This window comes from Lissotriton vulgaris, unplaced genomic scaffold (assembly GCF_964263255.1).
Source record: "Lissotriton vulgaris unplaced genomic scaffold, aLisVul1.2 SCAFFOLD_341, whole genome shotgun sequence".
NCBI classification, from domain to species: domain Eukaryota; kingdom Metazoa; phylum Chordata; class Amphibia; order Caudata; family Salamandridae; genus Lissotriton; species Lissotriton vulgaris.
In genome coordinates, this window is record NW_028243854.1 from 694860 (window position 1) to 1687889 (window position 993030).

The 993030-nt window shown below is 48.9% G+C and overlaps 1 protein-coding gene and 1 pseudogene across 1 annotated transcript; both read left to right on the forward strand.

Annotated features, from left to right (window-relative positions):
* Positions 1-47637: 47637 nt before the first annotated feature.
* On the forward strand, positions 47638-77316 carry LOC147668219 (uncharacterized; annotated as a pseudogene).
* A 383986-nt stretch (positions 77317-461302) lies between these two features.
* Positions 461303-974905, forward strand: LOC147668220 (neuroligin-3-like; the record flags this gene model as incomplete). Its single annotated transcript, XM_086948693.1, has 6 exons — positions 461303-461498; positions 684037-684138; positions 812596-813669; positions 815794-815853; positions 967441-967500; positions 974756-974905. Coding segments are annotated over exons 3-6 (748 nt in total), but the record flags the coding sequence as incomplete, so codon positions are not given.
* Positions 974906-993030: the final 18125 nt, after the last annotated feature.

Genomic DNA, 993030 nt, shown 5'->3' on the forward strand with positions numbered 1-993030 from the left:
AAGCCTGGCTCCGAGACACAGTGGCTCCGGAGGGTCTATCCTCTTTCTACACCCTGGAGCGAGCACATAGAGTTCCAGCGAGGCCGCCGCAACAGGGCCGTGCCCCGCGACCGGTGGTAGCACGGTTATTGCACTTTCGGGACAGAGACCTCATCCTTAATGCCGCCAGACATAATGGCCCATTCAAGGTGGAGAACAGCCAGGTGAACATCTTCCCGGACTACACCTATGAGACCCAACGCAGGCGGTTCTCATTCTTGGCAGTCAAACGCGAGCTCCGGAGCGAGGGCATCCAATACTCGCTCCTATTTCCCGCGCGGCTCCGCATAATTGTCGATGACAAAACTCAATTCTTTGATACCCCGGAGGAGGTCTGTAACTGGCTTGAACTTTATAGAGCCGGGAAGGATGGCTTTGGCTCTTCATCTCAGCTAGTGGTGGAGCCGGGACAGCGACGGCGATCCAAGAGAATTCGGAGTCGCCGTGGCCGATCGGGAGGACCCTCAACTGCGGAGACATCGACGGAGCGGAAGGGAGTGTTGGAGGTGTTATCAGCGTTGTCTGGCTCACGGGACGGCACCATCGAAGAGGAAGCGGACCCTGGTGACGAGGGGGAACCAACGGACTCGGAGGAGTCGGTGACTGATAGCGTCCACACGCCGGTGATTACACCGAAATCGGTTGAGGACCTTCTGGATGGACAGGGTTGACGGGGTGAGCTGCAATCGTTTGGGTGGGGGCCCGGAGTGGGGGTGGCGGGTACCGACGATTGATCATGATTCCCGGGGAGGTAGGGGTGGGGTGCCTTGCTCGTGCCCTGAGGGTTACCAGTACTGTTTTGGGCTAGCTTTAGTCCTGGTAGCCAGAGTATCGAGGGCCCACTGCCAACGCCCAGCCCGCACTTGGCCCTTAAGGCCTTCCTACGGTGGCGACCGCAGGATTAGTCGGGGACAGGGTTTTTTTTGAGGATATGGTTTGGATGGGAACTAGATGGTGCTATTTGGGTCCTGTTCTGGGGAGGGTGGGTAAGGGATTTGATCGAGTTGGGGTTGTTGAGTTTTGGTTGGGGAAAATGGCCGCCATCAGTGCTGGGTTGCTTGTTGTTCTTTCTTTGCTGGGACCCGGATGGGGAGACTTTGCATGAACAATATGGGACAATGGCTGATGTTGCTAATGTGAAATGTATTACTTGAAATGTGCGGGGGCTTCACACCATGTCTAGACGTCACAAAGTACACGCTTATTTAGTGCGTAGAGGGGTACAAATGGCGCTGTTGCAGGAGACCCATCTGAACAAGGCGGAAGGGGCGGCGCTGCAGCGTAGGTGGAGAGGGCAGGTCTTTTGCACGTCGTACTCTGCATATGCCAGGGGGGCGCTGATTTGGATTAGAGCTGGGGTTCCCTTCCAGGTCACGAAATCGGTGGTGGACACGGAGGGGCGCTATGTGGCCATTTCGGGCACTCTGGGGGGGAGGGACCTGAACGTTTGCTGTGTTTATGGACCAAGTTGCCTTCTTTTCCAGGTTATCGGGCTCGTTGGCCCACTTCTTCTCCGGGCCCCTCTTGCTCGGTGGAGATTTCAACTCAGTAGTGGATGTGGAGACTGATCGATCGCATCCGCGTCTCCCTGACTCTCCGGTTCGCCGTGTGGCTAAAGGTCGTGGGGACTGGCAGATGCACTGGGGTCTGACGGATATTTGGAGGGCGCAGCACCCTGCCGCAAGAGATTATTCCTACTTCTCGAGACTGCACGAGCTACACGTTAGACTAGACGGATTTCTTGGCTCGGCTGAACTGGTTTCAGCGGCGGTCCGGTCTGAGTATTTAACCAGGACCATCTCAGATCATAACCCCCTCCTGCTGGACCTTCGCTGGCTTCCTGGGGTGCCTGCGGTGCCCACCTGGAAGTTACGTCCCGAGATCCTTGAGGACAGTGTCTTCAAAACGGACCTAGGAGATAAGATCTCGGAATATTTCGCTTCCAACAGGGGCACTGCGAGCTCGAGGGCGCTAGAATGGGATGCTTTTAAGGTGGTGGTGAGGGGTTATTGCATCTCTAAAAAGGTAGGCATAAGACGGGTTATCCTTGACGACTTAGCTACTGCGGACCGGAAGCTTCGTGAGTTGGAGCTCCGCCGCCCCGGGCATCCTGAACTCCAGGAGAGCACGGTAGAGGCGAAGGAAGCGGTGGCGGCGGAGGTCGAACGGCTGCACTGTTTCGACTACAAGGCCTATACGGTTAGGTCCCTTGCAGAGGGGGATAGGTCGAGCGCACTGCTAGCATGGCTGGCTAACCCCACGCGCCAGACCTCACTGACGACGTCCATGCGCATGGCAGACGGGACCGAAGTGCACACTCAGCCTGAGATCCTGAGCTGCTACCTACGCTACTACGAACGCTTGTATCGCAGTCGCTCTGCCAGAGACCCTGATTTGCTTGATGATTACCTACGACCCCTGGAGCTCCCGATGGTGGAGCCTGACGTGGCGAAAACCCTGGGGTCAGACATTGAATTGGGGGAGATCCGCAGTGCCATTAAAAAGATGGCGAGGAATAAGACCCCGGGCCTAGACGGCCTTCCTATTGAATTTTATGCAGCTTATGTTGACCTCCTAGCACCAAGGTTATTGATAGTATACAGAGAGGCGAAGAGACTTGGTCGGCTCCCCGGCTCGATGTGCGAGGCCTTAGTGGTGCCCCTTCTCAAGCCGGGAAGGGACTCGTCCGATCCGGCGTCCTACCGTCCTTTATCAATGCTAACGGTCGACTATAAAATACTGAGCAGCATCTTGGCTTCGAGGCTGCTGGGTCACATGGGATCTCTGGTACACGAAGACCAGGCTGGATTCATCCCCAAGCGAAACACGACCATGAACATCCGTAGGTTGTTCCGCTTGTTGGGAGAACCGCTCGTGGACGCCCCGTGCCCGGTGGTCCTATCGGTGGACTTAGAGAAGGCCTTTGACAGCCTCGAATGGGACTACCTGCGCACGGTGTTACTGCGATTCGGCCTCGGCGAGGGTTTCATCAGATGGACAACGGTCCTATACGCCTCGGCATCGGCCAGGGTTCGGGCAGGCCCCTGGTTTCCTCACAATACCCGGTGGAGAGGGGCACGAGACAGGGTTGTTCGTTATCCCCGCTTCTCTTTGCGTTGGCGGTGGAGCCACTGGCTCTGCTACTCCGATCGGGAACCCATTATAATGGCCTGCGGACACCCTCGGGCCCACATTACATCTCGCTCTACGCCGATGACCTGTTGCTCTTCCTTGAGGACACGGTTACTGCCCTGCAGGGGGCTGCGGCGGCGCTCACGACGTTTGGGGAGGTCTCGGGCCTTCGAGTGAACTGGGCTAAGACCTGTCTCTTCCCGGTTCGCAGAGGCACGCCTAGCCCTGTTGTCGGTGGAGAGATTAGATGGGAACCTGACTGCTTTAAATACCTGGGGGTGTACGTTTACCATGAACCAGCTGACCTCCTGGATGGGAATATTGCTCGCAGCACCCGAGCGCTACGGGGTAATATGGATTTCTGGGCGACGCTACCGCTCTCGGTGGCGGGGCGGATTGCTTTGCTCAAAATGGTGGCGCTCCCCCGGTTGCTGTATTATTTCCGAACGCTACCGATCTGGGTCCCGCCGGCCACATTTAGACTCTTACGGTCGATGATAGTCGGATTCCTCTGGGGCTCGGGCCGCCGAAGAGTGGCCCTCAAGACCCTGATGAGACCGAAAGACGAGGGTGGGCTTGCGGTACCGGACTTCGAAAAATACTACCTAGCGGCGCAACTACAGACCCTCACCCAGGAGATAGCCAGGGAATTCCGGGGCCCGGAGGACAGGAGGGGCACGGGGATGGCCAGACATGTTCTCTCCTTCATAGCGCTGCGACAGCGGCTGGCTTTACAGGACTTATCGATGGAGGAGAAGACCATTCGCCTGTGCTGGAACCGGGTCCATGCCCGGGGCCAACTGCGAATACCGTATGCGCCCGAAATACCTTTGGGCATGCTGACGGCTCTGCCCCATGGCGGTGATTGGTCGCGGTTAGCGGACTGGGAAGACGCGGGCCTACAATTGGTAGGGGACCTCTATGAGGACGGGGCGCTTTTGCCCTTTCAGGAGCTCATTGACCGCTTCGAGGTTCCTCGCGGTGACTTTCTGTTGCACTCGGCCCTGGTCCGAGCGATCCAGGCACACTGGAAGCACGGGCAAGAGGAACCCCCTACATCTCCGGTGTGCCAATACGTCATGATGTCTGCGGGTACGGTAAAGGCGGTCACTTGCCTCTACGGCAGACTAATCAATGAGGGGCTGGCCCCCCTCACCACTTTGAGAACCCGTTGGGAGGAGGACATAGGTAAGGAGATCCCGGAGACGACCTGGTCCCAACTCATGCGACGAGCCTGGAAGGGCACGCGTCACGCCCGATTTCAACTGGTCCATTACTATATACTTCACAGGGCATATCTGACCCCGGCGAAAATCAAACAGTATTTTGCTACGGACACTGCGGACTGCCCCAGGTGCCAGGCGCCGGAGGCAGACCTCCTCCACATGTTGTGGTCCTGCCCGGGATTGTCCTTATACTGGACGGAAGTGGGGAAGACCCTGGAGGAGGTAACAGGGAGGTCATTATTGGTTGATGCGGCAGTGGGACTCCTCCACTGGTTTCCACATACCCCCAAAAACAAAATTACTAGCAAATTCATTGATTTGGGGCTTCTCCTTGCAAAACGAGAGGTGACCAGGAACTGGAAGGCACGGGTCGGTCCGACGGGAGGCCGATGGCACAGCGAACTCTTGAAATGGGCAGCGGGAGAAAGCACGCTGAGATATCAGTTAGCTAGGAGACAGCATAACGAGAAGGCACAGGAGGCAGCGCTGGAATGGGAGACATTGGTACAGGCCCTAAGGGATTATTGCGCCCCCAGCGACTCCGAAAGTGAGGAAGCAGCTCGCCCCGAGTCCTGATAGGCGATTACACCTTTTAGATCTGTTACTCTCCTCATGGGTCCTCTCACCAATCCTACTGCGGTTGTTGCCGTGCACTGATGGCGGGGTGGGGCGGGGGTTAATTCGGTTTATAGTGTTTTGGGGGAGGGGTTTTCTTTTGGTTTTGTGGGCTTGTTTAGAAAAGCAGATGACGGACGATGGATCATCCGGACCAGCTTCAACTTCCTGTTGAGCCCCCCTTGAATTATGCCGCCCAACCATTGGGCTATGGGCTGAATGGCTGTGTACATATTGTTGGGGGACGGAGGGTTACATTTCACTGACTTTGTTTGATTTATAATGCTGGTCAAGTATGTAACAATTTGCTAATTCCTGCAATAAAAATATATTTAAAAAAAACAAAAACAAAAACGAAGGGATGGATCATTCCTATAGCTTAAACTTAGTTCCATCGCTTCCTTTATATCCTCACCAACTATCATACCTGCAGCAAATTCTTTCTGAACATTAATTAATTCTTCTAGATTTGATTCAGAATCATCTTCTTCTAATTCGTCACGCAAAAGGGAGCACATCTCGTCGAACACATATCGTTGTGTCGGTTCTTTCCATTGCATAAATGTATCTAATACATCTCTAGTACTATATCTTCTACTTTTTGAAATCCATCTAAGAGCGGTGGAATCTAATATTCCCCGTTCTTCAGTACTGGGAAGCTGACTACGTCTCTGAACAGAGTCAGAGGCCGGAGTCTTAATTAAAGTTTTATAGAAGGGAGACAGAATATTGGAGACAGAATCAGTGATTCTCCGACGAACAGAAAGTGGAGTCATAATACTAGCAGAAGTAGAAAATACAGTAGCAGTTCGAACAGATAGAACAGGAACAGTAGGAGTATCAGGCAAAGTAGCTTGTGAGACAACAGGTGTAAGTGATGCAGGTATAGGTAAAGAAGCCGGCAACCCTGGAAGAGGGGGTGCCGAAGGAACATTTACATTGACCACAGGAGGTACAGGAGCTTGATTCAGGGGAGCGGGAGCAGGAATACCAGGTTGTCCAGCAACCGGCAATTGAACATTCGGTAGAGGTGGAGCCGTAGCACCCTGTGCATACGGTGGGGGTGACCTTAACAAATGAGACAACAGAGGATCATTCTCGGAGTCCTCTACCGCCTTAGCTGTACTCGATGGCAAGGCAGGGTAGCACTTGTCTATCGCTAAATTACGCTCTCTGGTAGCCACCTCTATTGCTTTTTCAGACTCATTGAGTTGCAGCTGCTTAGCAGCCTGTTCTAAAGTCAACTCTTGCTCTTTCTGTTCTTTCTTTAACCTTTTAATTTCTCTCTGTTTGGATTCTTTTCGCCAGTAACGGAAAGAATCAAACATTGCCGGCCGGGCTTTCTTCTTAAACAATTTCACTTCCAAATTATCAAGGACTTCGGGTTCAAAACTACCATGCAGTGGCCAACTAAGGACACCGTCTTTTTCGGTATAACGGATCCATACCTCATTATAAGATATAGGACCCACACCAAACTTACAATACAAATCATAAAGAGGAGTTCTGATCGGAGGAACCAGACATGAGTCCTCCAACCGGGAATCACTGTTGCAACCAAAACACGACAACATACAATTTTTCCGACTTACCATTTTATAATCCGGAACACAGAACAGACAAAAACACAAACAGAAATGTGCACTCGAACCAAGAACTTAGGCCTACCAAAAGCGAACCAATGTATCGATACCCAAACTAAACCAAAAGATTATCGTAACTAGAACAACCAGTGATAATCTTACAAAACCAAACCAAACCAAGAACTAAAAAGGATTATCCAAACAGGAGCAATCCTTACGAAGTAACCAACTAGCAATCACTTAATACTTAACTGAGGCACTGAAGACGTCACCAAGGAGAAACCCGTCTTGTCTCGCCGTACTAAGGACTGCACCTCGGGTCCAAGACAGGGCGACGGTCAAGGCAACGGACCACTGCAGCCGTCCTGAACGGGAACCCTCGTGGAAGAGAACGTCGGGCCACTTTTGCGATATACCGGGATCGATGAAGTGGGGCGCCTCCCTCTGGAATCTTCACACGAAGCTTCTCGAACTCTTCAGGCTTTTGGACCGGTACCGAATGACGTCGCCCCACATTGGGCGCCAATTGGAGTTCTGGACTTTTTGGTTCCGTCCAGAGGTGTCAGGGATAACACCCGAAGACCCCGGAGTTCTACCTGTCTCGGTGCACAAATAAACAGAAACACGGGCTTCTTGATGGTGGCGTCAAAGACCAAAGGTTTATTACTGCAGGGACACAGAAGTCACAGAAACTACACACGGGCAGAATCTAGGAGCCTGTTCGATTTGTACAAAAAGGGTTGCTCCTTATATACTAAAAATTGGGCTTCAGGCAAATTCTTTACATGTTAGTACACTCCCAAACCTTTGTGTCCTAAACAATAAATATTTGGCGTTGCACAGGAATCGTTGACAATATCTGATGTCAAAACATTACGAACGAGGGGTTCCCACTGTTCCATCATAATCCCATGTCAACTTCTCATTCAGGAGCCGGACCGCCTCATCGTAAATTCCGTTACCTCCCCCTAATAAAAGCCCAGAAGGAAAGGAGCAGGGCCAGGTGTAGAAGATAGAAAAGCAGGATAAGAGATGTTTGTGGGTCGTAAATGGGCAAGGCTACCAGCTTCGGCCGCCTAATCATGATCAGGCCAACGAACACGAGAACCAGTATAGCAGGACTGGCCTCAGGCAGAGGAGGCAGTTTCTGTCGAGTCATGCAGCCATGGCGTGTTCTGTTCTAAGGTGCACGTGTCACTAGAGAGGTGAATCGGCGGCCAAGCCTACGTGTCCTTAATCGAAATGAAGTAATCAGAGGTCATTGCGTGTCCATTGTCTATGTGAGGGCAAGAAACACAAAATGGCTGCCATAATCTAAGATGGATGCCATGGGTAGATCAGAAATGTGTTTGTAACAGAAGTACTCTTGATCGTAGCATAGCGAAAACACCAGGATATGCTAAATGGACCATTTGCGGTTCACTGATACTAAAATTATGTATTTACGACAATGTTGAAAACACGGGTTCAAATCGTCACGGAACCTCATCACTTCCTTTGCTGTCCTTAAGGTCAAAGTTGTGTGTTGTCATTCTCGATACCCCTGGCATTGTGGTGAATCGACGTCCATGTGTAAATCCGCAGCTTGGAGGCTACTTCAGAATTGACATCAATTGGGCCCACATTGGCCCACTTGAGCACACCCTGGGCCCATCCAGGTACTCCTGGTGCCAGGCCTGCTCTGGTCCAAGCTGCTTCATCACCTGTAAAACCAGTGCTTCCATCATCGGTGTCACGCTTGGGTTACCAAGCGCTAGGTGGTGTCAGATCCAGTGTAGGGAAAAGTGTGACCACCTGGGCGGAGGTGCTCTTCCTCCTCTCATCGGGGTACCCCTGGAGGGCTCCAGTGGCCCGTAACGTCCTGATGTGTCCCAGGCTGGTCTCTAGGGGTTCTCTCTCAGTCTGGGAAGTGACTGCCTCTCTTGTGCTCTGCGCCAGTGTCTCTCGCTCACACATGGGTTCTCAGCTGCAGGGGTCGCCCACCTGGGTGCGCGGCTACACCTCAGCTCTCTTTCTACCCACATCGGCAGCCTTCCCTCCTCATGGCACTGGTCACGTACCTGCAGGGCATGTGCACCCAACACCAAGCACGCCCTCCAGGGTCACTGGTCACATACCTGCAGGGCATGTGCACCCAACATTAGGCACGCCCTCCAGGGTCACTGGTCACGTACCTGCAGGGCATGTGCACCCAACACCAGTCACGCCCTCCAGGGTCACTGGTCATGTACCCGAAGGGCATGTACACCCAACACCAGGCACGCCCTCCAGGGTCACTGGTCACGTACCTGCAGGGCATGTGCCCTCAACACCAGGCATGCCCTCCAGGGTCACCGGTCACGTACATGCAGGGCATGTGCCCTCAACACCAGGCACGCCCTCCAGGGTCACTGGTCACGTACCTGCAGGGCATGTACACCCAACACCAGGCACGCCCTTCAGGGTCACTGGTCACGTACCTGCAGGGCATGTGCACCCAACACAAGGCACGCCCTCCTGGGGCACTGGTCACGTACCTGCAGGGCATGTGCACCCAACACCAGGCACGCCCTCCAGGGTCACCGGTCACGTACCTGCAGGGCATGTGCCCTCAACACCAGGCACGCCCTCCAGGGTCACTGGTCACGTACCCGCAGGGCATGTGCACCCAACACCAGGCATGCCCTCCAGGGTCACTGGTCACGTACCTGCAGGGCATGTGCCCTCAACTCCAGGCACGCCCTCCAGGGTCACCGGTCACGTACCTGCAGGGCATATGCACCCAACACCAGGCACGCCCTCCAGGGTCACTGGTCACGTACCTGCAGGGCATGTGCCCTCAACTCCAGGCACGCCCTCCAGGGTCACCGGTCACGTACCTGCAGGGCATGTGCACCCAACACCAGGCACGCCCTCCAGGGTCACTGGTCACGTACCCGCAGGGCATGTACACCCAAGACCAGGCTCGCCCTCCAGGGTCACTGGTCATGTACCTGCAGGGCATGTGCCCTTAACACCAGGCATGCCCTCCAGGGTCACCGGTCACGTACCTGCAGGGCATGTGCACCCGCCACCAAGCACGCCCTCCAGGGGCACTGGTCACATACCTGCAGGGCATGTGCACCCAACACCAAGCACGCCCTCCAGGGGCACTGTTCACGGACCTGCAGGGCATGTGCCCTCAACACCAGGCATGCCCTCCAGGGTCACTGGTCACGTACCTACAGGGCATGTGCCCTCAACACCAGGCACGCCCTCCAGGGTCACCGGTCACATACCTGCAGGGCATGTGCACCCAACATCAGGCATGCCCTCCAGGGTCACCGGTCACGTACCTGCAGGGCATGTGCCTTCAACACCAGGCATGCCCTCCAGGGTCACCGGTCACGAACCTGCAGGGCATGTGCCCTCAACACCAGGCATGCCCTCCAGGGTCACTGGTCACGTACCTACAGGGCATGTGCCCTCAACACCAGGCACGCCCTCCAGGGTCACCGGTCACATACCTGCAGGGCATGTGCACCCAACATCAGGCATGCCCTCCAGGGTCACCGGTCACGTACCTGCAGGGCATGTGCCCTCAACACCAGGCACGCCGTCCAGGGTCACTGATCACGTACCTGCAGGGCATGTGCGCCCAACACCAGGCACGCCCTCCAGGGGCACTGGTCAAGGAACTGCAGGGCATGTGCACCCAACACCAGGCACACCCTCCAGGGTCACCGGTCACGTACCCGCAGGGCATGTGCCCTCAACTCCAGGCACGCCCTCCAGGGTCACCGGTCACATACCTGCAAGGCATGTGCACCCAACACCAGGCACGCCCTCCAGGGTCACCGGTCACGTACCTGCAAGGCATGTGCACCCAACACCAGGCACGCCCTCCAGGGTCACCGGTCACGTACCTGCAAGGCATGTGCCCTCAACACCAAGCGCGCCCTCCAGGGTCACCGGTCACGTACCTGCAAGGCATGTGCCTTCAACACCAGGCACGCCCTCCAGGGTCAACGGTCACGTACCTGCAGGGGATGTGCCCTCAACACCAGGCACGCCGTCCAGGGTCACTGATCACGTACCTGCAGGGCATGTGCACCCAACACCAGGCACGCCCTCCAGGGGCACTGGTCACGGACCTGCAGGGCATGTGCACCCAACACCAGGCACACCCTCCAGGGTCACCGGTCAGTACCCGCAGTGCATGTGCCCTCAACTCCAGGCATGCCCTCCAGGGTCACCGGTCACGTACCTGCAAGGCATGTGCACCCAACACCAGGCACGCCCTGCAGGGTCACCAGTCACGTACCTGCAAGGCATGTGCACCCAACACCAGGCACGCCCTCCAGGGTCACCGGTCACGTACCTGCAAGGCATGTGCCCTCAACACCAAGCACACCCACCAGGGTCACCGGACGAGTACCTGCAAGGCATGTGCCCTCAACACCAAGCACGCCCTCCAGGGTCACCGGTCACGTACCTGCAAGGCATGTGCCCTCAACACCAAGCACGCCCTCCAGGGTCACCGGTCACGTACCTGCAAGGCATGTGCCCTCAACACCAAGCACACCCTCCAGGGTCACTGGTCACGTACCGTCAGGGCATGTGCCCTCAACACAAGGCACACCCTCCAGGATCACCGGTCACGTACCTGCAAGGCATGTGCCCTCAACACCAAGCACGCCACCTAGCATCACTCAGAATTCCAATAAAGTAAACAAGGAGTCTTGAAGCAAAAATGTCCAACGTGTAAGTGACCACTCTAAAAAGCTTTTGGAAAGCCAATAGGTCTCGGCTATGAGAACTACTGACTTTCACAATGTTTTGTAGCCCTGCTGTTCAGCAAGGCAGATGTTTTGCAGTGTGGAGACAAATAATGCGAAAAAACACTATGATGCGTCCTGGGCTAATGCACTTATTCTTTAAGTATATTAGTGCTGAATGCATTATATTGCATTCTTATTATTTTTGTCATGCTCCAGAACAGACACATTGCTATACAGCAATTCTACAAATCTACAGTACAGCAAGGTTACAAATCTACAATACAATGGCTATAAATTGTTGCCAAAGTCGGCAAAGCCCGTGATGTACCGCAGAAACAAAAGGCAATGGCAGAGCAACAGTATCAAAAGCGAGATCTATTGGCTTTGTCAATGCTTGTTAGGTCTCAGTCAACACCTATGTGATTCTGAACAAAGCAGTTAATCTTCCCATGGTGAAAAAATGCCATTCCTTGCAAAAAATCTTATCACATAATGAAAGCAATTGCTCCCGACTGCATGTCTTAGCGAAAATGCATTTGTGATGTTATCTGCTGTCACAATACACATCCATTTCATAGGAGAGAAGCGCTTGTTTGTAGTGCTTGTGACACAGTAAAACATAGCTTCAAGTGGCGACAGGGGAGAAGAAAAAGTAAAAGTAGTACCTAAATCACAGCACAATCAGGGGAAGGACCGCAAGCAGGCAGAAAGAATCAGTACTTGGTCCATGCTTCCGCTGAAAGAAGAGTAAGTGAAGCCAGAACATGCTGGCCAATTAGAAGGCAGCAAATAAGAGTGACATTGAAGCCAACGAATGTTAAGGAATGGAAGGGCTGCAAGCCTCTTGCATTCAATATTTCTCGTGAGTGAGAACGCATACAGCGCATGGGCTACTGCAGGCGAGACGAAAAAAGCAGGCCACTGTCTATAGGAAACATGTATATAGCACAGCACTGTCACCCCTAAGGGAACCTGGGCACTGTAAATACCCTAGGGTAATGCCTCTCTAGGGGTCATTATGGCGCTCTCACTAGGGATCCCTCGTGATCCTCTGTGCGTAAACATCATTCACAACGAATTCATTATAATGAATACTTTAACCACGCATACTTTCACTCCGCAAATACATTCACTTCGCATACTTTCACTTCAGTCCGCGTACGTCACACGCTGGCAGGGTGCACTCCCTTCAGGCTGAGGTGAAAGTTAGTAAAGTTGAGATTAATGTAGGAAAACCATGATTTAAAAACAAGTTTTCCAGGGCAGGCTGCATGTGAAATCAGAGTGTCCTGAGACGCGAAGGGAGATTAAAAATACACAAGTCTGTTAAGGCCGTTTTGAAAAGGTGCCTTGTTGTTCGCGCGCACGCCTCAGGGTCTTGGTTTGTTGTGCTGCGCAGCTAAGCCCCCAGAAGTCACGTTGTGGCAATCCCGTGTGTCAGGGTGTTCTGTTGTGATGCGGTGGATCTTTGGAGCCACCGTCTTTGAAGCCTGCAGGCAGTTTACTAAGGGACCAGCTCATGACCCATGTAGAGAAGCCAAAACGGGGACTTGTTATGCAGATTTTCATGCGCGCTGCAACTGCACTTAAAGACAGCAGCATACCAATGAGAAGAAACGTTACAAAATGCAGTCCGCATACGTCAGACGCATGCAGAGGGCACCCCTTACAGGCTTAGGAGAAAAATAGTAAAGTTAAGATTAATGTTAAAATGAATAATAAAGTTCAGAAAAATGGACGGAGCGAAGCTAAAAGGAGGGAGAGAGGTTGAAGAATATTACTTACCTACACAAAAGACCCATATTTAAAATTGTGAGTATTTCATCCCGTACCAGAAGGTAAGTGAATAAATTATAATAAAAGCATTTATTTGACTTTCATTTTAGTTGATAAAGGAAACGTTGTTAAATAATGCGTTGTAAATGTACTTTTTGCATGTTTACATGCATTTTTCGTTACGTTTCCATCATCATAAAAAGATGCGGAGTCATGGTATCTGCGGACATTAAATTGCGTTGTGATGGTATGGGGAGTGACTTTATGCAGAGTAACATCATCTATTCCCTCTGTGCACCTGACTGTGTCCAGGTATGCCAGAACATTATGTCTGATCCATGCTGTTCCTCTGGGTACTGGGAGCTTTGGGTGTCACTGATTCAGCACTGACACACTCTTCACAAACATATCTCACCATCCAAAGAGCGCAGCTCCAGAACGTGCACACTTCAGCAAAGGGTGCAAAGTGTCACCAGCAATCCCTAGAGATAGCGTCATACTGCCCCTGGAGAGGCATCGCCCTAGGGCAGAGGTATTCAAACTTTTGTAGGTTGAGCCCCCCCAGCTGAATTGTTTTAGATGTTGGCACCCCCAACCACCGAACACATTTCTGGAATCCGGTACACTCCCCCATTTCCTCCTCCTCAATCAATCAATCAATCAATGACACTTATAGAGCGCGCTACATACCCGTAGGGTCTCAAGGCGCTGGGGGAGGGGGGGTGCCGCTACTGCTCGAACAGCCAGGTCTTCAGCTTCTTCCTGAAGGAGAGGTGGTCTTGGGTCAGGCGCAGGTCGGTCGGGAGGGAGTTCCAGGTCTTGGCGGCCAGGTAGGAGAAGGACCTTCCTCCTGTAGTCGCTCTTCGGATGCGGGGGACGGCGGCGAGGGCGTGGTTGGCTGATCGGAGGTGGCGTTTGGGAGCGTAGAAGTTGATCCGGCTGTTGAGGTAGCTCGGGCCTTGGTCGTGTAGGGCTTTGTGTGCGTGGGTGAGGAGGCGGAAGGTGATTCTTTTGTTGACGGGGAGCCAGTGAAGGTCTCTCAGATGTCCGGAGATGTGGCTGGTTCGTGGGATGTCGAGGATGAGTCTGGCTGAGGCGTTCTGGATCCGCTGGAGTCTCTTCTGGAGCTTGGCGGTGGTACCGGCGTAGAGGGCGTTGCCGTAGTCCAGTCGGCTAGTGACGAGGGCCTGGGTGACGGTCTTCCTGGTCTCGGTGGGGATCCACCAGAAGATCTTCCGTAGCATGCGTAGGATGTTGAAGCACGCCGAGGAGACGTTGTTGACTTGCCTGGTCATGGAGAGGGAGGAGTCCAGGATGAAGCCCAGGTTGCGTGCATGGTCTGTTGGTTTGGGTGCGGTGCCCAGGGCGGGAGGCCACCAGGAGTCGTCCCAGGCGGAGGGTGAAGAGCCCAGGATGAGGACCTCCGTCTTGTCAGAGTTCAGTTTCAGGCGGCTGGTCGTCATCCAGTCGGCTACCTCTTTCATCCCTTCGTGCAGGTTGGCTCTGGCGGTGGTGGGGTCGTTGGTCAGGGAGAGGAGCAGCTGGGTGTCGTCGGCGTAGGAGATTATGCTGAGGTTGTGTTGGCGTGCGATGGCCGCGAGGGGGCTCATGTAGACGTTGAAGAGGGTGGGGCTCAGAGAGGATCCTTGAGGGACGCCGCAGATGACTTCGGAGGCCTCTGACTTGTACGGTGGTAGGCGGACTCTCTGTGTTCTTCCGTCGAGGAAGGAGATGATCCATTCCAGCGCCTTGTCCTGGATTCCGACGTTGCTGAGGTGCTGTACTAGGGTGCGGTGGCAGACAGTGTCGAATGCCGCGGAGAGGTCTAGGAGGATGAGGGCCGCTGTTTCTCCGTTGTCCATCAGGGCTCGGATGTCATCGGTGGCGGCGATGAGGGCGGTCTCGGTGCTGTGATTGGCTCGGAAGCCGGACTGTGAGGGGTCGAGGGATCCATTCGTCTCGAGGAAGGCGGCCATCTGCTTGTTGACGGTCTTCTCGATGACTTTGGCTGGAAACGGGAGGAGCGAGATGGGGCGGTAATTCTTGAGTTCGGTGGGGTCCGCTGTGGGTTTCTTGAGTAGAGCGCTGAGTTCGGCGTGCTTCCAGCTCTCAGGGAAGGTGGCGGTGTCGAAGGATGTGTTGATGATGTCTCGCAGGTGGGGTGCGATGACAGCGTCGGCCTTGTTGAAGACGTGGTGAGGGCAGGGGTCGGTCGGTGATCCGGAGTGGATGCAGTTCATCGTGCGGATGGTGTCTTCGGTGCTGATCGGGGTCCAGGCGTGGAGGGTGGTGGTGGGGGGTGGTTGTTCGGTCTTGGTGTGCGTTGGTTGGTTGTTGAAGCTGCTGTGTATGTCCGCGATCTTGTTGTGGAAGTATGAAGCGAGGGAGTTGCAGAGGTCTTGCGATGGGGTGATGTCGTTGTTTCCTGCGCTGGGGTTGGATAGCTCTTTCACGATGTTGAAGAGTTCCTTGCAGTTGTGTGCGTTGTTGTCCAGCCGGTCCTTGAATGCAGTTTTCTTGGCGGCGCAGATCAGCTGGTGGTGCTTCCGAGTGGCCTGCTTGAGGGTGGTCCTGTTGTCCGGTGTAGGTTCCCTTCTCCAGACTTTCTCGAGGGCTCGGCAGTTCTTCTTGGAGCTCTTGAGTTCGTCGGTGAACCACGGGGCTTTCTTGCTGCCGGGTCTGCTGGGCGGGGTCCTCAGCGGGGCGAGCTCGTCCGCGCAGATGCTGATCCACTTCGTGAGGTTGTCGGCGGCCTGGCTGGGGTTCGCTGAGCTGGCAGGAGGGTGCTGGCTCATGGAGGTGGCGAGCTGGTCTGCTGTGATCTTGTTCCAGCTTCTGCGGGCGGCCTGTTGCTGGTGGTGGTGGGTCGTCGTTCTCTTGAAGGTGAAGTGGACGCAGCTGTGGTCCGTCCATTGAAGCTCTGTGGCGTGGCTGAAGTCGATGTCTGTGCTGGAAGAGAAGACTGCGTCGAGCGTGTGTCCGGCGAGGTGGGTGGGGGTGGACACCAGCTGCTTGAGTCCAAGATTGGCGAGGTTGTCGAGCAGGGTGCTGGTGTTGCGGTCGTTGGTGTTCTCCAGATGGAAGTTGAGGTCCCCCAGGAGGATGTAGTCAGCGGAGGGGAGGGCATGCGGGCTGACGAAGTCGGCGATGTCCTCGCTGAATTGTGTGCGTGGTCCCGGGGGTCGGTAGATCAGGGTGCCTCTGAGGGTGGTGTTCGGGTCGGTGTGGATCTGGAAATGCAGGTGTTCGGCGCTGGTCCGGGTGTTGTCGGTGCTGGTCGTGAGACGGATGGTGTTCCTGTGGATGATGGCGATGCCTCCTCCCATCTGGTTGGCGTTGCGGTCCCTCCGGACGATCTTGTAGCCCTCTGGGATGGCGATGGCGATGTCGGGAGCTGAAGAGGCGTTCATCCAGGTCTCCGTGAGGAAGGCAACGTCAGGGGCTGTGGCGTCTAGGAGGTTCCAGAGTTCGATGGCGTGTCTGTGGACAGAGCGGGTGTTGAGCAGGATGCACTTGAGGTGGGTGCTGCTGGTGTTCGACTTGGCGGGTGCTGGTGCGAGGCAGGTCCGGATGCAGGTGAATTTGCAGGCGTGGCAGCTGAAAGGTCCGTGGGTGCGTCATGGTGTGGCTTGGTGGCATTCTGGGGGTCGGCCGGTGTTGAGTGCGATGAGGGTGGCGGCGGAGTACGTCAGGCGGGTAGGTCGGGGTCTTCGTGGGCCAGGGGTCCTGGCGCTGGTCGCGATCCGGTCGCGGATGGGCGCAGACGGGCTTACCTTTGGCGCGCCTTCGGCGCACAATCGGCGCACCCGCTGCGCGTGACCGCTGCGCGTTCGCACGGTCTCCATATAAGGCGAAGTGCGCGGGTGGGCGGAGCAGCTGGGAGGCGGGAGCGGGGAGGGTACAGAAGAGAAAAAGGGGCGGGGTAATCGGCGGTGGCGGGAAGCGGGGAGGGAGAGCGGAGGGCGGCGAGGTAGGTGGGCAAACAGGAAGGAAAACGTTAGCACAGATTTACAATTTACAAAGAAACAAGCACAAATGAAAAGTAAAACAATACAAAGAGCAGTCAAAAGCGAAGGCAGCCGGCAGGCGAGCGCGGACCACGCCGCTCGGAGGAGGGGGCGTGGTCAGCGGCAGCGACAGCGAGGCAAACAGTGAGGCAGTAAGGCAGGGCAAGGGGCACACACAGCAGCTGGTGGCCGTGCGGCGCGGGGGTGTCCTCCATGAATTCCCTCAGCACCACTCACCAACAATGCACCTCATCTCTCTATAGCACCTTTCTGACAAACATTGCATTTTTTTACAGCGCTACTCCTAGTTTACTCACATTCAGTTGTTTAATCTGCATGGTACACATTCTTTGTAGCAGGCACATTAACCCTCTGCGCTGTGTGGGTGGCAGGAGTGCCCATGTGAGTGCACAGTGAGGGATGCGACAGTGTTAGAGTACTTGCAAACACAGCATCTCCCAGAAACCAGCACCTGGGTGCGATGGCACTGGTCGCGCCGCCCAAGAGCCAGCCCTGGCTGCAGCAGCCCGGGCTGAGGCACAATGGGGTAGGAGGCTAAAGCCCTTTTAGCCCTATGGGCGTTGCGCACCTGATGATGTCCTACGGCTACACGAGACTGTGGGTGGCAGGAGTGCCCATGTGAGTGCACAGTGAGGGATGCGACAGTGTTAGAGTACTTGCAAACACAGCATCTCCCAGAAACAAGCACCCGGGTGCGGTGGCACTGGTCGCGCCGCCCAAGAGCCAGCCCTGGCTGTAGCAGCCCGGGCTGAGGCACAATGGGGTAGGGGGCTAAAGCCCTTTTAGCCCTATGGGCGTTGCACTCCTGATGGTGTCCTACGGCTCCACGAGACAGCACAGGTCGAAGGGGCACTGAGACCGAAGCGCAGACAACATCACACATGTAGGACATCACCTTCAAATGTGCAATGCATTGTGGGAATGGCATGTAAACCAATGTTTAGGGTACATTTTACAACAAGAGTCTATGGGTGTTGCTGTCCCTCTGTCCTACACGGAAGGAAGATGTGCAGTAACTGAAAGCAAGACATAAATCAACTGTGTCCGTTTACTCTCCTCCCCTTATCTCCCAGTGTTTCTCAGGTGCAGGCCTTCAATGCAGGTACTTTTACCTGCATTGCCTCCAGCCACTTGGGTGTAGCCGAGAGGACATTCATCCTTCTGGTCCAGAGTAGGTGCCCGTTGCACTTTATTGGATGACATACTTAAGTATGAAAGTCATACGGGTAGAATAAATAGAAAAGGTTACAGAAACCTGAGCCAGAAGCAGTGGAAAGGAAAGGGATCTCTGTGCAGGGCCGGACTGGCTGTTGCGGGCACCGGGCAATCCCCCGGTGCGCCGCACGGGTGGGGCCGGTTTTGGGCCCCTGGGGGCCTTTTTTGTTACAGGACCATTGTTGGACTTGGCCCTTCTGGCAGGTTCACCCCTAGACTTTTTGCTTGCAATGGTGACCTGGTGATGGTGATTTTTGGTTTGTGCGCACTTTCACTGTGTCCCAGTGTAAAGTGCGTGCTCACTCTGAGTGCGTGGAGTGAGGTTGGCCTGCCCTCCCATAGGAATGCATGGGGAATGTCTGTATCCCTGGTAGTTCCTGATGCGTGAGGCGTACATGCTCGAGTTTGGTATCTGCGAATTCGTGAGAGTGAATGCTGCGCAATGGTATGTGCGGCGTGTATGTGTCTAGTGGGAAGTGCTACTTCTAGACATGGCTTTCTATGTGCTGTGAAAGTGCTGGCGTGTGATTGGCTGGAGCTGGCTGGGATGCCAGGCTCCATGTGTCATGATGGGTCTGCCCGGTGGTGAGTGGGAGATTAGCATGCTAATGGCTGGGGAGGAGTGTACCTGTGTCCTGAATGAGGCTGGGTTTTCCCAAGACAATGCTGGCTCCGCCCCCTGTGGTGCGACTGATAACCCTAGCCCTGCCAGTGAATGAAATGGGTGGTTGAACCATCAAGAGTGCTCCAAAATCAGCTGCGACTGGTTTCACCCTCACCCTGCACCCTTTGACAAAGGAATGTGGTGTATAAAAATGGGGCTGTGTCCCCACAGAGGTTGTTCACTTCCAGGATCCTGCCTGAGGGGGATGCTGCTGTTGCTGGGCCAGAGGACCGCCACTTGGATTGTCTCCCTGCCTGGAGACCCAGTGAGCTGGCTCTGGGCCCAGCTTTGCCCCCCTGCCTTGCTGAAGGACTTTGCCTGGACTTTGCTGGCTTCCAGCGCCTGGAAGCGCTGCATCTTGACCTCTAGCGCTTGAGAGCACTCTATTCTGCCCCTAAGCGCTTAGGAGCGCTTTTTGCACAGCCAGTGCCCACCCGGCATTTGCCCATCTATTTTGCTGATTTTGAAGCCCCTGGCGAGTGCCCACCTCGCTAGGGACCTTGCCGCTTTTTGTTGGTGGCCCCCAGATCGAGTGCCCACCTCGATTTATTGTTTATTACAGCTGGTGCCCACCCGGCATTGCCCCGTGTTTTCACCGCCACCGGCCCCGCCTCCCTACCCCAGGGCCACGATGCGTTTGGCCACAGCTGCGACCCGGAAGTCAGGCAGGCCGGGGGGCGGGAAATCGAGACAACCGGAAGAGGCCGGGAGGCCACCCCGCTCTCCGGTGAGAGGAGAAGCCGGCGTCCTTCCTCCCCCCCACCGCCCCCCCCCGGGCTCCCAAAGCGAGGGAGAGCCCAGGAGAGGGAGAAGTGTGCAGAGAGCCCCGAGGAGCAAGAGCTCTCGTGAAGTCGCCCGCGGACCAGAGCAGCAGAGGCAGAGGAGCCGGTACTTGCTGGTGAGTACCGCTGGGTCCGATGCTGTGCTGGCGAGCCCCCGAAGGCTTAGGGGGCATTTGTTTAGTGCCGGAGAGGCTCTACCTTGTCGGGGCACATTGTCGGTGCCCACGCCCCCCCCTCCGGTGTTCAGAGCCTGCGAGGCTCAGGGGCATTTTCTGTTTGCGAGCCACGAGGCTCTTGGGGGCATTGCTTGATGTTTTGAGTCCTGAGAGGCTCCACGTGGCCCATTCTGTCACAAGCCTGAGAGGCTCCAGGGGCAATTACTGCTAGAGGGGGCGTCGGGGCACATTGCCGGTGCCCGCCCCCCTCCTGCTAGTCCTACCTTTGTTTCTGGGGGCATTTGTTTAGAAGCCCCGAGGCTCCAGGGCCCACATTCTGTTTAGAGCCCCAGAAAGGCTCAGGAGCATTGCGTATTGTAGAGCCCAGCGAGGCTCTTTAGGGGACAGTAGATTTGGTCAGAGCCTGCGAGGCTCCAGCGTTGACCCTCATTATCTACACCAGTTGCCCAGCACTTTGTGGGCAACTGCCACGTTTAGGCCCCCCTGACACTGGGACACAGGGCGTCCTAGCCCCAACAAGGCCAGAGGGACAGTCACAGGTGGTGACTTATGTGAGTTGGCGCAATTGTTCTTTAATACACCGCTGAATGTGTTGTTTAATGCATCATGTGTTTTCCTTCTTTGATACACCTCTGAATGTTTGTAGGCATCATGTGTTTTTCTCCCCTGCACCTCTGAATGTGTTGGTTATGCATCATGTGCCTTGTTCCTTACACCTCTGAATGTATGTCATGTATCATGTGTTATGTGCTTATACCCCTACAGGTATTGTGATACTTAGGTGGTTGTTCTTGCTAGTACAGGTGGTGCTAGCGAGGTCCTAGTTCCCTGCGTGACCTGTTCCTAAGGTGGTTAGGATTGCGTAGGTGCTACTTAACCTTTACCAGTGATTACTGGTTGTGTGCTTTATGTTCTATTTTGATGCTAAAGTGAATATTATTCTATGTTCTAAGTGCTAATTCTACCTAGTGCTAAGTTCTAAAAGTGCTGATTCCTGACAGTGGTCCAAGTGGCCCTGTCTTGTACATATCCCTTGTAAATTCTGCCCGTGCCTGTTGGCACATTGTAAAGTGTGTGTTTTTATCTAATGTGTTTTGGTGTAATACAAAGGCTATTTTTATATATAACCTTGTGTGGAGTTTCCTTTGTGGTGGGCCTGGGGTGTTGTTGCTGGGGTGCGTGCGCAAATACTTAACTCACATCGCCTCCAAGTTTAGCCTTGCTGCTCGCGCCACGTTACCTAGAGGGTGAGCAGGGGTTATCTTGGCGTGTAAATCCCTTGCCCTGACTTAGGAGTGGTGGTCTCTGACTGACCTTGGCGCAAGCCCTGGCCAGCCAGGGATCCCATTTCTAACATTGGACGCTGCGGTGAGGATAAGGATTTGTGTTTGCGTTGTACCACAGTGGCAACTGGCCACACTACAAAACTCTGCATTTTAGATAACCACATTTTGGGGATTATTGTTTTTATGAAGTTCCATATTTCTTCTCCTGAAGGTATCATTGTTTAATTGTGTCCAGTACATTTGTTTCCCCTGCCCCACGCCCAGAGTTTGGTACCTGTGTCACATGTGGTCAGGTTGAGGAATCAGGGGTGGTAGAAACTGCCTTACCAGTCCGAGGGGGGGGTTGTGTGTGAATGAATGGTGTGTGGCACTAGGGAAGTGAGTGTGAGTTCTCTGGGAGAGGGAACTTGCTGAACCTTTGTGAATTGTGCACTCCTGTGTTAAGCTCAGACCCCTAGGTTCCCTGTGTAATCTTTTCACCAGAACGTCCGCCAGAATGGAGCCTGCTTTTGATTTCTGTGATCTGTTTAGATACAGTATGGGAGAGTTGGTAAGGTTCTGTGAAGAGAGAGACATAGGGGTGGATGAGTCAGACACTCAGTCCGAACTTAGGAGCAACCTGATCCTATGGCAAAAGGGTCAGTGGGATCTTTCGCGCAGTGAGGAAAGGGCCCGGGCCTCACGCCAGGAGGGTGGTGGGTCTGTGGGGAGCCCTGAAGATTCAGATGAGGAGGGAGAAGATGCCGGTACCTGGATGCCCGTAGAGAGTGAAGACCCCATAGGTAGGGAGTCCCTTGCTGGGTCCAGCGTAGGAGGCAGCGCCTCATCCCTTTCCCTGTCCCCAGAGGAGTGGGTAGATAGGAGGGAAGAGAGGGAGCATCAGCTGGCTATGGAGAAGCTCAGGTTAGAGCATGCCAGGGAAATAGCGCAGCTGGGTGTTCAGGAGAGGATGGCGGAGGCTGAGAGGGCCTTTGCCAGAGAGAGATAAGCTCAGGAGGGTAGATTGTCCCCTGAGCGCAGTTTTAATTGTCTGGATTCCCCAGGGAGGGTTAAGTCCAGTGGTGGCAGCTATTTAAATCTCAGTGTAGGACATCCCATTCCCAGTTCCCAGAGTATGGTACCTGTTTCCCAGGAAGAGGAGTATAGGTTGAAATTCAGGGGTAGTAGGAAACTGTCTCACCAGTCTTGGGAAAAGTTTGAGGATGAATGTCATGCAGCACTGTGGGCTTGGGTAGAGGTTCACACTGACTCTGATTTTGAGAAACTGTTTGATATGATTGTCAAAGAGCACCTGCTCAGTTGTTGTTCACCAGGGTTGCGCCAACACCTGTTGGGGTGTGGATTGTCTGAGGCATGTGAGCTTGCAGATGAAGCAGATCGCTGGGAGAGGGCCAGAGGTTCTTTAGAGTCCCTAGTGAGTGAGTCCAACAGTAGTGGTATAGGTATCTTCCAGCCCAGCGTAGTGGAAGAGGCTCAGTGTAGCCCAGCTAGGTCCCAGTATAGTGAGAGGGGTGGAGGGGCTGACTACCTGGCTCAGTGGAGCAGGAGTCAGTGGGAGGCTGAGAGCCCCCAGAGGCCCGAAGCCCTATCTCAGACCCTGGGTGGTTTCTTGAGGGAACACCAGGTTAGGGACCTAGGCTGTCCTGTTAGTACACTTGAGGAGGATCTCCAAGTGTCTAGGGAACCTGGAGCATCTGTAACTAGAGTTCCAGGGGTTACAGTGTCCGGCAGTGCTACTCCAGGAGGGAGGGCACAGAAGTCCGAAGTGAGGAGTGATTGGGGGATGAGTTTCCCAGTGGATGCACCAGTGGACCAGGGACTAGCCAGTTGGGCTAGATCTTCTTGGGGGACCCGGGTGGTGCCACTTCTGTTCTGGGGGATCTTCACGCACTGTCGGGTGGACAGGGGATGGGAGATCTGTGCCAGACAGACAGTCACACGACACATGGGTCATGTGTCAGCCTCAGGGGGATGGTGTGTGAGTCCCCAGAAGTCCTGGAGTGCCAGGCAATTATTCCGCCAAAGGTTTTAGACCAGAGGTTGGGAGGCCAGGTTCAGCCTGACCTGAAGGGTGGGAAGACTGTAATCAGTGTCCTGACCGGTTCTTCTTCCAGAGGAACCTCTCCAGCTGGGAGAGGGCAGACCTGTGGAAGGGGGTGCAGAGGGTGGGAGAGCCCACCTCTGACCCCGGTGCAACCTGAGGGGTTAAACCCTGGGTTGGAGTGGCATTGTAAGGGTACCCCTCGCAGGAGGAGGAGGAACCCTAGGAGAAGAGGTAGGAGGAGGAGAGCCTTCCCTGAGACTCCTGGTCCGCCTGAGGTTGTAGACCCTAGGCTGGAGAACCAGTGGCAGTCTAGTCCTGTCTTGCAGACAGGAAGAGTGGAGAATGGCTACTATGTGCCAGGGGTTACTACCCCCTGGTCTGCGAATAGGCAAGGACCGGTGGCACCTGGGGGGCCCAGGGCCTGGTCCTGGCCGCGGACAGCTCGGGAGTACCAGTGGGGTAGCCCAGTTGGTCCAGACAGTGTTTTGAGAAGGAATCCCATGGGTTCACCGTGGCTTAGAACGGGAGGGTGTCCCTGCAGTTGCGGGCCCGCGTCCATGTTCTATCGCCCCAAGCAGGGAAGTCCATCACGGTGATGATTGTTCTCCCCTGCGTTTTGGCTGGAAGGGGGTTGTGTTGGACTTGGCCCTTCTGGCAGGTTCACCCCTAGACTTTTTGCTTGTAATGGTGACCTGGTGATGGTGATTTCTGGTTTGTGCGCACTTTCCCTGTGTCCCAGTGGAAAGTGCGTGCTCACTCTGAGTGCGTGGAGTGAGGTTGGCCTGCCCTCCCATAGGAATGCAGGGGGAATGTCTGTATCCCTGGTAGTTCCTGATGCGTGAGGCGTGCATGCTCGAGTTTGGTATATGCGAATTCGTGAGAGTGAATGCTGCGCAATGGTATGTGCGGCGTGTATGTGTCTAGTGGGGAAGTGCTACTTCTAGACATGGCTGTGTATGTGCTGTGAAAGTGCTGGCGTGTGATTGGCTGGAGCTGGCTGGGATGCCAGGCTCCATGAGTCATGATGGGTCTGCCCGGTGGTGAGTGGGAGATTAGCATGCTGATGGCTGGGGAGGAGTGTACCTGTGTCCTGAATGAGGCTGGGTTTTCCCCAGACAATGCTGGCTCCGCCCCTTGTGGTGCGACTGATAACCCTATCCCTGCCAGTGAATGAAATGGGTGGTTGAACCATCAAGAGTGCTCCAAAACCAGCTGCGACTGGTTTCTCCCTCACCCTGCACCCTTTGACAAAGGATTGTGGTGTATAAAAATGGGGCTGTGTCCCCACAGAGGTTGTTCATTTCCAGGATCCTGCCTGAGGGGGCTGCTGCTGTTGCTGAGCCAGAGGACCGCCACTTGGATTGTCTCCCTGCCCGGAGACCCAGTGAGCTGGCTATGGGCCCAGCTTTGCCCCCTGCCTTTCTGAAGGACTTTGCCTGGACTTTGCTGGCTTCCAGCACCTGGAAGCGCTGCATCTTGACCTCTAGCGCTTGAGAGCGCTCTATTCTGCCCCTAAGCGCTTGGGAGCGCTTTTTGCACAGCCGGTGCCCACCCGGCATTTGCCCATCTATTTTGCTGATTTTGAAGCCCCTGACGAGTGCCCACCTCGCTAGAGACCTTGCCGCTATTTGTTGGTGGCCCCCAGATCGAGTGCCCACCTCGATTTATTGTTTATTACAGCCGGTGCCCACCCGGCATTGCCCCGTGTTTTCACCGCCGCCGGCCCCGCCTCCCTACCCCAGGGCCGGGCTGCGATTGGCCGCAGCCGCGACCCGGAAGTCAGGCAGGCCGGGGGGCGGGCCATCGAAACAACCGGAAGCGGCCGGGAGGCCACCCCGTGCTCCGGTGAGAGGAGAAGCCGGCGTCTTTCCTTTCCCCCTCCCGAGCTCCCAAAGCGAGGGAGAGCCCAGGAGAGAGAGGGGAGAAGTGTGCAGAGAGCCCCGAGGAGCGGGAGCTCTCGTGAAGCCGCCCGCGGACCGGAGCAGAGGCGGAGGAGCCAGTACTGGCTGGTGAGTACCGCTGGGTCCGGTGCTGTGCTGGCGAGCCCCCGAAGGCTCAGGGGGCATTTGTTTAGAGCCGGAGAGGCTCTACCTTGTCGGGGCACATTGTCGGTGCCCGCGCCCCCCCACCCCTCCGGTTTTCAGAGCCTGCGAGGCTCAGGGGCATTTTCTGTTTGCGAGCCACGAGGCTCTTGGGGGCATTGCTTGTTGTTTTGAGTCCTGAGAGGCTCCACGTGGCCCATTCTGTCACGAGCCTGAGAGGCTCCAGGGGCAATTACTGCTAGAGGGGGCGTCGGGGCACGTTGCCGGTGCCCTCCCCCCTCCTGCTAGTCCTACCTTTGTTTCTGGGGGCATTTGTTTAGAAGCCCCAAGGCTCCAGGGCCCACATTCATTTTAGAGCCCCAGAAAGGCTCAGGAGCATTGTGTATTGTAGAGCCCAGCGAGGCTATTTAGGGGACAGTAGATTTGGTCAGAGCCTGCGAGGCTCCAGCATTGACCCTCATTATCTACACCAGTTACCCAGCACTTTGTGGGCAACTTCCACGTTTAGGCCCCCCTGACACTGGGACACAGGGCGTCCTAGCCCCAACAAGGCCAGAGGGCCTAGGGACAGTCACAGGTGGTGACTTATGTGAGTTGGCGCAGTTGTTCTTTAATACACCGCTGAATGTGTTGTTTAATGCATCATGTGTTTTCCTTCTTTGATACACCTCTGAATGTTTGTAGGCATCATGTGTTTTTCTCCCCTGCACCTCTGAATGTGTTGGTTATGCATCATGTGCCTTGTTCCTTACACCTCTGAATGTATGTCATGCATCATGTGTTATGTGCTTATACCCCTACAGGTATTGTGATACTTAGGTGGTTGTTCTTGCTAGTACAGGTGGTGCTAGTGAGGTCCTAGTTCCCTGCGTGACCTGTTCCTAAGGTGGTTAGGATTGCGTAGGTGCTACTTAACCTTTACCAGTAATTACTGGTTGTGTGCTTTATGTTCTATTTTGATGCTAAAGTGAATATTATTCTATTTTCTAAGTGCTAATTCTACCTAGTGCTAAGTTCTAAAAGTGCTGATTCCTGACAGTGGTCCAAGTGGCCCTGTCTTTACATATCTCTTGTAAATTCTGCCCGTGCCTGTTGGCACATTGTAAAGTGTGTGTTTTTATCTAATGTGTTTTGGTGTAATACAAAGGCTATTTTTATATATAACCTTGTGTGGAGTTTCCTTTGTGGTGGGCCTTGGGTGTTGTTGCTGGGGTACGTGCGCAAATACTTAACTCACATCGCCTCCAAGTTTAGCCTTGCTGCTCGCGCCACGTTACCTAGAGGGTGAGGAGGGGTTATCTTGGCGTGTAACTCCCTTGCCCTGACTTAGGAGTAGTGGTCTCTGACTGACCTTGGCGCAAGCCCTGGCCAGCCAGGGATCCCATTTCTAACAACCATTTTTGCAGCATAGCTGCAAAATCGGAACCTGCAACAAAATCGTCCAAAAACCGGCCCTGGCAAAGAGCTCGGTCGCACCCCCAACCTCCCCCTGAGGAGCCGGCTGAGCACTTTGCCAGGGCCGGTTTTGGTTCCCGGTACGGCCCTGTCTCTGTGATTGTCTAATTATTCCTATAGAGAAGGCAATTCATTTAAGCCTCCGTAGATTTCATCTCCCTATTTCCGTATTGTATTCAGTGATGGTGTCTTGTCACCTTTTGGCACTTTAAAGCGCTTTAAGATAATGCTAGAATACAAAAAAATGCAAACTGAGATGGAACTAAACTCAGTTCCATCTCATTCATAGCAGGCAAACCCTGCATGGCGTTCGGAAGGCAGAAGCAGAGGACATGCGTTGCAGTGTAATCAGTGGAACTCTGGGGTGTGCCCTGCTGGAATTGAAGTGGTTAAAATCGAAAGTCCAAGCTCTCTTAGTGCAGAATTCATTTTTCTAAACTGGACCCAAACACTGTGTTTTGTAGATTCTGAAGTTATTGCAGCCCTGGAATGAGGCTAGAAACAGGGGCATTGATACCACAGGAGATGCCTGTGTGATAGAGAAGCGTTCACTCCAAGAGTTGAGAGCTAACCATCCCAGGATGGGGTTAGAGCTGAAATGTTCCTTGCTTTCGGGAGACTCTGAATTGTACTGCAGCTGAAGCTTTTCAACTCTAGGAATTAACACCATTTTGGGATGATTAGCTCTTCAAAATATACAAAAGCATGAGCACATCGGGACCCACCGATTTCCCCTCCCTCCCCCCTACAGAGCTCCGTTACCGCCGACCCCCAGGCTAACTGGCTGCTGCTCCAGAGGGACACAGTGGAAATCAAAGGTAAGAGTGCAGGGTGGAGTGAACACCCCCCTGAGAGGGTGTCGCGCCCCAGCAGGGGGGGGGGGGCACAGATTGAAGAACCCTGCCCTAGGGGTATCTACAGCACAAAGGTAAATAAATAAATCTGTATTTGTAAACCGCAAACTACTCACCCTTATGGGTCTCAAGGCGCTGGGGGCCGTCGTAGAAATTAAGGGCCAGATGTAGGTAATCCCCGATTACCGATTCTTAAATACAGAATCATACCGATTCGGTATTTAAGAACTGGCAATCGGGATGTAGGTATATTTACCGAATCAATTACCGAATTGGTAAGATTCAGTAATTACCAAATCGGTATTTACCGATTCGGTAATTGCCATTGATTCCTATGGGCCCTGAGGTCCATAGGAATCAATGTCAATTACCGAATCGGTAAATACCTATTCGGTAAAATTACCGAATTTACAAGGGGGACAGGGTGTCACTTTGACACCCTATTGCACGCCTGATTCTGGCTTGTGTGCCATGTGGCACACATACATGCCCTAAGGCCCTAAGGGCATGTATGTGTGTCACACGGCACAGGTGTACATGCACAGATGTGCATGTACACAGGAATTAGTTATTTACAATGAGATAGTATTTCATGGTAAATATCAAATTCTTAAGGGCCTGTGGCACTATTTTAAGTTCCACCTACATCTGAAATTACCGATTCGGTAAATATACTGAGTCAGTATTTTACCGAATCTGTAAATTTACTGAATCGGTAAATTTACAGATTCGGTAAAATTCGGGCCCCCTACATCTCAAAAACCAATTACCGGTCAGTAACGTCCGAAATCGGCCGTTACCGACCGGTATTAGGGCTCCTACATCTGGCCCTAAGTGTGCTATTGCCCAGAGTCACATGGTGCTCAGCTGAGCTGCCGCCGGAACCGGGTATCCAACCGTAAACCCTGTGCTACGAAGGCAGCTGCCATGGCCGCTGCACCACCTCTCTCCTGATACTCCTAGGAGTAACAGTGCTGCGACTTATACAAATGCTGATTGATTGATCGATTGATTACCCTGTCGAGGTAAATAGTGCTTTGTGCCACACGAACGGGAACATTACCTGCTCCAGGCGCTCAAATGCTTTAAAAGTGTGTGTCAAATATTTGTACAAATCAAAGTGCGTACACTCTGGGTTGCAGGCCCAGAACCCCGCCTCTAAGCGCCTCCCAAGGACTTACACTCACACACCTGCTGGGAACAGTGCTCAGTGATGATTCCATACAACCAGCCCCTGTCACAGCTGGAGTCCAGGACGACACAGATAAAAAGACACAACCGAGGATCTGTGCAAAGCAGGGTACACACCAGAGGAGACATCTGCTGCAGCCCTCACTCACACTCTCACTGCTGAGGTACGTGTCTCTCCACTCCACACTGTCACTGCTGAGGTCCGTGTCTCTCTCTTCACTCACACTGTCACTGCTGAGGTACGTGTCTCTCTCTCTTCACACTGTCACTGCTGAGGTACGTGTCTCTCTCTCTTAACACTGTCACTGCTGAGGTACGTGTCTCTCTCTCTTCACACTGTCACTGCTGAGGTACGTGTCTCTCTCTTCACTCACACTGTCACTGCTGAGGTACGTGTCTCTCTCTCCACTCCACACTGTCACTGCTGAGGTACATGTCTCTCTCTCCACTCCACACTGTCACTGCTGAGGTATGTGTCTCTCTCTCTTCACTCACACTCTCACTGCTGAGGTACGTGTCTCTCCACTCCACACTGTCACTGCTGAGGTACGTGTCTCTCTCTTCACTCACACTGTCACTGCTGAGGTACGTGTCTCTCTCTTCACTCACACAGTCACTGCTGAGGTACGTGTCTCTCTCTCCACTCCACACTGTCACTGCTGAGGTAGCATCTCTCTCTCTCTCCACTCCACACTGTCACTGCTGAGGTACGTGTCTCTCTCTTCACTCCACACTGTCACTGCTGAGGTACGTGTCTCTCTCTTCACACACACTGTCACTGCTGAGGTACGTGTCTCTCTCTTCACTCACACTGTCCCTGCTGAGGTACGTGTCTCTCTCTCCACTCCACACTGTCACTGCTGAGGTAGCATCTCTCTCTCTCCACTCCACACTGTCACTGTTGAGGTACGTGTCTCTCTCTTCACTCACACTGTCACTGCTGAGGTACGTTTCTCTCCACTCCAAACTGTCACTGCTGAAGTACGTGTCTCTCTCTTCACTCACACTGTCACTGCTGAGGTACGTGTCTCTCTCTTCACTCACACTGTCACTGCTGAGGTACATGTCTCTCTCTCCACTCCACACTGTCACTGCTGAGGTAGCATCTCTCTCTCCACTCCACACTGTCACTGCTGAGGTACGTGTCTCTGTCATCACTCACACTGTCACTGCTGAGGTACGTGTCTCTCTCTCTTCACACTGTCACTGCTGAGGTACGTGTCTCTCTCTCTTCACACTGTCACTGCTGAGGTACGTGTCTCTCTCTCTCCACACAGTCACTGCTGAGCTAGCATGTCTCTCTCTTCACTCACACTGTCACTGCTGAGGTACGTATCTCTCCACTCCACACTGTCACTGCTGAGGTACGTGTCTCTCCACTCCACACTGTCACTGCTGAGGTACGTGTCTCTCCACTCCACACTGTCACTGCTGAGGTACGTGTCTCTCCACTTCACACTGTCACTGCTGAGGTACGTGTCTCTCCACTCCACACTGTCACTGCTGAGGTACGTGTCTCTCTCTTCACTCACACTGTCACTGCTGAGGTACGTGTCTCTCTCTCCACTCCACACTGTCACTGCTGAGGTACGTGTCTCTCTCTCTTCACACTGTCACTGCTGAGGTACGTGTCTCTCTCTCTCCACATTGTCACTGCTGAGGTACGTGTCTCTCTCTCCACTCCACACTGTCACTGCTGAGGTACGTGTCTCTCTCTCCACTCCACACTGTCACTGCTGAGGTACGTGTCTCTCTCTTAACTCCACACTGTCACTGCTGAGGTACGTGTCTCTCTCTTCACTCACACTGTCACTGCTGAGGCAGCATCTCTCTCTCCACTCCACACTGTCACTGCTGAGGTACGTGTCTCTCTCTTCACTCACACTGTCACTGCTGAGGTACGTGTCTCTCTCTCTTCACACTGTCACTGCTGAGGTACGTGTCTTTCTCTCTTCACACTGTCACTGCTGAGGTACGTGTCTCTCTCTCTCCACACTGTCACTGCTGAGGTACGTGTCTCCCTCTTCACTCACACTGTCACTGCTGAGGTAGCATCTCTCTCTCCACTGCACACTGTCACTGCTGAGGTACGTGTCTCTCCACTCCACACTGTCACTGCTGAGATACGTGTCTCTCCACTCCACACTGTCACTGCTGAGGTCCGTGTCTCTCTCTTCACTCACACTGTCACTGCTGAGGTACGTGTCTCTCTCTCTTCACACTGTCACTGCTGAGGTACGTGTCTCTCTCTCTCCACACTGTCACTGCTGAGGTACGTGTCTCTCTCTCCACTCCACACTGTCACTGCTGAGATACGTGTCTCTCTCTCCACTCCACACTGTCACTGCTGAGATACGTGTCTCTCTCTCTTCACACTGTCACTGCTGAGGTACGTGTCTCTCTCTCTCCACACTGTCACTGCTGAGGTACGTGTCTCTCTCTCCACTCCACACTGTCACTGCTGAGGTACGTGTCTCTCTCTTCACTCACACTGTCACTGCTGAGGTACGTGTCTCTCCACTCCACACTGTCACTGCTGAGGTCCGTGTCTCTCTCTTCACTCACACTGTCACTGCTGAGGTACGTGTCTCTCTCTCTCTTCACACTGTCACTGCTGAGGTACGTGTCTCTCTCTCTCCACACTGTCACTGCTGAGGTACGTGTCTCTCTCTCCACTCCACACTGTCACTGCTGAGGTACGTGTCTCTCTCTTCACTCACACTGTCACTGCTGAGGTACGTGTCTCTCTCTCCACTCCACACTGTCACTGCTGAGGTAGCATCTCTCTCTCCACTCCACACTGTCACTGCTGAGGTACGTGTCTCTCCACTCCACACTGTCTCTGCTGAGGTACGTGTCTCTCTCTTCACTCACACTGTCACTGCTGAGGTACGTGTCTCTCTCTTCACTCACACTGTCACTGCTGAGGTACGTGTCTCTCTCTTCACTCACACTGTCACGACTGAGGTATGTGTCTCTCTCTATACACACTGTCACTGCTGAGGTACGTGTCTCTCTCTTCACTCACACTGTCACTGCTGAGGTACGTGTCTCTCTCTCCACTCCACACTGTCACTGCTGAGGTAGCATCTCTCTCTCCACTCCACACTGTCACTGCTGAGGTACGTGTCTCTCTCTTCAATCACACTGTCACTGCTGAGGTACGTGTCTCTCTCTCTTCACACTGTAACTGCTGAGGTACGTGTCTCTCTCTCTTCACACTGTCACTGCTGAGGTACGCGTCTCTCTCTCTCCACACTGTCACTGCTGAGGTACGTGTCTCTCTCTTCACTCCACACTGTCACTGCTGAGGTACGTGTCTCTCCACTCCACACTGTCACTGCTGAGGTACGTGTCTCTCCACTCCACACTGTCACTGCTGAGGTACGTGTCTCTCCACTCCACACTGTCACTGCTGAGGTACGTGTCTCTCTCTTCACTCACACTGTCACTGCTGAGGTACGTGTCTCTCTCTCTTCACACTGTCACTGCTGAGGTACGTGTCCCTCTCTCTCCACACTGTCACTGCTGAGGTACGTGTCTCTCTCTTCACTCCACACTGTCACTGCTGAGGTACGTGTCTCTCTCTTCACTCACACTGTCACTGCTGAGGTACGTGTCTCTCTCTTCACTCACACTGTCACTGCTGAGGTACGTGTCTCTCTCTCCACTCCACACTGTCACTGCTGAGGTAGCATCTCTCTCTCCACTCCACACTGTCACTGCTGAGGTACGTGTCTCTCTCTTCACTCACACTGTCACTGCTGAGGTACGTGTCTCTCTCTCTTCACACTGTCACTGCTGAGGTACGTGTCTCTCTCTCTCCACACTGTCACTGCTGAGGTACGTGTCTCTCTCTTCACTCACACTGTCACTGCTGAGGTACGTGTCTCTCTCTTCACTCACACTGTCACTGCTGAGGTACGTGTCTCTCTCTTCACTCCACACTGTCACTGCTGAGGTAGCATCTCTCTCTCTTCACTCACACTGTCACTGCTGAGGTACGTGTCTCTCTCTTCACTCACACTGTCACTGCTGCGGTACGTGTCTCTCTCTCCACTCCACACTGTCACTGCTGAGGTAGCATCTCTCTCTCCACTCCACACTGTCACTGCTGAGGTCCGTGTCTCTCTCTTCACTCACACTGTCACTGCTGAGGTACGTGTCTCTCTCTCTTCACACTGTCACTGCTGAGGTACGTGTCTCTCCACTCCACACTGTCACTGCTGAGGTACGTGTCTCTCCACTCCACACTGTCACTGCTGAGGTACGTGTCTCTCCACTTCACACTGTCACTGCTGAGGTACGTGTCTCTCCACTCCACACTGTCACTGCTGAGGTACGTGTCTCTCTCTTCACTCACACTGTCACTGCTGAGGTACGTGTCTCTCTCTCCACTCCACACTGTCACTGCTGAGGTACGTGTCTCTCTCTCTTCACACTGTCACTGCTGAGGTACGTGTCTCTCTCTCTCCACACTGTCACTGCTGAGGTACGTGTCTCTCTCTCCACTCCACACTGTCACTGCTGAGGTACGTGTCTCTCTCTTCACTCACACTGTCACTGCTGAGGTACATGTCTCTCCACTCCACACTGTCACTGCTGAGGTCCGTGTCTCTCTCTTCACTCACACTGTCACTGCTGAGGTACGTGTCTCTCTCTCTTCACACTGTCACTGTTGAGGTACGTGTCTCTCTCTCTTCACACTGTCACTGCTGAGGTACGTGTCTCTCTCTCCACTTCACACTGTCACTGCTGAGGGACGTGTCTCTCTCTTCACTCACACTGTCACTGCTGAGGTACGTGTCTCTCTCTCCACTCCACACTGTCACTGCTGAGGCAGCATCTCTCTCTCCACTCCACACTGTCACTGCTGAGGTACGTGTCTCTCCACTCCACACTGTCTCTGCTGAGTTATGTGTCTCTCTCTTCACTCACACTGTCACTGCTGAGGTACGTGTCTCTCTCTTCACTCACACTGTCACTGCTGAGTTACGTGTCTCTCTCTCCACTCCACACTGTCACTGCTGAGGTACGTGTCTCTCTCTCTTCACACTGTCACTGCTGAGGTACCTGTCTCTCTCTCCACACTGTCACTGCTGAGGTACGTGTCTCTCTCTCCACTCCACACTGTCACTGCTGAGGTACGTGTCTCTCTCTTCACTCACACTGTCACTGCTGAGGTACGTGTCTCTCTCTCCACTCCACACTGTCACTGCTGAGATACGTGTTTCTCTCTCTTCACACTGTCACTGCTGAGGTACGTGTCTCTCTCTCTCCACACTGTCACTGCTGAGGTACGTGTCTCTCTCTCTCTCCACTCCACACTGTCACTGCTGAGGTACGTGTCTCTCTCTTCACTCACACTGTCACTGCTGAGGTACGTGTCTCTCCACTCCACACTGTCACTACTGAGGTCCGTGTCTCTCTCTTCACTCACACTGTCACTGCTGAGGTACGTGTCTCTCTCTCTTCACACTGTCACTGCTGAGGTACGTGTCTCTCTCTCTCCACACTGTCACTGCTGAGGTACGAGTCTCCCTCTCCACTCCACACTGTCACTGCTGAGGTACGTGTCTCTCTCTTCACTCACACTGTCACTGCTGAGGTACGTGTCTCTCTCTCCACTCCACACTGTCACTGCTGAGGTAGCATCTCTCTCTCCACTCCACACTGTCACTGCTGAGGTACGTGTCTCTCCACTCCACACTGTCTCTGCTGAGGTACGTGTCTCTCTCTTCACTCACACTGTCACTGCTGAGGTACGTGTCTCTCTCTTCACTCACACTGTCACTGTTGAGGTACGTGTCTCTCTCTCTTCACACTGTCACTGCTGAGGTACGTGTCTCTCTCTCCACTTCACACTGTCACTGCTGAGGGACGTGTCTCTCTCTTCACTCACACTGTCACTGCTGAGGTACGTGTCTCTCTCTCCACTCCACACTGTCACTGCTGAGGCAGCATCTCTCTCTCCACTCCACACTGTCACTGCTGAGGTACGTGTCTCTCCACTCCACACTGTCTCTGCTGAGTTATGTGTCTCTCTCTTCACTCACACTGTCACTGCTGAGGTACGTGTCTCTCTCTTCACTCACACTGTCACTGCTGAGTTACGTGTCTCTCTCTCCACTCCACACTGTCACTGCTGAGGTACGTGTCTCTCTCTCTTCACACTGTCACTGCTGAGGTACCTGTCTCTCTCTCCACACTGTCACTGCTGAGGTACGTGTCTCTCTCTCCACTCCACACTGTCACTGCTGAGGTACGTGTCTCTCTCTTCACTCACACTGTCACTGCTGAGGTACGTGTCTCTCTCTCCACTCCACACTGTCACTGCTGAGATACGTGTTTCTCTCTCTTCACACTGTCACTGCTGAGGTACGTGTCTCTCTCTCTCCACACTGTCACTGCTGAGGTACGTGTCTCTCTCTCTCTCCACTCCACACTGTCACTGCTGAGGTACGTGTCTCTCTCTTCACTCACACTGTCACTGCTGAGGTACGTGTCTCTCCACTCCACACTGTCACTACTGAGGTCCGTGTCTCTCTCTTCACTCACACTGTCACTGCTGAGGTACGTGTCTCTCTCTCTTCACACTGTCACTGCTGAGGTACGTGTCTCTCTCTCTCCACACTGTCACTGCTGAGGTACGAGTCTCCCTCTCCACTCCACACTGTCACTGCTGAGGTACGTGTCTCTCTCTTCACTCACACTGTCACTGCTGAGGTACGTGTCTCTCTCTCCACTCCACACTGTCACTGCTGAGGTAGCATCTCTCTCTCCACTCCACACTGTCACTGCTGAGGTACGTGTCTCTCCACTCCACACTGTCTCTGCTGAGGTACGTGTCTCTCTCTTCACTCACACTGTCACTGCTGAGGTACGTGTCTCTCTCTTCACTCACACTGTCACTGCTGAGGTACGTGTCTCTCTCTTCACTCACACTGTCACGACTGAGGTATGTGTCTCTCTCTATCCACACTGTCACTGCTGAGGTACATGTCTCTCTCTTCACTCACACTGTCACTGCTGAGGTACGTGTCTCTCTCTCCACTCCACACTGTCACTGCTGAGGTAGCATCTCTCTCTCCACTCCACACTGTCACTGCTGAGGTACGTGTCTCTCTCTTCAATCACACTGTCACTGCTGAGGTACGTGTCTCTCTCTCTTCACACTGTAACTGCTGAGGTACGTGTCTCTCTCTCTTCACACTGTCACTGCTGAGGTACGTGTCTCTCTCTCTCCACACTGTCACTGCTGAGGTACGTGTCTCTCTCTTCACTCCACACTGTCACTGCTGAGGTACGTGTCTCTCCACTCCACACTGTCACTGCTGAGGTACGTGTCTCTCCACTCCACACTGTCACTGCTGAGGTACGTGTCTCTCCACTCCACACTGTCACTGCTGAGGTACGTGTCTCTCTCTTCACTCACACTGTCACTGCTGAGGTACGTGTCTCTCCACTCCACACTGTCACTGCTGATGTCCGTGTCTCTCTCTTCACTCACACTGTCACTGCTGAGGTACGTGTCTCTCTCTCTTCACACTGTCACTGCTGAGGTACGTGTCCCTCTCTCTCCACACTGTCACTGCTGAGGCACGTGTCTCTCTCTTCACTCCACACTGTCACTGCTGAGGTATGTGTCTCTCTCTTCACTCACACTGTCACTGCTGAGGTACGTGTCTCTCTCTTCACTCACACTGTCACTGCTGAGGTACGTGTCTCTCTCTCCACTCCACACTGTCACTGCTGAGGTAGCATCTCTCTCTCCACTCCACACTGTCACTGCTGAGGTACGTGTCTCTCTCTTCACTCACACTGTCACTGCTGAGGTACGTGTCTCTCTCTCTTCACACTGTCACTGCTGAGGTACGTGTCTCTCTCTCTCCACACTGTCACTGCTGAGGTACGTGTCTCTCTCTTCACTCACACTGTCACTGCTGAAGTACGTGTCTCTCTCTTCACTCACACTGTCACTGCTGAGGTACGTGTCTCTCTCTTCACTCCACACTGTCACTGCTGAGGTAGCATCTCTCTCTCTTCACTCACACTGTCACTGCTGAGGTACGTGTCTCTCTCTACACTCACACTGTCACTGCTGAGGTAGCATCTCTCTCTTCACTCACACTGTCACTGCTGAGGTACGTGTCTCTCTCTTCACTCACACTGTCACTGCTGCGGTACGTGTCTCTCTCTCCACTCCACACTGTCACTGCTGAGGTAGCATCTCTCTCTCCACTCCACACTGTCACTGCTGAGGTACGTGTCTCTCTCTTCACTCACATTGTCACTGCTGAGGTACGTGTCTCTCCACTTCACACTGTCACTGCTGAGGTACGTGTCTCTCTCTCTTCACACTGTCACTCCTGAGGTACGTGTCTCTCTCTCTCCACACTGTCACTGCTGAGGTACGTGTCTCTCTCTTCACTCCACACTGTCACTGCTGAGGTAGCATGTCTCTCTCTTCACTCACACTGTCACTGCTGAGGTACGTGTCTCTCTCTCCACTCCACACTGTCACTGCTGAGGTAGCATGTCTCTCTCTTCACTCACCCTGTCACTGCTGAGGTACGTGTCTCTCGCTCTTCACTCACACTCTCACTGCTGAGGTACGTGTCTCTCTCGCCACTCCACACTGTCACTGCTGAGGTACGTGTCTCTCTCTCCGCTCCATACTGTCACTAATGAGGCGCTTTCCCACTGAACTTCTCTATCTCTACACTCCCCACTGGTGCAGCAGCATTTCTATCTCTCCACTCCACACTGTCACTAGTGGCGCAGTGTGTCTCTCCCTCTCCACTCCGCACTGTCTCTAGTGGGGCAGTGTGTCTCTCCCTCTCCACTCCACACTGTCACTAGTGGGGCAGCATGTCTCTCCCTCTCCACTCCGCACTGTCTCTAGTGGGGCAGCATGTCTCTCCCTCTCCACTCCACACTGTCTCTAGTGGGGCAGCATGTCTCTCCCTCTCCACTCCACACTGTCACTACTGGGGCAGCATGTCTCTCCCTCTCCACTCCACACTGTCTCTAGTGGGGCAGCATGTCTGTCCCTCTCCACTCCACACTGTCACTACTGGGGCAGCATGTCTCTCCCTCTCCACTCGACACTGTCTCTAGTGGGGCAGCATGTCTGTCCCTCTCCACTCCACACTGTCACTACTGGGGCAGCATGTCTCTCCCTCTCCACTCCACACTGTCACTACTGGGGCAGCATGTCTCTCCCTCTCCACTCCACACTGTCACTAGTGCGGCAGCATGTCTGTCTCTCCACTTCACACTGTCACTAGTGGGGCAGTGTGTCTCTCTCTCCACTCCACACTGTCACTAGTGGGGCAGTGTGTCTCTCTCTCCACTCCACACTGTCACTAGTGGGGCAGTGTGTCTCCCTCTCCACTCCACACTGTCTCTAGTGTGGCTGCATGTCTCTCCCTCTCCACTCCACACTGTCACTAGGGGGGCAGTGTGTCTATCTCTCCACTCCACACTGTCACTAGGGGGGCAGTGTGTCTCCCTCTCCACTCCACACTGTCTCTAGTGTGGCTGCATGTCTCTCCCTCTCCACTCCACACTGTCACTAGGGGGGCAGTGTGTCTCTCTCTCCACTCCACACTGTCTCTAGTGGGGCAGTGTGTCTCCCTCTCCACTCCACACTGTCTCTAGTGTGGCTGCATGTCTCGCCCTCTCCACTTCACACTGTCACTAGTGGGGCAGTGTGTCTGTCTTTACACTTCACACTGTCTCTAGTGGGGCAGTGTGTCTCTCTCTCCACTTCACACTGTCTCTAGTGGGGCAGTGTGTCTATCTCTCCACTTCACACTGTCTCTAGTGGGGCAGCATGTGTCTCTTCCTCTCCACTTCACACTGTCTCTAGTGGGGCACGATGTCTCTCTCTTTCCACTCCACACTGTCACTGGTGCAGCAGCATGTCTGTCTCTCCACTTCACACTGTCTCTAGTGGGGCACGATGTCTCTCTCTTTCCACTCCACACTGTCACTAGTGGGGCAGCATGTCTGCCTCTCCACTCCACATCGTCACTATTGGGGCACGATGTCTCTCTCTTTCCACTCCACACTGTCACTAGTGGGGCAGCATGTCTGCCTCTCCACTCCACACTGTCACTAGTGGGGCACGATGTCTCTCTCTGTCCACTCCACATTGTGGGGCAGCATGAATGTCTCCCAAATTCACACTGTCTCTAGTGGGGCAGTGTGCATCTCCCTCTCCACTCCACACTGTCACTAGTGGGGCAGCATGTCTATCTCTCCACTTCACACTGTCTCTAGTGGGGCAGTGTGCATCTCCCTCTCCACTCCACACTGTCACTAGTGGGGCAGCATGTCTCTCTCTCCACTCCACACTGTCACTAGTGGGGCAGCATGTGTCTCTTCCTCTCCACTTCACACTGTCTCTAGTGGGGCACGATGTCTCTCTCTTTCCACTCCACACTGTCACTGGTGCAGCAGCATGTCTGTCTCTCCACTTCACACTGTCTCTAGTGGGGCACGATGTCTCTCTCTTTCCACTCCACACTGTCACTAGTGGGGCAGCATGTCTGCCTCTCCACTCCACACTGTCACTATTGGGGCACGATGTCTCTCTCTTTCCACTCCACACTGTCACTAGTGGGGCAGCATGTCTGCCTCTCCACTCCACACTGTCACTAGTGGGGCACGATGTCTCTCTCTGTCCACTCCACATTATGGGGCAGCATGTCGGTCTCTCAAATTCACACTGTCTCTAGTGGGGCAGTGTGCATCTCCCTCTCCACTCCACACTGTCACTAGTGGGGCAGCATGTCTATCTCTCCACTTCACACTGTCTCTAGTGGGGCAGTGTGCATCTCCCTCTCCACTCCACACTGTCACTAGTGGGGCAGCATGTCTCTCTCTCCACTCCACACTGTCACTAGTGGGGCAGCATGTCTCTTTCTCCACTCCCTCTTCCAGGGAGAGATCCTGAACCTCCCCTAAGTGGAGGCGGTCTTACTTGGCTCACTCTAGCGGTGTATGAAGCTCTCAGAGTTTAACTTCGTGGCATTCCGTGGATCTACATAAAATCTCAACCAGATTCTGTGGAGCTCTGCGAGCTCGCTGAATTGGCACATAGTGCTGATTTATAGTGCCGGGAGCTTGTTCCGTGCTGCAAAATCAGTGCCAACGGCTCCACGTGGCGTGCCAGAGGGTGTTGATTCTTTGCTGCCGCTCGAGTAGATTTTCTCACCGTGAGCAGCAGCTTTCGCACCGCTAACAGTCGTAACTGCCCGTGTTGAGACCATTTCTCCAGGTGCCGTCCCAACCGCTGAAAATCAGGCTAGTGGACGCCAATTTTCACTTTCACTTACCAACTAATGTTGGAGGGCCACATGCTAGAAAAAACTCAGCCATGTGACGGTTGGCGGAGTTTTGCCTGACTCCACGTTACAATTGTAAAGCGTAGTGGGCAAAACTCAGAGGACTCCGACTGCAGAGTGGAATTTATCACCCACCCCAACTTACTACTACACCGACTCAGGGTGGACAGTGACAAATGATCAAAATCTATCTCCCATGTGGGCAGGTGCGGGAATGTCCCTGGTCCACCCAAGGGGTTTAAACCAATGACACCCATGACAATGGTGACATACTAGGAAGTGCCATCATTCAATTCTAAAGGCTTTCAATAAAAGCAAATTATGATAATATTAGAACAAAAGTCAGGAGGCAGACATATGGGGCCTCATTACGACTTTGGCAGTCTTTCTGTCAGCCTGCCACCGTTGTGCCGACAGGAGGACCGCTAAGCCCATAATGCACTTGCCTGCTGGATTACAAATGTAATTGAAGGTCGGGCGGGCGGTGCAGCAGCGGTCTCATGACGGTGGTATGTTAAGCTCATACGAGAGCCTAACATGCAGACCGTTGCCATCAGACCGCTGACTGCACGCTCCTGCATAGTGTGGCATGCGCCATATCGTATATGCCGCACTGAGCAGGAACGGGGGTGCAATTCCAGGAGGGCACAACATGTGCCCCCCTGAATGCTCCCACATGAGCGGCAGGGGGCCCCCTTAGTTGCCTCTCCACCACCCTTTTTGTGGCAGGCTCATCGCCATGAAATGGGTGGTGGACAGACAACTTAGAATATGCTCATTGGTACTGCAGCAGCACCGCCAAAAGCAAAAATAACTATTGATGGACGGAATGCTAAACAATGCAAACATTCACCCCGGTCAAAAATATCTGTGTTTAATCCGTCGTTCTTTGGCTCAACACGCTACCCCAGTTCAGACATGGCCGTATGCAAATCAGTCCTGACCCTGTGCCTCATGGGAACAGTCCAGCCCGAACTGCCAAGCCAGGTCCTCCCTGGACCGGAAACAAGCATCCTGGGACTAGAAGCGGCCCGTGGTGGGAGTGCTGCCGGGTGCTGACGTGGGACGGGGGAGGGACAAGGTGGGGGGTACTAAACTACAGATTACGGCCGATTAGAGGTAACTAAACATATACATAAATAAAACGAATTTCATTGCGCACGCTGCATTGCATTTGGCCTGAAAGCCGCACTGAGTATACTGGGAGCATGCCCACAGTGGTGGCGGTAGTCGGACCGCCACCACAAGTAAAGCAATTCTATGGACCGCCGGGTTCATAATATGGCCCCTAGGGTGCGTGGAACACCTCTAGAAATGCAGATTATACACACTAAGGGAGATGAGAGCGACCCTCCCCCAGCGGCGAGGCAGGTGGGGCGTGTCCACTGAGCAGTAAGTGCTCTCCGGATTCATCCTGAAGAAGGGTTTGATTTCAAGGAATCCACAACTATTCAAGATTGTGGATTCCTTGTGTTCGCTACAAACGCCTGATCCCATCATAGGTTCCCAAGAGCTGTGCGACAAGATTGCTCACTTCTTTCAGGCTAAAATCACCGATATCTCTCTCACTCTGGAAGCACAGAGAGACCTTATGTCTTCCCGTCCTCCCCTGTATCAACCTGTTCTAGAATCTTGGGCCAAGGACCCCTCTAAGATTCTGACCAACTTCCCGCCCCTTACTCTCAACCAACTAGACTCCCTGCTAAACAGGACTAAGTCAGGTTCTCCTATGGATCCCTGCCCTTTGAAGGTTCTGAAAGATTGCAGGGAAACCCTGTTGCCCCCGCTTCTTGAGGTAATGAACCAGGCTATGGCCCAGGGCCTTTTCCCTGCTTCCTGGAAACAAGCCATAGTCAAGCCATTGCTTAAAAAACCTATCCTGGATCCGGACACCCTTAAGAACTTCAGGCCGATCTCCTTACTGCCTGCTCCAGCCAAAATGTTGGAATCATACCTCAATCACCATCTGACTGCTTTCCTGGATGACTCTGGGTTCCTGGACCAGTCTCAACATGGCTTTCGAAAATTTCACAGTACTGAGTCGGCCCTTACAGTAGTGACAGACAATATACGATCAAAGGCCGACCAAGGCCAGACCACTTTTTTGGTCCTCTTAGACCTGACCGCCGCCTTTGATACCCTATCTCCCTCGACTTTAAATGCTCGTTTGAGGGAGATAGGGGTGGAGGGTCCTGCACTGAGCTTGCTGTCCTCTTTACTTGATCAGAGAGAACAGAGGGTCAAGCTAGGAGAGTTCCTCTCCCCTGCTAAGCCTGTGCAAGGTGGGGTTCCACAGGGGTCGGCCCTGAGTCCGACCCTCTTTAACATTTATGTGGCCCCACTTGCTAGGTTAGTAAGATCACAGGGGATGGAGGTGGTGTCATACGCCAATGACACCCAGATCATGGTGTCCCTCTCCCACTCGGTGAGTACCTCCGCGCTCAGCTTCAGGAATTGCATGCAAGCTGTCTCCGATTGGTTGATTCTAAACGCCCTGAAGCTGAACGGAGAGAAAACAGAGGTCTTGATCTTCGAAAAAGATCAAAACAGCTGGTCCAATGAATGGTGGCCTCCCTCTCTCGGAGCTTGTCCCGTACCGTCAAATTCCGCCCGGAATCTTGGAGTAATTTTTGACACCTCTCTAGACATGTCACTACAGGTCAATAGAACTGTTTCTACCTGTTGGGGAGTGATCAATTTACTTAGAAAAATCGCCCACTATCTTTCTCCTCAAGCTCGCAAACAGACCGTGGTGGCCTTAGTTACATCACGGCTGGACTTTTGTAACGCCCTTTATGCAGGCATCAATAAAGGCCTCCTCCAACGCATCCAGACTATCCAGAACGCGGCTGCCAGATTTGATCTGGGCGTCCCTAACACCGCTTCTGTCTCTCTTGCAAGGAAGAGTCTTCACTGGCTCCCGATCCAGTCTAGAGTCTCCTTTAAAATCCTATGCCTAGTTTTCAGTGCCCTATCCGGCAGCAGCTCTGAGGGCATAAGCTCCCTTCTGAGTCCCTACACCCCCAGCAGAAATCTTCGCTCTGCCAACAAGAACCTTCTCACCGTCCCTCGGACAAACAAGGTCAGATGGGGCGGAAGAGCTTTTTCATCTGTGGCCCCTAATTTATGGAATGCCCTCCCCTCTGAGATCAAATCCCAACCCACCATGGTTCTCTTTAAGAAGGCTTTAAAGACGTGGTGCTTCATCAAGGCCTACCATTAATCATGCTCTCTGACCGTATTATTTCATTTGGTTAGGCGCCTTGACGCCCTCTGGGGCTAAGTTGCGCGATATAAATCTCGTTTCATTCATTCATTCATTCATTCATTCATTCATTCATTCATTCATTCATTTCTTGGTAATTAAAAGTAAAATGAGGCTTGCATCCCTTCGCACAAACACCCGTGCGCTGATGGTTCACTTGGTTGATATTGGGTGGGCAGGCTCTTGTTTGTTGATTGTGCAGTCTCGTTTTGGTGTGTTTTCTACTTTCAATATCTCTTGCACTGTCAGATTGTGCAGGGGACGCTCCAGGAAGTGCATTGACAGACTGAGCTATCCAGCTACGTCTGCTTCGGGGAATGGATCAGCAGGCCGCACGTGTTTGTGAGCCGAGGGTGGCTGCAGCGTCACCCGGTGACGTCAGGTCTCTTTGTTAGACCTGGGCTCAGGCCCACTCCTGACTCGAGACGCCGCATCTTCATTTTTATGTCTCATTAGGACATCTGGAACAAAAGCCACACATGCCGCCTGCCTCTCAGGCTAATGGGACGAGATTCCCTGTGATCTCCGTCAGGCCCAAATAAATCTGGCCAATGACCTCGTCTGATCCCAGAGTGTTGGCGAGTCTGCTTGAAAGCCAGCAGCCCCTCAGCCACAATGCCTGCCTCCTTCTTATAAATTAAACACGGATCCGCCATGTTCTCCTCTGCTGATGTAATTACTGTGCCAAGACTCTCAGGGGCTCAGACGGAGGCTGCAAAGGGCAAGCAGCGGCGACCCTCATTGGCACCCAGGGGCTCAGGGCTCATTATTTATTTATTAATTTTAAACGCTTTGTTTGTGGAAAGTTGGCGGATATTTTATTATTATTAATAAGGGTTGTTTGTGTAAATATTAGGGTATTGTGGTAATTTGTTTAATTCTTCATCATTTTAATATATTAAATTGAGGTTCACTATATAGATTAATATATATTTCTCTGATATATTTTGGTTGTTTATTTGCTTTATTGTGTTTCTTTATATACTGTATTGAATGTAATATCAGCATACAACAATTAATAGTTATCATCATTATGGATAAAATGTACAGGCCATGCCAGATACGGTAGAGAAAGTGCCTGTGATGGCGGATCTGATAGATACTATCAATATTAACGGCAATAGCAGCTCTAATCTTAATTTGGACCACGGTAATACAAAGGATGTACCTGTTCAACGCCCACAGACTGAGATAGATCTAGGGTCAACGGTACCTGGGTCTCCAAATGAAGAATGCTTCTACTCAGTGAATGACGAGACTGGGTCCTCTTCTGGTGACAATGAATCAGAGGAGAGCGAAGTAGATAGTCCTGCCACAAGCACAGACCCAGAGTACATATCTTCAGAGGATACAGAGGCCTCAGAGGAGACCATCCAAAGGGCATCTTCCAATCAAAGAAAGAAATCTCGGAGGAGTCGCCAAAGACATAGTAAGAAAATACCTGCTAGCCCCGCACAAGATGAGATGGCCAAAAAGTTAGTATGGGACTATTCAGCAACATCTAGTCTATATCAAGAGGAAACAGGGTCTGGAGGGCAACAGAGAAGACCTCAAGGCGTACATCAACAACCTCCTACGATGGACCTACTCTACTCCACCCTGAAACAAATGCAGGGAGAGGCAAGATCAGAGAGCAAAAGAGCCAAACAAGCAAACAAAAAGATCCAAGGCTCACTAAGCAAAATGAATAAATTATATGCAGAAATGGCGGAAAGAGTGAATGAAGTAGAGGAAAGAACAGGAAAGTTGGAAGACGAGGTAACTCGCTGGCAGGAATTCAGGGAGGCCCAAGAAAGAGCCACAGAAGATATTCAATGGAAGCTCGAAGATTTCGAGAACAGACAGAGACGTAATAACATCTGCCTACTGGGCATTCCGGAGGGGGCAGAGGAGCAAGATGCCAGGTCTTTTGTAATCACACTCTTAAAAGGTGCCTTCCCGGAAATTGAGAGCTGGAACTGGGATAATGAGGTGCAGCGAGCACATAGGTTTCCCTTGACACAAAAATTAATGGTTGGTGCTGCACAGAAAGCCAAGCCAAGAGCTATCCTGGTGTTCATAGGACATTTTCTGGCCAGGCAGGAAATTATGGACAGAGCTAAACTGCAGGATCGTCGTACATATAAAGGGATAACCTTCTTTGCACGTCCAGACTCCTGCCACATCACCGTGGAGAGGAGATGGAGAATGAGACAGCTGATAGACCCATTCAAAAACATAGGCTGTGAAGCATATCTGCTATTCCCAGCAAGGCTTAAAATAATTCGGAATGGTCATACAAGGATGTTTTTTTCTGAAGTCAAGGCACAGGCTTATCTGAACAAAATGAAAGAAAAAAGGAACCAGGGAGACACCTTTGCAGTTGTTCAACAGCCACGATAAAGACATAGACTATGGATGTTAAACTCGGAGTGTACTATGTATAGATTAAAACACTAAAATAGTGGGGGAGGGGATTCCACCCTTCTATACTTGGATCTATGACTTTTCGGTAAAGGTGTGTATGTATTTGCTTAGAATACAGTTATTCTGATATAGATGGGAGAGAGATGGTAGTGACGCTCTAGGGACAAGGAAGCAGCTACACATAGGTCAGGATTGACCTATTTGCCTGTAAAGGGGGAAGGATGGGGAGGGGGTGGGGAGCAGGGGAACAGGGGAGCACAGGACAACATGTAATGCTAAGGATACAACAACACAGAAAGATCGAACAGGAAAATTGTCTTTTAAAGGATAAACATGAAGAAAATGTAAAATTGCGATGGGATAAGGGATACACATGGGAGTTGGGTGGTGCACTGCAGAAAGAAAAAATAATTCTGTCTGGATATCAAGATTTTAACAATTAATGTTTGTGGGCTAAATGACCGATTAAAAAGGCAGAGGGTGGCAATACTATTGAAAAAAACACAAGCCGATTTTATATGTCTCCAAGAGACTCACATAGAAGGGAATAAACCGTTCTTGTTAGAACAACTAGGGTTGCGACTATTGGCATATTCAAGACAAGGAGCTAAAACAAGAGGGGTCACTATTTTAACTAAACTGCACAATATCAGTACAAGGAAAAGATTGGAGGATCATTGGGGAAGATGCGTCCTAATAGAATGTTTAATGGGTGAAGAATGGATCACGTTGGGCTCAATCTATGGCTCAACGGAGGATAATCCAGAATTGTTTGATTTTCTGGACTTAGAATTAGCCACCTGGGCACCAAAAATTATTCTAGCTGGGGATTTAAATATAGATGGTGCTACAGGCTCAGGCACGGAGCCTTTGAGGCAATATCAAGGAAGAAAAAAAAGGGTCTGCAGAGCTATACTGAATATGGCTGATAACAATGCGTTGGGGGATGTACGGGGGTTACTAAGAACAGGAAAAGCTGGCTTTACCTATTATTCAGCACCACATAAAAAATGTGTCCGATTAGATTACTTTTTTACCACAAGATCAATGATAGCCAATTTAAAGGTTGAGAGACTACCACGTATTCTGTCAGATCACAACCCAATTATTTTAACAATTATGTCTGGTGGTCTTAAAAGACAGGTGAGATCATGGACATTTGAAAGGGAGCTTTTGGTAGATCAGGAATATCTTAATCATATGTACTCATGGATAAAGGATTATTGGGACATTAACAGGGGGAGTGCTTCAGTAGCGAATGAGTGGGACCCTTTCAAGGCAGGGGTACGGGGGGGAGACCCTTAGCTTTAGCATCTCGAAACAAAAAAAAGAAAAGCTCAGGACGGATCAGTTAAGTCTCGCCCTACTGGAAGCGGAGTATAAGTTAGAGCAAGCTACGCTGGATGGGAGAGACGTGGAACAACGATTTTTGGAAGTATTGCTCGCCAAAGCTGAGGCAGAGGAAGGCATAGCAGGAAAGGCGGCTAAAATATTTACTGTACATAGAGAGCAGTGCTATGAATATAGTGAGAAAGTAGGACGTACATTAGCAGCAAGAACTAGACAGAGGGCTGCTAAAGGGGTGATTAAAGAAATAAAGGACTGCAAGGGCAACTTGATCTCAGACACTGGAGGAGTTGTGGAAGTTTTCAGGGATTTTTATAGCAAATTGTACATGGAAGACCACAAAAGAGACTGTTTAGATATTCAGAGATATCTGCAGGATATACCCAGCAGAGTATTATAGGAGGAAGACAGTTTGGCCATGGATGCTTCCCTGGGGGCTGAGGAAATTATGGAGGCAATGTTGAGTCTACCCTCAGGCAAGGCAGCGGGCCCAGATTTAATACCAGGCGAATTTTATAAGGTTTTCTTTACATCCATCAAGGAGGAACTAATTAGAACGATCAGGAAGGCACAGTTAGGAGTATCCATCCCAGTCAGTTGGGGAGGGGCTGACATCGTATTAATTTTAAAGAAAGGAAAATCCCCGATAGAGCCAGGATCATACCGCCCAATAACGCTTATTAACTCAGGTTCAAAAATCTTTTCCAAAGCACTAGCTGTAAGATTATCGAAGGTAATAGAGAGTTTGGTCAACAAAAATCAACATGGGTTTATACCACAAAGGGGCACCACACAACATATTAGGAAGATGATTACATTATTCGATCTAAAAGGGGGTAACGGAGAATCCTATGGCAGCCTTGCTGTTAGACGCCAAAAAGGCATTTGATCGAGTGGCCTGGGAATTTCTTTAAGGATTGGAACCGGATGGGAGTGAAAAAAGTGGGAGACCTGTTAGGATCAACGGGGGTGCGTCAGTTTTTAGAAATACAACAGAAATTTGGTGTCACTTCGAGGAGTTTTTTCAAGTATTTACAAGTGAGAAGCTTTTTAGTTAGCAAAACAGGAGGACTGCGGGGCTTTGAGGATAATACAATACTGAAGCTTTTTGAGCAGGGGTATGGTTGCACCATTAAAAGGATTTATGCAGAACTTATAGGAAATAGAAATGACGACATAGAAATTTTTTAATTGAAATGGGAGAATAAGATAGGGATACCAAAGGGTTTCTTTGTAAAATCACTACGGCTTGGACAGGAGATATTATGTTCGGCAGCATTACAAGCCCAACACTATAAAACATTGTATAGGTTGTACTTTACGCCAGCAAGAATAGCACAGTGGGGGGGGGGGGGTACACAGGGGATCACATGTCCATGCTGTGACTGTACAGATGGGGATATGGCACATATTTTTGCAGAATGTCCTAACCTGACCCCCTTGCTAGGAGCTATCAAAACCTTTTTTTATAGATCACTAAATTGCAGGGTTAAACTGACAACAGATGTGATTCTATTAGGAGTAGGGAGCGGTATAATACAATCGCAGTATGAATATCTCCTGTTCGTAGCCATGGCAGTGCTAAGATTGTGTATATGCTCTGCATGGCGGGATAGAGCACCACCCACTATGCAGCAGTGGAGAGCAAGATTACTACATATCTTTAACTTGGAAAAAGAGATATATGCTAGAAAGGGGAAAAAGGGGAGAATACTAGGGTTACGTATATGGAAACCGATCACAGATTGGAAATGTGGAAATGAAAGAGCAGAGCTATAATTGGTTTAACCTGTGTTTTCTTTTTCTCTCTTCTTTCTCTTTCTCTTTTTCTTCTTGCTTCTTCGCATTTGCATTTTGTTAAATGTTGGGAGTGCTACGATTTTTTCGAATGTCTTTCAATCATGTTACATATTGTCATCTGGTTTCAATATTTACTGTATAGATATACAGGATGAACTGCGTATATAATAGGTATACCTCTCTTTCTGACTTTCTCTTATCTTTTCTTTTTCTATCTTTCTTTAGTCTTATATGGTTTAAGTTGTTCTGTGCGGGGGGGAGGGAGGGAATAAATGTTGTGAAAATTTTGAATAAAAATATTTTTTTTTAAAAAGGATAAAATGTACAGGATTGTATTCATAACATTTTTATTTACCCAATATATTTTTAATTTTCATAACAACTTACTGGCAGATGCATCAACGAAAATACCTCCCGGTAAAACACCGAATCGGTAAAACAGGCCGATACTGAACGCAAAACCAGAAAATGCTATGCATCAAACCAAAATCGGTAAAAAATAAAGATTTGCTAAAAAACCCCACGGTAAATTACCGAATCGCAAAACAGACAATCGGAAATACCGAACCCCAAAGCTGACCTCGGAAATACCGAATCGCTATTAACGAATCGCAATGGAATGCATGATAAGTCGCTAATACCGAAAATCCCAAAAATCGCTATTTTGCATGAGCAAAAGAAGGGGAATCACAATCAGGAGGTAAAGTAAATTGAAGGACAGAAAAAAAAAAAACCCATCAGCAGGTGCTGACAATCAGTAACCCGGTCCGGGAAGCAATTGCAGTCGTACGTGAAGGCTCGTGACGACCAAGCCCATTGTTGGCGCGTCAACCTTGTTACGGGGAGATTGTTCCCCGCGGTAACCCTGCCTGAAACCCTGCCTGAAACTTAATTACCATTCAAAAAATTGCCCGATTGGATTAGAACAATCTGTTCTATCACGGGTTACGACTGCTTTACACTCCCTGCCACCGGCCGGCACCCACTGTGTGCGCCTCGCCCATTGCGGCTATCATGGCTAGGAATGATTAGGCTTTATTCAGTCCTGATGATGATCCCTGTAACCTTGTAATGGGATTGAAACGCCGTCGACAATTACTACACCATATACTTTGTTGTGTATTTATTACTATATTTCAAGTAATGGTGTGAATGTGAATTCTGTTATTGCTATATGCACAGAATACAATAGCTTTTGCCTAAAAACCTTTCTCTACCTTCTATCCACTCTGCTAACCATGACAATTTGTAAACGTCTGGGCACAGGCTTGTGCCCACCTCCAAGAAATTGTTGAAGGTATTTCTCCGAAAAATTTTGTTATAAATTAAATATTAGACCTCTGCCCGGCTGGGCAAGTCAATTTACAATATAGTTTCCATTGTGTCTATATTTATCCGTTGACTACATTCCTCCTTGCATAGGACCACTGTTGCTTTCACTCATATGTTCCCCGAGGTCCTGTGCTGACTAGATTGGGTGCCCTTGTTGTGTTTCATATTATGACAATCAGTAACCCTTCATGAATGCCCTGGGAAACCCCACATGTCAACCAAAATGGCTGCCCTCTACGTGCTTGCTAGGAGGAGGAGGATCAACGCCCAGGCCCAGCGCAGGAGGATGATCCAGGACAGGATCTTCAGGGTGCGCATCACTTTGCTGGGGCAGACCGAGGAACAGGTGTACGACAAGTACAGACTCAACTGTGCCATGCTTATGCGCCTAATAGCAGACCTGGAATCATTACTGCAGCACGAGACCCGTAGGACCAACGCCATACCAGCCCATGTGCAGGTCCTATGCTGCCTGCACCTGCTTGCGTCTGGAAGCTTCCAGGGGGTAATAGCTGAGACTGGAGGCGTGTCGCAAAGCGCTTTATCGCGCTTCTTCCACCGGTTCCATGGCACCCATGTGTCTCCCCTGCAGGCGCTGGACACGCAGCATCCGGGTCTCCACTACTCCGTACCCTTCGGACAGATCGACTGGTCTTGCAGCTGCCTGACCCGGGGGCACAGCCCTCTGCCTGATGCGCTGTCGTGCTGCAGTTTGGCTGGTTGGAGTGACGACAGCCTTGCGTGGGACATTTTGGGGTGCTGAACTCTGATCCAACTCCATCCCGGACAGGGAGGAAACATCTGCTCTGCGGCTCTGCGGATTGGCCCGCACTGGTGGTGGTGGTGGTGGTGTCTTGGACCGCGAGGGTGGTGGTGGTGTCTTGGACCGCAGAGATGGTGGAGGTGTTGTCCGCCGTGCTGGTGAAGGGGAGGACATGGCTTCAGCTCCCTGTGAGCACTCCGCATCTGTCAACACTGGTGTCTCTGAGATGACGAGGCGGCCACTGTCGTCAGAATCGATGGGGGATGCATCTGTGTGTGAAACAGTGCATAGTTATTATCATGGTATTGTATGTGAAAATTGCTTTGGCATCTCACAATAAATTACTTTTTCTGACAGACATTTGGCCCTTTGCTGCTGTATTCATCTCTGGGTTCTGGCATGCACCCATTCATGTATTGACTACAACTCCCATGGTGCAACACAGTGGTGAGGGTATGTGTTTTGGGCACCGCTACATGTGCACTGGGTCTGGCATGGGGAAGTGGGCAGGGATTGACTACACGCTGCATTGCTACACTGCCATGCATCTTACCTCGTCCTCCTTCCGCAGCACCAGAGGTGTCCAGATGTGTGACCCCCACAACAGCTTCCGGTTCTATGGTAGACTCCACTAGGTCCTCCAGGGCTGTGTTAGGTGTCACATTGGATGTGCCCCCACCTGTGCCTGCAGCATCCTTGACCCTCTGCGCAATCTTCTCCTTGGCCCTCTTACGCAGGTCATACCTGCGTTTTTTTAAATCGTCAATGCTGCGGTGGGTGACTCCGCAGGCATTGACCTTGTCCTTGATGCGCAGCCACATCTTTATTTTTTCAGCCTCAGGCACCTTCAGCGATAACTTCCCAAACAGTCAGTCATTGTTGCTGGTCACACACTCTATTAGGATTTCCAGCTCCTTATCAGAAAACGTGCGTTTTCTCTTTCGGTGTGTGTCCTTTCCCTGCTGGGGGGGCCTCCTTCTCCATCTTGTCCTGCTTGCCTAGTCCTGGTTGCTGCTGGTTCTGTCTGGGTCCTCAGCTCCTGTGCTCTGCCTCCTCCTCTGTGCTACTCCGACCACAGAATGCAGCGTGGGCTGTCCTACTTCCTGGTTGTGATGTCATCGGCCTGCTTCCGATGCGTCGCGTATTTATCCCGTTTTCGCTATTACCGAATTCGCAAATACCGAAATCACTAATACCGATTCGGTATTTGCTAACTCGGTAATTGCTACTCTCGCTGACGTACTTTCGCTATTCAATAGCGATTTTTACCGATTAGTTTGATGCATCGCGGTTTGCATGTCCTTAATAGCGATTACTTATTTTTCGCTATTACCGACATGTATTACTGAATTTTGATGAATATGCCCGATAGACTTTATTCACAAATGCAAATTTGGTCATCAACATAGGTTGGGAATAGGTTTCTCTAAGGCAAAATATATTTTTCCACAGAGATGAAGAAAACAAAACAAAAAATGTGAATTTGCACAGAGGAATCCATTCCTCCGGTGTGGAGTTCTCTCCTATGGATAACTCCAGACAGAGGGAGTGGATTCCCAAAATCCCAACATGCCTCTATATTTGTTTTTTTTTTAGTTTGTATTAAAAAAAACTAGTGAATGGAGTGCGGACTCCTTGAGGGTTTGGGTAATTCCAAAATTGAAAGTAGAAGTAAATCTGTGGGTGCAGATTCACTTCATTTTTTGGGAATAAGCACCTTAATGTTTGGAGTCAGGAGAGTAAATCAGACCCACACCACAAAGACATGCACTTTTCCCAAATGTTTGTGGTACTAGAGTTAGAAAGTTAAATCCAGCCCCTCTCCACCCCCTCCCCCCGTATGTACACTTTCTGCAGTGTCTGTAGGACTGGAGTTAAAATAGTAAATGTCACCCCAACCCCATCAAGATACATATACTTTCCCAAATGTTTGTGGAACTGGAACTAGAATATTAAAACTGCCCCCCCCCCCCAGCCCCACATCTTCCCCTCAAATACAGGCACATTTCACAAGGACTGTGGCATTGGAATTAGAATATTAAACCTGACCCCCCGAATATATGCACTTATCCTAGAGTTTGTGGGACTAGAATTCGAAAAGACCCCCCCACCCTTAAATATATGCACTTTCGTCAATGTCTGTGGGATTGCAGTTAAAGTTAAAGTAGTAAATCTTACTCACCACCCTTACATATATGCACTTTTCCCAGTGTTTGTCGATCGGGAATTGAAATAATAACTTTGAGACCTTTTATTTATGTAATTTTCCCAATGTTAGTTGGACTAGAGTTAGAATAGTACATCTCACATCATTGTTGAACCCTCTTTTTCAAATGTTTATTGGTTTTGAGTTATAACTGTACCTGCCAAACCTCGGTTAAGTCATATATTTTTAATGTTTTCGGATTATAAATAATAAATTAGATTTTTGTAGCAGTTTGAATTTAAAAATTCTCTATCTATCCATCCATCCATCCATCCATCATCTATCTATCTATCTATCTATCTATCTATCTATCTATCTATCTATCTATCTATCTATCTATCTATCTATCTATCTATCTATCTATCTATCTATCTATCTATCTATCTATCTATCTATCTATCTATCTATCCATCCATCTACCCATCCATCTACCCATCCATCTATCTATCTATCTATCTATCTATCTATCTATCTATCTATCTATCTATCTATCTATCTATCTATCTATCTATCTATCTATCTATCTATCTATCTATCTATCTATCTATCTATCTATCTATCTATCTATCTATCTATCTATCCCTATTGACGGTTGCCAGTAGGTAGTTATAGTTACAGCTATGTTTTCAAGGGAGAAGCGTTATTTGACTTGCCTATATCTTTGGGGCCAATTGACGAAGCTTCTCAAAATGTATTTTAAAAAGTGCCCTGGTGATTCTTGTTGTGATTAAAAAGTTTTGGGGCAATCCATCAACCAGGGTTTGAGAAAAAAGGGGCTAAAAAAACATGTATTTCCAATGTTAAATCCCGTAGGAATTTTAGAAACGACTACAGCCTGAACTATTGAATGGAATTACACCAAATTTGGCAGAAAAGTAGCTGTTGGTCCAGAAAGTGACCTTTTTGTAAATTGGTGTAAATCTATTCAGAAGTTTTGGAAATATTAAGGAAAATCCACATTTTTATATATAGGAACCGGATCCTCAGAGGAGCTGACAGTCCATGTACTCAAATTTGATTGGCTGCCAACACTTCAGACCAGGAATTGTCGGCATTCATCTTGTGACTCAGCTTCAGCCAAGTCCCCCCAAAAAGTTAAATAAAGAGAAGGGGCAAATATTTAAATAAATCCGGGGGGCCCATGCAGCCCCCTCATAGCCCCGGAGATTGCTATCTCCCTGGGGCACTTTAAAATATGTGTGTGGGTGGGCCCGCTGGGACTGCCCTCACCCTGGGAACCACCAATTCCCTGGGACACTATACAAAATATAGATGCAGGTGGGCCTGCTGGGCCTGCCTGTGCCCCTGAAACCACCACCGCCCTGGGGCAAAACATAAAATCAATGCCGGGCCGTACAGACCCCTGCATCCCTGGGGACGGTGACCTCCCAGAATCAATTTATTGAATTTAAGGGGGGTGTGCAGCCCCCTGTACAGCCCCAATAACCGCCACATCCCAAGGGCTAAAATAAATTGATGTAGGGGGTCCGTCATGCATCTCCGGCCACAGGGACCCCCACCTCCCCGGGGCAAAGTTGTAAAATGGAGGGGGCCACCACCCCCCTTCTTGGAGCCATTTATGACCCCGGGGTCCACCACCCCCTAGGGCCATCTCCTACTACCTCTTGAGGTCCCCACCTCGGGAGGTAACTGTTTGCTTTTACAAAGCAAACATAACTCCGCCTGCTGCAAGCTTTGTTCTCCCTAATTGGCAGGGTATGCCCAGACGTGAGTCCCTTGCTCACTTTGCCACTAGATTCAATCGATCCTGGCTGTTGACGACTGATTAGCCAGAAAACGGTCCCAGGATGCTTGTTTCCGGTCCAGGGAAGACATGGCCTGGCAGTTCGGGCTGGATTGTTCCCATGAGGATTTGCATATTGCCATGTCTGAACTGGGATGGCGGAGTGAGCTAAAGAATAATGATGGATTAAACCCAGATCAGTTGACTGGGGGTGAGTGCTTGCAATGTTCAACACTCCGTCCATCATCCCCTTTGGTTTTGCTTTGTTCGCCCTAAGTTGGCAGGGTGTGCCCAGACGTGGGTCCCTTGCTCCCTTTGGCACTGGATTCAAGCTAGTCTGGCTGATGATGGCTAATTAGCCAGAATAAAGGTCCGGAAGGAGCAGAAAGAGGCCAAATAAAGGTCAGAAATGAGCTTGCTGAGATCTCATCTGAGGTCCAGGCCCCTTTCCCAACTACTCTGCACAGGGACCTCCTGGCCCACAACTGGTTCAATCAATCAATCAAAGCATTTGTAAAGTGCACTACTTACCAGTGAGGGTCTCAAGGCGCTGGGGGTGTGCGGGGTCCTGCTACTGATCGAAGAGCCAGGTCTTGAGGAGTCTCCTGAAGGGCAGCAGGTCTTTGGTCTGCCGCAGGTGGATGGGGAGGGTGTTCCAGGTCTTGGGAGAATGATCTGCCACCGGAGGTCGCTCTCCAGATGCGGGGGACTATGGCCAGGGCGAGGTCGGCGGAGCGGAGCTGGCGGGTGGGGGTGTAGAAGCTGAGTCAACTGTGGAGGTACGCTGGTCCGGTGTTGTGGAGTGCCTTGTGTGCGTGGGTGAGGAGCTTGAAGTTTAACCTCTGGTTGATGGGGATCCAGTGCAGGTCTCTAAGGTGGGGTGTGATGTGACTGCGGTGGGGGATGTCAAGGATCAAGCACACAGAGGCGTTCTGGATGCGTTGAAGCCGTTTCAGGAGTTTTCCCGAGGCTCCTGCATAGAGGGTGTTTCCGTAGTCCAGCCTGCTGCTGACGAGGGCCTGGGTGACCGTTCTTCTTGTTTCTATGGGGATCCACCTGGAGATCTTGCGGTGCATGTGGAGGGTGTTGAAGCAGGAGAACGAGACAGCGTTGACCTGCTTGGTCATGGAGAGGATGGAGTCTAGGATGACTCCTAGGTTGCGTGCGTGGTCAGTCGGTGTTGGAGCAGTTCCCAGTGCAGTCGGCCACCAGGAGTTGTTCCAGGCCTAAGGGGTTGTCTTGACGGGTTTTTTGGCTCTATTTCGGAGTGATGAAGACTTTAAGCTTGCTCACATCTAGGATCTGTATTCTTACCTTGTGTTGGCCCTTTTAAGCCCTTTTTCCAGACCTAGAAGAGGATAGCTGCTTTATATGATGATAGATCCCTTATTCTTGACTCTAATCCATCTATTGCCTATTGGCTTTGACATAATTATGTGTCCTTTCATTATCCTGCCTATAGTAGAGGGTGGATCCTGTGGTCCTGACTTTATATTACACATTGGTATGGTTTGTGTAGGTACTCTGACAGAGCTATGGATTATTTCATCCTTCTCAGGCCTACAAGGCCCAGAACTAGAGAGACTCCATTTTGCTTTCTATCCCTGCAGAGCTGAGATGCTTTAAGGGGAAAGGTAATGTTTATAGTTAAGCCTGTTGTCTGCTAGGGGAAAACCAGCCAGGACTGGTTCTTATCGGAAGAATGTGTTTGTCTCTTGGGCCCAGACGTAACATGCAGATGGTCACTGCGGTTGCGCGAGGGGCCCTGGAGCTGGCACAGGAATTCGGTGGGAGGCAGCCCTCTGTTGGAAATTTCCATGAGGGAAGAGCATTCTATATTAGTGAAGTGCAGAGGCGGAGTGAGTTAGTTGAGTTGGAGGAGCGGAGAGAGTTCGAGCTGGAAAGAGTTTGAGCTGGAAGCAGTTGAGTTGGATTGAAGCAGAGGAGAGGAGTGGAGTTGCAGGAGGAGAAGAGACAGAAGATGCTTGGAACAGAGAGAAGACAGACAGACAGTCAGTGAGCTGGAACTGAAGGAAGCAGTCAGAAGCAGTTACTTATCAGGAGGAGTTGTGAATAGCTGGAGTCTGAAGTAATGCCTTTTAGAAGAGACCGAAGTTATATCGTGGATTAATCTGTGGGAGCAGCTGGAGTGAATTGGACATTGGCATGGAGACAATCAGATAGATGAAGAAGCTAGTGGAGCGAACGATTATCAGAGCGGCAGAAACCATTAGACTGAAGTTGGAAGGTGGAGAGAGTTCGTGGGGGAGAGGAGTCCAGTGCAGAGTGATCAGCGCAGATGTGTGTCCAAGAGTGCAGGAGAGGATCTAAGACGAGCTAAGGCACAGACGAGACAGGAGCCCAGATGACAGCTAGAGCAAGACCCCACACTCCCTAGGTGATATGGTTCTTTACTTTTCAAATATTAACCTTGTCCTTATATTGTATGTCTAATCCTTTTCTTTCAGCGGTGTGTTATAGTTCCTGTTAGTTACAGAGACCCCGCAGATAACATTGTCCCTGTTATATGTCTAATCCCTTTTCTTTCAGCGGTGTGTTACAGTTCCTGTTAGTTACAGAGACCCCGCAGATCTGTGTCCCATTTTATTGTTATTGTAATAAAGATATCCCCGTTCTTAGTGAACCAGTGTGCATGTGTTGTTCTTATGATAGAGAGCGTTTAAATCAGGAAATAACTCTTGCATACAGTGTGTGTCTCTTGTTCTTAAAGCACAGGTAACCTTTCCTTCTAGTCAGGTGTTACAGCCAGAACAGATGCTGCCCCTGATCCGGTAAGTAGCCACTGAATAATTAGGGAGAGAGAGGAGCCCTTGGGCTGGAAGAACATTAGTATACTAAGTGATTCGGCCATCCCATAATATTATTGTAGTAGCGAACCTTTAGTGAATAGTGAGAGAAACTTCCCAACATAGAGAGAGAGAGAGAGCTGAAGGTATTCATAGGAAAGTGATCGTCGTTGTGTAGCGGCGTTAGTGAGAGCACTGATTGTGGTCAGTGTGTATACCCACAAGATTGTGGCTTGAGAGAGCACCGGGGGGATACGGTGTGTAATGAGATCGCCTCTAGGGAAAGCGGCGTTAAAGAGAGCATCAGGTGGAAGCCTGATGTGTAGGTCCGCCGGATTGTGGACCGGATTGTGAGGAAGAGAGCACTAGGGCTGCAGCCTAGTGTGTAGACACGCCGGATTGCGTGTCGAGTGAGCACTGATGGTGATCAGTGTGTAATGGTAAATAATCAGAACTGCCCCAGGGTAGATTAGTCTGGACCCATGTGGTCGCAAGACTATGAGGTATGAGTGTGGTGTAGGGCATGGACGTCCTTAGTAATCAGTGAGTATTCCTAGTAATCCCTATAGATTTAGTGGTGTTTCTGATGATATGAGCTTGTATATTGCGAGTTCCCCATCCTCAGGTAGGTACCCAGGTGCCTGGATAGATGGGTCCTGAGGAGGGAGGTGGTTACGTTTTGGCCAGGTTGGTGTTGCTCTGATGAGCTGGTTCTATCTGGTCTGAGAATCTGGTCATAACAGGGGTGGAGCCGAGGATGAGGACCTCCATCTTGTCCGAGTTCATCTTCAGTCGACTGTTCCTCATCCATTCGGCGACGGCCTTTATTCCTTTGTGAAGGTTGGTTTTGGCAGTGTGTGGGTCCTTGGTGAGGGAGAGGATCAGCTGGGTGTCGTCGGTGTAGGAGATGATGTTGAGGTTGTGCAATCGGGCAACTGGGCAAGTGGTGTCATGTAGATGTTGAACAGTGTTGGGCTGAGGGATGAGCCCTGGGGTACGTATGCCGCAGATGATCTCAGTGGCTTCGGAGCGGAAGGGGGAGAGGCGGACGCTTTGTGTACTGCCGGAGAGGAAGGAAGTGGTTCAGTCCAGGGCCTTCTCTTGGATCCCGGTGTTGTGGAGGCGTGTTCGTAGTGTGCATCGCAGACCTCGTCGAAGGCGGCTGACAGGTTCAGGAGGATGAGGGCCGCGATTTCTCTGTTGTCTAGCAGGGTCCTGATGTTGTCGGTGGCAGCGATGAGGGCAATCTCGGTGCTGTGGTTGCTGCGGCACCCGGACTGGGATGGGTCCAGGATGCTGCTCTCCTTGAGATAGCAGGTCAGTTGTTTGTTAATGGTCCTCTCGATGACATTCGCCAGGAACGGGAGCAGGGAGATGGGCCGGAAGTTCTTGAGGTCTTTGGGGTCCGCCTTCGGTTTCTTGAGTAAGGCGTTAATCTCGGCGTGCTTCCAGCTCTTCGGGAAAGTTGCTGTCTCGAAGGAGATGTTGATGGCTTTCCGAGGATGGGGTGCGATGGCGGTGCTGGCTTTGTTGAAGATGTGGTGGGAGAAGTTCGGGGAAGAAATCCCTGTGGCTGCTGATAGTCATTGGGGGCTTAATAAGTCCCCCATAGCCATATTGCCGAGATGTCGTTGGAGGCCCCAGCCTCTTTTTCAACCAGTCTGCAATGGGGCTTCCTGTCATACTACTGGTTGGGGGATGAAGTCCCCTTGGCTGCTGAGGGTCATTGGGGGCCAAGTACCCCTATTGTTGCGAGTCCCCCACAGTGGGATTGCTGAGACCCTGTCAGAGGCCCCAGCCACTTTCTCAGACACTCTGCACTGGGGCCTCCTAACACACTACTGGTTAGGGGATAAAGTCCCCTAGGCTGTTGAGGGTCATTGGTGGAGAAGAACCCCTATTATTGCCACAAGTTAGTTCCCCACAGCTGGATTGCTGAGATGTGGTCGGAGGCCCGCCATCTTTCTCAACCACTCTGCACAAGTGCCTCCTTTCACACTACTGGTTGTGGGAGGATGTCCCCTTGGCTGCTGAGGGTTGTTGGGGGCCAAGAACCCCTATTGTTGGCACAAGTAAGTCCCCCACAGTCAGATTGCTGATATGTAATCGAAGGCCCCACCCCCCTTCTCAACCACTCTGCACAAGGATATCCTGGCATACTACTGGTTATGGGATGAAGTCCCCTTGGATGCTGAGGGTCATTGGGGGCCAAGAACCCCTCTTGTTGTAACAAGTAAGTCCCTCACACCTGGATTCCTGAGACCTGGTAGGAGGCCCTGCCCCCTTTCTCAACCAGTCTGTAAAGGGCCCGGGTCTCCTGGCGCACTACAGGTTGCAGCTGCGGTTGCTAGTGGTCAATTTGTGTTCACCTAAGGCACAACAAAAATTCTGCTCCATTGCAGGATGCAAAGTTTTTCAGTAACTCAGTGTTCTCTGCAGAACGAGGAGTTGCCGGATTCTGCAAACTCACTGCCGGAGTGTAATTTTATGCCCAGGCCTAGTTACCATCCTCAAGCCCACTCAGAGACTCACACACCCACTCAGACACTCAGGGACCCACTCTGACACTCACACAACACCTCACGGGCCCACTCAGACATTCACACACCCACTCACTCACCCACTCAGAAACTCATACACCCACTAACCTACCTATACAGCTACTCACACACCTTCTCTCAAAGATTACAGGTTACAGTTAGGAAATAAAATGTAAAAAAAATCAACATTAATTGAAATAACTAAAGGGTACAGGGACATTATAGTTAGTATTTTTTTTAAACATAGAAATTCATTGAAAAAAGACAAAGGTTACAGGGACATTATAGTTAGAAAATAGAATTTTAAAACAACCGTAGAAGTTCACTGAACAAAACAAAGGTTACTGGGATATTATAGTTAGGCTCACATTTCACTCTTGCAAAAGCAGATACATTTTGCTGTTATAGTTCCCTGATCTAACTATAACTTAGCCCTCCACAATGCACTGCTAATGACCTCACATATTACATCACTCATGACATGGTCAGTGACGTCACTGATGAAATCTCAAATAACATCATTGATGACATCATCCACACAACCACTCACATACCAATTCACACCCCTATACAACCTCTCACATATCCTTTTACAGACCCACACAATCACTCACATACCCATTCACATACCCATACAAGTACTCACACAACCACTTACTCACCCATGCAACTACTCCTACAACGAGTCACTTTCCCTATACAGCCACTTGCATACCCATTCACAGCCACACAATTACTCACATACCCATTCACAGACCATACAAGTACTCACACAACCACTTATTCACTTATACAGCCGCTCACTCACACAGCCACTTACTCACCCATACAACCTCTCAACACAGTCACTCACTCACCCATACAAGCACTCAGACACACTCACTCACACACCCACACAACGATTTACATACCCATTCACACTCACCCATGCAACCATTCACAAAGAGAAACACCCTCCAATTCAGCCACTCACACACCAACTCACTTAACCAAATACCCACTTATACAGCCACTCATTCACCCATATAGCCATTTACACACTCAGTTACTCACTCATATAGCCATTTAGACACCTGCTCACTAACCAATATAGTCACTCACTCGCCCACCCACTCACCTACCCATACAGTCACTCACATAGCCACTCACTCACCCATACAGGCACTGACACACCCATTCACTCACCAATACAGCCACTCAATCACCAACGCAACTACTTACTCACCCACTTATACGTACATACAGCTCCTCACATACTCACTCACAAACCTATACATCCACTCACACACCCACTCACACACAGATACACACAGTCACATAGCCACTCACATATTTGTTAATAATACTACCTCTCGCTAGTTGTACACCTAGTATAGAAACGTACACTCACTGAATAATGTCATCAGTGATGTCATTTGATAGGTCATCATTGATGTCACTGACCATGCTATGAGTGATATAATGTGAGGTCATAAGCAGTGCATTGTGGGGGTAGAAGTTATGTTAGCTCAGCTAACTAGAACTGCTGAATTTCTCTGTTTTTTTCACAAGTGAAACATGATCCTAACTATAATGCCCCTTTAACCTTTGGTTCTTCTATCTATCTATCTATCTATCTATCTATCTATCTATCTATCTATCTATCTATCTATCTATCTATCTATCTATCTATCTATCTATCTATCTATCTGTCTATCTATCTATCCAACTATCTATCAATGTATAGTTGTGTGATGAATCCAGTCTCTTCAGTTTACAGCCTTTTTTATAGATACTTTTATTAGTCTTATGGGACTCAGATAAATATATGGATAGAGTTAACTGTTTGTGTGTTCCCACTCTTGTGAGAGTCCTATGGGTGTCAATATCCCAATATTAAGGGAGTTATTATAGGAAAGATATATTGGTAAAAGAATGTCAGTTTTGTAAATAAGTATGGTATTCGATGAATTTGCAGTTCTGTTGCGATCCCGCGAGAGTCTTGTGAGAGAAATTTGCAAGCTTCAGGGAGTGAAGCTTGGCACATAAACTCGTATGATCTCACAAGAGTCTCGCTAGACCTGCATGGAAAAGTACTGAGTCAGCCTCCCAAGAGTTGTTTTACAATCCTGCAAGAGTCTCATGCGATCATTTTGGGAGAAGTAGAAAAAATATAACCAGGCTATATTAAGGTCAACCAATAGTTAACATTGTCACTACATGGCTGATGAAATGCTATGATGTAATTGGCTGCACAACCACAGATAGCTGACATTGTGCTGGTTGGTTTGGAGGAGACAGGAGCCTCTTTGGCTTGTGCTCAGCAGAGGTGATTTTCTTTGGAAGTAAAAGAGACTGATGTCTTCATTTGCATTTAAGAAACAGCTCTACATTCTGGTAACTAATAGAATAGTTTATGTACTTTGTTTAAAAGTGTCATTAGGTATCCTCCTGTTTATAAACCTATTGTAAACCATGTTTACTGAGTGAACAACTGTTTGCAGAGGTGTAGGTCTCTCAGTATAGCTTTTTAGAAGTCAGCAGGGATTGCATGTTACATAAAAGATTGAAGTGTTCACCCTGTTTACAGTTGTAAGTAAAGAAGGTAGTATTTTTAAAATTCTAAAGCAAAGAATCTGTAGTGTGTTTATACTTTTTTCCTAAAGTGGCTGAGAAGTGCATACATAGACAGCTGTCAAGCTGCAGTGAGGCCGGGGAACTGCTTCATGAGACCCAGTCAGGGTTCTGGCCGCAGTTCAGCATCGATTCTGCTTTGCTGTTAGCCTCTGAATCCCTCAGGCAGATTGTGGATGGGGCAATAGTGCTGCACTAATAATGCTGGATCTTAGTGCAGCTTTTGATACCCTGTCTCGCGGCCTGCTGCTTGAACGGTTGTGGAACTACGGTATTGGAGCCAAGCTCTGTGGTGGTTAGAATCCTTTCTATAGAACCGCACCTTTCGGGTGTCTCAAAACCTTTTTTTGTTCTGAGGTTTTTTCATTACGACAGGAGGTGCCACAGTGCTCAGCACTGAACCCCACCTGATTCAATCTCCATATGAGCCTCCTAGCTGACATCATTGAGTGTTCTACCTTTAAGATCATGTGATACGCTGATGACACACAGCTGATTATCACCTTGTCTCAGGATAAAAGAGGCACTGCAGCCTTGTTAAGATCCTGTCTGTCAGAACTGGCGGCTTAAATTAAATGCAGGAAAAACACAGGTTCCGATTCTAGGGAAGCAACCATCGATCTGGTCATCTGCGTGGTGGGCTGTTGCATTTGGGCCACTACTGGAACCCAAAACAAAAGTCAAAAACTTCGGCATTTGGTTCGATGCAAGTCTCTCATTTGATAGTCAGGTCACCAATCTAGCCAGGAAATGTTTTGGAGTCTTGAAAATTTAGAAAAATGTTCTGACACTTCTACCAGAAGTGGCTAGAAAGTCAGCAGTTGAGACATTGGCAATGCCCATACTGGACTACTGCAATGTGCAATATTTTGGAGTCGCACACTGCAGATCGCAGAGACTACAGAGGGTGCAGAATGCAGCAGCACGTCTGCTGCTAAATCTCCTGAGGTGTCCCATCCACGGGTACAGCCCTCGTCAAATTGCACCGATTGCCACTGGACAAGAGAGTGTCCTTTAAAGCTATGTGTTAGTGTTACACAATATAACATGGAAAAGGACCTCATTATATACACTCTCTTGTCTAACCCTACACACCTGCCAGAAGGCTCAGGTCTGCATGGGTTCTTTTAGCTGCCGTCCCGAGTGAGAAAAGAGGGCACATGGGAGGATGCTCTTTTAGTTGGTTGGCCTCCAAACAGTGGAATGTCTTGCCCCTGGCACTTAGAAGGAAAGAACTAACCTTTCTTAAGAATTTGAAAACCTGGTTATTTAGACACCTCTAAATACTATGTCTAGTGTGTGCTCTATCGGTGCAGGTCCTGAGTCGGACATTTTAGCTCGGGTCACTTTCGTCAAAGTAACCAGTTGCTTTATAAATAACTTTATTACCTTATTATTATTATTATTATTATTATTATTATTATTATTATTATTATTATTATTATTATTATTATTATTATTATTATTAAGGCATAGACTTTTCCTAAGCTCTATGACACACATCCTTTACCCTTTTCAGAGGGTCCTGAGGATAGATTGTTGTTTTTACTGGTGCAGGGATTCCACACAAATACAGAACAATGTGCAGGAAATGGGACCTTGGTGTACAGGGACTGAGTCTTCCCACCACCTTACTACCCATGAACCCAGGACCGACTAGCTATAGTGTCACCCTTGCTCTCCTACTCAGACAGAGAAACAAATGATTAGACACCCCAGAACACAACACTCCCAAATCTCTCAGGAATCGCAGTTAAAAGACACACCTTTTCGCTCACTCTCTTGTACTCGTCCACAATAGGATCTGATGGAGACACGAAATAGTTTAAAATATTTATTTTAACTAACGTGCCCTAACATGCACTATACGTGCCACAACCAGCAGGAAATGCATAGTATAAATATTGTCAGCATAGCAGTCAGTCCATAAATCCTGAAAGGAGATGCCATCATAAAAAGACAATGGAGAATGGGCTATAGTGGCTAACCTCCCTTCCATTGCTAAAAAGAAGTATTATTATATAATCGAAGAGGTCTGAGCTTTGTCAGCAGCCCCCATACCTCAGCCTATGGATGGTAGACCCTGGTACGCTTTCCAAAGAACAGCTGCATCAGTATGTTTTGTCTAAGGACTAAGAACTGTCCAGAACAAAATAACAAGGGGCATTGTTGTTCGACCTTGCACATAATGTTCAGTCAAAATCCCAGGAATATGCAGAGAGCAAACACAGTGATGAGTTCTCATGTGAAAGCAGTCTTTGAAAATAAAAGAAGGATGCTTAGTAACTGTGGGTGGAGAGTATGCAGAGATTTGCCTACTCCGCTTTCCGCGGAGAACGCGGAGTAGGCAAATCTCTGCACACTCCGCGGCAGAGCTGAATTCACCAGCCCCCATCTCCAACCCCCAAAGTAAGACTTAAATAAATATAAATTATAAGTAAAATATTAAACACTTACCTTGCCTGCGGCGTCCCCGGGCTGCCATCCTCCTCTTCCTCGGCATTTCACAGTGATCTGCACATGCGGGCGTGCCCGCCCATGTGCATTCCTTGCAGAAATGCGCGGACACACACGCATGCACATTCCTACATGAAACGCAGAGGAAGAGGAGGACGGCAGCCTGAGGACGCTAAAGGCAAGGTAAGTGTTTATTATTTTACTTATAATTTATATTTATTTAATTCTTACTAGGGGGTGGAGGCGGGAGGCGGAGCCGAGGTCCACAAAGTTGGTCCCCACCTCCGTGGACCTCCGCGTAGTGCAGCTCCACCAGCTCCGCCCAGGGTAATGTATAGTAACGTGTGCAAAGCAGCAGGCAAGCTGCAAGAAGCTCATGCTAAGTTTGTGAAAAAAGTCAATGTCCCTAAGTGCCATGTGACACTACAGTGAAATACCCTGCTTACTGTTAGCAAAGTTTAGTCAAGAGAAATGTGTTACTCCGTAAAACCTTTATAGAACCAGCTTTTACCTTGTATAGAGGTTTTAATAGTTATAACGCACGTTATACAATGTAGGAGCATTCACCTGCTTTGTCACTTTGAGCTGTGCATTATATGCTTTGGATGCTCTTGATGAGTTTGTCAGACAAGCTAATTTAAACATTGCAGGTATCGATTATAAAACTCCTGGTTAATTGTGTTGTATTGATCTTGTAAATGTTTGTAAGGAGCTCAATTACAGATTTGAAATCATGCTTCAATTTATCTGTAAAAAAAAGAAAGATGCACCCAATAAGGCTGTGGAATTTTTAATGAGAAAGCAATAGCAAGTTAGTGATGCACCAGATATAAATGTGTTATTGTGGGTAAAAAATGTAGAAATGTTAGGCAATAAAGGAATGAATCACTGTTATCATTTATTGAGCAGTATGTAACTTTTAATGTTTTGGTTATTTTCTTTTTTTGTAGGAGGAAAAGAGATTGCTGAAAAGCAAAGTACAATGGGAGAAAATATATGGAGGAGAAAAATGAAACTTTTCACTTTTGAAGAAGCAGCAAACAATAACTTTCTGGAAGATCTGGAAAAAAAGCTATTGCTTGGAGTGGTATTTAGGTTTCTGTGAAGTCTGTCCTGGAAGACGTATTTGTTTCACAAGAACAAACACGTTGCTTACAGAAGGAGAAAGAAACAGCCTTCTTCAAAAAGGTTGATTTTGTAGCAATCTGACTGGATAGTAATTGAGGTGATAGTGTACGCACAGGTGGAAAAGATGTAGAAGCTTCTGAGGTGTTGGCTATTTCAGAACAGGAAGTCACCTGAGTACTAGTAATGTCTGTGGATGTGTGGCTCAATGGTTAGAGCGGCAGACCCTGATGCAGCGATCTGGCCCGGGACCAGGGTCCAATTCCCGCCTCGGCGGTTCTTGGTCTCAATTTCCTCGGACATGATAATTCTCGCCTCGGTGCCAATTCTAATCATGGAACCCACTCTGCAACTCTGGGCAATAGCTTGCTTAATCTCCACAACGGCCCCAACAGCGCTGGGATACCTGGCTTCCCCTTGGGGGTGCCCAGGAGTGGACATTTCACAGGGAAAAGCCAGGAAGGGTTCCACAGCGGTATACGGACAGCGCCGGGACACTTCCATTGGAGATAGCTGTGCACTTCCCAAATGCTGGCATTATTGTTATTAAATGAGTCTACACAGTATTGGTGGTTGTGCTGTATTGTTTCTTTATCACTCTGCTGAATTATTTATTTTAAAGTGTGCAAGTTACAAACTTGATAAGCTTGTTCAGGCTTTAACACTGTTCCTGTCTACTGATCAGACTTAGAAGAGGATATATTAAATGACTGAAGTTGGTTGTATTGTTTGTTTTAGAGCTGCTGATCTAGTCCGTTGACATAGCTGTTGTACTCTTGTAATGTGGTTACATTTATTTTACTGTAATAAAAAAACGTAAGGTTACTACTGATTTTTTTGCTTACTAGTAATTTTAGATTTTAATATTGTTATAATATTGGAATTTTCACTGAAAGTGGCAGATTCATCTCATCGGACTGCACGAGTGCTCCCGCATGCATATGTATTTATACAGTACTATGCACATCTTTTATCCCAGAGAGACTTGTTAATGGAGAAGCCAATTATTTGAATATCCTACTATGCTCACCTGTCATGCAAGAGTGAAGTCTCAATAGAGGTACCAGTTCTTGTCCACACTGCAGTAAGATGATCCCTCACACAAGAGAGAGGTTTTGGCACAGAGGCCAGTGCATCCTCACACTCTACTACACACTCCTGTCAGTTGGTGGAGATGTGGTAGTGGAAAGGGCAGTTCTTTTGCTCACGTTACAATATATGCTAGTCACTCTGGAGAAAAGTTTAAAGAGAGAAGTTTTCCTTGTGCACACTCTACTATATATATCTGTCCCCATTGGGAGAGGCCTGAGGCAGAGGCGAGTGTGTCCCCACATTAAACTATCCACAGCAGTGAACCAAAACCCATTCTCATCAGAGAGGATATTCTATTTCTATTCCCCCGCATGCTCATTCATCACCAAGAAGAGATGTATGAGCAGAGAGAGCAGTCTCGACGCACAGCCTACTATGCACATATGCACTTTTGGTAGAGGTCTGAGCTGACAGGGTAGTCTCTCTCCATTGTTTAGTTTCTGTTTGTTATTCAAGACAGACTTCTCAGGATAGAGGGTATTTCCTCCCCACACTTTACTTGTACATCTGTCACCCTGGTGAGAGCTGTGAGAAGAGAGGTAAGCACCTTTTCACACCCTAATGTGCACACACCAGATATCTGAGAGATAGGTCACAGGAGAGGAATCAGTTTCTCCCTACATTCTACTACACACAGTCATCATCTAAGACAGATGTGTCAGCAGAATGGAAACGTTGGCCCCCACAGGAATATATACTTTTAATACACAGTTTTTACACCACAATACCATCACAACGCGGTTGTCACATTGACAGCGTTGTTACCATACATTGCCATTACAAGGCAAGTTGTTACAACGACTTGCGCTAGATGGCACGCTGAACTTAGGAATAGTATGATTTACTATTCCAACTCCAGTGTGTGCAACACTAGGGAAGGTGTCTGAATAGTAAATCATACTATTTCTTAGTCTAGAGCACCATCTAGCGCAAGTCGTTGTAAAGACTTGCGTTGTAATGGCACTGCGTGGTAACAACGTGGTCGATGTAACGATGTAGCGTTGTGATGGATTAAGATGTAAAAACCATGTAGTAAAGGTTGTTTCCCTCCCCACAGTCTACTATGGATACCTGTGAGCATGGGAAGAAGTATAAGTAGAGAGGTCAGTTTTACTCCATAGCCTATTACAGGCACCTGTCATCCTGGGGAGATGTCTTAGCAGACAGGCAATTCTCTTACTCCACACTACTGCACTTCCCTGTTGCTCTAGGAAGAGATCTCAGCAGAGGCCACTCCTTGCTTTCATTGTACTACACATCCATGTCGTCCAGGAAATAGATTTTAGCGGAGAGAATAATATTTTCCTGTCATTCTGGGAATCTATGCCAGTGGATGGGCAAATCCCTTCTGACACCCTAATATACATGGTTATTGGCCTGAGTAGAGGTCATAGTAGAGAGGCCAGTACCTCTCATACTTACAGATGCAATAGAGAGGTCTCAATTGTGAAGTTAGTCCATCCCAACACTCTACTATGCATACTGCTCACCCTGGGGAAAGGTGTCAGTGGAGAGGCCACTTTCACTCCAAAATTTACTAGTGGGGACTATTAAGGATTGTACTGTAATGAAGGAGAATGTACATTCTTTAAAAAGCAATTACAATCCTGCAAGGCACTTGCAGGATTGTAGGAAAAAGTAGGACAGGATAAAGAAAATCTCTCTCAAGAGAGAGGTCTCAGCAGAGAGTCTTTCATGTTTGTACACCATACTACACACTACCTACTATGCACAAGTGTCTACCACGAGATATAGGTTAAATGTGTGAGCTCACAACACTATTGTGAGAGTCTGACAAATATGTAAATGGAGGAGAAAGGCTTTTGGGTGCTCCCGCTTTCATGAGAGTCTAGTCGTGCGGGTGTCAGTATCCCCCCCTAAAAAGGGAGTTATAACATGAAAGTTCCACATAATGTAGGAATTGAGTGGCTCTGATAAGAGCCTTTGTGTTTATAGTTTATAGTGTTTACTTACACAAAGAACTGGATTCATTCCTTGATGTCATTAAGGAAGATCCTGTTTTCTTCTGCAGCGAAGTACACTCCATCTCACCTATAGGCCCCTGACACATCAAAATGAATATTGCCATGGCTCATGCTATAGTCATGAAGGAATGCAGAACTTATTTTAATAACATACTTCCAGGACTTCTCAATCTTAGGACAACACTCTTTTGACCATTGTCATTTTTGCATTAGACATATGATTGTGCTTATGTTAATGCCACCGCAATGCACTATCATCACTTAAGGAGGCCCAAAATCACAAATCTTTCCCAATAACACAATTAGTGGCATATTCTATAGCCAAGTGGATGAAGCTGTGTCTCAAAATCCAGAGGCAAACAACCACGATGTAGTGTGGCGATATTAGCCACAAGAGGAGTACTCAGCAGAATGAGTATGATTCAGGAGGAATATGGATTTACATGTGAAGAGAAAAAAATGATAGGGAGGCACAAGTAGACATGTAATTGGTGGACCTTTGACATTTAGAAAAGTAGGTTAGGTTGTGACCAACTGTTGTTTGTATGGTGCAGAGTTACTGGTTAAACAGTATGGATTTTTCTATTGGGTGGTTTTGAGATTCTGCTATGATCCTACAAGTCCTTGCAAGAGTAATTTACAAGCCTCTACAGGTGAAGCTTGCTGTGGGGCCCCGCACGTTCCTGTGAGACTCTCGCAAGAGCCGCATAGAAATTTACCTTGTGACCTAACCGTGAGCTCTTTTATGATTCTGCAGGAGTCTCGGGCGCTCCATTGTACAGGGAGATAAAAAAGTGTGTGTTGGCGCACAGTGCAGTTGTTATTAACTTGTTTAAACAAGCATTAAGCAATGCAAATAAACTACAGGTTGTCACGGTTAATAATTAAGTTAAAATAAAAGCTTACAAAGACAATTAAAGGGGATTATGTTACATGTACTACATGTGCCATGAAAGAGATACATTTGTTGTTTGAAGAATGCAAGAGTGTGGGTATATTAGAGTCAACCAATAGTTGGCATTCCATCTAAAATTTTCAAAAAAGCTACAATGTGATTGACTGTAAAGGTTGAGGGTTCACATACTTATAGGTGTTGTATAACTTCAGACACCTGAGAGTGCCCTTGTGGTTTGAAGCTGAAGGAAGTGTAATCTCTTTGACTTGTGCCCAGCAGAGGTCACATGATTTTTGCAGGTAATTAAAAATAGAGTGTAATTAAAGTATGAAGTCTTTTTGCAAATATTTAAATAATATATTTAGATATCAGTTTCAATATGTTTTCATTGTGAAAGTACTTTTAATTTGAGTAGTTAAAATGTGACTGCCAAACCTTTCAAATCAATTAATAAGGGCGTCTAATCACCCGCTAGGGTATCGAGGCGTATAAAGACATAATAAAAAAAGAATGTTGAAAATGTTAAAATAAAATTATTGTACTTGTGGTAAATTCACCTTTGTGTTTATTGTTTGGGCTTATTTTTTTGTTACTTGTTATTAAATTGTCTTCATTTTTATCAAATTAATTGTGATTTATAATGTAAGAGTACTTGCTATTGAGCCTCGACTGATTATCTCTTTGATATGTTAAGTTCATAGGTGGCTATTGAGATGTTTTTTAAGCCTGAGTGGAGTGGCACTCCGCAGAGTTCCACAGAGTTAAAAAAAAACTCTGTGGAACTCTCCTCCGCTCCGCCCCAGTCCCACCAATTTTTTTTAAAAGGGTAAAAAAAAACACTTACCTTCTCTCTCATGTCTGCGGGCTACCCTCCTCCTCGCTGTGGTGTCTCCTCATTGCCCCCATCCTCCTCCTCATTGTCAGTCACAACAGGGGCAGCCTTAGGCATGTGCAAGCTGTGCACCTGCACAGGGCCACCAAACTCCAGGGGCCACCACGCCAATATATATCCTTAATATAATAATCCTCTTAGGATGGATACGTATTTGCGTGGTGGCCCCTGGCAGGGATTTGGCGGCCTCCGGCTCTGTTCCACTTCCAAACACCCTGACCCCCCACTCTTCACTGGCCTCCGTGCTCCGCCCCGCCCGTAACCCCTCTTCCGGGGCCTCCTACCTGCTCTCCCTGCCCAGGGCCACCATGAGCCTAGAGCCGCCCCTGGTCACAACCCCCTACTTTTTACGTCTTGCGTGGACTGTGCATGCACAGTTCATGCAAGACGAAAAACATAGGGGTTTGCGACCGGTAACGAGGAGGAGGACGGAGGCAATGAGGAGACACCACGGTGAGGAGGAGGGCGACCTGCAGACTCGAGAGAGCAGGTAAGTGTTTTTTACCCTTTTTTAGGGCCCGGTGGCACAGGGGCTGAGGGACGTACTCCGCTCCCCCATGGAGTCAGAGTTTTGACTCCACTTTGCGCTCCTAGTGGACCGCAGAGTTGATAAACCTCCGCAAACTCAGCTGGTGGAGCGGAGTAAGCCGGCTGGTGTTAGTGTTTTTGAATAGAGGTCTAAGTGTCCGTTAGGAGTACTTGATTTATATTCCAAGTATTGTACTTAGTGTATATAATTTTCGACACAGGGTTAAAGTGTGTTGACTAATATAAAATGTCTTTGAAGGGGAGAGACTTTCTCAATAAAGCATATAGTACTGAGGTTTAACTCAGTACAGAAGTGTTAGCTATGTTGTCAATAAATTAAGCTTGCGCCTCTAAAGAGTACTAATATAAAGAGTTAATGTATGAAAATGTACTGCAGAGATTGTATACCCTGTTATAATGGGAACTCTTGGCCACAGTGCTTCTGTTATACCATCTACATAGAGTCTTTACTTTGTAGTGATGTGTTACTGTAGAGGCAGTTTTTTTGCATTCCCCATTATTAACCGAGTGTACTGAAAGAAAGGTGTCTGCACAGAGTTTACTTCCCCAGAAAAGGTTTTTACATGCATCCTTTAATTTGACAGAACTGTTAGTAGAGAGGGAATGTTGTGATAGAAGTGAGCTATTCACTCTGTAAAGAATTTTATTAGGAAGGTTTACTTGTACATCAAACTTTACCATGCTCAACTGCATTCTGTTAAAATGTGATAGCACAGGGCCTAGAGTTTGTCAAAGTCCTTTTACACAGCCCTTTACGCTATTCAGAGATGTTACTACAGAACCTGATGTTTGTAAAGTCATATAAGACAGCAGGTACTAGTTCTCTACGTTCTTCTACACAGACCATTAGCTCTATGCTGAGGTGTCACCAGAGAGGCTGGTGCTATAGAGTAGGACGAGATAGGATCACTGTTTTATGAAACTTTACAATACAGAATGTAAAGGGTATTGAATTATACTAGTACAGGGCATAGTATACTTCTACACAGATTGATATTTTAGTAATGACTCTGTGAGAAGCAGAAATGCATATCATATGTATTTTATTATCTGTAGGGCTTACTGTTCATTAAAAATGCCACTGAAAGAGCAGAAGAAGAAGAATTATCAGTGTTACTACAATCAAGTCTCCAAACATGGAATACTGTAACAGAAAGGAAACTACCATAAAATAGATTGAAATCAAGTAAGAACACTGAGCCTTTGATAAAAGAATTAATATTATCATATAAACTTTCTTCTGCAGATGTAAGTAGTAATGAAGATCTGCCAACATCTAAAAAAAATCGCATTGTTTTTCGAAAAAAGATAATGCCAGAAAATGAACAGACCAACCAGTCAGATTTAAGAAGAAATTCAAAGAACTTCATCAGAGGTTCTTTCGCAGAAGGGTAGTATCAAATATTATGACAAATAAGAAGACAGTAAAAAGCAAGAAAAGCATTGCAAAAGCAGAAAGAATTTCTTGAGTGTCTATAGACAAGGCCTATATATACAAAGCTATTTATTCTCATTTTGAAGAGGAGATGTTTTAATAAACTGGACAATTCACGTAAAAAGAAATGTTGTAACAAGGTTCAAGTACATAAGACAAACATTTGCACTATTTTCCACGGAAGGTGGAAACACACTTCCGCTTGTGAGGCATTTTGTAATGAGGAAAGCTATTTACGAAAAGTATTTAGTGTTTACAAATGACAGAGATGCTTGTGTGTATGAAATGAATGAAGGAACTCCAATTTAGATAGAAAAATAAATGCCTAGAAATGTGCAAGAAGAGATAACCAATAAAGGATTACGTCAACGTCCTCGAAAAACTGTTTTTGAATGGAATGTAGAAAACTATGCAAAATAAGACAACAGTCTATTGACAAACTTAGACTCTTCTTTAACAAGTACAGCAGATGAATTATGAAACCACAAATTAAACTATTGCAATGCCTTGATCCTTGTCGACCTCGGAGACTGACAAACCTTCAAGGACATTCATTGGCTTGCTTATCACAACAGATGTGTGCCAGTACTTTCCACCACATACAAATGCTGTCTGTGCACCATACTAAAATGCATAATCTAGTAAGAAGATTGTATTTTGTGAAAAGTCCAGCTTCAAACACTAAATGATATGTTAATAAGAGGTAGTCATTCTGAAGTCAGTTCTGTTATAAAAGATATTCAGATGACACACTTTAGGACTGTAAGGCCAACTGAAGAGAATGCGATGTTTGTGGAGACAAACACTGAAATTACTAATCCAAGCACAGTTTTAGAAACTGTCATGTGGCCGATAGGTACATTGTCAACAGTACTAAGTTAGCATGAGCCCTGCAGCCATGATGCCGCTTTTGCACATGTTACTACAAAGCTTTATTTTTGCAAGACTCTGTTTATGCATTTCACATGAGAACTGTTTCCTGTGTTTGTTCTATGCTTGTTCCTAGAGTTTAGTCTGAACATTGTGAGCAAGGTTGATAAACAATGCCCCTTGTTATTCTGTTCTAGTCAGGCCCTAACACCTAGACAAAACACACTAGCGCAGCTGCTGCTGGATGCTCGTACTTTGATATTACGGGGATACATGTTTAGGTGAGTTACACTTGAAGAGGGACTTTTCCAGGTAGAAGAGCAACACACACCTACAATGTAGAAATACCATCTATGGTATGGCATTGTCTAAGGTATGGGGTCTGCTGACAAAGCCCAGAGATCTTCTATTATATATTAATGTTCCTTTTGGCCAGAGGTAGGGAGGTTAGGCACTATAGTCCTTTTCTCCACAGTGTATGTAAGATGACATCTCCCTTTATGATGTATGGCCTAGCTTCAATGCTAATGATATTCATGTTATGCATTTTTCTGCTTGTTGTGGCATGTATACTGCATGTTAGAGAACGTTAGTTGAAATAAACATTTTAAACTATGTTCCTGTCTCAGTCAGATCTTATTGTTAACAGGTATGAGAGTTTGAGTGAAAAGGTGTGTCTTGTTACCCTGATTCCTGAGAGATACAGGAGTGTTGTGTTCTGGAGTGTCTAATCACTATAGCTAGTCGGTCCTGAGCTCGTGGGTACTAAGGTGGTAGGAATGCATAGTCCCTATACACCGAAGTACGATAATCCTGCGTATAGTTCTGTGCATGAGCAGAATCCCTGCAACATGGCGCCGCAAGCGTTTTGTCTGGTACTTATGTGCAAGACCCCTGAGTAACGCTTGTGCTTGTCCACAATACCCTCTCACCAGTTGCGGAGATATCCCTGGTGTGCGGGGTTTACCTTCTATAGTTGATATTTTAAAGATTTTTCGAACTTAAATTTTAAAAGGTTTGGTTTTCTTTGTTCTTATCCTAAAAGTACACAAGTTCCCAATTTACATTTTGTGACAGTCTTGTTGTTTACCATTGTTTAACTTTTATTTTAAATTCATCACTCAAATCATTGTGTTTTCCCTTTCTTATCATGGTCATTATGACTTGTTACAAAGAGAAGTCTTGTAATGTGATTTAGGGATTTCTAGAGCATGTGGTCTGTGCTACATTTAGTAGTTTATCTTTTGTGATAAATTGGGAACTTGTGCACTTTTAGGATATTTGACTCCCCTTGTCCCGTATCGGATTAGTAAGGGGCCTCCCTTATCTGTTTTTTCTTTGTTCTTAACCAGGCATTGCGCTACCTTCTTCTTAGCTTACATTACAGTGTCTATAATGTCTATTAACATTGCTGCACCTAACCGTTACTGTGCATTTGACCCAAAATGGAGTCCCCAATGCTGGAGCTGATTTTATTTGTGTCGTAGACGCAGATGCTGCTTACTACTTCGAGGTTTTTTACGCCTGGGTTAAGTTTCCTGCGGTTGATGGAAACAATAATTTTTAGTCATGAATAGGAACGTTGGGCGGTTCTGCAAATTTACTGTCCGTATCGTTTACTTGAAGTTTTGTTGTCAGCTTGGGAGCTTACCATATGGTTTAATGACGCCCTTCATCACCCTGTTTCAGTGGTGCGTCTCGGCCCCTTATCAGTCGACGGGGCCACGTGGACCGTTTTGCCGGGATTTACACCACATCCAAATCATCGTGGTGTTTCACACGCACAGTTGTGCATATTACACACAAACTTGATTCATATACACAGAAGTGTTATTCAGTATCTGCCTTGTAATGTACCGGCTGCTCCAGCTGGTGCTGCTCAGCCACCTTTTGTGCACCCCATATTACAAGAGGGATATTTAAAATAATAAAAAATGTAAATTGAATAAAAATATTTTGCTTAAAATATTTTTAAACAAAAATAAATAACGTAGAACTAATGCAATATACATATATTCAATTCTTTGCAACAGGAAGGGGACACATGAAAGGCACCCAGGAGAGAAGGAACACAGGAGGAGGAAGTCTTGTCGCCTGCTGAGCACGCAACACCACCACCATCCCCACCACCATCACCACCATCCCCACCACCATCCCCACCACCATCACCACTACCACCATCACCAGCATCACCACTGCCACCATCACATAGAGCCAGGAGACATACAGTGGCTAGCTTCCAGCAGATGTAGGTGTCTGAGGAGGACAGCATGGGAGGCCAACATTCCACGCTGGCAGAGGATGACAACAGAGCAGGCACACAGTCCCTCACCGAGCGCGACCACACAAGTGTCAGACGCCGCAGAGCAAGGGCAGCCAGTCCAGTTGCACAGGAGGAGGATCCAAGTGTATTCGCCGGTCTTGAGGGGAACATGCTCAAGGTGCAGCGCCTGCAAGGCAAAGCAATCAGATCAGTGCAACGGCAGATGGTCCACATGAATAGACACATGCTGGAAATCAAGCAGGGCATTAACAGCATGAACAATACTGTGGCTGAGGGCATGAGGGACATGTCCGAGGCAGTGAGGCTGCTGTGCAGCAAAATGGATAAGGATCGTTGGACCAGGCGCAGGGACAGACAGAAATTGGACAACTACACTAAGGCGGTGAACCACCTCTCCACTGCCACCTCTCTGCTCTGCAGGTGCTCGGTGGCCACGCAGGAGGAGATGGCCCACTGCAACTGTGACGTGGCAAGGGGGCTGGTCACAGTGACCAGTGCACTGGAAGTGCTACAAACAAACCAAATAGCCACAACAGGTGGAGCTGATGGGGGGATAGTGAAGAGGCAACTAGCCGCAGTAGCATCACGCCCCCGATAACCGAGTCCAGGAGGTGCAGTGAATGGCACAGCGCTGCCACCGGACAGACCACCATTGAGGACAGTGTGCCCAGGGAACGCAGCAGTGTTGCGCCTGGGCGCAGGAAGTAATGCCAGCCATCAACTGGTATTGCGAAATGGGTGATGTAACCCATTTTGCCTTTGGAATGTCCATTGCATATTGGCCGGGCATGTTGAGGCCTTCATGTTGTGGCGGTGTGCTATGCTATTGCCAGAGTGAAGGTTAATAAAACACCGTCACTCAAATACAGTAACTGGCTGTGTCTCCTGACCTACTCAGAAATAGTTGCGTGTGATCTCAGCCCGTCTGTATCTCCCATCTGATGCTATTGCCACACCTGCTGAGCCGTGCTCTGGCTGTGGACAATCCTCACCCTCCTCCTCGGGGTCAGTTAGTTCCACTGCTGTTCCTTTCTGTGCGGCAAGGTTATGCAGCATGGCATATTTTACTATTATTTTACAGCTGATGATGGGGTGGTACTGACGTGCACCTCCACTTTTGTGGAGGCAGCCGAACCTGCTTTTTAAGAGTCCAAATGTGCTCTCCACAACATTGCGCGTAGATCTATGTGCCACATTGTATCTTCTCTCACTTGGGGTAGATGGGTTGAGGTATGGAGTCAGGATAAATGCCCGCACGGCATATGCGCTATCACGTGAGTGAGAAAGGAAGTGCCATTAATAACAGTCACCAGCACATTCATCCAAGGTATACATCAGGGTGTGTCACATTGATCTACCTAGCAGGTATCCTTCTCCAAATTCGCCCCCAGCCAGACGTGTGTAGATCCCACTGTTCCTGAATATGTAGGAGTCATGGGTACTCTCCGGAAATTTGGCTACAATGTCAGTGATGATGTGGTCTGCATCGCATATTACCTGCACGTTGATAGAATGTGTAGATTTGCGGTTCTGATATAGGTACTCTGTTGCTTCAGGAGGGCAGTTTGGTATGTGTGTCCCATCAATGCAACCTATTACATGTGGGAACTGTGTGTTTTGGTAAAAATCCATCTTGGTTTTAGTTCCGCCTGTGTGCTGGGGAAGCGTATGTAGTCATGCATTCTTTACATCATATTTACAACAAGGGGTGGTGAGGGACAGAGTCTCTGAATTAAGCAGAAAGCTCTCACCCAGTCAAGAGATCAGGGCTAGATCCAACACCGTTTTTTAGCTCACTGCACCATCCCAGTTTCAGAACCTGGCTGTATGCAAATTAGTCTGTTCCTGTCCCAGTGCATGATGGGAACAGGACAAACCAAACTACAAAAGCCAATTCTTACACTGGGAAGGAAACAAGCTCCCGGGGACCGGTTTCTGGCATTACAGCCGTCTTCGGCCCGGTTTGCTTGAATCCTGATGGTGCAATGAGCAAGGGTCTCACATCTGAGAATACCCTTCCACGCTTAGGGTGGACAAAAATATTTACAACAAGGGGTGGTGAGGGACAGAGTCTCTGAATTAAGCAGAAAGCTCTCACCCAGTCAAGAGATCAGGGCTAGATCCAACACCGTTTTTTAGCTCACTGCACCATCCCAGTTTCAGAACCTGGCTGTATGCAAATTAGTCTGTTCCTGTCCCAGTGCATGATGGGAACAGGACAAACCAAACTACAAAAGCCAATTCTTACACTGGGAAGGAAACAAGCTCCCGGGGACCGGTTTCTGGCATTACAGCCGTCTTCGGCCCGGTTTGCTTGAATCCTGATGGTGCAATGAGCAAGGGTCTCACATCTGAGAATACCCTTCCACGCTTAGGGTGGACAAAAATATTTACAACAAGGGGTGGTGAGGGACAGAGTCTCTGATTAAGCAGAAAGCTCTCACCCAGTCAAGAGATCAGGGCTAGATCCAACACCGTTTTTTAGCTCACTGCACCATCCCAGTTTCAGAACCTGGCTGTATGCAAATTAGTCTGTTCCTGTCCCAGTGCATGATGGGAACAGGACAAACCAAACTACAAAAGCCAATTCTTACACTGGGAAGGAAACAAGCTCCCGGGGACCGGTTTCTGGCATTACAGCCGTCTTCGGCCCGGTTTGCTTGAATCCTGATGGTGCAATGAGCAAGGGTCTCACATCTGAGAATACCCTTCCACGCTTAGGGTGGACAAAAATATTTACAACAAGGGGTGGTGAGGGACAGAGTCTCTGAATTAAGCAGAAAGCTCTCACCCAGTCAAGAGTGGTCTGTTTAACTCAGACACTCACCACCCCCTTTTCTAAATCGTTTTGGCCACTATAGGTGTGGCAGGGTATACTCAGACATGAGTCCCTTTCCCACTGCTCCATCAGGATTCAAGCAAGCCGGGCCGAAGAAGGCTGAAATGCCAGAAACCGGTCCCCGGTAGCTTGTCTCCTTTCTGGTGAAGAATTGGCTTGGTAGTTTAGTCTGCCCTGTTCCCATGATGCACTGGGCCAGGGACAGACTGATTTGCATATAGCCAGGTTCTGAGCTGGGTTGGGGCAGTGAGATAAATAACGGTGATGGATCAAGCCCTGATCTTTGGACTGAGTAAGAGTGGTCTGTTTAACTCAGACACTCTGTTCATCACCACCCCCTTTTCTAATTCTTTACATCATGGCATCCAGGAAACTGTTGACAAAAACGGGACAGGCAACTCTGTGACACACCACCTGCCACAGCTATCCCCCCCTGGTAACTACCTGATGCATCTAGGTGCAGGCTACAGAGCACCTGAACATGTGTTGGTATAGCATGAGCCCTCGGTGTCTGATGCTCCAGGAGTGGGTGCAGGTCCCGTATCAGGTCTAGGATGGTTTGGGGGTCTAGCCTGTACCTCTCATGGATTTCAGCCTCAGTCAGTTGGAACAGTGTAACGTGCAGTCTGTACATGCTCCAGATCTTCAGTCCTGCTGCTTGCATACGAAGCCGCCTTGCAATGACGTAGGGGGCCGCCATTGTGTTCACACTGTTGCATTTTGGGGCTGTTTAAATGCAGTGTACCTGATTACCACCTGCTTGGATTCAGCGGTAATTAGCGACTCCTAAATACAGAAAAATGGAAGAATCTGTATTACAGAATTTTGGTACATCAATTTGCAAGTTTTTAAGGATTTCTTATTTAGCGATTGAGTATTTGGGGTTTTGGTGTCTGCTATTCGCAAATTAAGGAATCGGTAACTGGTTTCCCTTATTTTTACCGATTCCTAATTTGCAATGGCGTTTGGTGCTACCTACATTGTACATGGCTAAATACCGGTCGCTAAATAAGATTTTCTGCGTTACCTACTGGTATTTAGCCACCTACATCTGCCCCTAATTGATTTGCCCAGAATAACAGGATGTGAGCGTTGTTGCCGAGACTTGAACCTGGTTCCCCAGCTTTGAGGTCGACCGCTCTAGCCGTAAGGCTACATCCTCTCCCTTGTCGAATGAAGTTTTATCGAATAAAGCAGAGCCTCATATGGGGTCGTGCTCCATGAGGAAATGATACTTTGTCTTACGTATGATTGGTAGACCTCCTCCTGGTCTGCCTGTCCAGTCATGCCTAAGGACCGTATACCCCGGAGGGGGGTGGCATCCACCAAGTCGGCACCGGACGAGCCATGTGCCCTGGATTCAGTGATGAACATCTCGTCTGGATCATGTGCGACAATTAATTCAATTTTAGTTAGAGATCTGGCATTGATCAGGGACCCGTTATTCTTCTCCTCTACTTCTTTAGGTGGCCACTCTCTGGAGCGCTATGGGATTTAGTGGATTGATGGGTGAGGAAGAAGGGATATCAACCTTAAACCCACAAGATGTATAAGTACAGCCCTTACTCTGATAGAGTTCACTAAACCCAAAAGGAGATCAACCTGATGACAACTTACCACAATTTTCTAAACCCAAGCTGTTCTCACGAGTACAATAAACATGGGGCGCTTTGTGAGTCGGACGCGGACGAACGCAGACGGGCTTGCCTTTGGCGTGCACGCTGTGCGTCCATGCAATCATGCCATTTAAGTAGGCGTCGCCAATCAGAAGAACAACCCCTAGCCCGCTGCCTACCCAAGATGGAGTCGGGAAAAAGGCAACCAATAAATGGGGCAGTAACTCTAACACCCTCCTCAGCAGGCGTCTCCGATTAGGAGAACAACGCCGAACACACCTGGTTGAGTTGTATGCGTTTGAGGTGAGGTGTGTCGTGTTCCTCTACTCCCTTCCACTCTCCCTCTTTCCTAGGGATTGAAATCTCTGCAACAAGTCGTAAAGATTCTTGTAGTAACTTTATAATCACAAATTTGGAAATAGGAGGTCCAGCCCCTCATCTAAGGGGGTGTTGACTCTTAAGTCTCTAACCTAGGTGGTCAATTCTTCATGGAATTGGTTTATATCATCTGTAGGTAGATCTTCGCCTGAAAGTGGGTGTAACTCTGCGCGTGTGGAGATCTCTGCATGCAGATTTACCTTTCTGAATCGGCGCTATGTGTTTATGTTTGATATTTTAGTACCAAATGTTTTTAAACTTACTATATTCTTGATTGTCAATGTTTTTTGTAGGACATATATTTGTCACTTACAGTGAAGGAAGTAAATATATATAAATATTTTGACTTCAATAATTTTGAAGTTAGACTTTTTGTGTTCTGTCCTGTGACAAACAAGCCTGAGCACCAATCACCCCAGACTGTGGATCTGTGCTACTATTATTTCTGGTGGTGTCAAATCTGGATCGTGCTGGAACTGATTGCAGGCCCAGAATAGTCTCCGTCGGTTGTATGTGCGCCACTTATGGGGCCATAAATAGGGTGCCTTTACCGCAGATGTGCAGACTGAGACATTGCCATTTATTGTCATATATATCCTAACCCCCCTCCTCACATTCAGGGAGTCTTGCTGTGAGATTTACTACTTTTTATCATATTTGGGAAAATGGTTCAGAGACTGTTTTCCAGTTACACTAGGTTTGATGCATTATATTTTGGAGAAGTGTGGCTCACTGGTTAGAGGAGGCATACCCTGAAGCAGAGGTTAGACCCGGGACCAGGGTTCAATTCCTGATGCGGCAGGGTCTTGAGCCCAATTGTCCACGGACTCGATAATTCTCGCCTGGGTGCCCCCTCTAATCATGGGTTCACACTCTGCAACTCTGGGCATTAAGCTTGCTTAATCTCCACAAAGGCCCCCCGCGGCGGGATGCCTGGGCTTCTCCTTGGGGATGCCCAGTACAGGTTATCTCACAGGGAAAGGCCAGGATGGGTTCCCAATGCAAGCGCCGAGATGCCCAAGTGTAAGTCGAGCGCTATATAAGACCTCACAAAAAAATATAAATATTTGTATCCATTTTCGAAGAACATATGTTATATTATGTTATGCGGTTTTATATAACGCATTGCTGCCCCTGCAAAGTAGCGTCCCAGCATTTCATCCCATTTTATGCCTGGTGTTTTAATGTTAACTAGGTAATGCAGCACCTCGCCTTCATATGACCTTTGTCTTGACCAGAGGTCCTTTCTCCTGTGACTCTCCTGTTAAGTGATTCCTGATTACTGCTTGTCCCGGTTAGGGTGACAAGGACTCACAATGGTGAGCCGAAGGCTCTTCAAAATGAGAATTACCAAGACTCACAATGGTGAGCCGAAGGCTCTTCAAAATGAGAATTATTACCAGGACTCACAATGGTGAGTCGAAGACTCTTCAAAATGTGAAGGACCAGGACTTACAATGGTGAACCGAAGGCTCTTCAAAATGTGAATTATTACCAGGACTCATAAGGGTGAGCCGAAGGCTCTTCAAAATGAGAATTATTACCAGGACTCACAATGGTGAGCCGAAGGCTCTTCAAAATGAGAATTATTACCAGGACTCACAATGGTGAGTCACACACTCTTCAAAATGTGAAGGACCGGGACTCACAATGGTGAGCCGAAGGCTCTTCAAAATGAGAATTATTACCAGGACTCACAATGGTGAGTCGAAGACTCTTCAAAATGTGAAGGACAGGGACTTACAATGGTGAACCGAAGGCTCTTCAAAATGTGAATTATTACCAGGACTCACAAGGGTGAGCCGAAGGCTCTTCAAAATGTGAAGGACCAGGACTTACAATGGTGAACCGAAGGCTCTTCAAAATGTGAATTATTACCAGGACTCACAAGGGTGAGCCGAAGGCTCTTCAAAATGTGAAGGACCAGGACTTACAATGGTGAACCGAAGGCTCTTCAAAATGTGAATTATTACCAGGACTCACAAGGGTGAGCCGAAGGCTCTTCAAAATGTGAAGGACCAGGACTTACAATGGTGAACCGAAGGCTCTTCAAAATGTGAATTATTACCAGGACTCACAAGGGTGAGCCGAAGGCTTTTCAAAATGAGAATTATTACCAGGACTCACAATGGTGAGTCAAAGACTCTTCAAAATGTGAAGGACCAGGACTCACAATGGTGAGCCGAATGCTCTTCAAAATGAGAATTATTACCAGGACTCACAATGGTGAGTCAAAGACTCTTCAAAATGTGAAGGACCAGGACTTACAATGGTGAACCGAAGGCTCTTCAAAATGTGAATTATTACCAGGACTCATAAGGGTGAGCCGAAGGCTCTTCAAAATGAGAATTATTACCAGGACTCACAATGGTGAGCCGAAGGCTCTTCAAAATGAGAATTATTACCAGGACTCACAATGGTGATTCACACACTCTTCAAAATGTGAAGGACCGGGACTCACAATGGTGAGCCGAAGGCTCTTCAAAATGAGAATTATTACCAGGACTCACAATGGTGAGTCGAAGACTCTTCAAAATGTGAAGGACAGGGACTTACAATGGTGAACCGAAGGCTCTTCAAAATGTGAATTATTACCAGGACTCACAAGGGTGAGCCGAAGGCTCTTCAAAATGTGAAGGACCAGGACTTACAATGGTGAACCGAAGGCTCTTCAAAATGTGAATTATTACCAGGACTCACAAGGGTGAGCAGAAGGCTTTTCAAAATGAGAATTATTACCAGGACTCACAATGGTGAGTCAAAGACTCTTCAAAATGTGAAGGACCAGGACTCACAATGGTGAGCCGAATGCTCTTCAAAATGAGAATTATTACCAGGACTCACAATGGTGAGTCAAAGACTCTTCAAAATGTGAAGGACCAGGACTTACAATGGTGAACCGAAGGCTCTTTAAAATGTGAATTATTACCAGGACTCACAATGGTGAGTCACAGACTCTTCAAAATGTGAAGGACCAGGACTCACAATGGTGAGCCGAAGGCTCTTCAAAATGACAATTATTACCAGGACTCACAATGGTGAGTCGAAGACTCTTCAAAATGTGAAGGACCAGGACTTACAATGGTGAACCGAAGGCTCTTCAAAATGTGAATTATTACCAGGACTCACAAGGGTGAGCCAAAGGCTCTTCAAAATGTGAAGGACCAGGACTCACAATGGTGAACCGAAGGCTCTTCAAAATGTGAATTATTACCAGGACTCACAAGGGTGAGCCGAAGGCTCTTCAAAATGTGATGGTTCTTCAAGATGCCGGTGACCAGGAGTCGCAGATGTGAGATGAAGGTTCTTCAAGATGCTGGTGACCAGGAGTCGCAGATGTGAGATGAAGGTTGTTCAAGATGCCGGTGACCAGGAGTCACAGATGTGAGATTAAGGTTCTTCAAGAGTCCTGTGACCAGCAATCAAAGGTCAAAGGTTCTTCTGGACTCCTGTTACCCTCCTCTGTTTGTGAATTGGAGCATCCGACTGCTGTGATATCCCAGTTAGTGTTAAGAAAGAAAATGCTCTTTCACCTCTGCCTGTTAAGTGACCTACAGACACATGAGAAGTGATCCAGAGGAACTGTCCACGCATCCTCTTTAACAATGAAATCCGGTGTCTCGGATCCAAGAAAGAAATAAAGAAGAAAAAAAGAAACGAAAAAAGAATAAAGGGAGAAAAAAATGAAAATAAAGAAGAAATAGCATGATAGACAGAAAGAAACAGAAAGAGAGAGGCAAAGACGCAGCAAGAGATATACAAAGAAAGGGAGAGATAGGCGGAAAGAAATATAAAGAACAAGGCAAAGAGGCAGCAAGGGACAATGGATATTCAAAAGAAAGGGAGAGAAAGGAGCAAAATAAAAATGAAGAATGGAAGGTAAAAATATCAACTGCCAGATTCATGAAGTGAAATTGCGCCCGCAATCGCTGCGAAAATGCAATTGCGGGCGCAATTTATGTAATCGGCATTCAACATCAAAATAGCGAATTCGCTAACACATAATAGCGAATTCGCAATAAAAATCGCAGAATCCCGGTAGGCGAGCATTAGCGAATCGGAAAATGCGACAAACCACGGATTCTGCTAAATAAATTGCGAATTCGCTATATAATCGCAATCGGCATTCATAAAAAATCGCTAATAGCGAAAAACCCAAAAATCGCTGTTTGCGCTGCGCAAATTAAGGACAACTCAAAGCAGGTGGTAACCATAAAAGCCATGAAAAAATTACATTTGAAAAACCGTTGGCCAATCAGCAACAGGTTCAGGCCTGACCAATCACACATAAGGACTTTCAGCAGCAGCATTTGGAGTGCCACAATGCCAGGAATGTACATGGTGGTGAGGCGTCGAAGGCTACAGCGAGCAGCACAGAGGAGACGCAGGATCCAGGACAGGATTTTCCTCCAGCGGGTCACCTTGCTGGGCCAAACCAGAGAGCAGATATATGCAAAATACAGGCTGAATGGGGAAATGATAATGCAGCTAATACAGGACCTTGACCCCCTGATGCAGCACCCAACAAGCCATACCAATGCGGTGCCTACACATGTGCAGGTATTGTGTAGCCTGCACCTCCTGGCCTCCGGGAGTTTCCAGGGGATAGTAGCGGCTGCTGGGGGGATATCCCAGCCCACCATGTCACGCTGCCTCCACACTTTCATTGACGCCATGCTCACTCAGCTACACCGTCACATCAAATTTCCCACGAGCCAACAGGAATTGGACTTGACCAAGCTACAATTCTACAATGTAGCCCATTTTCCCCATGTACTTGGATGCATAGACTGTACCCACGTCGCCATCTGCCCACCAGCTGCCACAGAGTATATGTTCCGCAATAGAAAGTCTTACCACTCCCTGAACATACAGATGGTCTGCAATGCTAAGTCATACATCACTGACATTGTGGCCCAGTACCCAGGGAGTACCCATGACTCCTTCATATTCCGGCACAGCGGCCTCCACTCACGACTGGTCAGGGGAGAGTTTGGGGAAGGACACCTACTTGGTAAGTGCACTTTGTCGACAATGTCACATTGCTATGAAGTAACTGTGCAGCACAGCCAATCACCATCTGCTCCTCTCATTCAGGTGACAGTGGCTACGCCCTCCGTGAATACCTCCTGACCCCTTACTTCAACCCTGCCACACCCCAGCAACGGCGTTACAATGCTGCACACATACGGACAAGGAATTGCATAGAAAGGACATTTGGCCTGCTCAAGAGCAGGTTCCGCATACTGCACAAGACAGGTGGGGCCATGTATTACAGTCCAGCAGTGTGCTGCCGCATTGTGGCTGTCTGCGCAATACTACATAACATGGCAACCAAGCGCCGGATACCTGTCGACATCTCTGGCAGTAAATCTGAAGGGGACGACCGGCCACCTCCACATGTACGTCATGCCCGCGGACAAGATCCTGCGGAAGGACACAGGCGCCACAACCACATCACTACAAACTGTTTCTAGTGCACACATACCACTATCACAACACTGCACCCATGCATGACGAATGAAATAATGACATGAGTGTGTATGAAGTTTGACCTTTCTTCTTTAATGTTACATCACAATAAATAGGCCTTCAAGTATCAAATTGTCTGATGGGGAGAGTATTGCTCCATACCTCCCCATGCTGGGGTAGGGGGTTTGCAGGGGTCGACTGCATGGCCTCCCTCATAGTTTTACAGTCCTCAGCGATGTTGACGACGAGACGCCCCAAGTCGTCTCTCCGCATCCTGAGGGACGGTGTTGGCCCTACTTCCTGATGTTGGCATGCTGCTGCGGCGAGGTGCAGGCAACGGTGGTAAGGAGGCACTGCTGTTGGTCGACGCAGCCTCACTTGCGTCGTCACCCCCCTCTGCTTCTTCCTGGCCAGTGGCCTGTCTGCCAAGCACAGCTGCAGTGAGTAGGTCGAGTGACCTGGCCACATCCTGGCAACACTGCACCCTTTGGGCCTGCATGGCAAGTGACCGTTGTGCCAGCTGAGATGTGGCGTGGCCAACAACATGATTAGACCTAGTGTAGGCCGATAGGCGGGCCAGGAGTTGGCGGTGGCGTCGACGGGTCATGTCCTGCTGGGATACAAGCAGCTGGTTGTTCTGTCTCACAGCTGCTGTCATCTGGGCAATATGTTGTCCGTTTGCCTGCATCTGTGCAAGCATTGCTGCCATGTGGCGTGCCTGCGTGCGATGCACTGCCAGCATGCGGCGTTCAATGACCAGGCCTGGGTCTGGTGTGTCTAGTGCCCTGCCGCTGCCTGCTGGGCCCTGGCGCTGCTGGCGCCTCTGTGCGATGGTCTGTGCCCTGCCAGCTGGTGTGTGCCTCGTCTGCCTCCGAGGCGCTGGTGGTGGAGCCTGTACCACTGCTGTGGCGGCACGGGGTGGTGGTTGTGTTGGTGGTGGTGGCTGCACTGCAGTGGCTGCAGGGGTGGCCCTGTCGGCACGGGGTGTTGGTGCTGTAGGTGGTGTTGGCTGCACTGCAGTGGCTGCAGGGGTGGCCCTGTCGGCACGGGGTGTTGGTGCTGTGGGTGGTGCTGGCTGCACTGCTGGTTGCTGTGATGTGCCAGGTTGTTGGGAGGACTGTCCCTCACCCTCAGTGTCCTCCTGGCTCTCAGCGATGTGTAGCGCATCGCTGTCCGTGCTGGCTTGATCACCTGCACCTGTAATGTGAAAGGGTGCATGATTAATGTGATATGTCTTGCGCAGGAAATGTTAACACATGCACGCAGCCTTGCTTTCCCTGACTGGGTTTTGGTTAGACTTAGCAATGAGTGCTCTGGCACTGTTGGGCTGACTGCGGGCTCATGATTAAACTACAAGTACCACAATGCAATTGGGCTTTTTTGGTGAGCTTGGTCTGCATATTTGGGGATGTCATGTTGCTAGTTCAGGACGTAAGGGCATTGTTAGGGGACTGGGTCGCAGTCGCATGGCACTTACCTTGACTTTGTTGTTGGCTGGGTCGAGAGGAGTCCAGCTGAAGGACCCCCACGCAGGCTGCTGGCGCTATGGTCTCCTCGATCAGGTTCTCCAATGGGGTGTTAGGTGTGGCTAATGCTTCCCCTCCACCGGTGCCCAGTTGGTCCCCAAGCCTCACAGCAATCCGTTCCTTGGAACGTCCTCTCAGGTCGTACCAGCGCTTTTTGATGTCGTCAATGGAGCGCTGGGTGACACCGACAAAATTGACCTTGGCGCGGATGCGCTGCCAGATCCTGCGCTTCTCGGGCTCTGGCACCCTCCGAGAGTCTTTCCCAAACAGCTTGCCATAGTCCTTGCACACCCCCTCAATTACATGCTCCAATTCAGCTTCAGAAAATTTCATTTTCCTCTTCCTCTCCTGCCCACTGCTCCCTGCTGCATCCTGGGACATCTTTCTAAACTTTCCTTCAGGCTGGGGTGCTGCAGGGTCTTGCTTTCGGAGCTCCTCACTTTCCTGCTGCCACTCCCTGGCTCTGTGTTCTGTTTGTGGGTGTGGTGAGCCTAATTCCTGGTTGTGATGTCATCAGTGGGCTCGAAATGCGACTTCCCGTTTTTGCGATCTCGCAGTTAGCGAGATCGCAAATTGCGATATCGCAATTTGCGATATCGCAATTTCGGCATGGGAAAATGCGGAAACTGCGATTATTTAGCGATTGCGGCTAGATCGCAATTGCCAATTGCGATCGATTGAGAATCGCTATTTTTCCTCGCATTTTATCATGAATGCCATTTTGCGACTCTCAAATAGCGATTCGCTATTTTTCGCTATTTGCTAATCGCAAAGTGGTAGCTTCATGAATCTGGCTGTATGTATCCAGCATAAACAGTCTGTGTTCCTTGTGAACGTCTGTACCAATCTGTGTTCAAACTACAGGTGACAGTATCCAAAGCCAGTAGGATAGGTCATGGGGTCAGTGTTCCTGCTGCAGAGATTTCTGTGTAAACTTTGGGCCAAAAGTGCGTCTCCAACTACGATAGCTGGGTTGCTGGAGTGCCACATTAGTCCTCGGTGCAGCGGGCAGTTCGAATGGTCCAATCACAGACATCAGTGGTAGTGAGCTGACTCAGAGGGATGAAGACCTGCTAGAGGCATGAATTTCCCACATCAGATTTCCTGTTAATAATTCCAGCAACGTATTCAATGCATTCGGCATAAAGTTCAGCGATCTCAGTACACAGCCTGTAAGCCCCCTGTAAGGCACCCTTGCACCATAGTGCAAATGTGCCTGTGTTGAGGGCAAGATTGTTTTTGTGCAGGAAGGCCCCCCTTCCTGCACAAAAACGATCTTTAAATGCAGTTTTGTAACTTCTATGTGTGCTCTCAATGCAGCAGACACAGAAGTTGCAAAACTGAATTTTTTTTAAGTGATTATTTCTGTGAGGGAGGGGGACCTTCCTGCACATAAACAATCATAGGCAATTTGCTGTTTCAATGTGTGCTGCACTAGGCAGCACACATGGAAACCGCAAAAACAGGACGAAATAAAGCATTTCTCCTCGTTTCGCCTCTTTAAGACCAGGTTTTCCCTGGTCGTAATTTTGGCGCTACATCCTATTACGCTGCCCTTGTAAGTAGGGGGCAGACTCAAAATCAATGGGTGTTGCGGTGGAACGCCCTCCGCAGCACCTACTGCCATTCCCCCCCCCCCCTCTTTAACACTAAGTACAGCATGAAAGTAGGCCTTATTTACAAGGCATCTTTAAGGCTTAACACTGCCTTGTACTATCGCCATCACAACGCCACTAAGAGTGATGGCGATAGAGGCTTGTAGATATGCCCCTCCGTGTGTAGAACACCTGCCTCAGGAGCCTGCATCGAGCTTAAACTTCGGAGACCTCGCTGCGCAGCCTGTAAGCCACAGGCTCTCACCCCTGAGAGCTTAGATTCTATTCTATATTGCACTTATACAGCACATGGCCACCTGAATGCCTCGCAGCGCTGTGAGGTGAGTCGGTGAGTAGAACGCCTGCGCCAGAAATGACGTTCAACCCCAACTTTACCGCTAGAAAGGGCAGCGATATACTCGGAAATTCCTGGGGTCTCGTTTTCTAGCCTGTAAGTCACAGGTTATCCATCCTGTGAGATGGCTCAGTGGGTTGACCACATGGTGTTTGGGTATGTGTTCCTTCCACAAGGAGGTTGCAGCTTCTATTCCCAGTAAGATAGGATAGTAGGTTGGTGCCCCTGCTGCAGAAAACTGAACGAACCCAGCATGTCAGATAGATTACTCGTCTGCAACTCCCGTAAGACTCTGGGTATGAACTCCAAGTCAGAGCGATCCGCGTGTACCCTGCAAGCCACAAGCTTCAAAGAAAGCAACAAACCTCCGTCGATTCAAGACCTGGGTGTAACCTGTGGCAACAGATTCAGAGTATCTCAGCTCAGAGGGTTAGCGCGCCTGCTGTAGATACAGGTACAGGCTTAATTGATGCCTGATGGGGAGGGTAGCGTAAGAAGCGGTGTCCTTGGGGTCACCTGGGCCTTGTTGCTCTATGGAGGGAGCGCGACCTGGGCAGGGGGTGGCAGTAGGGTGACCAACCGTCCGTAAATTTCACGGACAGTCCGTAATTTTGGCTGTCTGTCCGTTGTCCGTGAAGGATTCTTTAACGGACGCCATTTGTCCGTAATTTTAACCGGGCACAGCTTGCCCCCACCTCCCTTCTTGACTCCGATGCTGTATGAAAGCTCAGACCCCGAGCAGCACTGTAGAGGCACAGCGGGATGGCAACCCTCACACCTCCAGCCCTTGATGAGCTGATAAGAGGTACTTGAAGGTGACAGAGGGAGGGGCTGCAGGTCGAGGAGCAGGGGGCATCCATTCACATGCAAACAGCCCTGAATGCGTCTTGTATCTGCTATTAGAGGGGGGCTCACACATTCCATTTCTACCCAGGGCCCCAAACATCCGAGACTCGGCCAGATTACACCCCTGATTACACCGAGGCAGCACCTGCTTCTCTTCACCGAGCTTAATTACTGTCACTAATTTGTACGCAAACCTCGGTTCTTCAAACATGCAGTCTATAATGTAAGAAAATAAAGAAATGGCACAATCGCACCCACACTGATGAACAAAGTATGGAGGACAATCAGTTCTCTTAGAGTATCTCCTGTAAGTACTGTATATCACAGTGGGGGGTGGCATTTTGGACAGAGAGCCTGTCTTCTCCTTGTCTTGTGCAGGAGGGGGCGAGGAGCCCAAGATGATACCAGAATACTGCATGCCCACCCCTGTGCCCACCCTGGTGGATCACGTTCCCTCTCCTGTGATGACTCCTGCTCCTGTCTCCCCCTGTGATGGCTCCTGTCCCCCATGTTGTGGCTCCAGTCCACCCCCACCTGGGATGGCTCCTTTCCCCCCATGTTGTGGCTCCAGTCCACCCCCGCCTGTGATGGCTCCTGTCCGGCATGTTGTGGCTCCAGTCCACCCCCGCCTGTGATGGCTCTTGTCCCCCCCTGTGGTGGATCCTGTCTCCGCCCTGGGTGGCTTCTGTCCCAGTCCTGGAACGGCCCCTGCAGCGAGGGTGAAGTTCTTGATGGGCCTCTTCTCGAAAAGGCTCAGCTCAAAATTAATATGGAAAGGTGGGCGAGTAAGTAAGTGAAGATATGGGTGAATGGCTGGATGAATTAGTGAAAGGGTGAATGGATGAATGAAAGATTGAATAAATGGATAATGAGAGAGGATAGATGGATTGATGAGTGAGGGGAAGGATGGAGAGAAAATGTAAATAGCTGGATGTATGGGTGGAAGGGTAGCTGGATGATGGATGAGGGGAAATATGGATGAGGGGAAGGATGATTGATGAGGGGAAAGATGGATGAGGGGAAGGATGGATGGATGAGGGAAAGGATGGATGGATGAGGGGCAGGATAAATGGATGGGATGGATGGATGGGTGAGGGGAAGGATGGATGAAAGGAAAGGATGGATGAGGGGAAGGATGATGGATGGAGGGGAAGGATGGATGGATGAGGGGCAGGATAAATGGATGGGATGGATGGATGAGTGAGGGGAAGGATGGATGGATGAGGGGCAGGATAAATGGATGAGGGGAAGGATGGATGGATGAGGGGCAGGATAAATGGATGGGATGGATGGATGGGTGAGGGGAAGGATGGTGGATGAGGAGAAGGATGGATGGATGGATGGATGGATGGAGGGGAAGGATTAATGGATGAGAGGCAGCATAAATGGATGGGATGGATGGATGGGTAAGGGGAAGGATGGATGAAAGGAAGGATGGGTAAGGGGAAGGATGGATGAAAGGAAGGATGGATGAGGGGAAGGATGGATGGATGACGGGAAAGGATGGATGATGAGGGGAAGGATGGATGGATGGATGATGAGGGGAAGGATGGATGGATGGATGAGGGGAAGGATGGATGGATGATGAGGGGGTGGGTGAAAGGATGGATGATGAGGGGAAGGGTGGATGGATGGATGATGAGGGGGTGGGTGGGTGGATGGATGATGAGGGGGTGGGTGAAAGGATGGATGGATGGATGATGAGGGAATGGATGGATGATGAGGGGGTGGGTGAAAGAATGGATGGATGATGAGGGGAAAGGATGGATGATGAGGGAAAAGGATGGATGGATGATGAGGGGAAGGATGGATGGATGATGAGGGGAAGGACAGATGGATGGATGGATGATGAGGGAAAAGGATGGATGGATGGATGATGAGGGGAAGGATGGATGGATGATGAGGAAGGATGGATGGATGGATTAATGGATGATGAGGGGGTGGGTGAAAGGATGGATGATGAGGGGAAGGGTGGATGGATGGATGATGAGGGGGTGGGTGAAAGGATGGATGGATGATGAGGGAAAAGGATGGATGGATGATGAGGGAAAAGGATGGATGGATGATGAGGGGAAGGATGGATGGATGATGAGGGGATGGATGGATAATGAGGGGAAGGACAGATGGATGGATGGATGGATGGATGATGGGTGGGTAAAAGGATGGATGGATGGAGAGTGGGTGAAAGGATGGATGGATGGATAAGTGGGTGGGTGAAAGGATGGATGGATGGATGGATGGATGATGAGTGGGTGGGTGAAAGGATGGATGGATGGATGTTGAGTGGGTGAAAGGATGGATGGATGAGTAGGTGGATGGATGAGTGGGTGGGTGGATGGTGGGTGGGTGAAAGGATGGATCAGTGGATTGGATGGTGGGTGGGTGAAAGGATGGATGAGTGGGTGGGTGGGTGGATGATGGGGGGTAGGTGGATGAGTGAAATGATGGATGGATTGATGGATTGATAAGTGCAAGGGTGAATGAATGGACATGAGTGAAAGGGTGGGTGTAAGGATGGGTGAGTGAGTGAAAGGGAGGGTAGATGGACAAAAGGATGAATAGATGTGTGAAGGAGTGAAATGATAGATGGATGAGTGATAGGGGCAATAGATGGATTCATGAGTGGATGAGTAGATGGATGGATGGGTGGGCGTATGGATGGATGGAAGGAAGGCTTAGTGAATGGGTCGATAGAGAGCGAAAGGGAGGATGGATGGATGACTAAAAGAGTGGATGGGTGGAAGGATTAGTAAGTGAAAGGATGGCTGAATTGGTGAAAGGGTAAATGGCTGAATGGATGAGTGAATGGATGGATGGGATGAAGAGTGGATGGATAAGTGTACAGATGGATAGGGTGAAAGGGTGGATGGATGGATAATGGAGGATGAGTGAAAGGATGGATGAGGGGATGGATGAAGGGATGGATGAGTGAAATGATAGATGGAAGGATACATGATGGATAGGTTTGCAAATGGATGAATATGTTTGGAAATGGCTGGGCTTACTTATATACTATTGCGCGACCTCTGATGTGTCTGTAAAATGTACATATTGTCCTGAAGTTTTGTCCTGAATTTTGACCTCCTGTCCTGAATTTGTGTCCTGAATTTTGACCTTTTGTCCTGAATTTTTACACTCACGGTCCTGAATTTGCACCAATGCCAGTTGGTCACCCTAGGTGGCAGGAAACTCCTCAGCAGCTTCTGGGGGGGGGGGGGGGGGAGAGGAGAACGCTCCCCGGAGCCCCCTCCTCACTCAATTTTAATCATAAGGTGCCATCTTTTCAGACAGCCGTGAAATGGAGCTGGTGAAACGGTAGCACCTTCTCCCGGTGCTTGAGATGAAGACACGCCGTGACTTCGAGGCCCAGGGGTCTCTGACACCACCAGTCACCTGCCGCACGCGTGCCACACACGTGTGAATCAGGGGGCGGGGCATCTCTCTAGCAGAGGCGTGGGTGGAAGGAGCACCGCTTCTAGTCTCCCAGGACCTTTGTCGAAGGTATCCAGTGCTTTACCCGTAGCATTCTGGGAATCGAAGTCCTGAGGCTGAGTATGAGACGGTGAGCTGGCTCCCTGCTAGGCAGGGCCCTTTGATTTACTGAAATTATATAAACATATATGAATATGAGTAAATATATGTGACAGTGGCAGCTGCCATCGGGAGGGTATAGTTAGGACAGAGTTTCCGTAGAAGAGCAGTTTTTGGTCCACATACAACTTTGGCGTCATTTGACGAATCTGCACAAATGTTTCCCAAAAAATTCATCCACCTCAACTCTTTCCATGAAAGTGTCTCACTGATCCCTCAAGTGGGTGCCAAGGAGGATACTGTGGCCAAACAGTTGATTTCCCATGCTAAATCCCATAGAAACTTTGCCTCTGTTATAGAAAAAAACACTTTAAATGGAATTACTCCAAAATTGCAAATGTTAAAACTTTTCTCAGAAAGCAGGCCTCTTGTGATTTGGTGTACATCTATTCCGTCGTTTTTGAAAATTTTGTATTGAAAGAGGTGCTTGGGTTGGGCTTAAAGGCAGGGTCTGGGCCTCAGCAGTTTTTAAAGGAGGCTCTGTTTTGAGCCCTGGCACAAGTGGTCAGTTTTTTCCGAACTGCAGTGACAGCAGGCACATCGGCATGCACTGCTCACACTGCTCACTTCTCACTAGTGTGCGCTGCTCGCACTGCTCACTTCTCACTAGTGTGCGCTGCTCACACTGCTCACTTCAAACTAGTGTGCGCTGCTCATACTGCTCAATTCTCACAAGTGTGCGCTGCTCATACTGCCCACTTCTCACTAGTGTGCACTGCTCACACTGCTCACTTGTCACTAGTGTGCGCTGCTCACACTGCTCACTTCTCACTAGTGTGCGCTGCTCATACTGCTCAATTCTCACAAGTGTGCGCTGCTCGCACTGCTCACTTCTCACTAGTGTGTGCTGCTCACACTGCTCACTTCTCACTAGTGTGCGCTGCTCACACTGCTCACTTCTCACTAGTGTGCGCTGCTCACACTGCTCACTTCTCACTAGTGTGCGCTGCTCACACTGCTCACTTCTCACTAGTGTGCGCTGCTCATACTGCCCAATTCTCACAAGTGTGCGCTGCTCACACTGCCCACTTCTCACTAGTGTGCACTGCTCACACTGCTCACTTCTCACTAGTGTGCGCTGCTCACACTGCTCACTTCTCACAAGTGTGCGCTGCTCACACTGCTCACTTCTCACGAGTGTGCGCTGCTCGCACTGCTCACGTAGTGTGCGTGCTCACACTGCTCAATTCTCACTAGTGGAGAAGTTACGGCATGACGTCATGCCAGGTGAGCGTTGTAGGGGAAGGGAAATCCTTTAAAGAGTCATTTTCTCTCTGGATTTCCCTTCTCTTTTTGAATCTCAGGAGCAGCAACATTGTCGTGGTGTCACCAGGGCTTTAAGTGGAAGCTTTTTCAATATTATATACAAGCCATAGTAGGTGCTTATTTATCTTATGCGACTAACAACCATTGACAAAGCCAATAGTCCTAACTTGTTGTAGGTATGATGTTACTCGTTGTATCATATATCTAGAGGCAAAGACAAAAACAGCAAAATACAAGTCGGGAGGCACACTACACTAAGCACATATTTTTAGCTTATGTGTTTTTAAGCCACACCCTTAATTACATTGACCACACCCCTTTGAGAGACTCCCCCAGTTTTTTCATCCCACTTAAAGCCCTGCTTCAAGGGGTTATAACGTTAGGAATATCTGAGTGGTTAGTACAGTGGGACTCCTGCACACACAACTTCGCAGTACTATAGATATAAAACATCTAGCTCTCTGATTTGTCAAGAGAGCTTTTTCTCCCATTGGTCATTTTGGTACTGTTGGTCCAGTACTGGTCCCGCTGCATCGAATGATCACATTGGCTATTTGCAACCCTGAGAAGAATGTTGCAGCCACCCTTACAGTACTCAGGGACACCGTCCCCATATCCTGAAATTCCAAAACATAAAACATATGAAGGGGCAGGATAGGGACACTCTGACCCTTGACACTCGTGGGGGCAGGGCCTGATTGGCAATGCTGGCACCGGGCAATCCCCCGGTAGACTGGATGGGGTGGGGGCCGTTTTTTTGGCAGGGGGCCGGTTTTGTTGCTGGCGCCGATTTTTGGTCCGGCGTTAGTCAGAAAATCTGAGAAATTCACTCAGTACAGTAGTCAATCACTACTCTGCGTCCCTCCGTGTGGGGGCAAAAAAAAGCACAACTATCAATCTCTGGATTCTATAGCAGGACCGGAGGCTTCTGATTATGCTTTCTCTATTTCTTTACTGCAAACACATCAGTCAATTAGAGTAAAACTACAACAATAAAAAACATCAATACCCATGAGGCTTTGAACCACGCCTTCTTTGTCACAGCCAATCACTGCATTATCAAGTATACAAAGTAGAGAGACACTAATCTGTCTTCCTCTTTCTTTGCTGCTCCGCAGCCCAGATAAGTGCCTCTCTACTCTGTATACTTGTCATAATACTGTTATATGCATTGCTTGATTTTTATACAATATCGTTGGCTTTATGAGCTTTTGAATGTATTGATACTGTTTTTCCTGCCCGTTTTGCTTTCGGGGCTTGGTGCTGTGTTTTCATGCGCTGCACATCCTTTTATGATTCGGGAACGGACCGAGGCCCCTTTGAGCCCGCTCCGCTTCCCGTTTTGCCCCGTATCAGCGCGTGTTGCGCTGTAGTTCCCCCTGGTGCCCCCTTCGGCTGACGGTACCGCCGCTCGGCTGTGCTTGCAGTCCGCGAACAGGAGGACTTTGGCCCCCACCGCAGGGAGTGGAGAGCACGTTGGGGCCTTCGCGGGCACCCAGCGTGTGTCTCCAGGGCTCGCGTGTGTCTCTCCGCGTGCGCCGCATTCGTGCAAGTGCCGATTTTCGCCGCTCCACCCCGGGCTGAATAGGGGCTACCACGCAGCAGGCCAGTAGCCAATTTGGGCCATTTTCAACACAGGCAGGCAGCGTTTCACCACACGATCATCAGGCTTGTAATTACTATTAACCCTGCATTGCCTAGGCTCATGTGAGCCATAATTTTTGGGTGCCTCCATTTGCTGGCTGCAGATAGGAGCTTTTCCTCCCTCAATTAGTCCTAGAGTGTGACTACATTGACTGTGAGTGACTTTTAGTGACTTGGTATTGGATTTTATTGGCTCCTGTGTCCGGCACTACTCCCAACCGACGCCCTTTCCTGGGCTGATAATTGGGCTTCCTTCTGGGGATTTTTTGACTGGAATTTATTCTAATTTTGATGATGGCAGAATTTGATTGTTATCAGGAGGAGGTTGCTGCGTGCGACGAACAGGGTGACAATGAATACTACGAGGAAGAGTCCATGGAGGACATTATTGATAAAAAAATTGAAGCTAAGTTAGATAAAGCCCTGTCTTCCGCCCTGTTACCTCTAGCTACGAAATTGGAATTGCTTGTTCCTGCTACTCCCAAGACCACCCCCCCTTTCTAGTTCTGATCAGGTCCCTGCTCACCCGGTGCGTGAGTACCCTGGGTCCTCCTGGCCACATGTCCACTCCTATGCTAAACTGTATAAGTCTGAAGAAAGCGCCAAAGATGCCGCTCCTTCCCTTTTCCTCCCACAGTCCTCGCCCATTCCCATTGTGGATACCACTACTGATACTAGTACCTACACAGATTCCTCCCAGACTTCCAGACCGCGCAAATGCGCAAAGAAGCGTAAGCATGCTTCTTCCCCTTGTTAATCCCTCCCCCTTCATGTTTGACCCCTCAGACATTGTTCACCTTAGATCCTCTGACTGGGTTTCTCCCTCCACAGTGGCGGAATACTTACAGATCCACCTGAGGGAAGGTTGTGACAAGGAAGTCAGGGCTCGTCTTAAGTCAGAATGTCCCCGCCCAGACTTAGCCCACAAGGTAGCTCTCACACCCGATACCTTGATACCTTGATGACCACCTTTCTTAAGAAATATAAAAAGGACCCCAAGAAGGGGATTGATCGCGCTCTTCAGGTGTGCCAGGATAAGGTCCTCGATCTTTCGGGCCCCTTGGCAAAGATTCTTGAATTAGCCCTCCAAGCTCAGGAGACAGGTGACGTCATCCACCCGAGGTCCCGGCTGGTTGGGCACAAAGAGCTATCTGCATGTTAATGAACGCAAACTGCGCCCTGGCTTCGGAACAACGGAAATCGGTCTTGTTCAGGATCGATCCACAACTGGTGGAGTTGGCATCCTCAAAACCAGGGCCCCTGGCTGAAGGTCAATTATTTGGAGACAAATTTGTTAAAGATATCGCCAAATTTGTAAGCATGTTCGCTTCCCTTGACAAATCTCAGGCTTCCTTGAAAAGAGTGCTACATCAGGTCTCTGGTAGGGTTGGGTGTGGCAGAGGATGCTCGACCGGCTGCTACTCAAACACAAGTCCTCAGAGAGGATACGCCCCCAGACGTGGCAGAGGTTACACCCGAGAACCCAGCCAGGCTGGCTTCTACCCGTCCAGATCCCGCGGTTTCATAGGCCGCTTCAACCGGGGTGTCAGCCGAAGTTATAAGAATTTCGACAATCAATCCTCTGGTAAGTCCTGTGTGTCCATTGATTCCCCTAGGGGGCAGATTAATACATTTTGTGGTAAACTGGACGAATCTCACTTCGGATGTTTGGGTCCTTCAGACTGTACAAGGCTACCAGATAGAGCTTTTACAGTGTCCCCGTCAGGTTTTCCCTCCTCGTCCTCTCCTTTTTTCCCATCTAGAACAGAGTTTTATAGACTCAGAACTAGAAGAGCTTTTGGCCGAATAGGCTATTGCCGTGGGAGCCTTCATCCTCGAAGGATTCTGCAGCAACGTCTTTTTGGTTCAGAAGAAAGGCGGCGGACAATGCCTAGTATTGAACTTAAGTGATTTCAATCCCTATGTTGTGTATCGACACTTCAAGATGGAGGGCATCCATCTTTTAAGGGATCTGCTGTTAGAGGAGGACTGGATGGACCGGCTGGACTTGAAGGATGCTTATCTTACTGTCCCCGTTTTCCCCTCACATCAGAAATTCTTGCAATTTCCTTGGAAAGAGTGGTGGTTTCGGTATCGGACTCTTCCATTTGGCCTCTCCTCAGCCCCTTGTATTCACCAAGCTCCTCAAGCCAGTGGTCGCACGTCATTGGAGATGGGGGTGCGCCTCACTGTGTACTTAGACGACATGTTAATTCTGGCACAGGATCGGAATCTCCTCCTCACACACTTGGAGTGGATGATTTCCCTGTTACAGAACCTAGGGTTTGTCATCAACACCAAGAAATCTGTGATGATACCGAGTCAGCGAATGGAATTTCTGGGATTCCTGATAGACTCGGTTTCAGCGCAGCTCCTCCTCCCAGTGAGCAACGGCCTATTTCACCATCAAAATCCAAGAGGCCAGGAATTCACCAAATAATTGTTTCAAACAGTATTTTCATTACTCAAGTGCCCACAAGATGTAACTTTCATACCTGACCAGAAGTTCACAGATAAATTAGCCAGTTTCTTTCAAAGTATGGTGCAGTATGTGTATAACAATCTTTCAAGAGCAGCAAAGGATACAGTGGGAAACGCCTCTGCGCAGTCTAATGACAGGGTCACGCATTGCCGTTTATCACAATTTTCATCACTGGCAGAAGAGAAAGTGGCAGATTTGCTGTTAAAAATTAAGTCAGGTTCTCCCATGGACCCATGCCCGCTGCATGTATTACATCTGGCCCCTGAGGAGATAAGCTCTTTATTATCTCCTGTTTTAAATCAAGCTTTGATTTCAGGAGTTTTTGCAACACTGTGGAAAAGGCCTGCATCCGTCCCCTGTTAAAAAAAAACAAGCTGGATCGACAATACGAGGAAAACTATCACCCTATTTCTTGAATTCCTCTGCCTGCCAAAGTCCTGGAGAAGCGGTACAAAAGGGGGTGGTGATGGACGGAGCATTTGAACCAATCAAACACTCATACCCAGTCAACTTATCTGGGTTTAATCCATCACCGTTCTTTAACCCACTCTACCCCATAGTTCAGACATGGCCATATGCAAATCAGTCTGACCCTGTGCCTCATGGGAACAGTCCAGCCCGAACTGCCAAGCCATGCCTTCCCTGGACCGGAAACAAGCTCCGAGGACCGGGTTCTGGCATTTCAGCCGTCTTCAGCCCGGCTTGCTTGAATCCAGTGGCAAAGTGAGCAAGGGACTCACGTCTGAGCATACCCTGCCAACTTATGGCGAACAAAGCAGTACAAAAGGGGGTGGTGATGGACGGAGCATTTGAACCAATCAAACACTCACACCCAGTCAACAGATCTGGGTTTAATCCATCACCGTTCTTCATGGGAACAGTCCAGCCCGAACTGCTAAGCCATGCCTTTCCTGGACCGGAAACAAGCTTCCGAGGACCGGTTTCTGGCATTTCAGCCGTCTTCAGCCCGGCTTGCTTGAATCCAGTGGCAAAGTGAGCAAGGGACTCACGTCTGAGCATACCCTGCCAACCTATGGCGAACAAAGCGGTACAAAAGGGGGTGTTGATAGACGGAGCATCTGAACCAATCATACACTCACACCCAATCAACAGATCTGAGTTTAATCCATCACCGTTCTTTAGCCCACTCTGCCACCCCAGTTCAGACATGGCCATATGCAAATCAGTCTGACCCTGTGCCTCATGTGAACAGTCCAGCCCGAACTGCTAAGCCATGCCTTTCCTGGACCGGAAACAAGCTTCCGAGGACCGGTTTAGCCGTCTTCAGCCTGGCTTGCTTGAATCCAGTGGCAAAGTGAGCAAGGGATTCATGTCTGAGCATACCCTGCCCACTTATGGTGAACAAAGTGGTACAAAAGGGGGTGGTGAGGGACGGAGCATTTGAACCAATCAAACACTCATACCCAGTCAACAGATCTGGGTTTAATCCATCACCGTTCTTTAGCCCCCTCTGCCACCCCAGTTCAGACATGGCCATATGCAAATTGCTCACTTTGCCACTGGATTCAAGCAAGCCGGGCTGAAGACGACTGAAATGCCAGAAACCGGTCCTCGGAAGCTTGTTTCCGGTCCAGGGAAGGCATGGCTTAGCAGTTCGGGCTGGACTGTTCCCATGAGGCACAGGGATTTGCATATGGCCATGTCTGAACTAGGGGGTGTACTGCAAACTGCTCTATCTTACATTACAATCCGTGCATCTATCGTTTCAGGGGCTCCCCATTCACAGGCAGAACATAGTATAGACAGCGCAAATTACATACGTCAGCTCAGGGGCACTCATCAGGTGAGTTACATGCATAAGTGTCCATGAAATAGCAAAGAAATGTACGTTTGCGTCCCACCACCTACCGCATGAAGTGTTACGACAATCCCAACAGTGAGCACCTAGTGTAGGGTTATAACAACAGGTATCCCAGATGTCTATATGTCCAGCAACAGCATGCCCCCGCATGAATACCCCAGTACCTCAATTTGTTGTCCACACAGACACAGGAGCATGCAATGTTCATGAGATCAAGTCCGCCATCTGTGGGGTGACATCCAGCTGATCGTTCGAGTCCTGCTAGTTCTGCAAGCCATATACCTGTTCATCATCGCTGGTCAGGTCGCGCTGGCTGGAATTAGATGCATCCTCCATCCTCAATGAGCCGCTAATCTCTGCTATCGCCTGTAGGGCGTCCCGTTGCCCGCTGAGGATCAGCTCTGAGTGTGGGCCCATAGGCGGTGAAGGTGGGGTCCCTTTACGTACGAGTCCGCGCACTCTCCGTCGACGGCAAAATGGGCCCTTCAATTTCGGCAGTGCTGCAGCCGCAGCCCGGTCTCGAGGCCCCACATTGGTGAAAGTATCCAACCAGTCCTCCGCCTCCTCCGGAGTGTTAAAGAAGTGTGTCTTGTCGCTGGCAACCACACATAGTCGCGCAGGGAACAACAGAGAGTATTTCAGGTCACTTTGCCGAATACGTTTTTTACTGCCATGAATGAAGATCCCTGGCGCTGTACCTGGATGGTGTAGTCTGGAAAAAACGATGGACTCGATTCACAGAACTAACTTAAGACAAAATCCTAAACATACTACTTTTGGTATTCACAGAAGTTAGGATTTTGTCTTAAGTTTGTCTTCAGACAGACTTAAGACAAAATCCTAACTTAAGTCTGTCTTAATTACTGTCTTGATTAATGACAAAACCGGACGTTGACAATTTGCTGCTGCAATTATGTCTGTTAGATATTTGTAATGACTTCGCAGTATTTGAAAAAGCCAGAAGTAAATCGTGGACTTGTGATTGAGGATATGCCGCGAAGTATAGGGAGGGTCCAGGACCAGATTGAGGACCTTCGAGGAGCTGCCACTCTCCTTGACGTGGTGTCCGATAATCAGTGCACACTCCTTTTTGAAGATATGAGGTCCTGATGAGAACCCCCCCCCACCAGTTAGGGGTTTGAAACGCGTAGACCATCAGTTTACACCATAAGATTTCAATTCACTAAATTTTCCTTTGATATGGTCTAATAACTTCTGATCAAACCAAACGAGTTTCTTTGGTGTACTTCAAAATTCTTTTGTTTGTGACATTTAAATTGTAAATAGTGACTTGTATGTATGGTTGTGTGTGAGTGTGAGATCTGAGTGCTGATGTTGATCAACCACGTATGAAAGATTTTGTTATTGGTACACACATTTTTAGGCTAATGTCATTTTTATGAAAATTGTATTATGTATTATTTGCTCTTTATTTGTTTTTGTGTATCTTTGGTGAATGATAACCAACAAAAATTCTAAAAAAAATATGATAAATAAACAGTGATCTATTCAGACAAATTGTCCAAACCTGCACTCAGTTTAATTCTTTGTGTAGTCAATTTATCTTCCTCTAGTAAAAGTCACGGTACTGGCATTAATTCTGTTGTTTTGAGATGAATTGAAACATTCGGGCCATCGCTGTGTTTGTTGTATCTTGGATGCTATGCGGATCATAAACATCCATGTGAACCTCCTCACATAAAAAGTATGCTTTGGAGTAAGATGTGAATCTTGTGTGGCCAACCCATTGACTTTGCCAGTGTGTCATAGGCCCTTTTTGCTTTGTGAATTGGCTCTTCGGCTGAACAGATCTGCGTACCCCTCCTCAGCGCCTTGAGACCCTCACAGGTGAGTAGCGCGCTTACAATTCCCCGATTGACCGATTGATTGAATTGTGAAATACAGCAATAGTCACGTTCCAGTGGGATTCTTAGACCTTTAAGCCCGGTGCCACTGCACCTGATGCACCAATAGAAGCCAGGCCCCTGGGTCAACCGCCCCCTTACATTCGGTCATATTGCTGCTATTTGTTTACAGCGCTTCGACGTGGCTAAATGCGGTGAGAAGCGATGTATATCAAGTTTTGGTTTGAACTGTGGGGCACTGTCCTGGTGATGTACGTTAGCTGCTTACATTAAGTGCATCAGAAAGATGTAGGAAGCAATGAGCCAACCCATTTGTACCTGGACGTATAGAAGGCGCTGCCAAGGTCGAACATTGTCAGTAAATGTAGAATGCAAACTTTCCCCCACAGCATCCTTTTCCGAGCAGTGGGCTTGAAATGCAAGTTTCTGATGGTGTGTAGGGGAGGCAGGTGTCAGGCTGGTTCAAATGAACAGCAAAGACAGCTCTGGAAGGCGCCTGGTTTCTGCCTCAGGGAGCTGAGCTGTCTCTTCAGACTATATACAAAGAAATGTGCAGCTACACTTGTATGATCTCTGAACGCGAGGCTGGAGGGGCGTTTGCAGAACCCTTCCTGAGCGTGAGTAACTCACAGTCGAAAAAACACCCAGCTGGCCATAGCGCTGCGACTTCCATCTTGAGTCTTCATTTAGGCGCTTTCATTGAACTTAATTTGAGCCTCCCAGATCTTGGTGGTCACCTGGCTCCTTAAACCCCCACACCAGTTTCTTGCACTCGGCTCGGGTCACTCGTCTCTGCCACTCTGGGCCCCGCCCTCTTGGTGCAAATATAAACTATTCTGGAACCGTCCACTCTCCAGAAAGGACTCCTCCATCACTTTATCCTTTCATCCTTCCAGAGGCTCAAAGATGGCGCTGTTATTCCTCACTCCATAACCTCACTCCTCTAGCATTTAACTTTTTCAATTCCAGATAATTTGAGATCCACAGACTAGTGGAAAACAGAGGGGCAGATTTAGAAGCCCCTAGCGCCAGCGGAGCGTCACTTTTTTGTCGCTCTGGTGGCGCTCTATGATCCTTGCGTGGCTTTTTTATGGCCTTGTAAATACAGCCCCTTTTCACGCATCACTTTGCGTGAAAGGAGCGTATAATGGGTGTTGCTGTGGGCGTTCCTTTGCAACACCCATTGCTTTTTGACGCTGTCCTAGATTTATGAAGATGTGTACAGCTGAGGCAGCGCCACAAACGAACACCATTGCAAAGCAGATGCTAGAGTGGCGCAACGAGGAGAAAGACTTTTATTTCTCCTTGTTTTTTCATTTCCAATTAATGCTGCATTCTGCGGCACACATAGGAGAAACTTGCCTTTAATAATTGTTGACGGTATGCAATATTTTTGAAAATACGTTTTTTTTAAATGACACAGCGCAGCGCTGCTAAATTGCTTGCAGCGTCACACTGTGTCTTTTGTTTTTAAATATGCCCCAGAATATGAATGACCTAACGCCAGCGCTTGTCCTAATTATTAGTCTAGAGAAACACAAACACCTCTCACACAAGGCAAGAAATCATTGACATGAAAGTTCTAATGGTTTACTGGCTTAGCTGGAGCTGTGAGTGAACCATACACATCCCTGCCTGCCTGGTTGCAACAAATGCGTCCTTCTATCACCAGGCAGTTGTGTATCTGTTCACTGTTGTGTTGCACTGCACCTCTGTAGGCCTGCTGCAGAGCTCACTGTGTGATCGTCACGGGCGGAGCCACTGCAAGGAGGGTGGCCTGTGGACAAACATACATTCCAGATCTGGAAGCTGGTTTGCAGCACGTGCAGCCCATGATGAGACGAGCCATCAGCCATAGTCAACTCAGGGCTACATAACATTCCCCCGCCCCACATACCCAAACCCGCAAAGGAAACACAGACAAATAGAGTTTGGGTAAAAAATTGCTGCAGGATTTATTTACATACAACATATGTAAAGATGGTGGGTTAGCTTACGGGCGATCCAGGACAGGCCGCATTCTCGCCACCTGTCCGCCTGTTTGAGCCAAACAGCACAGTGGCGAACCACCCAACTGCTGTAGAATATAATTAAATACTGACACACCCATTTGCTGGGCGTGACTAGGCAAACCCCCGGCTGCACAGGCCCACAACCGCCCGAAGGACTACTGGGGTGCCGACACGGATTCCTGCACCTCCCATGAGGTTACAGGTTAGGCTCTGGCACCCCAATGTGCCCGCTGAAGTACATCATTTGCACCTCTCTTCTTCCGGATCGCCCCGTAACTCCGCCTGCAACGAAAAACAAGACACATTAAAACACCCCCCCAGCCCCTACTCATGACACTCTGGGTAAGAGGACGGGAGGGAAAAGAGTGTCCCGCAAGATCGTACGGCGTCCGGGCGGCAAAGAGGCTTAGGATAGGGGCACCACAGCATAAGTACCCCAGAAGCCCCTCCCCGCCGCCCGGACGAGATTCTCGGCAGGCCGCCTCCTCCAACCGGTGAGGCGGATGTGCCGGACAGGCAAGTGGGGGCGGGACCGCCCTCCTTGACTAGGTACCCGCCCTCTTGATGGCCACTGCGTGGCCTCGGGCAGGCGCATAGTCAACTCAGGGCTACATAACATTCCCCCGCCCCACATACCCAAACCCGCAAAGGAAACACAGACAAATAGAGTTTGGGTAAAAAATTGCTGCAGGATTTATTTACATACAACATATGTAAAGATGGTGGGTTAGCTTACGGGCGATCCAGGACAGGCCGCATTCTCGCCACCTGTCCGCCTGTTTGAGCCAAACAGCACAGTGGCGAACCACCCAACTGCTGTAGAATATAATTAAATACTGACACACCCATTTGCTGGGCGTGACTAGGCAAACCCCCGGCTGCACAGGCCCACAACCGCCCGAAGGACTACTGGGGTGCCGACACGGATTCCTGCACCTCCCATGAGGTTACAGGTTAGGCTCTGGCACCCCTATGTGCCCGCTGAAGTACATCATTTGCACCTCTCTTCTTCCGGATCGCCCCGTAACTCCGCCACAGCCTGTGCGGTGGTCACCGCTGCCGCACAGGCCCCCCACCATTGTTACCTGTTCTACCTGCAACCTCTGCTCATGAGTTCTTATTTCAAGTCCAGCAGAAAGAGGTATAAGCCAACAGGCGAGAGGAGAACACCATCTTCCTCAAAGTACCCCATGACCTTTTCCTGAATCACGTCATGGTTAAGAAAAACAGCCCACTGTGCTGCGTAACTTTGTCATGGCCGCATATATGCGCCTTCCTGCTCTCACGATAGCCTCGCTGGACTTAGCGCCCCGCCAGTGTCTTCTAGGCACTGTTTCAGACCACCAGACCTCGCATTCGCGCAACATGCTGCCAATGATACCCAGGTCTGTCTTCAAGCAGCCGGTATCCCCTGCCCCCCTTGGGTTTTAGGCTGGGAGCGGCTACCGACAAGATATTGTTTAAGTTAGCTTGGCAGGGAGCCCCCAAGGCTGACCTGCGCAGGGGCATGTATGGGAAGTACCAGCCACCACGACACCAATGTGCCTAACCACCCGGGAACAGTCCCACTGCCCCATGAGGGAAGACTATCCCAGGCAAGAGACCAGGTGATGGGAAGGGCCCCCCCTGCAGAGACTCTCCCCCGGAAAACAAGCGCTGTCACAGGAAATAATCAACTGCAAGATTACGCATAAGCGACTAATCCTCCCCAGGATACAGAGTCTATTGCAGTGCGCAAAGCATATATTGGAATGACTAGCGAATAGGTCTTACAAGAGGCAAACTGGAAGCCACGGGGACAGCCGCGAACACTTGCCCCCCCGGATCATGCCTGAATTCCTAAAAGACTTCTCGGGCCCACCCCAAACCATTATTGGCAGTCCGTACTCTGGCTGTGGAAGCCACAGCTGTTCTCTGTATAACTGAATAGAGTGTTACACTGACGGCAGCGGACTGCGGGTGAGCTGCCAGCGGGCCCCCGAGCCTCGGAAAAGAAGGCAGGAGATCCAGGAAGGGGGGGGGGAGGAGACTAAACGAATGACCCTCCCAAGCATGGCAGACCACACATGTGCCTTAATCGAGGGTACCAAGTACTATTTCTCAGTTACGAGTTGTTGCCAATCATGCAGTGCTCCCTATAAACCTGTGATTGGTACTCATTGTTGCATGCCGGGCCACATCTAAACACCCTTCTTTTGACCCTAGTTTAAGATTAAACACTCGGAAAATTCCATCCGTGTTCAGCTCAGAAGTAGCCTGAGATATCCACCCCACTAAAATCGTCTGGCCTAAAAGAACATGTGTAACAGACGCTTAGGTGGAAAGAGGAGTATTTCGCAAGAGGAGCCAAGGAGGGAGGAGTCTTAATGTAGATCCACTCAGCTTTACAGGTGACACTAAATCTCAGCCTGGGCTATCAAACAATTAAACCCCAAGACATTCAAAAATGACAATCCTCCCGCTTAACTTACTGTAGTAAAAAAGAGGACCCATACATGGCAGACGACGTCTGCGAATATGAAAGTGGCATAACCAGTCTATATCGTTTGTGACATGGCATAAGAATATTAGTCTCCAGCACAACGCCGCATGTTAGCAAAGGACTAACAGAGACCGGCCGTTGTGCCTACCCATTAGGCTGAAGACCTCTTCGTGGTGAATGGGGGCAAGGAACGTGAGTGCTTTGAAAATCATTATACATAAAAGGATACTGGATTTTCTTTGAAGAATATCTGCGTGTCAGATACATGTCAAACCATCAAAATAAAGTAGACGTGCCATGCCTAGACGTCCGGTTACTAAGTAACGGGTCCCGAAAAGCAGCACTATCACACGCTGCGTTTTCCCTTGGTTACTTTGGGCTGGACTCGCAAGGATTGGGTGCGTGTTATCTGAGAATAGGGCAATGGGAGTGTCATAGGCAGCGTTAAGAGGAAGAATATGGGCCCCCAGGAAGGAGGTGGGATGATAAAATTGCAGCCATGGTCACTTCAGCAGAGGAGGAATCAAGTGTCCTAGGAACCCCTGCACCTGCTGCAGCTACGCTCTCGATTATGCCCGTCTCAGGGAGGGAGCGTCTTCGACAATGAACAGGTGTAGGGTCTTATTCCAAATACCTGTCCAGCATCCTGCTGTAATATTCTTGGACCAGTTCTATCACATGCTATGCCGATGACAACTGCCACCCACAACGTAGAGATCACTACCTGCAATGCTGATCTATAGCTTGCTCAGGGAGTGCCAATGCTAGAATAGAGAACAGTGTCAGCACCACTTCCCGAATTTACAAGGGCCAAAAGCAGTCATTGAACCTCTATTGCTGGTACGGATGAGCAGGACAAACTAGGGTCTCATCTGCAACTCATGCTAAAACCCAAAGGAGAGTTCCAAACAAAATTGGACCGAAATTGAGACCAGTGACACCACCACATCCCGAATTTACAAGGGGCAAAAGCAGTCGTTAAACCTCTATTGCTAGTACGGATGAGCAGGACAAACTAGGGTCTCATCCGCAACTCACCTTATAACACGATACCCTTAGGACAGGATGTTGCACATTCAAAGCCAAATTCCCACTGAGCCGTGCTCCAAAACATATGAACACACCGGTTAACAATTATCTGCCTAGTGAGGCTCCCGTTAACACTAAAGTGTATTTTGATATTCACGTATGAATATGTCACATAAACCAGTGGATCCGCATTAATGCCAGAGAAGTGGCATCTATAATATTGGCACCTGTGTTAATCAGCTAAATTAATTGCCACTGAATGCAGTTTACTTGGGGAATCATTGCATGAAGTGACCCGAAATCCAGCCACAGATTTACCGAATAAATACCCTAAAATAAATTTAAAGGTAATTCAAACATCTTCAAGCAAACATTCAGGGGTGAGAACCACGTATTAGGAACAGTAGAGGTACCTGCTGTGTAGTCATAATACATTTTAAGAATCATCAGGTGTACGACAGTCCGTGAAATTGAACATGCCCGTTTGCAAAACAGCACTCGAGGGCAAGGACGATGATATCCTGCCGTGCTGAGAAATGACATTCTATGAGAAAACGTGGAAAGGACACACAAAATTCCAGCGTGTGCGGAGAAACTGAAACCGAGAGACTGTTCCCCCTGGTGGCCAACACGCCCCACTGCCCAAGTAAAAGGCCGAGCGAAACAATTGCAAACACATCCAAGACCAAATTATGCCCAGCAATTGCCAAAGTGCGGTGTTGCTGTAAACGGCACGAGAACCAAAAACCCCAGCAGGCAAAGGGGTGGCCAGGACATCCAGCGAAAACGTCTCTCCGCTCCCGTCGTTGCCCGGCCTAAAGGCATGTACAAGCACCCTTGTTCTGCGTACCATGCCCTGGAGGGCGGCTGTGTGGAACCATGTGTACACTGCCCGACAGGGGGGGGATTAGGGGTGGTGGGTGGAAGGCCACTCCACCAGACTGCCACTTGAAAAGCGTGCATGCCAAAACACATATCATAAAGCCAACATGCCTGTGCTCCACAAATAATTAGCCCCGAAGCCTGATGGCGCATCCTTACGCGGACATCTCGCACATAATTGCCTTTTAAAATGGCCGGACATGGACGCCATTACCCGCGTGCCCCGGACATGGTGAAACGTACTTCCCATGACAATGGTGGCAAGTGGACGCCATTACCCACGTGCGCCGGACAAAGTAAGAGATACCGCCCAAGGAAATGGCCGGCTGCCCAGGAGCATGGAGTCTATCTTTCCAGCAGACTGTAAAGATGTCTTTATCCTCTGATCGATATTTCACTGAGGCATACATGGAAAATAGTGTAGTCAAGATCCGCCTACAACCTGTTTAGAACCAGCGCAAGGACCACACGAAATCATCGCATTTCAGAATGCCATCCTCTACCATACCGGAAAAGAACAAAGCCGGAAATGAACAAGGCTGCCGAGGAAAATAGCGCATCACTCCCTGCATGCTTACACAACCCTTGACCCTCGGACACCTGGAGCAAAACTCCCCCTCTAGCTCCAGCCACATTTTCTCTACCGCGCCAAAGGCACAACTGAGAAAACATGGTAGTTCGCACTTTAGCACGTTTCTAATTCATCATCACAAACAATTTGCAGGTATATTTCTGAACCATGAAGACAATGATCAGCACACACCGTTGGTTCATATCCTTCTTAAACTACTTTCTTGCAAAAATGATAAAGCATTTCAAGTGTTGTCAAAACGCATTGCGATTGCGACCCCACGATTTCTAGATGCTCTAGATACCACCACAGATGTCACTATTACCTCAAGTAGTGTGACATATGCCACAGAAACATGTCCACTAAACCTTCTCCTCAGGTATCGTTACTGCTAATGTGACGCTCCGACCCCGCGGGAAAGTCTGCGCTAGAACGAAGTGAGCGTCGCCACTGTAGAAGGACCGCACTGCCGAACGCAAACTCCAGCGCTGGCCCGGCGCCGAATACACATGTGTAGTCGCCCAGGGTCTCATGAACGCACCATGTGAGGACAATGCGAAGCCTCCGACCAGCCTCCCAACATGGGGACCATGGCTGACGCCTCGGAGGCAGGGGGGGAGAGAAATGAAGGACATGGTTCGAGTGAACGAAGGGGCTGGCGCCACCACCCCCCGACACACACCAGCGGGAACGTAGCCACACCGCAGAAAACGCGAGGGCGGGCTATACACCAGCGCGCCGACAAAAGCAGATTTTCTTAACCGGGCGGTGTTCTATTACACCACGAAAATGTACAGCCAAGCCTCCCGAACGGACATAGGGGTGGGAGCTAGGTGCATGGTTGCTGGCAACGAACCCCGAGACAGATGGTGCCGCCGACTGGACCCACTCCACCAAACCCAAATGGAGCCGCCCGATGCTAGCGTTGCTGACAGGATGGGCCTGGGGCAGGGCAGGGAACAGCAAGGCGCGTAGCCATACTAAACCGTGGCGACGGAATGTTGAAAGATGCTAAGCGTTGCCTTTTGCTATCAATACTAATTGACCTAATTTTGGTGTCAATTGGGGTACATCTGCCCGCCCCCGCCCGGAAGCCAAAGCCGAAAACCAAAACTGCACTGCGACCGGAAAATGAGCCCGTCGGGCCCCTATGCTGTCACTGTGCACAATACCTCCGTCAGACATTTCTGACCCCCTAACGAAGAACTTATGTAACCCTTGCTTGGACAAAATGTCTCGGACAGATGAGAGAAAACCCCCCACGAGCGCCGCCTCACCGTCGAAAGCCTTATACATTTGCAAGGCAGTCTCAAAACATCACACTGGTAGGTAACAAGAAAGGGACGGCAGCGACTCGAAAATGAACCTTGACGGTATTAACATTAACTCCTAAACAGTGAATTCACACTAATACCCGGACGTAAGGATATCCCGATAGACAGCAACACTTAGTGGTTTCCGTCAGAAGGCATAGAGTAGCGGTGGACACTAGGACAGCAATTGCATTAGTAATCGCGCCCCCAATCAACTCGGGAAACAAAGGATATCTGTGCCCTGAGGCACCGAATGCGGCACCGTGAAACCAAAACATATCATAAAACCAAACAATCACGCATGATTATGGCAAGCCGCACAAACATCTCGGCCCTGAAACCGAGAAAGCGCAAGAAACCTAGCGTTCATGCAAGCAAAAACGCCTCTCAGCCCCGATGCCTGAGATGGGGGGCCACGACCACTGGTCAGCTCAGCAGCACTGGTATATATGGGGACAACACACTCATATCTCCGCAGGCCCCAGTCACAAGTGCCGCCCCACTCCGGGGCCCAAATTAAGCCTTCTTGATCCCGTAGTCAGAAGCGATCAAAAGGAAACACTTTGAATGAACGATCGTATTCCTTGATAATGCAAAATACACGGTACGTGCATAATGATGATGCGGGTAAAAAATGGCTCATCCCTCACATCTCCCCCCCATCAACATGAATACATCCATAACGAGTCTTGGCCTTCGCCTGAAAGCCCGCGCACCACCAAGCATGCACTAACCCTTTGCCATATTCCTCACAAAAGAAACCAAGCAGCACGAGGATACGAACCTCCGACTCCGAAGAGACTGGTGCCTAAAACCGGAGCCTTTGACCGCTCGGGCCACGCGCCCACCTGTAAATAACTGTACACATTAGAATACCACACACCGCGCCATACTTGAGGGCACTGCGCACAAGCACGAGGTCGCGAGAAAGCATCCAGCTCAGGCCCCAGGTAGGAGCAATCAGAAGCGCCAGATGCACAGAGCATGGCTAAGCGTACACACGGGAAAACACGCTTACCCTACCCTTCGGCCACAGCCCCGATGATCGTAGAGGGTCGGCATCGGACTCCCGGGAGAACCATTACCCCACGGACAGTCCCACCACGCGGGGCTCCCCGGACCCGCCCGCACCCCCAAAGAGAATGCGAGGAAAATCAGCCGACGAGGAAGGGAGACGGACGAGGCGAAGGAGGTAGGGAGAAATACACAACATTACACACCCACGCACAACCTGGGAAAGGTTCGACCCGCCAAAATGCAATATTTGTAAATCATACAATTGCCGCCACAATACCACACAAGCATGGCCACTCCAACGCCGGAGAGATCACACAAAAGACGCCCAAACCTTTAGGAAAAACGGGACTCGGTATAGCAAATACCGCGGGGCCCGACAAGAACAGGCCGGGCCCGCGCTGACCGGAGGACAAAGACCGGAAGGAAAACCGGACGTCCCCCCCCACAGCAGCCCGCTCTAGCGGGCCGCCTCGCCAGGCTCCCACCTCACACGGAGGGAGCAGGCGGCTACAGTAAAGGGGGGGGGGAGAGGGTAGGCCCAAGGCCTCGCTCACCTCAGCACGACGAGGTAGTCACAAAAGAGTGTCCCGCAAGATCGTACGGCGTCCGGGCGGCAAAGAGGCTTAGGATAGGGGCACCACAGCATAAGTACCCCAGAAGCCCCTCCCCGCCGCCCGGACGAGATTCTCGGCAGGCCGCCTCCTCCAACCGGTGAGGCGGATGTGCCGGACAGGCAAGTGGGGGCGGGACCGCCCTCCTTGACTAGGTACCCGCCCTCTTGATGGCCACTGCGTGGCCTCGGGCAGGCGCAGGAAACAGCCTTGAGCTTTGCGTTACAAGCTCCCTTCTTTGTCAGCTGAGCTCATAACATAATATGTACTTGTAAAGCATATGTTCACCCAAGGGCATCTTGGCACTGTATAACAGGTGTGTTCATTTTATCGACCTCAGAAGGATGAAAGTCGGAAAGGAGCTGCTGGGATTTGAACCTGTGACCATGAGGTGTAACACAGGCCCATGCAGTGAATACATTAGTCCACTAAGTCACCGGACCCGTGTCCTGGCGGCTACAAATGTGAAACTGATGTCCACCCTCCTCTGGGGTCTCCGCAGTCCTAGGAAACCCACCAAGATGTTGGACCTTGCAGGATGGTCAACCTTAACTGCACTGCTCAGTATTCCAGGCTCCTACCCAGGACACAATCCATCAGTCGATCATTTCTTTATTCGAATGTCAAAGACAATCATAGAAGACAGCATACAAAATACATTTTGATAAAAAGCATGCCAAATACCTAGGAATGACGGACACTAATAAACACAGTTGCATCACAACTTGAAAATCCAGGCTCCTGCAATAAAATACAACTGGATTTAAGAACACGACGCAATCTAAAACACACAGCATCGCTAGGCAGCAACTGTATGAAAACAGAGAGTAACTCTACATTGCTGAACATTGTAAACCTTAAAAGAGGTAATAAATATTGAGTTCAAAACGATTTCCAGAACTTCCAAGATATCACAAAGTGCAGTGAAGATGAGGGGACATGTTGCCACAGGGGCATCTTCTGCCTTCCTAGTTACCTAAACATGTCTGCGGGAAGCACGGCCTATAACAGATGGCGCCAGCTCTGAACCTTCGCAACAAGGCTCTTTCCAATGATTGCACTTACAAGATAAATATGGTTCTGGGCCTGGGTTCGTTCTACGGGGGATATACAGCCTGATTCATGTAGCTAAATTGCGCCCGCAATCGCTGCGAAAACGCAAATGCGGGCGCAATTTCCGTAATCGGCATTCAACAACAAAATAGCGAATTCGCTAACACATATTAGCGAATTCGCTAATATAATCGCAGAATCCCTGCCGCTGAGCATTAGCGATTCGGTAATAGCGACACACCACGGAATCTGCGAAAATAATAGCGAATTCGCAATATAAAATCGCAATCGGCATTCAAGAAAAATCGCAATTTGCGAAAAACCCAAAAATCGCTATTTGCACGGCGCAAAATAAGGACAACTCAAAGCAGGTGGTAACCATGAAAGGCATAGGAAATATTTTTTCAAAAAACCGTTGTCCTATCACCAACAGGGCCAGGCCTGACCAATCACACATAAGGACATTCAGCAGCAGCATTAGGCTTTCCACAATGCCTGGGATGTACATGGTGGTGAGGCGGCGAAGGCTACAGCGAGCAGCACGGAGGAGACGCATGAGGCAGGCAAGGATTTACCGGATGCGGGTCACCTTGCTGGGCCAAACCAGAGAACAGATTTATGCTAAATACAGGCTGAATGGGGAAATGATCACCTGGCTGATACAAGAACTCGACCCCATCATGCAGCACCCAACAAGGCGAAACAATTCTGTGCCCACACATGTGCAGGTATTGTCTAGCCTGCACCTCCTGGCCTCCGGAAGCTTCCAGGGGGTAGTAGCGGCCGCTGGGGGAATATCCCAGCCCACCATGTCACTCTGCCTCAACAGTTTTGTAGACGCCATGCTCACCCAGCTACACCGTCACATCAAATTCCCCGCCAGCCAACAGGAATTGGACATGACAAAGCTACAATTCTACAATGTAGCCCATTTTCCACATGTGCTCGGATGCATAGACTGTACCCACGTTGCCGTCTGCCCACCAGCTGGCATGGAGTATATGTTCCGCAACAGAAAGTGCTACCACTCCCTCAACATCCAGATGGTCTGCAATGCCAAGACATACATCACTGACATTGTCTCACGGTACCCAGGGAGTACCCATGACTCCTTCATCTTCCGGCACAGCGCACTCCACACACGGCTGGTCAGGGGAGAGTTTGGGGAAGGACACCTACTTGGTAAGTACACTTTGATTGAAATGTCACATTGCAAAGATGTAACAGCGCAGCACAGGCAATCACCATCTGCTCCTCCCATTCAGGTGACAGTGGCTACGCCCTCCGTGAATACCTCCTGACCCCATACCTCAACCCTGCTACACCCCAGCAACGGCGCTACAATATTGCTCACATACGGACAAGAAATTGCATAGAAAGGACATTTGGCCTGCTCAAGAGCAGGTTCCGCATACTGCACAAGACAGGTGGGGCCATGTATTACAGTCCTGCAAAGTGCTGCCGCATAGTGGCTGTCTGCGCAATACTACATAACATGGCAACCAAGCGCCGGATACCTGTTGACATCTCTGGCAGTGAATCTGAGGGGGACAACCAGCCACCTGCACATGCGCGCCATGCACAAGGGGAGACCCCAGCAGAAGGGCACAGACGTCGCAACCACATCACAGTGAACAGTTTCTAGTACAACCACTGCCATCACCCCACTAATCAACAATGCATGCAAAATGTAAAGAAGACACAACGCTAATGTGTGTAGGAAAAGAAATGTATTTGTTCAATTCACAAAAGTAAATGTAATGGTCCGTGCCAAAGGTCAAAATAAAAGTACCTGTTCAATTCACAAAAGTAAATGTAATGGTCCGTGACAAAGGTCAAAATAAAAGTACCTGTTCAATTCACAAAAGTAAATGTAATGGTCCGTGCCAAAGGTCAAAATAAAAGTACCTGTTCAATTCACAAAAGTAAATGTAATGGTCCGTGCCAAATTAGTCCCACAAACAGTATTACACCATACTGCTGTGCTTGCCAGGCTTCACCTCAGCCTGTGCCAGTGGTGATTACTGTCCTCTAGGTGTGCCTAGAGCGTGACCCTCCACAACGCCTCTGAGGGCCTTCCTCCTCCGGGGCGTCAGGCAATGGGGGGGTCCTGGTGCTGCGGGTGGGTAGTGGGGCCTGTGAGGCTGATTGCGAGCTCAGGCTGGACGCCCCCTCACTCGCATCATCACCCCCCACAACAGATGGAATGGGTGGAGGGTGAAGAGCCACGACAGCCGTGGTGAGGGTCTCCAGCACCCTCGACATGTCCACACTGCACTGTATGACAGTGTGCTGCTGTGTCAGACAGCGCCTCGCCAGTAAGGATGTGGCATTTGCCGACACATAGCTTGCCCTGCTGTAGGTGCCAAGCTGTGTCAACAGTTGGCGGTGGTGCCGGCGTTGGCCACCGTACATCCTATTCATTGCGCGGGTGTTAGCCTCCACGGCTGCAGCAATGCGGGCCATTCCATTGCCCACACCGGCCAGGTCGGCCCTCATGCCTTCAATCTGTGTAGCAACACATGCCACGTTGCGGCCAATGTTGCATAGTTGGAGGTGAATTGCCCCCTGCTGCCGTGCCTGGCGCTGGTGTATTTGCAGCATCCGTCGCTCGATGCTGAGCCGCGCCTGTCCATCACCATTGGCCCGCCTGGTAGCAGCTGCGGATCGCTGGCGTGACCTGCCACGCCTGCCCTGCTGGCCGGATTGTGAGGCTGGGGGCTGACTGGACAGTGGCGCAGCCCCGGATGTTGAGGTGCCAGCTGATGGGGATGAGGCCACCGGTGTTGCTGGTGTGCTCGTCGCTGGGGGTGTGCCTGCTGGTGTGGCTGTGGCAGTCGCTGCGGGGGCCACAGGAGTGACTGACCTGGCTGCAGCTCTGGGAGGAGCAGCGGTGGCAGGGAGCACTATGGGGGCTGCGATGGCAGCAGATGAGGGCGCTGCAGCAGTTGCAGGTGGGACGCTGCTGGTGATTGTTGATGGTGGTACAGTTGCAGCGTTAGGGGCTGGTGCCTGGGTATGTGTTGGCTCCTCCAGGACGCTGTCGTCAATCACCAGCCTGTCACTGTCACTGGTATCTCCACCTGTGGGGGTAAGTGGAGGACCATTAGTTGTATGCATCTGGCAGACGTGCAGTTGCTACATGCATGCTGGGTGACATTCCCTGAATGGCAGTGGCTTTGTGTGCATTGGGACCTGACTACATCTCCCACAATGGCTGCATTGTGGTACTACTACATTGTGGCCAGACTACATCTCCCACAATGCTTCAGGACAATCCTTGATGTGCAACAATTACATGCCTATGGGACATTGGGGGGGCCTATTTGGTCATGGACATCCATAGGGGGCAGGGTCGCAGTCGCATGCCACTTACCTTGGGTGTCTTGTGTGGGGGCGGATGAGTCCAGTGCAGTGAAACCCACAACGGCCTCCATCTCGAGGGTGTTTTCCACCTGGTCCTCCAGGGCGGTGTTCGGTGGTACCGTCGGACCTCCTCCTCCTGTGCCCGAGGACTCCCCAAGGCGCGCCGCCACCCTCTCCTTGGCACGGCCTCGGAGGTCGTACCACCTCTTTTTCAGTTCTTCAAGGGACCTGGCCGCCACTCCCACCGAGTTAACTGCAGAGGCTATCCCCTGCCAAATGCGCCTCTTCTCCATTTCCGGGACCCTCCTGGAATTTGCACCGAACAGTTGGTCGTGGTTAGCCACGACTCCCTCGATGAGGTGCTCCAGCTCCTGCTCGCTGAATTTTAGCTTTCGCTTCCTCCCAGCCGAGCTGCTGGTCCCTGGTGCAGCTTCCTCTGCCATGTTATGGGTAGTGGCTCTGTGGTTGACTCTACAAGCCAAGATGTGCAGCTGCTCTTCTCTCTGCTCCCTGTCTCTCTGCCTCACTGTGGAGAATGGTGCTGGGAACCGGCAGCTTCCTGGTTGTGATGTCATCACTGGGCTCGAAATGCGACTTCCCATTTTCCCGATCTCGCGAGTTTGCGATCTCGCAAATAGCGATATCGCTATTTGCGAGATCGCAGTCCAGCCGCGGGTAGGCCGAAATAGCGATTAATCTGCGAATAATCGCAATTTCGATCGGATCGCTATCGGATTTTGCGATCGCGTGCGAATCGCTTTTTTTTATCGCAATTCTTCATGAATTCGGATTTGCGAATTCTGAATAGCGACTCGCTATTTTTCGCTATTTCAGAATCGCAAATGCCGATTTTCATGAATATGGCGGTATGTTCCTGACTAACAAAGTGCTCAGTCCAGACGTTCGGCTGCGCCACGGCGTTCCACGGAGGGAGTATCATCTACACACATTGCCGAAGGATCGCCAGGTAAGAAAGAAGTGCCCAGAGGGGGAACCTTCTGCTTCACATATTCAAGCCCGGGAATACCCAAGCCCCGCCCACACCGAGCACAATCATTAGTGATGCTGTGATTAAAAGAAGCCCCAGGGTTGCGCCATATTGAGATCCATAACAAAAGAAGGCCCATCTTAATAAAGTCCTCAAGATAAGGCAAAGCCAACCCCTCATGACAAAGGTACAGGGGTTGATTGCAAAGGGGAAGAGACGCCGACAGAAGCCGCTCTCCTCTACTCCACAAGCACAACACTCTCCAAACCCCAAACTCCACTACCATGGCAGCCAGCAACAGCGACACATCGCTTGGGGTAGATTCAGAAAAGAGAAGAAATCGGTTTTCAACTTTAATGCTGTGAAATGATTTAAAAATATATATTTTTGTACTTACTATTATAAGTATATTTTTGTAATCAATATTTTTGACACAATATTTTTGCATCACGATATTGGGCCTTATTACGATGTCGGCAGTGGGGAATCGGGACTGACCGAACTCCGGTCGGCGATCCCGACTGCAGCATTACACATGGTGCGGTTGCATACTCCCATTTCTCTATAGGAGCTTGTGCTGTGGTCTTAAACTATCCGTAGCACAAGCTTCCATAGATAAATTGGAGAGTCTGGTCATCCCTGCACCATAAGGTGTCTGACACACGGTGGAGGGATTAACAGGGGGGCACCATAGGTGCTCCTTCAGCCCCCAACTGTAGGCCACAGAGTGAAGGGGGCCCTGATTGGGGTCCCCAAAGGCTCTTTCTGGCAGGCTTTCCATGTCGGAAAGCCTGACATGGAAAGCCTTTCGGAAACCAACATTGTATTCCCTACCGTGGAAATGCTGCCCATGGGGATTACGGTCAGGCCTCCGATTGGCCGACAGGCTCCTGGAGCCCGTCGAAATCCAGCGGAAACGACCAGACAGTTTCACTTACAACCGCCTGCATCGTAATGTGGCAGTCGAAAGTGAAACCCGCAATGAGACTCAGAAAGCCGCCGACCGGCGTTCTAAGGCTTTCCAAGTCTCATCGTAATGAGGCCCAGTGTTGTGATCGATAATATGTCACTGATCCACTTGACCATGAGGAGGGGAGATCTTTTAAGTGAAGGTTGATAAAAATATTTGTAAGCAGAGGTGCCCAAAAATCCAATCTGCAATTAAAAATATCGATGGGCACCCCATCCGACCCAGGACCTTTTGAAGAGGAGCTTTGGTTAAGGGCAATAATCATTTCCATGGACGTGGCTTCAAAGGGGGTGTTTGGGGTGTTACACCCCCCTAATAAATACATTTTGTGATAAATAGTTGTATACAGGGGCTTTCAGTCTGGTATGGGGAGGCATCTGTCGGTTTTCATCAGGAATCTTTACACACACAGACAAAAACGCACACACAGTCTCTCCCTCTCTTGGTTTGGAAAAACTTCAAAACTGTTGGTGATTTCACAAAATAATGTGCTTTCTCTCACTTAGTACCCCTACCAATCCGCATTCCTCTCCCTTTCCGCTGCCACTTAAGCCCTTCTTGTGCGCCCGGCTTGTCGTAAAATGTATTTTAACATTACATGCCAGCGTGATTATTGAGAAAACTCAAGTTCCCTTCCCCAATCTTAGTGACTAAGCTACTCCCCTGGTCACTTCCTCTACAGAAATATTTAGCCTGTCAATAATATAACTAACATGTTTCAGAAGTTCTACAATATATATTGCTAAAATGCACCACCCACTGGTCTGCGGTGATGCGACTGCTCATTAGCGAGAGTGTTGTCCATTGTGTTTTAAAATCCTTAACCGCTCTCCAAAATTCATGCAGATTCTTAAAAGAGGCTGCGGTGGCCAAACGATCCCAGTTATCCTTTCTAACTTCGGCTGCAGCCATCGGAGGGCAGTTTTAGATCAGGGCTCAAAACGTACCTGTACCGAAAATAGGGGAGCACGCTGTTATTTGCAGGGTTGGGGGGTTTCACTGGGCTACTCACTATAGCGCGGGGACACGTCATCTGGCGTAACCAGGCGCCTTATAAGCTCCCTTATTATTATTATTATTATTATTAATTTCAGACTTTTTTTAACAAGGCCTCTTTGTAGAGTGCCCGCCTGAGCAACTACAATGGGATTTCTATAAGTACCAGCCAGAGATTTCCGCAGATTCCTATTGGCATTAGAGCAGGATGTCAGACCAACGAATGGTCAGCTTAGTAGGTCTGTAGACAGACTTATGTAATGAATTGTGCATTAAGTTACATAAAAGTTTAAGCTGACCACATAAGCCTCCCCCAAAGGATTCTCAGATAGACAAGCAAAAAAAGTATCTAAATTTTATCTGATTAAGCAATTCAAAAATTTAAATGGCTTGAGCAGGTGCCAAAGGAGGTGAAGCCCATCATGTTGGGGCGCTACAAAAACACGGGTTAACCCAAGAAGTCACTGGGACCTGGGCAGACTATTGATACAGACAAAGCGGTCCCAGATAGACACATAATTAACTTAATCAAGACAACAAATATGTGCATACAAAAATGGCTTATAACAGCATTGTTTTTAATCACAACGTGTATCATATAAGATTCATTCATAAAAATAAATATGCAGTAAATCACATATAATGCCCCTAAAGGAAAAGGGAAGGGTAGTGCTGGGATAGTGAAAGTATAGATAATAAAATATGGGTCACTAAGACCAAGATACACCAGAAATAATGATAGGTTAGCACAATGAACCAATTAATTTAACAATTGATTTAGACAATCATGCCTCAAATAAAATCACAAATGATGATTCAGGGAGGAGGCTGAACATAAAAAGAAGTGTCGCCGTTTCGACCCAGAATCGGTGCAGGCGTGGTATAAACCTTGCTAGAGGGTCTTCATCAGGACAGGGGTTGCGGAAGGTGGGGCAATGGATCTGTGAATAGCAAAAATGCGGCAGAAAACAGGGGGTTCAGCTGTGGTTTTAATCAAGAGCTTCTGTAGTTGACGGCTGAATCGAAAGTGGTGGCGTTCATCGTCAGCTGCAAAAAGCAGAGATTCAGCAGGAAATATGGACGGAGAGTTGAGGTTCAACTATGGTTTTGAACAAAAGACGGGCATGGGTCGCCGCTAAATAAAGTGTTCTCCACAGCGCTGAATCTAGCAGACGCTGGAGTGTCAAGGAACGCGGGAGAAAAATATCCGCTGGTTGCTTCCGTGATTTTTAAACCGTAAATGTCGAAAGACAGGGTTGTGTGGCAGGGAAAGTCATTAATTAGACAGGATATCCTAAATAGCACTGCTCATCGCTAGGCTGGGGCAACGGTTGCCACCACAGCTTGCACCTGATCTCTAATAAAACCCATTGGTGGCGTTACATGAGTGGTCAGGGGATTATGGACCATGGACCATGGCCCATGGGGCCATACGTATGAAAGGGTTTTACCCATTCTGTGTCAATGGAAAAATGTGTTCATACATGTGGTCCATAGATCACTAAATCTAGAATGCAGTATATCCCACTTTACCAAATACTGTGGCAATCCACGGGTTAGACACGTATTGTCAATTATTGACATACATCCTCTTCCTTTGAATGTCGGAATCCTGGGCTCAGTTTCGTAGACAAACTTATCAATGTTTACGAGATCAGGAGCCTTAAGAGAGGGGCCTAATTCAGCACCTCTACAGTCAGAGAGGCCACACACATACCACTTGTCATCATAAGATTGATAAGAGCTAGCATCTGAGATTGAACATTTAGAATTGAAATCACCACAGATCATAATGCTGCATTCAAACAGTGAGGAATGGAATTTGGTAATAGGTTTATCAAAAATATTAAATAAGAATACAACATTCCTGTTAGAGGAACTGGATAATCTTTGTTATGAAAATGAATAATGAACTGTGAGAGCCACCATCTCTAATACTTGAATCTCAGAGCAATTACAATCCAGGGAATCGATTCTTGCTTTAACCCCTAGCTGGATCCATATTGATAAACCTCATATCGATAAACCTCATCTAGGATGCCCGGGTGAGGAGGGAATTGCGGGGATGGAATAGCAGGGTAACCATTACATACAAGCGGACATGTGGCCCAAGGTTCATGCATAATAACACAATCATATTGATCAATCAATACATCCAGTCTTTCTCGGCCAGTCTGTTGTGTATCCCTATAACATTCCATGACAAAAAACTCAAATCAGAAAAGTATCCTTCTGATTTGGTGGTCTTGATGTTCCTTGTGCCACTGAATACACCCTATTCTCAATTTAGGAAACTGTACTTTTAGGAGAAGTGTTGAGGATGTTAGCACCAATCCTAAGACATGAGTCACCCACAAAAGCTTGAAATCTGACCTTACCAGCAATGCACAAGCTTAGCCCCTAGTTGATCTGGGAGCCAATCACGTCCTGGCATATCCTGCAAGGCTCTAAGGGGCAGATTTACAAGGAAGTGCTGCAGCGTGGCTCCACAAGCCCTTTGGCTGCGCCACGCTGCTGCACTTCCAAAGCACAGGAATGCGACATATTTACAATAATATGTTGTTTTCCTGTGCTCTCCCCTGCGCTGGCGCGCAAACTGCTGCCATGAGCAGGCACCCTTGAACCGTGGTGCAAGGGTGCCTGCCTCATTGGGAGATTGTTTCTGTGCAGGAAGGGGCCCCTTCCTGCACAAAAACAAGCACTACAGGAATTTTCCTCTTTCAGTGCGTGCTGTAGAATGCAGCACACATGGAAAGAGGAAAAAACAAGGAGAAATTAAAACATTTCTTCTCATTGAGCCTCGCTACGCCACATACAGGGTGGCTTAGCATTCAGACGCATCTCAAATTTACGAATCCTCATAGATCTGGAAATGTGTCTTGTTCCATGGTTGTTGCGTGGGAACACCCAGAGCAACACCCATGGAACACCCCTTCCACGTAAAGTGCTGCGTGTGAAGGGGCCGTATTTACAAGGAGAGGAAAAGTCACGCAGGGTGGCTTTTCCTGTCCTTGTAAATATGGAGCAGTAACATGCGCCACCAGTGCGTCAAAAAAGTGACGTACTGGTGGCGCAGGGGGCTTGTAAATCTGCTCCTGTATTTCTTGGTAAGGGCAACCCAGCATGACCAGGTAACAATGCATCAGATTTGGCCTGTAGGTAGGGGCAAGAGCTGGACCAGAAATATAGGGAGACACAACAAGAGGTGGTTTGTCAAAATATCTTAGTGGAATATTTGAGAGTGTCCAGAGAAAGAGAAATTAGGTCAGGGGTTTGCGCCTGCTTGTGCGCCCCTGGGGCACTTTGATATGACAGAAGAGTCTGCAGAAACTTGTGTGGCCGCTTCGGTAATACAGAAGGCGCTGGGGAACATATGGCGCCAACGCTATCATCAAAGGGCGGTCCCTCATTTGCAAGGGGGCATGGCCCTGTGCATAATGAGGGAATCTCTATCCCTCTGCACCTGCACCGTATGATAGATGTGAGTGCAGAGGCAAAGAAGCTGCCAAGAGGCGCACTGACATGATGAAGGCTCTCTACAGGTCCGGTGCTGAAACGTGTTGACTTAGACATTTGAGGTTATCGCCTTCAAAAAACACTACAAATACATGTACTTTATTGCAAATACTAATCACTGTTTTTAGAACACATAAGGGGTGTTGAAGACCCACACTGGGCCTTTGACATGAGATACGGCTTTGCCATGTTCAGTGCCAACATGGCTCATGGATTCTTGCTTTCCCACCACAAAGGGGTCGATGTTTCAACTTCATGTCTACACAGACAGCATGTTCCAGTCCAGTGCCTTGGCCTTCACTGTTGATGTTTTACACTTGCTTCATCTCGCGCCTCACAGTTACAACTAGAGAGACCCTCACACTGGAAATAAAGGGCCCCTTGGATTTAATGCAGCCGCTGGACGACGCGTCCCAGGTGACACTGAAGAATGCATCCATTGCTGCCAAAGGTGTTTTCAAATTTTATCACCAAGTTTAGCATTTTCTGGGTTTACTTTTGATAGTGAGTACATCCAGATGTTGTGTTTCATATTTCATTGCAGCATACAGAGTAAAGATAAAATCTTATGTGGTAAAGAAAGACAGACCCCTCTCCCCCGACGCCATTACTGTTTTTTCATTTTGTACTTGGGATCACCTTGGGTTTATTTATATTCGGGATAGTTTTGAAATTGATATTTTTTAAGTGCCTACTTTAATGTGCTGGTTGTGGAGACTTTTTTGTGGCCAGGTCATCAGGCTCCAGTCCTGGGGCTTAAGATTTGCAAGTGTTTGTTTTCACGGTGCATTCAGTCTTTCTTTTATTTTTAATGATGACACATGCTTTGTAAGATAGTGAATGGTCTATGAATACCTACTGCCTGCCTATGTCATCATGTGTGACATCATCTATATTCCACCGTGTATGCCCTTCGTGACCTGCACATGGCAAGCCGAGCTGTCCTGTCACACCGGCTCTGGAGCTGACATGACTCACACACCTGTGTTGGCTTCCTTGCCGTCTCTTATTGACCAAGGTTATCATGACCTTGAGCCCTCCTGCTGTGCTAGCTCATTTGGAACATTATGATTAGGACGCCTGGTCTTATGGCATTTATTTTTAACATTTCGGTCTGTATTTATCCCTATTTATTTTATGTTGTGAGAATAAGTGGAGTTGTAAAATAGTATGGTTCCACCTTTTATTTAACTGATAAACACGCACTCATACTTTGGTGCCTGTCGCGTTTTAGCAAATTAAGCAGCCAAATATAACAACACACTACACCGACAGGTACTTTTCTGTATTATACACAAATATATGTTAACATATGCCTGTAGTTAAGGGAGTTGCACGCTGATCTTACGCCCCTGTGGCGTGTATCTGCCTCGCAGTTGGTCTAGACTTCATGAAGGGCAACAAGGAGTGTCACTCACAACATGCACAATGTTCTGTACTTTTCCAAAATAAATACAGACAGAAAATAGATAGTTTGATGTCGGTATTTATCTGTAGAAATCAGTAAAAACCGGAAAACTGGACGCCTTAATGATGATACTTGTGCCATATCCCACCAATGACGTCACTTGTATTCCTCTTTAGTGTGTACATTACTCTTCTTTGTGACCACATCTCCCACAGTTCCATGAGGTGTCACTTCAGGGGTTCAAACATACATACATTGCTTTTCAGCTGTCAAGTCAGTGGTGTGTTTCCTTTGTGTAGCTAGCCTAGATGTGCTCTGTGTTTCCAGTTCCTTTGGCTTTTATTGTTTCCTACTTCAGGTCTTTCTGTTTATGTTTATTGACATTTGGTGTCCTGGCCTGTTCCTACCACTGAATCCCCTTTGGTCCTTCTACTGCCTCAGATGGTCATCAGTCACTGGCCTCGCCTTTCCCTTCTGGTCCTTGTCAATGTGAGACCCTTGATTACCCTTTCCTGATCCATTCTTGGTGCAAGACTCTTGCCTGTCACCTTACTCCTCCCTGGTCCAGATTTTGTCTCCTCCCTCTGATTCTCATGTCCTCATATTCTATGATAGCACAACTTTCCTGTATTTTAGAAAAGATTCAGGAAAAAACACAGACTGAGAGCAGTTTTATATGTATACATGCATTCAATGAAAAAAACAAAGGCTAAAGTGACTTTATAGTTAGGGAAACATGATGTATTCTTTCTATACAAACTAAACTTAAACTCACTTCAGTTGCTGTTTGAAAAGTTTTGGGGTGATTCATCAATTGTGGGCTGAGAAAAAGAGGGGGTCCCAAATCATGTTTTCATCATGCAATTTCCGATAGGGTTTTTAGACATGACTACAGCCCAAACCGATGAACAGAAATACACCAAATTTGGAAGAAAGGTAGATTTTTGTGCAGAAAGAGACCCTTTTGTAATTTGGTGTAAATCCATTCAAAAATTTTAGAGTTATTAAAGAAAAAAGATTTATAGATATCTAGGGACGCATACTCTCTGCGGATCGGCCAGATCTCATGCTGAGATCTGATTGGCTGCCACCACTTCAACCAGGAAGTGTTAGCAGCATCTTGAAACTTGGGCTTGTTTGAGTCCTAAGAAAAAATGATAAACAAAACAATAAGGGGGCAGGGTAGGAATACCTTGATCCCGTAGGCCTGGTGGTGAAGTTTCACAGGGAATCATTTTTTTTTTACTTCTGTGAAATCATAGACAATCCGCAAATCTGGGTTTCAAACAAAACAAACAAAAAAGCCAAGCATGGTCTCCTGCACTTCTTTTTAAAGTAAGCCGGGTCCCCTTGGGAATTTTCTTGATAAATTTGGGGTAGGGGGTGCATGTGGCCTCCATCCCCAGGCCGCTTTTGGCCCGGGGACCGCCACCTCCCCAGGTTCCATCCATGAAAAGAAACGGTGAGGGGCCACGTGACCCCCTTTCCGGGGTGCTTTCGGTCCCAGGGACTGGGACCCCCGGGCATGGTCAATATATAAAAATGTAGGTGGGCTGCTCGGCTCCCCTCCTAGGCCAATTTTGACCATGGGACCACTACTCCCCAGGGCCTTGCACAGAAAACAGGAGGGGGCCGCGCAGCCCCCCTCCCCAGACCGTGATGAGCCTCAGTGACCCCATTCCTGGGGCCTGGCCCGGCAACTGAAAGGGAGGGGTGCTGTGAGGCCCCCAGCCTGGAGCCATTACTAGCTCTGAGTACCCCATCCCCCAGGGCCAAGCTCAGCTATGCCCTGGGCACCCACCCCCAAGACATAGCAGTGTCCCGGCCCACATTAGAGCGGGCAGGGGAACCCCTGTTTGCTCTCGCTTGGCGGGATCAAGAAAAATGCTCCTGCCAGCTGCGAGTGGACTTTTCATCTGTTTTCCTGCCCGCTCTAGAGCGGGCAGGGAAACATATGGCAACATTGCTCTTGCACACAAGGAGCAGCATTTTTCGCTGCTCCTTGTGTGAGGTACCAATGCTGGCTCCCACTGGAGGTGGGGAGCCAACAATGCAATGGGTGCCCTGGGTGGGCTTTAGGGCACCCAACCTATGTCCGCTGGGCCCTCTGAAATTGATTCTTGGCTGGGCCCCAGGGAATGGGGTCCCTGGAGCCGAAAATCATCCTAGGAAAGGGGCTGTGTGCCCCCTTTCCCATTAATCATTGGCCTGTCCCTGGGGGATGGGGTCCGTGGTGCCAGTATTGTGCCAGAGAGGGGGCATGTGTGCTCCCCTCCCCCTTAATATACTGGCCAATCTTGGGGGATTGAGTACCTGGGGCCAATATCGGCATGGGGAGTGAGGTCATGCGGCCTCCTCCCTTCTATAATTAGCTGTGCCCTTTAGGATGGGATTCTTAGGGCCAATACCGGCCCAGGGAGGGGGTCAGACAGCCCCCTCCCTCATTTTAAAATTGGCTAGGCCCTGAGGGATGGTGACCCCGGGGCCAAAATCGGCCAAGAGAGGGTGGCCAAGCAACCACTCACTGACCCACACAACCACTCACCGACCAACACAGCTACTCACACTCCCACAAACCCACTCACACATTCACTCACAGTCCCATATAGCCACTCACAAACTCACTTACCCACCCAGCTATTCACACACTCACTCACTGACCCACATAGCCACTCACACACCTGCGTACGGACCCATACAGCCACTCAAACACCCACTCACTGACCCATACAGTCTCTCACACCCCCCCTCAAAGAGCCATACAGCAACTGACACACCCATTATCAGGCCCATATAGCCATTCCCAATCCCATACCCACTCACAGACCCATACAGCCACTCACAAACCCACTCACACAGTTATTTACACAACCACTCACAGGCCTATATAGCCACTCACAAACCCACCTACACACCTACAGAGTTTTGCACACCCACTCACAGACCCATTCTTTCACTCATACACCCACTGACAGACCCATACAGCCACTCACAAACCCACTCACTCACATCTACTCACACACCCATTTACAGACCAATACAGCCCCTCACAGACCCATGCAGCCACTCACACACCGACTTGCATAGGCACTCACACACCCAGTCAAATAACCACACACCCATGCACAGACCCACACAACTTCCACATCCTCTCACATACTCACACAACAACTCATGCACCCACTCACCGACCCACACAACTACTCACACACCCATATAAGCACTCATACACCCACTCACAGAACCATACAACCACTCACAAACCCACTCACAGACCCATACAGCCACTCACACACCAGTCCCATACAGCCACTCACTCACTAACTCACAGACCAACACACCTGCTCACACACCCACTCACAGACCCTTACAGCCACTCACACAGCCATTCATACACCCACAAAACCACTCACATGTCCACTCACAGGCCCAAACAGCCACTCACACACCCACTCACAGACCCATACAGCTACTCACACACCACTCACTGACCCATATAGCCACTCATACACCCACTCTCAAAGGTTACAGGGACGTTATAGTTAGGAAACATTTATTTTAAAACCTTAGAAATTCACTAAATAAAACAAAGGTTACGGGGATGTTATAGTTAGGAAATAGCATTAAAAAAACCTTAGAGATGTTAAAGGGTCGTGTAGTTAAGTTCAGAATATGACCTCATATATTATATCACTCATGACAAGGGCAGTGACATTACTGATGACATCTCAAATGCCATCACTGATGACATCTTCCAGCAAAGCAAACTTCAATGTCTTCATAAAATACCATTTAGAGTTTTTTTAAAGCACGAAGACATGTGTGTGGGACGTACAGCACAGAGCTCACTATAACCTTATCAACTACAACATTCACTTGTCACCTAGGAGACAGTTCTCAGCAGATAATCCTGTCTCATCTGAACCCCTGCTTTAAACACTAATGACCAAAGTAATACAACTCACTGTTTAGGCTAGACTATTTCAAACCACGCCATTTGTGAACCTGGAAAGAGGTTTAGTGCTAATATCAGATTTGCACAACCCACTACAACATACATACACTAGAGAGGTCTTAATAGACAGGCCACTGTATTACAACCCACTAGTCAAATTATTCTTCGCCCTGGACAAAGGTGTAAGCATTAAGGTGAGTCTGTTGTAAGTGTCTACTACACTGTGAGCAAGCAAGATGGTTAGTGGCAGCAAAGCAACCATGGTGGACAAGAGGGAAGGGACAGGGCCATGCACTAAGGACCATAGAAGGCAGAAGGGAGGGGTAGGGGCTGGGCGCAGGGCAGTGGCAGCATGTCGGACCATGCATGGCAGGAGGGGGGGGGGCTGGTGCATGGACTCAGACAATAGAGGGTAGGGAAGCAAACTGCTTATGGTAGGCAGGATAGACAGCGACAGAACAACGCCCACATACGGCTGTAGTGACAGAGCACATTCAGGGTCTTGGATAACGGATGGCAAGGAGGGGGGGTCAGGAGCAGCAAGTTTGGGTGGGGGCAGCACAGTGTTAGGACAGGCCCTGCGTTCAACCCCCACCACACTATGCAATGCAATGGGCATCTTAATGTTAAGGTTATAGGGACGTTATAGTTGGGAAATAAAACATTTTAAAAACTTGGAAATTCACTGAAAAAAACAAAGGTTACAAGGATGTTATAGTTAGGCTCAGATTTCAATCATACAAAACCAGTGAAATTCAGCATTATAGTTACCTGAGCTAACTATAACTTACGCCCCCGCAATTCACTGCTTATGTGTCATCACAGATGACCTCATCCAGTGAGTGTTTTCTAGAGATTTGTGTGTTGAACATACATACCAAGGTACTAAAAAGTTAAATTACTATACTTTGTGTATTATTAATGAGTGATACTATTTCTAACATATATTATGTTCATGGCTGTGTGACTTTGTGTATCTGTGTGGGTGGATGTCTGAGTGGCTGTATAGGTGTGTGAATAAGCAGGTGTATGATTAACTGTATGCATGAGTGAATGGGTGTATGAGCGACTATGGATGAGTGAGTGGGTGTGTGAGGGTCTGTATTGATGAGTGAGTGGGGTATGATTGGCTGTATGGGTGAGTAAGTGGCTGTATGGGTCTGTAAGTGGATATGTGAGTGGGTGTATAGGTGTCTAAGTGACTATGGGGCATATCATCAAGAGGGGCAATAATTATTGTAAACGCACTTAGCGCTAGGATAATTATCGCCTGCTATTGTTGTATTTTATCGCTGGGATAGCACGCTATCAGCGATGCTTATCTCAAAAGCGATAAAAATACCAGCAATAGCTCCAAAATGTGCGATTATCGCTGGGAATCCAGCGATAATCGCACATCGACAGGCGATACCTTGGTGATAGGGCTGGGTGGTCTCAGCCCTATAATCCACCACCCATAGGGTAACATGGTTTAGTCTAAAGGAAAGCAGGTGTAAAGAAACCTGCGGTGAGCGCGGTTACCGCTCCTTTTAGTATCGCTGCACAGGTTAGTGTGCAGATTGATAATAGGAGTAATGTCGCATAGCGACATATTTCTGGGAATATCTGTATGTTACGCCAACTTTGCATCTCATTAGTGATGCAAAGCTGGGCGTTGTTGTGACAGGCGGTAAGTCAGCAAAACACGCGATAGCGTGCCTTTGCTGATAAGGCGATAACATTATCGTTACTTTTCACCCAAAAATGGACGCAAAAGCGGCCATAATTTTATTGCGCCGCCTTGATGATGTGCCCCTATGTGAGTGGCTGTATGAGTGACTGAGTGGCTTTTTGAGTGGGTGTTTGGTTACTTGATTGGTTGTGTGAGTGACCGTATTGGAGACTGAGTGTCTATGTGAGTGGTTTTATGGGTGTGTGAGTACACTTGTGAGTGCTTGTATAGGTGTTTGAGTGGGTATGTGAGTGGCTGTATTGGTGAGTGAGTGGGTACATGAGTGGCTGTTTGAGTTAGTGATTGTGTGAGTGTCTATATGAGTTAATGGATGTGTGAGTGGCTCCATGGATAAGTACTTGTATGGTTCTGTGAATGGGTATGTGAGTGGTTGAGTGTGAGTGGGTGTATGAGATGTTCTATGGAGTGTGAGTGGGTGTGTGAGTGGTTCTGTGGATGATGTCATCAGTGATATCATTTGAGACGTCATCAATGATGTCACTGACCATGTAATGAGTGATGTAATTTGTGAGGTTATAAGCAGTGCAATGGAGGGGGGCATGAATTATAGTTAGCTCAGGTAGCTACACCAGCTGAATTTCCATGGTTTGAAACTTTAGCCTAACTATAACGTCCCTGTAACCTTTGTTTTTTTAGTGAATTTTCTAAGGTTTTTCTTAATTCTATTTCCTAACTTTAAAGTTCCTGTAACATTTGTCTCTTTTAAAGTGAACATGTATATTTTTTTTTCATTGAACAACCCAAAAGGTTAAAGTGATGTTATAATTAGGTGAAAATGTCAGTTGAAACATACCATTTTAAGGGTACAAAATCACTGAGATTCGCCAGTTATAGTATCTCAATATACCACAACTCGCACCATAAGGTAACTATAACAACTCAACCCCCCATCATGCACAGTGTTTTCATCAATGATGTTATTTCAAATGTTGCAGTGATGTTATCAATCATGTCATAGAGCATGAGACTACAAAGATGATGGACCCTTGCTAAGCTAAGCACCTGAATATCTATCCCCCATGTAATATATAAACCCTTAAGTTCAAACAAGGGTGCTGTGTGCACACTGAATGGCACCCATCATCACTGTGCCCTTTCTTTATACTACAAACAACCGCAAAGGTGCACCACAAATTTTGTAACAAATGATATGTCTTGACGATGTTGGAATTCTTCTTCAAAATCTTTATTTTTCAAAATATTCAGTCAAACATAAACAGCCGACGCGTTTCGTCCCAACCTGGGACTTCTTCAGGGCTTTGAATTAGTCGGACGTCGCATGCTCGGGAGAGGTATAAAAGCGTGGTCTTGGTATCTCCTTGCCAGCTACAGTGTATCCTGTTAAGTTACGTTGTTCCATACGGTATTCTTTTTTTGTAAGTATGCTAGCAATCAGATGGCAATGCTGATATCAAAATAACTCTGTTCACTTTGCTGTGAAAGCCGTATTTCAATCCATGTACTGAATTAAGTGTATCAACGGTGTTGGACTGGAGGTCCTGTAAGTCCTATGGAGGAGGGTGTGGGCACTGTATCCCAGCAGGCCGTTGCAGTCAAAATCGGCCGGCGTCCAACCACATCCCTCGTCTTGACCAACACCCGCAGCGACGTCGTGTGCTGTCATAGAGCATGTCATGATTGATGTCATATGTGTAATTAGCAGTGTATGGCGAGGGCGCAAGTTAAAGACACCTTAGGGCATACGCTGCAGTTTCCAAGTGAAAAGCATTTTTTGTAGTGCTTATAACTTTGGCACCATTGATGGTTCTTCACAAAACTTTAAAAAAGAAAAGTCTCAGCTACCTCAACGTCTTCCTGGAAAGTTTCAGGGCGATCCATCTAGTGGGGGGCAAGAAAAAGGGGGTGTCCAAAATGCATTTTCCCTATTAATATTTCCATAGGAAAATTAGACACAGCTACAGCCAAAATGGCAGAATAGAATTACACCAAATGAGGCAGAAATCTAGATCTAGTTCCAGAAAGTGTGCTTTTTGTGATTTGGTTTTAATCCGTTCAGGAGGCTTTGAGAATTTTAGGTTAAAAATGTATAGCCATTACGCGCTGCAGAGGGTCCACAAAGTCGACTGAGCGGCAGCCATTTTTTGGGATACGGAAACTCAATTCTCAGTCGTAAATAAGAAAAGATAAAATAGGGTAGAAGGGTAAGATATCCTGCTTGCTTAGGCCTGGTGGGGGGTCCCAAGGGAATCCCCATTTGAGCCAAATAGTTATTTTTATTTCTCAGTGTCACAGATTCATGGATTGCAAGGAAACAAGATGCAGCCTCCCATGTTTTTCTCATGAATCCCCAAGAATAGGCCAGGGTCCGGTGGATTGTATTTTATATATTTTATTGGGGATGGAGCACCCTGTGCCTCATTTGTGCCTTTGGGACCCCATGTCCCATAGCTGGGTATATAATTTGTTGCAGGGGGCTGTGGCTCCCCTCCCTGTGCCTCATCGGGTCCTTTAGAGCCCTCGGCCCCGGGCCCGAGTATAACATTTAGGGTAGAGAGATGTGAAGCCCCCAACCCCCTTGCTTCATTGAGGCTCTGGGGACCCCATCTTCGAGGCTGAGTATAACATTTAGGGGAAGGGGCTTGTGGCCTTCTTCCCTGTGCCTCACTGTGGCCCCGGGGAGCCCATCTCCTGGGGTCACTATTTAATTGTTAGAGAGGGGGCACGAGGCACCCTTCCCCGAGCAGGAACAAAGTGACTTAGCTTGCTCCCACCAGCACCCCAATGGGTGATGGCCAGGAAGCCGGCTAGAGTCTCCTCCATGTGCCCCAACGATTGCCTAAACTGCAGATGACCCAGGTGGGCACAGGGGCAACCACTTGTTAAAAGAAAATGGCTATCTCTCTCCACGGTGCTGGGTGGAGAGCCAGCTGGGGATGTGGGGGCACTCTGGCTCCCCCCACTGTCCCAAATGTTTGGAAATATTGTGGGTGGATTGGGTGGGCACTGCAGCAGCCACTTTAAAATTGATGGATCCATTCCATACTTGGTATGGGTGCCAGTTGGGGAGCAGGCATGAGCTGGGGGGCATGGGGCACCCCCATGACCTCCAACTTTTATAAAAGGTATAAAATGCACGCATGAATGCGCTGGATGGGTACCGGGGCACCCCCCCCCCCAAATGTAAAACTGAAAAATAATAATAAATGATGGGCAGAAGCCACTCCTTTAACCCTTTCCCTGCTGCCGTCGGCCACCTCCCCAGTGCTGCTGTCGGCCATTGGCCGACGGCATTCCACCCGCGCACGAAAACGCCCGTACCTCGGCGGAATTACCGCCGCAGTTAACGGGTTAATATTCACTGCTCCAGCAAGGAGCGTCCCTTTAATGTGAGGGCTTTTTTAGTCGCACTTTTGAGATCATGGCGGTGTACCTAGAAGGGGCAGAGGAACTACCATCAATTTGCTGTTCCAGAGGGTTGCTGAGAGTGAGCAGTCGCCCCAGCAATGTATAAAAAAACAGCAAGTCTCCTGAGTCATTTAATTCATGACCCAGAAGGGCTTCCATCTTCTTTTAAAGCTCTCCCAGCCTGAGCTGCAGGCTCTTCAGCTTGGAATGCACTGCCCACTCCTGGTTGGTTTAATGGCTGCACTTTGTGGCCTGAAAAAAAAAAGCCTCAAAGACATTAGAATGGTTTTATTTACAAATGCTTTATTGAAAACATGCTATGACACTAATACTAAACATTGTAATGTGTGAGTTTATAAAATATACATTTGATTATATTTAGTTGTGAGTTTTTGGCAATATGTGTTGATCTGCTGGTCCCCTGATAAAGCCAATATCCCAATGTTTTTTATATTTTAGTATTTTAATGCTTCGTCAAAGCCAGTAGGTTTGCCTTACTTAAAATTATACAGTTTATCGCTCACAGGAGTTGGGTGGAGGACCTGGCTCCAAGCCCTGCAACCAACCCTGTGCCGCCTGTGGCTGAAGGCACACCTGCATTCTGTGACGTCTTCAGCATTCCAGATGCCAGCTCAGACGTACAGGGGGCTGGTGCGTGTCATGCTGGCAGTGAATGATGTAAAATAATGTTGCTGTGGGGTGTGGAGCTGAAGCTTGGAGGGAGGATGAGGCCCTGACAGGACCTACCTGCTGTTGCTGTAACTATAGGGCCTAATATGCAACAAGGAACTTACCTCTTGCCTGAGTGGCTTCAGACTCTTGTATGATGACCCCGCCTCTGACTTCAACATTTTGGGGGGTGAGGATGAGAAAGACGTGTGTAAATGCAATAAGACTCTGGTGGTAGTTGGGAACCATGTCTGGCAAGGTCAAAGAGTCCACTCTGGTCAGTTATAGTCTGGGGGATGTGTTTTAGTGCATGGTACAAAGCGTGAGGACAATCCTATGGAGGCGGTGTTATCAGGACAGCGTTGTGGAGGCGATGCTGAGCAAACAGTGCAGTGGAGACAGTGGAAACCACAGGAAATCTCATTTATAGTAAAAACAACAAACGATGGACAGAATGCAGAACAATGTAATAGATTGTTTGCGTAGCACTTTTCACCCTAAGTTGGCAGGGTATGCCCAGATGTGGGTCCCTTGCTCTCGTTGCCACTGGATTCAAGCTGTCCTGGCTGAAGATGGTTGTTAGCCCAAAACCGATCCCAGGATGCTTCTTTCCGGTCCAGGGAGGACCTGACCTGGCAGTTCGGTCTGGACTGTTCCCATGAGACACAGGGTCAAGACTGATTTGCATATAGCTGGGTCTAAACTGGGGTGGCGCAGTGAGCAGAAGAACAATGGATTTAACCCAGATCTTTTGACTAGGGGTGAATGTTTGCATTGTCAGCATTTCATCCATCATTTGTTTGTGTAGCACATCTACTTCATAGTAAGCATAACTCGGAATTGAGTCATGGATTGTCAGGCAGTAGTAATACATTCTCTGGGTCAGTGACATTAGCAGAAGCATTGCTGAGTGTGCAGTATGTTTTCTCAATCAAGGTGACTTGGCCCAGGCTTCTAGATCCTTTGGAGAGCCCCGTGTGCAAAGTGCTTAATTTATCATTAAAAACTAATACTAAGACCCTAGGTATTGCTCAGGAGGCCACTGGCATTGCACTGCCAACTGGATCTGTGATTGCTGCCTAATGACATTTTACATGCACCTTAATAAACATCACACTTCAACAAATATGACAGTTTGGACTGTTCCAGGCCTCTAAAGTTGTAAGATTGGGCTGGTGACGCTACAATTACTTTTTTTAAATGCAGCTGAAATAGTTATGCTGGTGTGTTCTGCTCACAAACAGACCGACAGCTCCACTGTGTGGTTGATTGTCAAAAATAAGTGCTGGTGTTATGGATTAAGTGTTGGTGTCGAGCCCCGGCAAACACCGCCACAAATTAAGCACTGTACAGTGGGTCAGATTGATGTTGCTCAACTGAGACGGCTGCACATTTCTCCATCAAGTACTACATTTGCTGGCCTCACACGTCACTCACGAGTCAGTCGCTGCTCTGTCGAGAGGCAAAAGTTCTGCCTGCATCACTAGAGTAGTGTGTGCAGCACGATAAGCAAGAGCCCTGGTCAGGGTCGGATTGGGATCACAATTCGGCCCGGGCACTGACGAAAAAAGTGGCCCACATTCAAGAGGCGTGGCCCATATTTAAGGGGCGTGGTCCACATTCAAGGGGCGTGCCCTTTCATGAAACACTATTTGCACAGACAAGGAATGAAAGTGGGAGGATAATGTTCTTGCACAGGACACAGGGCAAAGGTGCCAATGGCCTACATGCTGAGCAACTAAAAAAAATAGCAAGGCCCCTTTCTGTCACAAAATTATTCCAGCCCTCCAGCACAGGAGCACCTGAAAAGCAGCAAAGCCCCTGCTATTACTAACCTACTTAGCCCTCCCCAGACCTTCAGCTCAGGAGCACATGAACAGAGGTAAGACCCCTGCAATTAGTAAATTAATCAACCCTTCAGGGCTTGGGAAAATGTCCTGGCAGGGGAGCACAAATCACAGCTTTCTGGGTCATCCAAGGTAGCCAGGTAGCCAGGGGGAGGCTGAGGTGAAGCTGGTGCATGGGAAGTGCCTTCCCAGTGTGTTCTGGCAGTTTGAGTGTTTACCATTTACTGTAGTATTACCCTTGTACCTGTGTATGGTACCCTTTTGTAACTTGCACACGTCACTTTTCTCTGGTATCACACTGTATGCTACCTCTCACTTTTGTTTGCTTTAGATACTTGCACAAGTGCCACCATTGCCAACGTAACGTTTGTTCTTGTGCTGGAGTGCCTGCCATTAATTGCAGTATTATACCTCTACTTGTACTTTGTACGCTTTTGTAACCTGCACACATATCACTTTTTCCTCCTGTAATGTACCGATTGCTACCTCATGTATTTTGGTTGCTCACTATTGTCACTTTTGATTCAAGTAACTTAACGTTTGCTTTTGTAATTTGTCCACTTGTGATTTTTCTCCTCATGTATTATTGCTGTTCCTTGTGTGAAGCGCACTGACACCTTCGGGTAAAGTCCGCACTATATAAAATCGCATAAATAAATAAATAAAACAAAAAAATTCCAAACATCACCAGGCCCCCACAGCAAGACCCATTCTTCCTCGCCCACTATGCCCTGAATGTGAAGGGCTGTGGGCGAGGTGTTAAGACTAACACCGTTTCTGGGTTGCATGGGCCCCAGGGGGGCCGCGGTGAAAATGGCTCAACGGCCTGAGAAACACCTGGCCCCCAGGGAGGCCGATTCTTGCATCACCCCTCCCCAGCCCAGCCTCAGCTTGATTGCTTGGCAGGGTAGGGGTGAAGGAGAGGCCACAGCTGACAATCGCTGTCCGGCCGCACAGCGAGGCTGCTTTCATTTTCTCTGTCTGTCTCGTGCCCTCTGTGGGACGTTTTTTGTTCTCCCCTTTCCTAGTCCACTCTCTGTGGACTGGGACAGGGGAGAAAAAAACGGCCCACAGAGGGCACTGAGGCACCGGCCATTCGATCCATTCCCGAATGCGCCCCCCGGGGGAATGCAGGTCGGCAGACTAGTCTTCCCCCGGGGTGTTCGCGCGAGGACACGGCAGGCGGAAGTTAGGTCAGGGGGTTAGGTCAGGGGTGGGAGGGGTTAGATAGGAGGCTATTTTAGGGGGGACAGGAGAGGAACAACTTCCTTTTCCTGTCCCCGGTGCCTCAGGGAAGAGTTAGGTTTTGAAGCGTAGGCGGAGTGCTTTGTAGGTAGGCGGTGTGTGATTTAGTGTTTGGCTCGTCGTTCTGGTGCCCCAGGACGGCGGTTAGGCAAGTTTCCTTCGGCGCATTTAGGTTGGGTGTGATTTAGTACTTTTTTGATTAATTCGGCGCAGGAGCTCCGGGCGGCGCGCGAAGGGGCTGCTAAACGTCACGCATCTCGCGGACGGAACGAGCGGAGGGCATTTTCTGACGATTTCCACTTGGCTGTCCCTGACGCTGAGGCGGTGAGGGCTGCATTGCTTGTACTTGGCCGGGCTGGGAGGGCAGATCTCCTCCAGCCCGGTGTCCTGGACCAGGCTTGGGTCGGCATGACCCGCCCGACCAGGTCTGCATCGGCGGGGGTGGCTGCAGTGGTGGCTGCCTGTATGGATGAGCCTTCTGGGTCTCGGGAGGGGGGGCCCAGGAAGGGGAAGGCCAAGAAGCCACAGGAGCCCCCCAAGAAAGGGGGGAGGAGGTTGAGTCTCCCTGCCAAGGTAGGGGCAGGGGGGGAGGTGGTCGCGGAGGAGGAGGAGGAGGGGGCCGTGGGTGGTGGGCCTGTGGGCTCCGAGTTGACAGGTGAGGAGCACGTGCAGGGCCAGGCTCCACTGGCGTCGCAGGCCAGGCTGTCCAGGAGCTTGAGCCAGTTGGCGGGGTACGGGGAGAGCAGCGACGGCAGTGGGGGGGAGGACTCTGATGATTGGGAGGTGGCTGCGGGGGAGGATTTTGCCCTCATGCTGTCTGGGGAGGAGTCTGGGGGGGAAGTTAGTTTAACCGTCAGTGAGCAGCCGGCCGACCTGTCTGGGGGCCGGAAGGGGGTGGTGAAGTCCCAGGGCTCCAAGGGCAAGGGCCCCCTTAAGGTGCAGCAGCGCGGAGGGGCAGGGCAGGGGGCGGGAGGTGCTGCGGCACCCTTGCCCGGGAAGGGTGGCCTGGAGGGGACGGGGCAGTCGTCTATGTTCGACCTGTGGGCCCAGATGACCGAAGAGGAGAGGGCGTGGGACCAGCGGCGCGTCATTGAGGAGTATGAGAGGGAGTGGCAGCGCCTATGTGCCGCCAGGGAAGAGAAGGCGGGAGGGATGCCCAAGGGTGATGGGGCCCAGGCACCAGGGCGGGGCAGGGTGTCGGCCGGTGGCCGAGGTAGGGGGGCCCCTGGGGCGCAAGGGCAGTGGGTCTGGGTGGAGAGTGCAGGGACTGCCTTGACAGATCAGAGACCTGGTGGCACCGGGGCCTCCCCGAGCGCATACGGCTCGGGGGGGGGGGTCAGGCCAGCAGGGTCAGCCGGGGGGGCGCAAGACGGCCTCCAAACGCCGGGACGAAGAAGCAGGGGGGTCCGTGGCGGCCTGCCCTCCACCGAGGGAGCGGGCACCGACCATGTTGGAGTGTGAATTTACGCCTGGTGTGAAAGTGAAGGGTGCTAAGAGAGTCGTGACTGAAGTGGTGCTGCTGGATGTTCAGGATGAATGGTTGCACTATGAGGATAAGGAGGATGAGTTGGAAGAGGGTGAGTTGCGTGAGCCTGGACGTGGGTGTAAGGACAGCGACCAAGGTTGGTGCTTCTCAAGAGGCACGGGATGGCGCCAGTCGGGCCAGCAGAGGGATGTCGAGGCCGGCGGACGCACGGGGACAGGAGCGGGAGGCTCCTGCAACTTTGTCAGGTGAGGGCTCTTGGTGGGATGCCTGGTTGGATGGGGGAGTGGGGGGAGAAAGAAGCCCTGCCGGTCGGTGGGGGTGGGGGATGGGTCTGTGCGGGCAGGAGGCCAAGGTGGTGTGGAGCCTGTGAAGGCCGGTTGGGGCAAGCAGGTCGCGACGGCCAGCGCGCAGAAGGACAAGGTGGAAGACCTGGAAGGGAAGGAGGAGGGTGTGAGTGGGGTGGAGAAGCTGAGAAAGAAGTTGCCGTACATGGGGCTGGCGATGCCCCTGGGGTCACATTTGTCAGAAAAGACTAAGGCAAGGATCTGGAGGCACGAGTATGTGGATGTGTTTAAGCTCTTACACAAGGAGATTCAGGCGAAAGAAGGGTCTAAAGAGGAGGAATGGGAATTGACCAGGCGGCCGAGGGTGCCGGTTACAATGGATAATTGGACGTCTGCCTTCCTGATTTATGCGAGTATATATTGTGAGAAGCATGGGGATCGGGCTATTGCTTTATTCAAATATATGGACGTGATAAGGAAGGCGCAGCTTCATTTTGGGGGTTTTGCCTGGTTGAGCTACGACGAGGAGTTTAGGGCTAGGGTCAGCGTTAACCCTGACAAGCCGTGGGGGGATGTGGATCAGGAGCTTTGGATTCAGTGGATGTCCTCGACGCAGGCAGCGGCATCTACCCATACGGCCAGAGGTCTTCCGGTCACGTATCGGTCTTTTCAGACGCACCCAGCCCAATCTGGGGCGGGTAACCCGGGAGCTCCAAGTGGACATGGGAGCCAGCCTGTGTGGTCTGGTTCAGCAGGACAACAGTACAAGCCGGTCGCTTCGGGGGCCTGCTGGGGGTTTAACAAAGGTTTCTGCAACCGCCCCTCTTGTAAGTTTAAGCATGAGTGTTCAAAGTGTGGGGGGCGTCACCCGGTCGCGCAGTGCCTCACCTTGGCTACGCCATCAGAGCAGTGGAAATTTGCCAAGGGTAGGGGGCAGCCTGGGCCGAAGGGCCCGTACTCCGGTTAAGGTGGAGGCCATGGGTCCTTGGCTCTCCCGGTACCCTGATAAGGAGGCGGCATTGCGTTTGTATTGGGGGTTTGTGGAAGGTTTTCGGATTGGTTATCAGGGGCCCAGGGAGAGGCGTTGGGCTGAGAATTTACGGTCTGCTAAGGAGTTGCCGGGGGTGGTGGCGCGTAAGTTGGAGAAGGAGGTTTCGGAGGGCAGAATTGCAGGTCCTTTCTCGGAGTGGCCAATGTCAGATCTCATTGTATCACCTTTGGGGGTGGTGCCCAAGAAGGAGCAGGGGGAATACAGGTTGATCTATCACTTGTCTTGGCCGGAAGGTGGGTCGGTGAATGATTTCATTGCTGAGGAGGACTCGAGAGTATTGTACGCTTCGGTGGACGATGCCATTGGGTTGGTACAGTCATGCGGGAGGGGGGCGGAGTTGGCCAAGTGTGACATCAAGTCGGCCTTTCGGCTTCTTCCCATTCATCTGGCGGATATTCCTCTATTGGGTATGCAGTTTGAGGGGGCCATCTTTGTGGACATGGTGTTGCCAATGGGTTGTGCGATTTCCTGCGCGCTCTTCGAGACTTTTAGCTCCTTTTTGCAGTGGGCCTTTGTGGACCGCAGTGGGCACCGGCTGGTGTCTCACTATTTGGATGACTTTCTGTTTGTGGGATCTGGACGTTCTGGCGAATGTGGTCGGCTCTGCAGCAGTTTCAGTTGTTGGCTCAAGATTTTGGGGTGCCGTTGGCACCAGAGAAGACGGAAGGGCCCAGTTGTTGTCTGACGTTCCTCGGTATTGAATTGGATTCGGTGAACTGGCAGGCGCGTTTACCGGTGTCGAAAGTGGCTGAGATGCAAGATGCTTTGAGGGGCGCCCTCACGGTTCAGAAACTGGATTTGAGATCTGTGCAGCGTTTGCTGGGGTTGTTGAACTTTGCTTGCAGAGTGGTGAGGGCTGGGAGGACGTTTTGTAGGCGGCTCGGCATGGCCATGTCGGGCGTGGCCCTCCCACATCACAGGGTCAGGATTACGCTGGGGGTCCGGTCGGACTTACGAGTGTGGCTGGTTTTCCTCGAGGACTTCAATGGCGTGTCCTTGGATTTTGTGCGGGACAGGATGGTGTGGCAGGTTCAACTCTACTCGGACGCAGCGGGGGCGGCTGGTTTCGGAATTTTCTGGGACGGATCATTGGCTGCGTCAGGGCAGGAGCATTGTGTTCTTGGAGTTCTTTCCCTTGTTGGTGGCATTGCTGGTGTGGGGCCCGGAGTTCAAGAACAGGTCTGTGTTGTTTCATGTGGACAATATGACGGTGGTGGACTTGGTCAACAATCAGAAAGCGAGGGATCTGAGGGTGCTGCGATTGCTGCGAAGCTTCATGCTGCTGTGTCTGCGTTACAATGTGCTGTTTCGCGCGCAACATGTGCCTGGCGCAAGTAACAAAATTGCGGATGCGTTATCTCGTTCGCAGTGGCTGCGCTTCAGGGAGCTGGCTCCGGGAGCGGAGGCTTGCAAGACCAAGGTGCCGGAGGGTATCTGGGCATGGGGGGAGTGAGAGTGGTTGGTCTGGTGGAGAGGTCATTGGCGGAGTCTACTAGGCGGGCGTACAGATTGGCTTGGAGTGAGTTTGGGAAGTTTGTGGGCCTGGGGACGGAGGTGGTGTGTTTGCCAAAGGAGGAGTGCGAAAGGGGGGTGGTGCACTTTGTGTTGGATTGCATGGATAGGGGGTTGTCGCAGACAACGATTGCTGGCAAGTTGGCGGGTGTGTCTTTCTACTGCATGGTGTATCTGGGTTTTGATCCGGCTAGTTCGGATCTGCTGAGCCGAATGTTGAAGGGTTGGGGGAGGGTGCGGGCAGAGTTGGGTGGGGGGGAGTTGCCTAGAGAGGCGGTCACGTTTGACTTATTGAAAATGATTTTGCAGGAATTGGATTTTTGTTGCTACGACGGGGGGGAGGTGGCGATTTTTCGCCTATGCATGATCTGGATGTTTTTTGGAGCGTTTCGGGTGTCCGAGCTGCTGGGGGCTCGGGGGGCGCCGGGTAAGTTGTTTGCTGATGTGCGTGTGGATGGGTTCCGGTTGGGCATTTGGTTGGGGCGGTCCAAGACTGACCAGGTGGGACGGGGTAAATGGGTGTGGTTGTCGGAGAGTGGGTGTGCAGGTGTGTGTCCGGTGCGGGAGTGGCTGAGTTTTGGGCAGAAAGTGCAGCGGACGGAAGGGGAAATCTTTGTGCATGCGTCATGGAAGCGTTTGACGTCGGGTCAGTTATTGGCAGTGTTACGGATGGCTTTGAGGAGGCTCGGCAGGGATCTGGCTCGGTTTGGCACACATTCCTTTCGAATTGGGGCGGCTACGGCGGCGGCGGGTTTGGGTTGGTCGTGGGAGGAGATCAGGAGGATTGGTCGCTGGAGGTCGCGGTGCTGTGAGCGCTATGTGCGCAAGTGAGGGCGGGGGCGCAATGCTTGGACGGCGGCACTGCTTGGCGTTTTTTCTTGTTATGCCTTGGTACTAATATCCTTTTCTTCGTAGGTTGTGTTCGTGGACCGGGGGCCAAGACGGTCACTTGGGTCGTGGGGCACTCTTTTGTGCATTGGGCTTCGAAATATGCTGACAGGCAGGTGTACGGCCGTAGCCTGGGCCTGAGGAGCAGCCATCATGAAGTTCAATGGTGGGGTAAGAGCGGAATGAGATGGGGTGAACTGTTGCCGTGGCTCACAAAGAAAGTGTTGCAGCTGGGCTGCCCGGACATGATCATCGTCCACCTGGGGGAAAATGACTTGGTGAAACAATCGGGGGTGTCACTGTTGCATTTGATGCAGAGGGACTTGGAGGTGATGAAGCGCAATCTGGCTGGCGCCTGCATTGTGTGGACTGAATTTGTGCCACGGAGGATTTGGAGGGGTGCACTCAAGCCTGCGGCCGTGGAAAGGGCCCGCAGAAAACTGAACAGGGCTATGAGACTCTTTTGTGCGGATCGGGGGATTAAAGTGCTGGCTCATGTCGGGCTCCAGCTGGAACAACCTCTTCTTTTCAGGGATGTCGGCGTGCACCTTTCTCACATGGGAAATGCATTTTACCTCATGGAGCTGCGGGACTTGATTAGTTGTCTTTGGAATGAGTCAATCTGGTGTAGGCGGGACTGAGTTCGAAAGGTGCACGCTTGGTGGGGCAGGTAACCGCCCTCTGGGGGTTCCCTGGGTGGCGGGAACTGGGAGGGGTGGGGAGTCCATGACGGGCAGAATCACCCTTACAGGGAGGGGGTTACAGGCGCAGGATGGGAGAGAGTGGTAGACGGGAGTGCGATGGATAGAAATGACCGAGGAGTCGGAAAGTGGAAAGGGGAAGTGAATGAGTGAATGAGATGCAAAGAGGTTGTGGTGGGATTTGGGAAAGGCTGGTGGAGCACGTGAGTGGATGACGGTTGAAAGGCAGGATGTTGGGGGGATTGTTAAGTTGATAATGTTATGTTTTGTAAGCTGTCATGCCTGTCCTAATAAATGGCCTTTTACGCAAACTGATGCGTCGAGTGGTTATTGCGCGATGCGGCCCCCTGGGGATTGCAGGTCGGCAGACTAGTCTTCCCCCGGGGTGTTCGCGCGAGGACACGGCAGGCGGAAGTTAGGTCAGGGGGTTAGGTCAGGGGTGGGAGGGGTTAGATAGGAGGCTATTTTAGGGGGGACAGGAGAGCAACAACTTCCTCTTCCTGTCCCCGATGCCTCAGGGAAGAGTTAGGTTTTGCCACACGCCCACCCTACATTGAAAAAGGGAGTTTTTGGCGCGGTGTTGTTGTAGTTGCCACGTTGGGCAACATGCCAGTTTAGGACAGGATGGCACGGGGGGTACGTTTCCGGGAACTTGGAGGGGTGGGGAGTCCATGACGGGCAGAATCACCCTTACAGGGAGGGGGTTACAGGCGCGGGATGGGAGAGAGTGGTAGACGGGAGTGCGATGGATGGAAATGACCGAGGAGTCGGAAAGTGGAAAGGGGAAGTGAATGAGATTCAAAGAGGTTGTGGTGTGATTTGGGAATGGCTGGTGGAGCACGTGAGTGGATGACGGTTGAAAGGCAGGATGTTGGGGGGATTGTTAAGTTGATAATGTTATGTTTTGTAAGCTGTCATGCCTGTCCTAATAAATGGCCTTTTACGCAAACTGATGCGTGGAGTGGTTATTGCGCGATGCCCGCCTTGCCAATCCGCCCCTGGCCCTGGTGATCTCATGAGGCCTGACCAAGGTCAGGCAGTACTGTGTGCAGTCTCACAGATTAAAGGCGTTCAGCTCATTATACGTCATTCAGCGGGGAATGAGCAGAGAGATGGTGCGGTTCCAGCTAGCGCTATGCTCAAGGAAATAGACAGAGGTCTTGCAACAAAGCACAGTACCAGAAATGTGAACTTTCTGCTCAAGCGAGCCAGGTGGCACTGGAAAAGAGGGCGTGATGTTTGGGGCATAGCAACAATACTTGCCTGTGAAAGGGCACCACCAATGTCTTGATGCCCAGATCCGGGTACTGGAGTGGAGGCGCTCGCCTTGACATCATGACTAAGGGTAGTACGAAGGGTAGTAAGATGACATTTAATTACACTGTCTGGAAAACTTGAAGAAAGAATTCCCATGGCCTTTTGATTATTTTAGAAAGAGAAGTAGGACTATCTCCATGGAAACTTGAGGTAGAAATGAGAATGTGTTGTTCGAGGGAATACTGTGTCCTGAAGTCGTTGAAAGGCGGAGCATTGCCTGCCTGGTATTTGTCCAATCGCAATTACAAAATATAATATTTACTTAATTAATCAGGGGGTTTGTTTGACAGTCATGGAGTTCATATTATATTGTACCTTGTGTCCTATTAATTTAGATTTTTGTCTTTAGGTTGGGTGAACAGTTTGGCTGCTGATTTTTGTCATAGACGTCTGATTGGTTATGCATCCGGAAATCACAGTTAATGTTAATGGTTGCGGTGTGCTGAATGCTGTGTCCTGCCAGACAGGTTTGGAAGTTTGAATTACTCACCTCAAGAGATTTCTGCGAGTACTGTGTGAGCTTTTATTTTTGAGTCCATATGGAGTCAAGTTAGCAGTTTGGGGCAGAAGGTGTAGCATCAACATGCATGTGATTGTGCTGATATGTGCTGTGTGTGTGTGCATCTGAGAGTATAAGTCCATTGCGAGCAATACAAGTGTAGTACACTTGTTTGTGTGTGCCACTGCAAACTGGGGAAATAGCCATACACTGTTCATAGAAGTTATATGGGGCATGGCTTGCAAAACTGGGGATGAGAAGTTGTATGGGGGCATGGCATGCAAAGTTGAGGAAGATAAGTTGTATTGGGCATGGCATGCAAAGCTGGGGGAGAGAAGCATGGAGGCATGGCATGCAAAGCTAGGGGAGAGAAGTTGTATGGGGGCATGGCATGCAAAGCTGGGGGAGAGAATTTGTATCGGGCATGGCATGCAAAGCTGCAGCAGAGAAGTTTATGGGGGCATGGCATGCAAAGCTGGGGAAGAGAAGTTTATGGGGGCATGGCATGCAAAGCTGGGGAAGAGAAGTTTATGGGGGCATGGCATGCAAAGCTGCGGGAGAGAATTTGTATCGGGTGTGGCATGCAAAGCTGCAGAAGAGAAGTTTATGGGGGCATGGCATGCAAAGCTGGGGGAGAGAATTTGTATTGGGGCATGGCATGCAAAGCTGCAGAGGAGTAGTTTATGGGGGCATGGCATGCAAAGGTGGGCAAGAGAAGTTGAATGGGGGCATGGCATGCAAAGTTGGGCAAGATAAGTTGTATTGGGCATGGCATGCAAAGCTGGGGGAGAGAAGCATGGAGGCATGGCATGCAAAGCTGGGGGAGAGAAGTTGTATGGGGGCATGGCATGCAAAGCTGGGGGAGAGAATTTGTATCGGGGCATGGCATGCAAAGCTGCAGCAGAGAAGTTTATGGGGGCATGGCATGCAAAGCTGGGGAAGAGAAGTTTATGGGGGCATGGCATGCAAAGCTGGGGAAGAGAAGTTTATGGGGGCATGGCATGCAAAGCTGCGGGAGAGAATTTGTATCGGGTGTGGCATGCAAAGCTGCAGAAGAGAAGTTTATGGGGGCATGGCATGCAAAGCTGGGGGAGAGAATTTGTATCGGGGCATGGCATGCAAAGCTGCAGAGGAGTAGTTTATGGGGGCATGGCATGCAAAGCTGGGGAAGAGAAGTTTATGGGGGCATGGCATGCAAAGTTGGGCAAGAGAAGTTTATGGGGGCATGGCATGCAAAGCTAGTGGAGAGAATTTGTATTGGGGCATGGCATGCAAAGCTGCAGAAGAGAAGTTTATGGGGGCATGGCATGCAAAGCTGGGGAAGAGAAGTTTATGGGGGCATGGCATGCAAAGTTGGGCAAGAGAAGTTGTAGGGGGCATGGCATGCAAAGCTGGGGAAGAGAAGTTGTATGGGGACATGGCATGCAAAGTTGGGCAAGAGAAGTTGTACGGGGCATGGCATGCAAAGTTGGGCAAGAGAAGGTTTATGGGGGCATGGCATGCAAAGCTGGGGGAGAGAAGTATGGAGGCATTGCACGCAAAGTTGGGAAAGAGAAGTTGTATGGGGCATCTCTGCAAAGTTGGGCAAGAGAAGTTGTATGGGGGCATGGCATGCAGAGTTGAGGAAGAGAAGTTGTATGGGGGCATGGCATGCAACGTTGGGCAAGAGAAGTTGTATGGGGACATGGCATGCAAAGCTAGGGAAGAGAAGTTGTATGGATCCATGGCATTCAAAGTTGAGGAAGAGAAGTTGTATGGCGGCATGGCATGCAACGTTGGGCAAGAGAAGTTGTATGTGGATATGGCGTGCAAAGCTGGGGAAGAGAAGTTGTATCGGGCATGGCATGCAAAACTGGGGAAGAGAAGTTTATGAGGGCAAGGCATGCAAAGTTGAGGAAGAGAAGTTGTATGGGGCATGGCATGCAATGCTGGCGAAGAGAAGTCTATGGGGGCATGGCATGCAAAGCTGGGGAAAAGAAGTGTATGGGGGCATGGTATGCAAAGCTTGGGCAGAGAAGTTGGATGGGGGCATGGCATGCAAAGTTGGGCAAGAGAAGTTGTAGAGGGGCATGGAATACAAAGCTGGGGAAGAGAAGTTGTGTGGGGCATGGCATGTAAAGTTGGGAAAGAGAAGTTGTATGGGGGCATGGCATGCAAAGTTGGGCAAGAGAAGTTGTATGGGGCTTGGCATGCAAAGTTGGGAAAGAGACGTTGTATGGGGCATGTCATGCAAAGTTGGGAAAGAGAAGTTGTATGGGGGCATGGCATGCAAAGTTGGGAAAGAGAAGTTGTATGGGGGCATGGCATGCAAAGTTGAGGAAGAGAAGTTGTATGGGGGCATGGCATGCAACGTTGGGCAAGAGAAGTTGTATGGGGACATGTCATGCAAAGCTGGGGAAGAGAAGTTGTATCGGGCATGGCATGCAAAACTGGGAAAGAGAAGTTTATGGGGGCATGGTATGCAAAGCTTGGGTAGAGAAGTTGTATGGGGGCATGGCATGCAAAGTTGGGCAGGAGAAGTTGTAGAGGGGCATGGAATACAAAGCTGGGAAAGAGAAGTTGTGTGGGGCATGGCATGTAAAGTTGGGAAAGAGAAGTTGTATGGGGGCATGGCATGCAAAGTTGGGCAAGAGAAGTTGTATGGGGCTTGGCATGCAAAGTTGGGAAACAGAAGTTGTATGGGGCATGTCATGCAAAGTTGAACAAGAGAAGTTGTATGGGGCATGGCATGCAGAGTTGAGGAAGAGAAGTTGTATGGGGCATGGCATGCAACGTTGGGCAAGAGAAGTTGTATGGGGTCATGGCATGCAAAGCTAGGGTAGAGAAGTTGTATGGGGCCCTGGCATTCAAAGTTGAGGAAGAGAAGCTGTATGGGGGCATGGCATGCAATGCTGGCGAAGATAAGTTTATGGGGGCATGGCATGCAAAGCTGGGGAAGATAAGTTTATGGGGGCATGGTATGCAAAGCTTGGGGAGAGAAGTTGTATGGGGGCATGGCATGCAAAGTTGGGCAAGAGAAGTTGTAGAGGGGCATGGCATACAAAGCTGGGGAAGAGAAGTTGTGTGGGGCATGGCATGTAAGGTTGGGATAGAGAAGTTGTATGGGGGCATGGCTTGCAAAGTTGGGCAAGAGAAGTTGTATGGGGCTTGGCATGCAAAGTTGGGCAAGATAAGTTGTATGGGGCATGGCATACAAAGCTGGGGAAGAGAAGTTGTATGGGGGTATGGAATGCAACGCTGGGGAGAGAATTTGTAGGGGGGCATGCAAAGTTGGGCAAGAAAAGGTGTAGGGGGACATGGCATGCAAAGCTGGGGAAGAGAAATTGTATGGGGGCATGGCATGCAAAGTTGGGCAAGGGAAGTTGAATGGGGGCATGGCATGAAAAGTTGAGAAAGAGAAGTTGTATGGAGCATGGCATGCAAAGTTGAGGAAGAGAAGTTGTATGGGGCATGGCACGCCAAGTTGAGGAAGAGAAGTATAGGGCCATGGCATGCAAAGTTGGGCAAGAGAAGTTGTATGGGGGCATGGCATGCAAAGATGAGGAAGAGAAGTTGTATGAGGAAATGGCATGCAAAGCTGGGGAAGAGAAGTTGTATGGGGCATGGCACGCCAAGTTGAGGAAGAGAAGTATGGGGCCATGGCATGCAAAGTTGGGCAAGAGAAGTTGTATGGGGGCATGGCATGCAAAGTTGAGGAAGAGAAGTTGTATAGAGCATGGCCTGCAAAGTTGGGCAAGAGAACTTTTATGGGGCCATAGCATGCAAAGTTGGGCAAGAGAAGTTGTATGGGGGCATGGCATATAAAGCTGGGGAAGAGAAGGTGTATGGGGCATGTCTTGCAAAGTAGAGCAAGAGAAGTTGTATGGGGGCATGGCATGCAGAGTTGAGGAAGAGAAGTTGTATGGGGCATGGCATGCCACGTTGGGCAAGAGAAGTTGTATGGGGACATGGCATGCAAAGCTGGGGAAGAGAAGTTGTATGGGGCCATGGCATGCAAAGTTGAGGAAGAGTAGTTGTATGGGGGCATGGCATGCAACGTTGGGCAAGAGAAGTTATATGAGGACATGGCATGCAAAGCTGGGGAAGAGAAGTTGTATCGGGCATGGTATGCAAAGCTGAGGAAGAGAAGTTTATGGGGGCATGGCATGCAAAGTTGAGGAAGAGAAGTTGTATGGGGGCATGGCATGCAATGCTGGCGAAGAGAAGTTTATGGGGGCATGGCATGCAAAGCTGGGGAAGAGAAGTTTATGGGGGCATGGCATGCACAGCTTGGAGAGAGAAGTTGTATGGGGTATGGCATGCAAAGTTGGGCAAGAGAAATTGTAGGGGGGCATGGCATAAAAAGCTGGCAAAGAGAAGTTGTATAGGGCATGGCATGTAAAGGTGGGAAAGAAGTTGTATGGGGGCATGGCATGCAAAGTTGGGCAAGAGAAGTTGTATGGGGCTTGGCATGCAAAGTTGGGCAAGATAAGTTGTATGGGGCTTGGCATGCAAAGTTGGGCAAGATAAGTTGTATGGGGGCATGGCATACAAAGCTGGGGAAGAGAAGTTTATGGGGGCATGGCATGCAAAGCTGGGGAAGAGAAGTTATATGGAGGCATGGAATGCAAAGCTGGGGAAGAGAAGTTGTATGGGGGCATGGAATGCAAAGCTGGGGAAGAGAAGTTTATGGGGGCATGACATGCAACGCTGGGGGAGAGAATTTGTATGGGGCATGGCATGCAAACTTGGGCAAGAGAAGTTGTAGGGGGGCATGGCATGCAAAGCCGGGGAAGAGAAGTTGTATGGGGGAATGGAAGTCAAAGTTGGGCAAGAGAAGTTGTATGGGGGCATTGCATCTAAAGCTGGGCAAGAAAGTTGTATGGAGGCATGGCATGCAAAGCTGGGGAAGAGAAGTTTTATGGAGGCATGGCATGCAAAGCTGGGGAAGAGAAGTTGTATGGGGGCATGGCATGCAAGCTGGGGAAGAGAAGTTGTATGGGGAAATGGTATGCAAAGTTGGGCAAGAGAAGTTGTATGGGGGCATGGCATGCAAAGCTGGGGAAGAGAAGTTGTATGGGGGCATGGCATACAAAGCTGGGCAAGAGAAGTTGTATGGGGGCATGTTATGTTATGTTATACCGGGGTTTTATATAGCGTACGGCTACTCGAAAGAGTGTCCCGACGCTTTGCATTGCACACTAATCTCATGGGGGCATAGCATGCAAAGTTGAGGAAGAGAATATGTATGGGGGCATAGCATGCAAAGCTGGGGAAGAGAAGTTGTATGGGTGCATGGCATGCAAAGTTGGGCAAGAGAAGTTGTATGGGGCATGGCTTCTAAAGCTAGGGAAGAGAAGTTGTATGGAGGCATGGCACGCCAAGTTGAGGAAGAGAAGTTGTATGGGGCCATGGCATGCAAAGCAGGGGAAGAGAAGTTGTATGGAGGCATGGCATGCAAAGCAGGGGAAGAGAAGTTGTATGGGGGCATGGAATGCAAAGCTTGGGGAGAGAAGTTTATGAGGGCATGGCATGCAACGCTGGGGGAGAGAATTTGTAGTGGGCATGGCATGCAAAGTTGGGCAAGAAAAGTTGAATAGGGGCATGGCATGCAAAGTTGAGGAAGAGAAGTTGTATGGAGCATGGCATGCAAAGTTGAGGACGAGAAGTTGTATGGGGCATGGCACGCAAAGTTGAGGAAGAGAAGTTGTATGGAGAAATGGCATGCAAAGCTGGGGAAGAGAAGTTGCATGGAGCATGGCCTGCAAAGTTGGGCAAGAGAAGTTGTATGGGGCATGGCATGCAAAGTTGGGCATGAGAAGTTGTATGGGCGCTCGGCATCTAAAGCTGGGGAAGATAAGTTGTATGGGGCATGGCATGGAAATCTGGGAAGAGAAGTTTATGGCGGCATGGCATGAAAAGCTGGGGAAGAGAATTTTATGGGGGCATGGCATGCAAAGTTGAGGAAGAGAAGTTGTATGTGTGCATGACATGAAAAGTTGGGCAAGAGAAGTTGTATGTGGGCATGACATGAAAAGTTGGGGAAAAAATGTATATGGGGCATGGCATGCAAAGCTGGGGAAGAGAAGTTGTATGGGGCATGGCATGCAAAGTTGTGCAAGAGAAGTTGTATGTGGGCATGACATGAAAAGTTGGGCAAGAGAAGTTGCATGGGGACATGTCATGCAAAGTTGGGCAAGAGAAGTTGTATGGGGGTATGGGATGCAAAGCTGGGGAAGGGAAGTTGTATGGGGGCATGGCATGCAAGCCTGGGAAGAGAAGTTGTATGGGGGCATGGCATGCAAAGTTGGGCAAGAGAAGTTGTATGTAGGCATGGCATGCAAAGCTGGGGAAGAGAAGTTTATGGGGGCATGGCATGCAAAGCTGGGGAAGAGAAGTTTATGGGGGCATGGCTTGAAAAGCTGGGGAAGAGACGTTTATGGGTCATGGCATGCAAAGCTGGGGGAAAAAGTTATATAGGGCATGGCATGCAAAGTTGATCAAGAGAAGTTGTAGAGGGGCATTTCATGCAAATCTGGGGAAGAGAAGTTGTATGGGGGCATGGCATGCAAAGTTGGGCAAGAGAAGTTGTATGGGGGCATGACATGAAAAGTTGGGCAAGAGAAGTTGTATGGGGAAATGGTATGCAAAGTTTGGCAAGAGAAGTTGTATGGGGGCATGGCATGCAAGCTGGGTAAGAGAAGTTGTATGGGGCATGGCATGCAAAGTTGAGGAAGATAAGTTGTATGGGGGCATGACATGCAAGCTGGGGAAGAGAAGTTTAGGGGGGCATGACATGCAATGCTTGTGCATGGCATGCAATCTGGGGAAGAGATGTTGTTTGAGGGCATGGCATGCAAAGCTGGGGAAGAGAAGTTGTAGGGGGGCATGACATGCAAAGTTGAGGAAGGTAAGTTGTACGGGGGCATGACATGCAATGTTGAGGAAGGTAAGTTGTACGGGGGCATGACATGCAAGCTGGGGAAGAGAAGTTGAGGGGGGCATGACATGCAATGCTTGTGCATGGCATGCAATCTGGGGAAGAGATGTTGTTTGAGGGCATGGCATGCAAAGCTGGGGAAGAGAAGTTGTAGGGGGGCATGGCATGCAAAGCTAACTTTTGTTCAATTTATAGTAATGTATCTGATGATCCCAAAGTCTTAGATCATATATCTAATGAACTCGTTCACTGGCCATTACCAATCATAGTCTGTGGGGATTTTAATTTGAATTTACCTAGTGTATGGGCAGAGGGGTCTGGATTTATATATAAAGGCCGGAAAACAAGAGTTTTTCAGGCCCCTAAAAACGTATGTCAAACTCACGGTCTCATTGATATATGGCAAACAAAACACCCAAATGACTCCGGCTATACACATTATTCACACCCACATATCCGTCACGCAAGATTAGATTATTTTTTGGTATCTAATAGGCTAAAAGGCAAATGTAGTATTGACAAATTACCTCGGGTACTCTCCGACCATAACCCTCTTCAGCTAATTGTTGAAATCAAATCATCCATAGGAATCACAACATTATGGACATTCGAAAGGGCTCTACTAACGAATGAACAGTATTGTGACTTTATGAGACAATGGATTCCCAGATTTCTAGAAGAGAACATAGGGAGTGCATCCATCAAGACAGTCTGGGATGCACTAAAAGCAGGTATAAGAGGTGAGACTGCGTTTTTCTTTAAATGCTAATAAAAATATAAAAGAAGAGATGAAGGCCCTCCAAAACAATTTAATCAAAGCAGAAGAAAGTTTAATTAAATGTATTACTGAAGGTAGAGTATTGGAAGAAGATTTGAATAATATAACTATTGCTAAGAATCATATTATAAATATATTAGTAGCAAAGGCAATTGATAAAGCAACTTTATATAAGGAAAAGATTTATGAACTAAATGAACAAGTCGGACATCAGCTTGCGGCCAGGACTCGCGAGGAAAGCAGCGCTAACAGTATAAGTTCTATTCGGGATCCAGAGTTAGGGTTAACAACTGACTCAGAGACAATCAAAATATAATTTCAAAAATATTATCAGACGTTGTATAACGATGTCAATTTTTCACAAGACTCTAGTAATGAATATATTGATCAAAATAACTAGACTAGATTTGAGAGTGCCAAAGCTGATTCTATGGACACTATGCCTAACTGGGAAGAAATTGCTATCACATTAAACAGCTTGGTAGTTGGTAAAGCAGCAGGGCTAGATGAGATCCCGACGGAATTTTATATCCAATTCACTGCCCAAATAAAATATATATTACTAGCATTATGTATACATATATTCCAAGGAGGCAGACCACCAAGATCATGGGCCAAGACTAAAATTATAGTGTTTCCTAAAAAACATAAGGACCCAACCGAGCTGGTATCATACCGTCCGATAACTTTAATAACATGTGATTCCAAAATATACTCTAAGCTGCTCGCGCTGTGACTAGCCCCTAATATTGATAAATTAGTGTCAACTAGACAGCACAGGTTTATACCTGGAAGAGAAACTACTGACCATATACAGAGGGTCATCACATTATTTTAACAGACAGACGCTTCAGGAGACCCTATGTTATGTTATGTTATGTTATGTTATGTTATTTTTACTCATACCGCGCGCAGCTGCCCCAGCAAAGGGGCGTCCTGGCGCTTTGACAAGGCAAACACAACACAACACTAAAGAAACTCAGAAGAATAGACCACAGCAAAAGAGCTAAACAAATAAAAAGGTCTTGATGGCCCGTCTGAACTGGAAAAGCTCATCGATGAGCCGGATATGCATAGGGAGAGAGTTCCACCAACTTGCTGCCAGAACGCGAAAAGAGCGGCCACCAGCTCTACTCAATCTAAAACGCGGGACCACTGCTAAATTCTGACCCAGGGATCTAAGGGTACGCAGAGGAGCGTAAGGTGTAAGCAAATTCTCCAAGATTTGAGGAGATGTACCCTTGAGAATTTTAAACGCAAGGCAAAGGACCTTGAATTGGTGCACAGGGAGCCAATGTAGGTAGCGCAAGGATTTAGACACCGAGCAGCGCCTTGGCAGGCCTATCACCACTCGGACTGCAGCATTTTGGACTCGCTGCAACCGAGAGAGTTCTGCTTGATTGATCCCAGCCAGTAGAGAGCTGGCGTAGTCCAACTTAGACAACACTGATGCTTGAACCACCAGTTGTCTAGTGGATGCATCAAAGAATTTGAGATCGGTCTAAGTCCTCTGATAATGCCATAGCAAGAAGCCGCCACGGGTCAAGCCATACCCCCAGATTTTTTTTATCTCTGATGCTGGTGAAGGAGTCACACCTAATTCAAAAGGCCACCACTTGTCACCCCACAATTCCACCTGCTTACCAACTACCATAATCTCAGTCTTCTTGGTGTTAAACTGGAGACAGTTGGAATTCATCCAGTTAGCCACTGCCCGTAAACCATCACAGAATCTGGGAGCCTCCATGTCTGAGTCCCCACTCAGTGTGACCGCCAGCTGCGTGTCGTCTGCATATGAGACCATCGTCAGGCCCCACTGCTTGACGACCGCAGCCAGCGGTCTCACATAAAGATTGAAAAGAGTGGAACTCAACGATGACCCCTGTGGGACCCCCAGATCTAACGGATGGAATTTCGATTTACCGGGCGGGATCGCCACCTGGAATGACCTATCAGCAAGAAAAGATCGAAACCAGCATAAGGCGGAGCCCGAGACACCCACTTCCTCAAGTCGCTGAAGCAAAGTCCTGTGCGAGACCGTGTCGAACGCGGCGCTAAGATCTAGTAACAGTAGCGCCGCCGTCCGACCCGCATCAAGCACAGAACGCAGATGTTCTACCATAGAAAGAAGGGCCCTCTCCGTGCTGTGGCCCGCACGGAACCCATTCTGAGTAGGGTCAAGAATGTTAGCCCTAGATAGATGGTCTGAAAGAATGGCGTTCACATGGGCCTTAGCAACTTTCGTGGCCCAAGGAAGTAATGAGATGGGGCGATAGTTTTCAGGTTTAAGGGGGTCAAGGGTCGCCTTCTTCAAAATCGGTGTGACTACAGCCTGCTTCCATCTGACGGGAACTACCCCGGAGGAAAGAGACAGGTTAATCAAGGAAAGCACAGGAGTGCGGCAGAGCGGCTCCAGATTCTTAATTTGGGCCGGTTTCAGCGGGTCTGCCGGGGATCCTGACTTGATTTTGAGGCTAAGGGAGTCAAAGGCCTCCATAGATAAGGGAGGCAAGATGGTAAGACACTCACTGTCTCCCAAAGTGCGGCTCCTATATTCAAGTCAAGTCAAGTCAGAAATGTATATAGCGCGCTACATACCCATAGGGTCTCAAGGCGCTTGAGGAAGGAGGGCGAAAAGGCTTTCGATAGGGTCTCCTGGAAATATCTCTGGATAGCGATGGCCAAAGTAGGGATTGGGCCATTTTTTATTAGAGCAGTTCAAAATCTATATCAGGACCCTATTGCGGCTGTTAAGGTGAATGGACAAATGTCAGAATTTTTTTCGATGAAACGAGGGGCAAGACAGGGCTGTCCATGTTCGCCCCTTCTATTTGCAGTGTATATTGACATATACATCCGAAGACTAGAAAACAACCCATTGATTCAACCAAACGAATTAGAGATCAGGATACAAAGACGTTAGTATATGCTGATGACATTGCATTAGTTACCAGTGACCTAGTGAATGCAATTGGTGTGGTTGAAGAAGAAGCCGATAAGTTTGGCCAGATCTTAGGGTATATATTAAATCAAAATAAAACACAAATTATTCTTAATAGTAAGACAGAGATGTTAGATCCACGGGTTGTAGAAAAAGCAATATACCTCGGTGTGAGTATAACTGCCAAAATAGAGAATTTGGTTAATGATAATATTGCCCTTTTAATGCAACGTACCAAGAAAGATATGAATCATCTTAAATAATCTACATCTCTCTATATGGGGTAGGTCTAACATAATTAAAATGCTCTGCCTACCTATATTTTTTATATTTTTTTAGATCAATCTGTTTGGAATTTCCACCACAATTATTTAAAGACATAGACCACATGTTTTCTAGTTTCCTGTGGGGTTATAAGAAACCCCAAAGAGCATTTAGAGCAATTACACCTCCTAAAGACAGGAGTGGATTGGCATTACCTAATTTTTTTTTTTTTTTTTTTTAAGACGTTTATTAAATATTCCAGTTGTACACAGCGTCTTGCACACAACCCTGAGGCTGGCCGCTATTCATCATATGCAAGTATCACAATAGTACCACAGTATTTACGACCATCCTCGCCAAGTTGCTGATTATGAATACATCACCTGGATACATTCGGATAGGAATATTCACTGAACTAGTCCGTCTTGTTTTGTATTTTAAACAACCATAACTTGTCTCCATCAAAAGTAGGATTAAAGCATTCAAAGTCAACATCCTACAGGGTTATACATCACAAGCATTGGCAAATGGGTCCAAAGTATACTTATCATACTATGGAACATTTCCTATCACAAGCCATACCACCCGCCTTGATTAGCACTCTCCGTGTCTCCTCCCATCCAGCACAACATACCTCAGAATTCCAACCACGAACCCTCCCTAGGCGAAGTATAAGCCACACACGCTAAATCGCATTTCCCTTGACCACTGCTCAGCATACGGAGTCCCAGAGAATTCCCCTCCGAGTCCCACAACACATTGAAGGCCATGATAGAGCAAAGTCATAGTATCATCCCCTCTACAGGTTCTAGCAGTTCCTCTGGGGGGTCACATAAGTTCCCTCGATATTCGTTCCAATTTTTCCATATTCTCGACCATTTCTTAGGGCACCCTCTATGCACATACACTGCCTTTTCTGCCACCATTGCAGAATCCATATCGTTACACCACCGAGTACATGAGGGTTTAACACCAGATCCCCATCGCCTAGCAATGTTACGCTTTGCAATGGCCATACCCAGTGTCGCCCAGATTTGAAGTCCCTTGTTCATATCAGTTGGTGACCAGATATTCAGTAGACAACATTTAGGTTCATTCTGCAGCACCACCCCCGTCGCCTCCGATATCTCAAACAAAACCTCCTCCCAATATGATTGTATGTTGGGGCAATCCCATAGGGTATGAAAGAAGGTCCCCGGGGATCCACAGCCTCTGAGGCAAGTAGGTTCCAGGGTGCGCCCTAGCTTGTGTAGTAGAGTACGTGAATAATACACTCTATGTAGTATTTTTAATTGTACCAGTTTCAGTCGCGAAGGTATGGTGGTCTCTCTGGGTGATGCCAATGCATGAAACCAGTCCTCATCCGCTATGTCCCCCAGATCTACCTCCCACCGACTGTGCAGGACCACCGTGGGGTCAGGGAGATTATTGACGAGCTTTCGATACGTAAGGGAGATCGCCTTCTTATCCAGGTGGTCAGTGAAGGCATTACCTAATTTTAAATTATATTATTGGGCAGCCATTTTGAAATACTGTACGACCTTGAACGCAAACAAGGAAGATGAGATCCCATCACCACACAAACTTATCTTAGGTAAAGAATCAAGAGGCGCGTTATGGCGTTATTCTAACGATAACTATTTCAAAAAAGTAAGATTCAAGTCCTTACTAAGCATCAATAAGGCATGGAATTATATACGGAAATTAATCGGTATAGTACGTTTATCATATTATACTCCTATTTATAAGAACACTAATCTCCAAGAAATTTTCGAGATCTGTGTATGAAGAAATGGATACACAAAGGGATAACGCAACTAGGATTTTTTTATTCTAGATCAACTATAAAATCTTTTGGGGAACTACAAATGGAATATAATCTTGAACAACACAACTTTTTAAAATATCTACAGATCTGTGACTATCTTTTGAAAAAAGGTGGGGGGGGTGAAAAGATTTCAAACAGCAGAGTTAATGGAAAGCGTTATTAAAAATAAAAATGATAAAATTGGGACGATATATGAACAACTGATGTGCTGCCTCCCAGATGATCTGGATAAGCATATGAGAACATGGCAGATTAAACTTGGAGTCCCGGCTGAAGCCGTCAATCATTCTTTCACTTTATATCAATCTAGTTTAATATTCACTAAATTGCAGGCCCAATATTTTTAAAAAAATCATCTGTATTTTACACCACATAAAATAGCTAAGTGGGGGACCGGGAAGGGAACTATATGTCCTAGATGCGCTTCCACTGAAGCAGATAGTATACATATGTTTGCCTCCTGTCCTGCACTCAGAAAAGTTTAGAACAATATCTCAGATTATCTTTCAGAATTACTTAAAACAACGGTAAAAATCTCCACTGAGGAGATTATGTTAGGAAAAGCTAATCCCTCACGACTGCAAAATATGTGTGGCCTGATATTTGTGGCAATGGCGGTTTTCAGATTATGTGTGGCATCAGCTTGGCTTGATGCAAATGCTCCAGCATTTCAACAATGGAGATCGAGATTGTTGGCCACCTGTAGCTTGGAAGTGGCTATATATAAAAGAAAAGGCTTTAGCAAACGCAAAAAGGGGTTGGCAATATGGGATCCTGTATTACAGTGGTTACAAGTATAGAACACTTGGGCCTAGAAATATCTTTGTATATAAAAACTGTGTGTGTTTTTGAATTATTGTATAACTATGTCACTATTTTGTTTCTCGTGTATATATCTGCCCGAAATGTAATGGGTATACCAAAGGTATGTTGTATCTAGGTCTGGTCTGAGCATTGGGGTGGGGGGAATGTACTAGGGGTGAAAATCAGAAAATTGGACAGATGCGATGTATGGTGTTAATACAAGACAGTTTATTATGGTGATTTGCACTGTTCAATAAAAAAATATAAAAATAAACAATGAAAACAAACATTACCATTTGAAATGCCAATAGCTAAAACTTTCACTAATGCGAGATTTATTGCATTGCAAATGCTTGTTTTGTTTTGTGCCTTGGATGTTTAGAATTAGGCATGATAGGGAAACAATTTGTTGTAGGAAGTCTGTGCACTCCTTGGACTGGCTGTTGGGGTGACTGGGTGTCCTTAACACCACGTCCTGGCTGCATAAGTGTTGAAACGAGTCACTGTGAGTGCACAGACATAGGACGGTAGGGCGTGGCTGTTGCATGACTGGGCGTCCCAGACGCGAGGTCCTGGTTTTGAGGTAATAGAAATTTTCAGGTAGCCAATGTGTCCCCCACTCGCACCCTATCCCTGCACCATGTTCCTTGTATGTCGTGTAACTTCTTTCCTGTTCATGCTAGAAAGACGCAAATACATTTACGTCCAACGTTAACATGTCAGCTATCCAGTCATGCATAAAAATCCTGTTAATTAGGCTTCTAGGCCTATGGTGCCAACGTCTTTACATGATACACTTTCACATTTTCTTCATGTTTTCTGGCCTAGTCGAGCCAGATCCTTAAACGAGGCTCCAAGTACTTTTCTGCCTCTGAAAGCTGCCGTTTAGGTATGCATCCCTGACCTCTGCCTTACATCCTGCACAGACGAGCGGTGCCCGGCTCGGCCTGCTTGCCTGCCAAGACCTACAAGTTATCTGCTCAGCCTCCTCGAAAACACATTCCAGTCTAGTGAAATAGGTAAACATATTCCCGGCTGCAGAGCAAGGGGCCCTGCCTTCCTGTCTCCATGCAAGTAATTTACTGCTCCCGTTACCATGGTAGGCCCATGGCCCCCGCACTCTACTTGAAGATCCATATGCACGCACTAGCATTCAGTGATGAACGGTCTCTGCCCGAGAGACCTTTTACTCCAGACACTACATCCTCAAAACATACGATATCAGATATGCTGTATGTACAGGTCGTTCTGACACCCCAGACATTAGTCTCCTCTACTCGTGCAAAAGTCAAAGCCCCAGCTCTCCCTAGTTACACGTCATGCTCAGTTGCGCACGCATCCAGGTCATAAGTTTCTGCTGATTCTGCAAACTTTCTCTATGCATCCACCCACTGGTGACGTTTCATGTGACGATTCTCTGACATGTCAAGTACACACCCATGTGTACGCCTTTTTACACGCCTCCTGTTACGCACATGTGTTCTTATCTCTCTCTTTTCACCTGTTACGCCTACTGTATTCACTCCAAGTATACTGTTATACTATATATAATGTGTGATGTTAATAAAATGTTGAATGTCCCTTCCTGAACCTGAGTGGTGATGGAACCCGATGTCCCATGCTTCGAAGCATTTCATTAAAGCCTGTATGACTCAGATACCACGGACTCTGCCTCTCATTTGATTGAGCTATCCTTATGTCTTTTTAATTATATGGAAAAACTATACGGTAAAATATATTTTATGTATAATTTGGCGCCCGAATAGGGACTCCCTCCCTTCCCCACTCGCCGGCGATGTTACGCAGGCCTTGATCCTTCTACAGCTGTGACGGACTCCGTGCACACCTGCGGGTTTTCCTGCTATCTCCCTCGGGCCCACGGAGGAGACGGAGACTGCGGTCCGGCATCCAGACGAGGCGGTGAGGAATGCGGAGGATCCCGACCAGAGCCCCTAGTCGAGAGAGCAAGGTCCGAGGTATCCGGAGGCCCACCTGTTCAGAAGCGCAAGCGTAGTAGCAGCCAGATGTCGTAACAGTCCAGAGTCCAGTCCAGTCCAGATTCCGAGGCCTTCAGTTCTTGCTTCCTGGTGAGTACCGTTGTTGGGAACGCATCTAGACGGGTACAATAATTCGTGCCCGGTCAAGACAGGTCTGGGTACACAGACCTGGTCCAGACGTGTTCATTTAGGTGGACACGGTATGACGTGTCTCTTTATGGGACCGGTATTGTCTGTACTGTTTTAGCAGTACATCTAGTAATTCAGTGATTCAGTATTCTAGTATTGTAACTCGAGATGTCAGTATTTATGTGTATTCTATGTATCAGGTAATATCAGTCTGAAATGTTTCCATGTGGTTTTAATGTCGTGGTATGAATGACTGTTTTTGATATTCATTATTGTGTTTACTGTGTCCACGTTTAAACCAATCCGATAATGCCACTGTTCTCAAAGTTACGTCAGATAGGAACTAGGAAAGGGATACTCGAAGAAGCAGTTCCCGTCCCACCTAGGGACACTCCTGGACATTTTATGTATAATAAGCATGGCTTAGATGCCATACTGTATCTAGATTTGTGGGTGGACTATACCAAGGGTCTGGAAGAAAAGTGTAGATGGCCTGTCTCAGGGACATGGGATGCCGATTGCATCATGAGAGTAGAAGAAGCATTATGGAAAAAGAAAGCCAGACAATCCCAGAAAGATGCCATAGAATTATGGCGTAAAGAAGCCCATAGAAGAACCGAAAAAGAACTCAGAAAAGGAGAGAGAAGTAGAGAAGAATCCGAAAAAGCTAGAGAAAAGGAGTTACTAGAAGAAGGAGAGCGAGTCAGAATAGAACAACAAGACAGACAAAGAAATGCCCTTATTACAGGACTGTATCCAGTTCTTGCCGAGGGTCTGCCTATGGCAACCCCGGAAGCACCCCGTAACTTGCCACCACCATTGGTCCCGACTAAACTCCGTCATAAGCAGACCGCAACAGATATTTTCCTTTCCTCTTATTTAGATGATGTAGCTCCAGCGTACACCAATGTACGTGTACCACCTGCACCTGCTAATAATGTTCCTGCTGATAATGTTCCTCAACAGTCTGTTCAGGTTGACACGACCCTTCCCACTCTTCCTGCTACTGTTCCTCCTGCCATTGGCCCTAGTAATCCTTTTGGCCGCCTTGCGCTGCCACAAACATTGCCTGCTCCTATTACTACTTCACCTATCCCACCAGCTCCAATATTGCCACCGATGACACAGCCAGTTCATGCTTTGGCTTCCGCTACAGGAGGCGCAACAGGAGGTCTCCCCCACACCCCGCCACAAGTAAAACGAACAACGCTTAGAGATCTAGCATTACTACGTACACCCAGGGCAGCGTCATACGCAGCCCTTAAAGAATATGTCACAGATTGCAGATATGACCCAGTACCCGGTGAAGACGGGATGGTACTACACTCATTACGTTTAAGGCGAGTTGCGAATTATTTGGTTCTTCTGCCACATATGGAAACATATCTAGATAACATATATAATTTCATTAGAACAGGGGAGAGACCGGAATCCATTCAAGAGGCCATGGCACATCAAAAGGTTGAGACACAAAGAATGATTTTACAGTTTCTGATAAATTGTTTAATAAGAGAACGAGATCGGCCAGGTACAAGCATAGAAGAAATGGATGTACTGTTAAAGTGGAGTAACAATATAGCCGACGGCAAACATAACACACAAGGTTGTATAGAAGCCATGTACAGAAAAATCCGCAAAGAAATTGTAAGAATACACGAAAGGGAAAATACTAGGGAAGCTGAGAGAGACGATACCACAGAGGAGGAGGACGATTTATTAGATACAGAGGAAACGCCAGGAACCATAGCGTATGTAGGGAGAGCGAGACTTCCTAAACAGCACTCTTTTGACAGACCTTTTGACAGACCCATTCGTCTGGAAAACAAGAAACGTTTCCTTTCTCCCATACCAGAACAATGTTCTCTTGAACAGGTATTCCAAGATACTGATAAAATACTGAAAGAGAGAATAGGTTACCATGAACTTAGTACAATGCGAGATCAGGAATTAGCACGGTCAGCAGTCCAATGGGCTGGAAATGATAGTAAATATAAAGATGATTCAGTAGCGCAAACGTTTTTGACTCTTTCTCCAGACGAACAGCGATTGGCTGGTATGTACATGATCCAGCATCTCATCACGCTATATGAGAGTCAGCATTCTGATCCAGGTCCCCTATATAATATACTGGAAGAATTACTCCTAAAAAGATGGAGAGGCCTAGGTACCGATTTAATCAATCCCATACTAGAACAACGGCATAAATACAGAACTTTCCTGACTCCACATTTCGTTCCTGTTCCACCTCCAGTAAGACAACCATTTTACATAGACAGACAGAATCCCTTACGAGAAGTTCATCCCGTCCAGACCACAGGGGGTGAGCTACAGCGAGTATTCGTATACACACCCTTAAGCAAAATGGAACTATTGGAAATGAAGAAAATAGTGCCCTGTCATGATAAAGATCCAGCAGGTTTCCACCGTGAATTAAAAGACATGTTACTCATGGGAGATTATACATATTCCGATATCCTTAAAATGTTAAAAGTATTGTTGCCAGCGGGTATTTACGAAAAACTGAAAGAGAAGGAATGGGAGGTGGGAGATACAAAGATTAATTGGACTGAATTAGAAACAGAAGAAAATGGACGAGTCCCAGGTACGGGTCTTGGGGATAAAGCTAAAGCACTGCCAGGATTATTAGTCCAGGTCTTGCCGAGGTTATTGGCAATTAAAAAAGAAGACTGGGATGCTATCTCAGCCTGCAAACAGAAACCAGACGAAGACACTAGTGATTTTTATTCTAGATTTGAGAAATGTTTCATTATTAATAGTGGCCTGAAAACAAGTAGCGAATCATATCCACACCTTTTTGTAACTAAATTAGTCGAGAATTCCTTACCACAAGTTAAAAATAGAGTATTGAAAGTCGAAAGCACCTGTCAAGCAAATACCCCTTCCCAAATGTTACAAATGTTACAGTATCACCAGAACCGAATTAGAGAAGAACATGATCATGAACAGAGACGTATGAAAGATACGAAAATGAAAGTACTAGTTGCCCAGTCCGCCCCAGCAGATGGTCAGAAGAGGGGTACCACACAGACTAGTCATCCTGCAGCTCCTGTTAAAGGGAACTGCAACTATTGTAAGCAGCCAGGTCACTATATAAATGAATGTTTGGTTTTGAAACACAATATTGCTACAGGCAAAACGAAAGAGAGACCGCGTCCTCCTAGACAAGAACATGTTCCACAGCATGTTCCACAGAACGTGCAACCTCCACAGAATACACAGCAAACAGTTGCTGTACCCCAACCCCAGCCTATTGCTGCCACGCAACATGTCACACAGCAAATGTACCAGTATGCACACAGTCAGATTACCCCGATTATCAGCAGTACTCATGAAACAGCCTAGAGAGGGAGGTTGGCTTGCCTCTTATTGAGGTTCCTGTAGATCAAGATGGTCCCTATGTACATAGTCAGGTATTAGGGAAAGACAGAAAGTTTTTGATTGACACAGGGGCGAGCAGAACTACCATCAGTCATGACGAGGTTCCAGGGGCTCCCCTCTCAGGCTCACAGAATGTTTCCCTGGGTTTTTCAGGAAAGCCTATTGTTAATGAAGTGTCAAAGCCAGTTCCCCTTGCAGTTGGTCCATTGTCCCGCACCACAGACTTGTTACTTACGAAAGCATGTCCTGAAAATCTGCTTGGTATTAAAACGTTGAAAGCATTAGGAGCTGTAATATGTTGTTCTCCGGAAGGAGTGAGATTATTTTTACGTGACTTCAAAGGTCATTATGTGTTACGAGATTTTGATCCAAGATTGCAAGATGTACCAGCACATTTATGGGCACAAGGTCCGACTGATGTAGGTTGTATGCACATTACACCTTATCGTGTTACACTCAAGCAAGGAGTTGTACTGCCTAGAATCCGACAATACAAATTGCCACCCGAAGCTGTAATAGCCTTACTGAAAATTATTGACGAACTGATTGCTCAAGGAGTAGTTGTAGAAACTGACTCCAATATATGTAATTCTCCAATCATTCCAATTCTTAAACGAACGGACCCAAATGCACCACCAGTCTACCGATTGGTGATTGACCTTCGAGAACTGAATAAATGCATTATTCCACAGTACCCAGTAGTCCCAGATATTTCATCGCTATTGACTGCCATTGATTCCGAAGCAGCGTTCTTTACTGTAATTGACCTCAAGAACGCTTTCTTTAGTGTCCCCATTCATCCGGAAAGCCAGTATTTATTCGGATTCTCTTTAAATGGCCGAAGCTTCAAATTTGCACGTGCACCTCAAGGGTTCACGGAAAGTCCTAGTATTTATAGTCAAGCCCTGAAACGACAACTAGACAGTATCCACATGCCTACTGACACTGCCCTGCTTCAATATGTTGATGACTTGTTAATCACAGCACGGACCGAACGTGACTGCGAACGTGCGTCACTGACTGTCTTGTATTTCTTGGCCGAAAAGGGGCATAAAGTGTCCCCTTCGAAGCTACAATGCTGTGCCCAGCAAGTGGTATATCTTGGGCACTTGCTGTCCAAATGGGGGAGACAGCTGACACCAGACCGCATCCAGTTAATTGCACATCTGCCACAACCCAAGACACAAAAGGAGGTACGGGCCTTCATTGGCCTCACCTCGTACTGCAGACAATGGATTCCTCAGTATGCATATCTGGCTAAACCACTCATACAGTTGACAACACAGGAGGCAGCGACTTCGACTGTCCTCCCTTGGACTCAGGAACACACACAAGCTTTTGACGAATTAAAGAAAGCCTTATGTCAAGCACCTGTTTTAGCGACACCATGTTATAGCAAATCTTTTACACTTTTTGTCACAGAACGCGATGGCACAGCGTTATCTGTACTCACACAAGATCAAGCAGGACGCCACAAGCCTTGTGCTTATTTTTCTAGTACATTGGATCCAGTAGCCCAGGCTCTGCCTGCGTGCCTCAAATCAGTTGCAGCGACAGCTTTAGCAATCAGACAAAGCGATTCTATAGTGTTAGGACATCCTCTGACAGTACAAGTTCCACACTCAGTGGAAGTTCTCCTGAACCGAACCCAGACTCAACACTTGACTATAGCACGACTGACAGGCTACGAATTTACATTGTTTCAGCCACACATAGAAATCAGACGATGCAACACATTAAACCCTGCCACATTGTTACCCTCGAGCACAATTGACCCGACACCACATGACTGCGTAGAAGTCATCAATACTGTAACGAAACCCAGACAGGACTTGACAGACATTGCATTACCCGACCCAGACCTGACACTTTACGTGGATGGTTCATGTATGAGAACAAGTACAGGAGAGTTTGTGGCCGCCTATGCAGTGACCACTGAAACTGAAGTCATAGAAACACATCGTATTGACACACTGTCTGCTCAAGCGGCAGAACTCATTGCTCTGACCCAAGCCTGTATCCGAGCCAAGAACCTGAAAGTAAACATATATACAGATTCACAGTATGCATTCGGAGTTGTTCACGACTTCGGTATCCTCTGGCAAGAAAGAGGTTTTTTGACTTCTCATGGCGCCAAGATACAGCATGGTCCTCTCATTCAAGCTCTGTTAGAAGCAATACACTTACCTGCATCCATTGCCATCATGAAGTGCAAAGCACATACGAAAGTCACAGACACCATTTCCCAGGGTACCGACCTGGCAGATCGAACAGCTAAACTCACAGCTCAGACTCAAAGAGACATTCCAACGGACACAACGAAGACTGAAGTATCATCACAGACACATTGTATGACAGTAAAGGATCCCACACTAGATGTACTTGATATACAGACACATGCAACTCCAGACGAAATCAAGAAATGGACTGAACAAGGAGGGATCCAGACAGATCAGGGATGGATGACGAAGGGAAGAGCCACATGGTTCCTCCCCGACTCTATGGTTCAAGTAATTATTAACACAGCACATAGTCCAGCACACTTAGGAGAAAAAGCCATGTTAGACAGCATTCAAAACCTATGGTTCAGTAAGCATTTACGAGCAGCAGCAAAACAGAAAGTGCGTACCTGTATGATCTGTTGTCAGTTCAATCCAGGCAAAGGTGTTCCCGTGGAACAAGGTGGATTTCATCCTCCTGACCATCCTTTTGAAGTCCTCCAGATGGATTATATCCAGATGGACAGATGTAGAGGTTTTAAATATGTCCTCGTAGTTGTATGTGCCCTTTCCAGATGGACAGAAGCATATCCAGTCCCAGATTACACTGCCGCGACCACTGCCAAGCAGTTGGTTCGTGAATTTTTCCCGCGATACGGATTGCCTCATGTCGTGTACTCTGATAATGGACAGCCATTCTCGTCCGAGCTTATGAAACAGGTATCCCTCCTGTTAGGTTACCAGTGGAAGTTCCACTGTGTACGACACCCCGAAGCAGCAGGTCTTGTCGAGAGACACAATCAAACTCTGAAAACACGATTAGCCAAAATTTGTGCAGAGAAAGGTGTAGATTGGATAGTAGCCTTGCCAGTTGCCCTTTTCTATATGCGCATGGTTGCTCATTCTAGGACCGGACTATCTCCTTATGAGGTGGTTTTCGGGCGGCCTCCCAATATGTGGGGTACGCCTATGCCCCGCAAGATAACAGATGTTGATAGTACTATGTTGACATATTACCTAGCTTCCTTGATGTCTGCACTACAATCTTGTCGTTCACAGGTTGCGGCTGCCTTCCCGGACAACACCCAAGTCAAACCGCATGAAATTCTTCCGGGAGAGTACGTGTTCGTTCGTAACTTCGACAGAGCAAGTCCGCTGGAGCCGAGGTGGAAACAGCCAAAGTTGGTGTTGATGACGACGAGGACCGCTGTAAAATTAGAGGGACGCAAGGGATGGCTGCATTCCAGCCATATTAAAAAAGTTCACGGTCTGTGTCCAGAGACTAAGGACTGCCCCCTTTTGGACACTGACTCTAAACTTCCCCTGTTAGAAAAAACTCCCCAAGAGGAGTATCGTGCCAAGTTGAGGTCTAGTAAGTCAGACAGCGTTTAATTGTTTAAGTCCTCCTCGGGTGAAGCGGTTAGACAGGTTTCTGACATGTATAAGATAGACCCAAGTAGTCAGAGAGATAGGCGTATCAAGAAAAGAGAACAATATTGTAAAAATTTGCACAGTCGATGCATCATTGCATTAATTTTCATGTTTCTTCTGAGTCTTACGATCATATGTATAAGTTTAATGCTACATGTTTTTTTCCCTCTTGATTCTCATGTACATGCTTCCTCTAATGACACTGTAGAGCACACTTTCAGCGACCTGCCCCCCCACGAACTGTCCTATCGATTAGCAATGCGTAACAATACATTCATTCGCATGTTGCACCACACTCACCAGACTAGCAATGCCACCAATTGCTGGGTATGTGGCCGACTCCCACCTTATCAGAAATACAAGGAGCTCTGCCCCTCTTTCCCTACCCGTTTACACATAATGGTTCATGTGGTGCATGGTTTGCCTTAATGTCTTCTTTAGACAGTAGGTCCAAAGTTTCCCAAGGCAATTGGATTTGGGGGAACCTGAATACAGTCATGAATAAAGCATGTTTCCCAGACGCAGACGGTCTTCCCCAAAGGATAGGGACCGACCTAGAAAATGAAGTGTATGAATTAGGTAATTTTTCCCTCAATCTCATGATTTTGAACGTCCAGTCCGAGACTAATTCGAACTTGCCGTTTATAACAGTTTTGCCAGTGAAAGGCGAATTATGTGTTAGAAAGAATGGTTCAGTACACCTAGGACACAGTGATTGTAATACTGTAGTCGAATTCAGTGACAAAGGAAAGTCTACTTTTAAAGCCTCTCGCCATTCTTATTTCATTTGTGGTCACACCGCTTATGTACATCTGCCCCCTGATTGGGATGGAACGTGTTACATTGCGTTCCTATTACCACCTGTTTTTCTAGCCCCACCTGATTATCATCGGAATTCACGCCTTGTGAATGTTAGACATAGAAGGGAGATCAAGACCCCAATTGTCGATCAGACTGAGACAACGTGGGAACAATACTCAGATTTCAATAAAGGATTCTTTTTCTTTGTAGGTCCTGTCCAGAATAGTAAACTGATACGCAAATTAACTAGAACTTTGGAAGCGGTAGTGAACGAAACTACTTCTGCTTTAGGTAACCTGACCGAAGAGCAATCTGCTATGAGAATTGTTGTTCTTCAAAATCGCCTTGTCCTTGACGTCATCCTGGCCGATAGGGGCGGGGCTTGTAGAGTCATCGGATCCAGTTGTTGCGTGTTTATTCCTAATAACGCGCCGTCCGTGTATAAGGCCATAACACGGCTTCACGAAATTGCTCACCTGATACACCAGAATCCAGGCTCCTGGACTTGGTCCGGTTGGCTCTGGAGTGTGATATCTGCCTGGGGATGGAAAGTATTGTCATTCCTAGGAATAATACTGCTTATCCTATTCAGTTGTTGTCTATGTCTGCAATGTGGGCCAGCGATTTGTGGCTTGTGCGCCACAGCTTGTATTCCAGGTCCAAGTTCCCGTTCCCGAATAATAAAAGATGAACAAATGATGTTATATGAACAGATAGATGGTCTCATGAATATAGATATATCCTAATGGGTGTAGTAGGGGCCAAGGAGGGAATGAGGTAATAGAAATTTTCAGGTAGCCAATGTGTCCCCCACCCGCACCCTATCCCTGCACCATGTTCCTTGTATGTCGTGTAACTTCTTTCCTGTTCATGCTAGAAAGACGTAAATACATTTACGTCCAACGTTAACATGTCAGCTATCCAGTCATGCATAAAAATCCTGTTAATTAGGCTTCTAGGCCTATGGTGCCAACGTCTTTACATGGTACACTTTCACATTTTCTTCATGTTTTCTGGCCTAGTCGAGCCAGATCCTTAAACGAGGCTCCAAGTACTTTTCTGCCTCTGAAAGCTGCCGTTTAGGTATGCATCCCTGACCTCTGCCTTACATCCTGCACAGACGAGCGGTGCCCGGCTCGGCCTGCTTGCCTGCAAAGACCTACAAGTTATCTGCTCAGCCTCCTCGAAAACACATTCCAGTCTAGTGAAATAGGTAAACATATTCCCGGCTGCAGAGCAAGGAGCCCTGCCTTCCTGTCTCCATGCAAGTCATTTACTGCTCCTGTTACCATGGTAGACCCATGGCCCCCGCACTCTACTTGAAGATCCATATGCACGCACTAGCATTCAGTGATGAACGGTCTCTGCCCGAGAGACCTTTTACTCCAGACACTACATCCTCAAAACATACGATATCAGATATGCTGTATGTACAGGTCGTTCTGACACCCCAGACATTAGTCTCCTCTACTCGTGCAAAAGTCAAAGCCCCAGCTCTCCCTAGTTACACGTCATGCTCAGTTGCGCGCGCATCCAGGTCATAAGTTTCTGCTGATTCTGCAAACTTTCTCTATGCATCCACCCACTGGTGACGTTTCATGTGACGATTCTCTGACATGTCAAGTACACGCCCATGTGTACGCCTTTTTACACGCCTCCTATTACGCACATGTGTTCTTATCTCTCTCTTTTCACCTGTTACGCCTACTGTATTCACTCCAAGTATACTGTTATCCATACTAATATAATAAAGAGAAAGCCCAAACCTTTGGGGCGGGTAATCTCAGGAACCACAGCACCAATCACAACACCCAATACAGCATTGGAAAGGGCAGTTGCAGCAGAAGGACATAGGCTATGCAGACGCCCACCATATACATTTAAAAGGTAAAAGAACCGTGCCAGCAAAGTAGTCCCTTGTGGGCGTGTCTGCGTTGTGCTGTGGGCGTGTACTGGGGGCGTGACAAACGCTGGGGGCGTGTGGTACATTCCGCCCTTCATGCCATGTCTCATACCTTGTGCTAATCCCACCCTGCTCCCTTTAAATACCCCTGCACCCCATAATCATAACCCACCCTTTCTCCTTAAAATACCCCAACACCCTTAAACACTAACCCATCTTAACCCTATAAATATACCCTGTACCCCAAAACCCAAACCTATCCCTAAACCCTAAAAATACCCCTGTACCACAAAACCCAACCCTAGCCCTGAACCCTAAAAATACCCCTGTACCCCAAAACCCAAACCTTGCCCTGAACCCTAAAAATACCACTGTACCCCAAAACCCAAACCTACCCCTGAACCCCTAAAATACCCCTGTGCCCCAAAACCCAAACCTAGCCCTGAACCCTTAAAATACCCCTGTACCCCAAAACCCAAACCTACCCCTGAACCCTAAAAATACCCCTGTACCCCGAAACCCAAACCTAGCCCATAACCCTAAAAATACAAACCTAGCCCTGAATCCTAAAAATACCCCTGTACCCCAAAACCCAAACCTATCCCTGAACCCTTAAAATACCCCTGTACCCCAAAACCCAAACCTACCACTGAACCCTAAAAATACCCCTATACCCCAAAACCCAAACCTAGCCCTGAACCCTAAAAATACCCCTGTACCCCAAAACCCATACCTATCCCTAAACCCTAAAACTACCCCTGGACCCCATAACCCAAAACTATATCTGAACCCTTAAAATACCCAAACACCCCAAAACATATACCTCAGTACCCCAAAACATATACCCCTATACCCATACTTACCTTATCCGAACATTTTAAAAAAACATGCTTTTACCATTCATGCATTTACAACGAATTTCGTTGTAAATGTATCCGTGGTAAAAGCATATAAAATGTAATGCCATGCGTTATAATGGCATTGCGGAGTCATGGGACTTTCGTAATGAAAGTATGCGGAGTGATGGTATGCGGAAAGAAAGTTGGGGAATAATGGGTGTTTACCCTCCCCCGGTAAGTACATTGGTGGCACGGCGGCCCACATCTCCAGCAACATACTCATATTTTTTCACCACCCATTTCAAAAATGCACAGGTCTCTTTCATTGATGGCCAGCACCGACATACACTTTTAGACACACCTCCCGCCACAAGCTCTAGAATTGCGAACTTTAGAGCTGGGGAGCTACGTTTGAATCTCGGCATCAGCTCAACATCCTGTGATTCCAGGCAAATCGTTTTGTCTTCACGTGCCTACCACAAATGACTGTGTTCTTCTCTAATGTAAATTGTTCTCATGCCATGTTGTCGAGTTTGCGCTATATAATATTGCAAGGAAAAATAAAGTAGGGAAACTCGAGTTCACACACTACTGAACACGCACTCTTAAGTGCATCAGCAGTGCACTGTGAATCGGAGCGTTTCACAGGCCTGTCACAGATAAGAAATGCTATCAAAACGAAATCCTACAAAACAATATACTATTTGCCGGCAGCAATTCATACCCGGACAACGTCGGGACGGGCTGCTAGTACTATATATAATGTGTGATGTTAATAAACTGTTGAATGTCCCTTCCTGAACCTGAGTGGTGATGGAACCCGATGTCCCATGCTTTGAAGCATTTCATTAAAGCCCGTATGACTCAGATACCACGGACTCTGCCTCTCATTTGATTGAGCTATCCTTATGTCTTTTTAATTATATGGAAAAACTATACGGTAAAATATATTTACCACAGTTTCATAAATGTTGAAGGAAGTCACTGTGAGTGCACAGACATAGGACGGTAGGGCGTGGCTGTTGCATGACTGGGCGTCCCAGACGCGAGGTCCTGGTTTCATAAATGTTGAAGGAAGTCACTGTGAGTGCACAGACATAGGACGGTAGGGCGTGGCTGTTGCATGACTGGGCGTCCCAGGCGCGAGGTCCTGGTTTCATAAATGTTGAAGGAAGTCACTGTGATTGCACAGACATAGGACGGTAGGGCGTGGCTGTTGCATGACTGGGCGTCCCAGACGCGAGGTCCTGGTTTCATAAATGTTGAAGGAAGTCACTGTGAGTGCACAGACATAGGACGGTTGGGCCTCATGTCCGTGGAGTTAGCAAGACTTTCATGTCTTGGACCGTTGTGCAATCACTAGTTGTTGTCTCGTACCTTTGTTTGACATGAGGTGTGCGGAGCCACCTGCCTTGACCCTCGCTTCGTTTCTGCGACTGCTGCTTGTCGTCTTTGTTTCTGTGCGGGTCCTGAAGAGTTGAACAGATTGTTGTTGGGTGAGTGTGTAAGCTAGACATGCTGGAGTTTGAGTGATTGTGTATGACTATCCTGTACTGTATATGCAAGGAACAGCGGCTCTTTGCGTTGTTGTTAGTAAGGAAGGGAGGTGTGTAGTGCCCTTCGCTCTCTGTATTCCATACACCAGCTCAGACATGCAGGGAATACATGTTAATAATGCAAATGCCGGCATTTGTACAGCGCACAGCTACCTCCACAGAGGTGTCCCGGCACTGGGGGCCGTCGGGAAGATTAAGCGAGCTATTACCCAGAGTCACATGGTGCTGGGCTAACCTGCCACCCGGAGCCGGGGATCGAACCGTGAACCCTGTGGTCCGGAGTCAGGCACCCTGGCTGCTGCGTCACGCAAATGGGAACACACAGGATATAACTCAGACATGTTTACCCTGATTTGGGGGGAACTGCATCCTCTTGCACCAGCACAAAGCCTAGATGTTGTGCCCTGCCCTCGGTGTGAAGTCACCACGTGGTTTGTGTGATCCGTTGGTGTTTGCATATTTTAGTTTGTCCTGCAGCTGTTTGGCTGTAAATGCCATGGGGCATATGAGCAACAAAGTGGCGAAGAGAGGTGTTGGCCGCCTTGGCTTAGCGCCTCACTCTGGAAACGCTAGGCTGCACCATATTACCAAGGATATGGTGCAGCCCAGCGTTTCCCCTGCAATGTCGATAAGTTTGACATCTTAACGCCAGCACAGGCAGGGGGAAGGTTTGTTTATGTACCGGAAGGTGTTCCTTCCTGCTCATAAACAAAGCTTGAATGCCATTTTGTAACTTACATGTGTTCTGCTTCATGCAGCACACATGTAAGTTACAAATTGGCATTTTTAAAAAGAGGTTTGTTTATGTACAGGAAGGGACACCTTCCTGTACATAAACAAACCTTGACATTTTGCTTTTTCCATGTGTGCTGCACCTGTTCTTAAATTCGGTGCTGCCACCTATTATCGCCAAGTTTGATAATAGGTGGCAGCGTCGAAGTGAATGGGTGTTGTGGTGGAACGCCCACCGCAACACCCACTGCACGCCCCCTTTCACGATGAGTTCATCATGAAAGGGGCCCTATTCTCAAGGCAGCGTTAAATCAATTAACGTGGCTTTAAGCCACGTTAATTGACTTAACGATGCCTTGATAATAAGGCAAGTCAGATATCACAGCGTTATCGGCAGAAAAGTGCAGATAACGCAGCGATAAGGGGCTTGTTAATATGCCCCTATATATGTCAGATTTCGTATGCTTCTTTTTGAATACCCTATTTGCATGAAATAGAGACAATATTATGATGACTGCCATAGTCCCCATGTTCTTGTTTGCACCTTGCGTTGGGCCTGCTGTCGCCATGTTGATTCCTGCTGGCTGAGAAGCGCGCAGGGTTTCCCGCCCAACCGTAGGTTAGTAATGAAGGGAGGCGGCGACCAATCAGGACGGGCTGTGGGAGCAGGCACACAGAGGAGGGGGATGGGGGGTATGTTAATTCAGACGTTCGCGTAATTAATTATCAGCACAGGTTTTTTTTTCACTCTGTACAATGGGCGATAAGCTTGTGTTTTAATCAGCGTTGCGGAGCGCGCACAATTAACTGTTTGCTTTTTTTTACGTGCCAGGGGCTTGTGCCTGTCAGTAAAGGCCACCGCGCAAAATAAGACATGGGAGGGGGGGGGGGTAGGAGTCTGTGTACTGCTCAGCTGTGGAAGAGGCGTCTTCAGAGCTAAGAGCTAAGATTTTAGGGCCATATTTACAAAGGGGGGCGGTATGCAAATACAATTCTATCTTGTCCAAACAATTATTTTACACCTTTCATAACACTCATCTCTTATATCTGTCCCTTGTCCCCCTCCCCCACCCGTGAATATTACAAGACTTTCATCAGAGTCAGAGTCCTCGGGGGGGGTGGAGGTTCGCACATGCCACCCCGGTAAGTGTCCAGCCTCCCCAGACCTTCTCCCACTTTCTCGGACAGCCTCGCTGTATAGATACTGATCTTTCCGCGACCATCGCCAGGTCCATATCCTTGCACCACTGAGTGAGAGTGGGGCTCATCCTAGACCCCCAGCGTTGTGCAACGTTCGGCTTTGCTACCGTCATACCCAATGTGACCCAGTCCTGGGCAATTCTGATTAGGTCTGTTGGTTCCCATATGTTGAGTCGGCAGTACCTCGAGTTTGGCCCTATAGTATTTTTATACTTTTACACGCCAGTAAGGCCTGCCTGGCCAGAATAGTATGTTTGGCAACCATGTATTTGATTGCATTTTTAAAACGGTAACAGAACGTTTAAATAAGTCTAGACATATTTCAATATTGCCAATTTAATAGAATAATTGTGAACATTTCTGAGGGGGGCCTGATGGATTTTTTTTCCACTGGGGGCCATGGCAATAATTAGTTTGAATACCAATGCCCAAGAGGAAAGCCGGGGAATGAGGAGTTGGGGGTGCGTGTTGGGGATACAGGGAGCACCCACAAAGAGGCATTACCATGGGTATGTGGAAACACCCCAACATTTTTCTACCCTCATTGCACACATAGGCTAAGATCTGAAAGCTGTTGGCGTAAATGTCCAGTTAGGTGGGAAAGTGAACCTTAGACCTCAGGATTGTAGGGCCAAAGGAAGAAGGCATAAAACGGAGGAACCATAAACATAAATGCATGTGTGTCCTGAACCCCTAGGAACAAGTTATACATCTGGGGACAAACTCCAGAAGTCATGCCATGGGAAGAGCATCTCCAATGTTTATAGAGTTTCAGATATACTCCGGGGTAAGTCAAGGAAAACCCTAGAGTGTGCCTTGGAGTATGAAGTCTTACTCCTTACGATGGGAATCAGGTTCTTGACATCTGTGATCCTCGTACGAGTGTCTCCATGCTTTCTGACTCCTGGACAAAGAGCTACTTGTGCAGGGGTGGGAATTACAAGTTATGCAAGTGTTATCACACACGGTAACTTCTGGGTGTGACTTTAGACACCCAATGGCACAATAGCGGCGGGTAGGGAATGGTGGTGGGGGTGGTAGTCACTTAGAAAAAAGAGAAAAATAAAGAAAACATATCTGCTGGTCGCTGGTCGCCGCCTCTCCTCCATCCTCCCTGTATTCCTGGCTCCTGCAGCACCCAGGCTCACAGACTACCCTCAAGGGCGGCTCTAGGCTCATGGTGGCCGTGGACAGGGAACCTAGGTACGGGGCCCCGGAAGAGGGGGTCTGGGTGGGGTGGAGCCCTCCGCAGCTCAGGAGGGGGGGCGGTCAGGGTTTTAGGAAGTGGAACAGAGCCGGAGGCCGCCAAATCCCTGTCAGGGGCTGCCACGCAAATATGTATCCATCCGCAGATGATTATTATATTAAGGATATATATTGGCGTGGAGGCCCCTGGGGTTTGGTGGCCCTGTGCAGGTGCACAGCTTGCACATGCCTAAGGCCGCTCCTGCTACCCTAGCGAATCGCGATGCTGCTGTCACCAGCATGAAAGCAGTGTTGAGATTGGCCTGATTGGCCTGCTTTGACGCTCAGACAGGAAGTGGGAGCCTATGCATGTTCTCCACCCAGGCTATGCAGTACAACCCACGTGGAGAACATGCTAAGTGCCCGTGACGGTTTGGCTGGCCCAAGATATCCGGCCAAACCGTCAAGCGCACTTATGGTGCACCAACCACCCCTCCTCCCACTGACGTGAGCCCAGCCCCACCCCACCCCACCCCACCCTACCCGGCTCCATTGTAGTGTAGTTCCTATATCCCTGATAGGCTCTGCGTATTGGAATAAAATACACTATAATTGTGGCAAAGGACTGAGGTCAGTATGCCTCTATCGAGTACATTAAACTTGATTACTTGTGTGTGACAGCTAACTCAGAGATCACTAGAAACTTCTCGAATAAACAAGAAGGGATTTGTTTCTGACAAACACATACATATGACAACTTTGTTTTCCTTAGAATCGGAACAGTCTCAGAATCGTGGAAGCAATAGATAACAGTTTCACTCAATCGTGCATGCTTCGTTTCTACAGAGTTTACACAGAAATAGGTAGACCGGCGTTTCAATGAAAATGGTTTATTGAACAGTCTTATTTCTCGTGCAAGAGATATGAACTGCTACAATCGTAAAGCAGAATGTGAAGTATAATACGTACAGCTATAGTAGTAAGATAAAATAATACTGCAATAGCATGGTTTGTAGCTATGACATGTATTCATAAAAATATATACATAAATAATGCAGGCTAAAATGTGAACACTCGTCTGGTGCTTCTAGCTAGTTCTACCCCAGTGTACCTAACCTAAGTGTAGTATGAAGTAAGAAGTAGGTGCTGTTTTTCTATAGTCTAGTTTAGCTATAGTTAGGAGTGGTGTTGCCAAGATTTGCCAAAAGTCCCTCTAGGTTCTAATAAGCTCCATACCTTAGAATGAGAGAGGTTGGAATCCCCTGCCTGCGGTTCTCCAGTTCACACTGCCGCTGCCTGTCGTCCTTCAGTTCACACTGTCCCCTGCCTGTCGTCCTCCTGGTCACACTGCCCCCTGCCTGCGGTCCTTCAGTTCACACTGTCCCCTGCCTGTCGTCCTCCAGGTCACACTGCCCCCTGCCTGCTGTACTCTGGGTCACACTGCCCCCGCCTGTCGTCCCCCAGGTCACACTGCCCCCTGCCTGCAGTCCTCAAGATTACACTGTCCCATGTCTATGGTCCTTCAGTACACACTGCTCTGTGCCTGCTGTCCTCCACACCACACTGTCCCCTGCCTGCGGTCATCCAGGTCACACTGGTCTCTGCTTTCCGTCCTCCAGGTCACTCTGCCCCTGCCTGCAGTCCTCAAGATTACACTGCCCCTGCCTGTCCTCCTCCAGTTCATACTGGCCTCTGACTGCAGTTCTCTGGGTCACACTGCCCCCTGCCTGCGCTTCTCTGGGTCACACTGCCCCCTGCCTGCACTTCTCCGGGTCACACTGTTTCCTACCTGCGGTTCTCCAGTTCACACTATCCCCTGCCTGCGGTCCTCCAGGCCACACTGCCCCTGCCTGCGGTCCTCCAGTTCCACTGTCCCCTGTCTGCGGTCCTCCAGTTCCACTGTCCCCTGCCTGCGGTCCTCCAGGCCACACTGCCCCCTGCCTGTCCTCTTCCCATTCACACTACCCCTATGCCTCCGGTTCTCTGGATCACACTGCCCCCTGCCTGCCATCCTCCAGTTCACACTGTCCCATGCCTGCGGTCCTCAAGTTCACACTGTCCCCAGCCTGCCATCTTTCAGTTCACACTGTCCCCTGCCTGTCCTCCCCAGGCCACACTCTCCCTTGCCTGCGGTTTTCCAGTCCACACTGTCCCTTCCTGCCGTCCTCCTGGTCACACAGTCCCCTGCCTGTGCTCCTCCAGGCCACACTGTCCCCTTCCTGTGCTCCTCCAGGCCACACTGTCCCCTGCCTGTGCTCCTCCAGGCCACACTGTCCCCTGCCTGTGCTCCTACAGGCCACACTGTCCCCTGCCTGCCTGCCGTCCTCCTGGTCACATTGTCCCTTGCTTGTCGTCCTCCAGGCCACACTGTCCCCTTCCTGTGCTCCTCCAGGCCACACTGTCCCCTTCCTGTGCTCCTCCAGGCCACACTGTCCCCTGCCTGTGCTCCTCCAGGCCACACTGTCCCCTGCCTGTGCTCCTCCAGGCCACACTGTCCCCTGCCTGCCTGCCGTCCTCCTGGTCACATTGTCCCTTGCTTGTCGTCCTCCAGGTCACACTGTCCCCTGCCTGCCTTCCTCCTGGTCACACAGTCCCCTGCCTGTGCTCCTCCAGGCCACACTGTCCCTTTCCTGTGCTCATCCAGGCCACACTGTCCCCTGCCTGTGCTCCTCCAGGCCACACTGTCCCCTGCCTGTGCTCCTCCAGGCCACACTGTCCCCTGCCTGCCTGCCGTCCTCCTGGTCACATTGTCCCTTGCTTGTCGTCCTCCAGGTCACACTGTCCCCTGCCTGCCGTCCTCCTGGTCACACAGTCCCCTGCCTGTTGTCCTCCAGGCCACACTGTCCCCTTCCTGTGCTCCTCCAGGCCACACTGTCCCCTGCCTGTGCTCCTCCAGGCCACACTGCCCCCTGCCTTTGCTCCTCCAGGCCACACTGTCCCCTGCCTGTGCTCCTCCAGGCCACACTGTCCCCTGCCTGCCTGCCGTCCTCCTGGTCACATTGTCCCTTGCTTGTCGTCCTCCAGGTCACACTGTCCCCTGCCTGCCGTCCTCCTGGTCACACAGTCCCCTGCCTGTGCTCCTCCAGGCCACACTGTCCCCTTCCTGTGCTCATCCAGGCCACACTGTCCCCTGCCTGTGCTCCTCCAGGCCACACTGTCCCCTGCCTGTGCTCCTCCAGGCCACACTGTCCCCTGCCTGTGCTCCTCCAGGCCACACTGTCCCCTGCCTGCCTGCCGTCCTCCTGGTCACATTGTCCCTTGCTTGTCGTCCTCCATGTCACACTGTCCCCTGCCTGCCGTCCTCCTGGTCACACAGTCCCCTGCCTGTTGTCCTCCAGGCCACACTGTCCCCTGCCTGTGCTCCTCCAGGCCACACTGTCCCCTTCCTGTGCTCCTCCAGGCCACACTGTCCCCTGCCTGTGCTCCTCCAGGCCACACTGTCCCCTGCCTGTGCTCCTACAGGCCACACTGTCCCCTGCCTGCCTGCCGTCCTCCTGGTCACATTGTCCCTTGCTTGTCGTCCTCCAGGCCACACTGTCCCCTTCCTGTGCTCCTCCAGGCCACACTGTCCCCTTCCTGTGCTCATCCAGGCCACACTGTCCCCTGCCTGTGCTCCTCCAGGCCACACTGTCCCCTGCCTGTGCTCCTCCAGGCCACACTGTCCCCTGCCTGCCTGCCGTCCTCCTGGTCACATTGTCCCTTGCTTGTCGTCCTCCAGGTCACACTGTCCCCTGCCTGCCTTCCTCCTGGTCACACAGTCCCCTGCCTGTGCTCCTCCAGGCCACACTGTCCCCTTCCTGTGCTCATCCAGGCCACACTGTCCCCTGCCTGTGCTCCTCCAGGCCACACTGTCCCCTGCCTGTGCTCCTCCAGGCCACACTGTCCCCTGCCTGCCTGCCGTCCTCCTGGTCACATTGTCCCTTGCTTGTCGTCCTCCAGGTCACACTGTCCCCTGCCTGCCGTCCTCCTGGTCACACAGTCCCCTGCCTGTTGTCCTCCAGGCCACACTGTCCCCTTCCTGTGCTCCTCCAGGCCACACTGTCCCCTGCCTGTGCTCCTCCAGGCCACACTGCCCCCTGCCTTTGCTCCTCCAGGCCACACTGTCCCCTGCCTGTGCTCCTCCAGGCCACACTGTCCCCTGCCTGCCTGCCGTCCTCCTGGTCACATTGTCCCTTGCTTGTCGTCCTCCAGGTCACACTGTCCCCTGCCTGCCGTCCTCCTGGTCACACAGTCCCCTGCCTGTGCTCCTCCAGGCCACACTGTCCCCTTCCTGTGCTCATCCAGGCCACACTGTCCCCTGCCTGTGCTCCTCCAGGCCACACTGTCCCCTGCCTGTGCTACTCCAGGCCACACTGTCCCCTGCCTGCCTGCCGTCCTCCTGGTCACATTGTCCCTTGCTTGTCGTCCTCCAGTTCACACTGTCCTGTGCCTGCGGTTCTCCTGGTTCACATTGCTCTGTGCCTGCTGTTCTTCAGGTCACACTGCCCCGGCCTGAAGTTCTCAAGATTACACTGTCCTCTGTCTGCAGTTATCCAGGTCACACTGCCCCCTGCCTGCAATACTCCAGGTCACATTGTGCCCTGCCTGTCGTCTTGCAGGACACACTGTCCCCTGCCTGCGCTCCTCCACGCCACACTGGCCCCTGCCTACAGTCCACCTGGTCACACTGTCCCCTGCCTTTCGCCCTCCAGTTCACACTGGCCTCTGTCTGCGGTTCTCCCGGGTCACACTGTCCCCTGCCTGCGCTCCTCCTGGTCACACTGTCCCCTGCCTGTGGTCCTCCAGTCCACACTATCCCCTGCCTGTGGGCCTCCAGTTCACACTGTCCCCTGCCTGTCGGCTTCCAGGTCACACTGCGTGGTGCCTGCTGTGCTCCAGGTCACACAGCCCCTGCCTGCAGTCCTGAAGATTACACTGTCCCCTGCCTATGGTCCTTCAGGTCACACTGCCGCCTGCTTGCAGTTCTCGGATCACACTGCCCCCTGCCTGCAGTTCACCGGGTCACACTGCCCCCTGCTTGCAGTTCACCGGGTCACACTGCCCCCTGCTTGCAGTTCTCTGGGTCACACTGCCCCCTGCCTGCAGTTCACACTGGCCTCTGCCTGCTGCCCTCCAGGTCACACTGTCCCCTGCCTGTGGCCTTCCGGTCACCCTACTGAAAAACAAAGAGGGTCCCTGGCTGACCTGAATGGGTTTGGAGAAGGAAGCAGGGAAATAACAAGGTAAGGAACAATGAATTGCAGTCTGTCCATGATATATGAACTGTTCTACTCCAGACCAATGGATTTTAAAGTTTATTCATCCAAAATGCAAAAATATATTCAATAATTCTTTTTTTCTTTTTATATATGAGCATTCTTTATACATAGAAACAGGAAAGCAAAAACATATATTGAAATATTTTCATGTATTCAGTTGAAAAGCACCCACAACAATACTGTAATTAAACAATTACATTCAAAATATGAAATGTAACAGTGCAAATAATAAAACACACAAAACAGCGTAGGACTAGGACAATACAGAAGCAAGTGAGCAATAAACATACAGGGCAAAAAAGACATTCACAAAATAGGGTTAGTACATTGGGCATCTGTTTTTAGGTTTTGCCTAGCCAATGCGTACGAATTACGCATGTGCTAGGAAAAACCTAATGAGTATAGTATGGGGGCTGGGAATCCGCCCCCGTCTTTCATTGGCTAGCTCCATAAATGGAGGCTAGCCATTGGAAGACACGTTTGTCCGTCAATGCAGGACCAGATTCGGGGGCGTTCCTGAGAATTTTTGGCTTTTGGCGACGTCAGCCGAAAGCCTGTTCTCGGGAACGCCCCCGAATCTGGTCCGGCATTGACGGCACCCGGAAGAAGTCCAGGTGAGTGCTTGCTTTTTTTTTGCCCGTTCCCACCCCCTCTCCCGCTCTCCGTGTCTCTGGCCCCGTTCCCGCCCCCTCCAGCTGCCTCGCTCTCCGCGTCTCTCTCCCCGTTCCCGCCCCCCTCCCGCTGCCTCGCTCTCCGTGTCTCTGGCCCCGTTCCCGCCCCACTCCCGCTGCCTCGTTGGAGTATACCCGTCTTGTGGGGTTATGTGTTCAGTCAGATACCTTCTTTATTAAGGCACATTAGTCCGGCATTTTTCCTTCACCCGGTATAGAGGCAGGCAGTCAGTCAGTCCCCAAGTGGGAATGTATTGGTCCGTATGTTTCCCGTGTATATACAGAAACAGGCAGCCTATCTACGCAAGGAAATAGAAGAAGGACCAACGTGACAATGCCCCTTCAATGGATTGATGTAAGGTATTACAAAAACCTCGATTCACCTGCGTAATACTTTATAATCTTTGCAATAACCGTCTATCATGATTAAGGTACATTGTTCCTGTAGTTTGTAATGGTTTCCAATATAAGTTTATTTTTTGGGCAGTCGTAATATATTAGATTCCCCGTGTTTTTTTGTTACCTGTTGATATTTTCATTGTACTAAAGTCGCCGTTATGTGTAAAGTCGCCGGTGTCACCGTCCCCAAGTCCGATTTATGTCGTATCCAAACTTATAACATGGCCGCACCCAGTCACACGAAAACAGCGGCTTCCGCTGACCGCGACGCGCTTCCGCAATCTATCGTTTCCTGTATCTGTGACGTCGGCTATGTGGACGGATCTCCTGCACCATTTCGCTTTCTCAATAGGTCGGTAACCTGCGCTGACCAAAAACACCCGGTTGCCCCCTCCTCCCCGCCTGGCAGAGACAAGACACACCGTCAGTGGAAAGCACGGTGAGTCGGATTTAGAGAATTAGGGTCAGGGTGGTAAATTAGAGAATTGGGTCATCAAACGGCCTCAATAATCTGTCTCTTGAGAGGAAGGGAATCCGGTTCCTTATGTTTGTTGGTTGCTTTTCAGTGTAGTATTAAGTGTGTCAAAGGTCCTCATACAAATAAGGATATGTTGCTGCACACAAACTATACCACGATGTGCCTGGCATGCCTCCACGCACACATCAGGATACCACTCCATGCACATCACACACACTCCCTGTTGTCGCCCTCTGCCAGCACGCACCGACTCCTAGAACTATATGTATGTGCGTGTGGGTATACGTAGAGTGTGAAACTATCTTAAGGTCAACAGAGCACTGAACAGTGGGGTGCTCCCAAGACAACAAATCACAACAAGGAGCAGAGTGCTTGATGATGGCGATCCTCGTGGTTTTCAAAAATACCAGGACACTGGCAAAAAGCAAACAAACAGGGAAGTTGAAGAGCATTCCAATTCTATACCACATTATCCCAGAGTGGCGAGAAGCCTGTGGTATTTTAAATAAATCCACAAGACCACACTGAAAACAACAGCAGTGGATGCGTGCTGAACGGCTCGCCTTCTTGATCAAAGAATTAATTCCCACCCACTATGACAACACGTTGTATAAATTAAAAAAATAAATACCTGGATTTGTAGAGCACGGCTAATCACCCGAGAGGGTAGCCACACGCTGTTCATTTTTGGTAGGCAAGGGGAGATTAAATGATTTGCCCAGAATCACAGGTTGTTGAGCCTAAGTGGAGACTCGAACCTGGATCCCAATTCCAAAGTCAGCAGCTTTAGCTGTTACAACATATACAGTTTTGTAGAGTGCAACAGCTAGCTGAAGTTATCTTGGCGCTTATTGAAACAGACTCAAACAACAGAGCTTATGTAACATGCAAGCCTCAATTAATTTGGGTAAGCCAGGGTTTTGAGGCCCTGCAGAAATGTAATGTTTATTAGGTTTTGCCTGGCGAAAGATGCGCTGCAAATGCTGCATTACAATACAATACGCTACAGGGTTTCATTTATTCTGCCACTGCCAGAGGTCCTTTCCTTCGGAAGCCTGTGAGCCATGGCCTCACAGTGCCCTCTCTTCCTCCGGGTCGGCGTCACACCACAGGCCCCTTCCTCTGTGCCAGCAGGAGCAGGCACTTACATGTGGAGCTTGAACCTGTGCCAGCTGAGCGCTCCGGCCGCTCTGCGAGGCCGAGGAGGAAGGGGAGAGGCCGGGAATGAACAGACTCAAGGGTCAGAGAGCAGAGGCAGTTACCGGGCGTGCCTCACTTTTCAGGGCTGCTCGCTCCCATCACTACCGCACCCGGGCGCTTCTTATTGGCTGCGAGAATTGTTATTATTTAGATAAACTTACAAACCACACCAGAACGCAGTAGGCCCAGAATCAGCATACCCTTATACACCTAATCCAAATACACGATTTGAGGTAACTTCACACCGAACGTTGTTACTTTGCAAGCACACCTTTGGAGACCAAACGACACCTATCCCTGCCTCACCACACACCTTCCTGCTCCATGCATAGCGCATCCCCAAAGCTCAATGGCCGTCCATCCTCTGACACCAAGCAATGAACACACTTACATTCACCTAACATTCAAAATCAATAACATCGGAACACAAAATGTAACCTAGCAACCGACACATAACTCTTTACAGCACACCCTCACACATCCGGTCCTAGCAGACTACTCAGCAGCCGGTACACACATACCTCACTCTACTCAAGGTAGCTTCTTCGCGCGCGCACCCCAAGACATGGTGCACTCCGAGTCCCTGTGTAAACAAATAGGAGGACCCCACTCTAATTCATAAAGGACGGTGGGGAAAGTAATTTTCAGAAAAGAACAGACGTCCAGAGTCGGTGGACAGTGAGGATGGTGTCTTATTTTAGTGTTGGACAAATGGGCATCACCATTAAAGATTATGATAATTATCAATACACGAGGGGCATGATTACCATGGAAAAGGCAAAAAATTACACACTTATTGATAAGGCAAAAGGCACACACTTATATAGTTGTTTATCCCTTTCAGGAAAATTACGTATATGCTAGTTAGTAGAGTAGACACGGGAAAGTGACAGATTCTTAAAAAGTTGATTCAGTTATCTTGAACCAACTACTGTGCATCTGGTTACAACACTACGACAAGTATTAAACAGGTTTTTTCATTAAAAGCATATCACCACATGTGTTTGGTAACAGTATATACATTTTATTACACTTTACAAAATATTAAAAAACACTTTAAAAACATTTAGCAATAAACATGATCATCACAATGTCTTGAATAAAATGTCACAGAATCAAAAAGGTCGACGCGGCGTTTCGGCTTTCTCTAGTACACCTCCATCAGGACTGATTCTAGACAATTAAAATCATAAAACACAGAGTTACCAAACAGATAATAGTGTCTGTTACATTATTCATCTGTCTATTGTTGCATTTCGTCATCCCGATCTAAAGTACTCTACTACTTCTCATGAACTACACACATATCTATTGAATTACACTGCACATAGTGTGTCTCTTTTATCCAAATCACATAATCTTCTTCTTGACAGGTCTCATTAGTACATATATACTACCCTCTCTTTTGCCTTCCCCTTGGACATGTGTAAATCCATCATGGTATCCCCAAGTTTCCATCACCAAAAATTAGTACCTCCTGTAATTGAATGCGTACCTTGTTGATCCAAATGGATTTATTATCCACGTGGATGGAACTAGTTGGTTCCACGGGGAGTCCTTTTTTGAAAATTTGGACCACTGGTGGATTTGGCTTTGCTAGTGGTTATTCGCAAAGTTGCTCTGTCTCTAAATAAAGATATATAGATACCAACAAGGATTTTTTATTATATGCATGATAATTTTTATGTTTGGGCTGTATACAGTCATGGATCTCTTTAGTACATACCATAATCGTGGTTTAATTCAATTTCCACTGCTTAGAGATCGGCTTGTTCTAGAATGTGGTAGGAGACTTGATATCCTCCTTCTATGCCTGTGGGTATAAAAGCACAAATGTGCAGGCTTGTTTTTTAGTTGTTCCTACCCTATTTTCACTAAAGGACAACATACCTTGATAAGGCTCTGTTCTTGCCGTGTATTTAGCTGCCAGGAGGAGCCACTGTTTTATAAAATTGATCGTCTGGCACTGTTCTCCCTATGGAATTAATATTAATGTTGTGGGATATATCACTTAACTTTCTTATTGCTCTCTCTTAGTTTTATTATAAATTTCATTGTCATGGCACTCACCGTGGGAGCCGGAGTACTGGTTGCAAAAAAACCTCAAAACCTCTTTCAATTAGGTGAGGATGTTTGCCACACACGATAAATGTTTCGTGATTCTCCTCTTCTGTTTGATGATATCTGTAGGGGATTGCGTACCAAGAGTTATATTCCTATGTTTAGATGCACTCACTTTTGTTTGTATTTAGATCTAAATATATATTCTTTTCTTTACTATTATACTGATGTAATTAGGACATAAAACTCTTTTGCATGTAGCTCTGTTATAAGGTTTCCTTTGACTCGATTTTTAGTCAATTACTTTTCTTTACTATTATACTGATGTAATTAGGACATAAAACTCTTTTGCATGTAGCTCTGTTATAAGGTTTCCTTTGACTCGATTTTTAGTCAATTACTGTAAAGGGCCAACTAGGATCAAGCTATTTCAATAGACGTTCTGTCTCTATATTTACTCTAATCTATACCGGAGGGGTCTGCGTTGTGATTATTTCACTCACCGATATAGTTGTAGTCGGCCTCCCTGCTCCTTCCTTCCTGGCAGCCTGTCCTTGTTCTCACCGCACGGCGTTCTGTGGAAATGAACGAACAGTGACGTCTGGCAGCCTAAATAGTAAATGTCAGATGATTGGGCGCCCAATTGCCGCTGTTACAATTGGTTACGGCGTCACTGTGTTGTAGCGGTAGTCATGGCGACCGCCGAGTAAGCGAGCTCGCTCCGATTGGCTAAATTTCTTATTAGGACAAGGCCTATTCGTTTAAAGCGGAGGGACGCGTTACTATGGTAGCGCTGTCGCTCTATTTCTCTGCGATTATAGCTCATGTTACGGGCACAGAATGTAGTTTTATTGGAGATAAACTGCATAGGGGTTTTGTTCTTGGGACGCGTTACTTTTGGGCGCCCAATTGCCGCTGTTATGTTTGGCTATGATATCTCTATGTTCTAGTGGGAGCTGCGGTAATCGCCGTTTTAGCAATTTGGCTAAATTTCTTGTTAGGGTCAATCCTATTGGTTAGGAGGGGGTGAACGCGTCGCTCTGGCAACGCTACCGCTCTTTTCCCTAATGTTGAATCATATAGTATTTTGGCTAGGTAAACGCGTCACTGTAGCAACGCTACCGCTCTTTTCCCTACTGTTAAATCATATAGTATTTTGGCTAGGTGAACTCACTCTTGTTTTTGCTCATGGGACGCATGATATACCTGTAATGTGAAAAACCTGTTGCGCAGGCCACATTAATTGGTCTAGGCGAGGCCAACATACATGCATCGATGCTTATGTGTCACCGTGAGTCCTGTCAAAGAAAGTCCCTCTCTTATCCTGATGTTCTTTATTTACACGTTTTAACTCAATTTATAATTTAAAGCTTATACAGGACCACAGACTCGAGTCTTGCGCTCCCTTCTGTGGGGTGATTCACAGGACGCTTAGACGTGTTTGTTTGAATCCTGAATGAATATATCTTATTACTATTTATAGACTTTGTGCTGGCCCGTTTTATGAGATCTCTGTTTGGTTTCTATATTCTATCTATGGATACAACTCAGTTTCGGTTTCTTTAGTAAGAATCATAACATTTATTAGATAGACCTGGGCAAATTAGGAAAATATTGCTCCTAATTGATTAGGGTCTACTATGTTTGTCTATTCAGTTTGCAATCTCATTCGATTATAGTTTTATTCTTAGGAAGCACATTTAATGTTAAATGCTACCTTGGATATGATGGGGAACCTCGCTCTTGAGTGTTTATCTTTTCTAAATCCTATTCATAATTTCTGCACGAATGTTTAGGTATATCTAATAGATCATGTTGTCCCTTTTTATTCGTAATTTTTATTGGGGGTATAATGCTGTATGTTTCTTCAATTAAGAATTATTTTCTCCCAATCTTCTCTGGAGTTCAAACCACACCTTACGCTGTTAAAGGAAGACATGTAAAATTGTTCCCGCCTTTTTCTCTTATTGTCTAGGTTACCTCCTCTCTTAGTTCCTGTGATTTTCTCAAGCCCGCACCACTTAAGATCATCAATTTGGTGTCCTGCGTTTCGCCAATGTTCAGTTAGGGGTGCCCCTAGTTTGTTAGTCCTGTGATCGATGCTCATTCAAGCGTAATCTAAAGCGTAATCTAATCTCTCTGGATGTCTCGCCTATATAGGCGAGACATCCAGACATCCAGATATCTCTGGCAAGGGCATTGAATCAAGTAAATGACGTTTTTTGTCCTGCAATTCATGAAGCTTTTTATGCTCATTGATCTATCATTGACTGTTATAATGTCACCTTTGATGATGCTTGAGCAGTTACTACAACCTAAACATGGGTATGTCCCCGTTGGCATGGGGGTCTCATTAATGGTCATTAATGGTGCACTGGCTATTTGTGACCTTTTCTCTGTATGTATGTACCAGAGAATTCCTAATGGTTTTATTTCTTCTATATGAGAAGATGGGCTTCGGAATCGGAATTTGAGTTTTATCTTTTATTAGGTGCCAATTCCTATTTATAATGTTTTTCACTCTATGGCTCACTTGTGAGAAATTCGTTACAAACATAATAGATTGTTGGTTATCCTGGGTCTTTTCCTTAGGTAAAAATAGATTATCCCTATTGATATATTTGGCCCGTTTGTAGGCATGTCTGATCATTCTTTTAGGATATCCTCTCTCTAAGAATTTTTCTCTTAGGGTAGCCGCATGTTACACTTTGCCAAACACATCACACAAACTATACCACGATGTGCCTGGCATGCCTCCACGCACACATCAGGATACCACTCCATGCACATCACACACACTCCCTGTTGTCGCCCTCTGCCAGCACGCACCGACTCCTAGAACTATATGTATGTGCGTGTGGGTATACGTAGAGTGTGAAACTACTCGCAGTGTGTGGGGGGCTCTGTGTGGGTGTGTGTTGGGGGGTCTCTGTAGGTGTTTGTGGGTGTCATTTGCGAAAGATAAAGCTAGTGGCATTGCAAATGACAATGCCATTTATTTATGTAAAAAAAAAAACATAAATAAAAATAATGTCAAGAGCATTGCCAATAGCTCAAACTTTAACAAAGGCAAAACCATTGCATTGTAAATGCTTGTTTGCGGTTGCCAACGGCCCAAATGCCCCTTTGGGACCGAAAAAATGGCTGTACCTCTGGCCCTAACTTAATTATATCACTTTAACCTTATACTTTTTTCAGTGAGTTTCAGTTTTTTAAATCATATTCTAAATGGGCTCGACAGCCAACCTTTTGCAAGCAGCCAACATCAACTTTGCACGGCTGTGGCTGTGTGCAATGGAGGTTGGCTGCTGGGCCTTGACTTCAGCGGGTGGGGCGCAGCCTCCCACTTGCAGCCAACCTCTGCTCCATATGGCCTTCAGCTGTGGTCAGCAGGAGCTGGCTTTTGTCCAGGCCCTTCGCCCAACCCCCTCCATGGGGTCATCCCACACTGCGCTACGGTCTTCATCCATTCACCAGACAGTCTCTTCTCCTTTTTCATGTCCTTTTTCAGGTACTACTTCTGCGGTACCCGGCACACAAGCTTCCACCTCAACATACTGTGGAACCTTGCAAGCTTCCTTGGGGAAGGTTGCATGTTACAGTAGAACTATGGGGTGGAAGCTAGTACATCGGATCCTGTGGGAGTGATGGAGCAAAGATTCGAGAAAAAGAAACTTGCTCGGATCAATCTCTCGTCAGTGGCATAACGAAACGAAACTTGAGGGGGCCCCCCTGCAAAATACATGGAGCCCCCCCCCCCCATGGCCCGGCCCACCACCTACCACTTTGCCCCACTTTGGATGGATTGACATATGGGTGGGTGGACGGTGGTACGGATGAATGGATGGATGTGGGTGGATGGATGGATGGATGTGTGGCTGGGGATAGATGGATGGACCGATGGATGGATGAGCAGACGGAGGTACGGATTGATGGATGGATGTAGATTAATAGGTGGAGGGTTGGGTGGATAGGTGGATGACAGATGGGTATGTGGTGGCTGGGCGGACGGATAGATGGATTAATGAACAAATGTGTGTGTGGCTAGGGATGGACGGATGGATATGTGGCGGGGGGTGGATGGACGGGTGGACTGAGGTACGGATGGATGGCTATATGAAAGGATGGGTGTGTGACTGGGGATGGATGGATGGATGGATGGATGGACAGAAGGAAGGATGTATGGATGAAAGGATAAGTGTGTGACTGGGTAAGTTGCATGGGCGGACGGATGGATGGGTGGGTGGGTGGGTAGATGGATGGATGAATGGATGGATGGACAAATGGGTGTGTGGCTGGGGGGATGGGCAGACAGACAGATGGATAGATAGATGGATGAACTGATGTGTGTGTGGCTAGGGATGGACAAATGGATATGTGGCTGGGGATGGATGGATGGATGGATGGACAGAGGTACGGCTGGTTGGATGAAAGGATGGGTGTATGGCTGGAAATGGATGGATGGATGAACAGAAGGAAGGATGTATGGATGAAAGGATAGGTGTGTGACTGGGGATGGTTGCATGGGCGGACGGATGGATGGATGGATGGACGGATGGGTGTGTGGCTGGGGGGATGGGCAGACAGACAGATGGATAGATAGATGGATGAACGGATGTGTGTGTGGCTAGGGATGGACGGATGGATATGTGGCTGGGGATGGATGGATGGATGGACGGTTGGATAGTGGCACAGCTGGATGGATGAAAGGATGGGTGTATGGCTGGGAATGGATGGCTGAATGGATAGATGGACGAACGGACGGATGGATGTAAGGATGCAACAGCGGGTGATGCAGTTAAGCTCGGCGGGTGATGTTGACGGACGTTGGAAAAGGATTTATTTAATTTACTCTATTCTATCGTCTATAGATCCCCCTTCGGCGCCTAACTGCACCGGCCGCTGCTGGACGGATGGATGAATGGATGGATGGATGGAATGATGGGTTTGTGGCTGAGGATGGTGGATGATTGGTTGGGTGGATGGTTGGTTGGATGGATGGATATTTGGGTGAGTGGAATGGGTGGACCGGATTTGAAGGTTAGAATGCACATGGCGTAGTAGGCAGTGGCAGGTGACAGGACACTATGGCCAGCTGGGGTCTGATTTCAGAAGTAGGCATGCAGCTCTGGTGGCTGGGAGGCAAAGAGGTGCCAGTCGCAGACCCTCCTCTCCCCAGACTTGTAAGGGGTGCCACAGTAAGCAGACCCTTCCTTAAGCTTCTCTCTAGAGTCTTGACACCCTAAAGGGACCACAGGCATTTGCCATACTGTCCCCGACTCATCAGTGAGTGGGGGCCCCATGCCACCCAGACTCGGCCTGTGATTCTCTGCCCCTAAAGGCCTCTCCACAGCCTCTCTCCAGCGCTCTTGTGAGCCGCCAGTGTCCAGGTAAACAGCCCCTAGTGCCTGCAGTCAATGCCCCAATGTTTACAATCAGCCTCGCCCAGTCCCCGGGCACCTGGCCCTACCTCGTAAACACACTTGCTTGCCATGCCAGCACTCTAGTGATCCTTGTTAGCCCTCCCTGAGAGCCCTTTAGGAACCCTCAAACCGCCTGTTATTCGTCAAGCACGCCCCTGACCTCGAATGTACCCAGGCCTGGTTCTAGCGGGAGGGCCAGGTGGGCCAAGCCCACCCAAGGTAGCCCCATGGCCCCCCCAAAGCCGATTTGCAAGCAGAAAAACATTGTTTGTTCTTTTTCGTTATGATTTATTTGGGCCCGCGGCCTCGCTTTCTCATCCTAATTGTTTAATAAACATGATGATTATTAAGAGGCCGGGCCGGGCCTGCGCACCAGCACCTTAAGTAATGAAAGAAGATGCTGTGGCGTGCCTTGCTGGCTCTGCTCAGATTGAGGGGCCCCTGGAGCATGGGCCCCCCCCCCCCCGCACCGCGGGGGCTGCGGGGGCCTGTGTTATGCCCCTGTCACTCGTTAACAGCCACTAACATGTAGAAATCATAGATAAATGAAAACTAACATACATGCGACATTCATACACAGAGAAAAAGGCTTTTTGCTTGTCTAAATAACAAAGAATAATTCACTATGTGATTGAAATCCCGCTTGAAACCGAAATTTGCTTTGTGGATGTGCGAACCTAACCATGTGACTAACCATGTGAGAAGAAAACTCTCACACATGCGCAAAGAGTTGCGAACTGTAGGTCTCTGTTAGAAATGGGGTTACCAATTCTACAGGGGGTAGAAGGGTGCAGGGCCCAGCACACAGGCCCAAGTGGCGGTATCCCCTTGCAGCAGGTCCCCTCACATTCCTGTCCCAGCTCTGTCTCTGCACATCACATCTCTACTGCTCTCCCTATACCAGAAAGGCTGGAAGCTTCTAGAAGGTCCCTCCAAATGCTGGGATTGCTGGGTACCAGAAAACTAGATCACTAACCCACCTCAGACAGGCAAACTAGTTCTAACTGGCTCCGGGGGAGGAGTAAAGCACCCTGGGTGCCAGGCTTTCCCTCCAAATGCAGGGGTGGCTGGGTACCTAACAACTAGACTGCTAACCTCCTGCAGTCAGGTGGCACAACGCATAGCCTTGGCAGCCATTTTAAATGCAAAACACAAATTCACCATGGCGTCTCACACCACACATGGCCTATTCAGTGACCTTTACCATGGGGGAGACATCTCCAATTAGGGGGGCAAAAAGCGAAAATTTTGGGGGAAAAGGGCCAAGTCCAACACAACTCCAACCCAGCCAAAAGCCAGGGTAGACCAATCATTGCCTTGATGGGCTTCCCTGCTTGGGGCGGAAAAAGGTGGACGCGGAAAAAGGTGGACGCAGGCCTGCAACTACAAGAGCACCTGCAGTTTCTTCTCCACTCTGGAACCCGATGGTTCACTCTCCCAACCCTCCCTTCACCAACCAAACCACCCCACTGGTGTTCTCTAGTGGGATATGGCCAGGACTGGCCTCTAGGCCATCCAGAAGTCTCTGTCCATTGTTCTCTCACAGAGTGGAAGGCTCTAGCCTCAGGCCCGAAGTACCTTTTCACCACTCTCCTCCTACCAAACTGCCACTGGTCCTCCCACTTGGGGTCTGAACCCTCAGGCTGACCAGCCACCAGGGGCAAGGCTCTCCTCCCCCTACCTCTCCTTCTGGGGTTCCGCCCTCTTCTCCTATGCGGGACACCCTCAGAACACCTCTCTCTCCCCAACCTGGAATCGAAACCCTCAGGCTGAACCGGTGACAGTCCTTCCTCCTCCTACACCCCCTCCCAGAGTTCTGCACCCTCCTAACTTGAGTAGTACCCCTGAGAGTCAATTCCAGGGGGATACTGTTTACAGTTGCCCCACCCGCCAGGGCAGGCAACCCCTGTCCCTGGCCACCCAACCCGGGATCTGCGCCCTGTGGCTGAGCTGGTGACAGAGGAGAGACCTTCCTCCCTCTGCACCCCCTCCCAGAGTTCCACACCCTCCTACCTGGAGAACTACCCCTGGGAGTCAAACAGGTAGGGACCTTGATTACAGGTACCCCACCCTCCAGGTCAGGCAACCCCTGAACCTGGAACCCCAGTCCGGGATCTAAACCCTGCGACTGGTCAGACCCCCGAACCTCTGGAGCTCCGATTACAGATACTCCGGGTTCTCCTGACACGAGGGGATCTCCTTCACTGGAAGGCACATCAGGACAGCCTAGGCTCCCAACCTGGGGTTCCCTTAAAGAACTCCCCAGGCCCTGTGACTGCGGTTGGGGCACCTCGGAACACCTCCCCGTCTCACTCCTTCCTATAGATAGGATGTGAGGCCCTACAACCCTCCCACTATCCTGGGACCTAGCTGGGCTACTCCTCACCTCTCCCGCCTTGCTGGGTCGGAAGATCCCTGCACCACTCCCTTCAGGATCACTCCCCAATGTCTTCTCAGACTCTCTGGCACTTACCCAGAGGTCTGCCTCCCATGCAAGTTCCCTGGGGTCTGTGAACCTAGACTGCAACAGATGGTGCCGCAACTGGGGAATACAACTGCGTAGCAGGCGCTCCTTGATGACTACCTGGCACAACCCTTCCCCATCATCCACTGTGCGATCCACCAACCACTCCTCCAATGCAGTCCAACACTCCTCCGCAAACTCCTTCCAGGACTGGTGGAACAGCTTTCCCATGCCCCTGAACACTAACCCGTCCCCCTCTTCCTGGGAATCAGGCACCGCCTCCTGGGCTCTCGGAGTTGGACTCCCTGCACTGGAACTACTCTCGCTGCCACCACTGGATCTCACCCTCACCGGTGAATCCAGACCACAGAAACCACTCTAAGGGGACAACCTACCCACCTGAGCTAGTCTCTCAGCCATCCTCTCTTGCGCTAGGACCATTTCCGTCTCTAGCCTCTGCTCTTCCACCCTCAGCTGCGCTAACTCCTTGGCATGCCTGAGCCTCTCCAGCGCCAGCCGATGTTCCCTTTCTTCCCTTCTATCTACCCACTCTTCTGGGGACCGGGAAACGGATGGGGCAGTACTCCCGGGACTGGACCCAGTGCGAGACTCCCTATCTATGGTGTCCTCCTCAGCTACTGGCGTCTCTGCCCTATAACCTTCTTCCTCCTCATCATCAGAGTAACCACCCTCCGGGGTTATGGACTGGGAGCCCTCCCTCTGGTTTCTACCAAATCCACCCTTCAAATATGCAGAGGGGTAATCAGACAGGTCTCCCCAGGGCTCTAAGGGTTCCCCCCTCTTGAGAGCCTCGTAGAGGAACAACTTCCTTTTAAAATTGCCTACTGGGAGTATCCCTCTCTCCTTGCAGAAAATCAAAATATCCTGCTTCGTGTAATCCATGAGGTCGTCTTTATTATAAACCAACCCCATCCTGACAAGGTACACCTGGGATACACCCACAGGGCACCAAGGGGACACAATTCAAAAACACTGTTCAGGAGGAAGCAATAACAAGGAAAATCAATATTCCGCCAAACAATAATCCCCAAAAACTGTGATTACTTCTCAGTGCTCTATTTACAATGTAACCTGTGGCCGCTGTGGTACTGCGCAAACACAAGTCCTGTCCCACCGCTGCCACCAATGTTAGAAATGGGGTTACGAATTCTATAGGGGGTAGCATGGAGCAGAGCGGGCAGGCCAAACTTCAGAGGACATGTGTAAAGCATCCACGCAGTACCCACAGACGACACACCAGGCACACCACAAAAGAGACACAACACCGCTTCTGGTTGGAAAAAGAATAAGTGTTGTATTATCTCCAACCTGCAAAGGTAAAACACAACAATAGCAGTAATCACAAGGGGGCGCCAACTGGCGCCAGAGCAATGAATGCAAAGGGGGTTATTTACATAGGAAAGGGGCTGGAATAGCAGGTTAAGTCCGTGAGTCCATGGCTGAAATAAAAACGTGTTATCATTGGCAGGAAACCTTAGGAGAATACATGAGGGAAAGAAATACTAATGTTGAAACCCAAGGTCAATATCGCAGGGCAAACTCAGACCTTAATCCTTGGCCTCACCTAGACGTAAGCTGTAGGCGTAAACTAAAGCATTAGACATAAAATACACACTAGGTATGGAGGCATAGCCCCACAACAGGGCCTGCATCCACGTCTCCTGTGAAAAGAAACAGGCGGCACCTGGCCTTAACAACTGGCATAGACATGCAAATGTAATATCAGGCCTGGGCTGGCATAATCACGCCCACCCTGGGGCACATACCTTTGGCACAGAACATATCAACAGTGGGCATAACACAAGGTATAACACAGCTGGCCTGGCCTTAGCACCTCCTGCAAGAAAAGAAACAATGGGTGCATAACATTGACATCGGGCCTACAACCTCAGTAGAGGCACCTCTGGGCATCAGGCAGGAGCCTTATCCTTGGGCAGGAATCACTGTGCTCATAATAATGGCAGAGCACACATCCAAATTGGCTCAACTAATCATGAGTAGGGGCGCAATGACCTAAGAACCAAGTCTTAACCGAATAGGGGCTCAAAAGCACCTCCCGGTGACATAAAAATACTAGGCACCCAAGACCGGCATTCAACCCCCCCCCCCCTTAACAGTGTTATCACACATGAGGCAGGACCATGTGCATCTAAACTTCCATAGCCTGACTTCCCCTTTTGGCCTGGAATCAGGCAACTCACTACTGCAGGCACAACCCAGGTCCCTGAACCACCCGGGGCCCACACCTCCGAGTCTCTGTCCTGGGTCTACTGGACCAACGTTGCAGGTGCCCGCTGCCAGGCGGGGCACCAGGAGAACAATACTGTTCCTGGGGGAGGCAGTTCACCACGGAATGCTGGCACCGGGGGTTGGGCACTGACAGTATGCCCCGATACACCCCCCAAAACAGTCTGTTTAAGCCCCACACTCACCGGGCTCTTGGCAATGTCTCCACGCTTCTGCTCCTCGCCTCGGGCTTCCTGGGCAGTAGCGTGGGAGGCAGGCATTGACAATGTGCCTCGAGGCATCACCAGACAGATGCAGACACTGCTCCCCGAGCGGAGGTGGGATAGGCTCCTTCCCTATTTACAAGGCTGAGAGGCGGCAGGATCTGGCGCTGTAGCGCTTAGGAACACAAAAGCAGCCTCTTCCAGCTGCGCAGCACTAGCCACCACACAGCGCTTCTCCTCAGCCCAGCTCCTCATACAGCACTTCTAGATCACTGCGCTTAGCAGGCAGCACTTATCCAGGGCCAGGCAGCCCTTCCAGCAGTCCTGTGCTTGGTTGAAGGGGTGCTTTGCAGGCACACACAGCAGGCAGTACAGTTCAGGCACTTCAGGACTACCCAGGACTACCCAGGGCTTCAGCAGCACAGCGCTTCCAGGATTATAGAGCTTTGGCACACAGCGCCTCCTCCAGGCCCAGCACTTCCAGGCACACAGCGAAATGGGGGCAGACAGTCCCAGCAGCAAACCCCAGGGTAACACTCCTCACCTCCTGGGTGGTGGGGTCCAAGATGCTCCTTCCCTTCTCGGCGCTTCTTTGCTCGGGGAGAAATATCTTGCAAACATGCATTTTGAAAGCACAAACAAGCAAAACATTCTGCATAGTCGCGGATCGCAGAATTTTTGGCAATTTCACAAATTCCGCAAATTACACGAGTGGGAAGGAATTTACCGCCAGGCCTGATGACCACATGTAGTGATGACACCTCCCCAGTCCTGGCCCTATCATAGTTCAGAATTCACTGACATTTGCAACTTTTGAGGGTGGGACATGCAAAATTAAAGGGTATAATTCGAGTGACGAGTGAGTAGGGAAGGATATAGATGCTGAGAGAGTTGCTGAGAGGGAAGCTGAGAGAGATGATGAGAGCTGCTGCTAAGTAAAGTCGTTGACTCTACAGAGAAAAGCAGACTGGGAAGATTCAATACTGAATGACAGCCTGATTAGATCGAAGATTTGCAGAATAATATCGAGCGGGTGAGGGAGTAAGAGAGGGATGCGCTCTGGTGCGTTGGGTTTCTAGAAACATATAGTAAGGATAATCCTATACTGCACCAGTCCAAAAGTCTTTGCTGCCTGACTTTTAAATCATGTGACCACCATCAACCCTTTTGGACAGGGGTTGTATTTCCTGTTTCACATTGGTAACTATCACTCTTCCTTAAAATTGTTTATATTTGCTGCAAAGTTCAGATTATTGTGTCTTCGGTCTCCTCAGCTATCACTCTTAATGTGTTTGGGGCTGTTAAAAGAGTATGTATTTTGAATGAAATTTGATAAATGAAATTTTCTCTCCCATGAAAGTTGATAGAGTTTGCACTGTGAATCCGGACAAATGAGCGTTCATTTTGATAGAAATATTTCATATCATTTATTGAATCTTACCTGGACGCCTATGGGCAATCGCGCGCTTTACAAATGCACAAATCAAATCAAATCAAATCGAGTGTGCGATTATTTTACTGCAATGTTATAGGAAACTTTTAATACATTTTGTTAATATCACCATCAACTACTCGACTAATGGTCCATTGACCAAAGATAGAATGTTGATCTGTGAAGATTAGTTAGGTATTGATTAATTCAGATCAAAGGAAGTAAAACTTGACCCCCAGCGAAACAGGAAACCCACTGTGTATATGGGCCCGTTTTAACCGATAGTTTGATGTGTGAGAAGTTTATCCCGGCCTCTCGCTGGATATGGAGTACAACAGAATCTCATGAGAGGGCCTTAGTAGGTCCCACAGGAGTCGTGGCCCAAAATAAAAATATTAATTTTAATCACTGGAGGGTCCTTCCGGGTCCCCTCCTCCTCACAAGTGCCTGGGTGTCAGGGTGTCCCTAGCCTTATGCCTTTAAAAAAAAATTAGTTTAGGAGTCAGAGGCTGAGTTGTTAAATGGCCGTACAACATTTTTTTGAGCTGTTACGAATGGTCAATCAGATCGCGAGGTAGCACATAAGTTCAATGTACTGGGTATGGCATAGGCTCCCAGGACAATAGATTGCCTCAGCCAATGAGAGTTGAGTAGTGTTACATTTTTCAGTTCCATAGGACTTCCATCGTACATAACTGTCCAAATATCATTAACTTTGCCAAGAGAGTAACCTCTTCATGGCTACCTAAGCACCTTTTAAAAAGCAATTCTCTCAAAATTTATTGAAATACACCAAATATTGGAAAAGCACAGTGTGTGTAAAGTTCAAACTGTCTGCCAAATTATGTGTAATACAGTTTAGACTTTTTTTCTGTGTTGGAGAACAAAGTTTTGCAGGGGGAATAACATGGGAAATAGATGTTTTGGGACCACCCTTTTTTCTTGGTACCCAGTTGTTGGAAAGTGGATTATTAGTAGTGGCAGATATCCGTTTACCACTGGCAATATTACCACTGACACGATATATAGAGCTCAGAATAGGTCTTAGAAGTTTATTCCCATGGTCAACCCTGATAGCTTTGTTGCGAGAAGGCAGACTTAACTTTAAAGACAGGTATATAAAGCATTTAAAAGCACCCATTCAGTAAATAATTAAGGCACAACACACAATAAAAATCCATCACCAATTTATAAAAATTGGAAATATTTTTATCTTTTAAATGACACCAAAACGAAGATAGTTCACTTTTGGATATTTGGTTGCCTCTGACAGGGACACATTCATATTTAGCAATTGTTCTGGAGGATCTCTCCCCAGTCTTGTGCCGCCGCCGCCTCCAGCAGGCTGGGTCCAGTTAGAACTCCTTCCTGCAGTTCTTGCGGGTCCAAAGTGTCCAAAACACAATCCAAGGGTCTAGAATCCCGAAGAGGGTCCTTGAATGTGTGAGACTTCAAGTCCCACAATCCACTTGGACAACACCCTTACAAATCCAATGACAGTACTCCAGGTTGAGGATTATTATTATTATTATTATTATCAATTTGTTGAGCGCGATTGCTGCCCAGAGGCGTCCAAGCGCTGAGATTAAACAGAGATCTGACAGGGCCGAGGGTGCAGGAACTTAGAGGGATTTGGCAAATAAGGCTGTTTTCAGCTTCTTACGGAATGAGAGCAGGTCGGGTGTAGATCGAAGAGTGAGGGGGAGGGCATTCCAGAGCTTGGCGGCGTTCAGCGAGAACAGCCTGCCCCCCGACCTAGCTCTCTTCACTCTAGGAACAACTGCCAGAAAGGCACCCGTGGACCGCAGATTCCTGTTAGGGTGGTAGGGGGTGACCAGGCTGTTGTTAATTGCTGAACCGGTCTTCCAAAAGGCCCGGTGCGTAATGCACAGTGCCTTGAAGGCCACTCTCTGCCTTACTGGCAACCAGTGTAAGCTTTTCAGGCCATGTCTGGCCGACTGGGATCGTGGAATCTGGAGTATGGTACGTGCCGCGCAATTTTGTACCACCTGAAGCTTCCGAAGAGTCATCTCGGGTGCCCCTAGGTAAAGAGCATTATTTGAGTCCAGACGGGCCTGAATGAGGCCTTGTATTCTTGGATTCTTTGATTCTTGGATCTTGGATTCTTTGTGGTAATGGTCCAGGTGAGCTCTGTTAACCCGTAGCTTGCAGGGAGTCCACTCTTCGGTCCCTTTAAAGCAGGTTTGATCCACAGGGCTGTAGTTTCAAATGGTGCAAAAAGGCGCAATCTTCAGAGTTCAGGCCTTTGGAAATGCACATCAAACTCTTCAGCGTGGGCCCTTCTGGTTCTCTTAGGCTTCCAAAGCAGATCTGAGAGGCACCACCCATCTCAGTTACTTATTCAGTGTCAAGCAGGTGGGCACTCCTGTCCAATGAGGTGCAGGGCAACACCCCAGAGCATGACCACTTCCTCCAAAGTGTGGCACAGTGCTAACCCAGAAACCACTATTTTTCCAAAATTCAATCTGTCAGAATTTCAGCAGAGGGAGGAGAACTAACTAAACCAGCCCTCAGGATGGCTTCATCTGTATAGGTCCATGTCCCGGGGGTGCCGGGTTCACAGGGGTATCGACCACCGGAGGTGGGGCTGGTGGGTCAAACAGAAATACAGGGGCCTTCAATAGGGGTTTTAAGGAAGGCTTTATTGGTATATACGTCCTTTTCATGAAAGTCCAAATGTCTTTTAACTCTGGGTGACGGTTCCGTCGCAATGCCTTGTGGTCTTGGTAGTTTTTCTTTCGGGGCGCGTTTCTGCAACAGGACCCTCGCGTGGTACCATAAAAGAAAAGAAACAAGGTATTACGTCCCGTACTCGGGGAATGGGGGTAAGGGCCGGGAGTGAGGGAACACAACCAGTGAAGTGCTCAAACTAAACGGACGTGTCTAGGAGTGCTCGTGCTCGGGGAAAGGGTTCTCTTGCGGGGTTTACAATGGTGGCTGCCTCCGCCTCCCAACCCAGCCCGTGACCCGGCCCCGTACCTCTCGTAGCCACGCTCCTCCCGTGGGCGCGTGGCAGGGCGAAGCGTCCAACCGTTGGCCTCCTGGCTTGTCGTTCGCGTTCTCTTCCCGTCCTCGTTCACGTCCGTCTTCCTCCTCGATATCCGCCGCCGGGGAATCGCCGTCCGTCTTCGTGTTCGCACTTCCTGCTTTTGACGTCATCAGGGGTGGAGCCTCGTAGTCACGATCCGCTTCCTTAAAGGAGCCACATGCGTTATGCTCCTCCGGCCAATCCTTCACGATGTCCTCGGGGTCCTCATACCATGTACCGGTTTGTGGCTGTGGGGAAAATGTGCAGGGTGAAAGGGGGGTGGCGGCCCACCAGTCTTCGGGTGGTACAGGCTCTCGCATGGTGGACCCGTGACACACCTCCCCCCCTGGCTTCTCCCGTTCTGGGAGAGGGAAGACACAGGAAAGGAAGTCCGCATTAGCATTGTCCTTTCCTTTACGGTGTTGAATCGTAAAGGAATACGGTTGCAAGGAGAGAAACCACCTCAGAACCCGGGGATTATGACCGCTATTTTGATGCATCCATTTCAGGGGGGCGTGATCTGTATGTAGGATTCAATTCAATTCAATTCAATTGATTTATATAGCGCGCTACATACCCAGAGGGTCTCAAGGCGCTTGAAGAAGGGTGGGGAATTACATGTCAAAAATCCAGGTTTTAAGTTGCTTTCTGAATGCTAGGTGGTTCTGAGTGAGGCGAAGGTGAATGGAAAGTGAGTTCCAGGTTTTATCCGCCAGGTAGGAGAAGGATCTTCCTCCCATGGTGGTTTTGTTGATGCGAGGTACAGCAGCAAGGGCTTGGTTGGAAGAACGTAGCTGGCGGGAGGGGGTGTAGAAGGAGAGTCGTGTGTTGAAGCATTCGGGTCCAAGTTCGTAGAGTGCTTTGTGTGCGTGGGTTAGGAGGCGGAATGTTATCCTCTTATTGACGGGGAGCCAGTGGAGGTTTTTCAGGTGATCGGAAATGTGGTCTTTATGCGGGATGTCTAGTATGAGTCTGGCTGATGCGTTCTGAATGCGTTGGAGTTTTTTCTGAGGTTTTGCGGTGGTACCGGCGTATAGGGTGTTTCCGTAGTCCATGCGGCTTGTAACCAGTGCGTGGGTGACCGTTTTCCTAGTTTCGGTGGGGATCCAGCGAAATGTTTTTTTGAGCATGCGAAGAATATTGAAGCAAGATGATGATATGGCGTTGACTTGTCTGGTCATCGAGAGTGAGGAGTCCAGAATGACGCCCAGGTTCCGTGCGTGGTCCGTCGGGATGGGTGCTTTTCCAAGGGCCTCTGGCCACCAAGAGTCGTCCCAGGCGGAGGGGGAGGTACCTAAGATAAGGACTTCTGTTTTGTCTGAATTCAGTTTCAGACGGCTGTGCTTCATCCACTCGGCTACTTCTTTCATTCCTTCATGTAGGTTGATTTTGGCGGTGTTAGGGTCTTTGGTGAGTGAGAGGATCAGTTGAGTGTCGTCAGCGTAGGAGATGATGTTGAGGTTGTGTTGGCGTCGATGGCCGCGAGGGGGCTCATGTATACGTTGAAAAGGGTGGGGCTGAGTGAAGATCCTTGTGGTACGCCGCAAATGACTTCAGTGGCCTCTAATTTGAATGGTGGGAGGCGGACTCTCTGAGTTCTACCGGCAAGGAACGAGGTGATCCATTCCAGTGCTTTTCCTTGGATTCCGATGTTTCTGAGGCGTTGTAACAGGGTGCTATGACAGACTGTGTCGAAGGCTGCGGAGAGGTCGAGGAAGATGAGGGCGACTGTGTCTCCATTGTCCAGTAAAGTTCGAATGTCGTCTGTTGCTGCGATGAGTGCGGTCTCAGTGCTGTGTTTGGCTCAGAAGCCGGACTGTGAGGAGTCGAGGGATTTGTTGGTTTCGAGGAAGGCGGCGAGCTGGTTGTTGACAGCTTTCTCGATGACTTTGGCCGGGAATGGAAGGAGCGAGATGAGGCGGTAGTTTTTTAGTTCGGTGGGGTCGGGGGAACAGCTTCCTACTTACATATAGAATTGGATGTTCAACTCCCTCTTTGATTTGAGACAGTACTGCTCCTATCCCTTGATTGGAAGCGTCAGTGGCAAGCAAGAATGGTTTACTATGATCGGGCGATACCAGCACGGGAGCAGTAGTCATGGTGGTTTTCAGGAGTTGAAACGCCTGCAATGACTCTGCGGAGGGGTGACTAAAGTCCTGATTCCTGGTCTCTTTTCGGAGCACGTTGGTTTAGGGGGCCGCTAGTTCCGCAAAACCGGGTATGAATCGTCGATAGTATCCTACCAATCCAAGGAAAGCTCGTAGGTCTCTTCGGGAGCTGGGAAACGGGACTGCTGCTATCGCCCTCACTTTTTCACTCTGGGGAGCAATGGTTCCTTCACCTAGTACATATCCCAAGTACTGCACACTCTGGTAAGCTGCTCGCGATTTCTTCGCGTTGATATGGAGCCCGGCTCTTCGTAGGGCTGTAAGGATGGTTTGCAAATGCGTGAGATGTTCCTCCCACTCTTGACTATAGACGACAATGTCATCTAAGTAAGCCGAGCTAAAGCTGTTGTAGGGCTGTAAAACCCGGTTCATCAGACGTTGAAACGTCGCTGGAGCGCCATGCAGGCCGAACGGAAGAACCGTGAATTCGAATGCCCCGTCGTCGGTCACAAAGGCCGTCTTCTTCCTGTCTTCCTCACGAAGTGGGACCTGCCAATACCCCTTCGTGAGGTCAATGGTTGTGATGAATTTAGCATCACCAATTTTCTCGATCAAGTCATCGACCCTAGGGATAGGGTAAGTATCAAAATGTGAGACTGCATCCATACAGAACCTTTTAGTTCCGTCCGGTTTAGGAATCATAACAATCGGTGAGGATCAATGGCTCTGAGAGGGCCGGATGACGCCCAATTTGAGCATGTCCTGGACTTCCTGACGCACCGCTTCTTTCCGTGCTGCCGGGATTCTATATGGTCTCTGCTTTACAACTTCTCCTGGTATTGTTTTGATGCGATGTTCTGCTAGATCAGTTTTTCCAGGCACGTCTGAAAAAACATCAGCATAGGGTTTCAAGGTGTCTGTTAACTCCCTTTGTTCTTTGTGACTTAATGCAGGGTTCACTACCAGCTGTTCCAGTGTGGAGGTGTTCGGGGCACCGTCCTGTCCTACAAAATGGCCTTCCCGTGGAACCGTTCCCAACCACTCCTTCAATAGGTTAATATGATAGGTTTGGGTTTTGGTCGGGGATAGACGTAGTCGATAGGTGGTTTTTCCAATGGTCTTGATAACCTGATAGGGACCTTGCCACTCGTTTTTGTTCTTATTGCTGATAGAGGGCAACAACACAAGAGCCCATTTGCCTACTGCTAAGGTTCTCAGCCTCTTTCCCTTGTCGTAGGTTTTTTTGTTCCTCTCTAGTTGGTGCTCCATAGAGGAATATGCCAATTCTCTGAGTTTGCCTAGTCTGGTTCTTAGATGAGTGGTGTATTACAGCATGCTCTTCTGGTCCTGGGACACCTCGTTTTCCCACATCTCTTTGGTGATGTCTAGGAGACTCCTGGGTAGTCTCCCATACAGAAGTTCAAAGGAGGAACATCCTAAGCTGCTTTGCTTCTGTGCCCATATAACGTACAGAGCAATGGGTAAGAGTCGATCCCATGTGGGTCCCTCTGTAGTCAGCATTTTCTTCAACGTTTGTTTTAGAGTCTGGTTGTACCTCTCCACTAAGCCATCCGTTTGTGGATGATACACTGATGTTTTCAGGTGTTTGATATCTAGAGAGGCACATACCTCTTTCATGAGTTTTGAAGTAAACGGGGTCCCCTGATCCGTCAGCACTTCTTTGGGAAAGCCAACGCGTGACAATAATTCCACAAATTTTTCGGCAATGGCTGCTGTAGTAGTGTTTCTCAAGGGGAAGGCTTCTACGAATCGGGTGGCGTAGTCTACTATCACCAATGCATACATATAACCACGCCCTGTCTTTGGCAAGGGCCCGATTAGATCCATGCCGACTCGCTCGAACGGCACTCCTATAATGGGCATCCTTTGTACGGGCGCGGTCGGTGGTCGCTGGGTATTACTCCTTTGGCAGACTTCACACTGTGCACAGAACTCATGTACGTCTTTATAGATTCCTGGCCAATAGAAATTTCTCACAATGCTGTCTGTGGTCTTCTCCTTGCCTGCATGTCCAGCCATTAAGTGGGCATGCGCAAAAAAGAGCACCTGTTCCCTAAATGACCCGGGGACTAACAGTTGCAGGTCTCCCTCGGATCTGGCTTGTCTGTACAATAACTCGTTTCTAATCATGAACCGGGGGTATGTCGGTGAGGCCAGACCCTCAGATTGGTGGGCGGACTCCCATGCATGGAACAGGGTTCTATCCTCACTCTGCGCAAAGCAAAAGCTTCTGTCTATAACCTAGGGTTCTGGTGACAAATAAGTTGTTATGCTCTCCTTATTCTTTGTTCTAGACAGGTGTTCTTTAAAAAGGGACAGGAACTCGGGATTGTCAGTTCCTAGGATCATATCTTCAGGCAGGGAACCCACCACCCCCACCTGCACTGTACAGGGCTCTCTGTCCGGTAGAGTGATTGTGATATAAGCAACAGGGTAGGGTTTTACATCACCGTGAACACATCTAATGTATACGGGATTCTGGGGATGCATCTGTTCAGAAGTGACGAACCGTGTCTGTATGACTGATTGTCTGCACCCTGAGTCTAATAGAGCTTTTAGTTTGTAACCATTCATCCACATACTCACGTAGAACGTGCTGCCCATTTCCGCTGAATACATCACTGTCCGGGGAAGGTAACCAACTTCCATTGGTTCCTCCGTGTTCTTTCTTTTGGGACACATTCTGGCCATGTGGCCCCATTCGCCACACTCAAAGCACTGGGGACCTTTTGTCATAGGAGCCATCAGTCCAGGTGGTTTGAATACTCTGGGAATCTCAGGGGCTACCTTCGGTCTCTTGTCCACTTTTGCGGGAGGTACCGTTTTGGAGGACTTTTCCGGCTCCCACAGGGTAGTCTTAGGCTGTGCTCTAGCATACTGCGATGCCATTTCTATCGCTTGTTCTACAGTCATTCCTACATGTTGTCTAAGCCAACGTTGACTGGCATAAGGCAATGCCTCCATGAATTGTTCTAGGTAGATATTATTCAAAATGTCCTCTTTAGTACAAACTTCTGGGCGTAGCCACTTGTCGGCCGCCATCTTTAGCCTAAAGAATAAGGTTTTCGGATTTTCAGCCCTTGAACCCCTATTTCTTTTCGGAAGCGCACTCTGTAGGCCTCTTGATCCAGACCTAAATGATCTAGAATGACCATTTTAATGGTTGCATAGGGGGTTGTCCCTAGGGGGTTGGCTGCCAGGTTGGCTGCCTGATAGGCTGCTTGAGCGTCAGCAGTAAGAAGGGGAGCCAGAAAGAACGGTCATTTTTCTTCGGGCCAGCTTATGGCCCGAGCCGCCCTCTCAAAGTTCAAAAGAAAGGCGTCAGGGTCTTCGCCTGGCACATACTTCTGGAGTGCCATCCCTGGGGGGTGGGGGGTGTGTACCTGCCCCTCGCCAGTAGAAACTTGGGAAACTGTAGGTAGAGACTTGAGGCCTTCAACATGGGAAGTTATAGTTTTCGTGAACATTTCTCTGTCCGCCTGTGCAATGGTCAGCTGATGTTCCACAGCCCATTCAAGCTTTTCCTGCCCCTTAATGAGATGGTCGATAAGGGTCTCAATCTTGTCCTGACAGATGGATGGTGGAGGGGATCCCACTTCTGACACCAGTTGTCCCGGGGGTGCCGGGTTCACAGGGGTATCGACCACCGGAGGTGGGGCTGGTGGGTCAAACAGAAATACAGGGGCCTTCAATAGGGGTTTTAAGGAAGGCTTTATTGGTATATACGTCCTTTTCATGAAAGTCCAAATGTCTTTTAACTCTGGGTGACGGTTCCGTCGCGATGCCTTGTGGTCTTGGTAGTTTTTCTTTCGGGGCGCGTTTCTGCACCAGGACCCTCGCGTGGTACCATAAAAGAAAAGAAACAAGGTATTAAGTCCCGTACTCGGGGAATGGGGGTAAGGGCCGGGAGTGAGGGAACACAACCAGTGAAGTGCTCAAACTAAACAGACGTGTCTAGGAGTGCTCGTGCTCGGGGAAAGGGTTCTCTTGCGGGGTTTACAATGGTGGCTGCCTCCGCCTCCCAACCCAGCCCGCGGCCCGGTCCGTACCTCTCGTAGCCACGCTCCTCCCGTGGGCGCGTAGCAAGGCGAAGCGTCCAACCTTTGGCATCCTGGCTTGTCGTTCGCGTTCTCTTCCCGTCCTCGTTCACGTCCGTCTTCCTCCTCGATATCCGCCGCCGGGGAATCGCCGTCCGTCTTCGTGTTCGCACTTCCTGCTTTTGACGTCATCAGGGGTGGAGCCTCGTAGTCACGATCCGCTTCCTTAAAGGAGCCACATGCGTCATGCTCCTCCGGCCAAACCTTCACGATGTCCTCGGGGTCCTCATACCATGTACCAGTTTGTGGCTGTGGGGAAAATGTGCAGGGTGAAAGGGGGTGGCGGCCCACCAGTCTTCGGTGGTACAGGCTCTCGCATGGTGGACCCGTGACAGTCCACTACCCTAACATCTGGAAATATTTCCTTAATCCCCCCCATCTGGCTAAGGGGCAGAGGGGAGAGGTGTAAATTAAAACTGGTTTCCATAGCTTGTCTCCTCCTTCAGAGTTTGTTCATTTTTAAGTGCCCCAAACACAAAAGTTGAGTTTGGGCACAATTTGCATTTTAAAAGCAGTCCTGCAAAACAGAGCTGTTTTTAAACTGACCTCAGGCTCCAGCAGTGCGCACAATGAAGTGCAGAAAGGGCTGCTGGCCTCTAAACTGCCCTGCTCCATTATATACTAGGGACTTAAAGGTAGTTTCAATCCCCCTGCCCTATATGTACTAGGGCCTTATGGGGGAGGTCATGCCAATCACAGGGTAGGCTAACCCATAGTGTACCATAGTGTATGTAGGTGTTTTCACTGTATTCTACGTGTGTCTTCAGCATAGCCCTGGCCATGGACCTGGTTAGGCAAAGCCCAGGGTCAGTCAGAGTCAGTTACCACCAGAACCAGTCAGCAAAAAAAAGGTGGGGTGTGTCCAGGGCACAGGATGACTCTGCAACACCGCTTGATATATCAGCATGAAGGTTTTCGTGAAGGAGCCAAAGTTGTTGAAAAGTTTTAGTTACAAGCAAAGCCATAGCTCTGTCAAACCAGGCCAAAGTTACTAAAGGCACAAAAACGACCTTTCATCTGGAAAGTCAGACCTAACTATTATGAGCAAGCCATGCCTGGCCTTTGACTGTGCATAGCGTGGGGTTGGCCACTGGTCTTGGCTATAGGCCTGCGACCCCCTTGCATGCAGAGAACCCTAGAAACACCCTGCGTCCAACCTCCCTGTGTCCAACACCCCTGCAGGCATCCAACCACAGACACGCCCTTCGCCCAACCCCCCTGCTGGCAGCCAACTCCACGTTGTACAGCCTGGTGTTGGACGCAGGGCCTGGCTGCAGCAGCCAACCCCAAGCCGTGCATGGCAGAAGGAAGCATGCAGCGTGGAGTCTGCCATAGGTCCTGGCCTTCATCTAACTCACGGGTGCATCCCCCCTCCCTAACACACTAAGAGTCCCAAGGTCCCCATCCCCCCTTCTTTTAAAGGGGTGGGGGAGTAATCAGATTTCACCATCAAACGTGGGCCTGGTAAAAAGGGAGGCTTCAATACGTGTTTTCCCCATGCAGTTTTCCATAGGAAAATTAGACACAGCTACAGACAAAACACCTCAAAGGAATTACACCTTATTTGTTAGAAAGCTAGTTAGGGGGGCAGAACTCAAGGGGGCACAGCGCGGAGCATAATCCTTACCTGCCACATCTGCTTTCTGGCTGCACACGCTGTTGGTCTCCCCTGCCGCCGTCTCCTTCATCGCAGAATGGCCGCTGCAGGGCGAGACTACAGCTCCCAGGCATCTCCACCGCACCGCCCACTTCCGCCCTGCAACGCGCCCGGAGGCGCTTAAACAGCGGACACTCCCTCGGTGGAGCGGAGCCAAAACTCAAGGCGGCCCAGCGCGGAGCATGATCCTTACCTGCCGCATCTGCTTTCTGGGCTGCACAGGCTGTTGGTCTCCCCTGCCGCCGTCTCCTTCATCCCAGAACGGCCGCTGCAGGGGGAGACTACAGCTCCCAGGCATCTCCACCGCACCGCCCACTTCCGCCCTGCAACGCGCCCGGAGGCGCTTAAACTGCGGACGCTCCCTCCGCGTCGCGGACGCGCGCGGGCAGTGCCGGGCTAAGCCTGGGCAAAGGGCGGGCCCTCCTAGGCCCTCAGAGGCCAGAGGAGGCTGGGCTGGGTCACGGACTTTGGTGCATACTTCAAGGTTTTGCCGACTTAAGTGAGTCCCTTTTAAATGTTACCTGAGTAAAGTGCCTGTGATTATTAATATTCGTATCCTGATTAGCCTTGCTGAAACTATGTCTATGGGGAAGACAAACAAACCTGCACCTGCCCTCGGAACCATGGAGAACTATCTAGTTAAAAAAGTGACCCAAATTAATACTGAGCGGAGGGCTTCATTGGGCCGAGGGAATCAATGTGATGCACATGAGGAGTCGTCTTTCCCCATGGTCGACCTGGTTGTAACTGAGAACTTGGATCAAATCAATGGAGCTAAAAAAGGGTGATGGATCAAGCCCTGATCTTTGGACTGGGTAAGAGTGGTCTGCTTAATTCAGACACTCTGTTCATCAACCACCCCCTTTTCTGAATCGTTTTTGGCCACTATAGGTGTGGCAGGGTATACTCAGACATGAGTCCCTTGCTCACTGCACCATCAGGATTCAAGCAAGCCGGGCCGACGACGGCTGAAATGCCAGAAACCAGTCCCCGGAAGCTTGTTTCCTTCCCAGTATAAGAATTGGCTTGGTAGTTTGGTTTGCCCTGTTCCCATCATGCACTGGGACAGGAACAGACTAATTTGCATGTAGCCAGGTTCTGAGCTGGGATGGTGCAGTGAGCTAAAAAACGGTGATGGATCAAGACCTGATCTTTGGACTGGGTAAGAGTGGTCTGCTTAATTCAGACACTCTGTTCATCACCACCCCATTTTCTGAATCGTTTTTGGCCACTGTAGGTGTGGCAGGGTATACTCAGACATGAGTCCCTTGCTCACTGCACCATCAGGATTCAAGCAAGCCGGGCCGACGACGGCTGAAATGCCAGAAACCGGTCCCCGGAAGCTTGTTTCCTTCCCAGTATAAGAATTGGCTTGGTAGTTTGGTTTGCCCTGTTCCCATCATGCACTGGGACAGGAACAGACTAATTTGCATGTAGCCAGGTTCTGAGCTGGGATGGTGCAGTGAGCTAAAAAACGGTGATGGATCAAGCCCTGATCTTTGGACTGGGTAAGAGTGGTCTGCTTAATTCAGACACTCTGTTCATCACCACCCCCTTTTCTGAATTGTTTTTGGCCACTATAGGTGTGGCAGGGTATACTCAGACATGAGTCCCTTGCTCACTGCATCATCAGGATTCAAGCAAGCCGGGCCGACGACGGCTGAAATGCCAGAAACCGGTCCCCGGAACCTTGTTTCCTTCCCAGTATAATAATTGGCTTGGTAGTTTGGTTTGCGCTGTTCCCATCATGCACTGAGACAGGAACAGACTGATTTGCATATAGCCAGGTTCTGAGCTGGGATGGTGCAGTGAGCTAAAAAACGGTGATGGATCAAGCCCTGATCTTTGGACTGGGTAAGAGTGGTCTGCTTAATTCAGACACTCTGTTCATCACCACCCCCTTTTCTGAATGGTAAAAAGGGAAGCTTCAATACTTGTTTTCCCCATGCAGTTTTTCCATAGGAAAATTAGACACAGCTACAGACAAAACACCTTAAAGGAATTACACCCTATTTGTTAGAAAGCTAGTTAGGGGGCCAGAACTCAAGGGGGCACAGCGCGGAGCATAATCCTTACCTTCCGCATCTGCTTTCTGGGCTGCACACGCTGTTGATCTCCCCTGCCGCCGTCTCCATCACAGAACGGCCACTGTAGGGGGTGACTACAGCTCCCAGGCATCTCCACCGCACCGCCCACTTCCGCCCTGCAACGCGCCCGGAGGCGCTTAAACAGCGGACGCTCCCTCGGTGGAGCGGGGGCCAGAGCTCAAGGGGACACAGCGCGGAGCATAATCCTTACCTGCAGCATTTGCTTTCTGGGTGGTCTCCCCTGCCGCCGTCTCCTTCATCGCAGAATGGCCGCTGCAGGGGGAGACTACAGCTCCCAGGCATCTCCACTGCACCGCCCACTTCCGCCCTGCATCGCGCCCGGAGACGCTTAAACAGCGGACGCTCCCTCTGCATCGCGGACGCGCGCGGGCAGTGCTGGGCTAAGTCTGGGCAAAGGGCGGGCCCTCCTAGGCCCTCAGAGGCCAGAGGAGGCTGGGCTGGGTCACGGACTTTGGTGCATACTTCAAGGTTTTGCCGACTTAAGTGATTCCCTTTTAAATGTTACCTGAGTAAAGTGCCTGTGATTGTTAATATTCGTATCCTGATTAGCCTTGCTGAAACTATGTCTATGGGGAAGACAAACAAACCTGCACCTGCCCTCGGAACCATGGATAACTATCTAGTTAAAAAAGTGACCCAAATTAATACTGAGCGGAGGGCTTCATTGGGCCGAGGGAATCAATGTGATGTACATGAGGAGTCGTCTTTCCCCATGGTCGACCTGGTTGTATCTGAGAACTTGGATCAAATCAATGGGGGTACTACTACTATAATGGTCGAGGCACAGGTCCTTGCTGACTCTAATGATGATCGACCTGATTTAACTAATGACATAATAGAAGAGTTACTACCTTCCCCTAGGCCAGTTAGATCATGTAGAAAGCCCCAAACAAAAAGGGGGGGGGGTAAGAACAGTAAAAGAAGAGTAGAAAAAGGTCACACAGTCTCAAACACTGTCGCGGATACAACTGATCTGCAGGAAGGAAAAACCGCAGATGGTATAAATTTGGAGCAATTTACCCTCCTAATCCACATGATGGAAGCTAAGATAGAGGGAAAAATTGCAGAGCTGATGAAACCCCTGATCTCTAAATTAGATACTGTGGCCTCAGAAGTGGAGAGATTGGGTGGCATTTTGGCATCATACCTGGCCTCAGCTGCCGCTGGAAGATCAATAGCTGTGGATAAGAGACCAGATGCCGAGGGGCAAGGAGCGGGCAGAGTAACAAAAAAAAAACAACAAAAAAAAAAAGAAAGCTAGATCTTGGTCCAGAAAGCGTGCTCTTTGTGATTTTGTGTAAATCCGTTCAGTAGTTCTGGAGTAATTAATGTTAATAATTCATGTATACTTCACGCCACGGAGTATCAGTGGAGCCGACAGATCTAGAGAAAGAATCTGCTTACTCCCAACATATTAACAACAATGTGTAGGCCACCTTTTTAGGACTTGGAGACTCAGTCCCCTGTCCTAAAATTATAAAAAAAACATATAGGGGGCATGGTAAGAATACCCTGCCCCCCTGGACCTAGCGAGGTGTTCCCAGAGGGACCCTCCCCGGGGCCAAAAACATATTTTAAAAACAAATACTGCAAACCTGCAGAGGATCTTTGGATCTGAATAAAAAAAAACACCCAGTGGTGACTAGTGCCTTGGGCGGGGGAGGGGTATTTTATTTTAATGGGAAGGTGAAATGTGGCCCCATTTCATGAGCCTTTTTTAGGCCCCAGAGACCCGATACCCCTTGCCTGATTGATTGTAAAGGGGAGAGGGGCGTGCGCCCCACCATCCTTGAGCCTTTTCTATGTCCTGAGAACACCATCCCCTGGGCTGATTGAATTGTGCAGGGGTTGGGGAATGAAGCCCCTCTTACCGAGCCATGGCATGGCCTCAGGAACATGTGGGTGATGGAGAGATGCACACCTTCTTTTCTCTCAAGTATTCAACAATATTTATAAGTTCCACTTTTAAACCTTGTCGGCATGCTCGCTCTCCGCACTCCGCCCATTTGCGCTGCAAACAAGTCCAAAACACAAGGGAAACACTTTATGTCTCCGCTAGCTGCACAGCCTATTCAAATGAATTTAATAAATTAAATTCTTAATCAGTCTTTTAATTATTTCAAATTTTAGCCAGTAATTTTCATCCTTCTCTTTTTATCTTCAATCCATTAAACCCATTTTCATGATTCCTTTGCCTTTCAAAAAACACAGAAGACAAGCTGCTTCAGGGACCCCATCCCCTGGGTCCCTCTCATTGACGGTGTCTAGGGAACCCTATCCCATGGGACGCAGTTGCTTCCCTGTCTCAGACAGGATGGGCAGGGAAGAATTCTGAGCTTCCACCCAGCTGGAGTGGAAAGGCTGCCTTCAGTTGGGAGCACAGATGTTTTCCCCGTCTGCCCTCTAGTGGACAGGGGAACATAGAATTGCTCCGGCCCAATGGGATCAGAAAGAACAGCTACTCCTGCTGGGTGGGAGCCATGGTGGCTCCTGATGCACCCAGTATAGGTGCTGCCAGGGAAACCAGCATTGTCCTGACCCCTTGATATACCTCTGTAAAAAAAAAATTGTCCCAAGATTTTCACTTTTTATTTGTGTTTTTGTATCTTTAAAGAAGTAATTTAGCTCGGGAAGACATTGCTAATCAGGGCTGAATATTTCTGAACAACATTTTTAAAAATGGCAGATGTGTTGCAGTGATGATGTAATATTTCAGGAACCATTAGACCTATACACTTCATTTTGGTGTCAAACATTGGTTTTGGGGGTCAAATAGGCTTATAGACATTTCCTCAGAGTAACTCTTCTGCCATTTTCTAAAATGGCGTCTTCATAATGATGTGTTTTAGTTATCATATTTGACATTTCTTTTAATATTGTTTTTGTTTCAGTTCTTCCATCGATTTAAATTTGCAAACATGAACGAAGCAGGTGGTAGCAGAGTATTGTTACCTCATGACAGAGTGCTGCTCACTACAAGATGTGAGGACTACTTTAACAAAGAAGAATGTGTCATATACCAAACTAATCTGAAAGAAAAGCTAACATCAACTTTAGCATGCCAGAAGAGAGTTAGAGATGCTGCAGAAATACGACAAGAAACTGATAGTTGATGAGGCGCAACTATTGTATCAATGTAAGGACAAGTGTTACAAGCTGTTAGACTTGGCATCTTTTGGCGTGTTTCCCCTGAGTTTTTGCTTTCTGACCTCCCGGTTTTGACTCAGTTTCTGCACACTTTTTTCACTGCTGAACAGTGGTAAAGTGCAAGTGCTCCTGTGGTAAATTGTGTTATGGATTGGTGTTTCCATGATTGGATCTTTAATTTACTTGTTAGTCCCTAGTAAAGTGCATTGAGTGTGCCAGGGCCTGTAAATCAAATGCTACTAGTGGGCCTGCAGCACTGATTGTGCCACCCATATGAGTAGCCCGGAAAAGGTACCTCAGACCCGCCATTGGGGAGTCTGCGTGCAGTTTGTCTCTGCCACGTTGACTTGGCCAGGGCTCACAAATGCCAGTCCCTCACCTTCCCTTTTCTTACAAGTCAGCCACTCCTCAGGTAGGCCCAAGGTACCCCTGTGGACAGGGTGAAGTGTATGTGAAAGGTAGGACGTGCCCTGGTATGTGTGGCATGTCCTGATAGTGAATTGCGGCCGGTTTCGTTTTTCGCTATTGTAAGGCTACCTGTTTCTCATAGGACAGAATGGGGAGTTTGTTTATAACATGTTATAAACATAACTGGCCCGGGGAATTAGGTGGGAAAATAAAATTTAGTATGCCTGAAATCAGAATCAAAAGATGCATCTTTTAGTGAAGGTGATTTTTACATTCTGTATTTGAAAATACCACTTTTAGTAAGAAGGTATTTTCTTGCTTAGTCATCCTGTGTGTCTCTTCTGGAATGTGGGTTGCCTGTCTGGGTTTTGGATGACAGAAGTCTGGGGAGCATGAGTGGCACCAGATAGTCTAGGTCGGTCAGGAAAGGGCTGAAAAGACCTGGGCTGCAATTGGGGAAGGGGGAGAAGAATTCCTTGAACCTCATTGGGACTGGTCTGCCTCTGACTATGTCGGCTCCACCTCCTTCCAGGAAGTCACACCAGAGAAAGCAGAACTGGTTCTGGCTGGGCACAGACACTCTCTGCCTAAGAGATCAAAGGATTTGGGGATATAAATATTGGAGCCAGACCCCTGAATGTTAGAACTCTTTTGGACCAAGAACAGCGGCGTAACACAGACCCCCACAGCCCCCGCGTTGCAGGGGGCCCTGCGATCTGGGGAGGGCCCCTCAGCGGAGCCAGCAAGTGCAGTGCAGAGATACCTGTAGTGAAGAAGTGAAGCTGTGCTTTTTTATTTTCCTACTCGTTGAGAGTTCTGGATTCATTAAATTACTGCTAAGATCACAGTCAATGTCTAGGCAGGCAGGGTCCGTGCTAACGTGTGCAACAACCGGAGCCCCTGGGGCACTGCAACTTTGAAAAGGCCAGGAGGGATCAGTAGCCCTCGCTTTCACTGAGGCCCCCCTCGCGCCGGCGCCTGTACAGCTTCGCGCGCACAGACAAGCTGACGTTGAGGCACTGGTTGAATTTGTAACGGGCTCATAGAAGGTCAAAAAATAAGAAAGCGATGGGCCTGACACTCCACCGAGGCCATTCCCAAGGACACCGTCAGACCTGGCTTCGATGTAGATCTATGTCCAGTGTGAGGGGAGGCCAGTCCTGGAGGAGGGAGGGGGGCAGCTCTGCTCACCCAGGGCGGCAGCAGTCACCTTTTCCTGTCACCCATTTTGAGACTTCAAGATACAGGTATTACCTTCTCTTTCCTCCTTTCGTTTATTAGCTCCCCTGTGAAATGGATCCAAAAAAAAACTTTTGCAGGAAATGTCATTTTTTTTCTTTCTAAGTGCAGCCTCGGGGTAGAAAGAAATAAAACATTTAAAATATAAAAACTAACTAACTTACTAAAGTCAGACAGAGTGGTTGCAAGGTGGGCAGAGTGATTTATTCACACCTAATAAACACATTAGCGCCACTTTACAGTGTTTGCCAGTGAAGCGCTACTTTTGTTTTCTCCTCACTCTTTGAACAACATTGTTTTCTCTGGGTGGGAAAGTGTGATATTCCTGGAGATACTGAAAAACCTGCTTGATCAGTGAATTGGAAAACAAATTGTGTACAGCGGCTGTGTGTTCACGAAAATATGGACTTTTTAAACCATACCGCTTATGTTTTGTAAGGATATAAGCATTTGACATTGAAATAGGGCCCTTCCGGGCCCTGTAGTCATTCCTTAACTTTGCAGGCATAAGCACTCAATAATTTCTGAATAATGAGTGAAAAAAGAAAATGTAACCATTTTGTTCCTGCTTACATTTAGCATACTTTACTTAATCTTGCATTCCCTATGGGTTTGCTATTTCTAGGATGTTGTTTTTTTTAGACAGCATATTGCTCTTGTCTAGTGCGTAATTTAAATTGAGTCGCATCCAGGTGTTTATAGTGGGGCACAATTGGGTTGTAGCTGAAGGCAGAGCGAGTTTCTTTCAGTGAGGCACTTTGGTTTTCAGTAGGGGAGAGGATGTGGCATTATGGTCCGAGCTGCTGAATTTGGAACTGGAGAAGCAGGTTCAGCCTTCATGACCAGTCCACCAGACCACTCCCCCTGAGGGAGCACATTCGCATTCTAGACCTTAGCAGGCCCGCAAGATCTTAAAAGCCTTGGTGTCTTAGTACCAGCAGGTGGACCCTAGCAGTGGCAAGTGTGGGTTAACCTTGAAGGCACAATCCATACTGAAGTTCACCTCCAGTCCTGTGGGCAGGCCTCTGAAGCAGCACACCCTAGAGCAACAGTGACTGTCACTGTGGTGACAGGACCCTTTAGCAGTGCGACCACACCAGACTCTAACCAGCCGTGGTCCGTGCAGGTAACAGCTGTTGGGGCAGAGGGGCTGGGTAAAGGGGGAGTTTGAGGGACAAAGTCGAGGGATAAATAAATAAATAATTAATTTTTCCTCTGCATCATCCCTCAAAATCCCTCTTACCCGGCCCCACCGCTGTTACCTGCACGGACCGCAACTGGCGCTGACTTCAGGTGGGGGCGTCGTGTTTGTAAGTATAATATGATATCAAAAGCACTTGCTGCCTCCTTCCTGGCCTCCAACAATTTTTTAGCAACAATAAACATGTCCTGATAACTCCAGTGATTAATGTTCTTAGTAGAAAGAGATGGTCTTTTGTCTAGTGGACATTTTGACTCATGGAAAGGAAGCAAAGAGGGTTAATGTGCCTGCTGGAAAGAACATGTACCATGCAGATCACAAAGTGCACATAATATAAATAGGTGGTTACTGCTTTTGTCAGAGAGACCCTATTGTTATTTGCAGTTAATAAGTTAAAATCCTAACATAGAACAGTGAGCTATTAACCAGTCGTTGATTATCCTAATGTTGCAAAAAAGGGTTCATTTGGGTAGAAATCACCTCTGAATATTAAAGAGAACCCCCAACCATGGTATTACATTTTAAACTCTGAGTTTGTGTTTCTATAGACCAATCACTATGAAACTATGCTGCCTACTAGTATGGTTGTCATGTGACTCCTACACCTTGTAGTTAATGTTAAAAGTATTTGTAGAGCGCATGGCTGCCCCAGAAACGGGGTGTCCCAGTGCGAAGATAAGCACCAAGAGAGACAACAGCACCTAAGAAAAATTAGATTTGGGAGAAGAGCCACGTCTTCACCAACCTTCTAAAAGTGAGGTAGTTCTTTGTCTTATTTATTATTTCCTATACAGTGATTTACACACGTATAATTGATTGTCTCTGTGTTGTGTGTGATATAAAGTGCTCTGACACCCTACACTGGTATTAGTGGTGCTGTACAATTTCTGATACTTTATTATTTTTACATGTTTACACATGCTAACAGTCTCTGCAAAGATTTTTCCTTATTATTACCAGTGGAACATACAAGTGCAGCAGTGAGAAAGGGGACGAGTCAACCTTTGCAAAGGGCCCTCCACTTCATAGCAGCACAAATCACTTAGTAACTTTTGATCAGTTTGTGCCATAAGCAATTTATTAGTTAAAATCGGATTATGTAGCAGATGATGTATTACATGGCAAATATGGCAGAGCCATAATTATGTTGAAAACATTTGCAGACAAGGATATTTTGCCATTCATGTTTGAACTGCTCTTGGGGAAAACGGGAGAAGTGCTGCTGACAGAAACTCCATTGCTGGGAAGGAAATGGCTTGTGATTCCACTTTTAAGGATATTTGGGACATTCTGTGATTGGAAACATATCCCACTTTGTGAATTTTTTTACTGTCAATAACTGATATTAAACCTTAAATAAACATGTGCAGCCATTGGTTAAATTAAAAACCGTAATAAGCTGTAACCGGTTAGTGAAATGGGAAACAAATACAAAAAAGTGGGATATTTTGCTCTTTCTGCCACACCTTTGACTCCGCCCACTGACCCAATCCACAGGTTATTCCCGCCCTCTGATTCTCCGCCCACAGTTCCCCTACATTTTTTCCCCACTCCGACCACTGGGTTTAACTTATATCTGAAATCCTTACTCTACTGTCAATAACATGCTGAGTTACTTCAAGTGTCTGGCAATGCACCCTGCATTCAGACATCTCACTCCTTATTCTCGCCCTTCACTTTTATGCTCACACTGCACTCACAGCAATCATAATGCACTCACACTGATCACCATGTACTCCCACCATTCACCCGATCACTCTGTACTCACAGTGATCACTCTGCACTTACAATGCACTTGTGCTGTTCATCCTGTACCTCACCCTGCAGTCTCACGAGCACACTACTCACTCTGCACTCATGTCACACTTCACTCACCTGTCCCCCTCACTGCTCAATCTGCAATCTCACTCAAACAAGCCCATCACTAACCATGTATTCTTTCGTCCCACTCTGCACTTACATCTGCACCCAAATTCATATGGTCACCTCACTCACCCTGAAGTCACTCCTCTTATCCTACTCTGACACTGTCGCATCACTCACTGTGCACTCATATGGGCACTCACACCACCCACAAAGCGCAGAAGAATAATGTGCCTGCTACAAGGAACGTGTACTATGCAAATCACAGAACTGAGTGTGGGTAAACTATGAGTAGCCCTATAAAAACATGAACTGTTTGTCAGAAAGGTGCTATAGAGAGATTAGGTGCATTGTTGATGAGTGGTAGTGAGGGAATTAATTGAAAAGGCGGACATGGGGAAGGGGGCACCAAAAAAAACTGTTGCACCATGTGCGACCAGTGCTAGGGCCAGCCCTGGCTGGGAGTGGTAGCCTCCCTGAAGTTCGGGTCCAGTAGCTCCCCCTGGTGTCAATAGCCCAACCAACTAAGGACTTTTTTTCTCGCTTCTCTGATTTGTTATCTGAGGCTTAGGTCGGTGATGGCCTCTGGGGAAGCAAGGGGCAAAGCCAATCCGTGAATGGGCACAGGTGTATATTGTCAGTCACGTTTTTATGGAATTGCAGGTTTGGGTTTGTCTTTCAAAGTTTCACGTATAGTTGTTCTTCAGCCAGAGGAAGTTCCTGAGACAATAGAATCGTTCCTTGGCATTGTTCTGATTGCAGCCTCAGTTAAATAATCTGCTTTTGACATTATTGTTACTGTTGTTATTGGCATAGATTATATGTTAAGAGTGTTTCCCACTTCCTCATTAGAACTTTGAGAAAGACAATATAGAGGCATTTCATTTAAATGGTGGAGGTTTCAAATCAAAATATGCCAGATTTTCGGGTGGTGAGGCAAAGTGGTAGGTGGTGGGCCGGGCCGCCTGGGGGGCCTCTCTTTGTGCTTTGCAGGGGGGCCCCCTCAAGTTTTGTTACACCACTGACCAAGAAGACTGCCAAGAAGAAGCGCCGGAGAAGCTGTGAGGAGGAACAACCACTTTCCTGTGTGCTTTGCTGTGTTGGCCTGCAGTGGCTGCTTCTGTCTTGGACAGTGAAAGAACTGGACTGAACTTTCTGCAATCTACTTTGTGAGTTTCTCCAAGGGCTTGAGGGAGAGCTTGCCCCCTGTTCAAGAAGTCTCAGGAACAGCAAAGACGTCAAGCTCTTCTGCCCTCAGCACTGGGGACTATGTGTTTTGTGCTGCAACAGAAGAAGAAGCAATTCGACGACGTTGACGCCACCGCTTCCAACTCCGTGTCCTGAAGGCACCGCAGATGGCACCGCCGCAATCGGGCGCCTCGACCCTGGTCTCGCCCATGACGCCTGCTGACGCCGCCACCGAGCTGCTGCTCCCACCGCAACCTGTGGGCACCACACTCCGCACCACCTCACTTCACAACAATGCCTTGGTATCCCAGACGATGCCGCTCCATGCCGAAATCTACGCCGCTGCTAGCAAAGTGGTTCGAGGGCACCGCTTGTAAAGTTACACGACGCACCACCCTCATCCCGCACCGCAGACTTGCCCTACTGACGCTGGCGCCATCGACTCCAGTTCGTCAGCCGATGACAGCGCTTCAGCAACGACGACACCGCTGCTTGCACCGTGATCTGCCAGCCCCGCGACGAGCACCGCATTCACTTCGCACCTCGACCCTGGTCTCACCGATGATGCCATCTGATGCCACCACTGAGCCGCTGCTTGCACCGTGACCTGAGGGCATCCCACACCGCACCGCTGCACTGTGCACCACAGCACCCAACACCTGTCGACGCCAGCGCTCCTGACTTCAACAGAGAGAAGTTTGATCTGCAACACATGTGACTTCAAGGGCCCTGACGACTCCTGCACCGTTCTCCGGAACCAACGCCTGCGGACGCTGTGCTTTTGGAAGCTCAACGAGAGGTTGCCGACACCCTGCATTTCTAAAAATGCAGGGTGTCAGCATCTTCCCGACATGTTAGCTGGCTCACGACACCGGGGTCAGCCAGAACTGTTTGGATTTGTTTGCTGAAGACGTCGTGATAGCCCTGGACGGAGCTATCAACATCAAGGAACTGTTTTTCAAGCACTGTATTGTGGATTTTTATCATTTTTGGTCTTGTCTTAAGTATTTAAAGATATTGCATATTTTTCTAAACTGGTGTGGTGTCCTTTGTAGTGCTTACACTGTATTCCTGTTGGTTATGTGCAAATGCTTTACACACAGCCTCTAAGATAAGCCTGACTGCTCATGCCAAGCTACCAAGGGGGTGAGCAGGGGTTATTTTAGGAGTGTAACTCCCTTATCCTGACTAGACTGGTGGTTTCTGCCTGGCTCTGGCACATACCCTAGCCTACCAAAAATCCAATTTCTAACACGTCGTCTACAATGGAAAAAATCCTGGAAATATTTTGATAAAAAATAGCAGTAACCAGTGAATCACAACAAGAATCCGAGTCTTCTGAGAAGAGCGATGGCTACCCCTCGTCCACCTCCAACAACTGATCAGTAAGCAGAGGATCTTCAATGTGTTATCTGTGGTTTAGCCAAAACAAGGGCCAAAGGGATTGACAAAAGAAAAAAGTACAGAGTATGTGAGTCTCAAAGGGCAAATATTTTTTTTATCTGCAGCTAGTTTCTTACAAGTTTCATTTTTCAGCAGAGTAGTTGATCTAAACAGTGAGGTAAATGTATTTGCAGCGGATTTGTATGCCTACCCAAACTGCATGTGTGCATACATTCCAAAATATAAATGTACAATGAGCTTCCAGCAGCAAAGTAACCACCACCCTTCAGTTAAGTTAGCACTCTTTGAAAAAGAAAATGAACAGCCAGATTCATCATCGGCATGTTTTGCGAGTCTGTAATAGCGAATAATAACAAATCGCTATTACAGACTCGCAAAACGGGATTCATGTAGGAATCGCAATATTTATTGCGATTCCTACAGCTTCCATATTTTCGATTAGCTAATTGCTAATCGCAAATAAGGAATAACTCCCCATTCATTCCTCTGGGCCTAAAGGCCCATAGGACTGAATGGGAAGACATATCAATGTGCAAATCGCTATTAGCGATTCGCATTTTGATTTTGCGATTTCAAGGGTGCAGGGGTGTCCAATGGACACCCTGTTGTACCCCTGAAATGTAACTGTAGCCTGATGTTGCGCACACACATGTCCAAAGGACATGTGTGTGTGTAACATACCACTTAGAAAAATGCACTATAGTGCATTTTTCTAAGTTTTCGCTATTTACCACGAAGTTTCACTTCGCGGTAAATAGCGGCCAGATATAGCGAATTCGCAAATAATAAATGGATAATGAATTGCATTTAAGGAATCTCAAATAGAGATTCCTTAAATGCAATTCCTTGAAAATATGCAATTTTTCAATTAGTGATTTTTGCATTTGGGATGATGAATCCCAAATGCAAAAATTGCGCTCGCAAAGGGCCAGATTCGCAGAATCCGGCCCTTTGCGAGCCGATTTTCCTTTCATGAATCTAGCTGTATAGATTAAAGCCACTTTTAAGAGTGGCTTTAAAACTACGTGTTCATACTCAGTGAGATCAGAGAAATAATGGTCAATATTGATGAAACTGTAATGATCCATAATAATGAAATTAAGATATTTCTGGTGAGAATGTAAAATGGCAGAATTCGTTTTTGGCAGTCTAACAAAAAGAATGAGCCACTTATGGCGTTCTCCGCTGATTTGACTCCTAAAATTATTGCTGCCAGATTAAGATCAAAGGATGAAGTCAAATCAGCAGGAACCATTTTAAGAAACATCCCAAAATATTTAAATTTTGTACTTAATGAAAAGTTTTTTGATGCCCCAGAGCTATGCACATCATGGGAGTCAAAATAATGCCTCATGTTGTCTTAGCATTATTTTACATCATTGTTTAATCTCAGCTATGCAAAACTGTTACAAACTAAAGTTCTCGGGTTCAGAACAGAAGCCAACAACATTGATGAAGACTTTGAAGATATAAGATAAGAAGTGGAAGACAATCCCATAAACCAACATGCTTATGGTGCGCAAATGTACTTTTCTAAATCATGTTTTATGAATTACATCACAGTAAAAAGAAAACTCTGCTACATATGATGACTGCCCACACAATCTGTGACCAGTGCAAAAGTAGAGAGCTAATCTCTTCAATAAATAGGATTGGTGTATCAACAAGTTATGATAAAATAGTACGGAGCAGGAACTTGGTAGCAGCTCATGCTGTAAAAATTGTAAATCCGACAACACACCACTTCTAAATAACTTTACCAGGAAAGGATTTACAATTGCTACTCTTGATAATTTTGATTTTGAAGACAGCTCTTCTTTGTCTGAAACATCAGCACAGATGATACTGCCATGGTGCTTTTTCAACTATACCAATGAAGTAGCTGCTGGAAAACAAGTTGTGTCAGCCGTAGGCATAAACTAACAAAGCTGCAAACGTATAATCCTACTGCGTAGCCAACATATGCAAAATAACCACAAGCCATCAACACGTCCCGTCTACCAGAAAGTTGAAAAGTGGCTGAGGACATGGATCTTCTTCTACCTGATGCTGCGGTTCACCAACCTGATTTAACTGCATTTATGATATGGCTTATTCGTGCAGACTGAAGGATGAAGAAAAGCCAGTTCCTCCCTGAGCTGGAATGTATGATCCCACAATACTGTCCCACTGAAGACGGTTGGGGTTGTACCAGTACCACCATCTCTAGTTACAAACTATACAACAGTATACACAGCTCTAAAAACTTTCCAAAATGTGCGCGTGTGCCTATTTTGCCGATTTTCTGTGATGAAGTTTTTTTTTGTATTGTAGCTGACATTTTTATGAGCAGTCCAGTAGAATTTGATGATCTTTATCCAATGATGGGCGTTTTCCACATGACAAAAGTTGTGTTGTGTTGTGCAGGAAGTTATCTGAGTGGATGTGGCATAGACAATGTATTTATTGAGGCTGCACTCTTTGGAAGCAAAGCTGTGCAGTCAGTATTAAGCGGAACTTATTATGTTTGTTTGTTTCAAGGTATGCTCATCTTATCTAAGGCTATAGAAACACTGCGTTGAAATGCTTTCTGTTACAAGAATGACAAATTAGGTTTTGCATATTTTTTCTCAGAAGTGAACAAGGCACAGGGTGCACTTAATTCAAAAGACGTAATGAAAGCCAGGCAATGTTCAATACCCACAATTCAAAATCAGAAAAACAAGTTTGTAGAGTTTCTCAAAGAATGTGAAGAAAAATCAGAACTTTGCACAGATCTAGGGAAAAACATGGTGCATGCTGATTGGGGACGCGATTGGAAGCTCCATGTAAAGTGTGTGGAGACAATGATTACTGTGTTTCACAAATTTGATTACATAAACTACCTGTGATATTGGTCCTGGTATTTGGAAAGAGTGAAGAAGCTAGAGGTGGCAAAACCATACCTCTATAGAAAATTCATCCATAGACATTTTGTAGTGAAAGACAGAGAGAGAAGGTTCAATGTTGTGGCTCCAGATATGAAAATGGATCAGACGATTCAGATATCACAGAAAACTCCAAGAGACTTGTTGGTCAGACATGTAAAAGTGAATATGTTGCTTAATGGCAGCTAGTTTACCATGAAGTCCTTTCTATTTGCAATGTCATCAGCGAGATGGCAAATTCAAAATGAATGTGCCATCATGAAACCGTTCCTCATCATGAACTTGTGGTAAAGAGAGGGGAACATCTTCATAAGCATGTTGACAGCCTTCTTCATTTCATGCAGCAGAAAGGAAACCCCTTTGAAATGACTGAGCCTGTGCGACTACACAACTTTGTGACCAAATAATATGTGGATAAGGATATAAAGAACGTCTGCTATCTGTCCTGGAACATAGATCAAAATTATACGCAGAACTGAAGCAGGAGAGATTTGTATTGAAAGAGAAAAAGCTGTTTGACATAATCACTAAAGCTAAACTTCCACGCTTTAATTACCATAGTAAGAGTTTCGTCAAACCAGGCACTGCAAAACAGGTTACAAAAAAAAACTTTTGCAAGCACATAGAGATATGGATGTAGCAAAATAAAGGGGTGAAATTATCAAGGGTGATCTTCTTCCAACAAACGTATTATTTGGTTGAGATGCTGCAACCAAGCCAGTGAAGCCCAAACTCGTACAAGAGCAAAACAAAATGATCACCTGTTGAATTTCAACTCGAAAAGGTGTCCTCATTGAAAACTGCTGTTGTTGTGGACTACATGTCTCAATTGCGAATTGTCACGATTTCATCCATGCAAAATTTCGAAGAGTTTGTTCAGGTTGTTCTGCAGATATCAAAGTCAGTGTGCACCTTACAAGAACTGCACATTGTCTTTGACAGTAATCTTGAACTGTCTGTCAAAGAATATGAGAGAATCAGACAAATGTCTACAGGTGGAACAATTGACCTTGCCTACCTCACAAATTCAACGTCTCTACCTGTGCAACTTGATACATTCTGTTCATCAACATCGAACAAGATGAACTTGGAGATGTTACCTCCCCAAAACATTGCTGATGCTTCAGTGAACACTGAATTTCCAATTATTGCAAGTGGGATGATTGTTAATGAGGAGTTGGTGCCTGCAGAGATTTATTCAAAAGGTACGGGCCAAATTGTTCAAATTGGAAGACACTTACCTGCGTTTTGTGGCACATTTTGAATGAGCTGTTCGAAATGGTTCCAATCAAGTCATTGTGCGACTTAGATTTGTTGAAATGTTCATAAGTCAAGGATTGTCAGAGTTATGGATAAATTATAGAACAGGCAAGAAAATAAATTTAATCCAGCTTCATATTCTGTACAAGAAACTTGACCCAGAGATGCCATTGTTCTTATCCATGCAATTATTCTTATGGGGGATGGGAATCTGAGCAAAATTGGAACAAAGCGTGGAGTTTTAACTGCTGAACCGGTGAAGGATTTGCTGAGGCACAAGAAAAATGTGACTTTAAAGACGAAGAAAAATACCTTGTGCGTGTGTGGAAAACGAGTTCTGACTATCACATATTTGACGATTTTCAGTGCAGTGAGTTCAAGAGATCAGTCCCGCTAACTGACCTTCCACTGAGCTCATCTTCTGAGCATGGACACATTAAAAGAGCATTCTACTTGATCAGAAAATGTGTAAATGTTTTGGATCATGCATTTGTAGAGAAAGATCCATGTGAATTTGGTTGGGAAGATATTTATTGGGTGCTAAAACTTACAAAATTTCTAAAGTCTCTACCAACAGAAGTTACACATACATTTACTTGCAAAACCTGTGCTATAAAAAGGTGTGCCTGTGGATATGCTCTTCTCAAAAGTTCAACATTGTGCAAATGTACCACGAGCGATTGCCGAAATGAACAAATAAAGTGAACTATGAAAATCTGTCTAAACAGGAGTACTAAACATTATTTTTCATATTCAGAACATAACCATTATTTAGTGTATTTATAAAATTAATAAAAGCATTTATTATATGTTTCATTTCTATATATGTCTCTCCTTCCTCTATTATGGTCTGATCACTTTGCAGTGTTTTTCATCATTCCATTCACCAACTCCCCCTCTAGAAGGCGACTTAGGTCCCCCCCTAGGAAATATCGGTCCTGGAAGTCAGTTACCAGGTCGGACCTTTTGGGTGCTCTCGAGGAAAGAGTAGTGGCCTGCTCTGATGCGAACCAGGCGGCTATGGCGCGCCAAGTCAGCCTTCTTAATACCGCCAACCTGGTAGCTCCGGAGAAGCCATTTAGAGTGCGGCATAAACGGGTGTCTGCCCCTTGGTATTCATCTGTTTTAAAAACCACCAAAATCAAATGCAGACAGCAAGAGCAGGTCTGGAGAATGAATTATGATCCAGCCCAGAAGAAAATCCACTGTGCTGTACTAGAGGATTATAAGAAGCTAATAATTCAGGCGAAAACCTCCTATTACTCTAGGAAGATCCAAGATGCCACCCACTCTAGTAGAGAATTATTCTCCACTGTCAACACCTTACGGAGTTGTCCTCGGGGAGCTAGCTTCCAACCAGTAAAGCATTTACGGGCAAGATGGCGTCCTACTTCCAGAACAAGGTTCAATCCGTGTATAATGATCTGTCTAGAGCAGCGGATAGTTTACAGATCGAGCACAGCGGGCGCAATGGCAATGGCATCTGTAAAGCACAAAGCGACCTTTCACTGTTCTCCCCATTGGATGAGAATGTGCTGGCTGACCTCTTGTTGGCCGCCAAGTCAGGCTCCCCAATCGACCCTTGTCCACCTTTCGTACTCCACCTGGCACCGGCAGAGATAAGTGCCTTGTTGCTGCTGGTACTGAATCAGGTCTTAAGCTCTGGAGTCTTTCCATTAGCTTGGAAAAAGGAATCACTGACAGAATTTCGATTTCACAAAAATCGACCTACTATAACATCGAGTCTCAAACATCGATATCACTAATATCGACACCCTATACTTAACATGAAAAGTACAAAATTATCGATCACAAAATATCGAAGCACAAAAATATTGACTACACAAATATCGCAAACATTATTTTCGACTACCATAATATCGACACTCAATACAACATATAGCAAACTACAAAAATATCGATAACTAAAATATCGATAGCACTATTGTCGTCTATATAAATATATCGATAGCTTAAAAATTCTCTTTTTTTGATATATAACACCAATACGTCTATTCTCTTAATAATACACACATTTGAAAATACTTCACTAATTTATTTAAGTATTATTAAGTCACATTTACTTTTAATAAATTTATTTTTATCTCGCTAACGATATTTTTATATACACTCATTGTAAACATACATTTGTTTATAGATTATACTCATTATAAATATACTATAATTATTACAAAGTTGTTTAAAAACATAAATACATCATTTCTCTTCCTCTATATAAACAATATAATCAGATATATCATAATTTATTTACTTAAAAAAATTCAAACTAACCAATAGTAACTCGTCTTAACATATGTGACCAATCAGAAAGCAAACCTAATTACACATACCCTATATAAACCAGTCACAAACAAACATACAAGTTGCAGGGAATATTCTTCGTGACCACATACTGCCAATTTTGGGAGCAACATCTATATTCTTCTGTGCCAGAAATGTTGTCCTAATACTACAAGTAAGTAATAATATAGCTCTGTTAATAATTTCTAATGTTTTATTAACTATTACTTATATACCAAGATTTTTAAACTAAAATGTTGTTTCTCTATGTACTTTTCCTTAAAACAGAGTCTACAGCAAAATTTATTTCTACTTCTACTTCAAGATATTCGACACTTTGACTATAAAAAAGGTATCTACATATTTTAATTATTTACTTACAGTAATTAAACAAGTAACTTCCTAAAATCATGCTCTCTAATGTGTTTCTTGTGCTGTAACTCATAATACATATTGTGATCCCCGGTTTTTTAGGACGAAATAAGTTACAATGCTTTATTAAAAATTATCTATTCATGTTCTTAAATATGTTTCTTCTGCTTTAATTCATAATACATGTGTCATCCCAGATTCTTTTCACCAAATAAGTAACAATGTTTTATAACAAGTGTCTATGCTTCATGCAACATATAAACTCTTTAGTAATTTTCTTAAACATTCTCTCTAAACAGACCTCAAAGCAACTGCAAACAGATAATTCACATCAAAGAACAAACATTCTGCTACAAGTCTAAATCTCTTGGTAAGTACAAAAATCAAACATAAGAAGTCTTTATAAACTCTATTGAATATACTGTAACAAAAATTGTCTCTTTTTATACTTCTGTTACTATTATTTTGCAAATATTTCTTTTAAAATCCAAATAAAGTAAAGTATTTTTAGTAACGTTAGAAACTACCAAAACTGTAACGAAAATACACATTTAAACATATCCTATAACATACTTCACTTTTTTTCAACAGACCGTGGCAATAGGACTACAACATCTGACTGAAACTACACCTACTTTCAATACATACAACTTTACTGCTGGTAAGTAAAATACTAGAAATAGTACCTGCTTAATTGATAATGTTTTTTAAATTACACATCTTCATAATATTTTTATATTAACTTTTCTAGATACCAGAACTCAAGAATGACTGATGATGCAAGATTTATTACATCTCAGAAAGGCAAATTTTTGTTATGCTATATGGGCTACACTTATACCCAGGAGAAACAAAAAGACCTTAAAGTGAATTGGAAATGTACGAAATATTACTCCAATAAATGCTATGGGCGAGCTACAACCAGGGAAACAAGTGTTATTAATACTACTGAACATAATCACCCACCTATCATTTCAGAAATCGAAGTGAGATCCACTCTGGAGAATATCAAACATTTAAGTAGCACATCAGACCTACCTAGCAGCGTAATTTTGAAAGAATTACTACCTAAAGTTCCCAGAGAAGCAAGAACTCAGTTACCATCTATTGCTTCCATTAAAAGAACAATAGCAAGGACAAAAAAAGCAAATATACCCAATATACCAATTCCCCAAACTTTTGAAGAAGTCATAATTCCACCTGACCTTGTAATCACTCATAATGACGAACCATTTATTTTTTATGATAATCATAGCAAAGACAAAAGAATAATCATGTTTGCAATATATAACAACATTAAAAAATTGCAAGAAAGTGCTACTTGGATGATGGATGGAACTTTTTCTATATGCCCAAAACCTTTCTACCAATTATACACAATTCATGGGCAATATCATAATACCTGTATCCCATTCATATACTGTTTATTACCGAATAAACAAGCCACAACTTATACAGAAATTTTGCAAAAGATAAAAGAACAAACTTCTGACTACTTCCCAATTAAAATAATCATAGACTTCGAACAAGCTATGATTAATTCTATTTTGAAAACTTACCCACACACATCCATTCAAGGATGTTATTTTCATTTCAATCAATGTCTTTGGAGACATTTACAAAAATCTTCCCTTAGTGTTGAGTATGCAACAAATATAACTTTTGCATACCAAATTAAACATCTCATTGCTCTGGCATATGTACCAGTAACTGATGTGGCAGAACATTACAATCTATTAATTGAAAGTCCTTTCTACACCCAAAATGAGCAAAGACTTGCCCCACTTTTAGATTACTTTGAGGACAACTGGGTAGGGAGACTACATAGGTCAGGCCACAGACGCCAGCCAAAATTTTTAATTCCCTGGTGGAATGTATATCTTTCAACACTGAACCAAGAGGCTAAAACGAACAATGCTGTTGAAGGTTGGCACAATGCCTTCCTCTCTTCTACTGGACGTTCAACATCCACATTACACAAGCTACTCACAAGTATACAAAAAGAGCAAAGCTTTCAGGAACTACGTATGGAGCAATCTGTCATACAACTAAAACCAAAACTCTCTAGACAAACTGCTCAAATGTATCTATATCTTCAACAGCAAGTCCAACTCTATCCTACAACAAGAGGACTAGAATATCTAAAAATGATAGCCAAAACATTAAACTAGTTGTAATAAGTATACTGTTTCCATCCAAATAAAATAATATAAATGAATAAGTTACCTTGAAATACAACATCATAAATATTAATCCTTTACCAACAATATACTGTCTAAATCGGAAAGACCTAATACAACAAATCATGAAATAATTATCAATTAACTTTGCTAAAAGTATCCATCATCCAAATAAAACGACTTGAAATGCCATTGAAAATGACGACTATAATCTTAAACTGTGATAAAGATTTCAGAGAACTCAAAAAATTACGGGAGAATGTTATACATCTCCGTTCTAACAACTGAAACACACTTCCTTTCCCAAAAAAAAAATAGTAATCGGAAACGGAAATAGCAGTTTCAAATTACGAAAAAAAAAAATTCAAAACAATCCCACCGACATAACACTAACGAATATAGCATAATATATAAACATAACAATCCTATTATTTTAAGTTTTAATTAAATCATACAACAGACTCATTAACTCCAACTACTTTAAATGCTACAAAAACTCGATAACGGTAATACGTATTGAGTCCACTCCATTATATGTAAATAGTCATACTTTAATTACCAACCCCTAAATATCAAAGGACTACCTTTAATTTTTAGTTACAATACTTTAAAATGTTAAAACTAGAATCGTACCTACTCAAACGTGAAACTGCTTCCAACCGCGACTTTCCCTTTCCCAAAATAACGCAAAAAGACAAAGAGTGGTTACAAAATAAAAGAACTAAATTATGTCTGACTGTGAAAAGTACTACTATAAATATCCATTATAGTTATATATATGTTTAGAAATTATGTATAATGTACTAAAAATTGTATACTACATTGTGAGTTAAAAATAATGTTTTTCTATATATTATTAATATTTTACATACTTTTAATATTTATTACATTAACTATAAATATGTTGAAATATTTAATGTAATATGTATTAAAATTATAATTTCGCTAAATGTGTAATATTGTATTTGTTTTTGTGATTAACTTTTTTATAATATGACTAATATGTGAAAATTATTATTATTAAAACTTATTTATTAATAATAATAATTATACATAACAATATTGTATTCTTAAAACAATCATTGATGATGATGTAAATGTTCTAATCAAGATCTTAATATTATATTATACTTTTAAAATTGTTCATATGTTAATATCATCATCTGTATAACACTATATTTTATTTAAATTAATGATTTATGTTTTTCATTATACATGTTTTATGTTTTATTAATAAACAATATTTTTATTATGTATGTATAGTATCATACATTGCATAATGTTAACTAACCATATTTTCTCTACAAATGAAAAGTACTTTTCAAGAAAACTACTCTAAAATGTGATTATTCAAAGAACATTGTCCTTCTATTTCTTCATAATGATACGAAATATAGCTTGATAAAATGTATATCTGATCGTATTTTTCAAATGTTGAATAAATAAAATTATTTTAAAAAAAAATTGTCTAATATTTTTATATAACCTATTACAAAATCATGTTTATGTATTTTTGCAAATGTAATATAAATGTAATGTTCTATCTATTTGTATGTACCAAAAACAAAAAACTAACCCTGAACCTTAAAAATACCCCTTTACTCCAAAACTAAAAACTGACCCTGAACCCTAAAAATACCCCTTTACCCAAAAACTGACCCTGAACTCTAAAAATATCCTTTTACCTAAAAACTGAAAACTGACCCTGAACACAAAAAATACCCCTTTACCCAAAAACTAAAAACTGACCCTGAACCCTAAAAATACCCCTTTACCCAAAAACTAAAAACTGACCCTGAACCCTAAACATACCCCTTTACCCAAAAACTAAAAACTGACCCTGAACCCTAAACATACCCCTTTACCCAAAAACTAAAAACTGACCCTGAACCCTAAAAATACCCCTTTACCAAAAACTAAAAACTGACCCTGAACCCTCAAAATACCCCTTCACCCAAAAACTAAAAACTGACCCTGAAACCTACAAATACACCTTTACCCAAAAACTAAAAACTGACCCTGAACCCTAAAAATATCCCTTTACCCAAAAACTGAAAACTGACCCTGAACCCAAAAAATACCCCTTTACCCAAAAACTAAAAACTGACCCTGAAACCTACAAATACACCTTTACCCTTAAACTAAAAACTAACCCTGAAACCTACAAATACACCTTTACCCTTAAACTAAAAACTGACCCTGAACCCTGAAAATATCCCTTTACCCAAAAACTAAAAACTGACCCTGAACCCTAAAAATACCCTTTTACCTAAAAACTAAAAACTGACCCTGAACCCAAAAAATACCCCTTTACCTAAAAACTAAAAACTGACCCTGAACCCCAGAAATACCCCTTTACCCAAAAACAAAAAACTGACCCTGAACTCTCAAAATACCCCTTTACCCAAAAACTAAAAACTGACCCTGAACCCTCAAAATACCCCTTTACCCAAAAACTAAAAACTGACCCTGAAACCTAAAAATACCCCTTTACCCCAAACATATAACATTTACAATCTAATTATTTACTTAGCAATACTTACATTGTAATGGAATGCGTTGTAAAGGTACCTGCGTTGTTAAAAAATATGTAGTAAATACATGCATTGTAAAAGTTTTTGCATATTAAAAGTTGCGTTGTAATGGTAGTTACTTGTAAAAGTTGCGTTCTAAAGGTTGTATACCTTGCTGGACACAAAACCTATGTAATTTAATATTCGAACTCCAATAACAATATAATTAGGGTAAGTGCTGGACACAGAACATATTTAATTTACAATTCCAACTACAATCACCAATTAATTAGAGTAAGTGCTGGACACAGAACCTATTTAATGAACTATTCCAACTCGAATCACCATTTTATTACTGTAAGTGCTAAAGAGTCAACCTTAATAAATGAGTTTACCAACTGCACTCACCATTTAATGAAAGCATTAGACCATAATCCATAAATTGCTCTACAATGTCACTAATTACTAATAATTCGTAGAAAAGACGATTATTTGAAATTTAGATTTTAAATAGAATTATTTCAATCTATAATCACACTATACTTTTTTAAAACACTACGCACCCTTATCAACTATAAACTGTACATCCCGGTCCTAATATTAATATACATTTATTTATTAAAGATCTAAAATTAAATATAATAATAATACTTTCGACTACATACACTAAAAAACAAATAAATTAATAAACAATATAACATAATGTTCTATAAAATTTCGCCTTTTACAAATATTTATTACAATTTTCGAAATTTAGAATTTTTAATTAAAAATCGAAATTTATTATTCTCTAATTACAGTATACTTTTTTTAAACACTACCCACCCTTATCCCCTATAAACTCTACATCCCGCTCCTAAAATTATTATACAATTATTTCCAAAATATTTAATAATAAATATATATTTACAATACTTTTTACTACATACACGAAAGCAAAGTACCAAAAATTTAACAATACTCCATAAATTTCTATAAAATTTCGCCTTTTACAAAAATGTATTTCAAATTTCGAAATTTTGAAATTTTAATTAAAATTCGAAATTTAATATTCTCTAATAACACTATACTTTTTTAATACACTACCCACCCTTATCCCCTATAAACTCTACATCCCGCTCCTAAAATTATTTTACAATTATTTCAAATATATTTAATAAAAAATATATATTTACAATACTTTTTACTACATACACAAAAGCAAAGTACAAAAAAATTAACAATACTCGATACATTTCTATAACATTTCGCATTTTACAAATATTTGTTTCAATTTTCGAAATTTAGAAATTTTAATTGAAATTCGAAATTTATTATTCTCTAATTACACTATACTTTTTTAAAACACTATCCACCCTTATCCCCTATAAACTCTACATCCCGCTCCTACACTTATAACTAAAATTATTGAAATTATATGTATAAATTACCTTATATATAGACAACATTTTGCTATATCATTACTTAACATACTTTAAAATATCACTTTTAAATGTCGATATTTTTGCATGTCGATATTTTAAGCTTCGATATTACATATGTCAAAATTAATGTCTTCGATAATTTTGACACACACATAAATCGATATTTTGTACGACGAAATTTTGGTAGTCGATATTTCTTACCATCGACTTTTAGGACTCGATAATATGGTACATCGATATTATCAACTCGATATTTTGACTGTCAACCTGGAAAAAGGCCTGTATTCGGCCTTTGCTCAAGAAGCCCAAACTAGACCCCTCTGATGTGAAGAGCTATCACCCCATCTCCTGCTTGCCGTTGCCAGCTAAGCTAGTGGAGAAAGCCATGAATGGTGAGCTATCTTCATATCTCGAGACTTGGCACATTCTCGACAACACCCAGCATGGCTTCAGTGCGAATCATTCTACGGAAACTGCTCTACTGATGGCAGCTGAGGAAATTCGGAAGGGGATGGACGAGGGAGGCAGGGTCACACTGGTTCTGCTGGATCTTACAGCGGCCTTTGACACCGTAAACCATTAGGTACTCATCCAATGGCTGCAGGACATTGGTGTCAAAGGCCTAGCGTTAGATCTCCTCTCCTCCTTCCTGTCTGACAGGGAACAAGTCATCTTTTGGAATCAGTCGGATAAATTTTCCTTTTCAGGAGGAGTTCCTCAGGGCTTGGCGTTATCGCCCACCCTGTTCAACATCTATGTCTCCCCCCTGGCCAAGATAATAAAGAATCTGGGTTTCAAGCTGGTGTCATATGCGGATGACACTCAGCTGATCGTTTCTGTGTCCCACTCTGTGGATTCCATGGCTGCTGACTTCGCTGGCTGTATGTCTGAAGTCATGCAATGGATGAACCTGGATTTCTTAAAATTGAACACTGAAAAGACGGAAGTCCTAGAGTTCGGACAGAAAGCGTCTATCTGGAACCACAACTGGTGGCCTACTTCGGCAGGAGCCTGTCCGGTCCCAGTGGCGAAAGCAAGGAACCTAGGGCTCATTTTTTATAAAGATCTGCCATGGAAGCCACAGGTGAATCAGGTGGTTTCTGCCTGTTTCTTGATGCTCAAGGGGCTGAGAAAGATCCTGCCGTTTATTCCTTACCATCTCAGTAAAACGGTTATAATCGCCACTATCTTTTCCAGAATAGACTATGGGAACGCCCTTTATTTAGGAGCAGGTTGTGCTCAAATGGCCAAGTTGCAATCAATTCAGAATGCAGCAGCCAGAATGCTCCTTCTTCTGCCTAAATATCATTCCACCTCACAGGCCATCAGGCAGCTACACTGGCTCCCTGTTCAGAGGCGGATAGACTTCAAAGCGCTCTGTCTGGTCCACAAACCACTGGCGGGTGTGGGGGCCTCCGATCTTCAACACCTATTTACAAGGTACCTTCCAACCCGACCCTTGAGGTCTGCCTCGCAAGGGCTGGCTATGGTTTCTAAAATCAATAGACAACGTTGGGGAGGGAAGGGCTTCTCCCATCTGGGCTTGAGGCTTTGGAGCTCCTTACCGCAGCAGCTAAGACAAATTTCCAACCACAGGGGGCTCAGGAAGGAAGTTGAGACGTGGCTTTTTACTCGATAGGACAATGGCCAGCGCATATCTCAGTTACCGTGCATAGCGCAAAGACGCCTCGGCATTAGTGCGCTTTAGAAATACCATCACTCACTCACTCACTCATTAATAATAATAATAATAATAATAATAATAATAATAATAATAATAATAATAAGAGATTTGCAAAGCGCCTGGCTGCACAACTGTGTATCCCCGCGCTAATTGCCTACAAAACTCACCGAGAATAGATATGGGACGGTCAGAGAAGACGGTTATTGAGGAAAGAGGTGAGTTTTAAGTTTGGCTCTAAAAAGAGTCTCTGAGGGTTCCATCCTTAGATGAATAGGTAGAGCATTCCAATGTTTTACTCCAAGATAGCGAAAAGAGCGGCCGCCTATTTTCGCTTTATGGACACGAGGGATTTTGAATTGAGACATTACTGATGACCTAAGGTCTCTGGTTGGGCGGTGTACAGTCAGGAGATCTTTTAGATAGGTGGGACCTCTGTTGTGGGCTATCTTATGGGCATAGCAAAGGCTCTTAAATATGATTCTTTCCCTAACAGGGAGCCAGTGCAATTTGCACAGGGCCGCCTTGGCAGATGTTCTTTTGGGTAAGCCCAGTACCATGCGAGCGGCCGCATTTTGTAGGTATTGAAGCTGGTGCAAATGTTTTTTGTTCAGTCCTAATAGGAGAACATTCCCATGGTCCAAATGTGGTGTGATAAGCGCATGCACAATGGTTTTTCTAGCTTCAGTGGGAATGAGATCAATGATTTTTCTTAAAATTTTTAGCGTGCCGATGCATTTGCCTATTATTTTGTTGACTTGGGATTTTCCTGACAAGTCAGAGTCAATCATGATTCCAAGGTTTTTCACCTTTTCAACCGGGTGAGGAAAGTCGCCCAATGTTGTGGGCCACCACGCCTGCGACCATATAGAGGTTTTATTTCCTACCACCAACACCTCTGTTTTGTCTCCATTCAGCCGGAGGCAGTTATTATCCATCCATCTGGCGACGGCAGCCATGCATTCCGAAAAGTTGGAGGCGTGTTTCTCGGTATCAGGAGTGAGCTGAAACATGAGCTGGGTGTCATCGGCGTAACTGACAATGCCCACCCCAAGTTCTCTACGACCTGAGCCAGGGGCTCCATATAGATATTAAACAGGGTGGAGCTCAAACTGGAGCCCTGTGGAACCCCATGGCTCACGTCGCGAGAAGATGATTTAAAGGGTGGGCAGTGTATCTGAAAAGATCTTTTCGTAAGGAAAGATTTAATCCACGCCAAAGCATGGTCTTTCACTCCGCTGTCTGAGAGTCGGGACAGCAGCGTGGCATGAAGCACAGTATCAAAAGCTGCGCTTAAGTCTAGCATGACCAACGCTGCTGTCTCACCCTCGTCCACCATCATGCGAATGTATTCCGTGGAATACAGAACAGCTGATTCCGTGGAATAGTTGGATCTAAATCCGGATTGAGTTGGGTGGAGTATGTTTTCTGATTCCAAAAAAGCCATCAGTTGTTTGTTTACTACTTTTTCGATTATCTTGGCACATTGTGGTAAGAGGGAAATTGGCCTAAGATTTTGAAATTGGGTAACCGGGATGTTAGGTTTTTTTTTGAGAGGGATGACTTGAGCAGTTTTCCAGTCTTCCGGAACATAACATTCTTTAAAAGAGAGGGTAATCATCTGGCTTATTTGATCCATGAGAGTATGGTCCATGATGTCCTTACTTTTTTCTAGAGGACACACATCGTTGGGGGAGCCAGAATGGATACTATTGATTATGCTAGACAGGTCTTTTTTATCAGGAGTATTAAATTGGGTGAGGATGGTTTTTTGAACGGGGGGCGTTTCCTTTCCAGAAGTAGAGGAGATGGGAAAGGTAGCGTGAATTTTCTCTATTTTATTGACAAAAAAATCCGCTATTTGTTCGCATAAATCGTTAGAGTAAGTGTCCTGAGTATCTAGTCTAGAGGTGTCTGTAAGTTCCTTATAGATCCGGAAAAGTTCTTTTGTTGGATTGGTGGCTTCTTCAATTCTGCTCTGATAAAAGAGACTTTTTTCCTCTCTTATTAATTTCTGATAAGATTTTAGTTCCATTTTATAGGTTTCCTTAAATTCAGTAGAGTAGTTTTTTCTCCATTTTCTTTCAATCGTTTTGCAGCGGGCCTTCGCTGTTTTTAGTTTTTCTGAGAACCAAGGTTCAGATTTTGTTCTCCTGACTGGGGGCTTGGAAGTCCATGGCGCAATTTTATCTAGTGCCCTGTTCAGCAAAAGTTCGTAGTTGTTCCAGGTGTCTTGTAGTGATAGTCCTGTTGGGGGGAGGTTAGTATTTAGTTCGTTAATAAAACGTTCAGGGGTGTAGTTTTTCCAGTTACGTCTCTTAGTGTACAGGGGTCTGTTAACACTATTCGTAGACTTGTTAATAGGTATGTTAAAAGTAATTATGTAGTGATCAGACCAAATTATTGGGACCGGGGGGTGTATTTCAATACCTTCCCAGGTGGCGAAAACAGGGTCAAGAAGGTGACCATGTTGATGAGTGGGCAAGGTAGACAGCAGTGTAATTCCCAATGCATGGAGAGCTGTTTTGAGTAATTGGGCTTCCCTAGCATTAATATCTTCGAAATGAATTATAGCCGCCATTTTGGAAAATGGCAGAAGGGTTGCTCTGAGGAGTTATTTTCAGTCTCTATAAGACTACTTGACCTCAAAACCTATGTTTTGACACCATTATAGGGCTCCTAGGGCTAGATGTAGGTAAATCAGATTTACCGATTCATAAATACCGAATTTTACGGATTCGGTATTCATGAATCGGTAAATCTGATGTAGGTAATTATTCGGTAACAAATACCGAATCGGTAGGAATCGGTATTTACCGATTCGGTAATTACCAAATCGGTATTTGCTATTGATTCCTATGGGCCTTGAAGCCCATAGGAATCAAGGGCACATACTGATTCGGTAATTACCGAATCGGTAAAAATACCGAATTGCCAAGGGGGACAGGGTGTCACTTTGACACCCTGTTGCACCCCTGTTTCTGGCTTGTGTGCCATGTGACACACAGACATGCCCTTAGTGCATGTACACAGGAATTCGTTATTTACCATGCAATAGTATTACATGGTAAATAACGAATTCTTAGGGGCCTGTGACACTGTTTGCAGTGCCACCTACATATTGATTTACAGAATCAGTAAATTTACAGATTCGGTATTTTACCGATTCTGTAAATTTACCGAATCGGTAAATTTAACGATTCTGTACATCAAAGGCCCCCTACATTAAAAAACCCAAATACCTGTCGGTAACGGCCGAAATCGGCCGTTACCGACCGGTATTTGGTCACCTACATCTGGCCCTCCTAAAATATTACATCAACACTACAACATAGCCACCTTTTTTTTAAATGTGGTTAGAAAGATACGACCCAGATCAGCAATGTCTACCCAAGCTGAATCACTTCTCTAATGATTAAAAAATACACAAAACTTTCTGGACAATAATTGTTTTATGGAGGTGTATTAGGGGGTCGGGAGTTTAGCAGGGCTGTGGGGGGCATGTGCTTCTCCCTGCAGCTAACATTGTAAAAGGAATGTTGTGGGGTGCCCCGGGTGGGCAGCATGGCAATCTAGTGATAAGAAAAAATGAATAAATGTAGTGTTGCTGGTTCCATAGATGCCTATTTAAACTGGGGTGTCTTATTTTCAAATCATTAGCAGGCTTAGCTCCTTCTTATGTAGCATCTAGGCTAACAATCTACACTCCTTCTAGAAACCTTCGGTCCTCCTCCAAGAACCTTTTGGTTGTTCCACGCTTTGTTAGGAAGAAACATTGGGGGTTGAGCTTCTCCTTCCTGGCCCCTCGGTTCTGGAACTCCCTTCCCGATAATCTACGATCCTCCCTTTCATACTTGGAGTTCCGTAAATGTCTGAAGACCTGGTTATTCACTAGGGCCTTTGCAGTCTAATTGTTGCCTTATTCTGCTGCCGGACCAATTTAGCGCCATGAAACCTTTCTGGTATACGTTCGCTCTATAAATTCCCTCAATTTCAACTTCCTGCCCAGCCCATGGAATGGGGCTGCTTGCAGGTAGTCAGCGGGTGGATGGGACCCTCAAACTCCCCCACATCCTCCAACAGGGTAGGGTGCCCCTGGTAAGCACTGAGGCACCCCATAGATAAAAATGTAAAAGTGAAAAAAAGTCCCATTCCAACAGAAATTAAAACTGTGGGTACCCCTGGTGAGACCAGGACACCCACAATAAATAAATACATAAATCATACAGAGAAGAAGACTAACAGAGCAGCCGGAGCTCTTTATTTACTATTCACTGCTCCTGGCAAGGAGCGCCCCAGGAAGCCATTCATGGGCTCATTTACAAACATAGGGCTGCATGGTGGTGCCCCAGTCTGGGAAGGGGCACCACCAGCAGGTTTCTTAAGAGCTGTGGGTGCTGCAAGAAGTGCTTTAAACAAATAAACCTGTGTTTCTTAGGGTCTTTTGAATACGACCCAGGAGAAGGTTTGGGGTTTTTTAAGTATTCCTGAAGCTGGAGCTTTTTCTTTTCAGTTTGGGAATGCTGGAACCCCCTGCTGTTGGTCGCGGTCTGAGGAGTGTAGAAACAGAAGACGGACACACATTTAATGTTGTTCTGACTCTTAAAAACACTGAAAGTCACCAATGGAACCCACGGTATGCACAGTGTTGTCATAAATGTAATTTTGTTATTTCAAATGACATCAGTGATCTTATCAATGATGTCACTGGATGTGTCATGAGTTATGTAATATGTAAATTCATAAACAGTGCCTGGCGAAGGTGCGAGGTATGGTTACTTAAGTTAATTTGGGAGTTTCAATGCCTTTTAAAGTTTAAAATATTACGTTTCACATATCTATAACATCACTTTAACCTTTGTTTTTAAAGTAAAGTAAGATCTTATTTATAGACCAACTATAATTTTACTTTAACCTTTGGTCTTTTCCGCGAATTTCTGATATTTGTTTTAATGTAATGGAGCACTAAAAAGATATGTCTTTTTAATTAAGGCAGACCTACAGACTTTTATTAAAGACGTGAGAACACCAAAATATAAAAAGTTGGCCTATTGTCTTTAGGAAGGAGTCAGCACACCAATCTGTGTAAAGCAGACCTATTGGCATTGTCAAAAAATCATCAGAACAATTTACAGTACTATTATTTAAAAATAATCCATAAACACACCCATGACAATCCATAAAAAGGATTATCGCAAAAATATTTGAAATGAGCATTTTTATTCCAAACAACTCTAAATGTGTGTGTAGGTGTTTCTTAAATACTCTTTAGGTCACAAAATAGTCATGAAATCAACCACAAGGGATCCCTGCACTACAGTTGAAAAGCATACAGCTCCAGCTCAGGGTGCTCTAAAAATAAGGGTAAGCTCTCTTGGAGTCACGTATTTAATGACCCAGGACTCTTACAGTTAAAAAAAAAAATCTAGAGTCCTGCGGTGATCCATGCAGCCCCCTCAACCATTTTCAGAATCGTAGGTGGTGCCTCTGCCCCTTCTTGGGGCATCACAATAACTATATGTATATGGGGTGAATCGATTTCAGCACTACTTTTTGCTGACGACACCATCCTCATTTCACAGACCCCAAAGGGACTCCAAAATTTGGTGAATTCCTTCCATAGTTACTGTGTGGATAAGGGACTGGAAATCAACTCATCAAAAACTAAATACATGTTCATTAACCCTGAAAAAACCTTTAGGAAAAATTTGGGCCTAAACAACCAAAAACTAGAACATGTGGGGAGCTTCAATTATCTGGGAATTATGCTGGACAGCAAGCTATCCTGGAAGGGGCAGCTTGAAAAGAGCAGGATAGCTTTTCGCCAAAATTCAATGCCTGTTCTAAAAGTACATGGTGGTAGTCAATCTAAGGCCATCACTCCAGCACTGGAAGTATTTAAAGCAAAGGCCCAATCAGCCGGACACTATGGGGCTGAGATTTGGGGGCCATCCTGTAAAAAGAACTTTGAACGGGATGAAAACAATTTCATACGGCGACTGCTAAAAATTCCGTTTAGAACCCCCCTAGTTCCTGTGTTTATGGATGTTTGCCATTAAACGTACAGACCGTCAAGTTATTTTAAGGCCCCTACTGTATTGGATCAAGATATGGACCACCCCTGAATTGATCAACTATAGACGTGGCCTGACAGAAATCATGCAGATTGATGGGTATAAAAACATTGCCTGGCTAAATCATATTTCTCTCTGGGCAAACAGACTAGGGTTATCCCACTACTGGGATGAGCCCTTGAGTCTGAAACCCTCTTGTAAAAAGTTTCTAAAGTCTGCATTTTGGTCTTACGTCAACAGCTTATTACTACACAGCTCATCCACTGGTTCACTAACCCAGAAATGTCTAACCTTCAAAGATACTGTTTCCTTTGAACCCTTTATGGATGAGATCGGACCACCGATAGCAAAAACTTTATTCTTGCAGTTTAGATACGGGGTCCTACAGATAAAGGCAAACACATCCATATGGGGGGGAAACACGGGCACTCTTTGTACGCAGAAAGCGAAGGAGGATGACATCCATCTACTCTTCTTTTGCCCGTCATACAAGTTGCCCAGGGTTCGCTGGATTAGATCTCTATGCACGAATATGGGTGTTAGGTCATGCAAAGAAGGCAAACGTATACTGAGGTCAAATACCACACAGGTGGTGGTGTTCTGTACATCTAGGTTCTTGTATAATGTTTTCCTGATCAGAAAGAAGGCCGGGCTAAAATTATAGTGCAATAGATCTGATTTTATTGACTCTTGATCTGTGTATATTAATTGTTGTGTAATATGTTTTAATAACTGGCTTTTAGATAAACTTTTATTATATTTATGATAGTAGCTCGTATGTTTTAGGGCATATTTTACAAAGCTGATAAATTGTATATTGCTTCTGCCCCAAATTCTTGTAATCGGCCTATGGAGATAATAGCATGTAATGTGCTTTTATTGCTAAAGTTAGCTGAAATAAAGTTGAAACAAACAAACAAACTATATGTATATTTTATAAAAAGCCCTTCTAGGGTATTATGAGATGCTCCCAAGAGGAAGGAGTAAATCATTTATTGGTAGCTTCGAACTTTCACATCTCACTACAACCTTATCAATATGATCCCAAAAAAAGACAACGCTGAGAATGAGCCAGCCTGCACCGTTGTGGTTCTGGTGAAGGAGGCCACATGATGAGGTATGCCTCCTAGTATGGGTGGTTGGTGCCATCCTTTAACCCCTCCTGTGCTCATGACGAGCTAAGCTCGTCATGACCGCGCCCGTTAAATGGAACGCTCGCACGCTGGGCTGATTCCCCTGCTGTGCTGAGCGTTCCATGGGAACAGGTGTGGCTATGACGAGCTCAGCTCGTCATGAGCACCGGAGCGCCGTGACTCATGACGAGCTGAGCTTGTCATGAGCACCGGGGCGCTGTGCCCCCCGCCCCCCAGCACAGGGGGCGGGGGGGAGGCACAACACCGCAGTGAAGGGGTTAAAAAACACAAAACCTGGTAGATAATAACCAAGAAATCTATAAATTGTGTCTTAGAACACACGACGCTTAGGAGTAGGTTATAATTTCTGATATCCTTACAACATTGTCACACAACTGCAAAAAGGTCCTTCCCAGCACCTCTTTATTTCTCATACTAAAGACAGCATTCCTTTATACACATATACTGGGGCTTATTTACAAATTATTGTCATGAGGCAGCACTGAAAGTCTTCTAGTTTCGCTGTCTTGCATCAAAATAAAAGAAGGATAGGAATACGCAGTTTATACAGCGATACGGGGCATTCCTGTCTTTTCCCTTGCACTGGTGCACAATTTGGTGCCCAGCACCAAAGCAGACACCCTTGTACCATGGGTGTATGTAGGATTGGTTTTGTGCAGGAAGGGGCACCTTCCTGCACAAAAACAATCCATGGAGTTTCCTTTTTCCTCGCTGCGTGTGCGCTGCGGAATGCAGCACACATGTAAAGACGAAAACAAGAGGAGAAATGAAAACATTGCTTCTCGTTACGTTTGGCGCTGCCCCAGGATCATGTGATTTTGTAAATCTGGGGCAGCGTCAACATTTATAGATGTTTCATGAGAAAACCCGCCGTCACGCCCACGGAACGCCTCCTGGGCGTGGAGTAAAGCAAGGTCGCGCGTTGCATAACCCAAACCTATGAGGCCATGCGTAGCCACGCAGACTAGCTTTGCATCGCCTCATAGACACGATTGAGAGGCCTGCACCACAGCAGTGCGGGCCTTTGTATGATGATGAGCAGCAAGTTAGTCCGGCTTGAGAAAAGACCGGGCAGGGCAGAAGCTGTTCTTATACTTTCTGCTCAGGGTGGATTGCTCAGTAAAGATGACATTTGTCGGTGGTTGTTTTACAGAACAGGGGACCCTAGACATTGAGGATCGAAGTAAATGATAGACATATACTAAATAGTATATATGACCTCTGCCCAGCCGGACAAGATTTTTAATAATCCAATTTTTAAAGTTAATCCGTATAGAAACAGTTGTACAAAAAAAAAATCAAGAAAAGATCATTAGAGGCTAGTCGCTTCTAATGATCTTTTCTTGATTTTTTTTATTTTTTGTTTCTTCCCTTTTTCTGTGTATTATGTATACTCGCATAAAAAGGCTTTGTGATTGTAACCAATTTCCAAGACAAACATGACATATATATTTTCTTGTCCTGATGATGATGCAAGTATTTTGTAAATTGCATCGAAACGTCGTCGACTTAAATGCACCATATGTTGACTTGATTTCTTAATTTCTTAACAACAATGGGTTGCTGTAATTGTAAACCAGTCTGTATTACCAAGGAATGAGTACAGACCGCTTTTGAGCGTTTCTACATAATTGTTTGTGTCACTTGTTCTGTCCTTGTTTCCTGTGGGTCACAGGCTGTGCCCACTTTTGTACAACTGCTTCTATACGGATTAACTTTAAAAATTGGATTATTAAAAAACCTGTCCGGCTGGGCAGAGGTCATATATACTATTTAGTATATGTCTATCATTTACTTCGATCCTCAATGTCTAGGGTCCCCTGTTCTGTAAAATAGCCTACTGTCCAAGGACCCTAGCGCGATTCCTTTTGGGTTTCCCTTGTCTTGTCATAACATTTGTCGGTGGTTGGCTCGGGTACCCTACATTGGAAGAAAGTTTGATCTGTTTTCAGAACCTTTCTTATCTCCACAAAGGATGAACTCTTATTATTTGCCATGAATGACCGGCGGCAACTAATCGGAACCCAGCTCAGTGACTTGTATCAAGACACTTGCGTTCACGCTGAACATCAACCCTACCATCAGGGAATAGGTTCCCAAGAAAACTTGGTACCAACTTCATCTTCCAGACAATGTGAGAAACATCAGAACTGCTGTTCTGAGACACATCTGGATGATGCCAATGAGCTGCTTCATGGCCTCCCTGACTGAAGGGCATCCGAAATGGTGCTGCACGTCTCATCCAGGATTGGAAGTAATATAACCACATCCCTCCATCCTGATTATATCCACTGGTTGAATCACCGAAACCAGCAGCATCATTTACAAAGCCAGCATGACCAGCACCCGCTTACCTTGCTGACAAGCTTACCATCTCTGGTGGTTCTTTGCAAACTCACAGCCAGGACATCATCAGACTGGAGACTGAGAAATGTGAAAATGAGAAGACAAGGCAGCACCAGGACACCATCCGACTGGAGACTGAGAAATGTGAAAATGAGAAGACAAGGCAGCACCAGGACACCCTCAGACTGGAGACTGGGAAACGTGAAACCGAGAAGGCAAGGCAGCACCAGGACACCATCCGACTGGAGACTGAGAAATGTGAAAACGAGAAGACAAGGCAGCACCAGGACACCATCCGACTGGAGATTGAGAAATGTGAAAACGAGACGACAAGGCAGCACCAGGACACCCTCAGACTGGAGACTGAGAAACGTGAAACCGAGAAGACAAGGCAGCACTAGGACACCATCCGACTGGAGACTGAGAAATGTGAAAACGAGACAAGGCAGCACCAGGACACCCTCAGACTGGAGACTGAGAAACGTGAAACCGAGAAGACAAGGCAGCACCAGGGCACCATCCGACTAGAGACTGAGAAATGTGAAAACGAGAAGACAAGGCAGCACCAGTGTGAGAAGTTGGCCTGATATGTAGTGTTTCCAATTCTGGAACCACTGGGTATCAGTCCAAACAAACCCCAAAGATGTCAGGTTGTAAGTCAACCTTGTTAGACAAGCTATCCTAGTGGTAGCATGGACTAAGCAGCCTTAAAGGCTTAACTTAAGAGGTCGTGTTAAGCGAGCTGTTTTACCACATACAATCCTGTAATCAAATGAAAGGACACCACACAAGTATATATTGTAAAAATATATGTATTTATTTCTAAATTACTCCCCAGTACTCTATGAGGACAGGGGCACAAGCGTTAAATCAAAAGCACAGTAAAACATATAAAGTTGCACAATTATGGATGAGGGCGGGTGGCCACTCAAACCATATATTAAAAAAGTGGTATAAGGAACACTTATCGAACAATGGTTAGGCCTAGGGCCTAGAGATTCGCTGGGAGCAGTCTGGACTAGCAATGCTGAAGTCGGGAGTAGCCCACAGGAGACGGGTGCAGCACGGAAAGTGCGGCTCGCACCAATGCAAAGTCAATGGTGCGTAAAAGTTGGATAAAGTGAATTAAAAGATACTTCCGCTGAACCTAGGAACACAAAACTTTAGACACAGACCCTAGAGGTGTGTACCAGTGTTAGGACACCGGCGTTGCAAAGTTACCTCACCCACAGGCCGTGGGTGCACAGGGTCGAAGTGGCGTCGGGTTCTGTCACGCAGGTTCTTGGTGCTTGGAGCTGTTGCAGCTGCAGGCGCTGTGAAGCAGAAGTGTCCGGTGCGATCCAAGGGTGGATCGAAGTAGAAAAGTACCTGAAAGCAGAGGGGACAGAGTCTGGGTTACTCAGCAGTGACCAGGGTGGAACCAGGACGGAACCAGGCAATGTCGGGCGCAATCAGGCGGTTGTTGATAGGCTTCTCTCCGCTGTCACGTGGGCTCTGGGGCATCTGCGACGTCCAGGAGCAGGTCACGATCTGTCCCACGTAGGCTCTCGCCGTCAGCACCGTCGGCTTCAAGATTGCAGCAAACAGCACTTGACAAAAGCAATCCACGCAGAACCGGGAGATTGCTTATCACTCGAACCAGGAGGGTCAGAGTGGGTGCTCCTTTTCACAGGAGCTGGTGCAGATCTGGAGCAACCAGAAAAGCAAGTCGTATTTCAGTTTTCGTCGGCACAGGGGCCACAAGCCAGCTGGCAAGTGACCGGGCCAATGCGTCGAACACACACAGGCAGAAGGGCCCCACGCAGCACTCGTCAAGTGTGGAGGGGTGAGCTTTGGTGCAAGTGGAGCTCGGGGCTGGGGCTTCTCAAACCCCGGTGTACAGCTTCGAGGGTCACTCGTGGGCTGCACGGTCAGCGTCTCGTGGCCTTTTCAAGATGGCGTGCCCCACGCTTCCGGTCGCCTCCACGGGTCTCAGCTCTGCAGGGACTGTGGATCGGGCAGGTAGAAGGCAGGCAAGCTTGATCTCGTCGATCTCTGTCGCTCGAGTTCCGGCGGGAACTGCAACAAAGCAAGGGTCGAGGGCTGGATGGTACCTGTTTGCACAGGGTGGTCACTCCTTGACCACAAGGGAGATTCTTCAGTCTTCTCACGTCGTGTAGAAAGTCGAAGGGTCCAGAATTCGTTTCTTATGTTTCTTCAGGATGATCTGAGTTGCATTGGCACTGCTCCCACTCTTATTCGAATCTGGTGGGCTGGACATCCTGCTAGGTCCCCTCCTATGGGTGGGACCCAGGAAGGGGGTGGTTACACCCCTTTCCTTTGATCCAGGCCGCGCTGGGACAGGGGCTGGGAGGCCCCAGAACCGGTTTGGCCGGATTATGCAAGGGGCAGCCTTGTGCTCCCCAGGCAGGGTCTGGTTTCTTTGAAACCTCCCTACTACAATCCACTATCTCCTGTCTGGGGTGGTTTGACACCGCCCTGCGACAGGAAACCCTTTGTCCAGGCCACCATATGCTGAGTTTCGGTCAGCAGCAGGAGGCCAGACCCGTGTCTGTGGCAGGGGCATCCATTTTGTGGATCTGAGGCTCATTTTAAATCAACCGCGTTTCAGTAAAGTAACATGTCTTCTCCCTCTAGAAGGGTGGAATGCTACCCCCGTCGCCAGAACTGGCGAGGGGGTAGTATTCCAATTCGTATGACACCTTACACGACATGTTTTGATAAAGCCAAACCAAAGTTGCTATATAACCGCGAGGATTATAAGGCGCTTAAGAGTATATGGTATGGCATTATCCCGGATCAGCTTAGGGAGTTGTTCCCGACAGCTGCAGACAGGCTCAGCTCATGCCAGAGCTCCATCTCACATAAAACCACGCACTCTGCCTCCAGGATTGATGAGGCCTTCCATAGGAGTGGCTCACAGGTTATATATGTGTCCAGATATAGGTTTAGATATAGGTATACTATATCTAAGCAAGGGGTGATTACACCCACTTGCCCCAGCTGAGTGATCAGCCAGTTGTGTCAATTTAAGAACCAGCCAGGGGTGGCAAAAGCTATGCTTCAGCCCTTGGTAGGCCTTGGTGGCACCTATGCCCTGAGCACCTATAGTGCATGGTACAGGGGCTGACAAGGAGTCCATTTCCAATTGTGTTATGTACCTATAGCACATGTATTATAAATTTAGAGAGAGAACAGCAGGCTGGGGGTCTGATTAGCAGGCCCACAGCCTCAGTAAGTCGAAAACCAGTGAAGCAAAAAGCAAAAATTGGGGTGACCATAGGATAGCAGACCCTACTCTCCTACATAACCCCCCCCCCAAACGCAGGGACATTAAACTTAACCTTGACCAGATAAGTCTTCATGTTCTAAGTGGAAGTACCTGGAGAGACCATCTGCATTACCATGGTCAGTCCCTGGGCGGTGCTCCACTGTAAAGTCCATCCCCTGTAGGGAAATGGACCACCTGAGCAGTTTGGGATTTTCACCCTTCATCTGATTTAGCCACAAGAGGGGCTTATGGTCTGTCTGAATTAGGAAGTGAGTGCCAAACAAGTATGGCCTCAACTTCTTCAGGGCCCAAACCACAGCAAAGGCCTCCCTCTCAATAGCTGACCAACGTTTCTCCCTGGGGGTCAGCCTTCTGCTAATAAAAGCAATGGGCTGGTCTTGACCATCTTGATTAAGTTGTGAAAGCACAGCTCCCACCCCCAACTCAGAAGCATCTGTCTGTACAATGAACTGTTTGGAGTAGTCAGGACTCTTCAGGATAGGTGCAGAGCACATGGCCTTCTTCAGGTCATCAAATGCCTTTTGACAGCTAACTGTCCACTGAACCTTTTTGGGCATCTTCTTGGATGTCAAGTCATTCAATGGTGTCACAATGGACCCATAGTTCTTTACAAATTTTCTGTAATACCCAGTCAGGCCCAAGAAGGCTCTGACTTGTGTCTGGGTAGTTGGAGGAGCCCAGTCCTGTATGGTCTGGATCTTGCTCTCCAGTGGTTGAACTTGACCCCCACCTACTAGGTGGCCCAAGTACACAACCTTGCTCTGCCCTATCTGGCACTTAGTAGCCTTGATAGTCAGGCCTGCCTTTTGCAGGGCCTCCAGAACCTTCTTCAGGTAGATCAGGTGATCCTCCCAGGTGGAGCTAAAGACAGCAATATCATCTAGATATGCTGCACAAAAGTCATCCAACCCAGCAAGGACTTGATTCACCAACCTTTGGAAGGTGGCAGGTGCATTCTTCAAACCAAAGGGCATTACCACAAATTGATAATGTCCACTAGGGGTCGAAAATGCTGTTTTGGCTTTTGACTCTTCAGCTAGTCTGATTTGCCAGTAGCCAGCTGTCAAATCAAATGTGCTCAGAAACTTGGCAGAAGCCAATTTATCAATGAGCTCATCTGCTCTTGGAATGGGATGAGCATCTGTCCTAGTGACAGCATTGAGACCTCTGTAGTCCACACAAAACCTCATTTCTCTCTTCCCATCTTTGGTATGAGGTTTTGGCACAAGGACCACTGGGCTAGCCCATGGGCTCTCTGATGGCTCAATCACTCCAAGCTCCAACATCTTTTGCACCTCAGCCTTTATACAATCCCTGACATGGTCAGGTTGCCTGTAGATCTTATTCTTCACAGGCAGATTGTCACCAGTGTCCACCTCATGGGTGCACCAGCTAGTCTGACTGGGTGTGAGTGAAAACAAATGTCTGTGGGCCTGCAACACCTGTCTGCAGTCCACCTGTTGTTGCTCAGTGAGGCTGCCTGCCAAGGCTACTCCATCAACTGAACCATCATCAGGGTTCTGGGAAAGCAGGTCTGGGAGAGGGTCACTCTCTTCCTCCTGTTCCCCATCTGTGGCCATGAGGAGACTCATGTCCTCCCTGTCAACAAATGCTTTCAATCTGTTTACATGGAGCACCCTGTGGGGGCTCCTAGGGGTGCCAAAGTCAACCATGTAGGTGACTTCTCCCTTCTTTTCAATGATAGGGTAGGGTCCAGTCCATTTGTCCTGGAGAGCTGCTGGCCCCACTGGGTCCAACACCCACACCTTCTGTCCTGGCTGGAACTCAACCATGACAGCCTTTTGGTCATGCCAAGCTTTCTGTAATTCTTGGCTTGCCTCAAGGTTTTTGGATGCTCTCTCCATGTATTCAGCCATCCTGGAGCGGAGACCAAGTACATAGTCCACAATGTCTAGTTTAGGCTTTTTGAGAGGTAACTCCCATCCTTCCTTCACCAAACTCAATGGACCCCTTACAGGGTGGCCAAACAAAAGTTCAAAAGGGCTGTAGCCAACCCACTTCTGTGGGACCTCTCTGTAAGCAAAGAGCAAGCAGGGTAAAAGGATGTCCCATTTCCGCCTAAGCTTCTCTGGTAACCCTTTTATCATTCCCTTTAGGGTCTTGTTGAACCTTTCCACAAGCCCATTGCACTGTGGATGGTAGGGTGTGGTAAACTTATAGTTTACTCCACACTCTTTCCACATTGCTTTTAAGTATCCAGACATAAAGTTAGTACCTCTGTCTGAAAGAACCTCCTTTGGAAAGCCCACTCTTGAAAAAACTGCAATGAGGGCTTTTGCCACCACAGGAGCTGTGGTGGTCCTCAGGGGAATTGCCTCTGGGTACCTGGTGGCATGATCCACTACCACCAGTATAAATCTGTGCCCAGATGCTGTTTGAGGATCCATGGGACCCACAATGTCTATTCCAACTCTTTCAAAGGGTACCCCCACCACAGGTAGTGGTATCAGGGGGGCCTTTGTTGTGCCACCTGACTTACCACTGGCTTGGCAAGTGACACAGGAGCGACAAAACTCCTTGACATTTTCTGACATGTGAGGCCAGTGAAAGTGTGGAACAAGCCTGTCCCAAGTCTTATTCTGGCCTAAGTGTCCTGCAAGGGGAATATCATGGGCCAAGGTAAGAAGGAAGCCCCTAAACTTCAAAGGTATAACCAACCTCCTGGTTGTGCCAGGCTTGGGGTCTCTAGCCTCTGAATAAAGGAGTCCTTCATCCCAATACACCTTATGGGTACCTTGAGCATTCCCTGCAGCCTCAGCAGCAGCCTGCTGTCTGAGGGGTTCAAGTGAAGGGCAATCTAATTGAGCCTGCCCCAGATCTGCCCTTGAGGGTCCCCCTGTCCCCAGAAACTCAACCTGTTCAGGTTCAAGCTCATCTGAGACAGTCTCCTCTTGGACTGCAGAATCAGTTTCCTGTGAAACTTGATCCTCAACCTGGGGCAAGTGGGAAGGCACAGCCTTAACCCTCTTGCTCCTCCTCTTGGGTTGTGGTTGGTCTATTGTCTCAAGATCCACCACTGGTTCAGGAAGGCACTTCTTAGCCTGAGACCTTGTCACTGCAAGGACATGAGCTGAAATCCCTAGCATTTCTGCATGAGTCCTGTACTCCACTTCTGACCAAGCTGAGCTTTCAAGATCATTGCCTAACAGACAGTCTACTGGGAGGTCTGCACTCACAACAACTTTCTTTAGGCCATCTACCCCTCCCCAGGAGAAGTTCACAACAGCCACACTATGGGAAGTAGTGGAGTTGCTTGCATTGGTCACTAGGTAACTTTCACCTAGTACAATCTGACCAGGGTCCACAAAGTCAGGTGTCACCATAGTGACACTGGCACAAGTGTCCCTGTAGGCCTGAGCCAGTTTCTCATTGATTAGGGGAGTCTGCCTATATTTGCCCAGGTTACTGGGGCTTACTGCAGTGGTCAAAGATAAGTCCACATCATATAGGAGAACTGCCTGTGTGGGGATTCTGACTAGGCCAGATTCCACTTCAGTACCCAGGGTCAACCCTACTAAACCCTTTGGCTGTGTACCACCACTGCTAACTGTACTAGGGGGTGCAGGTGCTTTAGGAGCTGCAGTGGTGGGGACTGGATTTTTCTTGGTGCATTCACTGCCCCAGTGTGAAACTGATTTGCAGGTATTACACCAAGGTTTCTTTGGGCCATCATTCTTCTTTTTCTTGTTTCCATTTTGGGAACCCCCCTCCTTATTGCTAGTTGGGGGCCTGAAGACTTCTGGTCCTTTTCTTTATCTTTCTGATTCCCACCCTTCTGGTCTGTTTTCTTCTGGTCACCTTGGTTCTGGTTTTTCTGCTTAATCCTTGTTCTGACCCATTTGTCTGCCTTCTTTCCCAATTCTTGGGGAGAGGTCAAATCAGAGTCAACAAGGTATTGATGCAACAGCTGGTTCTGACAGTTATTAAGGATCTGTTCTCTCATCATAAGATTGTACAATCCTGTATAGTCTGAAACTTTACTTCCCTGCAGCCAACCCTCCAGAGCCTTAGTGGCACAATCTACAAAATCAGTCCAGTCCTGAGTCTGTGCTTTTTGGGTATCTCTGAACAACAACCTGTATTGCTCAGTGGTTAGGCCAAACCCTTCAATAAGAGCACTCTTCAGAACAGAGTAGTTTTTGGCATCCTCAGGTCTAACAGTGAGGAGCCTGTCCCTCCCTTTCTCAGAAAAGGAGTACCATAAAATTGCTGCCCACTGGTCCTCAGGGACCTGCTGTACCATGCAGGCCCTCTCAAGAGCAGTCATCCATTTGTGGATATCATCCCCTTCCTTGTAGGGGGGCACAATTTTTGTCAGGTTTCTATTGTCATAGGCCCTGTCATTTTCTTTAGGAACTTTGCTGCCACCAGTGGCATCTAAGCCACACAATTTTCTTTCTCTTGCTAAAGCAAGTTTAGCTTGAGCCAAGGCTACCTCTTCCCTTTCTATTTGGAGTTGGACAGCCCTCATCCTGGCCCTATGCTCTTTTCTCTGGGAGGGAGTCATCCCTCTCTGAGATTCTCTTGAGGCACTAGAAAGGTGAGAGTCCCCTGATAGAGATCTCTCCCTTCTGTTACCTGGGAGAATTTGGTTATGAGATCTGGGGAGGTGCTGGCCCTCTCCATTCCCATGTAGGTCTAGGTTGGCCTGGTTAAGCCTGGCAACCTGTACCTGGTTTCCCCTCTGATCCTGATCTTCAGGCTCTTCTACATCAGAGCCTTCCTCTTCCTCTTCCTCCTCCTCTTCTTCTTCTGGAAGATTCTCATTCTCAGGGGAGTTTATCCCTTCACCTGATTCTAAGGGAGCCTGACTCACCTTATCTAGGTCATCCTTTTCTAGGAGAGCTATTAGGGAAGGAATGGTAGGGCCTCTGCCCTTTTTTAGCCCCCTGGCTGTGCACAAGGCACTCAGGTCTTTGTGGCTAAGGTTGTCATATCTGGATGTTGTCCCTATAGGATCAACTATTACAGGAGCAGAGCCTGAGGCTCTACCTGTATCAGACATGACTGCTAGTGAGGTGTAAGTGATGCACTTACCTACACTAAGTGTTTTCCTACTGTACCTTGCTAGTGAGTTGTAGTCAGGGTGTGCTAATCCCTTTAATCTACAACTACTAAGTTCAGTAGAACTTAATATGCTAAGCTTTTGATTTATATGTACCTAGAGGTACTTGATGTGATCTTTCAATTTGATGTAAAGATTGTAATGGTAAAACAAACAGCAAGCTCAAATCCGCACCGCTGCACACCAATGTGAGAAGTTGGCCTGATATGTAGTGTTTCCAATTCTGGAACCACTGGGTATCAGTCCAAACAAACCCCAAAGATGTCAGGTTGTAAGTCAACCTTGTTAGACAAGCTATCCTAGTGGTAGCATGGACTAAGCAGCCTTAAAGGCTTAACTTAAGAGGTCGTGTTAAGCGAGCTGTTTTACCACATACAATCCTGTAATCAAATGAAAGGACACCACACAAGTATATATTGTAAAAATATATGTATTTATTTCTAAGTTACTCCCCAGTACTCTTTATGAGGACAGGGGCACAAGCGTTAAATCAAAAGCACAGTAAAACATATAAAGTTGCACAATTATGGATGAGGGCGGGTGGCCACTCAAACCATATATTAAAAAAGTGGTATAAGGAACACTTATCGAACAATGGTTAGGCCTAGGGCCTAGAGATTCGCTGGGAGCAGTCTGGACTAGCAATGCTGAAGTCGGGAGTAGCCCACAGGAGACGGGTGCAGCACGGAAAGTGCGGCTCGCACCAATGCATAGTCAATGGTGCGTAAAAGTTGGATAAAGTGAATTAAAAGATACTTCCACTGAACCTAGGAACACAAAACTTTAGACACAGACCCTAGAGGTGTGTACCAGTGTTAGGACACCGGCGTTGCAAAGTTACCTCACCCACAGGCCGTGGGTGCACAGGGTCGAAGTGGCGTCGGGTTCTGTCACGCAGGTTCTTGGTGCTTGGAGCTGTTGCAGCTGCAGGCGCTGTGAAGCAGAAGTGTCCGGTGCGATCCAAGGGTGGATCGAAGTAGAAAAGTACCTGAAAGCAGAGGGGACAGAGTCTGGGTCACTCAGCAGTGACCAGGGTGGAACCAGGACGGAACCAGGCAATGTCGGGCGCAATCAGGCGGTTGTCGATAGGCTTCTCTCCGCTGTCACGTGGGCTCTGGGGCATCTGCGACGTCCAGGAGCAGGTCACGATCTGTCCCACGTAGGCTCTCGCCGTCAGCACCGTCGGCTTCAAGATTGCAGCAAACAGCACTTGGCAAAAGCAATCCACGCAGAACCGGGAGATTGCTTATCACTCGAACCAGGAGGGTCAGAGTGGGTGCTCCTTTTCACAGGAGCTGGTGCAGATCTGGAGCAACCAGAAAAGCAAGTAGTATTTCAGTTTTCATCGGCACAGGGGCCACAAGCCAGCTGGCAAGTGACCGGGCCAACGCGTCGAGCACACACAGGCAGAAGGGCCCCACGCAGCACTCGTCGAGTGTGGAGGGGTGAGCTTTGGTGCAAGTGGAGCTCGGGGCTGGGGCTTCTCAAACCCCGGTGTACAGCTTCGAGGGTCACTCGTGGGCTGCACGGTCAGCGTCTCGTGGCCTTTTCAAGATGGCGTGCCCCACGCTTCCGGTCGCCTCCACGGGTCTCAGCTCTGCAGGGACTGTGGATCGGACAGGTAGAAGGCAGGCAAGCTTGATCTCGTCGATCTCTGTTGCTCGAGTTCCGGCGGGAACTGCAACAAAGCAAGGGTCGAGGGCTGGATGGTACCTGTTTGCACAGGGTGGTCACTCCTTGACCACAAGGGAGATTCTTCAGTCTTCTCACGTCGTGTAGAAAGTCGAAGGGTCCAGAATTCGTTTCTTATGTTTCTTCAGGATGATCTGAGTTGCATTGGCACTGCTCCCACTCTTATTCGAATCTGGTGGGCTGGACATCCTGCTAGGTCCCCTCCTATGGGTGGGACCCAGGAAGGGGGTGGTTACACCCCTTTCCTTTGATCCAGGCCGCGCTGGGACAGGGGCTGGGAGGCCCCAGAACCGGTTTGGCCGGATTATGCAAGGGGCAGCCTTGTGCTCCCCAGGCAGGGTCTGGTTTCTTTGAAACCTCCCTACTACAATCCACTATCTCCTGTCTGGGGTGGTTTGACACCGCCCTGCGACAGGAAACCCTTTGTCCAGGCCACCATATGCTGAGTTTCGGTCAGCAGCAGGAGGCCAGACCCGTGTCTGTGGCAGGGGCATCCATTTTGTGGATCTGAGGCTCATTTTAAATCAACCGCGTTTCAGTAAAGTAACATGTCTTCTCCCTCTAGAAGGGTGGAATGCTACCCCCGTCGCCAGAACTGGCGAGGGGGTAGTATTCCAATTCGTATGACACCTTACACGACATGTTTTGATAAAGCCAAACCAAAGTTGCTATATAACCGCGAGGATTATAAGGCGCTTAAGAGTATATGGTATGGCATTATCCCGGATCAGCTTAGGGAGTTGTTCCCGACAGCTGCAGACAGGCTCAGCTCATGCCAGAGCTCCATCTCACATAAAACCACGCACTCTGCCTCCAGGATTGATGAGGCCTTCCATAGGAGTGGCTCACAGGTTATATATGTGTCCAGATATAGGTTTAGATATAGGTATACTATATCTAAGCAAGGGGTGATTACACCCACTTGCCCCAGCTGAGTGATCAGCCAGTTGTGTCAATTTAAGAACCAGCCAGGGGTGGCAAAAGCTATGCTTCAGCCCTTGGTAGGCCTTGGTGGCACCTATGCCCTGTGCACCTATAGTGCATGGTAAAGGGGCTGACAAGGAGTCCATTTCCAATTGTGTTATGTACCTATAGCACATGTATTATAAATTTAGAGAGAGAACAGCAGGCTGGGGGTCTGATTAGCAGGCCCACAGCCTCAGTAAGTCGAAAACCAGTGAAGCAAAAAGCAAAAATTGGGGTGACCATAGGATAGCAGACCCTACTCTCCTACAACCAGGACACCATCCGACTGGAGACTGAGAAATGTGAAAACGAGACGACAAGGCAGTACCAGGACACCCTCAGACTGGAGACTGAGAAATATGAAAACGAGAAGACAAGGCAGCACCGGTACACCCTCAGACTGGAGACTGAGAAATGTGAAAACGAGAAGACAAGGCAGCACCAGGACACCATCCAACTGGAGACTGAGAAATGTGAAAACGAGACGACAAGGCAGCATCAGGACACCATCCAACTGGAGACTGAGAAATGTGAAAATGAAAAGACAAGGCAGCACCAGGACACCCTCAGACTGGAGACTGAGAAATGTGAAAACGAGAAGACAAGGCAGCACCAGGACACCATCCAACTGGAGACTGAGAAATGGAAAAACGAGAAAAGAAGAGAGCAGGCCACTTCCATCTGTGCACCCAGATCTGGACCAACAACCCTGCATCCATCATGTCTGTCCCAGTTCTGCTCAAATTTATGACAAGCATTGGAAATGCAATAGGTCTTGCATCTGTTTAGGTTAGAGCCTTTGGCTTTGCTAATGGTATTGAATTTTAGCCATCTGTTATTGAGTGTATGTATGTGATTAAAAAAACACAATACTAAGCTCACATTTGCGACTCAAGAACACAACCTCTATCTAAATATATTTTTTAAAATTGGCACTTTTCTATTTAAGGCTTTAGTTCCTGTTGGGAGGCAAAAACCAAGAACTATTTCCCCCTTTTGAAGCTATGCTTATTCAGACATGCTTGGATTTCTTCTCAAATAAATGTTACCAACTTTAAATGCTGGGGGCGGCCTAAATATATCTAAAAGTACCAAGATACGATCTGCTAAAGAAACCCAACACGCCTCCACACGCTAAAGCCTTAATCAGATCACTGAATGTATCCTAAATAATAAAAGTGGCAGCAGAATCAGAGGCGAATTCGTGGGGTGCAGGGATACAGTCCGACAGTCATCCTGGATTGTTGCGCTTCCAACAAGAAATTAAACCGATTTAGGCTGGTCCCGACCACCGGGACGGCCTCTCGGAAGCCTTAACAATGGAAAAGAATGGTCTAATGGGTGTTTGCCACACCTTAAAATACATAAAAAATAGTTGGCTAAGATAATGTGCTTCTTTGCTCTGTCGTATAGCTTTTCGACTGGGTTTATTTAACGCAAAATAACTGTATATGATATAGAACAGCTGTCTTTTCTGGCTAAATGCATTTACAGCTTTTTCTACATACAGATGTACAGATTTTGTATGTTTGTTTTTAGACTCGGCCTTCACAGATGTTGGCAGCGTTCCCAGCCTTGAATGCATCTAGGTATACTCCTTCAGTACATTTCATACATGGTTAAGAAAATCAACAATGCAAAAAGGAACGTTAACGAGAGACAACCGTAGGGTTGCAAGGAGACTGAGGTGGGGTATCCAAGAAGCGGTGCGAGGAAGCAGGACACGGGGCCTGCGGTACACATGCCGAAAACCTGTCACTAATCAATTCATGTAATCAGGCGGAGTTTCCAGAAAGGGCCAGAAGGAGACAAGGCGCTAACAAAAAAGCCTCATTTTCAATCAGAGGCCAGCGTTTGGCATAAATGATGATGCTAGCCAATGGGAATGATGGGCGGGGCTCCACGTCTCCTTCTGAAATCGTACCGATGACAATAAGCCTCGCAGAGCGAGGAGCGCATGTGCGCTCCAGCGCTAGGTCTGCGAGACCTAAAAAAGATAAAGACAGACCTCTTTAAATAACACTCACCTGGGATACAGTCATGTGTTCTCCTCCAGTCTAAGAAGTCAGCACCTCGCACCTGCATGCACCCCTCCCCCGTCTCTGCCTTTGATCCTGGTCAAAGGACAGGCCGAGGGCAGCAGCTGGCGCCATGCTCATTTATTCAGAATATTTTGATTGGATAGCTGGTGCCCATCAATGCGATGTTGATGTTTTTGGAGCAAGTGTGCATTATCTTTGCTGATTAACCTGATTGCTGTTCGTGCAGGGTATTGATGTATGCAAATTCTTAAGGCACATCCCGTTCCCTGCCCCAGAAATGAATGCATTTTTTGAATTATTCACAGAAAAAAACACAGATAAAGGTTAGTTATGGTTCAGCAGATGCAAACTTGAAAAACCCTTGAAATTTACCAGATATTATTTGCAAAGCACCCCATTACTCATTTATTTATTTTTATTTAATGCGATTTTATATAGCGCAAACTTTACCCAAAGGTGTCAGAGCGCTTTACATAAGAACCAGTTGCACAACATAAGGATTAAGGATTACATGCTTTACATAAAAGATACAAACAGAAAAAATTGCAAATGTACAAGATGTAAAGTCACACAAGGAAGAGATACAAACAGAAAGAAAAATTGCAAATGTACAAATAGTAAAGTCACTCAAGGAAGAGATACGAATGGATATAGTCTAAGAGTCACATAGGAATGGTAGAGAGTACAAAGGACTACTGCATATACTAGTGATTAGAGTTATCTCTAAATACAGAGGGAAGGGATACGAATGGATATACTCTAAGAGTCACATCGGAATGGTAAAGAGTAGCTGCTCCCCATGTATGCATTTGGCAGTCAACCCCCCCCCCCCCTCCCGACACTGGCAAAGTGGGGGTCTGAGCATGGCTGATGGCATGAGTTATGGTTCCTGTTTTATACTGTCGCCTGTGAATTTAAAGAGTTTTCTGGCATGGACATCAATTCACCGAAATGCCTGGGGTAGAGGAAGTGACGTCACACACCCTTTGACTTTCACTCACACACACGTTTACACATAAACACACATTCACACTCTCTCTCTCATGTAAATACCCTCACACTCTCAAGCATGCACACAGCATGCATTTAAAAGCCTTTTTTTACTCACCACAGCTGCCAGAGAAGGTCTTTTTATTATACTTACAGTGAAAAATGTAATATGATGGAGAATGTAATATGATATCTTGGAGAAGAGTGGCTCACTGGTTAGAGGAGGCAGACCTGCAAGCAGAGGTCAGCCCGGGACCAGGGTTCAATTCCCGGCTCGGCGGGGTATTGAGTCCTAAAACGTCCATGGACTCGACAATTCTCGCTCCGGAGCCTACTCGATTCATGGGTCCACACTCTGCGACTCTGGGCAATAGCTTGCTTAATCTCCACAACAGCCCCTCGCGGCGGGATGCCTGGCTTTCACCTTGTGGATACCCTGCCGGGGTTATCTCACAGGGGAATACCAGGACGGGTTCCCTAAGCAAGCGCTTAGAAACCGCTTGGTGATTTGCTCTATATAAATTCCTGTACATTTACATATGATACACTGTTAGTGTACTAAAAAAATGACAGAAAACAGAGTGAGCCCTAACCGAATAAGGAGAGGCTGACTGTGTTCCTGGCACTGATTTCCTCACCTCTGAGGCCAGGGGTTGCAAAGGCAGTAACAGGGGTCGCAAGGGGCATGCCAAGGGACACAGCTGTGACCCCTGGTGACCCTAAATGGCCTCCATGTTTTCTGGGTTTGCATTCCCTAAACCATAACTAAGCTTTAACAGTGTTTTTCCATTTACATTTTTTTTCTAATGCAATTAATTCACGTAAGATGTCCGCTTTTGGATCTTTAGGATTTTTATGAAAGTTGAGTTTTTTAGACAAAATCATGCCTTTTTCGAACAGATGCAAAATGATGGCTACATGATCCTGATTGTTTTTATTGTAGCAAGCTTGCTTGATTTTGTCCCCATTTTTCGGTTCTTTGAGTGCCCTCCATCATATCCCTGGGGCCGGGCACTTCTCAGATTCTCCCCAGTACAAAAGAAAATATGTTTCCCAAAACCACAACTAGGTGGAAAATTGTAATTTTGAAGATGGCAAAGAAATGGATGCCCTTCCTCAGCCTATCACTGTTAAAAAATTAAAATGCAATTGACAGACATCACAGTTTTAGAATTTGCAATTTTTAATGATCAAGCTACACAAAAAGATTAATCCTTTCACGCCTACACTACGTCTTTTTCAAAAGTTAATATCTCAGAATCTACTAAAAAGTTTACTCAAAACCATGAAAAATACACTTTTTGATTAAAGTTCTACTTGCATGCCGTTTGGTGTAAATCTGTTCAGCGGGTTTTGCTATTGCGGCGATCAAAGGGCCAGATTCACAGAATGAACTTAAGACTCAATCCTAAACTTACTACTATTTTGGTATTCACAGAAGTTAGGATTTTGTCTTTAATTTTTCTTAAGACAAACTTAAGACAGACTTAAGACAAACTTAAGACAAACTTAAGACAGACTTGAGACAGACTTAAGACAGACTTAAGACAAAATCCTAACTTAAGTCTGTCTTAAGTTTGTCTTAAGACAAATTTAAGACAAAATCCTAACTTCTGTGAATACCAAAAGTAGTAAATTAATTCTGTGAATGCCAAAAGTAGTAAGTGCATTCTGTGAATGCCAAAATAGTAGTAAGTTTAGGATTGAGTCTTAAGCTCATTCTGTGAATCCGGCCTAAAATTTCCTATGGGAATTTTATGAGTCGGCCAATAAGGCAGCTCGCTCTTAGGCGGGTCTGGTGGCTTAGTAAACAAATGCTTCAACTGTAGGGGCCTGTGTTTGACCTAATGGTCACAGGTTCAATTCCCAGCAGCCTTTTATCCTTCTGAGGGCAATAAAATGAGTACCATTGAGTTGGGTTACAATAAACATCTGTTATTCAGCTCCAAGATACTCTTCTGGGTGAATGTGCGCTTTACAAATATACATGTTACGTTACCAAGGAGGGTAAGGACACAGACCAGTGATAGGAAGATCCCCTCTCTACGTGAAATATGAATGAGAACGAAGTATAGGCCTCCCGGGACTTCTACACCTGTGTGTATGGGAGGAGCCTGCTGCCTCAGACGAGGTGGGATCCTTCATCACTGTGCTACACAGTGGCGGCTCCTCCAATAAGGTGGAGGAGCGGCGACCCACTGCTTTTAGAGCAGTGTATAGGGGTAAAATAAAACGATAATAATAAGGTTATTATTGTTTCTTTTTTTAATGATCTATTTTATTGGCATTTTATCACCAGAGAACATGACGGACAGCCGAAAGCATTGACAGTAATGTGCAAGTCTAGCACACAGCATGACCTAACTATGAGCTGATTTAACCCCTTCGCTGCAGGGTCTTTTCCCCCCGCTGTGTGGGGGGAGGGTGGTCGCGCGCGGCGCCGCTCTGCTTGTGACAAGCTCGGCTCGCCATGAGGCACAGTGCAGCTGCACTCATTACGAGCGGAGCTCGTCACAGCTACACCCGTTTTCGAACGTTCAGCACAGCGGGGAAATTATCCCCGCGTGCGAACGTTCCAACGGCCATGACAAGCTCAGCTCGTCATGAGTGCAGCTCAACCGTGCCTCATGACGAGCTGAGCTCGTCAAGAGCATGGAAGAGGTTAATTCCATGCCATTATACTCGGTTCATAGTCTATGTCAGTATGAAGATTCTGTGCATTTGTTGTCAAGCTAGGATTCAAACAAACTATCGGACAATAGCATTGAAGTACTGGAGCCAGTGTGCAAATAGGGGGCTCGCAAGTATGTCCTGCATGGCGGTGAACCCACCTGCGGGCTCAGCTTTTAGATAGGAGAGTCGTCTGATGCAATGCGGGTTCCCCGACTCTGGATGGCGAGGGAGTAGTGGGACTTCCTTCCCACATGAGTCGCTAACAGGTAGTCGACACATAAGGGCAGATTTACAAGCCCCTTGTGCCACTTTTGCGTCACTTTTAACATGGGAAAAGTGACACAAAAGTGGGGTAAGGGGCTTGTAAATCTGCCCCATAATGTTTATTGAGCTGGTGCAAAGGGGGCGCTCATATAGAAGTAACAACAACAGATATTAATTCAGGAACAAAAAATATGTTTTTAGTGGTGGGTTCAGAATGGGGAGATACACCCCACTTCCCCAATTATCAATCCAAGATTGAAATAAACAATTCAATATCAGTGTGCAATACATGTGTGCAATACATGTCCCGTTCCCCTGGAGCATGCCTTGACCCATTAGGGAACATCTCCTTCCCTCCACCCTGGCCTTTCATGCGGTAGAGACCCCCCACTTTCTCTCGTAAGCCTGGATGTTTGGTGCCCCTGTGGTATTTCAATGGACCACAGATCTTTTTGAGGTTACGGGGGCAGCTTCAGCAGTGGTATGTTGCGTGTTCTGCTAATTAGCACCAGTCCAGGTCCTCCTCCCATTCCCTGATTGTTAGGGACCTGCCAGCACCCCATAGTCTAGCTATATTGCACTTTGCCAGCCCAGCCACCATATTGAGCCAAGTGCGCAACTGGCAGAGCCTCTTCTGTCCCCCGACACACCCAGCAGCAGCCATGTGGCCTAGACCGGGTTGGCAGGCTAGCTACTTTCCTTTTTGTCGCTAATATATCAGCCCAGAAGGTTTGGATCAACGGACAAGTCCAAAGTGTGTGGTAGAATGTACCCACATTTCCACAGCCCCTGGGGCAGTCAGCAGAGTCGCTGCAGCCCATTTTGAACACCCTTGACCTAGAGAGGTAGGACCTCTGCAGTATCCGAAACTGCACCTGAATCGTGCTGGTATGGCAATTTCCCTGCGGCTCCGCAACGCCTCGGTCCACTCCTCGTCTTCCAGAGGGCCCACGCCGACCACCCATGCCTGTCTCAGTGAGGTTAGGCAGTCCGGCATGTTGTTTATTATCTTCCTACATGTCATCGGGTCCAGCATCAGTTCAACCTCCCTGGGGGAGTAGTCTGGGATGAGCACCCCCTCCGGTAGGTGATGTTTCAGAGCATACTGCAGCCACCAAAAACTGAAAATCTCTCTTGCAGCACCTCAAATGTCACCAGTGAGCCCGCCCTCCAAACATCACCTAGTTTGTCTATCCCGATTGTGTGCCAATGTGTGTGGGCTCGTAGCTTGTTAACTTCCCCCAAGCTGTCGCTGTCCCAGAGAGAGTTATCTGCAGTCAGTCTATTGTCCTATCCCAGGCATTTGTTGGACGCCTTCCACCCCTGCGGTACCACCTGTGTGTGGGGTAGTAACGAATCCCGCCTGGCTTTGCGATATCAGAGCGCCAGGTAGCCCCTACTTCCCATGACTAAGCGGTGCACTCTAAATGCAGGTTCAGACCATTCCCCAAATACCCAGTCATTCACCGCCACCAGTTGAGAGACCGAATAGGAAGCTTGCAGGTCGGGGATCGCCAGACCACCGCCATAAACCCCCCCGCCCACTGCAGTTTCCCCAGTGAGATTCGGGGTGCCCCTCCGTCCCATAGCAGGGATCTCAGGATGCTATTAATTGTGCCTAAGCAGGAGTCGGGTATTCTGAAAGGTGTGTTCTGAAGGATGTACAGCATACAAAGGAGAGTCATCATTTTGAAAAGGGCCGCCCGTCCCACTAGAGAGAGTGGAAGTGTACGCAGGTGATTTATGTCGGGCTAAAAGCAGTCAATCGGGGGAGCAGGTTACGTGCCAGGAATGTTTTCTCATTTCTAGTTCTGTATATCCCTAGATATGTAAACCCGTTCTTTGACGCCGGAGCTGGACACCGGCGTGGCTGTGATAGTTCATTGGAGGAAGGTGGGAAGATCAGGGACTTTATTGTTTTATTTTTAGTTGATGTAGGCTGGGTTAAGGCTCATGGTGGGAGGAGGTGTGGACTATGAACACTACGCTGCATTGCAGCATTGTGATTGGCTCAGAGGATCCTGTGTACCGGGCGCTTCCTGCAGCTTCTCTGGACTGGAGTCAGGAACAGCAGAGAAGCGCAGGGGCGATGCGGCAGGCGCAGAAAAGGTAAGTGTTTTTTTTTTTAAATATGCGTTTTCAAACCCACCCCGTCGTCACCTACCTCTACCAACCTCGCCCCGCCACTCCTATTTCCTACTAACATTCTGTCACTAGAGGACAGAATGTTCTAGCAAAAAAAACAAAGCCTTTTGGAAGCGTGAGGGGATTGGAATCCCCTCAGGCTCCCTGAAGCCTTTGTTCACAGCCAGAGCTGTGAACAAAGAAACATTGGAATGTTGGAGCTCCGGGCTTCTACCAGCCATTATAAGCCCAGAGCACTCCATTGTTTTCAATGGAGCTCCCAACATTCCAATGTTCTAACGTGGCCTAATGGTTAGGGCTGTCGACCTCGGAGCTGGGAAATCGGGTTAGAGCCTTGGTAGGGACGCTCAACATTCTGTGATTATGGGTAAATCGCGTAATCTTCTCATGCCTAACAAAAACAAGCATTTGCAATGCAATTGGTCTCGCAGTTACACAAGTTTAAGCTATTGGCATTGTAAATGACAATGCCTTTTATTTATGTTTTCAAAACAAAAACAAAAATAAAAGGTATTTTTATTTGCAATGTCAATAGCTCAAACTCGTCTAAATGCGAGACCTATTGCATTGCAAATGCTTGTCTTCTGTAATGCAACTGTTGCTCATGTAAAGTGCTCCGATACCTTTGGTTCAAATTTGCGCTATATAAACCTCCGAGATAAAAAAAAAAGGTAACGAGCCAGTGGCTGACCCATGCTGTGGTGCATTGGAGAAAAATGTAAATGACAGCTGCAGAGGTATTTGATGGGTGGGGTGGTGTTCTGTGTATGTTTAATCTAGACATAAAAAGGTGACGGGTAAAATCCTTGAAATAAACCTCAACCAACAATGACTACTTGGGATGCAGTGGTTCCACCATTTTTGCAGACCATGCCACTCTAGACAAAGACAGTCACAGGTAAATCTGTCTTGGGGTTGCTGCAACAGGAACCGTCCAGCCTGCCCTGGTAGTCCAGGTAAGACAAGCAACAGAACTCAGCTTTCGGTCTTTGCGCGCACCACGTGCCCTAGCAGCTTGACCCCTACCTCTGCCTCACAGACAGATAGTCGCCTTACAGGGTTTAAAATGTGGCGGCACATTGACTTGAGCGTTGTATGACAAGTGTGCAGCCGCATGTTCACAAACTGTCTCTCTTGTCTTGAGAGAGCACGAATAGGGAGTGTGCTTTGAATGGCATTATTATGGAAATGCAGGGACTGGGTTACCCATAAAGCAATGGGGGAATGGTTAAAGGCAATGCTTAGTTTCAGCTGGTGGTTGCGGTAGGCTGGCTCCCTCACTCGTTTTTCGGGTCTGGCATTTCATTGTCATCTTTAGATTTTGACCCTGAGCACGAGAAAGAAATGTACCAGGAGGAGAGAGAGAAATATGGGAAAAGAAACACAGGGAGAAAACGGGGGTGAAAAAGAATCTGCAAGGTTAAGATAAGCCGGCTGAAGTGTAGGGCGGTGGAAGACAAGGGTGGGAATCAAAGTGAGGCAGCCTTGGTATTGGGCAAACGTTGGGGTCCCTGCACTTCTGATTTTACAGACTAGGCTTAGCTTCACGGACGCCGCTGCCGCCCCCGCCGCGCCCTACAGAAGGCACATGAGTGTGTACATTACATGCTGGTGTGTCTGAGAAAGACTAAAACTCGGATGCCACGTTCAACTTCCAGCTCGAACCAGTCCTACAAGGCGCCGCAACGGGTTAGAAAAGAGTAGAAGAAAAACATCCTCATCACAGCTTTTTTGTGTTCATTGAAAGTGGCTCGAAACCTCCCCAAAATGCAGGGCTGGTTTTTAAAATGTATCACTGTTCTTCATACTGCCCATAAACTCCATCCAACTGCTCCCAAAAAGGGCAAGTTAAGTGCTCACCTCACAGCGCTATTGTGGCACAGGGAGGAGTGCAGATGACGGCGAAACCGGAAGTCAGGCAGACTTTGTTGGGATGTGGGCGGGGCCTGCCAAACAAACTGAAAGCAACCGCCGGAGAGGACGTCCAGAACCCTGCAGGCTCCATCCTGAAGTCCCGGCCCCATCAGAGGGACCGGGCGAAGAGGGAGGCAGACACAATGGATGGCACCAGAGGCAAGACAGGGCTCCGCAGTGGTGAAGAGAGCCCCTCGGCGTGCCAGGAGACGGCCAGGGAACCTGCAGACTGGTGAGTCTGTTATGCGCACGCTGAAGGAGAGGCCATGAGCGTGCACATCGGCTGTCTGAAAGAGACGCCGTGAGCGTACACATGGCATGTTCGGGCCCCGTGAGCTTTGCACGCGTATGGTGTGAGCAGTCGTTGTGATAACGCCAGAAGCCGAGCCGTACGTGTGCACAGCTGATGTCTCACTCGCATGCGCCTATCCTGTACTGCATCGCTAAGCAAAGCAGCGTCAATAGATCGCGCTTACGCGCACAGTGCATGCCGCTGCATCACTAGGCAAGACCTAATGAATGTGTCCATCTGTGTGTATGCTCATGTAAAGCGCTCTGATACTTTCGGGTCTAGTTTATGCTATATTAAACTCCACACAAAAAAACTCTGGTGAAAAAGTTCACCACGTTCTTGGTGAACAGATTCCGGGGGCTTATTAAAGGGAGCCGGAGTTCAAGTTGAATCTTGATGAATCAGAGATGATTAGCCTGTTGGGCGGACAATAAAAGCAAAACAAACAAAATTAAGCCCCATATTCCCAATCTACTTTTGTTGGTTTAGTTGTGAGTGGAGATCATCCCTTATCTCCTGTAATGTCCCTCTAAGCTCCTTGTTGTTGTAACCACAAATAAAATGTTGAAGTACCTGGGTTTTGCAGGACCCAAGGTTGACTGACGTATCGGGCATCAGGCGTTTCCCCGGGAGGATGGAGGGGTGGGAGGCTGGTTTTGTTACTCTGGGCCTGTTTTGCAGCAGTGCTGCAATATCGATCCACAGTAACAAAATCAGCCGGAATGTTCAGCATAATGATTAACTTCTCACTCCAGCTGCAGAGTTCCTTGTGTCTCCAGCAGTTTTCAGGCAACAATGAAAGTGTCAAGATAACTCAGTTTTTTTATCTCCCTGCTGGAGAGAGATCAGGAGTGCTATCTGTGAGAAGTTAGCCTGGCATATGATGTCCACTATTCTAGTGGGCACCTTGCACCAGTCTAATCGACACTTATTGATGGTGGTTGTAAAGTCAACCTTATAGACAAGCTATCCTAGTGGTAGCATGGACCAGCAGTTATAGGCTAAGACTTCAGAGAGCATGTGAAGCAAGCTGTTTTACCAATTATAATCCCTTGAGTACCAAATGAAAGGACACCACACAAGGTATATATCAAATATATATGTATTTATTTCTAACACAACTCCTCTGCACTCTATATGAGGTCAGAGGTAAAAGTACATCACAAGTTACTCAATTAGCATACGATAAGTTGCACAAATACAGTTATGCCCTAGGGGCCTCACAAACCATATACTAAGAAAGTGGTATAAGAACCACGTCTGAAACAGTCAGTAGGCCTAGGGCCTGGGGAATCGCTGGGGCTACACTAAACAACCAAAGGTTAGGTAATAGGAGGCCCACAGGAGACGCTTGCAGTGTCTGAACACAGTCGCGAGTTACCATTGACTTACCATGGGAAATGAAGAAGTTACAAAGTTACTGTTTAAGGGCACTTCCGGATGGACTATGACAAAACCCCTTTAGACTAGGACACATCGAGAGTCAAGACCCACAGGAGCACCGGAGTACTCGTGTTACCTCACCCAGGGAAGCCGGATGCATAGGTGCCTTTTGGTGTCGGGTTTCGTCGATGTTTTCTATCGAGATCTGCAAAGAAGTGCTGCAGGCGACCAGAGGAAAAGTGTTCGGGTAGATCCAAGGGTGGATCGAAGATCTGAAGAACCTGAAAGCAGAGGGGACAGAGTCTGGATCACTAGCCAGTGACCAGGAAGGTACCAGGAAGGAACCAGGTGATGTTGCTATGGTCTCAGGTGAAGAGGTGAAGCTTGTTTCTGCAGCCACGAGGACCAGGAGGTGTTGACCACAACCAGGAGCGGGATTCGAGCTGTCCCACAAAGGATCTAGTTAACTGCGTTGTCGGTATTCGAACTGGACCCAACAAGCCTTGGCAAACGCAATCCACATAGGAAGTGCAGATGGGCTTCGGTGCAGACCATCAAGGTCTGAGGAGCTTCTCCTTTGCAGGGAAGCTGGAGCAAGCCTGGAGAAATCAGGACACCAGTTTGGTTTTAAAGGACTGTCTTCAGGAGGCTCACTAGCCAATAGGCTAGCAACTGAGAAGACCCATCAAGCTAAAATGCAAGAGCAGGCCCCACGCGGCACTCATGGAGTGTGGAGGGCTGAGCTTTAATGCAAATGGTGCTTGGGTCTGGGGCTTCTCGTACCCCAATGCACAACTGCGAGTTACCTCAGGAGTTGATGCAGTTAGCAAAATGCAGGATGTCCAGGGTGTCCGGTCCCACGTCTCTCGTGTCCGTCACGGGTCTCAGCTTTGCTGTGGATGTGGGTCAGAGTAAGAAAAGTCTGAAAGTCTAGTTCCTGGGTCGCTAATTCTTCATGTTCTGGCGGGAGCGTCAACAAAGCAAACCAGCAAGTTACTGGTGGTGCCTGTTTGCAAAGGGTGGTCACTCCTTGACCACAGGGGAGATGTCTTCCGTCTTCTAGTCAGAATAGAATGTCGAAGGTCCAAGAGTTCTGTATCAAAGTTTCGTTCCAGGATAATCTAAAGTCCTGGGAACACAGCTCCTATACTTATGCTAAGCTAAGGGGCTGGATTACCGGCTAGGTCCCTCCTATGGGTGGACCTGGGAAGGGGTTGGTTACATCCATTTCCCTTTGTCCAGTTTCATGCCAGAGCGGGGCTGGAGTGCCCCAGCAACTGGTTTGAACCGGGCTATGCATGGAGCACCTTGTGGTCCCCAGGCAGTGTCTTAAAAAGCATCTTCTGATGCAGCCCTCCCTGTCCCAATACACATCAGCCTGTCTGGGGAGGTGCTGGCACCTCCCTGGACAGGAAACCTATTGTCCAGGCCTCCCCTGCCGGAGTTTCATCCAGCTGCAGGAGGTCAGACTTGTGTCTGTGGTAGCAGCATCCATTTTGTGATCCTTGAACTCTGTTTAACTTTAACCGGGTAAAGCAGTAACTACATGTCTTCTCCCTCGTAAATGGTGGAATGCTACCCCCGCCACCAGAACTGTAGGGGGAGGGGGGGTAGTATTCCAAAGTGTTTGACACCTTACACAACATGTTTTGATAAAGCCAAACCAAAGTTAGCATTAACAGCGAGGATTATAATGCACTTAAGAGTATATGGTATGGCTATATCATAGAACAGCTATAAGGAAATGGTTCCGAAAGCTGCAGAGGGGCTCAGCTCATGGTAGGGCACCCTCTCACATAAAACCAAGCACTCTGCCTCCAGGATTGTCGAGGCCTACCATAGGAGTGACTTATAGGTGCATATGTGTCTATATGTATAGGTAGATATAGATATACTATATCTAAGTAAGGGGTGATTACACCACCTTACACAAGCTGAGTGATCAGCCTGTGGTGTCAGTTTGGAGGGCCAGCCAGGGGTGGCATAATACATGCTGCAGCCCCTGGTAGGACACGGATGCAACTATGCCCTGGGTACCTATGGTACATTATACAGGGGCTCACAAAGGTGACCCAATACCCAATCAGGTATGTACCTAAAGTACATGGTATCAATTTAGAGAGAGAACAGCTGGGCTGTGGTCCTGATTAGCAGGTCCACAGCCACACTAAAGTCGAAAAACTAGAGTATCACAGCAAAAAGTGGGTGAGACCATAGGAAGCAGACCCTACTCTCCTACACTATCTATTGGTAGTTTTGACTCATCTAATGTAATGTAGAGGGTTACAATGCCTGCTGCAAAGAACGTGTATCATACATATCAAAGAACTGTATTTAATGTGGATAGCTCAGTGGGTTGCTGCTTTAGTCACAGAGATCCTTTAGTAGCTGTGTAGTTCATAAGTTACTATTGTGATAAATCTAGCACAATGAGCTATGAACTGCCATCGAGAAGCTGCATACAAACTGCATGCCACAAGTTTGAAAACTACGTTATTTCCCCAGTCTTTCATTAATCTAAAGTTGCTAAAATGAGTTTGTTGGGGTAGAAATACATTCTTATTAGTAAATCTAACCACTGTGTTATGTTTTGAATCCTGAGTTTGTGCCTCTCCAGACCAAGCATTCGTGAAAAATTGGTACCAGTATGAATGACATGAATCTACACCATGTACTCACTTTTGTCCTCTGTAACACTTTCTAAACACTTATTTACACACGTATGATTCATTGTCTCTTTATGTGTGCGTGATGTAAAGTGAAGACCCACGAAGCCATGGGCAGGCAAAGTATGCTGGGCGAGGGAGTAGCTTTAAGGCAAGTTTGACTACAAGCGTCCCTCCCCTCCTGTGCAGAGCTCGTGGGGCAAAGTAAGAACAATAATAAAATGAATTGAGACATCTTACCAAATAGGTAGTATTGAAGCATCCTACTGAATGGTTAACATATAAAGCACAATGCTATACCATGAATGGGCACTAAAGTATACAATAGCCAATATTCAGGAGTGGTATTTGGGATGAATCGTACTTGGTCTTGAAGAAAAGCTGAAGGGGAAAGCTTAAAACGTGTAGAGCAGGAGTAAGACATACATTATATTGTGCACCTCCAACACCCCTGTTTTAAACTATACCAGCCACAGGATTCAATAAAGTTTAGGTCCCTAGTGGCAAAGGCATTTTTTAGAATTTTTGTTCACTATCTCACTGACCCTTCCATTCCTATATTTTGGTAATATAGCCCACACCTTTCAGAAAGTGCTCCTACGTCTCCGACGGTTGCAGCACACCCCATCCCACAGTGGGACGGTCAGCACCCGATGATGAAGCATGCCACCAAGGGACCTTTTGGTGGGTGAGGGGTATTTTAAGAAAAGTACATATTTTCCGACAAGGAATATTACCATATCTGGAAGGATATCATTTTAAGCTTTCTAGTGGATTTCCTTTGATTATCTAGTTGATACAGGAGGCAAGGTCCACTACGAACCTCTCTCTCCCTCTTCTTGATTAGCGTGATGTAAAGTGCTTCAAATCCCTACACCGATATGAGTAGCACTATAAAACAAATTAAATACATGTGAGAGAGGGCGTATGGGGAGATGAGGGGCACTGCTGGGGGTGATATTGAGGGAATAACTGAAAGGCCCAAACAAGATTGTCCTATCCTAATGCACTGTAAGGTCATCATTTACTGTGCTCTAAAAGCTAATTGTTATATCTTGGGATATGTTCCTTAAATTATATGTGTTTGTGTTTACTTGTGGCATGTGCCACTCATACAGTGACCAATGTTCTGCTCCAGAACATTGGGACAAAGGAGTTGGTGCTGCCTAGCTTTCAGGCAGGCACCATGACGTCTACAATAAATAAACATTTTAATCTCCAGAACGTGTGTTTCTTGTGGCGACGAGCTAGAAGAGGTGCTGGCTACCATTTTGACGACACAGGTGTGGTACCACCTTCTTTGAGACTTCATACTTGTCTACAACTTGTACAGAAAATTGTTTGACTTATTCTTGGATTTATGGATCGTTGGAGTCTGCAATAAAGTCTGCGTGGATTCCGCACATGTATGTACTGAGTAACGCTGATTTGGAATATTTAGTTTTTTTGCCTTTCCGCCATTGGGGGTGTAGGAGTTGGGATCATTTAAACTCTTTCTCTGCAGCCGTTGGTATTTGCCATCCGGAAAGTCCAGGAGCGCGTGATGAGGAGACCTCTATGCAGTATTCTCCATCATCACACAGCAGCGTTTGTCCGGGCGCAATCTTTGGATTGGAATTTTATTTGGAAGTGCCGATCCGCACGGTTGCGCATCTGTAACCTTACACGTTGCTTCGTTCTTATGCAACAACATGATCCAGACGCCATTTTTGAATTGGGGCATTTCCTATGAAAATGTTAATATTGATAGAATCGTTACCTATGTTTATAAAGATACATCCCGTATAAGAACGAAATCGCATCACTATTATCAAATTCGCCAGTCATGAACACTCCCTCAACCCCGACTCAGAAATGCGTGGTCAGGCAGGTCCTGTGACCTAGGCCTGAGGTCACTGATTGACAGGCCACAGGTGGGGTGGCACGCAACCAGCTGATTAGTCTCACATGGGGAACATCCTTTACAACGCAACTTTTACTCCGCACTACCATTACGACTCAGCTATTACAACGCAAGTTGTTACAACGACTTGCGCTGCAGGGCGCTGTAGGATAGGGAATAGTTTAATTTTCTATCCAACACCTTCCCTACTATCCACTGGGACTGGAGTTGGAATTGAAAATTAAACTATTCCACTATCCAGCGCCCCCCAACGCAAGTCGTTGTAACGACTTGCGTTGTAAAAACTGCGTTGTAATGGCATGCGTTGTGATGTCTCACATATAGGCAGCGACACCACAAAGATCCAGGAAGATTGGCCCTAATAAAGCACACATGGCCCGAAGGGTGCATGGATTCCCAACACAATAAAATCAGATGCCACATTAAGTTAGGAACACACAGCCAATCAGAACATAGTAGACACAGTAGACACAGTGCACACAGTGATCACGCGCCCCTCATGCCTGGCATCTGGCATGGTTACCCACTGCCCCCCCTCCCCCATTGTGTCCATTCAAGGCTGAGGCCACCTGCAATTGTCAAAAGGGGCCTGCATTCTTTTACCTGAAAAGGATCACCGGAAGCATTTTATGATACCCAAAGAAATGTACAGAAGCATGCTCAGATCGATTGTACTGTGAGTCAGCCCTCAGACCCATGTCTGTAACTGTACCACCGGCCACAGCCTTTCATCAAACCTACTGTTCCTGTTTTGCCAAAGGTCTCTTGTCTTTTATTTTTTCAAGGTAAATTCATATTCAGGCAACAAAAACTCCCTTGCGCACAGCAGCAAATTTACAACTCTATATTCAATACGCCAATAAGGCGCATATTTGTACTACTTTGTGTGTAAACACAAATGCGCATGGCCGCACATCTGTGATTTATATGTGTTTTGTTTTGCTGAGGGACACAGCAATCTGTCCAACAATTCAGTGAACACTAAGACAACACGCCGATGTGCACGGCTGTGCAAATATGATCTTGAATTTCTGAAACCTCATGGTGTTCTGAGGTATTCAGGGGTTATTTCTTTAATGCTGTTATATTTATTGTGTTTTAGGATATTTAAATTTATTGTGTAGATTTCACATTTCGGTGTCATTTTGCAGTTCCATATTCCTGCTAGATTCTTGCAGTCTAAGGGTGATATTCCTATTCCATGGAGCAGGTGGGAAGAATAATGTATGACCTATATGAAGGCTATTGATGGGGACAAATGGGTTTTGAGAGGCAAGCTATATTTAGAACCTTACCTCGAATTCAGCATCAGGGAGAAATGAACATTTTGAAGAGGCTTTATTGCACATGGAACTCAGATTTAAACCTACTACTAATATAGCATTAAATAGGTTTAAATGTGACAATGGAGCACTGCGTGATGCTGAATCTTTTGTTGATGTTTCAACAACCTCCAGGGCTTTGTGTTTGAATTCTAATTTTGGAGCAATGCGTGATGAAATAATCAGGGATAAGATTATTTTGGATGGTAATAATAAAAAAACTACAATGATGGGGGATCCTAACCTGCCGGATGCTATCACTACAGCTGAGTCATTGGAGCAATCGGAATAGTGGATGAAGTCGGTACAAGACCCCAATGGCAAGAATGAAGGCCCAGGGGATGACGTATGTATGGTCAGTAATAATTCTGCCCGCAAAGGTGTACAGAGAGGAAGGAGAGGAGACAGGCCTGTTACCGGTGCAGGAGTTTTAATCATGTGGCTTTATTATCACAGTGTCCTGCAGAGTGCGACGTCGCACTTGTGCTTCTAAGGATGACAGGAAGAGAGGTTCTTATGTGGTAAAAGAGAAATCTGCCAGTGTGGGAGAAGTGTCTTGTGTAAGGTGTGAATAATTGGGGAGAAAGTAGTGAGAAGGAAAAAGGATTTTTTTTCCTGTTAATTCGCATGAAGACAAGGTTAATGGGGAGAGTAAATCTCCCAAATACAAAGTTCAGATTCTTGGAAGGGAGTTGGAACTTCTGGTCGATTCGGGGTCTCCATGGACTGTAATCATTATAGTGGTTCGAAGGTGTGGTTGCTTGACCTGACTTAACCGCTTCCATGCTCATGACGGAGCCTCTCCGTCATGAGCCTCGGTTGAGCTGTGCTCATGACGGAGCGGTTCCATCATGGCCCGCTCGGCGCGCCTGCGCGGCGCAAATTCCGCGCCTGCATTGGACGTTCCATTGAGCGGGCGGGCCCATGACGGAACGGCTCCGTCATGAGCACAGCTCAACCGCGGCTCATGACGGAGCGGCTCCGTCACGAGCATGCGAGCGCCGCTCGTCCCCCCTCACCCCTAGCGCTGCTGCAAAATTGCCGCCACAGCAAAGGGGTTAAAGGAGTCAGATGTTGTGGGCCAAACTTTTTGAGAGACATCAGTGGAAACTGGGCATTATTCTCAATCCCAGCAGCAAGGAACTAGTGTTGGTGGTTGGTGAGTGAGATGAGACTGCATGGGTTCTATCACAGTTTCCTGATGTTTTCACGAAAAGGTGGGTAAGCTAAATGGTTATACCCACCATATTAAGCTCAAGCAAAGGGCACAACTTGAGAAGCGAAGGTTGAGGAATGTGGTTATTAATGTAAGGAATGAGCTTATGAGTATTTTGGATAAGATGTTGAAGGAAGAGGTCATTGAGGAAGTGGAATCTTCTGAGTGGGTGTCTCCAATTGTTTTGGCACATAAGGCAGATACATTTTTGAGATTGTGCATTGCTCTTAGAGCCCTTAATGCCAACATTATTGTGGACTGTCACCCACCACCTGTTGTGTGTCGATTTAGATACCGTATATAGATTTCCCGATTTATGCCCTTCTATAGGTACAATTCACATTGCCCTTATTTAGGCATTGAAATCCAGCCCCTTTTTAAGCATTGCTCATGCTAACCAAATACAGGCATGGTCAACTACATCCAATCCTCTTCGTTACAACAAGTTCTTGGAAAACCAGACTCTTAAGCCTTTAGGAGTTCCACTTGCCTGGATATGGATTTCTCCAGGAACTCATTTATAATGCATGAACATCTATTCCTTAGGGGTTCATTCATGACGTTCATATGCCCAACTAATACATTTCTACTGGCATTCCTAAACACCTTCAAGTTATAAATAAGCATGGGCGAATTTTGCGAATCTGGCGTTCGCGAATTTGCGTATTTGCGAACTCGCTATCCACAAAATCTGCGAATTCTCGCGAATTTGCAGAATTTTTTTTTGTGTTCGCAAGGGTTTCTGCCAGTTCGCAAGGGTTTTGTTTTTTTTGTGTTTGCAAGGGTTTCTGCCAGTTTGCGAGGGTTTTGTACCAGTTCGCAATTGCGAACTTACTTGTCGGCTCGCAATGGTCGCGACTTTGTTGTTGCAACGTCTGGTTCATCATCACAGGTTCACAGCACCCTCTGTTTCACCACTGCCACCCTCTGATTCACCCATGCCACCCTCTGGTACATCACTGCACCCTCTGATTCATCACTGTAGATTATGGGGGGGAAAGCAAGCACATCTGCCCTGCTTCAACTGACATGAATTCATTTGGGGTTGATTAATGTGTCCCTGAATTTAAACTTCCAGTCTGGCACCTGCTTCCTTATCTGTAATTTGCTTTCTGTTGCAGTGCAATTTTTTTTCAGAGGACCTTTGTGGCCTACTTGTAGCTATTCTATGAGCCTGCTGTGAGGGTCAGAGCAGGGTCATAGAATAGTTGCAAGTAGGCAATTGAACTCTGTAGGGGCCCCTCAGGAAGCACTACAGAGAATGGTTACTAATGATGAGTGAACTTTTGCACCTGCTGAGTGCTTTCAGTTTTGCAAAACTCGTTTTTCTGCAGAACAGAAACTGTAATGCCCCAAACAAACTTACTTGTGAAAGTTGATTTCTAATCCAAAAGTGATCCAAAGAAAGTCAAAAAGGCCTCAAATCCAAAAAAGTGCAGGCAAATGTCAACCTGAGGAGTTATTCTGATAAAAATCATCATTTTCAGAAGGTTTATGCTGCTTGCTGGTGGATTTCTTGTGCAGAATTGCAAATTTTGTAATTTCGCGAGTGAGAGATTGTTGCTGCCCGCCGCATCTACATGTTCGCAATTGCGAACTCTCGCCAAACTCCGCGGATCCCGCAGCAAGATCCAAAATGGCGCAGCACTCACAAAATATCGAGAAAAACAACTCGGCAAATGCTGAATGACGGTAAGTGAACGCCGCACGCCGCAATATTGTATCACCAAGCAAAAAAATCCGCTGCGTGCGAATTTGCGAATTTTCGGTAAATTCGCGAGAGTTTGCGGATTGCGAATTTACCGAAAATCCGCAAAATCCGCGAGCGGAACGGAATTCCCGCCCATGCTTAGTTATAAATATACCTTCACTTGCACGGTGCGGTTCGGCTACCTACTTGCACGACGCGGCTTGCCAAAGCAAGTTCCGAAGGAAGTAAACTCCCCAACTGACGCGCTGACCAGACGCTGCCATCATCCCCGCCGAGAATCCAGCTCCAGTGTTTCTGACTCCCCTTGCGGGGTGTTAGAGATCTCGAGTCCCGGGAAAGAGATACCAACCTCTCTCATTCTAAAATATGGAGCTGATTAGAACTTAGAGAAACTTTTGTCAACTCTTGGCACAACTAAACTAAACTATAGCTAAACTGCACCTACTTCTTCCCTCTTACTATACTTAGGTTAGATACACTAGGGTAGGATTATTTTAGAAGCACCAGTTGAGGACTTTAGCCTGTGTTATTTATGTATGTATTTTTATATATGACGTAGCTACAGACCATGCTATTGCAGTATTATTTTATGTACTGCTAACGCTGTACGTATTATAATTCGCATTCTGTCTTATGATTCTAGCAGTTCATATCTCTTGCATGAGACAAAAGACTGTTCAATAAACCCTTTTATTGAAACTCCTGTCTCTCTATTTCTCTGCAACTCTGTAGAAACGAAGCATGCACTATTGACTGAGTGAAACTGTAATCTATTGTTTCCACGACTCTGAAGATATTGTTCTGACTCTAAGGGAAACAAAGTTGTCATGTTTATGCAGTTGTCAGAAGCTAATCCCTTCTTGTTCATTTGAGAAGTTTCGAGTGAATTCTGAGTTAGCTGGCACACACAAGTAATTAAGTTTAATGTACTCGATGGAGACATACTGACCTTAGTCCTATGTCAAATCTATAGTGTATATTATTCCAATGTGCAGAGCCTATCAGGGATATAGGAACTACACTACATGGTACCCAACGGTTTGGTAAGGCACTAATTTAAGGCTAGATACTGAAGTAACTCAGTCATGCTTTTCTCAGAGACCCTTTACTCATAATACTCCATAAGACAGCATGAGTGGGAAGGGATAATATCCGCCACAGCTGAGTAGGACGATAAATCCTATGTATTAGCTTTTTCAGTTTGTTCAACATTGAAGGATACAGTGTTCCAAAATATTGTGCACCTTATCTCTGTTCCCTTGAAACTTGCTCTGCACTTTTCATAAACAATGACCGAAAACGGCAACAACACCTAAACTGGTGGAGCTGCAGGCAACAACGCCCTACTTTTAACTTAACAGGTTTTACTGAAACCAATGAAAATGCTATAATCATTCCTCCAAATTTAAGGAAAGCCAACACACTAAAACTTATAAAACATGGCATAACACCAAGAGGTGGTAGAGCAGTTTTTGTGCTAGAGGCACATGAATATCACCAGACAGAGGTATTCTACTCATGGATCGTCTTCCCTGAATCACATCCAATAACACATTTGTTTCACTTCTACAAAGAAGATGATCCACCAGAGGAATATATTCCTTTCGAGGATATTGAAATTCACTTACATACTAGGAGCATAATCACTGGTTTAAAGGTGCCCTAAAACATTTAAATCACATTACCAGGCTCAGGCCACTAGGTAGACCAGGAGCAACATGGCTGGTTTTAGCAGGTTACACACCCCATCCTTAAATCGAAGACATGACAGACGTAGAATTACTTGCTCAACTCAGAGAGTTAATCAAAATCTACAGACAATTAGTCTAATATGTCATGCAAACTTTGACAGTCCAACCAACATTAGTTATTCCACAACAAACCTCTCACCAGGGGAATACACAAAAAATTACACCACAGACTTTACACGCAGTCATGGGTAAATTGCCCGCAAAACGTGAACAAATTCAGTTCTGGATAGCTCAGAAAATTACTTAAATCGAAGCGGTATTTCCCAATACCAGTCTCTATGACAAACATAGAATTATAACTATCTGTTTACCAATTGAGGTTCCGTGATTCTGAAACCATTTCAATAAAGGTCGTCGTGTCGTGACGATTTTGGTATCAGCGGACCGCAAATGAAGAGTGCGGTATGCACAAGTGTTTTTGTCATGTTCGATTGATGGATTCACTGCGTATTCAGGAATTTCGTTCTGAACCTCCGGGTTCCATTTTGTGTATGGCAGCCATTTTGTGGTTGCCCTCACATAGCCTGATGACTACGGCCGAGCGAGTCTTTGGGACACGTACACCTTTAGTTGACTTCTGTGTGACCTGAACGAACTGACTCCCTTGCCCGAAGCTGACCTTGTTGAGCCAGTTCCTTGTTAGGCAGCTGGTCAGATAGAGATCAAAGAGCAGGACATTGCTGAGTTTATGGTACATGCACACACCCTTATATCTTGCTACTCATCTGTTTCTGTTCCTTCTTTTATGGCCTATTTATGGTCTGGGTTGAGGTTCTTTTATTATGGGTTTGTCCGGCCTGTCCGAGCAAGAATGTTGGTTTTTGCCTTGTCATTGATGGTGGGCTGGACAACTGAAAGTGGGCTTGTCGTTATGCAATACCTTTTGAAATATCACTGTGTGATTGGACAGTTCGTAAATAATTGATGCTAGTCAGGAATGTGATTTTTGGCATAAAAGATGATGTCTCGCAATACTAAAGTTGTGCAATCTCTAGCGAACCACCCGTGTCGTGCTTCGTAGACTTCTGTTCCTGGTTGCAGCCAATAAATTTGATCTTTGACATCACCGAGAAGTATCCCGTGTCTCTGTATGCCAAGACAGGTGAACCCGGAGACTTTGGGCGTGCCCCTGGCGCCGCTGGGTTTAAATCCCGGTTCTTCAGTTGGCGCTTCCAACGTGGGGCGACTTCAGCGGTACCGGTCCAAGCCTGAAGATCGTGAGGAGCTTCGTGTGAAAATTCCGGAGGAAGGCCTACCACTTCATCGACCCCTGTATGTCGTCGTGGTCCGAAGGTTTTTGCTGCGTGGTTCCCCGCTTTCCGACAGCTATGAAGAACTGCTGCCCTGACTGTTGCCCTGTCTTGGAGCCTTTTGACGATTTGTAGAGCGAGACGATAGACGGGTCTTCTGGCGACGTCATCGATATTTCAGTTAAGTATGAGTGGAGCGTCTCCCAGTCCTTAGTTTGTTTTGGGTATCCCCTTGGGATCTTTGATTTGGGACTTGCAAGATCCAAAGCCGAGGGACTTGTGTATTCGCGAGGCTATCGTATTCGATATTTCCCTTGAAGTTTGAAGCTAGACTAGTGAGCTAAGATGCCTGGTCTTAGCAGACTTGGAAAGATATTTTGTTGTGGTTGTAATAGGGATTCCCGATTCGAGGACTCGTGTCCGGTGCCTCCGATTGGAACTCCGACTTATGAGCTCTATTTGAAACATGGCGTGGGCCCCATCACGTATAATGAAGTGTGGGTTCGCTACACTAGATAAGACGGTGTCCTAAAGTGGCCCCAATATGGTAGTTATGACACGGGGATTTTAGATAATCTAGAAGTTAAACTTTTCAAGAAGAAAGCCCGGCCGGCGATGTTTGACTCTTTACGCCTCTGGCGAAAGGAAGCCAAACAGAAAGAAATTAAATTAGCGAAAAGAAATAAAAGAGAAAGGTATCTCGATAATGCAAGCTGCTATACAGTTTAAAGATAACGAAGAAGAACAAGCGAGTGAGCAGTTGCACAGGCAACGTAAAATGGCAATTGATAAGTGTTATCCAGCTTTGTCACCTCTTCAACAAGGTGCAATGAAGGACCTTGAGAAAGATCCTTTGATGTCACATTTGTTTTCGCAACCCCCTTATGTGCAGAGTGCTACAGCACCTCCGCAACCTTTAGTTGCGGAACCTCCGGTTGCTTTGCCTCTTGTTGTCCTACAACTGCCAGCTCCTCTTCAGTTGGCTCCTATTCCTTTGGCGCAGCCTTCTCAAGGGCCGCCGACTTCGCTACCCACTCCGCTTCCAATTCCTACGACTTCGTCTCCTGTACTTGCTTCTTCTTCTGTTACTGTTCCTACGTTGGTTTCCTCTCAGTCTGCTTTGTCTCCTGTTCTCTTGTCAACTTCTCCTTCTGTTCGACAGAGAATGACTGATACTGTTTCTGGTCTCTTTTCTCCTTTCTTTGGGTCATTGAGTGTGACGCCTGTCTCAGCGCGTAAACAGTTGCGTAGCCAATTGCCTGGTCCCGATGAGCGGGGAGTATTGGATCATTTAGCGCGTAAATGGGTTACCCATTCTTTAAGATATGATTTAGAGTCTGTATGGATGTCTTCCGTCAATGGCAAGCACCGAAGCAGAGATATGTTTTTGAGAAGATGTGTACTTTCCTTCGTGAAGAATGGGAAGATGGTGATTTGGGACAGACTCCGTCTGAGTTGTTCCGTGTACAGTCCGAGTTTGAAAAGGGAACTATAGTGGGTCTCAACGTTGAGAGAGCAGTTGCGACATTGTTGTCGTTTAGGAGTGAGTCTCCTTCTCAGCCGTTGTTTGAGCCTGATCCTTCTGTTAGGCGGACAGTGCGACAATATCCGATGAGAGAGGTTCCCCCAGTTTGGAGAGCAGGTGATGTAGCTGCTAATCCACCTATTCTGCCACATTTTCAGCGTGTTTGGGTACATGTTCCATGGAAGCGAGCTGAAGTTTTGGCCCTTAAGCAGACTTTGCCTGACCCACGTAAAAATCCTGCAGGGTACTATAAGGAATTATCACAGACTGCAGATTCATGCGTTATGAATTTAGCTGATATAGACATGTTGTTTGGAAATGTAGTTCCTCAGCCTTTATGGGGATTGATTCATCATACGGATCATGCGCAAGAGTTAGGTGATACATGGAATAATATTGGTGCCGCAGATGGCCGAAAAGTTGGTGGTGCTAAACCTGAGCCTTTAGTTGCAGAACTTCCTGGTAGGATTATTAGTTATATGAAAACTTTGATGCCTGCTATGCGTGTATATTGGGACAAATTGTCTGCATATAAGCAGAAGAAAGACGAAAGTGTGTCTGATTTCTTCACTAGGTTTGAAGAGACGTTTATCGACCATAGTGGTTAGGACATGAGTACGGAAGGTGGGCAACGGTTGTTCGTTGATAAGTTTGTGCATAATTTGCTTCCCGAGTTGTGTACGAAGTTGAAGGATTCTGAGAGTTCATGGGCTGTTTCTTCGTCGGCACAGATACTGGCTACTGCACAGTACTACGAGAATAGGGATAAGGATGAGAAAGATAGAGCCGACAAGAAGACTAAAGAGTTAAAGACTAAGTTTCTTTTGCAGCAAGCGTATCCGCCTCGTAGTAATCAGCACGATTATCAGCAACCTCAACAGTTTCAGAGAAACTCGCAAAGGTTCGAGTCTTCTCAACAGCGTTTTCCTGTAGGCCCTAATCAGTGTGCGTATTGTAAAGAAGAGGGTCATTTCAAGAATAGTTGTCTGGTTCTGTTACAGCGCGCGAATGGTGTTTCTGGTGTGAGAGGTCGAGGTGTTCAGTAAGCTCCTAGAGGTAGAGGCCGTGGGGTGTTCCCCCAGAACGCGCGTTCCTTGCCTCCACAGAATTTGATGAATTGTTTTGATCAGCAGAATGGTGCGTCTGGTAGGATGACTCAGTACTATGCGGACGACTACTGTGTCGAAGGTGAGAATATGGACGGTAATGATTGCTAGATAGCATAGACAAAGAGAGGGAGTTGTTTCAGTTTCAGTAGATCAGAGTGGACCTTATGTTGAAGTGATTAAATCAGGTGTGTCAGAGCCTTTTCTGTTGGATACTGGTGCTGCGAAGAGTTCTATTATGCACTCTAAACTCCCTGGTGCACCTTTGTCTGGCTTAACGAATGTTTCAGTAGGTTTCTCTGGCGCCCCGGTTAGTAATCCGATTTCTAGCCCTTTGTCTCTTCTCTTTCTGTTGGACCTTGTGAATTCGAAGCACCCCTTATTCTGATGACAGGTTGTGGTGAGAACTTTTAGGGATTAGATTTGTTGAAAAGATTGTATGCGACGTTACATTGCTCTCCTTCAGGAGTACAGTTTACATTGGGTAAGAGAGTGATCTCTCCGATGAATTTGTCTAAAGATCGACTTCCAGTAGAATTGTCTTCTCTTCCTGATACTCTTTGGTCTACTGGTCCTAATGATGTGGGTCTCCTGGAGATTCCACCATAGGTTGTGACATTGAAAGAAAATGCTAGATTGCCACGTATTCCCCAATATCGGATTTCCAGTGATGGTGAAAGAGCACTTTTAGCGATCATCTATGATCTGATTGAGAAAGGTGTGATTGAAGAAACGAGAGGTAATGTGTGCAATAGTCCGGTTTTGCCTGTTTTGAAACGTACTGATTCTTCTCAGCCGCCTGTGTACAGGTTTGTGATCGATCTCCGCGAGGTGAATAAGATTGTAGTTCCGCAATTCCCAGTTGTGCCATATACCACTGTTTTACTGACTTTGATTCCAGCTTCTGCTATTTGGTTTTCGGTGATTGATTTAAAGAATGCTTTCTTCAGCATCCCTATTGCCGAGGAGAGTAGAGATATTTTTGGTTTCTCTTTAGGTGGCTGAAGTTTCCGGTTCAAGCGCGCTCCTCAAGGCTATTGTGAGAGTCCATCCATCTATAGTCAGGCTTTGAAAACACAGCTTGATACGATTGTATTACCTGATGGTGCTGCCCTTATCCAGTATGTCGACGATTTGTTAGTTGATGCTGATAATGAGGAGATTTGTAAAGAGGCTACTTTGTCGTTGTTGCGTCATTTGTCTGCTCTCCATCATAAGGAGTCTCTTTCGAAGTTGCAGTATTGTCGACAAGAAGTGACCTACTTAGGTCATCTCTTATCGAAGGAGGGAAGAAGATTGACCCCAGAAAGAATTCAAGCGATTGTGAAAATGAGTGTGCCAACGACACAGAGAGAAGTGCGTGTTTTTCTGGGTATTACATCGTATTGTAGACAGTGGATTCCGAATTTTTCGCTTCTTGCGAAACCTTTGCTAGCTCTTACTGTCAAGGATACCCCGAATCCTCTTCCTTGGACTGATGAATGTCAGAAGAGTTTTTCTGAATTGCGTGATGCGTTGTGTTCGGCTCCTGTGTTGGGTACTCCCGACTACAGTAAGCCTTTTATACTCTATGTCCACGAGAGAGAGGGATGTGCATTGTCAGTTTTGGCACAGCAGTTTGGCGATAAGCAACGTCCATGTGCGTATTTCTCGTCAACCTTGGATCCGGTAGCTAGAGCGTTGCCGAGTTGTTTGAGAGCTACAGCGGCAGCCGCTGTCTCAATTCGACAGTCTGCTGGTTTGGTAATGGATACTACTTTGCTTGTAATGGTTTCACATGCAGTGGATACCTTGTTGAATAGGACCAAGACACAGCACTTAACTAGTGCTCGATTGTCAGGTTATGAGTTGACACTCTTAGCGAGTCATGTGCACATAAAGAGATTTAATACGTTGAATCCAGCTACGTTGTTGCCGACTTCAGTAGAGACAGATGTTTCTGAACAGCATGATTGTTTTCTTAGGACAGCGGAGGAAACGAAAGGGAGAATAGACCTTAGGGACACTCCTCTTGCAGAGTGTGATGGTACCTTATGGGTTGATGGTTCGTGCTTCAAGCTCCTGAATGGTGATACGACTGCGGCATATGCTGTTAAGACTTTCCATACGATTGTTGAAGCTGCACGTATCCCACATAATTCAGCTCAAGCAGCAGAGTTGATTGCATTGACAAGAGCGTGTGTGTTGTCGAAAGGGAAATGAGTGACTGTGCATACCGACAGCCAGCATGCGTTTGGTGTGGCTCATAGTTTTGGTCGCTTGTGGAAGGAACGTGGGTTCCTCACGTCTCATGGAACTAAGATTCAGCATGGTCAGTTGGAGAATGAACTTCTGAGTCACTTACTTTGCCGTTGCAAGTTGCGATCGTAAAATGCAGTGCGCATAAGAAAGTTACAGATGATGTTGGTCGTGGTAATGCGTTTGCGGATGAAGTTGCGAAAGATGTGGCGAGAGATGTGATGAGTCAAATGTATGTTGCGGGTCCGGCGAGATGGGTTCCGGATAGAAGTATGTGTGAAGATACGATAGAAAGCGTGAGGTCAATTCAAGCTGAAGCTACAGAGAAAGAGTTGAGCGTATGGAGAGAGGGTACGGGTAAATTGGATTCAAATAGTTGTTGGGTTGAGTTGTCAGAGCATCAGCGATGGTTGTTACCTGATGCGTACGTGCTTCCAGTGGTTACGATGGCTCATGGAATGGCTCATATCAGTGTGAAAGGAATTTGTAAGTTGTTGGCTCCAGTATGGCAAAATTCTGGAATTCCTAAGTGTGCAGAGAATGTGGTTAAGAACTGTATGGTTTGCTTGATGTACAATCCTGGTAAGGGAACTCCAACTCCAGCTGGTCATTTTGCACCTCCGACGTATCCATTTGAGGCTTTGTAGTTAGATTTCATCCACATGGAGAGGTGCAACAACTTAAAATATGTGCTTGTGGTTGTTTGTGCCTTTTCGAGATGGGTAGAAGCATATCCCCTGAAAGATAACACTGCCTTGTCCACAGCTAAAGCCCTTGTTAAGGAATTCTTCCCTAGATTTGGATTGCCGAGAATGGTTTGGAGTGACAATGGGAGTGAATTTGTGGGTCAAGTGATGAAGAGAGTGTGTGAAGGTTTAGGAATCCGCCAAAAATTTCACGCTGCAAATCACCCCCAATCAGCTGGTTTGGTAGAATGCTATAATGGCACCCTTAAGTTAAACTGGCCAAGATTCAGGCGAGCTCTGGTCTACAATGGCCCGATGCTTTGCCATTAGCACTATTGTCAACTAGGATGACTTTATATTCACGAATGGGACTTACTCCCTATGAAGTTGTTTTTGGTCGCCTGGCAAATATTTGGGGAGTGCCGCGGCCGACCAAATTCAGTGAGATAGAGCACCCTGTATTGCTTGATTACCTTTACGAATTGACGGCTAAATTGCGTGTTTTGCATCAACAGGTTCATGATAGCATCCCACCCGCATCTGTGGACCCAGGTCACACCATCAATCCAGGTGACTGGGTGTTAACGTGGAATTTCCAGCGGACCAAGAACGATCGGCCCCGCTGGAACAGGCCCTACTTGGTGCTACTGTCCACACGATCAGCAGTGCGAGTGTGCGGTAAAAAGAACTGGATCCACTGTGTACATTGTAAGAGGGCCCTTTTGCCTCTGCCGTACGACCGGTGGGTCCAGAAAGGTATTCCAGACTCTGAAAGTGAAACCGTGTCTCGTTTTCTGCCCTTTAGCGATGCACGTTTAATTGGGACAAATTCTGAGCGTGAAAGTGACGATCTTCTGCAAGAAGCTGTGCCTCCGTCAATTCGCTTGGACACTTCTGAACCTGAACTTTTGTTTCGTGATCAGACATTGCCTGGCAAAGGCCGTTATAATTTGCGACCAAGAGTCGTGGGACAAATAAAATGAAATTCTTTCTTTTCTATTTTTGAAATTGTGTTCTCTCCTCCGAGGAACTGTTTTGATTTTTGTTTTTCGAACCGCCATCCTGGTTCAGCTGTAAGGTCGCGGCGTAAAGACTTGGGAGTGCAAGCCGAAGACACAAGGTCAACGGTTCTGGTTGGTCTCAGGGCGTTCCCTGGACTGACAGACGCATTCCTTAGCACGGAACACCCAACCACCGCGAACAGCACGGTTAGAGGATGGAGTTTTTCGAGATGGAGAGACCTGTTGAAAGAATGAGTTTTAAGAGCAGAATATGTACTGTGATGAGCAGAAAACGTTTTTTAATATTATGTCTGTTGATGCTGTTTAGTTTAATGATGTTTTTGATAGGATATGTGACTTTCTCTATTAAAGTGACGTTTACACCCACTACACAACCTATGCCTCCTCCTACTGTTTCTTTGCATTCTTTTCACCCTCTGCCCGAACATGAATCCATTAGAAGGTTGGAATTCGTCAATAATTCCTTTGTTCAGCTTCTGCACCAACACCAGCTAGTAGTGAACACGACTAATTGTTGGGTGTGTGGTCTTATGCCTCATACTACTGATAAAGGTATTCCTTACCTGGTTCTGCCTTTTAGCTACAATGGTTCTGTGTGGGCATACAGAATGATGTTCATCTATGCTCGTAAAGTTTACCCCCTACGTTCTGTGAAAGACAATCCAAAGAATAGTTCTCTAGTCAAGGTTATAGTAGATATGATTAGAGGAATCAACTCCTACGAGACTATCCCGAAAGATGAGACGCTAGCATATATTGGATGGAACGTGACTGGATATGGAGTTAGTCTGAGTGAAAACCAGCGAGCAAAAAGATTCTTTCCGATTTGGATTGTACCCCATCAGGGTCATTATTGTCTGCAAGGTAATGGCAAGAATCCGAGAGCTCAGTTAGGGAAGAGTGTCTGCACTGAGACGTATGTTTTTGCGTCCCAAACTTCCCCATTGTTTCCAGCAGCTAAGGGTACCTACTTTGTCTGTTACGATAGAGCGTACACATGGTTGCCCCCTGATTTCTCGGGCACATGTTTTGTCTCGTTCCTGTTGCCTCCTACATATACATATGCGGCAGATTACCACAAGACGAGAGTTGTTAGAGGTGTCTTCAGTAAGGAAGATACTGCAGGACAAGAATTAGGAGATTTCTTGAAGGGTTTTCTGCCGTTTTGGGGACCTATGGTTAACAGCAGGAACATACGGCAATTGACGAGAGTGGTTAAGTCCACCATAGTCGTAACTGCCCGTGCCCTTTGTAACTTGACTGCTGAGCTCCAGTCGGATTGCCTTATTACTCTTCAGAACAGAGTTCCGTTAGATGTCATACTTGCAGATAGAGGAGGGGTATGCAGATTGATTCAATCGAGCTGCTGCGTTTTCATTCCAGAGAACGCTCCGACAGTCTACCAAGCCATTTCCAAGTTGCATAAGATGTCCGAGTCTGTACATGTGGACGAAGGAGATTGGTCATTAATGGGATGGTTTTGGGGATTGTTATCCACCTGGGGATGGAAGATTCTGATGGTCATTGGGATGATCTTAGCTATCCTTTTCCTGTTCTGTCTTTGCGTGCAGTGTGCTCCTGCTATATGTGGCCTTTGTGCTACTTCGTGTGCAAGGACACCTGTCCAGAGAGAGTTGCTAAGTATCTTGATGATCTGATGAATATAGACCTGGATTCAGACTGACGTGAGTTTGGGTTTATTGCCTATGTAAGGGCAAAAGGAGGGTCTGAGGTTCCGTGATTCTGAAACCCATTCAATAAAGGTCGTCGTATCGTGACGATTTTGGTATCAGCGGACCGCAAATGAAGAGTGCGGTATGCACAAGTGTTTTCGTCATGTTCGATTGATGGATTCACTGCGTATTCAGGGATTTCGTTCTGAACCTCCGGGATCCATTTTGTGTACGGCAGCCATTTTGTGGTTGCCCTCACATAGGCCGATGACTACGGCCGAGCGAGTCTTTGGGACACGTACACCTTTAGTTGACTTCTGTGTGACCTGAACGAACTGACTCCCTTGCCCGAAGCTGACCTTGTTGAGCCAGTTCCTTGTTAGGCAGCTGGTCAGATAGAGATCAAAGAGCAGGACATTGCTGAGTTTATGGTACATGCACACACCCTTCTATCTTGCTTCTCATCTGTTTCTGTTCCTTCTTTTATGGCCTATTTATGGTCTGGGTTGAGGTTCTTTTATTATGGGTTTGTCCGGCCTGTCCGAGCAAGAATGTTGGTTTTTGCCTTGTCATTGATGGTGGGCTGGACAAATGAAAGTAGGCTTGTCGTTATGCGTACTTTTTGAAATGTCAATGTGTGATTGGACAGTTCGTAAATAATTGATGCTAGTCAGGAATGTGATTGTTGGTATAAAAGATGATGTCTCGCAATGCTAAAGTTGTGCAGTCTCTAGCGAACCACCCGTGTCATGCTTCGTAGACTTCTGTTCCTGGTTGCAGCCAATAAATTTGATCTTTGACGTCACTGAGAAGTATCCCGTGTCTCTGTATGCCAAGACAGGTGAACTCGAAGACTTAGGGCGTGCCCCTGGCGCCGCTGGGTTTAAATCCCGGTTCTTCACAATGGGGATAACACCACATCTGGACGACTGCACCACTTGGGGCACAGTCTTCGCTGCAATCTACACTAAAACACATGGTGTTCCGTCTATGGCGGTAATACTTAACATCCTGAAACAAATTCAAAACGAATACGGGGCAGAGACTGCTCTAAATTTAGGTATGAAATTGCTGAAAATTTTTAACCAGGACTCAACAATAATATTATCTAATATTAAAGGAGAAGCAGCATCAGTGGCGATCCGCCAGAAATTAAGGGAATTTGATCTAACAGCACAACCACAAGAACTAGCCAGAATAATTAAAAAATACTATGAATAACTAGACAGAGACAGTTTGGGAGGGAAACCAGTTAAACCACAACTGTCTGAAAGTCCTGAAAAGGTCTTTACTAAAAGCAATCCTTCATCTTCTAAAAAGAAGTGGGTAAATAGCAAACAACCTTCCAAAGAGAAGCGTTCTCATTCCCGAGGTAGGTATCCACCCAAGGAGCCTCTGAAAGGAGGTACAACCTCAGGAATAGGGATAATTTGAAAAACCTGACAGGTATCAAGATACTGATACATGTTCCTACCGTACCTTTCAGCTATCGTCACAGAAATCCAAAAGAAGAGGACGGTCGGACAACGAAGAAGAACGCGTGAAGTCCAAAGACGATCAACACGTTCAGAAAAGCAAACCGAAACCTCAATACACCAAAAAAAGGTAGCAGGTCTAAAAAGCAGACATGCCGAGGATTCTGAGGACACAACTCAAGAACGCAGAATGGGCTCAGACAATTTTGGACAGCACAGCAGAAGTGACAATAGCTCGTCAGAACCTGAAGGGACTTCTGGAGACAGTGGACTTGAATGAAGACATTGAAGTTGAAACTACAGATACTAGGGTTAGTTCTCCACATAGGTTATATGAAATAACGCTCTGGATGGAGGGAGACATACCAAGAAAAGTGAAAGCACTTTTTGGGAGCGACTTTCTAAGGGTTATGAAATACTTCTAGCTGAACAAGACTGGCCACCAGATTTTGTCAGAAAGTGCCCACATGGCGAATACATCATTATGCCAGCCTTCTCTAACCATATTCCAGTACATTTAAAATATACTTATGCCAGGAAATGGGCAGTTGCCCAAGCCCCAGCATTATACAAAAATCATGTAGGATGGGATGAGGATTCTCCTCACCATAAAATCCAGTAAAAAAATCAACCAACTGTACAAATGCAGTATCCAGTTAAGCAAGAAGCTAAAACACCGGTCATGGAGATCTTAGATCAACTTGAATACCAAGGGGTACTTGAAACATGCACCTCATCAATTAACAATCCTTTGTTTCCGGTTTTCAAATCGGACAATACATATTGTCTAGTTTTGGATTACAGACACCTAAACTCTTGTTGTAAAACATTTGCAGTGCAAAATGCGCACAGGACAGCATTAATGAATAACATTGTGCATAACAAAATATAAAACCACATTGGACATTTCGAATGGTTTCTTTTGTGAAAACATTGCACCTGAAAGTAGGTATTTGACCACTTTCTCAATAATGGGGACCCAGCATCACTTCTGTTGTCTCCCTCAAGGATTCAAGAATAGCCCGGGGCTTTTCTCAGCAAGGGTAACAGAGTTACTACAAACTTATGATGACGAGGCATTGTCATATGTCGATGATTTCTATCTGAAAGACGATGACCTGGATAGGCACTTGAACAGGGTGAATACCATTATACTTGGCTTTGCCTCTGAGGGTTATAAATTCAATTTAAAAAAATCAAGAATTGCCCATCTCAACGTCCTTTTTCCAGGATATGAACTATCAAGTGAAGGCAAAAGCCTGGCAGCCAACTTTTTAGAAAAGTGTGCACTGCTCCAACCACCAAAAACGCTGAAAAACTTACAGTCGATTCTAGCTTTCCTGAATGCTGGAAGAACATACATTCTAAAATACGCAGAAAGGGTTAAACCTCTCTACGATTTAATCAAACCTGATTTTAAAACAATAATTTGGACACAAAAAGACACAGAAATTTTGCGTTCACTACAAACAGACATGTTAGCAACAAAACATTTACAAACACTCGCAAATGTACGCAACTTAGTGATCCGAATCATTCCGGCCTACTTAACTTTTAACGAATGTGAAAAAGTACCAATTGCATACAAATAACATTTGTTTACACAAGCAGAAATAAAATTCACATCTGCAGAAAAAATTCTGACTGCAGTTCAAACCGCTGTAGCAAAAGAAAGAGCCCTAGCACAGGGAAAACGCATTATGGTTGTAACACCTGTACCAGCCTTAGAGGCATTTACAAAAGCGAGCATTCCGAATGCTATAGATTTACATCCGAGATGGATACAATGGGTTAATTCTCTTGCTGCAACGTATGTTGAATATGTTTTTGATCCTTACTTAAAAACACAAGCATTTCTACAATACGAACAAGAATGTCCTCTGCCTACTGAAATTCTACATCTAGACCAGTATGAATGTATAATTTATACTGACGGATCTGCACAACCCGCTACGGAGGGTAAGCAAGCTTATAGTGCAGCATGCATGATCTTTAAAGTTCGTATGCGCGATGGAGAATGTGTGTGTGTGTATGTGTAAAAGACAGAGAGAGTGTGATAAATAAAGAGAGCATCTGTGTGTGTGTGTGTGAGAGAGAGAGAGACAGAGAGAAGCACAGTGTCTGTGAGAGACAAAGAGTGTGATGGAGAAAGAGAGGAATAGTTGGTGTTTGTGAGAGAGAGAGATAGTCAGAGACAGAGAGTGGAGGGAAAGAAAGAAAAGTAAGCACAGTGTGTGTGAGAGACAAATAGTTGGATAGAGAAAGAGAGAGAATAATAATAATATGTGTGTGTGTAAAAGACAGAAAGAGGGGGATAAAGAAAGAGAGTAGCTGTGTGTGTGTGTGAGTGAGAGAGAGAGAGACAGAGACAGAGAGTGGAGAGAGAGAGTAAAGCACACTGTGTGTGAGAGACAAAGAGCTCGATAGAGAAAGAGAGAGAAAAATAATGTGTGTGTGTAAAAGACAGAGAAAGTGTGATAAAAAAAAGAGGAACTGTGTATTTGTGTGAGGGGAAGAGACAGATACATAGAATGGAGAGAGAGACAAAGTAAAGAACAGTGTCTGTGTGAGAGACAAAGAGTGTGATAGAAAAAGAGAGGCTACCAAGTTGGTAAGGCAGCAGCCCAAGACTGTTTCCTTCGGCACAACTGATGTGTCTGCAACAGGAAGTTTTCTGCAGCCTTTGAGCTATGATGTTATGTGATTCACCATCCTTCCCAAAGGCTGGTAGGGACTCAGCCATTGCGTCACTTCACCAAAAGGACAGGAGAAGCAGAAGTCAATATTGTATGTCCATTGACCCTAATGACATCACAGGAAGTGATATCATATGAGCCTTATATTTTTCTAGGAAGGGATGTCAAATGACCCTAACATCACAACAACTTATGAATTGCATTGCATGGTATTACAAAGTACCACAAACTTGTGCTATGCGCTGCTTTGCATTATTCTGTAATAAGGGGCGTTCCATGGATGGTGCATGGGGATCACTGAAACAATATCGATGACAAAAATATAGAACTCCCATAATATCGAGTAAAAAATATAGAATGCCAAAATATCGACTTCCTATCTCCAAACAGGTAAGTACAAAAATATTGAATCAAAAATATCGATGTAAAAAATATAGTTAGTCAAAATATCGAATTTATTAAAATGCTTTGAAGTAATTACAAATTAATTAAATAATAAATATAATTAACTTAAACTTACTTAAAATACTTAAATAACCTTAAATTAATAAATAATTAATGTAAGGTAAAAACAACAACATACAAATTGATTTATTAATACATATATATTGAATATAATATTAATAAAAAATATAAAATATTTTTACCGTAGGATAGCGGAAAGGGTTACATTTACTATTACCACTCCAGTGAGTGCAACAGTAGAGAAAGCGTTAGATAGCGTAGGGGTAAAAATTATGATTCACACTCCAGTGAGTGCACAGTAGGGAAATCGTTGGATAGTGGGAGGGTAAAAATTACTATTCCCACTCCAGTGAGTGCAACAGTAGGGAAAGTGTTGGATAGCGTAGGGGTAAAAATTACTATTCCCACTCCAAAGAGTGCAACAGTAGGGAAAGCGTTGGATAGCGAAGGGTAACAATTACTATTCCCACTCCAGAGAGTGAAACAGTAGGAAAAGTATTGGATAGCGGGAGGGTAAAAATCACTATTCCCACTCCAGAGAGTGCACTGGTAGGGAAAGCGTTAGATAGCGTCGAGGTCAAAATTACTATTCCCACTCCAGAGAGTGCAACAGTAGGGAAAGCGTTGGATAGTGTAGAGATCAAAATTACTATTCCCACTCCAGAGAGTGCAACAGTAGGGAAAGCGTTGGATAGCGGGAGGGTAAAAATTACTTTTCCCACTCCAGTGAGTGCAACAGTAGGGAAAGCGTTGGATAGCGTAGGGTAAAAATTACTATTCCCACTCCAGTGAGTGCAACAGTAGGGTAAGCGTTGGATAGCTTAGGGGTAAAAATTACTATTTACACTCCAGAGAGTGCAACAGTAGGGAAAGCGTTGGATAGCATAGGGGTAAAAATACTATTCCCACTCTAGAGAGTGCAACAGTAGGGAAAGCGTTGGATAGCGTAGGGGTAAAAATTACTATTCTCACTCCAGAGAGTGCAACAGTAGGGAAGGCGTTGGATAGTGGGAGGGTAAAAATGACTATTCCCACTCCAGTGAGTGCAACAGTAAGGAAAGTAAATACTTCATATAATAATTAAAAAAATATATATATTAATATCAATTACAGATTAATTAAAAATAATTACCAATTTAATATGATATAATAATTAATCAAATAATAATACAAATAAAAAATATTTATTAAAAATCATTACCTAATAATACAAATTAATTGCCAATTTATAATTAATTAATTAGCAATTGGAAAATAATTAACAATTAATTAAAATACATATCAATAAATATATTCAAAAATGTAATTAATTACAATTAAATTACTTCCCAGCCTATTCCCCTATAAACCCACAACCCGCTACAGAAAATAAATTAATAAAATTAACATAATTATCAATGATACAATTAAAAAAAATAATTACCAATTATAATTTCATTAATTACCAATAGAAAATTAATTAACAATTAATTCAAGATAAATACCAATAAATAAATTAAACATTTAATCAATTATAATTAAATTACTTCCCACCGTATTCCCCTATAAACCCACAACCTGCTACAGAAAATAAATTAATAAAATTAACAGAATTATCAATTAATCAATTAATAAAAATTAATTACCAATTATAATTTAATTAATTACCAATAAAAAATTAATTAACAATTATTCAAGATAAATACCAATAAATAAATTAAACATTTAATCAATTATAATTAAATTACTTCCCACCGTATTCCCCTATAAACCCACAACCTGCTACAGAAAATAAATTAATAAAATTAACAGAATTATCAATTAATCAATTAATAAAAATTAATTACCAATTATAATTTAATTAATTACCAATTAAAAATTAATTAACAATTAATTCAAGATCAATAACAATAAATAAATTAAAACATTTAATCAATCATAATTAAATTACTTCGCACCCTATTCCCCTATAAACCCACAACCCGCTACAGATTTAAATTACGCAAAAATTAAATACCATAAAATTCATTACTTAAAATAAATTATAAAATAAATATACACTTTTCACACATATACTAACATTAAAAACACTTTAAAAAATGTGATATTATTAAAAAATCGATATATTTAACATCTATATTTTATACTTCGATATTTTTTGACTTTCTATATTTATATAAATCGATATTAACTTACTTACTTCAAAATCAATATTTTTGCTGTCTATATTCTGTCAATTCGATATTTTGTCCATTACATTCGATATTTTTGTTGTCTATATTCTGTCCATTCGATATTCTGTCTATTCTATATTTTTTACTCGATATTAATGCAATTCTATAATTTTTACTCGATATTTTGAGTGTATACCGTGCAGGTTAGTTCCCCTTCAACCACCGGTGGGTTTTGACACAAACCTCTATCTAAAAACATTGGTTGACAGGAATGTGCACCAAAATCTCATGCCTCCTCGAGGCAGGCGTTACAAGGAGGATTTTTTTTTATTTTGTCTTGCTTTTCCAACTTTGCTTCTGTGCTGCGTTGTACAGCACACACACAAAGTGGGAAACGCCTTAAGGCATAGTTTGTTTTTCACTGAAAGAACCCCTTGCAGTACAAAACCCATGCTTAGAAAATGCTGCATTGTAGAGTTGTGATTGGCTTAGCGGAGGTGGCCTGGCTGTCTGCTTCCTGTTCCTAGAGTCGGAGGCAGGGGAGCAGGAGCAGAGACGCGGTACCCGGCCTAGAGTACGTTTACTTATTTTATAATTCCCCCCCTCGTGCGACCCCCCCATTTCTGTCCCCCTGCAATCCCTCCTACCACCCTGTGACCCCCACGCCAGCTTCACCACCCGCAAGCCATGCCAGCCGCCACTTCTCAATGCAGAGGCCTGGAACAGGTGAGGTGGTTCAGTCAAAGTGACCACAGAACCATGTATGAGGCCAAGAACAACATGAAGCAAGTAAGCAAAGCTGGAGAGAGAAAGGAAGAGCAGCATAAGAGAGGGAGCAGGCGGAGGCCCTGAAAGGAAAACAGTGGGAACCAAGAATGGAAGGGAGTGGGGGGCTGGAAGGATTATACCGAAGAGAAAGAAAAAGCAGCAGGAGGAAGATCTGCAGAGGAAGCAAAATGAAACTGAAGTGAATAAAAGATGGGATCAAGAAATAACATCTGCGGGTAGCCAAAAAAGAGCCCTACTGATGAAGATGCACATCTAAGGCAAGAAAAGGGAATTAAGGAGTAAGATATAAGCTCATGTGAAACAGGAAATCTACACTATGGAGACCAGGAAAGGAAGCTTTGTGAAGTGAAAAATATACACTGTGGAGAGGAGGTGAGGCAAGAAATATACACTGTGGCGAGGAGGTGAGGCAAGAAATATACACTGTGGTGGCAGGTGGGGCAAGAAATATACACTGTGGGAGGAGGAGAGGCAAGAAATATACACTGTGGTGGGAGGAGGTGAGGCAAGAAATATACACTGTGGGGAGGAGGTGAGGCAAGAAATATACACTGTAGGGAGGAAGTGAGGCAAGAAATATACACTGTGGGAGGAGGTGAGGCAAGAAATATACACTGTGGAGAGGAGGTGAGGCAAGAAATATACACTGTGGGTAGGAGGTGAGGCAAGAAATATACACTGTGAGGAGAAGGTGAGGCAATAAATATACACTGTGGTGGGAGTTGGGGAAAGTAATATACAATGTGGGGAGGAGGTGAGGCAAGAAATATACACTGTGGGGAGGAGGCGGGCAAGAAATATACACTGTGGAGAGGAGGTGAGGCAAGAAATATACACTGTGGGGAGGAGAGGCAAGAAATATACACTGTGGCGAGGAGGGGGGGCAAGAAATATACACTGTGGGGAGGAGGCAGGGCAAGACATATACACTGTGGGGAGGAGGCGGGCAAGAAATATACACGGTTGGGAGGAGGAGCAAGAAATATACACTGTGGGGAGGATGTGGGGCAAGAAATATACACTGTGGGGAGGAGGTGAGGCAAGAAATATACCCTGTGGGGAGGAGGTGAGGCAAGAAATATACACTGTGGGGAGGAGGCGGGGCAAGAAATATACACTGTGGGGAGGAGGCGGGCAAGAAATATACACTGTTGGGAGGAGGGGCAAGAAATATACACTGTGGGGAGGAGGCGGGTCAAGCAATATACACTTTGGGGAGGAGGCGGGGCAAGAAATATACACTGTGGGGAGGAGGTGAGGCAAGAAATATACACTGTGGGGAGGAGGCGGGTCAAGAAATATACACTGTGGGGAGGAGGCGGGGCAAGAAATATACACTGTGGAGAGGAGGTGAGGCAAGAAATATACACTGTGGGGAGGAGGTGAGGCAAGAAATATACACTGTGGGGAGGAGGCAGGGCAAGACATATACACTGTGGGGAGGAGGCGGGCAAGAAATATACACGGTTGGGAGGAGGAGCAAGAAATATACACTGTGGGGAGGATGTGGGGCAAGAAATATACACTGTGGGGAGGAGGCGGGGCACGAAATATACACTGTTGGGAGGAGGTGGGGCAAGAAATATACAATGTGGGAGGAGGTGAGGCAAGAAATATACACTGTGGGGAGGAGGCGAGGCAAAAATATAAACTGTGGGGAGGAGGCAGGGCAAGAAATATACACTCTTGGGAGAGGTGAGGCAAGAAATATACACTGTGGGAGGAGGAGAGGCAAGAAATATACACTGTGGGAGGAGGAGAGGCAAGAAATATACACTGTGGGGAGGAGGCGGGGCAAGAAATATACACTGTGGGGAGGAGGTGAGGCAAGAAATATACACTGTGGTGGGAGGTGGGGCAAGAAATATACACTGTGGGAGGAGGAGAGGCAAGAAATATACACTGTGGGGAGGATGTGAGGCAAGAAATATACACTGTGGGGAGGAGAGGCAAGAAATATACACTGTGGGGAGGAGGTGAGGCAAGAAAGATACACTGTGGTGGGAGGTGAGGCAAGAAATATACACTGTGGGTAGGAGGTGAGGCAAGAAATATACACTGTGGGGAGGAGGCGGGTCAAGAAATATACACTGTGGAGAGGAGGTGAGGCAAGAAATATACACTGTGGGGAGGAGGTGAGGCAAGAAATATACACTGTGGGGAGGAGGTGAGGCAAGAAATATACACTGTGGGGAGGAGGCGGGGCAAGAAATATACACTGTGGGGAGGAGGTGAGGCAAGAAATATACATTGTGGGGAGAAGGCGGGGCAAGAAATATACACTGTGGGGAGGAGGCGGGCAAGAAATATACACTGTTGGGAGGAGGGGCAAGAAATATACACTGTGGGGAGGAGGTGGGGCAAGAAATATACACTGTGGGAGGAGGCGAGGCAAAAATATAAACTGTGGGGAGGAGGCAGGGCAAGAAATATACACTCTTGGGAGAGGTGAGGCAAGAAATATACACTGTGGGGAGGAGGCGAGGCAAAAATATAAACTGTGGGGAGGAGGCAGGGCAAGAAATATACACTCTTGGGAGAGGTGAGGCTAGAAATATACACTGTGGGGAGGCGGTGAGGCAAGAAATATACACTGTGGTGGGAGGTGGGGCAAGAAATATACACTGTGGGAGGAGGCGGGGCAAGAAATATACAATCTTGGGAGAGGTGAGGCAAGAAATATACACTGTGGGGAGGAGGCGGGCAAGAAATATACACTGTGGGGAGGAGGCGGGTCAAGAAATATGCACTGTGGGGAGGAGGTGAGGCAAGAAATATACACTGTGGGGAGGAGGCGGGCAAGAAATATACACTGTGGGGAGGAGGCGGGTCAAGAAATATGCACTGTGGGGAGGAGGTGAGGCAAGAAATATACACTGTGGGGAGGAGGCGGGGCAAGAAATATACACTGTGGGGAGGAGGCGGGCAAGAAATATACACTGTTGGGAGGAGGGGCAAGAAATATACACTGTGGGGAGGATGTGGGGAAAGAAATATACACTGTGGGGAGGATGTGGGGCACGAAATATACACTGTGGGGAGGAGGTGGGGCAAGAAATATACACTGTGGGAGGAGGTGAGGCAAGAAATATACACTGTGGGGAGGAGGCGAGGCAAAAATATAAACTGTGGGGAGGAGGCAGGGCAAGAAATATACACTCTTGGGAGAGGTGAGGCAAGAAATATACACTGTGGGGAGGATGTGAGGCAAGAAATATACACTGTGGGGAGGAGAGGCAAGAAATATACTCTGTGGGGAGGAGGTGAGGCAAGAAAGATACACTGTGGTGGGAGGTGAGGCAAGAAATATACACTGTGGGTAGGAGGTGAGGCAAGAAATATACACTGTGGGGAGGAGGCGGGTCAAGAAATATACACTGTGGAGAGGAGGTGAGGCAAGAAATATACACTGTGGGGAGGAGGTGAGGCAAGAAATATACACTGTGGGGAGGAGGTGAGGCAAGAAATATACACTGTGGGGAGGAGGCGGGGCAAGAAATATACACTGTGGGGAGGAGGTGAGGCAAGAAATATACACTGTGGGGAGAAGGCGGGGCAAGAAATATACACTGTGGGGAGGAGGCGGGCAAGAAATATACACTGTTGGGAGGAGGGGCAAGAAATATACACTGTGGGGAGGATGTGGGGCAAGAAATATACACTGTGGGGAGGAGGTGGGGCAAGAAATATACACTGTGGGAGGAGGCGAGGCAAAAATATAAACTGTGGGGAGGAGGCAGGGCAAGAAATATACACTCTTGGGAGAGGTGAGGCAAGAAATATACACTGTGGGGAGGAGGCGAGGCAAAAATATAAACTGTGGGGAGGAGGCAGGGCAAGAAATATACACTCTTGGGAGAGGTGAGGCTAGAAATATACACTGTGGGGAGGCGGTGAGGCAAGAAATATACACTGTGGTGGGAGGTGGGGCAAGAAATATACACTGTGGGAGGAGGCGGGGCAAGAAATATACACTCTTGGGAGAGGTGAGGCAAGAAATATACACTGTGGGGAGGAGGCGGGCAAGAAATATACACTGTGGGGAGGAGGCGGGTCAAGAAATATGCACTGTGGGGAGGAGGTGAGGCAAGAAATATACACTGTGGGGAGGAGGCGGGGCAAGAAATATACACTGTGGGGAGGAGGCGGGCAAGAAATATACACTGTTGGGAGGAGGGGCAAGAAATATACACTGTGGGGAGGATGTGGGGAAAGAAATATACACTGTGGGGAGGATGTGGGGCACGAAATATACACTGTGGGGAGGAGGTGGGGCAAGAAATATACACTGTGGGAGGAGGTGAGGCAAGAAATATACACTGTGGGGAGGAGGCGAGGCAAAAATATAAACTGTGGGGAGGAGGCAGGGCAAGAAATATACACTCTTGGGAGAGGTGAGGCAAGAAATATACACTGTGGGGAGGATGTGAGGCAAGAAATATACACTGTGGGGAGGAGAGGCAAGAAATATACACTGTGGGGAGGAGGTGAGGCAAGAAAGATACACTGTGGTGGGAGGTGAGGCAAGAAATATACACTGTGGGTAGGAGGTGAGGCAAGAAATATACACTGTGGGGAGGAGGCGGGTCAAGAAATATACACTGTGGAGAGGAGGTGAGGCAAGAAATATACACTGTGGGGAGGAGGTGAGGCAAGAAATATACACTGTGGGGAGGAGGTGAGGCAAGAAATATACACTGTGGGGAGGAGGCGGGGCAAGAAATATACACTGTGGGGAGGAGGTGAGGCAAGAAATATACACTGTGGGGAGAAGGCGGGGCAAGAAATATACACTGTGGGGAGGAGGCGGGCAAGAAATATACACTGTTGGGAGGAGGGGCAAGAAATATACACTGTGGGAGGATGTGGGGCAAGAAATATACACTGTGGGGAGGAGGTGGGGCAAGAAATATACACTGTGGGAGGAGGCGAGGCAAAAATATAAACTGTGGGGAGGAGGCAGGGCAAGAAATATACACTCTTGGGAGAGGTGAGGCAAGAAATATACACTGTGGGGAGGAGGCGAGGCAAAAATATAAACTGTGGGGAGGAGGCAGGGCAAGAAATATACACTCTTGGGAGAGGTGAGGCTAGAAATATACACTGTGGGGAGGCGGTGAGGCAAGAAATATACACTGTGGTGGGAGGTGGGGCAAGAAATATACACTCTTGGGAGAGGTGAGGCAAGAAATATACACTGTGGGGAGGAGGCGGGCAAGAAATATACACTGTGGGGAGGAGGCGGGTCAAGAAATATGCACTGTGGGGAGGAGGTGAGGCAAGAAATATACACTGTGGGGAGGAGGCGGGGCAAGATATATACACTGTGGGGAGGAGGCGGGCAAGAAATATACACTGTTGGGAGGAGGGGCAAGAAATATACACTGTGGGGAGGATGTGGGGAAAGAAATATACACCGTGGGGAGGATGTGGGGCACGAAATATACACTGTGGGGAGGAGGTGGGGCAAGAAATATACACTGTGGGAGGAGGTGAGGCAAGAAATATACACTGTGGGGAGGAGGCGAGGCAAAAATATAAACTGTGGGGAGGAGGCAGGGCAAGAAATATACACTCTTGGGAGAGGTGAGGCAAGAAATATACACTGTGGGGAGGCGGTGAGGCAAGAAATATACACTGTGGTGGGAGGTGGGGCAAGAATTATACACTGGGGAGGAGGCGAGGCAAAGATATGCACTGTGGGGAGGAGGCGGGGCAAGAAATATACACTCTTGGGAGAGGTGAGGCAAGAAATATACACTGTGGGGAGGAGGCGGGGCAAGAAATATACACTCTTGGGAGAGGTGAGGCAAGAAATATACACTGTGGGGAGGCGGTGAGGCAAGAAATATAAACTGTGGGGAGGAGGCGAGGCAAAAATATAAACTGTGGGGAGGAGGCAGGGCAAGAAATATACACTCTTGGGAGAGGTGAGGCTAGAAATATACACTGTGGGGAGGCGGTGAGGCAAGAAATATACACTGTGGTGGGAGGTGGGGCAAGAAATATACACTGTGGGAGAAGGCGGGGCAAGAAATATACACTCTTGGGAGAGGTGAGGCAAGAAATATACACTGTGGGGAGGAGGTGGGCAAGAAATATACACTGTGGGGAGGAGGCGGGTCAAGAAATATGCACTGTGGGGAGGAGGTGAGGCAAGAAATATACACTGTGGGGAGGAGGCGGGGCAAGAAATATACACTGTGGGGAGGAGGCGGGCAAGAAATATACACTGTTGGGAGGAGGGGCAAGAAATATACACTGTGGGGAGGATGTGGGGAAAGAAATATACACTGTGGGGAGGATGTGGGGCACGAAATATACACTGTGGGGAGGAGGTGGGGCAAGAAATATACACTGTGGGGGGAGGTGAGGCAAGAAATATACACTGTGGGGAGGAGGCGAGGCAAAAATATAAACTGTGGGGAGGAGGCAGGGCAAGAAATATACACTCTTGGGAGAGGTGAGGCAAAAAATATACACTGTGGGGAGGCGGTGAGGCAAGAAATATACACTGTGGTGGGAGGTGGGGCAAGAAATATACACTGGGGAGGAGGCGAGGCAAAGATATGCACTGTGGGGAGGAGGCGGGGCAAGAAATATACACTCTTGGGAGAGGTGAGGCAAGAAATATACACTGTGGGGAGGAGGCGGGGCAAGAAATATACACTCTTGGGAGAGGTGAGGCAAGAAATATACACTGTGGGGAGGCGGTGAGGCAAGAAATATACACTGTGGGGAGGAGGCGAGGCAAAAATATACACTGTGGGGAGGAGGCGGGGCAAGAAATATACACTCTTGGGAGAGGTGAGGCAAGAAATATACACTGTGGGGAGGAGGCGGGCAAGAAATATACACTCTTGGGAGAGGTGAGGCAAGAAATATACCCTGTGGGGAGGCAGTGAGGCAAGAAATATACACTGTGGTGGGAGGTGGGGCAAGAAATATACACTGTGGGGAGGAGGTGAGGCAAGAAATATACACTGTGGGGAGGAGGCGGGGCAAGAAATATACAGTATGGTGGGAGGTGGGGCAAGAAATATACACTGTAGGGAGGAGGTGGGGCAAGAAATATACACTCTTGGGAGAGGTGAGGCAAGAAATATACACTTTGGGGAGGTGAGGCAAGAAATATACACTGTGGGGAGGAGGTGGGGCAAGAAATATACACTGTGTGGGTTGAGGCAAGAAATATAAACAGTGGGGGGAGGAGGGGCAAGAAATATACACTGTGGGGAGGAGGTGAGGAGGGAATTATACACTGTGGGGAGGAGGGGGAGCAAGAAATATACACTGTGGGGAGGAGGTGAGGCAAGAAATGTACACTGTGGGGAGGAGGCAGGCAAGAAATATACACTGTTGGGAGGAGGGGCAAGAAATATACACTGTGGGGAGGATGTGGTGCAAGAAATATACACTGTGGGGAGGATGTGGGGCAGGAAATATACACTGTGGGGAGGAGGCGAGGCAAAAATATACACTGTGGGGAGGAGGCGGGGCAAGAAATATACACTCTTGGGAGAGGTGAGGCAAGAAATATACACTGTGGGGAGTCGGTGAGGCAAGAAATATACACTGTGGTGGGAGGTGGGGCAAGAAATATACACTGTGGGGAGGATGTGAGGCAAGAAATACACACTGTGGGGAGGAGGGGAGGCAAGAAATATACACTGTGGTGGCAGGTGGGGCAAGAAATATACACTGTGGGGAGGAGGCGGGGCAAGAAATATACACTGTGGGGATGAGGTGAGGCAAGAAATATACACTGTGGGGAGGGGGTGAGGCGAGAAAAATACACTGTGGGAAGGAGGGTGGGCAAGAAATATAACCTGTGTGAAGGAGTTGAGGCAAGAAATCTAGACTGTGGGGAGGATGTGGGCTAGAAATATACACTCTTGGGGGAAGGGAGGCAAGAAATATACACTGTGGGGAGGAGGTGAGGCAAGAAATATAACCTGTGTGGAAGGGGTGATGCAAGAAATATACACTGTGGGGAGGAGGTGAGGCGAGTAATATACACTGTAGGGAGGAGGCGGGGCAAGAAATATACACTCTGGGAAGGAAGCGGGGCAAGAAATATACATTGTGGGAGGAGGTGAGGCAAGAAATATACACTGTGGTGGGAGGTGGGGCAAGAAATATACACTGTGGGGAGGAGTTGAGGCAAGAAATATACACTGTGGGGAGGAGGTGAGGCAAGAAATATACACTGTGGTGGGAGGTGGGGCAAGAAATATACACTGTGGGGAGGATGTGAGGCAAGAAATATACACTGTGGGGAGGAGGTGAGGCAAGAAATATACACAGTGGTGGGAGGTGGGGCAAGAAATATACACTGTAGGGAGGAGGCGGAGCAAGAAATATACACTGTGGGGAGGAGGTGAGGCAAGAAATACAGACTGTGGGTATGAGGCGGGGCAAGAAATATACACTGTCGGGAGGATGTGAGGCAAGAAATATACACTGAGGGGAGGAGGAGCAAGAAATATACACTGTGGGGAGGAGGTGAGGCAAGAAGTATACACTGTGGGGAGGAGGGGCAAGAAATATACCCTGTGGGAAGGATGAGGGGCAAGAAATATACCCTGTGGGGAGGATGCAGGGCAAGAAATATGCACTGTTGGGAGGAGGTGAGGCAAGAAATATACGCTGTGGGGAGGAGGTGAGGCAAAAAATATACACTGTGGGGAGGAGGTGAGGCAAGAAATATACACTGTGGGGAGGAGGCGGGGCAAGAAATATACACTGTTGGGAGGAGGGACAAGAAATATCCACTGTGGGGAGGATGTGGAGCACGAAATATACACTGTGGGAGGAGGTGTGGCAAGAAATATACACTGTGGGGAGGAGACGGGCAAGAAATATACACTCTTGGGAGAGGTAAGGCAAGAAATATATACTGTGGGGAGGCGTTGAGGCAAGAAATATACACTGTGGGGAGGAGGTGAGGCAAGAAATATACACTGTGGGGAGGAGGCGGGCAAGAAATATACACTGTGGTGAGAGGTGGGGCAAGAAATATACACTGTGGGGAGGATGTGAGGCAAGAAATATGCACTGTGGGGAGGAGGTGAGGCAAGAAATATACACTGTGGGGAGGAGGTAAGGTAAGTAATATACACTGTGGGGAGGAAGTGAGGCAAGAAATATGCACTGTGGGGAGGAGTTGAGGCAAGAAATCTAGACTGTGGGGAGGATGCGGGCAAGAAATATACAGTCTTGGGGGAGGTGAGGCAAGATATATACACTGTAGTGGGAGGTGAGGCAAGAAATATACACTGTGGGGAGGAGGCGAGGCAAAAATATAAACTGTGGGGAGGAGGCAGGGCAAGAAAGATACCCTGTGGTGAGGAGGTGAGGCAAGAAATATACACTGTGGTGAGGAGGTGAGGCAAGAAATATACACTATGGGGAGGAGGCGTGGCAAGAAATATACACTGTGGTGGGAGGTGGAGCAAGAAATATACACTGTGGGGATGAGTTGAGGAAAGAAATATAAACTGTGGGGAGGAGGTGAGGCAAGAAAGATACACTGTGTTGGGAGGTGGGGCAAGAAATATACACAGCGGGGAGGAGGTGAGGCAAGAAAGATACACTGTGGTGGGTGGTGGGGCAAGAAATATACACTGTGGGGAGGAGTTGAGGCAAGAAATATACACTGTGGGGAGGAGGTGAGGCAAGAAATATACACAGTGGGGAGGAGGTGAGGCAAGAAAGATACACTGTGGTGGGTGGTGGGGCAAGAAATATACACTGTGGGGAGGAGTTGAGGCAAGAAATATACACTGTGGGGAGGAGGTGAGGCAAGAAATATACACTGTGGTGGGAGGTGGTAAAAGTAATATACACTGTGGGGAGGAGGTGAGGCAAGAAATATATACTGTGGGGAGGAGGTGAGGCAAGAAATATACACTGTGGGGAGGAGGTGAGGCAAGAAATATACACTGTGGGGAGGAGGCGGGGCAAGAAATATACACTGTGGGAAGGAGTTGAGGCAAGAAATATACACTGTGGAGAGGAGGTGAGGCAAGAAATATACACTGTGGTGGGAGGTGGGGCAAGAAATATACACTGTGGGGAGGAGGCGGGGCAAGAAATATACACTGTGGTGGGAGGTGGGGCAAGAAATATACACTGTGGGGAGGAGATGAGGCAATAAATATACACTGTGGGGAGAAGGTGAGGCAAGAAATATACACTGTGGTGGGAGGCGGGGAAATAAATATACACTGTGGGGAGGAGGTGAGGCAAGAAATATAACCTGTGTGGAAGAGGTGAGACAACAAATATACATTGTGGGGAGGAGGTGAGGCAAGAAATATACACTGTGGGGAGGAGGCGGGGCAAGAAATATACACTGTGGGAAGGAGTTGAGGCAAGAAATATACACTGTGGAGAGGAGGTGAGGCAAGAAATATACACTGTGGTGGGAGGTGGGGCAAGAAATATACACTGTGGGGAGGAGGCGGGGCAAGAAATATACACTGTGGTGGGAGGTGGGGCAAGAAATATACACTGTGGGGAGGAGATGAGGCAAGAAATATACACTGTGGGGAAGAGGTGAGGCAAGAAATATACACTGTAGGGAGAAGGAGAGGCAAGAAATATAAACTGTGGTGGGAGGAGGTGGGGAAAGAAATATTCACTGTGGGGAGGAGATGAGGCAAGAAATATACACTGTAGGGAGAAGGAGAGGCAAGAAATATAAACTGTGGTGGGAGGAGGTGGGGAAAGAAATATACACTGTGGGGAGGAGGTGAGGCAAGAAATATACACTGTGGGGAGTAGGTGAGGCAAGAAATATACACTGTGGGGAGGATGGGGGGCAAGAAATATACACTCTTGGGGGAGGTGAAGCAAGAAATATACATTCTTGGGGGAGTTGAGGCAAGAAAAATACACTGTGGGAAGGAGAGGGGCAAGAAATTAACACTGTGGGGGTGAGGAAAGAAATATACACTGTGGGGAGGAGGCAGGGCAAGAAATATACACTGTGGGGAGGAGGTGGGGCAAGAAATATACACTGTGGGAAGGAGGTGGGGCAAGAAATAAACGCTGTAGGAAGGAGGCGGGGCAAGAAATATTCACTGTTGGGGGATTTGAGGCAAGAAATATACACTGTGGAGGAGATGAGGCAATAAATTAACACTGTGGGGGGTGAGGAAGGAAATATACACTGTGGGGAGGAGGCAGGGCAAGAAATATACACTGTGGGGAGGAGGCGGGGCAAGAAATATAACCTGTGGGGAGGAGTTGAGGGAAGAAATATACACTGTGGGGGGAGGTAGGGCAAGAAATATACACTGTGGGGGGGTGAGGCAGGAAATATTCACTGTGGGGAGGAGGCGGGGCAGGTAATACACTGTGGGGAGGAGGTGAGCAAGAAATATACACTGTGGGGAGGAGGTGAGGCAGGACATATACACTGTGGGAAGGAGGCGGGGCAAGAAATATACACTGTGGGAAGGAGGTGGGGCAAGAAATATACACTCTGGGAAGGAGGCGGGGCAAGAAATATTCACTGTTGGGGAGATGAGGCAAGAAATAAATACTGTGGAGAGGAGGAGGGGCAAGAAATATACACCGTGGAGAGGAGGAGGGGCAAGAAATATACTCTGTGGAGAGGAGGAGGGGCAAGAAATATACACTGTGGGGAGGAGGTGAGGCAAGAAATATACACTGTGGGGGCGAGGTGAGTCAAGAAATATACACTGTGGAGAGGGAGGAAGCACAAGAAATATACACAGTGGGGAGGAGTTGAGGCAAGAAATATACACTGTGGGGAGGAGGTGAGGCAAGAAATATACACTGTGGGGAGCATGCGGGGCAAGAAATATATACTGTGGGGGGAGGCGAGGCAAGAAATATACACTGTGGGGGAGAGGTGAGGCAAGAAATATACACTGTGGGAGGAGGCGGGCAAGAAATATACACTGTGGGGAGTAGGTGAGGCAAGAAATATAAACTCTGGGGAGAAGGTGAGGCAAGAAATATACACTTTGGAAAGGAGGTGGGGCACGAAATATACACTGTGTGGGTTGAGACAAGAAATATACACAGTGGGGGAGGAGGGGCAAGAAATATACACTGTGGAGAGGACGTGAGGCAAGAAATATACACTGTGGGGGGAGGAGGTGCAAGAAATATACAATGTGGGGGGTGGTGAGGCAAGAAATATAAACTGCGGGGAGAAGGTGGAGCAAGAAAGATTCACTGTGAGCAGAAGAAACTAAAACTGTGAAAAATATACACTAATGGAAGAAAGTGAGGCAATAAATCGTGTGAAATTATGAGAACACTACATTAAATAAGAAATGTACACAACTGGGAAAATATATATACAATATGAAGAAAAGATTAAACTAAATATACCCTGTGGGGTGGAGAGGCAGGAGATATACACTCTGGAGATGGAAAGAAAGTTATGTAAAGTAAGAAACAAACACTATATAAAACAAGATATACACTATGAGAAGAAGTTGAAGCAAGAAATTTAGACTATGGAAGCGAGACAACAAATTAAAACTTTGCGGAGATGATTCAAAAACTGCAAAACAAGAAATGTACACTATGGTGAATGATGAAAACCCATGAAAAACAAGAAATTGAGGAAGCAAGACAGAGTTGTTTGAAAGAAGCAGTGAGCACTCTGTGGCAGGATGGAATCGATGTTGAGTGATATGTAGTGGCCCCGGTTAGATGTAGATCAGAAGTTCATGCAGGGGCTCCAGCTGCAGAAAGGAGAGCTGCCCCCCTGGAGTCCACCTATTACAAGTTAGACCCTTGAAACGGGGAATAACTTATGAGCATGGAGTTAGCTGCAGAGTACCGCACAGACTTCACTCTTCCAAGGCACTTCATATTCCTTCTACCACCTCCTCTGAGCAGGAGTCAAGCCTCCGGTGGTTTCATGAAGCTTAGGGGCCCATTAGGATGTCGGGCGGATTGTCCCCGCCAGGCTGGCGGTAGCCACCGCCGGCCTGGCGGGGGCAATCCTCTCCGACATCCTCTCCAGAATTTCTCCCCCGGGGGGCCGCCGCGGACGGAAAGACCGTCCACCGCTTTTCCGCCCCGGTCACCTTGCGGCCGGGGCGGAAAAGGATTAATATGGTGGCGGTGTCTTTCAGACACCGGTACAAAAGGGGGTGGTAATGGACGGAGCATCTGAACCAATCAAACTCTCACACCCAGTCAAAAGATCTGGGTTTAATCCATCACTGTTCTTTAGCCCACTCTGCCACCCCAGTTCAGACATGACTATATGCAAATCAGTCTGACCCTGTGCCTCATGGGAACAGTCCAGCCTGAACTGCCAAGCCATGCCTTCCCTGGACCGGAAACAAGCTTCTGAGGACCGGTTTCTGGCATTCCAGCCGTCTTCAGCCCGACTTGCTTGAATCCAGTGGGAAAGTGAGCAAGGGTCTGAACTGGGGTGACTGAGTGAGCTAAAGAATGGTGATGTATTAAACCCAGATCAGTTGACTGGGGGTGAGTGTTTGATTTGTTCAAACGCTCCGTCCATCATCCCCTTTTGTATCGCTTTGTTCGCCCTAAGTTGGCAGGGTATGCTCAGTCGTGAGTCCCCTACTCACTTGGCCACTGGATTCAAGATAGCCTGGCTGATGAGGATAATGAATCTGAAACCGGTCCCAGGATGCTTGTTTCCGGTCCATGAGGCACAGGGTCAGACTGATTTGCATAAGGCCATGTCTGAACTGGGGTGGCTGAGTGAGCTAAAGAATGGTGATGGATTAAACCCAGATCAGTTGACTGGGGGTAGTGTTTGATTTGCTCAAACGCTCCGTCCATCATCCCCCTTTGTATCGTCTTTCACACAACGCCAGCCGTATTACAATGGGCTTCTGGTGATGCCTTTCTGCAGGCGGCGATGCCGCCACGGAAAGGCATGCGGTCTTCACTCTGGGGGCCCCCTGCGGGCCCCCAGAGTGAAGGAGAGGTGGGGGCTGCACACGGGGGGGTACCTGTGGTATCCCCCTTCATTTGCATTAACAAAGCAGCAGGCACCGCGCGATGCCTGCCGCTTTGTTTATGCAAATGCAACAATGCATTTATAGCATTGTGGCGGGCTGTGCAGAGAGCACCGCCCACCACAATGCTGTAAATGCAGGATGTGCTCTCCACTGTGGCGGGCACATCCTAATACCCCCTACGGGATCCCCGCCCTAATGGCGGGCGGTCCCGACTCCGACAGGATGGCGGGCGGACATCCTAATGAGCCCCTTAGTGTCTGGCTCCAAAAACCAAGCCCAGCGCAGGGCGCGCAAAATTCAACTACTGTCAGCGTACACGTGCAGAATTTGGGGAAAATTGCATGGAAATACACAAAATGCAAATCTGTCATGGAGCGCTATATTTTAATGGCAAATTGGTCCTTGCATTAGTTTCCGATGCCAGGACACATTTAGCATTATGGAAGGTGTTTTAAGTTTCCCCTTAGGTGAGCCTGCCCGCTGGCAGCATTCTTCTGCTGACAGAGTGAGGTTCCGTGACGATTTGAACCCGTGTTTTCAATATTGTCGGAAATACATAATATTGGTATCAGCGAACCGCAAATGATCCATTTAGCATATCCTGGTGTTTTCGCTACGATACGAGTAAGAGTACTCCTGTTATGAACACATTTCTGATCTACCCACGGCATCCATCTTAGATCATGGCAGCCATTTTGTGTTTCTTGCCCTCACATACGCAATAACCTCTGATCACTTCATTTCGATTAAGGACACGTAGCCTTAGCCGGAGATTCACCTCTTTCATGACACGTGCACCTTAAACCAGATCACGCTGTAGCTACATGACTCGACAAAGGCTGTCTCCTCTGCCCGAGGCCAGCCCAACTGAACTGGTTCTCGTGTCCATTGTCCCGATCATGATTAGGCGGCCGAAGCCGGTAGCCTTGCCCATTTACAACCCACAAACATCTCTTATCCCGCTTTTCTATCTTCCACACCTGGCTCCGTTCCTTTCTTTCCAAATCTTTATTAGGGGGAGGTAACGAAATTTACGATGAGGCGGTCCGGCTCTTGAATACAATATTGACAAGGGATTGTGATGAACTAGTGGGAACCCCTCTTCGTAGATGTTTTGTATCAGATTTTATCAACGGTTCCTGTGTACGCCAAATATTTATTGTTTATGACACAAAGGTTTTGGGAATGTACCAACATGTGAAGAATTCGCCTGAAGGCCAAAATTTAGTATATAAGGAGCAACGCTCTTTGTACAATTTGAACAGGCTCCTAGATACTGCCCATGTGTAGTTTCTGTGACTTCTGTGTCCCTGCAGTAATAAACCTTTGGTCTTTGACGCCACCATCGAGAAGCCCGTGTTTCTGTTCATTTGCGCACCAAGGCAGGTGGAACTCCGGGGTCTTTGGGTGTTGTTCCCTGACACCTCTGGACGGAACCAAAAAGTCCAGAACTCCAATTGGCGCCCAACGTGGGGCGACGTCATTCGGTACCGGTCCAAAAGCCTGAAGAGTTCGAGAAGCTTCGTGTGAAGATTCCTGAGGGAGGCGCTCCACTTCATCGATCCCGGCATATCGCAAAAGTGGCCCGAAGTTCTCTTCCCCGAGGGTTCCCGTTCAGGACGGCTGCAGTGGGCCGTTGCCTTGACCGTCGCCCTGTCTTAGACCTGAGGTGCAGCCCTTAGTACAGCGAAACGTGACGGGTTTCTCCTTGGTGACGTCTTCAGTGCCTCAGTTAAGTATTTAGTGGTTGCTAGTTAGTGGGTTACTTTGAGAGGGTTGTTAAAATCCTTTTTGGTTCTTGGTTTGGTTTAGTTTCGTAAGATTATCATTGGTTGTTCTGGTTACGATAATCTATTTGGTTTAGTTTGGGTATCGATACATCAGTTCGTTTTGGTAGGCCTAAAAGTTCTTGGTTCAGGTGCACATATTTGTTTCGTGTTTTGTTTGTTTTGTGTTCCGGACTGAAAAATGGTAAGTCGGAGAAATTGTATGTTGTCTTGTTTCGGTTGCAACAGTGACTCACGATTGGAGGACTCATGTCTGGTTCCTCCGATTGGGACTCCCCTATATGACTTATATTGTAAACATGGTGTGGGTCCTATATCTTATAATGAGGTGTGGGTCCGCTACACCGAGAAAGATGGTGTCCTTAGTTGGCCAATGCATGGTAGTTTTGAACCCGAAATTCTTGATAATTTAGAAGCGAAATTGTTTAGGAAGAAAGCCCGGCCGGGAATGTTTGATTCTTTCCGTTACTGGCGAAAAGAATCCAAACAGAGAGAAATGAAGAGATTAAAGAAAGAACAGAAAGAGAAAGAAGAGTTGACTCTAGAGCAAGCAACTAAACAGTTGCAAGATAACGAGTGTGAGAAGGCCATAGAGGTGGCCATTAGAGAGCATAATTTAGCGATCGACAAGTGCTATCCTGCCTTGCCATCGAAAACAGCTAAGATACTAGAGGACCCCGAAAACGATCCTCTGTTGTCTTATCTGTTACGGTCACCTCCACCGTATGCACAAGGTGCTACGGCTCCACCTGTACCGAATGTTCATTTGCCGGTTGCTGGACAACCTATTATTCCTGCTCCTGCCCCTCAGAATCAAGCTCCTGTACCTCCTGTAGTTAATGTGAATGTTCCTACGGCTCCTCCTCTTCCTGGGTTGCCGACTTCTATACCTGTATCTGTCTCACTTACACCTACTGTTCCACAAACTATTTTTCTCGATACTCCTACTGTTCCGCTATCTGTTCCTACTTCTACTGTGTTCTCTACGTCTGCGAGTGTGTTGACTCCACTTTCTGTTCGTCGAAGAATCACTGATTCTGTGTCTAATATGCTGTCTCCTTTCTATAAAACCTTAATTAAGACTCCTACTTCTGATTCTGTTCAGAGACGTAGTCAGCATCCAAGCACTGAGGAACGGGGAATTTTAGATTCCACGGCTCTCAGATGGATTTCGAAGAGTAGGAGATATAGTACGAGAGATGTGCTAGATACATTTATGCAGTGGAAGGAACCAACGCAACGGTATGTCTTTGATGAGATGTGTTCGTTGTTACGTGAGGAGATAGAAGAAGACGATGTTGAATCGAATTTAGAAGACTTAATTAAGGTTCAGAAAGAGTTTGCTGCTGGTATGATAGTAGGTGAAAATATAGAAGAAGCGATGGAACTGATCTTAAGTTTTAGAAATGATCCATCTCTTCGTTCACCGAGAGATTTAGACAAAGGTAAGACGAAGCTGAGTCGCCAATATCCAATGAGGGAGGTTCCTCCAATTTGGCGCGAAGCTGTGCAAGCTGACAATGTTAATGGTATTGTAGCTGCTCCAGCCCAATTCCAAAGGGTGTGGATACACATTCCGTGGAAGCGAGCCGAAGTGCTAGCCGTGAAACAGGCCTTACCAGATCCGCGTAAGAATCCTGCTGGATATTATAAAGAACTGACGCAAACAGTTGAGGCTTGTATAATGAACTTAGCAGACATTGATATGTTATTTGGAAATGTAGTTCCTCAACCAGTGTGGGCTAAAATTCGTAGGGAGGATCATCAAGTTGCCTTAGGTGGTGATTGGGCAGCTATCACTGCAGCGGATGGTCAGCAAACGGGTGGTGCAAAACCTGAACCCCTAATTGCTAATCTTCCGGGTAGAATAATAGACTTAATGAAGACTCTGATGCCCGCATTACGTGTTAATTGGGACAAGTTATCCGCATGCAGGCAGAAGAAAGACGAAAGTGTCTCCGACTTTTTCACAAGGTTCGAAGAGACTTTTGTAGATCATAGTGGTCAAGATATGAGCACGGAAGGAGGTCAGAGACTGTTTGTCGATAAATTTGTGCATAATTTGTTACCTGAGTTATGCAATAAATTAAAGGATTCAGAGAGTGCGTGGGCTGTTTCTACAACTGCGCAAATACTTGCAACTGCACAGTATTACGAAAATAGGGATAAAGAGGAAAAGAGAAATCAGACAAGAAAACGAAAGATTTAAAGACTAAAGTTCTTTTGCAACAGGCGTATCCGCCTCGCACGAATCAGACTAACACGCAACAGAATTCGTATCAAAGGACAGATTATAGTTCAACAAGGCCTCAATATCAGTGGAACCAGTGTGCGTATTGTAAGAAAGAGGGTCACTACAAGAATGAATGTCCGATCTTAGCGCAAAATAATGCAGCAGCAGCTCAGAGAGGTCGTGGTGGTTTTGTGCAGAATTCTAGCGGTCGAGGGCGAGGTGCTATGCCTCCACAGACGAATGATCGTCCTTCCAATCACTTTGATCAAAGAAATGGACAGTCAGCCCAGCAAAATAGATCTCAACAATATCTTGTTGAGGACTATTGTGAAGCGGATGAGGGATTTCAGCAAAATGGGTACTAGGACAGCCATGGACAGAGAGAGGGAGTAGTATCAGTTCCAGTGGATCAGAGTGGGCCTTATGTCGCAGTAGCAACATCAGGTGTAGTCGAACCGTTTCTGTTGGATACTGGTGCCGCAAAAAGTTCTATCATTCATGCGAAACTCCCTGGCGCACCTTTGTCCGGCTCAACAAATGTTTCTGTAGGTTTTTCAGGCGCCCCTGTTTACAACCCCATATCTGGCCCTTTGTCTATCTCTGTTGGACCGTGTCAATTGAAAGCACCCCTGATTTTGACGACGGGTTGTAATGAAAATCTGCTTGGTTTAGACTTGTTAAAACGACTATATGCGACATTGTACTGTTCTCCGGAAGGGGTACAGCTTACATTGGGTAAAAGAATCACCTCTCCGATGTACTTGTCAATGGATGCACTCCCGCCAGAGCTGCGTTCACTCCCTGATTCTCTTTGGGCGACTGGTCCTAATGATGTAGGCCTTTTAGAAATACCACCATATGTAGTAACTTTGAAAGCAAATGTGAAGTTTCCAAGAATTCCTCAATACAAAATATCTAGTGAAGGTGAGCGTGCACTTTTACTGATTGTGCAAGATTTGATTCAGAAAGGTGTAGTTGAAGAAACTAGAGGAAATGTTTGTAATAGTCCTGTATTACCGATTTTGAAACGAACTGATCCTACAAAGCCTCCAGTGTATAGGTTTGTCATCGACCTCAGAGAAGTCAATAAGATTGTGGTACCGCAGTTTCCTGTGGTTCCAGACATTACTGCCTTGTTAACATTGATTCCTGCTACAGCTACTTGGTTTTCAGTTATCGACTTGAAGAATGCCTTTTTCAGCATTCCGATAGCCGAGGAAAGCAGAGATATTTTCGGCTTCTGTCTAGGAGGTCGCAGTTTCAGATTTAAACGCGCTCCACAGGGCTACTGTGAGAGCCCATCTATTTACAGTCAAGCATTAAAGAGTCAGTTAGATTCCTTTGTCCTTCCTCCAGGTTCTGCTCTAGTGCAGTATGTAGATGATCTTCTAGTGGCTGCCGATGGCAAGGAAACTTGCAAAGCAGCTACGGTTTCGTTATTGCATCACTTGTCTAATTTGAATCACAAGGTATCACCTTCAAAAATGCAATACTGCTGCCAAGAAGTGACCTACCTAGGTCATCTCTTGTCAAAGGAGGGAAGGAAGTTGACCCCAGAAAGAATAAAAGCAATTACGCAGATGAGTGTTCCTCGCACACAGAGAGAAGTACGTGCCTTTTTAGGTATTACCTCTTACTGTAGGCAGTGGATCCCAAATTTTTCTCTTTTAGCGAAACCATTGGTAGCTTTGACTGGGAAAAATGTCCCGAGTCCGGTGCCATGGTCTGATGAATGTCAGGAGAGTTTTTCTGAATTACGAAAAGCATTGTGTTCAGCTCCTGTATTGGGTACACCCGATTACAGTAAGCCATTCACGCTCTATGTTCACGAGAGAGAAGGTTGCGCGTTGAGTGTTCTGACACAGAAATTTGGTGATAAACAACGCCCCTGTGCGTATTTTTCATCAACATTGGATCCGGTAGCTAGAGCGTTACCTAGTTGTTTGAGAGCTACAGCGGCAGCTGCGGCTTCCATTCGACAATCTGCTGGTTTGGTGATGAACAACATGCTAGTGGTCATGGTTCCTCATGTGGTGGATACACTCATGAACCGAACAAAGACACAACACCTTACTAGTGCGAGACTATCTGGTTACGAGCTGACATTACTAGCGAGTCATATTCAGATCAAAAGATGCAATGTATTGAATCCAGCAACGTTGTTGCCGGCTAATCAAGAGTCGAGTGATTCCGAACCACATGATTGTTGCTTTAGAACGGAGGAAGAGACAAAAGGACGTATTGACTTAAAGGATACTCCATTGTCAGATCCAGATGGCACATTGTATGTGGATGGGTCATGTTTTAAAATGGAGAATGGTGATGTGACTGCCGCTTACGCAGTAACGACTTTGAAGACGATTGTGGAGACCGCAAGAGTAAATCAGAATTCTGCCCAAGCTGCAGAATTAATAGCTTTAACCAGAGCGTGTGTTTTAGCTAAGGGAAAGAGAGTGAATGTCTTTACAGATAGTCAGTACGCATTTGGCGTGGCCCATAGTTTTGGCCGTTTGTGGAGAGAAAGAGGTTTCATTACGTCCCATGGGACTAAGATTCAACATGGTCAGCTAGTTAACGACTTGTTGGAATCTCTAACCTTGCCGACTGAAGTTGCGATTGTGAAGTGCAGTGCTCATAAAGCAATCACGGATGATGTTGGTCGTGGAAATGCTTTTGCTGATGAGACCGCTAAACAGACAGCTAGAGACATGATGAGCAGAATGTATGTAGCTACGTCTGCAAGATGGATTGCTGAATCTGGAATGTGTGAGGATACAATGGAAAGTGTGAAAGAGATTCAGAAAGAGGCAACTGAGGAAGAGAAACGTGTATGGAGAGAGAGTACGGGCAAATTGGATTCGAATGGGTGTTGGATTGATTTGACAGAACAGCAGCGTTGGATGTTGCCTAATGCGTATGTGCTTGCAGTGGTGACGATGGCGCATGGAGTAGCGCATATAAGTTCTAAAGGAATCTGTAAGATGTTGGCTCCAGTCTGGAAGAATGATGGGATCAGTAAGTGTGCAGAGAGAGTGGTGAAAAATTGTATGGTATGCCTGATGCATAACCCTGGCAAGGGAACTCCAACTCCTGCTGGTCACTTCGCTCCTCCTTCCTGCCCTTTTGAAGTGATTCAGTTAGACTTCATTCACATGGATCGCTGTAATAATTTGAAATATGTCCTGGTGGTAGTCTGTGCTTTTTCCAGGTGGATCGAAGCATACCCACTAAAGGACAACACTGCCCTATCAACTGCCAAAATTCTTCTCAAAGAATATTTCCCTAGATTCGGTATGCCACGGATTGTATGGTCAGATAACGGAAGTGAGTTTATAGGGAAAGTTATGCAGAGTGTGTGTGCCGGCCTAGGTCTGAAACAAAAGTTCCACAGTGCGAACCATCCCCAGTCTGCTGGTTTAGTGGAGGGTTACAATGGCACCCTCAAACTGAAATTAGCTAAGATACAAGCAACCACAGGTTTAGCCTGGCCAGACGCACTTCCTTTGGCTTTGTTATCCACGAGAGCAACTGTACATTCTAGAGTGGGGCTTAGCCCGTATGAGATAGTGTTTGGCCGCCCGGCAAATATTTGGGGTGTGCCGAGGCCTAAGGAGTTTTGTTCTCTAGAATATCCTATGTTAATAGACTACCTTTATGACTTGACTGCTAAATTGAGTCTTATTCACCAACAGGTTTTCGATGCTTTACCAAAGCCTCCGGAGAGTCCAGGGCATCAGCTGAAACCCGGAGATCAAGTGGTTATCAGGAATTTCGCGAGGACGAAGAACCTTCAGCCGAGATACATCGGCCCCTTCCAGGTCCTGCTTGCAACGAGAACAGCAGTTCGTGTAGCTGGTCGCAAGCACTGGGTGCACGCATCCCATGTTAAGCGTGTACCTTTGCCACTTCCTTACGACGACTGGGTGAAGAAGGGAATTGGTGCCTCCGAGTCTGAACGCACACCAAAGTTCATCCCTTTCAGCGATGCCGAATTGATTACTGACACTCCGAAATCTGACTCTCCTCCTGAAAAGACTCCTTTGAACTCTGAACATTTGTCTCCTGCATCAGAAAAAACTCTGTCATCTGCGAACTTGAACATTGCAACAGCTACCAGTGATACGCTATTTGCCGATCAAACAGTACCTGCTAAGCAAAGATATAATTTACGAAACCGTAAAATGGACAAATAAAGCAGGCAACTGCATATTGTGATATTTTGAAATATTGAACTTTTGCCTTCAGCCAGGAAGTTTGCTATTGTTTTATTGTTTTTGAAATTGCCTTGCCGTCTGGGTAGCCGTAGGGTCGTGGCTGTGTGCCTAGTTGAATCTGCGGGGGTCTGACACAAGGTCGATCTTTCTGTTAGTTCTGGGAACTCCCAGGGCTGATAGAGGCATTTTCATCTACGTACACATCATCAGTGGTCACGAGCGGATTGTAGAAGATGGAGCTTCCTGCGCTGCAACGAGAAAATGTGATTTATGTTCGCAGAAACAGACTTTACAGAATTCTTCACAGCAAATGCTTTTTGATGCAATGTGCCATTACATTTTTTATTGTTTTGATAACGTTGGTGGGTGGAATCGTTTTCGGTATAAGTTTGATTTTTGTGCCAGTAACTACAGTACCTCCCCTTAATCCTGTTACTTCTACTGTTTCCTCTATACACTCTTTTCACTCGTTTCCTGAACATGAGCAAGCCCGACTCTCAGAATTCATTAATAACACTTTTGTACAGCTCTTGCACCAACACCAACTGGTAGTTAACACTACAGACTGCTGGGTGTGTGGCTTGATACCCCACACTATGGATAAAGGCATTCCCTATCTGGTTTTGCCTTTCAGCTACAATGGATCATTTCAGGCTCTTCAAACCATCTTTGCTTATGCCCTTGAAACCTATCCTCCACGTCCACCACGTTCTACTAAATATAACTCTGCCAACAAAGCCTTAGTCCAGGGAATTATTGACATGATCAAGGACGTCAATAATACTCCATCATACCCTAGAGACGAATTGCGAGTATATTTAAGTTGGAATTCTTCAGAGTATCGCCTTAGTTTGGGAGAAAGCAAGCGTAAAAGCTCAACTCCAATCTGGGTCGTACCTCACCGAGGTCAGGTCTGTTTGCAAGGTAATGGGAGAAATCCGAGAGCTCAGTTAGGGAGGAGTGAGTGCGTAGAGACTTATGTGTTTCCGGCTAACTCTTCCCCTGCTTTCCTTACTGCTAGGGGTACCTACTTCATCTGTCGAGACAGAGCTTATACATGGTTACCTGCCGACTTTTCAGGTTCATGTTATATTGCTCGATTGTTGCCTCCAACATACACTGCTTCATCTGAATACCACAAGACTAGAGTAGCGAGAGGTGTCTTCAGCAAGGAAGATACCGCTGGTCAGGAAGCTGGAGACTTCTTCAAAGGCTTCCTTCTGTTCTGGGGGCCTATGGCCAATAGTAGAAACATACGTCAGCTAACACGGGTAGTTGAATCTACTATTACCGAAACTGCTGGTGCCCTTAGCAATTTGACAGCTGAGCTGCAGGCGGATAGACTCATGACGTTGCAGAACCGTATGGTTCTAGACGTTATACTTGCAGATCGAGGTGGGGTATGCAGAATGATCCAATCGAGCTGCTGTGTCTTTATTCCTAATAATGCTCCAACAGTCTATGAGGCGATCTCTAAGCTACACAAGATTTCCGACTCTATACACGTAGACAAGGGAAACTGGTCCTTCATGGAGTGGTTTTGGACTCTGATCTCAGCATGGGGATGGAAGGTTCTAATGGTCATTGGTGTCATCTTAGTATTCCTCTTCTCATGCTGCCTGATTATCCAGTGTGGTCCAGCCCTGTGTAGTCTTTGTGCTGCAACCTGTTTTAGGAAACCACCTGCGTTTGGAGAAAAGGCACGAGAAAGGATGATGATACAACAGCATGTCACTGACCTGATGAGCATAGAATTAGATTCTGACATAGACTGAGTAATTGCCTATGTAAGGGCAAAAGGAGGGTCTGAGGTTCCGTGACGATTTGAACCCGTGTTTTCAATATTGTCGGAAATACATAATATTGGTATCAGCGAACCGCAAATGATCCATTTAGCATATCCTGGTGTTTTCGCTACGATACGAGTAAGAGTACTCCTGTTATGAACACATTTCTGATCTACCCACGGCATCCATCTTAGATCATGGCAGCCATTTTGTGTTTCTTGCCCTCACATACGCAATAACCTCTGATCACTTCATTTCGATTAAGGACACGTAGCCTTAGCCGGAGATTCACCTCTTTCATGACACGTGCACCTTAAACCAGATCACGCTGTAGCTACATGACTCGACAAAGGCTGTCTCCTCTGCCCGAGGCCAGCCCAACTGAACTGGTTCTCGTGTCCATTGTCCCGATCATGATTAGGCGGCCGAAGCCGGTAGCCTTGCCCATTTACAACCCACAAACATCTCTTATCCCGCTTTTCTATCTTCCACACCTGGCTCCGTTCCTTTCTTTCCAAATCTTTATTAGGGGGAGGTAACGAAATTTACGATGAGGCGGTCCGGCTCTTGAATACAATATTGACAAGGGATTGTGATGAACTAGTGGGAACCCCTCTTCGTAGATGTTTTGTATCAGATTTTATCAACGGTTCCTGTGTACGCCAAATATTTATTGTTTATGACACAAAGGTTTTGGGAATGTACCAACATGTGAAGAATTCGCCTGAAGGCCAAAATTTAGTATATAAGGAGCAACCCTCTTTGTACAATTTGAACAGGCTCCTAGATACTGCCCATGTGTAGTTTCTGTGACTTCTGTGTCCCTGCAGTAATAAACCTTTGGTCTTTGACGCCACCATCGAGAAGCCCGTGTTTCTGTTCATTTGCGCACCAAGGCAGGTGGAACTCCGGGGTCTTTGGGTGTTGTTCCCTGACACCTCTGGACGGAACCAAAAAGTCCAGAACTCCAAGAGCCACTCTTCTCCACCATATGGTTTACCTTTAGCTACCAAAAGAAAAGCGCCTGCTCCTCCTGAAACGGCCCGGTGAAGGCGCTTCGCACCAAGAGCAGAAATGCTTCAAGGCACCTTGAGGGACTCCATAGTCACCGTGTGAGTTATATGACACAGCCCCCCCCCAAACCCATGGGTGCACAAGTTGGCTCAGTTTTCCAAACATTTTATGCTGTGTATGCATCACAAAAGTGAATGCAAAGCAGATCAAATTTTTTTGTTTTGTTGCTATTTACTTTCCAGTTCAAAACTTGTTTTCCTCCCTGGAATCAAACCAGAACGCTGCAATCTGCTCTGGCACATAGTGGCTCAACTGCATGTGCACCGAAGGCGCTTCGCACCAAGAGCAGAAATGCTTCAAGGCACCTTGAGGGACTCCATAGTCACCGTGTGAGTTATATGACACAGCCCCCCCCCCCCAAACCCATGGGTGCACAAGTTGGCTCAGATTTCCAAACATTTTATGCTGTGTATGCATCACAAAAGTGAATGCAAAGCAGATCAAATTTTTTTGTTTTGTTGCTATTTACTTTCCAGTTCAAAACTTGTTTTCCTCCCTGGAATCAAACCAGAACGCTGCAATCTGCTCTGGCACATAGTGGCTCAACTGCATGTGCGCCTTCACCCCAAATGGCCCAGGCGCTCGTTGGCTGTGTGGAGCCACGCCCCTGCGCAGCTGTGTGCGTGGTGAAGTGTGGCACCAGCCAGGGCTATGACCCTCTGGCCCTTCTAGTCCAGGTGCGTGCCAGGCCACGATGCATGAGTCCCCGCCCAGAAAGTCTGCTTGGCGAATCAACCGCTCCAGTGCCTCCATCCTTTTGTCCTCGCATGCCAGGTCCATTCCACCCACCTGGTCCACTCAATGCGCCTGGTCCATTCCACCTGCATGGTCCACTCCACACACCAGGTACATTCCACCTGCCTGGTCCATTCCACCCCCCCGGTCCACTTCTCCCACCTGGTCCATTCACCCGCATGGTCTACTCCGCGCACCTGGTCCATTCCATCTGCCTGGTACTCCCAATGCGCCTGGTTTACGCCATCTGCATGGTCCATTCCCAGGTGACCCTCGCACCTTTTGTACAATCTACTGAACAAGATTTCAGTGTCCATTAGTAGTTCACCCAATTTCTCTATCTTGGGTGACCTCAATGTACATCTTGATGAGGTGGATGACGCTGCTTCTCAGTGTCTGCTGGACACTCTGGGAGTAGTGCACCTGGAGCAAATTGTGACTGGCTACACACACATAGCAGGGCATTTATTAGACCATTTCTTCACTAACCTCAGTAACATTAGGTATGACCATCCTAGTTTTGTCCCTTGGACAGACCATGCCCTGCTCCCTTTTGTCTGGGGCTCCTAGAGACCAATATTACCCCACAGCTACTCTATCTAATAAACTCAACCGAACGTGGTCGAGGCTGTCAGTTGAGGACTGGGAGGCTGCCTTGTTGAGGTCCCCCCCGGCCCCTCACGATAACCCTGTTGTTGCCAATGAGGCTTTTAATGAGTGGCTTACCTCTACATTGGATGCCACTCTTCCAAAAAAAGTGGTTCAACACAGGACCGGCCCTAACAAATAGCCTTGGTACTCTAGCGAACTCAAGGAGCAAAAGCAGCGCTGTAAAAGAGCGGAAAGGAAGCGGAGGAAAGATTTTGCAACTGCCTCCAAAAATGAATACAGGTTAGAGTTAAGGGCATATAAAAAACAACTAAAAATTGCCCAGTCGGCGTACTATAAGGTCAAAATCACCGAAGCAGCTAATAGGCCAAGAGAAATCTCTAAAATATTTCAAGCCCTGGTCACCCCCCATCGGCCATTAGGGCCACCCCCGATCCCCAAAAAAGATGTGACGATCTGGCTGTTTTTTTTGCTGCCAAGGTGTCTGCTATCTATGCAGGTTTTGAGTCTTCAAGACTGACCTCTGACTCCACAGAAATCCTGGTTGGGATTCTGGTAGAGACTCCTCCTGATGCTTCTGAAAGTCTCGATGCCTTTCCACCACTCGACCTGGCTACCGTGGAAAGACTGCTCGATGGCCTCAAATCAGGTTCACCTCTGGTTGCTGCGCCTCCTGCAGTTCCTAAACAGATCTCAGGAACGGTGTGCCCTGTTATTATACAGGTCATTAATTCACCCTTGGAATCAGCTATCGTACCCCCTATCTGGAAGATGGCGAAAGTGAAAGCCCTCCTAAAAAAAACAACTTGGACCCAGAAGATCTAGCTAACTACAGACCCATTTTGTTGCTACCGGGACTGAGTAAGATTGCTGAAAAAGACGTCAACCAGATCCTCTCCTCATTCGCTGAGATCTCGGGCGCCCTCCATTTCTCTCAAACGGGATTTAGAGCCAAACAGGGTACGGAGACTGCCCTGGTGGCGGTGGTGGAGGCGACTAGGAGTATTGTGGATGCCGGGGGCTGCGCTGCGGTGACCCTGTTGGACCTCAGCGCAGCCTTCGACACTGTTAATCATCCACTTTTGCTTCAGCGCCTCCATCGGGCAGGGATCTCAGGAATGGCCCACCAGTTGGCTCTATCCAGATTCTCCAATCAGTACAAAACTGTGCAGCTCGGCTGCTTATAAAGTTGTTGAAGAGTTTTCCTACGATTCAAAAAGTATGCAATGTGCTCCTAGAACACAAGTTACCTGGAGGCTTCTTTTGATGCAGGAATTCCACAGCTATCAGGCACTATAGAGGAAGGTTCTTCGCCTGGTTGCTACAATCCACAGCATTCCTATGAGTCACACACAACTCTTGCAGAGTTCCAGATCCTCCCAATAACATGCAAGTTAACAGGGCACCTTTCCCACTGGCCAGCTGCTTCCTGTGCCATGATCCCATTACCAAATCCTTGCAAGCATCTAAGAGTCAGAATCCCTGGTAGGCATACATCTGTCGATTGCAAGGGCAGATTCCCCATCGCTTGGCATCTAGCCAATAAACAATTTTCGTTGTTCAGGAGCATGGTATTGGATTAGACGACTCAAGAAGGAACCCCTTCCTTTAGCAGAGATAGCAATGTTTCTTGACATCCCAACAGCAGGGAAGTCATTCTCTTCTTCTCCTCATCAAAACCTTTCAGGAGGCTGAGAAAGATTTGCTGGTGTTCTAGGCTTTTCTAGAGGGTCAAGAGGTTCCCATAGCCCCAAGCTACCTTTCCCAAGAGTATGAGGCATTTCTTTTTCTGCCAGGGTAGCCTGTGCTGCTACATATCTCAAAGTATCCCCTGAAGACAAAGTCTAACATGACAGAGGGTTTTGCCACTGGAAACAACTCTCTCCTGCTACCAACCCCACCAATGCCAACCAGCTCAGCCTAATCCATTAAAAAACATTCCTCACTCCTCTGTGGCAGCAGAATACAGTAAGTACCAAGAGACCTCCCAGTACAATGGGGGTACTCACAAAGGTAAGCTTACACATGAGTAATTCTACACATGCAAGTTTACTCTTACACTTATGAGTAACTTTGTTAATTTTGGCTAGTCACCTTTCAGAGTGTAAAGTTACTGAAAAGTGTAGACTTGCCTGTCCCAATGAGTCAATAAAAATGTTACATACAACCATAAAAGTACTAATTGTAGTAACTTTACGAGCATATATTATGTTCCAAACACTTGGTGAACACCTTTGTAATCGAGGTCCAAATCTCCTTAAGGTAAAGTAAATGCAACAGTGTTAACATTTATTAAAGTTTAAAAAATAATTTAAATATTGTTATGGTAAATGTTAATATTAATTAATTTTACATATTTGGTTTAAAGTTGTACAAATTAAAAAAAATACAACACTAAATTACATTTTGAATTCCATATTTAATTAATAGAAGTACATACAAATAAAGAAAACTTGTTTTTTTACAGGTTTATTAAAAGAAATCCACCTAAACTAAAATGTTTATATTGGTTTCTTTTGTTTTAAAAGTAACTGAAAGTCATTCCGATAATTTATTTCAGTAATGTATTAATGTTTTAAAAATTAACTATACATTTATTGTTAAACTGCAAAGGTAAATAAAATATTTTAAAAATAAAATAATATTTATTTATCATTTATATATCTAGCAATAAAATACAGGTACAAAATTTTTATAAAAGTTTCAATAACTTAATCTATTTTAACAGTATTTTCTATAGGGTTCTATTTTAAATAACACCCTTTATTATTTTCTATGAGGGGGTGTTGCAGTATCCATGGTTATTTCTTTAATGGGGCATGGTGGAGTTGCAGTACCAGTGCTTGGCCATGTGTGGTGCTGGACTTACTCCTGGTCTGAGCTGGAATACATTCACTACCGTTATGGATCCCTTTGGGCTGTAGTCATTTTAGAAGTGCAGATTGTGAATAGCAGTGGCTTACTGTTTTGTAGGTGGCTTCATGTCCCTCCCTAAGCCCCTTCCTAGCTCTCCCTCCATCCCTCCTGCTCCTCCCAAAACCCCTCCCATTTGGAAGTATTCCATATTTTTCAGCCAGTTCTTCTGCCCCTTCCACATTTACTACTAAAGCGCATACCCACATGTGCAGAGGATTAGACAGTTCAGAGGGGATGTGCGAACATAAAAAACAGGAGAGGCGGAGGTATTGACCTCTGTCTGTAGGTTTGCGAAGAACATTTTCTAGTGTTTTAGTAGTACTAACTGCAGTACTGCTAAACCTACTACAAAATGCAGTTTGTGAGTAGACCCCAAAGCCTGGGAAAAAAAGCAAGTTTCAGTAGGGCCGCCTGATGAGAAGTCATCTGTTTTCTAGGCAGAGGAAGTCAAATTCATCACAGTTCCACCAAGTGTCTGTCTGCCTGGCAGTGAAATAGACATGGCAATAAACATAAGCTACTGAGATTTATTTCCATTTCAGGGCATGCAATAAAGTTCAGGACTGATGCCTGCCTGGGAGAAGTACAAACCTTAAAACTGCTATATTTCAAAATCTGCGACAGATAAAGATATAATGTATTGGATTCCTGTTCTACATGTACATTCTTTTTTACACTTAAATGTTGAATGTAATCATCACAGCATGCACAATTTATAGATTATGGGGTACCCAGTACATTCACCTGAAGAAGGTATATCGCAGTAAACTGTCAGGTATCGGTGTGGTAATGTGAGCCTCAAAAGACATATTTCAGGATAGCTAATATACTGATGTTCCCATAGCTAAACCCATATGTAGATGGGCATGACAGTCTTTAATACAACAGTAACCTGAGGGTATGTCAGTTATTTTAAACTGTGCACTGTTAGCCAGCTGTCCTGACATAAAGTCACGCCGGACCCTTAGATTTTGTGGCTGCAAGCGAGGTGTTAGCCCCTGATGTTTGTGTATTCATCAAAGACCTATCAAGCCGGAGTGGCTGGGTGCTGTCATATCCACCCCAGCTCGGGAGCACACACATGACCACGCCACACACGGAGCTCTGTAACACACGTCTTTATTCTTCGGCATGCAACCGTTAACTGAACGTAATACGTCATAAACTTTATTGACCACAACCAGACGCATCCAAATACCTCCCAACTGATTATGTAACTTTGTAAGGAGTCCGCCGAGGACCACAGGGGTCCTACTGCACATGATCAAACGACACTACAAGTGCTTGTTGTCAGGGTAACCCAAAATAAAGGTACGCAAGAGAGACAAGCTTCCAGCTACCTCTTAACCTGTTGGATGTAATACTCCTGGGGAGAAAGGAGCAAGTTGGGGGCAACAGTGGCGTAACACAGGCCCCCACAGCCCCTGCGGAGCGGGGGTCCCCAAGCTCCAGGGGGCTTCCTCAGCACAATACTCTGGCTGTAGAACTACTGATCTTGCAGGGGGATCTTGCAGGGGCCCCCTCAAGTTTCATTACACCAGCAGGGGGGCAAGGGCTGATTCTGCACTTCAAAGGCCTTCTCTCTGTTTTCATCCACATCCTCGAGTGTGGCCCTTCACAAAGGGCCCGGGGAATGCTATGACGACCCCCGCAATTTACACTGCTGCCTGGATGACTCGCTCCCGCCCTCATCATTGGTCCCCTTCAAACATAGATAGATCCAGAATGGATTCTTGGGCAGCCACAGTTAAGCACAACACACACACTTCACTCTCATCTTACTGTGCATACATAAGGTAAACATACATGAAACATTCATGTCCCACATGGATGGAGTGAAGGACCTGGTTGTAGGAATCTGGCAGACAATTTGAAACTGGAAAGATGACCAGGCATTTCCTTAAGCACAGAAATAGGTCAAAAGTCCTGGAATGTCCCACCACTATAATATGTTTCTGCCACCACTGTGAGTCCTTCACAAGCTGCTGAGATGGCGGTCGGTGTGATCTGAAAGATGGGTGCATGTGGTGTTCACCATCAGACCAGAGCCCGGCTCTGCAGAGAATTCCACGTCACGGATTGCCTTTGGCATACACATGTGATTGGCGTGTACGGTGAGGCCTGGAATGAACAATATCCAAAGACTCACTACACGGTGACCTCAAAGCAGGGATGCATGTTACCCCAAACCATACATGGGACCTTTTTTCATCCCAATGCCTTGTCTTTCCCTGCCTTTGGTATGGCCAGTGAGAGGGAAATATGAACCATGTTGTTGAGTCACCTCCATCACACACCAGAACATGTTCACGTGAAGCCATGTTTCCCCTTCTAACCTTGCCTTTTCGGATCTCTTATTCCCATTCCTCTTTCCATTTCTTTCTACTTCTTTCAACCCTCTATCCCCTTTTCCATCTTTTATTGCATCCTCAGCTCCATTCTTCAGCTTACAGTGTGGAGACCTGAGGCCTGGTTTAGAGTTTGGCAGACAAGGTAATCCGTCGCAAATGTGATGGAGTATCTCGCCCGTCAAATCCTTGGACCGCCCGCCTCATTTAGAGATGTGAGGACTTTGTTGGCTCCATAGATGGAATACTTCCTCCAACAGCCCTACCGAATAGGGTCAGTTGGAGAAAAGGCATAATACCATCTACCCTATTGAGAGTGGAATCTGTAATGACTTTATTTACCTGTCTGTTGCCTCTAGCTAAAAGTCAAAGTTACCTTCACAACCTGGGAGAGAACCTCTAGAGAACTTCCACTTTGGGAGTTTGTTAATGAAAGACAAAAAATGTTTGAAAAGTTTGAAAGCCAACCATCATGGCTGATGGTACGTTCCATCAAACTTTTGCTACATTGACAGGTACCATCATAATGGCAGTTCCTGTCAGTGTAGAGAGATGTTCCTGGGGCTGGCAGACATCTCAAAATTTGGCCACTGGGGGTCTGACAGGATGATCCATTGCCATCCAGAAGGAGTAAACCCTATCTTCTAATCTCCCCTGTGTTCTTTTCTCCTTTAATTACAGGTCTCTCTGATATGTCTCAGTTTTTTGTGTTTTTTAATTGCTAATATTTCTTTTGGGGGTTGGCAGTTTCACAGGTTTAAGCTCCTTTAACATTAATGAGAGATCATATCATATGAAAGAGATGAAACCGCACCAACAGTGCTCACCAGTGCTCACCAGTAAACGATGGCGAGCATGGCCATCCCCATGAAATATGCAAACTAGGGGGCATGTTATTAAGCCTGGGCGATAAAATTATTGCCGCTTTATCGGCAGGAAACTGCTGATAAAGCGGTGATAATGGGTTTGATAATATGCTCTATGGAATTCTAATCGAAGCTCATGTTAAATGTCCTTCACATTTAACATGAGCTTCAATTGGAATACCATAGAGCATATTATCAAGCCCATTATCGCCGCTTTATCAGCAGTTTCCTGCCGATAAAGCGGCGATAATTTTATCGCCCAGGCTTGATAATATGCCCCTAGATGTCAAGGATGGCCATCATTAAGACTACCGTTGACTGCACTGTCATCACCACCGCAAAGGAGGTGGGCTGTGCATTGCACTATCGTTACCACTACCATCACTGTCCCTACTGCCGCCACCATGAAGGAGGTGGGCTGTACATGCACTATTGTTACCAATACCATCACTGTCCCCAGTGCCGCCACCATGAAGGAGGCGGGCTGTATATGCACTTTCTTTAACACTAGCATCACTGTCCCCACTGACGCCATCATGAAGGAGGCAGGCTTTACATGTACTACCATTAACACTAGCATCACTGTCCCGAATGCCGCCACCATGAAGGAGGCGGGCTGTACATGCACTATCGTTACCTCTACCATCACTGTCCCTACTACCGCCACCATGAAGGAGGTGGGCTGTACATGCACTATTGTTACCAATACCATCACTGTCCCCAGTGCCGCCACCATGAAGGAGGCGGGCTGTATATGCACTTTCTTTAACACTAGCATCACTGTCCCCACTGACGCCATCATGAAGGAGGCAGGCTTTACATGTACTACCATTAACACTAGCATCACTGTCCCCAATGCCGCCACCATGAAGGAGGCGGGCTGTACATGCACTATCGTTAACACTAGCATCACTCTCCCCACTGCCGCCAACAGGAAGGAGGTGAGCTGTACAATGCACTATCGTTAAAACTACCATCACTGTCCCCACTGCCGCAACCAGGAAGGAGGCGGGCTGTACAATGCACTATTGTTACCTCTACCATCACTGTCCCCACTGCCGCCAACATGAAGGAGTTGGGCTGTACATTACACTATTGTTAACACTAGCATCACTGTCCCCACTGCCGTCACCATGATGGAGGCGGGCTGTACATGTACTACCATTAACACTAGCATCACTGTCCCCAATGCCTCCACAATGCAGGAGGCGGGCTGTATAATGCACTATTGTTAACACTAGCATCATTATCCCCACTGCCGCCACCGTGAAGGAGGCCTGTACATTACCCTATTGTTAACACAAGCATCACTGTCCCCAAAGCCTCCACCAAGAAGGAGGCGGGCTGTACATGCATTATCGTTAACACTAGCATCACTGTCCCCACTGCCGCTACCATAAAGGAGGCGGGGTGCACATTGCACTATCATTAACACTACCATCCCTGTCCCCACTGCTGCCAGCATGAAGGAGGAAGGCTGAACATACACTATTGTTAACACTAGCATCACTGTCCCCACTGCCGCCACCATGAAGGAGGCGGGCTGTACATTAACCTATTGTTAACACTAGCTTCACTGTCCCCAATGCCGCCACCATGAAGGAGGCAGCCTGTACATGTCCTACCATTAACACTAGCATCACTCTCTCCAATGTCGCCACCATGCAGGAGGCGGGGTGTATAATGCACTATTGTTAACACTAACATCACTGTCCCCACTGCCGCCACCATGAAGGAGGCGGGCTGTACATGACACTATTGTTAACACAAGCATCACTGTCCCCAATGCCTCCACCAATAAGGAGGCGGACTGTACAAGCACTCTCATTAAGACTAGCATCACTGTCCCCACTGCCGCCACCACGAAGGAGTCAGGCTGTACATGCACTATCATTAACACTACCATCACTGTCCCCACTGCTGCCACCATGAACGAGTTGGCGTGTACATGCACTATCGTAAACACTAGCATCACTGTCCCAACTGCCGCCACCATGAAGGAGTCGGGCTGTACAATGCACATCGTTAACACCAGCATCACTGTCCCCACTGCCGCCACCATGAAGGAGGTGGGCTGTACATGCACTATCATTAAGACTAGCATCACTGTTCCACTGCCACCACCACGAAGGAGTTGGGCTGTACATACACTATCACTAACATTACCATCACTGTCCCCACTGGCACCACCATAAAGGAGGAGGCTGTACATTGCACTATCGGTAACACTACCATCCCTGTCCCCATTGCTGCCAGCACCACTGACACCACCATGAAGGAGGCGGGCTGTGCATGCACTATCATTAACACTAGCATCACTGTCCCTACTGCCGCCACCATGAAGGAGGTGGGCTGTAAATGCACTATTGTTACCAATACCATCACTGTCCCCAGTGCCGCCACCATGAAGGAGGCGGGCTGTATATGCACTTTCTTTAACACTAGCATCACTGTCCCCACTGATGCCATCATGAAGGAGGCAGGCTTTACATGTACTACCATTAACACTAGCATCACTGTCCCCAATGCCGCCACCATGCAGGAGGCGGGCTTTATAATGCACTATTGTTAACACTAGCATCACTGTCCCCACTGCTGCCACCATGAAGGAGGTCGGGCTGTACATTACACTACTGGTAACACAAGCATCACTGTCCCCAATACCTCCCCCAAGAATGAGGCGGGCTGTACATGCACTATCATTAAGATTAGCATCACTGTCCCCACTGCCGCCACCACGAAGGAGTCAGCCTGTACATGCACTATCATTAACACTACCATCACTGTATCCACTGCTGCCACCATAAAGGGGGCGGGCTGTACATTGCACTATCGTTAACACTACCATCCCTGTCCCACTGCTGCCAGCATGAAGGAGGCGGGTTGTGCTTGCACTATCTTTAACACTAGAATCACTGTCCCCACTGCCGCCACCATGAAGGAGGCGGGCTGTACATGCACTATTGTTACCAATACCATCACTGTCCCCACTGCCGCCACTATGAAGGAGGCGGGCTGTATATGCTCTTTCGTTAACACTTATTTAACAACAAGGGGTGTTGCAGGGAGCTAAAAAACGGTGATGGATCAAGCCCTGATCTCTTGACTGGGTAGGACTGTTCTGCTTAATTCAGATATTCTGTCCATCACCACCCCCTTTTCTGAATCGTTTTGTCCACCATAAGCGTGGAAGGGTATGCTCAGACATGAGTCCCTTGCTCACTGCACCATCAGGATTCAAGCAAGCCGGGCCGAAGACGGCTGTAATGCCAGAAAACGGTCCCCGGAAGCTTGTTTTCCTTTCCAGTAAAAGAATTGGCTTGGTAATTTGGTCTGCCCTGTTCCCATGTTGCACTGGGCCAGGGACAAACTAATTTGCATGTAGCCAGGTTCTGAGCTGGGATGGTGCAGTGAGCTAAAAAACGGTGATGGATCAAGCCCTGATCTCTTGACTGGGTAGGACTGTTCTGCTTAATTCAGATACTCTGTCCATCACCACCCCCTTTTCTGAATCCTTTCGGTAACACTACCATCCCTGTCCCCATTGCTGCCAGCACCACTGACACCACCATGAAGGAGGCGGGCTGTGCATGCACTATCATTAACACTAACATCACTGTCCCTACTGCCGCCACCATGAAGGAGGTGGGCTGTACATGCACTATTGTTACCAATACCATCACTGTCCCCAGTGCCGCCACCATGAAGGAGGCGGGCTGTATATGCACTTTCTTTAACACTAGCATCACTGTCCCCACTGACGCCATCATGAAGGAGGCAGGCTTTACATGTACTACCATTAACACTAGCATCACTGTCCCCAATGCCGCCACCATGCAGGAGGCGGGCTTTATAATGCACTATTGTTAACACTAGCATCACTGTCCCCACTGCCGCCACCATGAAGGAGGTCGGGCTGTACATTACACTACTGGTAACACAAGCATCACTGTCCCCAATACCTCCCCCAAGAATGAGGCGGGCTGTACATGCACTATCATTAAGATTAGCATCACTGTCCCCACTGCCGCCACCACGAAGGAGTCAGCCTGTACATGCACTATCATTAACACTACCATCACTGTATCCACTGCTGCCACCATAAAGGGGGCGGGCTGTGCTTGCACTATCTTTAACACTAGAATCACTGTCCCCACTGCCGCCACCATGAAGGAGGCGGGCTGTACATGCACTATTGTTACCAATACCATCACTGTCCCCACTGCCGCCACTATGAAGGAGGCGGGCTGTATATGCTCTTTCGTTAACACTTATTTAACAACAAGGGGTGTTGCAGTGAGCAAAAAAACGGTGATGGATCAAGCCCTGATCTCTTGACTGGGTAGGACTGTTCTGCTTAATTCAGATATTCTGTCCATCACCACCCCCTTTTCTGAATCGTTTTGTCCACCATAAGCGTGGAAGGGTATGCTCAGACATGAGTCCCTTGCTCACTGCACCATCAGGATTCAAGCAAGCCGGGCCGAAGACAGCTGTAATGCCAGAAAACGGTCCCCGGAAGCTTGTTTTCCTTTCCAGTAAAAGAATTGGCTTGGTAATTTGGTCTGCCCTGTTCCCATGTTGCACTGGGCCAGGGACAAACTAATTTGCATGTAGCCAGGTTCTGAGCTGGGATGGTGCAGTGAGCTAAAAAACGGTGATGGATCAAGCCCTGATCTCTTGACTGGGTAGGACTGTTCTGCTTAATTCAGATACTCTGTCCATCACCACCCCCTTTTCTGAATCCTTTCGTTAACACTAGCATCACTGTCCCCACTATGAAGGAGGGGGGCTGTACATGCACTATCGTTAACACTAGCATCTCTGTCCTGACTGCCGCCACCATGAAGGAGACGGGCAGTATATGCACTATTGTTAACACTAGAATCACTGTCCCCACTACCGTCCCCATGAAGGAGGCGGGCTATACATTACACTATTGTTAACAATAGCTTCACTGTCCCCACTGCCGCCACCATAAAGGAGGCGGGCTGTACATGTACTACCATTAACACTAGCATCACTGTCCTCAATGCCGCCACCATGCAGGAGGCGGGCTGTGTAATGCACTATTGTTAACACTAGCATCTCGTCCACACTGCCGCCACCATGAAGGAGGCGGGCTTTACATTACACTATTGTCAACACTAGCATCACTGTCCCCACTGCCGCCACCATGAAGGAGGCGGGCTGTACATGCACTATCATTAACATTACCATCACTGTCCCCTCTGCCAACATGAAGGAGGTGGGCTGTACATTAAACTATTGTTAACACTACCATCACCATCCCCACTGCCGCCACTATAAAGGAGGGGGGCTGTACATTACACTATTGTTAACACTAGCATCCCATCCTCACTGCCGCCACCATTAAAGAGGCAGGCTGTACATTACACTATTGTTAACACTAGCATCACTGTCCCCACTGCCGCCACCATGAAGGAGTCGGGCTGTACATGACCCATCATTAACACTACCATCACTGTCCCTACTGCCACCACCATGAAACTGGCGGGCTGTACATTACACTATTGTTAACACTAGCATCACTGTCCCCTCTGCAGCCACCATGAAAGAGGCGGGCTGTACATTACTCTATTGTTAACACTAGCATCACTGTCCCCACTGCCGCCACCATGAAGGAGTCGGGCTGTACATGCACCATCATTGACACTAAGATCACTGTCCCCACTGCCGCCACCCGAAGGAGGCGGGCTGTACATGCACTATCATTAAGACTACCATCACTGTCTCCACTGCCGCCACCATGAAGGAGTCAGCCTGTACATGCACCATCATTAACACTATCAATCAATCAATCAAGGAACTTGTAAAGCACACTACTTACCCGTGAGGGTCTCAAGGCGCTGAGGGGAAGGGGGGGTGCCTCTACTGCTCGAAGAGCCAGGTCTTGAGGAGTCTTCTGAAGGTGAGTAGATCCTGGGTCTGCCGTAGGTGGGTCGGGAGGCTGTTCCAGGTTTTGGCGGCGAGGTAGGAGAAGGATCTGCTGCCGGAGGTCTTTCGTTGGATGCGGGGGACAGTGGCGAGGGCGAGGCTTGCCGAGCGGAGTTGGCACGGTGAGGTTATGGAAGCTGAGTCTTCTGTTCAGGTAGGCTGGTCCGGCGTTGTGGAGGGATTTGTGTGCGTGGGTGAGGAACTTGAAGGTGACCCTCTTGTCGACTTGGAGCCAGTGTAAGTCTCTCAGTAAGTCTGTGGCGGGGCACGTTGAGGATCAGTCCGGCTGAGGCGTTTTGGATGCGTTGTAGTCGGCGCAGGTGTTTGGCTGGGATTCCTGCATAGAGTGCGTTGCCGTAGTCTAGCTTGCTGCTGACGAGGGCCTGTGTCACTGTTCTTCTTGTTTTGGTCGGGAGCCATTTGTTGATTCTTCGGGGCATGTGGATGGTGTTGTAGCAGGAGGAGGAGACGGCGTTGACCTGTTTTGACATGGAGAGGGAGGAGTCGAGGACGAATCCTAGGTTGCGTGCATGGTCGGTCGGTGTCCGAGCTGTCCCCAGCGTGGTCAGCCACCACGAGTTGTCACAGGCTGAGGGGGTTGGTCCGAGGATGTGGACCTCCGTCTTGTCCGAGTTCAGTTTCAGACCGCTGCTTCTCATCCAGTTGGCGATGGCCCTAATTCCCTCGTGGAGGTTGGTTTTGGTGGTGTGCGGGTCCTTGGTGAGGGAGAGGATGAGCTGGGTGTCGTCGGCTTAGGTGATAATGTCGCAGATGATGTCGGTGGCTTCGGAACGGAAGGGTGGGAGGTGGACTCTCTGTGTTCTGCCGGAGAGGAAGGACGAGGTACAGTCGAGGGCCTTCTCTTGGCTTCTTCGAGGCGTGTCTTTAGTGTGCGGTGGCAGACCGTGTCGAAGGCGGCTGACAGTACAGGAGGATGAGGGCTGATATTTCGCCATTGTCCAGTTGGCATCTGATGTCGTCTGTTACGGCGATGAGGGCTGTCTCGGTGCTGTGGTTTCATCTGAATCCGGACTGGGACAGGTCCAGGATGTTGTTGTCTTCGAGGTGGGGGCCAGTTGTGCGTTGATGATTTTCTCTGTGACCTTCGCCTGGAAAGGGAGCAGGGCCGGACGTTTTTGAGGTCCTTGGGGTCCTAGCATCACTGTCCCCACTGCCGCCACCATGAATGAGTCAGGCTGTGCATGCACCATCATTAACACTACCAGCCTTGTCCACACTGCCGCCACCATGAAGGAGTCGGGCTGTACATTACACCATTGTTAACACTAGCATCACTGCCGCCACCATGAAGGAGGCGGGCTTTACATGTATCATCATTAACACTACCATCACTATCCCCACTGCCACCACCATGAAAGATTCGGGCTGTACATTACACTATTGTTAACATTAGCATCACTGTCCCCACTGCCGCCACCATGAAGGAGGCGGGCTGTACAAAGCACTATTGTTAGCACTACCATCACTGTCCCCACTTCCGCCTCCATGGACGAGATGTTGTATTTGGACATAACATTGAGTTGTTAATATTGAGCTACACAAATATCACGTTTTTAATACTGTTACACATTAATGTCATAATGCAGAAATATTCTGGACATAAATATTGATATTTAGGTACCCAATATCATTCACAAGAATTTGTTAATGATATTAGAATATAATATATTGCAAGAATATAATTGTTTTTAATATTGTTTGCTATAATGTTGTACAAAATATAGTTTTTTAATTATTTGTATCTCTTTTAGTTCAAATTTTAATTGTATGTGTTGTATATTGTTTGTATAATTGTTATTATTTTTCAAAATAATTTTTGATATTAAGTTATATTTAATTTCATTGTTAATAGGAATTTTTAGTTGTAAGTGGTTGTGAGGTTTGTAGGGGTGCAGGGTGGGAAGTTAATTAACTATAATTAATTAATATTATTTTTTATTAATTATGTAAATTGGGTATTTATTATAATATTTTAACTGATATTTTAGGTGTGGGTTGTTTTGTTTGTAGTGGTATGGTTGGGAAAGTTAAGTAATAATTTAGTAAGAATTCATTAATTATTTAGTTAGTATGAATTAGTTAATTGATCATTTATTACGTAAATTGTGTAATTATTATATATGTTTAGTGATATTTTGGGTGTGGGTTGTTGGGTCTGTAAGGGTATAGGGTGTGAAGTTAATTAAGTATTAGCTGATCAATTATTAATTATTATTCTAGTTTTTGTTTTCTTTAGGTGTGAGTTGTTGAGTTTTTAGGGGTATAGAGTCGGAAGGTAATTAAGTAATAATAAACTACCAATTAATTATGTTCAATTAAATATCAAATTAATTAACAAGTATGTAAATTGTTTAACAATTATGTTTTGTGCTGTGTTCGTCAGGAAATAGGGTGGGAAGTTATCAAATAATAATTATTCATTTATTAATAATTATTTTATAAATTACTTAATATGTTAATTGTGTTATCTTTTTTATTTTTATTACATTGAATTGTGTCTGCTATGTTTCTTGGGGGAATAAAGTGTGTTTTTAATTAAAGGATCAATTAATAGAAAATTCTTTAAATATGAATTTAATTATTAACATTTTCTTTTTAAAATTACAATATTTCATTGTTTTTTAATATATATATATATATATATATATATATATATATATATATATATATATATATATATATATATATATATATATAAACTAGCAGCCCGTCCCGACGTTGTCCGGGTATGAATTGCTGCCGGCCAGTAGTATATTGTTTTGTAGTATTTCGTTTACATAGCATTTCTTATCTGTGACAGGCCTGTGAAACGCTCCGATTCACAGTGCACTGCTGATGCACTTAAGAGTGCACATTCAGTAGTGTGTGAACTCGAGTTTCCCTACTTTATTTTTCCTTGCAATATTATATAGCGCGAACTCGACAACATGGCATGAGCACAATTTACATAACAGAAGAACACATTCATTTGTGGTAGGCACGGGGAGACAAAGCGATTTGCCTGGAATCACAGGATGTTGAGCTGATGCCGAGATTCGAACGTTGCTCCCCAGCTCTAAGGTTCGCAATTCTAGAACTTGTGGAGGGAGATGTGTCTAAAAGTGTATGTCGTTGCTGGCCATCATTGAGAGAGACCTGTGCATTTTTCAAATGGGTGGTGAAAAAATATGAGTATGTTGCTGGAGATGTGGGCCGTGCCACCAATGTACTTACCGGGGGAGGGTAAACACCCATTATTCCGCAACTTTCTTTCCGCATACCATAACTCCGCATACTTTCAATACGAAAGAACCATGACTCCGCAATGCCATTATAACGCATGGCATACATTTACAACGAAATTTATTGTAAATGTATGAATGGTAAAAGCATGTTTTTTTTAAATATTGGGATAAGGTCAGTATGGGTATAGGGGTATTTGTTTTGGGGTACTGAGGTGTATGTTTTGGGGTGTTTGGGTATTTTAAGGGTACAGATATAGTTTTGGGTTATGGGGTACAGGGGTAGTTTTAGGGTTTAGGGATAGGTATGGGTTTTGGGGTACAGGGGTATTTTTAGGGTTCAGGGCTAGGTTTGGGTTTTGGGATACAGGGTTATTTTCAGTGTTCAGGGGTAGGTTTGGGTTTTGGGGTACAGGGGTATTTTAAGGGTTCAGGGCTAGGTTTGGGTTTTGGATACAGGGGTATTTTTAGGGTTCAGGGCTAGGTTTGGGTTTGGGGGTACAGGGGTATTTAAGGGTTCAGGGGTAGCTTTGGGTTTTGGGGTACATGGGTATTTTTAGGGGGTATTTTTAGGGTTTAGGCATAGGTTTGGGTTTTGGGGTACAGGGTATATTTATAGGGTTAAGATGGGTTAGTGCTTAAGGGTGTTGCGGTATTTTAAGGAGTAAGAGTGGGTCATGATTATGGGGTGCAGGGGTATTTTAAGGTAGCAGGGTGGGATTAGCACATGATATAAGACATGGCATGAAGGGCGGAACGTACCACATGCCCCCAGCGTTTGTCACGCCCCCAGCCCCCGCCCACAGCACAACGCAGACACGCCCACAAGGGACTACTTTGTTGGCACGTTCTTTTACCTTTTAAATGTATATGGTGGGCGTCTGCATAGTCTATGTCCTTCTGCTGCAACTGCCACACTGTATTTGGTGTTGTGATTGGTGCTGTGGTTCCTGAGATTACCCGCCTCAAAGGTTCGGGCTCTCTCTTTATTATATTAGTATGGATATATATATATATATATATATATATATATATATATATATATATATATATATATATATATATATATATATATATATTCACTGAAAAAACATAGGTTTCACACCAGTTATAGTTAGGAATTAGCATTTAAAAAACCTATTAAATTCACTGAAAAAACCATAGGTTTCACACCAATTATAGTTACCTGGAAATTTTACTGGCATAAAACCATTGAAATTCCCACGTTATAGTTAGTTGGACTCACTATAACTTGCGCGTGTAATGCACTGCTGACGACATCACATATTACATCACTCATGACATGGTCAGTGACATCACTCATGACTCATGGTTTTTTCAGTGAATTTCAAAGGTTTTTTTAATGCTAATTCCTAACTAAAAGTCTCACTTTATAAGTAAGACTGTTACCGCTCTAGTTGTTCTTTAGAACACTCTGGTACATACTATCATTGGGCTATAGTTGCGCTACATCTGGCTGATATTTGGGCTACATTTGTATTTTTTTGTCTCTGGTGGCCATCTTTGGGCTACATTGGGCTACATTGGGCTACATTTGGGCTACATTTGGGCACTAACATATATAAAGCCCAAATATAGGCCAATATATATTTTGTAAAAGTTAATTTTCTTAAAAACAACTGGAGCATATATCTTGAGTCATAGCTATCAGTCCTTACAATTTTTCATTTAAAAAAAAATATATATATATATATATATATATTTTTTTGTCTTGGAGCGCTTCCGGTGCACGCCCCGGTGAGCGCCCCGGAAAGCGTACTATTTTGAAGCGCCCCGGTGTGCGAACCAGGAAGCGTCCCGTTAGCGCCAATGTCGCGATCGAAAACAACATCGTGACGCGTCGCGTAAGCGTGACATATTGCGTAGCCACGTGATGTGTCTTATAACGCGCTGCGTAAACACACCCGGAAGTGCTCCGCGGCGCGGCCTGGAGCGCATAACGTAAGCGCGCCGGAGCGCGTAACGTAAGCGCATCGGGTCATGTGACTTGAAAATAACACTTTTCATTGGTTCTCTTTTTTTTTTCTCCAAATAATGAAAGCCCTCTCCTTTTTTCCTCATTCTTACTTTCTTCATTGAGAGAGCAAGAGCTATTTTGGAGGAAAGAATGGCATCACTTGTTGCCTCAGCTGGTGCATCCCCACCACCACCCCCACCACCCAGAAAAGAAGGTCCACCACCACAGTTTCTTGGAGGACAAGAAGAAGAGGAGGAAGAAGAGGAGGAGGATCAACATCAAAGGGTCTTCCTCCCAGAAGAACCAAGACAAAGGCACGTCATAGTGCACTTCATTTGGCAATTTTTTTCTTTTCCAGATGACCAAAAAAAGGTGAACGCCCCCAAAGTCACCCGTCTCATCTGTGACAAAGTACTCTCCAGGGGCAATCCCTCCAAGAAATATTCTTTTGGTAACTATACCATGATCCGCCACATGGAGAGGTGGCTTCCCAATAATTTGGCCCAGGCTGAAGTCCGGGAACTTCGGCACAACCCACCCCTTGTGGCCAGCACTTCCTCTTCAGTACCCTCACTTTCTGGACCAGAAGAACAGCAAATGGTGCCAAATATTCAACCAAAATTTGGCAAGGTCAAATTTCTTTGCATTTTGTGTGATGCTTGGTGAACTTAGCGTCACCTTTAAATACTGCTATAGACAACCACAAATGCAGCAAGGAAAGAAAACAGTAATTCTTTTCTTTTTTTTTGCTCCTGTTGAGCCATTTCCAATTCCCTATTTTTTGTTTGTTCCCTCAAAAAACCCAAAATAAATATAAAATTGTTCAAAAACACAAAAAAATTTAAAAAATGGTCAGAAAAATAATAAAAAAATATAAAACAACAAAAAGAATTAAAAAAAAGTTCTTTTCAGAACTACCTCCCATTTATAAAATATTGCCAAAAATTTTACTCTGGCATTCTTTTTTCTCTGTTGTGCGCTTCCCGGTGCGCTCCCCGTGCGCGTACCTGGCGCTCCTCACGCAAAAATCGAAAAAAATATATATTTTTTTTTTGCCCCGCGGGGTCCTTTTAAAGCCCCCACATCAAACCTAGGGGGTCAGGGAGGGTCTACTCGCCCCCCTTATGGTCAATCCCCCCTTTGTTTTGGCCACCTCTTGTGTCTCCATCCTACCGAGACACAAGATGGCGCCCGCTCCGGACTGTTTTGAATGTTTACAGACAACCAAGAACCAATCAGCTTTTTGCGTGCAAGTCGCGTGGCACGCCCGGTGCCCGGTGTCTTGGTCACGACCGTGACCAAGACAGCCGAGGCTGTCGAAACGCGTTGGTTGTTGCTTTTGTTTTGACACCCCATGGATTGAAAAATAAATAAACTTGAACTAACTTCTCTGTGGATCACGATTGGGTTATTGCGACTCCAAGGTATCCTCTCGTGGGAGGAATCGTTGTTTGGATATATTAGCGGTTGAGCTCAACCGCAGGAGCAACGCGGCCACATCTTGTAGCGCCTACCGGGAAAGAAAGTGAGCCATATGGTGTGATATATATATATATATATATATATATATATATATATATATATATATATATATATATATATATATATATATGTATATATATATAAAATGTCTTTAATAATAGGTTTGGTCAATTAATAGAGTTATTAAAATATGGTTTGTGTTTGAGGTGAACTACTTTTTCTACTGTTTCATAGCTCGGAGTTGGAATATTAATTTTACCCCTTTGGCGTCCAATGCTTCGCCAACTGTTGCACAGACTGGAGTGGGAATAGTAAATGTAACCCTTTGGTGTCTATCGCTTTCCAAACCGTTGCACAGACTGGGGTGGAAGTATTACATTTTACCTCTCCAGAGTCCAACACTTTTCCTACAGTTGCACAGACTGGAGTGCGAATGTTACATTTTACCCCCCTGGGGCCATATTACACAGGACTGCGCCGGCACTAGTTGTCGATGTGTGCCAGAGTATGTTTATGTATACGTGCATTTGCGTCTGTACGCTGATACAATATGCGCACAGACGCAAACGCACTTAAACACAGAGCTCAAATTCTGCGCCAAGATCACGGCTCATTGTAAATCGAACCTCTGTAATACGATTGGGCACATACTTTGGTACACATCGACAACTGGCACCGGCGCAGTCATGCGTAATGTGGCCCCTGGAGTCCAACCCCTTCGCTACTGTTGCACAGACTGGAGTGGGATTAGTGAATTTTACCCCTCCGGTATCCAACACTTTCCCTACTGTTCCACAGTGAAGATGGAATAGTAAATGTTACTGCTCCGGAGTCCAAAGCTTTCCCTACTGTTGCACAGACTGCAGTGGAAATCGTATGTCTAGTATTTTACAGAGTTTACTATATTTGTATTATTGTTTAAATATATGTATTATTATTATTTGTTTATTTTTTCAATTGTATATCATCTCTATATATAATAATAATATGTAAAATAGATATATATATATTTAATATTAGTAGTTTGTCGTAGATATGTATTCATAAACATACACACACATGTTTTATGTGTGTATTTTTACATAAGTATATACTTATTTTTAATATTAAATGTTACATGTGCTATGTATGTACTATACATTATGTTATAGTTATGTATTAAAATGTTTACGTCTTATTATTTTAAACTGTGTATTTATTGCAAAATAATATTTTTGTCTAATTTTTACTAATATTAGTGTAAAGACAATTGTTAAGTTGGTATTTTTGTACTTTTATAATGATAAAAAACAATATTTTTGTGAACAATATTTTTGACACAATATTTGTGTGTAACGATATTTGTGTGCTCGATATTACGTCACTGATCCAGGGTTAGACTAGACATCAACGATGGCGACAACTGCTATGGACTCGGCTGTAATCCCCACCACTGATATCACTGTGGAAGAAATGAACCAGACATCAATGATGATGACCTCCATCACTGACTGCCATCATCACTAGCACTACCAGTAGCATTGAGGAGATGAGCTAGGCAGCGACAATGACACTGAGCACAGCCACTACCATGGACATGATTGTCAACCCCACCACTGCCACCACCAGGGAGGAGATGAGCCAGACATCAGCCGTGATGATCATCTACTATTGATGCCATTGTTGCCATGGTTGGTCCTTCCCGCCCGGTCCGACGCGGTAGCTAGTACAGTTGCGCAGAGGGCATGGAAGGGAGAGCCAGGCACTTCCGCTTTGCAGAGAAGTGGATAAGGCTCACAGAATTCCCTCACATAGGAATCCTCGCCACACTAAACCCAGGCAAATGATTTTTAAGGTTTTGCGACAACATCATTTGGTCCTTATCAGGAAAGCAGCAAGAGACATTCCCTCACTCTTAGTGAATGGTTGTAAAATCTTTATCCCTCAAGACTTTGCTAAGGAAACGGTCACATGCCTCAGCGGCCGCGCAGCAGATGTGCCACCGGTGCGCCAAAGGCGCGCCAAAGGCAGGCCCATCTGCACCCATCTGTGGCCGATCGGGGCTGGGGGCCAAAACCCCTGCCAGTTTTGAACAAATATTGAACTATAGTTCCCGACAGTGACTTGCGCTCTGCCCCACTATTGGTGAGTCGTGTAAGCATAGCATAATGGCAGGGAGCACAAGTTTTAAATGTAGCCATTGCCCTTTTACGGCGGACTCTCAGCTGAGGTCCAGGGAGATTGGTCAGAAACTTAGCCCCTCCCCGATAAACTGCAGATCCCTGAGGAAACAAAAAGTGGAAATCTATGACCTTCTGTCAGATGGTCAGGCAGATGTGTTATTCCTCACAAAAACATGGCTAAATGAGGATTCAGCTCCTGAAATTCATGAGGCCCTCCCAAGCGGTTATGGAATTACCAGAGTGGATAGACCTACTGGTAGGGGGGGGGGAATTGCGATTATTTACAAGCATTCTATTCAGTGCAACCTTGAGTCTGTGAACATCGCGGATAGCGAAGCAGGCTTCTTCACTATCACGGCATCAACTAACTATATCATAAAAGGGCTTTTGGTTTACAGGCCCCCAGGTCCATTTACACGATTCGCACCTAGTTTGATTGAATGCTTAATTCAACCGGCATTGCGATATGAGAAACTACTGCTGTTGGGTGATATGAATCTTCATTTTGATGATATATCTAATTCCGGTAAAGTTAAACAAGGGGACCCGAATAGGTAGCTTTGGACCTCGGGTGGTTACTTATTATAAAGAACAAAGGTCCTTAGCATAACATTAGATAATGAAAGTATTCCAACATAGACTTAGAATAAGAACTATGGGTAGTCTTCCAATGCCCAGCCGGGCAGAGGAACATTTATTTTTGACAATCAAGGAAAAATAAATTACAATAAGAAACACAGAAAGATGAAGCGTGGGCGCAATCCTGTACCTGGCGTGAAAAGAAAGGGGTGAAAGAAAGGAAAGTAACAGGCAAAAAACAATGGAGCTAATGGAGGCTTATCATACAATAAAGGGTTAAATAAGCTTTAACCAGCAGTAACCACAACATACATTACACAATGAATAAATTGCGGTACTGTTTAAAAGTCGACGTTTCGATCCCTAGCTCCTAGTACAATGGGATCATCTTCAGGACTAGAAATTCAATTTGCCTGATATGGATTTAAGACGCCTTCGAGGGAGGGCTCGTGGTGTAGCCCCATCTGGGATGTGTCAACCGAGACTGTTGGAGAGCACCTGGGAATTGGGTGGGTCAATCAAGGTCTTGAAATACACAATTTGGTTCTGGGTGCCCAGCCGGGCACGTAGTAACCATGTTGCTTCAGCGTTTTGGCTGTAGTTTCTGTTCCAGGGAGCTTGAGTGAAGTCTCCTGGCAAAAACGGGTTCTGAGTAGTCGACCAGACAAGTCGTTTTTTTGCACTCCACACCACCCCAGATCCAGAGCATCCTAAGGAGGCCAAAACAAGTTCCAGTGAGAGCAAGGATCTGGGATTTTAGCGTCAGCCCATTGTCAATCTTAATTCCCAGACTCTTTGCTAACTGGGATGAGCACACTGGAGGAAACATGTTCGCAGGCCACCAATCATGCCAGTCTGGCTCAGATGGACAGCCGAAGAAGAGTACCTCCGATTTATCTGAGTTGCACTTGAGGCTGTTAAGCTAGAACCATTTGAAAACAGCCCCAAGGCACTCACGGATACTCTCTCCATCAAAATCTTCTCCTTTCCTGCACGTAAAGAGGAGCTGGGTGTCGTCAGCATAGGATACGATCTGGGCCCCAAAGGACTCCACCAGTGCCGCCAGAGGGGTCATAAAGATGTTAAATAGAGTCGGGCTCAGCACGGAGCCCTGTGGGACTCCGACTCCCAAAGGGGACATCACGGCGGAGCTAGGTGAGGCCCAGACCGTTTGTCGATGGCCAGCCAAAAAAGATCTAAACCAGCTGAGCACCGTCCCCCTCAGACCGATCTCATAAAGTCTGGTGAGGAGACCCTCGTGGGGGACGGTGTCAAAGGCCGCCGACAAATCAAGCATAACATATTATAATAAACAATTGGTCCTCGACGACAATTCACCATATAAAATAATTATTGTGTTTTGTTGGATCAATTTTCAACTCGTTCATGAATAAATCTGTACAATTAATTAGATAGGTATACTAGCCCACATTGTCAAATTATTACAAAAAATGCACCAAGAGAATAGGAATTCCACAGAAATCCAATCGGATTATCATATTTAATAAACAATTCAAAGAAAAAAGAGTTTGGCAAATCTTTTTACAAATATTTACATTTACAATAAACGAAAAATCGTTTCATAAGGTAAAAGAGAGAGAAGCGTGCACAGAGAAAGGTCAAAGTGTGTGCTCAGGTGATTGATCAAAGAGATCAGAAAAACAGAACGTGGATTATTTATATACAAACATGAGCCTGCCCTCGAAAAAGCTTGCAAAAAAATTAATTATTTTTTACTAGCTAGTACTTTCTGACACAACACCTCCGTTTTCCTAAGTTTGTACAATTAGCAATGGGATTTGGGAAGGAGGGAGGTGGGGGGGAAAAGAGGGGCACGGACTGATAGGTGCAGGCTCCCACAAGAGAATGTCGACGTTTCGACCCAACCATAAACCGGGTGGTTCAATTCCTCAACACAGGGTCTTCATCAGGACGGGGACTTGGGAAATAAAAAAATATAATAATATAATAAAAAAATATAAAACAACAAAAAGAATTAAAAAAAAGTTCTTTTCAGAACTACCTCCCATTTATAAAATATTGCCCAAAATTTTACTCTGGCATTCTTTTTTCTCTGTTGTGCGCTTCCCGGTGCGCTCCCCGTGCGCGTACCTGGCGCTCCTCACGCAAAAATCGAAAAAAATATATATATTTTTTTTGCCCCGCGGGGTCCTTTTAAAGCCCCCACATCAAACCTAGGGGGTCAGGGAGGGTCTACTCGCCCCCCTTATGGTCAATCCCCCCTTTGTTTTGGCCACCTCTTGTGTCTCCATCCTACCGAGACACAAGATGGCGCCCGCTCCGGACTGTTTCGAATGTTTACAGACAACCAAGAACCAATCAGCTTTTTGCGCGCAAGTCGCGTGGCACGCCCGGTGCCCGGTGTCTTGGTCACGACCGTGACCAAGACAGCCGAGGCTGTCGAAACGCGTTGGTTGTTGCTTTTGTTTTGACACCCCATGGATTGAAAAATAAATAAACTTGAACTAACTTCTCTGTGGATCACGATTGGGTTATTGCGACTCCAAGGTATCCTCTCGTGGGAGGAATCGTTGTTTGGATATATTAGCGGTTGAGCTCAACCGCAGGAGCAACGCGGCCACATCTTGTAGCGCCTACCGGGAAAGAAAGTGAGCCATATGGTGTGATATATATATATATATATATATATATATATATATATATATATATCTATACTACTATTATAAAGAGAGAACTTGCACCTTTGGGCAAGGTAAACTCGAAAACTACACCACCAATCTGAACACCCAAGACATCTTAGAAAACCTCAGTGTAAGCAGAAGGACATAGGCTACATAAAAATAAAAAATAAACGCTGTTTAAAATATTTACAAAGAAAAATAAAGTAGTCCCTTGCAAGTAGCGCCGGTCGCGACGTATGCGTGAGGGGAGTAGCGTCCTTCACAGCAACAGGAGGAGCGAGGACATGATTAGCGTCTGAGTGAGGGGAGGAGCGGAGTTCACCACAGCAACAGCAATACCGAGCGGTGAGAAGCGGAGGAGCAGTGGCAGCGCGGGGAGGTAAGTCGTCATGGGGTGGGGGGGGATTTCAAAGCCGAGGCGGGAGGCGCCTCGCGCTATGCGCCACGCTCTGTGCTCGAGTCCTATGGGTGTGGTGATTGGCCTCGGGTATGTGAGGCTTCCATGCAGGTGTCCAGTCATCTTGCAGGTGTTTCTTCCAATCACGTGCCCCCCCCACCCCGCCCACACAGACGAGCTCTAGGAGTCCAGTCGTCCCGCTATTTTAACTCTCTCAAACTCCAAGAAAACTCTACTCTTTGAGCCCTAAATGAGCTACAAAGTGTGAGGAGCAGGCTCAGCTTTAGGTCTGCAAACCAGCCGCCTGCTGATGAACAGCCCTGAATATGCACATGTCCTGGAAGCCTTGTTACGTATCTTAGGACCATTCCCCAAGTCTACAGGTTTAGACCCCCTGACCCAATGACACAAGCAATGCGCTGTGTATGAGAGAGGAGGGCTCTGCTTTACTACAGACCTGATCTCTGCTCCGCCTCCCGAGAGGGGATGCGCGCGCTGGAAACAAACCAGACCCTCTCCCAGGGGCGCAGGAAGCGTGACTTTCACACTGAGAATGTCACACTCGAGCATCTGCACTAACAATGACACAACGTATGTTTAAAAACGTTTATTGCAGTATTCTATGCATTAGTACATGAGCTATGACCACGGAACATAGGAGTCGGGTCGCTATTCCTGGGCTTACTATGGACGTAAACCCAACAATTGTATTTTCATGGTACTCAGCACCCGGCAGCTCCCTCTCTCCTGCACCCACTCTTATCGCTCACTCCTCTGAGAGCATCAAAGATGATTAACATCACCTACAGGGGCAGCGTTAGCATTGTCATTCTGCATGCCGACCAGTCAGACCCTGGGCCGCAAGGAGGAGGGGCCTTCTGTGAGTGGAGGTCAGCCGACCTCCGTTACTGCTCCGTGTGTCCAACGTCGGCCTAGGAAGGACAGCAGGCGGTGATCTGGGATCTGACTCCTCTCTTGAGAGCTCGGGCGGAGACCTCTCTCACCTGAAGGGTCAGATCTCAGTGTTTATATAATAAACTGACCACGTGTACTCTATCTGATCAAACTGATCGTGGATGTCAAGTAGGACAGAAACGTAATGGAAGAATCCAGCCAGACCCAGTATTCTTTCTATGCATCACCTCTGTGCACATATCAACGTTACATCTCCTATATGTACCAGAAGACCCTGAGACAGAGATATTCTCGGGCGTCTTGGCCAGACTCAAGTCTCGATGCTGCTGATAAACAGGAAACTGTTGTTGTGGAAGCTGAATGTACCTTCAGGTCATGAAAACATGTCAATATCTCATTTGAAGCTGATTATGGGAACAGCTAGAGTCAGGGTAGCATTAAGAGCACTTTACAATGGAGCCTGGTTCAGAAATCCATATCCCATGCCCATTGTGTTTGTCTCTCTATAAGGCGTGTTTCAAAGTGCTGCTACATTCAGTCAGATGAGTGGACAGAGGCACAAGGATAGTATCATCTGCCCAGGACCAAACCGTTTGTTAAAATACCAGACTAGAGAATGTTTCACACTGTTACTTGCTGCATTCACTGACATATTGCATTTTAGTGACTATACCATGAGGCTGGGCATTTCTCCACTCCCACATGTAATCTATACTACAATTATAAAGAGAGAACTTGCACCTTTGGGCAAGGTAAACTCGAAAACTACACCACCAATCTGAACACCCAAGACATCTTAGAAAACCTCAGTGCAAGCAGAAGGACATAGGCTACATAAAAATAAAAAATAAACGTTGTTTAAAATATTTACAAAGAAAAATAAAGTAGTCCCTTGCAAGTAGCGCCTGTCGCGACGTATGCGTGAGGGGAGTAGCGTCCTTCACAGTAACAGGAGGAGCGAGGACATGATTAGCGTCTGAGTGAGGGGAGGAGCGGAGTTCACCACAGCAACAGCAATACCGAGCGGTGAGAAGCGGAGGAGCAGTGGCAGCGCGGGGAGGTAAGTCGTCATGGGGTGGGGGGGGGATTTCAAAGCCGAGGCGGGAGGCGGGAGGCGGGTGGGAGACTCGAGACGGGAGGCGGGAGGCGCCTCGCGCTATGCGCCACGCTCTGTGCTCGAGTCCTATGGTTCATATACAAGCTTAAATAAGCTTTACCTTGGTTCATCTGCCGGGGCAGGAGGCGGGAGGCGGGCGGGAGCCTCGAGACGGGAGGCGCCTCGCGCTATGCGCCACGCTCTATGCTCGAGTCCTAATGTTCATATACAAGCTTAAATAAACTTTACCTTGGTTCATCTGCACACAGGGTTTGATCATCACTGGGAATGAAACGCAAATGTGTATTTCTTGAGAAAATGACCTTCTGTCTCAAAGTAAACAATATCTTCCGGATATTGGGCAGAGGAAATAAGTTACAAGGAATATGCAGAAAAAAATAGGACATCTCATCAGACATGGGTTTTATGACTACATAAAAACAAATTCAGAGAAATGGATATACGGTGAAATGCTAAGTGCACAGATGGCAGGAAAGTTGAAAAAGAGCGAAATTAATGATTAGAGGGATAGGAAAAAACAGGATTGCAATGCAGTCTGCTCGCTTCTAAGTATGTTATACAGGCTTCTGCATTTGAAATTCAAATGTGTCTTTTTATATATGCACAATGCTGCCCCCAGCCCCTTTCTGCCCCAGGCAACGCTGGGGCGGGCTGCTAGTATATATATATATATAAAATTTCTTTAATAATAGGTTTGGTCAATTAATAGAGTTATTAAAATATGGTTTGTGTTTGAGGTGAACTACCTTTTCTACTGTTTCATAGCTCGGAGTTGGAATATTAATTTTACCCCTTTGGCGTCCAATGCTTCGCCAACTGTTGCACAGACTGGAGTGGGAATAGTAAATGTAACCCTTTGGTGTCTATCGCTTTCCAAACCGTTGCACAGACTGGGGTGGAAGTATTACATTTTACCTCTCCAGAGTCCAACACTTTTCCTACAGTTGCACAGACTGGAGTGCGAATGTTACATTTTACCCCCCTGGGGCCATATTACACAGGACTGCGCCGGCACTAGTTGTCGATGTGTGCCAGAGTATGTTTATGTATACGTGCATTTGCGTCTGTACGCTGATACAATATGCGCACAGACGCAAACGCACTTAAACACAGAGCTCAAATTCTGCGCCAAGATCACGGCTCATTGTAAATCGAACCTCTGTAATACGATTGGGCACATACTTTGGTACACATCGACAACTGGCACCGGCGCAGTCATGCGTAATGTGGCCCCTTGAGTCCAACCCCTTCGCTACTGTTGTACAGACTGGAGTGGGATTAGTGAATTTTACCCCTCCGGTATCCAACACTTTCCCTACTGTTCCACAGTGAAGATGGAATAGTAAATGTTACTGCTCCGGAGTCCAAAGCTTTCCCTACTGTTGCACAGACTGCAGTGGAAATCGTATGTCTAGTATTTTACAGAGTTTACTATATTTGTATTATTGTTTAAATATATGTATTATTATTATTTGTTTATTTTTTCAATTGTATATCATCTCTATATATAATAATAATATGTAAAATAGATATATATATATTTAATATTAGTAGTTTGTCGTAGATATGTATTCATAAACATACACACACATGTTTTATGTGTGTATTTTTACATAAGTATATACTTATTTTTAATATTAAATGTTACATGTGCTATGTATGTACTATACATTATGTTATAGTTATGTATTAAAATGTTTACGTCTTATTATTTTAAACTGTGTATTTATTGCAAAATAATATTTTTGTCTAATTTTTACTAATATTAGTGTAAAGACAATTGTTAAGTTGGTATTTTTGTACTTTTATAATGATAAAAAACAATATTTTTGTGAACAATATTTTTGACACAATATTTGTGTGTAACGATATTTGTGTGCTCGATATTACGTCACTGATCCAGGGTTAGACTAGACATCAACGATGGCGACAACTGCTATGGACTCGGCTGTAATCCCCACCACTGATATCACTGTGGAAGAAATGAACCAGACATCAATGATGATGACCTCCATCACTGACTGCCATCATCACTAGCACTACCAGTAGCATTGAGGAGATGAGCTAGGCAGCGACAATGACACTGAGCACAGCCACTACCATGGACATGATTGTCAACCCCACCACTGCCACCACCAGGGAGGAGATGAGCCAGACATCAGCCGTGATGATCATCTACTATTGATGCCATTGTTGCCATGGTTGGTCCTTCCCGCCCGGTCCGACGCGGTAGCTAGTACAGTTGCGCAGAGGGCATGGAAGGGAGAGCCAGGCACTTCCGCTTTGCAGAGAAGTGGATAAGGCTCACAGAATTCCCTCACATAGGAATCCTCGCCACACTAAACCCAGGCAAATGATTTTTAAGGTTTTGCAACAACATCATTTGGTCCTTATCAGGAAAGCAGCAAGAGACATTCCCTCACTCTTAGTGAATGGTTGTAAAATCTTTATCCCTCAAGACTTTGCTAAGGAAACGGTCACATGCCTCAGCGGCCGCGCAGCAGATGTGCCACCGGTGCGCCAAAGGCGCGCCAAAGGCAGGCCCATCTGCACCCATCTGTGGCCGATCGGGGCTGGGGGCCAAAACCCCTGCCAGTTTTGAACAAATATTGAACTATAGTTCCCGACAGTGACTTGCGCTCTGCCCCACTATTGGTGAGTCGTGTAAGCATAGCATAATGGCAGGGAGCACAAGTTTTAAATGTAGCCATTGCCCTTTTACGGCGGACTCTCAGCTGAGGTCCAGGGAGATTGGTCAGAAACTTAGCCCCTCCCCGATAAACTGCAGATCCCTGAGGAAACAAAAAGTGGAAATCTATGACCTTCTGTCAGATGGTCAGGCAGATGTGTTATTCCTCACAAAAACATGGCTAAATGAGGATTCAGCTCCTGAAATTCATGAGGCCCTCCCAAGCGGTTATGGAATTACCAGAGTGGATAGACCTACTGGTAGGGGGGGGGGAATTGAGATTATTTACAAGCATTCTATTCAGTGCAACCTTGAGTCTGTGAACATCGCGGATAGCGAAGCAGGCTTCTTCACTATCACGGCATCAACTAACTATATCATAAAAGGGCTTTTGGTTTACAGGCCCCCAGGTCCATTTACACGATTCGCACCTAGTTTGATTGAATGCTTAATTCAACCGGCATTGCGATATGAGAAACTACTGCTGTTGGGTGATATGAATCTTCATTTTGATGATATATCTAATTCCGGTAAAGTTAAACAAGGGGACCCGAATAGGTAGCTTTGGACCTCGGGTGGTTACTTATTATAAAGAACAAAGGTCCTTAGCATAACATTAGATAATGAAAGTATTCCAACATAGACTTAGAATAAGAACTATGGGTAGTCTTCCAATGCCCAGCCGGGCAGAGGAACATTTATTTTTGACAATCAAGGAAAAATAAATTACAATAAGAAACACAGAAAGATGAAGCGTGGGCGCAATCCTGTACCTGGCGTGAAAAGAAAGGGATGAAAGAAAGGAAAGTAACAGGCAAAAAACAATGGAGCTAATGGAGGCTTATCATACAATAAAGGGTTAAATAAGCTTTAACCAGCAGTAACCACAACATACATTACACAATGAATAAATTGCGGTACTGTTTAAAAGTCGACGTTTCGATCCCTAGCTCCTAGTACAATGGGATCATCTTCAGGACTAGAAATTCAATTTGCCTGATATGGATTTAAGACGCCTTCGAGGGAGGGCTCGTGGTGTAGCCCCATCTGGGATGTGTCAACCGAGACTGTTGGAGAGCACCTGGGAATTGGGTGGGTCAATCAAGGTCTTGAAATACACAATTTGGTTCTGGGTGCCCAGCCGGGCACGTAGTAACCATGTTGCTTCAGCGTTTTGGCTGTAGTTTCTGTTCCAGGGAGCTTGAGTGAAGTCTCCTGGCAAAAACGGGTTCTGAGTAGTCGACCAGACAAGTCGTTTTTTTGCACTCCACACCACCCCAGATCCAGAGCATCCTAAGGAGGCCAAAACAAGTTCCAGTGAGAGCAAGGATCTGGGATTTTAGCGTCAGCCCATTGTCAATCTTAATTCCCAGACTCTTTGCTAACTGGGATGAGCACACTGGAGGAAACATGTTCGCAGGCCACCAATCATGCCAGTCTGGCTCAGATGGACAGCCGAAGAAGAGTACCTCCGATTTATCTGAGTTGCACTTGAGGCTGTTAAGCTAGAACCATTTGAAAACAGCCCCAAGGCACTCACGGATACTCTCTCCATCAAAATCTTCTCCTTTCCTGCACGTAAAGAGGAGCTGGGTGTCGTCAGCATAGGATACGATCTGGGCCCCAAAGGACTCCACCAGTGCCGCCAGAGGGGTCATAAAGATGTTAAATAGAGTCGGGCTCAGCACGGAGCCCTGTGGGACTCCGACTCCCAAAGGGGACATCACGGCGGAGCTAGGTGAGGCCCAGACCGTTTGTCGATGGCCAGCCAAAAAAGATCTAAACCAGCTGAGCACCGTCCCCCTCAGACCGATCTCATAAAGTCTGGTGAGGAGACCCTCGTGGGGGACGGTGTCAAAGGCCGCCGACAAATCAAGCATAACATATTATAATAAACAATTGGTCCTCGACGACAATTCACCATATAAAATAATTATTGTGTTTTGTTGGATCAATTTTCAACTCGTTCATGAATAAATCTGTACAATTAATTAGATAGGTATACTAGCCCACATTGTCAAATTATTACAAAAAATGCACCAAGAGAATAGGAATTCCACAGAAATCCAATCGGATTATCATATTTAATAAACAATTCAAAGAAAAAAGAGTTTGGCAAATCTTTTTACAAATATTTACATTTACAATAAACGAAAAATCGTTTCATAAGGTAAAAGAGAGAGAAGCGTGCACAGAGAAAGGTCAAAGTGTGTGCTCAGGTGATTGATCAAAGAGATCAGAAAAACAGAACGTGGATTATTTATATACAAACATGAGAGTGCCCTCGAAAAAGCTTGCAAAAAAATTAATTATTTTTTACTAGCTAGTACTTTCTGACACAACACCTCCGTTTTCCTAAGTTTGTACAATTAGCAATGGGATTTGGGAAGGAGGGAGGTGGGGGGGAAAAGAGGGGCACGGACTGATAGGTGCAGGCTCCCACAAGAGAATGTCGACGTTTCGACCCAACCATAAACCGGGTGGTTCAATTCCTCAACACAGGGTCTTCATCAGGACGGGGACTTGGGAAAGGGACGCAAAAGGCTTTCAAAGTGCACGCATGTTAAAAACCATTCACATTGGGCACCCTTATGCGAAGTATCATCAAAAGTGCGACATTTTGTCTGCAACGATTACTTTTGTCTTCACCATTATCACCATCAATTATTTTCTGGACGTTCGCCAATGGATAGAAATGAATTGCTATTTGCCCTGTCCAAGGCGTGTTAGACTGAATCCTCTCTGCACCGCGTTAGCCGACTCACCGGTCCGGCTTCGCGTTATGGAATGCATTCCATAACGCGAGTGGATTTAGGCCCAGCTCTCTGTACTGGGGTGAATGTATGGCATTGTTCTGCATTCTGTCCATCAACTGTGGTTTTTGCATTTGTCACCCCGAGTGGGATGGGTATGCTCAGACATGAGTCCCATGCTCTCCACACTACTGGATTTAAGCAAGCAGGGCTGAAGATGGCTGGAATGCCAGAAACCGGTCCTCGGAAGCTTGTTTCCAGTCCAGGAAAGGCATGGCTTGGCAGTTCGGGTTGGACTGTTCCCATGAGGGACAGGGTCAGACTGATTTGCATATGGCCATGTCTGAACTGGGGTGTTGTGGAGTGCAAAAAAACGACGGATTTAGGCCCAGATCTCTGTACTGGGGTGAATGTATGACATTGTTCTGCATTCTGTCCATCAACTGTGGTTTTTGCATTTGTCACCCCGAGTGGGATGGGTATGCTCAGACATGAGTCCCATGCTCTCCACACTACTGGATTTAAGCAAGCAGGGCTGAAGATGGCTGGAATGCCAGAAACCGGTCCTCTGAAGCTTGTTTCCAGTCCAGGAAAGGCATGGCTTGGCAGTTCGGGCTGGACTGTTCCCATGAGGGACAGGGTCAGACTGATTTGCATATGGCCATGTCTGAACTGGGGTGTTGTGGAGTGCAAAAAAACGATGGATTTAGGCCCAGATCTCTGTACTGGGGTGAATGTATGACATTGTTCTGCATTCTGTCCATCAACTGTGGTTTTTGCATTCAACTTTGTGGCTTATCATACTTTACTCCAGTGTCTCAGGAAGGGAGGTGTGGCTGGCAGTGCTCTGAAATGGATGGAGTCTTTTCTGCACAATCGCAGTTTCCAGGTGATGTAGGGTTTTTACCATTCTAGGAGCATCAAGCTGAAACAGGGGGTTCCACAAGGTTTTATTCTCAGCCCGACCCTGTTTAATCTCTATGTCAATCCTTTGGTAGAGATCACTGAAAAATGTGGAGTCAGTGTTGTGTCCTATGCTGACGACACTCAACTGGTGGTGTCCCTAAGGCACATGATAAGGCAGCCATCAATTTTGTGACATGCCTACAAGAAATGGTGTCCTAGATGGCTAACAACTGCCGTAAATTGAATGGCAACAAGACTGAAGGGCTTGTGATAGGCGAAGCACCATCGGTTTGGTCGTCGGCTTGGTGGCCTCAGACACTGGGACCAACCTCTTCTCCCTGTGGACATGTGAAGAACTTAGGGGTGTGGCTGGACTCTAAACTTTCGTTTGAGAACCACACTAGACGAGTGGGAGGTACATGTTTTGGAGTCCTGTGTGGACTCCAGAAGACTCGATATGTGCTGCCTATTACAGCTAGAAAAACTATGGTCCATGCCCTGGTGACATCGCAACTAGATTATGGCAACGCACTCTATCTGGATGCTAATGTCAGATGTATACAGAGGCTCCAACGCATCCAGAATGAAGCAGCGCGCCTCGTTCTGATGTTACCCAAGAGATCCCCTTCTAACAGGACCGTAGCCTCCCTTCATTAGCTTCTGGTGAGGGAGCGGATTCTGTTTAAGGCTCTTTGTGTTAGTGTGGTAAATAAAATTACATAGGCATAATTTCTATACATTAATAAAGAATAAGGATAGCTCATAAAATGAGAGGCAGAGTCCGTGGTGTCCGAGTTAAAAGGGCTTTATTCAATGGCTCGAGCCAGGGGGAGAATCGTGTTCCATCACCACTAAGGTTCAGGAAGGGATATCACACTTTTTATTAACATCACACATTATATATAGTAAAACCATACAATTACAGTGAATACAGTAGGCGGAACACTCTAGGCGGAGCAATGTGAAGAGAGAGATAAGAACACATGGGCGTAAAAGAAGGCGTATTAGGAGGCGTACACGAGGGCGTGTACTCGAGGAGTCATAGGTGGGTGGATGCATAGAGGAGGTCTGCGGGGGTCAGCAGAAACCTTTAACCTACATGTGCGCGCAACTGGTCATGACGTAAAATTGACGTGTAACTGGGAAGAGCTGGGGGCTGACTTTAGCGCTAGTAGAGGAGTCTAAAGTCTGGGATGTCAGAACGACCTGTACCTTTAGCATATCTGATATCTTGTGTTTAGAGGATGTATTATCTGAAATAAAGGTCTCTCGAGTAAAGGCTGTTCATCACTGAATGCCAGTATGCATATATATTTCTTCGTGCATTATGTGGGGGCATGGGCCTACTATGGCAACGGGTTCAGTAAATCACTTGCATGGAGACAGGAAGGCTAGGCCCTATGCTCTGCAGACGGAGGATGTTTACCTCTTTCACTAGACTGGAATGTATTCTTGCGGAGGCTGAACAGATAACTGTGAGCAAAATACCGTCTTGGCAGGCAGGCAGGCAGGCCAGGCCGGGCACCTCTCGGCTGGGCAGGGAGTAAGGGAGAGGTCAGGGATGCATACCTAAACTGCAGCTTTCAGAGGCAGAAGAGGCTCGGAGCCTGAATTCAGGGCCTGGCTCGACTGGGCCACAAAAACGTGTGCTTCTCGACATTCAAACGTGTGCCATGTAAATGCATTGGCAACATAGGCTACAGTGCAAATTTAACATTTCATTCATGGAGGGCTTAATAACTGACATGCTAATGTTGGACGGAAATGCAGAAGCATTATCGTTACAGGCAGGAATGGGGAATTACATGACAATATGAACATACATGGGAAATAGGTACATGGCTAGGGTGCATGTAGGGGACATTCTGGACACGTAGAAATTTCTATTTCCTCATTCCCTCCTTGTACCCTACTGTGCCCTTCAGGACACATCGATATTCATGATACCATATATTTGATCATACAGCATCATTTGCTCATCCTTTTTCATGTGTACACGGGAACGTGGACGTGGACGTGGAATACAAGCAGTGGCACACAAGCCGCAAATCGCTGGGCCACATTGCAGACAGAGACAGCAACTGAATACTATGAGTAGTATTATTCCTAGGAATGACAGTACTTTCCATCCCCAGGCTGATATCATACTCCAGAGCCAACCAGACCAAGTCCAGGTGCCAGGATTCTGGTGTATCTGGTGAGCTATCTTATGGAGCCTTGTTATTGCTGCATACACGGATGGTGCATTATTAGGAATGAAAATACAACAACTGGAGCCGATCACTCTACAAGCTCCGCCTCTATCGGCCAGGATGACGTCAAGAACAAGGCGGTTCTGAAGAACAACAAGTCTCATAGCAGACTGCTCTTCGGTTAAGTTACCTAAAGCAGAAGTAGTCTCATTCACTACTGCTTCCAAAGTTCTGGTTAACCTACGTATTAATTTACTGTTTTGAATTGGTCCTATGAAGAAAAAGAATCCTTTATTGAAATCTGAGTATTGCTCCAAAGTTGTTTCAGTCTGATCGACAACTGGGGATTCGATCTCCCTCTTGTGTCTTACATGTACGAGTTGTGAATCTCTGTGATAATGGGATGGGGCTAGGAAAACAGGTGGCAGTAGGAACGCAATATAACATGTTCCACCCCAGTCTAAGGGCAGATGTACATAAGCTGTCTGACCACAAATAAAATAGGAATGGCGGGAAGCTTTGAAAGTAGACTTTCCTTTATCATTGAACTCGACCACAGTATTACAATCACTGTGTCCAAGGTGCACTGTACCATTCTTTCTAACGCATAATTCACCTTTCACTGGTAGAACTGTTATAAACGGTGAACCTGTATTGGTCTCGGACTGGACATTCAGAATCATAAAGTTAAGGGAAACATTTCCTTGTTCATACACTTCATTTTCTAGATCGGTTCCTTGCCTTTGGGGAAAACCATCTTCGTCTGGGAAACATGCCTTATTCATAACTGTATTCAGATCTCCCCATATCCAATCGCCTTGGGAAACTATAGACTTACTGTCTAATGATGACATTAAAGCAAACCATGCTCTGCACGAACCATTGTGTGAAAACGGATAAGGAAAAAGGGGCAGAACTCCCTTCATTTTCTGATAAGGTGGGAGTCGGCCACATACCCAGCAATTCGTTACATTGCTGGTCTGGTGAGTATGGTGTAACATATTAATAAAAGTGTTGTTGCGTAGTGCTAGACGATATGACAATTCATGGGGAGGCAGGTCGCTGAATGTGTGCTCTACAGTGTCATTGAAGGAAAAATGTACATGTGAACCAAGAGGAGGAAAGAAAACATGTAGCGTCAAGCTTATACATATAATCAATATACTTAGAGAAAACATAATGATCAAGGTTATTATGTATCGACTGCGTAAATTCTTGCAGTATTTTGCCTTCATATTTTTCTGTCTATCTCTCTGACTATTTGGGTCTATGATCTCATACATGTCAGGAACCTGTCTAACCGCTTCACCCGAGGGGGACTTAACCAATTAAACGCTGTCTGACTTACTAGATCGTAGCTTTTGTCGGTACTCCTGTTGCGGAGTCTTTTCTAGAAAAGGGGGTTTAAAGTCAATGGTTTCTTTACAGTTCTCAGAGTCTTTCGCTGAACCGAGTCCATGGAAGCGTTTTACGTGATGGGCGTGGATCCAGCCTTTCCTCCCCTCGACTTTAACAGCTGTTCTCGTTGTCAGCAGGACCAACTTGGGAGCTCGCCAGCAGGGCTCCAGAGGGCTTGAACGGTCGAAATTTCGTATCAGGACCAGTTCTCCAGGGACGATGACGTTGTCTTTAACCTGGGTGTTGTCTGGGAAGGCGGCGGCAACCTGTGAACGACAAGAGAGTAGTGCAGACATCAAGGAAGCCAGGTAATCTGTCAGCATATTACTGTCGACATCGGTGATTTTCTTGGTCATAGGAGTACCCCACATATTTGGCGGTCTACCAAAGACCACCTCGTACGGAGATAGTCCGGTTCTGGAATGAGCTACCATATGCATGTAAAAGAGGGCAACCGGCAGGGCTACCATCCAATCCACACCTTTTTCTGCACAGACCTTCGCTAGTCTGGTTTTGAGAGTCTGATTGTGTCTCTCTACGAGGCCGGCTGCCTCGGGGTGTCGTACGCAATGGAATTTCCACTGGTAACCTAACAGAAGAGATACTTGTTTCATAAGTTCAGAAGAGAACGGCTGACCATTATCTGAGTACACGACACGGGGCAAACCGTATCGCGGGAAAAATTCTCGGACCAGCTGCTTGGCAGTGGTCACAGCAGTGTAATCTGGGACTGGGTACGCTTCAGTCCATCTAGATAGGGCACATACAACTACGAGGACATACTTGAATCCTCGACATCTATCCATCTGAATATAATCCATCTGGAGGACTTCAAAAGGGTGATCAGGAGGATGAAATCCACCTTGTTCCACGGAAATGCCTTTGCCTGGATTGAACTGACAACAGATCATGCAGGTACGTACTTTCTGTTTCGCGGCTGCACGTAAGTGCTTGTTAAACCAGATGTTCTGTATACTGTCTAACATGGCTTTTTCTCCTAAGTGTGCTGGACTATGTGCTGTATTTATGATAACTTGAACCATGGAATCGGGGAGAAACCATGTAGCTTTTCCTTTTGTCATCCATCCCTGATCTGTCTGGACCCCTCCTTGTTCAGTCCTTTTCTTGATTTCGTCTGAAGTGGCATGTGTCTGTATGTCGAGTACGTCTTGTGAGGGATCCCTGACTGTCATGGAATTTGTCAATGATGGTACTTCAGTCTTTGTGTGTCGACGGAAATGTACGTTTGAGTCTGTGCTGTAAGTTTAGCTGTTCGATCTGCCAGGTCGTTGCCCTGGGAAATAATGTCTGTGATTTTCATGTGTGCTTTGCACTTCATGATAGCTATGGCTGTAGGCAAGTGTATTGCTTCTAACAGAGCTTGAATGAGGGGACCGTGCTGGATTTTGGCTCCATGGGAGGTTAGGAAACCTCTCTCTTGCCAGAGGACTCCAAAGTCGTGAACGACTCCGAATGCATATTGTGAATCTGTGTATATGCTTACTTTCAGGTTCTTGGCTCGTATACAGGCTTGGGTCAGAGCTATGAGCTCTGCTGCTTGAGCAGACAGAATGTCAATTCGTTGTGTTTCTACAATTTCAGTATCAGTGGTCACTGCATATGCGGCCCCTAACTCTCCTGTGCTTGTTCTCATGCATGAACCATCCACATAAAGTGTCAGGTCTGGGTCGGGTAATGCAATGTCTGTCAAGTCCTGTCTTGGTTTCGTCACTGTGTTAATCACTTCCACACAGTCATGTGGTGTAGGGTCTGCTGTACTTGAGGGTAAAAGCGTAGCTGGGTTCAGGATATTGCAACGTCTGATTTCTATGTGTGGCTGGAATAATGTCAGTTCGTATCCTGTCAGTCTTGCTATAGTCAGGTGCTGTGTCTGTGTCCTGTTCAAGAGAACTTCCACTGAGTGTGGAACCTGTACTGTCAGGGAATGTCCTAACACGATAGAGTCGCTTTGTCTGTTTGCTAGAGCTGTTGCTGCCACTGATTTGAGGCACGCCGGCAGAGCCTGGGCCACTGGATCTAATGTACTAGAAAAGTAAGCACAGGGCTTGTGTTTCCCTGCTTGATCTTGTGTGAGAACAGATAATGCTGTGCCATCGCGTTCAGTGACAAAAAGTGTAAAAGGTTTGCTGTAACATGGTGTCGCTAAAACTGGTGCTTGACATAGAGCTTTCTTCAATTCATCAAATGCGAGTGTATGTTCCTGAGTCCAAGGGAGGGCAGTCGAAGTCGCTGCCTCCTGTGTTGTCAACTGTATGAGTGGTTTAGCTAGATATGCATATTGAGGGATCCATTGTCTGCAGTAAGAAGTGAGGCCGATGAAGGCCCGTACTTCCTTTTGCGTCTTGGGTAGTGGAAGATGTGCAATTAACTGAATGCGGTCTGGTGTCAACTGTCTCCCCCTCTTGGACAGCAAGTGCCCAAGGTATACCACTTGCTAGGCACAGAATTGTAACTTTGAAGGGGACACTTTGTGCCCCTTTTCTGCCAGGAAGTATAAGACTGTCAGTGATGCACGTTCACAGTCTCGTTCTGTCCGTGCTGTGATCAAGAGATCATCAACGTATTGGAGCAGGGCGGTGTCAGTAGGCATGTGAATACTGTCTAGTTGTCTCTTCAATGCTTGACTATAAATACTAGGACTTTCTGTGAATCCTTGAGGAGCTCTCGTAAATTTGAAGCTTCGGCCATTTAAACAGAATCCGAATAGATATTGGCTGTCTGGATGGATCGGGACACTAAAGAAGGCGTTCTTGAGATCGATTACAGTAAAGAACGTCGCTTCGGAATCCGGATCCGGGCCCAGGGCCATGACCCCTGGCCTTTTCCCGCTACCTCCTCTAGGGACGTACACCTCCAGCCAGCTCAGGAGCTGTCGACCTCCACGAGATCCCCTATGTTTCACATTTGACCCGCATTATCTAGAGGGAAATGCTCACCAATGCCCGAATTGTGCCGCCTCAATATCAAACCGCCGCGATTTTTCTCGCCGGAAGCCCAATAAGACTCCCTGCGACTACTCTATGGCCCTCATCAATGTTCGCTCATTGGGTAAACATCGACATGAGATAGCAGAGCTTATGGAAGAAAAACAACTAGACTTTTTGTTTTTAACAGAAACCTGGATGGACAATGCTTCCGATCCGGACTTGGTTATCGCTATCCCCCATGGGTTTTCAATCCACAGACTGGATAGACAACGCAAGAGAGGGGGAGGGATAGCCATAATTGTGCGGGATACCTATGCGATCAGAATTAATGAGATACCGCTTCTTTCTTGTGAGGCTCTCCAATTTTCCATTAAACTTACTCCCTCCGTAAATTTCAAAGGTATCCTTCTTTACCGTCCTCCAGGACAAAGGTCGGCATTTATTTCCGACATCAGGAATATTCTGGAAGTATCTGCTCTGGATGGTTCATTTACCATACTAGGCGACTTCAATTTTCATTTCGACAAAATTGAAGATAGTGATACAGTAGCCCTCCAGGCATGCCTAACTACTTTCGGACTCTCCCAGCTAGTGAAAGCCCCCACTCATGAAGGAGGCCATACTCTGGATGGCATTTTTTCCAATTTAAACGATCTCCAGGTCTCTGCCTTTTTCCCCACCATATGGTCAGATCACTTTGTTATAACGGCCACCCTAACCAGCTATGCCTTAGGAACAGCCATGGAAAATGGTAATCACCGTCAGACCTTCCTGGATTGGAAAAATATTGACAGCAATAGCTTACAATCACTTCTGATTAAAACCAGTCCGCCTCTATCACATGATCCTAATCTCGCTATTACCCAATATAATGAATGGGTTGCATCCGCGGCCACTTCCTTGGTCCAGCTAAAACAAAGCTCCCGAAACAGATCATCCCCGTCTGCCCCATGGTTCTCGGAAACACTAAGGACACAGAAGCAGCTGTGTCGGAGGAATGAAAGGAACTGGCGTAGACACTATTCCGAAGAGGCCAAAATAATATACAAGCACTCGGTTACCATATACAAAAATATGATCCTAGATGCTAAAAAGAAGTTCTTCTCGGAAAAAATCGAGCTCTCCAAAAATTCAAACAAAGCCTTGTTTGAGACCACTAAACAATTGGCTGGCTGCTTACCCAATCTACAACCCCCCTCCTCCCAATTGTTTTGTGATGCATTGGCCAACTATTTTTACAATAAAGTCAATGACATTTATGCTGTCTTTGCAAACTGCGTAAAAATGCCATTAAATACTGCTCTTGAGAAGGCGAGTCCCTCCATAGCTGGTCCTTCTCTCTCTCAGTTTGAGGAGGTCTCTATCCCGCAGGTCAGGGATTTTTTGTTACTCATTAAATCAGGCTCTGCCCTTGATCCTTGCCCTTTTAAAGTATTGCAACCAGTTTTGGAAGTCCTGATCCCAGCTATCACTACTATCTGTAACACTCTGATCAACACAGGAGTTTATCCCTCTGATCTAAAAAAGACATTACTTAAGCCGCTGCTGAAAAAACCAAACCTAGATAGGAACGAGCTCAAAAATTACCGACCGATTGCCAATTTGCCTATTTTGGCTAAAGTTGTCGAGAAGGCTTTAAATGTCCAACTCTCAGCCTTTATAGAATCCCATCATCTATTGGATGATTCTCAGTTTGGTTTTCACCAACATCATGGGACGGAGACGGCCCTGATCAAGGCCACAGAAGACATCAGAATCATTCGTGATGCCGGTGGCATAGCAGTCTTGATACTGCTGGACCTGTCAGCAGCGTTCGACACGGTCGATCATGCTATTTTCATCGACCGTGTCGAAGATCTGGGGATCAAGCACAAGGCCAAGACTCTCCTGGCATCCTTTCTTGCCGAAAGGACTCAGGTGGTCACCATAGGGCCTTTTCAGTCCACCACCCTGTCCCTGCTGTGCGGAGTACCCCAAGGCTCATCCCTGAGTCCGACACTCTTTAATATATACGTGTCGGACCTTGCCAATACCATCAGAGCTCACGGGATGAGCCTTACATCCTACGCTGACGACACCCAGTTGGTCTTGGCCATCAGAAATGACGGCCAAAAAATGGCCGATAATTTCAATCTGGGCATGCAGGCCATAGGGAATTGGATGGCCTCCAATTGCCTTAAATTGAACTCGGATAAGTCCGAGGTGGTCATCTTTGGAAACTTGTCCCCAGACTGGTCTTCCCGCTGGTGGCCACAGTCCATGGGTTCACCCCCCACTCCGGTCAGCAAAGTGAGGAACTTAGGTGTCATGTTTGATGACCGTCTCACTTTTCTCCCCCACGCAAATCAGATTGCCTCCTCCGCATTCTACAAATTATGAATCATTAAAAAAATCCTCCCTTTCCTTCCTACTTCAGCTGGCAAAACCCTGATTACGTCCTTGGTCTTATCCACCTTGGACTACTGCAATGCTCTATTCCTGAATTCCCAAGAGAAAGTCCTCAATAAGGTGCAAACCATTCAAAATGCTGCTGCCCGACTGCTGGGTGACATCCCCAAATTTCAATCAGTCTCAGGCACCATCAGAGAATTGCACTGGCTCTCCATCAGGAACAGAACTAAGTTCAAGGCTCTGTGTATTGTCTATAAGGCGTTGCACAACCAGGGACCAGCCTTTCTCACTCAACAACTTGTTCCCTACCGGCCTACTAGGTCCCTACGGTCTTCTGATCTCCTCCAGCTGGAAGTACCCCGTACCAAACTGGTCTCATGGGGTGACAGAAGATTCCTAGTTTCAGCACCCAAGCTCTGGAATTCCTTGCCATTATTCATAAAGAACAGCCCCTCCTTATGGTCCTTTCGAAAACAACTCAAAACGTGGTTATTTGACCAATAATCACATCCTCCTGTAGGGCTGAATTTGGCAGATACTAGCGCAGAGATGCCCAAGGGCCTTCGTAGCGCTTTACAAATGTTTAAATATATAAATATATTAAATATATAATGGCAGTTAATAGTGAAGAAATGTCTGGAACCACTGGGTACTGTGGTATTATGCATTTGTTCAATTCTCGGAGGTCAATCACCAGTCTGTAGACCGGTGGTGCAGTCGGGTCAGTTCGTTTAAGAATCGGAATGATAGGAGAATTACATACATTGGAGTCAGTTTCTACAACCACTCCTTGTGCAATGAGTTCGTCAACAATTTTCAGTAATGCAACTACAGCTTCAGGTGGCAACTTGTATTGTCGGATTCGTGGCAGTACAACTCCTTGCTTGAGTGTAACACGATAAGGTGTAATGTGCATACAACCTACATCAGTTGGACCTTGCGCCCATAAGTGCTGTGGTACATTTTGAAGTCTGGGGTCAAAATCTCTTAACACATAATGTCCTTTAAAATCACGTAAAAACAATCTCACTCCTTCAGGAGAACAACAAATTACTGCTCCTAGTTCTTTCAATGTTTTTATACCAAGCAAGTTTTCTGGACATGATTTCGTAAGCAACAAGTCTGTAGTACGAGACAATGGACCAACTCCTAGGGAAACTGGCTTTGATACTTCGTTAACAATAGGCTTTCCTGAGAATCCCAGGGAAACATTGTGTGAGCCTGAGAGGGGTGCCCCTGGAACCTCGTCATGACTGATGGTAGTCCTGCTTGCCCCTGTGTCAATCAGAAATTTTCTGTCTTTCCCCAATACATGACTATGTACATAGGGACCCTCTTGATCTACAGGAACCTCAATAAGGGGCAAGCCAACCTCCCTCTCTAGACTGTTTCATGAGTACTGTTGATATTCAGGGTAGTCTGACTGTGCATACTGGTACATTTGTTGCGTGACATGTTGCGTGGCAGAAATAGGTTGGGGTACAGTTACTGTCTGTTGCGTGTTCTGTGGAGTTTGCGTATTCTGCGGGATGTGTACCGGTCTAGGAGGACGCGGTCTTTCTTTCGTCTAGCCTGTAGCTATATTGTGTTTCAGGACCGCACATTCATTTACATAGTGACCTGGCTGTTTGTAATAGTTGCAGTTCCCTTTGACAGGTGCCGTGCCCTTTCTCTGGCCATCGGCTGGAACGGATTGAGCGACTAGTACTTTCATTTTCATGTCTTTCATGCGTCTCTTTTCGTGTTCCTGCTCTTCTCTAATTCGGTTCTGGTGATACTGCAACATTTGTAACATTTGCGAAGGGCTATTAGCTTGCCAGGTACTCTCAACTTTCAGTACTCTGTTTTTGATCTGTGGCGAGGAATTTTCTACTAATTTGGTCACAAAAAGATGCGGGTACGATTCACTACTTGTCTTCAGACCACTATTAATAAGAAAACATTTTTCGAATCTAGAATAAAAATCACTAGTGTCTTCGTCTTGTTTCTGTTTACAGGCTGAGATAGCGTCCCAATCTTCCTTTTTAGTAGTCAATAATCTCGGCAAGACTTGTATTAAGAGTTCGGGTAATTCCTTAGCTTTATCCCCAAGACCAACACCAGGGAGTCGTGTTTTATCTTCGTCTTCTAATTCTGTCCAACTAATCTTTTTCTCTCCCACCTCCCACTCTTTTTCTTTAAGTTTCTCGTAAATGCCTGCTGGTAACAGGACTTTCAACATTTTAATGATATCGGCGTATGTATACTCCCCCATACGGAGCATGTCTTTTAGTTCACGGTGGAACCCTGCTGGATCTTTATCATGACAGGGCAGTAATTTTTTCATTTCCAGTAATTCCATTTTCGTCAACGGTGTGTAAACGAATACTCTTTGAAGCGCACCTGCATTAGTTCTAACGGGATGAACCTCTCGTAGGGGGTTCTGTCTGTCTATGTGATAAGTCTTTCTTTCTCGATGTGGGGCAGGAACCACGTGCGTGGTCAGAAAAGTCAAGTACTTATGTCGTTGATCTAGAATGACATTAATTAATTCGGTACCTAGGCCTCTCCATTTTTCCAGGAGTAAATCGTCCAGTATTTTATACAAGGGACCTGGATCAGAATGTTGACTCTCATACAAAGTGATGAGATGCTGGATCATGTAAATACCAGCCAAACGCTGTTCTTCCGGAGAAAGACTCAAAAATGTCTGTGCTACTATATCATCTTTATATATGTTAGAATTACAAGCCCATTGAACTGCTGACCGGGCTAGTTCTTGTTCATGCGTAGTACTAAGTTCACTATAACCTACTCGTTTTTTCAGTGCTTGCTCAGTAGCTTGGAATAAGTGCTCAAGAGAATATCGTTCTGGTATTGGAGAAAGGGAACGTCTATGGTAATCTAGGCGTATGGGTCTATCAAACGGTCTTGCTCTACCTACATAATGTATTTTGTTCATTTCCCCTGTTACTGTATCATCATCCTCTGAGACTTCATCGTCCTCTTTCTCGGCTTCTTTTTCGGCTTGTTCTTGCTTGTGTATATCAAGAATTTCTTTACAAATTTTCTTGTACATGCTTTCTACTTGCTTCTGGGTATCATGTTTACCCACTGCGATATTGTCACTCCAGTTCATTATTCCTTTAGTTACTTCTTTATCTGGCTGGTCTCGTTCCCTAATCAAACAATTAACCAAAAACTGTAAGAGCATGCGTTGGAGCTCCACTTTTCTATTTGCCATGGCCTCATGGATACTTTCTGGTCCCTTCCCCGTTCTAATGAAGTGGTAGATTTTGTCTAAGTGGTTCTTCATGTCTGGTAAAGTGATCAAATAGTCTGCAACGCGTCTTAAACGTATTGAATATATTAACATTGCGCTGGACCATATATACAATCAGTGAGGGACTGTCTAAGAGTTGCTAATGTCGCTGGTTTTGGCGTGTGTTGTAGTGCTATATCTCGTAGTGTTCGTTTCATTTGTGGTGGAGTGTGCAGTAGACTAGAGGAACCCCCTCCCGATGCTCCTAGACTCAAGTCTCCTAGGCTTGAGTCGGCTTTTGCTGCCAGCGCTGCCGCTGGTAATGCGGATTGATCTTGTTACGGGTGGTTGCGGTTAAAAAGGGTTGGTAGGGACGGTGGTGGCAGGAGCATTGACTTGGTTGGGAGGAGGGTTTACATTTACATATTCTGGAGCAGCGTCGTCCAAATAGGAGGAAAGAAAAATGTCAGCTGCGGTCTGTTTATGACTACGGAGTTTAGTTGGGATCAGTGGGGGCGGTAAGTTACTAGGTACTTCCGGGGTCACTCTAGGTAGGCCCTCAGCAAGAAGGGGGTACATGCCTGTAATAAGGGCATTTCTTTGTCTATCTAACTGTTCTGCCTTAACTCGTTCGCCTTCTTCCTTGAGCTCTTTTTCTTTGGCTTTTTCTGATGCTTCTCTACTTCTCTCTGCTTCCTGAATTTCTTTCTCTGTTCTTCTATGCGCTTCTTTACGCCATAACTCTGTGGCATCTTTCTGGGATTGTCTGGCTTTCTTTTTCCATAGTGCTTCCTCTACTCTCATGATGCAATCAGCATCCCATGTCCCTGAGACAGGCCATCTATATTTCTCTTCCAGATCTTTTGTGTAATCTACCCATAGGTCTAAGTACAATATGGCGTCTAAGCCATGCTTGTGGTACATAAAGTGTCTGGGGAGTCCCTAGGTGGGACGGGAACTGCCTCTTCGAGTATTCCTTTTCTGGTTCCTATCTGACGTAATTTCGAGAACAATGGCATGGTCGGACTAACTTGAACAAAAATTACAATGAGCACAATGATAGACTATACACAATCATTCATACCACGACATTAAAACATTAGAAACAGATACTGGCTAATACATGTAATAACACAATTCTGAGAATCCTAAAATAACCCTTGTTTACTGGATGCACTGCTAAAACAGTACAGACATACCGGTCTCATAAAGAGACACGTCTTTACCGTATCCGCCTAAATGGACACGTCTGGACCGGGTCTGTGTACCCAGACCCGTCTTGACCGGATTCAAACAAATGAACCCGTCTATATGCGTTCCCAACAACGGTACTCACCGGGAAGCAAAACACTGAAGGCCTCGGAAACTGGATACTGGACTGGATACTGGACTGGACTGCTACGGCTTCTTGCTGCGCATGCGCCTCGAAACAGGTGGGCTTCGGGATACCTCGGACCTTGCACTCTCGGCTTGGGCTCTGGTCGGGATGGTCCGCAATCCTCACCGCCTCGTGTGGATGCCTCGTCGCAGTCTCCGTCTCCTCCGTGGGCCTGAGGGAGTTAGCAGGAAAACCCGCGGATGTGCACAGAATGGGTCCGTCACGGCTATAGAAGGGGTCAGGGGCTGCGCTTACATCGCCGGCGCGTGGGGAAGGGGATCGTCCCTATTCGGACGCCAAATTAATGTGGTAAATAAAATTACATAGGCATAATTTCTATACATTAATAAAGAATAAGGATAGCTCATAAAATGAGAGGCAGAGTCCGTGGTGTCCGAGTTAAAAGGGCTTTATTCAATGGCTCGAGCCAGGGGGAGAATCGTGTTCCATCACCACTAAGGTTTAGGAAGGGATATCACACTTTTTATTAACATCACACATTATATATAGTAAAACCATACAATTACAGTGAATACAGTAGGCGGAACACTCTAGGCGGAGCAATGTGAAGAGAGAGATAAGAACACATGGGCGTAAAAGAAGGCGTATTAGGAGGCGTACACGAGGGCGTGTACTCGAGGAGTCATAGGTGGGTGGATGCATAGAGGAGGTCTGCGGGGGTCAGCAGAAACCTTTAACCTACATGTGCGCGCAACTGGTCATGACGTAAAATTGACGTGTAACTGGGAAGAGCTGGGGGCTGACTTTAGCACTAGTAGAGGAGTCTAAAGTCTGGGATGTCAGAACGACCTGTACCTTTAGCATATCTGATATCTTGTGTTTAGAGGATGTATTATCTGAAATAAAGGTCTCTCGAGTAAAGGCTGTTCATCACTGAATGCCAGTATGCATATATATTTCTTCGTGCATTACGTGGGGGCATGGGCCTACTATGGCAACGGGTTCAGTAAATCACTTGCATGGAGACAGGAAGGCTAGGCCCTATGCTCTGCAGACGGAGGATGTTTACCTCTTTCACTAGACTGGAATGTATTCTTGTGGAGGCTGAACAGATAACTGTGAGCAAAATACCGTCTTGGCAGGCAGGCAGGCCAGGCCGGGCACCTCTCGGCTGGGCAGGGAGTAAGGGAGAGGTCAGGGATGCATACCTAAACTGCAGCTTTCAGAGGCAGAAGAGGCTCGGAGCCTGAATTCAGGGCCTGGCTCAACTGGGCCACAAAAACGTGTGCTTCTCGACATTCAAACGTGTGCCATGTAAATGCATAGGCAACATAGGCTACAGTGCAGATTTAACGTTTCATTCATGGAGGGCTTAATAACTGACATGCTAATGTTGGACGGAAATGCAGAAGCATTATCGTTACAGGCAGGAATGGGGAATTACATGACAATATGAACATACATGGGAAATAGGTACATGGCTAGGGTGCATGTAGGGGACATTCTGGACACGTAGAAATTTCTATTTCCTCATTAGTTATCGGATCCTACAAAGGAAGGGTCCCACCTACCTGCCTGAGTGCTAGTGCGGCGGGCCTGCTGCAGACCCTGCATTGGCTCCCAATCCGCAAGCGGGTTGCCTTTAAGGCTTTGACCCTGACATACAAGGCCCTCCATGCGACGGGAGCAAAGTACCTCCAAAGGAGACTTGCCTTCTACCGACCAGCTCGTCCTCTGAGGTCAGAATCTCTGTTTTTGACGACTGTTCCGCGAGTGAAGAGAGCGCGCCTGGGAGGTCGCTCTTTTGGACTACTGGCGCCACAGCTGTGGAACTCTCTGCCTCTTACACTTCGGGGAGCTACCAGCTTACTAGCTTTTAGAAAGGACCTCAAAACCTGGCTGTTTACCCAGTAGGCCTTTTCTGTTTGTTGTTTTCCTTCTGTCTGTGATACTTTCTCTTTTAATGTGTTATGTTAGTATACTGCAGCCTCCTTAAATAAAAGCGCCGGGACACTCTTTTTGAGTAGCCGTGCGCTCTACAAAAGCTATTTTAACATAACATAACATAACATCTACTACCCTCCTACTCCCCCACCCGTCAACTAAGATCTAGCGGGACGGGGCAGGCGTGCATTCCATCTGTCAGGAGAGCTAGGATTGGTGGCCGCTCCTTTCGCTTTCTTGCTGCACAGCAGTGGAATAGACTCCCACTGGGGCGCCGGTTGGAGGTTTCGGAGACTATTTTCCGTAAGAAGCTGAAAGCTCGTCTTTTTCCTTCTGATCGCTAGCCTGCCTAACTGGTTTCAGCTCTCTGTGCCCGGTCTGGAATATGTGCCTCTATGTCCCGCAGCGCGGGGACACACTAGTCTAGTGTAACTATGCGCTTTATACATTTGTTTATTATTATTATTGTCATTACCACCACTGTCACCACCACGGGTGGCACGCCAGGCAGTAATGATGACAAAGTCTAAGACTACCATTGATTTTGCTGGCATCACCAATATGGAACAGAGAAGCCATCCATGGCGACCAGCACTACCACTGGCACGATTGTCATCACCACCACTGACACGATCATGTCATGGAGGAGATCCACCAAACTTCAATGGTGACGACCACCAGCACCAACACCAATATATCTGTCATCGTCAGCATCAGTATGGGACCAGACTCATGTAAACAAGATACTGCCCGGCATAACTGTCATGCTGTCATTATTGTTAACAGAAATATCACCTTATTTGAGTTAATAATAGAAAACTCACTAGGTAGTTATTGTGTAAATGATATTAAACAACACTTTTATGAGACAATGTTTTTGCCAACAATATTCTGACATATTTCACACTTCATGAAGAAGACGAGCCAGGCATTGGCCATGAAGGCCACCGCTGCAAACAAGTTTCAATCATTGTCATCATCACCACCACTGCTGTGAGTTCCAGGTACACCGAGAAACTCGCATTTGGTTCTTCCAGCTCAATCTTAAATGCACAGCAGAATCTTACAGCATCTGGCGGGGGTGTCACGCCGCTCCGCCAACGAGGCACGCACGAGCGTGACCGGGAGGAAGAGGCGGAGTTAGTGGAGAAGGCGTTGGCGTCCCAGAGTGCTGACATCCAGGAGATGGAGTCTGAGCCTCAACCAAGGATACCGCGGAGAGGTCACAGCTGCATAGGACAATGTAAAGACAGGAAACGCTGCATGCCAAAGGGCCCAACACTTTTTCCTGCAACAAAGACATGTCCCGTTTTCTTTGCGAGGGGGTCGGATGAGCCCAGCATTAATCGAATGTGGTGCAGGCTCACGTTTCCCCCGATCCTCGCTTCACACCAGGAAAAGAAGTCCAAGTGGAGCCTTTAAAAGAGTTCTCTTCTCAGCCCTGAATGAAGTTGTTTGAAAAGCTGCCTGCTGGGCTGCCTCACTCAGGCAGCACGCAGGATGTAATGAGGGGCGAATAGGTGTCCCATCCCCCTTAACCATTAAATATTTTGTAAAGTCCTTCTGTGACCATGATCGGTCCCTGGCCTAAACATAATCCTATTTCTTTGTCAATGGCCGCCCCGGTTTTAAATTTGATAATCTGATCACCCTAATTCAGGGGTGCACAACATTTGCCCCCCTGTCTGCTTGCACCCCCAGTTCCAGCACAGCATGGACTGCACAGTCCTTCACGTGCTTGAACATTTTGGCCATTCCCATTGCAGTGCCCTTTCCCATGGCGCTGCCGTGAGAACGGCAAAAGGACCGTCCGCCTGCACAAGTTCAACTCGTAATCAGGCTGGTAGTCTTTGTGGGGTTTGGCGCTGCCGCACTGACGGATAGCCACCGCGAGGGAACCAAAGTCGTAATCGGCCCCATAGTCTCTTGGATGGATGGTGGTAGACTGATAATAGGCATGTTTTTATTGCATCAAACATAGCACCTTGTAGCAGCTTCACAGCGCTATGTTGCCCACCCAATGGGTGCAAATCAATATTTCCAGAGTACAATGAGGCCACCACCTTTATCGATTTGGGAAAAGCGCTGCCTTAAACATTGCACAAGTTCTTTGCATTCCTTTCCCACTACACCCTCTGCAATCACTACATTCATTTTTTACAGACAGGTTTAGGTCGCAGGGAGACCTGTAAAAAAAAAAAATATATATATATATATATGTATGTATATATATATATATTTTTATATCATGTGACCAGGCCGAATCGTTATGCTGAGGTGCGCCTTCGAAAAGATTGAGTAAACCACTGCTCACCTACACCTGGGTCTCCTCTCTTCTTCTGCGCCGTCGGTATCCGTAATTGGGCTCCAGGCGAGAGATAGCAGAGATTGTTTCATATATATATATATATATATATATATATATATATATATATCCTTCTCACTTCGCTCGATACCGCTCTCACAGCATCAACAGTCACATCCAGACCGTCAGAAAAACGAAAAAGGCAGACCCAAGGGATTCCAGTGCAGTGATTTAATCCATCTTAAAATTCAACCCAGCAAGCCCGCATGACGCAATTATATAGCCAAAAGATGACGACGCTATGTGCAGTTCTTAGTTCTTTATTTTCGCCGCTGCCAAACGCGTTTCAACTGCTGAGCAGTCTTGTTCACTGGCCAATTCAGAAGGAAAAAGCGGCCATCTATACTACTATTATAAAGAGAGAACTTGCACCTTTAGGCAAGGTAAATTCGGGAACTACAGCGCCAATCTACACACCCAAGACACCTTCGAAAACCTCAGGGCAAGCAGAAGGACATAGGCTACATAAAAATAAAAATAAAACGTCTCTTAAAATATTAATACATTTAAAAAAGTAGTCCCTTGCAACTAGCGCCGGCCGCGACATCTGCGTGAGGGGAGGAGCGGCGTTTACCAAAACCAGAAAGAGCAGACGACATGAGCGACGTCTGTGTGAGGGGAGGAGCAGCGTTGACAGAACCAGGAAGAGCGGAGGACAACAGCGCCGGTAGGAGCTGCGAGAACCGGAGGAGCAGTGGCAGTGAGAGGTACGTTGCTGGGGCGGGAGGTGGGAGGGAGTCGGCGGGTGCACCGCGTGGGCTGCTACCTAATTTAAAACTAATGTTTATGGAGTCCGGGCGGGAGGCGGGAGGCGGGGCGGGGTGGGGCGGGGAAGCTGCTACTTAACTTAATTCGAGTCCGGCCGGGAGGTGGGCGGGGCGGGGGCGGGAGGGAGTCGGCAGGTGCAACCCTCGAGAACATGCTGCCCCAGCCACCTTCTGCCCCGGGGTAAAAATGCAGCCCCCAGCCCCCTTCTGCCCCAGGCAACGCTGGGGCGGGCTGCTAGTTTTTTATAAAACCATTACGTTACGTGTGCTACAAACTACACAATTGCCATAAAGAACAGACTTGTAGTTTTTGTTGTAAACAACGGAGTTATCAGAGACATTACACATAGTGTTTGCGTTCTGTTTGTTAAAATGCTGCATATTTTGCTCTAATTCATGAAAACATTTAGCATAGCATTTATAATATTCACAATGTCAAAATGACTTATATATACCGCTGCCATTCGCCACACTTTCATCGGCCATTTCTTTAACACTCAAGTGAGCGTGCTTTATTAAACCCAAAAAACGTGGACAACTTCAATGCTCCGCGATTTTAGGGTTATTTTTTGTATCTTTAATAAATATCCCAACTTTGTGCATGCAGTATTTTCAATTTAGCTCAAGTGAGCTTTTATTATTAACCTTATGTAACTTTTATATGGTAGCATTTGTTCTCGTGTGTTCAGGATGGCATAGGGAGCTATTCATTTACATAGACCTTTTAACAACATATAACGCCCCAGTGGGCAGAACGCTACTCAGTACAACTCCTACATATTAAATTAATCTACAAAGAGTTTGTTCCAAAATTTGATATCTCCATTTACTGAACAAATCTTACTATGGCTCATTGATTATCTTTATAAATGTGTATGCAGATCTTCTTCTACATTCAAACCTCCTGGATATTTGGAATTCAACTTAATAATATATCGGGACTCCAATTTTCTCCATTTTTTCAAACGGTTTTCCCCTCTTATGTTCACCAACACTGAGTCGATCACATAATAGGTGAGACCTTTAGTATCTTTATCATGGACCCGTTCAAAATGCTTCGCTACTGTGTTGGCTCTGTCTCCATTTTTTATTGCTCTTAGGTGCTGCAAAAATCTTTTGTGTACCTCATTGATTGTGCTCCCTACGTACCGCAGGCCACGAGGGCACTGCAGTACATAGATTGCAAAGTCTGTCTTGCAGGTATATTTAGAACTGATTTTCTCCATTCTATCCGTTAGGCCGACTTGATATTGATCACAGTTGGCCCCATGTACACATGCCTTGCATCAGGAGCATTTGACAAATCCATCCTTCTTTGTTATACATGTTGTTTTAGGGCCAGGCGTTTTCAAAGTATTACTCACCAGGGATTCACGAAAAGATCTAGCTTTCCTGAATGCAATCTGAGGTTGCTTAGGGACCTTTTTTCCCAGCACTGGGTCATTCTTAATAATGTGCCAGTGCTGGCACATTATTAAGAATGCAAGACAGATTTTGCAATCTACCTACTGCAGTGCCCTTGTGGCCGGGGACACGTTCGACCCATGTCTGGAGAAATAGTGCGGGAAGTTTTTTTACTCTGCTAAGGGTCAGGCTCCTATCCTGATCCAGCTAGCGAAGATATGACGTTACTTCGCAGACCCTTACTACGCATGTCTTTAGTGCGAGGTTTTTACATCGCAAAAACCATTCCTTCGCCTGGCCCGAGCATGGAAAGATGTGAGGCCCCCCCCCTGAGTGCATGGTAGGCTGGCATAGACTTCTGTATGGGTCTGGAGCGACCGATCTTTGAAGCACGGGGATGCCCCCGCAAGCACTTTAAGGTATGGAAGAGGTGGGCGGACTACAGGGGCTTGACGCTGGACCCCCCGGCGGAACAAGAGGAGGACCTGTAGTCCCATAATGTCAAGTGAGCCCGTATCTTGCGCCTAAAATTGCCACATCAGGAACTTACAACAACACAGTTCGTACACACATGCATGGGGTTAGGGCGGGTTCCAGGGAGGGTTCTGGGAGTTGGGTGGGTGGAAAACTAAAGGGATAAAGGTGGGGTGAATGTCTCCTTATATTCTTGATTTGCATTGGTTCCTCGATTGGACACTCGGTCCTATGTTGCAATTGTATCAAAATGTCTGGTGGTATCATCCTGATTGTGGGGTGCCACCCTATTTCATGTGCCCGTCTTTATCAATAAACTTGTTGTGAAAAAAAAACCCATTACTTCGCAATATTTTATTGCGCATGCTTTTACTACGCAAATACATTGACAAATAAAAACTATGCTATTTCATTCCACATTTTTTCATTTCGCTCACGTAATAACTAAAAAAGACATCCTGAAGCCAAAATACCAACATCACCGAGATAGGGAAAAATATCAAACGGAGAATGAGAAAATAAAAACAAGTATACATCGTACAATGTGAAAAAGAACCAATAACAATATCTTTCAAAAAAAGAGTAGCAAGATATATAAACTAAACACGATGTGTGAGATAAACTGATGATATCAAATATTGCTTTTGCTTCACTTCCTTACAAAAACTATACGCATTTTGCTGCGATCAACCTTGGACCTCTTTTTTTTTGTCTAGTTAGCACTGAATAGAGTCACAGTCCTAAAATTATCAAGGCACAAATCGCCAAATTTACAGCGCTTTTTACCCCCCTCGTTCCCCCTGACACTACCCCACACTACGTAAACACTAACATAACACTACCCTAAACCCTTATTAACTACCCCCTGCACGACCCTCCCCCTTCCCCTAGTCCTGTCCCTGTATTCTTACACTACCCTTTACGACCCCAGCACTACCCTAAACACTTACCTGTCTCCCCTCGTGGCCCCTCTCTTCACCTTCAAGCGTGGTCCCTCTCTTCATGTTCTACCTGTCATCAGATTTGCGTTATACGAAAGCGCCTCAAAGAACATAATGAAGTAAATAGCCTGCGAAGTAACTGTAGCATGCGTAGTAATAGCATGCTGTAATGTGGTAGCTGAGGCCTACCACGTGCTGCTACAGGGGCTAACAATAAGGACACTCGGACACCAGGTAAGGGTTAGCCGGAAAGACCACGAGCGGTCTTCCGCTTCTTTATTTATACCCCGGCGCGAGCCCGCCCCGGGGTTGTGCGTGCGTGCGTGGGGGAAAGCAACATTGTAGTGGAGAGCCCGAGTGGCTCTCTACATCCCTCCTTTGTTTTAGTTCTTTCTGCCCTCGGGCATTCAACTGGCAGTTCACGGAGATGTCCATGCAAAGTCCCTCAGCCGTTGGCTGGGCACCGGATTGGGCCTCAGGCTATAGCGACGACTCCGGATCCCTGATGGTTCGGCAGCCCCAGCCGGGGTTGCCCTCGGATCTTCGCTCGACTCAGAGGCCCTTGGCTGGCTCCGTTCGGTGCTGAGGCCGGATGGCATGGGCCTCGGTTGACTCTCTCCTCGTGCCGGTCCTGGTGGAGGACTCGGGGACCTAGGGCAGCCCGGCTCTTCCAGCACCAGCTCTTCCTCTGCCACTTCCTCTGCTCGCTGGTGTCCCACGGCTGCTTCGGTTGCCTTTCTGAAGCAGGATACGTTCCGTGTGACGGTTTGTCCATTTCTCCTGGCCGTGATCATTGTCCCTTGTACCTTTTCGACTCTCCACACCTCTGGTTCAAACGGTGTTCGAAACTTCCATCCTGGGTAGCGATCCTTGACGACCACTGCGTCACCTTCTCGGATGTCCGGCTCTCTGGCGTGGCGGTGCAGGCTTGCTTTGGCATTGGTGACCAGTCTCCTGGCTTGCGTGGCCTCTGCGTCTCTCTCTGCCGGCATCCACTCGCTCACCGTGGGTATGCCGTCTCTGGGGGCCCGCTTGAACAGTATGTGGGCTGGGGCGCACTTTGTCGTCGAGTGCGGCGTTTGTCGATAGGCTCCTAGAAACTGATCCAGTGCTGTCTCCGGATCTTCCCCGTTGTCCACGGCAATCCGAAGTGCTCTGTTTATGGTCCGCATCAGTCTTTCCACTTCTCCGTTGGCTTGAGGCCACAGCGGAGTGATCTTTCTATGGTTGATTCGGAGGGATTCTAGGTATGATTGGAACTCTCTCCCTTGAAAGGGAGGGCCGTTGTCTGACTTAATTTCCTCGGGGAGTCCCATGGTTGCGAACACTCGGTTTAGCACCTTTCTGACGTGTGGGAAAGCGGTGGATGCTATGACTTCCACGATGGGGAACTTCGAGAAGGAATCTACCAGCACCAACATCTGCCTCCCGTCCGGGAAGCTGCCAAAGTCAATACTCAATTGGGTCCATGGAGCCCGGGGCGCATCTTCCGTGATTACAGGGGCTGGAAGGGGTTCGCCCCCGGTGATCGTGCAGGCATGGCAGGACCTTATCATTGCCTCTACTTGGGTGTCCATCGCTGGGAACCACACCTTGCTTCGTAGGCGCGCTTTCGTCTTCGCCATGCCTTGGTGTCCCACGTGAGCTAAGCTTAATGCGCGCTGTTGGAGGCTTTCCGGCATGACGAGGAGGTGTCCTCGCAGAATCACTCCTTCTTCTCCCACGCTGAGTTCACTGCGAATGTGCCATAGCTGCTGTCTCGCATGGCTGACTTCCGGACGGAGGCTTGCGGCGCCATCAAGGAAGCGGGCCCATTGGTTCTCCACCAGGGCTCGGCGGACTTTCGTGAGGGTTTCATCTCCCGCCGTAGCTTCTCCGATCTCCTTGAGGGTCATGTTGTCAGGACACGCGGCCTGCGTGACCATGTGCACGATCTCTTCTACTTCCTCTCCGTCCTCGGTGGGTGGCGGTTGCGAGGCAACGTCCGGGTGCCGCGATAGGTAGTCAGCGGGATTGTGAGCGCCAGGCCGGAACACCACTTTGAAGCGATAGCCCTGTAGCTGGACGGCCCACCGCTCGATCTGTGGAGGAGCTAGTCTTGAGGTTCCTGCAAAAAGGGGTAGGAGAGGCTTGTGGTCTGTGACCACGGTGAATTCCTGTCCACAGAGGTAGAGATGGAAGTGTTGGCAGGCCCATTTGATTGCCAGGGCCTCCCTTTCTATCTGTGCGTATCTGGTTTCCGTGTCTGTCAGCGCCTTGCTGGCATAGGCGACTGGCCTCCATTCCTCCGGACCGTACTCTTGCAAAAGGACGGCTCCTAGTCCCACGGGGCTGGCGTCCACAATCAGTTCGGTTTTCCGTCTCGGCTGAAAGTAGGCCATGGTGGTATTATCTAGAAGACCAGCTTTGACGTTTTGGAACGCTTTGTTTGCGGCCGAGGTCCAGTCCCACTTCTGATCGGTGCGGGTGAGAGCCCGGAGGGGTTCCGCGATGGCAGCCAGGTTCGGGATGAACCGGCCGCAGTACGTGGCCATGCCCAGAAAGCTGCGTACTTCCGTTGGGTTCCGAGGTGTGCTGGCCGCTTTAATCGCCTCCGCTTTCTTTGGGTCCACTTTGAGGCCTTCCCTGGTAAATGTGTAACCGAAGAAGTCCACTGCTTCCTGGTAGAAGGCACATTTGGCTCGATGCAAGGTCAACCCGCTGTCGGCAAGTCTCTGCAGGGTCGCCCTCAGGTTGGTGTGATGCTCTTCTAGGGTTGAAGAATAGACAAGGATGTCATCGCTCAGGTTGATGACACCCGTCAGTCCTGACAGCACCTCCCGAATAGCGTTTTGAAAAACCTCGGCTGCCGAGGATACGCCGAAGCTGAGCCTTGTGTAGCGACGCAGCCCCACGTGCGTCGAAAAGGTGGTAATGTACCGGCTGGCGGGCTCCAACTCTAGCTGGTGATATCCGGAGTTAAGGTCCAGCTTCGAAAACCACTTTGCCCCGTTGAGGTCCGCTATGATGTCCTCCATGGTGGGGGTGATGTGCCTCTCACGCTTAACGGCCGTGTTCGGAAGTCTCATATCCACACATAGGCGAATGGCTCCTGGTTGCTTTGGTTTGGGGGCGACGACTAACGGGGAGACCCAGGGTGTCGGTCCCGACACTTTCTCAATCACCCCCAGCTCTTCAAGCTTCCGCAGCTCCTCCTCTACTTGTGGCCGTAGGTTGAAGGGCACCCGCCTATGCCTGAGTGCGACGGGCCTCACAGTGGGGTCTATGTGAAGTTTGAACTTCCGCCCCTTGAGTTTGCCGAGTCCTTTAAACAGTTCTGGGAAGTCTTTGAGCATGAAGTCCGCGTGTGCTTGATGCACCTGGTTGGCGAAGAATACCAGGCCGAGATCCTCCGCGGTGTGACAACTCAGGAGGGTGCCTTTCTTGCCTTCGGTGATATGGAATTTGGTCTCAGTGGAGTATTCCCCATTGACGACTGTGGTTTGTATTACCCCTCGGAGAGGGAGCGGTTCCGTGCTTCCATAAGTGTATATTCTTGCCGTGGATGGTGTCAGCGTCGGCTTCGGGGACATGCTGTCGTATTGCTCTGAGTCCATGACGTTGACAGACGCTCCGGTATCAATCAACGCGTTGACATTCGTCCCGTCCACAGTGATGGAGCACATGGGCGGCGGCCTTCGTTTTGTAGATGCCCGGCTGACGTAGGAGACGATGTATACCTCGTCATCTTCATCGTCCTCGTACCTGGGCCGACGGTCTTGTGCTTCGGTGTCCGGCGGGGGTCGCTCCTGGTCAAGCGATAGCTGATGAATCCGCTGCGTCACCGCACGGGCACGTGGTCCTGCTGATTTGAATTTGCCACCTCGGCAGACGGTGGCAAAATGGTTGAGGCGCCCACACTTGAGGCACGTCTTGCCTCTTGCGCTGCACGTGGCGGCGGTCGGGTGATCTTCTCCGCAATACCCACAGCGGTTGGTCCGTGGAGGGCCTTGTTGCTGCCTTGCCGGTGGGAATCGCCTGTGAATGGCGTCCACTCGCTCTTCCTTGATGGTCGGGGTTCGCGCCATCGTTGGAGCAATGACTGGAGTGCGCAACGCCACCTCCATCTCTTCAGCCCTCGCATCCGATAGTTCATGCGATCGGGCCAGGACGAGGATCTCGTCAAGCGAAATCCCTGGTTGCCTGAGGATCAACTTTCTTAGCAGCTTCGACTTGCATCCGACAATTATTTGATCCCTTATTTCTTCCCTGGGGTCAGTGAACGGGCATGTGCTCGCAAGTCGACGGAGCCGAGCATAATACATGTCGACGGACTCAGATTCAGTCTGCCAGGCGCGCTTAAACTTGAATTTCTCGAAGTCGTTGTTTAGCTGTGGATCAAAGTGGGCGTTCAGGGCCGCGACCGCGGCGTCGTAGTCGTCCTCGGCACCGGTGTTCGGGAGTGACTCGAATAGGTCGTAGATTTCTTGTCCCCCGTAGAGGATGAGTAGTGATCTCTTCACCGTTCCATCGGTTTCTCTAGTTCCTTTGAAATAAAGATTGAGGCGTCCGACCCACGCTCTCCACCGGAGAGCGGCCGTTGCTGGATCCGACGTTTCGCTGAATGGCGGGATGGGCGCTGCGCCGGCATGCAGGTGGGCAGGCTGAGCAGGAGTAGTGGGCCCGGCAGGGGCCTGATTGCCCGCCTGGGCATTGGCCTGTGGGACGACTGCAGGTGGCGGCGGCTGGGCCACGCCGTCTTGAGCTCCGCCGGCGTCCAGGCTCATGGTGGCGCTGTGTGTGAGGAGGTACGGTGTCTTCCGGGGTCGCGTCGGCGTGCAAAGCAGTGTGCTAGGGGACTGCTGCTAGCTGGTGCCCTCAGATGCTCCCCCTTGCCTTGATATAAGCTTTGTCCTCAGGGATGCAGGCTTGCAGAATCTCCCCCAATGCAGGCAGGAGCAAGGCCCGAGTTGCTGCAGCCAATGCTTGTTGGCACTAAAGTGTTCCTTCTCCCAGGCTGCAGCAGGCAGGATTTGCCGTCGCCAATGCTTTATTGGGCCGACGTGGCTGGGAGTGACGAGGGAGAGAGAGAGCAGCGCGGAGCCCCGCGCGCACACGCAGTAGAGGCGTCACCCTGGAGTTGCTTGCGGAGAGGGAGAGGCGGGCCTGCTCTGGGCCGCGAACACGTGGTCCTGCCGGTGTCTTGACTCTCGCCGGCCGGCGAGACGAGGGGGCGCGGTGAGCGCGCGCAGGCGGGGCAGAAGGATCACTCACCCGCAGGAGGCGAAGGCTGCGCACCAGTACCTCGAGTCCCGCCAGCTGAAGGCGCACCCTCAAGGGTGACGCGTGGGCGGGTCTCGGTCGCAGAGCCCGGCGAGCAGGAGCGGCAGGGCACCGCAGCCAGGGCACCCACAGCAGGACGTGCAGGAGGCGGCGGGCACGCGTGGGACACTACCGCCTCGTCGCCAATGTAATGTGGTAGCTGAGGCCTACCACGTGCTGCTACAGGGGCTAACAATAAGGACACTCGGACACCAGGTAAGGGTTAGCCGGAAAGACCACGAGCGGTCTTCCGCTTCTTTATTTATACCCCGGCGCGAGCCCGCCCCGGGGTTGTGCGTGCGTGCGTGGGGGAAAGCAACATTGTAGTGGAGAGCCCGAGTGGCTCTCTACACATGCTAAGTAAAAAATGCGTAGAAACGGTCTGCGCAGTTGCGGCCGCGAAGTAAGGGCAGAATGCTAAGGGTCAGGCTCCCTATCGTGATCCAGCTAGCGAATATATGACGTTACTTTGCAGACCCTTACTACGCATGTCTTTAGTGCGATGTATTTTATATCGCAAAAACCGTTACTTCGCAATTTTTTATTGTGCGTGCTTTTACTACGCAAATACATTGACAAATAAAAACTATGCTATTTCATTCCACATTACCCCAGCTAGCACCTTAAGCAGTCAGGCACCTGAGCCTGGGCGCCAGGGGTGCTGGGCTTCTTTTGTTTTGATGTAGTTAGCTCTCTCAGTCAATGACAAACTTGGACAATGAAATTCAGGTTTACCAGGGGATGTTAGCACAGTCCTCTCTTCTTCAGTACCCTGGCTTGTAACTTGTTGAATCTTCCAGTGAAACAGAATACCAAAAGCTGACAAAAATAAAGTGGTCACTAGTGCTTTGAGTGGACATTTCTTCTGTTCATCAAAGAAAGCTTGTTGCCAAATGTGACTCGCAGAATGGCCAGTTCAGGTGCTACTGGGGGAAGGGTGTGCAGAGGGGGAGGTGGGGGAATCAGTGGGGTGAAGCGGGATGGTGGGATGGAGAGCAGAGCTAGAGTACCTTCCGCAGGTGAGCCATGACCTGTCAGTCTCTCGTGTAGGGCGGGAATTACAAGCCGCCAAACCATTTCAGTGAGAAATGGCACGTGAATCACTCTCTCAGCCTCACTTTCAGATGCCCAGGTCAGCCTCGCTCTCTCCTTGCTGCCCACTACCACTGAAGTCCATTTTATTAAATGTTTACAAAACAAACCAGCATGGCCTCGGGGCACTTACGCTGACCGCAGGTCCATTGTGAATGTGCAGACTGGCGCAGACTGGGAAACCGTGGCAATAAGAATGAGGCAATTACGCGTAAATATGAGAGCCAGACGAGATTATTCGAGAATAAAACAGGCTGGGCTGGCGAGACCCTATTGATTTCAGGCAATGGCAGGCTGTTCCCATTCCACAGGCGGCATTTGTTGGTGACAGATTGCTGCTTTGGTGCTTTCCAATCAAGTTTATTTCCCTCTGTCTTGCTTAAAGTACACTAAGTTGAATGACTTGTCCCCAATGATGGCGCAACTCCAGTTTCTATTCCATCTATCCTCAATAAAGTTGCAAGGCGCAAGTGTGAAAAGTCACATTTTTATTTTGACTGGGAAATGTCGAGAAAGCAGAGAGGGTTGTGGGTAATTGCTTTGTCTGAAGGAATGGGCCTCATTTGAGGGTGGGTGCTGGTAAACTCCGCTACACAATGGTGGGCAGAGCTTTTGCTGAACTCCACGCTCCAAGCGGAGCTCGGAGTGCCTGTCATCCGGGCACGAACGCTGGTCACTCCCATGAACTGTGTTTCGGGACAATCAGCTTTGGAGTCTTGCCTGCTGTGACAGAGAGCCTTTCAAGGGAAAAGAAGAAAAGGAGAAATGTTCAATTCATAAGAAGCAGAACCCCAACATAACAAATCAGAGACTAAGACCCCAAAATGTGTCCTCTGCCAAGCAGCCAGATGGGCTGTGTGAGATGGGGAAGCTCTGCAAGACTTTTGACTCTGACCAGGACTGGAGGCCAAGACCTTCTAGTGTCTCTGCTGGGCGGGAGGACATCCCCCAGGGAAACCAAGACCACCTGCCCTGGAGCCTAGGTCACCAGCTCCTGTCTGCTTGTCACGACCAGTGTGCCCTGTGCGGAGGAGGAGAACACTGAAGGCAGCGAAGTCCAGAGGAGACCTCTACAGAGAGGACTCTCTGAGCGAGGTATGAGGAGAACAGCTGTGCTGCGACCATGTTGTGGCACATGTGCAGGAATAGACTCGTGACCCCCGTATGCCAGGAGAGGGCTGCCGTGATTTGAGCGGTGGAAGAAGCACCATGTTTGAGGTCGTGGTGAAGTTGGAACAGATGCGATTCTGTTGTTTGCTAAATCACCATCTCTTCATCTGCAGTGAGTTACCAGAGCCTTTTCTGCACAATTCCCATAACGGTTGATCTCCAGATCTGAGTGTTTACAAGCCGGCTTTTCACTCTGGACATTCAAATTCAGTCAGACACCTTTCTTAATGTGATCCATAGACCTTTCTTGCACGGGGATCCACTTCGAGACGAGGCTTCCAGCGACATTTCTTGCTGCTTGTAAGGACATTTAACTTGAATCAGAGACCTTTCTCAACACAGGTGATCTACAGGCCTTGCTTGTTCAGGGATCTACTTCTAGACCAGGCTTCTATGTTGTTCTTCTTATAAAGTGCAGCTTCCAATCTGAATAATACCTAGAGCTTTATTAATAAGATTCATTGATTGTTTCACACCTCTTTACCCCATCACAGCTTGCTTAATCTCCACAACGTCCCCAGCAGCGCTTGGATGCCTGGCTTCACCTTGGGGGTGCCCAGGAGTGGACATCTCACAGGAAAGCCAGGAAGGGTTCCACAGCGGTATGAATACAGCGCCAAGAGACCTCAGGGTAGAAGGCGCTATATAAATACAAACACATTTACATTACATTTACATCACTGTAACATCTACTGGTCAATGTTATCCTCTGAGATGACTTTTACATTCATTTCAGAAGCATCTAAAATACCCAACATTTGTTTTACACAACATCATTCCCCATATTCAATTTTCATTCCTCCCCCTTATTTTTCATTAGAAAACACACCAAAAGTGCTTGTAGAGTCCTTAACGGCTTAACAAACGTACATCCATGTGGGAATATATTGTCCTATACTCCCTACTTTAAAACTCAGAAGAGTCCCTTAGTGTTCCTTTTTGAAAATCCTTAGGACGCAGTGTTGACACGTTTCGGCCAGCCATCCATTAAAATCTTTGACCTCATCAAGAAAATATTGTAACAATTTATTTGCCTGGAAAGAAACATTACATGCATCGGCTACGGGAAACATCCTTAACCCTTAAGTCACAACAACGACCTGCCTTTAAAACACAGTCACTACCTTGACCGTAACATTACCATGTGTTCCTTTCACCCATGGTACCGTCGCAGTTGGCGTAGTGAATGCATTGTAAAGACATGCCGGGGTAAATGCATGCGGGGTCCCATCACACAACCATCTGCTGCAAATAGGGGATTGCATATGCCCCAATCAGCAAAAACACACCAGAAAATAGGACGAGTCACTCATTCTCAGGTATGATCACAAAATGTAACTTCTATATCAATTGAATAGTATACACTGGTGGCATTTCAACAGTGCAAGCCCTTGTGGCATACATTTAAATTACTTTACATAATCACAATTGTCTCAGAAATTCCACCATATCAAACCCTGCACTGAAGTCCCTATAAATATGCATGATATGCTTCAGTGTCATTATTCTTGTGTGATACAATGCCATCCCTCAATACATTTTACATACCAATGGTCCTGCATCCCTCTTTGTGCACAGCTAAGACCATTATTGCATGGCTTGGTGCTATAGGCCCATGCTCACTGTGGTGACATTGGCTCACCTTTATCAGTTCCTGCAATCTGTCACCACTTGCCAAGTATATCTCCTGTTCTCCATAATAATTAGCCTTCATTTCCTGAATTGTATACATGTTGCGTATGCCCAGGAATACTCCAAAGTTCACCAATTACTAAAAAAGCATTGATCCATCAGCTACTTATCTCATCTCACCTCCCGTTGCCTTTATAAAGTTATAGGGTTCTGATTTAGATCCCGTCCGCTGAAATATAAATCCTGCTATATCCTATGAGATTTATATTTCGATGGGCGGGATATCCCTCACCGCGACAGAGTAACCCGTCTGCCAAAATCTAAATCTGGCCCAAAGTTTCACCCGGTCTCTTTCATTTTTTGAATATCCTAATATTTATGGTATTCGACCTGCTCCTAGATGGGGAAGAGAATAATTTGCATCCTAAAGGGCATTTAGGATAAGCCTGGGCGGAGTTTGCGGAGTTCCGTGACGTAGAACTCTGCGAAGTGCAAAAAAAACTCTGCTGCCCTACGCTGAGCTCCGCAAGTGGCGAAGTTTTTCAGTAAATGCCGTTTTGCGTTGATTTTGAGAGCCAGATGCTTGTCTGCACTGTGCAGTCATCGCGAACGGCACCATGCACAGCGCAAGTGGGCGCTGCTTCCTTTCTGCTACTCAAGTAGATTTTTACTTGAGTGGCAGCTTTCTCAACGCAAATATCAAACAGGGGGAAGAGGGGTGGACGATTTTTGAGGGGGGTCCAATGTACTCGTCCTGAGCAGCAGCAACCAACAGATTTGTACAGAGTTCCCCAGGGGAGAGTCAAGAAAAAACTTTTTTTCTCTCAGCCTCTCTTCTCTCTCACTCAATAAAAAGTGGGGGTTTAGTGCATGAGTGTAGACCCTCTTCAGAATGTTAGGATACCTCACACAGGCTCACGGCAGGACCACAACTGTTGTCCCAGCCGATGACCGTCCAGCGTCATCATTGGTATCCTGCTCCTACGGCAGGCTGGCGGTGCAATGCCCGTCGGGCAGCGAGTGAAGCTGCACTTTAGCGGAGATCTTCTATTCCGAGCCAACGGGTGTGTGGGTGTGAGGGGCCTATAAGGGGTGCAATAGTGAGCGTAGTGGGGTGTTTTAAAAAAAGTCAGTAGAGTCCTAAGTGGAGAAAGTATTTAATGATCAGGCTCACTGCTTTATTAAAAAAGTAAAGGGGAATTAAGGAGTGGTGAACAATGAGGCCAAACCTTTATTCAACCCTTGTTGTGACAACGGTCAACATGTTTCACGCCCTAAGGGCGATTCATCAGGACCTAGTGCTCATATGATTGCTAGCGTCCCCCGGTTTGGGAGGACACTGGTATACGACCTGTGTTGTGTCGTTCTCAAATGATTCCTTAAGAGGGACCTCCTGAAAGAATGAGAAAAATAAGCAAACAACCATTGATGTCAAGATAACGATTGACAGGGGTACATCATAATTGTGCCTATATCCAGGGTGTCAGAGCAAACGTGCCAAGTGGCTAACGTTGTTTTAAGGTGGTGACAGGGTCGGGTGGTGCTATGAGTGAGAGATATTTAAAAATGTACAGAGATATATATACACATATATCAACAGTGCGCTTGGGTGAGTCGCTCTGCATGATGATGCCATTCAGGAAATCTATAGCATGCATCTACGTGAAGGCGTCGTGTTCTCGCTTGTGTGAATTGTACACGGAAGTAGTGGCACATCCTCACTGAGTCGAGCGGTGAGTGGCGCCAACAGTGAAGTGTTTCACATGCATCTGTAAACCAAATGTTGACCCACAGACGCTATTAAAAGCCGCACAAACCATTAGAGGTAATTTGACACTCTGTGAAAAAGGGGAATTCAACGCTGGCAGTGGGATCGTATATCCAGCGAGGAGATAGTAAAACGAGTCAACATGCCATGCTAAACGTGTGCGTTTGAAAAAACGCCAGTATGAAATACACTATTCCACTTACCCGTTAGGAGACCTCTTTCAAGCCTCACGAGCTGTCCAGGTGGGGCCAGCAGCGATTGAGGATTACCTATAGGGGAGGTAGCTTGTTTAGCGGGATCGTTGGGAAAAGCTATCTAGCAGATCGCCCAAAGACGTAACTGGGATGGCTGCGAATGAATGCTAATTTGCAGGCAGCCTCTCAGGGCTCGGATCAACACCTTACCTCAAGAATCGGCGGTGGCAGGCTTCTCTACACCTACCCCTCCCACTGGAACTCTGGTACTGGACAGCCGGCGCTGGAGTGCAGCATGTCCGGTGTAGATAAGGAAAAGTAAAGCGCGCGTAGGGGGTGTGTCAGACCAGTTGCTGGGTTCCGGCGCTTGGTTGTAGAAACCGACGAGGGGTTAACTACGGATAGCGCGGACCAAGACAAAAAGGCCGCGGCCATCTTGGAATGGTTCTGGAACTCTCGCAGGTCGTGTGCAGGGGCATGTGGAAATGGACAACTGGTCCAAATTAGTAATAACTCTCTAGCGAGTCTTGCCCTGGCATGCGCGAGTCTAAAGCAACGAGAGCATTGCTGGTGATAGTGGTGAGGCCATTTTAAGGAATTGTTTTAAAGTCTCCTAAGGCATGTGTTTAAGGCATATTGTAAATAGGCAACTCATACAGACTAGGGAGAATCGCCCTGGCACACGTGATTCGAAATCACGGAGGTGAGCGGAGGCTGGGCTGGAGAATGCATAACCCAAGCCATACGAAAACGGAGTCCATCAATGGATGGATGTGGAAGTCTAGCAAGGCATGTAGAAACACTAGTAAGTGGACAACTGGTCCGGATTGGTCACTATCTGGCGAGTGTCGCCCAGGGCACCCCGTCATTAAGTCCCAAATCGTCGCTCTGAAGCCGATGTATCCATCTCTGTTCATATCTGAACAAGGCTTGTTGATTCAAGTTCGGTAAGGACTCAATGACAGTCCAACGAATGTTCTCTGGAGAATGGTTACTGTCCTTACAGTGTTCGTACAGTCTTGTGTGTGTTTTGTGACATCGGATGTTACTATTGTGCTCCATTATTCGTTGCTTGACCGGACGCATTGTCATTCCGATGTACAATAAGTCGCAAGGACAGATCAAAACATAGATGCATTTGGCGCTGTTGCAGTTGGTGTGTCTGCTCATTGTCCAAGTGAAGTTCTTATTAAGTACAACGGTCTTACCCTGGATGGTCTGAGGGCAGACTACACAAGAACCACAGCGATAGTGTCCAGTTACTGGGGGGAGGTCCCAGAGCGTATTCACGGATTGAGTGCTGGTCTTCTTTGGACGGGTATGGATAAGGGTGTCCTTAAGGTTAGCCGTCCTTTTGAACGCAAACCTGGGGTGCGGTAACTCCATGCCTGCGGAGTTGAGGATGCCCCAGTGGGTACTGACAGTTTTCTTGATAAATGTGGAGTTTCTTGTAAATGAAGTAACACAAGTGATCTTATCATCTGGCTCCTTGGGGTGTGTTTCAAGTAGAGCCTCCCTGTTGTTGTTGAGGGCTCGTTTGGTAGATTTCTTCAGAAGTCGTGTGGGGTAGCCCCGGTCGTGGAGTTTGGTTTGCAGGACTTGTGCTTGTCGTTTGTAGTCTGCAGTTGAACTACAGTTTCTCCGGAGGCGGAGAAATTGTCCGAAGGGGAGATTATCCCTTAGGGATTTTGTGTGGTGACTGGAGTACGGCAAAAGGCTGTTCCTGTCAGTCTCCTTCGTGTAGAGACTGGTGCTGATTGTAGTTGGCTCCAAGATTATGCTGAGGTCCAAATAGGGTATAGATTTGTCGGAGATGGTGCCCGTGAACTTCAGAAAGGGATCCTGTTGATTTATCCATGTGCAGAAGGCCTCACATGTCGTCCGATCCCCCTTCCAGAACACCAGGATGTCGTCGATGTACCGGCGCCAACACGTGAGATTTTCACGGAATGGGTTGTATTCAGGGGGGTAAATGCATTTTTTCTCGAACGATGCCATGTATAGGCATGCCAGGCTCGGCGCGAAGGTCGAGCCCATCGATGTCCCGCGGATCTGGTGGTATAGATTGGACTCATATTTGAAAAAGTTTTCTGTCAAAGCAATATGTGCCAACTCCATTATGAATGAAACCGGGGTAGGGGACAGCCACTCCTCTGATCGCAGGAGGGCGTCCACGACTTCCAGCGTTGCCTGTTGGGGTATGTTCGTGTATAGAGCTTCCACGTCGAGAGTTAAAAGAAGATCAATGTCCTCCCTGCCGTCCATGTCGTCAATAAGCCGAAGCACATCTCTCGTGTCCTGCAGATATGACGGGATGGATTTGACCAAAGGTTGTAGAAAGGCATCGCAAAACTGAGAGAGGGGTTCTAAAATAGAACCGATACCAGACACAATTGGTCTACCTGGGACTGGGGTGGTGCCCTTGTGTATCTTGGGCAGGGTGTAGAAGTATGGTATGACCGGGTCAGTGGTCACCAGAAATTCTGCCTCTTTTTTGTTAATCCATTCGTTGGTCTCCGCTTCAATGACCAGAGACATCACGGTGGTGGTTAGTCGGTTGGTAGGATCCTCCGTCAACAATCTGTAATGGGTCGTATTTGCCAATTGGCGTCTACACTCCCGATCATAGTCGTCATAGTTCTGTATGACAGTGGCGCCCCCCTTGTCAGCTTGTTTGATGACAATAGAAGTGTCCTTGCCAAGGGAGGAGGCTGCCTGTCTTTCAGCATTGGAAAGGTTGTTGAAGGGTTTGATTGATGGTTTGTTCTTCATGGTTTGCAGGACTGCTCTTTCAAAAGTCAGGACCTCTGGTGGAACCATCCCATCAGTGGGGGTGAAGGAGGAAGGTTTCCTGAGACCCGTGTCCTCACAGGGTAGGTCGGGCCGATTGTGGAAGAAAGCCCGAAGGCGTATCTTTCTAAAGAACTGCTTCAGCTCGATCATTTCCTGGAATGAGTCAGGTATCGGTGTAGGGACAAAGCCCAGTCCTTTTTCCAGGACGGTCTCCTCTATGGTAGTCAGATTTCTATTGGAAAGGTTCACGATCAAACTCTTCTCCCTCTGGTTGTCGCACTCCTGGTTTCCACTCCCGACGACTCTGGAGTCTGGTCTTGCCACTGTACACCCTTGTTGCCTCCTCGCTTTCGCCCTCTTCCTCTGCCCCAACCTCTGCCGTGAAAAGGAGGCGGATTAAGGGGGTAGAATTGCGGGGGGCCCTGTGGGTAGTAGGGATATTGCCATGGTGGTGGTACATTGGGTGGGCCATGGAACACTGGTCCTTGGTGGTATCCTTGTTGCCAGGGACGTGTGGGACGTGCATTTCTCGCCGGGTAGCCTCCACTGGAATCACTACTCGTGGAGCCCCTCCTGTTGTCTGTGCCCGAGTTGTCGTCCGAGGAGTAGGTGTTCTTCTTTCCTTTGTAATCATCCTTAAGGTAGGGATAGACCTTCTCCTTTGCAAACTTGGCTATGTCTTTCTCCAATTTGGTAGTTTTCTGTTTGAGCAGAAAGTCGTAGTGGTCAGTCATCTCCTGGTTGAGCTCAGCAAGTTTTGTTGTGAATGCTGGTTTATTGTTTTTAGACGTCGCATTTTTCATGGTTGTTTCGATGGCAGAGATTTTCTCTTGGAGCGCTTCAGACAATCGTTTAGCAGTCTGGCTAATCAGGAATAGCAGGTCCTTGGTGCACTTCCAGGAGACCTGACACCAGTCTACTTTAAACCGTTTGTCGTCTAAGAACAGCCTAGGGATGATATTGACAATCAGGCCCTGTGGAGCTATATTGCTCCTCTGGTATTCCGTCATCATTAGCCCGTGGATCGTTATCCTGATCAGTTCCTTTTTCATTTCATTTAGTGTAGACCACTCATCAGAGGAAGTTCCTGATGCCACAGTTGGAGGATTGTTGAGGAGTGAAGGCGTGTTCCTTAGTGTTTCGGCAATAGTGTCTTCGTTAAAGCTGAGACCCGGGACATCCTCCATAGTAGTATTGGATGCGGACGGGGTCGGGGTGCCCTGTGCTACGTAGGCCAGGGCAGAGTGTCAAAGAAAAACTCAACAGAGTGTACTCTAGGTTTGTTATGCGGCTTGGTCCAAGGGGCGGCAGATCCTTGCCCCTGGTAACCTTAAGACAAACTAGTTCCCGTGCAGGAAGCACGCTAAAGCTAATATCAAACAGGGGGAAGAGGGGTGGACGATTTTTGAGGGGGGTCCAATGTACTCGTCCTGAGCAGCAGCAACCAACAGATTTGTACAGAGTTCCCCAGGGGAGAGTCAAGAAAAAACTTTTTTTCTCTCAGCCTCTCTTCTCTCTCACTCAATAAAAAGTGGGGGTTTAGTGCATGAGTGTAGACCCTCTTCAGAATGTTAGGATACCTCACACAGGCTCACGGCAGGACCACAACTGTTGTCCCAGCCGATGACCGTCCAGCGTCATCATTGGTATCCTGCTCCTACGGCAGGCTGGCGGTGCAATGCCCGTCGGGCAGCGAGTGAAGCTGCACTTTAGCGGAGATCTTCTATTCCGAGCCAACGGGTGTGTGGGTGTGAGGAGCCTATAAGGGGTGCAATAGTGAGCGTAGTGGGGTGTTTTAAAAAAAGTCAGTAGAGTCCTAAGTGGAGAAAGTATTTAATGATCAGGCTCACTGCTTTATTAAAAAAGTAAAGGGGAATTAAGGAGTGGTGAACAATGAGGCCAAACCTTTATTCAACCCTTGTTGTGACAACGGTCAACATGTTTCACGCCCTAAGGGCGATTCATCAGGACCTAGTGCTCATATGATTGCTAGCGTCCCCCGGTTTGGGAGGACACTGGTATACGACCTGTGTTGTGTCGTTCTCAAATGATTCCTTAAGAGGGACCTCCTGAAAGAATGAGAAAAATATGCAAACAACCATTGATGTCAAGATAACGATTGACAGGGGTACATCATAATTGTGCCTATATCCAGGGTGTCAGAGCAAACGTGCCAAGTGGCTAACGTTGTTTTAAGGTGGTGACAGGGTCGGGTGGTGCTATGAGTGAGAGATATTTAAAAATGTACAGAGATATATATACACATATATCAACAGTGCGCTTGGGTGAGTCGCTCTGCATGATGATGCCATTCAGGAAATCTATAGCATGCATCTACGTGAAGGCGTCGTGTTCTCGCTTGTGTGAATTGTACACGGAAGTAGTGGCACATCCTCACTGAGTCGAGCGGTGAGTGGCGCCAACATAGCCAAGTTTGCAAAGGAGAAGGTCTATCCCTACCTTAAGGATGATTACAAAGGAAAGAAGAACACCTACTCCTCGGACGACAACTCGGGCACAGACAACAGGAGGGGCTCCACGAGTAGTGATTCCAGTGGAGGCTACCCGGCGAGAAATGCACGTCCCACACGTCCCTGGCAACAAGGATACCACCAAGGACCAGTGTTCCATGGCCCACCCAATGTACCACCACCATGGCAATATCCCTACTACCCACAGGGCCCCCCGCAATTCTACCCCCTTAATCCGCCTCCTTTTCACGGCAGAGGTTGGGGCAGAGGAAGAGGGCGAAAGCGAGGAGGCAACAAGGGTGTACAGTGGCAAGACCAGACTCCAGAGTCGTCGGGAGTGGAAACCAGGAGTGCGACAACCAGAGGGAGAAGAGTTTGATCGTGAACCTTTCCAATAGAAATCTGACTACCATAGAGGAGACCGTCCTGGAAAAAGGACTGGGCTTTGTCCCTACACCGATACCTGACTCATTCCAGGAAATGATCGAGCTGAAGCAGTTCTTTAGAAAGATACGCCTTCGGGCTTTCTTCCACAATCGGCCCGACCTACCCTGTGAGGACACGGGTCTCAGGAAACCTTCCTCCTTCACCCCCACTGATGGGATGGTTCCACCAGAGGTCCTGACTTTTGAAAGAGCAGTCCTGCAAACCATGAAGAACAAACCATCAATCAAACCCTTCAACAACCTTTCCAATGCTGAAAGACAGGCAGCCTCCTCCCTTGGCAAGGACACTTCTATTGTCATCAAACAAGCTGACAAGGGGGGCGCCACTGTCATACAGAACTATGATGACTATGATCGGGAGTGTAGACGCCAATTGGCAAATACGACCCATTACAGATTGTTGACGGAGGATCCTACCAACCGACTAACCACCACCGTGATGTCTCTGGTCATTGAAGCGGAGACCAACGAATGGATTAACAAAAAAGAGGCAGAATTTCTGGTGACCACTGACCCGGTCATACCATACTTCTACACCCTGCCCAAGATACACAAGGGCACCACCCCAGTCCCAGGTAGACCAATTGTGTCTGGTATCGGTTCTATTTTAGAACCCCTCTCTCAGTTTTGCGATGCCTTTCTACAACCTTTGGTCAAATCCATCCCGTCATATCTGCAGGACACGAGAGATGTGCTTCGGCTTATTGACGACATGGACGGCAGGGAGGACATTGATCTTCTTTTAACTCTCGACGTGGAAGCTCTATACACGAACATAGCCACTTGGCACGTTTGCTCTGACACCCTGGATATAGGCACAATTATGATGTACCCCTGTCAATCGTTATCTTGACATCAATGGTTGTTTGCTTATTTTTCTCATTCTTTCAGGAGGTCCCTCTTAAGGAATCATTTGAGAACGACACAACACAGGTCGTATACCAGTGTCCTCCCAAACCGGGGGACGCTAGCAATCATATGAGCACTAGGTCCTGATGAATCGCCCTTAGGGCGTGAAACATGTTGACCGTTGTCACAACAAGGGTTGAATAAAGGTTTGGCCTCATTGTTCACCACTCCTTAATTCCCCTTTACTTTTTTAATAAAGCAGTGAGCCTGATCATTAAATACTTTCTCCACTTAGGACTCTACTGACTTTTTTTAAAACACCCCACTACGCTCACTATTGCACCCCTTATAGGCCCCTCACACCCACACACCCGTTGGCTCGGAATAGAAGATCTCCGCTAAAGTGCAGCTTCACTCGCTGCCCGACGGGCATTGCACCGCCAGCCTGCCGTAGGAGCAGGATACCAATGATGACGCTGGACGGTCATCGGCTGGGACAACAGTTGTGGTCCTGCCGTGAGCCTGTGTGAGGTATCCTAACATTCTGAAGAGGGTCTACACTCATGCACTAAACCCCCACTTTTTATTGAGTGAGAGAGAAGAGAGGCTGAGAGAAAAAAAGTTTTTTCTTGACTCTCCCCTGGGGAACTTGTTGTACTCAAAAGGAAGATGGATACTTCAAGTAAAGTAGATCAGGTTACTTTATTTAAGTTAGTTAGTTAGTTATAATGATAACCCCATCAGGAGCAGCTGTCCTGCTGCTCAGCCCTCACTCAACTGACATTCATAACATACTAACATTCCACTAAACAATTACAGCGCTATTCTCTTTTGCCTTGCCACAGTTTTTTTCTTTTTTTTTAACTGACACAGCGCTTAGTTTCTTTTGCCTTCCCAAAGCTTTGTCAACGTTTTATTTTCCTTTATAACTGTCACTGCACTAGTTTCTTCTGCTTCCCAAAGTATAAACTGTCACAGTACTAATCTCTTCTGGCTTTTATTAACAGAACAGCGCTAAACACTTCTTCCTTGCTAAGGTTTTTCATCAGTTACAGCACTAGTCCTTTCTGCTTTTCCAAGAAGCTTTAACCAGGTAACCATGCAGATCACAACGATAGTAAAGGTAATGTCTTATCAAGATGCCAAATATTGATCTTCAAGCAAACTCTGCACTATCGCTGGTGAATCAAACAAAACTAATCTGGCAAACCTTGGTTTCAGGGCGACCGATGTCTGGGTCACTGATGGGGTTTGTTTGCCAGGCACACACGCACTTTCCATCCAAACTTAATTATTCTTTTTGTTACCTTTAGTCTTCTTTCTTCCTCTTTACCAGTACCTTTTCCTTCTTTTCTTGGTCAGAATAAAGTTCTCAAATAGTCTTTTTCCTTTGCACGCGTTGATTCTTTTCAGTAAAAGTCCCCAAATGTCGCCAAAATGTTGTACTCAAAAGGAAGATGGATACTTCAAGTAAAGTAGATCAGGTTACTTTATTTAAGTTAGTTAGTTAGTTATAATGATAACCCCATCAGGAGCAGCTGTCCTGCTGCTCAGCCCTCACTCAACTGACATTCATAACATACTAACATTCCACTCATCCAACATTCTACAACACATGCATTCTAGCTGAGCAGCAGGGAGACTCAAGATACAACAGAACTCTGTACAAATCTGTTGGTTGCAGCTTTCTCAACGTAAACGGACAGTTTCTCAACACGAGCGGTCGCAAGCATATGCAACCACTTGCAATGAGAAATCTGACCACCGAGTTGAGAAATCTTGCCAGGGGGTTTATTTTCCACACTCACACTCACCAACTTGATGTTGACGATCGCGAACAAGGAAAAATCTCGCCGGGAGGTGGATTTTCCTCACTTGCGTTCGCCAACTTGGCGTTGACGAGCGTGAGTGAGGAAAAAACTCTGCTCTGCTACGCAAAGCAGAGTTTTTGGGATCTCCGCGAGCTTCGTGTATCGCGGAGTGTGGAAAACACTGCGAGCGGAGCGGAGTTCACCGCCTAAGGTTACTTTAGGACCATATCGATCATCTTACTCCGGTGCATAATTAATATGGCTCACCTCCCTTGGAGTTTCAGCTGCACCTACACTGCTCAGTAGTATTATGGTATGCCTGCTTCCCGGTTACAGGGGAGAGGAGGGTCTGTAAACGAAGCAGTGGAATTAACCTCATCTTCCACATTCGACCTTCTACATTACTATGCTAGCTTATGCAGGCTCTTTTATTATATTTCTTCCCTGGCAAAGCACCACCCTCCTACATTTGATGCTGTGTGTGGAAGCGGAGGGGATCTGACACAAAGCTCTTTTCAGAGCAGTCATTTCAGACACAGAGTATTGTATGTTCCATCGACCTTCTCTCTTTCTGTAGCTGATCAAAGGCCCTAATGTCGACCTTATTGCGACAGCGTGCTCGCCCCCGTTTTGATGAACTATTCTTCCATCTTCAAATGACAAGGTATTCACTGGGATAATTGGTTTCTTGCTTTCATCGCACTTACAGATTCCAGTGCATTCACGTTACATTATCTCATCTAACCTATATTCGCCAGAACGTGTTTTCTCTGGCGCGTTCATTGCTTCACATGGATTAATACAAAATAAAAGAGGCGCTGAACTCCCCCTAATCATGGTCATGCATGTCATCGCCATTCAGATGTCCTCGAGTGACACGTTTCATGGAGGCAGCTCAGACCGGGTTCAACAGTGTCCAATCACTTCATGAACTTAGGTTCAAGAATGGGGCATTATATGTGCACACGAGGGAGGGAGGCGTGGCTTGAAAGCCCCGCCTCATAGGTGGGGTCAACAGGCGCGCAACACCCATTGGGCTCACCGGGCTTCAGCCCCCCCCCCCCGTCGCCTCCTCTGCCCAGGCTAAGATGACACGCACTGAAATGGTGCAGGAAGGCTGCGCATCCGATCCGAGAATGTGATTGTTTTAATGATTTCTGAGAGCCCAGCAGCCCGAGCCAGACAGCGAGCCTCTGAAAAGTTTCAGCGAGTGAACCGACCCCCCTGCCCTGACCTCTTGTGTTTCCTTTAGAGTGGCGCAGAGGTGAAATCCTTGCCTGAAGGCAGGGATTTCACCTAAGCACTTGATGGGTTGTGAGCATGGGGTGTGAAGATGTGCACAGCAGGGGGAAGGCATGGCCAGTTAAGGTGATGCTTTTCCTTTGTAAAGGAATTTCTGCTGGCATCTTAGCACAGGGTGTGCTGTCTGTGCACTTGTATAGATGTGTATTCCATACAAGTGCACAGACCGCAAACCCTGGGCTATGGTGCCAGCAGGAATTAATTTACAAAGGAAAAGCTTCACCTGCACTGGCCATCCCTTTCCCCTGCTGTCTGTGCATTTGACCCACATTGATCTACACAGTGAGACCTTCTGGGGGGGCTGGATTCCAGGACACAGTGCTGCTGATCAGCCAGACTCCACAGTATAGTATCAGAAGAGCAGGCAGCAGTTTTTTGTGTAAGTTCCAGTAACTTTAATGCATTTTTCAGCACAGCATTACCTACTGCCTGCATATCTAGGTTACTGTGAATGTTGTTCTTGACTTACATACATAGAAACGTCAAAGAGGACAGTCCCCTCCAAATATGCAAATGTAGTGTAAGTTTGTAGTGTTTATTTTTTTTTGGGGTGCTAGTGGGTAATTTTAGAGTTCAGGGTGGGTGTGGGTTTTAGGGTGCCAGTGAGTAATTTTATGGTTCAGGGTGGGTTACGGATTGGGGTGCCAGGGGGTAATTTTAGGGTTCTGAGCGGGTATGGGTTTTGGGATTCCAGGGGGCAATTTTAGGGTTCAGGGTAGGTATGGGTTTTGGGGTGCCAGGGGACATTTTAGGGTTCAGCGTGGGTATGTGTTTTGGTGTGCCAGGGGTAATTTTAGGGTTCAGGGCAGGTGTGGGTTTTGGGGTGTCAGGGGGCAAGTTTAGGGTTCAGGGTGGGTATGGGTGATGGGGTGCCAGGGGGGGATTTATGGTTCAGGGTGGGTATGGGTTATGGGGTGCCGGGGGAATTTATGGTTCAGCATGGGTATGGGTTTTGGGGTGCCAGGGGTAATTTTAGGGTTTAGGGCAGGTGTGGGTTTTTGGATGTCAGGGGGCTATTTTAGGGTTCAGGGTGGGTATGGGGTGCCAGGGGACATTTTAGGGTTCAGCATGGGTATGTGTTTTGGTGGGCCAGGGGTAATTTTAGGTTTCAGGGCAGGTGTGGGTTTTGGGGTGTCAGGGGGCAATTTTAGGGTTCAGGGTGGGTATGGGTTATGGGGTGCCGGGGGGGAATTTATGGTTCAGCATGGGTATGGGGTTTGGGGTGCCAGGGGTAATTTTAAGGTACAGGGTAGGTGTGGGTTTTGGGGTGCCATGGGATTAATTTTAGGGTTCAGAGTGGGTATGTGTTTTATAGTGCCAGGGGTAATTTTAGGGTTTAGGGCAGGTGTGGGTTTGGGATGTCAGGGGGCTATTTTAGGGTTCATGGTGGGTATGGGTTATGGGGTGCCAGATGGGAATTTATGGTTCAGCATGGGTATGGCTATGGGTTTTGGGGTGCCTGGGGTAATTTTAAGGTTCAGGGTGGGTTTGGGTTTTGGGGGGCAAGGGGGAATTTATGGTTCAGCATGGGTATGGTTTCTGGGGTGCCAGGGGTAATTTAAGGTTCAGGGCGGGTATGGGTTTTGGGGCTCCAGGGGGGTGATTTTAGGGTTCAGGGGGGTATTGGGTTTTGGGGTGCCAGGGGGTAATTTTAGGGTGTGGAGTGGGTATGGGTTTTGGGGTGCCAGGGGTAATTATAGATTTCAGGGCGGGTATGGGTTTTAGGGTGTGAGGGGGTTAATTTTAGGGTTCAGCGTGGGTATGTGTTTTGGTGTGCCAGGGGTAATTTTAAGATTCAGGGTGAGTATGGGTTTTGGGGGGCAATGCATCAAGCTAACAAAAATGTGTGCTTTAATTGTTGTCCAGTTTCAAATGCAGAATTCACCACATTTTTTTCTCAGCTTGACCTGAGCATTAACCGATCCTGATTATCTGCCATTTTAGCTCCGCCCCATTGATTTACATTAGCCACGCCCCTTCATCTGCCATGTTAGGCCCCCCGGAAATTAAGATCTAGTTGCGCCCCTGGGTCAATAATGATATATATATATGTGTGTTGGTATACACACACTCACACACACACACCCCCACACACATATACACTTACTGAAAAAACAAAGGTTACAGTGAGATTATACTTAGGTTGACATTTTACTCATACAAAACTATAGAAAGTCGGCAGTTATAGTTATAATCATAATTATACTTAAGTTAATAAATTAACTTGCGTCCTAAACTTACTTAACGGCACAAGTTATAGTTTCTTCAGATAAGTCTAACTACAGCTATAACTATAACTGCTGAATTTCTATGGCTTTCTGTGGGTAACACGTGAATGTAAATATGACGTCCCTGTAGACTTTGTTTTTTTCAGTGAATTTCTATGTTTTTTTTTAACGCAAAGTAATATACCATACATTACTACAAACACTGCAGCACACACCCCCTGCATGCATCGAACCCACGCAGATCATGACCGTGCATGGAAACAGTATAGTGCGTGAGTGGGTGGGGTTTCTTTTTTTGCGTCTGCAGTTCCCTGAAACAATTTTTGGCCCAATTTCCATTTGCCCGTTGTAAACGTAAATGTTCTCACATCTAGCTATTATTTTAACATTTGTTTTTTTAAGTGAATGTCTAGGGCTTTTTAGACGTACAGCCATATTTTATTACCATACGTAAATGTAACGTTACAGCATAAACAGCCTTTACCCGTGTACAGTGAGGGGTAGGTGGCAGGCCAGGCCTTGTGGCAAACCCCCACAGGCAGCCAACACAACACTGCGCAGGGCTATGGCCATGCTCAGCAGGGGGTTGGCTACTAGGCCTGGCCTGCGGCCAGCACCTGTGGCCAATCCACACGGAGATAGCCAACTCCCTACAGGCAGTCAGACTCATGCTGCTCGCAGCCTTTCGCTGTGCACAGCCACAGTGAGCCCACCTCCCCACAGGCAGGCAACTGGAAGGCAGGCAACCCCACACCATACATGGCCTTTGCTTCTGCATAGCACAGGCTTAACCGCCGGGCCTGTGTTGCAGCCAGTCCCTGCTTCCAACTCCCCACAGACAGCCAACCCCACGCTGCACAAAGCCTTTGGCTGTGCATAGTGGGGGGTTGGTCCTAGACCCTGTGGCCAAACCCCCAGCAGGCTGCAAACCCCACACCTCACACAGCCTTTGGAGTGCGCAGCGTAAGTTCAGCCTCCGGGCCATGGTGAGCACATCCCCTGGAGCCAAAATATATATATATTACGGGGAGGAACCGTGCAGTCACCTCCCCAAGCCCTGGGGTCTCCATCCCCTACTTCCAAAATTTAGGGGAAGAAGGGTGTGCAGCACCCATGAGAGCCCTATTAGGCTCCGGGGACCCGATCCCCCAAATCAACTAGAATTTAAACAAGCATTGGCATAGCCAATAGATCACACTTTTGGGACCTTCTGAGTATTTAGTTATGCAGCACAATATCCTGGGTGCAACAACATTAACTGTTGCATGGTTAAACACTTAGAAGGTCCCAAAGGCGAGACCTATTGGCTATGCCAAGGCTTGTTATACGAAAAGCTCAAGTTGTCCCATAACAAGAACTAATAATAGCTTATTCAGTACATATTTTGACTTTTTACTCTGGTAATTGCATTTTTACGCATTGCTTCCCCCACTATGAACGCAAAGAATACAAGAACCAGAATTCAAAGGAAACCCAAACAGTGGATAATCTATATTCAACTGACAAGAGACAACTGGGTGGGGAGTGCTCCATTATAGTTTATCACACATCATATCAGTCATTCGGCCCCTCCTTACGAGTGATAGTTTCAGGGTGTTTCTTTGCCCCGACAACAAATCAGGCAGTACATGTAGTTTCAATTTTCGAAGTATGTTCCTACAAGTCCCAGATCCCTTAGCGGACATGGTTGAACCACCACGAGCGGCTGCCTAGCCTGCCTACAATCCACGTGGGGCTAGTTGAACATTAATTCCGAATTTGTTTAAAAGGGTGAGATGTTTGTCCAAAAGACCCGGTGATGTTAGGATCAGCAATATTCAAATGTTTTTACACTTTTAAAGTAAAACGCAAACCCCGTGTAAACACCAGTTCCAGTGAAATCGAGACCGTGATAAGAACCTTCTTATTAGGTTTCGGAACTGTCAGAGCCACAAAGTCAAAATGGTGTGAAGGCATTGGCGAGGAGGGGGCCAGAGAGGATGCAGCACTCTTGGGATAAGGACATGGAGAGAAATGGGAAGTGACGGCCAAGTTGGATAGAGGAACTTAAATAAAAGAGAGCTCCTATCTTTTACCAATCCTGCTCTGCCGCTATTCGGTTCTTCGAGAATTCAAAACGTTTCTGAGGCATCTGACATATTTATGTAACAGAGGATGTGTAGGGTGACCACAGACCCTCTGCATTAGGGTACCAGCTTACAATCAGAACAGAACATACTGTGCCTGCTGCGGTCACTTTGTAGCCTTGCCAGACTGGAAACATGGTGCCCGTCATATGCAGTCATGCGGCTAACCTCGTTGCAGTCAACAAACCCCACGTCAGAAGAGTCTGGAAGTCAAAATCGCTTTGAAGCAACGGAAAGAATGCTGGGAATGGCAGTTTCCCCCCCTCATCAGTGTAGATCTAACTAGTGTTATTAGCTGAAAATCATTATAAGATAAAATAAAAAAAAGTCACTTTAATGACATGGGGCAGATGGTCAGCTATGCAACCTAAAAATTCCACTGAATAACGAAAAGTTCATTAACTATTAAAAAGCAGAGGCTGTAAAATGTGCTAATCCTGGCAGAGGCCCTACTTAACTTTATCTGACTTTAGCTTTGAATAACATATTGCCTCAGCAGCTTCTGCCAACTAAATAACGCAATGCCCATACCTTGAGGTACACTGTCTCCAAAGTTTCGCATTCACTGTGAAAGAGGAAGAAGGTCCTTTTTGAAGCCGAGGCCCAGCCCTCTTCGTCTTAGTAAAAAAAAAAACAGCTGCAAGACGTTCGACATCTCTTTGCTTTTGTAAACAAACTGTACCCTTGCCATTCTCAAATTCAAAGTGGAACTGTCTTTGTAAAAGTGGGTTAGATATATCCTTACAAACCCCCTTTCATTAAGTTATAAAGTCCGGTAGTGGTATTTTAACAAGACTCGCCGTTTTCTCTGAATTCTGGTACTTGTTGTACTGCATGTGTAAAATGAAAACTACCAGTGCCAGAAAGTTTAAATAAACAAGCAGGATGGAACATGCCACGGCGTGCATAAGAAGAGAAATGCAGCGCATGCTTTATGCCGATACCGCAAGCCCGGAAGTTGTGTGTGCCCATGCGAAAAAAAAAATGTAAAACACGCGAGTGGTGAGCGAGTTGTGTGCGCGCACGCAAAAAGGAAATTTTTTAAAAAGTGATCGAGCTCCAGATGGCGCCTCGAGTGCTAAAAGCTGGCTGCTGCGCGCGTGCACTCGCACATGCACGCAAGCTCTAGGCCACAGTGGTAGCATTTTCTGAAGCCCTAACTAAAAGTCTCGCAAGATAGCGCATGCGCTGGCTCAGGTGAGACCAAAAAGGGGAGGGGACTATGCGGCCCCCGTCTCTATATGCCCCAGGGACCCCATTCCCTATGGCTGTGCCTTATTTAAAAAGGGAAGAGAGACACGTGGCTCCACTCCCTGAGCTTCATTAGGCCCTTGGACCCCATCCACTGTCACAAAATATAACTTAAAAAGTCAAAGTGGGCTGCGTGGCTCCTTGAGCCCTAGTTAACACACACCAGGGAACCCGTCCTCTGGGGCATGTGTTGTTTTTTAAAGGGGTAGGTCACTGTGCCCTGCCCCTTCCCAAGCCTCATTAGATCCTGGAGACCCCATCCCCAGGGCCACATTTTGTTTTTAAAGGGGAGGAGGGCTACGTGGGAGCCAATCAAATGCTCTTTTTTTAAATTGGTCCTCCCGCATGACTCTCGCAAGCCTCCGGCTGACCCAACCTTCCAGATATACAAATATTTGTAAGTGTTTAGCCTTAATTTCTCAAAAACTGCTCAACTAATTTACACCAGATTACTAAAAGCTCGGTCTGTGGACCTTCCTACAACATTTGGTGTAATTCCCGTCAGCAGTTTTTGCTGTAACCCTGCCTAAAGAAGTCCATGGAAGATGCATGGGGATTTTGCATTTTGGAACCCCTGCTTTTTTTCAACTCCCGTTTGGCAAATCAGCCTGAAACTTCCCATGCATGAACTTTTCAAAACACAGCCTATTTGAAAAGTTTTGTGGAGATTCTCCAAATGGGGCTAAAGATATTAGCTAAAAAAAAGCATTTCCTATGGAAATGCTGACCTAACTATAACTACCCAGTAGCGACCGCCACTTGGTAATATATATCCTCTTCAACTTCACCAAATCCAGCAAAGAGCGGCACTTGGACAGTGGTGCAAATTCAAATTAATTGGGCAGATCCAAAGTACATCAACGCATTTCAGCTGTCTAGAATAGCGTCATGATCAGAGACGCCATTTTCGGTGGACATAAATACCACCTGAAAGAAGACACAATAAGCATAGAAAGCATACTTATCGAGTAGGTTACACTTCCCGGTCCGAGATACCCTTGCACCAACTATAAACAATTCTGAAGTATACACTAATGCATATTCCCAATCTAATAATTGATTTCACAATAATCAATAATCAAAAGGATAAACAACAATAGCAAATTAAGCTGGTAAATAATATCTCCACAACCTTGCCCCAGTGGGCAAAGATAGATACGATTTTTAATGTTTCAAGTTATTTAAAACTATCACAAGATGCAAGCCACAATCAAAATAAAACAATTTATGGCTGCTTCATTCAATAGACACAGCAGCAGCACTTGACTCTGTCAGGAGCCCTATTCAATTAAGTGCAAGGTGCAATGCTAATCACATAAAATCAATAAGACTAACACATAAAACAGAGATAAGTCATCTCTGTACATCAAAAACAGTCGCCAGAAGTAAGAACCAGCTCTATAGGTGTAAAATGTGTGGACTATCCCAAAAAACTATAAAGTCCAAGAAACCGATTATTATTGCTTGGTACGGCAGACATGACCCTCCAACAGCAGCTCTGCAATTTTGTCCAATAACATGATCATACTTCCTACCATTATTTGGATAGAATCCCAACACCCTACTAAAGAGTACTACATTTTGGCTTGGGTCCACTAAACAGACCCAGTGTATGGCACAGCAATTACGCCCCAGTCCATTAAACCATATTACAAAACCCAGGTGATGTTCTCTCAGAGAAAATATTACATTAGTTGTAACAATTTGTGTAAGCAGCTGTAATACAAAAATGACTACCTACAGGTATCGCTCGTGCTCAAATATGGGTGACTATAAAAACAATAAATAGATAAATAAATATAGGAGAAGTCACAGAACTGTAGGACTTTGCTGCTACTCAGTTGGCCTGTGATTTTATCTTGCCATGTATGAAACTGAATTTGCTTTTATGTATTTTTAATATAAAATACCAACTTTACCAGCTTTGCTGCGAAGTGCGCGCAGCGTCCTGGGCTCCCCAGCTGCTTCCTGGTTACTCCCATCTGGAGCAACAAGTCGCGGAGGGTGAGGGGTGGAGCCTAGGCAGCTACCGCCCATTAATGCCGGTCGCATCGCGGGAGCGCAGCGGACGCGCACAGCGGACATGCTAAAGGCAAGCCCGTCTGCGCCCGTCCACGGACTTCCGGGACCTAGGGCCAGTCACCATGCCCAATTTATAAAAATACCTCCCAGGAACTAAAACAGCTCCGGTCGTCCAAGCATCCACTCAATGCCGCCGTCGGCCCCATTCTGACTCAAAACCAGATTATGGTACAACGGGTGTCCGTTCCTGAATTTGCGCATCGCACACACTGCCGTAACCAGCCACAGAGACAGGATAGACATAGGCACTCTGAACTATCTATTTTTTCTTTAAATACCCGTTCCTTACTCAAACAAAAGTTTGAAATGTTTCTTCTTTTGGTTTCAGAGAAACCTGACATTCTCCTTTTAACCGAAACCTGGCTTACTCAAGATTCAACCCCTGACACTCTGGCTGCATTGCCAAATGATTATTACATTCTCCAGATGAACCGCCCGCCAGGCAAAATAGGCGGCGGAGTGGGAGCAATCATTCACCAGGAGCTCAAATTCACAGCTCTTACCCCACTTTGTCCCCCTACCACTGACAATGTTGTCATTAAATTGGAGTCTGTTTCATCTCCCCTAATCTGTGTATTACTTTACAGACCCCCCCCCCCAGCACATGCCCCTGCTCCCCTACTCTCTGGGCGAACAAGTAGCAAATCTGGCAAATAACCACACCAAAATCCTGTTGATAGGTGACTTTAATTACTGGTTAAATGACATTCGAGGTGAGCCCCACTCCGCCGAGCTAACCGAGTTACTCGCCAACTTAAACTTCACGCAGCAGGTTGTCTCGGCCACGCACATCAAAGGGCACACACTGGGCCAGGTATGGACCAACAGCTTGGTCGTATCCGCATTCTCAATTTTACCTTGTATATGGTCGGTCCACCATTTGATAGAGTTCACCATTAGGAACCGTACCGAAGCCAAGCTCCCTACTAGCGACGGCAAGATGGTTAGAGAATGGAATACCATTGATAAAAATCAATTCCACAACACATTGGCTAACACAGCCCCACCCATTGAATCTGACATCAATGTCAGCGAGAGAATTATCTCTACCTGGCTATTAGCAGCCAGTAATAAACACGCTCCACTAAAAAAAATAAACCTGGCCCGTCGCCTCGATGCAAAGAGATGGTTCTCCACTGACTTAAATACCCCAAAACTGGCCCTTCGCCAACTGGTAAGGAAGTGGAGACAGAACTATTCCCCTGAAGGAAAACTCGTTTTCTCGGAGGCTTTGAGAGAAAATAAAAAGGCCATCTTAAACGCTAAGGCCGCTTACTTCTCTTCTAGAATCATGACCTCCAATAACAGATCTAAGGAGATCTTCTGAATTGTCCAACTCGGACAGAGTTACTGAAAAAGTCAGACCCACCCAAGCACTCTGCAACTCTTTGAATAACTTCTTCATCAAACAGATCCCCGCCATCAAATCCAGCATTCCTACACGCCCCTCCCATGAGATATCCTCCTCTATGCCTAGGAACCAGTGCTCCATTGAGCGATTCCCGGCCATAAGTGCACAGGCATCCAGGACCTTATGTCTAAAATGAAATCTGGATCACCCACAGACTGCTGCCCTCCCCACATCCTAAAAGATGCCTTCACTAGCCTTCCAGGGCCTGCCCCCTCCCCCTTGAATGAGTCCTTATCTCAGGGCCATTTCCCCAAGTTACAGTCCGATCTCCTTACTCCCCTACCTGGCTAAGGTACTGGAAGCCCATGTGGCTAAGTGCTTATCCAACCAACTTCATTGAACAACCCAACTACTTAGACTCACACCAAGCAGAGTTCTGCCCTGCACATTCAAATGAGACGGTAATACTAGCGGTATTAGACTAGCTGCGAAAGAAAGCTGACAGGGGCTCCCCGCAGGCCCTGGTATTGCTAGATCTCTCCGCAGCCTTTGACATGGTCGACCACGGTATTCTGGTAGAGAGTGTCAGGGAGGCAGGAATCCAGGGCTCTGCCCTCAGTTGGATCAGTTCCTTCTTAGAGAACTGCTCCCAGTCGGTTCGCATAGCACAGTGCACGGCACCAAAGTTGGAAACTACTTGCGGGGTTCCACAGGGCTCCTCGCTCTTCCCCCTTTTCTTCATTCTCTACCTACTCCCCCTGATTCGTTCTCTTAAAGAAAGGCAAAACATCACTTTTAACGACACTGATGATCTTCAATTAATGTTCACCACTGACAATTCCCCCCAATCAGCTCTTGAATTTCAGTCAACCATGCAGCACATCCGTCACTGGATGGACTGCAAACCCTTAAAGCTCAATCCAGGCAAGACTGAACTGGTCCTCGCGGGTGGCAGCCACAACCTCTGCGGCCCACACTTCTGACCAATGGACCAAGGTTCCCCCCCACCCCTTCTCCCCCCACAGAAAGCCTTGGTGTCACATTAAACAACGACCTGTCTCTAAAATCCCAAGTCGGCTCTGTCATCTCTACCTGTTTCTTCCAACTTCAGAAAGATCAGTAGGCTACTCACTCGCAAAGCTTTGATACAGGTGGTGTCATTCACGATTATATCCCATCTAGACTATACCAACTCAGTCTATCTCGGTTTATCACTATTTCTAACTAAACGTGTACAGCTGGTGCCGAATCAAGCGGCATGACTGATTCACCAGCAACCCAGGTGGCAACATGTCATTGCAATCCTGAGGAAGCTTCACTGTCTCCCTATTCCTCAGGGCTGTCTGGGCTTTAAATCATTACATGGTCACTGCCCCAAATCCATTGAAAGCCTTATTCAAAGGTACCTTACCTCATGTAACCTACGCTCAACCCACTTCCATCTCCTGGCAACTGCTGCCTTTAAGTTGAAGCAAGGGGGCTGCAGGTTTGCAACTCTGGCACCCAGACTCTGGAACCCTTTCCCTTAGATATTAGATCATGTACTGACCTGCGGAGCTTCAAAAAATCCCTTAAGACATGCTGTTTACCCAAGCATATAAATAAACTCCAGCTGGGCCCAGTTAATCCTAGATACAGCGCCATGAAGCCGACCGGTGTATGTGCTCTTTAGAATTTTATCACATAATTTAACAACATAACACAGAAGACAAGGCACCCAACATAGTCTAACAAAAAAATCAAAAAACTCTTTGATGACGTGGATAATTAAGAACTCTCTGTCACTAAAATCAACCGTTTTTGAATTTCTCTGAGGCATTTCACACATCTGGACGATAACTGCGGGTTTACGCTACTTAAACATGCAGAGGTAGCCATGTTGCATTGACTTATGCCAACTTTACGGAGCAGGCGTCTCAACCAAAAACATCTTACATTTTTCAAAGTATACGTCGAGTGCTGTCACAACGTTACGATGCGTGCGTTCACTACGCACGACGTCACATAGTGGGCGCCATCACATTCCGAGCGCTTTTAGAACGCAGGCACCGGGACACGAATGGCAGGGTGACTACTCTGGAACCACGGCAAGAGATAGGTAAGGTCGAGTTTTAGGCTTTAGGGTTAAAAGTAGTATAGGGTTGTGTTTTAGGTTTTAAGGTTAGGGCTTAGGGTTAAGAGTAGTCTATATAGTGTTTTAGGCTTTAGGGTTAGGGCTTAGGGTTAGGAGTCATATATGGTTGTGTTTTAGGCTTTAAGGTTAGGGCTTAGGGTTAAGAGTAGTATATATAGTGTTTTAGGCTTTAGGGTTAGGACTTAGGGTTAAGAGTAGTCCATATAGTGTTTTAGGCTTTAGGGTAGGGCTTAGGGTTAGGAGTCATATATGGTTGTGTTTTAGGCTTTAAGGTTAGGGCTTAGGGTTAAGAGTAGTATATATAGTGTTTTAGGCTTTAGGGTTAGGGCTTAGGGTTAAGAGTAGTCTATATAGTGTTTTAGGCTTTAGGGTTAGGGCTTAGGGTTAAGAGTAGTCTATATAGTGTTTTAGGCTTTAGGGTTAGGGCTTAGGGTTAGGAGTCATATATGGTTGTGTTTTAGGCTTTAACGTTAGGGCCTAGGGTTAAGAGTAGTATATATAGTGTTTTAGGCTTTAGGGTTAGGGCTTAGGGTTAAGAGTAGTCTATATAGTGTTTTAGGCTTTAGGGTTAGGGCTTAGGGTTAGGAGTCATATATGGTTGTGTTTTAGGCTTTAAGGTTAGGGCTTAGGGTTAAGAGTAGTATATATAGTGTTTTAGGCTTTAGGGTTAGGGCTTAGGGTTAAGAGTAGTATATATAGTGTTTTAGGCTTTAGGGTTAGGGCTTAGGGTTAGGAGTCATATATGGTTGTGTTTTAGGCTTTAGGGTTAGGGTTTCGGGTTAGGAGTCGTATATGGTACTGTTTTAGGCTTTAGGGTTAGGGCTTAGGGTTAGTAGTCGTATATAGTACTGTTTAAGGTTTTAGGGTTAGGACTTGGGGTAAGGAGTCGTATATGGTACTGTTTTAGGCTTTAGGGTTAGGGCTTAGGGTTAATGTTAGTGTATGGTACTGTTTTGCCTTTACTCTTTACACCTTAGGGTTGGGGGAAGTGTCAGGGTGTTGTACTGTGTTTGGCGGGCCGTTAGGGACAATTTTGCGGTGTGATAGAATGCGTGGTCCTAGTGTGCGATGAAAAAGTCTTTTGCATGCGTGTGAATGCAGCGTACAATGTAATGGTTTGCGTGGTGAATGCGTGCGATGTAATAGTGTGTACGATGTGTGGAATGCGATGTAATGGAGTGCGTTGTGTTTGTTTACGTTGAATCGTCATACAACCCTGCTCCATAGACCCTTTTAATCTCCCTAATGCATAGCCTTTTAGGGGGACTAGACCGCACCTCCGCTGCCAGCTTCATGTGGGAGGCTAAGTGCACGGCTCTCCCCGGCTGTTGGTATCGTGATTCACGTAAACTGGCATGAGCTTTGAAGAGAGTTCTTGTATGTCCTTGATCCTGGATTGTATCCTTGCCATTTTACCAGCAGTTTTGCAGTTAGCTTCGGGGTTAGGCTGGGAGCAAAGACGCTGAGCTCCTCCAGGGCTTACATTGCAAACTTCTAAGTATCCAATTTAGGACAGGATACCAAAAATGTAAGATTACATAATGAAAAATGAAAAAATGTACATTACAATAAGGGTTTACACATCATGTTACCATTCCCAGGACCACAGCACTTTTCTCCAGAGACACAATGCCTATGATATGATATATGCACTGTTATCAAAATAGTACATATCTTTAATGACATTGTAAATATTGCCCAAGTGGGCAATACTCAGATATGTCAGCTATTTTGTCATCTTCTCATCAACCTTTAGTGCAGTCCTTGCGGAAAACACGTCAGGAATGCTCAATAGTTCAATCTAAAATACTATAAAATAAACACTAGCGGAAATTAAAACGACCAAACAACTTCACATTCATAAAGCCAGAGAGGTAGAATATTCACACAAAAAACTGAAGAGTACCAATGTAAGATTATCTTCACACATCTAAGAAAATGGCATCTAGACTTCTACAGTTACAGATGTACATTTAATTCCTCATCTGAAATTAAACCTCTGGCTTCTTTACTATCTAGTGCTAGTATATATCTGGACTCCGACATGCAAAACTCCTTTACTCTGTCTCCTTCTCACTTCTTGTAGGAAAGTAGGATCTTCTTCTAATCGTTACCCCCACTTTTTGGTTGATGTTTCACTGTTTTTGACTAGTCTGATTGGGATCATGCTAATCAGGACCCCAGTCTATCTACTTTCTCCCTAAAATATTATGTCATGTACTTAGGTGCACTCCAGATTGGATACTGGGGTACCCTTATAGGTCCCTAGTACATGGTACCCATGTACCCAGGGCATAGGTACACCAGAGGCCTCCCATGGGATGAAGCATGTAGTATGCCACCCATGAGAGGCCCTGCAAAATGGAACTACAGGCCTGCCATTGCAGCCTGTGTAAGATGGTGTATGTACCACTTGCTTTAGATATAGGCTTACTATCTATAGGTCACAACACTTAAAGCCTATAAGTCAACCCTATAGCAGGCCTTGACAATCCTGAAGGCAGGGTGCTGGGTTTTACGTGAGAGGATGCCCCTGCATAAGTAGGGCACCCCTGCAGCCTTCGGAGACCATTCTCCGGGGTTGTCAGTTAAGCAGCCTGACATATAGGTGGAGGTGAATTTTATGCTCCCGTAAAATGCAATCTCGAAAACTGCTGCAACAAACCATGTTGTGTTTGAAATTGAACACCTTGGAATCATACTTCCACCCCTCAGAAGCAAGCTTCGTGGGACCCTGGTCTTCCCGGTGCCAGCCTTCTCAACCCGAACAGCACAAAATGGTTTCTGCCGATCAGAGACCCATTTCTGCTCTCCTGCTGCAGAGCCAATCTCAAGCAGAGGAAGGCAGCACAATAGGCATCCTGTCATAGGGAGGTGTGACCACCTCCCAGAGAGGACTTAGTGTATTGGAGCTGGGTGGGTGCACTTCCAAAGCGCCTGAAAGTCTGCACGAGGGCCACATTTGGTGTCCCTGTGCATAGTCCAGTTCAAACCAGTCCTAGGAGCCATTGGCTCCTGCTCTGGCATGAACTGGAAAAAGGACATGGGAGTAACCTCCCCCCTGTCCTTACCCTCCCCTGGGAGGGTCTCCTGAATCGGTCCAACCCTCTGCCGTGGGTACAAAAGGTCTTACCTGGCTGTAGGACCATAGATTTCATGTGGACAAGATTCTGATCGAGAAACCATTGACTTTTAACCATCTGGACTCTTCCATTGAATTGCACATAGCACACGGTTGAGTTCTCAAACTGCACTTGTCCTCCGTGGGGTCCCTACTTACTCACCTTGTGTGGTTCCTTTGGGTCCCAGCAATTCTACACTCTCTAGACACTGTCTTGACTCGAGTTGTGGTTCTTATACCACTATTTTAGTATATGGTTTGGTCTCCCCCGGGAGCCCACTGTGTATTAGTGCTACTTACGATTGTTTCTGTGCTACAGTATTGTGTGCTTTGTGTTTGTCTGCATGTCGCAGATACTGTAAAGTATTTAAGGTGTTATAATAATAAATATATATTCTTATAACTACTGTGTGGTTCTCCTTTCATTCAACCAATACAATAAGGTTGCATTCTGGTACAACAAGCTGCTTAGTATTCCTTCAAGACTAAGCCTGAAGGCTGTTCTCCACAGCTACCACTTGGATAGCTTTCTAAGGTTATTTTTCACCTCTTAAATCACCATAGGGATTGTTTGGACTGGTGCAAGGGGCCCACTTTAAATAGCGGACATAATATACAAGGCTAACTTCTCACACTTCTTTTTTAATACACCATCAATAACACCATACTTCGATTCACGATCATCTCTGCCATGCATGGTATGGAAGCGCCTAGCTGCTGGATAGTTCTTGATAGTTCTCAGATGTTGCAGGACATGCTTATGAACTAATAAAGTAGCAATCCCTACATATTTCTTTCGACACAGGCATTTCAATAGATACGCAACAAAATCACTTTTACAGTCAAAGTGCCCAGAAATTCTGTATTTTGCTTTCCCTTGAACAGTAAGTTTTGTCATTTTTTCTCAATATTTGTAGGCTTTGCATTTGCTGCATTTTGTAAATCCATCCTTCACTTTCAACCAGCACTGTTTTTAATTCACTCATCACTTCTAACTAGGTGGTCCCTCATCGATCTTACTCTTGTAAATGTAATTAAAGTCTCCTTGACATATCTTCTCCATTAATAGGGCCTCTTCTAAGTAAGTGCCAATGTTTTCCGTTTATTGCTCTCACTCTCATGTGATCTGTGTGAAATGTGGTAATAAATCTGGGACTATTTCCTTTACTGCTTTTCTTTTCTACTTTTTAATTTTATACAGAACGTCCTCTCTACTCCTTTTTTCCCACTATTTTACAAGCTGCTGATAAAGTCTTCTTGCTGTAGCCTCTCATTTCACAATCAAGTAAACATGTCCTTTTCCATGTTCTCATATTCTTCCTTAGTGCTAAAAATTATCTGCACTCTCAATAACTTCCCAAATGGGAAACACACTTCCATGTAATAGGATGGAAACTATTAGCATGCAATGTGATATTCCCTGCACTAGATTGTATGTACAGTGTGGTGGTCAATTTATCTTCCTTCACTATCAATTTCACGTCAAATAACTCTGCTTCTGTTTTTCTGATATTGCTGGTAATTTAGACTCAGGTTATTGACATCAATCTCTGATACAAACATTTTGCCAGTAGTCAGACTCCCTCTCCAAATCACAAAGATGTCACCACTAAAGCAGATCCATAAGATAATGTTATTGGTCCATTTATCCAAAGGTGGCCTGTTTAGTACCTGCTCCTCCCGTCAGTCTACATTCCAATTAGCATAACTGGGGGCAAAGCAGGTACCCATTAAGGTTACTTGCTGTTGTTCAAACATTTCATTGTTGAAGAAAAAATTCTTTTGGGGCAAACATCATTCACTCATCTTCAAAAGCATGCTGGTATTCTTGCAAAACGTGATAGATCTTGTTCTTAAGAAATGTTTAATTGCCTTTAAGCCATCACTATGATTGATACTGGTGTTCAATGATTTCACGTCTAGAAGCATCTGTCACATGTCTTGTTCCCAACAGCTATCAAAAATTATTTTGAGAAAATAAGTGGTCTTTTACGTATGTGGGCAAATTTTGGATAAACGGTCTCAAAAAGTAATCTTTATATATAGAAGTGTTCTCAAATAATCCCTCTTGTGCCACAATTATAGGTCTTAATGGTAGTTTCTCAGCATTGTTGGGTTCTTTAGGGATGAAGTAAAACACAGGAAGTTTTAGATATTCTTTTTTCAAAAAACTCATTCCTCACTAACAATGAACATCTGTTTTCTCCATTCATAAAAATCACCAAAAAAGTGTAGTTGCGTAGGCAGTATCAACCTTCTTATTGCATTTCCTCTCATTGAGCTGGCTAAATGCTTCTTCCATATACAAATGTTTAGATCACAAAACATGATTACCTCCCTTATCAGAGTTTCTCATCAGAATATCTGAATTATTATTTAACTTATTTAAAGTTTCTCAATACATTAGTAAAAGTCGATTTTTCTTGAGTTGCAAATGTCTCAATTCTTTGATCACCATCTCAGATAATTGATCAATGGAATCATGTGTGGTCATAGGGACACTCTTAGATTTCAGTTTGAGATACGTACCTCCTTCCTCTGATACCCAGAGGCTCAGTGAGTCCAAGATAGAATCCACATTCCCGCACCTTTCTCTCATGGATTATCATTTTCTAATCCCAGCACATCTTTTATCAGATACACATCTTCTGCTAGGAGATTGCTTTCACTTATACTGCTCATCAATGGATTGATAGCAGGATATTTGTGGTTCTTTTGTTTACACAGTATAGATCATTTCATTTCCTGATAAATGTATATAGGTTTATTCTGGTCTATACATAGTCAAAGTCTGTCTTTTCGAATAACGGCACCCTTATCTCCACATCAGTCAATCATGCATTCAGAAGATTAATTACTGTTTTATTCTCTTCCTCTGTTTCTTGCAGCTCCGTGTGACTCTCATTTTTATTTCTTCTTTTTGTCATTTTAGACTGGCTTTCACTCCTTTGTTGCCTTTTCCTGTTAGATTGTCTTTGTCTTTTCACGGCCTGTGTCACCACCTCCTGTACTCTCCTCTGTGGTCACACAGACAACCTCACTCAGGGGATCGCTGGCCTTATCAATCCAACCACAATTGATGGTCGCCTGCGTGCAACACAACATCCAGGGGTGCCGCTATAATGGAGAGACCACCGTCACCACCTCAAACCCTCTTAAACTTCCCCAAATCCATTAAACAGTGGCACTCAGACAGTGGTGCAAACCCAAATGTATTGAATATTGTCCACTTGGGCATTGTTTACAATGTCATTAACAAATGAAGTTCTCTTTTGCTAATTGTCTATATATCATCTCGTAGACATTGTTTCACTGGAGTAAGTTGGATGTGGTCCTGGGAATGTTAACATGATGTGGAAACCCATATTTTCATTATGTAATCTTTAATGTTTAATACACTGTCCAAAACTGGATATTTAGAACTTTGCCCACAGGGGCAAGATTGTGGCGATCATATTTACCGGCTAATTTGTGATTGTTCTTTATTCTTTTGTTTATGGATTATTGTGAAATCAAATAATAGATTGGGAATATGTATTGATGTATAATTCAGAATTGTTTATAATTGCTGCAAGAATATGGCAGACCGGGAAGTGGAACCTGCTTGATGAGTATGTTTTCCATGTCTGGGGTGGAAGGGGGGGAGGGGGCGACCACACTGTTAATATTGGGGGTTTCCCGGTCTTTTGGGTGATGGCTCGCAGTCAGGGGCCTTAGCAGAAAGTCGCAAATTGGGTGGCGGCGCCGGGAGGATCCCAGTGCCAAGATGTAATATGCAATTGCTACCTGTACTGATTTTGGCGACCTCTGCCCTCGCGCTGGTCGCACACATTGGCCCCGCGAGGGACTACTGGGGTCTGTTGGGGGAGAGCGGGGGCAGTGTCTTCATGCTAGGCCGTGTTGGGGTTGGTCTGCTGTGGGAGGGGGGGTGGGGAATCACGGGTAATGGGGAATTTTATGGTTTTGATATTGCTACATGGTGTATTCTCCCGAAGTGGTCTCAGAGTGCTTGCCTTAGGAGTCCGCATATCCAGGATGCATCCTACTTGCGAATGTGTCACACTGTCTCAGCTACCCTTTGTAGGCCTAGCCATACCTCCACACTGCACGACATGCTCCCATGACTGACGACATGAGAGAACAGGCAAATACACAGCCAGCCTCACTCAGCGCCCTTACATGGAATGTCAGAGGGTTTAATGACTTCAGGAAACTAAGGAAGGTGTTAAGTTACCTCAAACGACATAAGATAGATATTGCGCTGTTGCAGGAAACACACTTGCCACTCACGAGTAGAATGTTTCACAGTAGAGGCCTAGAAGGACACGTGGCGGCAGCTGGGTTCACCACTCAATCAATCAATCAATCAATCAAAGACATTTATAGAGCGCACTACCTACCTGTAGGGTCTCGAGGCGCTTTTGGGGGGGGGGGGGGGGGGGGGGGGTGCCGCTACTGCTCGAACAGCCAGGTCTTGAGCTTCTTCCTGAAGGAGAGGTGGTCTTGGGTCAGGCGCAGGTCGGCCGGGAGGGAGTTCCAGGTCTTGGCGGCCAGGTAGGAGAGGGACCTTCCTCCTGTAGTGGCTCTGCGGATGCGTGGGACGGCGGCGAGGGCGTGGCTGGCGGATCGGAGGTGGCGTTTGGGAGCGTAGAAGTTGATTCGGTTGTTGAGGTAGCTCGGGCCTTGGTCGTGGAGAGCTTTGTGTGCGTGGGTAAGGAGGCGGAAGGTGATTCTCTTGTTGACCGGGAGCCAGTGCAGGTCTCTTAGGTGCCCGGAGATGTGGCGGTGTCGTGGGATGTCGAGGATGAGTCTGGCTGAGGCGTTCTGGATGCGCTGGAGTCTCTTCTGGATCTTGGCGGTGGTTCCGGCGTAGAGTGCGTTGCCGTAGTCCAGTCGGCTGGTGACGAGGGCCTGGGTGACGGTCTTCCTGGTCTCTGTGGGGATCCACCAGAAGATCTTCCGAAGCATGCGCAGGATGTTGAAGCACGACGAGGAGACGGCGTTGACTTGCCTGGTCATGGAGAGGGAGGAGTCCGAGATGAAACCCAGGTTGCGTGCGTGGTCCGTCGGTTTGGGTGCGGTGCCCAGGGCGGGGGGCCACCAGGAGTCGTCCCAGGTGGAGGGCGAGGAGCCCAGGATGAGGACCTCCGTCTTATCTGTGTTCAGCTTCAGGCGGCTCGTCGTCATCCACTCGGCTACCTCTCTCATCCCTTCGTGCAGGTTGGCTCTGGCGGCGGCGGGGTCGTTGGTCAGGGAGAGGATCAGCTGGGTGTCGTCGGCGTAGGAGATTATGTTGAGGTTGTGTTGGCGTGCGATGGCCGCGAGGGGGCTCATGTAGACGTTGAAGAGAGTCGGGCTCAGTGAGGATCCTTGAGGGACGCCGCAGATGACTTTGGTGGCCTCTGACTTGTATGGTGGTAGGCGGACTCTTTGTGTTCTTCCGTCGAGAAAGGAGACGATCCATTCCAGCACCTTCTCCTGGCTTCCGACGTTGCTGAGGCGCTGCACTAGGGTGCGGTGGCAGACCGTGTCGAAAGCCGCGGAGAGGTCTAGGAGGATGAGGGCCGCTGTTTCCCCGCTGTCCATCAGGGCTCGGATGTCGTCGGTGGCAGCGATGAGGGCGGTCTCGGTGCTGTGGTTGGCACGGAATCCGGACTGCGATGGGTCGAGGGATCCATTCGTCTCGAGGAAGGTGGCCAGCTGTTTGTTGACGGTATTCTCGATGACTTTGGCTGGAAACGGGAGTAGCGAGATGGGGCGGTAATTCTTGAGTTCGGTGGGGTCTGCTGTAGGTTTCTTCAGTAGAGCGCTGAGTTCGGCGTGCTTCCAGCTCTCGGGGAAGGTGGCGGTGTCGAATGAGGTGTGGATGATGTCCCGCAGGTGGGGTGCGAAGACAGCGTCGGCTTTGTTGAAGACGTGGTAAGGGCAGGGGTCGGTTGGAGATCCGGAGTGGACGGAGTTCATCGTGTGGACGGTGTCTTCGGTGTTGACCGGGGTCCAGGCGCGGAGGGTGGTGGTGGGTGGAGGTACAGCGGTCATGGCGTGCGTCGGTTGAGTGCAGAAGCTGTTGTGTATGTCCGCGATCTTGTTGTGGAAGTAGGAAGCGAGGGAGTTGCAGAGGTCTTGCGAAGGGGTGATGTCGTTGTTTCCGGCTTTGGGGTTGGAGAGCTCTTTCACGATGTTGAAGAGTTCCTTGCAGTTGTGTGCGTTGTTGTCCAGTCGGTTTTTGAAAGCCGTTTTCTTGGCGATGCGGATCAGTTGGTGGTGTTTCTGGGTGGCGAGCTTGAGGGTGGTCCTGTTGTCCGGCGTGGGTTCCCTTCTCCAGGCTTTCTCGAGGGCACGGCAGTTCTTCTTGGAGCTCTTGAGTTCGTCGGTGAACCATGGGGCTCTCTTACTGCCGGGTCTGCTGGGCGGGGTCCTCAGTGGGGCGAGTTCGTCCGCGCAGTTGCTGATCCACTTCGTGAGGTTGTCGGTGGCCTGGCTGGGGTTCGCTGAGCTGGCCGGAGGGTGCTGGCTCAGGGAGGCGGCGAGCTGGTCGGCTGTGATCTTGTTCGGGCAACCTGTTGCTGGTGGTGGTGGGTCGTCGTTCTTCTGAAGGTGAAGTGGATGCATCTGTGATCTGTCCAGTGGAGTTCTGTGGCGTGGCTGAAGGCGATGTCTTTGCTGGATGAGAAGATGGCGTCGAGTGTGTGTCCGGCGAGGTGTGTGGGGGTGGACACCAGCTGCTTGAGTCCAAGGATGGCGAGGTTGTCGAGCAGGGTGCTGGTGTTGCAGTCGTTGTTGTTCTCCAGGTGGAAGTTGAAGTCCCCTAGGAGGATGTAGTCAGCGGAGGGGAGGGCGTGCGGGCTGACGAAGTCGGCGATGTCCTCGCTGAATTGAGTGCGTGGTCCAGGAGGTCGGTAGATCAGGGTGCCTCTGAGGGTGGTCTTCGGGTCGGTGTGGATCTGGAAGTGCAGGTGTTCGGCGGAGGGTGGGGTGTTGTCGGTGCTGGTCGTGATGCGGATGGTGTTCTTGTGGATGATGGCGATGCCTCCTCCCACCTGGTTGGCGTTGCGGTCCTTCCGGGTGATCTTGTATCCTTCTGGGATGGCGATAGCGATGTCGGGCGCTGAGGAGGCGTTCATCCAGGTCTCCATGATGAAGGCAACGTCAGGGGCTGTGGAGTCGAGGAGGTTCCAGAGTTCGATGGCGTGTCTGTGGACGGAGCGGGTGTTGATCAGGATGCACTTGAGGTGGTTGCTGCTGGTGTTCGGTTTGGCAGGTGCTGGTGTCGGGCGGGTCCGGATGCAGGTGAACTTGCAGATGTTGCAGCTGAAGGGTCCGTGGACGCGTCGTGGGGTGGCTCTGCAGCATCCCGGGACTCGGCCGGTGTTGAGTGCGGTGAGGGTGGCGGCGGTGTACGTCAGGCGGATCGGTCGGGGTCTTCGAGGTCCAGGGGTCCTGGCACTGGGCGCGGTCCAGGCGCGGACGGGCGTAGACGGGCTTACCTTTGGCGCGCCTTCGGCGCACAATCTGCGCGCCCGCTGTGCGTGACCGCTGCGCGTTCGCACGGTCGCCATATAAGGCGAAGTGCGCGGGTGGGTGGAGCAGCTGGGAGGCGGGAGCGGGGAGGGAACAGAAGGAAAAAAGGGGCGGGGTCAGCGGTGGTGGCGGGAAGCGGGGAGCGGGGAGGGAAGACGGAGGGCGGCGAGGTAGGCGGGCAAACAGGAAGGAAAACGCTAACACGGGCACAGGAAACAATAACAATACAACAGGCACAAATGGAGGTCAAAACGCTAACACGGGCACAAAAATAATAATAAACAGGCACCAATGGAGGTCAAAACAAAACCAAAACAGACAACAGCGGAGTCAGCCGGCAGCCGGCAGCGAGGCAGGCAGCGAGGCAGAGGGCAAGGCAATGGGGCACACGCAGCAGCTGGTGGCCGTGCGGCGCGGGGTTGTCCCACAAGTGGGTCACACTCACCTGCGTCGCACGGTCGCCATATAAGGCCAAGTGCGTGGGTGGGCGGAGCAGCTGGGAGGCGGGAGCGGGGAGGGAACAGAAGGAAAAAAGGGGCGGGGTCAGCGGTGGTGGCGGGAAGCGGGGAGCGGGGAGGGAAGACGGAGGGCGGCGAGGTAGGCGGGCAAACAGGAAGGAAAACGCTAACACGGGCACAGGAAACAATAACAATACAACAGGCACAAATGGAGGTCAAAACGCTAACACGGGCACAAAAATAATAATATACAGGCACAAATGGAGGTCAAAACAAAACCAAAACAGACAACAGCGGAGTCAGCCGGCAGCCGGCAGCGAGGCAGGCAGCGAGGCAGAGGGCAAGGCAATGGGGCACACGCAGCAGCTGGTGGCCGTGCGGCGCGGGGGTGTCCCACTCATGCCATGGGAGTTATCACATGGGCTAATCCGAACTCAAACATACAAATACAGACGCTTAATGCGGACACAGAAGGCAGATACGTGATAGCGTCCTGTAGGGGCATGGGGCTGGATCTGATAGTCGTAAATACATACGGCCCCAACTATGACTCCCCAGAATTCTATGAAACACTGGCTAATGAGATTGGTAAATATGGTAACCAGCACGTAATATGGGGAGGGGATTTTAATTTGACACTTAACCCGGATATGGATAGATCTTCGGGCCCACCTTGAAGGCCTTCGGCAGCTGCACAAACGCTCAAAGCAAAGCTTTTAGTGTTGGATATGGATGATGTTTGGAGAAGCCGAAATATGGAACGGGGAGGCTTTACACAATACTCTGCTTACCATGAGATACATACTAGAATTGATTATTGGTTCGCCACTGAAAGGGTTAACCGAAACATTAAACAATGTACAGTGCTCCCACGCACACTGTCTGATCATTCCCCCATACTACTAGTTCTAGAGGCCCCGGTGAGGAGAATCCCTCCTTTTACATGGCGCTTCCCACCATATTCGCTCCTTGACCCGATTTTCCGAAGGGGATCTAGCGGAAGCGATCGAAGTATTCTTTAATAAAAATGTAGGCTCAGTGGAGGACTTTCAAACAGTTTGGGAGGCATTTAAAGTCTATATAAGGGGCATAGCGATGTCTAAACACTCCAGTGTCCTGAAGACGATAAAGAGCAAGCTGGCTGAACTAGAAAGTCAGCTACACGCCCTTGAGGAGCAGAGACGAATTAGACCGGATAACGCCTCTGAGGAGGAGATCAAACGCCTTCTGACGGAGTTCCATGAGGTAGCAGATAGAGAGGTGCAACATTTGGGTAATTATGCCACGGCCCGCATGTACGGTGAAGGGGAGAGGCCTGGTTTGGCATTGGCCAATATACTACGGGGTTGAATGGGGAAACCACTGGTGTCGGAGCTGAAGAATGTAGACGGGGACAGGGTCACAGATGAGGCAGGCATAACCTCTGTCTTTAGAGATTACTACTCGGAGCTTTACTCTTCAAAGTGTGGGGACATGTCGGCCGAAATACTGGACTACCTAGAACATATTTAGCTTCCATTCCTTCTCAACTCACAAAGGGAATTTCTCATGTGCCCTATACAACCAGATGAAATTAGAGAAGCCCTAGCCTCAATGCGCTCGAGTAGTGCGCCAGGTATTGACGGACTAACGGTTGACTTCTACAAAACTTTTCAAGAACAGCTACTACCGCACATCCACACGCTCTTGGAAGACATCTGTGTTCAGGGCAGCATGCCTGGCTCTATGAGAGAAGCTATGATTGTCACCATACTTAAGCCGGGTAAAACGCAGGACGAATGAGGATCATACCGACCGCTGTCGCTGCTAAAATGTTGACACCAAGCTCTAGCGGCCAGGCTAGCTTTGTTTGCCCCTGAATTAGTGGCCCCAGAACAAGCAGGATTCATACCAAGCAGGAACCTGACATACAATATCAGGACGGTGTTGGGGACCATTCAACATGTTAAGCAGGACGTGCCGGCTGTAGCGCTTTTTCTCGATATAGAGAAGGCGTTCAACTCTGTGGAATGGCCGTTCCTCCTCCAGGTGCTACGACGAATGGGACTTGGATAGCCCTTCCTACAAATGGTAGGTGCCCTTTATGAGGGCCCTTCGGCTAGGGTGCGAGTGGGAAACCCAATCTCGAAACCCCTCTACATAGGTAGGGGTACCCGGCAGGGATGCCCCTTATCCCCTTGTTATATGCTCTAGCTGCGGAGCCCCTGGCCTGCGCGATGAGAGAATATCACAGCCACAAGGGCATACGCTTCCCGACCTACAAAATAGTGGTGTCTATGTACGCAGACGACACGCTACTATATGAGCATGACCCTGCAACGACACTTCCCCCACTACTGAGAGAGGTAGTGCGCTTTGGCGTGCTATCTGGACTCAAAGTCAACTGGGCGAAATCTGTGGTGCTGCCACTGACGCCAGTGACCAGACAGATTGAGACGGAGTTCCCTCTACAGTGGACCGATGACCCGATTAGATACTTGGGGATACATATTGACGTGAATCTGGACCTGCTTATCAGCCAAATCTACGGCAGAGCGGTCAGCAAGCTGGAAGATAACATAGAGCTCTGGAGTAAACTGCCACTTACACTAATGTGCCGCATAGCCATTATGAAGATGGTGGTGCTTCCGAGGTTTCTGTTCCTTTTTAACGCTCTCCCAATGGTGCTCTCTAAGGCCTCCTTCCAGAGACTGACGAGTCTTATGATACACCTGGCTTGGGCAGGGAAGCAGCCGAGAGTTAAATGGACGACGCTTACCCTACCTTACAACATGGGAGGCTTAGCGGCTCCAGACCTTGAACTGTACTACAGAGCTGCCCAGGCGGCACACCTTCACACCTGGATACATGGGGACAAGCTGATCCCACATGTTCGCATGGAGCGACTATTTGCGCATCCGCTGCCGCTCCTGGCAACGATATGCAAACCGCAGGACCGTCGTACGGGAATACTGGACTCTATCACCGCTACCAACCACGCTTGGCATTCCCTTCTGCAACGGCAGGGAGGTGCGTTAATATACTCGCCGGAGATGCCACTGGAATGGATGCTTTGGCTTCTGCCCATGACAGAACGGGGAGCCACAAGAGAACTGGCGAAGCTCGGTCTGGGTAAAGCAGGCGACCTATTTCAAGACGGACTAGCCAAAGGAGCTACTAGGTCCGAATATGGCGGAACCACCGGACGTCCCTGAATTAACATATTTTATGAAACACAAGGAGCCTCGGAAGCTCCTCACAAACCTGTACAGCGTAGCTAGGGTGCACGGTGAACATCGGCTCATGAAAGCTAGGATGGCCTGGCAGAGAGACCTAAATGTCACGTTAGATGATGCGACATGGCGATATTGCTGTGAGAACACGAAGCGAATCTCACTAAATGGTAAGCACAGGCTGATCCACTTCAAGTTCCTACAAAGGGTGTACTACACCCCGGTGAGGCTACAAAGATACGGTCTGCGGAACACGGCGCAATGCGAGCGCTGTCATGCGGCTGATGCTGACTTCCTTCACTTAGCTTGGAGCTGCCCAGGCGTACAGTCATTCTGGTGTGATATCTTCACGGAAATGAGTAAAATCCTGGAAGTGGATGTGGCACCGGACCCGGGCTTGGCGCTCATAGGCAATTCCAGGAGGCTCCCAGTCACGCTTCGCAGACTCACGGACATGGGGATGTTAATGGCCAGAAGAGTTGTGGCCCAATGTTGGATGAGAGTTCCGCTGCCTACCAAGACTAGATGGGCACGAGACATGCTGTACTGCAGCACGCAGGCGGAGAATTACAGCGAACTGTTACCTCCAAAAAGCCGCCCGAAAAATTTCTGGGCACTATACCAAACTTACCTAAATAGACTGCAGAGTGCGAACCCTAACAGCCCAGGCAGTGAGTCCCCGGGATAGGAAATGAATGTTATGATATAATATAAAGGCTTTTGTAGCGCGCTCTGTTACTAAAATAGTATCCTGGCGCTATAGGTGAGGCAAGATTCCGAGGGCAAGAAGGAGATAACAGTTTAAGGAGTGATACTAAACAGATGGGTTTTCAGCCCCTTCTTAAAGGCCGTAATGGCGGAGCAGTCCTGAGATGGAAAGGGAGAGCATTCCAGGCCCTTGAGGCCCTGACCGAAATTGACTGGCCGCCTAGTCGGGAGTATTTAAATCTAGGCACAATCATTTGGCACTGGTTAGACGACCGGAGGCATCGATTAGGGATATACAAAGCAAACCTTTTCCTCAGGTAGACAGGACCAGTCTGATGGACTGCGCGGAAAGAGAGGACAAGAGTTTTAACCTCTTGGCTGCTAATGACAAGGGTAACTCGTCATGGACTTTCCATTGATTTCAATGGAAATTATACGAGACTACTAATAATGTCTTAGCACTGAAGGTGTTAAACATATTCCGGTGGACAACCGGGAGCCAGTGGAGGCTTCGGAGGCAGGAACGGACACTAGATCTCTTGGGTAGATTGAACAAGAGCCTTGCGACCGCATTTTGGATGACCTGGAGACGTTGAATCAGATAGGCAGGTAAACCGCAGAACAAACCGTTCGCGTAGTCTAGCCTGGAGAGTATTAGAGCACGCGAGACCGTCTCGTTTGCCTCTCTCGGGAGGAGGGGAAAGAACCTACGTAGGGCTTTGAGAGTGGCAAAACAGACCCCCGTGAGTTTTTTAATGTGGTCCTCAAACTTAAGGTCGTTCCCAAACCATACTCCAAGGTTTTTTGCTGGGCCACCAAGGAATTTAGGGCAAGGCAGATCACTGGGCCATAAAAGATCGCTGAATTTATCGGGAAAGGAGCCATAAAAGAGAACCTCAGACTTGTCTTCATTACACTTGAGCTGAGCAAGTGCTAACCAGGGGAAGACCGATGAAAGGCAAAGTTGGACCGCCGACGTATCCAGATTGTCCTTTGGCCAGGTGAACAAAAGTTGGGCATCGTCAGCGTAAGCCATAATTTTGGCCCCCAGCTGTTCCGCTAGATAAATCAAAGGGGTTAAATAAACATTAAAAAGCAAGGGACTCAGAATAGACCCTTGAGGAACTCCAGTGGAGAGTTTCTTAGGTGAGGAAGCGAATGGTGGCATCCAGACCTGTTGCGTCCTATTGTCCAAAAAAGACGTCAACCAGTCGAGTGCAAGGCCGGTTATGCCAATGGCAGCTAATCTAGTGAGGAGAAGAGTATGGGGCACCGATGGAAGCGGCAGAGAGGTCTAATAATATCAGAACCGCTCTGCCACCTCCATCCAGGCACTCCCGGATAGCCTCCGACATTTCGACTAGCGCTGTTTCGGTGCTGTAAGCAGCCCGAAATCCAGACTGAGCTGGATGCAGTGCCTGAGATGTTTCAACGAAATTGTCCAGCTGTTTAAAAGCGATCTTCTCGCAGACTTTTGCTAAGGCTGGCAGTAATGAAATGGGCCGATAGTTGGAAGGCACAGCTGGATCCGGCCCAGTCTTTTTCAGAAGCGGCAACAATTTAGCTTGCTTCCAACAGAGCAGGACAGTTGCGGAAAAAAGGAAAGATTAACAATCTGGGTGACCTCTTTGCATACTGTTTCAGCTACCCCCCCCCCGAGAACTCTGGCAGGGCAAGGATCAGAGGGAGACCCCGACTTCAAGGCCGCAAGGACTGCAGTGATGTCGGACTCAGTAGACGGAGCGAAGCTAGCAAACTGCTCAGCTGGCTTCGGCACGGTGGAAGGGGGAATGCAGGGGGGGACGAAAGGCCGTCACAAACGGTGTGCAAGTCCTCTTGGATTTTGGCAATTTTGTCTATGAAGAACGAGGAAAGTTCTTCGCACCATTTCTCGGATGAAGGCAACAAAGGTTGTGCGGCACATGGTGATAAAAAGCTTTTAACAACTGAAAATATTTCCTTGCTATTATTATTTGCTTTAGCGATTCGCCCTGCATAGTAGCTGCTCTTGGCAGATCTGATGGCCGCGTAGTAGTTTTTTTGTGCCGCCCGCAAATCTCTCTTTGCCTCGGGCAGGTAGGCTTGTCTCCACACCCGTTCGAGTTTCTTACATCCCAGTTTCAATTCCCGTAGGGTGTGGGAAAACCATGGTTTGGAGGGGGTAGACCGCAGCCTGCGGATACAGCCTTTATTGATGGAGGTAGCGGACCCATGTTCCACCCAGGCGTTAAAGGTACTGACCTCCGCTTCTACCTCCGAGGTCAGTATTGGACGGGTTTGAGACAGAGATTCAGTCAGGGTGTCTAAATTGATCCTCTGAGAGTGGGCAAGTGGAGGGCCACTCTCCGTAGCAGCATCCAAAGACCAGGAGAACCTGATCAACTTATGATCCGACCATGTCACGCTCTCAGGACAGGCCATGACAATGTTGAAATTAGAGCAGACCAGGTCTAAGAGGTGACCCCCCACATGGGTTGGAGTAGCAGCCCATTATTTGAGGTGGGCCATAGAGAGGGCTTCACCTAGACGAATGGCCTCAATGGAGTCTAAGATATCAACATGAATGTTAAAGTCCCCCAGAAGGAGATACCTTGAATATCTTAAAGCCCGCAGAGTTATAACCTCTTCCAGTGCCCCAACAAAAGTTCCCAACATATCCCGGAGGCCGGTACACCAGGGTACCTCCTATGGTGAAATGTGAGTTAAGCACGAGGGCAAAATGGAGCACCTCCGCGTCCACCAGCTCATCCTGGGGCTCGCAGGAGAAGACCCATTGGTCCCTATAGATCACAGCGACACCGCCCACTCTTCCAAGCGAGCGGTCCACCCTCATGATTTTAAAGCCCCGTGGAATAACTAACTCCACCACCGGGGCACACGTGTCATTTAACCAGGTTTCGGTAATAAAAAAGAGGTCAAACTGTTTCTCTGCCAAAAGTTCAAAAATATCGGCAGCGTGCTTGACCAGTGACCTGGCGTTAATTAAGCCCGCTCTGATCAGTAAGGGGTCTGTGTTTACTCAAACGTGTCAGCTTAATGTGGGATGGAAACGGAAGTTACATACAGAGCACTCCCGAGATAAACTATCAGCCACCCCCCAAGGGTTATCTCTCCCACAGTTCCTGACATTCAGTGCAATAAGATCATCATGTGAATACCGTAGAGTGGTAGAATGAGGCTTCCTATGGAAACAGGCAGGGGGACTGGCACTGAGCACATCCGGAGCACGGACGGGCACAGACGGGCCCTCCTTTGGCCCTCCTTCGACGCGCAGACGGCGTGCCCGCTGCGCGTGGCCGCTGCGCGTCCTGAGGTGCAACACTATTTATGCCCCCAGCCCCTCCCTCAGCTGGACCGCTAACTCGGGTCCCGCAGGGGACCGGGCCTCACACAAGATGGCGCAGGACCTAGCCCTCCACAACAATCGGCACCAAGAAGCTGTGGTGGAACGGGGCATAGGGAGACCGAGTGCAGTACTCAGTGGAATTTTAAAAAGGTACAATTATTAGAATAGGCACACAACACAATTCTTAAAATCAATTGTTTGTTTCAAAAGAATAACAGCGCAATACGGCGGGGTACAAGTTGAAGCAGAGGAGAGTCCCTCGCAATCTGCTCGCCTTTAAAAACGAAGTAGCAAGGTGCTGCCACCACCTTGAGCAATCGCCCAGGCCCGAACCCGAATGGAGACCCGAACCTGTGTCCTGGAGATCGGAAGAGATAACTGTTTGTGAGACTGAGCGAGAGTGTTTCTGTGTGGGGTAGGCTGCAGTGTGGAGCGGGGTGAGGGGAGAGCGGGAACACATCATGGAGAACATAACCCACGCCCAGCTAGGCCGAGACACTTCAACCGGGATAGACATGTAGGCAGGGTTCACTTGGGATAGGCACAGGCACAACAACTGCCACTCGGTTATTAGGAGAAATAGGGAGATGGGACAGGTTAACACGTTGTGGGAGTCAAAGGTGTAACACAGTAGGACCACTTAGGGGGATTAGGCGGGGGGAGAGGGGGTTATTGACTATGCTGAGGGTTGTTGTAAGTTTGGTTTAGACACGAGCACTCAGGCCCAGCTGACTAACTGCTTTGACATTAATTAGGGAGATGTTAGGGGGGTTCAGAGGGAGAAAAACCAGAAAATGCGCGTGAAGAATGCATACGGTATTACCGGGGAAGGCATCTGAATGTTGACCAACTGCAACCAAGATACCGCCGCCGGACCCCCGGGTTGTCGGCAAACAGGCCGTGTAAAACAATGACTGAGAATTGTCTGGTATATCTATGACGCGGCCGGCCCGAGAGGTTGTAGGCCTGATGCTGTGTGATTTGAGTTTGTGCAATAAAAAAAAAAAAGTATGTTTTCTATGTTTATTGTGCCTTGTTTCTTGTGGTATTTACGTGCACAGAAAATGGCATCACGCATACACACACACACACACACACACACACAGACACACACATATATATATATATATATATATATAGAGAGAGAGAGAGAGAAATATAGATATATGTAATTTATAATAATTAAAACTATTTAAGTTATAATATTATTTTGTACTTTAATAGTTTAAATACATTACATACAATGCTATATGTATGTATATTTCAATATGCTCCTTACTTTTTTTTTTTTACCTTACCAACATTGTGCTCCACTCTATTTTTTCGATATGTTGGTAGTATAGATGCGAAGCATGTAAACTCGATGCAATGTTTTTACTGACAGTATTCTTGACGTGATATTCCTGTGTCACAGTATTTTTTAGGTGATATTTTGACACAGTCCGGGTGATCAGTCAAGACTCACATGAATCTTCAACTCAACTTCAGGTAGTAAATAGGATTAGACCTTAAATTTTTCACCCGAGGGCTGATATCTGTAGAGGATTGGGTCGCAAGAACAGCGAGTCGCGTCTCTAATTTACGGTGGTGAGAGAGCGCAATTTGAATAAAAAGTATATCCGAACCATAATCATGAGCATATCGCATAAACGTAGAAACTGTACCATGAAATAGCATTTGTAGTATAAAGTTAGCCGACGTAACAAGAATAATAGGAAATGTATTTTTATTCACTTTAGAACATGTTATAATTTAGAAGCCGTATACGTAGTGGGCTAATGTAGAAATGTATAGAAATGCTTACGAACAGAAGAACGTGCAAAGTAGAATTCATGTACGTGTATAATTCTAAATGGAGAAAGCGGCGAGAAATGTAAAGCGAAGAAATGTGCAGAGCATATATAAACGATGTAACAGGAGAATATAAAGTTATGTTCTATGTATAGGGTTTATATTCTATGTAAAATGTATTCACTAATATGCAAAGGATTTGCTAAATGCGGATATATATAAATGTGTGTTAAAGGTTATACTGTGTAGAAGAGTTGTAGGAATGTTAGAAGAGTTGGGTCATGTGTGATTTTAACCTGACTGACCAAGGGTTCGCAGGAGTGTAGTCCGCTGTATGTAATTTAGTGGGCTCACAGGAGTCGTGAATAGCCTTGATCTGAATGTGCGAGCCAAGGAGTCTAAGGTCTTGTTAGATTTAAGGTGACAATGCCGGACGAAGTTTATGGCCTAAACGTGAGAGGAGACGTTTGGAATTTGAGTCTTGTTTTGAAATGACCATTCACAGGACCAAATGAGGTTACGAATATAGTCGTAAAGAATGAAGTTCTGATGAGGTGATAGACTTTGCTCTGAAAGTGTCAAATGGAATGTCAATGAAGTCACCAGCAAGAAGACGAAGATGGCGTCTAAGGAGAAGGGTCAACTTAACGGACGACGCGAAGAGACGAAGCTATGGAAAGACCTAGAAAATGATATCATATGTATGTGTATGTGGTGGGCGTCAAGGGGCGTTCCATCCATACGGTGATTGTGTATTTAGGGACAGCACCCAGGGGAGAAGGGCAGCACAAGAGCTCAGCGCAGATGGCCTGAGGCAAAGGAAAAGAGAGAGAGATCAGAGCGCAAGAGAGCAGTAGGCCGAGGACCCTTAGAGAGCGGATGGGTAGGCAGAAAGGGTACTGCTTCTCGACATAAGTTACCTTTAGAGGCTAAGAGAGTTTGAACTTCTTTGGAAGTCAAACTGCTGACACCTTTTTTTAGGGTACTAGGAACTTGTGAAATAGGGATGTCACCTAGCATAGAGTAGGGACAGATTTAACTTGTATTCTTTTCTTTTTATAGATGACGCAACGGAACCACATTGTATCTATGCTTTTTAATCTGTTGATTCTGGAACTGACTTTAATTGTATTCTTTTGTAGACTGAGGTTCTTTAGGGAATATATGTTCCTTCTAGTTCCTGTGTATTTGTTGAATCTTATCCTGAGAGGATTGTATTTGCAACTTTTCTTAATTTTATATTAAATCCTTTTAAACTTTATCAGTCGTAAGTGGTTCTTCAGAGTTGCGTCAGTTTATGGGGTTGATCTAACCTATGTGGGGTTTGTCTTTTACTCAATGACAGAAAATAACCGATCCAATTTGATGAATGAGATTAATATCTAAGTGATCAAAAAGGGTATCAAAATCTCATTCCCCGCAGTTGGTAGCAGAGAAAGATGGTTTTCTTCTTGAGGAAGATAACCTAGGTCAGGTCTAGATTACCCCAAGGTCCCTAGTCATCGACGACCAGAAGAAGAATCCCTGCCGAAGAAGGTGCTGATGGTGCGTCGAGAGAAAAGCAGCAGAGTCGGTCGAGAGTGAGTATAAGGGTCATGCGTTGCCAGATTGCGGTGTTTTATGTTGTACCTGTGTTGTAATGTCAAGCGGAGTTGAATGCCTGTAGTGTGATTGAGGGAAGGTTGTGAGCGCGCGCAACCGGATAAAATCTTATGTCCAGGGAGGGCTTAAGTGGTTCGGGTGTATCGAACACCCAGAGTAATTTGTCTACCATTTAAAGGGGGTCATGAGGTACCATTGATCGCCCGCAGACCGATGATAGGGGGAGCGTTTGAGTGAGCGTATGAGTAACGGACGCTGGTCGTACGTTTACTGTGTGTAAGTAACCTATCAGTAAAGGCGAGCGTCTGACCGTAAGAGGAAGACGTCTCGCCAGTTGAGGTGACAATTACAGTTAGACTGTGGCCGTACAGTCAGAGAAAAGTGATCGCTTGGACGGAAGTAGTCATTTTTCGGCGTATGAATGAGACGTATGCAAGACCGCGAGGCAAGCTGAGAAAGGAGGGGAACTGCTGCAGAGGGGACGAGTGACGTCAGCGTAGAGCCGCGCTGAGATTGGCCGGTTAGCATAGAACCGCGCTGGGATAGGCTGATTAGCGAGAGTCGCACAGGGATTTGGTGGTTTGTCATCGGGACGTAAACAAAGGAGAGAATTAATAAGGAAAAACCGTAGGTTATCAAAAATGAAGTGTTTTAAGCGTTTAAGGGCAATCTTTAAGAGAGATAGAAGAAACTTGTATGCAGGAGAAGAAGCTCCACCAGAAGGCACACCAGCTTATCACATGGCAGTGAACGTAGGCTTACACTCGATACTATGGATCTCCGAGTGGAATAAGCTAACAGAAGGGAATAAGGAACTGACGTTTCCGAGATACGGGACGTTTAAGCTAGAAGTGTTGAACCAATTGAAAGCGGTAATGCTCGCAACGAGACCTCTACCGAGGCCAACACAGTTCGAAGCACTTAGTGCATGGTTTAGAGCAGCACACGAGAAGAGCGTGAGTAGACGCCAAGAAAGAGTGAGACGATCGGTAAAGGCAGTGCAGGATGCCAAATGGGATGACGAAGCTAAAAAGTGGAGAGTGCAAAAGATAGAAGCAGACAAACTGTTCACAATGCTAGAAGCTACGGGAGAAAAGAAACCTCTAGAAGAAGATGAGGATAGCGAAGCAGATGAGGATCTAATAGAGAGACTATTAACAGATAGACCACCTCCGTACAACAGTGAAGCCGAAAGTCCCGTACTACAGCAAGGGGACGGAGCTAGATGGGGGGAATATAAACCGCTCCCAGTATCGGAATGGGATACCAGGAAAGGTGAGGAAGTACCTCAATCTAGTCCCGAACAGAGAGTAGTGGGAAGATTCGTGGTCCAGAAGGTGCCAGAAACACAGCATGCAAGGTCGTATCAAATGCCAGATGCTTTACAAGTACCTGTTACCATAGGTCCTATAGTGTCAATCTACAACCCAGAGGGGGTCCAGCAGGAGGAACAGGCACGATGGGACAGGGAAAGGGCAGAGATGGAGAATAGGAATAATACGATCAATTCCCAAAGGCAGTTGCTAGCACCAAAATGTCGGAGTACCCCATTAGATTCCGCAACGGGTCCCTGGATAGAACAAGGGGGTCAAAGAGGACAGATGGATTTGAGGGGACCGAAACCGAAATCTTATAAGGAATTAAGGGAGTATTTGAGAGAATGGGATGCTGCCGAAGAGACTCAGAATAAAAGGTTTGAAACAGGAGCAGAATGGAGTGACCAGGATAATAGGATCCTCTCTCATTGTGGAGCTGGCGAAAGCAGCCCAGAGTGGGAGAGAGGGAGTCAAGGAAGCAGAAGAGATACTTGCCATACTACCAGTGGCAATAGGCAAATGTGCGACGACAGGAATGCAGGGTGTGGGGGAGTGCCTCGCGTCACCCTTAGTGAGGGAGAACGAAGGACGCAGGAGTATCGAGATAGTTTCAGGTGCACTCACCATGCCCCGGACGAAAATGTGCGACATTGGAATCACGGGAACATGGAAAGTCGCGAAGGGTCTCGCCATGCATCCGGTGATCACGGACGAAGTCATGAGAATATAGGGAGTCGCGAAACGTCTCGCCATGCATCCGGCGATCACGAACGAGATCGCGGGAACATGGAGGGCCGTGAAGGACCTTACCGTTTATTGAGCGACACCAGACAGCAAGAGAGGTGCAGTGATACAGAGCAGAACGGAGGATCCTATATTGTATCTAGAGAGACCGAGTCGAAAAGACAGAATGTAGTGATGAGGAATGGAGCATTGTTCCACCATACCCCAAGGGAGGATGGAAAAGCTTGGGATCTAGAGAGGTGGGAACAAAGAGATACAAGAAGAACTCCTCACAACTCACCTGTACTTAGACGTAGGGCGCGTAGTGGGGGAGAGAGAGATGTAAGCGAACAACCTAGAACTGACGTACTAAAGGCTGAAATAAAAGCAAGACGGCTTGATGTAATGAGCTTGAAATCGGACTTGGATGAAATCATAGATGGCACAGTGGCAATAGAAAGGTTAGAGCTGTATGAACCAGATGAAATACTGTTTTTATCTAAGGATGTTACTCGGAAAGCAAGGTCAGCTCATGAAAAATTATCTGAATTGGCAGATAGGTACATGATAGACATGTCACGAACGAAAGCTTTACAGGCCAACCATAGACTAAATTGCATGGATCAGGATCTAGATGAGCGTAGGACGATTGGGCTAAGAGTACACATAAGGGAACTAATCATGTGTATCAGAATATGGAGGGATCTGGATAGATGGGAGGAAAGATGGTCTAAGAGGGGATCCGTCAGAAGGAGTACACTTGCGAAGTCCCAGGATGGAGAGCTAATGCGAATGGAAGATTTCCCTTTGCGAGAAATCGCGAACGGAAACTACGTCCATGTACCCTGGAGTAGGGGGGATTTAGCGGCATTTACTAATTCTTTCCCCAAGTTAAGAGAGAACCCTGTGGAGTGGTACAAGCAGGTAGAGAGATTCGTGAAGATCTCTAAGGTTCTGTGGATCGATTTGAACACTCTGTTCGATATCGTAGTACCCGGAGATTTGTGGACGGCATGTAAACTTAGTATCGAATGGCCCACTTGTGAGCCTCCGAGGGATGCACAGACAAACGGTCCATCAGATAGAGTCATGGAAAAATACGAGAGAGTAATTGCATGGCTAAAAGAGAAAGTGCCGGTGCAGGACATAGACTGGGTTAAGATAGATCGAACAACTCAGGAACCCAAAGAGACCGTTCACGAGTTCTATGAGAGGTTACTGAAAGCATTCAAACAGTACAGTGGGTTAGACGTAATGGATCCTAAAGACATAGGACAGTTTGTGTCTAAGTTTGTTTTAGGATTGAGGCCAGACATAAGCCTGATGATTCAACAGCATTTGATCTGTTGGCAGAACAAACCTTTAGATGAGATTCTGAGGTATGCAAGGTACTGTAGCGATGAAATAGATTCGAAGGCAAAGAAACTTAAGGAGAAGCTGATGTTAGTACAGATGCAATCAGCTGGAAAGGGTGGACAGCGACAACAGGGAATCGGAACGCCAGGAAAGAAACAAAATAATCAAAGCAGAGAAGAGGAAGAAAGACCGAGACCGAGAATATATATCGCAACACTGAAAAAGACAACAAGGTGTCATCAGTGTAACGAGGTGGGACATTGGAGACGCGAGTGTCCTTATAATGTTGAGACGGGCGAATTAGAACAGGAGGAGGATGAGGTTCAGAACAACGTGGATAAGGGAGCTGCAGTCCCGAAGGGAAAGTTTGTCAAAGGGGGGACTCAGACTCCTCGAGCCCCGTTTCCTCAACCGCCTCGTATCACAAACGGAGGGAAAACCTATAGACAAATGCCATTGTTCGTAGGAGGAGAAGAATGCTACTACGTTGATCCTCTTACAGGGCAACGAGTGAATAGGGATGAAGACTGTACTCTAGGAGCAGCCCTGGAAGTAGATCAGAGAGGACCATACGTAGAGGCTGAAGTAGCTGGATGTCCTACGACATTTTTGGTGGATACAGGGGCCACTCGATCCACTTTGAGATCAGCGGTAGTCCCAGGTCTGCCAATGTCGGGAGAGACGATTCAGGTGGTAGGAGTCGCAAACCGGAGGATGACGAATCCTCTGACAGAACCAGTGTCAGTGAAGATAGGGAATTACAGTGACGAACATCAATTTGTGATCTGTGATTCTAGCCCTGTGTGTTTGCTAGGAAGAGATTTGTTGTGTAAACTGAATTGCACAATACATTGCACACCTGAAGGAGTAGAAGTGCAGACCAACGATGAAGATGCCGATTTCAAGGTTGTAAACTCGCAGGAATGCGTGGAACTATATCCTACCTTAACAGTGGAGGAGCTTCCACAGGACTTGAGGGAGAAAGTGTCAGCTGAGGTGTGGGATTTTACTGGAGAAGAAATAGGACTGATCAAAGGGGTAGAACCAGTAAAGATCATGGTAAGACCCAATGCCGAGTATCCCAGAACACCACAATATAAGTTGACACCGGAGACGATTGCAGGAATAAAGCCTGTGATCGAATCCATGATTAAACAGGGAATACTGAAGGAGATCGTGGGTAGTCCATGTAACTCCCCGATTATGGGTTTGCAGAAGCCTAGTGGAAAATACAGAATAGTGCAGGACCTTCGAAAGATTAATAATATTGTTGTCTCATGTTGTCCAGTGGTACCGAATCCATCAGTGATATTGTTTCAGATACCGTTCCAAGCTGAATGGTTCACAGTGATAGACTTATGCCAGGCTTTCTTTTCGATTCCTTTAGATGAAGATAGCCAGTATCTTTTCGCTTTTAAGCTGGAAAATCGCGTTTTAACATGGTGTCGTATTCCCCAGGGGTATACAGAAAGCCCATCGATATTTAACCAGCTGCTGAAGAAAAATCTTGAAAGTCTAGTGCTGCCCAAGAACTCAGTTCTGGTCCAGTACATAGACGACCTCCTAGTTGCGTCAGAAACTGAGGAAGCTTGCAAGGTAGACACCATCACCTTGTTAAATCACTTGGCCGAGAACGGACACAAGGTATCTCCAAGTAAATTGCAGTATTGTCGGACCGAAGTGCAATACTTGGGCCATAGGATTGAAAAAGGAAAACGGAAGGTGTCTCCAGACAGAATAGAGGCGATCATGAAAATGAACGCGCCTAAGACACAAAGAGAAGTCAGGATGTTTCTAGGCATGGTCGGTTATTGTCGGCAGTGGATAGCTAACTTTTCACTGAAGGCAAAACCGTTATTACAACTGACGCACAAAGGAGTGAGTGATCCGGTACCATGGGACAAAGACTGTTTGATGGCGTTTTTGCAGCTGAGGGAGGACTTGTGTCGTGCCCCGGCTTTAGGAATGCCTGATTACACAAAATCATTCTTGCTTTACTGCTGCGAAAGAGAGGGTTGCGCTTTAGCAGTTCTGGCCCAGATACACGGAGATGCGCGTAGGCCAGTCGCTTACTTTTCGGCTACATTAGATCCAGTAGCCGCAGCGTTGCCCGGATGTCTCAAATCCGTAGCTGCAACGGGTGTCAGCATTGAACGATGTGAGAGTGTGGTAATGGGACATCAGTTAGTGGTGTACGTACCGCATTCTGTGGAATTGTTAATGACCAGGACTAAGACTCAGCATCTGACGAATAGCAGGCTCACACGCTACGAGCAAGTCATATTGGCTGCCGAGAATGTGACCCTAAAGAGATGCTCCGTCTTGAATCCTGCTACGTTGATGCCACATCCAAATGATGTGGATGATAAAATTTGTACAGATCATGACTGCCTTGATGTGACTGAACTATGCACCAAACCGAGACCAGATATCGTAGATGAGCCATTGACTGACCCCGAAGAAATTTTCTTTGTTGATGGTTCATGTGTAAGAGACGATGTTGGTCAGCTGAGAGCAGCATATGCAGTTTGTACAATCACCAGAGTTGTGGAAGCCGCCTGCCTGGAAGGAGTACACTCCGCTCAGGTAGCTGAAATTATTGCTTTGACGCGTGCCTGTTTAGCAGGTAACAAAATTCGAGTCACCATATACACCGATAGCCAGTATGGTTTCGGGGTAGTTCACGATTACGGGCAGTTATGGTCTTAAAGAGGTTACATGACCTCCTCGGGTTCTCCCATTAGGAATGGAGAATTCGTGAGACTACTGTTAGAAGCATTGCAAGGACCATCAGCTATCGCAGTTGTCAAATGTGCCGCGCACACGAAAAACGTAGACTTTGTGTCGCAAGGCAATCGTTATGCAGATGAAGTAGCGCGTTACTGCGCAGAACAGGGATATTCTCACACCAATGTAGAAGTGGGGGGAATACAAGAAAGAACTGAGTTAACAATGTTGTTAGACACTGTGGATACGTGGGATGAACTGAAATGTGTTCAGGAAAATGCACCAGATGATGAGAAAAAGGGCTGGGAAACAGCTGGGTGTACTAAAAGCGAAATGAACTTTTGGATTTCTGCAGATGGGAGAGCAGTTTTACCAAATGAACTTGTTAGTCCAATAGCAAGGAAATTGCATGGATCAGCACACATAGGTAGAGATGCTATGGTGAGAGTATTCAGACAAACATGGTTTAATCCAAAGTTTAGAGTAGCGGCAGAAGCAGTATGTCAGCGTTGTGCGATCTGTCAGCAACTAAATGTAGGAAAGAGAACACCAGTCACATTAAGTCACATTGGGAGGTCTGGGGGACCTTTCAACAGAATGCAGCTTGATTTCATTGAAATGCCCAAATGCAATCGACTCAGATACGTTTTAGTGATTGTCTGTATATTTTCTAGATGGGTCGAAGCTTATCCTACACGTAGATGCGATACACTTACAGTAGCAAAGCTGTTGCTTAGAGAGTTAATACCGAGGTTTGGGGTGCCATCCTCTTTGGAATCGGACAGAGGAACTCATTTTAACAGTGAAATAGTGAAGATGCTATGTTCAGCTTTGAGCATCGATCAGAAGCTCCATTGCAGTTATCGACCAGAAGCTTCAGGGATTGTAGAACAAATCAACAGTACAATCAAATCCAGACTTGCCAAAGTTTGTTCATCGACATCCCTAAGTTGGCCAGACGCACTTCCTTTGGTTCTTATGAGCATACGTAGCACACCAGATAGAAAAACAGGTCTCTCTCCACATGAGGTGCTAATGGGGAGAGCTATGAGATTGCCATCGGTTCCGACTGCAGCGTTGTTGAACATCACAGACGATTTGATCTTGGACTACTGCAAGGGACTATCTGATGCCATTAATTCTGTGTCCCTTCAGGTCCAGGCTGCAGAGGTTCCATCAGCACAAGACTTGTGCCATGACCTGTGTCCAGGAGACTGGGTCCTGGTGAAGAAGCACGTAAGGAAAAACTGTCTAGACGTGCGCTGGCGAGGACCATTTCAAGTCATACTTGTTATGAACACTGCAGTAAAGTGTGGAGGCTTGCCCAACTGGATACATGCCTCACACACCCGAAGAGTGCCAACACCTCTGGAAGAAACAGCTCCTCTCTCGGATGAGAATCCAGCGGAAAATGGAGAAGCCACAGAGGGGGAAAGCCAAGCTGTAGAGGTGATTGAAGAGGCTGAGCCTGTGTCGGAACAGGTTGATGATGGTCAGGACACCAGTGAGACCGAAGCTGTCTCAGAACAAGGAAGTAGCTGGGAATTCGAGACAGAGACCGAACAAGTTGAGAGTGATCAAGAGACAAGTCCAAGAATAAGGAGTAGGAGGACAAGGAGTGACGAAGCCAGTTGGCCAGAAAGAAGGAGAAGGCCAAGCTTAAAAGCACCACAAGAAAGTACCCTTGTCCCGATCGCTGAAGAATCGGATCAAGAAGAAGAAACTACAGACTCAGGTTCCGAGAGTCCGAGAAGATCAAGAAGGGTACGCGTGCCCTGCAGAAGGTACGCCACTCCAGAGTGGACTTATCTAGCAGATGTCTTGGGGACAGAAATCTGGGAGAGTGAGAGAAGTGAAAGTAATCGATCTCGATCCATTTGTGGCAGTGGAGATATGGATGTTGACGCCTGGACTCGAGACTGAGGGGTTACTGACTTTCACACTTCCCATACCCCCTTACCTGAGTCAGATCAAAGATCTAGTGCTAAATCGATTACAGTTTCCGACTTTTGGTCATCAAATTCCAGAACAAGAAGAAAAAGCCATTCGTTTTGAATTATTGGAACTTGTTATTAAAGCTGCAGGTACGAGAATTATTATAGATGCATAAAGACTTTTGTGTTTAAAGTTATAAAGAAGAAGATAACCTAGCGCCGAGTGGAAAGAAGAATAAAATTAGGGATTACATTTAGAGGACGGAGAAGGGTTAGGGTTGTCTGTTGCTGAAGATAAAGAGACATTGTTGTGTGAAAAGAGACTTTTGTTGATAAAGAGCACTTTACAGACTGAGAAAGAAAACGAAGCAAATAAAGATTTGCAAAGAAAACTTTTCTTCGAAAAAGAAAGAGCTACGCTGTTTGATAACATGGAGAACGGCAACCCAAACCGAAAATCCAAATGCATAATAGGTACACTAATAGCAGTAGTAATTTTTCTTATAATTACAGTAGTGACCATATCATACATAGTAGGGCATGAAACTGAAAGGAAATAACAGATGTAAAGCCTGTAACGACTTTGAAACCAGCTCTTGTTGGGAAGAAGGAGGAGAGCAATGTTATTCGTGAAAAGGCGTTATTGGCAAATGAAGCTCGTAGATTACACGTAGACGAGTCACAGGGAAACTTTAGGTCAAATGCATATGCCAAATTATTGTACGAGTATATCGATGCCATGGAGGCCAAAGATTGCTATGTATGTATGCAATTGCCGGCTTCTGTAGATGAAGGTATCAGATATCATCATCTCCCATTGACGTATGGGATAACATGTAGTTTATTGCTTAGTATATTCTATGGTAGAGAAGGGTTCGAGTACTACTTTTCAAATTATGATTCGGTACTGCCTGAAGTCCCGAATTATAAACAAATGAATAAGTGGGACTACTATAAGAAGGAGGATAGACTAGCAAAGTTCTTTCTTCCTTGGGATACGCTAGATACTTCATATGCACGCAGAAATAATCTGACTTGCAAAGTGTCAGAGATAGAGAAGAAATTCATAGGACAAGTAGATGACAGATACAGAAGGCAGAAGATTTAAAAAATGTCAGGACAGTGGAAAACGGATTGAACCGAAGAAGAAAAAGCACACAAAAAGAAAGGAAGCAATGGTCCAATAGCTTTGGATAGAACGCAGAAAGGAAAGTTATGTTTAACTCGAAGCAAGACATATTATGAGAACGTATTTGTAGGTGAAGTAAATTGCGAACATGCTTTTAGGTTGGAATACTATACGAAAGATTTTATGAAGGAGATGCAAGCTATTCCGAATGTATATTTTGTATGTGGAAGAAATGCCTATGTAAAACTGCCTGACAATTGGTATGGTTCGTGTTACTTGGCAATTGTCTTCCCCAAAATATATCATGCAAAGGATTTAGCGATCATAGAAGGAAAGGCTTCGATAAGAACGAAAAGAGAAGTAGGAGATGCTGAAGTAGTTGGAGACATATTTGGAGCAATGTTTCCTATGTTAGGTTTAATACTTAACGATGTTAAGATCAGGAGACTAGCTACCGTTGTAGATAGATTATCTGCAAGTACTGCAAGGTCATTGATGCTAGTAGAAGGAGAGATGCAATCGATTAGAGCAATGGTTCTTCAGAACCGACTTGCCTTAGATGTTCTGCTAGCAAAAGAGGGCAGAGTCTGCAAGGCTTTGAAGGTCCAGGAATGTTGTACTTACATTCCAGATAATTCAAAACCACTTGAGAAAGTCATACATAACATTACAGAGATACATCAAGAAATCGAAGATTTAACAAAAGTAAATGTTTGGGAAAAAGTAGGTCACGGAATGGGTAAAGTTGGAGATTGGTTTGCCAATCTTGGTAAAAGCATTATATGGTATATATTAAAACCTGTATTAATAGTATTAATTTGCATAATTACATTGTTAGGTTTAGTGAAATTGTACAGATGGTATAGGACGAACCGGTTACAAAGATCCATGAAAGAGCAAGAAAGGAGATTAGCTGCTTTACAAGATCAACAGTATAAAAGTTTAAGAGCTCTCGAAACGATAAAAAGAGGGAATCTCGTAACTAGTTCTGTGTAATGCAACATTCAAATTGCATTTTAGTGATGACCACTAGAGGTCATCAAAGGGGGGAACTGAGAGAGCGCAATTTGAATAAAAAGTATATCCGAACCATAATCATGAGCATATCGCATAAACGTAGAAACTGTACCATGAAATAGCATTTGTAGTATAAAGTTAGCCGACGTAACAAGAATAATAGGAAATGTATTTGTATTCACTTTAGAACATGTTATAATTTAGAAGCCGTATACGTAGTGGGCTAATGTAGAAATGTATAGAAATGCTTACGAACAGAAGAACGTGCAAAGTAGAATTCATGTACGTGTATAATTCTAAATGGAGAAAGCGGCGAGAAATGTAAAGCGAAGAAATGTGCAGAGCATATATAAACGATGTAACAGGAGAATATAAAGTTATGTTCTATGTATAGGGTTTATATTCTATGTAAAATGTATTCACTAATATGCAAAGGATTTGCTAAATGCGGATATATATAAATGTGTGTTAAAGGTTATACTGTGTAGAAGAGTTGTAGGAATGTTAGAAGAGTTGGGTCATGTGTGATTTTAACCTGACTGACCAAGGGTTCGCAGGAGTGTAGTCCGCTGTATGTAATTTAGTGGGCTCACAGGAGTCGTGAATAGCCTTGATCTGAATGTGCGAGCCAAGGAGTCTAAGGTCTTGTTAGATTTAAGGTGACAATGCCGGACGAAGTTTATGGCCTAAACGTGAGAGGAGACGTTTGGAATTTGAGTCTTGTTTTGAAATGACCATTCACAGGACCAAATGAGGTTACGAATATAGTCGTAAAGAATGAAGTTCTGATGAGGTGATAGACTTTGCTCTGAAAGTGTCAAATGGAATGTCAATGAAGTCACCAGCAAGAAGACGAAGATGGCGTCTAAGGAGAAGGGTCAACTTAACGGACGACGCGAAGAGACGAAGCTATGGAAAGACCTAGAAAATGATATCATATGTATGTGTATGTGGTGGGCGTCAAGGGGCGTTCCATCCATACGGTGATTGTGTATTTAGGGACAGCACCCAGGGGAGAAGGGCAGCACAAGAGCTCAGCGCAGATGGCCTGAGGCAAAGGAAAAGAGAGAGAGATCAGAGCGCAAGAGAGCAGTAGGCCGAGGACCCTTAGAGAGCGGATGGGTAGGCAGAAAGGGTACTGCTTCTCGACATAAGTTACCTTTAGAGGCTAAGAGAGTTTGAACTTCTTTGGAAGTCAAACTGCTGACACCTTTTTTTAGGGTACTAGGAACTTGTGAAGTAGGGATGTCACCTAGCATAGAGTAGGGACAGATTTAACTTGTATTCTTTTCTTTTTATAGATGACGCAACGGAACCACATTGTATCTATGCTTTTTAATCTGTTGATTCTGGAACTGACTTTAATTGTATTCTTTTGACTGAGGTTCTTTAGGGAATATATGTTCCTTCTAGTTCCTGTGTATTTGTTGAATCTTATCCTGAGAGGATTGTATTTGCAACTTTTCTTAATTTTATATTAAATCCTTTTAAACTTTATCAGTCGTAAGTGGTTCTTCAGAGTTGCGTCAGTTTATGGGGTTGATCTAACCTATGTGGGGTTTGTCTTTTACTCAATGACAGAAAATAACCGATCCAATTTGATGAATGAGATTAATATCTAAGTGATCAAAAAGGGTATCAAAATCTCATTCCCCGCAGTGGTAAAGGCCCCCAGAGATCCAGGGGTACCCATTGTCTGTGTGGTACCAACTAGGAATGAGATGGAATCTTAAGTTAGGGTTTGGGTTCTACCAAACCTTCACTTGTGGTGCGTGAGGATCCAAGCTCGCAGGTCTGGGTGCGTCACGAGCAATTTTTACCAATGGAACACAGCTCCAGGTTGCAGGGTCAAGAGTGGCCTAAAGACCCTCTGGGGCTTATATGAAGGCACTGTGTATAGTTGTGTTAGTGTAAGGGCTACCACTGCAGCCATGTTGTCTTGCTCATGCTAACTATGCCTAAAGGAGGAGCCCCTCTATGACGTATGTGGCCTCTAGTTCACACCTTGGCTCCAGAGAGTAGAAAGTGGATTCACCTGCTCTGCTGCAAAGGATTACATTCTTGATCCATTTGAAGGTCTCTCTTCTCTTCTTCTCTCATGATCTCAGACCCTGGCACTTCTTTACTCCCTTTGTTTTACACTCTCATGTGATTACTGTGGAAAACCTGTATTTAAAAATCTATATATGTGTGCTTTGCCTTGGAGGTCTCACTTGCTGTACGCTTGCTGCTAGAGGACCCTCTGTGATTCATGGAGGATATTTATTTCGCTTTTGTTGATAAACCCTCTCAAGGTTGGCGCATGCGTAGAATTGCATTTAAAACAGCCACGAATGGTAGATATGACCCCCCCCCTCTGAATCAGCACAATCTCATTGACCTTCTCCATCACACAACCAGATCACGTGACCTCAGGCTCACTGCTGTATGGTAGGAAGGGTATTAAAGGGGCAGGCCAGTGTAGGCTTCAAGCTTGGGCAGACTTTTGATGTCCTTGACACTCTCGCGGCTCTCTTGGGGGTGTGTGGCTCTCTTCCGGGCAGGTTAGGTCCAGGCGAGCTCCTGGCAGATCATAGCGACTGTCAGAAAGGATCATTTCTTGAGTGATCCTCCACAAGGCCTCCCTCACAGGGCCTTGGTGCTTAGCCCATTGTAGCTCCTGCAGCCCCTTGTCCTTCAAGCAGATGGAGGCAGCTGTAGCCCATAGCCTTTGGCCATTGGATGACGCAGACTCAGGGGCACATGCGTGTGCCCCTCTGCCACGTCATCCTCTGCGCTGGTGCTACCTGTCACCTTCTGAAGTCCAAACAAGAGCTACCTGCTTGTGGTAGTCCCCAGCAGTAATCAAGAACTGGGGACGTGGCCTGGAGCCAGGGCTAGTGCATAGGGACAACTCCTTCAATCTAGGGCCCCAGCGTAGCCAACCAGCGAAGAGAAACACTTTATAACCAGCCCTTAACTTGAGCTGGTGGTTTCCAGTGCCCGGGACCTAATTATCAACACGGGCACTTATAATAGTATGCCACATGGTGGCGCTGTTTGTGTAATATATAGGCTACCAGAAGAAATGTTGTTTATTAATACAATATACATTAAAAATGATAATACCTGCAGTCCAAACCATTCCTTACTTTGGGGCCTACAAAAGTCTGAATTGTCACACTTGGAGGAGTGTGATGGTCATAGCTGCCATGGTTTCAAATTGCTATGTGTGACATTTCCATAGTTTCAGTGTAATTATGAGTGATATTTCAATGACTATAAGTGACACACTTTCTTGTGACCAAAATCAAACAATGACATCTGATCCCCCTGCCAGTATAAAAATTAGAAAAATCACCCAAAGCCATTGCACAGCCCTGATGTCATCAGACAGACACCCAGCCCAGCCGCCCTCTGCAGCCGGTGAGGCAGAGGCAGCGGGAGCTGCCTGATTGCCCGGCGCCATGCTGCCAAATGTAGCACATCTCTGACACACTGACGGTGTATTGTCACACTATGTGGTTGCTGGTCTACGTACTTGTAACAGTTTCACACTGCTTGATAACTCTGACCCCAGGCTTGGTCAGCTTGGTCGGCTTGCGTCACGTGGCCCAATGGGCATTGTTGTCTTCCCTATGTTAGCATGAGCTCATTCCTGCCTGGCCGCTGCTTTGTGCACGTTACTTCACAACTTTATTTTGCTTGTGCCACACTGAAACTTTCACATAGAACCTGCAGTTTTTTTTAGCACTTTGCTCGTTCCTGGGGTTTGGTCTGAACATTGTGAATAAGGTCGAACAACAATGTCCCTTTTTATTCTGTTCGGGTCAGGCCTTAGCACCTAGACAAAACATGCAAATGCAGCTGTTGTTTGGGAGTACGTACTTTGGTGATATGAGGATCCACGGATAGGTAACACACACACTTGGAGAGGGACCTTTCCGGGGAGAAGAGAATGACAGCACCCGTGATATAGATCCAACCTCTATAGACTGAGCTACGGGGTCTGCAGATAACACCCGGAGATCTTCAAATATATAATCATCTTGCTTCTATACAAAGGAAGGCAGGCTAGGCTATTCTGTCAATCGACAACAAAGGTACCAGAGGGTCTCAGGTAAATGTGCCCATAAATACAAGAAACCAGACCAGAACTCACCCTTACAACCAATCAGTCAATCAATCAGTGACACTTATAAAGCGCGCTACATACCCGTAGGGGTATGACCCGTAGGGTCTCAAGGCGCTGACATTACCTGGTCTCTGTGACCAGGTAATGTCACAGAGAGCTCTCCGTGGACGAGGACAAATACCCATCAGTCACCATTCGGATCCGCCCTTCATCATTTGGGATTTTATCCGTACCACCCGTCAGAGATTATTGGTACGGATAAAATCCCAAATGATGAAGGGCGGATCCGAAGGGTGACTGATGGGTATTTGTCCTCGTCCACGGAGAGCTCTCTGTGACATTACCTGGTTGTAAGGGTGAGTTCTGGTCTGGTTTCTTGTATTTATGGGCACATTTACCTGAGACCCTCTGGTACCTTTGTTGTCTATTGGTTCTGTTGGGGATAGTACCCAGAGCTTGGTCTTTAAATCTCCCCCAGGTCCTCCTCCACCGTTTTGTGTTTGTTATTCTGTCATTCATCATGACAGCTCCTTTTATGTTTTACGGACTACTTGCTATGCTGACGGTAATTGCGTTAGGCATTTTTCTACTCATTGTGGCACGTATACTGTATACTAGAGCATGTTAGTTAAAAGAAACATTTTAAAATATTTCATGTCAGATCTTGCAGGCTGATAAATCATAAATACACTATTGTGACATATTATCATCATCATCAATTTAACTTTATTTCGGCTTGTTTAAGAACCATAAAAGTACAACAAAGTAGAAAAATACATTTACAATGTTTAAAATAATACACAGTTACATCTCATTTTGAATTTTTGCAAAAAAAACAGTTAGCATGTGGTTTGTAGAGTGATGATAAAAATACTAAAGCAAGAAAATACATTGATTAAATATTCAGAACACAGTGGAAGCCTAGTATTACTAAATTAGAGTAGCTTGGTACTAACGAGTCAATCTCCGTCTAATTAACCACATTGAAAACAAGAATTTAGCAATGGCAGTAACTATTAGTGCATTAGTATCAGTTTTTAAAATTCTAAAAAACTCTACATGGTTCCTGACTCCTAGGTTCACACATAGCTGTATAATCCATTTTTTCCTGCTAACAGAATAAGCAGGACAAAACAAGATCACATGGATTAGGGATTCGTTTGGATCATTGCAACCTGGGCAAGGACGAACTGGACCCACTTTCCATTTATCAGTGTAAGAGTGGAGAGGTAGTGTGCCATATCTAAACTGTAGATACAGTTTTTTTGCTAAGACAGGTTCTATAATGTCTAATTCCTTCTCAAAGCTGTAGACATTTTTGAAATCCAAAAAGCTGTCAGTGAGACTAGAAGACCTGGCTGACCGAAGGACCTCTTCTAGGTTGTAATATTTTATAGACTCTGCCAGGGATTTCTTTGAGATAGATTTGCATGTGTCCTCCGGGTTGAACCAGAGGTTCTCCATGCCAATCCTGGACGCCTGCCCCCTTATAAAGGATAACCACTTTATCCTCCCTACACTCGGGCGTGCCATCACAATCTTCAATTCTTCTCTATAGCATTTGAGCTCCGTGACGCTCCACAATCTGCGCCAATAAAGGAGCGGGCGAGAGGCAATAACTTCTGCAATGGGCCTCAAGTTTAAATCCAACCTTAAAGGAACTAGAGGAGTGTTTTTTGGTAAGGAGAGCAGATGTCTAATAAAATTATTCTCTGTTATACTAATCTCACTTGCTGGACAATGGCCCCAGAGTTCAGCCCCGTAAAGGGTGGATGATCTGGTTTGGACTTTATATATTTCCAGTGGAACACTGACTACTTTATGGACACAAGACTTCTGCACCTTGAGAATCCCACCCGTAGACTGAGAAAGGGTTAAATTAGCCCTAGTCATTTGGGTTACCCAACTCATTTTATCATTTAGGGTCAGACCTAAGTAAGTGAAATTATTTACCCTTTCCAAGGGTCGTCCATCCATTAACGGGCGTGGACAATTTGTTGGATTGGCATTGAACACCATATACTTTGTTTTGTCTATGTTAATCACCAAATTCCTGTTCCTACAGAATTTGGTGAATTGGTCTAACACCCGCTGCATCCCCATAGGTGTTTTTGAGAGCAGCAGGGTGTCATCCGCAAACATAAGTGCAGGGAATTTGCCACCAGCTAGATTAGGGGTGTCAATGTTATGTACACTGTTTAAATCGTCGACAAGGCCATTTAAAAAAAGGGAAAATAGAGTAGGGGCAAGTACGCATCCCTGCCTAACTCCCTTCTCAATAGGAAAAGCTCTTGTCAGCTGGCCATATTTGCCATAACGTACCTTTGCATAGGTTCCTTCGTGGAGTCTTTTAAATTGATGACATAGGTAGGGTGGGATCCCCATTGTTGTTAATATACTCCACAGTTGGTTCCTGTCCACCATGTCAAATGCGGATTTGAGGTCCACAAATGTCAGGTGTCGACTACCCCCTTCCAAGACCACATGCTTCCAGTATAGTACCTGGAGCCGTAGTAATTGGTCGATGGTGGATGTTTTGGCACGGAACCCTGCTTGCAGGTGTGAGAGGATGTTGTTCTCACTAATCCAATCTTGCAAGCGTTGCAAAAGTAGTTTGGCGTAGATTTTTTGGGTGACATCAATAAGACTGATTGGCCTATAATTTGACGGGTCCAACGGTGATCCCTTTTTATAAATCGGGATGATTTCGGCCCCCAACCAGGTATTTGGAATCTCTTGACCATCAAGAATAGCATTAAATATGACGGTCAGGTAGGGGACCCAGATCTTCGGCTCTTCTCTAAAAAGATCACCAGGGATCTTGTCCAACCCTGGGGCCTTGTTACATTTTAATGCTTGAACTGCGAGTGTGACTTCCGACATGGTAAAGGGTGGTGGAAGACATCCAGGGACCAAACTTGAAGACATGGTTAGTGGCACTTTATGCTGGGGAGCAGGGCTAGAATAAAGTTTACCAACGAATGCACACCAGGCTTCCTCAGCGATGTTAGGATCGATCTTTGCCTTACCTTCTGGTTTTCCGGTGTGAACCAAGTTCCAAAAGGTTCGGGCATCTTTCGTTATTAGGGCCTGTTTAATGGCCTGCCACTTCTCAGTTTCCCATTCGGATTTTGCTTGGGAAAGGAGATTCTTATAGGCTTTCCTAGCGACCATAATGGTAGCTCTATGGCCTTGTTTTAGGGCAGAGATTAGAATAGTCTTCGCCCTCCTACAAGACTGGTTATACCAGGGATTTGTGGCACGTGCCTGTCGGTTAGTCTGCTTTACCGATTTATAGAAGCTTACCGCTAGGGCGAGTATTAAGTCATTATGTATGATTAAAAGATTAGCATCTTTACCAGGGGTGTAGGCACTTTCAAGCAGTGTATTTAGTCGCTCAAATTGGGAAGTGACACTATTATACAGTGATGCCAAATTATCTGCTGATGATTTAATGGAGGCCCAACGGATTCTCTTACCACCCTGTAAGATCCTAATATTACTGGAGGGCATATCATCGTCGGGGAGTGGCAATTCTAGATCTGCAACCAAAGGGTTGTGGTCACTTTCCGTGCGGTCAGGTATATGAAAATATCGAATCATGTGCCATAGTGACATACTAACCATAAGATAATCTATTATTGATGAGTGGCCCATTCCATTATAGGTACTCCTTCCTGGGCTATCCCCTGGGAAGCGACCATTGCAAGCTCTAAGTGAGTATGTATATGTCAATGATGTGAGCTGCATGGCCATAGGTGACCAAGATTTAGTTTGGTAAGCATTTGGGGGCGGGATCCGGCAGGCATCATCCTCGTCAGTTGTTATTTGAGGAACCCCCCCAAGTGGTTCATAATGACAATTAAAGCCCCCCCCATTATCACCTTGGTATCGCTTGGGAGGGAGTTTAATAAAGCAGTTAAGTACTCTAGAGTATGGGAGACCGCACCCCCCAGGACAGGGCGTAGGTAGATGTTGATAATCGCTATTTTGGGTGTGCTAGGACGAGTAAGGAGGATACATAGTATATCACAAGTATTGGTATTAATCCTTTTAACCGAGAACCCGAGATGGACACCCACCCATATTGTTAGACCACCAGATGGTCTGCCTCTAGGACCCTTGGTTGCAAGCTCAGCGTAGGTGACAAAACCCATTCTGTGATGGATAGCCCTGGCCCATGTCTCTTGGAATATACAGATACCATGGTTATCCACATAGTCAAACCACTCCATATTATCTAGCTTAGCACCCAAGCCCGCCACATTCCATGATATCAACAATAGATTTTTATCACTACGAGGCAACTGGTCAATTAACTGCTTCGTAGGTACAGTATTTTCTACACTTTGGTCACCCACTTCAGGCCTCGTCTGCACCATAGTGAATTCAAGATTAGTTGTGGTACAATTAACCTCTTTTAAACTTAAAGGGGAACTGCCACAGTGGAGGGGTGTAGTTGGAAACCTTGTCCTACTCTGGGTAACTTCCTCTACTAGCCCCCCTCCAACAACTCTTAAATCTTTAGATAGGGGGGCAGCCAAAGCGGGGAGTCAATCGCAACCATCAAGGCCAGAAAGGGCGCCATATCTGTTCAAGGTTTCCAGTGGGGTAAAAGGAATCAGGTGCTCCATGTTTCTAGTCCCCTGCAAATGCTCTAGCCCCACAAAGGGCAAACTGCGACCGCTGGCAGGGACTATATTCCACTCTGTATTATTCCTAGTAGGCACAGGCCTTTGGAGATGACACATATAACTATTAGTGGGAGGCATATGAATATTTCTGATATCTTTGGGGTCAGTTAACCCCCCGGTGTAAAGGACAGGGGTCATATACGACCTTGGATAGAAATAAGTTAGATCGTATGGGACTATAGCAGTATTCAAATTCCTAGGGGGTCCTGTTAGTATGGACCTAACTGCTTCTGGGTTCCTGAAATTGATAACAACTATGTCTCCCTCAATATTTTTTTCCCTAGTGCCCAGCCAAGGCAGGCGTCTAACATGAATTATCTCCCCATCGATGTAATATGGGAGTGGTCTGTTTTGACCTAACCAATGTAAAATCTTATTCTTGAGTTGGGGATGGCCCTCCTTTCTACCTGCTTCTAATGGGGGGACACCTGTGAGTACAACTACGAAGGGTAGCAACTCTGGGGGTAATTCAACATTGGGACCATATAGTTTATCGTTTGTCGGCTTTGCAGACCTCCCCCTACCCAGTTGCTGGCTCTTAGTGATAGAATTAGCATCACTCTTCTGGAGATCTCTTACAACCTGGGCCGTAGATTTTGATGCTGTTTGGACAGGAACCTGGGCCTGTAGCGGCACCAAGTTTTTCTGCTGGTTGTTATTCACGGGCTTACTGGTTACAGTATTTGCCTTAGCAGGATTCTTAGTAGGGTCTACAGAGCTCGGTTTGTTGCTAACAGGGGGTTTAGTTGCTCCATTATTGCCACTGTTAGAGCCGTTTGGAGCTGGCGGGTTGGAAGCATGGACAGTTGGGATCTGGGGTAAAGTTGTCGGGAGAATGGTAGGCCTTGGGGAGGACACGCGCACACTTGTCTTATCAGCATACAGTGCCTCCAGATTACCTAGTCGGTGCTCCACCCTTTTTAGGATATCCAGAATAGGCAGCATGAAGGACCTAAGCAACTGCTCAACAGTGTTCTGCTCGGTATTAGTAGAGGGAGTGGTTACTGAACTTGGAGTGGGAACAGCCTCAATCTCCCTCCCTCGGGTGTTAAGGGGTTGTATAGGTTGTAGGTCTGGGACTAGTACTGCTATGGGCATGGTATCAGTTGTTACCGAAGTTTTAGATGTAGTGCCGCCAGTGATCTTAAGTTTTGATGGCTTACCAAACTCGGTATGACTAAGCTTGCCTCGTTGTGGAGCTCCCAACCCCCTCCTCTTTTTAGAAGGCGGTGGACCGTGGGCTATAGACGTAGTAGGAGGTCTGCCTATCCTTTTGGGCGGCTCTTTGGGGAGAGGTTTCGAAGCGTTGTCTACATTAGGAGAGATACTAGAGACAGATGAAAGCAGAACATTAGGTGAAGACACAATCAATAAGGAGCCCGTGGGCGGTGGTGTACTTCTAAGGAGTAAAGGAAATTTATCCAGAGATAATGGATCTTCATAAGGTGTGTCAGTAATAATATCCGACGTAGTGGATGGGGATACCAGATCAGTACATGGTCTATTTTTCAGGGACTCAATCGAGCGACGACGTTCAATCCTACGTTCAAGTAGTGAGTCATCCTTGTCCAAGTCCACAGAAACCCTTGGGAAATAATTATCCAATGTTTTTTTACTGGTCCCCACCATACTGGAGTTCTCAGTGTTAGCAGCCATGAATAAGAGCCTACCTTACAATCTGGGTCCAGTAAAATCCAAGTAGAAAAGTAAAACTTTAGGGGGGTGGCCTGTCCCGTCCTCGTACGTCCCCGGACGGCCACAGACGGTCCCGCCCTTGTCCCGGGCTTCTCCCGGCGCCCTCCCGCGCGCTCCCGCGCAGCGGGTATGTCAACTCCTCTTTAAGCTTTGCAAAGGTCACCAAGGGGGCGGGCCGGCAGGGAGAGGAGCCCAGCTGGAAACGGGCGCGCAGGGACTCCTGGTCCGTGGAGTCCACCCGCTCTACCCTCGCAGCCCTGCCGGTCACCAGGTGATGCCCCTTGAGTTAATGAACAGCCGTTGTGAGACCGCGAAGCGGGACCCGCGCAGCGGGTCCGGCGAGAAGCAGCGGCTCACAGCAGGCAGAGTCGAGGAAACGCAAAGGTGAGGAGCGTGGCTTCAAAAAAGTGAAATCCGCCGATGGTTAGTCAAGCAGCCTCTTAAGACTTGCTGCGATGGGGGCGGGGCCGGCAGGGAGAGGAGCCCAGCTGGAAACGGGCGCGCGGGGACTCCTGGTCCGTGGAGTCCACCCGCTCTACCCTCGCAGCCCTGCCGGTCACCAGGTGATGCCCCTTGAGTTAATGAACAGCCGCTGTGAGACCGCGAAGCGGGACCCGCGCAGCGGGTCCGGCGAGCAGCAGCGGCTCACAGCAGGCAGAGTCGAGGAAACGCAAAGGTGAGGAGCGTGGCTTCAAAAAAGTGAAATAGTATAGTCAAAGACATATAGTGTATATAGTGTCGACAGCGTTTCGATCCCTTTGCTAAGATGAGGGGATCATCCTCAGGACATTGTAATTCATGCCCTTATTGCATTTCATTGTCAACTACGATAAGGCCGACAGTCGAGATGGTGCTCAGTGAGACAGTCACACTGAGCACCGTCTCGACTGTCGGCTTGGACCCTATTCACGGAACACTGATCATCTACTACACGATTAAAATTGCCGCGAAACAAGAGTAAGCAGCTCTGCTCTTTATCCCAGCTGCTGATTTCACATTGCCACCTAGCACTGGGATCCCATCGCGCCACTATCGCAATTTTTAACTGCACCTGGGCTGTTTTATCGCCCGTTCCGACTTGTGTTACACCAGCCTTATCGTAGTTGACAATGAAATGCAAAACAGGCATGAATTTATGATTTATCAGCCTGCAAGATTTGTTTGTATGCAGACTTTTTCTCCTTGCCTGACTCTCCCGTTGTGTGTGTCACACTTGTCTATATGTGGTGGTGGGACACCGGCTGTGTCCCACTTGGATTTGTATAGAAAGCTGACTACTTGAACACATGATATAATCAATTCTGTCCAGCTGGACAAAGAATATAGAATCATTTGATCTATATGTATTTTTCTTGTTTATCCTCTACTGTCTAGGGACCACTGTCTTTAGAAATACTGTAAATACCCAAGGTGCCTGACCAATTGCTTAATTGGGTTTCCCTTGTGCCTTGAAACAATAATTATAGATTACAGCCACAGTAACAGCGTGTGCAGCCCGTCCCGTCCTATGCGGCAGCATAAGCGCTGCGAGCCGAGTACTGAAATGATTGCAGACTGCGCTTATGCCACCTGCAAACAGCCAGCGTCTCACAACTTAAACTCCCCACAGCAGCCAGGATTGGACGTTTCCCCCAGATCGCTCTGGGTGGCCACAACCAGACTTACAACCCCCTGACTGGGCTGGCTGTCTTATCAGACACCACCTCGTGACGTCAGGAGCAGGCTGTCCGACTCAGCCTTGCAGCGCTGCGGCCGGAATCCCATCATGAGATACATTGTGCACAGCAGTGAGTCTCAACAATAAGAAAAGTGTTTCCTCAATGGCCACAGTTTTTCAATACAGGAATACATCCCATTCTTGGTATGACATAGGTGACAGATTCACAACAAACTTTTTTATTTTCTTCAAAAAATATATGAAGCTTTTTATTTTCTATTAAGCATTGCTTTCAAGTTTTTGTATTTTTCCATAATATTTCAATTCATAAGAGACATTTTATCACATAGATTATATTTCATAAATAATTTCATGGTTCATACAATGAGAAAAATATATAATGACAATAACTATATACACAAAAAAAACAATTTATACAAATTCATGTTCCCCTGATATCACACAATCAATCACACCATGCTAACACATTCATACTCTCTCTACATTCAAACCCTCAGCATCTGAAACGGGAACTGAGTATTGATTGGCAGGGTGCCCCCCGCCAACTAGTAGGTCTCAAAGCTCAGTCTGAGACCCCGCACTTGTTCGACACGCGTTCTCCCAATCGAGAATTCTTACTCTTGTTCTCTTCCGTTTATAATTGGGGCTACAATAAATCACTTCCCATGAAAAAATACAAAAACTTGAAAGCAATGCTTAATAGAAAATAAAAAGCTTCATATATTTTTTGAAGAAAATAAAAAAGTTTGTTGTGAATCTGTCACCTATGTCATACTAAGAATGGGATGTATTCCTGTATTGAAAAACTGTGGCCATTGAATGAATGAATGAATGACTGGATTCTTGTATTGCGCAAACTATGCCCAGTGGGCGTTAAGGGGCCTAAATCAAATACAGAGGCTTACATCCTACTAAGTCCTATTCTATCATAAGTAGGCCTTCTTAAAGAAGTAATTTTTTAGAGCCTTTTTAAAAGACTCGATGGAGGGGAGAATTTTTATTTCCGTGGGGATGGAGTTCAACAGCAGCGGAGTAACCACGGAGAAGGCTCTGGCTCCCCATCTGGCAAGTTTAACACGGGGGACCACCAGTTGACAGAGTCCCGCAGAGCGAAGGCTTCTTGTGGGGACGTAACGAAGAAGAAGGGAACCAATAGCACTGGCAGGACCATCCATCAATGCTCTGTGAGTCAGGCAGAGAATTTTGAAGGCGATTCTGTGCTGCACCGGAAGCCAATGAAGCTCCTTCCTGGCTAAAGTGGCAGAAGAGGCTTTAGGGAGATCCAGGGAACACTTTTCTTATTGTTGTGTCCTATTCTTCCTCTCTGTTCCTCAGCCGTATCTTAAACTTTGAGGGGGTCCCATCATAATTGCTACTCACAGCAGTGAGTCTGCCAGCAGCCCAGGGTTTTAAGTGGGCCGGGTCCTGCTGGTGCTGATCTCCGGCACCCGGCAGTTTTAAAAAGCAGATGCTGAAACAGGTCCCTCCCGGGCTCTCCATTTTTGCCCTCACCTTTGGTGAAAAAAAGAAACCTTAATTCTGCAGCAGTACCACCTTTCACTACCTTTGACATAACTTCAAAGAGACTTGGTATTAAGTTTGCGGAGTTCAATACGTGGAACTCAGCGAAGTACAAAAAAACTCTGCTGCACTACGCGGAGCCCTGCAACCGGCGGAGTGCGTTAGATAAATGCTGTTCGCAGTGATTGCAGTGGTGCTGCTTCTTTTCGGGCCCCCAAGTGGATTTTTTCACTAGAGCAGCAGCTTTCTCAAGGCGAATGGACGGTTTCTCAATGCGAGCAGTTGTGAGCAGACGCAACCACTTGCAATGAGAAATCAGACCACCCGCATTGAGAAATCTCGCTGGGAGGTTGACTTTCAACGCTCGCGCACACCAATATGATGTTGATGATCGCGAACGAGGAACAATCTTGCCGGGAGGTGGATTTTCCTTGTGCACCAACTTGGTGTTGACGAGCATGAGTGAGGGAAAAAACTCTGCTGCGCAGAGCAGAGTTTTTCAGAACTCCGCGAGCTCCGCGTAACGCGGAGTGTGGAAAACTCTGCAAACTCCATGAACGAAGCAGAGTTCACCGCCCAGGCTTACTCTGTATACTGCTTTCACAGTTTTATCATTTCAGAACTGAAGCATTTTAAATATTCGATACAGAAGTCATTGTTGTTGCTTATTTATCTTATGCAACTAACAACCATTGACAAAGCCAATAACCCTGGCTTGTTGTAGGTGTAATGTTACTCATTGTATTATATATATGGATGCAGTCACCGAAGCAGCAAAATACCAGTTGGGCAGCACGCTGTACTAAGTACGGATTTTCATTTTACATGTATTTAAGCCACTCCTTTAATTACATTGGTCACGCCCCTTTGAGAGACCCCCCCCCCCCAGTTCTTCCATCCCACTTAAAGACATGCTAGCAGCACATAGCATAGCTCAGCTCAGTGCACCCCCCGCAGGCCACGGGCGAGCTGCAATGCACTGTCAGCTGCCACACAGTGCTTCATTCAATAGATACATAACGCTGAAAGCATCAGATATGTGTGACAATGCATTTCAGTGCTGTGATGCGTAACGCCACACTGAAATGCAATAGTCTAATGCCTGATGTGTGGTACGTGGCAGGACTGAATGCGCAGTAGTTGTGTAGGGACGGCCATTGGCAGTGCGGGCAGTCGCAATGGGTGGCGCAAGCTGTCGTGGCCCTATGACAAGGGCCCTAGCACCTTTCTTGTCTACAAATTAAGCCCTGGCTATGACCATCTTCTAGGGTTCTTGTGGAGGAGGAGGAGGCAAAGGAGGGAACGTGCGATGGGAAGTCTCTCTGGTTTTCAGTCTGTAGAGTGTCGTCTGCTCCAGTACAATCAGTTCTATCAACCAAGGGGCATATTACCAAGCAATAGCGATAATTATCCCTATTGCTTGGTTAGAGACAAAAATGTATCGCCGACCTGCGGCGATTTTTATCGCAGATAAACCTTGGTATTACCACGGTTTATCGCAAATGCAATAAAAATCGGCCGCAATGCATGAATGTCTCTGAAAAGTCAGCGATATTCAGGCATTACCGAGCTAATGCTCTTAGCCATTTTATCCACCTCCCATTGGATAACATGGCTAAGAACTGCTCAGGGCAGGTGTTAGCTTTTGGAGATATTCGCGCTTAGCACGAATATCTCCAAAAGTTGGTAATAGGAGATAGCAATGTTAGCGACTGTTTCCAGTCGCTAACATCTTGGAACGCCCACTTTGCATGTCATTAATGATAAATTTCTCTGACATGCAAAGTGGGGCCCAAGATAGTCGCTATCTCCTACTAGCTGTCGCTAACTGGTGTTAGCGACAGCTAGGTAATAGGGAGATAATTTTATCTCCGCTTTCTTGGCTTTTAAAGCCAAAAAAGCGGAGATAAACCCCCTTGATAATATGCCCCCAAATGTGTTTTCTCTGGGCTTTAACAGCCCTGTTTTTCCTCGTGGCTTTAGTAGCCCTATTTTTCCTCGTGGCTATAGTAGTTTGTGGCTTTAGTAGCCCTGTTTTTCTTGGTGGCTTTAGTAGCCCTGTTTTTCTTGGTGGCTTTAATAGCCCTGTTTTTCCCCGTGGCTTTAGTGGCCCTGTTTTTCCTTCTGGCTTTAGTAGCCCTGTTTTTCCTCGTGGCTTTAGTAGCCCTGTTTTTCCTGGTGGCTTTAGTAGCCCTGTTTTTCCTCGTGCCTTTAGTATCCCTGTTTTTCCTGGTGGCTTCAGTAGCCCTGTTTTATTACCCCATGGCTTTAATAACCCTGTTTTTTCCATGGCTTTAGTAGCCCTGTTTTTCCTGGTGGCTTTAGTAGCCCTGTTTTTCCTGGTGGCTTTAGTAGTCCTGTTTTTCCACGTTATTTTAGTGGCCATGGTTTTCCTCGTGGCTTTAGTAGCCCTGTTTTTCCTTGTGTCTTTAGTAGCCCTGTTTTATTTCAGTTGACTTTAATAGATCTATTTTCCCCGTGGCTTTAGTGGCCCTGGTTTTCCTCATGGCTTTAGTAGCCCTGTTTTTTCCCCATGGCTTTAGTAGCCCTGCTTTTCCTCGTGGCTTTAGTAGCCCTGTTTTTCCTTGTGTCTTTAGTAGCTCTGTTTTTCCTTGTGTCTTTAGTAGCCCTGTTTTTTTCCCTTTGGCTTTAGTAGACCTGTTTTTCCACGTGTCTTTAGTAGCCCTGTTTTTTTCCCCGTGGCTTTAGTAGCCCTGTTTTTCCACGTGTCTTTAATAGCCCTGTTTTTCCTGGTGGCGTTAGTAGCCCTGTTTTTCCTTGTGTCTTTATTAGCCCTGATTTTCCCCCGTGGCTTTAGTAGCCCTGGTTATCCTTGTGGCTTTAGAAGTCCTGGATTTCCTTGTGGCTTTAGTAGCCCTGTCGTTTTTTTGTGACTTTAGTAGCCCTTTATTTTCTTGTGGCTTTAGTAGCCCTCTTTTTCCTTGTGGCTTTAGTAGCCCTGTTTTATTTCATTTGGCTTTAATACCTCTGTTTTTCCTCGTGGCTTTAGTAGCCCTGGTTATCCTTGTGTCTTTAGTAGCCCTGTTTTTTTCCCTGTGGCTTTAGTAGCCCTGCTTTTCCTTGTAGCTTTAGTAGCCCTGTTTTTCCTCATGGCTTTGGTGGCCCTGTTTTTACTCGTGGCTTTAGTAGCCCTGTTTTTCCTTGTGTCGTTAGTAGCGCCATGTTTCCTCATGGCTTTGGTGGCCCTGTTTTTCCTCGTGGCTCTAGTGGCCCTGGTTTTGATTGTGGCTTTAGTTGCCCTCTTTTTCCTTGTGGCTTTAGTAGTCCTGGGTTTCCTTGTGGCTTTAGTAGCCCTGTTTTTCCTTGTAGCTTTAGTAGCCCTGTTTTTCCTCGTGGCTTTAGTGGCCCTGTTTTTACTTGTGGCTTTATTAGCCCTGTTTTTCCTTGTGTCGTTAGTAGCCCCATGTTTCTTTATGGCTTTAGTAGCCCTGTTTTTCCCCGTGGCTTTAGTGGCCATGGTTTTCCTCGTGGCTTTAGTAGCCCTGTTTTTTCTTGTGTCTTTAGTAGCCCTGTTTTATTTCAGTTGACTTAAATAGCTCTGTTTTTCCCTGTGGCTTTAGTAGCCCTGGTTATCCTTGTGGCTTTAGTAGCCCTGGTTTTCCTCGTGGCTTTAGTAGCTCTGCTTTTCATTGTGGCCTTAGTAGCCCTGTTTCGTTTCAAGTGGCTTTAGTAGCCCTGTTTTTCCTTGTGTCTTTAGTGGCCCTGTTTTTCCTCCTGGCTTTAGTAGCCCTGTTTTTCCTTGTGTCTTTAGTGGCCCTGTTTTTCCTTGTGGCTTTAGTAGCCCTGTTTTATTCCCACATGGCTTTGATAGCCCTGTTTTTCTCTGTGGCTTTAGTAGCCCTGTTTTTCCCTGTGGCTTTATTAGCCCTGTTTTTCTTGGTGGCTTTAGTAGCCCTGTTTTTGCATGTGTCTTTAGTAGCCCTGTTTTTCCTTGTGGCTTTTGTAGCCCTGTTTTTTGGCCCGTGGCTTTAGTAGCCTTGTTTTTCCTCGTGGCTTTAGTGGCCCAGTTTTTCCCCGTGCCTTTAGTAGCCCTGTTTTTCCTTGTGGCTTTAGTAGCCCTATTTTGTTCTGGTGGCTTTAGAAGCCCTGTTTTTCCTCATGGCTTTAGTAGCATGTTTTTCCTTGTGGCTTTAGTAGCCCTGTTTTTTTTCTGGTGGCTTTAGTATCCCTGTTTTTTCTCTTGGCTTTATTAGCTCTGTTTTTCCTTGTGGCTTTAATGGTCCTGTTTTTCTTCGTGGCTTTAGTAGCCCTCTTTTCCCTGTGTCTTTAGTAGCCCTGTTTTTCCTTATGGCTTTAGTGGCCCTGTTTTTCCTTGTGGCTTTAGTAGCCCTGTTTTTCCATGTGTCTTTAGTAGCCCTGTTTTTCCTATTGGCTTTAGTAGCCCTGTTTTTCCTTGTGGTTTAGTAGCCCTGTTTTTCCTCCTGGCTTTAGTGGTCCTGTTTTTCCTATGGCTTTAGTGGTCCTGTTTTTCCTCATGTCTTTAGTAGCGCTTTTTTTTCCTATTGTCTTTAGTATCCCTGTTTTTCTTTGTGGCTTTAGTAGCCCAGTTTTTCCTCGTGGTTTAGTAGCCTTGTTTTTCCTCCTGGCTTTAGTAGCCCTGTTTTTCCTCCTGACTTTAGTAGCCCTGTTTTCCTCGTGGTTTAGTAGCCCTGTTTTTCTTCGTGGCTTTAGTAGCCCTGTTTTTCCTTATGGCTTTAGTAGCCCTGTTTTGCCTTGTGGCTTTAGTAGCCCTGTTTTGCCTTGTTGCTTTAGAAGCCCTGTTTTTCCTTGTGGCTTTACTAGCCCTGTTTTTCCTTGTGGCTTTAGTAGCCCTGTTTTTCCTCCTGGCTTTAGTAGCCCTGTTTTTCCTCCTGGCTTTAGTAGTCCTGTTTTTCCTTATGGCTTTAGTAGCCCTGTTTTTCCTCCTGGCTTTAGTAGCCCTGTTTTGCCTTGTGGCTTTAGTAGCCCTGTTTTTCCTCCTGCGTTTAGTAGTCCTGTTTTTCCTCCTGGCTTTAGTAGCCCTGTTTTTCCTCCTGACTTTAGTAGCCCTGTTTCTCCTCCTGGCTTTAGTAGCCCTGTTTTTCCTCCTTGCTTTAGTAGTCCTGTTTTTCCTCCTGGCTTTAGTAGCCCTGTTTTTCCTCGTGGCTTTAGTAGCCCTGATTTTCCTCCTGACTTTAGTAGCCCTGTTTTCCTTGTGTGGGCTGGGCTTGCTTTGGGTTGTTTTTCCCTGTCTGGCCGCCTCCTGACAGCGCTTGTGCTTGTTCTCTGGTCCTCCCAGAGCTGGAATCCCGGGCAGTGCGCGGGGGATGCTGCGGGGAGCGCGGGGAGAGCGAAGGGAGCCGGGGCGGCACGGAACCGGACAGGATCGGGGCAGCACCGGGGTCCAGGAGTAGGGAGAGGGGGGCCAGCGGTGAGGAGCACCCGGGTCCAGGACAGACCCCTGCGGGGCCGGGAGCGGAGCGGAGGATGGAGCCTGGACCATGGAGGAGGTGAGAGGGGGAGGGCAGGTGTGCGCGTGTGGATGGAGAGGGTACGTGAGGGCCAGGTGTGTGCGGGGGCAGGCTCGAGGGGGGGCAGGGGCTGGTGGGGGGTGCGTCCTGAGCAGAGGCTGGGGCTGCAGCCTGTCCATGAGGCAGGGGACCCTCTCGCTCCTTCCACCCATCCTTCGCATCGCCCCCTCCACCCCATTCCCAAGCACCCCTTATTCCCTTCCCGGCCACGCGGCGTCGCCCCTCCTCGCTCCTCTCCCCCACCCTTCTCCCCATCGTTTCGTCCCCCCCTTTCCGTCCGTCTTCTCTCCCCTCCATCCTACGTCGGCTCGACCTCTTCTCCTCTTCAAGTAAGCCCCCCTTTTCCTCATGCCCCCACCTTCCATCGTTTCGCCCCATCGTACGCTTGCTCTACACCCCCTCCTTCGATGCCCCCCTCCCGCGCGCTGTCTCCCCGTCCTTTCCTCCCCTCTCCGTGTTTCTTGGTTCCCTCCATTTTTCTCCACCCTCCCTGCCTCATGCTCGCTCTCTCCCCCCTCGTTCGCGCCACCGCCCCCTCATCCCTGCCTTCCACCTTCTCTCTCGCACTGTCTCTCCCACCTGCTCCTTCGGTATGTCTCACTGCCTGACTCTCTCTTCATCTTATGTGCGTCCCTCGCACCCCACCGCACCCTTTAGTTTCACCCTCTGCCCCTCTGGGCTCTTTCTTTGACCCCTGCCCCCTCTCCCCCCCCCCCCCCCCCCGTCCTATCCCCCCCTTTGCTGGAAGGTACCATAAATATCGCCCCGTCCTTGCTGCATTCTCCTCAACAGGCAGGGACAGACAGACAGACAGGGGCTCACTACAGACGTAGACACATTAGACCCCACTGACCGCTAGTAAGGTCCAGGCACTCAACCCAAGACAGCAAATGTACACCTGACAGACAGACTGACAGAGAGCCATTGAATTTCCAGACACACAGACGATTCAACACAGACAGGCAGACACCAGCCCCTCAGAAACACAGACATTCAAATAAGATAAACCCTGGTCCCCCAGACAGACAGACAGACATTCAACCCAGATAGACAGCACAGGTCCTCCGAGGAGACAGACATCCAGTCCAGATGCGCAGATACAGACCTCCAGATAAACCCTGGTCCCTCAGACAGACGGACATTCAACTCAGAAAAAGGGACACTGACTCTCAGAAAAACCTGGCTCCTCAGGCGGACATTTAAGATTTAATCCAGATACACACTGACCCTTCAGACCGACAGACATTCACCCAGACAGACAGACAGGCCCCGGCCCCTCAGGCCGACAGACATTCACCCGGATAGACTGACAGGCCCAGTCCCTCAGGCCGACAGACATTCACCCGGACAGACAGACAGGCCCCGGTCTCTCAAGCCGACAGCTATTCCAGCCAGACACCCAAACAGCCAGCCTGACTTTCAGTGCTGAGACAGTCACGGCGCTGACGGACGTCTAATCTCACTAGACAGACAGACACTCAGGGCACTGACAGAATGATATCTGACTGTCACTGACCCCAGACTGACAGATAGTCTCTGCGAGGTATTCAAGGACACACATTCACCCCCTAGCTGGACAGACAGACTTTCGAGCCATGGGCAGACACCCACACCTGGGCAGGGCGTGAAACGTAGAACCCGAGGCAGAAACGCACCCTCCAGGCAGCCCCCCCCCCCCTTCCCCAGTAATCAGGGTCATTTATGCGGCAGGGAAGGGCCAAGTTAGGTGACGTTGTTGACAAAATTATGCGGCTATGAAAGGCATATTTTGGGGCATACTGCAGCACGTTTTGTGGCAGTATTGCTTCGCAATTGTATCGTGGTTGTGCTCCTGAACACTATCTGGGCAAAGGTTTCCCTTCCGTGGGGTCAGCTTCACACCCGCGTACAGCAATCCCGACCCGAGGGAAGAGCCGTTCCTATCTGCGGAGGGTCATCGGTGCGTGGCAGCACCAGTGGCAGCTTCTGTAGTAACTTCTGATCCATTTCAGATGCAAACGAATGTTTGTTTTTGCTAAAATCTGAAAATTGTAGAGCAAGTGATAAATTATGTGGCAAGTGTATTATGTGTGTTTTTATATGCTTTTAGTATACTTTTCATGGTATTTTTACATAAATAAGTTTTCTTGATGATGATGATAAATTATGTGGCAAGTGAGGAATTATATGGAATGGGGGGGGGGGGGGGCTATAATCATGCAGAAAACGCCGCAGCTGCAGGGTTGCATAATTTCTGTATCTGTGCCTATAATTAACATAAATGCAATCCCCTATACGGGCAGACGTTTCTGTGCGCATCTTCAACCCCCTCACAAGCACGCGCGCATACCCCTAACTTCAGATAGACAAGCAGCCACCTCTCGGACAGACAGGCGTGCATAACTTCGGACCGACAGACATCCATCTCCCGTACTGGCAGGCGTCCATAACTCTAAGGCCTTAACACCCCCCACCCCTACGTAGACATACTTAGACTTCAGGCGGACAGACATTCCGTTTACTACAGGCAAGCAGGCACATACGTCACGTCAGACAGACAGACATTCACTCCCAGACTGACATAAATCGACCCCCCACTCCGATATTAATACATTAATCTTGAGTACAGATCGGCTTTGCACCTCTCTGTGCTGTAAGAGAGGATTTATCAGCATCCAATGGGATGGTTGTTTTAATTTACTGACCATGGGAGGATTGACGTCGGAGTTGGCCTTGTTAGGATTCAGACTTAATACCTCAAATTCACCGCAGCTGTCAGCAGTGAGTGTTCAACTGCCTGAGCTGTCCTTCAGACATGCTGAGGTCCATCTGAGGACAGACATCCAGCCTCAGACAGGCAGAGCATTAACCCATAGATAAACACAAGAGACAGACCGCCACCCCCGACAGAGACATTCACCTCTTTAAAGGCACAGACGAGCGAGTTTCACGGAGACGGACATTCATCCCTCGGCGCCCAGTTGCCCTGGCAGCCTCCGGGCATTCACCCGCTGAGAGGTAGGCACGCCCCCACGTACAGACGGACACCACACGGATGCACCCATGTCAGGCGTGACTCCGAGGCCCCGTGAGTAACAGTAGCACGTGCTGTCACCTAGCACAGGTCTACAGCCTGCGACAAGCATGTGGCCCAAATGTCATTCACTGATCCCGAACACTGGCAGGATGGGGGGCACAGTAGGCCCCATGGAGGTGACCTGCAGCAAGGGCATTGACTTACTGAGCTACCTATGCAACCGGGGTCACTCTGATAAAGTTACTCTGTAACCCATGAGCAGAGGGTCCAATGAGGAATTGTGATATGTTGTGATATGTTTGTACGTGGTATTTGTATAGCGCCAACCTAGCCAGAAGGCAGCGGAGCGCTGACTAGGGTCACAGTCAACAAGTAGGAAGGGCGCCCTCTACCTGTCTGCTGGGTCAGAAGTGGCCGGTTCCACTGTCTTTAAAGGGGCGAGTCTTCAACTCTCCCCTACCCTGCAGCAGGGTTGGAGCGGCCCAGGTGGGCCCCGGGGTGTCTTTCCACATTTACTGGGTGTCCCCCCCTCTGCAGCAGGCTTGGAGCGGCCCAGGTGGGCCCCGGGATGCCTCTCCACATTCACCGAGTGTCCCCTCCTCTGCAGCAGGGTTGGAGCGGCCCAGGTGGGCCCCAGGATGCCTCTCCACATTCACCGAGTGTCCCCTCCTCTGCAGCAGGGTTGGAGCGGCCCAGGTGGGCCCCAGGATGCCTCTCCACATTCACTGAGTGTCCCCTCCTCTGCAGCAGGGTTGGAGCGGCCCAGGTGGGCCCCGGATGCCTCTCCACATTCACCGAGTGTCCCCTCCTCTGCAGCAGGGTTGGAGCGGCCCAGGTGGGCCCCGGGATGCCTCTCCACATTTACTGCCTTCTCTCCTACCCCCGCCCCAGTCCCCCCACCCACAGGTGTGCCCTTCCCTTCTGATATTGCTTCGCCTTTTTTTAAACCATTAGCGCCGATATAAAAACACACTTTTCAGTGCGCTATGAGCTTCCAGTGCGGGTAACTGTACGTGGGGCCGAAAGCGCATAGGAGTGAGTGACTAAGAACCGAACCCACGCGGGTGTGAGTAGAGATGGCCCGGGCTTACACCCCCGCGCGGGCCTCGTGTGCGCGTGCACGGCTGATGCGCGTCCGCCTGTCCCAAGGCCGGTTGATGTGAACAGTTCCTGATAGTGTGCCAGAAGTCGAGCGTCGCCTCTTCCCGATCAAGCCTCGCGAAATGTTGTGCTAATGGGGGGCTGGGGTATGTCCCAGCCATAACTCATTTATGCGGCACAACAGAAGCCAGTTATGTGGCATGTGACGCGATTAAAAGTCAATTATATCAGGGCCGGCTCTAGGCTCATGGTTGCCCTGGGCAGGGAGCGTAGGTAGGGGGCCCGGAAGAGGGGGTCCGGCCGGGGCGGAGCGCGCAGGCCAGTAAAAAGGGGAGGGGGAAAGGGAGTTTAGAAGTGGAACAGAGCCAGAGGCCGCCAAATCCCTGCCAGGGGCCTCCACGCAAATATGTATTCATCCTCAGAGGATTAATACATTAAGGATATATATTGGCGTGGTGGCCCCTGGGGTTTGGTGGCCCTGTGCAGGTGCACAGCTTGCACATGCCTAGAGCCGGCCCTGATTATATGGCACGTTACACTGTGACGTGTGAAGGCTCTCTTGCAACGACTGCAGTGTGTCCGACCACAGGTGCACAGCGGTCTAATCAGAAGTTACTTCAGTCCCAGGGCTGGGGTCAACACTTTTTTTTTGCCAATGCGTTTTACTTTCCGTTCTTTATTCGTTTTACTTGTAGCCATCCGTGTGTGTGTAAACAATTTCCTAAGATCAAAGCCAAAAGTACCTTTTCTTTGCGTCAGTAAGAATTTTCTGTGATATGCATTAAAGCAAACTATTTCTGTAAGTTTTTTGCTAGAAAACTCATATGCCCTGACGACCCACAATTTTATGTACCACCACCCCAATACCATCTGAAATGTAATTAGAGGCAGCGAGGCACCCTTGGTCAAGTTTTAGGAAGCGGTTTCATTCAGTGGTGGGAGTGGCCATGCCGTGAAGGACCCGCGAGACCGTCACATGGCTGCACAGAAGGTGGTAGTAAACTACGACGGAGTTTGGCTGTTACGTTCCCCTTCGTTTTGTTACGGTATCCCTGGATCTTATGAAAATATCTGGAATCTGCAATTTGTATCTGCGATGAGCCAGAGAACCGTGGCAGGTTCGGAATCCCGTCTGTCCAGAAATAACTTAGATGTGTCTTTTTCTCCACGTGGTGTGCGCCTGGCTCAGGGAATATTTGCACCAGGCCCCCCACACCTGCCGGCACAGGGTCAGCTCTCAGCTGTAGGGCGGAGTGGCCGTCGCCCCAGCACTGGCATTGACAGTGGGGGCAGGTGGGGTGGGCTTGGGGGGGAGGGGGCTATTTTCTCAAATATATGATGGAGTTAAAGGCACCTGCTGCAGGGCTCCGTGCCTCCGGCAATTTTCTGGCAAAAATAAAAATGTCAATAGAACTGGTGATGAATGACGCAGATGGACAGAGAATCGAGCCTTGTCTGGTGGAAGTTTACCTTTGACTCATCATAAGGTAGCGCAGAGGGTTCATGTTTCAAAGCACGTGCACCATGCGGATCACAATGCGCGTGTAACAAATAGTTCAGTGGGATACAGCTTTTGTGGGAGAGATCCTTTTATTACTTGCAGTCTATAAGTTAAAGTGCTAATATATGATATTGAACCACTACGTCTACCTGTCACCAAGAGCTGCATGTAGAAATGCATGTGAGAGGGTGCATTAAGGAGATGTGGGTGGGGACAATAGAGTAAGTGGGTGGAGCCAGAGGTGGACGTGGGCGGAGCTGATGAAGTGGGTGTGGCCTCCCCAAAAATTTGAGCACCTGCACTTAATATTTTACAAATTAAGCTGTGTGTATGCAATGGTACTTCTTTTAAATGTTAAGATTTTATTCCTAACACTCGACTGCCCCATTTAGGCGTTTAGGCAGATGCATGGTGTATCCCCCCCCTTTTTGTGTCATATGTTTGCAATATAAACCTGTAACTTCCCAGCTTGCCAGGGAAATGCCTTTTGGCTTTGCTAGTGGTTGTTGACTCCTGGTTCATGTGCTCTTGTGCCTTGAGAGGCTGGCTCGCATTGCTCTCGTGTGTATGTGCCCTTGCATCCGTGGTTGTACGCGTGCACCCCACACAAAGGAAGCACGTGGCCTACTGTGTGTTTCATCCTTCTCATGTCCCCTGTAGCCTGCCACAGAGCCTCGTCGTGGTTCTACCATCAAGTGGAAGGACAGCTGGGGGGGGGGGGGGGTCTGAGGATGGAGGGCATGCCGCCGATGGGCAGAGTGCCTGAGGTCAGGGGCGCATGCATGCAGTCCACGTAGGCATGTTCTAAACATGGGCCTGTTGCTGGAGTCCGCGCTTCCATGTGCAGGTGCAGCGTGCACATATGTCTGCTGTCAGGTCATGCCACCGAGGTCAAAGGTGGCATGCACTCTCTTCCCTTAGTCTTTATTTTAATCTCTTCCCTTATCCCTACTTTCTTCTCTTCCCTTACTTTTTATTTTTAGTTTCTTCGATTGTTTCTTCTTTTTTTCTTCCCTTATTCTTTCTTTTTTCTCTTCTTTTATTCTTTCCTTTTAATCTCTCCCCTTATCCCTTCTTTTTCTTTCTCTGTTCTCTCTGCCCTACGTAAACTGCGATTTCCTTCAGCTCCTCTTTGCTATAGTTCCAACGTTCTATTGGTGTGTCGTTATATATTGCTTTTGTATGTGTTATTACTGCTAAAGGTATACTTGCAGTTACATACATCCTGGTGACTTACCTGCTAGCCCTGTGTATAATGATGTACCTTTTGCTGACGTCAGTTCAATGTAGCTTCTTCAAACATTTTTAAAAGGTGGCCTGCGTGTGCAGACACACCACAGCATGCCCAGATGTCTGTAGTGAAGACATGCCACTAAGACACTAACCTCATGCACATGTAAAAACACATTCCAGCGTGGCTGCATGTGAGGTCTTGCTTCTCACGTGGGCATGCGCAAACAGACTTCGACACGCTTACATATGTACTGGGAGGTCTTGTCCTTGAGGTCCGCAGCCCTGTGTGTGTGTGCACGAGCATGCAGCTTTCATACATGTCTGCTGTGATGCTCTCAGATCATGCCACTGAGGTCAGAAGTGACGTGTGTGCGTGTGTGAAGTCACCTTGCAGTTACCTGCATGGCTGCAATCTGGTCATGGAATTTAGGTCAGGAGCTTCATGTGTCGTCATGTGTCAGTTTATTCAAACATGCTACAGCCTGTCTGCATGCCTGCTGCGAGGCTCTATTGTAACTGCAACAAACATACATGTAAATTCAGTGGTGCAGGAGACAGCGCTTGGTGGCCTCTATTTCAGGTGCGTTGAAGAAGTTGTAAGATAGTTTTAGAGTTTTTTGTTCCTCAAATGTGTCATTTCTGAAATTCACGTTTTCCTTGTCTTTACTGCTTGATTTTTGATTGCGAGAAAGTGTCACTCATAATTGTTGAATGTCACTCATAATTACAGTGAAAGTATGAAAATGTCACACATAAGCAATCTGAAACCTTGGCAGCTATGTACTGATATTAACAATACCGTGTCTGCATATGCAAACACATTGCAGCTACATACGTCTGCTGTCAGATCATGCCACAGAGATCAGAAGTGACGTGTGCGTGTGTGAAGTCACCTTGCAGTTTAACTGCATGGCTGCAATCTGGTCATGCTATTGAGTTCAGAAGCTTCATGTATCAGTTTATTCGAACATGCTACAGCCTGCCTACATGCCTGCTGCGAGGCCAAGTGACTGATATTAACAATACCATGCCTGCGTGTGCAGACACATTGCAGCCCACATACATGTCTGCTGCCAGACCCTGCCGCTGCGGTCAAAAGTGAAGTGTGTGCAGACACATTGCAGCCCACATACATGTCTGCTGCCAGACCCTGCCGCTGCGGTCAAAAGTGAAGTGTGTGCAGGCACACTACAGCCCACATACATGTCTGCTGCCAGGCCCTGCCGCTGAGGTCAGAAGTGACGTGTGTTTGTGTGTACAGACACACTGCAGCCCACATACATGACTGCTGCCAGGCCCTGCCGCTGAGGTCAGAAGTGACGTGTGTTTGTGTGTGCAGACACACTGCAGCCCACATACATGACTGCTGCCAGGCCCTGCCGCTGAGGTCAGAAGTGATGTGTGTTTGTGTGTGCAGACCACTGCAGCCCACATACATGTCGGCTGCCAGGCCCTGCTGCTGAGGTCAGAAGTGACGTGTGTTCGTGTGTTCAGACACCCTGCAGCCCACATACATATCTGCTGCCAGGCCCTGCCGCTGAGGTCAGAAGTGACGTGTGTTCGTGTGTGCAGATACACTGCAGCCCACATCCATGTCTGCTGCCAGGCCCGGCCGCTGAGGTCAGAAGTGACGTGTGTTCGTGTGTGCAGACATACTGCAGCCCACATACATATCTGCTGCCAGGCCCTGCCGCTGAGGTCAGAAGTGACATGTGTTCGTGTGTGCAGACACACTGCAACCCACACACAGGGTGGAGGCAGGAATGTTCCTCAGTTCATCTTTAAAAACTCTCACTTTTAATAAATACTTCACTGTGCAGTGATAGAGTCGGATATGATAATAAGAAATGCTCAGTGTGTTAAAGAACCATTTTTTGATTTTTGAAGACACATTAGAACATTGGAATGTTGAGAACTCCATTGAAGGAAATTCTTGGGCTTTTAACACTAGAGCGAGCCTTTAATGGCTGGGAGAGCCCGCTACGTTGTTTAGAACATTGGAATGTTGAGAGTTCCATTGAAGACATTGCTAAGGCCTGCAATACTAGAGCAGGCCTTTAATGGCTGGTAGAGCCCGCTACGTCGTTTAGAACATTGGAATGGTGAGAGCTCGATTGAAGACAATGCTAAGGCCTTCAACACTAGTGCGGGCCTTTCATGGCTGGGAGAGCCCGCTACGTTGTTTAGAACATTAGAATGTTGACAGCTCCATTGAAGACAATGCTCGGGCCTTTAACGCTGCTGCAGGCCTTTAATGGCTGGTAGAGCCCGCTACGTCGTTTAGAACATTGGAATGTTGAGAGCTCCATTGAAGACAATGCTTGCGCCTTTAACGCCGTAGCAGGCCTTTAATGGCTGGGAGAGCCCGCTACATCATTTAGAACATTGGAATGTTGAGAGCTCCATTGAAGACATTGCTAAGGCCTGCAATACTAGAGCGGGCCTTTAATGGCTGGTAGAGCCCACTACGTCGTTTAGAACATTGGAATGGTGAGAGCTTGATTGAAGACAATGCTAAGGCCTTCAACACTAGTGCGGGCCTTTCATGGCTGGGAGAGCCCGCTACGTTGTTTAGAACATTGGAATGTTGACAGCTCCATTGAAGACAATGCTCGCGCCTTTAACGCTGCAGCAGGCCTTTAATGGCTGGTAGACCCCGCTACGTCGTTTAGAACATTGGAATGTTGAGAGCTCCATTGAAGACAATGCTTGTGCCTTTAACGCCGTAGCAGGTCTTTAATGGCTGGGAGAGCCCGCTACATCATTTAGAACATTGGAATGTTGAGAGCTTCATTGAAGACAATGCTCGGGCTTTTAGTGCTGAAGCAGGCCTTTAATGGCTGATAGAGCCCACTACGTCGTTTAGAACATTGGAATGGTGAGAGCTTCATTGAAGACAATGCTCGGGCTTTTAGTGCTGAAGCAGGCCTTTAATGGCTGATAGAGCCCGCTACATTGTTACATTGTTTAGAACATTGGAATGTTGAGAGTTCCATTGAAGACAATGGTGCAGCGCTGCTAATGGCCTGTATGGGCCTTCTGATCAAACATTCCAATGTTTGTCTTTCCAGTTCTGCCTCTTGAATTAAAAAAATTCTACCCTAAGTGGGCGGAATTTCTAATACCCTTTTAGCCCTTCTGTCTCAAGCTATACCTGTTGTTAAAGGTCTTTCTTTACCCTAATTATTTGCCCTCTGCAACTAGGGTTCAGGGCCTTAAACAACTGGTATAGGCCTCTGCAGCCATCTATAAGTCTGCATTATCATATTGCAAAATAATGTTGTTTGCATGATTGCGTGCCATATATTTTCAGGGCTCGGATTTTGCATGGCCTCTGAGAGCCGGAGCCGACCTTGTCTTGGCCCGGGCTCGGCTCTCCCCGTTGATTTGTTGGCTTTCCCACCTCTACTGTGTAGTTATGGTTAAGTTTTGACGTATTCATAACACCCCTCTAGGGCTTCTAAGTTTGGTATTCTAAACACATGTGCACAAAGCTTTCCAGCAAAGAAAGTCATTTGCCGAAGACTGGACAAGTGGGCGGAGCTTACCACATGACATTAATGTACCACTGAAGTGAAGCGTCCCTCGCAGAATGTGCTGTTGGGGTATGTAGTGCAAAAAATGGTGCACATGTAAATTTAGCATCCATTCGGCCCGCTCCAGTACAAAACCTTTTCATTGGCTTTTGAGAAGTTGCTTAAAAAGGAGATCAGAGCTTGTCTCTGAATACTTTTAGAACTTTGGAGTGGAGACGGCTCCATTGGAGGCAACAAAGTATTTCAGGGCCAATATTGGCTGAAAAAGGCCTTCTGCTCCAACGTTCCACGGTGTGTCTTTGCTTTCTGACTCTAGAACGTTCTACTCTCAGTGGGTGGAATGTTCTAATAGCCTTATAGCCTTTCTTCCTTGGGGTATACTGGTTGTTAAAGGCCCTCACCCTTGGGCTAGGCCCCGCCTGTGGCTCAGGGCTATACCTTTGATTAATAGCTGATATAGCCCTCGTCAGCGGGCTATAAGGCTGTATTAATTCAAACCGACAAACAAGGTTAACATGGCAGCTGAAGTTGCCATCTTGTATTCAGGGATATGGGCGTGAAAAAAGAGCGGAAAAGGTGAGACTGAGACAGACACCCATGCTCAGGGGCTCAGGCTGGGCGGGTGCCACCCAGGGCCGGACTGGGAACAGCAACCAGCCCTGGCAGGTTGATGCTCTAACGCAGGGGTCTCCAAATCGGTCCTGGAGGGCCGGATCCATGCCAGATTTTTGGGATATCCCCATTGAGATACATGTAGTTATTTTAAAAATCTGGCATGGCTCCGGCCCTCCAGAACCGGTTTGGAGACCCCTGCTCTAGCGGCCATGAGAGGGGGGAGGGGGGGGGGGTCTTACAGCGAGAAACACCACTCTCTCTTTTCCTACAGGAGGCCAATATTACAGCCCTGCTGCAAAACCTGCCCCCAGTGACAGAACTAGCACCTGCGGGCAAAAAACAGCCCCACTGGGGGAATCCCAGTGCTCGCTGCGGCCAGTCTTACCCTGTTGTCACCCATGGCAGAGTGAAAATGAGCTGAAGGCGAGGGAGCGTGGAATGGAATGCTTTATTGGTGCCAGGCTGGTTGGGTGAGTAAGGGTCCAAGAGGGGAAGTAAGGCAGCTTTGATTGAATGATGATTTATGGCGCTGACCTCTTGCCAATAGTAGCCAAACTTTCCAGGAATATTGTTCGAGCAAATAAATCGGGTATCAGAGCGCTTTACATAGCACCAGTTGCATTACATGAGGACACATTCATTTTTTTGTTAGACACGACGAGATAAAGTGATTTGCCCAGAATCACAGGATGTTCAGCGGCGTTGCCGAGACTCAAACCCGGTTCCCCAGATTCGAGGTCGACTGCGCTAGCCGTTATGCCAACTCCTCTCCCCATCAGCCTTCTAGTGAGAGCACTGCACACAGGCAAGAACCTGCAGTCTGTGTGCTGATCACAACATGCACAGCTAACAGCGCCCGCGAGCCACTGAACCCAAAAGGGACACAATGTACAGGTCTCTGCCCTACACCCAGAGCATGGCCAAAGCTGAAGAACCCCATGGCCACAGGTGCAGCCGCGCACACAGGACCCTTGGACACTGGGGTAGCCACATACACAGGCCCACATAGCCACAGGTTAGGCCATGTACACAGGCCCCCATGGCCACTGGTGTAACCGCGTACACAGAACTGCATGATCACAAGTGAAGCTGCGTACACAGGACCCCTTGGCCACAGGGGTAGCCATGTACACAGGCCCCCATAGTCACAGGTTAGACCATGTACACAGGCCCCCATGGCCACAGGTGTAACCGCATACGCAGACCCCCACGGTCACAGGTGTAGCTGCGTACACAGGACCCCTTGGCTGCTGGGGTGCCGCGTACACAGGCCTTCATGGCCACAGGTGAAGCAGGGTGCACATGCCTTCATGGCCACAGGTGAAGCAGGGTACACAGCCCTACAAGGCCACAGGTGAAGCAGGGTACACAGGCCTTCATGGCCACAGGTGTAGCCGCATACAAAGGCCTTCATGGCCACAAGTGTAGCTGCCAACAGAGGTTCCCAATCTCACAGGTGAAGCAGCTTACACTGGACCCATGGTCACAGGTGAAGCCGCATAGAGAGGCCTCCATGGCCACAGGCATAGCTGCCAACGCAAGCCTCCATGGTCACAGGTGAAGCAGCGTACGCAGACCTCCATGGCCACAGGCATAGCTGCCAAAGCAGGCCCCCATGGTCACAGGTGAAGCAGCGCACACAGACCTCACTGGCCACTGGTGAAGCAGTGTACATTGGCCCCCACGGCCATAGGTGTAGCTATGTAAACAGGCTCCCATGGTAACAGGTGTACCCACATACACAGGACCCCATGGCCACAGGTGTAGGCCCGTACACTGCCTCCTATGGTAAGAGGTGTAGCCATGCACACAAACCTCAATGGCCACAGTAGAAGCCGCGTATACAGGCCCGAGGTTATTGTTTAAACCATGCAAAGCTCCTTTTAAAACACCATCTGCAGACACGCTATTGCCGTTGATAGGATAATTAACATCACTGATGACATCATCTATGAAGACAATAATATGGAAATATGTCTTGATCTCTAAGAGCCTGATTCATAAAAGTAATCTGAGACCAAATCCTAAATTTCCGACTTTTGGTATTCACAAAAGGCATTTAGGAGTCCTAAAGTTAGGATTCCTAGCTTTACTACTCCTAAACTGAGAAAAATCCTAACTTTACTACTTTCGGTATTCACAGAAGGCATTTAGAAGTAGTAAAGGTAGGAGTCCTAGCTTTACTACTCCTAAATGCCTTTTGTGAATACCAAAAGTCATAAAGTTAGGATTTTTTCTCACATCACTTTTGTGAATGGGGCCCTAAATGTTATATGTTGATTTTAAAATGGCAGACAGACCATGCTCTATATGTAGCATTTACAGGCAGGAGCGGCTGCAGGTCATTCCGCGTGTGATATAAACGCATATAGTGGCAGGCCAAACCATTTGTGGAAAACTTCAAGAATGGCTGAAGTGCATAAAATATGTGCAGTAAACACGGTGCATGACGCAGATCATACCATGTGCTCAGTACACGCTGAGCTCGGTCAGAGGTCATTAAATGTGTGCAGTACACAGTGTATGACGCGGATCATACCATGTGCTCAGTACATACATAGCATGGCCAGAGGTCATACAATGCATCCAGTACACACGGTGCATGACGCGGATCATACCATGTGCTCAGTACACGCTGAGCTCTGTCAGAGGTCATTAAATGTGTGCAGTACACACAGTGTATGACGCGGATCATACCATGTGCTCAGTACACAGAGAGCACAGCCAGAGGTCATTAAATGTATGCAGTACAGACAATGCATGTATGCGGAACACACACAGCATAGCAATAGGCCATAAAATATCTGCAGTACACACAGTACAGGATGTGGATCATACCATATACTCAGTACATACAGAGCATGACCAGAGGTCATACAATGTATCCAGTACACACGGTGCATGACGCGTATCATACCATGTGATCAATACACACACAGCGTGGCCGTAGGTCATAAAATGTGTGCAGTGCACACAGGCAATGACATGAATCATACCATGTGCTCAGTGCATAAAGAGCATGGCCATAGGTCATAAAATGTATGCAGTATGCATGTTGCATGACACAGATCATACCATGTACTTGGTGCACGCAGAGCATGGCCAGAGGTAAAAAAATGTGTGTAGTACACACAGTGTATGACGCGGATCATACCATGTGCTCAGTACACGCTGAGCTCGGTCAGAGGTCATTAAATGTGAGCAGTACACACAGTGTATGACACGAATCATACCATGTGCTCAGTACACAGAGAGCACAGCCAGAGGTCATTAAATGTATGCAGTACACACAATGCATGTATGCGGAACACACACAGCATAGCAATAGGCCATAAAATATCTGCAGTACACACAGTACATGATGTGGATCATACCATATCCTCAGTACATACAGAGCATGACCACAGGTCATACAATGTATCCAGTACACACGGTGCATGACGCGTATCATACCATGTGATCAATACACACACAGTGTGGCCGTAGGTCATAAAATGTGTGCAGTGCACACAGGCAATGACATGAATCATACCATGTGCTCAGTGCACAAAGAGCATGGCCATAGGTCATAAAATGTATGCAGTATGCATGTTGCATGACACAGATCATACCATGTACTTGGTGCACGCAGAGCATGGCCAGAGGTAAAAAAAATGTGTGTAGTACACACAGTGCATGACACAAATCATACCATGTGCTTGGTGCACACAGGGCATGGCCAGAGGTAATAACATGTGCTCAGTAAAAATAGCGCATGGCCAGAGGTCATAAAAATCGTGCAGTACACACATTGCATGATGCAATTCACACATTGTGTTTAATACGCGTAGACCATGGCTACACATGGGGCAGAGATGTAGGGTACACCAGGTATGCTATAAACACAAGGCACAGTCATAGTCCACTGCAGGTGTGCTCTACAGACAGGCACATACCCAGGTCACACCACAATGTGTGCCATACACACAGAACACAGATGTAGGCCACACCAGATGTATGAATCACGCAGGGCACAGGCTAAGCTCCACCAGGTGTGCTTCACACAGGGCAAAGACGTAGGTCGCACCCACAGATGTAAGTCACGCCAGGTGTGCTTTACATACGTCTCAGACATAGGTCGCACCACTTGTGCTACACACAGCGCACAGACATAAGTCACGCCAGGTGTGCTTTACACACATCACAGACGTTGGTCATGCCAGGTGTGCTTTACACATGTCCCAGACGTAGGTCACACCAGGTGTGCTTTACACATGTCCCAGACGTAGGTCATGCCAGGTGTGCTTTACACATGTCCCAGGCGTAGGTCACACCAGGTGTGCTTTACACATGTCCCAGACGTAGGTCATGCCAGGTGTGCTTTACACATGTCCCAGACGTAGGTCATGCCAGGTGTGCTTTACACACGTCCCAAACCTAGGTCACACCACTCTTCCTACACCCAGGACACAGATGTAAGTCACACAAGGTGTGCTTTACACACATCACAGACATAGGTCGTACCACTTGGGCTACACACAGCGCACAGACATAAGTCACACCAGATGTGCTTAACACACGTCACAGACATAGGTCATGCCAGGTGTGCTTTACACACGTCACAGACGTAGGTCGTACCACTCATACTACACACGGCACAGACGTAAGTCACATCAGGTGTGCTTTACACACGTCATAGATGTAGGTCACACCAGGTGTGCTTTACATATGTCACAGACATAGGTCGCGCCACTTGTGCTACGCACAGGACACAGATGTAAGTCACGCCAGGTGCGGTTTACATACATCAGACGTAGTCACACCAGTAGTGTGCTTTTACATATGTCACAGACTTAGGTCAACTCAGGTGTGGTTTACATATGTCAAAGTCGTAGGTCATGCCAGGTGTGCTTTGCATATGTCCCAGACGTAGGTCACCCCAGGTGTGGTTTACATATGTCACATACATAGGTCAAACCAGGTGTGCTTTATATTTGTCACAGATGCAGGTCACGCCAGGTATGCTTTACACATGGCTCAGACGTAGGTCAGGCCAGGTGTGCTTTGCATATGTCACAGACACAGGTCATGCCAGGTGTGCTTTGCATATGTCACAGATGTAGGTCACCCAAGGTGTGGTTTACATATGTCACAGACGTAGGTCATGCCAGGTGTGCTTTACATATGTCACAGACGTAGGTCACACCACTCTTCCTACACACAGGACACAGATGTAAGTCACACCAGGTGTGCTTTACACACGTCACAGACATAGTTCGCACCACTTGGGCTACACACAGCGCACAGATGTAGGTCACACCAGGTGTGGTTTACATATGTCACATACGTAGGTCACGCCAGGTGTGCTTTACACAGGGCTCAGACGTAGGTCATGCCAGGTGTGCTTTACACAGGGCTCAGACGTACGTCAAAGCATGTGTGGTTTACATATGTCACAGACGTAGGTCACGCCAGGTTTGCTTTAAATATGTCACAGATGTAGGTCACGCCAGGTGTGCTTTACATATGTCACAGACGTAGGTCACACCACTCTTCCTACACACAGGACACAGATGTAAGTCACACCAGGTGTGCTTTACACATGTCACAGACATAGTTCGCACCACTTGGGCTACACACAGCGCACAGATGTAGGTCACAGCAGGTGTGGTTTACATATGTCACAGAAGTAGGTCACGCCAGGTGTGCTTTACACAGGGCTCAGACGTAGGTCATGCCAGGTGTGCTTTACACAGGGCTCAGACGTATGTCACGCCAGGTGTGGTTTACGTATGTCACAGACGTAGGTCACACCAGGTGTGCTTTATATATGTCACAGACGTAGGTCACGCCAGGTGGGCTTTACATATGTCACAGACATAGGTCACGCCAGATGTGGTTTACATATGTCTCAGATGTAGGCCATGCTAGCTGTGCTTTACACATGGCTCAGACATAGGTCACACAACTCTTCCTACACATAGGACACAGATGTAAGTCACACCAAGTGTGCTTTACACACGTCACAGACATAGGTCGCACCACTTGGGCTACACACTGCGCACAGATGTAGGTCACACCAGGTGTGTTTTACACATGTCACAGACATAGGTCATGCCAGGTGTGCTTTAAACGCGCCACAGACGTAGGTCACGCCAGGTGTGGTTTACATATGTCACAGATGTAGGTCACGCCAGGTGTGCTTTACACAGGGCTCAGACGTAGGTCATACCGGGGAACATCCTTTACCACAAATCTTTTACAACGCGGTACCGTTACCACGCAGGTTACAACGACTTGCGCTGGAGGGCGCTGTAGGAAAGGGAATAGTTTAATTTACTATCCAACACCTTCCCTGCTATCCACGGGGACTGGAGTTGGAATAGTAAATTAAATTATTCCACTATCCAGCGCCCCCCAACGCAAGTCGTTGTAACGACTTGCGTTGTAAAACCTGCGTTGTAACGGTACGCGTGGTAATACCACGTGTTGTAACGACATACGTCCATCATTCCAGGTGTGCTTTACACAGGGCTCAGACGTAGGTCATGCCAGGTGTGCTTTACACAGGGCTCAGACGTAGGTCACGCCAGGTGTGGTTTACATATGTCACAGATGTAGGGCACGCCAGGTGTGCTTTACACAGGGCTCAGACGTAGGTCACGCCAGGTGTGGTTTACATATGTCACAGACGTAGGTCACACCAGATGTGGTTTACATATGTCACAGACGTAGGTCATGCAGATGTGGTTTACATATGTCACAGACGTAGGTCACGACAGGTGTGGTTTACACAGGGCTCAGACCTAGGTCACGCCAGGTGTGCTTTACACAGGGCTCAGACGTAGGTCACCCCAGGTGTGCTTTACACAGGGCTCAGACGTAGGTCACCCCAGGTGTGCTTTACACAGGGCTTAGACGTAGGTCACCCCAGGTGTGGTTTACATATGTCACAGACGTAGGTCACGCCAGGTGTGCTTTACACAGGGCTCAGACGTAGGTCATACCGGGGAACATCCTTTACCACAAATCTTTTACAACGTGGTACCGTTCCCACGCAGGTTACAACGACTTGCGCTGGAGGGCGCTGTAGGAAAGGGAATAGTTTAATTTACTATCCAACACCTTCCCTGCTATCCACGGGGACTGGAGTTGGAATAGTAAATTAAATTATTCCACTATCCAGCGCCCCCCAACGCAAGTCGTTGTAACGACTTGCGTTGTAAAACCTGCGTTGTTACGGTACGCGTGGTAATACCACGTGTTGTAACGACATACGTCCGTCATTCCAGGTGTGCTTTACACAGGGCTCAGACGTAGGTCACGCCAGGTGTGGTTTACATATGTCACAGACGTAGGTCACGCCAGATGTGGTTTACATATGTCACAGATGTAGGGCACGCCAGGTTTGCTTTACACAGGGCTCAGACGTAGGTCACGCCAGGTGTGGTTTACATATGTCACAGACGTAGGTCACACCAGATGTGGTTTACATATGTCACAGACGTAGGTCACGCAGATGTGGTTTACATATGTCACAGACGTAGGTCACGACAGGTGTGGTTTACACAGGGCTCAGACCTAGGTCACGCCAGGTGTGCTTTACACAGGGCTCAGACGTAGGTCACCCCAGGTGTGCTTTACACAGGGCTCAGACGTAGGTCACCCCAGGTGTGGTTTACATATGTCACAGACGTAGGTCACGCCAGGTGTGCTTTACACAGGGCTCAGACGTAGGTCACGCCAGGTGTGCTTTACACAGGGCTTAGACGTAGGTCACCCCAGGTGTGGTTTACATATGTCACAGACGTAGGTCACGCCAGGTGTGCTTTACACAGGGCTCAGACGTAGGTCATACCGGGGAACATCCTTTACCACAAATCTATTACAACGCGGTACCGTTACCACGCAGGTTACAACGACTTGCGCTGGAGGGCGCTGTAGGAAAGGGAATAGTTTAATTTCCTATCCAACACCTTCCCTGCTATCCACGGGGACTGGAGTTGGAATAGTAAATTAAATTATTCCACTATCCAGCGCCCCCCAACGCAAGTCGTTGTAACGACTTGCGTTGTAAAACCTGCGTTGTAACGGTACGCGTGGTAATACCACGTGTTGTAACGACATACGTCCGTCATTCCAGGTGTGCTTTACAGAGGGCTCAGACGTAGGTCATGCCAGGTGTGCTTTACACAGGGCTCAGACGTAGGTCACGCCAGGTGTGGTTTACATATGTCACAGACGTAGGTCACGCCAGATGTGGTTTACATATGTCACAGATGTAGGGCACGCCAGGTGTGCTTTACACAGGGCTCAGACGTAGGTCACGCCAGGTGTGGTTTACATATGTCACAGACGTAGATCACACCAGATGTGGTTTACATATGTCACAGACGTAGGTCACGCAGATGTGGTTTACATATGTCACAGACGTAGGTCACAACAGGTGTGGTTTACACAGGGCTCAGATCTAGGTCACGCCAGGTGTGCTTTACACAGGACTCAGACGTAGGTCACCCCAGGTGTGCTTTACACAGGGCTCAGACGTAGGTCACCCCAGGTGTGGTTTACATATGTCACAGACGTAGGTCACGCCAGGTGTGCTTTACACAGGGCTCAGACGTAGGTCACACCAGGTGTGCTTTACACAGGGCTTAGACGTAGGTCACCCCAGGTGTGGTTTACATATGTCACAGACGTAGGTCACGCCAGGTGTGCTTAACACAGGGCTCAGACGTAGGTCACGCCAGGTGTGGTTTACACAGGGCTCAGACGCAGATCACGCTTGGTGTGGTTTACACAGGGCTCAGACATAGGTCACGCCAGATGTGGTTTACATATGTCACAGACGTAGGTCACGCCAGATGTGGTTTATATATGTCACAGACGTAGGTCACGCCAGGTGTGGTTTACAGAGGGCTCAGACGTAGGTCACGCCAGGTGTGCTTTACACAGGGCTCAAACGTAGGTCACGCCAGGTGTGCTTTACACAAGGCTCAGACGTAGGTCACGCCAGGTGTGATTTACATATGTCACAGACGTAGGTCACGCCAGATGTGGTTTATATATGTAACAGACGTAGGTCACGCCAGGTGTGGTTTATATATATCACAGATGTAGGCCGCGCCAGATGTGGTTTACATATGTCACAGACGTAGGTCACGCCAGATGTGGTTTACATATGTCACAGAAGTAGGTCATGCCAGATGTGGTTTATATATGTCACAGATGTAGGTCACGCCAGATGTGGTTTACATATGTCACAGATGTAGGTCACGCCAGGTGTGGTTTATATATATCACAGATGTAGGCCGCACTAGGTGTGCTTACACAGGGCTCAGATGTATGTCACAGCAGGTGTTCCGTGCGTAAACAGTGTGGCCACAGGCTATGCCCTGTCCGTGCCTGATGCAGAGGATAAGTGCCCCCTGTACCCGTGGTGCAGTGAGCTAAAAAACAGTGATGGATCAAGCCCTGATCTGTTGACTGGGTACGAGTGTTCTGCTTAATTCAGATACTCTGTCCATCACCACCCCCTTTTCTGAATCCCTGTACTCGTGTGTCACGTGTGCAGCGCACGTCACAGATGTGCATGATAGTGTCCGTTGTGATCTCACGCGCAGCCATGTTTGATCTTGTGATGAATGTTGTGGGGGCCGGTAATGTGTGCAAAGCTGGTCATATTGAGCACATGCCAGTAATTGGCGGGTTTGGGGTCTTATCCACTGTGTCCCTTCAAGCAGATGATTCCAGGGCCATTGTACATTCTTAATGAATGATTCTCTTAATGTGTGAGCTTAACAGAGACCCGGCGTCCCTGGAGGGGGACTCTCACTGGAAATCTATAATTATATCAATAAATCATGGGAGGCTCGTATGTCAAGCGGAGATGGGCAGGAGAGGAACAGGCTGAGGCATGAACAGGCCGGGGACTGGGCAGGCGAGGAACCGGGCAGGCTGAGGCATAGACAGGCCGGGGACTGGGCAGAAAGGGAACTGGGCAGGCTGAGGCATAGACAGGCCGGGCACTGGGCAGGAAGGGAACTGGGCAGGCTGAGGCATAGACAGGCCGGGGACTGGGCAGGAAGGGAACTGGGCCGGCTGAGGCATAGACAGGCCGGGGACTGGGCAGTAAGGGAACTGGGCAGGCTGAGGCATAGACAGGCCGGGGACTGGGCAGGAAGGGAACTGGGCAGTGAGGGAACTGGGCAGAAAAGGAACTGAGTAGGCAGGGAACTGGATAGGCACGGAACTGGGACGCCAGGGAACTGGGCAGTGAGGGAACTGGGCAGGAAAGGAACTGGGTAGGCAGGGAACTGTGCAGACAGGGATCTGGGAAGATAGGGAACTGGGCAGCGAGGGAACTGGGCAGGAAAGGAACTGGGTAGGCAGGGAACTGGGAAGTCAGGGAACTGGGCAGTGAGGGAACTGGGCAGGCAGGGAACTGGGAAGCCAGGGAACTGGGCAGTGAGGGATCTGGGCAGGCAGGGACATGGGGAGGCAGGGAACTGGGCAGGGAGGGACATGGGCAGCCAGGGAACTGGGCAGTGAGGGAACTGGGCAGGCAAGAACATTGGGAGGCAGTGAACTGGGCAGGGAGGGACATGGGCAGGGTGGGAACTGGAAAGGCAGGTACATGGCAAGGCAGGGACATAGGCAGCCAGTGAACTTGGCAGGGAGGGACATGGGCAGGTTGGTAACTGGGCAGAGAGGGGCATGGGCAGGCAGGTATATGGGTAGACAGGGACATGTGCAGTGAGGAACGTGTACAGGCAGGAACATGGGCAGGCAGGGACATGGGCAGACAGGGAACTGGGCAGGGAGAGACATGGGCAGGTAGGGAACTGGCCAGCGAGGGGCATAGGCAGGCAGGGACATGGGCAGGGAGGTGCCTGGATAGGCAGGAAGATGGACAGGTAGGGAGGGAACTAGGCAGGCAGCGACATGGGCAGCAGGGAACATGAGAGCCTGGGAACTTGGAAGGCATGGAACTGGGCAGACAGGGGCATGGGAAGGAAGGACATGGGCATTAAGGGATCTGGGCAGGCAGGGACATGGGCAGTCAGAGAACTGGCAAGACAGGGACAAGGATATTCAATGAACATGGGCAAGCATGGATATGGGAAGGCAGGGAAATGGGCAGGCAGGTACATGGGCAGGCAGGGACATGAACACGGAGGGAACTGGGCCGCTAGGGGCATGGGCAGAGAGAGAAATGGGCAGGCAGGTACATGGGCAGACAGGTAAATGGGCAGGAAGGGACATGGGCAGGCTGGGAAATGGACAGGCAAGTAACTGAGTAGGCAGCGACATAGAAAGGCACACAGGAATTCTCTGATGAGAAACTTTATGGTGAAACATGCCACCTCCAATGAGAATCCCTACGCTGAAGCATGCCACCTCTGATAGGACTCCCTATGGTGAAGCATGCCACCTCTGATAGGACTCCCTATGGTGAAGCATGCCACCTCTGATAGGACTCCCTATGGTGAAGCATGCCACCTCCGATAGGAATCCCTATGGTGAAGCATGCCACCTCCAATGAGAATCCCTACGCTGAAGGATGCCACCTCTAATGAGAATCCCTATGGTGAAGTAGGCCACCTCTGATAGGAATTCCTACGGTGAAGCATGCCACCTCCAATGAGAATCCCTTCGGTGAAGCATGCCACCTCCTATAGGAATCCATATGGTGAAGCATGCCACCTCCGATAGGAATCCCTACGGTGAAGCATGCCACCTCCGATAGGAATCCCTATGGTGAAGCATGCCAAGTCCGCTAGGAATCCATATGGTGAAGCATGCCACCTCCGATAGGAATCCCTACGGTGAAGCATGCCACCTCCGATAGGAATCCCTATGGTGAAGCATGCCAACTCCGATAGGAATCCCTACGGTGAAGCATGCCACCTCCGATAGGAATCCCTATGGTGAAGCATGCCACCTCCGATAGGAATCCCTGTGGTGAAGCATGCCACCTCCGATAGGAATCCCTATTGTGAAGCATGCCACCTCCGATAGGAATCCCTATGGTGAAGCATGCCGCCTCCGATAGGAGTCCCTTCGGTAAAGCTTGCCTCCTCTGACAGGAATCCCTGTGGTGAAGCATGCCGCCTCCAAAAGGAATCCCTTCGGTGAAGCTTGCCACCTCTGATAGGAATCCCTACGGTGAAGCATACCGCCTCCGATAGGAATCCCTGTGGTGAAGCATGCCTCCTCCGATAGGAATCTCTATGGTGAAGGATGCCGCCTCCGATAGGAATCCCAATGGTGAAGCATGCCATCTCCGATAGGAATCCCGATGGTGAAGCATGCCGCCTCCAATAGGAATCCCTGTGGTGAAGCATGCCACCTCCGATAGGAATCCCTATGGTGAAGCATGCCACCTTCGATAGGAATCCCTATGGTGAAGCATGCCGCCTCCGATAGGAATCCCTTCGGTGAAGCTTGCCTCCTCTGATAGGAATCCCTGTGGTGAAGCATGCCGCCTCTGAAAGGAATCCCTTCGGTGAAGCTTGCCACCTCTGTTAGAAATCCCTTCGGTGAAGCTTGCCACCTCTGATAGGAATCCCTACGGTGAAGCATACTGCCTCCGATAGGAATCCCTGTGGTGAAGCATGCCGCCTCCGATAGGAATCTCTATGGTGAAGCATGCCATCTCCGATAGGAATCCCTATGGTGAAGCATGCCGCCTACGATAGAAATCCCTGTGGTGAAGCACGCCTCCTCCGATAGGAATCCCTATGGTGAAGCATGCCATCTCCGATAGGAATCCCTATGGTGAAGCATGCCACCTCAGATAGGAATCCCTATGGTGAAGCATGCCGCCTCCGATAGGAATCCCTGTGGTGAAGCATGCCGTCTCCAATAGGAATCCATACGGTGAAGCATGCCTCCTCAGATAGGAATCCCTATTGTGAAGCATGCCATCTCCGATAGGAATCCCTATGGTGAACCATGCCACCTCCAATAGGAATAGATGCGGTGAAGCATGCCACGTCCGACAGGAATCCATGCGGTGAAGCATGCCACCTCCGATAGGAATCCCTATGCCACCTCCGATAGGAATCGATGCGGTGAAGCATGCCACCTCCGATAGGAATCCATGAGGTGAAGCATGCTGCCTCTGATAGGAATCCCTATGGTGAAGCATGCCACCTCCAATAGGAATCCCTAAGGTGAAACATGTCTCCTCCAATTGGAATCCCTATGGTGAAGCATGCCACCACTGATAGGAATCCCTTCGGTGAAGTTTGCCACCTCTGACAGGAATCCCTACGGTGAAGCATGCCACCTCTGATAGAAATCCCTTCGGTGAAGCTTGCCACCTCTGATAGGAATCCCTACCGTGAAGCATACCGCCTCCGATACGAATCCCTATGGTGAAGCATGCCACCTCCAATGAGAATCCCTACGCTGAAGGATGCCACCTCTAATGGGAATCCCTATGGTGAAGGATGCCACCTCTAATGAGAATCCCTATGGTGAAGTATGCCACCTCTGATAGGAATTCCTACGGTGAAGCATACCGCCTCCAATGAGAATCCCTTCGGTGAAGCATGCCACCTCCTATAGGAATCCATATGGTGAAGCATGCCACCTCCGATAGGAATCCCTACGGTGAAGCATGCCACCTCCGATAGGAATCCCTATGGTGAAGCATGCCAACTCCGCTAGGAATCCATATGGTGAAGCATGCCACCTCCGATAGGAATCCCTACGGTGAAGCATGCCACCTCCGATAGGAATCCCTATGGTGAAGCATGCCACCTCCGATAGGAATCCCTGTGGTGAAGCATGCCACCTCCGATAGGAATCCCTATGGTGAAGCATGCAACCTCCGATAGGAATCCCTATGGTGAAGCATGCCACCTCCGATAGGAATTCCTAGGGTGAAGCATGCCGCCTCCGATAGGAATCCCTTCGGTGAAGCTTGCCTCCTCTGATAGGAATCCCTGTGGTGAAGCATGCCGCCTCTGAAAGGAATCCCTTCGGTGAAGCTTGCCACCTCTGATAGGAATCCCTACGGTGAAGCATGCCACCTCTGATAGAAATCCCTTCGGTGAAGCTTGCCACCTCTGATAGGAATCCCTACGGTGAAGCATACTGCCTCCGATAGGAATCCCTGTGGTGAAGCATGCCGCCTCCGATAGGAATCTCTATGGTGAAGCATGCCATCTCCGATAGGAATCCCTATGGTGAAGCATGCCGCCTACGATAGGAATCCCTGTGGTGCAGCACGCCTCCTCCGATAGGAATCCCTATGGTGAAGCATGCCATCTCCGATAGGAATCCCTATGGTGAGGCATGCCGCCTCAGATAGGAATCCCTATGGTGAAGCATGCCGCCTCCGATAGGAATCCCTGTGGTGAAGCATGCCGTCTCCAATAGGAATCCATACGGTGAAGCATGCCTCCTCCGATAGGAATCCCTATTGTGAAGCATGCCATCTCCGATAGGAATCCCTATGGTGAAGCATGCCGCCTCCGATAGGAATCCCTGTGGTGAAGCACGCCTCCTCCGATAGGAATCCCTATGGTGAACCATGCCACCTCCAATAGGAATAGATGCGGTGAAGCATGCCACGTCCGACAGGAATCCATGCGGTGAAGCATGCCACCTCCGATAGGAATCCCTATGCCACCTCCGATAGGAATCGATGCGGTGAAGCATGCCACCTCCGATAGGAATCCATGAGGTGAAGCATGCTGCCTCCGATAGGAATCCCTATGGTGAAGCATGCCACCTCCAATAGGAATCCCTAAGGTGAAACATGTCTCCTCCAATTGGAATCCCTATGGTGAAGCATGCCACCACTGATAGGAATCCCTTCGGTGAAGTTTGCCACCTCTGATAGGAATCCCTACGGTGAAGCATGCCACCTCTGATAGAAATCCCTTCGGTGAAGCTTGCCACCTCTGATAGGAATCCCTACCGTGAAGCATACCGCCTCCGATAGGAATCCCTGTGGTGAAGCATGCCATCTCCGATAGGAATCCCTATGGTGAAACATGCCACCTCCGATAGGAATCCCTGTGGTGAAGCATGCCGCCTCCGATAGGAATCCCTATGGTGAAGCACGCCACCTCCGATATGAATCCATGTGGTGAAGCATGCCATCTCCGATAGGAATCCCTATGGTGAAGCATGCCGCATCCGATAGGAATCCCTATGGTGAAGCATGCCACCTCCAATAGGAATCCCTATGATGAAGCATGCCACCTCCAATAGGAATCCCTGTGGTGAAGCATGCCGTCCCCGATAGGAATCCCTGCAGTGAAGCATGTCACCTCCAATAGGAATCCCTATGGTGAAGCATGCCGCCTCCGATAGGAATCCCTATGGTGAAGCATGCACCTCCATTAGGAATCCCTATGGTGAAGCATGCGGCCTCCGATAGGAATCCCTATGGTGAAGCATGCTGCCTCCGATAGTAATCCATACGGTGAAGCCTGTCTCCTCCGATAGGAATCTCTATGGTGAAGCATGCCGCCTCTGATAGGAATCCCAAAGGTGAAGCATGCCATCTCCGATAGGAATCCCTATGGTGAAGCATGCCGCCTCCGATAGGAATCCCTGTGGTGAAGCATGCCGCCTCCGACAGGAATCCCTGTGGTGAAGCATGTCACCTCCAATAGGAATCCCTGTGGTGAAGCATGCCGCCTCCGATAGGAATCCCTGCGGTGAAGCATGTCACCTCCAATAGGAATCCCTATGGTGAAGCATGCCGCCTCCGATAGGAATCCCTGCAGTGAAGCATGTCACCTCCAATAGGAATCCCTGTGGTGAAGCATGCCGCCTCCGATAGGAATCCCTGCGGTGAAGCATGTCACCTCCAATAGGAATCCCTGTGGTGAAGCATGCCGCCTCCGATAGGAATCCATACGGTGAAGCATGCCACCTCCGACAGGAATCCCTATGGTGAAGCATGTCACCTCCAATAGGAATCCCTGTGGTGAAGCATGCCGCCTCCGATAGGAATCCCTGCGGTGAAGCATGTCACCTCCAATAGGAATCCATGCGGTGAAGCATGCCGCCTCCGATAGGAATCCCTGCAGTGAAGCATGTCACCTCCAATAGGAATCCATGCGGTGAAGCATGCCGCCTCCGATAGGAATCCCTGCAGTGAAGCATGTCATCTCAAATAGGAATCCCTATGGTGAAGCATGCCAACTCCGACAGGAATCCCTATGGTGAAGCATGTCACCTCCAATAGGAATCCCTGTGGTGAAGCATGCCACCTCCGATAGGAATACATACGGTGAAGCATGCCGCCTCCGATAGGAATCCCTGCGGTGAAGCATGCCGCCTCCGACAGGAATCCATGCGGTGAAGCATGCCGCCTCCGACAGGAATCCATGCGGTGAAGCATGCCACCTCCGACAGGAATGCATGCGGTGAAGCATGCCGCCTCCGACAGGAATCCATGCGGTGAAGCATGCCGCCTCCGACAGGAATCCATGCGGTGAAGCATGCCACCTCCGACAGGAATCCATGCGGTGAAGCATACCGCCTCCGACAGGAATCCATGCGGTGAAGCATGCCACCTCCGATAGGAATCCCTATGCCACCTCCGATAGGAATCCCTACGATGAAGCATGTCACCTCAGACAGGAATCCATGCGGTGAAGCATGCCACTTCCGATAGGAATCCCTATGCCACCTCCGATAGGAATCCCTACGATGAAGCATGTCACCTCCGACAGGAATCCATGCGGTGAAGCATGCCACCTCTGATAGGAATCCCTATGCCACCTCTGACAGGAATCCATGCAGTGAAGCATGCCACCTCTGACAGGAATCCATGCGGTGAAGCATGCCGCCTCCGATAGGAATCCCTGTGGTGAAGCACGCCTCCTCCGATAGGAATCCCTATGGTGAACCATGCCACCTCCAATAGGAATAGATGCGGTGAAGCATGCCAAGTCTGACAGGAATCCATGCGGTGAAGCATGCCACCTCCGATAGGAATCCCTATGCTTCCGCCGATAGGAATCGATGCGGTGAAGCATGCCACCTCCGATAGGAATCCATGAGGTGAAGCATGCTGCCTCCGATAAGAAATCCCTATGGTGAAGCATGCCACCTCCAATAGGAATCCCTAAGGTGAAACATGTCTCCTCCAATAGGAATCCCTATGGTGAAGCATGCCACCACTGATAGGAATCCCTTCGGTGAAGCTTGCCACCTCTGATAGGAATCCCTACGGTGAAGCATGCCACCTCTGATAGAAATCCCTTCGGTGAAGCTTGCCACCTCTGATAGGAATCCCTACTGTGAAGCATACCGCCTCCGATAGGAATCCCTGTGGTGAAGCATGCCATCTCCGATAGGAATCCCTATGGTGAAACATGCCACCTCCGATAGGAATCCCTGTGGTGAAGCATGCTGCCTCCGATAGTAATCCATACGGTGAAGCAGGTCTCCTCCGATAGGAATCTCTATGGTGAAGCATGCCGCCTCCGATAGGAATCTTAATGGTGAAGCATGCCATCTCCGATAGGAATCCCTATGGCGAAGCATGCCGCCTCCGATAGGAATCCCTGTGGTGAAGCATGCCGCCTCCGACAGGAATCCCTGTGGTGAAGCATGTCACCTCCAATAGGAATCCCTGTGGTGAAGCATGCAGCCTCCAATAGGAATCCCTGCGGTGAAGCATGTCACCTCCAATAAGAATCCCTATGGTGAAGCATGCCGCCTCCGATAGGAATCCCTGCAGTGAAGCATGTCACCTCCAATAGGAATCCCTGTGGTGAAGCATGCCGCCTCCGATAGGAATCCCTGCGGTGAAGCATGTCACCTCCAATAGGAATCCCTGTGGTGAAGCATGCCGCCTCCGATAGGAATCCATACGGTGAAGCATGCCACCTCCGACAGGAATCCCTATGGTGAAGCATGTCACCTCCAATAGGAATCCCTGTGGTGAAGCATGCCGCCTCCGATAGGAATCCCTGCGGTGAAGCATGTCACGTCCAATACGAATCCATGCGGTGAAGCATGCCGCCTCCGATAGGAATCCCTGCAGTGAAGCATGTCACCTCAAATAGGAATCCCTATGGTGAAGCATGCCACCTCCGACAGGAATCCCTATGGTGAAGCATGTCACCTCCAATAGGAATCCCTGTGGTGAAGCATGCCACCTCCGATAGGAATACATACGGTGAAGCATGCCGCCTCCGATAGGAATCCCTGCGGTGAAGCATGTCACCTCCAATAGGAATCCCTATGGTGAAGCATGCCATCTCCGATAGGAATTCCTGCGGTGAAGCATGTCACCTCCAATAGGAATCCCTATGGTGAAGCATGCCGCCTCCGATAGGAATCCCTATGGTGAAGCATGCTGCCTCCGATAGGAATCCATACGGTGAAGCATGCCACCTCCGACAGGAATCCATGCGGTGAAGCATGCCACCTCCGACAGGAATCCATGCGGTGAAGCATGCCACCTCCGACAGGAATCCATGCGGTGAAGCATGCCGCCTCCGACAGGAATCCATGCGGTGAAGCATGCCACCTCCGACAGGAATCCATGCGGTGAAGCATACCGCCTCCGACAGGAATCCATGCGGTGAAGCATGCCACCTCCGATAGCAATCCCTATGCCACCTCCGATAGGAATCCCTACGATAAAGCATGTCACCTCAGACAGGAATCCATGCGGTGAAGCATGCCACTTCCGATAGGAATCCCTATGCCACCTCCGATAGGAATCCCTACGATGAAGCATGTCACCTCCGACAGGAATCCATGCGGTGAAGCATGCCACCTCTGATAGGAATCCCTATGCCACCTCTCACAGGAATCCATGCGGTGAAGCATGCCACCTCTGACAGGAATCCATGCGGTGAAGCATGCCACCTCTGGTGGGTGTGGGATTCAGTACTATTAAATGGATACCCAACTGACATTCTAGGTTTCAAGTAACTGCTTTTCTTAGAATGGGCAGAGGAATAGCAAGGCAGGGGAATTGGCTCATCGGAGGATGGGCAGAGCAGTGGCAGGACAGGGGGATTGGCTGGTCGGAGGATGGGCAGAGCAGTGGCAGGACAGGGGGATTGGCTTATCGGAGGATGGGTCGAGGAGTGGCAAGACAGTGGGATTGGCTGACTGCAGGATGGGCAGGCAGGATGTGAGCAGACAGGGGAGAGGGAGTGAGGTGGGCCGATAGGGGAGAGGGCAGTGGAAAGACAGTGCAATTGACAACTCAGCTTCCAGCACTGGGGGTTGTATTAGGAATGGGGTCCTGCCTCTGCCCACCAATGTTCACTCAACTCTCCTTCCTCTGCCTGAGTTCACTTACCTTCCTGCTACTGGGGGTCTCTCACCTACCAGGCTGCTGGAGGTACTTTCCTTCCTTCGGCTGGGGTCACTTACCTACCTGCTGCTGGAATTACTTACCTTACTTACCTAACTTACACAACTCCCTCCTGGTGTTACTAACCTTTCTGCTACTGGAGTCAAGTACCTACTCTCTGATGGAGTTACCTACCTTCCTCCTGCTGGGGTTATTTACACACCTCCCTGCTGGGGTTCTTTACTACCAAGCAGGGGGGGTCCCTTATCTTCTTGCTGCTGGTGTGACTTACCTACCTCCCTGCTGGGGTTACTTACCTTTCTTTTGCTGGGGTTATTTGCGTACCTCCCTGCTGGGGTTATTTACCTCCCAGCTGCGATGGTCACTTACCTTGCTGCTGATAGCATCTCTTACACACCTCCCTGCTGGGGTTACATACCTTCCTGCTACTGGAGTCAAGTACCTACCCTCTGATAGAGCTACCTACCTTCCTCCTGCTGGGGTTCTTTACACACCTCCCTGCGGGGGTTCTTTACCTCCCAGCTGGGGGGTGGGAGGGTCCCCTTATCTTCTTGCTGCTGCTGTGACTTACCTACCTCCCTGCTGGGGTTACTTACCTTCCTTTTGCTGGGGTAATTTTTGTGCTTCCCTGCTCCTAGGGTTTTTTGCATACCTCCGTGCTAGGGTTATTTACCTCCCAGCTGCGGTGGTCACTTACCTTGCTGCTGGTAGCATCTCTTACCCACCTCCCTGCTGGGGTTACATACCTTCCTGCTGCTGGGGTCACTTACCTACCTCTCTTCCGGAGCTACTTACTTTCCTGCTGCAAAGGTTACTTACATAACCCCCTCCTGGTGATACTAACCTTCCTCCTACTGGTGCACTTACCTACTTCTCCGCTGGAGTTACTTACCTTCCTGCTGCTGGGGTTACTTATATTTCTACTGCTGGGTTACTTACCTTCTTGATGCTGGGACTACCTACCTCCCTACTGGGGCTACTTACCTTTCTGCTGCTGGAGTTACTTAACTACCCTCCTACTGGGGTTACTTACCTACCTGCTTTCTGGGGTCATTTACTGACCTACTGCAGAGACTACTTACCTTACTGCTGCTGGGGTTACCTACCTCTCTGCTAGAGTTACTTACCTTCCTACTGCTGGGGTCACTTACCTTCCTCCCTGCTGCGGTCACTTACCTTTCTTCCTTGCTGGGTCACTTACATTTCACTCTGGTGGGGATCACTTACCTTCCTGCTGCTGGGGCCACTTACCTCCCTCCTGGTGTAAATGACCTTCCTGCTGCTGGGGCCACTTACCTCCCTCCTGGTGTAAATTACCTTACTGCTGCTGGGGTCACTTACCTACCTTTCTGCTGGACTTACTTTCCTGCTGCTGGGGTTACTTATATTTCTACTGCTGGGTCACTTACCTTCATGCTGCTGGGGCTACTTACCTCCCTGCTGGAGTTAATTAACTTCCTTCCTACTTGGGTTACTTACCTATCTGCTTGCTGGGGTGATTTACTATGCTACTCCCGTGGTCCCTTACCTACTGCTGCTTGGGTTACCTACGTCTCTGCTGGAGTTACTCACCTTCCTGCTGCTGGGGTCACTTACCTTCCTCCCTGCTGGTTTACTTACCTTCCTATATCTCACAACTGAAAGAGACAAGGGAATTAGCCGTCTCTGACTCCCCTTCCAAGCTTGAAAACTCACTCGAGAGAGAAGGACTACAAACACCAAATCCATGGACACCTAGAGTAGGTATGCTAGGGGTTCCTAAAATAGGATGAAACAGAAAGTGTCTAAGTAAAAAACGGAAATAGGGAAAGACATAACTGATCTTAATACTGCCCTCACACACTTTGCAGTGTCATGCTTCATCATAGGGCCGCATCATACGCCCCGGTGCAGACCAACATCTAGGACGGAGCGCAATCTTTTTATGAAGAAGAGTGGAGAGGGTAGATGGTGAGGGAAAAGAAATGTAGAAAACTGAGGAAAAAGTATTGGCTCCAAACAGGGATCAAAGAGTGCAGAGAATAAAGTTAAAACTAGCTAAGGGGATAACCACAAAATACTTTAATCCTTGTTTCCCCTTGATAGTTAAAAAATCAACATTGGGATATACAAGGGAGGAGAATGATCCCTATATTACTACTGCAGGAATCAACATGTTTCGCCCAATGCTACGTGCCCATCCAGGTCACAAAGGCCTTCGTCAGGGTATAAATCCCTTCACTTACAGGTCTTAACCCCATTCGAATGTGTGCATAGATTACCAGACTGAAAATTCTCCAATGAAACATTCGCCAGTACATCAAGAGGTGTCCATATTACGAGTTTACAAAGTACTTCTCTGATCCTGGGACTATCATGGGAACGTGGTCTTGTGGTCACACTTACTTCAAAGAACCACCAGTGGCTGTTTCCGCATGTCCATCCTTCCTGCTGGTTCACCTACCTTTCTCCCTGCTTTGTCAATGATCTTTCTCCCTGCTTGGGATCACTTACCTTCCTGCTGTTGTGATCACTTACATACCTCCCTCCTGGTGTTACTTACCTTCCTGCTTCTGGGGTCACTTAGCTTCCTCCCTGCTGGTTCCTCCCTGCTGTTTCATCTACCTTTTCCACTTACCTTCCTGCTGTTTGGGTCCACTCAAAAAAAATGACTTGTTGAAAGATGGCCTGATTCTTCTTTTACTTATGCTTCCACCGACACGCTACCCTTCAGCCAGGCTTCCACTGACACTCTACCCTCAAGCATGCTTCCACCTACATGCTACCCTTCAGCCAGGCTTCCACTGACACTCTACCCTCCAAGCATGCTTCCACCAACAGGCTACTCTTTAAGCATGCTTCCACCGACATTTTACCCTTCAGCCAGGCTTCCACTGACACTCTGTAAATGTAAATGTAAATGTATGAAACTTATATAGCGCAGGACTTACCCTGGGGCATCTCCGCGCTTGCTTAGGGAACCCGTCCTGGTATTCCCCTGTGAGATAGCCATGGAAGGGTATCCACAAGGTGAAAGCCAGGCATCCCGCCGCGAAGGGCCAATGTGGAGATTAAGCAAGCTATTGCCCAGAGTCGCAGAGTGTGAACCCGTGAGTCGAGAAGGCACCGGAGCGAGAATTATCGAGTCCGTGGGATTATTGAGCCCAAGACCCGCCGAGGCAGGGAATTGAACCCTGGTCCAGGGCCGAAACTCAAGCTCCAGGTCTGCCGCCTCTAACCCCTGAGCCACACTTCTCCACTCTACCCTTCAAGCATGCTTCCTCCGACATGCTACTCTTCAGACATGCTTCCACCGACATGCTACCCTTCAGCCAGGCTTCCACCGACACTCTATCCTTCAAGCATGACTCCACCGACACGCTACCCTTCAAGAATGCTTCCACCGACATGCTTCTCTTCAGGCATGCTTTTACCAACACGCTACTCTTCAGGCATGCTCTCACCGACATGCTACCCTTCAGCCAGGCTTCCACCGACACTCTACCCTTCAAGCATGCTTCCACCGACACGCTACCCTTCAAGCATGCTTCCACCGACACGCTACTCTTCAGGCATGCTACCACCGACACATTACCCTTCAGGCATGCTTTCACGGATGCACTACTCTTCAAGCATGCTTCCACCAACACGCTACCCTTCAGGCATGCTTCCACCAACACACTACCCTTCAGGCATGCTATTACCGACATGTTACCCTTCAGGCATGCTTCCACCACCACATTACCCTTCAGGCATGCTTCCACTGACACACTACTCTTCGGGCATGCTTCCACCACCGCATTACCCTTCAGGCATGCTTCCACTGCTGTGTTATGCTTCAGGCATGCTTCCACCGACACATTACTTTTCAGGCATTCTTACACCACTGCATTGCTTTTCAGGCATGCTTACATGGCTGTGTTACCTTTCTGGCATGCTTCCACCAACACGCTACCCTTCAGGCATGCTTTCACCCACACGTTACCCTTCAGGCATGCTTATACCACTGCGTTACCCTTCAGACATGCTTCCACCACCATGTTACCCTTCAGGCATGCTACCACCAACATGTTACCCTTCAGGCATGCTTCTACTAACATGTTACCCTTCAGGCATGCTTCCACCACTGTGTGACATCTCAGGCAGGCTTCTACCACCGTGTTACACTTCAGGCATGCTTCCACCAACATGTTACCATTCAAGCATGCTTCCACTGACACGCTACCCTTCAGGCATTCTTTCACTGACACGATACCCTTCAGGCATGCTTCCACCACTGTGTTACCCTTCAGGCATGCTTCCAACGCAGCGTTACCATTCAGGCATGCTTCCACCGCCGTGTTACCCTTCAGGCATGCTTCCACCACTGTGTTACCCTTCAGGCATGCTTCCAACGCTGCATTACCCTTCAGGCATGCTTCCACCACTGTGTTACATTTCAGGCATGCTTCCACCGCTGCATTACCCTTCAGGCATGCTTCCACCACCCGTTACATTTCAGGCATGCTTCCTCCACAGTGTTACCCTTCAGGCATGCTTCCCCTGCTGCATTACCCTTAAGGCATGGTTCTACCACCTTGTTACCCCCCAGGCAGACTTCTACCGCTGTTACCCTTCAGGCATGCTTCAACTGACATGCTACCCTTCAGGCATGCTTTCACCCCGCATTTCCCTTCAGCCATGCTTCCACCGCTGCGTTACCCTTCAGCCATGCTGCCACCACGCGTTACCCTTCAGGCATGCTTTCACCGACACGTTACCCTTCAGGCATGCTTCCACCGACATATTACCCTTCAGGCATGCTTCTACTAACATGTTACCCTTCGGGCATGCTTCCACCAACATGTTACCATTCAAGCATGCTTCCTCCGACACGCTACCCTTCAGGCATTCTTTCACTGACACAATACCCTTCAGGCATGCTTCCACCGCCGCGTTACTCTTCAGGCATGCTTCCACCGCCGCGTTACTCTTCAGGCATGCTTCCACCACCACATTACCCTTCAGGCATGCTTCCACCGCCGCGTTACTCTTCAGGCATGCTTCCACCGCCGCCTTACTCTTCAGGCATGCTTCCACCGCAGCGTTACCCTTCAGGCATGCTTCCACTGCCGCATTACTCTTCAGGCATGCTTCCACCGCCGCGTTACTCTTCAGGCATGCTTCCACCGTCGGGTTACTCTTCAGGCATGCTTCCACCATCGCGTTACTCTTCAGGCATGCTTACTCTGCCTCGTTACCCTTCAGGCATGCTTCCACCGCCGCTTTACTCTTCAGGCATGCTTCCACCGCCGCCTTACTCTTCAGGCATGCTTCCACCGTCGCGTTACTCTTCAGGCATGCTTACTCTGCCTCGTTTTGCTTAATTGTTTTGTCCACCATAAGCGTGGAAGGCTATACTCAGACGTGAGTCCCTTGCTCATTGCACCATCAGGATTCAAGCAAGCCGGGCTGAAGACGGCTGTAATGCCAGAAACCGGTCCCCGGAAGCTTGTTTCCGTCCAGTGAAAGAATTGGCTTGGTAGTTTGGTCTGCCCTGTTCCCATGATGCACTGGGCCAGGGACAGACTAATTTGCATATAGCCAGGTTCTGAGCTGGGATGGTGCAGTGAGCTAAAAAACGGTGTTGGATCAAGCCCTGATCTCTTGACTGAGTGAGAGTATTCTGCTTAATTCAGAAACTCTGTCCATCACCACCCCCTTTTGCTTAATTGTTTTGTCCACCATAAGCGTGGAAGGGTATACTCAGATGTGAGTCCCTAGCTCATTGCACCATCAGGATTCAAGCAAGCCGGGCCGAAGACGGCTGTAATGCCAGAAACCGGTCCCCGGAAGCTTGTTTCCGTCCAGTGAAAGAATTGGCTTGGTAGTTTGGTCTGCCCTGTTCCCATGATGCACTGGGCCAGGGACAGACTAATTTGCATATAGCCAGGTTCTGAGCTGGGATGGTGCAGTGAGCTAAAAAACGGTGTTGGATCAAGCCCTGATCTCTTGACTGGGCGAGAGTATTCTGCTTAATTCAGTAACTCTGTCCATCACCACCCCCTTTTGCTTAATCGTTACCCTTCAGGCATGCTTCAACGGACCCGGTACCATTCAGGCGTTCTTCCACCGCCACATTACCCTTCAGGCATGCTTCCACCGACATGTTACCCTTCAGGCATGTTGGAATACGGAGGATGGAATATTGATAGATTCAGCACCAGTTGTTACCGGACTGGTTCCATGGAGGGCTCTGGGCCTGTTCTAAGGCGCCACCATCTGAGCTGCGCCTGCAGACCTGCCTTCTTTGAGTCTTTAGTGGAACAGAACCTTATATATCACCTATAATATGTCCGACCAGACGCCAGAGGTCTCAAGCTGCCCAGCAGGAGCACTGCACCAGACCTGTTTTCCCATTGCATTCTGGTTCTTGTAGTTTTGTTCTTCTCGTTGTACATGCAGGACGGCAGTGTTAGTAAAACGTAGATGAAACGAGGGTGTCCCCCGGCTCTGATTTGGGCCATCCTGAGAGCTCTGTCACAACCTTCCTCCCCCACTCAGTTCTTAGCTCTGCCGGCGCCCTGAGGACAGGTGGGCAGACGGCCCTGCCAGGCCTGCGGGGTGGGCTCTGGGCTGCGGTGCTCTGCTTCCCAGGTACTCTCAGGGCACAGCTGGATGCAGTGGTATGTTGGCCAATGGGGTCAGGCTTGGCGGGGGCGGGAGGGGGCAGCACAACCCAGAGGCTGCGCGAGAGCAGTAAAGAGCCGCAGAGATGCGTCGACGCTAGAAGGCGCGAGACACTTCACTCATCCTCCATCTCAAGAGCCGCGGGTCACTCAGGGACAGCCCCAAGGGGGGGAATTTCCGTCTGCACAGGAAGTGATGTCTTTTCACCATATTCCAAGGCCCTCATTCCAGGAAGCCTGCCCGCCGGAGCGTCACTTCTCATGAAGCCCCCCTACCGGGTCTTGCGTGGCCTCATAGACATGGAGTGAGGCTTGGCGCTGCCTGGTGTTAATCTATCTCGACGCGGCGTCCCGTGGCCGTTGTGGTGGCTGTTCCCACTCAACATCCATGGATTTCAACCCTGCACCAGATTCACAAAATCTCATACACCGGGGGCCAAAAACGCACGCCTCCCCAGAAGGCACCATTTCTCCTCGTCTTTTCCTCTTTCCACATGTGCTGCAGCGCACATAGAAAAGGAAACGCTTCTTGTGCTAAAAAACAATCCTTGCAGCAACACAGGCAGCCTCGCACCTTGGTGCAAGGGTGCCTGGCGTTGGCGCAGGGCTGCACACTGGGCGCTGGCGCTGGCTGAAAGAAAAGGGATGCACCGTATCTTGTAAATCCAGTGCGTTCCTGCCCTTTGGAACTGGCATAGGGCAGCACAATGGCTGCGGCGCTGCTCTACGCCAGTTCTTTGTAAATGAGGCCCCAAGTGTCTAGTTGGCAAACACTGTCGCACTGGCCTGTGGGGCAGCCAGCCAGTGCCCGATGGACTGTTCTGAGAAACACAAGCCACTTTTATATCCATTTAATTCACTTATGGGGGCCACTTTTATTTTGGTGCCCAGGCCTCCTCTGACCCTCTTAGTAAACGGGAATTAATGTGCAGAATCCATCAGACTGGCCAATATTAACGCTTTGCGCACTGTTCTGACACCGCAAATTCCTCCAGTTAATGCATGAAGGAAAAAATAACGTATTCATTAACAAGAGGAATCCATTAGGATGTGGGTAGAAGGTGTCCCTACTGTGGTTGCGAACACACTAGTTGTTTTTGGGTACCCCTCACACACCAACAGGCCCCTTGGTGTCATGCTTCATCATTGGGGTCCTCGCACCCCTCTACGGGATGCAACATGCTGCGACCGACGGTTGCGTGGGAGCACCTATTTGACTATGTGTGGTGTTAGTGAGGGAATTTATAAGTGAGTGCTGTGGTGGGGTTTAAATAGTGAGTGGGGTTTAAAAAGTGCCTGGCTCGTGGGGTAGCAAAAAAACTTTAATTGGCCCCCGGGCTGGTACTAGTAAAAGGGTTAAGGAGGAGGTATTGGCGTAACCTATGTGCGCCACCTCCTATGTGTGTGTCAACATGTTTCGATGTAAAAACATCTTCTTCAGAACTAGGGTACACAAATCCCCACCTTAATCACCTTTTTCTATTTTTAGCTTTTTATATTTCTAAAAAAGTGGATTTTACAAGTGCAGGTATATCAATGTACCTACTGAACAACTGCTATTTAGCTGACCTGGAAGGAGAAGGACAACATTTTTTTTCAGGTGGTCCATTCCTAGAAAAACCATAGGTATGTTTACCCGTGGATACAGTCACAAAAAAGGAGTGCGGTTCGAATTTGTCAAGACACGTTAGTGTCATTCTACACATGAGGAAAGTGCCTATGGTGAAAATGATTTAACATATCAAAAAACACATACAAGACAGACACACATGTAACATAAAACACACACTCTAATGATCATGGCAGAATCGGGTTGTAGTCAACCCTTGTGATACTTGTTAAGTCATAAACTTATTGTGAAAAATAAGAAAATTCTGTGAAGCTCACAGTGGGCATAACACACTGTTTTGTTAGGAGTTTACTACTCCATGAGACCGTACTAATGTAGAGGTTACCCGTGCATCCTTGCTGCCTGCGAGGGAGAAATACAAATACTGCTGTTTGTCATGCTACTTACATATTTGTAGAGGTGGTAAGTTCTTTCGTTTTTTGATCGTATTACTCACGAGTCTATAAGGAGAATCCCTCTTCACTGCCTCTTACGCCGGCTCCGTTGGTTGTGCCGGGGTGTTTGCAAAAGGGCCCTATATATACTATTGTTGTCACACCCTTAATTGGATTATTGGTAAGGTTTGTAACCGGGGATATCCATATTTGGTTCGCCGGTAATTGGGTTTGCTTTCTGCTTCTCTTCCGGATCGCGCATGCACAATAGTTAGTTTCACCCGGTTGCGTATGCGCGTTGGGCTGCAGTGACCTGGTGTTAATCGCGCATGCCCGGAAACAGCTTCAGCTCGCTTCTAGACTGCTCCGAAACGACTAGGGTTCGTGCCTGCTTAGACATGAAGGACAGTTTACATGCCAATAAAAATCTGAAATTGGGCGCAAACCTCTCTGACAGGGCATGAGTTGGGGGTAGACGAGGGTAGACGCCGTCCACCCACTCTTTTACAGGGTGGAGACCGTCTACCCTGCCAAGAAGTTGGGCCGTATAAATATGCTAACCTCCCTGTGCAATGTTCAGACACCACTTTCCTCAGGAGCGGCACTGTGCAGGCGTGGAGGCGGCTTCTCAGATTCCAGCTGGACCAATAACAAAGGCTGAAGTTAAGGGGCCATCAACCCTCACTTTGTTGGGTGTATCCTGAGACTCACGCCTGGATGCAATGGAGGGGAAACAAAGGCACACAGCTTATGACTTCACAGTACTTCAGAGAGGCAGCTTTTCACTTTGTTCAGTCCCTGTATATAGGAGCTATGCATGCACCGTAAGAATGTCAGATGTGCGGGTCTGTTCCATTATTTACACAAATAACAATAAAAAAAAACACACTATTTTGTTTTACTTCTTTAATAGTGCTATAGTGCTACTCATCCCAATGCAGGGTGTCAGAGCGCTTTACATCTCAAATACACATTGACAATAAATCATATGTGTGCAAATCAATGTACAGGGTGTGTCACACACGACAGTGTAGGAGTCACGTGTCCTTCAGAGCTCGCTGTGCTAATTAGAAGGATTGCAATTTATGACCTGCAAGTAACATAAGGATCTCTGTGTTAAAAGCAGTCACCCACTTACCCATCGATGTAAAATGAAAATCCATCATCTGCATGTTACATAATGTGCTTTGCAGAAGACATATTAGCCATCTGTTCTACCTTGATTCAAATCTTGGAACTAGACAAAACACAGACCTCTCCAGTAAATAGTTATCTTACCATTATTATTATCCACCGAGATTTACTGGGCACACAAAGAGCTCTGCAGCAGGTGCCTTAACCCCATGAGATATTTTAAAATGCAGATTTTGCAACCAATTAAGCAGAACAAATTTACTGACACATTTCTCCTTGTTGCCAGTTTCTTTGTGGTCCGGTTTGTAAAAATAAATGTGTCAGTTGAGGCCCAGATTTTGCGTTGGGGTTGTGCCTCTTTTTTGGCCAACCCCTGACACAAAATCTAAGTTGTTAAATATTGCAATGTGCTCAAAAGTACTCGTGATAGATCTGGTAAATATATGTGTGAGGTCTTAAGATCTTATCTCACTTCTTGTGGAGTCATGGGTTGCAATGCCACTCCCTGTGATGCCACATACAATGTCACGCACCGTGATGTCACGCACCGTGATGTCACGCACCGTGATGTCACGCACTGTGATGTCACGCACCGTGATGTCACGCACCGTGATGTCACGCACTGTGATGTCACACGCCATGATGCTATTTGCACACTGACTAACTTGGTTAGTCGCCACACTTCTTTTTTTAGGACTTGTTCACTGCTCGTTGAGACTGTTGTCAGGTTTGCCGCAGCCTGAGAATGGAGCAGCGAGTAGTGAAACTTCAAGATGGCGTCGGTGCATGGTTACAACACGAGCAAACATTGGTCGGACTGTGTGTTGCTCATACACGCCACCATTTTAGAAGAGGAAATAGGATAGTTGGAACAAAATCATGGGATTGTATTCCCTCCATTGACTTCTTTTGAAGCAGAGGCAATTTCAGGCCAGAGACTCTAAAATAAGGCAATGTTTGGCTTCGTAAATTGTGAGCCTCCTGTGTGAATCAGGTCTGTTGGCACGCGTGGTTACTTGTGACTCTGCCACCATTATCGAGGGATGGGTAGTAACAATTGTAGGAGAGGCGGCTGGGAGAAAAAAGCGAGTTATGAAGGGAGAGAGGTGGAGAAGTTGGGGGTGCCCCTTCCATTGTGTAAGCTTAGTGTCCCCCTGCACAATAGTGTGTCAGATGCACCGTGTCAGACCTCGCTCAGGGGCCACAGGACAGGCAGCGGCTACTGGGCCCCAGCCATGGCGTCTGAGGTTGATTCCCTGGGTCTGAGGGTCTGTCCTACAATGGCTCTGCACACTGGTCCATCCACAGGCCTCACTGCACTTGACTCTCAGGGTAGCGAGGCCGAGCATCTCAGGGAGGCAGTGAGGGGCAAGTGCTCAGAACTCAATAGCCAATCAAAAGGCACAGTAATGGAGTCCACACCCCAGCTCTTATGATAACGGAAAGAACTCTAATCGCGCAGCAGAAATAAAGACTGAACAATTATTGGAAGAGACATTAAAGGTTTAAAACTACCTTGTGTTACTGAGGTGCTATACTCCTTACTTCCCGGTGTTTCCTCCTTATCCATCTGAATATATGTTACATGTGTGTAGCGCACAACTCACCGGGGACGGTATCCTGGCACCGAAGGAGGTGCTGTGCGGCCGAGCCAGGGTCGGGCTAGATGAGGAGCCAGGAGAGGGCTGGATCTGGCTCTGCGTGTGCGTGGAGTGGGGCCGCGAGTAGGAGTCTTGCAAAGAGGAAGTGATTGGTAGGTTTGCAGAAGTGTATGCGGTTATTGCGTTACGAGAAGCCAGAGTTGTGTGAAGCTTTGTATTTGTGCATGAGGAGTTTGAAGAGCGCTCGTTTGTGGATTAGGGCCAGTGGAGCTCTTTGAGGTGTGGGGTGATGTGAGTGTGCGTGAGGAGTTTGAAGGGTGCTCGTTTGTGGATTAGGGGCCAGTGGAGCTCTTTGAGGTGTGGGGTGATGCGAGTGTGGGTGGGAGGTTGAGGGTGCGCCTGCCAGATGAGTTCTGTATGGTCTAGAGTCTTCCGATCAGTTGAGTGTTGATTCCAGCATAGAGTGCATTGCCAGACTCCGGCTTGCTCGTGATGGTAGGCCTGGGCGGTGAACTTTGATCCGTTCGCGGAGTTTGCAGAGTTTTCTGCACTCCGCACTCCGCGGAGCTCACGGAGTGCACAAAACTCCGCTTTGTGATGTGCAGTGGAGTTTTTTCCCCACTCGCAATCGTGAATAGTAAATTTGCGAGCACAAGCTGCCACTCGGGTAGGATTTCTACCCGAGCTGCAGAAATACCAGCACAAACTTCAGTTTGCACTGCACTCTGCCACTCCCAAAACTTTGTAGAGTTTTTTTGTAACTTCACGGACTAAGTCCAGGCCTAGTGTTGAGGGTTGGGAAGGGGTTCCGCGAGTGCTGGTGAGGACCCATCGGAAGGTCTATTTGAGCATCCTGAGTGTGTGGAAGCAGGAGGCGGAGTCTGTGGTCACATGTCGTCGTGGTGAGTTTCCTCCTGCTGTGATCGAGACCCCGTATTCGTAGACCCCACCACACTGCAGATCTTCTTCCAGGCACAGGTGCAGGTAGCTTCATTTATCTCACAGGTGCGCCCCACAGTTTCAGTGTAATGTCTCTTTACCCCCCTTGGCACACAGTCTTACTGGGCTTGGTAGACATGGCTGCAGGTGTTTAGTCTCCGCCCTTGGGGCGGGTGAAGCCCCACATTTTTACCTGCTGTCTTTTGTCGTAGCGAGGTAGTGGACTGGCTCCTGCCCTCACAGCAGCGTCTCTTCTTGTGTCGGCTCCACCATCAGTCTCCCTCTGGACGATGGCCTCAGAGCGGACCGATGGGGCGGGCCTGTCAGTGTAGCAAGAAAGTGCTTCATTTGGAAGAGACTAAGTGCTGGGAACTAAGGCTTTCCCAGAAGCCCCCTGCCACCGCTCCTGAATGTCGGCCTGCCAAATAGCAAAGCTGTAAGTCCCGATTCCACCCCATGCTTCTTTTGTCCACCATCAAAAACTCCACGACCCTTTATCTCATTCTAGCCAGTTCCTTTACATCCCTGCTTTTGTCACTGCTTTTAATCTTTCGTTCCTCCTTCTGTCCCTCTTGTATGTTTCTCCCTCTCTCACACTCTCGGTCAGTCTGGTGAGTAATATTAAGGGTTGGTCCCTAAAAAGGTACACAGTCAAAATATTGAGTCTTAAATATCGACCTACCAAAATATCGTGTTGGATATTTCGAAGGTGTAGAATATCGATGTCAAGAATATCGTTGGACAGAATATCGACCCTAAGGTAAGTAATATCGAAATTCTACATATCGATGTAAGTAATATCGAAGTTAGTAATATCGATAGCATATATATCGATGTTACTAATTTCGATGACACTAATATCGATATTAGTATTTTTATTTTGTTTTTTATTATGTATGTGTTATATGTTTTACTTAAGTATTTAAAATAATTAATATTATATGAGTATTAATTTTATATATTAATATATTTAATTATAAGCAAATTATATGTTGTAGTACCGGAGCGGGTTGTGGGTTTATAGGGGAATAGGGTGGGAAGTAATTTAATAATGTTCAATTGATTATTAATTAGTAGGATTTATTAATACATTTTAATTAATTGGTAAATATTTTTAATTAATTGGAAATTAATTTAAAATAATTGATGAATTGATAAATATGTTCTGTAGCCGGTTATGGGTTTATAGGGAAATAGGGTGGGAAGTAATATAATTAGGTTAAAATAATTAATAATTAGTAGTTATTATTAATTAATTTTAAATACTTGGTAATTAGATTTCAATAATTGGTAATTTATTTTAATTAATTGATTAATTGATAAAAATGTTCAGTAGCGGGTTGTGGGTTTATAGGGGAATAGGGTGGGAAGTAATTTAATTATGTTAAATTAAAAATTATTTAGTAATTATTATTTAATAATTTAAAATAATTTGTAAATAATTTTAATTAATTGTTATTTCATATTTATAAATTGATTAATTGATATATATGTTCTGTAGTGGGTTATGGGTTTATACCTGGGGATATGTTTAAACAGGAGCCCATTGTTTGGGCACCCTACCTTACCGCCCTTTTCAACGGAGTTCTTAGCGGCATGGAAATCCCTAGTACTTGGCTGGGGGCAGAGGTGGTCCCTATCTTCAAAAAGGGCTCGCCTCTCCTCCCAGCCAACTACAGACCCATCAGTTTAATAGACGTAGCACAGAAACTGTTTGGCAGGGTTTTGCTGAATCGGCTTCAGGATTGGATGGAAGAGGTGGGCGCCCTTAGTCCCTATCAGGCGGGATTTAGGAAGGGTGTATTCACAGTGGACCAGGTTTTCATATTGAAACTTATCTATTGGAGGGCAGCAATATTCGAGGGCGGTAGTCTGTACACAATCTTTGTGGACTTACGGGCCGCCTTCGACCTGGTGCCCAGGGGGAAACTTTGGAGCGTCCTGGCAGAGATGGGCGTTCCCCCGGACATCCTATTAATCTTACAGAGGCTGCATCACAATAATTACGCCCGAGTGAGGTGTGGGAGGTCCGGGGAACTTACTGAAAGATTCCTCGTTGACCGAGGGGTAAGACAGGGTTGTGTGTTGGCACCGACCCTGTTCTGCCTCTTCGTCAACGGGGTAATCGCCCACCTGAATGCCACTGACTATACTGACGCCCCTAAATTGAATAGCAGCAGGGTGCCCGCAATCATGTTTGCGGACGACACCCTGCTGCTATCCAAAACCCCAATGGGGATACAGAGGATCCTCGATTCATTTGTAGCCTTCTGTACTGACAGGGGGCTAGAAATTAATGCGGCAAAAACCAAATTCATGGTTTTGAATCCGAGCCAAAAATTGCGGCCGAATCCGCAATTGGGAGCTGTACGGCTCGAGAGAGTAGCCACCTTTGAATACCTTGGTGTGACTCTTAACGAAACCATGTCTTGGGGATCCCACCAGAGTAGGGCGAACCTCAAACTTATACAAACTACTGGGGGTATCGCCCGGATGATGACCGGCTCCTCATACCGCCCGTTGGGGGCACTAATCCAGATATACAAGGCCCAGGCTAGGGGAGCGATCATGTATGGGGCGGAATTGTGGGGACATACACCTTGCCGGAGTCTGTCACTAACGGAAAACAAGTTTATAAGACAGATAGCCGTGCTTCCGCCCAGCACCCCGCTCCTCCCCTTGAGGCTTGATTTGGGTTTACGACCACTAGCTGATGAAATAAGCCTGAGACCCATAGCCTTCTGGCGTAGGCTGTGGAGCAGTAATGATCTTGCAGAATACAGGGCGGAATTGGTCGAATTATTGAACCACCCAAAAGCGCTCCGTATCCCCTGGGTCAAAAACATCCAAGTCACTTGTATGGAACTAGGGCTCCCTGACTTATGGACTGAGCCGGCGAATGCCGCATTAAACATCTCTAAAAGGTCCCTGGCTAATGTATACCATGAACAAAAATTAGCTAGGGCCCGAGCTGCCCAGGCAGAAGGGTCTCTATCCTCTGTGTTTTTGCAAAGCAAGGACCTTTATAGGTTTGAGAGGGTACTGGATCCTATTTCCCCCGTACTTGCTAGAAAGCTGTTTCTCCAATGGAGATACGGCACATTGCCCTTCCGGTCCTTTACAAGCACCTGGTCATCGTCTCCCACCACAAAGCAGTGTCCGGCCTGTGATGCCATGGAGGAAACCGACTTACACGTGGCTTTCTTCTGCCCAGCCTACAAGGTAGCGAGAAAATACTGGCTCCTCCCATTGATAAGGAATATGGGCTGCAGGGAATATGCACCAATGTATAGGATTTTAAAATCTGATGTCTCTGGCCTAACTGTCTTCGCATTAACAAAATTTCTTACCAATGTTTGGCATATGCGTAACGTATTTTAAAGGCGTTGGGTCCCTCCTAAAATATTAGATGCATAGTTTTTATAGCATTTTAGTATATGCATTCCAATGTTTTTATCTTTTTATGCACTGATTTATTTGTGATTGTATATGTGTATTGTTTATCTTTTATGGCCAAATGGCCGAAATAAAGATTGGAAAATGAAATGAAATGAAATATATATGTTCTGTAGTGGGTTATGGGTTTATAGGGGAAGAGGGTGGGAAGTTAATTAATTATGTTTAATTATTTAATAATTAGTAGGAATTATAAATTAATTGATATTTAATTTTAATTATTTGGTAATTAATTTTAATTGATTGGTAAATAATTTTATTTAATTCATAAATAGATAAATGTGTTCTGTTGTGGGTAGTGGGTTTATAGGGGAATATGGTGGGAAGTAATTTTAATTTAATTAAGTAATAATGTTTATAAATTAATTGTTTAGTTAATAATATAATTGTTAATTAATTATTAATTGGTAATTAAATATTATAAAATGGTATTTTTTAAAAACTTATTTTTGTTAAATATATTTCGCTAATCATGTATTTTATAATTATGTATAGGTATTGTATATGGTTTATATTTATTTAATAGTTTATATTTTTAAAATTCAAAAAAATCTTTTATTTATAAGTATGCTATTTTAACCCTTACGCTATCCAACACTTTCCCTACTGTTGCACTCTCTGGAGTTGTAATAGTAATTTTTACCCCTACGCTATCCAACAATTTCCCTACTGTTGCACTCTCTGGAGTGGGAATAGTAATTTTTATTCCTACGCTATCCAATGCTTTCCCTACTGTTGCACTCTCTGGAGTAGGAATAGTAATTTTTATCCCTACGCTATCCAACGCTTTCCCTACTGTTGCACTCTCTGGAGTGGGAATAGTAATTTTTACTCCTACGCTATCCAACGCTTTCCCTACTGTTGCACTCTCTGGAGTGGGAATAGTAATTTTTACTCCTACGCTATCCAACCCTTTCCCTACTGTTGAACTCTCTGGAGTGGGAATAGTAATTTATACTCCTACGCTATCCAATGCTTTGCCTACTGTTGCACTCTCTGGAGTGGGAATAGTAATTTTTACTCCTACGCTATCCAACGCTTTCCCTACTGTTGCACTCTCTGGAGTGGGAATAGTAATTTATACTACTACGCTATCCAACGCTTTCCCTACTGTTGCACTCTCTGGAGTGGGAATAGTAATTTTTACCCCTACGCTATCCAACGCTTTCCCTACTGTTGCACTCTCTGGAGTGGGAATAGTAATTTTTACTCCTACGCTATCCAATGCTTTCCCTACTGTTGCACTCTCTGGAGTGGGAATAGTAATTTTTACTCCTATGCTATCCAACGCTTTCCCTACAGTTGCACTCTCTGGAGTGGGAATAGTAATTTTAACTCCTACGCTATCCAACGCTTTCCCTACTGTTGCACTCTCTGGAGTGGGAATAGTAATTTTTACTCCTACGCTATCCAACGCTTTCCCTACTGTTGCACTCTCTGGAGTGGGAATAGTAATTTTTACTCCTACGCTATCCAACGCTTTCCCTACTGTTGCACTCTCTGGAGTGGGAATAGTAATTTTTACTCCTACGCTATCCAACGCTTTCCCTACTGTTGCACTCTCTGGAGTGGTAATAGTAATTTTAACTCCTACGCTATCCAACGCTTTCCCTACTGTTGCACTCTCTGGAGTGGGAATAGGAATTTTTACTCCTACGCTATCCAACGCTTTCGCTACTGTTGCACTCTCTGGAGTGGGAATAGTAATTTTTACTCCTACGCTATCCAACGCTTTCCCTACTGTTGCACTCTCTGGAGTGGTAATAGTAATTTTAACTCCTACGCTATCCAACGCTTTCCCTACTGTTGCACTTTCTGGAGTGGGAATAGTCATTTTTACCCCTACGCTATCCAGCGCTTTCCCTACTGTTGCACTCTCTGGAGTGGGAATAGTAATTTTTACCCCTACTCTATCCAACGCTTTCCCTACTGTTGCACTCTCTGGAGTGGGAATAGTAATTTTTACCCCTACTCTATCCAAGGCTTTCCCTACTGTTGCACTCTCTGGAGTGGGAATAGTAATTTTTACTCCTACGCTATCCAATGCTTTCCCTACTGTTGCACTCTCTGGAGTGGGAATAGTAATTTTTACTCCTACGCTATCCAACGCTTTCCCTACTGTTGCACTCTCTGGAGTGGTAATAGTAATTTTAACTCCTACGCTATCCAACGCTTTCCCTACTGTTGCACTCTCTGGAGTGGGAATAGTAATTTTAGGTTTAAAGTATTTTTATTAAGGCACAAAAACACGGGGAGGGGAGCAGGAGGTCAAGCAAACATACAGTACAAGAAGCGGAGCATTGCAGCGAGTCAGAGGAGAAGTAGGGAGACAGGAAGCCCCAGAGGGTAACAAGGCAAAGACATAAGGCAATAAAGCATTGTGAACGACCCCCCTGTAGACTCCCGCTCCCTAGGCAAGGCCGAGCAGAATAGCACCCCGCTACACAGTAAAAGAGAAGCATACCGTTCCACCAACCCCCCGACCCCAGAAAAGAAGAAGAAAGAAAAGCAAAGGAGGAAAAGAAAGAAAACAATACCCCAACATCCCCGTCCGAAAGTCAGCATTAGAAGCATATAACCCCTCTTCCCGCCCCCAACCCCCGGCCCCCAATCCGCACTTTCACTCCGCCGCAGCCGCCGGCGGCGTCAGCCTAAGGAGGCGTAAGTACCGTGGACACGTGAGCTCGTGAAATTCCGTGGACAGCAGTGCCAAAAAGGGGTGCCAGAGCTCCTCAAACTGGTCAATATTCCCAGCCACCGTTAGCGACATCTTCTCCATGCCCAGTACCTGCCAGAGCCTATGCAACCAACCAGTGATAGAGGGGGCAGTGGGGGTGCACCAGAGTACAAGTATGTTCTGAACGGCGGAGCCTAGCGCTATCGCAATCTGCCTGCCCCTGCGGGATTTCAGCGGGTACATCAAGTCATTGGGGAGGCCTAGCAAGACATACGCGGGGAAGCGCGGAAGCTCAATCTCAAAATGCCTATCCACCTCATCTAAGACCTCCTTCCAACAGGCCGACAGCACCGGGCACTCCCAGAGAATGTGCGTGAGGGTGCCCTCCTGTCCGCAACCGCGCCAGCAACCTTTGTCGCCGATTTTGCGCATCTCATAGAGCCGCTCCGGGGTGTAGTACCAGTAGGTGGACACTTTAGTGAAGGTTTCGGTCAGCCCAGTGTGGTACGCAGAGTGCCTCGCCCGATACGCAATCCTGTCCCACTCCTTGTGGCTCAGGGTCCTGCCCAATTCCCTGTGCCAACGCTCCCTCCCTGGGTTATGGTAATGAAACGGCGGGGGTTGGAGAAACCTATACAAATCAGTGATCAGCTTGGCGTCCGAGGTCCGGGTTACCAACCATCGCTCATAGGGCGTAATCGAACGGGCAGCGACGTCACGCACTGGGGGTTGAAGAGCCCAGTGGCGGACTTGCATGTAACGCAGTCTGTCCCCTTCCGTCAGGCCATACTCCTGTCGGAGCTGCTGGAAGGGGAGCACGCCCTCTGGCCCGTAGATCTGGAAAAGCGCCCTGCAACCCGCGCTCACCCAGTGGGAAAAGGCTCCCGGCTCCAGACCCGGAGTGAAGTCTGGATTGCCAGCAATGGGAGTGAACGGTGACGGAAAAGTGGTGAGCTCACGAAGCTCACACACCGCGTCCCACACTCTTAGCGGGACCCGGGTGATAAAAGAGGCGTAGAGATTAGGCGGGCGGTGAGTGCGCCGCAGGAACGGGACCTCCTGGAGGGTACGGCCCGCAACTGCCTGGTCTTGAAAGAGCCAGTGTTTGTCCGATTCCCACCAGCTCCACTCCACCAAATACCGGAGCTGCGCCGCCTGAAAGTACTTCCGGAGGTCCGGGACTCCGAGACCCCCCGCCTCCGGGGCAAGCATGGAGAGGACCCGCTTCATCCGAGGCTTACGGCCCTGCCACACAAAGCGGGAGATGTCTGCCTGCGTCTGCCGTATCCAACCCACAGGGGGCTGGAGAGGTAGAGCGCGAAAAAGATACAGGATCTGAGGCAGTATCGTCATCTTCACCGCCGCGATACGGCCCAGCCACGAGAGCAGGCCCTTGTTCCATCGGCCGAGTTCCTCTTTGATCTTTTTGCCCAGAGAGGAATAGTTAGCTGCGACCATGGCAGGCAAGGAGGGAGCAAGCAAAATTCCCAGGTAAGGCACCGTGGAGGAGGACCACTGCAGAGGAAAGAGACTCTGAAGGTCCCGCCTGGTGTCGGCAGAGAGCGACACATCCAGTGCAGCCGACTTAGTCATGTTCATTTTGAAGCCCGCCACGCGGGCAAAATCGTTCAGTTCCCGGACGCAGGCAGGGAGCGACCGCCTGGGGTCATCCAGGGTCAGCAAGACATCGTCCGCGTATAAGCTGACAGCATGCGTGTATTGCCCCATCTTCACCCCAATAGCGTCCGGGTTATCGCGAATCCTCTGTGCAAACGGCTCCATATAAAGGGCAAAGAGGAGCGGCGAGAGGGGGCAACCCTGTCTCGTGCCGCGCTCAATGGCAAAGCTGCTGGAGCTGTGTCCATTGACACGCACTGACGCTGACGGTCTCCTATAGCAGTTAAAGACCATAGTGCGGAACTTCTCGCCGATCCCCAGTTTCCCAAGAACCAGCTCGAGATATGGCCAATGAACCCTGTCAAAGGCCTTCTCCGCGTCGACCGATAGCAGCATCCGCTCCCCCGGGACGCGTGAGGCCTTTTCCAGCACGTGCGTCACCCTCTTTGTGTTGTCGACCGTCTGCCTACCGGGTACAAAACCGGCCTGGTCCGCCTCCACCAAACCTGGTAGGTGGAGACCCAGTCTGGCCGCCAAGATTCCCGTGTAAAGCTTGAGGTCCACATTTAGGAGCGAGATGGGCCGGTACGAGCCGCACAGGGTCCGGTCCTTCCCCGGCTTGGGGATAACCGACACAGTCGCTGAGAGAAGGTCCGGTGGTATGGCTCCCGGTTCGGAGAAGGAATTGAACAAGCGAGCCAGGAGAGGCGCGACGGTGGGACAGAAGGTCTTGTAAAACAAGGCCGTATAGCCATCCGGGCCCGGGGCTCTACCATGCTTTAGCCGTGCAATCGCGGTGATGACCTCCTCCACGTGAATGTCCCTCTCTAGGTGGTCCGCCTGGGAGGGGTCCAGGGCCGGGAGGGTCACGGATTCCAAGTAGGCCTCAGCCTCTCCCGGTAGGGAAGGCTCTGCAGCGTACAGCGCCTCGTAAAAGGAGCGAAAGGAATCTGCCACCTCCGCGTCACCGGAAACCGGGATCCCATCCACTCCCACCAGCTCCTTCACCACATTGCGTTGCTGCGCAGCCCTGAGCCTATGGGCCAGGAGCTTACCGCACCTGTCTCCGCCGGTGTAAAAGGCATGCTTCAGGCGCAGCGCTGCATACTCCGCCCGGTCTAGGTCTAACGCAGAGAGGAGTTTCCGTGCCGCCTTCAGCTGCTTCCAAACCCGAGGGGCCCCTGTTCGGCGGTGAACCTGCTCAAGCTCCCTAACCTGTGCCGTCAGTTCCTCCCTCTTGCGTTGGCGTTCCCTGTTTTCCGCCGAGGAAATGGAGATAAACTCCCCCCTGACGACCGTTTTCAAAGCCGCCCACTGCGTTGCCAGGGACGTGTCAGAGTTGTTATTGTGGGTCAGGTAGTCCTGAATGACCTCCTCCACTCGCTTCACAACCGATTTCTTATGGAGAAGCGTGTCCCGAAGCCGCCACATCCCTCTGGAGGGGGGGGCCGCCGGCCAAGCAAAGATTCCGGAAACCGGTGCGTGGTCGGACAGGGACAAGACCCCGATGTCTGCCGCCGTGGCGGCCGAACAAAGCGGTCCGCTTACCAAGAGGTAGTCCAACCTTGAATAAGTGCGGTGCGCGTGGGAGAAATATGAGTAGTCCCTATCGGTGGGGTGCATGGTGCGCCAGAGGTCATGCAGGTCCATCTCCGTAATCTGGTCCTGTACCGCCCTAGAAAGCTCCCCTGTCTGCGGAAAGCGCTGGGCGGACCTATCCAGGGTGGAGTCGAAGACCATATTCAGGTCTCCCCCCAAGATGATATGGCGATCGGGCGAGGCAGTAACGTCCACCAACACAGATTCCAGGAAGCGATCCTGGTGGTCATTTGGGCTGTATACCGAACCAACTGTAAAGGCAACACCTCCCAAACGCATGCGATACACTAGAAGCCTCCCCTTCTGCTCAGCATGTTTATGCAACACCTCCCCCCTGAAGGAGCTGGCCAGAAGAATGGCCACCCCAGCAGTCTTAGTCGCAGCAGAGGAAAAGAGTTGCGTAGGGAACCTGGCCGAGCGCAACCTATGGCAATCTTTGGAAAGTAAATGGGTTTCCTGCAGGAGGCAGATATCCGCCTGCGACCCCTCCAACAGGGAAAGGATCGCCCTACGCTTCACGGGATTATTCAGACCCTTAACATTAAGGGTCACTACTTTCAGGGGCGGCATCGCCTCCAGGGAAACGACGCGCTATGCAGCGAGCGAGGGATCAGGGGAGGGGGCGCGCGGGGCAGGGGCGCAGGGAAGGCCAGAGGCAGCATCGCACATGTTCGGACAACTTCGGACGGGACCCCCCCCACACCAAACCAACAGTTAAACCCCCCCAGAACCAGCCCATGGCAACCAACCAGAACAAAGAAAACCAGGGAACAACACCCCATAGTCTCAGTCTAGCCCAAGTGGGCGAGTCTGCAGAAAACAGTCAAGTGGACGTCCAGCCACACACCTCCCCCCTCGCCCCCCCAGCCCCAGCCCCAGCCCAGCATCGTTAAAGCTAAGAGTCTCTCCCCCCGGAGAAAAGTTAGGCCGTTAGGGCCACACCAGTAGATTCGGGCAAGTTCCTGGCCGCAGTCCTCAGGGCCTCCTCCATGTCTGCCCTGATGGTGGGCGAGTCTGGACGACTCGCCGTCGCTGACGGTTGGCATCTCCTCGATCTCCGTCGGCCCCGCCGCTCGGGGCGCCGCCATGCGGGTGTAGCCCCTTCCTCCTCCGTAGCAGTAAGGCCCAGTACTCCACAGACATCTTGTAAAGAGCGCAACTGATGCAGCACCCCATTCCACCGAAAGATAAGACGGAAGGGGTGACCCCAGGAATAGGCTGTCTCATGCTCTCGCAGAAAGTCCGTAGCGATGCGGAAGGACCTGCGCTTCTGCAGTGTGATGGCGGACAGGTCCTGATAGAGCGCCACAGGTCTTTCTCGGAAGGTCAGCGGCTGCTTCCTGCGGGCCTCCGTCATGATGCGCTCTTTCAGGGGGAAATCCGGCAGGAATGCCAGGATATCAGGCGGGGGTGCCGATGACTGGCGCTGGCGGCCCACCCTGTGTGCTCTGTCAATGCGGATCGGGAAATCCGCTTCTTCCTCCAAGATGTCGCGGAACAGGTCCTGCAGATAGGCCACCAGGTCCGTACCTTCATCCGCGGACGGAACCCCTCGCACCCGGATGTTATTCCGCCTGGACCTGTTCTCGAGGTCCTCCGAGTGGGCCTGGAGCTCAACACATTGCTCCCGGAGGCGGAGGACGTCCTGCTGGAGATGAGTTATCTCTTCATCGCGACGTTGGGCCGCCGTCTCCACAGTGTCGACCCGCTCGCCCAGGCCTTCGACTTCCCTGCGCACTTCCCGGACCTCTCCAGCCACTTCGGTCTTAAGAGTTTGAAATTCCTCCTTGAGGGAGCTGAATAAGTCCTCCATGAAGGACCTCGTGACTGGTGGCTCACCCACGGTTGCGTCCGTTGATGCCCGGGAGGCCCCGGTGACGGCTGTGTCCTGTCGCGTAGTTGCTGGGACCTGCCGAGCATTTCCGGCAAGGTGCGATCTCCTCGTGCCGCGCCACGTCTCCCAGTCATCTTGGCCCCCGGTGAAGCCCAGGGTCAGCTGCTGTAGGCGAGCGCCACCGCTCGCGGGCACCAGATGTGAGGCCCTCGTCGGGGACAAGGGTAGTGCGTCACAGGCGACAAAATGGCGGCCCGGGCCTGGGCAAGACGACCCCCGGGCCAGCAGGGCAGGCAGCAACGTCCAAAGCGGAGGCCTCCAGCCCCGTACACCCAGGGAGGGCAGCAGATGAGTCGGTGCCAGGACGAACCGAGGCCCCCGTGTGAGAGGGGCGCGGGCCAGGGTCCCTGGGCTCAGCCACACAAAGACAAGATGGCGGGAGGGTGGAACCCAAGAAGGCAGTCCGGGCCAGCAAGTCCGTGGGCGACCCTCAAACAGCAACGGGTCCGGAAAGTGCGAAACCGAGGTCTCCCTTCACCACTAGTTGATTTGCCCGTCTCGGGCACTGCTCGAACTCCGCCATCCAGCGCCTCCAGGCGCGGAGTTCACAAGGCGTCACCCCTCGAGACCCAGGGTAGGGGGAAGATCGCCGGCGCAGGGCTGGAGTTCGTCGCCCAGCAGTGGTGCTTGTCACCAGGCCACCGGCTAGGAAGCCTCCACACTCCGCGGAGTCCGTCTATTCCGCTCCCTCGGGATCTCCGGCTTTCAGCTTTTCAGCACTCGACCCAGCCGAGGCGCGCGGACAGCGCCGCCGTATGCTCCGCCTCCAGGCTCTTCTCCTCGGGGCGTCCCGGGCTCCACTCCTCGGAGCGAACTCCGAATAAACTTTTCGTGGACTTCCCCCGGGGCCACAGAAGTCGAAGTGGCATCAAAATGTGCCCCACGAACTCCGGCACAGTTCCCTCACCCGCGGTGCAGCCGCGGGGGGAGAGAAGCGCAGGAATCGGGGCTCGGGCTGAGCTGGGCCGGAGGAGCTACGGGAGGAAGCGTCCGCTCACCCCGCCATCTTGGCCACGCCCCCGGGAATAGTAATTTTAACTCCTACGCTATCCAACGCTTTCCCTACTGTTGCACTCTCTGGAGTGGGAATAGTAATTTTTACTCCTACGCTATCCAACGCTTTCCCTACTGTTGCACTCTCTGGAGTGGGAATAGTAATTTTTACTCCTACGCTATCCAACGCTTTCCCTACTGTTGCACTCTCTGGAGTGGTAATAGTAATTTTAACTCCTACGCTATCCAACGCTTTCCCTACTGTTGCACTCTCTGGAGTGGGAATAGTAATTTTTACTCCTACGCTATCCAACGCTTTCCCTACTGTTGCACTCTCTGGAGTGGGAATAGTAATTTTTACTCCTACGCTATCCAACGCTTTCCCTACTGTTGCACTCTCTGGAGTGGGAATAGTAATTTTTACTCCTACGCTATCCAACGCTTTCCCTACTGTTGCACTCTCTGGAGTGGTAATAGTAATTTTAACTCCTACGCTATCCAACGCTTTCCCTACTGTTGCACTCTCTGGAGTGGGAATAGTAATTTTTACTCCTACGCTATCCAACCCTTTCCCTACTGTTGAACTCTCTGGAGTGGGAATAGTAATTTATACTCCTACGCTATCCAATGCTTTGCCTACTGTTGCACTCTCTGGAGTGGGAATAGTAATTTTTACTCCTACGCTATCCAACGCTTTCCCTACTGTTGCACTCTCTGGAGTGGGAATAGTAATTTTTACTCCTACGCTATCCAACGCTTTCCCTACTGTTGCACTCTCTGGAGTGGGAATAGTAATTTTTACTCCTACGCTATCCAACGCTTTCCCTACTGTTGCACTCTCTGGAGTGGTAATAGTAATTTTAACTCCTACGCTATCCAACGCTTTCCCTACTGTTGCACTCTCTGGAGTGGGAATAGTAATTTTTACTCCTACGCTATCCAACGCTTTCGCTACTGTTGCACTCTCTGGAGTGGGAATAGTAATTTTTACTCCTACGCTATCCAACGCTTTCCCTACTGTTGCACTCTCTGGAGTGGTAATAGTAATTTTAACTCCTACGCTATCCAACGCTTTCCCTACTGTTGCACTTTCTGGAGTGGGAATAGTCATTTTTACCCCTACGCTATCCAGCGCTTTCCCTACTGTTGCACTCTCTGGAGTGGGAATAGTCATTTTTACACCTACGCTATCCAACTCTTTCCCTACTGTTGCACTCTCTGGAGTGGGAATAGTAATTTTTACTCCTACGCTATCCAACGCTTTCGCTACTGTTGCACTCTCTGGAGTGGGAATAGTAATTTTTACTCCTACGCTATCCAACGCTTTCCCTACTGTTGCACTCTCTGGAGTGGTAATAGTAATTTTAACTCCTACGCTATCCAACGCTTTCCCTACTGTTGCACTTTCTGGAGTGGGAATAGTCATTTTTACCCCTACGCTATCCAGCGCTTTCCCTACTGTTGCACTCTCTGGAGTGGGAATAGTCATTTTTACACCTACGCTATCCAACTCTTTCCCTACTGTTGCACTCTCTGGAGTGGGAATAGTAATTTTTACCCCTACTCTATCCAACGCTTTCCCTACTGTGTCACTCTCTGGAGTGGGAATAGTAATTTTTACTCCTACGCTATCCAATGCTTTCCCTACTGTTGCACTCTCTGGAGTGGGAATAGTAATTTTTACTCCTACGCTATCCAACGCTTTCCCTACTGTTGCACTCTCTGGAGTGGGAATAGTAATTTTAACTCCTACGCTATCCAACGCTTTCCCTACTGTTGCACTCTCTGGAGTGGGAATAGTAATTTTAACTCCTACGCTATCCAACGCTTTCCCTACTGTTGCACTCTCTGGAGTGGGAATAGTAATTTTTACTCCTACGCTATCCAACGCTTTCCCTACTGTTGCACTCTCTGGAGTGGGAATAGTAATTTTTACTCCTACGCTATCCAACGCTTTCCCTACTGTTGCACTCTCTGGAGTGGTAATAGTAATTTTAACTCCTACGCTATCCAACGCTTTCCCTACTGTTGCACTCTCTGGAGTGGGAATAGTAATTTTTACTCCTACGCTATCCAACGCTTTCCCTACTGTTGCACTCTCTGGAGTGGTAATAGTAATTTTAACTCCTACGCTATCCAACGCTTTCCCTACTGTTGCACTCTCTGGAGTGGGAATAGTAATTTTTACCCTTACGCTATTCAACGTTTTATATAATTAATTGTAAAAATATTAAATGTTTATTTAATTTTTATATTTGTTTCATTTTATTTATGTTATTGTTTTATGTTTGTAAATGTATTAGTAATTTAGAATATATTAGATTAATTTATAAATTAGTAAAATAATTATTAATACTTATTGTTCAGTACATATATATTATATATTTACTGTATATATTTAATTAATATATTATTATTATATATGTATTATTTATTAATTTTAAACATTATTAGATACTTTTAACAATGTAGATTTTATTTATTAGTGTTATATACTTTATTTTACATTTATATATTATAAGAAAAAAAGCGATATTTTTAACATCGATATTTTTGACATCTATATTATTTTTTTTCGATATTTTTGTACTTACCATGTTGTAGATAGGATGTCGATATTCTTGCCCTCAATATTGTTGACTCGATATTCTTGTAGGTCGATTTTTTGGAGGTCGAAATTCTGTCAGTGATCCCCAGCTATGGTGGCATCCAAGGGTGGCAGTTGCGGCCTCCGGGCCAGCCTCCTGGCAATGGTGTCCTGAGTCAATTGAGATCTCGGACCCGTTAGGACTTCTCCATTGGCGGAGACGTGCTCTGTCTGCAGCAGCAGCATCTGTCTCTCAGACCACAGCCACCTGCCATGTGACACATGTAGTTGTTTAGAAACAGCCTTACATGCAGCTTACATGGAAACTGTATAGAGAGGCCTGGGCAAGGGGGGCAGGGGGGCTTCACACCACAGGGCACTCCTGGCTTCACCCTCTGCGGAAAGGCAGCTAGCTGTCCCTGGATGCTCCTCACACCAGGAGCGTGCCTCCATCAGGGCCAAACTTGGGACTGGAATAAGGTGGGGATTCCGTTTTGTACCATGATCCAGCCGGGGGGGGGTGGCACTCTCTAAGACTTCAAGACCGCTGTAGGGTGATTCTCTTTCAGCGTCATGTGCAGGCTGCTTTCCAGACACAAGCTTTGTGCAAAGTGATGTATCTCACAGCAGGCAGCAGCGGCTGCTCCAAGCAGAGTCTCGAAGCATGGGCTCCGCCACGCATGCGTGAGGTCCCTGCAGCTGCCTCTCATCAGGCTTCCGGATTCAGGATAAAAGGGCAGGCCCCAGACAGAATAGCTGCCCCTTCCACAGCAGAAACTGCAGTCCCTCCCCATCGAATGGCAATACTCGGAAAGAACTCGCGGAGTTTTACACTCCGGAATTCCGCGACTTGCCTAAAAACTCCGCGAGATTTTGCAGAATTCCGTGAGCTGTGGGATTCCGGTCCGTTGCGCTGCTTGTGCTGATTTTTAGTGCAAGGAGCTTTCTGCACTTTCTGACCAGGAGTAGATTTTCTACTCGAATGGCAGCTCTTGCAACGCGAGCAGCCTTCACAACGCGAGCGGGAGCGAAATGCCACGACTGCCCACATTGAGCTACTATAAGGCTGTGCTTACGTTGTGCCGGTGTGTGTCTGTGCTCACTCTGCCTTTTCCTTTCTGAACAGAGCAAACCAGCGGAGTGCTTAAAATTCCACATACTTAAAAAAAACATAATACAACAGCAAACCCTTTCCAACTTAACTCAAGGTGACCCGGACTAGTCCAGAAGGTCCCAGTCTCTTTGAGCGGTGTGGGAGTGGGTACCACTGACGCTGGCATTCGAGCAGCGCTGGCTTGGGCGGTGGTGGTGGGGGGGGGGGGGCTTAGGGCGGGGGGACTCGGCCACTGTTGCTTCCCGAAATCACCTTCGGTCTCAAACACATATTTTTGTGTGTACAAATAAAGCATTGCTACAAGGGCCCGCTCGGTGCGCCTCTTAAAGTCACAGAACAGGTCCTGGGCCTCACATCACCAGGTCTCTGCGCACACGCCAGGCTAGCATGATGCCAGGGCCAAGATAAGAGGTATGATGCCTTTTTCACAAGCAGTCAGGCACACAGGACAGGGGAACTCAGTGATGCACTGTTCTATCGAGAATAGTGTCTCCCCAGGGCACTCAAAATTAAATGTTCAGTAGTTTGTTCAATAAAGTTCAAAAAAAGTTCAATTGACAAGTCGTTTTATTTCAAAGCTTTTCTTTGCAGATCATTACTTTCATGATTCGTCTCATGGTATACGATTATTCAAATCATTGGCCCAATGCATTTCGGGCATTGCCCTTCATCGGGGGCCCTGTGCAATTCTGTAAAAATAACAAATAAAGTACAGTTTCAACAAATGGTATCTCTACATTTGTTCATGTAGGAGCAAACTCGGTCAAACAAACGTCATACTTATTTTCTATACAAGCAAGGGAGGAAGGAAATGGGTGTCACGGGTATGACAGGATGGAGAGACACTGGGGTGTGAAAGGGTGAGTGCTCTGTATGCAATGATGGTCGTGAATAATGGTGAACAGGGGATGCCTGGGGAATATACATAACGGTTTATGAGTGCCCAAAAGGTTCACGAAATCTAACCTGGTCTGCCGGGTTGTAATGCCTCCCGGGCGTCAGATATATCTGTTACCAAAAAAAAACGAAAAAGAAAGGTGCAATCGTAAGCTGTAGTCTTTCTGCGCGCTGATCTTAAATTGAAACGAAAGTCGGAAAACGGTGCTCGTCTCCGTTTCGTGGGTAAGCTTACCGGGTAAAGGGTTCTCGTTGAATCCTGGAAGGGATTCCGGTAATGCGCGTTCGATGCTTCTTCCGCGTTCAGATTGAAAGCGGGCGGAAAGTTACTTTATTGTCAGTGTGAGGCTGATTGGCCGGATGTGTGCGTTGTGCCGATGGTTGCGGTTGGCTACTCGAAAGTCACGTGTTTAGAAACAGTCCGTGACTGTTTGTTTACGAGTCGCGTGTGTATTTAAAAGTATCTATGTGTGATACTTGGTAATCGCTCACAGGGGTACGATGCTTAGTGGGAAAAGAACAGAGTGTAAAAATGAAAAATAAATGTAAAGGAGGTAAAAAAAGTATAAATGCATACTGTTTCAATACTAATTGGTATCGTGAGACTCATATCTATAAACTTTCACCCCTTTTTAGAGAATTCATTTTAACAGGTTATAATGAGACAATTCTCTACAGATAACAACTGAATTCCAAACGTTCATTAAGACCTCTTGGGGCTGTGGATGACAGTCTATTGATCCAATATAGTTCACGTCTTAACAAGTGTTGGTCATTGTCTCTTCCTGGAAGTAATGGTGCTATTTCTAAAATACAAAACTTCAGTTGACTGGGATTGTGGTAATGTTCATTGAAATGTACTGCCACAGTAGATTTACTTGATTTGAGGCGAATGTTGCTGCGATGCTCTGTCAGTCTAATTTTTATTTTTCTGGATGTCTTGCCCACGTATGGGAGTCCACATGGACATTTGAGCATGTACACCAGGTTGGCGCTATCACAAGTGCCATTAACTTTCAATTTGATTTTACTTCCGCTGGAAGGATGGTTGATTTCATTCCCTCTGATGATGGAATTACAATTTCCACAATTATGGCAGGGCAGCGTGCCTTTGTATGTAGTTGGAGTCTGCATGATTTTTGGTTTCAATAATTCTTTGAGGTTTCTCGTCCGTTCATATGCGAATCTGGGATTTGAAGAAAAAATTCCCTTAAAATCATCTTCCAAGGCCAGTAACGGCCAATGTTTTAGTATAATTTTTTTGATGTTGTGACTCCTGGTGGAGTATTTTGAAATGAACACGGATCTCCGTTCCTCCCTTGGAGTGGATGGTAACAAGAGTTGTTGTCTGTTCATGTGTTTGATTCTTTCCACAGCTGGTTCCAGTATGGTTGCAGGGTATCCCCGGTCACTGAATTTTTTCATCATACTTTCTTTCTGCTCTTCATACAATTGTGTTGAGGATGTGATACGTTTTACTCTTAACAGTTGAGAGTATGGAAGATGCTTTTTTAATGAGGGTTGGTGGAAACTTTGGAAATGCAACAAGTTGTTTCTGTCTGTCAATTTCTGAAATACTGTAGTGTGTAATTTATCTTGTTCTTTGATTATTAGTACGTCCAGAAATGATAGTTGTTTTTGGTTGATGTTGTAGGTAAATTGGATCCGGTCATTGACATTATTGAGATTTTGAATTGCTGAGGTTAGTTCGATGGTTGATCCTTTCCACAGTAGAAAGATGTCGTCTATGTATCTTTTGTACAATATGAGATTGTCTTTCCATGAAGGGTTATTGAGAATGTGCTCTGTTTCAAAAAAGTGCATGAAAATGTTTGCATATGCCGGGGCGGCACAATTTCCCATGGAAGTCCCGTTACATTGTCCAAAAAATTCATTGTTGTACTGAAAGTAACTGTGGAATAATGTAAAATGCATTAACTCCATGATTAACAGTTTCAAATTTGTTTCAACCGTTTCACTGTTGATTAATGTATTCTCCAGTGCTGTTAGTCCTAAGTCGTGCGGAATTGAAGTATATAATGCCTTCACATCAATGCTGGTCAGGATCATCTCAGAGGTGAATGCAGTCTTGTGTTCTTCTAAAATGTTCAAAAAGTGGGTGGTGTCCTTGATATATGTCGGAATCTGTTGTACCAGTGGTTGTAAATGTTTGTCAATGAATTTCCCTACTGGTTCATGGATTGAGTTGACTGTAGAAACAATAGGCCGGAATGGAGGAATGGTGGGGTGCTTGTGTATTTTGGGAATCATGTAGATGTAGGGTACTGATGGGTTTTGTTTAATGAGGTATTCTTTTTCTTTGTTGCCAATGATTCCTGTTTCAACCGCTTTTAAAATGATGGTAATCAGGATTTTTTTGTATTCGTTGGTTGGGTCTCCTCTCAATTTCATGTAAGTGTTGTTGTCGTTCACATGATCCTTCGCGTTCGTTTCGTAAAACTCGGTGTCCATGATTATGAGGGCGCCTCCCTTATCTGCCTGACGTATGGTGATGTTTTTATTCTCCGCCAGATTTTGGATGGCCATTCTCTCCTTTTGGGTGAAGTTGGTTTTTTTGGGTCTGGGTGCTTTGAAGATTTTTGAGATGTCTTGATTTACTACTTTTTCAAAGGCATCCAGTACCTTGTGGCTCACTGGTGGTATGTAGCGACTGGGGTTCCTGAGTCCTCTCAGTTTGTCTGTTTCGGTGTCCGTTGTAGGTTTCTCTACTACATTGGAAAAGAAGTGTCTGAGGCGTAAGTTCCTTAGAAATTTGTAAACACAGATTTGTGTTTCTAATAAGTTCGAGTGGTAAGTAGGGACGAATGATGTACCTTTTTGTAGAGTTTTAGTTTGAAATTCATTAATGTTCTGGCTTGAAATGTTGATTACTAGGTCCTGTGACTTCTGGTGTTCTGTGCTATGCTTTCTGGTTGTTGATCTCTTGTTCTTCCTGCTTCTCCCCCTCCTGGTTCTTTTGGGCGTCCATGGCCTCTCTCTAAAAAAGGAGTCGATGTGGTGGTGGACGTAGTTGCTTGTTGTTGGTTTGAGTCATGTGTTTGATTTTCCTCTCTGGATCTTTGAGCATTTCTTGAAGTTGTAGGACCTTTTCTGTTGGATTGTGAATCTTCTGATGAAGTCTCATCCGAGGATTTGTACTGAGGTTTTTGTTGTCGTCTGCGGGCATATATGTCTGCCCAATTGTATACTTCTCCGGTGCGGTAATCAGTTGTGTCCCTTTTGAACTTTCTAATTTTACGTTCATTTATCTCTTTGGTGTAGATATCTAGTTGTTTGTTGATGTCTTGTAGTACTTCATCCCATTCCTCTTTGGTTAACATAGTATTTAATTCATCCTTTAGTATAGCTGTTTCTTTATTTAAATCTTCAATGAGTTTGGCCAATTCTTCTATGATAAGTAATATTAGATCAAGGGAACATTTATTCAATATTGCGAACCATTTTTCTGTGAAACGAGCATTATTCTTACACAGGGTTGATTTAAGGGATATCCGTAGACCTCGTGGAATTCGCTGTGCCTTGTGATACTTTATTAAAGTACTTGCGTGTAATCGTTGGTTAACTATGCGTTTGGACATGTATAGTAGTTGCTTAATGTTTGCTTGCGTTGAACCTGTACTAGTGCCGGGGCTTTCATCCTCCTGAATTAGGGCGTAGATTCTCTTTGAGTCATCTTCCGTGAATGCCAAGGTTTCGGCTCTTTGGTCAGTTGAGTGTAATAATTCGTCCATGTCGTTATTTGGGTGCTGTATCCACTGTTTTTAGTACAGAAATTGATGAAATGGAATCCAATTGGAAGTTGGGATGCGCACTCCTTTGGTTTGATATGTTTGTAAGTTCATTGAAGGTAGGTGGTGCCTCTGAGGTTGGACCCACTGTACTTGGGTTAGGTACAACTCAGTGATGCACTGTTCTATCGAGAAGTCCAGGATGACGCCCAGGTTCCGTGCGTGGTCCGTCGGGATGGGTGCTTTTCCAAGGGCCTCTGGCCACCAAGAGTTGTCCCAGGCGGAGGGGGAGGTGCCTAAGATAAGGACTTCTGTTTTGTCTGAGTTCAGTTTCAGACGGCTGTGTTTCATCCACTCGGCTACTTCTTTCATTCCTTCATGTAGGTTGGTTTTGGCGGTGTTAGGGTCTTTGGTGAGTGAGAGGATCAGTTGAGTATCATCAGCGTAGGAGATGATGTTGAGGTTGTGTTGGTGTGCGATGGCCGCGAGGGGGCTCATGTATACGTTGAAAAGGGTGGGGCTGAGTGAAGATCCTTGTGGCACGCCGCAAATGACATCAGTGGCTTCTGACTTGAATGGTGGGAGGCAGACTCTCTGAGTTCTTCCGGCAAGGAACGAGGTGATCCATTCCAGTGCTTTTCCTTGGATTCCAATGTTTCTGAGGTGTTGTATAAGGGTGCTATGGCAGACAGTGTCGAAGGCTGCGGAGAGGTCAAGGAGGATGAGGGCGATTGTGTCTCCGTTGTCCAGGAGTGTTCGAATGTCGTCCGTTGCTGTGATGAGGGCGGTCTCCGTGCTGTGTTTGGCTCGGAAGCCGGACTGTGAAGGGTCGAGGGATTTGTTGGTTTCGAGGAAGGCGGCGAGCTGGTTGTTGACAGCTTTCTCGATGACTTTGGCCGGGAATGGAAGGAGCGAGATGGGGCGGTAGTTTTTGAGTTTGGTGGGGTCAGCTGTGGGTTTTTTCAGAAGGGCGCTGAGTTCGGCGTGTTTCCAGCTTTCCGGGAAGGTGGCGGAATTGAGGGAGCAGTTGATGACGTCTCGGAGGTGTGGTGCAATGATGGAATCTGCTTTGTTGAAGATGTGGTGAGGGCATGGGTCTGTGGGGGATCCTGAGTGGATGGAGTTCATCAGGCGGATGGTGTCCTCAGTGGAGATTGGGTTCCAGTCATTAAGGGTGTTCAAGGGGGGTGAAGGTATGGGAGAAGGTTGGGTGGGTTGGTCTCCGGGTTGGTTGTCGAAGCTGTTGTGGATGTCTGCAATTTTGTCGTGGAAGAACGAAGCTAGGAAGTCGCAAAGGGTTTGAGAGGGAGTGATGTCGTTGTAGTTGGCAAGACCGAAGGGCAGGTGTGGGTAGAACAACAGCAAAGACTGACGGGCAGGTGAGACTGCTCCTTCTAGCTTACGACAGTCTTGAGACTGCTCCTCCTAGTTTACGACAGTCCTGACTGCTCCTCCTGGCTTACGACAGTCTTGAGACTGCTCCTCGTCCTCGCCCCACTCCTGTTGCTAGGAACCTGGGTGTCCTAATTGACCCAGCCTTATCTCTTGACTCTCAGGTAAACAGGACGGTGTCAACGTGTTGCGGCATCATTAGAATTCTCAGGAAGATTGCCCCCTACCTTTCCTTGGCAGCTCGGAAACAAGCTACAGCTGCCTTGGTTCTATCGAGGCTTGATTATTGCAATGCCCTCTACGGTGGCATTAGCAAAGCCTCCATTTATCGTCTCCAAATGGTACAGAATGCCGCGGCCAGAATGGTTTTAACTCTCCCTAGGAGATCTTCTGCTACTATGGCAAGAAAGGACCTCCATTGGCTTCCGATCCCCTCTAGGATTGCTTTTAAACTCCTCTGCTTAGCCCATGGTGCTTTTCACGGCGCAGGCTCAGAAGGTATCAGGGCCCTTCTGTGTGTGTATTCCCCCAGCAGAACCCTCCGGTCTTCCTCTAAGAATATGCTTGTGGTTCCCAAGTTTAGAAAGGCTAAGTGGGGAGGCAGAGCCTTTTCTGTCTTAGCTCCCAAACTCTGGAACTCTCTCCCTTTGGAGCTCACTAGCCAATCTTCCCTAGCGGTCTTCAAGAAACACCTGAAGACCTGGCTTTTCTCCCAGGCATATTAGGGGCGGCGCCGTTAGTAGCTTCCTGGTTCATCTATCTGGTGATGTGGACTCTCTGTTCGTTTGTTGGCGCCTTGATGCCCCTTGGGGTAAGTTTTGCGCGGTATAAAAAATGCTATTCTATTCTATTCTTCTCCTGGCTTATGACAGTCTTGAGACTGCTCCTCCTGGCTTTCGACAGTCTTTTAGACTGCCCCTCCTAGCTTACGACAGACCAGAGACTGTCCTTTCTGGACAGCTTTGAGGCTTCTGTACATCCGAGAAAAACTTTAGCAAATCAAGCCCAGTAAAAGTTGGGAACATGAAGAGACGACAACAAAACTAATTAACAGCTGGAGGGTTTAAAGAGAGAAATATATTCAGTTCAGACAGGAGGCTGAGCAGGGACATGATAGAGGGCCGTGTAAATATTTAATAGGGAGTTAGTTGAGGTAGTAAATTCTAATAAAAGAGGTAAAGAGCCAAAATTGAAAAATCGATTCAAGCTCTTACTCCGAAAAACTTTATCTGTGTCAGAGAAGATTCCGCTGTCTGTGCCCGCTGCGTGCAAGCGGCTAGAAGCCCTTCAACACTGAGCTATAAGAAGGGTTCGGATGGCACCCATAGACAGTCTTGAGACTGCTCCTTCTGGCTTACAGCAGACTTGAGACTGCTCCTTCTAACCTACGACAGACTTCAGACTGCTCCTCCTGGCTTACAACAGTCTTGAGACTGCTCCTCCTGGCTTACAACAGTCTTGAGACTGCTCCTCCTGACTTGCGACAGTTTTGAGACTGCTCCTCCTGGCTTACGACAGTCTTGAGAATGCTCCTCCTGGCTTACGACAGTCTTGAGACTGCTCCTCCTGGCTTACGACAGTCTTGAGACTGCTCCTCCTGGTGAAGTAGTGTGGCTCACTGGTTAGAGGCAGCAGACCCGAGAGCAGAGGACGGCCCGGGACCAGGGTTCGATTCCCGGCGCGGCAGGTTTCTGGACCAGGGTCAGGGGACTCGATAATTCTCTCGCATCGGTGCCCACTCTGATCAGCGTTCACACTCGGCAACTCTGGGCATTAGCTTGCCTCATCTTCACTAACGGCCCCACCAGACCGCCGGGGATGCCTGGTCTCACCCTGGAGATACCCATTAAGGGACCATCTCTCAGGGAAGCCAGGAAGGGTTTCGCAGCGGTCGAAGCGCCTTGGGACCCTATGGGTAAGTAGTGCGCTATATAAATGCCTATACATTTACATTTACATTTGGTTTACGACAGTCTTGAGACTGCTCCTCCTGACTTGCGACAGTTTTGAGACTGCTCCTCCTGGCTTACGACAGTCTTGAGAGTGCTCCTCCTGGCTTACGACAGTCTTGAGAGTGCTCCTCCTGGCTTACGACAGTCTTGGGACTGCTCCTCCTGGCTTACGACAGTCTTGAGACTGCTCCTCCTGGCTTACGACAGTCTTGAGACTGCTCCTTCTGGGTTACGACAGGCTTGTGACTGCTCCTCCTGAATTAAGGCTGTCTTGAGACCGTCCACCTGGCTTAAGACTGTTTCGAGACTGCTTTTCCTGGCTTATGACAGTCTTGAGACTGCTCCTCCTGACTTACGTCAGTCTTGAGACTGCTTCTCCTGAATTAGAACAGTCTTTTAGACTGCTCCTCCTGGCTTATGAAAGTCTTGAGACGATTACCACTGGCTTACGACAGTCTTGAGACTGCTCCTCCTGGCTTAAGACAGACTTTAGACTGCTCCTCCTGGCTTTAGATAATCTTGAGACTGCTCCTCCTGGCTTACGACAGTCTTGAGACTGCTCCTCCTGGCTTAAGACCGTCTTGAGACTGCTCCACCTGGCTTAAGACTGTTTCGAGACTGCTTTTCCTGGCTTATGACAGTCTTGAGACTGCTCCTCCTGACTTACGTCAGTCTTGAGACTGCTTCTCCTGAATTAGAACAGTCTTTTAGACTGCTCCTCCTGGCTTATGAAAGTCTTGAGACGATTACCACTGGTTTACGACAGTCTTGAGACTGCTCCTCCTGGCTTAAGACAGACTTTAGACTGCTCCTCCTGGCTTTAGATAATCTTGAGACTGCTCCTCCTGGCTTACGACAGTCTTGAGACTGCTCCTCCTGGCTTAAGACCGTCTTGAGACTCCTACTCCTGGCTTACAACAGACCTGAGACTGCTCCTCCTGGTTTACGACAGGCTTGAAATTGCTCCTCCTGACTTGCGACAGTTTTGAGACTGCTCCTCTGGCTTGCAACAGACTTGAGACTGCTTCTCGACTTACGACAGTCTTGAGACTGCTATTCCTGACTTGCGACAGTTTTGAGACTGCTCCTCCTGGCTTACGACTGACTTAACTACACATAGGGCACTCGAGGGATGCACCTGGGGACACATGTTTTATACACCTTGGGGTGAGATACACCCGATGTAGTTACTTAAACTGAGTGTAGCGAAGCGTGAGAGACGTGAGACCTCCTTCTTGTGCGGAAGGACCCGGCCCCTGATATATTAGTGAATTGAATGTGGAGATCCGTTGCCCGCAGGCAGTCCTGCTCACCCGGAGCCCGACATGGGCCCGAATTCGTCCATGTTCTCCATCAGGGCTGGGCTTGCAGTGCCAGCTTTGCACAAGTGAACGCGGGCATCGTCTGCGTATAAGGACTATGTGGTACTCTCCGCTCGCTACCACACCCCATTGAGGTGCCTGCAATCCTGAGGTGGAACCCAGTGGCGGCCGCCACAACCTAAGGGTGGTGAGTGGGTGAAGGGAACACAGGAAGGGGAGCGACAGTGGTGGGTCAGCGGGGGATGTTAGAATATAGAAAAAAATAAAATAACTTATCTTAAGGTGCGGGACGCCTCCTGCTTCACGCTTCCTCTTCTCTTCCTTGGCACAGCAGACACTGGGACCACCTCATAGACTCCCAACCAATCCCCAAGTGGCAGTCCACAGCGCAGGGATTGGCCCGACCGGGCTGAAAAGATGCTGTGCTCAGGCCAGTGAGTCTGAGGGGTTTTTTCTACCCCGGCTAGTCAATACAGCTGGGCTGGAGAAACCTAAGTGCGCATGTGTGTTTTGGTTGGCCTGAGACTGCTGGTCAAACATATATGGACAGCGAGTGCACGTCGCACTCCTCCTCCCGCGCCCTGCCCCTTCCTACCCATGCTGGCTCAGAGTCCGCAAAATAAAATAAAATGATGCCAGAATTTTTTTTTTTCATTTGCTGGCTCTGAGCCAGGGAGTGGGGCGGCGAGGCGTAGGAGCGGCCCCCTGTGTCCCTGTGCACTCGTGCGCATCTCTAGTTGTCCTCACTAGGCCCGAAAGCGGCTCGCAGGGCCCTCCATGGACCTGGGGGCCTGGGCCGGGATGCTGGTGTGAACCCCAAGGGGCCTCGAGGGTGCGACCACCGCCCCCTGCTGCGGGTCCTATCCGAGCCCCGAGGTGCGCGGTGCAGAAGCACGACTGACCGCATCTCGCAGCTGTAGTCAGTCTGTGAACTCAACATGGCGGTTGCAAGTGCGTCTGTGACCTCTGACCCCCGGTGAGCTATGTGCTGGAGATCCTAGTGCGCGCTCTGGGACCACCAGAGATCCTGCAACCGACAAGTTGGCGCCAACAGGTGCTCACTTAAGAGTTTATAGACTGAACATGGGGTCACTGATACATGGGGGTCACCCCGCATCCCCACTGAGCTTGCGCCTCTCCAGATATCTCAGGGGAGGTTACCCCTGTAGAACTGAGTAGCTCCTGGGGTGTTACAGTGCTAACGCTTGCCTTCCACATTTTCTATGTGTGAAGCATTTAAAATACCTTTTCTTCTAAGTAAAAGTCCTGGCTGGACAATCCATGCAGAGGTGTTAGTGGGGGCAAGGCTCTCCCCCACACTACCTCCCTGAGTAAGCCTCGGACCCTGAGAGTCCGGGCCTACAGGGGTGCACTCCGTGCCCCGTTTCCAGGAAGCCTCGGGCACCTAAACGGAGGCCTCAAAGAGTGTGTGCCCTCCGGTCCCCGAAGAGACTTAGAGACCCCCCGCCCCGTCCACACCAACGTCCAACATGTGTGCAGTGTCATGCACCCCCCAGGAGTATGGAGGCGAGACACTGTTACCTCGGGGAATACCCTGCATGGAGGTGTGTGGGGGGGGGGGGGGGCAGCAGTACTGCCACCCCCTGGGGAGAGGCTCTCACCCGTCCTGTTCGCCCCGAAGGTAAGGGCCCAGGTGCCCTCTGCGGCTCAGGGGGCATTGCACGAGGCCTCCCTGGCCCTGCCCGTCCACCATACTGAAGGCCCCCTCCGGCCCAGCCACCTGACCCGGAAACAGGACGAGCCCAGGTCCCTCCGGGCGAGGACGCCTCACTGCAGCCTCATGACTAGGGTGACCAACTGGCATGGGTGCAAATTCAGGACGGGAGTGTAAAAATTCAGGACAAAAATTCAGGACAAAACTTTTACAGACACGTCAGAGGAGGTCACGCAATAGTATATAAGCAAGTAAATAGACAAACACTTAAGTACAAGTCGAAATAAGTCTATATTAGGTTGAGACAATCGTGCACTTCATTGTTTTTCAGTATGTGCGCAGTTTGTTACCTTAGACGATTCAAGACTGGCATCTCGCTCCAGCAGGTACATTAATCACAAGACGATGGTGAACCGCACCTGAATATAAGTGAGGCTGCTTTCATTGTTAATTGAAAACGACTGGATATACAAGGAACGTTTCAGTGCCAGCCCCCAGTAACAAAACTGCACCCCCCCTTTCCAGCCTCCCAGGGAAACACCCGATGCCCGGTCTGGCCAGTCCGGCCTTGCTACCACCCTCCAATGGTGCCCCTAATCGTCACATAGACCATCTCTCGTGTGTATTTAATTTCATCCTAAGTATGTAGGGCACGGTGTCCGAGTGCGTTACATCACACACACATCATATAGAGACAAAGACTCACATAAACGTGAAAGTCAATGTAAAGGAAATGTTACTTAAGATAATGGGTGCTACAAGGTGTAATCATTCTTTCATCCATCATTCAGTCTTTCACCATTCATTCTGTCCTTCCATCTGTGTGCCCATCTATATCCAAACATATTCAACCATTTGCAAACCTATCCACCATGTATCCTTCCATCCATCATTTCACTTATCCATCCCTCCATCCACCCTTTCACTCATCCATCCATCCTTTCACCCCGTCCATCCATACACTCATCCTTCCACTCTTCCACCATCCATCTATTTACTCATCCATCCACCCTTTCACCCCATCCAGCCATCCTTTCACTTACTCATCCATCCACCCAGTCACTCATCCTTCCACCCATCCTCCCTTTCTCTCTCCATCAACCCTTTAATTTATCCATCCATCCATCCTTCCACCCACCCACCCATCTACTCATCCATTCTTGAATCCATCCATTGACCCTTTTACTCATCCATCCATCTGTTCTCTCGTCCATCCACCCTTTTACTGCTTCACTCATCCATCCACCCTTTCACTCCTTCACTCATCTATCCATCCTTTTGTCCATCTACCCCCTTTTACTCACTCATCAATCCTTACATCCACTCTTTCACTCATCCATTCATCCATCCACCCTTTCACTTATCAATTTGTCAATCCAACCATCCGTTCACTCATCCATCCATCATTTCACACACCCATCCACTCTTTTACTCATCCATCTACCCTTCCAACCACACATCCATTTACCGTTTCTCTCATCCATACTTCCATTTATTCACTCATCCATCCATCCTTTCTTTCATTATCTATCCATTCACCCTTTCATTCATCCATTCATTCTTTCACTAATCCATCCAGCCATTCACACATTCCTACACTTACTCACTCACCCACCTTTTCCCATTATGAGCTGAGTCTTTGTCTGCAGCGTTGCAGACAGAAGAGGCCCATCAAGAACTTCACCTCGCTGTAGTTCCTAAAGCAAGGGGTGGGGGGGAGGGTTCACTATGCCCCTGCACATGGGCCATCTGAAAACTTAGACGTCATGAGTCACACATGATGCACAGTGCCAGGATGTGAGGTGACTGTGACCAGGTCTTTAAGTGGTGTAAAAAAACTTGGGGGTCACCCTTTTCCCCCCCCCAGATATTCACAGTATTTGTACCAGTACTTACAGAGGCCCCCCAGTGCTCAGAGACTCGTGAAGGGGGCATTGGTATTTTTGTATTACTTGTCGCTTGCATCATGTGTAAGTTCCGACAAACGGAATGAAGCTAGTGTGTAAATGCAAACTAAAAAAAGCACCTAGTGCCACTTTCCTAACATACATGCAGTTTTATATAGCACACACGCGGCGCAGAGGTTTTGTAGCGCTTTACATAAACATTACAGAAGGTCGGATTCATTTCTTTCTTGGCTCAGGTGGCTTGAGTGATTTGCCCAGAATCACAGGATGCTGAGCCGACGCTGGGACTCCAACCTGGTTTCTCAGTTTCAAAGTCAGCTAAGGCCACAGCCTCCCACTGGAGCCTGCAGGAATTGGTGTGGAGCAGGCAAGGAAGAGTAGCAGAGACTCATGGATTCCTCCATTTTCCATGGAGGGGGGGGGACAAAAATGAACTGAGGAGCTCCCTCCCTGCCTCTCACCGACCCCCCACCACCCAACTCTCCCGCTATCCCCTGCCATGGTCCTCTGCAGAGCAAGTGCCAATGGATTCCTATCAGCAGCTCTTTGAGGCCCCTGTGACACCCTGAGGGAGTCAGTGGGGGGCGCACCTCATGCTGTGACCACTCCAGCAGCCTACATTGAATCTGCCTCTGACAATAACTTAATGTGTGTCAATCAATCAATACCTATTCCTGGGGTGTGGCGAGTCACCCACTCAGAGGAAAAGCCAGGTCTTGAGCTTCCTCCTGAATTCCACCAGAGGGGGCGCTGACCGGAGGTGGAGGGGAGGCCGTTCCAGGAGTTGGGAGCGAGGTAGGATAAGGAACGGTCTCCACGAAGATCTCTGGAGGGTTGTGGAGGTTCAGGCAGTGGTTGCTGTATGTCGGTCCTTGGTCGTGGAGAGCTTTGTAGGCGTGCGCAAGTATCTTGAATCAGCATCCTTTCTGGACGGGGAGCCAGTGGAGGTTTCGGAGGTGGGGGCTGATGCGGACCCATTTGGGAGAGTTTAGGATGCGTCTGGCTGCTGAGTCCTGTATCGTCTGGAGTCTCCTCATGAGTTCAGTGGTGGTTCCTGCGTACAGTGCGTTGCCGTAGTCGGCTAGTGACAATGGCTTAAGTGGCGGTTTTCCTGGTGCTGACGGGGGGCCATTTAAAGATCCTTCCAGCATGCAGAGAGTGTGGAAGAAGGCGGCGGAGACTGTGTGTTGATCTTTCGTTTCATGGTGAATTTGCTGTCCAGGATGAGGTCGAAGTTGCAGGCGTGGTCTGTTGATGTGGGAGGAGGTCCGAGTCCAGCCGGCCACCAGGTGTCGTTCCACCGGGAGGTTTTGTTTTCAAACATCATCATTACCATCGTGTGGAGTGTTGAGCTCCCGACAGCTGTACGTCATGCAGTTGTGGACGTTGGCCCTCGTGGTGGAGCGGTCTGCTGCGAGTCAGAATATGCGCTTGGTGTCGTCGGCGTAGGATATGATGTTGAGTTCCGTATATGTATCTAAACGATGTTGCAACAGCTTTTCGTGCTGTTCGCGTGCGGTGCGTCCGAGACTGCCCAAGCAGGCGGTACTGCCTAACAGAGGGAGTCACAGGCCCATCGGCCGCGCCATCCCAGGCTGATGGCGGAATGAAAGAAGCAAGATGCGTGGCAGGAAGGGAGAGCCAGGCTAGGAAGGGAGCATCGGGTGGGAAAGAAAGAGAGCAACAGTGTGTGGGGGAAGGAAGGAGGGGCTAGAAAGGGCCCAACCTGAAGAGGGAATGGAGAACAAGGAAGGAGCAAAGTGTGGGAACGGAAGGGAGATACACTGGGTGAGGAAGGGGACATAAGGAAGGAAGCAACACAGGGGGAAGGAAGGTTGCAACATGTTAGGTGGAAGAGAAACTGAGGAAGAGAGTAACCTCGAGGAGGAAGGGAGCAGCATGGACGGAAGGGAGTAACATAGATAAGGTAGCAAGAGTAAGGGAGCCAGCAACATAAGGAGAGGAAGTAATAGGGGGAGAAAGACATGTCGTATGGAAGGAACAAGTAGGTAATGAAGAGAGAGCAAGGGAACAGGCAACGTGGGGAAGAAAGGGAGAGTAAGGGAGGGAGCAACACGGGGAAGAAAAGGAGAGTAAGGGAGCGAGCAACACGTGGGGAAGAAAGGGAGAGTAAGGGAGGAGCAACACACGGGGAAGAAAGGAAGAGTAAGGGAGGGGGCAACACATGGGGAAGAAAGGGAGAGTAAGGGAGGGAGCAACACATGGGGAAGAAAGGGAGAGCAAGGGAGGGAGTAACACGTGGGTAAGAAAGAGAGAGTAGGGGAGGGGGCAACACGTGGGGGGGGAAATGGAGAGTAAGGGAGGGAGCAACACGTGGTGAAGAAAGGGAGAGTAAGGGAGGGGCAACACGTGGGGGAGAAAGGGAGAGTAAGGGAGGGAGCAACACGTGGGTAAGAAAGGGAGAGTAAGGGAAGGGGCAACATGTGGGGAAGAAAGGGAGAGTAAGGGAGGGAGCAACACGTGGGGAAGAAAGTGAGAGTAAGGGAGGGGGCAACACATGGGGAAGAAAGGGAGAGTAAGGGAGGGAGCAACACATGGGGAAGAAAGGGAGAGTAAGGGAGGGAGCAACAAATGGGGAAGAAATGGAGAGTAGGGAAGGGAGCAACACATGGGGAAGAAAGGGAGAGTAAGGGAGGGAGCAACACGGGGAAGAAAGGGAGAGTAAGGGAGGGAGCAACACGTGGGTAAGAAAGGGAGAGTAAGGGAGGAAGCAACACGTGGGAAAGAAAGGGAGAGTAAGGGAAGGGGCAACACGGGGAAGAAAGGGAGAGTAAGGGAGGGCGCAACACGTGTGGAAGAAAGGGAGAGTAAGGAAGGGAGCAACACGTGGGGAAGAAAGGGAGAGTAAGGGAGGGAGCAACACGTGGGGAAGAAAGGGAGGGGGCAACATGTGGGGAAGAAAGGAAGAGTAAGGGAGGGTGCAACACGGGTGGAAGAAAGGGAGAGTAAGGAAGGGAGCAACACGTGGGGAAGAAAGGGAGAGTTAGGGAGGGAGCAACACGTGTGGAAGAAAGGGAGAGTAAGGGAGGGAGCAACACATGGGGAAGAAAGGGAGAGTAAGGGAGGGAGCAACACATTGGGAAGAAAGGGAGAGTAAGGGAGGGAGCAACGTGGGGAAGAAAGGGAGAGTAAGGGAGGGAGCAACACGTGGGTAAGAAAGGGAGAGTAAGGGAGGGGGCAACACGTGGGGGGAAAATGGAGAGTAAGGGAGGGAGCAACACGTGAGGAAGAAAGGGAGAGTAAGGGAGGGAGCAACACATGGAGAAGAAAGGGAGAGTAAGTGAGGGAGCAACACGTGGGGTAGAAAGGGAGAGTAAGGGAGGGAGCAACACGTGGGGAAGAAAGGGAGAGTAAGGAAGGGAGGAACACGTGGGGAAGAAAGGGAGAGTAAGGGAGGGAGCAACACGTGGGGAAGAAAGGGAGAGTAAGGAAGGGAGGAACACGTGGGGAAGAAAGGGAGAGTAAGGGAGGGAGCAACACGTGGGGAAGAAAGGGAGAGTAAGGGAGGGAGCAACACATGAGGAAGAAAGGGTGAGTAAGGGAGGGAGCAACACATGGGGAAGAAAGGGAGAGTAAGGGAGGGAGTAGCACGTGGAGAAGAAAGGGAGAGTTAAGGGAGGGTGCAACGCGGGGAAGCAAGGGAGAGTAAGGGAGGAGGCAACATTTGGGGAAGAAAGGGAGATTAAGGGAGGCACCCCTCTCCCCCAGCACCTTGAGACCCTTCCGGGTGAGTAGCGCGCTATACAAATGTCATGATTGATTGATTGATTGAAGGGAGGGAGCAACACGTGGAGAAGAAAGGGAGAGTAAGGGAGAGCGCAACATTTGTGAGGGAGTAGCTCGTGTGGAAGGAAGAGAGAGTAAGGGAGGGCGCAGCTCGTGGGGAAGGAAGAGGGCGTCTGTTTGTTACTATTCCTCACAGCCAAGCAGGACCTGTGCAGCGATCGACAACATGTTGGAAGTCGCAGTTTTCCTCTCTTGGCCAAGTCTGGCCTGTCCCCAGCGCCGACCATGACCCTGGAGTGGGAGCTCTTGAAACCCTAAATGTTAATTATTTATGTAACTTGTCTATTTGTGTGATCACTGCTCAGCTCACTCGTATTCATCAGGTTGATGATTCATCAACCTGAATAGGATGAAAGGCGGAGTCTTTCTTGCAAATATCGAAGGTTGTTAACCGAAATTCACGTCTCTGAACTTTAAAGTTCGCGCATATGTACCTGGCAGGTGCTTTAACCCACTGTCCTATCGGATTGGAATTGGGCCCAATGACCTGCAGGCTACACAAATATTAGCTGCATGAGCACTAACCAACCCAGCTACCTCCCTCAGGGTAAACAGGCGGGCGTCTGCAGCAGGTGCATTAACACACTGAGCTGTTTACCCTAGTTGTTTGGGACCCGGGAGCAGGCGAGGCGTTAGTTAATGTTTCGGGGCAGGAAGGGGGGGAGTGGGGCGGAGGCCGGGGGTCTGAATAGCGACAGGAATCGATTGGAAGAGGAAGAAGAGGGGGACGAGGCCTTGAACAAGAAAGTGTCTGTGGCAGGCCTGGCCGTCGCCATGGAGACCGTGTGAATAAGTGATTGTGTAAATGCAACCGAAAACATCTCACTGCGGGGAGAAGCCGACTGTGCTAATCCCATTCAGGCTGACGGGGTGGGGGTGCCAGGCCCCACAAAACCAGCCCCCCCTCCCCACCCCTGTCCGGCCCAGCCCTGCCCGCCCCCTCCCTCGGAAGACAGGCACCTGTCCTCCACTGCCCCTCACACCAGCCCCTGTCCTCCCCAGCCCACCCCAGCCACTGCCCACCCACATGCCTGGCACCCCAGCCCCTCCCCCGCCCAGGCCCTGTCCACAGGTCACACTGGCTGAGGGGTGGGGATCGCCGCATTCCTCAGCCATGTCCCTCCTGTGACCTTGAGCCAGAAATTCATCAGCTCCCCCAGTCTCTTCCGAGCAGGGAGGGGTGAGGGGTGGGGCCTGCCCGGTTCTGTCCCTTTCAACCTCGAGGAGTGTGGGTACTGAGTACCTGCCAGTACCTGTCTATTCAGAGCGCCGGTCTGGTTAGAATGACACAGCACTGAGACTCATCAGAGCTTGAGGGCTGTGGAGCTTGACAATCAACAGCCCAGGCCTCCACTGAGAGACGGCTGAGGAGCTCTGACAGTGGAGGGCTGTGGAGCAAGACATTCAACAGCCCAGGCCTCCTCTGACTAGAGATGACTGAGGAACTCTGACAGTGGAGGACTGTGGGACAAGACAACCAACAGCCTGGGCCTCCTCTGAGAGACGACTGAGGAGCTCTGACAGTGGAGGGCTCTGGAGCCAGACAATCAACAGCCCGGGCCTCCTCTGACTAGAGAAGGCTGAGGAACTCTGACAGTGGAGGACTGTGGGACAAGACAACCAACAGCCTTGGCCTCCTCTGAGAGATGGCTGAGGAACTCTGACAGTGGAGGGCTGTGGAGCCAGACAATCAACAGCCCGGGCCTACTCTGAGAGACGGCTGAGGAGCTCTGACAGTGGAGGACTGTGGGGCAAGACGATCAACAGCCTGGACCTACTCTGACTAGAGATGGCTGAGGAGCTCTGACAGTGGGGAGTGTGAAGCCAGACAATCAAACGCCCGGGCCTACTCTGAGAGATGGCTGAGGAACTCTGACAGTGGAGGACTGTGGAGCATGACAATCAACAGCCTGGGCCTACTCTGAGAGATGGCTGAGGAACTCTGACAGTGGAGGGCTGTGGAGCCAGACAATCAACAGCCCGGGCCTACTCTGAGAGACGGCTGAGGAGCTCTGACAGTGGAGGACTGTGGGGCAAGACGATCAACAGCCTGGACCTCCTCTGACTAGAGAAGGCTGAGGAGCTCTGACGGTGGAGGGATGTGGAGCCAGACAATCAACAGCCCGGGCCTCCTCTGAGAGACGACTGAGGAGCTCTGACAGTGGAGGACTGTGGAGCACGACAATCAACAGCCTGGGCCTCCTCTGAGAGACGGCTGAGGAGCTCTGACAGTGGAGGACTGTGGAGCACGACAATCAACAGCCTGGGCCTCCTCTGAGAGACGGCTGAGGAGCTCTGACAGTGGAGGGCTGTGGAGTCAGAGATTCAACAGCCTGGGCCTCCTCTGACTAGAGAAGGCCGAGGAGCTCTGACAGTGGAGGGCTGTGGAGCCAGACAATCAACAGCCCGGGCCTCCTCTGAGAGACGACTGAGGAGCTCTGACAGTGGAGGGCTGTGGGGCCAGACAATCAACAGCCCGGGCCTCCTCTGAGAGACGACTGAGGAGCTCTGACAGTGGAGGGCTGTGGGGCCAGACAATCAACAGCCCGGGTCTTCTCTGAGAGATCTCTTAGGATCTCTGACAGTGGAGGGCTGTGGAGCCAGACAATCAACAGGCCGGGCCTCCTCTGACTAGAGACGGCTGAGGAGCTCTGACAGTGGAGGGCTGTGGAGCCAGACAATCAACAGCCCGGGCCTCCTCTGAGAGATGGCTGAGGATCTCTGACAGTGGAGGGCTGTGGAGCTAGACATTCAACAGCCCGGGCCTCCTCAGAGAGATGGCTGAGGAGCTCTGACAGTGGAGGGCTGTGGGGCCAGACAATCAACAGCCCGGGTCTTCTCTGAGAGATGGCTTAGGATCTCTGACAGTGGAGGGCTGTGGAGCCAGACAATCAACAGCCCGGGCCTCCTCTGACTATAGATGACTGAGGAGCTCTGACAGTGGAGGACTGTGGAGCCAGACAATCACCAGCCCGGGCCTCCTCTGACTAGAGATGACTGAGGAGCTCTAACAGTGGAGGACTGTGGAGCCAGACAATCAACAGCCCGGGCCTCCTCTGAGAGATAGCTGAGGATCTCTGACAGTGGAGGGCTGTGGAGCTAGACATTCAACAGCCCAGGCCTCCTCTGAGAGACGACTGAGGAGCTCTGACAGTGGAGGGCTGTGGAGCCAGACAATCAACAGCCCGGGCCTTCTCTGAGAGATGGCTTAGGATCTCTGACAGTGGAGGGCCGTGGAGCCAGACAATCAACAGCCCGGGCCTCCTCTGACTAGAGATGACTGAGGAGCTCTGACAGTGGAGGACTGTGGAGCCAGACAATCAACAGCACAGGCCTCCTCTGAGAAATGGCTGAGGAGCTCTGACAGTGGAGGACTGTGGAGCCAGACAATCAACAGCCCGGGCCTCCTCTGAGAGATGGCTGAGGATCTCTGACAGTGGAGGGCTGTGGGGCCAGACATTCAACAGCCCGGGCCTCCTCTGAGAGACGACTGAGGAGCTCTGACAGTGGAGGGCTGTGGGGCCAGACAATCAACAGCCCGGGCCTTCTCTGAGAGATGGCTTAGGATCTCTGACAGTGGAGGGCTGTGGAGCCAGACAATCAACAGCCCGGGCCTCCTCTGAGAGATGGCTGAGGATCTCTGACAGTGGAGGGCTGTGGAGCTAGACATTCAACAGCCCGGGCCTCCTCTGAGAGACGACTGAGGAGCTCTGACAGTGGAGGGCTGTGGGGCCAGACAATCAACAGCCCGGGCCTTCTCTGAGAGATGGCTTAGGATCTCTGACAGTGGAGGGCTGTGGAGCCAGACAATCAACAGCCCGGGCCTCCTCTGACTAGAGACTGCTGAGGAGCTCTGACAGTGGGGGTGTGAAGCCAGACAATCAAACGCCCGGGCCTCCTTTGACTAGAGATGACTGAGGAGGTCTGACAGTGGATAGCTGTGGAGCCAGACAATCAACAGCCCGGGCCTCCTCTGAGAGATGGCTGAGGATCTATGACAGTGGAGGGCTGTGGAGCTAGACATTCAACAGCCCGGCCTCCTCTAAGCAAGGGTGGACAAAAATAATGCAACTGCATAATCCTGGGCCACCGCCAAGTTGAGGGCCAAGGAGCCCATCGTTCTGTACCCAGGGCCATCACCCTTTGAGCTGAGAGGGCTGAGGAGAAGTGACTGACTGGTGCTCCACAGTCCTGGGCCTCCTGTGAGAGGGAATGGCTGCGGAGCGAGGCATTCCACTTCCCTCCCCACTTAAGATCTGAGGGGCATGGGGGCTTGTCATTCCATAGCCCTGGCCATCACCCTTTGAGCTGAGAGGGCTGAGGAGATGTGAATGACCGGTCATTCCAGAGTCCTGAGCCTCCTGGAAGAGGGAATGGCTGAGGAGCGGGACATTCCACTGCACCCCCCTCCTGAGGACTGAGAGGTGGACGAGATAGTCATTCCGTAGCCCAGACTGTCATTCTTTGAGCTGAGAATAAAAAAAAAACTGGAATGAAGGGTCATTCCACCGCCCTGGGTCTCCTCTGATCAAGAATGGCTGAGGAGTCCGAAGTGTAATATTATGTGATGGCGAATTATGTCTTATTGTGGATCACAAGATGATATGATTGTCGTTGTTGGGATAAATATCTAAAAAAAAAAAAAAAAGAATGGCTGAGGAGTTGAGCTTTCCACTGCCATCTCCTCAGAACTAAGTCGTCGAGGAGCGAGTCATTCTGAGGAGACCCGGGGGGATTTTGCAGAGTTCCGCATAGAAGTGACCAAAGAACTCCGATGCGCTACGCAGAGCTCCGCAAGCGGCGGAGTGCATTATGCACCATTCGCGCTGATTTTCATCGCCGGAAGTTTGTCCCGTTCTGGAAAATTGACGCTAACAGCCTAACTGCACCATGCGCAGCACAAGAGGGCGCTGCTTCTCTCTGCGCCTCGAGTAGATGTAGCTGCTGTCGAGGGCTCTACCTGGTGTTAAGCGCCCTGAACGCCAGTCATTGGCATAACCACAGTGCTGCTTGTAGCTGCTGTCGCGGGCTCTACCAGTTGTTAAACGCCCTGAACGCAAGTCATTGGCATAACCACAGTGCTGCTTGTAGCCGCTGTCGAGGGCTCTACCAGTTGTTAAACGCCCTGAACGCCAGTCATTGGGCGAACCACAGTGCTGCTTGTAGCCGCTGTCGCGGGCTCTACCAGTTGTTAAACGCCCTGAACGCAAGTCATTGGCATAACCACCGTGCTGCTTGCAGCTGCTGTCGAGGGCTCTACCAGTTGTTAAACGCCCTGAACGCCAGTCTTTGGCATAACCACAGTACTGCTTGTAGCTGCTGTCGCCGGCTCTACCAGTTGTTAAACGCCCTGAACGTAAGTCATTGGGCGAACCACAGTACTTAATTCACTAATATATGGGCGTCACTGGCACACCTTTGTTTTAGATGCTACTATAATGTGTAAACAAAAACTTTTTACAGATTCTTCTAACCTTAGCGTGCTTATCTATTGATCGAGGTACGTGATAGTCAATCGCGACCTGACCAGGCGCCCAGCTTACTACATTTGTTGCCTCCTAATTCCACTTTTTCAATCAATTTCTTGATCTGAATTCTTTACATTTGTCTTTTATTTGCATTCTGATACTTTTATCCATAGTTTTCAATTAGAGTCTGTCGAGATCAATCTCTATACATATATTGTTATTGATTCATAACAACAAAAGTTGTCATAAAAGCTGATAAAAGTATCAGAATGTAAATAAAAGACAAATGTAAAGAATTCAGATCACGAAATTGATTGAAAAGGTGGAATTAGGAGGCAAGAAATGTAGTAAGCTGTGCGCCTGGTCAGGTCGCGATTGACTATCACGTACCTCGATCACAGATACCCACAGTACTGCCCGTGGCTGCTGTCGAGGGCTATATACTGCCTGTTATATGCCCTGTACTGAAGTCTTTGGCCGAAGCACAGCACTGCCTGCGGCAGAAGGGCTGTGAGGCTATTAGAACATTCCACCTACTGAGCACAGAATGTTCTTCATGGAACTGGAAGACACACACAGACAATCCCTGTAATCCTGAAACAGAAGGCCTTTACCAGCCATTACTGGCCCTCTGCCAGTCCATTCTCTGCAGGGGAGCTCCCAGCTGTCCCGTGTTCTAGTACTACTTACTTAATCTACATTTTTATGTTTTCCTGGGGCTTGTATATCTTTCTGAAGGGAAGATTTTCTTCTAAATCACCCTCTTTGTGAATAAACCGTTTCACATTCATTTTCATGTTTTTACCGCTAAAATATTTTTCAAATCCCAATTGTTTACTTTTATTCAGGAACCTTCTACAGTTCCTCACTGGCTGATAGCAGAAGGCTCTGATATTCATAGACCTTGGTTCAAAGGGGGAGGGGGGCACAAGGGGTGCAGCCCCCCTGCCCGGCTGAGGCTGGAGGAGCCTAAATTACACCCCCCCCCCATCTCCCCCCGCTCTAATTCTCGCGCCATCCCTTACTCTGGGCACCCCCACCACCTGTGGGAAATGGAAGAGTCCTGCCAGGCACCCTTTTCTGACTCGGGGAATAAGGGCCATCGTGATGCCAAAGTTGTGCCCATCCGCTGGCAGCCTGCCAGGCTGAGGCTGCCAGCGAATCAATTTTGGTGATGCAGTGCGCGCAACGAAATTCGTTTTATTTCTTTATAGGTTTACTTACCTGTTAAACTCCGTTATCCATACATTACTATCCCCCACCCTGCCCCTCCCCCTCCCCATGTCACCCCCCTGCTGGAACTCCACTGCCGACCGCGGCTGCCCCCCCTGCTGTGCACCCTTTTGTACCAGGAATATTGGTAGTCTGGCCTTCCTCACGCAGCCCTTCAGATCACCCCCATGGATGGAGGAGTGATAGCCAATTGTCTCCCCCCCCCCGCATCCCCAACTAAGCTGTGTACAGCACATCCATCCAATGGGGCCGAGGGGAGCCTGCACTCGGTCTGCATTCACCCTCCACACCTGAGTGATCCAGCCGCCACTGCTTTCACTCTCTCACTCACTGCGCACGTACCCCGTCCCAGTACTTAATTTGAGCATGTGGTTTCTGGTGCTCAGCACCGGCACTTGTGACAGTCTGTCACAAGGTGGCGCTGTCTGACTAGCTTAGAGATTACCACAAAAACAAGTAATTACCAATTCAATACACATTAAAAATGACTATTACCTGCCGCTCTAGCCATTCTTATAACTTTGGAGACCTGAAATAGTCAGCACTGTCACACTTGTCGGAGTGCTAGGATTAGGAGTTGTGTTGTTACTATCATTGGAAATATGGCAAGGGCGATGTGTGGTGCAAGCTGCAGTGGCCTCTGACAAGAGCCCTGGCACTTATTTTCTTTTTACAAATTAAGCACTGCTCCGGCCTTGTTGGGAGTCGGCTGTGGTGTGTGTTTGGAAAGATCAGATGATTGTGTGATATTCCGTGATTTTATAAAGCTTAACCTAATAAAAGTCTTTGGGTGACAGCCATGTATTTCCCAAATCTTGCCAACTCTGCAGGAATTTCCGCAGAGAAGAGTCGCCCCTTCGCTTCCCTGCATGTACACACCCGTTGGATAGAAATACTGGTTTTATTCAAGGGCCTCGTGCATTTCAAGGGCCGGGCGGATTTGTGATGGATGCTCCGACCCGAGGCTGACCAGTTGCTTCCATACCATCCTGATAAACCGTCTAGCCGCGGTAGGGATCGCCGGAAATGTGCTGAAATGGCTTAAAAGCTTCCTAGAAAATAGACGACAAGTTGTCATCTTAGGTCAATATAGGTCAGAAGAAAAACTACTAGGATCAGGAGTGCCCCAGGGCTCCTGTTTGAGCCCCATGCTCTTTAAAATATACATGGCCCCCTTAATTGCCCTCATATCATCTTATGGCATAGATACCATATCTTACGCAGATGATACACAGCTCATTCTGGTCATGGAGGACAATACCGGTGGAGCTGAAATGAAACTCAAGAACTGCCTTAAAGCTACGTTCAAATGGACGGACATGAACCACCTGAAGTGTAACTCAGGTAAAACTGAGATTTTACCTTTTGGTAAAGGAAATCAATTCAATCCTGAATCCTGGTGGCCAGAGGATGCCATTGCCCCCCCCCCCCCAATATCGCCCTCTCAGTCCGAGACCTAGGGATAAAATTCGACCCCACCCTTAGTTTCAAACAGCAAGCAGTGGCCGTAGCAGGGACCTGCTTTGGCATTATAAAAGGACTCAGAAGATTCTTCGATCTGATTCCCCTCTCAGCAAGGAAAATGGTTGCAGTAGCCCTTATAACCTCCAGCATCGAATACTGCAACAGCCTTTATGCAGGGACCAACAGAGTAATCTGCCACAAACTACAAATGGTGCAGCACGCCGCAGCCAGACTGGTGTTAGGATGGAAAAGGAGGACATCAGCCACAGCAGCACTGAACATCCTGCACTGGCTGCCAATCCACAAACGGGTGCTCTTTAAAATACTCCTGATCACCTACAGAGCCTTTAATGGGAAAGGACCCAGCTACATACAGAGTATGTTCAAACACTACACCCCCTCACGATGTCTTAGATCCCAAACTGCCGACCTCCTCACCATTCCCAAGTTTGGACTCAAGACGAGAGGAGGGAAAGCCCTGGCAGTCCTAGGCTCCAAAGCTTGGAACACGCTCCCACCACACTTCCGCCTAATCCCCACTGAATCCATCTTTAGAAAGACCCTCAAAACTTGGATCTGTACTCTATCCGAAATACAAAGTATATCCCTAATCTAAACTGTACCAATCCACCAGACCCCCGGTTTCAGGATTCAGGTTCTCTTTCTAAAAGCGCAAAGATGCTCCCTGGAGTGTAGCCCGCGCTATTATTATTATTATTATTCTGAGTTTTGTATAGCGCCTGGTTACCCGTAGGCATCCCAGCGCTCACCAGAAAATAACACTACCAAAAGAATGCAGGGATTAAGCAGAAAACAAAAAAGTTTTTAAAAGTTTACGGAACCGGAGAAGACTGGCTTCCGAGCGCAGTTGTAGGGGCAGTGAATTCCACAAGGTGGCCACATTTATCGAGAACCTTCTGCCACCCGTTCTGGCCTTCTTCACCCTCCCAACTTGAAGAAGATGTTGATGGTCAGAGCGAAGAGAGCGGGGGGCCTTGTAGGGCTGGACCATCTCCCCCAGAATAGGTGGACCTACCCCATGCAGAACTTTATGGGCAATACAGAGTGACTTGAATTTCACCCTGTCCCTAACAGGGAGCCAGTACAATGCCCTCAACGCCGGGCGAGCAGACTGACGCCTGGGGAGACCCGTCAAGAGCCTGGCGGCCGCGTTCTCCACTTGCTGCAGTTTGTTCAGGGTAGATTCGGGTGCGCCCAGGAATAACGCGTTGCTGAAATCCAGCCGCGAGATGATAAGTCCCTGGATGAGAAGCCTCCTAGTGGCCACTGGGAGCAGAGGTAGAATCTTCCGGGCTGAACGGAGCAGGCCAAAACACACGCCAGCAGTCTTTTTAGCATGAGTTTTAAACAAAAGGTCCTGCTCCAGCCACACCCCCAGGCTCTTGATCTCCTGCTTGGGGGTGGGTACCGGTCCCAGACAGTCAGGCCAGCTGCTGGGGGACAAGGATGGAAAAGAGTTCCCCAGCAGCATCAGTTCCGTCTTGGAGCCATTTAGCTTTAGTGCTGAGCTGCACATCCACGTGTAGATCTTCTCAAGACACGCGTGCAGCCGGTCGGGATGGTGCGCCGACTGGGAAAGGCCTACCACCAGCTGAGTATCATCAGCATAACTGATGATTTTAATACCCAGCGGCAGTACCACACTCTCCAGGGGGGCCATGTAAACGTTGAATAGGGTAGGGCTCAATGAAGAGCCCTGTGGCACACCACACTGGAGAGGGATTGAAGATGATTTTTCATGGCCTTCCCACACCTCAAATGTACGACCTTCCAAGAAGGTAGCAAACCATTTGAGAGCCAGACCAGTGACCCCCACCCCCGACAGCCGTTGGAGAAGCACCTGATGGTCCACGGTGTCAAAAGCAGCGCTGAGGTCCAGGAGGATCACTGCCACTGATCCCCCCGAATCCAGAATGCTCCTTGCATTCTCCACGACCGCCAGCAGGGCGGTGTCAGTCCCCTGACCGGGACGAAAACCCGTTTGGGAGTCGCCCAGGAGGGAGTTAGCTTCCAAGAAGTCCGAGAGGCGACTGTTCACCAGCTTCTCAGCCACCTTACTAATACCCGGCAGCAGGGAGATAGGCCGAAAGTTGGCGAGGTCGGCGGGATCCAGGTTAGGCTTTTTCAAAAGAGCCTTAACCACCGCCCCTTTCCAACTAGGGGGAACTACCCCTTGAGTGAAGGACAAGTTTATAAGGTCTGTCACTGGGCCGCCAATGGTAGAGGCCACCTGTTTGAGATATTTAATAGGTGCTGGGTCTTTCGGGGAGCCACTCTTCATGGACCTCAAAACCGAAAGAGCTTCCTCCATAGTGACCGGACCAAGAGAGGCCAGCTCCACCGCAGCTATATAAGAAACATATTACATTTACATTCTTCCACTGAGTTCTTTAATCGTGAGTACCAGGAGTCGAATATGTGACGTTACAACGCGATCAAAATGATTGCCAAACGTTAGATTGCAGTTTTTATAACGCAAGTCGTTACAACTACGTGCGTTGGAAGGCGCTGGACTTAGGAATAGTATGATTTACTATTCCAACCTCAGTCTACGTACAGTAGGGAAGGTGTTGGTATAGTAAATCATACTATTCCATTGAAACAACTTGCGTTGTAATACCCGCGATGTAAAGGCATTGCAATGCAATGCCCGCGTGGTACTGGATGTTTCCCACAGGAGTCTTGCGTAGAGGATCTCCTTGAGTGTGTCTTACCTAGGGCGCTGTTCAGATACGGCTGGATGGGAGTTTTCGCGTATCATTTTTTTATGTACTTGATGTTACGGCTACTTTACCTTGCTTTGATGTCCTCCTGCCTGGAGAGAAGCATAGCTTGTTTTTTCCGGGCTGCCTTCGGTGTCGCGGGCTGGACTGCAGTGGGCTCCCAGTTTCTCCAGGCCTGCCTCAGTTTTATACATGCTTCAGTCAGGTGGTCTGTCCAAGGATTCCTTCCAGCTGTGATTGGTTCTTCAGTACCTCTTTCGTTGGGTTTGGGGCCGAAGTGAGTGTTCTGTGATGGTACTTAAGGAAGGCAGCGTTATTTTCCAGGTTTGGGTTTTTCAGGCCAAGTTTCATGCACACAAATAAGTTTCGGGTGCATGGAGGTTGAATATGCATGTGTAGGGTTGGCATGGCACCTTCTCCGTGCTTGCTGCTAAAGCTCAAGGGAAAATGTGTTGACCGTAACAAACTATCGGTAGGAGTTAAGCTCTTCCTATCCTCTGTATTGCCTCTGTGGAGAGACTATATAGCTTTGTTTAAATTTTGCATAGAGCGTATGTGACTGCCTTCCCTCTCCTCCATGCGGGTAATGTGCAATTTTGGCTTTCTGTGAGCTGCAAACCCTACAACCAGGGGGTTATCCTTCAGGACGCTCTGTATGATCACATATCCTAGTCTCCATCGGCATCGGTGCTTCCTCTTGTTGCTTTGTTGCCCCAATATGACCACCTTTGCTTTGGAACAATTCACAGGCAGTTTATTCTTGGTGTTGTATGAATCGAGTGTATCCAGGGCTTTCGGCATCCCACGCTTGGTGTGATCCATCAGGATCCTATTGTCCATGAGCTGCATCTGGCAGATTTGAGGAATTAACAGGTTTGCTGCTTTTAAAGATTGGCCAAGATCGGCTGTAGGCAAGTTAAAAAGAACACCGCCTTGTCTTAAGCTTTGGTCCTTATTAACTTGTCTGGCGCCCGTGTCGTGCGTGACCTTGATTCTCACCCAGGTTAAGGAGTAAAGTGCTTTCACTGCATCAAGCAGTCTTTGTGGTGTGCCCCATTTATATAATATGTTCCAATGTATATGTCGGTCCACACCGTCGAATCCGGTGGTGTAGTCGACAAAGCTTGCGAAAACCGGGAGATTTTTTGGGGCAATTTTCTTGCCCTGCCAGGTGTGCTAATGACACAATATTGGCAAAAGTGGAGGCCCCTTCTCTGACTCCAGATTAATAGAATGGCAGAATTAGGCCTGGACAGTGAACTTTGCTCCGTTCGCGGAGTTTTTTGCACTCTGCGTAGCTCGTGGCGTGCAGAAAATTCCGCTTTGTGATGTGCAGTGGAGTTTTTTTCCTGCTCGCAATCGCGAACTGTAAGTTTGCGATCGGGAACGGTAAGTTTGCGAGCTGTAAGTTTGTGAGCACGAGCTGCCACTCAAGTAGAATTCCTACCCGAGCAGCAGGAATACCAGACCAAACTGCAGTTCACACTGCACTCCGCCACTCGCGGAACTTCACAGAATTGTTTTGTAACTTCACGGAGTTCCACGTAGCAAAACTCCGCAAACTATGCCCAGTCCTGGCCAGGATACCCTCTTCCCTAACCCAGTTCTCCAGGTCAATTGATGTTGTGCTAGCAAAAGCCTTTACTTTGATGTCTAACCACTTTAATTCTGTAGTTGTTTGGGTCCGTATTATCTCCCTTTTTAGCTCTCGGTGTTTACCTAAGACACGTTGGGGTGATTCAAAAAGTTGACCTAGGAATGCATACCGGCCTTTTCTTACCATTGGCTTTGTGGTTTATAACTCACATTTTCTGTCTTTCTGTTTGCTGGCTTTGTTTGCTTAAGGCTCCAGCTTCAGTTCGTCCTTCCCGTTGCCCATCCCTTGTTTACTGTATTCTTCCACAAACTTGATTTCTGTAAACAGACCTTTAAATCTTGTTCTTATCTTGTTGCTTTTGCTGAGCACTCAAAGACAGAGGTCTAATGTCAAACTCTGTCTTCCAAGGGAGACTGGTGTTTACCTTTCTTTGGCTGACTTCAAAGTCAGAGAATTTATGTGACAATCTGTCTTGCTGAGTACCTGTGTGAGAGAACAGGCTGTAGGGTGTTATTTTTTTCTAGCACACAACAAAAATGAACTGTGCTAATATTTCAGAATACATCAGAATGAGAAATGTGGAAATGAAGCACATTTTTTTTGTTATTCTGCAGTGTGGAAGAATCAAATATTTCAATATGATGTTTGATAATGACATTTTTTCCACATTATAGCTTGTGCTACTTTACACTACTCCACTCTACACCACTCTACAACATTGTGCTCCACAATATGCCCTACCACTCTATGCCATGCCACTCTAGTTCACTGTACGACACTCCAATGTAAGGCGCTCTATGACACAGCTTGCCACTCCACTCCACACTCCTCCACTCTAGACCCCTCCACACCACTTACCCCACTCCACTCCAATCTACCCCACTCCACTCCAATCTAACCCAACACAATCAACCCCACTCCAATCTGACCCAATCCACTCCAATATACGCCACTCCATTTCATTACAGTCTACCTCAAACCACTCCACTCCAATCTACCCCAGGTCACTCCACCCAATCTAGCCCTTTCCACTCTACTCCATTCCAATCTACCCCATTCAAATCCAATCTACCCCATCAACCCCAACCCACTCTACTCGACTCCACTCCACCCCCCTCCAATATAGCCCAATCTACTCCACTCCAGTCCATTATTCGCCATTCCACGCCAATCTACCCCACTCCATTCTATCCCATTCCAATCTACCTCTATCTACCTCAGTTCACTCCACCCCATCATTCCTACTCCACTCCAATCCACCCAGTCTACCCCACTCTACTCCACTCCAATCTACTCCACTCCAGTCTACCTCACTCTACCACGCTATAATATACCCCATTCTACCCCACTCCACTCTAAACCAATCTACCCCACTCCATGGTGCCCCAATCTAGCCCATTCTACCCTATTCTTCTCTAAACCAGCCAACCTACCCCACTCCACGCTACCCCAACCTACCCCACTCTATACACATCCAATGTTCCCCATTCCACTCTAGCCCAATCTACCACACTCCAATCTACTCCACCCCACACCATGCCTCTAGTGTTTATCCATGCTGAACTGCAGCCACACTTGTGTACAACATGGGCAAAACACATTGACAAAGCCAATAGCTCTTGCATAGGCAAGACTTATTAGCTTTGCCAGTGCTTGCTATGTATTGATTGTAGCTTTGATCCTCGCCAAGAATCCGGGACTGTGGCGTTGTGAAACAGGATATGGTGAAGTGTAGACAGCAGGGGGGCCCAAAAAGAGTAATAATCCGTGAATAGGGTTCCCGGCAGCCCCAGTGGGCCAGGGGCCCCATCTTGTCTGCTCTTCTTCAAGACTTTAGTGACCATGCTGATGTCTCCTGGTGTGGGGCTGGGGCCAGGTCTGTTCTCTTCCAGTCAGTCAAATCTGAGATACATTCGGTCGGTCACTTGCCTTTCTCGTGGCATGTTTCGAGTGGGGCAGTGATCTCCGATGGGATTCTCACAGTATAGTGCTTTCACATGCTTGACCCATCTGTCTGCGGTCACTCCGTTTGGTGCATCTTGTACATGGCCGTTTAGGTTGTTAATATACCTCCAGCATGGGGCCTGATTGCTTTGTTTCAGGAGATTAAAGACATGAAGCCATTTTGTTTCCTGGTGTCGTCTTTTGTGCTGCCTTATGAGCCTGTCGTGGGTCTTTCTAGCTACGTATAGTTTTTTACGATGACCCTCGTCCCCGTGTAGTTTGAATTGCCTGTTGGCTTTCCTCAGGATCGTCTTGCGTTGATTCACTTCCTTACTAAACCCCTTCCTTCTTGTAGGTGTCTCTGTGCTATCAGTTGTTTTTCCTTGCAGTCGTCGATGTAGTGGTAGAAGTATCTTCAGAAGACTACTCAAGAGTTGGCTCTTTCCCGCATGACCACCGCACTAACTAAATGTACAGTATATAAACATTTTATTTGATTATATGTCTCTAGATATGTATATTTCTTGATATAAATGTGCATATGTACGTATCTATATATTTATTACTTTACTTCGACTCTTTCCAATGCACTGCACTGTATTTCACCCTTTACCTCTCTCAATATATCCTCTACCTCCACTCCCCGACTCATCCCAAACCCCATCCTACTATCATGACCTCCAAAATAACCCTTTCAAGACGCGTCCCTTCTCTCTCCCTCCTTGAAACACCCGAAACCTCATTTTAATGCTATGATCTCCCAAACAACACTGTAAATTCTTCCCTCACCGATCCCTCCTTTGACTCATCCCAAAACTCATTTTACTACGAATATCTTCCTAATCCATTTCTAGAGATTCTTCCCACCATCGCTCCTTATACGCATCCCAAACCCCATCTTATGGCTATTATCTCCCGAAAGACACTTTTTAGACGCGTTCCTCTTCTATCACCCCATTATCCGTTTCAAACCAACTGACGGACTCTCATGCCCACAGCTCAAATTAACTCAATTTTCACTATACTAATCCACCACCACCGCCAAGAAACCGCTGGGTGTTAGCTGCGCTCTAGAAGTTCTTTTTACATTACATTACATTACTAATTCTTTTTGGGTTTCGGAGTAGCGGCTACCCGCCGAAAAGCACTTTGAGGCCTCGTCAGGGGTAGTAAGCGCTATATAAATACAATATCAATACAATACAATGCAATGCACGGCTATTACTATATCTGGCCTGTGTGGACTAATGTAGAGTTGTTATCGCTCTCTTGTTTCCATTCAGTTTTCCAAGCCGCCAGTCGCGTTGTGCTCATTCTGCACCAATCACTCTTCTCAGTAAGTTGTGCATTTCTTCCCCGATGTGGAGCCCAGGATGTGGCGGCGGAATGTTTGTAGGGATAGGGTGGCGGCTAGGGCTGGATGGCCATGGATCTGCGGGTGCGTGATTGAAAAGTCCAGCAGTTGGTCTGAGAGGGCTTTACTCAGGGACACATAGTCCAGTGTTGAGACGTGATTGAAGGACGGAGGCATTTCTTTGATTTTTTGTTGTTTATTTTTTATTGAGAAGTACATGTCAGTTTATAAACAATTCATAAAAAATAGAATAACCAATAAATCAAATTATGGCCACACAGTAAATTACTATGAAATGTTAACTTCTCAGATTTCTAAACACAAAAAAGATAATACAGATATGAAAAGATACAACATCTGAGATACTCATAAAACCTGGAAAGGAAGAAACAGGAAAGGTGCACAAGGGGGGAGATGATGTAGATAGCATACAATATGTAGTAAACCATATATTATAGATAGTTGGAAGCTGGTAGCAATAATATCACGCAAATATAATATTTCAAGTGGAGATATTTCTACCAACTCAACAATATCCTATGGGTGAACTGCAAGTCCTAATTCAAGTGACAGTGATAATGGCTAAAGCATCAACAGTCCTAACAACCGCAACAGCACGAATATAAATAATAATGGCAACAAATTAATAAGGAGATGAAAAAGGAAGGGGCTCCCGTATTGTAGTTCCTAATTAGAAAGAAAAGTCTGGATTGTACCAGAAATAGAATACGTATTATCTAGAAAGGGGTTCTACATTTGGACCTGGGTGATGAAGCGAAGACAGGATCTATGATTGGGCCAGAGCCGGGTCTGGTGGCTCAGTGGGCTAATGCACACACTGGAGGGGACTGCGTTTGACCTCATGGTCACAGGTTCAAAGGTCCCCTCATACGGGGAGTGCAATGGAAGCAACGTTTAAAAAGCTCCAAACCCAGTGAGAAGACGGAGGGGGCGTGACAGGGTACAAAACGAAAGAAGGAAGCAGATAAATACGGAACGGAGAGCTGGAATAGTCAAAACGCTCTGTAAGGGGGAAGGAATTTGAATGGGAGGCTAAAGTGAGATTGAACCCCCAGATTAATCTGAGGGCGCAGCCCAAGTCCAGCACAGAATCTGGAGGGGACGATCGGTGGCCTCAGAGTAAGTCGAAGTCCAGCTGTGCACCCACAAAAACACCACTCGGTGGGAGCAAAGAAGACGCACTGGCAGCTGCAGTCGAGCATATCTGCTGCTAAACCACATCTTGAAAAACAACAGGCTTTGGGTTAAAGTTACATTTTCAATTTTTGTTTATAGTTAAGACCTAGTTTCCATAGGAAAAGCGTTTATTGACTTGCCTATATCTTTGGCGCTGTTTTACGAATATTCATGACATTTTCCCAAATTTTGCCACTCTCGTCAATAGGGCATGCTGCCTTCATTTGTATATGTGTCTTACCTTTATGTCATTTTTTGTTTTCTGCCATGCAATGCGCTTTACAGATTAAACGTTTAAAATGATAATAAAGGGTTTGTTCTCCACCTTTATATAGGCCAAAATATGCCTAGATTCGTAGACACTTTGTATAAATCAACTACGGAATGAGGACTGACGCTCCTCAATTTGAGGGAATATTATTTTGCGAATTTTGCACATAATACCTACAGGATCTTTAAATCTCCCGGATTGCCCCATATGGATAATTTTTCTATAGCATTGTTTTTCCAAGAATATGAATTTTTTTTTTTTTTTACGAATTACAAGACACCCAAGAAAGTCAGATATAAGGTACTACAATGACTTATAAATTAAATATAGCACACATGTTTAAGTACTATAATATGCCAAACATTAAAGGCGCCACACAGCTGGCCAATATTTATACAGGCGACAGACTGTTGATAGAGAAAAGTATCATACAGGAATGGGAAAGAAATGGCTACTTTGCGGTTTTTGCTTTAATTAATATAGAAGCCTGGAAAAGATGGAGCGAAGTCGAGACCAATATTAGATATTTTAGAGATACATTGCAGTGGCCATATATACAGATTAGGCATTTCTTAAAGGAAATAGAGCCAACTAGGCTTGCATCAAGGTTGGACCTCACAGAGGAAGTGATAGAGTCAAGTATATATAGATCTATTAGGTGCTGGATGTCTATCCTTAGGCGAAATATTTGTGATAAAACATGTGAGAAGTCTCGAGATAAGTGGCAGGCCGAAGAGAATCTTCAGCTCTGAGCAGCAGGCTGGGATAAGATAAATCAATTCAATTCTGCTTTATTGAAAGGGGCTGATTTCAGAACCATTCAATTTTATGCGAAATGGCTATCACACATAACTCCAGTGTTTTTGCACAGAATTTGCCCTCAAATACCCGACAGATGTTTTCGATGTTCAGTGACGGACGGGGGTATTTGTGGCTGCTCGAAAAAAAAACATTTGTGGATGAGATTGAGAGGTGTTGTTTCCATAATTTAAAACTGGTTGCGGCCATAGATGTTCAGACTGCTGCTTTGGAATATTCCCTGGATACGCACATCAGTCCCTAACAGGATAAATGCTTATTCATTATAGTATTAGTCGCCAGATCTTTAATACTGCAGAATTGGCAGATGGAAAACACCCCGACGTTTCAGCAGTGGCGGTCCGAATTATGCAGAATTGGGGAACTGGAAAAAAGAGACGCACTAAGGTCAGGTTCTTCCACTAAGGGGCTTATTTACAAGGCCCTTGCGCCACTTTTGCGTAATTTTTAACATGGGAAAAGTGATGCAAAAGTGGCGCAAGGGGCTTGTAAATCTGCGCCTAAATATAAACAATTGTGGGGGTTTGTTGGATAAGGAGGGGGAGAAGGAGATAAAGCGAAATAAAATGCATACATCTTGGAAAGTAAGGGGAATGGTTAACTGTACAATATATTTTAATGTCACTTATTATCTGGAGGTGTTAAGAATGTGGTTTTGGTTTATAAGGCAAACTGCTACTCTCTTTTACTAAGATAAATTGTTATTTTTCTACGATGCCAACATTTGTCCATAATGTGATTGTTGAGCTCTCTGAAAAAAAAAATGTTTTTTTTTTAAAAACACTCACAAAGCCAGTCACACCCCCCCACAGCCATGCTAAGCCCTAGCGACCCCATTCAACAAAGCCATTACTAAAAATAATGGGGAGGGGGGGCCGCTCACACCCCCTCCCCAAGCCTTGTTAGTCCCTTTGCACCCCATCCTCCAGGGCCACTCATTTAAATAAAGAGGAGTAGGGGAATGCGGCCCCCTGTCGGAGTCTGTTGTTTGGTCCTGGGGACCCCACCCCCTAGGGCTATTTCTAAATATTAAGGTGAGGAAAGTGCATGCACCCCCTCCCTGAGTCTTAAAAAGGCCATGGGGACCCCTTCCCCCAGGGCGTGTTTTTTTTAAGGGGACAGGTGCTGTGTGGCCACCCTCCTATAGCTGCTATTTACCCCGGGGACCCCATACTCCAGGGACCACATTTTTTAAATAAGGGGGCCCTGGTGCCCACCCAGGGCACGCACCATAGACTTGTTGGGGGCCTCAGGGGGAGTCCAAAGGCCCCCGCTGCCCGAGCCGGCTCCCTGCATGCAGCGGGAGATGGCATTGCCCCTGCCCGAAAGTAGCAGCTACTAATGCTAATCCCTCTGGGCGAAGCAATATTTTGATCTGGTTTCGTGCCCGCATCCGTAGGGGCAGGGAAACAGATCAAAAGTCTGCTCCCAGTGAGAGGGAGCATTTTTAAAGCTCCTGCCCACTGGGAGTAGACTCTGTGTTTGCTCCAGCTTGGCAGGAGTTTTGAAAATGCTCCCACCAGGCGAGAGCAAACGCAGGCTTCCTGCGCTGGTGCGGACTGGAAAACGGATAAGTCCTCGGTGTGTGCTCCCTGGGAAATAGCACGTGAACCAGTCTTGGGACCAGTAATGGCGGCCCCCTCCCCTTTCAAGTAATTTTGGCCCTAGGGTAATCTCCCCGGGGTCTTTTGAAGCGTGTGGTGGAGTCTGCACGAAATTAGTTCAAACCAGAAAGAAGTTAACAGAAGAGAGTAATAAAGAAAGACCAGGATGAACAAAAGATACTGATTTGAGAGCCCTGAAGAAGCGTGATTGGGCGCGAATCACGTGTTGGCTGTAGTGCTGTATTGAATGAAGCATCAAAAGAAGGGATAAAATAAAAATAAAAGAAACAAAGCGGGCAGAAATCATTTTTGTGTGTTGAATTCTCAGTGCAATGTTGTGCATATATATATATGTGACCAAGGCCGCTGGGACGGCCCAAACGCGTCATGGCAGTCTGTCTGTTTGACAAATAAATGTATGCTGGTAAAAAGTTGGTCCTTGCCTCGTGATTCGTAATGGAGAGCGCAGCTGCTGCGAGGTATTGCAGATATATATATATATATATATATATATATATATATATATATATATATATATATATATATATATATATATATATATATATATATATATGTCCAAGAACACTCCTTAAAACAAAGAAGTCTGAGGCCACTTATATATATACTTATATGTATATATATATATATATATATATATATATATATATATATATATATATATACATATATACATATATTTATTTTTATTATATATACATAGAAATGAAAGGCACGACAAATCCCAGCATGTGACAACAGTCAACTCACCTGTTTAGACCCACTGAAGGGTAATTGAGGTAATTAAGTGCGGAGGAGAATGCCTTTTAGAAACCCTGCGAGCACCGTGGCAGCCTGTGAACAAGGAGCTGTGCTCCGAAATGCGTTAGTCAAGGAAAGACTTCCAAAAGTTAAATGCCGGTTGCTTTCATTAAAGGAATTCAAAGAATTCATCTGCGGTGGAGTGCAACCGTAAAATGGGGGCAAATAGGTGAATATAAGTCTTTCCTTGCCTAACGCATTTAGTATCAATAGAGGAGAAGGTCCACCAAACATATCCAAACAGGGGAACTATATATTGATAGAAAAGTGAAACAGACCAGAACTCTGCCACGCCACGGACCTCTTTAACCACGGACCTCACGGAGAATCCTTCCTGCTGAGCCGCTGCTGCTCGCCGGACCCGCTGTGCGGGTCCCGCTTCGCGGTCTCAGCAGTGTGGGGAAGCTTGCTTGGGGCTTGTTAGGAACCGGCAGGGCTGCGAGGGTAGAGCGGGTGGACTCGAACTCCCAGGAGTCCCCGCGCGCCCGTGACAGCTGGGCTCCTCTCCCTGCCGGCCACGCCCCCATCGTTTGCTTGCTGATTTAAGCATCCTTCAGCCCCCACACCAGCGGGAAACAGACCAGAACTCTGCCACGCCACGGACCTCTTTAACCACGGACCTCACGGAGAATCCTTCCTGCTGAGCCGCTGCTGCTCGCCGGACCCGCTGTGCGGGTCCCGCTTCGCGGTCTCAGCAGTGTGGGGAAGCTTGCTTGGGGCTTGTTAGGAACCGGCAGGGCTGCGAGGGTAGAGCGGGTGGACTCGAACTCCCAGGAGTCCCCGCGCGCCCGTGACAGCTGGGCTCCTCTCCCTGCCGGCCACGCCCCCATCGTTTGCTTGCTGATTTAAGCATCCTTCAGCCCCCACACCAGCGGGAAACAGACCAGAACTCTGCCACGCCACGGACCTCTTTAACCACGGACCTCACGGAGAATCCTTCCTGCTGAGCCGCTGCTGCTCGCCGGACCCGCTGCGCGGGTCCCGCTTCGCGGTCTCAGCAGTGTGGGGAAGCTTGCTTGGGGCTTGTTAGGAACCGGCAGGGCTGCGAGGGTAGAGCGGGTGGACTCGAACTCCCAGGAGTCCCCGCGCGCCCGTGACAGCTGGGCTCCTCTCCCTGCCGGCCACGCCCCCATCGTTTGCTTGCTGATTTAAGCATCCTTCAGCCCCCACACCAGCGGGAAACAGACCAGAACTCTGCCACGCCACGGACCTCTTTAACCACGGACCTCACGGAGAATCCTTCCTGCTGAGCCGCTGCTGCTCGCCGGACCCGCTGCGCGGGTCCCGCTTCGCGGTCTCAGCAGTGTGGGGAAGCTTGCTTGGGGCTTGTTAGGAACCGGCAGGGCTGCGAGGGTAGAGCGGGTGGACTCGAACTCCCAGGAGTCCCCGCGCGCCCGTGACAGCTGGGCTCCTCTCCCTGCCGGCCACGCCCCCTAGGTCACCCAAGATCATTTCATAAGGAGCTGTCTCTCCCGCTGCGCGGGAGCGCGCGGGAGGGCGCCGGGAGAAGCCCGGGACAAGGGCGGGACCGTCTGTGGCCGTCAGGGGCCGTAGGAGGCCGGGCTGGGCCTGACCATTTTCATCTGCCAGCGGAGGTCATAGTATATCATACAATGGACACGGCCACCGAAGTAGAAACTCCGGGGAAAAAACCCAGATTACGTAATGGATCCCTCGAGAATTACTTTCCCAAGAGGAGCGAGGGAGACAAGGATCTCACCTTAGCGGAGCGTAGGGCAGAGCGACGTCGCTCTGTAGAGAATATGAAACATAGACCCCTCACTGACAGCCTCCTTGAACTGAACCGGGAAGGGGACTCGATTGGCCCAAGTGAGGATAATATAAGTCAGGATGGTATCCCCTTACTGTTTCGTGATTTTGTAGCTACTCCTTGTCTGCCTGAGGATAATATCATAATTGTTTCACCCACCCCTAGTGCCAGTCGGGTGACTGACAAATCTAAATCTAGGAAGCAGAAAGCTAACATCTGTCCCGTCGCCCAGACCCATCGCCCGCCCCCAAGTAAAAAAAGAAGGAAACATAGGGTGGGTATAGGCAAAGCAAAAACACTACACGCTGAGTTTGGTAAGGGGTTTAAGATTCTGACCTCATCTGAGACGCCCACAGTGGTTGAGCAGGAACACACCCCACAGATAGTTGAGCAGGAGCACACCCCACAGGTAGTTGAGCAGGAGCACACCCCACAGGTAGTTGCCACACCGGGTCCCTGTCCAGTTGTAACAATCAGACAAGACGAGGTCCCTGATAACATCGGTAGAGCTACCCCTCCTATCACATCACCTCCAATTCCGGCCGTAGCATCAGCGAACCTGGAATTTTTGTTAAGATCCCTCCTCCTACCCATTAATGAGTCTATCAAAAAGGTGGAAATTAGATTAACTATATTGGAAGCCGCCATAACTAGTATAGCTGCCCAAACCAAAAATAAGGGAAGTGTGGTGGTACAGCCGATACCCCCTCCGAACACATCGCAAAGTAAATTTAGAACTACTCCCGCGCCTGCTCTGGCTAAGCAAACTAGTCAACCCCCGGGGGGAATGGTGCCCCCAACTCATAATATTCCGCCACCTAAACAACTTAAAACACCAGCTGCTGAGCTGGGAGCAGGGCCCTCGGGGGGAGTTGTGCCCCCAAACCATATTATATCGACACCAAAACAATCTAAAACACCAGCTATTGAGCTGGGTGCAGGGCCCTCTAAACCACCCACAAAGGCCCCATCGAGTAACAACCAAATTGTACAAGGGGACGAGGGCAGAAGTAGAATGACTCAGAAAAAGATCCCACAAGTAGAGATTCCCCCAGAAGCCGTGCCCTATGTGGTGATCTTAACGGGTGTCCCGCAATTATCAGAAAACAAGAAGGAGGGATTTCCTGACCTTAAAAACAAAATTATTCATTGGTTAAGGTTGCATAGGCCGATCGCACCTAACATAGACGGGGACATAGTTCATGTTAGGCGGATCAATTGGCTGGGGAGGAGAACTAAAGATATCGAGGGTGACCTCGTGGTGGTCAATTTTAGAGACCCCCGGGCAGTCGATTACATACTAAACTGGCCATCTGGAAATGGTGAAACCTGTGTTATACCACGGTCCTTAACTTATTTTTATCCCTGGACAAAAGTCACTAATTTTAAATATACAAACAGACCTCATGGCTACAGGCCACCCCTTATCCCCCCCCACAGCAGCAACCAATTTCAGCTTGGCCATCAGCTGACTAGGGTGCCTGATCTATACCCCCCCTGGTCTATGGTCCCCCACAGACACATGCTTAACCAGGGTCCTAGTATGAACCACCTGATGCCCTTTACCCCGTTGGATACCTTCAATCGGTTCTCCCAACTATCTGGGTTGGAAGAATGCGATTGAAGGTGGGGGCGAGGGGGTGGGGGAAATGGTAATGAACCTCTAGGGGATGAGGACTCTTGCCCTCGTTGGGGTAGCACCGCTAAAGAAGAGGGCAGTCTAGCTGTAGATCATATGGTGCCCTCCATTGTAACAATAGAGGATCCCAGACCAGCCGGGCCCGTGATGAGCACGGCTGGCTGTTCTGCAACCCTCGCTATAATAACTCAGGAGGGGGGGTGCCCTCCGACCAGGGTGGTTAAGGAGAGATTGCCCAAGGTGGGTTATACTTCTTTGCCGGGAGGGAGGAGGGTAATAAACCTCCTCTCTTGGAATATTGCTGGGCTAAGGCGGAATTTAGATATCCCAGAGTGGCACACACAAATTGAGCAGTTCGACGTCTGCCTGTTCCAGGAGACATGGAGTTTTGTTCCGCTACATAAATCGGGGTATACAACCCATTGTGTGCCTGCAGTAAGCAAGGGAAGGGGTAGACCTTCGGGCGGCCTGTTAGTATGGATAAAAATAGATCTGGATTGGGTGGTCACAAGACACAGTTTGGAGTGTAATGATATACTACACCTTTCGGTGAAAGGAGGGGAGGATGTTGGCAGGCTCGACCTTTTTAACGTTTATGCCAGAGGGACACAGGGTGACTCCCCCTCCTTGACCCTAGCTTCTCTGGATTTGACCCTAGCTGAATGCCCCTGCTCAGCTAAAATTCTGGTGGGGGGTGATTTTAATTGTACATTTGAACCTCTTCTCGGAGACGATCCCTTAGGGATCGAAGAGGAGGATTCAAATTGGTCCATTCCATCCCTTTCCCTGCCCCCTGTAAGGAAATGGTCGTCCAGAGCTATACAAATTAACGCACTGACAAGGGACCATAAATTAAGAGCCCTGAACGGCAGGACAATATCCGACCGCTCAGGGGCTTGGACCTTCAATAGACTTTCGGGCCCGTCCAGAATTGACTACATCCTGATAGATGTTGGATCCTGGCCGGACCTGATCGACATGGAGGTCGTCCCAAGCCAGGATAGTGACCACAATCCCCTGTGTTGTAAATTCTACTGGGGATCGCGGGAGGCCAGGCGAGGGGTGGTTAACCCAAAAATAACTAAAGAAGTTATCCCCTTTAATAATAACCGTAGGTTGAAATGGGATAGGGCTAGGCTCAATGAGGGGGATTTAGGAAGTATTAAAGTATTGGTTGAGGGCCTGTCTTCTACCCTAGATACATGGGTTGGTGAAGACAGGACCGCCAATCCCCAATACCCCACCCTTGACTCTGCCTATAAAAGGACAATAGACCAAGTTGGTCAATTTTTCATCTCCAAGAGGAAAGGTAATAGGGCTCCTGCTATACCCCCTACTCTCAGTAAAGTGTGGTATAATGACCGGTGTAAAAGCTCCAGGAAAAAATTAACAGAGGCTTTGCTTTCAGGGAACCCCCCATTGGTTAGAGCGGCCAGGAGGGACTACCAGAAAGCCTTATCATTGGCCAAAAAGGAGTGGGAGGAACAGCATTGGTTGGATCTTTCCAATGCTGCGAGTGGCAGGAACCCAAACCTTTTTTGGGAATTGGTCAATAGTTCAAGGCAGAGAAGATCGCAACCATTGGCTGATCATATAACCTGTCAGCAATGGTTTACACATTTTTCATCTCTTTATGGCGACTTAGATGAACCAACTAGCCCAGAGGTGATTAGCCAGGGTGCAGGGGTCCCCGCGGTTGAAAGCGATCTTATGTTCTCAACGGGTGAAGTAGTTTTGGCGATTAGACACTTAACTCCAAAAAAAGCCGCTGGGCAGGATGGGATCCCTGGGGATCTACTGTTGACGGATCCGGAGGCTTGGGCTAAACTAATTGTGATTGTTATGAATCTGATCATGAGGGGACACCAGGTTCCAGACTCCTGGAAGGGGGCCGAGGTAGTCACGGTGTTTAAGAAGGGGGCTAGAGATGACCCTGCTAACTACAGGCCCATTAGTCTGATAGATATAATTCAGAAAGTGGTTGGCAGGGTCATCATTTCAAGAGTAGGTGACTGGATAGAGGAAGCTAGTATCCTCTCCCACCTACAAGCGGGGTTCAGAAGGAGGGTAGGCACGATGGACCAGGTCTTTCGTCTGTTCGCCATATACTGGAAGGCGGTTGTAATTATGAAGGGTAGTCTGTATATGGCGTTCATTGATCTTAAAACCGCATTCGACCTGGTCCCTCGCAACAAGCTTTGGGGAACGCTAAGAGAGATGGGTTTTCCCAGTGGGCTTCTGAGCCTAATTGTTAAGCTACACGAGGGGAATTATGCTAGAGTGAGATGGGGATCCCAGGGTCAACTTACTGATAGGATTCCTGTGCGGCGAGGAGTGCGTCAGGGATGTGTTATGGCCCCGACCCTCTTCTCCCTATTCGTAAACGGAGTGGTGGACCATCTAAGGGGGGTGGAGTCGGATACACCTTCCCTGGCGGGGGAGAGAATCCCCACACTTCTCTTCGCCGACGACACCCTATTGATTTCAAAATCCCCGGTGGGCTTGCAAAAACTCCTGGATCAGTTTAGCTCCTTCTGCACCATTAGAGGCCTAACTATCAACACATCAAAAACCAAGTTGATGGCCTTCGCACCCTCGAAGAGATTTAAAAATAATTTCGTGCTTAACAACGCCCCCCTTGAACTGGTTGAGTCCTTTGATTATCTTGGTGTCCGTATCAACAGTCACATGACCTGGAAGGACCATCTGTCCAAAATGCTACTAAACCATCAAAGAGTATCCGGGGTGACGCTGAAGGAGTTACGCGAGTCAACCAGCAAACCGGTCTCCCCAGTTATGACCATTTATGAGGGGCAGACACTACCTGCAGCACTTTACGGTTCGGAGTTGTGGGGGTTTGAAGGGATCTCAGACTTGATGACATCAGAAAACAACTTTTTTAGGAAAGTGGTAGCTCTTCCCACTTCCACCCCCTTGATCCCATTAAGATTAGATCTGGGCAGGAAATCTGTAAAGGATTTGGTGAGGCTCCGCCCGTTGCTATTTTGGTCCCGTTTACGAAGAACTGAAGAGCTGGCAAAGTACGCAGAAGGTCTAGATGAACTACTTTTACTGGACACTAGTAAAAAAATAGCATGGTTAAATAACCTGAAGGAATTGGTTTTTACTTTAGGTCTCGGTGAGGCATGGGAGTTGCAATCACCTCCACCGAAAGATGTCATAAAAAACTATACTGGGACTGGGTACAGAATAATGTTATGCGGTCTAGGAATTTGGGCTCTCTTACTGACCAATTTTTGTCCATTAAGTGTATGCGTAAATTGGAATCCTTTTTAGATCTAATAACCATACCACTGGATCGTGCACTGTACCTAAAATTGCGATATGGGACGCTCCCGGTATATGAGTTTACGGGTAAATGGAAGAACTCAGTTACTAGCCCGCTGGGCTGCCCGGGTTGTGCGGCCCCTAAGGAATCGGTGGCTCACCTGTTCTTCGCTTGTCCAGCTTACAAAGGAGCACGGAAATTCTGGTTGAAACCCGTCTGTAGGGAACTAGGACTAAGGTGCCATAGCCAGGCATTACGTGTCCTTACTACAGACTCTTCATCTGCCAGTATGATCTGTGGGGTGGCTAAATTCCTAGGGAGTGCGTGGAGGACACGTTGCCGTTTGCTGAAACCTCTCACTAGAAAATCCACTAGCTAAGGACTATTTTTACTGCCAGTAAATTGTGAATGTTGTGGCACTGTTTCCATTGTATCTTATAATCTTTTATCTGTTTGAACTGTTTATATTGTGTTCTTTTATGGTAAAATTTGCCGAATAAAGATTACTCAACTCAACTCAGAAAAGACTTTATAGATCATTGAAAGAACTGAAATGCCTATAAGAACAACAATGCCACAATATCCTATGATATGATGTGGGAAAAAAAGAGGAAAAAATAGTTCCAACCAAATTTTATGCAGATTGGACTAAAGGAGGGTATTTACACCAACCACTGCACAGTTGCAAATTTCGAACTATGATTTATTTGGGTTTAAAAAAACGTAATTCGTCCCCAAAGAACAATGGCAAATAAGATCGTCCTTGAGAAATACAGGCTTTTTAGACGGATATGATTATTAATGCATTTTAGGTATTTATATTCCCCAGTTTTAATGTATGTAAGTTATTGGATTTTATACTTGTATATGTTTTATGTATTGTGATATTATTTCATGCTATGCGTCAATTTGCACAGGATACTCATCATGAAAAAAGTCTATGTGGGTGAACGATTTGGTATTTATACCTTCATTGTTGATGTACAATCTTTTTGCCATGCAATAGTGGAAAGTTCTTTTAAAATATGCACTATCACTTTAAATGCACTGTCACTTTAAAGGTGGATAAAACACACACAAAATACAAAAAAAGAGAGAATAGAAAAAAGTGTGGGTATATGAGCAGTCAGGTGACTAATTTACGTGTCATGTGATCAAGGCCCTTTGGTGCTGAAACGCGTAATAGCCGACGGATTTCAACCCAAATAAAGGAGATTCTATGCACTGAATCGTGGTCTGTGCTCCTACTTTGTGTTTAACCTCTTATGTGCTTCGAACGTTCGGCGGCCGACGGCACCACTACCTCAGGAGTGCTGCCGTCGGCCATTGAACGTTCGAACCTCATAGCTGCAATGGAACGTCCAGCACTGGAGCTGGACGTTCCATAGCCGTTATGAGGATATACAAGTGCCGGCTGGCAGTGGAGTTTTTCAAGATATATATATCTATATCTATACTAATATAATAAAGAGAGAGCCCAAACCTTTGAGGCGGGTATTCTCAGGAACCACAGCACCAATCACAACACCCAATACAGCGTTGGAAAGGGCAGTTGCAGCAGAAGGACATAGGCTATGCAGACGCCCACCATATACATTTAAAAGGTAAAAGAACTGTGCCAGCAAAGTAGTCCTTTGTGGGCATGCCTGTGTTGTGCTGTGGGCGTGTGCTGGGGGCGTGACAAATGCTGGGGGCGTGTGGTACGTTCCGCCCTTCATGCCATGTCTCATATCGTGTGCTGTGGGCGTATGCTGGGGGCGTGTGCGGGGCACGGGATTAGGGAAAAAAAAATCATTGGTTTTTCTTCCCAGGTTCTGTACATTCCAGCTCCGGGTGTGCTTGCCCCGCTCTCCCAGTGACATGCACATGCTTTACTGTGTGGAGGTCAGGCATGGCGCTATTCCCAAGGGCCGGAAGGAGCGCAAACAGGGCCATTGTGCAGGAAATGTAATCTCACCTTAACTTCCGGTGACGCCTGAAGCGCACACTGGAGATTTTCCACTTTTGTTGCGCACAGGCCTCGCGCCACGCACATCCAGACACAAGGCTCGCCTCCACGGAAATAGCAAGAAAGGGACTATCCTCCCCCAGAAATGTGATGATATTCCGCAAACTAACATCCCGCATACCATCACTCCGAAATTTTTATAACGCAGGACTATTACTCCGCAAAGACATCATTTTAAAAAGTTTTACAACGCATAGACTTTATCAGGCAAGCCATTAAAACCCAAATGCATGTGTGGTAAAGTCATATACATTGTAAAAGTACATTATTAAAACATCAAATATATGTTTGTATATATGTGTATTTATACACACACATTTTTTAAATTTAATTCAAACATTTATTCTTTTAAATTGCATCATTTATATTATTTGTATTCATTATTTTATTACCCTTTACACCCTAAAAACTAATCCCACCCTGCTCCCTTTAAATACCCCTGTACCCCATAATCATAACCCAGCCTTACTCCTTAAATTACCCCAACACCCTTAAACACTAACCCATCTTAACCCTATAAATATACCCTGTACCCCAAAACCCAAACCTTTCCCGAAAACCTAAAAATACACCTGTACCACAAAACCCAAACCTAGCCCTGAACCCCATAAATACCCCTGTACCTCAAAACCCAAACCTACCCCTGAACCCTAAAAATACCCCTGTACCCCAAAACCCAAACCTAGCCCTGAACCCTAAAAATACCCTTGTACCCCAAAACCCAAACCTACCCCATAACCCTAAAATACCCCTATACCCCAAAACCCAAACCTAGCCCTGAGCTCTTAAAATACCCCTGTACCCCAAAACCCAAACCTAGCCCTGAACCCTTAAAATAACCCTGTACCCCAAAACCCAAACTTACCCATGAACCCTAAAATACCCCTGTACCCCAAAACCCAAACCTAGCCCTGAACCCTTAAAATACCCCTGTACCCCAAAACCCAAACCTATCCCTGAACCCTAAAAATACCCCTATACCCCAAAACCCAAACCTAGCCTTGAACCCTTAAAATACCCCTGTACCCCTAAACCCATACCTATCCCCAAACCCTAACATTAACCCTGTACCCCATAACCCAAAACTATATCTGAAACCTTAAAATACCCAAACACCCCAAAACATATACCTCAGTACCCCAAAACATATACCACTATACCCATACTTACCTTATCTAAACATTAAAAAAAAGCATGCTTTTACCATTCATGCATTTACAACGAATTTTGTTGTAAATGTATGCATGGTAAAAGCATATAAAATGTAATGCCATGCGTTATAATGGCATTGTAGAGTCATGGTACTTTCCTAATGAAAGTATGCGGAGTGATGGTATGCGGAAAGAAAGTTGCGGAATAATGGGTGTTTACCCTCCCCGGTAAGTACATTGGTGGCACGGTGGCCCACATCTCCAGCAACATACTCATATTTTTTCTCCACCCATTTGAAAAATGCACAGGTCTCTCTCATTGATGGCCAGCACCGACACACACTTTTAGACACACCTCCCGCCACAAGTTCTAGAATTGCAAACTTTAGAGCTGGGGAGCTACGTTTGAATCTCGGCATCAGCTCAACATCCTGCGATTCCAGGCAAATCGCTTTGTCTCCCCGTGCCTACCACAAATGAATGTGTTCTTCTGTAATGTAAATTGTGCTCATGCCATGTTGTCGAGTTCGCGCTATATAATATTGCAAGGAGTGAGTGTCCGCCTCCCCCCGTTTAGATCAGAAGCCACCAAAGTCATCTGCGGCGTTCCTCAAGGCTCTTGGCTTAGCCCAACCCTCTTCAACGTCTACATGAGCCCCCTCGCAGCCATCGCACGCCAACACAACCTCAACATCATCTCCTACGCCGACGACACCCAGCTGATCCTCTCCCTCACCAACGACCCCGCCACCGCCAGAGCCAACCTACACGAAGGGATGACAGACGTAGCCAAGTGGATGATGAACAGCCGCCTGAAACAGAACTCGGACAAGACGGAAGTCCTCATCCTGGGATCTTCTCCCTCCGCCTGGGACGACTCCTGGTGGCCCCCCGCCCTGGGCAGCGCACCCAAACCAACAGACCACGCACGCAACCTGGGCTTCATCCTTGACTCCTCCCTCTCCATGACCAGACAAATCAACGCCGTCTCCTCGCCGTGCTTCAACATCCTGCGCATGCTACGTAAGATCTTCCGGTGGATCCCCACCGAGACCAGGAAGACGTTCACCCAGGCCCTCGTCACCAGCCGTCTGGACTACGGCAACTCCCTCTACGCCGGTACCACCGCCAAACTCCAGAAGAGACTCCAGCGGATCCAGAACGCCTCAGCACGACTCATCCTGGACATCCCCGTCGCAGCAACATCTGCGGACATCTGAGAGACCTGCACTGGCTCCCGGTCAACAAGAGAATCACCTTCCGCCTCCTCACCCACACACACAAAGCCCTACACAACCAAGGCCGAGGATACCTCAACAGCCGCCTCAACTTCTATGCTCCCACACGCCAGCTTCGATTGACAGGACACGCCCTCGTCGCCATCCCCCGCTTCCGAAGAGCCACCAGAGGGGGAAGGTCCTTCTCCTATCTGGCCGCCAAGACCTGGAACTCCCTCCCGACCCACCTCTGCCTGACCCAGGGCCATCTCGCCTTCAGGAAGCAGCTCAAGACCTGGCTGTTCGAGCACTAGCGGACCCCCCCTCCCCAAGCGCCTTGAGACCCTCCGGGTGAGTAGTGCGCTATACAAAAGCTTTGATTGATTGATTGATTGAAGTGCATCAGCTGTGCACTGTGAATTGGAGCGTTTCACAGGCCTGGCACAGATAAGAAATGCTATTAAAACGAAATCCTACAAAACAATATACTACTGGCCGGCAGCAATTCATACCCGGACAACGACGGGATGGGCTGCTAGTATATATATATTGTTTTACCCAGATTCCTCGCATTAAGGAAAACACCGCACTCCAACATAATCGTTTTTCAGGATTTATTCTGTGCAATTAGTCACAACTGACCACTACCAACGCGAATCAACCTACAATAGGTCTTGCTTCACCGTGAGCGGTGTTTTCCTTAATGTGAGGAATCTTGGTAAAACAATTGATATACGAGGACAAGCCCGTCCTCGACACCGGCACCTGCTATGTGAAGTGCGCTCTCCTTGGGGCTGTTTGTTGAAGGATATATATATATATATATATATATATATATATATATATATGTCGGATTCCTGGTACCTCAATCCTTTTGGAAAAACCAGAGTCGAAGCCCAAATAGATTTCAAAGTGCTAAAGATTTATTTGGCAGAAAAAACAACCCCTACGCTTTTCGAGGTACGCCTACCTCTTGCTCATATATCATATATATCTACATCTATTCTACTATTATAAAGTAAGAACTTTGTACCTTTGAGGCGGGTAAACTCGGGAATCACAGCGCCAATCCACACCCCCGATACATCATTGTAATCGTCAGGGTGTGCAGATGGACATAGACTATATAAACTATACAAATATGCGTTATTTAAAAAATTGACATAAAAAAAAGTAGTCCCTTCAAAGTAGCGCCGGCCGCGACCTACGTGCTGACGTCAGGAGCGCGGGGAGGAGCAGCGTCCAGGAGCACGAGGAGGAGCGGTGGACATGGCGCGGGGGAGGAGCGGTGAGGAGCGGCGGACAGGCGGTGAGGAGCAGCGGACAGGCAGGAGGAGCGGTGAACTGAGGAGCGCGGGGGAGGAGCGGCGGCTGAGGTAAGGCTCCGGGGGACCCACGGACAATGTCGGGGCAGGCGGGGGACGGGGCGGGCGGGGGCCCGGGTTGCTGGTCAATGTTGGGACAGGCGGGGGCCTGGGCTGCTGGACAATGTCGGGGCAGGCGGGGGTCACATCATGGATAGAGCCAAACAGCGGCAATGTCACATCGCTCCAAAAGAAAAGTACACTGTGCTCAATACCAAGAGCCCCAAATAACAAAGTGCACTAATGATCGCGGCGGGGGCCCGGGCTGCTGGACAATGTCGGGGCGGGCGGGGGTCGGGAAAGCCTGATTGCTCCCGGACAAGGTCGGGACGGGCTGCTAGTATATATATATATATAGATAGATAGATATATAGTGTGTGTGTTCTAGCCCCCCCAAACTGTATAATGTGCTGCAGCATTGAGCATTGCATTGCCCCCTAACCCCGCCCGCCACACACTATATGTCTGCCTGTGAATCCTGCCGCCCTCCAGCAGAATAGTCCTAACAAGGCAGCTTCAGCCACCAGTAGTGACTCGTGTGTCTGTCCCTGTGTGTACACCACCTGTGCACCCCCTCCACCCAATCAGCAAAGAGGGAAACCACCTCCAAAAGAAAAGTGGCTTTTATTGGGATATTGACTTTTGTTCTTGGACCAGTTTTTATTTTGTAAAGACAGATTAGAGGTTTAAGATTTATTTCATAGTCAACATCACTTCATGAAAATAGTTTCAAAAAGGGACAGGGCACGAGCCAGCACGTGTTTCACATGCACGGTAACTAAGTCACTACATTAGAGCTTTACAGTTTTTAAAGATTTTTCATCCACTACATGAGGAGAAAATGGACCATTAACAAGGACTAAAGATTGAATTAAGAAACAAAAACAGTTCCAAGTGAGACAGCATTAAAAACAAAAGAAAGAAAATTCTAGAATATTAACTTTTGTGTAAAGCTTAGTATGCATGAATTTAACAATACACACTGAAACAAGGTCAATTTATAACACGTAATGACTGATCAGAAACTCAATTGTGATTGACAAGGTAAATGATACCATATAGAAAACAACACATTTTAATAGTTCATCTTATTACAATAATTTCTTATGACATCTAGGATATATATAATGAAAGAAAGATTTATATTTTATCTTCCCCTATATAGTCTTTGTTTACCTCTAGTTTTTCATGACAGACTCTTTAAAAAAATAACCAGTTGCAGCATTGACTGTAGCCCATTAATTCAAGCGCTAAGCCATTAGTAACCAATTCCATATTTATGGTTAATAAAGTCATGTTCAGTAGAATTATTTTCCTAAACACGTGTATTACGAAATCATTTTTCATATATTTGGTGTTTTAGACACAGAAGGGCAGATTTACAAGCCCCGTATGCCACATTTGCACCGGTGTTGCGTCACTTTTGAGACGCAGCGGCGGCGCAAAGCCAGCGCCATGCTGCAGGGTATTTACAACATGACGCTTCTAGGGAGATGCGTCATGTTTACAGCAGCAAATGTGTCACGCATCTGTCTATTCTTGCCCCATGGTGCGCCGCATTGTAAATGCAGCGCATCCATTGTAGCGCAAGAGGTGACGCAAAATAACTGGCGCTGGCGCATCCCTGCTGATATGCAGGGATGCGCAAGTTATTTTAAGTCTGCCCCAGAGAGTTTTAGCAATTAGCCTAAAATCACACAATTTCAGTCCAGTATTCTTCCAAGTTGAATAAAAGGAGCACCGGTGAGTTGAATCCCAGAATCCTCCGTTTTGTACATGTCAGAGGAGCAGCCAATCATGTTCGAACACGCTCCTTGGAACCCCAGCTAGTGTAGGTTTTGATTGCAAACACGCAAAGGTCCCTGTGTAAACTCAGGCTGCATGTGAGCAGACATCACCAAACTAAAGGCCAGAATCGTTTCCAAAATACTGAGGCACCTCAGCTAAAGGACTTAAAATAGGGTGACCAGATCTCGCGACCCCAAAACCCGGACATTTGGCAAAAATGGAGGAAGGACTACAATTTTACATGTACGAACAGGCAGAGAATGACAGTCTCAGCAGCACATAAGAGCCACCAAGAAGATATTTCAAATGTAATTTTTATAACCAGGATCACACCTGGTAATTAAATTGCTTACTGATAACAGATGCTAACTAGCCTTGCTTTGGAATCTCTAAAACAAAGTGCCTCTCACTATTTTCAGTCGACCCTGTCTTAAAACCGGGATTTGAGCCACATTTGTTGAAATCTACTGGGACGGCTGCTGAAAAACCGAGGCTGTCCATGCAAATCGGGGACGCCTGGTCAGCCCCACCTAAAAGTACCTGATATACAGGGGCGGTTGCCCCACTACTTTTAAGCAGTGCAAAGTAAAGGATATGATAATGCCTTTGAGGTATTATCATTTCATGTTTCCTGCTGCTTTGCGGGCGAGCAGGTGGGCGGGGCTGCTCTGCTCTCGGAGCAGGGCAGGGGAGGAGTGGTTTGTCCACTACTAAGTGCACATGACTGTTTGGCCAGCTCACTTGGGCCACGCCCAAACCAGTAATGCGCACTATGCATGTTCTCCACACAGACTGCATTACAGCCTGTGTGGAGAACATGGCCAGGCTCCCATTCCCTGGCTGAGCATCGAATCAGGACTCTCAGACGAATCAGAATCACAGCGTTGTGATTGGTCAGGGGAGCCTGGGTGTTTACTAATCAAAACACTGCATTGCATGTCCCCTCTCCCCTCTTTTATTTGCGCTCACGTTGGAACCCCTGGCCCATTGGATCCATACGGATGCCTCCATAAAAGGACTGAGATGGAATGAAGACACAATTGATAAAATATCTCTATATGCGGATGACATTCTGGTGTATGTTTCCTCCCCTAAATCCTCCATCAATAGTCTGTTCCATGTCATTAGGAACTTTGGGAAATACTCTGGTTTGTCAATCAATGGGTCCAAGTCAGCCCTGTTCTGTCTCCATGGCCCTACACCCGCTCTCCCGAAAGAATTCACCATTGCGATAGCCAAGGACGGCTTCAAATATCTGGGTATTTTTGTAACTCTGGATCCTAAACTATTTTATGAACGCAACATACGGGGCCCGCTTCAGCGGCTCCACAGCAACATTTCCCACTGGCGTACGCTGCCCTGTCCCTCCCGGGCAGAGCGGCACTCTTCAAAATGTTGGCACTCCCACGCTTTTTGTATGTCCTTCAAAATTGCCCTTTCCCGATTGCTGACTCCTTCTTCCATACACTGGAGGGTGATTTGCGACTCCTCCTATGGGATGGTAAGGCACCTCGAATTGCTCTGCATAAACTGACTCAAGGATGGTACGATGGGGGTATCGCCTTGCCAAACATGCGACTCTATTATTGGGCCTCCCAACTAGTAGCCACTAACTCCTGGCTACATGGTTCGCCTACCAACCCGGCCTATCATTTGGAGCGCTACCAGACAGGACGTGAAGGATATCTAGGTGCCCTCTATGGCAAATTTCCCCAAAACCGCTACGTGGGACCCATGACACAAACCATGGCTATCTGGCACCGGGCTACTAAGAGCCTCGGTTGGTCTGACGTGTTCACCCGAGCTACCCCGCTCTGGGCCTCCCACAAACTGGGTTCCCTCTGTCACCTGAAGGGGTTTGACAGATGGGACAGGATAGGCATCTCCGCCCTCGGAGACTTGATCCACAAGGGGAAATTGTTGACTTTTCCCGAACTTCAACAGAAATATGATCTTGCTCATTCCGAGGCATTCAGGTACCTCCAAATTACGCATGCTATCACTACCTCAGTGCTGGACCTCTCCTCCCTTCCGGAGGCCTCTCCCCTAGAGGACAGGCTGCTCTCAGAACCACTCCAGACGAAGGCGATATCCTGCACATATCGCAAACTCTGCCCAACTCATTCCAGGCCTTACGGGACAAGTGGGAGGGAGATGTGGGTGACTTAGACAATGACGACTGGAGGTCAGCACTGATGTCCCCCAGAGAAACAGCCATAAACCACAGTTCAGACTGATCCAACTAAAAATCCTACACAGACATATATATCTGCCCCCCTCCTGGCCACGTTGGGTAGACGCCCAGATGAGATATGTCTCCGCGGCTGCGGCCTCCCTGGCTCCTTTTACCATGTCCGATGGGAATGCCCAGTTATCCAACAGTTTTGGGACAGGGCGGTTCGCAAAATGACTGAGGCGATGGGAAAGCCCATCCCTCTCTCCCCTAAGGAAGGGATTCTTAATATATGGGGTCCTACTGCCCTTAGTGAGGTGGAGCTACAGTGGGTAGCCCTGGGCTTCCTGTTGGTGAAACGCACAATAGAAATGCACTGGGGTGCCCCCCAGATGCCTCTCCTGGTGGGCTGGGTGGCCGAAATGGATAGATGCATGCTAGCCGAGAAATCGGTATTTAAGGTCAGAGGGTGCCCCAAGAAGTGGGATAAAGAGCGGGGACATTGGAACATATTTAGAGGGGAGATCTGTACCTCCCCCACTGTGGAAATGGCAATAGATGAGGCAGGATCGAGACGACGTACCGACCCTTAAATGATTGTTTCTTGTGCATGCCTGATATATCTGATTCTGCTGTGTATTGATTGATCAACTCTATGATGACTCTGCTGTGGTTTTTCAATAAAATGTTAAATAAAAAAAATCAAACCACTGCATTGCAGTGTTGTGATTGGCCTGGGGACCCTGGCTGTGCTTCCTGTGCCTCGCAGGACCCGCCGGGCAAGGTAAGTGTTTATTTAATTTTTTACATTGTTCACTGTACCTCCGGCTCGCCGGCACTCACTCACCATCCGCAAGCCATGCCGGCCGCCACTGCTGATAGATTTTTATAAATGCCAGCAGCCTTCCCGGATCATCCATGGGGGTATTTGACGTGTGATTGGTGACACTCAGTGCGTTACGTGTGACCAACACTGATAATGTATGTTGTGTCTCTAGAGCAACGACACTGATGTGTTTCCTCATCTTAGAGGTTTGTTTTTATGTGTGGCACCATGACCTCCCACTGAAACCTTTGATGCAATGCCACCAAATAAGAACAAAATCTTGCCAGGGGCAGCAGCTTCGACCCCTGGTGTGCCACTTTGGCGCCCCTGGCAGTGTTCCTGCTGCCCCCTGTTCCAGGGTCTAAAGGTGGCAGCAGCTTCTACCCCTGGCGTGCCCCTATGGTGCCCCTGGCACTGACCCTGCAGCTCCCTGTTTCAGGGTCTAAAGGTGGCACGCAGCAGCTTCTACCACCGGCGTGCTCCTATGGTGCCCCTGGCACTGACCCTGCTGCACCCTGTACCAAGGTCTAAAGGTGGCAGCAGCTTCTACCCCTGGCGTGCCCCTTTGGTGCCCCTGGCACTGACCCTGCTTCCCCCTGTCCCAGGGTCTAAAGAACAGTGCCAGAAAGGCTGGTTACCTGGGTTCAAAGACCTCTGTTTACTTTTTAGAGCTTTCACTTATTGAGGGATGAAGAAGGGGGGGGGGTCATACGTGATGTCAGCTCGGATCAAAGGGTGCACGATGTCACTTCCTCTACTCCTGGCAATTTGATTTATTTACTTATTTATTTATTTATTTATACAACTTGTATAGCGCGCAAATACCCTAAGGTGTCTCGGCACTGCTGGATCTAAGGCTCAGGATGGGTACTAATTTAATTATTGACTGAAAAGCCATGTTTTTAGTAGTTTCCGAAAGATCATTAAAGATGGACTGATTTTTATATATAGAGGGATAGAGTTCCAAAGTCTAGATGAAGATACTATGAATCGTCTATCACCCCAGTTCACTCTTTTTGTTCTCGGAACTGAGAGCAGAGAAGCTGCAGATGACCGTAGCGTTCTTTTGGGCAAGTAGGTGCATAAAGCTTTTTTTTTTAATTCTGGCCCAGTACTATTCACAGCTTTATAAGTAATACAAAGCACTTTAAACTTGATGCGACTCCTGACCGGGAGCCAATGGAGTTGGCGTACAATAAGGGTGATGGAAGAGAATTTTGATGTGCCTGTTAAAATTCGAGCAGGCGCATTTTGTATTAACTGCATTTTATTCAAAACTTGTTCTTGGGCATTTAATAGCAAACCATTGCAGTAATCAATTTTAGAGAGTACTAAAGTGCACATTAGGATTTTACCTGCACCAGAAGGAAGAAAAGGTAGTAGTTTCTTGATCATCCTCAGGGTGTAAAAGGATGAGGAGACTACTGCATTAGCGTGGTTCAGAAATGCTAGCTTGTTGTCAAATAGTACCCCCAGATTCCTGACTTTGGTAACAGGCAGTGGGGGAGCTCCTAGGTCTGATGGCCACCATACTGGGGACCAAGACGGGGTCAGTTTTCCAAAGACCATGACCTCCGTCTTGTCAGAATTTAATGAAACAACATCCATGGCACACGAGTTTCTGAGCACAAAGTATGGGGTTGTCCCCTCCAAGTCTGTTCTTCTATACTGAAACGAATGCGCGTGCAGCCTGATATCTTCTTGAATGAACCGGACTTTGGCACGGGTGCGGGCCCCTGTCACAAGTACGGGGCCCCTACCTCGAGTGCAGGGTCCCCACTATGAATGCAGAGACCCCCATGACTGCAGGCCTCGCCCACGAGTGTGGGGCCCCCACCACAAGTACAGGGCCCCTGACACGAGTGCGTGGTCCCCACTATGAATGCAGAGACCCCCCATGACTGCAGGCCTCTGCCACGAGTGTGGGGCCCCCACCACAAGTGCGGACTCCTGTCACGAGTACGGGTCCCCTGACACGAGTGCGTGGTCCCCACTGATGAGTTGCGAGAGTTTCCCCAGTGCCAGTGCGTGGCCCTGCCACAAGTGCAGGCCCCTGTCATGAGTGGGGGCCTCCACCACAAGAGCTTTATACATTGGAGTAGGATTTTTATTGTGTTTTGTCTTTTACTTTTAAACTCTTTTGGTGCTTCTAAATGCTTTACACATTTTCACCAAGTTAAGCCCGTCTGCTCTGAGCCTGGGGTTGAGCTCAGTTTTCAGTACTAAAGCCTTTGCACGGACCTAACCATTTAGTGACTTAGGGGCCGATTCACAGAACTAATCTGAGACAAAATCCTAAACTTACTACTTTTGGTATTCACTGTAGACATTTAGTAGGAGGAAAGTTAGGATGTTGTCTTAAGACAAACTTAAGTTTAACTAAAGACAAAATCCTAATTTAAGGCAAAATCCTAATTTAAGGCAAAATCCTAATTTAAGACAAAATCCTAACTTAAGGCAAAATCCTAACTTAAGACTACTAAATGCCTTCTGTGAATACCAAAAGTAATAAGTTTAGGATTTTGTATCAGATTAGTTCTGTGAATCGGCCCCAGAATTAATTGTGGATGACTACCATCCACCCCAATTACTAATTCCCTTTCTTACAACCCAACATCCAATAAAACACAATTTTGGCACTTATAGTTAGCTATGCTACCACACAGGGGTATTTTACAGTTTTGTACAAGGACATTGACACGAGGGCCCAACATCGTGAAAGGCACTATTATCCAAATAATGCCTCGCTTTAAGTGCTCAACTGCGGGGCAGGGGGTTTTGATTGATCATGTTGACCCATAGCTCCCTAACTATGCTGCTACCAGCATAGCACCCCTAATTCCATGGAAGTGGATGTCAGATGTGCCGATGACTCTGTACCACTGCCTGCGACAGCTGCCGACCCTGGCCGTGTCCAGAGGGCCACCGTGCATGCCCTGTGTCCATTACCCCTGCCTGCGACAGCTGCCGGACCTGGCCGCGTCCAGAGGGCCACCGTGCATGCCCTGTGTCCATTACCCCTGCCTGCGACAGCTGCCGGACCTGGCCGCGTCCAGAGGGCCACCGTGCATGCCCTGTGTCCATTATCGCTACCTGCAACAGCTGCCGGACCTGGCCGCGTCCAGAGGGCCACCGTGCATGCCCTGTGTCCATTATCGCTGCCTGCAACAGTTCTTAGACCAGAGAATGTGGTGAAAAGAGGCATGAAGCAACGAAGTAAATTGATGCTTTTGGGTGCAGGTAACAGCCAATGACCAAAGGGTTATTTCCTTATCACTTTCCTGCCAGTTACATCACCATGATTTTTTGCTTAATGGATATATCTGGAGAACCATATACTTTAACATAGTACATTTAATCCCCTTAGGAATGGCGGAACAAGAAGTGGAAATAAAGCCTTGTCGGGAGATGCCCACCCGAGCTCCAGAGCATGTCTTGCTCTTGCACTGAAAGTCGGCCCCTCAAACGAGTCCAGAGGTTCGCGACAGCTGGACTGTCCTCCCCGTGGGAAGAATTGGAAGAGGGTCTCATGGGGTTGCACTATAGAAATACCATATACATACATACATACATACATACATACATACATACATACATACATACATAGTGGCTCGGGATGGGTCACAAGAACCTCAGTAGTTCATTTCAGGGTGATCTCAGACTTACACCCACGACTCAGCGCGCCCGTCAGAGTCATGGACCAGGTACTTTATCTTAAAATGTTCTTTATAAATCAAGCCTCCTCTTGCCTCTGGCCTCGGTGCTCGACGTGTGTCTGTCCTGATGGAAGGAAGGCACTATTTATAAATACATTCACTGAGGTGCATTTGGCATTTATTAACATCAAGTAGTGTTAGTTTCTGAAGTGATGTGAGAGTGCTTAATTTGTTCAGAAAAGGGGGTGGTGATGAACAGAGTGTCTGAATTAAGCAGACCACTCTTACCCAGTCCAAAGATCAGGGCTTGATCCATCACCGTTATTTATCTCACTGCACCATCCCAGCTCAGAACCTGGCTACATGCAAATTAGTCTGTCCCTGGCCCAGTGCATCATGGGAACAGGGCAGACCAGACTACCAAGGATTCAAGCAAGCCGGGCCGACAACGGCTGAAATGCCAGAAACCGGTCCCCGGTAGCTTGTCTCCTTTCTGGTGAAGAATTGGCTTGGTAGTTTGGTTTGCCCTGTTCCCATGATGCACTGGGACAGGGACAGACTAATTTGCATGTAGCCAGGTTCTGAGCTGGGATGGTGCAGTGAGATAAATAACGGTGATGGATCAAGCCCTGTTCTTTGGACTGGGTAAGAGTGGTCTGCTTAATTCAGACACTCTGTTCATCACCACCCCCTTTTCTGAATCGTTTTTGGCCACTATAGGTGTGACAGGGTATACTCAGACATGAGTCCCTTGCTCACTGCACCATCAGGATTCAAGCAAGCCGGGCCGACGACGGCTGAAATGCCAGAAACCGGTCCCCGGAAGCTTGTTTCCTTTCTGGTGAAGAATTGGCTTGGTAGTTTGGTTTGCCCTGTTCCCATGATGCACTGGGACAGGGACAGACTAATTTGCATGTAGCCAGGTTCTGAGCTGGGATGGTGCAGTGAGATAAATAACGGTGATGGATCAAGCCCTGATCTTTGGACTGGGTAAGAGTGGTCTGCTTAATTCAGACACTCTGTTCATCACCACCCCCTTTTCTGAATCGTTTTTGGCCACTATAGGTGTGACAGGGTATACTCAGACATGAGTCCCTTGCTCACTGCACCATCAGGATTCAAGCAAGCCGGGCCGACGACGGCTGAAATGCCAGAAACCGGTCCCCGGAAGCTTGTTTCCTTTCTGGTGAAGAATTGGCTTGGTAGTTTGGTTTGCCCTGTTCCCATGATGCACTGGGACAGGGACAGACTAATTTGCATGTTGCCAGGTTCTGAGCTGGGATGGTGCAGTGAGATAAATAACGGTGATGGATCAAGCCCTGATCTTTGGACTGGGTAAGAGTGGTCTGCTTAATTCAGACACTCTGTTCATCACCACCCCCTTTTGTAAATCGATTTTGGCCACTATAGGTGTGGCAGGGTATACTCAGACATGAGTCCCTTTCTCACTGCTCCATCAGGATTCAAGCAAGCCGGGCCGAAGACGGCTGAAATGCCAGAAACCGGTCCCCTGTAGCTTGTCTCCTTTCTGGTGAAGAATTGGCTTGGTAGTTTAGTTTGCCCTGTTCCCATGATGCACTGGGCCAGGGACAGACTGATTTGCATATAGCCAGGTTCTGAGCTGGGATGGTGCAGTGAGATAAATAACGGTGATGGATCAAGCCCTGATCTTTGGACTGGGTAAGAGTGGTCTGCTTAATTCAGACACTCTGTTCATCACCACCCCCTTTTCTGAATCAGTGCTTAATTTGTGACAGAGTCAGTGCTGGGCCCACAGGTTTCCTCTATAGTGTACGGCTGATGCTGCCAAATGTCTGGGTCGATGAGGATTGCGTCATCTTGATTCCACCTCATGCCTCTTTCATCCACCCCCTGGCACTCACTGCCCCTTATTTCACTCATTCTGGATCCGTCTCAGCCCTGCTTTCTTTTAAGGTCACTTCTTTTTCTGTCACTCTATTCCTCAGCCTTTTCCCCTTGTTTTTTTCTTTCTCTTGGTCTGGGTCAAAGCCTGATGAGGAAAAACAAATGCCAGTCCCCAAAAATGATTGATTGTGGGCCCCATCTGCAGCCACCGGCTGAAATTAAGCACTGCGCGTGAGGCATACCCTCCCACTTCCTAGGGCATTGGCATAGCAGTGACCACTGTTAGTGGTGTTGCCTTGTAGTTTTTGAGGCTGTGTGTTATTGGGCTTTAAGTGGGGCGGGTCCCTTTGGGGTCCAGGCGGGTGCCCATCTCCCCCTATATTCATGCCCTTATCTGATCGGTTTCTTAATACTGACTGTAAAACCTGTCATGGCAATTAGCATCAGAGATGTTTGTTCACATGTTTTACTTAATCGTTCATTCTTTAAGAGTCTTTTTTTCTGTAGGTTTTCTTGTGCAGCAAATTACTCCAGTATGGTGCCCACATGGTACTGAGTCACTTCTAGGTGCTTGTGTGGGTTCAGGTTGTGGGTGGATGTTTATAACAAGCCACGATTGGAGTCCAGGCTGAAGGCAAAAAGAGTTTCACACAGTCCCTGTCAGCAGGTCATAAAGGTGATCAGAAGACATGCACATCCAATTCTTGGCCTCTCTGCAAAGTGCTCAGGACAATGGTCACATGAGCCAATTGAAATTCTGTGCAAAAGTGTCTGAAAGAGGTAGACAGGCATCTGTGGAAATAGTGAGAGGGAAAACGTAAAAGAAACGGCAGCACGTACAGGTGAGGGGTTGTGTCATGTGTGTAGGGGTGTTGAAGTGAAGGAAACACAAGGAAGGGCAGGCAGGAGAGTGAAAATAAGATGCTGAAGAGGAAAGAGATGAGGTGCAAGTGATACAGATGGAGGATTTGAGAAAGATGCTGGGAGAAAAAGTTTGGAAGTGTCTCGGAGAGAGACTACATAAGTGAGTGGTGTCACCGGAAGAGCGGCAGTTCTTGAGACACCCCCTTCCACAGGCCTCTGCAATGTTTCTTTCATAGTGGCATATTTTCAGAATTGAAACGCTTTAAATTCTAATTATTCACAACAAATCATTGTTGTTACTCATTTATCTGACACTGCTAACAGGAATTGGCAAAGCCAATAGTTGTGGCTTGTTTTATGTACATGCCCCAGTGGCGTAACAATATCCCCTGCAGCACCTGTGGTGCAGGGGGGCCCCGAGCTCCAGGGAGGGCCCTCCTGCACTGTGCATGAGCCCCTGGTATGAGAGTCCCTGACTAGGTCTAGAGCGTCGCTGCCCCCTTGATGCACTTTGAAGGGGATCCCCTCAAGTTTTGTACCGCCATTGACATGTGTGTGACATGTCTGGATGCAATAGCTGCAAAGATCGAAGAGAGACACCGAAATATTGGTTGGATGCCATCAACGGGAAGCACAGGGCTTTAGTGTGCATGTTTGTGAGTCACACCCTTCATTACATAGATGACAGCTCTTGAAAAGGGTTCCAGTTGTGTTTCTTAGGCCACACCCCTCTTAAAGACTCTCTCACTTTGTCCCTCCCTCTGAGAGCCCTGATGGCTGGCGCTTCCCTAAAGGACTGAGACCCCAGCAGGAGCGGGTGTCCATCAGAGTACTGGTGTCATCCGGGAAACATCCATTACAATGCAGTCATTACAATGATCTACCTTTACAACGCAACTGTTACAACGCAACTGCCTTTACATCGCATGCATTACAATGCATGCCATTACAGCGCATGTCACTACAGCACATGCCATTACAAGGCATGCCATTTCAAAGCATGCCATTACAACGCATTATAAGTAAGTAATGGAGATTTGTTTAGTATTAGGCTGGGTATGGGTTTTGGGGTACATGGGAATAGTAATTTTTACCCCTACACTATCCAACACTTTCCCTACTGTTGCACTCACTGGAGTGGGAATAGTAAGTTGTACACCTACACTATCCAACACGTACCCTACTGTTGCCCTAAAAGTATTATGCATTGTGATGGTATACGTTGTAATTGAATGCGTTGTAATGGAATGCGTTGTATTTGTAGTTTTAAAAAATGCGTTATACTGGCATGCGCTGTAAAATCATGCAATGTTATGGTAGTTGTGATGTAAAGACTGCATTGTAAAAGCATGAGTTGTAATTACATGCGTGTAACGTCATATACTCGTGTCATCCCTGTACCAGCACTGAATGTGACCCACCTCCTCCAATCACAGTATCATAAATCACTCTCCCCGGTATAGGAGCAGCCGTGTATCCATCCTCGATGTAGGAAGGGGGAGGGATCAAGGGAGCACGTGTCATCAGGCACCGCCTACTTGCCCAGTACCCAGACCAGCTAAATATAGAAGAAAGACTTGAAGTCAAGTACATCCTTTGAGAGTGGTTCTTAACCTGAGGTCCGGGGACCCCTGGGGGCCCGCAAAGCCTCCTCAGGGGTCCACTACTACTTACAAAATTAAATAATATTAACAGATCAATAAAGTGTATATAAATAAAGAAGCTAAATGTACAATTGAAAAAATTGAAACGTACTGTAAATGTGAAGAAATTGGAAATTGGAGACTGAAAATGTAACTAGTATGCTCCGATTGATTCAAGGGAGCAGTTCAGGTGCATTAAATAGAATATAGCATAGACGATGAGTGCTTCAATTGAATTTAGAAAAATCTTCAACCTTTCTATTATTTTTTTCCCCTTTGATATGTGTTTGCGAACTAAATAAAAAATGTCATCATGTGTGTATTTGTTGGATGAATTCTTATTTCTGCATTTTTTGTCTATTGTTTTGTGGTTTAAATCATGGACAATGCTTTTGCCAGGGTCCCCGGCTTCCAGTAATGACTCGGTGGGGGTTCCCTGATTCCAGCAATGATTCAGTGGAGACCCCCAGATTCAAATAATGGCTCAGTGGGGGGGGGGGGGTCTCCGGATTTCAATAATGACTCAGTGGTGGGCGTCCCCGGATTCCAAATGGGAGTCCCTAGAGTCGAAGAATGACTTAGTGGGGAGGGGGGGGGGGGGGCATTGGATTGCAATAATGACTCAGCGCGAGTCCCCAGATTGCAATAATGCTCAGTGGGGTTCCCTGGGTTCCAATAATGATGCAGTGGGGGGGGGGGGGCATTGGATTGCAATAATGACTCACTGGGTGTTCCCAGGTTCCAGTAATGATTAAATGGGGCCCCCAAAAGTCAAGAGTCTGAGAACCACTGACCTGGGGGGGGGGGGGGGGTCAAGAGGCTCCTGTGTATCCTCCTCTTGTATCTATTGCAAGATGTTCTTATACAGAGAGAGGGCCGTAGGCGTGGGTGGTGGGCAGAGGGCGTGGGCAGTGGGCAGGGGTTGTGGACAGTGGGCAGAGAGCGTGGGCGGTGGGCAGTCGGTGTGGGTGGTGGGGAGGGGGCGTGGGTGATGGGTAGAGGACGTGGGTGATGGGCGTTGGCGATGGGTAGGGGGCATAGGCGCTGGGCAGGGGGTGGGGGCGGTGGGTAGGGGGCGTGGGCGGTGAGTCGGGGGCGTGGGCGGTGGGCAAGGGGTGTGGGCGGTGGGCAGGGGGCGTGGGCGGTGCTAGAATGCACTGGGTTTCTTTTCTCGCTCTCAGTGAGTTGTCGGGGTGATGAGATAATTATGTACATTTTCTAATGAATAATCTCCTATAATATTTCCCTGTCGGTGTGACGCCGAGGCCGCTGACCTGCCTTGTGCTGCCCCTTCGAGTCCTCCAAGCCGCATTTACCACGTCACTGTGCCCCCTCCCCTCGGCCCCATAGATGGAGGGGGGGGGGGGCACAGTTACTTGGGGCAGAGCGAGGATCAGAGGGGGCGCTATTGTCACTGGTTTCATGTTTTTTCTCGATTGGTAAAAAGTCCCTGCGCCTGGAGACCCGTCGGGCTTTGGCCCGGGCGAGGCCGGCTCAACCTTTGACCTTCTCAAGGCCCAATAAAAATCTGCGCCATTCAATCGGAGCACAAAGTTACCATTATCCACGTGCCAAGAAGCCATTCAGTTCTGGCGCTTTATAAACGCTCAGTCCATGGTGTTGGGGGCAGCCCTGGTGACGTGTTCTTATGAACAGGGCTGGAATTGTGGGAGCTTTACTGTGGGACCCCATAGGTGTGGCAAGAAAAAAAGGGTCGATTCTCGTGAGACAGAGTTGTGAAAAGCAGCCTGACAGCCAACTTATACATTTATTCTTTAAAAACTGTCAGAAAAAAATGGAAACAATGAGTAACTTTGTTCTGGCTTAATTCGTTGCAAAGTCTGAATTTTAAAATATCTTATGGGTTAAGGCACCTGCTGCAGAGAGCTCAATGTTCCCATTAAATCTCAGGGAACAAAAATAATGTTAAAACAACTCTGGTGGTTAATGCACTTGCTGGAGGGATACATATATGTTGTCTAGTCACAGGGTTGACTCACAAAGTAGCACAGAGGGTTAATGTGTCTCCTGCAAAGCACATCATGTAACATGCAGAGGAAAGAGCATTAAGTGATGTACCTAGCTCAGTAGGTTACTGCTTCTGTTGTAGAGAACTTTTCATAACTCACAGTTCATAAATTGCAATTCCAAAATAGCACAGTGAGCTATGACCCAGCATCCAGGACCTGCAGGGGCTTGGAACCTTATTGTTTTTTTCCAAATCTGCTGTTATAAGGCGGCTAAATAAAGTTTCTTTGTGTCATCATAAAGTCTTATTAGTGCAGACAACGCCAAGCACTGCATTATTTTAAATCCTGATGTTGCCTTTCTCCTAGCGAAGCAATCTTAGCGTATAAACCTTTCCAGTAAAGACGATGGGGCTTATTATCTAGGGCATTATCTCTGCTTTAGCTGGACTTTTTCCCGCTAAAGCGGCAATAATTTTATCGCCCTATTAGCAAGCTGTCCCTAACTGCAGTTAGCGACAGCTTGTAGGCGATAGCGACCAGTTTGGGGCCCGCTTTGCATGTCAGCGATATTTATCGCTAATGACATGCAAAGTGGGTGTACCCAAACTGTTAGCGACTGAAAGCAGTTGCTAACATCGCTATCGCCTATTAGCAAGGCAGGCGAAGCGATAAAAAAAGTTGCGCTAAGTGCAAATATCACCAAAACCTAACGCCTGCTCTGACCACTTCTTAACCTGTATATCCAATGGGAGGTGGATATTCAGGTTAAGACCCTATTGGCGATGATGCCTGAATGTCGCTGGATTTCCAGCGATATTCACGCATTGAGCCGCTATCGCCGGATATTTTATTGCATTTGAGATAAACGTTGCTAATAGCATGTTATCTCTGCGATAAAATCATTCAGTGATAAATATCACTATTTATTGCTAATATGCCCCGATGTGCGACTCCTACACTTTGAACCCTATTTCTCTTATGTAACGCGCTGTGCATTGATTTACACTACACTTGCATGATTGATTATCAATGTATAATCTGTGCGATTGGTGTCAAGCACCGTCATACCCTACAATGGGATGAGTCGCGCTATGAAAGTATTAAATAAGAACATTAGTATGTGCCGCTTGAGTTGCTAATCGCGTAAATCCTCTTACATACTGATACATCTGACGTGCTTACGGTGCATGCACACCTCTCGGATACAGGGGTTGCAGAAACTCAGTTTCTCTTACGTGCTTGTGAACTGATACGCTTTGTGTCGTTTCTTCCCACAGCTTTGGCAGCTTGTGTTAGCTCTAGATGGCTCCCAGCGAAAGGAGGGCTGATTGCCCTTTAAATCAGGCCTTTCTGTTTGTGGCTGGAAGTGAAAATAAGAGAGCCCTCTCACCGCCTGCATGTTGCTGCTCCGAACAGAAAGCGAACAGCATGTGGACGCTGCTGGATTGTGGCCTAAACCAGTTTACTGGGTCCAGACGGATCCCCAATCCGGCTAAATAAGAGCTGACGGTTCCAGCACCGGTTGTGAAACCTCCTGCGTTTCACTCAATCCTCAAAACTGTACATTGTATTGTATTGTAATTGCATTTATATAGTGCTTATTATCCCTGACGAGGCGTCAAAATGCTTTTTCGGCCAGTAGCACGCTACTCCGGGACCCACAGAGGATTAGTGTTGAATTAGTACAGTGAAATATTAAAGTAATTAAAGTTGTGGATAGGTCAGTCAGTTATTTGGATGCAGAAGGATAGAAGAGGAAAAAAGTTTAGTATTTATATAGCGCTTGTTACCCCTGATGGGCAGTAGCACGCTACTCTGGAAACCCATAAGCCTGTCCTGTGGGTAGAACTTCAGGATGGCGATAACAATGGACGAACTTTACCGTATAAAATGGTGTATGTGCTGATTGTATCCAGCACGCTCCTCATTTCATCCAGCACGCTCCTCATTTCATCCACCACGCTCCTCATTTCATCCGCCATCGTCATTCTCTTCTCCTTACACTCATATTGCGTCTTGAGACGGTTAGATCTGTTGGAACCTCTTTTTCCTCCCTGCGCTTGTCTCGAAGTGCGTTGGCTTTGTAGAGTAATTAAATGGTTTGAGTGGAATTTTAATTATGCCGGAGTAATCAGAATAATTTCAGTAATTATGCATTACGCTTGTGATGCGAAATCACCAAAATTACGCGGTTACGCTAACTTGAGTAATTAAGAGTAATTTTGGGCAAAAATCCTACTGCAGGAGCGCAGGAAAGATGAAATTAGATAGAGCGAGCGTCTGCTACAGCCACTCGTGTCCTGTAGCATTCTGGGCTATTTTCTTGGTGCAAAATGCATCCCTTGGCCCATATTGGCTGCAAAATGCTGGATTACACTTCTTACGTAATTATGGATAATTACTAATAATTTTCAGGTAATTGCGAGTAATTACACTAGAGAAAATTATGGCAGTTACGTTCCCCCTAGTCTTAGGCACTGTACCAATGAATGCGAGTATTGCGGAATGGGTGGGTTTCTGCACATCACAGTAACTCTAGCGCTGAGAAGTTAGAACAGAGCAGCTGTGCGCTCAGAGCCCTAATCCTGAGCAAATAATGGTACAAATAATTATCATATCCATTCACAAATGACGACACAGTAGGTGACATTACTACTAGTGATGTCATACCCTTATAATAATCCTTATCTAAAAGGTCAAAGGTGTATTTTATTGAAACAGCAAGTTAACATAATCACAAAGAAATATAAAAATAAAATCTTTTGGTTTTTCCTCTTATAAATCACATATATTTTTTCAACGCATCTAATGTCTAACAGTTTGGAAAATAATTAATGTGGACCTTATATAAAATACATTTTCTAAACTGCTTTTAGTGAGCAAACAAAATGTGCTGTGTGCATTTGTTGCTCTCCTCTGAGACCGCACATGCCCTGTCGCGTGCACAACATTTTGTTAGCTCTCAGTGTGCTTACAGCGCATCCTGTGCTTCCCATTGTTTGGCTTCCTCATCAATCTCATTTGCGTGCTTCTCATTGGTCAGTGTATGCAGGCTTCACATCCTCCTCTTGTGTTTGGCCCTCCCCTGGAGCATGGCCCAAGTGCGTGCGTCTTTTGCTGCTCAAGTTTGGGAGCTTCTTTTTCATCCTATTGAAGCCCTACAGAGCGCAAATGTTTGTAAACTGTCTCCCTCATGTACCTCATCCCTCCCACTCCATGTCTCTGTCCCATACCAGAGTTCTTTTGTCGGGAAAAAGAGAGGTTCTTCTCCTGTGCAATGACACCTCCTTCTGGCCCACCAGCTGATGGCCGACCGAGCTGGGCTCCCTTCTGTCGACTGTAGGAAAGGTAAAGAATCTGGGGATGATTTTGTGATGGATTAACCTTCAAAGATCTGGTTAGTGCCATGATTTCTGCAGTCTTCATGACCCTAAAGATGATTATGAAGAGAGGCCCCTTCACTCCATCATTGGCCCTGTCCAAACTAGACTATGGAAATGCACTATTTCCAGTCATACACAAAGAACTCTTGCAAAATCTTCAGATTTTACTAAGCGCAGCTGCATGGCTGCTTCGGGGACTTCCCAGGTATCAGTCTGGCCCCAGGGCCTGACCAAACTGCATGGGCTCCCTGTCGTCAGTGCGTCCCAGGTCCCGACCAAACTGCATAGGCTCCCGGTCATCAGTGCGTCCAAGGGCCCGACCACACTGCATGGGCTCCCAGTTGTCAGTGCGTCCCAGGGCCCGACCACACTGCATAGGCTCCCGGTCGTCAGTGCGTCCAAGGGCCCGACCACACTGCATGGGCTCCCAGTCGTCAGTGCGTCCCAGGGCCCGACCACACTGCATGGGTCCCGGTCGTCAATGCATCCCAGGGCCCGTCAAACTGCATGGGCTCCCGGTCGTCAGTGCGTCCAAGGGCCCGACCACACTGCATGGGCTCCCGGTCGTCAATGCGTCCCAGGGCCCGACCACACTGCATGGGCTCCCGGTCGTCAGTGTGTCCCAGGGCCTGACCAAACTGCATGGGCTCCCGGTCGTCAGTGCGTCCAAGGGCCCGACCACACTGCATGGGCTCCCGGTCGTCAGTGCGTCCAAGGGCCCGACCACACTGCATGGGTCCCGGTCGTCAATGCATCCCAGGGCCCGTCAAACTGCATGGGCTCCCGGTCGTCAGTGCGTCCCAGGGCCCGTCAAACTGCATGGGCTCCCGGTCGTCAGTGCGTCCCAGGGCCCGTCAAACTGCATGGGCTCCCGGTCGTCAGTGCGTCCCAGGGCCCGTCAAACTGCATGGGCTCCCGGTCATTAATGCGTCCCAGGGCCCGTCAAACTGCATGGGCTCCCGGACGTCAGTGCGTCCCAGGGCCCGTCAAACTGCATGGGCTCCCGGTCGTCAGTGCGTCCCAGGGCCCGTCAAACTGCATGGGCTCCCGGTCGTCAGTGCGTCCCAGGGCCCGTCAAACTGCATGGGCTCCCGGTCATTAATGCGTCCCAGGGCCCGTCAAACTGCATGGGCTCCCGGTCGTCAGTGCGTCCCAGGGCCCGTCAAACTGCATGGGCTCCCGGTCGTCAGTGCGTCCTAGGGCCGGTCAAACTGCATGGGCTCCCGGTCGTTAATGCGTCCCAGGGCCCGTCAAACTGCATAGGCTCCCGGTCGTTAATGCGTCCCAGGGCCCGTCAAACTGCATAGGCTCCCGGTCGTCAGTGCGTCCAAGGGCCCGACCACACTGCATGGGCTCCCGGTCGTCAGTGCGTCACAGAGCCAGACCAAACTGCATGGGTTCCCGGTCATCAGTGCGTCCCAGGGCCCGTCAAACTGCATAGGCTCCCAGTCGTCAGTGCGTCCCAGGGCCCGATCACACTGCATGGGCTCCCGGTCGTCAATGCGTCCCAAGGCCCGTCAAACTGCATGGGCTCCCGGTCGTCAATGCATCCCAAGGCCCGTCAAACTGCATGGGCTCCCAGTCGCCAGTGCGTCCGAGGGCCCGACCACACTGCATGGGCTCCCGGTCGTCAATGCGTCCCAAAGCCAGAACAAACTGCATGGGCTCCCAGTCGTCAGTGTGTCCCAGGGCCCGTCCAAACTGCATGGGCTCCCGGTCATTAATGCGTCCCAGGGCCCATCAAACTGCATGGGCTCCTGGTCGTCAGTGCGTCCCAGGGCCCGATCACACTGCATGGGCTCCCGGTCATCAATGCGTCCCAGGGCCCGTCAAACTGCATGGGCTCCCGGTCGTCAATGCGTCCCAAGGCCCGTCAAACTGCATGGGCTCCCGGTCGTCAGTGCGTCCCAGAGCCAGACCAAACTGCATGGGCTCCTGGTCGTCAGTGCGTCCCAGGGCCCGATCACACTGCATGGGCTCCCGGTCGTCAATGCATCCCAGGGCCCGACCAAACTGCATGGCCTCCCGGTCATCAGTGCGTCCCAGGGCCCGTCAAACTGCATAGGCTCCCGGACGTCAGTGCGTCCAAGGGCCCGACCAAACTGCATGGCCTCCCGGTCATCAATGCGTCCCAGGGACCGTCAAACTGCATGGGCTCCCGGTCGTCAATGCATCCCAAGGCCCGTCAAACTGCATGGGCTCCCGGTCGCCAGTGCGTCCGAGGGCCCGACCACACTGCATGGGCTCCCGGTCGTCAATGCGTCCCAAAGCCAGACCAAACTGCATGGGCTCCCAGTCGTCAGTGTGTCCCAGGGCCCGACCAAACTGCATGGGCTCCCGGTCGTCGGTGCGTTCCAAGGCCCGACCAAACTGCATGGGCTCCCGGTCCCCAGTGCGTCCCAGAGCCAGACCAAACTGCATGGGCTCCCAGTCGTCAGTGTATCCCAGGGCCCGACCAAACTGCATGTGCTCCCGGTCGTCAGTGCGTCCCAGGGCCCAACCAAACTGCATGGGCTCCCGGTCGTCAGTGCGTTCTAAGGCTCGACCAAACTGCATGGGCTCCCGGTCGTCAGTGCGTCCAAGGGCCTGACCACACTGCATGGGCTCCCGGTCGTCAGTGCGTCCCAGGGCCCGACCAAACTGCATGGCCTCCCGGTCGTCAGTGCGTCCCATTGCCCGAACAAACTGCATGGGCTCCCGGTCGTCAGTGCGTTCCAAGGCTCGACCAAACTGCATGGGCTCCCGGTTGTCAGAGCGTCCCAGGGCCCGACCAAACTGCATGGGCTCCCGGTCGTCAGTACGTTCCAAGGCTCGACCAAACTGCATGGGCTCCCGGTCATCATAAGGATTTCATTTAAAACGTTATGTTTCGCTTTGAAGGCTTTGCCCAAGGTCGGCCCATATTATTTCAAAATCGATTTGCCTGGTCCACTCCAGCAAGAAATCTACGACTTCTCCTAATAAGCTGCTGGTGGTCCCCAGAACTAAGAGAGTACACTGGGGGGAGAAGCTTTATCACAGGAACAGCCAAAAAAATGTACGAGGCTCTCCTTAAATCTAAAAAAAAGTCCCAATTTAAAATCTTTTAGAAAATCACTAAAGCCCTGGCTGTTTGACAACCAGTAACAGAACGCTCAATACCCAGCGCCACTTTTTGCGAGTAGCAGCGCCAAGGTGCCTCTGGGCTTTCAAGCTCTAGATAACCTGCCAATCAAAACCCAGTCCTCCACCCACACTCCTGCACGTGAGCTGCTGTGCACCCCCACATCACCCTCTAACTCATGTGCCTCTGTGCCCACCCCCCCTTGTGGCTCTCGTCCGTCCATGCTTCTGTGCGCCCCCGCTCCCCGACCCGCTCCCCGACCCCATTAACATTATTTTTTAGTCTCGCCTATCTCAATCCGCAAGGAATGGATAGGGGAGAATTATAGTGGGCAAAATAAGTTCTCAAACCATCGTCGGATTTCAAACAGTTCATGTGAACACAAGCACGCGCTTTTCCCTCGCTCCAGAGCCGCCTGCCTCCGAGAGCTGTACTTCAAAGGGCTCCGCTACCCCGCCCACTGCTTGACACTTCACGGCGGCCAGGCCGTGTCTCGCATTTCTCCTCCCCCCCTCCCCACAGCAATGCCAAGAGCTTGTTTTTTGTCTGACTCTAAGGCTTCACTCATCGGGCCTACCACCGTTAAGGTCGCTACAAGTTCGGTGAGTGTCTTCACTTACTCTAAGGCTTTACTCATCGGGCCTACCACCGTTAAGGTTGCTACAAGTTCGGTGAGTTTTTTTGTGCGACATGCGTCATCCAGAGGCGCATTCTGCACTATAAGTTTGCGCTAAATACAAGATTTCCATTTTAAGCCTTTTCACAAATCCTCAGCACTGTTTTTAAATCCTCTCTAGGTATATGTTCTTTAGTGGAATTAAAAATGTTCGCTTGTGTCTTCAGGTGACGCTACGTAGCAAAGCACGACAACTTCTCTTGCTGTGCTGCATTGCACCACTCCTTTCTAAATATGCCACTTCGTGACCAATTTACCAAAAAGTAGCATCTCTGCTCTCATAAAAGTGCTCCTTGAATTGAAGCAAATTTACTACTTTTTGGAATTGAGAACCATCGGCAGTAGTAGGCTTGGAAGGCTGCCCCAGTCTCAGGTTCAAACATTGGCAGTAGTAGGCTTGGAGAGCTGCGCCAGTCTCAGGTTCAAACATTGGCAGTAGTAGGCTTGGAACGCGGCGCCAGTCCCAGGTTCAACCATCGGCAGTAGTAGGCTTGGAACGCGGCGCCAGTCCCAGGTTCAACCATCGGCAGTAGTAGGCTTGGAGAGCTGCGCCAGTCTCAGGTTCAAACATCGGCAGTAGTAGGCTTGGAACGCGGCGCCAGTCTCAGGTTCAACCATCGGCAGTAGTAGGCTTGGAGAGCTGCGCCAGTCTCAGGTTCAAACATCGGCAGTAGTAGGCTTGGAACACGGCGCCAGTCTCAGGTTCAACCATCGGCAGTAGTAGGCTTGGAACACGGCGCCAGTCTCAGGTTCAACCATCTGCAGTAGTAGGCTTGGAACACGGCGCCAGTCTCAGGTTCAACCATCGGCAGTAGTAGGCTTGGAAAGCTGCCCCCGTCTCAGGTTCAACCATCGGCAGCAGTAGGCTTGGAAAGCTGCGCCAGTCTCAGGTTCCCAGAGGCACTCCTGGCGTTCAGATATCCAACGGGGCATGAGACGAATGCTTGCAAATAATCCAACCCGTGGCGACGCCTCAGGGTAGCGTTCCAAATCATTGTATAGCAATGCAGCAGACAGGTGTGGAGCGCAACAGACTGGTGTGGAGTAAAGCAGACAGGTGTGTAGTGCAGCAGACTGGTGTGCAGTAAAGCAGACAGCTGAGGAGTGCACCAGACAGGTGAGGAGTGCAACAGACTGGCGTGGAGTAAAGCAGACAGGTGCAGAGTGCAGCAGACTGATGTGCAGTAAAGCAGACAGCTGAGTAGTGCAGCAGACAGGTGTGGAGTGCAGGAGACAGCTGTGGAGTGCAGCAGACAGGTGTCGAGTGCAGCAGAAAGGTATGGAGTGCAGCAGACAGGCGTGGAGTGCAGCAGACAGCTGTGGAGTGCAGCAGACAGCTGTGGAGTGCAGCAGACAGGTGTGGAGTGCAGCAGACAGGTGTGGAGTGCAGTAGACGGGTGTGGAGTGCAGCAGACAGGTGTGGAGTGCAGTAGACGGGTGTGGAGTGCAGCAGACATCTGTGGAGTGCAGCAGACAGCTGTGGAGTGCAGCAGACAGCTGTGGACTGCAGCAGACAGCTGTGGAGTGCAGCAGACAGCTGAGGAGTGCAGCAGACAGATGTGTAGTGCAGCAGACAGGTGTGGAGTGCAGCAGACAGGTATGGAGTGCAGCAGACAGGTATGGAGTGCAGCAGACAGCTGTGGGGTGCAGCAGACAGGTGTGGAGTGCAGCAGACAGGTATGGAGTGCAGCAGACAGCTGTGGGGTGCAGCAGACAGGTGTGTAGTGTAGCAGACAGCTGTGGGGTGCAGCAGACAGGTGTGTAGTGTAGCAGACAGCTGAGGAGTGCAACAGACTGGTGTGGAGTAAAGCAAACAGGTATCCGTGCTGAGGGCCTCACAAAGAGTATAAGCGGTGCAGACATCTGCGTCACAAACACATGTGGCGTCCAGTCTGGACTCCTCATAGGAAGTGGCAGGAACCAGGTAGGGTAGGGACGTTTACCCATTGGGGTCATGATCCTATAATGGGGTTATCTAATGGGAGTTAGCTGCACAACGGCAGGTGCCTATTTACCTGGTATATCATCCAGCAGAGGTTCTTTGATTGAGTAATCCAAAGTTTGTCAAGGGCCACCTCTTGATTCCTTCTGTCTGTGAGTCACAGAGGCGGTGCTCTCAGACTGTTGGTCTTAAAAACATCAGCTCTCTCTTGTTCAGAGTCAACCAGAATTAACTTATCAGTTGCTTGAGAAGGCACTTGATAGAGGATTAGCAGGGGTCACTTTGACATTACTTGGGGCTAACATTAAGAGCATCGTTATGATGCCGGATGATCAGACTGCCAACAGCTATTGCGGCAGTCAGGTGATACTCCCCCCCCTCTGACAAGCGGTCGGCGGTCCGACCACCGACTTAGGATGAGCCGCTGTGCTAGCAGTCAGACAGCTGCTCTTTTACGCAGCGGCTTGCGCTGCAGTCCAGGAAAGGGCTGCAGCAAAAGCTGCCGTGTAAAAGACAGTTTGTGCACATCTTTGCACCCTGAGCCATGCACCCTGTGGTGCTTGGCACACTGTGCATGAATGTGCACTACATGTGCCCCCCGGGGCCACTTTACAGTGGCCCAAGGGGGACAGGAGCCCTACTTGGGGCCCCCAAAATCTGTTTTCAACAGCGTTTTCATGGCGGTCGGACTGCCATGAAAAGGATGTCCGTAAGGGACATTGTAATCTATGCAAGGGATACGTTTCTGACCGCCGTCCTAACAGGATCCTAGGTCCTGGTGGGGGAGCTGTCTTTCCCTTGACAGCTAATGGTCTGACTGCATATATCAAAATGTGGTGGTGGGACCGAGGGCCTGTCGGCGGTGTGACCGATGGCCTGTTGGCGGTGGGACCGATGGCCTGTCAGGGTTGGGACCGACGGCCTGTCGGCGGTGGAACCGATGGCCTGTCAGGGTTGGGACCGACGGCCTGTCAGCCGTGGGATCGATGGCCTCTCAGGGTTAGGACCAATGGCCTGTCGGCGGTGGGACCGATGGCCTGTCGGCGGTGGGACCGATGGCCTGTCGGCAGTGGGACCGATGGCCTGTCGGCATTAGGATCGATGGACTGTCGGCAGTTGGACTCATGGCCTGTCGGCATTAGGATCTATGGACTGTCGGCAGTCGGACTCATGGCCTGTCGGCAGTGGGACCGATGGCCTGTCGGCGTTAGGATCGACGGCCTGTCGGCAGTGGGACCACCACCGACGTCCTGTGTGCAGTGGTCCCACCGCTATCGTGATAAGGCCCTAGGTCTTGTTCACCATTAGGGGCCTCAGATTTAATTGGTAACTTCGTATCCAGGTTTCTAAGGGGTTTTAATTGTTAAGAACAAAGGTGCAAAATATAGAACCTCGTAAGAACCTTCCCTTGGTCCTAGCACCCTCCAGAAGCCGTAGAGCGAAGAAGTTACAGAAACGTCTTTAGCATTAAGCATGGTGCGCTTTTTTGGCAATAACAACTTCCAGGCCATTGGAGGAAACCGAGATTTAATGCGTTACTGGGTGCTGCTCCGTATTAAAAGATTGTTCTTACCCCAGGTCTTGCTTTTATCCCGAAGGCCATTTCAGTTTTTCATAAATGAGCACCTCTGAGTTGCGTAACAATAAACATCTGTTATTCAGCACCAAGATACACACTGTGGTGAACCTGGGTCTTACAAATACACCCTATGTGCATAAGAATAAACAACACTGCACCACACACTGGGGCAGATTTACAAGCCCCTAGCGTCTCTTTTACACCGCCGTTTCGTCACTTTTGTGACGTAGCGGCGGAGCAAAACCAGCGCCATGCTGTGAGGTATTTACAACGTGACGCATCTGGGAGATGCATCACGGTGTAAAACCCTGTGTCAGAAGTAGGCGTTCCTGTGCAAGGGGGGCGCAGGAACACCTCCTAAAAGTGGCTGAGTGAAATCTACAAGATTTCACTCAGTCACTTTTGAGCCCATGCTGCGTCAAAACCCTGCGCCTGCTTGAAGCAGACGTACGGCTTGACGCAGCATTGTAAAGATGGGGCACCCAGAGCCTTGCTGAAGCTGCGTCGCGCTTGCGACGCAACTCCAGCAATGCGCCGCCTTTACGGCACAGATGCGTCATGCATCTGTCCGTTTTTGCCCCATGGTGTGCCGCAGTATAAATGCGGTGCATCCATGGTGGCGGAGCCGTGACGCACAATAACTGGGGCATCCCTGCTGATATGCAGGGATGCGCCAGTTATTGTAAATCTGGCCATGACGCAACAATAAACAACACTCCGCTGCACAGTGTCACATACTTGTAGCACCAATAAACAACACTGTACCACACACTGTATCATAGCATTATGTAACAATAAACAACAGTGCACTTCATACCATGACATCACTACATACCGTGACATCACGTATGCGCGGCCCATAATGAAGTGCACATGCATCACCCCTGATAAACGCGCCTCCAGAATTAGGGTGATCAGGCGTCCCGGATTTGCCCGGACAGTCCCCGCTTTTCACCAGCTGTCCCAGGAGATTTCATGAAATTTAGCTCATGTGTCGGTTTTTAGAGAGGGTCGGCTGATAACTGCACAGGTGCATTTTTAGGTTTTACAAAGCAGGGATAGTTAGCAGTTGCTTCAAGAAAGTCATTTAATTACCAGGCAAGCTTCTGGGTTTAAAAATGGCATTTTATGTATGTTCTAACTGCCTGCTCTGTAATTCGCTGCTGAGGAGCACTGTGATTCTGTGCACTCGCTTGAAGTAAAACTGTAGTCCCTCTTCTATTTTAGTGAAATGTCCTGGTTTTTGGCTTTAAAATTCTGGTCACCCTATCCGGAATGGACCTGCTGGAAGTCGACCCTCGGACCCCTGCCGGCACTGGGCTCATTGCTACGCAGGCGCACTTGATGCAGCCAGATGACAGTATCTGTTACTGCGAGGCTGGAGGCGGGAGGCAGGAGGCAGTGCACTGAAGCCTGGTGCCGGTGCCCACACATCCCTGGCTCTGTGCCAAGGCAGTGAGAAGCCAGCTTTCTATAATGATGTCACCCGCCCCTTGCAACGTGCATTTCCTTCTTCAGTCATGGCACTGCTGAGCTTGGAAACAGTGTGACAAGAACTCCAGGGTCCGGAGTGTAGGAGAGTAGGGTCTGCTTCCTATGGTTACCCCCACTTTTTGCTGTGATTCTCTGGTTTTTCCACTTTAGTCTGGCTGTGGACCTGCTAATCAGATGCACAGCCCAGCTGTTCTCTCTCTAAATAGATACCACGTACTTTAGGTACATACTACATTGGATATTGGGTCACCTCTGTGAGCCCCTGTATAGTGAACCATAGGTACCCAGGGCATAGGTATATTCAAGTCCTACCAGGGGCTGCAGCATGTATTATGCCACCCCTGGCTGGCCCTCCAAAATGACACCAGAGGCTGTTCACCCAGCTTGAGTAAGGTGGTGTAAACGCCCCTTTCTTAGATATAGTATATCTTTATCTACCTTATATATAGACACATATGCACCTATAAGTCACAGGCCTTATCGATCCTGGAGGCAGAGAGCTTGCTTTTATGTGAGAGGGTGCCCTAGCATGAGCTGAGCCACTCTGCAGCTTTCAGAACCATCTCCTTATAGCTGTTCTATGATATAGCCATACCATATACTCTTAAGTGCATTATAATCCTCGCGGTTAATGCTAACTTTAGTTTGGCTTTATCAAAACATGTCATGTAAGGTGTCAAACACTTTGGAATACTACCCCCGCCAATTCTGGCATAGGGGTAGCATTCCACCCTTCTAGAGGGAAAAGACATGTATGTTCCTGCTTTACCCGCTTAAAGTTAAACAGAGCCTCAGCATCACAAAATGGATGCTGCTGCCACAGACACAAGTCTGACCTCCTGCTGCTGGACAAAACTCCAGCAGGGGAGGCCTGGACAATAGGTTTCCTGTCCAGGGAGGTGCCAGCAGCTCCCCAGATAGGCTGATGTGTATTGGGGGCAGGGAGGGCTGCATTAGCAGATGCTTTTTGAGACACTGCCTGGGGCACACAAGGTGCTCCATGCATAGTCCGGTTCAAAACAGTTGCTGGGGCACTCCAGCCCTGCTCTGGCGTGAAACTGGACAAAGGGAAAGGGGTGTAACCACCCCTTCCCAGGTCCACCCATAGAAGGGACCTAGCAGGTAATCCAGCCCCTTAACTCAGTATAAGTATAGGAGCTGTGCCCCCAGGACTTTAGATTATCCTGGAACGAATCTTTGATACAGAACTCTCGGACCTTCGACATTCTATTGTGACTAGAAGATGGAGGACATCTCTCTTTTGGTCAAGGAGTGACCACCCTTTGCAAACAGGCACCACCAGTGATTTGCCGGTCTGCTTTGTCGACGCTCCCGCCAGAACCTGAAGACTCAGCGACACAGGAACTGGACTTCCAGACTTCTCCGACTCCGATCCACATCCACAGCAAAGCTGAGACCCATGGCGGACACGAGAGACATGGGACTGGACACCCTGGAAATCCAGCATTTTGCTAACTACTCGACTCCCGAGGTACCCTCGCAGTTGTGCATTGGGGTAAGAGAAGCCCCAGACCCGAGCACCATTTTCACTGAAGCTCAGCCCTCCACACTCCACGAGTGCTGCATTTTGGCCCACTCTGGAAATTTCAGCTCGATGCTTCTTCCTGGTTGCTAGCCCTTTGGCTAGTGAGCCCTCTGAAGACTTTCTTTGAAACCAAACTGCGTTCCTGGTTGCTCCAGGCTTGCTCCAGCTTCCCTGCACAGGAGAAGCTCCCCAGACCTTGCTGGTCTACTCCGAAGCCAATCTTCACTTCATGCTGGGTTGTGTTTGCCAAAGCTTGTTGGGTCCAATCCAGATACCCACACCGCAGTCAACTAGATCCTTTGTGAGACAGCACGAATCCAGCTGCTGGTCATCATCGACACCTCCTGGTCCTCGTGGCTGCAGAGACAAGCTTCACCTCTTCACCTGAAATCATCGCGACGTCACCTGGTTCCTTCCTGGTACCTTCCTGGTCACTGGCTAGTGACCCAGACTCTGTCCCCTCTGCTTTCAGGTTCTTGGATCCACCCGGACACTTTTCCTCTGGTCGCCTGCAGCACTTCTTTGCAGATCTCCATAGAAAACATCGACAAAACCCGACACTAAAAGGCACCTATGCACCTGGCTTTCCTTGGTGAGGTAACACGAGTCCTCCAGTGCTCCCGTGGGTCTTGACTCTCGATGTGTCCTAGTCTAAAGGGGTTTTGTCGTAGTCCAGCCGGAAGTGCCCTAAAACAGTAACTTTGTAACTTCTTTGTTTCCCATTATAAGTCAAGGGTAACTCGCGGCTGTGTTTAGACACTGCACGCGTCTCCAGTGGGTCTCCTACCTCTGACCTCAAAAAGAGTGCAGAGGGGTTATGTTAAGATTAAATACATGTATATTTGATATATACCTTGTGTGGTGTCCTTTTATTTGGTACTCAAGGGATTACAATTGGTAAAACAACTAGCTTAATACGCTCTCTGAAGTCTTAGCCTGATGACTGCTGGTCCATGCTACCACTAGGATAGCTTGTCTATAAGGTTGACTTTACAACCACCATCAATAAGGGTCGATTAGACTGGTACAAGGTGCCCACTAGAACTAGTGGACATCATATGCCAGGCCAACTTCTCACACGGAGCATCCAAACCCCTGCTGTGGGGCATACACCATCACTGTAACCACTGTACTGGCTAGGACTCACCTCTGGATTATTGTGACCCACCCCTGCTACGGTACACACACCATGACTGTACCACTGCACTGGCTAGGACTCACCTCTGGATTATTGTGACCCACCCCTGCTGTGGTGGACACACCATCACTGCACCACTGCACTGACTAGGATTTACCTCTGGATTATCGTATCACGCCCCTGCTGTGGCACACACACCATCACTGTACCACTGCCCTAGATAGGACTCATCTCTGCATTATCATGTCCCACCCCTGCTGTGGTGCACACGCTATCACTGTACCACTGCACTGGCTAGGACTTACCTCTGGTTATCGTGACCCACCCATGCTGTGGCGCACACACCATCACTGTACCACTGCCCTCGCTAGGAGACACCTCTGGATTATCATGTCCGACCCCTGCTCTGTCAACTTTATACTTTACTTTTCAAAGTAAACGTACTCTATTAATCTGCTAATATTATTTAATTTTCCAAACATTTGGGGACCCCTTGAGCTACCAAGTGATGATCTCACCCTTTGCAGGTGTATTTGAAGCAATTCTAGTTGCAGAGCGCTTTACAAGGCCTTTGAAAGGCTTCATTCATACACTCATACAGCCGTCCTCACACCTTGATCAGAAGCAGCTGTCTCCCATTTGTGCCAAAAGAACAGTCTGTTCTGTCCTTTGTCTGTTGTTCTCTAGCGCCTCTAGTGGTAGTAACAGGCAGCACACTATGCTTGCTAGGACTTTTTCAAAAGAACTCTTGTCACCGATAGTGATTCCCCCCCCCCCCCCCCCCTGTAGCTGTTTCTCTTTGATTTTCCTGCAGCCACTCTTCAGCACATTTCCAAATGATTGTTTTATAAGATTTGATTGATTTGTCTCCTCAGATTCTAGTCCTTAATTTGCACAAAACACGAAAAAGGAAGACAGATAAAGCCAAGGAAGGGTGAAGAAGTAAAGACATTAGGGAGACTAAACCTGAAATGCGGAGCTAGGTTTGTGATTGACCCCTTTCTAGTCCCGCCTCTATGGAAGGGTCAAAGGTTTCCTTCCTGTTATCCCTGAGATGAGTGACAGCACTGCTTCTCCAATCATTAAATATACCGCTCAGCTTCATCATAGAACCCCTCCACCGCACACTCGCACGCGCTGCTTCCCTAGCATGGTGAGGTCCGTGCTTATTTTATGGTCTCTAGCCAAACAAACATTGGCAATGCCAATAGGTCTCGTCTTTGGGACATCTTGGTTTGCCAATGGCTTTCAGCCTTTCTGTGCAACCTGGCTAAAGAACACAAAGTATTAGCGGTGCAACTATCTCTCTATAACACAACACATAGTAGACAGCAGCGTGTTTTGGTTTTAATGTGAGTAGACCCACAGCACATAATAAAATAGGATAGCCAGTGGATGTTTAGCTTGGAATAGCGGTATTCACGTTCAGATCCCGTTACTCCTTATAGAGTTGGTACAGACGGGCACACGGATAAGGTATCCAGGTGCACACCACACTGACCACATTGGTCTTTTTCTTACTTTAATACACTTGTTTTTGTTGTGGTTGGGCAGTTGCTGATGATGAGAACCTGAGTGTGCAGGTGAGAACCTATCTGCACACTCCCATGGTGTTACTCCCGTGAGGCACTGCTAACGGCACACTCCCATGGTGTTACTCCCGTGAGGCACTGCTATCTGCACACTCCCATGGTGTTACTCCCGTGAGGCACTGCTATCTGCACACTCCCATGGTGTTACTCCCGTGAGGCACTGCTAACGGCACACTCCCATGGTGTTACTCCCGCGAGGCACTGCTAACGGCACACTCCCATAGTGTTACTCCCGCGAGGCACTGCTAACGGCACACTCCCATGGTGTTACTCCCGCGAGGCACTGCTGACCTTTTCACCACTTTTTCTTACTTGTCGATGCCACGCACCACTGGGCGGGATTGACTGGGGGAGACTGAGTTCATTATACATTTTAGAAAGACGCACATGGATTCCCTATAGCAGACAGTATGGTTTTAGCTGCTCTTTACTCTCACAAACTTGTGTGACCAAACTGTGATGGAGGGATTCCCGAGGTTCATGTCCAGCTAAAGGATCAGGTCTATATTGTGTTGTAACACTGTGAGTGGGGGCGACCGGACCTGTATCCCTCCCTAGCTCCTTTTTGTATATGGGCTAAACTTAGAGGCAAAGTGTAAGTATCTATGCAGCACACAAACAGTACTAAAGGAAAAGCACAAACAAAAGAAGGATCCCAGAGCAATTTAGAAACATAAAGTACATTTTAATAAATAAAATGGGATCTGAACAACAAGCACCCAATCAGTAGAACCAGGGATAGTCAATGTTAAAGCTTTAAGTGATAAATAGCACCTAAAAGCATAACGTACCACTCGCAGTCACCTTTTTGCTCTGAACTAGGGGAAAGTCACAACATCAGGCCAATCTGTAGGGAGTGCGAGCTGGATACAGGGACCAGGGTCGTCCTGGTGAAAAGTTACCTTCTAAGTCCGATGCAAAGAGTCCTGTTCGCATTGGAGGAGGCCATGAGGGGGGTCTGGGCGCCATGGCTGGTCATTGCAGTGACGACAAGAGCAACTCGGCTTCGTGGATGGTGATTGCTGTAGCTTTGCGTTGGCTGTCATTTCTTTAACGCAAAGTGCAGATCCTGCGTTGCCGGTCGTCGCTGGCGGCACAAAGAGCCACTTTCACCGGAGCTTTGCGTTGTCACAGGTAGCGGAGTCTTTGTGCAAACAGGTTTTTTCAGGGTCACAAGGAGCCCAAAATTCTGGATTTTAACCTTTTTTTAGGAGGAGTGCGCACTGGTGCAGCCAACGATTCAGGGCCTGGAGAAGCACTGGGGTCACCGCAGCAGATGCCAGCGCGGCTCAAGGAGGTCCCGTTGCAGGTCTAGGCAGGTTGAGTTGCAGCAGGTCACCTAGGCAGTTGCAGGGAGGCGTCTGAGGCTTGTTGTGGCCCCTGTAGCTCAGATCGGAGGTCCGCCAACTGACCGTTGGAGTCATGCTGGTAAGCCTGGGACTAAGGCAAGCCGGCCCAGTCTTCTTTTTCAGACAGCAAGGCAGTCCTTCAGGTAGCAGGGCTGTCATCTATCAGCAGGGCCGTCCTTATGTAACTTTCACAGCTCCAGGAGTGTTTTTCTCAGTAACAAAGTGCACAGAGTCCTAAAGCTAACAGACACAAATTCAGCAAAACAGGAGGGGTGAAGGCAAAAATTTGGAGGAATACTTTGTTTTGGTATATTACCCATAGAATAAATGTCTAGTTACAAATGTCTTGATTTCTTGTCTAATTTTGCATTCTTTCTCATTACAAACATTTCCCCTGATTTTTAGCAGCCTTTTCTCCAAACACTTCCTTGACGTCATTGTGTGAGGTATTGTCACACATTCTAGCAAACCTAATTCACACGAATCTCGTGTCAGCGCTGCTAAGAGTTTCACGGTTCATCGCACTTCAGCTGTTCCAACCCCCCTTGGCCCATTCGTCTCATCTCAGTGAAGACTGCTCACATCTATATGGACAGGTTCGGCTCTTGTGGTGCGTGGTGGAAAACACCAGGTCCGAGCCCAGCGCCACATCTGGGACATAGGAACCACACTGCTGACTCTTGTTAACCCCTTCCATGCGGGGCTAATTCCCCCGAGGTGCGTGGGGGAGTGGGGCCGCGCGCAGCGCCGCAGTGCTCGTGACGTGCTCAGCTCGTCATGCTGCACAGTGGAGCTGTGCTCATGACGAGCTGTGCTCATCACGGGTCCGCCCACTCAATGGGATGGCCCGTACAGGGGGGGAATTATCCCCGCATGGGCGTTCCGCGGCTGTTATGACGAGCTCAGCTCGTCATGAGCACAGCTCCACTGTGCCTCATGACGAGCTCGTCATGAGCGTCGAAGGGATTAATGCTGATCCTGTCGACTGCTGGCCTAAGTCTGCAGTTCAGCACTGGATTCCAAAATACTTCCGAATCTGAGCCCGCCGTCATTAAAAATCACTATTCTTAGACCTTCTCGCAGTCCTTCTAGAACAGGGAGTGCTCATCTGCTCTCTATTTCAAGGAGTGAGTTGTTCTTTATCGGTGCTGGTGTCTGTACTGGGGCATATATTTGCAGGTTAAGGCCTTTTTAGGTCGAGCCTGGGCTGCGCATGTGCTGCTCTGCAGGGCATGTTGTATTCAGTCTATGGGCTTCTCAACATGCCTGCGCTTCTGATTGGTTGGTTGGCCTGCCATTCGAAATTCCTTGGCTCTGGTTGGTCAATAGTGTCCATCTGTCCTGCCTTTAGGTTCTTGGTTCCCTCCCAGGGGACATCACCATTTGTTTCTTTTGGTTGGCCAGTTCTGGCCATCTGTTGCATCCTCGCTCGCAGACCCTCCCTCCAGGGGAAACATCCTTTACAATGCAACCATTGCATCGCACTACACTTACAACGCAGTCAATACATCGCAACATCCTTTACAACGCAGGCATTACAACGCAAGATACTACATCGCATGATACTACATCGCATGTCACTACAACGCAGGCATTACAACACATACCATTACAACGCATACCATTACAATGCATAGTACCTCTACACTATCCAACACTTACCCTACTGTTGCACTCACTGGAGTTAGAATAGTAATTTTTACCCCTACGCTATCCAATACTTACCATAACTGCAATGTAATGGTATGCGTTGTAATGGTAGGCGTTGTAAAGGTGTAATGCAATGTAATGGAATGTGTTGTAAAGGTAGTTTCTAAAAATGCGATGTACTGTCATGCGATGTAAAGGATTGCGTTGTAAAGGATGTTGCGATGTAAAAGCTGCGTTGTAAAGGCATGAGTTGTAAATGTATGCATTGTGACATCATACATTCCCCTCCAGTCATTGCCGCGTCTTGATTCGTTCGCTGTTGCACACGCACCTCCGTTGCTTGTGTCTAATGTGAGTAACAACCTCACAATCATTTTTTTCAATCTTTGGTTATCGATCCAACTCGGATCGGCCAAGAGAAATAAAAGCTCTCACATCATTTAATTCCTTCTGCGTGACGCAATACATGACGCCCTTTTCTTTCACTGGACGCCGTGCATATCGTCTAGCAGGTACATGTATGTCCCATGGACCAGTGAGTTGCTTACAACAGGGTCAGAATTTTATTTGCAATTTTCGAAGTGACACAGCAATGCAATATTATAACTGTGTTTCTGTTATCTCGCTTGTACCATAGAAGGGCCCTTTCTTGAACAGAGAGGTCCCCTGCTTTCTCTTCCTTCAAACACCCAGGGTGATATATAAGTAACATGCCCACATTTTTGACTTTGCAGGTTCATTTCCCGTTTGGCTGCATTTTCATAACATTATGGATGAATATATACACAGCGTGTCCCTCCGGTGTTTGGGCTGTTTATACCTGTATTTTTGATACATTACAAGAGAATACATTTAGAAGAAGGGTCCTGCATTTGAACTTTGCCTGGCCGACTCCAGTGGGTTAACAGGTTCAGCTGCCTTTATTATCAGGCAATTGATACATCAACAGCCTCAAATTAGGACTTCAAGATACACTAATTTAAATGACTCATGATAAACAGCCATGACCTTTTCCACTGAAACTAAACTAACTGACTAAAAAAAAATGCGAGAGCTATTGCATTTCAAATGCTTGTTTGATTCCTCTAGCTGAAGTCGCTTCAGTAGATAGTGCCTGAGCTGTACTCATTTTTAGGGAAAGGACCTCTATGCTGTTCTCAAGGTGTCTTGCTTAATTTCTAGCCACAAAGGTGTCTCCATGTTATTTTTTGTGAATCATTTCTACTTGTCTCATGATGGTGAGATCTGAAGCAGGGGTTCCCAATTCCTTCTCTCAGCAGCAGGAGTCTTAGTGTCCTATGCCCCCACCTATGACAGGAACTGCTAAGGCTGTGACACTGTGACGTCACATGTTACTACTAGGATATGTCAGTGACTGCTTGATGTGCCTCGACGATACCGATGACATCAGGCTACTGCTAGGGCATGTATGCTAGGGACTGGTCACTGTTCCTCTATACTATCGTAATTTCATGTTACTGCTGGGGTATGCCAGGGACTGCTCAGTGTGCCTCGGTCCTACTAGTAATATCCCGTTACTGCTAGGATATGCTAAGGACTGCCCAGTGTGCCTCAGTGCTACTAATACTATCACATATTACTGCTAGGATATGCCAGGGGCTACTCACTGTGCTTCCCATTGGTATCACATGTTGCTGCTCAGATATTCTGATGACTGCTCAGTGTGCGCCTCTGCTACTAGTAAAATCACATGTTACTGCTAGGATATACCAGGTACTGCTCAGTGTGCCTCTCTGCTGCTAGTAATATTACATGTTACTGCTAGGATATACCAGCTACTGCTCAGTGTGCCTCTGTGCTACTAGTAATATTAATGTTACTGCTAGGATATACCAGCTACTGCTCAGTATGCCTCTGTGCTACTAGTAATATCACATGTTACTGCTAGGATATACCAGCTACTGCTCAGTGTGCCTCTGTGCTACTAGTAATATCACATGTTACTGCTAGGATATACCAGCTACTGCTCAGTATGCCTCTGTGCTACTAGTAATATTACATGTTACTGCTAGGATATAACAGGTACCCATAGCTCAGTGTGCCTCTGTGCTACTAGTAATATCACATGTTACTGCTAGGATATACCAGCTACTGCTCAGTGTGCCTCTGTGCTACTAGTAATATTACATGTTACTGCTAGGATATAGCAGGTACTGCTCAGTGTGCCTCTGTGCTACTAGTAATATTATATGTTACTTCTAGGTTATACCAGGTACTAGTATTATCAAATGACTTGCCGGGACGGCTCTGTGTCTCAGTGCTTTATAGTAATATCATGTTACTGCTAGGATAAGCCAGGTACCCGTAGCTCAGTGTGCCTCTGTGCTACTTGTAATATCACATGTTACTGCTAGGATATACCAGCTACTGTTCAGTGTGCCTCTGTGCTACTAGTAATATTACATGTTACTGCTAGGATATGCCAGGTACCCGTAGCTCAGTGTGCCTCTGTGCTACTTGTAATATCACATGTTACTGCTAGGATATACCAGCTACTGTTCAGTGTGCCTCTGTGCTACTAGTAATATTACATGTTATTGCTACGATATAGCAGGTACTGCTCAGTGTGCCTCCGTGCTACTAGTAATATTACATGTTACTGCTAGGTTATACTACTAGTATTATCAAATTTCTTGCAGGGACGGCTCTGTGTCTCAGTGCTTTATAGTAATATCATGTTACTGCTAGGATAAGCTATGGGCTGCTCAGTGTGCCTCAGTGCTACTAGTAATATCACATATTACTGCTATGATATGCCAGGTACTACTCACTATGCCTCCCAATGATTGCACATGTTACTGCTAGGATATACCACCAGCTACTGCTCAATGTTCCTCTGTGCTACTAGTAATATTACATGTTGCTGGTAGGTTATACCAGGTACTGGTAATATCAAATTACTGCTAGGGTTTGCAGGGACGGCTCTGTGTCTCTGTGCTTTATAGTAATATCATGTTACTGCTAGGATAAGCTATGGACTGCTCAGTGTGCCTCGGTGCTACTAGTAATATCACATATTACTGCTATGATATGCCAGGTACTACTCACTGTGCCTCCCAGTGATTTCACATGTTACTGCTAGGATATACCACCAGCTACTGCTCAATTTGCCTCTGTGCTACTAGTAATATTACATGTTGCTGGTAGGTTATACCAGGTACTAGTAATATCAAATTACTGCTAGGGTTTGCAGGGACGGCTCTGTGTCTCGGTGCTATATAGTAATATCATGTTACTGCTAGGATAAGCTATGGACTGCTCAGTGTGCCTCAGTGCTACTAGTACTATCACATGTTACTGCTATGATATGCCAGGTAGTACTCACTGTGCCTCCCAGCGATTGCACATGTTGATGCTAGGATTTCCAGTGACTGTTCAGTGTGCCTCGGTGCTACCAGTAATATCACACGACTTTTTAAGCAATGTGATGTGTTTTGGGCTGCTGAAAAGTGCCCAGCTGTCAGTAATGCTAGGGCGCTCACACCACACCCGCAGGGCAGTGCCTCCTCGCTGTCACTCACAATGGGGCCGATTCACAGAACTAACTTAAGACAAAATCCTAAACTTACTACTTTTGCTATTCACAGAAGTTAGGATTTTGTCTTAAGTTTACTTAAGACAGACTTAAGACAAAATCGAAACTTAAGTCTGTCTTAAGACAAAATCGTAACTTCAGTCTGTCTTAAGTCTGTCTTAAGTCTGTCTTAAGTTTGTCTTAAGACAAACTTAAGACAAAATCTTAACTTCAGTGAATACCAAAAGTAGTAAGTTTAGGATTTCGTCTTAAGTTAGTTCTGTGAATCGGGCCCAATGAGTTTAGGACCTGATTGTTGCAAAGATCTGCATCACCAATGACATTATCATTTCCTTCATCACCTTTTCTTTGTCTCGTTCCTCTAACAGGGCTGTTACTATGTCCATTTGACTAACCCTAAATGCTTACTTTACCGGATCAATACCCCTGCCCTGACTATTCCTAAGCATCTCCCTTATTTGACCCTTCATCCAGGGCCACTGAAATTATGCGGCAGGGGAGAGCTTTACTATGCAGCCGGGTTGACTCAATTATGTATAATCGAAAGGCAAATTATGTGGCGTGAAGCTGCACATTTCATGATAGTATTATTTCGTGGTTTTACAATTTTAGGTTGCACCTCATTGGTACCAGTTTAACACCCAAGTAAGGCAGAAAGCAACAGAAAGGCGACTAGTCAACCTTTGCAAAGGCCCTTCCACTGCGCAGCAACTCCCGACGCTGCGCTTTTAGTAACTGTTGAACCGTTTAAGCTCGAAACAAATGTTTTGTTAAAACCTGCAGATCACGCAGCAGACGATGGATTATGCAGCTAATGCGGTTAAATTCATAATTATGGGAAAAACACTGGAGCCGCACAAGCGCATTATTCCAGTGGCCCTGCCTTTATCCTGACCTTAACATGGAACCTTTTGAGTTTAGTCTAACAATAACAGAAACATTACCCTTGACCCTGCTCGAACCCTAAACCTAATGCCATTCCCCGGCCTAAACCAAGCACTAGATGTATCCTTGGCCTGACCCTAACCCTGAGAGAACCGTACCCTTCCCCTCACCCTGTCATCAATGCTAGCCCCACCCTACCCCTAGCTCGAACCCGTACATCCTACCCCTTGCATCCCGCCATGAACTTACACCCGCGCCTCACTGGCAGCCTTTCCCTCGCCCTAGCCATGATGCTGGCACCCTTCTCCATTTCAGTCCAGGTAACGCCCTTTGGCGGAGGCAGCGGGGTTGAGGTAAAGGCCTCCTACAAGGGGCACTCTGCTGGTGATGCCACCACGTAGCGGGTGCATTACCCAGACACGGCAGCCCACCAGGGTGGCAGTGCCAAGGACGGGGAGCAGACCTGTGACCCACACCCTGCAGGGGGGATGAGCAGCGCCCTTCGAGCTTGGGACGAGCTTGAAGTACCAGGAACGGGCCCCCGGGACAAGCCTTACACATGTACCAGGGACTGCTCAGCGTGCTACTGTGCTGCCTCAGTGTGCCTCTGTGCTGTCTCAGTGTGCCTCTGTGCTACTAGCTCAGTGAAAAAATGTACTACTAGGATATTACGAGGCTGTTCATTGTGGTTACTAGTAGTGATAACATGTTACTGTAAATTCTGTAGGTGCTGCTCAGTGTAGTTGGTTGCTGCTAGTGATAACATGTTACTGCTAAGGTATTTAGTGTCTGTTCAGTGTGGTTGGTTGCTGCTAGTGATAACTTGTTACTGATAGGATATTTAGAGGCCGTTCAGTGTGGTTTGTTGCTGCTAGTGATAACATGTTACTGTAAATTCTGTAGGTGCTGTTCAGTGTGGTTGGTTGCTGCTAGTGATAACATGTTACTGTAAATTCTGTAGGTGCTGTTCAATGTAGTTGGTTTCTGCTAGTGATAACATGTTACTGCTAAGGTATTTAGTGTCTGTTCAGTGTGGTTGGTTGCTGCTAGTGATAACATGTCACTGCTAGGATATTTAGAGGCTGTTCAGTGTGGTTTGTTGCTGCTAATGATAACATGTTACTGCTAGGATATTTAGAGGCTGTTCAGTGTGGTTTGTTGCTGCTAGGGATAATATGTTACTGCTAGTATATTTAGAGGCTGTTCATTATAATTGGTTTCCACCAGCTGCTCCGCACCCTGACCAGGTGCCGCGAGCGTGAGGGGTAGGTTTCGCCGCCGTCCCAGCGTCTACGCTCAGGTACTCTTACCAGACAGCGCTGGCCTCACAGGAGCATGCTGCGAGGCCTGTGTTACTCTCCCTTAGGGTTGCCTAATTAGAGCAGGACCCCTGGCCCGCTTTGTACCCGACCCAGTGAGGTTGTATTTGCATTTGCTTTTTACTTTCTGAATGAGCAGTGTATCACCGTTTTCCTGTGTAGTACCTTGTTAATGTCCTGACGAATCGCCGGTTGGCGAGAAACATGTTGACCACAATAGGGGGTTGAGTTAGTTTTCTGCATACCTTACAGTCGCTAGCTCCCCTCTCACCCCTTTTAATCAGGGAATCAGCCATGCCAATAAAATACATTGTGGGTTGCTTACCCTGTTTTAACATTCACTCACTTTTCACCGACTACACTTCTTGTTCTCACTCACACACACCATCGGCAAGGAACAAAAGAACTCCGCCAAAAGAGTGCCTCCTGGCATTCCGTCAGACATTGCAGAGCCGGTCTGACGAGGAGCAGTGAGCCGATGATGAAGCTGGACATCCTACAGTCAGGGTGTTTTACACCTAGCGCTCTGGGTGTGTGAGGCTGTCTAGTTCCGACAAGGGAACCTCTCTAGTTCCCTGACTCTGCACTTCTTCTCCTTCTCCACACTGTTGTACTCTCCCCGGGGAACTTTGTATCCTTCTGTGTGCATTATAGTTGGTTACCAGTAGTGATAGTGTGTTACTGTATGGATTTTTTGGTGCTGTTTGTTGTGTTTTGTTACTAGTAGTGATAACATGTTACCGTAAATTCTGTAGGTGCTGTTCAGTGTGGTTGGTTGCTGCCTGCTAGTGATAACAATTTACTGCTAGGATATTTAAAGGCTGTTCAGTGTGGGTGGTTGCTGCTAGTGATAACATGTTACTGCTAGGATATTTAGAGGCTGTTCAGTGTGGTTGGTTGCGGCTAGTGATAACATGTTACTGATAAAATATTTAGAGGCTGTTCAGTGTGGTTGGTTGCTGCTAGTGATAACATGTTACTTCTAGGATATTTAGAAGCTGTTCAGTGTGGTTGGTTGCTGCTAGTGATAACATGTTACTGCTAGGATATTTAAAGGCTGTTCTATGTGGTTGGTGCTAGTAGTGAAAACATATTACTGCTAGGATATTTTGAGGCTGTTCAGTGTGGTTGGTTGCTGCTAGTGAAAACATGTTACTGCTAGTATATTTAGAGGCTGTTTATTGCGGTTGGTTACCAGTAGTGATAGCATGTTACTGTAAGGATGTTTAGGTGCTGTTTGTTGTGGTTTGTTACTAGTAGTGATAAGATGTTACTGCTAGGATGTTATGAGGTAGGTCATTGTGGCTACTACTAATGATAACATGTTACTGTAATATCTGTAGGTGTTGTTCAGTGAGGTTGGTTGCTGCTAGTGATAACATGTTACTGCTAAGGTATTTAGTGTCTGTTCAGTGTGGTTGGTTGCTGCTACTGATAACATGTTACTGCTAGGATATTAAGAAGCTGCTCAGTGTGGGTGGGTGCTGCTAGTGATAACATGTTACTGCTAATGTATTTAGTGTCTATTCAGTGTGGTTGGTTGCTGCTAGTGATAACATGTTACTGCTAGGATATTTAGAGGCTGTTCAGTGTGGTTGGTTGCTGCTAGTTGTTGGCCCTTTTGGCAGGTTCACCCCAAGACTTTTTGCTTTTTCCTAGCCTCTTTCTGTGACCTGGTGTTGGTGATTTTAGGCCTCTGCGCACTTTTTCACTGTGGTACAGTGTAAAGTGCTTGAGCTCTCTGTGTATGTGTGGTGAGTGACCTGCCCTCCCATAGGAATGAATGGGGAATATGTATGCCATGGTAGTTCCTGATGTGTGGGGAGTGCAGGGTCGAGTTTGATATGTATGAACTCGTGAGATTGAATGCTGCAAAATGATATATGCGGCATGACTGTGTCTATTGTAGAAGTGCCACTTTTAGAAGTTGGCATATTTGTGTAATTTGTGTCTGCCGTGTGATTGGCTGGTGAGCCTGGTCCAGGAGTGCCTGGGCCTGCTTGTGGATTGACTGTCTGGTTTGAGGGTGACAGGGGCTGGGGAGCCCCATGAGGTTGTCTGAGTCAGCCCGTGGATGAAAGGCCACATCTGCTGCCAGGGAAGTGGGAGGAGATGGCACCTGGGAGTGACTAGGGCTGTGCCTGCCTGACCACAATGTTGGCTCCACCTTCCGCTGGGCGACTGTCACCTTTGTCCCTGACACTGAAGAGAGTTCCCTAAAACCAGTTCTAGCTGGTTCTCACACTGCCTGCATAAAGACTTCAAAGACTTTTCTCTGTATAAGAAGGGGCTGTGTCCCCTTCCAATTGGTTCTTGTTGCTAACTTGAATCTGCCAGGGGCGTGCTGCTGCTTGGGCCCAGGGGAATCCCTGGGCCCTGCCCAGCCCCTGTACTCCTGAAGGACTTTGCTTTGCCCTGGGATCCTTGGGACCTTCTTCCTATCCCCCCCAGGACTTGCTGCGTCCCCTGGAGAACTTCTGTGGACCCTTCTTGCTATAGGGGTCGTTTCTAGGGGCCTGTGGGTGCTACCAGTGCCCCCAGCACGATGGAAGCACTTTATTTTTACTTGGACCTTCTGGAGTTGTATTTATAGCGCTTGGAAGCGCTTTATTTGGCTGCTAGCGCTTATGAGCGCTTTATTTCATTTATAGCGCTGGGAGCGCTGTAATTTCCCCCTCAGCGCGTGGTAGCGCTGTTGTGGCCTTCCGCGGCTGTACCCCTCGGATAATGAGACCCAGCCTATAAGTGCCTGAAACGGGCCACCACGCTGCCCGCGACGACCCAGAAGGGATGTACCATGTTACTCCGCATACTTTTACTCCGCATACCGTTACAACGCGGTATTTACAACGCATACCATTACAACGCATAGCGCTTTGAGGTGCGGGATAGTGGTAAGTATAATTTACTATTCTAACTCCAGTCCCCGTGGACCCTAGGGAAGGTGTTGGATAGTAAATTATACTTATTCCCTATCCTAGAGCGCCCCCCAGCGCAATGCGTTGTAATGGTATGCGGAGTAAAAGTCGCGTTGTAATGGTAGTGCGGAGTAAAAGATGCGTTGTAACGGGTGTATACCCCCAGAAGTGGTTGGCCGGCCGGCCAATCCTGGCGCGGCCGGCCGGAAGTCCCCCCCCCCGCAGTCCGGGGGGAGAGAGAAGGAGAAGCAGCTGGCCGATGGATGGCCGCCCGGGGCCCCGTGAGCTGTGAGGGAGCCCCGGGAAAAGAAAAAGGAAGCTGCCCAGGTGAGGAGACGTCCGTGATGAAGAGGGGCCTCCGAGTGCTGAGGGAGCCCGCGATGTTCACGTGAGGCCGCCGATGAGGAGAGGCGGCCTCAGAAGAGGAAGGCAGAGGATGAGCAGGGCTCCCGTGATCAGGAGGGAGCCTCGCTGGAGGCAGAGTCCGCGAGGAGCGGGAGTTCCTCCGATGCCGCCGAGCCTGCCCCTGCCGCACCGAAGACCGGCGAGAGCACCAGGAGCCCTGGTGAGTGCAGCTCTGTGGGAGGCGGTTTGGGGGGGTGTTGGAGCACGCTTTCGGTGCTCGCCCCCGTGGCCTGGGCCTCCTTCCTGCTGCCCCGCTGAACAGTGGGCAGCGGCCGCACCATGGGGCATTGGAGTTTGAGCCTGAGAGGCTCAGGGGCATTGTTTGTTTTTTGAGCCCTGCAAGGCTCCAACGGCGGGCCATTTTTGTGTTTAGAGCCACGGAGGTTCTAGGAGGGCACAGTTTTTTGCAGAGCCTGAGGGCTCCATGGGCCATAATTGTTTCAGAGCCTGAGTGGCTCCAACGTTTGACTATGTGCAGGTCCATAGCCTGTGCGGCTACCCCCCTGGCCCCATTTCTGAGCGCTAGTGCTTGGGGGGCAGATCTATTTAAGGAGCCAGTGTGCTCCCTGGGGGCAATGTTATCTGTAGAGCCTGTGGGCTCCTTCGATGGGCATGGTGGCGACAGAGCCTGTGTGGCTCCAACAGTTGGCGCAGTTTGCGCCTAAGGGTCAGTGAGGACCCTGTCGCAGTTTGGATTCCCAGCTGCCCAGCAATTAGTGGGCGGCTGCACCGTTTAGGCCTTTTTGTGATTGCTTACAGCTGCCCAGCACTTCATGGGCAGCTGCCACGTTTAGGCTTTTACTTTGGACTGGCGCTGCATGGCAGCGCGCCCTGACATTCTGGACACAGGGCTCTTAGTCCCTTTATTAGATGGGGGCTGGTATGTGATTTCTGCGCAATGTGATTTCTATGTTTTTAATAGTAATTGCCTACTGTGTGTTTTTGCGCTATTGTGTTGTTCTGGCACCTCTGAATGTTTTTATGCATCATGTGCCTTTCTTTCCCTGCGCTGCACCTCTGAATGTTTTAGGCATCATGTGTCTTCTTGCGCTGCACCTCTGAATGTATTTTATTGCATCATGTGCTTTGTTCTGAACACCGCTGAATGTGTAGGTTTATGCATCATGTGTTTGCCTTGTCTTACACCTCTGAATGTTTTTAGACATCATGTGATTTTCCTTTACTACTCCTCTGAATGTGTTTCATGCATCATGGGTAATGTGTTCTTGTGTATACCCCTAAATGTATTTTATTCTTAGGTGGTGGTGTTTTGCCTAGTATAGTTATACTAGAGAGGTTATGTGTCCATGCGTCATCTAGGCCTATGGTTATTAGTATTGCGTAGTGTGTACCTACCTTTACCAGTAGTTACTGGTTGTGATTTATAACTGTTATCTTGTGCTATACTTATTCTATTTCTAAAAGTGTTGATTCGGCCAATGGCCCATGTGGCCCTGTCTTGTACATAATCCCTTGTGAATATTGCCCGTGCCAGTTGGCACCATGTATTTTGTGTGATACTATCTGATGTGTTTTTACAATATAAAAGTTCTTTTATAATAACCTTGTGTGGAGTTCCTTTTGTGGTGTGCCTAGTATGTTGTTGCTGTTGTGTGCTGGCGCAAATGCTTTACACATGGCCTCCGAGTTTAGCCTTACTGCTCGTGCCAAGCTACCAGGGGGTGAGCAGGGGTTATCTTGGCGTGTGACTCCCATGCCCTGACTAGAATGGTGGTTTCTGCCTGGCTTTGGCGTCAGCCTTAGCCTACCAGAAATAGCCAGTTCTAACACTAGTGATAACATGTTACTGCTAGGGTATTTACTGTCTGTTCAGTGTGGTTGGTTGCTGCTAGTGATAACACATTCCTGCTAGGATATTTAGTGTCTGTTCAGTGTGGTTGGTTGCTGCTAGTGATAACATGTTACTGCTAGGATATTTAGAGGCTGTTCAGTGTGGTTGGTTGCTGCTAGAGATAACATATTACTGCTAGGATATGTAGTGTTTGTTTAGTGTGGTTGGTTGCTGCTAGGGATAAGATGTTACTGCTAGTATATTTAGAGGCTGTTCATTGCAGTTGGTTACCAGTAGTGATAGCGTGTTACTGTATGGATGTTTAGGTGCTGTTTGTTGTGGTTTGTTCCTAGTAGTGATAAGATGTTACTGCTAGGATATTACGAGGCTGTTCATTGTGGTTACTAGTAGTGAAAACATGTTACTGTAAATTCTGTAGGTGCTGTTCAGTGTGGTTGGTTGCTGCCTGCTAGTGATAACATGTTACTGCTAGGATATTTAAAGGCTGTTCAGTGTGGTTGGTTGCTGCTAGTGATAACATGTTACTGCTAGGATATTTAGAGGCTGTTCAGTGTGGTTGGTTGCTGCTAGTGATAACATGTTACTTCCAGGATATTTAAAGGCTGTTCAGTGTGGTTGGTTGCTGCTGGTGATAACATGTTACTGCTAGGATATTTAAAGGCTGTTCTATGTGGTTGGTTGCCAGTAGTACTGACATGTTACTGCTAGGATATTTAGAGGCTGTTCGTTGTGGTTGGTTGCTGCTAGTGAAAACATGTTACTGCTAGTATATTTAGAGGCTGTTTATTGTGGTTGGTTACCAGTAGTGATAGCATGTTACTGTAAGGCTGTTTAGGTGCTGTTTGTTGTGGTTTGTTACTAGTAGTGATACGATGTTACTGCTAGGATATTATGAGGTAGTTCATGGTGGCTACTAGTAGTGATAACATGTTACTGCAATATCTGTAGGTGTTGTTCAGTGTTGTTGGTTGTTGCTAGTGATAACATGTTACTGCTATGGTATCTAGTGTCTGTTCAGTGTGGTTGATTGCTGCTAGTGATAACATGTTACTGCTAGGGTAGTTAGTGTCTGTTCAGTGTGGTTGGTTGCTGCTAGTGATAACATGTTACTGCTAATGTATTTAGTGTCTATTCAGTGTGGTTGGATGCTGCTAATGATAACATGTTACTGCTAGGATATTTAGAGGCTGTTCAGTGTGGTTGGTTGCTGCTAGTGATAACACATTACTGCTAGGATATTGAGTGTCTGTTCAGTGTGGTTGGTTGCTGCTAGGGATAAGATGTGACTGGTAGTATATTTAGAGGTTGTTCATTGCGGTTGGTTACCAGTAGTGATAGCATGTTACTGTAAGGATGTTTAGGTGCTGTTTGTTGTGGTTTGTTACTAGTAGTGATAACATGCTACTGTAATAGCTGTAGGTGCTGTTCGGTGTGGTTGGTTGCTGCTAGTGATAACATGTTTCTGCTAAGGTATTTAGTGTCTGTTCAGTGTGGTTGGTTGCTGTTAGGGATAACATGTGACTGGTTGGATATTTAGAGGCTGTTCAGTATGGTCGGTTGCTGCTAGTGATAAGATGTTACTGCTAGTATATTTAGAGGCTGTTCCTTGCGGTTGGTTACCAGTAGTGTTAGCATGTTACTGTAAGGATGTTTAGGTGCTGTTTGTTGTGGTTTGTTACTAGTAGTGATAACATGCTACTGTAATAGCTGTAGGTGCTGTTCGGTGTGGTTGGTTGCTGCTAGTGATAACATGTTACTGCTAAGGTATTTAGTGTCTGTTCAGTGTGGTTGGTTGCTGTTAGGGATAACATGTGACTGGTTGGATATTTAGAGGCTGTTCAGTATGGTCGGTTGCTGCTAGTGATAAGATGTTACTGCTAGTATATTTAGAGGCTGTTCATTGCGGTTGGTTACCAGTAGTGTTAGCATGTTACTGTAAGGATGTTTAGGTGCTGTTTGTTGTGTTTTGTTACTAGTAGTGATAAGATGTTACTGCTAGGGTATTACGAGGCTGTTCATTGTGGTTACTAGTAGTGATAACATGTTACTGTAATATCTGTAGGTGCTGTTCCGTGTTGTTGGTTGCTGCTAGTGATAAGATGTTACTGCTAGGATATTTAGTGTCTGTTCAGTGTGGTTGGTTGCTGCTAGGGATAAGATGTTACTGCTAGTATATTTAGAGGCTGTTCATTGCGGTTGGTTACCAGTAGTGATAGCATGTTACTGTAAGGATGTTTAGGTGCTGTTTGTTGTGGTTTGTTACTAGTAGTGATAACATGTTAATGTAATATCTGTAGGTGCTGTTCCGTGTGGTTGGTTGCTGCTAGTGATACCATTCTACTTCTCTCTTCTATAAGGGCCCGGAGCCACTAATGACTCCGGACAGGGACATCCCCCCCATTCAATGGTCACGGTGTGTTCCCACCCCAAATCAACCCCTCTTTCTTCCCTCAGCCCCCAGAGCTCCCTCATGCTGCAGTTTTGGTCAGAGTCCCTTCCTGGTTTCTATGTGTTTAGTGCCTCTCGTGCCCTTCTTCCATCTAAATGTATTCTTTGTTTTTGGCCTCTTTTCATGAAGGTTTCTAGATGTGCTGCCCTTGATGTGATGTCTCCTCTTCCCTACACTGATGATCTTATATGTCTGTAGATGTGCTCACACTGCCTGCTGCTGCGGTGCTCTAGAAGAAATATTTAATAGATAAATAAATGAAAAGGATGCGCCTGAGCACTGTTCGATGGGTTTATTTTCTGCTAGTAATAGCAGGATGCTGCCATCAAATGCAATGGGAGTGCAAAGTATACTCACTGCTCATTGCAATAAGATGGGTGGGGGGTGTCAGTGGGCTTACTTGCTGTGAGTGGTAACATGTCTCTGATAGGATGTGCCGGGGCTGCTAACTGTGCTGCTAGTGGTTGCATGTCTCTGATAGGAGGTGCCTGTGGCTGCTCACTGTGCTGCTAGTGGTAGCTTGTCTCTTATAGGATGTGCCGGGAGTTGCTCACTGTGCTGCTAGTGGTAGCATGTCTCTGATAGGATGTGCCGGGGGTGCTTACTGTGCTGCTAGTGGTAGCATGTCTCTGATAGGATGTGCAGGGCCTGCTCACTGTGCTCCTAGTGGTAGCATGTCTCTGATAGGAGGTGCCTGTGGCTGCTCACTGTGCTGCTAGTGGTAGCATGTCTCTGATAGGAGGTGCTGGTCCTGCTCACTGTGCTCCTAGTGGTAGCATGTCTCTGATAGGAGGTGCCTGTGGCTGCTCACTGTGCTGCTAGTGGTAGCATGTCTCTGATAGGAGGTGCTGGGCCTGCTCACTGTGCTCCTAGTGGTGGCATGTCTCTGATAGGAGGTGCCTGTGGCTGCTCACTGTGCTGCTAGTGGTAGCATGTCTCTGATAGGATGTGCCGGGGTGCTTACTGTGCTGCTATTGGTAGCATGCCTCTGATAGGAGGTGCCTGTGGCTGGTCACTGTGCTGCTAGTGGTAGCATGTCTCTGATAGGATGTGCCAGGGTTGCTTACTGTGCTGCTAGTGGTAGCATGTCTCTGATAGGATGTGCTGGGGTGCTTACTGTGCTGCTATTGGTAGCATGCCTCTGATAGGAGATGCCTGTGGCTGGTCACTGTGCTGCTAGTGGTAGCATGTCTCTGATAGGATGTGCCGGGGTTGCTTACTGTGCTGCTAGTGGTAGCATGTCTCTGATAGGATGTGCCGGGGTGCTTACTGTGCTGCTATTGGTAGCATGTCTCTGATAGGAGGTGCCTGTGGCTGCTCACTGTGCTGCTAGTGGTAGCATGTCTCTGATAGGAGGTGCTGGGCCTGCTCACTGTGCTCCTAGTGGTGGCATGTCTCTGATAGGAGGTGCCTGTGGCTGCTCACTGTGCTGCTAGTGGTAGCATGTCTCTGATAGGAGGTGCCTGTGGCTGCTCACTGTGCTGCTAGTGGTAGCATGTCTCTGATAGGAGGTGCTGGGCCTGCTCACTGTGCTCCTAGTGGTGGCATGTCTCTGATAGGAGGTGCCTGTGGCTGCTCACTGTGCTGCTAGTGGTAGCATGTCTCTGATAGGATGTGCCGGGGTGCTTACTGTGCTGCTATTGGTAGCATGCCTCTGATAGGAGGTGCCTGTGGCTGGTCACTGTGCTGCTAGTGGTAGCATGTCTCTGATAGGATGTGCCGGGGTTGCTTACTGTGCCGCTAGTGGTAGCATGTCTCTGATAGGATGTGCCGGGGTGCTTACTGTGCTGCTATTGGTAGCATGTCTCTGATAGGAGGTGCCTGTGGCTGCTCACTGTGCTCCTAGTGGTAGCATGTCTCTGATGGGAGGTGCTGGTGGCTGCTCACTGTGCTGCTAGTGGTAGCTTGTCTCTGATAGGATGTGCCTGGGGCTGCTCCATGTGCTGCTAGTATTAGCATGTCTCTGATAGGATGTGCCGGGACTGCTCACTGTGGTGTTAGTGGTAGCATGTCACTGATAGGATGTGTTGGGGGCTGCTCACTGTGGTGCTAGTGGTAGCATGTCACTGATAGGAGGTGCTGGTGGCTGCTCACTGTGCTCCTAGTGGTAGCATATCACTGATAGGATGTGACAGGGCTTCTCACTGTGCTGCTAGTGGTAGCTTGTCTTTTATATGATGTGCCGGGGGCTGCTCACTGTGCTGCTAGTGGTAGCATGTCTCTGATAGGATTTGCCAGGGATGCTCACTGTGCTCCTAGTGGTAGCATGTCACTGATAGGATGTGCCGGGGCTGCTGACTGTGCTGCTAGTGGTAGCTTGTCTCTTATAGGATGTGCTGGGAGTTGCTCACTGTGCTGCTAGTGGTAGCAGGCCTCTGGTAGGATGTGCCAGGGGGTGCTTACTGTGCTTCTAGTGGTAGCATGTCTCTGATAGGAGGTGCCCGCATGTCTCTGATAGGATGTGCCAGGGGGCTACTCACTGTGCTGCTAGTGGTAGCATGTCTCTGATAGAATGTGCCGGGGGCTGCTCATTGTGCTGCTAGTGGTAGCATGTCTCTGATAGGAGGGGCCGGGGCGGCTCACTGTGCTGCTAGTGGTAGCATGTCTCTGATAGGATGTGCCGGGGGGTGATTACTGTGCTGCTAGTAGTAGCATGTCTCTGATAGGATGTGCTGGGGGCTGCTCACTGTGCTGCTAGTGGTAGCATGTCTCTGATAGGATGTGCCGGGGGCTGCTCACTGTGCTGCTGTGGGTGTTTCCTTGCTGCTGGTTAGATGAGACTGAACATGGCCCTTGGAGCTGCCGTTGATGCGTGGAGGGATTCCTCAGGGTGTAGTATTGAATGGGCCCCCCCCAGTGCAAGCATGCCAGTGCCCTCCTGGCCTCAAGCTGGGTTTGAAAAAGCCTCTGTAATGGGGATATGGGTGCGCCTGAGCAAGTGGGAAGCAGGGGAGGAAGAGTGCGGTGCGGGGTGACTTGCATCATTAATAAACACCCTTGCAATGAGCCACAAAAGAAGGAATGAGACAGATTGACAGTACATAGAGGTACAATATGAACCATGGAACAAAAAAGAGAGCAGTGCAAAACGGAAAAGACACAAATGTTCAAAGTCCCCATGGGTGGCTAAACAGAGGAGGTTCCTGGCAGCTGGTTGTAATGGTTTTTATTAATTATGCAAATAAAACAATTATATATTGTTATGTTATGTTATGTTATGTTTTGTTTTGTATAGCCCACGGCTACTCAAAAAGAGTGTCCTGGCGCTTTTATTGAGGCCTTTAGCAGAATAACACCACACAGTGATGTAAGAACAGATTAAAAGAAACAGAACAGAGGGGTGATGGCCTAAAGGGCAAAAAGCTACGTTTTAAGGCCCTTCCTGAAGGCAAGCAAATTAGTGGCACCGCGTAATGTCAACGGCAGAGTGTTCCACAGCTGTGGCGCCAGCAACCCAAAGGAGCTGCCTCCAATACGGGCTCTTTTTACTCGCGGAACGACCGCAAGAAACAGAGATTCTGATCTTAGAGAGCGAGCCGGATGGTAATGATATTATGGTATATAATAATAATGATAATATGGTAATGATATTATGCTTATGTGTGTGTTAGTGTGTGTTTGTGAGTGTGTGTTTTTGTATTTTGTGTGTGTGTGTGTGTGTATTTGTGAGTGTGCGTATTTGTGTGTGTGTGCATATTTGTGTGTGTGTGTGTATTTGTGTGTGTGTGTGTGCGTGTGTGTGTGCATATTTGTGTGTGTGTGTGTATTTGTGTGTGTGTGCATATTTGTGTGTGTGTGTGTATTTGTGTGTGTGTGTGTGTATTTGTGTGTGTGTGTGTATTTGTGTGTGTTTGTGTGTGTGTGTGTGTGTGTGTGTGTATTTGCGTGTGTGTGTATTTGTGTGTGTGTATTTGTGTGTGTGTATTTGTGAGTGGGTGTATTTGTGTGTGTATTTGTGAGTGGGTGTATTTGTGTGTGTGTGCATTTGTGTGTGTGTATTTGTGTGTGTGTATTTGTGAGTGGGTGTATTTGTGTGTGTATTTGTGAGTGGGTGTATTTGTGTGTGTGTGCATTTGTGCGTGTGTGTGTGTTGGGCGTCAGTGTGGGTGAATAGTAATGGCTATCTACTGGAATGTAATGCCTTGAGCCCTACACATGGTGAAACGCCATGTTTATAACTTGCCCACATGAAACATCAGCCGGGCATAAACCTTCTATGCAGACCCGCAGGGAGGAGTATGCGAACTATTATCGTTGTTGAAGTGGGGGAGGGTGGGCGCGTCGGGACCCCCTGTGGAGTGACAGGCATTCAGACCCTCACAGGAGAAGAGCTGTGCCAGTGGGAGGAGAGGGACATTTCATTTTTAGTAAAATCTCCGCCGTGGCTTTCAGTTCTATTAAAGATGGCGTGAACCCACCCGAGTGAAGGTTCAAGGACACGCTTATTAAGTGTGCAATCAAACAGCTGCCTGTCTGTGGACAGTGACAGCCGCAGCTGGGGGCTTCATTAGCCAGGGTGGGCAGATGAATTCATCACTTGCACCTATATCAGAGGGACTCATTTCACATGCAGAACTCAAGCCCTTCTTCTTGGAAGTGCCTGGCCAGTCCCTCCCACTCCTGGGTCTGTCTGTTGTCTGCTTACCTCCCACAGCCCCCTCTGCAGGCCTTTGATACTGACATCTCTCCCAGGAGGTGTAGACACACCCACCCCTCTGCAGGCCTCTGACCCTGAGCTCTCTCCCAGCAGGTGTAGACACACCCACCCCTCTGCAGCCTCTGACCCTGAGCTCTCTCCCAGCAGGTGTAGACACACCCACCCCTCTCCAAGCCTCTGATCCTGAGCTCTCCCCCAGCAGGTGTAGACACACCCAGCCCCTCTGCAGGCCTCTGACCCTGAGCTCTCTCCCAGCAGGTGTAGACACACCCACCCCTCTGCAGGCCTCTGGTCCTGAGCTCTCTCCCAGCAGGTGTAGACACACCCACCCCTCTGCAGGCCTCTGACCCTGAGCTCTCTCCCAGCAGGTGCAGACACACCCACCCCTCTGCAGGCCTCTTATCTTGACCCTGAGCTCTCTCCCAGCAGGTGTAGACACACTCACCCCTCTGCAGGCCTCTGACCCTGAGCTCTCTCCCAGCAGGTGTAGACACACCCACCTCTCTGCAGGCCTCTTATCTTGACCCTGAGCTCTCTCCCAGCAGGTGTAGACACACCCACCCCTCTGCAGGCCTCTGACCCTGAGCTCTCTCCCAGCAGGTGTAGACACACCCACCCCTCTGCAGGCCTCTGACCCTGAGCTCTCTCCCGGCAGGTGCAGACACACCCAGCCCCTCTGGAGCCTCTGACCCTGAGCTCTCTCCCAGCAGGTGTAGACACACCCACCCCTCTGCAGGCCTCTGACCCTGAGCTCTCTCCCAGCAGGTGTAGACACACCCACCCCTCTGCAGGCCTCTGACCCTGAGCTCTCTCCCAGCAGGTGCAGACACACCCACCCCTCTGCAGGCCTCTGATCCTGGTCCTGAGCTCTCTCCCAGCAGGTGTGGACACACCCAGCCCCTCTGCAGGCCTCTGACCCTGAGCTCTCTCCCAGCAGGTGTAGACACACCCACCTCTCTGCAGGCCTCTTATCTTGACCCTGAGCTCTCTCCCAGCAGGTGTAGACACACCCACCCCTCTGCAGGCCTCTGACCCTGAGCTCTCTCCCGGCAGGTGCAGACACACCCAGCCCCTCTGGAGCCTCTGACCCTGAGCTCTCTCCCAGCAGGTGTAGACACACCCACCCCTCTGCAGGCCTCTGATCCTGAGCTCTCTCCCAACAGGTGTAGACACACCCACCCCTCTGCAGGCCTCTGGCCCTGAGCTCTCTCCCAGCAGGTGTAGACACACCCACCCCTCTGCAGGCCTCTTATCTTGACCCTGAGCTCTCTCCCAGCAGGTGTAGACACACCCACCCCTCTGCAGGCCTCTGACCCTGAGCTCTCTCCCAGCAGGTGTAGACACACCCACCCCTCTGCAGGCCTCTGACCCTGAGCTCTCTCCCCCCGCAGGTGTAGACACACCCACCCCTCTGTAGGCCTCTTATCTTGACCCTGAGCTCTCTCCCAGCAGGTGTAGACACACCCAGCCCCTCTGCAGGCCTCTGACCCTGAGCTCTCTCCCAGCAGGTGTAGACACACCCACCCCTCTGCAGGCCTCTGACCCTGAGCTCTCTCCCAGCAGGTGTAGACACACCCAGCCCCTCTGCAGGCCTCTGACCCTGAGCTCTCTCCCAGCAGGTGTAGACACACCCAGCCCTCTGCAGGCCTCTGACCCTGAGCTCTCTCCCAGCCGGTGTAGACACACCCACCCCTCTGCAGGCCTCTGGTCCTGAGCTCTCTCCCAGCAGGTGTAGACACACCCACCCCTCTGCAGCCTCTGACCCTGAGCTCTCTCTCCCAGCAGGTGTAGACACACCCACCCCTCTGCAGCCTCTGACCCTGAGCTCTCTCCCAACACACCCACCCCTCTGCAGGCCTCTGACCCTGAGCTCTCTCCCAGCCGGTGTAGACACACCCACCCCTCTGCAGGCCTCTGGTCCTGAGCTCTCTCCCAGCAGGTGCAGACACACCCACCCCTCTGCAGGCCTCTGACCCTGAGCTCTCTCCCAGCAGGTGTAGACACACCCGCCCCTCTGCAGGCCTCTGACCCTGAGCTCTCCCCCCGCAGGTGTAGACACACCCACCCCTCTGCAGGCCTCTGGTCCTGAGCTCTCTCCCAGCAGGTGTAGACACACCCACCCCTCTGCAGGCCTCTGACCCTGAGCTCTCTCCCAGCAGGTGTAGACACACCCACCCCTCTGCAGGCCTCTGACCCTGAGCTCTCTCCCCGCAGGTGTAGACACACCCACCTCTCTGCAGGCCTCTGACCCTGAGCTCTCTCCCAGCAGGTGTAGACACACCCACCCCTCTGCAGGCCTCTGACCCTGAGCTCTCTCCCAGCAGGTGTAGACACACCCACCCCTCTGCAGGCCTCTGACCCTGAGCTCTCTCCCCGCAGGTGTAGACACACCCACCCCTCTGCAGGCCTCTGACCCTGAGCTCTCTCCCAGCAGGTGTAGACACACCCACCCCTCTGCAGGCCTCTGGTCCTGGGCTCTCTCCCAGCAGGTGTAGACACACTCACCCCTCTGCAGGCCTCTGACCCTGAGCTCTCTCCCAGCAGGTGTAGACACACCCACCCCTCTGCAGGCCTCTGGTCCTGGGCTCTCTCCCAGCAGGTGTAGACACACCCACCCCTCTGCAGGCCTCTGACCCTGAGCTCTCTCCCAGCAGGTGTAGACACACCCACCCCTCTGCAGGCCTCTGATCCTGAGCTCTCTCCCAGCAGGTGTAGACACACCCACCTCTCTGCAGGCCTCTGGTCCTGAGCTCTCTCCCAGCAGGTGTAGACACACCCACCCCTCTGCAGGCCTCTGACCCTGAGCTCTCTCCCAGCAGGTGCAGACACACCCACCCCTCTGCAGGCCTCTGACCCTGAGCTCTCTCCCAGCAGGTGTAGACACACCCACCCCTCTGCAGGCCTCTGACCCTGAGCTCTCTCCCAGCAGGTGTAGACACACCCACCCCTCTGCAGGCCTCTGACCCTGAGCTCTCTCCCAGCAGGTCCAGACACACCCACCCCTCTGCAGGCCTCTTATCCTGACCCTGAGCTCTCTCCCAGCAGGTGTAGACACACCCACCCCTCTGCAGGCCTCTGACCCTGAGCTCTCTCCCAGCAGGTGTAGACACACCCACCCCTCTGCAGGCCTCTGACCCTGAGCTCTCCCCCCGCAGGTGTAGACACACCCACCCCTCTGCAGGCCTCTTATCTTGACCCTGAGCTCTCTCCCAGCAGGTGTAGACACACCCACCCCTCTGCAGGCCTCTGATCCTGGCCCTGAGCTCTCTCCCAGCAGGTGTAGACACACCCACCCCTCTGCAGGCCTCTGACCCTGAGCTCTCTCCCAGCAGGTGTAGACACACCCAGCCCCTCTGCAGGCCTCTGACCCTGAGCTCTCTTCCAGCAGGCGTAGACACACCCACCCCTCTGCAGGCCTCTTATCTTGACCCTGAGCTCTCTCCCAGCAGGTGTAGACACACCCACCCCTCTGCATGCCTCTTATCTTGACCCTGAGCTCTCTCCCAGCAGGTGTAGACACACCCACCTCTCTGCAGGCCTCTTATCTTGACCCTGAGCTCTCTCCCAGCAGGTGTAGACACACCCACCCCTCTGCAGGCCTCTGACCCTGAGCTCTCTCCCAGCAGGTGTAGACACACCCACCCCTCTGCAGGCCTCTGATCCTGGCCCTGAGCTCTCTCCCAGCAGGTGTAGACACACCCACCCCTCTGCAGGCCTCTTATCTTGACCCTGAGCTCCATCCCAGCAGGTGTAGACACACTCACCCCTCTGCAGCCTCTGACCCTGAGCTCTCTCCCAGCAGGTGTAGACACACCCACCCCTCTGCAGGCCTCTGACCCTGAGCTCTCCCCCCGCAGGTGTAGACACACCCACCCCTCTGCAGGCCTCTGACCCTGAGCTCTCCCCCCGCAGGTGTAGACACACCCACCCCTCTGCAGGCCTCTGACCCTGAGCTCTCTCCCAGCAGGTGTAGACACACCCACCCCTCTGCAGGCCTCTGACCCTGAGCTCTCTCCCAGCAGGTGTAGACACACCCACCCCTCTGCAGGCCTCTGACCATGAGCTCTCTCCCAGCAGGTGCAGACACACCCACCCCTCTGCAGGCCTCTGACCCTGAGCTCTCTCCCAGCAGGTGTAGACACACCCACCCCTCTGCAGGCCTCTGACCCTGAGCTCTCTTCCAGCAGGCGTAGACACACCCACCCCTCTGCAGGCCTCTGACCCTGAGCTCTCTTCCAGCAGGCGTAGACACACCCAGCCCCTCTGCAGGCCTCTGACCCTGAGCTCTCTTCCAGCAGGCGTAGACACACCCACCCCTCTGCAGGTCTCTTATCTTGACCCTGAGCTCTCTCCCAGCAGGTGTAGACACACCCACCCCTCTGCAGGCCTCTTATCTTGACCCTGAGCTCTCTCCCAGCAGGTGTAGACACACCCACCTCTCCGCTGGCCTCTTATCTTGACCCTGAGCTCTCTCCCAGCAGGTGTAGACACACCCACCCCTCTGCAGGCCTCTGACCCTGAGCTCTCTCCCAGCAGGGGTAGACACACCCACCCCTCTGCAGGCCTCTGACCCTGAGCTCTCTCCCCGCAGGTGTAGACACACCCACCCCTCTGCAGGCCTCTGACCCTGAGCTCTCTCCCAGCAGGTGTAGACACACCCACCCCTCTGCAGGCCTCTGACCCTGAGCTCTCTCCCAGCAGGTGTAGACACACCCACCCCTCTGCAGGCCTCTGACCCTGAGCTCTCTCCCAGCAGGTGTGGACACACCCACCCCTCTGCAGGCCTCTGACCCTGAGCTCTCTCCCAGCAGGTGTGGACACACCCACCCCTCTGCAGGCCTCTGACCCTGAGCTCTCCCCCCGCAGGTGTAGACACACCCACCCCTCTGCATGCCTCAGGCCCTGACTCTGAGCTCTCTCCCAGCAGGTGTAGACACACCCACCCCTCTGCAGGCCTCTGACCCTGAGCTCTCTCCCAGCAGGTGTAGACACACCCACCCCTCTGCAGGCCTCTTATCTTGACCCTGAGCTCTCTCCCAGCAGGTGTAGACACACCCACCCCTCTGCAGGCCTCTGACCCTGAGCTCTCTCCCAGCAGGTGTAGACACACCCACCCCTCTGCAGGCCTCTGACCCTGAGCTCTCTCTCCCAGCAGGTGTAGACACACCCACCCCTCTGCAGCCTCTGGCCCTGAGCTCTCTCCCAGCAGGTGTAGACACACCCACCCCTCTGCAGGCCTCTGACCCTGAGCTCTCTCCCAGCAGGTGTAGACACACCCACCCCTCTGCAGGCCTCTGACCCTGAGCTCTCTCCCAGCAGGTGTGGACACACCCACCCCTCTGCAGGCCTCTGACCCTGAGCTCTCTCCCAGCAGGTGTAGACACACCCACCCCTCTGCAGGCCTCTGACCCTGAGCTCTCTCCCCCCGCAGGTGTAGACACACCCACCCCTCTGTAGGCCTCTTATCTTGACCCTGAGCTCTCTCCCAGCAGGTGTAGACACACCCAGCCCCTCTGCAGGCCTCTGACCCTGAGCTCTCTCCCAGCAGGTGTAGACACACCCACCCCTCTGCAGGCCTCTGACCCTGAGCTCTCTCCCAGCAGGTGTAGACACACCCACCCCTCTGCAGGCCTCTGACCCTGAGCTCTCTCCCAGCAAGTGTAGACACACCCAGCCCCTCTGCAGGCCTCTGACCCTGAGCTCTCTCCCAGCAGGTGTAGACACACCCAGCCCCTCTGCAGGCCTCTGACCCTGAGCTCTCTCCCAGCCGGTGTAGACACACCCACCCCTCTGCAGGCCTCTGGTCCTGAGCTCTCTCCCAGCAGGTGTAGACACACCCACCCCTCTGCAGCCTCTGACCCTGAGCTCTCTCTCCCAGCAGGTGTAGACACACCCACCCCTCTGCAGCCTCTGACCCTGAGCTCTCTCCCAACACACCCACCCCTCTGCAGGCCTCTGACCCTGAGCTCTCTCCCAGCAGGTGCAGACACACCCACCCCTCTGCAGGCCTCTGACCCTGAGCTCTCTCCCAGCAGGTGTAGACACACCCGCCCCTCTGCAGGCCTCTGACCCTGAGCTCTCCCCCCGCAGGTGTAGACACACCCACCCCTCTGCAGGCCTCTGGTCCTGAGCTCTCTCCCAGCAGGTGTAGACACACCCACCCCTCTGCAGGCCTCTGACCCTGAGCTCTCTCCCAGCAGGTGTAGACACACCCACCCCTCTGCAGGCCTCTGACCCTGAGCTCTCTCCCCGCAGGTGTAGACACACCCACCTCTCTGCAGGCCTCTGACCCTGAGCTCTCTCCCAGCAGGTGTAGACACACCCACCCCTCTGCAGGCCTCTGGTCCTGAGCTCTCTCCCAGCAGGTGTAGACACACCCACCCCTCTGCAGGCCTCTGACCCTGAGCTCTCTCCCAACAGGTGTAGACACACCCACCCCTCTGCAGGCCTCTGACCCTGAGCTCTCTCCCAGCAGGTGCAGACACACCCAGCCCCTCTGGAGCCTCTGACCCTGAGCTCTCTCCCAGCAGGTGTAGACACACCCACCCCTCTGCAGGCCTCTGACCCTGAGCTCTCTCCCAGCAGGTGCAGACACACCCACCCCTCTGCAGGCCTCTGATCCTGAGCTCTCTCCCAGCAGGTGTAGACACACCCACCCCTCTGCAGGCCTCTGACCCTGTCCCTGAGCTCTCTCCCAGCAGGTGTAGACACACCCACCCCTCTGCAGGCCTCTGACCCTGGCCCTGAGCTCTCTCCCAGCAGGTGTAGACACACCCACCCCTCTGCAGGCCTCTGACCCTGACCCTGAGCTCTCTCCCAGCAGGTGTAGACACACCCACCCCTCTGCAGGCCTCTGACCCTGAGCTCTCTCCCAGCAGGTGTAGACACACCCACCCCTCTGCAGGCCTCTGACCCTGAGCTCTCTCCCCCCGCAGGTGTAGACACACTCACCCCTCTGCAGCCTCTGACCCTGAGCTCTCTCCCAGCAGGTGTAGACACACCCACCCCTCTGCAGGCCTCTGACCCTGAGCTCTCTCCCCCCGCAGGTGTAGACACACCCACCCCTCTGCAGGCCTCTGACCCTGAGCTCTCCCCCCGCAGGTGTAGACACACCCACCCCTCTGCAGGCCTCTGACCCTGAGCTCTTTCCCAGCAGGTGTAGACACACCCACCCCTCTGCAGGCCTCTGACCCTGAGCTCTCTCCCAGCAGGTGTAGACACACCCAGCCCCTCTGGAGCCTCTGACCCTGAGCTCTCTCCCAGCAGGTGTAGACACACCCACCCCTCTGCAGGCCTCTGACCCTGAGCTCTCTCCCAGCAGGTGTAGACACACCTACCCCTCTGCAGGCCTCTGATCCTGGCCCTGAGCTCTCTCCCAGCAGGTGTAGACACACCCACACCTCTGTAGGCCTCTTATCTTGACCCTGAGCTCTCTCCCAGCAGGTGTAGACACACCCACCCCTCTGCAGGCCTCTGACCCTGAGCTCTCTCCCAGCAGGTGTAGACACACCCACCCCTCTGCAGGCCTCTGACCCTGAGCTCTCTCTCCCAGCAGGTGTAGACACACCCACCCCTCGACAGGCCTCTGACCCTGAGCTCTCTCCCAGCAGGTGCAGACACACCCAGCCCCTCTGCAGGCCTCTGACCCTGAGCTCTCTCCCAGCAGGTGCAGACACACCCACCCCTCTGCAGGCCTCTGATCCTGAGCTCTCTCCCAGCAGGTGCAGACACACCCAGCCCCTCTGGAGCCTCTGGCCCTGAGCTCTCTCCCAGCAGGTGTAGACACACCCACCCCTCTGCAGGCCTCTGACCCTGAGCTCTCTCCCAGCAGGTGCAGACACACCCACCCCTCTGCAGGCCTCTGATCCTGAGCTCTCTCCCAGCAGGTGCAGACACACCCAGCCCCTCTGGAGCCTCTGACCCTGAGCTCTCTCCCAGCAGGTGTAGACACACCCACCCCTCTGCAGGCCTCTGACCCTGAGCTCTCTCCCAGCAGGTGCAGACACACCCACCCCTCTGCAGGCCTCTGATCCTGAGCTCTCTCCCAGCAGGTGTAGACACACCCGCCCCTCTGCAGGCCTCTGACCCTGAGCTCTCTCCCAGCAGGTGTAGACACACCCACCCCTCTGCAGGCCTCTGACCCTGTCCCTGAGCTCTCTCCCAGCAGGTGTAGACACACTCACCCCTCTGCAGGCCTCTGGCCCTGAGCTCTCTCCCAGCAGGTGTGGACACACCCACCCCTCTGCAGGCCTCTGATCCTGAGCTCTCTCTCGGCAGGTGTAGACACACCCACCCCTCTGCAGCCTCTGACCCTGAGCTCTCTCCCAGCAGGTGTAGACACACCCACCCCTCTGCAGGCCTCTGACCCTGAGCTCTCTCCCCCCGCAGGTGTAGACACACCCACCCCTCAGCAGGCCTCTGACCCTGGCCCTGAGCTCTCTCCCAGCAGGTGTAGACACACCCAGCCCCTCTGCAGCCTCTGATCCTGAGCTCTATCTCCCAGCAGGGGTAGACACACCCACCCCTCTGCAGGCCTCAGGTCCTGACACTGAGCTCTCTCCCAGCAGGTGTAGACACACCCACCCCTCTGCAGGCCTCTGACCCTGAGCTCTCTCCCAGCAGGTGTAGACACACCTACCCCTCTGCAGGCCTCTGACCATGAGCTCTCTCCCAGCAGGTGTAGACACACCCACCCCTCTGCAGGCCTCTGACCCTGAGCTCCATCCCAGCAGGTGTAGACACACCCACCCCTCTGCAGGCCTCTGACCCTGAGCTCTCTCCCAGCAGGTGTAGACACACCCACCCCTCTGCAGGCCTCTGACCCTGAGCTCTCTCCCAGCAGGTGTAGACACACCCAGCCCCTCTGCAGGCCTCTGACCCTGAGCTCTCTCCCAGCAGGTGTAGACACACCTACCCCTCTGCAGGCCTCTGACCCTGAGCTCCATCCCAGCAGGTGTAGACACACCCACCCCTCTGCAGGCCTCTGACCCTGAGCTCTCTCCCAGCAGGTGTAGACACACCCACCCCTCTGCAGGCCTCTGACCCTGAGCTCTCTCCCAGCAGGTGTAGACACACCCAGCCCCTCTGCAGGCCTCTGACCCTGAGCTCTCTCCCAGCAGGTGTAGACACACCCAGCCCCTCTGCAGGCCTCTGACCCTGAGCTCTCTCCCAGCAGGTGTAGACACACCCACCCCTCTGCAGGCCTCTGGCCCTGAGCTCTCTCCCAGCAGGTGCAGACACACCCACCCCTCTGCAGGCCTCTGACCATGAGCTCTCTCCCAGCAGGTGTAGACACACCCACCCCTCTGCAGGCCTCTGACCCTGAGCTCCATCCCAGCAGGTGTAGACACACCCACCCCTCTGCAGGCCTCTGACCCTGAGCTCTCTCCCAGCAGGTGTAGACACACCCACCCCTCTGCAGGCCTCTGACCCTGAGCTCTCTCCCCCCGCAGGTGTAGACACACCCACCCCTCAGCAGGCCTCTGACCCTGGCCCTGAGCTCTCTCCCAGCAGGTGTAGACACACCCAGCCCCTCTGCAGCCTCTGATCCTGAGCTCTATCTCCCAGCAGGGGTAGACACACCCACCCCTCTGCAGGCCTCAGGTCCTGACACTGAGCTCTCTCCCAGCAGGTGTAGACACACCCACCCCTCTGCAGGCCTCTGACCCTGAGCTCTCTCCCAGCAGGTGTAGACACACCCACCCCTCTGCAGACCTCTGGTCCTGAGCTCTCTCCCAGCAGGTGTAGACACACCCACCTCTCTGCAGGCCTCTGACCCTGAGCTCTCTCCCAGCAGGTGTAGACACACCCACCCCTCTGCAGGCCTCTGACCCTGAGCTCTCTCCCAGCAGGTGTAGACACACCCACCCCTCTGCAGACCTCTGGTCCTGAGCTCTCTCCCAGCAGGTGTAGACACACCCACCTCTCTGCAGGCCTCTGACCCTGAGCTCTCTCCCAGCAGGTGTAGACACACCCACCCCTCTGCAGGCCTCTGGTCCTGAGCTCTCTCCCCGCAGGTGTAGACACACCCACCCCTCTGCAGGCCTCTGACCCTGAGCTCTCTCCCAGCAGGTGTAGACACACCCACCCCTCTGCAGGCCTCTGATCCTGAGCTCTCTCCCAGCAGGTGTAGACACACCCACCTCTCTGCAGGCCTCTGGTCCTGAGCTCTCTCCCAGCAGGTGTAGACACACCCACCCCTCTGCAGGCCTCTGACCCTGAGCTCTCTCCCAGCAGGTGTAGACACACCCACCCCTCTGCAGGCCTCTGACCCTGAGCTCTCTCCCCGCAGGTGTAGACACACCCACCTCTCTGCAGGCCTCTGACCCTGAGCTCTCTCCCAGCAGGTGTAGACACACCCACCCCTCTGCAGGCCTCTGACCCTGAGCTCCATCCCAGCAGGTGTAGACACACCCACCCCTCTGCAGGCCTCTGACCCTGAGCTCTCTCCCAGCAGGTGTAGACACACCCACCCCTCTGCAGGCCTCTGGCCCTGAGCTCTCTCCCAGCAGGTGCAGACACACCCACCCCTCTGCAGGCCTCTGGCCCTGAGCTCTCTCCCAGCAGGCGTAGACACACCCACCCCTCTGCAGGCCTCTGACCCTGAGCTCTCTCCCAGCAGGTGTAGACACACCCGCCCCTCTGCAGGCCTCTGACCCTGAGCTCTCTCCCAGCAGGTGTAGACACACCCGCCCCTCTGCAGGCCTCTTATCCTGACCCTGAGCTCCCTCCCAGCAGGTGTAGACACACCCACCTCTCTGCAGGCCTGTGACCCTGAGCTCTCTCCCAGCAGGTGTAGACACACCCACCTCTCTGCAGGCCTCTGACCCTGAGCTCTCTCCCAGCAGGTCCAGACACACCCACCCCTCTGCAGGCCTCTGACCCTGAGCTCTCTCCCAGCAGGTGCAGACACACCCACCCCTCTGCAGGCCTCTGACCCTGAGCTCTCTCCCAGCAGGTGTGGACACACCCACCCCTCTGCATGCCTCAGGCCCTGACTCTGAGCTCTCTCCCAGCAGGTGTAGACACACCCACCCCTCTGCAGGCCTCTGACCCTGAGCTCTCTCCCAGCAGGTGTAGACACACCCACCCCTCTGCAGGCCTCTGATCCTGAGCTCTCTCCCAGCAGGTGTAAACACACCCACCCCTCTGCAGCCTCAGGCCCTGAGCTCTCTCCCAGCAGGTGTAGACACACCCGCCCCTCTGCAGGCCTCTGACCCTGAGCTCTCTCCCAGCAGGTGTAGACACACCCAGCCCATCTGCAGGCCTCTGGTCCTGGCCCTGAGCTCTCTCCCAGCAGGTGTAGACACACCCACCCCTCTGCAGGCCTCTGACCCTGAGCTCTCTCCCAGCAGGTGTAAACACACCCACCCCTCTGCAGCCTCTGACCCTGAGCTCTCTCCCAGCAGGTGTAGACACACCCAGCCCCTCTGCAGGCCTCAGGCCCTGAGCTCTCTCCCAGCAGGTGTAGACACACCCACCCCTCTGCAGGCCTCTGATCCTGAGCTCTCTCCCAGCAGGTGTAGACACACCCACCACTCTGCAGGCCTCTGAACCTGAGCTCTCTCCCAGCAGGTGTAGACACACCCACCCCTCTGCAGGCCTCTGACCCTGAGCTCTCCCCCCGCAGGTGTAGACACACCCACCCCTCTGCAGGCCTCTGACCCTGAGCTCTCTCCCAGCAGGTGTAGACACACCCACCCCTCTGCAGGCCTCTGACCCTGAGCTCTCCCCCCGCAGGTGTAGACACCCCCAGCCCCTCTGCAGGCCTCTGATCCTGAGCTCTCTCTCCCCGCAGGTGTAGACACACCCAGCCCCTCAGCAGGCCTCTGATCCTGAGCTCTCTCCCAGCAGGTGTAGACACACCCACCCCTCTGCAGGCCTCTGACCCTGAGCTCTCCCCCCGCAGGTGTAGACACCCCCAGCCCCTCTCAGGCCTCTGATCCTGAGCTCTCTCTCCCCGCAGGTGTAGACACACCCACCCCTCTGCAGGCCTCTGGTCCTGGGCTCTCTCCCAGCAGGTGTAGACACACCCACCCCTCTGCAGCCTCTGATCCTGAGCTCTCTCTCCCAGCAGGTGCAGACACACCCACCTCTCTGCAGGCCTCTGACCCTGAGCTCTCTCCCAGCAGGTGTAGACACACCCACCCCTCTGCAGGCCTCTGACCCTGAGCTCTCCCCCCGCAGGTGTAGACACACCCACCCCTCTGCAGGCCTCTGACCCTGAGCTCTCTCCCAGCAGGTGTAGACACACCCACCCCTCTGCAGGCCTCTGACCCTGAGCTCTCTCCCAGCAGGTGCAGACACACCCACCCCTCTGCAGGCCTCTGACCCTGAGCTCTCTCCCAGCAGGTGTAGACACACCCACCCCTCTGCAGGCCTCTGACCCTGAGCTCTCCCCCCGCAGGTGTAGACACCCCCAGCCCCTCTGCAGGCCTCTGACCCTGAGCTCTCTCTCCCAGCAGGTGTAGACACACAAAGCCCCTCAGCAGGCCTCTGACCCTGGCCCTGAGCTCTCTCCCAGCAGGTTTAGACACACCCACCTCTCTGCAGGCCTCTGACCCTGAGCTCTCTCCCAGCAGGTGTAGACACACCCACCCCTCTGCAGGCCTCTGACCCTGAGCTCTCCCCCCGCAGGTGTAGACACACCCACCCCTCTGCAGGCCTCTGACCCTGAGCTCTCTCCCAGCAGGTGTAGACACACCCACCCCTCTGCAGGCCTCTGACCCTGAGCTCTCTCCCAGCAGGTGTAGACACACCCACCCCTCTGCAGGCCTCTGACCCTGAGCTCTCTCCCAGCAGGTGTAGACACACCCACCCCTCTGCAGGCCTCTGACCCTGAGCTCTCTCCCAGCAGGTGTAGACACACCCACCCCTCTGCAGGCCTCTGACCCTGAGCTCTCCCCCCGCAGGTGTAGACACCCCCAGCCCCTCTGCAGGCCTCTGACCCTGAGCTCTCTCTCCCAGCAGGTGTAGACACACAAAGCCCCTCAGCAGGCCTCTGACCCTGGCCCTGAGCTCTCTCCCAGCAGGTTTAGACACACCCACCTCTCTGCAGGCCTCTGACCCTGAGCTCTCTCCCAGCAGGTGTAGACACACCCACCCCTCTGCAGGCCTCTGACCCTGGCCCTGAGCTCTCTCCCAGCAGGTTTAGACACACCCACCCCTCTGCAGGCCTCTGACCCTGAGCTCTCTCCCAGCAGGTGCAGACACACCCAGCCCCTCTGCAGCCTCTGACCCAGAGCTCTCTCCAAAGCGCAGGTGTAGACACACCCACCCCTCTGCAGGCCTCTGACCCTGAGCTCTCTCCCAGCAGGTGCAGACACACCCACCCCTCTGCAGGCCTCTGACCCTGAGCTCTCTCCCAGCAGGTGTAGACACCCCCAGCCCCTCTGCAGGCCTCTGACCCTGAGCTCTCTCTCCCAGCAGGTGTAGACACACAAAGCCCCTCAGCAGGCCTCTGACCCTGGCCCTGAGCTCTCTCCCAGCAGGTTTAGACACACCCACCTCTCTGCAGGCCTCTGACCCTGAGCTCTCTCCCAGCAGGTGTCGACACACCCACCCCTCTGCAGGCCTCTGACCCTGAGCTCTCTCCCAGCAGGTGTAGACACACCCACCCCTCTGCAGGCCTCTGACCCTGAGCTCTCTCCCAGCAGGTGTAGACACACCCACCCCTCTGCAGGCCTCTGACCCTGAGCTCTCTCCCAGCAGGTGTAGACACACCCACCACTCTGCAGGCCTCTGAACCTGAGCTCTCTCCCAGCAGGTGTAGACACACCCACCCCTCTGCAGGCCTCTGACCCTGAGCTCTCTCCCAGCTGGTGTAGACACACCCACCCCTCTGCAGGCCTCTGATCCTGATCCTGAGCTCTCTCCCAGCAGGTGTAGACACACCCACCCCTCTGCAGGCCTCTGACCCTGAGCTCTCTCCCGGCAGGTGCAGACACACCCAGCCCCTCTGCAGGCCTCTGACCCTGAGCTCTCTCCCCCCGCAGGTGTAGACACACTCACCCCTCTGCAGCCTCTGACCCTGAGCTCTCTCCCAGCAGGTGTAGACACACCCACCCCTCTGCAGGCCTCTGACCCTGAGCTCTCCCCCCGCAGGTGTAGACACACCCACCCCTCTGCAGGCCTCTGACCCTGAGCTCTCCCCCCGCAGGTGTAGACACACCCACCCCTCTGCAGGCCTCTGACCCTGAGCTCTCTCCCAGCAGGTGTAGACACACCCACCCCTCTGCAGGCCTCTGACCCTGAGCTCTCTCCCAGCAGGTGTAGACACACTGTGAGAAGTTGGCCTGATATGTAGTGTTTCCAATTCTGGAACCACTTGGTATCAGTCCAAACAAACCCCAAAGATGTCTGGTTGTAAGTCAACCTTGTTAGACAAGCTATCCTAGTGGTAGCATGGACTAAGCAGCCTTAAAGGCTAAACTTAAGAGGTCGTGTTAAGCGAGCTGTTTTACCACATACAATCCTGTAATCAAATGAAAGGACACCACACAAGTATATATTGTAAAAATATATGTATGTATTTCTAAATTACTCCCCAGTACTCTTTATGAGGAAAGGGGCACAAGCGTTAAATCAAAAGCACAGTATAACATACAAAGTTGCACAATTATGGATGAGGGCGGGTGGCCACTCAAACCATATACTAAAAAAGTGGTATAAGAGATACCAATCGAACAGTGGTTAGGCCTAGGGCCTAGGGAATCGCTGGGAGCAGTCAGGACTAGCAATGCTGAAGTCGGGAGTAGCCCACGGGACTCGGGTGCAGCACGGAAAGTGCGGCTTGCACCAATGCAATGTCAATGGTGCGTAAAAGTTACACAAAGTTAGTTTAAAGGCACTTCTGCTGAACCTAGAGGAACAAAACTTAAGACACAGACCCTAGAGGTGTGTACCAATGTGGGCACACTGGCGTTGCAATGTTACCTCACCCACAGGAAGTGGGTGCACAGGGTCGAAGTGGCGTCGGGTTTTGACACGCAGGTTCTTGGCGCTTGAAGCTGAAGATGCTGCAGGCGATGTGAAGGAGAAGTGTCCGGTGGATCCAAGGGTGGATCTGAAGTGGTGAAGACCTGAAAGCAGAGGGGACAATGTTCAAAGTCACTGACCAGTGACCACCGTGGAACCAGATTGGAACCAGGCAAAGTCGGGTGCAAACAGGTGATCAGGGGTTGCTTCTCTCTGCAGCCACGTAGACACGAAGAGGTCAAGGACGTCCAGGAGTCGATCACGTGCTGTCCCTCGAAGGCTCTAGCTGATGGCGGTGTCGGCAACTCGATTGAAGCAAACAAGCCTTGGCTAATGCAAGCCACGGGGAAATTGAAAAAGGCTTATTACTCGGACCAGCAAGGTCAGAGCGGGTACTCCTTTCTACAGGAGCGAGGGCAGGTCTGGAGCAACCAGACCCACAGTGTAAACTATAGGTTTCATTGCCAAGATGGCCGCTGACCACGTGACAAGCGGCCGGGATGGCGAGTCAAGTGGCAAAAAGCAAAAGGGCCCCACGCAAATCGTGGAGATGCTGGAGGGCTGATCTTTGGTGCAAATGCTGCTCGGTTGTGGGGCTTCTTAAACCCTAAAGCACAGAGTCGAGGGTGCCTCGGGTGCTGCGCAGTTAGCGTCTCGGGGGTCTTTCAAGATGGCCACTCCCACGTCTCTCGGTGCCTCCACGGGTCCCTTCTTTGCAGGGACTGTGGATCGGGCTGGGAGAAGTCTGCGAAGCTGGGTCTTGTTAGGCTCTGTACTCGGGCTCCGGCGGGAGGCGGCGGCAAAGCAGACGTCGAGGTGCTGGGTGGTGCCTGTGTTCACAGGGTGGCCCCTCCTAGGCCACAAGGGAGATGCTCTTCAGTCTTCTATTCATCAGAAAGTCGAAGTCCAGTCGTCTTCTTAGTTTAAAGTTGATTTCAGGATGATCTGAGTTGCATTGGCACTGCTCCCCCTCTTATTCCAATCTGAGGGGTGGATCTCCTGCTAGGTCCCTCCCCTATGGGTGGGACCAGGAAGGGGGGTGGTTACACCCCCTTTCCTTTGTCCAGGTCTCACTGGAGCTGGGGCTGGGCTGCCCCAGAACCGGTTTGACCGGATTATGCAAGGGGAAGCCTTGTGCTCCCCAGGCACTGTCTGGTTTCATTCAAACCTCCCTGCTACAATCCACTATCTCCTGTCTGGGGTGGTGTCACACCTCCCTGTGACAGGAAATCCTTTGTCCAGGCCTCCTCTGCTGAGTTTCGGTCAGCAGCAGGAGGTCAGACATGTGTCTGTGGCAGAAGCATCCATTTTGTGGATCTGAGGCTCTTTTAAAAATCAACCGCGTTTTAGCAAAAGTAACATGTCGTCCCCTCTAGAGGGGTGGAATGCTACCCCCGTCGCCAGGACTGGTGAGGGGGTAGTATTCCAAATCGTATGACACCTTACACGACATATTTTGATAAAGCCAAACCAAAGTTGACATATAACCGCGAGGATTATAATGCACTTAATAGTATATGGTTTGGCATTATCCCGGAACAGCTAAGGGAATTGGTCCCGACAGCTGCAGACAGGCTCAGCTCATGCTAGAGCACCATCTCACATTAAACCATGCACTCTGCCTTCAGGATTGTTAAGGCCTGCCATAGGAGTGGCTCACAGGTTTATATGTGTCCAGATAGGTTTAGATATAGGCATACTATATCTAAGCAAGGGGTGATTACACCACCTTGCCCCAGCTGAGTGATCAGCCAGTTGTGTCAATTTTAGATAGCCAGCCAGGGGTGGCAAAAGATATGCTGCAGCCCCTGGTAGGCCTTGGATGCACCTATGCCCTGGGCACCTATAGTGCTCTGTACAGGGGCTGATAAGGTGACCCAAGCCAATCTAGTTATGCACCTAGGGTACATGGAATCCATTTTACAGAGAGAGCAGATAGCCTGGGGCCCTGATTAGCAGGGAACCAGGCCAACTAAGTCGAAAACCAGCTAAACACAAGGCAAAAAATCTGGGGTAACCATAGTCAGGTAGCCACCTTCCTACACAACCCCCCCCCCCCCAAACGAAAGGAGATAAGGCTATCCTTGTCCAGGTAAGCCTTTATTGCCTGAGTGGCCATATAAGGAAGTACCTGCACTAGCATGGGTACCCCCTGTCTCATGGTCCACTAAGCAGTCCCTCACCCTAGGGGTATTAGAGGGTCTCCACCATAGGGAATCACTACCTTGGGTGTGTTTATGCAAAGTTAAAGGCTGGTTTGGATATGGAGTATTGAAGTGAGACTCCACTAATTTTGGGCTCAACTTCCTCCAATTATCTTCCACCATGTGGGCCTTTCTTTCTTCAACTGAGTTGCACTGAGCTCTCAGGGTCAACCTCTGGCTACCTAAAGCTGGAGGCTGGGTCCCTCTGTATGGCTTGCTGGAGGGACAGTTCAGGTTTGGGCCCTTTGGGTCCCAGGTTTGGCTGTGCCCAACAGAATCCATCTGTGGGAGGTCCCTAAGTACTTTTAAGGGGGCTCCCTCGGGAGTTTTTAAAGTTTTCACCTTACTAGGGCTACTAGTTTTGGTGCCCCTAATCTGTTGATGGGGGTGCTTTATTTGACAGGGGGCCCTCTGGGTCTCACTGTCCTTCTTGTCCTCTGCAGCCCTGGGCTGACTAAGGCAAGGTAGAGAGGGGCAGGTTACCTGCTCCAGACTGGATCCCACCTGAGAAGGGTCCACTGCCATCAGAGGCTCTGTCAGGCCAGGCCTAACAACCTCTGGGGCAGTTCCTTCATCAGGAGTAAGATCAGTTCCCTGAGGAGGCTGATCCTGTCCTACTGTCTGGTGAGGGGGAGATTTCTCTTCCTCCTCCATGCTCTCAGTTTGGGTGGAGTGATCCATCATTTCAGGCTTCAAAACACACATATCTGTTTGAGTTTGGGCTGTGGCCATCACAGCCCCACCAACCTTTTCAGGAGGAGACTCAGTTTGGGTTTCTGCTGTTATCATAACAGCTTTGCTATTCTGTTTTGGAAGAGCTTCTGGTAAAGATGGGGCAGAGAGTTGCTCAGCCCTACCAACCCTTTCAGGAAGGACATCTTGGGTTGGGGCTGTAGCTATTACAGCCCCACTAACCTTTCCATTGGAGTTTACCATTCTAGAATGGATTTCCTGTTCAACCTCAGCCCAGGCTGAGATTTCCAAATCATTACCCAGTAGACAGTCTACAGGCAAGTTTGGTGACACTGCCACTCTCTTTGGGCCAATGACACCTCCCCAGCTGAGACTTACTACTGCCATGGGATGATTTGTTTGGATGCCATCAATGTTTGTTACCTGGTATGTGGCACCAGGTAAAAGTTGCTTAGAGGGGACTATACAGTCAGCCACCATGGTGATGCTAGCCCCTGTGTCTCTGAAAGCTTCAACTTTCAAACCATTGATGATGGGTTCTTGTCTATATTTGCTCAAGGTATTTGGGCAAACAGAGAAGTTGGCAAACCCCATGCCAGTCTCATAAACAAGATCATTTGGGGATGGGGACCTGGATAGGCCAGGGTCCTCCTGGGCTCCAAAAGTAAACCCACCCAGATTCCTGGGTGTGCTCCCACTTCCTGGGGGATTACTGCTGACAGTAACAGGAGGTGTTGGAGCTGGCTTTGGAGGTATGTTTTCTTTATTGCCATTCTTGGGACAACAGCTGTCTGTTTTGTAATGCCCAACCTGTTTACAGGCATGACAATAAGGCTTTTTCTCTGTTGAAGAAGTGTCGCGGGGCCCACCCATTTCCTTGGAATTTCGGGGCCCTGGGGAAGTCTTTTCTTTACTTTTATCCCCTAATTTTATTGGACCTCTCTGCCGCCTTCGATACTGTCCCCTATGATCTCCTTCTTGGCCGGCTGTCAGACATTGGTATTGGGGGAGTGGTGCTTGATTGGCTTTCTTCTTTTCTTTCAGATAGGACCCAGCAAGTTTGGATGCCTCCGTATGCTTCGGAGCAAAGACCTTTGCTTACGGGGGTCCCGCAGGGGTCCACACTTAGCCCCCTTCTGTTCAATGTATACATTACACCTCTGGTATACTTGGCTGAACAGTTCGGGGCTAAAATTGTAGGGTATGCTGATGACACCCAGCTGTTGTTTACCTGGCCTGATGACAACCTGGACACATCTATTGTACATCTATGTCTGTCCTCAGTATTTCGCTGGCTAACACAGGCCCAGCTGAAGTGCAATGAGGATAAGTCCGAGGTGCTCTTTTACGGCTCCTTTCCCCCCTCATTCAAGAGCACACTCTGGCCCCCAAACATTCCTGGCCCAACAGAGATGGGGAGACCTGCAAAAAATCTGGGTATTTGGTTTACGGAGGATCTCAGATTTGAGTATCATATCAAAAAACTCACCGGCACTTGTTTTGCCACTCTGAAAATGCTCCGTAAATTTTTCCCCTTGCTCCCCAGGGAGGCCAGAGAGTCGGTTGCCAGGGCTCTCATACTGGCCCGCCTTGATTATGCAAATGCACTGTTTAGTGGCATTCCGGCATACCTTGTCAATCGCCTCCAAATTGTCCAGAATGCGGTTGTACGCCTATTATTCAACATTCCTAGGTGGAAGAGCGTGCGCACGGAGTTGCGCTCGCTTCACTGGCTCCCAGTAATACAACGCATTCGGTTTAAAGCCTTGGTGCTGGCTTTTCGCGCAATTCACGACCAAGGCCCCTCCTATCTGAAGAGAAGATTCACCAAGTACATCCCGGCACGCACCCTGAGATCTGCCTCATTGTTTAAAATGTCTCTTCTCCGCTTCAAACGCGCCAGACTGGGTGGTATGTCACTGTCGGTGGTGGCGGCTCGGGCCTGGAATGCCCTCCCTCTCCATCTTCGCTCCATGCCGACAGTGACTGCTTTTAAAAAACATCTGAAAACCCACCTTTTTGTCTGAATGCAGGTTAGGAGGATGCTCTCTCTGTCTTGTTCTATGCCGCTTTGATCCCTTCCCCGCGCCAGGATACTCACAAGTAGCAGAGCGCGCTATAAAACGGTTTATAACATAACTATAACTTAACCCTTATCTTGAGGCTTGGTAGACTCCTTCTTCTGGTTATTGTCCTGATTCTTAGGCCTAATCCTGGTTCTGACCCATTTATCTGCCCTCTTTCCCAATTCTTGGGGAGAGGTCAAATCTGAGTCCACCAGGTGCTGGTGTAAGAGCTGGTTCTGACAATTACTTAGGATCTGCTCCCTCATAATCAAATTATACAATCCTTTGAAGTCATGTACTTTGCTGCCATTTAGCCAACCCTCCAGAGCCTTAGTTGCACAATCAACAAAATCAGTCCAGTCCTGAGTCTGTGTCTTCTGGGTGTCTCTGAACTTTAACCTGTACTGTTCAGTGGTTAAGCCAAACCCATCTATTAGGACACTCTTCAGGACTTTGTAATTGCTGGCATCCTCATGTCTGACAGTGAGGAGCCTATCTCTCCCTTTCTCTGAAAAGGAGTACCATAAGATTGCTGCCCACTGTTCCTCAGGAACCTGCTGTACCATGCAGGCTCTCTCCAGAGCAGTCATCCATTTGTGGATGTCATCCCCTTCCTGATAGGGGGGCACAATCTTTGTCAGGTTTCTACTATCATAGGACCTGGGTTTCTCTTTAGGAATTTTGCTGCCACCAGTGGCATCTAAGCCACTTAATTTCTGTTCCCTTGCCAAGGTAAGTTTAGCTTGAGCCAAGGTAAGTTTAGCTTGAGCCAGAGCTACCTCCTCCCTCTCTATCTGGAGTTGGACAGCCCTCATTCTGGCCCTATGCTCTTTTCTCTGGGAGGGAGTCATCCCTCTTTGAGATTCTCTTGAGGCACTAGAAAGATGAGAGTCCCCTGATGGAGATCTCACCCTCCTGTTACCTGGGAGAATTTGGTTATGAGATCTGGAGTGGTGCTGGCCCTCTCCATTCTCATGTAGGTCCAAGTTGGCCTGGTTAAGCCTGGCAACCTGTACAAGGTTTCCCCTCTGATCCTGATCTTCAGGCTCTTCTAAATCAGAGCCTTCCTCTTCCTCTTCTTCCTCCTCCTCTACTTCATCTTCAGGAAGATCCTCATTCTCAGGGGAGTGTATCCCTTCACCTGATTCTAAGGGAGCCTGACTCACCTTATCTAGGTCATCCTTTTCTAGGAGAGCTACTAGGGAAGGAATTGTAGGGCCTCTGCCCTTTTTTAGCCCCCTGGCTGTGCACAAGGCACTCAGGTCTTTGTGGCTAAGGTTGTCATATCTGGATGTTGTCCCTATAGGATCAACTATTACAGGAGCAGAGCCTGAGGCTCTACCTGTATCAGACATGACTGCTAGTGAGGTGTAAGTGATGCACTTACCTACACTGAGTGTTTTCCTACTGTACCTTGCTAGTGAGTTGTAGTCAGGGTGTGCTAATCCCTTTAATCTACAACTACTAAGTTCAGTAGAACTTAATATGCTAAGCTTTTGATTTATATGTACCTAGAGGTCCTTGATGTGATCTTTCAATTTGATAAAGATTGCAATGGTAAAACAAACAGCAAGCTCAAATCCGCACCGCTGCACACCAATGTGAGAAGTTGGCCTGATATGTAGTGTTTCCAATTCTGGAACCACTTGGTATCAGTCCAAACAAACCCCAAAGATGTCAGGTTGTAAGTCAACCTTGTTAGACAAGCTATCCTAGTGGTAGCATGGACTAAGCAGCCTTAAAGGCTAAACTTAAGAGGTCGTGTTAAGCGAGCTGTTTTACCACATACAATCCTGTAATCAAATGAAAGGACACCACACAAGTATATATTGTAAAAATATATGTATGTATTTCTAAATTACTCCCCAGTACTCTTTATGAGGAAAGGGGCACAAGCGTTAAATCAAAAGCACAGTATAACATACAAAGTTGCACAATTATGGATGAGGGCGGGTGGCCACTCAAACCATATACTAAAAAAGTGGTATAAGAGATACCAATCGAACAGTTGTTAGGCCTAGGGCCTAGGAAATCGCTGGGAGCAGTCAGGACTAGCAATGCTGAAGTCGGGAGTAGCCCACGGGACTCGGGTGCAGCACGGAAAGTGCGGCTTGCACCAATGCAATGTCAATGGTGCGTAAAAGTTACACAAAGTTAGTTTAAAGGCACTTCTGCTGAACCTAGAGGAACAAAACTTAAGACACAGACCCTAGAGGTGTGTACCAATGTGGGCACACTGGCGTTGCAATGTTACCTCACCCACAGGAAGTGGGTGCACAGGGTCGAAGTGGCGTCGGGTTTTGACACGCAGGTTCTTGGCGCTTGAAGCTGAAGATGCTGCAGGCGATGTGAAGGAGAAGTGTCCGGTGGATCCAAGGGTGGATCTGAAGTGGTGAAGACCTGAAAGCAGAGGGGACAATGTTCAAAGTCACTGACCAGTGACCACCGTGGAACCAGATTGGAACCAGGCAAAGTCGGGTACAAACAGGTGATCAGGGGTTGCTTCTCTCTGCAGCCACGTAGACACGAAGAGGTCAAGGACGTCCAGGAGTCGATCACGTGCTGCCCTCAAAGGCTCTAGCTGATGGCGGTGTCGGCAACTCGATTGAAGCAAACAAGTCTTGGCTAATGCAAGCCACGGGGAAATTGAAAAAGGCTTATTACTCGGACCAGCAAGGTCAGAGCGGGTACTCCTTTCTACAGGAGCGAGGGCAGGTCTGGAGCAACCAGACCCACAGTGTAAATTATAGGTTTCGTCGCCAAGATGGCCGCTGACCATGTGACAAGCGGCCGGGATGGCGAGTCAAGTGGCAAAAAGCAAAAGGGCCCCACGCAAATCGTGGAGATGCTGGAGGGCTGATCTTTGGTGCAAATGCTGCTCGGTTGTGGGGCTTCTTAAACCCCAAAGCACAGAGTCGAGGGTGCCTCGGGTGCTGCGCAGTTAGCGTCTCGGGGGTCTTTCAAGATGGCCGCTCCCACGTCTCTCGGTGCCTCCACGGGTCCCTTCTTTGCAGGGACTGTGGATCGGGCTGGGAGAAGTCTGCGAAGCTGGGTCTTGTCAGGCTCTGTACTCGGGCTCCGGCGGGAGGCGGCGGCAAAGCAGACGTCGAGGTGCTGGGTGGTGCCTGTGTTCACAGGGTGGCCCCTCCTAGGCCACAAGGGAGATGCTCTTCAGTCTTCTATTCATCAGAAAGTCGAAGTCCAGTCGTCTTCTTAGTTTAAAGTTGATTTCAGGATGATCTGAGTTGCATTGGCACTGCTCCCCCTCTTATTCCAATCTGAGGGGTGGATCTCCTGCTAGGTCCCTCCCCTATGGGTGGGACCAGGAAGGGGGGTGGTTACACCCCCTTTCCTTTGTCCAGGTCTCACTGGAGCTGGGGCTGGGCTGCCCCAGAACCGGTTTGACCGGATTATGCAAGGGGAAGCCTTGTGCTCCCCAGGCACTGTCTGGTTTCATTCAAACCTCCCTGCTACAATCCACTATCTCCTGTCTGGGGTGGTGTCACACCTCCCTGTGACAGGAAATCCTTTGTCCAGGCCTCCTCTGCTGAGTTTCGGTCAGCAGCAGGAGGTCAGACATGTGTCTGTGGCAGAAGCATCCATTTTGTGGATCTGAGGCTCTTTTAAAAATCAACCGCGTTTTAGCAAAAGTAACATGTCGTCCCCTCTAGAGGGGTGGAATGCTACCCCCGTCGCCAGGACTGGCGAGGGGGTAGTATTCCAAATCGTATGACACCTTACACGACATATTTTGATAAAGCCAAACCAAAGTTGACATATAACCGCGAGGATTATAATGCACTTAATAGTATATGGTTTGGCATTATCCCGGAACAGCTAAGGGAATTGGTCCCGACAGCTGCAGACAGGCTCAGCTCATGCTAGAGCACCATCTCACATTAAACCACGCACTCTGCCTTCAGGATTGTTAAGGCCTGCCATAGGAGTGGCTCACAGGTTTATATGTGTCCAGATAGGTTTAGATATAGGCATACTATATCTAAGCAAGGGGTGATTACACCACCTTGCCCCAGCTGAGTGATCAGCCAGTTGTGTCAATTTTAGATAGCCAGCCAGGGGTGGCAAAAGATATGCTGCGGCCCCTGGTAGGCCTTGGATGCACCTATGCCCTGGGCACCTATAGTGCTCTGTACAGGGGCTGATAAGGTGACCCAAGCCAATCTAGTTATGCACCTAGGGTACATGGAATCCATTTTACAGAGAGAGCAGATAGCCTGGGGCCCTGATTAGCAGGGAACCAGGCCAACTAAGTCGAAAACCAGCTAAACACAAGGCAAAAAATCTGGGGTAACCATAGTCAGGTAGCCACCTTCCTACACACACCCACCCCTCTGCAGGCCTCTGGCCCTGAGCTCTCTCCCAGCAGGTGTTGACACACCCAGCCCCTCTGCAGGCCTCTGACCCTGAGCTCTCTCCCAGCAGGTGTAGACACACCTACCCCTCTGCAGGCCTCTGACCCTGAGCTCTCTCCCAGCAGGTGTAGACACACCCACCCCTCTGCAGGCCTCTGACCCTGAGCTCTCTCCCAGCAGGTGTAGACACACCCACCCCTCTGCAGGCCTCTGACCCTGAGCTCTCCCCCCGCAGGTGTAGACACACCCACCCCTCTGCATGCCTCAGGCCCTGACTCTGAGCTCTCTCCCAGCAGGTGTAGACACACCCACCCCTCTGCAGGCCTCTGACCCTGAGCTCTCTCCCAGCAGGTGTAGACACACCCACCCCTCTGCAGGCCTCTGACCCTGAGCTCTCCCCCCGCAGGTGTAGACACACCCACCCCTCTGCATGCCTCAGGCCCTGACTCTGAGCTCTCTCCCAGCAGGTGTAGACACACCCACCCCTCTGCAGGCCTCAGGTCCTGACACTGAGCTCTCTCCCAGCAGGTGTAGACACACCCACCCCTCTGCAGGCCTCTGACCCTGAGCTCTCTCCCAGCAGGTGTAGACACACCCACCCCTCTGCAGGCCTCTGACCCTGAGCTCTCTCCCAGCAGGTGTAGACACACCCAGCCCCTCTGCAGGCCTCTGACCCTGAGCTCTCTCCCAGCAGGTGTAGACACACCCAGCCCCTCTGCAGGCCTCTTATCTTGACCCTGAGCTCTCTCCCAGCAGGTGTAGACACACCCACCCCTCTGCAGGCCTCTGACCCTGAGCTCTCTCCCAGCAGGTGCAGACACACCCACCCCTCTGCAGGCCTCTGACCCTGAGCTCTCTCCCAGCAGGTGTAGACACACCCAGCCCCTCTGGAGCCTCTGACCCTGAGCTCTCTCCCAGCAGGTGTAGACACACCCACCCCTCTGCAGGCCTCTGACCATGAGCTCTCTCCCAGCAGGTGTAGACACACCCACCCCTCTGCAGGCCTCTTATCTTGACCCTGAGCTCTCTCCCAGCAGGTGTAGACACACCCACCCCTCTGCAGGCCTCTGATCCTGAGCTCCGTCCCAGCAGGTGTAGACACACCCACCCCTCTGCATGCCTCAGGCCCTGACTCTGAGCTCTCTCCCAGCAGGTGTAGACACACCCACCCCTCTGCAGGCCTCTGATCCTGAGCTCCGTCCCAGCAGGTGTAGACACACCCACCCCTTTGCAGGCCTCTGACCCTGAGCTCTCTCCCAGCAGGTGTAGACACACCCACCCCTCTGCAGGCCTCTTATCTTGACCCTGAGCTCTCTCCCAGCAGGTGTAGACACACCCACCCCTCTGCAGGCCTCTGACCATGAGCTCTCTCCCAGCAGGTGTAGACACACCCACCCCTCTGCAGGCCTCTTATCTTGACCCTGAGCTCTCTCCCAGCAGGTGTAGACACACCCACCCCCCTGCAGCCTCTGACCCTGAGCTCTCTCCCAGCAGGTGTAGACACACCCAGCCCCTCAGCAGGCCTCTGATCCTGAGCTCTCTCCCAGCAGGTGTGGACACACCCACCCCTCTGCAGGCCTCTGACCCTGAGCTCTCTCCCAGCAGGTGTAGACACACCCACCCCTCTGCATGCCTCAGGCCCTGACTCTGAGCTCTCTCCCAGCAGGTGTAGACACACCCGCCCCTCTGCAGGCCTCTGGCCCTGAGCTCTCTCCCAGCAGGTGTAGACACACCCACCCCTCTGCAGGCCTCTGACCCTGAGCTCTCTCCCAGCAGGTGCAGACACACACCCCCTCTGCAGGCCTCTGACCCTGAGCTCTCTTCCAGCAGATGTAGACACACCCAGCCCTCTGCAGGCCTCTGGCTCTGACCCCGAGCTCTCTCCCAGCAGGTGTAGACACACCCACCTCTCTGCAGCCTCTGACCCTGAGCTCTCCCCCAGCAGGTGTAGACACACCCACCCCTCTGCAGGCCTCTGACCCTGAGCTCTCTCCCAGCAGGTGTAGACACACCCAGCCCCTCTGCAGGCCTCTGACCCTGAGCTCTCTCCCAGCAGGTGTAGACACACCCACCCCTCTGCAGGCCTCTGACCCTGAGCTCTCTCCCAGCAGGTGTAGACACACCCAGCCCCTCTGCAGGCCTCTGACCCTGAGCTCTCTCCCAGCAGGCGTAGACACACCCACCCCTCTGCAGGCCTCTGACCCTGAGCTCTCTCCCAGCAGGTGTAGACACACCCAGCCCCTCTGCAGGCCTCTGACCCTGAGCTCTCTCCCAGCAGGTGTAGACACACCCACCTCTCTGCAGCCTCTGACCCTGAGCTCTCCCCCAGCAGGTGTAGACACACCCACCCCTCTGCAGGCCTCTGACCCTGAGCTCTCTCCCGGCAGGTGTAGACACACCCACCCCTCTGCAGGCCTCTCACCCTGAGCTCTCTCCCAGCAGGTGTAGACACACCCACCCCTCTGCAGGCCTCTGACCCTGAGCTCTCTCTCTCTCCCAGCAGGTGTAGACACACCCACCTCTCTGCAGCCTCTGACCCTGAGCTCTCCCCCAGCAGGTGTAGACACACCCACCCCTCTGCAGGCCTCTGACCCTGAGCTCTCTCCCGGCAGGTGCAGACACACCCAGCCCCTCTGGAGCCTCTGACCCTGAGCTCTCTCCCAGCAGGTGTAGACACACCCACCCCTCTGCAGGCCTCTGACCCTGAGCTCTCTCCCAGCAGGTGTAGACACACCCGCCCCTCTGCAGGCCTCTTATCCTGACCCTGAGCTCCCTCCCAGCTTCCTACAGCAGGTGCAGACACACCCATCCCCTCTGCAGGGCTCCTTATTTTAAGCCTAGGATTTTGAAGCAGTTCTCTCAAATCGCCTGTTGTGAACAATATACACAGAGTTGTCTTCAAGCCCACTCCTTTCGACCATTGTTTTTCTGTGACCAGCTTCTTTCAGCCATTCGCTTGAGACTTTGGGGCAGATTTATGATTTCTGGCGCATCTCTGCAAATCAGCAGGGATGCGCCAGAACTGATGCTTCACGCAATTCCCTCCTTGCGGCACCACATATGCGCCGCATTTACAATGAGGCGCACCATGGTGCAAAGAAGGGCAGATGCGTGACGCATCTTGTGGTGTACGGGCGGCGCATTGCTGGAGTAGCGTCGCAAGTGCGACGCAACTCCTGCAATGTACAGAGGCCACCCATACATAACGTGGTGCATCACTCCTTATGCCTGCTTCAAGCAGGCGTAAGGATTTGACCCAGCAGCGTCGTAAAACTGACTCAGTGAAATTTTGTAGATTTCACTGCATCAGTTTTACGGGGCTTTCCTACGAGGGAACGCCCACCCTGCGACAGAACGCCCACATGAAACCTGACGCAGGTTTCATGTGGCGCAGGGCTTTACAACGTGACGCATCTGCCTAGATGCGTCACGTTGTAAATAGGTCGCAGGGATGCGCCACATTTCCGCGCCGTCGCGTGACGCAACGGCGGCGCAAACGTGGCGCATGTCTGACATAAATCTGCCCCTTTGTCTTTGGTTCCGCTCGGTGCAGCATTCACTCCTCACTGAATGCTATTGGCTGTTTGTGTGTTTCCTTCCTCATGTGCTCAGCTGCACGAGGGGCTACTTCACAACGATCAACCCTCTTTCCTGTCTTGCTGGCTTTGGTTTGCTGACCCTGCATGCAGTCGGCCTTTAAACCCAGACCTATTGGCGTCCTGTCCCACCATTGGTGAGGCTTCGTCGACAGGCCTCAAAGGACCTCTCCAGCCCCAGCTCAAACGCTGTCCTATAATGTGAGTGTGTGCGTTCCTGGAATGCGGAGTGTGCCCTGTCCTGGAATGTGGAGTGTGCCCTGTCCTGGAATGTGGAGAGTGTCTAGTCCTGGAATGTGGAGTGTGCCCTGTCCTGGAATGTGGAGAGTGTCTAGTCACGGAATGTGGAGTGTGCCCTGTCCTGGAATGTGGAGAGTGTCTAGTCATGGAATGCAGAGTGTGTGCTGTCCTAGAATGAGGATTTAGCTTTCCAGGAATGAGGAGTGTGTACTGTCCTGGAATGTAGAGTGTGTGCTGTATTGGAATGTGTAGTGTGTGATGTGTTGGAATGTGGAATGTGTACTGTCCTGGATCGTGGAGTCCATGCTGTGTTGGAATGTGGAGTATGCGATGTCCTGAATGTGGTGTGTGCCCTGTCCTGGAAGGTGGAGTGTGTGCTGTCATGGAATGTTGTGTGTATGTCATACTATAATGTGGAGAGGGTGCTGTATTGGAATGTTGAGTGTATGTCATACTATAATGTGGAGAGGGTGCTGTATTGGAATGTGAAGTGTTTGATGTCCTGAATGTGGAGTGTGTCCTGTCCTGGAAGGTGCAGTGTGTGCTGTCATGGAATGTTGAGTGTATGTCATACTATAATGTGGAGTGGGTGCTGTGTTGGAATGTGGAGTGTTTGATGTCCTGAATGTGGAGTGTGTCCTGTCCTGGAAGGTAGAGTGTGTGCTGTATTGGAATGTGAAATGTGAACGGAGGAATTATATTTACTATTTCACCTCCAGTGAGTGCAACAAAAGAGACAGTGTTGGATCGCGGAGGGGTAATAATTACTATTCCAACTTCAGTGAGTGCAACAGTAGGGAAAGTGCTAGATAGCGAAGAGGTAACAAAAAATATTCCCACTCCAGTTAGTGTAATATAAGGAAAAGTGTTGGATAGCAGACAGACAAAAAATACTATTCACACTCAAACAGTTAAAACATAAATACAAAATATTAACAACTAAAAAAATCATAAAAATAAACAATATTTAAAAAATGAAATATCAGAAATATGAAATGTATAAAAAGAATACATATTATAATAATATGTATATATAACAAAAACCTTACTAATTATATATAAAATAAATATATTTATAAAAAATAATTATTTTAAACTAAAAAATATTTACAAACAAAAAAATGTATTAATACATCAATGTACCCATTTTATTTCCTACCCTATAACACCACACAAACAACAAAACACTTCACATTTTTTTATTACATTTTCTTCAATAATTAACATAACAAATTAAAAAATATTATTAATAAAAAATTACAAATAAATATTCATTGACTACACATACTTTAACATTATATCCACAACACACACCTAAATTACATTATAAAATAATGAAACACAATTAAAACTTATTTTTAAATTAAAAACTATTACTATTAACAACTATTAATGAAGTAATTTAAATGTACTTAATACCCACCCTTTACCCTTTTAAAAGTAAAAGCTACACACTCAAAAATAAACAATTACCCAAAATAAATATAAAAAATTAACATTAATTAAGAACTATGGGGCTCATTAGTATAGCGGGCGGACACGCCCGGGAAATGGGACCGCCCGCTAAGGGTGCGGTGGTCCCGCACATCCCATTAGGATGCTCCCCCACACTGGTGGGTGCATAACGCATTTCTGACATTGCAATGCCAGAAATGCAAGTTGTGCATTTGACAGCACAAAGTGACAGGCACTGCGCGGTACCATAGGTACCCCCCTTGTGCACCCCCCAGAATTCCTGGGGGCCCACTACGGCTGAGAACCACATGCCTTTCCATGACTGCATTGCCACCACTGAAAGGCATGTCCCCGCATGTATGCTAATATGGATGACGGTGTCTACCAGACACCGCCGCCATATTAACTTCCAGAAATGTAAGTTGCGCATTTGACAGTACAACGTGACAGGCACCGCGCGGTACTATAGGTACCCCCCCCATGTGCACACCCCACCCCCCAGAATCCCTGGGGGCCAGCTACGGCTGAGGAATCGCATGCCTTTCCATGTATGCTAATATGAATGGCGGTGTGCCCTGCCCTGGAATGTGGAGTATGTGCTGTCCTGGAATGTGTGCTGTCCTGGAATGTAGATTGTGTGCTGTCTTAAAATGTGGATGGTGAGATGCACTGGAATGTGGAATGTGTGCTGAACTGGAAATGGAGAGTGTGCTGTCCTGGCATGTTGAGTGTGTGCTGTTCTGTTATGTGGAGTATGTGCTGTCCTGGAATGTGGGCGGTATTGGAATGTGTGCGGTATTGGAATGTGGAGTGTGTGCAGTATCCCTCCTCTGACACATTTTCCATATTCTGATCCTCAGCTCCTACCCCCTCTTTCACACTTCTCTGTTTCTGCTACCCCTTTTGCTCACTTCCTTCTCTATCTCTCGAATGTGCCCTCATCTATCCATCCAAGTCTTTTGTTGCATCATATTTTCCTTTGGTTAAAGCCCTTTTCTTTCCTTCTTCGTTCTCTACTTTTGCTCCCTCTTCTCCCTCCCCTCTCCCTCATCCTTTAATAATAACTTGATACTAGCGCACGACTCACCACTAGGGTATCTAGGCGCTGTACTCATACCGCTGCGTAACCCTTCCTGGTTTTTCCCTGTGAAGTGTCCATTCCACTCCTGGGCACCCCCAAGGTGAAGCCAGGCATCCAAGCGCTGTTAGGGCCGTTGTGGAGATTACGCAAGCTATTGCCCAGAGTTGCAGAGTGGGGACCCATGATTGGAATAGGCACCGAGGCGAGAATAGCAGGTCCAAGGAAATGTTGAGCCCAAGACCCGCCGAGGCAGGGAATCAACCCTGGTCCTGGGCCAGAGCTCTGCATCAAGGCCTGCCGCTCTAACCATTGAGCCACACTTCTCTTCCCCTGTTCTGCCCTGTTCTCTTCCCCTTGTCTTACCCGTTCTCTTCCCCTTGTCTGCCCCCTATCTTCCCCTGTTCTACCCCGTTCTCTTCCCCTTGTCTGCCCCGTTCTCTTCCCCTGTTCTGCTCCGCTCCTCTCTCCGGTTTTCTTCCTCTGTTCTCTTACCCTCTTCTGCCCCGTTCTCTTCCCCTGTTCAGCCCCGTTCTCTTCTGCCCCTTTCTCTTCCCCTCTTCTGCCCGTTCTCTTCTGCCCCGCTCTCTTCCCCTGTTCTGCCCCGCTCCTCTCTCCTGGTTTTCTTCCCCTGTTCTGCCCCACTCTCTTCCCCTGTTCTGCCCCGTTCTCTTCTGCCCCACTCTCTTCCCCTGGCCTGCCCCGTTCTCTTCCCCTGTTCTGCCCCGCTCCTCTCTCCTCTTCTCTTCCCCTCTTCTGCCCGTTCTCTTCCCCTCTTCTGCCCCGTTCTCTTCTGCCCCACTCTCTTCCCCTGGTCTGCCCCACTCTCTTCCCCTGGCCTGCCCCGTTCTCTTCCCCTCTTCTGCCCCGTTCTCTTCCCCTCTTCTGCCCCGTTCTCTTCTGCCCCGTTCTCTTCCCCTGTTCTGCCCCGCTCCTCTCTCCTCTTCTCTTCCCCTCTTCTGCCCGTTCTCTTCCCCTCTTCTGCCCCGTTCTCTTCTGCCCCACTCTCTTCCCCTGGTCTGCCCCACTCTCTTCCCCTGGCCTGCCCCGTTCTCTTCCCCTCTTCTGCCCCGTTCTCTTCCCCTCTTCTGCCCCGTTCTCTTCTGCCCCGTTCTCTTCCCCTGTTCTGCCCCGCTCCTCTCTCCTCTTCTCTTCCCCTCTTCTGCCCCGTTCTCTTCCCCTGTTCTGCCCTCTCCTCTCTCCTCTTCTCTTCCCCTGGTCTGCCCCGTTCTCTTCCCCTCTTCTGCCCCGTTCTCTTTTGCCCCTTTCTCTTCCCCTCTTCTGCCCCGTTCTCTTCCCCTGTTCTGCCCCGTTATCTTCTGCCCCGCTCTCTTCCCCTGTTCTGCCCTCTCCTCTCTCCTCTTCTCTTCCCCCCCTGGTCTGCCCCGTTCTCTTCCCCTCTTCTGTCCCGTTCTCTTCTGCCCCGCTCTCTTCCCCTGTTCTGCCCTGTCCTCTCTCCTCTTTTCCTCCCCCCTGCTCCCGGACTGCCCTCCCACCTCTCCCGGTGGTGCCTCCTCTGCAGCGCTCTCTTCTCCTTCCCTCCCTCCCTTCTCTCCCTGTTCTCTGATCCCCCCGCCCCCCTCTCCCCCGCACATTTACATTCGCCTCTCATCCTCTCTCCCCTGCAGCCCTCAGACCCGAGCCCATGAGGGGAGCGCCGGGCCGGCTCCGAGCGGGGGGGGTGCAGCCGGTACCGGGCCATGGATCCGCGGACCCGGGGGCGGCGCGGGGGGCGCTCCGCCACACCCGCCCGCACCTGTCTGGCCGAGGAGATGGCGGCCCCGCAGGTCAGTGATGGGGACGGCGCCTCTCATGGCGGCTGCAGCCTGCCTCCCCCCTCGCCCTGGCATCCTCCGCCGTGGGGTGGGTGGGCAGGATAGCGTGTGCTGTCCTCCCCCCGCAGTGGGGCAAGGGGGGGTCCGTGGGGTGGGGGAGGGGGGGACATACCTGGTCCTGTCCTCCGTTCTTCGCTGTGCAGGGGGCTCTGCGGACGGATGCTGGGGGTACGTGGCTGCCCATGGCGTGGGCACAACACCCGGTTCTGCCCTCTGCTCTGTCGTAGGGGTGAGCGGGATGTCCGGGGTGGAGGGGGGGGGGGGGGGGCAGTGGCAGACGGCCACACCTGGTTCTGCCCTCCTCACCGCCGTGGGGATGAGAGGGTATCCGTAGGGGTGGACAGGGTGCCCTGTGCTGTCCTCTGCCTGCTGGCACCGTGGGGGTGAGCGGGTGTCCGTGGGGATGGACAGGGTGCCCCATGCTGTCCTCTGCCTGCTGGCACCGTGGGGGTGAGCGGGTGTCCGTGGGGATGGACAGGATGCCCCATGCTGTCCTCTGCCTGCTGGCACCGTGGGGGTGAGCGGGTGTCCGTGGGGGTGGGTAGGGTGCCCTGTGCTGTGCTCTGCCTGCTGGCACTGTGGGGGTGAGCGGGTGTCCGTGGGGGTGGGTAGGGTGCCCTGTGCTGTGCTCTGCCTGCAGGCACTGTGGGGGTGTCCGTGGGGGTGGCACAGCACCTGCTTCTGTCCTCGTCTCTACCGAGGGGATGAGTGTTTGGGGGGGGGGGAGGGGCAACATACCTGGCGCTGCCCTCTTCTTCTTCACCTTGTGGGGCAAAGGAGTGTCCGTGGGGGTGGGCAGCGTACCTGGGGCTGCCCTCTTCTCCACGGGGAGGAGGGGTAGGGGTGAGGGGGCCTGGATAACTCCGGTCGCTGATTCCGTCCTCTGAGTGTCGGACCCAGCGGAAGAGGCAAGAGAGCTGCAGCAGGCACAGCTCCTCGGCATGCACAACGCCTCATCATGCACAGCTCCTTTGCACGCACAGCTCCTCGGCATGCACAACGCCTCATCACGCACAGCTAATCTGCACGCACAGCTCCTCGGCATGCACAGCGCCTCGGCGTGCACAGCGCCTCATCACGCACAGCACCTCAGCACACACACCTCCTCATCACGCACAGCTCCTCTGCCTGCACAGCTCATCAGCACGCACAGCTCCTCGGCATGCACAGCTCCTCGGCATGCACAGCTCCTCGGCATGCACAGCTCCTCGGCATGCACAGCTCCTCGGCATGCACAGCTCATAAGCTCGTACAGCTTCTCATCACGCACAGCTCCTCTGCCTGCACAGCTCATCAGCACGCACAGCTCCTCGGCTCGAACAGCTCAGCACGCACAGCTCCTTGGCTCGTACTGCTCCTCGGCTCAGCTCAGCTCGCACAGCTTCTCAGCACGCACAGCTCCTCGGCTCGAACAGCTCAGCACGCACAGCTCCTTGGCTCGTACTGCTCCTCGGCTCAGCTCAGCTCGCACAGCTTCTCAGCACGCACAGCTCCTCGGCTCGAACAGCTCAGCACGCACAGCTCCTTGGCTCGTACTGCTCCTCGGCTCAGCTCAGCTCGTACAACTTCTCAGCACGCACAGCTCCTCGGCACGCACAGCTCCCTGAGCGCGGTTTTATCTGGGCTCACCCCACTCCACCAGACGTCCAGATCGCACATATTGAAGCGAAGGGGCATCTTGGGGTGTGCCTACCTCTGCTGCTCCCCAATAAACGTGTTCGACCCTCAGCTTCGGCACAAAGATGTCTGTCAGCCGCCCTCGAGGACCGAACGACCACCCTTCAGTCTCTGACTGTCAATCACCCATCGCCTGCCGACCCAGTGTCCATGGAGCGACCGTCCATCAGCCCACTGCCCGTCAGTCCATCAGCCCACTGTCTGTCATCTGTCAGCCCACTGTCAATCAGTCCATTAGCCCACTGTCTGTCATCTGTCAGCCCACTGTCCATCAGTCCATCAGCCCACTGTCTGTCATCTGTCAGCCCACTGTCCATCAGTCCATCGTCTACTGGTTCAGAGCCGATGGGCTGACCATTCATCAATGCATCGTCCATCATCTGTTAATCCTTGGTCAATCAGTCCATCAACCCGCTGTCCGTCATCTGTCAGCCCACTGTCCATCAGTCCATCGTCTACTGGTTCAGAGCCGATGGGCTGACCATTCATCAATGCATCGTCCATCATCTGTTATTCCTTGGTCAATCAGTCCATGAACCGACTGTCCGTCATCTGTTAGCCCTCTGTCCGTCAGGCTATTGTCTACTGGCCCAGAACCCATTGGCCAACCATTCAACAATGCATAGTCCATCATCTGTTAACCCACTGTCCACTTGTTCATCAATGGATCGTCCATCATCTGTCCATCAGCCCATCAACCCAACGTCCATCAATCCACCATCCATCATCTGCTGGCCCACTGTCCATCAGTCCATCATCTACTGGCCCAAAACCCATTGGGCAACCATTGAACAATGCATTGTCCATCATCATTAACCCACGGTCCACCAGTCCAGCAATGTATCGTCCATCATCTGGTAACCATTTGTCCATCAACCTATCAAGCCAACATCCATCAACACATCATCCATGATCTGTTAACCCAAAGCCCTTCAGTCCATCAACGCATCATCCATCATCTGTGAGCCCAAAGTCCTTCGGTCCATCAACGCATCATCCATCATCTGTTAGCCCAAAGTCCTTCGGTCCATCAACTCACCATCCATCATCTGTTAGCCCAAAGTCCTTCAGTCCATCAACGCATCATCCATCATCTTTGAGCCCAAAGTCCTTCAGTCCATCAACGCATCATCCATCATCTGTGAGCCCAAAGTCCTTCGGTCCATCAACGCATCATCCATCATCTGTTAGCCCCAAGTCCTTCAGTCCATCAACGCATCATCCATCATCTGTGAGCCCAAAGTCCTTCGGTCCATCAACGCATCATCCATCATCTGTGGGCCCAAAGTCCTTCGGTCCATCAACGCATCATCCATTATCTGTTAGCCCAAAGTCCTTCAGTCCATCAACGCATCATCCATCATCTTTGAGCCCAAAGTCCTTCGGTCCATCAACGCATCATCCGTCATCTGTGAGCCCAAAGTCCTTCGGTCCATCAACGCATCATCCGTCATCTGTTAACCCAAAGTCCTTCGGTCCATCAACGCATCATCCATCATCTGTTAACCCAAAGTCCTTCAGTCCATCAACGCATCATCCATCATCTGTGAGCCCAAAGCCCTTCGGTCCATCAACGCATCATCCATCATCTGTGAGCCCAAAGTCCTCCAGTCCATCAACACATCACCCATAATCTGCTAACCCACTATAAATCATTTCCTCATCCCATTGTCCTTCACCTTATAACCCTCCGTCCTTCAGCCCACCTACCTTTCATCCAACATTTGTTAGCCCATTGTCCATTACTCCATCACTCCATCAACTCATCTTCCTTCCTCTGTTAACCCACTGTCCTTTAGCCCATTGACCTATTGTCCGTCATCTGTTAGCCCACTCTCATTCAGTTCATCAGCTGAGCGTCCTTTTGCTTAACATCCACCACCTACTGCCCATGAGTCCATGATCTATTGTGATCATTATTTATTAGCACATTGTCAATCACTCATCAGTTATTGGACCAGCGTTCATTGACCTAAAATCCCCCACCATCATAGGTAAGTGCATCATCCAACAGCCCAAAGCCCATCCTCCAACAGTTCTTTGTCAACTAGCCGATTGGAAGCCTAATGTTCATTGGCTGACCATCCATCAACTCATCGCCCATCATATTAGCCCGCTGCCCATCATCTATCAACCCTGGAATCCATTGACTGACTATCCATCAACTTATCCTCCATCATGTCCTGCTTACCTGTTAGCCCAATGGTCATCATGCCTTCAGCCCAGTGTTATTGTACATGGTCACTGTGTTCTCAAAGACAAGTTGTTCCAGATCCTAGGTACATCGATGGAAAAGGCCTGTTGTCTTGTTTTTTCTTTTTTTACACTTCTCAGTTTGCATTCTGATGATGTCCTGGTTGTGAATGTGCTGTGACCCACCAGAGATGGTGGGCTTGTTAGCCAGTCAGGAGGGGTGATGGTCGGACGGCTTTGTAAAGGATGCTACTGATTCGAAGATGGCTGCAGCCATTATAGCCATTCAATAGAGGTCCATCAAGATGGGGGTGATGAGATTATATTTCTTCCGGCCAGGGTTGAGTCATGCTGCTGCGTGTAGGGTACACCTTGGAGGTGCCAGTGTATGGTTTGGAAGGCCACAGAGAAAACACTTACCACCATCCAGACGCAGGAGTATGAGGGCTTGAACAGAAGTTCTGAAGTCATCTCATGGAAGAAACAGTTTCATTTTGTTGAGCAGAGAGAGCTAGTCCCAGGTCCTCTGTCTTTTTCTGGAAATGTCCTAATTGAGGGTGAGGTTGGTGGACAGGGTGAATCCAAGTGATCTGGCATTTGCTGAAAGTTGGGGTTCGAAGCAAGCAAAGTTCATTTAATTGAGCTACATCTGTACTGTTTCTTGTTTCTTTTCTTGGCTAATAACAGGAATTCTCTCTTGGTTGTGTTACGTTTCAGGTAGTTGCTGGACATCTATGACTGGTTGATATTTGCTGAACAAAGAGCAGTGTTGTCCCTAGACGACCGCACTGGTGTCAGTACTTGAATATAACGTTTTTTTTCCGTGTCTGTGCCATGCCGTGCATCTCTGCTATACTCTGCAGAACCCACTTCGGAGTGACTTATCCACGAGTGCCTTATTTATTCTGGTATATACCAGGCCTGGGCGTAGTTTGCGAGTTTTGCTACGTGAAGTTACAGTTTGTGCTGGTATTCCTGCTGCTAGGGGTAGAAATTCTACTCAAGTGGCAGCTCGCGCTTGTGAACTTACCGTTCCCGATCACGAACTTACTGTTTGCGATCGCGAGCGGGGAAAAAACTCTGCTGCACATCGCGAAGTAGAGTTTTCTGCACTCCACAAACTCCGCAGAGTGCGAAGTTCACTGCCCAGGTCTAGTCTATACCAAATCCAGATAACTATACAATACTTTACAAACCCTGGTGAAGTCCTCCTCAAGACGAAACGCATTGGCTGGGCTGGAGTCCAAAGTTTGATGAAACATAAATAAAATTATTTTGGATACTGTAATATGATTCCCACTTCATGATGAACTGCATAGAAGAAAGAATTACCTGTCTATCCAGCTATGATGAACATTTGAACTATTGGACTTTCAAAAAAAATGTTGTGAATGTATTAAACATTCCTTCTTTTGTAGAGTTTTCTATGACTGGAGGATGTTCAGGCAGGGTTTGAGGCATCCGATGTCTGAAGTAGAGGAGACTTTCAAGTAGAGTTGTGTATCACCTGATTATTGGTGAATCTGGATGCTGTTATTTGTAGAGCAGAGCACCAAGCAGCTTCATGTAAACGCTGTAGAAGGAAGGAGACAGTATGGAACTCTCTGTTGGACCCCACAGGTGATGGGGATCTTTTGTGAGCCAGAAGTATCCAGGTCTAACATCCTTCATCTATGACTGCATTATCCAGCTTCGTTTATTTGTTATCAGTCCATCGTCAGTCACCCATCATCTATCGGCCCAGCGCCCACTGTTCGAACATACATTTCCCAACATCTACAAGTGCAACATCAAACTACCCATTGTCTATCATCCATGAGCTCTTTCATCTCTTCATCTGCCAGCTCATTGCTGATCAGTTCATCGCCCATCGGCCCAGCATTTATTGGCCCACCGTCCATCAACCCATCATCTGTTTAGCTGTTAACCCAGGTCCATGCGTGCACTGTCCATCCGTACAGTGACCATTAGCCTAACGTCCAGCACCCAGGAGCGCATTGTCCATCCGCACAGTGTCCATTGGCCTAACATCCAGGACCCATGAGCACATTGTCCATCCGCACAGTGTCCATTGGCCTAACGTCCATCACCCGAGTGCATTGTCCATCTGCACAGGTTCCATTGGCCTAACGTCCAGCACCCATGAGTGCATTGGAATAACGTCCAGCACCCATGAGCACATTGTCCATCCGCACAGTGTCCATTGGCCTAACGTCCATCACCTGAGTGCATTGTCCATCTGCACAGGTTACATTGGCCTAACGTCCAGCACCCATGAGTGCATTGGAATAACGTCCAGCACCCATGAGTGCATTGTCCATCCGCACAGAGTCCATTGGCCTAACGTCCAGCACCCATGAGCACATTGTCCATCCGTACAGTGTCCATTGGCCTAATGTCCATCACCCATGAGTGCATTGTCCATCCGCACAGTGTCCATTGGCCTAATGTCCATCACCCATGAGTGCATTGTCCATCCGCACAGTGTCCATTGGCCTAACGTCCATCACCCATGAGCGCATTGTCCTTGACTGTCTATTGTTTAGGAGCACATTGTCAGTCACACACTGTTTATTGGAGCAGCCTTCATAGGCATAACACCGGTCCCCCATTATATACCAATGCATCATCCAACTGCTCATCATCTCTCGTTGAGCAATTCATCGTCTATCAGCCCGTCGGCTGTCAGACCAACTTGCGTGGCCCATCTTCCAACAACCTATTGTCCATCATGTAATATTCCTATGCTCCTAATGCTTATTGTCTATTCGCTAAGGATCCTTTGGCTCAACATCCATCGCTCGGTACCCTGAATGCATTGCATTACAAGACATCATATATCTACGCATAATCTATCAGCCAAGCATTCTTTGGTCTGTTTTCACTCAAAACATCATGTACCATTTGATTGTCTACCATCTGTTAACCCACTGTGCTTCGGCCATTGTCCATCCACCCCATGTCTATATGTCCAGTATCAATCATGGGCATCTCTTTTCATCCATCATTGGCCCATTCTTAAGCCATTTGTCTATCGGCCAAACTTCTGCCAATATCATCCAACATCTCATTATCATGCAGCTGCTGGACCATCATCCAGTTTTTTATATGAGACCCTATTCGTCAGCCCATCACCTATCAAACCCTTACCCTTGAGTCCATGTGCCCATCCTCTATTAATACATCACCTCATCCCTCATACCCTTCATCAATCCATCCCATCAGCCCACTGTCAATCCATTATTCACCAGCTTGTCACTGGACAGCACAACATGGACCAGTCCATTAGTCAATCAAGCATTGTCTATCGACCTTTCATCTATCGGCCCATCATCCACCCACCAGTCACGCTTCAATTCACCATCTGGTAGCCATCATTCATCATTCATTAGCCCATTGTCAAACAGCCCACAATCTATCAGCTCATTACGGATCCATCCGTCACCACATTACTGACGTTTCTCAAGTCCATTATTCATCCGTCCATCGTCTATCGGCCCAGACTCCATCCGTCACCTTTCGACAGCATTTTGCCCATTAGCTAATTGTTCACCTTCCCTAAGTCAGTGAATCCATCGTTGTTATGTACAGGTCCATTTCTATCATCCAATTAGGAATTGGAATATCACTCCTTCTAGTGATTAGACTAGCAGTCCATTCTCTATTGGATGACTGTCTGTAGGAAGGGGGAGGCTCTAGTTGGCGCAGTGGCGACACTAGCGACAAGCAGGGACTCTCTCTTCCTCGTCAGGGCTGAGGGTTACCTTCCAGACAACCTCTGCTTACCCTCTAGGTAGTGTGGCTTAAGCAGTCGTAGGCTAATCCTTGGGGCACATAGGGTTAAACACTTGCAATATTACACCGTCACAACCAACCCACCACACAATGAGACCAAACTGTATTCGTTGAAAATATATCTCTTTATATAAACTTCAAGCAGGCAAGTGAATACAGTTATATGAGACCAAACTGTATTCGTTGAAAATATATCTCTTTATATAAACTTCAAGCAGGCAAGTGAATACAGTTATCAGACTTCAAAATAGCGGTTCCAAGTTACTTAGTTCAAGTTGCCACAGTTCTTTCGAGCAATAAGTGTTCTTTAGGGCCTTCTGGCCGGTTCAACAAAGTTCTTGTGGAGCGGGCGGCTTCCAGGGGAGCTGTCCCACGTCGCGTTGCCTTCCCGGGGTCGCTGTTCGTTGCGGCTCTCAGCCGAGCAGGTCACGGGTCATCCGGGGCAGCGGTGCTCTGTGGCGGCAGGATCCTTTCCTCGTCATTCGCTCCGACCCTGTAGGCGGCGGCTGTGTGGTGGCGGCAAGTGGCAGTACAGTCCCCAAGTGCAGGACGTACCCAGCCAAGTGCCGGTGCAGCTGTGCGCTCACAGCTGAGCTGTCGGGCAAGATACCGACCCAGAGGACTCTCACAGGGCGACTGTCCGTCTTTGCAAGTGGATTGGCTGCTCGTGGCGCAGTCAACTCGAGAGCTCGGACCGGACGGGTCCTCCTTCGCTTTGCTCTCGGGCTCCCGGTGCAGTTGCGGTCACGGTGTTCGGGCCAGCGGCGGCTGGACCTCACTTTGCTTTCGCGGTTGCTTTGGGCCCCGGTCACGGTGGTCAGGTGGATGTCGTTGCCTTGGAGGAGATTCCTCCGTCGGTACTGCAGCGATAAGCAGCACACACAGTCGCTTTCTTCAGGGTGTAGCGCCCACTGGTCCTGGGGCGCTGGTCAGGGGGCAAGTTCAGAGCAAGCCCTTGGAGATCGTTTCAGCAGAGTTTGGCACAAAGTCTTGTAAAGCAAAAGTCTCTTCGTAGTCTTTCCTTTTTCCTCTCCTTCGGCAGCAAGGCACCGGACACAGGCAAGAGACCGTACCCTTCCTTGTCCTTCACGGTCCTTCTCGTCGGGCAGAGTTCCTTCTGTAGCCCAAACTGGATCTAACTTTCAAGGAGCAGGGCTCCTTCTTTTATACGGTGTTTCTTTTGTTCTTGCAGGCCAGGGGGGCCTTTGCATAGCCACTTTCAGTCCTTGAGTACTCTGGTGGGTGTACTCCGGCTTCTGCTTTCAGTGTGAGGGGCAGGCGCATCAGACGCCCCACAGGAGGTGGTGCCACCATTGTGTGGACAGGGGCAGCCAGAGTACCTTGTTGATGGGGGCTTCGCCCTTCCTGGGCCAGGTGTCGGCTGAGTCATCAGTCGCTCCCCAGGAGAGTGGAGCCGGCATTGTGGTGGCAGAGCACAGCAAGGTCCAGAGTCAAGAGCCACTCCTACCTCCCACTAAGGTGTAATCTGCGCATTCACCACCTGTCATCCCCCCAGCCCTGTCACTCACACATCCCAGACAGTCCGATACACATACCAGCAGAGGGGGGCTGAAATGGTTAAGCAAGCAAATGCTAACTTTCTAAAAGTAGCATTTGCAAACCCAGGATACTAAAATAAACTTGACTACAAGAAATATTTTATCATCCTGAGTTCAGGCATACTAAATATGACTCGCTACCATGCTCCCTGAGCCTGCTGGGATTATAGGGTGTAATAATTCCAGCAGCTCAGTCTGGCCTAACGGGAGCAGGTAGCCTTCAATAGTGAAATACGATTTTGGTTGTAAGTCACTACTAGGACATGCCACACACATCAGGGCTTGTCCTACCTTGCACCTACAACGCACCCTGCCCGCAGGCCTACCATAGGGGTGACTAATATGTAGCCAAGGGAAGGTTCGGGCTGGCAAGTGGGTGCACTTGCCCAGCTAGCGTGACAGTACGAGACCGCACGCGGGTTCTGCGGTCGCTGTTCCCAGACACATCTTTACGGCTGCTTCGGTGGGTGGCGCAACCAGCGCTGCAGGCCCACTAGCAGTATTGGCCTCTACAAGCCCCGGCACTCCTAGTGCACTTTACTAGGGACTAACAGTAAATCCAATGAACCAATCAGGGATACCAATCACATGTACAATTTACAGTAGGGAGCACTTGCACTGCGGCACGGGTCAGCCGTGGCGCAGTGCCCGGAGTATCGGAAAACCAGCAAAACATCGGAGGCACATCAGCAAAAAGTGGAAAGGAAACTCACGCCAAGGTGCCAGGTCTAACACTGTCCATCATTATGTTGGTCATCGGTCCACCATATATCGATCTGTTTTCTGTTACTCATCATCATGCAACCACCAGCAGCTCATCAATAATCCATTAGTCCATCGGCCAATCGTGCCATTTTCCAGCAGCCTAACATTCAATCCTAGGTACGTAACTCATCACCGACCAGCCTATCCTCTATGAGTGCAACGCCAATAACCATTGTCATCACTTGACAGCTCTTCGTACTCTAGGCGTTGGCTCGGGCATGGTGACAGCTCTTCATACTCTAGGCGTAGGCTCGGGCATGGTACTAGAATATTGAGCACTAAATATTGTGCAACCCAAATATCATAGCAGAAATGTTGACCAAAATATTAACTTGGTAAGCATAGGTCTACTATCTTTAAGTCCATGCATCTGTACCTTCACAATATATCTTAAAGGCATGTCGATGTGGAGTTAAAAATAATAAATCTATATTTACCAATATGTACTTACCTCTTCGATATTTGGGATGTCGATATTTTCATAACAATATTTTCATATCTGGATATTTCTGTAGCTGATATTGCGAAATATAATCACGGTCCATCATCCTGTTGTCTATTAAATCACTTTTCAACACCTAGAGCCCATCTCCAGAGCCCATCTCCAGAGCCCCTCGCCACTGCCCATCACCAGAGCCCATCACCAGAGCCCATCTCCAGAGCCCATCACCAGTGCCCATCTCCAGAGCCCATCACCAGAGCCCATCTCCAGAGCCCATCACCAGTGCCCCTCGCCACTGCCCATCACCAGAGCCCATCAAACCCTCATCAGACCCATCTCCATCGTCCATTATCCAACATGGCTCAGTCCATCCATCCGTCACCCACCCTCCGTCCGTCCATCGTCTATGAGTTGTTTATCCATCAGTGTCTCGTAGTCCATTAACTCATCCATCATCTGTTGTCCCAACTTTCCTAAGCCCACAGCTCATTAGTCCAAAAGACGATCATTCATAATTCCACTGTCAACAATCCACCAATCCATTGTCCTTTACGATTATCTGGCCAATTCACTCTCTGGCCTAAGGTAATCAACCATTATCCTCGGCCTATCGTCTCCAGGGTGGTTGACTGCCAGTCCTTTGTCTGTCAACCCACTGTTGATCCAACCATTGGCCCATTGCCCCTCCCCTTACCTACTCTTCATTCATCAGTTCATCATCTAACAAAGCAACATAGATCAGCCCTTCTACCCATCACCACTCGCCTGTCAGCTCAATGTTTACAAGCCGACAGCTGTATGACGGACAAACAACTCCCTAAACCACACATGCCTCAACAAGGCAGATCTGAACAACGACCACACCTTTACCACATGCTGTTACTATGCATGCCTTTGCAACAAATGTCATTGTAAAGGCATCATTGGTAAAGGTATATGCGTGGAAAAGATCACACCCCAGCCCCCTTACCCTGAGCCCTAAAACCTGGCCCCCAGCCCTGCAATCTACCTGCCCCAACCCTAAAAACTACCCTGACCCCCACTCTGATCCCTAAAACTCAGCCCCAGCCAAAATGACTACCCAAATCCCCGCCCCCCACTGTGAGCCCTAAAACTTTCCCCAGCCCTGAAATTTACCCCAAACCCCTTTCCTGAGCCCTAAAACCATCTCCAGCCCTAAAAACCAACCTGAACCCTCACCCCTCCACTCCCTGGCCCTAGCCCTACTTACCAAGCTGCGTCCTTCCTGTGCTGTTCCTTCCAGTATCCCTCTTGGCCATCCGCTTTGCATCTAGAGCGCTGACTGCCTTGGCCACACATGTGCATGGTGAAGGCATATGCGAGGTTAAGGTAAGCGTTGCTCCGCCTTCGGTGCAACGGCGTGCATGGTTAAGGCCCGCGTTGTAAATGCCGTTTCGCAAAGCCACCTCCTCATCACCTGTCGTTCAGCATCCGTCGGACAAAATCCATCATCCCCTAGCAGTCTGCATGCGAGTAGTGTTACCGGCCATTGGTACCGTGTGTGAAAATGTAAATCTGTATTTGTAAAGCGCGAACTACTCACTCTTACGGGTCTCAAGGCGTTGGGAGCTGCTGTGAAAATTAAGTGAGCTATTGCCCAGAGTCACATGGTGCTGAGCTGAGCTGCAGCCGGAGCTGGGGAATCCAACCCTGCGCGCCAAAGTCAGCTGCCCTGGCCGCTGCGCCACACCTCTCTACCACCCATGAATCACCCTATACCTGTCCATCACCCAGTGAGGCTGGATACACATGTTTTCCTCTGCAGGGGGCAGTGCAGGCTTTCCAAAGCACATCTGAAGGAGTCAGCGAGACCTCTTGCCTGTAGGTGATACCTCGTGCTCTGTCGGGGGTGCCCCTACGGGCATACGTTATCTCAGGGCAAAGAGTGTTTCTGGCTCCTCTTCTGTAGGGGGGAGGCTGATAAACACAGACAGTGTTGCATTGGTTGCATCACACCCTCCAACGGAGCCCAGGGTTACTGCCCTTGGGTACATGGTTGTACTGTGCTGATTGGCTGTTTGACACTAGGAGCAATCCTGCAGGCGCGCAGGGGACTGAGGGGGCGTGGAAGATGGGGGAGTGGGAAGAAAACCCCAGATAGAAGGAATGAGCAGTAATGCCGTGTCATACCGCATGTGCCTCGAAAGCTGTGCCATATTGTAGCACTATAATATGTGTTACTATTACTCACCTATGTAATGCATTCATGGTGTGGCAGGTGGGTCTGGGGACCCTGAGTCGGGTCTGCTGTCTGTGTCGGTTTATCTCATCGTCCTGATTTCACTAAAAGGTTTAACTTGACCAGTTTTTGGCTCAGGAAGGTCCATGTGTATAGTGACCGGTTTACCAAAAAAGTAGTAAATTTGAACCCCTGTGAGTCCTCCTTGAACGGACGCCATGTTTTAGAATTTACAAACATCGGTGGCAGTCGGCTTGGAAAGGTGCACCAGTCGCTGGTTCCGGACACACGACTGTCAATCAAACTCTCAGAATGCGATGGGACATAGTACCATCATGGACCTCCCCCCCCCCCCCCCATCTTAGCATGCATCCCGCAAATAAATACACACCACACAAGTATTAACTTGGGAAAAGCTGCTGCAGGTTTATTACATACAACGTTATGTAATCTTGTGGGTTAGCTTACGGGCGGACAGGGTGGCGGCAAACTCACGTCAGCCACCCTATCTTTACTCTACCTACAAAATGTAGAGCTATCCGCCAGCCCTACGGACACCGCCAAACATTGGCAGGCACTGCCCTTTTGGCGGCGTCTGTCAAACATGACGGGCAGCTTCCAAACTTTTCAAAGTTTTTTATTTTTCAAAAACAACCTCCTAAAGTGGGAGTTTCTCGTTGAAGAATAAAAGGCGAATGCCCCCCGCACCCAACGCGTCCCCCCCCCCTCGCCCCCCCGCACCGTGGGAGTTCTTGGTGCGGGTCACTTTTCCTTTCCTTTTTTTCACTCTCCCCTTACTGCCCAGAAGTAGCTGGCGGTAAGGGACGGTTAAAACAAAAGCCCCCCTGCTGTCCTCTCCGAATAGGATGGGCAGTTGGACGGCACCCCCAGCCGCCCCGTCTCTGCTGGACACGTTTTTACACTGACTGAGTACATTTGACTCCATTCGTATAAAACTCGTGGTCCGCCCAACCCAACATCCTTGGGTTTGGCTGGCACCGTCCTGGTCACCATGGAGATAGAGTACCCCTTCTTAATCAGCCCGAGCGGCCCACCCAATGCAAACCAGGGAACAGTTCACCCCACACCTTGTTCATCTTACTGTGGCCACTGCTTTTTTTATTGGAAAATGTGAGATTCACCGCCTGGAGCGCAGTCTTCCTGGAATATGTTCGTGTTCAGTGTGTGAAGTGTTCCCCTTAGATCTAACATGAGGTTGTGACTTTGCTCAGAGTGGGATTTCCTTAAGGCGGTCTCTGCATCTCTAGGTATCCTTCTATCCAGGATAGGTTTTGTGTTTTGTCACCTGTGGGTTTGGTCATGTCATACCCTCCTCCTATTTCAGAAACGGGCAGGTCTTACCCAGTTTATTTCATTCTTGGAGAAGCATCCGAACAGATGTTCTAGTTTGAGTAAAACTATTTGAGGTTTCTTTTAGGAGGAAACTGTAATATATATATTATCTGCAAATATTTCTTTCCTGGGTTGGTATTGGGGAGACGTTGCCAGATTCGAAAGTCTAAGTTAAGTGAAAGAGGTGATAGTGGGCAGCCCTGTCTAGTACCGCGGTGTAGTTACACTACACATGAGTGCATCGGTGTAACTCTCTCCGGAGCCAGAGTGTAGTGTTTTTCACTCTTAAAACGATGTACGCAAAGTTCAGTCTGGTTTACGCTCAAGTGCGAGCAGACTATACTTTCCAATGCCCTTTCAGCTTCTCGACCCCTTAGAATGTCTCAGGCTTAGATTGTGTGAGGCTTGTGAGGTCACTCAGCAGTGTGTTACTAGAAGAGAAGGGCCGGCTGCGGATTGGTGCCGTGGCCCCGCCCCCTCCTATCTTCTGAACCGGTTGTGTCAGAGCATCAATATAAAAATATTCTGTCAGAAACATCATGTTCAGATTTCATTTATAAAATATTGTTGTCTTTGCTTGTCAATTGTCTAATAACTCCAGTGGGTCGATTTTTTGGTAGACACTGTTTACGACACAATATTTGTGGCCGGCGATATTTTTGTTACGATGTTTTTGTGCCGCGCTGTTTCAAACACCCAGGGTAGGACCGTCTCCACGGTTCGGAGAGGCCAAATGCCTCATTACCTGTGCACAGGTGTGCAGCGGGAAACCCGGAAAAGGAAATACACAAATCCCCTTAAGATGGTGGCGCTTTGAAATGGTCCAGACCAGCCACCTTTGCCGGTGTCCAAGCAGGGGGGATGGCTTTACCTTACATCTAAGGCCCCAGATTTCTGTTTTTACTGATTTTTACAGATAAATAATGAAATGTGTTTCTTGTCTGTATTAATTTTTAAAAGTGGTAAAATACAGAAAGTAGTGCTTCTTCTGGGTGACTCTCCAAGCTGTCCTTCGTGAATTCCAGTCCAACATCTGAGCCGAGAGCATGGGGAGTTAAAAAAACAAAATGAACTGGCCTTCAATGCAGGCATACCCAAGGGAGGCCAAAGGGAGGCCATGTTTTTGCTGCCTCTGGTCTGATGCTGCCTTGGGTCCAGTGAACGGTGACCTCCAATGGCTTCGAGGTCAAGGCTGGGATGGCTCACGGCTCTGACCTGAGGGACCATGTGTCCACCATCCCAAAGACACAGGGCGTCACTTCAAAGCCCTGCCCCCTCTTCCTTGGGGAGCTGCTGTGGTGTTGGACCACCCAAGGCAATGCTGGTTCCCCAAGGGTTGTCCTACCACCGCCCCCCGGGGGATGGAGGTCCAGGTTAGATGCAGGGCAGCAAGAGACCCCTCTCTGGATGTTGCTACCTCCATGAAACTGCAGCTCATCGACAGGGGTAGTAGGCGCTATAGAAATGCAAATGCCCGGGTCAATGCAGACCTCAAGAGTCTTTGAGCCCTCGCCAGCTGTAAACAATCCCTCATGCGCAGCCAAAAGCTGACTGGTACACATTTAAAAAATATAAAAGGCTATTGGTTCTTTGAGGATCTGGAAACGTAAGATATTTCATTCCTAAGCCATCATGGTCAGCAGCCCCGTCCAATCATTGGCCAGGAGGGACTTTAGAAATGGCATCTCTGGGGGCACCCAGACTATGGCACAGCGTCCTGCAGAGTACAGACACCTCCTCTGTGCTCTTCGACCTGGAGAGGGTTGAAAGACTACACAGGGCCGCTGGAATTATGCGGCAGGGGAGGGATACTTTATGTGGCGAGGGTAACAACATTATGCAGCAATGAAAGGCATGCACAGATTGTGTAGCTAGTATTTCGATAAGAAAACAGATCCGTAGCCTAGTGAGTGCACTTATGACATGTTTCATGTAGAGTGTATGTGTCTCTCTGCGAATATTTTAGGATTTAAGAATCAGGACCTCAAAAAGAGATCTGAAGTCTGATTCATCTTGAGTCTGAAGTCCACGTTTTGAAAGGACTGCAGCTCTGAGGACATTATCTATGATGTAAACGTGAATTTGTGGTATTAGTGAAAAAAATATCCTGACAAAGAAGGAACCACTCTATCCCCTGTGTTTGAATGACCTTACATATTTTCAGGCTCTGTGTCCTGTCCATCAGAAGGGGACGTTTGGAGAATCTGCTCTACATTCTAATCTCTATAAATGCCTGATTACAGCAATCGGCAGACGTTACATTTCGACTAGTGTCGCGCAATTCGACATGGCACCTTGTGTGCTGTAACTTTATTGGCTTGTGACTAGGGGTGGGCGATAAACTCTGCTCCGCCAGGGGAGTTCGCAGAGTTTTACCCCCTCCGCATTACTCAGCGTGGCAGAGGTTTCTCTCGCGCGTGGCTCGCCAACGGTAAGTTGGCAAGCGTGAGCTACAATTGGCATCCGCTAGCATGATTTTTGGGCAGAGGACGGCATCCAGCAATATTTTCTCAGGTGGTCGCGACCATTCACGGTGAGAAAGCTGCCGCTCGAGTAGACAATCTCCACTGACCCCCCCGCGTGGCGCCGTTTGCACTGATATTGCAGTGCAAAACGAGCTCCCGGAAATAAAAATCAGCACAAGCAGCATGAAGCGCCGATTCCACCTGCTCCTGGAACTCTGAGGAATGTTGCTAAGTTTTCATGGAACTCCGCGGAATTCTGCAGAGTGAAACTCCACGAGTTCCGCCCGCCCCTACTTTTGACCCATCTGAGCCAGAAACACTTTTTGGTTACAATTTGCAAATTATGCAACAGATGGTGTATGATGCCTCAGACCGTGCACTTCCATATCCATACAGAAGACGTGGAAGCCTCACAATCACACGTTAGATAAGAATAAGCACTATACAGACACCGCCGGCAGCCCCACAAGTTTTTACAATTTCCAAGGCTGAGGGTACGAAACCTAACTTTGAGTATCAGAAGTCAGCGTGTCCTGTTGGTGCTGATGATCAGCACATGTATGTCGCATGTTTAAAGCGCTAGAGTAATGCTCTCAACGGAGAGCGTCTATGGAAGATATTCGTACATACTGCCGTGTGTCCTTGTGCAGTGTTGTGTCAAAAGCTGTACAACTTTGTCCTATCATTGTTTTGCATTAACTATCTCTGAGGACCCACACCTTTGAAAACTACAAGCGTAAACTAAAGATACTTTTTTGGGTCACAGCGAAGAGCCTTTTAGTTACTTGTGGAATTGAAGCTGAGGAGGTGGCTGTGATGTGCAGGGGCCGGGTGACCCCGGCTCTAAAACGGAGGTAGGAGGCTGCGCGAGCACCGGATCGGGGGCATATTATCAAGGAACTGCGTTAAAATTATGGCCGCTTTTAGCGGCAGGAAACGTTGAGTGTGTTGCTGTTGTCCAGCTGGTGATGGGGGCTTGGGTGACGGTTCTGTGAGTGTTGGCCGTGAGCCGTTTGAAGCTCTCTTTCAGCACCTTGAGTGCGTGTGAGTAGGAGGCGGACTCTCTGTTCACTTGGCCAGTCTTGGCGAGTTGATTCTCGATCACTAGTCCAAGGTTCTTTGCTTGAGCCCGAGTTCGGCACATGCCGTCCAAGAGCCACGTGCTTTACCGAAGATGACTACTTCCGTTTTGTCTGTGTTGAGCTGGAGGCAGTTGGATTTCATTCACCTCGCGACTTCAGTCATGCAGGCAGAGATCGGATCTGGGTGTGTGAAGTCTTGTTGGGGGGATAGAGCTTGGGGATTTGTTACTTCTACTTCAACTTCAAGTTTATTGGTTCAGCTATACAGAAAAGCTGTCCAATAATAAACATATATTATTAATACAAAAAAAAATAAAAAAAATATATTGAATCACTCTGGTTCATTTCCCCAATGATTTCAAAGGTTATGAGTAAAAAAAAAACACTCACAGGCACAGGAAAACAGAAATGCCGCTCTGGCACAGAAATAGAATTATTTAAAAGGGACTTATGAGATCTTATAATAGCAGATAAAGTGCTGCGTGCAGTGCAAATGTTGTCTGAATAAGATAGCCTGCTAATAAATGCTTCATGAATAAATATGGAAGCTGTGTAGCCTGCTAACAAAGGGATATTGCCATGAATTGTATAAAAGTGCACCCTTGCAAAATACAAGTCATTGATGAAACGTACGTATCTGTACAATATATAAATTAATACAAAGCGATTACCAAGAAACGTTTCCATCCAGCAATGTGCAAAAGCAATTTGAATCAATGGCAGCAGTTGATATAAACTAAAAATTTAAAATAATCCAGTATCCGACTCGTACGCCAATCAGAGACAACCTAGGACTGTAAAAGTAAAAAAAACGTCAGTATTCCTTTGCTCAGAATTTTGAGAAGCAGGCTCTCTGTTGCCTCTGGTACAGCCAGTCGTCTTCTTTCTAGGCGATGTATATATATGAATCTATGGCCTGGTAGATTCCGGGGTGGTCTGTTCTGAAACACAGTAAGAGAGCAACCTTACAGCTTCTCGGACCATATTTTAAAACCAAAGGGTGAACATAAGTTCTACGAAGAGACCAGGAGTTACTACAGAGTAACAAAAAGTGCATGAACGTTTCTTGGCGACATAGGGAGCAGTCACACATTCCGTCTCTCCTACCGTAGCCCGTAGACCAAGATTCGGTATATGGGTGGATCTACAAAGCGCCGAGCCAGAAGCTGAGAAAAAGAGCCGCTTCCATGGAAAAATCATATCAATGTGAGGTTCCCATCCAGGGTCCGCCTTTAATGCCACGTATTTAGTCAACAAGGCACTACTTGCGTCTGCAGGTTTTTGCCACATAAAATCCCAGCATTTCCTTTTTACCAATGGCAGTATAGATTTGGTTATGTTTTCAGGGTGAGACCACAAGTCTGAACAGCCAATTGCTTTTCGAGTGGGCTCTGTATCTCTACACCACTGCAGTTTGTTCCAAGTCATCAGACTTAGAATGTCCTTCAGGCCCTTTTGGTATTCCAAAAGATCCGGCGTTGACCAAAGACGAGTCCAGTAGCTTACAGGTTGAAAAGCAATGCTGTCTGCCACAGCCACCTTTACAGAAAGGAGCGCTTATTCATAATGTTCACGAGCTTATTGCTTCAATGTTTGTATCCTTCAAGAAAAGTCCGTAGGCAGTCTTCAATGAACAACCAATTTGTGTTTTTTCAACAATTTTCCAGGTATTGCATCTAAGAAACCATTACAATGGACAATCCAGCCGACACGTTTCGTCCACATTGGACTTCATTAGGGCTCCAATTTCCATTCTCTTGGAAGACTCTGTGATACCTCTTAAGGCTTTATCCAATCATGCCCTTATTGAGGTCTATCTGAGATTCAGTGCGTTCACGTCCAACGCAGCATCCATTCTGGCTGGTGGGATAATTCCCGCCATGGCAGATAGACCTTCATTAAGGGGATGAATGGATAAAGCCTTAACAGGTATCACAGAGACAGAATTGTGTGCCCTCCAGCCCTAGAGAGGGTATACCACCGGCAGCTATCCTCTGTGCCCACCGGCCCTAGAGAGGGTATATAGCCCGAACCCGCCTGCTGTGCCCTCCAGCGCTGGAGAGGGTATACCCCCTTGCAGCTATCCTCTGTGCCCACCTGCCCTAGAGAGGGTATATACCCCCGTACCTATCCGCTGTGCCCTCCAGCGCTGGAGAGGGTATACCTCCTGCAGCTATCCTCTGTGCCCACCTGCCCTAGAGAGGGTATATACCCCTGAACCAGCCCGCTGTGCCCTCCAGTGCTGGAGAGGGTATACCCCCTGCAGCTATCCTCTGTGCCCACCTGCCCTAGAGAGGGTATATACCCCTGTACCTGTCCGCTGTGCCCTCCAGCACTGGAGAGGGTATATCCCCTGCAGCTATTCTCTGTGCCTACCAGCCCTAGAAAGGGTATATACACCCCGCCTGCTGCGCCCTGCAGCGCTGGAGGCGACGGTCTCTCCACCCTTGTACCCTGCTGCGAGCCGTCCTGCGTCTCAACCGTTTCCTTCCCCTTGCTTGTGCGGGTGTCTGTGGTGCGGGACAGTCCGGCTCCTCCTCCTCTCCCCCACAGACTGAGCGCTCCCCCAGTCCTGGCAGCCTCTCCCCCTCCCCTCCACTGCCCCCGGGCAGGCAGGCATGTCCTGGCGCTGACGCTCGTCGGAGGTCCCCGCAGCGGTAAGTAAAGGTGACAGTCCCTTGAGGCTGCGAGGGACGGCGGGAGGAGCCGAGGGTACCGCAGAGGGTTGTTTTACTTCCTTTCTGGGAGTTGTGTGATTGGGCCTGGGCTGTTTCTCACAGCCATCCCCAATCACCCAACTCCTTTTGGAAGGTGGGTTGTGTCATGCAGGTACAATGTATGTATGTATGGCATACTTGTATAGCGCAAACTGTCACCCAAAGGGTATCCTGGTGCTTTGACTCCAACATTGCGGCACAAGCAGAGGAGAATCACACAGCCCTAGGGAAGAGGCGGGTCTTCAGACCCTTTTTGAAATGAGTCAGCTCATTCAACTTCCTTAAAGAAAGTGGGAGAGCATTCCACAATTTAGCGGCAGTGAATTTGAAGGAACGGCCACCCATTCGCATCCGCTGAATACGAGGGACCCCAACCAAGAAGGCAGAGGAGAAACGTAAGGGCCTAGCTGCCGAGTACCAATTAAATTTATTCTGAAGAACAACAAGTCATCATGCAGGTGCAAATAGTCTAATTCACATGAGCGTCCAGTTGTAGATGAGGACCAAAAAGTACTCCCAAATTGCGAGCTGCGTCAGCTGACTCGACAGTGACCGTAGTGGTGGAGAGCCAAAAGTCAACAGGCAAAGGGCGCGGGATTTTGTCTAATGAACAGTGTAGAACCTCTGTTTTAGATCCATTAAACTGGAGGGAATTCTCCCTTAGCCACTCCGCCGTGACCAGCATGCAGTGATGGAAGGTCTCAGTAGAGACAACATCCTTACCTTCAAAAGAGAAGATAAGTTGCGTATCATCTGCATAATTTATTACCGTGATACCAAAAGATTTAATCAACTTGAGCAGGGGGCAGAGGTGGAGGTTAAACAAGATGGGGCTGATGGCTGAGCCCTGGGGAACACCTTGACCAACCATTCTAATATCGGACAGCAGAGTCACTACTTGGTGTCTGTTATGGAGGTAGGAGACTAACCAGTCCAGAGTTGTACCAACCACCCCACTGTCCTCCAGTCTCCTGATCAGTATAGAATAGTTCACCGTGTCGAACGCGGCCGACATGTCGAGCAGGACCAAAAATGGCGCTCGACCACTGTCGACTTGTGAACGTAGGTAATCCCGAACAACTACCAGTGCCGATTCTGTACCATGTGCTGGTCGAAAGCCGAACTGGGCCACATCTAGGCAGGCATTCTCCTCAATAAAGTGGGAGAGAGACTTGGTTACAAGCTTTTCCAGAATTTTTATTGGAAAAGGCAGTAAGGAGATGGGCCTATAGTTCGCAGGGCAGAGAGGATCAAGAGTGGCTTTTTTTAATAGAGGAGATACCACTGCCAGTTTCCAACTGTCGGGAACAGTGGCAGTACGTAAAGACTGGCAACAGATCGAATACAAAAAAGGGAAAAGCTCAGCCTGAAACAGCTTCCAAAACTTGTGAGGTAGTGGATCAAGCGGAGAGCCTGATGCTGCGCTGTTAGCCATAATACAAAAATCTTCATATGAAGGGGGGTAAAACTAGACAGCACAGTATGCATGGGGGCGTTCCCCCCTATCAGATGAAGTCTGTGTAAGTAATGGCTCTGCAGTAGCCTGAGTGTTAGGGACATTTGGTACAGAAAGTCCAGCTAAGATGACAGTGATCTTGTCCTCAAAGGTAGAGGCCAAGGAATCACAAAGGAATTGTATCCCTGCCTGTGAGGCAGGGATACAATTAGTGGCACAGGCAGGGTTGGAGAGATTGTTGACAATTTTAAACAGGGTTTGGGACATATTAGCCGACTGAGTTAGCATGTCCTCTAGGTATTTAGCTTTGGCGCTTTTGATCTGTGCCTTATAAACCTGGAGCGACTGCTTTAGATGAGTTTTGTCTGACTCTGTGTAATGCTTCCTCCACGTTCTCTCAGCTTGTCTACAGCACAATTTCAGCTGGCATAGTTCCTTGGAGTACCAGGGAGCTGAGTGTTTAGATCTATCCTTCACTTTCCTTAGAGGGATGGTTTTGTCTAAGGGGATGGTGAAGGGGACAAATTCTTTATTTGGCACTGAGTAACTTCCATCCTGATGTATATTCAGCGCTGGAGAAAAGAAGTTTGTTTATTGTGACTCACCTTTCCTGGCCACTGCAGCTGCTTATCAGATGAGGCCGTGACACAAAGTTTGACTAACCAAGTAGGTAAGAGAATGTGTTACTATTTGTTCTTATTTTTAAATCTGCAAAGGCCCAGCAGGGCACATACTTTATGTTGCTTTCATTATCATGGCCATGGACGCAAGACAACAATAAAAATGCCCAGGTAACTGGCGATTAATGATCCTGCTGGAGGGCAGTCCTTTGTCTGTTGGTAGTTTTGAAATACAGATACGCTGTATATTATGTGGATAGCTCAGTGGGTTACTGCCTTTGTCACAGAGATCCTTGTGTTACTTGCAGTTCAGAAGTTACAATCCTAACATAGGACAGTGACCAATGAACTGTCATCAAAGAGCTGCACACAAACATGAATGGTATAGTTAGAACTTCACTTTATTTCTGTTGCTATATAGTTAGAACTTCCACAGTCTTTCATTATTTTAATTTTGCTAAAAAGAGTTTGGGCTGATATACTTTTTTATTAGTAAACCCAACCCCGAAACACCGGGGTGTGCTTTAAATCCTGAGTTTGTGCTTCCCTATCCCAAACCCTCTTAAAATATACTGCCCACCAGTATGGGTGACGTGATTCCTACACCTTCTAATCCTCTTTGGCTTATGAGACATTCCCTGCAGACTGATCTACATGTTTCTATGCTTCATTGTCTCTGTTTAATGTGTGTGATGTAAAGTACTGTGACACCCTACACTGATATGAGTAGCGCTATACAAGAAATGAAATGCATATGAGAGGGGACTAGGAGAGATGAGGGGCACTGGTGGAGGGTGGTAGTCATGGTATCTGTGGAGACAGAGGGTATTGGTGCAGCACCAAAAAAGACTTTTGCACCAGGGCTGAAGCCGACCCTGTCATGGCCTTTCTGTTTTTATTTATTTAATTAGCAGTCAGGTCATTGGGGCAACTGTGGGAAATATTTTAAAGTGCGTGCTAATTATATTTATTGCTACATTCAATGTTTTAAGTTTCAAGGGAATTTTACTAATGTTTTTACCGGGAATAATGAAAGTGGAGGTGGATGGTGGCTGATATGGGGCTGGGGCCCAAGGCCAGCTTTGAGATAAGGTGCCCGGAGAGGGACGGTAGAAAAGTGGATAATCGGGCCTGGAAGCTATTGTGTGGAAGCCAGGCCTGATGGAATTTGAGGGTTTGCACTTAGGTCCAGACATCGCTCTTACTTTCAAATGACTCTCCACATGCTCTGCATACACACAGAATGGATCCGTTGTATCATGGTGACTGTTTGCAAGTAAATATTATGTAATCTAGGGCTTGTAGGCTACCACGAGAAGCAACAAATTGGGCACGCAGTGGCCGACCCAAATGCACCCTTGGCCCACCCAAATAAAACTTGACGCACGGTGCACTGTGTATGCAGAGACCCATGACACTGTCCCTTCTGATGTCCTGGGGTGCCCCCGGGCTCTCCGGAGACGGTGACAGCTTTACGCAGCCCCACTCAGATCTGGGTAATGAGAGCCCACCTGCGCGTGGCATCCACTCTAATCACCCGGGATCAATGACTTCCACCGATCGATCCTTCATTACCTCTGCGGGAAGGGGCCTCCCCAGCTGGGGCCCCCACCTCAGGCAGCCGCAGTCAGTGGAGACACCACTGGCCTCTCCCAGCTCCTACAGGCGCTTAGACCCCTCCCCCCGCAGTCACCATCAATCAAGCGCCGATTGAGACTCCCAGCCCAGCGTATCGATTACTCAGGTGACAAGGGGGAGGGGGGCAGGAACTGGAAAATGATCAGGGGAGATCCCGAGGGGTGTTATTGACAACATTGGCCCGGATAAGCCTGCTTGAACAGATGAGCTAGGCTTCGGCGTGGCGCGCGGGCTGCGACGAGGAGGGTGCCATGAGGCGCGCGGGCTGCGATGAGGAGGGTGTCATGGGCGCGCGGGCTGCAATGAGGAGGGTGTCATGGGCGTCACGGTGGGTGTTCCCCTGTCACACTCAAGGCATTTGACACATTTGGAGATTTACAACAAGCTGTAAACCTGGGATTGCATCAAAGCCGACGCCTCCCAGGTGTGGCATGAGAGTTGTTTATGTGAAGGAAGGTCAGGGTGCAGGGTGCCTGCCTTGCTGCATGGCAGCCATTTGTTGCGCCAGCGCAGAAACAGAGGACAGGAATGCGCCGTATCTTATAGATATGACACATTCGTGCCATTTCCTTTCGATGTCCGGCAGTGCAGCAGGAACGCTTGGGCACTGGCCGGTGGCAAAAGTTTATGAATGAGGACCTGTGGGCATATTTAGAAGGAATTGGCGTGGGGCAGCATTGTGAATTATTTTGTTCCGTTACCTTACGCCAAGTCCAAAGGACAGGAATGCAGCGTGTTTACAAGACACCGTGCATTCGTGTCCGTTCACCAGTGCTGATGCATATTGAGCCAGACACCAACGTAGGTGCGCTTGCATCATGGTGCCAGTGTGCCTGTGTTGTGGCCACAATTGTTTTTGTGCAGGAAGCGAAACCGTGCTACACAAAAACAATCATGAAGGGCATTTTCCTCTTTCTAAGTGTGCCGCACGCGAGGAAAGACGAACAACAAGACATTTCTCCTTGTCACGCGCGCTCTAGGGAGCTGCAAGGTTTCGGTGCTGCCAGGTTTACCTGATGGTGTGAATCTGGGGCAGCGAAACATTCCAAGGGTGTCGAGTGGGAACACGCGCCGCAACGCCCATGGAACGCCTCTTTCAAGCAGAGTAAAGCATCGCAGCGACTTGGGCTGCCTCGCCAAGCTCCATATCTACAAGGCCATGAAAAGCCACCAGGTCGGCTTATCATTGCCTTGTAGATAGGGCTAAGCCCTGTGTGCCAACGGAATGTCACAAAAGTGACAATCCGGCAGCGCATAGGGCTCGTAAATCTGCCCCTCAGTGTGTAAGGGAGGTAGATGCATCTCACCAGAGTTTGTGCTTTTAGCTCCGCTGTCTATAAGGTCTGCATGCGCTGACGGGTGTCTCTTCTTGTGCCTGTAAAGCCTGTGTTCCCGCAAGGATAGCTCGAATTGTAAAGCTGAACCTGGAAGATCTATTTATTCTGAGCGATAACCGCTGTCGGAGACTTGAGCCTGTAAGATTGATGTAACCCGGCTTACAGGGGGTAATCATTGGAACATGCACGAGGCTCGGGTGGGGGGTTTGGGGTGTGACACCCCTCAGATGAATGCATTCTTGGCTTGGTAGTTGGGTCTGGAGGTCCTGAGTCAGGCCTGATATTTCTACGTCGGTTTTTCTCGCGTTGAGCGTAGAGTAAAAGATGAAACTTACCAATGGCTTGAGGGTGGGGGTGAGCCAGTAATGTTTCGAATGTCACCTTTAAAAACAGTCACGTTTGATAAGTATCTGTCTCTGCAGTGATATATTCTGATGTACTAAGGGGAACAACTTCCACGTGTTAAGTAATAATGTGTTTTGTTTTTATTGTGAAGCAACTGTGCCATATTGTTAGAATGTGCTTGTCTGATGTCCATGCCAAGAGTGTTCATGGCTTGGCTCTCGCCTGGACTCCTAGAGCCAAGCCGGAGCCTTGGCTTGGCCAAGGCTTGGCTCGTCCTGTTCATGTGCTGGCGCCTCGTGGGCTGAGTGCACGGGCATCGGTCACTTGATGACGTGACTGGTGAACGGCCGGACTCTAAACATGCAGCATGCCAACTCTCCAAACATGGCTTCCAGCGTGTTGCCCTCTGTGTCGCTCTAGACAGAGGCCCCCCAATGCACGTCAGCACAGACCCTGTTCCTCATGGAAACAGCCCATCTCGATCCCCCCAAAAATCACTGACTCAGCTGCTCCCCGGCACAGGTTACATCAGGCCAGCTCTGATGACCGGCTCCCATGGGCCCTGTGCAGTCTGGGTTCCGCCTTGGTGTGCAGTCTGGGTTCAGTCTCTGTGTGCATGGTCTGGGTTCAGCCTCGGTGTGCACGGTCTGGGTTCAGCCTCGGTGTGCACGGTCTGGGTTCAGCCTCGGTGTGCACCGTCTGGGTTCAGCCTCTGTGTGCACGGTCTGGGTTCAGCCTCTGTGTGCACGGTCTGGGTTCAGCCTCTGTGTGCACGGTCTGGGTTCAGCCTCTCTGTGCACGGTCTGTGTTCAGCCTCTGTGTGCACGGTCTGGGTTCAGCCTCTGTGTGCACCGTCTGGGTTCAGCCTCTGTGTGCACGGTCTGGGTTCAGCCTCTGTGTGCACGGTCTGGGTTCACCCCCTGTGTGCACGGTCTGGGTTCAGCCCCTGTGTGCACGGTTTTGTACACTGGATTGTTCTCGTAGATGTAACTCCATCCTTAATGCCGCTGTCTGTGACGTCCCTGTGCTGACGGGTGGTGGAGGCCCGGGCCTGTGAGCTCGGCCTCACTCCTGAGCCTGTAGCATTTGTGTCACCTGTAGGGCACAAGTCCTAAAAAAAGAGGTAGGGGGACGCTGTCACCGAAAGTGACGTCCCAACAGGAAGTGACGCCACAAAAGGTGGCTTGCACCATCGAGCTCATTGCCTCCCCGCGCTAACCCTTAGATGCGATTGCATCTGAGAAGTCAGTGAGTCAGTGCGTGAGCAGCGTGCTGTGAGCTTCGGTATCATCCCAGAGAGGCCAAAGAGTGAAGTCCAGCTGTGTGGCAGGGGGGACAGCTTCCACCCGGTAAAATAAGTGGGGGGACGCCGTCCACCCGCGTGGTACCCCGACTCGAGCCCTGGTCACCTGAGAGTTTACAGGCTGCAGGTGGTGACGCTTCTGCCTCTTGAGGGGGGCCTGGTCCTGTGAGATGTTCTCAACCTTGAGGCCCTCCTCTCAGGGCTTTGCACACAGGATGACTGTGCTCTGTATTTGTAGTGGGTATTTGTAAAGCGCTTACTGTCGCTCCGAAAGGAGCCTCCTGGCGCTGAAATAATGTACTGTCAAGTGATGGGAACTAGATGGAAGCCATTACAAAGACATCAGATAGAATAAAAATCCAAGTTTTCAGTTGTTTCCTAAAAGCATTCTCATGGGCTAGGAGTCTGAGTTCTTTGGGCATGACATTCCAAGCCTTTGAGGCCAGCACGGAGGGAGTCTTTCCCCCTTCGTTTTATAATGGAATCTGGGGATGGAAATCAGGTTTCCGCCTGAGGATCTCAGACTTCTTGGGGGGTCATACCGGGTGAAGCGTCTTGAGAGGTACTTAGGACCTGTTTTATTAAGGGCTCTAAAAGTTGTCAGCAGGATTTTGAATAGAATCCTCTTGTGCAAAGGCAGCCAGTGTAGACTCCTGAGTGCCGCCGAGGCGGAGGACCTCCTTGGTAATTTAAGGACCAATCTGGCCGCCGCATGTTGCACACTCTGTCATGTTTTCAACGTGGATTTTTTAATCCCGGCCATCAGGCCGTTGCAATAATCCATGGGCCACTGCCACCGTCTTTCTCGAATCAGTGAGACCCGAGCATGCAGCACCGGTGCAAACAGAGGCCCCGGGTTGTGGGGGTTGATTCATTGAAGGGGTCTGTGCTCTTCAGAGCCTAAGGGGGCGTCTGCAGTACCCCCTCAGCTCTGAGCTTGTAGCAGGAGAGGCTGGACTTCTGCCACCTGCTGGTAACTGTTGTGTAGTGCTAGAACCTCTAAGACTCCTATGTCCTTATACTCACACCTGACTCTACCACCGACCTCCTGGTCTGTGAGGGAAGCCCGGATACTATGGACTTGTGTCACCTGCTGGTAACTCGGTTGTCAGACTCTTGAGCCTGTAAGAGGTCTGTGTCCTTATAATTAGATCTGGCTCTACCACCGACCTCAAAATAATTATGATTATCGACGTAAATAATTATTAGAAGCCCAAGGGTCTGCAGACCCCCTGAACTGGCGCCATGTCTCCAGGGGTCTGCAGGCCCAAGGATGAGCTCTAATGCCCAAGACCCCGTACACGCGTTCCTTGCCCAGGGAGGAGTGGCTCCCCTGCATGTGATACTGTTTCAGCTCATTCCGACCCATCTTCAGGCGGGCTTCAGTGGGTCTTCTGCAGGACGGCTCCAGGCTGGAGACGATGATGGAGCTCAGGGTCCGCTCTTGTTCTGTCTGGCCGGTTAGGAGGAGAAAGGACCAGGGCGGTGTTGCATTACCCAGAGGAGCTTGGACAGGGTTATGGACAGTGGCTACCGATGCCCCGCAGACTGCGAGTCCCTCAGTCCTGGAAAGGACAGGGTTACGGAGAACGACTGCTGACCGAGTGCCTCTGTCTTGGAAAGGACAGGGTTACAGAGAGTGACTGCCAACTGAGTGCCTCTGTCCTGGAAAGGACAGGGTTACAGAGAGTGACTGCCGACTGAGTGCCTCTGTCCTGGAAAGGTCAGGGTTACAGAGAGTGACTGCCGACTGAGTGCCTCTATCCTGGAAAGGACAGGGTTACAGAGAGTGACTGCTGACTGAGTGCCTCTGTCCTGGAAAGGACAGGGTTACAGAGAGTGACTGCTGACTGAGTGCCTCTGTCTTGGAAAGGACAGGGTTACAGAGAGTGACTGCCAACTGAGTGCCTCTGTCCTGGAAAGGACAGGGTTACAGAGAGTGACTGCCGACTGAGTGCCTCTGTCCTGGAAAGGGCGGCGTTCGGAGAGTGACTGCTGACTGAGTGCCTCTGTCCTGGAAAGGGCAGGGTTACAGAGAGTGACTGCTGACTGAGTGCCTCTGTCCTGGAAAGGGCGGAGTTGGGAGAGTGACTGCTGACTGAGTGCCTCTGTCCTGGAAAGGGCGGAGTTGGGAGAGTGACTGCTGACTTGGAAAGGGCAGCTCCGAGGAGGCGGGCCATCTCCTCCTAGCCCTGATGCGTGCCCATGTAGCATCCCTGCATGCCAGGCAGTCCGTGGCTAGCGGCTTCCTCCCCTGGCTACCACTGATGTGCGCCCATAAACCGTTTGTCTTTGTAAGAAGACGAGTAAAAGGCAGTGCCAGCAAAGGGCAACAGTGGTACCAACAGAAAGGTGTCCTGTCTTGGCAGCCTTGCAGTTCACCCTGTCTCTTCCCAGCACGGCCTGGTGAAGGGTGCTCTGTCCTTGCACGATTACAGACAGAAACATGTCTGCGCAGAGTTTGTGCTTCATCCGTGAAAAGACAGGAGTTATTTTTATGAAATAAAAATTGTTAATTTTCGTCAGGCTGACATAATTTTCTTTCCAGCTCCTCTACTTATGCTGAAGCAGCAGCTCATGTGTGTTTCCTCTTTTATTTTAGATTTCTGGTTTGGTGCTGTGCCGGCGACGGTTCGTCGGGCGTGATTTCGACAGCAAGAGAGCCAGGCCAGACCGAAGATAAGGCAGTCCTCGGGGTTTGAAGGTGAGTTGTGGACTGCAGGCGTCCTCATGAGCACTGTCTGAAGGGCTGTCTAGAACACTGTCTGAAGGGCTGTCTAGAACACTGTCTGAAGGGCTGTCTAGAACACTGTCTGAAGGGCTGTCTAGAACATTGTCTGAAGGGCTGCTTAGAACACTGTCTGAAGGGCTGTCTAGAACACTGTCTGAAGGGCTGTCTACAACACTATCTGAAGGGCTGTCTACAACACTGTCTGAAGGGCTGTCTAGAACACTGTCTGAAGGGCTGTCTAGAACACTGTCTGAAGGGCTGTCTAGAACACTGTCTGAAGGGCTGTCTACAACACTGTCTGAAGGGCTGTCTAGAACACTGTCTGAAGGGCCGTCTAGAACACTGTCTGAAGGGCTGTCTAGAACACTGTCTGAAGGGCTGTCTACAACACTGTTTGAGGGTCTGTCTAGAAGACAGTTTGAGGGTCTGTCTGGAACACTGTTTGAGGGTCTCACTAGAACACTGTTTTAAGGGCTGTCTAGAACACTGCCTGGTGGGCTGTCTAGAATACTGTCTGAAGGGTTGTCTAAGACACTGTCTGAAGGAGCGGTCTAGAACACTGTCTCAAGGGATGTCTAGAACACTGCCTGAAACACTGTCTGAGGTTGGTCTAGAACACTGTTTGAAGGGCTGACTAGAACATCTGTCTAAAGCACTGTCTCTAGTGCTGTCTAGAATCCTTTCTTAATGACTGTCGAGAACACGGTTTGAAGGGCTGTCCAGAACAGTTTCTGAAGGGCTGTCTACAACACTGTCTGAATGGCTATCTAGAACACTGTCTGAAGGGCTGTCTACAACACTGTCTGAAGGGCTGTCTACAACACTGTTTGAGGGTCTGTCTAGAAGACAGTTTGAGGGTCTGTCTGGAGCACTTTGAGGGTCTCGCTAGAACACTGTTTTAAGGGCTGTCTAGAACACTGCCTGGTGGGCTGTCTAGAAAACTGTCTGAAGGGTTGTCTAAGACACTGTCTGAAGGAGCGATCTAGAACACTGTCTGAAGGGATGTCTAGAACACTGTCTGAAACACTGTCTGAGGTCGGTCTAGAACACTGTTTGAAGGGCTGACTAGAACATCTGTCTAAAGCACTGTCTCTAGTGCTGTCTAGAATCCTTTCTTAATGACTGTCGAGAACAGGGTTTGAAGGGCTGTCCAGAACAGTTTCTGAAGGGCTGTCTACAACACTGTCTGAACGGCTATCTAGAACACTGTCTGAAGGGCTGTCTACAACACTGTCTGAAGGGCTGTCTACAACACTGTTTGAGGGTCTGTCTGGAAAACAGTTTGAGAGTCTGTCTGGAACACTGTTTGAGGGTCTCGCTAGAACACTGTTTTAATGGCTGTCTAGAACACTGCCTGGTGGGCTGTCTAGAATACTGTCTGAAGGGTTGTCTAAGACACTGTCTGAAGGAGCGGTCTAGAACACTGTCTGAAGGGATGTCTAGAACACTGTCTGAAACACTGTCTGAGGTCTGTCTAGAACACTGTTTGAAGGGCTGACTAGAACATCTGTCTAAAGCACTGTCTCTAGTGCTGTCTAGAATCCTTTCTTAATGACTGTCGAGAACACGGTTTGAAGGGCTGTCCAGAACAGTTTCTGTAGGGCTGTCTAGAGCACTGTGCGAAAGACTGTCTAGAACATTGTCTGATGGGCTATCTAGAATACTGGCTGAAGGAGTCATCTAGAACACTGTCTAATGGGCTATAAAGAACACTGTCTGAAGGGTTGTCTATGACACTGTCTGAAGGAGTCGTCTAGAACACTATCTGAAGGGCTATCTAAAATACTGTCTGAAGGAGTTATCTAGAAAACTGTCTTTAGGGCTGTCTAAAACACTGTCTGAGGGCTGTCTAGAATACTGTCTGAAGGAGTCGTCTAGAACACTGTCTGAAGGGCTTTCTAGAATACTTTCTGAAGGGCTGTCTAGAACAATGTCTGAAGGAGTTGTCTAGAACACTGTCTGATGGGCTGTCTAGAACACTGTCTGAAGGGCTGCCTAGAACACTGTCTGAAGGGCTGTCTAAAATACTGTCTGAAGGAGTCGTCTAGAACACTGTCTGAAGGGCTGTCTAGAACACTGTCTGAAGGAGTCGTCTAGAACACTGTCTGAAGGGCTGTCCAGAACACTGTCTGAAGGGCTGTCTAGAATACTGTCTGAAGGAGTTGTCTATAGAAACACTGTTTAAAGGCTTTCTAAAACACTGTCTGAAGGGCTGTCTAGAACAGTGTTTTAAGGGCTGTCTAGAACACTGTCTGAAAGGCTGTCTAGAATACTGTCTGAAGGAGTTGTCTATGGAAACACTGTTTAAAGGCTTTCTAAAACACTGTCTGAAGGGCTGTCTAGAACAGTGTTTTAAGGGCTGTCTAGAACACTTTCTGAAGGGCTGTCTAGAACAGTGTCTGAAGGGCTGTCTAGAACAGCGTCCGAAGGGCTGTCTAGAACACTGTCTCAAGGGCTGTCTAAAACGCTGTCTATAGGGTTGTCTTGAACACTGTAGAACACCGTCTGCGGAGCTGTCTAGAACAGTGTATAAAGGGCTGTCTAAAACAGTGTCTGAAGAGCTGTCTACAAAAGTGTCTGAAGGGCTGTCTATATCACTGTCTGGAGAGCTGGCCTGAACACTGACTGAAAGGCTGTCTAGAACACTGACTGAAAGGCTGTCTAGAGAAACTCAATGTACAGAAGAGGGTCCCTGAGTAAGAGAATACCAGGAGAGGAAACCAGGGAATAAACTAGAACAAGAACAAAACCTCTCCTAGGTGATACAATCAAACATAGGTAAACATATCCTTCATTTCATATGTATCAACATGTTCCCAGTCAAAAGTATTTGACTGGGACATTTATTATCTTTTTATTATCTTTTTATTTAAAGTATACAATATTGAATTTATCTCGTTGTCCCTTACAGATGACTCATTCCTTTTCATTGAATTATGAGATTGAGCCCCTATATGTTCTGCTGCACCTCCCTGAATGACCCACATTATTAAGGAAAGTTCCGCCTGTACAGAGCTGTACCCATTGGGCCCTGACGAAGGAACTGTGGACATGGGTCACACTCCGAAACGCACGTCGGTGCCCCTATTTTGATGTTTTGTTGTTTATGTTAATTAGAGTAGTATTATTTTTGTTTGTCTTAATTGCTTCACTGAGTTTGTATTGTGTATGGTTTGCTTGATGCTTGTGAGGATGTCTGGTGCCACTGGTTGATTGAATGAAACAAAATATCATTTTTGTTTTTGGGCTCTCCTGTATATATGTCAATATATGAATTGAACTTTAAGAATGTGGTATCAGTGTATAATGAATATATTTTCTTTTTTATCTAATAATAAAAGATAATTTTGTTTATCAAATACTTTTGACTGGGACAATGCTGATACATATGAAATGAAGGATATGTTTACCTATGTTTGATTGTATTACCTAGGAGAGGTTTTGTTCTTGTTCTGAAGGGCTGTCTAGAACACTGTCTGAAGGGCTGTCTATATCACTGTCTGAAGGGCTGGCTAGAACATTGTCTAAAGGGCTGTCTAGAACAATGTCTCAAGGGTTATCTAGAACACTGTCTGAAGGGCTATCTTGTACACCATCTGAAGGGCTGTCCGGAATAATGACTAAAATTCTGTGTACAACACTGTCTCAAGGGTTGTCTGGAACACTGTCTGAAGGGCTGGCTAGAACACTGTCTGAACGGCTATCTACATGCTGTCTGATGGGCTGTCTAAAACATTGTCTGAAGGACTGTCTAAAACACTGTCTGAAGGGCTGTCTTGAACACTGTCTAAAGGACTGTCTAGAACACTGTCTGAAGGGCTGTCAAGAACACTCTCTCAAGGGCTGTCTAGAACACTCTCTGAAGGGCTATCTTGTAAACCAGCTAAAGGGCTGTCTAGAATACTGACTAAAACTCTGTGTACAACACTGTCTAAAGGGTTGTCTGGAAACACTGTCTGAAGGGCTGGCTAGAACACTGTATGAAGGGCTATCTACATGCTGTCTGATGGGCTGTCTAAAACATTGTCTGAAGGACTGTCTAGAACACTGTCTGAAGGGCAGTCTAGAACTGTGTCTTAAGAGCTGTCTAGAACACTGTCTGAAAGGCTGTCTAGAACACCGTCACAAGGGCACTTCAAACCACTGTCTGAAGGGCTGTCTAGAACACTGTCTGAAGGGCTATCTACATGCTGTCTGATGGGCTGTCTATAACACTATCTGAAGGGATGTTTGGAACACTGTCTGAAGTGACTTCTAGAACACTGTCTGAAGGGCTGTCTATAACACTGGCTGAAGGGCTGTCTAGAATACTGTTCAAAGGGCTGTCTAGAATACTGTTTAAAGGGCTATCTAGAACACTGTCTGTAAGGATGTCTAGAACACTGTCTAAAGGGCTGCCTGGAACACTGACTAAAAGGATGTCAAGAAAACTGGCTGAAGAGCTGTCTATAAACCGGTTAGAGCACCAGTTAAAGAACTGTCTACAACACTATTTAAAGGACTATCTAGAACAGTGTGTGAAGGGTTGTGTAGATCAATGTTCAAATGGCTGCCTTGAACACTTTCATAAGGATTGCCTAGAACAAGGTCTGAAGAAATTGTCTAGAACACTAGCTGGAGGGTAGTCTAGAACAGTGTCTGAAGGGCTTTCTAGAACTCTGTCAGAAGGGCTGTCTAGAACACTGTTTGAAGGACTGTTTTGAACAATCTGTGTTCGCCTGTCTAAGACACTGTCTGAAGGAGTTGTCTAGAACATAGTCTGAAGGGCTGTCTAGTTCACTGACTGAAAGGCCATCGAGAAAACTGGCTGAAGGGCTGTCTAGAACACTGGCTAGAGAACCAGTTGTAGAACTGTCTAGAACACTGTCTGGACGGCTGTCTAGAACACTGTCTGGAGGAATGTCTAGAACAGTGTCTAAAAGGCAGACTAAAACACTGTCTGAAGGGCTGTCTAGAACACTGCCCGAAGAGCTGTGTTGAACGCTGTTTAAAGGGATGACTAGAGCACTTGCTGAATGTCTATGTGTAATACTCTCTGAAGTGCTGTCTAGGACACTCTCTGAAGGGCTGTGTAGAACACTGTCTGAAAGGCTTTCTAGAACAGTGTATGAAGCGTTGTCTAGCACACGGTTTAACAGACTATCTTGAACACTGTTTGTAGGACTGTCTAGAACACTGTTTGAAGGGCTGACTAGAACACTGTCTGTAGGGCTGTTTAAGACACTATCTGAAGGAGTTGTCTAGAACACTTTCTCAAGGTCTGTCTTGAACACTGTCTGTAGGGCTGTTTACAACACTGACTGAATGGTTTTCTAGAATAGTGTCCGAAGTGCTGTCTAGAACACAGTTTGGAGGGCTGTCTAGAGCACAGTCTAAAGGGCTGTCTAGAACACTGTCTCAAGGGCTGTCTAGAACACTGTTGGAAGGGCTGTTTAGAAACACTGGCTGAAGGGCTGTCTAGAACACTGGCTGAAGGGCTGTCTAGAATACTGTTCAAAGGGCTATCTAGAACACTGTCTGTAAGGATGTCTAGAACACTGTCTGAAGGGCTGCCTGGAACACTGACTAAAAGGATGTCAAGAAAACTGGCTGAAGAGCTGTCTATAACACCGGCTAGCGCACCAGTTAAAGAACTGTCTAGAACACTATTTAAAGGACTATCTAGAACAGTGTGTGAAGGGTTGTGTAGATCATTGTTCAAATGGCTGCCTTGAACACTTTCGTAAGGATTGCCTAGAACAAGGTCTGAAGGAATTGTCTAGAACACTAGCTGGAGGGTAGTCTAGAACAGTGTCTGAAGGGCTTTCTAGAACTCTGTCAGAAGGGATGTCTAGAACACTGTTTGAAGGACTATTTTGAACAATCTCTGTTGGCCTGTCTAAGACACTGTCTGAAGGAGTTGTCTAGAACATAGTCTGAAGGGCTGTCTAGACCACTGAATGAAAGGCCATCGAGAAAACTGGCTGAAGGGCTGTCTAGAACTCTGGCTAGAGTACCAGTTGTAGAACTGTCTAGAACACTGTCTGGAGGGCTGTCTAGAACACTGTCTGGAGGAATGTCTAGAACAGTGTCTAAAAGGCAGACTAAAACACTATCTGAAGGGCTGTCTATAACATTGCCCGAAGAGCTGTCCAGAACGCTGTTTAAAGGGATGATTAGAGCACTTGCTGAAAGTCTATGTATAACACTCTCTGAAGTGCTGTCTAGGACACTCTCCGAAGGGCTGTGTAGAGCACTGTCTGAAAGGCTTTCTAGAACAGTGTATGAAGCATTGTCTAGCACACTGTTTAACAGACTATCATGAACACTGTTTGTAGGACTGCCAGAACACTGTTTGAAGGGCTGACTAGAACACTGTCTGTAGGGCTGTTTAAGACACTATCTGAAGGAGTTGTCTAGAACACTTTCTTAAGGTCTGTCTTGAACACTGTCTGTAGGGCTGTTTACAACACTGACTGAAGGGCTTTCTAGAATAGTGTCCGAAGTGCTGTCTAGAACACAGTTTGGAGGGCTGTCTAGAGCACTGTCTAAAGGGCTGTCTAGAACACTGTCTCAAGGGCTGTCTAGAACACTGTTGGAAGGGCTGTTTAGAAACACTGTCTGAAGGGCTGTCTAGAAAACTGTCACAAGGCCTGTCTAGAACACTGTTAGAAGGGTTGTCTAGAACACTGTCTGAAGGGCTGTCTAGAACACTGTCGGAAGGGCTGTTTAAAACACTGACTGCAAGGCTGTCTAGGACACTGTCTGAAGGGCTGTCTAGAACACTGTCGCAAGGGCTGTTTAGAACACTGACTGATGGACTGTCTAGAACAGTGTATGAAGATCTGTTTAGAACACTAACTGAAGGGCTGTCTAGAACACTGTCGCAAGGGCTGTGAAGAACCCTGTCAGAAGGGCTGTCTAGAACACTATCTGAAGGGCTGTTTAGAACACTAACTGAAGGGCTGTCTAGAACACTGTCTGAAGGGCCGTTTAGAACACTAACTGAAGGACTGTCTAGAACACTGTCTGAAGGGCTGTCTAGAACACTGTCAGGAGGGCTGTCTAGAACACTGTCTGAAGGGCTGTCTAGAACAGTGTATGAAGAGCTGTTTAGAACACTAACTGAAGGGCTGTCTAGAACACTGTCGGAAGGGCTGATTAGAACACTAACTGAAGGGCTGTCTAGAACACTGTCTGAAGGGCTGTCTAGAATACTGTCGGAAGGGCTGTTTAGAACACTGTCTGAAGGGCTGTCTAGAACAGTGTATGAAGAGCTGTTTAGAACACTAACTGAAGGGCTGTCTAGAACACTGTCTGAAGGGCTGTTTAGAACACTAACTGAAGGGCTGTCTAGAATACTGTCTGAAGGGCTGTCTAGAACACTGTTGGAAGGGGTGTTTAGAACACTGACTGAAAGGCTGTCTAGAACACTCTCACAAGGGCTGTTTATGACACTGACTGAAGGTCTGTCTAGAACACTGTCTGAAGTGCTGTCTAGAACACTGTCGGAAGGGCTGTTTAGAACACTGACTGAAAGGCTGTCTAGAACACTGTCTGAAGGGCTGTCTAGAACAGTGTATGAAGAGCTGTTTAGAACACTAACTGAAGGGCTGTCTAGAACACTGTTGGAAGGGCTGTTTAGCACACTAACTGAAGGGCTGTCTGGAACAGTGTCTCAAGGGCTGTCTAGAACACTGTCACAAGGGCTGTTTAGAACACTGACTGAAGGACTGTCTAGTACAGTGTATGAAGGGCTGTTTAGAACACTAACTGAAGGGCTGTCTAGAACACTGTGTGAAGCGCTATCCAGAACACTCCCTGAAGGTCTATCTAGATTAGAACACTTTAAGAAAGAGTGTCTGGAATACTGTCTGATGTGCTTTCGCAGTGCAATAATCTTGGTGATGTCTCTGAGATCTCTTGGTGATGTCTTTGTGATCTCTTGGTGATGTCTTTTCTCTTGGTGATGACTTTGCGATCTCTCGATGATGTCTTTGCGATCTCTCGGTGATGTCTCTGATCTCATGGTGATGTCTTTTTCGATCTCTTGGTGATGTCTTTGTGATCTCTCGGTGATGTCTCTGATCTCTTGGTGATGTCTTTTTCGATCTCTTGGTGATGACTTTGCGATCTCTCGGTGATGTCTTAGCGATCTCTTGGTGATGCCTCTGTGATCTCTGGGTGATGTCTCTGATCTCTTGGTGATGTCTTTTTTGATCTCTTGGTGATGACTTTGCGATCTCTCGGTGATGTCTTTACGATCTCTCGGTGATGTCTCCTAACTCACAGTGATGTCTTTACGATCTCTCAGTGATGTCTCCGATCTCTTGGTGATGTCTTTGCGATCTCTCTGTGATGTCTCTGATCTCTTGGTGATGTCTCTGATCTCTTAGTGATGTCTCTGTGATCTCTCGGTGATGTCTTTGCGATCTCTCAGTGATGTCTTTGTGATCTCTTGGTGATGTCTTTGCGATCTCTTGGTGATGTCTCTGTGATCCTGACACAGAACCTTCAAGCAAGTCGCCGCCTCCACCAGGACGACTGTCCTTCGGAGACCTTCTTCTGAAGAGATTTGCTGTCAGTAAGGGAGATCCCTTCAGGTGCACACTATACATTTTACCTCTTCCTTTATCCGGGTGCCTGACTGAAAAGGTTCCTATGCACAGGCCCTACTACAGGTGGAGTAGGTTCCAGGCCCTACTACAGGTGGAGTAGGTTCCAGGCCCTACTACAGGTGGAGTAGGTTCCAGGCCCTACTACAGGTGGAGTAGGGTCCAGGCCCTACTGCAGGTGGAGTAGGTTCTGTGTCCTTAGAGTCCAGACACGGATGGCTCTGCGGGTTCCCTTAGAGCAGGGGTCTTCAAACTGTGGGGCGCGACCCCCAGGGGGGCCGTGGAGCGATGCAAAGGGGGTCGCGCCTTCACAGTGTCACTTCTGCCCTGGCCTCCAGGGCTTCAGCCCCCCTCCTCCCCCATCCTGTATCTCAGCCCGGGCTGCTGCAGTGCAGCTCGCGCTCCTGGGGCCTCGGCTGGGCAGTGACTGGAGTCTTATCTCCATCCCGAGTTTTTCACAGGTCTTTAAAGACCATTAGCATATTTACATGCCTTTGTTAACTGATTACCGAAGGTTATTTTTTTTTATGGTTCCAGGGCACAGGGGGTACTGGAACCATAAAAAAAACTAAGCTTTGGTAATCAGTTAACAAAGGCATGTAAATATGCTAATGGTCTTTAAAGACCTGCTGAAGCGTTTGAAGAGCAGCCTTTCTTTTTTTTTTTAAACACAGAACAGCCACCTTACAAGCAGTGATGGGTGGGGAAGGCATAGTGAGGCGCCGAAGCTAAACACGCTCACATTAAACTATGCTTTAGGGGAGATGGAGTTAAATTGACCAGCAGGAAGTGGTGGTGAGGGGATGGCTAGGCGCAGACAAAGAAATGCGATTTCGGGGGATAGTTTTTTAAAGAAGAAATGACTGCATGTATTTCTGCATTCTAAATGAAGATCGAGTTTGGGGTGAAACAAAAGTGCACATGATCTATGAGTGGAAACTCAGGAAGTGATATCACAGTCTGTTTATGTACCACTAATGCTTGTTGATTGAATCCTGCATTGAAGCCATCCACAGCCTGCATGCGTGGGGGCGAAGTGTTAATAAATGAGTGGCACACATTGACTCCAGCTGTGCGGCGACCGCTGTTATCTGAGAGCTGAAAAGTGCCTCACCTGCATTGGGAATTAAGTTATATCATGATCGCTTTTAAGACGGCAGACACTTTTTAAATGTGATCCCCCTGGTCCCCCACTCTGCCTATTCCTTACATTTGTATTTTTACACTTACTGCTGTAGTGTGAGAATGCATTTAATGAAAATAAATATAAAGTTGGGTTGCCAAAAGAAACATCTCTGCTATGTGTTGTTTAAAGATCCTGCAGAGACCTGCTCTTGACACTAAATTGAGTTATAAATAAAAAAGTATGTATTAATTAGTTATGTGACTTTTCTGTCTTTATTCTCTTTAATTATTAGTCATGGATCATTGAGGCATCCCTAGAACACAATTAAAAGTGCTTTCTATTTATATTTGCTGTTCTAAGTATTCACAGATAAGTGAAAAAAATACAGCTGTAGGTGACTGTTTACTTCTGGGCCATCAAAATAATGAGCTGGTAACCCTAATCATTAGACTGGAAGTTTGTTGCAGGATCAGCACATTCTTTATTTCCTCCACCCTCGAACCCTGATTAATGCCATTATAGCAATAGTTTAACTTATATCTGAAACCCTACGCTTCAAGTTTCTGGGAATGCACCCTGCTTTTAGACTACTCACTTCCATTCTCGCATTCACTTTCACGTTCACCCTGCACTCCCAGCGATCACAATACACTCACACTGATCACAATGCACTCACACTGATCGCCATGCACTCACATCATTCACTCGCTCACCCTGCACTCACACCAATCACCATGCACTCACACCAATCACCCGCTCACCCTGCTCTCACAGTGATCACTGCACTAAAAATTTGATTGCATTGTTCACTCTGTACCTCACCCTGCAGTCACACGAGCACACTTCTTACCCTGCACTCATGTGACACTTCACTCACCTGTCCCCCCCCTTACTGCTCAATCTGTAGCTAACTCAAACAAGGCCATCACTAACCATGCACTAATTTGTCCCACTCTGCACTTACCGCTGAACCCAAATTCATATGGTCACCTCACTTACCCTGCAGTCACTCCTTTTACCCTACTCTCACACTGTTGCATTGCTCACCGTGCAATCACATGGGCACTCTTGTCACCCACACAGTGCAGAAGGTTAAAGTGCCTGGTACAAAGAAGATGTACCATGCACATCACAGAACTGAGTGCGAGTAAACTATGAGTAGCGCTATAAAAAATGAAATGTTTGTCAGACAGGTGCTATAGAGAGATGAGGTGTATTGTTGGTGAGTGGTAGTGAGGGAATTCATGGAGAAGGTGGAAAGACTGTTGCACCGTATGCTAACAGTGGTTGGACAAGCCCTGGCTGGGAGTGTTAAGCCCCCCCCCCTGAATTTCGGGTCCAGTGGATACCCTGCTTCTGCTTATTATTTACATTGTAGTGCGCTACTGTTACCAAAAGGTGTCCTGGGGCTAATAACCATCTGCCTGCAATGTGAGAGAGGGATCCGGGGCCGGGAGAGGAGAGAAGAGAGGGATGGAAGGAAGTGGAAGGAAGGAGGTGAGAGGAAAGGGGCATGGGTAAACTGCTTAACTCTGCACAAGACCGCCACGGTTTGAATGCACCCTTGCTGCTCCCGGCCATGGCCAGGTAAGCTTCTAATGTGGCAGCGCGTATTCCTGCAGATTGGGAGGCCCTTCACAGAGGTTGACTAGACATCTTTCTGATGTTAATTGCTGTATTTTGGTTATAAACTGGTACTGGTGGGGTGAAATCTTTCCTCAGTATTACTGTGTTTAAAAAAATTCTAAATAAAGCAATGCTACCCCAAAATATGCAGCATCACAGAACATTATTTACATTTTCTACTCACACAATTTAGTCAAGCCTGTTGCATAATTTGGTCCTCACCATCCTCATAACCTAGATGTTTAGAAATTTTTGTCAGGAGGGGGTCCTTACGCTTGAAAATGTTGACAGGGGGGTCTCGGCATCCAAAAGTTTGAAGACCTCTGCCTTAGAGTCTGTGCTATCTTTTGAGTTTGGGTAGGAGGCCTTTGTGGAGCTCTCTGCGGTGCCACTGCGTCATTGATACCTCCTACTATTCCATGGGGCCTTCTCCGGGTAGGCGCTACATAGACACGCAGGCAGTGTAAAGGGTAAAGAGCATTTAGAAAGACTCTGAAGTGTAATCAGGTGGGTTGCAGTGCCCACAGCCATGCTATGGAATATGCCCTCCCGGAGGTGCAGCAAATGCTATTTGCTACATTTTTGATATTTTCGTTTTTTTTGGCTCTGGGGACACCACATGTTGTAAGTCTCGCTAGAAGGTGTCGGACTTGAGCAGCTCAAACCAGAAGGGAAGGCAATCATCGACCAGAGCTGCCCTTATTTGAAGATCTTTTCCCCCACTTATACCCTGGACAAAATCTGGAGCCATATTATCAAGAAAGGGCGATACATTATCGCCACTTTTATCGGCAGGAAACTACCGCTAAAGCAGCGATAATGGGCTTGATAATATGCCCTTGAGAATTCCCATAGAAGTCCAGGTTAACACTGAAGTGGCAGCCCTCTCGATAACGCCCGTGGCATCCTATCCGAAGCCAAACACAGGACTGGCACTTCAATCCATCACATTTCGATAGTAGAGCACTTGATCTCAATGTAGAGAGCTCATCAATATCCTGATCGAGTTTGGCTTCTATGCAGCCCTGTGAGGATAGGTGGCTCTTTTTCGATTGAATGAAGTCAGCTGTCTCTTGGGACGTACTTCAGCTTGTTTTATACCTTTGTTTTAGGCTAATGGGAAAATGGAAATCTTTTTATGTTTAAAGTTTTTAATTGGCGTTTCAATTTTAGTGATTAAGTGTCCATCAATTCCGTTTGTAATGGTTTTTAGTAGCTGTGCAATAAATTGCATACTTACTTGAGAAGCTCTACTGGGGACATGAGGACTAAAGCTGTCAATGATGGCACCTGCCTGGATCTGATATCCTTCCTGCGGATCACCACTGGCCACCGGCGGATCACCCGCGGGCACCTGAGGATCACCGCTGGGCACCTGCGGATCACCGCTGGGCACCTGCGGATCACCTGTGGGCACCTGAGGATCACCGCTGGGCACCTGCGGATCACCCGTGGACACCTGAGGATCACAGCTGGGCCACTGCGGATCACCCGTGGACACCTGCGGATCACCCGTGGACACCTGAGGATCACCGCTGGGCACCTGAGGATCACCGCTGGGCACCTGCGGATCACCTGTGGGCACCTGAGGATCACCGCTGGGCACCTGCGGATCACCTGTGGACACCTGAGGATCACCGCTGGGCACCTGAGGATCACCCGTGGACACCTGAGGATCACCGCTGGGCACCTGAGGATCACCCGTGGACACCTGCGGATCACCCGTGGACACCTGAGGATCACCGCTGGGCACCTGAGGATCACCGCTGGGCACCTGCGGATCACCTGTGGGCACCTGAGGATCACCCGTGGGCACCTGCGGATCACCACTGGGCACCTGCGGATCACTGCTGGGCCCCTGCGGATCACCTGTGGGCACCTGAGGATCACCGCTGGGCACCTGCGGATCACCTCGGGGCACCTGAGGATCACCGCTGGGCACCTGCGGATCACCTGTGGGCACCTGAGGATCACCGCTGGGCACCTGAGGATCACCACTGGGCACCTGAGGATCACCCGTGGGCACCAGCGGATCACCTGTGGGCACCTGAGGATCACCGCTGGGCACCTGCGGATCACCTGTGGGCACCTGAGGATCACCGCTGGGCACCTGCGGATCACCTGTGGGCACCTGAGGATCACCCGTGGGCACCTGCGGATCACCACTGGGCACCTGCGGATCAATGCTGGGCCCCTGTGGATCACTTCTGGGCACCTCCGGATCACCTGTGGGCACCTGAGGATCACCGCTGGGCACCTGCGGATCACCTGTGGGCACCTGAGGATCACCGCTGGGCACCTGAGGATCACCACTGGGCACCTGAGATTCACCCGTAGGCACCTGCGGATCACCACTGGGCTCCTGAGGATCACTGCTGGGCCCCTGTGGATCACTGCTGGCCCCCTGCGGATCACTGCTGGGCCCCTGCGGATCCCCACTGGGCACTGTCCAGTTTGTGCCCGTCAGAGGGGATGTTCCTTCGGTTTGTGACACGTGCACCTCTGCATGTGTGATCCTGGGCGGGCAGGAGTCTAGGTGACTCTACCCAAGCTTGGATGTAAAAGGCAAATGTCTCGAGGTCAACCTCTGAAAATGAAGGAATGTGGCAAAGAGTCTGGTTAACATGGAAAGGTTTTTTTAATTCTAAAACATTTGGTCCCGGTGCTTTAACAATAAATCCTGCTGTACCCCGTAGGACACGTGGGGCCATATTTATGACATTTGTGTCAAGTCACCTCGCTGCGCTGCCCTGCGTCACAGGTAAAGGGCAGAAACGAGCGCTATTTATCCAGTACGGTAGGGGTACTCATAGTACGGCCCGCGGGCCAGTGGCGGCCCGGCAAGCCTTCCTTGGCGGCCCGCGGACCTTGCACACATCCTACCGGTGTTTTTTTTTTTTTTTAAATGTCAGCAAACATGCCGGTTGGACTCCGAGAGACTCTGCTCTCTGGGGCCTGGGCGATGTTCTGATAAATGAGTGGAGATGCAGGGGCGCTAAGGAGAGGCGAAACACAACAAAGCCTCATTTGCAAGTAAATGGTCTTTAAAAGACCTGTGACGTACTCGGGTCGTACTATGAGTACCCCTGGGTTAGAGATAGTACAACATTAAACTGTGGCGGCAGAGGGCGACTTGCATGTCCTACCCCAGGCAGACATAACAGTTCTTAATTTAGGAAGACGAGCCGGCGGGGACGCGCTTCTTATGACTTTTGACTTTACGCTGGCGAGGAAATGGCCATTTACAACCGGCGCAGAGCAACAAAAACAAGACTTTGAATTTACGCGGGGTGTGTTTGTGTGATGTTTTGCCAGCGGCCAGTGCGGTGTTTACTAGCTGTGGTGATTTATAAACTGTGAGGTTTAAGAAGAGAGGTTTATATTTGTCAATAGACGCACAAGATGCGACCCCTGTCTCATGGAACGAGAGGCACTGGCGTTTTGGAATAATTTGCAGATGCTGAAAAAGGATCTTTGCGCTAATACACGTTTATATATTATTTTATGTATTTTTTTTTAAAGTTTTGATTTATTTTGTGCGTGTCTGTATCCTTATATGTCCTCGGCTTGAGTAAGACACGGCCGGTTGGACTCCGAGAGACTGCTCTCTGGGGCCTGGGCGATGTTCCGGTAATAGAGAGGAGCTGCAGGGGCGCTAAGGAGAGGCGAAACACAACAAAGCCTCATTTGCAAGTAAATGGTCTTTAAATGACCTGTGAAGTACTTGGGTGCGGCTGTGTGTGTGCCCGGGGAAGCTGTCTGAGACGGGTTGCCACACGGGGAGGGGGGGGGGGGGGGGGGGGGGGGAGGGAATCGGAGGGGGAGAGGGGACGGGGGAATTTGCTGAAGCCCTTTCGGCCAGGCTCTGGGCTGGCGTGGGTGCACTCTGCACACTTAAAAGTGCAGGAATGGCAAAAATGAATCCTCAAACCGTGACCATGCCAAGAACACGTCATTGAAATAGCTCACCTCACGGAGCAAGCACGTGTACATAGGCATTTAATATTTTAACATTTTTATAATTGGAATAAAGAGGCTACGAAACTCAAAGCACAACACATTTTAGGTGGTAACAATTTAGTTCATCACGAGAAGAATCAGGAATGTCGCGCAACTTCACATAAGGCTGCTTTGTGTTACTTCTCCGTCATGGGAGGGCCTCAACCTAGAAATGAATGTTGCTGAACACTTGGTAAGATCACACACAGCCCTACTAAGTATTTTCAATTAGTACACGACCTTTCAATTTGTGAGATATGCTAATTGTACTTGCAAAGTATCTTTTTTTTTAATGCACTAAATTACGATTTTGACAGCATTGTTTTCACCTACATTTGCACACAAAGTACATAGATACTGAAGGGGAATCATACATATCCCTGCACTTTTATGGTTCACAACCAAGCATACCTCTCCCCAGGACTGTAGCTGCTTCCCGTGGTACTCATAGTGAGGCGGGCAGGCCTTCCTTGGCAGCCCACTGACCTTGCAGTTAATGTACCCATGGCCCTCCAGAAACCCGCTTTTACCAGTGACAGAAGAGAGTGGAGAGAGAGAGTGGAGAGGAGAGAGAGATGAAGAGAGAAAGAGTAGAGAGAGAGGAGATAAGGAACAGTGGAGAGAGGGGGAGGGAGAGAGAGAGAGTGGAGAGAGAGAGAGAGAGTGGAGAGAGAGAGAGGAGAGAGAAAGAGAGTGGAAAGAGAGGAGAGAAGGAAGAGTGGAGAGAGGGGGAGAGAGTGTGGAGAGAGAAAAAGGAGAGAGAGAGTGAGAGGTTGGTGAGAGAGAGTGGAGAGAGAACGACTGACTAAGAGAGAGATAATGATTTACTGAGAGAGAGATTGACTGACTAGGAGAGAGACTGACTGACAGAGATTGACTGACAGAGAGAGACTGATTGAGAGAGACTGATTGAGAGAGACTGACTGAGAGTGACTGATAGAGAGAGAGTAACTGACTGAAAGAGAGACTGACAGACGAGCTGACTGACTAAGAGAGACTGACTGACAGACCAAGAGAGACTGACTGACTGAGGGAGAGAGACTGACAGACAGAGAGACAGAGTGACTAAGAGAGAGAGACTGACTGACTGAGAGACTGACTGACTAAGAGTGACACGGACTGGGACAGAGAGACTGACTGACTAGGAGAGAGAGACTGACTGACTAGGAGAGAGAGACTGACTGACTAGGAGAGAGAGAGTGACAGCGAGAGAGAGAGTGACTGAGAGAGAGACTGTCTTACAGAGAGAGACTGACTGAGAGAGTGACTGATAGAGAGAGAGTGACTTATTTAGAGAGAGTGACTTATTTAGAGAGAGTAACTGACAGAGAGAGAGACTGACTGACAGAGATACTGACTGACAGAGAGAGAGATTGACTGACTAGGAGAGAGAGACTGATTGAGAGAGACCGAGAAAGACAGAGAGACTGACATAGAGAGTGACTGACAGAGCGAGAGTAACTGACTGACTGAGAGACTGACAGACTAGCTGACTGACTAAGAGAGGCTGACTGACAGAGAGAGATTGACTGACTCACTGAGAGAGACTTACTGACTGACTGAGAGAGAGAGATAGACTGACTGACTGACTGGGAGAGACAGGGGCTGACAGAGAGAGAGAGAGAGAGAGAGAGAGAGACTGGCCTCAGCAGTGATGGAGTTTGCTCCAGGAATAAAAAAGTAAACCCTTGGGAGTCCTCTTGACTTTATGCAGTTTTTGGTCCATGCCTTTCCACCATTGCGTTTTCAAGACATTGCAGGCTATTGCGGGGCTAAGGATGGGCCAAAAGTAACCCTGTGACGGAATTGGGGTAAAGTGTGTATGAAGCTATGCAATGCCTGTTAAGATTGCATTGTCTACTTTTTTAAACAGGGTTGATTTTTTTTTACTCTAGTCCCGCCCCCCACTGACCCCGTCCCCCACTGACCCCACCCCTACCAGTGCGGCCCTCGGCCACAAACTACACTGTCATTTTGGCCCCCGACAGAAAGTTTGTGAGTACCCATGCAGTACGGCATGTTCCTACCTTTTCCCCCTACACTGGCGCCATTTTCAACGCAGGCAACCTTGCAGCCTCCCCGCACAAAAACAATTGTGAGAGGCGTTTTCCTCGTTCTGTGTGTTCTGCTTGTGCGTCACAAGTATAAATAAAGGTGTTTCTCCTCGTTACGTCTCTCCTGTGGGGCAGGGGGGCAGATTGTTTTGATGCGTTCCCAGGCGACTGGTACCTGTAAATATGGTAATGCGTAAAACCCCTGGGAGTTGTGTGGGAACACCCACCGCAACGCCCGTGGAGCGCCTCCCTCGCGCAGAGTGAGGCAACGCAGCCATTTGTGCTGCATGGCCTTACTCCAGTCTTTTGAGCCATTCAAAGCCGCGTAAACTGCTTCTGCGCGGCTTCATAAATCTGGCTTAGAGCTTTGCATCGCGCATGTGCCTCGCCGCAAGTGAAAGCATAACACAAAGCTCTCGTAAATAGGCCCCATGGTGTCCGAGTCACTAACATGTCACTAAACATGTCCCTAATATTTCAGCCCCTCCGACTACCTCAGACCTACCCCCCTCCACGCCCCACCGTCCTCTCCAGTTCATTGGAGGTGACCCAAACCAGAGTAATCTGGCCAAAGCCGAAGGTACTCTGGTCCGAACCTCGACCCGCTGCGTCTCAAGTGCGCGCCCAGTGGTATGTCCCTGTATGCAAATTAATGGATTGGGCAGGTTCCACCCCAAATGCCGACTCTAAACTTCATAAACACTCATTTACATTTTTTTTGTTTGGACGAGGGTTGGGTTTAAAGTTCTTTGTTCACTTAAAAAAAATCTATTTTAATAATAACTGAATGTTGCAGTTTTTTTTTTTACATTGTCTAAAACGTTAATGCGATATTGTGATCTGGGGTGGTTTGAAAAGGGCATTTTTTATCAGTGCTTGAAAAGGAAAAATAGAAGTTCATGTTCTCTGTATCAAAGTACCTGCTTGCCTCTGAGAAGTGACGGTAGTCTCCAATTAAAAGTAATTCTTGAGAAGTGCCTGTACTCTCCTTCTCAAAATAAAAAAAATGCTGGTTCTCAGTACCGGACAGTACCGGCCCATTTAAAGCACTGTTTTTTATTGAAAGGTGTAAATATAGCATTGCTCTTGCCCACCCTCTTCGGGTACGCAGCTCTATACATGATGAAATGGCCGCCTGGCCTATCCCAGTTCATTCACACCCCGCTTACTATGGCCAAGGCAGTGGGACATCCGCCGTCCTGGCTGACCGCCTGCTAGCGTAAAGAGAATTTAGGGTCGTGTGGCGCACTCTAATCCTGGGAATGAAAATATGGGAAATTACATATGTGAACAGTGCTTTTTTGCAGCCATGGTCAGGAATACTGTTGAGTCAGGCTTAGGGTTCCAGGCTGCCAACCTGTATGTCTCTTTCAAAGACCGAAAAACATGACTCAGATATAAGTAACCAGGTGTCCGGATTTATGCGGCAAAGAAGGACCAAACTATGTGGTAGGATTGACTCAGAGATGTTTGAAGGCGTGAGCAAAGTGGCCAATTGCCCAGAGCCCTACCTTCCAAGGGCCCTGCTGGGTAAGGGGATTTTCTCTCTGTTTCACTCCTGTCTATCTTATTTTTATTATCTAAACCATGGGTACTCACAAACATGTTTCCAGTGGCCAAAACGTTTGGTCTGTGATATGCCTGAGGGCTGCATTGATGCCAGCAGGGTGTCGGTCAGGCGAAGGGGTTGGGGGGGATTGGTGTTGAGGTGAGTGTAGGAGAAGCAAAGGATATATACACCTAGTGACTGAATCGAGCAATGCAAAACCAGAAAACATGGGATTAATCCCAGCTTCCCCACTTTATCAAACTGTGTGATGCAAGGCAATTGTTTAACCTCACTTTCCCTTCTTTTTCTTCCTTATCACATATAAGAGGACCTCGAAAAACATGGGGGCATATTACCAACCAATAGCAATAATTATCGCTATTGCTTGGTTAGCGTGAAAAAATTATCGCCGAGCTGCGGCAATTTTTAACGCAGATAAACCTTGGTATTACCAAGGTTTATCGCAAATGCGAGAAAAATCGGTCACAATGCATGAATATCGCTGAAAAATCCGCGATATTCACGCATTACCGAGCTAATGCTCTTAGCCATGTTATCCACCTCCCATTGGATAACATGGCTAAAAACTGCTCAGGGCAGGTGTTCGCTTTTGGAGATATTCGTGCTTAGCACGAATATCTCCAAAAGTTGGTAATAGGAGATAGCGATGTTAGCGACTGTTTCCAGTCGCTAACATCTTGGCACGCCCACTTTGCATGTCATTAGTGATAAATATCACTGACATGCAAAGTGGGGCCCAAGATGGTCGCTATCTCCTACTAGCTGTCGCTAACTGGTGTTAGCGATAGCTAGGTAATAGGGAGATAATTTTATCTCCGTTTTCTTGGCTTTTAAAGCCAAAAAAGTGGAGATAAACCCCCTTGATAGTATGCCCCATGATTTTTAGATGTGAGCTGTACAAAACCTTCACATGTGTTTGATTCAATACACTATAATGTTGTTCATATATAATGGGAACCAGCCCCCCCAAAGAGTGCACATTACAACAGACTTGCCTCTTTAGTTTACTATTGTTGTCCAGATGGGTGTGGGGGGATTCATTTTTCTAAATTCATGTTTGAAAAGTATCACTTTTAAATTAATACTTCTCAATGCCCTGATATAATCTGACCTACAAAGGTGAAAATTCTGCATGTTACTTAAATACACTTTTTGAATTCTGAAGAGACTTAGTCATATTTTTACACTTTTGCTGCAAGATTTTTTTTTAAATAACAGTGTTTCTAAGGTTGGGTGGTGCAGGACTCCCTAGTAACTTCCTTTCTTTAACACTAATTAAGCTTTAAATAAATGATTTCCTGTCTAGTTAACATCTTTCTATTGTGAGTGCTGAGTCCAGCAAACAGCAGCCCAGTACTCCCCGCTGTACTTGAGTATCAATGTTCTAAGCTTTCTCCTTCTCTGCTTCCTTCTACCTCTGACCTCCTGTCATTTTAAGGATTTTTGAGGTCACAGGCAAGACATGTTTCAGCTGTTTTTGTGTGATCCTGTTAAAGTTTAAGATATACTTAGGGCTCCTGCTTTTCCGTTTAAACTGATTTTTACATATAAAAATAAAGACGGAAAACACGTTTTGCTTTGTCTGTATTTATATTTAAAAACAGGAAAACACTAGCCTATTTGGCTGCGCTGCCGTGCTCCAGCAGAGAGTTACCTCGCCCGCCCTCTTCCTGACTTGCAGAAACTCTGACTGCTCTTTCCTTTCCTCTCCTTTCCGTCATTCGTTCCCAAAAAAAAGAGGAAATGTTCGCTGCAAATGTCTTTTTCTGACATTTTTCTAACCCAAAATGCAGCCTCAGGAGGAGAGAAAAAAGGTTTTGAAATACAAACAATAAATACATAACTGAATAAAAGAAGACAGAGTGGTGGCAAAGCGGCCAGATTGGTTTTATTCACACCCAAACACATTAGCGCCACCTTGCAGAGTTTGACAGTGAAGCGCTACTTTTCTTTTCATGTTGTTAGCTTTTCAAGCGAAAACACTCATTGATTTCTGAATGATGAGTGTAAAAGCTTTAAGTTGTATTCCTTATGAGTGTTTGCTTTTTCTAGAATGGTGTTACCTTTTTTTCAGGCAGCATATTGCTCTTGTCTAGTGCCTAATTTGGATTGAGTTGCTTCCAGGTGTGTATAGTGGGGCACAATTGGGTTGTTGCTGAAGGCAGTGTGAGTTTCTCTCAGTGGGGCCGTATGGTGTTCAGTGTGGGAGAGGGTGTAGCACTCTGTGTCAATGACAGAAACTGCAAGGCTCTGAGACAAATGACTTGTGATAGCATTTTGAAGGCTATTTGGGACATTCCCGAATGGCAACGTTTTCAGGTGAATGTATTGTGTTGACCAATGACAAACACGTGCATGTGTGCATTGTCAATTTAAATAAATATGGAAAAATACTAGCTGCAGCATCATCTTTTACTTGTGGCAAAAATAAATGTGGATAAATACAGATGGAAATGGCAAAATATAAATACCATAAACCCAGGATCCCTACGTATAATTTAGCATTCTGTGGCATCTTGCCAGCTTGAAATAGCAGAAACGGATAATAAAATTGAAAGTTGTTATGTACAGACTCCCCTAACCCATGTTTTACGCCCAGGGCCCCCAAAATCCTTAAACAGACCTGGGTAGATTCAATGATGTGGCTCATTCTGTGTAGTGTTGTTTTGGTAGTTTATCTTTTTGGCACATTATTACTATTAGTAAAGATGTTGCCTCATTCGTCCCAGTTTAAATCAGAATACAGCAATAAGAACTGGAAGGTGACCAGTGAATCTACTGTGCACCTCACCTCTGACACTTAAAAAAAACAACTTTTGATTCGCTTTTAGATCTTCAAATTAAACAGCGATGATGTGTTATTCTACACGTGCATTAAATCTATATTTTATCAAATCGTTCCCTGTACACTGCGCAAGCACTGAAGCCTCGTGCACTCTGCTCTTTTGTAAACTCACCAGTGTGTCTGTATTTATGTGGAGTAACCCCTCGTCGAACCTAAGTCGGACTCCAGCAAGCGTGCACAACAAGAAGTGTTTAAAGTTCCTCTTCACACTGGTCAGAATTGTTTTGTTTTTGCAGTTTTATGACCCAAAGGCATTGGATCGCTTTACATGAGCACCAGTTACATTACACATGGACTCCTTCATGTTTTAAGGCACTGGGAGACTCAGTGATTTGTCCAGAATCATGTTCAGCTGATGCCAAGACTCAAACCTGGTTCCCCGGCTCCCAAAAATAGGCCTCTCTGGCCCATTACGCCACATCCTAACCTTCCATTCTCCAGATACACAAAGGCGGTGTCACTCGGTCCAGGATAGCTTTGGGCAGGTCTAGCCGTACTGAACGATTGTGTTCACGGGCAGACCCCCCGGACGGACACCAGTTCGAGTTTATGTAGTTTATAAACTCGTGAATGTTTTCCCCTGTTCTTGGGGACATCTTCTCCACTGAATAATTGGATTGGAAGACCCAGAAGAATACGGATTTACGAGACCTACTCCATTCAGAAAACCCAGTGACCAAAGTACGGCACGGGTAACTAGTAGATTTGACTGCAATAGTCCTGAGGAAGACCGAAGTGACCTTTCGGGGCACAAGTGAAGCGGTCGAAACATGTTGACTCTAGCAGTGGTAGGAGGGAAGTCTTGAGGAACCTTATTTTCTCAACAAGACATTTTCCCATCCTCTTTTATTTTTAATCCTAATAAGGGTATCAAAATTGGGCTTAATAAAGTAATTCTTTCTATTGGCACCCTTAATCAGTTTTAAACACTTTTTTCGTCGCACTCACATCAGACCCACGAGGTGTTCACTTGCACGTTCTATCACTCTTGTATGTTATTCGTTGTACGTATTGACTGATTGTGTTGTACGTCTTGTAACGTGGAATCTATTATTGTTTCCCCCTCCCTAATGCTCCGCCCTGGATGTGGCTACACCAGGGCGTTTGTAGCAGGCCCTATGATGAAGCATGTCACCTACTTCGGTATGTGAGTGAGGGCAGTTTTTCCAAATTTGGGAATTTTCCTTTGTTGTATTTGTGCACTCCGTATACCCTTGTGTGTGATCATCTAGTTGCCTCAGGGGGCCTGGGGTATTGGAGTTTAAACTATTTTGGCCCTCTCTCCTTTTGTGTGTGGATTACACAAAGGAAGTGACAGTGAAGTGTAAACTACGTCATCGCGTGTGGCTTATTAAACTGCATGCAAAATCTATAGCATTTTAGCTGTCCCCGTTCACTACTCGTGCAGGCGAGAGGAAACCAGGAACTTTGCAATATTAGTTAAACTCATGAATTCTGTTTTCTCCAGCAGCACTCATTACTGTATACATTACTTTCCAGGTCCCTCCTGTCCTCGTCCCATTCATAAACAGTGAGATATTACTATTTCACAACAAAAAATAGAGGAAAGGAATGTTGGCCCTACCCCACCGCCTCCCCCTTGGAGTACAAATGAGCACCAATCCCAGCATTTTTCCTGTTCAATTTCTGTGCGGTGGGGCCGTTGTGACGTGTCCCATCTTCCTCCCTGCTGGGCTTGGGGGAAGTCGGTGGATTCCCTTCTCCCTGGAGTGCCGCTTGCAGGGGAACTCAGGTCTGTGCCTCCCGGGTTGCCGGGCATGCTGGGAGGTGCGGTTTACGCTCCACGTCCGTTGTTTCACTGCCTGGCTTCTCTTCGGAGGAAGAAAGGGGCATATTATCAAGACAAGCGATAAAATTATCGCTGTTTTAGCTTCAGAAAACTGCAGTTAAAACGGCGATAATAGGCTTAATAATATGCTCTATGGAATTCCAATTGTAGCCCATGTTACATGCCCTTCACATTTAACATTTGCTTAAATTGGAATTCCATAGAGCATATTATCAAGCCCATTATCGCCGTTTTAGCGGCAGTTTTCGGCCGCTAAAACGGCGATAATTGTATCGCCTGTCTTGATAATATGCCCCAAAGTTCCTAAAGTCAGGCATGGCTATGCTGGTTGGCAGTGAGTCTGCTGGTTCTCGGGCATATAACAGCCCTTAAGTACCGCTTAGCAGTTCTTTGGCTTGTTTCTTTGCCCTCGATTGGATTTCTACATTGCCCTTACGTTGCTGAAGGTGATCCTGTGGCTGCAGCCTGGGTGGACATTTGCTCGCTCCTCGAGGGGAGTTCTCCCTTTCTCCCTCTTCCTATGGGTTGCTGTTCTCCGCAGGGTGGAGGTTCTTGGTGACTGAGTTTCATTAACACTTTAGAGATGGGGAAGCACTTGAGGAAGCGCAGGCGTATGGAGCTCTCCTCTGCCTCTTCTTCCAGCTCTTCTTCCACCCCTTCTCTGGCACTGTCCAAGTACCGCAGTGAGGGAGGGGATGATTGGATAAAAAGGCTTATTAGGGAGACCCTGCGTGAAATGGGGCAGGGCCTCGTTCTAATGGTCCCCTTCCTCCTCACTCCTCTCAATCATCATAGTCCGAGGAGGATTGGTTGGGGGTGCGGAACGCAAAGGCAAATATGTGGACAAGGACATGTTGCCTGAGTCACTTGGACATGTCAAATCCAACATGGGTTTTCCTAATGATGAGGCACTCTTTGCTGCAGCAGTTTCAGTGTTTGGCTTCGGTGGATGCGCCGGTCCACCATTTCATAAGCGAGGTTACGTAAAGGGAGTGGAAGGATCCGGATCGTATTTTAATTTCTAGGTTTATGACAAAACTTTATCCTCTTCAGGATACGTCCAAGGAATTGCCTGATTCGAATCCAATTGATTCCTTTGTTGCAAGCCTGGTGGGATGGACTTCCTTGGCGGAGGCTGCAGTGATCAATGATTCTGTGGATGAAAAGGTGGATGCCTCCCTCCGGGAGGTGCACTCTGGGTCTCATCTGGCTTTGAGGGACGGTATTTATGGTGCTTACATCTCTCAGTCCTTGATCTCTGATATCAAGGCGTTGTATCAATCCATGGATGACTCTTCGGGCTGCTCTGGGTTGTTGAAGCACATCGAGCGGCTGGTCGAGTTCCTGGCGGATGTATCCTTTGATGTGATGAGGGCTTCGGCCCTTTCTGGTGGTGGGGGTGTGGCAGCCCACCACAATCTGGTGTTGAAAGACTGGAAGACAGATTCTGCTCAAAAGGCTTGTGCCTTGTATTTGCCTTTTCAGAGGCCCATGATGTTTAGGGAGGAGTTGGAGGGTTGCATAAGTTATTTAAGGAGAATAAGCACTCTTCTTCCATCAAGCATACCTCCACTGTGCCTCTTTCTTCCAAACCTATGTATTTTTTTCACCCTCCATCTCGTAGGCATTTATCCAGGGGTCGCAGGAGGTTTTTTCAGCTAGGGGTTGGGATAGGAAAGCTAAATATCCCTCCCGAAACCTTATTCCTGACTATATAGCAGGGGCTCCCAAATTCGTGGCAGGCAGATGGCTGCAGTTCTTTCTCTCAACTTGGCTGCAGTCATGTTCCGACATGTGGGTTCTGGACATTGTTCCTCAGAAGTACAGAATCGAATTTGCGGAGCCTCCTATGGAGTCGGGGATTCGTCCAACTCCTTGGCCGTCCTGTCTGGTCAAGAGGTCAGAGTTGTCTCTGAGGTGGAGTTTCTCTTGCTGAAGGGAGCCATTCAGGAAGTTTCTTCTCTGGAGGTGGGGAGGGGGTTTACTCTCTGATTTTTCTGGTTCCCAAGGTGACGGGTGTGAGAAGTTGGCCCGATATGCAGCGTTCGCTATTCTAGCGACCGCTATGTATCGTTCCAAACGACCCTTATGATGATTGGTTGTAAGTCAACCTAAAGACCAGCTATCCTAGTAGCGTGGACACGAGCAGTCTAAGGCTAAAGACTCGAGAGGGCGCGTTAAGCCAGCTGTTTACCACACATATACCCCTTGAACACCAAGTGAAAGGACACCACACAAGTGTTATGAAAATAAACAGTATATTTATTAAGAATCACAACAGCCCTGTACTCTTTATGAGGACAGGGTACTAAGCACAAACCAAATCTCTTAGGAAAATACTTCAAGTGCACAATTAAAACAAGTGTCCGAGGACACGGCAAGTTTAAGGTCTCGGGCGGACCCGATAAGGCAAGTCGGAAGCGAGGGACTCGGGACCCTAGAGTAAAGAGGCTATGCAGGCACCGAAATGCCGAGTTACCTAGCCACGAGGGCTGCGGCTGCACAAGTCTTACAGGCGTCGGGGTCTTCGCTGACGAGCCAGGAGCCGGAAGAAAAGGAGTTATCTGGCCGGCGACCAGTGATGAATAGTTCGTAGAGATCCAAGCCTGGATCAGAGATTGATGATACCTGAAAGCAGAGGGGACCAAGTTCGTACTACTAGCCAGTAGTCAGAGGGTACCAGGAAGGCACCGGTTGGCCGTCACCTCGACCAGGTGAGTGGGCGACGCTAGGCTCTGCAGTCTCACGGACCAGGAGGCGTTGTCGGCGACCACGGTGGAGGTGCGAGCTGTCCCACGAAGGATGATGCTGTCGGCGTCGCTGGGCCCAGGATGGGGCAACAAGCCTTGGCAGATCTCAGGGCCACGTGGTGGGCCTAAGATGGCGTCTGGAGTGGACCAGGAGGGTCCGGGGTGCTTCTCGCAAAGATGGAAGCAAGGGCCAGTCTGGAGCAACCAGACCAGCAGTGTTGATTGTCGGATGTCATCACAGAAGGGCACAAGCCAGCGGCTAGTGACCAGACAACGTGCTGAGCAGCGAGCAGAAGGGCCCCACGCAGATCGTGGAGATGCTGGGAGACTGCACTTCGGTGCTGGAGCGGCTCAGGGTCGGGGCTTCTCGGACCCCAGAGCACTCACCAGAGAATTGCTTTGATGGTCGTGCTGGTTAAGAGCGTGCAGGTTCTGATGATGGCCGGTCCCTCGAGGTCTCGTCGCACCCACAGATCACAGCTGAGCTGATGACGTGGGTAGAGGTCAGAGGTGCCAGGGAAGCCGGTTCTCGTCGAGCTGGGCCGTCGGATTCCTTGAGGAAGGACTTACAGCAAACCGCAGAGTTCTTAGATGGTGCCCGCTGATGCAGGGTGACTACTCCTTAGTCACAAGGGAGAAATCTTGAGAAGAGTCTCGAAGTCCTTTCGTAGAAAGTATTCTTGATTCAAAGATGATCTAATTTGGAAGGGTCCCCGCTCCGGCCTTTATTCTAAAGAAATGGGTGGGTACATGACTAGGTCCTGCCATAAGGGTGGGACCAGAAAGTGGGGTAGTTACACCCCTCTCCCCTGCCGGACTTTCCCCAGGCCAGGGCTGGTGCCCCTGGAACTGGTTCTAACCGGCAGATGCGTAGTGAGCACCGGGATGCCACTCCGCAGTCACCTTCTCGCAAAAGCCCTACCTACCCAGAATACACAAACCCTGTCTGGGACGGTGCGAACACCGCCCTCGACAGGAAACCCTTTGTCCAAGCGCTCCTCGCTGGAAGGACTCCCAGCAGCAGGAGGTCAGACTCGTGTCTGTGGTGGCAGCATCCATTTTGTGGAGCTGAGGCTTTAGTTAACTTTAACCGGGGTTCACAGTTACGTACATGTCGTGTCCCTCTAGAAGGGCGGAATGCTAACCTCGTCGCCAGAGTTGGTGAGAGGGCAGCATCCCGATTCGTATGACACCTTACTCGACATGTCTTGATAACGCGACACCGAAGTTACCGATGTGGTACGCGTTATCATGGAACAGCCATTGGGTCTTTGCCCCGCAAGCTGCAACCGGCTCGGCTCGGGCCAGAACGCAGTTCACACGAGCCCACGCACTCTGCCTTCAGGATTGTCAAGGCCTGCCATAGGAGTGACTGATAGGAACTCGGGTGTCCATTGTATGGTTAGATATAGAGCTACTATATCTAAAGCAAAGGGTGATTACACGACTTCGCCCCAGCTGTCATGCAGCCAGTTGTGTCAAATTTAGGAGGCCAGCCAGGGGTGGCATAATACATGCTACAGCCCCTGGCGGCCCTGGGTACACCTATGCCCTGCGTTACGGGGTCTGATAAGGTGGCCCAGTACCAATTGGTAAATGCACCTAGGGTACATATCGTAATTTAGAAAGAGAACAGCCAGGCTGTGGGTCTGATTGGCAGGCCCACAGCCAGAGAAAGTCGTAAACCAGTGAAACAAAAGCAAAAAATCTGGGTGATCATAGGATTGCAGACCCTACTCTCCTACATGACCCCCCCCCCAAACGTCGGAACAATAAGCTAACCTTGACCAGGTGAGTCTTCTTGTTCTAAGTGGAAATATCTGGAGAGCCCATCGGCATTGCCATGATCAGTACCAGGTCTATGTTCCACTGTAAAGTCCATCCCCTGTAGGGAAATGGACCACCTAAGCAGTTTGGGGTTTTCACCCTTCATCTGATTTAGCCACAAGAGGGGCTTATGGTCTGTCTGAATCTTGAAGTGAGTGCCAAACAAGTATGGCCTCAGCTTCTTCAGGGCCCAAACCACAGCAAAGGCCTCCCTCTCAATAGCTGACCAATTCTTCTCTCTAGGGGTCAGCCTTCTGCTTATAAAAGCAATGGGCTGGTCTTGACCATCAAAATTCAGTTGAGAAAGAACAGCTCTCACACCCAACTCAGAAGCATCTGTTTGGACAATGAATGGCTTGGAGTAGTCCGGACTCTTGAGGATAGGCGCCGTGCACATGGCCTGCTTTAGGTCATCGAATGCTTTTTGACAGCTCGCTGTCCACTGAACCTTTTTTGGCATTTTCTTGCTTGTCAGTTCGTTTAATGGTGTCACGATGGAACCATAGTTCCTGACAAACTTCCGGTAGTATCCAGTCAGGCCCAAGAAAGCTCGAACCTGAGTCTGGGTGGTTGGAGGAGCCCAGTCCCTGATTGACTGTATCTTGCTCTCCAGTGGCTGAACCTGGCCTCCACCTACAAGGTGGCCCAGGTATACAACCTGTGTCTGCCCTATCTGGCACTTGGTGGCCTTGATAGTGAGGCCTGCTGCTTGCAGGGCCTCTAACACTTTCCGCAGGTGGACCAGGTGATCCTCCCAGGTGGAGCTAAAGACAGCAATATCGTCAAGATACGCCGCACAGAAGTCATCCAGCCCAGTAAGGACTTGATTCACCAACCTTTGGAAGGTGGCAGGTGCATTTTTCAGACCAAAGGGCATCACCACGAACTGATAATGCCCACCAGGGGTTGAAAACGCGGTCTTAGGCTTGGCGTCCTCAGCTAACCTGATTTGCCAATACCCAGCTGTCAGGTCAAACGTACTTAAGTAGTTGGCCGAAGCCAATCTATCGATAAGCTCGTCTGCCCTTGGTATTGGGTGGGCGTCAGTCTTAGTGACTGCATTGAGACCCCTGTAGTCTACGCAGAACCTCAGCTCTTTCTTACCGCCCGGGGTGTGAGGTTTCGGCACTAGAACAACGGGACTAGCCCAAGGGCTGTCCGAGGGTTCAATGACTCCCAGCTCCAACATTTTCTGCACTTCACTCTTGATGCAGTCTCTAACGTGATCAGGCTGCCGGTAGATTTTACTCTTCACGGGCAGACTGTCACCAGTGTCGACCTCATGGGTGCACCAATTGGTCTGACTGGGTGTTAGAGAAAACATACGTCTGAACGACTGAAGAACCTGTTTACAGTCGCTCTGTTGATGTTCGGAGAGGCTGCCACAAAAGACAACACCATCTACCGTTCCATCGTCAGGATTCTGAGTGAGCAGGTCGGGGAGAGGGTCACTCTCCTCTTCCTGTCCCTCATCTAGGGCCATGAGCAAACTCATGTCCTTCCTGTCGACATATGCCTTGAGCCTGTTGACATGAAGCACCCTGTGGGGGCTCCGGGGAGTTCCCAGGTCGACCAGGTAGGTGACCTCTCCCTTTTTCTCCAGGATGGTGTAGGGCCCGGACCATTTGTCCTTGAGTGCTGCTGGGGCCACTGGCTCCAACACCCACACCTTCTGTCCGGGCTGATAAACAGTCAAGACAGCCTTTTGGTCATGCCAAGCTTTTTGGAGTTCTTGGCTGGCCTTAAGGTTTTCAGATGCCTTCTCCATGTATTCAGCCATCCGCGAGCGGAGGCCAAGCACATAGTCCACTATGTTGGCTGCAGGCTTTTTGAGAGGTCTCTCCCATCCTTCCTTCACCAAACACAGGGGTCCTCTTACAGGATGTCCGTACAAAAGTTCAAAAGGGCTGTAGCCAACCCCCTTCTGTGGGACTTCTCTGTAGGCGAACAAGAGGCAGGGGATCAGGACGTCCCATCTACGCCGAAGCTTTTCCGGTAGTCCATGAATCATCCCTTTCAGGGTCCTGTTGAATCTCTCAACAAGCCCATTGCATTGTGGATGATAGGGGGTAGTGAACTTGTAGTTGACACCACATTCCTTCCACATAGCAGTTAAGTAGCTCGACATGAAGTTTGCACCTCTGTCGGAGACGACCTCCTTAGGGAAGCCCACTCTGGAGAATACTCCAACTAGGGCTCTTGCCACAACAGGTGCTGTAGTGGTCCTAAGGGGAATAGCTTCAGGATACCTGGTGGCATGATCCACTACCACCAGTATAAACTTGTGCCCTGATGCTGTTGGTGGTTCCATGGGACCGACGATGTCGATCCCCACCCGTTCAAAGGGCACCCCCACCACAGGCATTGGTATAAGGGGGGCCTTTGTCGTGCCACCTGACTTACCACTGGCTTGGCAAGTGACACAGGAGCGGCAAAACTCCTTGGTATCTTCGTTCATATGAGGCCAGTGAAAGTGTGAGACAAGCCTGTCCCACGTCTTCGTCTGGCCTAAGTGACCTGCTAAGGGAATCTCGTGGGCCAAGGTAAGTAGGAAACCACGCTGAGACAAGGGTACAACCAGCCTCCTGGTCATGCCAGGCTTGGGGTCTCTCGACTCAGTGTACAGGAGTCCATCTTCCCAGTATACCTTGTGGGTACCTGTGGCGTTCCCAGCAGCCTCAGCAGCAGCCTGCTGTCTGAGGGGTTCAAGAGAAGGGCAGTCTAACTGGTCCTTCCCCAGGTCTTCCCTTGAGGGTCCCCCTGAACCCAAGAATTCAACTTGATCAAGTTCGAACTCTCTAGGCTCAGTTTCCCTCAATTCTTGTAGGTCAGCCTCCTCTGAGACTTGATCCACGACCTGGGGCAAGGGGGAAGGCGCAGCCTTAACCCTACTGCTCTTTTTATTGGGAGGTGTCTGGTCCGTTGTTCCAGGATCCAGCACCTGTTCAGTGGGGCATTTCCTGACCTGTGACCTGGTCACAGCGAACACATGTGCTGGCAAACCTAACATTTCCATGTGAGTCCGGTGCTCCACTTCTGACCATTGTGATGACTCCAAATCATTGCCCAACAAACAATCCACTGGGAGGTCTGGACTAACTACAACCTTCTTTTGGCCAGTTACCCCTCCCCAGGAGAAAGCTACAATTGCCATACTGTGATTGGTAGTGACATTGCTTGCATTGGTCACCAGGAATTCTGTACCTGGCATGATCTGACCAGGGTCCACAAAGTTAGGCGTCACCATGGTGACGCTGGCACAAGTGTCCCTATAGGCCTGAGCCATCTTTCCATTTATGAAAGGCGTCTGTCGGTATTTGCCCAAAGTATTGGGACTTATGTCAGGGGACACGTCCACGTCCCCTGTACTGACAAGGACAGCCTGAGTGAGTGTGCCAACTAAGTTGTCACGCCCCCCAGAACCCAGGGTTAACCCTACTAAACCCTTGGGAGGCGCACTACCACTGCTGACTGTACTAGGGGGCACAGGTGCCTTAGGGGCTGCAGTGGCAGGAGTCTGCCCTCCTCCTTTCTTGGTGCACTCACTAAACCAGTGAGATTTACTTTTACAGTACTGGCACCATCTTTTGGATTGGCCTTCTTTCTTCTTTTGGGGAGCCTGACCCCCACCCTCTTTGGGTTGTTGGGGACCTGTCGAAGACTTCTGGTCATTTTGTTCCCCCTTAGAATCTTTACCCTTCTGGTCTGCTTTCTTCTGACCACCTTGATTCTGGCCCTGGTTCTGTTTAACTCTCGTACGAACCCATCTGTCTGCCTTCTTTCCCAATTCTTGGGGAGAGGTCAGATCCGAGTCGACAAGATGCTGATGCAACAACTGGTTCTGACAATTGTTTAAAATTTGTTCTCTCATCATCAAATTATACAATCCTTTGTAATCAGTAACCTTACTGCCCAGCAACCAGCCCTCAAAAGCCTTAGTGGCACAATCGACAAAGTCAGACCAATCTTGAGACTGCGTTTTCTGGGTATCCCTGAACAGCACCCTGTACTGCTCAGTGGTTAGGCCGAACCCTTCAACGAGTGTATTTTTCAAGACTTGGTAATTGTTCGCATCCTCCACCCTTGTGGTGAGGAGCTTGTCTCTTCCTTTACCTTCAAAGGAGAGCCACAAGATAGCTGCCCACTGGCTCTGGGGAACACCTTGCACAGTGCAGGCCCTCTCCAAAGCAGTAATCCATTTGTGGATGTCGTCCCCTTGTTTAAAGGGGGGCACTATCTTACCAAGGTGTTTCGTATCAAAACTCCTTTCCCTATTGCTAGGTATATTGCTGCCACCAGTGGGGACTACCCCACTTAACTGTTGCTCTCTCGCAAAGGCAAGCCTTTCTTTGGCCAGGGCAAGTTCTTCCCTTTCGATCCTCAGATTAGCTGCCCTTTCCTTAGCTTCGTACACTCTCCGCTGAGGGGATGTCATCCCTCTTTGAGAAGAGTTGTGAGAGCCATTGGTTTGAAGGGATCTGCCAGAGTCTCTTGACAGAGATCTGGCTCGTCCATTCCCAATGTTAAGCTGACCTGATAGTGGCCCCAGGGGTCCCCCAGTACCACTGTCATGTTTGCTTAAGTTGGACCTGCTTAGTCGAACGACTTCTACCTGTCCCTTATCTGCCTCATCCCCAGAGGGATCCTCATCCTCATCATCCTCCACATCTTCGTTCTCAGTTGCGAGGTGGATGAGGTCAGGATCGTCTCTGGTTCCCTCGAGGGGAGGCATGTCTCTTTCTGGATTAGAAGAGCTGGGAAGGGTCTCAGCTTTTCTGGCATCATAAGTCTCCAAGAGACCAATCAGAAAGGACGTGGTGGGGTTGGACCCCTGCTTGATCTTCCTGGAGTGACACACTTGTCTTAACTCCTTGAAGCTCAGCACAGTATATCTCGAAGGGATGACCTGTGGAGGGTCAACTGACACAAGGGGAGACTCAGAGTTTCCTCCTTTGTCCGACATACTGTTTCTAGTGTGGTGTAAGTGATGCACCTACCTACACTATGTGTTTACCTACTGTTCCCTTGCTAAGAGTTGCAGCCAAGGTGTGCTAAGCCTTGAGGAGCTGCAACAGCTGGTTCAGTAGAACTCAGAGTATTCTAAGCTTTAGTTATATGTACTAACAGTACTTATGTGATCTTCCAACAAGATATTCTTAGGATACGTGTGGTAAAACAACAGCAAGCTCAAATCCCAACCGCTGCTCACCAATGTGAGAAGTTGGCCCGATATGCAGCGTTCGCTATTCTAGCGACCGCTATGTATCGTCCCAAACGACCCTTATGATGATTGGTTGTAAGTCAACCTAAAGACCAGCTATCCTAGTAGCGTGGACACGAGCAGTCTAAGGCTAAAGACTCGAGAGGGCGCGTTAAGCCAGCTGTTTACCACACATATACCCCTTGAACACGATCTGCGGTGAAGGCCTATCATCACGACATTCTTGTTGCCAAGCGGGAATATCTCGCCAGGAGGATTGAGGCATCAGTGAACTCCTGCAAGGAGATCTTCACGATTGTGAAGGAGTTCACCTCTCCCTCCTCTTATTCACCCCCGCCTGTGTCACCCGACACGTGGGCACGTGATCTTGCCATCTTTTTCACCGACAAGATTAAGGCTATTCAGGCCTCCTTTTCGGAGAGCACAGTGGAGGCTTGCTGTGATCCTGGAACAGGACTAGGAACATCGGCCACGCCTGTGGCGATCCTGGAGGACTTTCCACCTGTCTCCAGTGATATGTCCTGTACACTGTTAGCCAGCCTTAAATCTGGATCCCCACTGGACCCCTGCCCCGCCAAATTTTTGGCTGGGATGGCGGCAGTGGTAAATCCCCTGGTTAACCCGATCCTCAATGCCTCCCTGAGTGAGGGGAGTGTCCCACGCTCCTGGAAGAGGGCGATGGTGATCCCCCTCCTGAAAAAGCCAGGTCTTGATGCCGAGGTCTTGGCTAATTATAGGCCAATCTCACTTCTTCCGGCTTTGGCCAAGATCACCGAGAAACATGTTCATGGCGTCTTGTCTAACTTCTTGGAGACTAACAATCTGCTCCACCCATCCCAATCCGGTTTCCGTCCGAATTTCAGCACGGAAACGGCGCTGGTGGAGGTCTCTGAAATCATCAGGGAGACCTTGGATGGGGGTGGCAAAGCCATGCTAGTCATGTTGGACCTGTCGGCGGCTTTCGACACCGTCCCCCATAAGGCGCTGCTCGCCAGGCTCTATGACATCGGCCTACGGGGGACGGTGCTCAGATGGTTTACATCTTTCCTGGAGGGCCGCCGCCAGACGGTCTGGGTATCCCAGAGCTCAGCCGAGATGCCGCCTTTGGGTGTTGGGGTTCCACAGGGCTCTGTGTTGAGCCCGACATTATTCAACATCTTTATGTCCCCTCTGGCGGCTATGGTGGAGGCCTACGGAGCCCAGATCGTGTCCTACGCCGATGACACACAACTCCTCTTCACTTGTGAAAAAGATCAGACATTTGATGGGGAGAGAATCCGGGACTGCTTGGACAGGGTCTTCAGCTGGTTCCAGCTTAATTGTCTGAAGGCCAACTCCAGCAAGTCGGAGGTTCTTTTCTTTGGCTGCGCCTCCGATCCCGAGTGGCGGCAGTGGTGGCCGGCTGCCATGTGTCCTCCGGCACAATCATCCTTGGTCGCCAAGAACTTGGGTGTCAAGCTCGACAATCAACTTTCTCTGAGAGCGCACATCCTTGGCCTGTCCGGCACCTGCTTCGGTGTCCTCAGAATGCTCCGCAAGTTTCTTCCCCTATTGTCTGCGGAGCACAGACGGATTACGGTGCAGGCGCTTATTGGATCTAGGCTTGATTATGCCAATGCCCTTTTTCTAGGCCTTCCGGATTACTTAGTCCAGCGTCTGCAGGTGGCACAGAACTCGGCAGCCCGGGCAATCTTCGGCCTGCATAGACGGGCACGGGCTTCTGTGCTATTGCAGTCACTCCACTGGCTGCCAATTCGGAAACGGATTGTTTTCAAAGCTATGACCCTGATGCACAAGGCTCTTTTTGGCTCAGGCGCTGGCTATTTGAAAAAAAGACTAGCTTTCTACCGCCCGGCCCGCTCACTGCGTTCTGAATCCCTCTTCACTGCTGTGGTTCCACGCGTGAGGAAGGCTCGCACTGGGGGGCGCTCCTTCAGCTTCAAGGCTTCCCAGTTGTGGAATTCGCTCCCTTTGGCACTGCGTAGTACCCCAAACCTGCTTCATTTTAGGAAGAACTTGAAGACGTGGCTTTTTAACTCTTCTGTTTAGGTGGTTTTTCTTTCTTTCTTTTCTATCGGGGTCTGTTTTTATCTGTTATGTTGATCAAACACTGCAAGTTGCCTGTGGAAAGCGCCGGGACACTCTTTTCGAGTAGCCGAGCGCTATAAAAATGCAATCTAACATAACATAACATAACATAACACCAAGTGAAAGGACACCACACAAGTGTTATGAAAATAAACAGTATATTTATTAAGAATCACAACAGCCCTGTACTCTTTATGAGGACAGGGTACTAAGCACAAACCAAATCTCTTAGGAAAATACTTCAAGTGCACAATTAAAACAAGTGTCCGAGGACACGGCAAGTTTAAGGTCTCGGGCGGACCCGATAAGGCAAGTCGGAAGCGAGGGACTCGGGACCCTAGAGTAAAGAGGCTATGCAGGCACCGAAATGCCGAGTTACCTAGCCACGAGGGCTGCGGCTGCACAAGTCTTACAGGCGTCGGGGTCTTCGCTGACGAGCCAGGAGCCGGAAGAAAAGGAGTTGCTGGCCGGCGACCAGTGATGAATAGTTCGTAGAGATCCAAGCCTGGATCAGAGATTGATGATACCTGAAAGCAGAGGGGACCAAGTTCGTACTACTAGCCAGTAGTCAGAGGGTACCAGGAAGGCACCGGTTGGCCGTCACCTCGACCAGGTGAGTGGGCGACGCTAGGCTCTGCAGTCTCACGGACCAGGAGGCGTTGTCGGCGACCACGGTGGAGGTGCGAGCTGTCCCACGAAGGATGATGCTGTCGGCGTCGCTGGGCCCAGGATGGGGCAACAAGCCTTGGCAGATCTCAGGGCCACGTGGTGGGCCTAAGATGGCGTCTGGAGTGGACCAGGAGGGTCCGGGGTGCTTCTCGCAAAGATGGAAGCAAGGGCCAGTCTGGAGCAACCAGACCAGCAATGTTGATTGTCGGATGTCGTCACAGAAGGGCACAAGCCAGCCGCTAGTGACCAGACAACGTGCTGAGCAGCGAGCAGAAGGGCCCCACGCAGATCGTGGAGATGCTGGGAGACTGCACTTCGGTGCTGGAGCGGCTCAGGGTCGGGGCTTCTCGGACCCCAGAGCACTCACCAGAGAATTGCTTCGATGGTCGTGCTGGTTAAGAGCGTGCAGGTTCTGATGATGGCCGGTCCCTCGAGGTCTCGTCGCACCCACAGATCACAGCTGAGCTGATGACGTGGGTAGAGGTCAGAGGTGCCAGGGAAGCCGGTTCTCGTCGAGCTGGGCCGTCGGATTCCTTGAGGAAGGACTTACAGCAAACCGCAGAGTTCTTAGATGGTGCCCGCTGATGCAGGGTGACTACTCCTTAGTCACAAGGGAGAAATCTTGAGAAGAGTCTCGAAGTCCTTTCGTAGAAAGTATTCTTGATTCAAAGATGATCTAATTTGGAAGGGTCCCCGCTCCGGCCTTTATTCTAAAGAAAGGGGTGGGTACATGACTAGGTCCTGCCCTAAGGGTGGGACCAGAAAGGGGGGTAGTTACACCCCTCTCCCCTGCCGGACTTTCCCCAGGCCAGGGCTGGTGCCCCTGGAACTGGTTCTAACCGGCAGATGCGTAGTGAGCACCGGGGTGCCACTCCGCAGTCACCTTCTCGCAAAAGCCCTACCTACCCAGAATACACAAACCCTGTCTGGGACGGTGCGAACACCGCCCTCGACAGGAAACCCTTTGTCCAAGCGCTCCTCGCTGGAAGGACTCCCAGCAGCAGGAGGTCAGACTCGTGTCTGTGGTGGCAGCATCCATTTTGTGGAGCTGAGGCTTTAGTTAACTTTAACCGGGGTTCACAGTTACGTACATGTCGTGTCCCTCTAGAAGGGCGGAATGCTAACCTCGTCGCCAGAGTTGGTGAGAGGGCAGCATCCCGATTCGTATGACACCTTACTCGACATGTCTTGATAACGCGACACCGAAGTTACCGATGTGGTACGCGTTATCATGGAACAGCCATTGGGTCTTTGCCCCGCAAGCTGCAACCGGCTCGGCTCGGGCCAGAACGCAGTTCACACGAGCCCACGCACTCTGCCTTCAGGATTGTCAAGGCCTGCCATAGGAGTGACTGATAGGAACTCGGGTGTCCATTGTATGGTTAGATATAGAGCTACTATATCTAAAGCAAAGGGTGATTACACGACTTCGCCCCAGCTGTCATGCAGCCAGTTGTGTCAAATTTAGGAGGCCAGCCAGGGGTGGCATAATACATGCTACAGCCCCTGGCGGCCCTGGGTACACCTATGCCCTGCGTTACGGGGTCTGATAAGGTGGCCCAGTACCAATTGGTAAATGCACCTAGGGTACATATCGTAATTTAGAAAGAGAACAGCCAGGCTGTGGGTCTGATTGGCAGGCCCACAGCCAGAGAAAGTCGTAAACCAGTGAAACAAAAGCAAAAAATCTGGGTGATCATAGGATTGCAGACCCTACTCTCCTACAACGGGATTCTGTCTGGTCCTCGACTTGAAGGCTCTCAACAAGTTTGTTGTCCATCTGCCCTTCCGAAATAGGGACTCTGCAACGGGTTTTACGTTGGTACTCCCGGTTCATTTCTTGTGCACTTTCGATCTCCAAGACGCATACTATCATGTCGTGGTTCAACCCAGCTTTCATCAATGCTTCCGGTTTTGCCTTCAGGGCCGTCATTTCCACTTTTGGGTCCTGCCCTTTGAGCTGAGGTCTTGCCCCGTGGGTGTTCACCAAGGTGGCTTCCTTACATCTGCAGGGGGTCCTCATTTAGCCATACCAGGACGACTGGTTGATCCGTGCTCCCTCTCGGGTTCACCTGCTGGTGGATCAGGAGGTGGTGTGTTCGGCGTTACGAGCTCATGGGTTTCTTCTGAATTTGCCCAAATGTCAGTTGGAGCTATCGCAGGACTTGGTTTTCATTGGAGCACACTTTCACATCGATCTAAACAGGTTGTTTCTTCCGGTCTCCCGTGCAGTGACTTTGTGTGCAAGAGCTCTGAGGTTTTTGGCGGGGGGATCCTTTCCGGTTCGTCTGTGGTTACGATTTCTGGGTCTCATGGCGGCAACCGTTTTTACAGTGACCTGGGCTCGGTTTCTTCTCAGGCCTCTGTGGTTGTATCTGTTGGCCCATGGGAATCTGTTGTTCTCCAATATGGTTCTTTGTATTCCGGTGGCTCCTTCCCCCCTTCCTGCTCTGCGCTGGTGGACGTTGTCGGACCATCTTTCTTAGGGGCTGCTGTTGCTGTCCTCTCCACCGGCGGTTCTGATGACAGATGGCAGTGCCTTGGGTGGGGAGCAAGTTCGGATTCCAGGACCCTTCAGGGTCGTTGGTCCCTTCTGGAGGGGCGTAATCCCTCCACTGTAGGGAGTTGGCTGCTGTGTCCCAAGCTTTGATGGGTTTCTGCTTCCAGTTGGTGGGTTGCAATGTGGTGGTTCGTTCGGGTAACATGGTGTTTGTGGAATACCTGAACCATCAGGGGGGTTCCAGGTCCAAATCTCTGAATGCAGTCGTGATTCCGCTGTTTTGTTGGGCGGAAGGGCATCTGCTGTCTCTCTCAGCTGTTCACAATTGTGGGGTGGACAAAGGTGTGGCAGATGCCCTCAGCAAGCTTTTCCCTGCCTCTCAGCAGTTGTCTCTGACTCCTGACGCTTTTCGGCTTATGTGCAGGGTTTTTGGTCTTCCTTATCTTGACCTCTTTGCTTCCCGGCACAATGCCTATCTGCCCCCGTTCTGCTCACGGGTTCTACAGGAGGGGGCATGGGATGTGGATGCGATATCCGTGCCTTGGTTGTCTCATCTCCTGTATGTGTTTCCTCCTCTGGCTATGATCTCCCGGTTTTCGGCTCTCCTCCGTCGAGAGTCCCGGGTGGTGGTTTGCGTCTGACCTTGTCGGTCGTGGTCCCCCACTCTGAGGTTGTTGTCTGTTCAGGGTCCCTGGTTTCTCCTTTGGTTTCTGTTCCCTCTGCGGTCGGCTCCAATGATGTCTCTTCCGCGGGTTCGGCTGTCGGTGCGGGAGTTGAGAGGCAGGGGGGGCAACGTAGAGGTTTCCCTCAGTATTTAGCCTTGGCTCTGCAGCGGTCTTGCAGGCCTTCCACACTATAATTCTATGGGTGTCATTGGGGGAGTTTCCAGCACAGGTGTGGGGTGCTGGGTATGTCCACTCTGGTGTGCTCTTTGCTGGAAGTGCTTCAGTTTCTATGAGAAGGCTTTGAGAAGCAGTTGGGGATTCCACTTTACGGGCTCAGTGGGCTGCTATTTAGGCTTTTTATTCCGCTGTGGGGAATTTTTCGGATGTGGACGATTTGGTCTCGCTTGTTGCGGAGTTTTTGTTGTTCCGTCCTATGGTGCTGCCTTCGTTTCATTTGTGGGATTTGCCCCTTGTTTTGCCGGCTCTGGTGGCTCCTCCTTTTGAGCCTTTGTCTGAGGTGGACGTTAAGTTTCTGACTTTGAAAGTGGTCTTCTTGGTGGCCATTACTTCGGCTTGGCACCTTGGGATATTGGGTGCTTTGTTGGTACAGCAGCCGTTTTTGTCATTCTCGGATGATGGTGTGGTCCTTCGGTTGGATTTGTCCCTTGTCCCTGAGGTTTCTTCTCAGCTCCATTGTACCCAGGAGTTGGGGTTGCCTGCTTTGGACGCTGCTCCAGGGTTGGCTGATGAGCTTCCTTGGCCTGGATGTGTGCAGGGCTTTGCGGCTCTATCTTAACCTTATGAGTTCCTTTCAGAAATCTGATTCTTTGTTTGTCTCTTTTGGGGTGGCCTCTCGTGGGGGGAAGGCTTCTTCCGCTTCCATTGGTCGCTGGCAGAGCAGGTCATTATGTTAACTTATTCACTTTCAGGTGTCCCTCCTCCAGCTGGCGTTCAGGGGCATTCTACCCGTGGGGTGGCTGCTTCATGGGCAGACGTTTAGGGTTATCCCTGGCTGAAATCTGTTGGGCGGCTACTCGGGCCTCCTCTAACACTTTTGTGAAGCATTATCATATCCCAAATTTGCTGGGGGATGATGCTAATTTTGGTTTGGGGGTTCTAAGGGCACTGTACTCTCTACCTGTTTCTTCAGTAAATCACTTGGTTTGCAGTATGTTTTTGTCCAGGTGGTTTGTTGTTGATGAATGTCAGTGTTTGCTTGGGTATTCTTACTGTGAATAGGACGCGGGCAGGAGGGACCTGGGAGGTAATGCCCTATTACTTACCAGTAATCTTCATTACTCCTGGTCCTGTTGTCCTTGTAACATTCATTACTCCTCCCCCCCCCCCCCCCCCCAGTCTTGCCAGCCCTCATCTGGGCTTGGTATTCCAGGGGGAATACTGGGATTGGTACTCTTTTGTTCTCCCGGGGGAGGGGATAGGTAGGGCCAGCATTCCTTTGTTCTTTTTTTCTGTCGTGAGATAGTAATATCTCACATGTTTATGAATGGGAGGAGGACAACGGGACTAAGAGTAATGAATATTAACGGCAAGTAACAGGGCATTACAAGTAAATGTGTATTCAGGGGGCTCGCCTATGATATCTGCTCAACGTACATTTCATCAGTTTAAGTTGCCCTGAAGTCAGGGTGGAATGGAGGGGGTGTTGATACTGCCCTGAAGTCATGAAGGCATTGAGGGAGGTACTGATTCTACCCTGAATTCATGGATGAGATGGAGGGAGGTGCTGGTACTGTCATGAAGTCAAGGATTAGATGGGGTGGGTGCTGGTGCTGCTCTGAAGTCAGGGTGGGATGGAGGGAGGTGCTGCTACTGCCCTGAAGTCAAGGATGAGATAGGATGGAGGGAGGTGCTGCTACTGCACTGAAGTCAAGGATGAGATAGGATGGAGGGAGGTACTGGTGCTGCTCTTAAATCAGGGTGGGATGGAGGGAGGTGCTGATACTGCCCTGAAGTCAAGGATAGGATGGAGTTGGTGCTGATACTGCCCTGAAGTCACGGATGAGATGGAGGGGGGGGCTGATACTGCCCTGAAGTCAAGGATGGGATGGAGGGAGGTGCTGATACTGCCCTGAAGTCAAGGATAGGATGGAGTGGGTGCTGATACTGCCCTGAAGTCATGGATGAGATGGAGGGAGGTGCTGGTACTGTCATGAAGTCAAGGATTAGATGGGGTGGGTGCTGGTGCTGCTCTGAAGTCAGGGTGGGATGGAGGGAGGTGCTGATACTGCCCTGAAGTCAAGGATAGGATGGAGTTGGTGCTGATACTGCCCTGAAGTCACAGATGGGATGGGGGGGTGCTGATACTGCCCTGAAGTCAAGGATGGGATGGAGTGAGGTGCTGATACTGCCCTGAAGTCTCGGATGGAATGGAGGGGGGTGCTGATACTGCCCTGAAGTCAAGGATGGGATGGAGGGAGGTGCTGATACTGCCCTGAAGTCAAGGATAGGATGGAGTGGGTGCTGATACTGCCCTGAAGTCACGGATGGAATGGAGGGGGGTGCTGATACTGCCCTGAAGTCAAGGATGGGATGGAGGGAGGTGCTGATACTGCCCTGAAGTCAAGGATAGGATGGAGTGGGTGCTGATACTGCCCTGAAGTCACGGATTAGATGGAGGGGGGTGCTGATACTGCCCTGAAGTCAAGGATAGGATGGAGGGAGGTGCTGATACTGCCCTGAAGTCAAGGATAGGATGGAGTGGGTGCTGATACTGCCCTGAAGTCACTGATGGAATGGAGGGGGGTGCTGATACTGCCCTGAAGTCAAGGATGGGATGGAGGGAGGTGCTGATACTGCCCTGAAGTCAAGGATGGGATGGAGGGAGGTGCTGATACTGCCCTGAAGTCAAGGATGGGATGGAGTGGGTGCTGATACTGCCCTGAAGTCACGGATGGGATGGAGGGGGGTGCTGATACTGCCCTAAAGTCAACGATGGGATGGCGGGGGTGCTGATACTGCCCTGAAGTCAAGGATGGGATGGAGTGGGTGCTGATACTGCCCTGAAGTCACGGATGGAATGGAGGGGGGTGCTTATACTGCCCTGAAGTCAAGGATGGGATGGAGGGAGGTGCTGATACTGCCCTGAAGTCAAGGATAGGATGGAGTGGGTGCTGATACTGCCCTGAAGTCACGGATTAGATGGAGGGGGGTGCTGATACTGCCCTGAAGTCAAGGATGGGATGGAGGGAGGTGCTGATACTGCCCTGAAGTCAAGGATAGGATGGAGTGGGTGCTGATACTGCCCTGAAGTCACGAATGGGATGGAGGGGGGTGCTGATACTGCCCTAAAGTCACGGATGGGATGGCGGGGGATGCTGATACTGCCCTGAAGTCAAGGATGAGATGGAGGGAGGTGCTGATACTGCCCTGAAGTCAAGGATGGGAAGGAGGGAGGTGCTGATACTGCCCTGAAGTTGAGTATAACAATGTACAGTCTTCCTCTCTCTCTCTATCTCTCTCTCTCTCTCTCTCTATCTCTCTGTCTCTCTCTTTCTCTCTCTCCCTTTGTCTCTCTCTCTCTTTCTCTCTCTCTCTCTTTCTCTCTCTCTCTCCCCTCTCTCTCACTCTGTGTCTCTCTTTCTCTGTCTTTCTCTCTCCCGCTTCCTCTTTGTTTTTCTCTCACACTGAATAGTGCCACAAGATGTTTTCCTCCTCAAGGCACTACAGATTTACGAAGAACGACTCCATGACCCATTACTAGGCCGTGCAGGAGAATCACACTTTTAACACAGCCTTTGTCGATGTCTCCACTGGGTTCCATGTTTAAATATCGACGTGAAAATTATCTATGGAAAAAATATCGATGGAAAAATATCGATTACAAAAATATCAACTCCCTATACTTAAACAGGTAAGTACAATAATATTGACTCAAAAATATCGATGTAAAAAATATCGATTAAAAAAAATAACATTACTTAAATTAAATGAATTAAATAGTATTAATATTAATAACAACATTAATTAAATGTAATATATATGTTAACTAATTATAACAAATAAACTTAATTTATTAAATATAAACATAACAAAGTGTACATATACATATATTTACTTAAATATATGTTATTAACTATTATCTTTATTTAATTTATAAACTTTTTTAATTATATAAAAATAAAATAAACACATATATAATAATAATTTAAAATTAAAAAAATATTCTATATTTAATTAACACATTAAACTATTAAAGAAAATAATACATACATTTATTAATGAAATAAAAACATTAGTAGTTAAAAAGTTGGATAGCGAGGGGCTAAAAATTACTATTCTCACTCCAGTGAGTGCAACAGTAGGGAAAGTGTTGGATAGCAGAGGGGTAAAAATTACTATTCCCACTCCAGTGAGTGCAACAGCAGGGAAAGCGTTGGATAGCAGAGGGGTAAAAATTACTATTCCCACTCGAGTGAGTGCAATAGTAGGGAAAGTGCTGGATCCCAAAACAATAAAAAACAAAACCATCAACATGTTTATAAAATTTAATTTTTAATATTAACATAATTAATGTACACATGTAAGTATATTATTATTAACAAAGATAATATATATAATTACACATTATTTAACACTATAATATCCACAACACACACCTAAAATGTATTACACAAGTAAATGTAATAATTATCAATGACAATGAAAGTATTATTATTAAGGCTCCCGGTTTTCTGGTATTTATTTCTTTGCCATTTCCGTCTGCATTTCTCATATTTATTTTTGGGCCATTTTATATGTATTTATCCATATTTATTTTGTGTTTCCGTATAAATGATGTTGTAAAACTGTACATTTCCATATCTGTTTAACTGATAGATGTGCACTCATACTTTGAGGTCTGTCGTGTTTTAGCTATTTAAGCAGCCAATTATTACATATCAATATATCCACTGGTACATACAAGCATTATGATATAAAAGTATGTTGACATATGCTTATATTTAAAGAAATGTCATCCTGTTTTTTAATTTCCCATGCTTTCCATCTGCTCAGCTGCTGGCCTATAATTCATGAAAGACAGCATGGAGAGCCACTTAAAAGAAGCACGGTTTTCTGTATTCATCAGCTTTTACAAATAAATGCAGACAGAAAAAAAAAATTATGTCTGTATTTACCTGTAAAATCCGTAAAAACGGAAAACGGAGCCTTAATTATTATTTATTAATTAATCAATAAAAAAATTAATTGCTTACCACCTTTTACACCATTTACACATATAAAGACCACAATACACACCTAAAATTAATTACACAATTACAATTAATAATTCCTAATTAATTAATGGTAATTAATTTAAAATATTTAATAATTAGTCAATAAAAAAAATTACTCACCACCCTTCACACAATTACAAATATAAACACCACAACACACACCTAAAAATAATTAAACAATGAACATAATTAATTATTAATAGACTGATTCTGGTTCCCAAATTCAAGCAAATTAAGTGGGGGGGAGAAGCTTCCTGCTTCAGGCAGTCATGACCTGGAACCTTCTCCCTATTACAATCAAAAACAGCACATCTCCACTCACATTCAGGAAAGAGGTAAAAACCTGGCTGTTTACTTCTTAGGTAGAACACTATTCTTCGGTAGACCTTGATTTTACATCGACTCAGTGCCAAGACGCCCATGGGCAATCGTGCGCTTTATGAATTCACAAATCAAATCAACTAATTGAACTTAATTAACGACTAATTATTAAACTAATATTAATTAATCAATTAACACATTCATTATTCAATACATTTTATATAATTAAATTACTTCCCACCCTCTTCCCCTATAAACCCACAACTCTCTACAGAACTAAAAATGCAAAATTAAACTTAAAATAAATTATTAACTAGTAAAATTCTAAAATATATAATAAAATTACAAACAATTCTCATTAAAAACACTAAAATACATAAAATATAAAAAATCGATATTTTTGTCAACTATATTTTTGTAAATGATATTTATTACAACAATATTTTATAATCAATATAACTTACCTGTCAGCCGATATTCTTGTCAACTATATTTTTGTTGTCAATATTACTTCCCCACGATATTTTTGGGTCGATATTTCTGCCCCACAATATTTTTCCATCAATATTCCTGCTCTGCACCCTGCACAGCATACGAGTGTTTGTTGCAGAAAGCATTTGTGGTGTGTGCTGTTTTTGCCTGCTGCCCCCCCTCCCCATCGCCCCACACACACTGCCCCCATCTAGGCTGATTTATTTATTGACACCCTGTCCCAGACAGAGTGGAGTTAAGGTCTCAGAATAACATATTCATGCTTCCGGGCCGGCGTCCAGATTGGCTTGTTAAAATGATCTTAGATTAGATCCGAGGGTTTGGGGCGGAACCCCCAGGCTGCCCAGCGCCACCCACCTTCCTTCCTGGCACTATCCTCGCTATTTGTGGTTCACCTCGTTCAGAGGACAGGCAGCCTCAACCAATCCGCTGGGACCCATCTCCATGGTTAGTCCCGCCTCTTCCTGCTCCCATAAAATGGCTGTCCCTGCTCTCTAGACCCGCCCCAGCTTGTGGTCAGGACCTGCAGGGAGACAGGAGGCAGGGAGGGCTAGGGTGTGGCGAGGAAGGCCTGGACTTGGAGTAATGAAGAATGCTTGTGTCACTCGATGGAGACATCACTGCTGCATTGTGGGAAACCCCCTCCAGTTCAAACAAGGTTTATCAGGTCATAAGAGAAGACAGTTCAGAGGTGAGACCTGCTGTGTTTGCTTCTTGATGGGTCCCTTGTTTTCGGGTGTCATGTTGTGGAAGAGGTGTGGCGCAGTGGCCAGGGTGCCTGACTCCGGACCAAAGGGTTCTCGGTTCGATTAACGGCAGCAGGTTAGCCTAGCACCATGTGACTTTGGGCAATAGCTCGCTCAATCTTCCCGAGGCCCCCAGCGCCGGGACACCTCTTTGAGGTAGCTGTGCGCTTTACAAATGCTGGTATTTTATTTTCATTTTCAGGCCTTAAAACCACCTGTTTTTCCATCCCTCTGGGTGCTTTATTTGTTGTAGTGCTTGTGGGTGGTTCTATTCACATTCGGCGCTATTAAAACCTAAAATGCACGAACCCACAGGAAGGCGGCCCTCTTTAAGTGGGAAGCAAAGCGGATTACTCGGTGGTGGAGACCAGATATCATCCTAGTCTTTGGCTAACGTGAGATGGCAGGCGTCCCCGGGAGATGGACGCTTACACAATCACAGATACTCCCCGGGAGGCATCTGCTGGTATTTCATCTGTGCAAAATTGAGTTAGCCATTCTTGTTTTCCACCAGTGAACTGTCTTTTCATGGCAAGGTGGCTCACAGGCACCTGTATTCCAAAGAAAATTGATTTTTGTTCTAGAAAGAAATCTCTTGCCTCAAAAGACCATTTTTCAGCCAGCTGCGGGCAGGATTCCTGCATTCTTGGGCAGCTGCAGTTTGTACACACGGGGCCCGATTCACAGAACTAACTTAAGACAAAAACCTAAACTTACTACTTTTGGTATTCACAGAAGGCATTTAGTAGTAGTAAAGTTTGGATTTTGTCTTAAGTCTGTCTTAAGTCTGTTTTAAGTTTGTCTTAAGTCAAACTTAAGACAAAATCCTAACTTTACTACTACTAAATGCCTTCTGCGAATACCAAAAGTAGTAAGTTTAGGATTTTGTCTGAAGTTAGTTCTGTGAATCGGTCCCTTGAACGCAGGCTGGGAAACCTTATAAAAGTGATGTTGAGGAACCAACAGAGGTATATGGGGATAACCTTGGCCGTTGTGACACCAGGATTTTTGCATTTTTGGTTGTCAGACGGGAGCTACTGGACCCCATTCGTGGTGAATGAGGTCTTTTGTCACCAGTTCTTAATTTGAGGCAGTGGTTTGCGGTGCTCAGCACCGGCACTTGATTGTCAACACTGGCGCCTGTGACAGTCTGCCACAAGGTACTAAACATTCTGTTTAGACCCTGCACACCTTGTTAAAGATACTGACAGAAGTATTTAATCACAATTTCTTTTTATCTGTGTGCTACACCTTTCTTTGTGTTTACCTCCCACATTGATGCAAGAAAAATAGAGACCGGAAGCCGACTGGCTTCATGGACAAAGGTGTGCACTGCGTTATGGATATACAGACATTTTAAAACATATACACAGAGAAATTTGTTAGCATTTAACACATTATTTTTAATGCAATCTTCCTTGATCTTAATCACACAATTGTTGCTTCTTGGTGATTCTCAATATACGTTGACACTATACATATGTCAACCAACCAAAGTTTAGCAAACAGCTCAATTATAAATGTCATGCAATTGAAATGACATCAGCCCAATGCATTTCAGGACCAGTGTCCGTTCATCAGGGGCATATCTGAAAAGAAAACAAAAATCATCTTTAGATGGACATTCATAGATGGATAGCCATAATTACATCATCAATCTCGCTCTTTCCCAACAAACCCAGTAACTCAACTTTCCCTGTGTTAATAACCCCTCTCCAGAAAAAGAGTCTTTGTATTCTCGGGTTTCTGGTACTCAAATGATGGATATAAGGCTGTAGCGCTGCCTCCGAACCAGTCCAAACCATGAAGATATGGTCAAAGTAACGACAAAAGAAGAGTAAACCTTTCGTCCAATCCAACATTGTGCGCCAGTACTTGTCCGTACGTTTTGATTGCATGAGGTGGCGCTTCATGCTACCTTTAAACTCACTGCGTGAGGGGCAGGATCTGATCCCCAGGCTCATTAGTGACCATTTGTGATGTCCAGCAGGGCCTGCGAAGACCCGAGGGTGGACTGATGAACTTCAAGCAGGTCCAGTGAAGATCCGAGGGTGGGCTGAAGAACGTCCAGCAGGTCCTGCGAGGATCCGGGGGTGGGCTGATGAACTTCAAGCAGGTCCTGCGAAGACCCGAGGGTGGACTGATGAACGCCCAGCAGGTCCTGTGAAGACCCAAGGATGGGCTGAAGAACGTCCAGCAGGTCCTGCGAGGATCTGGCAGGTGGGCTGATGAACGCCCAGCAGGTCCTGTGAAGACCCAAGGATGGGCTGAAGAACGTCCAGCAGGTCCTGCGAGGATCTGGCAGGTGGGCTGATGAACGCCCAGCAGGTCCTGTGAAGACCCAAGGATGGGCTGAAGAACGTCCAGCAGGTCCTGCGAGGATCTGGCAGGTGGACTGATGAACGCCCAGCAGGTCCTGTGAAGACCCAAGGATGGGCTGAAGAACGTCCAGCAGGTCCTGCGAGGATCTGGCAGGTGGGCTGATGAACTTCCAGCAGGTCCTGCGAGGATCCGGCAGGTGGGCTGATGAACTTCCAGCAGGTCCTGCAAGGATCCGGCAGGTGGGCTGATGAACGCCCAGCAGGTCATGTGAAGATCCGAGGGTGGACAGATGAACGCCCAGCAGGTCCTGCGAGGATCTGGAGAGTAAGCTGATGAACGTCAAGCAGGCCGTCTACATCTGTGTTACTCACTCATCTGAAGCGGAAAGTTGAGAGTTGGTAGGGTCTTCAAGCCTTTGGTTGGGTCCTTTCATGGCGGGAGGTGCAATAGCCTGTTTGAGCAACAGAGATGGAAGTTGGCAACAACAGGAAGAGTGGAAGCCAAGGAAAGTTCAAGGACCCATCCCTACACGAGATCCAGTATGGAGTCCGGAGGATCAGCTTTCTGAAAACATTGATCATTATATCCTGAGATCGGTGCCTCGCTGAATGCTGAGGTGGTTGTCCCCATTCACTGGCGGTGAATGGGAAACACATATTTACTCTGTTATGGGGTGGCGTTTCACATCCCATCGTGTCCGTCACGTCTTTGGAGTTCTTGTCTTGGTTGCTTTGTTACTGACGTCATCAGCAGTTTTATCACGAGCGCCTTATGAAGGAGTCACCAGCGTGCATATCTGGTGAATAGATTGGCAGAGCTCTCTGGTAGACCTCCTTGGTATCCCCATTTCACTATTCCAGTAGATGGTTTTCGATTTAATGATGGTTGTTTGGTGAAAGGTCAGCTGTTTTTGAGATGGCTGTTTCTACCCCCGTTTTAAACTTCCGTTCGCATGATATTTAGGTCCGCGGTGTATGGCACTCGTGCCATTCCTGGAAAACAGATTCTTTTCTATTGTTTATGTTGCTTTGAGGGTCAGCCTCTTCCATCCATTGGCTACATTTCCTCCAGAAGTTCAGCCATTGGATCAAGACATTGTCAATCAGATCTTAGCCCACAGGAGTATTTTAGTCCCACTCAGGGCCGCACTGGCTACCCAGCGTTTTTTGTTGGGGCAGCAGGGTGGGGTCAAGGTTCACTGCGGAGGGGCTCATTTTGTTGCTGGGGAGCTGCCCATGTTCTAAATAAACAATGCCAAACAAATAGCTTTAATGTGTACTTTTTTGAACATTTGTTTTGTATTGTTTATTAAGGAAAGCTCGGTAGCCAGTCTAGCCCTGGTCTCACTTCGATTGTATTGGCTGTCTGGTAGTATTGTTCCCCTGTCACTGAAATGCACGAGGGACTATTTTACATCTTAAATCAGTCAGTGAGCAGGCCTGGTAGCACGGACTACAAAACCATTTGAAAGATGAACGGTACAGAAAACAAGCCACTTTTGTAATCTAGAGCATCCGTTTTCAGATGGTTTTCTCTGCACTTTAGTGCAACAGGTTTGTAGTTTGCATTAGGCCTGGGTGGAGTATGCAAAGTTCTACTCTGCGGGACTCCAAGAAGTGCCGGAAAAACTCAGTCGCACTCCACGGAGTCTGTTAAGCCGCGGTCCTCACAATGACTTTTAGTGCCGGAAGTTTAGCTTGTGCTGTAAAATTAGCGCAAACAGCTCTAAGCGTCGAGCCAGACGGTGCTGTTGCTTTCTCCCGCATTATTAGAAATTCTACTCAAGCAGCAGCTTCCTCAACGCGAGCGGAAGATTTCTCAACGCAAGCGGTCGTAACCTGCTGTGACCGCCTGCTTTTAGAAATCCTGCCAGGAGAAGGTCTAGTGCGCGTTTTTTGTCACGAGTGCTCGCCGACTTTATGTTGTTGAGGCGTTTAAGAGAGAAAAATCTGTTCCACGTCACTTTGTGGAGGTTCGCGGACCTCCACACTCTTTATGGAGTGCGGAGTGGGCAGAACTCTGCCGGCGGAGTGGAATCTTTCCCCCACCCCTCGTTTGTATGGCTTGCAGAAGCTCAGTGTGCGCACCATACAATGGTCAAACCTATCAGCTTTGCAAGTGACTGTCGTTTCAGAGGCGTGAGCTGGGCTCTGTGCCAAGGTGGGCTGTGACCTCATCTTTGGAGGAAATGGCAGCCAGGTCTGCCCAGACAATAGGAGAGATATCCATGCGAAGCAATGTTGGAAGCAACTCCTGAACCCGGAAGTGACTTTAAAGAAGGGCAGGAAGTCAGTTCATAGATGCTTTGCAATGAGCGGCTTTTCTTGTTGGCGGAAATTAAACGGAAATAATACATTGTATATTAGTTGCACTTTGCTCTTTAAAAGGGGAGAACACAGCACATGATGGTCTTCTATGATGTCATATCCTGTTTCACAGTCAGGCAGCTTATTAAATGCAGGGAATGAGAGTCACGTGCAGTCTTAAGTCACAATCAATGGGTGTGATGTGCTCTTAGAGAGTGTCAGTCTGGGGTGTCGTGTGCTCAAAATTCCAATAGAAGCTCATGTTCACACAAGAACATGGGCTTCTATTTGAATTCGCAACAGCATATTATCAGGCCCATTAACGCCGCTCTAGCGACAGTTTCCTGCCGCTAAAGCAGCGATAATTATAATGCCGGTTCTTGATAATATGCCCCTATATATTTAACATGCCTTTAAAGCAAAAATAACCTGTATGTAAACAATATAGTAAGCAACCGTACCAAGTACGAGAGCTTCTGCTCAAAATCCACTTGGAGCGCGGAATGCTAAAATCCATACCTTTTCATTCTGTTTTAAATACCTTTCTCCCAATTCAATAGAAAAGTGGGCATGTGATAGGAATGGTCACTCCAGCGAGGAGGCAGGTCTACTCACACGAAAGAATGTGAGAAGAACTAGTAGGAAAGATACAACTGCAGGAAACATGCGGCGTTCATGACTTTCTTACCTCTTACCGCCAAACTACACTCCGAGGCCACGCCTACTGCACGGTGCAGGAAAAGAATCACTGTTCAGCAATGAGGCTCCGACATACATGAGACTCTGCAGACATATGAGGGTTAATGTGCACGTCTGATCAACGTGAAAAAAAGATCAGGACAAATGACGTATCAGTGCACGTGAAGCTCACGTGCACTAGCATGCTCCTACTGCAGCGCGAGTATATTCAATATAACTTTATTCGAAAATATGTTGTATCCATAAAAGTGCAACCATAGAAATACATCCAATTCATTACATTAAAGACCATAAACATACATAAATATGACGTATGATGAATAAAACAGTTTATAGATCTGGCGCCCTTAAAAGTACATAAAGTGTAAGATCGTGCATCAGAGCTATACAGTATTCATGGAGCGACGTGCTGTTACTGCAGCGATGTGCTGTTATGGCAGGAAAGTGGTCTTACGGCAGTGACGTGCTCTTACGGCAGTGACGTGCTCTTACGGCAGCGACATACTCTTACGGCAGCGATGTGCTCTTACGGCAGCGATGTGCTCTTACGGCATCGATGTGCTCTTACGGCAGCGATGTGCTCTTACGGCATCGATGTGCTCTTACGGCAGCGATGTGCTCTTACGGCATCGATGTGCTCTTACGGCAGTGACTTGCTCTTGCCGCAGTGACGTGCTCTTACGGCAGCGACATGCTCTTCAGGCAGCAGCGTGCTCTTACAGCAGCGATGTGCTCTTACGGCAGCGATGTGCTCTTACGGCAGCGACTTGCTCTTACCGCAGTGACGTGCTCTTATGGCAGCGACTTGCTCTTAAGGCAGCTTTCGAAAAGGCACTGGGGCAAATTGTCTCAGCTTCATCATTCAGGTGAAGAAACAATTCACGTGCCTTTATTAAATGTCTAACTCCTAGTTTCTTTCAACAAGCATTTGCAATGCAATCGGTCTTGCCTTTGGGACCTTATATGTATTTTGCCATGCAGCTCATTAGCGTGGGTGCTGAAACATCTACTGTTCTTTAATATGGAGGGAAATTAAGCACCAAAGTGCGTGACATGTCAGGTATGGGAACAAATGGAGAGAAATGTTGCCTTTCAGCAGGAAATTATATAGTCCAAAGCACTGTTTTTAATATAAAATCGGTCCTTCGGTGGTCATATCACCAACATCGGGTGCTCGTGGAAGACAATTTCTATAGACTGGAATCTAGATAATGCTAAAGTGAATCTGGTATTTTACTGACCTCTGCTGGTCGTTTTCTATCAAGAAAGTTAAATGAGGCAGTTGCCAGAAACATTCAAAAAAGAAAGTCCCTCAGCAGAAAGCAATTCAGGTATTTTACTGAGTTATGCTGGTCGTTTTCTATCAAGACAGTTAAATAGAGGCAGTTGAACAGAAAAAACTTCCCTAAGCGGAAGCAGACAAACCCTAGGGCAGATCTCCAGAGCCCACAAAGTACATACACATATAAGTATATACTATAGCCTTATAGCCCGCCGTAGAGGGCTATACGGCTATTAAAGGCCCTCTCCAGCATTAAAGGTCCGAGCCGAAGGTGAGAGCTTTTAACAAGGGAGAGTGACTTTAAGGGCCGGTATAGCCCAGCTACGAAGGGCTATAAGGCTATTAGAACATTCTGCCACTAGAGGGCAGAATGTTCTAACAAAAAAAAACAAAGCCTTATGGGAGCGTGAGAGGAATGGACTCCTCTCAGGCTCCCTGAAGCCTTTGTTCACAGCCAGAGCTGTGAACAAAGAAACATTGGAATGTTGGAGCTCTGGGCTTCTATCGGCCATTATAAGCCCGGAGCACTCCATTGTTTTCAATGGAGCTCCCAACATTCCAATGTTCTAATAAAGTATATACAAGAGGTCTCGAATGCGCGACCTAAAAAGGGACCAGGAAATGTTTGAAATATATAGGATAAATCCACAAGCAAACATGAGCATCACTAGTATTAAAAAACAAAGTTTGGCTTTGCCGTTCCGTTCCTGGCCTCGGGCTGGAGGTCTCTGAGCCCATCAGACCAAGGCTTTGGCGTGCCGACGGCTGCAGAGATGACTCCTCTCAGCTCAATCTGTGGGCTTTTGATGTAATCTGTTGAAACTAATTAGTCATTAATGCACCAATTAAAATAAACTTCAACCCCAGGAGAGTCGGTATCTTCAGCCGGATGTTATCATCTCGCCAATGATGGTTTTAAGCACTCGGAGTGCGCCGAGTGGATGTAAAACCCTCGCCGTCTTCTGGTGATGAGCGCCAGCCCCCAGGAGGCCATTGAGGAGCGCCTACTAACAAATCTGTGAGGCGCTAGCACCTTGTCTGTGAAGGATTCAGTGAGGGACTCCTACTAATGAGCGGCATGAGGTGCTCGCACCTGTATGTGATGTGAAGGGCTCAGAAGAGCTGTCCTCAAGGGGCCAGTGAGGAATTCCTACCACCCCGATTTTTTTGTTTTTGTTGCAGATTTATCTAGTGCAAACTCGACCAGAAGGTATTGGAGCGATTTACATGAGCACCAGTTACGGTACACAATGACAAATTCACTTTTTTTTTTTTGGTAGGCACGGAGAGATTCTGGGGCATATTTACAATTACTGGCGCATCCCTGCAAATTAGCAAGGATGTGCCAGTAATTGTGCGCCATGCCTCCGCCACCCATAATGCGCCGCATTTACAATGCGGCGCACCATGGGGCAAAAACGGCACAGATGCGCCACGCATCTGTGCCGTAAAGGTGTCGCATTGCTGGAGTTGCGTTGCGTCGCATGCACGACGCAGCTCCAGCAATGCTCCTGGGGGGCCCATTCTACTCTTGCTGCGTCAATCCTTAAGCCTGCTTCAGGTTGGCGCAGGGTTTTTGACGCAGCATTGGCCTAAAAGTGACTGTTTGAAATCTTGTAGATTTCATTCAGCCCCTTTTAGGAGGCGTTCCTGCGCAGGAACGTCCCCCCCTGTGCCGAAACACCTCCTTATGGCGCAGGGCTTTACAATGTGACGCATCTCCCAGATGCGTCACGTAAATAGCCCGCACCATGGCGCATCTTTTGCGCCACCGCTGCATCACAAAAGTGACACAACAGCGGCGCAAAAGAGGCACAAGGGGCTTGTAAATCTGCCCCTAAATGATTTGCCCAGAATCAATCGATATGATGCTTTGATTGGTTTAGCATCCCATCCATCAATTATGTGTCTTGCTCATTGCACCATCAGGATTCAAGCAAACCGGGCTGAAGACGGCTGTAATGCCAGAAACCGGTCCCCGGGAGCTTGTTTCCTTCCCAGTGTAAGAATTGGCTTTTGTAGTTTGGTTTGCCCTGTTCCCATCATGCACTGGGACAGGAACAGACTAATTTGCATACAGCCAGGTTCTGAAACTGGGATGGTGCAGTGAGCTAAAAAACGGTGTTGGATCTAGCCCTGATCCCTTGACTGGGTGAGAGCTTTCTGCTTAATTCAGAGACTCTGTCCCTCACCACCCCTTGTAAATATTTTTGTCCACCCTAAGCGTGGAAGGGTATTCTCAGATGTGAGACCCTTGCTCATTGCACCATCAGGATTCAAGCAAACTGGGCCGAAGACGGCTGTAATGCCAGAAACCGGTCCCCGGGAGCTTGTTTCCTTCCCAGTGTAAGAATTGGCTTTTGTAGTTTGGTTTGCCCTGTTCCCATCATGCACTGGGACAGGAACAGACTAATTTGCATACAGCCAGGTTCTGAAACTGGGATGGTGCAGTGAGCTAAAAAACGGTGTTGGATCTAGCCCTGATCTCTTGACTGGGTGAGAGCTTTCTGCTTAATTCAGAGACTCTGTCCCTCACCACCCCTTGTTGTAAATATTTTTGACCACCCTAAGCGTGGAAGGGTATTCTCAGATGTGAGACCCTTGCTCATTGCACCATCAGGATTCAAGCAAACCGGGCCGAAGACGGCTGTAATGCCAGAAACCGGTCCCCGGGAGCTTGTTTCCTTCCCAGTGTAAGAATTGGCTTTTGTAGTTTGGTTTGCCCTGTTCCCATCATGCACTGGGACAGGAACAGACTAATTTGCTTACAGCCAGGTTCTGAAACTGGGATGGTGCAGTGAGCTAAAAAACGGTGTTGGATCTAGCCCTGATCTCTTGACTGGGTGAGAGCTTTCTGCTTAATTCAGAGACTCTGTCCCTCACCACCCCTTGTTGTAAATATTTTTGTCCACCCTAAGCGTGGAAGGGTATTCTCAGATGTGAGACCCTTGCTCATTGCACCATCAGGATTCAAGCAAACCGGGCCGAAGACGGCTGTAATGCCAGAAACCGGTCCCCGGGAGCTTGTTTCCTTCCCAGTGTAAGAATTGGCTTTTGTAGTTTGGTTTGCCCTGTTCCCATCATGCACTGGGACAGGAACAGACTTAGTTGCATACAGCCAGGTTCTGAAACTGGGATGGTGCAGTGAGCTAAAAAACGGTGTTGGATCTAGCCCTGATCTCTTGACTGGGTGAGAGCTTTCTGCTTAATTCAGAGACTCTGTCCCTCACCACCCCTTGTTGTAAATATTTTTGTCCACCCTAAGCGTGGAAGGGTATTCTCAGATGTGAGACCCTTGCTCATTGCACCATCAGGATTCAAGCAAACCGGGCCGAAGACGGCTGTAATGCCAGGAACCGGTCCCCGGGAGCTTGTTTCCTTCCCAGTGTAAGAATTGGCTTTTGTAGTTTGGTTTGCCCTGTTCCCATCATGCACTGGGACAGGAACAGACTAATTTGCATACAGCAAGGTTCTGAAACTGGGATGGTGCAGTGAGCTAAAAAACGGTGTTGGATCTAGCCCTGATCTCTTGACTGGGTGAGAGCTTTCTGCTTAATTCAGAGACTCTGTCCCTCACCACCCCTTGTTGTAAATATTTTTGTCCACGCTAAGCGTGGAAGGGTATTCTCAGATGTGAGACCCTTGCTCATTGCACCATCAGGATTCAAGCAAACCGGGCCGAAGACGGCTGTAATGCCAGAAACCGGTCCCCGGGAGCTTGTTTCCTTCCCAGTGTAAGAATTGGCTTTTGTAGTTTGGTTTGCCCTGTTCCCATCATGCACTGGGACAGGAACAGACTAATTTGCATACAGCCAGGTTCTGAAACTGGGATGGTGCAGTGAGCTAAAAAACGGTGTTGGATCTAGCCCCGATCTCTTGACTGGGTGAGAGCGTTCTGCTTAATTCAGAGACTCTGTCCCTTACCACCCCTTGTTGTAAATATTTTTGTCCACCCTAAGCGTAGAAGGGTATTCTCAGATGTGAGACCCTTGCTCATTGCACCATCAGGATTCAAGCAAACCGGGCCGAAGACGGCTGTAATGCCAGAAACCGGTCCCCGGGAGCTTGTTTCCTTCCCAGTGTAAGAATTGGCTTTTGTAGTTTGGTTTGCCCTGTTCCCATCATGCACTGGGACAGGAACAGACTAATTTGCATACTGCCAGGTTCTGAAACTGGGATGGTGCAGTGAGCTAAAAAACGGTGTTGGATCTAGCCCCGATCTCTTGACTGGGTGAGAGCTTTCTGCTTAATTCAGAGACTCTGTCCCTCACCACCCCTTGTTGTAAATATTTTTGTCCACCCTAAGCGTGGAAAGGTATTCTCAGATGTGAGACCCTTGCTCATTGCACCATCAGGATTCAAGCAAACCGGGCCGAAGAAGGCTGTAATGCCAGAAACCGGTCCCCGGGAGCTTGTTTCCTTCCCAGTGTAAGAATTGGCTTTTGTAGTTTGGTTTGCCCTGTTCCCATCATGCACTGGGACAGGAACAGACTAATTTGCATACAGCCAGGTTCTGAAACTGGGATGGTGCAGTGAGCTAAAAAACGGTGTTGGATCTAGCCCTGATCTCTTGACTGGGTGAGAGCTTTCTGCTTAATTCAGAGAATCTGTCCCTCACCACCCCTTGTTGTAAATATTTTTGTCCACCCTAAGCGTGGAAGGGTATACTCAGATGTGAGACCCTTGCTCATTGCACCATCAGGATTCAAGCAAACCGGGCCGAAGACAGCTGTAATGCCAGAAACCGGTCCCCGGGAGCTTGTTTCCTTCCCAGTGTAAGAATTGGCTTTTGTAGTTTGGTTTGCCCTGTTCCCATCATGCACTGGGACAGGAACAGACTAATTTGCATACAGCCAGGTTCTGAAACTGGGATGGTGCAGTGAGCTAAAAAACGGTGTTGGATCTAGCCCTGATCTCTTGACTGGGTGAGAGATTTCTGCTTAATTCAGAGACTCTGTCCCTCACCACCCCTTGTTGTAAATATTTTTGTCCACCCTAAGCGTGGAAGGGTATTCTCAGATGTGAGACCCTTGCTCATTGCACCATCAGGATTCAAGCAAACCGGGCCGAAGACGGCTGTAATGCCAGAAACCGGTCCCCGGGAGCTTGTTTCCTTCCCAGTGTAAGAATTGGCTTTTGTAGTTTGGTTTGCCCTGTTCCCATCATGCACTGGGACAGGAACAGACTAATTTGCATACAGCCAGGTTCTGAAACTGGGATGGTGCAGTGAGCTAAAAAACGGTGTTGGATCTAGCCCTGATCTCTTGACTGGGTGAGAGCTTTCTGCTTAATTCAGAGACTCTGTCCCTCACCACCCCTTGTTGTAAATATTTTTGTCCACCCTAAGCGTGGAAGGGTATTCTCAGATGTGAGACCCTTGCTCATTGCACCATCAGGATTCAAGCAAACCGGGCCGAAGACGGCTGTAATGCCAGAAACCGGTCTCCGGGAGCTTGTTTCCTTCCCAGTGTAAGAATTGGCTTTTGTAGTTTGGTTTGCCCTGTTCCCACCATGCACTGGGACAGGAACAGACTAATTTGCATACAGCCAGGTTCTGAAACTGGGATGGTGCAGTGAGCTAAAAAACGGTGTTGGATCTAGCCCTGATCTCTTGACTGGGTGAGAGCTTTCTGCTTAATTCAGAGACTCTGTCCCTCACCACCCCTTGTTGTAAATATTTTTGTCCACCCTAAGCGTGGAAGGGTATTCTCAGATGTGAGACCCTTGCTCATTGCACCATCAGGATTCAAGCAAACCGGGCCGAAGACGGCTGTAATGCCAGAAACCGGTCCCCGTGAGCTTGTTTCCTTCCCAGTGTAAGAATTGGCTTTTGTAGTTTGGTTTGCCCTGTTCCCATCATGCACTGGGACAGGAACAGACTAATTTGCATACAGCCAGGTTCTGAAACTGGGATGGTGCAGTGAGCTGAAAAACGGCGTTGGATCTAGCCCTGATCTCTTGACTGGGTGAGAGCTTTCTGCTTAATTCAGAGACTCTGTCCCTCACCACCCCTTGTTGTAAATATTTTTGTCCACCCTAAGCGTGGAAGGGTATTCTCAGATGTGAGACCCTTGCTCATTGCACCATCAGGATTCAAGCAAACCGGGCCGAAGACGGCTGTAATGCCAGAAACCGGTCCCCGGGAGCTTGTTTCCTTCCCAGTGTAAGAATTGGCTTTTGTAGTTTGGTTTGCCCTGTTCCCATCATGCACTGGGACAGGAACAGACTAATTTGCATACAGCCAGGTTCTGAAACTGGGATGGTGCAGTGAGCTAAAAAACGGTGTTGGATCTAGCCCTGATCTCTTGACTGGGTGAGAGCTTTCTGCTTAATTCAGAGACTCTGTCCCTCACCACCCCTTGTTGTAAATATTTTTGTCCACCCTAAGCGTGGAAGGGTATTCTCAGATGTGAGACCCTTGCTCATTGCACCATCAGGATTCAAGCAAACCGGGCCGAAGACGGCTGTAATGCCAGAAACCGGTCCCCGGGAGCTTGTTTCCTTCCCAGTGTAAGAATTGGCTTTTGTAGTTTGGTTTGCCCTGTTCCCATCATGCACTGGGACAGGAACAGACTAATTTGCATACAGCCAGGTTCTGAAACTGGGATGGTGCAGTGAGCTAAAGAACGGTGTTGGATCTAGCCCTGATCTCTTGACTGGGTGACAGCTTTCTGCTTAATTCAGAGACTCTGTCCCTCACCACCCCTTGTTGTAAATATTTTTGTCCACCCTAAGCATGGAAGGGTATTCTCAGATGTGAGACCCTTGCTCATTGCACCATCAGGATTCAAGCAAACCGGGCCGAAGACGGCTGTAATGCCAGAAACCGGTCCCCGGGAGCTTGTTTCCTTCCCAGTGTAAGAATTGGCTTTTGTAGTTTGGTTTGCCCTGTTCCCATCATGCACTGGGACAGGAACAGACTAATTTGCATACAGCCAGGTTCTGAAACTGGGATGGTGCAGTGAGCTAAAAAACGGTGTTGGATCTAGCCCTGATCTCTTGACTGGGTGAGAGCTTTCTGCTTAATTCAGAGACTCTGTCCCTCACCACCCCTTGTTGTAAATATTTTTGTCCACCCTAAGCGTGGAAGGGTATTCTCAGATGTGAGACCCTTGCTCATTGCACCATCAGGATTCAAGCAAACCGGGCCGAAGACGGCTGTAATGCCAGAAACCGGTCCCCGGGAGCTTGTTTCCTTCCCAGTGTAAGAATTGGCTTTTGTAGTTTGGTTTGCCCTGTTCCCATCATGCACTGGGACAGGAACAGACTAATTTGCATACAGCCAGGTTCTGAAACTGGGTTGGTGCAGTGAGCTAAAAAACGATGTTGGATCTAGCCCTGATCTCTTGACTGGGTGAGAGCTTTCTGCTTAATTCAGAGACTCTGCCCCTCACCACCCCTTGTTGTAAATATTTTTGTCCACCCTAAGCGTGGAAGGGTATTCTCAGATGTGAGACCCTTGCTCATTGCACCATCAGGATTCAAGGAAACCGGGCCGAAGACGGCTGTAATGCCAGAAACCGGTCCCCGGGAGCTTGTTTCCTTCCCAGTGTAAGAATTGGCTTTTGTAGTTTGGTTTGCCCTGTTCCCATCATGCACTGGGACAGGAACAGACTAATTTGCATACAGCCAGGTTCTGAAACTGGGATGGTGCAGTGAGCTAAAAAACGGTGTTGGATCTAGCCCTGATCTCTTGACTGGGTGAGAGCTTTCTGCTTAATTCAGAGACTCTGCCCCTCACCACCCCTTGTTGTAAATATTTTTGTCCACCCTAAGCGTGGAAGGGTATTCTCAGATGTGAGACCCTTGCTCATTGCACCATCAGGATTCAAGCAAACCGGGCCGAAGACGGCTGTAATGCCAGAAACCGGTCCCCGGGAGCTTGTTTCCTTCCCAGTGTAAGAATTGGCTTTTGTAGTTTGGTTTGCCCTGTTCCCATCATGCACTGGGACAGGAACAGACTAATTTGCATACAGCCAGGTTCTGAAACTGGGATGGTGCAGTGAGCTAAAAAACGGTGTTGGATCTAGCCCTGATCTCTTGACTGGGTGAGAGCTTTCTGCTTAATTCAGAGACTCTGTCCCTCACCACCCCTTGTTGTAAATATTTTTGTCCACCCTAAGCGTGGAAGGGTATTCTCAGATGTGAGACCCTTGCTCATTGCACCATCAGGATTCAAGCAAACCGGGCCGAAGACGGCTGTAATGCCAGAAACCGGTCCCCGGGAGCTTGTTTCCTTCCCAGTGTAAGAATTGGCTTTTGTAGTTTGGTTTGCCCTGTTCCCATCATGCACTGGGACAGGAACAGACTAATTTGCATACAGCCAGGTTCTGAAACTGGGATGGTGCAGTGAGCTAAAAAACGGTGTTGGATCTAGCCCTGATCTCTTGACTGGGTGAGAGCTTTCTGCTTAATTCAGAGACTCTGTCCCTCACCACCCCTTGTTGTAAATATTTTTGTCCACCCTAAGCGTGGAAGGGTATTCTCAGATGTGAGACCCTTGCTCATTGCACCATCAGGATTCAAGCAAACCGGGTCGAAGACGGCTGTAATGCCAGAAACCGGTTCTGAAACTGGGATGGTGCAGTGAGCTAAAAAACGGTGTTGGATCTAGCCCTGATCTCTTGACTGGGTGAGAGCTTTCTGCTTAATTCAGAGACTCTGTCCCTCACCACCCCTTGTTGTAAGCATTTACAATGTGGCGCACCATGGGGAAAAAACGGCACAGATGCGCCACGCATCTGTGCCGTAAAGGTGTCGCATTGCTGGAGTTGCGTTGCGTCGCATGCGCGACACAGCTCCAGCAATGCTCCTGGGGGGCCCATTCTACTCTTGCTGCGTCAATCCTTAAGCCTGCTAAAGGTTGGCGCAGGGTTTTGACGCAGCATTGGCCTAAAAGTGACTGTTTGAAATCTTGTAGATTTCATTCAGCCCCTTTTAGGAGGCGTTCCTGCGCAGGAACGTCCCCCCCTGTGCCGAAACACCTCCTTATGGCGCAGGGCTTTACAACGTGACGCATCTCCCAGATGCGTCACGTAAATAGCCCGCACCATGGCGTATCTTTTGCGCCACCGCTGCATCACAAAAGTGACACAACAGCGGCGCAAAAGAGGCACAAGGGGCTTGTAAATCTGCCCCTAAATGATTTGCCCAAAATCAATCGATATGATGCTTTGATTGGTTTAGCATCCCATCCATCAATTATGTGTCTTTTGCTTTCTCGCCCTAAGTGCGCCAGGTATGCCCAGACGTGGGTCCCGGACTCACTGTGTCACTGGAATCAAGCTAACCTGGCTGATGAGGGCTAAAACCCCAAAACTGGTCCTGGGATACTTGTTTCCGGTCCAGGGAGGACCTGGCTTGGCAGTTTGGGCTGGACTGTTCCCATGGGGCACAGGGTCAAGGTTGATTTGCATATGGCCGGGGCTAAACTGGGGTGACATGGTGAGAAAAAGAATGATGGATTTAACCCAAATCTCTTGACTGGGGGTGAATGTTTTGATTTGTTCAGCATTCCGTCTATCAGGTGTGTGTTTGAGGCTCGAACCTTGGTTTCTGAGCTCTGAAGGGTTAGACCACATCCTCTTGTTGACCACAGGTGCTGAACCCACCAAGCTACTGAAGGTCCCGTTTTTGACGACGTCTGCTCTGTGACAGCGGGACTCCGGCGCATGCTCGTGGTGGGCTCGCTCTCGAGCAGGCTGGGGCAGCTCCGCGTTGAACGCAGTCAGAGTTTGCCGTTCATTTTGACACCACCTATAAATACCAGATTTGTTTTTATTGATCTGTAAACTCTGCCGGCAATTAATCTGCCTGGATGTCAAGGGTATATTTTTAATGACATTAGTGCGCCCGAGGAACGCGCATCAGACGGGATGGAAGCGAGAAACATGAATTATGTGACACCCACTGATGTAATTATGTGGCAGCTTTTTATGGTTCCATCGAAGGGGATATAATTAGTATTCAGAATGTGCGGGAATCGATGACGCTGTGCAAAATGTAGGAACCCCAAGCGAGGCAGGTTTGTGTCGTGTCGGTGCTTATCGCCTACAGCGCATAGAATACAGGACACAGGCATGTGGTGATATCTTCTTTAATTTCTTGAGTGGGGAGCGGGTCACAGCACGTCTGTCCTCTTGCTTGGTCCTAGCTACTCTGTCCTCTTCCTGTCCCCTGACCGGATGTGGTGTCCGGTGACCTGGTCACCTCCCTCATGACCCACAGGGTCCTAGTGTCCTTGGTCCCTACTGTCCTGTTGCCCTGTCTGTCGTCTGTTGTCAGGTCATGACAGTTTCTAAAATCGAAGCAAGGGGCGCGAACATATGCAAGTTTGAAAGTTCATATTAACACGTGACTACTGGCGCCTTCAGCCTGCCTCGGCGCCTTTACCAACCCATGGGCCTCATTTATGAAAAGTGACGCATCGCTGCGAGAAAACAGCGATGCGTCACTTTTCATTGCACCCTCCTTGCGAAACCAATGATGCGTCATACTTACAGTATGACGCATCATGGCGCAAGGAGTTACAGATACATCAGTATTTCTGACGTGTCTGTAAGCGCAAAAGTAACGCATTGCTGGAGTGTGTCACAAAAGTGACACAACTCCAGCAATGCAGCCTTTCACATGGGGCAAGCCCCATGTGAAAGGACCTGCGTCAGTCTTACGCCTGCTGTGAGGCAGGCGCAAGATATTGACGCAACGGCGTCCTAGAAGTTACGCAGTGAAATCTCATAGATTTCACTGCGTCACTTCTACGACCTTTCTTGCGTCAATACGCCGCCCTTGCATACATTTTACCTGGCGCAGGTATAATGTGGCGCAGGGGTTTACAAAGTGACGCATCTACCTAGATGCGTCACTTTGTAAATATGGCGCAACAAGGCGCATTTTTTACGCCACTGGTGCGTCACAAAAAGTGACGCACCGGCGGCGCAAAACTGACGCAAGGCTTCATAAATGAGGCCCCCTGTCTTTACAGCCTGGGGTATTATGCAATATTTGCATTGGTAACTGTGAAACTACAGATCCCAGAATGCAACAGGCTGCTCCCAAAAGGGCCAGGAGCGGCTGTCGGCGCCGCAGGTGATGTGGTGCCTTGTGACACACTGCGGGGCGATGGCGCGGTCTGGATTTACCGCTCTGGGGGCAATCACAGCAGAGTGCATTTCCTGCTCGGATTCTAAACCTAGCACACTCAGGGCCATATTTAGGCTTTCCTGTTTTCAGTTTCTATTTTTGGTAAATTCTGGTACATTTTTTTCAATATCTTAAAAAAACAGTGGTTATCAGTGGTTTCGCATTTTCGTGCCATTAAAAACAACAGAAACAATGTTTTTCCGATGTTTATGGAATTTTAATTTAATTTTAATTATTGCTTGTTCTCTGCAATGATAGTGCATGTGCATAGATAGCATGTGCACAGGGTATATGAGGTCGAAATACATTTTTACTGCACCAGAATGGACTACAAAGTCAATAGCATTCTTTACTCACTCTTAAGGTTGTAAAGATGCTTTCAGCATGCCATCTAGCAAGTGGCAAGGATCTATTACAGGGAAGCACCTCAGCTCAGGTATCGATTTTGACAGGTCATCATAACTTTTTCATATATGTAGCTGAATCACTGCAAATACAAACAACATCACTCCAATCTTTGTTGTACTTGGTGAGAACTTGTTTTCAGCAGCCTTCCATGTTCACCAAACATCTGGGGTCATGTTTTCACCACTATCTCAGATGCTTGGTGACAGCACTCTTCGGATATACCTGTCACGTCATCTTGCATTGAATGTTTAAAGCCTGGGGTATAGGTAGAATTGAACTTGATAAGACTAACGGCTGTACCATAAAGTGGTCGATGGTGGACCCTTTAGCAACGACAAAACGTTTAGAGACTAACTGTAAATCTGCCATTGATACACGCCTAAGTGAACTGGCCTCTCAGGTCCGGATTGTAGCATCTTATATGAAATATCTAAGGAACTCAGGAAACTATTGTCAGCCCAACACCGTAACAAAGGTACGGGCTGGTTCAATACAAGGAGCACACGAGCGTACTCCAACTTGAAGCTTGAATTACACAGGCAGCCCAGAATTGTGAATAACGTTAGGATGGCAAGATTGGAATACAGGCCGGCTATCAAGGAAAGAAAGAGCGTCATGAGAGAGGTACTGTGGGAATCCCTCCACTCAGCAGCACTGCTGAAAGACAGGGCAGCATTCTGGAGGGCAGTGAGGGCACCGCTTTTAACTTCTCGAGATGGCCCATGCTAGAAAGTGCTATCTCGGAAGAGGACTGGATCAGGCACTTTTCACAGGTATACAATGACTAGATAATTTCTCTCTTATAAGCAGTGCAGTGAGTAACCATGTTAATGTTGATCTGAAATTCACCTTAGAGGAAGTAAATAGAGCGTTAGCACTAAGCCAGGGCGGCAAAGCCGCTGGTCCAGATGGAGTTCCTGTGGACCTGTTTAAATCTAACACCACCCTATGGGGGCCGATCATATTGCAGGTCATTAATGCCAGCTGCCAAACTCGACTTCTTAAGACCCTGGGGGAGTCAATAATTGTCCCCATTTTAAAAATAGGGGATCGCCATAACCCGGGTTGTTACAGACCAATCTCCTTGCTTGACCCCATGGTTAAAGTGGCGGGGCACATTATTCTGGAGCGTCTGCAAGCCTGGGCAGATAAAACTCAGGTTTTATCAGATTTACAATATGGTTTCCGTGAGGGGCTGGGCACAACAGAGAAGTGTCTACCTTCGGCCATGCTAATTGGGAAATACACAAAGGCTAAAAAGGGGAGATTGTACCTGGTCTTCGTGGACCTAACCACGCCACGGCTTTTGATTCAGTTAGGCACGATAGACTGTGGGAGGTCCTCAAGGCCTTGATGGATAACCCACATATTATTGTTTTTTTAAAGAAATCTGGTGTAGCAGCCAGTGTGCGTTTTGGCATTGGGGGTGAGTGCACGTCTGCCTTTGCCATCAGGAGGGGGGTCAGGCAGGGCTGCATGCTGGCCTCATTCTTTTTTAACTTATATATCAACGGACTGGGTGATGCATTAGTCAGAAGTGCATAAGATTTCCCTCAAGTCACTGGTCGACCCATTCCAGTTCTTCTTTATGCGGACGACGCACTTTTAATGATAAGAACCCAAATTGATCTCCAAAAGGTCCTTGACTGTTTCTCTGTTTTTATGAAGGATCTTGGTCTTAGTACCAATATATCTAAAACGTTTGTATTGAGATGCGGTCAAGGGACCATGAGACCGAAAGATATATTTGTGGATGGTCAGAACCTAGCCTCAACTAAGAATTTCTCATACCTTAGAGTACAATTTACTCACAATGACTCATGGGCTCAAACCATAAATATGAACAAATGGTTGTTCATTCGGTCATCAACCGCGCTCGCAACGTTCTCAAAGAAATTACTAAGGAAACCCCCGGGGGACCTCCTAAAAATATACAAAGCAAAATGTATTACATCTGTTATGTATGGAGCAGGGGTGTGGGGCCTAGCTAACACTATGTTGTTGCAACAAGTTGACAACTAATTGTTTTAATTTATTTTATCAGCTCCACCAAGTACCTACTCTCATGTTTGCCACGAGGAGCTGGGTCTCCCTTTTATCTCTGACCTCATTAAAATAGAACTCATACTGCTGTGGAACAGTATCTGGTCAAAGGAACAGACACATCTAAATAGGGAGATTGTGCAATGTTTTAGTGACATCCCTAAACAACAAAACTCAAGCAGAATAATGTTAGGCCAGTCTTTCTTGATGCTACCTTGTATAACAAAGTTACATTGCATTGGCCCCTTCACGAAGAAATTAAAATGACTCTTTCACTCATCCTTTTCTTTCTTTGAATGGCACTAATTGTGTGGTTGCAAATGTGTTTTTTCAGTGTTTATATGTTTACACCGGTGATGGCTATTTTCCTTTTGGTGGGTTTTATCAGTTATTATAGGTTTAAACCTAAAACCAGATAGCCAAGCTATATTATACATGCTCACATTTCCCTTCTTTGCACCAGGCACAGTGCGCCGCGCACAAACATGGAGAGTAGCTGTATTAGGGTGAATGCGCTGTCCCCAGGGCAGCCATGAACTCCAGCCACCCGAAGGGCAGACCATTCAGGTGTTTCTCTGTGCAGCCCGCATGCACCTGCACTTTTGAGGGGGATTGGAGATCCCGGTGCTGGTGGGTGCAGTGAGTGTCCGAACCGCCTGCCAGGGGATGTCTTGGGAGTGCTCTAGGGATGCAGAAAGTAGGCGCAGACACCAGGTGCACCCCCAGGGCGCTTGTGTAGTACAGCCCCAGAGGTATGCACCTCACTGCTGCCTACCTGCTTAGAGGCAGTGGGTACTTTGGTGTTTACCTCCATGGAGGGAGGCAGTTTACCTGTGCATGAGGTGAGGGGACTGCTGCCTACCTCAAGAACACGTCTGATGTTTACCTCTATGAAGGGAGGCATGTGCTTGATGTGAGGAGGTTGCTGCCTACCTCTCTGGAGGTGGTGAAGGACCCTTCATTGTTTACCACTATGGAGGGAGGTAGTGCACCTGCGTGTGGTGTGAGCGGCCTGATGCCTACCTCCCTAGAGGCGGCAGGAGACACTTTAGTGTTTACCACCATGGAGGGAGGTGGTGTGCCTGAATGTGGTGTGGGGAGGGGGTGATGCTCACTACCTGAGAGGCGTTAGAGGTCACTTTGGGTCCTGCACGAGGTATGAGGTGGAGTGGCCCTGGTGTGTGAGCCTCAAGCACCAGTAGGAGAGGTATGGGTGCCTGTGTTTGTGAACGGGTGTGATTGCATGTTTACACAGTTTGTCTGGACACTTCTCTTGGTCACACCTGATCTTGACATGCTGACGTCTAGATACACTTCAGTGTGGTACCCATTACGCTGTGTATCTTTAGTTCTTTCACCTCCATCCCCAAAACACTGGAACTGTTCCCCAGGCCTTCAAAGTGGGGATCACGCCCTCCTTGTGACCCACAGCGTCATTTCCAAGCAAGATTGCAGGGTTTTTTAATCTCACATGATACAGTGCTTAGAAATAGTGGTCAGTATTTAGCGCTATGTTGAAGGGGCAGAAGGACAGCCTGCTTGGAGCCTTAGTATAGTGGCCTAAGGGAGGGAGGAGAGACAAATAGCTCTTGTTAGGGTCGAGCCTGCAAGAGTATGTGCTAGCGCACGCCTCTCGCTTGTGAGACACTATTGTATACAAAGAAGGCCTTGAAACCTGCCCGTTGTTGACAATTGCTTGTTGGTTTCACTTTGCTCTTCTTACAGCCTCATTAATTGGCTAGTGCAGGTGAAATGTAATTTCCGATCCTTTCTGTGGAGCAGGGACCAAGCACAGACTGATTCAAGTTTATCAGCACCCAGCCGCTGCTCCCGAAGTGACTGAGGTCCTGTTTCTTCCCCCTCCGCCTCCCCCGCCTGCTGCTCCTTACGTAGCGCTTGCACTCTTTTTCTTGATTTTCTAGCACGTTATTCCCATCCCTCCCCCAGCCCTCCTGTGTTGTGCTGCTTCACCCTCCCCTATTGTGTTACTTGCCTCCTGCTTTCCTTCACCCGCTGTCCATCTTGATCTGCCTAAAACAAGCATTGGCAAAGCCAATTGGTCTTGTCTACGTAAAATCTATTGACTTTGTCAAAGGTTTTAGCCATGGTGAACAGCAGTGTGGCTGGTGTGCAGCATAGCTGAAAGGAAAAAATAAAAGCACTGACACACTGCGACATGGCTACCTAAACATTGACAATGGACGATACCTATTGGCTTTCCCAATGCTTGCTTTTAGAGGTGCCCTGCTCTGTCCACGTGATCCCTTACATGTGCTGACAGACACGCATGTTGCGGGCGCGGTTTGCAGCGGGGGATGCTCTGTCCTCGCGCTGTGAAGGGTTGCCGGATTCAGGACACTCAGGCCCAGCCGCCTTCCACTTCCAGGCATGTTCTACACGTTTACGTTTGAGCTCTTTGCATAATGGATGCAAAGAAAGCAGCTCCTGGGAAGTGAGAATTGCTTTTGCTTATACTTCTTGCATCCTCTTTATTGCTGTTAAATTTTACATTCTTGAAATCTGGGGTATGAAAGGCAGCTTGTTCGCCTGCATCCAACAGGCAAACGCCCTGCACATGAGCTGCTTGGAAAGGAAAAAGTGAGAGGCGAGTCCAAAAAATAATGCAGCAAGAAAAGGTAAATTATGTGGCATAATGCGGACATTTTGTGATAGTATTACGTCACTATTTTAGCATTTTTACATCTGGTAATAGTGTCTGGGAATACAATTCACCCTATTGCTGACTATTTAACACCCAAGTAGAGCAATAAGCAACTTTGCGAAGATCGTTCCTGAGTGCAGGAAACGGAGTTGCTAAATTTTTTGTAACTTTTGATCTGTTTGAGCTAAAAAAAAATTTTAGGGTTAAAATCAGGAGAATATGGAGCAGGTGATAGATTAGGTGGCAAATGGCGCTGGCAAGCTCAGTTTCAAGCCCTTGGATATCTTCTTTCTCAAGTAGAGGACAAAGCAAACAGCAAAGTCCTTTTACTCCTTTCCTTGGCAGCAAGCAGCTACTGCAGGGCAACCCCAGACAGCAAACAGCACAGGGGCAGTAGTCCTCCTTCAGCTTATCCGGCTCTTCTCCTTGGCAAAGGTTCCTCTTGATTTCCCAGAAGAGGTCTAAAAGTCTGGGGTCTGGGCCTCTCTTTTTATCCACAAAATTCTCTGAAGGCAGAGAGTGTCTGTGCCCAGCCAAAACTAGTTCTGTCCTCACTGGTGCAGCTTCCTGGCAGGAGGTGGATACTGCATTGTTGAAAGCAGACCTGGCCCAGGTGAAAGGAAATCTCCTCCGCCTTCTCTAAATTCAGCCGAGGTCTATTCAGCCCAGCCCTGGCTCATCAGACTGCTGGAGCCACAGCCCTCTCCCAGCTCCTGTCACTCACAAGCCAGACATGCAATACACAAACCTAGCAGAGGCACACTGGATGGTAAGGCAAGAAGATACCTACTTTCTAAAAGTGTTATTTTCAAACACAGAATGTAAAAATCACCCACACTAAAAGATGCACTTTAACATTCTGAGTTCAGGCATACTAAACTGTATTTCCCTATCTTGTTCCTAGGGCCTGTTATGTTTATAAGATGTTATAAACAACTGCCTATTCTGGCCTGTGGGAACAGATAGCCTTGCAATAGTGAAAAACGAAATTGGCAGAATTTCACTATCTTGGACATGCCATATATATGAGGACAGGATCACTGAAATAATATCGAGGGACAAAATATCGACTTGCCAAAATATCGTGGACAAAATATCGACAGTCAAAATATCGAGTTTGTATCTACAAACAGGTAAGTACAAAAATATCGAGTACAAAATATCGTTAACAATAATATAGATGTAAAAAATATCGACTTTATTAAAAACAGTGTTAAATTAAATTAATATTAAATTTTAATTACTAAAATATACTTAAAAATACTTAAATTAAATTATAATAATTAAATAATAAATGAAAATAATAAAAATAATTTTTTACAATCTTATTTGTTGACCCTGAACCCTAAAAATACCCCTTTACCCAAAAACCCAAAACTGACCCTGAACCCTAAAAATACCCCTTTACCCAAAAACTGAAAACTGACCCTGAACCCTAAAAATGCCCCTTTACCCAAAAACTGAAAACTGACCCTGAACCCTAAAAATACCCCTTTACCCAAGAACTGAAAACTGACCCTGAACCCTAAAAATACCCCTTTACCCATGAACTGAAAACTGACCCTGAACCCTAAAAATACCCCTTTACCCAAGAACTGAAAACTGACCCTGAACCCTAAAAATACCCCTTTACCCATGAACTGAAAACTGACCCTGAACCCTAAAAATACCCCTTTACCCAAGAACTGAAAACTGACCCTGAACCCTAAAAATACCCCTTTACCCATGAACTGAAAACTGACCCTGAACCCTAAAAATACCCCTTTACCCAAGAACTGAAAACTGACCCTCAACCCCAAAAATACCCCTTTACCCTAAAACTGAAAACTGACCCTGAACCCTAAAAATGCTCCTTTACCCAAAATGTATCAATATTATTTAATTACCAATTAATTATTAATTAACAATAACAATAAAGTAAATATATTAGCACATTAGCTGTCATTATTTTAATAATTAATATTATTTTTTCCCAATTAATTACTTAAAAATAACACAAAATTATATATATTAAAAATTTACTCTAATTAATGTAATTAACTAATTACAATTAATTAATTACCAATTAATTACTAATACAAAATATGTTCAAAATTATAATAATTAATTAACTAATTAATATTAATTAATTATCAATTAATTATTAATTAAAAATATTAACAAACATATATTAATTAATTAATTATTATTAAATTACTTCCCACCCTATTCCCCTATAAACCCACAACCCGCTACAGAATTACATTACGCAAATATTATAAAAACAAAATTCATTTAATAAAATATTTTATAACATTAATACACACTTTTCACACATATTATTACATAAAAATACACTATAAAATATTATATATTATTAAAAATTCGATATTTTTGCTATCTATATTTTATACAGTCGATATTACTTCACTTACCTGAAAAACGATATTTTTGTAGTCGATATTATGTCCAGTCGATATTTTGTCCAGTCTATATTTAAAACTCGATATTATGTCCAGTCGATATTTTGGAGTCGATATTTTGTCTGTATACCATGAGGACATGTTCTACCTTTCACATACATTGCAGCCTGCCCACCTGGGTACCTTGGTCCTTCCTTATGGGTGACTAACATGCAGAAAAGGGAAGGTTTGAGGGCTGGCAAGTGTGTGCACTTGCCAAGTTGACATAGCAGTCCCCGACTGCACGCAGGCTCTGCAATGGCAGGCCTGAGACACATTTTACAAGCTGCTTCTGTGGGTGGCACAACCAGTGCTGCAAGCCCACCAGCAGCATTTGATTTATAGGCCCTGTGCACACATGGTGCACTGTTTAAGAGTCTGACAAATAAATCAAATCAGCCAGTCATTGAATCACTAATCCATAACACAATTTACAAAGAGAGCATATGCGCTTTAGCACTGATCAGCAGTGGTAAAGTGCCCAAAGTCATAATACCACCAACAACAGGTCAGAAAAAAGTTCAGGGATGACCCTGCAAGAAGGGACAAGTCCAACACAACCCCTTCCAGCCTAAAGCCAGGGTAGACTAATCAATAACTTGATAGGCTTCCCTGCTTGGGGCGATAGAACATGGACCCTGGCCCACCACTGCAGGGGCACACTGCAGTTCTACACCAATCTTAACCTATTTGGAAAGGGGCCCTGGGGAGAGGAGATGGCCTAATGGCTAGGGTGGTCAACCTCGAATCTGGAGAACTGGGTTTGAGTCTCTGCAATGACGCTGAACATCCTGTGATTCGAGCCTAACAAAAATGAATGTGTCCTCATGTAATGCACCTGATGTAAAGCGCTCTGATACTCGATTCAGGTCAAGGTCACGCTGTATAAAACTCAGTAAAAAAAAAAACAAATACAGCAAGTACATTCTCATTAAATCGCATAATTCCAGTGGCCTTGGTTATACCTCTGAAGCCCCCCCGTGCGGCCACAGCAGTCCGTAGGCGCTGCATGGGGCACCTAGACGCATCTTGAGTCACTTCTAGCACTGCCCCGCTGGGGAAGAGTTTTTCTTTTTACGTATATTTTATAATGAGTGTATCCAGCTTCTCCGATGTTGGCAGATGTATAACTTGGAGGGAAAACAATCCCTCTTGAAGCTGGTTTTTGTACTTCACTTCCATCACCCTCGCCGTGACAGTGATCCTGTGCAGCACTGAAAAGGATTGACAAAGCGGTATAATGTCCTGAACACATTAATGTCTTAATTTATTCAGATTTCTAGAGCGCTGTATCATTGCAGCCTCGCAGCACTTCGAGGAGGATGGCGTATTCAAATATCCCGCCTCTATAGTCATCCCTCGCTTACAGACTCTTTCTGTTCTTGTTCTCTTTTGATTTTGTTTTGCCTCTTTCTTGGTCAATTTGGTGGTAGAAGGGGTGATCCCCCTTCCTCCTTAATCTACCTGTGCCCCTCCCTTTTTAACGTCAAACCTGCAGGCAGCGCGCATGCGCTGCTGCCGCTTGGCAACATATAGCATGTAAATAAAAATAAAAAACCTTTAAAGCGGCTTTAAGCCCGCCCATTACTTAGTGTTCGTCGGCATCATTATCACTTTTCTTAACTGCCTTCTAATTCGGTGGCAGCGTGTCCCAGGCACTTTCTTGTGCCACTTCCATCCTTTGTCTGGCGCATGGATGAAGTACGAATTGATTTCTGTTAATTAGTGTCCGTCTGTGATCGAAGTACTATTTCTTAATTTTTTGATAGCGCAGACTTGACCCAATGCTATTGGACCGCTCTACATGCGCATGAGTTCACTTTCAGCAACTGTGCAAGGACGACTCTTTGTGTGTGGAGTTGTTGTATCCTTCTCTCCACACTGCTCCAATCTACTCCAATCCACTCTAGTCCATTTCAATACACCCCACCCTAATCCACTCAATAGTAATCCACTCCAATGCACTCCACTTTACGCTACTCCACTGTTCCCCACTCTGACACTCCACTAGATGACACTCCAGTCTACGCCACTCTGCGACACTCTATGCAACTCTACACCACTCCACTCTATGACACTCCACTCTACTCTATGACATTCTATTCCACTCTATGACACTCTACATCATTACCTTTTAGCCATGCTGTGCTATGCAGCAACCACACTGGTGTACAACATGGCTAAAGCACATTGCAAAAGTCAACAGCTCTCGTTTAGGCAAGACCTATCGGCTTTTCCAATGCTTGTTTTCTTATATTATTTACAGTGCTTAGTCATGGTGGGCCGTAAGTGACACTGTAGGGAACAGGATTATAAAGAGGCAGATAGACAGCTTCTTTGGAGTGCCTTCATGGGGGCGAGTTAAAAGGCACACAACACCTTTAATTCCTATGCAGGGGCTTAGCTATGAGTAGTGCAACAGGTGCAGTAGCACCTGGGCCAACAAGTGCAACGGGCACATTGGACAATAACCGTGGATATTTGTACTTCTAAACCAGGGGAAGGCGTTAGGGCCCGCGGCACTCCCTGTATGCCACTCCATCTGCTATTTACAGTGCTTACGAATGGCAGGCTGTATGTAGCACTTTATAGAAAATGGCACCTCCCACACCTGCTGGTTGGCCGTTCCACGCATTACCAGTTGTCTCTGGACAAAAATTCCTTGTGTGGCGCCTAAGACTCTTCTTCCACCCATTCCGATGAGCCCTTATTCTCAAACCTCGTCGCCACTGGACTAGGCGTCCACTCGGCACTGCGGGTAGTTCTGGTGCGTACACAGTCAACACTCACAGCTGTTGAAAGATGCATGTCGTGAGGTGTGTCGTGAGATGGATAAGCTAGCCCTGCGTCCTTCCGAGAGCAGGAACCACAGAACCACTGAACAAAGTAATAGCAACGCCACTTATTTACAGCGCATAGAAAAAGCACAAGTCAATAAGATGAGCTACTTAAAAAAGTGATTTATTCTTCTTGGAATCTCTTGGAACTCTCCCGCCTCCTGTTATTATTCTTATTTGTGTTTTATAGAGCGCATGGCTGCCCTGGGGCTTCCCAGTGTGAAGAGACACGCAGTGAGTTGACTGGACATTAGCGGCATTGCTTAAACAGCCATGTCTGAATTGTTTTGCGGAACTGCAATTCATTGTCCAGTAACCAACATTCCAGTGGAAGAAAATTGCAGGGTCCGATTCACAGAATTAACTTCAGACAAAATCCTAAACTTACTACCATTTTGGTATTCACAGAAGGCACTTACTCATTTTAGTATTCACAGAAGGCACTTACTCATTTTAGTATTCACAGAAGGCACTTACTCATTTCGGTATTCACAGAAGGCACTTACTCATTTTGGTATTCACAGAAGTTAGGAGTCCTAACTTTTGGACTCCTAAATGCCTTCTGTGGATACCGAAAGTCTTTAAGTTAGGATTTTTCTTAGTTTAGGAGTAGTAAAGGTAGGACTCCTAACTTTTGGAATCTTAAATGCCTTCTGTGAATATGGAAAGTCTTAAATTTAGGATTTTTCTCAGTTTAGGAGTAGTAAAGTTGGGACTCCTAACGTCTGTGAATACCGAAATGAGTAAGTGCCCTCTGTGAATACCAAAATGGTAGTAAGTTTAGGATTTTGTCTTAAGTTAGTTCTGTGGATTGGGCCCACAGAGCTTGGGAGCCAGGTGGGAGAAAGATCTTTCTCCCCAACTTTCCCTCTTGGCATTGGTTGATTCTAGGAATCCCTCAGAGCCTGATCTCAAATATCTATTTGAGATGTAAGGGGATCGGAGACCCCTGATTTTCCGGGGCCCCTATTATGTAAAGCTCTGCGCGTCATGACTAGGATCTTACATTTGATTCTGGCCTCCACTGGGAGCCAATGTAACCCCTTGACGTGGATTTTTAACTGATTCCCGAGCCGGGATATTGCACCGCAGCCTTCCTGCAGCATTCTGGGCCACCTGTAACCTGCGGGTTACATATTTTGGTGCCCCCAGGAACAATGACCCAACCGCGATGTCACTAGGGAATGGAGTACTGTCTTCCTGAGCTGGATTGGAATCCTATCTGGGACTTTTCGAAAACTTCTCAGCAGTCCAAAACAGCTAGCTGCAACTTCCTCAGCCTGTGCGTCCGTACAGAGATCCTTTTCTAGCCGAAAACCCAGATTTTTGATTATTTCTTTAGGTTTGGGTGAGCTGCCCAAACCTTCGGCCAGCTGATGGAGGGGAGGGACTGATTTTGTTCCCAGGGATCATGATCCTCAGATATGGAATGTGGAATGTTGTCCCTCGTGCAATGTAGAGGGGAAAGAAAGAATAACTAAAAAGTTCAAATCCTTCAACTTTCTAGATATTAGTTTTAAAGTGTGCACGGGTACACCCCCTCCTAGTTTACACCTCATCCTTATATGCTGTTCTGTATATGAATAAAGCACATTTTTGTTCAATGTTTCTTTCCTCTTGATGCATCTGAGCTGCGGCAACGTCCAGATCTCGTCATGGGCTGAAGAAGTGGTACATTCCAAATGTATTTAATAAGCCCCCCCCCCCTCCCCGCCGTTCTCTCATTCTCAACGCTAGAGTTTTCGAGGGGGTTGCTCGTTTTAATGAGGGTGTCGTGGCACAAAATGTTCGATGATGTGTTGGAACGTTTGGTTCTTCCAGCTGATTTGTTTGTAGCGCTTTAAGTGCAATGTCTCTCGGCACTTAGCTGCTGCAAGGTGAGTGCGTCTGCCTCAGTTTTAGCCAAAAACCCACATGTTAGACATGAACCATTTTAAGAGTTTTGTTTTGAAGTTGTGAAACAACCCCCCTTCTGTCCCTCCCGGGAAGTCTGGGCGCATTAGGCATGGCCCACTGATCCCTGATTCTCTTCATGAGGGAGGGGGCAGGGGGGGGGGGGCAGCTAGAGAGGGGCTCAGCTCGAAAACAACAGCGAATTAATGAGTTTCTCCCTCTCTGTACCAACGTGCAGTCTCTAGAGGAAAGCTCTGACAAACACATACACAGGCTGAAAAGTGGCCTGTCACTCCCAGCACCGCCGGGCTGATGGAAGCAGGCTCTCTGTGTGACCTTGAGCACAGCTCCGCCTTGCCGTGGGGGTCACGGCCGCTCCTGTGAGAGCAGTCTGTGAGGTGACACCAGCTCTCGCTGTGTGAGCTCCTGTGAGGTGACTCTTACACTGCGGTTCCAGCCGCTCCTGTGAAATGTCCGGGTACTTGCCGGTAATGTTCAAAGGCTCGCACCTTGGTAGCACTTCACACATACTTAGGAGAGGCAGCTTTCACTTTCTTCACTGTAAGAATGTCAATGTGTAGATCTTTCCCAGAATTTCCCAAAATAAATAGCATTTATATAGCGCTTACTACCCCTGAGGAGGCGTTGTAATAATTTAAATATCACAATTTTTTCTTTTAAAGCACTATGGGTGGAGGAAGCTGACAAAAGGAGGGTTTACAAGTACACTCGAAATGTGCTCAAATGTACTCATGATACACCTGCTAAACATATATGTGAGGGCTGAAGATCTGAACTCACTTCTTGTGATGCCACTTCCTGTGATGTCACCTGCTGTGATGTCACGCACTGTGACGTCATGTGCTGTGATGCCACCAGGTTAGTCCCCCCACTTTTTTTTTTAGGACTTGTGCCCTGAATACAAGATGGAGATTTTGGACTTTCTGAAAGAGGGTTTTGATTTGGGCATGCCTGTTTCCACGTTGCATGCGCAGTGCGCCTTGGTGCGGGTCTTCAGGGATCCGGACTGCGAGAGCACGGTGCCGCTGGTGGCACGGCGTTTAAGGAGTTTTTTTTTATATATCTGAAGTTTTATATGGCGCTAACTTGACCAGAAATCAGGTATCGGAGCGCTTTCCATGAGCACTAGTTGGTTACATGAGGACACTTTGGGGCAGATTTACAAGCTCCTTGCTCTACTTTTGCGTCACTTTTAACATGGGAAAAGTGATACAAAAGTGGGGCAAGGGGCTTGTAAATCTGCCCCGTTCTTTTTTTTTGTTAGGCGCGGGAAGATTAAGTGATTTGCCCAGAATCACAGGATGTTGAGCGTTGTTGCCGAGACTCGAACCCGGTTCCCCAGATTTGAAGTTGAGCGCCCTAACCGTTAGTGAGTTGTTTTCTTAAGAAACCTGTGGTTAAGTCCTCGGGTGTATTACAAAAAGTGACCCGAGGGCGCAATGAGTGCTTGCCCCTACTTTACGTGTCCCCGGGGCACTTTGGTATTATAGAAGGGGGCGCAGAGGCTTATGCGCCCCCTTCTATAATACCGATGGCGATGGCGCACTTAAAGCGCCAGCACTACCCTCATTTGCATAGGGGCATGCTGTATGCAAATGAGGGAATTCCTTTGACTGTGCGCCTGCGCCATATTACAGACGCAGGCGCAGAGTCAAAGCTGCCCTCAGGAAGAGCAATTTAAAAGATGGCGCACAGTCAGTGCGCCTCCTGAGAACAGCCCGCTACAGGGTGTATGGGACCCCCAGACATACCCTTGCAGGCGGGTGCCGTCACTGACGGCACCCGCCTGCAAGGGGATCTCTATTACCCTGTAAAAGTGCAGGCGGGTGCCGCCTGCACTGTGAAAACACGGAGCAGCTGCCCCGTGTTTTCACATGTAAAATTGTAAATTGATACTTGTATAGCGCACTACTCACCCGCAAGGGTCTCAAGGCGCTTGTACGAATACCGCTGTGGAACCCATCCTGGCTTTCCCTGTGAGACGTCCACTCCTCGGCACCCCCAAGGTGGAGGCCAGGCATCCTTAGCGTTGTGAGGCCCGTTGTGGAGATTAAGCAAGCTATTGCCCAGAGTTGCAGAGTGGGACTCCATGATTGGAATAGGCACCGAGGCGACAATTATCAGGCCCGTGGAATTTTGAGCCCAAAACCCGCCGAGGCAGGGAATTGAACCCTGGTCCCGGGCTAGACCTCTGCATCAGGGTCTGCCGCTCTAATCATCGCGAACTCGTGCTGCCCTGGGGGCAGCACGAGTTCGCGGCTGCCCTGGGGGCAGCACATACATCATAATAGGGCGCATTGTGATTGTTTGCACCCGGAGCACCTTTCCAAAGGTGCACCTGGCGCAAACAATCACAGTGCATAGTACGACCCATTGTCTCCTGTTTGGGACGTACCGTTGGTGTTGTAGGCTTCATCCCAGTTTCAGCCTCTGGAGGAGGTTCCCCTTCGGTTTCTCACTATAAAGGTGATTTTCCTGGTGGGTCTTACACCTGCCAGACGGTTTGGGGAGTTGGGTTTTTTGCTGTATTCTGAGACGTTTTTGAGGTGCTATCCGCATAAGGTTTTCTGAGGCCCGATCCTACATTTTTCCCCTTTCCATCGTTCTGAGGAGTTGGTTTTGCCTTTTTTGTGCTAGCCCTCAGACTGAGGCTGGGGTTCTTCTGCTCCTTTGGGTGTCAAGCGGCCATGTGTGTGCATCTGGGTCTTGCTCGTCCTTATGGTAAGGTGGATTCTCTCTTCGTGGCCTTTGGGTTAGCCGGTCGGGGTCTGAAGCCTTCTGTGTCTACTCTCAGTCGGGGGTTGAAGTGGGCTAATATTGCAGCTTATGAGTCTGTGGGGGGTCTGTGCCGGGGTCGGTTCAGGGTCACTCCACCAGAGGGATGGCTGCTTCCTGTGCCCCGATGGTTGATATTTGCAGAGCCGCCACTTAGAGTTCCCCACACACCTTTATGTCGCATTACCACTTGGCGGTGGGTGGCGTTGTGTCAACTTCTTCGGTGAAACAGTGTTGAAGTTTGTTCACGATTTCTGACGTGCTGCTTATTGCTTTTGGAATAAATTCTGTTTCTGCGCCTGTCGTGTGTGCTTGGGTGTCTGCTTCTGTATGTAAGGACTGTGACAAGGAGGCCGGACGGGGAGGTAATGTCCGATCGCTCACTGGTAATGTCTATGACCTTCCCATCACAGTCCTGGTTCCCGTCCCTCTCTCCCTGTATTCCGCTTCGTTTCGGACGTCTTCATTCCAGATGTGGTCAGTGTATATGTTCCACAGGATGAGGGTGTGGCCTAAACAGAAAGTATGGGAGCTGATTGAGAGTTTGATTTTGCTTGGATAAGGCTGCAAAGGGAGTTTGGGTCGCATAGAGGATATTGACTTGGAGGCTGGAGGCTCGTAGCCTCACTGCTGGAGGCCGGGGTTGGACAGAGAGTGTTCACTCTGGGGCTGAAGGCTCGTAGCCTCACTGCTGGAGGCCGGGGTTGGACAGAGAGTGTTCACTTGGAGGCTGGAGGCTCGGAGCCTCACTGCTGGAGGCCGGGGTCGGACAGAGAGTGCTCACTCAGAGGCTGCAGTCTCGTAACCTCACTGCTGGAGGCCGGGGTTGGACAGAGAGTGTTCACTCGGAGGCTGGAGGCTCGTAGCCTCACTGATGGAGGCCGGGGTCGGACAGAGAGTGTTCACTCGGAGGCTGGAGGCTCGTAGCCTCACTGATGGAGGCCGGGGTCGGACAGAGAGTGCTCACTCAGAGGCTGCAGTCTCGTAACCTCACTGCTGGAGGCCGGGGTTGGACAGAGAGTGTTCACTTGGAGGCTGGAGGCTCGTGGCCTCACTGCTGGAGACTCGTAGCCTCACTCCTGGAGGCCGGGGTCGGACAGAGAGTGTTCACTCGAAGGCTGGAGGCTCGGAGCCTCACTGCTGGAGGCCGGGTTGGACAGAGAGTGTTCACTTGGAGGCTGGAGGCTCGTAGCCTCACTGCTGGAGGACGGGGTCGGACAGAGAGTGTTCACTCGGAGGCTGAAGGCTCGTAGCTTCGATGCTGGAGGCGGGGGTCGGACAGAGAGTGTTCACTCGGAGGCTGGAGGCTCGTAGCCTCACCGCTGGAGGCAGGGGTCGGACAGAGAGTGTTCACTCGGAGGCTGGAGGCTCGTAGCCTCACTGCTGGAGGACAGGGTCGGACAGAGAGTGTTCACCTGGAGGCTGAAGGCTTGTGGCCTCACTGCTGGAGGACGGGGGCGGACAGAGAGTGTTCACTCGGAGGCTGAAATCTGTAGCCTCACTGCTGGAGGACGGGGTCGGACAGAGAGTGTTCACTCGGAGGCTGGAGGCTCGTAGCCTCACTGCTGGAGGACGGGGTCGGACAGAGAGTGTTCACTCGGAGGCTGGAGGCTCGTAGCTTCGATGCTGGAGGCCGGGGTCGGACAGAGTGTTCACTCGGAGGCCGGAGGCTCGTAGCCTGACTGCTGGAGGCCGGGGTCAGACAGAGAGTGTTCACTCGGATGCTGGAGGCTCGTAGCCTCACTGCTGGAGGACAGGGTCGGACAGAGAGTGTTCACCTGGAGGCTTGGAGCCTCACTGCTGGAGGCCAGGGTTGGACAGAGAGTGTTCACTTGGAGGCTGGAGGCTCGTAGCCTCACTGCTGGAGGACAGGGTCGGACAGAGAGTGTTCACCTGGAGGCTTGGAGCTTCACTGCTGGAGGCCAGGGTTGGACAGAGAGTGTTCACTTGGAGGCTGGAGGCTCGTAGCCTCACTGCTGGAGGACAGGGTCGGACAGAGAGTGTTCACCTGGAGGCTTGGAGCCTCACTGCTGGAGGCCGGGGTCGGACAGAGTGTTCACTTGGAGGCTGAAATCTGTAGCCTCACTGCTGGAGGACAGGGTCGGACAGAGAGTGTTCACTCGGAGGCTGATACTCGTATCCTTACTTTAAAGGCTTTTCACCTTGGTGTTTGCACACTATTTTAGTTTTTTGCAGACTGTAGCATTTTGTAAAGAATGCTCCTTTTCGGTCTCTTTAGTTACATAACCCTATGCATGAGGTGCACAACGTATTGTGCACCAATGCCACTGTTTTGACTAATATATAGTATAGTGTGCCCTTTTTGTAGATAAAAATCTTTTTTTTCAGTTTTATTTTAAAACAACTTTCACGTGCTAATTCAAAGCCTGTTTGCAGATGACAAGCATTATTTGTTAGCATGCTCTTTTTGTAGATAAAATACTTTTTCTGTTTTATTTAAAACAACTTCAATTGCTAATTCAAAGTCTATTAGTCGATGACAAACATTATTTGTTAACTCTTCACATTTAGTAACATGGCCACTGTTTGCGTCATGTTTATTTTCATTGCAGATTCCATTTTTGTTCTGGTAATGTTGCTTTATTTTTGGGTTTGGTTAACGTGTATGCAATGACCTTATTCCAGTTGCAGAATGTTACAAAGTTGAATTAGTTGTGGAGTGAATTTATAGTTTTTGTTTTCCATAGGTGCACTCTGATTTATGTGGCTAGACACATTTTGCACAGAACGTAGAATAAGCTTTATTCTATATTCCTTCTGTATAATAATGTCACAAAAACACTGGTATTTGTGCCTGTTGGGATAGGGCATTGTCCCCTACATGGATCAGGACATTCTACGTCCTCTAGACAGTGCTGCCAGCTGCTTCTCTGGTCCCATAAGTAATTCCTCATTCTAAGTCCTCTAGACAGTGCTGCCAGCTGCCTCTCTGGTCCCGACAGTAATTCCTCATTCTAAGTCCTCTAGACAGTGCTGCCAGCTGCCTTTTGTTCATGCACATCAGAAAGCGTATCCATCGCTCCTGTTCCAGGGTTATCAAGGTCTGCAACCCACATCTGGATGCCAAAAAGGACCTCCTAGGGACTCCGGTCACCCAAGGATCTTCTATGCAGATTATTTAAAGCTCTCTGGGCTCCATACAGATGATTGATCCAACTAAAACCTGAACCTAATACTCTAGCTGTTAAAGACTGCTTTAATTGACAGTATTTCCTCTCCACTATCTAATTTCCCTCAGGATGATAGGTGAAAAAATAGTGCACAGCCACACCCAGAGTTGCCAAGGTATCCCAGTAAGCCCTAGAGGTTAAGTCTGGTCCGAGTGGAATGCAGATAATGCATATGTCCCGATGAAAGCGAATTCCTCCATTCTTAGTCCTCAAGGCAGTGCTGTAGCTGGGTCTTTGTTCCCAGTGGTAATTCCCCATTCTCAGTCCCATAGGCAGTGATGCAGCTGTGCCACTATTCCCAGTGGTAAATGTTTTTTCTGAGTCCTTTAGCAAGTGCTGCTAGCTGCTTCTCTGGTCACAGTCAGTAATTCCTCATTCATAAGCCTCAAGGCTGTGCTGCTATCTGCCTCTCTGGTCCCACTGGTAATTCCTCATTCTGAGTCCTATACACAGTGCTGCCAGCTGTCTCTCTGGTCCCGTCAGTAATTCCTCATACTAAGTCCTCTAGACAGTGTTGCTAGCTGCTTCTTTGGTCTTGGAGGTAATTCCTCCATTCTTAGTCCTCAAGGCAGTGCTGTAGCTGGGTCTTTGTTCCCAGTGGTAATTCCCCATTCTCAGTCCCCTAGGCAGTGATGCAGCTGTGCCACTATTCCCAGTGGTAAATGCTTTTTCTGAGTCCTTTAGCAAGTGCTGCTAGCTGCTTCTCTGGTCACAGTCAGTAATTCCTCATTCATAAGCCTCAAGGCTGTGCTGCCATCTGCCTCTCTGGTCCCACTGGTAATTCCTCATTCTGAGTCCTATAGACAGTGCTGCCAGCTGTCTCTCTGGTCCCGTCAGTAATTCCTCATACTAAGTCCTCTAGACAGTGCTGCTACCTGTTTTTTTTTGGTCCTTGAGGTAATTCCTCCATTCTTAGTCCGCAAGGCAGTGCTGTAGCTGGCTCTTTGTTCCCAGTGGTAATTCCCCATTCTCAGTCCCCTAGGCAGTGCTGCAGCTGTGTCTCTGTTCCCAGTGGTAATTGCTTATTCTGAGTCCTTTAGCCAGTGCTGCTAGCTGCTTCTCTGGTCACAGTCAGTAATTCCTCATTCATAAGCCTCAAGGCAGTGCTGGTAGCTACCTCTCTGGTCCCACTTGTAATTCCCCATTCTGAGTCCTCTGGGCAGTGCTGCAGCTGTGTCTCTGGTCACAGTGGCAATTCCTTATTCTTAGTCCTCTATGAAGTGCTGCTAGCTGGTGCTGTGGTCCAGTCAGTAATTCCTCATTCTAAGACCTTTAGACAGTGTTGTTGCCTGCTTATCTGGAATCATTAGTAATTCTCTGTTCCCAGTGGTAATGTAATTCCTCATTCATTCTAGGTTCTCCAGACAGGGATGTTGTCTGCTACTATGTTCTCATTGGTAATTCCTCATTCTTAGTCCTCTAGACAGTGCTACTAGATGCTTCTCCAGTCCTGTTGGTAATGCCTCATTCTCAGTCCTCTAGACAATGCTGATAGCTGCTTCCCTGGTCCTGTTGATAATTCCTCATTAATTCTAAGTCCTCTAGAAAGTTCTGCAGCTGCATCTTTAGTCCTGTTGGTAATTCGTCTTTATAAGTCCTCTAGACATTGCTGTTGGCTGCTTCTCTGGTCTCATTGATAATTCCTCATTCTCAGTCCTCCAGACAGTGCTTCTAGCTGCTTCTCTAGTCCTGTTGATAATGCCTCATTCTAAGTCCTCTAGACAGTACTGATAGCTGTTTCTCTGGTCTCATTGGTAATTCCTCATTCTAAGTCCTCTAGACATTGTTGCAGCTGTGTCCCTGGTGCCATCAGTAATTCCTCATTCTAAGACTTTTAGACAGTGTTGTTGGCTGCTTTCAATTCCTAAATCTGCCAAACTCACTCCCCAACTCCTGAAGGGGAGAGTTCTGTCAAATTGTGTGTGACAATATGTTTATCTGCAGTAGATGTTCTAAAATGCCAGTTGGATTTGACCTGCTTCCATGTCTGAAGGCCATTTCTTAAAACACTGCAAGAGCCCCCCAAGACTTGCCATGGTGCACTGTGAATCATGGTCAGCAGTATCACCACAGCCCTGGCTACTAATAGTGCAGCAGGTGCAGTGGCACCGGGTCCCCAGGCTCTGAGGGGCTTACTGAACCCTGATAATTGCTGTATTTTTCTATTCCTGCAACAGTACCATTTTCCTGGCTTCCATGAGGGCCTTACTTTGCTGCTGACCTTAGCCCCAAAGTGTATGTGCTGTCATCTGGAATACGACAGTCAAAAGTGTGTGGTTACTGTGTACGAAGTTGAGGTTTTATGGTGGATGTACAGGGAGAAGATAGAAAACAGATAGATGAGGAATGTGCTGCATTGCATGATGTATTATCTTGTGAAATTCTGTGAAAACCCTTAACATTTTTGGGGAATTAACGTTTTTCCATAAATAGTGGTTTGCCAGTATCTTGCTTCACTTTTTTTAGTTCAGCAGGCACCTGGCATACAAAACATTTGTTTTTAAAAACCCTCGCAAGATATTGCAGGCTAAAAGTTTGAGTTTGGTGAAAGATTTTCTTTGTAAACCAGGCTCCCTCTGGTGTCTCATGAGACTTTTTTTTATAAGTGAGGTGTGCTCTTTGATAGAAAAAAAGTTCTAGAATTTCAGCAATTTCTCTGGCATAATTAAAATGTTGTCCAGGCTGATCTAGACTTGCTACAGTTGGCACTGCGTTTAGGTAAGGGTTTGATAAGAGGTGCAAGGTGTTCTTCTTTCGCTCCAAGCGTATCAGATGAAGCCCTTGAAGCCGAAACGTGTCGAGCGAGGGGCGGGCCAGATCTTAGGAGGTAGAGACTTCTAATGATGGGGTCCAAGAAAATGGGGGGAGGGGAGGAGAATCTGGATGCTGCACAGGTGTGTCCAGCTCGTCCTGGGTGACACATCATAAACTCCAGGAGGATGGGTAGTAGGCCAGAATTGTGGTAAGGTGTTTAGAGGATACTCCATGGACCACTTTGGATACGTTCGTCAACAATGTGTACAGGGCCCTGTTTTTAGCAAAGGTCCAGTAGACGTCTTGACAGAGAGCAGTGGGTGTATGTCTAGGAAAGGTGAAGCCGCTTTGTAACTTGTATGGCGGGTGCACCTGCTGCACCTGTCATTTTTGGACAAGAGTGGGCGAAGGAGCAAGTTTTGGCCACAAAGTGAGGGAAGTGATACACTTTGCTTGTGCGAGTTCAGGAGCAGTCTCCCAACCTTCACCAGAACACAGTTTACCTGTACGCACAGCTGCACCATGTGGGCTACTTTCCCTTCCTTTGCAGGAGGTCTTGCAGATGAGCAGTCCACCATCCGTTCGTATGTGTATGAGGCAAAAAATAAATAAACTGACCTTGTATAAGGTAATCAGGTGCTTATGTACAGCAAACCTTGTGTTATATAAAACGGCCCAAAAATAATGTTGCCCAAAATCTGTTTTTGTGTATCTCGCTGCATTCAGCTGTACGCAAACCTATCTATAACTGTACTATCCTGCTTCAAACTAACTTTAAACCTAACTATTACTACTATACTGTGTCAAGCTAACTCTAAAACTAACTATGCCTACTATCCTGCACCAAGCTGACCCTAAACCTAACTATAACCATACTATACTGTGTCAAGCTAACTCTAAAACTAACTATAACCATACCTCTCTGTGTCAAGCCAAGTCTAAACCTAACTATAACCATACTATACTGTGTCAAGCTAACTCTAAACCTAACTATAACCACACCTCGCTGTGTCAAGCTAACTCTAAACCTAACTATAACCATACTATACTGTGTCAAGCTAACTCTAAACCTAACTATAACCACACCTCTCTGTGTCAAGCTAACTCTAAACCTAACTGTAACCATACCTCTCTGTGTCAAGCTATCTCTAAACCTAACTATAACCATATCTCTCTGTGTCAAGCAACCTCTAAACCTACCTCCCACCGTTCCCATCCTGCCTCAAGCTAACTCTAAACCTAACTATAACTGTACCTCCCTGCGTCAAACTAACTCTAAGCCTAACTAGAACCGTACTTTATTGCGTTGAGCTAACTGTAATGTACTGTTGTGTGTCAAGATAACTCTAAACCTAACTACAACCATACCTTCCAGTGTCAAGCTAACTCTAAACCTAACTATAACCATACTATACTTTGTCAAGCTAACTCTAAACCTAACTATAACCACACCTCTCTGTGTCAAGCTAACTCTAAACCTAACTATAACCTAACTTTACTGCGTCAAGCTAACTCTAAACCTAGCTCCCTCTCTCCCTCACCCACTCTCTCTCCCTCTACCCCTCCCCACTCTTTACCTTCATCCCACCTTCCTGCCTGCCTCGCACCTGCCCTGTTTTCTCACATTGTTTTACACACACCTCTCTCTCTCTTTTTCTCTCCCTCCCTCTCTCTCTCCGTCTCTCTCTCCCTCTTCCTCTCTCTCTCGCCCTCCCTCTCTCGCTCCCTCTCTCTTGCCCTCTCCCCATTTGTCCCTCCTTCCCTTCTTCCAATTCCTCTACTCACCCATTGCCCTCCTCCCACCCTCCTGCCTCGCACCTGTCCTATTTTCCCACATTGTTTTGCCCACCTCTCTCTCTCCTTCTTTCTCTCCCTCTCAATCTCCGTCTCTCTCTCCCTCTCTCCCTCTCCCCATTTCTCCCTCCTTCCCTTCTTCCAGTTCCTCTACTCACTCTTTGCCCTCATCCCACCCTCCTGCCTGCCTCGCATCTACCCTGTTTTCTCACATTGTTTTGCACCCACCTCTCTTCCTCTCTCTGTCTCTGCCCACCCCCATCCCTTCTCGCTCTTTACCCTCCATCTCAGCCTCTTGCCTGCCTGGCACCCACCCTCTCATTCTCCCAGATGGCTCTGCAGACGCCTTTCCCAGCTCTGTTGCTCCAGAAGGTTCACAGCTCTGTGGTGAGAGAGGAGTTGAGATAAGTGGCACAGACTGTGCCCCCTTACCCTCCTCCGCTCCTTCTGCCAGGTGTCAATGCCACACACCGCCCCTGCTCTCACTTTCTGAAACACTGCCTTGTGACAGTAATTGTCTGTTTTATGGAACATTAATTCAGTCTTTTTAAACTATGAGGCACCTCACTCCTTGGAAGCCCTCAAACTCATCTGCAGAGCGCCTCGAGGTTCATCGCTCAGCGCCACCCTCTTCTGCGCATACATGGCCCCTCTGGACAGCCTCGTCCGCTGTGGGTGGTCGAACTCGGACCCACACCCAGCCCCCTCGCCAAGAACCGCACAAGAATCATCAACAGCAAACTGGACATGACCACTGCAGTATAAGTCTAACAGATATATATCATGGAACACCACGTGACGTATGCACGATAAATCTGCTTATGGTCATTGTTTTTAATGGGCACAATATATAAATCGATTCCAAATCTAAAGAGGTGTGAGATAAACAGTTCAAGCAAAGCTCAGTATCCAGTGCTCATACTCCCGTCTTTAACCTCATGCGCGCTAGCGGAATTCCGCTCGCACGCTGAGATTTTTTAAATCGCATGTTACGTGACGAGCTGGGCTCGTCATCAGCGTGCGAGGAGGCTACGCCATGACGAGCCCAGCTCGTCATCAGCGTGGCAGGGGTTAAAGCTATTGCAAGTACCCAGGAAGAGGTACCCAGGTAGGGATCGACATATGAAGATATCCTAGCCATTCTGGTGGATCTTGGCATCTTACGTGGCAGCTGCGCAGTAGGTAGGGTGCTGAGACTCAATTGGGTGTAGTATATGCATCTTACCCTATACTCATTCTGACATAAATGGACCCCGAACATGCCCACTAGGTCATTCAGTTTACGACCTGTCTGTAGGCAGCTATCCAGTCTTGTAATGTTGGGAGAGCCGGCACTCACCAGTTCCTCAAGATACAACCCTTGGCTAATGCCAATGCGATGGCGGTCCACCTAGAATAGGCCTGGGTGGAGTTTACGGAGTTCTGTAAAAACTCACATCAGGTTGCACCGTTTACGCTCATTTTTAGTGCCGTGTGTTTGTCCCGCACTGGAAAGTCAGTACAAACGGCAACATGCACAGCGTAAGAAGGCGCTGCTTCTTTCTGCTGCCCGAGTAGATGTTCTTCTCGAGCGGCAGTTTCTTCAACGTGAGCGGTCGCGACCATCTACGACGACCACATTGAAAAATCTCGCTGATAGGTGGTCCAGCATTTGATTTTCCTCGCTTCCACTCTACAACTTAATGTTGGCGGGCGCGAGTGAGGAAAACACTCCGCTCTGCGGCGCAGAGTGCAGAAAACTCCACAAACAGCGGAGTTCACCACCCAGGCCTAGCCAGAAACATCTCTAGTTAATCCCATCACATCTCTTAACTCATGACAGAGAACTAAATGGATCATGGGTGGTACATATGAGCCAGCAAGAAGCCCGTCCCCATTCTGATTGCCAGACATCAGAGTTGGATCAATGGGGAACAACGTTCCCCAGCTTTTTCTAATTTTACCAAAACAGTTCCCATACTTTTTGTCGAAAGGCAACCGATCCTACCTGCTTAATACCGTCCTTGGGTTAGCTCAGGTCGAAAGGAAAGGAGGGGGTCTCCTGTACTGTGAAGCCAAGGGAGAGGCAGACAGCTACAGAGAGAACACACCTCCTCCCCAGGGTGCCTGCCGCCTGAAAGAAATGTAAATGTGTGCCATTGGTTAATCAGCAGATCCAAAGGCTGCTGGGGCGCCAGTGTAGGCGGCCCTTGACAGAATCATTTGAAGCCTCCTGTTGATAAAAGAGGTATTTTCTTGAGAGGTACTTAAAGGCTATTAACAATTCTGAAATTTGTACTTTAAATGAGAAAGCTTTGCAGTCGCCCTACTGCATATAATTCAAAATATAACTTTTGAAAGCGCGGAAAGGAAGTAAACACAATCTTTTTCACATTTCTAGGTAGCCTATTTTATGTGTAATACATGTTTAAAACGAATGACTTGCTTATTCATAGGGTTGTCTGTCACAAGCTTGGACCTCGGAGGACCACAAAATACACAAGTCACTGTTCCCCAGTGTACAAACCAAGATTCAAACCAGTGACCTTCCAGTGACACATATAGACGTTGTGTTGCGGAAATATGAATTTACCTAAAAGAACAAAGATGAGGCGCTTGGCAAAACAGGAACAGTTGGTTTAATCAAACACTCTGGCCGGGATCACAGTTCCAGGGTGGTGGTGTAAGGGTTTTCTTAAAGTACAGTCGATTTGAGCATTGTTATATACATTTCTTGAAGCTTCATAAATCAATTCATAGATGCTGTTTTGGGAGAGGAATGTAGACCTAGTCATGTAACCATACATAATTCCCATGTGATAACAAAGGCAGGTGGGTCTCGACCTTGCATGGACACAATGAGGTCCAATGGGTAAAGTGTACTAATGTCTTGCATGGAGAGCACATGATCACTGCATGTGCTCTGTGTGCTGTTTCATGTGGCATCTAACTGTATGGTGTTTTAGGAACGTGCGCCCCTCCTGCCATGTGCATTTAATTGAAACCAATCTCCCCAACCATTGTGTTATTGCTGTCTATCCATGGGATTAATCTGGGCTTTCCTGCTCATGCATTTGTCCTGCTGGTTATGTGCTACCCCACCTGTGACCTGTCAATCATTAACCCCACGCCTAGGTTGCAGGGCCTGCTCGGCCACGTATTTCTGACTTGGGGTTGATGGAGAGGTTGTATCAGGAGATTTCAACAACAGTGATTTGATTCTTTTTGGTACTTACACGTTTCATTGGCTACAATTACATCAATATTAACAGTCGGAAGTGATTACTTTAACCAACTGAGCTTGCCGACCAGAACACTGCATTTCCCACAGATTCGTTTTTCATACAGTGGTTTTTCTTTAGCAGTGCTTGCATTATATGTTGTGTGCAGATATCCATCTGCGAAAGGAGAAGAAAATAGTTGCAGAGTATTTTGTTCTGTTTATGTCTGCCCCCACAGCCACTGACCCCGCCCCCATTCTGACCAGCATCACAGTTTCCATACCTTTTATGCAGTTCGACCACTGCTCGCAATGATCTGAAAGACAAACTCCTCTTCCAGCTGCTTGTTGGTTTGTGTAACTTGAGTTTGGGGAATTCGGTATTTGAATCTACAATTCTATTGTGGTGCTTAAATTAAGGTAGTCTGATGTCATTGACCACCCGACCAGCTTTTGGGACAATTTTGCTTTAAGCAATTGTAGGTTGTTTATATGTTGACAACGGATCAATAGTCTCCATGTAGATGGAGCCAAGACGCAAAGAGTTAGGTGTGCCCTATATCACTAGATGGAGCTAAATCAATCTGTGCCCCTTCTATTGGCAATAGTAAGATTAGGTCAGGAGAAAACGTACTGCAAAATCATCATGGTCAAGTAAATGAGGTAGGAAGGTGATGCAGGAAAATAAACTAGCTGGACACAGATGCAACATTTGATAGGAGCCAGGAAAAGGCCATTATCAATTGGACATTTGGGCATGGTCCTCAATCCAGACTAGTCCCTCTCAGATCCTGAAAGCACACAAGACACCATAGGGTCTGAAATCATAGATTCCCCATATCATCAGGTTCTTCAGGTGTTCTTGGGTTAGCTCTATTGATGTTGCTCTGAAGAAAGAGAGTGGGTAGCGGCTGTGCATAGATTTTCGTAGATTGACTCTGGGGAGTGATCCTCATGCCCTATGCTTAGCAGATAACATCCTAAATCTATTGAGGGACTGTAGCCACTATCACAATACTAAATTGATGAGAGAGTGTGTAACAGTGACCTCCAGACAAATGAAATGCCCTTCAGACGTTTCAAGGTGTTTCATGGCCTGCATCTCTTTCTTTGGTCGCTCCTGATGATAGTGCATGACATACAGAGTCCGGACATATTAAAAGTCACAGTGAAATGGACAATATTGTCCACTTATGAGCCAGGGAAACACTAAGCTCACACAAGGGAATATGTTCACCTATAGGAACTTGCAGAAGTCTTTAAACTGAGGTTTATTTGAGGAGCATTCCGGTTATAGGAGGCTATTGAAAGAACTTTGTCATACAGTGTGGTGCAATTGAAACCTTGTGGAATGTTTGTAAGGAAAGTACCATAAATTTCAAATGTTGGAGCTTGAAATGGGGGCAACATTTACTGCAGTATTATTATTTACTAGGATTGGTATTGCCTCCCATAATAATGGATCACACTAAACCACAGGGTGAACTTCCACCAACCTACCAGCAAACGTTGCTCCTCATCCCTCTTCTTCCCCCTCCCCCCCCACATCCACACATTCAGGAGGGGTGGCAGCGCCTTCCCATACCTGGCAGCCCCGTCCCGGAACAGCCTTCACCTCTACACATCCTCCACCCGGCAGGAGTTCAAGAAGGTACTGAAGACTTGGATCTTTGACCAACTCATATAAGCAGCAGCATCCTTCCCACCCCTCCCACCCCTTCCCCCACACCCTCCAGTGCTTAGATACCCTCAGAGGGGAGGAGCAGCACTTTACAATCCTGTTTTGAATTCAATACACATTCAAAAAGACGGTCACCTTCCACCCAAGTCATTGCTACAGCTTTGGTGGTGTAAAATTGTCAGAATTGTCACACTTGTAGGTGTGTGAGGGTTAGTAGATGTGTTGGTACTATCATTGGCAGCATGGGAGGGGCAATGTGTGGTGCCAGCTGCAGTGGCTGCAGTGGCCTCCTGGCGAGAGCCCTGGCACTTTTTTTTTTACAAATTAAGCCTGCCTGTGAGAAGGCACTAGTCCAGAGTTTGTTTCTGCAGGAAAGGAGGCCTCCTGTGGGCGACTGTGGTACTGCACCGAGAGTTACATTGGCTTTAACACCCCAACCGAGCTCCTGTGCAGTTTGTGACATTTCATTTCAAACTCCAAAGCTTCAGATAACTCCAGATTTGCTTGTGCAGCTTTTATTGTTTTGAAATTCCTTTAATCATAACATTTTTTTTTCATTTTACTTAATTGCTCTGTGAATGTTGCCTAGCTGCAGTTCTTAGCCTGCATCCTCTGGAGAAAAGGCGGCTGTGTTGTGCTGACGCTGCCAGGTTTTCTGAAAGAAGCAGTATTTACCTGGGAAGGGGCTAGAAACTGGAGTACTGGGTGGGAGACAGTCCTCCCACAGTACTGGTTCCTTACCCTGTCCTGTGGGTACGGCGGGCTCCTGTCTCCTTGAGAAGTGTATTTTGTGATGCTTATAGGGTATGGCTCGCATCTATGGGTATGTGTGAGAATACCCAATGGGGCCACAATGTGCACCCGGTGCAGCAGATCACACTTACGCCTGCGTGCTCCGGGCAGTGGGAAAGCGCAGTATCACAGCCAGAGCCCTGTCGCAGCAAGGGTGCGAGCTGCAGCTTGATGCCTCCACTATCCTCTCTGTGGAGGGCGGCGCACAACCTGTGTTTGAAAAGGAGGCAGGGATTCCCGCCTTGCACTGTCCCCCTGCCCTGTCCCTGCCTGTCCATGAGGGAAGCTTGCACTGCCGCACAGTGAGCTCTGCCCCATCCACGAGAGTGAGATACATTTGCTTTGTTGCTGTCTTGGCCGGTTCTACTTTAAGGCCATGGCATGTATTCGCCTTACAGTGTCACTAACGGAGGCCACCAGAGGGCGCCCGAGTGTAACGAATGCCCTATAAAAGAAAGTTATTACTGGGGGAGAGAGGTTGTGCCTGTTGAAGAGTGTCACAGGGTCAGCAGTGAGCAAACAGCCATGGCGCAGGCGCAAAGAACAACCAGAGGTGTGTTGAAACCAGGGTTGGATTGGGATTAAAATTCGGGAGCGATAAAAAAAAGTGGCCCACATTTGCATATTGCCTTTGCAAAACACTGCTTCGGCGAACTTTTATTAAAGAAAAGGGGGGGGGGGGTAAATGAATACTTGGATTAGCTTGCACTGGTAAAACACACCTGAATACAAGTGAGGCCACTTTTGCTCCGGCCCCCTGCCCCCGCTCAATATGCATATATGAATGGGCCGACCCAGTGAGAGAAAGGGAGTGACACCTCTGCCCATTCATAAAAGGAGGGTAATTGAGGCCACTCAGGCACCCACTGCACCGCTGGCCACATCCGAACAACACAGAAACCGCCAAATCGCACCCCAGACTGCTCAAAACAGCAGCCCACTGCTGGAACTGGGCACCGGCCCCTCGGACATTGCCCGAGTGCCCGTGCTACCAATCTTGCGCTGGTCGAAACATCCAGTCGCGCATTTCATACAGGTGAACGCCATCACAATTACAACATTAAATCAGTGACATATACAGGATGAACGTCCCTGTTTGCACCTCATGCACTGCATAGCTTTTTGTTTGAAAATGACACCCCTATTTTGTGCACGGCCCAAATTTTTAGGATTGATAACTGTGGTGTGATTACGCACTTCCGCCCGGCCCCCAGCGAGAGCTGCCCAAATTTTTTATAATTGTGCCTGAGTGTGTTTAAACTCCCCCACCGTTCCCTCATTAGAGAGCGGCCCAAAGTTGTAAACTTTATAACTGTGCTTGTTTGCGGTCACCTGTCGCATTCTACAGCTCAAACAGAAGGAGGAAAACACCATCAATTATTGTTTTTGTGCAGGAAGGTGTCCTTTCCTGCACTAACACACTCATCCCTGCAGAGTAAGCAGCCTTGCAGCATGGTGCTTCTTGCTGAACAATGTCTCCTGCTCCCTGCTGAATGCGACTTGAAGTTACAGCAGCTGTCTTTGCTTGTGCCAATCTTGGAGGTCTGACAGGCTGCTTCTTTCATCTTTGATGCCGGCTGACCTGGCGAAGTTCCCTGGTGGGGTTTCACTGGACCTGGGACAGTATTGTGCATGATAGTGCGGTTTTGCTGGATCTGTTGTGGCTGGAGTGCCCGGCTGGTGCGGGCATTCTTCCTGCACTTTGGGCACGCTTGGTGATTCGTTCAGGAGAGTGCAGTCATGTCCACGGTTCGCCCGGTGGAACACTTCTTGCTGGATGGCTCCACGTCTGCGCAGTGGAAGGAGTGGGTAGATCGCTTGGAAACCTACTTTGAGGCCATTGACCTGGATGTGGAGAGGAGGCGTCCAATGCTATTGCATCTTGGTGGGGCAGCCATTCATCGGCTGAGGCGGTCGGTGGTGGAGGAGACGCCTCATACATATGACACTCTGAAGCAGGCCCTGACTGAGCACTTTGAGCCTCTGGCGAATCCTGATTATGAAAGGTTTCTGCTACGCCAGGCAAAGCAGTTGCCCACCGAATCTGTGGATGTCTTCTTTGCCCGATTGCGGGTGTTGGCCAGCACGTGTAGGTTGCCCAGTGCGGCAGATGAGACACAGGCCCAATTCATACAGGGCTGTTATTCCAGCAAGCAGTGAGAGGCGATACTACAGGTGCCTAATATGCCGATGGAGGATATGTTGACCCGTGGTCGGTCAAAAGAACTTTCAAAGGTTAGGGCGGCCCATATGGATGCCGCTCTCCAACAAGTGGCGAAGACGGAACCAGTAAATGCTATGAGGGTTCAAGGGTCAGAGAAACAGAAGATGATGTCTCGTAAGATGGACAGACTGCGGATATGCTGTGGATGTGGGGGCTCATTTCCTCATTCTGGGACCTGCCCGGCGATTGGGAAGCGGTGTTCCAATTGCAATAAAGTGAACCATTTTGCGAAAGTATGTCGCTCGTCTTCTGTCCGGGGGTCTATTCCTGCGACTTCCGCCCAAGTATATGCTGCCCTTCCTGAGTTGGAAGATATGGATGATGATGGAGAGGTCGTCCATGTGCTGCATGCTCTACAGCCTGGGGGTGCAGTACGGAGGGGTTTGCCCAAATGTGATGTCAAGGTGGATGGTCATTTGGTGCCGGCTCTGATTGACACTGGCGCATCCATTAATGTAATGGCTGAATCCATGATGAAGGGACTGCCAAGCTTACCAGTGTTGAGTGGTACGTCTGCTAAAGTGTTTGCTTTTGGAGCCAGTGAGCCCCTTGTGTTAGCCGGGGTATTTTCTGTGGTGGTTTCTCAAGGCACCCAATATGTGGAAACAGACATATATGTCACCAAGGAGGGTCATGGGCTGCTGTTAAGCTGTCAGACCGCTGAGAACTTACATCTGGTGGTCTTTGCACTGGCTATTCATCAATGGACTATGGAGGACTTGTTAAGTCAGTACTCGCAACTGTTTGAAGGGATAGGTTGTCTGAAGGACCGGGTGATCAAGTTGCACATTGATGAGTCTGTTCGACCAGTAGCACTACGCCATAGGCGGGTGGCTTTTCATCTTCGGCCGAAGGTGGAGGCGGAGTTAATAAAGTTCGAAGAAGCTGGTATTATTGAGAAAGCAGTGGGTCCGACTCCGTGGGTATCCCCAATTGTAGTTTCCCGCAAACCTAAACAGCCTGGAGAGGTCAGAATTTGTGTGGACATGCGATTGCCCAATCTGGCAATTAAACGTGAGCGTCATCTTACTCCTACAGTTGATGATATCGTGGTGGAAGTCAGCAGGTCCAGGTGGTTTTCTAAAATGGATCTCCGTGCTGGATATCATCAGTTGATGCTTGACCCTACTTCCCGAGGAATTACCACTTTTTCCACCCACGTTGGGCTCAGGCGTTATAAACGATTGAGTTTTGGCATCTCTAGTGCCGCTGAAGTGTTTCAGGACACTATTCGAGGAGTGCTGGCAGGACTGGAAGGAGTAATTAATGTCAGCAATGACATTTTGGTTCATTCTCCCACTTTAGAAGGGCATCATAGTCATCTGAAGGGCGTATTTCAACGTTTGCTGGATCATGGTTTAACTTTACATAGAGAGAAATGTGAATTTTTGAGAACTGACATTTCATTTTTTGGTTACCGATTTTCACAGGATGGTGTATCTCCTGATCCTTTGAAAGTGTGTGATATACAGAGTGCCGCTGCTCCTGTCAATGTGTCTGGGGTGAGAAGTTTCATGGGCATGGTGAACTATTGTGGATGCTTTATCCCCGGATTGTCTACTTTGAGAGCCCCTTTGCGTGAACGTACAAAATCCAATGTTCCATGGGATTGGGGGTTCTGAGCAGGAATCTGCATTTCAAGCTACAAAACGGGCATTGTCTGCAGACACTACCTTGGCTTATTTCAATCCGGCATTAGACTCAGAACTTGCTGTGGAAGCCAGTCCCGGTGGATTGGGGGCAGTGTTATCTCAGCGTCAAACTAATGGGGAATTGGCTCCTGTGGCATATGCCAGTTGTGCTTTGACTGCTACTGAGCAGAGGTACTCTCACATAGAAAAGGAGGCCATTGCGGTGCTGTGTAGCACTGTCTGTGTGTCTGAGTTTGCACCAACGCTACCTGTGCTGTACATGCTCAGTGTGCAGTGGAGGAGTGCACTAGCACTGTCTGTGTGTCTGAGTTTGCGCCAACGCTACCTGTGCTGTTCATGCTCAGTGTGCAGTGGAGGAGTGCACTAGCACTGTCTGTGTGTCTGAGTTTGCACCAACGCTACCTGTGCTGTTCATGCTCAGTGTGCAGTGGAGGAGTGCACTAGCACTGTCTGTGTGTCTAAGTTTGCACCAACGCTACCTGTGCTGTTCATGCTCAGTGTGCAGTGGAGGAGTGCATTAGCCCTGTCTGTGTGTCTGAGTTTGCACCAACGCTACCTGTGCTGTACATGCTCAGTGTGCAGTGGAGGAGTGCACTAGCACTGTCTGTGTGTCTGAGTTTGCACCAAAGCTACCTGTGCTGTACATGGTCAGTGTGCAATGGAGGAGTGCACTAGCACTGTCTGTGTGTCTGAGTTTGCACCAACGCTACCTGTGCTGTACATGCTCAGTGTACAGTGGAGGAGTGCACTAGCACTGTCTGTGTGTCTGAGTTTGCACCAAAGCTACCTGTGCTGTACATTCTCAGTGTGCAGTGGTGGACTGCACTAGCACTGTCTGAGTTTGCACCAACGCTACCTGTGCTGTACATGCTCAGTGTGCAGTGGAGGAGTGCACTAGCACTGTCTGTGTGTCTGAGTTTGCACCAAAGCTACCTGTGCTGTACATTCTCAGTGTGCAGTGGTGGACTGCACTAGCACTGTCTGAGTTTGCACCAACGCTACCTGTGCTGTTCATGCTCAGTGTGCAGTGGAGGAGTGCATTAGCCCTGTCTGTGTGTCTGAGTTTGCACCAACGCTACCTGTGCTGTACATGCTCAGTGTACAGTGGAGGAGTGCACTAGCACTGTCTGTGTGTCTGAGTTTGCACCAAAGCTACCTGTGCTGTACATTCTCAGTGTGCAGTGGTGGACTGCACTAGCACTGTCTGAGTTTGCACCAACGCTACCTGTGCTGTTCATGCTCAGTGTGCAGTGGAGGAGTGCATTAGCCCTGTCTGTGTGTCTGAGTTTGCACCAACGCTACCTGTGCTGTACATGCTCAGTGTGCAGTGGAGGAGTGCAGTAGCACTGTCTGTGTGTCTGAGTTTTCACCAAAGCTACCTGTGCTGTACATGCTCAGTGTGCAGTGGAGGAGTGCACTAGCACTGTCTGTGTGTCTGAGTTTGCACCAACGCTACCTGTGCTGTACATGCTCAGTGTGCAGTGGAGGAGTGCACTAGCACTATCTGTGTGTCTGAGTTTGCACCAAAGCTACCTGTGCTGTACATGCCCAGTGTGCAGTGGAGGAGTGCACCAGCACTGCCTAGGTTTGCACCAAAGCTACATGTGCTGTACATGCTCAGTGTGCAGTGGAGGAGTGCAGTAGCACTGTCTGAGTTTGCACCAAAGCTACCTGTGCTGTACATGCTCAGTGTGCAGTGGAGGAGTGCACTAGCACTGTCTGTGTGTCTGAGTTTGCACCAAAGCTACCTGTGCTGTACATTCTCAGTGTGCAGTGGTGGACTGCACTAGCACTGTCTGAGTTTGCACCAACGCTACCTGTGCTGTTCATGCTCAGTGTGCAGTGGAGGAGTGCATTAGCCCTGTCTGTGTGTCTGAGTTTGCACCAACGCTACCTGTGCTGTACATGCTCAGTGTGCAGTGGAGGAGTGCACTAGCACTGTCTGTGTGTCTGAGTTTGCACCAAAGCTACCTGTGCTGTACATTCTCAGTGTGCAGTGGTAGCCTGCACTAGCACTGTCTGAGTTTGCACCAACGCTACCTGTGCTGTACATGCTCAGTGTGCAGTGGAGGAGTGCAGTAGCACTGTCTGTGTGTCTGAGTTTGCACCAAAGCTACCTGTGATGTACATGCTCAGTGTGCAGTGGAGGAGTGCACTAGCACTGTCTGTGTGTATGAGTTTGCACCAACGCTACCTGTGCTGTACATGCTCAGTGTACAGTGGAGGAGTGCACTAGCACTGTCTGTGTGTCTGAGTTTGCACCAAAGCTACCTGTGCTGTACATTCTCAGTGTGCAGTGGTGGACTGCACTAGCACTGTCTGAGTTTGCACCAACGCTACCTGTGCTGTTCATGCTCAGTGTGCAGTGGAGGAGTGCACTAGCACTGTCTGTGTGTCTGAGTTTGCACCAAAGCTACCTGTGCTGTACATTCTCAGTGTGCAGTGGTAGCCTGCACTAGCACTGTCTGAGTTTGCACCAACGCTACCTGTGCTGTACATGCTCAGTGTGCAGTGGAGGAGTGCAGTAGCACTGTCTGTGTGTCTGAGTTTGCACCAAAGCTACCTGTGATGTACATGCTCAGTGTGCAGTGGAGGAGTGCACTAGCACTGTCTGTGTGTCTGAGTTTGCACCAACGCTACCTGTGCTGTACATGCTCAGTGTGCAGTGGAGGAGTGCACTAGCACTGTCTGTGTGTCTGAGTTTGCACCAAAGCTACCTGTGCTGTACATGCCCAGTGTGCAGTGGAGGAGTGCACCAGCACTGTCTGTGTGTCTGAGTTTGCACCAAAGCTACCTGTGCTGTACATGCCCAGTGTGCAGTGGAGGAGTGCACCAGCACTGTCTGTGTGTCTGAGTTTGCACCAAAGCTACCTGTGCTGTACATGCCCAGTGTGCAGTGGAGGAGTGCACCAGCACTGCCTAAGTTTGCACCAAAGCTACATGTGCTGTACATGCTCAGTGAGCAGTGGAGGAGTGCAGTAGCACTGTCTGAGTTTGCACCAAAGCTACCTGTGCTGTACATGGTCAGTGTGCAGTGGATGAGTGCTCTAGCACTGTCTGCCAGTCTGTGTTTGCGCTGCAGCTACCTATGCTCTACATGCTCACTGTGCAGGTGTACTGGGACGCGCTGTCTCTGGTAAGGCACCTTGGCTGAGGTTGTGTGTGCCTGTCCCAGGGATCCTGCCAGTGTGTGTGCGTGTGCACGTGGGCGCGTGTGTGTGCAGTTGGGATGCGCTGTCTCTGGTAAGGCACCTTGGCTGAGGTTGTGTGTGTGTGTGTCCCCAGGAGCCCTGCCAGTGTGTGTGTGTGTGCACGTGGGCGCGTGTGTGTGCAGTGGGGTGCTGTCTCTGGTAAGGCACCTTGGCTGAGGTTGTGTGTTTGTCCCCGGGAGCCCTCTCACTGCCCTGCCACTTCCAATAAACAGACCTCGGGCTGCAGGTTGTGCAGAGATGGCAGGCGTACAATCACAGGGGGATCGGCGGGGGGGGGGGGGGGGCGGCTTCGGGAGGGTTCATGGAGGGTGGCAGGCAGCCAGGAAGTGGGAAGTTCCAAGCAGAGATGGCAGCAGGGGTGCGGGCAGGGAGCCGAAGGATGGGGTGGAGGAGAGCAGAGCAGGTGGTACTCCTGGCACGGGATGTGACACGCCGTGGACTATGGGGTGGCACACAGGTAGTACAAAGCACCTTCAGGCTGTGGTGTAAGTGCACTACAGTGCTGATCACACTACTGTTCGTGGAAGCGGTGCACCAGAGGTGTGATCCAGCCACGGCTCATGCTGCCAGCAGACAAGTGTGAGAATACTGCTGCGTTTCATGGTGAGGACGATGGCACACAAGTGTGAGGAAGACACTACAGCTTGCGGTGTAAGTGCACTACAGTGGTGTTCACACTACTGTTCGTGGCAGCGGTGCACCAGAGGTGTGATCCATCCACGGCTCATGCTGCCAGCAGACAAGTGTGAGAATACTGCTGCGTTTCATGGTGAGGACGATGGCACACAAGTGTGAGGAAGACACTACAGCTTGTGGTGTAAGTGCACTACAGTGGTGATCACACTACTGTTCGTGGCAGCGGTGCACCAGAGGTGTGATCCAGCCACGGCTCATGCTGCCAGCAGACAAGTGTGAGAATACTGCTGCGTTTCATGGGGAGGACAATGGCACACAAGTGTGAGGAAGACACTACAGCTTGTGGTGTAAGTGCACTACAGTGGTGATCACACTACTGTTCGTGGCAGCGGTGCACCAGAGGTGTGATCCAGCCACGGCTCATGCTGCCAGCAGACAAGTGTGAGAATACTGCTGCGTTTCATGGGGAGGACGATGGCACACAAGTGTGAGGAAGACACTACAGCTTGTGGTGCAAGTGCACTACAGTGGTGATCACACTACTGTTCGTGGCAGCGGTGCACCAGAGGTGTGATCCAGCCACGGCTCATGCTGCCAGCAGACAAGTGTGAGAATACTGCTGCGTTTCATGGGGAGGACGATGGCACACAAGTGTGAGGAAGCCACTACAGCTTGTTGTATGAGCTCACTAGAGCTGGGTTCTTGCTGCAGCACCACAGGTGGGGTTCAGTGGTTCATGCTGCCAGCAGTTCAGTTTGGGAATACTGCTACGTTTCATGGTGAGGATGAAAGTATATTGGCGAAAAGAAGCCACTACAGCTCATCGTGCACTGCACATGTAGTAGAGGTGTGGTCCTCCTGTAGCTCGTGGCAGCGGCGCACCAGAGGTGGGGTTCGGCCACAGCGCATACTACCAGCACCCTAGTGTGCGAATGACGCACTAAAGTATATAAAAAAGTGAACGATTGAATGCTTGAATTAATGTCAGCCACTGGTAATACTTGGAGCCCCATCCCAGTCCTTAGTTATTTTGCACACCATGCCACCTCAGGTTGATGCAGTTACATGCAAATCAGTCCTGACCCTGCTCCAACGGGAACAGACCAGGCCGAAGTGCCACACCAGGTCCTCCCTAAATCAGAACAGAGGGCCGGGTTCACCCTTGTATGGCTTATCTACCACATCTGATGGTGGCTGCACAGCAGGGCTAGGATCCTGTCACAGCTCGTGTAGCAAGTGCACCATTGGTGAACTTGTGTCACACCTTATGGTCCCAGTGCACCAGCAGTGGGTTCCTGTGGCCTGTCACTGGGCCCGATGACCAGTGGCGGGTATTCCACCACATCTTATGGTGCCTGCATAGCAGGGCCCGGATCCTGCCGCATCTTGTGTAGCACGTGCACCATTGGTGAACTTGTGTCACACCTTATGGTCCCAGTGCACCAGCAGTGGGTTCCTGTGGCCTGTCATTGGGCCCTATGACCAGTGGCGGGTATTCCACCACATCTTATGGTGCTTGCACAGCAGGGCTAGGATCCTGTCACAGCTCGTGTAGCAAGTGCACCGTTGGTGAACTTGTGTCACACCTTATGGTCCCAGTGCACCATCAGTGGGTTCCTGTGGCCTGTCACTGGGCCCGATGACCAGTGGCGGGTATTCCACCACATCTTATGGTGCCTGCATAGCAGGGCCCGGATCCTGCCGCATCTTGTGTAGCATGTGCACTATTGGTGAACTTGTGTCACACCTTATGGTCCCAGTGCACCATCAGTGGGTTCCTGTGGCCTGTCACTGGTCCCGATGACCAGTAGTGGTATTCCACCACATCTTATGGTGCCTGCACAGCAGGGCTGGGATCCTGCCGCAGCTTGTGTAGCACGTGCACCATTGGTGAACTTGTGTCACACCTTATGGTCCCAGTGCACCAGCAGTGGGTTCCTGTGGCCTGTCACTGGGCCCTATGACCACTGGCGGGTATTCCACCACATCTTATGGTGCCTCCACAGCAGGGCTGGGATCCTGCCGCAGCTTGTGTAGCACGTGCACCATTGGTGAACTTGTGTCACACCTTATGGTCCCAGTGCACCAGTAGTGGGTCCCTGTGGCCTGTCACTGGGCCCGATGACCAGTAGTGGTATCTCAACACATCTTATGCTGCCTGCACAGCAGGGCTAGGATCCTGCCGCAGCTCGTGTAGTAGGTCCACCATTGGTGAACTTGTGTCACACCTTATGGTCCCAGTGCACCAGCAGTGGGTTCCTGTGGCCTGTCACTGGGCCCGATGACCAGTGGCGGGTATTCCACCACATCTTATGGTGCCTCCACAGCAGGGCTGGGATCCTGCTGCAGCTTGTGTAGCACGTGCACCATTGGTGAACTTGTGTCACACCTTATGGTCCCAGTGCACCAGCAGTGGGTCCCTGTGGCCTGTCACTGGGCCCGATGACCAGTAGTGGTATCTCAACACATCTTATGCTGCATGCACAGCAGGGCTAGGATAGTGCTGCAGCTCGTGTAGCAGGTCCACCATTGGTGAACTTGTGTCACACCTTATGGTCCCAGTGCACCAGCAGTGGGTTCCTGTGGCCTGTCACTGGGCCCGATGACCAGTGGCGGGTATTCCAACACATCTTATGGTGCCTGCATAGCAGGGCCCGGATCCTGCCGCATCTTGTGTAGCACGTGCACCATTGGTGAACTTGTGTCACACCTTATGGTCCCAGTGCACCAGCAGTGGGTTCCTGTGGCCTGTCATTGGGCCCTATGACCAGTGGCGGGTATTCCACCACATCTTATGGTGCCTCCACAGCAGGGCTGGGATCCTGCCGCAGCTTGTGTAGCACGTGCACCATTGGTGAACTTGTGTCACACCTTATGGTCCCAGTGCACCAGCAGTGGGTCCCTGTGGCCTGTCACTGGGCCCGATGACCAGTAGTGGTATCTCAACACATCTTATGCTGCCTGCACAGCAGGGCTAGGATAGTGCCGCAGCTCGTGTAGCAGGTCCACCATTGGTGAACTTGTGTCACACCTTATGGTCCCAGTGCACCAGCAGTGGGTTCCTGTGGCCTGTCACTGGGCCCGATGACCAGTGGCGGGTATTCCACCACATCTTATGGTGCCTGCACAGCAGGGCTGGGATCCTGCGGCAGCTTGTGTAGCACGTGCACCATTGGTGAACTTGTGTCACACCTTATGGTCCCAGTGCACCAGCAGTGGGTTCCTGTGGCCTGCCATTGGGCCCTATGACCAGTGGCGGGTATTCCACCACATCTTATGGTGCCTGCACAGCAGGGCTAGGATCCTGCCGCAGCTTGTGTAGCACGTGCACCGTTGGTGAACATGTGTCACACCTATGGTCCCAGTGCACCAGAAGTGGGTCCCTGTGGCCTGTCACTGGGCCCGATGACCAGTGGCGGGTATTCCACCACATCTTATGGTGCCTCCACAGCAGGGCTGGGATCCTGCCGCAGCTTGTGTAGCACGTGCACCATTGGTGAACTTGTGTCACACCTTATGGTCCCAGTGCACCAGCAGTGGGTTCCTGTGGCCTGTCATTGGGCCCTATGACCAGTGGCGGGTATTCCACCACATCTTATGGTGCCTCCACAGCAGGGCTGGGATCCTGCCGCAGCTTGTGTAGCACGTGCACCATTGGTGAACTTGTGTCACACCTTATGGTCCCAGTGCACCAGCAGTGGGTTCCTGTGGCCTGTCACTGGGCCCGATGACCAATGGCGGGTATTCCACCACATCTTATGGTGCCTCCACAGCAGGGCTGGGATCCTGCCGCAGCTTGTGTAGCACGTGCACCATTGGTGAACTTGTGTCACACCTTATGGTCCCAGTGCACCATCGGTGGGTTCCTGTGGCCTGTCACTGGTCCCGATGACCAGTAGTGGTATCTCACCACATCTTATGGTGCCTGCACAGCAGGGCTAGGATCCTGCCGCAGCTTGTGTAGCACGTGCACCATTGGTGAACTTGTGTCACACCTTATGGTCCCAGTGCACCAGCAGTGGGTCCCTGTGGCCTGTCACTGGGCTCTATGACCAGTGGCGGGTATTCCACCACATCTTATGGTGCCTCCACAGCAGGGCTGGGATCCTGCCGCAGCTTGTGTAGCACGTGCACCATTGGTGAACTTGTGTCACACCTTATGGTCCCAGTGCACCAGCAGTGGGTTCCTGTGGCCTGTCACTGGGCCCTATGACCAGTGGCGGGTATTCCACCACATCTTATGGTGCCTCCACAGCAGGGCCGGGATCCTGCCGCAGCTGGTGTAGCACGTGCACCATTGGTGAACTTGTGTCACACCTTATGGTCCCAGTGCACCAGCAGTATGAATGAATGAATGAATGAATGTTGGATTTATGGTGCGCGTGGTTACCCGGAAGCGTCCCAGCGCTGTACCACTGGGGAACCCGTCCTGGCTTTCCCTGTGAGATGGTCCCTTTACTGGACATCCTCAAGGTGCAGCCAGGCATCCCCGGCGGTGATGGGGCCGGAGTGGAGATTAAGCAAGCTGTTGCCCAGAGTTTCAGAGTGGGGCCCCATGGTTAGAGTGGCACAGAGGCGAGATTTATCGGGCCCGCTGACATTGGTCCTGCACCCGGCCTCGTCGGGAATTGAACCCTGGTCCCGGGCCGACCTCTGCCTCTGGGTCTGCCGCCTCTAACCGTTGAGCCACACTTCTCCACAAACAGTGGGTCCCTGTGGCCTGTCACTGGGCCTGGTGACCAGTTGCGGGTATTCCACCACATCTTATGGTGCTTGCACAGCAGGGCTGGGATCCTGCTGCAGCTCGTGTAGCAAGTGCACCATTGGTGAACTTGTGTCACACCTTATGGTCCCAGTGCACCAGCAGTGGGTCCCTGTGGCCTGTCACTGGGCCCAAAGACCAGTGGTGGTATTCTTGTAAAGGAGGCACAAGACAGTCAACTTCCTTCTTGGGTCATTAATAAAATTGACATCAGGGCAGAAGTGGGGGAAATGGGGTATCCATCCAGGATCCGAATTGTAAAATGTATAATCAGGAAACCTAATTTCAATCTCGGCTTCCAAGCTTGACCAAACAGTTTGACCCTGGGCAAATACTTTTTCGTCTCTTTGCCTCCTTTTTTGCTATCATAACATTTGAGAGCCCCCTGCATACAAAATTACTGAGATTATGCCATGAATCCATATTGTGCAATTTGGGGGAGGAATTTTAATGCGAGATGAACCTTTTGGGTATTTTTTTTATGTAAGCAGCATTTCAGGTAGGTTTTTTGTGCCCAAACGGAAATTTTCAAGTAGTTTTTTAAATGTAAAACAAAAAAACGTATATGCGCATGCCAGTGTTCTGAACGCTTGTGGCAGTTCTTCTAATGTGGGTGGTCAACAAACATTTTAGGTAAATTTTTATACCCAAACAGACCAGTCGGGTAACTTTCAAACATAAAATTTCACACGAGCAGCAGCATTTTGAATGTGAACAGCCGGAAATCAACTCAAAATTACATTTTAGAATTATATTTTTACCCAAAAGGATCGTTAGGGTAATTTTTTCAGTGCAACATGAAGTTTTCACAATTATGTGTAATTTTGCATATTTTGTGGGTAATTTTGCAGAATTGCGCTTCCATAAATTATGCAAGTTACTCCCAAACCTAACCATAATGTTGGGTCATCTACAAAAATAAAGGCTTTTATAGGCGAAACAAGACAAGTGACTTCCCTCTTGAGTTATTAATAAAATTGTCAGAGCAGAAAGGATGTGGGTCCATAATCCAAACGAAGGACTCTCAGTGCAGTGATCTAAGGCACTAAAGTGAACCAAAGTAAATTCACTTTTTTATGTAAAGCAGGCCTGGTCATAGTTCGTGGAGTTTTGCTATGTAGAACCCCGTGAAGTGACAAAAAAACTGCAAAGTTACGCAAGTGGCGGAGTGCAGTGTGAACTGCCATTCACGCTGATCTTCCTGCTGCTCGGGGAAACATCCTACCCGAGCGGCCGTTCGCACTCGCCAACTTACCATTTGCAAGCAGGAAAAAAACTCTTCTGCACTATGTGGAGCAGAGTTTTCTGCACTCCGCAAGCTCTTCGGAGCTCTGCAAACTCTGCGAATGGAGTGGAGTTCACCGCCGAGGCCTAATGTAAACATTCCTGCATCCAATATAAAGTGGCAGCCAGTGACACTTGCAGCGGGGCAGACAGGCCAGACTGAGCTAAGTGCTTCTCTTTGCAGCTTCATGGGGCTGCTTTTTCAGACAGGATGCAACGCAGACGGGCCGTGGAGCATGATGGGACTCTGAGGTCACTGAATCACCACCGCTGCACTACAGGAAATGCTTTGCTGGGCTTGTGGTTCAGAGTCTCAAGGCTGGTGCACCCCCACTGCTTGCACCCAGTCAGCTGTGAGTGTGGCTTGCCAGCGTGGGCGTGGCCTGGATCATAGCATAAGCCATGATTAAAGTGCCTCGCCACGTGAAACATGCTGCACACAGAGACAGCCTCACCAATATGATTTCACGCATGAATCAAGCAGTTTTTTTGTGCGGAGTAGGTGACTGACTTCGTAAACATGTGTAGCGTCGTGTGCAGGTGGCGCTGTGGCTTATATAACACTCTCGGCCAGGTCTGCCATTTTTAGATAACTGCACTTTGTATGCTAGGGTGTTGAGCCCAAAATGAAACTGTTAAAAGCAAAACTACATGACCCACAGAGCAACCTGCTTTTGGCTGAAAAAACACAAATAGATGACAGTCTCGTGGTGCCGAAGTGCAGAGGTGTGAAATGCAAAACAGAATGTAGTTTCTGGGCTTCCTGTCTGTTTTGTTACAGACAATCACAAGTTACGCAGACCAATAAGTGAGAAGGCAGGGGCAGTATTTCAGATACAAATGAAGTGTTTCACTGCTAATTGGCTAACACAACACTCATTGGAAAGCCAACAGAGGAAGGTGTTTACCCCAATATCGTCTAGAGACACAGAAAAAGGAAAGATAATGCCATGTCGCCCCTCTTCCCGAGCACTGCCTGGGCCTAGGAGTTGGAATTCTTGGAGGCACACTTACTCCACCTCGGTGGTGCACCGATTCTAGGAGGCGCACTTACTCCACCTCGGTGGTGCACCGATTCTAGGAGACACACTTTCTCCACCTTGGTGGTGCACCGATTCTATAAGGCGCACTTGCACCACGGTGGTGCACCGATTCTTGGAGGCGCACTTACTCCACCTCGGTGGTGCACCGATTCTAGGAGGCACACTTACTCCACCACGGTGGTGCACCGATTCTAGGAGACACACTTTCTCCACCTCGGTGGTGCACCGATTCTAGGAGACGCACTTACTCCACCTCGGTGGTGCACCGATTCTAGGAGGCGCACTTACTCCACCTCGGTGGTGCACCGATTCTAGGAGGCGCACTTGCACCACGGTGGTGCACCGATTCTAGGAGGCGCACTTACTCCACCTCGGTGGTGCACCGATTCTAGGAGACACACTTTCTCCACCTCTGTGGTGCACCGATTCTAGGAGGCACACTTACTCCACCTCTGTGGTGCACCGATTCTAGGAGACACACTTTCTCCACCTCGGTAGTGCACCGATTCTAGGAGACACACTTTCTCCACCTCGGTGGTGCACCAATTCTAGGAGGCGCACTTTCTCCACCTCAGTGTGCACAGATTCTAGGAGGCGCACTTACTCCACCACGGTGGTGCACCTATTCTTAGAGACACACTTACTCCACCTCGGTGGTGCACCGATTCTAGGAGGCGCACTTACTCCACCACGGTGGTGCACCGATTCTAGGAGGCACACTTACTCCACCACGGTGGTGCACCGATTCTTGGAGGCACACTTACTCCACCTCGGTGGTGCACCGATTCTAGGAGGTGCACTTACTCCACCTCGGTGGTGCACCGATTCTAGGAGACGCACTTGCACCACGGTGGTGCACCGATTCTAGGAGGCACACTTACTCCACCTCGGTGGTGCACCAATTCTAGGAGGCGCACTTACTCCACCTTGGTGGTGCACCGATTCAAGGAGACGCACTTACTCCACCTCGGTGGTGCACCGATTCTAGGAGGCGCACTTGCACCATGGTGGTGCACCGATTCTAGGAGGCGCACTTACTCCACCTCGGTGGTGCACCGATTCTAGGAGACGCACTTACTCCACCACGGTGGTGCACCATTTCTTGGAGGCACACTTACTCCACCTCGGTGGTGCACCGATTCTAGGAGGCGCACTTACTCCACCTCGGTGATGCACCGATTCTAGGAGACGCACTTGCACCACGGTGGTGCACCGATTCTAGGAGGCGCACTTGCACCACGGTGGTGCACCGATTCTAGGAGGTGCACTTACTCCACCTCGGTGGTGCACCGATTCTAGGAGGCGCACTTACTCCACCACGGTCGTGCACCGATTCTTGGAGGCACACTTACTCCACCTCGGTGGTGCACCGATTCTAGGAGGCGCACTTACTCCACCTCGGTGGTGCACCGATTCTAGGAGACGCACTTGCACCACGGTGGTGCACCGAATCTAGGAGGCACCCTTACTCCACCTCGGTGGTGCACCAATTCTAGGAGGCACACTTACTCCACCTCAGTGGTGCACCGATTCAAGGAGACGCACTTACTCCACCTCGGTGGTGCACCGATTCAAGGAGACGCACTTACTCCACCTCGGTGGTGCACCGATTCTAGGAGGTGCACTTACTCCACCTCAGTGGTGCACCGATTCAAGGAGGCGCACTTACTCCACCACGGTGGTGCACCGATTCTTGGAGGCACACTTACTCCACCTCGGTGGTGCACCGATTCTAGGAGGCGCACTTGCACCACGGTGGTGCACCGATTCTAGGAGGCGCACTTACTCCACCTCGGTGGTGCACCGATTCTAGGAGACGCACTTGCACCGTGGTGGTGCACCGATTCTAGGAGGCACACTTACCCCTCCTCGGTGGTGCACCGATTCTAGGAGGCGCACTTGCACCACGGTGGTGCACCGATTCTAGGATGCGCACTTACTCCACCTCAGTGGTGCACCGATTCTAGGAGGCGCACTTGCACCACGGTGGTGCACAGATTCTAGGAGGCGCACTTACTCCACCTCGGTGGTGCACCGATTCAAGGAGATGCACTTACTCCACCTCGGTGGTGCACCGATTCAAGGAGATGCACTTACTCCACCTCGGTGGTGCACCGATTCTAGGAGGCGCACTTGCAGCACGGTGGTGCATCGATTCTTGTAGGCGCACTTACTCCACCTCGGTGGTGCACCGATTCTAGGAGGTGCACTTGCACCACGGTGGTGCACCGATTCTAGGAGGCACACTTACCCCTCCTCGGTGGTGCACCGATTCTAGGAGGCGCACTTGTACCACGGTGGTGCACCGATTCTAGGAGGCGCACTTACTCCACCTCGGTGGTGCACCGATTCTAGAAGGCGCACTTGCACCACGGTGGTGCACAGATTCTAGGAGGCGCACTTACTCCACCTCGGTGGTGCACCGATTCAAGGAGATGCACTTACTCCACCTCGGTGGTGCACCGATTCTAGGAGGCGCACTTGCAGCACGGTGGTGCATCGATTCTTGTAGGCACACTTACTCCACCTCGGTGGTGCACCGATTCTAGGAGGTGCACTTGCACCACGGTGGTGCACCGATTCTAGGAGGCACACTTCTCCACCTCGGTGGTGCACCGATTCTAGGAGGCGCACTATTCCACCTCGGTGGTGAACCGATTCTAGGAGGTGCACTTACTCCACCTCGGTGGTGCACCGATTCTAGGAGGCGCACTTGCACCACGGTGGTGCACCGATTCTAGGAGGCGCACTTACTCCACCTCGGTGGTGCACCGATTCTAGGAGGCGCACTTGCACCACGGTGGTGCACAGATTCTAGGAGGCGCACTTACTCCACCTCGGTGGTGCACCGATTCAAGGAGATGCACTTACTCCACCTCAGTGGTGCACCGATTCAAGGAGATGCACTTACTCCACCTCGGTGGTGCACCGATTCTAGGAGGCGCATTTGCAGCACAGTGGTGCATCAATTCTTGTAGGCGCACTTACTTCACCTCGGTGGTGCACCGATTCTAGGAGGTGCACTTGCACCACGGTGGTGCACCGATTCTAGGAGGCACACTTACCCCTCCTCGGTGGTGCACCGATTCTAGGAGGCGCACTTGCACCACGGTGGTGCACCGATTCTAGGAGGCGCACTTACTCCACCTCAGTGGTGCACCGATTCTAGGAGGCACACTTACTCCACCTCGGTGGTGCACCGATTCTAGGAGGCACACTTACTCCACCACGGTGGTGCACCGATTCTAGGAGGCGCACTTACTCCACCTCGGTGGTGCACCGATTCAAGGAGATGCACTTACTCCACCTCGGTGGTGCACCTATTCTAGGAGACGCACTTGCACCACGGTGGTGCATCGATTCTTGTAGGCGCACTTACTCCACCTCGGTGGTGCACTGATTCAAGGAGATGCACTTACTCCACCTCGGTGGTGCACCGATTCTAGGAGGTGCACTTGCACCACGGTGGTGCACAGATTCTAGGAGGCGCACTTACTCCACCTCGGTGGTGCACCGATTCAAGGAGATGCACTAACTCCACCTCGGTGGTGCACCGATTCTAGGAGGTGCACTTGCAGCACGGTGGTGCACCGATTCTAGGAGGCGCACTTACTCCACCTCGGTGGTGCACCGATTCTAGGAGGCGCACTTGCAGCACGGTGGTGCACCGATTCTAGGAGGCACACTTCTCCACCTCGGTGGTGCACCGATTCTAGGAGACACACTTTCTCCACCTCTGTGGTGCACCGATTCTAGGAGGCACACTTACTCCACCTCTGTGGTGCACCGATTCTAGGAGACACACTTTCTCCACCTCGGTAGTGCACCGATTCTAGGACACACACTTTCTCCACCTCGGTGGTGCACCAATTCTAGGAGGTGCACTTTCTCCACCTCAGTGTGCACAGATTCTAGGAGGCGCACGTACTCCACCACGGTGGTGCACCTATTCTTGGAGACACACTTACTCCACCTTCGGTGGTGCACCGATTCTAGGAGGCGCACTTACTCCACCACGGTGGTGCACCGATTCTAGGAGGCACACTTACTCCACCACGGTGGTGCACCGATTCTTGGAGGCACACTTACTCCACCTCAGTGGTGCACCGATTCTAGGAGGTGCACTTACTCCACCTCGGTGGTGCACCGATTCTAGGAGACGCACTTGCACCACGGTGGTGCACCGATTCTAGGAGGCACACTTACTCCACCTCGGTGGTGCACCAATTCTAGGAGGCGCACTTACTCCACCTCGGTGGTGCACCGATTCAAGGAGACGCACTTACTCCACCTCGGTGGTGCACCGATTCTAGGAGGCGCACTTGCACCATGGTGGTGCACCGATTCTAGGAGGCGCACTTACTCCACCTCGGTGGTGCACCGATTCTAGGAGACGCACTTACTCCACCACGGTGGTGCACCATTTCTTGGAGTCACACTTACTCCACCTCGGTGGTGCACCGATTCTAGGAGGCGCACTTACTCTACCTCGGTGATGCACCGATTCTAGGAGACGCACTTGCACCACGGTGGTGCACCGATTCTAGGAGGCGCACTTGCACCACGGTGGTGCACCGATTCTAGGAGGTGCACTTACTCCACCTCGGTGGTGCACCGATTCTAGGAGGCGCACTTACTCCACCACGGTCGTGCACCGATTCTTGGAGGCACACTTACTCCACCTCGGTGGTGCACCGATTCTAGGAGGCGCACTTACTCCACCTCGGTGGTGCACCGATTCTAGGAGACGCACTTGCACCACGGTGGTGCACCGAATCTAGGAGGCACCCTTACTCCACCTCGGTGGTGCACCGATTCTAGGAGGCACACTTACTCCACCTCAGTGGTGCACCGATTCAAGGAGACGCACTTACTCCACCTCGGTGGTGCACCGATTCAAGGAGACGCACTTACTCCACCTCGGTGGTGCACCGATTCTAGGAGGTGCACTTACTCCACCTCAGTGGTGCACCGATTCAAGGAGGTGCACTTACTCCACCACGGTGGTGCACCGATTCTTGGAGGCACACTTACTCCACCTCGGTGGTGCACCGTTTCTAGGAGGCGCACTTACTGCACCTCTGTGGTGCACCGATTCTAGGAGACGCACTTGCACCGTGGTGGTGCACCGATTCTAGGAGGCACACTTACCCCTCCTCGGTGGTGCACCGATTCTAGGAGGCGCACTTGCACCACGGTGGTGCACCGATTCTAGGAGGCGCACTTACTCCACCTCGGTGGTGCACCGATTCTAGGAGGCGCACTTGCACCACGGTGGTGCACAGATTCTAGGAGGCGCACTTACTCCACCTCGGTGGTGCACCGATTCAAGGAGATGCACTTACTCCACCTCGGTGGTGCACCGATTCAAGGAGATGCACTTACTCCACCTCGGTGGTGCACCGATTCTAAGAGGCGCACTTGCAGCACGGTGGTGCATCGATTCTTGTAGGCGCACTTACTCCACCTCGGTGGTGCACCGATTCTAGGAGGTGCACTTGCACCACGGTGGTGCACCGATTCTAGGAGGCACACTTACCCCTCCTCGGTGGTGCACCGATTCTAGGAGGCGCACTTGCACCACGGTGGTGCACCGATTCTAGGAGGCGCACTTACTCCACCTCGGTGGTGCACCGATTCTAGGAGGCGCACTTGCACCACGGTGGTGCACAGATTCTAGGAGGCGCACTTACTCCACCTCGGTGGTGCACCGATTCAAGGAGAATCACTTACTCCACCTCGGTGGTGCACCGATTCTAGGAGGCGCACTTGCAGCACGGTGGTGCATCGATTCTTGTAGGCGCACTTACTCCACCCCGGTGGTGCACCGATTCTAGGAGGTGCACTTGCACCACGGTGGTGCACCGATTCTAGGAGGCACATTTCTCCACCTCGGTGATGAACCGATTCTAGGAGGCGCACTTACTCCACCTCGGTGGTGCACCGATTCTAGGAGGCGCACTTGCACCACGGTGGTGCACCGATTCTAGGAGGCGCACTTACTCCACCTCGGTGGTGCACCGATTCTAGGAGGCGCACTTGCACCACGGTGGTGCACAGATTCTAGGAGGCGCACTTACTCCACCTCGGTGGTGCACCGATTCAAGGAGATGCACTTACTCCACCTCGGTGGTGCACCGATTCAAGGAGATGCACTTACTCCACCTCGGTGGTGCACCGATTCTAGGAGGCGCACTTGCAGCACGGTGGTGCATCAATTCTTGTAGGCGCACTTACTCCACCTCGGTGGTGCACCGATTCTAGGAGGTGCACTTGCACCACGGTGGTGCACCGATTCTAGGAGGCACACTTACCCCTCCTCGGTGGTGCACCGATTCTAGGAGGCGCACTTGCACCACGGTGGTGCACCGATTCTAGGAGGCGCACTTACTCCACCTCGGTGGTGCACCGATTCTAGGAGGCACACTTACTCCACCTCGGTGGTGCACCGATTCTAGGAGGCACACTTACTCCACCACGGTGGTGCACCGATTCTAGGAGGCGCACTTACTCCACCTCGGTGGTGCACCGATTCAAGGAGATGCACTTACTCCACCTCAGTGGTGCACCTATTCTAGGAGACGCACTTGCACCACGGTGGTGCATCGATTCTTGTAGGTGCACTTACTCCACCTCGGTGGTGCACTGATTCAAGGAGATGCACTTACTCCACCTCGGTGGTGCACCGATTCTAGGAGGTGCACTTGCACCACGGTGGTGCACAGATTCTAGGAGGCGCACTTACTCCACCTCGGTGGTGCACCGATTCAAGGAGATGCACTTACTCCACCTCGGTGGTGCACCGATTCTAGGAGGTGCACTTGCAGCACGGTGGTGCACCGATTCTAGGAGGCGCACTCACTCCACCTCGGTGGTGCACCGATTCTAGGAGGCGCACTTGCAGCACGGTGGTGCACCGATTCTAGGAGGCACACTTCTCCACCTCGGTGGTGCACCGATTCTAGGAGGCGCACTTGCAGCACGGTGGTGCACCGATTCTAGGAGGCACACTTCTCCACCTCGGTGGTGCACTGATTCTAGGAGGCGCACTTACTCCACCTCGGTGGTGCACCGATTCTAGGAGGCGCACTTACTCCACCTCGGTGGTGCACCGATTCTAGGAGGCGCACTTACTCCACCTCGGTGGTGCACCGATTCTAGGAGGCACACTTACTCCACCTCGGTGGTGCACCGAGCGTGCATTGAACGTCCTGGAAGGGCAGCCAGTGTCAGGTCGGTGCACACGAGGTGGGGTTTCAGTGTGGCTCGCACCTCCCAGTGCCATGCCACAGTATGACTGGGGAGTCACAATGACATGCCTGCAATCAATCAAAACAATGAATCAATCAGCAGATTCATAGAGCGCTGCTTGTCACCTGTGAGGGTTTCCATGCACTGCACCTTTACTGCTCCAAGTCGAGAGGTGAGGGCTCGCGCCACCGGATACCCTGCTGCGTCTCATGATGCTCTGGAGGCGGCTTCCGGTGCAGATACCTGCACGTCTGCAGCGCGCGCAGGCAGGGTATCCATGCAGGGGGCTGCTGCATCCCTCCCTCACGGGCCGTTGCTAGGAGATGAGTCCCGTGCTCTGATTGGCTGCGGTTGAAAAGGATGCGTGACAGGCTGGCCTGAGCTTTCAGTGACAGCCACAGCTCAGCCACTGCTTGAGCAGTCAGAGAGCAGTCCCCTCCGGGCGGGGAGTCGTGTCCCGGCCTCAGTGAGCAGTCACAGCCGAACTCCACAGGAAGCAGGCACAGTGACCATCATTTTGATGAAACCGGAGGCAATACGCAACGCACCTTGGCGTGGCACTATGTGTTGATATTTGTTCCGGTGAAATATGTTTTTCTGTGATAATTCTGTCATGGGCCTGTTGTCTGAGCCTGTACAGCCCTTGAGACTGGAGAGCCATCTCTGCTGTCCAAGACCTGCACCGCCGAGGTCCATCCATCCACCCTCCAAGACGAACAGCTCTTTTATCTAAAATGTGTAGAAAGCCATCAGACGGTCACCTGGAAGTGTGCTATAGAAAGGGCGTCATTATGTGTGTGCAACGTGAGAGATAGGTCTGCTGTCTGAGGGACGGATTGTATGAAATGTGTGACGTCACAGGCAGTTGGCTTCCTGATGTCTCAAAGACCTGTAATCTGAAGGACAGCTCTGTTGTCTACAGCCAAAGTTTAGAAAAATAAGAGTTCTGCTATAATGGACAGAGCAATTTTAGGGTTCAGGGCGGGTATGGGTTTTGGGGTGCCAGGGGTAATTTTAGGGTTCAGGGCGGGTATGGGTTTTGAGGTGTTAGGGGCACTTTTACGGTTCAGGGTGGTAATGAGTTTTGGGGTGCGAGGGGTAATTTCAGGGTTCAGGGTGGTAATGAGTTCTTGGGTGCAGGGGGTAATTTCAGGGTTTTGTGCGGGTATGTGTTTTAAGAGGCCAGGGGGGTAATTTTAGGGTTCAGGGCAGGTATACGTTTTGGGTGGGCAGGGGTAATTTTAGGGTTCAGGGTGGGTATGTGTTTTTGGACGTCATGGGGATATTTTTAGGGTTCATGGTGAGTATGGGTTTTGGGGTACCCGGGGGAATTTTAGGGTTTAGGACGAGTATGGGTTTTCGGGTGTCAGGGGGACAATATTAGGGGTCAGGGTGGGTATGGATTATGGGTTTTGGGTGTCAGGTGGCTAGTTTTAGGGATCAGGAAATGTATGAGTTTTAAGGGGCCAGGGGGTCATTTTAGGGTTCATGTGTGCTCTAATTGTTGTCCAGTTTGAAATGTAAAATTCACCACTTTTTTTCCCAGCTTGGCCTGAGCATTACCCGAACCTGATTGTCTGCCATTTTAGCCCGCCCGACTGATAAACATTAGCCACGCCCCTTCATTTGCCAGGTTAACCACCACCTTGAAAAATTTCTGCAGAGGCCCATGAAGGTAATCCATCAGGCATGTGGTCCCCCAGGAAGGGGATCCCTCAGGAAGGTGACCCGTCAGGAAGGTGATCCCTCAGGAAGGTGATCCGTCAGGAAGGTGATCAATCAGGAAGTTGATCCCTCAGGAAGGTGATCAATCAGGAAGCTGATCTGTCAGGAAGGTGATCCCTCATGAAGGTGATCAATCAGGAAGGTGATCCGTCAGGAAGGTGATCCCTCAGGAAGGTGATCCATCAGGAAGGTGATCAATCAGGAAGGTGATCCCTCAGGAAGGTGATCCCTCAGGAAGGTGATCGATCAGGAAGGTGATCCCTCAGGAAGGTGAACCCTCATACATGTGGCCCCTCAGGAAGGTGATCCCTCAGGAAGGTGATCAATTAGGAAGGTGATCCCTCAGGAAGGTGATCAATCAGGAAGGTGATCCCTCAGGAAAGTGATCCATCAGGAAGGTGATCCCTCAGGAAGGTGATCCATCAGGAAGGTGATCCCTCAGGAAGGTGATCGATCAGGAAGGTGATCTATCAGGAAGGTGATCTATCAGGAAGGTGATCCCTCAGGAAGGTGATCTATCAGGAAGGTGATCCCTCAGGAGGGTGATCCCTCAGGAAGGTGATCTATCAGGAAGGTGATCCCTCAGGAAGGTGATAAATCAGGAAGGTTATCCCTCAGGAGGGTGATCCCTCAGAAAGGTGATCCCTCAGGAAGGTGATCCATCAGGAAGGTGATCCCTCAGGAAAGTAATCCATCAGGAGGGTGATCAATCAGGAAGGTGATCAATCAGGATGTGATCCCTCAGGAAGGTGATTAATCAGGAAGGTGATCCCTCATGCATGTGGCCCCTCAGGAAGGTGACCAGTCAGGCATGTTGTGTCGTGGTGGGGGGTATGGAAGATTTCCTAAACGTATCCTTTGTGTGACCTTGGATCCTTCCCTATCTTCAGAGATGTGACATTGATGGCAGCCCCCCCCCCCCCGGCCCCCCATGAGAGTTCCCCAGCACCCCTGTGCCTCGGTTTATTGTTCCAATCCAGGCCGTATTTGCATACTAAGTAAGTAAAACATGAAATTCTCTTGGAGAGGAAAATAAGAAAATATATTTGTTCAGGTCAAATCTTCTTCCAGTGTTGGTCTCACCCACACGTGACAAACCACAATCATACACAATCACCCAAAACGGACCAAACCCCACTAGACAATTGTAATATGTGCAAAGTAAAAGTTCTTAAATAAACAGGTTTATTCTTAATCTCATAAAAAAATGTTTTCCAAAATAAAAAAGAGATAAAAACACAATACATCAAGGAATACACATCATAAAAACCACATTATTACCAAAGAATAAATAACATGAGAGACAATGAAAGCTTTGTGCAAATAGATAGTTGCATCTATCATAAGTTGTTCCCTAAGGAATCACAGTCTTAAAACATTTAAATGTCCACAGCCTGACGTATTCTGTTGGAGAAAAACGTGTTCCTGGGGTACAACCAATAAAGAGCAGGCGTCGACGCGTTTCGATGGTGTTACTCAATTTCACACCACCTTTATCAAGACTTAGATTGATACAGCAGTCAAATTGATATAATATTGTCCTCAGTGATGTCAGAGGTAGTATGAATATTCATACTTCTCGCTCAGGTATAAAACGGGGCTCCCAATGGCTCCCTCTGTACGTCCCAGGCGAAATCTTAAAACATATATCAAATGAGACCCACAAGAACCTCAGGGGGTGGATACAACTCCCTGAAACTTCAGTGTCACTTCAATGTTTAATACGTTTGAATCCCGTTTTAAAGCACCACGATCTTTAATATAAATGTTCTCTATGTCATGGTTTGCGTGGTCTGGTCCTCTTTGTATAGGTAGGAGCTCCGCTCTGCAGCCACCAACCGTGGGACCTTCATCGGCGGCTCGGCGGCAGCTCCGGTCAAACTTCTTGCGTAGGGGTCAACGCATTTGCATACGAGACGTTGGTAGTTTACGCAGAGTGGTGCGACGCATTCCCGTTATTGTCTTGGTTTTATTTGTTGTATTTTTTTTACCATTTCAGAAGCACGTCTTTGCCCCTAAACATGAGGGACCACGTGCCCGCCCCAGCCCTCCTCGCCTGGGCTGTGAGGACGGCCTCTTGGCGCTTGAGACGCTCTCCAGCCCCGGGGATTGGGCTGAGAAGAGTCACACGAGGCCTCGAGGGCAGGGTCACGCGGTGAGAATCATCTCGGGAGGTGTTTGTAGCACGCAGCTTATTTAAGCGCCATGAGTCGGTTCGGTTTGCGTTAGGCGCTGTTTGAGCTATCCCTATTAATGAGCCGCGCCTCATACAGATGCGTCTGAGCGCATCTGGCGGGTTCCCCGAGCGCCAGCACAGCACTTTGAGTGTCGGAATGAGGCCTCTCGCCGCTCCCCTGGGGGCTGCAGGATGGGGCTGGTGGGGGAGGGGCTCCGAGTCATTCATTATTCACACACTTCCTGCTAATTACTGTTTGAACCCCGGCTCTCCTCGCATCCCTTTTATAGATCTCCGGGAGCAAATGAAAGAAATCCTTCCGGCGGCGGGGGGATTCCCGGCAGGGTCGCTTGTCTATGCTTACCTATCTGCCGCCATGTTGTACAGCGCTCCGACACCCGAGAGGGTCATGTGCGCGCTTTATAAAACTTAATCAGTCATCCAATACATAAATAAATACCTTCCTACCTCCGGGCGCGCGCTTGGCGGGCCCTGCCCGGTGAGAAGGCCAGGCTCATTATAGGGTATGCTGTTGTAGGGTATGTTGCTGTAGGGTATGCTGTTGTAGGGTATGCTGTTGTAGGGTATGCTGCTGTAGGGTATGCTGCTGTAGGGTATGCTGTTGTAGGGTATGCTGCTGTAGGGTATGCTGTTGTAGGGTATGCTGTTTTAGGGTATGCTGTTGTAGGGTATGCTGCTGTAGGGTATGCTGTTGTAGGATATGCTGTTGTAGGGTATGCTGTTGTAGGGTATGCTGTTGTAGGGTATGCTGCTGTAGGGTCTGCTGCTGTAGGGTATGCTGCTGTATGGTCTGCTGTTGTAGGGTCTGCTGCTGTAGGGTATGCTGCTGTAGGGTATGCTGTTGTAGGATATGCTGTTGTAGGGTATGCTGTTGTAGGGTATGCTGTTGTAGGGTATGCTGCAGTAGGGTATGCTGCTGTAGGGTATGCTGCTGTAGGGTTTGCTGTTATAGGGTTTGCTGTTGTAGGGTATGCTGTTGTAGGGTATGCTGTTGTAGGGTATGCTGTTGTAGGGTATGCTGTTGTAGGGTATGCTGCTGTAGGGTCTGCTGCTGTAGGGTCTGATGCTGTAGGGTATGCTGTTGTAGGGTCTGCTGCTGTAGGGTATGCTGCTGTAGGGTATGCTGTTGTAGGATATGCTGTTGTAGGGTATGTTGTTGTAGGGTATGCTGTTGTAGGGTATGCTGCTGTAGGGTATGCTGTTGTAGGGTTTGCTGTTGTAGGGTATGCTGTTGTAGGATATGCTGTTGTAGGGTATGCTGTTGTAGGGTATGCTGTTGTAGGATATGCTGTTGTAGGGTATGTTGTTGTAGGGTATGCTGTTGTAGGGTATGCTGCTGTAGGGTATGCTGTTGTAGGGTATGCTGTTGTAGGGTATGCTGTTGTAGGATATGCTGTTGTAGGGTATGCTGTTGTAGGATATGCTGTTGTAGGGTATGCTGCTGTAGGGTCTGCTGTTGTAGGGTATGCTGTTGTAGGGTATGCTGTTGTAGGATATGCTGTTGTAGGGTATGCTGTTGTAGGATATGCTGTTGTAGTGTATGCTGTTGTAGGGTATGCTGTTGTAGGGTATGCTATTGTAGGGTATGCTGTTGTAGGGTATGCTGTTGTAGGGTATGCTGCTGTAGGGTATGCTGTTGTAGGGTATGCTGTTGTAGGGTCTGCTGTTGTAGGGTCTGCTGTTGTAGGGTATGCTGTTGTAGGGTGTGCTGCAGTAGGGTGTGCTGCTGTAGGGTATGCTGTTGTAGGGTCTGCTGTTGTAGGGTCTGCTGTTGTAGGGTATGCTGTTGTAGGGTGTGCTGCTGTAGGGTGTGCTGCTGTAGGGTGTGCTGTTGTAGGGTATGCTGTTGTAGGATATGCTGTTGTAGGGTATGCTGGTGTAGGATATGCTGTTGTAGGGTATGCTGTTGTATGATATGCTGTTGTAGGGTATGCTGTTGTAGGGTATGTTGTTGTAGGTTGTGCTGTTGTAGGGTTTGCTGTTGTAGGGTATGCTGCTGTAGGGTATGCTGTTGTAGGGTATGCTGCTGTAGGGTAGCTGTTGTAGGGTATGCTGCTGTAGGGTATGCTGCTGTAGGGTATGCTGCTGTAGGGTATGCTGTTGTAGGGTGTGCTGTTGTAGGGTATGCTGTTGTAGGGTATGGCGCTGTAGGGTATGCTGCTGTAGAGTATGCTGTTGTAGGGTATGCTGCTGTAGGGTATGCTGTTGTAGGGTAGCTGTTGTAGGGTATGCTGCTGTAGGGTATGCTGTTGTAGGGTATGCTGCTGTAGGGTATGCTGTTGTAGGGTAGCTGTTGTAGGGTATGTTGTTGTAGGGTATGCTGCTGTAGGGTATGCTGTTGTAGGGTATGCTGCTGTAGGGTATGCTGTTGTAGGGTATGCTGCTGTAGGGTATGCTGTTGTAGGGTTTGCTGCTGTAGGGTATGCTGCTGTAGGGTATGCTATTGTAGGGTATGCTGTTGTAGGATATGCTGTTGTAGGGTATGCCATTGTAGGGTATGCTGTTGTAGGGTATGCCATTGTAGGGTCTGCTGCTGTAGGGTATGCTGTTGTAGGGTATGCTGTTGTAGGATATGCTGTTGTAGGGTATGCTGCTGTAGGGTATGCTGTTGTAGGGTATGCTGTTGTAGGGTATGCTGTTGTAGGGTATGTTGTTGTAGGGTATGCTGCTGTAGGGTATGCTGTTGTAGGGTAGCTGCTGTAGGGTATGCTGCTGTAGGGTATGCTGTTGTAGGGTATGCTGTTGTAGGGTAGCTGCTGTAGGGTATGCTGCTGTAGGGTATGCTATTGTAGGGTATGCTGTTGTAGGGTAGCTGCTGTAGGGTATGCTGTTGTAGGGTAGCTGCTGTAGGGTATGCTGCTGTAGGGTATGCTGTTGTAGGGTATGCTGTTGTAGGGTAGCTGCTGTAGGGTATGCTGCTGTAGGGTATGCTGTTGTAGGGTATGCTGTTGTAGGGTAGCTGCTGTAGGGTATGCTGTTGTAGGGTATGCTGTTGTAGGGTATGTTGTTGTAGGGTATGCTGCTGTGGGGTATGCTGTTGTAGGGTAGCTGCTGTAGGGTATGCTGCTGTAGGGTATGCTGCTGTAGGGTATGCTGTTGTAGGGTAGCTGCTGTAGGGTATGCTGCTGTAGGGTATGCTATTGTAGGGTATGCTGTTGTAGGGTATGCTGTTGTAGGGTCTGCTGTTGTAGGGTATGCTGTTGTAGGGTATGCTGTTGTTGGGTATGCTGTTGTAGGGTATGCTGTTGTAGGGTATGCTGTTGTAGGGTATGCTGTTATTAGGGCTGGTAGTCTTCTCTCCGCTGACGGGCACACGTGCCAGTGTGAGGGAAGGGGTCTGGGTGTGCCCTTTCCCAGGTGCCAGCCACAGGACACTCCTCCCTGTGCAGCTTTCCGGGGGCCAGCCAGGTGGCAGGGGTCTGGGTACAGTGTCTTGCTGCCAGCCAGAGGAAAGGAGTCTGGGCACAGCCGCTGTGGGTGCCAGGTGTAAGAGAGGGGTCTGGGGATACCCTCCCTGGTGCCAGCCATAGGACAGTGATCTGGGTGCAGCCTTCTGGGTGCCAGCCAGATGATAGGGGTTTGGGTACCAAACCCTGGGTGCCAGGCTGAGGGCAGGTGTTCATTTACAGACCTTCTCGGTGCCATGTACAAGAAAGTGATTAAGGTGCCGCTTCTACGGATGCCAGGCTGAGGAAAGGTGTCAACCTTACAGCGCCTCTGGGTGCCAGGCTGAGGACAGGGTTCATGTATAAACTCTATGGTGCAAGACCAGTGACAGGTGGCCATATACAGCCCTTCTCGGTGCCATGTTAAAAAAAGGATTAAGGTGCCGCTTCTACGGATGCCAACCGAGGAAAGGTATCTGGATGAACGCTCTTTCAGTGCTAGCCAAAGGTCTGGGCCCAGCGTCTCTTGCTGCCAGCCAGAGGACTTGCATCTTGGCACAGCCTCTGTGGGTGTCAGGTTGAGCACAAGTGTCGAGGCACAGCTTCTCTGGGTGCCAGGTTGAGGACAGGAGCCTGGGCGCAGCCTCTCTGGGTCCCTTGTTGAGGACAGGGGTCCGGGCACAGCCGCTCTGGGTGCCACGGTGAGGACAGGAGCCTTGGTTAAGCCTCTCTGGGTGCCAGGGTGAGGACAGGGTTCTGGGCACAGCCTCTCTGGGTGCCAGGTTGAGCACAGGGTTCTGGGCACAGCCTCTCTGGGTCCCAGGTTGAGGACAGAGTTCTGGGCACAGCCTCCCTGGGTGCCAGGTTGAGGACAGGGGTCTGGGCATAGCCTCCCTGGGTGCCAGGTTGAGGACAGGGGGCTGGGCACAGCCTCCCTGGGTGCCAGGTTGAGGACAGGGTTCTGGGCATAGCCTCCCTGTTTGCCAGGTTGAGGACAGGGTTCTGGGCACGGCCTCCCTGGGTGCCAGGTGGAGGACAGGGTTCGAGGCACAGCCTCCCTGGGTGCCAGGTTGAGGACAGGGTTCTGGGCATAGCCTCCCTGTTTGCCAGGTTGAGGACAGGGTTCTGGGCACGGCCTCCCTGGGTGCCAGGTGGAGGACAGGGTTCTGGGCACGGCCTCCCTGGGTGCCAGGTTGAGGACAGGGGCTGGGCACAGCCTCCCTGGGTGCCAGGTTGAGGACAGGGTTCTGGGCATAGCCTCCCTGTTTGCCAGGTTGAGGACGGGGTTCTGGGCATAGCCTCCCTGGGTGCCAGGTTGAGGACAGGGTTCTGGGCATAGCCTCCCTGGGTGCCAGGTTGAGGACAGGGTTCTGGGCACAGCCTCCCTGTTTGCCAGGTGGAGGACAGGGGTCTGGGCACAGCCTCCCTGGGTGCCAGGTGGAGGACAGGGGTCTGGGCACAGCCTCCCTGTTTGCCAGGTTGAGGACAGGGTTCTGGGCATAGCCTCCCTGTTTGCCAGGTGGAGGACAGGGGGCTGGGCACAGCCTCCCTGTTTGCCAGGTTGATGACAGGTTTCTGGGAACAGCCTCCCTGGGTGCCAGGTGGAGGACAGAGTTCTGGGCACAACCTCCCTGAGTGACAGGTTGAGGACAGGGGTCTGGGCACAGCCTCCCTGGGTGCCAGGTTTATGACAGGGTTCTGGGCGCAGCCTCTCTGGGTCCCTTGTTGAGGACAGGGGTCCGGGCACAGCCTCTCTGGGTGCCAGGTTGAGGACAGGGGTCTGGGCATAGCCTCCCTGGGTGCCAGGTTGAGGACAGGGGTCTGGGCCCAGCCTCCCTGGGTGCCAGGTTGAGGACAGGGTTCTGGGCACAGCCTCCCTGGGTGCCAGGTTGAGGACAGGGTTCTGGGCACAGCCTCCCTGTTTGCCAGGTTGAGGACAGGGGTCTGGGCACAGCCTCCCTGGGTGCCAGGTTGAGGACAGGATTCTGGGCACAGCCTCTCTGGGTGCCAGGTTGAGGACAGGGGTCTGGGCATCAGCCTCCCTGAGTGCCAGGTGGAGGACAGGGGTCTGGGCACAGCCTCCCTGGGTGCCCGGTGGAGGACAGGGGTCTCTGTCGATAGGTTGGTTCTGTGTAAAAGTACCCCCTGTGAGTGCGGCCCGCCGGGGTTGTAAACGAAGGGTCGAGTCTGTGAATGGACAGTGAGCTCCTGTCTGGGTGAGAGCCGGAGCACCTGGGACAGGGTCAGGAATTGGGACAGGGTCAGGAATTGGGACAGGGTCAGGAATTAAAGTGATCTCGACGCATAGGAGCAGCCTGTCCCCTGTGGAAGGAGCTGTTTTAGGAATTGAAAGAAGGATCCGGCTTTTACCTGATTCCAGATGTGTCTTTTGTGCCGCAGACAGTGCCAGAAACAGCTGCACTCGGGCACATCTTAGTTTATACACTTTTCTGCAGTTTTCACGGGGGCTTCTGGCTTTACAAGGGACTGAGTCAATTCTAGCGTCTTGAGTTGAGCCCTGGGGCCTTGTGGCGCAGGGTGTCGGGGTCAGCTCTGATCCCGGCAGTAGTGCATGAAGCACTTCACCCCGTGCACCGTGAGGTCTTGCTGCGCCACTTTGCCCTTCTGGGTGTTGAAGGCGCACCCCTCTAGTGTCTCACGGCCTCCTTTAATTCTAACTCTAAAGCAATCACCTTGAAGGAGGTGTGGTTTTCTGAGGGTCCCCACTCGTCACCTTGTGTCCCTAGTGCAGGGCCCTCGTCTCCGTTGACCATACACTTTCAGGCACGGATTTGGCCATCCCGTCTAGCTCGTGTTCCTGCTCATGCCCCCACCCCTGATCTTGGGGGGCTCCTCGGGGCAGATCAGGGCTTCTGGCTGGAGGATGGAGTCTGCCAGAAAGAGACTGAGGGTTCCTCACAGGGAGGGCTGAGATGCAATCCCAAGGATGAGGACACGCCTGGGGACTGACACGTGGCAGAGTCCTTCTGATAAACAGCAGCAGGGCAGTGGACCACAGCATCGGGGCCTCCGCTGCGGCCCCCCCACCCCCCGCAGATGAACACCCCTGCGGGTTGACACTTGCTTTGTTTCTTCTGCAGATGCAGGGCCAGGAGCCGCCTCCTGCCGCCTTTAGGTAGGACACATGCTGCCCCAAACTCCAGGCTCGCAGGGCGCGGGTAACCAACAGGCTGACAAAGGGTTCTCAAAATATCGCAATATTTCAGTTCTGTGCCCTTTACGACTTAGAAATAAAGTAATTGGGGCATATTATCAAGAAATGGCGTTAAAATTATCGCTGCTTTATCAGTAGGAAACTGCAGCTAAAGGGACGATAATGGGCTTGATAATATGTCCTTGTGAATTCCAATAGAAGCCCATATTCTGGTATAATCACAAACGTCAAGACAAACGCATTTTGGGGATGGAGATTGCGAGAGGCGTTATTTACAAGCTTTGCTATTTGTGGCATGTTTTGCACCCTAGACTCAACGCTCTGGGGCTTCACTAATATAACTTTAAAATGATGACAATATTATCCTATTAGAGAAACATTGTTCCTTTCACCCTTGAAAAAAATTAGATTCTGAGCGAAACATGTGTCAGCTTATGGAAATCTACAGTAATATAAATGGGATATCACATTTGGAAACACAAAGTAGTAGGAATCAGATCTAAGTGCCAGAAGTTGATGAATGCCTCGGGCCCTAAACGTGGATAGTACAACCCTAAACACACAGTTATGATTGTGAAATCTCTTTAACATAAAAATGAATATGATTAGCTAGTGAATAATATCCAGGTTTGGTTACCTAAACAATGTGGAGAGAGTGCAATTTCAATGACTGAAAATTCAAGCACGGGTGAAGGAGGTGCCTTGTGTGCCCTTTTCGGGAATGAACATTGACAGGTGCACATTTAAGCAGCGCGCAATTTCCTGCTAGCGAAGCCTCCTTTCTTGCATATTGGCTGAGTATGGTCATTGTAACCGTGGTCAAAGAACAGCACCCTAAACATAGGCAGCACTCTGCGGTCCCACAGCACGGGTTGCAGTCCCACAGCATGGGTTGCAGTCACACAGCACAGGTTGCGGTCGCACAGCATGTGTTGCGGCCCCACAGCACAGTTTGCACTCCCACAGCATGGGTTGTGGTCCCACTGCACAGGTTGCATCCCACAGCATGGGTTGCGGTCCCACAGAACAGGTTGCACCCCAGAGCACAGGTTGCGGTCCCACAGCATAGGTTGCAGTGCCACAGCACAGGTTGCGATCCCACAGCACAGGTTGGGTCCCACAGCACAGGTTGGGGTCCCACAGCACAGGTTGCAGTCCCACAGCATGGGTTGCAGTGCCTCAGCAGGGGTTGCAGTGGCACAGCACAAGTTGCAGTCCCACAGCACAGGTTGCGGTCCCACAGCACAAGTTGCGGTCCCACAGCATGGGTTGCAATGCCACAGCACAGGTTGCATCCCACATCACAGGTAGCGGACCCACAGCACGGGTTGCGATCCCACAGCAAAGGCTGCATCCCACAGCACACGTTGCTCCCCACAGCACGGGTTGCGGTCCAACAGCTCAGGTTGTACCTGCTCTTACTAGTGCAGTGGTTCTTAAACAGGGGTCTAGGGACCCTTTGGGCCCATAAACACCTATTCAAGGTGCCTGCAACTGTTAGAAAATAAAATATTAGCTGATTAATAAAAAATATATGTAAATAAACAAAATGTATTTTTTTAAGTTCAATGACTGTGTACAATTTAAAATTGAAAGCTAAAAATGTAATTGGTATCCTTCGATTGATTTGTAGAAGCAATGCAAGTGCCTCAAACAGAAGATTTAATAAACAATGATTGGCTTCAATTGAGTTTAGAAAAACTTCAATCTTCACATTAAAATTATTCTTTTACATTTGTTCCCGAATTGTATTAAAGTATTAAATGTTTTGTGTATTTGTTTGATCAATGCTTGTTTCTGTATTATTATGTTTAGTTGTTCGGTTCAAATCCTCGATATTGGTAGGCCGGTGTTCCCAGATTCCAATAATGACTCAGTGGGGGGTCCCTGAATTCTATAAACGATTAATTTGGGGGTTCGCAAAAGTTGAGAGTATGAACAACCACACGGATGTATGACGTTACAATGCATACATTTACATCACGGTACATTACATTGCGGTTCTAACAACGCAAGTCATTACAACGACTTGCTTTGGAGGGCGCTGGACTTAGGAGTAGTATGATTTACTATTCCAACTCCAGTCTACATACAGTAGGGAAGGTGTTGGATAGTAAATTGTCCTATTCCTTGTCCTAGAGCGCCATCCAGCGCAAGTCGTTGTAATGGCTTGCGTTGTGAAAACTGCGATGTAATAGCATCGCAATGTAATCCCCGCGTTGTAAATGATGTTTCCCCAACCACACTGGTGGGTAAATTAAATTACTCCCTGCCCGTTACTTTACTCAGGGACCCTACGGAATATCATGTTGCCATAAACACTAACAAATAGAGTTTGGGCTGCATGAGAAGGCGAGAGTAAGATTTTTCTAAATGTAAATTGGTACACAGGGAGCTTGGGCTAGAAGTGTATTGTGGAGTACCATCCCAAATTCCAAACTCAATCCGGGTTCCTGCATATACCCAATTCCAAACACAATCTCAGTCCTTATTCTAATCTCAATCTCAGATCCAACCCTGATCCAGATTCCACTCTGATCCCAACCCCCACCCGTAGTCCGACCCCACTGCTCACCCTGGTTCTAATCTCAATTCCAACCCTGGTTCTAATCCCAAAATATCCAATCTTGATTCTAATCTAAGCCTTTCTTCCAACTCTAATCTTGATTTCACAATTTGAACTCGAATTCTCATCTCAATTCTAATCCTAATTCCAACTCCCTTTCCACTGTCATTTCCAATCCCAATGTGTTACGCACCAAGTGCTCTATTTAGAGTTGGGTCCAACGCACAATTCCCTAATTTGTGAAGAAAGTGGTACCGTGCCACCATCTATAATTGGAAAATTTGCATGATCTCCCAGCTACCAATGCGGTCCTTAGTTATCCGTTCCACAGGTATCCTGTTCAGCCATAAATACCGGTGTCTCCCGCCGATACCAGCCGGCGGACTCGCTGTTGTAGACTGTTTTAGGGCAGATTAGACAGCAGGGAGCAAAGCCATATATTATTTTCAAATGATCTACCAAAGTAATGTAAATTTTACATAATGATAATCATTGAAATTATTCGTAGAGTGATTAATTGCGCGTCTTATGGCGTAGGAAGGATTCAGCCTTCGGTTTATCTATATGTGTCCTTGTAAAGGAGCGTCACCAGCGGTGGAACGCGCTGGCGCCTTGTACATTTACCTGCACACAGAAGCACTTGTCTCTCTACCTTTGACCCTGGTAATGGCTATTCGGTAACCATGCCAACAAGTGGTCCAACCATTTACTCAGGTTATATTATAAATACTACGAACAGGAAGAGGGTAGGGCGGGAGCTGCTCTCAGGAAGCGGCTCTCGACGCGGAATCCGTTAATCATATGGACGCTTATCCATATAAAAGCCATATAATAACCATGTGAAGGTTTCTGATGCATGTTCTTGTAGCATGGCAATTTGTAGGGTGAAGAATCGGTCGAGCTCAAAGTGTTAATTCTTTCTTTTTTGTCTATTTCAGAATTATCCGCCCCTCCACCTTGCTGCGTTGAGGACCGGCCCCAGCGGTTGCTGCCGCGTGCCTGCGTGGATCCTGCACAGACGGCACATTCTGGGTGGCTTTGGTGATCTGCTGGTGATTGGATGTTCTCACTACGAAGACAGTGTCCATCCTCCACAGCCTGCTTTACTCTCACCTACACACCCCAGTGCCCCCCCACCTCTCCATGGTCTTAACAACACCAGCCTCTACACCCACCCCTCCCACCCCCCTCCTTGCTCCCGCCTCCCATGCTCACAAGTGCAGCCGCCCTCTTCTCTCACCCCACCTATCGGACCCTTTGGCTTGTTGAGGGGTGTCCTTCTGACATAAAAGTGCCTCATTGTCCCCCCCTCATCTCCAGCCTGGTTCCACTGCGTTGTCAGATGGACATGTAGGGCGGAGCAGCATGAAGATGGTGGCTGGTGGCCCATGTCCCTGACCCCAGATCCCCCACTCCCCTCCACCCTCTCCTAGCCCATCGCAAGACCCACCTTCCCTACTGGTCCCTCAGTCCCTTCTCCTTCCCTCAAGAGGCTACTTTGGGACTGAGGTCAAGAGACTTGCCAACGTGGACAATGCGATTCTCAGTGCAGGCAAGCACCGGCTCGCCCTTCTTATGCCAGCCAGCCACCTGGGTCTCCCAGTGGTACCTTCACCTTGCCCTCTGGATTCTCAGCCTTGCTTCCAGGATGGCACACACGGAGAGCCAGGCCTACTCGCAGACGGTCAACACGCATTATGGGAAGCTGCGTGGCACGCGGGTGCCACTGCCTAGTGAGATGCTGGGACCTGTGGACCAGTATTTGGGGGTGCCCTACGCAGCCCCGCCCACTGGGGAGAAGAGGTTTCTGCCTCCTGAGCCCCCATCCTCTTGGTCTGGCATAAGGAATGCCACTCACTTCTCGCCTGTTTGCCCGCAGAACATTCACAATGCAGTTCCAGAGATTATGATGCCCATCTGGTTCACCTCCAACTTGGACATTATTGCCACCTACATCCAGGACCAAAATGAGGACTGTCTGTACCTGAACATCTACGTGCCAACAGAGGATGGTGAGTCCCCAATGGGGTGTCGGCTGCGAGATGCCAAGCAGTGCAATCCTTTGCCCCCGCAGGCGTCTGGGGGATGAGCCATGGGCGTCTCTGGTTCTGTTTGACTCCCACGCCCTTCTCACGTCCTGCAGTCCCCCTCATCTGGATGTCGTGTCTCATGCATGGTGTCTTGTGTTGGCTGCATGCCTTATACCGCTTTGGTCTTTTTTTTGTTTTGTTTCTGTTACAGCGGTTCTTCATCTTTTGGACTCTGCCATTCTCTTTCTATCTCTCTCTGTCTCTCTCACACACCTGTTCTCTCTGCCCCCTCCCTTCCCACAATCCCTTGGTTCCTCTCCACCCTCCCCACCCCTAAAACCTCCTCATTGGCATCCAGTCAGCCCCCTCTTTTATCTCACTGGGTCTGGTTTTTAAACTCTTCTACTATACCATGGGGAAACCAACAGTAGACATGGAGGAAGGCAGTGGAATGGGGCTTGTTGTACAATTTAGGGGTGTCAGCCGAGTCTGGAGATGACTGACAAGGTTTGGTTTTAAATGATGTGTCAAGAATTAGGGCATGAAGGCTCCAGTGAATGGGCAAGATGGGTCGCTTACTAAAACACTGTCCCAAAAACAAGATGACTGCCAGTGTTACTTGGTCCATACTTGGGAGTGATTCTGACCCCTTTCCTCTCCAAGAAGGTGCCTCACTGGCATGATTTGGGAGTGCATTGGGATGGTGTGCCCCAGCTGGTCAATATAATCTCCTGAAACAAAAGTATGACCAATGAGTGAACTCAATGGGTTGACTATGCATCATCAGTTGTGCACAATGGGTGCTTACTGCAGTACATGCAACCCTTTGACCAGTGTGGTAGGTTGTTCCTTCACAGCTGCAAATATTAGTCTTATAGCAAAGTGCACTCTTTCACAATAGAAGAACAATCTATGGCTCCCCCACATACTTGGTGCCAACACTGAGCACGTGTAAGTGTGCCACTATGTACCCTGGCAAAGTAGATTATCGAAGATTTGGCACAGAGCATCTTTGGAGGCGCCATGGTGCACTTCAGGGCTGGCCAAGACCACTTTGCTACCAAAGGTCCATAAAAACTGGAGACAAGGTGGAGATGTCAAGTGACGCCCTTGGCATGCAAACTCCCACCCACAGAAGAGTCTGAGGATTGCCCCTTTGTGGCCTTGGTGTTCCATGTTAAAGCACAGCACAAACAAATGAGCTCTGTGTTAGGCGTGGAAGCACAGCACAAACAAATGAGCTCTGTGCTAGGTGTGGAGGCACAGCACAAACAAATGAGCTCTGTGCTAGGTGTGGAGGCACAGCACAAACAAATGAGCTCTGTGCTAGGTGTGGAGGCACAGCGCAAACAAATTAGCTCCGTGCTGGGTGTGGATTTTTCTGCTAAGGTGAGAGTTTGAGATACTAATTGATAAAAGTGGTAGCACCCTCAGTTCCATTCTATTGGCTCTTTACTGACTGCAGACACAGATTTATAGATCACATGCAGGTGAGCACAGACCTCTCATTGTCTGAGTTCTTATTGTGTAGACACGTGACTTGAAAGAAAGTTGTGAGTTTTGTGATATAGCCCCAATGAAGTCAGCTCGGGCATGGTTTGTAGCTTACGAAAAGGGACCAGAGAATGATGACCTCCAGGGGTTCCCCCGCATCACCTTGGGGTGCCAGTGACGAGGTCGAGGAGGCTCCTCTTCTGAGGTTAACACTTTCCTTCATAGGTCATGCATAGCTGGACGGTAGGTTGCACTGCAGGAAGGAGAGTGTCCTGGGACCTCGTAACCCCCCATCACAAGGTAGAGTTTTGGTGGGAGCCCTTGAGGCATCTGGGGTGCGGCAGGAAGCCGCCAGAAAAAGAGGAAAGGGAGCAGGGAGGGGGCAGCCCCTGATTGGACCCCCTCCGCCATTTTGCAGCCTCTAGGAGCATGGGAGATGCCACTGCATCCCATGTTCGCATTCTTCTTCCCACCTCCCCCCTGCTCCCGGTGCACCAGAGGGCTTGCGGGTGGGCCCGGGGCTGGGTGGGCAGCGTTGTGTTGAATTGCATGCCCCCCTCCTCCTGCCAGTGGTTCCTCCTGTTATTCTGTAGTCTTTTATTCATTTTACAGTAAAACGGATATCCAAGGAGTGCGCCCGAAAGCCCAACAAGAAAATGTGTAGGAAAGGAGGTATGTACATCAGAGAGAGAACCAGAGAGACAGAAAGAGAGAGAGGGGAGGGTGGGGGATGGTGCACACCCATCTCTGCGACATTGCATCTTGCAGCACGTGAGATGCAAGGATGAGAGCACATCCCGCAGTGCTGTCTGTCCACTGGACATGGCGGCACCTGAGGATGTCTTCACTCATTGGGTCTTGTGGGTTAGGAGTTACAGTGAGCTCTCGTGTGCTAACATTTGGGTTTCGAGCCATACAGAACCTGTCTGCCCTTCAGTCTTGAGGCTGGGATGGGCTTTGGGGTTGGAGCGGGGAAACTGCATTTTACGACAGCTCTGCTTTATGGTGGATTCAAATCTGTTAATGTTCCAAGGATATTCCCAACTAGCCACCATGTTGGTAATAATGGACCTGTTCATGATTTACTTGTACTTGCTAAAGCCATTGTGGGGTCTTAGTATCCACAGATGTACACAAGTTGTTAACTCATTGAGTGAATGCGCATGGGGTCATTCTTCAGCCTCTTGTTCAGTCGATGGATCACTATATGGTTGGTCCGTATCCAGTATGTGGTAGTTCCACGTTCTTGCGAACCCGAGTCACCAATGCTGGTGACCGTAAGTTAGGTAAGCAACGTACCCTCAGCCGGGGCAAGGTATAACCAAGAATGCAAGAAACATTGTGAGCTTGGAGGTGGAAGTGACCAATGGTTTTGGTCTCATCAGCAACTCAAAGAACCTATGGTTCGGACAGAAAGGATTGTCTCTTCCAAGGATATCAGAGTGATTAACGAATATTTATATTGTAGCCAAAGATTATAGAGGTGAGGTCTCTCAAAGGATGTCACACATAAGCGATATTGTTCGTTAGAGTCATGACCATGACTCCCACAAGGTACTGAATTTTCTGCCTCTAGCTTTGAAGTCAAAATACTCATCACTGCTTCTGTGTTCATTGGTCTTGAAGAAGCATGTTGGGCATTTCTTCTCTATACAGTTGAGGGGTTCTTCAAGGACAAGAACTCCTCCATTTTGTTTCCTTCCAGCGGCTTCTACTCGATCTCTCTGATGATCCTACACATTAATGCCTAGCCACTTCCCCGTTCCTTGTTTCTTTAGACGCGGCTGACCTCTTGATTTCCGTAGGCTGTATTAGGTAGTCTTTTCACTAGGTCTCTACAGATGTGTACACATTGGGTCATCACATGGTGAGCACAGGCAATGGGAATGACTCATGGTCAGTTTTGTCATTTACAAGAGCTCAGTCAGTATGGATGGCAAGGCATGAATGAGCAATGGTCTTCTCAAGCGTTGTCGTGAGTGCCTCTGTATTGGATGTTAATGAATAACCTGAGCTGCATATCAGGCACATTCGCCACGTTGTGCACTCTCTCGGTGCTAATCAGGCTGGATATCTGTGGTTTCAAAGTTACCTATGACCAATAAAGACCCGTTCCACTGGAGTAAGCGCTAGGCCTGGGCGGTGAACTAGGCTCCGTTTGCGGAGTTTGCAGAGTTTTCTGCACTCTGCACTATGTAGAGCTCGCGGTGTGCAGAAAACTCTGCTCCGCGATGTGCCGTGGAGGTTTTTTCCTGCTCGTGATCGCAAACGGTGAGTTCGCGAGCTGCCGCTCGGGTATAATTTCTACTCGAGCAGCAGGAATACCAGCACAAACTGCAGTTCACACTGCACTCCGCCACTTGCAGAACTTCGCTACTTTTTTTTGTAACTTCCCGGAGTTCTGCATAGCAAAACTCCGCGAATTATGCTCAGGCCTGGTAAGTGCAGTCACTTTGTTCTGATGATTACTCTCTGATGATGTTGTGCTGCTGTTAGGACCATGTTATGACTTTTTTAGCTAGCTAGAGTGTACGTTACATGCATACTTCAGTGGCCCCCTTTGTCATCCAAAACAAGACTAGGGCACACATTTCAGGGGTCACAGGCATGAAAGTGTTAGGTGCCCTGGTGTCCAGAGTGTGTAGCATCAGATGGGGCTGTATGAACAATGATTTGAACACAGCATTAACAACATTTACTCTCCACACTGATTCTTGTCGTGCATCTTTGTCTTAATTCTCCCGGGGACCTACACTTTAATAACAGCAGAAGAGCCGAAGGCTTGTGGTATTCTACAAGGACTTCCTGAAGGCTTCAAATCATATGCGTTTAGCATTTCATCTTTTGAGCTGCCCACATTGTTGCTTTAACTCCCTGCAGCTAAGACCTCTGGGCATAGTATCGAGAATGGCGTTAAAATGATTGCCGGTTTAGCGGCAGAAAACTGCAGCTAATGCGTCGATAATGGGTTTGATAATATGCCCTGGAGAATTCCAATAGAACCCCATGTTCACACCATAATATGATCATGATCTAAGAATCCCTGACACGCGAGCCATGATCTAAGAATCCCTGACACTCAAACCATGATCTAAAAATCCCTGACACCCGAGCCATGATCTCAAAATCACTGACACCCGAGCCATGATCTCAAAATCACTGACACCCGAGCCATGATCTCAGAATTCCTGACACCGAGCCATGATCTCAGAATCCCTGACACCGAGCCATGATCTAAGAATCCTTGACACGAGCCATGATCTCAGAATCCCTGACACCGAGCCATGATCTCAGAATCCCTGACACTCGAGCCATGATCTAAGTATCCCTGGCACCCGAGCCACGATCTCAAAATCACTGACACCCGAGCCATGATCTATGAATCCCTGACACCCGAGCCATGATCTAAGAAACCCTGACACAGAGCCATGATCTAAGAATCCCTGACATGCGAGCCATGATCTCAAAATCACTGACACCCGAGCCATGATCTAAGAATCCCTGACACCCGAGCCATGATCTCAAAATCACTGCCACCCGAGCCATGATCTAAGAATCCCTGACATCGAGCCATGATCTCAGAATCCCTGACACCGAGCCATGATCTCAGAATTCTTGACTCCGAGCCATGATCTAAGAAACCCTGACACTCGAGCCATGATCTAAGTATCCCTAGCACCGAGACACGATCTCAAAATCACTGACACCCGAGCCATGATCTAAGAATCCCTGACAGCGAGCCATGATTTCAGAATCCCTGACACGAGCCATGATCTCAGAATCCCTGACACTGAGCCATGATTTAAGAATCCCTGACACTCGAGCCACGATCTAAGTATCCCTGGCACCGAGCCACGATCTCAAAATCACTGACACCCGAGCCATGATCTAAGAATCCCTGACACCGAGCCATGATCTCAGAATCCCTGAAACTGAGCCATGATCTCAGAATCCCTGACACCGAGCCATGATTTAAGAATCCCTGACACCCGATCCATGATCTAAGTATCCCTGGCACCGAGCCACGATCTCAAAATCACTGACACCCGAGCCATGATCTAAGAATCCCTGACACCGAGCCATGATCTCAGAATCCCTGACACCGAGCCATGATCTCAGAATCCCTGACACCGAGCCATGATTTAAGAATCCCTGACACTCGAGCCACGATCTAAGTATCCCTGGCACTGAGCCATGATCTCAAAATCACTGACACCCGAGCCATGATCTAAGAATCCCAGGCACCGAGCCACAATCTCAGAATCCACGCAGGATCTCTCCCAACTATTAACATTTCACTTTCAAGTCCCCAACAGGTGATTCTTCCATCTTTTGGGCGCTCCTCCTGGCCAATATCAACGGCAGCAAACTTTCGTCCTCGTTGACTGATCTCATTCAGCCAAAATAACACAGGAAGGGTGAAAGAGGTGGGTCACTCCCCCTCTCAGCTCTTTACATTGGCAATGCCTCTCCATGACAGGACCTTTTCTAATCAGCCTTGAAAACTACACGAATTACCCACCTTTAAAAAGAACTAACTTAAAAAAACTATTTAAATATAAAAAGCATGAAACTGTTTCCCTGCGCCCTTTTTTGACCAATACATTTAAAATCAATGGTGTCTCAACTTAAAGAAGTGTACACCACTTTCAACCTCAAACCACTCTGATTTCTCTCCATATGGATTCAGTCAACCTTATCCTTTCGCTCATACAATCGCTACACTGACTCCCGCTGCCCAGCCACATCTACCCCTAGTGAGTGGCACAAACTGGACCCCGCAAACGGTAATCAACCACCTTACCTGACAGACAAAGTGGAGAAGTGTGGCTCAGGGGTTAGAGGCGGCAGACCCGGAAGCTGAGATCGGCCCTGAACCAGGGTTCAATTCCCCGCCTCGGCGGGTCTTGGGCTCAAAAATTCCACGGACTCGATAATTCTCGCTCCGGTGCCTTTTTTTTTTTTTTTAAACCTTTATTTGGAGACAAGCAGGTACAAGGGGAGTGTACATACAAAACATACAGTCACATTCGGCCATTACAGTGGTACGTCAGTGCCTAAGAAGCATACAAAAAATAAATAAATAAGGAGACACAAGGAAGTACAGGGCAGGGCATCAGTCGATACAAGGAGCATCATCGAAATGTGCAAGAGATATTAAGATACAATGATCCAGCATGGGCAGGCGAACCAATAAGACAATGCAATATGAATACAGTACATTAGCGGAGAACACATGAGCCAGAGGGGACACAAGTATGAGGAGCACTGGATAGAAGGGTGCCGCATAGGGATACAATCTGGATTCCCGATAAACTACTTGTCCGAAGGGAGCCTCCCACCCCCCTATAGCTCGCAGGAAAAGGAGACAGTCAGCCCCCCCCCGATATCGAAAGAACAGCAGGTGTCGTGTAAAATCCCAGCCCATCACGTTGTCATCAGCCTATCCCCTCACGGTCCCCAAGTTCAGAATCAGAGTCCCGCGCCGCCCTGGCCAGGAGGTACACCTGGAGCGGACTCCAAAAATCCTTTGGTCTGCATCGAACAGGCATCAAATCAGAATAGATGTTGTACTGATCCTGACAGTAAATGAGGTCAGTCACCCAGTCTTGAAACGCGGCACCCTACCACGACCCCAGCAACAAGCAACCCTACGCTTAGCCAACAACAAGGCTACGTCAACAAATCTACGGTGAGAGGCAGGTACGTCCTTAGAAAAGCCAAGTAACATCACCAAGGGGTCAAATGCCACCCCATCCTCCGCCATAACCTGCAGGGCTTCATGAACCTGAGTCCAATATTCCAAAACCCCCGCACAGCTCCAAGCCAAATGCAAAAAATCAGCGCCTTCCGCTCGACACCTGGCACACCTATCATCCTCCGCCAAATGAAACCGCAGTTTCCTCGCCGGGGTATAGTAGTACCTCTGAACAAACTTATAATGGATAATTTTAAGGCGACAACTAGAAGAGACATTGGCCGTGAGCCCGCAACAATATTTCCACTGCTCGTCTGTAATAGGAGCACCCAATTCGGCAACCCACTGCTCGCGCACCCGATCGGTCGGGACCGATCGCTGTCGGCGAATAGCCCCGTATAATTTCGACACCAGGTGTCGCCCATCTGAAACCAGCAGCACATGGAGGGGGAGGGTTACCCCAGGCTCCGAAGGGTAGTCCGGTAGCAGAGCACGCATGCCCTGCCGCAGGCGGACAAAGTAGAACAGGTCTAGAGGGGAGCAAGCAGCCGAACCGAAGAAATGAGCCTGCGTACGGAAGGCACCTTTATGAAACAAGTCGCCCCACGTGAGGATACCTAGCCGCTTGCACATCCGCTGAAACCCCGTCTCCAACAACAGCGACAAATCCGGGTGATAAGCCAAAGGCAAGGCCGGCGAGTAGAGAAAGGAAACGTCTAGCAAACGAGCCATCCGCTTCCAAGCATCCACCGTGCATGTCACCGTCGTGCGGGGCGTTTCCACATCTGACACCTTGCCCAAAACCATCCCCTCCAGTGGGAGCGGGTGGGCGACCCAATGCTCGGCAGCAATCTGGGGCATGAATGGCGTGGGGCGCATCCAATGATAGGCATAATGCGCCTGAGCGCTGAGATAATAGAGTTCAAAATCAGGGACGTCGAAACCGCCATCGGCGTAAGGCAACGTAAGGGTAGCCCAGGCCACCCGCGGCTGCTTGCCCCCCCAGAACAATCGCAGAAGCTCAGAGCGAAGTCTACGAAAGAAATAAGCACCAGGATGATATGGGAGGTTTTGAAAAAGATAAAGAAAGCGGGGCAGAACCACCATCTTGATAAGAGACGCCCTGCCGGCCATGGAGAGAGGTAAAGACATCCATCTGGTGACATCATCCGCCAGTTTAGTGATGGCCACACCATAGTTGAGCCGAACCGCGTCTCCCCTATCCAAGGACACAACAATACCGAGATACCGCAACTCCGAGTCACACCATTCCAAAGGGTAGTCAAGGGGAAACCTGGCCACCGCAGCCGTGAGGGGGAAAAATTGAGATTTCCGCCAGTTGATATGAACCCCGGATACACCTCCAAAAGCGACCAGCTCCCGCAGGAGCGAATTAAGGTTGTTCTCAGGGTCCTTGACATAGAGTGTGACGTCATCGGCGTATAAAGAAATGCCGACCTGCCGCTGAAGACAATTAAAGGCGCTCTGCTGATGAAACTGACGTATCCTGCAGGCTAGGGGCTCAATGGCGATAGCAAACAAGAGGGGTGAGAGGGGGCAGCCCTGTCGGGTCCCTCTCGTGAGAGGGAACGAGGGGGACAGCACCCCATTCACTACTACCCTCGCCATCGGATCAGTATATAAAAGCTTAACCCAAGAGATGAAAATCCTGGGGAACCCCGTCCGACAAAGAACATCAATAAGGTAGCCCCACTCGACAGAGTCAAATGCCTTAGTGGCATCAAGAAAGATAGCAGCAACCGGGACAGTGGGATCAATGGTCGACACAAGCGAAAACAAAGTGCGAAGATTGTGAGAGGTGGCGCGACCGGGCACAAATCCCGACTGATCCGGCAACACGATAACGGGCATGAGTTCGGCTAATCTCACCGCCAAGACCTTCGCGAGAATTTTAACATCGCAGTTGAGCAGTGAGAGGGGCCTGTAGGAGCCCACATCTAGCGGATCCTTACCCGGCTTGAGCAGCGACGTGATGGCGACCTCCCGCATGGAGCCCGGTAGGCGTCCCTCCTCCAAGGACTCCTCAAACACCTCACGGAGCACCGGGGCCATGATGTCAATATAACACTTATAAAATTCAGCAGGAAGGCCATCCAGCCCGGCGGCCTTCCCATTAGAAAGAGACATGATGGCATTCCTGACCTCCTCCACCTCCAGGGGCCTGCCTAAGAACTCCCGATGACCATCCGATAGCCAACAAAGCGCCAACTCATCGAGGAATCCACCGTATCGCGTCTCACCCGTCTGCTGTGTCGTGTAAAGGTGTGCATAGTGTTCAATAAAAGTGCGCTGAATCTCCGAAGTGTCCCGACAGCGAGTGCCATCCGGAGACACCAATTCCAACACGTCCGACCCATGCCTAGGATGTCTAGTAAGAGCAGCGAGGACCTTACCGGGCCGCTCCCCTTCGCAGTATTGCCTCGCCGTCCAGTATTTCCCCCTGTGCCTAGCCTCACGAGCAGCCTCCTCCTCATACTCGGAGAGCTTAGTGCGGAATTGTGCCAAAAGATCGGGGTCCGAAGTCACCTGCATCCTGCGCTCCAAGTCTCGCAAGTCAGCCTCCAACCTCTCGAGGGTCCGAACAATCAGACGGAGTACACCACAACTTTTAGAAATAGTGACACCCCGGATCGTGACCTTGAATGCCTCCCAAATGACCTCAATGCTCTCCACAGAGCCCTTGTTTCTAGGGAAGAACGCCTCCACCTCCGCACCGAGTTCCTCCTTGAACACCGGGTCGAGCAAAGCACTCGGAAACAAACGCCAAGGCGGGCGCGGCCTGTGCAACCCGGGGACGGACAAATCAACCTTCACCGGACAGTGGTCTGAATACGTCCTAGCCAAATGTGTGGCCCCCCTCAGGCCAGCCACCAACCCTCTAGAGAGGAATACATAGTCCAGTCTTGCCCATGAACGAGCATGTGTGGTGTAATGGGTGCCCTCCCTAGTGGCAGGGTGGGTGTACCTCCAGCTGTCAACCATCCCAGCCTCCTCCACTATCCCCCGCAGCACTTCCCTAGCCTGTACATTGTACTGAGGGCTACCCTCAGATCTGTCCAACTGGGCCTGAAATGCAAAATTGAAGTCACCCCCCCACACAATGTGAGTAGCATCCACAGCAAGGACATGACCCCACAGAGTGACAAAAAAGATTGGCGTATCAACATTGGGAGCATAGCAATTAACAAACAGTACAGTGTTCTGCCCAAGCCGTCCCCACAGCAGCACATAGCGCCCCTCAGGGTCCCCCACAGATCCAAGTTCCTGAAATGCAAGCGATCTTTTAACAAGGATGACAACCCCACGAGCATACGAAGAATAGGAAGCAAACCCCCTGGCCGCAGCCCACCGTCCGCCGAAAGTGGGGGAGGGAGCGGGGCGCAGGTGCGTCTCCTGGAGAAAAGCAACATGAATAGCATGCCTGTCCAAATACTGTATCACATTGCGACACTTCCTGGCATCATTAAGGCCCCGTACATTCCAGGACAAAATTGAGATCTGATCTACAACAGCAGTTGACATCACATAACGGAAGGGCCCCACAGGACCCTATAACCAAATACAGGGCATCCAACTACCAGCAACAGCCAACGATAGGTCCACGCCCCAAGGCACGGGCCGACCTCCACATACACTCCATACATTTCCCAGTCATCTCCAAAACAACCAAACAAGAACACAACAACTCCCCCCCAATCGACCCATCCATGCAGCAAGCACTCAGGACAGACTACGCGCCACGCGCCGCCAAGCCATTCCACACGGCTCACATCTCGCACACGTGCTACGCGCGCAGAGTGCGCCCCGGCACGTGGCAGCCTAAAATGGCGGCCGGCGCACTCGGGCCCAAAATGGACGAGAGCACGGATCCCAAAACCCGTCCCGTAAGATAGGAAAGTGGAACAGCCCGGACATTTCCGTGCACTCAAGCAACAGTAGCAGCTACCAAAGCGAACCAAAAGTCCCAGGCAAACAGACATGGACAGCGACAACCCCCCCCCATCCACCCACCTGATACCGCCCCAACTATCAGGCCACATACACCCCCCCCCCCCTTCCCTCAACACACATCCAGTCAACCAACATAGGACTAGAATCCAAACAAAGGGTAAACATGGGGCACACCCTCCGGGGAGCCTTCCAGAGGTGCACGACGCCACTCCCTCACGCCACGCCAGTGTCCGCGCCAACGAGTATCAGGCGGCCCCAGGCGCAGCGCGGGGGGGGTGGGTGCCCAGAGCGCGACATCCCATAACACCATCCCGCGGTGCCATCCCAACCCCACGTAGACAGCAAAAAAAAAAAAAAAAACGCACTCACCCGTCGTAATACAGACACAACCCATGCATCAGCAAAAAAGGAAAATCAAAAACGGACCATAGCTAGGCCGCAAAGACTGAGAAGGCAGCCAGCAAATCTCAATACAAAAGTTACACGTCCACAATACTGCAAGAATCGGAAAAAAAATAGACAAAGTCCAAAGTCACCAGAATCAGGCGACCTCCTCCTCAGCAGCCGATTGTTCACCCTCCGGATCCCGATCGTCACCACGATCCGCAGCAGCGCGCTCGCGCTGGAGGCGCTTCGCAAAGTCTTCAGCATGCTGTGGGTTGGTGAAAAAATGTTGTTTAGCCTGATGCGTCACTCTAAGTTTAGCCGGATAAAGCAAGGCGTAGTCCACTTGAAGGTCCCGAAGCTTCCTTTTCACCCCCAAGAACTTCCGACGCTGGTCCTGCACCATCGGTGTGAAGTCGGGGTACATGGTGAAAGACACCCCTTCGAAGGAGAGAGCCCTGTTAGTGCGGGCAGCCTGAAGAGCAGCGTCTCGATCACGATAGTTCAAGAGGCGTGCAATGATGGGACGCGGTGCAGCCCCAGAGGCCGGACGAGGTCCCAACGTCCGATGCGCTCTCTCGACGATGAACTGGGACGAGAAAACTTCCGTCCCAATGGCGCCCACCAGTAGCCTCTCCACATAAGTCTCCATTTTGCCCACATTCGTGGACTCCGGCACACCTACTATGCGCACGTTGTTGCGCCTACTCCTCGCCTCCAACTCCTCGTTCTTGGCGGCAATAACACGCAAGATATTGTCCATTCTCGCCAGCTGGGTGGTATGGGTGGCCGCCGTGTCATCATGGTCCGAAATGCGCTGTTCTGCCGCCGTCAAGCGCTCCTCATGCACGTCCAATTTCTGAACGACCGCATCCATGCGCGACGATATCTTGTCCACTTTGTCCACTATAGTGGCGAACCCCTGCCTCATCTCCTGCATCATTTGGGCGAAGTCCGGCGGAGGTGGGTGCGGGACACTCTCAGCGACATTCGGGGGGGGGACCGCGAAGCCCCAGCTTCCTGGAGCGAACGCATCCCACGCCTGGCCCCTCCAGAGTCAAAGGACAGTTTGGACTGTTTAGTGTCCGGCTTCCCCATAACGGTGGTACAGAAGGGAAACGAGGCAAATGGGAATCAGGATACAGTTCGGCCAAGGGACACGGCCAAGCAGTAAGCAGCTCGAATCGTGGGGGCACGAGCAGGCCAGCACGCCCCGCCACTCCCACCGATGAGTAAAGGCCGTCGCCGTTCCCAGCCCAAGGGGGGCAAACCCTCAAAATCCAAGCATTAAACCCGTTGTACCTTCGTGGGCGATGGTAACTGGGCAGGCAGATGGGAGAGCCGAGAGATAAGTCCGACACCAAGGGGTAGCCAAGCGTCTCGCCCGGCCAGCGACCGAACCTGGCGGAGAAGGGCGGAGCCAGGCCTGCACCCCGCGTGCAGAGCCCCGGACTGGCATGAACAGTTACGCCGGGCAAGAGGGCATCAGACTTCCAGAGCGCGAGTCGGAGAAACTTGGGACCCTCGTAGCTTCGGGCAGCAACCTCCGAATGGCTCAGGAGTTGGACCGTGGGTGGACAGCCGATATCCCAACCGAACCGTGGGGTCAGTTCAGGGCGCAGCGATGGTAATCAGGATACCTAGGCGGATAATAGCTCCGGGCAGCGGGAGCCTCACGACAGTGCGGCCATTCCGCAGTGCGCCCTCTAGCGCCCCCCCGCTCCGGTGCCTTCTCGACTCACGGGTTCACACTCTGCGACTCTGGGCAATAGTTTGCTTAATCTCCACAACGGCCCCTCGCGGTGGGATGCCTGGCTTTCACCTTGTGGATACCCTGCCGGGGTTATCTCACAGGGGAATACCAGGACAGGTTCCCTAAGCAAGCGCCGGGAAACCCTTTGTGGGTAGCTGTGCGCTATATAAGCTCAAATACATTTACATTTACATTTACAAATTACAGACATCTTACCTCACAGACAAATTACAGCCATTTTACCTCACAAATTACAACCATCTTACATCACAATTTACAGCCAATTTACCTCACAAATTACAACCATCTTACCTCACAGACAAATTACAACCATCTTAAATCACAGACAAATTACAGACATTTTACCTCACAGATGAATTACAGCCATTGTACCTCACAAATTACAACCATCTTACATCACAGACAAATTACAGCCAATTTACCTCACAAATTACAACCATCTTACCTCACTGACAAATTACAACCATTTTACCTCACAGACAAATTGTAACCATTTTACCTCACAGTCAAATTACAAACATTTTACCTCACACATTACAACCTTCTTACCTCACAGACAGATTGGCCCTCGCCAGAGATTCAGTCTCGAGCAAGAAAGCCACCTCTACTGCTCTACGGGCCTTATTTTGTGCCAGCCCCAGATTATGGGGCCCCCTCCCTCCCTCCAGATTAAACTACCAGTCCTGAACCCAAACCTGGCTATACACCACGTACCAAGTGACCAGGTTCTAACAACAGAAATGTAAACCACCATCCTGACGCCGGCAGCCATATTGTTTAACTCTTATTTCAACGCTCTGTCCCACGTTACCATGGTTGATGGTGTTCCTAAATTTTCACTTGTTATTCAATTTTAACCCACTAGGCTGGGGGCTGTGGCTGGGGTTGTGCCACATGATTAACATAATTCAATCAGTCAGTATGTATCTGCACAGCGCTGCTATTCACCTGAGAGGGTATCCAGGCGCTAGGGTGCTGGGCTCAGTCGAAAAGCCAGTTCTTGAGCCTTTTCCTGAATTCTTCCAGGGAGGGTGATGTCCAGAGGTGGAGTGGGAGGCTGTTTCAGGACTTAGCAGAAGGAACTGTCTTCACTATGGCTTTGGTAGGTATGCGGAGTCCGTGCAAGGGCTACGGAGGCAGAGCGGAGGTCTCTGGAGGGTTGGTGGTAGTTCAGGCGGTGGCTGATGCATGCTGGTCATTGGTTGTAGAGGGCTTTGTAGGCATGTGACAGCATCTTGAATCTGCTCCGTTTCTGGGTGGGGAGCCATTGGAGGTTCCTGAGGTGGGGGGTTATTTGGATCGTTTTAGGTAGTTAGAGGAAGAGTCTGGCCACTGAGTTCTGTATCGTCTGTGTAACCATCAATAAATAACACCTGCAGATGAAAATGTACCCCCACCTCTTTGGCATCATCAGAACAAATCCCCAAGAGCAGCTTTGAAAGTACTCTGATGTAAATGCCGATCAGAGTTTGTTGTGGGGTACATTTTGGGGCCACATGTGCAGGAGTTTGATCTCTTGAAGCAGTGATGAAGATGACTGGATCACCTTTTACTTCCTCTCCCATGTCTGAGAATTTTAAAGATCTGTCGTCGAAGACATCACTGAACAAGACCATCGCCAACCAAAGGCGATGGAAAACTCAAAACACTTCCTGGTCTGGAGTGTGCAGGGCAGCTGTGTGCACACTTTCACTGCTGCATGCTGCTGCGTGGGACAGGCATCTGAAACATGACTGCAGGTGCAACTACTGCATGTGTGTCTTAAGCCAAGTAGGATCTCTGGAGAACCCACAGGCACCTGGTGATGGTCGGTCTGGTACCTGGAGATGGTTTATCTCCTATCTGGAAAGGGGTAAACCAGTGCCTTTGGAGGTTTGGCTCTGCTACCTAGAGATGATGGACGTTGTACTTGGAGACGGTGGATCTGTACTTAGCGATTGTGGACCTGTCTGTGTAGATGGTGGACCTGGTACTTGATGGTGGTGGATCTGAGTCTGGTACCAAGAGATGTTGTATTTGGGACATACGGATGGAGTATCTAGATCTGGAAAGGGGTAATCCAGCACCTTCAGATTATCACTTTTACACTTAAAGAGGATGGATCCTGAACTTAGATCTGGGGCATCTGTTACCTGATGATGTTGGGTCTGGTACCTTCAGATGGAGTATCTCGTACCGGCAGATGAAGTATCCAGAACTGGAAAGGGGCAGCTCAGTGCCTTTGGGTGATGGCTCTTATGCCTACAAATTATGGATCCTGTATCTAGGGATGGTGGACCAGGTACCTGGTGATGGTTTGTCTGCGTCTGGCACCTGCAGATGGTGTGTCTGGGTCATGCAGATGAAGTATCCAGATCTGGAAAGGGGTAGCTCAGTGCCTTTGGGTGATGGCTCTTATGCCTACAAATGATGAACCCTGTACCTGGTGATGGTGGCTCTGCGTCTGGTACCCAGATCTGGTGCCTTCAGATGGAGTATCCCGATCTGGAATGGGGTACTTCAGTATCTTTGGGTGATGGCGCTGATACTCATTTGTGATGGATTCTGTACCTGGAGATGGTTGACCTAGTACCTGGTGAGGATACGTCTGAGCCTGATACCTACAGATGGTGTATCAGGTACCTCTAGATGGAGTATGCAAATCTGGAAAGAGGAAGATGAATCTGGTACCTTGAGATGGTGGATCCTGCCTTCGGAGATGGTGGACCGGTACCTGGAGATGGTGGACCTGTACCTGGAGATGGTGGCTCCTGCCTTCGGAGATGGTGGACCTGTGCCTGGAGATGGTGGACCTGGTAACTGATGATGGTGGGTCTGAGTCTGATACTTAGAGATGGTGTATTTGGGATACAAATGGAATCCAGATCTGGAAAGGGTTCATCCAGTCCTTGGGATGATGGCTCCTATCCTTAAAGAGAATGGATTTCATACATGGAGATGGTGGACATGGTACCTGGTGATGGTGGCCCTGGTGCCTGCAGATGGTGTATCTCGTACCTGCTGATGGAGTATCCAGATCTGGAAAAAGGTAATCCAGTACCTTGGGAGGATGGCTCTGCTACCCATGGGTGATGAATACTGTACCTGGTGATGTTGGCTCTGCGTCTGGTTCCAGATCTGGTGCCTTCAGATGGAGTATCCCGATCTGGAATGGGGTCGTCCAGTACCTTTGGGTGATGGCGCTGATACTCATTTGTGATGAATCCTATACCTGGAGATGGTTGACCTAGTACCTGGTGAGGATACGTCTGAGCCTGGCACCTCCAGATGGTGTGTCTGGGACATGCAGATGAGGTATCCAGATCTGGACAGGGGTAGCTCAGTGCCTTTGGGTGATGGCTCTGATGCCTACAAATGATGGACCCTGTACCTGGAGATGGAGGACCTAATACCTGGTGATGGTGAGTTTGGGTCTGGATCTGCAGATGGAGTATCTGGGACATGCAGATGCAGTATTCGGGTCTCCAGTACCTTTGGATGATGGCTCTACTACCCAGAGATGATGGATGCTGTACTTGAAGATGGTGAAGCTGGTATCTGGTGATAGTGGGTTTGGCTTCGGCACCTAGAGATGGTACATCTGGCACCTGGAAATGGACTATCTGGGCCTGGTAAGGGGTAACCCACCACCGTAAGATGATATCAGTGTTGTGCAGAAGTAATAAATCCTGTTCTTGTGGGTGGTGGGCATGATGCCTGGAGACGAAGGGTCTGGTACCTGCAAATGGGTAATCCAGTATCTTTGGACAATGGCTCTGATACGTAAAGATGATGGATCCTGTACTTGTATATGTTGGACCTGGTGCCTGGTGATGGAGGGCCTGGGTCCGGTACCTGGGGATGGAGGGCCTGGGTCCAGTACCTGGTGATAGAGGGCCTGGGTCCGGTACCTGGCAATGATGGGCCTGGGTCCAGTACCTGGGGATGGAGGGCCTCGGTCCGGTGCCTGGTGATGGAGGGCCTGGTTCTGGTACCTGGGGATGGAGGGCCTGGGTGCGGTACCTGGTGATGGAGGGCCTGGGTCCGGTACCTGGGGATGGTGAGTCTTATACCTGCAGATGTAGTATCCATGTCTTAAAACAGGTAACCGAGTACCTTATGATGATGTCACTGTTACCTAGAGGTCTTGAATCTAGTACTTGTGGGTGGTGGACCTGGTACCTGGTGATGGTGGGTCGGAATCTGGTACCGGCTGATGGTGTATCTCATACCTTCAAAAGGAGTATCTAGACATGGGTAATTCGGTACCACTGGACAGTGGCTCAGATACTTAAAGATGATGGATCCTGTGCTTGGATATGATGGACCTGGTACCTGCTGATGAAGTATCCAGGTCAGGAAAGAGGTAACCGAGGATCTTGAGACGATAAATCTAATACCTCGTGGAGTTGGATCCAGCCCTTGGAGATGGTGGGTCTGCGAACTAGAGAAGGTATATTTAGTATTTGCTGATGGGAGATCCAGTATATGTAGATCACATTGAATTGGTGGATCTAATTTCTTCAGGCAGATGATGGATCTGGGACCTGAAAATAGTAGATTTGATACATGTGGATAGTGGATTCAGTACAAGTAGATAATATAACTTATTTTTATCCTGGTGTTGAATAACAAATGTTCATTGTTATTCAACTCAATGGTACTCACTTTATCGACCTTGTGAACATGGAAGGCTGCAGTGCCCCACCTGGATTCAACCCAGACCTATGAAGGGTATGCATTAGTCCAATGAGACGTTAGCCTGGGGTCAGATCTTCCAGATGGTAGACCGGGTACCTTCTGATGATGGATGCAGTACCGGAGGGTAGGGGGCCCGGTCCTTAGGGATGATAGATCTATTTTCTGAGGATTTTCCTTCTGTCTGTTATTGGTGTTTCTGGGACTTGGTGAGGATTCATCTAGTATCTGTAGTTGGCGGATCCAGCCTTTCTAGCTTGTTGATCCAGTACCGGATGCTGGATCTCGTATCTGTAGAGAGTGGATCTGGTGCCTCTAGACGCTAGATGCGTTAGCGGCAGAACCTTGGTCTAGTATCTGAAGATGGTGGGCCGGATGTCTGGAGAGGCCGAATTTGGTAGATGTAATACCTTGAAAGAGGTGATCCTGTAGCTGCAAATTGTGGATCCAGTAGCTGTGGATCTATTGAAGATCTGGGACTTGTCATTTGCATTGGTTACTTTGGGATCAAGGATCCAGTAGCCACAGAAAGCTCACAAAGACCATGAACCACTACTAAGTTCATTAGGCCACAAACCACCAATTATCCTTCAGAATTGAAAGTTTGGCCTTAATGTAGATTCTTATGAGGTTGTTTCAGGTTCTTCACCTTCCCTGATGTTATTCTTGGAAATAAGGGGAAGGCACCAGATGCTCCCAAGCTCAAGGCCTTCCTTGGCAAGCATGCATCCCCCAGTGAAGTCTTTAAAGTGTCTCACGGTGCCTCTGGGGATAGAGCAGGACTGGTAGCCAGTAGTTCCATGGTTGCCCCATTGGCCGTTCTTCTCAGTTCAGCCCTGGTGGTGGTAGTGCCTCGAGCACGGTGCCGTCTTCATGGCGCTTCCCCAGTGTTGGAAGGAATCCATGTGAGGAGAGGAAGTGAGAGTTCCCTTTCTGACTGTGATATAAATTCAGGGCTGGAGACAGAGCCTGCGTCAGGCACCATGAATGGTTGGAGGTGTGGGGCGCCTTGTTGCGCAGTGACGGAAGAAAGAGTCAGTCATCAGTCCGCTGGAATTACAATGTACATGTGTTCAAACGATGCTCTCAACCGGTTTTAATACCATTCAGTCTGCTTATATAAAATTCTTCATTTGCTGGACTGATGTATTCAAAATGCTTGACTGTGACTCGTAGTCATCGGGTGATTTTTCCATCCCAGCTGGATAACAAGGATGATAGCCTGATTCTTCCCTGCTATTTGTACGGCCATGCACATCCGTTCTGGACCCCTGTTATTCGACTACACTTATCATATCCGTATAGTCCCCAACGGGCATCTTCCCTAAAGACAGTTCCCAAAAATTAGGATGACATCCTGATAGTGATCACCTGGCATCCCCCCTAGCTCAGACCCACAATCACATCTCGTTCCTACTCAGTGATCTAGCATAAGTCTGGAGTCTGGACACCAGAAGAGATCGTTTGGTCCTCCAGGATTTTCAATCCACTACTTGGGTGTTGTATACTATGCCTCACTGTCCTGATGAAGTCACTCTTATTCGGTACGCAGGGTAGAAACCTCACCTTTTACATTTGCATTCTGCCACAGGATTTGTATTGTCTCAGTTTCCCACCAACATGTATTGAGTCGTCTTTTCCACAACCGTTGTTTCAGCCAAATTGATTTTTCAAGTTTTTCATTGGAAAACAATTGTGAATCGATGCGCGCGGTCGTCTGCACCAGCTCCCGTTCTACGGTGAGTGGGTACTGACACTATTGACGTTAACAAGAGAATCCTCGTTGAATAAATCTGAGATGGTGAATTATATACGCATCTAGCCAGGTCGGCTCCAGGGCTATACAGTCACCGTTGCACCTTGATATAAAGTCCCCTCCCGGGGATCACTGACAGAATATCGGAAACACAAATACCGTGAGGACTGAACATTGTGCCAAAAACATCGAGGACTAGAATATCAAGAAGGTAAAGGCAAACAGGTGAGTATAAATGTACTATTCTTATCTCAAGATCTACGTACATTGATACCCTCACTGTACATATATGTGGAGTTATATATAGTAAAACTTTACTTACCCATAGGAAATGACCTATACCATATTCTGTTGTTTATATTTGTGCCACTATATTCTGTGGTACATTATTTGTGTTTTCTTTTTTTGTCCAAAACCCCCTTCCCAGTGGATCAGATTGATCCTTCCTTTAACTGCAGATGGAGGAAGAGAAGGATCTCTTCCACTGACCTGGAGTTCAGTGACTCCAAGCTCGACTGAGGACCGGCGCCCTTCTGTTTGCTTCGGCGTCGATCAGTGCTGTCACCCTTCCTCTGACTGCCCACCCAGGCTGTGTTGGAACGGTGTCCAAGTACCCATAATCACAGTTTTGGGGACGAAAGAGAGCTCCTTCTATAACACGTTTTTACTTTCAATAGTCTCTTCCCATGATATTTGTAGGGATCAAGGATCGCATATGACCTGCGGGTCGAAGAGAGTCAAACAACGAGTTTCCACTGTGGAGAGATAACTGGAAGTCGCGGGTGGTCTTGAATCTTCTCGACGGGTCATATTCTTTTTTAAAAAAAATTATTAGAGTTTTATATAGCGCTAACTAGATCCGAGAAATCGGGTATCAGAGCGCTTTACATAGCACCAGTTACCGTTAAGTGAGAACACATTCATTTTTGTTAGGCACGGGGAGATTAAGTGATTTGCCCAGAATCACAGGATGTTGAGCGTCGTTGCCGAGACTCAAACCAGGTTCCCCACCTTTGAGGTTGACCGCTGTAGCTGCAAGGCTACATCCTCTCCCAGTATTCTTGGCCAGCAGTGATCTCTTCGATGGAATCCAATGGAAAGCTAGAGTTGATCGCTAAGATCCTGCAGGACTGGGCAGGTCGAACCTTCCTCTTCGCTCTACTGGCCCTCGTGGTCTTGCTCATGGACTCACTTGAAGTCTGCATTGTCTCCCGGTGGCATTGCGTTGAACGGTGATCGCTTCTGGTTGCTGCGCATGGGCGGGTGGTACATGGGTTGGGTTTCTTCTTCCATTTTAAAGGTCATTGAGTGAACCGCACATTGTTTAAACCCTGAGAAGCATGATCTGAGTGGACTCAACGTCCTTCAGTCCTAGCTGCACCTTCTGGCATCTGAAGGCCCGCGTGCTCATGGGAGAAGAGGGTACAGGGGATTTGGGTATCACCGGAAGTTCACGGACCTTTCCATCTCTCCAATAAGATCGTAGATACTGAACCTGCCCGCTTGGTAGGAGAAACACCAAGATCTCCCAATATATTCTGAAGAGTCATCAACGATGGACGTAAGAGACAGTCAAACACCTGTGGGGAACAAATAGGCTAGATGAGGAGGGGAGAGGAGAGACAAGCATTTGAAGAAAGAGTAAATACTTCAGAGGGGGTATGTGCAAGAAGAGAGGAGAGGCGAGAGAGACATTTAAAATATAGCAAAGACTGAAGAGGGACATGCAAGAAGAGAGGAGAGGCGAGAGAGACATTTAAAATATAGCAAAGACTGAAAGGGGACATGCAAGAAGAGAGGAGAGGCAAGAGAGACATTTAAAATATAGCACAGACTTAAGAGGGACATGCTAGAAGAGAGGAGAGGCGAGAGAGACATTTAAAATATAGCAAAGACTGAAGAGGGACATGCTAGAAGAGAGGAGAGGCGAGAGAGACATTTAAAATATAGAAAAGACTGAAGAGGGACATGCTAGAAGAGAGGAGAGGCGAGAGAGACATTTAAAATATAGCACAGACTTAAGAGGGACATGCTAAAAGAGAGGAGAGGCGAGAGAGACATTTAAAATATAGCAAAGACTGAAGAGGGACATGCTAGAAGAGAGGAGAGGCGAGAGAGACATTTAAAATATAGCAAAGACCGAAGAGGGGCATGCTAGAAGAGAGTAGAGGAGAGAGAGACATTTAAAATATAGCACAGACTTGAGAGGGACATGCTAGAAGAGAGGAGAGGCGAGAGAGACATTTAAAATATAGCACAGACTTAAGAGGAACATGCTAGAAGAGAGGAGAGGCGAGAGAGACATTTAAAATATAGCAAAGACTGAAGAGGGACATGTTAGCAGAGAGTAGAGGCGAGCGAGACATTTAAAATATAGCACAGACTTAAGAGGGACATGTTAGAAGAGAGTAGAGGCGAAAGAGACATTTAAAATATAGCAAAGACTGAAGAGGGACATGCTAGAAGAGAGGAGAGGAGAGAGAGACATTTAAAATATAGCAAAGACTGAAAGGGGACATGCAAGAAGAGAGGAGAGGAGAGAGAGACATTTAAAATATAGCAAAGACCGAAGAGGGACATGCTAGAAGAGAGGAGAGGAGAGAGAGACATTTAAAATATAGCAAAGACTGAAGAGGGACATGCTAGAAGAGAGGAGAGGCGAGAGAGACATTTAAAATATAGCAAAGTCCGGAGAGGGACATGCTAGAAGAGAGGAGAGGCGAGAGAGACATTTAAAATATGGCAAAGACCGAAGAGGGACATGCTAGAAGAGAGGAGAGGAGAGAGAGACATTTAAAATATAGCAAAGACTGAAGAGGGACACGCTAGAAGAGAGGAGAGGCGAGAGAGACATTTAAAAGAGAGCACAGACTAAAGAGGAGATATGTGCTGGAGGAGAGTGAGACATGCAATAGTAAAGACCGAGGAGGGACGGGCTAATATCAGCACCTTTCATTTACAGGCCTGAAAGCTAGAAAAGTGTCTGGGTGGTGTGTGTAGAAACATCACTCTGTAGGAAGCCCTGAGATATAAACACGACACAAGAGGGAGGGAGAAAGATCTCTAAATATCTCAGGACGTAATTACAGAAGGAGCCGGGAGGGGGGAGATAGTGAAGTATAAATGCGGAATGCAGGGGGGCCATAACCCAGCAGATGTTTACTTCCAGAACAATTTGTGGAAAATAACCGGCTCGAGAGTACAGTAAAGAGACTAACTTTATAGTTAGATGAGTAAAAACAGGGTCCCGGGCTCCTCCGAGGGTGGTTCGGGCAAACCGAGAAACTGACTGTAACAGCAGCGGCCTCGTGCCGGCGCCAGGATTCTGGTGCGAAAGGGAACCGGAAGTGCCCGTATGCCTATGTTGCGGCGTGAGGTCCCCTAGTATTGCACTTCCCTCATGTCTGCGTACAAGCTCCAAGGTTCGTCTCCTGTCCCTGAACGGTCACTCGCAGCAAGCGGCCTTTTCATGCCCTGTGCCTTCTGTCTCCAGAAAAGAGCTAGGTGTAGAATGCTGAGGTGAGGCCTAGCACGTGGCAATACTATGCAAATATACTGGACACAGACTCCCATAACCAGTTAGCCGGAAAGACCCCGAGCGGTCTTCCACATCTTTATTTATACCCCGGCGCGAGCCCGCCCCGGGGTTGTGCGTGCGTGCGTGGGGGAAAAGGATACAATGTAGGAGAGAGCCCGGGTGGCTCTCTACATCCCTCCTTTGTTTTAGTTCTTTCTGCTCCCACACACTAGGACCACAGTTCAGGGAGATGTCCATGCAAAGTCTCTTAGCCGTTGGCTGGGCTTCGGATTGGGCCTCAGGCTGTAGCGATGATTCCGGGTCCCTGATGGTTCGACAACCCCAGCCGGGGTTGTCCTTGGATCTGCGCTCGCCTCTACGGCCCTTGGTTGACTCGGCTCGATGCCGAGGCCGGGTGACATTGGCCTCGGTTGGACATCCCCTTGTGACGGTCCTGGCAAAGAACTCGGGAGACTGTAGAAGTCCAAGTCTTCCAGCACCAGCTCCTCTGGTTCCGTCCCTTCTACTCGCTGGTGTCCAGCAGCTGTTTCCATTGCCTTCCTGAAGCATGAGATGTTTCGTGTCACAGTCTGTCCGTTTCTCCTTGCGGTGACCATTGTCCCTTGAACCTTGTCCACTATCCACACTTCGGGCTCAAATGGCGTTCGAAACTTCCACCCGGGATGGCGATCCTTAACGACCACGGCATCCCCTTCTTTGATGTCTGGTTCTTTGGCACGGCGATGCACGCTTGCTTTGGCGTTGGTGGCCTGCCTCCGGGCTTGGGTAGCCTCAGCGTCCCTCTCTTCAGGCACCCACGTGCTTGTGGTGGGTATGCCGTACCTGGGAGCCCGCTTGAACAGCACATGGGCCGGGCGCACTTGGTCGTCGAGTGCGGTGTCTGTCGGTATGCTCCTAGAAATTGGTCCAGGGCCATCTCCAGGTCTTCCCCATTGTCCACCGCTATCCGAAGGGCTCTATTTATGGTTCGCATCAGTCTCTCAACTTCTACGTTGGCTTGAGGCCACAGCGGGGTGATCTTTCTGTGTTTGATTCGGAGGGCCTCCAGGTACCACTGGAACTCTCTCCCTTGAAAGGGGGGTCCGTTGTCGGACTTGATTTCCTCGGGGAGCCCCATCGTGGCGAACACGCAGTTTAGCACCTTCTTGACTTGTGGGAATGCTGTGGATGCTATGACCTCCACGATTGGGAATTTTGAGAATGAATCTACTAGCACCAACATGTGCCTTCCGTCCGGGAAGCTGCCGAAGTCGATACTGATTTGGGTCCAGGGAGCCCGGGGTGCTTCTTCCGTGATTACGGGTGCTGGGATGGGTTCACTCCCTGTGATCGTGCAGGCGTGGCAGGACCGTATCATCGCTTCCACTTGGCTGTCCATCGCCGGAAACCACACCTTACTCCTTAGGCGTGCCTTCGTTTTAGCTATGCCTTGGTGTCCCACATGGGCTAAGCTCAGAGCTCGTTGTTGGAGGCTTTCTGGCATGACAATGAGGTGCCCTCGTAGGATCACTCCTTCATCTCCCACACTGAGTTCGCTGCGTATTTGCCATAACTGCTGTCTGGCATGGCTCACTTCTGGTCGGAGGCTAGAGGCGCCGTCGAGGAAGTGGGCCCAGCGGTTTTCCTCGAGGGCTCGGCGGACTTTCGTCAGAGTCTCATCCTCTGCAGTGGTGTCTCCGATCTCTCTGAGCGACATGTTCTCTAGACACGCGGCTTGTGTGACCATGTGTACAATCTCTTCCACCTCCTCCCCTTCCTCGGTGGGTAGCTGCTGTGAGGTGACATCCGGGTGCCGTGACAGGTAGTCGGCAGGGTTGTGAGCCCCAGGCCGGAACACAACCTTGAATCGGTAGCCCTGCAGCTGGACAGCCCACCGTTCGATACGTGGGGGAGCTAACCGTGAGGTCCCGGCAAAGAGGGGCAGGAGGGGCTTGTGGTCCGTGACCACCGTGAATTCCTGCCCACAGAGGTAGAGATGGAAATGCTGGCATGCCCACTTGATGGCCAGGGCCTCCCTCTCTATCTGTGCATACCTGGTCTCCGTGTCCGTCAGCGCCTTGCTGGCATAGGCGACTGGTCTCCACTCCTCCGGCCCATACTCTTGCAAGAGAACGGCTCCTAGTCCCACGGGACTGGCGTCAACGATCAGTTCGGTCCTTCGCCGTGGCTGGAAGTAGGCCATTGTGGTGTTGTCCAGGAGACCGGTCTTGATGTTCTGGAACGCCTTATTTGCGGCTGCGGTCCAGTCCCGTTTCTGATCAGCTCGGGTGAGGGTCCGGAGGGGTTCCGCGATGGCAGCCAGGTTTGGAATGAACCGGCCACAGTACGTGGCCATGCCCAAGAAACTGCGCACTTTGGAGTTCTGGACTTTTTGGTTCCGTCCAGAGGTGTCAGGGAACAACACCCAAAGACCCCGGAGTTCCACCTGCCTTGGTGAGCAAATGAACAGAAACACGGGCTTCTCGATGGTGGCGTCAAAGACCAAAGGTTTATTACTGCAGGGACACAGAAGTCACAGAAACTACGCATGGGCAGTGTCTAGGAGCCTGTTCAAATTGTACAAAGAGGGTTGCTCCTTATATACTGATTTTTAGCCTTCAGGCGAATTCTTCACATGTTAGTACATTCTAAAAAACCTTTGTGTCTCAAACAATAAATATTTGGCGTACACAGGAACTGTTGATAAAATCTGATACGAAACATCTATGAAGAGGGGTTCCCACTAGTTCATCACAATCCCTTGTCAATTTTGCATTCAAGAGCCGGACCGCCTCATCGTAAATTTCGTTACCTCCCCCTAATAAAGGCCCAGAAGGAAAGGAGCAGAGCCAGGTGCAGAAGATAGGAAAGCGGGATAAGGGATGTTTGTGGGTTGTAAATGGGCAAGGCTACCGGCTTCGGCCGCCTAATCATGATCGGGACAATGGACACGAGAACCAGTTCAGGTGGGCTGGCCTCGGGCAGAGGAGGCAGCCTTTGTCGAGTCATGCAGCTACAGCGTGATCTGGTTTAAGGTGCACGTGTCATGAAAGAGGTGAATCTCCGGCTAAGGCTACGTGTCCTTAATCGAAATGAAGTGATCAGAGTTTATTGCGTATGTGCGGGCAAGAAACACAAAATGGCGGCCATGATCTAAGATGGATGCCGTGGGTAGATCAGAAATATGTTCATAACAGGAGTGCTCTTGCTCGTAGTATAGCGAAAACACCAGGATATGCTAAATGGATCATTTGCGGTTCGCTGATACCAATATTATGTATTTCCGACAATATTGAAAACACGGGTTCAAATCGTCACGGAACCTCAACTTCAGTTGGGTTTCGAGGTGTGCTGGCAGCTTTGATCGCCTCCGCTTTCTTGGGGTCCACTTTCAGGCCCTCCCTCGTGAATGTGTATCCGAAGAAGTCCACCGACTCTTGGTAGAAGGCACACTTGGCTCGGTGCAGGGTCAGCCCGCTGTCAGCAAGCCTCTGTAGGGTCGCCCTCAGGTTAACGTGGTGTTCTTCGAGGGTTGTGGAATATACGAGAATATCATCGCTGAGGTTAATTACTCCTCTCAGACCTGATAGCACCTCGCGAATGGCGTTTTGAAAAACCTCGGCCGCAGATGAGACGCCGAAGCTGAGCCGGGTGTAGCGACGCAGCCCTACGTGCGTCGAAAAGGTGGTGATGTACCTGCTGGCCGGCTCCAGCTCCAGCTGGTGGTAGCCTGAGTTGAGGTCCATCTTCGAAAACCATTTTGCCCCGTTGAGGTCCGCTATGATATCATCCATGGTGGGGGTGATATGCCTCTCGCGCTTGACAGCTGTGTTCGGAAGCCTCATGTCCACGCATAAACGAATGGCTCCTGGCTGCTTTGGTTTGGGGGCGACGACCAATGGGGAGACCAAGGGTGTCGGGCTCGACACTTTTTCGATTACTCCCAGGTCTTCGAGCTTCCGCAGCTCCTCTTCTACTTGCGGCCGGAGATTGAACGGTACCCGCCGGTGCCTGAGTGCTACGGGTTTGATCATCGTGTCTATGTGTAGTTTGAATCTCCGTCCCTTTAGTTTGCCTCGGCCCTTGAACAGCTCGGGGAAGTCCTTTAGCATGAAGTCCGCGTGTGCCTGGTGCACCTGGTTGGCGAAGAATACCAGGCCGAGATCTTCCGCCGTGTGGCACCTCAGGAGGGTGCCCTTCTTGCCTTCAGTGATGTGGAACTTGGTCTCCGTAGAGCATTCCCCATTGACTACAGTGGTTTGGATCACTCCTCGAAGAGGTAGCGGTTCAGTCCCTCCATAGGTGTAGATTCTCGCCACAGATGATGTCAGTGTCGGTTTCGGGGACATCCTTTCATAATGATCCGAGTCCATGACGTTGACGGACGCTCCAGTATCTATCAACGCGTTGACACTCGTCCCGTCAACCGTTATGGAGCACATGGGTGGCAGCCTCCTTTTCGTAGATGCTCGGCTGACATAGGAGACGACGTATACCTCGTCGTCTTCGTCGTCCTCGTACCTGGGCCGTCGGTCTTGTGCTTCGGTGTCAGGAGGAGGTCGCTCCTGATCGAGTGATAGCTGTTGGATTCGCTGTGTCACCGCTCGGGCACGTGGGCCTGCTGATCTGAACTTTCCTCCCCGGCAGACGGCGGCAAAATGATTTAGGCGCCCGCACTTGAGGCATGTCTTGCCTTTGGCGCCGCACTTGGCAGTGGCAGGGTGGTCTTCGCCGCAGTATCCACATCGGTTGCCTCGTGGCGGGCCCTGTCTCTGCCTTACTGGCGGGAATCGTCTGTGAATTGCGTCTACTCGCTCTTCTTTGATGGTCGGGGTTCTAGCCGTTGTCGGGGCGATTACCGGGGTGCGCAGCGCCACCTCCATCTCCTCAGCCCTGGCATCGGACAGTTCATGTGATCTGGCCAGGATGAGTATTTCGTCGAGCGATATCCCTGGTTGCCTGAGGATCAGTTTTCTCAGCAGCTTCGACTTGCATCCGACTATAATTTGATCCCTGATTTCCTCCCGTGGGTCGGTGAATGGGCACGTGCTCGCAAGGCGACGGAGTCGAGCGTAGTACATGTCGACAGATTCGGACTCAGTTTGCCAGGCGCGCTTGAACTTGAACTTTTCAAAGTCATTGTTGAGCTGTGGGTCGAAATGTGCGTTGAGAGCCGCGACAGCGGCATCGTAGTCATGCTCGGGTCCGGTATTGGGGAGCGACTCAAACAGATCGTAGATCTCTTGACCTCCATATAAGATGAGGAGTGACCTCTTCACTGTCCCATCCGTCTCTCTGGTGCCTTTGAAGTATAGATTGAGGCGTCCGATCCACGCTCTCCATCGGAGCGCAGCTGTTGCTGGGTCTGACGTTTCGCTGAAAGGCGGGATAGGCGCTGCGCCGGCATGCAGGTGGGCAGGAGGTGCAGGTGCAGGAGGTCCCGCTAGGGCTTGGGCTCCCGCTTGGGCTTGGGCCTGTGGGAGGACTGCAGGCGCCGGTGGTGGTGGCTGGACCGCTGGTGGTGGTGGCTGAACAGCCCCGTCTTGGGCCGCCCCTGTCGCGTCTTGGTTCATGGTGGGGCTCTATGCGAGGTGTTCTGGTGCTTTCCGGGTTGTGACTGTGCGCAGGGCAGGGCACCTGGGGCTCCTGGGAATGGCAGGTCTTCGGATGGTTTGCCAATGCAGGTTACCCCTGTGTGTGATGGGTTTATTGTCCACTGCTACCCCTCTCTGTGTTATGTCCCTTTCTTTTCTTATTTTTTTTTTTCTTCGTTATGTGACTGCGTCACTGGTGGCCGTCGTTGTGTGGATGCGCAGACGGGGAGCCCAGATTGCCTTTGCCAATGCTTGATGAAGGCGCGTGTGCAGCGCGGGCCAGTTGAGCGCGAGCGGGGCCGGGCGCGGAGCCTCGCGAGCACACGTGGCAGAGGCGCCGCTCAATTGCCGTCTTCAGAGGGGCGGGTCCGCTGTAGGCCGCGGTCACGTGGTTCTGCAGTCGGGCCTCGGAGGCCGCAGGCACACCTCCTCCACGCCGGCCGGCGAATCGAGGAGAGCGCGGTGATCGCGCAGGCGGGGCAGAAGGTACACTCACCCGCAGGATGATGAGGCTGCACCGTGGCTCCGCGAGTCCCGCCAGCTGAAGGCGCTCCCTCACGGGAGACGCGTGGGCTGGTCTCGGGCAACGGAGGAATCGGCACAATGAAGCGGGTGGGCACCGCAGCAGGATACCGGCAATACGGTTGATTGATTGATTGATTGATACGGCGTGCAGGAGGCAGCAGGCACGCGTGAGGAACAACCGGCCTCGTCGCCAGTGTAGAATGCTGAGGTGAGGCCTAGCACGTGGCAATACTATGCAAATATACTGGACACAGACTCCCATAACCAGTTAGCCGGAAAGACCCCGAGCGGTCTTCCGCATCTTTATTTATACCCCAGCGCGAGCCCGCCCCGGGGTTGTGCGTGCATGCGTGGGGGAAAAGATACAATGTAGGAGAGAGCCCGGGTGGCTCTCCACACTAGGAATAAGGGTGGGCGGTAAACTCCGCTCCGCCAGTGAATTTCGTGGAGTTCTGTCCACTCCGCTTGGAGGGCAGAGTTCCAGAAAAACTCTGCAAACCGTCATGTGGTGATATTTTTGTCACATGTGGCTAGTTGGCAAGTGCGAGTGAGAAAAACTGAGCGCTAAGACGAGCCCCAACTCAATTTCTCAGTGCAGGCGGTCGGGGCAGGCCGCTACCATTCGCATTGAGGAAGATGCAGCTCAAACAGAAAATCTACTCCAGCTGCAGAAGGAAGCAGCGCCCCCTTGCACAGTGCAGGGTGACGTTCACGCTGATTTTACAGCGCAGAACAAGCTCCCAGGGCTAAAAATCAGCTTTGGCAGAGCGACATGCTGAAATGTTGTTGAATCTGGCAGGGTTTCTATGTAACTCATCCGTAAACCTTTCAAGTGATTATATCTTATAGCGAAGCTGCTTCTTGTGTGCCATTGCGCATCGTCGGAGGGCTGACAGTGGGAGTCAATACTCCGGGGCTTCTTGTGACTATGTGACGGCGAGAACACAACCCCACGCAGCCCCGGGTTCAGAAAAGTTTTCATGAACTCGGGAATTTGTTCCCTCACAGAAATTCTGGAGAGGTCGAGGAATTTGAGAAATTACCTACACACAGAAACGACTAAGGTAATAAACACCCAAGTTGGGTAAGGATTGGAAAACAGGGACCAACGCCAACGCCCTGATGAAAGCCAGTGCCATCCAGATGGAGGCGGAGTAGTGGCAGAAACATGTTGGTAATGGCACTAGGGATATAGGGACCGTTGCCTTCCCTTTATACCCCGATTTATACACTTTTAATCCTTCCAGGGGTCTACAGATGGAATAAAAATGTTTATGTCGACCCCTAGGTTGTTTTAAAAAAAATACTGCACTTTTTGGTCCCGTTATAGAAGGGAAGAGACCTCCCTTCTTTCTTGTTTTCTTTTTCAGTTGTGTCGCGTTTACGTGTTATATGTGTATTATCACATCTTTCCCTTTTCATCTCTACCCTCATTACTTATCTTCGTCTAAAAAAGATTGTGCTCCATCCAGTGTGTTGGTCTGCACCTGGATGTATGATGCGGCCCTATGATGAAGCATGACACTGCAAAGTGTGTGAGGGCAGTATTAACACATGTGTTGTCTTCCCCTGTCTCGTTCCAGGGAGCAGTAAATATCCCTCTGTCTGTCTCCCTTTTATTTTGATCACTATAGAATCAATAATCTCAATCTGGGGTTGGACAGGATACAGATGAGAGGGTTCTAGAGAGGGTTTCTCTGTTGTGTGTGTTTCTACTGCCATTGCGCATTGCCACAGCAGGACACACTGCACTCAGATGCCACACAGTTTACAATAAACAAGAGTTTAGTGCACCAACCACGCGCCACCAATCTTGCACGCACCACGCACAGTCAATAAGGCATCAAACCGGTGCTTAATTTGTGAAATATTATGTGCCAGGGCTCTGACCAGGAGGCCACTGCAGCTTGCACCACCAATCACCCTTCTCATCGCTGCCAAAACAACTACTAACCACCTCTCTCGCATTTAAATGAGACAGTCCAGATTTTTCCAGGTCCCAAAAGTTAAAGGAACGGCTGGGTAGGTAGGTGTTAGCAATGTTTTAATGTATATTGTATTCCTTAACAACCGTTGCTCTGCTCATCTCTAAATTAGATGAGCAGCGCCACCATGTGGTAGACTGTTTTAAGTATGGTTTTGACAATTGGGTGCCTGTGCCGAGTACCAGAAACCAATTAAGTGCCGGTGCTAAGCACTGGAAAGCACTGGCTCAAATTAAGCACTGCATCAAACACAACAAACTGACCAACCGCAGTCTACACATTGCCTCACACTTACACCACAACATCTTGTGTACCACCCAGCTCACAACTCACACAAACACGCGGATGTCCCTGTAGTGCTGAGAAGTGACGGTACTCTCCCTTTAAATGTATTGCAGCAGTGCAGAAAAGTGCACGAAAAGCTGTTTCTGTGTAGATTGTGTTGATGGGAGCTGGATATAAAGCAAGAGTAACACAGTAAAAAAGATCAAATGGAAAGGAAGGAACGAAAAGGGAGGAACAGTCCTGTTCATGGTGCTTTCAAAATGTACAATGGTGCACAATATTGGCAAGCTTTTGTTGGGGACATTCCAGATGTCCAAGTAAAGTCGTGCCCAATTCTGGCCCAAGTCGCTTTAGAACGTGATTTATTATGTAACGTTTCGAAAACCTTCCTTCGGAGGGGACGCTCTGAATGGCGCAGAGTGGGGGGTCTTCGTGCCACGTCAGTTTTGACTTTTGAGAGCTGTGATTGGTCAAGGAGGGTTTACTGAGCCGCATTCCACACGTCATTGTGTCTCACATGCTTTGGCCGTCGGCTCCAACAGGACACCTCTTTTCATCAGAGAAAGGGTCATCGCACCGTCCTCTCCGCGACACCACCTCCGTCCCACAGCACAGACATTCACACACGCAGCAGCTGAAAGTGTCAGCGCCCGTCACATACCTTCGCCAAACTTTCACGTTCGGTTGTTTTTTTCACATTGAGAATAAAAAAAATCAAAGAAAAATAATTCTTATTAATTCTACATTTACAAATCTCCTTTCCGGGTTGCCCGCACCCTCACACACGTATGCAGCATGGATGCTTCCTCAACGGGTCGTGCTCCACCCTGAGGGGAGGGGGGGATGGCGGTGCAATACCCAACAAGTCCCTCTAAGAAGCTTTGCTGGGGGTCTTTTCTTGCCTTTCTCCAATAGGGTTGTGATGTTTGGGTGGTGGTGAGGGGTAGTGGGTGTAGTGAGAAAGATAAAATGACCCAAGGCTAGCCAGTATGTGCTGCTTTTAGTCTTTGAAGGTAATCTATGGCGAGTTAAACAAGCGAAACAACGCTTGTGCTGCATTTGCACGCGAGACCTAACGAGTGCGGACTAGCTCTTCTTTGTTCCTTTGTGTGGTCGACATGTTTCACCCCAGCTGGCTCACATGGTCTTTCTCAGGATATTTATATATGACCTTTCTACCTTCTTACGTAGCCTTATCCTTGGCATTATGGTGTATGACAATTTTGGGGGGTTTGTATCTGTGGGTGGAAACCACTATAAGTGTCCTTTATTGGTGAACCCTTGTCATGTTTCGTTGAGACACCCGAATGAGCCTCACGTACTTCTCTAAGCATTACTGACTCCTTCTGACAGCCACTTCCTGCTCCAGCTGGTACTCAAACTCAATGTTTTGCCAAATAATCAATAATTGTAAGGCCTTCAAAACAGAGAAGAGAGAGTGGGTGTGTGGGCGGGGCTTTTGTGTAAAAATTCGAGGTGAAATTCCACAGACACCTCCCCATACCGGACTGAAAGCACCTGTACCCTACTATTTACTAGAGAATACATGTATTAGGGGGTGTAACAGGGATGTGACGTCCCCGCATACAAGGGATCACAGGGTGGACAGGGGTGTGACCACCTCGACTCATGCAAGGGATCACCGGGTGGACAGGGATGTGACCCCGTCTTCCCATACAAGGGATCACAGGGTGGACAGGGGTGTGACCCCCCTCGTCCCATACAAGGGATCACAGGGTGGACAGGGATGTGGCCCCTCTCTTCCCATACAAGGGATCACAGGGTGGACAGGGATGTGACCCCCTCTCCTCATACAAGGGATCACAGGGTGGACAGGGATGTGACCCCCTCTCCTCATACAAGGGATCACAGGGTGGACTGGGATGTGACCCCCCTCGTCTCATACAAGGGATCACGGGGTGGACAGGGATGTGCCCCCCCTCTTTGCATACAAGGGATCACAGGGTGGACAGGGATGTGACCCCCTCTCCTCATACAAGGGATCACAGGGTGGACAGGGATGTGACCCCCTCTCCTCATACAAGGGATCATAGGACCCGGATCCCCCAGCATGCTCCCGCTCCCTCCTGATAACCTGATACCCACATTAAATCATCGACAGAGATTTGTGTGGGTGTAAAAACGGCCATGGTTAATAATTGACATTTCATAAACATGACAAGGCATTTCAAATTCATTATTCACAGTTATATCAACACAATTTTATTATTGACTTTCCATATCTTCTTCAGCAAGATTCTAATCCTCCAGCACTAAGGGGCCTTCCTGCTCGCATCTTCCCTGCCGAGCATCCACGCAAGGTGCAACGCACCTGCGCCCATGAGGATTGGGCCCCAAACCTCTGATCCTTGTCCACCATCACCACGGGCCCGCCCTCAGACCACCAGGCTGCCCATGGACCCAGGAGGCTCGTAACCTGTCGCCCTAGCCTCCCCAGCCGGGGCCATATTTTTAGCGGAGAGCTTACCGTCTCGCCCCCCTAAGTGCTGGCCTAGGGAGTACGCAAGGCGGACTCCCGTCCATTCCGTCGGTCAATTTTACTGTTCGAAGGTCTTTCTACCACCACAAAGGTGACCAGGGCCCACAGGTCCGTCACCTTCCCCACCAGCGCTCTAAATGAAAGACCCCTATTCTCTAACCCGAGGATCCGTAGGTATGCATGCTAACTGTACTCCGTCTTTGTGATACATCACCTCACTGGAAACCATTCGGTGTGCTCTTCTGCTCATCGCCCCTCTCCATGGACTCTGCTGTGCTGAATCGCCGCCCCACGAGGATCCTCCGACCTCCGCCTCAGTTCGAATGGAGGGAAGTTAAACTAGGAAAGGCGGGAAGTGGGGGGGGGGCGCTTCTGCGAGCCCACAACCGGTCCGGTGTAGCAAGGAGCGAAGAGACTGAGGTCCCTGCCCTAGGGACCCAAATAGGTCCCCAGTCTCCGCCCTCTGCCCCACCAGAAACGCGTCACTGGATACTCCGGAAGGACTAAGCGGCCGGTCACCCCATTGGGCTGACCTGCCGCCAGGAACTCTAGACTAGGTAGGGGCGGGGGCAGGGGGGCCGGGTCCTAAGTGCGCGCTCGTTTATGCTCGCGCTTGTCAAAGGGTGGACAGGGATGTGACCCCCTCATCTCATACAAGGGATCAAAGGGTGGACAGGGATGTGACCCCCTCTTCAGTGGACATGGATGTGACCCCCTCAATGCATACAAGGGATCACGGGGTGGACAGGGATGTGACCCCCTCGTCTCATACAAGGGATCACAGGGTAGACAGGGATGTGACCCCCTCGTCTCATACAAGGGATCACGGGGTGGACAGGGATGTGACCCCTCTTCGCATACTAGGGATCACGGGGTTAACAGGGATGTGACCCCCTCGTCTCATACCAGGGATCACAGGGTGGACAGGGGTGTGACCCCCTCATTTCATACAAGGGATCAAAGGGTGGACAGGGATGTGACCCCCTCGTCTCATACAAGGGATCACAGGGTGGACAGGGATGTGACCCCCTCTTGGCATACTAGGGATCACGGGGTGGACAGAGATGTGACCCCCTCATCTCATACAAGGCATCACAGGGTGGACAGGGATGTAACCCCCTAGTCTCATACATAGGATCATGGGGTGTACAGGGATGTGACCCCCTCGTCTCATACAAGGGATCACGGGGTGGACAGGGATGTGAGCCCCTCGTCTCATACAAGAGATCACAGAGTGGACAGGGGTGTGACCCCCTCGTCTCATACAAGGGATCACGGGGTGGACAGGGATTTGACCCTTTTGTCTCATACAAGGGATCACAGGGTGGACAGGGATGTGGCCCCTCTCTTCCCATACAAGGGATCACAGGGTGGACAGGGATGTGACCCCCTCGACTCATGCAAGGGATCACAGGGTGGACAGGGATGTGACCCCCTCGTCTCATACAAGGAATTACAGGGTGGACAGGGAAATGACCCCCTCTTCAGTGGACAGGGATGTGACCCCCTCTTCTCATACAAGGGATCACAGGGTGGACAGGGATATGACCCTCTCTTCTCATACAAGGAATCACGGGGGTGGGCAGGGGTGTGACCCCCTTGTCTCATACAAGGGATCACAGGGTGCACAGGGTTGTGACCCCCTCGTCTCATACAAGGGATCACGGGGTGGACAGGGATGTGACCCACCTCTTTGGATACAAGGGATTACAGGGTGGACGGGGATGTGACCCCCTCTTTGGATACAAGGGATCACGGGGTGGACAGGGACGTGACCCCCTCCTCACATACAAGGGATCACAGGGTGGACAGAGATGTGACCCCCTCTTCGCATACAAGGGATCACAGGGTGGAGAGGGGTGTGACCCCCTCTTCACATACAAGGGATCACAGGGTGGACAGGGGTGTGACCCACCTCTTTGCATACAAGGGATTACAGGGTGGAGAGGGATGTGACTCTCTCTTCTCATACAAGGGATCACAGGGTGGAGGGATGTACCCGGTCTTCGAATACAAGGGATCACGGGGTGGACAGGGATGTGACCCCCTCTTCTCATACAAGAGATCACAGGGTGGACATGGATGTGACCCCTTTCGCATACAAGGGATCAAGGGGTGAACAGGGATGTGGCCCCCTCGTCTCATACAGAGATCACAGGGTGGACAGGGATGTGACCCCCTCTTTGCATACCTGGGATCACAGGGTGGACAGGGATGTGACCCCCTCTCCTCATACAAGGGATCACAGGGTGGACAGGGATGTGACCCCCTCTTCGCATACAAGGGATCACAGGGTGGACAGGGATGTGACCCCCTCATCTCATACAAGGGATCACAGGGTGGACAGGGATGTGGCCCCCTTGTCTTATACAAGGGATCACGGGGTAAACAGCAATGTGACCCCCACATCTCATACAAGGGATCACAGGGTGGACAGGGATGTGACCCCCTCGCATACAAGGGATCACAGGGTGGACAGGGATGTGACCCCCTCTTCTCATACAAGGGATCACAGGGTGGACAGGGGTGTGACCCCCTCTTCTCATACAAGGGATCACAGGGTGGACAGGGATGTGACCCCCTCTCCTCATACAAGGGATCACAGGGTGGACAGGGATGTGACCCCCTCCTCTCATACAAGGGATCACAGGGTGGACAGGGATATGACCCCCTCCTCTCATACAAGGGATCACGGGGGCTACAGTGATGTGATCCCCTCGTCTCATACAAGGGATCACGGGGTGTAACAGGGATGTGACCCCCTCTTTGGTGGACAGGGATGTGACCCCCTTGTCTCATATAAGGGATCACAGGATGGACAAGGGTGTGACCCCCTCTTCTAATACAAGGGATCACGGGGTGGACAGAGATGTGACCTCCTTGTCTCATACAAGGATTCACAGGGTGGACAGGGATGTGACCCCTCCTCGCATACAAGGAATCACAGGGTGGACTGGGATGTGACCCCTCTTCACATACAAGGGACCACGGGGTGAACAGGGATGTTACCCCCTTTTCTAATACAAGAGATCACGGGGTGGACAGGGATGTGACCCCCTCTTCGCATACAAGGCATCACGGGGTGGACAGAGATGTGACCTCCTTGTCTAATACAAGGGTTCACAGGGTGGACAGGGATGTGACCCCCCTCTTCGCATACAAAGAATCACAGGGTGGACAGGGATGTGACCCCCCTCGTCTCATACAAGGGATCAAAGGGTGGAAAGGGATGTGACCCCCCTCTTTTCATACAAGGGATCACAGGGTGGACAGGGATGTGACCCCCTCATCTCCTACAAGGGATCACAGGGTGGACAGGGGTGTGACCCCCTTGTCTCCTACAAGGGATAAAAGGGTGGACAGGGATGTGACCCCCTCGTCTCATACAAGGGATCACAGGATGGACAGGGATGTGACCCCCTCGTCTCATACAAAGGATCACAGGGTGGACAGGGGTGTGACCCCCTCGTCACATACAAGGGATTACAGGATGGACAGGGATGGGACCCCCTCGGCTCATGCAAGGCATCACAGGGTGGACAGGGGTGTGACCTCCTTGTCTCATACAAGGGATCACAGGGTGGACAGGGGTGTGACCCCCTCGTCTCATACAAGGGATCACAGGCTGGACAGAGATGTGACCTCCTCGTCTCATACAAGGGATCACAGGCTGGATAGAGATGTGACCTCCTCGTCTCATACAAGGGATCACAGGGTGGACAGGGGTGTGACCCCCTCGTCTCATACAAGGGAACACAGGGTGGACAGAGATATGACCTCCTCGACTCATACAAGGGATCACAGGGTGGACAGAGATGTGACCTCCTCGTCTCATACAAGGCATCACAGGGTGGACAGAGATGTGACCTCCTTGTCTCATACAAGGGATCACCGGGTGGACAGGGTTGTGACTCCCCTCGTCTCATACAAGGGATCACAGGGTGGACAGAGATGTGACCTCCTCGTCTCATACAAGGTATCACAGGGTGGACAGAAATGTGACCTCCTCGTCTCATACAAGGGATCACAGGGTGGACAGGGATGTGACCACGCTCGTCTCATACAAGGGATCACGGGATGGACAGGGATGTGTCTCCCTCGTCTCATACAAGGGATCACAGTGTGGACAGGGGTGTGACCTCCTTGTCTCATGCAAAGGATCACAGGGTGTACAGGGATGTGACCCCCTTGTCTCATACAGGGGATCACGGGGTGGACAGGGATTTGACCCTCTCGTCTTATACAAGGGATCACAGGATGGACAGGGATGTGACCCCACACTCACCCCTTCCCCAGTATCTTTTAAAAAGCCACCCCACGGTGAGGTGTTCGAGGCTGCTGCACGTTGGCTCTTGGCTGCGGTTTGTAAAGCGCCCCCCCTCCCCCCCGCTCTCTCTCTCTGGTAAGTAGTTTTAAATGGCGCCATTAAAAGCTCAGTGAGAAAGGGACATCGGGAAGTTTTCAGGAAATGTGCGTCAAATGGTCTTTTGAAAGCGTCTGGACATTAAAATCGATGAAACCTGAAGAGAATATAAATGCAATTATACATGGGGTTACGTAATCCCATTACGGCACCCTTGGGGGATCCTACCTCAAAGTCTCCGATTCGAGGCATATTTTAATACCCAGCACTAATAATACTTGGGTGGGGGGGTAAGGGCTCCGGGCCACTTATTAGCAGATGTTTGCACCCCGGGACAGCTGTCCAGTGTCACTTTGTGCAGGTCAACATGCCCATGTGCGTGTGGTGCTTCCGTGTCTGTGTCCTAGTGACCAGGGCACAAGTCCTAAAAAAAGAAGTGGGGGGACTCTCCAAGGTAGGCGTGGTCACAGGAAGTGACATCACGACAGGAAGTGACATCACAACAGGAAGTGACATCACAACAGGAAGTGACATCACACGGAAGAACACACAAGGGTACACCATCATACTACTTACATTTTGTAGCCTGGTGTCAATTGTTCAATGCAGGGCTTAATTTGTGCCAGTGCTTAGCGTCGGCACTTAATTGGCAGGGCCGGGTCTAGTGGTACTCTGATTCTACACGCACGAGGCGCACAGTGCATGTAAAATGTTTTAATTTAACTTACAGCACACTTGCTAGTACTAATACTTAATTAACTCCTCAAGTCTCGTGCAGCCGCATCGCATTGTGGTTAGTTTTTCACATCTCAGTTTACCCTTAATTGTTCACAATCACTTGAATAATGAAATATTCTGAGTGGGAGAGCTCTTTGGCAGCACTCTGCCAGGTTTCTCTCTCGTCACACTCATGCTGCTGTGTTAAAGAGCCTCGGTTCTACCGCCCAAAGAATTAGGGTGACCAACTGGCATTGGTGCAAATTCAGGACGGTGAGTGTAAAAATTCAGGACAAAGGGTCAAAATTCAGGACACAAATTCAGGACAGGAGGTCAAAATTTAGGACACAACTTCAGGACAATAGGTACGTTTTACAGACACATCAGAGGTCGCGCAATAGTATATAAGTAAGCCCAGCCATTTCCAAAAGTATTCAACCATTTGCAAACCTATCCATCATGTATCCTTCCATCTATCATTTCACTCATCCATCCCTTCATCCATCCCCTCATCCATTCTTTCACTCATCTCCATTATCCATCCATCCATCTATCCACCCTTTCACCCTATCCATCTGTACACTTATCCATCCACTCTTCATCCCATCCATCCATTCACTCATCCATTCAGCCATTTACCCTTTCACCAATCCAGCCATCCTTTCACTTACTAATCCTTCCACCCATCCACTCTTTTAGTCATCCATCCATCCTCCCTTTCTCTCTCCATCGACCCTTTCACTTAGCCTTCCTTCCATCCATCCATCCACCCACCCATCCATCCATCTACTCATCCACTCATGAATCCATCCATTGCCCCTATCACTCATCCATCTATCATTTCACTCCTTCACACATCTATTCATCCTTTTGTCCATCTACCCTCCCTTTCACTCACTCATCCATCCCCATTAATCCAGCCATCATTTCACTCATCCACCTACCCCCATCATCCACCCACCATCCACCCACCCACTCATCCATCCTTTCACCCACCCACCATCCAATCCACTGATCCATCCTTTCACCCATCCACCATCCACCCACCCACTCATCCATCCATCCTTTCACCCACCCACTCATCATCCATCCATCCATCCATCCTTTCACCCACCCACTCATCATCCATCCATCCATCCTTTCACCCACTTATCCATCCATCCATCCCTTCGCCCACTCTCCATCCATCCATCCTTTTACCCACCCATCCATCCCTTCACCGACTCTCCATCCATCCATCCTTTCACCTACCCATCATCCATCCATCCATCCATCTGTCCTTCCCTTCATCATCCATCCATCCATCCCCTCATCATCCATCCATCCTTCCCCTCATCATCCGTCCATCCTTTTCCCTCATCATCCATACATCCTTTTCCCTCATCATCCATCCATCCTTCCCCTCATCATCCATCCATCCTTTTCCCTCATCATCTATCCATCCATCCATCTGTCCTTCCCCTCATCATCCATCCATCCATCCTTCCCCTCATCATCCATCCATCCTTCCCCTCATCATCCATCCATCCTTTCACCCACCCCCTCATCATCCATCCATCCATCCCCTCATCATCCATCCACCCTTCCCCTCATCATCCATCCTTTCACCCACCCCCTCATCATCCATCCATCCATCCTTCCCCTCATCATCCATCCATCCATCCATCCTTCCCCTCATCATCCATCCTTTCCCGTCATCCATCCTTCCTTTCATCCATCCTTCCCCTCACCCATCCATCCATCCCATCCATTTATCCTGCCCTTCATCCATCCATCCATCCTTCCCCTCCATCCATCCTTCTCCTCATCCATCATCCTTCCCCTCACCCATCCATCCATCCTGCCCCTCATCCATCCATCCTTCATCCTTCCCCTCATCCATCCTTCCTTTCATCCATCCTTCCCCTCACCCACCCATCCATCCATCCCATCCATTTATCCTGCCCTTCATCCATCCATCCTTCCACTCCATCCATCCATCCTTCCCCTCATCCATTTATCCTTCCCCTCATCCATCCATCCTTTCCCTCTGTCCCTCATCCTTCCCCTCATCCATCTTCCCCCTCATCAATCATCCAGCTACCCTTCCACCCATACATCCAGCTATTTACATTTTCTCTCCATCCTTCCCCTCACTCATCAATCCATCTATCCTCTCTCATTATCCATTTATTCAATCTTTCATTCATCCATTCACCCTTTCACTAATTCATCCAGCCATTCACACATCCCTTCACTTACTTACACGCCCACCTTTCCATATTAATTTTGAGCTGAGCCCTTTTGAGAAGAGGCCCATCAAGAACTTCACCCTCGCTGCAGGGGCCGTTCCAGGACTGGGATAGAAGCCACCCAGGGCGGAGACAGGATCCACCACAGGGGGGGACAGGAGCCATCACAGGTGGGGGTGGACTGGAGCCACAACATGGGGGGACAGGTGCCATCACTGAGGGGAGGGCAGGAGCCATCACAGGAGAGGGAACACAGGGGTGGGCATGCAGTATTCTAGTATCATCTTGGGCTCCTCTCCTGCACAAGACAACGAGAAGACAGGCTCTCTGTTCAAAATGCCATCCCCCACTGTGATGTACTGTATTTACAGGAGATACTCCGAGAGAACTGATTGAACTGATTGTCCTCCATACTTTGTTATTCAGTGTGGGTGCGATTGTGCCATTTCTTTATTTTCTTACATTATAGCCTGCATGTTTGAAGAACCGAGGTTTGCTTACAATTTAGTGACAGTAATTAAGCTATGTGAAGAGAACCACGTGGTGCCTGGGTGTAATCTGGGGTGTAATCTGGCCGAGTCTCGGATGTTTGGGGCCCTGGGTAGAAATGGAATGTGTGAGCCCCCCTCTAAATAGCAGATACAAGACGCATTCAGGGCTGTTTGCATGTGAATAGATGTCGCTGCTCCGAAGCTGCCGCCCCTCCCTCTGTCACCTTCGAGCACCTCTTCACAGCTCATCAAGGGCTGGAGGTGTGAGGGTAGCCATCCCGCTGTGCCTCTACAGTGCTGCTGGGGGTCGGAGCTTTCATTCAGCATGGCAGTCGAGAAGGGAGGTGGGGGCAAGCTGTGCCCGTTTAAAATTACGGACAAATGCGGAAATGCTTTATTTACTTTGTGCGCGCCGCGCTCCCGTTTTTTTTTAATGGTGGACGCGGTTTTGATTTAGCAGGGTGGACGGCCTCCACCCTGAAAAACCCTCGGAAATAAGTGGGGGGATGCCGTCCACCCGCGTGGTACCCCGACTCGTGCCCTGCTAGTGACTGTGTCCTTCCATCAATGTTACCGGGCGATCCCCCGTGCCCCCATGTCAGAGTCAGTGGTGCCCCCGCTCCTGTGTCAGTGTCCTAGTGCCAATGCTTGTTACCCCTGACGGTGTTCCATATCTGAACTCTAGTGTCAGGCTGGGGTGCCTCTGACAGTGTCCTAGTCCCTGTGTCATATGTACTGTAGCCCAGGGCCCGATACACACGGGTGAACTTACACTTTTGCGTAACTTTACTACTTCTCGGTATTCACAAAGGTAAGTTACTACTAGTAAAGTTAGACTTTGCTCTAAGTTTACCGTTTGAAACTTACAAAAGTGTAAGTCCACGTTAGTGAATCGGCTCCAGTCACCGAGTGTTGGCTGATGTGTCTCTGTCGTTGCACCAGTGACAGGGTCTGTTTGCCATGGTCCCCGTGTTAGTGTCTCCTGGGTGGTGATCTGCGTCTGTGGCTGTACCCATGTCAGCGTTGGTGCTCCTGTGGCAGTGCAGATGCCCCCTACTCTGGGGCCCGTGTCATTACTGCCCCCCACCCCCACATGCACGTGCATTGGCCTCAGAGCCCCACATGACATCCATGCTTGTTTATAATGCTCAGTCCACCCTGAGTCCAGGAGACCGTGGCGGAGCACCGGGGCTCATGAGAGCGCAAGAGTTGGAGCCAAACTGATGAGGATTTTTGGAGGGCTCGCTTGAAAAAAGTTGTGAAATAATTCAGCAGATTTACAAAATGTTAGTGAAATGAAGCACAGTACCCAAAGTTGCTGTGCTGTGCTGTGCAAAAGTCGTCCAGTGCCATATTTTCTGCTGCTCTCTTCTTGCGCACAGATGGGCAGCCTAGCCCCACGTGCACACAGCCTGCCTAGCCGGCACGCTCGCCTCTCTTCCCTTCCGGGGCACCAAAAGGCTGACTAGCCCGTGTGCACACTTCTCCTCTCTTCCGGGGCACAGACAGCCTGCCTAGCCCGCACGCTCACTTCTCTTCTCTTCCCGGGCACAGACAGGCTGGCTAGCCCGCAGGCTCACCTCTCTTCTCTTCCGGAACACAGACAGGCTCCCTAGCCCCACGCGCACACAGCCTGCCTAGCCGGCACGCTCGCCTCTCTTCCCTTCCGGGGCACCAAAAGGCTGACTAGCCCGTGTGCACACTTCTCCTTTCTTCCGGGGCACAGACAGCCTGCCTAGCCCGCACGCTCACTTCTCTTCTCTTCCCGGGGCACAGACAGGCTGGCTAGCCCGCAGGCTCACCTCTCTTCTCTTCCGGAACACAGACAGGCTCCCTAGCCCCACGCGCACACAGCCTGCCTAGCCCGCACGCTCACCTCTCTTCTCTTCCGGAGCACAGACATAATGGCTAACCCGCATGCTCACCTCTCTTCTTTTCTGGAGCACAGACAGGCTGGCTAGCCCGCAAGCTCACCTCTCCTCTCTCCTGGGGCACCAACGTGCTGGCTAGCCCGCACGTTCACCTCTCTTCTCTTCCGGGGCACAGACAGGCTGGCTAGCCCGCAGGCTCACCTCTCTTCTCTTCCAGGACACAGACAGGCTCCCTAGCCCCACGCGCACACAGCCTGCCTAGCCCGCGCACTCACCTCTCTTTCCTTCCGGGGCACCAACAGGCTGACTAGCCCGTGTGCACACTTCTCCTCTCTTCCGGAGCACAGACAGGCTGACTAACCCGCACGCTCACCTCTCTTCTCTTCCGGAGCACAGACAGAATGGCTAACCCGCATGCTCACCTCTCTTCTTTTCTGGAGCACAGACAGGCTGGCTAGCCCGCAAGCTCACCTCTCCTCTCTCCTGGGGCACCAACGTGCTGGCTAGCCCGCACGTTCACCTCTCTTCTCTTCCGGGGCACAGACAGGCTGGCTAGCCCGCAGGCTCACCTCTCTTCTCTTCCAGGACACAGACAGGCTCCCTAGCCCCACGCGCACACAGCCTGCCTAGCCCGCGCACTCACCTCTCTTTCCTTCCGGGGCACCAACAGGCTGACTAGCCCGTGTGCACACTTCTCCTCTCTTCCGGAGCACAGACAGGCTGGCTAACCCGCACGCCCACCTCTCTTCTCTTCCGGAGCACAGACAGAATGGCTAACCTGCATGCTCACCTCTCTTCTCTTCCGGGGCACAGACAGGCTGGCTAGCCCGCACGCTCACCGCTCTTCTATTCTGGGGCTCAGACAGGCTGGCTAGCCCGCAGGCTCACCTCTCTTCTCTTCCGGGGCACAGACAGGATGGCTAGCCCGCACGCTCACCGCTCTTCTCTTCTGGGGCACAGACAGGCTGGCTAGCCCGCAGGCTCACCTCTCTTCTCTTCCGGGGCACAGACAGGCTGGCTAGCCCGCAAGCTCACCGCTCTTCTCTCCTGGACACAGACAGGCTGGCTAGCCCGCACGCTCACCTCTCTTCTCTTCTGGGACACAGACAGGCTCCCTAGCCCAACGCGCACACAGTCTGCCTAGCCTGCGCGCTCACCTCTCTTACCTTCCGGGACAACAACAGGCTGACTAGCCTGTGTGCACACTTCTCTTCTCTTCCGGTGCACAGACAGGATCCCACGCCCACCTCTCCTCTCTTCCGGGGCACAGACAGGCTGCCTAGCCTGCACCCTCACCTCTCTTCTCTTCCGTGGCAAAGACAGGCTGGCTAGCCCGCACGCTCACCTCTCTTCTCTTTCATGGCACAGACAGGCTGGCTAGCCACACACGCACACCTTCCTCTCTTCCGGGGCACAGACAGGCTCCCTAGCCCCACGCGCACACAGCCTGCCTAGCCCGCCCTGCCTGTTTTTCCCTCCCTTTTGGGGTTGTGGGTTTTTGGGGTTGTGGCTGGTGGCCCTGTCCCCTCCCTTGCTGGGCCTGTTCGGTTCTGGATTGTTGGTTTCCGGTCTTTGTTGGCCTCTCCTTGGTTGGTCGACTTTCGGCTGGTTCTTTTTGGGGGCATCTCTGGCCTGTGGTCTTTGGGTTGGCCTCCTCTGCCTCTGCTGTTCTGGGTTTGGTGGCCATCCTAGTTTGGTTTGCGGCCTCCTTCCCTGGGGTGCTTTAGGCCTCCTTGGGTTTCGGGTCTCTGTCTCCTTCTCTGTCCTTTTCGGTTTGGTTGGGGTCTAGCTCCAGTTCGGCCCCTGGGCTCTTGCTGCGGGTCCTCCTTCTGGGCTGGGTGCTTGGTGGTTGTCTTTGGTGGCCCTGGGGGCGCTGGCTTTTCTTTCCTAGTTCCTGGGCCTCATCTGCCAGGTTTGGTTGGCTTTCTCCTCTGGGCTCTCTAAGGGCCGGGTCGTTTGCTTTGGTGGGGTGGGCAGGTTTCTGGCCTGTGCTTCCCTCCTTCCTTGTTGGTCTGGGTGCTCGTGCCTGCACTCTGTTGGCCGGTTTTGGCTTCTTTTCTTTGGCCTTCTTCGGGCGGTCGCATTTTGCTCTGTGTCTGTGTGGCTGCGGGGTCCTGTGTGCCTTCCTGGTGGTTCTGGGCTGGGCGGCCTTGTCGGTGCGTTCCTTGGCCGTGTCCTTAGGGTCTTGGTTGCCCTATCTCTGGTTTCTCTGTTTGGCGGCCTCCTTGTTGGGGCCCTGGCCTTCTGTTTTTTTCTTGGTTATCTCCGGTCCTTGTTTGGTCCCTGCTGTCCTGTTCTGGGTTGCGGGCCGGTTGCTTCCTGCAGTCCCCACTTCCCTCCTCCTGTGTGCTCCCTAGGGTTGCTGCTTTTGTTGTGGTTTCCGGGGTACGCTGGTGGGTTCGGACGGCCGGTTTTCTGCTTTGGTATTCTCCAATTAGTAATGAATGGGACGAGGACATAAGGAACCTGGGGGTAATGCTCTATTACTTACCGGTAATCTTCATTACTCCGGGTCCCGTTGTCCTCGTCCCATTCATACACCCCTCCCTCCCACCCAGGCGGCTGGCCTTCCTGGGTGGGCTTGGCTTTACAGGCATCCTGGGTAAGTACTGCTTATGTACTCCCAGTGGGAGGGGCAGTGTTAGGGTCCCAGTATTCCTCTTGTCTTTTTTCTATTGGGAGATGGTTATTTCCAATTTGTAATGAAAGGGACGAGGACAACGGGACCCGAAGTAATGAAGATTACCGGTAAGTAATAGAGCATGTCTCTCCATGTGTGATCCTCTGCTCCTGTCCCCAAGCTCTCCCTGACAGCAGCAGATACCTGTCTCCACGTGTGATCCTCTGCACCTGTCCACTAGCTCCCCCTGACAGCAGCTGATACCTCTCTTCACGTGTGATCCTCAGCTCTTGTCCACACACTCTCCCTGACAGCAGCAGACACCTCTCCCCATGTGTGATCCTCTGCACCTGTCCACAAGCTGCCCCTGAGAGCAGCAGACACCTCTCTCCACATCTGATCCTCCTCCCTCTTCACAAGCTCCCCCTGACAGCAGCTGACACGTCTCTTCACGTGTCATCCTCTGCTTCTCTCCACAAGCTCCCCCTGACAGCAGCAGAAACCTGTCTCCACGTCTGATCCTCAGCTCCTCTCCACAAGCTCTCCCTGACAGCAGCAGACACCCCCACCCACGTGCGATCCTCTGCACCTGTCCACTAGCTCCCCCTGACAGCAGCTGACACATCTCTCCACGTGTGATCCTCAGCACCTGTCCACTGGCTCTCCCTGATAGCAGCAGACACCTCCACCCACCTGCGATCCTCTGCACCTGTCCACTAGCTCCCCCTGACAGCAGCAGACACCTCTCTTCACGTGTGATCTCTGCTCCTCCCCTCTCCCTGACAGCAGCAGACATCTCCCCCCACGTGTGATCCTCTGCGTCTGTCCACTGGTTGCGCCTGAGAGCAGCAGACACCTGTCTTCACATCTGATCCTCAGCTCTTGTCCACACGCTCTCTCTGACAGCAGCAAGTCAAGTCAAGAAACTTTATTCGGTTGTTCTTGTTGACAACAATAAAAGCATTTACATTATACATTTATTAACACAATTATTCATTAAAAGAAGAAATCAAGTAAAAATAGAGTCATAAACAAGACAGATCTACATTAGGCATTCTAAATATTTAAAAGAGACCTTAAAAGAAAAAGGAAATAGCAATTCATGTATCAATACTTTTATCCTTCCATACTGTTTCTGAATTTCATTGCCAGTTTTAAAAAACTACATATATACAAGGTGTATTCACTTCTTAGCAGCTGAAGGAAATGTAGTGCAGGACGATATTGTTTTTTCAAGCAGGGTTTTAAATATAACTTCCTCGGTATAACATAATAGGGACAAAAGAACAAAAAGTGTGCCAGGTCTTGCGGAGACTTATCGTCGCAGCCGCAAGCCGGCAACACTTGCCCACGATGAGATCTCCTAGGAACAGCCAACAGTAAATGAAACAGGTTAAACCTGAACCTTGTCAATAAAAAACGGTCATAGCTAGATATTTGCCATGTTAGGTACGGTTCCAAGAGCAATGTACTTTTTATTAGTACATGATTTCGTACACTATCTTTTTTTAATTCACATGACTCCCTATCTTGGTATCTAGAAGCAATAAAAACCTTCTTGACCGCAATAACATCCAATTTAGTAATGGAATCAGGGAATAAGAAAAGTTCAGGACGACCTAAATCAGTGAAGCACTTGTACAAGTACTTTAACCAGGGAACCTTCATCCTGTTATCCCATATAAGTGCTTCTCTTAATATAAGCTGGGTGAGTGGTATGTTGTCATTTAGCCAGCAATTCATCCAGCATAATAAGGGATTTACTGCAATTTTGTCACATACGAAGGGAACCCCCAATTCCTCATGCACAGAGAAGTTTGCCGTACCCCTGGGAACCCTTAGTAATTGTTTTAGAAAGTTATTTTCAACTATCTCTAGGGCTTCCAGAGGAGCATATCCCCTCTCCCTGACAGCAGCAGACATCTCCCCCCACGTGTGATCCTCTGCGTCTGTCCACTAGTTGCCCCTGAGAGCAGCAGACATCTGTCTTCACGTCTGATCCTCAGCTCTTGTCCACACGCTCTCTCTGACAGCAGCAGACACCTGTCTCCATGTGTGATCCTCTACACCTGTCCACAAGCTGCCCCTGAGAGCAGCAGACACCTCTCTCCACGTCCGATCCTCCTCCCTCTTCACAAGCTCCCCCTGACAGCAGCAGACACCTCTCTCCACGTGTGATCCTCAGCTCCTGTCCACTGGCTCTCCCTGATAGCAGCAGACACCTCCATCCACGTGCGATCCTCTGCACCTGTCCACTAGCTCCCCCTGACAGCAGCAGACATCTCTCTTCACGTGTGATCCTCTGCGCCAGCAGACACCTCTCTTCACGACTGATCCTCAGCTCTTGTCCACACGCTCTCTCTGACACCTGTCTCCATGTGTGATCCTCTGCTCCTTTTCACAAGGTCTCCCTGACAGCAGCAGGCACCTGCCTCCACGTGTGATCCTCAACTCCTCTCCACATGTTCTCCCTGACAGCAGCAGACACCTCTCCCCATGTGTGATCCTCTGCACCTGTCCACAAGCTGCCTCTCAGAGCAGCAGACACCTCTTCCCACGTCCGACCCTCCTCCCTCTTCACAGGCTCCCCCTGACAGCAGCTGACACGTCTCTTCACGTGTGATCCTCTGCTCCTGTCTACAAGCTCTCCCTGACAGCAGCAGACAGCTATCTTCACGTCCGATCCTCAGCCCCTCCCCTCTCCCTGACAGCAGCAGACATCTCCCCCCACGTGTGATCCTCTGCGCCTGTCCACTAGTTTCCCCTGAGAGCAGCAGACACCTGTCTCCACGTGTGATCCTCTGCTCCTCTCCACAAGGTCCCCCTGACAGCAGCAGACACCTGTTTCCATGTGTGATCCTCTGCTCCTTTTCACAAGGTCTCCCTGACAGCAGCAGACAGCTGTCTCCACGTGTGATCCTCTGCTCCTCCCCTCTCCATCAGTCCTCCCCGGAGGGGCACCTCTTCCCGCCAGTCCTGCCCGAAGCTGACGATCTAAACTATTATTGGTGACAAAAAAGGACAAATCGCGGCGCGCCCCGACAGAGGGGGGGCGGGGGTCCCTCTACGGCAGGCTGCCTCGCCATCTGGACCAAATGAATTAATTATTTCAGCAAGGAAAAAAAAACATTTTCTCCTCTTTGAAGAGGCAGAATACTTAATCAGGTTTGCCAGACAGTTTTATGGAGCCCTTTAAAAGCTGGGGAGAGGAGCAGAAATAACTCCATTAGCATGAAGTGCACGTGCGCCGAGCACTTCAGATACGAATCACGAATTTCAGCGGTGCCAATTTATTCAGCAGGGACCTTCAGCCGACGCGCCCTTGTGGCCCCGCCCGCCCATCCCCCCCCCTCCCACCACCCAGCCGGAGTCTGCTCTCCCTCTTCACAGCCACGGAGAGGGGTGCGTGCTCTGGTGCACGTGTGCAGGGCGTGAGACCTCAGTGCAGGAGACCCTGGTGAGTGTGCGTGACTGTGACCGAGGGGTACTGTGCTCTGGTGCACGTGTGCAGGGCGTGAGACATTCCTGCAGGACCTCAGTGCAGGAGACCCTGTGTATGTGAGTGTGTGTGCGTGTGTGAGAGTGTGCGTGTGACTGTGAACGAGAATTGATGTGGTCTGGTGAACATGTGCAGGACGTGAGTCCTTCCTGCAGGACCTCAGTGCAGGAGACCCTGTGTATGTGAATGTGTGTGTGAGAGAGTGTGTGTATGAGACTGTGACCGAGGGTGCTGTGCTCTGGTGCACGTGTGCAGGGCGTGAGACATTCCTGCGGGATCTCAGTGCAGGAGACCCTGGTGAGTGTGCGTGACTGTGACCGAGGGGTACTGTGCTCTGGTGCACGTGTGCAGGGCTTGAGACATTCCTGCAGGACCTCAGTGCAGGAGACCCTGTGTATGTGAGTGTGTGTGCGTGTGTGAGAGTGTGCGTGTGACTGTGAACGAGAATTGATGTGGTCTGGTGAACATGTGCAGGACGTGAGTCCTTCCTGCAGGACCTCAGTGCAGGAGACCCTGTGTATGTGAATGTGTGTGTGAGAGAGTGTGTGTATGAGACTGTGACCGAGGGTGCTGTGCTCTGGTGCACGTGTGCAGGGCGTGAGACATTCCTGCGGGATCTCAGTGCAGGAGACCCTGTGTGAGTGTGCGTGACTGTGACCGAGGGGTGCTGTGCTCTGGTGCACGCGTGCAGGGTGTGAGACATTCCTGCAGGACCTCAGTGCAGGAGACCCTGTGTATGTGAGTGTGTGTGTGTGTGTGCACGTGTGTGTGTGAGAGTGTGCGTGACTGTGATTGAGGGGTGCTCTGCTCTGATGCACGTGTGCTGGGCGTGAGACATTCCTGCAGGACCTCAGGGCAGGAGACCCTGTGTATGCAAGTGTGTGCATGGAGCCCTTTAAAAGCTGGGGAGAGGAGCAGAAATAACTCCATTAGCATGAAGTGCACGTGCGCCGAGCACTTCAGATACGAATCACGAATTTCAGCGGTGCCAATTTATTCAGCAGGGACCTTCAGCCGACGCGCCCTTGTGGCCCCGCCCGCCCATCCCCCCCCCTCCCACCACCCAGCCGGAGTCTGCTCTCCCTCTTCACAGCCACGGAGAGGGGTGCGTGCTCTGGTGCACGTGTGCAGGGCGTGAGACCTCAGTGCAGGAGACCCTGGTGAGTGTGCGTGACTGTGACCGAGGGGTACTGTGCTCTGGTGCACGTGTGCAGGGCGTGAGACATTCCTGCAGGACCTCAGTGCAGGAGACCCTGTGTATGTGAGTGTGTGTGCGTGTGTGAGAGTGTGCGTGTGACTGTGAACGAGAATTGATGTGGTCTGGTGAACATGTGCAGGACGTGAGTCCTTCCTGCAGGACCTCAGTGCAGGAGACCCTGTGTATGTGAATGTGTGTGTGAGAGAGTGTGTGTATGAGACTGTGACCGAGGGTGCTGTGCTCTGGTGCACGTGTGCAGGGCGTGAGACATTCCTGCGGGATCTCAGTGCAGGAGACCCTGGTGAGTGTGCGTGACTGTGACCGAGGGGTACTGTGCTCTGGTGCACGTGTGCAGGGCTTGAGACATTCCTGCAGGACCTCAGTGCAGGAGACCCTGTGTATGTGAGTGTGTGTGCGTGTGTGAGAGTGTGCGTGTGACTGTGAACGAGAATTGATGTGGTCTGGTGAACATGTGCAGGACGTGAGTCCTTCCTGCAGGACCTCAGTGCAGGAGACCCTGTGTATGTGAATGTGTGTGTGAGAGAGTGTGTGTATGAGACTGTGACCGAGGGTGCTGTGCTCTGGTGCACGTGTGCAGGGCGTGAGACATTCCTGCGGGATCTCAGTGCAGGAGACCCTGTGTGAGTGTGCGTGACTGTGACCGAGGGGTGCTGTGCTCTGGTGCACGCGTGCAGGGTGTGAGACATTCCTGCAGGACCTCAGTGCAGGAGACCCTGTGTATGTGAGTGTGTGTGTGTGTGTGCACGTGTGTGTGTGAGAGTGTGCGTGACTGTGATTGAGGGGTGCTCTGCTCTGATGCACGTGTGCTGGGCGTGAGACATTCCTGCAGGACCTCAGGGCAGGAGACCCTGTGTATGCAAGTGTGTGCATGTGTGCGTGTGTGTGTAAGAGTGTGCGTGACTGTGACCAAGGGGTGCTGTGCTCTGGTGCACGTGTGCAGGGCATGAGACATTCCTGTAGGAACTCAGTGCAGGAGACCCTGTGTATGTGAGTGTGTGTGGTGAGAGTGTGCGTGTGACTGTGACCGAGGAATGATGTGCTCTGGAGCACGTGTGCAGGGCGTGAGTCATTCCTGCAGATCTCAGTGCAGGAGACTCTGAGTGAATGTGCGCGACTGCGACCAAGGGATGCTGTGCTCTGGTGTAGGTGTGCAGGGTGTGCGTGGTACCTGCAGGGCCGCAGTGCAGGAGACCTTCTGTATGTAAGTTAAATGTTCTGTTTATGTTTTATTCAATAGTATGTCAACTGAATGAGATACAGATACTGGGACCTTGTGTCCCATAGTAATTGATTCTGTCTGTTTTAAAGCAGCTGCTTTTGCAGCAATATTTCAGAGGCAGTTTGGAAGGCCTCTTGCTACCGGATCCAATGTTGAGGACTAATAGGCACATGGTCTATTCTTCTCGCCTTGTTTTTGCATTAGTACAGCCAAAGCACACCCATCTTTAACATGCAGGAATAAAGAAGAGCATTTATCAATCAATCACTGCATTTGTGAAGCGCGCTACTTACCCGCGAGGGTCTCAAGGTGCGGTGGGGGTGTGGGGGGGGGGGGGGGGGGGGTGCTGCTACTGCTTGAAGAGCCAGGTCTTGAGGAGCCTTCTGAAAGTGAGCAGGTCTTTGGGTCAGTCGCAGGTGGTGGGGAGGGAGTTCCAGGTCTTGGCGGCAAGGAACGAGAAGGATCTGCCGCCGGAGGATGTCCATTGGATGCGTGGGACGGCGGCTAGGGCGAGGGCGAGGGCAAGGCTTGCGGAGCGTAGCTGGCGGGTGGGGGTGTGGAAGCTGAGTCTGCTGTTCAGGTAGGGTGGACCAGTGTTGTGGAGTGCTTTGTGTGCGTGGGTGCGGAGCTTGAAGGTGATCCTCTTGTTGACGGGGAGCCAGTGCAAATCTCTGAGGTGGGGGTGATGTGGCTGCGGTTGGGGACGTTGAGGATCAGTCGTGCGGAGGCGTTTTGGATGCGTTGTAATCGTTGCTGGTGTTTGGCCGGGATTCCTGCGTAGAGGGAGTTTCCGTAGTCCAGTCTGCTGCTGACAAGGGATAGGGTCACTGTTCTTCTGGTTTTGGTTGGGATCCACTTGTATATCCTGCGGAGCATGCAGAGGGTGTTCTAGCAGGAGGAGGAGACGGCGTTGACCTATTTAGACATGGAGAGAGAGGAGTCGAGGATGAATCCTAGGTTGCGTGCGTGGTCCGTGGTTGTTGGAGATGTTCCCAGTGTGGTCGGCCACCAGGAGTCGTCTCATGCGGAGGGGTTGGGGCCGAGGATGAGGACTTCCGTCTTGTCTGAGTTTAGCTTCAGGCGGCTGTTCGTCATCCAGTCGGCGACTGCTTTAATTCCCTAATGGAGGTTGGTTTTGGCGGAGTGTGGGTCCTTGGTCAGGGGGAGGATGAGCTGGGTGTCGTCGGTGTAAGATATGATGTTCAGGTCGTGCTGGCGGGCCACTTGTGCGAGGGGGGCCATGTAGACGTTGAACAGGGTTGGGCTGAGGAAAGAGCCCTAGGGTATGCCGCAGATGATTTCAGTGGCATTGGATCGGAAGGGTGGGAGGCGGACTCTCTGGGTTCTGCTGGAGAGGAAGGACGTGGTCCAGTCCAGGGCCTTCTTCTGGATTCCAGCTTCCTGGAGGCGTGTTCTTAGTGTGCGGTGGCAGACGTTGTCGAAGGCGGCTGACCGGTCCAGGAGGATGAGGGCTGATGTTTTGCCGTTGTCTAGTTGGCGCCTGATGTCGTCTGTGGCTGCAATGAGAGCTGTCTCAGTGCTGTGGTTACGTCTGAATCCTGACTGGGATGGGTCTAGGATGTTGTTGTCCTCGAGGTGGCGGGTCAGCTGCATGTTGACGATTTTCTCGATGACCTTCGCCGGGAAGGGGAGCAGGGAGATGGGCCGGAAGTTCTTGAGGTCTTTGGGGTCCGCCAAGATCGGAGACAAGAGACACTAGACCCGCAGGGACTCAAGGACGCCGGAACACACACCGAGCCCCCAGCGGAATCGCTGAAAGAGGAGGCCATTGAAAATCGCGGGCGAGGACTGTGAGTGGCCCGGAGCAACTACAGACGGCCTCTGGTCGGGAATTGGCACACGGCGTAGGCTGGAGCAAAATGGCGGATGGAGGCATAGTCCCATCAGGTCAACAGCACCCCCGCTCCAACATACCCAACATCCCGCAAATAACACACAGACACCAGTGTTAGATTGGGAAAAGTTGCTGCAGGTTTATTTTATTACATACAACATTTTGTAATCACGGTGGGTGTATCTTACGGGCGATCCAAGGACAGGCCGCATTCTCACCACCTGCACGCCTGATGAGCCAAGCAGCACAGTGGCGAACCACCCATCTGCTGCGTCATTATGGTAATAACTCTACTCACGCCCCTTGCGGGGCATATCTAGGCAAACCCCCGGTTGCACAGGCACACAACCACCCGAAGGACTACTGGGGCGCCGACACGGTTTCCCGGCCTCCCATGAGGTTCCAGGTTAGGCTCTGGCACCCCTACGTGCCCGCTGAAGTACAGTGCTGCACCTCTCTGCTTCCGGATCGCCCCGTAACTCCACCTGCCACGAAAAAGAACACATTAAAGTTCCCCAGGAACCCCCCCCTTAGCTGACACTCAGGGTAAGAGGTAGGGAGGGAAACGAGTGTCCCGTGAACCGACGCACGACGTCCGGAGCGGCAAAGAGGCTGATAAAATGGCGAGGGGGAAATATAAACCCCTCGCCTGCCTGCCGCCCCGGACGTGCGTCACTGGCCCGCCCACACTCCAGCCAGGCACCACCGGCCCATGGGGGAGTGGCTGACCCAAGTAGGGGGGGGGGGCGGCGGAAAGCCCTCTGCGACTTAGGGCCCGCCCTCCTGATGGCCACAGGCAGCCGCATTGCAGACGTTAGCTGATTCCCCTGAAAGTGTGAGGCTACTACGGAGCTGAATGGTGCCTGACACTCGAAGCTGCGGCAAGGCCAGACACTGTGCTGAACAACTGCGGGAACCCCCCCCCCACGGCATTCACGAGCTTGGAGGTGAGGAACGAGTGACTGCAGCTCTTGGTGCAAAGGGAGATGTGACAGATCTGGAAGAGCGGCCGATCCGCTCGATGATCTGCTCTGTAGAGGCTGATGCCTACAGGACACTTGTGCACTCCAAGGGGGGGAAACGGACTCACCAGAGGCTCCGGCACATGTACTAGACACCCTGATGAGTACTGGGAGAGACACTGCGGCTGGGGAGTGACTGCGGTTGGTTACACTGGAGTACATGTGTGGTGTGTATCACTGCAGCAGTCTGGCTGTGCAGGCGCCTGAATCCCAGGACAGGGACTGGGGCACTCCACAACTGCTGGCTACCTGTAACATGAGGAGTGCTTGTCAGAACTGGAGTGGTGGAGAGAGGCAGTGCAATATGGATGGTATGACCAGCTGAGGTGTATTGTGCCCTAATACAATATCTACAGGAACAACAGGGGCTGCAGCAACGTGGCTGAGTGCAGTGTCGGGGGCGCTAGTGGAGCGTGGAGACAAGAAGTGCCATATGCTAGTCGCCCTTGCTCAAGTTTGTGGGCTGCTTCGCTTGGACACGGTGTGAATACAGGCATACGTACACCTGGGCGGCCTACATTGGAGTTGCGCTGGAGCTCCGGGACACGCTTGAAAGATGTAACACCATGGGGCGCAATAGAGATAGACAGATTGATGCCTCGGCCAGTGAGGCTGCCCAATTCGTGCCTAACAGTGACCCCTCCAACAACTCAGATAACGAGAGAGTGCCCCCCACGGGGACAGATCAATATGCTGCCAAGCTTGATTTAATTCTGAAGGAAATACGAGACTCACGCACCGCAATTGAATCACAAATGGGAGCACTGTTCTCTAGTTTGAATTTGCTACAGGTGGATCATAAAAAGTTAACGGACAAAGTGAAGTCGAATAAAATCGCATTGGATGACTTGATACCACAGCAGACTATGCACTCCTCTCAGTTGGAACAATTTCAACGACAGTTCTGGGGCTTGCAAGAAAGGCTGGATCCTGACGTAATAACGTCCGAATTCTTGGGATTCCGGAGCGGAACGAGGAGTCAAATCCCACTCAGTTTGTGGAGAACTGGCTGAGAGACCACGTGGTGAAGGAGGGACTGATGGCCCTGTACAGTGTGGAGCGAGCGCACCGAGTACAACCAGGAGCCCCACCTCAACCAGGAGCCCCGCCAAGACCATTGATAGCGCACATACTGAACTATAAAGATCATGACACGATCCTGAGGGCGGCGAGGGAGAACGCCCCAATACACTTTGAGAATAAAGCAATATCTCTTTATCCGGACTTCACCTTGGCGGTGCAGAAAGCAAGAGCCACCCACCAAGACGTAAAGAAAAAGCTGAGAGCACGTAATTTGAAATATGCACTGCTTTTCCCGGCCCGGCTGAAAGTCATCCATGGCCAAAAATCAGTCTTCTTTGACTGCGCAGAGGAGGCAGGGGATTGGTTGGAAAACACATTTACACCGTCAACATCACAGGCCTCGCTACCATCGGGTCAGCGGGACAGGATGCATGCACCGCGGAACTCAGGAACACATGGAGAGAGCAGTGGACGAGTCATGGAGGCAACAGACAATGGCCCCACTCCTGAGCAAATCACGGACAGTCAAAACGATGCCCTTCTGATGACAGCGGCACTGGCCGCACATGATGCACAGGCTGGGGCCTCCTCGTCACAGTCATCAGACGCAGCGACGATGCGCTCTGACTCCGAGGCTAGCCTGGCACTCTTTCCTTCCATTACTGCACAAGTGTCCAGGGACTACTAGAACTCTGTTGAGGGGATGGTTGGGAGTGGTAATGTATGAGACACTCTACATATTTCTTTGTTGGTGTAGGCTTGTGGTCGGGGTCTGGAGGGTTGGTACTGGATGGGGTACTATATAGACTTGTAAGATTTATTTATTTATTTATTATTTATTTATTATAAAGTTTTGTATAGCGCGAACAAGACCCGTGGGTATCAGAGCGCTTAACATAAGAGAGGAAAAGGGTTAACATATATATAAACAGTTAAAGTACAACCGATGTGAGGTAGATGATATATATATTCGTAACACATGTGACGTTAGCGTAAATAATATGCTATGACTAAATTAATAACAAAAACAGGTATATATAACAAATATGAGGTAGCTCGGTATAGGTTCATGAGAGATGCTGTTCTCATGTTCAGTCAAAATAACCATTACTAGTGCCTTTAGGTTGTTCTCATATCATAGGATACGTATTCCATTATAGTATTGCCTATGCCTCCCTTTCTAATGGCGTACATGATCTGTACTAAGGCAGTAGTATATCAGAACCATGAACAGTGATCTTCATTAAGTAATGTATCTATTCATCAGCAGGCTCTTCACTTCCCGCTTGAATGTTACCAGATTCTGGATCTTCCTGATGTTTGGAGGGAGTGAGTTCCATATTCTGGGGGCAGCTCCTGAGAACGCTCTGTCATAGGTTTTTTTCTTTCGGAAGATGGCTGGCCGTAGCAGCAACTCCTCAGCACTTCTAGCTGGTCGGTTGCCACCGGACAGCTGAATTTTCTTGGATAGATATCTTGGGGTGTTGTCGTGTAGTGCTTTGTGTGTGATACATGCTATCTTCATTTGGATTCTGGCTTCATAAGGTAGCCAGTTTAGTACTTTCAGGTGCGGGGATATATGATCATATTTCCTGGTTCCGGTGATAAGTCTTGCCGCAGCGTTAAGGCAGGCTTTCAGTGGTGCTGTAGACATTTTTGGTAAGCCAGCCAAGGTGGTGCAGCCATATTCAATCCTCGTGATAACTAAGGATTGGATTGCCAATTTGAGGTCCGTCTCTGAGATGAATGGTTTCAATTTTCTTAAGTAGTTCAAGTGAAAGCGGGCACTTTTCGCCATTGAGTTAATGTGGGCTTTCATGTCTAGATTCAGGTTCATTCTTTTGTTACGCAGTGCAATGCCTGTTTGTAGCAAGGCGGTTGCCACGTTCTCCCCCATGGCGACTGCACTATGCCATTTCTTATTAAGAGTCCATGTTTGACTTGTGTTTCATGTTGAGTCCTCTATTGTTGTCTGGAGGAACCCAATGTTGGGGAAGTTTGTTGGGAATGCTTGCTCGGCTCTTACACTCCTGCTATCCTGTAGATTCGAACACTCAAGTGTATTGGTAGCACCACACCTCCAATTCCCAAATGACATTACATACCAGATACAACTATTGCACCTGGAATGTAAGGGGCATGGGGTCGATACACAAGAGACATCGTATTCTAGCACAGCTCAATAGGAGACGGATAGATGTAGCCTTATTACAGGAAACACATCTGTACCACGATGAGGCGTCTAAATTGCAGAAGAAGTGGGGCTAACTGTTCTCTATTGCGTATTATATGCTTGAAAACGGAGCAGGATAGATACCTTGAGATGCTTAGCGCAACACTAATGGAGTGGTCTGACCACCAATGGGTATTAAGGGGCGACTTCAACGCAGTGTTAGATATAGGACTGGACAGGTCGCACCCCCCACTGCACGCAACTGAAAGTCGAAAACAGGCAGACGCGCTTACAGGATAGGCTAGGGGCTGGGGACTGCATGACACCTGGCGGGTGAAAAACCCGGAACATAGAGAGTATACCATTTATTCCCCACCGCATCGATTGCATACTAGAATAGACAGACTTTTCTGTTCGGAGGCACTACTTACCTCTGTTGTCTGCGTATTACACTTGGGCAAGACACTGTCGGACCATAACCCGGTAGAGTTATTGTTACAATGGGGTAGAGTCCCGACCCCGATACCGACCTGGAGATTGCAACCTGGGGGATTCACAGCCCTAGGGTCAAGAGACTCCACAAACCACACTGAATAGATGCATCCCTCCTTCAGGTCTAAAATCCCTCCTTCCAAGTCAAGAAACTCCAGTTTTATAATCTCAATGCACTATAAGTTTCAGAGAAGACCTCCTCTGCGCCAAGCAAACTTACTGGAGTTGGCCGAGCTCCATGCAAGCATTCCAAAAGCAAAGGAATTTTCACGAATTCTCCTGCGCTCCCACACGTTCCAGCCCCTTATCTTAGTGAAGCTTGCAAAAGTAAAAAGCATCTCTAAAATTACAGAAAACAATCTTGAATGTGAATAAGCCAAATAACATGAGTAAGCTGGGGGCCTGCTTGTGTGTGCAGAGCTCAAGCTACACAGAGATAGAATTCAAGATGGAGTTCAGGGCATGTCAAAGCCAATATTAAAAACTTTATAAAACTTCCCAAGGTACAACATAATGAACATTTGGGCACCACGGCCTACATTCCACACCTTTCTCTCTCTCATGCTTTCAAACACACATCCCACACGTTCTGTCCCTGCCAAGGCTGTTCTACTCTGTGAAACACTCCCACTCTGAATCTTTCAGGAGACAACAAAGAAATCATAAGTCCATGCAAGTGTAGAAAACATGAGGTCCCATATTCAAGATAGATTAAATAACAACACCTAAAGTCAATGAAAACAATGGCAGTCAAAGGTCATAACGTGGTTCCCATATAAAGGAGTCCCTCTGGCACCGCATTCATGAATGGGGATACTGATAAACACGTTTTTGAGATTTATTACTTCAAACAAGTTTGCATTAGCTGGGATAGAAGAAAACATTGCAGTAATATCTGGGACTACCGGATACTGCGGCTGAACTATTTTGTTAATGACTCGCAAATCAACTACTGTACAATAGTTAATCCTGCCCGTACCATCATCTCATTTTACCACTGGTAAAATAGGGCTCTTACATACATTTTCAGACACACCTCATATCATTCTCTTATCCAATAAATCCTGAATAACCTCTTGTAGTCCTTCTTCACCTTCCTTTGATATCTGGTATTGAGGTATGCGAGGCAGCAATGCTTTATTGTTCACTTTGATGACATGGGTGTATTTGCATATAACCAGGGTCCTTTGGCCCATCATTTCTGATATTAGGACAATAACTCTTGGGGGAAATTATTTCTCCTGTCACCATTTAGCTTTTAGTTATTGCATCTTTTTTACATGTTAGGTATATTCCATCTGGTGAACAATATATATGGTGGCATACATCATTTTTTACGCTTTCAATCCCAGCAAATCTAGGGAGCATTTCTCAGTTAATACGAATTGCATTAGAATTGTAGGAGGGCCAATAGTAAAATCAAGTGGTTTGGATATGGGGCTAGTTGCAACAATATTAGAGAATGCTACCAACTTATTTGTTTTCCTGAGAGAGATGCATGAGGAAGAGAGCAGTGGGAAAAAAGCGCATACATAACAGAAGCGGTGGGGGGTAGATGTGAGCTTTCCTTGGCCTGGGGGGGCCATATTACGCGGTGTGAACAAATAGCGCCTGTGTCTATTAGAAATGTATGTTTTTCACCACCAACTGTCACTTTGGCATAAGGACCAGACTGGTCTACAGGCAGTGGTACTCGCTCCGCTCTCTCCCTTGAACCTACCTATTGGGTCCTTTCAGAATAATCCTCATTATCCAAGTAATCTTGAGCGTGAAAAGCGTTATTACGTCCATCAAACAATTCACACTCACATCCTGTCTGTCCTCGGCCTCTACCTCTGCCCCTGCCTCCAATTAATTCTGTTTGATTAGAAGGACATTCACTCTTCCAGTGCCCTTCTTGAAGACAATAGGCACAAGTATTATAGCCTAACTCAGTTCTCTGCGGTGGCAGAGCTGATTGCGCTCGGTCCCTCCCTCTACTAATTCCTCTTGCCCTCACATTACTTCCACATCTGTGCCATCTACCTCTTTCTGGATATGCCTGCTGCATCAATGCTTTCATTTTTAACTAATTCATTTTCTTTTCTGTTATTCCCTCCTCAGCATTTCTTTACAAGCCACGGTTAACAATTCTGGTGGACTCTTTGCTGACCACCTACTCTCATATGTCTTTTTACTGTCTCCTAAATCAGTGAATTCATTGTTAACCAACTGAATGGCAAATGTGTGATGCCCTGCTACTGTTGTAATATTCTCTCCTCTGAGGGCCTTGAACATTTCTTCCAGTCTACTACAGAAATCTGTTACTTCCTCCCTCTCCTTTTGTTTACATGCTGTTAATTTATCCCAATCAACCTTTTCTCGAGGCAAAATCAATTGCAATCTTCCAATCATTAGTTGAGGCAACTGTAAAATACTCTGCAGGAGCGAATCTCCTGTGTGTCTCTTTCTGTCATCTCGTTGTAAGTTAGCCCAAACTATGTTCAGTTGTGCCTGGTCATTCCATCTCACCACACTCCATATTTCCAGAGGGACCACATTGCCTATAAACATACCAATATCTTTAACAGTCATGGGTCGATATTAGCGGCTTGTTCCAAATTGTCATAAAGTCCCTTGTGGTTTTCCTAGGATTAGAGAGATCCTTTTTCATTGTCATGAATTCTGTCTTTGTCCAAGCGGTATGAACAAACTGTGGGACAGGGTTCACTTGTCGAGCCAGAGGGGGCAAAGGATGTATTTCCCTCATCTGCAACATTTTCTCTATAGTAATACCTTCCTCCTCACTATTTTAATCTAACTCTGGAATTTCGAAACGTTGATGGGAGGCACGTGCATGCCACGCGTAACACTGCTCAGACCAATCTTCACATTCACGCTCTGACAAAGTGGGAACATTGGTATTCCGCCATACCTGTCTCAATTCTTGTGGGAGCATTTCACTACATTTGGTTCTTATTCCTCTAAATAAATCAATTTGGCGAAGTGCCATGCATGTATGGACATCATTTGTAGTCGTTGGGGACATGAGGTGAAGTGTATTAGTTGCATTTTCCTTTATTTCTTCCCCTTTTCCCATTGATTCAATATCCATTGCCTTCATTATTCTCTTTTCGTGTTTGTCTAGTTGTGCTCGGGCACTCATTGGTGTGCCTGCATCCAAAGACGAACGCTGCATGGGTGTCTTATATTTACTTGAGGACCATTGTAAAAGGGGTGCCCATTGGGCAGAGTCCCTAGACTGGGAGGGGACAGACCCTCCAACGGTCTGTAATGCGGGGGTATTAACATTAATGGACCCCATCTGAGGAATCATTCATGTACCAGTTTTAGGCGAGTTCTCGATAACAATTGGCGCTATAGAAATAGGCAGCGAAGGTGTTGGAGACACGTTTGGAGGACAGGCAGGGGTATTTGTTGTTGGGTCAATGGGGTGCATGTTGTGGGGCCAAATTATACGAGGGTGGTTTACCCATAAGGTCTGTGAGGAAAGGGTCTTCTTCATTTGGCCCATTCTTTCTGTTTGCAATGCAAAACATTGTTCTGTCTTCATTTTAAGTTCCCTATCAATTTTGTTTTTCATGTTCCTGTATTCTCCTTGCATCCTATTTAGAGGCTTTAGTTTGTTCTATCATTTTCTGGTGTTTCTCTCTATCTCCTTTTTCCTTCATTGCTAGCATGCGTGCAAAATGTTCCCATATTTTGGAAACTTCCAAAGTCGCAGGACGTACTTTTCTTTGCATCAAATACTCTTGTAAGTCCTGGAATTTTACAAGATCAAAAAGTTCAATTATGAGGAAACTGTAATTCCTACTTCTTCTTGGTACACTTGGCCCATAATTAGTTGTACACATTCACGGACACTCCTTTCTTTACCATTAATATCCAACCTGGACTATCTTCCAATGGAGTGGGGACTTACTTCTTCATGTAATCTACTCCCTGAATTTGTACAACAGCACTTTGAAATGCATTTCTTCAACTCAGTACAACTACTACTCATATTTGTCACCAGTCCAAACCAATAGTAATACCAATAACAGTATGACTGGCCCATGCCAATACCAACATTAAAATATTAATACCAAAAATTCCAATTCCAATACTAAACATTTCAATACCAATTCAACAGAAATATCTCTCTGATTGTTTTCAATCTGGTGAGGATGTCCGGCCACCGGTCTTTAGGCAAATTGTAAATTGATACTTGTATAGCACACTACTCATCCGCAAGGGTTTCAAGGCACTTGTACGAATACCGCTGTGGAACCCATCCTGGCTTTCGTTGTGAGGCGTCCACTCCTGGGCACCCCCAAGGTGGAGGCCAGGCATCCTTAGCGTTGTGGAGATTAAGCAAGCTATTGCCCAGAGTTGCAGAGTGGGACTCCATGATTGGAATAGGCACAGAGGCGAGAATTATCAGGTCCGTGGAATTTTGAGCCCAAGACCCGCCGAGGCGGGGAATTGAACCCTGGTCCCGGGCTAGACCTCTGCATCAGGGTCTGCCGCTCGAACCATTGAGCCACACTTCTCCACAGGCAAAACGCCTACTCCAAAAGGGTCAGTCCGGGGACCTCAGACGGGGAAATCCTGTTGTCAGGAGGCCTGTTTGGGACTTCAAATGGCAGCTGCTTGAGAAACGCTGTCTCTTTGAATTGCCGGGCGCCCCACGATCAGTCGGTCCCAGGCACCTCCATGACCACAGTTCTAAAGCCTGGGGGTGTCTCTCCGCGAGGTCCTCCTCGTGGGCGCCAATTGCAGAAAACAGAACTTTTTTTCTTCTTGTACTTTTCTAGAAAGGCCAGTAGTTGGAGGTCTGCCAAAGTAACTGGGGGCAGATTTACAAGTCCCTTGCGCCACTTTTGCGTCATTTTTAACATTGGAAAAGTGACTCAAAAGTGACCTAAGGTGGAAGGGTATACTCAGATGTGAGTCCCTAGCTCATTGCACCATCAGGATTCAAGCAAGCCGGGCCGAAGACGGCTGAAATGCCAGAAACCGGTCCCCGGTAGCTTGTTTCCTTTCCAGTATAAGAATTGGCTTGGTAGTTTGGTCTGCCCTGTTCCCATGATGCACTGGGCCAGGGTCAGACTAATTTGCATATAGCCAAGTTCTGAGCTGGGATGGTGCAGTGAGCTGAAAAACGGTGATGGATCAAGCCCGGATCTTTGGACTGGGTAAGAGTGGTCTGCTTAATTCAGACACTCTGTTCATCACCACCCCCTTTTCTGAATAATTTTTGTCCACCATAAGCGTGGAAGGGTATACTCAGATGTGAGTCCCTAGCTCATTGCACCATCAGGATTCAAGCAAGCCGGGCCGAAGACGGCTGAAATGCCAGAAACCGGTCCCCGGTAGCTTGTTTCCTTTCCAGTATAAGAATTGGCTTGGTAGTTTGGTCTGCCCTGTTCCCATGATGCACTGGGCCAGGGTCAGACTAATTTGCATATAGCCAAGTTCTGAGCTGGGATGGTGCAGTGAGCTGAAAAACGGTGATGGATCAAGCCCGGATCTTTGGACTGGGTAAGAGTGGTCTGCTTAATTCAGACACTCTGTTCATCACCACCCCCTTTTCTGAATAATCAAAAGTGACCTAAGGGGCTTGTAAATAAGCCCCCTGGTATTTAATATTGACACGCGGGTGAACATAATCACGGCGTTAAGAGGGCTATGACAAGAGTGGGCATCGTACAAAGATTTGCGAGGTTATTTTTACGTGTGGCATGAGCTGGGGGTATTTATAGAAGGAACACTCCTGACAGACATTAGAACAAGCCTCAGTGGACAATGCTGGTTCCTTAATTCATTGACAGACAATGGAGCAAACGGGCATAAACATTACAAGTGGACAGTGCTAGTTCCTTCTCATACATTGGTGGACAATCGAACAATCAGGTATAAACATTGCTAGATTAGCCTCAGACGGGCCAAGAGAAGGTATGTCAACACCAGGTGTGTGAAGACACGATGAAACAAGTCTGTTTGTGCTGACTTGACACATGTTAGAAAGGCACCAACGGAGATCCAACATCTCAGAAGAATACAAAATGGAAGAGCTGATATTAAAAATAGCAAATAAAAATGTGTTTTTCACAGACCCACACTGCAAGATTTAGTTCCAGCCCTCGTGTGTAATGCAGACTCTCTGTAGTTCCTGCAGGAGCACTCACCGCCTAGTGCATCTTGCAGATTTGTGGTACTTCCTGCAGGACCCCGAATGCCGAAGCTGTGTCACCACCTCGTGCATCTTACATAGTTCCACTGGCTCCTGCAGGGAGCTGAGTCCCCATCCTGGTGCATCTTACAGAGTTCCACTGGCTCCTGCAGGGAGCTGAGTCCCCATCCTGGTGCATCTTATATAGTCCCCATCCTGGTGCATCGTGCACAGTTCCACTGGCTCCTGCAGGGAGCTGAGTCCCCACCCTGGTGCATCGTGCACAGTTCCACTGGCTCCTGCAGGGAGCTGAGTCCCCACCCTGGTGCATCGTGCACAGTTCCACTGGCTCCTGCAGGGAGCTGAGTCCCCATCCTGGTGCATCTTACATAGTTCCACTGGCTCCTGCAGGAAGCTGAGTCCCCATCCTGGTGCATCATGCACAGTTCCACTGGCTCCTGCAGGGAGCTGAGTCCCCATCCTGGTGCATCTTACATAGTTCCACTGGCTCCTGCAAGGAGCTGAGTCCCCATCCTGGTGCATCGTGCACAGTTCCACTGGCTCCTGCAGGGAGCTGAGTCCCCACCCTGGTGCATCGTGCACAGTTCCACTGGCTCCTGCAGGGAGCTGAGTCCCCGTCCTGGTGCATCTTACATAGTTCCACTGGCTCCTGCAGGGAGCTGAGTCCCCGTCCTGGTGCATCTTACATAGTTCCACTGGCTCCTGCAGGGAGCTGAGTCCCCATCCTGGTGCATCTTACAGAGTTCCACTAGCTCCTGCAGGGAGCTGAGTCCCCATCCTGGTGCATCTTACATAGTTCCACTGGCTCCTGCAGGAGCTGAGTCCCCATCCTGGTGCATCTTACATAGTTCCACTGGCTCCTGCAGGGAGCTGAGTCCCCGTCCTGGTGCATCTCACATAGTTCCACTAGCTCCTGCAGGGAGCTGAGTCCCCGTCCTGGTGCATCTTACATAGTTCCACTGGCTCTTGCAGGGAGCCGAGTCCCCGTCCTGGTGCATCTCACATAGTTCCACTGGCTCCTGCAGGGAGCTGAGTCCCCATCCTGGTGCATCTTACATAGTTCCACTGGCTCCTGCAGGGAGTTGAGTCCCCATCCTGGTGCATCTTACATAGTTCCACTAGCTCCTGCAGGGAGATGAGTCCCCATCCTGGTGCATCTTACATAGTTCCACTGGCTCTTGCAGGGAGCCGAGTCCCCGTCCTGGTGCATCTCACATAGTTCCACTGGCTCCTGCAGGGAGCTGAGTCCCCATCCTGGTGCATCTTACAGAGTTCCACTAGCTCCTGCAGGGAGCTGAGTCCCCACCCTGGTGCATCTTACATAGTTCCACTAGCTCCTGCAGGGAGCTGAGTCCCCATCCTGGTGCATCTTACATAGTTCCACTGGCTCCTGCAGGGAGCTGAGTCCCCGTCCTGGTGCATCTTACATAGTTCCACTGGGTCCTGCAGGGAGCTGAGTCCCCATCCTGGTGCATCTTACAGAGTTCCACTGGCTCCTGCAGGGAGCTGAGTCCCCATCCTGGTGCATCTTACATATTTCCACTGGCTCCTGCAGGGAGCTGAGTCCCCATCCTGGTGCATCGTGCACAGCTCCACTGGCTCCTGCAGGGAGCTGAGTCCCCACCCTGGTGCATCGTGCACAGTTCCACTGGCTCCTGCAGGGAGATGAGTCCCCATCCTGGTGCATCTTACATAGTTCCACTGGCTCCTGCAGGGAGCTGAGTCCCCATCCTGGTGCATCATGCACAGTTCCACTGGCTCCTGCAGGGAGCTGAGTCCCCATCCTGGTGCATCTTACATAGTTCCACTAGCTCCTGCAGGGAGATGAGTCCCCATCCTGGTGCATCTTACATAGTTCCACTGGCTCCTGAAGGGAGCTGAGTCCCCATCCTGGTGCATCTTACATAGTTCCACTGGCTCCTGCAGGGAGCTGATTCCCCGTCCTGGTGCATCTTACATAGTTCCACTGGCTCCTGCAGGGAGCTGAGTCCCCGTCCTGGTGCATCTTACATAGTTCCACTGGCTCCTGCAGGGAGCTGAGTCCCCATCCTGGTGCATCGTGCACAGTTCCACTGGCTCCTGCAGGGAGCTGAGTCCCCACCCTGGTGCATCGTGCACAGTTCCACTGGCTCCTGCAGGGAGATGAGTCCCCATCCTGGTGCATCTTACATAGTTCCACTGGCTCCTGCAGGGAGCTGAGTCCCCATCCTGGTGCATCATGCACAGTTCCACTGGCTCCTGCAGGGAGCTGAGTCCCCATCCTGGTGCATCTTACATAGTTCCACTAGCTCCTGCAGGGAGATGAGTTCCCATCCTGGTGCATCTTACATAGTTCCACTGGCTCCTGCAGGGAGCTGAGTCCCCATCCTGGTGCATCTTACATATTTTCACTGGTTCCTGCAGGGAGCTGAGTCCCCATCCTGGTGCATCGTGCACAGTTCCACTGGCTCCTGCAGGGAGCTGAGTCCCCACCCTGGTGCATCTTGCACAGTTTCACTGGCTCCTGCAGGGAGATGAGTCCCCATCCTGGTGCATCTTACATAGTTCCACTGGCTCCTGCAGGGAGCTGAGTCCCCATCCTGGTGCATCATGCACAGTTCCACTGGCTCCTGCAGGGAGCTGAGTCCCCATCCTGGTGCATCGTGCACAGTTCCACTGGCTCCTGCAGTGAGCTGAGTCCCACACCCTGGTGCATCGTGCACAGTTCCACTGGCTCCTGCAGGGAGATGAGTCCCCATCCTGGTGCATCTTACAGAGTTCCACTGGCTCCTGCAGGGAGCTGAGTCCCCATTCTGGTGCATCATGCACAGTTCCACTGGCTCCTGCAGGGAGCTGAGTCCCCATCCTGGTGCATCTTACAGAGTTCCACTGGCTCCTGCAGGGAGCTGAGTCCCCACCCTGGAGCATCGTGCACAGTTCCACTGGCTCCTGCAGGGAGCTGAGTCCCCATCCTGGTGCATCTTACATAGTTCCACTAGCTCCTGCAGGGAGATGAGTCCCCATCCTGGTGCATCTTACATAGTTCCACTGGCTCCTGCAGGGAGCTGAGTCCCCATCCTGGTGCATCTTACACAGTTCCACTGGCTCCTGCAGGGAGCTGAGTCCCCATCCTGGTGCATCTTACATAGTTCCACTGGCTCCTGCAGGAGCTGAGTCCCCATCCTGGTGCATCTTACATAGTTCCACTGGCTCCTGCAGGGAGCTGAGTCCCCGTCCTGGTGCATCTCACATAGTTCCACTGGCTCCTGCAGGGAGCTGAGTCCCCGTCCTGGTGCATCTTACATAGTTCCACTGGCTCCTGCAGGGAGCTGAGTCCCCGTCCTGGTGCATCTCACATAGTTCCACTGGCTCCTGCAGGGAGCTGAGTCCCCATCCTAGTGCATCTTACATAGTTCCACTGGCTCCTGCAGGGAGCTGAGTCCCCGTCCTGGTGCATCTTGCACAGTTCCACTGGTTCCTGTTTGGAACTATGTGACTGCCTTTGTATCTTGCCCGGTTCCAGTGCTTCATGCCAGGAGCTGATCCACACCTTTGTGCATCTTGTAAAATTCCAGTGTTTGCTGCCAGGAGTTGTGCCACCCCTTGTGCATTTCTGCACAGTTTCAGTGCTTCCTGCAGGAGTTGTACCCCCCTTGTGCATTCTTCATAGTTCCACTGGTTCCCACCGGAAGCTGTGTCACCCCATGTGCATCTTGCACAGTTCCAGGGCTTCCTATTGGGAGCTGTGCCACCTCTCGTGCAAATTACACAGTTCCAGTGTTTCCCGGCAGGAGTTGTCACCCCTTGTGCACCTTGCACACTTCCATTGGTTCTTGCCGGGAGCTGTGCCACTCCTCGTGTATCTTACACACTTTCAGTGGTTCCTGCCTGGAGCTGTGCCACCTCTCGTGCATATTGCACACTTCCAGTGTTTCCTGGCGGGAGTTGTGCCACCCCTTGTGCATCTTGCACACTTCCAGTGGTTCCTGCTGGGAGCTGTGCCACCCTTCGTGCATCTTGCTCACGTCCAGAGATTCCTGCCTGGAGCTGTGCCACCTCTCGTGCATATTGCACACTTCCAGTGTTTCCTGGCGGGAGTTGTGCCACCCCTTGTGCACCTTGCACACTTCCAGTGGTTCCTGTCAGGAGCTGTGCCACTCCTTGTGCACCTTGCACACTTTCAGTGGTTCCTGCTGGGAGCTGTGCCACTCCTTGTGCACCTTGCACACTTCCAATAGTTCCTGCCGGGAGCTGTGCCACCCCTTGTGCATCTTGCACACTTTCAGTGGTTCTAGGCAGGAGCTGTGCCACTCCTTTTGCATCTTGCACACTTCAATAGTTCCTGCCGGGTGCTGTGCAACTCCTCGTGCATCTTACACACTTCTGGTGGCTCCTCCCGGGAGCTGTGCCACTCCTCATGCATCTTGTACACTTCCAGTGTTTCCTGGTGGGAGTTGTGTCACCCCTTGTGCACCTTGCACCCTTCCATTGGTTCTTGCCGGGAGCTGTGCCACTCCTCGTGCATCTTGCTCACGTCCAGAGATTCCTGCCTGGAGCTGTGCCACCTCTCGTGCATATTGCACACTTCCAGTGGTTCTTGCTGGGAGCTGTGCCACCCCTTGTGCATCTTGCTCACTTTCAGTGGTTCCTGACAGGAGTTGTGCCACCCCTTGTGTATCTTGCACACTTCCAGTGGTTCCTGCTGGGAGCTGTGCCACCCTTCGTGCATCTTGCTCACGTCCAGAGATTCCTGCCTGGAGCTGTGCCACCTCTCGTGCATATTGCACACTTCCAGTGTTTCCTGGCGGGAGTTGTGCCACCCCTTGTGCACCTTGCACACTTCCAGTGGTTCCTGTCAGGAGCTGTGCCACTCCTTGTGCACCTTGCACACTTTCAGTGGTTCCTGCTGGGAGCTGTGCCACTCCTTGTGCACCTTGCACACTTCCAATAGTTCCTGCCGGGAGCTGTGCCACCCCTTGTGCATCTTGCACACTTTCAGTGGTTCTTGGCAGGAGCTGTGCCACTCCTTTTGCATCTTGCACACTTCAATAGTTCCTGCCGGGTGCTGTGCAACTCCTCATGCATCTTACACACTTCCGGTGGCTCCTCCCGGGAGCTGTGCCACTCCTCATGCATCTTGTACACTTCCAGTGTTTCCTGGTGGGAGTTGTGTCACCCCTTGTGCACCTTGCACCCTTCCATTGGTTCTTGCCGGGAGCTGTGCCACTCCTCGTGCATCTTGCTCACGTCCAGAGATTCCTGCCTGGAGCTGTGCCACCTCTCGTGCATATTGCACACTTCCAGTGGTTCTTGCTGGGAGCTGTGCCACCCCTTGTGCATCTTGCTCACTTTCAGTGGTTCCTGACAGGAGTTGTGCCACCCCTTGTGTATCTTGCACACTTTCAGTGGTTCTTGCTGGGAACTGTGCCACCCCTTGTGCATCTTGCACACTTTCATTGGTTCCTGCCAGGAGCTGTGCCACACCTCGTGCACCTTGCATACTTTCAGTGGTTCTTGGCGGGAGCGCTGCCACTCCTTGTGCATCTTGCACACTTCCAATAGTTCCTGCTGGGTGCTGTGCCACTCCTCGTGCATTTTACACGCTTCCGGTGGCTCCTCCCGGGAGCTGTGCCACTCCTTGTGCATCTTGCACACTTTCAGTGGTTCCTGCTGGAAGCTGTGCCACCCCTTGTGCATCTTGCACACTTCCAGTGGTTCTTGCTGGGAGCTGTACCACTCCTTGTGCATCTTGCTCACGTCCAGAGATTCCTGCCTGGAGCTGTGCCACCCCTTGTGCATCTTGCACACTTCCAGTGGTTCTTGCTTGGAGCCGTGCCACTCCTTGTGCATCCTGCACACTTTCTGTGGTTCCTGCCAGGAGCTGTGCCACTCTTTTTGCATCTTGCACACTGTCTGTGGTTCCTGCCAGGAGCCGTGCCACTCCTTGTGCACCTTTCACACTTTCTGTGGTTCCTGCCAGGAGCTGTGCCACTCCTTGTGCACCTTGCACACTTCCAATAGTTCCTGCCGGGAGCTGTGCCACTCCTCATGCATCTTGCACACTTCCAATAGTTCCTGCCGGGTGCTGTGCCACTCCTCGTGCATCTTACACACTTCCGGTGGCTCCTCCCGGGAGCTGTGCCACTCCTTGTGCATCTTGCACACTTTCAGTGGTTCTTGCTGGGAGCTGTGCCACACCTTGTGCATCTTGCACACTTCCAATAGTTCCTGCCGGGTGCTGTGCCACTCCTCGTGCATCTTACACACTTCCGGTGGCTCCTCCCGGGAGCTGTGCCACTCCTTGTGCATCTTGCACGCTTTCAGTGGTTCTTGCTGGGAGCTGTGCCACTCCTTGTGCATCTTTCACACTTTCTGTGGTTCCTGCCAGGAGCTGTGCCACTCCTTGTGCACCTTGCACACTTCCAATAGTTCCTGCCAGGAGCTGTGCCACTCCTCATGCATCTTGCACACTTTCTGTGGTTCTTGCTGGGAGCTGTGCCACTCCTTGTGCACCTTGCACTCTTTCTATGGTTCCTGCCAGGAGCTGTGTCACTCCTTGTGCACCTTGCACACTTTCTATGGTTCCTGCCAGGAGCTGTGTCACTCCTTGTGCACCTTGCACACTTTCTATGGTTCCTGCCAGGAGCTGTGTCACTCCTTGTGCACCTTGCACACTTTCTGTGGTTCCTGCCAGGAGCTGTGTCACTCCTTGTGCACCTTGCACACTTTCTGTGGTTCCTGTCAGGAGCTGTGCCACTCCTTGTGCACCTTGCACACTTTCTGTGGTTCCTGCCGGGAGCTGTGCCACTCCTTGTGCACCTTGCACACTTCCAATAGTTCCTACCGGGAGCTGTGCCACTCCTCATGCATCTTGCACACTTTCAGTGGTTCTTGCTGGGAACTGTGCCACCCCTTGTGCATCTTGCACACTTTCATTGGTTCCTGCCAGGAGCTGTGCCACACCTCGTGCACCTTGCATACTTTCAGTGGTTCTTGGCGGGAGCGCTGCCACTCCTTGTGCATCTTGCACACTTCCAATAGTTCCTGCTGGGTGCTGTGCCACTCCTCGTGCATTTTACACGCTTCCGGTGGCTCCTCCCGGGAGCTGTGCCACTCCTTGTGCATCTTGCACACTTTCAGTGGTTCCTGCTGGAAGCTGTGCCACCCCTTGTGCATCTTGCACACTTCCAGTGGTTCTTGCTGGGAGCTGTACCACTCCTTGTGCATCTTGCTCACGTCCAGAGATTCCTGCCTGGAGCTGTGCCACCCCTTGTGCATCTTGCACACTTCCAGTGGTTCTTGCTTGGAGCCGTGCCACTCCTTGTGCATCCTGCACACTTTCTGTGGTTCCTGCCAGGAGCTGTGCCACTCTTTTTGCATCTTGCACACTGTCTGTGGTTCCTGCCAGGAGCCGTGCCACTCCTTGTGCACCTTTCACACTTTCTGTGGTTCCTGCCAGGAGCTGTGCCACTCCTTGTGCACCTTGCACACTTCCAATAGTTCCTGCCGGGAGCTGTGCCACTCCTCATGCATCTTGCACACTTCCAATAGTTCCTGCCGGGTGCTGTGCCACTCCTCGTGCATCTTACACACTTCCGGTGGCTCCTCCCGGGAGCTGTGCCACTCCTTGTGCATCTTGCACACTTTCAGTGGTTCTTGCTGGGAGCTGTGCCACACCTTGTGCATCTTGCACACTTCCAATAGTTCCTGCCGGGTGCTGTGCCACTCCTCGTGCATCTTACACACTTCCGGTGGCTCCTCCCGGGAGCTGTGCCACTCCTTGTGCATCTTGCACGCTTTCAGTGGTTCTTGCTGGGAGCTGTGCCACTCCTTGTGCATCTTTCACACTTTCTGTGGTTCCTGCCAGGAGCTGTGCCACTCCTTGTGCACCTTGCACACTTCCAATAGTTCCTGCCAGGAGCTGTGCCACTCCTCATGCATCTTGCACACTTTCTGTGGTTCTTGCTGGGAGCTGTGCCACTCCTTGTGCACCTTGCACTCTTTCTATGGTTCCTGCCAGGAGCTGTGTCACTCCTTGTGCACCTTGCACACTTTCTATGGTTCCTGCCAGGAGCTGTGTCACTCCTTGTGCACCTTGCACACTTTCTATGGTTCCTGCCAGGAGCTGTGTCACTCCTTGTGCACCTTGCACACTTTCTGTGGTTCCTGCCAGGAGCTGTGTCACTCCTTGTGCACCTTGCACACTTTCTGTGGTTCCTGTCAGGAGCTGTGCCACTCCTTGTGCACCTTGCACACTTTCTGTGGTTCCTGCCGGGAGCTGTGCCACTCCTTGTGCACCTTGCACACTTCCAATAGTTCCTACCGGGAGCTGTGCCACTCCTCATGCATCTTGCACACTTTCTGTGGTTCTTGCTGGGAGCTGCGCCACTCCTTGTGCACCTTGCACACTTTCAATAGTTCCTGCCAGGAGCTGTGCCACTCCTCATGCATCTTGCACACTTTCTGTGGTTCTTGCTGGGAGCTGTGCCACTCCTTGTGCACCTTGCACTCTTTCTATAGTTCCTGCCAGAAGCTGTGTCACTCCTTGTGCACCTTGCACACTTTCTATGGTTCCTGCCAGGAGCTGTGTCACTCCTTGTGCACCTTGCGCACTTTCTATGGTTCCTGCCAGGAGCTGTGTCACTCCTTGTGCACCTTGCACACTTTCTGTGGTTCCTGCCAGGAGCTGTGTCACTCCTTGTGCACCTTGCGCACTTTCTATGGTTCCTGTCAGGAGCTGTGCCACTCCTTGTGCACCTTGCACACTTTCTGTGGTTCCTGCCAGGAGCTGTGCCACTCCCTGTGCATCTTGCACACTTTCTGTGGTTCCTGCCGGGAGCTGTGCCACTCCTTGTGCACCTTGCACACTTCCAATAGTTCCTACCGGGAGCTGTGCCACTCCTCATGCATCTTGCACACTTTCTATGGTTCCTGCCAGGAGCTGTGTCACTCCTTGTGCACCTTGCACACTTCCAATAGTTCCTGCCAGGAGCTGTGCCACTCCTCATGCATCTTGCACACTTTCTGTGGTTCTTGCTGGGAGCTGTGCCACTCCTTGTGCACCTTGCACTCTTTCTATGGTTCCTGCCAGAAGCTGTGTCACTCCTTGTGCACCTTGCACACTTTCTATGGTTCCTGCCAGGAGCTGTGTCACTCCTTGTGCACCTTGCGCACTTTCTATGGTTCCTGCCAGGAGCTGTGTCACTCCTTGTGCACCTTGCACACTTTCTGTGGTTCCTGCCAGGAGCTGTGTCACTCCTTGTGCACCTTGCACACTTTCTGTGGTTCCTGCCAGGAGCTGTGTCACTCCTTGTGCACCTTGCGCACTTTCTATGGTTCCTGCCAGGAGCTGTGTCACTCCTTGTGCACCTTGCGCACTTTCTATGGTTCCTGCCAGGAGCTGTGTCACTCCTTGTGCACCTTGCACACTTTCTGTGGTTCCTGCCAGGAGCTGTGTCACTCCTTGTGCACCTTGCGCACTTTCTATGGTTCCTGTCAGGAGCTGTGCCACTCCTTGTGCACCTTGCACACTTTCTGTGGTTCCTGCCAGGAGCTGTGCCACTCCTTGTGCATCTTGCACACTTTCTGTGGTTCCTGCCGGGAGCTGTGCCACTCCTTGTGCACCTTGCACACTTCCAATAGTTCCTACCGGGAGCTGTGCCACTCCTCATGCATCTTGCACACTTTCTATGGTTCCTGCCAGGAGCTGTGTCACTCCTTGTGCACCTTGCACACTTCCAATAGTTCCTGCCAGGAGTTGTGCCACTCCTTTTGCACCTTGCACACTTCCAATAGTTCCTGCCAGGAGTTGTGCCACTCCTTGTGCATCTTGCATACTTTCAGTGGTTCTTGGCGGGAGCTGTGCCACTCCTTGTGCACCTTGCATACTTTCTGTGGTTCCTGCCAGGAGTTGTGCCACTCCTTGTGCATCTTGCATACTTTCAGTGGTTCTTGACGGGAGCTGTGCCACCAAGGGTGCGTCTTGCACACTTCCAGTGGTCCTTGTCCGGTTCCACAGTACGGGAAGCAGTGTCACCTCTTGGGCAAATTGCCAAATCCTTGCAGTTCCAGCATGGGGCCCAGCAGAGTAGGAGGGACCCCGGTTTCAACAATATCTTGTGTTGTAGGCAGTGGATGATTCAAAGACTCCCAAGCTCCCATGACCTCTTCTGCGGGACCTGGTCCATGGGTTCAAAGGGACACACAGTCCCCTCCCTTCTTGTTCTTGCTCACCGTGTAACAGCCACACCCTACTTTGTAGTGTCCTAAATATTTCTCCCATTTACTCCTAAAGCCCCCAAACTGCTAGGGACAACATCCAGGACATCAGAGAAGAGTTAGTTGTGTGAAACAGACCCACCCCTTGGTGACTGCTTCATATTGTGCTGCCCCAACTGGACAAGATTCTCTCAGCAGTGTAAAATAAGCAGCGACAGCAGTGGTCGAGTGTGAAACGCTGCTAACGCTGCTCTTTGTTTACCCTGATGAAGGCCTCGATGATTCTATGAAAATAGGACTGAAACATCATCACATCAAGCAACATTTGCTATCACTGGTTTTCTGTGATTAGGAATAACTATAAACATTTAATTTATCTGTTCTTAATTTGCAGTTTTTTGTTAATACAGAGTAATATGCCCCCCCCCCAGGCCAAGGAAAGCTGATATCTACCTCCCCCACTTCTGCTATGTACGCTCACATTACACAAAAAAGGTGACCACAATCAATGCAATGCACTGCAACCCACAATTATTTCCTCCACATTTCACACTATTTTCCCTTCCAATCTTCAATCAATCAGCATTTGTATAGTGCAGCACTGCCACCCCTGGGGGTGTCTGGGCGCTGAGGGTTTTGTGTCTCAGTCAGAAAGCCAGGTGTTGACCTTTCAGTGCCTTGACTTACTTTAGTGGTGACCTCAGCGCTCTGGAAAACTCCCTAAACACAACAACAACATAACCATTGCTGATGGACCGGATGAATATCCTCCCTCACAACGTATCCGTGTGCGTGCTCTGTCTTCTGATGCGGGACACTGGTTCTCTTTTTAGGCCGAGCATTCAAGACCTCTTGTATATACTTCAGTATATACTTATATGTGTATGTTCTTTGTGGGCTCTGGAGATCAGCCCTAGGACTTGTCTGCTTCCGCTTAGGGACTTTTATTATGTTCAACTGCCTCTATTTAACTGTCTTGATAAAAAAACTACCAATAGAGGTCAGTAAAACACCAGAATTGCGTTCTGCTGAGGGATTTTTATTTTTGTAATTTTCCTGAAACTCCCTCTATTTAACTTTCTTGATAGAAAACGACCAGCAAAGGTCAGTAAAATACCAGAATCACTTTAGAATTTTCTAGTTTCCAGTCCATAGAAATTGTCTTTAATGAACATCCGTAGACAATATTTTTTCAAATCTTGAATTTTCAGTGATATGTCCACCGAAGGCCCTGATTTTATATTAAAAACAGAGCTTAGGACTATACCATTTCCCGCTGAAAGGCAATATTTCTCTCCATATGTGTCCATACCTGGCGTGTCACGCAGTTTGGTGCTTACTTTCCACCATGTTAAAGAACAGTAGATGCTTCAGCACCCAGGCTAATGTGCAGCATAGCTAAATACATATAAGGTCCCAAAGGTGAGACCGATTGCATTGCAAATGCTTGTTGTATTTACCGCCTCCTACTGCCCAGGATTGTTCTTGCAAGGCTGCGGTCGAGGTATCTTTGAATAATGTTATATCTTCCCCTTGGGTATCGAAGCTCTACGCGCTGTGCTTCACATTCACCCAAGTTGCGTTTTGCACCAGCTCTTTGCAGATTCATCAAACATGCCCTGTGGTCCCTCTTGCTGTGGGGTTCTCGGTAGCTGGGCCGAGCACCAGGCTTTCTACTCATGCACGCATGATTCTAGGGCTGAGTGCGCCTGTGGCTCATTACCGGACAGGCCTTTAAGCCACCGCTCAGCCGTGGCCACCCACGCGCCTTCCTCAGCCTATCCTATGTGCAGGGCCACTAGAATTTTGCGATTCTGCAGCCACCGCAGACTCTGCATAATTATGGGGTTGTCGCCTTTTCCTCATAAGCCTCCATCTGCTGCATAATTTGTAGATTAAAAATAAATTCTGGCACAAATGGATCTAAAGCTACCAAAAACGTGGTGATATGTCTTCCCGTGCAGTGGAAGGCCCTTCGCAAAGTTTGACTGGCCATCTCTCAGTTGCTTATTGCTGTATTTGGGTATTAACTTGGTGTAACCTTGGCTCAGATAGTGGGAACGTGAAAAATGATTTTTAAAAAATCAACACTATCATTAAATGGGCTGCATTATTCTGCATTACGTGCCTTCCTTTGCAGCATTATTTAGTCAACCTTGCCGCATAATTCCAGTGGCCCTGCCTACACATGCCTGCCGCGGACAGGCTTCACATAAAATCAGTTGCAATGTTAAATTATTTTTAATTTGGCACAATGAAAAAAAAAATTCTTTTCCAATGTTAGCCAAAAAATAATGAACCATTAACATTAAGAGAAAAAGGTGGTATTGTGGCCCAATGTAAGCTTCTCATGAGAGATTATAGGGTGACGGGTTAGTAACGATTGCGTTTAGAGTAAGAGGCGCCGGTAGAGTTAGGAGATGGTAAAGGTTGGGCTTAGGGTTTATTTGGGAGAGGGTTAATAAATCGATCTTAAATATAAAACATTTTGCTGCAGCAATTTTGTTTTTGGAGTCTTGTGACATTCCTCTGAAAAGAAAGTTACAAGTAGTTTTTGGGAAGTCAATTTTCTTGAGAAAAGGTTTCTTTACAGCTTCATTTATACAGTCCTTTAATGTTAATTAGTCAATTCAAGTTTATTTGCAAAGTTAATAAAAACCATTGCATTACAGTTTTAAAAGATCCATATCGAATACATTCAATTGTAAAAAACTGAAAAAATTCATTCAGAGAACGAAACATCTATTTAAAATCCCCCACAATTTAGATGACTATAAAAAGACATTTCTAACTCTCTTGCTAGAATATGAAACAGAACACATTAAAACGTTTTCCTGACAATAAAATCATTTGATAATGGTTCACACTGTCTGGACTTATTGTTTCTAAAAATGTGAAAGCCTGCAGGCCCTGTTTGCTCCTTTGGGACTTTCCCTGTGTTTTACTAAGACCAGAGTTGTATTAATACGACCCCCTGGGGGCATATTATCCAGAACGAGCGATAATTATCGCTAAATGAGCTTAGCAATATTTTTTAAATGGTCTGAGCGGGCGTTAGGTTTTGACGATATTCGCGCTTAGTGCGACTTTTTTTATTGCTTTGCCTGCCTTGCTAATAGGGGATAGCAGTGTTAGCGACTGCTTTCAGTTGCTAACAGGTTGGGTACGCCCACTTTGCATGTCATTAGCGATAAATATCGCTGACATGCAAAGCGGGCCCCAAACCGGTCGCTATCGCCTAAAAGCTGTTGCTAACTGCTGTTAGCGACTGCTTGCTAATAGGGCAATAAAATTATTGCTGCTTTGCGGACGAAAACGGCTGCTAAAGCGGCGATAATCTCATATTGCCCGCCTTGATAATATGCCCCCTGGTGTCAAACAGTAAAGTGTCATTTTATAGTGCAAAAATGTGCCCCTTAAACCAGTTTGCAAAGTGCAAGTGTCATGGGAAAAAGAGCTCTATTAAAAGCAACCTTTCCTTGGCCCATCATATTCCCACAAAACGTTTTTGAGCAATTTCAAAAGTCAACCTCTTGAAGCCGGATTGAAAAGTGCCGGTGTACCCTTAAACCAGGTTGTAAAGTGCACGTTTAATGTGCAAAAGATCTCTATTAAAAGTAACCTGTCCTTGTCCCATCGTATTCCCACAAACAGTTTTTGGGCAATTTTGAAGTGCAGTTGAGGTATGTAATAAGCATCCTTGGAGGTAGCTCGCCCTTGCTCCTTAATTGATCCGATTCTTTTAGGAGCTGTTTTAGGAATTTTACTCCCCCACGGGCTAGGGGGATTGAGATGCCACTCAGCCAAATAATTACTGCTTGTCGGCAGGAACAAATTTGCAGCTTTATGAAGGTTGGTTTCAACATCCCTTTCCTTTGGGCCAATGGAGCCAGGCATAGGCAGAAGACGCGCTCTAGCGCCTCTTGGCTGTTTCTGATTAAACAGCGGCTCTGGTTTTGTAACTGCTTTTTCCATGATGGAATGAGGTCTTTAGTGTCTACGGTCCCTGGCTAGCGCCAAGACACTGTTGGTATTCGCGCGCTGTATACATTTATAACATAACATAGTCGATGTAACATAAATAGCTGTTTTATGGCCTGCGATAAATGCGCTGAAAAATACTCCTGAGTCCTCAGGATTTTGTGTGAGTGCATCCCTGTCCAGGCGTCTCTTCTTCTTGCGAGGGCACTTTTTGTCTATTAGCAGAGACAGGAATCGGGTTGAGGAGTTAGTTGCGCTACTAAAGGCTGCTTTTCCAGTAGCGGCTCGTGGAGGGAGTGCCACGGACGGTGGGGCAAGGTGGGGGAGGGGCAGGATGGGGGTAGTAAACTCCGGCTCACGGCTGACCGGGGTAATGTAAATAAATAAATAAATAAAATGGATTTCATTGTGCGCACTGAAAAGCATTCGGCTGGGATGTTGTTGGTGAGGGAGGTGCCCGGCCTCTGGGGTCTCTTGCTGTAAAAAGTTTTGGGCAATGTTATATACAGTTTATAAGGTATAATAAAACAATTTTCGATATTCCAAAAAGCATCTCAGTTGTAAATCAACAAGCACGGGCATCTGATAAGGTCACAGAGGGCTCCCGATCTCCGGTAGAGCCTGTGTGGGCCAGTGTGTATGTGAAGAGGTCTGGGGGTTAGGGGAGCACGACAAATGAATGACGCTATTTTTATACAATTCACTATAAATTTAAAGTAAGGGTGCAGTACTGCTGCAATGTGTTGACCTCACAGGCAAATCATAAACTCATGGTCTGACAGGATGAGAATCCTGAGTGCAGTGTGCACTGTGCCTTTAGAACCAACCGTTCTGTATATTATCCTAGCTCAAAAACACCTTTAGACTGGTATGTTCAACCATAGAAACAAATTTGTATCTTTAATAAATTATTATTCATCAATGATTCATGTAGCTCACAACATTATATATATATATATACACATATATATACACATATATATATACATATATATATTTCTGATGCATGTTTTCATGGCATAAATGCAAACAAAATATCTATCTAACAATACTCTTTTAAATCACATGCAATATATATATATATATATATATATATATATATATATATATATATATATATATACATAACATTTTTTATAAACGTGGCATTGATAATTTGATGTGTTGTTAATACACAGCCCAATGCATTTCGGGACTCCGGGGTCCCTTCCTCAGGGGCGAGTTCTGTAGATAAAGAAATAATACAATTTCCATTCATGTAAACTTGTTTGTGGTTGTGTTATAGAGGAGAGTCCCACAGAAAGTGCCTCATCTCTATAATCTTTAAAGAAGCCCAAGTCATTACTGGAAACAGAGGAACTAGTTAGTGTGTGAAGAATCAATTGCTGCTGTCGATAAACCACAGCAGTATCCAGCAGAGTTCTAGAAGTTATATAAGTGAGACGCCATGTGAAGTAAAGATAAACCAGATAAGCCGAAACATCGTAACATACCTCCGCAAAGAAGAAAAGTATACCGTATCCAGTGTGTATGTGTCCAGATGTCCGGTATGAGGAGAAATGATCACTTCGGACCCGATTCACAGAACTAACTTAAGACAAAATCCTAAACTTACTACTTTTGGTATTCACAGAAGTTAGGATTTTGTCTTAAGTTTGTCTTAAGACAAACTTAAGACAGACTTAAGACAGACTTAAGTTAGGATTCTGTCTCAAGTCTGTCTTAAGTCTGTCTTAAATTTGTCTTAAGACAAACTTAAGACAAAATCCTAACTTCTGTGAATACCAAAAGTAGTAAGTTTAGGATTTTTTCTTAAGTTAGTTCTGTGAATCGGCCCCCATGTGTGTGTGGTGTGCCTGTCAGGTCCTGATTGGTTGAGTGGATCTATCTACATGTGGTATCTAGCTTTGTGGTATTTCTGGGGAACGTGATCTATTGGGGGCCCATTTCCTCAAACTTGTTTGTGGTACAACTATCTGCGGGATCGATCAAGGATTTCCCTGGCTACATGTTTGCTTTTAGTTTACGGGGAGCCCATCCTTGACCTGTTACTCGATGGGCGTGGGTCGCAAAACCTGCCTGACCCTGTGCGTATGACTTGGGGTTGATGCGGAGGTCACCTTGGGTGAATCCGACAGCTATGATGTGGGTTTATTGGAACTCCTACAAATAATATGGCAGCCCCTGATGTCATATTTATCGACATTATCAGCATTACGCATACAGGTGTCATTTTGCACAGTGATATCATCCCTACAGGTATTAACGCGGTTATGCTTACCTGGTCTGGACATACATTGTCATTGTTCTTATTATTAACAATAAAATTATCTTTCGAGCATGGGATATTACATACATTGGTATTACTATTGCTGATGTCGGCGCTGCTGCACGGGCACAAGTTATTTTATACATTGACATTGCTTTGACTGCCATTGTGCGGGCAGAAACTGTGACATATGTTCCATTGCACTCACTTATATTGCTGTTGTCTGGCATGCGCTTCTCATGACATGCATTGACATCGTATTCACCCATTCCAACATATGGAGGCACGGCATCAGTTTCTGCTGGGGACATGTTGTTGGTGAGAGAGGTCTCCTGCCGCTATGGTCCATGGATGTTGTTTGTGAGAGTGGTCCCCTGTTTCTGCTGTCTATGGATGCACTGCATCAGGCTCTTCTGCTGGGGACATGTTGTTTGTGAGAGTGGTCTCCTGTGTCTGTGTCCATGGATGCACTGCATCAGGCTCTTCTGCTGGGGACATGTTGTTTGTGAGAGTGGCCCCTGTGTCTGCTGTCTATGGTCGCACTGCATCAGGCTCTTCTGCTGGGGACATTTTGTTTGTGAGAGTGTCCCCTGTGTCATCTGTCTATGGACGCACTGCATCAGGCTCTTTTGCTGGGGACATGTTGTGGGTGACAGAGGTCCCCTGTGTCTGCTGTCTATGGACGCACTGCATCAGGCTCGTCTGCTGGGGACATGTTGTCAGTGAGAGTGGCCCCTATGTCTGCTGTCTATGGACGCACTGCATCAGGCTCTTCTGCTGGGGACATGTTGCCAGGGAGAGTGGCCCCTGTGTCTGCTGTCTATGGACGCACTGCATCAGGCTCTTCTGCTGGGGACATGTTGTCAGTGAGAGTGGCCCCTGTGTCCATGGATGGACTGCATCAGGCTCTTCTGCTGGGGACATGTTGTTTGTGAGAGTGGCCCCTGTGTCTGCTGTCTATGGTCGCACTGCATCAGGCTCTTCTGCTGGGGACATGTTGTTTGTGAGAGTGTCCCCTGTGTCATCTGTCTATGGATGCACTGCATCAGGCTCTTTTGCTGGGGACATGTTGTGGGTGACAGAGGTCCCCTGTGTCTGCTGTCTATGGACGCACTGCATCAGGCTCGTCTGCTGGGGACATGTTGTCAGTGAGAGTGGTCCCCTGTGTCTGCTGTCTATGGACGCACTGCATCAGGCTCTTCTGCTGGGGACATATTGTTTGTGAGAGTGGTCCCTTGTGTCTGCTGTCTATGGACGCACTGCATCAGGCTCTTCTGCTGGGGACATGTTGTTTGTGAGAGTGGCCCCTGTGTCTGCTGTCTATGGACGCACTGCATCAGGCTCTTTTACTGGGGACATGTTGTGGGTGACACAGGTCCCCTGTGTCTGCTGTCTATGGACGCACTGCATAAGGCTCTTCTGCTGGGGGCATGTTGTCAGTGAGGGTGCTCCCCTGTGTCTGCTGTCTATGGACGCACTGCATCAGGCTCTTCTGCTGGGGACATGTTGTTTGTGAGAGTGGCCCCTGTGTCTGCTGTCTATGGACGCACTGCATCAGGCTCTTCTGCTGGGAACATGTTGTCAGTGAGAGTGGTCCCCTGTGTCTGCTGTCTATGGATGCACTGCATCAGGCTCTTCTGCTGGGGACATGTTGTTTGTGAGAGTGGCCCCTGTGTCTGCTGTCTATGGACGCACTGTATCAGGCTCTTCTGCTGGGGTCATGTTGTTTGTGAGAGTGGTCCCCTGTGTCTGCTGTCTATGGACGCACTGCATCAGGCTCTTCTGCTGGGGACATGTTGTTTGTGAGAGTTGTCCCTGTGTCTGGTGTCTATGGACGCACTGCATCAGGCTCTTCTGCTGGGGACATGTTGTTTGTGAGAGTGGTCCCCTGTGTCTGCTGTCTATGGACGCACTGCATCAGGCTCTTCTGCCTGGGACATGTTGTGGGTGACAGAGGTCCCCTCTGTCTGCTGTCTATGGACGCACTGCATCAGGCTCTTCTGCTGGGGACATGTTGTTTGTGAGAGTGGCCCCTGTGTCTGCTGTCTATGGACGCACTGCATCAGGCTCTTCTGCTGGGGACTTGTTGTTTGTGAGAGTGGCCCCTGTGTCTGCTGTCTATGGACGCACTGCATCAGGCTCTTTTGCTGGGGACATGTTGTTTGTGAGAGGGGCCCTTGTGTCTGCTGTCCATGGATGTACTGCATCAGGCTCTTTTGCTGGGGACATGTTGTCAGTGAGAGTGGCCCCTGTGTCCGCTGTCTATGGACGCACTGCATCAGGGTCTTCTGCTGGGGACATGGTGTTTGTGAGAGTGGCCCCTGTGTGTGCTGTCTATGGATGCACTGCATCAGGCTCTTCTGCTGGGGACATGTTGTTTGTGAGAGTGGTCTCCTGTGTCTGCTGTCTATGGACGCACTGCATCAGGCTCTTCTGCTGGGGACATGTTGTTTGTGAGAGTGGCCCCTGTGTCTGCTGTCTATGGACGCACTGCATCAGGCTCTTCTGCTGGGGATAAGTTGTTTGTGAGAGTGGCCCCTGTGTCTGCTGTCTATGGATGCACTGCATCAGGCTCTTCTGCTGGGGACATGTTGTCAGTGAGAGTGGCCCCTGTGTCCGCTGTCTATGAATGCACTGCATCAGGCTCTTCTGCTGGGGACATGTTGTTTGTGAGAGTGGCCCCTGTGTCTGCTGTCTATGGACGCACTGCATCAGGCTCTTCTGCTGGGGACATGTTGTTTGTGAGAGTGACCCCTGCGTCTGCTGTCTATTGACGCACTGCATCAGGCTCTTTTGCTGGGGACATGTTGTGGGTGACAGAGGTCCCCTGTGTCTGCTGTCTATAGATGCACTGCATCAGGCTCTTCTGCTGGGGACATGTTGTCAGTGAGAGTGGCCCCTGTGTCTGCTGTCTATGGACGCACTGCATCAGGCTCTTCTGCTGGGGACATGTTGTTTGTGAGAGTGGCCCCTGCGTCTGCTGTCTATGGACGCACTGCATCAGGCTCTTTTGCTGGGGACATGTTGTGGGTGACAGAGGTCCCCTGTGGCTGCTGTCTATGGACGCACTGCATCAGGATCTTCTGCTGGGGACATGTTGTCAGTAAGGGTGGTCCCCTGTTTCTGCTGTCTATGGACGCACTGCATCAGGCTCTTCTGCTGGGGATATGTTGTTTGTGAGAGTGGCCCCTGTGTCTGCTGTCTATGGACGCACTCCATCCGGCTCTTCTGCTGGGGACATGTTGTCAGTGAGAGTGGCCCCTGTGCCTGCTGTCTATGAACGCACTGCATCAGGCTCTTCTGCTGGGGACATGTTGTTTGTGAGAGTGGTCCCCTGTGTCTGCTGTCTATGGACGCACTGCATCAGGCTCTTCTGCTGGGGACATGTTGCCAGGGAGAATGGCCCCTGTGTCTGCTGTCTATGTACGCTCTGCATCAGGTTCTTCTGCTGGGTACATGTTGCCAGCGAGAGTGGCCCCTGTGTCTTCTGTCTATGGACGCACTGCATCAGGCTTTTCTGCTGGGGACATGTTGTTTGTGAGAGTGGTCCCGTGTGTCTGCTGTCTATGGACGCACTGCATCAGGCTCTTCTGCTGGGGACATGTTGCCAGGGAGAGTGGCCCCTGTGTCTGCTGTCTATGGACGCACTGCATCAGGCTCTTCTGCTGGGGACATGTTGTCAGTGAGAGTGGCCCCTGTGTTTGCTGTCTATGGATGCACTGCACCAGGCTCTTCTGCTGGGGACATGTTGTTTGTGAGAGTGGTCCCCTGTGTCTGCTGTCTATGGACGCACTGCATCAGACTCTTCTGCTGGGGACATGTTGTTTGTGAGAGTGGCCCCTGTGTCTGCTGTCTATGGACGCACTGCATCAGGCTTTTTTGCTGGGGACATGTTGTGGGTGACAGAGGTCCCCTGTGTCTGCTGTCTATGGACGCACTGCATCAGGCTCTTCTGCTGGGGACATGTTGTTTGTGAGAGTGGCCCCTGTGTCTGCTGTCTATGGATGCACTGCATCAGGCTCTTCTGCTGGGGACATGTTGTTTCTGAGTGTGGCCCCTGTGTCTGCTGTCTATGGACGCACTGCATTAGGCTCTTCTGCTGGGGACATGTTGTCAGTGAGAGTGGTCCCCTGTGTCTGCTGTCTATGGACGCACTGCATCAGGCTCTTCTGCTGGGGACATGTTGTTTGTGAAAGTGGTCCCCTGTGTCTGCTGTCTATGGACGCACTGCATCAGGCTCTTCTGCTGGGGACATGGTGTTTGTGAGAGTGGCCCCTGTGTGTGCTGTCTATGGATGCACTGCATCAGGCTCTTCTGCTGGGGACATGTTGTTTGTGAGAGTGGCCCCTGTGTCTGCTGTCTATGGACGCACTGCATCAGGCTCTTCTGCTGGGGACATGTTGTTTGTGAGAGTGGCCCCTGTGTCTGCTGTCTATGGACGCACTGCATCAGGCTCTTCTGCTGGGGACATGTTGTTTGGGAGAGTGACCCCTGCGTCTGCTGTCTATTGACGCACTGCATCAGGCTCTTTTGCTGGGGACATGTTGTGGGTGACAGAGGTCCCCTGTGTCTGCTGTCTATAGATGCACTGCATCAGGCTCTTCTGCTGGGGACATGTTGTCAGTGAGAGTGGCCCCTGTGTCTGCTGTCTATGGACGCACTGCATCAGGCTCTTCTGCTGGGGACATGTTGTTTGTGAGAGTGGCCCCTGCGTCTGCTGTCTATGGACGCACTGCATCAGGCTCTTTTGCTGGGGACATGTTGTGGGTGACAGAGGTCCCCTGTGGCTGCTGTCTATGGACGCACTGCATCAGGATCTTCTGCTGGGGACATGTTGTCAGTAAGGGTGGTCCCCTGTTTCTGCTGTCTATGGACGCACTGCATCAGGCTCTTCTGCTGGGGATATGTTGTTTGTGAGAGTGGCCCCTGTGTCTGCTGTCTATCGACGCACTCCATGCGGCTCTTCTGCTGGGGACATGTTGTCAGTGAGAGTGGCCCCTGTGCCTGCTGTCTATGAACGCACTGCATCAGGCTCTTCTGCTGGGGACATGTTGTTTGTGAGAGTGGTCCCCTGTGTCTGCTGTCTATGGACGCACTGCATCAGGCTCTTCTGCTGGGGACATGTTGCCAGGGAGAATGGCCCCTGTGTCTGCTGTCTATGTACGCTCTGCATCAGGTTCTTCTGCTGGGTACATGTTGCCAGCGAGAGTGGCCCCTGTGTCTTCTGTCTATGGACGCACTGCATCAGGCTTTTCTGCTGGGGACATGTTGTTTGTGAGAGTGGTCCCGTGTGTCTGCTGTCTATGGACGCACTGCATCAGGCTCTTCTGCTGGGGACATGTTGCCAGGGGGAGTGGCCCCTGTGTCTGCTGTCTATGGACGCACTGCATCAGGCTCTTCTGCTGGGGACATGTTGTCAGTGAGAGTGGCCCCTGTGTCTGCTGTCTATGGATGCACTGCACCAGGCTCTTCTGCTGGGGACATGTTGTTTGTGAGAGTGGTCCCCTGTGTCTGCTGTCTATGGACGCACTGCATCAGACTCTTCTGCTGGGGACATGTTGTTTGTGAGAGTGGCCCCTGTGTCTGTTGTCTATGGAAGCACTGCATCAGGCTTTTTTGCTGGGGACATGTTGTGGGTGACAGAGGTCCCCTGTGTCTGCTGTCTATGGACGCACTGCATCAGGCTCTTCTGCTGGGGACATGTTGTTTGTGAGAGTGGCCCCTGTGTCTGCTGTCTATGGATGCACTGCATCAGGCTCTTCTGCTGGGGACATGTTGTTTCTGAGTGTGGCCCCTGTGTCTGCTGTCTATGGACGCACTGCATTAGGCTCTTCTGCTGGGGACATGTTGTCAGTGAGAGTGGTCCCCTGTGTCTGCTGTCTATGGACGCACTGCATCAGGCTCTTCTGCTGGGGACATGTTGTTTGTGAAAGTGGTCCCCTGTGTCTGCTGTCTATGGACGCACTGCATCAGGCTCTTCTGCTGGGGACATGGTGTTTGTGAGAGTGGCCCCTGTGTGTGCTGTCTATGGATGCACTGCATCAGGCTCTTCTGCTGGGGACATGTTGTTTGTGAGAGTGGCCCCTGTGTCTGCTGTCCATGGATGCACTGCATCAGGCTCTTTTGCTGGGGACATGTTGCCAGGGAGAGTGGCCCCTGTGTCTGCTGTCTATGGACACACTGCATCAGGCTCTTCTGCTGGGGACATGTTGTCAGTGAGAGTGGTCTCCTGTGTCTACTGTCTATGGACGCAGTGCATCAGGCTCTTCTGCTGGGGACATGTTGTCTGTGAGAGTGGTCTCCTGTGTCTGCTGTCTATGGACGCACTGCATCAGGCTCTTCTGCTGGGGACATGTTGTTTGTGAGAGTGGCCCCTGTGTCTGCTGTCTATGGACGCACTGCATCAGGCTCTTCTGCTGGGGACATGTTGTCAGTGAGAGTAGCCCCTGTGTCTGCTGTCTATGGACGCACTGCATCAGTCTCTTCTGCTGGGGACATGTTGTCAGTGAGAGTGGCCCCTGTGTCCGCTGTCTATGGATGCACTGCATCAGGCTCTTCTGCTGGGGACATGTTGTTAGTGAGAGTGGCCCCTGTGTCCGCTGTCTATGGATGCACTGCATCAGGCTCTTCTGCTGGGGACATGTTGTCAGTGAGAGAGGCCCATGTGTCTGCTGTCTATGGACGCACTGCATCAGGCTCTTCTGCTGGGGACATGTTGTCAGTGAGAGTGGTCCCCTGTGTCTGCTGTCTATGGACGCGCTGCATCAGGCTCTTCTGCTGGGGACATGTTGTCAGTGAGAGTGGTCCCCTGTGTCTGCTGTCTATGGACGCACTGCATCAGGCTCTTCTGCTGGGGACATGTTGTCTGTGAGAGTGGCCCCTGTGTCTGCTGTCTATGGACGCACTGTATCAGGCTCTTCTGCTGGGGACATGTTGTTTGTGAGAGTGGTCCCCTGTGTCTGCTGTCTATGGACGCACTGCATCAGCTCTTCTGCTGGGGACATGTTGTTTGTGAGAGTTGCCCCTGTGTCTGCTGTCTATGGACGCAATGCATCAGGCTCTTCTGCTGGGGACATGTTGTTTGTGAGAGTGATCCCCTGTGTCTGCTGTCTATGGACGCACTGCATCAGGCTCCTCTGCCTGGGACATGTTGTGGGTGACAGAGGTCCCCTGTGTCTGCTGTCTATGGGCGCACTGCATCAGGCTCTTCTGCTGGGGACATGTTGTTTGTGAGAGTGGCCCCTGTGTCTGCTGTCTATGGACGCACTGCATCAGGCTCTTCTGCTGGGGACTTGTTGTTTGTGAGAGTGGCCCCTGTGTCTGCTGTCTATGGAGGCACTGCATCAGGCTCTTTTGCTGGGGACATGTTGTCAGTGAGAGTGGCCCCTGTGTCCGCTGTCTATGGACGCACTGCATCAGGGTCTTCTGCTGGGGACATGGTGTTTGTGAGAGTGGCCCCTGTGTCTGCTGTCTATGGACGCACTGCATCAGGCTCTTCTGCTGGGGACATGTTGTTTGTGAGAGTGGCCCTTGTGTCTGCTGTCTATGGACGCACTGCATCAGGCTCTTCTGCTGGGGACATGTTGTCAGTGAGAGTGGCCCCTGTGTCCGCTGTCTATGGATGCACTGCTTCAGGCTCTTCTGCTGGGGACATGTTGTTTGTGAGAGTGGCCCCTGTGACTGCTGTCTATGGACGCACTGCATCAGGCTCTTCTGCTGGGGACATGTTGTTTGTGAGAGTGACTCCTGTGTCTGCTGTCTATTGACGCACTGCATCAGGCTCTTTTGCTGGGGACATGTTGTGGGTGACAGAGGTCCCCTGTGTCTGCTGTCTATAGATGCACTTCATCAGGCTCTTCTGCTGGGGACATGTTGTCAGTGAGGATGGTCCCATGTGTCTGCTGTCTATGGACGCACTGCATCAGGCTCTTCTGCTGGCGACATGTTGTTTGTGAGAGTGGCCCCTGTGTCTGCTGTCTATGGACGCACTGCATCAGTCTCTTCTGCTGGGGACATGTTGTTTGTGAGAGTGGCCCCTGTATCTGCTGTCTATAGACGCACTGCATCAGGCTCTTTTGCTGGGGACATGTTGTGGGTGACAGAGGTCCCCTGTGTCTGCTGTCTATGGACGCACTGCATCAGGATCTTCTGCTGGGGACATGTTGTCAGTAAGGGTGGTCCCCTGTGTCTGCTGTCTATGGACGCACTGCATCAGGCTCTTTTGCTGGGGACATGTTGTTTGTGAGAGTGGCCTTTGTGTCTGCTGTCCATGGATGTACTGCATCAGGCTCTTTTGCTGGGGACATGTTGTCAGTGAGAGTGGCCATTGTGTCCGCTGTCTATGGACGCACTGCATCAGGGTCTTCTGCTGGGGACATGGTGTTTGTGAGAGTGGCCCCTGTGTGTGCTGTCTATGGATGCACTGCATCAGGCTCTTCTGCTGGGGACATGTTGTTTGTGAGAGTGGTCTCCTGTGTCTGCTGTCTATGGACGCACTGCATCAGGCTCTTCTGCTGGGGACATGTTGTTTGTGAGAGTGGCCCCTGTGTCTGCTGTCTATGGACGCACTGCATCAGGCTCTTCTGCTGGGGACAAGTTGTTTGTGAGAGTGGCCCCTGTGTCTGCTGTCTATGGAAGCACTGCATCAGGCTCTTCTGCTGGGGACATGTTGTCAGTGAGAGTGGCCCCTGTGTCCGCTGTCTATGAATGCACTGCATCAGGCTCTTCTGCTGGGGACATGTTGTTTGTGAGAGTGGCCCCTGTGTCTGCTGTCTATGGACGCACTGCATCAGGCTCTTCTGCTGGGGACATGTTGTTTGTGAGAGTGACCCCTGTGTCTGCTGTCTATTGACGCACTGCATCAGGCTCTTTTGCTGGAGACATGTTGTGGGTGACAGAGGTCCCCTGTTTCTGATGTCTATAGATGCACTGCATCAGGCTCTTCTGCTGGGGACATGTTGTCAGTGAGGATGGTCCCATGTGTCTGCTGTCTATGGACACACTGCATCAGGCTCTTCTGCTGGGGACATGTTGTTTGTGAGAGTGGCCCTTGTGTCTGCTGTCTATGGACGCACTGCATCAGGATCTTCTGCTGGGGACATGTTGTTTGTGAGAGTGGCCCCTGTGTCTGCTGTCTATGGACGCACTGCATCAGGCTCTTTTGCTGGGGACATGTTGTGGGTGACAGAGGTCCCCTGTGGCTGCTGTCTATGGACGCACTGCATCAGGATCTTCTGCTGGGGACATGTTGTCAGTAAGGGTGGTCCCCTGTGTCTGCTGTCTATGGACGCACTGCATCAGGCTCTTCTGCTGGGGATATGTTGTTTGTGAGAGTGGCCCCTGTGTCTGCTGTCTATGGACGCACTCCATCCGGCTCTTCTGCTGGGGACATGTTGTCAGTGAGAGTGGCCCCTGTGCCTGCTGTCTATGAACGCACTGCATCGGGCTCTTCTGCTGGGGACATGTTGTTTGTGAGAGTGGTCCCCTGTGTCTGCTGTCTATGGACGCACTACATCAGGCTCTTCTGCTGGGGACATGTTGCCAGGGAGAGTGGCCCCTGTGTCTGCTGTCTATGTACGCTCTGCATCAGGTTCTTCTGCTGGGTACATGTTGCCAGCGAGAGTGGCCCCTGTGTCTTCTGTCTATGGACGCACTGCATCAGGCTTTTCTGCTGGGGACATGTTGTTTGTGAGAGTGGTCCCGTGTGTCTGCTGTCTATGGACGCACTGCATCAGGCTCTTCTGCGGGGGACATGTTGCCAGGGAGAGTGGCCCCTGTGTCTGCTGTCTATGGACGCACTGCATCAGGCTCTTCTGCTGGGGACATGTTGTTTGTGAGAGTGGTCCCCTGTGTCTGCTGTCTATGGACGCACTGCATCAGACTCTTCTGCTGGGGACATGTTGTTTGTGAGAGTGGCCCCTGTGTCTGCAGTCTATGGACGCACTGCATCAGGCTTTTTTGCTGGGGACATGTTGTGGGTGACAGAGGTCCCCTGTGTCTGCTGTCTATGGACGCACTGCATCAGGCTCTTCTGCTGGGGACATGTTGTTTGTGAGAGTGGCCCCTGTGTCTGCTGTCTATGGACGCACTGCATCAGGCTCTTCTGCTGGGGACATGTTGTTTCTGAGTGTGGCCCCTGTGTCTGCTGTCTATGGACGCACTGCATTAGGCTCTTCTGCTGGGGACATGTTGTCAGTGAGAGTGGTCCCCTGTGTCTGCTGTCTATGGACGCACTGCATCAGGCTCTTCTGCTGGGGACATGTTGTTTGTGAAAGTGGTCCCCTGTGTCTGCTGTCTATGGACACACTGCATCAGGCTCTTCTGCTGGGGACATGGTGTTTGTGAGAGTGGCCCCTGTGTGTGCTGTCTATGGATGCACTGCATCAGGCTCTTCTGCTGGGGAAATGTTGTTTGTGAGAGTGGCCCCTGTGTCTGCTGTCCATGGATGCACTGCATCAGGCTCTTTTGCTGGGGACATGTTGCCAGGGAGAGTGGCCCCTGTGTCTGCTGTCTATGGACACACTGCATCAGGCTCTTCTGCTGGGGACATGTTGTCAGTGAGAGTGGTCTCCTGTGTCTACTGTCTATGGACGCACTGCATCAGGCTCTTCTGCTGGGGACATGTTGTCTGTGAGAGTGGTCTCCTGTGTCTGCTGTCTATGGACGCACTGCATCAGGCTCTTCTGCTGGGGACATGTTGTTTGTGAGAGTGGCCCCTGTGTCTGCTGTCTATGGACGCACTGCATCAGGCTCTTCTGCTGGGGACATGTTGTCAGTGAGAGTAGCCCCTGTGTCTGCTGTCTATGGACGCACTGCATCCGTCTCTTCTGCTGGGGACATGTTGTCAGTGAGAGTGGCCCCTGTGTCCGCTGTCTATGGATGCACTGCATCAGGCTCTTCTGCTGGGGACATGTTGTTAGTGAGAGTGGCCCCTGTGTCCGCTGTCTATGGATGCACTGCATCAGGCTCTTCTGCTGGGGACATGTTGTTAGTGAGAGTGGCCCCTGTGTTTGCTGTCTATGGATGCACTGCATCAGGCTCTTCTGCTGGGGACATGTTGTCAGTGAGAGTGGTCCCCTGTGTCTGCTGTCTATGGACGCGCTGCATCAGGCTCTTCTGCTGGGGACATGTTGTCAGTGAGAGTGGTCCCCTGTGTCTGCTGTCTATGGACGCACTGCATCAGGCTCTTCTGCTGGGGACATGTTGTCTGTGAGAGTGGCCCCTGTGTCTGCTGTCTATGGACGCACTGTATCAGGCTCTTCTGCTGGGGACATGTTGTTTGTGAGAGTGGTCCCCTGTGTCTGCTGTCTATGGACGCACTGCATCAGGCTCTTCTGCTGGGGACATGTTGTTTGTGAGAGTAGCCCCTGTGTCTGCGGTCTATGGACGCACTGCATCAGGCTCTTCTGCAGGGGACATGTTGTTTGTGAGAGTGGTCCCCTGTGTCTGCTGTCTATGGACGCACTGCATCAGGCTCTTCTGCCTGGGCCATGTTGTGGGTGACAGAGGTCCCCTGTGTCTGCTGTCTATGGGCGCACTGCATCAGGCTCTTCTGCTGGGGACATGTTGTTTGTGAGAGTGGCCCTTGTGTCTGCTGTCTATGGACGCACTGCATCAGGCTCTTCTGCTGGGGACATGTTGTCAGTGAGAGTGGCCCCTGTGTCCGCTGTCTATGGATGCACTGCATCAGGCTCTTCTGCTGGGGACATGTTGTTTGTGAGAGTGACCCCTGTGTCTGCTGTCTATTGACGCACTGCATCAGGCTCTTTTGCTGGGGACATGTTGTCAGTGAGGATGGTCCCATGTGTCTGCTGTCTATGGACGCACTGCATCAGGCTCTTCTGCTGGCGACATGTTGTTTGTGAGAGTGGCCCCTGTGTCTGCTGTCTATGGACGAACTGCATCAGGATCTTCTGCTGGGGACATGTTGTCAGTAAGGGTGGTCCCCTGTGTCTGCTGTCTATGAACGCACTGCATCAGGCTCTTCTGCTGGGGATATGTTGTTTGTGAGAGTGGCCCCTGTGTCTGCTGTCTATGGACGCACTCCATCCGGCTCTTCTGCTGGGGACATGTTGTCAGTGAGAGTGGCCCCTGTGCCTGCTGTCTATGAACGCACTGCATCAGGCTCTTCTGCTGGGGACATGTTGTTTGTGAGAGTGGTCCCCTGTGTCTGCTGTCTATGGACGCACTGCATCAGGCTCTTCTGCTGGGGACATGTTGCCAGGGAGAGTGGCCCCTGTGTCTGCTGTCTATGTACGCTCTGCATCAGGTTCTTCTGCTGGGTACATGTTGCCAGGGAGAGTGGCCCCTGTGTCTTCTGTCTATGGACGCACTGCATCAGGCTTTTCTGCTGGGGACATGTTGTTTGTGAGAGTGGTCCCGTGTGCCTGCTGTCTATGGACGCACTGCATCAGGCTCTTCTGCTGGGGACATGTTGCCAGGGAGAGTGGCCCCTGTGTCTGCTGTCTATGGACGCACTGCATCAGGCTCTTCTGCTGGGGACATGTTGTCAGTGAGAGTGGCCCCTGTGTCTGCTGTCTATGGATGCACTGCAACAGGCTCTTCTGCTGGGGACATGTTGTTTGTGAGAGTGGTCCCCTGTGTCTGCTGTCTATGGACGCACTGCATCAGACTCTTCTGCTGGGGACATGTTGTTTGTGAGAGTGGCCCCTGTGTCTGCTGTCTATGGACGCACTGCATCAGGCTTTTTTGCTGGGGACATGTTGTGGGTGACAGAGGTCCCCTGTGTCTGCTGTCTATGGACGCACTGCATCAGGCTCTTCTGCTGGGGACATGTTGTTTGTGAGAGTGTCCCCTGTGTCTGCTGTCTATGGACGCACTGCATCAGGCTCTTCTGCTGGGGACATGTTGTTTGTGAGTGTGGCCCCTGTGTCTGCTGTCTATGGACGCACTGCATTAGGCTCTTCTGCTGGGGACATATTGTCAGTGAGAGTGGTCCCCTCTGTCTGCTGTCTATGGACGCACTGCATCAGGCTCTTCTGCTGGGGACATGTTGTTTGTGAGAGTGGTTCCCTGTGTCTGCTGTCTATGGACGCCCTGCATCAGGCTCTTCTGCTGGGGACATGGTGTTTGTGAGAGTGGCCCCCTGTGTCTGCTGTCTATGGACGCACTGCATCAGGCTCTTCTGCTGGGGACATGTTGTCAGTGAGAGTAGCCCCTGTGTCTGCTGTCTATGGACGCACTGCACCAAGCTCTTCTGCTGGGGACATGTTGTTTGTGAGAGTGGCCCCTGTGTCTGCTGTCTATGGACGCACTGCATCCGTCTCTTCTGCTGGGGACATGTTGTCAGTGAGGATGGTCCCATGTGTCTGCTGTCTATGGACGCACTGCATCAGGCTCTTCTGCTGGGGACATGTTGTCAGGGAGAGTGGCCCCTGTGTCTGCTATCTATGGAGGCACTGCATCAGGCTCTTCTGCTGGGGACATGTTGTCAGTGAGAGTAGCCCCTGTGTCTGCTGTCTATGGACGCACTGCATCAGTCTCTTCTGCTGGGGACATGTTGTCAGTGAGAGTTGCCCCTGTGTCTGCTGTCTATGGACGCACTGCAACAAAACCAATGAGACCCGATCATTTAGGGCGATAATTTCTTTTAACTTTCTGAGTGGAAGTGGGAATTCATTTTCTACCCCAACAACAACTCTTCATATTTCATTGGTATTGTCCCTACTCATACTAGCCCTGTCTTCTCATTAAAAGAACTACCCTCTGAATTTGCAGGCACTGTGTACTTCACCAATACCCTCCACTTCAACCGGTTTATAGAACACACAAATGTGAACCAGGTTTTTGTTAAAGAAATTAATTTAAAGAATTGTGAAAAAAGGAGATAGCACCTCATGTGCGCCACACCAGAGGAGCTTACTGGACAATCATCACCAGTTGTGCTCTTTTTTTTTTATCATTGGTCGCTATCTCGCAAAAATTATATACATTGTTGTCGAGAAGACCAGTGAAAAAAATGCATATATATGTGCTGCCAACAGAAATAGACCCTGTAAATTCAAAATTGAGATAAGCCACACCGTCACCAAACAGTCACTTTTATTCTCAACTTGTGGGCTTATTCAAAGTAAAAACAAACTGCATGCTTGCAGACCATATAATGAAGGGCCGCCATGTTTCATTGCCTGTCTATAGTAGTGGCAATTTCTTCAAGGCTTGAGGTTTGAATTCACTTTTTCTGGACCCTTCTTTGATATACACAGTGACCGGTAGTAGCCAAGACATACCTACCAGCTATCCACCACTTCACACAGGAACTCTATTATATTGTAAGTCCTGTTATCCCTTGAAGGACACTTGTGTTGTCCCAGTTTGCGTCTGCAACCGGACGAGCGTTGTCTGCTGGGGACATGTTGTCAGTGAGAGAGGTCCCCTGCCGCTGTGGTCCATGGACTTACTGCATCAGGTTCTTCTGCTGGGGACATGTTGCCAGGGAGAGTGGCCCCTGTGTCTGCTGTCTATGGACCCACTGCATCAGGTTCTTCTGCTGGGGACATGTTGTTGGTGACCGAGGTCCCCTGTACCTAATGTCCAGGAGCGGGCTGCAGCCGGCTCTCCAGCTCGGGACATGTTCTCTTTGAGAGAGGCCTACTGTCTCTGCTGTCCAGGAATGCACTGCGCTGGTCTGCTGGGGCCATGTTGGTGGTGAGGGTGGTCCCCTGTTTTTGCCTCCATGGACGCACTGATCAGGCTCTTCTGCTGAGGATTCTTGTTAGTGAGAAAACCCCCTCACATCTGAAGTGAGCAGGCTCACTCCATTAGAGTCTTTTGCTGGGTATTGCTTGTCAGTGAGTGAAGCTCCCTGCCTCTGAGGTGCACAGACACACTGCATTAGACTCTTGTGCTGGGGATTGCTTGTTAGTGAGTGAAGCTCCCTGCCTCTGAGGTGTGCAGACCACTGCATTAGATCTTGTACTGGGGATGGTTTGTTAGTGACTGACGCTCCCTGCCTCAGAGGTGTGCAGACACACTACATTAGCTTTTTGTGAAGGGGATTGCTTGTTAGTGAGTGAAGCTCCCTGCCTCTGAGGTGTGCAGACACACTGCATTAGACTCTTGTGCTGGGGATGGTTTGTTATTGAGTGACGCTCCCGGCCTCTGAGGTGTGCAGACACACTACATTAGATCTTGTACTGGGGATGGTTTGTTAGTGACTGACGCTCCCTGCCTCAGAGGTGTGCAGACACACTGCATTAGACTCTTGTGCTGGGGATGGTTTGTTATTGAGTGACGCTCCCGGCCTCTGAGGTGTGCAGACACACTGCATTAGATTCTTGTGCTATGGATTGCATGTTAGTGAGTGACGCTCCCTGCCTCTGAGGTGTGCAGACACACTACATTAGATCTTGTACTGGGGATGGTTTGTTAGTGACTGACGCTCCCTGCCTCAGAGGTGTGCAGACACACTGCATTAGATTCTTGTGCTGGGGATTGTTAGTGAGTGCCGCTCCCTGCCTCTGAGGTGTGCAGACACACTGCAGTGGTTTCTTGTGCTGAGGATGGTTTGTTAGCGAGTGCCGCTCCCTGCCTCTGAGATGTGCAGACACACTACATTAGTTTCTTGTGCTGTGGGTTGCTTGTTAGTGAGTGACACTCTCGGCCACTGATGTGTGCAGATACACTGCAGTTGTTTCTTGAGCTGGGGACTGCTTGTTAGTGAGTGAAACTCCCTGCCTCTGAGGTGCACAGACACACTGCAGTCATTTCTTGTGCTGGGGATTGCTTGTTAGTGAGTGAAGCTCCCTGCCTCTGAGGTGTGCAGACACACTGCATTAGACTCTTGTGCTGGGGATGGTTTGTTAGTGAGTGACGCTCCCTGCCTCTGAGGTGTGCAGACACACTGCATTAGATTCTTGTGCTGGGGATTAATGAGTGAAGCTCCCTGCCTCTGAGGTGTGCAGACACACTGCATTAGACTCTTGTGCTGGGGATGGTTTGTTAGTGAGTGACGCTCCCTGCCTCTGAGGTGTGCAGACACACTGCATTGGTTTCTTGCGCTGGGGATGGTTTTTTAGTGACTGACGCTTCCTGCCTCTGAGGTGTGCAGACACACTGCAGTGGTTTCTCTTGTTGGGAATGGCGTGTCAATGAGTGACGCTCCCTGCCCAGAAGGTGTGCAGGCAGACTGCATTAGATTATTGTGCTGGGGATTGCATGTTAGTGAGTGACGCTCCCTGCCTCTGAGGTGTGCAGACACACTGCAGTAGACTCTTGTGCTGGGGATGGTTTGATAGTGAGTGACGCTCCCTGCCTCAGAGGTGTGCAGACACACTGCAGTAGACTCTTGTGCTGGGGATGGTTTGTTAATGAGTGACGCTCCCTGCCTCAGAGGTGTGCAGACACACTGCAGTAGACTCTTGTGCTAGGGATGGTTTGATAGTGAGTGACGCTCCCTGCCTCAGAGGTGTGCAGACACACTGCAGTAGACTCTTGTGCTGGGGATGGTTTGTTAGTGAGTGACGCTCCCTGCCTCAGAGGTGTGCAGAGACACTGCATTAGACTCTTGTGCTGGGGATTGCATGTTAGTGAGTGAAGCTCCCTGCCTCTGAGGTGTGCAGACACACTGCATTAGATCTTGTACTGGGGATGGTTTGTTAGTGACTGACGCTCCCTGCCTCAGAGGTGTGCAGACACACTGCAGTAGACTCTTGTGCTGGGGATGGTTTGTTAGTGAGTGACGCTCCCTGCCTCAGAGGTGTGCAGAGACACTGCATTAGACTCTTGTGCTGGGGATTGCACGTTAGTGAGTGAAGCTCCCTGCCTCTGAGGTGTGCTGACACACTGCATTAAACTCTTGTGCTGGGGATGGTTTGCTAGTGAGTGACGGTCCCTGCCTCTGAGGTGTGCAGACACACTGCAGTAGACTCTTGTGCTGGGGATTGCTTGTTAGTGAGTGAAGCTCCCTGCCTCTGAATTGTGCAAGCACACTGCATTGGTTTCTTGTGCTGGGGATGGTTTGTTAATGAGTGACGCTCCCTGCCTCAGAGGTGTGCAGACACACTGCAGTAGACTCTTGTGCTGGGGATGGTTTGTTAGTGAGTGACGCTCCCTGCCTCTGAGGTGTGCAGACACACTGCATTAGACTCTTGTGCTGGGGATTGCTTGTTAGTGAGTGAAGCTCCCTGCCTCTGAGGTGTGCAGACCACTGCATTAGACTCTTGTGCTGGGGATTGCATGTTAGTGAGTGAAGCTCCCTGCCTCTGAGGTGTGCAGACACACTGCAGTAGACTCTTGTGCTGGGGATGGTTTGTTAGTGAGTGACGCTCCCTGCCTCTGAGGTGTGCAGACACACTGCATTAGACTCTTGTGCTGGGGATTGCTTGTTAGTGAGTGACGCTCCCTGCCTCTGAGGTGTGCAGACCACTGCATTAGACTCTTGTGCTGGGGATTGCATGTTAGTGAGTGAAGCTCCCTGCCTCTGAGGTGTGCAGACACACTACATTAGCTTCTTATGATGGGGATGGTTTGTTAGTGAGTGACTCTCCCTGCCTCTAAGGTGTGCAGACACACTGCAGTAGTTTCTCTTGTTGGGAATTGCTTGTCAATGAGTGACTTTCACTGCCTCTGATGTGTGCAGACACACTGCATTAAACTCTTGTGCTGTGGATGGTTTGCTAGTGAGTGACGCTCCCTGCCTCTGAGGTGTACCTACACACTGCAGTTGTTTCTTGTGCTGGGGATTGCTTGTTAGTGATTGACGCTCCCTGCCTCAGAAGTGAGCACACACACTGCATTAGACTCTTGTGCTGGGGATGGTTTGTTAGTGAGTGACGCTCCCTGCCTCTGAGGCGTGCAGACACACTGCATTAGATTCTTGTGCTATGGATTGCATGTTAGTGAGTGACGCTCCCTGCCTCTGAGGTGTGCAGACACACTGCATTGGTTTCTTGTATGGGATGGTTTTTTTAGTGACTGACGCCTCCTGCCTCTGAGGTGTGCAGACACACTGCAGTGGTTTCTCTTGTTGGGAATGGCCTGTCAATGAGTGACGCTCCCTGCCCAGAAGGTGTGCAGGCACACTGCATTAGATTATTGTGTTGGGGATTGCATGTTAGTGAGTGACGCTCCCTGCCTCTGAGGCGTGCAGACACACTGCATTAGACTCTTGTGCTGGGGATGGTTTGTTAGTGAGTGCCGCCTCCCTGCCTCTGAATTGTGCAAGCACACTGCATTGGTTTCTTGTGCTGGGGATGGTTTTTTAGTGACTGACGCTTCCTGCCTCTGAGGTGTGCTGACACACTGCATTACAGTCTTGTGCTGGGGATTGCATGTTAGTGAGTGAAGCTCCCTGCCTCTAAGGTGTGCAGACACACTGCAGTAGTTTTTCTTGTTGGGAATTGCTTGTCAATGAGTGACTTTCCCTGCCTCTGATGTGTGCAGACACACTGCATTAGATCTTGTACTGGGGATGGTTTGTTAGTGAGTGACGCTCCCTGCCTCTGAGGTGTGCAGACACACTGCATTAGATCTTGTACTGGGGATGGTTTGTTAGTGAGTGACGCTCCCTGCCTCTGAGGTGTATCTACACACTGCAGTTGTTTCTTGTGCTGGGGATTGCTTGTTAGTGAGTGACGCTCCCTGCCTCAGAAGTGTGCAGACACACTGCATTAGATCTTGTACTGGGGATTGTTAATGAGTGAAGCTCCCTGCCTCTTAATTGTGCAAGCACACTGCATTGGTTTCTTGTGCTGGGGATGGTTTTTTAGTGACTGACGCTCCCTGCCTCTGAGGTGTGCAGACACACTGCATTAGATTCTTGTGCTGGGGATTGCATGTTAGTGAGTGACGCTCCTTACCTCTGAGGTGTGCAGACACACTGCAGGGGTGTAACACAGGCCCCCGCAGCCCACGCCGTGCAGGGGGCCCGAAGCTCCAGGGGGCCCACTCAGCGCAGCACTCTGTCCGGAGAGCTCCTAATTGAGCCCGGAGGGGGTCCCTCCACATACCTTGCAGGGAGGCCCCCTCAATTTTAGTTACGCCAGTGACACACTGCAGTAGTTTTTCTAGTTGGGAATTGCTTGTCAATGAGTGACGCTCCCTGTCTCTGAGGTGTGCAGACACACTGCAGTTGTTTCTTGTGCCGGGGATTGCTTGTCAGTGAGTAAAGCTCCCTGCATCTAAGGTGAGCAGACACACTGCATTAGACTCTTGTGCTGGGGTTTGCATGTTAGTGAGTGACGCTCCCTGCCTCTGAGGTGTACAGACACACTGCAGTGGTGTCTCTTGCTGGGGATTGCTTGTTAGTGAGTGACGCTCCCTGCCTCTGAGTTGTGCAGACACACTGCATTAGACTCTTGCGCTGGTTATTGTTTGTAAATAAGTGAAGCTCCCTGCCTCTGAGGTGCGCAGATACACTGCATTAGACTCTTGGCTGCGGATGGTTTGTGAGTGAGAGAAGATCCCTGCCTCTGAGGTCTGCAGACATCCAGCATTAAACTCTTGTCCTGGGGACTCTTGTTAGTAAGAAAACAGAAAAACAACTTACCTTTGAGGTGTGTAGAGACACTGCAATAGACTCTTGTACTGGGGATTGTTGGTTAGTTAGTGAAGCTTTCTAACTCTGAGGTGTGCAGACACAGTGCATTGGAATGCGGTGCAAAGCTTGCTTCGTTAGTGAGAAAAGCTCACTGCCTCGCTCAAAAGTGCATAAATATTTCATTATTCTTTTGTGCTGTGGACGGTATGCAAGAGGAGACGGTTACTGTCACTGAGGTGTGCAGACACACTGCATTATGCTTGGCTGCTTCAATGGTTTTGGCAGACAGTGAAGCTCCCGCCTCCAAGGTATGTGGTCACGAGGCATTAGCCCTTGAAGCACTCTTTGTAGGAGAGCAGGTCTCCCACCCAGTAAGGTTTACATGGATGGCTCTAGGCTGTGATGGTTTGTTAGCGAGAGAAGCTTCCCGCCCCTAAAGCGTGCTTGCATGGCATTAGTCAGTGAAGCCAAGCATTGTTTGTTAGTAAGAGCATCTCCCTGCACATAAAGTGTGCAGGCTTTGCATTAGTCACTGGTGCTGTGGATGGTTTGTTAGTGAGAGATGCTCTCTGAGCCCCTAGGGTTTGCATTATTTGCATTAGTCTCAGGTGCCGCGGGTGGTTTGTTAGTGAGAGATGCTCCCGCCCCCTAGGGTTGTAGGCTTTCCATAGTTACTAGTGCTGTGGAAGGTTTGTTAGTGAGAGATGCTCCCTGCCCCCTAGGGTTGCAGGCTTTGTATTAGTCACTGGTACATGGGGATGGTTTGTTAGTGAGAGATGCTTCCCGCCCCCTAGGGTTGCAGGCTTTGTATTAGTCACTGGTACATGGGGATGGTTTGTTAGTGAGAGATGCTTCCCGCCCCCTAGGGTTGCAGGCTTTGTATTAGTCACTGGTACATGGGGATGGTTTGTTAGTGAGAGATGCTTCCCGCCCCCTAGGGTTGCAGGCTTTGCATTAGTCTCAGGTGCAGGGGATGGATTGTTAGTGAGAAATGCTCCCCGCCCCTAGAGTTGCAGGCTTTGAATTAGTCCTTGATGCCGCGGGTGGTTTGTTAGTGAGAGATGCTCCCGCCCCCTAGGGTTGTAGGCTTTCCATAGTTACTAGTGCTGTGGAAGGTTTGTTAGTGAGAGATGCTCCCCGCCCCCTCAGGTTGCAGGCTTTGCATTAGTCTCTGATGCAGGGGATGGTTTGTTAGTGAGAGATGCTCCCCGCCCCCTAGGGTTGCAGGCTTTGCATTAGTCTCCGATGCCAGGGGCGGTTTGTTAGTGAGAGATGATCCCCGCCCCCTAGGGTTGCAGGCTTTGCATTAGTCTCTGATGCAGGGGATGGTTTGTTAGTGAGAGATGCTCCCCGCCCCCTCGGGTTGCAGGCTTTGCATTAGTCACTGGTGCTGTCGATGGTTTGTTAGGGAGAGATGCTGCCGCCCCCCTAGGGTTGCAGGCTTTGCATTAGTCACTGGTGCCGGGGATGGTTTGTTAGTGAGAGATGCTCCCAGCCCCCTCGGGTTGCAGGCTTTGCATTAGTCACTGGTGCCAGGGATGGTGTGTTAGTGAGAGATAATCCCCGCCCCCTAGGGTTGCAGGCTTTGCATTAGTCTCTGATGCAGGGGATGGTTTGTTAGTGAGAGATGTTCCCTGCCCCCTAGGGTTGCAGGCTTTGTATTAGTCACTGGTACATGGGGATGGTTTGTTAGTGAGAGATGCTCCCCGCCCCCTAGGGTTGCAGGCTTTGATTCATTCTCTGGTGCTGTGGATGATTTGTTAGTGAGAGATGCTCCCCGCCCCCGAGAGTTGCAGGCTTTGCATTAGTCACTGGTACATGGGGATGGTTTGTTAGTGAGAGATGCTCCCACCCCCCCTAGGGTTGTAGGCTGTGCATTAGTCTCTGATGCAGGGGATGGTTTGTTAGTGAGAGATGATCCCGCTCCCTAGGGTTGCAGGCTTTGCATCAGTCTCTGATGCCGGGGTGGTTTGTTAGTGAGAGATGCTCCCTGCCCCCTAGGGTTGCAGGCTTTGCATTAGTCACTGGTGCTGTGGATGGTTTGTTAGTGAGAGATGCTTCCCGCCCCCTAGGGTTGCAGGCTTTGCAATAGTTACTGGTGCTGTGGATGGTTTGTTAGTGAGAGATTCTCCCCGTCCCCTAGGAATGCAGGCTTTGCATTAGTCACTGGTGCTGGAGATGGTTTCTTAGTGAGAGATGCTCCCCGCCCCCTAGGGTTGCAGTCTTTGCATTAGTCTCAGGTGCAGGTGATGGTTTGTTAGTGAGAGATGCTCCCCGCCCCCATAGGGTTGCAGGCTTTGCATTAGTCTCTGATGCCGCGGGTGGTTTGTTAGTGAGAGATGCTCCCCGCCCCCTAGGGTTCCAGGCTTTGCATTAGTCTCAGGTGCAGGTGATGGTTTGTTAGTGAGAGATGCTCCCTGCCCCCTAGGGTTGCAGGCTTTGCATTAGTCACTGGTACATGGGGATGGTTTGTTAGTGAGAGATGCTCCCCACCCCCTAGTGTTGCAGGCTTTGCATTAGTCACTGGTGCTGTGGATGGTTTGTTAGTGAGAGATGCTCCCCGCCCCCTAGTGTTGCAGCCTTTGCATTAGTCACTGGTGCCGGGGATGGTTTGTTAGTGAGAGATGCTCCCCGCCCCCTAGTGTTGCAGGCTTTGCATTAGTCACTGGTGCCGGGGATGGTTTGTTAGTGAGAGATGCTCCCCGCCCCCTAGTGTTGCAGGCTTTGCATTAGTCACTGGTGCTGTGGATGGTTTGTTAGTGAGAGATGCTCCCGCCCCCTAGGGTTGCAGGCTTTGCATTAGTCACTGGCGCTGTGGATGGTTTGTTAGTGAGAGATGCTCTCCGCGCCCTAGGGTTGCAGGCTTTGCATTAGTCACTGGTGCTGTGGATGGTTTGTTAGTGAGAGAAGCTCCCGCCCCCTAGGGTTGCAGGCTTTGCATTAGTCACTGGCGCTGTGGATGGTTTGTTAGTGAGAGATGCTCCCGCCCCCTAGGGTTGCAGGCTTTGCATTGGTCACTGGCGCTGTGGATGGTTTGTTAGTGAGAGATGCTCCCGCCCCCTAGGGTTGTAGGCTTTGATTCAGTCTCTGGTGCTGTGGATGGTTTGTTAGTGAGAGATGCTCTCCGCACCCTAGGGTTGCAGGCTTTGATTCAGTCTCGAGTGCTGTGGTTGGTTTGTTAGGGAGAGATGCTCCCGCCCTCTAGGGTTGCAGGCTTTGCATTAGTCACTGGTGCTGTGGGTGGTTTGTTAGTGAGAGATGCTCCCGGCCCCCTAGGGTTGCAGGCTTTGCATTAGTCACTGGTGCTGTGGATGGTTTGTTAGTGAGAGATGCTCCCGCCCCCTAGGGTTGCAGGCTTTGCATTAGACACTGGTGATTGGGGATGGATTGTTAGTGAGAGATGCTCCCCGCCCCCTCGGGTTGCAGGCTTTGCATTAGTCTCTGATGCAGGGGATGGTTTGTTAGTGAGAGATGCTTCCCGCCCCCTCGGGTTGCAGGCTTTGCATTAGTCACTGGTGCTGTCGATGGTTTGTTAGGGAGAGATGCTGCCGCCCCCCTAGGGTTGCAGGCTTTGCATTAGTCACTGGTGCCGGGGATGGTTTGTTAGTGAGAGATGCTCCCAGCCCCCTCGGGTTGCAGGCTTTGCATTAGTCACTGGTGCCAGGGATGGTGTGTTAGTGAGAGATGATCCCCGCCCCTTAGGGTTGCAGGCTTTGCATTAGTCTCTGATGCAGGGGATGGTTTGTTAGTGAGAGATGTTCCCTGCCCCCTAGGGTTGCAGGCTTTGTATTAGTCACTGGTACATGGGGATGGTTTGTTAGTGAGAGATGCTCCCCGCCCTCTAGGGTTGCAGGCTTTGATTCATTCTCTGGTGCTGTGGATGATTTGTTAGTGAGAGATGCTCCCCGCCCCGAGAGTTGCAGGCTTTGCATTAGTCACTGGTACATGGGGATGGTTTGTTAGTGAGAGATGCTCCCACCCCCCCTAGGGTTGTAGGCTGTGCATTAGTCTCTGATGCAGGGGATGGTTTGTTAGTGAGAGATGATCCCGCCCCCTAGGGTTGCAGGCTTTTCATCAGTCTCTGATGCCGGGGTGGTTTGTTAGTGAGAGATGCTCCCTGCCCCCTAGGGTTGCAGGCTTTGCATTAGTCAGTGGTGCTGTGGATGGTTTGTTAGTGAGAGATGCTTCCCGCCCCCTAGGGTTGCAGGCTTTGCAATAGTTACTGGTGCTGTGGATGGTTTGTTAGTGAGAGATTCTCCCCGTCCCCTAGGGTTGCAGGCTTTGCATTAGTCACTGGTGCTGGAGATGGTTTCTTAGTGAGAGATGCTCCCCGCCCCCTAGGGTTGCAGTCTTTGCATTAGTCTCAGGTGCAGGTGATGGTTTGTTAGTGAGAGATGCTCCCCGCCCCCATAGGGTTGCAGGCTTTGCATTAGTCTCTGATGCCGCGGATGGTTTGTTAGTGAGAGATGCTCTCCGCCCCCTAGGGTTCCAGGCTTTGCATTAGTCTCAGGTGCAGGTGATGGTTTGTTAGTGAGAGATGCTCCCTGCCCCCTAGGGTTGCAGGCTTTGCATTAGTCACTGGTACATGGGGATGATTTGTTAGTGAGAGATGCTCCCCACCACCTAGTGTTGCAGGCTTTGCATTAGTCACTGGTGCTGTGGATGGTTTGTTAGTGAGAGATGCTCCCCGCCCCCTAGTGTTGCAGCCTTTGCATTAGTCACTGGTGCCGGGGATGGTTTGTTAGTGAGAGATGCTCCCCGCCCCCTAGTGTTGCAGGCTTTGCATTAGTCACTGGTTTTGTGGATGGTTTGTTAGTGAGAGATGATCCCCGCCCCCTAGTGTTGCAGGCTTTGCATTAGTCACTGGTGCTGTGGATGGTTTGTTAGTGAGAGATGCTCCTGCCCCCTAGGGTTGCAGGCTTTGCATTAGTCACTGGCGCTGTGGATGGTTTGTTAGTGAGAGATGCTCTCCGCGCCCTAGGGTTGCAGGCTTTGCATTAGTCACTGGTGCTGTGGATGGTTTGTTAGTTAGAGATGCTCTCAGCGCCCTAGGGTTGCAGGCTTTGATTCAGTCTCTGGTGCTGTGGATGGTTTGTTAGGGAGAGATGCTCTCAGCGCCCTAGGGTTGCAGGCTTTGATTCAGTCTCTGGTGCTGTGGATGGTTTGTTAGGGAGAGATGCTCTCGCCCCCCTAGGGTTGCAGGCTTTGATTCAGTCTCTGGTGCTGTGGACGGTTTGTTAGTGAGAGATGCTCCCGCCCCCTAGGGTTGCAGGCTTTGCATTAGTCACTGGTGCTTGGGGATGGATTGTTAGTGAGAGATGCTCCCCGCCCCCTAGGGTTGTAGGCTTTGCACTAGTCACTGGTGCATGGGGATGGATTGTTAGTGAGAGACGCTTTCCCGCCCCCTAGGGTTGCAGGCTTTGCATTAGTCACTGGGGCATGGGGATGGATTGTTAGTGAGAGATGCTCCCCGCCCTTAGGGTTGTAGGCTTTGCATTTGTCACTGGTACATGGGGATGGTTTGTTAGTGAGAGATGCTCCCTGCCCCTAGAGTTGCAGGCTTTGTATTAGTCACTGGTACATGGGGAGGGTTTATTAGTGAGAGATGCTTCCCACCCCCTAGGGTTGCAGGCTTTGATTCAGTCTCTGGTGCTGTGGATGGTTTGTTAGGGAGAGATGCTCTGAGCCCCCTTGGGTTGGAGGCTTTGCAATAGTCACTGGTGCATGGGGATGGCGTGTTAGTGAGAGATGCTTCCCGCCCCCTCGGGTTGGAAGCTTTGCATTAGTCACTGGTGCATGGGGATGGCGTGTTAGTGAGAGATGCTTCCCGCCCCCTCGGGTTGGAGGCTTTGCATTAGTCACTGGTGCATGTGGATGGTTTGTTAGTGAGAGATGCTCCCCGCCCCCTAGTGTTGCAGCCTTTGCATTAGTCACTGGTGCCGGGGATGGTTTGTTAGTGAGAGATGCTCCCCGCCCCCTAGTGTTGCAGGCTTTGCATTAGTCACTGGTGCTGTGGATGGTTTGTTAGTGAGAGATGCTCCCCGCCCCCTAGTGTTGCAGGCTTTGCATTAGTCACTGGTGCCGGGGATGGTTTGTTAGTGAGAGATGCTCCCCGCCCCCTAGTGTTGCAGGCTTTGCATTAGTCACTGGTGCTGTGGATGGTTTGTTAGTGAGAGATGCTCCCCGCCCCCTAGGGTTGCAGGCTTTGATTCAGTCTCTGGTGCTGTGGATGGTTTGTTAGTGAGAGATGCTCCTGCCCCCTAGGGTTGCAGGCTTTGCATTAGTCACTGGCGCTGTGGATGGTTTGTTAGTGAGAGATGCTCCCCGCCTCCTAGGGTTGCAGGCTTTGATTCAGTCTCTGGTGCTGTGGATGGTTTGTTAGTGAGAGATGCTCCTGCCCCCTAGGGTTGCAGGCTTTGCATTAGTCACTGGCGCTGTGGATGGTTTGTTAGTGAGAGATGCTCTCCGCGCCCTAGGGTTGCAGGCTTTGCATTAGTTACTGGTGCTGTGGATGGTTTGTTAGTGAGAGATGCTCTCAGCGCCCTAGGGTTGCAGGCTTTGATTCAGTCTCTGGTGCTGTGGATGGTTTGTTAGGGAGAGATGCTCTCAGCGCCCTAGGGTTGCAGGCTTTGATTCAGTCTCTGGTGCTGTGGATGGTTTGTTAGGGAGAGATGCTCTCGCCCCCCTAGGGTTGCAGGCTTTGATTCAGTCTCTGGTGCTGTGGACGGTTTGTTAGTGAGAGATGCTCCCGCCCCCTAGGGTTGCAGGCTTTGCATTAGTCACTGGTGCTTGGGGATGGATTGTTAGTGAGAGATGCTCCCCGCCCCCTAGGGTTGTAGGCTTTGCACTAGTCACTGGTGCATGGGGATGGATTGTTAGTGAGAGACGCTTTCCCGCCCCCTAGGGTTGCAGGCTTTGCATTAGTCACTGGGGCATGGGGATGGATTGTTAGTGAGAGATGCTCCCCGCCCTTAGGGTTGTAGGCTTTGCATTTGTCACTGGTACATGGGGATGGTTTGTTAGTGAGAGATGCTCCCTGCCCCTAGAGTTGCAGGGTTTGTATTAGTCACTGGTACATGGGGAGAGTTTATTAGTGAGAGATGCTTCCCACCCCCTAGGGTTGCAGGCTTTGATTCAGTCTCTGGTGCTGTGGATGGTTTGTTAGGGAGAGATGCTCTGAGCCCCCTTGGGTTGGAGGCTTTGCATTAGTCACTGGTGCATGGGGATGGCGTGTTAGTGAGAGATGCTTCCCGCCCCCTCGGGTTGGAGGCTTTGCATTAGTCACTGGTGCATGGGGATGGCGTGTTAGTGAGAGATGCTTCTTGCCCCCTCGGGTTGGAGGCTTTGCATTAGTCTCTGGTGCATAGGGATGGTTTGTTAGTGAGAGATGCTTCCCGCCCCCTCGGGTTGGAGGCTTTGCATTAGTCACTGGTGCATGGGGATGGCGTGTTAGTGAGAGATGCTTTCCCGTCCCCTAGGGTTGCAGGCTTTGCATTAGTCACTGATGCAGAGGATGGTTTGTTAGTGAGAGATGCTACCTGCCCCTAGGGTTGCAGGCTTTGCATTAGTCACTGGTGCCGGGGATGGTTTGTTAGTGAGAGATGCTCCCCGCCCCCTAGGGTTGCAGGCTTTGCATTAGTCTCCGATGCCAGGAGTGGTTTGTTAGTGAGAGATGATCCCCGCCCCCTAGGGTTGCAGGCTTTGCATTAGTCTCTGATGCAGGGGATGGTTTGTTAGTGAGAGATGCTCCCCGCCCCCTCGGGTTGCAGGCTTTGCATTAGTCTCTGATGCAGGGGATGGTTTGTTAGTGAGAGATGCTCCCCGCCCCCTAGGGTTGCAGGCTTTGCATTTGTCTCCGATGCCAGGGTTGGTTTGTTAGTGAGAGATGATCCCCGCCCCCTAGGGTTGCAGGCTTTGCATTAGTCTCTGATGCCAGGGTTGGTTTGTTAGTGAGAGATGATCCCCGCCCCCTAGGGTTGCAGGCTTTGCATTAGTCACTGGTGCTGTCGATGGTTTTGTTAGGGAGAGATGCTGCCGCCCCCCTAGGGTTGCAGGCTTTGCATTAGTCACTGGTGCCGGGGATGGTTTGTTAGTGAGAGATGATCCCCGCCCCCTCGGGTTGCAGGCTTTGCATTAGTCACTGATGCCAGGGATGGTGTGTTAGTGAGAGATGATCCCTGCCCCCTAGGGTTGCAAGCTTTGTATTAGTCACTGGTACATGGGGATGGCTTGTTAGTGAGAGATGCTCCCCGCCCCCTAGAGTTGCAGGCTTTGATTCAGTCTCTGGTGCTGTGGATGGTTTTTTAGTGAGAGATGCTCCCCGCCCCCGAGAGTTGCAGGCTTTGCATTAGTCACTGGTACATGTGGATGGTTTGTTAGTGAGAGATGCTCCCGCCCCCCCCTAGGGTTGCAGGCTGTGCATTAGTCTCTGATGCAGGGGATGGTTTGTTAGTGAGAGATGATCCCTGCCCCCTAGGGTTGCAGGCTTTGCATTAGTCTCTGATGCCGGGGTGGTTTGTTAGTGAGAGATGCTCCCTGCCCCCTAGGGTTGCAGGCTTTGCATTAGTCACTGGTGCTGTGGTTGGTTTGTTAGTGAGAGATGCTTCCCGCCCCCTAGGGTTGCAGGCTTTGCATTATTCACTGGTGCTGTGGATGGTTTGTTAGTGAGAGATACTCCCCGCCCCCTAGGGTTGCAGGCTTTGCATTAGTCACTGGTGCTGGAGATGGTTTGTTAGTGAGAGATGCTCCCGGCCCCCTAGGGTTGCAGTCTTTGCATTAGTCTCAGGTGCAGGTGATGGTTTGTTAGTGAGAGATGCTCCCCGCCCCCATAGGGTTGCAGGCTTTGCATTAGTCTCTGATGCCGCGGGTGGTTTGTTAGTGAGAGATGCTCCCCGCCCCCTAGGGTTGCAGGCTTTGCATTAGTCTCAGGTGCAGGTGATGGTTTGTTAGTGAGAGATGCTCCCTGCCCCCTAGGTTTGCAGGCTTTGCATTAGTCACTGGTACATGGGAATGGTTTGTTAGTGAGAGATGCTCCCCACCCCCTAGTGTTGCAGGCTTTGCATTAGTCACTGGTGCTGTGGATGGTTTGTTAGTGAGAGATGCTCCCCGCCCCCTAGTGTTGCAGGCTTTGCATTAGTCACTGGTGCTGTGGATGGTTTGTTAGTGAGTGTTAGACGGACCGGGAGGGTCGGCCGAGGATAGGGGGAGAGGTCTCCGGGGAGAGCCGTCTCCAACGATCGTACAGACTAGTAACTTCCCCCCCACAGACGTACACCACACAAGGATAAGGTTCAATGATACTTTATAGCAATTCTTTAAGTACGATGAAATGGTACAAGGAGGTCTGGACTCAGGGGTCCCCTCGGTTCTGGTCTCTGGATGGGAAAAGGGGGTAGCGGGACAGTCTTGTTACCAATTGGTCAGATGAAATAGCTCTCAATCCTCGAGCTCGGCGTTCTAGATGATCGGGCCGCGGCGGAGCCGGCAGGTCCCGAGATGGTTGAAGGCGACGGTCCGCGGCGGAGCCAGCTGGTCCCGATGAAGGTGGTGGTTACAAACGGTCCGCGGCCACGCCAGCAGGTCCCGACGACGATGAAGGTTTTCAGAAGGTTGCGGCAGCGCCAGCAGGCAGGACGATAGTTCGCAAGGCAGGGCTACGGCAGCGCCAGTAGTCCGTCAAGGATGAGTTCTTCACTGCGTCTCTCGACTCCAGGATACAACTGCCTTCCTGCTCTGGAGCTGCCCCAGTTATAGGTCTGGCGCCCTTTGATGTCCGGACCCTCGTACTTGGGGGTCGGGAGGTCCGGGATGAGGGAGTCCAGACACCCAGCAGGGGGGTGGAGCCAGCGCCTGGGGGAGCTGGGGGCGATCGGCCCTTGGCGGGGGAGAGCCATCGACACCTCTTTCTCCCATTGACCTGCCAAGTGGTCCGCTCACCTCCTGGGTGGATGGTGGTGCCGGAATGTCGGGGCCTGGCCAGGCCCAGGGTTAGGGTCGATCGGAGGCCACGCGGCCGCGTGGTGCTGTGTCCAAGATGGCGCCCAGGTCGGGCGAGCAGGCCGGTAGGGAATCGTGCCCATGAGGTCGAGATGTTCAGAGGCAGGGGTCCCGGAGGGGACGGCAAACGGGTCGTGGTGGTGTGTAACACTGGAGTAGCCGGGCTTGGGCCTGGTCGTGCGGGGAGGGAACGAGCCCTTCATGTGGCCTGTCCAACATGCGTCCCCCCCAGCTGAAGGCGGGGAGAGTCACCCATCCTCTTGGGGACTCTCCTCGTCGAGGCGGAAAAAGCGTGACAGGCCATCTGCGTTGGCGTGGTCTTGCCCAGGTCGATGTTCCACAGTGAAGTCCATCCCCTGCAGGGAGATGGACCAGCGTAGTAGTTTCGGGTTTTCCCCCCGCATCTGCATTAGCCACTGCAGGGGCCGATGATCGGTCTGGACCCGGAAGTGGGTGCCGAAGAGGTAGGGCCGGAGCTTTTTGAGGGCCCATACCACGGCGAAGGCCTCCCTCTCGATGGTGCTCCAGCGTTGTTCTCGGGCCAGGAGACGCCTGCTGATGAAGGCCACTGGCCGGTGTTCAATTGGGAAAGGACTGCCCCAATGCCATGGTCGGAGGCGTCCGTCTGGACGATAAATTCCCGACTGTAGTCGGGGGCCTGGAGCACCGGGGCGGAGCACATGGCGGCCTTCAGTTTCTCGAAGGCCGCTTGACAGTCTGGGGTCCAGTTGACCTTCTTTGGGTGGTTTTTGGATGTGAGTTCCGTGAGGGGCCCCACAATACTGCCATAGTCTCTCACAAACCGCCGGTAGTACCCTGTGAGTCCCAAAAAGGCGCGTACCTCGGTCTGGGTGATGGGGGGCTGCCAGGACTGGATGGCAGCGATCTTGAGTTGCAGAGGGGCCACCAGACCGCTTCCCACCTGGTGTCCGAGATAGGTCACGGACCCCTGGCCAATTTGGCATTTGCTGGCCTTGATCGTGAGGCCAGCTCGTTGGAGGGCCTGTAGCACCTCTCGGAGGTGGTGGAGGTGGTCGGACCAGTGATGGCTGTACACAGCGATATCGTCCAGGTAGGCGGCGCTGAATTCTTCGAGTCCCGCCAGGACCTGGTTTACTAGCCGCTGAAACGTTGCTGGGGCATTCTTCATGCCGAAGGGCATGACTTTGAAGTGATAGTGTCCATCCGGAGTGGAAAATGCAGATCGTTCTTGGGCCCGGGGTGTGAGGCCGATCTGCCAGTAGCCCGCTGTCAGGTCGAAGATACTGAGGTAGCGGGCAGCTCCCATGCGGTCGATTAGTTCATCTGCCCGGGGAATGGGATGCGCGTCTGTTCTGGTGACCGCATTCAGGCCCCGGTAGTCGACGCAGAACCGGAGTTCTGGGGTGGCGCCGGGGGCGGCTGCTTTGGGGACCAGTACTACTGGGCTGGCCCAGGGGGTGTCGGAGGGCTCGATGACTCCGAGCGTGAGCATCCGGGTCACCTCCTCTTGGATGCAGGCCCGTACCCGATCTGGTACGCGGTAGGCCCGGTGGCGGATAGGGGGACTGTCCCCAGTGTCTACATCGTGTACGCACCAGGGGGTGACCCCTGGGGTGAGGGAAAACAGGCTGGCGAACTGCAACAGGAGGTCTCGGCATCCTTGGCGTTGTTCCAGGGTGAGGGCCTCTGACAGTCGGACCCCGTCCACGGAGCCGTCCTTCTCCCGGGTCCGTAGGAGGTCAGGGAGGGGTTCGGAGTCCTCCTCGGCCCCATTGTCTGTTGCCATCAGGAGGCTGAGTTCTGAACGCACAAAATGGGGTTTCAGTCTATTAGCGTGGAGAACCCGGAGAGGATTCCGTGAAGATTCCATATCGATGAGATAGGTGACAGGGCCCTTGCGCTCGATTACTTTGAAGGGCCCCGTCCATTTGTCTTGCAGGGCGCATGGTTCGGTGGGGGACATCACCCATACTTGTTGGCCGGGTTCAAATTCGATGGAGGAGGCATTTTGGTCGTACCACCTTTTCATGTCTTCCTGACTGGCCTCCAAGTTTGCTTTTGCCATCTCTCGGAATCGTCGGGTCTGGTTGCGGAGGGTTAGGAGGTACTTGAAAACATCTGGAGGGTTCTTTAGAGGAGGCAATTCCCAGCCTTCTTTGACCAGGCTGAGCGGCCCTCGCACCGGGTGTCCATACAAGAGTTCAAACGGGCTGAAGCCGAGGGATTTCTGGGGGACTTCTCGGTAGGCAAAGAGAAGGCACGGTAGTAGCACATCCCACTGGCGACGGAGGGGCTCTTCCAACCCCCCAATCATCCCTTTGAGCGTGCGGTTGAACCGCTCAACGAGTCCGTTTCCTTGAGGGTGATAGGGGGTCGTGAATCGGTAGGTGACCCCACACTGTTGCCAGAGGGACTTCATGTATTTCGAAATAAAGTTTGTGCCCCGGTCACTGACGACTTCTCGGGGGAAGCCCACACGGGAGAAGATCCCCATCAAGGCCCGGCCGACTACCGGGGCTGTCACAGTTCGCAGGGGAACAGCCTCAGGGTAGCGGGTGGCGTGGTCCACTAGTACCAGGATGAACCGATGTCCTTGTGCTGTACGGGGGTCGAGGGGCCCCACAATGTCTATCCCCACCCTCTCGAACGGGGTGGTGACCACTGGAAATGGTTGCAGGGGGGCTTTCAGTTTGCGGCCGCTCTTCCCACTGGCTTGGCACGTGGGGCAAGACCGGCAGTGTTGGAGTACGTCGTTCCTCATCTTAGGGCAGAAGAAGTGGGTCACTAGGCGACTGTAGGTTTTATCCTGACCCAGGTGGCCAGCCAGGGGGACATCGTGGGCCAGGTTTAGCAAGAAGTCTCTAAAGCGGAGGGGCACCACTAGTACTCGACTGGCCCCTAACTCCGCGATTCTCTGTTCGCTGTACAACAGGTCATTGTCCCAATAGACCCAATGTGTTCCGGAAGTATCCCCTGCGCTCTGAGCGAGGGCTTGTTGGCGGAGTCCCTCGAGGGAGGGACAGGTTTTCTGTTCTTGGCGAAACTGTTCCTGGGTGGGCCCCCCCTCTTGCTGCCACTGATCCAGGCCGGAGAGGTCCGGAGACTGAACGGGCCCCTCGGGAGTTGGTTCTGGGGGAGCAGCACTGTCGGCGTCTTCTACTGGAGCAACCGGTGGAGGAGGTGCCGGCCATGCAGGTTCTTCGGGTCGGGGGATGGCACGGGCGGCCATGGACCGGGTGGTGACGCACGCCCAGTCCGGGATGCCCAACATCCCCAGGTGCTCTCTTCTTTCGACGGCGGCCCACGGGGAGCTTTCAAGGTCATTCCCCAGGAGACAGTCTACGGGGGCGTCATCTCGGACCGTCACTTTTAACATGCCGGAGACTCCTCCCCACTCGAAGGGGACGCAAGCCATCCGACATAGACTCTCCGAATTTTCGGCTGAACGGACAGGGCAGAGAACGTTCTGCAGGATCTGTTCTGGGGTCACCAGGTGACAGCGGACGGCTGTCACACTGGCCCCGGTGTCACGTAGGGCTTCGGCCCGGCGTCCATTAATGCTCACCCATTGACTGTACTTCCGGGTGTTGGCGGGGAGGGGGACCCGCGGGACCATGTCTCTCCCCCCTAAGCAGGCTAGAGCCATGGCGGCTGGCTCCCATTCTTGGTGTTCTTGCTCATATTCTTCACGTTCCTCGGAGATTTGTTCTTCCCCCAGGGCGGCGGCAGCCATCTGGCGGGGCCTCGGAGTCTGGCTCTGTGGACAATTTGGGTCGTTTGCGTAGTGGCCGACTCGCTGGCATCGGTGACATGTGACATTGGCTCTGTATCCCGGCCGCGCCGGGGTGTTGCCCCGGTTGGCCGGGGGTGGGGTGCTGGTAGCGGGTGCGGCCGGAGCATTGTCTCTTCCTCGTCCTTGGCCCCCTCCTCCACCTCGGGGACGGTGCTGACCGTGGTGGTTCCGGTTCTGTTCATAGGACCCATTTCGGCCCACTCGGGTGATTTCTCACCGGTCAGCCTCGGCGGCGAGCTGCCGTGGATCAGTCAATTTACTGTCGAGGAGGTGCTGCCTGAGCTCGACGAAGCAGTTGTTTGATAGATGCTCCCATACCATGAGATTGAAGAGCTGTTCATAAGTTGTGACGTTGCTTCCTTTGATCCAACCCTCGAAGGCCCGGCTGAAATAGTTCACGTATTCCACCCAAGTCGTACCCGGGATTCGGGTGCAGTCTCGGAACCTCTGGCGGTACATTTCGGGTGTGAGCCCATAGCGGGTGAGGAGGGCAGCTTTCATGTGGTCATAGGAGGTCATTAGATGGTCTGGGAGCTGTAGCAGGGCATCGCGGCCTTCATTGAGGAACCTCCCCCATAGTCCGGCTCCCCAGTCGCTTCTATCGATCCGGTGGGAGGTCATAGCGATTTTGTAGGCCTTGAACCATTGCTGGATGTCGTCTTCTCGGAAATATTCTCGGACGACATCCTTGGGGATGTGTACCTTTTTCTCTGTTGTCCCTGGGGTGCGAGGTTGCTCGGGCACCCCTACTTCTTTGTTTTGCTTGCGTAAGTCTATCTCAGCTAATTTGCGCTCATGTTCATATGCCAGTCTCTTTTCCTCGAGCTCCCTTTGTCTCTGTTTCTCTTCCCGTTCTTCTCGGAGCCGCAGATGTTCCAGGTTTAGTTTCTGTTCTGCTAACTTGAGTTCACCATCCATTTTGAGCCGAGCCATTTCTAGTTCGTGTAGTCGGGTTCTTTCTCGTTCTTGGATCTCGTCTTGCGAGAGACCCGTTCTTCGCTCCTCGGGAGCCGTGGTGTCTTTTTCTGCTGCTGCGACATTTTGGTCCGGGGGTCTGACGGCCCCGGTTTCTGCCCAGGACTCAAGGGCGTGTTTGAAATCGTCTTTAGTACTTAGACCGGTGGTAGCGATACCTAGTTCGATGCAGAATTGTTTCAACTCACGATGGCTATATTCTTCCAATTTCTCCATCTGGAATTTCTCGGTGGATCCGCTTTCTTTGGTTGTCATTGTGATTTCGTCGTGGGGTGAGCTACTCTCTGTACGATTATGCGGTGATTCGGATCGCGCCGCTGGCCACCAATGTTAGACGGACCGGGAGGGTCGGCTGAGGATAGGGGGAGAGGTCTCCGGGGAGAGCCGTCTCCAACGATCGTACAGACTAGTAACTTCCCCCTCACAGACGTACACCACACAAGGATAAGGTTCAATGATACTTTATAGCAATTCTTTAAGTACGATGAAATGGTACAAGGAGGTCTGGACTCAGGGGTCCCCTCGGTTCTGGTCTCTGGATGGGAAAAGGGGGTAGCGGGACAGTCTTGTTACCAATTGGTCAGATGAAATAGCTCTCAATCCTCGAGCTCGGCGTTCTAGATGATCGGGCCGCGGCGGAGCCGGCAGGTCCCGAGATGGTTGAAGGCGACGGTCCGCGGCGGAGCCAGCTGGTCCCGATGAAGGTGGTGGTTACAAACGGTCCGCGGCCACGCCAGCAGGTCCCGACGACGATGAAGGTTTTCAGAAGGTTGCGGCAGCGCCAGCAGGCAGGACGATAGTTCGCAAGGCAGGGCTACGGCAGCGCCAGTAGTCCGTCAAGGATGAGTTCTTCACTGCGTCTCTCGACTCCAGGATACAACTGCCTTCCTGCTCTGGAGCTGCCCCAGTTATAGGTCTGGCGCCCTTTGATGTCCGGACCCTCGTACTTGGGGGTCGGGAGGTCCGGGATGAGGGAGTCCAGACACCCAGCAGGGGGGTGGAGCCAGCGCCTGGGGGAGCTGGGGGCGATCGGCCCTTGGCGGGGGAGAGCCATCGACACCTCTTTCTCCCATTGACCTGCCAAGTGGTCCGCTCACCTCCTGGGTGGATGGTGGTGCCGGAATGTCGGGGCCTGGCCAGGCCCAGGGTTAGGGTTGATCGGAGGCCACGCGGCCGCGTGGTGCTGTGTCCAAGATGGCGCCCAGGTCGGGCGAGCAGGCCGGTAGGGAATCGTGCCCATGAGGTCGAGATGTTCAGAGGCAGGGGTCCCGGAGGGGACGGCAAACGGGTCGTGGTGGTGTGTAACACTGGAGTAGCCGGGCTTGGGCCTGGTCGTGCGGGGAGGGAACGAGCCCTTCATGTGGCCTGTCCAACAGAGAGAGATGCTCCCCGCCCCCTAGTGTTGCAGGCTTTGCATTAGTCTCTGGTGCTTTGGATGGTTTGTTAGTGAGAGATGCTCCCGCCCCCTAGGGTTGCAGGCTTTGCATTAGTCACTGGTGCTGTGGATGGTTTGTTAGTGAGAGATGCTCTCCGCGCCCTAGGGTTGCAGGCTTTGATTCAGTCTCTGGTGCTGTGGATGGTTTGTTAGGGAGAGATGCTCCCGCCCCCCTAGGGTTGCAGGCTTTGATTCAGTCTCTGGTGCTGTGGATGGTTTGTTAGGGAGAGATGCTCCCGCCCTCTAGGGTTGCAGGCTTTGCATTAGTCACTGGTGCTGTGGGTGGTTTGTTAGTGAGAGATGCTCCCGGCCCCCTAGGGTTGCAGGCTTTGCATTAGTCACTGGTGCTGTGGATGGTTTGTTAGTGAGAGATGCTCCCGCCCCCTAGGGTTGCAGGCTTTGCATTAGTCACTGGTGCTTGGGGATGGATTGTTAGTGAGAGATGCTCCCCGCCCCCTAGGGTTGTAGGCTTTGCACTAGTCACTGGTGCATGGGGATGGATTGTTAGTGAGAGATGCTTTCCCGCCCCCTAGGGTTGCAGGCTTTGCATTAGTCACTGGTGCATGGGGATGGCTTGTTAGTGAGAGATGCTCCCCGCCCCCTAGGGTTGTAGGCTTTGCATTTGTCACTGGTACATGGGGATGGTGTGTTAGTGAGAGATGCTCCCTGCCCCTAGAGTTGCAGGCTTTGTATTAGTCACTGGTACATGGGGATGGTTTGTTAGTGAGAGATGCTCCCTGCCCCTGGAGTTGCAGGCTTTGTATTAGTCACTGGTACATGGGGATGGTTTATTAGTAGTGAGAGATGCTTCCCACCCCCTAGGGTTGCAGGCTTTGCATTAGTCACTGGTGCTGTTGATGGTTTGTTAGTGAGAGATGCTCTCCGCGCCCCTAGGGTTTCAGGCTTTGCATTAGTCACTGGTGCCGGGGATGGTTTATTAGTGAGAGATGCTCCCGCCCCCCTAGGGTTGCAGGCTTTGATTCAGTCTTTGGTGCTGTGGATGGTTTGTTAGTGAGAGATGCTCTCCGCGCCCCTAGGGTTGCAGGCTTTGCATTAGTCACTGCTGCGGCGGATGGTTTGTTAGTGAGAGATGCTCCCGCCCCTAGGGTTGCAGGCTTTGCATTAGTCTCAGGTGCAGGTGATGGTTTGTTACTGAGAGATGCTCCCCGCCCCCTCGGGTTGCAGGCTTTGCATTAGTCTCTAATGCAGGGGATGGTTTGTTAGTGAGAGATGCTCCCGGCCCCCTAGGGTTGCAGGCTTTACATTAGTCACTGGTGCTGTGGATGGTTTGTTAGTGAGAGATGCTCCCCACCCCCCTAGGGTTGCAGGCTTTACATTAGTCACTGGTGCTGTGGATTGTTTGTTAGTGAGAGATGCTCCCCGCCCCCTAGGGTTGCAGGCTTTGTATTAGTCACTGGTACATGGGGATGGTTTGTTAGTGAGAGATGCTCCCCGCCCCCTAGGGTTGCAGGCTTTGCATTAGTCTCTGGTGCATGGGGATGGTTTGTTAGTGAGAGATGCTCCCCACCCCCTAGGGTTGCAGGCTTTGCATTAGTCTCTGGTGCATGGGGATGGTTTGTTAGTGAGAGATGCTCCCCGCCCCCTCGGGTTGGAGGCTTTGCATTAGTCACTGGTGCATGGGGATGGCGTGTTAGTGAGAGATGCTTTCCCGCCCCCTAGGGTTGCAGGCTTTGCATTAGTCACTGGTGCATGGGGATGGTTTGTTAGTGAGAGATGCTCCCCACCCCCTAGGGTTGCAGGCTTTGCATTAGTCTCTGGTGCATGGGGATGGTTTGTTAGTGAGAGATGCTTCCCGCCCCCTCGGGTTGGAGGCTTTGCATTAGTCACTGGTGCATGGGGATGGCGTGTTAGTGAGAGATGCTTTCCCGCCCCCTAGGGTTGCAGGCTTTGCATTAGTCACTGGTGCATGGGGATGGTTTGTTAGTGAGAGATGCTCCCCGCCCCCAAAGGGTTGCAGGCTTTGATTCAGTCTCTGGTGCTGTGGATGGTTTGTTAGGGAGAGATGCTCTCTGCCCCCTAGGGTTGCAGGCTTTGCATTAGTCTCTGGTGCATAGGGATGGTTTGTTAGTGAGAGATGCTTCCCGCCCCCTCGGGTTGGAGGCTTTGCATTAGTCACTGGTGCATGGGGATGGCGTGTTAGTGAGAGATGCTTTTCCGTCCCCTAGGGTTGCAGGCTTTGCATTAGTCTCTGGTGCATAGGGATGGTTTGTTAGTGAGAGATGCTTCCTGCCCCCTCGGGTTGGAGGCATTGCATTAGTCACTGGTGCATGGGGATGGCGTGTTAGTGAGAGATGCTTTCCCGTCCCCTAGGGTTGCAGGCTTTGCATTAGTCACTAGTGCATGGGGATGGTTTGTTAGTGAGAGATGCTCCCCGCCCCCCAAGGGTTGCAGGCTTTGATTCAGTCTCTGGTGCTGTGAATGGTTTGCTAGGGAGAGATGATTTCCGCCCCCTAGGGTTGCAGGCTTTGCATTAGTCACTGGTGCTGTGGGTGGTTTGTTGGTGAGAGATGCTCCCGGCCCCCTAGGGTTGCAGGCTTTGCATTAGTCACTAATGCTGTGGATGGTTTGTTAGTGAGAGATGCTCCCGCCCCCCTAGGGTTGCAGGCTTTGCATTAGTCTCTGGTGTCAGGGGTGGTTTATTTGTTAGAGATGCTCCCTTCCCCTAGGGTTGCAGGTTCTGAATTAGTCACTGGTGCTGTGGATGGTTTGTTAGTGAAAGATGTTCCCTGTCCCCTAGGGTTGCAGGCTTTGCATTAGTCACTAGTGCTGTGGATGGTTTGTTAGTGAGAGATGTTCCCTGACCCTAGAGTTGCAGGCTTTGCATTAGTCACTTGGACATGGGGATGGTTTGTTAGTGAGAGATGCTCCCCGCCCCCTAGGGTTGCAGGCTTTGCATTAGTCACTGGTGCTGTGGATGGTTTGTTAGTGAGAGATATTCCCCGCCCCCTAGGGTTGCAGGCTTTGCATTAGTCACTAGTGCTGTGGATGGTTTGTTAGTGAGAGATGCTCACTGCCCCTTAGGGTTGCAGGCTTTGCATTAGTCACTGGTGCTGTGGATGGTTTGTTAGTGAGAGATGCTCCCTGCCCTAGGGTTGCAGACTTTGCATTAGTGTCTGGTGCTGTGGATGGTTTGTTAGTGAGAGATGCTCACTGCCCCCTAGGGTTGGAGGCTTTGCATTAGTCTCTGGTGCTGTGGATGGTTTTTAGTGAGAGATGTACCCCGCCCCCTAGGGTTGCAGTCTTTGCATTAGTCTCTGGTGTCAGGGGTGGTTTATTTGTTAGAGATGCTCCCTTCCCCTAGGGTTGCAGGTTCTGAATTAGTCACTGGTGCTGTGGATGGTTTATTAGTGAGAGATGCTCCCGCCCCTAGAGTTGCAGGCTTTGCATTAGTCACTGTTGCCGGGGATGGTTTATTAGTGAGAGATGCTCCCGCCCCTAGAGTTGCAGGCTTTGCATTAGTCACTGTTGCCGGGGATGGTTTGTTAGTGAGAGATGCTCCCGCCCCCTAGGGTGCAGGCTTTGCATTAGTCACTGGTGCAGGGGATGGTTTGTTAGTGAGAGATGCTCCTGCCCTCTAGGGTTGCAGGTTTTGCATTAGTCACTTGGACATGGGGATGGTTTGTTAGTGAGAGATGCTCCCCGCCCCCTAGGGTTGCAGGCTTTGCAGTAGTCTCTTGTGCTGTGGATGGTTTGTTAGTGAGAGATGCTCCCGCCCCCTAGAGTTGCAGGCTTTGCATTAGTCACTTGGACATGGGGATGGTTTGTTAGTGAGAGATGCTCCCCGCCCCCTAGGGTTGCAGGCTTTGCAGTAGTCTCTTGTGCTGTGGATGGTTTGTTAGTGAGTGATGCTCCCCGCCCTCTAAGGTTGCAGGCTTTGTATTAGTCACTGGTACATGGGGATGGTTTGTTAGTGAGACATGTTCCCCGTCCCCTGGGGTTGCAGGCTTTGCATTAGTCACTAGTGCTGTGGATGGTTTGTTAGTGAGAGATGCTCACTGCCCCCTAGGGTTGGAGGCTTTGCGTTAGTCTCTGGTGCTGTGGATGGTTTGTTAGTGAGAGATGCTCCCCGCCGCCTAGGTTTGCAGTCTTTGCATCAGTCCCTGATGCCAGCGTTGTTTTCTCAGTGAGAGATGCTCCCGCCCCCTAGGGTTGCAGTCTTTGCATTAGTCCCTGATGTCAGCGGTGGTTTCTCAGTGAGAGAAGCCCCCTGCGCTGTGCTCTCTCCCTGCCTGTGTGCTGCAGTCTCCTTTCTGTGACCTGCACACCCTGCTCTCAGTTATGTCCACAGACTCCCCTCTGCCTGCCAAGAAGCTCTCACCCGCCGCCCCGCAGCTCATAAGTAGCTATTGACTTTTGCTGCAGTAAACATCCGGATTTATTAGCTGGGCAGACAGGGAGCTGGGGCAGTATTTCCCGGGGGGCCATCAATTCTGGAGATGCAGCAGAGAGGTTAATCTGCGCGGGCCGGGCCCCCCCTGCTTCGGAGGGGGAGGCTGTCTGTCATGGGGGGCCTCATCAGGCGGCTTCATGGGGGTCCCTGCAGAGGTTAGCAGCCCTGGCAGGCTGCAGGCTGGAGCCTTTACAAGATGGCGCTGGGAGAGGCGGCATCCATCCTGTTTAACCTGCAGCGTCACATCCCAGCAGCCACTTGACCCCTGCGACTCTTCAATTAGCGCCTTGACTGGAGCGGGAGCATCTGATATTTATAGCACAGAGAGCCTCGCAGGCTGGGCTTCCTGCTACACTAATGAGTATTTTATGATGTCATGGGTATGTTCTAATCTAATGCATTACAATGTCAAGTCCAGAATACTCTTTACTGTTTTATCTACGTCATTGATTTAAAATCTCTGTTTAATCTGGAGAATTGTTTTTATTTCACAACATTAAATTCGAACCTATAGATGGCTACTCCGCGTCAGTCCCCCCAATACAATCATTTTAATCCCGATATAGAAAAGTCGTTCGAAAACCAGATTATTATATTCAAACCAACATCGCTTTTGTTATCCTCTTTATTATATTCTAAACCGGATCTTGATATTTTAGTTCAGATGAGTATTTTCTAATAGACATCTTTATGTTGTGATACAGACCTTCAACTGTAATCCTGCCCTTTATATTCCAATCCAGTTTACTATATGTGTTTTATATTGTTTGTTACTGTGGCCTCATCATTATTACCATTATATATTACACCTCAGTTTATACTAATCCAGTTTATTACATGTGTCTTACATTGTTTATTATTGTGGCCTCATCATTATTACCTTTTTATATTACACCTCAGTTTATACTAATCCAGTTTATTACATGTGTCTTACATTGTTTATTATTGTGGCCTCATCATTATTACCTTTTTATATTACACCTCAGTTTATACTAATCCAGTTTATTACATGTGTCTTACATTGTTTATTATTGTGGCCTCATCATTATTACCTTTTTATATTACACCTCAGTTTATACTAATCCAGTTTATTACATGTGTTTTACATTGTTTATTATTGTGGCCTCATCATTATTACCTTTTTATATTACACCTCAGTTTATACTAATCCAGTTTATTACATGTGTCTTACATTGTTTATTATTGTGGCCTCATCATTATTACCTTTTTATATTACACCTCAGTTTATACTAATCCAGTTTATTACATGTGTCTTACATTGTTTATTATTGTGGCCTCATCATTATTACCTTTTTATATTACACCTCAGTTTATACTAATCCAGTTTATTACATGTGTCTTACATTGTTTATTATTGTGGCCTCATCATTATTACCTTTTTATATTACACCTCAGTTTATACTAATCCAGTTTATTACATGTGTCTTACATTGTTTATTATTGTGGCCTCATCATTATTACCTTTTTATATTACACCTCAGTTTATACTAATCCAGTTTATTACATGTGTTTTACATTGTTTATTATTGTGGCCTCATCATTATTACCTTTTTATATTACACGTCAGTAGATTATAATCCAGTTTATTACATGTGTCTTACATTGTTTATTATTGTGGCCTCATCATTATTACCTTTTTATATTACACCTCAGTTTATACTAATCCAGTTTATTACATGTGTTTTACATTGTTTATTATTGTGGCCTCATCATTATTACCTTTTTATATTACACCTCAGTTTATACTAATCCAGTTTATTACATGTGTCTTACATTGTTTATTATTGTGGCCTCATCATTATTACCTTTTTATATTACACCTCAGTTTATACTAATCCAGTTTATTACATGTGTCTTACATTGTTTATTATTGTGGCCTCATCATTATTACCTTTTTATATTACACCTCAGTTTATACTAATCCAGTTTATTACATGTGTCTTACATTGTTTATTATTGTGGCCTCATCATTATTACCTTTTTATATTACACCTCAGTTTATACTAATCCAGTTTATTACATGTGTCTTACATTGTTTATTATTGTGGCCTCATCATTATTACCTTTTTATATTACACCTCAGTTTATACTAATCCAGTTTATTACATGTGTTTTACATTGTTTATTATTGTGGCCTCATCATTATTACCTTTTTATATTACACCTCAGTTTATACTAATCCAGTTTATTACATGTGTCTTACATTGTTTATTATTGTGGCCTCATCATTATTACCTTTTTATATTACACCTCAGTTTATACTAATCCAGTTTATTACATGTGTCTTACATTGTTTATTATTGTGGCCTCATCATTATTACCTTTTTATATTACACCTCAGTTTATACTAATCCAGTTTATTACATGTGTTTTACATTGTTTATTATTGTGGCCTCATCATTATCACCTTTTTATATTACACCTCAGTTTATACTAATCCAGTTTATTACATGTGTCTTACATTGTTTATTATTGTGGCCTCATCATTATTACCTTTTTATATTACACGTCAGTAGATTATAATCCAGTTTATTACATGTGTCTTACATTGTTTATTACTGTGGCCTCAACATTATTACCTTTTTATATTACACCTCAGTTTATACTAATCCAGTTTATTACATGTGTCTTACATTGTTTATTACTGTGGCCTCAACATTATTACCTTTTTATATTACACATCAGTAGAGTCTAATCCTGTTTATTATATTTTTCTTATATTGTTTGTTACTGTGGCATCATCAATATTACTATTTTGTGTTACACATCAGTAGATTCTAATGCAGTTTATTACATGTGTCTTATATTGTTCATTACTGTGGCCTCATCTCCATTTCCATTTTATATTACATGTCAGTAGATTCTAATCCAGTTTATTATATGTTTCTTATATAGTTTATTACTGTGGCCTCATCATTATTACCATTTTGTGTTACACGTCACTGTCAGTAGATTCTAATCCAGTTTAATATATCATAATCTTTATTTATTTCGGTACATTAGTACCATAAAAGATGCATAAAAAACATACACATACATTAAAACATAGTTAACATTATTGGAACATACCATGTGAGATAAAGTGCCGTTCAGCAAAGTTGCTGGAAGGCAATTACGGGGGCGATTGCCATTACATTTAAAACCTAATTAAATAGTTTAAAAAGGCTTTTATACAAATAAAAACATTTGAAATTTAAAAATAAATACATAACAATCCAGCACTGATAATAATTAGAATCTTTTTACAAATACACTATTAATCCATTAAATGTATTTTAGCATGGAGCAGCACAAACATCTCAAACAAGGAATTTCTACTAGAATTTCAGACCCCTTATAAAATTTGTGGCTAACAGAAATCTACTGATGCCAAAAACGGTGACCTGACTGGTGTCTGTTTTTAGGATCCTTCCTGCCTCTTTATATGATCTTACACCTATGTTTAAGCACAGAGGTCTGATCCATCTTTTTCTGGGTGCCGCATAAGCCAAACAAAAGAACAAAATGTGCAAATCATCTTCCTTAGCTTCGCCTGAGCATAATGTGCATAGATCATTCCTTTGTTTGACCACCTTGCTACACTTGTATTTATCCTCAAGATACCATATCTATATTTTATATAAAGTGTCTTGGCAAGTGGTGGGTATACCTCATCCAGAAAACATTCATAATGTGCAGTATCTTTAACCCCTTGGGCGCAGCCGCGATTCTGCGCCTGTGCGGCAGAATCGCGAGTGGGCGGGTTTATGAATCCCCAGCGGTCATCAGCACATGCACACCGTAGTGCATGACGGCTGAGGGCCGTCATCAGCATCTAAGGGGTTAAACATGAGGAAACTACTCGTTAATGAACCATACACTCTTTCGTTTAACATACTACACTCCATTTGTGCCCAAAACGATGATTTTAACACTTTCCTCGACTTTCGAGATAGTATTGACGGATCATCCCAGAAATGTGATGACCAATTTTGTTTAACCAAGATCTAACATGTTTAAACCATAAGATATTTTTACAAAAATCCAGTTCCATTATTTCTTTCAGACCATCCTTATAGTTGGACAGCTTGGGGGTCGACCAAAGTCTAACCCAGAGCATCAGTGGTCTCAGAATCGCATGGTGGTCAGTACGTTTCATATTAAGGTCTAAAATAAGTGGTAATAGTGGTGTCCTGACCGGTAGTCTTAGCAACACTCGATAAAATTTGTTTTCACCAATATCAAAGACTTTTTTACTCATGGCTCCCCATAGTTCAGCTCCACATAATGCTCCTGATTGAGCTTTGAACTTAAAAACCTCTAAAGCTGGCGAAACTGCTTTGCTAAGACTATTTCCACGCCTTTTCATGATTGGTAACATGTTTTGCATGAGTATTAGTTTACTTTTTTCTATCTGTGTTTTCCATAATAAGTTGGAGTCGAAGAAAACACCCAAATAGCTAAAATTCTGAACATGTTTCAATTTTTGGCCATTTAGAGTTTTCCGTGAAGTTTTTGTGTGGGTTTATAGCCATGTACTTCATTTTATTGGTATTGATCTCAAGGCCCTTTTTGCTGAAACATGTTTGGAATGTATTTAGCAGACACTGTAGCCCCCTAGATGTTTGGGATATGAGTATGGTGTCATCAGCGAAAAGGAGGGCTGGGACCCTTTCGCCCCCCAATTTTGGAGCATCATTATTACAATCCTCCTAAAAAGATGGTATATCGTTGACAAACAATGAGAACAGTGTAGGTGCCAACACACATCCTTGGCGAACCCCCCTCTTTATCGGTATTAATCTTGTTAGCTCCCCATCCTGGGCCCCACCTAACCTTAGCATAATTATTTTCATGGAACTTTATGATCTGCTCTAGAAGGTTGGCTGGTAGCCCTTGGTGGCTGAGTGTCTCCGATAACAATTTTTCGGGGGATTAAATCAAACGCAGTCCAAAGGTCTACAAAGGCTACATATAAATGGCCCTTTCTTATATTGACTTACTTCCAACACAGGCAGCAGAACCTAAGGACCTGGTCTATAGTACTTATTTTGGCTCTAAACCCTGCTTGGAACTTTGTGAGCACCGCTTTTTCCTCCATCCAAATATTTATACGATTTAAAATATGCTAGCATAAATCTTCTGTAAGATATCAATTAAACTAATTGGACGATAGTTTGCGGGATCGCTCCTGTCGCCCTTTATAAAAATTGTAATGATTTCCGCACCCCTCCATGTCCCTCCAGCTACAGCATTACATAAAGGGTTAATATAGGGGACCCAGACGCAGATTTCGTGTTTATATAGATCCCCCGGAATTTTATCTAGTCCAGGGGCCTTCCCATTTTTAACTAAATTGATAGCTAATTCAGTTTCCTGTAAATCAAAATCTAGTTTATCTTCACTTAGGTTTAACAAAAACGATCTTCCTCAGGAGCATCATATAACTTAGTAAAGTGCTCGATCCAAGTGGTCTCATCAAGAAAGACTTGTCTGCATCCTTTTTCTTTTTTATTTCCTTTGGCCACTATTTTCCAAAATAACAGATGGTCCGTATTCTTAGCAGCGGTTAGCATGTTGGACCAAGTCTCTTCATCCCAAGAGGCTTTCGCCTGCTCTTGTGTTCTCCTATATTTAAGCCTAGCCTCTTTGACTACCAACATGTTGCTATTTTTTATTGCATAAACTAAATCAGTCTTTGCAATACGACATTCCTTGTTATGCCAGGATTTCCCTGCCAACTGGGGATTACTATCTCTACCAGTCTTTTTCGTTTTTTTTGTTACCAATGGGATAAGTTCTTTGAAAAACCTCATGTGTAAATATAGGAATGTTTTGTTTTCAACTTGGGCGACCTCGTGTGGACCAAAAATGTTGGCAAAGGACTGTAAACGTTTGCCAACAATTCGTCATTCTCCAACATATACGCCCATTTGACTGAACGACGATTATTGCTGACTATGTTGTCATCCGAGCTAGTATAAATTATACTTTCACTCTCAGTCGCGCTATGCACTAAGCTGCGATGTAAGAGAAGCTCAAGCGGACGATGATCGCCTTCTATTCTTGGTCTAGTCTCTAAATCAACTGCATACGGCCAAATGTCCAAAGATAAAATAATATAATCAATTTTCCTCTGACACTTACTTCTAAAAAAAGTTGAGGCCTTTGGGGTGTCAGATGGTAAGCGTCCATTGCATGCTCTCAAACCGTGGCCAACCATTACTCTGATAATTTGGAAAGCTAGGGTAGTACATGGGACCATCTTGCCACTGTTCATTATGGGAATCTTATTAGCACTATCTTCATCATCTAAGATCTTTCCAAGCCCTGTAATAGGTTTATAGTTACAATTGAAATCACCACCTAATACTATGCTTGTTCCGGTATCTAGTGCATTTAGAATGGAATCCATTTTTTCTATTGTTGGTGACTCCCTGTTTGCTGGGCACGGTCTATTATAGATATTATAGTGTTTTAGTAGCGCCAAGAAGCCCATGGGCGTACGTGCGCTGTATAAATAAAAATTTAACATAACATAACATAACATAACATAAAAGTGTAGGACCCTTTTATCTTTAGTTACTATTTTGATTCCAAGGACATCTAGTGAGTCGATACGTAATTGCATGACACTGATGTTAAGAGTCATTTTTACCCAAATTACAAGTCCACCAGAGGGCCTTCCTCTCATGGATGGAACTGCAGCTATTTGAAAAGTTTTATACCCTACCCTATGTAGAGTCTTTATAGCACAAGTCTCCTCTAAAATACAGATGTTGCTCGTTTCAATGTAATTATTCCATTCAGGGTCACTAACATTCCTACCTAAACCCGCTATATTCCATGATATCAATTTTAGTTCTGCAATATGCTTAGGACCTATAACTCTCAAAGACACATCTCTAAGCATCATTTCAATGTTATTAACTCCCTTAACCGGTATATTCTCACATGTTGCACTTGCTATTGGGATAGGAAGTACAGTTTCACAAACACATTGCTCAGCTCCTACCACTAGTTCTTCGCAATGGATGTTTTTCACCTCTAAATTGGGTTCTACGAGTACCTCCAGGGTTTCTTTTACCTTTACATTCATCAAATGCAGTCAATCTACCGCCTCCAGGGAGGTTAGTTCTTGAAAGCTATTAAAGGTTTTGGGAAGTGAGAAATTTCCAAGGTTATGGATTGGTCTTATTTCAACAGGTTTATAGAAATAGCCTAACGGTAGAGCATGGATACTAGAACTATGAAATGACATCTCCTCATGCGCTTTCAATAGCTTACAAACAGTAAGGGGGTACCTAAAATTTACGACAATACAATCTCCTTGTATGTCTTTTGATGAATCCCCAACCCACCCTTCCCTACGCACCATCAAAATTTCGTTCAATTTATGGATGTTAAACTTTTTGTACTTAGAAAGCCAATCTACAACTTTGTTTCTAAGATTATTCCAGGATTCCTTCTGATCTCTTCTCAGGACTGGCACACCCGCTAACACTACCACATAGGGGCATGCGGCCGGAGGTAATTTTAGGACATCAGAATTAGGGATCAGGTCAGTTACCTTTGGGCTGTACATTACTGCCTTCGCACTATCTTTTTCCAAATCATTGTTTCTATTATCAGGTCCAACAGCAGTCTTGCTCTAAGCAACACTGTCCCCCAATCCCTCTGATCTTCTCCCTACCCAAGCAAGGTTTGCTAGTTTGGGTCTAGGTTTTTTTGGAGTTTGTTCATCATCACTGGCTTTCTCAGATTCCTTTTGTACTATCCTCAAATCTGTCAATAGGCGGGCCCCCTCCTCGATTATTCTATTACCATCTTCGGTTACTGTACACAACTGAGCTATGGTAAGGTTTAACTGATTAATTTTACTATCTAGATCCTTTATTTATGTGTCCAAACATTCATTTATTTTGGTCTGTATCGAATCTAAGGCATTTTTAAAGATATCCACCACAGTGCGTTCTTCTCCTCCCTCCGCCTCATTCTGATTGCCTTGGTTTAAATAATAATCAAGATCAGTTTGTACCCCAATTGTCCTACACTGGACCTCCTCATATTCTTGCACATTAATGTCCCTTTTGTTGGTTCTTACTGTTGCCCCGGACTTCCCTTTCTTTTCTCCAGTTCTTTTCTCCTTTGGCAAATTCTTTGTTCTTTCACTTGTTGTTCCCACAGTTTTTTGGGCTCGTAATCTTGTAGATATCCCGGCAGTCCCCAGTTTGTTTGTGCATGATAGCCCCTCTTTGATATGTGGTGCTTCTATCACAGGGTTATTCAAAGTAAATTGGGGAATTTGAGTGCTACTGTCCTCATTCTGGTGCGAAACAGTGGTCAGCGAGTGTATAATAGATCGCCTATACGTTAGGAGATTAGAAGGGTCAAGTGATAACCTTCTCTGTGCCAGTTCAATCTCATGGCACAGTACTGATTCAGCTCTAATTATAAAGTCATCAAGCGTACCAGCAGCACCCTTCCATTTGCTCATAATGGATTGTTTCCTTTTTGTGATAGATTAATGGATTAATGGACCCGAATAAATAAAATAAACAAAACAAATTCCTTTCAAAAGTAAACGCGTGTGAGCTTCGATCACAGCGTTTAAATATAATTAAAATAAGCACAGCTCCAAGTCAAAATTAATGCCAGCAACAGTCAACTAGGGGGTCAACAGCACTTTCAACAGTTTGGCAACAAAGAATCTCCCCGCCAGTACCTTGTTTTACTGGGGGGAAAGGAGGGTGGCCCAGCCCAGCCTACTCCGGCCTCGGACGGCCTATGGCGGCCCCGCTCTTATCCCGGGCTTCTCCCGGCGCCTCCCGCGTTACGAGGATCCAGGCGTCCCTTTAAGCGCCTCCTGGCGCGTTGTAACCGCGACGGCGCCGTGCAGCGTGCGCGCCGCAAGCGGTGCTGGTAATGTTGGTTCAGGGATCAGGTCAGGTCAGGTATCACCAACAATAGAGGTTCCAGCAGGGAAGAGCACAGCGTGCAGCCCGGTAAGTGCCCGCAAAGTTTATCAGGATCACCAGTTTATTATATGTGTCTTATATTGATTATTACTGTGGACTCATTATTATTATCATTTTATATTACACCTCAGTTTATACTAATCCAGTTTATTACATGTGTCTCATAATTTTTATTACTGTGGCCTCATCACTATTACCATTGTGTATTACACATCAGTATATTCTAATCCAGTTTATTACATATGTTGTTTATTGTTTATTACTGTGGCCTCATCATTATTACCATTGTGTTTAATGCGGCAGTAGATTCTAATCCAGTTTATCATTTGTGTCTTATATTATTTATTACTGTGGCCTCATCATTATTAACATTTAAATGACACCTCTGTATATTATAATCCAGTTTATAACATGTGTTTTATATTGTTTATTACTGTGGCCTCATCATTATCACCATTTTGTGTTACACATCAGTATATACTAATCTAGTTTATTACATGTGTTTTATATTGTTTATTACTGTGGCCTCATCATTATTACCATTTTATATTATACCTCAGTTTATACTAATCCAGTTTATTACATGTGTCTCATATTGTTTATTACTGTGGCCTCAACATTATTACCATTTTGTGTTACACGTCAATAGATTCTAATCCAGTTTATTACATGTGTCTTATATTGTTTATTACTGTGGCCTCATCATTATTACCATTTTGTGTTACACATCAGTATATACTAATCTAGTTTATTACATGTGTTTTATATTGTTTATTACTGTGGCCTCATCATTATTACCATTTTATATTATACCTCAGTTTATACTAATCCAGTTTATTACATGTGTCTCATATTGTTTATTACTGTGGCCTCAACATTATTACCATTTTGTGTTACACGTCAATAGATTCTAATCCAGTTTATTACATGTGTTTTATATTGTTTATTACTGTGGCCTCATCATTATTACCATTTTGTGTTACACATCAGTATATACTAATCTAGTTTATTACATGTGTTTTATATTGTTTATTACTGTGGCCTCATCATTATTACCATTTTATATTATACCTCAGTTTATACTAATCCAGTTTATTACATGTGTCTCATAATGTTTATTACGGTGGCCTCATCATTATTACCATTGTGCATTACACGTCAGTAGATTCTAATCCAGTTTATTAAATGTGTCTCATATTGTTTATTACTGTGGCCTCATCATTATTACCATTTTATATTACACCTCAGTATATTCTAATCCAGTTTATTAAATGTGTCTCATATTGTTTATTACTGTGGCCTCATCATTATTACCATTTTATATTACACCTCAGTATATTCTAATCCAGATTATTATATTTTTATTATATTGTTCATTACTGTGGCCTGATCTCCATTACTATTTTGTATTACACATTAGGAGATTCTAATCCAAATGATCTTCCGGTTAAGTTAATTATATTCTAATTCAGAGACATATTTTCATCTAGATCATAATATCCAAACCCACATTATTATTTGATAATACAAATACCTATAGTTTAATCTGGATCATAATATGCTAAACTAGGATATGATATTCAAAGTATATTCGAATCTAGATCTCAGTTTAATACAGATTGTTGTTATTGAATACAGATAGTTACACCCTGATCACAAATGTTAATTTGTAATTAGATAATTATAATAAAATCTAAGTTATTATACCACTACACTTTGTAAGTGTTTTGTGTTTGGGAAATTGTTTTTTAAATTACTGAATGAGTTAACCCTAAAAAAAGAAAGAAAGAAAAAAAGAAAGAAAGAAAGAAAGAAAGAAAGAAAGAAAGAAAGAAAGAAAGAGAAAGAAAGAAAGAAAGGAAGAAAGAAAGAAGGAAAGAAAGAAAGAAAGGAAGAAAGAAAGAGAAAGAAAGAAAGAAAGGAAGAAAGAAAGAAAGAAAGAAAGAAAGGAAGAAAGAAAGAAAGAAAGAGAGAAAGAGAGAAAGAGAGAAAGAAAGGAAGAAAGGAAGAAAGAAAGAAAGAAAGAAAGAAAGAAAGAAAGAAAGAAAGAAAGAAAAAGAGAGAAAGAGAGAAAGAGAGAAAGAAAGGAAGAAAGGAAGAAAGAAAGAAAGAAAGAAAGAAAGAAAGAGAGAAAGAGAGAAAGAGAGAAAGAAAGAAAGAGAGAAAGAAAGAAAGAAAGAAAGAAAGAAAAAGAGAGAAAGAGAGAAAGAGAGAAAGAAAGGAAGAAAGGAAGAAAGGAAGAAAGAAAGAAAGAAAGAAAGAAAGAAAGAGAGAAAGAGAGAAAGAGAGAAAGAAAGAGAGAAAGAGAGAAAGAAAAAAAGAAAGAAAGAAAGAAAGAAAGAAAGAAAGAAAGAAAGAAAGAAAGAAAGAAAGAAAGAAAGGAAGAAAGAAAAAAAGAAAGAAAGAAAGAAAGAAAGAAAGAAAGAAAGAAAGAAAGAAAGAAAGAAAGAAAGAGAGAAAGAAAGAAAGAGAGAAAGAGAGAAAGAAAAAGAGAAAGAAAGAAAGAAAGAAAGAAAGAAAGAAAGAAAGAAAGAAAGAAAGAAAGAAAGAAAGAGAGAAAGAGAGAAAGAAAGAAAGAGAGAAAGAGAGAAAGAAAAAGAGAAAGAAAGAAAGAAAGAAAGAAAGAAAGAAAGAAAAAGAGAGAAAGAGAGAAAGAGAGAAAGAAAGGAAGAAAGGAAGAAAGGAAGAAAGAAAGAAAGAAAGAAAGAAAGAAAGAAAGAGAGAAAGAGAGAAAGAGAGAAAGAAAGAAAGAGAGAAAGAGAGAAAGAAAGAAAGAAAGAAAGAAAGAAAGAAAGAAAGAAAGAAAGAAAGAAAGAAAGAAAGAGAAAGAAAGAAAGAAAGGAAGAAAGAAAGAAGGAAAGAAAGAAGGAAAGAAAGAAAGAAAGGAAGAAAGAAAGAGAAGAAAGAAAGAAAGGAAGGAAGAAAGAAAGAAAGAAAGAAAGAAAGAAAGAAAGAAAGAAGAAAGAAAGAAGAGGAGAAAGAAGAGAAAGAAAGAAAGAAAGAAAGAAGAAAGAGAGAGAAAAGAAAGGAAGAAAGAAAGAAAGGAAGAAAGAAAGAAAGAAGAAAGAAAGAGAGAAGAGAGAAAGAAAGAGAGAAAGAGAGAAAGAAAAAAGAAAGAAAGAAAGAAAGAAGAAGAAGAAAGAAAGAAAGAAAGAAAGAAAGAAAGAAAGAAAGAAAGAAAGAAAGAAAGAGAAGGAAAGAAAGAGAGAAAGAGAAGAAAGAAAGAAAGAAAGGAAGAAAGGAAAGAAAGAAAGAAGAAAGAAAGAAAGAAAGAAAGAGAAAGAGAGAAAGAGAGAAAGAAAAAGAAAGAAAGAAGAAAGGAAAGAAAGGAAAGAAAGAAAGAAAGAAAGAAAGAAAGAAAGAAAGAGAGAAAGAGAGAAAGAGAGAAAGAAAGGAAGAAAGGAAGAAAGGAAGAAAGAAAGAAAGAAAGAAAGAAAGAAAGAAAGAAAGAGAGAAAGAGAGAAAGAGAGAAAGAAAGAAAGAGAGAAAGAGAGAAAGAAAAAAAGAAAGAAAGAGAGAAAGAGAGAAAGAGAGAAAGAAAGAAAGAGAGAAAGAGAGAAAGAAAAAAAGAAAGAAAAAAAGAAAGAAAGAAAGAAAGAAAGAAAGAAAGAAAGAAAGAAAGAAAGAAAGAGAGAAAGAAAGAAAGAGAGAAAGAGAGAAAGAAAAAAAGAAAGAAAGAAAGAAAGAAAGAAAGAAAGAAAGAAAGAAAGAAAGAGAGAAAGAGAGAAAGAAAGAAAGAGAGAAAGAGAGAAAGAAAAAGAGAAAGAAAGAAAGAAAGAAAGAAAGAAAGAAAGAAAGAAAGAAAGAAAGAAAAAGAGAGAAAGAGAGAAAGAGAGAAAGAAAGGAAGAAAGGAAGAAAGGAAGAAAGAAAGAAAGAAAGAAAGAAAGAAAGAGAGAAAGAGAGAAAGAGAGAAAGAAAGAAAGAGAGAAAGAGAGAAAGAAAAAAAGAAAGAAAGAAAGAAAGAAAGAAAGAAAGAAAGAAAGAAAGAAAGAAAGAAAGAGAGAAAGAAAAAAAGAAAGAAAGAAAGAAAGAAAGAAAGAAAGAAAGAAAGAAAGAAAGAAAGAAAGAAAGAAAGAGAGAAAGAGAAAGAAAGGAAGAAAGGAAGAAAGGAAGAAAGAAAGAAAGAAAGAGAGAAAGAGAGAAAGAAAGAGAGAAAGAAAGAAAGAAAGAAAGAAAGAGAGAAAGAGAGAAAGAAAGAAAGAAAGAAAGAAAGAAAGAAAGAAAGAAAGAAGAAAAGAAAGAGAGAAAGAAAAAATAAAGAAAGACACCGAGGCAGACACGGAGTGAGAGAAGGATAAAGAGACAGAGTCAGAGGGAGAGCTGCAGAACGAGAGAAAAAGAAAGAATGAGAGACACGGAGGGAGGAACTTGGGGGAGAGAGAGAGAGGGAGAAAGGAAGGAAGAAAGAAAGAGAGAGAGAGAGAGAAGGAAAGAAAGACCCTGAGGTAGACACAGAGGTCCCGATTCACAGAACTAACTTAAGACAAAATCCTAAACTTACTACTTTTGGTATTCACAGAAGGCATTTAGTAGTAGTAACATGATAATTTTATCTTGAATTTGTCCTAAGTCTGTCTTAAGTCTGTTTTAAGTTTGTCTTAAGTCAAACTTAAGACAAAGTCCTAACTTTACTACTACTTCTGTGAATACCAAAAGTAGTAAGTTTAGAATAGTGTCTTAAGTTAGTTCTGTGAATCGGCCCCAGAATGAGAGAATGATAAAGAGACAGAGGGAGAGTTGCAGAGCGAGAGAGAAAGAAAGAATGAGAGATACCAAGAGTGGAATGGGGGAAGGAGGGAGGCATATAGAGAGAGGGAGCGGGATGGAGGAAGGACGGAAGACACTGAGTTAGAGAAAGATAAAGAGGCAGAGAGTCAGAGGGAGAGCGGCAGAACAAGAGAGTAAGAAAGAATAAGAGACACAGAGGGAAGAACGGGGGATGGAGAGAGGTATTTAGAGAGAGGGAGAAAGGAAGGAAGGAAGGAAGACACTGGGTGAGACAAAGATTAAGAGACAGAGGGACAGCTGCAGAACGAGAGAGATAAAAGAATGAGAGACACTGAGTCAGAAATGTAGAGCAAAAGACGAAGAGTCGGAGAGAATTGAGGAGACAGTGACAGGGTGAAAGAGCAAGAGAGAAAAAATGACAAGTTATATGGAGACAGAAGAAGAGAGAGGCACTGAGGCAGAGATGGAGAACCGGAAAGAAGAGGGAGAGAGAGAGCGAAAGAGGGACACAAACTCAAAGTGGGAGAAAGAGACAGAGAGAGAGACACAGAGGCAAACAGACAGAATGAGGGAGAGGGGAGAGAGAGAGTGAGGGACACAAACTCAAAGCATGAGAGAAAGTGGGAGAAAGAGACAAAAAGAGAGACTCAGAGGCAAACACACAATGAGAGATAATCAGCAAACCAGAGACCAAGAAAGAGAGATACAGGCAGAAAAGCAAAGTTTCATAGAGTGAAAAATAGACATAAAATGAGAGGGAGAGAGGTAGAGATGAGAGTGAGTGAGTGAGAAAAAATGAGGGCAAGAGAGAGAGAACAAACACAAGAGACACAGAAGCAAGGCTCACGGGCACAAATTAACATAGCTTGTGTATTTGTAAGGTGCACGGTCACCACTCGGCATTGAATATGAGATGGTATTGTTACCCAGCTCAGTGATACTTGTTTATCGACCTCCAAAGGATGAAAGGATGAGGGGACCTGCAGGAATTCAAAGCTGTGACCATGAGGTCAAGCACAGAGTCCATATATTATTCTAGTGAGCCATCAAGTCTGGAGGGTGGGAGGGAATTGAGAGAGTGAGACAGAGAGATAAGAGAGGAGAGAGATAGAATAGAGAGAAAGAGGCAAAAACATATAGTAAGTGAGAGCGAAAACATGAAAGAGTAAAAGTGTGGGAGAGAAAGTGACACAGGCAGAGAACAGATGGAGAAAGAGAGTGATAAATACATAGAAGGAACCATGTGTTATAATCGTATTATGCCATTCTAAATATTATTTTTTTAACATTTCCGTCTGGGCAATAATAACAGTCAGGCATGCAAAGGTTTCTCAGTAGGGGTAAGATCTGCAATTTGCGAGTCGCAATTAAGGAATTGGTTGAAATCGCTATTTTTTTAGCAATTCCTACATGCATAGGCTTTTGCGATTCCTTATTTGCGAAACCTTATTTTTTGCTAATAAGGAATCGCAAAAGACATTTTTGTTGCATGTGCCAGTAAGACTTTTTCCCCAGCCCGGGAGCTTGAAAAGAAATACGCAGCACATAGAGCTCTGTAACAAACATCTTTATTCCTCTACGTATGACTGCTCTTTGCAAGTATTACATCATAACCGCTTAAAACAACACCTTTAGACCTCCCAACACATTACGTAATTCCCCTTAGAGTCCACCCAGAATCCCGTTGATCTAGCTCACATAGTGTCGATGTTGTTACATTTCCCGCTTTGTTAACCCCTTCTATGCTCATGACGGAGCGGTTCCGTCATGGCCCGCTCGGCGCGCTTGCACGGCGCGCATTCCGCGCCTGCGCTGGACGTTCCATTGAGCGGGCGGGCCATGACGGAAAGGCTCCGTCATGAGCACAGCTCAACGGCGGCTCGTGACGGAGCAGCTCCGTCACGAGCATGCGAGCGCCGGCAGCCATCTAACTACTAGCCTCTATGAAGTAATGTGATCTCTTACCAATGAAATCAGCGCCAAGATGCTCCTTCCGGAGCGAATGTTGCGCTTTACAAATACCCACACAAATCACAAATTGGCCCCCCCACCCCCTTAGCGCTGCGGCGGAATTCCCGCCGCAGCGAAGGGGTTAAGTAAAAAGTATAAACAACATGAACATTATATTTCTTTAATGAATCTTCGAGGCACTCAGACTGGCCTGCCAGATCAGGCGGTACGAGGTAGTTGAGTTGCACCGTGACTCTGTACTAATGACACAGGTTCAGAGGTGTGATCCGGACATTTAGGCAAAGTCACCTTGCTCATGGTCACAGGAGCTGACGAGCATCGAGGTAGATGCTTAAAATGGGACGAGTCCCTGGTGATGCACGTTCCGGGACGCTCCGTGGTCACTACATGTCCTTTGCATATTACAACTCTCCAAGGATCAACAGCAAGCAGAGTGTCTGTTTCCTGCTTCCGTTTCTGCTTGACAAGCACCCAGTTCCCTCTATCAAAGACTGTTTCCTTGAAGCGTCGATCTGCATATGTTTTCATTTTGCACTTCTGAGAAGTGTCTGTGACTCCAACCTTATCGACATATCGACACTCAGGCAGTCATCGGTCCATTGCGGTAGTTTTGGGCTGATTGCTCTGCCAAACAGCAAGGTGTCAGGACTCTCACCAGTTGTGGAGTGAGAAGTCAATCGATAAGCACGAAGGGTTTGACACAGGGCTTGATTCAGATCTATTCCTTCAATCGATGCTCGCTGAATCACCTTCTTGAGAGTGCACGTAAAACGTTCAACTACACCATTGGCTTGGGGCAGAGAGATGTGCTGTTTTGATGCTTGACATTGAGTGGAATGAGAAACTCCTTGAATTATTTGCGATTGAAAGGTGAGCCATTGTCAGATTTGAGATTAGCGGGGAGGCCCCTCACTGCAACAATGTCGTCAAGCCACTCCATGGCTTTGTCATGGTTTGCCGATGATAAGTCTTCCACCAAAGGAAAACGATAGGATTCATCAATGACTACTATGAGATGATGTCTGCTTCCGAGAGGCCAAAAGAAATCAACTGCAACTCTCTCCCAGGCATGCGTTGGGAGGTCAGACATTTTCAGCAGTGCTGTGCCACCTTGGGGGATAAGCAGTTACAAAGATGCCACGATCACAGTTCTTTCTCAACTTGTTCATCTAGGCGAGGGAACGACACTCAGTCTCTTTGAGCTCTCTTGGTGGCTACAATGCCGCAATGTCTTTCGTGGGCCGGCTTAATGACTTGCTGTTTCAGGCTCTCAGGTATGATGATTCTCGAGCCTCTCAGTCTGATACCTTCCCAAGTGATGAATAATTCATCCTGAACATTTTGGAATTTTTGAAATTCAACAACATCAGCTGCAAAAGGTCGATTGCTTTTCTTCCAAGATCATGTCATGATGAGGTCGCAAGGATGAGCATGTCCTCATCTCCATTGGTCGCAGCAATGATCTGTTCAACGGATAGAGCTGTTGGCATGCTGACCCTCTCAATGAAATTGATGTACCCTTCAGTTGCGTTGGAGCTGTGACAATGTAGCCGTACTCTTGTAAAGTAGTCTGTGGGCTTTTGATCTTTTCCTGGCTTGTGTACAATCACTGTCATACTCTTGCATTCGCAACCCCCACCTCTCAATTTTGAGGAGGCATCTTAGCTTTTGAGTCCCTAAAGATGTATTTATTTTTTGCCATCTGTAGATCGCACTGTGACCCTACGGGCATCCTGGCGCTAAGACAACATACGGACCAGACAAAGATAGTGAGTAATGCTTGATGGTCTCTGCATGGTTAAATGCATACAGAGACTCCAACGTATCCAGAACGCAGCAGCATGCCTAGTTTTGATGCTACCAAGGAGAGCCACCTCTAAGAGGGCCTTAGCCTCCCTTCACTGGCTTCCAATCAGGGAGAGAGTTCTGTTCAAGGCTCTATGTGTTAGCCATCGGATCATACAAAGGAAGGGCCCCACCTACCTGCATGACTTATTAACTCCCTACCCCCCGACCCGTCAATTAAGATCTAGTGGGACGGGGCAGGTGAGTATCCCTACCATCATAAGAGCAAGGATGGGGGGTCGCTCCTTTCGCTATCTGGCAGCTCAGCAGTGGAACAAACTCCCTCAGGGCCTCCGGCTGGAGGTCTCAGAGACTACCTTCTGTAAAGAGCTGAAAACTCACCATTTTCCCTCTGATTAGTTTCTCCTTGCTACTGTTCAGCTCAGGTTCCCCGTCAGAGGTGTGTTTCAGACTTTACCGCAGCGCTGGGACACACTAGCCTAGTGTAACCATGCGCTTTATAAATGCGACTATTATTATTAGTATTATTATTATTAATAATAGTGAAACGTTTCCCATATAGAAACACATGAAAATATTTGCAGGCTAACCCTACAGCCATACCCCTTTTCCGGCTGAGAATAGGCATGTTCTGTTTCGGACTGGCTTCTACTACTATAAACTACAATGTGTCTCTGAGCATTCGGATGGCCATTGCGTTGAGCAAGAATTGCCCCAAGCCCCCCCGGGCTCGCATCGACCATGATCTCAGTATGAAACTTGAGGTCAAAATAGGGCATTTCAGTCACATTCTCAATCGCATGTTTTTTGTCTTTGCATCTTTGGTCGCTTTCCGAAGATAAGTGAAATGAGACATTTTGTTTAGTTAAGTCTCTCAATGAGACAGCCACTGTAGCAAAGGCATGAATGTACCTTGAACAATACCTGGCCATGCCTAAGAAGGAGCGCAGCATGTTAAAATCGTGTTGGGGGTAAGTAGGAAGTAGGTGACAGTGCTTGCACTTTATCCGGGTCAGGAGTCATTCCCCCATCAGAGAATATGTGCCCAAAGAATTTAAGTTTGGTTTTGTGAATCTCAGACTTTGATGCATGCAGTGTAAGTCCTGCATCGGTAAGGAATTGGCACACTTGCGCAATAGCCTTGCCTTTCTTGCCTTTCTCCTTTTGTGCTGTCCCAAACACAAGTATGTCATAACTGTAAATGAAAGCAGGTGTAACAGGTTGAATTATTCATCAAATGATATCCTGAAATATCTCAGCAGCTGAAGATATTCCAAAACACAGTATTTTATAAGCAGAAGAAACGAAAATTAAGCAAAATATTAGTTATGTGCCCACAGCTCTCTTCCAGCTCAAGTTGATGGTATCCTTTGTTCAGGTCAAGGAGGGGGAAGATCTTGGCTTCGTTCAACTGCATGAGCATGTCCGTGATGTGGGGACGAGGATGTCTTTCTCTCTCAAATGCTTTGTTTGCCTGGTGCATATCAACACAAATGTTCACTACACCTTCGCTGTCCTGCATGTAGATGAAAAGCGACTCTCCAGTGCAGTTGAGCAACAAGGTGAATGTCCTCATTAATACAAAGTTGCACTTTCATTTTCATTCGTTTTCCTAGGCCATGAAACAATGAAGGGAACTGACTTACAATTTCAGACTGAGCATGAAGTTCTTTGAAGGACATGAATTGGCACTTGCACTGACGTCGTCTTACGTCGCATGGTTGCTGTAAACGACCCTTGACTTTGTAATGGTTTGGAAGCAGCCCACGTGTAAACCTTCGTGTTTGACAGAGTAAGGCAAAGCACAAGAAACAGGCTGTTGAACTTTTCTGCTAGCATGATGCTAATCAACACACCACTATCTAAAAGGAAATTTACGGGACAACCGTTTAACTTTATTGTAATTTTAGAGCAGCTTCCAAATGAGTTTGGCCTCTTCACTTGGTGATGTTTCTTTGACTGTCGATCTTCTTTGCCAGCAGCCAATCCCACACGTGCATGTCATTTCTTAGTCAATATCATTACTGCACAACTGTATTCTTCGCTAGCGCTTAATAATGACGTTGAAGAGTCTTTATATGATGAACTGATTGACTGTGCTTGGTTTCCAGTTGTCATAACTGATGTTGCCTTGTGGGCACGCGAGAATGATGCTGGATCCTTCAGGCATCTGTTTTCTCTTCTCGCTCTGGTGAATTTTGTATTCTCTTTCGATTTGAAGACCATTAGGGAGTTGTTTTCTTTTCCACATCTGTTGCATGTCTGTCCTATGGCTGGACACTTACCTTCATGGGGAAATGCAAATCCACATCGGAAGCATAACTTCTTTTTCCTTAGAAACGTCGCGTTGTGTGCATATACTTTGCTTTTCATGATCTGTGCTGATTCTTCACGTGCTGTTCCTGTTTCCATATCCGCGGCTTGTTGATCTGCTCATTCTTAGCTCACACAGCCATTAGCATTTTATCTAAACTGAGGGTCTCTCTCAACATCGTCTCTTGAAGGAATCTGAAAGACAGGCATCAACGACCCTGAGGCGCGTGGCTTCTCCATTATTAAAGTCCCTGAAGTCACAGAACTGACAGTATTTGATAAGTGCATCAAGTCTCTCAACAAACTCATCCTTCATTTCACCCGCCTGTTGTCGCGTTGAAAATTTACATTTCGTACCCACCATTTGCCATTGGATTGAATTTGGCTTCCGACGCTTCTTTTGTCTTTCAGTTCAATATTGCATCAGTTTGTGAGACTTTCTCTATCACTTCTTTCACTCCATCACTGGCAAGGTTTTTCAACTATTTAATGATTCTCTTATCATCTTTTTCTTCTAGCGAATCTATGAAATCATTAAATGTTTCGATGCATGCAGCCCATCTACCACAGATATTCTGTTTCTTTGCGAGGTCAGCAAAGTTGTCGCATTGTACTTGGCGCTTGCTTCCGCTGCCATGTAGAGCAGGTGTTCAGACAGTGTTCTTCGTGCACAGCAGAACTTGCAAACTCTCCACTCAACACCCCATCGTTTGGGCCTGGTCATCTCGCCTGATTTTGAGGTTGTATGGCTCATTAATTGCCTGTGCCGGTAGGCAAATTTCTGCTGTTGTACCTGGTGTCTCTGCTTTTAGTGTGTCCTTTGTATGGATGACGGCCCCCTGTTACGGTGCAGCACAGTATCTCTTCGTTCGGCTTTACCAGCAAATTCTGCTGATGAAACTGGCTTTTCAAATGTGCTCGTCTTCGATGGCTGTGTTTGAGCTGGAGCAGAGCTTCTACTCTACATACACCAAATGCAGGTTGCTTTGCATCAATTTGGGGAGCATGTGGCACGCACAAGTAGTTTGCTCTACATTTGCATACTCTCGGGGAGAGCAGTTTTGGTTCTTGGGGGCATATATTCCCTACTCGTCACCAGTTATAGCGTCCTACCCATCCCAGGAGCATGTAAATGAATATGAAGCCCAAGGATCTCGGTAACAAACCTCTTTATTCTTCAACGGACAACTATTCTCTGCATGCACTACGTCATAACCTTTTATAACCACACCTTAACACCACCCAACAGATTACGGAACTCGCTGTAGAGTCCATCCAGAGCCGAGAGGGTCCTAGCACACATAGGGTTGACGTGCATGTGTTCCCGTAGTCTAGCCTGCTGGTGACGAGGGACTGCGTGTGTTCCCGTAGTCCAGCGAGCTGGCAACGAGGGCCTGCATGTGTTTCCGTAGTCCAGTCTGCTGGTGTTGAGGGCCTGTGTGTGTTTCCGTAGTCCAGCCTGCTGGTGACGAGGGCCTGCGTGTGTTCCCGTAGTCCAGCCTGCTGGCATTGAGGGCCTGCATGTGTTCCCATAGTCTAGCCTGCTGGTTTCGAGGGCCTGCGTGTGTTTCTGTAGTCCAGGCTGCTGGTGACGAGGGCCTGCGGGTATTCCCGTAGTCCAGTCTGCTGGTGTTGAGGGCCTGTGTGTGCTCCAGTAGTCCAGCCTGCTGGTGACGAGGGCCTGCGAGTGTTCCCGTAGTCCAGCCTGCTGGTGACAAAGGCCTGCGTGTGTTTCTGTAGTCCAGCCTGCTGGTGACGAGGGGCTGCGTGTGTTCCCGTGGTCCAGCATGCTGGTGACGAGGGCCTGCGTGTGTTCCTGTGGTCCAGCCTGCTGGTGACGAGGGCCCGCGTGTGTTTCCGTAGTCCAAACTGCTGGTGACGATGGCCCGCGTGTGTTCCTGTGGTCGAGTCTGCTGGTGACGAGGGCCCGCGTGTGTTTCCGTAGTCCAGCCTGCTGGTGATGAGGGCCTGTGTGTCTTCCCGTAGTCCAGTCTGCTGATGATGAGAGCCTGCGTGTGTTCCCGTAGTTCAGCCTGCTGGTGACGAGGGCCCGCGTGTGTTTCCGTAGTCCAGCCTGCTGGTGACGAGGGCCTGCATGTGTTCCAGGGAGTCCCGCCTGCTAGTGATGAGGGCCTGCGTGTGTTTCCGTAGTCCAGCCTGCTGGTGACGAGGGCCTGTGTGTGTTCCTGTAGTCCAGCCTGCTAGTGACGAGGGCCTGCGTGTGTTACCTTAGTCCAGCCTGCTGGTGACGAGGGCCTGTGTGTGTTCCTGTAGTCTAGTCTGCTGGTGATGAGACCCTGCGTGTGTTCCTGTAGTTCAGCCTGCTGTTGACGAGGGCCCGCGTGTGTTTCCGTAGTCCAAACTGCTGGTGACGATGGCCCGCGTGTGTTCCTGTGGTCGAGTCTGCTGGTAACGAGGGCCCGCGTGTGTTTCCGTAGTCCAGCCTGCTGGTGATGAGGGCCTGTGTGTCTTCCCGTAGTCCAGTCTGCTGATGATGAGAGCCTGCGTGTGTTCCCGTAGTTCAGCCTGCTGGTGACGAGGGCCCGCGTGTGTTTCCGTAGTCCAGCCTGCTGGTGACGAGGGCCTGCGTGTGTTCCAGGGAGTCCCGCCTGCTAGTGATGAGGGCCTGCGTGTGTTTCCCTAGTCCAGCCTGCTGGTGACGAGGGCCTGTGTGTGTTCCTGTAGTCCAGCCTGCTAGTGACGAGGGCCTGCGTGTGTTACCTTAGTCCAGCCTGCTGGTGATGAGGGCCTGTGTGTCTTCCCGTAGTCCAGTCTGCTGATGATGAGAGCCTGCGTGTGTTCCCGTAGTTCAGCCTGCTGGTGACGAGGGCCCGCGTGTGTTTCCGTAGTCCAGCCTGCTGGTGACGAGGGCCTGCGTGTGTTCCAGGGAGTCCCGCCTGCTAGTGATGAGGGCCTGCGTGTGTTTCCGTAGTCCAGCCTGCTGGTGACGAGGGCCTGTGTCTGTTCCTGTAGTCCCGCCTGCTGGTGATGAGGGCCTGTGTGTGTTTCCGTAGTCCCGCCTGCTGGTGATGAGGGCCTGTGTGTGTTTCAGTAGACCAGCCTCCTAGTGACGAGGGCCTGGGGTGTTTCTGTAGTCCAGCCTGCTGGTGACGAGGGCATGCGTGTGTTTCCGTAGTCCAGCCTGCTGGTGACGAGGGCCTGCGTGTGTTTCCGTAGTTCAGCCTGCTAGTGACGAGGGCCTGGGATGTTTCCGTAGTCCAGCCTCCTAGTGACGAGGGCCTTGCTGTGTTTCCGTAGTTCAGCCTGCTAGTGACGAGGGCCCGCGTGTGTTCCTGTAGTCCCGCCTGCTAGTGACAAGGGTCTGCATGTGTTTCCGTAGTCCCGCCTGCTGGTGACGAGGGCCTGCATGTGTTTCTGTAGTCCCGCCTGCTGATGACGAGGGCTCGCCTGTGTTCCGAGAGTCCAGCCTGCTAGTGACGAGGGCCTGCGTGTGTTTCCGTAGTCCAGCCTGCCAGTGATGAGGGCCCACGTGTGTTCACGTAGTCTAGCCTGCTGCTGACGAGGGCCTGCTTGTGTTCCTGTAGTCCAGCCTGCAAGTGACGATGGTCTGCGTGTGTTTCCGTAGTCCCGCCTGCTTGTGACGAGGGCCTCCGTGTGCTCCTGTGGTCCCGCCTGCTAGTGACAAGGGTCTGCGTGTATTTCCGTAGTTTCGCCTGCTGGTGATGAGGGCCTATATGTGTTTCCGTAGTCCCGCCTGCTGGTGACGAGGGCTCGCGTGTGTTTCCATAGTCCAGCCTGCTGGTGACGAGGGCCTGCGTGTGTTCCCGTAGTCCAGCCTGCTGGTGATGAGGGCCCACGTGTGTTCCCGTAGTCTAGCCTGCTGGTGACGAGGGCCTGCGTGTGTTCCCGTAGTCCAGCCTGCAAGTGACGAGGGTCTGCGTGTGTTTCCGTAGTCCCGCCTGCGGGTGATGAGGGCCCACGTGTGTTCCCGTAGTCTAGCCTGCTGGTGACGAGGGCCTGCGTGTGTTCCCGTAGTCCAGCCTGCAAGTGACGAGGGTCTGCGTGTGTTTCCGTAGTCCCGCCTGCGGGTGATGAGGGCCTGCAAGTGTTTCCGTAGTCCCGCCTGCTGGTGACGAGGGCTGGCGTGTGTTTCCGTAGTCCCGCCTGCGGGTGATGAGGGCCTGCAAGTGTTTCCGTAGTCCCGCCTGCTGGTGACGAGGGCTAGCGTGTGTTTCCGTAGTCCCGCCTGCTGGTGACGAGGGCTCGCGTGTGTTTCCGTAGTCCCGCCTGCTGGTGACGAGGGCTGGCGTGTGTTTCCGTAGTCCCGCCTGCGGGTGATGAGGGCCTGCAAGTGTTTCCGTAGTCCCGCCTGCTGGTGACGAGGGCTGGCGTGTGTTTCCGTAGTCTAGCCTACACCTGACGAGGGCCAGCGTGATGGTCCTTTTGGCGTTGACTGGGAGACACCTAAAGGTTTTGGGGGGTGGAAGTGGGCAGTTTATGGTACAATTAACAAAAACAATGGCGCGTGTAGATACTTACTGAAGGAACAGCCAGAAAGGTGCTAACCTCAAGGCGGAGTACCACAGGGGAGAGCTCAGAGGGAATGGATTACACACTGCACAAACAGAACTTGTAAATTAGGAAGGCGATTAACAGACCTGCCAACTCCGAATAGATGACAGATTATTACAGATTGGCCCAGAGGAAGCCGCTGCGGCTGCCAAGCTCGTAAACAACCGCAGACAGTCATAAGAAGTAACGAGTTGCTGTCTGTAGCAGACCTCTCGCGTGCTAACATGTGGAGCGGGGGGGCCTTACAGCCAATAACAACCGTAGCCACATCCAAGGCCTTTTACAAACATCAGAGGCGCCATAGCAAACAGATTTTGATGGAAAGACAGCACTTTTTAGGCAAACAGATGACAAATATATAACATGTATCCATGTTATAGGAACACAACCTTTTATCACCCTCTGCATATACTGAGATTTGTAGACGGACCGGGAGGGTCGGCCGAGATTACGGGGAGAGGTCTCCAGGGAGAGCCGTCTCCAACGACTGTACAGATAAGTAACTTCCCCCCCACAGACAGACACCACACAAGTTTGAAGGTTAACGAGACTTTATATGCAATTCTTAGGTTACGATGATGGATACAAGGAGGTCTGGACTCAGGGGTCCCCTCGGTTCTAGTCTCTGGCTTAGGAAAGGGGTAGCGGGACAGTCTTTGTTACCAATGAGTGGAAAATAGCTCTCAATCCTCGAGCTCGGCGTTCTAGATGATCGGGCCGCGGCGGAGCCAGGCAGGTCCCGAGATGGACGAAGGAAAACGACGGTCCGCGGCGGAGCCTGCAGGTCCCGGTGAAGATGGCGGTTACAACGGTCCGCGGCCACGCCAGCAGGTCCCGACGACGATGAAGGTGATGAAGATTACGAAGGCTGTGGCAGCGCCAACAGGCAGGACGATGGTGCACAAGACAGAGCTACGGCAGCGCCAGTCGCCTGTCCAGGATGAGTTCCTCTTTACGTCTCTCGACTCCAAGATACAACTGCCTTCCTGCTCTGGAGCTGCCCCAGTTATAGGGCTGGTGTGCTTTGATGTCCGGACCCTCGCACTTGGAGGTCGGGGGGTCCGGGATGAGGGAGTCCAGACACACAGCAGGGAGGTGGAGCCAGTGCCCGGGGAGGCGATGGGTGAGCGGCACTTGGTGGGGGAGAGCCATCGACACCTCTTTCTCCCATTGACTTGCCAAGTAGCCCGCTCACCTCCTGGGTAGAGGGTGGTGCCGGGATGTCTGAGGCCTGGCCAGGCCCAGGGTTGAGGTCGGCCGGAGGCCAGGCGGCCACGGGGTGGAGTGTCCAAGATGGCGCCCCGGGATGGGCGCGTAGACGGGCAGTGGATCGGGCCCACGAGGTTGACATACTCGAGGGCAGGGGTCCCTGAGGGGACGGAGGCCGTGCAAGAGTGGTGTGAGGTTCCTGCGGGACCGGGCTGAAGCCGGGTCGGGCTGGGGGAGAGCGGCCTTCCCTGTGGCCTGTCCAACAGACACGGATATACTGATTAATGCCCTTGACAAAGGGCATTAACTCTGAAACAGAAAACAAGGATGTCACAGGACAGAATCAACCACAGTTTTAACGCCTTGAGGTGGCGGTTGGAAGTTCATCAGTGGAGCAATGGAAACCGTATACACAAGTGCTCCTTTGAGCAATCATTATAGAACGTTCACTTTACATACATGTTCACTCCACACACTAGCACCGCCCCCATGCATGTGCTCAGTAAAGGGAATTCGCTGTAGGGGTTGGGGGTCTGCGGGGCGTCAGCACATGGACACCAGTGCATCCCTTTCAAAGTCCTTACTCCAGTTGAGCCATTACCGATGGAGAGAACACATTTTGCAAGTAAGTAAGCACTCCTTGTTTACTACAATTACACTGCCTGTGAGACTGGAGTAGACATCATGCGTGCCCCAGAGGGTTGCAGGCCATGGGCTAGAAGACAACTAGAGTGCACACTGAAAGAGTGGGAGATATGAGCTGACCCCTGTCTCTCTGATGCTAACCGCCCTTTCCTTTCTTAATGGTTCTTTTTCAATTTTTATATAAGATTTGTCTACTTTCTATGTTTGTTGTGTGTGTTTGTGTGTGTGTGTAGGCTGGTGTGAGTATCTCTGTGTGTGTTGGCAGTTGTGTGTGTGGGCAGGTGTGAGCGGTGGAGGCAGGCGTGTGTGTGAGCAGGTGTATGTGTGTGTGAGAGTGTGGGCAGGTGTGTGTGTTGGCAGGTGTGTGAGTGTGTGTGGGTGGGTGCGCAAGTGTGTATGTGGGTAGGCAGGTGTGTATAAGTGTGTGGGGAGGTGTGTGTGTGGGCAGGTGTAAGTGTGCATGTTTGTGTGTGTGGTTGAGAGTGTGTGTATGTCGGCAAGTGTGTGATTGGACAGGTGTGTGTGGGGGGACAGATGTGTGTGAGTGTGGGCAGGTGTGTGTGTGTATATGTGTGAATGGACAGGTGCGCATGTGAGGGTGTGTGTGTTGTGGGGTAGGCATGGGTGTGTGGGGACAGGTATGTGTTTGGGACAGGTGTGTGAGTATGTGTGTGGGCTGGTGTGTGTGTGTTTGCATTTGTGGGGGCAGGTGTGTTTAGGGACAGGTGTGTGGGGGCAGGTGTGAGTGTGTGTGGATAAATGTGTTCGGCTGGGAAGGTGTGTGTATGTAGGGACAGTGTGTATAAAGACAGGTGTGTGGGGGCAGATGTGTGAATGTGGGTAGGTGTGTGTTGGGGCAGGTGTGTGTATGTGTGTGGGGGACAGGTGTGTGTGTGTGTATGTGGGGCAGTGTGTGTGGACAGGTGTGTGTATGTGTGTTGTTTACATGTGTGTATGTAGATATGAGTGTGTGTATGTGTGTAGGCATGCATGAGTGTGTGGGCAGGTGTATATGAATGTGTGTGGGCATATGTGTGTCTGGGCAGGTGAAACTAGGGAAAGCAGGTGTATGTGTGGGCAGGTGTGAGTGTGTGTGGGGAAAGATGTGTCTGTGTGGGACAGGTGTGTGTGGGGGGAGTTGTGACTGGGAGCAGATGTGCACGTGGCCAGCGTGTGTGGTCATGTGTGTGTATGTGGGGCAGTGTGTGTGTGTGTGTGGTTCTGCACTGGTGTGCATGGGGGGCAGGTGTGTGTGTGTGTGAATTTGAGTAGGTGTGTGTGAGTGGGCAGGTGTGTGTGTGTGTGGAGGGAGAGGTGGGTGTGAGGGTGTGTGTTTGGTTGGGTAGGCATGTGTGGGCATATATGTGTGTCTATGCAGGTGTCAGTGGGTGTATGTATGTGTCTGTGCATGTGTGTGTAGGAAGGTGTGTATGAATGTGTGTGGGCATATGTGTGTGTCTGTGCATGTGTGTGGAGTGAGCAGTTGTGTACAGGGAAGGCAGGCATGTATGCGGGTTGATGTGAATGTGTGGGGGACGTTTTGTGTATGTGGGGCAGGTGTGTGTGGGGGGAAGTTGTGTGTGGGGGCTAGTGTGTGTGGGCAGGTGTGAGTGTGTGTTAGAGTGTGTGTGTGAGAGCATGTGTGGGTAAATTGTGTGTGTGGGCAGCTGTGTGTGGGCAGGTGTGTGGGGGGAGGGTGTGGGTGTACAGGTGTGTGTTTGTGGGGGGCAGTTGTGTGTGCAGGTGTGTGTATGTTTGTATGTTACAGCAGTGTGTGTGTGGACAGGTGTGTGTGTGTGTGGTCAGGTGTGTGTATGTGGCGGCAGTGTGTGTGTGGACAGGTGTGTGTTTGTGGGGGGCAGGTGAGTGTATATGTGTGGGCAGGTGTGAGTGTGTGTTTGGCATATGTGTGTGTGGGCATATGGGTGTGGGTGTACAAGTATGTGTAGGGAAGGTATGTGTGTGTGTGTGGGCAGGTGTGAGTGTGGGAAGATGTGTGTATGTAAGGCCGGTGCGCATGGAGGATGTTGGGTTTGGGGACAGGTGTGTGTGTGTGGACATGTGTGGGGGAAGGTGTGTGTGAGTTTGGGCAGGAGTGAATGAATGTGTGGGGGTATGTGTGTGATTGGGCTGGTGAGTATAGGGAAGGCAGGTGTGTGTTTGAGGGCAGCTATGAGTGTGTGGGCATTTGTGTGTATGTGGGGGCAGATGTGTGGGGGAAGTTATGTTTGGGGCAGGTGTGTGTGTGTTGGCAGGTTCGAATGTGTGTTTGGGTATGTGTGTGAGAGAGAGTGGGCATGTGGTTAAGTGTGTATGTGTGGGCAGCTGTGTTTGTGGTCAGGTGTGTGTGTATGTGGGGGCTGTATATGTGTGGAGAGGTGTTGGTGGGGGCAGGTGTGTGTGTGATGGTGGGTGTGTCTGGGGGATAGGCTGTGTGTGTGGACATATGTGTGTGTGCAGGTGAGGGTGTATTTGTGTGCCTGTACAGGTGTGTGTGGAGACAGGTGTGAATGAATGTGTGTGAGTGTATGTGTGTGTCTCTGCAGGAGTGTGTGGGTGGAAAGGTGTGCATATGAAAGACAGGTGTTTGTGTGGACCAGTGTGAGTGAGTGTGTGGAACGTTTGAGTGTGGTCAGGCATGTGTGTGTGGGTACAGTGTGTGTGTGTGTGTGGACAGGTTTGTGGGGGGCAGGTGTGTGTGAGTGTGGAGAGGTGGTGTGTGTGGACAGGTGTGTATGTGTGTGGGGGGACAGGTGTGTGTGTGTGAGGGTGGGTAGGTAGTTATGGTGTGGTAGGTTTGTGTGTGCGGGGGCAGGTATGTATGGAACAGGTGTGTGTGGAAGTAGGTATATGTGCAGGTGTGCATGTGTGTTTGTGTGTGTGAGCAGGTGTTTATAAGTGTATCTGGGTGTATGTGTGTGTGTCTGGGCAGGTATGTGCCGGTGTGCAGGTGTGTGTGGAATGTTAAGTGAAAGTGGGGGTCAGTGTGTGTAGGGAAGTTCTGTTTGGGGGCAGGTGTGTGTGGAATGTTAAGGGAATGTGGGGGCCAGTGTGTGCGGGGAAGTTCTGTTTGGGGGCAGGGGTGTGTGGGCAGGTGCAAGTGTGTGTTTGAGTGTGTGTGTAAGAGAGAGAGAGTGTATGAATACGTGTGTGTGTGTGTGTGTGTGTGGTGGGGTGGGTGTGTGTGTGTAAGTGGGGGCATTGTGTATATGGACAGGTATGTGTGTGGACAGGTTTATGTGAGTATGGGTAATGTTTGTGTGTATGTGTGTGGGGGCAGGTGTGTGTGTGCATGAGCTGGTGTGAGTGTGGGTTTGGGAGTGTGGGCAGGTGTGTATGAATGTGTGGGTGTATATGTATGTGTGAGCTGGTGTGTGTAGGGAAGGCAGGTGCGTGTGTGAGGACAGTTATGAGTGTGTGTGTGAAGTTGTGTGTATGTGGGGGCAGGTGTGTGGGGGAAGTTGTGTTGGGGCAGGTGTGTGTTTGTGGGCATGTGTGAATGTGAGTTTGGGTGTGTGTGAGAGAGAGTAGGCGTGGGGTTAAGTGTGTATGTGTGGGCTGCTGTGTGTGTGGTCAGGTGTGTGTATGTGGGAGCTGTGGATGTGTCGACAGGTCTGGGTGGGGGCAGGTGCGTTTGTGAGGGTGGGTGTGTCTGGGGGATAGGCTGTGTGTGTGTGGGCATATGTGTGTGTGTGCAGGTGTGTGTGGGTGTATTTGTGTGTCTGTACAGGTGTGTGTTGAGACAGGTGTGAATGAATGCGGGTGAGTGTATTTGTGTGTCTCTGCACGTGTGTGTGGGTGGACAGGTGTGGGTAGGAAAGGCAGGTGTTTGTGTGGGCCAGTGTGAGTGAGTGTGTGGAAAGTTTGAGTGTGGTCAGGTATGTGTGTGTGTGGGGACAGTGTGTGTGTGGACAGGTGTGTTGGGGGCAGGTGTGTGTGAGTGTGGGTAGGTGGTGTCTATGGACAGGTGTGTATGTATGTGGGGGGACAGGTGTGTGTGTGTGTGAGGTTGGTTAGGTGACGTGGGGTAGGGGTCTGTGTGTGGGGCAGGTATGCGTGGCACAGGTGTGTGTGGAAGTATGTGTGTGGGTAGGTGTGCAAGTGTGTTTGTGTGTGAGCAGCAGTAGTGGTCGGTGGTGGGAGTGCTGAACTGTATAGTGCGCGCAACAAAATTTCTTTTATTTATTTTTATGTTTACTTACCTGTATTTGGCGGCCGTATTCCGTAGTTTACTACCCCCCACCCAGCTCCTCCCCCACCCCACGTCACCGTCTGGCGCACTCTCACCACCGACCGCTACTGGTGAACGGGTGTTTATAAGTGTCTGTGGGTGTATGTGTGTGTGTCTGGGCAGGTGTGTGCCGGTGGATAGGTGTGTGTGGAATATTATGTGCATGTTAGGACTCCTGACTTTACTACTCCTAAACTGAGAAAAATCCTAACTTTAAGACTTTCGGTATTCACAGAAGGCATTTAGGAGTCCTAAAGTTAGGACTCCTAACTTCTGTGAATACCGAAATGAGTAAAGTGTCATCTGTGAATACCTAAATGAGTAAGTGCCTTTTGTGAATACCAACATGAAACAGTAAGTTTAGGATTTTGTCTTAAGATAGTTCTGTGACTCGGGCCCTGTGTGGTTAAGTGTGTGTGTGGACAACTTTGTGTGTGGGCAGGTGTGTATGTGCATATGTGGGGCAGTATTTTTGTGTGTGTGTGTTAACAGGTGTGTGTTTGTAGGGGACAGGTGTGTGTGTGTGTGTATTCGGGCAGGTGTGTGTATGCAGGGGCAGTGTGCCCATGTGGACAGGTGTGCATTTGAGGAGGGCAGGTGTGTGTATGTGTGTGTAGGTGTGAATGTATGTGTGTGGGAGTATATGTGTGTCTGGGCAGGTGTGTGTGGGTGGGCAGGTGTGTTTAGGAAAGGCAGGTGTGCTTGGGCAGATGTGAGTGATTGTGTGTCTGGGAAGATGTGTGTATGTGGGGCCAGGTGTGTGTGGGGAAGATGTGTTTGGGGGCAGGTGTGAGTGTGTGTGTATGTGTGAGAGAGTGTGTCTGGATAAGGGAGTGTGGTATGGGGTCAGGTGTGTGTACATGTGTATGTATGTATGTGCAGGTTTGCATGAGTATTTGTCAGATCGTTCACTTGACTGTGTGTGGGCAGCTGTGAATGTGTGTTTGTGTGTATATCTGAGTGTGTGTGGGGGTCAGGTGTGTTCATATGTATGTGTGTTCTACAGGTGTGCATGAGTATGTGTCAGGTCATGTGTTTGTGTGTTGGTAGGTGTGTATGAATGTGTGTGGGCTTATGTGTGTGTCTGGTCAGGTGTATGTGCGGGTGAGCAGATGTATATGTGGGCAGGTGTGTGTGGAAAGATGCATGTATGTGGGGGCAGGTGTGTGAGGACAAGTTTTGTTTGGGGCAGGTGTGTGAGTGGTCAGGTGTGAGTGAGTGTTTGAATGTGTGTGTGAGAGAGAGTGTGTGTGGATATGTGTGTGTGGGGGTCAGGTGTGCATGTGTGTGTGTGTGGGATCATGTGTGTGTATTTGTGGGTGTGTGTGCATGTGTGTGGGATCATGTGTGTGTATGTCAGGTGTGTGTATTTATGTGTGTGTGTGCATGTGTGGGATCGTGTGTGTGTGTGGGATCATGTGTGTGTATGGCCAGGTGTGTGTATTTATGTGTGTGTCCAGGTGTACATGTGTGTGTGTGGGGTCATGTGTTTGAGTGTGTGTGGGAAGCTGTAAGTTCACTGGTGCTCATGTCTGAAGCTCGTGCCCCCTCCAGGCCACTCTTTGATCAGGTAATGTTCTCCGCTGCTGTATCTCCTGTCATACTATTTTTGAATTCTCTCTTTGTTTCTTGGTTTCTTCGCTCTTGTCTCCCCGTGTTTTGGTCCTCAGGAACCAGCGCTAAGAAACAGGGCGATGATTTAGCGGATAATGACGGTGACGAAGACGAAGGTATTTCTGGTGCCCGGCCCGCTGCATGGAATGCCACCGTTGCCAGCTCTTTCTTTCTCTCTTCTCTCTTCTTTCTCCTTCCCTCTTTTCTCTCTCTGCATCTTCCTTCCTTTGTAGATAGATTTCTTTGTTAGCACCAATGGTATGCTGACATTTTTTTTCTCTTTTTTTTGGTTGCGTTTGCATTTTTTCTTTGGTCGTGCGATGCAAGAAGGCCAGAATGCCAGTGTCACCAGCATGTGCAGAGAACACGTTTATTCACAGAGTGGAGGCGGGGCCGGGGCGGGGGAGGGCACCTTGGTCTCAGTTCAGTAGTGTCTGCGGGGTTGGCACGGGCAGGATTCCCCACGCATCGGCTGCTGCTCATCACGCATTTCTTGCCCACCAACAAATAGGGCACAGGGTCTTTCAACTATAAGAAGAGCATTTGATGGGGAGTCAAAACAGTGGGGGTGTCCAGATGCGTTTTACCTTCACGGCTTTTCACATCCCATCCACCATATCTTTGCATTTATTTTTGAATTTATAATTTGGTTGCACAATCAGCTCTTCATGTGGTCCCCAGAGGTTCTGTCCTTCATGTACCTTTCTAGAAGCTTTTCATACAAACATGCAAGCAGAGGAGAACATGCCAAGACCTACCACGGATGGTGAAAACCCAGCATGGCTGCTGCCGCAACATCTGGGTTAAGTTTTGAGGCCTTGACACAGCGTAGAGCAGTAGACACCAGGCCTAGGGCCCTGCAGCACTGAGCACCCCTGCTTTCCAAGATAGAGTCTGGACACGACTTCCTGTTGGAGAGGTAGAACAGGAAGTGGGGCGGAACATGTCTGGGTACAGAAGAAATGGGCATAGTGCCGATATCAGCAACATACTGCAAACCCCAACAATCTCATAATAAACACACAAGACACATTGTTGGAGAAAACATTGTTTCAGGCTTATTTACATTATAGAATATGCCAACATGGGGGATCAACTTATGGGCGATCCAAGGGCAGGCAGCAGTGACACCCCTAAACTGCTCCACCCACCTGATGAGCCAAATTGCACTGTGGCCCTAACCAATCTTTGCTCACCATTTTGGGGGAGTACCCCTTACATCATGTGGACCACCAGTCCACCCATCTACTCACGCCCCTTGAGAGGGTGGAGCGTATCCAGGGAAGCCCCTGGATGCTCAGGTTTACAACCACCCGCAGGACTAAAGGGGCGCCGTCGTTACTCCAGGGTTCTGCCGTAAGGACTTCCTGGGGTTGTGTGATATTTGCACCCTTCTTGTGCTCCTGAAGAGGGTAACCCTATGGACCATTCAGCCTCTGGATCGCCCTATAACTCCGCCATGACATCCGTCACACCCAGGGCCCACCCACCAAGGCAGGCATTCTTCCTTAGCATTCTTACTTATACCCTGCTGATTCTAAGGCATTCCCCAAGTCCAACAGAAACAGGTCCATGCCCACTCTGGACAAAAGAACCCCGTCCGCATCAAAACATCCTGTGGACTTAGCATGCAAGTGATTTCCACTGCTTCACCAGTCCTGGTCCCATGCCAAACTAAAGGTGGCGTTATCTTAGACCCCCATAACTCACATTCACTTAATTGGTTGCTCAACTTACTCATAGTGGCTTTCATTGCTTGCATCAGGATCTCAGGGAAAAAGGATCGCCAGGTGAGGGGAGAGGTAGATATACCTGGCTCCCCGCCCACTGGTGCGCACAAAATGATGCGGGACGCCCCGGACACATGAGTATTACACCCTCCTCCCCTGACACTCCTTCATGACTGAGCTCAGCAGCTGATGGTAACTCTGAGATGTGGAGCTGCTCACCCTGCAGGGAATGGGTGCAAGCCGTGGTCTTAGAAGCTCCAAATGGCATTCATGGTGCTACCCACCAGCCCTCACTCACTCACCCGCTCTGAGTCCTTTCTCAGGTCCTACGGTGGCCAGTTATCTTCTTCACTCAATGTCTTCTTCTTCGCAGGCACCTTCTTGCCGGCTTTAATGCGGTAGGCTGTCCTCAGGGCAGCGTTCTGCACGCCCTGGACTTCCACCATCTTGCTCTCTGGGGTCATAGCGCCGCCATCTTGTAGCAGTGCATGCCACTACATCAGGTGATGTGGAGGTGGAAGTGTGTTTGAGCTGAGCATGAGAACTCATCCCAAGGGAAGCCCAGCACAAGCCAAAGAAGTGGGTGCTGCTGAGGGTACCAGAGCCTTCTCCAGAAGGGTTCTAGTAGACTCGCAAGCAACCAGAGGGGAACAGTGTCTCACACTCATCTGCTCTCCAAGACCCATCCTCCTCAGAACATGTCCACACTGCATGTTTGTGTGCTCCCACAGGAGATGAGACAACAAGGTGGCATCCATGTCTCTGCCCTGGGGGGAGATGGCTTCTGTACTCTACTCATAGGGGGAGATAAGGGCGGATTGCAGTAGTGTCTTCTGAGCACTGGAAAGGAGGCGGGTTCCACTGCTCGCTGCTGTGTGGTGGAGAGTAAAATTGTTTATAAAACTCTACGAAGGCATGGGTTGGGGAGAGTAGCTCTTCTTCACTGTCTCTCTCTCTCCCTCTCTCTCCACACTCACACATACAGTGAGAGAGAGAGAGAGAGACCCCCTGCACTGCTGTAATTTCAACCACCTCCTACAGCAGGACCTATCCACTTGTCGGTGTGCCATAATCTCCCCTCTAAAGGCAATGCTGCATCCCTGCGCTTGGCAATACCCTCCAGGTCTTCGAAGAACTAACACTTCTGTACTGAGGTCTATTATCTCCTGCCCTTGGCTTCAGGAGAGCAGTGCTGTGGAGGTCAACCAGGGAACTGCAGTGGCTGTGGTTAAAACACCAAATACCCTGACCTTACAACATGGAGAGCAGTCAAACAATAGGGCAGGTTGACCTTCCCACACGGGGAGCAGTCACACAGTAGGGCACGTTGACCTTACCACATGGAGCAGTCCCACTGTAGGGCAGATTGACCTTACAACAGAGGGAGCAGTCACACAGTAGGGCACGTTGACCTTACCACATGGAGCAGTCCCACAGTAGGGCAGGTTGACCTTACCACATGGGGAGCAGTCACACAGTGGGGCAGGTTGACCTTACCACACGGGAAGCAGTCATACAGTAGGGCGCGTTGACCATACCACATGGGAAGCAGTCACACTGAAGGGCGCGTTGACCTTACCACACGGGAAGCAGTCACACAGTAGGGCAGATTGACCTTACCACACGGGGAGCAGTCACACAGTGGGGCAGGTTGACCATACCACATGGGGAGCAGTCACACAGTGGGGCAGGTTGACCTTACCACACAGGGAGCAGTCACACAGTGGGGCAGGTTGACCTTAACACATGGGGAGCAGTCACACAGTGGGGCAGGTTGACCTTAGCACACGTGAAGCAGTCACACAGAAGGACACGTTGACCTTAGCACACGGGAAGCAGTCACACAGTAGGGCACGTTGACCTTACCACACGGGAAGCAGTCACACAGTAGGGCGCGTTGACCTTACCACACGGGAAGCAGTCACATAGTAGGGCAGATTGAACTTACAACAGAGGGAGCAGTCACACAGTGGGGCAGGTTGACCTTACCACATGGGGAGCAGTCATACATTGGGGCAGGTTGACCTAACCACATGGGGAGCAGTCATACATTGGGGCAGGTTGACCTTACCACACGGGGAGCAGTCACACAGTAGGACATGTGGACCTTACCGCTAAGGGAGAAGCCATGCAGGATGGCACTTTGGCTAAGAGGCAAGGTATCCACACCACCTGGGTTTTTGTCACAAAGATAAGTGTCGTGCTTGCAAGGGGTGGGACCACACATCCAGTTATCCCATACACTGAGTGAGTTAACATGTGGTGCAAGCCACACACCCAAGTACGGTGTGCTGGCACCCACGAGAGCAGTTACACAACCAGGAAACTTGACCACTGTCACTGAGAGCACACAACCATGAATCATGATCACAGTGACGGAGGGCACACAGGCAGAAAACATAACTACAATCACTGAATTTACACAGCCACAGACCCGGATCCCAAAGAGCTCCCTCCTGACCACAGGAATGTGGTCAGACACCTGCAGCCCTTCAGCCCTTGTCGCCAGGCACTAAACACCCCATTTCATCATGACATTTGTCTTCGTTTTCCTACACTTCTTGGTTTGCCCTTCTTGGTTGTCTTGTGTCATTGATGAGTGCTCCTGTGTCCTCCTCCTACCCCCATTTCCTCTTCCCTCCTCTCTCCCTCAGTCCTTCCTTCCTTTCTGCACCCTCCCATCGCTGTTTCCAAGGAGTGACACACACCCTCAGGTTGTCGTATTCATGCAATGAATGAGCTCATGTCATGAGACGTGGGAATCTGGCCCCTCCTCCCCCAACCGCCGCTGACACCCTTTGACCTTTCCTAAAGCAATACCACTTTACAGGACCAGGAGAAGCAGTCATACCTCTGGGAGATGAGGTTCACCTCAAACACAGTTAAAAAAGCTGGGTGGGTTAGCCCTTCAGGGTCCGTCGTCTCCTTAGTGATCTACGTTACACATCAGGATGGAGACCCCGCATCTCCTGAAGATCCCTCCTTCCTAAAATATCAGCCATCTCCTTAGTGGTCTATGTTAAACGCTAGGACGGGGACCCCGCGTCTCCTGAAGATCCCTCCATCCTAGGATGTCAGTCATCTCCTTAGTGGTCTACGTTACACGCCAGGATGGAGACCCCGTGTCACTGAACATTCTCCCTTCCTAGAACGTCAATCATCTCCTTAGTGGTCTAAGTTAAACGCTAGGACGGAGACCCCACATCACCCGAAGATTCCTCCGTCCTAGGATGTTCAGAGCAGGACCAGCCATGTCAACTGCCCTTGCTTGGAACATCCATCAAGGTCACCCCAGGACACTCTATGGCAGCAATAATAAGGTACTGGCCAAAAGACGCCCTGTCTGGAGGTCATGAGAAACCGATGACCGTGTGTCTCATGCGTGACCATTCTACTAGGACCAACTGCAGAAACCAAAACTCTTCCTTTTACAGATTCCAACATCCATTGCCAATGCTGGATCCTAGACCAGACATATACCTGTGCTTGGTAGCCACGTCCGGCGCCACTATGTGCCAAGGGCCAGTACCTGCTCTTCATCCTTTCAAGACACTATGACTCTTCCAGGAGCGATAAGACATAGCTGAAAACAGCTGAGTCTTAATTCAAATCACTTAGAAAAGATCCATCTTTGGTTTCAATATTTGTGGGGCAAACATGACAAAAAGAGCCAGTGATGTGCCCTTGGTGGTAGCTGACATCTTTAGAAAAAGGCTACCATCTAGTTTTGGTCGAAGTTTTTGTACCAAAGTGCACTTCTAGGCAGAAGTGAGAAACACGAGGATAAAGTGTTGCAAATTTCAGTTATGGATCACTTTTGCAGCACCAGACACCAATCACAAAGACGAGACTCTTGATGAGAAGACACTCAACACATTCAGGCCTGATTAGCATCTTGGCAGACATGGTTACTCGTTCACACACGTGACGATATCCAGTCCGCCAAATTACAATTCCATTATATCCTATGGAACTTGTAATACGGCAGACGGAATATCCATCACATTTGTGATGAGTCCATCCACTTGTGACGGAGTATCTGATCCTCCAAGATCGTAATCATGCCCTACGATCTTAGCGGATGGAATAATCCTTTATAAACGTGACAGATATTCTGTCTTCCGTATCACAAGTTCCGTAGGATAGCATGGAATTGAAATTTTGTGGATGGGATTTTTGTCTCATTAGTGACGGAGTAATCCTGTCTACCAAGATCACATGATGGAGTAACCCTGTGGACCAAGATCACGTTAGGGAGCGACGCTGTCCGCTAAGATGACATGAGGGAGTAACTCTGTCCACCAAGATCACGTGACGGAGTAACCCTGTCTGCCAAGATCATGTGAGGGAATAACCCTGTCCACCAAGATGACGTGAGGGAGTAACCCTGTCTGCCAAGATCACGTGAGGTAATAACCCTGTCCCCCAAGATCACGTGACGGAGTAACCCTGTCTGCCAAGATCATGTGAGGGAATAACCCTGTCCACCAAGATGACGTGAGGGAGTAACCCTGTCTGCCAAGATCACGTGAGGTAATAACCCTGTCCCCCAAGATCACGTGACGGAGTAACCCTGTCTGCCAAGATCATGTGAGGGAATAACCCTGTCCACCAAGATGACGTGAGGGAGTAACCCTGTCTGCCAAGATCACGTGAGGTAATAACCCTGTCCCCCAAGATCACGTGACGGAGTAACCCTGTCTGCCAAGATCATGTGAGGGAATAACCCTGTCCACCAAGATGACGTGAGGGAGTAACCCTGTCTGCCAAGATCACGTGAGGTAATAACCCTGTCCACCAAGATCTCGTGAGGGAGTAACCCTGTCTGCCAAGATCACATGATGGAGTAACCCTGTGGACCAAGATCACTTTAGGGAGTGACGCTGTCCGCTAAGATGACATGAGGGAGTAACTCTGTCCACCAAGATCACGTGACGGAGTAACCCTGTCTGCCAAGATCACGTGAGGGAATAACCCTGTCCACCAAGATCACGTGAGGGAGTAACCCTGTCTGCCAAGATCACGTGAGGGTATAACCATGTCCACCAAGATCACGTGAGGGAGTAACCCCGTCCACCAAGATCACGTAAGGGAGTAACCCTGTCTGCCAAGATCACGTGAGGGAGTAACCCTGTCCACCAAGATCACGTGAGGGAGTAACCCTGTCTGCCAAGATCACGTGAGGGAATAACCCTGTGCGCCAAGATCGTCATCCGCCTCTGAGTCACAGGGGCCTTCCAGTTGGGTTTTTTCTCTTCCCATCAACAGGACCCCAATGGACCTCTAGGATCTGTGGCCCGTCCTGGTTCATGTCAAACTCATTCCTTAGGACTGGGGCTGACAACAGACAATACTTATCCCACCCACACTGGCTTCCTTCACACCACTCTGAGATTGTCCAACCAGGACCAGGTTTCTTCACTCCATCGCCTGCGTCACCTGACACATGGGCGGGGTCACAGGGAGGGAGAGGCGTCATCCCATTGGCTGTCAAACAAGGTCCTGGGAAGTTGGTATTGCTTTGGGTTTGATGGTAGACTTGTTATTTTTGGAATCCTGGATGAGGCCTTCACCTGGCCTCCTCTCCCAGGCCTCAGTCTCACAATGACAACAGCCTGTCACACCTCTCTCTTTTTTCCAGATATTCGAGACAGCGGTGCCAAGCCGGTGATGGTGTACATCCACGGGGGGTCCTACATGGAGGGCACTGGCAACATGATTGACGGCAGCGTGCTGGCCAGCTACGGCAACATCATCGTCATCACGCTCAACTACCGCGTGGGAGTACTAGGTGAGGGGTGCTGCTGGAGCGTGGGGTGTCCCAGTACTAGGTGAGGGGCGCTGCTGGAGTGTGGGGTGTCTCAGTACTAGATGAGGGGTGCTGCTGGAGTGTGGGTGCCCTGTACTAGGTGACGGGTGCTGCTGGAGTGTGGGGTGTCTCAGTATTAGGTGAGGGGTGCTGCTGGAGCGTGGGGTGTCCCATTACTAGGTGAGGGGTGCTGCTGGAGTGTGGGGTGTCTCAGTACTAGGGGAGGGGTGCTGCTGGAGTGTGGGTGCCTTAGTGCTAGGTGAGGGGGTGCTGCTGGAGTGTGGGGTGTCCCAGTACTAGGTGAGGGGTGCTGCTGGAGTGTGGGGTGTCTCAGTACTAGGGGAGGGGTGCTGCTGGAGTGTGGGTGCCTTAGTGCTAGGTGAGGGGGTGCTGCTGGAGTGTGGGGTGTCCTAGTACTAGGTGAGGGGTGCTGCTGGAGTGTGGGGTGTCTCAGTACTAGATGAGGGGTGCTGCTGAAGTGTGGGGGGTCTCAGTACTAGGTGAGGGGTGCTGCTGGAGTGTGGGGTGTCTCAGTACTAGGGGAGGGGTGCTGCTGGAGTGTGGGTGCCTTAGTGCTAGGTGAGGGGGTGCTGCTGGAGTGTGGGGTGTCCCAGTACTAGGTGAGGGGTACTGCTGGAGTGTGGGGTATCTCAGTACTAGATGAGGGGTGCTGCTGAAGTGTGGGGGGTCTCAGTACTAGATGAGGGGTGTTGCTGGAGTGTGAGGTGTCTCAGTACTAGGTGAGGGGTGCTGCTGGAGTGTGGGGTGTCTCAGTACTAGGGGAGGGGTGCTGCTGGAGTGTGAGGTGTCTCAGTACTAGGGGAGGGGTGCTGCTGGAGTGTGGGGTGTCTCAGTACTAGGTGAGGGGGCTGCAGGAGTTTTCGTGTGTCCCAGTACTAGGGGAGGGCTGCTGCTGGAGTGTTGGGTGTCCTGTACTAGGTGAGGGGTGCTGCTGGAGTGTGGGGTGTCCCAGTACTAGGTGAGGGATGCTGCTGCAGTGCAGGGTGTCCCAGTACGAGGTGAGAGGTGCTGCTGGAGTGTGGGGGTGTCTCAGTATGAGGTGAGGGGTGCTGCTGGAGTGTGGGGTGTCCCAGTACTAGGTGAGGGGTGCTGCTGGAGTGTGGGGTGTCTCAGTACTAAGTGAGGTGTGCTGCTGGAGAGTAGGTTGTCTCAGTACTAGGTGAGGGGTGCTGCTGAAGTGTGGGGTGTCTCAGTACTAGGTGAGGGGTGCTACTGGAGTGTGGGTGCCTTAGTGCTAGGTGAGGGGGTGCTGCTGGAGTGTGGGGTGTCTCAGTACTAGGTGAGGAGTGCTGCTGGAGTGTGGGGTGTCTCAGTACTAGATGAGGGGTGTTGCTGGAGTGTGGGGTGTCTCAGTACTAGGTGAGGGGTGTAGCTGGAGTGTGGGGTGTCTCAGTACTAGATGAGGGGTGCTGCTGAAGTGTGGGGGGTCTCAGTACTAGATGAGGGGTGTTGCTGGAGTGTGGGGTGCCTCAGTACTAGGCGAGGCGTGCTGCTGGAGTGTGGGGTGTCTCAGTACTAGGTGAGGAGTGCTGCTGGAGTGTGGGGTGTCTCAGTACTAGATGAGGGGTGTTGCTGGAGTGTGGGGTGTCTCAGTACTAGGTGAGGGGTGTTGCTGGAGTGTGGGGTGTCTCAGTACTAGATGAGGGGTGCTGCTGAAGTGTGGGGGGTCTCAGTACTAGATGAGGAGTGTTGCTGGAGTGTGGGGTGTCCCAGTACTAGGTGAGGGATGCTGCTGCAGTGTGAGGTGTCCCAGTACGAGGTGAGAGGTGCTGCTGGAGTGTGGGGGTGTCTCAGTATGAGGTGAGGGGTGCTGCTGGAGTGTGGGGTGTCCCAGTACTAGGTGAGGGTTGCTGCTGGAGTGTGGGGTGTCCCAGTACTAGATGAGGGGTGTTGCTGGAGTGTGGGGTGTCTCAGTACTAGGTGAGGGGTGTTGCTGGAGTGTGGGGTGTCTCAGTACTAGGTGAGGAGTGCTGCTGAAGTGTGGGGTGTCTCAGTAGTAGATATGGGGTGTTTGCTGGAGTGTGGGGTGTCTCAGTACTAGGTGAGGGGTGCTGCTGGAGTGTGGGGTGTCTCAGTTCTAAGTGAGGTGTGCTGCTGGAGAGTAGGGTGTCTCAGTACTAGGGGAGGGGTGCTACTGGAGTGTGGGTGCCTTAGTGCTAGGTGAGGGGGTGCTGCTAGAGTGTGGGGTGTCTCAGTACTAGGTGAGGAGTGCTGCTGGAGTGTGGGGTGTCTCAGTACTAGATGAGGGGTGTTGCTGGAGTGTGGGGTGTCTCAGTACTAGGTGAGGGGTGTTGCTGGAGTGTGGGGTGTCTCAGTACTAGATGAGGGGTGCTGCTGAAGTGTGGGGGGTCTCAGTACTAGATGAGGGGTGTTGCTGGAGTGTGGGGTGTCTCAGTACTAGGCGAGGCGTGCTGCTGGAGTGTGGGGTGTCTCAGTACTAGGGGAGGGGTGCTGCTGGAGTGTGAGGTGTTTCAGTACTAGGTAAGGCATGCTGCTGGAGTGTGGGGTGTCTCAGTACTAGGTGAGGGAAGCTGCTGAAGTGTGGGGTGTCATAGTACTAGGCAAGTTGTGCTGCTGGAGTTTGGGGTGTCTCAGTACTAGGTGAGGCATGCTGCTGGAGTGTGGGGTGTCTCAGTACGAGGTGAGGCGTACTACTGGAGTGTGGGGTGTCAAAAAAACAAAGGGATCCACCCTTATGGGAAAGTATAGAAGTGTTCCTCCAGACTACGTGTGTCTCCTACAATGGTGGAAAGCACACAGCTTTGTTTAAATACCCCTCACCCACCAAAAGGACCCTTGGTGGCATGCTTCATCATCGGGGTCTTCCCGCCCCGCTGCGGGACGGGGCGCACTACGGCCTATGACTACATGGGAGCACTGGTTATGAAAAACAATACTATGTGTGGTGCAGGAGTGTGAGTGGAAAGGTCAGAAGTGAGTGAATGGTGAATGGTGAAAAATGTTTAAATACCTGGCTCAGTGGAAAAAATGAATTGTAATGTTGCTTTGAGCTGGTATCATTAAATGTGGGGAATGAGATCGAGATTCTATGCTTTAATGAGCAGTGTCTCCTGTGTCAATATGTTTGGAAGCACTCTCCTGGCTTCTCATCAGGGCCTAGAAGAGATGCCTTCTATTCTCAAATCAAAACAACTGTGTATTTACATATAATCCTTACTAAGTGGTGCACAGAAATGTAACATGCACAGTATACAATACCCCTTTAGGGGATGTATGACGTTACAACGCATACATTCACAACGCATGCCATCACAACGCAACCATTACAACACAGGTGCCATGACAACGCATGCCATTACAACGCATGCCATTACAACGCAGGTGCTATTACAACGCATGCCATTACAACTTAAGTATAGGTAAGTATTTAATTTTATTAATATTTTTTTAATTTTAATTAAATTCAAAAAATTGTTTATTAAATTCTCTTAATTATTTTTTTATTTTTTAGAATATTTTTAAATTTACAATTCTAACTCCTTGGGTGTGTAATAGTAGGGTAAATGTTGGATAGTGTGGGGGTTAAAATTACTATTCTAACTCCAGGGGGGGTGTAATAGTAGGGTAAGTGTTGGATAGTGTAGGGGTTACATTTACTATTCTAACTCCAGGGGGGTGTAATAGTAGGGTAAATGTTGGATAGTGTAAGGGTTAAAATTACTATTCTAATTCCAGAGGGGTGTAATAGTAGGGTAAGTGTTGGATAGTGTAGGGGATAAAATTACTATTCTAACTCCAGGGGGGTGTAATAGTAGGGTAAGTGTTGGATAGTGTAGGGGTTAAATTTACTATTCTAACTCCAGGGGGGTGCAATAGTAGGGTAAGTGTTGGATAGTGTAGGGGTTAAAATTACTATTCTAACTCCAGGGGGGTGTAATAGTAGGGTGAGTGTTGGATAGTGTAGGGGTAAATATTACTATTCTAACTCCAGGGGGGTGTAATAGTAGGGTAAGTGTTGTATAGTGCAGGGGTTAAAATTACTATTCTAACTCCAGGGGGTATAATAGTAGGGTAAGTGTTGGATACTGTAGGGGTAAAAATTACTATTCTAACTCCAGGGGTGTGTAATAGTAGGGTAAGTGTTGGATAGTGTAGGGGTACAAATTACTATTCTAAAATAAATTTAATTAAATTATTTTTAAATTTATTAAATAAATTAAATTATAATTTTTAAAAAAATTAAATATATTTAAAATGTTATAATTATTTTAAAGTAATTAATTTATAAAACAAAAAAGTTACATTAAAATTAAAAATATTTTTACAAATTTAATTTACTTTATTAAATTAAAAGAAATTAAAATTAAATTAATAATAATAAAATCAAATACTTACCTATACTTACGTTGTAATGGCATGCGTTGTAATAGCACCTGCGTTATAATGGCATGCGTTGTAATGGCATGCGTTCTCATGGCACCTGTGTTGTAATGGTTGCGTTGTGATGGTACTTCGTCGTAAAAGTTGCATTGTTATGGTTGTTCCCCCCAGTAGGTATATTGCTGAATGGTTTCTGAAAGAATAAAAACAGAGTTAAAATAGCATAACTCATCCAAACTGCACCATACGTGGTGTTGACCTGTAAAGAAAAGTGATATATTTCTGTGATATATTTTTCTTATCTTTATCCGTTATAAATTGTAATCAGTGCTGTGTTATGCTGGCAAGATCGGACAATACAAAAACATACACACACAAAACATAAAACACACACTCTACATCTAAGGACCGCGTGGTGTGCGCGTCCATATCATAAGTATAACTGAGAGTATCTGTTAAATATATCTCTCCTCCAAAAAACAGTTTAGTGGCAGATAAAGAAGCCTCCAAAATTTAGGCTGTTAACATCCTCTTAAGCATGGGCGGAAAATCCGTTTCGCTCGAGGATTTTGCGGATTTTCGGTAAATTTGCAATCCGCGAGATTCGCGAATCTCCCGCAAAATCCGCAAATCCGCGAGCAGCGGATTTTGCTCGCACTGCTCGCACTGTTCGCGTGAGTTCGCGGCTTCCCAGTACAACTTCGCGCCCCGCGAATAAGTGCAAAATTGCAGAAATACGATCTTAGCAAAACTGAAACTACTTACCAGGTTCAAAAGTTCAGGCTCATCATTAGTAGCCATTTCCTGTAGTGCTTCCTGAGGGGCCCCTCCAGAGTTCAGTTGCCAGTTGCAACTATTATGTGACCCTGCTCTGAACCTCAGAATAGTTACACATATGCCACAAAGGTCCTGAATTACAGCTAAGGGAGACAAGCAGGAGCCAGGCTGGAAGTTCAAATCCATTAATCAGCCCCTAATTCATTATTGTCAGTTGGGGCAGGGCAGGTGTTGTAACTAATTTTGCAACAATGAAAGCACTTAGCAAGTGCAAAAGATCACTAATCAGGAAGCACTAAGGAAGCAGGTGCCAGCTAAAAAAATATTCTGTGACACATTAATCAGCCCCAAATTAATTCAGGTCACTTGAGGCAGGGAAGGTGTGCTTGCTTTGCCACAATAATGTACACTGACTGGACAACCAGAGGGTGCTGTGATGAAACAGAGGGTGGCATGGGTGGGCCAGAGGGTGGCATGAGTAGTCAGAGATTGGCAGTGGTGACAGAGAGTGGCAGTGATGAAGAAGAGTGTCCCAAACAGGCTGGACACGTAGAAACAACAAGTTCGCGAAACTTGCGACCCGACAGGTAAGTTCGCAATTTGCGAAAGTGTACAAAACCCTCGCGAACTGGCAGAAACCCGCGCAAACACACAAAAAAAAAATCCGCAAATTCGCGAGAATTCGCGGATTTTGCGGATTGCGAGTTCGCAAATCCGCAAAATTCGCGAACGCGAGATTCGCAAAATTCGCCCATGCTTACATCCTCTTATATCACCCAGATAATGCCCCATTAGCCTTCAAAACGGGAGGGAAGGGGTACCTATAGTCACACAGTGTTAAAAGAAATGAAAAATGAAAAACTGTTGGTTTTGAGATCTTTCCTAATTGAGCAGCGTTTCACTGTTACAAATCGGCTGTGCCGTACTTACAATATAAAAGTTACCTCCTCACCAGAACACTGCCTTGCCGTGGCTCAGTGGAACATTGAGCCAGTGTGGGCAGTGTCCTTAAATACTGAGCATAATTGGCCGCAAAAAACGGCAGTAATTGGTACAAACACTAGACCGTCAGAAAATCCAAGATGGTGACCTAGAATGGCACCTCCGGCAGAATGTGTTTGTTCCTCACTTCCTGTTGCTCAAGGGTGTTTGTTCCTCACTTCCTGTTGCTCAAGGGTGCCTGTTGTATACCCCTAGGAGCAAAAAAGACTAGTGCACTAACCAACCCTGCAGGGCCCCTCGTGACTCCTCGTGCCCTCTGACCCCGCAGCACCCCTCTTGTCTCCTCGGTGTCCACCGTCCCCTCAGTGCCCCCCATGGCTCTTCAGTGCCCACCATCGCCGCAGTGCTCCTTATGTCTCCTCAGTGCCCACTGACCCCGCAGCACCCCTCTTGTCTCCTCGGTGCCCACCGTCCCCGCAGTGCCCATCGCACCTCCTCGGTGCCCACCGACCCCACAATGACCATTGTGTTTCCTTGGTGCCCAGTGTCCCCGATGCGCCCCTCATGTCTCCTTTCTGCCGAACATCCCCACAGTGCTCTTCGTGTCTCCTCAGTGCCCACCATCCCTGCAGTGCCCTTCATGCCTCCTCAGTGCCCAGTGTCTCCGCAGTGCCCCTTGTGTCCTCTCAGTGCCCACCATCCCCGCAGTGCTCCTCGTGTCTCTACAGTGTATGTATGTATGTACGTGTGTTCTTATATAGCGCTCTATTTTACCCTTGGGCATCTCGGGGCTTGCCTTGGGAACCCGTCCTGGTTTTTCCCTGTGAGATCACCCGTGCTGGGCATCCCCAAGGTGAAAGCCAGGCATCCCGCCGCGGGGGCCGTTTTGGAGATTAAGCAAGCTTGTTGCCCAGAGCTGCATAGTGTGAACTCGTGCTTAGAGTGGGCACCGAAGCGAGAATTATCGAGTCCGTGGACAATTGGGTTCAGGACCCTGCCGCGTCGGGAATCGAACCCTGGTCCCGGGTCTGACCTCAGCTTCAGGGTATGCCTCCTCTAACCAGTGAGCCACACTTCTCCACCGTCCCCTAAGTGCCCCTCATGCCTCTTCGGTGCCCATCGTCCCGGCAGTGCCCCTTGTATCTCCTCAGTGCCCACTAGCCCCGCATCACCCCTCATGTCTCCGTGGTGCCCACGATCCTGGCAGTGCCCCTCATGCCTCCTTGGTGCCCACTGGCCCTGCAGCACCCCTCATGTCTTCTTGGTGCCCACCGTCCCCGCAGCACCCCTCGTTTCAACTTGGTGCCCACCATCCCGCAGTGCCCCTCATGCCTCCTATGTGCCCACTGTCCCCATGGTGCCCCTGGTGTTTTCTCATGTCCACCGTCCCTGCAGGGCCCGTCATGCCTCCTCATTGGTCACCAACCGCACAGTGCTCCTCGTGTCTCCTCAGTGCCCACCATCCCCGCAGTGCCCCTCGTGTCTCCGAAGTGCCCACTGACCCTGTAGCGCCCCTTGTGTCTCCTCCTACCCCTCATTGCCTTCTCTCTTGTCAGGGTCCCTCGTGCTTCCTTGCTGCCACCTCTTCCCCCCGTCCCTCCTCCCGTTTCGCCGCATGTTTCCAAGTTCAATCTTTTTGCAGCACAGCAGGTGAGATCTGCTCCCCTGGCCTCCATCCCCAGCTCCCCCCCACGCCCGGCGGACCTGCACATGGACAGATTCAGGCTGAAGATGAATGTGCCTCCTCTCTTGCAGCAGGCACTGCCCCCTTCCCCCGGTTGCATGAGCCCAGCAGATGGATGCACAGCAAGTGTGTACCTGACCTCAGGACCCTGTGCCTGACAGAAACCCTCTGTGCTAGTCACCAGCCTCCTGCCTGACACCCCTCACCGCTGCCTGACCTCAGGGCCCTGTGCCTGACACCAACCCTCTGTGCTAGTCACCAGCCTCCTGCCTGACACCCTTCACGGCTGCCTGACACCAGTCCCCCACTGCCTAACACCAACCCTCTGTGCTAGTCACCAGCCTCCTGTCTGACACCGCTCACCACTGCCTGAACTCAGGGCCCTGTACCTGACAGGAACCCTCTGTGCTAGTCACCAGCCTCCTGCCTGACACCCCTCACCGCTGCCTGACACCAACCCTCGGTGCTAGTGACCAGCCTCCTGCCTGACACCCCTCACCGCTGCCTGACACCAGGGCACAGCGCCTGACACCAACCCTCTGTGCTAGTCACTAACCCTGGGCAATGAACTCCACTCCACTACCGGAGTTTGCGAAGATTCGCATTCCATTAAAAACAAGGAATTCAGGCAAAAACTCAGTTCCTCCATGTAGCGGAGTCAGCTACTAAACTGCACCCACAAATGCTTTGATAAAGCACCTTTACATGCTAAAAAGCATATAACCAATTCACAAAAGTGAACTTTGGAAATGAAAAATATCAGGCGATGAGAGAGGTGATGATTTTGGGGTCCCCCCTCACTAGGGGGAGGACCAAGCAGATGCCTTGAACACAAAACGCATATCATGCTGCACGATTCAGCAGTGGTTCCATCTTCTTAGGACCAACCCAAGCACAGTTATGGTCAAAAATACAACCCCAACAAAATGCCCGGCATGGCATTATGGGACAAGATTTGCAGTGGGCAGTGAATATTACAGTATCCAATATCAAAATAATTCCACAAAGAGCTGCAGTTCAACTAGTCGTTGCTAGGTGTCCCTCACGAGTCAAATGCAAAGCATTGAAATTATTACATCAAGCTGAAGTTCAACTAGTCGTTGCTAGGTGTCCCTCACGAGTCAAATGCAAAGCATTGAAATTATTACATCAAACTGCAGTTCAACAGGTCGTTGCTAGGTGTCCCTCAAGTCAAATACTTTTGCATTTGACTCATGAGGGACACTTAGTAACGACTAGTGGAACTGCAGCTTCACGAAAGTGTTTCAATGCTTTTGCATTTGACTCGAGCAGGAGTGGGAACAGTAAATCTGACCCTTCGAAAGACCAGCACTTTACCTTCTAAATCTGACCCTACGAAAGGCCAGCACTTTACCTTCTGTTGCTTAGACTGGAGTGGGAACAGTAAATCTGACCTTTCCAAAGACTAGCACTTTACCGTCTCTTGCTTCGACTGGAGTTGGAACAGTAAATCTGACCCTTCCAAAGACCAGCACTTCCCTTTCTATTGCTTAGACTTGAGTGGGAATTGTAAATCTGCCCCCTCCAAAGGCCAGCACTTTATCTTCAGTTGCTTAGACTGGAGTGAGAGCAGTAAATCTGACCCCTCCAAAGACTAGCACTTTACCTTCTATTGCTTATACTGGAGTGGGAACATTAAATCTGACCGCTCCAAAAACCAGTACTTTCCCTTTTATTGCTTAGACTGGAGTGGGAACAGTAAACCTGACCCCTCCAAAGACCAGCACTTTCCCTTCTGTTGCCAAGACTGGAGTGGGAACCGTAAATCTGACCCCTCCAAAGACCAGCACTTTCCCTTCTGTTGCTTAGACTGGAGTGGGAACCGTAAATCTGACCCCTCCAAAGACCAGGAGCTCGATTCACAGAACTATCCTAAGACAAAATCCTAAAGTTACTACCATCTTGGTATTCACAGAAGGCATTTATTCATGTTGGTATTCACAGAAGGCACTTACTCCTTTCGGTATTCACAGAAGGCACTTACTCATTTCGGTATTCACAGAAGTTAGGACTCCTAACTTTAGGACTCCTAAATGCCTTCTGTGAATACCGAAAGTCTTAAAGTTAGATTTTTCTCAGTTTAGGAGTAGTAAAGTTAGGACTGGGATGTTCTCCCATGATGTACCTCCCTGCCTCTGAGGCTGGGATGTTCTCCCATGATGTACCTCCCTGCCTCTGAGCCTGGGATGTTCTCCCATGATGTACCTCCCTGCCTCTGAGGCTGTGATGTTCTCCCATGATGTACCCCCCTGCCTCTGAGGCTGGGATGGTCTTCCATGATGTACCTCCCTGCCTCTGAGGCTGGGATGGTCTTCCATGATGTACCTCCCTGCCTCTGAGGCTGGGATGGTCTCCCTTGATGTACCTCCCTGCCTCTGAGGCTGGGATGTTCTCCTATGATGTACCTCCCTGCCTCTGAGGCTGTGATGTTCTCCCATGATGTACCTCCCTGCCTCTGAGGCTGGGGTGGTCTTCCATGATGTACCTCCCTGCCTCTGAGCCTGGGATGTTCTCCCATGATGTACCTCCCTGCCTCTGAGCCTGGGATGTTCTCCCATGATGTACCTCCCTGCCTCTGAGGCTGGGATGGTCTTCCATGATGTACCTTCCTGCCTCTGAGGTTGGGATGGTCTCCCATGATGTACCTCCCTGCCTCTGAGGTTGGGATGGTCTCCCATGATGTACCTCCCTGCCTCTGAGGCTGTGATGTTCTCCCATGATGTACCTCCCTGCCTCTGAGGCTGGGATGGTCTTCCATGATGTACCTCCCTGCCTCTGAGGCTGGGATGTTCTCCCATGATGTACCTCCCTGCCTCTGAGGCTGGGATGGTCTTCCATGATGTACCTCCCTGCCTCTGAGGCTGGGATGGTCTTCCATGATGTACCTCCCTGCCTCTGAGGCTGGGATGGTCTTCCATGATGTACCTTCCTGCCTCTGAGGCTGGGATGGTCTCCTATGATGTACCTCCCTGCCTCTGAGGTTGGGATGGTCTCCCATGATGTACCTCCCTGCCTCTGAGGCTGGGATGTTCTCCCATGATGTACCTCCCTGCCTCTGAGCCTGGGATGTTCTCCCATGATGTACCTCCCTGCCTCTGAGGCTGGGATGGTCTTCCATGATGTACCTTTCTGCCTCTGAGGTTGGGATGGTCTCCCATGATGTACCTCCCTGCCTCTGAGGTTGGGATGGTCTCCCATGATGTACCTCCCTGCCTCTTAGGCTGTGATGTTCTCCCATGATGTACCTCCCTGCCTCTGAGGCTGGGATGGTCTTCCATGATGTACCTCCCTGCCTCTGAGGCTGTGATGTTCTCCCATGATGTACCTCCCTGCCTCTGAGGCTGGGATGGTCTTCCATGATGTACCTCCCTGCCTCTGAGGCTGGGATGGTCTTCCATGATGTACCTCCCTGCCTCTGAGGCTGGGATGGTCTTCCATGATGTACCTTCCTGCCTCTGAGGCTGGGATGGTCTCCCTTGATGTACCTCCCTGCCTCTGAGGCTGGGATGTTCTCCTATGATGTACCTCCCTGCCTCTGAGGCTGTGATGTTCTCCCATGATGTACCTCCCTGCCTCTGAGGCTGGGATGGTCTTCCATGATGTACCTCCCTGCCTCTGAGGCTGGGATGTTCTCCTATGATGTACCTCCCTGCCTCTGAGGTTGGGATGGTCTCCCATGATGTACCTCCCTGCCTCTGAGGCTGGGATGTTCTCCTATGATGTACCTCCCTGCCTCTGAGGTTGGGATGGTCTCCCATGATGTACCTCCCTGCCTCTGAGGTTGGGATGGTCTCCCATGATGTACCTCCCTGCCTCTGAGGCTGGGATGGTCTCCCATTATGTACCTCCCTGCCTCTGAGGCTGGGATGTTCTCCCATGATGTACCTCCCTGCCTCTGAGGTTGGGATGGTCTCCCATGATGTACCTCCCTGCCTCTGAGGCTGGGATGTTCTCCTATGATGTACCTCCCTGCCTCTGAGGTTGGGATGGTCTCCCATGATGTACCTCCCTGCCTCTGAGGTTGGGATGGTCTCCCATGATGTACCTCCCTGCCTCTGAGGCTGGGATGGTCTTCCATGATGTACCTCCCTGCCTCTGAGGCTGGGATGGTCTTCCATGATGTACCTCTCTGCGTCTGAGGCTGGGATGACCCTCTCCAGTTATGTCCTACCTGATCATCACCTTGCACAACTGATTGTCGATTCAAACACACACAGGTCCCACCCAGCAACACCCTTCCAATATGGCCTCCGAGGGCGAGGTGATGGCTCTTTAACCCCACACCAGGGGCAGCAGTGCGCAATGCAAGTGAGAGGGCCAGCGTTGAGGGGTGAGCACCCATGGCAAAGTATACGTTGTCTTTAGAGAGTGGAGGCCCTGGCTGGTTACCCTTGAAGATCAGAGTGAGGTGGGCAGGGGGGCCAGGCCACGAACGATGATGGACTCTTGACTCTGTGTCGAGAAGGGCCGCAGACGGCAGCGGGGGCTTCCCAGGAGACAGAGTGAACTGAAGTGGACGATCCAGTACATGAAGCTCCCCTATCCCAGCCCTTCCCTCTGCGAGCCGAGCTGCGCCCACAGTAAAAGGCGGAAGCTGACGGCACTGCGAGACGACGTGCCACACAGTGTCTGCCCACTCCTCACACCGGACCACCGACAGTGCCAGGCGGGCCCGGAGCCTCCTCATAGCGCAGCCCGAGAAGGGCCCCATCTCAGACCTATCCAGCGTGAGCCGGGCCAGGCCTGCATCGCATTGGAGGGCCGCGGCCTGCAGCTGGGACCGCATGACAACGAGGTATCCCGCGGAGGCCCCCTGCTTCTCATTGGACCGCCGGCAGCCCGGGAGGGGATCTCGCAGCCTCCTTAAAGAGCGCCCTCTTAATCACAATCCAAGAGCAAAGGGCCCGACGGTGCAGCCGAGACCCACGGGCCCCACCCTATTAACTACTACACAGGCCACAGCAGAGCTGGACCACCGTACAGGAGGGGCTCAGTGCTAACAGACGGGACCATCCGAAGACGGAGCACTCATAGGGTGACCAACTGGCAATGGTGCAAATTCAGGACAGTGAGTGTCAAAATTCAAGACAAAAGGTACGTTTTACAGACACATCAGAGGAGGTTGTGCAATATATATAAGTAAGTAAATAAACAACCACTTAAGTACAAGTCAAAATAAGTTTATATTAGGTTGAGACAATTGTGCACTTCATGGTTGTTCAGTATGGCCGCAGCTTTAAGCAATGTGCAGGTCTTTTTGTGGTAACAAAACCGCCGCCCCCACCCCACCTTTCCAGCTCCCAGAGAGAACACCCGATGGCAGGTCCGGCCAGTCTGGACTTGTTACCACCCTCCAATGGTGCCCCTCATCTCACATAGACCCTCTCTCATGTGTATTTAATTTCTTCTATAGTGCTAAGTATGTGGGGCAGAGTGTCGGAGTGGGTTACAACACACACATATTATATAGAGACAATCACTCATATAAATGTGAAAGTCAATGTATAGGAAATGTTGCTTAAGATATTGGGGCTTACAATGTATAATCATACTTTCATCCAGCATTCAGTCTTTCACCCATCCATGTCCATATTCATTCATTTACAAACCTATCCACCACGTAGCCCTCCATCCACCCTTTCACTCATCCATCCATCCATCCATCCATCCATCCATCCATCCATCCATCCATCCATCCATCCATCCATCCATCCATCCATCCATCCATCCATCTATCCATCCATCCATCCATCCATCCATCCATCCATCCACCCTTTCACCCTATCCATCTGTACACTCATCCATCCACTCTTCCACAAATCCATCCATTCACTCATCCATCCAGCCAGTTACCTATCCAGCCATCCTTTCACCTACTCATTCATCCAACAAATCAATCATCCTTCCACCCATTCACCAGTTCAGTCATCCATCCACCCATCCTCCCTTTCTCTCATCCCCCTTTCTTTCATTTATCCATCCATCCACCCACCCATCCATCTACTTATCGACTCATTAATCCATCCATTGAACCTATCGCTCATCCATCCATCCTTTCACTCATCCATCCAACCTTTCATGCCTTCACTCATCTATCCATCCTTTTGTCCATCTACCCGCCGTTTCACTCATTCATCCAACCTTACATCCACCCTTTCACTCATCCGTCCATCCATTCACCCTTTCACTTATCAATTCATCAATCCATCCATCATTTCACTCATCCACCCTTTCACTCATCCATCCATCCATCCATCATTTCACTCATCCATCCAGCCATCCCTTCACTCACCTTTTGACATCAATTATGAGCTGAGCCTTTGCCTGCAGCGTTGCAGACAGAGGAGGCCCATCAAGAACTTCACCTCGCTGTAGTTCCTAAAGCAAGGGGTGGGACGGGGGAGGGCTCACTATGCCGCTACACATAGGCAATCTGAAAACGTGGAAGGCATGAGTCATGCATGATGCACAGTTCCAGGACGTGAGGGGACTGCGACATGGTGGTGTTTCCAGAGCTTTACGTGGGATGGAAAACTAGGGGGGTCTCTCCAAAAGGTTGTTCGATGTAATTACGGGTGTGGCTTAAAATACCTAAGCTAAAAATCTGTGCTTAGTAGAATGCGCCGCCCGACTGGTATTTTTGTTGCTTCTGTCATTGCATCCAAATATATAATACAACAAGTAACGTTACACCTAGAACAAATAACGTTACACCTACAACAAGCCACAACTATTGGCTTTTCAGAAACTGCGTCAGTTCTAAAATGATGAGACTCTTAAAGAACTATAATCCTTTATTTTAAGTTCTTTCACCCCTTCCTTTGATGAATTGGATTCTCATTTAGCAGCTGCATGGGCGTCTTTGCACTTTCATGTGACAGAATGCCCTGCCCTAGACCAAGGCTGGAGGAAGGCACCACATGCTGTACCTGACCCATTGTCCCTCTGTATGTGGCAATCAGCCACAGACAGAATGACAATGGACGGGGTGGGGCCGCTCTTGTGCTCAGAGGAGTGCGAGGCGGCCCCATTAGGGAGCTGAGGCCTCTCGCAGGGGAACAGCTCTGTTCCCTGAAAGTCTCAAAGTTATGGACAAACGGCGTTTGTAAAAGGGATCCTCACGGACAACGGACGTGAGGTCCAAATTTACATGAAATTTACGGACAGTTGGTCACCCTAGACACTCAACACAGTGAAGCCCCCCCGACCTACCACCGCCGGCATAGGCGGGCCCCTGCAACAGCGCCCCACAACCCCGAGGTAGTTAACGAGCCGGAGGTCTGCGGCGGACTCGGGAGCCGAGGACCCCAGTACAAGGGGATAGCTGCTGGTCGGTGCAACCACAGGATGAGTGACCTGCAACCTCAGACAGTGGATCGACGACTGCGCCAACACCCTCGCCCGGCTCAAGAAACCCTCCAACAGCCACGCCAGCAAGAGAACCACCTGGTTCACCGACGAGCTCCAGACCTCCAAACGCGCATGCAGGAAACTGGAGAAGATGTGGCTCCACGAACGCACACCGAACAACCACGCAGCCCACAAGGACACCACCCGCAGACATCACCACCTCATCAGATTAGCCAACAGATCCTCCTTCAAAGACCGCTTGGATAACAATGCAAACGACAGCAAGGAGCTCTTCAGCATCATAAAGGAACTCTCCAACCCCAGCGCCAACGCCAACGACATCCCGCCCTCACAAGAACTGTGCGACTCACTAGCCATCTTCTTCCACCGCAAGATTGCTGACATCCACAACAGCTTCAACACCACAACCACCCCGACTACGCCAGACTCTACCTTCTCTGTGAACACTACCAGCCCCAACCGCCTGATCTCCTGGTCCAACGTCAACGACGACGAGTCACGCAAGGTCATGAACTCCATCCACTCCGGATCTCTGTCAGACCTGTGCCCACACCATGTATTCAACAAAGCAGGCGCAGCCATCGCATCCCAACTACGGAAGGTCATCAACATCTCCTTTGAAACAGAGACATTCCCGGAAAGCTGGAAGCACGCCGAAATCAACGCCCTACTCAAGAAGCCCAAGGCGGACCCCAAGGACCTCAAGAACTTCCAGCCCTTCTCCCTGCTCCCGTTCCCGGCACAGGTCATCGAGAAAATCGTCAACATGCAATTGGCCTGCCACCTGGAAGACAACAGCATCTTGGACCCATCCCAGTCCCGATTCAGACGAAACCACAGCACCGAGACAGCGCTCATCGCCGCCACAGACAGCATCAGCCCTCATCCTCCTGGACCTGTCAGCCGCCTTCGACACGGTCTGCCATCGCACTCTAAAGACACGCCTCCTAGAAGCCGAAATCCAAGAGAAGGCCCTTGACTGGACCACGTTCTTCCTATCCGCCAGAACCCAGAGCGTCCGCCTCCCACCCTTCCGATCCGAAGCCACAGACATCATCTGCCGCGTCTCCCAGGGCTCATCTCTCAGTCCGTCGCTGTTCAACGTCTACATGGCCCCCCTCGCACAAGTGGCCCGCCATCACAACCTCAACATCATCTCCTACGCCGACGACACCCAGCTCATCCTCTCTCTCACCAAGGACCCACACAGCACCAAAATCAACCTCCACGAGGGAATGAAGGCCGTCGCCGACTGGATGAGGAGCAGCCGTCTGAAACTGAACTCGGACAAGATGGAGGTCCTCATCCTCTGACCCACCCCCTCAGCCTGGGATGACTCCTGGTGGCCGACCACACTGGGAACAGCACTAACACCCACTGACCATGCACGCAACCTAGGATTCATCCTAGACTCCTTCCTCGCCATGTCTAAGCAGGTCAACGCCGTCTCCTCCTCCTGCTACAACACCCTCCGCATGCTCTGCAGGATCTACAAGTGGATTCCGATGAAACAAGAAGAACGGTGACACAGGCCCTCGTCAGCACAAGACTGGACTACAGCAATGCACTCTACGCAGGAATCCCAGCCAAACACCTACGACAACTACAACACATCCAAAATGCCTCCGCCCGACTGATCGTCAATGGCCCCACCGCAGCCACATCACCCCCCACCTGAGAGACCTACACTGGCTCTCCGTCGACAAGAGGATCACCTTCAAGCTCCTCACCCACTCACACAAAGCACTCCACAACGCCGGACCAGCCTACCTGAACAGCAGACTCAGCTTCTACACCCCCACCCGCCAGGTCCCCTCCTCCAGCCTCGCCCTTGCCGCTGTCCCCCACATTCAACGAAGGACCTCCGGTGGCAGATCCTTCTCCTACCTCGCCGCCAAGACCTGGAACACCCTCCCTACCCACATACAGCAGACCCAAGACCTAGTCACCTTCAGAAGACTCCTCAAGACCTGGCTGTTCGAGCAGTAGCAGCACCCACCCCCCTCCCCAGAGCGCCTTGAGACCCTCATGGGTAAGTAGCGGGGCTTTACAAGTACTCTGATTGATTGATTGACCCTCCCTCCTTCATACCACTACCCCCCCTCCTTGAGGCACAGAGATTGCAGCCCAGGGGGCGGAGACCTACAACCAAACCGTGGGCAGTCCCTGTGCAGGTGCACCTGCAGACGATCGCACCAGAAGGCCCACACTGAGCCGGCGCCCCGGCCAGCCACCAGGAAAGACTGACCACCGTCGAGCTGCATCATAGGCCCGCCTGTTGGGCTACTCTGCCTGCCTGATCTCTCCCCCACAGGGACTGCAGACCCGTAGGCTTTTATCATTATTGCTACTGCCCTTTCTATTTATCTGCTGGGTGGGGTATCCCATCGCTCCCGCCTTCAATCGCTGCTGGCAGGCCGCCCGACAACTCCAGACCTCCACCAAAGAGGAGCCTGCCTCCTCGTAGCCCACACAAAGATGACCCAGGGCACTATCTATCGCCATCCTTGGCACTATCGCCTGCCACCTATAGTAAATCTCTCCAAGACAGACTCTGCCTCTACCAGCAGAAAGAGGGGGTACCGACAAAGGCATTCCTTGCACAGATTACTGAGTACCTGGGGACCAAGGATGGAGCCCTCTTACTAACTCTCTTATACTCACTATGCACTCTTTTGACCTGCATACCGATGTCTGCCAGTCCCCTCCTCATAGTCGGACCTAATCTGGAAACATCCTCCACACGAACTTGAATAGCCTCAGCACCTGCCCTAGGTTGCTTCATACTCATTTACGCCCGCAGGCCACTGACATAGAAACACCTCCGGAAGGCCATGCCAACGCGCAAAGAGGACGGTCCGGGGATGTTCCCTGGCCAGACAACTGGAAAGCCCGCAAGACAGCTCCTCTTCACAGAAGCACTGAATCAGGGCAGCTCCATTTCAGGCCC